Source organism: Dama dama, chromosome 31, assembly GCF_033118175.1.
Source record: "Dama dama isolate Ldn47 chromosome 31, ASM3311817v1, whole genome shotgun sequence".
Taxonomy (NCBI): domain Eukaryota; kingdom Metazoa; phylum Chordata; class Mammalia; order Artiodactyla; family Cervidae; genus Dama; species Dama dama.
Window position 1 is genome coordinate 44,721,872 of NC_083711.1, and position 1,010,488 is coordinate 45,732,359.

Consider the following 1,010,488-nt stretch of genomic DNA (forward strand, 5'->3'; position numbering starts at 1 on the left):
TCTAGCAGTGATTTGTTCCATCAGGGAAGGAAAAAAGATACAAGAGAATAGGAAGAATTTTACGTGAAATGGGTGGCTTCTCTGTTTCTGCTGCTGGCAAGGGTTTTACACCGACTTTCTCTTTCTTTCTCATGAGCTGCTATTGTAAAATTTTCAGATTTTTTCTGTGACTGATATTTTCATTCCTTAGAACTCAGAGGATGCATTTCTATTCCAGTTGGACCCTTACGACTCATTCCACATTGTCTTACAAACCCAGTATTTATCTTCTGTTTCCTCAAAGACTATTTTTTAAGAGTGGTTATAGGTTCACAAAAAAATCGAGGGGAAAGTACAGAAATTTCCTATACCTTCTGTCCTCAAACAGGCATAGCCTCACCCACTATCCATGTCCCTCACCAAAATGGTACATTTGTTACAACTGATGGGCCTACACTGACAATCATTATTCTCCAAAGTCCATAGTTTACATTGTGGTTCACTCTTGGTGTTGTGCGGTCTATAGGTTTAGATAAGTGTATAACAATATGGATCTATCATTACAGTGTCATATAGAGTACTTTTACTGCCCTAAAAATTCTCGATGCATCATCTATTCACCCCTCTCATTTCCTAATCCCTGACAACTGTTGAGCTTTTTATTGTCTCTTTTTCAGCATGTCATATAAAAAGTCTCACCTTTTCCATAATGTCATATAGTTGGTATCATATAGTATGTAGCCTTTTCAGATTGGCTTCTTTCACTTAGTAATGTGCATTTAAAGTTTATCCATTTCTTTTTCATGACTTAATAGTCCATTTCTGTGTAGCATTGCATAATACTCCATTCTCTGAATGTAACACAGTTTATGCATTCATCTACTTAAAATAAATCATGGTTGTTTCTCAGTTTTGGCAATTATGAATAAAGATGGTACAAACACCAATCTGTAGGGTTCTGTGTGGATAAAGGCTCAACTCCTTTGAATAAACATCAAGGAGCACTGACTTGCATGGTAAAATCATGCTTATATTTGTAGGAAACCACCAAACCATCTTCCAAAATGTACTATTTTGCATTTCCACCAGCAGTGAATCAGAGTTCCTGTTGATCCACAGCCTCACCAGTAGTTAGTGTCATTGGTATTCTAGATTCTGACCATTCTAATAGGTGAGTGATAGTATCTCATTGTTGTTTCTTAATTTGCATTTTCCTGATGACATAGTTTCTGTCTTTACTACTGGAGTTCCTCAATCTTTTACTCCCTATGAAGCTGAATTCAATATGAGCTGATGGAATATTCACTCTCATAAATACATCCCACTCATCCTTTGTCCAACAAATTGAGGTTTGGGCTGCTCTGATTGCATCACTATCTTAATTTCTTTGTAAAATGACCACAACAAGATTTTCCAGCACACATGCTTTTCTTACAATGTGATATTCATATATCTACACTTGAGATGTAGGGCTTGTTCTCTGAAGAGGCCTAGACCAGATGGATGGGTGTTGAGTGTAGAAATCCTGATTGACAGTCCCAGCTGAGGTACCAGCCAGTATCAACTACCTGACAAGTTAGGGAAGATGCCTTGCATCACCCACAGCCATTGAGTCTTCTGTGCTGAGGCCTTGGGCCTTGTGAAATAGAGATGAGTCTTGCTCCAAGTTGCACCCTGTCTGAATTCCTGCCCCACTGAGTCTTGAATATAATAAATTTTTTTATGCTACTAAGGTACAAGCAGTAAAAATATGAAATATCATGAGTGAATTATGCATCAGCCCCCTATGTCTTCCATATGCAATAAACACATTTTGAACTTGAAGTGGTCTGATGAATCTCTCTTAACCACCGTTTTATTTTTGCAGCAAGACAATGTCGTCCCCCCCCCTCCACACACACACACAGAAGTTTCTTCAAAATCCTTCTCCTTTAAGCCCTAATCCTTTTTCTAACAGATGTGTCCAGGTGACATGGAGTGGAGTCATGTAAAGTTCCTTTGTAAATACACATAATAATCTGGCTTTGCTGTATCTTGGTATCAGCTTACTGTCAAAACATCAATTTTACTATTTGTTACACACAGTATAAAGCATCCATAGAAGTTTGGAGCAGAGATGAGAGGTATTCTTCCCTTGGGGTTCCAGCAACAGACTTTACGCTATACCAAGAGCTGACCGATGACAACAATATATGACCCAAGACAAATTCAAAGGCCTACTTCTAGAGAAATAGAATTGAATTTCATGAGTGGATAAGGGTTCCTAAAATGGGTTTTATTTTATTCAGAGTAAAGAATTAATTATTCTGATAAGAGGATGGGCTGGAGTCTAAGTAGCCTGACAGTTTCCTGCCAAAGCAATGGAAGTAAACATTCAATCAATCTTTCAAGGCAGAAGAGAGGCCATCTGCAAATAAAATTGTGATATAAAGAGAAGATCCACACTAGCTAATTTTATTAACTAATCGGTTCTTTATTTAGAAATATAAGGAGAAGCAAACATAACTAGTTTCTTTAAGGAAAGTAAATCTCCACTTCTACACTTTGCCTCCTCCCTTTACCCGCCCCCCAACAAAGAATAAGTTATTTAAACAAATAAAACAGCTGACCTTGGAGGACAGAGATATTTTAAAATAGTATAATATTTTTCCTTCTGATAAACTTTTTGTCTGACTAGCAGCCATTGTTTTTCTTCTTCAAAAATCACCCTCTACTAGTTTTAACTTGCATAGGACTCCTAGTGTTTAGGGGCATACCTAGTGGTTCAGAAGGTAAAGTGATGCAGAAGGTAAAATCTGCCTGCAGTGCAGGAGATCCCAGTTTGATCCTTAGGTCAGGAAGATCCCTTGGAGAAGGGAATGGCTACCCACTCCAGTATTCTTGCCTGGAGAACTCCACGGACAGAGTAACCTGACAGGTTACAGTCCATAGGTTCTCAAGGAGTTGGAAACAACTGAGTGACTCACACTTTCACTTACATAGTGTTTAACCTATCCCACGGCATTAGGGGTAGATACATGAACCAGTCACAGAGAATTTTATATCCTTCCGGCAACCATGATTTGTTAAATCTGTCCATTGGTCAGAGTTGAACTATTAATAGCCAATGAATGTCTTCTCATTTTCTAGTTTGAAATAGGGTTTCTGTCATTTGAAACTGAAGAGGTCTGACTCAGATTAATCATAAATAGCAAAGAAAATATTGCTGTATACAACAAAACAGCAAAAACAGAACTGTAATTGAAATAGGGCAATCAAACATTCAAAAAGAGTTTTAGAAATTAAATATTATTAAAATTTTCAAACAATACTAAGTAGACCCAACAAGTTCATCAAAATTTGACCACATAGAAAAAGGAATAACTGACTGGGAAAAAAATCACATCAGGAGGTCCAATTCTATGTAATAATATACTGTACTGGAAATATAAAATAAATAAAAATTAAACTCAATATCAATAATAGAAAAATAATTTCCAGAGATAAATAACAATGTCATTTTTAAAACAAACTTTATTTTTCAGAGTAGTTTTAGGTTCACAGAAAAATTGAACAGAAAATAAATGTTCCTATTATCTTTGGGCTTTGGCAAATAAATTCTCTTATTATTAGCATTTTGCATTAGCACATCAATATATGGTGCATTTATTACAATAGATGAACCAATATTGATACATTACTATTACTATTTTCTAAAAGAATGAGGACAGAATCTAGATGCCGTTAAGAATGCACAAAATGAAACCTTTTTTCAAACTCTCCTTCAATAGCTCAATTTATGGCTTGAATGGGCTTTTTTCAAACGTAAATTAGTTATATATATATATATGTATTTGTATTTATATATTGTATTATGTGTATATGTGTGTGTGTGTGTATATATATATATATATATATATATATATGTACATATAACAATACATATAAAATAGCAGGAAACACCATCCAAATCATTAGGAAGTCCTATCCATTCCACCTTAAAAATATATAGGAAATCCATTCACTTTTCCCTTCCTGTCAGCACCCTAGGACAAACCACTATTAACTCACTCTAGAATTATTGACCAAGCCTCCTATTTCTTTACTCTGCTTATATTCTTGCCTGAATTACAAAGAGCAGACAGAACACTCTTTAAAATGCAAGAATCACTAATCTGCCTCTAATTATTATATATTCTGTATGTTTTGGCTTCATCATTTGTAAAATGGGTATAATAAGAGTATCTATTTCATAGGACTGTGAATATTAAATGACTTAGCACATATGATGCACTTAGAACAGTGAGACACATGATAAGCATTTTAGACATATGAACTCTAAAATGTGACTTATATGTAAGCATACTTTTGCCTGTTTTGTTCATCACTTTAATCCTTAGTACCCTTAAAAGGTGCTCCACATACAATGCATAGCAAAACTGCTGAATAAATGTGAGCTAGTAGTATTGGGAGACAGGTGTTATTTAGGAGAACAACTTTAAGAAAAGAGAGAAAAAGTATTCAGTATGTCAACTGAAAAAAAATGCACAAAGTGAGAATTGTGACTTAAGTTGTATTTGGGGCAAAATGAGGACTATAGCCTGGGAGATAGCATTTCAAATAGCTCCAAGAATCTACTCCCACAAGGTAGAAAGGAAGGTCAGTACGTGTGATTTTGGTGAAGTGGGTGTACATGCAATCAAGCACAGTTTTTACAGACGGTTTCTGCTTGTCTTGTGAAGGTTACTGTTAGTCACCAGGAGCAGACATCGCCATGAAGGATTTTAGTGCTTTTCTAGATAAGGACATGCAAGAATTGGGCTCATAAAATCTTCTGAAAACATCTAACTCTCCGAAGACCTGGTCTGGTCTGCCAGTTTTTCCTAGAGCACAGAGTGCCTCATTCCTAATATCCACCCTGAACTCTTTACAGGGAGTGTTGAAGGTCAGCAGCTGCAGCGGTTCATAATTTAATCCTTGTTGAGGCAGACAGAAAGTGCCAATTTGTAGGCTGCAGACAAGAGTAACAAATGCTGGGCCATGGGAATGAAGAATGAGATCATTTGGGAACTTAGTCACAGTTGGGAAGAAGATTCACTGAAAGGATTCCATGGCCTAGGCTTAATTTCATAGAATTAGATAAATTTTCATAGATACACAGGTGTATGCCAACTACACATGCACATGCTTGTGTATATTTGGGTCAACAGTCCGAGATACAGTAGAGGCAGCATAGCAATGAAAGGCACAGAGATGGGTTCACATCTCTGCTCTATCACTTTCTGTCCTGGTGGCTTTGGGCAAGTTCTGTGTTTCAGCTTTCTCATCTGTAAGATAATGATAGCAACAGCAACTACTTCAGAATGTTGTTTTTGAGGAGTAATTAAGTTCCTGTTTATAATTCGTATTTGAAATTATTATTTAAAAAATATTTTTCTTCTGTAACTTCTTCCTGCTGTGCATGGGTGTAGGACTGCCTAGCAGAGCAGAAGTCTCTCTCTACCTGATCTAAGTTGAGGTGTTCCACACCTGAAACCAGCGTTCACTCTTGTAATAACAGCAATTTAGTTTGAAACTGTTGGCACCTCCCAGAGATGAAATAGACAGGGGCCAAACAGGAGACCTAACAGGATGGTCATCACTGGTCCCCAGAAATAGGAGGCAACATTTGGGGTGAGGGGTACAGGGTTTGTGACTTCTTTTTTTTTTGGTTGGCTGGTGGTGAAGCAACAGAGCTGTGCTCCAGGAATATTGTATTTAGTCTGAAGTTACCATCCTCCACCTGGGTGGGGGCTCCAGTTCTGTAGAAGAACTCAGAAGACATTGTTATGCATATTTCTTTGAGTAGGAACCAGGGCCCGTTTCAAGGCTGTACCACCATTTGATTGTTTCTCCTCTGTTTCTGTATTCCCTCCCTTCCCTGATTAGCAATTGTTTGAATCTACCCTTTGGAACTCAGGGAAGGTCAAGGAGGCTGAATGAAGCCTATATCCTACAGTACAGCAGATCTGTACTCCAAAGTCACCACCCCACAGAGTCCTGCTCAGTTTTAAGTTAGGGAACAGGGTAACTATGACTGTGATAACTTCCTGTCAAAATGGGGCATAGGACTGCCTCAGCTTGGAGAAGAGACACTGAATTGGAAGTATTCCTGAGTTCCAAGTCCTAGATCTGAGCCTTGTGTGATTAAAATCTCAATCCCTTGGTCTGCCATTTTGTTGTAACAGACCCAATTAGTAGCAACTGGAGGAGGGATAACTGGAATTTTAATAAACAAAATAAATCTCTTTCTTTTTAGTAGAATAGGCCTGAAACCCAGTCTGGACCTGGCACTTTGGGTAGACTTTTAGCCAGGTGGCCAGTTGCCTAGTTTTATAAACAGTAAGGTAGAAGTTACTAGCTTCCAGCAGACATTGTTTTGAGAAAGGTGGCATACAATCCAGACACGACTCAGAAAACTCAAGTGTTTAGCAATACAATGTCTAATCAGAAATTACACCCATAGTAACACTTAGTTATTTCCCAGGATGTCTGAACCATAGCTGAGTACTCTATTTTGACTTTTAATTGTAAAATTTTCCTCAATAGCCAAAGCAGATGTCACCATTAATGACGTCAGTGTTTCTCTAGGTAAGAGAAGATGCAAGAATTGGGACTCAAAAATCTCCTGAAAAGATCTAACTATCTGAAGGCCTGTTCTGCCAGTTTTTTTCAGAGCACCAAGTGCCTCATTCCTGATTTTCACCCTGAACTCCTTTCAGGGCCGTTGAAAGTCAGCAATTGCAGTGGCCATGATTTAATTTCTGTAGATGTAGATGGCAAGTGTTCCGCCCCAATTCCCAAGAAGTATCTTGAGTATGAAGTCTCTCAGGGGGGAGTTGTTAGGGGAAGCACGCTGATTGAAACCACCCACCCTGGTCAGGCACCATAGTAACCATTTGCATGAGTTGTTTTATGACAGGAGATCCTGATAAGGAATACGGAACTAATAAGCCACCACCAGCCGAAAGAGTTCGGGAAAGGTCAAAAGGAGACACCGTGTGTCTGTCCACTTCCCAGAATCCCTCTTGCTAGCATCCATCTTGGCTGAGCGATGCGTGGGTCCCCAAGAAAGACTCTGATTTAGAATGATTGGCCAAAGACCACCCGGAAACTAATCCCATCACCATAAAACCCAAGACTGCGAGCCACACAGGAGAGCAGTTCTCCTGGGTTCCCTAACCTACTGCTCTCCACCTGGGTGCCCTTTCCCAATAAAATCTCTTGCTTTGTCAAAAAAATTTTTTTTAATTTTTAATTGGAGAATAATTGTTTTGCAATATCGTGTTGGTTTCTGCTGTACAACAACATGAATCAGTTATAAGTATACATATATCATCTACCTAAGGAGCCTCCCTCTCATCCATCCGCTATCTCACTCTTATATGTTATCATAGAGCTTCAGACTGAGCTCCCTGTGTTTTATAGCAACTTCCCACTACTTATTCATTTGAAATTATCGGAAATGAATATTTGGACTTGGAACAGTGTCTGGCACTTAGTAAATGCTATATAACTGGTTGCTAAGTAATATAAAAAGTAATACTCTATTTTATCATATTTTAAGATTTCTTTAGGAAATGACATCGATTTTTTTTTCAGTTTTTTTTTTTTTTAACTTTGGTGCTTATGACAAATTAAAGTTAGAAAGGATATCATCAAGTGACAAACTTTAGGGCAATATTAATAACACAGTGGTAAACAGATTCTCTAACTTTCCTGTGAAACCTCATATTTAAAAAAATCTACTAAAATAAAAATGAGATCCTGACAGTGTTTTTACATGTAAATTGAAGATTCAAAAGCAAAACAAAAACCAAATATAAATACTAGCATCTAGTGGAAAAATCTTCCTGCTTCTTTGACAAACCTCCAGGTAGGGATATTGGATTTGGAACTTCCACTGATGCTATTGAGTCTTTCAGGCCACTGTGATTCTTGTGGAACCTCGGGAGGTGTAACAGACATAGGGATCATAGCAGGGTGATGGCAGATCCTGAATCATCTAAAAAGTTTTAGTATCCATGATTAGGCATGTTAAGCAAGTAATTCTACTCAGAATTGAAATATTTTTTTGAAATAATTTTTAATTGTTAAAAAAATAAAGTTTTTATCAGAGTGATTACTTTTAATGCCTTCTGACTAACTCAATGCATTATAAAAAAGCACATCATAGGCTAGCTTTGAAGACTGTCAACACATGCAGTAGCAAAGTTACTGTTCAAGGTGAGCTTCATTTTTGTTGGTGATAAACAAGACTGTTTGTAACAGAATCTCTTTAGTGAAAGTGAGCTCCTCTTGTAGAAAGTTGTACTGTGTGTCCTGTCCACATGGTTTTCAAATTCCTTTCTAATTTTCTCCCATTATCAACATAAAGTGGAAGTATTGAAAATAAAACTAGAATACACACACACACACATACATATGTATTAGCTAATGCCACACATGGCTGCTTAATTTTAAATTTAATAAATAACAAAAAATTCAGTTTTCCATCACACTAATCACAAACACTCAAAAACTACATGTTGAATGTGGTTAGTGGCATTTGTATTGAACAGCAAAGACATACAACATTTTTAGTTTTGCAAATTCTGTAAGGCAGTATTAACATAGAGTTTTGCTTTAGATAAATAACATATAAGCTTAATATTTATTTTACAATTGTACATAATTTCCATAAGAAAATAACTTTACTAATTTTTTCATTAGATGAAAATAATCAAAGACAAGCATGAATATTCTTCCCTTTTCTTATATATTTCAAATTATGCTACAAAATAAGTCAGGAGCAAGCAAATCAACAAAAGTCTTTGAGTACATAATAAAGCTAATCTAAGCCAGGCTAGTGTTTATGTTTGCTTTCTCCCCCACTAATTTAAAATATTTACTTTTTATCTCTAAAAATATAAATATAAAATATAATACAATTGAATTCTAAGCACTATCAGCCTCAGTATACTTGTAGTACAATGAACCATGATGGAATTTAATTCTGAAATACTAGAGACGTCTCAAATGGACTCTGTAGTAGGATTTAGTTCCCCAAGGAGAAAAGATGATTTTCCCAACAACTCACAATAGGCACCACATATGTGTAATAATTATTACTCATATATTACACTTTATAAAGTTAAAAATGACTTGAGTGCTTAATGATCTTTAAAAAACAGGAAAAGGGCAACTATATACCTTTTTACAGTTGAAACATATATTATCTTTTATGAAGCAAGTTAATAAAGATGGAAAATTTGATGAAAAAGATAAATATTATTAGTATTTAAGTACAAATTATTTATCACATATATTTTGTAGAGATGCGAAAGAAACATTTTCTTCTCTTTATATTTTTTGAGGTCCTTAGGGAATTTGGAATCTGTATCAAAGTTAGGCAAGGATATGAAAAACCATATGCTAATTGTCAAATGATGGGTGTAAGTGAATTATATAGAATTTTTAATCATCAGAAAAATATAAGGGTATATTGAGAAATGTTTATATTCCATGTGTACATGTTAACAGCCGTAGTAAAGAAACACTCTATGATTAAAGTGATTTAGAACTTGAACTAAAAAGTAACTGTTAGGCATATTAAGTTTTTATTAATATTGGGTTGTTAAAACTCACTTGGAAGTATAATGCTATGTCACTCAAGACTTGCTCTTTTATTTTTTAATCAAGTTTAATATACACCCCCATCCAAAAAAAAACAAGAGAACTTCAAAAATGCAAGCCTGCCACCTAATTTCAAATTAAACTGAAATATTATAGGAATCATTTCTATAAAAAGAAACTTACCTACAAAACCCAACTTAAAGATCATCAGGGAATCACAACTCTTTATCTGACACTTTTAATCTATCTCCAATTTGACTGTACTAAAACAATATTTTGTATTATTCATACAAAAATAAAATGTTTTAACTGAAAATGGTTCTTAATATGGATAATATTATTTATTGGAGAAGGAAATGGCAACCCAGTCCAGGATTCTTGCCTGGAGAATCCCATGGACAGAGGAGCCTGGTGGGCTACAGTTCATGGGGTCGCAAAGAGTCGGGCACAACTGAGTAACCAAACCACAATACTATTTATAAATTTAACATTCAACTATTTGACATACCAAAATACTTTTACTGTAAAACCTAACTTTGTCTTTTCCTGAAGCAGGGCAAAAAGCATCTTAGTGCAGGTATAATGCAAGATAAATAGCAAGCCTATTTTGATAGGCTAATTTGAATAATTGAATAGAAATTAATAACAACAGTCCTGTGATGTTATTTTATTTATTATGATGGAATAATCATGCAGATTTCAATATACAAAAGATTTTTTAAAGATAGTTTTCCTTCTTTCATTAGTTGTTCCCTGTTTTAATAAATACCAAACATTTATGTCAATATTCAACAGTATGTATTCTAATTACATGAAAACAAAGTTATTTTGACACAGCTGGTCATTCTGGGGCATGAAAGATAAATAATTATATGTTACCAGTAAAAATGAAATAAATTTAAATATAGTATTAAGAAATCTCTACACAATTTAGTTAAAATTATTTTTTGTGGGTACCTGATGTCACGTTAAGACTAAGCACATTTCATTTAAAAACTGTAAGTTACTTGAATCTAATAGCATTATTTGGCCATTGGGTATAACCTCTAGTATTATATTTGATATAAGTAAAAGTTCATCACTAGCTTTCAGAATCAATCCATACCAGGAGTAGGTTTAACTGTAGAGCCAAAGTAGTAACTGGAGAGATTCGTGCCTTGGAGGGTGAGGGTATGATCCCTCTCCTCTTTCATAACTGTAACAATTTGGACTCCATTTTGAGGTAGCATAAAGTGTTTGTACTGGAGTAATTCACATGTCTGTACCCTTCAATACAATATAAACTTCTGATAGTTAGGAACCAAATCCAAATAATCATTGTACCTTGCTCACAATGCTCAGCATAAATGCACACAAAAACCTTGCTTAGTAAATTTTTGGTTACTGAATTAGAAAACTACTAGAAAGTTTGTTTTCATTGAATTAAAAGCATATATACTTGCAATATGTATTACATATCTGTGATATGTACATGACATATGCTATATATACATATTTTTCTTTTACTGTAAATATATCATACAAGAAGAAAATGCAATATGACAGCAGATTAAGCCAAAGTATATCTTGTGTAGCTTCAAGTTGCTTTTCTTTTCTGTGAAATTTTTAAGATTTGATATGCTAACAGTAAAGCACCTAGAACTGTTTTGAATATCTTCCAGAAAAATATTAACTACTTTCTAACATCAAAGAAAAATTACCAAAATAAGTAGTGTATGTGTTTTTCCCTGATTACACAGTTTCTTAAAGGAAAAAGCTTCAAATTAACTATACATATTTGACCTTGTGGGTTTTTTTTTTTTTTTAGTTATATGCATGGTCAAACATAAAATTCAATCATTTAACTTATATTTTAAAGCTGATGAAAACAATACCGTTTATAGAACATTTCTGAATTTTATATTAACAAAAATAATGACTTAGATAATGGTACTCATTCAAAGTACTAAATTAAATAAAAGTTTAGACCTGATGTGTTGACATACTCATGGATCAATATTCTTTATATTCCTGTTGCTTCTATCTTGAACTTAGAGAATGCAAATTATAGACATAAATGGATTAATTTACTGTTTTACCAAAATAAAACAGTTAAGACTGTCTCAAGCCTTGAAACATGCTTAATATTAAACATTAGAATCCTTCTTTTTTCCAAATAAATTAATTTCAGTTTAAGTCTCATCATTTAAAAAGCAAGTAGTATTTGTGAATACAATTATTTCTACTACAAATGAAAGCTTAGACTAGTTTTAGTGTCATATATTCCTTATTTAATCAAAAGTTAATCATTCATACCTGAATCGAGACCACATATATCATGAAAAAAGTGGTCTGAGAGCATACAGAAGAATTCTGAACAATATAGTACTGAAAAATGAGACATCAATGCTTTTCTGAATGTAAGTATGATTCAAACAGACAAGTGCAAATAAATCTACATGAATATTGCACCTGGTTCATTGAGTGGCTTATAACTTTGAAACTCAAATGTCAGCAAATATATCAACACTGCTAAAAAATCAAAAAGGAAGTACATTTTGGTAAGTGCAATTGCTTCTAACTCGCATAAGATAACCATGGTTATATTATAAATAAAAAGTTACTTTTAAAGAATAAATTATTTTGCTCACATCATCATTAACTTCTGAATGAAGAGAACTGAACATTTAAAAGAGCTCAACAAATATTTTAGAATGAATACACATGTACACATTGTGTGCACATATGTGTGCATGCATGTGTGTTCTAAGGCTCTTCAGTCGTATTTGATTCTTTGCAACTCTATGGACTGTAGCCCTGCAGGGTCCTCTCTCCATGAGATTCTCCAGGCAAGAATACTGGAGTGGACTGCCATGCCCTTCTCCAAGGAATCTGCCAACCCAGTGATAAAACCCACGTCTCTTATATGTCTCCTGCATCAGCAGCTGGGTTCTTTACCACTAATGCGACCTGTGTGTGCTCAGTCACTTCAGACACGTCTGACTCTTTGCGATCCTATGGACTCTAGCCCAACAGGCTCTTCTGTCCATGGAATTGTCCTGGCAAGGATACTGGAGTGGGTTGTCATACCCTCCTCCAGGGGATCTTCCCAAACCAGAGATTGAACCCTCATTTCCTGTGTTCCCAGCATTAGTAGGTGGATTTTTTTACCACTGAGCCACTGGGGAAACCTATATATACATATATATGTATATGTATATATAGTGTATAACAGAAATGGTCAAATGGTTAAGATAATTCTTTTTACAATCATGTTTCGAAATTGATCCTATGGACTCTAGCCCAACAGGCTCTTCTGTCCATGGAATTCTCCAGGCAAGAATACTGGAGTGGGTTGCCATTTCCTTCTCCAGGGGATCTTCCCAACCCAAGGATTGAACCTGGGTCTCCCGCATTGCAGACAAATTCTTTACCATCTAAGCCATGAGGGAAGTCCTTGGAATTGATAATTATATCAAGCCCATGGAATCTTACTCTAGTCAAAGGTCAAGAAAATTATATTTCAATTCTTCTTTGAGGTGAATTTTTAAGATACCATTATATTTTAGATATGCAATAAGCAGTGCCTAAACACATGAAATGTATTTTAATATTTAGAAAAAAATTAAAATCATTTGCTTTCTTAAAGACCAAAATCAGAATATGATTTTCAATTATCTGGTCATGTAGGCAATATATTATGTCATGCTTAACTATGATTTATTTAAACAAACAAACAATGTGAATTGTAGGTGAATTTTTAGGTAGGGATGAAGACAGAAACCCAAGTTTATCAGCTCTTATTGTTCAGTTCAGTTGCTCAGTCGTGTCGGACTCTTTGCGACCCCATGAACTGTAACACGCCAGGCCTCCCTGTCCATCACCAACTCTTGGAGTTTACTCAAACTCATGTTCATTGAGTCGGTGATTACTCTGAAGTAAATAACAGTATTTGTACCATGATGTTGTACTAAAATTTGGAAATTGTACCCTAATTGGAAATATTCTGTCTTGATTTGGAAATAAGTGTGAATCCTAGAAATGAATCAGCTTTTCTTTTTTTACTTTCTCTTTTCCCTCTACCCTTCCTCTTTCCTTCCATTCATTAGAGCCACTTCCTTTTAGCCTAATTTGAAAAGAATGTTATTGGTGTTCTGTTTACAATATAGTCTCTAAAATGTAATATTCAAGTGAAATATCAAAATTTAAGTTAAAACTTTGATATTAAGATACTTTTGCTCTAGGGTTTTGGGGGGAGACAACTTCTTTTTAGTGGTATTCTATTTTGAAAATCTTGCAAGTCTAGTTAATTTAAAAACTGCAAGTTTAGAAATTAACATAATTTGCATTTCAAAGTTAATAAATCATATTATACCCTTCAGTTCATCAGAAAACTAGAAAAATAGAATATTATTAAAAAAGTTGTCTCCACCCAAAATCCAGAGTAAAAATATCTTAATATCAAAGTTTTAACTTAAATTTTGATATTTCACTTGAATATTACATTTTAGAGATATATTGTAAACAGAACACCAATAACATTCTTTTCAAATTAGGCTAGAAGGAAGTGGCTCTAATGAATGGAAGGAAGGAAGGGGAGAGGGAAAAGAGAAAGTAAAAAATGAAAGGGTTCCCAGGTGGCGCCGTAGGTAAATAATCTGCCTGCAACGCTGGCAGAGCAGGTTCAGATCCCTGGGTAGATAAGATCCTCTGGAGGAGGGAATGGCAACCCACTCCAGTATTCTTGCATGAAGAATACCATGGACAGAGGAGACTGGTGGGCTACAGGCCATAAAGTCTCAAAGAGTCTGAAACGACTAAGGCAACTGAGCACACAGCCATTTTAAAAGGAGTGTCTTTGGATAAAATTATTCTTAGTGAATTTTTAATGACATCTATAAAACTATTTACTGTAAATGATTTTAAAGATTTAAACATAAGGAATTCAAATTTAATTATAAAAAGGTCATGAAGTTATATTCTTCGACAGTAAATATAAAGATTACTTTAAATCAAAACATAAATTATTGAATCATCTAACGCGTTTATGAACATTTAAGCATAATGATTTATATTATAATGTAATCTTTTAATTTTAGGGTTTATAAATTGTAAACTGAGTTTGCAAATGCATATTGCAAATGATACTGGCAGTCTATCAGTAAGAGTGTTAGCATCAGTAGCAAAATCAGACTTTATTCCTTTGAGTACTAATACATAAGCTCCATACTCGATTATCTTTTCAGAAGTTTTCTGCATATATTTAACTTAGCATGGACACCTTTAAAGAGAGGCAGTGTTTGAATTCCAAAAGTGGAAGTACAGTCACCAATCGGAAACCTTCCTCACAACCTCAAAATCAAGTGCCTTTCATATTTCTCTCCTTTGCAGCTGACTTAGACGTGGGGCATCTTTTTGCTGTCTTTCTCTTTGCCTCCCACTGACTATAACGCAATAACTGGAACCACTTCAACTGTGTGAGACACAAACATAGCAGCGCTGGAACACGTCGCATGGAAGGCTGTTTTCTCCTCCAGAATTTTCTAAGCGTCGAACGCAGATCTTTTAGGCTTCCATTTACTACTTTCCCAAATCCCGCCACTGCACCATTTCCCTCCCTCTGCCCTAGAGAAGAAAGATACCCTTCATAATATCGTTTTTTATTTTTTTCTGCGTTTACTTTTCTTCCCTGTCATAAATATTTTTAAAAACATTCTCATGAATTTAGAGGTGGGATCTTCGACCTCACTCGACTGTAAAACCCTAAGTCCGTTCAATTAAAATGATGACTGTAATAACAACAGCGAATAAACTATTACGGAACCCCCACACTAGTGGCTCAGATTCCTTGGCGCGCCCTTCCTAAACGTGTTAAGTGTAGCCGGGGCGCATTCCTCCTCCTTCCTGAGGGTCCTGGCGTGGCCAGCCTCTTCCACCTGCGAGCCGCGGAGGCATTTTTTTTGTTGTCTACTAACCCCCTCTAGCGCCTGGCTCGCAGCAGCCGAGCGGCGGCAGCCAGGCGGGCCAGCGCCGGGCTCGGCGGAGCTGGGCGGCGCTGGCGGCTCGGGCCCTACCCTCCACGTCCGCCTCGGCCGCGAGGCGAGGGCGTCAGGACGAGGCGCCCCGAGACCCTCCTTGTTAGCACCTGCGTTGCCCCCTTTCCGAACTCCCCACGCGGGGGGCGAGGGCCAGGCGGTCCCACCCGGCAGCCGGCGCCGGGGAGCGCTGGCAGGGAGCGGGTGCCGCGAGGGGGCGGCTTCCGCGGGGACAGCGGTCCGCTCGCAGACAGTCGGCGCGGCTGTGGAGGCGGCCACGCACAGCTCAGCCCGGGGGCTTCTCCGAGTGCGCGGTCCGACGCCGTCACGCTGCAGGCGTCCCGGGCCCCCCGAAACCCCGGCGCCTGCGGCTGCGACCATGCTCGTGACCTCCGCTGTAAAGTCGCGGCCGCACGGTGACGACGAGACCTCAGTGAGACCCCGCGCCAGGCCCCCGCCCGCCTCCAGCCTGAGGTGACTCTCTGCAGCTCGCTGCCTGCCTTCGCTCTCCTAGGACTAGCCGCGGAGGCGGCCGCCAAGCCCAGGCTCTCGCCCTACCGGGCAAGTTTGGGCGACCCAGGCTGAGGAGCGGTCAGGCTGGTCCGCCGCCGCCGCCAAGCTCAAGCCGGACGCGGAGCGCTCGGCCACAGCACTCGCCCCCTCCGGCGGCGGAAATGTGAAGTCGGGGGTAGCCCTGCGGGGTGCAGAGTAGCTCTAAAACGCTGGACGCTGCTGCCGCGAAATGGGAAGGAAAGTGCTTAGGAGACTAAGTGCGGCCTCAGACAGGCCGGGGAAAAGGCTGCCGAGGCCGAAGCGCGGCGCAGACGCGGCCGAGTTGGAGGGATCCGCTCGGCGGGCCGTGGCCGTCGCCACCTAGGCGAGGGGCTGAGGGCGCAGCTCGGTAGCTCGCTCGGACCGCTCGCGGCCCCGCGGAGCCTCCTCAGGCGCTCGGCTCTCGCCGCACTGGCCGGAGGAAAGTTCCCGCGGCCCCCGCCCGCTCAGAGCTGCGGCGCCAGCCCTGCTCTTGGCTCCGCAAGTGCCCGCTCTGAGTTCGGAGAGGCGCGCAGACCGGCAGAGCTGCCCGAGCCGCCGCCGCACCTGGCCGTCCCTCCCCCGCTGCCGCCGTGAGGCGCCCTCCCCCGCCCCCGCGCTCCCCTCCCCCAAACCACAGCCCGAGCTCGCTCCTGCGCGCGCGCCCTCCCAGGCCCAAGTGAATAGTCCTCGCGCGAGCGGGACACGGCGGTGGATGCAATTCCGCTCGCCTACAGCCGCCAGGAGCTCCCTGGCGCCGCCGGCAGCGTCCTCCTCCGGAGCAGCTGCGCCTGCACCTGGGCAGCCTGGACCTTCGTGCCCTGCCCCCGGGGCCTCGCGCGGGGGTCGCCCCGGGACACCCCCTGTGGGCCGGGTGGAGGAGGAAGAGGAGGAGGAAGAAGACGTGGACTCGGACCCGCCGCTGAACACCTGGCTGAGCCACTTCACTCTAAGGGGGAGGAAAAGAGAGCCGGGGAGAACCATGGGGGGCAGCGAAGTCCGGGAATTTCTTTTGCAATTTGGTTTCTTCTTGCCTCTGCTGACAGCTTGGCCAGGCGACTGCAGTCACGTCTCCAACAACCAAGGTAAAGGGGCCGGTGGAGAAGCAAGATGGGGCGGGAGGAGGCGGGTGCTCTGAGGACCGGTGCGTTGGTCGCCTCTTGGCAGGTAACTTCGTCTCGGGGTGGGCTTCTCCCGGCTCTCCACACGAGGGGGTCGAGGATGTCTCCTCACCAGAGCGCCTGCCCACAGCGCCCGGGGCCGGAGACCTCACGAGGAGCGGTCTGTTGTGCTTCCAAAATGTCTTGAAACGGATGCGTGAGCATCAGCAGCAGTTGGGTCCCACCACTGGCAGCCGCGGGACCGCTCCCCGCCGCGCGGTCTCCACGGGAGGTCAGGCTCTGTGGCGGAGGCTTAGTGGAGACTTCTGGCTCTTTGCGGTCGCTCACGGCGCGGTGCCGTGGAGGTTCTCCCGCACGCCTGCAAGAAAGCAGATCGTTCTCGCTGTAGCCCCTGGCCAAATAACCAGCCTTGAGCCTTCTATAAACCAAACCCTCGCCCAGCTGCAAGCCCTTTACCCCATCCCGACCGAATTTAGAGATTATTCCGGATTATTTCCAGCCCAGACGCCGGAAGGGGCCGGGGCGGGGGGAGGGGGGGGGGTTGCGGGTATTAGGTGTGAATTAAGAAGTCGTGAATATTCTATGCCTAAAGTCAGGTAAAGTGGTAAAGTGAAGATGAATAGCCTGTGAAAAGTGAAAGTGAGATTTACCGAATGGAAAGCACTGAGAATTTTTGAACTTTTTTTTTTCCGCTTTCTAGCCGACAATCTTTATGAGACATACTCATTGGATTTCTGCTGTGAATATTTAAAGATCTATATAAAAGAAATCACCTCCATAGTCTCAATCCTCCTAGACTGGGAGAGGAACAGCCATAAAAGTTTTCCAGCGTGTACCTGGCTGGATGCTCTCCCTGGCACTGTGATGACCGCCGGTGTCACCTGTTACGTCACGCTTTTAAAACACCTCAAATACAAAACTTCAATTAGAGTTACCATTCAGCATACAAGGTCTCGAAATAATTTGCAGGTATATAAATAGAGGTCAGATGGCATGAAAATGTGCGCTTCCTTTGCGAGGGTGAGAAGGTTAAGAGTGACGGAGATTAGAACAACACAGCCTTCTTTTTTGTCATAAACATATACAACCAGTTTGTTAGAAATGGAATCATTTAGAATGAAAATTCAGTTCTCATTTATGTAACTGATACTTTTGACATGCTTTTCTAATTCTTTGCCTTTTTTTTGACCTCCAGATTGCAATCACAAATGCATATGTCAGCTTGAAAACCGTACACAACCATCTTGCCTTTGAAAATGTATTCTATAAGTATCACCTATAGTGCCACGCTCTCCTATGGAGGTGTATACCTTCACACACATCCCTTATTTGGTTTCAAGGACTATGGCATTAAATATCAAAGGGGTAGTTAATTTACCTCTGAAAATTGAACATTGTTTAAAATAGCGTGTAATTACTTGACCTTTTTATTGAAAAGAAAAACGATTTTTAGTAATTGGAAAATCAGACATTTATGTTATACTAAGTGTGTCTAGGGCTTCTAAAGATGTGTACACTTAAAGTCAAGTTTGTTAGGAATATTTTAACAGTTATATCCTTTCAATCATGTCCCTAAATCAACATTTATATTTTCAAAGTTCCAGTAACCATCCTAGGCCCTGAGGATACTACCAAAGATAAAACACATGTTAGACTCTTCAGATGAGTAAAGAGCCATTCTACCAAAGTGTCTCAAGTATTAAAGTATGACCTTTCAGATATTCATATTAAGTTTAAGGGATAGGGAAGTTGTTTGTCAACTCTTGCAGTAATTTTTATTTATCTATTTTAATAGCTTTCTCATACTTTTACAAGACGTTTTACCTAAAAGATTTACCAATTATATCTAATTTACGTGTGTTTTGTAAATTAGCTTAACTTAGTGACTATTACTCAACTTACCTAACAAATAAGATCATTAAAGATGGTCTCCAAAAACCCTTAATTTGCATTTGTACTAATAGTCTAAAAACACAAGCTATGTGTTACACTTGAATAATATTATACCTAAAGGGTAAGTTGGGTAAAATTTAGAGTTTTTCAGCATAATATTATGGAGAAAACATGCTCAGATTTTTTTCATCAGATACAAATAATTGCTTTTAAAATGCTTTTTACTGCTTAAAGTTACAGTGGTTCGAAATTATGACTTATAATATCTTGAGATAATTTTTGAATGCTGAAATAATCATGCTAATAGTTGATAAATGTGGAACTTCAAAATGTTTTATGAACAAAAGGATATTTTCTTATTTGTAGTTTCAAAAATAGATGACGTGAATCAACATATCTTGCCAATTTGTAAACATTGAAAATATGAGGTATTGTAGAATTACTGAAGTACATGTACAATATAGAAATATTAATGCAAAATACAAATCTTATCTTTGTACATAATAAGCATTGATAATAGGCTTAATATTTAATTTTAAGCATATGTATTCATTTTTCTAGTAACTTTTTGTCCTAAGAGCTAATGGAATTCTTGTTTTATTTTTAAAATTTGTTGCAGAGGGTAAATTTTCATTTCAATATAATTTGTCTTCTCATTAAGAGTAATCACAAAGTAAACTTTAATGTGATTTATTTTTACCAAATTATATAAAATATTTCATGGTTGAATGAAGGCATCATTCCCTTCCTCATTCCTCATTTTGCATACATAGATAGAATAAAAGGATCAAAAAAATGAACCATTTCATTTTTTACAGTGTGCTAAGAGTAACTTGAAAATAGGAAGCATCTCTTCTCTTGTTTCTTAACTGGCTGTGAATCTCTGCGCCATAAAGACAAAATAAATCAGTTTGACTCTCTTCCTATTACTGAAACCTCCTTGAATTGATCAAAAAGTAAAGCTGCTTCCTAGATCACTTCATCTGATTAAGTAAATGAAAACATGATTTGTACTCAAATTTCCCTTATTCCATTAATTTTCCCTCTGTTTAAAAACCACAGTATTTATTTCGTGTTGGCAACTTTAAAAGTAACAGTTTTTACTCTCTCAAGAATTGAAAACTTTTATTTTTGTGCTAAAAGGATAGTTAGGAGAATATAAAATACAATCTTGTTTCTTATGTCAGTAACCATGTATCTCAATCTCAGTGCTTAGTAGCCACCAGGGACCCGTTAATTCACAGATTACTCTGCTTTAGTCTAAAAAGAGTTGATGCATCTCTCAGGGTGTGACTCATGTTTCCAAAAATAATCAATACTCGAATAATTCATTAAATCAAAATATGGTTTGAGTATGAGAGTCTGGTGAGTTCATTTTACTACCAAGATTGTGTGAATTGATCTTTCTCCTCCACTCAGGGATTTCAGTGAAAAATGAAATATACAAGGAAAACAATAGTTGGAGCCATTTAGTTTCATTAAATTTATTAATTTGAATGAAGTAAGTCTAAAATCCACTAAGTTGTATGTAAATACAGGTGAACATAGCTGATCTGAAAAATACCTGCTTATTTAAATTCATAGCCCTAAATTAGTTGAACTGACATAAGTATTGTTCACAAACTGTAAGACCGAATGTTGTTCTTATATTTACAGAAAGGGGGGAATTGAAATATTTTAAGAAAGTTGAAGAGTGAACTTTACTGAAAATATTGAAAATTGGGTTCAATAAGGAAAACTGAGTGATTTATATTTCTAAAAGACCTTTCCTTATATAAAATTTGATGGATAAACTATGATTGTAAAAGTGCAAGAGTTCTTGAAATCACACGCTTTTCTTGTTTTCCATAAGTATGAAAACAACCTAGAATGTATTTTTTGTACATTAACAAAGTGAAGTGAGCCATTGTGGAATTAGCCATTATGATTAGTATTTAAAATAGAATATAGAATGTCATTGATATGCAGTAGTCATCTCAATCTTTTTGTTCTGAATTTGGGATAAGACTATATCTAAAATTTTTTTTTACACAAAAATTACACAACATTCTTTAAGGGTCTTGTCTTCAGACTAGAAATAACATGAATAAAGCAATTTTAATATAGATTTTCTCAAGGGGCAAGTATATATATATATATGTATATATATATATATATGTTTTTAAATTAATGATTAAATAACGTCTTTTTACATTTTCAAAATACTTTCAAACTTTTCTATTTGGAATTTGTATTATTCTTATGTTACAAAATTAAACGTTAATAAAAATCCAAGAGTTGAAAATTTCTTCTTCAATAATCATTGCTAGTATAAACAAGTGGCAAAAGGCATCAGTGATTTATTGTATTTTCTTCTACTAATTATTTTCCCCTGTGACAGACACCATATCTCAATCACTCTCTCTTCTTTCACACACAGGAGTACTTCTGACTATATATTTCTTTTGTCCTAAATGGTGAGAGAATAGATGTTATCTCACACTGTCCATCAGTCAACCAAATCCCTAAAGTTATAGAAGTTTCTTGTGTTCTTGACTCACCATTTCTTGGGACTATAAATATAGTGGAGATCAGTACATGTAGTTAAGTAATAAACATGGATTAACTTTGTTCAGTGTACTTTGTTAATCATGTAATCAAACTAAACTTATACAAAAGGATTAAATTGTTTATACATACACAGTGTTAACTTTTAAATAAAAATTGTATATATATATGTGTGTATATATATATATATACATTTAAGTTGTGAAACATAAATTGATATACTGTGTCTGTAGTGTTGTGATCAACTTGCAGTTTCTTTAGGACTGGCATTAGTTCTTTAAAAAACAGATATTATATTACCTCTACTTTTGCCTTATTTTTATTGAGTATTCTGTTTTTGAATGTAATATTTATATGATGAAGAGAAAAAAGAGTAAGTAAGCCAGACTTCATAAATGCCCTCATGGAATTTATTTTCTAGTAAGGGAGACTGACAAAAAATATGGAAGTAAATGAAACTATATACTATGGAGGAAACAATAAAGGCCCTGAGCAAATAACAGGAGGGACCCGCTATTTTAAATGTGATGGTTAGAGAGGCCTATCTGGGAAATGACACGTAAATGACATTCTCAAGGATGAGAAACAGCTGGATGCACAGAACAGGAGGAAGTGCATTCTAGGTAAAGGGAACCAGCTGCTCAGTGACCTTGAGGGAGGTGAGCTTGTCCCCTTTGAAGAATAAGTCCAGTTTGGAACCGGAGCTCACTGAGCAAGGAGGAGAGTAGCCTAGAGTGAGGTTTGAAAGAGAGTGAGAGACCAGATCCACAGAGAAGAAAACAAGCCATGGAAAGGAATTAGGTTTTAATATTTTCCTCGGTAAAATGGGAAGCTAATGAGATCTCAGCCATTTTTCATTTTTATAGTATTATAGCTAGGAAGAGATGATTGGAACATGAAGAGAATAGTGTTAGGAGTCTATTGCAGTTTTTGGGGACATCAGGAAGGGTATGGTGGCCTGGCTAGCATGGTGAGACTGAGATGGGGATAAGAAGATGGATTTGAGATACCATTTGGAAGTAGGATTATGGCATCATCTTATAATTACAGGAAAATAAATGTAGATATTCAGTATTTTGTCACTTTTTCCAAGGGATCTGAAAACATTTTTCATTACTCCCCATAAAAATGATCTTGCTTGTAATAGTTGATTATTGACAGCAGATAGGAAGGATAGGGTGAGAGGTTCATTCTCTACTTTATTCTGGTCAAACTATGATTTAAAGCATAATATTAATAGTATAGTTTTATTATTTCAAACCATTGTGCATAGCACTGTACACTCATTGGATCACCAGATGAAATTTGTTAATGCATTTTTGACATGATAACTTTACATATGTAGTTGCTTTTTGTCAGAGTGGGTAATGGCACAGGTGGGTGGAGATATCTTAACAAAGCAGTATGGTGATCCAACAGAATCTATTAAAATACCAAGCAATATTGCAAAGTTTGGCTTATGCACCAGTTTTATTCATCTTTGTTATGATCAGACTACTGTTACTGAAAAGAAAAATAGAAGTGATACTAGATATAAAATAGGTGTGTTTTCACATATTTTCTATTAGTCTTCTTTTCTGCATTTTGTTAAAATGAAGAGAAACAAATACTTATTCAGGAAGCTTGTAAAAACCCAGGAAAATTAGATCTTAAGATGAGGGAAGAAAGTATTAGGCTCTTCACTCAACAACAGTAAATTGCATGTAACTTAAAAAGTTTCCCTGACCAGTTATTGGTCATCACTGTGAGTTGCCTCCTACTACTACTGATATATGACAGCAATTGTCAAATATATAAATATAAAAATCTTAACAGTCCTAAATGCCTTGTATATATTTGGAAAATCAATACTCTGGAGATGTTTCATTTAAACATTTGTAAATATTCTTAAATGTACATATTCAAACATAGTAAATCTTATACTTTAGTGTTTAGAATGTTGTGGAGAATATTATTTTATAGTGATTTCCTTTCAGTAAACATTATGAATTCTTATGATATATACAGTTTTGATTTTCAATGATAAATATTCTAGAACTGAGTGATAATGTTTGTACTTTAAAAAGTTATGTAAATCCATGGCTGATTCATGTCAATGTATGGCAAAAACCACTACAATATTGCAAAGTAATTAGCCTCCAACTAATAAAAATAAATGGAAAAAAAAAAAGGTGTTTATCAGAGCCTACTATTTGGGCTTTCCAGGTGGCACTAGTGGTGAAGAACGCCCTTGCTAATGCAGGAGACTTAACAGACAGGTCTTGGATCCATGGATCAGGAAGATCCCCTGGAGGAAGAAATGGCAACCCACTCCAGTATTCTTGCCTGGAGAATCCCATGGACACAGGAGCCTGACGGGTTACAGTCCATGGGGTCGCAGAGTCAGATGTGACTATAGAGACTTGGCATACACATACACACTGATAGGTAGGGTACTTACTATATGTAAGAATTCAAGAAGTTTTCCTTTAAGAATATATTAATATAGTTCAGTGAAGAGTTTCCAGTCTCTTTTCAAGTCTAGTAGGAAAATTTTCTGTTTTCTTAAAATTAGATCCAAAATTATTTTTTTTATAATTAGAAAAACTTTTAAAGTACGTTTGTCATATGACAACATGTAAGAGTACTGATGCTCAGCTCTAATATTTATGTATTGATTATTTGCAAATAGTATCTTATTTCATTAAAGTTTATCTCAAAGTTAAGAAAATAAGTCACTCAACATCCACATCTTAAAGTATCTTCCTGTGTCAGGCATTATGCTAGATTCTAAGATAGAATTCTACAACAGATTCTAAGCTAGATTCTACAACAGTGATTATCATATAGTCTCTGTTCTTTAGAAAATCAGCCTTCTCTTTTGATGTGATATATCCTTGAGTAATTGATAATTAATCCTTAATTGATGATTTTTAGGAGATGAATTTTACAGTAAATGATATCATGAGGGAAAGAAGGAAGGGTGTGAAGTAATACTACTAACACTTCTATGTGTTTTTGTTTGTAAAATTGCTTCATAGGGATCTTCTAATATTAGTTTATGGGTGGGCATATATCTTATTTAATTGCATGAAAATTAAACATAAATATGCATTGAATAAACACAACCATGCATAGACAGTATAAATATTTCAAATCTCTAGTGACTTTCCATGAACTGACAGATTGAGGCAGGTTTTGTTTAAATGATATTAGGCTAGCTTTTTCTGGTGTGTTTATTTAAGGTAGATTTATCATTAAAAACTGTGATTCATGGTGAAGAAGCTAGTTTTTCCAGTTTCAGATAGCAGCAAACATACATCTTAATTGAGTTTTGGAGCAAGAACTGGGATGAGAGCATGTATTTTCAGCCCATGTCCTGAAAAATACACTCAGCTACTTTCCCAGGATACTGCTGTGTCCTCTAGATATTGGCCTGTCTGATGATCTGAACTGGCTGGATATAAATGAAAAATCACCACTCTTCCTCCTATTACATTTTATAACTTCAGTTGTACTGTTATACTTACTTTCTGATCATAGAAGTTATAACATCTCTTTAGAAACTGAATGTTCAAGAGTTAGAATTAGTTGTGTATTATTTTATTCTTGTAATATTTGGTATCTGGATATATGGCTATTTATATACATAGCTTATTTACTAATGTTAACTTACTAATAACATGACAGAATGATTATGTATTATTTTAGGTTGATTGCTGTAATACTCATATTTGTGGTATATGAGCATTGCAAAGAGAAACACTTTTTATTAAAATTTATTTTTAATTGGAGGATAATTGCTTTACAATGTTGTATTGGTTTCTGCCATACAACATAAATCAATCATAAGTATATATATATCCCCTCCCTCTTTAACTTCTCTTCATCCCTCATTCCACCCCTCTAGTTGTCACAGAGCACCAGGTTGAGCTCCCTGGGGAAACACATTCTTGAAATAGTATGTAGAGTATAATATCTAGAATAAGTAAAAGCACTTACATATAATTAAAAAAAATCAATATAGGAAAATTTTCCTACTTATGATGATTATAATTAGATGTATTTTAAGCAAGTTAGTAAAGCAGGAAATATTTTACATATTAGGAAATAAAAATATTATATTAATGTGTATTCCAAATAAGAATTATCTAGAATTAATTGAAGTGATTGCCTCCAAATATGAGTTGAAGTATATCTCAGTATCACCTTAATTTTTACTTTAAAAAGCACAAATGTTTGTAGACTTTTGGATAGCAGCCATCCTGACTGGCGTGTAATGGTACCTCATTGTGGTTTTGATTTGCATTTCTCTAATAATGAGTGATGTTGAGCATCTTTTCATGTGTTTGTTAGCCATCTGTATGTCTTCTTTGGAGAAATGTCTGTTTAGTTCTTTGGCCCATTTTTTGATTGGGTCATTAATTTTTCTGGAATTGAGCTGCAGGAGTTGCTTGTATATTTTTGAGATTAATCCTTTGTCTGTTGCTTCATTTGCTATTATTTTCTCCCAATCTGAGGGCTGTCTTTTCACCTTACTTATAGTTTCCTTTGTAGTGCAAAAGCTTTTAAGTTTCATTAGGTCCCATTTGTTTAGTTTTGCTTTTATTTCCAATATTCTGGGAGGTGGGTCATAGAGGATCTTGCTGTGATTTATGTCGGAGAGTGTTTTGCCTATGTTCTCCTCTAGGAGTTTTATAGTTTCTGGTCTTACATTTAGATCTTTAATCCATTTTGAGTTTATTTTTGTGTATGGTGTTAGAAAGTGTTCTAGTTTCATTCTTTTACAAGTGGTTGACCAGTTTTCCTAGCACCACTTGTTAAAGAGGTTGTCTTTTTTCCATTGTATATCCTTGCCTCCTTTGTCAAAGATAAGGTGTCCATAGGTTCGTGGATTTATCTCTGGGCTTTCTATTCTGTTCCATTGATCTATATTTCTGTCTTTGTGCCAGTACCATACTGTCTTGATGACTGTGGCTTTGTAGTAGAGTCTGAAGTCAGGCAGGTTGATTCCTCCAGTTCCATTCTTCTTTCTCAAGATTACTTTGGCTATTCGAGGTTTTTTGTATTTCCATACAAATTGTGAAATTCTTTGGTCTAGTTCTGTGAAAAATACCGTTGGTAGCTTGATAGGGATTGCATTGAATCTATAGACTGCTTTGGGTAGAATAGCCATTTTGACAATATTAATTCTTCCAATCCATGAACACGGTATGTTTCTCCATCTGTTTGTGTCCTCTTTGATTTCTTTCATCAGTGTTTTATAGTTTTCTATGTATAGGTCCTTTGTTTCTTTAGGTAGATATACTCCTAAGTATTTTATTCTTTTTGTTGCAATGGTGAATGGTATTGTTTCCTTAATTTCTCTGTCTGTTTTTTCATTGTTAGTATATAGGAATGCAAGGGATTTCTGTGTGTTAATTTTATATCCTGCAACTTTACTATATTCATTGATTAGCTCTAGTCTACAAGCAATAAATGCTGGAGAGGGTGTGGAGAAAAGGGAACCCTCTTACACTGTTGGTGGGAATGCAAACTAGTAGAGCCGCTATGGAAAACAGTGTGGAGATTTCTTAAAAAACTGGAAATAGAACTGCCATATGACCCAGCAATCCCACTTCTGGGCATACACACTGAGGAAACCAGATCTGAAAGAGACACGTGCACCCCAATGTTCATCGCAGCACTGTTTATAATAGCCAGGACATGGAAGCAACCTAGATGCCCATCAGCAGATGAATGGATAAGGAAGCTGTGGTACATATACACCATGGAACATTACTCAGCCATGAAAAAGAATTCATTTGAACCAGTCCTAATGAGATGGATGAAGCTGGAGCCCATTATACAGAGTGAAGTAAGCCAGAAAGATAAAGAACATTACAGCATACTGACACATGTATATGGAATTTAGAAAGGTGATAACGATAACCCTATACGCAGAACAGAAAAAGAGACAGAGAAATACAGAACAGACTTTTGAACTTTGTGGGAAAATGTGAGGGTGGGATATTTCAAAAGAACAGCATGTATACTATCTATGGTGAAACAGATCACCAGCCCAGGTGGGATGCACGAGACAAGTGCTCCGGCCTGGTGCACTGGGAAGACTCAGAGGAATCGGGGGGAGAGGGAGGTGGGAGGGGGGATCGGGATTGGGAATACATGTAAATCCATGGCTGATTCATATCAATGTATGACAAAACCCACTGGAAAAAATATATATATATAATAATTAAAAAAAAAAAAAAGAAAAAAATAAAATAAAATATATAGGATGTTAACATGAAAAAAAAAAAAAAAAAGCACAAATGTGTTCCATATGTTGCTGACACATTAATATTGTAAAAATAATTAAAATTGAATGTTTAATTAGAAAAACTGTGTAATGGCCAATAAATGTTATGATAAAAATAGAAATCTCCAGCAACTGAAGTTTATTATATAGTACAGTGCTAAGTAGCTTTAAACATTCAAAATGAAAGAAAAATAGGGATAGAAAAAAACTGAATTATAGTACTATTTTTAAAATGAACCTAATTGGTTAAGGAGTTTCTCTTGTTACATATATCTGACTCTACCCTGGGTTAGACCCTTAATCTCTGCAAGTGCAGAAGAGTCCTGATGTTAGACAGTGTTAGCTAAAACTCTTTTAAAAAAATCCTGAAAATTTCCTTTCACTCTCCTTCTAGATTTAAAATATACTTAGACAACATTTAAATTGTGAATGCAAGTGAAAATAATTAGTAGTTGTCATTATGTGTGACAGGAAAGAACTCAGCAAACTAATAGATAGCATTGTACAAAATCATAAGACTTTAGTCAATTTCTAAAAGTGAATAAAATCTATGCATTAGTCCACTTGTTAAAAGTTATAACGCCTGAACAACAACAATAACAAAACCCCAAGACTGTAATAGCCAGAACAGTTTTATAACAGTACAACATTTAATGAGGAAAGTGAACTATTACCTTGGCTGTTTTATATTCTCTATTTAATGAGGGAGCATTCAGAAAGAGATCCTAATTTTTATCTGAAAAAGAACAATTTCAGGAGTGTATATTGTTGGTATAGCATATTACTTAGCATGGTTTAAAAATAAATGAAAAATAACATGTTCCAACTTTATTGTTATTTTTATGATATACATAAGAGGAAAAATTGTACCTATATTATAATAACTTACTGTCTTAAAATGCTATAGTAAAATAACTTTATTTTATAGAGAACTATAGTTCACCCTGGTTATTAAAATAACAGGGAGTTTGTTTACTTAAAATTACATGTGTAAGAACCTTTATAATACTCACTAGTTTATGACCAGAAATCCATGTATATGTATATGCACTATTTTTTAGGCTTTTCAAGAGCTTTATACCCTAGTAAAGAAGAATTAAAATGTAAGAATTTATTTTAAAGTTTAGTATTCTAGAGTTTTAAATACTTGCTAAAGCTAAGTGAAAAATATCCCCTAAAGTTATGAAGCCTTAAAATCAGATGAAATTGTTAGCCTGTTTTTTTAATAAAGTTCTGAAATGCTTTTCTGTTGTAATATAGATGTAGTTATCTTTGGGTTTTTGTTTGTTCATTCTTATTTTTATTACTTATGTACACAAACTTCCGTTCTTAATCTGTATGATTTATTTGTATATATTTTCCTATAATTCTCAATTTAGTTCAGATTAAATATATATTCACCCAACTTTTAAATGAAATATATTGAGCCTGCTATGTTTTTTCACTGTGCTGGGGACAGGAAACATAAAGATGGGTCACTTTGCCTTGAACTTCTGCGAGCAAAAGATTTAATTAATGAGGGTATTTATATGTTAGTGAATATTTGACAAAGTAATATGGATTTAGTTGTTCCATAGACAAGTTCACATCTATGAACTATTGTTTACAGAGATGAAAATATGAAAGTATCAGCCACAGGAGACATGGGTTTAATCCCTGGGTCGAGAAGATCCCCTGGAGGAGGGCGTGAAAACCCTCTCCAGTGTTCTTGCCTAGAGAATCCCGTGGACAGGAGCTTGGTGGGCTATAGTCCATAGGTTTGCAAAGAGCCGGGCACGACTGAAGTAGCTTAGCATGCATGTGTGCATACTGACCATGACAATATATTGGCCCTGGCTTTGTGTGACTACTAGAAATGAAATAAGATCTGTCCCCTTACATTGAGGACAAACTTGTAAAGTTGACAGTAAAATACTAGGTTGATGAAAAAGTAATTGCAGTTTTGGACCATGAATTTTAAATCATTATAACCAGGTTCAACCACATCTTATTAATCAAAATAGGAACCAGTACAGTCAACACATTTTTGCCAATGAGAAATAAGTTTATTCTTGTAGTGTAAAAATCTGTTCTTCAGGATTCCAAGAACTCTTGGAAAGTATTTTCTGACTCCTGCTAGTTGTGGAAGTGTTTTCTCTGCAAAAAATTATTGAGATATTTGAAGTGGTAGTTGGTTGGCACAAGGTCAGGTGAATATGATGGATGAGGCAAACTTAGTAGCCCAGTTTGCTGAATTTTTGAAGTGTTGATTGTGCAGCATGCTATCAGACATTGTTCTGGAGAAGAATTGGGCCCACTCTGTTGACCCAGTGCCAGCTACAGGCATTACAGTTTTTGGTGCATCTCATCAATTTGCTGAGCATACTTCTCAGATGTAATGGTTTTACTGGGATTCAGAAAGCTCTAGTGGATCAATCAGCAGCAGACTGCCAGACAGTGACCATGACCTTTTTTTGGTACAAGTTTGTCTTTGGGAAGTGCTTTGGAGCTTTTCTTGGTTCAACCTCTGAGCTGGTCATTGCCGGTTGTTGTCTAAATCCACTTTTCGATGCAAGTCACAGTCTGATCGAGAAATGGTTCAATGTTGTTGCATAGAATAAGAGAAGACAACACTTCAAAGTGATCATTTTTTTTGATTTGTGATCAGCTCACAAGGCACACCATTTATCAAGCTTTTTCACCTTTTCAATTTGCTTCCATTGGCAAAGGACCATAGAATGTTCAATGCTGAGTTCTTCAGCAACTTCTTCTGTAGTCGTAAGAAGATCAGCTTTGATGATGCACTCAGTTGATCATTGTCAACTTCCAATGGCCGGCCACTGCACTCCTCTTCTTCAAGGCCCCTGTCTCCTTTGCAAAACTTCTTGAACCACCACTGCACTGTACATTTGTTAGGCGTTCCTGGACCAAATATGTTGTTGATGTTGTGAATTCTTGCTGCTGCTTTATGATCCATTTGAACTGGAAAGGAAAATCACTTGAATTTGCTTTTTATCTAACATCATTTCCCTAGTGTGAAATATAAAATTAAAAAAATATATATAAATATAAAATATGCAGCAAGAAATGTCACTAACAAAACAATCAAGCAAGAAATGTGCATTAAAATGATATATAACATAACTACATTTACTTAAGAATGTATTGCAGTATCAAACAGTTTCAACAGTGCAGAACTGCATCAACCTAACACTAACAATTTAGCAAAGATAAAGGGAAATAATTTTAAAAATTATAACAAAAAATATTGAGTTACATATGGGAAATGAAAATGAGTATCACATTTATTCATTCATTTTATTATGGTTCATTATTGTAAATATATATAAGTGATAAGAGAGTCTGAAGGGACTGTAAATTTGTACAGCCATTATGGAAAACAGTGTGGAGGTAACTTAAAAACTAAAAATAGAACTACCATATGACCCAACAGTCACACCCCTGGGCATATGCCGAGAGAAAACCATAATTCAGAAAGACATATGTGTTCCAAAGTGAATTGCATCACCATTAAAATAGCCAGGAGGTGGAGACAACCTAAGTGTCCATCAACAAATAAATGAATAAAGAAGATGTGGTTGTTATTGTTGAATATTGAATATTACTCAGTTATACTCAGTATTACTCAGCCATAAAAAGGAATGAAATTGGATCATTTGTACAGATATGAATGGACCTAGAGACTACCATCAGAAATCAGAAAGAGAAGAACAAATATTGTTTATTAACACATATATGAATCTAGAAAAATAAAGATGATCTTATTCGCAAACAGTGAAAGACACAGGTATAGAGGACAGATGTAAGGACACCAATGAGGGAAAGGCTGGGCAGGTGGGATGAATTGGGAGATTGGGTTTGACATATATACACTACCGATTGTGTTGTTGTTTAGTTGCTAAGTCGTGTCTGACTTCTCTGTGACTCCATGGACTGTAGTCTGCCAGACTCCTTTGTCAATGGGATTTCCCAGCAAGAATACGGGAGTGGGTTGCCATTTCCTTCTCCAGGGGATCTTCCCGACCCAGGGAAAGAACCCATGTCTCCTGTATTGTCAGGCGGGTTTTTAACCACTGAGCCTCCAGGGAAGCCATGCACTATGGATAGTATGTATAAAATAGATAACTAAGGAGGACCTCTGTATAGCTCAGGGAACTCGACTGAGTGCTCTGTGGTGACCTAAATGGGCAGGGAAGCCAAAAAATGGAGATACATGTATATGTATAGCAGATTCACTGCCCTGTACAGTAGAAACAAACAAAATATTGTGAAGCAACTATACTTTAATAAAAATTAATGTAAAATGTATATAAGTAATAAGAATTAAAATGAATGACTCCTCTGGAAACTTCAGTTTCTAAGCTACTCTGAGTTAGTTTTTTTCACTTGAGGATTTTTTTTTTCTTCCCAATTATTTTTGTTAGCTGGAGGCTAATTACTTTACAATACTGTAGTGGTTTTTGCCATACATTGACATGAATCAGCCATGGATTTACATGTGTTCCCCATCCTGAACCCCCCTCCCACCTCCCTCCCCATCCCATCCCTCTGGGTCATCCCAGTGCACTTGAAGATTAAAACTTATTCTTGTGTGTAGATAAAAATAATCTGAGGGATTGATGTCTTAGACTGGATGTAGAATTTTTAAGTAAGTGGCCCCACTTGATTTTTTTCATTAAAAGTTTTATCATATTCTTTAAGAACTAGCATATTTAATGATGGTGGCTGCTTTTAAAGATAAGCAACACACAAACTATAACAACACAAAATCTTGTGGTTTTGTGGATTATATATGGTTTTCTCTGCTGATTATTTTTTTTTTCTGCTGATTATTTTATCTTCAGATAATGGTAAAATTGTAAACCCTGTATGATTTATGTTATATGCAATTTAAAGATGAAAAATATTTCTTTAGTTTCCTGTCATCTGAAGTTCTTGTTTTATTGTGATTTTCTCATCCCTACCTCTATTAAATGTTGGCTTTTAGAGGTGTTTCACAACTTGGAAATTGCTAGTACTCTTTAATGTTTATCTTGAGAAATTAAATTACTGTTTGATTGATCTGTATTTTATATTTGATAAATGTGCCTGTAGAGGAATATTGGGATAGAAATTTCTGCCAGAACTGGGTATTTTTAAACAGAGAAAAATCAATAGCAGATTATCCATGATTAGCTGTTGACATTTAAATTTGTACATTTAGAATGTCAAAAAGCACTGAAAGCTATCAATTTAGTTTCTAAATTATAATAATATAATTTTCAAATCCAAAATTTTATGATTCTCATCCTTCCTTCAACCTAGAGATCTATTTAAAATAAGTTGAAATAATTGAAGATCTTTTAAAAAACTTAACTTTTAATAATTGATTAATTGAAAAACTACAGATCTGTGAAAAGCTTACTGAATTATTCATATCTTTGTGTGCATCTAGGTTTGTTGTTGTTGCTGTGATTATTATTATACTACTTTCAGTTCAGTTCAGTCACTCAGTCATGTCTGACTCTTTGCGACCCCATGAATCGCAGCACGCCAGGCCTCCCTGTCCATCACCAACTCCCGGAGTTTACTCAAACTCATGTCCATTGAGTTGGTGATACCAGCCAGCCATCTAATCCTCTGTCGTCCCCTTCTCCTCCTGCCCCCAATCCCTCCCAGCATCAGGGTCTTTTCCAATGAGTCAACTCTTCACATGAGGTGACCAAAGTGCTGGAGTTTCAGCTTCAGTGTCAGTCCTTCCAATGAACACCCAGGACTGATCTCCTTTAGGATGGACTGGTTGGATCTCCTTGCAGTCCAAGGGACTCTCAAGAGTCTTCTCCAACACCACAGTTCAAAAGCATCAATTCTTCGGTGCTCAGCTTTCTTCACAGTCCAACTCTCACATCCATACATGACCACCTTAGTGAAGGCATTATTTCTAACTCATGAAAATAAGTGTCTTTATAAAGGTATATTATGATTGGATTAATGTATCCCCTGCTTTAATCATTATACAGTACCTGGCATATGGTGTTGTAATGCTATATCATAAAAATTATTTTAATCTGTGCCAGAGTATATCATAAGTCTTTAAAGTATTTTCTTCCACAGAAGGTGATTTGCCTAAGCTGTGATAATCTGAGTTGTTTTCAGGCTGTACTATGGTGATGATATTTTTTGAGGTTTGATATCTTAATTGTAAAAGATTATGATTTCAAATATGCACTACCACACATAAGCCACATTTATTATGATATAGCTGCTATTCTCTAAATGCACACCTGCTTGCTTGGAAGTTCTGCTTCTAATGTGCACCAGAATAGGGGAAGCTTAAATAGTACCTCTAAAACTGAGGAAAAAGTTACATATTTTCTTTCTCATATACTTATCTCTGATATACTTATTGTCCAGGTCTAAGATTATCCTGTTTATTCAGTTGCTGTCAACTACTGAGATAAAAATTTGGACTTAATTTTCTTCCAATGCAAAATTATGGAATATTTCATGCAAATGGACTATTTTTAATTTACCTCATTTAGTTAGTCTTAAATAGGTATGATAATTTTATTTTATGTGTAAGTTCTTGATATACTGTTTATGTGTGTCATGTTGATTCCAAGTATTTTTCCCAAGTTACCCTTTTTTGTTGCTCAGTTGTGTCTGACTCTTTGCGGCCCCATGGCCTGCAGTACTCACTTCCCTGTCCTTCACAATCTCCCAGAGTTTGCTCAAACTCATGTCCATCGAGTCAGTGATGCCATCCAACCATCTTATCGTCTGTAGTCCCCTTCTCCTACCTTCAACGTTTCCCAGAATCAGGGGCTTTTCTAATGAATCAGTTCTTCACATCAGGTGGCCAAAGTATTGGAGCTTTAGCTTCAGCATCAGCCCTTTCAATAGATATTCAGAATTGATTTCCTTTAGGATTGACTGGTTTGATCTCCTTGCCATCGAAGGGACTCTGAGGAGTCTTGTCCACCACCACAGTTCAAAAGTGTCAATTCTTCAGCACTCAGCCTTCTTTATGGTCCAGCTCTCACATCCATACATGACTACTGGAAAGCCCATAGCTTTGACTAGATGGACGTTTGTCGGCAAACTAATGTCTCTGCTTTTTAATATGCTGTCTAGGTTGGTCACAGCTTTTCTTCCAAGGAGCAAGTGTCTTTTAATTTCATGGCTGCAGTCACCATCTGCAGTGATTTTTTTATTACTTCTTGGATATCAACACTGGCTTCAGCTTCCAAATTTTTCCACTTAATCGTTTTTCCCCTCTAGTATTTGCTTTTGATAACATTCAGACATTGAAAAATAGGCAATTGGGAAGCAAATACCCATTTACCAATCATTTTAATAGTGCTTTACATACCAGTGATAACTCCCTGCCAAGATGTCAGGTATAAAATTACAGCTATGGAACTTATGTTGAAGTTCCTTCCAGTTTAAATCCTTACCTTCCAATTTAAATCTAAATCCTCCAAAATCCACTTATTCACAGGAACAAGAGTGGCCTGCCTAGTTATAGGTAGGTAGAAGAGGGAGAGGGAAAGATAGGCTCAAGGTATAGGGATATTTACATCATTTTTTATGCAATGAGGATGTCAAGAAAGTGATTGCCTAAGACTCTATGGCAGGTGTGACTTTACCGTGGATCCACACACATACAGAATCTTCTGATCTTGTCTAACTTTGAAAAACTCCTTGAGTCGAAAGCTCAAAAATAGTTGAAAGGGGGTTGAGAATTTTAGTAAGATTTTGGCTGAATATCTAGCTGAAATCAAGGAACTTTCCTTCTCCAGTTCTCATTTCTCAACACTTAATATTTTTGGAGGAGTTCATAATTTTATGGAATGATGTCTATTACTCTTTTTCTTAGTTGATTTTTAGGTTTTTAATGGGTAAAGAATCTTTGCACATCTTATTTAACTATATTTTCTAGATGTGTTACTGCTTCAGGTTAATATATGATGCCTTAGGGTACTATGACAACAAACATTTCTTTTGAAGATGTAAAGTGTTATAGAAAGCAATTAAACAGAATGTTGAAAAAATATTCACAGACTTAGACCTATTAATTCTACTTTTATGAGTTTAAATTCTAGGGGAATGCATGGATAAAGACAGGCCAGAATTTATATAGGGATTTTCATCTTGGCCTTATTTATAAAACTGAAGAATTGGCATCAAAATCAATGCCCCCCAGTAGGAACATCTTCATAGAGACATAACTTCTTTATTTGCCTGAGGGCATGTGAATCAACAAGAGTCCCAAATCTCTCTATGTGAAATGGTGGAAATATTTGTTACTGAGAGAAAACATAAGATAGATGTTAGGAGAACGAGGAAAGAAGGCTTTGCAGTAGGAACAGTCTGATGGAGATTCCAGGATTAATTTAGAATACCCAAAAGGATGGTTTAAAAATGATGGTGTCTGTTCTATTTGAAATTGTCTGCATGACTGAAATGTTAACCATTTCCTGCATCTTTACCTCCAACATTTTATCAGGTCTATTAATCTCCAGAAAAACAAGAATGGAAAATATTAATAAAAATTCTCTGAGTAAAGAAGACCAGTTGAGCCCCACAACAACAACAACAACAAAACCCTGAAAAGATCAGACTTTTCAGAGTTTAGCTATTTATCTATGTAGGTTTCTGCAGAATCTTTGCCTTGTCTTGTAGGCTGTTCAGAACTGCAGCTAGGTTGGGAATTCCCTTCTCATCTGGTCCTAAAATTTGTTTCTGATCCCATCAGTGGGAGCAACATTGATCTTCTAACATGATAGCATTCCCATGTAAAATTTGCATATGGTAAAGAATTAGAAAAGAAAAAAGAAGCAAAGCTACCAATGTGTCCACTGTGTACTCTGTTTCTCTTATCAGGAGCACAGATCAAATAGATGGATTTTAGAGATACAAAAGGGAAAGGGGTAAATTTAGCAATATGGAATCTTGTTTCATATGCTCTAAATGTACTAGCTTCATTTTCATTTTTATGAATGCCTAAAATAGCTGTGTTTTGCTCATGGCAGTGAGTTCTGAAGTCAGGGATTTGGTCATGGTTTCCAGCCACAATGAAAATGGGAGACTGTTTCAGTAAAAGTGAAGGAGCAGGACTCTGTCTGCCTCCCTCTCCTTTTTCTTGGGTGATACACACTGCCTCTTTCCCCAGCACCTCCATAGCTCAATCATGCTGAGCTTTCCAATACACTGAGTGACAGCTTCCAATCCTAGACTCTCCTTGCAGCCTGATACCTGGCTAAGAGCTGAATTTACACCATCTTGATATTTAGCAACCAGAGGATTAATTCTGATCATATGCTGTTGCTGACAAATGAATCTCCAGTGGGGGTCTATTATGAATGGCAACATTTTCAGATTTGGAAAAACTGCTGAAAATAATGGTCACTCATACAAACTGGTTGAGGTCACTAGGGTCAGGCAGGAAATAGATCCCTACATCTTCTCATAAGCAAAGCTTCAGACTCAGTTTACTGGCTGTGTTTTAGAGATTGGAAGCTATCACTGCCCAATGCTATAATGATTATAAAAGAGGGCATACTGTGGGGCACAGCCCACTTTATTTTGGACTAAAACGTGTTATTTGTTAATTAAGAATACTTTTGCTTTAAAGTTATAAAAAAAATCAGTGGAAGGGATGGGATAATCCATTTCATATTTGGCAAATTTATGATGGGGGAAAAATAAGTTCACATAATACAAAGAGGAAGAAATATAATGAAATGCAGTCATCTTTTACTTCAGGGAGTTTAGTTCCTGTCATAATTTGTGCTTTAAAGCACTGTATAATGCTCCTTTTCCAATAGAATCATGCTAGAAGTAGCTGGATTAGGAGTTTGCTTTTCAGAATTGATCAAAAGAAAATAGGGGAGGTCATTTGCTTTCTCTGCTATTCTTGAGAAATATTGATATTTTTGAAACATTTTGATATTAAAAAATTAATGTGTATTTCTTCTTGAAACTAAGTATATGGCAGTCCATGGGGGTATGAGAGCCATCTTCTAGTCTCATGGGGAAATAGAGGTAGCGTCTGCCTCTTGTCCTCTTGTGCTTTTCAACATTCCGATTTGATGACGAAAATCTTTCTATTAAATGCTTACATATGACATGGAATATATTTGACATAAATATTGTATATTAAGCTTGAGTTGTATTTTATTAAAAGCTTAAAATAGCTTACTTAGCTATTACTGTGGTTCTTGCAGTCTTTTAGCAGTTAATTCCACTCTGGCCTAGTGCTTATTACCTGTCTATACAAACACACACACATATACATGAGGTCTGAAACACTATGCTATTTGCTCTGTAAACTTTTTTCCCACTATTGCGTAGTGATTCACATAATTCCAAGTATTCCATTTTAGTGCTATAATGAAGAAAACTATAAAGTATGTGTACATTTTACTTTTTTCTACTGTATTTAGGGTCATATTACATTAAGTATATCAAATATAACTTGCTTGAGGCTGTAGTTTTTAGGAAAATCAGCTCTCATTTAAGTTCAAAATAAATGGATAGCATCTTTGTTCTTAGAAAGGATATTTCTGTGAAAAACTCAAACGTGTTTTGCACTCAGCAGATTCTCTCATTAATACATGTATAAAAGTGTATTTTATCTCCATTTGATGGAGGATTTGTATTATATCTCTAGTTGATGGTGAATTTGACATAGTAAGAAAAATGAAGAAAAAGACTAAATGCTTTTCAACTGTGTATATTAATTTAATTCTACCACTTTATCTTTTTATTCTACCTCTCCACGGTAAGCAGCACAAATTACTGCACTATTTTACTTATGGAATTTATATGGAAGTTGTTACTTGGCAAAGCTGATAGAACAAATTAGTAACCACAAAGGAAAAAGACAGCAGACCTTAAGCCTATTAGATCAGTGTACTTTCTAAATGGAAGGAGAATTTCAGGCAAGTCCTAGAATATTAAAATTTCAAAGATATTGAATTTAAATATTGTTCCTCTACATTAATGTCTTTAAAACATTTCAAAATACTTAAACTATATTATTTTAAAATATTGCTAATGTTTTTTAAAAGAATGGGAAACTTATTTGGAAAAAATATCTTAAAAAGAATTTCTTTCTCTGGATTATAAAGCTTTCTAAATTAGGATTTAATATAATAGTTATGGCACTGAGTGATAGTGCCAATTTTACTCTCATTTTCTTTATATATTATTTTAGTGGTTGTAAGGCCCATTATTGTGTGCTTTTGCTTGTATGTTTATTGTCTATTTATTTGTCCAGGTATGTTTAAACTGCTGGTTAGGCACTGTACAAGCAGTCTTGGTTAATGAGCAATAATGGCAACTTCAGCATTTAATGATAAGCTGTGCAATTTGAGTCTTTAGCCCAGCTCTCTTCCTTTTGTGCTGCTTGTGATTTAGCCTCATTTCAGATCAAACATAGCAACTATCATATCTTAGTGTCTATAAGAATTGCTGAGAATTTCTTTCATATTGACAAATTGTTGAGCCCCACTGCCAAAGAGTTGGATTTAGTGTATTGAAGATAGTGTTTAGGACTTGCCATTTTAGATAAGCACTCTACTAAATGTATATGCAGATGGCTTGAGAAGCTCTGACTTAGGGGTCTCTATCTGTATTCATTCTAGTTCTAGGTTTGCAGCAAATAGGATTGAAAGCTAGCTAAAGTAAACAAAAGAAATTTATAAGAAACTGGAGATTTTATAAATAAAAATTGGATTTACAATATAAATGTTTGATTTAAAGACATTGGATAAGATGATTCCACAGAATTGAAGAGACTTCTACAGAACCAACTTTAACAAAGAGTAGGAATCAGGGCAGCATCTGGGATCTAGACAGCAGGAATTAATCATCAGTCTCGTTGGGCTGAATTAATTTCAACATTTTCCCCCTATAATTGTATTACTCAGCTAAAAATATCAGTTCTGCAAGAATGAGTCTGAGTGACCTAGATTGAGTTATGAACCTCTGCAACATAGAAGGAGTAGGAGCTAGTGATTGACAACCTTACCATGACTGGACACTATGGGGGACAAGTAAGTTCTTAAAAATGCTGTCACTAAAGTTAGTGGAATGGATAATGGTTGTCCAAAACCTAACACATGTCTAATCACTGATAGTGCAATATAATCATCAAAATAACTTATAATTTCAGCCCTTCAACTAAGAGCTAAATTATAAAATGAATATGACTTTGCATTATTAGAGTCTATAGAGTCTCCCAGTTCAGCCCAGGGGAGTTAGGCATCATGTTACTACTACCCTCAATAGAATCTTACAGATTTAGGAGATGTATTATAATAGAATCATGAAACTCATCTCTTGAAAGGATAGTGTATATTTGCTTTTACTCAAGTACAATTTGAAATACCCCTTGTTATGATAAATCTCCTATCCTGCAGTATAGAAGATAAGGAATATAGGTGGCTTGAACTAACCTTTCATTTACAGGAAATTTGACTTTTACCAAGTGGCTTAAGCCATGTCCAAAATTTCAGTGCATTCAAAATACTGTACAATATTCTGGTAATTACCATATATCTGGTTTATAGGAAAACACTTGTGACACAAAGTACTGTGCCCAATACTGATCAGCTTCCATAAACAATTATTGTGCTTTTAAAAATAAACCAATACCTAAACGATATAAACAAAATTGATATGACTCTTCAGTTCAGTTCAGTTCAGTTGCTCAGTCATGTCTGACTCTTTGCAACCCCATGGACTGAGGCACGCCAGGCCTCCCTGTCCATCACCAACTCTCGGAGCTTAGTCAAACTCATGTCCATTGAGTCGGTGATGCCATCCAAGCATCTCATCCTATGTTGTCCCCTTCTCCTCCTGCCCTCAATCTTTCCCAGCATCAAGGTCTTTTCAAATGAGTCAGCTCTTTGTATCAGGTGGCCAAAGTATTGGAGTTTCAGCTTCCAATGAATATTCAGGACTGATGTCCTTTAGGATGGACTGGTTGGATCTCCTTGTAGTCCAAGGGACTCTCAAGAGTCTTCTCCAGCACCATAGTTCAAAAGCATAAATTCTTCATCACTCAGCTTTCTTTATAGTTCAACTCTAACACCCATACATGACTACTGGAAAAACCATAGCCTTGACTAGACGGATCTTTGTTGACAAAGTAATGTCTCTGCTTTTTAATATGCTGTCTAGGTTGGTCATAACTTTTCTTCCAAGGAGTAAGCGTCTTTTAATTTCATGGCTGCAGTCACTATCTGAAGTGATTTTATATCCCCTCAAAATAAAGTCTGCCACTGTTTCCCCATCTATTTGCCATGAAGTGGTGGTATCAGATGCCATAATCTTAGTTTTCTAAATGTTGAGCTTTAAGCCAACTTTTTCACTCTCCTCTTTCACTTTCGTCAAGAGACTCTTTAGTTCTTCACTTTCTGCTACAAGGGTGGTGTCATCTGCATATCTGATTGTTATTGATATTTCTCCCGGCAATCTTGATCCCGGCTTGAGCTTCATCCAGCCCAATGTTTCTCGTGATGAACTCTGCATATGAGTTAAATCAGCAGAGTGACAATATACAGCCTTGATGCACTCCTTTTCCTATTTGGAACCAGTCTGTTGTTCCATGTCCAGTTCTAACTGTTGGTTCCTAAACTGCATACAGATTTCTCAAGAGGCAGGTCAGGTGATCTGGTATTCCTGTCTCTTTCAGAATTTTTCACAGTTTATTGTGATCCACCTATGTGATATGACTCTAAATAAACCTTATATTTTAAAAATATCATAGTAAATGACATTTTAAGGGGCTTGGATTTTAAGATTGCCAGTGTCTCATTGTAAAGCAATTACATTTCAATGGGTCAGGTTCTCAGAAATAGCTGTCCAAATGCAGCATAAATATTCTGAGTTTTTGAGCGATTACTCTTTTCTAGGCACCATTCTAAGTACTTCAGTGAATTCAGTTGTGTGATCTTCATAACAGCCCATAAAGTTAACATCATTTTCATCTCCATTTTATAGGTGAGGATATCAGGACACAGAATAGGTTAAGCACCTTGGCACAATGTTAAAGACTAAGAGTGTTATGGATTCAGTTGTGTTCCCTCTTCCCACCCCCACAAATTCCTATGTTTAAGTCCTAGTCCCCCATACTTGAGAATATGACCTTTTGAGAAATGAGGTTGTTGTAGATGTAATTGGTTGAGATTAAGTCCTACTGAAGTAGTGAAAGTGAAAGTGTTTTTCGCTCAGTTGTAGCTCACTCTTTGCAACCCCATGGACTATAGCCCAACAGGCTCATCTGTCCATGGAATTATTCAGGCAAGAATACAAGAGTGGGTAGCCATTCCCTTCTCCAGGGGATCTTCCTGACCCAGGAATTGAACCAGGTTTTCTACATTGTAGCCAGGTTCTGTACTATCTGAGCCACCAGGGAATAGGCTGGGCCCCTAATCCAACATGATTGATGTCCTGGTTAAAAGGGGGAAATTTGGAGATAGACATGAGCACAGGGAGAAGGCCATGTGAGATGAATGCAGATATTGCAGTTATGCATCTACAAGCCAAGGAACCCCACAGATGACCAGCAAACTACCTTAAGCTAGGACAGAATCATGAAACAGGTTCTCTCTCACAGTTCTTAGAAGTTCTGATGACTGCTTCCTCTTTACAGATTTCTAGCTCCTAAAACCCCTAAAAGAGTAAACTTCTATTGCTCTAAGCCACCCAGGTGTGGTACTTTGTTATGGCAATGCTAGGAAACTAACATACAGCATTTGGATTTGGATTTAGACATTATAGCTCCAAACATTACATTCTTAAACAACACACTGTGTTGTTTTCCTGCAGATAAGATAATTTAATAAATACATTATAAGTCTAGAGTAGGAAAGCTAATCCAGACTAAGGGAGCTAGTAACACTTTTCCAGAGCTTCATATGCCTCTTTGTAAGGACACTGAGAAAAGTACTTACAGTATTATTTTCCTTCAAAACTGACAGAAACAAAATAGAAATAGAATGAATATGACTAAATATGTTTGGAAAAAATCAAGATCTGAGAATTTAACCACAAGTTATACATTCGTATAAAGTAACTTTATTTGATTATCAAAAAAGTGTCACCTTTAATAAATCTCTAGAGAAAGATGGAAAACCTTAAGGAACATCTCTGCAGCAACTATTTGATGACGATTACTATGTGTGTTTCAGTTCACATAGAGTGTAATTTTTACAACCCAGGCCTTGAGTACTAGTGAATTCAACAGGAAAAAATGTAGAAAAATGATTCCTATTCCACACAGGGAAGCCCGGCATGCTGCAGTCTGTGGGGTCGCCAAGAGTCGAATACAGCTTGGCGACTGAACAACAGCACTACACAAAGACTGTAACGGAGAATCTGCATGGTCTTCTGCCCATAATTAAAACAAACAGCTATGGGATTAAGGAAAAGGCATGCATAAAGTAGGCTTCTTCTATTCAAAAATAAATGTAGTGAAAAGCAAAAGGAGAAAGGAGAGTTAGAAGTAAGTTGTTGCTCAGTTGCTAAGTCGTGTCCAGCTCTTTGCAACCCTTTGAGCTGCAGTGCACCAGGCTTCTGTGTGCATCATTGTCTTCTTCTTCTTGTTCAGTTGCTTGGTCATGTCTGACTCTTTGGGATCCCATGGACTGCAGTAGGCCAGGCTTCCCTCCCTGTCCTTCACCACCTCCCGGAGCTTGCTCAAACTCATGTCCATTGAGTTGGTGATGCCATCCAACCATCTCTTCCTCTTCCTTCTCCTCCTGCCTTTAGTCTTTCCCAGCATCAGGGTCTTTTCCAATGAGTAAGTTTTTTGCATGAGGTGACCAAAGTGTTGGAGCTCCAGCTTCAGCATCAGTCCTTCCAGGATTGACTGGTCTGATCTCCTTGCTGTCCAAAGGGCTCTCAGGAGTCTTCTGCAGCATCACAACTTGAAAGCATCGGTTCTTCCGCACCCAGCCTTCTTTATAGTCCAGCTCTCACATCCATGTCACTACTGGGGAAAAGACCACGGCTTTGGCTATATGGACCTTTGTCGGCAAAGTGATGCCTCTGCTTTTTAAAGTGCTGTCTAGGTTTTTACATAGCTATTCTTCCAAGGAGCAAGAGTCTTTCAATTTCATGGCTGCAGTTAACTATCCACATTGATTTTGGAGCCCAAGAAAATGAAATCTGACACTGTTTCCACATTTTTCCCATTTATTTACCATGAAGTGATAGGACCAGATGCCATGATCTTAGGTTTTTGATTAAGAATTAAGTAGGAAGTACTTAAAATGTATATTTATATTTTAGCTCTGAAACATTAGAGATAATAATGAAAACCTTGGGATGCCAGAGTTACTCTAAATTGCCAAGAATTAGACAGGTAAAAGCCTAGAAACCCTGAATGTTTTCATTCTAGCTCTAAGAAGAGATTAAATATAAGTTAAGGGGAGGTTTCTGCTTGGACTTCATAGAGGGAAGAAATGGCTATCTATAAAGGAGATCTATTTTCCTGTTAAGGTTTGGTGAGATGTTTGATTTGTATTTCATTATATGTCTTTAATTTTACCCTGTTCAGTGCTGCATAATCAAATAAGCCTGGGACTGAATCCTAGTCCAGTGGTTTATTAAGAAAGAATTTCTTGAAAAATGGCTACTATCTTAACCTTGCTTTACTTATTATAATTGCTAAAGAGCGACTATCCAGTTGTACTATGAGAATTTATAATGGAATCCATCTATCTATCTGTGCCTGGCCACACAGCAACATTCACAATAATATAGCAGTTAACATTAATCTAGTGATTACTTGTTTTAAGGACTTTTGTGCGTTGCTTCATTCATTTGAACTCGGAAGTTAAGTCACATTAGTTAGTTAGTTCAGTTGCTCAGTCGTGTCCGACTCTGCAACCCCATGGACTGCAGCATGCCAGGCTTCCCTGTCATGGGATTCGCACACTCTTGCTCAAACTCATGTCCATCGAGTTGGTGATGCCATCCAACCATCTCATCCTCTGTCGTCCCCTTCTCCTCCTGCCCTCAAATCTTTCCCATCATCAGGTCTTTTCCAGTGAGTCAGTTCTTCGCATCAGGTGGCCAAAGTATTGGAGTTTCAGCTTCAGCATCAGTCCTTCCAATGAACACCCAGGACTGATTTCCTTTAGGATTGACTGGTTTGATCTTGCAGTTCAAGGGACTCAAGAGTCTTCTCCAACACCACAGTTCAAAGGCATCAATTCTTCAGTGCTCAGCTTTCTTTATAGTCATATTATAAAGTCATATTATTCCAACTTAATTCCATATTATTGATAACTGAATTTAATAACTACTTCATAGAAGGTTTGAGGGATTTTCTCAAGGTCATAAGCTAGTAAGTTATGTATAAATTTTGTAATCAAGCCTGAATCACTAGCTTTGAAATAACACATTTAGCTATATTACTAGTGGCTCTTTATTAGGGATACAAATATGAGTAAATTTAGTTTTTTATGAATTTATCACCTAATAGGAAGAGAAAGTCAAATGGGTGGAGACAACTTCCTGTGGGTATGGTGTTGGAAATATATCCAGGTTACTAGTGGCTTTGGAGGAAGGAAGATGTGGTTACACTTACTTTTTGGCATCAAGAGACACTTTATATAGGAAGAGAAGGTTGAACTTTTATAATGTTAAAATACTAGGCACTATTAATGAGGCGATTCATGGTTATATATCATTCCAGAGTGAGTAACAAGGGCAGAAGTATGATTAAAATATATTAGTGTTTTGTAGGGTGCTGGTAAATAGTTACAGAAAGGTAGAAAGTATAAGGAGGAGAGAGGCAGGAGATGAAGGATGAAAAACAGACAGGGGTCGGGACAGGAAGAGTTTTGATCAAGCTGTATAAAGTAGTTTGCACTTTATTATTAAAGGCCAGAGGTTCTTAACCCTGAGTGTTCATCAAAATCTTATTCGGGGCTTTTGATAAATATACCTATACTTGAGTCCAACCCAGATATACCTCTATAAATGCATTTTTGTGATGAATTTTGAATGTCTTTCTCTGTGCTCTTGTTAACACTATTGAACACATAGTAAGTCCTCAATAAATGCTAGTTAATTGATCTTAATAGTTAGGTTTTGTTAGTTGATACAGCAACTTCAGAATTTTTAATTATTTTGGTCAGTGATGTGGAGAGAATTATTTTCATTATTGAAAGGTTACATTTTTATAAGGATGTTCTATTAATAGAATTTAGAAATATGAAGATAAAGATGACCTAGAATATCAGTGTTATATCCTGATATATTTGTTAATGACTTACTAATAAATAGCCAAAGGGTGCATTTTTTGGTGAGCACCAAAACCCATGTTCGTCCCCTACTTGCACTGTGTTAGTATTAATTTAATAAGGCACACTAACTGAAGTTTTTCCATGATCCTGAAACCGACAGTCTATTTATTTCCTTGTTTCAACTTCTAATATAGAATGCGTATATTACCTGTGGATTCTGTGTGTGTGAGAGAGAGAGAAAGAGAGAGAAAATGCTGCATGCAGATTTAAGTTTTCATTAATGCTTCAAAGGCAGAAAAGAATAAAACCTATCTAAAAAAATTTATCTGGGCATAAAAAAATGACTTTCACATATAAGGAGCTTGTGAGTCACCACTTGGTTCTAACAACAAGCAGAAACCTGAGACTGAAAAATCAACTCTTCTTTGATCCATAAAAAAAAACGGAGGACACAGAGCAGAGTGCTTGTCCCCACGACTGGAGAGAGAGGCTGGCAAATACAGGGAGTTACTGCTTCTCAGAGCAGAGCCTCACAAGCAGAGCTAGCCACAGGACCAGTCCTGGGTACATCGTGTGCAGCCATTAAGATAAAAAAATCAACAAGGTATACCAAAAGGCAAAAACCACAATTTGTAGAGACAGAGCCAGCATCAGAACCAGACCTGACAGGGATGTTGGAATTATTAGATTGGGAATTTAAAACGACTATGATTATTATGCTAAGGACTCTGCTGGATTAATTAGACAGCCTGCAAGAACAGATGGGCAATGTAAGCAGAGAGATAGAAATCCTGAGAATGAAACAAAATGAAAAGAAATGCATGTATATGTATGTATGCTTGTATATAAGTTAAATGAATGACAACAGTGATACATAGGAAAAGAGAGAAAGTAGGATTATTTTGTTTTATAAGGTACACTACCTACATAGAAGTATAGTGTTATTTGCAAGTAGGCTTGCATTCGTTGTAAATGTATATTGCAAACTCAAGGACAACCACTGAAAGAGTGATAAAAAGAAGTATAAATGATTTGCTAATAAAAGAGAAAATGAAATTAAATTCCACTTAATTAAATGGAATTGAATTCACAGAAGGAAGAAAAAGAATGAAGAGAAAGTTTTAGGGACAAAGATGTAGGATGACAGATAAGAAGCAATGATGATTATGTTAGATATTCTCTAGTGTTACTAGTAATCACATAGAATGTCAGTGATCTAAATGGATGAAATAAAAGACAGAGATTTGTGGCGTGGACCAAAAACAAAACCCAGCTATATGTTCTTTGAAAAGAACCCATTTTACATATCAAGATTAAAAGTAAATGGATAGAGGAAATTATACTATCCTAACAATAATCAAAAGAACACATGAATAGCTATAATAATTTCAGGTGGAAGAGACTTCACAGTAAGGCAAGTTATTAGAGAGAAAACAGGACATTATAAAATGATAACAGGATCAGTTCTCCAAGAAGAATTACAATCATTAATGTGTATGTGCCTAACAACATAGCACATACTTTTTAAGGCAAAGACTAATGGAACTGCCAGGGGTAAAACATGGATCCACCACCATAGCTGGAGACTTTAACCCCTCTATCAGAAATGGGCATGTCCAGCAAGCAGAAAAAATAAGTCCATAGTTGAACTTAACAAAACCATCAAACCATCAATCAACTGATATAAATGACATCTAGTATAGACTACTTCATCCAACAACAGCAGAATACATATTCTTCTCAAGTTCACATGGAACATTCACCAAGATATACCTGATTCTTAAGCATAAAAATACCTTAGCGAATTTAAAGACTAAGTCACAGAAATATAAAAAAAAACTCCTATAATTGGCATGGAACCATAGAAGTCTGTGAATAGCTAAAGCAATCTTGAGGAAGAAGACAGATCTAGAGTCATCACTCTTCCTGTTTTCAAGTTATATTAATATAAGATCTATAACAAAACTTCTAGGAGAAAACATGAGGGAAAAAGTCCTTGACATCAGTCTTGGCAATGACTTTTTGGATTTGACACAAAAGCAAACAAATGGAACTGTATAAAACAAAAAAACCGCATGGCCTGGGAAAGCATCAACTAAATGGAAAGGCAGCCTATGAATGGGAGAAAATATTTTCAAATCACATATCTAATGGAGGGTTGATATCCAAAATATAAAACTCAACATAACTCATTAGCGAAAAGCACACCAAACAATCCAGTTAAAAATGGGCAGAGGAAATGAATAGACATTTTCCTGAAGACCTACAGATGACCAATAAGCATTTGAAAACATACTTGACATCATTAATAATTAGGGTAATGTAAATCAAAACCACAGTGAGCTATCATATGACACTTGTTAGAATTGTTGTCATCAAAAATATAAGAGATTACAAATGTTGACAAAGATGGGGATAAAATGGGACTCTTTTGTATGTTGGTGTAGCCACAGCCACTGTGGAAAATAGTCAGGAGATTTCTCAAAAAACTAAAAATAGAACTACCATATGATCCAGCAATCCCACTTCTTTCCTTTCAACCCAAAGGGAATGAAAATAGAAATGTTAATGAGATCTGCACTCCCTTGTTCATTTCAGCATTATTTATAGTAACCAAGATGTGGAAACAGCGTAGGTGTTCATCACTGATGAATAAATAAGAGATGTGGTATATATGCATAGTGGAATATTATTCAGCCATGAGAAATAAAAAACTACCATTTGTGACAACGTGGATGAATCTTGAGACCATTATGTTTAGTGAAATAAGCCAGATAGAAAGACAAAAACTGCAAAATATCACTTACATAGGGAATCTAAATAAAAGCCAAACTCAGAGTGAAGAACAGTGGTTTCTATAAAGGGGAAGATGAGGGAATTAAGGAGAGGTTGGTAAAAGAATACAAGCTGTTAGCTATAATATGAAATTAGGTCTGAGGATCTAATGTATAACATGGTGACTGTAGTAGATAACAGTGAATCGTATGATTGAAGTTTTTGCTAAGAGTGTAGACTTTAGATATCTTCACTCAAAAAAAATATTTGAGAGTTTATACATATATTGAATTACCATGATGTACATTTTAAATATTTTACAGTTATGTCCACTATACTCCAATAAAGCACAGAGAAAAAAAATAAAGGAAAGACATACTGAAGGCAGAGTTATTGACTGTGGCACCAGTTTTGTACTGAACTTACCCAGACCTAATGACAAACTAATTTCGTTCAAGTTTTGTAGTTTCATATCTTCTATCTCTGTATCCCAAAGTATATGCTATATTTATATATTATTTCTGAGATTGTGTTTTATTTTCTATAATATAAATGTGAGAAAAAGTTTATATTTTTATTATAAAACTTTTTTCTTTTTGAGTGAAAGTTTTTATTTGCGTTTTCAGTTTTAAAATGTAATGATGTTTTAACCTGTTTACTTTCATTGATGTTTTTAAAAATTGGACTTTTTGATACTTTAATTTAGAGGATGGCAATAACTGATGTTTTGATTTATTAATGTCATTCTGTGCTTTCTTTTTATAGTTAATATTTGTATTGATTTGTTTGGTCAATTGCATGTATAGCATAGGGAATCAGAGTAGATTGAAAGCCAAATATTACTAGCAAAACTCTATAATTTTGATTTGAGTGAAATGAGACCAAAAAATGTTAAATGACTTGTCCACAGTACAGTCACTTAGTAATTTTTGGCAAAAGGAATACTGGGACCTCTAAACTACTCTGAAACTTCTGTGCAAAATATAAAATGGAGATTCCTGAGAAGTGTGATTTTTCCTAGCAAGTAGCATAAGCTTCAGTTCTAAATATTGGCAATGAAAATTTTATAAAAATATTGCCAAGATTTTAACACATTAAGAGAAAATAAGTGTTGATGGTGATCATTTCTCACAGTGTGCATAAAATCTCTTATGTTCTATATGATGGAACTAAATTTTATATGAAGAAACCTAAATAAAATCTGGTGACTATATAATTTAACAGTTTGTACTTTGTGAGCTATGGAACACTTGAAAGTAGCTTTAATCTCTGACTTTTTCCATAAACTGCATAGTCATATATTTCCTCTCTCATTCTTCCAAAATCCAAAATTACTATCGTCAGTTATGGTTCTGTGTACATGAACAACTATTAGGCAAAACCATTCAAGTAATTAATATTTAGCACAACATTTGCTAACTTATTGAAATCATGAGAAAACATAGGAAGAAGCTTAAAAAAGCAAGCTGATTGACATTGGTCTTTTTGTGACCTTTTTGTCACAAATATTCTCTTTGAGCCAGTTTTCTTCTTGGTGAAGTACTGATAATCCTTGAAGTTTCTGTTTGCACGATTATTGCTATAGAATGTTGTTTGTCAAAATGTTTTTAAAGTTGTGAAGAGCTCCACAATTGCATTATTTCATCATTGTTTCTCAGCATTGCTGAAACACCTTTAAGCATTGTTGATCAAATCATTTAGTCATTCGTTCTAGATCTATTGAACACACATTAATTGAACTCCAGAAACTGTGATTCATGTTAGCATTAAAAAGCTGAACTATTCTGCCTCCCTCTCAAGTCAAGGAGAAAAAAGAACAAAAGAGGGAAGTGAGAGACAAGAAGGGCAGGTTAAGTTAGTTGTGTTCAGGTATCACTGTGGTTGTGCCTGTGCACAAGTAAGCCTAGCTGAGACATACTATGTTGTACTTTGGTCTCTCCTGACAAGATGAATGATCTGGTCTGGATTTCTTCACTTAGCATAATATCCTTCAAGTTCATCCATCAGCTGACATTTAGGCCAATCCTCTGTCTTGGCTATTGTGAATGATACTGCAGTGAACAGAAGGGAGGGTGCAGTATATATTAGAAATAATAATTTTGTTTCCTTGGGTTATGTATCTAGAAGTGGAATAGCTGGGTAGTATGGTAGTTCTTTTATAATTTTTTGAGGAACTTCCAAACTGTTTTCTGTAGTAGCTATACCAATTTACATTCCTATCAACAGTATGCAAATGTTCCATTTTCTACAAATCCTTGCTAACACTTACTATCTTTTGGCTTTTTCGTGATAGTCATCCTAACAGTTGTAAGGTGATATTTCGTTGTGATTTTGATTCCTATTTCCTGATGATTGGTGATACTGAGCAGCATTTATTATGTCTGCTGGCCATTTGTGTGTTTTATTTGGAAAAATGCCTATTCAGATCCTTCGCCTGTTTTTTAATTATATAATTTAATTTTTTTGATCTTGAGCTGTAAGAGTTTCCTTATATACTTTGGATATTAACCCTTATTGGATGTATATATGATTTGCAAATGTTTTCTCCTATTCTGTAGTCTGCTGCCTTTTCATTTGTTGGTTTCCTTTGCTTTCTAAAATGTTTTAGTTTGGTATCATCTCACTTGTTTATGTTTGGTTTGTTGCTTGTGCTTTAGGTGTCATGTCCAAAAAAATTATTGTCAAGGCCAATGTCAAGGAGTTTCCCCCTATGTTTTCTTCTAGTAGTTTCACAGTTTCTGGTCTTACATTTAAGTCTTTAATCTTTGAGTCGATATTTATATATGGTTTAAGATAGGGGCCTGATTTTCTTATTGTGTATTCATAGCACCTTTGTGGAAAATGAGTGACTGTATGTGCTTAGGTTTATATACAGGTTGCCTATTCTGTCCCACTTATCTCTATGTTTGTTTTTATGTGTAGAGTATTGAATGACATTGTTTATGATGAGGGAGTCAATATCAAAGGGCTTTTCCAAATGATTGAAGAGACCATTCCAGATACAAAGAGAGCTAAAGATTTTGGCATTTCTGTGAAAGAACAAAAACAAGTAATTTGATAGTTGTCTTTCGGGGAACAGGCAGAAGGGATTGGAGATAGAGGGAAAATTGAAAAGTTAACTGATCCTGAACTATTTTTCAGGTTCAGTTCAGTTCATTCACTCAGTTGTGTCTGACTCTTTGCAACGCCATGAATCGCAGCACGCCAGGCCTCTCTGTCCATCACAAACTCCCGGAGTTTACTCAGACTCATGTCCATCGAGTTGGTGATGCCATCCAGCCATCTCATCTTCTGTCATCCCCTTCTCCTCCTGCCTCCAATCCCTCCCAGCATCAGGGTCTTTTCAAATGAGTCAACTCTTCGCATGAGGTGGCCAAGGTACTGGAGTTTCAGCCTCAGCATCAGTCCTTCCAATGAACACCCAGGACCGATCTCCTATAGGATGGACTGATTGGGTCTCCTTGCAGTCCAAGGGACTCTCAAGAGTCTTCTCCAACACCACAGTTCAAAAGCATCAATTCTTCAGCACTGAGCTTTCTTCACAGTCCAACTCTCACATCCAAACGTGACCACTGGAAAAACCATAGCCTTAACTAGACGGACCTTTGTTGGCAAAGTAATGTCTCTGCTTTTTAATATGCTATCTAGGTTGGTCATAACTTCCTTCCAAGCGCCTTTTAATTTCATGGCTGCAATCCCCATCTGCAGTGATTTTGGAGCCCCCAAAAATAAAGTCTGACACTGTTTCCACTGTTCCCGCATCTATTTGCCATCAAGTGATGGGACCAGATGCCATGATCTTAGTTTTCTGAATGTTGAGCTTTAAGTCAACTTCTTCACTCTCCTCTTTCACTTTCATCAAGAGGCTTCTTAGTTCCTCTTCACTTTCTGCCATAAGGGTGGTGTCATCTACTTTACTCTTGTACCTTTTACACCATGGTATAATGTCTTTAATTTCTTTAAATAATAGCTAATTTAATTGTTTTTAATGTAATATGGCAACTTTAGATAAAGGCATTTTGCTTTATTATTAAAAGTAAAATAAAATTGATTTAAAATTAAATCAAAATATAAAGCAGGATTTTTCTTTATATTGGATTATTAATATATATCTTTCATTATTTATGGGATAATTATGAATTTTCTGTAATTCAAAAGTATATTTGATATGCCAATTAAAATGCATCTATTTGCTATGTCATAAAAATCTCTTAAATTTTTATTTTTGAAATTTATCAAATTTGCATTAAAATACTCCATGGTTCATTTTAACAGTGTTCTTGTTTGAGAGCAACTTGATGTAATAAATAAGAGGTCGCTGCAGTTTGAAGTACTTATCTGCAAATAACACATTTTGCGTGTTGAAAGCCTACCCCAAATAAATCGTTAATTACATAAAATATTTACCATATTTCATCATTTTAATGTAACTCTATGTCAGTATTTTCGTTGTTTCTACTTTAATTGTTGGTCATTTATGGGTATATATTTAGTACTTAGTGACTGAGAATAAGCAATTTAACATAGCTAGTGGAGCCTGACTGAGAGAAAGGCTGACTACTTGCTTTATCTCCATAACCTGCTGGTAGTTCACATCCTATGGCTTCTATTTTCAAAGGAAATTTTCTTGAGTATTTAATCTGTTGACTTAAAAGAAGCTGTAAAGCCAAAATTAAAAGTTTTCATGTGTACATAAAGTTCTTCTAAGAATTTTAGAAGACACTAGGAACCATAACTGATTAGAAATCACTAATAGATTTTAAGAAATAAAAATTGCATAATGCAATTAATATTTTTAAAATGGTCTCTGGAAGTGACAAACCATTATGGAGAATAAAGTTAGTGGTGTCAGTTAAAAAATATTTGCAATAGACCAAGAAAGAGGAAACAGTCATTTCTAAGAATCTTGAGCTTTAGATTTGTTATTATGATCCTAATTGTTCAGTACCTTGTTAATGTTATAGGTACTTGCTAGGCATTTGTTTTCACGGTAGTGAAACTGTTGGCAAGTATTAAAGGACAGGGGGATTAAATAATCCAATTTGTTTTAAAAAATGATTTTGATTCCAGAATGAACAAGAGTTAATAATGGGAGCCCAGCTAGGACACTGTTGGCATTATTAAGGGGAAAATTATGATGATTTGGACCAGTGCAGTGGCACGGATCTTGAGTGAGTTCGACTTGAAAGATCTTACACCAGCCATTGAGTCCTCTGGTTCCGAAGTAATGTGTGACTTAGCTCATAACTCATTGGCAAGTTAGTCTTGTCTGGTACCAACTGCAAGGGGACAGGAAGTGCAATCGTAACCTGTGCCTTGAAGTTGGAGCTCTCTATATATTGATACTTTCTGAGCAGCAATAATGCCTTTCTTAGTTTGCCTGTCTGGTAACCAAATACCCAAATTAGTCTGTCTTTTGTTGGCAAAATACTGTCACCTCGTGGTGGAGAAATCTATCATTCTCTAGTCTTGATCTTTTTAGAGTTATTCCTTTCCTTTTGAGCTGTATAAGCAAGGGAGACACCATAAAGTTGCTGTTATTTTCGCCTTTATTAACAGGTGTGCCAGTAGTCCAAAATGCTCTTCCAGGAAGCTTAAAATGCCCTAGTTATTCTGGTAGAGAAGGAAATGGCAACCTGCTCCAGTGTTCTTGCCTGGAGGATCCCAGGGATGGAGGAGCCTGGTGGGCTGCTGTCTGTGGGGTCGCACAGAGTTGGACACGACTGAAGCGATTTAGCAGCAGCAGCAGTTATTCTGGACATTGGACTCATTGTTGTATCAGTGATATGTTTCACAGATCTGACCAGATGAGGAGAGAATTATTGGTAGAGGAAGGAGCAGGGACATGAACTGCTTGTTGGCTGATGGGTGCCAAAGTATGGGCTGGCCGTGTGATTTGTCTCCTAACTCAGACTTGACCCTTTCTTGTGAGTACCGAAGAGATGCTGGAAAGGGCAGGGAAAACTACCAATTCAAAGCAAAGGAATTATTGGCCCCTGGTTACTGGATAGTGCCTTGGGGTGGGGTAGAAATCTGACTTTATTAAAGCTGAATTATTAGAGTGTCTATTTAGAGGAGAAAGAAGGAGATACATTTCCCTTGGCCTCGCTGTGGCAATCAAGTCAGTCAATAGGATTGGATTTTTTTAAAACCAATTAATTTTTGCTTCAAAGCTTCATGTAAACATATCAGAGCTAGAAAAATAAAAACAAATTGTTATAATTAATGCCTTTGTACAATATTTCTGTTTTTCTATTTTCTGAGCACATTGGTGGGAATGCATTTCCTGGCCACCTTTGGACTGGATGAGGCCATCTGGATAGTTCTGTTTAATGATAGATCAGAAGTGGTGTGTATGTTACATAAGTGCCAGTGTAACACTCTCTTAGGCTGATTTTCTCTTCTGAGGCAACATGCAGTGGTGATATTGGTGGCTTCTCATTCAGATTTTGTTTCTAAGTAGCCACCGTGAGCAGGGCCTCCTTCCAAGACCACAGTGGGGGCCACTGTACTTCTGGAGTTTTCTTCCTACAACATGCCTAGCTTATTTTGATGTACCTAACCAAAGTGTGTACCAGCAGCCTTTTGATATTTCTAATTTTGAGGTAAAAGTTATTTGGACAGTGTATTAATTTGCATTTCTTTATAGGAAACTTTAGTATTAGATACTGGCAGCAATGTCTTAGAATCCTGGATCTGCTGCTTTTGCCACCACCATAGAAATTAATTCTGTCCATTCTTGTTACCATTACTCACTCCAGGTTAAACCTCCTGGGGTGGAACATTCCAGTGAATAAGCTTAGGTTGTGGCACCTGTGATATAGCTGCCAAGAAGACAAATATCTGCCCTTCTTTAGAGTTTCTGGTCAGAGGCAACCTTCTATCCAGCCTGAGTTTTCTCCTTAAAATGAAAATAGAGTTGAGGAAAGGCTACTATTCCAGATCTGAAGTCATAGGTAGGAAAAGATCAACTCTGAATGTCCTCTAGCATGAGAGAACAAGAAGTACCATCAATCTCATACTGGAAAATGAGCAACTTCATCTCAGGCATCCGCATGAATTCATAAGGTTTATACCAGCAGGAAGTAAGTTTTTGTCTACTAAACCAAGGATAGGTATTTGGCTGCCCATTTCCTGATCTTTCATGTTCTGCAATTGGTGTGGGAGGAGAAGGATCAGAGAGAAGAAATGAAAGGTGATGTGGCTGCTTTCTGGATTATGTCTGAGAGGCTAGGATTCCTGCAAAGTATGCTCTACTCCCTAACCTCTAGTTATTTATTTAGCGCTTATAACAGGATTAGAGTTTTATCATATTTCTTTAAAACATATCATCAACTTCATCTTTATGATATCAGTAATTAATCATTACATATGGTGATGGGTATTAACACCTTTAAGGACTTAACTGCACCTTAACTGATTTTACTTTCTCTCTTAAAAAAATCTCTTTCAGAGAATTCCCCAGAAAATAAAACCAGTAGGATCACTTCATCCAGGTTGAAATAGCTCATACATCTTTATTTATTTAATATATTTGGTGGAGAGCAGCATGATTTTCATGGAATAACTGTTTGCTCTAGATGTGTATTCTAAAATATTTATGTTGCATTTTTTTTCATAGCTATAATTTTCTACTCAATGTCTTTAAAATTTGGTGCAGTCAGAAAATTTCAAGTGGTATGTTCTCCATTTGGACCACAATTAAAGATAAAAATTCTTTCACCATACCAGAATTCATGACTTCCACTAAGCATCTCTGTCTGTGTGTAGGATTCCCTATGTGCTAGTCAGTATATGTCACGTCATTTTCAACTTGCCATCTTAGAGCTGCCAGCACCCAGGATTGTCAACTGATCTCGTATTTTCATTAGTGAAGATATAGTGTGGAGAGGTTAGACAGAATGTTCTTGGGCAAACTGTTGTTATTATTTTACCTATAAGCCTTACAGGTTTCTCATTTTAATCTTGCAATAATATGGACTCAGAGCTTAATTTTCAGCTAGAAATGAACATTAATGAAAGTCTTTTGGAATTTTATTTAGAGAATATGTGAAGATGTGAATATCTACATTGGTAGAAACTCATGTTAATTAAAATAATAATTATAACTCATAGATTAGGAATATTTGCAGAACTCTTTCTTTAACAAAGTCAGGTTTCGTTTACTTAGTTATGAAGAGAAGGATGTTTGTCAGCCAGCTATCAATAAGGGAGCAGTGAACAGGTAGAAAGGGTGGTAATGAAGTTGAGTGTTTGCCTGAAGAAATTATGAACTCCTTTTTCCTAGCAACGGGAATTTGAGTGTGAGTGTCCAGAGGAAAGGGATTGTGTTAGAGTGAGGAAGAAAGGATGCTTATTGCTTGGATTGACAGCCAGCCAAATATAGGCTGTTTTAAGGGCATGTGAACCATCACTTTGAATATATTCTGGAGCATCCTTTGTTTCTATGACACCTTGATAAAAGCGTTTATTTTAACAGTAGCAGTTCTTAAAATAATAAGAAATTTTCTTTATTTTCTGCTTCTCTAAATTGTACGTTTCTATATTTTTTAAAGAAGAAATGGTATTGCTCAATAGATGTACTTTATTTAAATATATTTATATAAAATATACAAAGTATATCAGGACAGTATCATTCTTTCCTACTAAATTCTCCTTTGCTTGATCCTGGACCCATTTGAATCCCACATGTTGACATGCTTCCCTTGCAGGCTGGAGGGTAAGAATAACCTTGACTTAATTGAAAATTCTCACCATTTTTTAACACTGCACAAATATTCTGGTGTTAGGTTAATCTCCTATATTTATTCTAATCTCTAGTGCCTAAGTCCTTATTTGTATCTAAACTTGATCAACAACCAGTGCTTTTGGTCTACCCTGAATACCAGTGGTTAAGCTTACCTGAAGTGACTGTGTGACCAGATACCAAAATGAGCATCACACATTACTCCTTTAGCCTTCTCAGTTATTCATTCGTAAATTGAGACTAAACTCTGGATATATACTTCTCTTTAATTATGCTCTGGCATTCAGTGTTTTTACTTCCCAAAGATTTGGTTTATCAAACATGATGAACAATTTATGGGAACATACAAATTGAGTTTATGTAGGTGTAATAAAAATGTGTCCAAAAGAAGATTGAGATATTTGGAAAAATAATTTTTACTTGAAGGATTACATTTTTTTTTTAATGTACTGATTCTGAATGATCATAAAGTACCTTTATTTGTGAACCCTGAATTATTTCTGTACTAAAAATTATTTTGTTATTATGGGTTTATTTACTTTTTAAGGTTAAATTTATGTAATATCTGAGATGTGATTAGCCAGTTCAGAATTGTGGCACAGTTCTTACCAGAGAACAGTAAATTTGTGATGAAATTTGAGTGTCAAATATTACCATGAGGAATAAATGAAAAATTTCCGTAAGCAATTGAGGGATAAGTCTGATGATAATTTTAGTGAGAGACAAATATCAAATATACTTGGAGAGAAGAGGTATGGACCATGAGAAACATGAAGATAAGCAGTAACAAAGGAGAACATCAGCTGAAGTAAAAAGTCAACCAAGATGATTCTAGCAGGCATAATTATATTCTAAGGGATGCTGATCTCCAATTCAGCCAGTCTGTGTGAGACCAAATAAGTAAATGAGACATAAATCATATGATAATTAAGACATCTTTAAACATATGCAGAAAAATGAATAAAATATGCTGTAGATTCATCAAAGTTGCTTTTATTTGTTATATTCTTGACTCTCTCCCCAGAACTTACACAGAAAATAGCACAAAGGACAAATTTTTAAAATTTCTTTTTTAAATTGAAGTATAGTGAATTTAAAATATTACATTAGTAAAAAAAAATATTGCATTAGTGTTAGGTGTGTAACATAGTTATTTGATATTTTATAGGTTATGCTCCATTTTAATTTATTATAAAATATTGACTATATTTCCTGTGCTGAACATTATATCCTTGTATCTTATTTATTTTACACCTAATAGTTTGTACCTTTTAATCCTCTTCCCTTGCCTTGCCCCTCCCCCTACACTTTCCTACTGGAAATCACTAGTTTCTGCTTTATCTGTAAGTCTGTTTCTGTTTTGTTATAATCATTTGTTCTAATTTTTTGGATGAACTTGGGTATTATGCTTAGTGAAGTAAGTCAAAGAAAGGCTGTTTTCACTTATATTTGGGATCTAAAAATTTAATGAAGGAACATGACATATATTTTTGAATTAATGAGTGGAATTTTTTTTTCACTTATTTTTATTAGTTGGAGGCTAATTACTTTACAATATTGTAGTAGTTTTTGTCATACATTGACATGAATCAGCCATGGATTTACATGTATTCCCCATCCCGATCCCCCTTCCCACCTCCCTCTCTAATTTTTAAAGTGAGGAAGGACAGGCTTTTAAAAAGTGGATTTTATGACCGAAGAAAGAAATTAATTTCCAGATATTAATGGGTTTCTCCGCTTTAGACAGTATAATTAAATGGCAGCATGTAAAACGTGTAAGTGATAATTCTCCAAATAAAATTAATTTGTAAGAATTCAAGATGGGGTCTTAAAGGAAACATTAATTTGTTGAGCAGTTTTGTTAGGGTTAGTCTCATACTGTGCCCAGTTAACTTTCATTCAGCTGTGTAGCTCATGTGTTAGAATACAAAGACTTTTATCTGACTGGAAATGAAAATAAACCCCTCACATCAGTAACATGGATGATGCCTTTCTGCTAATGTCAATTCAGATATATGTCTCGGTGATTGCTCTCAATAAATTACTAAAGGTATTTTTGTTTTATTTCCCTGTTTGTTTTGCCTGCCCTAACTTCCTGACTGCCATCAATAGGCTGTAGTAGCGAATTTCTAATCTTTACCCAAAATTAAAATATATTTATTATCTCATCACTTGATCAGCTTTTACTTGATTTAAGTTACTAGGAATGGGGAAACCAACACGTTTCTGTAAACCCTTACTAAGTCATAGATTAAAGAATTTGTTACTATAAAGGGCCGGGTTCAACCAGACATACTGAAATCCTTAGTGTCTATTCTATTTCCCTGATACAGAACTTTGCAGTTTCAGTTCTAGAATATATTGTGAATTCCAGGGATGGTTAAGTAAAACTTGGTATAAGCAGTGATGGTTTATTCAAGTGTCTATTTGAAATGTGAGTGATAAATCCACAGGATTTCCTAATGTTTGAGATTAAAATTATAGAGTTAGAAAGTTACCGCTTAGTGGATGCTTATAGATAAAATCACAAAACTTACATCTGTTTAACAGTATTTTTCAAACTGTGTGTTGTGTTCCAGTAGGTATTAAATAAAATGCATTTTAAAATAAAGGGAATAGAAAATATAAAATTATGTCAGAGGCAAGTGTTATTTTATGAACTTTGGTTCATTTGTATATTTACTCATTCCTAATATAAAGTATATATTGAATGTGGGTGGTCAATAAGGTTGAAAGTCACTGTCTCATAACAGTGATTCTCAAAATGTAGGGCACAGAAGAATTCTGCAAGATGATTATTTAAAAATAAATTTAAAAAGAAAGAGAGAAAAGGAAGGAAGGATACTGATTACCTTTGTCTGCCCTAGAAGAGTCTTCCTAGTAGATTTGAGATGAGGCCCAGGAATATGTTTTATTAACAAACATCCCAGTTGACTCTAATGTAGGTAGTCTTTATGTCACATTTTGAAATCGATGCTCTTGCAAAAAATGAGGAAAGAGATGAAGAACCTAGACTTTCTTCTGTGGATGTAAAAGAAAATATTCTCTATCCTGATTTTAATATTTGGGAAAAATGAAACAGTATTAAATCATTGAATAATTTTATGTGCTTGATATGTAGAAGTGTGATGTTCAGCAACTCCTTTAGTAGCTTGAGAAATTAAGTGTAACTAATGCAACTAGCTAGCTCTGTTTCTTCAACCAAAAGACAAACTTAAAGTACACTAATAGAGTTCTATTTTATTGGATATGATACCAAGCAAGAAAATGTGTTTGTTTCTAAGCTTGTTTCCTTCACCCATTACTCCATCCCATATCTCTTTCTGGGCTTCCTTGATAGCTCAGTTGGTAAAGAATCCACTTGCAATGCAGGAGACCCTAGTTCGATTCCTGGGTCGGGAAGATCCCCTGGAGAAGGGAAAGGCTACCCACTCCAGTGTTCTGGCCTGGAGAATTCTGGCCTGGACTATAGAGTCCATGGAGTCATAAAGAGTGGGACACCACTGAGCAACTTTGAATTTCACTTTCATATCTCCCTCTGCAAGACAGTTGTTTCTTACCATAGCTTCCCAGGTGGTGGCTAGTGGTCAAGAATCCACCTTCCAGTGCAGGAGACATCAGAGATGCAGATTTGATCCCTGGGTGGGGAAGACCCCCTGAAGGAGGACGTGATGACCCACTCCAGTGTCCTGGCCTGGAGAATCACGTGGACAGAGGAGCTTGCTGAGCCGCGGTCCAGAGGGTTGCCTGGAGCTGGGACATGGCTGACGCCACTTAGCACTCACACGGCCATAGCTGCAGGTGGGAAAGGCCATGACCTTAATGGCCATTTTTAGACCATGTGCAGACTCTTCCTGGGGCTTCGTGTTTGTTTTTTGGCTTGTGGTCATGGGAGTGTACACGGGAGAGTGCTGGGTTTTACGTGCCGTCTATCTGGTAGCAATAGCACTTCCTGGATTCCAGTGCAGCTCTCTTAGGGTATGCTCTACCTTCAGGCTCCTGTCCATCAGAGTATGCTCACTGGTACATCTCAGAATCCTGATTTACCTCTCATTTTGTTCCCAAATCTCAACCAGTAGTGTGAGAGTCTATTTTTGCTGCAATGATTTTACCTTGTATAAGTAGTGTTTGATACTGCCAATAACTTTAAAAAGATGTATAGTTCTGATTGGGTCCTATTAATGAATAAAAATTATATCTGGTTCTTGATGAATTGTTAACTAAAAATATTCTCAGAAACTGATCCTAAATAGTCAGTAATTTCTTATATTTACTGACCCCTCTTACCTGTGCTTCTGGAGGAAGATAATTATAAAATAATTTCAGACATTTATGAAATGTAGACATAGATTGACACTTCAGCTTTTTCTCTTCTAAAATAATGAGATAACAAAAAGAGAGCCCTTAAGAGTCCCCTGAAATAAAGGCGCACTCTGATATTTTTTATTACTGTCGTGCAAAATAGAGTAATGCTTCTCTTAAGAAGAAGCCTACTCTTTTGGAACTGAGTGAACAGGTCATTCTTAAGTATACAAATATGCGCTGTACTGTGCTTAGTCGCTCAGTCATATCTGACTCTTTGTGACCCCATGGCCTGTAGCCTGCTGGGCTCCTCTGTCCATGAGGATTCTCCAGGCAATAATACTAGAGTGGGTTGCCATACCCTCCTCCATGGGATCTTCCCAACAAAGGGATTGAAATATAGGAGTATGAATTATAAGCCATGAGGTGGTACATTTAACAGAAGATTCTTAAGATTCTAGGATTTTCTTTAAGAAGAAAATTTTCTTTAAGCAGAAAATTATACAAGGAATTCTTTTTGCTAAGTAGATTGGAGGTAAATTACAAGAAAAAATGAAATATTTATTTTTGGATATTTAGGAACTGTATAATATTAAAGGAAGCCAAAATACAATTTTGCCCCAAAGATATATACAGTGAAGTCATTGTAAATCACTCACAATTTGACTTAGGCAAGTAATATAGGGTAGGTATAGTTAATATATTCTTGTTCTTTCCTTCAGTACACATTATTGATTGCTTATTAGCTAGTCACTCTACCCAATGTGAGTATTAAGAAGATGGGAAATTTTGTTGAGGTTTTTGGAATGCTCCCAGTTTCCCTGAACATAGCATAAAAAGTCATTTAGAGTCCTATTAGCAGTAGGAAATGTATTCATAAATTCCACATGGATTTCTCACCTTGCAAGATGGTTTTATGTTTGCATGTATTTGGATGAACATTCTTAGGTATATGTAGTATATATATATTTCATTAAATTTGTGTTGCAAGTCATATTTTCCTATAAGGTTTTAATATGCTTTTTTCCCTGATGAAATTTTACTAATGTGTATTAAAATTCTAAATCAGTAATAATGATCTTAGATTAAGATTTAAATTGTTTTTAATATTTCTACTTTAATAAAAATGTGGCCAAGTCCATTTTTTCCCTAAGAATATGTCAAAATAAAGGTTTGTGAAAACTACTAGTGACCATATTAATTGTTATAAAAATATTTAATGCTCCATATTTTAAAAGCTTTATTTAAACATTTGATACACTTTGCCATGCTATTTTAAGGGGTCTTTAAATAAGTGTTCAAGAGTTTCTTGAGATGAAATAAATCAGCCATGTTTATATCCATAAAATAAGGTGTATTTTAAGCCAAATTTTTGTTTCCTTTGAAACAAACAAATAGCTTTATGGTTATACTTCTTATAAGAATTTCCAAGGTTACTAATCCTGTTTAGACAAATATGAAAATATTGGAATTCAGACATACTTAGGGCAACATAGGTGTAATTTTGCTTTCTGAATACACAACAGACAGTAACTACTTTTCCCAGAACAATTTGAAAAAAATGAAATTTTCCTGAGGGAAATACATGCTTATCAAAAATTAGAGCTGTCTTCTTGAGCAGCCTTCAAAGCTGAAGTAAATAAAACGTGAAGTTTAGCTTCCCAGCAGGCTTAAATTCAGAAATTGTTGACCAAATGCAAATGTCCACAGCCTTCTTTGATAAGATTTGTTCATTAACATGGTCCAGTTACTCAGATTAGGTGTGAAGTATTATAAAATTCAAAGATAAATGTTTTAAAAAGTACCAGCTTAAATATTTTATTGTGCAATAGAAATGTGGGTGACTCTGGTTCAGTGTTTACTCATTTCACACTGTGCAAGATTAGGCAGCAGATGGAACTCTTATAAAAGAATCAATTAAGTTTAAAATCAAATTTTGTAATACTTTATTTCTAAGATTCTAAGTACATATTAAGGCAATTATTTTGTTGGTTTTATGTTAGAAAAATATCCATATAAGATAATATAAACTTTTATGTCATGCTGTTTTTTATAGCTGCTTATTAGAATCCTTTAATCAGAAAAACAAAGTTTCAGGATACCTCTCAAATCTTATATTTTAGAAATCTTTTATCTTTTTCACTCTTTTTGTACTACAAGCTCCTCTATTTTCCTCTCTCTTAAACTTTCCTGTTCTCTTGTCCTTCACAAGATCAGATAGTTCTTAGTATAATGTTAGGTACTTGGGCTTTAACGTGAGACCAGCTGGCATTGAATTCAAATGCTTGTACCACTTATTAGCTTTCCTTCCTGGAGTACATTTCTTTCTTTACCTCTTCAGCACTTTGCTTTCTTAACTCTTCAAGTGAAGATAATAATAAGAACTTTTAAAAACATGTGAAATAAATGACAGATAAGATAATGCATGTAGAACAGGCTTAGCTAAGGGTTTGACTCATTGGAGTCATTCAACAAATGTTAACTAAAATTAGTGAATTACAATATAGAACTTTATTTGTCCATTTATTTTTATTAGTTGGAGGCTAATTACTTTACAATATTGTAGTGGTTTTTGCCATACATTGACATGAATCAGACATGGATTTACATGTGTTCCCCATCCCGATCCCCTCTCCCACCTCCCTCTCCATCCCATCCCTCTGGGTCTTCCCAGTGCACCAGCCCTGAGCACTTGTCTCATGCATCCAACCTGGACTGGTGATCTGTTTCACCCTTGATGGTATACTTGTTTCAATGCTGTTCTCTCTGAACATCCCACCCTCGCCTTCTCCCACAGAGTCTAAAAGTCTGTTCTGTACATCTGTGTCTCTTTTTCTGTTTTGCATATAGGGTTATCATTACCATCTTTTAAAATTCCATATATATGCGTTAGTATACTGTATTGGTCTTTATCTTTCTGACTTACTTCACTCTGTATAATGGGCTCCAGTTTCATCCATCTCATTAGAACAGATTCAAATTCTTTTTAATGACTGAGTAATATTCCATAGTGTGTATGTACCACAGTTTCCTTATCCATTCGTCTGCTGATGGGCATCTAGGAAACAACTCCTGCAGCTCAATTCCAGAAAAATAAATGATCCAATCAAAAAATGGGCCAAGATCTAAACAGACATTTCTCCAAAGAAGACATACAGATGGCTAACAAACACGTGAAAAGATGCTCAACATCACTCATTATCAGAGAAATGCAAATCAAAACCTCAGTGAGGTACCATTACACGCCAGTCAGAATGGCTGCTATCTGAGTCTACAAGCAATAAATGCTGGAGAGGGTGTGGAGAAAAGGGAACCCTCTTACACTGTTGGTGGGAATGCAAACTAGTACAGCCACTATGGAGAAGAGTGTGGAGATTCCTTAAAAAACTGGAAATAGAACTGCCATATGACCCAGCAATCCCACTCCTGGGCATACACACGGAGGAAACCAGATCTGAAAGAGACACGTGCACCCCAGTGTTCATCGCAGCACTGTTTATAATAAGCCAGGACAATATGGAATTTTAAAATGAGACTCATAAATTCAGTTGAAATTTCAAAGCCAAGAACAATACATAGTTACTAATACCTATCTGTACTATAGTGAGGTATGGATAAACCATCCCCTTTGCAGTTCATAGTTAGACATTATTAAAAACCTATCTTTCTGGCATTAGATATGATCAATTTCAACTCTTTTAAGTGATTAAGTTTGGGGAAATTGGAAGGAATAGCATTTCGGCCTGTAAAAGGGATGCTTTAGTGCAGGGAACATTAAGCGGACAACTCTGAGGTTAGCGTGTGTTTGCTATAATTTTAGAACCTGAGGATGGCAAGAGAATCAGTGACTAAGTGGCCTGAGATAGGAGCACAGAGACGGATCCAGGGCTGTGCTCGAAGGGAACTCCATAAACTAGTGTGCAGGGGTCAAACATATGCAGTTCCATATCCTAAATGTGGACCATTAAGAAAGGAATTGTCCTGGAAAACTTTAGAAAGAGTGCTGCCTCAAATTTTTAAATGGTTTCCTAGTGGGATGACATAATCTAGCAACTGAGGAGGAAGTTGAAAATAATTAATTGGAAGAGACACTGTTTTCTTCAGAATTGGAATTTACCATCAGGAAAATTTCCTTAAAGTGATCACATAAGGTAACATTATCTTTAAGCATCTTCCAGCCCCAGAGAGCTCCAAAGCCAGATCATGACTAAAGTAGTCATGAAAAACTGTACCCATTTCTACTTAATCCCCCAGCCTAACTCTCTGAGTCAGAAGTAATAGCTTGTGAGTGATGGATTATGAAGAGAATCTAAATCTACACATTTCTTCAACACTGCATGCTTCCAGGCCTTAAGCAAAATCAAATTAATGGAGAAGTGCAAACTTGTATGAATTTTGAGTTTCAGTTATTTTCTTTAACTAATGTTTAAAATGTTTGAAATACATCACATTATGACTGAGAAGACCTGGCAAATAATGTACCTGCCTGAGGTTTCTTTGGAGGATGGGAAAACAAAAATAAACAAGTGGGACCTAATTAAACCTAAAAGCTTCTGCACAGCAAAGGAAACTATGAAAAGGTGAAAAGACAACCCTCAGAATGGGAGAAAATAATAGCAAGTGAAACAACTGACCAAAGATTAATCTCCAAATTATACAAGCAGCTGATGCAGCTCAATACCAGAAAAACAACCCAATCAAAAAGTAGGCAGTAGACCTAAACAAACATTTCTCCAAATAAGACCTACAGATGGCTAATAAACACATGAAAAGATGCTTAGCCTTGCTCATTATTAGAGAAATGCAAGTCAAAACTGCTGTAAGGCATCACCTTACACTGATCAGAATGGCCATCATCAAAAAATCTACAAGCAGTAAACGCTGGAGAGAGGGTGGAGAAAAGGGAACCCTCTTGCATTGTTTGTGGAAATGTAAATTGATGCAGCTACTATGGAGCACAGAATGGGGAGTCCTTAAAAAACTAGAAATAAAACTAGCATATAACCCAGCAATCCCACTGCTGGGCATATATCCTGAGGAAACCATAATTGAAAGAGGTATATATACCCTAGTGTTCACTGCAGCACTATTTACAATGGAAGCAACCTAGATGTTCATTGATAGATAAATGGATAAAGAAGTTGTAGTACATATATACAATGGAATATGACTTAACCATAAAAAGGAGTGCATTTGAGTCAGTTACAATGAGGTAGGCAAAACTAAAGCATTTTATGTAGAGTGAAGTAAGTCAGAAAGAGAAAAATATCATATATTAATGCATATATATGGAATCTAAAAATATGGTACTGATAAAACTACTTGCAGGACAGCAATGGAGATGCAGACACAGAGAACAGACCTGTGGGCACAGTGGGGGAAGGAGAGGGAGGGACAAATTCTAAGAGTAATATTGAAACATGAATATTAACATATGTAAAATAGATAGTGGGAATCTGCTGTATGATGCAGGGAGGTCACACCTGCTGCTTTCTGACAACCTAGACGGGTGGGATGGAAGGAGAGGTGGGAGGGAGGTTCAAGAGGGAGGAGACAGATGTATATCTACGGCTGATTCACGTTGATGTGTGGCAGAAACTGACACATGTTGTAAAGCAATTATCCTCCAATTAAAAATAAATCAAAAATAGTTCACAGACATTTCTTTTGAAGGAGGGTGACAAAAATTAAAATTAAAAATATATAAAATTAATAAAATGAATAAATACATAAAATATAAATAAAATGAAAGAAAGTCTAATTCTTTCCATTAAAAATAATTATTTAATATAATCAAATACTTCCTTAACTACTATGTGACCTATTAACAGGAGTGACCTAGTAACAGATGTATACCTTGCTGCTCTCTAGAAGAATGAATGCTAGTTATGGAAATGAAATTTTATGATACAGTATAAAATCCATGGTGAGAGACATGGATGCTAATCTAATGGTAGCACTCACTACCTGAGTGGTCTTTCATAAGTCTTCCAATTTTTCTGGGTCCCATATTCCTCATCTGTAATATAAAGTTATCTGTAAATAATATAAACTTACATATAATAAGTATTCAATGAGAAGCAAAAATTAGCTAGACTACTAAGCATATTTAAGGGAGGGAGAGTTCACTGTGGTTTTGATCAGTTGGGAGAATTTTTTATGCCACCACTACCATCATTTCTCATCTGGACTCTTTGATAGTCTTCTGATAAGTCATGGTGCTAGGTCTGAAAAAAAGGGTTGATGAACAAGGTGACTAAGGTCCCTAAACATAGAAAACTTAGCCTTCTCTGGCAGATAAATGATTGAATAGTTGCAGTAAAGTCATGCTTCTTTGCTATGGGACATGCATTAGTCTAAGGAGATTCATACGTGAAACATTCCTACCATTGGATTAAAAATACCAGAAGAGGCTTCCAACAAGAGCTGTCATGTAAACTGAGACTATGGGAAGGTAGTTACCAAGATGAGAGAAAATTAGTTTGTGAGAAGCTCCGAAGAGTTTGATATTTTAGAGGACATGAAATAAATTCAATAATGCCTGGAGCCCTAAGTTTAAGGGATGTAATGCTGAAAAGAAAGTCTTGAGACATGAATAATGCTGTTAGGACACAGATGTTTGATGGTGATATCTTGAAAATTGCTGAGAATTTTTATTGAGATAGTTAATTGTTGCTAGACCAAAAACTTACTGATAAAACTACAATTATTTGATTTGGTTATAATAGTGAAATAAACATTATCTTACTGTTTTACTATAAAGTACTGGGTTTTCTTATGAATATGTAATGCATACTACAAACTGGGAAAAAGTAAATATTAGTCTAGAATAAAAGATTCTTGCTCACTGGAGGCACTAGAACACTGACTATGCTTATTTTTATCTCAATTCTCAATTGAGATTTTCTCAGTTCTCAGATTAATCTCTAAGAATATACATTTCTTTGTTTTCTTGTTTAGGAATCTTAAAGACAGCAAAATTATTAATTGAGATTAAAACCAGTTTTTGGAATAAAAGCAACATGTAATAAAGTGTTTTTTTTTTTTTTCTTTTTTCACTGTGTTCTCATAACCCATGTGCCATCATTAGTGGGGTTGAGGACTCAGTCATGTTTTCAGGTTGATTCAGTCATATGAAAGGAAGGATTTTTGTTGAATTTAGGTAATGCTAGTGTAAATACCATCTTCAGGAGGAGTAAGTAAAGAAAGCCTTAGTGAGCAAGTATGCATTTGTTTTGTTTTTAAATTGACCAGTTGCTTATCTTAGTTTCATCATTATTGATGATATTATGATAGGAACAATTCGTTATAATATGTAACTTTCTGGGGATGGCCTAAGGCAGCTGGAGTATTAATCTTCTAGCATAAAACAGAATTTTCATTTCTTAGCAACATGAGTCCAATACTGTATCAAGAAAATGTTTATTGAAATTTAGGCTTCTGAACAGGGTGAATTAAAAATTCTCTCAAGTCACCCAGTTTCACAAGTTTGGGTCCGTTTCCTAGAAGTTCTCAAGTATCCTATTTTTAAAGATTTTATGAGGTTTAGAATTTAAATTTATTTGTTTATCTCAACTTGTACTTCCTAATGCAAATGATTTGCTACCCATCAGCCTATTTCGCTTTGCTCCTTATTGACTTGAGTGTCTCACACAGTTCTTGGGTTTACTGAGTACTAAATAGAGGGTTGACAAAGGTGAGGAGGAGGCGGCTAATGACTGTGTCTTCAGTGTATTTCATGTCAGTAGCTTCCTTTCCTAGGATTGGGGCTTTAGACAGAACTATTATTTAATAGATGTGTGGTGGAATCCTTTAGTTAAAACTCTTTTAATATGTCATACATTTTTCTGTTAGCAAAATGACTAGGATATCATTGCCCAAACAAGGTATGGGAGACAGTTACCACTGACCTCATGGTCAAAGTAATGTACATATTGCTAATTATTGTCAGTTCAGCTCCCCTGCATGGAAAAGAGAGGACTTTTTCCCCAGTAACTGTATGAAATCTTGACTATATAGGGGTTTCCAGACTTACCTCAATTCACAGTTTGCTCCTCTACGGCACAAAGGCACATGATCAAAAACTATAGCTGTGTAGCAGAGCAGTAATAGGCATGAAGAATTGTTAATATTTTCCTTATTTTCTGAGGTTTCAGTATATCTAGTGCCTAATAAAGTAACTTTGCTGAAAGTTTGAAAATCTATGCAAACCCAACCAAAGAGGGCTCAATAAAAGGTATCATTCTGGTCACTTCAAGATGGAATGGCCAATCAGTAGGGTCCCTGCATTTAACTTCAGAGATGTTGTTACCACCTCTGTATGCCTTAACATTCTCCAGCTTCAGTGGCCATAATACCTTGACTGTTTCCTTTGTCAAAATCACCAATGGATGTATTTCGAGTAGATGGTTCTCTCTGTTCATAGGTATATATTTTTCTTATATTTAAGTGTATTCTTTCAGATTGTGTACATATGTGTGTATATATATATATGTACATATGTTTTTGTGTGTGTATATATACATATATATACACACATATATATATATTTTAAAAATCTGAAAAAATATGCCTGACTGCTTAATATATACTTTATATTGTATACATAAATAATACATATTTTATATTCATATGAAATCTCCCCTACCAGGTTTCCATTGAAATTTCTTTTGCTTCAGTAATGATTTCATTTCAGTATTGTTTTTTTCTTCCCCACATAATCAGGATTTCAGGATTATTATTGTGGCTTTGCCAGTGTTTTGACTCTGCTCTAGTAATTTCTTTTGACATAATTTGATTAAAAAATGCAAAGTTCTTTTATTATCTATTGCTTTTGAAACACTGGATTTATAATCACAGACCTTAATTACTCCCTCCTCAATGTATTCTTCTCAGTACTTTGCAGATAATGAAAGTTTATATATTTTTTTTTACTATTTTATTGACATTTTGAGCCTTTACTAACTGCACAGTTATATAAATTTAGATATTCTAAATTCCTCATCTGTTCATTTTCATTTTGTTCTATTCAGTTATTCTCTTTTTTAAAAGTAACTTGAGGAAGACTGTGAAGATTAAAATACACAGTTCTGGCCTTCAAGGAATTTAGAGTCTATGGAAGAACAGTTATACAAAGAAATACATACTTTGTGGTAAAATAAAGTAAGATAATTGCTGTAAATGAAGTATGTGAAAATTTCAACAGGATGTGGGAATAAGAGCATCTTCATCTTATGGGGGTAAATTACGAAAGAAATAACATTTAGGTTAAGCTGTAACTGATGACTAGGGATCACCTCATGGGACCAAAAGAACAGGAGTATTCCAAGCAGGAAGTTCAGTTCAGTTCAGTTTAATTGCTCAGTCATCTCCGACTCTTTGTGAACCCATGGACTGCAACATGCCAGGCTTCCCTGTCCATCACCAACTCCCAGAGCTGCTCAAACTCATGTCCATCGAGTCGGTGATGAAACCAACTATCTCGTCCTCTCTTGTCACCTTCTCCTGCCTTCAGTCTTTCCCAGCATCACTGTGTTTTCAAATGAGTCAGTTCTTTGCATTAGGTGGCCAAAGTATTGGAGTCTCAGCTTCAGCATCAGTCCTTCCAATGAATATTCAGGACTGATTTTCCTTAGGATTGACTTGTTTACTTTCCTTGTAGTCCAGGGGACTAAGAGTCTTCTCCAACACCACAGTTCAGAACCATCTTCAGTGCTCAACTTTCTTTATAGTCCAACTCTCACATCCATACATGACTACAGGAAAAAACATAGCTTTGACTAGAGGAACAGTAACAGTGTAAAAAATAAAAAGTAATGTCTCTGCTTTTTAATATGCTGTCTAGGTTGGTCATAACTTTTCTTATAAGGAGCAAGTATCTTTTAATTTCATATCTAAAGTCACCATCTGCAGTGATTTTGGAGCCCAAGAAAATAAAGTCTCTCATTGTTCCATTATTTCCCCATCTATTTGCCATGGAGTGATAGGACCGGATGCCTTGATCTTTGTTTTTTTGAATATTGAGTTTTAAGCCAGCTTTTTCACTCTCCTCTTTTACTTTCATCAAGAGGGTTTTTAGTTTTTCTTCGCTTTCTGCCATAAGGGTGGTATCATCTGCATTTCTGAGGTTATTGATATTTCTCCTGACATTCTTGATTCCAGCCTGTGCTTCATCCAGCCCAGCATTTTTCATTATGTACTCTACATATAAGTTAAATAAGCAGAGTGACAATATACAACCTTGGCGTGCTCCTTTCCCAGTTTGGAGCCAGTCTGTTTTTCCATATTCGCTTCTAATAGTTGAATCTTGACCTGCATATACAGATTTCTCAGGAGGCAGATAAAGTGGTCTGGTATTCCAGTCTCTTGAAGAATTTTCCACAGTTTGTTATGATCCACACAGTCAAAGACTTTGGTGTAGTCAGTGAAGCAGAAGTAGATGTTTTTCTGGAACTCTCTTGCTTTTTCTTTGTCCCAACGGATGTTGGCAATTTGATCTCTGGTTTCTCTGACATTTCTAAATCCAACCTGAACATCTGGAAGTTCACAGTTCACATACTATTGAAAGTTGGCTTGGAGAATTTTGAGCATTACTTTGCTAGCATTGTGAGATGAGTGCAATTGTGCAGTAATTTGAACATTCTTTTGCATTGCCTTTCTTTGGGATTGAAATGAAAACAGACCTTTTCCAGTCCTGTGGCTACTGCTGTTTTTCCTAAATTTGCTGGCATATTGAGTGCAGCACTTTCACAGCATCATCTTTTAGGATTTGAAATAGCTCAACTGGCATTCCATCACCTCCGCTAGCTTTGTTAGTAGTGATGCTTCCTAAGGCCGACTTGACTTCATATTCCAGGAAGTCTGGCTCTAGGTGAGTGATGACACCATCATGAAAATTTGGGTCATGGAGATCTTTTTTGTATAGTTCTTCTGTGTATTCTTGCCAGTTCTTCTTAATATCTTCTGCTTCTGTTAGGTTCATACCTTTTCTGCCCTTTATTGTGCCCATCTTTGAATGAAATGTTCCCTTGCTGTCTCTAATTTTCTTGAAGAGATCTCTAGTCTTTCCCATTCTATTGTTTTCCTCTATTTCTTTGCATTGATCAGTGAGGAAGGCTTTCTTATCTCTCCTTACTATTATTTGGAACTCTCCATTCAAATGGGTTTATCTTTCCTTTTCTTCTTTTCGTTAGCTTCTCTTCTTTTCTTAGCTGTTTGTCAGCAAGAAGGAATAACATGAAATCTGGAGAGGTGAGAGGGTAAGGTAAGTTTCAGGATTACCAGTATATCAAAGTAATGTAGGATGAGGCTGCGTTACTGCAGAGGGACAAGAAGAAGTAGGACAGGAACGTGAGTTAGGGCCAGAAGTGTCAAAGTATATGTAACTTGTAAGACAGTAGTTTTCATTCCATGTTGTCTTGAAAATTTTACCTTAGAATGTGAATATATATTTAGTGGGAAAAAGGTTCTAGTGCCAAAAATTGAGGAAAGCACTGCGTTAAAACTAGTTAATCATTATTTAATGTCTTTTCTGATCATTGTGACATGATTTGCATCATGAATCTTAAAAAATATAGAGAATAGTTTGACTCTCTATAATCATATTTTCCTTTCTAGAGGCTTTCCATGAGCCTGAAATTCAAATTAGATTCATAGCATTTAGTATAGTGCATAGTTACATATTTGTCTTGTATTTTCTACTTATTTTCTCTTTTCCACATTAGATTATAATCACCCTGAAGGCAGGGGTTATGTTTATTTTGATTTACCTTTATACTCAGAGTCTGTTAGAATGGTCAGTATGAAGAAATTATTACACATTTGAACAAAATACTTTGAAAAACTGTTTAAGTGAGAAGGAGAACCACTAAGGAATTTTGAACAGAGAATGGAAAAATCAGATTTTATATTTAGACAGATCACTCATGCTGCAGTGTGGAAGTTAAATGAAAAGAAAAAGACCAAGGAACTCTATCCAGTTGAGAGAGAAAAGAGGTTGGGAACAGAACACTGATAGTATTGATTATTATCTAAAAAATTCTGTATTAGTTTTGTATTGCTCTTGTAACAGATTACCATATATATAATGGCTTAAAGCACACAAATTTATCCTTAAAGTTTTGTAGGTTAGAAATCTGACATGGGTTAAAATCAAGGTGTCAGTGGGACTGTGTCCCTTGGAGTATTTAGGGGAGAATCTATTTCCTTGTCCTTTTCAGCTTCTGAAGTCTTTTCACATTCCTTGACTCATGGCTGCCTTCCTCTATCTTAAGGCCAGCAATGTTGCATCTCTCCATTCCTTTCTTCTGTAGTCATAGCTTTCTTTGACTCTCTTCTGCTTTAAAGTACCCTTGTTACTGCAGTGGGTTCCTCAGATAATCTGAGATAGGATAGCCCCCTATTTTAAGATCAGATGACTAGCAACCTTAATTTCCCTTTGCCATGTAATATAGCATATCCACAAGTTTCTGGGCTTAGGACATGAACAACTTTGTGGGACCATTATTCTCTCTGTATTATCTATTGTGCAAACTAATAGCTGGGGAGTGAAGAGTGAATCAGGGATCAGATACAGGTTCCTAATTTGTGCACTTGTGCAGATCCTGGATACCAGTAGCTGAAACAGGGAAATCAGAAAGTGGTACCTGGTCGTGGGAAGATAATGAGCTCAGGTGTAGCCATGCTAAGATTGAGGAGTGTTGGAGGAGGTAATTGAGAAGATATGAATGCTAATTGACCTGTGAGCTGGATCCAGGCAATTGGAGGCCCCTCCCACCCTCCTCCGGAGAAGGCAATGGCACCCCACTCCAGTACTCTTGCCTGGAAAGTCCCATGGATGGAGGAGCCTGGTAGGCTGCAGTCCATGGGGTCGCACAGAGTCGGACACGACTGAAGTGACTTAGCAGCACCCCCTCCTCTGTGCTTAGAATGTAGTTCTATCACTAGAGACTTGTTCCAAAGAAGCAGCCTGGAGAGAGTATTGTTGAGACTATCTGGATGGTACAAATGACTGAAGAGTTGAGGCCTTTGTATAAACTTTTATGATTCAGTCCGGTGTGTGTAGACTGTTTTCATCCAGTGGCTGCCCAAGGCAAGCTTCATATAAGCCCCCTTGTTTATTGAAATCTACTACTTACCAGACTGAAATGGTCTGCCACATTATTTTGTCTCTCCTTGCCCACTGTGTATAGGGACCAGTTTGCAAACCAAGCAGGGTCTTCTGACTTGTGTATAAAGCTGGAGATACTATTTGTGGCTCAGCTGGTAAAGAATCTGCCTGCAATGCGGGAGATCTGGATTCGATCCCTGGCTTGGGAAGATCCCCTGGAGAAAGGAAAGGCTACCCACTCCAGTATTCTGGCCTGGAGAATTCCATGGACTATATAGTCCATGGGGTTACAAAGAGTCGGACACGACTGATTGACTTTCACTTTCACTATTTTGGAGATAGATTGATAGCATTGAAATAATAGTTAAAAACCCCAAATTAATAAGTTATCTCTTTAGTGTGTGAAAATAGAGAAAACAATAAAGAACAGATTCTTCAATAATGTGCAATAGTGTGTTACTTAAAATATGGTAGTTTTGGATCATATGATGAAATTAAGTCATTAAGAAAGGAAAAAAAAAAAACTATTAAGTTGCTCAAAAACTTCCCTTTTCATTCTTTGTCAATAAAAATAAGGACTGCAGTATGCTTACCTTCATAATGAAAAACCCAAAACAGAAACAATCTGGCCAAATAATTGTTGACATCATGCCTAAAACTTTAAGTTCTTTCCTACATCATCAGCAAATATTATTGTCTTTTCTTCTTTGAAACCATATCAAATCCTATCAGTAACTGGGATTCATTTTACTCACTTTTAAGAATATTTTTTGGAAAAAAAAATACATGCTGTTTTGTAATTAAAGAGTCTTCAAATAGAACAAAATTTTCTTAAAAAAAATAAGACCTTCAAAAATTTAGCCAATATTAGATGGTCTGTAACTATGGAAACTAATACCAAAAGAGATGTCCTTTTCATTATAGGGTACTGGAATGCAAGTGTAGGAAGTCAGGAGATACCTGGAGTAACAGGAAGGTTTGGCCTTGGAGTACAAAATGAAGCAAGACAAAGGCTAACACAGTTTTGCCAAGAGAACACACCCGTCATAGCAAACACCCTCTTCCAACAACACAAGAGAAGACTCTACACATGGACATCACCAGATGGTCAAAACTGAAATCAGATTGAAGCACTTTAACAGCATCATCTTGTAGGATTTGAAATAGCTGAACTATTCCATCACCTCCACTAGCTTTGTTCATAGTGATGCTCCCTAAGGCCCATTTGACTTTGCATTCCAGGATGTCTGGCTCTCGGTGAGTGATTGCACCATTGTGGTTATCTGGGTCCTGAAGATCTTTGTTGTGTAGTTCTTCTGTGTATTCTTGCCATTTCTTTTTAATATCTTCTGCCTCTGTTAGGTCCATACCATTTCTGTCCTTTATTTTTCCCATCTTTGTATGAAATGTTTCCTTTGTATCACTAATTTTCTTGAAGAGATCACTGGTCTTTCCCATTCTGTTTTTTCCTCTATTTCTTTGCATTGATCACTGGGGAAGGCTTTCTTACCTCTCCTTGCTATTCTTTGGAACTCTGCATTCAAATGGGTGTATCTTTCCTTTTCTCCTTTGCCTTTAGATTCTCTTCTTTTCCCAGCTATTTGTAAGGCCTCCTCAGACAACCATTTTGCCTTTTTGCATTACTTTTTCTTAGGGATGGTCTTGATTCCTGCCTCCTATACAATGTCATGAACTTCTGCCTGTAATTCTTCAGGCACTCTATCAGATCTAATCCCTTGAATCTATTTGTCACTTCCACTGTATAATTGTAAGAGATTTGATTTAGGTCATACCTGAATGGTCTAGTGGCTTCCCTACATTTTTCAGTTTAAGTCTGAATTTGGCAATAAGGAGTTCATGATCCTAGCCACAGTCAGCTCCCAGTTGTGTTTTTACTGACTGTATAGAGCTTCTCCATCTTTGGCTTCAAAGAACATAATCAGTTTGATTTCAGAATTGACCATCTGGTGGTGTCCATGTGTAGAGTCTTCTCGTGTTGTTGGAAGAGGGTGTTTGCTACGACCAATGTGGTTTCTTGGCAAACTCTGTTAGCTTTGCCCTGCTTCATTCTGTACTCCAAGGCCAAGTTTGCCTGTTACTCTAGGTATCTCTTGACTTGCTACTTTTGCATTCCAGTCCCCTGTAATGAAAAGGACAGCTTTTTGTGGTATTAGTTCTAGAAGGTCTTGTAGGACTTCATAGAACCATTAAACTTCAGCTTCTTCAGCATCACTGGTTGGGTCACAGACTTGGATTACTGTGATATTGAATGGTTTTCTTAGAAACCAACAGAGATCATTCTGTTGTTTTTGAGATGGCACCCAAGTACTGCATTTTGGACTCTTTTGTTGACTATGATGGCTACTCCATTACCTCTAAGGGATTCATGTCCACAGTAGTAGATTTAATGGTTGTCTGAGGTAAATTTGCCCATTGCAGTCCATTTTAGTTCACTGATTCCTAAAAGGTCGATGTTCACTGGACATGGAACAACAGACTGGTTCCAGATTGGAAAAGGAGTACATCAAGTTTGTATACTATCACCCTCCTTATTTAACTTATATACAGAGTATTTCATGTGAAATGCCAGGCTGGTTGAAGCACAAGCTGGAATCAAAATTGCCAGGAGAAATATCAAAAACCTCAGATACGCAGATGACACAACTCTTATATCAGAAAGTGAAGAAGAACTTTCATCAAGAGCTTCTTGATGGAAGTGAAAGAGGAGAGCAAAAAAGATGACTTAAAACTCAACATTCAGAATACTAAGGCCATGACATCCAGTCCCATCACTTCATGGCAAACAGATGGGGAAACAATGGAAAGAGTGAGACACCTTATTTTTTGGGGCCAACCACTGCAGGTGGTGACTTTAGCCATGAAATTAAAAGATGCTTGCTCCTTGGAAGAAAAACTCTGACCAACCTAGACAGCATATTAAAAAGCAGAGACATTACTTTGCCAACAAAGGCCCATCTAGTCAAAGCTATGGTTTTTCTAGTAGTCATCTAGAGATGTGAAAGTTGGATGATAAAGAAAGCTGAGTGCTGAAAAATTGATGGATTTGAGCTATAGTGTTGGAGAAGACTCTTGTGAGTCCCATGGACTGCAAGGTTATCAAATATGTCAATCCTAAAAGAACTCAGCCCTGAATATTCATTGGAAGGTCTGATGCTGAAGATGACGCTCCATTAGTTTGACCACCTGGTGCAGAGAACTGACTCATTGGAAAAGACCCTGATGCTGGCCAGATTGAAGGCAGGAGGAGAAGGGGAGGACAGAGCATGAGATAGTTGGATCACATCACCAACTCAGTGGACTTGAGTTTGAGCAAGCTCCAGGAGCTGGTGATTGACAGGGAAGACTGGCATGCTGCAGTCCATGGGGTGGCAAAGCGTCGGACAAACTGTGCGACTGTACTGGCTGATTGATGCTCTTTCAGCAAAAGCAAGGCCGGGGGCTGACTGTGGCTAGGATCATGAACTCCTTGTTGCCAAGTTCAGACTTAAATTGAAAAATGTAGGGAAGCCGCTAGACCATTCAGGTATGACCTAAATTAAATCCCTTATGATTATACAGTGGAAGTGACAAATAGATATAAGGAATTAGATCTGAAAGAAAGAGTGCCTGAAAAAATATGGATAGAGGTTCGTGACATTGTATAGGAGACAGTGATCAAGACCATTCCCAAGAAAAAGAAATGCAAAAAGACTAAACGGTTGTCTGAGAAGGCCTTACAAATAGCTGAGACAAGAAGAGCAGCTAAAGGCAAAGAGAAAAGGAAAGATATACCCATCTGAATGCAGAGTAGCAAATAATAGCCCAGAGATATAAGAAAGCCTTCTTCAGTGATCAATGCAAAGACATAGAGGAAAGCAATAGAATGGGAAAGACTAGCGATCTCTTCAAGAAAATTAGAGACAGCAAGAGAACATTTCATGCAAAGATGGGCACAATTAAAGGGCAGAAAAGGTATGGACCTAACAGAAGCAGAAGATATTAAGAAGAGCTGGCAAGAATACACAGAAGAACTATACAAAAAAAAGTCTTCATGACCCAGATAAACATGATAGTGTCATCACTCACCTAGAGCCAGACATCCTGGAATGTGAAGTCAAGTGGGCCTTAGGAAGCATCACTACTAACAAAGCTAGTGGAGGTGATGAAATTCCAGTTGAGCTATTTCAAATGCTAAAAGATGATGCTGTGAAAGTGCTGCACTCAATATGCCAGCAAATTTGGAAAACTCAGCAGTAGCCATAAGACTGGAAAAGTCAGTTTTCATTCCAATCTCAAAGAAATGCAATTCCAAAGAATGCTCAAACTACTGCATAGTTGCACTCATGTCACATGCTAGCAAAGTAATGCTCAAAATTCTTAAAGCAAGGCTTCAGCAGTACATGAACCATGAACTTCCAGATGTTCAAACTGGATTGAGAAATGGCAGAGGAACCAGAGATCAAATTGCTGTCATCTGTTGGGTCATAGAAAAATCAAGAGAGCTCCAGAAAAATATCTACTTCTGCTTTTTTGTTGACTGCACAGAAGTCTTTGACTGTGTGGATCACAACCAACTGTGTAAACTTCTTTAAGAAATGGAAACACCAGAGTACCTTACTTGTCTCCTGAGAAACCTGTGTGGAGGTCAAGAAACAACATTTAGAACTATACATTGAACAACAGACTACCCCCAAATTGGGAAAAGAGTATATCAAGTCTGTATATTGTCACTCTGTTTATTTAACTTATATGCAGAGTACATCATGCCAAATGGCAGGCTAGATTAAGCTCGAGCTGGGATCAAGATATCTGGAAGAATTAACAATAACCTCAGATGATACCACTCTTATGATAGAAAGCAAAGAGGAATTAAAGAGTCTCTTGATGAAAGTGAAAGAGGAGAGTGAAAAAGCTGACTTAAAACCCTCATTCTAAAAACAAAGATCATGTCATCAGGTTTCATGACTTCATGCTGTGAAGATGGGGAAACAATGGAAACAGTGAGAGACTTTAGTTTCTTGGGCTCCAAGATCACTGCAGATGGTGACTGCAGTCATGAAATTAAAAGACACTTGCTTCTTGGCAGAAAAGCTATGACCAACCTAGACAGCATATTTTACTTTGCTAACAAAGGTCTGTCTAGTCAAAGTTATGGTTTTTCCAGTAGTCATGTATGGATGTGAGAGTTGGACCATAAAGAAGGTTGAATGCTGAAGAATTGACGGTTTTGAACTGTGATGTTGGAGAAGACTCTTGAGTGTCCTTTGGATTGTAAGGAGATGTAACCAGTCAATCTAAAGAAAATCTGTCCTGAATATTCATTGGAAGGACTGATGCTGAAGCTGAAACTCCAAAGTTTGGCCACCTGATGCAAAGAACTGATTCATTGTAAATGACCCTGATGCTGGGCAAGATTGAAGTCAGAAGGAGAAGGGGACAACAGAGAATGAGATGGTTGGATAGCATACCAGCTCCATGGACATGAGTTTGAGCAAGCTCTGGGAGTTGGTGATGGACAGGGAAGCCTAGCGTGTTGCAGTCCATGGGGTCACAAAGTGTTGAACACAATTGAGCGACTGAACTGAACTGAACTGTGGAAACTGTATATTCTTTGTACATAGTGTTTGAAATTCCAAAGTTGTAGTATATGAAAAACTAAGTAGATCAACAACAAAACTTTTTGTTGTTTTTGTTTGTAGGCTTTTCAACACCATTGAAGAGTTTTATAATGGGTAGATAATTTTTTTTTAATTTTCTATGTCAGCATAAATGTATTTAAAAAGTAAAACAGGGTTACTCTTTTCTGATAATTTAGTATTTCCAAGGAATCTTTGATCTACAGTTTGATCTCTTGATATATTTACCTGCAGAGATGGAGATTCCCTGAGGAGACAAATCATTAGTGAATAAATAGTCCATCTCATTTATAAATTAGTCTCCTGTATGCCTGATTAGCAGGATTTAATCTTCTAAACTATGATCACTCAGAATAATAAAAATTGAGCTTCTCAGCCATGAATGCAGAAGATGGTCCTTGGTTTCTGATGAATTCACTAAGAGTTTCTCAACATTTTACATTTCTTACCATAGTTTGTGTCTTGAGTAAACAATAAATTGAAACTGATAGATGTCTTATGAAAGTATGCTTTCTTTTGCTTAATTATACTTGGGAAACCTATGTTCAATAAAGTATTCTCCATTTGCCTAAATGTTAAAATTTCATTATCATTTCTATTGCATTTACTTTACTGCACAGGATCCTGTTGATAAACATTATAACAATAGCACTTAATGATTTGCCTCCCGACAGGGTGATGATTATAATGCCAGGTTGTTTTTTTTTTTTTTCCTTTTATTTTTTCTGCTAACAATAAAGCTTCCATCTGTCATTCTTTTCTATATACTGAAGCCATGCTGCTCTTGGCATGGGTTACATTTGTAAATGTTTCATTTATGAGCCATTCCTCACCCTGACTCCTCTGCAGTACAGAAATATGCCACAGAAGATCAGTTGTCTTGCAGTTCATTCATGAGCCTCTAAATCTGGCATCGCATTTGGTCTGTCATTTCCTCAATAGTTTCTAGCAGGAAGTTGTCCTACATAATTCTCATAACTTTATTTATCAAATAATTATGCTAAATAGCTGTTTAATCTGTAAATATCTGACAACTGGTTTTCTTAATATTTTGTCTTTACCTTTTTACCATCCATTTCTCTTGTTATAGACTAATCTGTTCCACAGGCAGTGTTACTTAACAATATCCTCAGTACAGTTTAATTTATGATTCAGAAGATAACTTAACACGTTCTTTGGGCAGTCAAGGATGTTAAAATTATGATAAAAGAGTTAAAATTGCATTTTTATTCAAATTATTCTTTTGTAGCATATCCCCAGAATGTATGTCATTATATGAACAGATTATCAAGTTTCATGACCTGACAACCATGTTTTGTAAGCAACTGACTGTGAAATGTTATTGTTCATAAACAATTTAGCTGATTTAGACAGGGACAATTTAGTTGTACCATTTTTAGAGACAAAAGAAGCTAGAGTAGTATTTTTGGGATCAGCGGGAGACAGGGTTGGGGAAATCTAAGGAAAAAATCTTTGTCTTACATCCTTTCTGAACACTCTTTGAGTAGATCAACTAATAAGTTAAATTCAAAGGGCAAAGGAGAGACAATCATCACCCACATAACAATGAGCCAACTTTTATTTTACTTTGTCTTCCTTTACATTCCATCCTAGTAGAGTAGCTAACAAGATTAGAGTGTGTTGAAAGTCAGATTCTAAGACTTAGAGAGTTACTTGCTTGATTTAAGGCAGAGTAACTCCCAGCAATTGGTAGAATAAGAATTTTTACTTAACTAAGTTTACCAAAGTACACGATAGTAGAGCCAGGTATAGAACCCAGGAAGTAGATAGAAGATATATTCTAAACAGAGAATAATATCTTTGTAAGTGATAGAAACTGGGGTTTCAGGAATTCTCTTTCAGAATATTTCTTTGAGGTAGTGTTTATGTAGTGTGATTTTAGACATACCATGAAGAAAAACCCAAGTTAATCTCACCAAAGGTGCTGTAATCAGTTCAGATATAAACTGAATAAATAAATAAGTAGGGTGGAAGGGATAAGGGGAAGTGAGTATTCATAAGCACATCTTTAAGGATCTCCCTGTAGCTCAAATGATAAAGAATCTGCCTGCAGTGCAGGAGACCAGGGTCCGATCCTTGGGTCGAGCATTCCCCTGGAGAAGGGAATGGCAATCCACTCCAGTATTCTTGCCTGGAGAATCTCAAGGACAGAGAAGCCTGGTGGGCTACGGTCCATGGGGTCGCAAAGAGTCGGACACGACTAGCAACTAGCACAAGCACATCTATGTGCTGTTTTAGTTAAGGTGTTTTCTTACTATGGTAAATCCTTTCAGTGGGGCAGCAGATAGAGGAGGATGATTTGAACACTGTAATGTCAGAGATGGATATAGATGCAAGGGTTTGGATTCAGAGTGCAGCCTGAGGGCACTCTGTGATGAAAATGTAGGGGCCAGGTAGAGCAGAGCAGGGACTCCAAAAAGTACAGAAAACACCTTCTCACAATCCATTCTGTGCTCCATACAAACACATACTCATTTTGTCCTTAACCACATCTGAGAGAGATCATGTAAGATAAGCTTTGACCTTCCCCAATACAAACTGAAGTTCAGTAGCCTTTAAATTTCCTGCAGTGCCTGCCTTCCCACTAATCCTGCACACCTTTTTCAGTATTTAATTGAGTATTTTTACCCAGGATGTGAGTTTCTTGCCCACACTCATTCATTTGTTCTTTCATACACATATTTTATTCAACAAATGTATACACATACATAGACAGACCCTTCCTTTTAGGAGCTTGTATTATGTGGGCAGAACTGACTTGAAAATTAATATATCTTTAGTGGAAGTCAATCAGTCGTGTTCGATTCTTTGCAACCCCGTGGACTATACAGTCCATGGAATTCTCCAGGCCAGAATACTGGAGTGGGTAGCTGTTCCCTTCTCCAGGGGATCTTCCCGACCCAGAAATCTAACCAGTCTCCTGCATTGCAGGCAGATCCATTTCCAGCAGAGCAAACAGGGAACCCTTCTTTATTTGGCTATATTTTCTTTGAACAAAGATGAGAATGCTGTCCTTTTAAAGTTTATATTTGAAAATTTGATAATACAATTATTGTTTTTACCTGGTACTTTTATTTATTTATGATGATTAAAACTTAGATTAGAAAATGTTTGCTTCTGATGTTTAACTTTTAAAATCTCCCACTCTAAGTAAAACACTATGTCTCTCTTGAAAAATTTAGCAGATATTTCCTGTATTTGGTACTACTTTGGACAAGAGTACCCTTCAGGTAGGAAATTGTTATTTCTCTTCCTGTTGTCTACTGGGATTCTTTTCTACAGTCTGTTCATTCCTTGGGACTTCTTTAGAAACTGAGATAAGTGGTCCAATTACCCACAGTTTTGATGGTGATGTTGATGTTCTATTTGGTGTCTGCCCTTTTAGAAAAGCAATTTAATTCTGTACATTCTAGTAAATAGCTTCAGCCTTTCCTCTTCTGCACCTTCTGAATAAGGGTGTTTTAATCTGTTTTACTATTTACATGTTTGAATAAACTATGGCATGCGAGTTGACACAAAAATCTAACAGCTGGAGTGAAAAAATAAGACCAAATACTCCTTTAGGGTAGACATTGTATCTTATAAACTTTCTATACCCTCCATTTGTTAATATAGAGTCTAAATATTGCAGAAACTCAATTAATGTTTGTTGAAATAATATTAAAATATCATAATATAAAATCAAGTAAAATATTTTCACTATCATGTCCTAAAGAAGGAAGTAAAAACTTTCTATCATGTCTATGTAAGTGTAATGGAAGAAAAAAAACAATCTAGGAAAAATTCTTTTTTCTTTCCATTTTCGAGGAAAAAAGAAAAGATTCTTTTTCACTCATAAGTTTTTCTTACAGTCCAGTAAAAACCATTTTTTCCTTCTCAATGCAGAGCCACTTTGGTTTTAAGATAAGGGTTTCAATAGGATTTTTTAGACTTTTCTTCCATTATATAGAAATGGTTTTGCATTGAGATGTACATTACATTGTAGATAAAGACTTCCAAATAAGTAGTCATAATCTCTTTTATCAGAGCTATAAAAACAAAGATTTAAGCTCCTTTAAGACCTTGACTTTAATTTTAAAAAAAAAGGAAAATGTTCAAAGCCATGGAAAACAATTGAGAAGTGTGAAAGAAATGAAATGTGCAAGAAATGAACTAGAAACACAAGAAGCCACTCTGATGCTGTGTAAGTGATGCAGAGAAAGTGCAGTGGTTTGAGCTAAGTGGAGTTTTTGAGTGAGTTTATGTTGTGAGTTTCTGTGAGAGATGAAAAAAATCATGTTCATGAAATATAAGATTAGAAAATGTAAAACTAAAGCCAAGTAGTCTCTTCTACCTATTAAAACTTTGAAGCAGATGAAAATAATACTTCTACTAAATGAAGTTTTCAATACTTAGTTTCTTTGTAGGTCAAAGAGTTGAAGATGTCAAAATGAAAGTATTATGTATTGCTATTAATTTGTAACATACAAAATTTCCTTTCTTTTTTTTTTTCTTCAAGCCGGTAGATAATTGAACAGTTTATGGGGAAAGCATGACTTGAGGTGACTCATTGATAAGTCTTAAAGACCTTGTTCAGGAGCCCAGAGGGAACAGACCAAAATCTCTCAGTGACCTTGTGATGGGTTTAGATCCACCTGTGGTTCTCGTTCTAATGTGTCTCTGTGGTAAGCCTTCCTGTCTAATGGCAGACTTTAGAGATGATTATGGGACTGAAGCATAAAAATCTATGTCAAGCAGGATAACCTTATAAGGTTTCTTTGAGTAAAATAGGAGGGACTCATTGGTATAACTTGCCTTCTAAAAAGCAAACCAGCTTGAATTCCACACCGCCCCCCCCCACCCCCTGCTTTTCTGGTTTAAGGTGATAATTAAGGAAGGTAGTTTCTGGTTATTATAGCTTATTTTTCCATCAGAACTAAAAAACAGTGATTTTTTTTTTTCAAGAAGGAACAGAGACAGGTGTTTGAACCTGCTTTCTGGGAAAAAAAAAAAAAAAGATTATTTTCTATTAGAGTAGAAAGCTGAAGGTTGTGAGTTCACTTGTTCTCGACTGATTTTATTCTCTAATCTTGATAAAGCTATTTAAAGTCTCTGTGGTCATATTACCTTATCTTTCAAGTACGATTTCCAAACTCTCACCTAGGGTAGACAAAATAACCATGAACAGCACCTGTATTAAAAACAAACAAGCAACAAGAAAAATAGTAAAGCTGTGACAAAACAAAATGCTGTAAGTATTCTTAATGAACAAGTATTGATCTCAGTTTCTAGATAAAAGTACTTTGTTATTAATATATTTAAGAAGGAATGAGTCTCCTTGGAAAATGTCAATATTCAGAGGGACATACTAAGGGGTAAACATAATAATCCTATGTTTACTTAAAGCAATCTGTGTTTGATTTATTTTTAGAAATTAAATATTGATTCTGACTCTCTGTGAGGGTAAAAACCCATAGTATCTGAAAGTTAAAACTGATTTTTGCCAATCAAACACATGCAGTTATGTCGAAACATTAGTTAATATGGTAACCTAAATGCCAGTTTAAAATAGGATTTAAATAGGTGGATATTGAAGTAGACTACTGCTGTTTATAGATAGGTGGATATTAATAGATATATAGATACCTATATGCTTATATATCTGTGCCTATAATTCAAATTATTCTGTGATTGTTTTATATCTGGTCATGATGTCCGAAGTGTTCCCTTATTTTACCTATGTTATGGGAGGTGATAAGTGTGTTAACAGTCAATGGAATATGGAACTAACTAAAATTTCTACTAACTTGTTACTAAGTGACTTTATCTTTCTGGGTCTTTGTAAGAAGTCTGTTGGAGAAAATTTTAAACCAGTGTTTACTGCTGTGTAAATGTTTAAAGATATTGATAAATTTCTGGACTCGATTCATTTGCCATTAACTTGAATTTTTATAGCAAAACTATCCTGAAAGAATAACTACTTTCTTAGTGGGTTGATTGATCTCTTATTGTTTAATTTTTCAAAATGCTGTATTAAATAAACTCTCATCTTTTTTGTTGTGCAGTTGGAATGAAGATGATCTTCTATTATATACTGTAAACCTATATGCTAATTGTTTTTAAAAAATAGCTTTTTAAAATTAGTTTATTTTAATTGGAGGCTAATTACAATATTGTAGTGGTTTTTGCCATACATTGACGTGAATCAGCCCCGGGTTCTCCATCCTGAGCCCCCCTTCCACCTCCCTCCCCATCCCATCCCTCAGGGTCACCCCAGTGCACCAGCCCTGAGTGCCCTGTCTCATGTATCGAACCTGGACTGGCAACCTGTTTCACATATGATCATGTACATGTTTCAATGCTATTCTTTCAAAGCATCCCACCCTCGCCTTTTCCCACAGAGTCCAAAAGACTGTTCTTTACATCTGTGTCTCTTTTGCTGTCTTGCATATAGGGTCATCGTTGCCATCTTTCTAAATGTTTTTAAAGTAATATATCTTAAATTTACTGAAAGGAATATAAATACTCAATAAATTATTCAAAGGAAAGAAATTGACATTGAACTTCTTAATGTTGGGTACTTATTACTCTCACATTTAATCCAGTGCTATCAACCTTGTCTTTGTCATTTGATATCTTCTTTTAACTACAATAACATTTTCTTGTAACTTCCGAAGAATGAGTAAAGGGAACACTAATAAATTAAGAGATATTTTCAGAGAAAGATATGCTAGAGATTTATTTCTGAAAGTTGATAGGGAAATTGTGCATAGTTTAACCTATTCTATGCATTATGTTGCTTATTAAATGAAATAAACATTTTAAAACTTTAGTTTGATAACCCTAACCTACTACTTTTGTGTATTGTTAGTTTATCCTATTTCTCATTTATTATGATATGAATAAATAGTTATATTTTCATGTGTAACCCCTAAACAAATCACTGGTGTTAATCTTGCCGTATTTAAAATCTTGCTAATAAATTAAAAATAATAGAGTATTGAGTTTACTGAAATTAATATTGAGATGGTGTTCTTTTCCTCCCTTAGTTTACAGTTTTTTTGCACTCTAGTAGGGACTAGATAACTTTTATTTAAAGCCAGCAGGAGGAGCTCTCACCTTGCTGGGTCCAATGTAATTAGTATGCCTGAAAAATCTGAGTTTGTGGAGTTTTTGTCTATGAAGCAACTGATAAAATTTAAACATATGTCACATGTAATGGTGTTAAAAATAAAAATAAATCCTTGGTTTTATTTTGATATTAATGCATCCTTCACCTGTCAGGAATGCAAATTTGAAATTTTGCTGTTCTTATGAATTTTTAAAGGTATGATTGCAGTTTAATGAGGAAGGTAAACCAGTTATGTAAATCTTGTTTCATGAATCTACTAATAAACAAAAAAAGTGCTCTTAAGGATCTCCACGGTTGTAGATATGAGATATGTACAGATTTTCTTTTTTTGTTTGTTTTGAAATGATTATACTTCAGTTTACAAATTATAAACATTTTAAGAATTGAGCAGCCCAAATATATTTTAAAAAATAATTACCTCAGTTAATCAATTAATTATTTTGACAGACTATGCAAAAGAAATCTTCATTGGTAGACTTCAATATTAGGGAGTTTTAAACTCTGTACTCCAATAAACTCCCTGATTTAAATGGCATGATACCAATAAAGCGTCTGTGGAACCCATTGATGAGAAAAGTAGAATATAAACTTATCTAGATTTGGAATCAGGAAAGTAAATGGTGATTTTTCTCTGCATCTACAAAAACAAAAATAGAAAAACAAATAATGAAGTTTTGTATTCAAACTTAAAAGGAAGGAATAAAACACTTTAAATTTTTAAAGGAGTTGTCTAGCATCGGCTTCTCTGATAGCTTAGTTGGTCTGGTCAAGAATCTTCCTGCAATTCAGGAGACCCTGGTTTGATTCCTGGGTGGGGAAGATTCACTGGAGAAGGGATAGTCTACCTACTTCAGTATTCTTGGGCTTCACTTGTGGCTCAGCTGGTAAAGAATCCACCCACAATGCGGGAGATTTGGGTTTAATCCTTACTCTGGGAAGATTCCCTGGAGAAGGGAATGGCTACCCACTCCAGTATTCTGGCCTGGAGAATTCTGTGGACTGTGTAGTCCCTGGGGTCGCAAAGAGTTGGACACGACTGAGTGACTTTCACTTCCTTCCTTCCTTATTCTAGCATGAATTTCCTTGGTTGGAATCACTTTGTGATCCTAGGGAAAATATGTAAGCTCTCTGAGCCTTAGTTTTCTCACCTGTAACTTGAGCATTAAGAAAAAAAAAGAATTTATAGGGCAATGTGAAATTCCTTGAAGAAGGAAACACATAAACCATCCTTCCTGTATGTATGCTTGCTAAGTCACTTCAGTCGTATTCAACTCTCTGCGACCCCATGAACTGGAGCCTACCAGGCTCTTCTGTTCATGGGATTTTCAAGGCAAGAATACTGGAGTGGGTTACCATGCCATTCTCTAGAGGATCTTCCTGACCCAGGGATCAAACCCATGTCTCTTATGTCTCCTGCAGTGGGAGGTAGGTTCTTTATCACTAGCACCAACTGAGAAGCCTATCTGGCTGAATTAGTATCATTACTTAATCAGCCTGCTAGGGAAAGAATGAGCTTCTGGGTGGCTTAATGGTAAAGAATCTGCTGCAACACAGGAGACACAGGAGACATGAGTTCAGTCCACGCAAGGTCCCCTAGAGTAGGAAATGGCAACTCACTCGAGTATTCTTGCCTGGCAAATCCCATGGACAGAGGAGCCTGCTAGGCTCCAGTCTGTGGGGTCACAAAGAGTCAGATATGAATGATGTATTCCAAAATATAAATGTGTTAAATGAGTAAATTACATTTTGAGTGCCCCAAAGTAGATTCTGCTATTACACATTTCTGAATTATTTTCTATAGTATATTGTTGTTTGTTCGCTAAGTTGTGTCTGACTCTTTTGTGACCCCATGGATTATAGTCTGCTAGTCTCCTCTGTCCATGGGATTTCCCAGGCAAGAGTACAGGAGCGGGTTGCCATTTCCTTCTCCAGAGGATCTTCCCAACCCAGGGACTGAACTTGTATCCCCTGTATCGGCAGGTGGATTCTTTACCACTGAGCTAACATGTATATACCAAAAATAAAATTATATTCATTTGATAACTTAAGCTTGGAGTTTGAATATTTATTATGACTTCAGCTTTTTTCTCTAATATGTGAGATTATTATTTTTACACTGAATGAACCCAAATGCCGTCAAGTATCATTTTGGGAATTTGCATGTGTGTGTTTGTGTGTGTGTGTGTGTGTGTGTGTGTGTATGCATTTGTACTTTCTTTTACTTGTAGGCTTGTTAGAATTATATGTTAATATGGTGTAAATGAAGCTATAAAGAAAGCCTTTTTAAAGGCTCTAGCCCTTATGTGTTCTTTTATATCTTTACATGATATTAGCAGCATTGGAAGTCATTAGCTAAATATATTAATTCATTAAGGATAGAAAATGTTGTAGCCTAATTTGGTCATTCCTTCTTCATTTATTAACTCAAATATTTCAATAAGAGGAATGTTCCTTCATTAACTATTTCTTTATTTAGAAATAGTTCATATACAAAAAACAAAATAAGTATTTTGTTCTTTTCAGTTTTTTTAAGTTTTTAAAATAATGCCTTCCTAGTGTGCTGCAAAATACATTAGTAGGTATATTTTATCATTATGAATGCATGGATATAAGCATATTTGAAGTGTTTCAATACTGTATAGTCATTAATCTTGTATATGTTCAAATTATCTATTTTTAGTCAGTGGAAGTTTATGCCAGTTGGTTCTTGAGTCCTTTTTACATGCCCCTAGTAAACACTAATATATTCCTTGATTTGGTGTAAGGACTATAAAACACCACCCATGAGGTAATTTTACAAAACATAAAAAGTAAATTAAATGGAACCTTAATCTGGTCAAGCCACTTAATATATCTACCAATTTAAAGAAAACAGAGAATGGGGAATTATGTTCAGTGATTTCTCACAAAAAGGAAAATCTAGAATGTGTGGTAAAACTACTTTTGTAGGTCAAATTTTTTTCTGGTAAATTTTATTTCATGTAGTGAAAAAGATAACTGGCTAGTTAAAACAATGAGATACTATTGTACATCTGTTAGAATGCCTTAAAAAAAGAAAACTGAACAGTACATCTTCTGGTGAAGATGTAGAACAATTAGAAAATCATACATTCTACTAAAGGGAATGTAAAACTACACAGCCATTTTGGAATCCAGTTTGGCAGTTTCTTAAAAAACAAACATTCTTTATGTAACTCAGTAATTGCTGTTTACAATGGAGAAATTAAAACTTCGGTTTGTATAAAAATCTGTACATGAAAATTCATCAGCTAGGGAATTCCATTCTATATAATACTTTTCAGCAATAAAAAGGGACTGAGTATTCAGTTGTATATATTGATACACAGCGACATAAATGAATCTCAAATGTGTTATGCTAAGTGAAAGAAAACAGGCTCAGAAAACATCATACTGTATGATTTCATTGATTCAACATTATGGGAAAGTTAAAATCGAGGGACAGAAGTCAGATAAATGGTTTCTGGGGATTATTGAGGGGACTGGATTTACCATAAAGGATCACAGGGGAAATTTTGGTGGTGATGGAAATATTCTATAGCTTGATTGTAGTGATAGTTACATGATATCGGAGTTAGTCACAATTCCTAGAAATGCTCATTTAAATAGGCTGAATTTTATTATAAGTAAATCATACCTCAAAAAATCTAACTTAAAAAAAAAGAAAGAAGTGAGGACCTATAAAATTTTTAAAAAATGAAGAGAACAAGACCTCATTGTAATGTATGGACTTATTTAGATCTTGATTTTCTGTTAAAATAAGTTGGGACCATAGGAATATTGAACACTGACTGGATATTTGATGATATTAATTAATATATACCATTTATAGTAATGATTGAGATATTATAGTTATATTAAGAGGCATCTTTATCTTAGATATACATACTGACATTTTTACAGATGAAATTAGATGATTACTAGTATTTGCTTCAAAGACATCTTGCAGTAAGAGTAGGTATGCAAGTATAGATGAAATAAGATTGGCTATAAGTTTGTAACAACTGAGGCAGGGTAATTAATACAATGAGGGTTCATCGTACTGTTTTCTCCACATTTTAAAGTATTTGACAATTTTGCATAATTAAAATTAATTAAATCATTGCAGCTCAGTTTTACATATATATGCTTAGTGAATATATTGGAAGAATATTTTGCAATGAGCATGTAGAGTTTATCCCAGAACTTTAAGCAGGGTTTCATACTAAAAATCAATAAAGTATATCACAGTCATTCAAATAAAAAAAAATCACAGAATCCTTACCATAAACACCAAGCAACAGATGCCAAATAACACATTTCCAATGGCACTTTTTTAAACTACCAAAAACCCTCCACTTTCTTAGCTAGATCAAATAAAACTTGAGATGAGATACCAAAGCATTGTTTCTTACAGTTTGGTCCATGACCTTACTGGGGATTTGGAGGTAGAAGTTAAAAATATGGGTCGTATGTGAAGCTGAAACTCCCAATACTTTGGCCACCTGATGCAAAGAACTGACTCATTGGAAAAGACCCTGATGCTGGGAAAGACTGAAGGCAGGAGGAGAAGGGGGCAACAGAGGTTGAGATGGTTGGATGGTATTACTGACTCAATGGACATGAGTTTGAGCACGCTCCAGGCATTGGTGATGAACAGGGAAGCCTGGCATGCTGCAGTCCATGGGGCCGCAAAAAGTCAGACACAACTGAGTGACTGAACTGAACACATTAACTTGGTGAAAACACTACCAAAATACTCCCCAATTGATCTCCATTTATCTTTCTAGCCTCATTTCTGTTCTCGTAACTCTCCTAAATATTTTCCTCTCCTACTTTCCACTCCAGCAACTGAGAACTAATTTAGTTATAGCTCAGTGACTTTATAGAAGGTATTCTAAAATAAATTTGTTTCTCAGCGCATATGATTAAAGACCCCTTCATCCTAGCCCAGACCAAATTGCATTTCCTTTATGAAATCATCTCAGACCTCCATGCCAGCCTTTTTGTTGTTGTTGTTCAGCTGCTAAGTCATGTCTGATTCTGAAACCCCATGGACTGCAGCATGCCTGGCTTCCCTGTCCTTCACTATCTCCCAGAGTTTGCTCAAACTCATACCTATTGCGTTGATGATGCCATCCAACCATCTCATCCTCTGTTGTCCCCTTCTCCTCCCGCCTTCACTCTTTCCCAGCATCAGTGTCTTTTCCAGTGAATCAATTCTTTGCATCAAGTGGCCAAAGTATTGGAGCTTCAGCTTTAGCACCAGTCCTTTCAATGAATATTCAAAGTTGACTTCCTTTAGGATTGATTGGTTTGATCTCCATGTAGTCCAAGCGACTCTCAAGGGTCTTCTCCAGCACCACAGTTTGAAAGCATCAATTCTTCAGTGCTCAGCCTTCTTTATGGTCCAATTCTCATGTCCATTCAGCCTTAGCCTAATTTAATTGTTAAGCTATTGTGTAGTCTACAATTTTAGAATTTAAGAGAATATGTCCTGATTATTTGTTTGTATGTCTTCCCAACCAGATTATGAGTTACTTTTGGTCAGGGAATAATGTGTGTGTTTTTGTTTTGGCTTTTACTTCCTTTAGCAGTAAGTGTACTAGTGCATACAGTCATAATGTAATCCATGCTTTAAAGATATGAGTTTATTCAAAATGTGTTGCCAGTAATATACAAGGTCATTTAATAACACAGAAAGAAAATATACAGACCTGCTTTAAAATTTTTCTTTCTTTAAATATGGTAAAAAAAAAATGACTATTTTTATAAATGAGAGGGAAAACATTTCACTGTTGGTCTGCAAAGTGCCCCAATACTCACACGGGGCAAGGACAGAGCAAAGGAAGGAGCAGATCACTCCAGACTGGTGGGTGGCAGGTTTAATAAGTAGTCTTACATGTACAAGACTGGTCTTGTGCAGTTGCCAAATAAGTAGGCCTCTACACTTGACCACCAGAGTCCTAGAGGCCTCAACAGGGTTCAGTCATATGTACAATAGAGATGGTTTCAGCAGCACCTTGCCCTCTCAAGGCTCTGCCCTAGGACAGCTACCGCTGCGGGAATGATAGGCAGAGTGTACATTCTAAGGACAGGCGAGGAGCTCAAGGGCCTCCCATCCATCAGTCAGGTCCTGCTTATGGGTCATCTGGTGGTTGTATTCTCTTGCTTACCTCTTCCAACATTTATCATTTTTACTAAAAATGACTGTGTTAGTTCTGTTATTTCATTTCATTTAGTGTTGTTAAACACACATTTCTTATTTTAAAATTAATGTACATTAATTTTATATTTATTTTATATTTACACATTCATTTTATATTTACCTTGTAGCTCAGCTGGTAAAGAATCCACCAGCAATGCGGGAGACCTGGGTTTGATCCCTGGGTTGGGAAGATCCCCTGGAGAAGGGAAAGGCTACCCACCCCAGTATTCTGGCCTGGAGAATTCCATGGATTGTAGAGTCCCTGGGGTCGCAAAGAGTCAGACACAACTGAATGACTTTCACTTTCACTATTATTATTATATATTAAGCTTTAGTATTTCTAAATAATTTTACATAAGTCATGCAACTTATTAAAGTTAATTCAAAGACTAATAGTAAAGGTAGTTGGCATTAGTGATTTAAATAACTAGTTTCTATTTACATCAATTAAGAAGTTCATGCAAGTTTTTTTTTTGTTGTTTATTTGATTCCAGTTGTGTTGCTTGATACAACAACTGTGCTGGGAGAGCTAGGATGGAAAACATATCCATTAAATGGGGTAAGTTTAAATATCTTTCAAAATTGTTATTCTGTTGGGTTTTTAGGGTGTATTATAATAGTTAAAAGAACAGAATATTGTCCAATGTTTAAAGTATGAATTTTAGCATGAAACTTAAATCCTATGGAAAAGATTAAAATACAGTTAGAACTGGTAATCAGTGGAATGATATATGAAAATGCTTTCTTCTAAATTAGTAATTTTTCTTTAATATATTGTTTATATATAGTAGTATTAGAATAGTGCCCATATAAATATTTTCTTTAAAAATAAATGTTTTCTGTGTATATGTTAAATTTGGTGACCTCATTGAATATTTGTATGTAAACAGCTTTAGATTATCATAGCATAAGTCAATTTTACAAATACCATTTGGTGTACATTAGAAAATATGGATCTTCTAAAGTAGTATGTATCTTTTGAACTTTTCAAAAAGATACATTATAATTAGATTTTTGTTAGCAGAGTATAGTTGCTTTTGAAAGGCTTATAAGGATATGTAATTTACTAAGTACAGTTTTTCAGGTATTGACATCATTTTAGCTATGGTTGTATTTGACTTTTTACATGTTTTGATATATTTTGCGTCATTTTCACATTCAGTTTATTTCTACATTTTTTATTTCAAGCTAAAATAAAAGGGTGATTTGTGATGCTTTTTATCTTGATTTTGTCTGTTTAAATACATCTTCAACAATGGAGGCAGTCAGATGTTTCTAGATATACTTGGGTTAGCTTTTCTTCCTTTTCTTAGAAATTATATTTTTCTCATTCATGACATTCTCCCTGATACTATTCTACATTGCTTTTTTCTGTTATATTTACAAATTTAAATCTGAAAGGAGAAGTTGACCCAAAATTGTTTTGTTTTTAGAATCATTAGAATAATGCTATTTGAGTTTGACCTTTATGTCAGGAATTATTCAACAGTCACTCATTAAATTATTATTTTCAAATAAAACTTCCTGTGAGAGTTTAATCTTTCTTTGTTTAACAGGTTTTTTGTTTCTTTAGATTTGTTTGTTTATAGCCTGTGGTTTTATTGTTTCTGAAGTTCTTGTCATGCCATTTCTGAGAATGTGTCTTTTAAACTAAGATTATGCTTGTACCTTCATTATCTTATTTTCATTAAAATGAATATATATCAGTATTCATTGAATGTAGTTAGTATGTTATATTAATCAAAGTTACTTTGAAGTGAATAAAACTTATTTTCCAGAATATCTTTCCAAGATCTATATCTTTTTCTCAGTAGATGAAGTAACTTATAAAGACTTACAAATGATTAAGTAGTCTATAAGCCCCACTTTTTCATTTTCTGAAAAAAATGACAAGCAATGTTATCAGTCATACTATCACTGATTTTATGTAATCATAGCTGAAGAATCATGTGAGGAACAGCAGGAGTTGTGCCCCTGCTCTGGTGATTGTGTTTGGCTTGATCACAGGGCTGCATTTCTTAATGCAAACTGGTAACCAGGAGACATAGGGACTTACAGAGTTACAAATAAACTTACTACTATCATTCTTGTAATGATCTCATCATAGGTGTTATGAATTGGGAACTTTTCTATGTCTGGTTTATTACATAGAGAGAGGGCAGAGTTGTCTGAAAAATTATGTTTACTTCATAGTTTTCTATTTGCCAGACACTGCTCTGAGAATTTTATCCTTTTATTTTTCACAATGGCCTATGAGGTTTGTCTTAGTTCCATTTCCCTGCGGGAGAAACCCAGTATTAAGGAGAACAAGGAGCAAAAGATACCAAGAATTTATAGGCTGGGTAGTGAGTGATGCACTTCAATACATGCTGCATTATTTCTGACTCTAGTGCCTGTATGCTTATGATGGTGCTGCAAACAGAGGAGGATTGGAAACTTTATGAAAAGCCAGTTACATATGTGTGCTATTTGCATAATTGATTCAGATTTTTTTCTCCCCTTGATAAACATACTGCTAAACTGAAATGTGCATTTTGGGCACCAACCAAGAATGAGCAGGAGAAGAGAGAAAGAAGAAGGAAAGGAAACTACACTAGAAAATAAATATGATAGAATAAGGTAGCAAAGGAAAAGATGGTTAAAAATCCATTGAGCGTTTACCACATGCTAGGCTTTGTTAAAGCACTTTACTCACATGAGTCCTAGAAATCAAGTATAAATTTTCTCTATTGAAAGATGTGAACCTGAGGTACGTTAAATAACTTCTACATGGTCACAGAGCGAGGAAAGTAATTCAGCAAAATTTCTAAGCCAAACATATTTTAATCTTCAATGTATCTGTGGTCATTTTACAGCTCAGTGCTTTTTATTTAAGATTCTGCCATGTAAAGATAAAGGGCATGTAAAGATAAAGGGAAAAGTAATACAAGGATTCAGACATTAAAAAGTAACCTGAATACTCAATTACCTTGGGATATCACTGATGGGATAGACTATATTACTTTTAGATTATCACCCAGATAATAATGCATATATGGACAATGTCAGCGGTAGGAATTCTTGAAAATTGGAGCACATGGAAATATTTTATAAGAGATATGGATGGAGCTTCATGAATTAGATAAAACAAAGGTGAATCAGGGGAAATAGTAAAATGGGTAGACGACATTAGAAAATTTTAAAGAAAATACACAACATAAGTTTCTCTTTTAATGAGGGGAATAGGTTACTGACAAGAATAGAGCTTTCGCTTCAGTCGATCAGTCGTGTCCAACTCTTTGCGACCCCATTGACTGCAGCATGCCAGGCTTCCCTTGTCCATCCCCAACTCCTGGACCTTGCTCAAACTCGTATCCATTGCGTTGGTGATGCCATCCAACCATCTCATTCTCAGTTATCCCCTTGTCCTCCCGCCTTCAGTCTTTTCCAGCATCAGGGTCTTTTCCAATGAGTGGGTTCTTCACATCAGGTGGCCAAAGTATTGGAGTTTCAGCTTCAACATCAATCTTTCCAGTGACTATTCAGGACTGATTTCCTTTAGGATTGACTCGTTTGATCTCCATGCAGTCTAAGGGACTCTCAAGAGTCTTTTCCAACACCACAGTTCAAAAGCATCAGTTCTTCAGCACTCAACTTTCTTTATAGTCCAAATCTCACATATATACATGACTACTGGAAAAACCATAGCTTTGACTAGATGGGCCTTTGTTGGCAAAGTAATATCTCTGCTTTTTAATATGCTGTCTAGGTTGGTCATAACTTTTCCTCCAAGGAGCAAATGTCCTAATTTCATGGCTGCAGTCACCATCTGCAGTGATATTGGAGCCCCCAAAAATAAAGTTTCTGTTTCCATTGTTTCCCCATCCATTTGCCAGGAAGTGACGGGACCAGATGCCATGATCTTAGTTTTCGGAATGTTGAGTTTTAAGCCAACTTTTTCACTCTCCTCTTTCACTTTCATTAAGAGGCTCTTTAGTTCTTCACTTTCTGCCATTAGGATGTTGTCATCTGTGTATCTGAGGTTACTGATATTTCTCCTGGCAAGCTTCTGTGTCATCCAGCTCGGCATTCTGCATGAATAGAGCTTTACTCGGTACTATTTATAGGTTAAAACAAGTGAGTAGATAAGCAGAAAGGATGGAAAAACTTTGAACCATGGTAATTTGAATGGCCATTTTAACTAAAGTTGCCTTTTCTCAGAGATACAACTTCAGTTGGTTTTACAAATATGTAAAGACAACTAGATGATGTATTTGACAGTCTTTTGATATAAAGCATATCTGGTGTTTTTCTGAATAAAGTATTTTCTAGGAATAACTTTTAAATTGATAAGATTTTCTTCATTTAATGACATGAACTAAAAAATATTTTTAAAATCATATATTGTATGATTTACATTATAAATCATATAAAGTATGTGGCTTAGTAAATTATCTCATACTGGTTTCATTTTTTATTCTTTTTCTTTTTTTTTTTTTTTACTTAAAAATGCCCATTTTACCCATAGTAACATAGTGACTGATGTAGTTACAGTAGTAGGCATTCATTTTGTGCCTGTAAAGAAAACTATTTCAGGTTATTTGAGTAAAATGTAAGCACCTTTGTTTAGCAAATATGAAAAATAGATGAGTAATCTCTAGGAAATGATTCTTTAGGCTTTCAAAAATGAATGAAAAGAAAATATATTTATTCTGAAATGCTTGTCAACTCATTTTTGCCAATATTGAAAATATACTTTTAAAAAAATTCATGTCCTGAATTCAGTTTAACAAGTTGCTATTTTACGTTCTTGGTGTCAGGTACTCTTTTGAAGTTTAGAAATAATGTCTTCACAGTCTTAATGCCAATGAGAGTATCTTCAGGTAATTCTCAGTAATGTTTTGTGAAAGAATAATAAAGGGAGGAATGAATCCTGGTCAAGAAAAATTGGTTGTAGGATGTAACATATCAGTAACATATCAGCTCTTTCTTATACACTGAAGGAATCACAGGTGGGCTGAAGAGAGCGTAGAAGCACCTTTTAGGAAAAGAGAATAACCTGAAGACAGGCACGCTATTCTTAAATGTATGCATTAGGTTTTAGGAATCTTCAGAATAATTTGTGTGTCTGAAGGGAAGAGATGTGGTGGATAGTGAGTGAAAGTTGCTCATTCGTGTCTGACTCTTTGCCACCCCATGGACTATACAGCCCATGGAATTCTCTAGGCCAGAATACTGGAATGGGTAGCCGTTCCCTTCCCCAGGGGATCTTCCCAATCCAGGTATCAAACCCAGGTCTCCCGCCATTGTAGGCAGATTCTTTACCTTCTGAGCCACAAGGGAAGCCCAAGAATACTGGAGTGGGTTGCCTATCCCTTATCCAGGTGATCTTCCAGACCCAGGAATCCAAGTGGAGTCTCCTGCATTGCATGTGGATTCTTTACCAGCTGAGCTGGTAAGCCATTTACATAAGCTTTTTAAAATATAAAGTGACAATATGAAGCAGTGTGACAGGTTTCCTTTGTCACTTTTAAACTGGTTTAGAAGGCAGTCCCGAGAATTCCAGTAATGCTGTGGAAATATTACCATTTTAACTTACAATCAGAATAAGCTGCGTTCAGCTAGGAGCTAAGGGATCTAAGTTCTAGTTGCCATCTTGCACCATGTGATCCTGAATACTCTCAACTTCTGAAATCAGAAGCCTCATGACAAAAGGAAAGGGGTGAATCGGGCCATCCTAAATATCCCTTCCAGTTTTGTACTTTCTAATTCTGTGATATCAGAGTAGCATGTCCCAGGCTGTTTGGGATCAGGGATTTGAGAACCTAAGTTCATATACAGTACTTTTAATCTTCATACTTTACTGAGTCCTGTTCTTATTAAATGTATTTCTACATTCTGTGTATTTAAATATATTTAAATAGTCTCTCCATCATTAGCAATAAAAAATGTTTCTCAAGAATGTACTTTTCGTCTAGCTATATTGTAGAAGACTTTGAATTTCAGTGTCTGAATTGATTTCTATATTGTGTATCTCCACCCCAGTGAGTAGAAATAAAAGTAAAAACTTTCTGAATTCTCTTGAGCAATCAAAAATTATTGAAGTTTTCTTTTGTTTAGGACAATAACATCAATAGTTGGGAGTGAAAGACAACTTGGAAAATTGTTAGAAAATAATGTTCAAAATAGAGGCTTTAGTGATATGTTGAGAACAGAGTGAAATTGAATAATTGTGTTTGTATAGAGAATAGAGCTTGGTTTTAGAAAAGAATGAGTACATCAGTGAATTGGGGGACCAGTGGTTATAATTCTTAACACTGTGCTCTCACTGTCTGATGTTAAGTGTTTTCTACCTACGTCATTAAAATCCGTTAATAACTTTATCCTGTAAACGTCCTTTCTATCCTTTGTCTGTCAGTATACTACACTAAGGAGGTAAAGTGATGATCTGGCAGAGTAGCTGACAGAGTGCCGTGATAATCAGTGAAAGAATGCTACATGAATAAAAACTTTTGTGCGGCACTATAGAAGTTACCTGAATACAATCAAAGTGTTTTCACAAATATTAAGTGTAGGCAGATGCCTTGGATTTTCCATTTGCTATTAGTAACTAATAACTGGTTAACACTAAATTTTACTATGTGCAAAACTGAAGAAGCTATTACAATTTTGAAAGTCTCCTGATGGGAGACAGATAGTTTTTAAGAAGTCATGTTATTTCAATGCTAATAAGAAAAAAGAAACACAAAAGATATAGCTCATGCAATAACTTTGTACAAAATAAGCAATTAAAAATATGCATCTCATGAGTTTGTTCTCATAATCTGAAGATGTGTTAAATAAAATTATATAAATTTTCTTGACACATTAACTCTCAGGTTTACTCCTTTTCTTTGATGCTTTTATTTATTCAATTTATTTTTAACAAATATATACAACTGTAAATGTAAAGGAATACAATAAGAGGGTATATTAGTTAAATTTGACATTCAAATCCTTAATACCCTTTATATATCAGTCCCTGTTCGGTGCAACACAACAGTAGGAGTTTGTATATTGGGGCATCTTGTCTCAATATTAACTCTTACTAATAAAAAGTAACTGCTATTAACCAGAAAAATAAAAAGACTTTCATGATTAAAACCTTATATTGTTTTCCTTGAGACTAAGTAGTTATATTTGATACTTCTTAAACTTTAATAGCCATGTGGCTTTTTTGTTTTAATACTGTAATTGAAAAGATAACGTTTTTGGATAGCCACATTATGGCTCTTAAAGGTATATATACTTAATAAAACCTGATAGTTAAAGCATAGTATTTCATAATATAATTCCATAAAATTTGTATAATTTATATCTAAAATTATATATACTTAATGTTGATGGAAAAAATTTTATTTTTAAGCATTCTCTTGACTCACCTGAAATATTTTCACCATTTATTTTTATTTATACTAGTATTTTTAGTGAGGAAATGAAATATTTGCTTGTTCTGGATTTTTTTTCCCCCACTCTCCTCTTTTGGCTACTACTGTATGCCTATAGATCAGATCTAGTTTACAAGGTTGAATGGACACAGATTTATGCACTTCAGTATTCAAAATCCAATTTCCCTTTCAACAGTAAAGTAGCTTTAACAAAGTTTTAAGAGACAACTGAATGTTAATAGGAAGAAAAAGTGCTATTGGATAGTAAGCTGCATTTTATGTTGACTATGACAGAGATTAGAAAACTTTCTCATGCCAAACATTGGTTTCAAATGTATATTATATGTATATCATACATGTGTGACATAGATGATCATTAGGGTTTGAATAATGTAAGGCCATAGAAAGTATGTGATCTTATCTGTTAAATATAGTGAATTAGTTTTAGGAAATTTACTCTGAGATAGGAAAACAGGGGTGTCATTCATGCCTAGATGAAAGTTATGAGTAAACCTAGCATTTCAATTACTAATGATTCTTATATTGAAAAAAATTAATGATTTTTATAATAAAAGAGGCTTATATTAAAATTAAATTGTGTAGAAAGATAGTTAATTTCATATATCAGATCCTATTATTTCCTAATAGCATTGTTCCTAAGTTGAAAAATCAAAGTAGAATGTGTTGACAATAGCGAATAGAATACCTAATAGTTAATTTATGCATTTCATATAGGAAAAACCAATTTATTATAGTACCTAATTTTAGCTGCATTTTTTGTGCATTTTATACTACATTGAAATTATCCAGAACTCCATGTATGTGTTTGAATTCTGAGAATGTAAGCTTTAGTGATAATTTAATGTTAAAAATGGATGTCAGTTACTGTTTCCAAAAACTGATACCTAAATAGTTTTTTTCTCTGAGAAACTTAACAGTGTATATGGTAGTTTTCTAAATGTCTATCAGATTAATTTCAATCATATTGTTTCACATTTGAAAGAAATTACTTTTCAGTTTCCAAAGTTTCTATTGTCTTAGCCTGGCACTCAGAGATTCTTGCCTCAGTTATTCCCAGTCTGCTAATGAGCCACTTAGAGGCATTCTTCATTTTCCATTGTATTGTTCTTGATCTCTACCATTACTGTTTGATTTGTTCTTAGGACTTCCATCTCTTTGCTTATTACATTATCCCTCTGTTCTTGCCTGTTGTTTAAGTTACCACTAAAGCCCTTAGCATATTAACCATGGATTTTAATAATTCCTTATCTGATAATTCAAACATTCATGCCATGCCCGACTCTGGTTCTGATGTTTCTTCTCTTTAAACAGTGATTTTTTTTTTCTGTCAGTACATCTTTTAAATTTTAATTGAAAGGTGGGCATGATACCTGGGTAAAAGGAACTAAGGTAACTAGGCCTTTAGTAAAGTAGTGGTAATGTGTGGGGGAAAGGAAAGTGCTGTGTGGGCCTATAATTAAGTCTAAGTCTTTTGGTGAGCCTGTACCTCTGGACTATGAAGTTTACCAGGTCTTCCAAATTTTCTTTTCCCTCATTAAGTGGACAGGATGGCTAGAGGGAGCTGAAGTTGGGTTTCTCCCTCCCCTACACAGAAGTCTGGAACTGGTTGAAGCTGGATATTTGCCTTTCCTTGGGTAGGTTCAGTTTGGTTCAGTTCAGTTTAGTTGCTCAGTTGTGTCCGACTCTTTGCAACCCCATGAACTGCAGCACGCCAGGCCTCCCTGTCCATCACCAACTCCCGAAGTTTACTCAAACTCATGTACATCGAATCGGTGATGCCATCCAGCCATCTCATCCTCTGCCGTCCCCTCCTCCTCCTGCCCCCAATCCCTCCCAGCATCAGGGTCTTTTCCAATGAGTCAACTCTTTGCATGAGGCGGCCAAAGTATTGGAGTTTCAGCTTCAGCATCAGTCCTTCCAATGAACACCCAGGACTGATCTCCTTCAGGATGGACTGGTTTGATCTCCTTGCAGTCCAAGGGACTCTCAAGAGTCTTCTCCAACACCACAGTTCAAAAGCATCAATTCTTCGGCGCTCAGCTTTCTTTATAGTCCAACTCTCACATCCATACATGACCACTGGAAAAACCATAGCCTTGACTAGACGGACATTTGTTGGCAAAGTAATGTCTCTGCTTTTTAATATGCTGTCTAGGTTGGTCATAACTTTCCTTCCAAGGAGTAAGCACCTTTTAATTTCATGGCTGCAGTCACCATCTGCAGTGATTTTGGAGCCCAAAAATGAAAAGTCAGACACTGTTTCCACTGTTTCCCCATCTATTTCGGGTAGGTTAGGCTCTGTTAAAACCCCAGATCCCAGTAGGTAGTTAGGGCCCTGGTAAAGTACTTTATCCTCAGATCAGGCCTTGTTAAGAAGAGCCAAATGATCTGGCATATTTCAAAGGGATTAATTTACATTTTCAACTATTATCAATATTGTATAGTTAGAAGTGGCTGAAACCTTTGTTTATAGAGTTTCACAAATTATGACTATGCTTAATTTTCTCTGCCTTCTGGTTTTATACAAAGAACTTTCTGAATTTTTCACTTTCTCATCACTTCAATCACTACTGGTAGTAGATGGTTTTATTTTTAAGTTCATTTAATCTAAAAATGAATCAAGCTTTTATGCCTTTGATTGCATGACATTACTACTGTCATTCTGCCAATAAAGCAGGACATGGGAGTTGCTCATGACACAGTTTGAATAGTGAACCATGACACACCCAAGAGCTTGTCAAAATTTAACCCCACATATCTTGACTTCACAGGAGACCTAATAAAATCCTCCCCAAAAACATTCAAATATTGTCATGAGTCGACAGTAAGAACTGTACTTAAGCATTTTATATATTTTTCATTTAATCCAAATAATATCTATGTGAAGTAAGTATTATTAGCACCATTTTACAAATGAAAAAAAACCTGAACCTGAGAAAAGTAATATCATGTGCCCAAGTGTCTAGTGACATTCAGCTGGTACTAAAACCAGGGTCTGCTGCTGCTAAGTCGCTTCAGTCATGTCCGACTCTGTGTGACCCCATAGACGGCAGCCCACCAGGCTCCCCCGTCCCTGGGATTCTCCAGGCAAGAACACTGGAGTGGGTTGCCATTTCCTTCTTCAGTGCATGAAAGTGAAAAGTGAAAGTGAAGTCGCTCAGTCGTGTCCGACTCTTAGGGACCTCGTGGACTGCAGCCCACCAGGCTCCTCCGTCCATGGGATTTTCCAGGCAAGAGTACTGGAGTGGGGTGCCCTTGCCTTCTCCGAAACCAGGGTCACTCAGTCTCAAAGCCAGAATTGTTAGCCACTCAGTGTACCATGAACTGATTTTCAACATTGTGATTGGTGCTATGGGGAGTGTAAAATAATCTATACATTTACTCAAGTGCAGTCTTAACCTAGTTACAGTGTTCTTACAATGATACAGATTTTGTGTCCAAAGATATGTGGTTATTGGAAAGTGCTAAAAAGTAGATTAACTCATCTTTGAAGGGCAAAGGATATCCTAAAGCTAAAAATGGTTAATTTTTAAGTATATTCATTTAGTCAGTGGCATAACAATATTTGGTGCATGTTTATATTTATGTATTTTTTTTTCTCTTAGAAAAGAACTAAAGAAATATTCCTCTAGTGTATTTCTTTGGAGTCTATTCTTTCATGTTTCATTGTTATTAACTACATCTTACATGTATTTGTTATTGACTGTAAGCTAAAGAGTAAAATATAGAGTTCAGTTCAGTCACTCGGTCATGTCCAACTCTTTACAACCCTATGGACTGCAGCACACGAGGCTTCTTTGTCCATCACCAGCTCCTGGAGTTTGCTCAAACTCATGTCCATTGGGTCAGTGATGCCATCCAACCATCTCATCCTCTGTCATCCCCTTCTCCTCCTGCCTTCAATCTTTCCCAGCATCAGGGTTTTCTCCAATGAGTCAGTTCTTCATATCAAGTGGCCAAACTATTGGAGTTTCAGCTTCAGCATCAGTCTTTCCAGTGAATATTCAGGACTCATTTCCTTTAGGATTGATTGGTTGAATCTCCTTGCAGTCCAAGGGACTCTCAAGAGTCTTCTCCAACACCACAGTTCAAAAGCATCAATTCTTTGGTTCTCAGCTTCTTTATAGTCCAACTCTCACATCCTTCCATGACTACCGGAAAAACCATAGCTTTGATTAGATGGACCTTTGTTGGCAAAGTAATGTCTCTGCTTTTTAATGTGCTGTCTAGGTTGATCATAAGTTTTCTTCCAAAGAGCAAGCGTCTTTTAATTTCATGGTTTCAGTCACCATCTGCAGTGATTTTGGAGCCCCCAAAAATAAAGTCTGCTACTATTTCCATTGTTTCCCCATCTATTTGCCAAGAAGTGATGGGACCAGATGCTCATAAAATATAGATTAGTCCAACCCAAAACCCAAAACTCCCTTATTGAAATAAGTATTTTAGAAATGTTACAGACATTAGATAACACAATTAGATAAATGTTGTTTAGTTGCTAATTTGTGTTTGACTCTTTTGTAACCCTATGGACTGTAGCCCACCAGGTTCCTCCCTCCATGTAATTTCTGAAGCAAGCATACTGGAGTGGATTGCCATTTCTTTCCCCAAAGGATCTTTCCCACTCAGGGATTGAACCGGCATCTCCTGCATTGATAGGTGGATTCTTTACCACTGAGCCATCTAGGAAACACAGAGAAATTTTAGAGTTTGTCCTTCTCATACCATCAGTAAATTAACCAAGAGGCATATTGAGTCTCCACTATGGTTAGTGCCTGGATGCCCTATTCCCTCAACTGTAACTTAATGAGACAAAGGTAGACACCTGGTCAAAAAACATCCAATTAATGGCTAATCAGCTACCTGTTACCTCTCATCTATGATTTCCATAAATGGCTAAATCAGTCACATTCTTTTTTTAAGAATTTAGGGTTTCTAAATTCAGAGCTGAAGAGAATTACAATCAGAAACTTCTGCCATAAAGATACACTTAAAGATTCATGCATGAAAAAGTAGAGCAGAGGAGTTCTGATAAACCAAAGTCATGTGCAAGTAAATGTTCTAAGACAGTGGAAAACAAAATAAAACAGCAGTTAAAGGGCAACCAGTCAGTAGTAAGAGGAGCATGGAGAACATAACACATGCAGAGAAAAATCATGAGAAAATAACAGTGGAGTAATCAGTACTCCTGGAGCTGACTAGGTTGCTGCTAAATCTCCAAGCCCAGTTCTTTAGTATTCTTAAAATAAATCCTATTTGCATGAGTTACCAAATTGTAAAGGCAGATTGTAAACTTGATGATGATGATGACTACAATGATGACAGGAGAGAAAATAGACAGCAGTATATTAAATTCAACCAGGAAATGTGAAAAGCCATGGAAGTTAGGGTTCCTTGAGGAGAATATAGGAACATGAATCATCCAGAGCAATAGGCCTTCTTTTATCAACTCTTACATGGGTAAATGACCTCCCCTGCATGCAAGCAATTGGGGAAACAGGTGAATGAATATTATTCATTAGAATCCATAAATTTTTAAATATTTAATACCTGAGCAACCATGAGATGTGACACTTCTCTCTGCACTATCTCAGGATACTCCTTCCCATATAGCAATCCCTGTAAGTAAGTAAGTAAATGGATTTCTGCCTTATTTTTCACCAGTTTAATGAACATGTATTGGATAATGATGAAATTAATTCCATGGGAAGGTGGAGAAATAAGAGAAAAAGCAGGTAACAACAAATTAAGAAATCAGATGTGAAAGTATTTTCTGACATCTGTAAATTTGTAATTAGCTTCATATTCTTAGGGCAACTGAAAAATGAGTATATATGCTATTCATTTTCCAGTATTTCCACTATTCTTTAATGTGTAGCCTTAAAGCTGTCTTCTTGTAAACATATCTATTTTAAAAAATATAGTTTACTTTAATCTAGCTACTTTTGATTTACATAATGTAGTCTTTTCTTTATCCTATTTATTTTTGCATTGTTATTTATAAAACTTTAACTTAGTTTCCTACTTCTGAGAGAAGTTTCCAGTTGTTCTTTTAAAATGAATTCCTAAATTGTATAATCCAAGCTAAAGTTCTGGTTTTATCAGAAAGTTTTAATTGTTTTAAATATAGAGTCATTCCAGATATTTATAAATCATTTCATTTATAAATGTAAGTGTCTATGTCTCAATCCAAAGCAAGCACGTGCAAAATTAAATTCTCTCATGAAAGCCTAAAGGATTATTAATGAAATACTAAACTAGATGAAACATAGTAGGCTACATATTTTTATAAATTTAATTGTATTTTAAGTGATTGACTAACTGTATGTCCTATGACCAGTCGTGGTGGTTTAGTCACTAAGTCGTGTCCAACTCTTGTGACCCCATGGACTGTAGCCCACCAGGCTCCTCTATCCATGGGATTTTCCAGGAAAAAATACTGGAGTGGGTTGCCATTTTCTTCTCCAGGGGATCTTCCTAACCCAGGGATTGAACTCAGGTCTCCCTGTACTGCAGGCAGATTCTTTATCAACTGAGCCAGAAGGGAAGTTCCATGACCAGTTAACAAATTCTATTGATTCTACCTCCTAAAGCTCTTTCAAATTAGTCTTTGTCACTAATGCATCAGTTTGGCTTCTCCAAATTATCACGGTTGTGTTTTAAATTGCCCACTTACTTTGGGTCTTCTCTGCCCCTTTCCAATCCATCCTTCATCTTGTTGCCAGAACTGTTCATCTAAGTGAAGACCTAACCATGTCCCTATTCTGCCTAATCCCTGCTTCGCTTACCTACGTCATTTAACCTGTGGCCCACAGTTTCCTCTCTGTTTTATTTTCAGCCACTCTACCTTCTACCTTTTTGTGAGACTTTTATAGTTTCTTTCATGTAATTCATTTCCTCTTATCTCTGGATATAAGACAATGCTGTTGAATTTATCTGGAAAGTACTATTGCCAACTCCCACCTTCTCTGGCTTTCATATATATATGAAATGCATACATATATATATCATACATATATATATTTATGTTTATATACATACATACGCATATATTTTTTAAGACACAGCAGATTTCCTGTCTTTTATGAGAACTCTTGTACTGCCAAAGGTTGAATTCAGAAAGTTTTCCGAAGACACCAGGAACTCAGTGCATATCACAGCATTTATCTCATGATATTTAAATGTCTGTCTCTTGCTAGATTTTTAACTGTTGGAAGAATGGATTGGGTGTGTCACTTTGAGTTAGTGAATGCCGTATGACAAATGTTCAGTAAAAGTTGGTTGAATAACTAAACAGATGTACAAGTGATAAATTTTTTTAACATGCATATTGGTTAAAGGCTTATTATGCAGCTCTCACTGATGCTGGAACAATTTGTTATTGACTTTGGGCATAATCAGAATGTGCCCAAAAAAGACCAAATAATTGTGAAAATTTAACTCTCTTATTCAGGATTGGTTTTGAGTACAAGTGAAAAAGTGTGTACCTTTACTCTCATTTTCATATTTCACACAATCCATTCATCTTCTTCTTAGCCATTTTCTCACTAAAATTGATATTGAAAGGTGGGTGAGAAAGATATTTACCTATGAAATAAAAAGACCATTAAAGAGCTTATAAGTATTTAAGCAACACCAATCAAGACATAATACCCTTCCAAAGAATTAATGATCAGTTTAGAAGAGTTGATGATCTGAATCACATCTGGGAAATATTAACCCCAGATGGTTATTGGTACTGTACCTTGTTATTAAGATGAAAATAAAAAGTGAAGCATATGGATTTTTAATGGTTGATAGATGGACTGCAAACTTTAGAGAATTTATGCTAACCAGTTGAGCTTTCAAAAAGCATAGGTCAGTGTTAAATGTTAAATAGGTTCTGTACTCTGTATTCCATGCAATTAGTATTTTTTATCTAATGTACTGCAGTAAGCAAATTAGATTCTTAAAGTGGCTTGACTTTATTTTAGCAAAAAAAGAATAAAAACAAAAAGCTGTTATGTTCATAAATGTAATGCTTAGCTTAGTCTTCATCTCCCTCCTAATTAGGTAGCAATATATACAACAATGGGCTTCCCTCATAACTCAGCTGGTAACGAATCCACCTGCAATGGAGGAGACCCAAGTTTGATTCCTGGGTTGGGAAGATCTGCTGATGATGGGATAGGCTACCCACTCCAGTATTCTTGGGCTTCCCTTGTGGCTTAGCTGGTAAAGAATCCACCTGCAATGCGACAGACCTGGGTTTGATCCCTGTTTTGGGAAGATCCCTGGAGAAGGGAAAGGCTACGCACTCCAGTATTCTGGCCTGGAGAATTCCATGGACTATGTAGTCCATGGGGTCCCAAAGAGTCGGACACACTGGATGACTTTCAGTTTCACAACACATCCACATGAGTACACCTAACTGCTAGGAAGGTGGAAAATATAAGCAATTCTGGGAAGAAGAAGAAATGGACGTTAGGTGAATAAACTAAATGGCCAGTTATCAGACAATATTAATTCTCGTCTTTTTTAAGCTCTCATTCACAGAACCTTAAATTTGAGAAGTACTATATCCAACTAAAAAACCCTTCAGTTTCTAGTGTATTTTGCAGTTGTTGTTTAGTCTTTAAGTCGTGTCCTACTCTTGCGACCCCATGGACTGTAGCCCTCCAGGCTCTTCTGTCCATGGGATTTTCCAGGCAAGAATACTGGAGCGGGTTGACATTTCCTTCTCCAGGGAATCTTCTTACCCAAGTCTTCTGCATTGGTAGGCAGATTCTTTACAGCTGAGCCACCGGGGGAAGATCATTAGTTGTGACCAAAATACTATTCTAGCCGATGAGATGTAAATGGAGGTGTTTTGTGGAATTCGCAGGAAAGTTACTTAAAATGAGCTCTGTCAGCTAGAAGTCAGCTTTTTGCTGTCTAGAATCAGATAGAATGTCTTAGAGTTTCAGCAGACACCTTGAATCTTGAGGTAAAATTAAGGATGAGATTGTATGCTAGGATGATAGAGTTGTATATTGCACAGTCATTAAAATTGTATGTGTGGTATTGACTTCAATAGCATTAGAATGTTGTCCTATATAATAATAAGTAAAAGGCAAAACATTTCTAATCTTTATTTATAAAATGTGTATGCTGTAATAACGTGAAAGGAAATAAAACCACTTATTAAGAATGTCTGACTGTAGGTCATGAGAATATGGTGATTTTGTTCACATTTCGTATTTTTTAAAGTTCTCTAAAGTAGGTAGATATTGCTTTAAATGTTAAAATTGATATTTACTAAATGTTTATTTTATGTTCTAGTACATATTTTATTAGTTTGTCCTGCTGTGTAATTTTAAAAGGATTTAGAGTGGTTTAGTATTGAAATATTCCCAAACATCAAATACTAATAGAAAATTATTTCAGGATACCCCTGGAATCCAGGGCTTAATATATAAAATTAATTATATTAATTAATTATTAATATATTTAGAAATATACCTTAAAAGACCACTGTATGTTTTCTGAGATTAGAAAGAAGAATATGCAGAATTTTATTAGATACTGAGATGTTATTTATAATTGACTTAAAAAATAAGAAAGACTGCCTTAATTCAAATGGTAAAAATTGTGATTGAGAGAGGGAAGGATTGTTGGTATTTATTCAGTAGTGTCATTAATTTTTTAAATCTTATCTATCCATCCATCCAGCAACTATTCATTAAAAGTCTATGATAGAAGACCTGTTATGTACGTGTTGGTTTTTGTAAATTTTTCATTTATTTATTAACTTTGATGATTTTTAATTGCAAATCATCTATTCAAAATGTTACAACTAGCCTTTTGCAAAAAGGCATTTAAGATGATCAGTTTTTTAAAAAAGTATGAACAATATGTCTGTCCTCTATCCTATTAGTCATTAAAACACTACCACAAAATTAAAATAGTTATCTCTCCCAATATAATTAATGGTATTATGATTTTAGGAAAAAATCATATAAAACCAGTTGTTGCAGTTTTATTGTAATAAAAAGGTAGTGTGATTTTTGGAAATGTATTTTATTATCATTCCCATACCAATACATTGATAACAAAGTTTTTATATCAGCACCAGTTGCAATCAGTAGAACTTATTTTATGTGTTTTATGCTGAGCTTCAGATCACTACCACACCTCCCCTACACACACACATACACACTCTCTGGCCCTCTCTGCTTACTGAGGCTCTTGATGCTGAGTAGTGATTTTGCTGTGTATATTAACAGACAAAATTTCTTCTCAAAGCAGCTATTTCCTCATTATCTAATTTACTTTGAACCAAATCTTGGTAGGTTCTAGCAACAGACCACAGTGGATAAAAAAGAGGGCAAGCTACCATTTGCTCTGGTTCTTTAGATTTATACCTAGGAAGCAAGAAGGATGTTATTCAGTCTTAAAGGCATCTTTCTGTAGTCTCAGCTGTGAACTGAGACTATTTGTAGACTCATTCTTCATTTAGAAAAGCAGTCTGCACCCAGTGTCTTCAAATTATGTTTTTCTGTAGTCCATTTCCTTCTACATAAAGAGAAATGTGTCATTTGTCTCTTAGCAGATGTTAACAAATATAATCAGGAATTCTAATGTAGCTGCATATATTAGAAAGAACAGCAAAATTCAGTGTTGTCCCATTTCAGTTGTGTCCAATTCTTTGCAACCCCTTAGACTGTACCCACCAGGCGCCTCTGTCCATGGTATTTTTCCATGCAAGAATATTGGAGTCATTTGCCATTTTCTTCTAGAGGGGATCGTCAGAACCCATCTCTGGCATCTCCTACACTGGCAGGCAATTCTTTACCATTGAGCTACCTGGGAGGAGGAAGGTACTAACTAATTTTAATTAAAGTGTAGTTCATATGTTCTTTATGTGAGAATTTTTAAACATGGGTTCCAGAATTCATAAATATTCTGTGAATGTGCTGATTGATAATGTGGACGATGTTATAGAAATCTCCATAGTGATTTTTGGCCTCAAAATTTATCTGATTTGGTAATTTCTCCCTTTGCCCAATCAAAGTAAAGTATAGTGTGGAGGAATAAACCAATTTTTGTTTTCAGTGGTGGACTTGCCAATACTGCCACTTTGTGCCAGAAGGCTCTTAAGGCAAAAATGTCTTGTCCCTCAATTCATAACTTTTTAATCCTAAAGTCTTAAGACTTCACAACATAAAAGTGAATGAAAAGGAAAACTATTGATACTAAAAATTTTATATTACTGGGGTTTTAAGTAATTAATATTGTTGCAGTTACCTGTTTTGAAGTAAATTTTACTAAAGAAACAAAACATTTATTGAAACTAATATTTGAAGTAATATTATTAAGGGAGGAAATATCTATTAAAACAAATGATACATAATTGGAATTTAATCTTAACTAGGACAAAACCTAGAGACAGAGGGCAGTTTTTAGATAATGCTTTACCATCATTGTCCAAACTGTTTTTAATCTTAAAGTAATGCGTGCCTGCTTAGTCACTTCAGTCATGTCTGACTCTCTGTGACCCCATGGACCATGGCCTACCAGGCGCCTCCGTCCATGGGATTCTCCAGGCAGGAATACTGGAGTGGGTTGCCATTTCCTTCTCCAGTGATAAGGTATGAAGTGAGTGAAGTGAAGTCGCTCAGTCATGTCCGACTCTTTGCGATCCCATGGACTGCAGCCCACCAGGCTCTTCTGTCCATGGGATTTTCCAAGCAAGAGTACTGGAGTGGGTTGCCATTTCCTTCTCCTCTTAAAGCAATGAACTCTGCCTATATAATTATTTAATATTAAATTATCAATATTTTATTGTGAGCCATGTGAAGGACATAGATTAATACTGAAATGGGAAAACCATTGCTGATAGAAGTAACTTGTCATGGCATGAACAAAAGAGAACATAGTTTAACCTCAGCAATACCTTCCTGCTTTGTGCATCTCCTCTTCCTTTTCATGATTGTATGTCTAATTTGGGGAGTCAGAGTAATCAGTCAAAATTGCAAGGGATTTTTTTTATTCCCATTTTTTTCCCTTTTATAAATTACTTAATTTGTAGAACCAGTGCTTCTTTATGTATACTTGTAAGAAATGTAATTTCAGTAACCCACTAGTTAAAAAGACAAACTAATCAGTAATTGTTATAGATAATATTATATACTATGTGATGATATTTGTCTGTGCTTATCATGTACTAGTTTCCTAGGCTACTGCGATTAATTTTCACAGGTTGGTGGCGTAAAACAATAGCAGCTTATTCTCTCATGGTTTTGAAGGCCAGAAGTCTGAAATCAAGGCATTGTCAATGTCAAGCTCCCTCTGAAGACTCTAGGAAAGAGTCCTTCTTTGCATCTTCCGAACTTGTGGTGTTGGCCATTAATCCTTGGCATCCCTTGGCTTGTAATTGTGTCTCTCCGTTAGCTCAAATGGTGAAGAATCTGACTGCAATGCAGGAGACCCAGGTCCAATCCCTGGGTTGGGAAGATCCTCTGGAGAAGGGAATGGCAGTCCACTCCAGTGTTCTTTCCTGGAGAATCCCATGAACAGAGAATCTCATGGACAGGTGAGCTACAGTCTGTGGGGTCACAGAGTTGGACACAATTGAGCAACTAACGACTACTATTTTTGCCTCCATGTTTCTGTGGATGTCTTCTCTGTGTGTATCTGTGTCTTCACAGGGCTTCCTGAAATGGACACCAGTCATTGGATTTAGGGGGTACTCTAATTCATTATGCTCTTATCTTGATTACATCTATTTCAGATGAAGTCATTTTTACAGGTGCTAGACGAATGTGAAGTTTGTGGGGTCACTATTCAACCCAGGGCATGTCAGCATGTTAATTTTTTATAGTGCTATAAAAGGTATACTCATGATTTAAAGTAGAGCAATATGACAGTAAAATATGTGGGCTGATTCAATATGAAGTCAGTATTGTTTCTCAGTGTCTGTTTTTTTCTTCAAGGTCAACATCTGATGTTCTGAGTATATCATCAAGTATGTACACATCAAGAAGTAGCTGAAAAGCTAAGGAGAGTTATAGTTATATGCTGGCAAAAGAATTGCTCCTTGTCTTCTGTCTGTTAATATTTCATTGTAAGCAGTAGTCCTGTTGTCCTAGAGAATCCCGTCTTTAGTAAAATTTAAAGATGTGCTGTTAAATTCCACACAGAGGATAATGGAAATAAAGGAATTTGGGAAATTTGCATACTTTTTCCAAGTTTAGGAAGCAATCCTAATCCACAGTTTAGCTATGGCCTTCAACAGCCTTATGTAGATGATCTTGAAATGTTTCTGAAATGATGCAAACATGTAATCGTTTTCTGTTGGCGTTTTGTGGTCCTCTGGGTGTTTCCCTCTGTCAGGGTTTGGTCTATCCTGTGCTGTGAGTCAGTGACAAAGTAAACTATTATCCGAGATGGTTCCCTTTGAAGAAGAGGTGAGCATTATTAATGATTACTTTGGGATAATAAATATAAGCAGGGTATTAAATCCTTCTAGCTATTTATTAATTTACTGATCTTCTTATTAGTAATTGGAATAATTGTGTTTCTCACATGCCTCAGCACAGGTAAACGTAATGATCAGACATAGCTTCTTTCACTCGCGGTTAATATTTCATAGTCACTGAGAGCTAAGGAGGGGGAGGATAATAATCCAGTGAGTTGACTGCAAATTGGGTTTCTGTTTTGCATAATCCCATGGAGGGGAGAAACTACATATATAATTTAGAAGAAAATGTAAAAGGTATTATTTGTTTAAGTTAAAGCCTCTTATGTAACAAATTAAATATTATTCTTGTACACATGTTCCTTTAATCTGGGGTGTTTGGATTACTACAAATGATATTAAATGTTATTGAATATCTTCAGAATATTATTGAAAATATTCTGAAAGGAGACTTAAGTGTTCTTTACAAAAAAAAAAAAAAAGTTCCATTAATCCTGATGATTACCCTTCATGGCAAATACATGGGGAAAAAATGAAAATAGTGACAGACTTTATTTTCTTAGGCTCCAAAATAAGTATAGATAGTAACTGCAGCCATGAAATTAAAAGATGCTTGCTCCTTGGAAGAAAAGCCATGACAAACCTAGACAGCATATTAAAAAGTGGAGACATCATTTGCCAACAAAGGTCCATATAGTCAATGAAGGAAAGTTACATGGCTCAAAATAGCCTGGAGTTAAAATTCCCCTCCGGGTCCTCCCCACCATTCTATACAAAACAAAGAACTGTCTCACTGAAGAAAAAAATGGACATTAAGTTTGATTACGCCCAGCTCCCAGCTGGTCCCAGGCTCTGACTGATCTCCAGAATTCCTTGCCCGAGCTGTTTAAGCGATAACTAGTCCGAACAACCTTGGAGAAGAACAAGCCCCCCTAAGACAGTAGATTCCCACATATATGCCTATATATACTTACTTTTTTCTTGGGTTAGTGCAGCAGCTCACTAATCTGACTGCTAAACCTTCTCGCCTCATTAAAGGTAGGCTGTTCTTGTAAAGTGCCTGTCTTGTTCTTTTTCTGAACCTCACTGTCTCTAACTCCCTTACCCTACAGTCAAAGCTCTGGTTTTTCTAGTAGCCATGTATGGATGTGAAAGTTGGACCGTAAAGAAGGCTGAGTGCCAAAGAATTGAGGCTTTCAAACTGTGATGCTGGAGAAGACTCTTGAGAGTCACTTGGACACCAGGGAGATCAAACCAGCCAATCCTAAAGTATATTAAACTGAATATTCATTGGAAGGACTGATGCTGAAGCTCCAGTACTTTGGTCACCTGTTGGGAAGAGCCAACTCATTGGAAAAGACCTTGATGCTGGGAAAGATTGAGGGCAAGAGGAAAAGGAGGTGATAGAGGATGAGATGGCTGGATGGCATCACTGTCTCAATGGACATGAGTTTGTTCAAACCCTGTGAGATTGTGAAGACAGGGAAGCCTGGCATGCTACAGTCCATAGGGTTGCAAAGAGTCATGCATGACTGAGTGACTTAACAACAACAACAATCTTGATGATAGCTTTTTTACAGGGAAAGTATAGAATTTTCTTTTTAAGATCCTCAATTCAAAGTAATTGCAAGTTAAGTTATATAAATACATCTATTGAGTCTCATAGATGCTATGTGAAAAGATATGTTTCAGGGGTATATTTTCAGTGTTCAGTTATAAGACAAAGCAAAGAAAATCAAGATAGAGGAATAAAGAATAAGAAAGTGAATACAGTGTATATAAGAATATAGAAAATAGGGAAGGAAAGAGAAGGGGCTTCTGAGGTACAGAGATGTAATCTGTGTGTCTGTGATCACAAACATAGAAAGAAATGTTTGGTTTTGGAAGTTCTTTATTATCTGTAGAATTTGATGGTTTTAGAACTTTTACAAAGAGGATTTTTGCCACATGAATAGGCTCTGGTGTGTGCCAATGAGATTAAGCATCCTATTCATCTCTGTCAGTCATGGCCCTTCAAAGACTGATTTCAAAGAATTACTGCTTATGAGCGGGAGGACATAAGGAAACATTTGAAAGAACAACTGATTAATGACATTATTACAGAGTTCTGTAACTATTATGCAAAACCTACAGTGTTGTGTGAACAAAATGCAAAACTAGAATATCCATGGATTTCCATGTTCTGAGTCTTAGCCTGAAAAATGTGTTAATATATCAGGCCACAGATTGGTGATAAACTTGACTGCATGGCTAAATAGGAAATGGTGATCAGTATTGATTCTAACTACACATTTGGCTGGGAGTAGAAAAGAATTGTATCATTTCCATTGTGACATTTTGTGTCTAGAGGGAGCATGTTATGAGAGGCTAGAACTCATGGAGAATGAAGCCTTCAGTAAGACAATACAGTTTTTATCAATTCATGAGACTCCCATCAGCCTGGAGGTACTGAAGTACTCTGCCTGGGCTCCTTAGGTAAACCCAAAGTATATTCGTGGAACTTGGCAGCAGGCGTAAATACTTGAGTATGCTAAATACTTGAGTATGAGGAAAGAGTGCCTATACTGGGAAAGGGAAAAAAAATTGGTGTGTGTGTGTATAGATTGATAGATAGTCAAGATGGTTATATATAGGTAAATAAAAGCAGATATTTCAGAACTGCATGCATAACACAACCTTTTTTAACCTTAAAATAATACCTGCTAAAATTATTGGCCATATAAAGTGAAAGTGAAGTCGCTCATTCATGTCTGACTCTTTGTCACCCCATGGACTGTAGCCTGCCAGGCTCCTTTATCCATGGGATTTTCTAGGCAAGAGTACTGGAGTGGGTTGTCATTTCCTTCTCCAGAAGATCTTCCCGACACCGGGATCAAACCCAGGTCTCCTGCATTATAGGCAGACTCTTTCCCATCTGAGCCACCAAGGAAGCACACATTGGTCATGCTTCCTTGACCAGTATGACATATATATATATATATACACACACACACACACACACACACACACACACACACACATATACCTATACATAAATATGTATATATATGGATAATTTACATATAGTGATAGAATGAGTGACCTAAAATTTATTATACTGTGATAATTCAGTTACTTATTGAATTCAGGGTTGGTTTGAGAGGACTCTGGGAGAAAATGATTTTTTATTTTATTTTTTACTATATATCTTTTTATTTAAAAAGTAGAATTGTAGATGATGTTCGCATTCATTTTCCTGTCTTTTTAATAAGTAAGGAAAATGCTTAGACTTCTAAAAAGGGGCATAATTATTAAAATTTTGGTTGTCAAAACAGAATAAAAATAAAACTACATGATTTATAACTTAAACTTAGATTGAAAAGAAAGTGAAAGTAAGTCGCACAGTCGTGTCTGACTCTTTGTGATTCCATGGACTGCAGCCTGTCCCGTTCCTCTGTCCATGGAATTCTCCAGGCAAGAGTACTAGAATGGGTGCCATTTCCTTCTCCAAGGGGTCATCCTGACCTGGAGATCAAACCCAGGTCTCCCACATTGCAGGCAGATTCTTTACCAGCTGAACCACAGTTCAGTTCAGTTCAGTCACTCAGTCATGTCTGACTCTTTGAGACCCCATGAACCGCAGCACGCCAGGCCTCCCTGTCCATCACCAACTGCCGGAGTCCACCCAAACCCATGTCCATTGAGTCAGTGATGCCATCCAACCATCTCATCCTCTGTCACCCCCTTCTCCTCCTACCCTCAATCTTTCCCAGCATCAGGGTCTTTTCGAATGAGTCAGCTCTCTTCTCATCAAGTGGCCAAAGTACTGGAGTTTCAGCTTCAACATCAGTCCTTCCAATGAACACCCAGGACTGATCTCCTTTAGGATAGACTGGTTGGATCTCCTTGCAGTCCAAGAGACTGTCAAGATTCTTCTGCAGCATCACAGTTCAAAAGCATCAATTCTTTGGCGCTCAGCTTTCTCTATAGTCCAACTCTCATATCCATGCATGACTACTCGAAAAACTATAGCCTTGACTAGATGGACCTTTGTTGACAAAGTAATGTCTCTGCTTTTTAATATGCTGTCTAGGTTAGTCATAAGGGAAGCCCAAAGTTACATTGAAGGGACAAGAAGAGCTTTCCTGTGTTGCCAAGTTGATAATGCTGGTGTCTTGATCCTTAGGGGGAAAAAGGTAGAAGGGGATGTGCTACGTAATTATTCTTGCCAAGGAAAAAAATGAGGATACAGGCTTCATTTTCTGGCTGCAAGTCTACAAGTATAATTATAATTTTCAAGAGTTTTGAAGTGACCACTGATCAATTTCCAACAAGTCATAGTGAATATTAGTGTTATAAAATATTTGAATATGCAGTTATATTTACTAATATTCATTTATGTGTCAGATTCTGCCAACCATGTCTTAAATATAGAGGGTATATAGTACCCTTTTTCTTTCGGTAAAAAGAAAAGTTGGAAATTGCCCTGGAAAGTACTTTTTAACTATTGTGCTTATAAGAAAAATACTAGGAATTAAAGACACTGCATTTTACTATTAAGTGGGATGATTATGCCAGTGTCATAAAACTTATTACTAATTTAACATAGCAGAGTATTATGTTGAAAGAGAATAAAAAATGAGGAAAAGTCCTGAAAGGTCTAGGGTAGTGGATACCTCTTGGAATTCTTTAACATTATGTAGGAATCCTGCATTGGGTAGGATGGACACACTTGCTGTTAAATTGAGCAGATATTTATCAGAAAGTTATTTTAAAATTTTTGTTTATTTTTAATTGAAACACAGTTGATTTACAATGTTACACTCATCTAGAAAGATATTTTTAAAGCAGCGGCATTCAGTTTTGTCTAGTAGGAAAACAACAACCTCCCTAGTTAATTGAGACAGAGGAATTAAAACAAGCTTTTTACAAATGTGTTAGAAGGACCAGAGAGTAAAAGGGTGAAGTAAATGTATGAAAATACCAGTATCTGCAAGAAACTACCACTATCCCTGGGGCTGAAGGGGTAAACGTTAAATGATTAGCCAGAGCCCCATGTTGGAGTGCTGCTATTGAAACTACTGACTGCTCATTTTTCAGCAAGCCAGGAGTCACACTCCTCCTAAATCTAAAGGGATCTTGTAGCCCAAGTGGACTACTTGTAGTGGACTGCTGAAACTGTTGGACTTATCTATGCCATGACTGGAATCCACAACTCAGCTATTGTTTCTGCATTGCCTAGAGCCAGAGCCAGTGAGGCTGTGTGGCTGAGACTGCTGAACCTCTCTTGCCTGAGCAGCCTCATTGATAGGACCTAACTGGAAGTTGGGCTGCAATAGATTCTTAGAAATCACTACCATCGGTACTAATTCTAATTCTGTTCATTAATTCAACAAGTGTATATTGAGTCTCTGTGTGTGCCAGGTACATTTTAAACACTGGAGACTCAGACATGGACATAACACAAAGCTTCTGTTTAACATGGTGCTTACATTTTAGCAGAGAGAGAAAGAAAATAATTAAATGCCTTACTGTAATGTAAAGTGGGCTTCCGTCATAGCTCCGTTGGTAAATCATCTGCCTGCAGTGCAGGAGACCTGGGTTCTATTCCTGGGTCGGGAAGATCCCCTGGAGAAGGAAATGACAACCCACTCCAGTATTCTTGCCTGGAGAATCCCATGGAAGGAGGAGCCTGGCAGGCTACAGTCCATGGGATTGCAAGAGTCGGATTCGACTTAGCAACTAAACCACCACCACCATAATGTAAAGTGATAATAAGCACTTAGAAGAAATAATGAGAGAAGAGTGACAGACTAATGGTGAAATGGTGCTGAATTTGGGCAAGATCTCATTGATAAAGTAATATTTGAGCAAACCTTAAAGGAAAAAAGGATGCATGAGCCACATGAGTTGCAGAGAGGAGTGTTCTTGGGAGAACCGTCATCTGGTGCAGAACCTCTCAAGCTTGAATGATTGACAGGTGTGAGGAAGAACGTGAAAGCCAGCATGGTCAGTGCAAAAGGAGGAAGGGTAAGAATTGTAGGATTTCATGACATAGAAGTGTCTCTCCTCTTTGCTTCTGCATTAATGCCAGTTAACTCCTTTGATTCAGATATTCTATGGAACCTTCTTTTAGAGATTGTTCAAAAGGTGCAGCAGAAATGTTCAGTTACTTGCCAGGATCCCAGCAGTGATAATACTTCTAAATTTGATGTACAGGATGCTGATATGCATGAGGCTTCTGCCAAATAAAATTAGCTCTTTTAGAAATGAAAATATTCTACTTGTTAAATTCACATTGTGAACAGATAATAACACTGACAAAAAGGCATTAAAACTAGTGTTCTTGTTTTAGCTTGCTGATAGCACTGTCTATATTGAAAAGCAAATACATACCACAAACCGTAATACCAACAACATTCTTTCCTAGTCTTAACATTTATGTGAGTCTTGCCTAGGGAGTGGAAAAAGTACAAGTGACATGTGCTTGAAGATGTTAATTGCCTAGTTATTTAGCATTTCTAAGAGAACAGAGAAAAATGGATTTAGAATTCAAAGTACATTAATATTTATGATATTGCAAATAGAGTTTCATTAAATCATAGATGTTTGATGGGGACTTGGGTCTATTAAAAACTTCAAGGTCTTCAGATCTTTCCTGTTCTGTGCATAATTTTATAGGAATATTTTGTTTTAAAATTCATCCAACATTATTTTACATATGATATAGAGTGTTCACCCTGTGTTTGACTTTTTTTTTAAATTGTAGCTTTTAATGTTCAGAATTATTAGTCTGAGCATGCAGTTACTCAATCCATGGCACTGGACTTAATCATCCAGAATCCTGAATTCATCAAATTAAGGGTGAAAAACAGATTAACAATCATATGTAATATTATTATATCTTTCTGCAAAGAAAGTAAGCACAAAATTAGTTATTAATGTTATCTAAGCCAAACTAGGTATTTTATAGTTCTGTGGCACTGATTTCTACAATGATAAATATTCTTGAAATGAAATCTCTCAATGTGTTTTGTTACTTGAAAAAAAAACAAAAAATTCATAGCATGTAGGAAAGAAGACTATTAGTTACGCTCATTAGGGTTTTCTTACTGTTATAGGAATCACCAAGAATGACAATCTGTATAGATACTTTAAATCTGTCCAGATTATCCTAAGAAGAAAATTTGATTTTAATTTACTATATCGATGAGTCAGTCTTTTTAAATAGTAAATTTTTAGGCTACACAAGTAATGGATTTTAACATAGATTACCTACAAAACATAGAATCTCATGTTTTGATTTTTAAAATCTTACAAATTTATTCTAATCTATATACAAAGATTAGTATAGTTCACAACTTGAAATTATATTTTATATAGTTTGAATATGTAAGGCCTGATAAGTATAGATTATATTGAGAAATAACTGGGAAACCCACTGAATTACCAAAATATTATTTTTCTTTCCTTTCTTTTCCTTTTTAAAATTAATGAATTATCCAGATTAATTTACCAGGAAATTGCTATGCATAGCTGCAAGAGACAGGTGGCAGGCAAGATAACTTCCATTTCCCCTACTTTGTCTCTCTCTCTCTCCCTCTCTTTTTCTTTTTACTTTTATTTCTGCAGATCCTGCAGTCTCAGATTTCCACTCTGTTCTGAGACCGACACTGTATGTGAAGTGGCTCAAGTGTCAGCCATCTTCGGTAAGTTTTACCTAAGTTCAGGCTTTTGTCTTCCCAGATTCTCAGTTTCTTTACTCTTGCAAGCCTGTTTTTCATGCTTCACACCTATTCCACATTACATCAAAACCTTCTTATGCCATGTACTTGCCTATTGAGCATCTTGAACACTCTGCCAGTGAAGGAACTTGTATCATGGTTATTCCACTTTAGACATCCTGACATGGCATGTGCTCTTAGGCTCTTAATACCCCTTTTTAAGCATATCTTTGTGTCTTTGCTCTTTTGTCTATAATTTCCAGGTACATAATCTGTTCTTTGTTTTAATTTTCTATGTTGCTTCTTGTGATCCATAAGGCTATCTAGCAGCAGAAATATCTATGGTAGTTGGCTTAGGACAACCAGTGAGTTAGGAATTAAGAGTTATCAAGACATTGTTTTTTTCTCTATAAACCTTTAGTACAGAAAGGCAGTGTAGAATTTGGGTTACTAGAAGTAAATAGGAGAAACTAGGACATGGGAAAGGATGGAGATTATGAGAAAGGACACAAGTTCTGCAAGGATAAAATTATCAGTCCAAGTTTTCGAGACACTGAAGTTTCAGATAACTGGATTCCTGTTAGGAGTGGTAGGCAGCAGAGGAGGAGGGAATTTGGCACTGAGGAAATAAGGGATGCTCATGGACAAAAGTAGGCCTCTCAGTTGGATTGATAAAAGATGACTTCCTGCCACTTGTCCTACTCTTGATAAAATGTCGTGAAAGGTGCATTTAGCACTTTTTGAAATATGATTAGAAAATTTTACCATAGACACTTTGAATGCAATTATTTTAAGACTGATCATTGAGATATTTTACCTTACTTCTTAACATTTATTATTCACCCATTATGTTAAAGGGACGATTTTAGATGTTATTATATACACCATTGAAAAATGTTTACTTTAATTTGATTATTCAGATTATCTGTAAATTATGATGATGGAAAGTTAAAAGCCAGATTTGTTAGTTTCAGGGGTCTTGCAGCTATTGCTAAACATTTACTAAACTTTTATCTATTGTTGATAACAAGCAAACATATTATTTTGATATTTTCTCATGAGGTTTTAGAATTGCTTCATTTTTTCTTTTATTTGCAATGATATTGTGTCTTTTGTTTGCATTTATACTCTTAATTTTAGTATTTTCATTATTTTCATTTCATTCATTATTTTCAAAATGACATATTTTCATTATGTCAGATTTTGGAAGAGATTCAGGGATACCTTATGTTTCTGATTTTCTAAAATTAGTGGTTATTTTATTATTTATTTTAGACATCCAGTAGACTCTCCTTCAAATTATGTATTTGGTGTAATTTAACAAAATAATTTATAATATATACTGAGATCTGTACAACTTTGGAAAAATATCAAAGTTCAACACCATTCAAATAGATTGTTTTTTTTTTAATTTTCTCTTTTATGAATCTGTATCATATTATGTATAATTTTGCCCCAAAGACCAGTTTAGTCTTATTTAACAGTTTCTATTTTTTCTTATAAATAAAGGAATAAAATTTAATTACTGTAGAATTTTTCAAAGTGTTTCAGATATTTCACCAGAGATTTCTCATGTCCTATTATCAATGGAATATGGCAAAGTGAAATACTCACTGATTTATATGTATTTTTATATGATTCAGTTTTATATTGAATATTTCTCATATTTTCTGTGCTTGGATAGCTTATTCAGTAAGTAGGGTAAAATTATATTTCTTCATTTTTATCTATACATATTTCAACAATTTTCATTGTATATTCTGAGGTAACAGTACCTATCTATTATTAATGGAGAGTCCATGAAGTTCAGTGGAATCTGGGGGCAGCTGTTGGATATGAGAGTTTGGATATGAAAGGATTGTTGCAAAAAGAGATAAGTAGGTATTTGAATTTTTTTTGAAGTTTTACAATGAAGAAAGCATTTTCCCCCTATGTTCTTATTGTAAACCATTGATGACTTTGAGAGGAAAAGCTATTTCAGTTTATTTGGAGGCACGTGAAATAAAAGGATCATCTTAATCTGGTTTTAAGGGGATAGCTTTGTTGATGTTAATCTACTATGAGCCAGAAATAAAGTTTCCAGAGATTTGTAAAGTAATTGAAGCAGCTGGGAAAGATAAAGAATAGGAGCCAAAGGTCTTTTGCTTTATATTGATTCAGTTAGGGAACAATATAGTCTAAGATTTTAGCAATAGACACAGAGGGGTGTAGACAAACTTTTGATAGCAGATATAGTATTTTCATGTTAACTGATTGATTTTGTTCTGTTGTTACCTTTTTAAAAAAGTAAATAGTTTGGAGAGATTTTTTTTTTTCAGGACAGAGCTAAATATGTTAACTTCTGAAATAATTTGTTTTTAAGCTAATGTAGTTAGTGTGCATGAGGATTATTTGGGTACACTTCTCAGATAATCAAGAAAAAAGGTGATAATTTTTTAAAATTACTTAAACTAGTGCACTAGATGTATAAACTTTGCTTTAGTTTTCAAAATCAAGTACTTGTGAAAAATTCAGGGATAAAGGAAAATATAATATGAATTTTGTTTCATAAATATATTTCAATACTTGTTTGATTAGATTTTATTCTTTCCTCTATTAGTCATTTGAAAATGACTAATATACACATGTAAGATATTAAGCTGATTGTACAACACACATATGTTTGTAGTAAAAGTTAACAGTATATATTTGAATTTTGCTCACTAAATTTATTTATATTTTACTTCTTTCTGGACAGGATGTGAGGCAACTGATCATAATACTGTGCTTTCTATGTTAATTACTTTATAACATTGAAACTAAAGATGAGATAACTTTAATATATTATAAATTTTACATCTTAAGAAGCCTTCACAGTGCCTTTTATGTTAAAGGTGCATAATATATGTTTTTTATATAAATAAAAGAGGTCCAACAATATGACCAATCTCACTGAACCTGTAACTCAATCAATAGTTATTTAACTATTAGAGTTCTTAATAGATAACTCTAGATAGGAGTCTGAATATTGATTTTGCTGCTGTATGCTTGACCTTAAGCAGGGTCCTATGTGTCTCTGGGTGTATATTTCTTCAGTCACACAATGTAGGAGTTGGTCTAGATATAATTTAAGCTTCTATCATTCCATCTGGTGTCTGTGAATAACCAATTTGTGCTTGCACGCTCACATGAATAGTTAACTTGTTAATTACTGATGATGCCTGATCCATCTCTAGATAATTCTGAACGCCAGTTAAGTGTTTCCTATACTGAGTTAAAGTATGCCTTCCTAAGTTTTGTGTTATTCTAAGTGTGCTAAGTGTGCCCCTAGTGTATTCATAGAAATTATTGATGAAAGTAGTATACAAAACTGTACAGGGTATTTTGTTATGATCACATTTTTTAACAACAAAAATATCTGTTAATTCACTTTTAAATCAGTACCTTTTGGATGTGGCCATTAAATTCATGGTAATAAACTAATTGTCCTTGTGGTTCAGCCAATTTGTCTCCATTGTGCACGGAAGGACATCACAGAAATTTGACAGATGCCTTGCAGAGTCTTGATCCATTTTGATGGCTGCATTTTCTAGGGAGGAAGGAAGAGGGAGAGTACCTAGGGAGAGAAGGAAAAATAGAATGGAGGAAGGAAAGAAGGAAGAAATTAAATTGTGTAGCTAAGATTTACTATTAGAAAAGCTTTAGGGTTGTTTGTCTTCAAGAATTTTGATTTTATAAATACCATTTTCTCTGCATCATCATTTTCCCCAGATGTTCTGTACTACCTTCCATGCTTAAAACAATGTTTCTTTGATATCAGGACATGCAAGTTTCACTCCTTCTTCACTTTCTCTGTAGTTTGTAGCTAGTCTTCGTTTTCTTTTCTTGTGGAGGCAGGGGGCTCACTTTTTCACTTGGATGCCTAATGGGAATTCTCAGCACTCTATCCAAGAAGGAATTATTGATTTTTCTCACACAACAAAAATAAAACAAAATCCTCTTTCTGAAATTTCCCAGTCTGAGTAAATTGGAGCCATAATCCACCCAATTTCTCAGGCAGCAAAGAGTCAGACTTGATCTCTCTCTACCACTAAAATATAAATTCAATTTTAACATTTCCTTTTTCACTACAGCCATCTTAGTCTCTGCCTAGCTATAGCCCTCTAATTGGTCTCTCTTCTTTTTACTTCTTACCTTATTCTCTTGACAATCCTTCCATGGATTGTCAATTGACAGTCCTTCGATGATCCTTTCAAATTATGTCACATTTTGCTGGAAACTTTCAATAGTATCCTTTCACCCTTAGAGCAAAATTCAGAGGATCTTGTCCTGCAAGGCTCTATGTGAACAGACTGGGCTACCTCTCCTGTCTGATCATTTACCCCTCCCTCTACTGTTCTTTCTACTCCCGTCATACTGGCCTTCTTCCTATTCCTTGAACTTGCCTTTAAAGGTTTTCTTTTCTCATTCTTAAATGTTCCTTGGTAAAGTTTTCACATGGCTCCTTCCCACATCATTAGCCAGTATCACCCAGTCTATCTAAAATAACTTTCTGAATTCATTATTCTCTATCCCCTTACACTCTATTCTCTTCTCCCTTTGTTGTTGTTCAGTCGCTAAGTCATGTTTGATTCTTCGAGACACCATGGACAGCAACACACCTGGCTTCCCTGTCCTTCACCATCTCCCAGAGTTTGCTCAAACTCATGTCCATTGATTCAGTGATGCCGTCCAACCACCTCTTCTCCCTAACACTTGTCTGTTTCCCCATAACAATATAAGCTACAAGTCTATCTTTTTTACCCTTCTATACAAAACTCCTGAATCATAGAAGAAGCATGGTAATCATTGTTAACTGAAACACCATTTTCTCTCAAATGCTGTCTCATTTCCATTGCCTTTGTATTTTGTGATTCTAAATGCCATATTAATTGTTTTACTGTGATATTTTTGTTTAAAATGTGATCATGACACTTCAACATTTTCCTGAAAATCAAGCTATATTTAGGGGGAAAATGGTGATACTATTATATTAACATGACAGCTTTATGAACATTCCACACACATAGTTAGAAATATTATTTACTAAGCTATAATTTTAAGTCTAATTGAGTATATATTGTAATCTAATTGAGTATATATTATAATCATAAAAATTAAAATATTTGTGTCTGTATCGTGATTGTGGTGATGGTTGAATGGGCATAAGACCATCATATATCTGGCTCATCAAATAGCATATATTAATTATGTACAGTTTTTTGGGGATATATCAGTCATAAGTCAGGAAAGCTATTTAAAAGTAAAATATCAGGAGTGAGTTAAATATTTATGACTTTTATTTTGTGATTATAAATCAGAAAGAGGATGCTATTTCTGTTCATTGAAATTAAAGTTTTCAATTCAGGGATGCTAAAACCCCATGATATTCTTTTTCTAGTTAATCTTGCTTTAATGAAAACATATGGTCATTTTTTTTTTAATGTGGAGGGCTTTAACTTCTTCTTTTCTTTCATTTATTTTTATTAGTTGGAGGCTAATTACTTTACAATATTGTAGTGGTTTTTGTCATACATTGACATGAATCAGCCATGGATTTACATGTATTCCCTATCCCGATCCCCCCTCCCACCTCCCTCTCTACCTCATCCCTCTGGGTCTTCCCAGTGCACCAGGCCCGAGCTTTAACTTCTTAAGAACACTTATTTTAATACAAAAATATGGATATATGTAGTAAAATATAGAAAGTGTGTACCAACTCTAAGATAGCAGTTTCCTTTGCACATACTCATAGAAGAGAACAGAGAATGTGACCTTTAGTGGTATTTGTAAAAAATTTTTTTGAAGCAAAAGATACAGAATTAATAAAATCAGAGTTTAACATTTGTTCAAAGGCAATGCTGAGCAAATTCTTGTTGCTTGATATTATTAATCATAACTTTATATGTTTTAAATATTTTTAATTTAAAAACCAAACCATAATAAGAAAAATGCTCTCAGGGTGTCATTTAAATGAATCTATAATCTGGTAATCATTGGCTCTAGTATAACTTAAGTTTGCTGTTAAAGATAGGACAGAACAGCTTTTGTTTTTAGACTTCCAAAGGACTTTAGTCTGCTTGTTTTATTGTATAGGTTTAAATGTCTTTTTCACATTATTTCTTCTAAAGTCATTTGTTTTTCTACCTTCTGTTACCTTTCCTCTCCTGAGTATAGGATGTCTCAGTTTAGATGCCTAGGAACTGGAACACAATAAATATAAAAATATAGTTATTCTAAATAAATTTTAAAAAATTTAGATAGGGATGAAGTATATGTATAAATGAAATACAATTAAATTAAGATTCAGTTTCTAAAGCTTTCTATTCTTTTTAACTTCACCATTACTGTCAGTGGTATTAATCTTCTCTCTCTTTTTAAATTTTTTTTCCTTATCCCCTTCATTCAGTCATGAAATATACATAGTTTAACCCTTCTATAATGCTATATGTTTTTACCCTAAAAGAGAATCCTGTCATGTTGAAATGAATAAAATTATTGAAATGAGCCTTTTGGGTAAGTCAGGAACCCAATGCCAGTCAACGGTGAACACAGCAGATTTGTCTTCATGAAATGTATAGCCTTGCGGGAGATAGAGAAAAGTAAACCAAAAATTCTCATATTGGTATAAAAATACCAGGTGGTATGAAATAGTAAGGAAGCACCTGTTGCAATCACAGAGATTATGGAAAGCTGCTTAGGAGAAGTAACATCTAATTGGAGACCTGAAGGTTGTGTAGGTCTTTGCCAGATAAAATGTAGAAAGGCAAAAGTTTTTTCAGACATAATCACAAATCCTTAAGAGAGAACACAGTGATTTAAAGAAAGGAAACATGATTGAATATGCTGCCAGCATGGATTTTGAGAAAGGGTAAAGCAGTATAAGATGGAACTAGAGAAGTATCCAAGAGGAGTTTTGAAAGGTCTTGTGTATGCCATGTTTAAGAATGTGAATTTTATTCTAAGGGGGTGAGGGAGTCCAATTCTCACAGTGGCTGCAGACCCTGCTCCATTTAACTATGTATTGTTCACTTTATTTATTTATTTTTTTTCGGAAATAATTCCATAATTTTTCAAACCTGATCATATACCCCCTTCAGCTCTTTACACTTCACCTTCAGAGTGCCTGCTATAATTATAACAAATTGTAAGGTTAAATGCTCAATGTCTGATTCTCCTCCTGGATCATAATCTGTAAAATAGTAGGGATCAAGTGTCTGATTTATTGCTGTGACCTCAACATCAGTGTCAGTGTCTGTTATATAATAGATGCTCAGTAAGTATGTATTGAATGAATGTTCTATAGAGAGCAAATTTTCAGTAATAAAATAGTTTTCAAGATTAACTAATAATTTAGCTAAAGATAACTAAAAGTCAGTATTGACTTTAACCTTTTTTTCCCCTCATTCTTATCTCCATGACTGTTTTTAACAAACAGTCATTGAGGAATTCCCTTTCCTAAATATTATGATACAAACTCAGGAATATAAGTGACTTTGTGTGAGGAAGAAATATTAATATTTTAAGAATTAATCGCTATGGTTCAAGCAGGGTGTATTGTAGAGTACAATCAGCAATATTAATTTGTAGCTATTGTCGTACATTATTACAACTTAAAGGAAAAGTTTTACCCTTTATGGATTTCTTGTATTTCTGAAGTTACATATCAGTTTTCAAAAGATTTTTTTATGCCAGTACAGAAAGAATTGCCAGAGCAGGCCTCCTTCTAAACTAAAATAACAGACTTGTGACTAGTAATTTGTTAACAAATTATCCTAAAAGATTAGAAGAAGCTGATGAATTGGAAATAGCTATGTTTTTGCTATTCATAAAAATCTACTTAATTTTCGCAATAAATGATGAGTGCTTTTGCATCTAGGAAGGTATTAAGTTATGTAAAGGTAAAATGTTTTTAACTAGAAAAGTAACACTGATTTTAGATACTGTTAGCAGTCATGTTTTTAAAAAACCATTACAGTTAGGATCAGCAGCTACACATGTTCTGATAAAAGTATCTAAATTCAGAAAGATCTACTTAGATTTCTGGCTTCCAAACTGAATATTACATTGAAAAATTTAAGAAAAAAATTAATTTTAGCTCTTAAAATTATAGTTCAAGGTTCTAAAAGAATAAGAATTCCTGAGAACCCGACTCAGTCAATTTATGCAGTGTATGGAGAAACTACTTTATGATCTTTGGCACAACTAAATGAAGAGATGGCACAGTTTATTAAAGAAACTTATCGAAGGATGAAATATATTAACTAGAAAGAAAAGAAAGTTGAGGGAATCTTCTTGTTTGCCAGGGAAAATGAAGATATGTGTATGTTCCAGTGCAGAGTTACCTAGTTTGATTTTTTTCCACACGCTCCTTTTGAAATAGAAAGTAAAAGAATGTTGAACAAAGTAACCTAATTTTTTGTGTGTGACATTTGGAGAAAGTTGGGAGATTAAAAAATAAAAAAAAAAATTTTCAATTTAACAAAATTACATGTTCAAATTAGTGAAAAAAAACATTGTTAAAGAAGGGAAAAAAAACTTTAGATACATATTTTAAATATTTTTGTCAGTAATGTTTAAATATTAAACATTGGTACTATGAATGGACTCTGAAAGTTTCTAAAATTTTAGGCATATGAAAGCACTGGCTTTTGTTGTTTTTGGCCACACTGTGTGGCTTGTGGAATCCTAATTTCTTGACCATTGATTTGAACCTGGGCCCTTGGCAGTAAGAGCATGGAGTCTTAACCTTTGGATCACCAGGGGATTCCCAAGACATTGGCTTTTTAAAACTAAAAGCACTGTGAAAAAATAAGATATATATACTAACGGAAAATAAGTTAAAAGTTGACCCATGGCAGCTAAAAGTTAATGTAAGAGAAATGCCACATATATTTGAATACTTGTTTTTTTTTCTTAAATTATGCATTCCTTTCTTCATGTGTATTAATTATACAAATTTGAATTTTAATAGGATGTTTACTTTTTGTAAGTGGTGTGTAGTGTAATTTTGGCTAATGCAGTTCGTCTATGTTCAAAGAAAACCGTTGTTTCCTGGTGGAATCTATGAAGTAACTATATAATGCACAGGAATGGTTAGATGTAGGTTGAATGGGAGATGAGAGGGAGAAATTCCATGAACAACTACCGTTTGCCTACTACTCTACTTATATTTTGAAATTTAATCTTCACAAAAAAATTCTGTCATTTATTACTATTTATTTTATAGATTATTATTTCTTTTATAGATAAGAAAGATGAAGCTTGTAAAATATAAGAAAACATCTCAGATAATACCAGCGTTTCTCTTTCAGGGAGTCAAGTTTAAATTAAAATGTATCTCACTTCAGTACATGTTCTTACGTTTCTGCTTCCATAGCCCTCACATGATGTTGGTGATGGTGGCAGTACTTATAGTAATGGTGACAGCACATACCTACTGTGCCTGATGTGTCCTGAGCACTTACATATGTTAATTTTATTTAATTTAAAAAAAACCCTATAAAATATGTACTCTTTTGCCCTTGTTTTGTAGTTGAGAAAAAGAGATTGGGAAATAGAAGAAACCATCATTGTATGGGTGTGTATAGGCTTGTGGGATATTAGTGATGCAAGTGGTGAAATGCAGACCTTTAGTAAAAATTAAATATTATAGATACTATGCATTTCAATATAGTTTTAGATACATGTCATCCTTCTTAATTGAGTTCTGCAAGATTATGTAATATTAGAGTTCTAAAGAAAAGAGACAATGGAGAATAGAACTACCCATATTTGTGAATGGATAAAGAATGCTCGATCATCAGAAAAGCAAGAGAGTTCCAGAAAAACATCTATTTCTGCTTTATTGACTATGCCAAAGCCTTTGACTGTGTGGATCACAATAAACTGTGGAAAATTCTGAAAGAGATGGGAATACCAGACCACCTGACGTGCCCCTTGAGAAATCTTATGCAGGTCAGGAAGCAACAGTTAGAACTGGCCATGGGACAACAGACTGGCTCCAAATAGGAAAAGGAGTACGTCAAGGCTGCATATTGTCACCCTGCTTGTTTAACTTATATGCAGAGTACATCATGAGAAACGCTGGGCTGGAAGAAGCACAAGCTGGAATCAAGATTGCCGGGAGAAATATCAATAACCTCAGATATGCGGATGACACCACCCTTATGGCAGAAAGTAAAGAAGAACTAAAGAGCCTTTTGGTGAAAGTGAAAGAGGAGAGTGAAAAAGTTGGCTTAAAGCTCAGCATTCAGAAAACTAAGATCATGGCATCCGGTCCCATCACTTGATGGTAAATAGATGGAGACACAGTGGAAACAGTGGCTGACTTTAATTTTGGGGGCTCCAAAATCACTGCAGATGGTGACTGCAGCCATTCAATTAAAAGATGCTTACTTCTTGGCAGGAAAGTTATGACCAACCTAGACAGCATATTAAAAACAGAGACATTACTTTGTCAACAAATGTCCATCTAGTCAAGGCTATGATTCTTCCCATGGTCATGCATGGATTTGAGAGTTGGACTATAAAGAAAGCTGAGTGCTGAAGAATTGATGCTTTTGAACTGTGTTGTTGGAGCAGACTCTTGAAAGTCCCTTGGACTGCAAGAAGATCCAGCTGATCCATCCTAAGGGGAATCAGTCCTGGGTGTTCATTGGAAGGCTTGATGTTGAAGCTGAAACTCCAGTGCTTTGGCCACCTGATGCAAAGAGCTGTTTGATTTTAAAAGACCCTGATGTTGGGAAAGATTGAAGGCAGGAGGAGAAGGGGACAACAGAGGATGAGACGGTTGGATGGCATCACTGACTCAATGGATATGAGTTTGGGTAAACTCCAGGGGTTAGTGATGGACAGGGAGGCCTGGCAATCTGTGGTTCATGGGGTTGCAAAGAGTCAGACATGACTAAGCAGCTGAACTGAACTGATAATAGTAAATGCAGGGAGTGGTTGTCACGCATCCTCTTTTAGGCTTTTCCTTTTCTGTGTTGTCTTTGTTACTTTTGGCAATATGACTTAGTAGTGTTGTTGGCTTTACTTAATAGGTTAATTAATAATCCTGCTGTTTTCTAAGGTCTTAGGAAACAATATATATAAAATATCTTTTTTGAAGGAATCATAGGGAAAACAATGGACCATGGGAAAGAAGAGATAGGGATTCCAGTATAGGGTGACTAATGAGTAGGAGAGTGAAAGAGCTGTCCTCAAATGGTGGGAAGTAAATTGGGTCTAATACATCAGAATAAATGAAGACTGTCCTTTTGATTAAAAGATTTATTACTACCTGTGGAGATTATTATTATTATTTAGGCCTCCAGAGCAGAGGGTCTATAAGTTTAAAATGCTGGACTATCAAGAAATACAAGAAGCCTCACAATTGCAGAGTCAATTTTTATAACTTAATAAAATGTGCATAATGAAAAATCAGTATATTAATTGACTATAATCTCATGCTTAGTATTCTACAAAAGTGTGGAAGATTTTGTATTTGTGCATCACTACCATACCATTCAGTTCAGTTCAGGTCAGTCGTGTCCGACTCTTTGCGATTAATTGTCTTCAATTTTATGATCAGAGTTAAAGGATAGTTTTTCTAACATACTCTTATTCTCTTATACAGTTTCTTTCAAATTTTTTTTCCCCCATCAGTTCAATTCAGTTCAGTCGCTCAATCGTGTCCAACTCTTTGCAACACCATGGACTGCAACACACCAGGCTTCCCTGTCTATCACCAGTTCCTGGAACCTGCTCAAACTCATGTCTATTGAGTTGATGATGCCATCCAACCATCTCATCCTCTGTTATCCCCTTCTCTCCTGCCTTCAGTCTTTCCCAGTATCAGGGTCTTTTCCAATGTGTCAGCTCTTCACATCAGGTGGCCAAAGTGTTGGAGTCTCAGTTTCAGCACCAGTCCTTCCAATGAATACTCAGGACTGATTAACTTTAGGATGGACTGATTGGATCTCCTAGAAGTCCAAGGGACTCTCAAGAGTCTCTTCCAACACCACAGTTCAAAAGCTCAATACTTCAGCACTCAACCTTTTTTATGGTCCAACTCTCACATCCAGACTTGACTACTGGAAAAACCATAACTTTGACTAGATGGACCTTTATTGACAAAGTAATGTCTCTGCTTTTTAACATGCTGTCTAGGTTTGTCGTAGCTTTTTTCCAAGGAGCAAACGTCTTTTAATTTCATGACTGCAGTCACCATCTGCAGTGATTTTGGAGCCCAAGAAAAGTTTCTGCTTAAATAGAGCAATTTTTATATTGTACACAAACAAATCATATTTAGAAAATCATAGAAATAACATGTATCCTTACTATTTGCTATACTTTTCTCTGTCTTCTCTTCTCCCTATTCTCTCTTCCCCTCTCTCCATATCTCTCACTTGCCCTCTTTCCCCCTTCTCTACAGTCAAGACCTGCTAGTCTTCCTATAGCACAATCATGGTCAATATATTCAAAATATTTTCAGTGCATAGAGATTGGAGCACCAAAATTTATGATTTATGGGTAAATAATTGCTACTAAATTTATAAATATGCTGAAGGTTAAGATAGGTTTTGAAGGCATAAAGCAACTTATGCTCTACTCTTCCAACTGGATAAAATCTCAATTAAATTTTTCATAATAAATTTCCATAGCCTAATGTTATGAAAATATGAAGAAGTATACCTTTAAATCCTTAGCTTTAAAATTTCAAAAGTTGTGCTATAATAAATTATGAGAAAGTATACTGTCAGTAATAGTTAGTATATGAAGATACTGCCTGTTGGATAGAATGTCTTCATGTTTCAGTGATGGAAGGTAGCATGCTGCAAACAATGAAATGAATAGGAAATTCATTAAAAATAACTTTGTTTACAATTTTTTACTCTGGGACTTGAGTTTATGATTTTTTTTTAAATTGAGTTTTAACATTTTAGGTAAATTTATTTGGCTTTAATCTTCTTTTAGTGAAGATGAATATATATTTTACTTCTCTTTTTTTAAATATATATATATATATATATATTTTTTTTACTTCTCAAACATGGGTTTGGAGTATGTATAAAGTTGGAGGAAGATATCACTTTAATTTTTTTTAAAGATTAGATGATTTAGATATATTTATGGAGTCTAAAAATCACTTAATCCAAACTTGTTGTAGCAACTCTTCTCAAAGAGATTTGGTAACAGAGCATTTTGTTCAGGTTCCTATTCAGAAGTTTAATGTTTAAGCTTATAAAGCAAATGACCAAATGATACAATTTCCATTATACCCTACTGAAAAAAATATTTATGGATATAAAACTTTTAAATTCCTTATTATTGTATCACTGGGACTATAATATGTTATGCTGTCTGTACCATGGTAGACAGTTAACTATTTAAAAATTTTTTTTTAAATGATCATTTTGTAGGGTTAAGCAGAAATTTTTTGATTTTATGAAATAACACTTTCAAAATTATTTAGTATTTTCAGAGATTGATTTACCTCACTATGTTTTGCTAGTCATTATTCTAGTTGTATGGTTAGTTGTGCCTGCTAAGTCACCTCAGTTGTATCTGACTCTGTGTGACCTTATGGACAGTAGTCTGCCAGGCTCCACTGTTATGGGATTCTCCAGGCAAGAATACTGGAGAATATTTAGTAGTATTTAGTACTTAGTAATATTTACTTATTTGTGTTGAAAAATGTTTCGATTCCAGCTTATAATTTCAATTCAGTTCACTCACTCAGTCGTGTCCAACTCTTTGTGACCCCATGAAACACAGCACACCAGGCCTCCCTGCCCATCACCACCTCCTGGAGTTTATCCAAACTCATGTCCCTTGAGTCGGTGATGCCATCCAACCATCTCATCCTCTGCCGTCCCCTTCTCCTCCTGCCTTCAATCTTTCCCAACATCAGGGTCTTTTCAAATGTGTCAGCTCTTCGCATCAGGTGGCCAGAATATTGAAGTTTCAGCTTCAACATCAGTCCTTCCAATGAACACCCAGGACTGATCTCCTTTAGGATGGACTGGTTGGATCTCCTTGCAGTCCAAGGGACTCTCAAGAGTCTTCTCCAACACCACAGGGGTAACCAAAAACTAATTGTAGTGATTTGAAAGCATAATGTGAGTTTTGCTTCATTAATTATGTCACATTCTTATGTACTTAATTTTCTGATTAGTAAACAGGTTTCTATGGGGACAGAAGGGTTTCTTTTCTATAACACTAAATGAATTTAATATATTCTTAAATTAGTTCTAAAAGTAAATTAAGTAAACAAGGAAACACTACTTTAATGAAATATGCATATCACACTTTCTTAGTATATGCAGATAAATTTTATAGTTAACATAAAACCAAATCTAAGTTATTCCTTGTTCATTATTCTATGTTATTTGTAAATATGATATAGGCAACAATAGGAGATAGTTGTTTTTGGTAAGTGTCTAATTGAAAAATTGCATAGTTTTTTCAAGGCTAAGGATATGTTATATTTTTATATTAATAGCAGTAGTAAATAATTAGTAAATTAGAATACTAATATGAAAACTGGGGAAAGTATGAGGGAGTATAATGAACTTCCAAAGTAGAGCATCTTTTTTTGGAATGAAAGACTCTCCTAGATTCAGATTTGCAAGCAAGGAGTAAATTTACACAGCTATAATAAAATACATAATGAAAGAAGTTTTAGGAAGAATTAGAGTTTGTGACAGTATAATAGATTTCACAGAAATTCATAAAAATACATTAATATTATCTTCAAAGGAATGTTGTCTCTTGCTGAAAAAAAGACTCATCTAGGCACTTCATTTAATTTAGCTTTAGGGAAAATGTTTTATATATGCCTGTTTCAATAAGAGAAACTATCTTTTTTCAGTCTACTGAGACAGGGATTATAATTGACTATAATAACTTTTAGGTATTGGATACTATTTAAAGTTTCCTAGATCTAAAATCGTATGCCTTTGGCCAAAGTAGAAATTTGTGTCCATCTCTAATAATAATTTTCTTAATATTTCTTCACTCGACAAATTGCATTGCTTCAAGCTCTTCATGCTAATAGGTAGAATGTGGATATTTTTTCCTTATTTTCCAAAATGTTGTGTCCAAGGATTATCCTGCTTCATATAAGAATAAAAGGACTACATCAAATCATAATACATTTCTGAGTGTACATCTGTAATATGTGAAGTTCTCCTTTACCAATTCCTCTGCCATTTGATTCAAGTAGTCATTAAAAAACTATTTTTAATTAAATTGTAGCATGTTTAAAAGCTAAAATCATAAGGAAGTAAAATCAACAGGAGAACACATTTTCTCAAATAGGCAAAAATATCCTAAGCTCTATCAAAATACTTGCATTACAAATTAAGAAACAAGGGAAAAGGCAACATAGGTTGATTTTATCTTGTTCTCTTATCACAATAAATGATTGCTATTGAAAAGTATTTTAAAAACTTACCAAAATAATTTGTGGTTGTGTGTATTTTCTTTATCGTATTGACATGTCTTCTACAACAAAAGATTTTTACACTTTAAAATAAAACCAAATCAACTGATGGGACAAGCGCAAAGAATTAAATTAAAAATTCTCATCTACCTATTAGATAAATTAGGAAAATCTCCTGTCATTACGTTACAGTGTAGAGAATGTAGCAGAAAACATTAAACACAATGAAAATATGCCTTTATTTATTTGATTCACAGTATGTTTATTGAATGTGTATGTAGTGTTAAGACCTGCTTTTTAGGGGTTTTAAAAACCTAGTATCAAACTTCTCTTGGTTAATTATGTACCATTTACAAAAATAAACAAGCCTGTAAACATGTTTCCGTTTAAATAAGCTATCCTTGTGTTGGCATACAGCATTTTTTTTTTTTCCAATTTCATTATTCCAGAAACCTTTAGAGAGGACTTCCCATATAGTTTTCTTTATAGTTATATATATTTACTGTTGTTATTCAGTCGCCCATTTGTGTCCAACTCTTCACGACCCCATGGACTGCAGCATAGCAGGCTCCCCTGTCCCTCACCATCTCCCTGAGTTTGCCCAGGTTCATGCCCGTTGGACTGGTGATACATCAAGCCATCTCATCCTCTGATGCTCTCTTCTTCTGGCCTCAGTCTTTGTCAGCATCAGAGACTTTTCCAACGAGTTGGCTGTTCTCATCAGGTAACCAAATTACTGGAGCTCAGCTTCAGCATCAGTCCTTCCAGTGATTATCCAGGGTTGATTTCCTTTAAGATTGACTGGTTTGATCCCCTTCCTGTCCAAGGGACACTCAAGAGTTTTCTCCAGCACCACAGTTCAAAGGCATCAATTCTTCAGCACTCTGCCTTCTTTACGGTCCAGCTCTCACAAGTGTACATGACCACTGGAAAGACCGTAACCTTGACTATATAGACCTTAGTTGGCAAACTGATGTCTTTGCCTTTCAACACACTGTCTAGCTTTGTCATAGCTTTCCTGCCAAGAAGCAGTTGTCTTTTGATTTCATGGCTACAGTCACCATCTGCCTTGATTTTAGAGCCCAAGAGTAGGAAATCTGTCATGCTTCCACCTTTTCCCCATCTATTTGCCATGAAGTGATGAGGCCAGATGCCATGATCTTATTTTTTTAAATATTAATTTTAAGCCAGCTTTTTCATTCTCCTCATTCACCCCCAAATAAGAGGTTCCTTAGTTCCTCTTCACTTTCTGCCATCGGGGTGATATTCTCCACATAACTGAGGTTGTTGATGTTTCTCCCGCCAATCTTTATTCTAGCTTGTAACTCATCCAGCCCAGCATTTTTCATGATGTGCCCAGCCTATAAGGTAACCAAACAGAATGACAACAGTCTTGTTGTACTCCTTTCTCAATCCTGAACCAGTCAGTTGTTCCATACAGGTCCTAACTGTTTCTTCTTGACAGCATACAGATTTCTCAGGAGACAAGTAAGACCATCTGATATTCCCATCTCTTTAAGAGTTTTCCACAGTTGGTTATGATCCACATAATCAAAGGCTTTAGTGTAGTTGATGAAACAGGGGTAGACATTTTTCTGGGATTTCCTTGCTTTCTCTATAATCCAGCAAATGTTGGCAATTTGATTTCTTGTTCCTTTGCCTTTTCTGAAACCAGCTTGGATGCCTAGAAGTTCTTGGTTCGTGTAATGCTGAAGTCTAGCATGCAAGATTTTGTGTGTAACCTTACTAGCGTGGGAGATGAGTCCAGTTGTCTGGTGATTTGAACTTCTTGAGTACTATACTTCTTGGGAACTGAGATAACTGAATAATTGGGAATTTTCCACTCCTGTGGCCTCTGCTGGGTCTTCCAGATTTGCTGAAATATTGAGTGCAGCACTTTGATAGCATCATCGCTTAGGGTTTTAAATAGCTCTACTGAAATTCCATCGCATCCACTAGCTTTATTGTTAGCAGTGCTTCCTAAGGCCCACTTGACTGATTGTGTGCATGTGTGTCTATAATACATACTATATAAAATTAAGATGCTTGTGTTGTTTGTGTTTTGGGGACATACCTCACCCCATTTATAAAAATAAGTCCATGGAATAGCTTCAGCTTAATAAAATTTTTGTTCTCTCCAATGAAAATTGAAATAATTAAAATTTATATACATTTGTTCCATTTTTGCATAGTATTTTTGAGTTACAGGTTTATGTAGACGTTAAGAGGAAATTTTATGTAATAAAAATTTTATGGTTTGCAAAAAGACATTAACTTCAAGCCAGCTTCTGCCCAGAATTCTTTAAGGCCATTAATTACCTGTATAAGGAAAAGGACTTAACTCTAATGCAGATAGCCAATAGTACTGTCTTTGTTTAGACTAATTGTGTTTTACTTTAAGACTAACGATTATACATAGAACTTTATCCAGGAGAATAGTTAAGACAATATACATAATAAAAACTCTTACTGAGATATTTTTACATGTGATTTAAATTTTCTTTATGATTAGCGCTACAGTGAGAGCATGTTACTTTCTAAAGGTGCTAAAATCATGTGATAATTGAAAATTAGCAAGTACTTTTTTTTCATATCATACATAAATACAGGAACATATTAATTAGCTATGTAAATCATTGTTTACTTTTTGCATTTCTTACATTACTTTTTCAAATATGTTTCAAATTATGTTTGGCTAAATTTATTAAAAATTTTAGAAATATTCAGAAAATAAAGCATACCATTTTTTAAATCATACACTTTTATGATGTTTTTATCCTAGTGTAGATTGTTAAAATATTCATGATTGTCATAAATTGGTAATGGTTAACCTCTCAATGTGTTTATATAGCTCTTAAATAGAATAACTAAAGAGTGCTAAGTATATTTCAGAAGTGATTTTGAAATTCATTAAAAGTCATAGAGTTTAATGCACTCTGTGTATATTTATGATAACATATAAGCCAGTTTGATGAAGCTTCTGTTGGCCAAGATTATGAAAATTTGAGTATCATAAAGAACTTGATGGGCATATTTAAATATATTAATATCCTTCAGGCTACCTTGTTATGAGAAAGAGGGAGAGAGAGAAAGCATAAAAAAGAGCCTTATATTTGATGATAGCTGTTATACCAAATCCTTACTTAGATTAATTGTAATTAAAGAAAAAAATTAAGCATTTATATTCATTTTCCAGTAGGAGATCTGTTTCTGGGTAACCAGATGGCGTTAGTTCATGAGGGACAGTTTTTCATTATAGAAAAAATTCCTCCTACTAAATGAAGAAGAAATGATAGAATTAGAAAATCACCATTTTTCAAAACTTAATGGAATAATTAATTCAGAAAAGACTGTCAAAGAATATTAAAGTCACTAGATGAAATATTTAGGGGAAAAAATTATTCAGGTTAAAAACAGAGAGCCAAATGCGAGCCATAGACCTTGATTGGATACAAAAGTAAATCTGAAAAAGGACTATATTAAATATTAAAGAACTAAAGAATATTGAAGAATATTAAATATTAAAGAATTACTGTCAGTTTTAATAGATATGATAGTGATATCATGGTTATATAGGAAACTGTATTTTTCAAAGAGTAGTTATAATTAAAGTCTTATATTATTTTGAAAAGTTAAAATGTTAAAAACTATGGTATTTATTATTAAATTTAAGTGATGCAGCTCATCAAACTTTATATCCTCCTGTTTTTTTTTTTTTTTTCCTATTTGGGGAAAAAATTTTTCAAACAAAATAGCTTAGAAACTATTAGCGAATACAGTTTAGTTATGCAGCATACCGTTTGCTTTTTATTATTATCAAAAGCTTATAAAGAGAGAACTTTTCTTCTACTATTTAACATTTTTCACATTACTTAAACCACATTAATGATAAAGGCAAAAAATGGTGAATGTTCAGTACGATTACTCTGCAATCTATCTCCCTTCTACTAAAGTATGTTAGTTGTGAGTCCTGTCCACCTCTCTGCCTCCCCACTGCAGCCTCCCAAGTGCCTCTGTCTGTGGAATTCTCCAAGGAAGAGTACTGGCGTGGTTAGCCATTCCCTTCTGCAGGGAACATTCCCCAGCCAGGAACTGAACGCGGGTCTCCTGCATTGCAGGTAGTGTCCTTACCATCTGAGTAACTAGGGAATCCCTTCTACTAAGGACACATTTAATTATTTTAACTCCAAGTCTCCAAAGTTGCAGACCTTTATTTTCTCATCTATTATTGTATTTCTTTAGCTAAAGATGTTTATTTTATTTTATTTTTTATTTTTTTAAATCTGATCATTACAAACCAAAACTAAATTTATTTTTTTTCATTTATTTTTTTTTAGTTGGAGGCTAATTACTTTACAATATTGTAGTGGGATGTTTATTTTAAAAAAGCAATGTATTTTTTATACTTTTAGAATGTGCACATTGCCACAGACAGACGTCTAGCTTCTTAGGATTCTCCTACAAACTACTTCTGTTTTCAGATTTCTCCAGATGAAATTAGTCATGTTGTAACAGAATTCTCTTGTAACGCCATAGTTTTATTAGCACCTGACAAGAAGGTCCCACTTCTGAACAGGAATGAATCAGGATCAGGTCGCAGATCATTGAAAGTAGAGGCAGCTTAGGATATATGACATTTTTTAAAAGGAATTTAGTATGAAATTATAGGGATACAGAGTAAGTGTATGACTATAAATTTCAGATTGAAATTGGAGGAAAGTTAAATATGTGAAACAACCATCTAGCTGTGGATTGAGGAGTCAGACAAGGGAGAGAGTGTAGATACTTGCTTCTGTTTTGGACTACCATAAAAAAGTGCTGTGACGATCATCTTATACAGAACAGGAGATGAGCAGACAACAGTTGTCATTATTTGTAAGAAATACCTTTATTTCTATGTTTTTTTATGGCAAAAAATTTTTGAAAAATAACTGATGAAAAAAGCTCTGGAGTTTAGGTGATGCATTATTTTAATGTAGAAAATAAGTTTAAGATTTCTTACATTAAAAATAATTTTACTTACAGTGTGTTAGTCACTCAGTCGTGTCCGACTCTTTGAAACCCCATGGACTGTAGCGCACCAAGCTCCTCTGTCCATGGGATTCTCCAGGCAAGAATACTAGAGTGGGTTGTCATTTACTTAACTACTGTTTGTACAAATGCCAGAATATTGTGGCATTTTCCTTTCACCACTTGAACATACACACAGCCATATACACACTCAACACAAACACATTCTTGTCTGCTAGATTGGGTTCCTTGAGGCAGTTAGCAGAATTTATGCAAGTGATATTTTCAAGAAAAGAACTTTTGCAAAATAAGATTCTATAGCCAACAGCATAAACTCCATCATAAGGCTTGATAATAATTAAAAATATTTTCTTCAGTAAGCCTGAAAAATAAAGTTTATGTACATCCGTATAATATAAGACTTTTGATACCAATCAAAAAGCTTACGAGAAGTAATTTTTACAAAGGCAGAGGTTTTCTGTGCTTGCTCAGAACTACGCCAAAAATCAGACTTGGGAAACAGTGAACAGAAATGTAGTAATTGCTCTTCCATCAGCACCATATAGAATCTGCTTCACCTAAGCTAGTAAGTTTTTGTTTTTTTTAAATACTGTGAAATCGTATGGCAAGCTTGCTTAAAATAATACAAATATGGATATTATACATTGGCAAATGGTCCCCATTTATGTAGCTAGTTCACCCTTTTCACCAAGCAAACCCACATTTTATACGGTTTTTTTTTTTTTTTGGAAGTTAATGTTTATCATTAATATTGGGTTTTATCTATTAGCCAGTTCAGTAGACCAAAAATATTTCAATTTGTAGTACTTTGTTTGCTGGTTGCTTATTGGAATTGACCATTGGTCTAATTTTTTTCTTTTTTTGGTAAATTATCTGATCATGCATTTTATTAGTCCTCAGAACTTCTTCTCGGCCCTTGTTTTTTAGCTCTTTCTCATGTATGTCTTTGAACTTCAATACTTCATGTAGTTTTCATTGTCATTACCTAAATATTCCATTCTATGAGACAGATTTCATATATTCATCCTACTCTACCATACCAGAGAAAAACATGCAGTGTCTACAACCAATCCTAGAAGAGAAATAGTATAATGTCAACAGTGATGTTTTAAAAATAATCATCTCCCAACTATCAGCCTTCATTGAATGGAAAATAAAGGTAAAAATAAATAAGATAAATTATACACTCTCCAAATTCTGCTAATTAAAGTATTAATGAACTAAAAAAATAATAAAAGTGTATATATAGAATATATGAAAAGAAACAGAGGTCATCTTATCACTTGGTAAATTATACTTTTCAAAAAGTACTTTTAGGTCATTATTATATTTATTATTTTTTTCAACTTGGAGATCTAGACTTTCAAGTACTTCAAATTGCTTAAATTTCAGAGTTCAATGCTATTGTTAATTGAGCAAAAACTACTCTTTCAAGTTTACTATTTTTTAACCATTTATAAAATAATTCATGTATTAGTTTTCAGAACAAACTAATCATGTCTATAATTAAAATATCCCAAGTTCATAATTTTAAAAAGAAGCTGCAATTTTCTTTTTTTATTTACCCTACTTGGAATTTACTAAGCTTCCTGAATCTATGAGTCTTCTGATGAAATTTAGAAATTTTTTTGTTATCTTCCTTTTTCAAAATAATATTTATGCCCCAGGCTCTCTCCCCTTTGTATCTGGGACTCCAAAAACATGTATGCAAACCATTTCATACTGCTGCTCGGGTCATTGAGCTTTTATTCTCTTTTCTTCTTAAAAATATTTTTTTTTTTTAATTCTCTGTATACTTCGGTGTAGATAATTTCTATTAACCTGTGTTTCAGGTTCCATGATCCTTTTTTTCTGTTTTGTCCCATATGCATTTAGTCTCATCCAATAGATTTTTTTTTCAAATCTTGAATTGACCAATTCCAGGATGTTTTCTTGGCTGCTTTGCTTTGCCTTGTTTTTTTTTGCAGTTTTTATATCTCTTGATTCATTGTAGTCATCTTTTCTATAGATTCCTTAATAGATTTATTTAAGTATTTAAAATCGTCTTTACTAATTTTGATATCTGGTTTGTCTATTTATTTTCAACTGACATATTTTTATTTTCTCCTAATACAGAATCATATTTTCCCATTTCTTTACATATTTAGTAAATTCTTATTGTCTACTGGACATTATGGATAATACCTATTTATCCCTCCATATTTGGGGAGATTGGTTCCACGAGTCCCCAAGTATACCAATATTCACAGATGCTGAAGTTTCTTATAATATAAAATGGCATAGTACAATGCATTTGTATATTTATTGAAAAATACTTTGTGTATAAGTGGACTTGTGCAGTTCAAACCCATGTTGTTCAAGAGTCAACTATATTTTAGAGACTCTGGATAGTGTAATTTTCCTCTAAAAGTTTTTAAATTTTCTTCTATTTAATTTAATGACTCACAGACACCATGATTATTTGGAGGTTTAGTTTTAGGCTGTGTCAGGGCTATTTTACCCTGTATATGCAGTTTTTGGAGTTCTCCTTCTTTGTCTTTGTACAGCTACATCCCACCCCCAATTTCTAGCTCATCCAAAATCCAAAAAGTCCAACCTCTGATTCCTCACTGGAGGTGTGTGTTTGTGTGTAGGAGGCTTTGGGGTGGCTGGGTGTTGGGTAGAGATAGGGGAAGGGATCAGTAAAACTGCACATTTCAGCTTGAACTATTTCTGTCCCCTTCCAGCCACCCCATTCCCTGTATTGTAGACCGAGTTGTACCTTCAAGGTGTATGAAGTGTCTAAAGTGTGACCTTCACCAGTGTGATACTTTTCTTTCAAGGATCTTAGTTTAACTCCTTTAGTTTCTACTTCCCTCAAGTTTCTTCCAGTTCGCTTATTCTCCATCATTTCTAGAGTTTATTCTTTTAACTAAAGACAGTCCAACATAAGCACTTTTACCCTTATCAGAAGCTGAAAATATCCCAGAATAGTTTTTTTCAACAGTCTTTTAAAAGAACTTATACCTCATGGTAATATTTAAACCATAGGGCTGTGAAACTATTTATCTTTAAAGATTTATTTTGTGACTCTATGAGGCTATGCTTTCAAGGTATTCCTCATTCTCTTAGTTGCCACCGTATCATGGTTTTATGTCACTTTCACCTTCTGCCAATATTGTATGTAGAGTATACTTTAATTTCTTTTTGAAGGGGGCATTTCTGAGTATAGTTAAGGCTATGCTGTATAATCGAATGAAGTTTAATTCTTAGAACAATATTTTCACTTTATTTTTAAGTCAGAAAAGCAGTTGGTTCACCGAGAGTGCACTAGAGTCATCACTCTAGGATGGAATATTCAGAGTAGAAAAGTCCCAGGGTTCCAGGAGTATTGCAGTGCCCTACCAGAAGTCTTCTAATGGGGATAAGAGAGAAGATGGATTAGTGCCTTTTTATGCCCAAGACTTAAGGACTAGTTCTGTGTACCCCGAAGGAATTTCAGAACTAGCAAGCACTTTGATCATCTCTTACTCTTACCCATTATTAAACTTAAACTAGGGTGGGAGGGAGGCTCAAGAGGAAGGTGATATATGTATGCTTACGGCTTATTTACATTGTGCAGCAGAAGCCAATGCAACACTGTAAAGCAATTATCTAATTAAAATAAATTTTAAAAAGTAAGTGAAAAATGAACTGTGTTCAGATTCTGAAATTACTGAGAGATTTCAAGTATTTGCAGTAGCAACTCAGCAGAAACCTTTACCATTTTTTAATCTAAGTCTCTCCCATTGCCACATTTAAACCATAGGCCACTGTTATTTAGAGTGTATACTGGAGAGAGACGCCCCATAATGGTTTCACTGAAAATGGGACATGGAACTTGCCACTGTTGGTAGGTAGTCCTAAATTAAAAGGTTTTTAAAGACTGAAATTTTTTATTTTAATTAGAGAAGTAAGCAATACAAGTACACAAAACATTTAAATTTGATTTTCCAAATTTTATTTTACCAAAGAGTCCTTTTTGGTGATTGTAGTTTTCTCATTTCTACCTGCTGCTGTGGAGAATTGTTCAGTGTGGCACTCCTAAATTCAGGTTGGCCTCAGTCCCTCCATGGAACCCTAAAAGTTGTCTATATTGATTCTCTTTTGGCCACTAGACTGACTAGACACATACCTGGCAATGTTAAAACTCTTCAGTAACCAGCTAGTTGTATTAATCTTTATTTTATCCTATAATAATGTTTATAATTAATAGTGTTCATGAGCTTGCTATCATTCTCTTCTTTCCTTTCTCTACTCACCTTTGTATTTGAGGATCCAGTGTGCTTTGAAATTTTCACCTCCTTTCCTTTAAGCTGCAATTTGTACTCTATCTCTTATACTGCCTTAAATTGCCTAAAACAATTTGGTACTTAACACTTAAAATGTTTCTAACATCAGCTAGTACACATGTGTGTCATGTCTAGCTATTTATTGTAATCTTCCAGTGAGAAACAGAATTTGCAGTTTTTCTCCTGTTACAGCATCTGTGACTTGTGAACCCCACATTTAATTACTAAATCATGGAAAATTCAGTATTCACTAATTTCACCTATATAATATATCTAGTTTATCTGTCATAGCTTTGGGAAGGTTTCTCTTGGTCTGTCCTTGTGCCCAGCAACAAACTTTTCCCTGCTTCTATTGTTTTTATTTATTTATTTTTTTCTTTCGCAAAGCATTCATTTCAGTCTTTTGAATTTGGCTTGCTACAAAGTTAGCAACCCATTGGCCCAAAATTTATGAGAATCACATTGATTTTCTGGTTACTAGTGTTTTGACTTTGACCTCTTCAAATTAGAAATATATTGATATGTTTAACATTTAATCTTTTATGAACTCTTATGAACTCTTTATTTTTTTAAGTAAGTTGGAAGGACTTCATTTGTCTCTGTGCAGCTTGTAATCCAACAGGTTTCGTGATTATTAATTATGAAATTATTTTGTTTAAACATCTACAGTATCATGAACATCTCTCCTTATAATATTCTGTCATTAAACCATAGGTTTCTTGCCCACAATATTGTATTGTTCACACTACAATGTTACTAATAGAGTTTCCCTTTCAAATTATAAAATATATTTTCCTGTTTTAATGAGCTTTTTTCTCATTGGGGGAAATAAATTTCCACACATTTAAACCACAAAGAACACTGTAAATAGCATACTTCACTTGACTGACGAGGCTATTTTGATTTTTAATTTAAATGTCATGGGGTCAGTATTAATTTCTATCATATTTTCCTTTCGTTCAACTTGAGTCTTCAGATGAACAAACATTGTTTTTAGAGTTTAATTTTTAGAGTTTAATTTTAGAGTTTAATTTTGGTTTTATCTTATTCTGCCACTATTATTAAAGGAATTATATTAAACCATGTGGGTTTTCTAATCTTAGTTGTAAATTCTCATTCTCAAAAGTGATCATTTGATTTTTAAAAATAATTTTTTCAGCATGCCTTATTAATTTCTAACTGTGGCTTTGAAATAACCAAATACAGATTTCTAAAATAATCAAAAGAAAAGTATATCAAGCAGATAGATATTTCTAGTGATTTTGTGTTTTGTTAAGTGAGCTACATATTGAGTAACTGTAATTGTAGTCTAACTGTGTCATGGCATATAATAAGAGGGTATAGACATTTTTATGATAATTAATTTATAATTAATGTTTATATTACTTTACAATGTTTTCAAATATTAGTAGTTTAAAGTTATTCATTTAAGAAGAGGTAATTAGGAAGGCAAATGTGACTGAAATAAATATTAAGGTACCATAACAGAATCACATGGTTCAAATGTCTTTTTCTAATTGATGGTCAATCCTAAATGTTAAAACATGAGTTAGAAAAAAAGTCCATCAAATATAATAGCCTTAAATATTATTTTTTCTCCTAGCATTATGAAAGAGTCTTCTTCATTATTTGTTTTTAATATGCTATCACTGTGAAAAATGGTGAAACCATTTACAGTTTATCACTTTCAGTTATTATACTGGAATTTGAATGATATTGATTCTCTAATGTCTACCCAAGCCTTATACAAGTCTAAAAGAGGCAGTAAAACTATAAGAGCATTTAGATTAGTGGTTACTGTTTTAGCAACCTCTCTCCGTTTACGTATTTTTACTATATTCATTTTCACTAAACCTGAAGGCAATACTCATGTTAACATTGTTATGGATTTTAGGAAATAGCTGTAACTAAGTCATCAGTAGTTTTACTACATGTCAGATAGTCAAAATTGGGGAAAAATCAAATAAAAAATATGTTTTATGTTTTAACTAATTACACTGATCATTTGAACAAAGTAAGGATGATGTATTTCTGCCATCATACATTCTTATTTTTTTAATTCAAGTTAATATAGTCAGTGATACTTTCATTTTGGTGAACACATACCTAAATATTTTACATATAACATATATTTGTAAAACTAATACATGTATATGGAGAAGAAAATGACAACCCACTCCAGCAGTCTTGTCTGGAAAATCCCATGAACGAAAGAGCCTGGAAGGGCTACAGTTCATGGGGTCACAAAGAGTCAGACATGACTGAGCGACTCACACACACACAATCCATGTATTACACATGGAAGTTACTTATCCTTAGTAAATGATCATTTAATACTTCCTAGGCTGTTTAAGCAAAATGGCTGTCTGAGGAGGCCTTACAAATAGCTGTAAAAAGACGAGAAGCGAAAAGCAATGGAGAAAAGGAGAGATATACCCATTTGAATGCAGAGTTCCAAAGAATAGCAAGGAGAGATAAGAAAGCCTTCCTCAGTGATAAGTGCAAAGAACTAGAGGAAAACTATAGAATGGGAAAGACTACAGATCTCTTCAAGAAAATGAGAGATACCAAGGGAACATTTCATGCAAAGATGGGCTCAATAAAAGACAGAAATGGTATGGACGTAACAGAAGCAGAAGATATTAAGAAGAGGTTGCAAGAATACACAGAAGAACTGTACAAAAAAGACATTCATGACCCAGATAATCACGATGGTGTGATCAGTCACCTCGAGCTGGACATCCTGGAATGTAAAGTCAAGTGGGCCTTAGGAAACATTACTATGAACAAAACTAGTGGAGATGATGGAATTCCAGTTGAGCTATTTCAAATCCAAAAAGATCATGCTGTGAAAGTGCTGCACTCAATATGTCAGTAAATTTGGAAAACTCAGCAGTGGCCACAGGACTGAAAAAGGTCAGTTTTCTTTTTTTTTTTAAATTTTATTTATTTTTTTTAATTATTATTATTATTTTTTTTCCAGTGGGTTTTGTCATACATTGATATGAATCAGCCATGGATTTACATGTATTCCCAATCCCGATCCCCCCTCCCACCTCCCTCTCCACCCGATTCCTCTGGGTCTTCCCATTGCACCAGGCCGGAGCACTTGTCTTGTGCATCCCACCTGGGCTGGTGATCTGTTTCACCATAGACAGTATACATGCTGTTCTTTTGAAATATCCCACCTTCACATTCTCCCACAAAGTTCAAAAGTCTGTTCTGTATTTCTGTGTCTCTTTTTCTGTTCTGCATATAGGGTTATCGTTATCACCTTTCTAAATTCCATATACATGTGTCAGTGTGCTGTAATGTTCTTTATCTTTCTGGCTTACTTCACTCTGTATAAGGGGCTCCAGCTTTCATTCCAATCCCCAAAAAAAGCAATGCCACAGAATGCTCAAACTCCAGCCCAATTGCACTCGTCTCACACGGTGGTAAAGTAATGCTCAATATTCTCAAAGCCAGGCTTCAGCAATACGTGAACTGTGAGCTTCCAGATGTTCAAGCTGGTTTTAGAAAGGCAGAGGAACCAGAGATGAAACTGCCAACATCTGTTGGATCATCAAAAAAGCAAGAGAGTTCCAGAAAAACATCTTTCTGCTTTATTGACTATGCCAAAGCCTTTGACTGTGTGGATCACAATAAACTGTGGAAAATTCTGAAAGAGATGGGAATGAATACCAGACCACCTGACCTGCCTCTTGAGAAATCTGTATGCAGGTCAGGAAGCAACAGTTAGAACTGGACATGTAACAACAGACTGGTTCCAAATAGAAAAAGGAGTACGTCAAGGCTGTATATTGTCACCCTGCTTATTTAACTTATATGCAGAGTACATCATGAGAAACGCTGGGCTGGAAGAAGCACAAGCTGGAATCAAGATTGCCGGGAGAAATACCAATAACCTCAGATATGCAGATGACACGACCTCTATGGCAGAAAGTGAAGAAGAATTAAAGAGCTTCTTGATGAAAGTGAAAGAGGAGAGTGAAAAAGTTGGCTTAAAGCTCAACATTCAGAAAACTAAGATCATGGCATCTGGTCCCATCACTTCATGGCAAATAGATAGGTAAACAGTGGAAACAGTGTCAGACTTTATTTTTTTGGGCTCCAAAATCACTGCAGATTGTGAATGCAGCCTTGAAATTAAAAAAAGACGCTTACTCCTTGGAAGGAAAGTTATAACCAACCTAGACAGCATATTAAAAAGCAGAGACATTACACTATTAATAAAGGTCCGTCTAGTCAAGGCTATGGTTTTACCAGTGGTCATGTACGGATGTGAGAGTTGGACTATAAAGAAAGCTGAGCACTGAAGAATTGATGCTTTTGAACTGTGGTGTTGGAGAAGACTCTTGAGAGTCCCTTGGACTGCAAGGTGATCCAACCAGTCCATCCTAAATGAGATCAGTCCTGAGTTTTCATTGGAAGGACTGATGTTGAAGCTGAAACTCCAATGCTTTGGCCACCTGATTCGAAGAGCTGACTCATTTGAAAAGTTTCTGATGTTGGGAAAGATTGAAGGCAGGAGGAGAAGGGGATGACAGAGGATGAGATGGTTGGATAGCATCACTGACTCAATGGACATGAGTTTGGGTAAACTCCAGGAGTTGGTGATGGACAGGGAGGCCTTGCGTGCTGCAGTTCATGGAGCTGCAAACAGTCGGACACCACTGACAGACTGAACTGAACTGAAGACTGTATAAGAGCATAGAATATTTAAATATCTTTGAAATACAGCTTATAAAGATAGTATATCAAAGTTAGATTGTCTTGAAGCATCGTATTTCATTTCATATAAGAGATTTCATTCTAAATATTTCAGCTCTCCTTACAAATAGTTTTATATTTTCAAACATAGCTTGATTTCAGTTACTGCAATATAATTATTTTTATCTGAGGATATTGTTAATTTTACATAGGAAATCTCATTAGTGAAAATGGATATGTAATGTCATACCATAGAACACCTTCACTATGCAAAGTTGCTAAAGCAGTACAGAACAAACCTCCTAAGGAAAATTTGATATAGCTTTCCTATGCTTTTCCAGACCTATTTTCAACACTGCTAAAAGGGGGGAAATTCAAGAAAGCACTGAAGAGGCCGCCTCACCAGACCCTGATGTTACTTCTCTGGATGTACATGCTGCAGCTCCATAGGTGCCAGGTTGGAAAAGTTTCTAGGAAAACAAAATGTTCATTAGTAACTTTTTTTATGTAGAAAAACTATTTTTCTATGAGAGCCTGTCTTTTAGACACCAGAATTAAATATATTAAAAAGTCTGTATGTTTAGTTTTTTTTTAATATCTGTGAAAAACATCTGGCTTCTCAAAAATATTTTTGAAATGTAATGGTTCTAAAGCATGCAAAATAATTTATTTAGAAAATGTCATGGTTCCGTTTTATGCAAATTTTTAAAAAATCAAGCTGTTAACAACCCATTATAATGATAGAGTGTGAAGTTGAATTATTATAAAATTCTGTATCACCTTTTTCAAGATTTTTACATATACTACGTGAAAGGCAGTAGGTAGTTTCTATAATGCTGATTTTTTCTATATCTCAGGCTCAAGGAAAAGCATATTATTGCTCTTGATTTTAAACGAAAGTTTAAACATATGCATTATTTACATAATGCTGTTAATTATCTATTACTGGAAAGACTCCAGAGATAGGTCAGTGAGTTAGCAAAGTGACTTTAAAAGGACATTTTTTCTTTCTAGGACTAATCTCAAAACCTATATTTCAGATTTTATAGACTTTGAAATTGCAATGAGTCTGCACTCAGAATATTGCAGTGGAAGTGAAAGTTGCTTGGTCATGCCCAACTCTTTGTGACTCCATGAACTGTGTAGCCCACGGAATTCTCCAGGCCAGAATACTGGAGTGGTTAGCTGTTCCCTTCTCCAGGGGATCTTCCCAACTCAGGTATCAAACCCAGATCTCCTCCACTGTAGGTGGATTCTTTACCAGCTGAGCCACAAGGCTTTTAGTAAAAAGAAGTGACAATAATTCTGTGATTAGAGGTTGTGCAAAATAAATATGAGTTAAATAATTTTTAAATTATGAGTTAAATAATTTTAAAAAATAATTTTAAATAACATTTTTTTTAATATAGTCAAGATTTTTAAAGGCATATTTGCCTAGTTGATCTCTGGGTCAGAAAGATCCTCTGGAGAAGGAAATTGCAACCCACTCCGGTATTCTTGCCTGGAAAATTACATGGACAGAGGAGCCTGGAAGGCTACAGTTCCTGGGGTTGCAAGGAGTCAGACATGCACACAATCAAAATATATAAATATGAAGAATGAAAAAAATTAACTATGGTTATAATTAAAGAACTAATAAATTAATTTTTAAACAAAAATATCAAAGAAAAGCAATAGCTAATATTCCTGACATTTTAAAGTCTTTTTTAAATTTGTATTTTATACTGAAATATAGTTTATTTACAATGTTGTTAGTTTCAGGTGTACACCAAAGTGTTTCAGTTATACATATGCATATGTCTATTCTTTTTCAAATTCTTTCCTGAATATGTTGCTACAGAATATTGAGTAGAGTTCCCTGTACTATGCAGCAGGGCCTGTTGATTATCTATTTTATATATAGTGGTGTATATATGTTAATCCCCAAATCCTAATATATCCCTCCACCCTACCTTTCCCCTTTCGTAACCATAAGTTTGTTTGCTGTATATGTGAGTGTGTTTCTGTTTTCTAAATAAGTCCACTTACATCGTTTTTTAAGATTCCACTCGTAAGTGGTATCGTAGGAATTCTGTCTGTGTCTCACTTAATTCAGTAACCTCTGGGTCCATCCATGTTGCTGCGAATGGGTTTACTTCATTCTTTTATTTTTAATTTTAAATTCATTTTTAATTGAAGGATTATTTCCTTACAGAATTGTGTTGGTTTTTACCAGATATCAGCGTGAATCAGCCACGAGTACGTGTATGTCCGCTCCCTCCTGAAGCTCCCTCTCCGCCCCGCCCCTCTAGGTTGTTAGCGCCCTGGTTTGAGTGCCCTGAGTCACACGGTGTATTTCCTTCTTTCATGGCTGAGTATTATTTCTGTATGTGTGTGTGTTGGCATGTGTGTATGTACATCCTCTAGATGTGTTCCTCTGTCGATGGACATTGAGGTCACTCCTATGTGTTAGTTATTGTAAACAGTGCCAGGACACTATGTTGGTGCATTTATCTTTTCAAATTATGGTTTTCTTCAGATGTATGCTCAGGAATGAGATTGCTGGATCATATGATGTCTCAATATTTAGTATTTTATAGAACCTCCATACTGTTCTCTATAATGTATGTCCCAATTTACATTCCCACCAACAGTCTGACATTTTAAATCTGAAATATTAAGTGCACAAAATGGAAGAATTATCTTTGCATATATACAAGAGCTAATGTTAAAATAATATATATCTACATGTCTGTTATATTGTGAAACTTCTAAAGTTTTGGCTGTCTTTAATTGCTTATCTCTGTTAACTTTTTAAGAGAAAAATCAGTGGTCTATATATGATTTATAGCCTTTGACACTTGACTTGTTTTATAATTATTGTTTCAAGAGAGTTTATTTTTCTTGTTATTATTTTTCTTTCACTAACATTTTAGTGAGAACTCCTAGAGAGAAGTGATTATGTCTCAATATACAATTTAAATTTCTGTCTCGTATGAGATCTAATATGTTTTCACATTTTAATTCTTAGAAAGTTTGTTGATAGAACTAAGTGTACAAAGTCAGGCATTAATAACAGTACTTGGCCAAAAAAAGTGCTTTATTGACTTGTGTGAAAATAGACCATCAGCTCCTAACATTTTTTGCCAATTCAAAACCATTTATGAGTCTCTCTGCCCTAGATAATGTAAAGCAACTTTAGCAAATATATGTGTCTACTCTCTCTTCTTGCTGGCCTAAAACAATCCTGATTTGGACAGAATTATAATGGTGATCCAAAGCGTACTATAAAATTCTAAGTTTTTCATACTTCATTGGCTATATACTCAATGAAACTGAAGTTCCAGTAATCATACTTATTTAAAAATAAAGTAAACAATGATTTAGGATTCTTTCTTTTCTATGAGACAAATATGGCTGTTTGAAGTTCTGTAGAATATAGTATGAATCAGCAAAAATGAAGAGACAAGGCAGCAATATTTAAGGGGAAAATGGACCAATGAACAGAATTCCCTAACAACTTAAGATATAGAAGAACCAATGAATTAACCTGTTATTGAGTATATAACTTTATTAATGTGGTAAACATTATTTTAATGAAAAAGAAAGGGTCTTAAATAGGTCAGCTTCAGGAGTTCATAGTGACAAATGAAGATAAGCAATAATTCTACAAATATCTGTTCCCAGTGAATGAAGTAGATCTCCAAAGAGGTTGTAAGAAAGAATTGTAGTCCCTTAGAAAGTCTAGCAATTAAGAGCTAATTTAGTTCAACCCTCTCATGTGTCCCCTAAGAAAACTATTTATTTACATCTCTCAGTCAGTCAGTCAGTTCAATCCTTCACTTGTGTCTGACTCTTTGTGACCCCATGGACTGCAGCACGCCATACCTCCCTGTCCATCACCAATTACCAGAGCTTGCTCAAACTCATGTTCATTGAGTCGGTGATGCCATCCAACCGTCTCATCCTCTGTCTCCCTTTTTCTTCCCACCTTCAGTCTTTCCCAACATCAGGGTCTTTTCAAATGAGTCAGTTCTTTGCATCAGGTAGCCAAAAGTGTTGTAGCTTCAGCTTCATTATCAGTTCTTCCAGTGAATAGTCAGGGCTGATTTCCTTTAAGATGGACTGGTTGGATCCCCTTGCAGCCCAAGGGACTCTTGAGAGTCTTTTCCAACACCACAGTTCAAAAGCGTCAATTATTCGATGTTCAGCTCTCTTTATGGTCCACATCTCACATGCATACATCACTAATGGAAAAACCATAGCTTTGACTAGACGGACCTTTGTTGGCAAAGTAATGTTTCTGCTTTTCAATATGCTGTCTAGGTTTGTTATAGCTTTTCTCCCAAGGAGTAAGCGTCTTTCAATTTCATGGCTGCAGTCACCAACTGTGGTGATTTTGGAGCCCAAGAAAATAAAGTATCTCACTGTTCCATTGTTTCCCTATCCATTTGCCATGAAGTGATGGGACTGGATGCCATGATCATTTTTTGAATGTTGAGTTTTAAGACAGCTTTTTCACTCTCCTCTTTCAATTCCATCAAGAGGCTCTTTAGTTCCTCTTCACTTTCTGCCATAGGGTGTTGTCATCTGCATAGCTGAGGTTATTGGTATTTCTCCTGGCAATCTTGATTCCAGCTTTTGCTTCATCCAGCCTGGCATTTTGCATGGTGTGCTCTGCATGTAAGTTAAATATGCAGGTGACAATATATAGCCTTGTTGTACTCCTTTCCCAATTTGGAACTGGTCTGTCATTCCACATCCAGTTCTAATTATTGCTTCTTGACCTCCATACAGATTTCTCAGGAGGCAGGTCAGGTGGTCTGGTATTCCTTGTTGTGATACACAACAGTCAAAGGCTTTGGTGTAATCAATAAAGCAGAAATAGATGTTTTTTCTGGAACTCTCTTGGTTTTTCTATCATCCAATGGATGTTGGCAATTTGATTTCTGATTCCTCTGGCTTTCTAAATCCATCTTGAACATCTGAAAGTTCACAGTTCACATACTGTTGAAGCCAGGCTTGGAGAATTTTGAGCATTACTTTGCTAGTGTGTGAGATGAGTGCATTTGTGGAGAAGCATGAACCTTCTTTGGCATTGCCTTTCTTTGGGATTGGAATGAAGACTGACCTTTTCCTGTGGCCACTGCTGAGTTTTCCATATTTTCTGGCAGATTGAGTGTGGTACTTTAACAGCATCATCTTTTAGGATTTTAAATAACTCAACTGGAATTCCATCACCTCCACTATTTTTGTTCTTAGTGATATTCTGAAGGCTCACTTGACTTCGCATTCCAGGATGTCTGGCTCTAGGTGAGTGATCACACCATCATGATTTTCTGGTTCATGAAGATCTTTTTTGTATAGTTCTGTATATTCTTGCCACCTCTTCTTAATATCTTCTTCTTCTGTTAGGTCCATACCATTTCTGTCCTTTATTGTGCCCATCTTTGCATGAAATGTTCCCTCGATATCTCTAATTTTCTTGAGGATATCTCTAGTCTCTCCCATTTTATCGTTTTTCACATTTCTATGAGTGTGCATATATGTATATACACTTAAACAGATATTTGTGTGTGTATATATCTGTATATATACATATATATATGTACATAAACATAATAATATTAAAAATTGAAAGATGAACTAGCTTCCTTTATTTCCCTAGAGAAGAAACTGTAAAAATTAAGCTATTAAACAAAAATGAAAGACATAAAGAAGATTTATGTAAGATTTTGGAAATTGTCAATGAAATATAAGAAAGATGAGTTTTGCTGCTACTGGTTTGTATTTTCTGATATTAATAGTGTTATTCCAACACATCATCAAATATGCTGCAGTATGTTCATCTCTGTGCAACTGTTATACATTTTCGTATATAATTCTTTCAAATATTATCTGTGTGTTTTCTCCCTTTATTCTCCGTGAAAGAGGTGTCTGTACTCCCTGTCTTCTCCCACAAAACCACTCTAGTTAGACTGGTCCAGCTGCTCCACCAAAGCAACTCCAGATTACCTGTAACACATTTTGAAATTTAGAGTCAGTTTTCAACCTTCACCTTATTTGATTTATGAACAACACTTATGCCCTTACTGAATATAACTACTCTTTTTGGAAACAAGTGTATCATTTCGCTTTCATAACATCACTTTTTTTCTTTTCCGATTTTTTTTTTTCTGGTTCTCGTCCAGGGATCAATAATTTGGCTTATATTGTCATTTATTCTCCATGTAGTTTTATTCAGTCTCAGGACTTTAAATATGTTAATGAATCCTGAATTTGTATTTCAGCCTGGACTTATCTGAACTCAGACTTGTATATATCCAGAATTACACCTGTTCAGCTTAGAGTTCTGTCAGAAATCTTCCATAATACATCCAAAACTAAAATCCTTATCTACTTACTTCTTTCATAGTCATCACCATTTAATAAAAGGGAAACTCTAGTATTTCAGTATTTCTAGACAAAAATTTGAATTTATATTTGACTTCACTTTTTCTCAAACTTTATAATTGATTAAACAGCAAGTTTCTGTAGCTTTACCTTAAAAATATATTCAAAATTTGATGATCTTTAACACTATTTTTGCAACCACTCTGGTCTGTAATTAATATACTAGCCTCCTTAGATTTTCTGATTCTGTACTTGCCATCCATCCCAATATCTAATTTAACATTTTAGACCTGTACTGTGTAATATTACAGCAGAATTGATGAGTTCCTTGGAATGAAGTAATCTTCACTCACGCTGTGATGTCAGAATTACACGTATGTGCAAATTGAATGAACAGCTAACTCACTTATATATCACCAAGGCTAACAAAGTTTGTGTAAGATGAACTTGGGCAAACTTTGGGAGATGGTGAGGGACAGGGACAGAGAGGCCTGGTGTGCTGCAATCCATGGGGTTGCAAAGAGTCGGACACAACTGGCTGACTGAACAACAACGAGCCAGATATTGGAGTTATGACAGGTTCCTAAATTATTCTTATGAAGTGAAGTGAATGAAAGTCACTCAGTCATGTCCGACTCTTTGCAACCCCATGGACTATACAGTCCTTGGAATTATCCAGGCCAGAATACTGGAGTGGGTAGCCATTTTCTTCTCCAGGGGATCTTCCCAACCCGGGGATGGAATCCAGGTCTCCTGCATTGCAGGCAGATTCTTTACAAGCAGAGCCACAAGGGAAGCCAAGTAGCACATATTCCTAGCCTCCCAAAATAAAAGTATACACCTGTATGACTTTGGTGTATGAATGAATACATATGGTATTCATACATGAATGCATACATGCTATATGAGTGTATGTGTGTACACACACACACACACACACACACACACACACACACTCAAGCTCAGTTGTTAAAAAACCCGCCTTCAATGCAGGAGACCTGGGTTCCATCCCTGGGTTGGGAAGATCCCCTGGAGAAGGGAAAGGCTACCCACTCCAGTATTCTGGCCTAGAGAATTCTACACAGTCCATGGGGTTGCAAAGAGTCAGACACAACTGAGTGACTTTCACTTTCATTCCTAGCCTCCCCAAATAAAAGTGTACACTGTATGACTTTAGTCAGAACAGTTAGCACTTACAGAGAGATATATAGTTTCCTCATCTGTAAAATAATAAAATAATGTTATCTACTTTATAGATTTTTTGAGTGTTAAGTAAAAAATTATATAAATCTATTAGTGCAGAACCTACCTACCTACTAGAGATTCTCTTATTTTCTATTTCTTAGTTTGGCTCAAACTGCTCAATCCCTAATTCAAATGCTGATACTATGCCTAGTATGTGAAGCCTAGGACATCTTAGAAAAGAGGTAGTCGCTATTGAACCTGGAACCCCATGGCACCCTGTGCACAATTTGGGTATAATCTTTACTGCCCTTGCCCTCAGACAGGGTGTCTGAGGCTTTTTCTCAGTTGGAATATATTAGTTTGTGGAAAAATGACTGTGGTAATTGGATTCTTAAAACTGAAACAGCTGAACAATGAAAGTTGAGCAGAAACAGCTAATCGTCGTATCAGTCATGTCCAGCTCTTTATGAATCTATGGACTCTAGCCTGCCAAGCTCCTCCGTCTGTGGGATTCTCCAGGCAAGAATACTGGAGCGGGTTGCCATGCCCTCTTTCACAGGATCTTGTGGACCCAGGGATCTAACCTGAGCCTCCTCCTATGTCTTTGTCATTGGCCAGCAGATTCTTTCCCACTAGTGTCACCTGGGAAACCCCAATTGGATTCTTAAAACTGAAACAACTGAAGAATGGAAGTTGAATGGAAACAGCTAGTCATCATTATTCAAGAGAGATAATCTTCGAAAGACACCCTTACTGCTTAATAACTAATTATTTGTCAACTTTTAAGCCTCCTGATTCTATGAAATAATTTTGAATATTAATTATTTAGTAAATATATATATCCAAGTTTACCTTTATTCACTTTTCATTAGTTTATGTATCTATATTGCTATACACATCATAATTTCCATTTTCTATGGTTATACATTAACTTTCTACCAGTATCTATGATGTCTAGCTAGTCTTTCATTATTAAACATTAAAATATTTGAAATTGGAGTTAGTATTTTGAGAGAGATAGTGATGCCTAATTATAATTTTCTTATGATTTAGCCCACATTTATTTTTTCTTCTTTTACTGTTTTTAGTTATGAAATATATTTTATACTGACTTCCTGGGCATTCTTTTTATTAAGAATGATAGTCACTGTTTTGCTAGTGACATTATGACATTGAAAAAATTTATTTTTTCTTTAATTGCTTTATTTCAAATCTCATTTGTCTCAGTTGTACAACATACTGATTAACAGTTTTTAAAGTTTAAACTTCATTTATGGTTAGTACAAAATATTAGTCAATATTACCTTTGTTGTAAAATACATCCTTATAGCTTATCTTAAACACAGTACTTTATACACTTTAATCCCCTGCCCTGAATTTCTCCTCCGTTGTGTGTATATGCCACATTTCTTTATCAATTCAACTATAGATGAACACAGGTTGGCAATTGTAAATAATGTTCTTGGAACATTGGGATGCATATATCTTTTTGAATTAGTGTTTTTGTTTTCTTTAGCAGCTTACCCAGGAGTAGAATTGTTGGGTTATAAGGTAGTTTTATGTTTAGTTTTTTGAGAAATCTCTGTACTGTTTTCCACACTGGCTGTACTAATTTATATTCTCACCAACAGTGCACAATGGTTCCCTTCTCTCACATCCTTGCCAACAATTGTTATTTGTGTTCTTTTTAATGATAGATATTCTGACATGTGTGAGGTGATATCTCACTGTAGTGTTAATTTGCATTTCTCTGAGGATTAATGCTGTTGAGCATCTTTTCATGTGCTTGTTGGACATCTGCATGTCCTCTTTGCAGAAATGTTTTTCAGGTCTTCTGCTCATTTTTTTTAAATTGGATTTTTTGTTTTTTGATGTTGAGTTGTATGAACTGTTCATGTATTTTGGATATTAAACTCTTATTAATATTCAGAACTCAACATTCAGAAAACTAAGATCATATCATCCGGTCCCATCACTTCATGGCAAATAGATGGGGAAACCATGGAAACAATGACAGACTTTATTTTGGGGGGCTCCAAAATCACTGCAGATGGTGACTGCAGCCATGAAATTAAAAGATGCTTGCTCCTTGGAAGAAAAGTTATGACCAACAAAGACAGCATATTGATTAGCAGAGACATTCCTTTGCCAACAAAGCCCATCTAGTCAAAGCTATGGTTTTTCCAGTAGTCATGTGTGGATGTGAGAGTTGGACTATAAAGAAAGCTGAGTGCCAAAGAATTGATGCTTTTGAATTGTGGTGTTGGAAAAGGCTCTTGAGAGTCCTTTGGACAGCAAGGAGATCCAACCAGTCCATCCTAAAGGAAATCAGTCCTGAATATTCATTGGAAGGACTGATGCTAAAGCTGAAATTCCAATACTTTGGCCACCTGATGCGAAGAACTGACTCATTTGAAAAGACCCTGCTGCTAGGAAAGATTGAAGGCGGGAGGAGAAGGGGGCGACAGAGGATGAGATGGTTGGATGGACCGACTCAATGGACATGAATTTGAGTATGCTCCCAGAGTTGGTGATGGACAGGGAAGCCTGGCACGCTGCAGTCCATGGGGTCGCAAAGAGTCAGACATGGTTGATCGACTGAACTGAACTGTCCTGAACCTCTTTCCAATTATATCATTTACAAACATTTTCTCCCATTTTGTAGATTGGGTTTTTGTTTGCTGATGGTTTCCTTTGTTATGCAAAACCTTTTTAAACTTTTGTTTTTATTTCAATTTATATATTTTCAGTTGGAGGATAATTGCTTTACAATGTTGTGTTGATTTCTGCCATTTATCATCATTAATCATCCTTAAGTGTACATATACCCCCTACTTGTGAGCCACCCTCCCACCTCCCACACCATTGCAACTTAATTGGTCCCCTTTGTTTATTTTTGGTTTTGCTTCTTTGCTTTAGGAGACAGATCAAAAAAAATTTTGCTATTTTTTATGTCAATGTTTTTCTGTAGGGGGTTTTGGTTTCAATCCATCTTGAGTTTATTTTTGTATATGATATTAGAGAATGTTCTAATTTCATTCTTTCACATGTAGCTATCCAGTTTTTCCTGAACAGGTTACTGAGGAGAATATCTTTTCTCCATTGTATGTTCTTGCCTGCTTTGTTGTTGATTAACTTACCATAAGTATGTGGGTTTATTTCTGGGCTCTCTATTTATGTGTTTGTTTTTGTACAATTACCATACTCTTTTGATTACTGTAGCTTTATAGTACAGTCTGAAGTCAGAGTGTGATTCCTCCAGTTTAGTTCTTCTTTCTCAAGATGGCTTTAGCTATTCAAGGTCTTTTGGGTATATATACAAATTTGAAAATGTTTTCTTCTAGTTTTATGAAAAGTACCTTTGGTATTTTGATAGAGATTGCATTGAATCTATAGATTGCCTTAGGTAGTGTGGTCTTTATTAGTTCTTCCAACCCATGAAAATGATCTATCTTTTAACTTCTAACCTCATTTAATTCTTTGGTCTACTGTGCCTTATCTCATATTAGTAATGTAAATAAAATAAGCATTTTAGCTTGATTTTGTTTTACTGAAGATTTAGAAAATACTTTTTACTAAACTGCATGCACACATACTCAATTTTGTCTGACTTTGTGATTCTGTGGACCGTAGCCCACCAGGTTCCTCTGTCCATGGAATTTTCCAGGTAAGAATACCAGAGGGGGCTGCCATTTCCTACTCCAGGTGATCTTCCTGACCCAAGGCTTGAACCTGTGACTCTTACATTGGCAGACAGTCTTTACTGCTGCACCACCTTGGAAGCTAACTACTCAAATATTGATTTCTGATTTCTGCTAGTAAAGAGGCACATAATTCTTTGTTGACATAATTAATAGGATAATGACAATTGAGGATTATAAGGGAGTATACATTTTATACCTCATCATAAATATCATAATTGTTTACAATATATTTTATAGTTTATGAAAAACTTCATTTATGGAGATATAACATCCTCATATCTAGCCTCTGATGTTCTTTGTTGTATGTTCTTTATTTTACAGATATAGGACTTGAGAATGAGATAAGTTTAAGTAACTAATTTAAACTTACTCAAATCAACATTTTGAAGCAGTGGGGTAAAATCACATCTTTTGATTGAATTTTCCAGGTTATATCTCACATGTTATTTACTGGACAGGAAATAATGAACTGAGTGCATTATAAATGCAAACTTGGCATTATAGTCCATCAATTTAGAACAATTCAGAGAAAGAAGGGATGTCTGTTACCTCGGATAGTTGTAAATGTAGCATGGTTTCCAGGCAGGAAGAAAGATAGGAATTAGAGAGAAGAGTTACTTACTTTTGTTTCTCAGCAACCTAGGAAGCCGTGGTTTACTTGATTTGATCTCAGGGCAGGGAAGGTGGGTAGGCCTAATTCTGACAGCCAGGACTCTTGGGCCGCATGATTCTTTCTTATCACCCAAGCTGGGTACTTGTCTTATTGCTTGACTCTGCACTGGGACTAGATGATCATCATTTAGCATCCTCCAAAAGACCTACCCAGGCAAGAGGATGAGCTAGCTGTCGTCTGAGCCGTCTGTTTAATGGTCTGATAAGCGCCAGTGATCATGGTGACTGTCACATAATAGATATGTTTTCTAAACTTATTATTGCTCAGAGTCAGGGTCAACATTTGAATTCAGGATTTTCTGGATTTTTCTGTAGCCTATACTATTCCACCATACTATGTAACGTAGATTTACTATACTTTCTTATATGCCAATCAAATACTTTATTCTTTAAATGAAAAAATTGTGTTTGGAAATTGAATTTGCTATTTATATTATTGAAAAATAAAGTGTAAGATTTACATTTCTAAATATTAAATCATTATTTATTGAGAAATTATATTTGAAAGTTTATTTGTTATTTATATTATTTGAAATTACAAGTCAGTTATCAGAACTATATTCTACATTTATTTTTGAACGAGCATATACGTTATCATCTCTTCTTTCTTCGAGTGAGGAAGAAATTTTAAAATTGCCATAAAATTGCAGAAATAATACAGACTAGCAATAAAATACTTGAATTATGCCAGAGTCCATGAAGTAAAAAGTGAGTTTCTAGCTCTGCTTCCTTTTTAGAATTAATTGCTACTGGAACTTTATATCTGTCTTTACATTCCTTTTTTTAATAAAAATATCCAATTCTATACTTTTTTATGCAGATTTCTTTTATCACATTTGACAGTATATCATGGACAACCTTGTATATCAGCATGTGTTTATCTATCTCATACTTGCCATTTCCTCTTTTATGGGCCATATCCAAATTAGCAAGTCCTATCAGATCAAGCTGAAAATGTATCTAGAATCATTACATTTACCGCAGCTATTCTACTCCAGGATTTATCTCCTCTTACTTGGACTGTTTCAGTAGCATCTTAACTGATGATTCTTCCTCACTTGCCTTTTGCAGCCTGTTATCCAGATAGTGGCAAGAATGACCCACTTAACATATAAGCCAGATATTGTCACTCCTCACAAAACCTTCCAGTCATTTGAAGTCAAGAGTAAAAGCCAGAATCCTCACTATAGGCTGCTTGAGTCTTAGTGATCTTTGCTTCTTAGCTATCTTTTTGAACTCACTTCTTACCACTCCCACCCTTGAACACTGAAATCCAGACACACTGGCCCCTTGCTGTTTTTCAGATAAGCTGTGCTTGCTCCCACATCATGCCCTTGATACATTTCTACTTCTTTTAATGCTTTTTCTCCCAGACTTATCCTTGTCTTGCCCCCTCAATTAAGTTTCAAATATCACTTGATTATTTCCTATAAAAGAAGTCCCTCAATCACTCACAACTCCCTTACCTTATCTCACCTTATTTTTCTCTATAGCACTTTTTACCACTGATATTTTATTTATTTCTTTTAAAACATTTTCTTTAAAACAAGCTGTCAGCTCATAAATATTCCATGAAAACAGAAAATTTGTCTTACATTTTCACTGATTTGTACCTAATAGCACACTGTCTGGCACATAACAGGTTCTTAATAAATGTGTATTGAATGAATTATTGAATAATTTGATTAATGAACTACATAAACGGGTATAATACATTCTGAAGTATAGATCAGCTCTAATTTATCCACTGACCTATTGTAAATATTTCAGTTCAGTTCAGTCACTCATTCATGTCTGACTCTTTGCGACCCCATGGACTGCAGCACACCAGGCCTCACTGTCCATCACCAACTCCCGGAGTCTACCCAAACCCATGTCCATTGAGTTGCTGATGCCATCCAACCATCTCATCCTCTGTCCCTTTCTCCTCCCGCCTTCAATCTTTCCCAGCCTTGGGGTCTTTTTCAATGAGTCAATTCTTCACATCAGGTGGCCAAAATATTGGAGTTTCAGCTTTAGCATCAGTCCTTCCAATGAATATTCGGGACTGATTTCCTTTAGTATATTTCATGTGTCTCTAATTTTTCACTACTAGAAAAATTGCTTAGTAAACATTCTTGTGCTATATTTCTGTAGACATGTTTCTAAAAGAACAAATACTGTGTCAACCGGAATACATTTTAGATTTGATATGTTATACCCTAAAAAAGTTGTATCATCTGTATGTTTCCAATACTGAGTGTTTTTATACATAGGAGTGCTATATCTCTTACATTTATTCAGGTCTCCATGTATTTTAATTAATTTAATCATACATGTGAATAGACTTTATATTTATTTGTATATCTATGTAAGAAGCATTTAAGATATCTGGTAATGCATACTTTCCAAGGAAGCAGCAGTAAAACACTCTACGTATATGAAAAATTTCCACTTTTTCTGTGAAAGCTAGAGTAGGTCATCAGTATTCCCAGTCTTTTTTGAGCTCATTTTTGGTAAATTTCAAGATTAATGGCAAAAAGAAGTATATGAAGTGAAATATATTATGGTGATGCACCTACAGATGCAGACAGAAACTTTTAAATTAGGGTCAAGGTTGGTGCTTTTTATTGAGTGATCTTTATTTTAACCTTCACAGACAGACTTCAATGATTGAAAAAGATACATAATGAAAACCACTCATTTTATTATCCATGTCAGTGGATCTGTTATTTCCCACCTTCTCTCCCACTACCCTAATGACTTTTTAGATGAATGTATTTTAATTAAAAAAAATAGGACGAATTTCAATTATTACAAGTAAGAGCAAATATAAACTGGTTTGTGTGGTATTAAGAATGCTTTGCAGAAGTCAGCTGAAGAATCATTTGCTGATAGCTATGAGGGATAAAAAATGCTTAAAACCATTGCCTTTTTATATTACATGAATCAATATTCAGTAGAAAATTCAGTAATAAGTATGCCCTCTGTGTTCCTGGGCAAATGTTTCAGCAGGTCAGTGTCAAAAGGTTGATAAATGGAATAATGTTTCATGCTGTAAAAATAACATGAAAAAAATTTAGAACATTATTCAGTACATATGAATCTCTTTACAGGTGTCTTTGTAAGCCATTCACACAGAGAAGTGGTTTACAGATTGGTAATTAGAAAAATATTCTTCCTTTGCATTTCCCCTTGTCCAGAAAGGTTAATGAGAAACTGCTAATGAGTTACATAGGTGATAGTAACTAATCCTGATGAGTGAGTCAGAAAGTTTAAGGATATCTAGATAGCTATGACCCACTGAACTAACTGGACTGTTCCTAACCCAGCATAATCCAAATGGATGCAAAAGCTTACCCAAAGCTGGAAAACACTTTTAAGGTTCTGGGAGGAAATCTAATGGACTCTGTTGGTATTTTCATTCTTCTAGTTGAATGTCATGCCTATGGAATGAAACGAAGATATATGAAGTAAACAGCAGGCTACAGAGGTTAGAATTCCATAAAGAAAGGTTCCTGGAAGCTGGAAGATGTATTTTACAAAGACCTGAGTGAATCAACTTGTTGGGAAAATTAAGGCATTAAAATGAAATGTAATTTTAAAAGGGGGGAGGGAGTTGTCCAGATAATACCACAAACCTAGTACAGTAGAGAGACTGGAAGGTATAGAAAATTTGAATCACAGTGATGAGAAAAATAAAAATTGAATGAAGTAGAATATTTATGGACTTAGCTTCTGTATATTGAACAGAGCAAGGATAATGTTCAGAGTGATTTGGAAAATAACAAGAAGTCTTTGAAAGGAGTTTGTGTAACAGCAGTATGATGGCATTGGTGGGTCAAAATCTAGAACCCAAACTGAAGGGAAATCTATGAAGTTGAAGAGTATTTGGAGAATATTTGGAGTAAAGGAGAAAAAGTAGTTTTTGACAATGTTGGATGACTAAGGACATTATTGTATTTTACAGAGGTTCTCAATTTAATTTTGAAAATGTGAACCAAATTAAGATCTGAAATGGGGCCTGTAAATATCTGGAAATCTCATATATGCAGAAACATGTTTTACTTACCTTTAATGAAACATTTCTATTTCACAATGTAAATAATTTGTAATTGGGAATATATTAGAGATTTGAGAATCTTGTAATTGCAAAGAATAATAGAAGTTATTAAATTTCAATCACTTACAATTACTGTCAATAGAGCACTGAATAGAATTGTGAAAATAGTGTGATCCTTGGGAGTAAGTAACCAAGTTACATTAGAATTCTCATTAGTTGAGTAACATAAGGTGGCTGGAAAAAGTAATAATTTAGTTCTCTTAATTTTTATTTAACTTAGGGAGATCTATAATGATCTACTTACTGGAATCTCCCCCTAAAACTGAACTAGTAGATCACAAGTAGAGATAATGTAGTAAAGCTATGCCTCATAGCAGCAGGTGCAAGAGAGTGTGAAATCTCAACAGTGGGAATTTATGGGTCTGTATTCTGTTGTTTTCCAATAATGTGACTCAAATGCTCATTGAATATTGTGCTGTTTCTTCATTATCTGCTATCATGTTTCCTGTAAGAAATTTCCAGTTCTGCTGTTTGCGGATTCTCTGACTTGGGAAGTGGATCACTTTTAAAGTGACCCAACTTCCGTAAGATTTAGTCATCCTTATATATAAAACGTGGATAATATTATATACCTCATAGATTTTTGTGAGGACTGAAGGTGGTTTGCGTGTGAAGTCTTAACACAGTTAACACAGTGATTATACTCATTCAATAAGTACTATTAATCATATTGGTCAATACTTTAATATTGGTGATGATATTTCTTTTATTTAGATGTTCATGTACTGACCTTTTGCCTGGCATTTTTACTGTACATATTTGTTGGAGGGTGAGATGGTTGATAATGTGACCATTAACATGAAGTGCTTATTTGTTATTTCTGCTGCTAAAATTCAGCCTTCATAGTAATATTGGTGAGTCTCCATCAGTAATTGTGTTACTTTTATCTTCAAAGGCTCACCTTTGCTCCGTTATAATTGCTAAATGGATCATGAAGTTGCAGGATTAAAAGCAGCAGGGAGACTAGTTGTATGGCAGTTGCAACAGTACTAGTAACAGCTGATTGTTATTTGAACAAAGTCGTTGGTAACACAGATGGAGGAGGCAGATGACGTGTGTTGTATGTGTTTGCAAAGTACAGCTAACGCCAAGTGAATTATTTGTCAGATATGATGGGGAAATAAGTAAGGATCACTGTGAGAGTATTGCCTTGACTGCCTGGTAGATTGTAGATTGTGGTTGTATTTACTAAGATGGGTTAAGACTGGCTGAAGAGCAGAGGTGTGGAGAACAAGAATCAAGACTTTTATTGCAACCATGTTTTGTGATGCCTATTAGACAGCTGAGCAAATATGTCAAAAAGAATGTTGTGTATATGAGTTCAGAGTTCATTGAAGTCAGAGCACTAAATACAAATTTAGGAATTATTGATATGAAGATGATACTTTAAATCATCAGACTGATTGAGATCACCTAGTGAAAAATGTAGACTTAAAAAAATAGTCCTTTATAAGATTAGCTTTAGCATTGCTCTCGTGGTCTTTATGGTAACTCTATATAATAAGCTTTCAGATTTAGTTCCAAGCGCTAATTGGCCCTCCCACCTACACCCTACCACACCACGTTTCTCTTAGTTCACATTTCTGAAATGGAATATCTGATTGACCTGTATTTCCTAATCATTAAGATAAGGGTTTACCTCCCTTCACTAACCTAGGTGACTTTTTATGGATTACAAACCAATATTTTCAGTATATACTCCATATTAGATATTATGCTATACACTGTACTTGTTTTATCTCATAAATGATTGAAATAACCAATGATAAAAGCACTTTAAACTTTATTTCATTGATTGTAAATTAAGAATAAAAATAAATTTCCTGGATCACGTAGTTTGTAAAGTATGAATTTGGGATTTGAAGACAAGCCTACGTAACTTCAAAATCTAAATTTAAGAAGAACAAGTTATATGAATTTAAGCCTGAATTGCTTGTCACTGTGTTTACATGAACAAACTCCATGTACTGAAGGCAGACAAAACCCATTTTTCCCTGTGACTAGCTCCATCCCTTCTTTTTCTGAGGTACTATAGAAATCAGTAAATTCTGTTTTTTAATTAAGACTATTCAACTTGCAGATGGACTGTCTTACTATAGCTATGATGTACAATGGAGAAAGTGATGAAAAGTACTACTTAATATACTTATTAATAAATGTTGCATAATTAATAAAGATGTAATTCACATATTATAAAATTCACATATTTGAAGTACACAATTCAATGACTTCTGTATGTTCAGTGTTGTGCAAACATCATCCCAACGAGAGCCCTGTATTCATTAACAGTCCCTCTCAGACCCCTCCCTCCTCAACGTACCCCAGCTCCTAGCACTAGGCAAGCATCAATCTACTTTTTATCTCTATAGATTTGCCTATTCTGGACATTGCATCTAAATTGAGTAATACCTTATATATAGTGTTTTTTTGACTGGCTTAGTTCACTTATTAATAGCATAATGTTGTAAAGATTCATCTATGTTTTAGCATGGATTTCTTTTTTTTATTTAGCATTTATTTATTCCTTTTGATATATATATATATATGTATATACTGCATTTTACTTATCCATTCATCTGTTGGTGGCTTTTTAGGTTATTTTCACTTTTGGTTAGTATAATAATGCTGTTGTGAACATTCATTTATAAGTTTTTGTATGGAAGTGTGTTTTAATTGTTATTATTGTCTGTCATTTTGTTTAAAGCCATATAATATATCTAGTTAAGCTGTCTCACAGTTTGGTTTTTATTTATGTTTCCCTAATAGTTAATCATTTGAGAGCTTTTCATATGCTTATTAGCAATTTGCCTATTTTCTTTGGGAAATTTTCTATTCAAATCCTGTGCCTGGTTTTTAATTTTATTGTCTTTTTTGTTGTCTAGTTGAAAGAGTTCTTCACACTGGATACAAATTCTTTGTTAGGTATACAATTTACAAATAGTTCCTCCCATTCTGTGGATTGTTACTTACTTTATGGTATCATTTGCACCACAAAAGTTTTTAATTTTGAAGTCCAAGTAATCTACTTGTTTTCTTTTGTAGTTTGTTCCTTCAATTTCATATTTAAGAAACCACTGACTAGTCCAAAGTCACAAAGATTTACTCCTATGTATTCTTTTAAGATTTGTATGGTTTTAGCTCTTACATTTAATTCTATGAACCATTTTGCATTAATGTTTGTGTACAGTGGAAGACAGTGATCCAGCTTTATTCTTTTGCGTGTAAGTATCTAGTTGTCTTGAATATTCTGTTTTTTTCAGTAATAAATGTGGTGTTTGTGAAATGGGAAAGAAAACTTGTACTTGGGGAAATTAGGGAAGTTTTCTTTAATATGTAGCATTTGAGAGTTTACTGAGGTGTGGGTAGAATTTGATGGGTGGAGGAGTACTAGGGAAGAGAATGTTTTGCATCGGTGAAAGAGAGAAAGGAGCAAGAAAGTTAAAATAATGATTTCATTTTGGCTATATCATGTTCGCCGAAACCCAAAACCTAAACATAAATCCAGAGAAAAAGGCTTAAGTGCAGATATCTTGGGTAGGTGCCTTGGAGTTCTTTGCTGCTGGAGGAAAATGAGCTGTTGTATCTATAAACCAGTTCTCTATAGAGTCCTTTGTGTTGATTCACCAGAGTTTGTGACCTCCTCTATCATTTTTGGAATCATCCTCGAAGTGATTTGGCTTACTTTTAAGTTGATGGGTTTGGGGTATGAGAACTGTTGTAGTGGAGGAAAGTGGAGTCCAGGATAGGGGAGTACAGGTCTGGGATAATGGCTTCATTGTCAGGGCTGACATAAGCCTTGATGGCTTCTGGTCTTGAGCATTTTTGGGTTTGTAGTTCAGCAGTTTTCTCACTGGTTTCTGTTGTTGTTCAGCTGCTAAGTTGTGTCAATCTCTTTGTGACCCCATGAACTGCAGCATGCCAGGCTTCCCTGTCCTTCAGTATCTCCCAGAGTTTGCTCAAACTCATGTCCATCGAGTCAGTGATGCCATCCAACCATCTCATCCTCTGTCACTCCCTTCTCCTGCCCTCAATCATTCCCGACATCAGAGTCTTTTCCAGTGAGTCTGATCTTCACATCAGGTGACCAGAGTATTAGAGTTTCCACTTCAGCATCAATCCTTCCAGTGAATATTCAGGGCTGATTTCCTTTAGAACTAACTGGTTTAATTTCCTTGCTGTCCAGGGAAATCTCAAGAGTCTTCTCCAGCACCACGACTCGAAAGTGTAAATTTTTCGTCACTCAGCCTTCTTTATGGGCTTAATTTCACATCTGCACATGACTGCTAGAAAAACCATAGCTTTGACTGTATGGACTTTTGTTGGCAAATGATGGCTCTACTTTTTAATACGCTGTCTAGGTTTGTCATAGCTTTCCTTCCAAGGAGCAAGCATCTTTTCATTTCGTGACTACATTTATGGTCCAGTGGTTTCTAATCTGCCTCATTTCTCAGGGCTTCCCTTGTGACTCAGCTGGAAGAGAACCCGCCTGCAATGCAGGAGACCTAGGTTTGATTCCTGGGTTGGGAAGAACCCCTGGAGAAGGGAAAGGCTACCCGCTCCAGTATTCTGGCCTGGAGAATTTCATGGACTGTATAGTCTATGGGGTCGCAGAGTCGGACACGACTGAGCGACCTTCACTCACTCACTCACTCATTTCTGAGACCATGTGATCTGTTAGTCAGTGCCACAGATCCTGACGTGTCAGTGCCTCTTGGTTGCCATTCACGTTTGGCTCCCCATTTTTGCATTTAAAACAATTACATCTGCCTTCCTCTTATATTTAAGTGTCACTCTCTGGCCCCTGCTATTCAAAAATCCCATCATACTTATTGAAACTAGGGAAACAGTTTCATAAGCAGACTCCTAACTCTATCCTGTATTGACCAATAATCCCTTTTATCTAAATGAAAGGAGAATATTTTCATTGTTGGATTTTATCAAGAAATTACTTAATTTGTAGCCTATAAGCTTAAAAGAGGTGGAGAGGGAGATTTTGAAGAGGGTAGGACATGAATTTTAGCAAACTCCTGGTGACAGTGGAAGACAGAGGAGCCTGGCATGCTGTGGTCCATGGGGTTATAGAGTCAGACACAACTTTCTTCTGATTGAACAGCGACAGCATCAACAAGCCTTTGTCTTGCTAGATATCTACCTGAGGCGAGGCCAGTGCATGTCCCCAGGCAAAGGGAAGCTGTTGTCCTCTAATAAGGGTAAATGGGCCATTTCTATTGACCCACAGATTTTAGGGAAATCTGGGGATTCAAGTTCTCAAATATATTTATCCGTCTCTATTCTAGGTCTTAGATCTTTCCCTATCCATGCTTGACTTTATGTGAGAGATTCAACAAGGCTGTGAATTCATCCTTCTCTGAAGTTTTGTTCCTAGCACAGTCGTATCCTGAGCTTGGTTAGCATCTCTAACACCTTTTGGCTGTAAGAGACTAGTGTCTCTGTGCATGTTAAGTCACTTTAGCTGTGTCCAGTTCTTTGTGACTCTATGGTTTGTAGTGTGCCAGACTCCTCTGTCCGTAGAATTTCATAGGCAAGAATATTGGATCAACTTGCCATGCCCTCCTCCAGGGGATCTTCTTGACCTAGGGATTGAACCCGCATCTCTTATGTCTCCTGCATTGGCAGGTGGGTTCTTTACCACTAACACCAGCTGGGAAGCCTGTGTATCTGTAAATGATATTAATAAAAAATGATATTATTAAATGATATTATTTACAAAATGACATTATTAAATGATATTATTTTAAAAATGATATTATTAAAAAATGATATTTGATTTCACACCATGTGGGCTGAATTGTCTTGGCTGAGTTGAATATATCATTTTTCTTTCCTCAGTGCAATGATGGCATTTAACAGTAACCGTTGTCCTTATAATTACCTATAGGAATGCAACACTTATAAAATCCTGGTTCACCCCAGGTAAGGATGTTAGTAATTGAGATACTTTAGAATACCAGGGGATTATCACCACTCACTCACTACCAGCACTGAATTCTTGTTGCCATTTGGCTAGTTAGTAATCCAGTTACTGGGCTACTTGATTCCTAGAATTATTTTGTTTTGTTTTGTTTGGCACCAACTGACTTAGCGGTAGTTCCCTTGTGATCTGATGCTGAGATGCTGAGATAAGACTTTGAATGCAGAGAGTTTAACGGTTGATGCAGGCAGCATGGGTCAGAGGGGGAAACTGATACAGAAAAAACAAGTGCTTTCTGGAGCATTCTTGGGGAATAAGGAGTGCTTTAATAAGCTAGTTAATACCATGGATAACTGGAGGTTAGTCCCATTGGGAGGTTCTGGGAAATAGTATAAAATTATGTCTGATACACTAAATTCCATGATTCATCTGTAGAGGGCTTTTCCCTTAGGGATGTTTATTCCTTAGCACTTCTGATCTGTGTACACACAGACACTTATGCAGTTTTGAGGAATGAAATGACAACCCTCATGCACAAAGTAGTTAGAGCATCCTGAAAGGTCAAGGAAGCGGGCAGATTGCTGACAGCATCTGCTGCAGCTAAGATGTGAAATTAATGTTAATTTGGTGCAGTCTCAAAAATGACAGAATGATTTCTGTTTGTTTCCAAGGCAAACCATTCAATATCATAGCAATCTAAGGCTATGCCCCTATCAGTAATGCTGAAGAAACTGAACACTTCTATGAAGACTTACAAGAACTTCTAGAACTAATACCCAAAAAAGATGTCCTTTTCATCATAGGGGACTGGAATGCAAAAGTAGGAAGTCAAGAGGTACCTGGAGTAACAGGCAAATTTGGCCTTAGAGTACAAAATGAAGCAGGGCAAAGGCTAACAGAGTTTTTCCAAGAGAACACACTGGTTGTGGCAAACACCCTCTTCCAACAACACAAGAGAAGACTTTACACATGGACATCACCAGATGGTCAATACCAAAATCAGATTGATTATATTCTTTGCAGGCAAAGAGGGATAAGCTCAGTACAGCTAGCAAAAACAAGACTGGGAACTGACTGGCTCAGATCACGAACTCCTTATTGCCAAATTCAGACGTAAATTGAAGAAGTTAGGGAACACCACTAGACCATTCAGGTACAATCTAAATCAAATCCCTTACGATTATATACTGGGAGTGAGAAATAGATTCAAGGGATTAGATCTGATAGACAGAGTGCCTGATGAATTATGGATGGACATTCGTGACATTGTACAGGAGGTGGTGATCCAGATCATCCTCAAGAAAAAGAAAGGCAAAAGGGCAGAGTGGTTGCCTACAGAGGCTCTACAAATAGCTGGGAAAAGAAGAGAAGCTGAAGACAGAGGAGAAAAGGAGAGATATACCCATTTGAATGCAGAATTCCAAAGAATAGCAAGGACATATAAGAAAGCCTTTATCAGTGATCAATGCAAAGAAGTAGAGGAAAACAATAGAATGGGAAAGACTAGAGATCACTTCAAGAAAATTAGAGATACCAAAGGATCATTTCATGCAAAGATGGACACAATGAAGGACAGAAATGGTATGGACCTAACAGAAGCAGAAGATATTAAGAAGAGCTGGCAAGAGTACACAGAAGAACTCTACAAAAATGATCTTCATGACCAGATAACCACGATGGTGTGATTACTCACCTAGAATGAGACATCCTGGCATGTGAAGTCAAGTGGACCTTAGGAAGCATCACTACAAACAAAGCTAGTGGAGGTGATAGAATTCTAGTTGAGCTATTTCAAATCCTAAAAGATGATGCTATGAAAGTGCTGCACTCAATATTCCAGCAAATTTGGAAAACGCATCAGTGGCCACAGAACAGGAAAGGGTAAGTTTTCATTTCAATTCTAAGGAAGGGCAATGCCAAGGGATATTCAAACTATCCCACAATTGCATTCATCTCACACGCTAGTAAAGCGATGCTCAAAATTCTCCAAGGGAGGATTCAGTGGTACGTGACCTGTGAACTTCCAGATGTTCAAGCTATATTTAGAAAAGGCAGAGGAATCAGAGATCAAATTACCAACATCCACTGGATCATAGAAAGAGCAAGAGAATTCCAGAAAAACAACTACTTCTGCTTTATTGACCAAACCAATATCTTTGTGTAAATCCCCAAAAACTGTGGAAACTTCTTCAAGAGATGGGAATACCAGACCACCTGACCTGCCTCTTGAAAAATCTGTATGCCGTTCAAGAAGCAACACTTAGAACTGGACAGGGAACAACAGAGTGGTTCCAAATTGGGAAAGGAGTATGTCAAGGCTGTAGATTGTCACCCTGCTTATTTTATTTATATGTAGAGTACATCATGCAGGATGCTGGGCTGGATGAAGCACAAGCTGGAATCAAGATTGCTGGAAGAAATATCAATAACCTGAGATACGCAGATGACAGCACCCTTATGGCAGAAAGTGAAGAGGAACTAAAGAGTCTCTTTATGAAAGTGAAAGAAGAGAGTGGAAAAGCTGGCTTAAAACTCAGCATTCAAAAAACTAAGATCTTGGCATCTGGTCCCATCAATTCATGGCAAATAGATGGGGAAACAATGGAAGCAGTGAGAGACTTTAGTTTCTTGGGCTCCAAAATCACTGCAGTTGTTGACTGCAGCCATGAAATTGAAATACTCTTGCTCCTTAGAAATAAAGCTATGACCAAACTAGACAACATATTGAAAAGCAGAGACATTATTTTGCCAACAAAGGTCTGTCTAGTCAAAGCTATGGTTTTTTCCAGTAATCATGTATGGATGTGAGAGTTGGACTTTAAAAAAAAAAAAGCTGAGCTCTTAAGAACTGATGCTTTTGAACTGTGGTGTTGCAGAAGACTGTTGAGAGTCTCTTGGACTGCAAGGAGATCAAACCAGTCAATCCTAAAGGAAATCAACCCTCAACATTCATTGAAAGGACTGATGCTGAAGCTGAGACTCCAGTACTTAGGCCACCTAATGCAAAGAACTACCTCATTGGAACAGATCCAGATGCTGGAAAAGATTGAAGGAAGGAGATGAAGGGGACGATGGAGGATGAGATGGTTGGATGGCATCATAGACTCAATGGACTTGAGTTTGAGCAAGCTTTGGGAGTTGATGATGGTCAGGGAAGCCTGGTGTGCTGCAGTCCATGGGGTCCCAAACAGTCAGACTCGACTTAGCAACTGAACTGACTGAATATCAGATCATGGAGCTCTTGGAATGTCATTCAGGCAAGAATTCAAATTTTATTATCTCCCTATTAAGAAAGTTACACTGAAGTGGCTTATTGTGTAAACTGGGGAGCAGAGACTGAATTGGGTAGTACAGTGGAAGTGGATTATAACATGATCTTTCTTCTGTTTCCAGCTCTGATCAGGACCTGCTCCCAGTCTCAGTACTAAATCTAGTTTTAGAAGTATTCTCTAGATAGGAGAGCATTCTCAGTGTACTACAATAGTATTTCAGATCAAAAGAGATCCAATTCTTAAAACAATTGGGGATTTAGCCAGAATGCAGGCAAGTGTTCCTAAGATTAATCTTCTGTATTCCATTGTGAAGATTCACAGAAAATTTCCTCTTCACCTTGAATTTTAAGTATCTTGTTTTACCTAAAGCAGTTTAGCTTTGTTCTGACAGAAACACCTGTGTGTAGAGAGAAGCAGCAAAGTCCTTGCCTGCATTTCCTAAACTGTTGGACTTGTTCAGTCACCTACATGTGCCCTTTGAATCCATTTTGTAATTCACCATTTCTAGTAGTGATTTGCCAAAGACAAGAAGCAGAAATTATATGTGTATAAAAAACACAAGTAATAAAACATATTGGGGAGTGCGTTTTGGACTATTTTGAAACCCATTTAGAAGCAGAAGAGTAAAAACTGATGAGAGGTTTGTGCACCTTAATCACTGCTCTAGTAGTATGTGCATTAGTGTGTCATCTCCATAAAGAACACCAACAGGCAAGTTAGGCTAACTCACCCACTCATACAAGGTATTCCCTTACAAAACCTTGCCCACTTTGACTGTTTCTGGGATTTATACTCAAAAACTGTCCAACTTTCCAATGTTGAGGAGGGCCTTGTTACTGGAGGAACTTTAGTTTGGCTTTCTTCTTTCCTTTGGAGGTATTCTCTACTAGTGTTACAGCTTTCTGCAACAAATCCAGTGGAAAGACCTCCGTGTTGTGCAGCAGCTTCCTAGACATGCTTGGGTATTTCTGTATCCACGATGGAGACAATTTACTCCCAGGGAACTCATCATGTGCCATGTAGTATTGTTCTTTCTATAGTTTTCCTTGTTGTTGTTGTTGTTGTTTTATCCCTAGACACTTTATTTGTCTATATAAAAGTTAAAAAAAAAAAACTGTGGTAATCAGATATTATACAAATCTCTAGCTTGGACAAAGTGATACCATCATATCTCCAAGATGTCACAACCCCATTTCCAAATTTGTCGAGATTAGAAGGAGTCACACTTTTCACGTGGCTCTCTCCTATGGTTCTCTCCAAACCTCCGAATTTCGAGGGTGGTTTCTTCATGTGTGAGCAGTGAGACCTGTTGAGTCTTCCCATTCTCTGGGAGAGAGGTACCTGTAGTGCCTGGAATAACCAATTGTGTCTGCCTCTTAATTCTGACTATGTATTAGTTCAGTGTCACATTATCATTATTAATCTGTGAAAGTCCTCTCTTGCTTTATTTTTTTTTAAATCCTACTTCCTATACATATTCCTCTTCTTTTACCATAGACAATGATTCTGTTGTGTTTGAAGAGAAAACCTTTAGTTTATATATGGTTTTAGGCAATGTAATTTATCTTGTAAATATATTACTTTGGTTTTCATAAACTATAGATCTCATTTGTATTCTCAATATTTTTTATAAGCCCTGTGTTTTAGAATCTGCATTTGTTTCTCGATATTCATTTACTCTTCCAGTACTAACTGCTGTGAATGTAGTTTTTTGCTATTTGATTCTACTACAGTTTACTTATCTGTAGCGATTACCTCCAACTTCTAGTTACAATAAATTGTGCTATTATGAATGTACTCATACATTTCCAGTTATAGGCCTGCAGAATGTTTCTCTAGGCTTTATATATTTGTGAGTATGTGTATAACTGTACATGCCATAATATATATGCATACTTAATTTAAGTGCCATAGACTGCCCTCTGTGATAGCTCTAAGAGTCTACATTCTCATCAACAATTTATAAAGCTTCTCACTTACCTCTGTCCTGAAAGTACTTAAAAAGATAGAGCTTTTTCATTTTTATCAGTCTTAATGAGTCTAAAATTTTATTCTAGTACTATTTCAGTTTCTTTAAGTTTAGATGAGTTTCTGAGTATTTCCACATACTTTTTTGTATTATCCTGTATCCTTAGCTATTTTTGCATTCAGGTTGCTGTTTTTTATTATTGATTTATAAGATTTCTTTATGTAGTCTAGATATTTTTCGTTCATAGCTCTTTTTTTAAAAAAATATTTTCTTTATTTATCTACTGCCTCAAATCTTGAGTTGCCTAACGCAGGGTCTTTTGCTGTGCATGAACTCTCAAGTTGTGGCTCATGGGCTCAGTAGTTTGTGGGTAACAGTTGGATTTTATTAGAAACTCTTGGCTTTTAAAACTTTTAAAAGTGGGTATTTAATAGTTATTGTTGATATTTAATAGTTACTGTTTTGAAATATATATTTGATATATATTTGACATGTATATTTTGCCTTCTGTCATGATACATTTTATACTTCCTATTTATGTGCTTGTATACAATTTTTCATCTCCCTCCTCTTAAGATTTTTAAAAAAATGTTTCCATATTCTACTTTACTATATTTCTAATTTCTCAGATGTGTGTGTTCACTGATTTTTTATATTAACTTATAAACTTGAATTTTACTTAAATCATTGCTCTAAATATTAACTATTTTTAGTATATGTTATGGAGAAGGTAGTGGCAACCCCTCCGGTATTCTTGCCTGGGAAATCCCATGGACGGAGGAGCTTTGCGGACTACAGCCCATGGGGTCTCAAGAGTTGGACATGACTTAGCAACTAAACACCACAAGCAGTACATGTTAGACTTTTTAAGTATATGTAAGAGATAATCTTGACTTTGAATGTAAGCTTTTAAACTTTGGGAGCCATATTTCTGTAAGTATGTGTATCACTTAATTCCCTATCCTTTTAAGTTTTAGATATTTAAGAAATGTGCAGTGTTTTGCTTATTGTATTCATGAATTATAAACTTTCATAGAAAAATGTAACATAACTAACACACGGAGAAACATTTTTCAATGTATTTTAATAGTGTATTCATATGAAAAGTATTTCATATTATTTAGATAATATTTTTTCTGTTCTTCTACCTCAAGAGTATTGAGTTAATCAGAAGTATGCATGATATTTATCATGCATCTAATTATTTTTACCTATTACAAAATACCTAAGTATTGATTACAAAAGTACCCTAGGTCATTGGTTCCATATATTTTAGACCTGAAAGATTTATGTTCCCAACATGATGTTAATACTCCATGTGGTATATCAAAAGATTTTTTTGTTACTATGCTGACAGAAATTTTAGTTTATTATTCTGTAGAATATAATATGTAATATCCAGGGATAGTTTTTTCCTTGAATTTTGCAAGATGGATGATTGGTAAGTGTTTTTATTTAGTTAGCTTCAAATATTATTTTGCTTTTTTCCCTAATAAAAAAATTAATGAAACTTTTTCTAAAAGTTGTTTGAAATAACAGGGTAAGTTTATTAGACTGTCTGGCTTATTGCACATTGATGATTATGTCAGATCCTATTTGAAACTATTCAGTTCTTTTGAACAGTCTTACAGAAAGAATACATCCAAACCATATTCCAGATAATCAATAATTTGTGATATTAAAAGTGAGGTGTAGGGGAAAATTCCCAACTTAACAGCATGAAACTTCCCTCTAAATACTACTAATTTAGTATTCTAAAATATTTTTCTAATAATTGGAAATCAGTGCCACAGAGTTATTTGAAAGAAGAGAGCTTAATGTTTATATATCTCTCAATAATGTGTGATGTCTAGAATCCTGATATGAGAAACAGTAGTCTCCCATCAGTGGAAGCATTCAGAGTTTAATGAGAATTCCAACCTCTATTACTCATTTCTCTAGTTGGTAAATATTAAGAACCTACTGTGATCATGGTATGATATTCCCTTGGTACTAGGAATTTAATAATGAACAAAACAAAGTCCCTACTCTCACAGAGATTATATTCGACTTAAATGTATTTGGTTAAAAGCTCCATATGGACCAATAGGATCCCCTAGGTACTTGTGATAATGTTTCTTCTGTTTGCTCTGAAAACTCAGATAGGTCAGCTCCCTCCTTTAAGTCAATTTCCTCATCCATGAAACCAGGATATGTTTTATTATCTCTACCATATAGAAATGAAATTAAATATGATTTATGAGATTATTTTCACATGCTTTCTGTATTTGTGAAGTCCTATGGAAAGTAGCATGTAATTCATGTATGTTGAACATAGAATAATTAAGGTAAATATTTTCCATATCTTTATTATAGAAATGCTTTTTATAGATGATTTTCAGGGCATTTTATTTATTGGTTAAGTGAAAATCTTAACTTTGTGTACCATTTAAGGTTTGCAGACTTTCAGAAGATGGACCCTCTTTAAAAAGGTGGGCTACAGTCCATGGGGTTGCAAAGAGTTGGACACGACTTAGCAACTAAACAACAACCTTCGTGAATATGTGACTTTTTATGGGAAGCATCATTCCCTGTTAATAGAAATTATCCTTGCTGTAATATTTTGGTCTTGTTAATAGGATGGATGCATCCAAAGTAATAAATTTATTTATAAAACTTAGTCTTAGTAATTGTCTTCCAGATATGCCACTGAGTTCTTAGTTTTTTATTAAATATCTTTGTAGTTTTAATAAAAAAGTTTTATGTTTGCCCTAAGTGAAATAGAACTATATCTGCACATGATGCATTTTGCCTCTTGTTTTATTCTCTGAAACTAGTTATCATTTAAATGCAGAGCGTTCACTTTTCTCCTGCAAAACAGATTTATGTTATTAACTACATGCCTCGCAGCAGAATTCAGGGCACTAATTTTCTAAGTTTATGTCAGAATATTGACTCAAAGTGAATATTTAAGTGGTTCAGAGGAAAATATCACATTAGAGTAAGAAGGGCCCTTTAACAAACTTTCCTTTGGTAGAGAATATTAGATACTTATGATTTAAAAATTAAGCCACTATAGGTTACATAATGAGTTGCCTATGTAAGTTTAACCACTTTAGTTTATTTGGATTATGCAAGGTCAGGCATATGTCATATTACAAAGTGAAGACTTCGTTTCAATCTCACCGTTTCTATTTTTTATCATTCTTAGAATGAAGTTAGAGATTTTCCCCCCTCCCTTGCTCCCTTCCTCATTTAAATTTAGTTTAATCTTGAGGAATAATTAGTTCTAGTCATATACTACTAAACCCTTGGTAACAAGTTATACAAGGACTCAAGTTAAGAATTACAGGTTTATCATGATTTTGTTGTTTCTTTGTTTCATTTAAATCTGTCTTTAGATTATATTTTACTTTTGGAAAAAGATGGGATAATGATGGGCTATTGCATTTTTTTATTAATCAATCATCTACCAGTGTAATGCTAGCTAACTTTAAGTCATTTGGTTTTTTGGATTGTATATCTTTGAAATGAACTTTCATAATATTTCATTTCCTTTTTGTCTTTCCCCTTTATGTATTTATCATAACCACATTTTGAAGAAATAAGTTAAAAATATCTTTTTTACCACATATTTACTTCCTCTATAGGTGATAGCTGGAATCTGTTACAAGTGGAGACAGAGATAAATTTAAAAGTCACTAATTTTAATATTAGAGTGCATGTGATTTTTATTTATTTATTTATTTTGCATGTGATTTTTAAAAAGGCAGACAGAGAAAAGGGAAGAGAGGAAACTGGTTCTACATGCATATAAAGAAGTACTTAATCATATAGGAAGCACAGGTAAAGGTAAAAGCCTATAGGTATATATATATTTAGCTATCTCTTCTGTTATTAGAATGCTTCCTTCCCTCATTCCTGTGTGTTAACACTCAGTCATGTCCGACTCTGCGTCATCATGGACTGTAACCAGCCAGGGTCCTTTGTCCATGCGGATTCTCCAGGCAAGAATACTGGAGTGAGTTGACATTCCCTTCTCCAGGGGCTCTCCCAGCCCAGGGATCGAACCCAGGTCTCCCACATTGCAGGTGAATTCTTTACCATCTCTGCTACCAGGGAAGCCCTCCTATCAGCATATTTTATATATATATATATATATATATATATATATATATTTGTTGTTTGTTTTTACTGATATATATATATATATATATATTTTAAACTGAATTTTCTTTATTTCTTTAAACTCGATCAGAAAAAATAAATAAATAAACTCAATCAGGCCTGGAGCTGTTTATTATTAAGGTATTAAGGAATCTAGGGTGTGATTTATTTTTCCCCTCCCTTTCCTGTCTGTAGATAAAGAGGTTAAGAATTTTAGTGTGAAGTTTATTGCTCTCTTCCTTTGTTAAAATTTTTTTGATCTATGCCCTTTGAGAAAGTTATCACTGCTATTATCACTGTTAAAAAAAACAGTTATTACTGGTTTTTAAAAATAATATTTTCCTAACAGCTCTGTGCTGAGTAATATGTTGAGAAAGACTATCTGCTTTTATTTTCAATTTTTTAAGTTTTTTTAAAAATAAATATTTATATTCCCTTTGAATTCTAAAGATTTTAGAGGGAAGAAGGTGTAAACTTGAGAGATGCACGTTAGAATTTTGTATGTTTAAGTCAGTTTACCAACACAGTCTAATTATCTGAATATTCTTGCCTAGAAAGGCTATTTGATTGCCTTATTTTGTTCTCTGAGGAAAAAGAAAGCAATCTGATTCTACAGTGACTGCCAGTCACTTTAGGAATGAATTTCCTTATTCTGACTTTCTGTACCCAAAATGAATCCAGGTTTTGGTCTAGTTGATTTACCTTGCTATGGAAATAAAAATTCACCCTATGGAGATAGGGATGGGTTTTTAGAAAACCCTCAAGCATCAGTAAAGGACTATTCAAAGCATTTTACATCACTTCTAACAAAGATTCATTTTATTTTAAACGTTTTATTTTCTTTTGGGATATAGTTGATTAACAATACTGTGATTGTTTCAGGTGACCAATGAAGGGACTCAGCCATAGGCATACATGTGTCCATTTTCCCCCAAACAGGCAAAGATTCATTTTAAATGGGACTGCCCAAGTGATCTATCAGTGGAGAAACAGTCTTAGGTGATGTACAGGACTAAGCTACATGTACAGATTATTGGCAACTTTAGCTATATGCCAAGTGTTTTCCAGTGGGTTAAAGTCCTACCTCTATTTAAGACAAGCACATATATAACTTACTCTCCAGTTTGAAATGTGTAAATATACCTATTAATTACCGAAGTTGATGAAATAATTAAACTTATCATTAGGTCTTCTGTTAAGTTGGCCAATTCTGTCAGCAGTTTGCTTTTACAAAAAAGGAACTAAACTCAAAATATTTTAACTCCTCCATTTTATGTTGTTTATTTTAATTTTTCATATTTTCATATGACTTAAAATACCAATATATAAAACAATTCAGTATTATATAATATAGCGAAAACCTCAGTAAAATAAAATTCAACATATACATTTATTAAAAAAAAAAAACTGAGGCATAATAAAATTTCTAAGAATTTATTTGAAGTAATGAAACCACACTTCTTGGATGCGACTTGAACCCCGCCACACCTCAGATTGATCCCCATGATCCCCAGCTTGGGAAGTGACTTGAACACACTGTCTTTTAACTGAAACCACTCACCTGGTATCAGGAATTAACAAAGCTTAGGTTCTTTTGTCTTCTCCGAGAAAGAATTCAGAGTGAAGAAAAATAGCAGAGAGTGAGTTTATTAGCATAGGAAGCTTGTGAGAGGTACAAATGGGCAGCAAGGGAGCATAGCCCCGAGAGAAAAGAGGGTTACATTTTCATAATCAAAAGAAAAGTAAGGAGGGAAGAAGACTACCTTCATCATTCTTAGGTAGATGTCAAGGCTTACATCATATTTCCATCTTTGACCCTATATGGTTTAGCTGGGACTGCCATGGGCCCTATTTAAATTATATGTATATTAACAGTAAGGTGAGAGCATATCCTAAAAAATAGTAATTCATCTCAGATTTTGGTGCAGTGTCTCCTTTTACCTAGTCTCTTTCCACTTTCACCTGTATTCCTGTCTTGGCTAACTGCAGAAGTGCTCCTCTTCAAGGACCATTAACTCCTTGACCTCATATAACGAGATTCAGACCCCATATCTATTGCCTTGTGTTTTAACTACCAAGACTTGTGACTTGCATATGCACCTGGTCTTCCATAGAGTAGGTTACTAGATTCTCTTCTTGAATTGTCTTTAGCTTACAGTGGTTTCCCAAACTCCCTTAATGCTAAATTATTCCACTCTATCCCTGTCACTAGTTTCAGTTTGAATCAGACAACATCAAATGAAAAATGTTTAGGCTTACTCTGCCAACAGCAGCTATGTATAGCAGACATAGAAGCAAAGCAAGGGAATCATTTGATTGGCTATAACTTAGGTGAATAAATTATTTGGGAGAGGCTGGTTGGCTGTTTGTGATTGGTTGGTCTTAGGTTTAGATTTTATTTTCTTGGTGCATTTATATGAATTTACTATAGCTTGGGCTTCCCTCGTGGCTCGGATTGTAAAGAAACTGCCTGCAATGCGAGAGACCCGGGTTTGATCTCTGGGTTGGGAAGATTCCCTGCAGAAGGAAATGGCAACCCTCTCCAGTGTTCTTGCTTGGAGAATCCCATGGACAGAGGAGCCTGGTGGGCTACAGTCCATGGGGTCGAAAAGAATCGGATACAAATGAGCGACTAACGCTTTCACTTTCTTCACTATAGCTTAGGTTTGGATTTGCTCAGATATACTGTCAAAGTATGAGCTACTTCAGTCTAATAGCTTCCTTATTTAATTACCTTAATACATGCTTCCAGGGGTAGAATATCTTACGAATTGTATCTGCTTTTGTGGCTGGATACAGAGAACTTCTGCCTAATAGTCATCGTATGAATCTGTTTCTTTGGATACAGGAGAGAATTGCGTGTGATGATTAGAAAAACCTTGTAACTTGGAATGTCTCACTCAACAAAAGCTTTTAATTAAGCAAGAATCAGTTGTCTTCCAAAGGGTTGCCAGGAAGAACGTGTCATAAACCATACAGCTGTTTGTTCTAGGAATGTACATGTTGGATAATGGAACTATGGTAAAGTCAGTGTGGTCATAGGAGGAGACAAGAATTACACTTGGAAAGAAGTTGATTATACTCACAGGTTCTTGGAAGGGGGTTGTCAATGCCACAGAGGGCCACAAGGGAAGGAGTGGGTCTTGGTCAAATGACAGAAGACAGGCATGATGGGAAAACCTGAGCCAGAGCCTCTTTTAGAGTTTCTGTGGGAAATGCAACGTGGAGCAGAGTAAGCAATTAAGGATTGGCTAGTTTCCTACAGGCTTTGGGCTAGAGAATGGTCTCTAGTGGCCTGGTACCTGATCCTGGGATGATTTAAGAGAGAAGAAATACTGGCTTGGTGTGTGAGGGTTAGATAAGAAGGTAGTTGGGCCTATAGACTCAGGTTTGGTTGGTTTGCATATGAAAGATATGCTCTAGGCCCAGAGCTTTTCGCTGTCTCTAGGAACTGACTAGCCCTGGGAGAGGCCAATAAGGCACCAGCAAAACATCATGAAAGGCAGAAAATAAAGTTAGAGGGCCTGGTTCCAGTCATTAGCCCACGCAATTCCTAGGTATTGAATTCTGTATCAGTAACATTAACATGAAAGTATCAGTCTCACTTTATCAGATTGATGAGGACTATATACATTAACGTTTGTGGGAGAGCTTTGACAGTTTAAATTCAGGATACTACTAGTTGCCCTCAGGAATCCAAGGTGCACTTGAAGTTTATGAAAGAATGAACGCTTTGGTCTACAACTGATTCTTATTTAGCCAAAACCTGTACTCCAAAATGTTTCACAGCTGGAGAATAAGTACATGTGTGTTTGTTTTTGTCTTAAATAGGGGAAAAACCTTTTACCCACTAAATATAAGTAGTGTAGGACTGTGCTGCCAAAAATTATATGCATATATTTAGTGTTAAACATTATTTTTCTATATGCTCTTTTCCCTCTGCTTTATTGAATCTTGTAATTCTTTAAGGTTAAAGTCCAGTTTCTGTCTTGAGCAAACCTGCCAAGCCACCCCTGTTCACAAGTGTTGCTGTCTTTTTGACTCTTACTGTATTTACTATATATACTGTTTATTTCTTATATTCAGTTCTGTGCTGTCAGTTATGTTTTCATAATTGTTACTTTATTATAAGTCGAGTAAGAGCAAGCAGTTCTTGTACCTAATATCTTCATTCCTGTTCTGGAATGAACAGGAATATATATATATACTATAAACTGACTCCCAGATGGTGGAATAGAAGGAAATGCGCTCATCTTCTCCTATGAGAACTCCAAAATTATAACTCACTGCTGGACAACCGTCAACAGGAGAATGTTGGATCCTCAACAAAGATACCCCACATCCAAGGGTAAAGAAGCAGCTCTGGCAAGATGATAGGAGGGGTGAAATCACGTTTAGAATCAAGCCCTATACCTGATGGAGATGCTCAGAGAGCTCGAACAAACCTTGTGTGCACCAGGACCCAAAGAGCCCACAGAGACTGAGCCAGATCTGTGTTCTTCAGGGGCAGGGGCTCTGGGTGCAGCAGACCCAGGTATGGCATAAGCCCTCTTGGAGGAGGTCGCCATCAACCCCGCCATAGAGCCGCCGGAACTTACACAGGACTGGGAAACAGACTCTTGGAGGGCACAAACAGAACCTTGTGTGCACTAGGACCCAGGAGAAAGGAGCAGTGACCCCACAAGGGACTAACTCGGACTTGCCCGGGAGTGTCCAGGAGTCTCCGGCAGAGGCTGGGTTGGTGGTGGCCTGCTGCAGGGCTGGGTCGCTGTTGCTTGCATGGCACCTTTTGAAGGAGGTCACCATTATCTTCATTACCTCCACCATTGTTTGGCCTCAGGTAAAACAACAGGGAGGGAAAACAGCCCTGCCCATTGACAGAAAATTGGATTAAAGATTTACTGAACATGGTCCTACCCATCAGAACAAGACCCAGTTTACCCTCAGTCAGTCTCTCCCATCAGGAAGCTTCCATAAGCCTCTTATCCTTCTCCAGCAGAGGGCAGGCAGACTGAAAACCACAATCACAGAAAACTAAACAATTTGATCACAGCCTTGTCTAACTCAATGAAACTATGAGCCATGCCAAATAGGACCACCCAAGACAGCCAGTTCATGGTGGAGAATACTGACAAAACGTGGTCCACTGGAGAAGGGAATGGCAAACCACTTCAGTATTCTGGCCTTGAGAACCCCATGAACAGTATGAAAAGGCAAAAATATGGGACACTGAAAGATGAACTCCCCAGTTTCATAGGTGCCCAATACGCTACTGGAGATAAGTGGAGAAATAACTCCAGAAAGAATGAAGACATGGAACCAAAGCAAAAACAACACTCAATTGTGGATATGACTGGCAATGGAAGTAAAGTCCAATGCTATAAAGAGCAATATTGCATAGCAACCTGGAATGTTAGGTCCATGAATCAATGCAAATTGGAAGTAGTCAAACAGGAGATGGCAAGAGTGAACATCATTTTAGGAATCAGCAAACTAAAATGGACTGTAATGGGTGAATTTAACTCAAATGAAAATTGTATCTATGACTGTGGGCAACAATCCCTTAGAAGAAATGGAGTAGCCATCATAGTCAACAAAAGAGTCCAAAATGCAGTATTTGGATGCAGTCTCAAAAATGATAGAATGATCTCTATTTGTTTCCAAGGCAAACCATTCAGTATCACAGTAATGCATGTCTACGCCGCAACCAGTAATGCTGAAGAAGCTGAAGTTGAACGGTTCTGTGAAGACATACAGGACCTTCTAGAACTAACAACCAAAAAAGATGTCCTTTTAATTATAGGGGACTGGAATGCAAAAGTAGGAAGTCAAGAGATACCTGGAGTAACAGGCAAATCTGGCTTACAGTACAAAATGAAGCAGGTCAAAGGCAATGCCAAAGAATGCTCAAACTACCACACAATTACACCCATCTCATACACTAGCAAAGTAATGCTCAGAATTCTCCAATCCAGACTACAACAGTATGTGAACTGTGAACTTCCAGATGTTCAAGCTAGAATTTGAAAACGCAGAGGAACCAGAGATCAAATTGCCAATATCTGCTGGATCATCAAAAAAGCAAGAGAGTTCCAGAAAAACATTTATTTCTGCTTTATTGACTATGCCAAAGCCTTTGAATATGTGAATCACAAAAAAACTGTGGAAAATTCTTCAAGAGATTGGAATAGCAGGCCACCTTACTCGTCTCCTTAGAAATCTGTATGGAGGTCAAGAAGCAACAGTTAGAACTGGACATGGAACAATAGGCTGGTTCCAAATTGGAAAGGGAGTATATCAAGGCTGTCTATTGTCACCCCGTTATTTAACTTATATGTAGAGTACATCATGTGACATGCTGGGCTGGCTGAAGCACAAGCTGGAATCAAGATTGCTGGGAGAAATACCAATAACCTCTGATGTGCAGATATACCCTGCCCTTGTGGCAGAAAGAGAAGAAGAACTAAAGAGCCACTGATGAAAATGAAAGAGGGGAGTGAAAAAGTTGGCTTAAAACTCAGCATTCAGAAAAGTAAGATCATGGCATCCTGTCCCATCACTTCTTGGCAAATAGATGGGGAAACAATGGAAGCAGTGACAGACTTTATTTTGGGGGAGGGGGGCTCCAAAATCCCTGCAGATGGTGACTGCAGCCATGAAATTTAAGACGCTTGCTCCTTGGAAGAAAAGCTATAACAAACTTAGACAGCATATTAAAAAACAGAGACATTACTTTGCTGACCAAGGTCCATCTAGTCAAAGCTATGGTTTATCCAGTAGTCATGTATGGATGTAAGAGTTGGATTGTAACGAAAGCTGAGCACTGAATAATTGATGCTTTTTAACTGTGGTGTTGGAGAAGACTCTAGAGAGTCCCTTGAACTGCAAAGAGATCCAACCATTCCATCCTAAAGGAAATCAGTCCTGAATATTCTTGGAAGGACTGATGCTGAAGCTGAAACTCCAATAGTTTGGCTACCTGATGCGAAAAACTGACTCATTTGAAAAACCCTGATGTTGGGAAAGATTGAAAGCAGGAGGAGAAGGGGATGACAGAGGATGAGATGGTTGGGTGGCATCACCAACTCAATGGACATGAGTTTGGGTAAGCTCTGGGAGCTGTTGATAAACAGGGAGGCCTGGCATGCTACAGTCCATGGGGTTACAAATAGTTGAACACTACTGTGTGACTGAACTGAACTGAATTTATTAACCTAGGATCTGTAGGATCTGTGCAGAACTTTATGAGGCAGAAGAGTTTTGAGGCACATGCTTACATTGACTACCCAGTAATGAAGTGGAACATAAAAGTTTTTATAATATATTTAACTTTTTTATATTAAAGAGGAATTACAGTGCTTTTTACTCCAAGTTGGGATTTTTAACCTTTTTATTAATTGAAGTAGAGTTAATTTATAGTGTTGTATAACTCATATATGTGCTTGCATGAAGCCCTTCTTTATATGGGATTTACCTGGAGTCAGGTAAGGTAATAGAAATGGGGTTGACTAAGCCTATGAGTTGGCCCTGGATGGACTTCCACATGCTAGCCTGAAATTCTGAGAAGTCTAAATATTTTAAATTTGAATCTCACCTTCCGGTATCTTTCTAAAATATGCAAATAAAGCATGCTTAGAGTTTGATCTTATTTGAAGAGTGAGTTATCATTTTAAAATATTTAGATATTTGGTATGTGAGCCCTCATACCTCCATTCTTTCCTTGGTTCTTACATTTTTTGAGGCCCTATTTATTTTAATACTTGGAAATTATAACTGAAAGTTATATAACTATATAAATACAAACAACGCTTTTTGTAATACAGTATTTCCAAAGGATATGTTTTGATTTAAATGATACCATTTATATATATATAACAATGATAATATATTTTTATGAATTTTTTAGCACTTTAGATCTTATACAAACCTTGAGTTTATTCATGTTCTTATTTTGATCATATTCAAATTTAAAAATATAATTTAAATTACTTTCATTATTTTTGTATAAGAAGAAATTTAGCAGTTGATCACTTTTGGCTGTTTTGATAACTGAATCTCATTCTAATCTCTTTTTCTTTCTTTTTAATTGATTTCTTTTTCTTTAGTTAAATAGAAAATGCACTGTTGTTTCTCAGACATCATAAATTTATCATAGAAAATGATGTCCCATTTTGTTAAGCATCATCATGTAGTGCTTTGAAAAGAACCACATTTCTCATTGTTCACATATATTTTGCTATTTCCTTATCTCTTGGTTCAGATTAGTTCTGATTCAAAGTATGAATGTCATATTCTTCTCATTCCTGAGCTTTCTTTCCATCTGAACATTTTTTCCAAACCCAACATATTTTAAAGTAAAGATATGTGATAATTTCAGAATTTTTTCTCTTTGTGATCCTCTGGACTGTAGCCCGCCAAGCTCCTTTGTCCATGGGACTGTCCCGGCATGAATACTGGAGTGGGTTGCCATGCCCCCTTCCAGGGGATCTTCCTGACCCAGAGATCGCATCCTCATCTCATATCTCCTGCATTGGTAGGCAGGTTCTTTACCACTGGCACCTCCTGAGAAGCCCAATGATTTCAGAATTTTTTTGTTACAGATATAGTTTTTCACATTTTAGTTAGTCTCCTGTTTTAGGAGAATTGATTGAGAGCATGGTTAATACTTTTTATTAATAGGAAGGGATGTAGCCTGAAGTTGTTAGAATGTAGTTATTCAAACAGAAAGTATTGACTGTAGCTCTCTATACTTCTAGGGTGGAGCATGCAGTGTGTGTGCTTATGCTCAGCCATTTCTGACTCCTTGCGACCCTATAGACTGGAATTCTCATGCAAGAACACTGGTGTGGGTTGCCATTTCCTACTCCAGGGGATCTTCCCCACCCAGGGATTGAACCTGTGTCTCCTGTGCCTTCTGCATTGGTGTGCCAAATTACATACATTCCTTGTGAAACAAAATCAGTTTTTATTAGAGATTTATCTAAAATAAGAATGATCATTGAATAAGTACTTTGGAAGCTCCTCAATGGGTAAAATGCATAGAATTTCAAACTCTTATTTTGATAGTTTTTCCTCAGGTTTTATTATTTGTATCTTGTCTTACTATTTATATTCTTAATGGTTAGCTTACCATATTAAATAAGCTTTAATAGTGCTGGTTTGCCTTTAAATTTAAGTATTTAAAAGTCATATAACACCGGTAATATGCTAGGATGAAAGACAGATAGATAGATAATTTCATGTGCCTCTTTGAGATATTGGGTCACCACTGATAAGCCATGGGTGTATTTTGCAAAAATTATATCCACACTTCTAAAGGAACTCATTGTTTCTGGAAAATACCTCCTGAATTTCAAGTAAGCAAAATTACAAATGAAATTTTAGATAAAAAATTGTTTTTAAGTTCGCTTGGTTGATAAAATAAATTGTTTATTTGTGGAATTTTAAAGTAGAAAGTATATGATGTAACAATCCAGTAGACTGAGAACAGTGGCTATTCTGTTAGAAACTATACTAATTGAAATTCCACCAGTCTTAGTTAGATAGCTCTCTACATCCAACAAAAATAAGAAGCTGTGAACTAGATGAGTTAAACAATCTTATTATAAATCATTGAAGTATGGTATCTAGAATAGAATATTTATTCACTATAGAAAACAGTTTATCATTTCCATTGTACCTTAATAAAAATGAGAAATTATGATGACTGGTATATTTTCCCAAAAAAAACGTTAAGGTTACCAAAATATGTTTTTGTTTATTGAAATATGTTGTAACTTTCATTAAACAAAATATACTTACAATCTAAATTGTAATATAAAAGTATGTGATACTAGGTTTATAAATAATGACAATACCAACTAATTTCAATGTGCTCAAATATTTTTATTGAAACTTAAAGAAAAGGATAAACAAGGTTTTTCTATTCATATAAATGGCAGAATTCTTGTATGTAAACACAGAAGTGAAGATGATTCAGTAATCTAGCTCAGGGGAAAAACCGAGGTGTTTCCAATTCTTACAAAGGGTTTTTTGCACCATCTTTGCCTCTCTGTTAAGTGCCATTCAAACTGTTCCTAAAACATATGTATACACTCCTGCCTCAGGGATTGGTGCTTACTGTTTCCTCTCCACTATCTCACCTCTAAGATGTTACTTAAATGTCAGAACCTCAGGAGGGCCTTCTCTGGCCACACTGTAATTGCAAGCCTCTTCCCCCCATCTCTCTGTCTTATTTTTTTCCATTATACTTTCTACCATATTGTTCAGTTGAGTAATTTACAATTTTTATTGCCTCTCCTCACCCTAAGTAAGATCCTTGAAGGCAGGGAGCTTTTGTTCAGTTTGTTCACTACTGCCATCCTAGTATTCAGAATAATAAGTATTTCTTGACTAAATCTAAGTCTTATCTACATATGCTGCTGCTACTGCTAAGTCACTTCAGTCATGTCCGACTCTTTGCGACCCTATGGACTGTAGCCCACGAGGCTCCTCTGTCCATGGGATTCTCCAGGCAATAATACTGGCGTGGGTTGCCATTTCCTTCTCCAGGGGATCTTCCCGACCCAAGGATTGAACTCATGTCTGTTTTGTCTCCTGCATTGACAGTCAAGTTCTCTATCACTAGCGCCACCTGGGAAGTCTATGTACACATTTTCTATCAAAACAGACATGTAAAGATTTAATTGAATACTGAAAAACATACTTCAATTTGTGACAAATTGGATATGAAGACAAATGGTTAACTGGAGTGCATTTATCATTGGTCTAGTTATTTGGTTACATAGTAGATGCTATTTTAGGTTGAATATAGAGTACTAGTAGAGAAGGAAATGGTTACCCACTTCAGTATTCTTATCTGAAAAATCCCACATACAGAGGTGCCTGGTGGGCTACAGTCCAGCGGGTTGCAAAGAGTAGGATATGAGTGAGCAACTGAGCGTAGAGTACTAGAAACCATTTAAAGTTCTTTACATATATTAATTAATTTGTACTTCACAACAAACCTATGAAACAGGTACTATGTGATAAGCTTCATTTTATAGTGGAGGAGAAAAGTGAAAATGAAAATGTTAGTCGCTAACTCAGTCATGTCTGGCTCTTTGTGACCCCATGGACTATAGCCCGCCATGTTCCTCTGTCCATGGAAATTCTCCGGTCAAGAATACTAGAGTGGGTGGCCATTCCCTTTTGCAGGGGATCTTCCCAACCCAGGATTCAAACTAGGGTCTCCTGCATTACAGGCAGATTATTTACCATCTGAGCCACCAGGGAAGTTAGAGGATAAATAAAGTGTCCCTCGATGTTGCAACTAACATGTAAGAAGGTAAGATTCATACTAGGACAGCTGGTATGTTCAGAACCCATTCTGAAATGAAAGTCTCCTTCTTAAAATCCTGTACCACTGTTGCTTTGCTTCACTTGTGTCCTTTTTCTTCTTTTTTCTTTCAGTAAAACAGAATGTTGGAGGTAATCATAGATGTTTAACCACTGTGGTTTTATAATCATTTATTTTTTTTCTTTTTTTCAGTGGGATGCCATTACTGAAATGGATGAACACAACAGGCCCATTCACACATACCAGGTATGCAATGTGATGGAGCCAAACCAAAACAACTGGCTTCGTACAAATTGGATCTCTCGTGATGCAGCTCAGAAAATTTATGTGGAAATGAAGTTCACACTGAGGGATTGTAACAGCATCCCGTGGGTCTTGGGGACTTGCAAAGAAACATTTAATCTATATTATGTGGAATCAGATGAGTCCCATGGAATTAAATTCAAGCCAAGCCAGTATACAAAGATTGACACAATTGCTGCTGATGAAAGTTTTACCCAGATGGATTTGGGTGATCGCATCCTCAAACTCAACACTGAGATTCGTGAGCTGGGGCCTATAGAAAGGAAAGGATTTTATCTGGCTTTTCAAGACATCGGGGCATGCATTGCCCTAGTTTCCGTCCGTGTTTTCTACAAAAAATGCCCCTTTACTGTTCGTAACCTGGCCGTGTTTCCAGACACTATCCCAAGGGTTGATTCTTCCTCCTTGGTTGAAGTAAGGGGCTCCTGTGTGAAGAGTGCAGAAGAGCGCGACACTCCTAAACTCTATTGTGGAGCTGATGGAGATTGGCTGGTTCCTCTTGGAAGATGTATCTGCAGTACAGGGTATGAAGAAATCGAAGGTTCTTGCCACGGTAAGAAAAACATATTTAAATAATTATTCATGCACTCAAATGATGGCTTTTTTCAACATACATATATTTACTTTCAGTTAATACATTTTTGATTATTATTCCTGGAAGAATTAATTGTGCAAGAAATGAACTCATATTAACTGTAAGATAATTTCTGATTTTTTTCTCACCTAGGAATAGTGTATGAAAATGTTAAATAAGTTAAATATCATGACAAATGTTCTTACATTCTGCCTTCAGTAGAGTAGTTGCTGTATGAATTACTGTATTCACTTAATTTTTATAAAGGAAAACAATATCAATAGCAGCAACAAAAAGCAAAAGGAATTCAAAGCAGGCATTTGCTTAACTTTAATGTTTTGGTGGTTCGTAGAGAATATGACAGTTTGAAAAAAATTCTTTCATGTTGAGTTGTAATAATTGAGTAGTACCAAGATAAGCTGAAATTATATTTAAATAAGTGAGGAATTCATATGTATGCATATGAATAATATATACGTTTTTCAACATACAAGATAGTTTATAGGAATGTTATATATTTTGAGATTGAGTACTGAGTGTATCAGAGCTTAATTTATCCTCTGCTACTATTAAATGTAATTTCCTACCATATAACACATTTTTTGTTTGTTTGTTTAGATAGCAGTATTTGTGCAAAATCAAGTTGTTAGGAAGTTTTAACACAATGAAATGCTGATTAAGTTTAAAACCATATCTTTTATGTTTTATGATAATGACATATTTCAATTTTAAACATGAAAAGTTTTTGTGTGAATCATTTTATGAAGGCTTATTAATCTAATAAATATATATATATATTTAAAATTTTGTGTATAATGCCTGGTAAAGATAAATCATATCCATTACATTTGGATATAGGACTCAATTAAAACACAAATAAAGAAATGAAAGTAATGTTTGGTAAATAATAGCATAGAAGATATTTTTCCTCTCAATGATTATTTGAGGTTGTTTTTTTTTTTTTTCTGTAGCATCAATCATACTGAATTTTCTGACTTTTTGGTGATGTTATGTTCCTACCCATTAAAAAGGATGAAAATAAATAAGGAAAACATTTGTTTCTATATAGGGCCATATATGAATTTTTTAATATTTTATCTATTTATAAAACACGAGTTCTAGAATGCTGAAAAAGTTCACTAAAGCCATCAATGATAACTATGTTAGGTCATTTGAAAATACTGTTTGCATGTAGTGTATTTTTATAAAGTATGAGCCAACTTTTCTTCACTGTCTAAACATTAAAATATATTTCATTGAAGCTTTATATATAATTAATTCAATTTTTTCATATATAGCAAGGATTTAGAATGAAACAAAAATTTGTTGGAAATGAATCTTTTAAGAGGCACTGTAAAAAAATTATACATTGGAAAATAGCACTAAAGAAAAATTCATATATATGGATCATTTTTTAATGAGATTAAGAAGGCAATAATAGCCAAGGATAAAACATATTGCATATAATAACAATGTAAGGTTATCATACTTTGTCTTCGGTAGAAGCTGAGTATTGGTAAAAATAAAGTTTTAAATTATTTAAAGAATAGCTATCTATGGATTTAAATGATTATTATTATTAAGTATACTTTATGGTGTTGATCGCAGAATTAAAAGTAGTGACAGTTATTGATGACTAGATGTTTTTTCCTTAATATGTTTGCTCTGTGAAATTTCAATCTTGCTTGCATGCTTTAAAATTCCTTCACTTTTGAGCAAAGATGATTTTGGGCAAGTAGTAATTATCAGCTTATCTAGAGCTACTGCTTGACTCATTCATTTTTATGGCTTATAATCTTTATTGTAATTTATTTGATTGCAGAAATGAGTGGGTACAAATGCTCATCATTTTGTAGCAATGGGAATATTATGCTTGGATTCTAAATCTGTTGCTTACTAACTTCCTTGTTCATAAATAAATTAGTGGTTATAATCAATGATAAAGTATACAAAAAACTATTACAAGAAAGCATGTGTGCCTGGTTTCAGTTGAATACAATGAATTGCTACTTACAAATACAAAGTTGATGTCGGGACTTAATTTTTAGAGAAGGTATATTATACTACCAACAGTTTCCATTTTAAAGTGTTTATTTGTGTTCTTGATGCTTCATATTGCCCCTTTCTATCCTCTGATAATAAATTTTTATTGATTCCATTGCTCTCTACAAACAACTTATCTCATAACCAAATCTCAGAATTATCTATAACCTAAATGACATATTAATTGGAATATACATGAATAAAATACAGCTCAGATAATAATGTGACTATATGCTTATGTATATATAATGGGAAAAGAAAGAACAGTATTTCTATGTCATTTTCTTTTGTTCTGGCTTATTCTGTTAGAACATTATCTTAGCTATTAACATTTTTTAATATCTGATGATTTGTTAATAATTTTGATTTGTAGTAGAAATAACTATAGAGCTGTATGTTTCAATGATCTATTGCTATTGAGTAAAATAACCCCAAACTTAGTAACTTAAAGCCACAGTGATTTATGACTTCTCAGGTCTCATATGTGGGTAATTCTTTTGCTTATTATAAACAGAGGTCACTCATGAAACTGAATTCAGCTGGGAGTGTGACAGGGATTGGAATGTCTAAGATGATCCCTTATATTCCAGGGCCTCTCTCTATATGGCCTCATTCATTAAAGAGTTTGACTCAAAAATTTTTAGAGTATAGTGGTTGGCTTAAGAGGGAGTTTTTCACATGACTAGGTATAAAGTGAGTTTACAAGGGGACTGCAAAAGGGCTGAATCCTGGAAGTATGTTTATAGGAAGCTGCAAGATTAAGTATACTGCAGTCTTCTCTCTTAATTCTCATGACTAATGCCCCTCTTTCATGCTCAGAGGCTCACATCCTCCCAAAGATCTATTCCATTATGACATTGTGTTGAAGTTCAGAAGAGCTTCATTGAAATCACTTATGGATGTGAATGAAGCTTCCCAACTAAAGCTGTCCTTGACCTGGAGAACTAAAAATCAAACAAGACACCATTGTTCCTCATGTATACGACACACATGGGCAGGAATAGAATAATTGTAAAAGGTTCTCATGTTCCTAAAAGCAGGGGATGTAGCAGTCAGTGGTTCATTGTGATTTAATAAGGCCACGCATTTAAAATGGATTCATTCATGTGTCTGATGCTTCATCTAGGATGCCGTAAAGTCACTTATTGTGTCAACCCTGATAGCACTTTTAATATATTTCATTTTAGGAAAATATTCTGTGTTTTTACTTTCTCTTTCATTGAAAGTAGTTGGTCATCACTGCCTTTCAAGGGGCTTCACAGTTTGGTCATATCCTATTATTTTCTGACTTTGTCAAGTTCTGTCTCCTGTTTTTGTTACTTTTGAATAATCTATGTATTTTTCCTGTCTCTCGCTTTTTTTCATATTTTATCTAACTGCTTGCGTCCCTTTCTTCTTCCTTTTCTGTGGTGGATTTTTATTCATCCTTCAAGGTCTAACACAGATGTCATATATTTGGATCTTCACAAAGTTAATGTCTCTGTCATCTCTGCTATAATTTGTACTAATTATGTGCCTGTTTTACCAGGCCTGTCAGATAAAAGAGATATATTTAATATCATTTCTGTAATAAAGAGTAAGAAATTTGTTGATGTCAATGATTAGTAGAACCAGGTTGTACTGAACAGTTAAAGATAGAAGTCGTTGGTATACTGACAACGTGCTGTTTCTTCTTATTTCTGTGAGACAGGAAACTTTTCTTCAGGAAGGGCGGTGGTATTTCAGATATGGAAAGCCATTGAAAATATGGTTACCCTTCATTTTATGAATCATGATTCTAAGGTGTAGAGAACAGAATTTTATTCCCTGGGGTGACTGTAAATAATACTATATTTATAACTAAAGCCTTGATAATTCTCAATCTGGTCTTTATGTGTTTTCTCCCCCTCACTTCCTCCCTCCCCTCTCCCCCTTCCTTTTATTTCCTCATTCAAAGCACCTGTGCTCCTACTATGCTGCTTTAACTTTCCCTGCCTGCCACAGTGCAGAGGAGGCCCCAGTTGCTCATCATTAATTAGGCCCTTTTTGCTCCATTTGTTTTGTGGAGTCTGATACGGGCACTATTAGAACAGTGTCTACATGCTGCTGAGAATGATGGAAAAATACAGATTTATCTGGAACTTTGTTGTTAGAGATAATAAACAGGAAAAATTACAGTGAGGTTTTAGAAATAATCATTAATTATTTAAATACATTTGAGAACTCTTGGCCTACTATGTAACAAAGGTACAGAGGAGCCTGGCAGGCTACAGTTCGTAGGGTCACAATGAGTCGGACACAACTGAAGCGATTTAGCCCACAAGCACACATTTTGTCCTAAAAGTTATACTACTAAGTGTTTCAAACTGTGATTCCTTTCTCTATAATGTTGTTAAGATCCAGCTAGATCCAAATTCTAGAAGCACTAAAGAAAGAAGCACTTTTTAAAAAATTAATTACTGTATTTTAATTGGAGGAAAATTACCTACAATATCGTGGTGTTTTTTTGTCATACATCTACATGAATCGGCCACAGGAATACATGTGTCCTCCCATCCTGAACGCCCCTCTCACCTTCCTCTCCACCCTACCCCTCCGAGTTTTGTCCCAGAGCACCAGCTTTTGTTGCCCTGCTTCATGCATGGAACTTGCACTGGTCATCCGTTTTACCTATGGTGATGCACGTGTTTCAGTGCTATTTTCTCAAGTCATCCCACCCTTGCCTTCTCCCACTGAGTCAAAAAGTCATTCTTCACATCTGTGTTTCATTTGCTGCCCTGCATGTAGGATCATCAGTGTTTCAATAAGGGTTAAATAGACATAAACATTATATTTAGCAGATATGCTAAAACTTAAAACCAAGCACAATAATTTGGGTTACTCTGCATTATAGGTAGTATTTTATAGTTGACTCTGATATCTCTATTTTTCATAACTTTTAATTTTGTTTCATAGGTTCATAATTAAAATTGTCATCTTTGGACATATTGATGTTACAGATTTAATTTTTTTAATTGCCTTAATTTATTCTACTAAGGGCTTGAATAAAAAGTAGCATTGATTCATAAAGCATTGATTCACATCGAATAGTCTTTCACTTCATATAACTAAGACTATCTTAACACTATGAAAGAAAATTGGAAACAATTAACATACAAAATTGAACAATTTTTGTTGAGATCTGAGTTCTGAAATGACATGAATCCCTAATAAACTCCTCTTGGATGTTAATTTAGAATAAATCTCATTTAGGTAGTGGCACTTGTACTTGCAGATATTGTTTAGGGTTTGGTACTTTAGACATGTTTTGAATATATATGTATATTTATTGCAAAGATACCTTCTTTAAGCTTTTAAATACCACATGAGCTAATTTAACAAAATAGCATCTGACTGTGAAAATTAAAGTTCTGAAACGTTGTATCTTATAACTTTTCCTAGAAACATGCTTTTATTTATTTCCCCTCTAGTGCTGCTTTAAGATTCTAGAGGAAAGGACGGTGGCAATTCTTGGACCATTGCATTATTGTTTACAGAGGTGAATGGGATATGCAGGGCCTCTGGTGACATAGCTATTGATTTGATCTCCTTCAGAGTGGTGTTATTAAGGCTTCATGACTCTGTCCTCTCCTGCAGTTCAGAAGCATTTATGCTCTGTGTTTTCTGTCTAATCATGTTATCAGAGATGATTTGGAAGCAGAGAGCATAAAGAAAATTTGAAACACAAGGATTTTCTGGCATTAAATAAGGTGGTTTGAGAATGTGATGAAAAGCTGAAAGGTGAGATTGGGATCAGAAAATGGGGCCGACTTATTGGTCCAAACAGTATTTTCGCTTTCTAAAGGTTATCACAACCTGAATATAAACTCTTACAATATAACCTTTAATTCCAAATAAAGCTGCTTTATTGCATGAAGCAATTCCAGATTATCATCTGGGTTGAGAAAATATGAAATCAAGAGGCTTGGAGCCATCTAAAAATAGAATGTATTTCCAGACAAAACAGAATAAAGTTAAATAACTGTATTGTAGTTTCTTCTTTGTCACAGTTTTTAAAATAGGTTAAAACATAGACTATCTTGAAATTGATCATTCTTCATAAACTATTTTGACCAAATTTTAACTTCAGTTTTAGTCTCTGATTTACTCTCTGTCAACCTGAAAGCTATAATCCTATTTCTATGGGAGCTATGCTTAATTAAAAAAATTTTCTGAACACATATGTTTTTAAGATGGGATAAAATTATTCAGTATCCCTGTTTTCCTTCTAAACATGACACATCATGTCACCCTCGGAAATTGCTACCTTTCTTGTGAACATTGTCTAGAGTTTCAGTTTTGCCTTTTAAAGAAGCAAAATCCACAGATTCATAAAGTCAGTACTTAGATACACCAAGCTATATTAACAGATTTTTTTTTCATTTTTTTATTTATCATCTCCTTTCTTCTGGGTTCATTATTCTATTAGTGAAGTATATCCTTTGGTAGATCTTTTGGCAAGGTTCTATAATTTGAAGCTCTTTATTTAGTGGATATCTATTTTGTCTTCCCTTTTCATTGTTTGTTTATTTAGGTACAGAATACTAAGTACAGAATACTAAGGTACAGAATACTAAGACTATTACTTTCCCTCAACACTCTGAAAGTATTATTTCCTTATCCACAATAATCTATTGTTGCCAGTGAACATCTGACGATCTTAACTGTCATTCTTTGGGAGGTTATCTATATTTCCATATTTTTGGTCTTCAGCCACATTATTTATGTAATTGTTATGAATTATTTTTTTTCCTGCTTCACTTCACATTTTGTGTTTTAACCTGAAAATGTGTGCATGTGTGTGTTACTCTATTCTGTTCTGTGTTTCTAGAATACCTGTGAGATATTTGTTGAAGACTTTTAATATTATCTTATTTATCTCTGATATGCTTTTTTTAAAAATTTTAACTCTTAGGTGATTTCCAGGTTATGAATTTTCACTTAGGCTACATCTGCTTAATAGATTACTTCATCTATTTAATTTTTTTTTCATTCTCACTTACTACTATTTTATTTTTGCCTGTTTAGTTTCATAATTTTTTATGGATGTTGTTTTATTCTTTGTGGATTTTAAAGTTAGATTCAAATAACTTTGGAAATAAATTGGGTCTACATATTATTTCTAAGCATTAGTGTTGACATGTACTTTGGAATTGTAACTTGTATGCTAACTTGTTTTCTATGTCTTTTTTTAACTTAAGAGCGTTTATAGTTGAACTAATCTTCCCAAAGAACTTAAAAGTAAAATATTTGAGAACCCTAAAAAGTTTACCTTAGAATCCATGTTAGTATTCTGGTTGAGAAGAGTTCTGCTCCATGCAGTGATTCAGGGATATAGGATTTCTGGCATTTAGTGGGCCAGCCATCTCCTAGAGCTTCATAGTTATCCATGTCCAGCTCAGAAGTTGTAAAGAGATTGGAGAAGGTATATGTGCTGCTTAACCAACTCAAATCTGAAGAACCACATTAATTCCTCTTGTGTACTAGCAGTAGGAACTAATTATGTGGCCAGACCTAGCTGCAAATAGGGATGGGATGTATTAAATGCTATCCCTGGTTCAGTAGTCACTTTCCAACAACAATTCTGTATCACAGAAGATGCCCAGTTTTCGTAGATCCTTTCTTATCTCTGCAGTAGTCTGCTACCTCACCCAGAGTGTAGTTCCTCATCCTCATATATACAAATACATTTGTCAATACAAAGTTTTCTCCATCAGGTTCAAATATGAACTCTTGTCAGCTGGTGACCTACACATTAAATAACAAGGCATTTACCTTAATACAAGACACACAATGGTTGAAATAAGTAGAAAATTGCCATTAAAAAGGAGAATAATGGGAAGCAGACAGCTGTGAGTGCTCCACAGCAGTGAGGGGGCAACGTTGTCAAGAACCTCAGTAGTTGAACAGATGCTGTCAATGGGCCTCAGCTACACAATCTGTGAACTTCTTATTATCCTTACAATTTTGAATTAGTTATGGGTGGCTGAATGACTTTCATACTTGTTTTGTGATCATCAGTATTGGGTTACTCCAGAGTCATTTCATAGTTATAGGCTTTTTTAAAACAGACTCACGATTTGTTATCAGTAAGATTCTCTAAAAGTCACAGTAGCCTTTTAATCTATTTGTCAATTGTACATGTCAGAAACAACACACAAAATCCACACCTGGAGTTTTTTCTTTGTGTATACACACACACACACACACACACACACACACACACACACACACACATGCCCTTCAACTAGGGTAATATTTAAAAGTTGAGAAGACAAAATTCCAAATTCTAGAACATTGTTTTCTTAAAAGCCTTGGCATAGAACTGACATATACATTTCACTTACAGTTGCCACAGTTGTAAAAATGACATAATCAATAGAGTAAAAGCTTCTTTATGTAAACTTTAGTATTAAGCTAAATCCAGTATAATCAGGATTTTTTTGATCAAGAGACAGGCGGTAGGCTATGTATTAATGTTCCACCGAGCCAGATATTAACTGAACTAACTGTGCTAAATGAAACATTATAAGAAAAGTTATTTCTATAAACTTAGGCCTCTTTTTCTGTCCACAGAAATAAATGGAATTAAACTGTTTGAAAAAGGGATGATCACTTCCATGAAGTAACCATAATAGCAACAGGGGACTTTCAGAATAAACTTTCCAATGGGATATTATTTAGTACATTGAAGGTATAATGGCAAAATTTTACTAGAGAAGAAAAATATCACACTTTTCATTATATAAATAGAATGTAATAGCAAAATACTGTAATACATATGCATAGAATACAGATTAGTTCATATTCTAAGCATCATAACAGCTATAAATAGTAAATTATATCATGCATGTTAAAATCTGAGGATAATTTTATGTTATACACTTTTTTCATTATATATTCAGAACTAGCATTGAATCTACAAGGTACAGTTGACTGTATCCTACACATGAAAAAAAAGTACTAATTTGTGTTTTTAGATTATTTACATGTCTAAGCTCTAGGGAAGTGTATTTCAAAGGACCGCATAGTTCTGAGGAAAATAAGCATCAAAGGAAAAACTTCACACAGAAAAAAGGAGTGGGTGAGAGGGTTGGAGAATAGTGTCTCTGATATAAATATACTAAAATGCTTATTCGGTTTGAAATAGAGTTTTATCTTTTGTGAGAAAAGCATTTTTAAATTTTACTTATAGTAACACTTATTATAATTACCTAGAAAGTGATGATAAACTGAAATAAGCATTATGATATTATGGGGGTCATTCTTAATATTTTTGAGTCCTTTGAAATAAGACCTAGCAGTAAGTTCAGTTGGTCAGCCGTGTCCCATTTTTGCGACCCCATGGACTGCAGCATGACAGGCTTCCCTGTCCATCACCAACTCCTGGAGCTTACTCAAACTCACATCCATAGAGTCTGTGATGCCATTCAGCCATCTTATCCTCTGTTGTCCCCTTCTCCTCCCACCTTCAATCTTTCCCAGCATCAGGGTCTTTTCCAGTGAGTCATTTCTTTGCATCAGGTGGCCAAAGTATCGGAGTTTGATCTTTAGCATCAGTCATTCCAATGAATATCGGGATTGATTTCATTTAGAATTGCCCGGTTGGATCTCCTTGCAGTCCAGGGGACTCTTAAGAGTCTTCTCCAACAACACAGTCCAAAACCATCAATTCTTGGTGCTTAGTTTTCTTTATACTCCAACTCTCACATTCGTACGTTATTACTGGAAAATCCATAACTGACTAGATGGATCTTTGTTGGCAAAGTAATGACTCTGCTTTTTAATATGCTGTCTAGGTTGGTCATAACTTTCCTTCAAAGGAACAAGTGTCTTCTAATTTCATGGCTGCAGTCACCATCTGCAGTGATTTTGGAGCTCCAAAAAATAAACTCTGTCACTGTTTCCCTTGTTTTCCCATATATTTGGCATGAATGATGGGATTGGATGCCATGATCTTCGTTTTTTTGAATGTTGAGTTTTAAGCCAACTTTTTCACTCCTCTTTCACTTTCATCAAAAGGCTGTTTAGTTCTTCTTCACTTTCTGCTATAAGGGTGGTGTCATCTGCATATCTTAGGTTATTGATATTTCTCCCAGCAATCTTGATTCCAGCTTCTGCTTCAGCCAGCCCAGCATTTTGTATGATGTACTCTGCATATAAGTTAAATAAACAGAGTGACAGTATACAGCCTTGATGTACTCCTTTCCCGATTTGGAACCAGTCTGTTGTTCCATGTCCACTTCTAAGTGTTCATTCTTGACCTGCATACAGATTTCTCAGGGGGAAGGTCAGGTGGTCTGGTATTCCCATCTCTTTCAGAATTTTCCAGAGTTTGTTGTGATCCACACAAAGACTTTGGCATAGTCAATGAAGCAGAAGTGGATGTTTTTTCTGGAACTCTCTTGCTTTTTCAGTGATCCAATGGATGTTGGCAATTGGATCTCTGATCCCTCTGCCTTTTCTAAATCAGCTTGAACATCTGGAAGTTCTTGGTTCACATACTATTGAAGCCTGGCTTGGAGAATTTTGAGCATTACTTTACTAGCATGTGAGATGAGTGCAGCAGTGCAGTAGTTTGAGCATTCTTTGGTATTGCCTCTCTTTGGGATTGGAATGAAAACTGAACTTTTCCAGTCCTGTGGCCACTGCTGAGTTTTCCAGTTTGCTGGCATATTGCGTGCAGCACTTTCACAGCATCATCTTCCAGGATTTGAAATAGCTCAACTGGAATTCCATCACCTCCACTAGCTTTGTTCATAGTGATGCTTCCTGAGGCCTACTTGACTTTGTATTCCAGGATGTCTGGCTCTAGGTGAGTGATCAGACCATCATGATTATCTGGGTCGTGAAGATATTTTTGTATAGTTCTTCTGTGTATTCTTGTCACCTCTTCTTAATATCTTCTGCTTCTGTTAGGTGCATACAATTTCTGTCCTTTGTTGTATCCATTTTTGCATGAAATGTTCCCTTGGTACATTTAGAATCAAACCCCATGCCTGCCAGAAATGCTCAGAGGGCTCAAACAAATCTTGTGTGCACCAGGACACAGAGACCCCAGTAGACACTGGGATAGACCTTACAGAGACTGAGACGTAGTAAGACCTCTAATGGGAAATAAAGTACTGGTGTCCTCGATCATGTGTGTGGCCTTTTAAGTAAATAGTTCTCCTTTTTGTACTTGAAATTTTCCCTTTTGGCATATAATATAATACGATGGAAAATTTTAATGTTACAATATTTCTCCATCATTTTTCTGTATAACCAGTTACTAGTATTTTCATTCTGAGCTTAAGCTAAACTGTGTTTAGAATAAGTTATAATAAGACAGCATATAGTTATTACCGAAGATGGTAGTCTCTGTTTTACAGGGAATTATAGAATGGTAATAAATTTAAAGGGATAGAGTTTTCCAGCTGCCAGTTGCTCTATACAAGGACCATCAACATAGAAAGTAGCATGCAGTACCAAAATTGATGGGAACTTTGGGAGCATAAAAACAAGCTCTGCTCTATCTTCAGCAGTGGACAAGGAAAAGGCATGATTTATTCCCATTATTTGAGAGTATCAAAAGTGACTGCTATAAAAAGTCATGAAAACCTCTTGAAAGATGCATGCCCTGTTCTTTTGGACAGAGATAAACAACTGTTGACTTGGATAGAATTCTTTAAATAGTATCACTATTTTTTGTTTTTGTTTTATCTTAAAATGCCTTATATCCTTATTTTATTTCTATTCTTGTTTTAAGCTTAGCTAATACTATTCAAGATGGTTTACTTTTCCTACCATGGTGAAAAATTATATTCTTCTTCTCTATAGCAATCAATTAGATATTAAAAATAAAAGTAACCAGAAAACCTTTAATTGGTAAAATTTTGAAATGGCAATAAGTATGGCTTATGTGAGAGCTTTTCTAAACTGCATTATGACTAATAGAATACACTACTTAAAGGCTAATTCTGTGTGTGTGTTATAGATTGCTAAATATGAATTAGTTTTCCATGCATATAAAATACTCTACTTATGTAATTTTAAAAATTATCCTATTCAAAAATGAGATGCATTAATTAGGTAAATATTTTTATTCACAATGGTTACTAAATTTTTTCAAAAGTCCTCTGGCATCTATTGAGGTGACCACCAAATATCTTTGTATAGATATAGGTGAAATGTTATAATAATGTATTTCCTTAGATGACCCATCTTTGACTCAGTAAAGTTATCTGGTCCTAGCACATTATTACTTTAGTGCTGAATTATGTATTTTTACTTTAATTTGTTAAAAATTGAGACGAGGATATTCTGTGTAATGCAGTGAATTACAAATTTGTTTTGAGTGATATAAGGAAGAGTAGAATAATTCTATATACATACTGTAGTCTTGTTTGAGATGTTTAAATATTTGTAAGATATAAATGTTAATTTAGAATTATAAATAAATCGCTCTCAAAATTCTTATTGTTTTGCCACTGTGAACTCAGCAAAAATGATTATAAATGTTATATGAAATTGAGGCAGAAATTTCTAGAAATTATAGGACTCTGAAAACTCAGTTCTTTTTTTTAATTTCAATTTTTTTCTTCTCAGGTAAGCATCTCACTTCTTTAACCTAAAGCTAAACTCTTTGTTACAATTTCCAGGCATTCAGAGGCCTCCTTGGTCTGTTAAGTCATAAAACATTAAGACCCAGAAGGGGACAAGCATTAACTGCTGTCCAGCTTACCAAGTATGCCAGAGGGACTATTAACTCTTCAACATACATCTGGTCCTTAAACAGTTGCCTGGGTTCAGGGGAAAGGATCGTGGGCTGATGACTCAAGGTCTGAAAAAGCTTAGAAACTGGGGATAAAAAACCATAAAAATGTCAAATTAGGTACTGTAATCTTCAAATTGATTGGTCGAAAATGACATATATTAAAGTCACAAGCCAACCAAGACTGTACAGATCAGTACTAGTAAAGATATAAAACCTAATCCCTGCCTTCTGGGGCTCACTTGACCCTCCCTGAGCGTCTACGCTGAGAGCTTTGTATCTCTCACCGTTAAAATAAACTCTGCCTGTGTGAATGTTTGCTTGTTTGCAAAGTTCATTGTTTGGCTCCGCGAACAGAACTGTTTCCTGTTTCAAAACAGTAAGTGGAATAGTATAGAGATTATTTAAAGAGGATAGTAAAGGAGAGGAAGAGCCCTGGAAGGCATTAAAATATACTCAAGAGAAGATATTCAAAACGTGTAGTAATTCCAAAAGAGAAATATTTATCAAGGGCACCAGGTACATAGGGGAAAGTAACGACTACATTACATGAAACACTTTAATCTATGGTAGAGATCACTGATTAATAGGAAGAATAAATGGATTATTTAATACCATGGTTTTTACTTTATAGGGATTAAGATCGGGGAGGGAGAGCAACAATGATTTTAGAAGTCCCAGAGGAGTTAACCTGCACCACTGAGGCCACCTTTCTTTAGAATGTGAGCATTTAGCCTCTGTAAGTGTTAAGTGTTAGTCGCTCAGTCGTGCCCGACTCTTTGCGATCCCATGGACTGCAGATTTTCCAGGCAAGGATACTGGAGTGGGGTGCCATTTCCTTCTCCAATTTAGCCTCTAATTATACCTTAGTTTCACTTCACTTTCACTTTTGGGATCTATTTGGGGGCCAAAGACCCATAGAATTTCTTGTTGCAGTAAAATGAAGCCTAAGGCAAACTTTTCACAACAAAAAGTTGTTTTGCAGAATGCAAATTAGGATTTTCATGCAAATTTACAACTGTGATGAAACAATAATTTTTGAAAGAGGAAGAGTAAAAGAGAAACATGAAAATAAGGTGTCATTTAGGTATTAAATATGGATTCTGATCAATCAAAGGAAAATCCTACGTTATTTTTGACATTATGAAAGAAAAAAATCCTTGTGATACCTTGTTAAAAACTGAGTTTTTTGAGGGAAGCTGAGTCTGTGGAGTCACCCTAGGACCTGTGGTTATTTTCTCCTCTTTCACTTCCTGCTGCAGATAATGAATTAATCTGTTCCTCTGTAGTAAACAAACAAACAGACAAACAACAACCATAAGGCAGACTTTATTCAGAGGTACTACTGCAATGGAATTTCACAATAGCAGAGAGAAATTGAGCTTAATTCTGAATAAAACTATTAAACATGGGAATTTACAGCCATGGAGCGTGGTGTGGGTCAATGGATGGAAAATTACTAAAACATCAGCTGTACAAGGGGGGTTTCTGGCTAAACCAACCTGACAGGATTCTTTTTAATGACAGACCAGGATGACCAGATACTACCTGGCACATGATGGGAGATGAGAGATTGATCAGATATTCAGTGTGGGGGATTCTCTCTAATTGAGCAAGATTCTTGCTAAAACTAGACTCTGCTGGAACAGAGATGAGAGTTCAAAGTCAGGACTGATTGAACAGAGGGTTCTGAAGAGCCTGACTAAAAGTTTGGTCAAGGAGAGAACTTTTGTCAGTATCACATAACACTCTGTAGCTGGAATCAGTATTCTACACCCTGGTTGCCATTCTAGCCCCTTTTTGTAAATAAAATCTTTTAGAGCGCAGCAAAATCCATTCATTTAAGTAGACTATCACTGCTTTCAAGGTGCAGTTGCAAAATTGAGTAGTTGCTTCAGAAACTCTATGGCCCATAAACCTACTATATTTACTGTCTAGTCCTTTATGTATGGTGTAATGTTCTTGGTAGACTTCTTCCCTATAGGCAAATTAATGTATCTATATAGCTGGGAAATATAAAATAAAATCATCAGGCTTGTTCTTTTAAGCCTGTTGTTAGTGTGTAACATTTCTACAATGAAACAGAACAAAAATTCTAGTGTGACTGTTTTCCTTACAAGTTACCTATTTTTTTTTAATTCAGTCATTTATTAAAGCATCTGTGCTAAGAGATATGATTTCATAAATGTTCAATAGAGGATTTAATATTTATCTGTTTTGGCAAGAAATTATTTTTATCAAAATATAGAAATATGTGAGAGAAAAAAACAGATTAGTAATAAATGTAGGGTATATGTGTGTATTTTATTAGAGCAATTTTTTTTTTAAAGTGTTGGCTGTTTCCTGATGAGACCTTTTTAAGAACAGTCTTTAAAAAACTCTCTCACTGTGAGGCATCTTGACTAGTTGCCATGCTGGACATTGAAAATGTATTTGTTAAAAATTGGTGAGTTAATAGTTTATAGGCTTTGTGGAAAACTGTATATAGGAGCAAATGATAAGTAAAATTCAGATTGTCACTTAGACATTGCAAGGAAACAGATTTTTATGTGAACCAAAATACTCAGTTTCCAATACGTCCCTGTTTTTTTCCTCCCTACTTTCAGATTATATTGTACTTTCAGCAATGTAAAATATGTTTTTATTAATGTGAGTCATAGGCTTAACAAACATTTTATTGCATACCTATTACATCCTGAACTACAGCTGATTTGCTATGAACGACCATGGTCCCTGCCACACAATATACACAAAATTTGCCACACAATATTATTTCAGTAATTGTGCTATTGATTTTGTGAAGGATGTACATTCACATAGAGGCTAAAATTTTATATACTTTGCTCAGTATGTTATAAAGCATACTTAGAATGGGCATTTTGAAAAGATTCTCCAAGTTGTTGATAATCTTGACAAAAGAATCTTTTTACAAAGATATTTCTAAAAAAGCCATATATTATACCTTTTTAAGGTATAAATAAAAACCTTTATTTTCAGCTAAAATAATGGTTTCATTTAATAGAACATGTATTGTGTAATGTTATGTGCATGCATAGGTGTTTTGGGGGGTATATTATGTCCCACAGCCCACTTTCAAATTTATTATTGCTATATTTTGTTGTTCATTTATTTTTCTATTTCTTTTTCTTGTTGCTCCCCCCACCGTCTCCCTTCATATACCCTTTGAAAAAAATCAACTTAACTTGCTGGTGAATATTTTATCATTATTTTCATCTATATTTGAGATATCTTAGACTGTTTACTAACTGATCAAACTTTCCTGCAGAATTGTGATTATATGATGCCACTTTTATTCTTGCCTTTTCATGCACCTAGATATTTAAGTCATTCATCACACTTTAGTTCAGTCAGTTCAGTCGCTCAGTCATGCCCGATTCTTTGAGACCTCATGGACTGCAGCATGCCAGGCTTCCCTGTCTATCACCAACCCCTGGAACTTGCTCAAACTCATGTCCATAGAGTCAGTGATGCCATTACACTTAATCACAACTAAGAAAGAATGGGTTCTTTAACACTAGCGCCACCTGGGAAGCACTTTAGAAAAAATCATTTGATATTTAATCTTAAAATATATTTTCTGCATTTCATTGTGAGCATTATCATCTCCTTCCTAAGGAGACTGTCTAGCTCATGGTATTCACTGTTTGAGTAGTCTTGCTCTTTAAACAGAAGAGTTGTCTCATTCCCTTCCTTCTTCCCTCCCTCCCTCCAGCCTTTCTTTCTTACTTCCTTCCCTCTCTTTTGTTAATGTTCTTTTAGAATTTGAAAAAGAATAATACATTTATATGTATACTGAATCACTTTGCTGTATCCCTGAAACTAACAGAATGTTGTGAGTCAACTATTGTTGTTTAGTCGCAAGTCTTAACTTTTTTGTGTGTGTGCTTAGTCACTCGGCCGTGTCCGACTCTGTGAGCCCATGGACTGTAGCCTTCCAGACTCCTCTGTCCATGGGATTTCCCAGGCTAGAAAAGTGGAATGCATTGCCGTTCCCTTCCCCGGGGGATCTTTCTGACCCAGGGATTGAACCCACATCTCCTGCATTGGCAGGTGGATTCTTTACTGCTGAGCTGATCAGCTAGACTACAATATAAAAGAGAACTTTTAAAATGAATCTTTTTTTGTATATACAAGGTTTCCTTAAGAAGAGGCTATGCTCTTTGAACCATAGATACTAGTGATGCTTATACAACTTAATGGTCTGCCTGCTAAATGGAAAAAAAATATCATGTAACTCGTATGCCTACTAATGAAACATTGAAGAGAGTCTAGCATTGCGTGTGAAATGTGTCTTTAAATGAATATTATTTCAAAGGGATGATCAAAGTATCTAAGAATTCCTAAAGGAGATAGCAATGCTTTTTTGAGAGAATTTCCCTGGATGCAGTCACAATGAATGCCTATTCATTTACTGTCTTGTGGCTATAAAGTAGTACTGTTTCATGAGAAATGTCTTAATTTTGCTATGACAGCTTGACTTTTCCCAGATGGGCAGCATTTCAAAGTTTTTCATATATATATTCATAAGAAGGATGAAAATCATCTAATTAAAATGATGCCCAGTTTATTAGTAGACCTAATGAAGCCTCCAAGGATAAGTAAATTAAACTGAAGATTATTGACATGAGTTTTATTATTGATGGAAAAAGTAATAAATTATTGACTTCTGTTGGTCAACATTTTCACTCCTTTTCATAGAAAATTATGAGTTAAGTTTAGGAGTTAAAAAAGAAAGTAACATTATACATCAGATGTAATGTAGAAGACAGGATTATTAGTTGAACAAATATATATTGCAAAAATAGGGAAAACCAAAGTATGTTAAACTGGAAAAATCAGTGCAAAGGTAAAAACATAAAATTATTTTTTCCAGCTCTCTCCAAACAGGAACCAAACCCAGCAATTTTTATCCAAAGCCATCTCTCCGAATATCAATGTTTTTGAAAGGAACCTGTATTTTAAATTCTTTTCCCCTTCAGGTCTCTTTTGTTTCGATCATTTGAAGGGGTTTTTCTCTTTTTTTGTCTTCCCATTCTTTTTTTTTTGTTTTTTGGTGCATTAAAAATGTATTGCCATCAAGAGTTACTAGAGTTTTCAGAGATAAACACTTTGTTTTATAGCTATTATCTCCTATAGCTAATGTAAATATTCTCATTTCAGAAAAGTAAAAAGTTCTAACAGAAAAAGTTATATTTTTAAAATATTTGTTTGTTTTAGAATAAAATATATAAAATTTAGTTAAAAATCAGGAGACAAATATAAAATATAACAGCTTTATAAAACATAATAACATAAAAAAACTGTACTTCAGAGTATACAGTTTGTTAAATATTGATGTATATATGGCTATGAAACCATCATCATAATCAAGATAATGAGCCTATCCATCATCCCCCAATATTTCCTCATGCACCTTTATCATTTCTTTCATTTTGTTCTTCCTGTGACCAACCACTAAGGCTCTTTGCATTTGTCTCTATCTTTTAGTTCATATATTTAGAATTTTATATCTCAGGGATTGTATACTCTGCATTTTTCTACCTGGCCTCTTTAATTGCAGCATAATTATTTTGACATTCATTCATGTACTTGCATGTATCAATATTTTATTACTTTTTTGGCCAAGTACTAGAATTTTAGTTAGATATAAGTTGTTTATCCATTCATTTATTGATGAGCATTTTGACTTTTTCCTGTTTTTATCCCTAAGTGCTTCATATTTTTGTGCCATTTTAAATATTGTCTTTTAATTTTGATTTCCAACTGTTTGTTGTAGAAATACAAATAATATTTGTATATTGATCTTGTACCTTGTAGCCTTCATAAAGTCACTCCTCATTCTAGAATGTTTTCATATATTCCATAGACATTTTTAGTTCATATTTTCATTTAATCTATGAATGAAGAAAGTTTTCTTCCTTTCCAAACTAGATTCTTTATTTCCTTGTTTCACTGTACATATTCTCCAAGTACAATGGTGAATAGAAATAATGAGAACAAACATTTTGCCATGTTCCTGATATTGAAATGAAAGCAATCAAATTTTCACCATTAAATATGAGTCTAGTTACATTCCTGGTATAAACCATCCTTTTTTAATGGCTTAATGTTCTTTATTAATATGATTGTGTTTCATAAATCTGAATAATTTAATAGAGTTTTCCTATCTTTGTACATGAGAGCTGTTGACCTGCAATTTTCTTTATTTGTAGTATTTCTTTCCAGTTTCAGTATCAAAGTGATCCTGACCTCATAAGATATGTTGGGTAGTAATTCCTACTTTTCAATATTTTGAAAATTTTTATTCAGGATTGGTGTTACTTATTTTTTAAGTGTTTGATAGAATTCATTAGTAAAGTCATTTTTGCCTGGACACTGAGTTTCCCTAACACGTATGTGCTGATCGTCACTCAACTAAGTACTCAAAGAGCCTTTTACAGATCTCAGAATATCCTACTGTTTTTTATTCAGGCTCCTCTACAGTAAAATGTGTATATGTGTGTATTACGTTATACATAAACATTACATACTTATTACCGGTGTGCATGCTCAGTTGTGTCTGACTCTGCAACCCCAAGGATTGTTGCCCACCAGGCTCCTCTGTGCATGGAATCTCTAGGCAAGAATACTGGAGTGGGTTGCCGTTCACTTCTCCAGGGAATCTTCCCAACCCAGGTATCAAACCTATGTCTCCTGCAATGCAGGCAGATGCTTTACCACTTGAGCTGCCAGGGAAGCCCACACACTTATTATTATTTTTATTTTTCCTAATAAGTGTATGTCTAGCATAATTAGTTATACCCTTGTTTTAATCTGCACATCTATAGAAGAGTGAGTATAGATTTGACATTTGAATATGGGTTTGGCAAATTGAATTCTTGCCTCCAGTTCTTCACTCCTTGTATTCATTCTCTTTCCCTTGTAACTTTTCAGTTCTTTTCAGCAAATGGCAAGTGTTTTTCCTGACGTGCTGATTTTGGCTTCAACTTTATGACCTAATTTGGCCAGTAGGATAAAAGCCTAAGTTATTTGCAACTTTGGCTCCTACCTCTCAAGAGATCTAGCTTTGTTTTTATTTATTCTGTTGTATCTCTGCCAGCATGATGGGAAGAGCTTTATTATTATTCAGTGGAGAAGACTGAGCCCAGACTATAATGAGGAACCGAGTCTAGCCAGACCTATAAACTGAAGCGGAGTTGCCCAGCCAGATCTAGGCTAGGTCAGGTGACCTCAGCAAACTCCCAGAGTAAATTTTGTTGTTGTTGTTTAGTCGCTAAGTCATGTCCCACCCTTTGTGACCCCATGGGCTGTAGGCTGTCAGGCTCCTCTGTCTATGGGTTACCAGAATAAATATCAGGAGATTAAAAATATAGGCAGAGCTGAACCCACTTAGAATAACAAAATAATGCATACAAAAAGGTAACAAACCTGGTCTTTATCTCAAAATGACAAGCTAACACATCCTGTAACCCTGGCTAACCTATAAAAATATGTATTTTCTAGATAAGTTCAGTTTATAAAAAAACCTAAAATGGACAATACCTAAGTCCATGGATGATAGATCAAGAATGTATGGCGTGGAGAGACAAAGCTATAACCATTACTACTAACATGAATAGGGAGCAAGAGATTATATTATTATGATCATCTTGTAGGAGTCTTTATGAAATGCAGACTTCCTTGCTGAATCAGAGGTTAAGACTTTGCCTTCCACTGCAGTGGGTATGGGTTCGATCCTTGATCAGGGAGCCCACATGCTTGTAGCCAAAAAACTAAAACATAAAACAGAAGTAATATCATAACAAATTCAATAAAGACTTTAAAAAAGGTCCGCGTCAGAAAAGCTTTTAAAGAAAAGAGTAAGAAATGCATATTCTGTAGTATAGGTTCATGGGGTAAATGCCCTGCGCAGTACACTGAGGAGGTTTCACAAGGGGAGTTTAATACTGGTCCAATACCATAACATCTAGGCATGTAGTTAAGAAGTTACCTGCAAAAGGGGATCTGATGAAAGCATTAAATCTACTTTTAGGGTTTGGGTATTTTTTTTTCAATTTTATTTATGTAATTTGAATAATCCCCTTTCAAGTTTGTGCTTAAATGTGTCAACAAAGTGACAAAGCTTTTACTGCATTTTAATAAATCATAAATTTTATGTTTAAAAAAAAATACCTTCAGCCTAGATTTCTAATCTTGTGATTCCTTTTTAACTATTAGAATGAAGAGGCTTGCAGCCAGAGTGGGCAAAGCCATATAACTGACACTTTTTTCTCATAATTCATAAGTTCTATAGGCCAGCCTTCAAAATTTATCCCAAACATCTTTCTTCCTTTTCATCACTATTAATTTCATAGTTCAAATCTAGACTGGAATAGACATGTTTAATCTCCAATAGTCCATTCTTCTGGGAATGATTGGCCTTGTTTTTATCTTCCATTGGTTTCATGTTAGCTTTAAAATAAAAATCCCAATGCATAATCATGGCCCAGTAACCACCCCCCACCCAGTTCCCTCTCGGTCTAGCTCTTGCCTGCCTCTACAACTTTATCTCCTATGTTACAGAGCTTCATGTGACTGCATTCCTACTTATATCCCTAAGTTTTTAGAGCTCTATAAACTTCTTCCTTCTATAGGACCTTTGATTAGTTGTTTACTGACATAAATACTTTCCTTTATGTATTATTCTGCTAAGGTTGTCATAACAAAATAGGATAGACTTGGTGACTTAAACCATAGGAAATTCTTTTCTCACAGTTCTAGAGGCTGTAAGTCCAAAATCAAGGTGCCAGCAGTGTTGGTTTCTATTGGGGACACTTTTTCTGGCTTGCAGATGGCCACATTCTTGCTGTGTCCTCAGATGGTTAGTCTTCTATACATGTACACTACTGGTGTCTCTTCTCTTTCATAAGGACACCACGACCTTATGATCTCACTTAAACTCTGTAATCTTCTTTAAAGTCCTGTCTCCAAATTTAGTCACACTGGGAGTTAGGGCTTTGTCCTGTGAATTGGGAAGGGCTATAATTTGTTCAATAACACCTTCTCTCTCTTCCCTATCACTTAGATCATCACATGACTGATGACTTTTCATTATTCAGGTCTTATTTGCAATATCGCTTCTCTAGAGAGTTCTTCATAGACTGTAGTTTATCTCCAGTGTAATGTAACTTTGCTAACAAAGGTCTGTCTAATCAAAGCTATGGTTTTTTCCAGTAGTCATGTATGGATGTGAGAGTTGGACTATAAAGAAAGCTGAGTGCCAAAGAATTGCTGCTTTTGAACTGTGATGTTGGAGAAGACTCAAGAGTCCCTTGGACTGCAAGGAGATCAAACCAGTCAGTCCTAAAGAAAATCAGCCCTGAATATTCTTTGTTTGAATTGGAGAATTGATGCTGAAGCTGAGCCTCCAATACTTTGGTCACCTAATGCAAAGAACTGACTCATTTGAAAAGACCCTGATGCTGGAAGAGATTGAAGGCAAAAGGAGAAGGAGATGATAGGGACTGGGATGGTTGGATGGCATCACCAACTCCATGGACATAGTGATAGACAGGGAAGCCTGGTGTGCTGCAGTCCATGGGGTTGCAAAGAGTTGGACACAACTGAGCGACTGAACTGTACTTAATTTAACTTAATACAACCAGGGACATCCTGACTCTGTTCATTCATCTCCAAGATTGTTACACCCAGAATTGTGCTTGGCACTTTTGAGGCATTGAGACAAAAATATTTTTTGAATGGATTCGTCCATTGCTCTCACTTGTGAAGCATAGTTATTTCTGTATGTGCCTCACACTTTAACAGTGCATTTTTGGTGCCACTTTTTAGTGTTACACAACTAAGATTCAGGATCCCTGCTAATATCCAGAAAGATAGAACACAGTAATGTTACTCTGAATAAACCAGTGAATGGAGTAACTGGTTTATAGAAGAGTTACAATCAATTTTTATTTAAGATATTGTTTTGTCTTGTTTTAAATAACTACCCCCAGCTCTTATGGAACTTCAACAGGTTTTTCCTTTTGGGAGCCTGTTCTTCTTTGACCCTTTCTTGGACAGAGGCCATAACTTTTCAGAAAATTGCATTATTATCTTATTACTTAATCATTTTAAAATGTCAACCCCTAATTCCACTCAAATCTTTTCTACACATTGCCGTCTGTGCTGACAGCTTTTATGCTTTGAGAATACTAGGGTGTGGGTGGGCGGGCGTCCAGATACCTCTTTACTCGCCTACTTCTAGATGGCAGCTTATTCTGTAAGGTGGTGACAGTAGACAGATTTCTCCTCATAGGACCCAGTGAGATCATAGCCTTCTATTCGTTGGTCATTGCTGCTTCTAAAACCGATCCTCACTCTAGATGTCCCCTCTGTACCTGGCCTCTCAGTACCCGAGTTTCTCCTGTTTGGTGTTTCTGTACTTTCCTCTATTGTTGTTGTTCAGTCACTCAGTTGTGCCTGACTCTTTCCCACCCTATGGATTGCAGCATGCCAGGCTTCCCTGTCCTTCACCGTCTCCCAGAGTTTGCCAGACTAATGCCCTTTGAATCGGTGATGCCATCCAACCATCTCGTTCTCTGCCATCCCCTTCCCCTGCCTTCCATGTTTCTCAGCATCAGGGTCTTTCGCAGTGAGTCAGCTCTTAGAGCAGGTGGCCAAAGTATTGGAGCTTCTGCTTTAGCACTAGTCCTTCCAATGAATTTTCAGGGTTGACCACCTTTAGGATTGACTGGTTTGATCTCCTTGCTGCCCAAGAGACTCTCAAGAGTCTTCTCCAACACCACAGTTTGAAAGTATCTGTTCTTCGGTGCTCAGCCGTCATTATGGTCCAACTTTCACATCCATACATGACTACTGGAAAAAACATAGTTTGTCTATATGGACCTTTGTTAACAAAGTAATATCTCTGGTTTTTAATATGCTGTCTAGGTTCGTCATAGCTTTTCTTCTAAGGTGCAAGTGTCTTTAAGTTTCATGGCTGCAGTCACCATTCACAGTGGTTTTGGAGCCTAAGTAAAGAAAATCTGTCACTGTTTCCACTTTTTCCCCTTCTATTTGCCATAAAGTAATGGTGATGGACAGGGAGGCCTGGCATGCTGCGGTTCATGGGGTCGCAAAGAGTCGGACATGACTGAGCGACCGAACTGAACTGAATGGGACTTTATGCCATGATCTTAGTTTTTTGAATGTTGAGTTTTAAGCCATCACTCTCCTTTTCCACTTTCATCAGTTGACTCTTCAGTTCCTCTTTGCTTTCTGCCATTAGGGTGGTCTCATCTGCATATTTGAGGTAATTGATATTTCTCCCAGCCATCTTGATTCCAACTTGTACTTCATCCAGCACAACATTTCGCATGATGTACTCTTCAAATACATTAAATAAGCCAGGTGATAATATACAGCCTTGATGTACTCCCTTCCCAATTTGGAACCAGTCTGTTGTTCCATGTAAGGTTCTGACTGTTGCTTCTTGGCCTCCATACTGGTTTCTCAGGAGGCATGTAAGGTGGTCTGTTATTCCCATCTCTTTAAGAATATTCCATAGTTTGTTGTGATCCACACAGTCAAAAGTTATAGCAAAGTCAATGAAGCAGAATTAGATTTTTTTTTTTTTTGAATTCTCGTGCTTTTCCTATGATCCAGTGGATGTTGGCAATTTGATCACTGGTTCCTCTGCCTTTTCTAAGTCCAGCTTGAATATCTGGAACTTCTTGGTTCACATTACTGTTGCAGCCTAGCTTGGAGGATTTTGAGCATGACCTTGCTAGCATGTGAAATGTATGCAATTATGCAGTAGTTTGAACATTCTTTGGCATTGCCCTTCTTTGGGATTGGAACGAAAACAGACCTTTTCTAATCCTGTGACCACTGCTGAGTTTTCCAAATTTGCTGGCATATTGAGTGCAGCACTTTAACACTGTCATCTCCACTGGCTTTGTTCATAGTGATGCTTTCCAAGGCCCAGTTTGTACCATTTGATGGATCAATGAAAATGGAGTTCAAAATTCACCTTCTCTTCTGCCATCTCTTTATTCTTCATTAAAAACCAAAAAAAAAAAAAAAAACCAAAACCTACTTCTCTCCCGTGGGTCTCAGTTCTTGGTAAGGATGCAAAGAAAAATCTTATGTCTTAACCTGTTGCAAGAGAGTTTCATGAAAATAAAGAGAACACCTCAAGAGGGAGGTGGGCCCAGCCAAGGTAGCTGATGGCCCTGGGTGGTTGGGGTGTAGAGTTTTTTAAGGCAAGGTTGTTTGCATAATCATGGAGATCATTGATAGTCTTATTTGACAGCTGCAAGTTATATAACAGGAGGCTCTACTGTGGGTGACCTTCCCATAATTCAGTCAGTGACAATTAGATGCATGTATTCATAGAATATTATGAACTTTAAATGAGTCCAGTGCCCGCCAAAGATTATCTATAAATATGTGATAGCTGAAGGTGTGCTCATGTGCCAGAGCAGGGGCAATCCCTCAAGTCAGTCAGTGCAGGATTTTTCTGGTCCCTGACCATTTTGGATTACTGATAGGAGCATAATGGGAGCATATTTGGGATGGGGTTGGTAAATAGTTTGGCAGTATTAGGTGGCTATTAGACATTCAGCCAGTGGGGCCACCTCTCATTACTCATGACTAAATTCCTGCCTAAAATTAGCAGCTCAGCTTAAGCCAAGGAACCCTATTCATATGCATCCCACCCAAGGAAAGATCATATTCTAGCTTCATCAAAGAATAGGCGGATAGGTTACTAGTACTTCTTATCTCAGCACTGCATCTCTCTAGTCTAGTCATTGTTTTCATGCCTGGGCAGTATTACACTATGGATCCAAAGGCTTACCAACTTGATAGAAGACTGAATAGGTCTCACTTGGTAAACTTGAGGGACTATTTTAGGCAACCTTAAATTTATGAGGAATTCAGCTGACTGCCTCACTTCATATTATCCCCAAAGACTGTTCTTATTCTCTCTCATCACTCATTATTGCTTTAAGAACTGGGGACATTGAAACTGGTGAATCATAACAAACCATTCCTTGAGTTCACTGTCTCCAACAGGTGGAGTTTGTGAATTAGGAGTACAGATTCCTAGCAGTGATTATGTTCTACTCGGGCTTTCCTTGAAATTTGTGGTCTTGGGAAAATTCCCATTTAATATTCAGTTACAGTAGCATTTTCTTGCATAATATGCTTTACAGCCTATATCTTACATAAAATGGGTATTCTTTTCTACTTTTTCTTATTTTCTATTTCTGCCTTGTAGTTAGCTTTTCATACTCTCAAGTTTTGTAAGATTAAGTTACATAAAATATTTCCACATTTATCCCAATTGTAGCATTTAAATTTACATATTAAATATTTAAATGTTTCAATTTAAAGTATAATTTTGACTTACTTTTACATCTATTTTTTTCAAATCTGAATTTCTTTCCCACAAGGGATTCCTCATGATCAGGACACTACTTATACCTTAAGGACTTTGTTCTTACGTTATTTACTTTCATTTTCATAATCTGCTTCTAAAATCTATTTTGCATGTTCTGATTTTACTACTATATATTAACTTGATAAGATTATTTTCTAGTTGAAAACCCTGTCTTTTTATTCTTTATTCCAAATATTCACAAATTTGAAAAATAGGTTGATTTTATTTTAACTATTCACTTTGGTTTATTAGACTTTGTTTGGTTTAAGGGTCATGGAATTTGACCAGGCCTCTTTTTTTTTTTTTACCCCAGAATCAAGAGTCATCCTCTGAGGAAGATCAAACCTATTCGCTGACTTGAAACATCAACTGTCTATACTGTTCACCAGATTTCAGATATAAGCAAATAAGACTAAAAGATATTGTCAGGGAAAATATATTTTTAAATTTTATATAAACATTGGAAGTAAATTCTTAAGTTTAAAAAAAAATGCTATTTTATAGTGTTTCTTTTAAAATTGTTTTCTGCTTATATTCATTCAGATAAAAATCCTCAAATATATAAATGTCCCATTTTTTCTCTACGGAGCTGCAAAATTCAATTATGCATAAAGACAAATATCAGACTGAGTAAAGAATTATCTGTAAGATTAGCAGAATGACTCTATTGCAACATTTACACTTCATACCCTGGAATTGGTTTTTTATGCATTTTAATGGAAGCACTATTTTACATTCAAGTATGTTACATAGGAAAGTAAAATGTCAAAGCTTATCCCTCTCAGAGTTCACAGTCTCTCCTCTCTCTCTGTTTTACTTAGAGGAGTTCTCTTATGAGAATATCTGGTGGTCAGTTCATTTCTTATTCTTTTAGAACAAATACTTGCATATCAAAGCCATGTAACAAATAAACATCCTCTATAATGGTCCCATCTGCTGCTTTCATCCCACTGAGACGTGGTATAGGAAGAAAGACAGGAGATTGGACAAGACAGATTAATGTTTCAACTGTACATCAGTATTTTTTTTTTCAAATGGCCCAATACACACATATTTTCCATGTGTTTAATATCTACTTCTTTGAAACTGTTAGAGCCAAAATAACGTATTGATCCTAACCAGGGAAAGAGTGATAGCTGTGATTTCTTGTTGTTTTTGTTAAGTCAGTAAGTTGTGTTCTGCTCTTTGCAACCCTATGTTGCAGCATGCCAGGCTTCCATGTGGCTTTTTGTCTCCAGGAGTTTGCCCAAGTTGATGTCCATTTAATCAGTGATTCAATCCAACCTTCTGATTGTGTGTGTGAGGTAATTCAGTTCAGTTCAATCGCTCAGTTGTGTCCAACTCTTGGTGACCACATGGGCTGCAGCATGCCAGGATTCCCTGTCCATCACCAATTGCTGCAGCTTGCTCAAACACATGTCCATTGAGTTGGTGATGCCACCCAGCCATCTCATGCTCTGTCGTCCCCTTCTCCTCCTGCCTTCAATCTTTCCCAGCATCAGGGTCTTTTCCAGTGAGTCAGTTCTTCACATCAGGTGGCCAAAGTATTGGAGCTTCAGCTTCAGCTTCAGTCCTTCCAATGAATATTCAGGACTGATTTCCTTTAGGATTGAAAGGTTTGATATCCTTGCAGTCCAAGGGACTCTCAAGAGCCTTCTCCAACACCACAGTTCAAAAGCAACAATTCTTCGGTGCTCAGCTATCTTAATAGTCCAACTCTCACATCCATACTTGACTACAGGAAAATCCATAACTTTGACTATATGGATCTTTGTTGGCAAAGTAATGTCTCTGCTTTTTAATATGCTGTCTAGGATGGTCACAGAAGGAGCAAACATCTTTTAATTTCATGGCTGCATTTGCCATCTGCAATGATATAGGAGTGTAAGAAAATAAACTCTATCACTGTTTCCATTCTTTCCCCATCTATTTGCCATGAAGTGATGGGACCAATGCCATGATCTTAGTTTTCTGAATGTTGAGTTTTAAGCCAACTTTTTCACTCTCCTCTTCCACTTTCATCAAGAGGCTTTTTAATTCTTTGCTTTCTGCCATAAGGGTGGTGTCATCTGCATATCTTAATTAATGGTATTTCTCCCAGCAATCTTGATTCCAGCCTGTGTTTCATCCAGCCTGACATTTCGCATGATGTACTCGGAATATGAGTTAAATAAGCAGGGTGATAATATACAGTCTTGACGTACTCTTTTCTAGATTTGGAACCAGTCTGTGGTTCCATGTCTAGTTCTAACTGTGGCTTCTTGACCTGCATACAGATTTCTCAGGAGGCAGATCAGGTGGTCTGGTAATCCCATCTCTTTAAGTATTTTCACAGTTTATTGTGATCCACACAGTCAAAGGCTTTGGCATAGTGAATAAACAGAAGTAGAAGTTTTTCTGGAACTCTCTTGCTTTTTCAATAATCCAACGTCTGTTGGCAATTTGATCTCTTGTTCCTCTGCCTTTTTTAAATCCTGCTTAAACATCTGGAAGTTCATGGTTCATGTACTGTTGAAAGCTGACTTGGAGAATTTTGAGCATTACTTTGCTAGAGTGTGAGATGAGTGTCCTCAGTAAAGGACAGAAATGGTAGGGACCTGACAGAAGCAGAAGATATTAAAAAGAGGTAACAAGAATACACAGATGAACTGTACGAAAAGATCTTCATGACCCAGATAATTACGATGGTGTAATCACTCATCTGGGGCTTCTCTGGTGGCTCAGACGGTAAAGCGTCTGTCTGCAATGCGAGAGACCTAGGTTCGATCCCTGGGTCGGGAAGATCCCCTCGAGAAGGAAATGGCAATCCACTCCAGTATTCTTGCCTGGAGAATTCCATGGACTGAGGAGCCTGGTGGGCTACAGTCCATGGAGTCGCAGAGTCGGACACAACTGAGCGACTACACTTCACTTCACTTCAATCACTCATCTAGAGCCAGACATCCTGGAATGTGAAGTCAAGTGGGCCTTAGGAAGCATCACTATGAAAAAGGCTAGTGGACGTGATGGAATTTCAGTTGAGCTACTGCAAATCCTAAAAGATGATGCTGTGAAAGTGCTACACTCAGTATGTCAGCAAATTTGGGAAACTCAGCAGTGGCCACAGGACTGGAAAAGGTCAGTTTTCATTCCAATCCCAAAGAAAAGCAGTGCTAAAGAATGCTCAAACTACTGCACTGCTGCACTTATCTCACACGCTAGTAAAGGAATGCTCAAAATTCTCCAAGCCAGGCTTCAGCAATACATGAACCGTGAACTTCCAGATGTTCAAGCTGGTTTTCGAAAAGGCAGAGGAACCAGAGATTAAATTGCCAACATCTGCTGGATCATTGAAAAAGCAAGAGAGTTTCAGAAAAACATCTATTTCTGCTTTATTGACTATGCCAAGCCTTTGACTGTGTATCACAATTTAATGTGGAAAATTCTGAAAGAGACGGGAATACCAGACCACCTGACCTGCCTCTTGAGAAACCTGTATGCAGGTCAGGAAGCAACTGTTAGAACTGGACATGGAACAATAGACTGGTTCCAAATAGGAAAAGGAGTTCATTAAGCTGTATATTGTCACTCTGCTTATTTAACTTATATGCAGAGTACATCGTGAGAAACGCTGGGCTGGAGGAAGCACAAGCTAGAATCAAGATTGCCAGGAGAAATATCAATAACCTCAGATATGCAGATGACACCACCCTAATGGCAGAAAGTGAAGAGGAACTAAAAAGCCTCTTGATGAAAGTGAAAGAGGAGAGGGAAAAGTTGGCTTAAAAACATTCAGAAAACTAAGATCATGGCATCCTGTCATATCACTTCATGGCAAATAGAGGGGAAAAAGTGGAAACATAGCTGACTTTATTTTTCTGAGCTCCAAAATCACTGCAGATGGTGACTGCAGCCATGAAATTAAAAGACGCTTACTCCTTCGAAGGAAAGTTATGACCAACCTAGACAGCATATTAAAAAGCAGAAACATTACTTTGCCAACAAAGATCCCTCTAGTCAAGGCTATGGTTTTTCCAGTAATCATGTATGGATGTGAGAGTTGAACTGTAAAGAGGCTGAGCACAGAAGAATTAATGCTTTTGAACTGTGGTGTTGGAGAGGACTCTTGAGAGTCCCTTGGACTGCATGGAGATCCAACCAGTCCATCCTAAAGGAGATCAGTCCTGGGTGTTCATTGGAAGGACTGATGTTGAAGCTGAAACCTCAGTGCTTTGGCCACCTGATGCGAAGAGCTGACTCCTTTGAAAAGACCCTGATGCTGGGAAAGATGGAAAGCAGGAGGAGAAGGGGACGACAGAGGATGAGATGGTTGGATGGCATCACCGACTCAGTGAACACGGGTTTTGATAGGCTCTGGGAGTTGATGATGGACAGGGAGGCCTGGCGTGCTCCAGCTCACGGGGTCACAAAAATTTGGACATGACTGAGTGACTGAACAGAACTGAACTGAACTGAGATGAGTGCAGCTTTGCGGTAGTTTGAGCATTCTTTGCATTGCCTTTCTTTGGGATTATAATGATGACTGACCTTTTCCAGTCCTGTGACCACTGCTGAGTTTTCCAAATTTGCTGGCATATTGAGTGCAGCACTCTCACAGCGTCATCTATTAGGATTTGAAATAACTTAACAGGAATTCCATCACTTCCACTAATTTGTTTGTAGTGATGCTTCCTAAGGCCCACTTAACTTTGCATTTCAGGATGTCTGGCCCTAGGTGAGTGATCACACCATCATGGTTATCTGGGTCATGAAGATCTTTTTTTGTATAGTTCTGTGTCTCTTGCCTCCTCTTCTTAATATCCTCTGCTTCTGTTAGGTCCATACTGTTTCTCTCCTTTATTGTGCCCATCTTTGCATGAAATGTTCCCTTGGTATCTCTAACTTTCTTGAAGAGATCTCTAGTCTTTCCCATTCTATTGCTTTCCTCTATTTCTTTGCATTGATCACTGAGGAAGGCTTTCTTCTCTTTCCTTGCTGTTCTTTGGAACTCTGCATTCAAATTGTTGAATATAGTATCTGGTAATAATGACAGCTCAATAAAAAATGTTTTTCTTTCATTTTCTTTAATTGGTGTTGTTGTTACCATGAATTTCAAAGTAGGAAATTATAGTTGTGATTACCTAAACTTTCAAAAGAATTATCTGTGCTTCAGTAGTTGGCTGTTCTCTCCCTCTTCAAAGAAAAAAATGAAATATGGATTTTTTTTTTCATAAATGACTTCTGTGCTCTTAATTAAATGTAGTTTATAAAATAGCTTTAAAATGATGAGTTTTCAGTTAAGAAAAGTGGAAAATCATTTTAATATGTTGTTATTAGTAAGGTTATTTTAATAGGTACTGTATACCTAGAAACCAGTTTGTTCAGTAATTTATGTAACCACCTTTTTGATATCTTGCCATAATCCAAGTTTAGAGCCATAGAGCATTTATAATCCTACTACTTCTGTAATCCCATCCAATCTTTCAGCGTCCTTTCCTCCCTATCCTTGTCTTTGTACATTTTCCTAACCTAATTCCCTCTCCAGACCATCTAGTATATTCCTTTCAGTAAATCTGGCTGCTTCTTAGAGCTTCAGTGTAGTTCCAAATTATTGCCTTATAAATTACCATGATGAATTTATTTTAGTAAAGAATTTTAAGCAAGCTAGCTATCTTATAATCAAGTAATGAATTAGGAAAGTCTCCAGTAGATGAAATATTATGGTTAGACTAAAATTTAAGGAGCAGAAACAATAGAAAATTGTATGAACTACAGATATGACTTCATAAGTCGTATTTATTATGTATATATAAGTCACTTATATATTATATATAAGTCACATATATTATTTGTTGTTATGAGACTATTATGGGAGTTTTCCCATCTTTTTAAATTTTGGAATTGTGTGTGTGTGTGATTTTTTAAGAAAAACATAAGTGCATTCATTAACATCAAAATGTATGATGTAGTCAATTCAGATACAAAGAGCTAGAGAAAAGTGATGAACTGCACTTACTGGGTTACCCCTATTATAACAGCATGCAAAGTAGAAGGAGGGACTGAGCAACTTTGGAGAAAAGGGGTTCTCAGGAATGTGGCAGTGCTTCAGGTCAGGAATGTGGAAAATCCTGAGCCAGGATTTTCCTATGAGGAGGCTGTTGCTGATTCAGTAGTTTTAGAAGGGGTGATACGAATTGGCTTAGGAGAGAACAGTTTATTGTTTTCACTCTGCGTACTTTTTTATTGAAGTTGCATATTTGATCACAGTGATTCTAGTTAAGTGTTCCATGTATACATGAATGTTAAACAGATCATTCTGCTTTGAAGAAAACTTGTAGATAATTATATGGATAAAATTTAATCTAGGAAAAATTCAACTACTTAATCTTTATGGTGTAGGTGAAGGATAATCAGTCTATGACTACAATTAGGCAATGAAGTAACATTCTGAATTTATCACCACATATATGATAGATCTTTAAGAGAATTCCAGAAGCGATACTTAAGACAAATTGTTTAAAGATCACTAGTAAGATAACAAAGGCCTTCAGGTTTTAATCATAAAAAGCAGTAGTCATATGATGATGTTTGATTGTATAGAGTATCATAAAGCTGACCATGTTTTACATAAAATTGGACATATTCTTTACTCATTAACTAAAATTAAAGATGGCATGGAATTTTAATTCAGATACCACCCCCCCACAAAGCAAACAAACAAAGAAAGCTTAATTCCTGAAATGTAAGACAAATGAAAATCCCAAATTCGTTACAATGGAAATGGCAGTGAGGTTCAATAAGGAGGCATTAGAAAAGAGCCCTACATCAGAGCTGCATAATTCCGAGAATGCACGAAATATTCTGTTATGCCTAGTGACCTCCCAAAATTAATTATAGCACTTGTTTTTTGAAGTAATAAATATCTTGATAAAATACACACACACACACACAACTGTCTTGTGGTTTTTTAAGTCAAATGACATTTTAAAGGAATTATTATGAAGTAAATCCAAAGACAAACAAACTCTGACTTTAGATTTAAGGGTGTTCACTTTAGTTGTTGTCTAATTCATTTTTACCTTATTATTGACCGCATTTCTGTTAGGTAGGAAGTTAGGCTTGAGCAAGGAGGGGTGGCCTAGCTGAAAAGGATGTACACTGGCAGATCTCTAAACCCCACCCCAGACACACCCCAGTGCTACCCAGGAGAGCTCAACCACAGAGACTTGATGCATCGCTGTGTCCTCAAGTGACCTTAGGCAGCCAGGGGCCAATTGTTGTTTTTCGGTCACTCAGTTGTGACTGACTCTTTGCAAACCCCACAAGGGTCCTCCTGGGATTTCCCAGGCAAGTAGAGTGGGTTAGCAATTTCCTTCTCCTGGCTATCTTCCTGACCCAGGGGTAGAACCTGCCTCTCCTGCATTGGCAGGCAGATTCTTCCCAACTGAGCCACCAAGGAAGCCCCCAGGAGGCCATTAAGGGTTCATAAATATTCTATACATACATTCATCTGATTATAACAGACTGAATTACGGGAAAGACACGTACAATACAGCCTGTTTTTGTAACTTGCAGCTGTCAATCAAAACTGGCAGTCCACGCCCACCTAGATGAATATGTAAAAGTCCTGTCTTGCAAACCCCTCTACTTCTTCATTCCTGTCGCCAGTGCCTCTCTTGGCTTGACCCACCTCTCCTTTAAGGTGTTCTTTCAGTTCTTTCATCAATAAACTTGTTTTTGCCATAGGTGAGACCTCAGACTCTTCTTTGTGTTCTTATAAAGAACCAAGGCCCACAAAGAAGGATCTGTTTTGACCCTTCCCGTATCTGGTAACAATTCTGTCCCTCTGTATCACACACTAAAATTATATTCTAAGACTACATTCTTATCCCTCTATGTTGCTACTTTAAAAAAAGAAAAAAGCAACGCTTTCTTGTAAAGTTTCAGCTTGATCATTATTTTCTCAACTGGCCTAATCAAATTGCTCCTATTGTTAAAAATTAAACTATAATTCAGAAATGAATTATATTTGTTTAATGTTTGTGTGAAAAAGATCTCTGATCCTAGTGATGAGTTTTTTACTTCCTGACCTCTAATGAGATGTTAATGTGAACAGATATAGCAAACTAAATTCTACTTTTGTTCCTTGGGGAGAGTTTTTCAGTCTTTGTAATTATCAGTGCCATGACTATCCATTATCACAACCTCAGTGTTTTTATCTTTTATAGACTTATTATATAAAACTGTTGGTTGTCCATGAAAACACTGTTTATTACAATGTGAATGGTTCATCCAGTTCTCTAAATAGAAGATTCAGTTTCTATTACAATTTCTTTTAATTTCTGCATCAGCAGATGTGTTTTTTCAAAAGCATTATTCCTTACTGAGGGTTACCTCCAGTAATAAATTGTAGTTTTAAAACATCTAGAATTCAGTTGTGTCTGAGCAGATGGCTTTGTCTTTACCTGATTGCTTAAAATCACCCAGGTTTAGCTTTAATAGTAGTGGACTACCTATATCAGTTGTTTTCAAACTAACATGGTAAAAGTTGTTCAGTCGTGTTTGCCTCTTTGCGACCCCATTTACTGTGGCCTGCCAGGCTCCTCTGTCCATGGATTCTCTAGGCAAGAATACTGATCTGGGTAGCCTTTACCTTCTCTGGGGGATCTTCCCGACCCAGGGATCAAACCCAGGTCTCCCACATGCAGGCAGATTCTTTACAATCTGAGCTGCCAGGGAAGCCCTCAAAGTAATATAAGCAGGCTACTAAAAGTAATGTGTGTGCATGTGCCTCTCTTCTATCCTGAGTACTGATTTGGAGTTCTAAATCAAATTGTTTATGGAAATATGTAAAACAGATGCAGAATCCTTTTATTTCACTTCGAACTTTTCTGGTACCTCAGATCAACTTAGGTTCTTCAAAATGCAGTTTGAAAACTTCCTTGACCACTGTTGTACTGTGCCAGTGTTAAAAATTCTTTTCAAAGAGATAAAATTGTAGCCATAGTACCCCATGTTATTATATCTTCACAATGTAATACCAAACTCCCTGGGACAATTTAAGAATAAATGTAAATCCCATGTGTTACTGTTAACACTGTGTTCCTTGTTTTGCTCTCAATTAAGATTTAGAGTTTCTACAAAATCCTTTCAGATACAAGTGAAATTCTCTGAGAAATAAGAAAAACAATCTTTACATAGGATATTGCTATAGCTCAAAAGCACACCAATTTTCCCTCAAAGATGAGCACAAATACCAGCAGTTTTCACCATTATTTTGGTTTATCCTTCCCAGGTTGCTTTTCCCCTGCCTTTCTTTTCTCTTCTTTTTTCTTACGATTAGAGAGAGCACCTTACCTTTTCAGCAATTCAAGTCCCTCAGCAGGATTCTCTGCAGATAAAATTTCTCCTTTGTATAGAATGCACGGTTGAGAAGTAAGCTCTAGTGGTATATAGCTTTTATAGCCACTAAGACTTTTTACATGTTGCCCTTTTATCATTCTTTTCTTTATTAATATCTTCCCAAGCATATTTTGAACCAGTGATATGCCTCTTCTAGTATCATGTTACTTTTCCCTTGATTCTTTGGTATTTAATATTTGATTCATGTATCTAGAAATCTGTGATAACAGCCCCTTAAGATTCCATTTTAAAAAGGAGTGGTTGTCTTTAAAGGAATGGATTGTGCCTTAATGATAAACATCTTTTTTATGTATAGTTCTATTGTTGGGAATATAGCCTTCAAACTTACAGGATTTTTGTTGCATATTCCATATTCTAAAATAGTTTTCTTTATATTCTCAACTTTTAACTCTAAAGATGGATATTTCTTCATTTTTTTGTCAGGGATTTCTCCCTTTAGTATTACATCTCTTTTTCTCTTGCTATGTATCTGAATTTTCCATTTGTTAAAACAAGATATGTGATAGTATTTTGATTTTATCCATATTGTATTCTCATAATTACAATGACTTGAAAAATACAGTGTGGATTATGTCACTTTTATCACTTTTAGAGATATTTTTGTTTTATTTTTCTCCCATAAGACTTTTGTCCTAGAAATAGAGTCATTTTGTTATAAACAGAATGAGGTGCATTAATTAATTTTGCCAGTGACATTGATTAGTAACACATAGTGTCAGACTGACTTGCATTCAAGTGCAGATATGCTACTTCCCAGTTTTTGACCTTGAGCAAGACAAAAAGTTGGTTTTTTAGTTTTTCATCTATTTGATAAGAATAGCAATAGTACGTAACCTATTAGGTTATAGAGAGTATTAAATATGAAAATACCTTAAAAGATTTCAGCATAATTGCACTTATGTAGTAAACAACAAATTGATGCTACCTAGTTTTATTTCCATTATTAATATGATAATTCATGATGAGCAGAACAAAATAATTAAAAATAGAGTCATGAGTGGTTTTATGTTTTAATATTTTTGTGATTTCCTTACCTAACTTACAAAGACGTCATTGGCACTAAGTAATGTTTCTGTTCCCCAGCTTGGCGGTTCTTCTATTCTTTAGGATTCTCTTTGCATGTACAAAGCAAAACTCAATGGATGAAAGACTTTGTTTTGGTGTGAAAGTTCTGGATTCCATTTAGGGTAGTACCTTGTACTTGCATTTTCTCTTGAACTAATGACTTAAGATATGTGATTCGTGTGTCATGAAGCTATCACTTCATGGCAAGTGGATGGGGAAACAATGGAAACAGCGACAGACTTTCTTTCCTTGGGCTCCAAAATCACTGCGTATGGTGACTGCAGTCATGAAATTAAAAGATGCTGATTCCTTGGAAGAAAAGCTATGACAGACCTAGACAGCGTATTAAAAAGCAGAGACATTACTTTGCCGACAAAGATCCGTATAGTCAAAGCTATGTTTTTTTCCAGTACCCATATATAGATGTTAGAGTTGGGTCATAAATAAGGCTGAGCAGCAAAGAATTGATGCTTTTTAACTGTGGTGTTGGAGAAGGCTTAGAGTCCCTTGGACTGCAAGGAGATCAAACCAATCCATCCTAAAGGAAATCAACCTTGAATATTCATTGGAAGGACCAATAGTTTGGCCACCTGATGCAAAGATCTGACTCATTAGAAAAGACCCTGATGCTGGGAAAGATTGAAGACAGGAGGAGAAGGGGACCGCAGAGGATGAGATGGTTGGATGGCATCACGGACTTGCTGGACATGAGTTTGAACAAGCTCTGGGAGATGGCAAAGGACAAAGAAGCCTGGTGTGCTGTAATCCATGGGGTCAAAAGAGTCAGACACGGCTAAGCAACTGAACAACAACAAATCATATAAAGTTTTAAATATAGTTGCATCATTATCAGACAGGGCTAGTAATCATATTACATGATTGTTTAAATAAAGAAAGTGTATGTAATGGCACTCAGGATGTCCACCCTGCCCATGTCCTATTTACTGAGCAAGGGCATCCATCTCTCAGCTGCTGAGTGTTACCTGCAAATGGCTCATAGCTGCTCCCTTCTCCAAGAATTGTCTTTGGCTTGCAGCTGCCTGGCCAGGGAAGCTCTGTCCCCTACTAAGCTCTAGAGAAACCTATAGTCATAAGTGGATTGGCATGGGGTTTCAAAAGTCTAGAGATCTTCCCTTAAAGTAAGAAAAACTCTTGTGGAATTCATGTTCTACAGTTCCTTGTGGGATTCAGCTAAAGCTAAATTATAACCAAGACTACATCCTTCCATTATTCCTTTTCCTGTTTTGTCTTGATTCTTTCAATTCCCTTAGAAACACATTACAATACATCACATATGTCTGAATCCTTGTTTTAGACTTTGTTTCTTAATCATGGTGTCATGATAAACAGTTTTTTTTTCTTCTTTCTGAGATAATAAATTAGACCAATTTGAGATTTTTAATAATATCATGTAAGGGAGGAAAATTCTTCGTTCTTCAAAGGGGAGGAAGGCAATTCATAGGACAACAAGAAGTGCAGATATTTAGTAATTAGATTTGTGCCCTGCTGTACAAATAAGTCATTCAAATTGGAAAAAAAAGTTAGCTCTGTTAATGGCTGTCTTTCTGGGCCCAACTCACTATCTAAATAATTTTAGATAGTTAAGGAAGAGGCAGAAGTTCTCTGCTAGGTCTTAATTGACTTCAATTAAAAATAATTCACATGCCAAGGTGACACATTTGTGGATGGGATATTTTTCTCCCCTTTAGCCTCCAGTGCGGAGATTTCAATAAGCAAAACATTTGATTTTGTTCATAAGCAATTAAAGCTACGGTAGATTTAAAACAATATACTTAAGTAAACTAAGCAGTAGATAGCTTAACCAAATATGTTAAAGTACCCACTGTATACGTGAACTGTGCTAGTTACTAAGAAAAAAAATGATAACACAAATGGTTCCTACCCTCAAGGATCTTATATTTCTGTAGGGTAGTTATACACACACATGACATCCACTCTTTCCTATAAATCTCAGTGACTTAAAAATTACTGTGAAGATTAAAAGCATGAAATAGAGAATAACTAGAGGTCTAACCTTGGGAGCAGTTAGGAAAGACTTCCTTGAACATGTGCCAGTTTGCCTGAAACCTGAAGAATGTGAGGGGTCTGTTAACAGAGTTTATTAGCGGAGAAAATGTCATCACATGCAAAGGCCTTTAGACAGGATATTTTTGACTTTTCCAAGAGAACACTGATGTGTCAGGAGTATATGGAGTAATTGTGTGAATCAAAGAGAAAGTTGAAAGGATAAGAGAGTGAGCTTACACAGGATTTATATGTGATGCTAAGAAGTTTGGATTTTGTTCTGAGTGCAATGGGAAACAACTGTAGGCTTGTAAATGGCGGGGGAGGGAGGAGTGATATGTTCTGATGAAAGGATAGTGGATTATAAGAGACAAGAAAGGATGCAGGGAAACCAGTTAGACTGGATGAAGGATCATATTGGCTAGGAACCGGGTAGTGGCAGTAGAGAAAAGAGATATTTCTGAGATAGTTTCTACAGATGATTAAATGTAATAGTTGCAAGATGGAGAGTAGAGTTTTCAGGTAGATTTGAATATTAGGTAAGGGGAGAAAATGGGAGAAGTCGAGCATGTGATGGCAAAAGGTAATGGAAAAAATTGATTTTAGGAGAAAAAGAAGTTAATTGTAGGCATGTTAAATATGAGACTGTACTAAGACAATAAAATGGAGATAAGGTATTGTCTGTAACACTCAATATGTGTTGGAGATTTTTATATAATAGTCAACAACATAGAGATAGTCTTTAAAATATAGGAATAGATGTGCTCAGTTGGTGAGAGAGTATAGGGAAGGTGAAGATGGCCTAGTTTACAATTAGAAGGATTTAGGAGGAAGACTGGAAAGGGAGAGTTAGTGAAGAAAGAGAGTGGTCACACTGGAATGTATGAAGAGAAAAAAATTCAAGCATGTTTATGCTGAGTGATGAAGAAGTCAATTAAAATGATATTTAGGGATAAATGGTCTATTAGAATTTTCAACTTACAGGATTCAGTCAGATGACCCTAAAATAAAATTGAGGGAATGAGGAGTGATAGAGAAGCTACTTGGTTGTAACAGACTGAAGAATGAATGGGAGATGGGGAAGTAAAGGGGAATTTCCCAAGCCAGGGATCGTACCGGGCCCACCCCCCTGCCCACCTCCATATTGTAGGCAGACACTTTACCATCTGAGCCACCAGGGAAATCTCCTAAGTAAAGATAACATCAATAGAAAAATTATGGAAAAGAAGAGAAATAATTACTTGGAAAGGTCTATAAGATTCATGGAAGCATGTACTTTTAAAGGAGATGCTAGAACATTATGAGTGTATGTTATTTTTCACTTCAAAAATTTCTGTTTTGAGCATTTTTCTTTTAGATTTTAGTCTCAAATATCTTGAGGAAATAAGATGGATTTTAAAGGCATGTTTACAGAAACCTTAGATGTAGCAGATAGTAAAGAGGTAAGAGAAAATGTGGCAGCCATTTGCTACAAGTTTATAGCTTTAGATCCTGGCTGTTTTGTCGCAGCCAGGGAACATGGTGAAGTAAGCAGTTAGGCAGTAAGTCCTTGTAATATGATTGGACACTGAGCAAATTAGAGCCTCAGAGTGAATCCTGCTAACCTTTACACTCCCAAGGTCAATAAAACTGCGGAAGACAATGAAGAGACAGCATGACTTAGAAAAAAGCAGGAGAACAACTCAAAACTTACCTATGAGCCTGCTGACTGAGATATACTACAGGCTCCAGCCAAAGAACTGTAGTTAAAATGAGCACCAATGTGATAATAATAATAATGGTGATGCTATTTATTGCAAGTATGTACATTTGTCAGTACTGAATTCTCGGATGTCCTCTTGGAATTGAAGAATTTAGGCATGCTCACCTCTTATGGCCTTTATTTAATGTAATTTTCAGATACTATCCATTTAGGTCTCAAGTTTCCAACAGCATGGGGAGACTAGTTAAAATATATTTATCTAATATTTTGCAATGAGAATTCTGATAAGGACTTTGAATCAATATCCTAAATATGGATCATGTTTTATAACATAAAACAGTTTTATTTTGTCTAAGACTTTATATCAAAATAAGTTGTTAAAGTAAGAAAAAACTAAAGATAATAGCTCTTGATTAAGGTGTGAAAGCCATTTTCAATTTTCCATAGCCTTTGCTCTTAAGGATGGAAAAGCTTGTTATGAACTCTTCATGTTATAAGACTTGAATTCCTTTGAGTGTTTTCTGTTTTATTATTTGACTCTCTTTCTCTGATCAATCTCAATTGATTTTAACATAGCAATAATGATCCAAGAACTCTCGTTCTCCCTGGAGATGATTCCTGAAGTAAAATAATGCAAAACTTTGGCTATGTCAAATTCTTCAAAGATAATTTATTTTATAAACAGTAACATCAGAGAAATGATGCAGTTGTTTATGATGGGAGTGGGGAAATTAAATCAACCATTTCTTCTGAGTCTTACCTGTGCTTTATGTATGTCCATGGATTCAAAATTTTACATTTCATTGATAAATATATTATACCTATGATGTTTAGAATACAATGCTGACACTTTTGAAAGGAATATCATATCAGGGGACGTGTTTATTTACAAATTTTAATAAACTTTATTCAGAGAACTTTATTTTCTTTTCTTCCCTTGCTAATTTCTTCTTGTTTCCATTTTTACTTGTTTGCAAAAGCTTGAAATGAATTACGATACTGTCTTTAGTTTCTTTTGTGTTGTCTGTGCCAAGAATTCTTAGGCCAAATCATCCAAATAGGTGGTCCCACCACTGCTGAGTTGCCTTCCTCATTGGTCATTTACATTCCTCCAATATTCTCTTCATGCCTCCTTTAGAGCGTTTATCCATATGTTTGTATTACAGTTGCCACATGATCATAATCTAACTCCTTCAAATCAGATACCCTCCCTGGCTTTTGCCAATCTTTGTCCTTCTGATTTAATACCTGGGGTTGCAAATGGAACAGAATTTTGAGTATATTGGACATTACTCTTGGAAGCACTGGCTGCTCTTTTGCAATGATATATGTGTAATTATGTGAGGTTAATTATATCATTTGGGAGAATTTTGCCCTGTGCGTGACCCAGATATAAACCGCCTAGGAGAGGATGCCCTTTTCCTATACTGCCTGTTCTCACACCTACACATTATTTTACCCGACTCTCCCTGTTTCAGAACTTTCTGCTGGACTGGAACACCAGTACAAGGTGTGTTTGCTTCCCCATAGATCCATCCTTATTTCCAGCCATTGCAGAACTCCCCAGCTTTCAAAGCAGGTAAGGTTACTCACCAGGAGGGACTGCAGATTTTTAATCTCAGACGAGGCTTTGAGTAGAAAAGCATACACTTGTCTACATCCAGATACAAGCAGTGACATCAGACGTACTGCCCTGCGTACAATCAGATCAAATTAAAATCTTGACAACCTCCATACTGCTCCTGTTCGCTACCGCAGGCAGCACAGGGCTGGTGTGATGACTTGGTCTAGCGGTGTAGCTCCCTGCCAGCTTGATCTCAGCGGGTGAGCCCTCAGAGCAGACAGTAGGTAGCAAAAAGATAGCTATAATAGCAGAGTGGCAAAGTGAAGCAGCTCCCCGCTGCAGCCACTGACTCACATGAATACCACTTTGATCTTGTACTTCATCCTTTTTTAATTCTATAACATTTTTTGGTAAGGTAAAGTAGTCTGGACTTTTATTCTTTGTTTTTGAAATGTCTAAATATGTGAAATTGACCCAAGAGTCTTTTGAAAATTGTGAGCTGAAGGCAAAATAACTTAGGCCTCAGTCTTATGTTAGGACGAGAGGAAGGTGTAATGTAATAGCATCAGCAGCAGCTTCACACACAGGCCAACTCTCGGCAGGAACAGCCAGTCAGCTGTGAATACCCAAACCAGGGCTGCCTGCTCCTCCACTATGTTTAGCCATATGTCCCAGAAGGATACCCTAATCCTCTGAGCAGAAATAAATAGACACTTGTAAAATGTAAGTGGGTCAGTCTATGTACCAGGAACCCTGGAATACCTTTCTAAGAATAGAGGTATGTTTTGGCTGATACTCTTCAGCAAATACTAAGAGAGTACCAACTGAGTTTGTACCAAACTGCAGGGGCTCCCCTTTCAAGGCAGGCTCTTCATCTGGGTCATTTAATTTCCGCCCTCACACTTCTATTTGTGACTTTGCTCAATGTCCATTGCTTTTTCCAATGTGCAGTCAAGATAAGAAACAACTAATAAAAAAAAAAAAGATTAAAAAAAAAAAGAAACATCTAAAATGGAGCAAGTATAAACACAATATATTTATTATAAGGTTCATGTATAAGGTTTCCAAGTCTTTTTAATATCCTGACACAAAGAACATACCTGTTCCGCAGTGGGGTCAATACGCCTGTTTTGTTAGAGGTGATTGACCTCAGGGGCTGCCCTGGGCCCTGCCAAAAGCCTTGATGGCTGGAGGGATCAGTATCAATGGTGGTTAGAGATCCCTGGTCCTTCCACAGCTCTCTGTTCCTTAGAGTGGCATTCATGCATTTGCACAGACTATTTCCTCACATAATCTCTTCCTGCTTCTCCAAGGCTTCCTACCCTTCAGTCACATAGAGTCTCTGTATATTCAGTATAGTTCTAAGCTCTGTACACTGCAGATATTGTTTTCCATACACAAAATACATGCCCATTCATTCTTCATTTGGCAAAGCCCTACTTTTCCTTTAGTATTCACACAGATATTCATAACCTGTCTTTTGCAGAAATATTTAGGTAGTCCTTCTGTTTCTTTAGCATTTTGCCCATACCACCATCTTACAGTTTCACATTTAATGTAGTTATTTCTTTATTAGTCAACCACTCTGAACAAGAAAACGGGATTTACTTTCAGTTAATCAGCTTCATTCATATATGCCAATTTCTATAAGCCCCATAGGGTCTTCCCAGGTGGCTCAGTAATAAAGAAACTGTGATGCAGATTCAATCCCAGGGTTGAAAAGATTCCCTGGAGAAGGACATGGCAACTCACTCCAGTGTTCTTGCCTGGGAAACCCCATGTACAGAGGAGCCTGGGGGGCTATAATAGATGGAGTCGCAAAAACAGCTGGAGACAACTGAGTGACCAAACAATGCCAATATGCCATGAATGGTGCTTTGTGATTTACACACATAATTGAACTTAATAGTCTGCATTCTGTAAGTATGATTGTCTCAAGTGTTTCTTCCGAGAAAACAGGTACTTTTGAATCATTCCACAGTTTTTCTAAGGTGAAATATCTAGCGAGTGATAAATAATGGACTTCTTTGGCTGTTTTCAGACTTCACCGGCAATTTCTAACTAGCATAGTTCTTTAAACCTCAACGTAACATTAAGATGCGTATTAAAATGCTTCAGAAATAAAAAAAATGAAGGGGATAAAGAACAGAGAGGAGGAGAGGGAGGAATGGAGGAAAGAAAGAAAAATGTATCAATAAATTGGATAAACTATAAAATTCCAAAAAGAAATCTCTGGGCTTGCTGGTGACACAAGGATTTAATCAGCTTTCGACTTTCAGACATTTGTTGTGCAATACCTTAGAATGTAGGGACACAGTAAATATAATGAATACATGGAGTAAACTACAAAAATTTTGGTAACCCCAGCTTTCTTTTTTTCTTTTTAAAGTAAACGTATTAAGGTAAATACTAAGAATGTTGTATAACTAAAAGAAAAAGTTAGGAAAACTTTAGAGATTCTTAAGAAAATAACTTTTGTCACACAGATAAATTTATCAAAGGATCCTTTATTGAGTAGAATTTTATTCAGTGTTGAAATTTAAATAGGTAATAGTGGCTATATTTTGATATCTAATATTGTATGAATGGGATTTAATGCATACAATAGCTAAATTTGGATGAAAATATTTTATTAAACTATGCTATTTTATGTGATATCTAACATGTTGTCTAAAGCATCATGTAGTAAATATAGTTTAAAAATGTAGGTTCTCTTTCTCAAATGCATCATTTTAAAGCAAATACCCAGTACTGATACCTCATACCCTCTACAGTTCAATCAAGATTGTTTCCATGGCAGATGGCTACATGCAAAGCTAATTACAATATGATTAAGAAGGGTTGGAATGTCACAGAATGATAAATTACCATAAACAGAATGGAGGAAAAACCACACAGTCAACATTTTTTGGACAGTCTTTTCACAAGGAGTGTGAAGCACTAATCTGCTTTATGTATTTCATTTTTTGCCTTTGACTTCCTTGATTTTCCTTCCTCTCAGTCAAAAGAAAGATAGTAAAATACTCAAAATAGCATTGTCATAAATAACACAGACAAATATAGATATAGTTTTAAATTCTAGAATTCCCAGTTTCTTTGTCTCCTGATTAAAAAGGAAAACATAATTTTAACAACTTTATGAATAGACAACAAAAGAAAACAATAGTCTCAATATATAAGATAATATGCTTTATCCATGTGTTTTTTGAAGTGTTGAAGTGATAAAATGGCCATATGTTTCTTAGCAGTGTTTGATCACTTCCTTTGTTGAAGCAAGATGATTATATATGTAGATATATGGATACTTATAGTCCTGGAAGTTCGTTGACAATCTATTTTGATTGACTTTATTTTCACAGTAACATAAGAAGCGAAGCTACTATCTGAGAATGATGAGAAGCAGAGATGTTAGAGATTTTAAAATGTAGATTGTGCAAAATTGACATCTGGGAGTCTGGAAATGATGTACTAGGTAAGCATATTGCAGTTTCTGAGAACCATTGACATTTTTAAGAAGCAGAAAATCCCAGCAGTATTCCTAATTTACAAAGCTGATTCAGTTCAGTTCAGTTATATCTGACTCTTTGCAACCCCATGGACTGCAGCACAGCAGGCTTCCTTATTCATCACCAACTCCCAGAAATTGCTCAAACTCATGTCCATCGAGTCAGTGACACCGTCCAACCACCTCATCCTCTGTCATCCCCTTCTCCTCCTACCTTCAGTCTTGCCCAGCATCAGGGTCTTTTCCAAGGAGTCAGTTCTTCGCATCAGGTGGCCAAAGCATTGGAGGTTGAGCTTCAGCATCAGTCCTTGCAATTAATATTCAGGACTGATTCCCATAAGGATCGACTGGTTTGACCTCCTTGCAGTCCAAGAGAATCTCAAGAGTCTCTCCAATCACACATTTCAAAACCATCAATTCTTCGGCGCTCAGATTTCTTTATAGTCCGACTCTCATATCCATACACGACTACTGGAAAAACCATAGCTCTGACTAGATGGACCTTTGTCGGCAGGTAATTTTGCTGCTATTTAGTATGTGATCTAGATTGGTCATAGCTTTTCTTCCAAGGAGCGAGCGTTTTTAATTTCATGGCTGCACTTGCCATCTGCAGCGATATTGGAACCCACTAAAATAAACTCTGTCAGTTTCAATTGTTTCCCCATTTATTTGCCATGAAATGATGGGACCAGATGCCATGATCTTAGCTTTTTGAAAGTTGAGCTTTAAGCCAGATTTTTCATTCTCCTGTTTTACTTTCATCAAAAAGCTCTTTAGCTCCTCTTCACTTTCTGCCATAAGGGTGGTGTTATCTGTGTACCTTAGGTTATTGATATTACTGCCGACAATCTTGTTTTCCCTTGTGCTTCTTCTAGCCTGGCATTTCACATGATGTACTCTGCATATAAGTTAAATAAGTCGGTGACAATATACAGTCTTGACATACTTCTTTCCTAATTTGGAATCAGTCTGTTGTTCCATGTCCAGTTCTAACTGTTGCTTCTTGACCTGCATACAGTTTCTCAGGAGGCAGGTAAGATGGTCTGGTATTCCCATCTCTTGAAGAATTTTCCACAGTTTCTGGTGAGCCACACAAATGCTTTACCGTAGTCAAAAAGCAGAAGAGGATGGTTTTCTGGAACTCTCTTGCCTTTTTGTTGCTCTGACGGATGTTGTCAATTTGATATCTACTTCTTCTGCATTTTCTAAATCCAGGTTGAACATTTGGAAGTTTACAGTTCCTGTACTGTTGAAGCCTGGCTTGGAAAATTTTTAGCTTTACTTTGTTAGTGTGTGAGATGAGTGCAATTGTGCAGTAGTTTGAGCATTCTTTGGCATTGCCTTTCTTTGGGATTGGAATGTAAACTGACCTTTTCCAGTTCTGTGGCACTGCTGTCTTTTCCAAATATGCCGGCATATTGAGTGCAACACTTTCACAGCATCATCTGTTAGAATTTGAAGTAGCTCAGCTGGAATTCCATCACCTCCACTAGCTTTGTTCGTAGTGATGCTTCCTAAGGTCCACTTGACTTCACATTCCAGGATGTCTGGCTCTAGGTGAGTAATCACACCATCATGGTTATCTCGTTCATTAAGATGTTTTTGTATAGTTCTTATGTGTATTCTTACCACCTCTTAATATCTTCTGCTTCTGGTAGGTCCATACCATTTCTGTCCTTTATTGAGTCCATCTTTGCATTAAATGTTCACTTGGTATCTCTCATTTTCTTGAAGAGATCTCTAGTTTCCCATTCTATTGTTTTCCTTTATTTCTTCTCATTGATCACTGAGGAAGGCTTTCTTATCTCTTCTTGCTATTGTTTGGAACTCTTCATTCAGATGGCTATGTCTTTCCTTTTCTTCTTTGACTTTAGCTTCTCTTCTTTTCACAGCTATTAGTAAGGCCCCCTCAGACAACCAGTTTGCCTTTTTGCATTTTTTTTTCCCCTTGGGGATGGTCTTTATCACTGTCTCCTGTACAGTGTCACAGACCTCCATCCGTAGTTCTTCAGGCACTCTGTCTATCAATTCTAATCCCTTGAATTTATTTTTAACTTCCACTATATTATTTGTAGAGGATTTGATTATATCATTCCTGAGTGGTCTAGTGATTTTCCCTACTTTCTTCAATTTAAGTCTGAATTTTGCACTAAGGTGTTCATGATGTGAGCCACAGTCAGCTCCCTGTTTTGTTTTTGCTGGCTGTATAGAGCTTCTCCATCAATCTGATTTCAGTATTGACCATCTTCTGATGTCCATATGTAGAGGTGTCTCTTATGTTGTTGAAAGATGGTGTTTGCTATGACCAGTGCGTTCTCTTGGCAAAACTCTGTTAGCCTTTGCCCTGCTTCATTTTGTACACCAAGGCCAAACTTGCCTGTTACTCCAAGTATCACAAAGCTGATTGTAACCTTAATTATAACCTTAATAAAAGGGCTTCCAGAGTCTTCCTGCCAGTGTAGGAGCCTTGGGTTTGACTTCTGTATCAAGAAGATACCCTGGTGGAGTAAATGGCAGCCCCCTCCAGCATTCTTGCCTAGAAAATCGCTTGGACAGAGAATATTGGCCAGCTACAGCATGTAAGGTTGCAAAGAGTCTGACACAACTGAGCATGCATGCACCAAATCTACTCAAGGGTAATATAAAAAAAGAGAAATCAGGCCATTTTCATATTTGAACAAAACCATCAATATCTTAAAGAAAATATAAGTCTGAGCGTAACATTGTATAGAAAGTAATATAGCTTGACTTAGTTGGTTTTAATCAGGTAGTCAAAGATGTTTTTTTTTTGTTTGTTAAAGATGTTTTAACATAAGATCTTTAAACATAATTTATATCGTTAGCAGTTTAAAGGAGAAGTAGGATCATTTCAGTAGATGCAGGAAAATCCTTTGAAAGATTTAACAGTTATTCATGATAAAGACTGTTGACATAGAAGGAATAGAAGGAGATTTTCTTAACATAATAAAGGATTTTTAAATAAAAAAAATATGTATTATTATGAAATTCTAGATGAAGGGCTTTGGTCTTTACTCAGAGGGAGACAGAAGCCTTCGGACAGCTTTCACCATAGAAGTGTCCTGATCTGACTTGTATGTTAACGAGATCGCTGTGGCTACTGTGTTGAAAATAGATTGAAGGTAACAGATTGGAAGCCGGGAGACCAGTTAGGAGGTGACTAGATTCACTGGGGGCAGTGAATCTTATCCTAGCAATTTAAGTTGGAGAAAGTATGGCTGTTAATGGGTATATCCAACGGAGCGATTAGGAAGGATACCAGATTTGTGGTAAAGTTGATAATGCTCCTGTTACGTCAGGCCAAATTTTCAGTGCAGGCAACGCTTTCAAGTAGATTTATTAATCTAGATTTATAGGTCATCTGTGCACAGAACTTATTAACTAGTACAGAACTTATTTGGAAAATTTGCCTAGTGGAAAAAAAATCATTGAAATTTCAAAGGAATTAAGGAGAACATAGGCAAAACACTCTCCGACATAAATCACAGCAAGATCCTCTATGACCCACCTCCTAGAATATTGGAAATAAAAGCAAAACTAAACAAATGGGACCTAATGAAACTTAAAAGCTTTTGCACTACAAAGGAAACTATAAGTAAGGTGAAAAGACAGCCCTCAGATTGGGAGAAAATAATAGCAAATGAAGAAACAGACAAAGGATTAATCTCAAAAATATACAAGCAACTCTTGAAGCTCAATTCCAGAAAAATAAATGACCCAATCAAAAAATGGGCCAAAGAACTAAACAGACATTTCTGCAAAGAAGACATACAGATGGCTAACAAACACATGAAAAGATGCTCAACATCACTCATTATCAGAGAAATGCAAATCAAAACCACAATGAGGTACCATTACACGCCAGTCAGGATGACTGCTATCCAAAAGTCTACAAGCAATAAATGCTGGAGAGGGTGTGGAGAAAAGGGAACCCTCTTACACTGTTGGTGGGAATGCAAACTAGTACAGCCACTATGGAGAACAGTGTGGAGATTTCCTAAAAAACTGGAAATAGAACTGCCATATGACCCAGCAATCCCACTTCTGGGCATACACACTGAGGAAACCAGATCTGAAAGAGACACATGCACCCCAATGTTCATCGCAGCACTGTTTATAATAGCCAGGACATGGAAGCAACCTAGATGCCCATCAGCAGATGAATGGATAAGGAAGCTGTGGTACATATACACTATGGAATATTACTCAGCCATTGAAAAGAATTCATTTGAACCAGTCCTAATGAGATGGATGAAGCTGGAGCCTCTTATACAGAGTGAAGTAAGCCAGAAAGATAAAGAACATTACAGCATACTAACACATATATATGGAATTTAGAAAGATGGTAACGACAACCCTATATGCAAAACAGAAAAAGAGACACAGAAGTACAGAACAGACTTTTGAACTCTGTGGGAGAAGGTGAGGGTGGGATGTTGCGAAAGAACAGCATGTATATTTATGGTGAAACAGGTCACCAGCCCAGGTGGGATGCATGAGACAAGTGCTCGAGCCTGGTGCACTGGGAAGACCCAGAGGAATCGGGTGGAGAGGGAGGTGGGAGGGGGGATCGGGATGGGGAATACATGTAAATCTATTGCTGATTCATGTCAATGTATGACAAAACCCACTGAAAAAATAAATAAATAAATAAATTTAAAAAAAAATTTCAAAGGAATTAAAACAGAACATTGGGGGTAAATAAGGATAACTATCTTTGTCATTTGGAAACTGTCAGAAGACAAATAAGATATTTTCTTTTGCTAATTGACAAGTGATCTAGGACACTGGACTAGGTCAGGTTTGAGTCTGGAATAACTGAGAGTTTTAGATAAAAACCTTCCAAGTAACTGTTAAATCCATAGGCAAGCAGGAAGAAAGAGACTCGGAAACAAAAGCAATAGCTTGTCCTAAAGACACTGATTAGCCAGAAGACTTGATGCAAATGGTGAGAAGCAGACATGCCAGAAGTAATTCACCTATCAATGAATAAGTAGATTAACTTTTTATTTTCTCTTGGCTTATATGTGACTCTGGCTAGGTTGTGTGTCAGAAAATTAAAAGGTACAGCCAGTAGCAAGCCTTGGTGTGAGTGTGAAAGTCCAAATATATGGGTGGTTTAAAAATTTCAGTTGCATACAAGAAAGTTTATGTTTCCCTCAAAGTGAGTGAGTTGCTTTGAGAAGCATTAAAAATTACTGTTAAGCTAAAATGTAGGGCCTTATGTCAGAAATGTTTTTTAAGTGGGAATTCAGAGAGGGGTTAAGAAATGATGTTAACAATCACTATGGACTGTGTGCTTAGTTGCTTGGTCATGTCTGACTCTTTGCAACCCCATGGACTATAGACCGCCAGGCTCCTCTGTCTGTGGGGATTCTCCAGGCAGGAATACTGGAGTAGGTTGCCTTTCTCCTCCAGGGGACCTTCCCAACCAAGGGATCAAACCAAGGTCTCCCACATAGATTGAACCTAGGTCTCCTGAACTGTGAGTGGATTCTTTAACATCTGAGCTACCAGGGAAGCCTAAGAATACTGTAATGGGTATCCCTTCTCCAGGGGAAATTCCTGACCCAGGAATTGAACCGGGGTCTCGTGCACTGCAGGCAGATTCTTTACCAGTTACGTTACCAGGGAAGCCCTTAATGTCCAATTCTGAAACTATATGACTATGAGGCCAATATTTATTATTATTATTTTGAGCACCAATACAGTCTTAGATAGCTACTGCTTTTTATGTTTCTTTGTGTATTTGTAACTTTTCACAGCCTTAGGAGAAACAAAAAGATGCCTATTTATTTGTTGGGTCCTCCCCATGCAGAGAACTTTACCATGAAGGCATCTGCATTCTATATTTCAGCCTGACATTTTAGGAATAAAGTAGACTTAAAAATGTGATCCTCAGCATAACCTTGGAATTTACTCAATAAATTTATGTACTAATATAGAACCTGAATTTACTTAGCTGTGGTGTGAAGAATCCTTTGAATGAGACTTCTATTGATTGAAAATATAGATCTTGTCAGAAAGAATAAGTTTATCTTGGAAACATGTCCTGTGATACTATTTCAGATAAGTTTGTCAAGCCCCTTCAAGAACTGTGAAATTGAGAATAGCAATACCCTACTGGAAGCAATCTGTGAAACTATTAATAAGCTCTGTATTACTCATTCATTTATCACTAAATAGTGTGAATAATTTTATTTCTGCTGACAGTATATCTTAAAAATGGCCACTGGGACCTGTGGAATTTGAAAAGTATCACTAGAGAGCTACCTTTTTTTTCTCTAATAAATTGAACAGAAATACTTAATTAAATCTTTAAAGAACTATGGTGTGTATGTTGATGTATGGCCAAAGATTTCTGGTGCTACAGTCCTGGTACTTGCCCTCAGCAACTGCTGTTTTGTGGAAGAGATAAAAATTTACATAGCAATTGTAATTCAAGGCACTGCACGCTTTGTGTCATCTGAGTGATATACAAGTTATAGGAAGTCTGATATGCTTGTCACCTACATCAGAATAACCTAGAATACTTTTTGAAAATAAGTATCCCTTGGCCCTATCCAACCTAAAGCCATAACACCAAAAAGTCAGCGGTGATGCTTAGGAATTAATATTCTTAAAGCTTACTGCGTATTAGATGTGGTACCCCAGTGTTACTGGGAGGAAGATCACTCCCAGTAATTATCAGTCCGGTCAAGTTCTCTAAAACAGTTAAAGGTTCTCAAGCCTGGCTTCCCAATGGTGTTAGTTGGAAAGTTTTACTGGTAGTTGGGCCTCACCCCCCAGATACTCTGATGTTATTCGAGGTTGTTGTCTGGCTATGCGCATATATATAATCAAACATAGCAGATGATATATTCTAAAAGTAATAGTTCAGTTATAAGGCCATTCATGATTTCATGTATCTTATATTCTATCCACTAGTCACAGTGAACAACCTGCAGACTCCAAAATAAAGATGATAGGAAGTAGTTTCTTGACCAGAGTAGACACCTAGTAAATGATTACTGAAGTGACTAAACTGGAACTGATTGGTCAGTGAAGCAATGTTGAGATCCATGGAGACCATGGAGAGTAAGCAGCCAAGAACCCTGAAAAACTGTGCAAAAGTGGACACTTTCCAAGTAGCCTGGACTCAGGGTACTAGCAGCAGTCAGCCTTAATACTGAGTTACTAAGTTATTAAGTATCCTAAGCAACTTGCATTTGCAAGACACTCAATGCCTTTTCACATGTTATTTAGATCCCTTACATTAATCTGGCAATGTAGGTTGGGCAGACATTGTGCCTTCCACTTTAGATTTATCATCATGGAGAATTATGAGTCTCTCCAGAGGCAGATTTGCTATGTAGCTACCAAAGTTTAAGTTTTAGGGTCCCTCATTTTCACGGGCCCATGCACAGGCCCTGGTGACTTAAAGGAAATGTCGAATTATGTAATTTGAATGAACGAAAAAACCTTGATCTGCCTTTATGTTTCACCTAACCTAGATACTTGGGGCTGGAACTTCAAATTCAGTGTTCTTTCTGCTACACCTTGCTGCCCACTCTGTGTCAGTCATGGCTAGGTGGTAACCAGTTTCTAGGCGACTCATCTGACAGATGACATGACAAAATTCTAAGCAACCAATAGATGGGGGGAAAAAAAACCAACCAAACATATTGACAGTGAAAGCAGCAGTTTCTGATGTAATGATTTGGTAAAAGAACACAGATGAAGAAAACTGCTAATACCTGAATCCCTAAAAAGAGACTGCATGAGCATCTGCAATTTCAATGTTCCTTTAGAATGATTTGTTACTTGGATGGCTAAAACTGGGTTTACAGATGCCCTCTTTTATTCACGGATGCACAGTTGTAATGAAGCTACTGAAAATAAATATTTTATATAGAAAAGAATACATAGCTTAAAAAACACCATTTTTATTGTAGCTTAATTTATTTTCTCTTTAAAACAAATCAGTGTATCAATATATAATGCTATAAGATAAAACAGTAAACTGGTCTAAGTAACTGCTTAAATAAGGGGTGGAATAAATATTCATTTTACAAGTAGGTATGTCATTTATGAAAATGAGAGTGAAAATTTGAATATTATTTTGAAAAGCATCTTGAATCTAACAATTATGGACAATGTGAAAGGAATATTTCTTCTAATTAGTACTTCAGAAAGATATGTTACTGGGACTTCCCTGGTGGTCCAGTGATTAAAACTCCATGCTTCCAGTGCAGGGGGCAAGGGCCCACTGGTCAGGAAACTAAGATCTTGCATGCTTTGTGGCATGGCCAAGAAAAAGAAAATTTTAAAATGGTGTATTATTCTCAGAAAAATGAAATAATTTTCTTATTTTAACTTGATACTTGTAATTTTATTTCACCTATATTATATGATATATTTTCTTTTCTTTGTCATTTATTCAAGAAGGATATGTCAGTCTACATAAGACTCTATTTACATATGGGTGTATGTGTTTGTCCATGCGAGTCTGTATTTAAAATTTCCAGCTTTCACTGTAACTAAATCATTGTTGTGGGTTTTTTTTTTTTTGGTAAATCTTTCCAAGGATAATGAGATTTTACCTTCTCTCATTGCCCTCTCTCCCATTTTTCATTTTTGTCATTATTATTTTTTTATTTCCTTCTTTGGGAAATAATGAGGATGATTCTGATCAGCTGTGTTTTTGAAAAAACTGAATTTATATTACATATCCTTATATGATTCTGAATAGTTGAATGGGATCTGGATTGACACATCAAATTTACTTATCTCCTATGAAATGTTGCAGACTAACTCTCAAAAAGCCCCAGATCAGAGATGCACTCTAGAGCAATCTTCATTAGAATGACTTGACTGCTTATTAAAAATGCAAGTTCCTGTGTCTTAGCCAAATCCTACTGACCCTGAACCTCTGAGGATGTAGACTAGGGATATGCATTTTTAACAAACTTCCCAAGTGGTTCTTACTCACATTAAAATTTGAGAACTTGGGCTTATATATAGCCTACCTTATTTAAGTTCTAGGAGTGTTGCAAATGTATTACGATGCAGTTGCTAAGAATAAAAGGATATTCTTCATCCATAGAGGGAACTTGGGAAATCTTAGCTTAAAAGAACCTTTACTAATTAAGATTCATGAGTAGAAATGGTTTGTTTATAGAGGGACTTTTGCCTGGGTCATTAATTTTTAGAAAGGTTTATAATCTTTCAGGAATTAGATTCATCTGGAAATACACAAGGGTTTGCCAGCTGACACTAAAATGAACAGCTCAGTGCTTGAGTGTGGTAAGAGACATTAAGAAAACAGAATGAGTTGTTAGATAAAATGTAGTGTTGGAGAAAAATTGTCCTCCAGGCATCTATTTCCTTATAAAATACTTGAAAATAATTTTTTCTAATAATAAATCATACATGAACTTTTTCAAAACAATAATTGTTAAATATCATTATGAACTTTTTCCTTTAGAATTTCTTTGTTTCCTCTATTTTTAAATAAAAAGAATATATTTCCTAAGGGATGACAATAATGAAATGTATATAGTACTTAAAACTACAGTGAGGGTTAAGAATGGAGCAATCCTAGAAAAATCAATTTTGTATTTAACTTAGGAAACTTTATATAGGACATAATTAAATATGGTATTTTAGTTTGCAAATTTATTTGATTTTCTGTGCAATTAAAAATGTTATGTACTTGTGTAATTTTCTTAGTATTGTTAACTCTTTCTTACACAAAATACATTTAATACAACTGTAACCTTCCAGTATCTCAATTATTTAGGGAAAATTGAGATCAATACTTCATACAAATATTTGGAGATATTATTCATTTCACAATGAGTGATATAGTCACAGAAATAAATGATTCAGCATCCCAGTCAGTCAGTTAAGTTGCTCAGTCATGTCTGATTCTTTGCGACGCCATGAATCGCAGCACACCAGGCCTCCCTGTCCATCACCAACTCCCGGAGTTTACTCAAACTCATGTCCATCAAGTCGTTGATGCCATCCAGCCGTCTCATCTTCTGTCGTCCCCTTCTCCTCCTGCCCCCAATCCCTCCCAGCATTAGGGTCTCTTCCAATGAGTCAACTCTTCATATCAGGTGGCCAAAGTATTGGAGTTTCAGCTTCAGCATCAGTCCTTCCAGTGAACACCCAGGACTGATCTCCTTTAGGATGGACTGGTTTGATCTCCTTGCAGTCCAAGGGACTCTCAAGAGTCTTCTCCAACACCACAGTTCAAAAGCATCAATTCTTCAGTGCTAAGCTTTCTTCACAGTCCAACTCTCACATCCATACATGACCACTGGAAAAACCATAGCCTTGACTAGATGGACCTTTGTTGGCAAAGTAATGTCTCTGCTTTTTAATATGCTATCTAGGTCGGTCATAACTTTCCTTCTAAGGGGTAAGTGTCTTTTAATTTCATGGCTGCAGTCACCATCTGCAGTGATTTTGGAGCCCAAAAAAATAAAGTCAGCCACTGTTTCCATTGTTTCCCCATCTATTTCCCATGAGGTGATGGGACCAGATGCCATGATCTTAGTTTTCTGAATGTTGAGCTTTAAGTCAACTTTTTTACTCTCTCTTCACTTTCATCAAGAGGCTTTTTAGTTCCTCTTCACTTTCTGCCATAAGGGTGGTGTCATCTGCATATCTGAGGTTATTGATATTCCTCCCGGCAGTCTTGATTCCAGCTTGTGCTTCTTCCAGCCCAGTGTTTCTCATGATGTACTCTGCATATAAGTTAGACAAGCAGGGTGACAATATACAGCCCTGATGTACTCCTTTTCCTATTTGGAATTCAGCATCCCAGAACTACCTTAAATCCATTTAGCTGTTGTGTAATCAAATTAGCACCTGTCATTCCAATTTATGTAGTGCTCCTTCATTCTCAGTTAACGTGCTTTAGATAAAATATATGCTGATTCTAGATGTGTCATTCTTACATACTGGTAGGTAAAATCTCCTTCTTCCATTTAAACATTCTCACAAATCCTTTCTTTTATCACTATCCCGTGATACCTCATAGAAGCACTATCATAAGAGGTGAGACACCTAGGTCTTCTAGTTTGACCTCTCTCAATTTGGAGATGTTTGTGCCCCTAAGTCTCATTACTTCTTGTTGGTTTTTGGCCTCTTGTATTGCATAGCATCTTCTCAGAAGTGGGAAAATATCTAGATAGATTTTTACTACTGCTGTTTAAGAAAAAGAGGAATCACTTGAACATGGGCCCAGCCTTCACACAGTTGTTGCAGATGAATATAAAAAGGATGGAAGCTTTTTAGCAAAGTTGTTGAAAACTTTGCATGTGGTATTGTTAATAAGTGTGGAGTCAGCCTGTGCAACCTCATCTCTCCGTTTACTTGGTGTGTGATCTTCGCCAACTCAACCAAATTCTCTGGCCTCCAGTTTCTCTCTAAAATGGGGACATTAAAAATCCTTCTTATACATGATCCAGCCATCAGTGTGCCCTGAGACATCCTCAGCCACCACCCACCTTAGCTACAATTATCTTTTCAGGTGGATCCAGCATTGAGCTTCTCAAGACTACCCACCAAGATTATGCCCACTCTAGCTCCATCTGGCCTGCCAAAGCCTCCTGACACACACACAGTCTTCAAAGGGGATGCTGCTACACAAGACCACACCTGTAAGGCTAAGAGAGGGACTTGTTTTGCCTAATTCATAGAAACAAGCACAGAAAGTCAAAACAAAATGAGTAGACAGAGGAATATGTTCCCCCAAAGAATATACAAAACCCCAGGTAAAAACTGGATGAAACTGAAATAAGTATTTCACCTGATAGAGAGTCCCACAAAGTGGTCATTAAATTCGTCCTCAGTGGGCTCCCCTGGTGGTCTGGGGTTAAGAATTTCTCTGACAACACACAGGACAGAGGTTCAATCCTTGGTCCTGGAAGATCCCACATGCTGCGAAGCATCTAAGACCGTGAGCCACACTGTTGAAGCCTACATGTCCTAGAGCCCCTGTTCTGCAACAAAAGAAGCCACTGCAATGAGAAGCATGCATACCACTGCTAGAGAGTAGCCCCCAAATGCCACAAATAGGGAAAGCCCTCACAGAGCAGTGAAGACCCAGTACCGCCAAAACGAAATCAATAAATTTAAATGTAAAAAATAATTTTAAGATGCTCCGTGAACTCAGGAGAAGAATGGAGGAACATAGTGAGAAATTCATCAAAGAGATAAAAAATACAAGAAGACCCAATAAGAGCTGAAGAATGCAGTATAGGAAATAAAATATACAGAGGGAGTTAGCAGCAGATTGGATGATACAGTAGAATGAGTCAGCTATCTGAGACATTAGTGGAAATCACCCACCAGGTGAAAAAAACCAGAATATTTTAAAAAGGAAGATACTTTTAAGGAATCTTTGGGATAACATCAAGTGTCCTGATGTTTGCATTGTAGGGGTCCCAGAAGAGAAAAGAGCGAGAAAGGGGCAGAGAATTTATTTAAAGAAATAATGGCTGAAAATGCCTTTAACCTGGGGAAGGAAACAGATATTCAGATCCAGGAAACACAGGGAGTCTCAAGATGGACCTAAAGAGAGTCACAAGAATACATATAATTAAAATGGCAAAAGTTAAAGAGAGAGTTTTAAAGGCAACAAGAGAAAAGCACTAGTCTTACAGAAGGAAACCTTCATAAGGTTATTTGTTGGTTTTTCAGCAGAAACTTTGCAGACAAGAAGAGAACAGAATGACATATTTAAAGTGATGAAAGGGAAGAACTTATAAACAAGAATAATTTACTCAGCAATTCAGAACTGAAGGACAGATAAAAAGTTTCCCAGATAAGTGAAAACTAAAGGAGTTCATTGCCACTGAACTGATCTTGCAAAAAATACTAAAGGGTCTCGTTTAAGAGAATAAAACAGAAGCCCATTGCTAGTAATAAGAAAATACATGAGAGAAAAAAATCTCACTGTTAAAGGCAAATTATACAGTAAAGGCAGTAAATCAGCCAGTTTAAAATCTTATATGAAGGGCAATAGACGAAAGTAGTAAAATTAACTATATTTACAATGAGAAGTTACATATTAAAAAATATATAAAATATGTCAAAAACAGAAAACAAAAGGTGGGGAGTAAAAAGGTGCTTTTAGGCTGTATTCAAACTTCAGTGACTATCAGCTTAAACATCATGTATGTATATGATGATATATATGAACCTCATGGTAACCAAAAACCTATAATAGATACACGAAAATAAAGAGAAAGAACCCAATCACAAAACTAAAGAAAATCATCAAACCACAGTGGAAGAGACTTAGAGAAGAAGACAGCAACAGAGAAATACTTTCAAAAACAAACAAAACCAGAAACAAACAATTAAGGAAGTGGCAATAAGACACACCTAGCAATAATCACTTTAAATGTAATTGGATTAGATTTCATCAACAAAATGAAAGGATTGTGTACTGAATGGGAGAAGATATTGCAAATGATACCTCAGATAAGGGACTTATATTCAAAATTTATTAAGAACATATATCAATATAAAAAATAAACTATTTGATTGAAAGTTGGTAGAGGAAATGGATATTTTTCCAAAGAAGACATACAGATGGCTCAACATCACTAATTTGAGGGAAATGCACGTCAAAATCAGAATGAGATATTACCTCACACCTGTTGTCATGGCTAATATCAAAAAATAAATAATAAGAAATAACAAGCATTGATAAAGATGTAGAGAAAAGACAACCCTTGTGCACTGTTGATAGGACTGTAAGTTAGTACATTCACTATGGAAAGCAATATGGAAGTTCTTCAACAAGTAAAACTAAAACTACTGTACAGTCTAGCAATTCCATATCAGGTTAGTTAGCTAAAGAAAAAAACACTAATTCAAAAAGATATATGCACTTCAATATTCATTGCAGATATTTATAATAGCAAAGATATTGAAGCAACCTAAATTTCCATCTATATACATTTAAATGGGCATCTGAAGTTGAATGGATAGAGAAGATGTACATATACACAATGGAATATTACTCAGCCATGAAAAATAATTCCATTTGTGATAAAATGGACGGACCTAGTGGGTATTATGAAATGAGTTAGAGAAGGCCAAATACTGTATGATTACACTTATATGTGGAATTTAAAACTGAAACAAATGAACAAACAACAAAAACCGACTTATGGATAAAGAGAACAAACTGGTGGTCACCACAGTGGAGATGGATGTGAAGACAGGTGAAATAGGTGAGGAAGATTAAGAGATACAAAATTCTAGTTATAAAATAAATGTCATAGGGATTACTGTACAGTGTAAGGAATATAATCAATAATATAATAACTTTGGTGATAGATGGTTACTAGACTTGTGATTGTTTCATAATGTATAAAAATATCAAGTCATTATGTTGAATACCTGAAACTGATATAATAAGTCAATTATTCAATAAAAATTCTTAATAAAAACTGTTAAATTAATAATTTGTTAAAAGTTCTTTCTTTCCTCATAGGTCTGCTATCTGGTATGATTAAGATCACAGAGCATGACACACAGTACCTATTATTTTGCCTCCTCCTATCACCACCACAACTGCCACAAGTTCTCTTGCTTCTTGTAGGTAAATCATATTAATATATGTTGTTGTTCAGTCACCAAGTCACAGCTGACACTTTGCAAACCCATAGAGTGCAGCAAGCCAGGATTCTCTGTACTTGACTATCTCCTAGAGTTTGCTCCATTTCTTCCATTGTGTCAGTGATACTGTCTAACCATATCATCTTCTGCTACCCTCTTCTCTTGCCTTAAAATTTCCAAACATTAGGGCCTTTTCCAGTGAAACTGCTCCTTGTATCAGGTGGCCAAAGTATTGGAGCTTCAGCTTCAGCATCAGTCCTTCCAATGAATATTCAGTTCAGTTCAATACAGTTGCTCGGTCATATCCAACTCTTCATGAACCCGTGGACCACAGCACTCCAGGCCTCCCTGTCCATCACCAACTCCTGGAGTCTACTCAACTCATCTCCATTGAGTCAGTGATGCCATACAACCATCTCATCCTCTGCCGTCCCCTTCTCTTCCTGCCTTCAATCATTCCCAGCATCAGAGTCTTCTCAAATGACCCTTTGCATCAGGTGGCCAAAGTATAGGAGTTTCAGCTTCAACATCAGTCCTTGCAATGAACACTCAGGACTGGTTGGATCTCCTTGCAGTCCAAGGGATTCTCAAGAGTCTTCTCCAACACCACAGCTCAAAAGCACCAATTCTTTGACACTCAGCTTTCTTTAGAGTACAGCTCTCACATCTATACAAGAATACTGGAAAAGCCATAGCTGTGATTAGATGGACCTTTGTTGGCAAAGTAACGTCTCTGCTTTTTAATATGCTGTCTAGTTTTGTCATAACTTTCCTTCCAAGGAGTAAACGTCTTTTAATTTCATGGCTGCAGTCACCATCTGCAGTGATTTTTGAGCCCCCAAAATAAAGTCAGTCACTGTTTCCACCATTTCCCCACCTATTTGCCATGAAGTGATGTAACTGGATGCCGCGATCTTAGTTTTCTGAATGTTGAGCTTTAAGCCAACTTCTTCACTCTCCTCTTTCGCTTTCATCAAGAGGCTGTTTAGTTCTTCTTTACTTCTGACATAAGGATAGTGTCATCTGCATATCTGAGGTTATTGATATTTCTCCCGGGAATCTTGATTCCAGCTTCTGCTTCCTCCATTCCAGCAATGCTCATAATGTACTCTGCATAGAAGTTATATAGGCAGGATGACAATACACAGCCTTGACATATTCCTTTTCCTATTTGGAACCAGTCTGTTGTTCCATGTCCTGTTCTAACTGTTGCTTCCTGACCTGCATACACATTTCTCAAGAGGCAGGTCAGGTGGTCTGGTATTCCCATGTCTCTCAGAATCTTCCCAAGTTTTCTGTGATCCACACAGTCAAAGGCTTCGGCATAGTCAATAAAGCAGAAATAGATGTTTTTCTGGAACTCTCTTGCTTTTTTGATGATCCAGCAGGTATTGGCAATTTGATGTCTGGCTCCTCTGCCTTTTCTAAAACCAGCTTGAACATCTGGAAGTTCAGAGTTCACGTTTTGCTGAAGCCTGGCTTGTAGAATTTTGAGAATTACTTTACTAGCGTGTGAGTTGAGTGTAATTGTGTGGCATTCTGAGCATTCTTCGGCATTGCCTTTCTTTGAGATTGGAATGAAAACTGAATTTTTCCAGTCCTGTGGCCACTGCTGAGTTTTCCAAATTAGCTGGCATATTGAGTGCAGCACTTTCACAGCATCATCCTTTAGGATTTGAAATAGCTCAACTGGAATTCCATAACCTCCACTAACTTTGTTCGTAGTGATGCTTCCTAAGGCCCACTTGACATTCCAGGATGTCTGGCTCTAGGTGAGTGATCACACCATCATGATTATCTGGGTTGTGAAGATCATTTCTGTGTAGTTCTTTTGTGTATTCTTGCCACCTCTTCTTAATATTTTCTGCTTCTGTTAGGTCCATACCATTTATGTCCTTTATTGAGCCCATCTTTATGTGAAGTGTTCCTCTGGTATCTCTAATTTTCTAGAGGAGATCTCTAGTCTTTCCCATTCTATTGTTTTCCTCTATTTCTTTGCATTGATCACCTAGGAAGGCTTTCTTATCTCTCCTTGCTATTATTTGGAACTCTGCATTCAAATGGGTATATTTTTCCTTTTCTCCTTTGCTTTTGGCTTCTCTTCTTTTCACAGCTATTTGTAAAGCCTCCTCAGGCAACCCGTTTGCCTCTTTGCATTTCTTTTTCTTGGGTATGGTCTTGATCCCTGTTTCCTGTACAACATCATGAACCTCCATCCATAGTTCTTCAGACACTCTGTCTATCAGGTCTAATCCCTTGAATCTATTTCCCACTCCCACTGTATAATCATAAGGTATTTGATTTAGGTCATACCTGAATGGTCTAATGGTTTTCCCTGCTTTCTTCAATTTAAGTCTGAATTTCACAATAAGGAGTTCATGATCTGCGCCACAGTCAGCTCCCAGTCTTGTTTTTGCTGACTGTATAGAGCTTCTCTATCTTTGGCTGCAAAGAATATAATCTGTCTGGTTTCAGGGTTGGCCATCTGGTGATGTCCATATGTAGAGTCTTCTCTTGTGGTGTTGGAAGAGGGTGTCTGCTATGACCAGTGCGTTCTCTTGGCAAAACTCCGTTAGCCTTTGCCCTGCTTCATTCTGTACTCCAAGGCCAAATTTTCTTGTTATTCCAGGTGTTTCTTGACTTTCTACTTTTTCATTCCAGTCCCCTATAATTAAAAGGAAATCTTTTTGGGGTGTTAGTTCTAACAGGTCTTGTAGGTCTTCCTAGAACCATTCAACTTCAGCTTCTTCATCATTACTGGTTGTGGCATAGACTTGGACTACTGTGATATTGAATGGTTTGCTTTGGAAACAAACAGAGATCATTCTATCATTTTTGAGATTTCATCCAAGTACTGAATTTTGGACTCTTTTGTTGACTATGATGGCTACTCCATTTCTTCTAAGGGATTCTTGCCCATGGTAGTATATATAATGTTCATCTCAGTTAAATTCACCCATTCCATTCCATTTTAGTTTGCTGATTCCTAAAATGTCAACGTTCACTCTTGCCATCTCCTGTTTGACCACTTTCAATTTGCCTTGATTCATGGACCTAACATTCCAGGTTCCCATGCAATATTGCTCTTTACAGCATTGGACCTTCCTTCTATCACCAGTCACATCCACAACTGGGTGTTGTTTTTGCTTTGGCTCCATCCCTTCATTCTTTCTGGAATTACTTCACTCACCTCCAATAGCATATTGGGCCCCTATTGACCTGGGGAGTTCATCTTTCAGGGTCCTGTCTTTTTGCCTTTTCATACTGTTCATGAGATTCCCAAGGCAAGAATACTGAAGTGGTTTGCTGTTCCCTTCTCCAGTGGGTCACATTCTGTCAGAACTCTCCACCATGACCCGTCTGTCTTGGGTGGCCCCACACGGCATGGCTTAGTTTCACTGAGTTAGACAAGGCTGTGGTCCTGTGATTAGATTGGTTAGTTTCTGTGACTGTGGTTTCAGTCTGTCTGCCCTCTAATGCCCTCTCTCAGTGCCTGCCGTCTTACTGGGGTTTCTCTTACTTTGGACGTGGGGTATCTCTTCATGGCCGCTACTGACCTTGGACGTAGGGTGTCTTTTCTGGGCCGCTCACCACTGACCACTGAACAGACGCCAGTGAATCTTCAGGGTTGATTTCCTTTAGGATTGGCTGGTTTGATTTCCTTGCAGCCCAAGGAACTCTTAAAGATTCTTCTACAGCACCACAGTTGAAAGGCCTCAGTTCTTTGGTGCTCAGCCTTTTTTATGATACCGTTCTCACATCTGTACATTACTGGAAAAACCAGAGCTTTGACTATACAGAACTTGTCAGCAAATTGATGACTCTGCTTTTCAATACACTGTCTAGGTATGTCATAGCTTTTCTTCCAAGGAGCAAGCATCTTTTAATTTCATGCCTGCGTTTACCATCCAGAGTGATTTCGAAGCCCAAGAAAAGAAATCTGTCACTGCTTTCACTTTTTTTGCCATGAAGTAATGGAACTGTATGCCATAATCTTAGTTTTTTGAATGTTGAGTTTTAAGCCAGCTTTTTCCACTCTCTTCTTTCTCCCTCATCAAGAGGCTCTTTAGTTCCTCTCACTTTCTGCCATTAAAATGTAATCATCTGCTTATCTGAGGTTGTTGATATTTCTTCCAGCAACCTTGATTCTAGCTTGTGATTCATCCAGCCCAGCATTTCGCAGTATGTATTCTGAATATATTTTAAATAAGCAGAGTGACAACATGTAGCCTTGACATACCCCTTTCCCAATTTTGAACCCATTCAGTTGTTCCATGTAAGGTTCTAACTGTTGCGTCTTGACCTGAATGCAGTTTTCTCAGGGGACAGGTAAGATACTCTGGTATTCCAAACTCTCTAAGAATTTTCCACAGTTTGTTGTGATCCACACAGTCATTTAGTGTCATCAATGAAGCAGAAGTAGAAGTAGATGTTTTTTCTGGAATGTCCTTGCTTTCTCCATGATCCATTGAAAGTTGGCAATTTGATCTCTAGTTCTTCTGCCTTTTCTAAACCCAGCTTGTACATCTGGAACTTCTTGGTTCACATACTGCTGAAGCCTAACTTGAAAGATTTTGAGCATTAACATGCTAGCATGTGAAATGAGCACAACTGTAGTATAGTTTGGATATTCTTTGGCATTTTTCTTCTTTTGGATTGAAATGTAAACTGACTTTGTCCATTTCTGTGGCCACTGCTGAGTTTTCCAAACTTGTTGACATATTGATTGCAGCACAATAACAGCATAATCTTTTAGGATTTTAAATAGCTCAGCTAGAATAATATATGTACTTCTAATAGGGATATGTGAGGAAATATTATAAGGATAAAAGGGATATATGGTGTTACTATCCCTATTTATTGCCTTGTTCAAAGATGTGAAATTGTAGGAACTTACCTAATCAATTCATGCATTCAACCAACAAATGCATGCAGGTATGAACTAGAAACATTAAAATGGAAAATGATAAAAGCTTATGTTTGATTTTACTTTAAACACTTTACCTTTCAACTGAATGCCCAGGATACTTCAGTCACAATTGTTTTTAACTGTCCTCCCACTTTTTATTCCTGCATAATGTAGGGATAGACTCTTGGGTCAGTCATATATTGCTTGACTCTCCTGAGTTCACTCCTGTAGCTGCAAACATCAGGCAGGTCACCTAGGCACTGTGCTCAGCTGAGGAGGCTGGGATGGCTGGTTCTTTGTCTTCCTGTGGTCTTTCTTCCTCAAGAAAACTTTGTACGATAGTGACAGTGTTCCAGAAGGACAAGCCCCAATGTGAAAGGACATTTTAAGCTTCTGCTTCAGTTCAGTTCAGTCGCTCAGTCTTGTCTATCTCTTTGTGACCCCATGAATCACAGCACGCCAGGCCTCCCTGTCCATCACCAACTCATGGAGTTTACCCAAACTCATGTCCATCGAGTTGGTGATGCCATCCAGCCATCTCATCCTCTGTCATCCCCTACTCCTCCTGCCCCCAATCCCTCCCAGCATCAGGGTCTTTTCCAATGAGTCAACTCTTCGCATGAGGTGGCCAAAGTATTGGAGCTTCAGCTTCAGCATCAGTCCTTCCAATGAACACCCAGGACTGATCTCCTTTAGGATGGACTGGTTGGATCTCCTTGCAGTCCAAGGGACTCTCAAGAGTCTTCTCCAACACCACAGTTCAAAAGCATCAATTCTTTGGCGCTCAGCTTTCTTCACCGTCCAACTCTCACATCCATACATGACCACTGGAAAAACCGTAGCCTTGACTAGACGGACCTTTGTTGGCAAAGTAATGCCTCTGCTTTTTAATTTGCTGTCTAGGTTTTTCATAACTTTCCTTCCAAGGAGTAAGCGTCTTTTCATTTCATGGCTGCAATCACCATCTGCAGTGATTTTGGAGCCCCAGAAAATTAAGTCTGACACTGTTTCCCCATCTGTTTCCCATGAAGTGATGGGACCAGATGCCATAATCTTAGTTTTCTGAATGTTGAGCTTTAAGCCAACTTTTTTACTCTCCTCTTTCACTTTCATCAAGAGGCTTTTTAGTTCCTCTTCACTTTCTGACATAAGGGTGGTGTCATTTGCAGATCTGAGGTCATTGCTATTTCTCCTGGCAATCCTGATTCCAGCTTGTGCTTCTTCCAGCCCAGCATTTAGGTCATGTTTAATGACGTCACATTGTTCAAAGCAAATCACATGGCAAAGCTCAGAGTCATTATGTGAGGAAAATATTGAAGATGAAAATATCAGGAGGGTTAACATATTGAGACTCACTAATTATCTGTATAAGCACCTGTCTCAATAGTCACATAGTAGTTTGGAGGGTTAGAATGGAAATATCCCTAATACATATATGAGAGCAGGATATTTTTGACTACTGTTTATTGCTGAGTTAGACATTAATTGTCTCATTTACTTCAGGCATGAAAGAACCTTTTGCCTTATTTCTTAAAAGGAAAGGGAAAATTGAGCAGTCTTGTAATGCAGCCTTTATTTAGATTCTGATCCTTTATCATTGGTTAGCACCAATATTTTTATCCCTGTAGAAAAAGCGAAAGTAGTTATCTAATTTTAGTCTGCTCTAATGCTTATAATTTGTTGTACTCTCATTTTTCCTAAATAATGATATTGACTTTTTCATTGATTTCCTATTTTAATTTAAACAATATTTTACAACATTTTAGTTGTAAGAAAATTAGAATAACTTTTAGCATTAACATGCATTGCAGTAAAAAATTTGGTAATGATTTTGACTATCATTCTAAAGGTCAGTAATCTGTATATGTTCTTTAAAACATTACCAAACATGTATACAAATATATGTATGCTTATAAATAATATAATATATGAATATAAACTCACATATAGTTTTTATTTGGAATATGAATTAGCACCTATAATGTGCTTAAGAGTAGGAAAATTTTACAAAGTACTTTAATCATTGTTCTTAATGTAAATATTCTAATTACCAGGAATAGTTTTTTTTTTTTTTTCAGTAATAGTTTTTAAATCCTTAATTTAATCAATAGTTTATTTTTTCTTATATGATGGACCAAACAAATCACATAATGAGTTTCTTAATCATTTTTAGCTTGCAACTGGACTTTAAAAAAATCATTTAAGGACCAATTCTACTGATTTAAAGAGTGAGCTAATAGAGGTAGTTTGGGCAAATCTTCTTAATGACTTACATCAGCAAGATTGTTTTTATATTTTCATATTCAAAGTGATTTCTCAACATCACTGAAGCTTGAGAGTACGACTGGAGAGAAAATGTCTTTCTGATCTTAACTGAGAACTAACATCAAGAGCTTGAGGTTTTCATTCTGTAAGAGGTGATTACCTCTGCTTGAACAGTGACGTCTTTAGATCAAACACAGTATAGGAAACTTTAAAAAAAGATAAGCCTTGAGTAAAATATACAAAAGTGAAGCACATGGAAAATAAGTATTGTTTTCATGGCTGTATGAAAAAAGAGAAGAACCCCAGAAGAGAGGCAAGCAAATAAACACCTCTGTGTATCTGATTTTCAGAGTCATTGAACCTGTTATCTGAGAATCAAATTTTTCCTCTCAAATGACTTTTCTTTATAATGATAAGTATGCAAAATAAAGCCAGCTGTCTCAAAGGAGAACATTTCTTTCTCTTGCATTCCAGATAGTTTCATCTGAAAGCAAAACTCAGACACCTGAGAGCAATCCTCCTTCTTGGGGAAGATAATCATTTAGAATTTGATAAGTGTAGCACACACTGGAGTTCCTATGTTTCATTCGTGTAGGGTTTTATCTTTTAAATCATTAAAATTAATAAATTATTTCAGGTATATTCTCATCAAGAGTTGTTATTTGGAAGTACAGAAGGGTCTCACTTTTCATCTAATGATTTTTGAAAACTATACTCAGTCGTGTCTGACTTTTTGTGACCCCATGGACCATAGCCCGCCAGTCTCCTCTGTCTTTGGAATTCTCCATGAAAGATTGCTGGAGTGGATTCCAATTCTCTTCTCCAGGGGATCCTCTTGACCTAGGGAGCGAAGCCAGGTCTCCTGCGTTGAAGGCAGATTCTTTACTGTCTGAGCCCCTAGGGCTTATAAAGCAAATTAGGTCATCTGAAATCAACCTCATATTTTCACTCTAACGGTTTGATTGTTGAGAGTTTTATTCCTGATCAAGAATTTAGCACCAGGTTCTTTATAGATGTGACTAAAAATAATTAATAGAGTAATTAGATTGCAATAACTATTCATGATTATTGAAATTAATTCTTAAAAACCATAAAATAGACAAATGTGTTGAACATACCAATAGTAAAATAAAAGCTAATATTTACTGATTATTTCCTGTGTTCAAATGTTAAATCCAATACTTTTATATATTATCTGATCCTCTGTTAAATGGTATTCTCTTATTATAGATGAGAAGACAGGTTAAACAACTGGTATGGAATCAGTAATAATACCTAAAATTATTATAGTAAGCACCTTACTATACTCTGTGGCTTATAATTTGAGGAAACTAATATATTACACAGTATACATACAGAACATAATGTATTTTCATCAAATGAGCATGCATATTATAACAAGAGCTTATATTTGATTAACAACAATGTGGATGCCTTCTAGAATTAAGTAAAACTATTTTGTGAAAGATTTGAATGACCCAGATATCAGGTGAAAAAAGCCCAATTAGTTTCTTCTTTTGTTCATAAATTTTTTCTTAATAAAGGATTATACATTCCACAGGATATATTAACTAGCATCCTGAATTATAGAAGAAAATCAGTTAACATTCAACTCAAGAACCTTCCTAGGAGACCCAACAGCAGAAACCCTGGAGTAGAGAAGCAACTGATGTTAGATTAGAGATTCTAATAGGATGAAGACTATAGAATCTTGGTAGTAGACATTGGACAATTAAGTAAAGTATTGAAAGCTAAAAAGTTTTCTTTCAGAACCCAAATACCAGGAAGTGGGGTGACAGGAGTTGGATGTGGAATGTGGGTTCCAGAATAGTTGGAGGTGAATCTGGGAGTAGAGAAGAAAAGGATATGGAGCAGGAATTGGACAAAATGGAATTATGTAAGTTTGCTTCCTGGCAGTACTTCTAAGATCAAAATTTAGTTAAAAAGAGATTCAGAACGGGCTAAAGGAATAGCACTGAAGTGGAGAACTAGATGAAGTTGACACTACCTCAGTACATGGTTATATCCAAGTATGCAAAACGCAAAGTCTGTGCTTTGGGCCCAGAGGCTCTTTTCTTTTTTTCTGTGAGTTGAAGATATCCTGAGCAGCTCAATAATCTGAGAAAGGATTCATCCTTTTGTTTCTAGATGCTGATTGAGTTGGATAACATGCCGAAAGAATAATATGATCAGTTTGAAATGGAAATAACTGTACCACTATATGTTTGTGGTAAGTGGAGACGGGAAAAGTACATGGAGATGGGAAGGTAGAAAGAAATAAGACTGGGATTTAGGTAGCCTATCCTTGAAATTCAGTTAAACAATACTCAAAGAGAAGAAGCCAAGGTTAGAACAGGATTTATTCATTTAACAAAATTTTAAATGCCTTCAATATTGCTATGTATACTGAGCTGAGTGTTGGAAATATACACTTGAAAAGACACACTCAAGAGGCTGTTAATCTAGTTGAGAGAACAGAGAAGTATAGCAAAAATTATATGGAAGCATAGTAATAAACATGCAGAGATAGTCATAGGGTAATTGGGTAAAGAAAAGACAGATACTAATTCAGCCTTTGTCCTTAGGGAGTGGGGAGAAGAAAGGAGGTGAAGATTCCCAGAGGATGTATTCTTGGCTGTGTTTTGAAGGTTGAATGGAAATTACACATGTATATAATAGATGATGAGTATTCCAGGAAGATAGAGTGATATGTAAAACATTTTGTAGTTGTGATGTAGCCTGGTATGTTTAGGAATTGAAAATATGGCAGTCATGTATGTATCAGAGTCCAATCACGAGACAGAAGTCACCTAGTAAATTGGACAGAAAAATTGGATTATGAGGAATTATTAACTATAACAAAATGTGAGTAACTAGGTATTGTCTCTTAAGAAGAAAAGAAAAATGAAAATGATAAAGGAATATCTGACATAAGGGATAACCACCCTCCTATTGTTCACTCACTCAGTGATGTCTGACTCTCTGTGACCCCATGAACTGCAGCACACCAGGCTTCCCTGCCATTCACTATCTCCTGAGGTTTGCTCAAACTCATGCCCATTAAGTCAGTGATGCCATCAACCATCCCATCCTCTATCACCCCCTTCTTCTGCCCTCAATCTTTCCTAGCATCAGGGTCTTTTCCAGTGAGTTGTCTCTTCGCATTAGGTGGCCAAAGTGTTGGAGCTTCAGCATCAGTACTTCCAGTGAATGTTCAGGGTTGATTTCCTTTAGGGTTGACTGGTTTGATCTCCTTGCTGTCCACGAGACTCTCAAGAGTCTTCTCCAGCGCCACAGTTCAAAATATAACAGCACTCCTAGAGCTGAAGTGAAGCTCCTGGTAAGGTCCCGCCCCCTTGCTGAACCCTGTACCTGTGTGATAAAGATCAGAGCTTGCTGGAGGGGGCATGGATGTGGATCTGTCTCTACATGGCAGGGAGGTACTTCGGATGCAAGTTAGTGGAACTTGCTGGACATTTGCCCCCTGACACTTGCCGTAAATCTGCCCTCTAAGGTGTTAAAGAACTGTATTCATAAACAAATGTCTCACTAGAGGGTAGAAAACTGCCTGGGGGAACACGAGGGAAGATGCTGGCTGCTTGCAGCCTCTGTGCACTGCAGGAGCCTGGTACTGCAAAAACTCTCCATGTGATTGGAGCCGTGTGCTGGCCAAGGAAGCTTCTGGCACTGTACAGTATGATGCTGGAACATGTGTTAGATAAACCAGATGCCTTACAGAAACAATCCAGAACACATACAGGAAACAGGAGTGAAAACCCCTTTCTTCTCCAGTGACTCTTTGTAACCTACTACTGACAAAGCTTACCGTTGTTATGACTGGTAAGGAAAAAAAAAAGAAAAAGTTAATGTCCTCACTTCATTTTCTCAAAGCAAGGAATGAACTATGAATTGGGAACCAAGGAGCAATAAGTGGTCCAGTTGATTTAGAGTGCCAATGGAGGTATTATGAATGGTGTTAGAGAGGGAGGCAAAGAACAGATGGTTGTGGGCACATGGAAGGAACAAGGGCTTAAGGAATACCACTGTCTGAACTCTGTGATGTGTGAAAGAATCTTGGCTTTGGATCTAGCATCTTATGAAAGTAGATGTCCAGGTACTGAATTTCTGCATACACCTAGAGATTTTAGCGAGAAATCCAAGGAAGGAAATTTGTAACTTTGTCGTGAAATTAGCTCTATTTTTCTTTAGCTGTGACCTCATATGAAATTCTCAATTTCTTGGACCCATTTGTGGCACAATGTGAATATCAGATTTTACCATGACTTGAGCCAAATACGTAAGTAAGTGAGCCATGATTATAGTTATGCTCCTGTCAGATTTGCAGAGAAATTCCCCTTCACCCAACAGTCCTGGACAGATTCTTTTCCTGCAAATTGCTCTTACAGAGCCAGCTTCTGTTCCTTCATAGCATGTATCTTAGTTTGTAATTATATATCAATGCTCAGTATTTGATTAAGCCTGTATTCCCCACTAAACTGTACGTTTCAAGAGGACAGAGACTACTAAGTACCTTGTATAGTAGCCGGCACATAGTGTAACATCAACAATCATGTTTCTTGAATGAATAGCTCAACAAATCATTTTAGATTTTGCCAAGACAGTCTTGATAGCCCAGAGAAATTTCTGTCTGGTTTTCTCAGTGCCATTCAGAGATAATTATATCTTCATTAATATCATTTAAGTCTGGATTTCTTCTAATACCTGATCACTAGTCAGTGTCTTTAAAATTACATAATAGGTGTTTTTATTTCCCCTGCTCATTCTCAGAGTTGCTATTATCTCTATTTTCAGGGAGGCTTTAGGACTATACAACTCCCCTTTCTTCACATTTGCTTCTGCATGATTGCTGCTTCATGATTCCTGCTTTAACTAATGACTGTTCTTTTTCTAGAAAGCAAATAAATAAGAAGGAGAAAAGTTGTGATTAAATTCTCAAGTTTTATAGTTGTTTATCTCTATAACCTATTTAAAATGTATATACTCACAGTTTAGGTAAACTACATTTGAATTTGAAAATTTTACTGTCAATCAAAAATAAATATCTGATATGCAAAGTGATAGTAGTAAAGAACCCACCTGCAAAGCAGGAGATGTGAGTTCCCTTGGTCACAAAGATCCTCTGGAGAAGGAAATGGCAACCAACTCCAATATCCTTGCCTGCGGAAATTTCATGGGCAGAGAATCCTGGTGGGCTATGGTTCATAGGGTGGCAAAAGAATTAGATATGATTTAGTGATTAAACAACAACAATGAAAATTAATACATTCAGCTGTATGTCAAAATTCTTTGAATTAATGGGCTCGTTATTCAGAATAGTTTAAAATATGCAAACAATGCATGAGGAGATTCATAAAGCTGTAGAATTATTCTAAGCCTGAACCAAATGTTTCTGATCTTTAAAGGGATTTGGCTATTAATTTTTAAATGTTGAACATAGTTGACATTTCAAATTGAATTGTTACCGAACTAATCACATCAAATCTCTTGGTTAAATGTTTAAAGTAGAATCCATGAAATATGCATGTTACCAAATCAAAGCAAAGGGACTTTCTTCTGAATACATGATTTTTATTTACATAAAATGTTAGATACATTTTGTTTAGAAATAAAATCATCTCTTAAGAGTCAAGTGCATTTATTCTTCAAAGAAAATGCAAGTGTGTGGAACTGAAGGGGTTTATGCGGTGTTTATTGTTTGTCCGCTGCTTGTGAAGATATATAAGTTTAAAAGATATAAAACTTGTTTCTGACGTCAAGACAATTAGACTGATGGCTACTATGAGGGAAAACTACTATTTCAAAGCATCATTACATGCCAATAGTATTCCCTAAGGCCAAATTTCTTGAACTGTAATCTATCTATCCTTATGATCACATTAATTGAGTTTATATGGTACATGGGTAAACATTTTATTTCTGTTCCATGTTTAGTCTCGTATATCTGCTTCCATTCTATTCAGAGCATATGGATACTAGTTGTTTAGTTTTGGGTAACTACATGAAGGTTACTTTTTAAACAAATCAAAATTTGTTAAAGCAACTTTTTTTTAAAAATCACATATAGATAGTAATACATATGGAACATAGATATTTATAACCATTAAATTATTTTCTAGGACTGATGTTTGTAAAATAACTCTAAAATCTCATATTTTAGTGTGTTAGTTGCTCAGTCATGTCCAACTCTTTGCAACCTCGTGGACTGTAGTCTGCCAGGCTATTCTGTCCATGGAATTTTCCAGGTAAGAATACTGGAGTGGGTTGCCATTTCCTTCTCCAGGGATCTTCCCAACCCAGGGATCAAACCTGGGTCTCCCACATTGCAGGCAAACTCTTTAACATCTGAGCCACCAGGAAAGCCCAAAATCTCTTCAAGTAGATGTTCAATAAATATTTGTTGAATGAAGGAGTAATGTTTCTTTTTAGCACTTTGGTGTTCTAATAATAGAATCCAGGAGGGAATACTGATAGTGTATGCATTTTTCTAGTTAATTCTTCATAATTTGTTTTTTTTTTTTTTTTTGCTTTTTATTTTTATTTATTTATTTATTTATTTTTATTAGTTGGAGACTAATTACTTCACAACATTTCAGTGGGTTTTGTCATACATTGATATGAATCAGCCATAGATTTACACGTATTCCCCATCCCAATCCCCCCTCCCACCTCCCTCTCCACCCGATTCCTCTGGGTCTTCCCAGTGCACCAGGCCCGAGCACTTGTCTCATGCATCCCACCTGGGCTGGTGATCTGTTTCACCATAGATAGTATCAAAGGGGACACAAACAGATGGAGAAACATACCGTGTTCATGGATTGGAAGAATCAATATTGTCAAAATGGCTATTCTACCCAAAGCAATCTATAGATTCAATGCAATCCCTATCAAGCTACCAACGGTATTTTTCACAGAACTAGACCAAAGAATTTCACAGTTTGTATGGAAATACAAAAAACCTCAAATAGCCAAAGTAATCTTGAGAAAGAAGAATGGAACTGGAGGAATCAACCTGCCTGACTTCAGACTCTACTACAAAGCCACAGTCATAAAGGCAGTATGGTACTGGCACAAAGACAGAAATATAGATCAATGGAACAGAATAGAAAGCCCAGAGATAAACCCACGAACCTATGGACACCTTATCTTTGACAAAGGAGGCAAGGATATACAATGGAAAAAAAGACAACCTCTTTAACAAGTGGTGCTGGGAAAACTGGTCAACCACTTGTAAAAGAATGAAACTAGAACACTTTCTAACACCACACACAAAAATAAACTCAAAATGGGTTAAAGATCTAAATGTAAGACCAGAAACTATAAAACTCCTAGAGGAGAACATAGGCAAAACACTCTCCGACATAAATCACAGCAAGATCCTCTATGACCCGCCTCCTAGAATATTGGAAATAAAAGCAAAACTAAACAAATGGGACCTAATGAAACTTAAAAGCTTTTGCACTACAAAGGAAACTATAAGTAAGGTGAAAAGACAGCCCTCAGATTGGGAGAAAATAATAGCAAATGAAGCAACAGACAAAGGATTAATCTCAAAAATATACAAGCAACTCTTGAAGCTCAATTCCAGAAAAATAAATGACCCAATCAAAAAATGGGCCAAAGAACTAAACAGACATTTCTGCAAAGAAGACATACAGATGGCTAACAAACACATGAGAAGATGCTCAACATAATTTGTTTTTAATCAGTATTTTTCTTTCTGCCATGGTCAAAATTCCTCTTTTTCCAGGAGCTTCTACGTCATTTGTTCTGCTAATGGGCTCTCCCTTATAGAACTTACACACAAAAAAAAAACTTGAGAAAACATAACATTTACAAAGTAATCAAAAAATGCAAAGTTCTATAATGAAAGCAGATGTAGGAATTGCTCAACCTATGAATGTACTTTTAAATGTATTTTAATATAAAAAAATCAGGTATACTGTTAACTTCATTTACAAAGCAGACTATTTTTTTATGATATTTCCGGAATAAAATATTCTGGAAATATTTTATTAAATATTCTGTTACAGATTTAGTAAAATATTTCCAGAATCCTACAGAAGACATACTAGTGTTCCAAATGGGATGAGTTCCTATTGATAAAACACAAAAGAAGGAGGTATGTTTATCTTATCAAAAGAGAAGTCTGTGGCTGTTACCTTTCCCTACATTTTGCAGAAAGCTGCCTCATCAGGAACTTCTTAGAACATCAGATATCCTGTTAGATATTTAGAGGTTGTAGATATTTCAGGAGGTAGAATAATTACAGTATGTGTTTTCATTTTTTTTTAATTTTAATGAAATAATTAAAAAATCAAGTTTTTATATATCTGAGCTCCAAATGTTTACCAAAGTATATCTAAGTCTGTGCACTAGCAGGCAGGACTCATCCAGGGATTGAAAAGAAAAGAATCATCACCAGATATGTAAACTGACCCCAAAGGAGCAGATAGGATAAGGAGCAGAGGCCAAGTTCAGCAGTTTCATAGGCCAAGAGGGAAAGTTTGCTTTTATTTTTTGTACCAGGATTTCTCAGAAGTATTTAATACTGTGCAGTTTTCTAGGCTGATACCTTTTTCCTCTTCATAGTGTATCTTCTATTTTGGAATTATTTTCCTTTCTCCTCACCAGTAGTAAATAGTGGTACATTTCAGAAGTGTGTATTATTCAGTTCATGCTGAGTACCAGTATCTGTCTTACTTAAACATCTTCATGGCATTCTTTAAATCATAAATTTAGATCATATAGTCCTCTGCATAGTAGATTTGTCCAAATATGTATTTGTTGTTTGCCAAGCACTAGGTAATATTTTGTTCTATTAGAAATACAAATATGATTAAGACATAGTTCATGGTCTAAGGAGCTTCAGATTTAGGAGGGCAAAATTAATGTTTTCCATCTCATACCTTTTCATTTCAAAATGAGAGATGCAAAGCTTACAATTAATAAATGAGAGTTGGACAGTTGGAGCCTAAAAAGAGAAGTCTGTAAACAAAGTATAAAGTTGAAGGTCAGTAAGATCTAGGTAATTGTTGAAGAAATGACTGACTGAACTTGCCCAGGAAATATATACAGAGGAGAAACAATGGTGGGAGGGAAAAGAGAGTCCAACAAAGAATGTAAGAGACCACCACCAACCAGCTTAAACAAATCAAGAAAGCATAGGATGTCGTAGGGCATTATTAAAGGCAGAGATTTTCAAGAAGTGAGGAGGATTGACATTTTCAGTTGTTGCTGAAAAATAAAGGACAGAGAATAAGCCATTGGCAGTTTAGGTCAATTAAATTAATCTTTGAGAGAACCATTTATATAAGAAGGGGAAGGGATCAGGTTGTGGGAGTCAAGAAAGCTGATTTCTGAAATGTATTGAGACAGTTTAAGTGGTACCAGCTGAATACGGCATAATAGATAAAAGAAAATGTGTTTGATAGTAGAAAAATCATACTCAAATATTTTTATGATGGACAAAAGCAAATGAAAAAAGAGAATTTAAAACCCTACAAGAAAAGGATAGAAGAAGGTACAAGAGAGCATTGCTACAGGATGCATGGTATGAACAAAGATCACCCTTGACCTCTTGATACACTAGTTTGTCTACATCAACTGTGAGATATGTTAAAAGCAATGTAGTACCACTAATAAATTATGAGCTCTATAAATAACTTTCTTATAAAATATTGTAGATCCAACAATATCATCTCTGTGGTGTCACTCAAACATATTCCTCTCTGGGAGAATAAAAGGTAATACAAATAATTGGTATAATATCATTGACTGTTTCACAGGAAATGTTACAATGGTGATGAGTTTGCATTACTGTAGTGTTTTTACCCTAAGATAATTGTTTTAGGATTTTGAAAATAATTTGTAAATATCCATGGGAATGCTGTGTGCATGCTGTGAGCATCTTGCAAGTGTGTTGCAGTAGAAGATAGCTTGGGAGCTACTACTCAAAGTTAATTTTGTAGGAAAACGAAACTGCAATTTTATTGAGGGGAGAGAAGGCAAACAGCGTTTCTTTGTGTTCACATTGCCTGATAAACTGACTATGATTTCAAAGTGTTGTCTGTAAAATAATAGAATAAATTAATGAAATATATAAATTGTGAGATTTAACTGACATATCAAGTCCCTGTGATATGTTGGCTGCTGACTGATAGAACTAACTTTGATAATCAAGAACTTTAAAGGGTAATTATTGGTTATTTGTTGATTATTTTGTTATTATTATAAAATAATTTGTCATTTGATAGTAATATCAAAATCAGTTGTTACTGTTATCAAATAATTGTTGATTATTTTCCCCAAAGTACCTATCATTAATTTGGACATCTCTTAGTATGAAAATGAGATTAGATCCACTGTTTATTGATGATTCCAACATGGTGAGGAGACTTTCCTGTTTGGATAATTTGGTTTATAACAACCTGTACCATTTTTTCCACACTTCATGTATACACCACTATTCCTTCTATAGTTTCCTGCTCCTTTCACACCCTACCATTCTTTACTCATTTGATAGAAATCATTGAGGTAAGCAGTGTTATTTATAAATAAGAGTTTGTCTTTTCCTGCCAGCGTTTAGGAACTGTTAAAGGTTGAATAGGTGGGGAAACAATGGAAACAGTGGCTGACTTTATTTTGGGGGGCTCCAAAATCACTGCAGATGGTGACAGCAGCCATGAAATTAAAAGACGCTTACTCCTTGGACCAACCTAGACAGCATATTAAAAAGCAGAATCATTACTTTGTCAACAAAGGTCCATCTAGTCAAGGCTATGGTTTTTCCAGTAGTCAAGTATGGATGTGAGAGTTGGACTATAAAGAAAGCTGAGCACCGAAGAATTGATGCTTTTGAACTGTGGTGTTGGAGAAGGCTCTTGAGAGTCCTTTGGACTGCAAGGAGATCCAACCAGTCCATCCTGGGGGAGATCAGTCCTGGGTGTTCATTGGAAGGCCTGATGCTGAAGCTGCAATACTTTGGCCACTTGATGCAAAGACCTGACTGGTTTAAAAAGACCCCGATGCTGGGAAAGATTGAGGGCAGGAGGAGAAGGTGACGACAGAGGATGAGATGGTTGGATGGCATCACGGACTTAATGGACCTGGGGCTTGGGTAAGCTCTGGGAGTTGGTGATGGACAGGGAGTCCTGACGTGCTGCGGTTCATGGGGTCACAAAGAGTCGGACACAACTGAGTGACTGAACTGAACTGAAAGGTTGAATTGTGTCCCCTATAAAGATGATAAGTACTAATCCACAGTAGATTTTGCAGGTAATCAATCAAGATGAGGTCATTAGGGTGGGCTTAAATGCAGTATGACTGTTAACTTTAGAATGATTTGGACACAGAGATAGATACACATTGAGGGAAGATGATGTGAATATAGAAAGATAACACATTTATAAGCCAAGGATCTGGGAGGAAGACATGGATTAGATTTTCCCTGACACCCCTTAGAAGAAATCAACCCTACAGACACTTTGATTTCAGATTTCTAGTCTCTAGTACTGTGAGACAATATATTTCTTGCTATTTAAATTACCCAGTTTGTGATGTTTGTAACCGCAGCCCTAAGAAATAAATAAAGGGACAGAAACTAACTGAGAATCTTGAATTAGATGATAATAACTGATTGAAATAACTTCAGTTCAGTTAATTAACATTCTGTTAATTATTAAGGCTTTATATAGAAATTTATATATTAAAGTAATTTAAAAATACTTCATTTTCATGTAAATTACTATAGACAATGCTGAAAAGAATTTCAGGAAATAGAATTTGCTCCCTGTCAGTTGCAACGTGTTGCCAGAATGTCAACTGTTATCAAAGCCTACTTAATCTAACCTTAGACTTTTCCCATTGGGCATGATACCTAATGGGAGTTAAATTAATCATGAATCTTTTACTCAGGTTCAGGAGCCTACTGTGGTATGTGGTTTGCTCACAGCATGTGGGTCTTCTACTCCAGGCTTCACATTAACTTTGACATCAAAAGCTCTGTAACTGCTTGCAGCACAGTAGAACAAAGTGCCCTCTTCTATTTATGCTATTTCCTGTTATCTGTTTTTGTAGGAGAGGCCGCTTTCTTTTTTACATATGGCACTCCACACTACATATGACTCAAAATAAGACACTATAGATGTATATACTGTTACTGTAGCTGTGTATGAGATTGCTCCTTCCCCCTATCAGAGCAGGGAAATACTTGGCAGCCAATTGTACACCTTTCATCAAACTTATTCATTCACTCTATTCTGCATTTATTTTTCATCAGTGCCATATGAAATGAAGAGAATTTCTATTTTAAAGCAGTGCTATTCAGCCACTCCTGTAATCTTCCTCTGAATATTGTCTGTTATTTCTTTTTTTGTTTGTTTGTTTGTTTTGGTCTGGACATTAAAATAATTGTTAAGCAAAAGAGGTTTAAATAAAATAATATACAATTGTATCCCTAAATAAAGGTTAAGCCAAACATGTCTGGAATTTCTAACCATTAGAATGATTTCTTCACTTGAATTCAGGCAAGTTCTACTTGAGGGAGATCCAGACAAAGGTGATATGAGACAGGAGCAAAATTAAATTATCAGTTCTATTATTCACTTTCCTAGTCTCTCTATATTATTAGATTGGCCACTGAAATTAAGTGGAGTCTAAGACAAGTGCTATGGCTTAAAAGTTTATGTCTCCTCAGAATTCATATGTTGAAGTCCTAATCCCAAGTCTGACAGCATTTGAAGGTGAGACCTTTTGAAAGTAAGTAGGCAATCAAGGGTAAAGGTCTCACACATGGGGTTAGTGCCCTAATAAGAAGAGATGGGAGAGAGATGATGTCTTTCTTTACTCTGTGAGGCTACAGAAAGAAGGTGACTACCTGTAAACCAGAAAGAGGGCCCTCACCAAGAACCTCAACCATGCTGATGCCTTGATCTCAGACTTTGAATCTCCAAAACTGTGAGAAATACATGTGCTATTGTTTAAGCTACCCAGTCTATGTTATTCTGTTATAACAGGCCAAGCTGACTAATAGCTAGGGGAACCACAATATCTTATTCTTATTCCTGAAAAGAAGCTTCAGATTTTCTTTAAGAACACTTACACAACTGATGGTATTGTGTTAGAAAGATAATACTTTTATGGCACAGGGGAAGCTATGTCTAATAATTTCTATATCTATGTCTGCAATCAGTTAAACTTTTAAAAAGCAAATTTTTTTAAAAGTTAGTACAAAATCCAAAAATTTCAGAAGTATTTATTGTAAAACAAAAAGATTTTTCCCATCTTCATATGACCTTAAATATCTCCTACAGAGATAAAAATTGCTAAGATTTTCTTTAATATCCTTTGGAACATAGTATCAGTTCCGGTCAGTCTCTCAGTCATGTATGACTCTTTGTGACCCCATGGACTGCAGCACGCTGTCCATCAAATGGACAGGCTTCCCTGTCCATCACCAACTACCAGAGCTTGCTCAAACTCATGTCCTCCAAGTTGATGATGCCATCCAACCATCTCATCCTATGTTGTCCCCTTCACCTCCTGCCTTCAGTCTTTACCAGCATCAGGGTTTCTTCTCATAAGTCAGTTCTTCTCATTAAGTGGCCCAAGTATTGGAGCTTCAGCTTCAGCTTCAGCATCAGTCCTTCCAGTGAATATTCAGGACTGATTTCTGTTAGGATTGACTGACTGATTTGATCTCCTTGCAGTCCAAGGGACTCTCAAGAGTCTTCAACACCACAGTTCAAAAGCATCAATTATTCGGTGCTCAGTTTTCTTTATAGTCCAACTCTCACATCCATACATGACTACTGGAAAAACCATAGCCCTGACCTAGATGGACCTTTGTTGACAAAGTAATGTCTCTGCTTTTAATATACTGTCTAGGTTTGCCATAGCTTTTATTTCAAGGAGCAAGTATCTTTTAATGTCATGACTGCTTTCACCATCTGCAGTGACTTTGGAGCCCAAGAAAATAAAGTCTGTCACTGTTTCCATTGTTTCCCCATCTGTTTGCCATGAAGTGACTACGTGTATATAATAGTAGTAACATTATATTTGGCATGTCAGTTGGCACATGTATTTCAAATTTTGATGAATATTCCAGTTTGCTCTTTAAAAAAGTAACAGCAGTTTACACACACAAGAGCAACATAGGAGAGTGTTTGTTTTCACTGCCCTTAAATACTATGAACTATTTTAATCTCAGGTAATTTGTTAACTTAAAGCAATAGTTTAATTGACAGTATTTGCACTTTTTAAAGTAGGAGTAAAATGATATTGTTATTTTCAGTTATCTTTGTTGTTAATTTCAATGAAACAGAGTCTCAAGCTCCTCCTTTGAATAAAAAATCCAGTAGAGTCACAGGGTTTATTTTAATTTTATGCACAAAAGAAGAAAATCCTAAAACTTTCTTTTTTGTGCACTTGTGATGTGGTTAAAGCATAAAGCGCCTTACTGTACAGTTAAAGTATCTGTGTGCGTGTACTTAGCTGCTTAGTCATGTCAGGCTCATTGCAACCCCATGGACTCTCGCCCACCTGACTCCTCTGTCCATGAGACTCCCGAGGCAAAAATAGTGGAGTGGGTAGCCATGGTCTTCCTGACCCAGGGAACGGACTTCAGTCACCTGCCTTCCTGCCAGATTCTTTACCATCTGAGCCACCAGGAAAGCCCGTAAAGTACCTTACTGTACACTTAAGGTATAAAGTACCTTAAAGTATAAAGTACTTAACAGAGATAGGTACAATTATTTGAATGCACAAAAATGTAACAATAAAGCAGAGTTGAGAGCTTTCAGAAATTATTCTTTGCATTTATAACTCATAGCATTATTCTCTGAACTCTGGTTATTTGAAAAGTCTTCTCAGTTCAAACAATGCTTCCAAGTACTCTTTAATAATTGGTGATAGAAAAGGGGTATACATTCTCTTGCAGGTCCCCATAGTGGGTTGGGGAGTATAGTTGATAATTTTTTAGAAAGTTCTCAATATATCATGTTATCAGAATGTGTTTTATGATGTACTATTTCTTAATTTTTGGTATTTATTTCTCCACCAATTAGAACAGTCTGCAGTCTCAGGGCAAAACATGGGAATTGCATTAGTTAGTTTAGAGGGGGTGAAATGAAAGCAATTCTCAGAGGCTTAAATTATACAGAATCAAAAGGGCAAAATAGAATTTTAATATATGGAGTATGACATATATGATGTTTTACATCTAGTTTTTTGCTGCTATAATTTTTTTATTTAAAAATAAAGATGATATTTATATTGATATGTATGTTAGGAGAACTGAGTAGTGAGATATTACCTGTTCCCAATAGTTTTTTCTAATTTTCCATTTAAAATTTGACTTTTGTCAGTCTTTTTTTTTTCTTTACTACAATAATTTAAAATGTTATGGGACTTGGAATATTGTGCCACACTTTTAAAGGCAATAGTGACATGCATAGCTTTTTGAAAATCTATGGCACTTTAACATACTTTTCCATTCTTGAGTGAATGCAAAAGATTTTTCAGCTTAATATTTATTACTATGAAAAATATACTTTAAATGACCCCATGTATCAGTTCAGTTCAGTTCAGTCACTCAGTTGTGTCCAACTCTTTGCGACCCCTTGAATCACAGCATGCCAGGCCTCCCTGTCCATCACCAACTCCCGGTGTATAATGGGTAGCAAATTGTATTGTTCCCTTCTTATTACAGTGGGTAAATTCATTAACTTACCAGTGCTTATTATAAGCCATATTTTAAAGATAATAAGGTCTTTGGTGTGTATCCATGTTAACATTGCAATTAGTGAAATAATGTAATCTTCTAAACTGTGTGATACTGGATGTGATAACTTTGCACCTCAAGCTGCTACAGCTGTGTGTGTGTGTGTGTATGTGTGTGTGTGTGTGTGTTTGTAAATCAGTGGCAGGATATGAAAGTCATTTCATTTACTGCTGTATTTTTGGTAATGAGTCTATTTTCCAAACAAAACTGACCTTGGAAAGAAGTAGTTCCCCTCATTTAAAGCCAGAGAACGCTCCAAAATTGGTTCTATCACTGTTTATAAAAAAGGCATCAGGAGGAGAATATTTAAAGATGGTGTATAATGAACTTAAACTCAGGATTTTATAAAATATGGAATAGTAATAAGAATACAAATTACTAGGTCTATAGAATAGAGTGTATGACATTTATTGTTGTTGTTTAGTCACTAAGTCATGTCCCACGCTTTTTGAGACCCTATGGACTCTGTGTAGCCCGCCAGTCTCCTCTTTTCATGGGATTTCCTAGGCAAGAACACTGGACTGAGTTGCCATTTCCTTCTCTGGTGGATCTTACCGAACCAGGGATCAAACTGCATCTCCTGCATTGGCAGGCAGATTCTTTATTACTGAGCCACCAGAGAAGCCCTTAAGAGTATTACAGTATGCTTATATACAGAGGAGATCAAACCAGTCAATCCTAAAGGAAATCAATCCTGAATATTCATTGGAAGGACTGAAACTGAAGCTCCAATACTCTGGCTACAGAATGAGAAGAACTGACTCATTAGAAAAGAACCTGATGCTGGGAAAGATTGAAGGCAGGAGGAGAAGGGGACGGCAGAGGATGAGATGGTTGGATGGCATCACTGACACTATGGACATGAGTTTGGGCAAGCTCTGGGAGTTGGTGATGGACAGGGAAGCCTGGTGTGCTGCAGTCCATGGGGGTCGCAAAAAGTTGGACATGACTGAGTGACTGAACTGAATTGTATACAAATTGCACATGTGTATACATTTATTATTTTGAGCATTTGTGACAAAATGCATAGACTTATACACTATATACTATCATAGTTATAATTACACTATAAGATGAAAAATAGACTTCAAAAATAACCCTATTATTTTATTTTATTTTTTTAAATAACCCTATTATTTTAAAAAACTGAAGGAGTTTTTCTGTTGTTTTGCACCTATTATTTTTATTAAAAATGGAGTGTTTTGCTGTCATTTTGTTTTGTTTTCCTAGAATGGTATTTGAAAATTTGCATCAAAAATTCTGAAAGAAAATTTATCACATTATTAGGTATTTATCTTTGTGTATTGGGATGTATGTGATTTATTTCACATTATATGGTATTTCCAATTTTCAATAATGATATCATATTGCTTTTAATATTTGAAAAATACAAAAACACTGTTTTAAAACATTTATGAATTAGATATGAAATTCACACATGTATAAAGCAGCAAGTGTGAAAAAATAAACAAAATTGACAAACCATTAGCAAGACTCATTAAGAAACAAAGAGAGAAAAACCAAATTAACAAAATTAGAAATGAAAATGGAGAGATCACAACAGACAACACTGAAATACAAAGGATCATAAGAGACTACTACCAGCAGCTCTATGCCAATAAAATGGACAACTTGGATGAAATGGACAAATTCTTAGAAAAGTATAACTTTCCAAAACTGAACCAGGAAGAAATAGAAGATCTTAACAGACCCATCACAAGCAAGGAAATCGAAACTGTCATCAAAAATCTTCCAGCAAACAAAAGCCCAGGACCAGATGGCTTCACAGCTGAATTCTACCAAAAATTTAGAGAAGAGCTAACACCTATCTTACTCAAACTCTTCCAGAAAATTGCAGAAGAAGGTAAGCTTCCAAACTCATTCTATGAGGCCACCATCACCCTAATTCCAAAACCAGACAAAGATGCCACAAAAAAAGAAAACTACAGGCCAATATCACTGATGAACATAGATGCAAAAATCCTTAACAAAATTCTAGCAAACAGAATCCAACAACATATTAAAAAAATCATACACCACGACCAAGTGGGCTTTATCCCAGGAATGCAAGGATTCTTTAATATCCGCAAATCAATCAATGTAATACACCACATTAACAAATTGAAAGATAAAAACCATATGATTATCTCAATAGATGCAGAGAAAGCCTTTGACAAAATTCAACACTCATTTATGATTAAAACTCTCCAAAAAGCGGGAATAGAAGGAACATACCTCAACATAATAAAAGCTATATATGACAAACCCACAGCAAGCATCACCCTCAATGGTGAAAAATTGAAGGCATTTCCCCTGAAATCAGGAACAAGACAAGGGTGCCCACTCTCACCACTACTATTCAACATAGTGTTGGAAGTGCTGGCCACAGCAATCAGAGCAGAAAAAGAAGTAAAAGGAATCCAGATAGGAAAAGAAGAAGTAAAACTCTCACTGTTTGCAGATGACATGATCCTCTACATAGAAAACCCTAAAGATTCTACCAGAAAATTACTAGAGCTAATCAATGAATATAGTAAAGTTGCAGGATATAAAATTAACACACAGAAATCCCTTGCATTCCTATATACTAACAATGAAAAAACAGACAGAGAAATTAAGGAAACAATACCATTCACCATTGCAACAAAAAGAATAAAATACTTAGGAGTATATCTACCTAAAGAAACAAAGGACCTATACATAGAAAACTATAAAACACTGATGAAAGAAATCAAAGAGGACACAAACAGATGGAGAAACATACCGTGTTCATGGATTGGAAGAATTAATATTGTCAAAATGGCTATTCTACCCAAAGCAGTCTATAGATTCAATGCAATCCCTATCAAGCTACCAACGGTATTTTTCACAGAACTAGACCAAAGAATTTCACAATTTGTATGGAAATACAAAAAACCTCGAATAGCCAAAGTAATCTTGAGAAAGAAGAATGGAACTGGAGGAATCAACCTGCCTGACTTCAGACTCTACTACAAAGCCACAGTCATCAAGACAGTATGGTACTGGCACAAAGACAGAAATATAGATCAATGGAACAGAATAGAAAGCCCAGAGATAAATCCACGAACCTATGGACACCTTATCTTTGACAAAGGAGGCAAGGATATACAATGGAAAAAAGACAACCTCTTTAACAAGTGGTGCTGGGAAAACTGGTCAACCACTTGTAAAAGAATGAAACTAGAACACTTTCTAACACCATACACAAAAATAAACTCAAAATGGATTAAAGATCTAAATGTAAGACCAGAAACTATAAAACTCCTAGAGGAGAACATAGGCAAAACACTCTCCGACATAAATCAAAGCAAGATCCTCTATGACCCACCTCCCAGAATATTGGAAATAAAAGCAAAACTAAACAAATGGGACCTAATGAAACTTAAAAGCTTTTGCACTACAAAGGAAACTATAAGTAAGGTGAAAAGACAGCCCTCAGATTGGGAGAAAATAATAGCAAATGAAGAAACAGACAAAGGACTAATCTCAAAAATATACAAGCAACTCCTGCAGCTCAATTCCAGAAAAATAAATGACCCAATCAAAAAATGGGCCAAAGAACTAAACAGACATTTCTCCAAGGAAGACATACAGATGGCTAACAAACACATGAAAAGATGCTCAACATCACTCATTATTAGAGAAATGCAAATCAAAACCACAATGAGGTACCATTACACGCCAGTCAGGATGGCTGCTATCCAAAAGTCTACAAGCAATAAATGCTGGAGAGGGTGTGGAGAAAAGGGAACCCTCTTACACTGTTGGTGGGAATGCAAACTAGTACAGCCGCTATGGAAAACAGTGTGGAGATTTCTTAAAAAACTGGAAATAGAACTGCCATATGACCCAGCAATCCCACTTCTGGGCATACACACTGAGGAAACCAGATCTGAAAGAGACACGTGCACCCCAATGTTCATCGCAGCACTGTTTATAATAGCCAGGACATGGAAGCAACCTAGATGCCCATCAGCAGATGAATGGATAAGGAAGCTGTGGTACATATACACCATGGAATATTACTCAGCCATTAAAAAGAATTCATTTGAACCAGTCCTAATGAGATGGATGAAGCTGGAGCCCCTTATACAGAGTGAAGTAAGCCAGAAAGATAAAGAACATTACAGCATACTGACACATGTATATGGAATTTAGAAAGGTGATAACGATAACCCTATATGCAGAACAGAAAAAGAGACACAGAAATACAGAACAGACTTTTGAACTTTGTGGGAGAATGTGAGGGTGGGATATTTCAAAAGAACAGCATGTATACTATCTATGGTGAAACAGATCACCAGCCCAGGTGGGATGCACGAGACAAGTGCTCCGGCCTGGTGCACTGGGAAGACCCAGAGGAATCGGGTGGAGAGGGAGGTGGGAGGGGGGATCGGGATTGGGAATACATGTAAATCCATGGCTGATTCATATCAATGTATGACAAAACCCACTGGAAAAAAAAAAAATAATAATAATAAAAATTAAAAAAAAAAAATAAAGTAAAAAAAAAAAAAATAAATAAAGAACATTGACAAACTGAATTATAAAATTTACATCAAAATTGAAGTGTTGCTGCTATAAACACAAGTGATATAACATGTGGCCAGCATGTTCATGCACAGTGATTCTCTGATAAAATGGCTGGGCATGGCCTTAAGCAAGTCACTTTGGGGGTACTGAAGAGTATCTAGTGCTTGGTGATATATGCTTTATATGAATCAGACATCAAAGCAGCTTGTTTTTTAACCTAACATAATACCTTTCACAGTTCACATTTCATTTATATATCATAAGAATGTTATCAAAAATAAATTTCTATACAAAGTCAGATAAAATAAGTTGATAGTATGAGTTAAGTGTTACTGCATAATTCTTTTCTTTCTATTTCATTTGCACTTTACTATTTATTATAGGACTCAGAAACAAAATTGAGCTTTGATTTGATTTTTATTTCTTAAAATACTTTTCATCTCTTTTTAGTTAGACTGAGTGTATTTCTCTCATAACAATAAAATAAATCATGAACTCCTGTCTTTGAAGTTGAGGGGATAACATTTAAAATTCCCATTTGAGAGCTACTTATTTATATAATGACAACATAAATTAAAATTATTTTAACACTCTCTGGAAATTATTGGATTAATACAAAATCAATATGTAATTACTCTGTTAAAGTCTACAGCTGTATACGTCTTCATGCTGAAATCTGTGTAACAAAGACCTCATCTCTTTCCGGATATATATTCAACTGTACTTTAGTCACAGGCGTAGCTCATCTTGCTGCACTTTGCTTTGCTGTGCTTCACAGATACAGCTTTTTTTTTTTTTTTTTTTTTACAAATTGAAGGTTTTTAGCAATCCTCCTGCATCAAATAAGTCTGTCCATACCATTTTTCCAACAATATTTGCTTACTCTGTGACATTTTGGTAATTCTCACAATATTTCCAACTTTTTCATTATTATTTATTATAGTGACCTCTAATTAGTGATCTATGATATTACTATTGCAAAAGCATTATACTTGGTAAAGACTCAGATTATGGTTGGCATTTTTAGCAATAAAATAAGTCTTCATTAAGGTATATACTGAAGCTGAAACTCCAATACATTGGCCACCTGATGCAAAGAACTGACTCATTGGAAAAGACCCTGATGCAGGGAGGGATTGAAGGCAGGAGGAGAAGGGGATGACAGAGGATGAGATGGTTAAATGGCATCACTGACTCAATGGACAGGAGTTTGAGTAAGCTCCGGGAGTTGGTGATGGACAGGGAAGCCTGGCGTGCTGCAGTCCATGGGGTCACAAAGAGTCAGATGTGGCTGAGCCACTGAACTGAGCTGAGCTGAAAGGCATATACATTGTTTTTTAAGACATAATGCTGTTGTACACAAGAGTACAGTATAGTATAAATACAGATTTTATCTGCACTGGGAAAACAAAAAAGTGCGTGTGACTTGCTTTACTGCTGTCATCTGGAACTTGGAATATCTCTGAGGTGTGTCTGTATATGCCAAACGTGTTTTGTACTTACTAAAAAAAAAAGATTTTGAAATTTATTTACTTTTTTAAAACATTGAGTTTTAAAGCAAGACAAGTATTATATATTTTTCTCTACAGTGTATCAAATATTTAGTGTATTTTTACAGTATTAAAGTTATGGTTTTCCTACTTTCTACATGACAAACTAAGAAAGTGGAAAGTGTATTCAGTTGCAAGGCTTACCAGAAAGCATAAATATATGCACTTTCATGTGGACAGACAGACAGATATATATTAATACATGTTGACGATTACTTCTTAACATTCATTGGTTATATTTTACTATTTATATTTCTATTTATGTATATTTCATATTACTATGTAATATTTCAAACATCATAAAAATTTAAATATCTAGTTAAATAATAATTATTCAATAAATTTATACCATAGGGAAAAATCCAAACATTTTGTACATGGAGAATTTCTTATTATTGTGATGAATAAATTTTAATAAATTATAAATTTTATCTAAAAATATACTAATCTATAATTTATAGCATTTTTTAAAGTTTCAATTTTAGCCTATCATCTAATTGCATATTATTAAAATTGTTTTTAGAGCAATTAAGTATTATGGGATTATCAGTGGAGAAATAGGAGTCAAGGCTTTTGGGATCTTTAAAAACATGTTGAATATAGCAATAGAAAAATAGACTTACGTTTCATGATGTGGCCCATGCAAAAGTACCTTGCTTTCCATCCAGGCACCACTCTTTGCCAAAGAAAAATTTAATGACTCTTTCTGGGAATGCCTAACTTGTAGGGATAAAAAAAGACCTGGATGCTTAAAAGAGCAGGAATTTTTCTGGCTCTAGGTGAGATGGATTTTTGGAAATTGAGAAGGGCAGCATGTCAGATACTAAGTAGTAGTGAGTAGACACTCACCAATGTTCATTCCCTCAGTGGAAAAGATGTTTTAACTGGCAAGGTATTGAGGACTCTGCTGATAAAGTCTCGTTACTATTCAATGCAATCATTATCAGCATAACTTTTATTTATTGACTGCTGACAGTCCAGAGCAATTTAAAAATATCTGTATTCTCATCTCCCATTAAAATATTTTTCAGTTGAAGAAATGTTCAGAGGTTATAAACGACTTGCTATGGTCACTGAATTGATAGGTGGAAAGTCTAGAATTTTGGTTGAAGTTTATGTTATTCTAAAGTCTGTACTGGTATTTCAGTCATAATTTGCTAGATAATTAATTTTGGCAAATACTTGCCAAAGATTATGCACATGAGAAGGTTATTCGGCCTTCGTTGTGTCTCTCTGTCTTTGTTCTGAGACACCATGAGCTGTACTGTTGTCCACGGGTCAGGTCTCTGGAGAAGAATGCTTGAACTCCAGCCATATGTCTAAATGTCCTTTCATGCTTCATTTCTGTCAGTGTTGTTTCTGGCATTTCCCTACCTGGTGACACAGATTCCCTGAAACATACTTTGCTCTTGATGTTTTTATTCCCTCTGCCTCTACTTCACTTCCAGTTTCTTCTCTCTCCCTGGTCTTCTGAATTATTCTTCATCTTAGATCTCAGTACCTGCCTTGGAAAGAACTGCTTTTACACCATCCCTTTTTGTTTTGATTGTCACTCACTGACATCTTCTCAACGTGCGGGTCCCTGGATTTCCCCAAATGCTAAACACCAGCTCAGTCCACTGAAGCTTGGTTGGCTTAACATTCCACAGGGAAAAGATCCTAGCTTGAAAGCAACCTCCAGATATTATACTAAGGAAGTTTGGGGAAAGGAATGCCGATGGCTTAGCACAGGCTGTGTCTGAAGGCACACGCACTATGTCTTATAAGCAGTAAGACACTGAATGGATGCTTGACGAGAACAGAATCCACAGCACCTTCTTTTGTGCCACATTTGCTTGCCAGACTTGGAGACGGTTAGACAAGGGAAATCAGGATAGACACCAGTATAGAGTAGCCACTCAGGAAGTTTGGATATCAGGTGTTTACTAATTGATAGAGACTACTTCATACTTTGACAGCCTGTAGGGTTGTACCAGTGAGTGCTGGCTGAATATAAGCTCTGACCCTTACATGTCTGAAAAAGAAACGATACAAGTCACAGGTGTAGAAAACACAGCTACCAAGGTGGGGAAGGAGGCAGAGGGCTAAATTGACACATTGGGGTTGACATATAGATACTACTGTGTATAAAATAGATAACTAATAAGGAACTGTTATGTAGCACAGGAAACTCTACTCAATACTCTGTAATGACCTGATGGGAAAGGAGTCTAAAAAGAGTGGGTATATGTTTGTGTATAACTGATTCATTTGGCCATACAGCAAAAAGTAACACAACATTGTCAATCAACTACATAATAAAGAATAAAATAATAAATATCAAACCTCTTAATGAGATGCTGAATATTACATGGTCTTTTCAGTGTACTTTTCCAACAACTGATGACATAACTTTCACAAATTGAAATAGTACCTGAGTCAGGGTGCTTATTTTTCTCTTTTAATTTTTATCCGCTGAAGCTTCTAGTGGTGAAATGTCAACAATCTGATGCTCCTGCAAAATAGGTTTTCCCTTGATATTCTCTACACAATGGAGAGAATTTCAGGCTCTCAGAAGTCTGTCATTTTTTTTCTTCCCATACATTGTTTCAAAGGGAGCTCCTTAAACAAACTCTCTAGATGTGTTTTATGAATCTGAATATCAGTAGCTTTGAACCCTATGATATGTAAATAGTATAAAAATCTTTTGTCCCTAGTCACAGACTATATAGCAGGGCCAGCTTACACCTTAGTAATCTCTAGAAGTGGAAAAATGACTTTTCCAAAGCATTTGGAAACCCATCAAACTATTACCTCTTAGAAAGTCGAGCAACTCACAAGTTTTATGGCCTAACTAGCTTCAAAACCTGATGTAAAACTGATGTAATGCAGGTTTAATTGAACACACACAGGAAAATTATTTTCACCACTTCTTGAATAAGGAACAGAGCATTATAAATTATATTGAAATTTTGTCTGTGTGTTTAATTGCTGAGTAGAGCAGCAATTGATAGTTTAAGTGCTAATTATTTTAATGTAATTATATTTAATTATTGTAATTGCTATTCATATCTTATGTCCTAATAGAGAGACATCAAGGGCCTTTTTCACAGAATTATTATAGTCTCCTCATGCTAGAAAACAGAATAGGGAATTTATCATAGTTTAGTTGAAACAAGCTATTTGCTAGTTCATTTATTTCAAAATGAAATGTTACTAATTCTCTTTTTTGACCAGAATATTTTATAACAAATGCTGTGAAACTCTTTGAAATAAAAAACTGGAATACTATAAATTCTTTTATGTGAATTATGGCTTTGAATTTATATATATTTACTTGTAGATCACGCTATAAATTCACATCTTTTTTTCTCCTGTCAGGCATTACAGTGTAGAGAAAGGGGTAGTTAGACATTGTGATTTTCTTTAACTCTCAATTTATATTGTGTAGCAATATATTCATCTCAGTAAGTGTGTAAATTGCAACACAAATAAGATTTGAAAATTCAAGAAATGGAAGGGGAAAAGCAATCTATAGTAACTACAAAGCAAATTCTAATTTATTGCCTCATATGACCCACGTTTAATTTGTTTACATTTTGCCAAGGAGACACCTGTTTACCATGTTCTCTTTGATATAGTACAAATAAAGCTGAAGTATTGTGTTTCAGCTTGGATAATGGTGTCATTACCTCAGTTTTAAACATTTTGTGCCTGAAGTCAGGATTCATGATGGACTCATTGGCTAAACAAAATTACCACGAGTAAAAACAATTTCTAGAAACTCAAAGATTCAAGATTTATTTTTAAAATGTTTGTGTTATATTCTATGGAGTATAGAATTCAGGGAAGTTGTAAAGATTGTACTTTTAGAACCAAAAAAAATATAAAATAATTATGTATTGTAGACTAAAAGAGCTAGGTGTTTATAACACCTGACTATAGCCATTAATGGTTATAGCAATCTGTAACATTCATAAAGTACTTCACAGGTAAAGCCATATGCCACAACTTATGTGTGTTATTGTATTTAATTTTTACAACAGCTGTATAATTAAAAAAACTACTTATCTCCAATTTTATTGGAACACTGGCTTAAATGACACTGTCTCAAGAAGGTTGACCTATGTGCTTTCCTATCCTGATAAATTTTCAGAAAATAGAGTGGTTTACAAAGTAATTTTTCCCTTGGTGTTTCCAGCAAAATATGGGAAATACAGGTCGTAGTCTTTGTCATCCTCCACTCTGTACGTTGTTTCCAAAATGAGCTACCTAAACTAATTGAAACCAACAGTGTTAAGATCTATTCTACTATGGATCAGAGTATCAGTAACCTTAAAGCCAACCAAAAAATCATCTGTGTTAAGTCTGTGTGCACTGGGTCATGTTTTCAGGAAAGCCCCAGTTAGAGCTAATGTTGCTCTAAAAATCTAAGCTAGTTGACTATATTGAGCCAGAATGTAACGATCTGTATTCTGTTGCATAAGAATTCCATACAGAGGTTTAAAAACATAGGCTTCTGTATCCAAGAGAAAAACAATGAATCTGCACTTTAACGTTTATTGATTTTATGACCTTGGGAAATATACTCAATCTCTCTAACCTTCAGTTTTTCATCCTGTAAGATTAGGCTGATATCTTTATTAAAGAATTATTGTTAAGATTACAAGAAAAATTTGGCCATATTCTGCTTCGTGTGAACAGACTACACACTCACTGAACGTGAGCTACTTATTATTACATAAATATTTCAGTTGTATGGGGCTATATGTTATTGTTTCTGTCAAGATGGCTTTCAGTCTGGTTGTCTTAACATCACTTGTGGTACTTTGAAAAAAAGAAATGTGAAACTTTAAAAATGAGAAATGCTCAGGTTCTATCTCTGTACCTTCTGAGTTAGTTATATGATATACCTGGGGGAACAGAACAACCCCAGTCAATTCTTAAGGATTGAAAATCACTAGAATAAAGAATACTTTCTATAAAAAAGGTTATTTAATGTATTATTTGGTTAACAAGTTTTTGTTTTTGTTTTTTTTTAATTTAACACATAGTCATCACCACATGTGGGCTTCCCCAGTGGATCAGCAGGTAAAGAATCCACCTGCAATGCAGGAGACACAGGAGATGTGGGTTTGATCCCTGGGTCGGGAAGGTCCATTGGAGAAGGAAGCGGCAACCCATTCAGGTATATTACCACACAATTGCACTCATCTCACAGGCTAGCAAAGTAAAGCTCAAAATTCTCCAAGCCAGGCTTTAACAGTGTGTGAACCGTGAAATTCCAGATGTTCAAGCTGGATATAGAAAAGGCATAGGAACCAGAGATCAAATTGCCAACAGCCATTGGATCATCGAAAAAGCCAGAGAGTTCCAGAAAAACATCTATTTCTGCTTTGTTGACTATGCCAAAGCCTTTGACTGTGTGGATCGCAATAAACTGTGGAAAATTCTGAAAGAGAAGGGAATACCAGACCACCTGACCTGCCTCTTGAGAAATTTGTATGCAGGTCAAGAAGCAACAGTTAGAACTGGACATGGAAGAGACTGGATCCAAATAGGGAAAGGAGGACATCAAGGCTGTATATTGTCACTGTGCTTATTTAATTTATATGCAGAGTACATCATGAGAAATGCTGGGCTAGATGAAGCACAAGCTGGAATCAAGATTTCCAGGAGAAATATCAGTAACCTCAGATATGCAGATGACACCACCCTTATGGCAGAAAGCAAAGAAGAACTGAAGAACCTCTTGGTGAAAGTGAAACAGAAGAGTGAAAAAGTTAGCTTACGGCTCAACATTCAGAAAACTAAGATCATGGCATCTGGTCCCATCACTTCATGGCAAATAGATGGGGAAACAGTGACAGACTTTATTTTCTTGGGCTCCAAAATCACTGCATATTGTGACTTCAGTCATTAAATTAAAAAATGTTTGCTCCTTGGGAGAAAAGCTATGAGCAACCTAGACAGCACATTAAAAAGCAGAGGCATTACTTTCCCAACAAAGGTCCATCTAGTCAAAGCAGTAGTCGTGTATGGATGTGAGAGTTGGACTATAAAGAAAGCTGAGTGCTGAAGAATTGATGCTTTTGAACTGTGATGTTGGAGAAGACTCTTGAGAGTCCCTTGGACAGCAAGGAGATCCATCCAGTCTATCCTAAAGGAAATCTGTCCTGGATATTCATTGGAAGGACTGATGCTGAAGCTGAAACTCCAATACTTTGGCCACCTGATGTGAAGAACTGAGTCATTTGTAAAGACTCTGGTGCTGGGAAAGATTGAAGGCGGGAGGAGAAGGGGACAACAGAGGATGAGATGGTTGGATGGCATCACCAGCTCGATAGATGTGAGTTTGCTTAAACTCTGGGAGTTGATGATGGACAGGGAGGCCTGGCGTTTTGTGATACATGGGGTCGCAAAGTCAGACATTACTGAGTGACTGCACTGAACACAGATATTCTTGCCTGGAAAATGACATGGACAGAGGAGCCTGTTGGGCTACAGACCAAAGAGACACAAAGAGTTGGACACGACTAAGCATGCAGGCATGGCATCCCCACATGTAACTAAATAAACAATACATAGATTTTCTCCTGGAAAGACATAACTATTTTTACAAATCCTTATACATTAATTTTTTCTTTAATTTAGCAATGTATGTGTGTCTTATTTTGTGGTGATTATATGCTAAGATTTGTAAATATCATTGATGTAATGGTCGTGATGACAGCAGATGAATTTATGGACAAATATTGATATTCAAGCGGAGATCACAGTTTAAGTTTCATCAGTATATGGATAGCATTCCCTGACTTTCAAATGCACAACTTCTATAAACTGTCTTGGAGGACAAGGTTTAGATCTAAGCAAAAATAGTGTTTGCATCTTCCCTTAAATACAGATTTTGTGGTCTGTTTTTTTTTTTTTTTTTTCCCTCCTGAATTTGGTAGACACAGTTGTCTGAGTCAGTTACTCAACGTGATGTTGATGATGATGATTGTCACCTCCACTATCACTATCATTACTTTGATGAGTTACAGAATTTCTCTTCTCAGGTCATATAATAGCTGGTTACCAATTTTACTGGTGCTCTGTACAGTTTAAAGTGTGACTCCTTGATGGAAGAAATTATAATATTGAGCAGTTCTATTCATAACCTGTCTAGGAATATCAGGAGAACATATAAGGGCAAACAAGGGTCTTGGAATCAGACACATTTAGGTTTGTTTCTTGTTTCACTACTTACTGACTATATTAAGAGTTATAGTATGGAAAAAAAAAATCCCTAATGTCTGTGGCTTAATGCTATGGAAGTGTAATACAGATGTCCACCATGAATGATTCATGGGCCCTGGGCCCCTGTCAGCTCACAGCTATACCTCCTTGTAAGACCTCACAGTCTTCATCATGTAGTTGGTGGACAGGGTAAGAGATATTTAATATCTTGACCTAGAAGTGACATAGTCACCTTTATTCATTGACAAGAATTAGGCAACAGATCTACCTGTCTAAAAAAAGGAAGACTGAGAAATATAATCCCTGGTTGTATAACAATTGATACTTCCCAGCTGCAGCTCTAATTTCAAAAAAGGTGTTAACAAATTTTTGGTGGCTATCTAGCCATCCAATCAAACTAACTAATGACTTTAAAAATAAATTTCTGTAATTGTTATTCCTGACTAAAAAAGGGGAATGATATCCCTGAAATATGTATAATGTAGACTAAATGAAATAATGTACATAACATCTTTGACATATGCTCAGCAAAATATTACAGGTGTACCATAATTGTCATCATTGGGTGTTCTGTACTTCATGAGTACAAGAGATGATCAATTACTCCTGCCTCTCTTTACTAGAGGGATATAATATTTCTATCCCATTTATCATGAATGATGATTAAATCTCAGAACTTTATACAATTATGTTATCTATTTATGCCTTTATGAACATTCTTTCCTATAGAAGTATAGATATCAAATGTTTCATTTTCGTAGCTGTGGGCTTTGTCAGGGAAATTTCTGAGATTGAAAATGGCTCTTTTTGGTCAATAACTATGGAATTCCAGACAGAGCGTGTTAGAAGCAAAGAATTTCCTTCTGGTCTTGGCCAGGTCATGGCTGGATCACCTTCCTACTGTTGATTCTGCACTAGAAAACCTATGCCTGTCAGGATATAGAGACTTCCATGTATAAACTGATTCAGCCTTTCAGTAAAGTTTCTTTCATTCTGTATTCTAAAATAGATGCTTACTGTTAACACTGTGCACTGTTGATTAAGTTGCATTTATATTCATATTTGTAAGCTGCATAACATTTTTTGTTGTCTTCACATGGAAATTCTAAAACGCTGGAGCAAATCATTAGATACTTTCTCTTATGAGAATTCTAGCAATAAATATTTCCAAAATTATACAGAAGAGAATCAGTGACTTGAATAGAGTTGAATATTCTGATCACGATATCAAAAGTAAGCAGGAACTTTTAATCACTTTCCATTCTCATTATAGTTCCTGTCACAATAGCTATTTTTTGTTTTTTAAATGGAAGAACAAGCAAACACCAATTTAACGTCATTTGTCCCAGTCTCTTAAAGATTCCATTATCACATTAGTTTGACTTTAAATCAAAGTTTAGAAATATTAGTGCTAGGCAGCTATTTATCTTGAGTTATTAACATTTCTCAGTTATTAAAATCTGGTTACTTCTTTTATGTTTCAATCATTGAAATATAAACAACAAATAGAGGTAAATGTCAAGTGCATTTCATTCTGATTAGTAGTATAATTGTAAAGTTCTTTGAGTCTTGCTACATAAACTATTATTTTAGCCTTCACATTTAAAAAGTCTTCAACATTTTCTTAGGGACTATTTGCAGGAAAAAATATATTTGGGGTGAAAAGAAGAAAGTGGAAAGCTAATGTATTGAAGGATCAAAGATAAAGAGTGTAGCCCTCATTTAATACATATGAAACAGTGTAAAGGGTAAAGGACTTTAAGATAAAGAACCTGATTTCTAAGTCTGACCAGCCAGGTGTGAGATCGTGAATTAGAAGTCTGTAATTTGGGAATTTCAGTTTTCTTATCTTTGAAATGGGGACAAAATTGGTCATCATTGCCTATAATTAGCTTATCATTTAAAAATTGAAAACATAAGATAAATACTATTAAAATCAATAAATACCCCAAAAAATAGCATTCTGTTTTTAATAAAAAATATTTTTCCTTAATGAAAGTAGAACGTATTCTGGGAGAAAAATTTCCAACTTTTTCTAGTTATGGTCCCTCCACCTTCTTTAGAAAGTTATGTGACACAGGCTGGTAATGTTTGCCATTATTCTATCTCCTTTTAGATTAATGCATTCCTGGTTTTAGCTAGGCTTGTGACTACTTAAAAATAGCAACTGCTTTTCCTTCTCTCCTTTTCAGCTCTATGTACCCATCTGACTAAATACTGGCCAACAGAATGTGAGGAAAAGTGATAAGTACAACTTCTTGGATTTTATCCTTAAAGCTGTAGTCTTTAAAATTTAGCCTATATCAGCATCACTTAAAGGACTTGTAAACAGCTGGGCATCATCCCAGAGTTACAGATTCAGTAAGTCTGGAGAGGGGCTTGAAAATGTACATTTCTTGTAAGTTTCTGGTGACACTGATCTGCTCATCCTCAGGTTATACTTTCAGAACCTCTGCTTTTTTTTTTCTTTTTTCCTTTTATCTTAATACTCAGAGCATGAATGTGAGGGCTGGTATTGATTCTGGAGCCATAAACTTGAGGGTCCTATCTAGGATCATCGATAAGAAAGTCAGAAGCCCGCCTACAGGAAACTGCAGGGCTACTCTATCAACTATAAACTGCCTACCTCCATATTTTCCTGTGAGGGAGAAATACGCTTCTAAATTGTGCACCTTCTATTAATTGTGTTTTCTGTCAAATTCAGCCAAACCTAATTCATAGTAATAAAATATACTGGGTATAATTAGAACATTACTGTCCCAACTTCCATGCCCTAGTTTGTGACAGAGCTCTATATTATTAGTCTTTGACTTATGTACATCACAGAGTTTTAAATCTAATACCTGATCAAAAACTGAGGCCTGAGCACCTGATATGAAATTCGTTATTTAGGATTAAGACATTTTTGAGTGGGAGGAATGGATTTTACCTTAATTCCTGTTATTTCTAACTTTGGTCTAGCAGCATGATTTTATACACATCTGCTCTATGGAGGAAATATATTTGTAAAATGTGTGTCTGTGTACGTATATTTAACCTAACGAGATATAAATACATCCTGTACTTGAGTATTGAGTTTTTATAGCAAAGCCACATTTAGAGTAGTTTAAAAGCTTGTTATGGTAGACACACATTTAAAATCTATGAGCATTTCATAACAGTACATAAACATGTTCAAGGATAAGGATTGATAATGGGATTTACTGACTTCATAAGTGTTGAGAGTGCTTGGCCTTCATCCTCATGTCTTAGAGTTTTTCTGAACCACTGAGTGTAACTCAAAAGGAGCATATAACTTGTCATGGTTTGTGCTGACAACGCATTTACATCCTCAGTGAGACATGTAAGAAGCCAATATATTCAGGTATTTTTATTGAAAGCTAAAGTCATTGGTAAACTCTGGCCTTTTTTTAAATACAATTTTTGCATTTTTTTAAGGTTTGAATAATCAGGAATGGTTTTAATGATAAAATAATTGGAAATTGAAAACTGAAAGTTAGTACTTAATTCTGTATAAAGGATATAGAATAAACTTTGGCTTTTGTATTCAAATTTAGGTTAGTATTGAAAAAAACACACAAATCATATGCATCATTTATCATCTGTTAAATAACTTTTAAAATCATAAGTAGCTCAAGGTTAAATTCCACTATCTCTTAGTATTACCCTTCATTATAGTTCCCTGAGAATATGTAAATTAATAAATAATTATTTAAGTGAAATTCAAATTCTAGTAGAAAAAATCCAGATTTCAAACATTTCAGTAATGTTTTTCATTAAAGCAGTTATATTTTGATTTTATGAGAACACAGAGAAAATACAGTTTAAGAAACTACAAGAATTTTTTTAAATGTCAGTATTGAATATTTAAAGTTTCAAACATGTTCCATAAAGAATGTTAGGTGATTTACAAAAGAATCATATAATAAGTAATAAAAGAAAATAAAAATATATAAAGGAAACATGTAAAGAAAAGTACAAGCTTTTTAAGGATCGGCATAAAGAGTTTTTAAATGACTGAACCATCAATATTGACATCATTGCTATATTTTGTTTCCTAGCAGTCAAAGCTAACAATGTAATAAAGTTACATAATTATTATTACTTCTTTACTGAAAGAAGTGTACCAACTATTAAAAAAAATAACGAAAACTTTTGAATTAAAAGCATTTAAATTTGAAAAACAGAAAAAACATATTGTGGATGTTAAAATGTCATTGTAACTGAATGACCATCTCAATGAAGATAAAATCACATTGGTACCTTTTCTGTAGTCCCTTTTAATGTATTACTTTATGTAACAGTCATTTGATTAAAATTTGTATATTCACTGCCAGATTAGAAATCCTGAGTACCAAAATAAGTCCTGTATTTTGTGTCACAAATGTCATATATCAAACTTTGTGTATAATAGCTAAAATAAATGTTTTTTAGTAGTTAGTGAATTATTAAAGTTTATGCTAAGAAATACTGCCCAGTATTTTAATCACACAGCAGATAAATCAGAAGAATGCATAGAGCTAATGTATCGAAAAGGAAAATTCAAAGTAAGTGCTGGTCATTAAATATTTGTGGGTGTGAATAGTAATGTAGATATGAATAATATCATTAAAAAAGCCATATTTCCTGTTTTGTCAATATAAATTTTGCAGTAACAGTGTAGAATAAATCTTAAATTTAGGAATTTTAATTTAGATAACGCAAGCTATGAAATTAGGGAAGAATAATAATGACACTCATATGTATTATTTACAATATACTCAGCAATTTTCTGCCTCCAATGAAGGAGACCCCAGTTCGATTCCTGGGTCAGGAAGGTCCACTGGAGAAGAGATAGGCTACCCACTCCCATATTTTGGGGCTTTCCTGGTGGCTCAAATGGTAAAGAATTCTCCTGCAATGCAGGAGACCTGGGTTCAATACCTGGGTTGGGAAGATCCCCTGGAGGAGGGCATGACAACCCACTCCAGTATTCTTGCCTGGAGTATCCCCATGGACAAAGGAGCCTGGCGGGCTACAGTCCATGGGGTTTCAAAGAATCAAACATGACTGAGGGACTAAACACAGCACAACAATTTTCTAAGTTCTTCATGTTTAGAAATTAACATACTTCTCACACCTTTTAAGATGGCATCATTCCTGCACTCATTTAGGAGTTATGGCCACTGGAAAAAAAAAAGAGATGAAGGTCACACAGTTACCAAGTGGTTGAGGCAAAGATCAAATCAAGTCTATTTCCTGGGTATATGCTTTAATCGGGCCTTATTCCATACCTCTCAAACGTCTGAAAGATTCACTTTATTTTTTGTATTTGATATTTTAAGTTATTTGGAGTTTATTCAGTTTCTAAGACTGCTGGGAGTAACAAACTTAAATCATTGACTTAACTTTTGATTTGTAGAGTTTCTTTAATTTTCTTGCTTTTTTGTATTACCTTTCTTGAACTTAGAACTAGGTAGGAATCACAATTTATGGGCTAAAAAAAAAAAAAGAAAAAAGGGCAATTCCAGGCAAGGTATGGCAAGATAAAACAGGGGGTCTGAGTAGGTTTTTTAAAATAACTTTATTTATGTATTTTTATTTTTGATTGACTGGGTCTTCATTACCGTGTTGACGTTTCCCTAGTGGCGAGCGGGTGCTACTCTGTAGTTGCAGTGCGAGGACTTTTTATTTCAGTGGCTTCTTTTGTTGCAGAGCTGTAGGGCTTGGGGGCTTCAGCAGTTACAGCCCATGGGTTCAGTAATTGTGGCTCCTGGACTCGAGAGCACAGGCTCAATAGATAATGGCACACATTGGCTTAGTTGCTCTGCAGGGGGGATCTTCCTTAACCAGGAATCGAACCCATGTCTCCTGCCTTGGCTGGTGGATTCTTTACCACTGAGCCACCAGGAAAGCCCCCTGAGTAGATTTTAAATATGAATCAATTGATGTCATGTAATTACGGTCTGTTCTGTGAAATATCTGCTTAAATTGTGATGAAAAAATAGTTGGGCCTCTAACACTGTTTCTAGGACACGTAAAGAAGTCACTAAAGTGGGAAAAGATAATACTTTTTGTTATGAATCTACAAAGAAAGAGGGTTTCTGGAACACCTTGGGGGCTACATCAAAGTCTATAGTTGTACAATCTACCATATCTATCAGGAAAATAGAGATACGATTGTTATGCTCTTCTGTCCACCATTGATGAATGTGTTTGCTACTGTTTGATGCTTGCTAACAAATTGGGGTCTTCTGCTCTCAACGTTACTATAAGAGAGCAGTTCTATTATGTTCTCATTAACATAATGCTAAAGTCAACATTAAGAAGACGCTTTCAGTGAGAATTTATGAGATTCTGTGCGATTAAGCACGCAACAATATGGACAGAAAATTTGCAGGGGCTGTATAAGAGTAAAAATTAAAAGTAAAATATTTGTAGAAGTAATCTGTGACCTGAGACTTTAGACTGTTGATTGCTGGCTTGTTGATGTGTTAATTTAAAGTAATTATTCCAATGAATTGAAGCTGAAAGTCAACATGTATAGTCATTAATTTAATGTAAGCTTCCTTATTGTTAATCACAGTTGAGGTGTCTGTTTTCAGCAGACTGATCCAAACTTTCCCATTATGCTTTGCCAACCATAAAATTTAAACATTCTTTCTTGTCAACTTTCTAATTTCTATCTAGGAAATGCTTTCTTGATCATTTAAAATTATAAGCACTTGTTTGTCTTTAAAATTAAGAATAGATTTTTGTCAGAAATCTGTTTAACATTGTATATAATTTGTGTTTTGGTATCACAAATGTATTCACAATGTTTTTTTCTGTCAGCATGTTCATTTGTTAAAGCATTCCATATTTCTTACTAATTAGGTGGTGTATTCTGGCATATACAGTAGTATGTGTTCATCAGTTCCCCTCGTAATAACTCTGTCATCTGGATAAAATTTACCAGCATTCTTTGTGGCTGGATAGGATCATGTGTCTTAGTTCTGGCTACTAAGAAGGTAGGTTAAAGTGAAACATGTCTCTTCTGCAAATTAAATGACCTTCCTTTTCTGCCAAGCCCTCTCGCATCTTTCTTCTCATACTCTAATGATGAAACTCCAGTGGAAAACTGCAATGCCTCTAGGCATTTTATGCATAGAGAAGCATAAAATGAAAATATCATAGATTCTAGAGTGACCAGATATGGAGGTAAGTCCCTCATTGTCTACATTCAACTATGAAGTAGGTGATAATAAAATGAGTAGGTTATTAAACCTGTATTAAGCAAATGAAATTTGAGTATTTATTGCAACTGTTGGTCTAGTATTTCTGAGATTAGCCATATACTCGAAGTTGGAGAAAATTAAGAACAATAGCATCTCCACACAGTGTATATGCATATATTTTTAGGTGGCAAGTTAAAATTCACTATAGGAAGGCATAGTTTATGGTGGCACTATCATGTTTTTTCAAAGCAACTGTACTATGATACAGTAAGAACTGGCAAAGCCAAAGGCTACTAAACAGAAACTGTTTTATACTTCAAAATTGAATATTGTATCTCTAGTTATAATAAAATTAAAAATGCAAACAGTTGTCTAGTGATCAAATCATATGATAGAGAGATAATATATATGCATATATATAATCAATGGGCTTCCCTGATAGCTCAGTTGGTAAAGAATCCACTTGCTATGCAGGACCCTGGTTCGATTCCTGGGTCAGGAAGATACTCTGGAGAAGGGATGGGCTACCCACTCCAGTATTCTTAGGCTTCCCTTGTGGCTCAGCTGGTAAAGAATCCACCCACAATGTGGGAGACCTGGGTTTGATCCCTGTGTTGGGAAGATCCCCTGGAGAAGGGAAAGGCTACCCACTCCTGGATTCTGGCCTGGAGAACTTCATGGACTGTATAGTTCATGGGGTTGCAAAGAGTCAGACATGACTGAGCAACTTGCATATAATCAATAGCACAGAGGAGGTTAACATTTGCTAAGCAATTCTGATGAACACAAGTAATAGAAAATTATATCCCAGATTTTTATGGGATATAATATATTTCTCTCCAATTATCTCCCCAAAATAACAAATAATAATGATTATGTATTCTTGAAATGCTTTCTAGGTACCAGGGAACTCTGGAACCCTATTATACACATGTCCTATTTAATGAACACAACTGATTTTAGTGATGGAAGACAAAGTCAGAGAGGTTAGTTGACTTGCTCAGATCAGATAGCTCTTGTGTGATAAGGCTGAGACTTACTCCCAGGCCTCACCTGTTCTAGATACAGCACATTGTTCATTGTACTGTGAGAGACAATGGCCTAGTAAGAAGGAACCAAGGAAGTTGAGTTAAATAACCTAAGGCACATATTCCAGATATTTTCAAGGAATTGTGAGTTTTTATTCTTAACATTCTCAAAGTGATATGCCAAGTATCACTTATTATTTTCTGCTTTTCTATTTGAATTAAAATATCTATATATTTTAGATGTTATTGTTTGTTATTTTCTCTCCTTATTCTATACTTTTGCAACATTCAAAGTATAACTGCAACTTTGAAAAATGATTCTTCTAGGTAAAATGCCCAGGTAACTGCACATGTTTGCCTGTCTTTTATCTCCTTTGCAGTCTCTCAGCCGATTAGTTTTGCTAAAACATTACATAACGTTTCTATTGAAAACTTTACATATGCATATGAATTTATTATATGAAAAGGGCAGCATTTCATAAGGTAAGGAGAAGGTAAATTTCTCAGTGAATGGTTAGACACTACTAGATAACCACCTAAACATAAAGTTGTATTTGCATATCACGCCTTACATTAGAGAACATTTGAGACTGAGTACACAGCAAAATAAAAATAAATGAATATAAATATTAAATTGCAAAGTAAATAAAAGTTATAAATGATAAACTGTTTTTCAGAAATCTCAGATTGTGGAAAGCTGACATTGATATAATAACCAGAAGCTATAAAACAGAAGATAAATTGGATGACATGCAAATTTTTAAAAAAATCTGTAAGTCTAAAACCACTATAAGCAAAAGCAAACAAAAGCTGGGAAAATATCTGAATCTACTTTCAAAAACAGAAAACCAATTTCCCAAATACACTTTCTGTAAATCAATAAGGAAAGTGTTGGAAACCCAATAGAAAAATAGGCAGAGAATATGAACAGGTAATTCAGGGAATGAAATGCAATCAGCTATTGTAGAAAGCAAAATTTTTCACAATCAGGTGAATATATGCATAAAATACATACTAAAATATAATTTTAACTATTACTTTGTTAGAAAACACAGCGTTTGGTAGCATGGTGTGGCTACATGGATGCAAAGAAACATAACATCCCACATCATGACAGGGGCAAAAGGAGTATAACTTTAATTAGGGCCATTTGGCAATATATTTTGAATTAAAGAAGTACATTTTTTAATATAAAGTAGTTCCACTCCCTGGGAATTATTCCTTATATTGACTCATGCAAATATGAACTAACACATGTACAAGGTCGTTAATTAAAGTGTTGTTTATAATATCAAATATTGCAAAATAAGACTATATCTTTATCATTTGGAATTAGTATATCCATACAATAAATAAACATGACTATAAAAATGAGAAAGATTATGTGCCCAAATATGTAGCAAGCTCTAATAATAATATATATTAGTTCTAGAAATTTAAGAAGCACAATAGTATATAGCGTCTAAAATTTGTTGAAAATGAGTTAAAAGAATTTCCATGTAATATATTTTTATAATCATATGGAATATTCATAAGAATTGGTTGGCCCATAGAAGAAAAACTGGGTGACAAGCAAGCATGAATGAAGGGAACGTTTTCACTACAGATTCTTTAATTCCTTTTGAATTTTAAATCATATGAATTTATTTCTTATTCAAAAAATAAACGAAGAAACAAGTTGGGAGTTTGTCAAAATAGGATGACCAAGTGATCTACCAGTTACCCTCCTCGGCATCTACCCCAAGAGAAATTAAAACGTATATCCATACACAATTTGTATATAGATGTTTATAGCAACACTATCCTAATAGTCAAAGAAAGGAAACACTGAAATGCACCTCAGTTGATGAATGGATAACATGATGTGGTATGTCCATACTATGGCCTATTATTCACTAAAAGAGGAATAAAGAACTGATCTGTGCAAAAACAGGATTAATCTCAAAATTAATATGCTCAGTGAAAGAAGTCCCTTAAAAAAGATCATTTATAGTATGATCCCATTTATACTAAATGTCCAGAATAGTCAAATCTCTAGACACAGAAAGTAGACTAGTGGTTCTTGAGGGCTGGAAGGAGAAGGGGAATAGGGAGTGATTGTTAATGGATGTGAAATTTCTTTTTGGTTGATGATGTTCTAGCATTGGGTTGTGGTGATTGTTTTATAAAGTTTAAAATATGCTAAAAACTATTAAATATGGAATTACACAATGTCAGGGTGTTAATTGGCTGTGTTAATTATATCTAAATAAAGCTGGTAAAAAATAAATAAATTTATAGCTTCCAGATTGTTTACAGGATAAAGTGATTTATTCTTCAAACAGTATTTTAGGACCTCTAAGACTGTGTTAATCACTTAGAATACAGAATAACTGAGGCATGGTATCTGTCCTGTATGGGATAGTTGCTGAAATAGGGAGAAAATATAAAGCTACATAGAAGTTCTATAACAAAGGAACATACACAATATTTGAAAGCAGAGAGTTAGCAAAGCTTCCTGGGGAAGCTGGGGAAGGTTTCATAATAGGAGGTAACATTTTAACTTTCCTTAAAATATTAGGGGAATTTTTCCAGGTATTGAGCAACAGTGTGTGAATTCAAGATAAGATCGTAAAAAAAAGAATAGTTTTGTGGGATTGCCTCCCTCACACAGGAGACTGGGAAGAGGGGATGATGGATAAGGCCACAGTGGTCAATGAAAGCCAGATTGCAAAGGGGCTTGTATAAATTGAAATTTCATTTTGTATGAAATAGGGAATCATGGGTATTTTTAATAAGAATTAAATTTTTGCTTTAGACATCTTTTTGTAGCAGTATGATTAATAGATTGGAAAGAGGTGAGATTAAAGGAATGGAGACCATAGAGGAAGATACTGCATTATGCCCTGAGGAGGAAGGGATGAGGGTCTGATCATGAGAATACAAAGGGGGTGCATAGTTAGATTTGGACATTTCAGTGGAAGAAGACTTGAGAACTCACCAAAGGTGTGGCTAGGAAAAGGGAAGAGTATTTCAGTTTGACTAGGTAAATAAAGGTGGGTTTACCAAAGAAAATAGGCACAGAAAATTTACCGTCCTTGTGTCTTCAAATCTACCAAAGGCCTTGCTCATCCTAGGTACTCAGGTTGAATGAATAGATGGTTAGATTAACTAGTCTCATACCATACTATTTTCCAGGCTTCTGTATATAGTAATATCATATGTTTATATAAGTGAATATTGACAAATAACATTTTTTACTGATATAGATTTTATATTGGGGGATAAATCTGCCTGAAAATCTCATAAGTAAATAGTAATGAGAATAATTGCTTGCACAATTTCACCTGGTCTTCTCAAACTATTTTTTAAGCTAGAGTCTCTGCTTCCATTCCTGTTTTCTTCTATCAATTCATCTTGGATGACACTGTCTGTTTGTATGTTGATTATGTATCACTTTCGTCATTGGACTCCTTTATTCAAGAAAGACTCTATGTTGTTTTCCTGTTGCCTACTTTATAAAATATATAGTTCTCCACTTTTACTAAAAGACTTTCATAGGCTGAGCCTAGTTTCTTTCTCCAGCTCCTGGGAGGATAATTCTTTATAACTGGCTGAACCTCATGTCTGTTCTCTATATAAATTGTTGTAACTCCTGTTTGTATGTTTTTAATCATGCTGTTTCTGTCCTGGAATGTGCATTTCCATTCCTATTCAGTCCCTTTATGTCATTGTGTCCTATGAAGACTTCTTTGATTGTGACAGATTAGGAAGGTTGTATCTGTAAAAAGTAAATAAAATAATATACTACATTATTTATCATTTGCTAAGTATTATCTTTTGGTATTTCTCTTTGCTTTTCTCCTTTTTATTTCCTCAAATAGATTGTAAGTCTTTCAGCCTAAGGAATCTCATTTTAGTTGCTTAGCAAGCCATTCCTTTTAAAGTAAATTATGTGTTGTGTATTTTAAGCCTTTTTATTTTAGAGCTTATATTCTAGGGTTTTCAAATAAAACTACATGATGCTTTTCTAAGTGCCAGAACTATTATTGTACATAAGAGACCTAAGTTTCCATCACTAAGTTTGGCCTCATTTAAAACATAGCAGGATGCCTTTTCTCGTCTCTGAAGCCTTTATAATTCTAACTGGGACTTCCCATATCATGCAGTGCAAACCTGGGTAAATTGCATGCTAGGTAAAAAAGCTGCCATGGTGTTCCCACCACAGGAAGTAGTAGGAAAGAAGTGTTAGTGGAAAGTCAGCAGAGAGCTCAGTAGGAAAAGGAGCTCATGGAAGCAATATGCTGGTTATTATCAACGGTTAAAACCAACTGAATAGCAAGTGTGCCCATTAAAATTCAATCAATGGATGCCAAAATAGCTTATTCAGCATGAACCATTGATATTTGCAGATTTTATTCGTTCTAACTCTGGTATAGGATTGGACAGGAAATTACACTGAAGGAGCTTCAGGAAATGATACAAACTTTTTCATATTTAGAGACCCTATAAGCCTCTTTCTTCAAAATATGACTACATTGGCAAGAAAGAAGGACAGTACATAGGAAAAGAGAACAATCAGTGACTCAAAATACATGTGTAATGATACATTTTATGGCCTTGTAGACTCATAGGGTTTAAGAGCTAAAGGGAGTATTTTTTTTAATAAACCTACCCACCCATCCCATATGCTTCTGACAAAAGCCACCATTTCAGATGCCATAAACAGAAAATTTACCATTTTACAAGGTAGCCTGTTTCATTTTCAACTAGTTTTGTTTTGCAATCTGTATTCCTCAAGCTATCCCAAGAAGGAGTGGGTAAGGTAAACATTAACAACAGTGGATTTCTGGTTCTGTTTTCACCCTCTTTGGGACCTTGACTATTCCAAGTACTCCTAGTTATTTCTAGAAATTTCCAAGGTTAACATGAATATGTTCTGAGGAGTGTTTTTTTTGTGTGTCTGCAGTATTTCAATCAGCACTTTTCTTCCTTGCTCTGGCTTCCAATGTTGATATTATCCAAGGCTCTGTTGTTTAATTGTCGTCATATCTGACTTTTTGCAACCCCATAGACTGCAGTGCCCCAGGCTTCCCTGTCCTTTACCACCTCCCAGAATTTGCTCAAACTCATGTCCATTGAATCAGGGATGCCATCCAACCGTCTCATCCCCTGTTACCCGCTTCCTTCCTGCTCTCAGTCTTTCCCAGCATCAGGGTCTTTTCCAATGAGTCGGCCCTTCTCATCAGGTGGCCAGTGTATTGGAGCTTCAGCTTCAGCATCAGCCCTTCCCCCGAATATTCAGGGTCTGGCAGATACCAAGTGTGGGATCAATTCCAGTGGCAATTGTAACATACCTGGGAGTGAGCATAGGGCAAGCAGAGTGACAGGTGACAGGCCATACTCATAACCATCTCTTTGTCCTGTTGTACTTGGTGCAGTAGTTATAAAGAAGTAGCTATTGATTTGCTGTTAACTTTTCCTATTGAGCATAAGATGATTGAAAACAAGAACTAGGATATATTGGATTTAGATCATAAGTATTTACTGAATAAACACGAAACTCCAAGTTTCTGTTCTCAAGAAAAATTATGCAGTATTCACTTTACTTTGGATGAGTGTTTTTATTCCCTTCGTGGTAAACCTGCTTGGTCACACATACAAATGGACCTTTTGCAGTCTAGCTCATTATAGACTTGAATGGCCAAAATTTAGGGTGAAGGCTATTTTGGCGTCAGGTAGAACCTGGGATAGATAAATAAGTTTTGGTATAAAACATAACTGTCTCCCATGGACCTAGTTTACCACAGAGGAGCTTAACAGAATAAAGCTTCTAATCTTGTGGTGAACAGAGATCAGTGGTAGGGCTTCAAATACATACAGTTTCATGAACATTTTCAGGTTAAATTTTAAAGTGACTTGGAAAAATTGCTGTTAACTTCTTACAGTGAAAAGTGACGATGTTCGCATCTGTTACTTTTTCAACTTTTATAAAGTACAGAGTATTTGTGTGTGTGTTCAGAAACTAGGAGCAAAGTTGTGAAAAGTGGAGATCTTGGAGACAGGGATGTGAAGAAGCTATGTAACATCATTTACTCATTAGCTGCCGAGTATTGAGTAAGGACAAGGCACAGTGACAAATGCTGACAGCAGTAAACTGATGGATAAATGCTCTTGACCTTATGAAATTTATGTGAGCTAGTGGGTGGCAGACAAAATCATTAACGATAGTCATGATAAGTACATAAGTAATCATATTCTAACAGTTTCAACCAAGGTAATAATTGCCACTGTAAGGGCTGGAGGGTAGTAGGCATCATATCAAGAAACATATTTTAGATCAACAGAAAATGAAATTCTAGGGGATATTAAGGAATATTGAAGTATTCTTTATTATCTTTCTTATTTTTGGTGAAATGGAATTTTAAACTAACATTTTATTTTAATCTTTAACTATATGGAATGCTTTAAATATTCACTGCATTTTATGTTAACACTATCCAGTGAAAAAGTTGAAATTATCTTCATGCATAGGGGTTAAAGTGATTCAAACATTTGCAAATGAGATTGGGTGATAGTCACAGATTACTTAGACATGGTTATCGGTAGTGGCTTTGTGATGGTAGTAGGCCACTTAGCCAGCTCTTCTCAGAGAAAATCATGTTATTTTCCCACAGTTACACAGGTAAATGGCAGTCAGAAGTCAAACTGAACTCCATTTGATTGTTATATCTGATTCACTTTATTTTCAAAAAGTATTTTACTTGTTGAAGACATTGTTTCATATTTCATTTATTGTAATTGCTGTTGATTTAGGAACCTGGAAATGTTAGGTCACCAATGTAAGCTCTTGATTTTATAGAGGAGGAAACTGAAGTTCAAAGAGATACTATGACTTGCTCTTACTAAGTTTAGACTATAGTTGTCTTAAGTTTCAGGAAGCACTGCAAAGTATATGATTATTATGTATATTTATACTTAATAATTTGAATGCTACTAAGAAGACAATATTTTTCCTGTGAAATTCCATGGACAGAGGAGCCTGGTGGCCTACCGTCCATGGGGTTGCAAAAGAGTCAGACACGACTTAGTGGCTAAACAACAACAATAAATTTTATTATTGGAGATCTTTAGAAAAACGTTTGGGGAGAGCTTTACATATAAAGTGATACAACCAGATGAACTTCTATAGCTCTTAGTGAAAACTTCCCCAAACTGAGGAATTAAAGGCTCAAAGTTATACACTTTGAGCTTTTCATCATGAATAGCCTTAGAGGTTATGTTCAGTAGCAACAGTAATCCAGTTATAAATGTAGAATTATATTTGAAAAAATTTAATTCTTATTCATAAATTTCTTATTTGCATGTCATAAGTTATATTGTTTGAATTTTTTAAGATCTATTATTTTGGTGTTCATTTGTTATGAATGATTTTCTTTATATATTATACTTGATGTATACCTAGTTAAGTACTTGTTTTCAGCTTTTAACATAATAAGCAATATGTGCCACCATAGCTTCAATTTTCCTGCCAAGTAGAGAGTGACAGCTGTGTGGCAATATTTAATACATATTTTCATCTACAGATAAATTGGAAGGAAGGGGAAAGCAGCTTCTGGGTGGGCAGGTCACCATCATTTAAATGTATCATTAAAATTATATTTTTCCCTGGAAACAAAAATGTAATTGCTTTTCTGCCTAGATGCACACTGGAAAGCCTTGTTTATATTATTGTAGCATCTTTTCTCTCAATTTACAACTTTCCCAAGATCCTTTGGATTTTTTTTTTTTCATTTGTGTTACTCTTCTTCATTCAAGCAATATGCACTTATTTCTTAGTAAAACTCCATGATATTTGTGTAAACGTATCCCTGAAGGACAGAATTGCTCAGTACATAACATTGTAAGTGAGACCTTGCTCTTCTACATTCATCTGATTGGCAAGCAAGGGAATTGAAGCTCTAAGTAGACTGCCACATAAGGAACGTTCTCATGGTCACCTTGATTGAGGAAAGGTTATAGTCCGAGGCTGGGGATTTTAAATGTGCTGTATTTTAACTCAGTTTCAAAGTGAAATATGACATATCATTTATTTATTACTTATTGCCATTTTGTAATTTTATATTTTATCACAAATTGTAATAAATACATTCCTCATCTCCAAGAAGGCATAAAAATGCCTTAACTATATTTCAAAATCATGTTTCAGTGTTGCTGCCTGAAACTTAAAATCTGTCACTTAAAATCTAGTATTTCATTTCATATTATGTGGTTTTTAAAGATATGATATTAATTTGATGATTTGCATGAATAGTAAACAAGGAAGAAATTTTAATCTCTATATTTTTTCTACTATGAATTTGCATGTGTATAGGTGATATTAATATTTTGGCATTTTATGTGCTGGCATGTCTTTAATTTTGAAACTTCCAAAGGTTAGCCTGAGATAATAATTTATGTGAGGAGTATCACTTACTAGAGCAGCACAACTATTCATGAATTCTTTGATACTCTGAGTAAATTTAATCCCACTTTGGACTTGAATGATGTCATTTGCAATTAAAAGAGCATTAGATAAATAAGTCTGGTATCTCTGGTGATCTTTTCTAATACAGAATTTAGACCTATCAGACTAATTACATTGGAACAGAAATCACATTTGGGGATGTTAGAAAGGAGAGGAAAAGCTAAGTGCTATTTCTGCAGAGTTTATTTTGGATTTGAAAATTTTGTTGGTCCAAAGGTGATAACAGTTCCTATTGTCCCCTAAGTGCATGAAGTCAACTTTTTATGTGGAGCTTGATCAACATACTCTAACGTTCTGGCTGAAAAAATACACCATGGGAGAGCTTCTTCTAGACTCCATAGGTACTTTAACATACATTTTGTAAATATTTTTTTGTCCAAGCAGTATTTCATAGTTGTTTGTTCAGAGGATTCAGACATGGAACTGTGTCTCTTTTTTTATGGTCTTCTTAATGAGGAACGCTTTCAGGTTTTCTCCCTCCTCTTGAAGTCTGTGCTATAGAATTCATATCAGTAAGTGCTCCCAACTATTATTACCCATAAGTGACAGGACAACCTTTGTGTTCTCTTTCACAATTCATTGAGAATCATTGTTTTTCTCTCTACCCAGTCTTGTTAGTGAACCTCAGAATTCAACATCTTCTTTTTTCTAGCTTACTGCTTTTATACTTGTAACATACTTGACTTGCTTTTAGTTCGGTTCAGTCGCTCAGTCGTGTCCGATTCTTTGTGATCCCATGAATCGCAGCATGCCAGGCCTCCCTGTCCATCACCAACTCCCGGAGTTTACTCAAACTCATGTCCATCGAGTCGGTGATGCCATCTGGCCATCTCATCCTCTGTTGTCCCCTTCTCCTCCTGCCTCCAACCCCTCCCAGCATCAGCGTCTTTTCCAATTACTCACTGCAAAATAGCTATTAGTTGGAGTCTCCACTCTGTGTCAGACCTTAATTTTGGCAGCATCTGCTTCACTCGGCTCAGCAATATACTATAGATAAAGATAGTCCAGAATGGACATATTCCTCAGTTAGTGTACTCTGAAAATAACCTCTATAACCATTATTTTGATTTTGATATATCTTCTCTTAGGTCAGATTTCCTGTGAAGAGCATCCTGATGCAGTATTTGCATTCAGAAAATTTACTGGGAAGCCCTGTAGGGAACTAGAGGAAATGAGGAAAGTGTGACAGGCAGAAAGAGAAGTTGAATTGAGATAAAGTTGCAAAAGAGGCCTCCCCCAACCTCACAGGTTGCTCTGAAGCTAAAATGGCTATTCAGAGATGTCTCTTATGGAGGCAAGGCGATGTCCTGGCCCCTCATCTACAGGTCCTCTGTGTGAGCTGTAGACCCCACTTTGCATCAGCAGATCCCCTTTGGTGGAGGGGGCGTTCCCAGGAGGTACTTGGCTGTGTTCTGCCAGTAGCCCCCATGCTTAGCAGCTGACATAACAAAGGCCTCAATCCATAGAAGGGGATCTGAGTGGCACACTATAGTATCTACAAAAAAAAAAATCTTCCTTAGCTTTTTTCTTTTTTGTACCCAGAAGGAATACCTTTTAATGTCTCTCTCACATTCATTCATACATACTCATTCCCTCCCTCCCCCTTTTCCCTCTCTGCCTTCTTCAGGTCCTTCTGGTTCTCTCTCCTTCTCTCCCTCTCTCTCTCCTTTTCCTCTCCCTCTTTGTGCATCCCTCTGCCCCTCCTAACCCTCACAGCATTGCATCTGTTTTTCTATTGTGATATTTATTGTATTTTACCCTTTATTTTTTTCTAATGTGTACGAGTAATAACCGTGAGGTGTGGGTACTTTAAAGGGATAAGCTGTTCTAATTGTATTTCTTATTGTCAGGCACACAGAATTAAATCTTTAAAAAAAAAAAAATCTGGTGAAAAATAATGCCCCATAGTCTTGTTCTTCATAACACACCTACAAAGAAAACAAAGATAATATTTTTTGTATATCTAGAGTCATGAGAGAGATGATGAGAGATTCAATCACTCTTTTATTTCATTTATATGACAAGTCTCAGTGTTCTGTCTCCTAGATTCTGCAAAAATATTATTGGTCTTGCCTGGGATATCTTGGGACAGGCAGCCTTTTCCTGATCACTATGGGGAGATGGTCTGACACAACGCTAATACTACCTATAGGACAGCGTCTGCTGCTATTATGCTATTCTCTCAAAATATAAAACTGGGTCAGGCAAGAGCAGTTACCATAGAGTAGTTCCTTGATGGACACGGCCCCTTCTCCTCTGTACCTGCGATCAGGCAGTTCATAAACCCGAACCACATTTAGGGGAGTAGTTGCCACATCAGTCACGTTTTATAATAATTAAGCTTAGTTTTCATCAAAAGGAATCTGAAAACTTTGATACAGATCTTCAAGTAATATCAAGTGACTCTTTTATAAATTGGTATGGAGGCAAGTCCTTGTATATAAAGATTTTTTATTTCACCAGGAAATATGACTGAGTTGTATGTTAGGACTACTGGATTAATTTCACATGTCCCTTCTCATTATTTCTCCACAACAAAATCTTAGCCCATAGAAGACCATCCATCTGGTTAGATCTTTATCAGTGCCATTCTATTTTAAAATTTTAGAATTTTACTTCAATGATTATAGATTTGGTATCATTTCATTTTCAAGTTATCTCTTCTCTCAGTAAATATAAATAAATAAGCATTCCTAGCCCCTCTATCTTCCCATTTAATATATATTCACTATTTTTATAACTCTCTGTCTTAGTATAATTTATTTCATTGATTGATCACATAGAAAGAGAAAAAAAAAGAATCAGAAAGAGAAAATATCTTTTTTAGCTGTGATTTCACTCATTCATTCAGTACCATTTAGGAGCTCCTTTTGTGCACTTAGGTAATTCAAAGATAAATAAATACACATTATTTTATCCGCAAATCCTTGCAAGCATGGTGGAAGATGTTTATATATAAGCTTATCTGATATAATTGGGTGAATGCTCCCTGGTCCTGTGAACCATGCTGCTGAGAGCACTGAAAGCAGAACTAATTCTTCACAGAAGATTTACTGAAAAGTAGGGTGAATGAACAAGGTAATATTTGAGCTGATCCTTGAAAGATAAGCCTCAATTCTGATCCACTTCACCAGTGTGTGTGAAGAATACTTGGATATAGTTGGAAATAGGCCATGTGTTGGATAGTAGAGCTTGACAGGACTGAAATTAAAGTCAGTTATTAAAGGGCTCTAGTATTTAATGGATAGTTACTTAAATATTTTTTGTTCTGTTTTTGAGAAAGGGAATGATATATCTTTACTTCAGAAAGGAAGTTTTGTATATTTAGAACAAAATATTACTGAAACCCTAAACAGGAGGCAGTTTAAATAATCCAGGGATGACATTGCTGAATTATGAATGAAGGCAAAGAAAACTAACATATTTATTGCTAGACAGATAAATGTAGGAAAGAAGAGGTGGAGAATGCCTGAGTGTCTATCTTGAATGTGTGAATGGTTATAGAGTAATTACTATAATGTATTGGGGGGAAGGAACTGAAGTGGTCGGGAATATTAGTTCACTTTAAAAATAGTGTCATTGTCCATGTGACTTTAGAACAACCATATCTATTTGCTCTATACGAATTTAGGAATTTGCATCTGTAACTCAGCATCATGATATATGCAACAGCTGAAATCACTGGAATGAGTGGTAATGCTAAGAGCAGCTGGGGAGGTGAGGGAGGGATGAAAAGAAAGAGAATGAGGATAGAGGGAAAAAAAGAGTTGAGGACTCATATGGTATTCTTTGTGCACACATGTCCCTTTATATAGTTGCATTCATTGTATACACTCATTTAACTATACCATATATACCTTACCATTTTGTTAATGAATGAAAGGTCTTTTAGGATGCTGAAGGTATTTTAATGGTACTGTCCTTATATTTTATCTAGACATATCAAATAATTGCATATAAAGGCACTTTTGAATAGCATCACCCTGTTATGTAATTCCCTAAATAAAGAGAATGTGTGCTTAGCTGCTTAGTCGTGTCTGACTCTTTGTGACCCCATGGACTGCAGCCCACCAGGCTCCTCTGTCCGTGGGGCTTCTCCAGGCAAGAATATTGGACTGGGTTGCCATGCCCTCCTCCAGGGGATCTTCCCAACCCAGGGATCAAACTCAGATCTTCTGCATTGCAGGCAAATTCTTTACCAACTGAACCACCAGGGAAGCCCAAGAATATTGGGGTGGGTAACCTATCCTTTCTCCAGGGGATCTTCCCAACCCAGGAATAGAACCAAGGTGTCCTGCATTGCAGGTGGATTCTTTACCAGCTGAGCTAGTCCAGTACCAAATGGTCTTTCAAAAGATGATAAGTTATATAAAGTGTTTTCGAGTTTGTCCAAAGACAAGTAGATGATGAACCAACACTGGAACGTTCTCTTGATTTCCTTTCATAACCAAGAGGATGTTTTTCAGCAGCAAGTGCATACAGAGAGAAAGGGGAAAAAAAAAAAAAAAACTTGGGAAAATTATTTGCATGTATCTAATTTCAAAATGCTAGCTAACTCTAGATACTTTATTTTAGACTAGAGGATCATGCTTTTTTAAATTCATTTATTTTTTTTATTGAAGGATAATTGCTTTACAGAATTTTGCTGTTTTCTGTCAAACCTCAACATGAATCAGCAGTAATAGGTGTGTATATATATATACACACACATATATCCTCTCCCATTTGAAGCTCCCTCCCATCTTTCTCCCCATCCCACCCCTCTTCGTTGATACAGAGCCCCTGTTTGAGTTTCCTGAGACATGCAGCGTATTCCCATTGGCTGTCTATTTTATATATGTTAATGTAAGTTTCCATGTTACTCTTTCCACACATCTCACCCTCTCCTGCCCTCTCCCCATGTCCATAAGTCTCTTCTCTATGTCTGTTTCTCCATTGTTGCCCTGTAAGTAAATTCTTCAGTACCATTTTTCTAGATTCCATATATATGTGTTAGAATATGGTATTTATCTTTCTGTTTCTGACTCACTTCACTCTGTATAATAGAGGATCATGCTTTTTAAACCAAGGTTCCAGGCTTGGCTATGTTCATTTGTAATCAGCTACACATTGCACATGTAAATCTCACAAGATTTTTATGCTAGAATTAATGTGGTTACAAGGAGAAACCAGGTGTTAGATGAGTGGTACTGCATAATTATTTTAATCTTAAAAAAGACATGAATATATTCCTTACCTTTGGTAGTTACTTCACATACCAAGAAATATGTATTATTTAGTGCTATGTTAATGTCCTTTAGTGTTTGGCACATGGTTTGAACACAGTGAATGTCTGTTTAAAACTTTCCAGTGAAAGGAGTATTACATATTTTAAACCTTCATTTTGATCTTTAAATACTATATCAAATAATTAGGGTGCTAAGAGTACAAATTCATTAATTTGAATAAAATCATTAAATGATTATACTGGATTAAGATTTAATTTGCAGTTACTGATCCAGAGCAATTTTATACACAAAGGATTATTTCAACATCTGGTTCTTTCAAACCTATCTCAGAGTACCTGACAACTTCTGATTCAGAATGCTATAAAGCTTCAGTATGCATATTACTGAGGCATGCACTGGAATATCATTTGTCCTTGTTCCTCATACTTAATCTTTCGGGTTCAGTTCTGGAACACTGTCAATCATAAATATTCTAGAATCAGAGATTGTCTCACTTGGAAAGTACCTTAAAAACTGCCTAATCTAATCAGTTGCCTGATGCACATAGAACATTTGACAGATGCTTATTCAACCTGTGCTAAACCTCCTGGAGACTGGTAATTCCCTATCTTTTGAAGCATCTCAGTATAAAGATTTTGTCTAACATAAATCTCTTGCCTAGGCTTAACACATGCCTTTTTTATTTTGGAGAAGAGGGAGAAATAGCTTTCAGTTTCCTTGTTATTTAATCACTAAGTCGTGTCCAACTCTTTGTGACCCCATAGACTTGGATTTCCCAGGCACAAATACTGGATTGTGCACAAATACCATTCCCTTCTCCAGGGAAGCTTCCTGACCCAGGGATCGCAGGGGTCGAACCCAGGTCTCCTGCATTGCAGGAGGATTCTTTTTTTTTTTTAAGTATTTCTTTTTTTTTTTTTTCCCTTTATTTTTATTAGTTGGAGGCTAATTACTTTACAATATTGTAGTGGTTTTTGTCACACATTGACATGAATCAGCCATGGATTTACATGTATTCCCCATCCCGATCCCCCCTCCCACCTCCCTCTCCACCCTATTCCTCTGGGTCTTCCCAGTGCACCAGCCCCGAGCACTCGTCTCATGCATCCAGCCTGGGCTGGTGATCTGTTTCACCCTAGATAATATACATGTTTCGATGCTGTTCTCTCGAAACATCCCACCCTCGCCTTCTCCCACAGAGTCCAAAAGTCTGTTCTGTCCATCTGTGTCTCTTTTTCTGTTTTGCATATAGGGTTATCATTACCATCTTTCTAAATTCCATATATATGCGTTAGTATGCTGTATTGGTCTTTATCTTTCTGGCTTACTTCACTCTGTATAATGGGCTCCAGTTTCATCCATCTCATTAGAACTGATTGAAATGAATTCTTTTTAATGGCTGAGTAATATTCCATAGTGTATATGTACCACAGCTTCCTTATCCATTCGTCTGCTGATGAGCATCTAGGTTGCTTCCATGTCCTGGCTATTATAAATAGTGCTGCGATGAACATTGGGGTGCACGTGTCTCTTTCAGATCTGGTTTCCTCAGTGTGTATGCCCAGAAGTAGGATTGCTGGGTCATATGGCAGTTCTATGTCCAGTTTTTTAAGAAATCTCCACATTGTTCTCTATAGCGGCTATACTAGTTTGCATTCCCACCAACAGTGTAAGATGTGAAAAGAGACAAAGAAGGACACTACATAGTGATCAAAGGATCAATCCAAGAAGAAGATATAGCAATTATAAATATATATGCACCCAACATAGGAGCACCACAATATGTAAGGCAAATGCTAACTGAGTATGAAAGGGGAAATTAATAGTAACACAATAATAGTGGGAGACTTTAATACCCCACTCACAACTATGGATAGATCAACTAAACAGAAAATTAACAAGGAAACGCAAACTTTAAATGACACAATGGACCAGCTAGACCTAATTGATATCTATAGGACATTTCACCCCAAAACAATCAATTTCACCTTTTTATCAAGTGCACATGGAACCTTCTCCAGAATAGATCACATCCTTGGCCATAAATCTAGCCTTGGTAAATTCAAAAAAATTGAAATAATTCCAGTCATCTTTTCTGACCACAGTGCAGTAAGATTAGATCTCAATTACAGGAAAAAAATTATTAAAAATTCAAATATATGGAGGCTAAATACACTTCTGAATAACCAACAAATCATAGAAGAAATCAAAATATGCATAGAAATGAATGAAAATGAAAACACAACAACCCAAAACCTGCAGGAGGATTCTTGACTGCTGAGTCCCCAGGGTATCAGCACGCATTTGTATAATGTGATACCTTTATGTTTTAGAAACACACAGCCATGGCTTGAAGTATTTCTTAACTTTAGTACCCAGGATTGTGGGAAGATTGCTTACCTTTCCAACATTATATTTTGTCATCTGTAAAATGTTCTAGCAACGAATATCTCTTAGAGGTTGTTGTGGGAATTAAATTTAAAACGTGTCTAAGATACTCCAACACAATATCCTAGTAGTTTAATACATTTTCATTTCCTTATCTGAATTCTTATAGTTACTGGTAGATCAATATTATTATCTCAAGTAGTCTAGATACCACTGATTAGTGCAAAGATTGCATTAGCTTTGTGGAGTCTCATGCTATTTACTCACAAGGAAAATTTTAAGTTTTAATAATTTTTGTATAAGGGCTGCTCATCTTCATAAAACCCTTATACATTTTTTCTATTTTTCACATTATCAACAATATATTTCATGTTAGAATCTACCTGTGGCTCCAACTTGTTAAGGAATTTTGAAATTTTATTCAGTTAGCCAGTGTGTTAGCTAAGTTCTCTTATTTGTCTTTTGTGAATCTGATTATCGTTCTCTCTGTATCAGTGATAAAACACACACTAGGAAGGGAGCAGACTCAAGCCAGGCTGCTAAGAAACTGTACACTGAACCATTACCCTGCACCTCTCTTTCTTGCCCACACTTCCAATACCTTTTGGTTTACCAGCACCCAATGCATGTTGCCTACAAAGTTATTATGAGGGAAAACTAGTAAATGCCTTACTGAAATACATAGAATGATTATACCTGTTCATTCCTCTGGGCACATGTCATCAGGGTCATTAAATAGTGGGCTCATGGTAGATGGCAATATCTCCAAGAAAACCAGAAACAGACACAGTAGTAAGCTGAGCCCAGACCAGAGTCTGTATGAGATATCAAAAGTCAAAGCCACAAAAACAATGATCCAACTGCAATATAATTATTAGTGAGTATCAGAATCTAAATAGAGTTTTCCACATTCCTGGTATGTTAAAGTCAAACATCTCATTTTATACTGGCTCCCAATAATTTTATGGTATAAATGAAAATAAACATTAGCATCTAAATAATATTTAGCATGTGAAAGATAGAATTAATCTAAATTGGGATGATAAATACTTTTTAAAAATGTTTACTATTGTTGTTCAGTCACTAACTTGTGTCTGATTCTTTGTGACCCAATGGACGACAGCACGCCAGGCTTCTCTGTCCTTCACTATCTCCCTGAGTTTGCTCAGAGTCCTGTCCATTCAGTCAGTGATGCCATCCAACATCTCATCCTTCATCTCCCCCTCCTTCTCTTTCCCCATAAGGGTTTTTTTCCAGTGAGTCAGCTCTTCTCATCAGGTGGTCAAAGTACTTGAGCTTCAGCTTCAGTACTTGAGCTTGAGCTTGAGTTTCAGCTTCAGCTTCAGGAACTGAAGCTGAATCAACCCTGAATATTCAGGGTTGATTTCCTTTAGGACTGACTGGTTTGACCTCCTTGCTATCCAAGGGACTCTCACAGCGTCAATTCTAATAAACTAGTGTTCATTAGTTTAGTAGTTTTAAAATGACAAAAATGGATTTATAAGTACTATGTCCTCTCAAGATCAACTAACTATTCAGAGAAAAATGAAGTTAAACTGAAGTTCTTATTCTTTTCAATATATTGTAATAAACCACTTCAAATAAAAAACCATTACCCATTTCCTTCCTACTGCTTTAAGGAGTGAGGCTGGATGATATCAATACTCTTAAGGAAGTAGTTTCCAATTATTTTGAGATACTAACACCTTAGAGAATCTGATAAAAAAAAAACGTGTTCCTTTTTCTAAGAAAAATTCACAAATGCACTTTTAAGAGCTGGATTTAAGTAGTGACCTGCTGAGCAATTATACAAGGTGCTAATCTGGGAACAGCACTAAAATGCCACTAGGAACATATTGGGATAAAGAAGATTGATTTACAAAATTCTTCTTAAGGATAATGCTGTATGTAGCTTCCAGGATTATTTCCATAAGTCTCTTGGGGAAGAAGAGATGAACTTAAAGATCTGGGCTGCCTCTATCCCACATGGCACCTCAGTGTACATTTCTGCCTCTAGCTGGACCCAGTTGGACATGTTGTACAGCTTCAGGAATTTAAATGCAAACTGATTGTCCACGGTCACTTGTCCTCTAGGCTGGATGGCCTGTGACAGTATTATAGAGTCTTTGCTCAAAGAAGTTCAAGTAGCAACAGAAGGCTCTATAAATGCCTTCTCAAGAGGTTGGATCCAGTTGATAGCAAGATTCAGTTTTTTTCTGAAAGAGTTATGCTAGGGTAGGGCTGCAATCCAAGACAAAACAAATGGTGACTGTTGCCACAGTCATTTCTTTACTTTCCCTAAGCAGAGTCAGCTGTTCCAGCTCTAAAATAGTGCTGGACAGATACATTGAGATACTGAAGGACAAAAAATCATCAGCCTGTATGCTTTTCAGACTTTCTGGATGCTTACGTATATTGGTCTAGCCTACACATACATTCAATATTTTCTGTACATTTTCAGCAAACATATAACCATTTGACGCTTATTGATGTTGTTGAATGTTTCTTTGTTAACTGTTTGTTTAATTAGGACATATTTTGGGCCAGGAACTAAACCTGCTTACAGATAAGTTTTCAAATAGCAATTAGGATAATTATCATATTTTATATTATTAGACTTAAGTTATAATCTAGAAGTTACTACTATAAAGTTTACATGAGTCATGGTATCTTATTGAAAAAACAATGGCAACCTTGTAGGAACTTCACTTCAGCACTCTTTCATTTGAGATATTCTCAAATGTCTCTCAGTTGTACCAAGGTTTGTCCTTGCTAAAGGAGTCAGCTTGAATTTCATGTGACTCTATACTTAACAATATCATCTCCTTGACACATAGTCATAAAGTAATGCCTATAGCCTTCAATTGAATTTACGCATTTTTTAAAATCAGATTGTTTTAATGGATTTTAGAATTACTTGCTGTTATACATCATGTTGGTCTGGTAAGCATAGAAATCTATTGATTTTATGTGTTCCAGTTTTCTACCGAGTGGTTAATGCTTTTATGAAACAAAATATATTTCAGGGGAAATAGAACAGTACAAATATCTTTAGGCTCCGAGTTCTCCTGGCATCAGAGAAATTGAGTGATTCATTATTAGCTTGTATATAACATATCATTGCTGGACACTTGGCAATGATAAAAAGGTGAAAGATTTTTGTAACAGACTGTATCATCCAGATAGAGAATATGCAATTTGCCACTAATAACCGTAAAAACCATTGAGAAGTAGTATTAATTATATGAAACTCTTTATATGTAAGCCTATGAAAATGGAAAGTTTATAATAATGTCATTATGATTAATATAGAAAATTAAATATATGTATATAGTACATATGATGTAATATATTGGTAAAGGAAATCCTCCTATTGATAAAAATTAAAGGATGATAATGTTATTTGATGAAATATATGAAAAATATTTATAATACTATCTTATTCATATCTCTTTGTATGTAAACTATTTTTCTTTATATATATGTAGATTTGTCCCAGAATATTTTTCTTTTATCTGATTTAGAAATACTGTAACCTATTCTGCTTTCAAGTTTAATATCAAAGAATGTTCATGTATGTGATTATTATGTCATTATTTACCCAATGGCAAAGGAAAATCATAAATTAGGTACAAATTCACAATTTTTTTTTGATGGTTTAAAAATGACAAATAATATCACAAGAAGCTGGTACCACTGGTTGTACTAATACTTGGATTGCATTGGAAGTATTCTTCTCTTTAAAAGTTCAATAATGCACTTAAAAATTCAGATGTGCTGCCATAATATATTTCCATGGCTAATAATTCATACATATGATTCTGTGACTTCTCAACTTTTTTCTCCTTGTAAAATAATATTCCAAAAACAGGAGGTAAGTACATTTAAGCAGCATTCAATTTTCAGCTAGTAATGCTCAGGCTTCTTGCTGTCAACACCTCTCCTACCCTTAAATTTAACAACACATGAAGTATATGCTAAACCAATAAAATACCCCTTGAAAATTAAAATTAGAAACATTATCTTTGAAATGTCACTGAAATCCAAATGGCGCTGGGACATTTTTCAGACGTGTGCACAATGGCAAATCATTAGAGAATGCTGTCTTCAAAGAAAATCAGAAGGATAGATTGAACATGGAGAAACAAAAGGTCAGAGAAGGAAAAGGTCAATAGACATTGTGACTGAGAGCAATAGTATATGAAGTCAGCTTATTCCAGTTTATAGGAATCTTTTTCTAATTTGTGGGAATTCTTGGAGACTGGTTGACTTCAACTGGTAGTTTGAAATCTTCTTATGGTGGTGTATCTAACACAATGGAACCTGGCAAGTAGTCCAGATCAGAGCTTTCCTGTCCCTGAGAGCTGGTGATTAAACATTAGCTGCCTGCACTGCCGGAGAAAGTTTTCCTTGTGGCCAAGATGATAAAGGGTCCACCTGTAACGCAGGAGACCTGGGTTCGATCCCTGGGTCAGGAAGATCCTTGGAGAAGGGCATGGCAATGCACTCCAATATCCTTGCCTGGAGAATCCTATGGACAGAGGATTCTGGTGGGCTACAGTCCATGGGATTGCATAGAGTCAGACATGACTGAACGACTAACACATACACACTGCCAGAGAAACAGAGAGATAGGAGTAGTTCCCTAGATCACTGCCACGTTCCCAATTCCAGTTCTAAATCCTGGCTTTATGTCTATGAAATGCTTTCATAGCCTTCTAGTAAACCCCACATTTATGTTATGTTACTTAGTTCCCACCAAAAAAAGAAAACAAAAATACATACCTCTTGCCCAAAATAACCTTAAAAAGGAACATTGCGAATAATTAACTAATTGCTACAGTTCTAATCAATGTAAGTGGAAGATAAGGAAACTGAGGATAACTTAGCAGATTCATATGAAATGTCTTATATGTACACGTTTTAGTCTCTGTGCTTCTTTATTGACCCCATATAATTCAGATTCACTTCCAAAATTGAATGACAACTATGTTGGCACCATGGTGAGACACTTTTTAATATGTATTTCAGTGTTGCTCTGATCATTACCAACAGGAAATTTACAGAGGAAGGAGTAAAGGGAATAAATATAATATCTTAATAGATATTTGAATATTTCACTCAGGATTCTGTGTTTCTTTAATACAAGCTGATTTCTACAGTCAGAAGGCTAAGTTGGATTTGATTAGTAGGAGAATTAATCTGATTAAAAAAGAAAATAGAATCATACTAACTGGATTGCCTTAATGGATTTTTCCTAGCCTTGCTTTCAGACTTTCTAATGTCTTTTAAAGTAGGTTAATAATTATCTTGTCAAAAATAACCTTAAAAAGACTAATTCTTGGACATTATTTTGAGAGGAGACCACCATAGTTCCTTTTCCCTGTTCCAACCTACCCCAGCTGAGCAGTTGGATAAAGTGAAAAATTCAATAATAGTATGAGAGTCCCACTGATCTTGGTGATATATTCAAAATATGTGCTTAATCCTAGGAGTTACTAAAGTCCAGTAACCACTGCAGGCCCTGCTTCAGTCTGTCTGTATTGACCTCAGAAATTTTAAGGTTAGGTGTCAGATGCCAGCAGGGGCATGAACAGCACCAGACCTATGCTTTGAATTGCTAGAGGCGTCTTTACTAAAATACAGTGACGGACCCACTTTTTTAAGGCTTTCTAAACCTTAGTGGGAGCAGCTTGACCCCCACAAGTGCCGCAAGACGATTTTTACCTCATTAGAAGAAGTCCAGCTGTATTGCTTAGAGAAATGCAGGATGTCATAAAGGGTTCCTGGAAAAGGCCATGCCTTTGGGCTATCAGATTTAAAGAAGAAACCAGTGCCCTGTTTGTTCTGTGTTTATTTAGAAAATACCACCAGAAGATACACTATTTTCCCCTGTGGACTTAAAGTCTAATGATGTTGTAGGGCAAGTGTTAACCTTTAGCTGAGAAAATATTTACTTGGATATATATTGAAACATGTCTTTATTGATTGCTTTGGCAAACTGCATAAAGTTATAGAACATGAAAGGATTCCTACTGAAGCTGACCCAATTCAATTTTTTTTTTCAGTTATACACACATGAAATTCAAATGCTCTCCTGCCATAATGAATGAGTATAAAATTTTTTAGAAAATTTAAGATAACATCTGTTATCACCATATATATTTTGGGTTAATTTTCCCCATTAATGCAAGAATAGGGGCAGATATTCATTGAAAGGCAGCATGGGCCTATCTGATATGTCTTCAGAGTTTTGAGTAAGAATTTAACTTACCAGATTATTCTTTTAAGAGAAATAGAAAAAAAAAACTATAAAGCCCTTGTAATTAGATGGCTAACTAAATTAAATGATTAAAGTGAAATAAATATTTTCAGAAAGTATTACTTAAATACATAAGTGGTTAGGTTTTAATTACTAATGGAATCACAGGCTGCTGATCAAGTAACCCAGGAGAAACACCACCTCGCCACACACAGTCTCTTTCACTGAATTTCAGACCCAGTTATAAATGCTTTCAGATTGTTTTAGAGTATTCATTTCAGTTGTAATAAGGACATAAGTAAAGGCTCTTGATGTACTTCATCTTTGTAGAAGACTGAGAAACTGCTTCAATCGGAGTCACACATCCTACTGTGCTTTGGTTTAGTGAATGGGTTACAAAATGAAACTTATTCAAGATCAAAAGGCAAGCAGGCTTGCATCCTAAGGCTATGATTATATTGCAAAAGCCTATCTGGGTGCAGGTATGGGATTTCCTACTACTTTAGAAGACATCTTTTTTTAGCCCTCACAGCATTGCTGGTCTCTTAAACTTTTGAAAAGGCACTGCGCTTTCTTTCCTTGACCCAGGCTTGAGATTTATTGATTTAGACCTGGTGGCTGTGTTAACAAGACATTACCCCCACCTGATTCTAACAGCCAGGGCACTTTAGTTCTGTGGTCTCTGGATCCATTACACAGCAGCTTGGAGCCCTCCCCAAGAATGCTAACTCCACATGTGAGGCTTTAGCTGGCATTCCCTGAGTGCAGAGAAAACAGTAATTTTCCTGCTTTTCTGAACAGCTGTTTCAGTCTGAAAACAAGCAAAGTAAAAATATAAAATGCATCTACAATTGCTTTATTTTTGGCATTTAAAACAACTGATGGTACAACTTTACAAAACTACCTCCAAATAATTATGTAAAGAGACCAAGCAAGAAATAATTTATTATGTCATCACTACTAAACAGCTTTCTTCTGAGAATTTAGATATTGTTTAATGAAAAATTATTCATGACACTTATTAAAAATGTCAGACTATATTTAGGGAGGACTATCATGCTAGGTATACTGGCAGTTACTACAGTGGGGATTTACAGTAGGAGAGAGAAACAGGCTCAACTCCAAATACAACAAAGAAAAGAGGGGGATTTATAGCCCAGGATCAGGATGAGCAGTTCAGAGGATGGAGGCTATAAGTAGGAAGCATCAGGGAGGTTTCCAGCTAACATGACTTTATAAGGTTCTTGTGAAGGCCATTCAAGGTGATCAGATGTCACTTGGGGGATGGACTATTCTGGCTAAGATGACTTTTTAGGGTTCTTGTGAAGGTTGGTCAAGGTGATCAGATATCATTTGGAGGATGGTGGAAGCTAAGGAACATAATCAGATGTTGAAGATGATAGCATGTTGAAGGTAGGGGATCCGGGTTCAACTGGCAATGAAGAGATGACCAAGCCCAAAAGGCAGAGCTTCATTGAGAAGAGAGTTCAGAGAAGCCTTAGTAGAGTTTGGTGAAGCAGAGAATCTTCGTTAATAGGCCACACCAAAGGTGGCAGATTACTTCCTCTTACATTCAAATAACTGCTACTAGGTTCTTAGAAATGTTATATCTGCTTTGCTTTGTAAACTTTGTCTTGAGTTTGTGTTGTACTCAGGAACAGTGGAGATTCAGAACCCCTCACTTATGTCAAAAAATATTTGTGATACATTATAATCAAACTAAATCCATGAGAACTTAAACTAGTTTGTAAATCCAGTTCTGCTGATTTTTTAAATAATAAATATTGATTTATTGAAAAATCACTTTGGTAAGAGGATAGAGAAGAGGATGGGCCAAAGGGAGGAAAGACAGCAATATATTTAGATCTAATTGGAAAGCAAAGAATAAAACGACTAACAAACAGTGATAAGCATGGAATAATAATGAGGTTAAGTACCATTCTATAATGATCTTAAATGAAAAGGATATTATTAATATACTCTATAAGTTAATCTGCTTCTATGCCACTCTGTTGTTTAATATTTGATAATTGGCTTGTTGGATGTAGACATAGTCTAAACCCCAAAAAATGAAAAATGTGTAGTTTTATTTAAATATTTTCACATTTTCCTTTCTTCTACTTCCAGAATATTTATGTCCCTATTGGAATCACCTATCTATAAGGTGATATATTTCATTCAGAAATCACTTCTTCAATGTCTGTTTTGTTCAAGGGTACAGTGGTAAATTCTGTGTTAATTATGTGCAGTGAAAATATAATGGAACTTCAAAGTCTGTCTTTGATCAAAATGAATATTACTTGGTATCTACTGAATAATAATTTATTAGTGAAATTATGGACTTTATTCTTGGGTGGTTAGTGGTGGTGGTGAAACTGTCAGTCATTTCCTAAACCAACCTCTTTTATTTTACCTCTTGGATTATACATATGTCTGCAATATTCTGTGTACCCTTCATACATGTGACAGTTGGACCATACATAGTCTTAATATCTTGAGTTTTCTCTCTTTTCCTTCCTTTGTTCTCTAGTTACCATCTGTCAAACAGATCTAATATTCTTCTACATATGGATAGTTACATTTGATTTGCTTGCATTGTAAATTGATTTGGCTGTAATTCAGATATAATTTTATATAATCCTGTTAATTCTTTTGTTAACATCTATGCCCTATTTGGGGTTTCCCTGGTGGCTCAGTGGTGAAGAACCCTCTTGCCAATGCAGGAGACACAGGTTTGATCCCTGGGGGTCAGGAAGGGTCAGGAAGATCCCTTGGAGAAGGAAATGGCAACCCACTTCTAAATATTCTTGCTTGGGAAATCCCATGGACAGAGGAACCTACAGTCCATGGAGTCTCAAAAGAGTCAGACACGACTCAGCGACTAACAACAGTTCCCTATTTGATTATACAGGTATTTCTAATTAACTCAAGTTTTCTGACTCTATCTTGAATGCCATTTTTGTCACTTTTCTTTACCAGTTAAAATATACCCATTACCTTATACAAACTTTATAATATGATTTATAGAATTTCCATTTAGACACATCCTAATTTATGAGTTTCTTTTTCTATTGATACATCATTTCAATTTGACAGTCTTTATCATCATGTTAGTATGCATATTAATTCATCTGAAATTAGGGAATATTAAGAAGTAAAGATGTTAATAACATTATGACTGTGTAGAGCTTCTAACAAAACTATATCTGTTCCAGAAAATGTGTATGTTTCTAGATCTATTAAAAGTAAGAATTATTTCATTTGTTCTTCCTGTAATTTTCTGAATTTTGCCTTTCACACTAGGAAGAGAGAAAATGTTGCCACAGAAGTTTATTGTTATGATTATTTTCCTATAACCATTCATATGCCACTTAATTTACACAGAGTGATCTTTAATCATTCAGTAGTTAATTCTTCCATCATTTCATGTGGAAAAATCAATAGTGCAGTTGATTTATACATGTGAAACCCTGCTACTGCAATAGCAGATTACAGTTACCATAGCAGAGGAGACAAAAGATCTAGTATAAACAAAAGTAGTATTATGTAAATTAATTCCCACATGTGTGCTTTGCTTAATTTTCATACATATGTAAAGTAAAATATGCAGAAGTCTCTGTTTTATGAATATAACAATAGTATATGTGCAGATTTTAAAAGTTTAACTGGAAATAGTAATCTACACATAGGTTTATATATTACTGGATGTATAGATAGATGAATTAGAGAAGAAATATAGATAATACACATTTAAATATCCCCCAAAAGCTATGTAAGTAATAGTAATTGATCAAGCATCCTTAGAATATTTCTTAGTCATAATTATAATTAAATTAAACAATAGCAATATTAAGCATAATATTATTGTGATACTAAATTTTCAGTGCCAGATTCCATAGTAAAAGGAAGACAAAAATACTGGAAAAAAACTATTCATTTTCATTATGTATATATATTTGCCAATATTTATTTTAGAAATTGGGTCCCTTCCTTCTCCCAGGAGAGAACAATTACTTACACATACTTGCTTTTCAAGTGGAAAGCTAAAAATGATCCCACCAGATGCCCGATGCCTTATCTAAGAAACTGCTGGGTAATGAATCAGAAAAGTTCTCAATTGTCCAAGCATGTGGAGTAATGAACATTGTCCTCTCATTGAGTTGTTATTGCTAAAAATAGCAAAAAAATTGCTCTCTTGGTCAAAGTGTGTGACTGTCTGTTTATACATTAGTGTATAGGATTTGTATTAACAAATAAGCCTCTGGAGGCCAACGATCTCTAATGGTTTCAATTATAGTCTAAAAAACCTGCTATGTTATAACTGATATGTCTTCCACCAGAACTTAGAAAAAAGATTAGGAAAAATTAAACTGTATAAGACTCCTAAGATATATGATACTGAAACAGTATACTATTACCCATGTTTGGAAAATTTGTAATTGCTATTGCAACGTTAGAAGGAGCTGGTCCAAAAAAAAAAAAAAGAAAAAGCTGGTCCTCAAATTAGTTTGATAATGAGAGAAAAAATATATATAAATATATTTTAATTAGGTATAGATTTCACTACATAAGCAGAGCCTTTGTATTACAGAGTACTATCCATTTTGAAATCAATGCATGTATCTATTAATTCATAAAACAAATGATGCGCACTTGCTGTATCTCAGAGCAGAGACTGTTTCAGGGTCTTGAGATACACATACAGTAATTTCCAAGAGAGGTGCTTAGGACTGATTAAAGTGCTTTATATCACATATTATCTTTAAAGTACTCTTCATATTTGATTATTAGATTTGGGGCAAATCCCAAATTTATGGTAGTTGGAAAACTGTTAAATAATTCCAGCAACCTATTATCTTTCTTAATATTTTCCTCTAACTCTGTATTAAGAAACCAAGTATTTGGCAAGGTTCAGTTCAGTTCAGTTCAGTCGCTCAGTCGTGTCCGACTCTTTGCGACCCCATGAACCACAGCACGCCAGGCCTCCCTGTCCATCACCAACTCCCGGAGTTCACCCAAACCCATGTCCATTGAGTCAGTGATGCCATCCAGGCATCTCATCCTCTGTCATCCCCTTCTCCTACTGCCCTCAATGTTTCCCAGCATCAGGGTCTTTTCCAATGAGTCAGCTCTTCACATCAGGTGGCCAAAGTATTGGTTTCAGCTTCAACATCAGTCCTTCCAATGAACACCCAGGACTGATCTCCTTTAGGATGGACTGGTTGGATCTCCTTGCAGTCCAAAGGACTCTCAAGAGTCTTCTCCAACACCACAGTTCAAAAGCATCAATTCTTCTGCGCTCAGCTTTCTTTATATTCCCACTCTCACATCCATGCATGACTACTGGAAAAACCATAGCCTTGACTAGACGGACCTTTGTTGACAGAGTAATGTTTCTGCTTTTCAACATGCTCTCTAGGTTTTTCATAACTTTCCTTCCAAGGAGTAAGCGTCTTTCAATTTCATGGTTACAATCACCATCTGCAGTGATTTTGGAGCCCCCCAAAATAAAGTTAACCACTGTTTCCACTGTTTCCCCATCTATTTGCCATGAAGTGATGGGACTGGATGCCATGATGTTAGTGTTCTGAATGTTGAGCTTTAAGCCAACTTTTTCACTCTCCTCTTTCACTTTCATCAAGAGGCTCTTTAGTTCTTCTTCCCTTTTTGCCATAAGGGTGCATATCTGAGGTTATTGATATTTCTCCCGGCAACCTTGATTCCAGCTTGTGCTTCATCCAGCCCAGCGTTTCTCATGATGTACTCTCCATTTGGCAAAGTAGATGGGTTCTTTTCAGGAAGATACTTAAGGAGTTACAAGAAAAAAATACCAAACTATTTTTCACCTGCTTATTTCCCTGTCTAAAATGGCATAATGAAGATATCTTCTCCAAAATCAGACAAACCTTGTAGGACTTAACACATTCATCTGTTCTACGTTTTATTCTGAATTTCTAAGGTGTCAGTTTATCAGATTACTTTACTGTTAGCTAGTTAAGAATATGTACCTGAGCAAAGGTTCATTGACAGAGTTTGGAACATCACCTGGAGAGTTTGAGTGTGTACAGAACATAGTCGTGTAGAGAACTCAATGGGTATCCACAATAAATTTACAAAGAATAATCAATGTATGCTTTCTCCTAGGGCTAAGTTTGCTACTAAATTCAATATATATAAATTAGTAAAATAATTTGGCCACTCGTTGGCCACTCAAGGCAATAGTTTTTCCTCCTGTTTTATCAGTGTAGCATTGTAAAATGTCATGCATGTGTATATGATTCTAAAATAGAAAATTAAATAATGGGTCCATAAGTAGCAATAGAATAGAAAAGATAACTCATTTTCTTAAAGGCTTCCAGTGATTGATATCAATTGACATGTATCTTAAAATATAGTAGACCTTGATTATGATGGCAAGGCCATGACTGGAAGTGAACAACCACATTACTGTGACTGAAATATGTGGACAGAGTAGGGAAGTGATTTATGTTGGACCTGGAGTACTAATTAAGCCATGTGTATTTGTGGCAGTCAGCTTTTGATAAACAAAGTTGCTCAGATTTTAAGTGACTAGTTCCTTTCAGATGTTTAAAGCATTTTCAAATTGAATGAGAAAATTGATGTAAGGGACTTTTAACTAGATTTTTCAACTGTTATTTTTCCATATCTGTTTTGTCTTCTGTTTTCCTAGAAAATATAAATCGATCACAATCCTTATTAAATATCTATTAGAAAAATATATAATAGGCAAAACTTTCAGAATGACTCTGAATCTATAAATGTTTAGTTTCAAGTGTGAAGAAAGAGTTAAAATTATCAGGAAATATCCCTATGTCTAATGGTGATTTGCAAACATAAATCAAAATGCTTTTTATAAAATATGTTTGAATATATAGACCAGGCAATCAGTAATTATATTGTTGATGTTTTTATTCTTGGAATGCCTTAACGGTGTTCCCTTTTTGAACTTATGTTAAAATTTTAATGTTAATAATTGATATTTTAGCAGTACAAAAATGTTTAGATAACATATGAATGCCAGGGAGATCAAGGATGTCAAAAATGTCTTTTCAAATGAGTGTAATTCATTTCCAATAGGGAATTCTACATTTTATCCTTTTAAGTATATCAACATAACCTATGCTATTAATTGTATAGTAGATTAATGATACCGAGCATATTATGTAAAATTCTATTAGCAGCTCAGGGTTTGATTTTAGAAAAGTAACCTTATATTTGACCTAAAGAAAATTGCTTTTGTCTTTGTTTGTTTTCATGAAATTAAATATATATAACACAATGTAGAAAATGACTACAGCCTGATATCAATTAAAAAACAAATGAGTGATTTGATGTGAGGTTTAGATTTCATATGAGTTATAGTTATCCTAGGATTTCCCAGTGGATAAGGTGATATGTCAACATAAGCAAACAGCACCCCTTACAGGACACTGTTTCTGAAGCTGTATATTTAGACTGTTCCTTTGGTATTTTTTTCAGACAGAATTGCTTTTTTAAACCATAATGAGTAAGATAGTTCAGTGTTTCCTAACTCTAGATAAATGTTAAATTATACTGAGATCCTTTAAAAAATACCAATATCTGTGTCTTACACCAAAGAGATTCTGAGATAATTGATTTTGTGACTGTCTTGGGCATTAATATATTTGCAAATCCACCTAGGTGATTCATGAGTACCAACAAGGTTTTGAACAATTGAGAGAAACCATATGTCATCTATTCTGAAATATGAGAAAGTATTTCTAAGACCTTAACATATTGGATTTGATTTCAAAGCAGTTAACCAATAAATTTATCTTATTATTAAAATGCTACCTTTTAATAATACATTTATGCATGTGTTTTATGATTAAAAACTGAAAAATCAATAAATGTATCTCAAGTAGGAAAAATTGCTGCATTATAAAAATGTAATAGTATAATGAAAAAGTAAAATTAAATTTTATATGTACTGATTTTTCCATGTATCTAATTAAGTTAAAAAAAAAATCCAGAAGTATACTTCAACCAGAATAAGTGAAGAAAGAAACTTCAAGTAATAGTACTGAATAAATAATTAGGGCTCGTTTATATGAATTTAGAAATATATAGCACACTGGCACCCCACTCCAGTACTCTTGCCTGGAAAATCCCATGGATGGAGGAGCCTGGTGGGCTGCAGTCCATGGGGTCACTAAGAGTCGGTCACGACTAAGCGACTTCACTTTCACTTTTCACTTTCATGCATTGGAGAAGGAAATGGCAACCCACTCCAGTGTTCTTGCCTGGAGAATCCCAGGGACGGGGGAGCCTGGTGGGCTGCCGTCTGTGGGGTCGCACAGAGTCGGACACGACTGAAGCGACTTAGCAGCAGCAGCAGCAGCAGAAATATATATCTGCTGAAATTATATACAGAGTTATAATATATATATATTCTGTATATATATAATACATATAAATATATGTATATGTATGGCCCATATGTAGGCCCATATGTATATCTATACATATATGTATATCATATGTATATGTATATACAGAAATATATATACAGAGTTTTTAATATAACTGAGAACATGAATCAAAATTTTACAAATTTGATTTATTAAATTATTTTATTAAATGATTTGAATTAATTAATTTAAATTTTAATTAATTAAAATTAATTTTAATTAATTTTTATTAAATGATTTATTAAGTGGCATTTTATTTATAAAATGCCAATTTTAAATGTTTAACCAGACATTTAAGGAAACAATTGGAATGACGTTATTGACTTTTCACAGAACTTACCGTTTATAGCATTATATTTGAGATAGAAACATGCATGTCAGTCTTTATAGCTTTTAATTTATGTTACCAAAATACAAAATACCAGAATATAATAATTTCTAGATCTATTTCTACTACTGGCACTTTGAAAGTGATTTAATTCCTTTTTAGCAATAAGTCCCTTTATAACTTTATCGTGATTTTGCCAGGTTAACTTCTCTGTTTTAAAGGCATTAAAATATTGCATGATGATTTAAAGAAGACGATATTTAGCACTTATATTCCAGACATTGTTCTGGTCATAAATTATCTCACTTAACCCTCAAAGCAACTTGTTTTATAGGCTCAATTACTATCTCCATTTTACAGATGTATACACTGAAATAAAGGGAGACTTAAGTTGTCCAAGTACAAAGGTTAGATCCAGATTTGAATCCAAGAGGTCTAGCTCTTAGCCTATGTGCTCGGCAAGTGGAAGTCAACTCTAGAGAATGTAGAATAAGCAACCAGAAGTCAGAAGAATTATAAGAAATGGGAAGTTAAGGCCCAAAAGAAAACAAGGCTTGCCTACATGATGCAGCACTGATATCCTTTTTGGCCTCAGGACAATCCTAGTTTATACTTACCATTCACAGATTTCTGCTATAGTTTCAGCTTGCTGAGTTGTATGTTTCTTTTACTTTGCAGCAAATCCAGCAATGCAAGTCAACTATTTTTTCTTTTTTGCATTTAATCCATGATCTAGTTGAATTTTATCCAGAAGTTCCCTCAAAATGTCCACTTATCCATACAGTCAGAAATGTGAGTTATTTTATATCTTACTACTGTCAAGATAACATGTAAAAATCAAGATATGGCATTGACTGGGAGCTTGCTACCAATGTAGACTCTCAGGCTTCAGGTGAGATACAGAATCTACTTTTTTTTTAATATAAATTTATTTATGTTAATTGGAGGCTAATTACTTTACAATATTGTAGTGGTTTTGCCATACATTGACATGGATCCGCCATGGGTGTAAGTGTGTTCCCCATCCTGAAACCACCCCCCCACCTCCCTCCCCCTCCCTTCCTTTTGGGTCATCCCAGGGCACCAGCCCCGAGCACCCTGTCTCATGCATCGAACCTGGACTGGAGATTCGTTTCACATATGATAATATACATGTTTCAATGCCATTCTCCCAAATCATCCCACCCTCGCCCTCGTCCAAAAGACTGTTCTATACATCTGTGTCTCTCTTACTGTCTTGCATATGGGGTTATTGTTACCACCTTTTTAAATTCCATATATATGCGTTAGTATACTGTATTGGTGTTTTTCTTTCTGGCTTACTTCACTCTGTATAATAGGCTCCAGTTTCATCCACCGCATTAGAACAATTCATATGCATTCTTTTTAATGGCTGAGTAATATTCCATGGTGTATATGTACCACAAACTTTTTTATCCTTCTGTCTGCTGATGGGCATCTAGGTTGCTTCCATGTCCTGGCTATTATAAACAGTGCTGTGATGAACATTGGGGTGCACGTGTCTCTTTCAGATCTGGTTTCCTCAGTGTGTATGCCCAGAAGTGGGATTGCTGGGTCATATGGTATTTCTATTTCCAGTGTTTTAAGGAATCTCCACACTGTTCTCCATAGTGGCTGTACTAGTTTGCATTCCCACCAACAGTGTAAGAGGGTTCCCTTTTCTCCACACCCTCTCCAGCATTTATTGCTTGTAGACTTTTGGATAGCAGCCATTCTGACTGGCATGTGATGGTACCTCATTGTGGTTTTGATTTACATTTCTCTGATAATGAATGATGTTGAGCATCTTTTCATGTGTTTATTAGCCATCTGTATATCTTCTTCAGAGAAATGTCTGTTTAGTTCTTTGGCCCATTTTTTTATTGGGTCATTTATTTTTCTGGAATTGAGCTGCAGGAATTGCTTGTATATTTTTGAGATTAATTCTTTGTTAGTTGCTTTCTTTGCTATTATTTTCTCCCATTCTGAAGGCTGTCTTTTCACCTTGCTTATAGTTTCTTTTGTTGTGCAAAAGCTTTTAAGTTTAATCAGGTCCCATTTGTTTATTTTTGCTTTTATTTCCAATACTCTGAGAGGTGGGTCATAGAGGATCCTGCTGTGATTTATGTCGGTGAGTGTTTTGCCTATGTTTTCCTCTAGGAGTTTTATAGTTTCTGGTCTTACATTTAGATCTTTAATCCATTTTGAGTTTATTTTTGTGTGTGGTGTTAGAAAGTGTTCTAGTTTCATTCTTTTACAAGTGGCTGACCAGTTTTCCCAGCGCCACTTATTAAAGAGATTGTCTTTTCTCCATTGTATATTCTTGCATCCTTTGTCAAAGATAAGTTGTCCATAGATGTGTGGATTTATCTCTGGGCTTCCTATTTTGTTCCACTGATCTATATTTCTGTCTTTGTGCCAGTGCCATCCTATCTCCGTGACTGTAGCTCTATAGTAGAGCCTGAAGTCAGGCAGGTTGATTCTTCCAGTTCCAAGAAAAAAGTCAAATAAATAACCTAACTCTACACCTAAAGCAACTAGAAAAGGAAGAAATGAAGAACCCCAGGGTTAGTAGAAGGAAAGAAATCTTAAAAATTAGGGCAGAAATAAATGCAAAAGAAACAAAAGAGACCATAGCAAAGATAAACAAAGCCAAAAGCTTGTTCTTTGAGAAGATAAATAAAATTGACAAACCATTAGCCAGACTCAAGAAACAAAGGGAGAAGAATCAAATCAGAATCTACATTTTTAACAAGATTCTTCAGTGACTTGAATGCACTTTACAGTTTGTAGACATGATTCTGACAGACCTTAAAATACTTAATAATATTTAAGATTTTAAGAATTAATGAATAAAATTAAAGTTTGGGTGGACTTTTCCAACATATTTTTAGTAATTAGAATCTACTTTTAATAGTCTAACTTATTTGTGTCAGCAAAAAGTTTTGAAGTAGAAATGATTTTTTAAGTTTTCTGATGGAGAAGGTTCAAAGAGAAACAACAGGGGTTGGGTGCTGTGGTATAATCAATAATACTTAGGGCTCTAGGATTAGAAAGTTCAACTGGATCTAAAATTTGCAGGCTTGCATAAATTAAGTGATTTTTCTAAATTTCATGCAGCTCATTACTGAAAAAGCCAAGTTTTGAATACAGGTTATGTTCTTACAGTCAGCATTGGGCTGCTATCTGATACCCTCCTGGGTTCTGGGCACAGGCCATATGACTCAAATATCTAGTTTTTCAAGTTTTTAAATGTCATCTGGCTATTACCTTTTACTCTTTCCTGAATTTAGGAAAATAGCAGAAGTATTTATTTTATACACAATTTTTTACAAAATACAAAAAATGAAGTCAAAATTTATTTTTTCCTATTTCTTTCTTTTTTTTTTGTATACAGAACTAAGACCAATTACTCATACAGGCACCTCCAAAGCAGGCTAAATATTAGATAACAATAATTCTTTGAACAGTACAAATTCACCAAAAAAGTTGTATGATACAGAAGTATTATATTTTTTTTCTTTATGGTTAAGTCAGTAGTTTTCTTTACTTTGTTTAAAACCAGAATATCCTTTTCTAGAACCCCTACTAACAGTGTGTTAGAGAACTTACCATTTTTGTCAGCAGGGTATGTATAAGTAGTCTTATTTTTGCTTTAATTTAAATGTCTCTGATAACAATGAGTTTAAGTTATTGTTATCTCCTTTTTGAAATTTTTTTCTCTGTATTTTTCATTAATGTACTTTACACATTTAAAATTATATACAAAAGCTTTAGAATTGTATAGACAAAGTTTATAACAACACAGTCATCTCCTTTCTTGCATCACTACCCAGAGACAACAATTTTCTCTTTTTTAGCTATATGTAAAATTTTTATCTGCATATATCTAAATAAAATGCACATACTATAGTCTCAATTTTAAATTTTATGTATTATGCTAGATTAGCATTTTAGCTGAGTTCCTTTCTCCTTTTCAGATGTTGCTAAATCCATATTCAATATTTTATTGTTATGACTCTATAAATATTTTTCAACACTGGGCCATATAATGTACAAAGATATAAAATTTTCTTTTCTTCTCTACCATTTTTATCCTGGAATTAATAATCTCCTCAGAGTCTTAATTGTGTACAATTTTCTTTAAATGTAGAAGTAAGTTTACCTATATATCCTATGCTCTATATTTTAAAAGAACTTGTCATACAGTTAAATGACTAATATGTTATATCTCTTCCTTTTTCCCCTATACACTTTTCTTCAGCAGGCTCCATTTCGGTTTTGCTTTTGTTTTAATGTCTGCTTCACAGTTGTTGTCTTGAGACTTCCTCTTGCTCATCCTTGCATTGTTTTTCTGCTGAATGCCCTGTTTTTAGACCTTATGTTTTAATTTTCCCAAGGTAACTCTCTTGTGTTTTTATGGACTTCATGTTCTCAAAGCTTCTTGAATTCTTGAGGAGAAGGGTAAAAAGCATAAATGTTTAGAGTCTTTGCATATAGTGTCTAGTATACATAGAATTCTGAATTAACTAGGAATTAAAAAGTATTCTTTTAACTTCATGTTTAATCTTTTTCCTTAAATTTATTTTACTTTGAAAATATATTATTGTACATGATAAATAATATCAAACAACACAGATTGCAATGAAATGTAACTCTCTTTCCTACTCTAAATTTTTAATACACGAGGAAGTGTGGAAGATGAAAGTGTTAGTCGCTCACTGTATCCTACCTTTTGTGACCCCAGGGACTGTAACTTGCCAGGCTCCTCTGTGAATGGGATTTCCCAGGCAAGAATACTGGAGGGGGTTGCCATTCCCTTCCCCAGGGCATCTTCCCAAGCCACGAATTGAACCCAGGTCTCCTGCCTTTGAGGCAGATTCTTTACTGTCTGAACCACAAGGGAAGACCAGTACATGAGGAAGCTTACTATAATTTTTCCATCTGTTTTCCTTCACTCAGTTTATCTTGGAGATCTTTATCAGTATACAAGATATAAATCTTATTTTGCTATATCTTTATATCAGACCATTGTCTGGAAACTCTCGCATAGAATTATCATCATGGTTCAGTACTTTCAATGTATTCCACATTTACAAATTTGACTTTCTACTATATCAAAATGGGTTTAACATTTTTGGCTTTTTAAACAGGAATGTTTTTATTATTCAAATATTATTTAGACTTTTTGGTTGACTTTTTTCCTTGCATATGGCTTTTTCTTACATGTTTTTATTTCTTTCAATTTTCCTAATTGTAATTTTAAGATAGCTTATTTAGCTTTAGGAAATGACAGCCATATAGAAAACATTTTAATGCACTGTACTAATATCCTATTTTGTTGTTATAATACCACTTGCTATTTTCTAAGAAGGAAATTTTTTAAAAATCATTTGTAATTGGAAGAATTTGACAATTCTTAGAGTCATTCTTGGAACTCTAGTATATAGGTGTTTTATTTTGTGTCAAACCACGTTTATTGAAGGGTTCATTTTTTAAATGTGCAGATTGTTTTTGTTAGCTGAAATAAATCCAGCAAAGTGATTTTGTACTTTTACAAAGCAGTCTTTTGGGTGTATGTCACCTATAGTTTAAAAGAGAATAGCAAAAGGCACTATATGAAGAGTTGAGCACTTTCCAACAATTCTAGGAATGTGCTGGTTGTAAAATTCTTGGTACACTTTTACTAACTGGAAACATTTCCAGTAGGCTTTGTTGAATTTTTAAGCATTGTGATCTACCTTTAATGGAAACATACATAATAGAACTTAGTATTAAAATGATAAAGTCTCAAAGGATTATGTAGTATTAGTTTTTTCCATAAATGTATGCTTCATAAAGGTTTTTAAATTGATTCACTTTCATAATTAGCAAATTTATACAAAAACATTTAAAATTTAATGTCCTTTGATGACTCCTCTTATGTATTCTAAAATAATGTACCTATATGAACTGACCTATTTGTAGATTTGGCACTGTTGACCTGTCTCTGCTTTTTGCATCTCTGTCCTTGAATATTAAACCTCCAACCTGGTTTCTGTGATAAAGTCTTCTTGGTTTTACTGTACTTTTGCTTGCTGTTCTTTCTCCATATCCTTTGCTGGCTAGTTTCCACTCATGCAGTAAATGAGGGTGGTTTCAGAGAGTTCCAAAGACAGCCTTCTTTTCTCATTCTGTATGCTGCTGGGAGATATCATCTACTTTTATTATTTCCAATACTATCTATATGGTAATGTCTACTAAACTATATCCTCAGCTCATCTCTCTCCTTAGCTCCATTTCCAGTAAGCACCAAACTATTGGGCATCTCTGAATTATGTCCTCAAACTCAGGATTTTAAACCCAGTCTGTTCAAAAGAGAAATATTTTCACATCTCCTTACCCCTTCACTTTTCGTCTCTAATATTCCCTTTTGTGGGCAACTCACACTAGTAAATACCTTATCAACTAAGTAGAGATACAGTGATACCATATTTCCTTTGATTCTCTTATTTTCCACATTCCATTCTATCTGCGTCCTGCAGATTCTGCCTCTACCTCTCTTTCAAAACTCTTCTCCATTTGTAGTTCACAACCTTGTTATTTTGTCTTGATGATACTCTGTTCTGCTTAATTATTTCCTGCTTCTAGTTCTTTCTCCCGTCAGTTCACTCTTCCAGAATATTCTTTTTAAGATGCAAAGCAGTTTTAAAGGGGAATGAAAAACATTTGCAGTATGTGGAGTGATGTGTGTTGCTCTTTTAGTTTAAAGTAACTCAGTATATTTAAAAATGCAAATCTCGTTTGTTATGCTCTTACTTAAAATAAATAGGGAAAATGATCCTCTCTTAACTTCTCATCCTCATTTCAATAAAATCCAAAAGATGTTTTCAAAGCATGCTGGCATCAGAGGTTCCAGACACACTAAAGCATTTGCTTCCTTTGCCTGAATCTCCTTTTGTCCACTCCTTTCTCTGGTAAAACTCAACTCATTCTACATAAAACTTACCTTGGATATTATCTCTTCTGCCTGAGCAGATATATTTTACATCTTTTTCTAATAAAGTTAAGTGGAAAGTATTTATGGAGCTAATGAGATTTATTTGGACACATTCAGTTATTTTACAGTCATGTACATCTACCTTTGTAGATTAACTCACCCAGTCCACCACTAGGCTTCCCAAGTGGCTCAGATGGTCAAGAATCTGCCTGCAATGCAGGAGACCTGGGTTTGATCCCTGGGTTGAAGAGATCCTCTGGAAAAGAGAATGGCAACCCCCTCCAGTACTCTTGCCTGGAAAATTCCAGGGACAGGGGAGCCTGGCAGGGTTCAGTCCATGGGGTTCACAGTGGGTCAGACATGGCTGAAGTGACTGAACATGGCATGGGAGTCCACCATACTTTCTCTGATAACTTTATTTATCCTTGAACATGTCCTTTTCTTGACTATGTTCTCTGTGGCAACAGAAATTGCATCATTTGTTTCTTTGTTCTCTCCTCAGAGCACAATACCAGGCAGAAAGGAAGCATTCAGTAAATGTTTATCAATTTAATGAATACATCTGTATTCATTATTAGCATTTTTATTTATATATATATATATATATACATATATATATTATATAATATATAATTTATATAAATTTATATTAAAAATATAATAATTTATATAATATATAATTATATATATTTATACAAAAATATTAGTATTTTTCTTGCTTTAAAGCTCTTTGACTAGTAGAGAAAAATTTACCATATCTTTCTGGACAGCATCCTTGTTTTTAATAATGAAATAAAATTATTCATATATTTAGTAGCTATACATAGGCAAAACTATGCAAACACACATCAAGTTGATAGATTGAAAGAAATTATGTAAGTCTGGATGGGGGACCAGTCACATGGAGATGTGACCAGTATTCCCTGAGACTGTCAAGGACTTGAAAATCAAGGAAAGAGAAACTTGTCACAGACCAGGGTGACATAACAGTCAAAGCACTTGAGATTGGAAAAGAAACTGGAAAACTGGTAGAATCCAAATAAAGTCTAGAATTTAGTTAATAGTAATGTAGGAGGAGAAGGGGACAACAGAGGATGAGATGGCTGGATGGCATCACCGACTCGATGGACTTGAGTTTGAGCAAACTCCTGGAGTTTGTGATGCACAGGGAGGCCTGGCGTGCTGAGATTCATGGGGTCGCCAAGAGTTGGACACGACTGAGCGACTGAACTGAACTGAATGTGCTAATGTTAGGTTAATTAGTTTTGACCATTGTACTTTGGTAATACAAAATGTTAAAACAGTGTTGCAACTGGGAGAGGAGAACATGAGAACTAAGACTCTTTAGTATCTTTGCAACTTTTCTGCAAATATAAAATTGTCTCAGAATAAAAATTTCATTTTCAAAAATGCAATTATGATTTAAGAAATGACTTAATTATGTTATAATACAATGTACGAATTTTCCAAATACTATGTACACTCAGAGAAATCTTGTAATAAAAGCATACATTGAATTTAAAAACAATCTTTTTCAAAAATTCGGTGGAAAGTTATAGTTGTTAAAAATATAAATTATAATTTATTATATACTGCTTGCTATTAGATTGATTTTAAATTGAGGAGCTCTAAATGCTTTTGTGATTATATACATACTGTGAATAATCTGCTTTATATAAAAATATGAACACATTATTTTTTGCATGTTTTTATCAGAATTTTTGTGTAAAACTCTGACCTTGAAATCAATGGAAATGTATACTGACTTCTGTCTACCTTAATATTATGAATCATTTTCAATTTTTATATTTTTAAAACCCCACAGCAGAATGTGTTTAAGCAATTGGTCTTTTCATCTATTACAAAAATGAAACATTCCATTTTCTGATATCAGGGGACATATTTGAGGGGTGGGCAAGCATACATTTGTTTTTCCCTTTTATTAATGTTTTGCTGGAGGGCAAATGTCAGTGTAGCCACTTTCATTTTTTACCCCTTTTGCTGAACTCCTGTAGGGAAATTCTACACTTGGGTTTCTTTGATGGTTCTTTTCATTTTTATCTCCTGCTGTGACTTTGACAGTCAGACTGGCAGTGGGAGACAGAAGTAAAAGAAGAAGCCTGGAAGAAATGTTACAGTCTCATGCTGTGAATTTAGAAGACGACAGGGATTTCTGACTTGCTTCCTCTGGCCCATGACTAAAGAAGAACTGTCACCAGGTTACAGGGCTAAGGGGAAGTAATGAGAACATATTTTCTCATGCAGGCTATGGAGAAGACTGATGCACCTGGTCCTCCCAAGTTAATCTGAAACTCTAGGGCTGAAAATTGCTGTGGCTGGTTTCACAACCACTTCCTGAAAAGGAGGCTTGACCATGCTCTCTTTACAGATTACACATATTAGGCATATAGTGCACATTTATTAATGATAATGGTGTGTAAATTTGCTTTTCAAACCATTGTGCCAGCAACAGTCTGCAATCAATCAGTTTGCCTGTCAGTGGCAGACTTTATTTTGGGGTCTCCAAAATCACTGCAGATGGTGACTGCAGTCGTGAAATAAAAAGACGCTTACTCCTTGGAAGGAAAGTTATGACCAACCTAGACAGCATATTAAAAAGCAGAGATATTACTTTGCCAACAAAGGTCCATCTAGTCAAGGCTATGGTTTTTCCAGTAGTCATGTATGGATGTGAGAGTTGGACTATAAAGAAAGCTGAGCGCAGAAGAATTGATGCTTTTAAACTGTGGTGTTGGAGAAGACTCCCTTGGACTGCAAGGAGATCCAACCAGTCCATCCTAAAGGAAACCTGTCCTGAATGTTCAATGGAAGGACTGATGTTGAAGCTGAAACTCCAATACTTTGGTCACCTGATGCGAAGAGTTGACTGATTTGAAAAGACCCTGATGCTAGGAGGGATTGGGGGCAGGAGGAGAAGGGGACAACAGAGGATGAGAAGGTTGGATGGCATCACCAACTCAATGGACATGAGTTTGAGTAAACTCTAGAAGTTGGTGATGGACAGGGAGGCCTGGCGTACTGCAGTCCATGGGATTGCAAAGAATCAGATAGGACTGAGTTGCTGAACTGAACTGAACTGAACCGAGTGTGCCTAATGTATTTCTTAAATATGTATATTTATATACATGAAATCAATGTGGTGAGTTCGACCTCATTTTCCTGTAAAAAAGGTGTCTCCAACTCTTTGTTAGGCAGGTGGGATTACATTTCCACTAATGAGGATCTAGGGATATGCTAATAACATTACTAATTGGGAAGTTCAAGAATTGCCTATGAAAAGACTTCAAAATATGAAATTCCATAAGTTTGCAATAAATGTTTAGAAATGTGTAAGAGAAAAATCACTTAAAATATAAATGAGGAAGAATTAGCCTCTGGTGATTATAAAATGGTCAAATTTGCTATCATTTTAAATATATACCTCTTTTTAGATAAGATATACCTAATAGTTTTAGCATTTAGTCCATAAGAATGATACATATTTAAGATTAATATTTTTTTAAACAGACATGTAGTCAGTTGTTGATTTTTTAAGGGAAGTTTAAAAATGCATTTGGAAAACAGATTCTAAATGTTCATGAAATTGTATATACACATTTATATAAATATATTTAAAGGTATGTTATTAAAAATAAAATAGAATGCTGTCCTTTACATATTGAAATATGCAAAGCAAAACTCTGAAAATGTGCAAAATTTGTTCCACAAAGTTATGAACTATTATCTCTTGAAATAACTTTTTAGAATTGGGACGTTTATGTAGAATAAGAACAGTTCCAACTAGACCATCTGCACTTTTGATATAAGTTGCAAGTTTCAGTTCAGTTCAGTTCAGTCGCTCAGTTCTGTCTGACTCTTTGTGACCCCATGGACTGCAGCACGCCAGGCCTCCCTGTCCATCACCAACTCATGGAGTTTATCCAAATTCATGTCCATTGAGTCGGTGATGCCATCCAACCATCTCATCCTCTGTCTCCCCCTTCTCCTCCTGCCTTCAATCCTTCCCAGAATCAGGGTCTTTTCAAATCAGTCAGCTCTTCGCATCAGGTGGCCAAAGTATTGGAGTTTCAGCTTCAACATCAGTCCTTCCAATGAACACCCAGGACTGATCTCCTTTAGGATGGACTGGTTGGATCTCCTGGCAGTTCAAGGGACTCTCAAGAGTCTTCTCCAAACCACAGTTCAAAAGCATCAATTCTTCTGCACTTAGCTTTCTTTATAGTCCAACTCTCACATCCATACATAACTACTGGAAAAACCATAGCCTTGAAGAGACAGACTTTAGTTGACAAAGTTGTTTTTGCTTTTTAATATGCTGTCTAGGTTGGTCATAACTTTCCTTCCAAGGAGTAAGCGTCTTCTAATTTCATGGCTACAATCACCATATGCAGTGATTTTGGAGCCCCAAAAAATAAAGTCAGCCACTTTTCCCACTGTTTCCCTGTCTATTTGCCATCAAGTGATGGGACCGGATGCCATGATCTTAGTTTTCTGAATGTTGAGCTTTAAGCCAACTTTTTCACTCTCCTCTTTCACTTTCATCAAGAGGCTCTTTAGTTCCTCTTCACTTTCTGCCATAAGGATAGTGAATTTGGAGAATCTCAAAACCACTGTCAGATTCAAACATTCACTAGAAGGATTCATGGAACTCACTTAAAGCTGCTATATTCATGGTCACAGTTTATTACAGCTAAAGTATACAGATTAAAATTCAGGCAAGAGAAGAGCATAGTGGAATCTGAGAATTCCACACATTGACCTTCCAGTTGTCCTCTCCCTGGGCAGCCAAGATAACACTACCTTCCCCCACCCCTGACTTACAATATACACAGAGTATACCCCCATTGCAGTGTTCAGAGTTTTCATTGGGACTCTATCACATAGGCATGATTGATTTCCCATTTGACTGATCTCAGTCTCTATTCCCTCCACATGTCAACTGATACCAGATGAGCAAAAGTTGTGCTAAATTAAATTGGTGGTATGACTCAGAACCCCTCCTGCCAAAACACAGTATAACTATCTGGTTTGCCCAAAGACCCCAAATAAAGATACTCCTGTTAAACATACCATTACGAGGGTTTAGAGCTTACATGTCAGAAGCTGAGTGCAAAGGCCAGGTCTCATTTTTGGGTAAAGTTTACTGGTGGCTCAGATGGTAAAGCGTCTGCCTGGAGTGCAGGAGACCCAGGTTCGATCCCTGGGTTGGAAAGATCCCCTGGAGAAGGAAATGGCAACCCACTCCAGTACTCTTGCCTGGAAAATTCCATGGACTGAGGAGCCTGGTAGGCTACAATCCATGGGGTCGCAAAGAGTCGGACACGACTGAGCAACGTCACAGGTCACAGGTAAATTTTTAATAAGGATCTAATAAGTGTATGGCCTTGTTGCTTTCACCTTACTTTTTTAAAGACATTATAGTAGTCCCAGTTCAAAACAAAGCATATTGACTCTTATATTTTAGTTTATCTATAGAATTGATTGATCTTTATTTCTTAACACATAAATTCTAACTCATGAAGTGTATTTATATGTTACTATTTGTTTTTTTTTCAAGATAATGGAAACCTTCCTTAGGTTTTGAGTAGCCTTACTGAGTTCTGTGAATTTATCTTCCATCTTCAAGAAAAGTACACAAGTGTTAAATTCTGACTGATAATTTATTATTTTAAGAATCAACATTTTCCCTATTATAGGAGCATTGGTATAGATGCAATAAAGTAATTATCTTTTCTACTAGTGTGCGTAAAAGAAAATATAACAAAGTTTCCTGCTCTTGTTAAAATTTTGATCTCAGAATAGGAGAAGGTGTAGCAAATGAAACAACTGACCAAGGATTAATCTCCAAGATATACAAGCATCTCATTCAGCTCAATACTGGAAAAACAAACAACCTAATCAAAAAGTGGGCAGATGATCTAAACAGATATTTCTCCAAAGAATATATGCAGATGGCTAATAAACACATGAAAAGATGCTCAGCATCACTCATTCTTAGAGAGATGCAAATCAAAACTATAGTGAGGTATCACCTCACACCAGTCAAAATGGCCATCATCAAAAAACTTACAAGCAATAAATACTGGAGAGGATGTGGAGAAAAGGAACCCTTTTGCATTGCTGTTGGGAATGCAAATTGCTTCAGCCACTATGTAGGACAGTATATAGATTCCTTTAAAAAAAATCTAGGAATAAAACTACCATATGACCCAGCAATCTCACATTGGGCATATACCCTGAGGAAACCATAATTGAAAAAGACACATGGACTCCAGTTTTCATCTCAGCACTATTTACAATACCTTGAACATGGAAGTGCCCTAGATGCCCATCAACAGATGAATGGATAAAGAAGTTGTGGTACAATGGAATATTACTCAGCCATAAAAACGAACATGTTTGATTCAGTTCTCATAAGGAGGATGAACCTAGAGCCTATTATACAGAGTGAAGTCAGTCAGAGAAAAACAAATATTGTATATTAATACATGTATGTTGAATCTAGAAAGATGGTACTGATGAACCTATCTACAGGATAGCACTGAAGATGCAGACATAGAGAACAGACTTGTTGGCCCAGTGGTGGAAGGAGAGTGTGGGATGAACTGAGAAAGTAGCATTGAAATATATACAATCTAATATGGAAAATTAGATAGCCAGTGAAAATTTGCTATGAGACAGGCGCTCAAATCTGGTGCTGTGAGAAAATCTAGGGGGTTGGGATGGGGTGGGAAGTGGGAGGAAGTTTCACGAGGGAAAGGACATGCATATACCTATGGCTGATTCATGCTGATATATGGCAGAAACCAATACAATATTGTAAGGCAATTATCTTCCAATTAAAAATAAATAAATTAAAAAATTTTATCTGCAGGCTAAATGAGGTCACAGAAACTTTCATCAAAACAGTGATTATAGGAAAGAAATGCACATTGCCACCTGTTTCAGGTCTTCACTATTGGAAGATAATTCCCTATAGGTCTTTATTGTTTCTGCACATCTTGTAATCTACCTCTATTTTAGATTATCTTTGCATGATATTTATGTAGTTAACAGTCTTGAATGAAAGAGATAGTGTCTCTCTTTGAAACAAAGAGCAGATTGGTTTTACTGTCCAGTATAATAAAGTTAATGTCTCTTGCTTAGGACAGAGAGGGAAGAAAAATTAAAATCTAGAAATACTAAGTAACTTGTCTGGGCATGTAAGTAACCTTGAATGGCTGACAAGGTTTGAAGAATCAAGTTTTACTTGGGGATTATACTCCTTTACAGTGGCTGTATTTTACTAAGTGTAAGTCTTTGATAAGAGAAGCCAAGTTGTATTAACAGATAGTTTAGGGTGATTTCCCCCAGTATTTTTAAAATTAGAGAAGATAAATAACAGAATTTATATGAGCAAGTAGAGATAAAATTGAATACTGTAATAGCTCCATCTCTTTATCATTTTATAATAAAATGGGTTATGTAAAAAATTGATTAAAGTTATTTTCCCAAATCATAAGCTAGTGTTGATTCATTCATTCTTGAATATACATATACATATGTATAAAAGAACAATATATATATGAAATATTTTGTATAAGAAATTTTGAACAGTTAAATAGAAAGTCAAAAAATTACAACACTAATTAAAATATATAGAGGAGCAAAATGAAAATATTGATGCTATCTCTGATTTTGATTTTAAAAATGCCAGATACATTTATGTACTTGCTTTAGTCACTCTGTCATGTCCGAATCTTTGCAACCCCATGGACTGTAGGCTGCCAAGCTCCTTTATCCATGGAATTCTCCAGGCAAGAATAATGGGGTGGGTTACTATTCCCTTCTCCAGGGGATCTTCCCGACCCAGGGATTGAACCCAGGTCTCCCACATTGCAGGCAGACTCTTTAGTCTCTGAGCCACCAAGGAAGCCCCTTACCATATACGTCTACCAATATGTAAAATTAGCCTTTTCATATTGCCTTGATCAATGATTCAACATTATTTCATAATTACTATCCTTTACTTTTGTTTGGCTGTGCAACTAACGGTTTGTTAAAATTAACACATGGGGGCTTCTCAGGTGGCTCAGTTGTAAAGAATCTGCCTGACAATGCAGAAGACGCAAGAGACACAGGTTCGATCCCTGGGTTGGGAAGATCCTCTGGAGTAGGATATAACAACACACTCCAGTATTCTTGCCAGGAAAATTCCATGGGCATAGGAGCCTGGAAGACTATAGTCCATGAGATCACAAAAGAATCAGACACGACTGAGCACACACACATTCACACACAAAAAAAATTAACAGGTTTTAGTGATTAGGTTTTTTGTACCTGTATAATTACTTTATTTCCCATTTCTGCCCTTCTGCAGTAAGAGAGCAAATAAGAAGAGAAGCTAACTCAACACCTTTCTCCTCAAAGTGAGACAAAGGGAAGACATCCTAATTTTCAAATCCAAAAGCAAGCTTGGGTAGCATTATCTTCAATGTCTCCTCAGAATTCTCTTCCATTTTTACTCTACTGGGTTTGTATTTTATTATGTCACCAAGACATGTACAGACAGTACTAGTAGTAAGCGTCATTATCACCAAATGATCATTCCAAGAACTTAAATAGGCATAGATAACAGAGAGGCATCTCTGTCATTCACCTAGTAAAAATTTAAACTAATTACTTCTAGGATACAGACAGTAAGATTCAGTTTAATTAATATATCATAAATATATAACCCTCTCAATTTAATCTCTAAAACTGTTATGTGTACTTTTGCTATTAAGAGTCAATGCATGTAATTTCTGAAAAGGTCTGAATCCATGTGTAGCTTTCATGTATCATAGTTTTTCTTCAAATTACGTGATAGGAATTAAGTGACTGAACAGAAATATAATTCTGGACTATCAAATTATGATTGCATGAATATTTAATCACAAAAATAAAATAATCCATTTCTTCCATTTCACTCAGTGCAATGAAGTTACTCCTTGTCATTGTTCAACCTTGCATTTCAAAAATGACTATTGTTAACAGAAAAGCAAAATGGTGCCTTTGAGAAGTTTTGTGAACACAACACGAATCATTTTCAAAGGGACTATAAAATGAACAGTTTAAATTAGTAACCTAGGTATGACCCAGCTGTCAAGCATAATTGGTACTTGATGAGATTTTGTTGAATATAAACCTAAGTAACAAAATTCAAAGGGGAAAAAATAGTTACCTAAAGAAAAAATTTCCTTAAAGCTGCTGGGAAAAATTGGTATATAATAAAATGCTAATAATATTTATTTATGCCTAAACTTTAATTGTGCTATGTAGAATTTCCTCATATTATATGGACTCTTTGACCTATGAAAACAGTCCTGGGATCAGTTCTTGGATCCATGCTGCATTTGATCAAAACTAAAGTTCTACTTTTGGCTATATCAGAAATTCCAAGATGTTCATTTCTGGTGAACACTGATAGTTCCTAAAAATGTTTGCAAGCTTAACCTGGTGAATTTTGATATTATGTCTCAGAAAGTTGTATAGTTGGTTTTTCTTCTAATATAACTTACAAAATTAAACACAGAATGAAAAATTATGTAAAACCATGATTTAAAATTATTTATTTCAGTTAGTAAACGTAAAACTGCTGAAACGTAATTGGAGTATTTTGTTGTGAAAATATTAAGAGCATAATGGCAGTATTCTCCTAAAAATATTTTGTTTGTTTTTAGAACAAGAATTTTTTTTTTTTTGGTTTAGGATATGCATGATTTCATTAAATTGATCAAGCTGCCATTAAAACAAAACATACCATTGCATCATGAAGAAATTATTTGTACTTTGATATAAACTATCCTTGGTGGCTCAGACGGTAAGGAATCTGCCTGCAATACAGGAAAGCTGGGTTCAATCCTGAGTTGGGAAGATCCTCTGGAAGAGGGGATGGCAACCCACTCCAGTATTCTTGCCTGGAGAATTCCATGGACAGAGGAGCCTGGCGGGATACAATCCATCGGGCTGCAAACAGTAGTACACGACTGAGCGACTTGGTGCTCAGCACGTCAGGACACTGATGCATCTAAATTATCATATATTGGGAAAATAGGTCCAGTACTTTCCTCTGTACAATAGTAAATAGAAGTTTTATTTCATTTTCTTTTTCTCAGTATATTTTTGTATCCTTCTTTCTTGTAAAGTGACTGAACTGAACTGAACTTCTTGTAAAGCAAAACTATAACATTTGTAGTAATACATTGACTGTTATTATGCACCCATTTGATCAAATTTCAATTTGCTCTATTTTTCGGTGTTGTTGAGAAGCTGGTTATACTTTTAAGAACAATCTGTTGGGTGACCTCAGATATGCAATTCAAGAGATGTAGTCAAGAAAGCAACAATAAAGAAAAACGTTCAACTGTAATGTTGCTCTGCATTTAAAATACCATCAGGTTCTCTTTTGTTGTTATAATGGAAGACCTTATACCAGAACCTGAAAGACATGGGTGAGCTCTGTTCCTCTGTGGTATGCTGTACAGAACCTTCCAGAAATCATTTGGTTTCTCTAAGACCCGTTTTATTCATTGAAAAGGTGCCTAATAAAGCCATTCTCAAATGCCTGAATGATTATAAACTTCATAATAAATATGAAAATGTCTCAATACAAAAATAATGTAATACTATGTATTAGTTTTCTCTTGCTGCCATAACAAAATTATTAGCTTAAAGCAATGCAAAATTTTTATTCCCTAGTCTTTTTACATCAGAAATCCAGATTGACTCAGCTGGTTTCTCTGCTTTTCATTTCATCAGGCTGAAAGCACCGTGTTGGCTGGCTTGGGTTTTACTGGGAATCTTTGGGAAGAACTGTAATGATTCCATGCTTATTCCAAGCTTATTCCATGCTTATTCATCCATGTAGGAAGAATCTAGTTCTGTGTTTGTAGGACTGAGTCCCATTAAGTTGCCTGCTCTCAGGTGGAAACTGCTTTAGTTCATAGAGGACGACAGATCCTTGCACACAGGTTCCTGAATCTCAGAGCCAGTAACAGTCATGTCACATCCTCTTTATGCTTGAAGACTTTATGACTGCCCTTTTTGCCACCAGTATCTTGCAGCTTTTCCAGTTTCATCTCTCTTATGCTTCCATCAAGAAAAATTCTCTACTTTTCGGAGCTAACATGGTTAGATTCAGTTCAGTTCAGTCACTCAGTCATGTCAGACTCTTTGCGTCCCCATGAATTGCAGCAGGCCAGGCCTCCCTGTCCATCACCAACTCCTGGAGTCTACCCAAACCCATGTCCATCGAGTTGGTGATGCCATCCAGCCATCTGTCATCCCCTTCTGCTCCTGCCCCCAATCCTTCCCAGCATTATGGTCTTTTCCAATGAGTCAACTCTTCTCATGAGGTGGCCAAAATATTGGAGTTTCAGCTTTAGCATCAGTCCTTCCAGTGAACACCCAGGACTGATCTCCTTCAGGATGGACTGGTTGGATCTCCTTGCAGTCCAAGGGACTCCCAAGAGTCTTCTCCAACACCACAGTTCAAAAGCATCAATTCTTCGGCGCTCAGCTTTCTTCACCATCCAACTCTCACATCCATACATGACTACTGGAAAAATCATAGCCTTGCTTAGACGGACCTTTGTTGGCAGAGTAATGTCTCTACTTTTTAATATGTTGTCCAGGTTGGTCATAACTTTCCTTCCAAGGAGTAAGCGTCTTTTAATTTCATGGCTACAATCACCATCTGCAGTGATTTTGGAGCCCCAGAAAAATAAAGTCAGCCACTGTTTCCACTGTTTCCCCATCCATTTTCCATGATTAGATTAGGTCCAGCCAGCTGGATGCATAATCCAGGACAGTCTTATTTTAAGGTCTGTAGACTTAATTATATCTGCCAGTTCCCTTATACCGTGAAGATAACATATTGACAGGTTCCAAGCATTAGGGCTTTAACAACTTTGGGATGCCATTATCCTACCTACCACATACTGTAATACAACTGTGAAAATGAAAATTGCTCAGTTGTGTCCAACTCTTTGAAATCCCAAGTACTACACAGTTTGTGGAATCCTCCAGGCCAGAATCCTGGAGTGGGTAGCCTTTCCCTTCTCCAGGGGATCTTCCCAACCCAGGGATCAAACCCAGGTCTCCCATATTGTGGGCAGATTCTTTACCAGCTGAGCCACAAGGGAAACCCAAGAATACTGGAGTGGATAGCCTATCCCTTCTCCAGTGGATCTTCCCAACCCAGGAATCAACCCGGGGTCTCCTGCATTGTAGGTGGATTCTCCCTGAGCTATCAGGGAAGCCCTAATACAACTGTGAAGTTATTTTATTCGTTCTATTGATGGAAATAGGAGAATGAACTTGGAGAATTTGAATAATATCAAGCAGAGTCAAGGGAGTATTAATGTTAAGACAGGAGTGACTAAACCTCTTTTAGTCAGACATAATTTGATAAGAAATAAGATTAAAATGGAAGGAAAAGGGACTTGTGGGGTAAGTGGCCACTTAATAGACTGAACAAAATTTTCTCCACAAATATAGTTTAATAAAGCTAATGTTAATTAAGCAAATGTATATGAACATATTATGTATTGCCTGAAATTATTTGTTTTAATTAACAGAGATATTGATTCCAATTTAGGGCAACTTTGATTAATATAAGGTTGAAAATATTGGAACTGAATATCCAAAGTATAATGAAATGAAAATGTTAATAAAATTGAGTTATTAGCAAATGTATGTCATAGCTAAAACTACATGTATACATTTATATGCAGGTAAATTTGCATATATACAGATAAAGTTTGCTCTATAATTTTTAGTTACTCTGGCATTAAAATAAATGCTCTATTCTTAATATTTTAAGTTCTTTCTAAATTTTTTATTGAAGTTTAGTTGATTTACAATATTGTGCCAGTATCTGCTATATAGCAAATTGACTCAGTTATACATATATATGCATTTTTAAAATATTCTTTTCCATTATGGTTTTATTAAATAAATTTCCCTGTGCTATATATAAGGATCTTGTTTACATCTTCAAAAAATTGGATAAGGCCTAATCGTATTAGAGAAGGCAATCTGCTTTATTCATTTGGCTGATTCAAATCTTAATTATCCATAAATACCCTTACAGGTACATTTAGAATAATATTTGAACAAATGACTTGGGACCACATGACTCAGGCAGTGAGACATAAAATTAACCATTACAAGTACACTACTTTTGAACTTGGCACCCACACACGTATCCTTAAATGGTACTTCAAATTGCCAACATCCACTAGCTCATTGAAAGGGAGCATGAGACAAGTGCTCAGGGCTGGTGCATTGGGAAGACCCAGAGGGATGGGATGGACAGGGAGGTGGGAGGGGGCATCGGGATGGGGAACACATGTAAATCCATGTCTGATTCATGTCAATGTATGGCAAAAATCACTACAATATTGTAAAGTAATTAGCCTCCAACTAATCAAAATAAATGGGAGAAAAAAAAAAGAAAAAGCAAGAGAGTTCCAGAAAAACATCTATTTTGCTATATTGACTTTGCCAAAGCCTTTGACTGTGTGGATCACAGTACACTGTGGAAAATTCTGAAATAGATGGGAATACCAGACCACCTGACCTGCCTCTTGAGAAACCTGTATGCAGGTCAGGAAGCAACAGTTAGAACTGGACATGGAACAACAGACTGGTTCCAAATAGGTAAAGGAGTAGGTCAAGGCTGTATATTGTCACCCTGCTTATTTAACTTATATGCAGAGTACATCATGAGAAACTCTGGGCTGGATGAATCACAAGCTGGAATCAGGATTGCCAGGAGAAATATCAATAACCTCAGCTATGCAGATGACACCACCCTTATGTCAGAAAGCGAAGAAGAACTAAAGAGCCTCTTGATGAAAGTGAAAGAGGAGAGTGAAAAAGTTGGCTTAAAGTTCAACATTCAGAAAACGAAGATCATGACATCCGGTCCCATCACTTCACGGCAAATAGATGGGGAAACAGTGGAAACAGTGTCAAACTTTATTTTTGTGGGCTCCAAAATCACTGCAGATGGTGATTGCAGTCATGAAATAAAAAGATGCTTACTCCTTGGAAGGAAAGTTATGACCAACCTAGATAGCATATTAAAAAGCAGAGACATTACTTTGCCAACAAAGGTCTATCTTGTCAAGGCTATGGTTTTTCCAGTAGTCATGTATGGATGTGAGAGTTGGATTAGAAAGAAATCTGAGTACCGAAGAATTGATGCTTTTGAACTGTGGTGTTGGAGAAGACTCTTGAGAGTCCCTTGGACAGCAAGGATATCCAAACAGTCCATCCTAAAAAAGATCAGTCCTGGTTATTCATTGGAAGGACTGATGCTAAAGCTGAAACTCCAATACTTTGGCCACCTGATGCAAAGAGCTGACTCATTTGAAAAGACCCTGATGCTGGGAAAGATTGAGGGCAGGAGGAGAAGGGGACGACAGAGGATGAGATGGTTGGATGTCATCACTGACTCAGTGGACATAGGTTTGGGTAGACTCCGGGAGTTGGTAATGGACAGGGAGACCTGGCGTGCTGCAGTTCATGGGGACACAAAGAGTCTGACACGACTGAGTGACTGAACTGTACTGAAATTTCTTAATGCCCAATAAATCTCCTTCACCAGAAAAGGAGGTAAAGTGTTGCCTTCCTTGATAGAGGCCGTTATTATGGTAGTTTCTCACCATAACATCCTTTGCTCTTCATCTCAGAGAACCTATGTGGGGATTCTATAAGTTGCTGAATATGTCTGTTCCAATTATGCATTCCAGAACCAGAGGGATAACCACAGAATGGGTTTGGGTGCCCACTGAACCCACTGTGAGATGGACCTGAGCTAAGACTCCATTGACCTCCTGACCTCCATAAGGTCCAACTGTATGAAACACAGTGACATTTTGGGTTTCTTGCAATTAATATCAGATTATACCCATTGTCCAGTAGTTTCCCAGTGGTCTGACTATTTCCTTTCCCTTCCTGCACAGTTATCCTAATGAAAGTCAGAAGGTCCCTTTAGAGAAGTCTGGGAGAAAGATTAGTGTAAATTGTTGGCAGTGTACCAGACTCCGTCTTCAGTGGAACCTGGCTTTGCCTTCTCTTCTAGGGCTTCTGGACTGTAAGCTGGCTCACATTGGTAATTGTTTGAAAGGATGTGTGTTTTTATGATTCAGGCTAGACTTTTGTTCTTCAACTTTTGTTCTTCAGAACTTTTCTGCTTATACAGATTAAATAAGAATCTAGTCATCTCCCTATCGATTTCCCTCCTATGAACACCATAATCAACTAGCCAATGCCATCCATCTGTGGGAATCAGACTGTTCTAATTGCTGATTTGACCTTTACTCTTTATTACAGTAACTACTTCATTATGCCTTAGCCTTTGAGTAGCGATCCTTGGCCCCTGCCACCATAGGATCCAATAACTTTCATTGCATATTTCCTCATTCAGTGATTGCAGTTTCCACTGTAGGCTTGTCTACAGACCAGAGAGATCACAGAACATTTCAAAGGATGTTGGGGCTTCCCAAAAAATTTATTAGTATTTTTATACTCATAATGAAAGGTATGTCTCTAGACCCTCCCCGTGTGGTTTAGTAGGTCTTAAAAGACACATTCACTCTAACATTCCAACCACCTGTTTCTAAAATTATCATGTTTCTATTAAAGTTTTTTTTAAAAACTACATATGCCTTACTTTTGTGGCAACCCTGACCTGACACTGACTTATAACACGTCAAGTCAAATGTCTCTTTTGACCAAACACCACTGAAATCTTCATATAGTTATTTTTGCCTTAATAAACTGATTAATATGCTTGCACTAAAGTGTTTGCCATTAGATCCAAATTTTGTTGCTTAGAACATTAGTGAGAATAACATAACTTCATACATTTATTTTTCAGCATTAACATGTGTCTATTCTCAATACTTTGTCTAGCATTCTTTTGGTCCTACCAGCATCTGGGGCCTTTTCTTGTAAGGAAGAGCCCATTTCCATATGGAAATTGAAATGCCTGACTGCTGCTTTCCAAGGCTCCTTTTTGTCAAGGGCGTGGCGTGCTGTAGGTTCTGAAAATGGGATTCACCAGTTGGGACTATCAGTTTCTTTTGCTGCTGAGTTGTGGCAACTGTGTGGCTATTTCCAGAGAGAGCAGGAGCAGCAGTTCTCTGGGCAGATTCCAGTGACTCAGCTGGTGGTCCACACTGGAGCATCTAATGTCCAGATCTAACTAGAAGGTTTTAAGACAGTCTATGCCGTGATTTTGGATGTAGTTCTGAATCCAGTCCACTAACTCTCCCAAAGACTCTTAGAGTTACCCAATGTCCTTTCACTAAATTACCGTTCTGCCTGTATCAACCACATTCTGTCACACCACTAACCAACATCATGGTACACACATTAGTAGAGATTATGTAAAAAAAAATCAGTATAAATATCATCACTGTTAATCATTATTTTGGATGGTTTTATGTTTTCTACACTTTGTGCAGAAAGATTTCTATAAGTTTAAACTACTTTTCTCATGTTGTTTATTTTTTTTTTACTCTACTTTTTAGTGTTATTGTTTGCTTTAAAGGAACGGAACAGTTTCAGGATTGCTTTAAGTCTTGTTTAAAATCAGAAACTGGAAATACTGAGTATTTGGTGTTATTTGAGGACATGTTGTAGGCTTCCCTGGTGGCTCAGTTGGTAAAGAATCCACCTGCAGTGCCGGAGACCTGGGTTCAATCCCTGGGTTGGGAAGATCCCCTGGAGATGGGCATGGAAACCCAGTCCAGTATTCTTTGTCTGCAGATTCCCATGGACAGAGGAGCCTGGTAGGCCATATTGTATTCATATGGCAAATATGGTTCCTGACAGATGCTATTTTGGGAGACAGTTTTTTCTTCATGATTAACTAATTAACTCTAACTACAACTAAGCAACTGAACTGAACTAAACTGAACTTTACTTTCCTCTCACAAACAATTACCTTTCAGATTCTATTGGCTCTGCTTTCATGAGGCCAGTCACATATCTTTATACCTACTACCATCATCCAATTCTATGGCCTTATTAACTCTCTGGAACTCTTATTTAATGAATCTTCCTTTCTTTAATTCCTTCTTTCTCCAGTCTACTCTGTGGCCAGTTTAATCTCTCAAGAGAAGAACTCTTAGCTATAATCTTTTTTTCTCACCCCTATCACCTAAGTTGAATATTAAATCCACAGCTTAACATGTATGAACCTGCATGCTATGACTTCAGCTCACCTACTCAAACATATTTGTTAGTGTTCTCCTATGTATAGAGTTAGGGTAAAACCAGCTGTTTTATTGTTGGTGTCTTTATTTTTGTATTTGCATATCTTTGCTTGTGCTGCTGTTACTGGCTCTTTCCTTAATCCTGACCCATAATCTCTTCCTTGGAGATACCATCCCTACACCATTGTCTCCCCAAATGTCTCCTGACTCCCCAGCATATAGCCTTCCTGTTCTCTGAAATCTCACAGAAGTTTACCTAAATTCTGCTTCAAGCATTAACAGTGTATTATATTTTTCAACATCAGATTATATATATTTTAATAAATTATCCCCAATTTCATATCTTCTGCAGGGTATATGTATACATTAAATTTAATGTGTATTAAATGAGTGTTGCTTAAATTCTATTCATGTAAATGTTTGGTGAGTTGCAAGTTGCATAATGATCATGGGCAGTGGAAATCAGAGCAAAGAAATTTACAATATCAGGCTCTAAGGAGGAATGGAAAATGTCTGAGGCTGATAATGAGAAGAGTCAGAGTATATGGACTGAAGTAAAAAGACTATAAGTGATTTTTATTGCCTGGAATCATTATGACTGCCAGTTAAGTTTTCTGCAGAAGGGAATGAACCTTTCAGTAGCATCAATGAGCACCACTGTATGAAACAAATTAGCTAGAAAGTAGTAAGTAAAGGAGCTTCATATCAGCAGGTGAAATGGTATTATCTTTTGGACATTACTGATTTTTTGAAAGTGTATTTTTAACTATGCAATACAAGTTTCAGTGTGACTTTGTCTATACAAAGCAAGCTTGTAAGGCAGTCTGACAAATAGTCACTTGGTTTTGATTTGAAAGACAAATACATAACTACATTTCTGCACACCTATGAAAATATGAGAAATTATCTCTTCTGTTTAGATTAGGCTTACCTTCTACAGGACCTCTATGTTTCTTTAATATTGAATTTGGATGATTGTTTTATTATAGAAAGCAATTACCCTCCCAAAGGAAGTTTTTAATTTAATGGAACAAGTATTTAGTAATACCATCTGTTGTTATTATGTGCAAATATGTAAGTGCTACTATAAAGGATACTAGATATGGCTCCCAGTCATGAATAATTACATACTCTAAACAATTACTTTTACTTTTAAAAAACCTTTATAATTAAAAAAAAAGATGATTATAAATAGAAAAACATGTATCCTCTCACCCTTTGTAGTTAAAGTTGAAGAGCATGTACCTTTTTTCTTTTTAATCAAAAAGTCACACTGTAGATATTGGTTTCTGTGTGTAGAAAAATTCTGCCTATGTTCTTTTATATCCTGAGTAGATTGTTTGTCATGTTAGGTTTGGAAAGTCAAATTAGAATTCAAAGTGTTTTCTCAAAAACCATTTGGTTGATATTTCAGAATCATTGCTTTTTGAAGAATATTTGGAAGAATACTGAATTAGAGTGCAGTACTAGGGCTGCCATCCACAGTGGTTCAGGCTGCAGACTGTATAATTCCATGGGCTTCATAATAGCCTTGTAATTTTAACATAATAAATGGCCTCGAAATCAGAGGGGATTATCATAACAACATTTTGCTATGGTTGTTCATGTTTTATGACCACTGCTGATCAGCTGCTCCTCTGCCGCATGTCGTCTTCATACAGGTCCTAGGCTGAAGTCATGTCTTCTGTAATGAATTTCTGATCTTACGACAGGAAGCATACCTAGGCTCCAAGATTTCCATAGCAAAATTATAGAGGAATTTCAGCTTATATTTTTTGGACAAAGTAATATTAAATGACCACAGTTCACCAAGACAAAGATATATAATCTTGTCACAAGATAATGCAGGGAATTTTGGAGAATAGTAATATAATCTAGCATAGGTACCATTCATGTGAATGAATGTTGAAGCCTCTGTGTTTTTTGTTTTACTTGGAATCTGAATTTTTATGTTTGGATTCTCCCTATACATTCATTTTAATTTAATTTCTTTAAAAATTTACTATGTGTTGAGGTTTGAATATTCAGATTTTAAGATTTTATTGAAAAACAATCTTGATCTAAATCAGCTAAAGAATTGGCTTAGGCGTATTAGTTTTTAAGTTCAGAGCCTGAATATTAATAATGAGGCTAGCCAGTTAACTCTCTGTGCTTTAAGTTACAAGGTGTTGTAAAGGATCACTTTTCTTCTTTTTTATGTTATCAGACTTAAAGAATAGTGTTTATTAAAATGTGGTTCGTGAAGAACAGTCTAATTTATACAACTCATGTTAGTATGCAGTCTTTTTAAAATTGACAATATTATTCATTAATAATTAATTCTAATGGATATTAAATTTTTAAATCTATCATATATTGAGGTCAGAAGTCTCCTTAAAAAAGAGGTAGCTAACAACTTTCATGATTAGTTCCATAGCATCAATTTTAATGCTATGAAGCTTTAATTACTTATTTCACTACTACACTACTAAACTTTATGTTGTCAGACTTAAAGAACAGTGTTTATTAAAAAGTTGTTCATGTAGAACAGTCTAATTTATACAACTCATGTTAGTATACAGTCTGTTTAACTATATTATTCACTAATAATTAATTCTAATGGATATAAAATTTAAAATTTAAATATTAAACTTTAAAAAATTAAAGTTTTAGATGTTATCTCTTTTCTTGATTTCAGAAATAGCAATATTTAATAGTCAGAGGTTATAATAGAATTACATTTTGGATAGATTTAGCCATGAAAATCCAATTTAGATTTTGTTTTTATGGTCTATTGGTTCCATCTTTTCACATGATGGCATATGCCCTTAATTAAGTATATTTGTAGTGGTACTGTGGAATTTTAAATATCAATTGACATAAAGCCACTATGAGATAATTATCATATGTTTTTTGTTATGATTCAAAATACTGTGTTTATAAATACTGACATCTACCATTTCATTTTCATCAAATATTTTAACTACACTTTTCTTTATTCTAAAGGACTCCTTTTCTATAGTCTACATGGAGTGGTATCTTATGCTGGTGCCAACTTATTATATATAGTAACATTTATGTGTCAAATAGGATTCTACTGTTTCTAAAAACATCCAATACAGGTTTTCCTCCACCACTGAAACAAGTTGTTGTTAATTCATTTGAGCTCCAGATAAAGTTGTTTGCTGATATTTAGTGATTAATGTGGGGAAACCTAGATAGCATATTAAAAAGCAGAGGCATTACTTTGCCACAAAGGTTCTAGTCAAGACTATGGTTTTGCCAGTGGTCATGTATGGATGTGAGAGCTAGACTGTGAAGAAAGCTGAGCGCCAAAAAAGTGATGCTTTTGAACTGTGGTGTTGGAGAAGACTCTTGAGAGTCCCTTGGACTGCAAGGAGATCCAACCAGTCCATCCTAAAGGAGATCAGTCCTGGGTGTTCATTGGAAGGACTGATGCTAAAGCTGAAACTCCAATACTTTGGCCACCTGATGCGAAGAGTTGACTCATTGGAAAAGACCCTGATGCTAGGAGGGATTGGGGGCAGGAGGAGAAGGGGATGACAGAGGATGAGATGGCTGGATGGCATCACCAACTCAATGGATATGAGTTTGAGTAAACTCCAGGAGTTGGTGATAGACAGGGAGGCCTGGCGTCCTGCTATTCGTGGGGTAGCAGAGTCAGAAACAACTGAGCAACTGAACTGAAGTGAATGTGGGGTGAAATATGTACATCTTCAAGCACTGAAATCCCATTTGGTGTGAAATTACATTTGCTAAGGTTAAATATATGAGAGACATCTAGCTAAGATACGTGTATCTTAGCTAGTGGTATCTTAGCTAATAAGACCCACAGATACAATAGCCGGCTCTCTTCTATTTCATGTTCAAACTAGAATACACATTCATTTAGTTCATCAACTAGTAGAATCAACTTCAATGTTTATATAATATCCTTTTGTTCCCTCACTTTCTCTTCCTACCTCTCTTCCCATCTCTCCCTCATCTAGTTTAAATATCATTAATGTCTTGTATATATAATGTGATTCCATTGTATACATCTTTAGACATTTTTTATGGCCTCTCTGACAAGACTTATTCTCTCACATATCTCCCCATTTCATTTTCAGATTATAGAATCATTGCTCAATTAATATAAGAGTTAACAGATACATATTAGATACTAGTGCTTCATAAAATGTAAACATTTATCTTAATTAATCTCTAATTAATTCTATTATGTTCATGCTTTCCCTCATTTAACCCCACCTTAGAACTTTCATTTGAGTAAGTGAATTGACTTACCCTTACTAAAAATAAAGTTTATAGAGATTTTAAACCTGTAAGTATTTACCGAAAGTAAGTTCATATGCAATGCAGAGTATAGACATGAATAGAGAGTCCATAAAAGACCCAAAATTGAAGAAAAATGCAAGTGTTCCTGGTAAGCACTTGCTAAATACCCTCAGCAAACTTAGGAATAAGTGAGAAAGTTCTATATGAGATGAAGCTGTAGAGGGGAATAGAAACAGCTTTATGAGCAAATGAAAGTTTTAGTTACCAGTAATGTAGTTTCTTCTGTACTCACAATTGAATCAAGAAATTCAAATCACAGGCTGAAGGGCTATTCTTAGAAAGCATCTTTAACACCTCAGGTATAATATGCATAAAAAACCCTAAGTGAAGGTATGTGTACTCAGTCACCCAGTTGTGTCCGACTCTTTGCTCTTTGTGACCACATGGGCTACGCAGCCTGCCAGGCTCCTCTGTCCATAGGATTTCCTAGGCAAAAATACTGGAGTGGGTTTCCATTTCCTTTTCCATGGGTTCTTCCTGACCCAGGGATCTAACCCGTGTCTCCTGTCTCTCTTGCACGGGCAGGCAGATTCTTTGCTACTGAGCCACCTAGGAAGTGAAGATATAATCACAGATAAAGTTGCTAACACAAAAACTTGTGTGAAAAGAGAGTAGGACACCAGGGAACCAGGATCAAGTCTGAGAGCAAATGAGAAATAAATTCCATGGAATGACACCTAGGCACTCTGCATATTGCTCACTGGAGGGCCTGAGAGCCCCATTTTTTTCTTGAGGATAATGCAGAAAGTAGTAATAAACTCACTATTAAGTATTGAAACTAGCCAGGAAAGAATTCTGTCTTAGCTAGAGAAAAAAAATAATATTAGAACATGGAAGGTTAGCACCAGTAATCTGGAGGCTCAGGTGGTAAAGAATCTGCCTGCAATGCAGGAGACCTGGGTTCGATCCCTAGGTCAGGTAGATTCCCTGGAGAAGGAAATGGCAATCCACTCCAGCATTCTTGCCTGCAAAATCCCATGGACAGAGGACCCTGATGGCTACAGTCTATGGGCCACACACGACTGAGCGATGAACACTCACTTTTCACACAGATTTATAAATGATAGAAGGCATTGGTTCCACATGCTATGGAGACTAAAAAATGTTATGTTAGTGTCTGTTGAAAGAATAAGTGCAGAAATGTGAAAAAGAAAAAGATTAGTACAGCTATTCATTCCAAATTCATAGAGGTAAATTATTATCTAATGAATGAAAGATGATAGAAGTAGGTAAAGCTTGATTTTTTCAGTCATGGAAAAAGTCTAAGTAGGAAGATTAATGTGTAGAAGAGTGTTTATCAGTGGGTAGAATCTGGGACTAGAAAAGGTGGTCAGGAGTCCAGGCAGCCATGTTTAAGAAGTAAGAGGAGCGTAATGGGCTGCAGTCCATGGGGTCGCAACGAGTCAGACATGACTGAGTGACTAACCCTGTAACACTGTACTACACTGTTAGTGGGAATAAATTGGTACAGCCATTATGGAAAACTGGATAAGGAAATGGCAGCCCACTCCAGTATTCTTGCCTGGAAAATTCCATGGACCGAAGAGCCTGGCAGGCTTCAGTCCGTGGAGTTGCAAAGAGTCAGAAATGACTGAGTGACTGGCCACACACATGATGGAAAATGATATATACATTTCCTTAAACAAAAAAAAGCAAACTAAAAATAGAATTGCTGTATGATCCAGCAGTCCTACTCCTGGGCATATATCTGGAGAAAAAATTCAAAAACATGGACACACCCCAGTGTTCATAGCTATACAATTTACAATAGCCAAATTTTGAAGCAGCCTATATGTCCAAAGACATATGTGGATAAAGAAGATGCAGTATATATATACAGTGGAATACTACTCAGCCATAAAAAGAAAGAAATATCTACACCACCACCCCCTAATCCCCACAGTCCTCTTTGGTAACCATGAGTTTGTCTGTGAGTCTATTTCTGCTTTGTAAGTTCATTTGTGCCATATGTTTTAGATTCTTCATATAAGTGATACCATATGGTATGTGTCTTTTTCTGACTTAACTTCACTTTGTATCATAATCTCTCCATAATAACCATCCATATTGTTGCAAATGGCATTATTTCATTCTCTTTTTTTTAATTTTTTGAGGTATAGTGAGTTTACAACACTGTTAGTTTCAAGTGTACACCACATGGATTCAGTTATATGTAAATAGATTATTTATGTGTACATATCGGAGAAAGCAATGGCACCCCACTCCAGTGCTCTTGCCTGAAAAATCCCATGGACGGAGAAGCCTGGTAGGCTGCAGTCCATGGGGTCGCAAAGAGTCGGACACAACTGAGCGACTTCACTTTCACTTTTCACTTTCATCCATTGGAGAAGGAAATGGCAACCCACTCCAGTGTTCTTGCCCGGAGAATCCCAGGGATGGTGGAGCCTGGTGGGCTGCCGTCTATGGGTTTGCACAGAGTCGGACACGACTGAAGTGACTTGGCAGCATGTATATATATAAACTGTATATTGTGTAGGTTATTGCAGTATTGAGTATTGAGTATCGTTCCCTATGAAATATAGTAGGTCCCTGTTGTTTACTTACTTTCTATACAGTACTGTGTATGTGTAAATCCCAAACTCCTAAAAAAGAATAAAATAATGCCATTTGCAGCACCATGGATTGACCTAGAGATTATTATATGAAGTGAAGTAAGTCAGATCAAAACAAGTATCATATGATATTACTAATATAGTTGCTTCACAGGTGGCACAGTGGTAAAGAATCTACCTCCAGTGCAGAAGATGCAAGAGATGTGGGTTTGATTCCTGGGTCAGGAAGATCCCTTGGAGTAGGAAATGGCTACCTACTCCTGTATTCTTGCCTGGAAAATTCTGTGGACAAAGGAACCTGACAGGCTACAGTCCTTGTGGTTGCAAAGGGTTGAACATGACTGAGCACACACACACACACACATCACTTATATGTGGAATCTAAAATATGACAAAAATGTAAAAAAAATATGACACAAATAAACTTATTTAGGAAACAGACTCACAGACATGTAAAACAAGTTTATGATTACCAAAGGGGAAGGGGCATGGAGGAGGGATAAATTAGGATTTGGGATTAGCAGATTCAAACTACTTTATATAGAATGGAAAACAACTGTGTCCTACTGTATAGCACAAGGAATTATATTCAATATCCCATAATACATCATAATGGAAAAGAATATGAAAATATGTATATAACCAAATCACTTTTCTGTACATCAACTAACACATCATTTGTTATAAGTCAACCATAATTCAATATAAATAAATACAATTCCTTAACACGGAAAAATTATCACAATAAATTAATTAACTACAAGTTAAAGCAATGTATACAACTTTAAATAATGAATTATTAAGTAATAGGAAAATATGAATACTCAAGGATAGTAAGCAACAAGAAAATCAATCCTCTCATATAAAACTATTAGAGTATATAACACTGTTCTGCTGGTAATTTAGTAATATTTTAGAAAGCAATTTAATTGCTTACTATTACTTAAAATCCCAGTAGGAATTTATCCTGAGAAAGTAATCCTGAGTCAGCATTAGGAGTTTTCCAACAAAATTTTATGTATTTTTGTTAAAATTGTAAGATAATACAATATATTAATAGTTAATTCAATTACTATACATCATATATTTAAAATGCTATGCAATCATTAAATGATCATGTTGAAATCTACTTAAGAACCTAGAAAGATGTTCGTAGCTTAGTAATTTAAAATAATATTTTTAATAGTTTATATATATGTAAATGCATACATATATACACAGATAAATGTATATAGTATATATGTATATATATACACACATATTTACAAATAAAATTGTATATCCTTAATAAAAACATTTCAGAGATATGTATCATATATTAGCAGAAGATGTTTTCTCTAGTCTGATTGAGAACATTTTTTTTGCTTCTGTATACTCTACATTTTCTTCAGTGAACATGAATCTCCTGTTATTAACAACCATAAAATTTAAAATTTATTTTAATTATTTTACTTATGTGTAAATACAGTTTTTTATTTATCATTTCATTTGAATGCTGTGAAAAGTGATGAGTTGATGACAATAGAACGTTTCTGACTACCTAGAACAGGAGTAAAAGTCTTAACCTCAGTAAGTAGTATGATTTCTTTTACATTTAAAGCATTGTAACAGATGACACAGAAATGAGATTATGCTAAATTAAGCCATTTTTCAGCTGTATTTTGTGTCCTGACTGTATTTTATGGGTTAAAGCAGAATAGTCTTATAACCTTAATTCAGTGTCTTGCAGATACTTATTTTGAGGCTAAAATAAAGGAATATGGTGAAGGTTATTAATATTATTTAAACCCATGTAAAATATATTATTCTAGAAAGAATTTTGTTTTGTCAATATCTTTTATTTTCTTTAATTAAAGTAATGACTTCACTTTATAGTATTAAAGATGTTAGTCAACATTGGTAGTGTTGATTGTGTGTATGGCATGTGTGTGTACACACACATGGACATGTATATTTTCCTGACCATAACTTCAGGTAAGATCCTTTCATGTCAGCATTGCAAATTTGTTCAGACTCCAGTCCTCCCTTTTTCATTAAATTAACCAATCGATGTCTAAGGTAATCAATAAAATCTGCAGCAGCTCTCATACCTTCAGCAGCAGGACTTGCTCACTTCCATATTCCAGTTTAAATTGAATCAACTGTCTTTCTCAAAACAATATAATGGTCTCACTATTCAAAGATTTTTTTAAAGTATCATTAGAGAAATAATATGTTATGTAGGTAGATAGAATTATAAAAAGTATATACCTGAAGTAATTTCTGCATCATTATCTTGGAATACAGAAATATGCCTTTGCCATGGCATTTTACAAATCACTCATAATATTTTTTTACTATCTTGAGATTAAGAGTATCATTCTTTTTTTTCTTAATTTCATTTTTGGCCGCACTCTATGTTCATTGCTGCACCAGGGCTTTCTCCAGCTGGGCAAGAGGGAGCTGCTGTCTAGATGCGGTGCAGAGGCTTCTCACGGTGGTGGCTTCTCTTGTTGCAGAGTACGGGCTCTAGGGCGCTGGTTCAGTCATTGTGGTGCACAGGCTTCGTCGTCCTGTGGCATGTGGAGTCTTCCTGGAGCAGGGATCAATCCTGTGTCCTCTGCATGGGCAGGTGGATTCTTAACCACTGGACACAAGTCCAAGAGTATCATTCTTAGGAGAAAAAAAAAATGAGATTATCAAGGCAACCAATGGCAATTAATACCATATGGTACGTTTTCAAAACTATTTGACCATCTTTACTTCTTCAGTTCTGTCCCCTGAAAATAACTTCCCAATCTACTGTTTCTGTGGCCAGTGGTTCCATTCTCAAGAGAGTCTTTCCTTTTCCAAGATGTTCCTTAGCCACCTGAAAGCAGGTGTGTTGAAAATACGCCTTCCTCAGGAGCTAAGCAGACCTCTTAGCCTGCTTCCTGTCTATGTAAATTTGGACTTAATGGCTGTCTTTAAGTTTTTGACTCTTCTATCCAAACTATTGGCTTTCATGGCAGTCCAGCTCATAACCTTCTGTCTTTTTTATTCCTTAATTCTAATGTGCTCCATGTGCTAACATAAATCTTGTTGAGATAATGCCTGTCTCTCAATTTACCATGTGTGCATGCGTGCTTGGTCACTTTATTCTTTTCTGACTCTTTGTGACCCTATGGATTGTAGCCTGCCAGGCTCCTCTGTCCATAGGGGTCTCAGGCAAGAATACTGGAGTGGGTTGCTGTGCCCTCCTCCAGGGAATCTTCCCGACCAGGAATCAAACCCACACCTCCTGCATTATAGGTAGATTCTTCACCACTGAGCCAACAGGGAAGCCCACTTAGGCCTTATCAGGCTTTTCTTTTTCCCCAAAAATCATGAAGAACCATGCGTTTTGTATATAAATCCCAATTAAAAAGATTTACTGGTTACCAAATCAATCAATTGAAAAGTTTTAACAAAGTCCGTGATAGCCTAGCTAGCCCTTTGCCCTCAAAACATTTCTTTATGAGTGGAAATGAGAAACAGTTGATTTTTTTAATCCTATGAGATCTGAATCTTGAGGGTGTCTGTATGTATTTTCATTTCTCTTTGCAAAATAGCCATTTGTGTGTGTGTGTGTGTGTGTGTGTGTGTATGTATGAGCTCATGTCTTCTTTTGACTTTGTCAAATATACCCAATAGCATTAAGACACAGTAATAACATTCAATTTCCCAATATTTTTATCTAAAGCTACAAGCTAGTTGGGTATGTTATCAATTTACCCAGTGTTTTACCACTGTATAATATGGGTTGCCATCTTTCTAGATCAACAACTATTCTCTAGCCTCGCCTAGGAGATAACACTATATATTTTAGGTTTTTTTGTTGTTTTGTGGATATGCTGCATTTTCATAGCCAATTTATGTAATACATCTTCTAGCTTAACTAGGTTATGTTGCGATAAGAAACAACCCACAATCTCAGTGGTAATCTCAGTGGCTTAAAACAGGAAAATTTTACCTCTTGTTTACATAATATGTTAGCTCTGAGACTTAGTCCTGTGTTTGTTCTTTATTCTACAGAACAGGGTGAAGGAACAGCCCTTTTCTAAGATTTGTTGTTGTGGAGCAGAGAGAAAGATAAATGGTAGAATGAGGTGATGGCTCTTGAATTTTCTAGTTAGAAATGGTATATGTTTTCTGTCCCCATTATATTGGTAAGACACAGGATCAAGACTAATGTCAATGGGTATATAAGATTGGGAGGTGCAATCCTCTGATAATTAGGACAGCAAATGATTAGATATAAACTATACAATTATCTACACTCTCCCAAGATAGCAAGAGTTAGAATAAGAGAGAGATGCCGTTTTGCACAAATCTGATTGGCAGAAAATCCAGAGTGTTGATTACACTAAGTATGTTTGAAGATGTGGCAAAATAAGAAATCTCATTCAATGCTGTTGAAACTATAAGTCAAGCAGGTTCTAGGAAAGTCAGGTCAGGTCAAGTGTTGTTCTCTAGAATAATAATACTTTTACTTAGGGCAGTAAGCAGTGAGATTAAAAAAAACCCTACTATAGCTTTTAAAGTCATTTTCTCCAAATAAAATTATAATGCTTTTTTAATGCTTTCAGCATTCCCATGTCATGATTTAGGCTGGAAATAGGTAGAGATTTCCAGAAATGAGTAAATGAGTTAAAAAAAAAAAAAAGAAATGAGATACAATAGAATCCTATCTTTAGAATGATGGCTGTAGCCTCAGAAATATTTTGTGTTTCTCTCCACCACTTTTCATCATAAGGTTCTTTAAGTTTAGTCTTTATATCCTCTCCTCTTTAGAGACTGGAAGTTATTATAGTTTGAACCAAGAGAAGTTCATAGGTCCATTTTTCTCTAGTTCAAATTTTAACTCATTGTGTGGTCTCTACTTAGTTCAGAAACTTTACCTTCTACCAAATAAATCATTTTTTAAAAATTTTTTAGGTTGTTTTTTTATTTTTAATTGGAATATAATTATTTTACTGTGTTATGTTAGTTTCTGCTTTACAACAGCATAAATCAGCTATATGTGTCCATATATCCCCTCTCTTTTTAGCCTCCCTCACACCCCACCCCGATCCCAGCCCCATCCCACCCCTCTAGGTCATTACAAGATAGCTAGTGGGAAGCTGCTATATAGCACAGAGAGCTCAAATAAACCAGTTTTACTTTTGCAATAGAAAAACTCTCCAGTATCTTAAAGATGCTATTGAATCTACTGAGAATTTCTTGTGCTATTCTAAGATTCAGGGTTTCACACTCTAGCAGAGCTTCCTTCACTATTGGTGCCAGTGTGTATGTAATAGATGAGGACCTGATTGCACCTGAATGGAGGGGCCAGACTCCCTCATAGATTGACCCAAGGGCTACCTGTTAGCCAATAGTTGAGAGAGGCAACAGGCATGGTGAATAGAAATTGCCTATGAGTCTGAGTTAATTTGAGTTTCCCTACATTCTAAGTGAGGACACAATACAATTCTGAAAGGAACAGTATACAACAGCCAAATCTATACTTGCAGTAGATGCTATTATGTCCCAACCTTTCTCTGTTATAACCACTTGGGAATCCACTGACCCCTTGAGGATGGAATTTGCTTTGTGGAGAATTAAGGGGCCATAAGCAGTCTTCAGTGAATGACTAATGAGAATTAGTTTATACCCCAATCTACCCTGCTCTCCTTAGGTGGGATGATTATGAGGTGTGTGTGCTCTTCTTGCTTTCATGGTTTCTCCAGCTGGATTAAACTCCAGTCACCCATTTGGTGTCTTGCTTAAAATATTTTTATGTGCTGCCTTAACTTCCTTATTTCATTTTCCCCCACATTCCATCAGGCCCCCTTTACTTTCCAAATGAACAGTTTTTGCTCAATTTCCGCTTCAGAATCAACATCTCAAAGAACCCAAATTAAAATCTGTTTCCTTCGTTATTCTCACTCAGCTTTCTAAAACATTTTTAAAGGATTTGATTGCAGTGCAAAGGGAAGCAAGGGAACTCTTCAGCTAAAAGACACCTTTGAGGTAGCCTCGTTTCTAAAAGCATTGCTGAAACTGTAGGGATTCATGCCCAAAGAATCATCTGTCTGTGACTGTTTAAATTCCACTGGTGCTGCCATTTATATCCGACATACCTTTGATTCTGGATTCAGCTTAAATGCTAGCTCTCATCTGCTTGCTTTCCCAACTTCCAGCTTTTGAATTCTACCCCAATAACTTCTGAACTCCCTAGCCCTGGCTCCACTTTTGCCACGTCCGCACAGGATGTGATATAAATAGCACTCTGGATTGCTCAGCAGCTTTGTGAGAAGACCTAAGGGGATAAGTTGAAACTGGCGAACACTTTGCTTTGGCCCATTTACTTCTTAAGATACTCATTTGGCTGAAGGAACCAAAACCAAAGTTTACATAGGGATAAAAACCAGAGTTAATAGAATGGAGATTTTCTTAACCATTATGTATTTTCCTTGCCCAGTGAAATTCTTGAAATAACAAAGCCACTTATGATGAAAAATCATTAAAGCAAAGACTTAGCATTAAAAGTGCAAGTATCTCAACACATTTTATGAGTGGAGTCAAAATCAAGGAAACAAGAGTTTCCACAGGCTTGAAAGTTGAGATATATATGTAATTTTATCACCTTGAATGGTGACTGTGATTCAGAGGGTGAGACATTCAGTCTGCTGTCACTCCTGTTCTCTCCCCAGCTGGCCAGGCAAGTCTAGCGCTCTTGCTTCCTGAAGTCAGTTCGCTTAATTACAGTTGAGCGGTTCACTGGCCAAGCAGAACACCCACAGGCCTTGAGGTACCTAGGTTGTTGCTATAGGCATATATGAGACAAGGAGAAAGAGAAGACTGTTCTCCCAGCTCCTTTTACCTTAGCGGGTGACAAGCGTCTTCTCTGAAAAGAATAATGTAGTAATGAATTTGATTTTGATTATTGTTAAGTCCTTGATAAGCCCTGCCTGAAGGCTGTAGCTGTTTGTTATTTATTTATTTATTTATTTCCTAGAATGGGGCATGAGGGGAGGTGGTGAAATTAAGCAAGGCAGCTATCTAGATACTGTCCTCCTTAATTGCATTTGTATATGTTGAAATGAATTTATGGGAAACACACATGTCATGTCATGGCACTTGTCAACCCTGGCTGTACATTAGAACAACCTTGGGAATATTGCAAAATCATACACATCACCACTACTACCAGAATTCCGATTTAACTGGCCTGGGGTGTTTTCAAAGTTCCTTTGGTTCTAATATGCCTCTACAGTTGTGAAGCAAGTGTGTGAGGACTGGATTTAGAGCAAGACAACCTGAGTTCTAATCCTGGCTTTGCCACCTTTGTCAGACTTAACCTCTGTGGCACTCATATTACTTTTTCAAACAACTAATATTTAATTTCAGCTATTGGTTGTTGGTGTTGTTGTTGTTCAGTTGCCCAGTTGTGTGTGACTCTTTGGGACCCCAGGGACTGCAGGACTCCAGGCCTGCCTGTCCTTCACCATCTCCCTGAGTTTGCCCAAGTTCACGTTCATTGCATCAGTGATGCCATCCAGCCAGCTCATCCTCTGATGCCCTCTTCTCCTTCTGCCCTCTTTCTTTCCCAGTGTCAGGGATTTTTTCCAATTAGTTGTCTGTTCACATCAGATGACCAAAATACTGGCCTTCAGCATCAGTCCTTGCAGTGAAAAGGGTTGATCTCCCTTAAGATTTACTGGTTTGATCTCCTTGCTGTCTAAGAGGCTCTCAGGAATCTTCTCCAGCACCACAGTTTGAAAGCATCAATTCTTTGGCGTTCTGCCTTCTTTATGATCCAGTTCTCACAAACATATGTGACCACTGGGAAGTCCATAGCCTTGACTATATGGAACTTTTTCAGCAAAGTGATGTATCTGCTTTGCAACACACTGTCTAAGTTTGTCATCACTTTCCTGCTAAGCAGTCATCCTCTGATTTCATGGCTGCAGTCACCATCCACGGTGATTTTGGAGTCCAAGAGGATATCCGTCACTGCTTCCACCTTTTCCCCTTCTATTTGCCATGCAGTAATGGGGCTGGGTGCCATGATCTTAGCTTTTGTTTTTGTTTTTTTAATATTTAGTCTTAAGCCAGCTCTTTCACTCTCTTCCTTAACCCTCATCAAGAGGTTCTTTAGTTCCTCTTCACTTCCTGCCATTAGAAGTGGTATCATCCACATATCTGAGATTGTTGATGTTCCTCCTGCCTGTCTTGATTCTAACTTGGAACTCGTCCAGCCCAGCCTTTCTCACGATGTGCTCAGCATACAGGTTAAACAAGCAGGGTGACAGCAGGCAGCCCTGTCTACTCCTGTCTCAATTTTGAACCAGAAAGGTTTCCCATACAGGGTTCTAACTGTTGCTTCTTGACCTGCATACAGGTTTCTCAGGAGACAGGTAAGATGGTCTGGTATTCACATATCTCTAAGAGCTTTCCATAGTTTGTCATGATCTGCACAGTCAAAGGCTTTAGCGTAGTCAATGAAACAGAGATAGATATTTCTTCTGAAATGCGCTTGCTTTCTCTATAATCCAGCGAATGTTGGCAATTTGATCTCTAGTTCCTCTTCCTTTTCTAAACATAGATTGAACATCTGGAAGTTCTTAGTTCTCATAATGCTGAAGCCTAGCATGCAAGATTTTAAGCATGACCTTACTAGCATGGGAGGTGAGTGCAATTGTCTGACGGTTAGCACAGTCTTTGGTACTCCCCTTCTTGGGAATTGGGGTGAGTATTGACCATTTCCAGTCCTGTGGCCACTGCTGGGTCTTCCAGATTTGTTGACATAATGGACGCAAAACCTTGATGGGCATCCTCCTTTAGGGATTTGAATAGTACTGCTGGAATTTCATTGCATCCACTAGCTTTATTAACAGCAGTTCTTCTTAAGATCCGCTTGACTTTGTAGTCCAGAATGTCTGGCTCTGGGTGACTAACCACAGCATCATAGTAATCCAGTTAGTTAAGATCTTTTTTATGTTCTTCCATGTATTCTTTCCATTTCTTCTTGCTCTCTTCATTGTCTACTAAGTCTCTACCATTTTTATCCTTTATTGTACCCATGTTTGGGCAGAATGCTCCCTTGATGTTTCCAATTTTCCTGAAGGGATCTCTAGTCTTTCCTCTTTTTTTTTTCTTCTGTTATTAAGCATTGTTTATTGAAGAAGGCCTTCTTGTCTCTTAGATATTCTTCAGAACTTTATGTTTAATTGGATGTACCTTTCGCTCTCTCGCTTGCTTTTTGCTTCTCTTCATTCTTCTGCTCTGTAAAGCTTCCTCAGATAGCCACTTTGCTCTCTTGCTTTTCTTTTTCTTTGGGATCATTTTGTTCACTGCCTCTTCTACAGTATTATGGACCTCTGTCCATAGTTCTTCAGTCACACTGTTAACTAGATCTAGTCCCTTGAATCTATCTGTTACCTCTACTGTGAATTCATACCAAATTTGATTTAAGTCATACCTGGCTTGCCTGTTGTTTTCCCCAGTTTTCTTTAGTTTAAGCCTGAATTTTGCTATAAGAAGCTGATGGTCTGAGCCACAGTCAGTCCCAGGTCTTGTTTTTGCTGATGATAAACAGCTTCTCCATCTTTGGTTACAAAGAATGTAATCAGTTTCATTTTGGTATTGACCATTTGGTGACATCCATGTATAGTCATCTCTTATGTTGTTGAAAAAGGGTATTTGCCATGACTAGTGCTTTCTCCTGAAAGAATTAAATTAACCTTTGCCCCGCTTCATTTTGTTCTCCAAGGCCAAACTTGCCTGGAGTCAAATCCCCGATGATGAATAGAACATTTTGTTAGGTGTTAACTCTAGGAGGTCTTCTAGGTCTTCATAAAACTGATCAGCTTCAGCTTGTTTGGCATCAGTGGTAGGGGCATAGACTTGGATTACAGTGATGTTAAATGGCTTTCCTTTCACCTATTCCCATCAATTTTCGCTGATTCCTAGGATGTCGATGTTTATTCTCACCATCTCCTGCTTGACCACATCCAACTTCCCTTGATTCATGGACCTAACATTCCAGGTTCCTATCTAATATTGTTCTTCACAGCATCAGATTTTACTTTCATCACCAGACACCTCCACAACTGAGCATCGTATCTGCTTTGGTCCAGCTGCTTCATTCATTCTGGGGCTGTTAATAGTTCTTTTCTGCCCTTCTCCAGCAGCATATTGGACACCTTCAGACCTGGGGGTCTCATCTTTTGGTGTCATATCTTTTGACTTCTTATACAGTTCATGAGGTTCTCATGGCAAGTATACTGGAGTGGTTTGCCATTCCCTCCTTCAGTGGATCACAGTTTCTCAGAACTCTCTGCTAGGACCCATCCATCTTGGGTGGCCCTGCCTGGCATGCCTCATAGCTGCATTGAGTTACACAAACCCCTTTGCCATGACTAGTCAGTGATCCATTAAGGGGTCAGATATTGATACATATTTTAAAATATAAAAATATATATATGCATCTGATAATTGTCTCTGACTTCAGTGAATTCATTAGCTAGGGCAAGGGGCTGGGGATGACCACAAGTTAACTTTAACACAGCACCTTATTGATATAAATAAATCGTGGAGCACAATGGCAGCAAGCATTTGCCTTTTAAATAGAAAAATCTCAATTTCATGAAGAAACTATGATTTGAACTCAACATCAAATAAAGACGTTCTAGGCTAGAATAACTTTGCCAACAAATGTCCTTACAGTCAAAGCTATGGTTTTTCCAGTAGTCATACACAGATGCGAGAGTTGGACTATAGAGACAGCTGAGTGCCAAAAACTTGATGCTTTCTAATTGTGGTGTTGGAGGAAACTCTTGAGAGGCCCTTGGACACTCAAGGAGATCGAACCAATCAATTTTAAAGGAAATCCACCCTGAATATTCATTGGACGGACTGTTGATGAAGCTGAAGCTCCAATACTTTGGCTATTTGATGCTAAAAGCCATTTCTTTAGAAAAGACCCTGATGCTGTGAAAGATTGAAGGCAAAAGGAGAAGGGGACTGCAGAGGATGAGATGTTTGGATGGCATCAGCAACTCAGTGAACATGAGTTTGAGCAAGCTCTTGGAAATAGTGTAGGACAGGGAAGCCTGGCGTGCTGGAATCCACGGGGTCACAAAGAGTTGGACATGACTTATTGACTGAAAAACGACAGCAACAAGGCACTTAAAGGCTCTGGAGAATGCACAATATGTTTGGGGGGAAAGTAGTGTAGGGTTGCTGTGTGTTGACTGGTAGTTGGCAAGAGGTCGTGAAGACGTCCCAGGACCAGACTGTGAAGTGTGTGAATCCAGGTGCTCCCTCAAGTGTAAGAGCAATTCCATAATAGGAATTTGATAGCAGAGTCAAAAATCTTCTGTTTTAAATTTTGAGAAATATTTCCCAGTTGCCCTCTAGGTGCCTACCTGAGTCAGGTCTACAGAGAGGTCTTAATTGGCAAAACTAGGAATTAAACTCAAGTCTGTAAGCAGAATCCATGAGGTCGTAACCATAGCACCATGGTGCTTCACACTTCTCATGTATATCGTAATAAGATAAATCCTTTCTTCCTTATAAATTGTCTGTGACTTATTGACTGAGACAGTGCATGCTTCACCACATGCCTGGTATGTATTGAATGTTCAGTACGTTATAAATTTCTGTCGTATAGTGCTCTCAATCTGGCAGCCTCTGTGCCTGTGTTCCCTCCAGCAATGCAAGCATGCACGCTCAGCATTTTTACCTGTACTGCTTAATTACACCCTGACTGACAGTCTCTATTACCCAGAGTCTTAGCATGGTTTTTCATTCCTCTCATCCAATTTAATTCAGTAGACATTTACTGAAAGTGTACTCCTGTTCGGCAGACCATGTCAGAGGCCCTATGTTAGGTGGAAGAGGATACAAGGATGAATATGGCATATACTTTGCACTCTAGGAGCCTGCAATCCAGTGGTTGAAATATGAAGTAATTAGCCTCCAATTAAAATGAATAAATTAAAAATATGCATATACACACACATATATATATCTTGAACACAAGGCTAGTGTGGACATAGTTTTAATTGCCTGCTGAAAGCAGAGATAGGGCAGATGTGAAAATTTGATAGTTCTGTGCAGTTAATTTTTAATTAGGCCAAAGTATAATGGCTGGTTTAAGTAGTAAAAATTTGGCATAAGGCCTCAGGTACTTTGGTTCAGAAATTATGAATTATAATCAAATTTCATGTTAAGAAGTAGAGAGAACATGTCTAATTTCTGATTGCTCAATTTGTGGATTTTACCTATTTTTCAATAACCAAGCAAACAAAAGCTAATTTATCAGTTGGACCATTGTATTGCATTTCAACATGAGTGTATCTAGTATATCCAGATATATTTTATGGAATTTGGTAAATGAAAATTTCATTTCCTCCAATGAGTTATCAAGCAGTAACCCTTGTAAGTTTTCCTAAAGTCTCTTAAATCACTTAAGTTGTCTACTCGTTAAGCACATCTATAAATCTGACAACAGCGTAAAATTGTCTCAGGGTATCTTTTCATTAGCATTGGTCTTGTTTATTTCTTCATTCTTAAATATTTTATTAAATATTTAAAATCTTTTTCATAGTTGCAATCAATATAGGAAAATTGAAAGTTACCTGAAGCCTAAAATCTTTTAATACTTTTTACAAAAGTCTAATCCTTAATTGAAATACTCTTATCCTCTCTAAAATTTATGCAAGTCACCTGCTTCACATTAGCTTATCTTGTAGAGAAAATAAAACATTAAATCAGTGGAGCATTATTTATCATTAAAGAAAAGTAAATATGTCTAAAAATATTATTATTTATCTAAGAAATATACTTGAAAGGAAAATCCCCTGAAAACAAATATTAAATTCTCTTTAGTAAATTAATAGCCATTTTTTTCTAACAGAACAGAATTCTCTTTTCTGTGTAACACTAAGATATTATAATTAAACTGCTTGCATCTTTCGTCACACTGCACCACCTCAGTGTTCTCATCTGTAAGGCAGTAATACATATTGAGTAGAGCTAAATCTGGCTTCCAATCTTAATTAAGAAAGTGCTGTTATAAGCAGCAACACACAACCCTTATATTTCCCAATACCCAGTCCCCAGTGAAGACGTAAATTCCTCACTGCCTGAATTAATGCTGGCACATAGGCACATAAGGACCAGAATCGTCATCACCAACTCATAATTTTTGATTGCTCATCGTTGGCAAGGTATTCTAACTAGGCACTCTAATGCATACACACATAACCAAACATGCTGACGATGTTGCTTTCACATCTGAGGGTTCCACACAAGCAAAAGATAAAGCCTCAAGGAGATGACAGAGTAATAGAGAAAATTGCATTTTATGAAGTAAGGAAAATTACTGAAAGGTTAGAGACATAAATGAATATTTCCCCTCAGATAGAACTCTTACATACTCTTTATACTAGAAACTCCCTTTATGATATTTAAAAAAAAAAAAACAAAAACAAGCTCTCTTTCTGTGAACAAAGACCATGTTTGTTATAGAAATAAGAGAGAACTGTTGAAATTGATTGAGAAGACTCTGAAGAAGTCTGAGGTCCAAGCTCTAGTAGGGGTATCTTGAGGGTTTGTTGGAGAAAAGATATTAAAGGACATATCTTCTGTAGTGAATAGTGGTAGTGATTTACTGACTATTGAGCTGGAAGATAGTGGAACGTATATTGACCATAAGAGTCATATCCTCTTATTCAATAAATACTTGAGATTCCTGTTGCTGAGTTCTGTCCTAGGTGTGATGAACAAGTTGTAAATAAGAATGATGTTTCTTACTCTTAATAATGGCAATAAAATTAAACTAAAAAATGAGCAAAATAAATTTAAGTTGTGGTAATATTATGAAGAGAATGAGAACATGTGGTAAGATAAAAGAGAGGCTGGCTAGAGGATCACGCCTAAAGCACAGATATGTTTGGTGCATCACAGAAGGAGCAAGAAGGCCAGTACGGCTGAAAAAAGATGAGGTGGAGGAAAGGGACTGAAGAGGGGAGCAGGGCCCAGATCTTATAGAACTACCCTTTCAGCTGTTGTAAAGAATTTGATTTTTATTAAAAATATAATTCTAGCAGTGAGAGAGGTTAAGCAGTAAAGATCCTTTAGTATGCTCTCAGATACTGACTTAGGTTTTTTAAAAGATCACTCCGATCAAAATTATGTTGTAAGATACTGTGTGCAAAAGTGGAAAGAGTCACTGGAATCACTCAGGCCAAAGATCATAGGGATGTGGACTTGGGTACTAGCAGTGGAGAGGAACATATGTAGCATCTATTTTGGAGTTGGAACCATAGGAATGGATAAGGTAATTTGCCTTCTGGAAGCAAAGTTAGGAGACCACATAAGACTTTTGACATTTATACAGATTTTAAGAGTGGAAATGTTGCCACAAAGCAAAGTGTGGAAGCAAACGATAGTGTCCCTGCTCCAGTACACTACAGAAGGCTCTGATTGTGATACTTCAAGGAGAAGGAAAGAGATTAAATTCCAGAAAAAGCTAGTGAAATGTTTAAGGGGTAGAGATCTGAGGAATGAATATGTTGAAGGAGGAAAAATGCCAAACTTGGAAAGTTTGAGTTTTAAGTCCAGCTCTGTTCCTATTTCAACATGTAATTCTGAGGAATAAGCTTTATCTTCTAAAGACAGGTATGTCTCCTCTTTTGTAAAAGAAGAATGCTGTTCAAAAATGTATTATTTTATACCAAGACACCCTGGCAAACAAAGGAAGCTGAAGGTTTTTCCATCTCGCATGTCGTTGTGTGAGTAGGTCTTTCTTCTGCGAAGCACAACTGCCCATCTCAAGCTCCTCCTGCTTGGGCTCCCATGGCTTCCTGCATACTGTTAGGGGGACTGTATGTCATAGATTACACTCCACAGATTTTCTTTTCCTCTGTACATACTTTTTTTAAAAAAAACAAAGCAATGCATTAAATTACCAAAAAAAAAAAAAAATCATCTTTAATTACTAATGTCTTAAACATCATAATTCCTCTTAGTCTTTTGCTTTGAAAAAATGATGGATGAGAAATAAATGATAAAATGTGTGTACAATTATCTTTTTCACTAAATGACAGAATATTTTAAACCTTGAAAAGACTCTAGAATGTCGAAAAGAGTAAATGTTATCCATATGAAAAGCCATAATGTTTTATTTAAGAAATAATGAAGTTATGAAATATTTGCTTATGAATTAAACAGCTATCATTTCCCACATAGTATGATTTCTTAGGCTTTAGATTTCAAAAATGTAAATATCCGTCACATAGTTAAATAATATCATTCTTAAGAGAATCATTATATAGCACCATGGGCCAGATACCAGGTGCTTAAAGTGGTAACTTAGTTAATTCTCAAGATGCCTGTACAAACTAAGTGCTGTTTTTACAACTGTTTCATAGATGAGAAAATGAGATACAGAGAAATTAATTAACTAACTTTTCTAAGGTCACAAAGAGTTAAGGTTAGTAAGTGGATGGATCAAGATTTGAATCTGGGGTATCTGTCAGGATGATAAAGGAAGTGCTTTATTCTTCCTGTGAGAATCTAACATGGAGAAAAATTCCTGGATTCCTATGATAAAGTGTTCTCCATCATCTTGAGAAAAAAACAAGGACCCTTAAATCCCATGGAAAGGAATTGTGAAGAAATAAAAAGAATTTATAAACCAAAGACTTTATGCACTCAGCAGAGTTGATTGAATTAACTGAGTAAACTATCTATGTTTGGTTGAGGGGATCCATTCTGGAATTGGCTTCAAATGGATTCACTTGTAATATATAGGCAGGTTTTGTCTACTGATCTCTAAAATGACTTGATTGGAAGATGTTATCTTCATACAGGATAAGAGAAGGGGAAAAATGTTTGGTGGGTGTGTTATAGATCTATCTAACAGCCTTAAATTTTTCTTAAAAGTTCACATAAAAAATCAGGTATAAAAATTTGGGTAATATTAGGTAATATAATTCTGATCTAAATCTTGGACTGACTTCAATAAATTATGTTACAACAAAATTAAATTCACTTGTCTCAGGCAACAACTTTTATTCCACCTAATTAGAAAATGTGTAAAGACTTAATTCTCCTAGGTTACCTTTCTTCCAGAAAGCAAGCCTAATCCACTGTTAGTTCGTTTTTTTTAACTTTGTCTCATTTGTTTTTCTTTATTATTAGAGGATTTGAATGTTAAAGAACATTGAGTATAAATAGTTGAATACAATCAGACATTGCAAAATTTAAACATGTTTGTTAAATTCTCAAGTGCATTTGATATGTAAGAGTATATTTTATTAAGCGTCATTATGTATCATGAACGGGATGAACAGAACGGCCAGCGGCGGCTGCGTCTCACTGGAGAGGCTGGCAGCTGGGAAGCTATCCCCCACATACAAAGACAGGAGCAGCAGCTACGCTTTGCTAGAGCAGCCCTGAAGGGATACCCCATATCCAAGGTCAGGAACAGTGGCAGGAACTTTGCTGGACGGGCCATGAGGAGATTCCCCAGGTCCAAGGGCAAAGGAGAGCCCAGGCAAGATGGTAGGAGGGGAGAATGCGCATTTAGAATCAAACCTGTTCCCACCAGAGACTCTCAGGGTCTTGTTCTGATAGGTGGGGTCATGCTCAGTTATTGATGGGTGAAGCTGTGTTCCCTCCCTGCTGTTTGACCTGGGGCCAAACTATGGTGGAGGTAACGAAGATAATGGTGACCTCCTTCAAACAGTATGACAGTATGAAAAGGCAGAAAGATAGGACACTGAAAGATGAACTCCCCAGGTCGGCAGGTACCTGATATGCTACTGGAGATCAGTGGAGAAATAACTCCAGAAAGAATGAAGGGATGGAGCCAAAGCAAAAACAACACCCAGTTATGGATGAGACTGGTGATGGAAGCAAAGTCCAGTGCTGTAAAGAGCAATATTGCATAGGAAGCTGAAATGTTAGGTCCATGAAACTAGGCAAATTGAAAGTCAAATGGTAGATGGCAAGAGTGAATGTTGACATTTTAGGAATCAGCAAAATAAAATGGAATGAAATGGGTAAATTTAACTCAGATGAACATTATATATACTACCGTGGGCAAGAATCCCTTAGAAGAAATGGAGTAGCCATCATAGTCAACAAAAAAGTAGGAAATAAAGAACTTGGATGCAATTCTGAAAAATGACAGAATGATCTCTGTTCATTTCCGAGGCAAACCATTCAATATCACAGTAATCCAAGTCTATGTCCCTACCAGTAATGCTGAAGAAGTTGAAGTTGAATGGCTCTATGAAGACCTACAAGACCTTCTAGAACTAACACTCAAAAAAGATGTCCTTTTCATAATAGAGGGCTGGAATGCAAAAGTAGAAGGTCAAGAAACACCTTGAGTAACAGGAAGGTTTGGCCTTGGAGTACAGAATGAAGCAGGGCAAAGGCTAATACAGTTTTGCCAAGAGAATGCACTGGTCATAGCAAACACCCTCTTCCAGCATCACAAGAGAAGACTCTACATATGGACATCACCAGATGCCCAACACCAAAATCAGACTGATTATATTCTTTGCAGCCAAAGATGGAGAAGCTCTATAAAGTCAGCAAAAACAAAACTGGGAGCTGACTGTGGCTCAGATCATGAACTCCTTATTGCCAAATTCAGACTTAAATTGAAAAAGTAGGGAAAACCACTAGATCATTAAGGTATGACCTAAATCAAATCCCTTATGATTATACAGTGGAAGTGAGAAATAGATTTAAGGGACTAGGTCTGATCGAGTGCCTGATGAACTATGGACTGAGGTTCATGACATTGTACAGGAGACAGGGATCAAGACCACCCCCAAGAAAAAGAAATGCAAAAAAGCAAAATGGCTCTCTGAGGAGGCCTTACAAATAGCTGTGAAAGAAGAGAAGCAAAAAGCAAAGGATTTTTTTTTTTTTAAATAAAGGAGAAATTGAACAAAAAAAATAATAAAAAATTAGCATATTAAAAAAAAAGCAAAGGATAAAAGGAAAGATATATCCATTTGTATGCAGAGTTCCAAAGAATAGCAAGGAGAGATAAGAAAGCCTCCTCAGTGATCAGTGCAAAGAAATAGAGGAAAACAATAGCATGGGAAAGACTGAGGATCTCTTCATGAAAATCAGAGATACTAAGGGAACATTTCATGCAAAGATGGGCTCAATAAAGGACAGAAATGGTATGGACCTAACAAAAGCAGACGATATTAAGAAGAGGTGGCAAGAATACACAGAAGAATTGTACAAAAAAGATCTTCATACCCAGATAATCACAATGGTTTGATCACTTATCTAGAGCCAGACATCCTAGAATGTGAAGTCAAGTGGGCCTTAGGAAGTATCACTCTGAACAAAGCTAGTGGAGGTGATGGAATGCCAGTTGAGCTATTTCAAATCCTAAAAGACGATGCAGTGAAAGTGCTGCACTCAATATGCCAGCAAATTTGGAAAACTCAGCAGTGGCCACAGGACTGGAAAAAGTCAGTTTTCATTCCAATCCCAAAGAAAGGCAATGCCAAAGATTGCTCAAACTACCACACAATTGCACTCACCTCAAACACTAGCAAAGTAATGCTCAAAATTCTACAAGCCAGGCTTCAACAATATGTGAACCGTTAACTTCCAGATGTTCAAGCTGGTTTTCAAAAAGGCAGAGGAACCAGGGATCAAATTGCCAACATCTGCTGGATCATCAAAAAAGCAAGAGAGTTCCAGAAAAACATCTGTTTCTGCTTTATCAACTAGGCCAAAGCCTTTGTGTGGATCATAATAACATGTGGAAAATTCTTAAAGAGATGGGAGTATCAGACCCCTGATCTGCCTCTTGAGAAATCTGTATGCAGGTCAGGAAGCAACAGTTAGAAATGGACATGGAACAACAGCCTGTTTCCAAATAGGAAAAGGAGTATATTAAGGCTGTATATTGTCACCCTGCTTATTTAACTTATATGCAAAGTACATCATGAGAAACGCTGGGCAAGATTAAGCACAAGCTGGAATCACAATTGCCAGAAGAAATATCAATAACCTCAGACATGTAGATGGCACCACCCTTACAGCAGAAAGTGAAGAACACCTAAAGAGCCTTTTGATGAAAGTGGAGGAGGAGAGTAAAAAGTTGGCTTAAAGCTCAACATTTAGAAAACTAAGATCATGACATCTAGTCCCATCACTTCATGGCAAACAGATGGGGAAACAGTGGAAACCATGGCAGAGTATTTTGGCGGGCTCCAAAATCACTGCAGATGGTGACTGCCACCATGAAATTAAAAGACACTTACTCCTTCTAAGGAAAGTTATGACCAACTGAGCATATTAAAAAGAAGAGACATTACTTTGCCAACAAAGGTCCATCTAATTATAGCTATGTTTTTTCCAGTAGTCATGTATGGATGTGAGAGTTGAACTATAAAGAAAGCTGAGTGCAGAAGAATTGATGCTTTTGAACTGTGGTGTTGGAGAAGACTCATGAGAGTCCTTTCCATCTAAAGGATATCAGTTCTGAATATTCATTGGAAAGCCTGATATTCAAGCTGAAACTCCAATACTTTGGGCACCTGTTACGAAGAGCTGACTCATTTGAAAAGACCCTGATGCTGGGAAAAATTGAAGGAGGGAGGAAAAGGGGATGACAGAGGATGAGATGGTTGGATGGCATCACCGACTCAATGGACTTGGATTTGGGAGTTGGTGGTGGACAGGGAGGCCTGGCTTGCTGCAGTCATGGGGTCACAAAGTGTCAGACATGATTGAGCAACTGAACTGGACTGATAGTATTATGCTATACATTTTTAATTCGTTTGTTGGAAAATGTCTTTTTATTTACGATATACATGACTGGGCATATTTGGTTTAACCATTACAGCTGATTTCCTGACTGTTTGAGTATGAGAGTTTCTTTCTTGGACATTGTAAGTTTTTGTAGAATGCTTGACCTTAAAACTTATGGATATAATTTTATCCACTGCTGATAATGAGCTAGGAAACAACTGACACATTATATAAATTATTTTGCACATCCCAACATTTAAGTCTATTATCATCTCCATTTTACAGATGAGTAAATTCAGACTTACAGTTGTTAAATAAGGCAATATGTTTCAACCAGTGAAAGTGAAAGTCTAAGTTGTGTCCAACTCTTTGCTACTACCTTGACCTGAATTCTACAGGTCAGAATACTGGAGTGGGTAACCTTTCCCTTCTCCAGAGGATTTTAATATACTTAAAAGAAGAAACCTTATATTCAGATCATATTGGTTGAAATAGGATCTGAATTATAGTGGCAAAAGCCCCCAGTTTTATCCTCAGTGATACACTCAACATCATTAAGTATATTAAAAATAGTTAATAATTACGTTTAAACTGTACTTAATCTCAACCTTATTCTTTTTCCAGACTATTTCTTAAAATCATTTGTGTTCACAATTAGTGTTTCCTTCTTTTCACCACTACCACTCTTGTTTAGTTGTTAAATATTCTCCAGATCGAGGCCTTAGTCTCCCAACTGGTCCTAACGCTTCACATCTCACATCTCTTTAATACATTTGGTGCACTGTTAAAAGACTCCAGTTTGAATAAACTTGCATCCCTTTTTTCAAACGTTTCTGTATCCAGTAATTAATATAAACTTCTTTAAGCTGTCTTATAAGACTTTTAATAACCATCTCCCTTTAACTACTTTCTATCTCTCTTCTTTCCACTGTCAGTTCTTCATTTTATCCAAGTTGGCATCCTCTCCATATTTGGGAACTTGTGATACTTAGTTTCATTTTCAGATCATTTTTCTTTCATTCTTACTTTTATTCTACCTTTCTATAGAAAAAGTCCAGTTAAAATGCCACATCTCTAGGCCAATTTAATCTACTCCACCTGACATTAATGTGTTTCTTCTTGAAACACCAGGCATTTATCATCTGTACCATCTGTGATGTAAACACATAGTGACTAATATCATCATATAACTTAAAGTGTATAGTCATTACCTCTTCAGGGACTGGGTCTTATACTACCTGTAACCACTGACTTCTCTATTATATGCTGAGTGAATAGTAACTGCAAGCAGTTATACATTTACCAAAGTTGCTCCAGTTGAGTATAATCAAAGGTGATTGTACTTGAAAATGCCGTATCAGCTAAATGCAAGAGCACTGTTATTTTTATATTAATTCTACAGTTTGTAAAGGTGCAAAGAATGAAAATTACATATGCATTTAAATTAAAACATTCAGTCAAACATGAGAGCTGAATATGTTCATCAACATGACAATTTGAGGCAAAAGTTCTAAAATTGCAGGTTTCAAAATTAAAGCACATACTAAATTTAGGATAAATTTTCTAAATAGTGCTTGAATATGATATTTCTTTAATAAGGGATGCAATAAAGTATTATGTTAATTCCAGGTGCTTTGCAAGTGTTCCTGCCCCGTTAAAGAAGCTGTATCAGAATACTAATAATTTTGTAATATTAACTATTTAATTATAAATAAATAAATTTGTAATATTAAAATGTTGGTTTTATAAGTCAAAGAATATCAAAGACCACTAATTTAATCTGTTATTTAACAAATATTTATTGAGCACCCAATATGTACTAAGTACTTTGTTAGAGGATGAGAATTTTAACACATATATATTTTATTCTTGCAAGTACTCACACACTATTGACTAGGTCATGGAATCAAACCACTGCAAAAAAATAAAATAAAACCTGCTATAATGGAGGCATATTGTAATATGCACTTGCAACAGAGAGCAAAGACAGACAAATGTGTGTGTGTTCATAGTACAGTCATTTGGTCCAATAGCTTCTTTGACCTTAGTGTCTAGAATGTCGCAATTTAAGGAAATCTGATCATCTGAACCACCAGAGAAGCCCATGTATGTGTATAAAGTAGATTAATTAGAGTTTGGAGTTGCATAAATGAAGGCCTGCTAAGAATTGCTTTACTGTGTTTAAAATACTTATAAATATGTATACAGAGGATTTACACAAAACGATTTATACAAAAGAATTACACAAAAATTTTGCATGTACACAGCTTCTGATTAATGGAATTTATAGCTCTGTAATAGAAAAGTTCTTCTGTGGTTCCTAGTTTTCAAATGAAAACACTTATTACAAGTTCATGAAATGTTGTAACTGGTTTTATAGCCCACTCCTGTTTGTCATGAAGATTGGATTATCCAAACACCAGCTTATACATGATCTGCCTGGGTGTAAATACTCACTGGGAAATTCAGGCTCTGGCCAAGAGCATTAATATATGGAATGGTTCTACTTGTGTAGAACTAGATATAAGCCAGATAAAGAAGCCATATTCTGATCAGACATGAAAACTGTGCATCTGTAAAACCTGCACATCTTAGTTTCTGCCGAGCAAGCAGCCATATAGAGCTGTTGAAAGCAGTGCATCACACGTTATGAATCTTGAGTGTCCGCTGTTGCTGCATACAACATTTCACCCTTGACTGCATCCTTGTGATCCTCAAGAATCTGTCATATCCGAACCATACTGGATCAATATAGGTTCTCTTTTGGAGAAGCCTCTTGAGAGTCCTTGGACTGCAAGGAGATCCAACCAGCCCATCCTAAAAGAGATAAGTCCTGGGTGTTCATTGGAAGGACTGATGCTGAAGCTGAAACTCCAGTACATTGGCCACCTGATGCGAAGAGCTGACTCATTTGAAAAGACCCTGATGCTGGGAAAGATTGAGGGCAGGAGGAGAAAGGGACGACAGAGGATGAGATGTTTGGATGGCATCACCAACTCGATGGACATGCATTTGGGTGGACTCCAGGAGTTGGTGATGGACAGGGAGGCCTGGCGTGCTGCGATTCATGGGGTTGCAAAGAGTCAGACATGACTGAGTGACTGAACTGACTTATACTAGATAGAAGATACTGTTCCAGTGTGCTTCAGTTCAGTATTTACAGAACATTTCAGTGAAATGTAAACCAAGGTTTTGTAAGTTATTTTAAAATATTAATAGAAAGGAAGTAAATAAAGTACTATGTAGTACACCATTAGTTGTTATTCAACATACAAGCATGGGAATAGAAGCAGGGATCAAGATCGAAGAGTAGGAAGAACCTGAGCTCACCTCCCCCGGCAAAAATCAAAACCAGTGTTCATCGCAGCACTGTTTATAATAGCCAGGACATGGAAGCAACCTAGATCCCCATCAGCAGATGAATGGATAAGGAAGCTGTGGTACATATACACCATGGAATATTACTCAGCCGTTAAAAAGAATTCATTTGAACCAGTCCTAATGAGATGGATGAAGCTGGAGCCCCTTATACAGAGTGAAGTAAGGCAGAAAGATAAAGAACATTACAGCATACTATCACATATATATGGAATTTAGAAAGATGGTAACGATAACCCTATATGCAAAACAGAAAAAGAGACACAGAAATACAGAACAGACTTTTGAACTCTGTGGGAGAATGTGAGGGTGGGATATTTCAAAAGAACAGCATGTATACTATCTATGGTGAAACAGATCACCAGCCCAGGTGGGATACATGAGACAAGTGCTCCGGCCTGGTGCACTGGGAGGACTCGGGGGAATCGGGTGAAGAGGGAGGTGGGAGCGGGGATCGGGATGGGGAATACGTGTAAATCCATGGCTGATTCATATCAATGTATGACAAAACCCACTGAAATGTTGTGAAGTGATTGGCCTCCAACTAATAAAAAAAAAAAAAAGATTTAAAAAAAAAAAAATCAAAACTATATATAGAGCAAATATTACCAAATGGGTCATTTGATCCAGTGCACGGCAAGCCAAAACTCTAAGACAACTGAATTTGCCCCAAAGAGAGAGTTTATTCACAAGGCAGCCAAGTGAGTAAATACAAGAACTGGTCTCAAATCCACCTTCCTGAAAGCTAGAGGCTTGGTATTCTTATGTGGTAAAGAATAAAGAAGCTAGGAGGTCTGAGGCATGAGGCATGTGGGGGAAGGTGATTGAAAAAAAGAAAAAAGTGATAATTGCTGTTCTGTTCAGACATAAGGAAGCCACGGGCCTCTGGATATTCAAAAGAATACTCGTGCATGCCCAGTTGAAAAGTTAGTGGTCTTAACTAGCTCAGCCAAACTAGACACGGAGGGCTCCAAGTTCTGGAAAACAACTTAGGCAAACATCTTATCATTTATGCTCCGTGTCACGTAGAGGATCTGCATGTCTTTTTTAGCGGGAATTACAACAGTCTTGATTACTAAAGGTGGGTTACAGGTGAAATACGTGTAGCTAATGATCACTGATGGTTTTATGACTATTCACTGAGAATAACCTGAAGATTAGCAACAGTTCTACAACCAAGGCTGTACAGGGGAAAAAAAAATAAACAGAGTCTAGTAGAAGGGACAGAAGTCATCTAGTGGAGGCCTGCACCCTGCATGGACGACTCAGAAGAGGAGGGGGCATCACAGGGCCAGGGATTCAATCTTCCTGGGGGGCAAGGCTTTTGAGCCACATATGAGGAGCCCCAGCAATAGGTGAATGGATAAAGAAGATGTGGTATGGGAGTATTACTCAGCCATTAAGTATCTGGCATATATGGGAGTATTACTCAGCCATTAAGAAGAATGAAATTTAGTCATTTGTAAAAACATGGATGAACCCTGAAAGTATTAAGTTAGTGAAAGAAGTCTGAGATTGAAAAATAAATATTGAATGTTTTCACTTATAGGTAGAATCTAAAAAAACAAATGAAAGAATATAACAAAACAAAAACAGACTTACAGAGAACAAATGGTTACCAGATGAGGGAGGAAAGGGAAGACAGGAAAAGTAAGGGAAGAGAATTAAGAAGTGCAAAGTACTAGGTATAAAATTAAATGCAATGACCTAATATACAGTACAGTGAATATGGCCAATACTTAACTTTATATGGATTATAAAAATATTATAACCATTGTACACCTGAAACTAATATAAGTGAACTATACTTCAATAAAACAATGTACAAACATTAATTGCAATATTAAATATGAATTAAAATTCAAAATATCATTATGAATTTCAGGTACTGCAGTTTAACTGTAAAAAGGAGAGCTACATATGGCGAAAATACACTGGAAATTTCCATTCACAAATTTCCATTCAGCCAATGATGTAATGTAATCATCTCAAGTTTGTATGGAAAATAGGAAGTGATACTGTCTGAATTCTTACTTAAGGTGTTATATATTCAACAAAAGAGTTTAGAAATTTTAATTCCTTGTATTTTATCTTTATAATATTTAAGAAAAGCAGATAGACATTTTTGAAGCTATGCTTTGCTAAGCTTTATAATATTCTCACATAATTTCAACTAATAAGTGTATTAATTATATATATATATAATCCATTATAATCACTTATGTTTGATCCTCTGCTCTGTCTATAGTACTGTCTCAGTACAATGCCATACATAGAAACCTTATTTTTAAGTAATTTTCAATGTAGTGGAAAAGACATGCCTTTTTATATCAAACTAGAAATAGCAAATATCAAAATGCAGAATTCAGGTGATAAGTTCAGTGGTAGGTTACAGAGGAAGAGAAAAAATATAAATATTGCTGGGAGTAAAAGTATGTATATATAGTATATATTTGTATGTGCATGTTTTTGTATACACATTTATTTTTATATAGCAATGAGCATTGTTCCAAAGTTTAGACTTAAGAATCAGAACCCTGTCTTCAAATCCTAACTTATTCATCTATCGTCTCTGTGACATGGAGCAACTGTTACAGACTTTGTCTCTTCATTTGTACACTGAGAATATTAATATTTACATCACTGAATATTTTGTAAGAGTTAAATATAGTAATGTTTATAAAATACCAATTTGTAGTGGACAATAAATTGTGATTATTATATCAATATGCTTAGTAATTCTGTAAAAAGAAATTATCTTGTTAGTAAAAAATTTATAGTATATTGTTTAATAATTTTTACATCAGTTTTTTATACTATTCATCTATAAAAATACCATAAATACATGACAGCAGGACATTCACAATTGTCAGATTGAAGAATGGATTGTAAGTTTGTTGCAAAGCCAGCAGAAAATATGGTTGTCAAACTTTACTGATGTGTCAGAGTATATGAGACTTAGAGCAGTGATGAGTGAGTTTGATCAAAATGTTGAAATCATGCATACAGGCCATTTTATGATGAGTCTATTCTTCAATTCTATGGTGAAAGATAAAATGTCTCACTTACTTTTTCCATAAAATGAAGGGTCATGTGTACATAAAGCAATTTTTATGAAAAAAAGCATTGTGGGATACATTTTTATCCCTAATGGTCTGAATAAAGCTATATTTATTTTGCTTCTCACCAAAAAGGAAAGTTTGCAAGAGAACATAAAGCCATCAATTAAAACTATCTCTGTCAATTAAATCCCACAGAAGTGTATTTTGGGGTACAGCAGTTATTTATAACCCAAAGACCATCACCGATTGTCCTTTAAACATTGTGGTTCAGTCTTCACTGCCCTAGATAACAAAGTAGGCATGCTGTTCCAAATGCAATGGGTACGTAATGTACTCTATGATGAGAACTCAGAGATAGGAATAGGGCTAGACTTTAATTTTGTTTCTCCCACCATATGACCTTCAGCAAGTGTCCAATGCTCTCAGATCTGTAAGAAAGTCCCCCAAACTTAGTGACTTTAAACAACAACAAGCATTTGTTTTTACTTATAAATTTGGACAAGATTCAGCAGGACAGTTCATCTCTGTTTCAGGTCGCATTATCTGGGGCAGCTTTACTGGGGCCTGGCGCATCTACATCCCAGGAAGCCCAGTAACCTGGCTGACAGGATGGTGATGGCCGATGGCTGTGAGCTCAGCACAGCCGTGCACCAAAAGCCTAAGGTCTCCACCTGGGCCTCTTCATGGCTGCTTGACCTCCCCCTCGGCATGGTGGCTAGCTTCTAAAAGTAACCATCCCAAAAGAAACAGGCGGAGGCTCTTTCGCCTTTTATGACTTTGCCTAGGAACTCACTGTAATTACAAATACACCCAGATTAAGAGGAAAAAACATAAGCCTGAGCTTTTCATGGGGAAGAGTCAGTCAGTACAGTCACACAGTCGTGCCCAACTCTTTGCGACCCCGTGGACTGCAGCACGCCAGTCTTCCCTGTCCATCACCAACTCCCGGAGTTTGCTCAAACTTAAGTCCATCGAGCCAGTGATGCCATCCAACCATCTCATCCTCTGCCATCCCCTTCTCCTCCTGCCTTCGACCTTTCCCAGAATCAGGGTTTTTTCCAGTGAATCAGTATTTCGTATCAGGTGGCCAAAGTATTGGAGTTTCAGCTTCAACATCAGTCCTTCCAATAAATATTCAGGACTGATCTCCTTTAGGATGGACTGGTTGGATTTCCTTGCAGTCCAAGGGACTCTCAAGAGTCTTCTCCAACACCACAGTTCAAAAGCATCAATTCTTTGGTGCTCAGCTTTCTTTATGGTCCAACTCTCATATCCATACTTGACTACTAGAAAAACCACAGCTTTGACTGGATGGATTTTTGTCAGCAAAGTAACGTCTGCTTTATAATGGGGCAGAGTATCTATCGACATTGTCAGAAGGAAATGTAGAGTGAGAAGTATAGTTGGAGACAATTTTGGAAAACACAATCTGCCGTAACAAGTTGTTATACTTTGCTTAATTTCAGTTTCTTCATCTTCATAATGATATGCTAGGCACCCTTCTGATTACTGTGTGTATTAATTCATTGAATACTCACATCAACCTTTCAGCTAGGTGCCCCATTTTACAGATGAGAAAAAAGATGCACAGAAAAATAAGCTGCCTGAAGGGACAGGGTTAGTAAAATACAGGCGAACTCAAAGCCATGTAATCTAGTCCCAAAGGTCACACTCTTTATTATCCTTTGTAACTAATTTTCTTATAGAAAATTATATAGAAACGTATAGAATTATAAAAAATGTGTAGAAAGAGTTTTGCACAACATCAGACCTGTTCTGAACGCTCCATAATTATAAATGGTTTTGCTGTAGCTATTATTGCTCTTGTATCATACAGTGTCTCACAGGGTATTTTCTCTTTGACCATGGTTTTACTTACTCAGAAAAGTAGATTTACTCTGACTTAAGGGATATGCAAAAAAAAAGGAGTATTGACAGAAAAAGTTGAAAACTGATATTACTGGATGTCTAGAAAATATAGTGAGATAGAAATGAGAATCTGTGACAAGAGACTAAAATTTTAAGCAGCATCTTATTTCAGAGGACTTGAAAATAAGATGATAGACTCAGTAGGCACAGTTTTTAAAAGCATTGCTAAATAGCAAGGAAGAAGTATTCAGGCAGACTTTATTTTGGTTGACTAAAATACACCTGGGAACACCAAATGAAATAAAAATAGTATTAGAAAATGAATGTTAGAACACTTAAAAAGCTCTATGTATTTTTAGGAAAAAGTGTGGTTAGCTTTTTATGTTGTGCCATTATTATTATTAGATTCTGTTCAAACTGGTATAGAAATAAAAATGGTGTCTAATCCTAAAAACTGCTAATATAAACCTTCATCTTCCACACCTTATCTTAACTTTCAGAATAAAAACACTTACCTTACTCTTTTTTTTCTTTTCTTTTTTTTTTTATTTTTATTTTTATTATTATTTTTTTTTCCAGTGGGTTTTGTCATACATTGATATGATTCAGCCATGGATTTACATGTATTCCCAATCCCGATCCCCCCTCCCACCTCCCTCTCCACCCGATTCCTCTGGGTCTTACTCTTATACTAGAAATGGCTTTAGAATTTTAATTCCGCATGTCATCAGTCTCAGACTATTGAAGTATTTCTGACATTATTTTCCTTGTAATGCTCTGTTCTTGAAAGTTGTTTATCTCTCAAATAAAAACACAGTTTAAAAATTGGTTTTAATAAAAATTATTAATCTGTGAATGAGAAAAAATGGTGGGAAGCAAAACTAAGATCTGTGTATCCACTTGATGCTAGTTAAAGGCAAGTTATGTGGGTTTGCAGTATATATGCCTGTTTATAATTTTTGTGTCTCATAGACAAACAAAAGAAGTCTGTCTTCTAGATTGATGTCATCTCTTTTACCTAACCAAAAGTTTAAAACTTCTAGTCTGAGACCTGGGTAATAGTCTTTTGGTTCATTTCTCAAATTCTTTGGTATGTTGAATAGAATCGGTTCCAAGTATGTGCACTTTGGGAACAAGCCCAGAGGTTCGTAAACAAGTATGGGATTGCTTTCCCAAACTCTGGTCACTCCATGTCCTTCCTAGTACTTTCCGAATCCCTCAAACTCCTCTCCAAGGTCCTTTGTCTAGAAAGCTAGCTGGGGCATTCTTTGTTCTACTGTGCTGTGCACTTCCGCGACGGGATCTTCCTCCAGGACCAAGGGAGAGGAGGACCGAAGGGAAAGAAATGCAGTGGAGGTTGACTCCACCCTCTCAGAACCACAGCTTCAGTGAAGGAGGAAGAAGGTTTTTCCTTCTTGGAATTTTGTTTTCTGTGAGCTCCCATTACTGACCACCACCACCAGCCTATAACACAATTGCTTGAGGTCCGGGCATGTGAGAACAGAAGAGAGAGAGAGAAAGAGGGAAGGGGTTTCCATATTCCTAATTCTCTCCTGAGCGTTAGGAATTCCATTTCCCACTTCCAGAGACAAGGTGAGCTGGAGCTCTGTGACCTGGTGGCCACTTTCAGGTTTCCAGTCCGTTCAGCTGAGGCTCCAGCCCAAGCACCGGGGAAAAGAGGGAGGCGAGAGGGAAAAGACTGGCAAATTCATAACCAGCTCGGCAGTCCCACAAAGTTTGGCTTTCTCCAGTAGGCCTGCTTCTACTTACTTTTCAGCGCCCTCACAGTTGCTGAGGTGGGGAAGTGGGGTGGTACTGTGCCCAGATTCAAGAGGAAGTCCACTTTAAACATTTCTTTGGTGGAAGTAAGAAATTAGAATTCATAACAGGACAGTTTATGTATATTGTCTTCATGAGGACTTTATAGTAGCTCCCCTGCAAGGAAAATTAGGTTGACTATCTTGAAGCATAATCCACATTTTATTATTAGTAGACTTGTATTTGGTTTTGAAATTTTCCTTCAGTATTTATTAATAGATTATTTTGAAAAACACAAAATATTTGTGCTTATTTACCCTTAAGTTTTAGGGGTTTCCTTTTGTTATTATTTTTATCAATTATCTGATCTTCCCTGCCTTCTCTGCTTACATGACAGCAAATTTTAATTTTTATAACTGCAGAGTAATATCTAGGAAAGCAGTAATGAATTGCCTATCCCAGTTTATTAAATTTCCTGATTTCTAATGTTTGAGAAATGGTGCACATCACATATTTTACTAATAAGTCATTCAGGTTTATCTAAGCTTACAGACTATTGAGCACCTATGAGGGAAAAGCAGTCAATTATATTAATATTAGTTCCTGTCAGACAATACACAATTGAATATTTCATCAGATGGTGAGAAGTGCACAGCATGATATACCAACCAGTATTTCTCATGGTCCCTTGTCTTTTTTTTTTTCTTTTTTTTTTTTTTTTGGTCCCTTGTCTTAAAGTTCTCTGATAGTAGAGAAAACCTGAAAACATTGCTAGTAATATATAGCTTAACAATTCAATTTTTGAAATATAGTATGTGTAGGACAGGTCACACATTTCTTGATTTTGTTTTAGCAGACAAACCTCTGTGTGTGTGTGTGTGTGTGTGTGTCTCTGTGTGTGTGTGCATGTGTGTGAAATACTATTCAACTGTATTCCTATCAATACTCAGAGAATTTAATTTTCTGAAATTTCAGGTATCAATAAGTGAAATTATATGACAAGGTATGTACTTCATTAATATTAGTGGTATTTCCATAACTATATTCATTGTATGAACCGTTAATACATGCTATTCTATGAAAATTGTTTTGTACTTTTTACTGTATTGCCCACCTTTTATTGTTATTTTAGGCAACCACTTCAGATTCCTCAAATCATAAATGTATTTTTTAAATAGGAGGCTGTGTATTAACTTAGACTATTTATTATTTTGTAATTATATATTAATATGTTTTACATATTCTATATTTATATATTTCACACATTATATATTTATATATTTTTCACTTTATAGATCCCTGCTACCAAATTACATTGTTTTTATTTTTTAGCATTCATGATACTTTTATCAGTAAGTAAATGACAGCAGAAATTTTTAAAAAATCATTTCATAAATATCTCATCAATTGTAATTTGATTATTCTCAATTAAATGTGTTTACTTCAATTATATGATTAGAAATTTAGTGAAGTGTAAATTTTGTAAAATATAGTTGATTGAACATGTTTTTTTATCTCCATTCCCTCAGCACACTTCACCAAAATGAGTAAGAGAATATAGAAGGTTTACACTAACAAGGGCAAAGCAAGGGAGGAAAAAATTCATCACATGAGAATGATCAGCATGTCAGCAAAATTGCAGAAAATAAAAGTCAAATGGAGAAGTGATAGCTCACTTAGCGATGGAACTTGTATGGCTGCCTGTGGGGGGAGAGAAGCCACTTTCAATTTGTGCTGCTCTGTTGGGTGTATACCAGTGAGTGGCATTGTCAGAAGAAATGTGCATGTTCCTCTGTCGTAGATACTACCAAACAATCCCCCCAAATGGTAGTGTCACTATAAACTAAAATATAGAATTACTGTATATCTTCTTTCTTCATTCCTCCATTGACGGAGACTGATTTTTTCCATATCTTGGCTATTGCGAATAATGCTGTAATAATGCTGTAGTGGATGTAACTTTCTCACACCCTCTCTTCATTTCCTTTGAATATGTACCAGAAATAGGATTGCTGGGTCACTTGGTAGGTCTATTTTTAATTTTCTGAGAAACAGCCATACTGTTTTCCATATTGGCTACACTAACTTGCATTCCCACCAACTCTGTACATCCTTGCCATCATGTATCTCTTCTCTTCTCGATAACTGCCATTCTAACAGTTGTAAGACTACATGTCATTTTGGTTTCATTTGCATTTCCCTGATGATTAGTTGTATTGAGCATCTTTTCCTGTACTTGTTGGCCATTTGTATATTTTCTTTAAAGAAATGTCTATTCAGCTCCTCTGCCTATTTTTTAACTATACATTTTTGTTTTTGTTATCATTGAGTTATGTGAGCTCCGTATATACTTTAGGTATTATCAGGTTATTAGATATATTATTTTCAAATCTTTTGGCCCATTCTATCAGTTTCCTGTTCATTATCTTTACTTCTTTCTTTTGCTCTGCTGAAGCTTTTTACTTTGATGTAGTGCTGCTTGCTTTTGTTGCTGGTGCTTCTGCTGTAGTTTTTTTTTTTTTTAAGTCATTGCCAAGACCAATATCAAGATCTTTCCCTATGTTTTCTTCTAAAAGTTTTACAGTTTCAGGTCTTATTTTTTAGTCTCTAATCCATTTTGAGTTCATTTTTGTGAGTGGTGTCTAGTCAGGTCCAATTTCACTTTTATGTCTGTGGTTAGCCAGTTTTACTTACAGCATTTATTGAAGAGACTATTCTTTCCCTATTGAGAATTCCTAGCTTCTTTGTCAAATATTAGTGATTTATTTGGGAGTTTATTTCTGGGCGCTCTATTCTGTTCCAGTGGTTTATGTATATATTTTTTATACTGACACTACACTGTTTCAGTTTGTATAACTCTATAGTATAGGTAACTTCCCTGGTGGCTCAGACGGTAAAGAGTCTGCCTACAATGTGGGAAACCCGGGTTCAATCCCTGGGTCGGGAAGATCCTCTGGAGAAGGGAATGGCAGCCCACTCCAGTCCTCTTGCCTGGAAAATCCCATGGATGGAGGAGCCTGGTGGGCTACAATCCATGGGGTCGCAAAGAGTCGGACACGACTGAGTGACTAAACCTTCTATAGTATACTTTGACATCAGGAATCATTGTGCCTTTAGCATTGTTATTCTTAGAATTGCTTTGGCTATTTGGGCCTTTTGTGGCTCTATGAATTTTAGAATTGTTTTCAATATTTCTGTGAAGAATGCCATGGGAATTTTGATAGGGATTGCATTGAATCTACAGTTGGTTTGGGTAGTATGGACATTTTAGCAAATTATTGCAGTACAGGAATATGGGCTGTCTTTCTATGTGTTTGTGTTGTCTTCAGTTTCTTTATCAAAATATTGTAATTTTCATTGTAAGGTCTTTCACTTAATTGGTTAAATTCATGCCATTTTATAGTTTTTCAGCTATTGTGAATGAGACATTTATGAGTATGTCATTAGAAAATCGATTTTATATATATATATATATACATACACACACACACACACACACACACACACACATATATATATATATATAACAAAAAAGACAGGGACTTCCATGACAATCCAGTGGTTAAGATTTTGTCTTCCAATGCAGAGGTTTTTGGTTCAGTCTTAGGTTAGGGAGCTCAGATCCCACATGCCTTGCAACCAAAAATGTAAAACAGACGCAATATTGTAACAAATTTGATAAAGATTTTAAGAATAGTCCACATCAAAAAAATCTTTTTAAAAATGACAGACATGACATTGATATTGCTAATAAATGCTCCTTATAAGTTAATAAAATACAAGCCACCTGTAGAAAACAAAGGATATAAAAGACAATTCATAACCAAATGACCAATAAAAATACGAAAAAAGGTGTGTTATTAGTTGGATTTAGGAAGCTTCAACTGCAGTAGCAACATTTAATTCCATGTGTTGTCAGAAGGTAAAGGAGTAACTGAAATTAATGATAGGATTAGTGTGGGGAGATGAGGGTGCTCACTTACATTTTTTTGAGCTTTCGAAATATGTTTAGAAATGTAACATAGAAATAAGTATTAAATAATACACATACCCTGGCCCAGAACTCCTACTCTTATGAACTGAAATGAAAGTATCAACATGGGGACATTTACTGCAGCATAGTTTATAAAGTATCTCTTTCAAGTAGGAGATTGTTGATACAAATACTGCAGATATATTACAATGAATTACAACCACTGACATGGAGAAATTTTCATGCTATAGTTGATAATAGATAAAAATAATCTAAAGTTTATTGATATTATCTCAGTATTGAAAAATCAACAGTATGAAATCCTTCTGTTCATACATATGTAAACATACATCTACACAACAGTGTGTTGGCATTTTAGGACAATAATACTTGAAGAAAAAAGAAGGAATAAAAGGTAGGAATAAGCAAAATTTCTAAATGACATTTACAGTAAATATCCATACAAAAAGCATGTATGTTGTTATAACATGTTAGATGCATGTTATATTCGAAAGCATGAATGTTTTGAATATAGCAATAGATACCACACTGAATGTTTAACCTGAGCATCTATATCTGAATAACTTCTCCTAAAAGAAAACATTAGAAACCACTGAGTCAAATAATACTAAACTTTCCTTCCGCAGTATTGACATAACGTTGGGAAACTTTCCTATTTTTGGTGGTTTGTTTTTCTTTGGAAATGAAATTTATATACTCTATAAAAGGGAAAAGGAAGTGATAGCGAAAGAAGGGATACATAAGAAAATAATTTAAAAGTTCTGAAGATTTAGGTACTGATACCCCATTTTTAACAGAAATACAAACAAAACCTAAAACTACTGACTAAAAGATAAATAGAATGCTCATTCCATTTACAAAATAGCCTCATCTTAGGCGTCAGTGAATTAATTCTTATTCATTCACTCATTTAAGTTTTCAGGCATCTATAATAACTATACATTCAAAATATGCTAAGAATTGTGCATATAAGAAGACTAAAGCCCATGTCTAGCTTGTGGCAATTACAAAAAGCTGAGGTGATAATATGATCAGGTAGTTGTAATATAATATGATTCCCATTGTATAACTTAATTTTGAATAACTATTTCATTCGTTAATATCATCATGTATTGACTTTTCTGTGTATGTGTAAACTGAATTCCAAAGAATATAATTTAAAATGTGTTGTACATGTACAAATAAAATAATTCTAACAATAATTTTAAAAAATTGTTTTTCCTGTGTTCACAGCTTGCAGACCAGGATTCTATAAAGCATTTGCTGGCAACACAAAATGTTCTAAGTGTCCTCCACACAGTTTAACCTACGTGGAAGCGACTTCTGTCTGTCAGTGTGAAAAGGGTTACTTTCGAGCTGAAAAAGACCCACCTTCCATGGCATGTACCAGTAAGTCTGTCCACTTTGCATTTGAAAATTTTATTTCCAATCCTTTTGGTCTCTTTATTCTAAATTTTTTTAAAAAAGAAGTGGATATACAAAATTCTGTGTCATCAATGTTGCTTGTCTTTGATAACAGTCAAGGAAAAGTTTCTCTTTCTTAGAATAATTATTTTTCAGCTGCTTACAGAGAATGTATGTTTTCCTCAAAAATCACATTGATTCTTGGCATGCAACCACCAGCCCGGGTTTGGAGGCCTGGCAAGTTTTTCTTAGGCATAATTTGTCCTTAGGAAATCAAAGCAGCTAAAGGTTTTTTTGAGGATTTACAAGCAAAAGTTGTATTATTTGCTTTCACTCTTAAACATTTAAAGGCTCATCACTTTAGGGTCATCAAGTTTGCTGTGTCGGGGGAGCTTTAGTATGGAACTTTGAAAGTCACTGTGCTAATGTTATACAGGAAAATTCAAATTTTACTTGACATTTGTCTCTAAAGGAAGGTATTTTTGAGTTTGTCCACATTTCACCTCTCACTTTTTCTCCCATTGTTGATTTGAAACCAAAAGAATATTAAATCTAAATGTGAAGGTCATTTTAATGCATGCTCCAAGAATTTTAAATTAGTAATATTCTCCTATTATTAAAGTATCATAAATTATCTGTACACTTTAAAAATAAAAGTGAATATATTGATATTAATGCATTGCTAAGCTATGCAAAAGTAAAATGTCACCTCTTAGTTATAAAAGTCTTGTTAAATACATAAATAGGATATAGTGAAATTTCACCCTTCTTGATGAGTTGGTGCCATGATGTTGCTTATGTTATGTAATTTCACAGGGGCTGAAATGGATTAAAAATATGCAATGCCACATATTCCCCAGAGACAATGGATATGTTACATTTCTTTTAAATGATGCACTTTGTAGATTTGTGTGCATTACTACAATCTTATAAAATATTTTTATAGAATACACTTAAAAACACAACACATTTATTAGTAGATGTAATTTTTGCTTTCTGACTATAAATACTGAGTAACTACTTTCTTCAGAAAAATACAGCATGAGAAATTGTTAACTAGATTTTTTTTTCTAGGAACATATTCTAAGCTTATAAGTAGGAAAAGGGAAATTCTCAATATCACTTCTTACCTAATTGTGGAAATAGTTTTGAACAGGAAAATATTTCTACTACTGGTCAATATTTGGATGTATGTATGTATGTATACATGTATGTATATGTAGGTGGTGGTGTTTCAGATGGTTACAGTTCTATCCCTAAAAACCTATATCAGAAACTAAGTTGATGCCTAGATGAGTGATAGAAGGGAATCTGCTCTTTTTATTTTCTTGTAAAAAGAGTGTTAGTTGCTCTGTTGTGTCCAACTCTGAGACCCTGTGGAGTGTAGTCTGCCAGGTTCCCCTGTCCATGAGACTTTCCAGGCAAGAATACATTCCCTTCTCCAGGGGATCTTGCAGACCCAGGGATCGAATCCATGTCTCCTGCATTGCAGGCAGAGTCTTTACCATCTGAGCCATTAGGGAAGCCCTTAGAAGGCCATAGATGGATGGATTGACAAGGTGAAGGAATACATTGTTTCCCATCAGTAAAACCCTTCAGTGAGGGGGCAGAGTAGGGAGTTGGGGAGCCTTAATTCTATGGAGTGAGACAGATTAAGAAAATAAATGTGGGATACAATAAGATCTGCAGACCTCAGTCATTGTTGAATCTAATCTGTATACTTACTAGCTTAACACGGTAAGTTTCTTGAATTTTTCTCTTTAAAAAACTTTTTTATGTATATATTTGATATTGTAAATTATGTTTACAATTATGTTAAACTGCTTTAGCTATACTAAGTGGAAGCATACTTTTGGTCATCATTGGGCAGAACTTTGACAGGGAACAGCATGCTGCATTGCGGTAGGGAGTAAAACAGAAACCTAAACAAAGGTGAAAAGTTTTGCCTGCTCTCCTGAATTCAAGCCACAGGAAACTCCCTTCTCAAGGCTTCTCTCTGCTATTTTCTTGAATACATCTTTATCTTAAATTTAGCCAAAGCTTACAATGGTGTATTAGTAAATTCACCATCTTTTAGAGTCAGAGTATCTGAATGTGAATCTTGACTTTGGTACTATAAAAAATATAAACTTGAAGTGGTCCATTTTCAAGACAAAGTAACTAGTTCTGAAGTAGCTAAACTTGGGAACATGACAAAGTTGAGGCCTGGACTCTTTAGATAAAGTTAGGGTTGGGGAGAGAGATAAGACTGGATCCTAAAGAGACAGGACTCCAGCCATTTTCTGTGCCCTGTCTCTAAACGTGACTAATGACTTGCACAGTTCAATGGCACCTGGAGGGTCCCTAAGCAAACAGGATTTGGGGTGAAGGGATACTAGCAAGAAAGCCTTTGTTGAAAAATGCGGGTGTAAGTTGGGAAGGGAGAAGGAAGGGTACCCTATAAGGAAATAATGAAACTTAGGCGAAGTCCGGGAAAATTGTATGCCGCATGGTATGTAGCCAGTGAAGAACTGGTTGGGGGGAGGGTGGAAACCTGTGAGTTAGGGAATAAATTCCTTGTTGTAATCGCTCTGGGTGTGCCTACCTACCAGACACTGGATCTTTCAAGATCTTAATTAAAAACTCACTTTCACTGTACTTCATGTCTATAAGTCCATCCATTGGTTTTGGGCTCGTGAGCATGTTTCTTACAGGTACTTACTAACTATATAGGTTCGGGCAATTTATTTAACCTTTTAACCTCTGTTGCTCCATTCTTAGTGATAACAATGCCTACCTCATTCTGTTGTTATTTATAATGATTAAATAAGTTATTATTTGAAAAGTGCTAAGAATAATACCTGGGCTTCCCTGCTAGCTCTGTGGTGAATAATCCTACTGTCAAAGTAGGAGCTTTGCCAAAGATCGGGGTTCAATCCCTATGCCTAGCCCACAGCAGCTGCTACGTAAAGCTGTTCTCAATTCAATTTGAAATAATTTTTGGTAAGTTGGTGTTCAAGCTATTACATAGTTTATGTTGGTAATATTATTCCGGTCTCACAACTTCTACCTTCTGAATTCCTACAAATTGAAAGAAATGTTCTGAATTTATAAGACTTTTACATAAAATATATTAAGTCCTCTAACTCTATGGATATCTGATATAAATAAAATATTTTTTGAATTATACTCTGACTAGGTGAGAGACCCTAGCAATTATTATAATATGTGCAGAAAAAGCAAAGATTATTAACTCCAAATCATCATACTTTCTATGATTGAAAGATTAGATTGTTAGGGAAGAAAAATGAAAAGCCAAGGAAAAAGATAAGCCAAGAGGTCATAGAACAGTTAGATTTAAAAGGACCAGACTAACTGCACCAAGATGCAGGACTTTCGAGGCCAACGGTCAAATAAGCAGCTAACCTTTCCATTTTTCACTAACTACAAAAAAAAAAAAAAAATAGCCAAATTCTAATAGATTTTTAGTAGCTGGAAGCTCACTTAACTTATAGATTGTATGTCTCTGAATTAGCCGTTCTTGAATCACCTTTATTCCAATAATATTTTCTAAGAGTCAGAATTTATGTCAGGTAAACAGTCACATCACCTTCTGCTGTTTTTGACATAGCATTTGAAACCATGCTTTCCAAGAATCTTCCAGACCTTTAAGAGGAGGCTTTCTTTTTTTTAACTTGGTATCATTGGCAGGGAAAATTTCAATATTTGAATTTAAAATAACATGGAGAACCGAAATATTTAAAATGAATAACCAACACATTTGGCTAGTAAATTCCCTAGTAGGGAAAGAATTCCTCGGTAGCTGTTGCCTGTAATCATATGAGGGACAGGATTTTCAGGACCTGAAGAGATCTTCCCCTGTTTCTTAGCACTATCTTCAAAACAACAGCAACCCCTTAAGTTTCTGGTATAACACAGCATGTGCTTTCACCCTTAAGAGTTTTATAATTTCTTTGGATTTTCACTATAGAGATGGGTATCTTTTTATCTTTTATTTTTAAATTTTTAATTGGAGGATAATTGCTCTACAGTGTTTTTGATTTCTGCCATATAGCAAAGTAAATCAGACATAAGTGTGTGTGTTTGTGTGTGTGTGTGTGTGTGTGTGTGTGTATGCACCTAGCCTCCCTCTCACCCACCCCTTAGGTCATCACAGAGCACCTGGCCAGACATCCTTATATTCTGCAGCAGCTTCCCACTTGCTGCCTGTTTACTCATGGTGGTGTAAATGTGTCAGCGCTTCTCCTAATTTTCCCACCCTCTCCTTCCCCGGCTGTGTCCACAGGACCATCCTCTATGTCTGCATCTCTGCCCCTGCCCTATAAATAGGTATTGTTTTACATTCCTTAATCTTGAGACATATATACGATACAGTTACATAAATATTTTCATTTTTAGAGCAATTCGAGATTAAGAACAGAATTAAGAGAAAGTGTGGCTATTTCCCATATACCTCCCTCCCCACACCCAGACAAGCACAGCTCTCCCCAGTATCAATATCCTTCACCAGAATGGTACACTTGTTATATTTGGTGTACCTATATTAGCATATCATTGCCACCCAAAGTCCATAGTTTACCCCAGGGTTCTCTGTTGGTGTTGTACATTCTTTGGTTTTGAGAAATGTGTAATGACATGTATCAATCATTATAGTATCATCCACAGGATTTTCACTGCCTTAAAATCTTCGGGGCACATATTCATCCCTTACTCCCACCAACCTATGGCAACCACTTATTTTTGTATTGTGTCTTTATCTATAAGGGTGTGTGTGTGTGTGTGTTATATAATTAGAATGATACAATAGAAGATTTCAAATTAGCTTCTTTGACTTACTCACATACAGTTAAGATTCTTCCGTGTTTTTTCATGGCTGGATAGCACATCTGTTTTAAGTGCTGAATAATATCCCGTTGTCTAGATGTACCACAGTTTATTTATCCATTTACCTACTAGAGGACAGCCTGATTATTTCCCAGTTTAAGCAGTTATGGATAAAGTGTTATAAACATTCATGTGTAGGTTTTTATATGGACATACTTTTTCAACACCTTTGAGTAAATACCTAGGAGTGTAATTGCTGAATCATATGATAAGCATATGTTTAATTTTGTAAGAAACCACCAAACTGTACTATTTTGCATCCCTCTGGTAAATGAGAGTTCCTGTTGCTCCACATGCTTATCTGCATTTATTGTTATCAGTGTTCTGGATTTTGACTATCTCTGATAGTTATGTAGTGGCACCTCACTGTTGTTTAGATTTGCATTTTCTTGATAATATGATGTGGAACATCTTTTCATACACTTATTTGCCATCAGTATTTCTTCTTTGATAAGGTATACACATAAAGATTTTTAGGTGCTTTGGATGGCTACAGATAAAAAAAACAAAGATGTCTCATAAATAAAACTAATTCTTCAAATATTGATTATAGGGGATGATCTAATCCTTAAGTCTATTGAGTTGGGCTACTGTTGTTAATTTCCTCTTTGCCATTTTGTTTCCACTAACCATCTTTAACCTATAACTATACTCAAACTTCTGTCATTAAAAAATATTCCCAGCCCAATAATTTTTCTCCCAAAGCAAGTACTTGGAAAACCAGTCTTCACTGGCTACACTTACTTCTTCACACACTTTTAATTTACTTTGTACTCTACTGGATTCAGAATTTTGCTCTTCACCCTACTGTAATCTCTTCAAGTAAACTATGTAAGAAAAATTGACCAATGGTCTAATTTGCCATATGATGTTAGAAACATTTTGTCTTATAATTCATGACATTTAACTCTGTTGGTCTCTTCCTTTTTCTTGAAACTATTTGTTCTCTTTTATTCTAAGACTCTGCAATCTCCCCTTCACCCTCTTAATTTTCTGAACCTTGTAGGTATTGGCATGGATGGTTTCTCTTCTTTTGCTCACCTGTTCAGTTCAGTTCAGTTGCTCAGTCGTGTCTGAGTCTTTGCGAACCCATGAGCTGCAGCACACCAGGCTTCCCTGTCCATCACCGACTCCCAGAGTTTACCCAAACTCATGTTCATTGAGTCGGTGATGCCATCCAACCATCTCATCCTCTGTCGTCCCCTTCTCCTCCTGCCCTCAATCTTTCCCAGCATCAGGGTCTTTTCAAATGAGTCAGCTCTCTGCATCAGGTGGCCAAAGTATTGGAGTTTCAGCTTCACCATCAGTCCTTCCAATGAACACCCAGGACTGACCTCCTTTAGGATGGACTGGTTGGATCTCCTTGCAGTCCAAGGGACTCTCAAGAGTATTCTCCAACACCACAGTTCAAAAGCATCAATTCTTCGGTGCTCAGCTTTCTTTATAGTCCAACACTCACATCCGTACATGACCACTGGAAAAACGATAGCCTTGCTTAGACGGACCTTTGTTGGTAAAGTAATGTCTCTGCTTTTTAATATGCTGTCTAGGATGGTAATAATTTCCCTTCCAAGGAGTAAGTGTCTTTTAATTTCATGGCTACAGTCACCATCTGCAGTGATTTTGGAGCCCAAAAAAATAAAGTCAGCCACTGTTTCCACTGTTTCCCCATCTATTTTCCATGAAGTGATGGGACCAGATGCCATGATCTTAGTTTTCTGGATGTTGAGCTTTAAGCCAACTTTCTCACTCTCCTCTTTCACTTTCATGAAGAGGCTCTTTAGTTCTTCTTCACTTTCTGCCATAAGGGTGGTGTCATCTGCGTATCTGAGGTTAATGATATTTCTCCCGGAAATCTTGATTCCAGCTTGTGCTTCATTCAACCCAGTGTTTCTCATAATGTACTCTGCATATAAGTTAAGACAATATACAGCCTTGATGTACTCCTTTCCCTATTTGGAACCAGTCTGTTGTTCCATGTACAGTTCTATTGCTTCCTGACCTGCATACAGATTTCTCAAGAGGCCGGTCAGGTGGTCTGGTATTCCCATCTCTTTCAGAATTTTCCACAGTTTATTGTGATCCACACTGTCAAAGGTTTTGGCATAGTCAATTAAGCAGAAGTAGATGTTTTTTCTGGATCTTTCTTGCTTTTTCAATGATAAATGTTAATTTTTCTCATACTCCTTTCTTAGCTTTCTGTTCTTATGACGTGTTCTTAATTTCATGGCTTCAAATAGCACCTATAAAGAGATGATGCCTATGTTTTTTACCCATATCCCAGTCTTCTCTCTAAGGTCCAAAGTCACCTCACCATCTCATTTTGGGATCTGACAACCTGTGTGTTCCAGAGAAACCTGCCTACATCTCCAGTCTTGTATCACACCATACTCTCCTTGGTTGTTAAACTCATGGACTTCCATGATGCTGCACTGTTCTCATATTTAATGCTAAAAGTTTTCTATACTTGAAATTCTCTTTCTTTAGGTCCTCTATCGTGGTTTTCTTATTGCCAGGCTCCAATGTCAATCAGCCAAGTATTTTCTGACCACCTGCTCAAAAGTAGAATCCCTCCCAGTTACTCTTTTATATATCATATATTTTATTTTTTATGCCTATGTCACTGTTAGAAAATATCTGATTTATTTGTACACTCACTTCCTTGTTTATTTTCATTCTGCCTATAGTAGATTGCAAGTGGATCATGAATGTTCTTTTTTTACTCTATCTCCAGCACTAATAATGATACCAGGCAAGTACTGGGCACAAAATAAATATTTGAAGAACAAATCAACTAATAATTTTACCTCAGTTTTGAAAATCACTTTTATTACTTCATACCTCAGCCTGCTCATTCACCTCAGCTTATTTCTTTATCATGTGTATCCTTATCTACCCATGCTTCCAAGCAAGGGACTCATAACCCTGTCCCTACCCTTGATGTTTCTCAGTAGTCACAAATCTTGTCAGTGTTACTTTTTAGTATTTCTTCTGTCCATTCCTTCATACAAACTCCTAGTCCTTTCCTTTTTGATAAGACCATCAACTCTCACTTGGGCTAATATAATATTTTGGCAAGTCTCCTTCCTTTGATCTTCTATCCCTCCAAATATTCTAAACTATTCAAAAATATTATTTTTAAATAAAAATAAGATCTTGATTATTTTACTCTTTCCTATGCCTAAAATCTTTCAAAGCTGAGCACCTTTTTGCCAGAATTATAAGAGTCAATCCAAGCGCATCCAAAGTTCAGCCCTGGCCTGTTTTTCCATGTCTAATTTTAACTATACTAGGATTTCTCAACTGGTCCTGATATCCAGTGATAACTTCTAAGTTTGGACATTCTTGATCTTTAAGACATTTGTTGTGTGCCTTTTACATGAACTGCAAAGTATGTAGAAGAAATTAGGAATAATAAATTTGTAATGAAATTCTGAAATGTTTTCTCTGTTATCTTAATCTACTTCATAGATTCTTAACTTAATTTCTCAGGTGATTCATTAATGTATGTTCTATGCATTAAAGGATGAGCCATGGAGGACACTCCATAATATCACATATTGATCAATTAGGGCTGCCTCTTAGGTCATTTTGAAGCACAAGAGACCATGCTGCTTGCCAAGAAGTCTGTTATCAAAATAACTGTCTATATAAGGCTTTTCTAGGACAGAAGGAGAAAATGTTCACTAAGGTTCGAGAAACAAAGGACTGTAACAGTTACTAAGAAAGTGCTTGTCGAGCTAGAAGGCAGAGAAAAAGAAAAGACAAAGAAATAAAGTGAGAATCTAATATATGGATGCATAGACAAATGTAATTCCAGTCGTAACATTTTCACTTTGATGTTTCTCATGTGTTTAAATCACAAGGAAGATTTTATTTTAATTACTGAACAGGTGCTGGAAGATTAACACATTCAACAAACATTTGTGCTGCCTACTTAGAGAAGTTCAAAATGTAAAATGTAAGTCTTATATACAGGTACTTCTCATGTACATCATTAAGGATTTCACTTTGGTCATCTAAATATGTACTCAGGTACCTTGAGTGAAAAACAGTTTCTCCCAATTTTTCTCAATATGTAGGCAAACTTCATGTCTTTTTTTTTTTCATTGTATTTCATATACAGTGGCAATGATTGGAATGAAAGTATAAAAGTTGAATTTATTTTTGCTCTAAGATTAACATTGTAAAATATGGCTTCTTTATTTCTGGAATAATTGGCCACTTAAGAAAGTCATTATTTTCTCAACCTTATTTTGAGTAGAACAAATATTGTGTTTAGATGCAGCAGGAAAGGTGTGTTCTTCCCCACTTCAGCTGCCCTTCTCAGGTCCCCTACTCTGGGTGAATACAGGATGCTCCAGATACCCCAGCTCTGTTTGATGTCTTTTCTTTTTTATCCAATCTCTTTGTGCTTTTCTCTCTCTCCTCCTTCTCCGTCTCCCACTCCCTCCCTCTCTTTTTCTGCTAAGGTTCTTTTGTATGGAAAAAACACTCTAGTACCTTGCTTCTCCATCTCACTATTGGAAAACAAAAGCCACAACTGATTGCTTAGGTGGCTGATTGCAAACACAATTGTTGCAGCCATGATTTTGCAGAAGCCAGAAAGAGAGACATTGCAAAGATGTATTTATTACCTCTAGCAGGCTGTACTATATTCTAGACTTGTTCTCATTATAGAAAATAGCTAAATATTTACTTTGTGTATTGCAATGGTATATTTTTAAAATTAAAATGATCCTTATATTCCAGAATAGACAGCTGTATGTAATGAATCTGTTTCCCTAGTACAGATCACTGATGTAAGATGTCACTTGAGCTTTATGAAGTTTCCTAAAACATAAATATTTTAGTTTTTATTTCAGGCAAGATTATTTTTACCAAATTACCTGGGAGAGGTTCCTTCATAGGAAGAGATATTGAGTGGTTACTCTGCTGATGCTGAAGAATTGAGTTACCACTTGCTGCCAGATCTGCCAGAGCAAATCTATTCTTGGCATCAACAATTGGAACTCAGAGAGGATTGTCCCATTTAATATCATCTACTTGTAAACAACAGACCAGTGACCACAAATCATCCATAATTGGAAATAGAACATTCATAATTACCCCTGCAATGTTATACTTTTTGAGAAAGGTTTATTAATATGCTTTAATCTATTTATTATTTAGCTTTTCCCTCCCAAAACATGACATAGGTTAGACTCATCATATTTCTTTTTTTTTTTAATTTCTAATGAGTGTTTAATTAAAAATACCCAACTGAAACACAGAAAGGGTTGTATACAGATTTGCAAGATATATTCTTCATGATATTGAGGGAAACTGGATGATTTTTTACTCAAAATACTCAAACTCAGGTTCCTCATGATTTCGTTTGTGTTTTAGTGTGCTTTTATTATTATGAATGTGGTCTTGCCCTTTAACTCTTGCACTGCACAACTATTGCATATTTTGATAATTGTTAGAACTAGTTATTCTATGGGTTTATATCAAATATTCTTTTCTGCATTGATGAAAATAGTTGACAGCTATTTTCTGAAAATTTTCCATGGTAAAATTATGTCCACACTCTATAGAATAGAAATCTAGAGCCACAAATGCTTACTTTTCAAGTTTCAAATATCTCTAAATAATAAAAAGAAGCTTTTTATTCCATCCCAATGAATAGAGATATGGGTGGCTGTCCATTTTGCTGAGTTTTTATTAGTTAATAAATATTAATATTTATTATTTTATATTTAATGTTTTCATAATATAGACAGTCCTTTCCAATACTTAAGTGATTTTCAAGTAACATATTTCTATCTTGAATTAGCAACACCTGATTCTTGCAAAGATTAGAGCCTTGAACACCCTGCTTTCCCAATATTTTTCAAAATTTGCACTGTGTAAAAGACCATTCTTATAGGGTTGCAGAAAACCGTGCCTTCTATTCATGCCCTTAGTTAGAGAATATGTCACCTTTGTATCGGACTAGACTAGAATAGACTTATATACATGAATATACATATTTCAGTGCAATATATACATTTGGTAAGCATTAATCACCTTTTCTATAAAATCGGGGTATTAATAACTGCCTTACAGGTTGTTTGTTGTGATAATTGAAAGAAATAAATCATGAAATATCAAGTATACTCCTTGGAACAAAGAAAGTGCTAAATAATGCTGTTTTTTTAAAATCATGCCTACATTGTATAAAAGTATTCAGTTCTGCCGGAGGACAGAAGGAAGGTATCACAAAGGGAGTAACACCTAAATCAGAATATGAAGGATGAGTAGGAATTTTCCACAGAGCAAAAAAGATAAAGAAACAGTTTGTCCAAAGGCCTTGAGATGTGACTAAAAGGAGAAAGAGGCTGAGGGATGGGCCTAGTTGTAAAGACAAATGTAGACAAGGTTGAGAGCTTTAGATTTTATTCTGGAAGTGAATGATATTTAGACTATTAGAGTTATTTTGTAATTATTTTTATTTCCTTTAACTATGAGTTTTAGAATTCAGGGAAAATATAACAAGAATTATCTTAAGTTGTTATTTGTAGTATTGTGAAAACATAAGTGATAACAAGTATTAATTTTAGACATCAATTTAGTTACTGAAGTAAGTGCAATAATATTGAAGAAAATAAGAATATGTAGAATTCAAAGGATTTTAAGTGCACATGTTTCTTATTTTGAGCAATATTTATCTTGAAGATTTAATTTTTAGTTCTTCTATAAATAAATTATTTTTAAATGCTTTAAGGAATATTATTAAAAGAAATTTGTTGTAGGAAGGCAATAAATTGCTCTCTATTCTCTGTGTTTTGAAAATTTATATTTGACAGTACTCTTTCAGCAAAACCCAATAAAATGCAGGTATTTTTTCTGTTTATTGATGAATACATCGTGGTAGAGTGAATAAAAAAACAAACTTAAACATTAAAAAGACTTAGATTATCATCCAGCTCTAACGAATTTTATGACCTTGACATAATTACAAAACTTTCCTGGGCCTCATTTCTTTCTCTGAATAAATTGATTTAATTCTTTCCCTGTGGTGAGGTTGAAGTCCCAGTTTCATCGTCTATTTCCAAATATAAAAACATTTTATGAACAAGTCTTATCAATAGAGCACATAGTAGTTTAGATATGAATACAAATACAAAATTTTGTTAACAGGGCTCCACTAAGTACCTTTTTCAAAGATTATATAGGAATAATATTACTATAAGGTTAATAATATAACTATAAAGTTAAAATTGATAGTGATAGTGGAAAAAATGAAATGGCTTTTAGAGTTTTAAATTATGTCTATATGCAGATCTGACAGCTGATATTTTTAGTACATTATGAAAGTCCGGAGACGTACTTTTTTATTTATTCATATAATTTACTCCTTTGCAAAAGCATTTACCAAAACATCTCTAGATGATTCACTATATCTTTAATGTTCTCTGACACAGGTAAACACAGAACTATTTTCTCTCATCCATAAACTCATATGTGAATATGTTTTTTATTAGGAAACCATATCATTGCATCTTGGTAGTCATTTAATTAGCAGACACATTAAAATTATTGTCAGGTAGTAATTTAAGAATGGGAAAATACAGTTTAATAGGCTGTAGCCTTTCATGATTTGATATCCTCAGTTACTTGAATCAAATTTTCATTGTTCTTAAGGTTAAAAATGTATCTATAAACCACAATTAGCTATAGAGTTAATGGGTGAATTAAAAATCACTCTTCAATTAATATGAAAAAGATAACTGCTTATTTACAAGTTAATATACTCCCATAATTATAAACATAAAATATGATGTCTACAGCAGTGTATGTAGTAGCTGAAATGTGACCCCTAAATTTGTTCTCCTTCAATGTCAGCCTTTATTTAAAGAGTGTTCAGCAGAATGCTAATTTTCCTTCAAATGCTTTTTTGAAAATAATATTTTATAAATAAATGTTTGGGAAATGTTGGATTCAGCAAAGGGAAGGAAATTGTGTTTCTTTTGTGTCAGCATCAATCTGCCAGAGGAATCTTAATTTGAGCACTGAGCTCATTTTTTATGTTTTATCTCAAGGGACTAGAGATAATGGGATGCATTTTGAGAAATATAGTTCTGTTTAAAACATTTTGCATAAAGAAAAAATGAAAATGAACTTTAAAACATTGCAGCCCACTTGGCGTCTGCCACTCTGAGAGGAAGATGGGGGTTGTAAGGCCAGATGCTTTTCTGGGAAGGGGCTGGACAGCCCTGCCACCACTTCTCATAAGTTTACTATGAGCTCTGTGACTTAGCTGTGTAAAGGGGACATCCAAAGTGAAGCCAAAGAAGACTGAAACTGTGTTCTTAAACTAATAGAAATGAGATTGTAGTTTTTATTCAAGTTTACTGCATGATCGTCTTGAAAAACAGCTAGTTGCAAATTACGATAGTTGTCCTTTTCTTATGAGGTTGGTCCTGAGAGTGCAGTGTGGAGATTGCTTTCTTCCTGTGTGAACTCCTTATTTCCTTTGAAGAAAAAGATCAACAGAAGGAAATCCCTGAGAGTTTTCAATACAGATGTCTCCAAAAGAGTTATTGCTGCCAAGTTTTTTCCCCACAATGTGTCACATAATCTTTGTATAATTTATAAATGATAACAGAGCAATCAGGCCACATTCATAAAAGCCCAGTGACACATAATTTAGTGGAATCTGAGGATTAGAATTAATTGTCTCTCTTTGTTCTAAGTTCTAAATCTTAGTAAATGATTCACTGTATGTCATTACAGCTTAATATTTGCATGAAATCACAGTTTAGCTGGTATAATTTAATGGCAATTAAAAAGCTATTTAATCGTCATGCAAATTGGTATGAGGGCCCTTGAGTAAGAAGGGTGTCTGCCTTTTTAATTTAAGTATCTCTAGGCAGACAGTCATATACTTGCAGACACCCATAACGTAATTGATAACATTCTTCCTGATCTTAGAAATGTAAGTGAATAATAATTCATGTTTTCCATTATAAATAAGAGAAAAGATCAACAATATGAATATGTCATCCAGTAGGAAGACACTATTATGATAATGATAATGAATCTTTATCTCCTAGGCATGAGTCTAGGTTGGAAATTAAAATAAAAAAATTATGCTTATCCCTGTGCTTTAGTTTATAATCCCTTCAATATTTGCCTTTCTGAAAGCAGACATGTCTGTAACTCCCTGGAACATGAAATGGCATAAAGCAAGGTATACAGAAACCTTTTAGAAAAACTAACTGTCCCCCATTTCTAGGGCTGGCTTTAGGTGGTATACATATAGGTGTCTGAGCCATACCCATCAGGTTGCTGATAATAGGATCCAACAAGATGAAAAAGGGAAGCATAACATTTCTTAATATCTCAAACCCGACACCCAATCATATGGATTTAGGAGTGATGTTATGCTTCTCTAACACTGTGCAACAGATCTTATTACTGAGTCCTCTGTACTCTTTAAGACCACTCCCCACACTGCAGCCGCATTGCTGTTTTTGAAACACATCACTTCTGTACATAGAATCTGTCAGCTTCTTCCCTTTAAATGGAAAAATATATATATATGTATATCTACAGACTCATTCCAGTGAGCATAGCATTGTTGCATTAACTGACCCCTTCCTGTTGCTTAAAAGTCACTTATTTACTCCTTCTGCATTCTAGCTACAGAGATCTTCTGTCACTTCCATGCCAGTTTCACAATCTTTTTTGACTGAAGAACCATGCATGTTCTATCTCTAAAATTTTTCCTCCCCCTCTCTACATCTTCCACACCATCTGCATGAGACCTTCTCGAAGGTTTCTCAGGTTGGCCCCTGATACTTTTTTTTTAGCTCCATTCCTTTTGATTTCTGTAATTGCACTTATTATAATTTGAATTTTATTCTTCTATTTTTGTGTGTGTGTGTTTGTGCTTATCTAGCCATTCAGCTAAAATGTTAATAGCAAGAAAGCAGAAATAACATTTATCAGCTTTATGCTGTAAGCCCAAGATCTAGCAGAATATCTGGCACACATGGTAGTCACGGAAAACTTATTTAATGAATGAATGACCATGTCTTGAAATCCAAAAGAAGCCTATATGAAAACTTGAATTTATTTCTATGCAGAGAATGTCACAGAGGATTCTTTTCCTCCTTCTAAGCAAATTGCCGAATTTTAAAGAACTGTTTGAATTTCTTAAGACTACCCTTTTAAAATATAGCAAGAATATTATTTAATGAGTCATTTATGCAATGAATTATTTTTCAAAGTATCTGTCATAGGCACAGTCTCTTCCAGAAGGATTCTGTGGCATTTCACAATATAGCAAGCAGACAGTGCACTGTCTGGCACCTAGTAGACCTTCAGTTAATAATTGTTCAGTGAATGATATGAAAACCGAGGTTTGAAGGACTCAGATGAATATACAAGATTATTGACACAATTTTAAGAGAAAAAAATGAATAGTTAAAGATATTAAGTACTCTGTGCAGTGTGATCATATGGAAAAATAATGAGAAAAGAGAGCAGATGCTCATCCACCACCCATGACCAATATGGCTTATGCAGAGTCTTGATGACACATAAGAGGATCTTGGGAGTCTCTTTATAAGATTTCAAGGGCACATTTACTTATGCTTAGTAAAGTTAATATAAATAAAATCTAGGTACCATATCTTATGTATATCCCCTTTGATTGCTTCCAAATCCACCTGCCAATGTAGGAGACACAAGAGACCTGGGGTCCATCTCTGGATCAGGAAGATCCCCTGGAGAAGGAAATGGCAACTCACTCCAGTATTCTTGCCTGGACAATTCCAGGGACAGATGTGACTGGCAGGCTAGAGTCCAGAGGTTGGCAAAGAGTCAGATACAATTGAGCACACTCACACAGCCCTTCCAAATAATGCTTTTGTCCCATGAAATTGACAGGACCTAAAAAAGTATTTATGCCGCCTCCAGTTTCTGTTCCTATTCCCTTCCTCCCAAACTGTGTGTCCACCCTAGATTTATGGCCATTTATTCTCAGCCTGTGAGAAAAGGATTCTTAGATTTTCAAACGAATGAGAGTTTTAGTTATACATCAAGCATAGTTTGAAGACTGAAATACTGAACACAGCATATTTTATATATGTATGTTATTATTTTTTTTCAAAGTTTTTAAATGATGATGCAATTATTAAGATGTAATTACACAAAGCCATTGTGTAATTTAAAATAATGTTGGGTTATTATATTTTTTCCGTGAACAAATTTAAGAAGTATAATTACTGTATCTTTTGGTGATCTGTGGCTTTTGATGTTAAATACTGAAATTCATATGCCAAAAGTTAATATATAGACCATCTTCACCCCTAAGACTCCACCGTTCCCCAACTTACGCAGATATTTTAAACCATTTTTCTTTATGGCTTCCATCAGAAGAAAGAGCTCAGACTGATATAAAAGACCAGCCCATGTTTATTGATGACGTTTACAAGTTAGCACTATAGTTCATTGTCCTATACATGTACATTTGTTTTTTAATTGCTTTCTCCAGGGCCGCCTTCAGCTCCTAGGAATGTGGTTTTTAACATCAATGAAACGGCCCTTATTTTGGAATGGAGCCCTCCAAGTGACACAGGAGGGAGGAGAGACCTCACGTACAGTGTGATCTGCAAGAGATGTGGCTTAGACAGCAGCCCGTGTGAGGACTGCGGTGGAGGACTCCGCTTCATCCCAAGACACACTGGCCTGACCAACAGTTCCGTGGTAGTGCTTGACTTCGTGTCCCACGTGAATTACACCTTTGAAATAGAAGCCATGAATGGAGTTTCTGAGTTGAGTTTTTCTCCCAAGCCATTCACAGCTATTACAGTGACCACGGATCAAGATGGTAAGTTCCACCGCTGTTCTCTCAAAACAGATCTGTAATTCCATTTTGATGCTTAATATCCCCGGTGGACCTGTATTCACTGGGGTACAGTTGCACACGCTCTACATTATAGGGGTGATTTACTGATTGTTGTTCTTACTGTTTCCCGAGGTGCAGAAAGGTATTTTTGATATTACTTCTTACTAGTATAGTCAATTAGATACAATCCTTCTCTTTAATGGCTATGCATTATGTTTTTCATATAATCCTGTGCTGGTATAGCTTAATAAGCAAGTTCATATTATTTATCAACAAACATCAGAAATAAGAAAAAGGTTACTAAATGAATTAAAATTCAGCTGCCCAACTTATGCAGCCCTCTCTTTTCCATGTCAAATAAGCAAATAGTAAGGATTTATACTAATTATAATTCATATCTATATAATAAAAACAGTGCAGCCAACATGCCTAACCATAATTCACTCTTAAAAGGAACAGCAAATATATCCATTAATGTATCTAAATGTTGTTGTTTAGGTGCAGTTTTGTATAAAAAATGATATGTCTTTTTAAAACCTCCAGTTGCTTTCAGCTAAGTGGCCCCTTTTAACACTATAGATTTTTACTGCAATGTAGTCAGGCATGAAGAGTCCTATGCTGTTTATAAGAATGTATTCTCTTTAATCCCCCCATTATGTAATTTTTCGCAAAGCATGATACCAGGAAAACTTGAGATTTAATAACTCCCTTTGAGAAGCATTCATAAATTATGTTGTTACGGAAAGGATTATCTTATAGCAAAAAGTATTGTTTTATGTGAACACATATAGATGAGAATAATTTACACAGATAAAACTATTCTTTTACACTATATTTATTTGCTGAGTCTGCTATAACAAATGCCACAGACTAGGTGGCATAATTATAGTGCAACATCAAAACCAGGACATTGACATTTGGAAAATCCACAGGGTTCATGTGGCTGTGAAGGAGTATCAAGAGTGAGCCTTGCAGTGATAATGGTGGTAGTTACATGAAGTTAGATATATGATAAATTGCAAAGAGTTACACTCAATGCATATACATGTGCACACGCACACGCACACACACACACACACACACACACACACACACACACACACACACACGAGCCCTGTGGATTTTCCAAATGTCAATTTCCTGGTTTTGATATTGAACTATAGTTATGCAAGTAGTTAACATTGGGGGAGGCTGGGTAAAGTATATGTGGGAAGTTGCTGTACACTTTATTTTTTGGTAAGTTTCTATGACTCTATCATTGTTGCAAAATAAGAAGCGAAAAGAAAAACACTGCTAAACCTGTAAAAAAATACAGGAAGAAAACTTTAGCATTCTAAAAACATATTTGAAATGGATTTGACTATTCAAACTAATATACATAAGTTCACTTTACTGATGCTCTTCAGAAATACATGTAATACATAAAGCAAACAAATAGTACTGTAAAATCACCTTTTTTATATTTACTATATAATGTTCCCCTTCATTTAATAAATTGTTCTACATCATAGAATTTGCTTTTTGGTTGTTAAAAATGGAATTCCTGTTTTCCTTTTTTTATTCTTTCCCATAGTATCAACAGAATCTTGTCAGATGTGTCTTCAGGATAAAACAGATTTAGGTCTTCTGTTTTGCTCTGCACTAGCAGATTATTTTTAAGCCTTTTTTCTGCTACCTGATTAAAAATAACCCAATACAACTGTTCTAACTATAAGGTATAAATAATTAAGTTTGAGAATAAAAACAATATATCACTTTAAATCAAATATATTTGTAAATATGTTTATATAATTTTATACATTATACATACATATAATAGTCTTTCATTCTAGTATTAGAAGAGAGTTCATATGGACTATTTTTCTAATGTAGCAGAAGGCAGGGTAAAATCTATTTCTCACTTTGAAAATGATAGAATTCATTAAAACTGTATTGCTATAAGGACAGAAATTATATTAGTCATGGAACAAGATGTAATATCCATATATTGAAACTAAACTTTCTGGAAGAGGATAGTAAATATTATTAAACAATCCCCCCAATAAATGTATCTTTGAGAAGACTATTGAGAAACATTTATTATTCATGAAATTCTACTTTGTTTTAGATATGTTTTAATGAAAATCAAAATATATTTAAATTTTGTTTGAAAAGTACATCAAGGTCCACATATATACTTTATAAAATATTATTGCCAGTTTTATTTATATGAACCACTATATCCATATCATAATTTTAAGAGACAAAAAGAAGGCCTTCTTTTCTTGTGTCTGAAATTCTGATGTTTGAAAGCCACATCTTTAAAAATGCAAATACTCTAGTCAAGAGTAGCATTATGAAATAATTCAGTCTGTGCCTGTATCAGTTACTCTTCATATCAGAAAGGGTCAGATCTTAGTGTTGGAGTAAAAAGGAGCCTATAGAAACTGGAATGTCCCACAACCAAACTTGAGCTGTCATCATTGTGTGCCAGCCTTGATAAGACAACAGTGTACTATTGCAAATAGAGGGAGGGACTTCCCATCATTCTACTTGGGTACCTTTGGAAATTTTCTTTGAAGCAACTCAAGAGGTGCTGCACAAAGTTACAGGATAGCACATTACAATTTTACTCGACTGAGGAGACCACAGAAAATTCTTTGTCTCGTTACTCATAAGTTACACATCATTGTTTTCATACCATAGGAAAATGATAGAGCTATTCATAAGTCTTTAGTTTATTCAGTATATGTACAGTGGTGAGAAAGCTCTTATGAATTTTATATCCTGGCAGGGAGGTAGATAATAAATAATTTGACAAATGCATAATTAGTACTGTGATAAATTCCACCAAGGAGAACATCAGGTTCTCTGAAAGCATGTATTCCTCAGGTCTGGAGGATAAGGTCTGGTCTTCCTGAGGAAAGAGTGTTAAGTTCTGTTGTGAAAGATGAGTGGGATGTGCATAAACCAGATGAAGCCTGGAGAAGGGAACGAATACTGAGTAGAAGGAACCAAGTGAAGATTCAGCAATTGAGGAATTAAGCCCTGAGGGCTAATATACCCAAGGAGGTCGATGACATTGCTGTGTTGCAGAAGTAATAGGACCTGGGGATGGAACTGAACACTTAACCTAAGATTTGGAGAAATAGGTTGGAGTCTACAAAATAGCCAAGACAACTTAGGGGAACAGCCATTTAGCAGAAGTTACTAATACATCCTCAGGGCCACAGGTTGGGTAAAAGAAAATCAACAGAATAATAATGCTGTACACGAGTTGAGTTAGTACAATTAGGAAATAAAATGAAACAGACTGAAAAATATAGACAGTTGCATTAATTATGTTTTTACTACTCTATGTGTACAGTGTAGAACATGAGGATAAAGAGGAAATTTGCATCAAATAGCCTTTTCTTTCATGTAGTTAATTGTTCTTAGTCTCTTAGTCATTGTCCAACTCTGTGCTACCCCATGGACTGTAACCTGCCAGGCTCCTCTGTCCATGGAATTCTCCAGGCAAGAATACCGGAGTGGGTTGCCATTTCCTCCTCCAGGGGATCTTCCCAACCCAGGAATCTAACCTGTATCTTCTATGTCTCCTGCATTGCAGGCAGATTCTTCACCTGCTGAGCCATCAGGGAAGCCCATGGTTAATTTTATATATATATGTATATATACACATATATATATATTCTCATACTTAAGAAACATTAAGGAAACCATATTAAACAAGCTTTACTTAATTGTTTACTGTTTACAATTAAAGAAATGTAAAAAAAAAAAAAAATTCCCAAATCACTTAGAACTACTTTAGCTGTAGTTAGGAGAAACGTTCCTTGATTATACTGATTCTAGTTGGATAAATAAGATTACAGATTTAAGACTATGACTCTCATAATTAGAAATCTTAGCAATAAACCTTAATTAACTGACTTCTACAATCCCTAAAAGCTATATTTGCAACCTTCTATTTTCATAGTCTATTTAAATGGTCTTTAAAGGCGGTTCATTTAGAAAGCAAAACAAGAAAGCAACACTTAGAAAACATTTGACTTTAATCATCAGTGCATGATGGAAAAACAAAGATGTGTGATTTAGTAAAAGGAATTATTCAGGTCATAGACAGTAAAGGGAAATGTTAATCATTTATAGTCAGCCTGAAACAAATTGTGTTTGTAGATACCCTGACATGTGCAAAAACCTTAAGGGATCATGTTCAAAGTGAAAGACTTGCTAAATTACAAACCAATTCTGCTGGTATTTGCTAAAGGGTCTTTACAGCAGTTATTGTCAGAAGCAGTTTTTCCAACCATCTGACTTCTTAAAATGTATATTCAACACTCCTATCTCTGCCATTGGGTGACTATTCTATATAGGTCTTGCTTTAGGCTTACATTTTATTTGCAGATTCATATATGTGCTCAGGCAGGAATAATTAATTGAACTGACATTGAAAATAGATTCATCGGGTGGAGAGGGAGGTGGGAGGGGGGATCGGGATGGGGAATACATGTAAATCCATGGCTGATTCATATCAATGTATGACAAAACCCACTGGAAAAAAAATAATAATAATAATAAAAATAAATAAATAAATAAATAAAATTCATGTAGGATCTGCTTGAGCATTTGTAGATATTAAATTTTAAAAAGTATTTATTTTAAAGTAATATTTCTATTTTACTGATTTTTAAAACTAACCTGTTGAATGAGAAATCTGAGACAAAAAAGGAGATATCTATGAAGAAAAATAAAATAAACCTTAATACAGAGATAATTAGCAGATTTTTAAACTTCAGTATTATCACACTCATTATGCTTTATCTGAGAGAATCTTTATCATTTGATAATATGTTATCATTGTATATGATGTTATCATTGTATATGTCATTGTATATGACACTTTGGAAAGTGTTTCATGTTCTTAAAATATTTCAATAAATAAATTTAACCATTAAAAAAAAAAAAGAAAACAGATTCAAATCAACATAAGTCTCCATATATTTATAAACCTGAGATGTCTATTTGATTTATAGTTCATTGCATACTGAAAATATAATCTATTTCAAATAGCAACCTTTTGCACGTTGTTAGAGTAGGTAATTAGGGACATTGAAAACTTTCATTCATCTTTATATCTGTATTTTAATTTATTTATGTCTGAATATTCCTCCTAATCTTCACTATGTATTCAAAATTCTTGACAGTGAATATTTTTTTATAAACTCTGTGCTGCTGCTGCTGCTAAGTCGCTTCTGTTGTGTCCGACTCTCTGTGACCCCATAGATGGCAGCCCACCAGGCTCCTCTGTCCATGGAATTCTCCAGGCAAGAATACTGGAGTGGGTTGCCATTTCCTTCTCCAATGCATGCATGCATGCTAAGTCACTTCAGTCGTGTCTGACTCTGTGTGACCCTATGGACAGCAGCCCACCAGGCTCCTCTGTCCACGGGATTCTCTAGGCAAGAATACTGGAGTGGGTTGCCATTTCCTTCTCTAAAACTCTGTGCAAGTTTATTCAAAGCAAAAGATCAGTATAAAAGTATAAATGCTTACTAAAGATACACTGAATATAAGATAGTGGCATAAGTTAAAAAATAATAAAAGAAATAACCATAATTTAAGCTGAGAAATACTATCATATTGTATTTTTCATATTTCCTGAACAAAAGAAAATCACATATTCAAAAGCCATAGACACTTTATATTGATGATAAAATTTTCCTATTTCCTAAGAAAAGTATTCTTCTTCTGAGAAGTATACTGAGTATTTTATGCAGGGAAGGTAATTGAAATGTCAGCCTCATTAATCATAACTAAGTAACTTTATGGTCCAGCCAAATATTGAAATTGATAGAGTCCAGGTGATTGTAAACTTTGTGTTTAGTCCCTGGAAGCATCCAATTGCTCTCAAGTCTAGTGTCTTTTTGGCATTCATCTTTTGAGAAAATGAATGGTATAGAAAAGGCTGTTAGACCTTTGCAATGAGTTTCCTGAAGTTGGTAAGTGGCTCAGCTCTCAGTCAACAAGTTTAGAAAATGAACTGCTTCCAGTCATTTGTGAATAATAGCACATATGCACCTCTCTAACTGAATCATAATCATATTTTATATGTCATAGTTTGACCAATATATAAGCACCTTGAGAATGAGTATGATGTGTTATTTGCCTAAGCCTGTGCTCAATCTCTGAGCTTCCACAGTGGGTCAGATGGTAAAATGTCCGCCTACAATGCAGGAGACTCAGGTTTGATCTCTGGGTCAGGGTAGATCCCCTGGAGAAGGGAATGGCAACCCACTCCAGCATTCTTGCCTGGAAAATTCCATAAACAGAGAACCTGGTGGATCCTGTTCATGGGGTCACAAAGAGTTGGACACAACTGAGCGACTAACACACACTTTCATCCTCAATCTACGTTGTTAATAACCTAATAGATCTCAGTTAACTGCATTAACAGAAATTGGAGATGGTTTCAGTTAGTTTATTATTTCATTCACTCAAAAATATTTCTTGAGTATTTACTATCTGCCAGAAACTCTTCAATGTGCTGAAGATATAGCAATAAAGGACCAATGCAAACTGCTGACAGTGTCCCTTTGTTCAGAACACATTTTAGTGTCAAGTCATGATACGTCCCATGAAGAAAAACTAAACAGACTAAGAGATTTGGAGGTGATGGGAGAGGGACATTTTATATAGGAAAACCAAAAACACCTCTCTTGATATCGTAATATCCAGCAGATCATGAGTTGAAGGAGAAAGCCTGAATATAAAAGACTATTCCAGGCAATGTGAAATAAAAAGGCAAAGCCTTAAATTTAACCAGGAATTTGCCTCAAAAGTTACTAGAAAGTATTGTTAGACATGTATTCATTAGCGTATATTGAATTTCTTGCTTACTAAGTCTTCTGGTGCTGTTCTTAGAACTTTTAACAAAAAGTTTTTATAAACACTAAACCATCCTTTAATAGCAATAATGGGGTTTTTTGGCGATTGTACATTGCTAGAGAAATATGCTTAATCCTAAACTTGATTTTAAGCAGTTGACTTTTAGAGTCATCAAGTTTCTCTAAGAAATTCTTACTTGTGCAGTTTTTCAGAAAAGTGACTAAATGTTTTCTTTAGCATAAAGTAATAAGATCTTATTGCTCTGTTGATACCGCTAATACCAAGTTAACAATTTTAATGACATTTCTCCATATAAATTGAAAAAATAGTAATAGAACTTGTTAAGTAAAATATTTTAAATCCTATAAAAATAAACCTGATTAGCAGTGAAGATAAGTGCAATCGGATCACATTTTGCATAATCTATGACTGTAATGTGATGTAAGGCTTTACTTTATGGTTGAGAAAATATCCCGCACATTGCTCATTTTCAATGCAATTCTTTGTTTTAAGAAGGGATGCCAATTTAACTCCATTAACTTAACTGCCTGCATAACTGATTGACTGATTTGGATAACTGAATTATTGATCCAAATGTGGTTACTCTTTATTTTTTTTTTTTATTATTATTATTTTTTTTTTCCAGTGGGTTTTGTCATACATTGATATGAATCAGCCATGGATTTACATGTATTCCCCATCCCGATCCCCCCTCCCACCTCCCTCTCCACCCGATTCCTCTGGGTCTTCCCAGTGCACCAGGCCGGAGCACTTGTCTCATGCATCCCACCTGGGCTGGTGATCTGTTTCACCATAGATAGTATACATGCTGTTCTTTTGAAATATCCCACCCTCACATTCTCCCACAAAGTTCAAAAGTCTGTTCTGTATTTCTGTGTCTCTTTTTAAAAGTAGATTTTCGTTTGGGGGAAGGGATATTTTCTAAAAGTCCTTTTTACTTCAAAGTAAATATTAATAAATATTTTTTAAAAATAATGTGTAAAAGTGAAACTAAAAGGCTTTCAAGTTTGATAGATTATTCTGATAAATTATTTAAAATGTGAAGTGTCATATTTAATAAATAGTTTGTAAAGGTTAAAAACTAATTGCTCACCTTTTAATCACACTGAAATTCCATATAACATGTTTAAGTAGCTTTTTTTTTCTTCCATGTATTCCTCAGCACTTTTCTATTTGGTTTGGATTCTAAAACAGTCAGTTCCAGCTACATAACTTGTGATGCCCAGTGAAAAATGAAACTGCAGGACCCTTTGTTCAAAAAGCAGGAAAAAAAGGGCCATTAAAGGTACTAAAATACAAAGCTTTTTCCTTCTGCAATTTCTCTGTCTCTCTCAACTTGTCATGGTACTTTTTTATTTGCCATTTACTGTCCTTCTTTTTTTTTTTTTTTTTTTTTTTCAAGAGGGTATTAAATCTTTTATTGATTACACATGATAATGGATGATACACAAGCTTCATTCCCATCTATAACTTTTATCTGGTACCATAATTCAATTTAGATATATTGCATAGGATGTGCCAACAATCATTAATAACCAAAAAAAAAAAAAAAACCCTCCATGACTTTGCATGGGTGACCCTTTTAATGGTGAACTCCAGGTCACAACACAGTAACTGTCAGTTCAACTACACCAAGGTTCTGAAGACAACAGCTTCTCCACCAAGCAAGTTGTAAATAAATTTCAAACGGAACCTGGCATCACCCTGAAGGAATTCTAACTTCACACTGTTGGGGTAGTTTACCAAAATGGCTTCAGAGTAGACTAACTTTACACAGCACATTAAAAAAAAAAAAAAAAGACATTTATTCAGCGTCATGATCAGACTATTACATTTAGCAATCAACAGCATGGGTGCAAAAAAAAAAAATCTACATTAAAACCCTTTGTTGGAATGCTTTACACTTTCCACAGAACAGAAACTAAAATAACCTGTTATACAATTAGTCACAAGTACAGTCCTCGAGTTTTTTGCCCATACACATGAGTATTGTCTAAAACATGTCTTCTTTGTAGCAGCTAGGCCCTGCCACCACTGTGCTTGGCTGAGTTCACAAATCTGTTGTAACCTGTAGCTTCCCTGTCACTTCTCTGGCTCTCCTCTCCTGCTAAGCTTTGTTTCCTGGCAGTAAGTAAAACCTTCTGCCACTGCCATAGCTACTGCTGCTGCTGGAACCACCATAGCCACCTTGGTTTCGTGGTTTGGCAAAGTATTGGCCTCCACCACCATAGGGGCCAGAACTTCTGCCTCCAAAGTTTCCTCCTTTCATGGGTCCAAAATTTGAAGACTGATTGTTGTAATTGCCAAAATCATTGTAGCTTCCACCACCTCCAAAATTGCTTCCGTCATTACCAAATCCATTATATCCATCCCCACTGCCACCATATCCGCCACCACCACGGCTGCCACCAAAGCCACCTCGACCACTGAAGTTTCCTCCACGACCAAAGTTGTCATTCCCACCAAAACCACCTCCACGACCACCACCAAAGTTTCCAGAACCACTTCGACCTCTCTGGCTGGATGAAGCACTAGCCATCTCTTGCTTAGACAGGGCTTTTCTCACTTCACAGTTGTGGCCATTCACAGTGTGGTATTTCTGAATGACAATTTTGTCTACAGAGTCATGGTCATCAAAGGTTACAAAAGCAAAGCCTCTCTTTTTGCCACTGCCTCGATCAGTCATGATTTCAATTACTTCAATTTTTCCATACTGTTCAAAATAATCTCTCAGGTGATGTTCTTCAGTGTCTTCTTTAATGCCACCAACAAAAATCTTTTTCACAGTTAAGTGGGCACCAGGTCTTTGAGAATCTTCTCTTGACACGGCCCTCTTTGGTTCCACAACTCTTCCGTCCACCTTGTGTGGCCTTGCATTCATGGCCGCATCCACCTCCTCCACCGTGGCGTATGTGACAAACCCGAAGCCTCTGGAGCGCTTGGTGTTTGGATCCCTCATTACCACACAGTCTGTGAGCGTTCCCCATTGCTCAAAATGGCTCCTCAGACTTTCATCAGTTGTTTCAAAGCTCAATCCTCCGATGAAGAGCTTCCGCAGCTGTTCGGGCTCTTTGGGAGACTCTGATTTAGACATGACGGCAGTGGAGGCGGGGAAGTCTTCAACGATGCTTTCTCGGTGGCGTCCACAGGCAGAAAGTTACTGTCCTTCTAAGTAAAGAAAAAGTAAATTTCAAATTACTAGCGTAAACTTTACCATTCATCTTTATATTGCTCAATGCTACTTTTAAATGGAAAGATAAGAACATTTAACTCATGTGGCGTCAGAGTACAGTACAGTTTTTTTCCTACAGTCCTGCCCCACTGGGGGTGCTGGGGCTATCTCCAGCCCCCAAGGGTATCTCAAGCAGACCAGGACAGACAAAGGACAGACCAGGACAGACTCAAAACCTTGGAAAGAGGAAGGAAGGGTGTCCCCAGGCACTGATCCAGTCCAGACACCCTCCCTCTGCACAGGGACAGTTGTAGGGAGATTGATGACACCTCCAGATTCCCAGGGCTTCCCAACCCACAGTGGGAGAACTCTAAAGATCTTTAAACCTCCTTGCCAGAAACTGTTGGCTGCCTGCATGGGATGAATGAGAAAGCCGGGGCGTCAAGCTCCCAGTTTGTCCCATCAGACTTTGCTTACAAAATATGGGTTAAAGATAAAATTATTAAGAATTTCAAGATGGCAGTAGCTAAGCATTATACTCTAAGCAGGATTATAGAACCATGCAGCTGAGAAAGTCAAGCAGACTCTTGAAATCTGTCCTGAAGTCATTTTACAAAATAGTGATGTCGTTGTTTTTCCCATTTACCTCTATATGTTAGTCAGAAAACAACTGCGCTCAGTAACTATGATGTGCCAGGTACTGTGCTGTGTGCCATGGAGCGAAAAACAAGCACACGTTAGAGTGTTTGAGTGGTGTCTGCTACAGAGCAGTCAACAGTCTTTCATTCCTTAAAATTCTTTATAGCTTAGCTAAAAAAAAAAGAAAGAATAAATTAAGCATATATCTGATTCAATATACATTTTTGAATTCTGAGTGCCTAAAATTTTACTTAGCATGCAAGTCCTTAAAATATGTATAAAGTAATAAATGATTAAATAGTGATGTGATAGGTGGTAAATGTTGACATTTCGTTTTTCTATTTCTATGAAAGAGAGACTAGATGTTTGGCCATATATTTATTCTGTCATACAGTAAGCAAAGCTTTTAGTTATAAAAGATGAAACACACAAAAAAAGTTGAAAGATAGCTCCATAATTTGCCTAAAAGTGTTCTTATTATTTTGCAATTCTAATAGACCTAAAGATAAATTCCATAGATCTATATTGTTTTACTGAATCACTTCTAAAGTGTACCCTAAGGCAAAAAAGTGCTTTTTTCCTTCAGAATAATTATAGCTTAGCTCATGGAATTACTCGTATTCATTTTTTTCAAATTCTTATCCAGCTTATATATTTCTTAAGGAGTCTCTCATTAAAGCAAATAAATAATATTCCAAGGATAATAAATACATCTATAATATGTGGGTCCACATATCCTTTTCATTCCGTTTTGTTTTGTCTTTAAAAAGCTTATTTTACTCTTCTGCTGAATCGCTATATCTCTAAGATGTGATTACCCTTTGCTTTGTAAATCCTGTGCAAACTGATGTCCTCTCTTGACTTCCTGTTTCAAGGCTTCTTTATATAAATAGTGAATAATTGGCTACTTTCTATGAGTTTGAATTATATTTTGATAGGCTTGATATTTATGTCCTATCTTATAATTTTATATTTTAAAGATTTTTTATTCCTTTTCTTCAAGATAAGCATGCTGGTCAGTTGTAGATATGATTTGAGCATCTAGATTCCTAGAAATTGGGACTAGGTTCCTCTTTCTGTTGTTATAAGAAATATGCTGAACAGTTTTGAATATTTAAAATGTTCAAGGTCGGGTTTATTTAGCTGTTTTTCAAAATGTGAGATACTTGTATTAAGAGTAGAACAATTAAACTCTATTTGAAGTGCTACTTAATTATATTTTTAAATTTAAAGATAACTGACATGTAAAATTATGTCCTAAAATATTTTCTACCATCTGAATTTTATTACCCTAACTGCTGCCAGCTCAATTATGTACTTATAAGGTGACAATTTTCATATGCCTTAAAGAATCTCAAGAGAATGTATACTTCAGCTACAAGTCTTCAATCAAGATGCACTTATAAATGTTATAACACATAGATAAATGTATTTTATGTTACAAATAAATGTCACTTTTATCCCATTTCAAATATATCTAAGAAATAATTCCAATTTTCTTATATATTTTAACTGACTCTTTAGGATGGTCTTCTTAGTGTATTCATGCTAAGTTGCTTCAGTCACGTCCTACTCTTTTGTGACCCCCTGGACTGCAGCCCTCCAGGCTCCCCTGTCCATGGGATTCTCCAGGCAAGATAGAGTAGGTTGCCATGCCTTCCCCCAGGAGATCTTCCCAATCCAGGGATCTGCACCCTCATCTCTTACGTCTCCTACATTGCCATGTGAGATCTTTACCATTGGCATCACCTGGGAAGCCTGTCTTCCATGTAGTTTGCCTAAAATCTTCCCTCTGCCTATTAGCCTATTTAAGAAGAAAATACAAAAAAAAAATAAATTGCACTTCAAGAGCTAGACGGTCTCTTGCTCTGCATCATAACTCTTTGAGATAGGAAACCATCAGTAAAACATTCTAGTTAGATTACTTCAACTTATTTAATTATTGGAGATTTTTTAAAAATTTTATATAATGTAATTTTTACTCTAATTTTCTCAATAAAAAAGGAATTCATAATGGTAGGTGAAATGCAAGAAGTAATCTAAATGCATTAAATTATGATGGACTTTTTTTAATGATACATCCTTGATATGTCCACTTTCTTTACACATGAAGAATTAGATAAAGTTTTAATGATCTTTTAAGGCAAACTCGTCATTTTTCTACTATGATCTAGAACTGTCGTTCTCTAAGCTCTTCTCTATGAATGTCCCAAATTTTCATTTCTGTTATTAATTTAAAATTTATTTTCTGCTTCCATAGTTTTATTTTTCCTCCTTTGTGGTAGCTCACAGTTTCAGAGACGGGAATGAAGTCATATGTTTGCCTTCATGTAACTTTTAAGTCCATTGTAGCTTGTCATGGTATCAGAGGCACCAGAGGTAGAGTATGGGAAGAGTTACCCTAATAGGAATTTGATTTTGTAGGGAAAATTACAGTGTAATTTTATAATATATGTATAGTATGTGCAATGCTATATATTAATATGTACAGTTCAGTTCAGTCGCTCAGCTGTGTCTGACTTTTGTGACCCCATGAATCGCAGAACACCAGGCCTCCCTGTCCATCACAACTCCTGGAGTTCACCCAAACCCAAGTCCATCGAGTCGGTGATGACATCCAGGCATCTCATCCTCTGTCGTCCCCTTCTCCTCCTGCCCCCAATCCCTCCCAGCATCAGGGTCTTTCCCAATGAGTCAACTCTTGACATGAGGTGGCCAAAGTATTGGAGTTTTAGCTTCAACATCAGTCCTTCCAATGAACACCCAGGACTGATCTCCTTTAGAATGGACTGGTTGGATCTCCTTGCAGTCCAAGGGACTCTCAAGAGTCTTCTCCAGCACCATAGTTCAAAAGCATCAGTTCTTCGGTGCTCAGCTTTCTTTAAGGTCCAACTCTCACATCCATACATGACTACTGGAAAAACCATAACCTTGACTAGACGGACCTTTGTTGCCAAAGTAATGTCTCTGCTTTTAAATATGCTATCCAGGATGGTCACAACTTTCCTTCCAAGGAGTAAGCATCTTGAAATTTCATGGCTTCAATCACCATCTGCAGTGATTTTGGAGCCCCAAAAAATGAAGTCTGACACTGTTTCCACTGTTTCCCCATCTATTTCCCATGAAGTGATGGGACCAGATGCCATGATCTTAGTTTTCTGAATGTTGAGCTTTAAGCCAACTTTTTCACTCTCCTCCTTCACTTTCATCAAGAGGCTAAACTAAAAAGGTTCCTCTTCACTTTCTGCCATAAGGGTGGTGTCATCTGAATATCTGAGGTTATTGATATTTCTCCCGGCAATCTTGATTACAGCTGTGCTTCTTCTAGTCCAGCATTTCTCATCATGTACTCTGCATATAAGTTAAATAAGCAGGGTGACAATATACAGCCTTGACCTATTCCTTTTTCTATTTGGAACCAGTCTGTTGTTCCATGTCCAGTTCTAACTGTTGCTTCCTGACCTGCATGCAGGTTTCTCAAGAGGCAGGTCAGGTGGTCTGGTATTCTCATCTCCTTCAGAATTTTCCACAGTTTGTTGTGGTACACACATTCAAAGGCTTTGGCGTAGTCAATAAAGCAGAAATAGATGTTTTTCTGGAACTCTCTTGCTTTTTGGATGATCCAGCAGATGTTGGCAATTTGATCTCTGGTTCTTCTGCCTTTTCTAAAACCAGCTTGAACATCTGGAAGTTCTCTAGAGTCTTCTCTTGTGTTGTTGGAAAAGGGTGTTTGCTATGACCATTACGTTCTCTTGGCAAAACTTATATAATGATGACAATTTTAAAGGTTATTATGCTCCATTTATGGTTATGGTAAAATATACTGGTATGGTATTATATGGTAAAATATACTGGGTATATCCCCTGTGCTTATCCATGTAGCTTTTTTATGCATAACAGTTCATACCTTTTAATCTCCTACCCTTATATTGCTCCACCCCACAAGTCTCCTCCCCATTGGTAACCACTAATTTGTTCTCTATTAGTCTATTTCTTTTTGTTATATTCATTAGTTGTGATTTTTTTAGATTCTGCATGTATCATCATGTAGAATCAGTCATGTCAACTCTTTGTGATCCCATGAACAGTAGCTCACCAGGCTCCTCTGTCCATGGAATTTTCTAGGGAAGAATACTGGAATGGGTAGCAAGTTCTCCAAAGAATATTCCTGACCCAGGGATCGAACCCAGGTCTCTTCCATTACAGGCAGATACTTCATCGTATTTATCTTTGTGTTTATCTTTGTCTGACATTTCTGTTACCGTAATATCCTCCAAGTCCATCCATACTTTTGCAAATGGCAAAATTTTTTTAGGTTGCCTCTATACCTTGGCAGCTATAAATAGTTCTGTTCTGAACATTGGGATGCATGTAAATTTCCAATTTAGTGTTTCTGTTTCTTTTTACCTGTGATTGGAGTCGCTGGGTCATATGGTAGATCTATTTTTACTTTTTTGAGAAACCTCCATGTTGTTTTCTACAGTGGCTGCACCTATTTACATTCCCCCTAGCAGCGTATAAGTGTTCCGTTTTCTCCATATCATCACCAACATTTTGTATTTGTGTTCTTTTTGATGATAGTGATTGACAGGTATGAGATGATAGCTCATTCTGGTTTTAATTTTCAATACCCTGATGATTTGTGACATTGAGCATCTTTTCATGTGCCCATTAGTAATCTGTGTATCCTGTTATGGAATCTGTCTATTCAAGTCTTCTGCTCATTTTTTTAATCAAGTTGTTTATTTGTTTATATTTTGATGTTGATTTATGTGAGCTGTTTGTGTATTTTTGGATATTAACTTATAACTAATTTTAAGGTCAAAAGACACAAAAATCATTTTTACTTAATTATTTGAAAACAAGGAAGACTACATATGTTTGGAATTTAAAGAAACCAAGCAAAAACTCACATTCTGTAAACTTAGCACATAAACATGGCATACAGGTTATATTTCTGAGTTGGATCTTGCATAAAATCCTTTATTTTCATATTTTCATTTTCTTGTGATTTAATTTCATCACTGAAATTTTCCTTAATTTCCTCTGTAAAATATTTTCTTAGATTGTGTGGTATCAAGTTTTCATAATACTAACTATATATAGTATATACTTATATACTTATATATCAAATACTATCTATATATAGTATATACTTATATATCAAAAATATCTGTTGCTAGATAATGAAGGTTTTATATAAATGAAAAATGTCATGCTGTTCCATTTGTATGTGGCTTTTTCTTCAAAATGATTCTCATTCAGGGATACTCCTTAAAACAGAAGTATATTTAATCAAAATCAACAAATGACTAATTAGCTCATATTTTAGGAATTAATTTATATTTCCATGGAGAAGATAGAAACAGTTTCTGGTTAAAGGAACAAAAGCTCCTTGAATAAAAGTTCTTAATATACAGAGGGATTTAATTTAGGATAAAGAACACGTCTAAGATCAATAGGAAAATTATAAATCACTGAATAAAATGTTTTGAGGGAAAATTATTATTTAAAATATTTAAAGTTAATTTTCAACTAAGAAAATACCCTGAAATAAATCTCAAGTTATTAACCAGGTAAATACAAGCATAACATCTTAAGAAAAAATAAGTATAGATAAATAGAGAAGTGTATAAAAATAAATTACAAAGCAAATGACAGATGAGTTTAATAGAAATTTCATATATCAAAGTCTTTATAAATAAAATGAAAAATAGTAGCAAGCTGGGTAAGATACATGTGAAGAATTAAAATGGTAAAATATTTGTCAGTCACTCAGTCATGTTCAGCTCTTTGTGACCCTATGGACTGTAGCCCACCAGTCTCCTCTGTCCATGAACTTTTCTAGGGAAGAATACTGGAGTGAGTAGCAAGTTCTCCAGGGGATCTTCCTAACCCAGGGATCAAACCCAGTTCTCTTACATTGCAGGCAGATACTTTATTGTCTGAGCCACCAGGGAAGCCCGTGTGAAGAACAGAACATGGTAAAATGCACTTTGGCCACCTGATGTGAAGAACCAACTCATTGGAAAAGTCCTTGGGAAAGATTGATGCTTGGAGGAGAAGGGGACAACAGAGGATGAGATGGTTGAATGGCATCATCGACACGATGGACATGAGTTTGAGTAGGCTCCAGGAGTTGGTGATGGATAAAAAAACCTGGCGTGCTGCAGTCAATGGGATCACAAAGAGTCGGACATGACCGAGTGACTAAACTGAACTGAAAACAGGCAAAGGATGAGCTGTTAGTCCTTACTTAGAAGAGATACCATTGGCTAATATTCATTAAAAAAGAATTTCAATCTTGGATTTTCCCTGACAGTCCAATGTGCAAGACTCCCCAATCTTTCATTGCAGGCAGGCAAGTTTGATCCCTGGCTAGGGAACTATGATCCCACATGCAATGGGGCACTGCTGAAAAAAGAAAGAACTTAATTCTTGCTAAATTTCAGACAAATGAAAATTAAAACAATGATAGGTAATTTTCTTGTAATTAAGTTGGACTTTTTTTTTCTGAGGTTTTCTTTGGTAAATGGTAATAATTATGTCAGCTTAGAATATAATTTGATAAGAACTCCATATCACTACAGGAAAACTACAAAATTATATAGCAGTGTGTTTCCGTACCTTAAAATTACTGTGTCCTTTAAATACACTAGGTATATTAATATCTGATGTGGAAGCTGAAACTCCAATACTTTGGCCATTTGATGCGAAGAACTGACTCATTTGAAAGACTCTGATGCTGGGAAAGATTGAAGGTGGGAGGAGAGGGGATGACAGAGGATGAGATGGTTGGATGGCATCACTGATTCAGTGGACATGAGTCTGAGTAGACTCTGCAAGTTGGTGATGGACAAGGAGGCCTGGCGTGCTGTGGTTCATGGGGTCGCGAAGAGTTGGACACAACTGAGCAACTGAACTGACTGATATTAGTATCTTAAGAAAGATAAAACATACAGAAATAGTATATGTGTGTATAATCATGCATTAAGTATAATAATGAAATGCATAAATGTCCTAAATTACCAAGAATAAATAGTCAACAAATGTATTATGTCTATAAGGCAGAATATTAAGTTTCATGAATGAGAATAATGCTGACAGTATTGTAAGGACTGTAGGCCCTGAAACTCTATATACATCATCATCCAAGTATGGAAATAACTAATGTACACATGTCATCATAAGAGAATGAATAGCAAAATTTTCTAATATTGGCACTGTTTCTCTCTGTGGGGTGGGTCTATGGTGGTTTAGTTCTCTAAAGTGACTTGTAAGCTCCTCCATGATCTGGCCTTGATTAACCTATTATAGCTCCTTATATTTACCCTGTTACCATAGTTACCATGATCTGCATTTCCATTGCATGTAAATTTTTTCTGTTGGTTTGTCCATAAATATATCCCAAGGTGCAACATTGTACATTTCACATAAAATCTATACATTAAATATTTACTAAAGAAATAGGTAAATTAAGTGTATGGGTGTATAAAAATACACATACACACACATACACAAATATTTTTACCATACTTAAAGTGAACCTTTTAAAGATTTAATACCCTGATCCTTTTGCCCCTTAATCATAAAGTGCTCACTTAGGATATCAACAATAAGCATTTTGTTCATAGGCTCATCATTCTGAAACAAACCTACAGAAGGTGTGATGTTCAGTTGTGTCAAACTAAACAAGAATGTACTGAAAATATACAGAAGAGATTATAGTCTGTTTGGTATTATGGATCTCCAGGGACTGAAATTTCATATCCTGAGTACATACTTTATCCTGCTATTTACCATCTGCATTCTCATGAATTTATAGCTCATCATGTCATTTTTTAAATTCTCTTTAAATGTCCATAGTTTAGTCATATACAGAGACAGGAAACAGCTGGTAAGAATCTGGCCAACTCTGAGTTCTAGACCCTAAACTGCTACTATCCAGCTGTGTAAATTCAGGCAAGATATTTAATCTTTCTGGTCCTCAGATTCTTCATCTGCAAAATAACCTATTACATTGGATAATATGATGAGCATTCAGTAATTGCATTGAATAATATGAACATGCAAAAGTAGTTTTTTTTTGAGACCCATCATACCAAATAATACCTGCAGATCCATCATACCAAACAGACTAGAATGCAAAAGTAGGAAGTCAAGAAACACCTGGAGTAACAGGCAGGTTTTGCCTTGGAGTACAGCATGAAGCAGGGCAAAGGCTAATAGAGTTCCACCAAGAGAACGCACTGGTCATAGCAAACACCCTCTTCCAACAACAGAAGAGAAGACTACACATGGACATCACCAGATGGTCGACACCAAAATCAGATTGATTATACTCTTTGCAGCCAAATGGAGAAGCTCTATACAGTCAGCAAAAACAAGACCAGGAGCTGACTGTGGCTCAGATCATGAACTCCTTATTGCCAAATTCAGACTGAAATTGATGAAAGTGGAGGAAAACACTAGACCATTCAGGTATGAATTCAATCAAATCTCTCATGACTATAGTGAAAGTGAGAAATAGATTTAAGGAACTAAATCTGATCGAGTGCCTGATGAACTATGGATGGAGGTACATGACACTGTACGGGAGACAGGATTCAAGACCATCCTCAAGAAAAAAGAAATGCAAAAAAGCAAAATGGTTGTCTGAGGAAGCCTTACAAATAGCTGTGAAAAGAAGGGAAGTGAAAAGCAAAGGAGAAAAGGAAAGATATTCCCATTTGAATGCAGAGTTCCAAAGAATAGCAGGGAGAGATAAGAAAGCCTTCCTCAGTGAACAATGCAAAGACATAGAGGAAAACAATAGAATTGGAAAGACTAGAGATCTCTTTAAGAAAATTAGAGATACCAAGGGAACATCTCATGCAAAGCTGGGCTCAATAAAGGACAGAAATGGTATGCACCTAACAGAAGCAGAAGATATAAAGACAAGATGGCAAGAATACACAGAACTGTACAAAAAAGATCTTCACAACCCAGATAATCACAATGGTGTGATCACTCTCCTAGAGCCAGACATCCTGGAATGTGAAGTCAAGTGGGCCTTAGGAAGCATCACTTTGAACAAAGCTGGTGGAGGTGATCGAATTCCAGTCGAGCTATTTCAAATCCTGAAAGATGATGCTGTGAAAGTGCTGCACTCAATAATGCCAGCAAATTTGGATAACTCAGCAGTGGCCACAGGACTGCAAAAGGTCAGTTTTCATTCCAATCCCAAAGAAAGGCAATGCCAAAAAATGGTAAAACTACTGCACAATTGCACTCATCACACACGCTAGTAAAGTAATGCTTAAAATTCTCCAAGCCAGTCTACAGCAGTATGTGAACCGTGAACTTCAAGATGTTCAAGCTGGTTTTAGAAAAGGCAGAGGAACCAGAGATCAAATTGCCAACATCAGCTGGATCATCGAAAAAGCAAGAGGGTTCCAGAAAAACATCTATTTCTGCTTTATTGACTATGCCAAAGCCTTTGAATGTGTGGATCACAATAAACTGTGGAAAATTCTGAAAGAGATGGGAATACCAGACCACCTAACCTGCCTCTTGAGAAACCTGTATGCAGGTCAGGAAGCAACAGTTAGAACTGGACATGGAACAACAGACTGGTTCCAAATAGGAAAAGAAGTACGTCAAGGCTGTATATTGTCACCCTGCTTATTTAACTTATATGCAGAGTACATCATGTGAAACGCTGGGCTGGAGGAAGCACAAGCTGTAATCAAGATTGCGGGAGAAATATCAATAACCTCAGATATTCAGATGACACCACCCTCATGGCAGAAAGTGAAGAAGAACTAAAGAGCCTCTTGATGAAAGTGAAGGAGGAGAGTGAAAAAGTTGGCTTAAAGCTCAACATTCAGAAAACTAAGATCATGGCATCTGGTCCCATCACTTCATGGCAAATAGATGGGGAAGAGTGGAAACAGTGGCTGACTTTGTTTTTCTTGGCTCCAAAATCACTGCAGATGGTGATTGCAGCCATGAAATTAAAAGACTCTTACTCCTTGGAAGGAAAGTTATGACCAGCCTAGACAGCATATTAAAAAGCAGAGACATTACTTTACCAACAAAGGTCTGTCTAGTCAAGGTTACGGTTTTTCCAGTGGTCATGTATGGATGTGAGAGTTGGCCTATAAAGAAAGCTGAGTGCCAAAGAACTGATGCTTTTGAACTCTGGTGTTGGAAAAAGACTCTTGAGAGTCCCTTGGACTGCAAGGAGATCCAACCAGTCCATCCTAAAGGAGATCAGTCCTGGGTGTTCACTGGAAGGACTGATGTTGAAGCTGAAACTCCAATACTTGGGCCAGCTGATGTGAAGAGCTGACTTATTTGAAAAGACCCTGATGCTGGGAAAGATTGAGAGCAGGAGGAGAAGTGGACGACAGAGGATGAGATGGTTGGATGGCATCACCAACTCAATGGACTTGAGATTGGGTGGACTCCAGGAGTTGGGGATGGACAGGGAGGCCTGGCCTGCTGCGGTTAATGGGGTCTCAAAGAGTCGGACACGAGTGAGCGACTGAACTGAACTGAATATGAACATTCATTGTGCATGGTCTTTTAATATTTTAAAACAGATTTCTATATAATTCCAAAGACTTGTCATAATAAAAATACGAAAATAACATAGTATATAAATTTGACACCTCACCTGAAAGGAAACCTACTCCATAAAAAATCTCATTGTAATTTCCCATGTGTGCAGCTCTTTCTATAGGTCTTACCCTGTAATATTTTGCAGTATTATTGTTAGTTTGCCATGGTGACTTCAATTTGTGCGATTGTTTTTGGGCATAAAGAAGTACCTCAGTAATATTTAATCCATATTGAAGTCCATATTACCTTATTCTCAGCAAGAAGAAATTAATATTCTATTTTTTGGAATATACATATATATAGATAGATATATAATATATGTGGTGGCGGTGATTTAGTCGCTAAGTCATGTCTGGCTCTTGTAACCCATGGACTGTAGCCCACCAGACTACTCTGTCTATTGGATTTTCCAGGCAAGAATACTGCGTGGTTTGTCATTTCCTTCTCATATATATATATATATATATATATATATATATATATATATATATATATATATATATATATACACATACACACACGCACACACACACACACACACACATATATATGTAATTAGAAAATGAAAGTGAAGTCGGTCAGTCATGTCTGACTCTTTGCAACACCGTGGAGTGTCGCCCACCAGTCTCCTCTGTCCATGGGATTCTCCAGGCAAGAATACTGGAGTGGGTTGCCATTTCCTTCTCCAGGGGATCTTCCTGACATAGGGATCGAACCCAGGTCTCCTGCATTGCAGGCAGACACTTTAACCTCGGAGCCACCAGGGAAGCCCACATATAATTAGAAACTTTACTGTAAATCAATTAAATTTTACATGGTTTAAACATAGAAATATAGGTGTCATCCCCTTCTCTCCCTTCTTCCTACTTTTTCCCCACATTACAGTCTCTGCCACTTTCAGCTTCCTTTTTTTTATTTGTTTGAGTTTTTTGGTTTACCCTTTGCTTTTATCATTTCTCAAGATTGTACCTAAGTTACTCATCAAACTGATTTGCATGTGTTCCTTATTTTGTCACTTATTTCCTTGATGTAATAAATTCCAAATATAATTTAATCTTTCAACAATAGAATTTAAGCTTCTGGAAAAGTGAAAGTCGCTCAATTGTGTCTTACCCTTTGCAACCCCATGGACTATACAGTCCATGGAATTATCTAGGCAAGAATACTGGAGCGGGTAGCCTTTCTTTTCTCTAGGGCATCTTCCCAACCCAGGGATCAAACCCAGGTCTCCTGCATTGCAGGCAGATTTTTTTTTACCAGCTAAGCCACAGGGGAAGCCCTTAAGCTTCAGGAGGGCTGAACTTTTCCACATATTTTATTGATCAATTCATTCTATCCTGGGCTTCCCAGATGGTGCAGTGGTAAAGAATCTGCCTGCCATTGCAGGAGATGCAAGAGACGTGAGTTTGATCTCTGGGTCAGAAAGATTTCCTGGAGTAGAAAATGGCAACCACTCCAGTATTCTTGCTAGGAAATCCTACCAACAGAGGAGCCTGGCAGGCTACAGTCCATGCGGTCACAGAGAGTTTGACACAACGGAGCACACATATACAAAGCTGACAGGAGAACGGTTTTAATGATTAGCTCTTTTGTACCTGTGTAATGACTTCATTGCCCATTGCTGTCCTCCCTCAGTAAGAGGGCAATAAGAAGGGAAGGTGACTCAACACCTTTTTTTCCTCGAAGTGAGACAAAGGGAGGGCATTCTAGGACTCAGCTCCAAAGCCATCCTTGGGTAGCACCATCTTCAGCGTCTCCTATGAACTCTCTTCTGTTATTACCTTACCAGGTTTGTGTTACATGATGTTACCAAAACATCTAGAGACAGTACTAGTAATAAGCATCAATATCACCTAACGATCATTCTAAGAACTTAAATAGGCACAGGTAACAGAGTGGCATCTCTGTCATTTACCTAGTAAAATTGACTAAGTGACTGAACACACACCTCTATGCCTGGAGCACTGAAGATCACTAGGTATAAAGCTCTATAAATGCTTGTTTATTAAATGAGTGAGCAAACATTTATTAAGCCATAATGCATGATCAGTGGCTTATCATGTAGTATTGATAAGGAAGGGAGATATTAGTGTGGCTTCCTCAAATACCTTACTTACTGTTATTGGGGAGACAAGTTTAGCAGACTGAAAAAGGCAAGCAAAAAATAAAAAAGCATATTTTTAAGTTGAGCATTCAAGTTTCAAGAATCAGATGTGAATGCTGTAGTTCAGAGGAGAGATGCTTAACTGAACTAGAGTACTTTCTGGAGGAGCTTTACTATAAAAGAAAGAAGAGCATTTGGACTGGCCATATAAGAAGGGTTGAGCTTTGAGATTATGAATCCGTGCAGGAGGAACAAATTTTCACAGTTTGTTTCTGGCAGAGTTGTAGAAAAGCCTAATTCTCCATGTTCATATCCAAAGAAGCTTTCAGTGGATCAAAATTTGCACCACAGTCAGCCTTTAATAAGAAAGTTATAGAATTATGCTCATTCAATTTAGGAAGCAATTTTTGTGCAGTATTATAGAGAAGGTCTTAGTAGCAGTGTTATATTCTGCTTCTTCAAACATGAGCAATGTTGGATAAAAAAGATTTGAATGTCAAAGATGAGATTTGTCAGAAGGAGAAGCTTACATTTAGGGAGTTGGTCTTTTAAGAAAACAGGCTTAGCAAAAAATAGTTTCCATCTGGGAGCAAATATACACGGCACTGTTACAAGATGCATAGTTTGATTGTGATTTATAAACAGTCAGTAGAATGGGACACTTGTCTTCCCACAGCAACATCTTTGAGCAGTAAGCACTATTTGGTCAAGCCCCTAGGATTTAACTGCAGGGTGCAGTTATAAAGCCGCTTTTCATCGATCTGAGCTGTTGAGTTCTTAACTGTAGCTTAGTTTCACTTTGATTTTGAAATCCATAAATGCCAGTCACAGCATTTAGGAACTAAAATCATTGGCACAGGAATTTAAATGAAGAGTGATAAATCAAGGCTGCCAGTGGCTAGTGTCTCAGCCAGATGCAAACACCACAACCACAGTTTTTAATAGCCCTGTGTGCCCAATTTCAAATTAAGTGTGACAGATTAAGCAGGAAGTTAATTACTATCTTGAAACAGATAGTCTAGTGTTGATAGAAAAGGGCATCATAAAGCTGTGTTTTATCTTAACACAATACCCAGAGGAAATGTTAGAAAATAGAGATGTATAAATAATGATTAGTTTAGGTAAAAAAGCGGGGAAGGCAGTGAGGGTTATTATGCATCTGGTTAAATGAGGTCAGGTATATGAAAAGGAGACTTCAGAGAACAGCTTTACTAGTCTCAAAGCAGGAAGTGAATTCACGTATGAATCAGAATCTTGGTACCTTCACCGTGGATGAAATACTAGGTGCCTCTGGTACTAAATCTCTGCCACTGCATGCCAGATATTAGAATGTCTGTCAGCTTTTCTCATGGTAGAATGCTAAAATGAACCATTACACCTAATCTGAATACAGCCTTAAAAACCCAAAGATGTTATAAATCACAAAATTCTTAACTAGTCCTTCATTTATATTTTTTGTGCCTTCAATCCATGGCCCTTTCTCTCTTCAGACATTTATTAGACAGCAGCTTCTTAAGCTATTTCCTACTTGATTTAATGACATTATCACTGTTTGAGAAACTGTTCCATGGCTGATTCATGTCAATGTATGGCAAAAACCACCACAATATTGTAAAGTAATTAGCCTCCAACTAATAAAAATAAATGGAAAACAAAAACAAAAAAAAAAAGATAAAATGTTTCAATAAAGAATCTGTTCTTTGGAGTTCTGACTGGTTTCAGGAAAGATGCAGTTCAACTTTCATTTAATGAGATACTGTTAAAAACATTGTGTCAGACGCTGTCCTTAAATCATAATAAAAAGCCAACTCAGTAAGGTATCATTATACACAGTTTCCAGTCCAGGAAACCGACACAGAAAGGAGACCAAGTAAAACATCAGTATCATGCAGTTAAGAAACGGACAAACCAGAGTTTGTGCTCAGGTATTCAGGGTCTCGAAGTCTGTGCTCCTTAAACATTAGTATACATTGCCTTTTTAAACCTGTGCCCAGAGTGAGCAGCGGTAGTTATAAAACTCTAATTATTTAGTTGTAACTTATTCAAACCATTCATTTTGTTCTCTACCTATTGCAAAGTAGAAGCATACCTTACTCAGAAAATGAGGATTAAATACAAAGGTTAAGATAGCACTTTATCAGTCTCTACAGAAAATATGATGAGCAACCACAGTAAACGTATAAACTCCAGGAGAATTTTGACCTGTCCTCGGAGCACATGAACTTTGCTGGCCATCACTACAATGTCTTGCCTGAATTGAAGGGGTCAGTATATCAAAGGAGGATATTGAAACACAGAAGTCTATTGTTAAATAGAAGGTGTTCTTAGGTTTTTCAAAATGTTAAATCTTAAAATTGAAACAAGTGTTTTCATGACTCATGGATATACGTATTTTATAATAGGGCACATTTTATAAACTTCAGAGATAAAGCAAAATTAAAAGACATATTTAATAAAGAAAGAAAGAATTCAAATTTAAAATGCATTTATTCTCTGGTACACTTCTTCAGATATACATATATTGTCAACTCCAAAAGAAATGTATTTCACAAAGCTCCAGCCATTCCACCCAACCATGGGATCTATTTTGCTTTTGCTCAAACACCCCAGACAAATTCTTGCCTCCTGTTCTCTGTCCTTTTTTTACCTCCTTCAGTTCTTTGCTCCAATGGCATTAGGTTATAGAGACTTTTCATGACCAGTTAAAATTTTAATTTTTCATGTAGTCACCACTCCTGACTGCATTATCTTCCTTTTTTTTCTTTCATGACACTTATCACCATTTCCATTTTACTGAAACATTTATTTTCTGTTTTTCACCAACTTTCATGTGAACTCCGTGTAAGCAAGGACTTCTGTCATCTTTATTTGCTATATTCCCTGTGCCTAGAACAGAACCTGGCTCATACTTGGAACCCATGATGTGTTTATTGAATGGATGAATGGAAGAAAATCTGAATAATTGAATATTTTTAAGTTATAAGTTTGTAATAATTCATTAGTTAGTGAAGTCACTCAGTCGTGTCTGACTCTTTGCGACCCCATGGACTGTAGCCCACCAGGCTCCTCAGTCCATGGAATTTTCCAGGCAAGAATACTGGAGTGGGTTGCCATTTCCTTCTCCAGGGGATCTTCCCAACCCAGGGGTCGAACCTGGGTCTCCCACATCAGACGCTTTACCATCTGAGCTACCAGGGAAGCCCTAATAATTCATTAACTACTTTCTAATTAGTCTAAATAAATGTTAGGATGCATGTAAAGTTCCATAGCAGACCTAGCTGATATTTACAGTTTTAATATTTTATTTTACATCTTCACCTTAGTCAATTTTAAAATACTCTGTATAATCAGCATTTTGCTTTAAAAGGCAATATTAATTGCTAAGCAGAATCAATCTATATTTATTAATGACTATACCTATATCATGAGAATTGCTTAAAGATGTGTTTCTGGGGATTTATAAAACATCTCAAGTTACTTGAAATGACAAATGTTTAAAAGTGTTGACACAACAATTCTAAATGGTTCCTGCTTTGTAGTTAGAAATAAATCAAATTCATTACTGTATCCTGAGGGCAATACAGTTCCTAGCACCTAGGAATATTCATAAATGTGTTGAATAAAGGAAGACATGATTAAATAAAGGGATCCACTTTTAAATTTTTATTTATTAAAATATTTTTTAAAAAATTTTATTGAAGTACAGTTGATATACAGTGTCTTCCTACTTTCAGGGATATAGCACAGTGATTGTAATATGTATGCATACATATACATGTATGTATATATGTGTATATATATTTATACACACACACATTTTTCAAAATCTTTTCCTTTATAAGTTATGACAAAATAATGAGTATAGTTCAATGTGTTGTATAGAGGGTCTTTGTTGGTTATTTATTTTTATATAGAGTAGTGTGTATATGTTGAAGAAGGCAATGGCACCCCACTTCGGTACTCTTGCCTGGAAAATCCCATGGACGGAGGAGCCTGGTAGGCCGCAGTCCATGGAGTGGCTAAGAGTCGGACACGACTGAGCGACTTCACTTTCCCTTTTCACTTTCATGCATTGGAGAAGGAAATGGCAACCCACTCCGTGTTCTTGCCTGGAGACTCCCAGGGACGGGGGAGCCTGGGGGGCTGCCGTCTGTGGGGTCGCACAGAGTCGGACACGACTGAAGCGACTCAGTAGCAGCAGCAGCAGGAGTGTGTATATGTAATCCCAACACCTCAATTTATCTTTCTCTTCCTTTCCTCTTTAACACCCATAAGTTTGGTTTCTGTGTCTGTGAGTCTTTTTCTGTTTTTTTTAAATAAGTTCATTTGTATCTTTTTCTTTAGATCCCACATATAAGTGATGTAATATGATATTTGTCTTTGGCTTACTTAGTATGATCATTTCTAGGTCCATGCATGTTGCTGCAAAGGACATTATTTTATTATCTTTTATGGCTGAGTGATATTGCATTTTATATTTACATCACCTCTTCTTCATCCATTCATCTGCCAACAGACTTTTAGTTTACTTCCATGTCTTTGCTATTGTAAATAGCACTACAGTGAAAAATTAGGATCCCTGTATCTTTTCAAGTTAAGAGTTTTCTCTGGTTATGTGCCCAGGAATGAGTGCAGGACCATGTGGTGACTCTGGCTTTAGTTTTAAAGGAGTATCCATACTGGTCTCCATACTGGCTGTGCCAGTTCTCATCACCCCCGAGGAGGAAAGAGCAACCCGCTCCAGAAACCTTGCCCAGAAAATCCCCTAGACAGTGGAGCCTGGTGGGCTACAGTGCATGGGATCACAAAAGAGTCGAACACAACTGAGTGATTAAACAACAACAGGTGTAGGAGGGTTCCCTTTTCTCCAAACTCCAGCATTTATTATTTGTAGACTTTTTGATGATGGCCAGTCTGACTAGGGTGAGGGGATATCTCATTGTTGTTTTGATCTGTGTTTCTCTAATAATTAGCGATATTGAGCATTTTCTCATGTGCCTGTTGGCCATCTATAGTCATATTTGTAAAAATGTCTGTTTAGATCTTCTGCCAGTTTTTTTATGGGGTTATTTTTTTGTTTTGATGTTGAGTTATATGAACTGTTTGTATGTTTGAAAATTAAGCCCTTATCGGTTGCATCACTTGCAAATCTTTTCTCTCACTCTGTAGGTTGTCTTTTCATTTTGTTTGTGATTTCATTTGCTGTGCAAAAACTTTTAAGTTTAATTAGGTCTTGTTTATTTATTTTTGTTTTTATTTTAATTACTTTTAAGTGATCAATCCAAAAAATGTTTGTGTGATATATGTCAAAAAGCATTCTGCCTGTGTTTTCTCTAGGAGTTTTTATAGTATTTAGTCTCACATTTATGTCTTTTATCCATCTTGAGTTTATTTTTTTATGTGATGTTAGAGAATTTTCTAATTTAATTTTTAAGCATGTGGTTGTCCACTATTCCCAGCACCACTTGTTGCTGAGATGGTTGTTTCTCCACTGCATATGCTTCCCTCCTTTGTTGTAGATTGACCATTGGCGTATGGGTTTATTTCTGGGCTTTTTATCTTGTTCCATATGATCATCACAGTAGATGCAGAAAAAACATTTGATAAAATTCAAAATGCGTTTATAAAAAACTCTTCAGAAAGTGGACATAGAGGGAACATAACATAATAAAGCCTGTATACAATAGACCCACAGCAAGCCTTGTACTCAGTGGTTAAAAGCTAAAAGGATTTCCTCTAAGGACAAGAAGAAGAGACGTATGCTCACTCTCACCACTTTTATTCAGCATAGTTTTGGAAGTCTTAGCCACAGCAGTCAGAGAAAAAAAAGAAATAACATAAACCCAAACTGGAAAGGAAGTAAAATGGTCACTATTTGCAGATGACAGGCTACTATACACAGAAAATCCAAAAGACACTACCAGAAAACTACTAAAGTTCATCAACAAATTAAGTAAAGTTGCAGGATTCAAAATTAATATGCAGAAATATGTTATATTACTATACAGTAACAAAAGATCATAAAGAAAATTAAGGAAACAATCTCATTTACCATCATGTCTGAAAGAATAAAATACCTAGGGATAAACCTATCAATGAGTCAAGGAGCTGTACTCTAAAAACTGTAAGATACTGATGAAAAAAATGGAAAACAACACAAACAGAAAGATATACAGGAAGTTTCCCACACATGAACTTTCAATTTGTGAACTTAAACGATGTAAGTGTACATTCACAAGTCCAGTCACATAAATTATTTCACATGTCTGGCATAAATTGTCATGTGCATGCAACCACAGTAACTGGTTGTGCTTTTCTGTATTTTACTGTACAATACTGTCGCTGTGCAACATGAGGAGCTTATTAATAAAGACCTGATGGAATTAGAAGCACAGAGAGAAGGTGGAGAAAGACAGAAAGAAGAAGTAACTGAAGAACTGGAGTCACTTATGATGCAGCAAGAGGATTATTTTTATTTAAGGAAGCACTAAGAAGAGCAAGGAGAGATAGGAAAGCCTTCCTCAGTGATCAGTGCAGAGAAGTAGAGGAAAACAATAGAATGGGAAAGACTAGAGATCTCTTCAAGAAAATGAGAGATACCAACAGAACATTTCATGCAAAGATGGGCTCAATAAAGGACAGAAATGGTATGGACCTAACAAAAGCAGAAGATATTAAGAAGAGATGGCAAGAATACACAGAAAAACTATACAAAAAAGATCTCCATGACCCAAATAATCATGATGGTGTGATCACTCACCTAGAGCCAGACATCCTGGAATGTGAAGTCAAGTGGGAATCACTCCAAACAAAGCTAGTGGAGGTGATCGAATTCCAGTTGAGCTATTTCAAATCCTAAAAGATGATGCTGTGAAAGTGCTTCACTTAATATGCCAGCAAATTTGGAAAACTCAGCAGTGGCCAAAGGACTGGGAAAGGTCAGTTTTCATTCCAATCCCAAAGAAAGGAAATGCCAATGAATGCTCAAACTACCGCACAATTGCACTCATCTCACATGCTAGCAAGGTAATGCTCAAAATTCTCCAAGCCAGGCTTCAGCAATATGTGAACCATGAACTTCAAGATGTTCAAGCTGGTTTTAGAAAAGGCAGAGGAACCAGAGTTCAAATTGCCAACATCCGCTGGATCATCGAAAAAGCAAGAGAGTTCCAGAAAAACATCTATTTCTGCTTTATTGACTATGCCAAAGCCTTTGAATGTGTGGATCACAACAAACTGTGGAAAATTCTGAAAGAGATGGGAATACCAAACCACCTGACCCACCTCTTGAGAAATCTGTATGCAGGTCAGGAAGCAACAGTTAGAAGTGGACGTGGAACAACAGACTGGTTCCAGATAGGAAAAGGAGTATGTCAAGGCTGTATATTGTCACCCTGCTTATATGCAGAGTACATTATGCAAAATGCCCTGCTGAATGAAGCACCAGCTGGAATCAAGACTGCTGAGAGAACTATCAATAACCTCACATATACAGATGACACCACCCTTATAGCAGAAATTGAAGAACTAAAGAGCCTCTTGATGAAAGTGAAAGGGGAGAGAGAAAAAGTTGACTTAAAGCTCAACATTCAGAAAACTAAGATGATGACATCTGTTCCCATCACTTCATGGAAAATAGATGGGGAAACAGTGGAAACAGTGACAGAGTTTACTTTTGGGGGGGCTCCAAAATCACTGCAGATGGTGATTGCAGCCTTGAAATTAAAAGACACTTGCTCCTTGGAAGAAAAGCTATGACCAATCTAGACAGCATATTAAAAAGCAGAGACATTATTTTGCCAACAACAGTCTGTCTAGTCAAGGGTATGCTTTTTCCAGTAGTCATGTGTGGATGTGAGAGTTGGACTATAAAGAAAGCTGAGCACCAAAGGATTGATGCCTTTGAACTGTGGTGTTGGAGAAGACTCTTGAAAGTCCCTTGGATTACAGGGAGATCCAACCAGTCCATCCTAAAGGAGATCAGTTCTGGGTGTTCATTGGAAGGACTGATGTTGAAGCTGAAACTCCAATACTTTGGCCACCTGATGTGAAGATTTGACTCATTGGAAAAGATCCTGATGCTGGGAAAGATTGAAGGTGGGAGGAGAAGGAGATGACAGAGGATGAGATGATTGTATGGCATCACCGACTCAATGTGAGTTTGGGTAAACTCCAGGAATTGGTGATGGAGAGAGAGGCCTGGCATGCTGCAGTCCATGGGGTCACAAGGAGTGGGGCTCAACTGAGCTACTGAACTGAACTGAACTGAAGGAGGCACTGTTAGTTTCTGAGATACAAAACCCTAAAGTAGAACGGTAACAAAGGTTTCAGCAGCCATTCATAATGCCATTGAGTGCTACCATGTCATCTATGATGAGAGAAAAAAAGAGCTACTCCCCAAATATCACTGAGTTTTTTTTTCCAAGAGAGTAGATAGAATTGAATCCAACATGAAACCAGAACCTGGGCCATCAGCATCAGGTGCACTTGCCCTCTGTCTCCTGTTGCTGATGGTCCTTCAGCTCTACCGTCTCCCACCTCCTTTCACTCTTCTAGTCAGTAACTCTTCTTGCCTGTTCGCTCAATGCCAGCTTCTGTATGCCATTTGTTGTACTGAAGTTACTGTACTTTTCAAGGTACTGTATGAATTAAAATGTTTTATTTTTTTTATTCTTATGTATTATTTGTGTGAAAAGCATAAACCTATTACAGTATAGTATTATATAGCCAATTGTGTTAGTTGGATACCTAAGCTGACTCTGTTGGATTTACAAACCAGACTACGAATGCACTCTCAGAATGGAGCTCGTTCACATGTAGGCAACTTCTGTACCATGCTCTTGGATTGGTAAGAGTCAATATTGTTACTAGCCAAGGCAGTCTAATGTGTCTGATTTGTGACCCCATGGACTATAGCCCACCACGCTCCTCTTTTCATGGAATTCTCTAGACAAGAATATTGGAGTGGATTACCACTCCCTTCTCCAGGGGATCTTTCCAACCCAGGGATCGAACCCGGTCTCCTACATTGCAGGTAGATTCTTTACCTACCATCTGAGCCACCTCCATGGTGACTGTGGGAGAGCTGGGTTCGATTCCTGTATTGCAAAGATCCCCTGGAGAAGAGAATAGCTACCCACTGTAGTATTCTTTCTTGGAAAATTCCACAGACAGAGGAGCCTGGCAGGCTACAGTCCATGGGGTACCAAAGAGCTGAACACAACTGTGTGATTAATTTTTTTTTCTTTTACCCAAGGCAGTCTACAGATTCAATGAAATCACTGTCAAATTACCAATGTCATTTTTCCCAGAACTAGAACAACAACAAAAAGTTGTATGGAAGTGAAAAAGACCCCAAATCTTGAGAAAGAAAAATGGACCTAGCGAAATCAGGCTCCCTAACTCCGTACTATACTATTACAAAGCTACAGTAACCAAAACACTATGGTACTGGCACAGAAACAGAAATATAGATCAATGAAACTGAATAGAAAGCCCAGGGATGTACTTTTAAGTTAAATTTTTGTGATGCTTCACTAAATGCCTTCTGTTTAAATAGGATACGTGTACCTGGACAAAAAAAGGTTTGCACTGCAACATATTCATGGTGGACTACTTTTCTTTTGTAATAACTTACTAAAATATATAAAAATATTAAATATTGTTATACTTAAGAAAATTTTCAATAAAGAATTTAAGCATTTAAATTTATTTACTAATATATTTGAAAAAATGTAAGATAAAAATATCTTTAGAATTTTGCATGATATATAAAAGCTATTTTAAATATAATTCTATCTTTTGATATAATTCTGTCACAAAGCTTAATGAAGAAAAACTGTAAGGTGAGGTGTATGTTGTTAGAGAGGAAGGTATAATGTGATAGATGGACATGAGACTGAGGGCATTCAGCTCCTGGTTCTCATTTGGATTCTGGCCAGAAATTTGATGAACTTAGACCCTCACTGTAGTTTTCTGTACTGTAGCAAAGCTTTTTCATGACATAAACAGAACAGTTTCCAATATTTCTTCCAAATAAAAAATGTGAAAATTCTATGTAGGTAGATTTCAGAGCTGCTCATGTGTCCCCTGACAATCTTATGTTTTTCTATAAAAGGTCAGAGAGTATCATAAACTATATGGCTGTGTACGCTATTTATTCTCTGTTACACTACTAAACTCTGCCCTTGCAACAGGAAAGCAGCCCTGGACAATACATAAATGAAAGAACAGTGGCTGTGTGCTAATTAAACTTTATTTACAAAAACAGATATGGCTGGATTCGGCCCACAAACCGTAGTTCACCAACCCTGATCTAGAAGATAAAGCTTTATGTTCTTAGACAAAGTAATTTAATTTGATTAATATTCCCATACCTGAAATCTGAAGAAAGGAGAAGGATTCTTCACAGATAGATTTTTTTTCACTTAGAAATAATTTTGAAGTAAATGGAAATTTATTTTTTTTATATGTTAGGGGTAAAAAGATTATTTAAGGCTTTTAGTTTTCACAAAATAGTTTCGTGAGGCATTTTAATCTGTGAGGAAATGAAATTATGATCAATTTTTATATAAATACATATAATAATGTTAATTATAGAAATTTTAATATTACCTAAACAAAATTCTGTCAACTAATATGGGAAATTATCTCACACGCTAGTAAAGTAATGCTCAAAATTCTCCAAGCCAGGCTTCAGCAATACGTGAACCATGAACTTCCAGATGTTCAAGCTGGTTTTAGAAAAGGCAGAGGAACCAGAGATCAAATTGCCAACATCTGCTGGATCATCGAAAAAGCAAGAGAGTTCCAGAAAGACATCTATTTCTGCTTTATTGACTTCGCTAAAGCCTTTGACTGTGTGGATCAGAATAAACTGTGGAAAATTCTGAAGGAGATGGGAATACCAGACCACCTGACCTGCCTCTTGAGAAACCTGTATGCAGATCAGGAAGCAACAGTTAGAACTGGACATGGAACAACAGACTGGTTCCAAATAGGAAAAGGAGTTCGTCAAGGATGTATATTGTCACCCTGCTTATTTAACTTATATGCAGAGTACATCATGAGAAACGCTGGGCTGAAAGAAGCACAAGCTGGAATCAAGATTGCCAGGAGAAATATCAATAACCTCAGATATTCAGATGACACCACCCTTATGGCAGAAAGTGAAGAGGAACTAAAAAGCCTCTTGATGAAAGTGAAAGAGGAGAGTGAAAAAGTTGGCTTAAAGCTTAACATTCAGAAAACTAAGATCATGGCATCTGGTCCCATCACTTTATGGGAAATAGATAGGGAAACATTGGAGCAGTGTCAGACTTTATTTTTTTGGGTTCCAAAATCACTGCAGATGGTGATTGCAGCCATGAAATTAAAAGATGCTTACTCCTTGGAAGGAAAGTGGAGGCCAACCTAGACAGCACATTAAAAAGCAGAGACATTACTTTGCCAACAAAGGTCCATCTAGTCAAGGATATGGTTTTTCCAGTAGTCATGTATGGATGTAAGAGTTGAACGGTGAAGAAAGCTGAGCGCTGAAGAATTGATGCTTTTGAACTATGGTGCTGGAGAAGACTCTTGAGAGTCCCTTGGACTGCAAGGAGATCCAACCAGTCCATCCTAAAGGAGATCAGTCCTGGGTGTTCATTGGAAGGACTGATGCTGAAGCTGAAACTCCAATACTTTAGCCACCTCATGTGAAGAGTTGACTCATTGGAAAAGACCCTGATACTGGGAGGGATTGGGGGCAGGAGGAGAAGGGGATGACAGAGGATGAGATGGCTGGATGGCATCATCGACTCGATTGATATGAGTTTGAGTGAACTCCGGGAGTTGGTGATGGACAGGGAGGCCTGGCGTGCTGTGATTCATGGAGTCGCAAAGAGTCGGACACGACTGAGCGACTGAACTGAACTGAACTGAACTGAATATGGGAAATGGTCAGATATTAGAGTTCTCCAGGTCCTACAATTTCCTGGTCACTCAGAAGGTAAAGAATCTGCCTGCAATGCAGAAGACCTGGATTCTATCCTTAGTCCAAGATCACCTGGAGAAGGAAATGGCTACCCACTCCAGTATTCTTGCCAGGGTTATCCATGGACAGAGGAGCCTGGTAGGCTATAGTCCATGGAGAGGCAAAGAGTCGGACACAACTGAGTGACTTTCACTTTCAATACAAAGTGAAAGTGAAAAGTGAAAGTTGATCAGTTATGTTCAACTCTTTGCAACCACATGGACTGAATAGTCCCTGGAATTCTCCAGGCCAGAATACTAGAGTGGGTAGCCTTTCCCTTCTGCAGGGGATCTTCCCAACCCAGGTATCGTACCCAGGTCTCCCGCATTGCGGGAAGATTCTTTACCAGCTAAGCCACAAGGGAAGCCCGAGAATACTGGAGTGGGTCGCCTATCCCTTTTCTAGCAGATCTTCCTGACCCAGGAATTGAACTGGGGTCTCCTGCATTGCAGGCAGATTCTTTACCAATGAGCTATGAGGGAGCCCTTCAATACAAAACTAAGTAAAATTTAATTAGATAAGTAAAATGCTAGTATCTCAAGTTAATATGGATTGCTTCTATATGGGTATCAATTATTCATGAGATTAATATGAGATTCCATGTTAAAAAAAAAATACGTCTATACATTTGTGACAGACTTTATTTTCTTGGGCTCCAAAATCACTGTAGATTGTGACTGCAGCCATGAACTTAAAATACACTTGCTCCTTGGAAGAAAAGTTATGACCAACCTAGACAGCATATTAAAAAGCAGAGACATTACTTTGCCAACAAAGGTCCATCTAGTCAAGGCTATGGTTTTTCCAGTGGTCATGTATGGATGTGAGAGTTGGATGATAAAGAAAGCTGAGTGCCAAAGAATTGATGCTTTTGAACTGTAGTGTTTTAGAAGACTCTTGAGAGTCCCTCGGACAGCAAGGATATCCAACCAGTCCATCCTAAAGGAAATCAGTCCTGGATATTCATTGGAAGGACTGATGCTGAACCTGAAGCTCCAATACTTTGGCCACCTGATGGTGAAGAACTGACTCACTGGAAAAGACCCTGATGCTGGGAAAGATTGAAGGCAGGAGGAGAAGGGGAAAACAGAGGATGAGATGGTTGGATGCCATCATCGACTCAATGGACATAAGTTTGATTAAACTCTGGGAGTTGGCGATGGACAGGGAGACCTGGAGTGTTGCAGTCCATGGGTCTCAAAGAGTCAGATTTGATTGAGTGACTGAACTGAACTGAACAAAACTTATTCCAGCTGTTTAGCTTTTGCTTTAACTGTTGCTTGAAAACTTTGTAAATTCAGTCCAAAAGCAGTTGGCAAAGCCTGAGTAGATCGGTGCCGTAAAAGAGGACTGTAAAATTGAACTTATTTGAGCTATCAAAATAAAAAGACTGACCCTTATTTATATAGCATATTTTTTAGCCTTGTCTTGTTTTACTGCACAAATCCCTGGAAAAGGAGTGAGAATGAGCCAAAAGTATGGTAAAATATGATTTTTAAAAATAAGAAAAGAAAGAATTTAAAATGTGATATTTGGCTTGTTGTTTTTAAAAGATGAGCCTGTCCATAAGTATGTTACCAGAGATTTCCATGAGACAATTTGCATATAGATAAAGTCATTTGTGTATAAGGCCAGTTTATATTCCATTCTCCATTAGAAATAAATATGAATAAAGAGGTCTTGTCATTAAATAGAAGCAGAGGCAGAAGTATTGAAATCTGTAGTTAATGTTTTGTAACAACCACAGTTTGTTATTTTAATGTTGAAATATGAGTTTAATCTGCTTCTTAAGTGAAAATTAGTTGACTACATTTCTTTTTGTTTCTACATTTGTTTGCTTATTCAAAGTGTGAGTATGGGTTCCTATACCTGTGAATATTCCATTGATTGGAAAGGTAATTAAATAACAAATGGTTCCACAAGTCAGTTTAAATAAATGTAGTATATTCTCTCTCTCTTTCATCTTATTTTTTTCCTGTGGGCTCTATATTAGTAGGAGATTGCTTTTTTTCCCCCCTGAACGCAAATGATCAGTCCTTTGTGGTCTGAGACACTTTCTTGTACCTACTAAAATAGAGAACTACAATCCAATTTAGATCCACTTTCATAATGCCCATCATAGTTCAGCCCACATTAAAATAATAGTTGAAGATCAATAGAAAGGAAGGAAGGAAATAACACAAAATGTATTATTTGCCGCATCTTTCCTGAGATACAGTGTGTCGTGTCAAAGACTTTCAAATAAATGGTTGACAGACTAAATGAGTGAATGCAAAAAAGAAAAAAAAGTCTTGCATTTATGTTTAGTATTTTCATTTAATATTTTAAATTTGAAATTACTTACTTTGCCTTAGGAAGTTTTGTTTACATTTTCCTCTCTTGACCTAGATAGAAGATTAACATACTTGAGTTTAAAAATTACCAAACATATGATCACAGTGAGGTAAGGTTAAGTTGGGAGAATTTTAGGCCCAGGAAAGAACTGCATAAATCTTCTTTACTCATTTAACTAAGACAAATGTTCAATAGCTGTCTTTGTCTTCTGAGCCATAAAAAGGATCCCAAGGAATTATGTCTAAAATTGGAGAGAATAAAGAAGAGTAAATAATTCTACCAGTTAGGAATGCTTTGACTAAAAGTAACAGAAAATCTGATTGAGTCCCTTAGACACAATAGAGTTTATTTTCCTCATGTAGTGAGAATGGAATTAAAATCTTGCTGGAGGCAGTTGACCTATTCAGTGATAATTCATCACTTTTGCATCTCTCGGCATTGCTGCTCTCTCATGCAAAGGTTCTTGGCTTCTTTCTTCTGATTGCAGTGATCCTGGCTGCACACCCAGGCAACATATGTGTTTTCAAGGCATAGAAAAAGATGTACAATAACATAGCAATTATAGCCTTATCTGTTCCTTTTCATTGGCAAAGAAAAAGCTTTTAGCAGACTATAACCAGCAATTTTTGTTTAGATTTCATTAGTCAAAACTTGGAGTCGTAGCTATCCCTAACCACAGGAAGGCTGGAAAATCAAGTTTGATACATTTCTATCCCCATAGGAGAAAAGAACAGCAAAGAACACACTTGAAAATGGCCATTGAATAGGTAAATGTATAGTATCTATTACAATAACCTGTGGCAAGTTGTTAATTGAGGGCTTCCCTGATAGCTCAGTTGGTGAAGAATCCGCCTGCAATGCAGGAGACCCTGGTTCGATTCCTGGGTCAGGAAGATTCACTGGAGAAGGGATAGGCTACCCACTTCAGTATTCTGGCTGAGAGAATTCCATGGACTGTATAGTCCATGGGGTTGCAGAGTCAGACATGACCAAGTGACTTTCAGTATTACAATAATCTGTAGCAAGTTTGTTGATTGAACTGTATAACAGATTCTGAATTAAACAATATGAATATTTAAATGAATTATAAATGTTGTTTAGATCATAAATGCTATTTCTTGGTTTGGAGAAAGCAGCTGGGAAGCTAAATACTAAAAGTTTAGGAGTGATTATTTTGGAGATGTGAAATGAGAACTGTTGTTACTGTCTGTATTTAAAAAATACAAGGTATTTAGTTAAAAGAATGAAGGACAGATTTTCTAGGAAAATAGTAATAGAGAAATTAGTAAGTTCTTTATATGTTAATGTTTGCTAAATAGTTCTACTTTATAAAATATGGAGATTTAGTAAACAGTGTGTGATTAATACTGCATACCATCAAATCAGATAGGTTGGAGAAAAATATGGTATGTGGCCTACCTCAAAGATACTCTCTGTTTGTGGAGATCTACATTTCTTTTGTCTGTGATACACAATTGAGTTAAATCCATTTATTATTGGGCCTGTAGATAAGAAGACTTTTTCAAATTCAAAAAGACAAGACAAGAAATTTAAAGTTGTTCTATTGTTAAATAGAAAGCCAGGAATGCACTTGTCACAGTAGACAATCATTCTTACTTTTGTTGTGTTTTTAGCCTTGTGGGTGATCACTTCCTCTTCTTTTTGAAACTAGGTCCATAAGTTTAAAAGGACTCTCTGTTCTCTGTTTGGTCTTTTTCTTTCTCATGTACACACACATACATATATGTATGTGTGTGTACATGTGTGTCTGTATGTCTGAAACCATTATGTAACTTTGAAGAACACCAGAGGCAAGTTCTTTCAACTCTAGAGATAGTAAAGTGTTAGTAATCCAAAGAGCAATAGAAGAATTTCAGAAGCAAAGATCAGATGTTGCATGCATATGGGCACACACACACACACATACACACACCCAAATATTTAAATTCTCAATATATCTAACATAAACAGATTTAAAAGGTAAATTTTTTATAACACATATAAAAATAGGTAAATTGGTCTTAATCTATTAATATAAGAAATCAATATGAAAAGCACTAAAATTATTAATGGTGCAGAACATAAAAAATTTAGAAAGAGGAAATAAAAGCTACTTACAGTTATTAAGACAGCTGCTTTTATTAGTAAATAAAGAAATGCAAAAATTATAAATGGAAATTTTTACCTCTCAAGTAGTAGTGATGAAAAATACATAATATTGATACTGGTGAGGCTATTACTAGATGAAATTCTCATATATACTGATGGTGGGAATTTAAATATGTTTAAATTTTAAAAAACATGTTAGGAATATTTATTGGGGCACTTTAAATATTGTATCATTTGACCCAGTAAATTTCCTACTAGTAAAAAAAATCACAAAGAAGTAGAAATATAAATGTAAAAACAAAACATTTAATGAAAGAAGGAGGGCTTAATAAATTATGAATTGTTTTTAAATAAATCACTATGTATTGTAGGGAGGAAAATTTTCCTTTCTCTTCTAAGTTCTTTGGCTGGTCTAATAATTAAATTGACATAAAACAGATTAACAGGAGAAAAATAAATTTAAATATATATATATGAGAACTCCATAAAAATTAGAATCTCGAGGAAGTAAAAGCAGGAAGCTTTTGTACCTTTTAGACAAAGAAACAATAAATTTTTGAACAATTGACAAAACAAATGGGTTTGAGCTTAGGGTGCTAAATTGAAGTAACAAGGTTTGTTTTTATAAGCTTCTAAGCCCTGGATTCCAGAATCTCTAGTTATAAACATGCCTTCCACCCTTCTAATACAGGGAGGATATACTCTCTTCCATGTGAGAGATTTATCTTTTGCTTTCAGAAGGGATCAAAGAGGGTCTGAATGTCATTCTTACACAAGTACCTTGAATTCAAGAAAATCAATGTGCCCAATTGGCATATTTGTTGTGGCATGTAAGCTTACTAGGGCTTCCTCAGTGGCTCAGTGGTAAAGAAGCTGCTAGCAATGCAGGAGCTAGAGGGGATGCAGGTTCAATCCTGGGGTTGGGAAGATCCTCTGGAGGTGGGCATGGCAACCCACTCTAGTATTCTTGCCTGGAGAATCCCATGGGCAAAGGAGCCTGGCAGGCTACGGTCCATAGAGTCCCAAAGAGTCAGACAAGACTGAAGCTACTTAGCATGCACACACACGTAAGCTTACCAAGGCTAGAAACAATGTTTTTGTATTATTGTGTCCTTGACATGTAATGTCGCATCTATGAAACAAAGTATATGTGAAAAAGATAACAGATATTTACTCATGTGATACAAATAACAGAGCAAACCAAAGTTGTTAACTCATAAATTTAGCTGACAACCAATTTATTATGTCAATACAATTTTAAATTTTATTAAGTCTATAGTTGCTTTTATTTATTAAAATACTTGGATATTAAAGTTTTTAACTTGTTAAATTTATTGCTGATTTCATAACTCAGTATTGCATGAACATAGAATATATTTTATGAATCCACAGTTTGAGTTTGGTTGCCTGGATGTTGTCAATAGGAGTGTAATTTTCAGAAAAAGCCAAAAATGATGAGAAGACTTAAGAGGATTAGTATTTAGATTGAATTTTCAATTAAACAAAGGAAAAGTACTCTAAAAAAGTAACTTTTGAAAGTAACTAAAATATTTTGCAGAAATCGTTATTCTTATTATCTTTCCTATAAATGCTACTGATTCTGTTTCTACTTTTCTAGTTCAATAGTATAAAACATGGGCCCAGGAATATGTTGATAATCTCCTTCAGGTGACTACTTTCTTCACCATTTTTTCCTCTGAAAGTTAAGAAATATTTTTATCTTCCCAAGGCTGCTTTTTGTGCTTAAAGCATGTTAACAGTCTTGCCAGAAATGAATGATATGTATAATCCTGACTCGCTCTAGGGGATGTTACTGCATTTGTAAATTTTCATGCTAGAAAAGAATATACTTCCTTTTATTAAGTAAGTAATATTTACCTTAGACAACGCAATGCTCTGAGCAACTTTATTCTGCCTTTGTGACAGATATGCATTCAAAGCTTGGTAGTATAACTGCATTTGGTCTCAGTCTCATTACTACAGCCAAAACAAGACAGAAATGATGTAAGACTTACTGCTTTTAGTCAGTTTTCCTAACCATTTAAACTCAGTAGCAGAGTTGCCAAGTTTAGAGTCTTCACAATACTCTCCAGTGAAGTACCTATGAAGAATTATCCTGTGTGAGCTCAGAATTTTTTTTTCTACTTCTTTTTTTAAACATCTTCACTCATAGATCATTGTACATTATTATGAACATGTAAAATTAGTATCATTGCACACAGAGAGCATATATGAAACTCCCTGAATTCCAGAGTTCAAAAGTAGTCTATGGCTAGTGGTTTAATTTGCCCAAAGCCTACAGTTACCAAGATTCAGCAATCACTGAGTATTCAAGACATATATAGTCATTCCTAATCATATCTTAAAATTCAACATTCAGAAAACTGGGATCATGACATCTGGTCCCATCACTTCATGGCACATAGATGGGGAAAAAATAGAAACAGTGACAGACTTTATTTTCTTGGGCTCCAAAATCACTGCGAATGGTGACTGCAGCCATGAAATTAAAAAACACCTTCCTTCTTGGAAGAAAAGCTATGACGAATCTAGACAGCATATTAAAAAGCAGAGACGTCTTTGCTGACAAATACCTGTCTTGTCAAAGCTGTTGTTTTTCCAGTAGTCATGTTCGGATATGAGAGTTGGACCGTAAAGAAAGCTGTGCACCAAAGAATTGACATTTTTTAACTGTGGTGCTGGAGAAGACTTTTGAGAATCCTTTGGACAGCAAGGAGATCAAACTAGTCCAATCCTAAAGGAAATCAACCCTGAATATTCATGGGAAGGACTAATGGTGAAGCTGAAGCGCCAATACTTTGGCCACCTGATGTGAAGAATGGACTCATTAGAAAAGACCCTGATGCTGGGAAAGACTGAAGACAGGAAAAGGGGGCAACAGAGGAGATGGTTAGATGGCATCACCAACTCAATGGACATGACTTTGAGCCAACTCTGGGAGATAGTGAAGGACAAGGAAGCCGGAGTCCTGCAATCCATGGGATCATAAAGCGTCAGACATGACGCAGTGAGTGAACAACAACAGTTGGTATCATAAAGGCCTCCCTGTTGGCTCAGCAGTAAAAACTCTGCCTACAGAGACTTGGGTTCAATTCCTGGGTTGGGAGGATGCCCTGGGAAAGGAACTGGCAATCTACTCCAGTTTCTTGCCTGGGAAATCCGATGGACAGAGGAGCCTGGCTAGCTATCATCCATGGTGTCGCAAAGAATCAGACATGACTTAGCAGGTAAAAACAACAGCAGTTGTATATTTGGAGATTCAGGTACTCATTAACCCTCTCACCTGTGTCAGAGAGTAATAGACAGATGATACATGGTCAAAGACTTATAAATCAGTCAGTATAATTTATATTCAAACTGGGACATTCTGAAATGAAAGAGGAAGTTATTTATAATCATCCAGAAACCAGGCATTAGTCTGGGTTGTCCCCGACAAATCTAGATATATGCAGTTCAGTGTTATTGGCAGAATAAATAAGCTTCTGGATTTGCACATTTATTGATGTGCAGACTTAACTCACGGATCTGTGACTTCCCTCCTGAATTTATTCCAATAAATAGATATAAATACCTACTAAATATTTTACTGCCTTTTTGGCTGTGCCTTCTGTCTTTAAATTCCTTTAAAGATTCTTAAAGATATCATTCATAAAAAAAAAAAAAAAGATATCATTCACCAGAGTTTCTCTTGTAATTTATAAAGCATTTAAGGTTCTATATAATTAAAATTAAGCCAATTAATTAATGTCATAAACATTTTCAGTTTTTCATAAGTAACAGAAAATCAGTGGCCACTTCTTAAAGGATATTAATTAAGCATTAATTTTATTCCCTCTTTTATTTTGCTTCCTCATAAGTTTCAAAGTTAATGCAGTGAAAAGTAAAATCAGTATTTGGAATCAATGACTACTGGTTTCTTTTATCCTATTAAGTATTGTAAGTCTATTTGTATGAAAGAATAATACTACTTTGAGTTTTGAACTAATGATTTTATGCTGCAAGTTTAGACATAAAGTTGTGTCCAAGACAGAAGGTGACCCTTTAATTGATAATTTGGCTTCCCTGGTGGCTCAGATGGTAAAGCGTCTGCCTGCAATGCGGGAGACCTGGGTTCAAACCCTGAGTTGGGAAGATCCCCTGGAGAAGGAAATGGCAACCCACTCCAGTACTCTTGCCTGGAAAATCCCATGGACTGAGGAGCCTGGTAGGCTACAGTCAATGGGGTTGCAAAGAGTCAGACACAACTGAGCGACTTCACTTTCACTTTAATGTATACAAGCAGTTCTTTATTTTATAAAAAAAAGATGCCAAAATTGATGTTAAAGTTTATAAATATAGCAGTGCCTTATAATTTAAAAAAAAGGATTCTCCAAGAGTTGTATAGATTATAAAGTGTTGAACTGTTTTGCTATAGACGTGGTTTTCTTTAGCTCAGAAAAATTCAGAGATAGGTGAAAAACCTGTACAGGCTTCCAGAAGAAGACAGGAAGTAGCCACCAGTCAGTTCCAAGAAATGCTTAATTAAGTACGTACCAATTCAGGCATCTCCACTTTTCAGTGGCCAACACTATGGCCAAATAGAGAGTCAGGAAACTTGAATACTATTCTCCAGTAGAGGGCTGCAGGACTCGCTAAGCTCATAGGTAGGGGTGGAGAGAGGTGTATATTCTCTCGCCATAGGGCTTCCACATGACTTTCAGAGTATTCTCATTCACTAGACTATCAGCAACAAGGGTGCTTGACCACTGTCTAAAAATGCTGAGTACAGGTGAGCAGTCGGAGAATGAAGAAAATTAACTGGAGGAATGGGCACCCACTAGAGGTCTTGCCATCACTGATTTCCCAGGGCCTGACTGCCACAGCTTCCTGATGGGGCAAAATATGGGTCAGGTTGGAGAGCTGGGAAAAGCAACAGGGGATCTTTAGCTTGCTTGGGGTCGAGGGCATGGTGTTTAGGTAGGCATTTTCGATAGCCACTAACTTACGCAAACAAACCTAAACCTAAAGTCTGCTCTACTTTGGTGACCAGACAGTCTTTGGTCCTAACAGTAACCATGGGAATTAGGAATTAGATATTAGGTAATCAGAGAAAGACAAATCTGGTTCAGCATGTTTTATTTACAGTGTTAATTCTGTATCCTAAGAAATGGAAAATATGAATTACTACCAGGATAAATTTATTTTATTCTAAACCTAAAAAAAGATTACAATCACTAATTTGTTTTGTAACAGAAATATCATGGAGAGCACAATTTGTTGTTCATTCTCCTTGAACCTGTTACCAATAAGATTTTTTTGTTCCTTGCTAGGGAAATTTGAATGATTTTAAAGTGATTGAATTTTAAGTAACTATAATAATCGATATTATACCTATGTAACTTCTCAGTGGATCTTTTTCAAACATTTTAGAATGTCTTTTACATACAGTTAAGTCACAAAATGAGAACACAAATCACAGTAAGAAAGGGTCAGAACATCTATCCTGGTTTTGCCGATATCTTCAATATATTAAAAAAATATTTTTTGGAAGGAGAAATATGTTATTTTTAATCTCCTGATATTGTTTTTGACTTATTAACAGTGTTCATACTGTGAATATTTGAAAAAATATTTTCTTAAACTTTATCTTATTAAAACTTCCCCCACTAAAGGTGTGCTATTTTATAAAAAGAAAATGTCACCGTAACAAGTGTGACTAAGAAAAAAAAAGAACCATCATAAGCATCTTTTGAGTGCTGTCAAATTGTTCGAGTGAGGAGATTGGGGAAACCTGTAAAGCAAAGCAGGTCAGAGCAGGGGAAGTGCAAATTAAAATCAAGTAAGGCTTAAGCGAAACAAAAGAACACTCTACAAGAAAGTCCAAATCCAGTCACACAATACATCACAGGCAGGAAGCCAAGCAAAGAATCAATGAAAACTGGTTATGATCAAGGTGGATTCAAGGATGGAAGAAGATAGCAAAGAGTCAATGTTTGACGTTGATTTTTACTGAAGACATGACTGACATTTTCACTCCCATATTATCTTTAGAAGGAGAAAGGTCAGAAATATTAGATCAAGCACTATCCAATTCATAGGTGGTGCTAATGCTATTATAGAGTAGAAATAGCTATGAATAAATTATATGCTACCAGGCAATCTGAAATAATTGAAAGATAAAATTATGAAAGTGTTGATCTAAATATTGGGAAAGTAGCCAGACAGACTGCTGAATTTCCCTGTCTGTGGAATAAAGATTGATATTAGTGTTCCCCTTGAAGAACTGTTGTGAAGATTAAATGCAATAACAAATAAAATTCTCACAATAGTTCCTGGTGTGTTGCAAGTGCTTAAACATCATTATTATTTTTGTTATTGAAAAACCAATGAATATTATAAAATGAGCAAGCAAACAAGGGTTGAAAAACAATAAACATGGTTAGGCTCACTGATACCTGGACCACAGCCTTTACTGTGCCATCTGCATGACCATTTTCAAGGCATTTCATTTTTCTAGGATTTTACTCCTTACTTATAAAATCAAGAGATCAAGCTAGATTATCTCTGTAGTCTCTTCTAACACATTTATAATTTTTAAGACATTATTAGTAAACTTCATATCTTTGTAAAGTTATGTCATATACATGTTCTTAATTATTTTGATATTTGTTTTCCTTGTGTAGCTCTTCACAAGATTGTGAATTTCATACTTTGTACATACATTAGGGCAAATTTCAGTTTCAAAAACTTAAACACTTAACATGTACAGTAAGTTAACATAACATTGAGTTATAAGATAGGTTGTAACCTTTTTTTAATAGAAATCTTATTAATAAATTATAAGATTTAAGAAAATAATTAGAAAAATCTACAAGAGTCTGAGATAAGCTTATCCAAATAAAAAATAATAAATTCTTTCTCAGAGGTCAACAGAGTAATTGCCTTGCTGACCCTGTTTAATTCATCTTCTAAAAGTTGACCATTAAACAACATATTTCAATTTCTATATATAGTCTAAAAATATTCCAAATCATTTTTACGTGTACATTTAAATGGGCCAAGATACAGTCCCTGATAGCTCAGTTGGTAAAGAATCCACCTGCAATGCAGGAGACCCCATTTTGATTCTTGGGTCAGGAAGATCTGCCTGGAGAAGGGACAGGCTACCCACTCCAGTATTCTCAGGCTTCCCTTGTGGCTCAGCTGGTGAGAATCTGCAATGCGGGAGACCTGGGCTCGATCCCTGGGTTGGGAAGATATCTCCTGGAGAAGGGAAAGGCTACCCACTGCAGTATTCTGGCCTGGAGAATTCCATGGACTCTATAAGGCCATGGAGTCACAAAGAGTTGGAAATGACTGAGAGACTTTCATTTACAGTCCAAAAATATATATGTATTGAAATTTGGACATATTACTTGAAACATTTGGACAAAAATACTTGAAACATTCATGCTTCCTACATTAATATTTGTGGTTACTCTTTAATCAGCACTAGTATTAAACCTACTCCTTTTTTTTCTTCTAAGGATTTTTTTTTTTACTTTTGATATCAATTTTTTAAGTGAATGTTTTGTCTACCACTGTGTTTAGAAATGAAAATTTTATCTTCCTTATTGTAAAATAAAGTTACTTTAAAAGCAACAGTTCACATAATACAAATATAAAGGCACCAAGAGAATGTAGCAAGTAACCATAAAATTTGTTTTCCATGTTCATATCTTTAGATGGAGTTACTATCAGATAGCTCTGTATTTAGCATGGCAGCAACATCTGGCATATTATATTTAAGCATTCTTGCATTGTTTTTGACATCTTAAGGAATGACTTGAGTGATTATTTTAAAGGAATTTTAAAGACAATTATATTCTATTTTTATTCCTTTTCTTAGTCCTTTGACAGATTCATATCAAACATAATACCAGATTTGCCTGATTTGCTTGTTCAGAATTTTACCAAAGCATTTTATTTCCATTCCTGTCATTGTCTCATGAATTTGCCCTAGTAATGGGAATTTCATACCTAGATATAGGTTTTGATCAAGTTTTATGGCTAATTTCTATAAGGAAAGACAAGGTTAAGACTCCCACAAATCAATCTTAGTGTGGCTATGACTGCACTTTTTCATGAGCACAAGCAAGTGTTAAATAACAGCCATCTCTATGCCAAAGGAATCACAGCATTTTGTTTCACGCTTAGTTGCTTGTTTTTAGGATATGGGAAGAACTTAGTAAATAATTAATTATGATATGAAGGCTACTACCTCACTTGGCAATTCCTTTTAAAAATGAATTATACTCTTGAGTCCATTTAGATAGATTTCTTAACCTTGACACACCTCTGAACTGTCTATAGTGTGCTAAGAATGAATGATTTAATCCTGATTACCAAATTATAAAACAGAAGCAAATTTTGTGTTAGATCTAACCATTATGCACTATAATTCACATATTTCTATTGATATATTTTTGGATTGATTTGTTTCTAAACCATTCTACTCTTCACCAAAATTCAATAAATAGAAATGTAATCATTCTTTTTTTCTGAATGTAAAGAAAGGAAAAAAAATCATGCATGTACTCCTCACAAACATATAGAATCTGATTAAGAATTTGAAATTTAAATTCTCACTTTATTGCAGGCTTCCTGATTAACTAGGGAAAATTATTCACTACATTATTTTCTTCTCAGTTATCTGACTTTGAAGATGTTATATTCATTTATTTAACATACATTTTTGAAAGACTGCCTGTTGATGATCTGATAAGTTTTTCTCTGTACTTGAAAACAGAATGTTGCTTGAAACAAAATTTTACAGACTTTAGTTTTATTATTATTAACACATAAACTTGTATAGACTATCAAATTTAAGTTTTTCTTAGTTTCCTCTTGATTATCCTTTGGCTAGATAGTTTTCCACTTCTGATCAAAGTGTTTGTGTGTGTATGTGTTTTAGATCCAATAATTTTTCTATTGAAATAGTATATGACCATGTGCAAGCATACCATTTTATTATTTACGTAAGCTCTCCCTTTTAAAACTCATGAAAGAACAAAAAGAAAACCTACTTAGGTTGGAGCCATATGCCCCAAGAATTAAAAAACATTGATTTGCCTAGAATCAACACAAAAGGGAAATAAATGCAGGGGACATAGTTTACTTTTAAGTTAGAAGGATCTTTTCATATTACAGTGCTTCCTAGGAGACATGAAACAGTTATTTGAGAAGGATAAATGAGTGTATTTCTTGTTTATATTTATCTGAAAGGAAGCTTTAAGAGCATAAAGGGTCTCTTAGACATTAGGTTTAGGGAATTATAATCAGAGATCAGAGGAGACAAAGCCTATCACGTAGAATTTATTTGTAGGATTTGACAATTTTGTTATGAAACTATGTATATGATTTATATTCTTTCTCCTTAAAGGGGAACTTTATTTTGTAGAATTTTTTCTCTACTTATAAGTTGCCAAATCACATGTAGTTTTCTTGAAATTCACAGTATCAATTATCATTTGACTTTTCTAAGGCTATGCCTAAATTAGAAAAATAAAAAGTCTTTTATTCAACATATTTCATGAGGAACACAGGGCCTTTAGGGAATAGCAAAATTGAACTGAACCTAGTCAATAATAGATTGCTTACCCTTGGTTAATTTATTAGCCACCTGTTTCAATTATACAGTGTAATAGAAAAGTTTGAATTCCATCAGTACATATGCAACATATTGCAGTCTGAGCGCTTTCAAATCAGATAAAACATCAAGAGTTGATATTGAGGATAACATAACTTTTAAGAAGATCAGATATGAATTCAGTTTTTAGTATTTCCCTTTATTATTATCTTTATGCTATTATCATAATAGCATTTTTATTATAAAAATCTCAAATAAATGAAGGAAAATCACACCAAGAATTCTTCAGATTTTGGACTGCCTTAACACCAATATAAAAACTGCTACTGTAGTACTTGAAGCTTAACGGTACCCGTCTGGAATAAAAACCACTATGAATTACATAGCAATAATAATTATAACTTAAATGAAGACCAAAAAAAGTGTTTGTGTTATCCTGGATAAAAATAGTAACTTCATACATTACTGTTGACTTTCAAGTGAGAGTGCTCACACCCACCCCAGTAACGCAAACAAAGTGTTCCCACCATAGTGATGATGACTTTTACTTTCCCCCTGCAAAATATGAACACACTTTTATACACACATGGTGGGCAGTGGATCAACCTTGATAAATCATGGAAATATTTGTGGTGATACTTCAAGCAAGTGGTAGACATGTGACTGGCGTTTATGATAGTTTATTTTCCAGTTCTGAATACCAGGAGACTTCTAGCCCCAACCCAGAGACAGAACTGTCCTATGAGGTACACTCTACAGTAAATTGGATAAGCTTGGGCTACCTGAGGAACAGAGTTTAGGGCAAGAGGGCACTTAAAATGCCTGGAACTGGTTTGAAGCACAACTTTGCAGTCTCGAGGCATGACAAAAGAAAACAAAAACAGAGGTGCAGTATCATCTTGAAAATTTTTCCTAGCATTCAGAATTTGCCTCAGTGATATTCCCAGTGAAATTCCATCCTGTGAGAGCCCTGAAATGATGTGTTCCCTTTCATCAACGTCCAGTGCAAACACAGTGCTTCTTGGCTATGACCCACAGCCATTCAAAATCAATGTCTGTGAGTTAAACCACCCTGCCCAGACTGAAATTTTAGTGTCCAGCCTCTCTGGATCCAAGTAACAGTCCTAGGAACAGCCTCCAGTCCTAGCAATGAACATCTGTGTATCGTCTCTCATTTCTGTTAGATAATCTGATCTTGGCAGGGTGTTTTTTAAAAGAAACGACAAATGCTAGCTAGAAAGCAAATTTTAAAAATAAAAAAAAGTTTTATCTTTAAATATTTTCTATTTTCCCTAATAATTCTACAATCCAGATGATTCAGTATGCTGACCAACCAGACTGACTTATTACCTTTTTGATTATTGATTATTTAATATTAATTAGTTTATTTAACAAATACATAGCACTCGCCATGCATCAGACAAAGAGAAAATTGCTTTACAAATATAAACTCATTTATTTCTCACAGCAATGCTATAAAATAGTTGTTGTTTCCCCCATAGATAAAATAACTGAGGCAGAGAAAGAATAAATACCTTGTCCATCATGGTCAAGCAGGGGATTTCCCTGGTGTTCCAGTGGTTAAGACTACAAGCTTCCATTTCAGGAAACATGAGTTCAATCCCTGGTCAAGGAAGTTCCACATGCCCCATGGCATGGCCAAAAAAAAAGAAGAAAAACACCATCATGGTCAAACAGCTTTGAAGTGTTGGAGCCAGCTTTCTAACACAGAGAATCTGGCTCCGGAGTCTCCACTATTAGCCAATTTAATCTGTTGTTCTTATCAGTTTGCTCATATCTCTCTCCCTCGTAATCTTGACAATGATCAATCAATATTTATTAAGTAAATGAAAGCTCTGATCTGCATCTTTTTTTAGGTGACCTAATAGTGTGCTTTAGGACACTGGCAAAATAATGTTCTGATATTAATTTGTTTGACTTAAAATTATTCTATGAACATGATATTTATCTGATAATACTTATAGATTGCTCATCTATATATTGTGCAACATGACTTCTTGTTTTAACCATGTTTGAATCATATCACCTAACAGAGAAAGGAAATATGAATTATAAAAAAGACATGTAATAGAAGTAAAAAACTATTAACTTTCATAGACACAGAATACTTTAACTACCAAACTTACTTCAATTCACTCATTTAAAACGAGAATGGTTGACTCCTTGCTTTCAAGTCTGTGTTGAAAATTGATATGTTTGACCAACTCAGCATCTGCCTAGATGATGAGTATGTTTCCTTTTTCTACAGTATTGTGGAATTAAAGCTATCAATAATTTGGGGCTATTTTATCAATGGCATATGCAATTTAATGGTTCTCTTTGAAAAAAGAGACTTTAATATGATGCCATACGTTTATTATTTAATATTGTTTTATTTGCAAAACCTGTCAGAAAATAGGGGAAAAAATGAATAGCTTTTGTATTAACACAATATTAAATGTAAAAAGTAACATTTATTCCATGCTATGTTTTGTCCACAGAGATTTTCATAAGCATTACATTTTTACACAGAGGTTTTTTTTTTTTAAGTAATGATATTTTTAACCACAGGCAATTCTTTTTAGTCACTGTCAAAAATGACAGCTACCTTTAAGTGGTGTATATTGTCTGTGCATAGGAAAGCATCATATCTTATGCCTTATCACATTAATTATAGGTACCAACATTTAAAAATAAAATGTCAGAAATGGCATTGCCTTGCTTACCTCCATAATACTTCTGGATATCAGTTTGATCTTTGCCTGGAAAATTAAAGACTCAGTCAGCATGTCCTATTGCCATATATATATATATTTTTTTTTTTTAAATATGTTGTCTTTCTCATTTAAGAGAAGAAATTATTTCCTTATAATATTTTAGGAATTTTTATACTCAGTGGAAATATTGAGTTCATTTTAGTCTAAGCCATATTATGGACTCAAACAAAGTAAATATTCATCTAACATATTTGCCTGAATCTTTTTACTCACTGTATGACCAATATTGTATAGTCAGTTTTTCCAGGAAATATGGCAGAATGTTATGCTTTTTATGTGATTAAAAATCTTAATATTGATGTGAATGGGACATTCACTCAATAAAATCAAGAGATGAAGAGAGGATAAAAAGAGATAGAAGGGGGAAATGAATGTTTGTTAATGAAAGTACTTGTAAAACATTAAAGAGAATTATTTTCTAATGTTAAAAGATGTTACATTCCTTAAAGAAGTAGAATCATATTGAAACATTTATCAAACAATAATTAAATAATTTAAACGATTTTGATGTGTCCATGTGAGGACATATACAGCTGTCTCTGAGAATAACATGAAGACTAGCAGAATGTACAACTAAGGATATAAAGTAAAGGCTACATGGAGACAAGTGGGAGTGGCAGAGACGCAATCTAGTCAGAACCCACACGCCTGAGGTGGCAACTGATGAATAAGATGTATGTCACAGCTGTGGAGGAACCCCTGACATACAAGGGGTCTCAGCCTCATGATAGGCTTCCCAGGCTAGGGGACTTGCATTGGGAAGACAAGCTTCCATAAAGCCTGGCTTTGAAAACCAGCAGTATTTCCAAGTCAGGAAGAACCAGAAGGCTGTTGGAAACTTAGACTCTGCTCTTCAAAGTTTTATGCACAAACTCATTCATTCCAAGTCCAAGTCAGAGGCAGCAGATTGAAGAACATCTGGGTCATTTTAGAGCAAGGTAATGAGTATTTTAAGGCATAAATGGGAGGGTCAGGTATCTGGTGGAACTTGCTTCAGAGACTGAAGCACTGGCAGGTACCTTTTTTTCTTTTTTAAACTCAACCTTCCACCTAGCAGTCCCAGTACTGGCATACACCATTTCAATCACTCTTCATCATCCTAGCTCCCACCATACTCCCTACCCAATATTCCCCTAGAACCTGCCACACCCTACCCTCCATACTATCCCAGCTGGCACTGGCACCCCCAAAAGGGGCTCTCACTCTGGGGGATCAGCCCTGAACCCTGGTGCATGCACAGCAATTGTGACTGAGCCAACCCCACTCACCAGCATGCCTATTGCAATCACAGCCCAAATACAACAGGAGAGGGAACGCAGTGCACAGAGGGGATACCCCCAAGCACCTGGATCTCATTTCCGTGGTAACGTGCCATGGGGCCCTGCAAGCACCTTCTACATAAGGCTGCTCTATCAAGATGGGAAACATGTACCTGATATATCTGATACATAGAAATAAACACAGAGATAGGCAAAATGAGACAAAGGATTTCCTTCCAAATTAAAATAAAAAAAAACAAAGAGAACTAACTGAAGATAGATAAACCATTTAAGAAAAAGAATTTAAAAATAGTCATAAAAATGCTTACTAAACTCAGGAGAATGGATAAACTCAGAATTTCAACAGAGAGAAAATATAAAAATGAGTCAGTTAGAGCCGAAGAGCACAACTGAATGAAAGATAAATGAGAGGGAATTAATAGTACATCAAAGGATCAGAAGAATGGCTCCCTAATGTGGAATACAGGGTAGTGTAATTTGCCCAATGGAATAGCAAAAAGAAAAAAGAATAAAAAAAAAAAAATAAGGATAGTTTAAGAGTCCTCTGAAACAACATCAGGGATACTAACATTCACATTAAAGGATTCAGAGAAGGAGAATAGAGAAAGAGACAAAAACCCTATTTGAAGAAATTGTGAATAAAAACTCCCCTAACCTGGCGAGGGAAGCAGACATCCAAGTCCATGAAACACAGAGAGTCACAGGCAAGGTAAACCTAGAGACACATGCCACGACATGTTATAACTAAAATGTCAAAGCTTAAAGAGAAAAGAGTTTCCCAAAACAAGAGAAAAATAAATAGTTACATACAAGAGAACCCCCATATCAGCTGATTTGTCAGCAGGAACTTTACAGACTATGTGGGACTGCCCAGGCACAGTGCCTTCAGAATGCTGAAAGAAAAAAAAACAATTTACAACCAAGATTACTCTACCTAGCAGAATTATTCAGAGTTGAAGGAGAGAGAAAGTTTCCTGGACAAGGAGAAGTTACATGAGTTTGTCACCACTAAACCGGCCTGATAGGAAATATTAAAGAGACTTTTATATAAGTGGAAATCACCATAGCTAGAAGTAAGAAAATTATTAAAGAAAAAAATCACAGATAAAGACAAATATATAATAAAGGTAGTGGATCAAAAACTTACAAAGCTAGTTTAAGGACTAAAAGATAAAAGTAGTAAAATCATCTATATCTAAAACAATGAGTAATACACAAAGACATCTAAAATATGACATAAAAACATAAAATGTGAGAGGGAAGGGAAGTAAAAATGTAGAGGTTTTAGAATGCACTTAAATGTAAATGACCAACTTAAGATACACTATGTATACATAGTACCATAAAACCTCATGGCAACCAGAAACCAAAAACCTATAATATATATACAAAAAATTTATGAAACATATTAAAAACATAACACTAAAGAAAGTCACCAAATCACAGTGGAAGTTTACAATAGAAGAAAGAAGGAATAGAGAAGAGCTACAAAAACAACCAGAAAACAATGAACAAAATGACAATAAGTACATACCTATCAACCCAAACAAGTCTTACCTAGTTCTTGCACTGAAGTTAAATAATATAAAGTTAAATGTGCATTTTAAACAGATTTTATTTCCCATTTATTGGTTAGCATAGAACAATGCTTAGTGTTAGAGAGTTGATCACAAGATTGGTTTTAGATGGAAGACGGTTTTAGATGGAAGATTGGTTTTAGATGGAAGAAAGCAGAAGCACCTTACTGTGGAGCATGTTGCATTCATTTACTGCTACTGAACAATTCAGTAGTGATTTCTGAACTTTGCTGCAAAGTGCTCTTTATTTAAAGCACATAAAAAGAGTCTCTGCTTAATTGCTTTGTAAAGTAAGGCAATGGTATTTTTTATCCTATAAATATAGTTTAATTTAAAAGTTTTTCCTACAAAATGAGTTTATATTGCTGCCTAAACTATCATCTATGTAAACAAAGGATTTTTTAAAAGGCGAGAGAGGGAGTCTGGATTGTGAGAGAGTGTGTGTGTGTTTAATATTTGTTCATGGAATTATTTTAGAGATAGATTCACTCTAAAATTTTTTGTTTTACCCACAGTAAATGTACAGCTTGATAGTGGAGGGATTTAATTGATTGAATTCCAAATTCATAAGTGTCTCTCCCCTTCTCCAAACACATGAATTACACCACTGTAAGGTGCATGTACATAAAATACCTCTGAGGCTGATATATTAAATATATTATCAATGTTATACTGAATCTTAAAGCAGTCTTGTTTTGAGGGTAAGGAGAAAGTTTGGAGTTTTCTGGTCGGGTGTGACTGAGAGAGGCTCCAATTGGTGAGTTCGGGAAAGTCTGGAAAGTGATTTGAGATGTATAGAAAAGGTATGGGTGTTGGTTAAAGAGTTCAATTTTAAGAAGGGAAGTTTTGTTTTTTAAACTTGCATGTTCTATGGTTAACTATCACCAAGTTATTCTAGCTTTTCCCAACACTAATTATATTGGTTTTAAGAATTCTCCATAATCACAAGATGACATTTTCCCTTCATTTGTGACCAAAGAAGGGTAGACAGTACAACCCATGCAAGTGACTTCCGACTTCCTCAACTTGGACAGGATCCCCACTGCGCCATTGAATTTCTTATTGTACTGTATGTCTTGCCAAGTGTGAAACCATAATATATAATTTATGAAGAACTGAATAAAAGCCCCATGGGGCTAATGAAACTGACATGTCTTTTAGCCATTCCGGTTAAAGGAAAATTTTAATGGCAAACCAGTTCACGACTTACTAGCTTTGTGCAATATTATAATGTAGAGGCAAAACACTAGCACGTTGTCCTTGGCTTTTCAGGACGGCTTTAACACCATTACACTAAAATGGACACTGTACAAAGTGTATTGTAAACGGCAGCTCTTGCAGATTTACAGGACTTAAATGTGCTCAGCTAACATTCTAAAGTATTAAAAGTACAGAGGGAAAAAACTAAGCATTTAGAGCAATACTATGGGATCTCTGATGATGTTCTGACTGTTGCCTTTTGCTCTTTAGTGCAACTTTCTGCGTTGTAATGACTGTATCGCTTTGTATTTCATGTTTTTTACACTCATGACTTCAGAGTTAAGTACTTGTACACCAAGTATTGCAATCACCTTTCTCTTCTTGTTCATGCAACGTAACAACATACAGTTTTGGTGCTTAACAATATTCTTTTTTTCTTTACTAAAAGATATTTATTGAGTTAAAAAATAAATAAATAAATAAATGTATATAGGCTGAATACTACAGTCAAAAGACATAGGATGGCTGAATGGATTCAAAACAAAAATAAAAAAATTAAGATACATATATACCCTGCCTTACTGAAGACTCACTTCAGATTCACACAACAGAGACTTAAAGTGATGAAATGGGAAAAAAAAGATATTCTATGCAAATGAAAATTAAAAGACAACTGGTATGGTAGGATTTACCTCTGACAGAATAGCCTTTAAAACAAATACTGTAGCAAGAAAAAAGGAGCAATACATAATAAAAGGATTAACCCACCAAGAGGATATAACACCTTTAAGTATCGATACACCCACCATAGGATCACTAAATACATAAAACAAATATTAATGGATGTAAATGGAGAAAGTGACAGTAATACAATAATAGTGGAGAACTTTAACACCCCACTTACATCAGTGAATAGATCATCCAGGCAGAAAATCAACAAAGAAACATTGGCCTTAAGTGACACATTAACACAGATAGGCTGACTAAGTATCCACAGAAATTCCAACCCAAAACAGAAGACTACACTTTCTTTTCAAGTGCACATGAGACATTTTCCATGATAAAGTACATGTTAAGCCACAAAAGAAGTCTCAATAAATTTAAGAATATTGAAATCGTATCAAGCATTCTTTCTAACCACAGTGCTATGAAACTAGAAATCAATTGCAAGAAGAAAACTGAAATAAGCAAACATGTGGAAACTAAAACACATGCTTCTAAACAACCAATGGGTCAATATAGAAATCAAATAGGAAACAAAGTTTGAAAACACAAAATGAAAGATTTATAAATTTGACTGTATAGAAATTAAAATTTTCTACATGGCAGAATCTGCCACAAGCAAAGTTTAAAGCAAAGACAAACTGATATATAGATGATATAGATTATAGACATAAAGAAACACAGATAGTGATATATATGACATAAATAAAAAGGCTAAAAGTTACCTACAAGCTGAAAATGCTTTAAGAGCCAGGAGAATAAACAGACATTCATGCAACGAATGGCTGAAAGTATTTTAAGAGTCAGGAAAATAAATTCATGCAACGGATGGCATTATGACTTGATACAAATTCATAGATGGGGGACGATTATATGCTGCCTAAATACATACCGTCAACACACACATACACATATACATGCCTTATATATCTGTAACTTAGCAGTTCCAGTTTTAGAAGTTTATCCTGGAGGTATAACCACATACATTTGAAATACAGGATTACATGATTATTCAACCAGCACTGTTTACAACAGAAAAGACTGAAAACAGTCTGCAAGCCTATAAATAATGTCAGATAAGTTATGACATACATAATGGGATAGTATTTGGGAATAAATAAAAAGTGAGGCTATTCTTGATGTTGAGTTGGAAAAATAAACAAGAATTATTAAATGAAAAGGTAAGTCATGAGACAGTATGTAGAGTATGCTGCTATTTATTGTGCTCCCTTGGTACAAAGGGAGCCAAAGAAAGACTCTTACATTTCTTACATTTGTATGTGTTTGTGTAAGTATGGGGAGTTACACACACACTTACATACACTCAAAACAAGAATACTGTTTGAAGAAAGGAAATAGCATAACCAACTACTGTCAGGTTCCTGTCCATGTTTGTCGGTACTTACTGTTTGTTTTTAAGATCTCCCCAGTGTCTAGTGAGGACTTCCAGGATAGCTCAGTTGTTAAAGAATCTGCCGGCAATGCAGGAGATCCCGGTTTGATTCCTGGGTCAGGAAGATCTGCCGGAGAAGGGATATGCTACCAACTCCAATATTCCGGGGCTTCCCTTGTGGCTCAACTGGTAAAGAATCCACCTGCAATGTGGGGAGACCTGGGTTCAATCCCTGGGTTGGGAAGATCTCCTGGAGAAGGGAAGGGCTACCCACTCCAGTATTTTGGCCTAGAGAATTCCAGTGACTGTATAGTCCATGGGATCGCAAAGAGTCAGACATGACTGAATGACTTTCACTGTCTACTGAAATTACCTGAAGATTCTCTATCTGAGAATTTTTTTTCTCCAATTTTTCCCTTTGGGCAAGCTAGATGTGCAAGGGTACTAACACCCGGGCAGCAGCCTCCAGCAAGGATAAGTGGGAGTTAGAGGATGATATCCCCAGATCCTTCCCAGGTGGTGGTCCCACCCTGAAATGTGTTCTGTAATGGTCTCTTAAAGACTTAGGTGGGTCCTTTGTCCTTTGACAAAGGAGGCAAGGATATACAATGGAAAAAAGACAACCTCTTTAACAAGTGGTGCTGGGAAAACTGGTCAACCACTTGTGAAAGAATGAAACTAGAACACTTTCTAACACCACACACAAAAATAAACTCAAAATGGATTAAAGATCTAAATGTAAGACCAGAAACTGTAAAACTCCTAGAGGAGAACATAGGCAAAACACTCTCTGACATAAATCACAGCAAGATCCTCTATGACCCACCTCCCAGAATATTGGAAATAAAAGCAAAACTAAACAAATGGGACCTAATGAAACTTAAAAGCTTTTGCACTACAAAGGAAACTATAAGTAAGGTGAAAAGACAGCCCTCAGATTGGGAGAAAATAATAGCAAATGAAGAAACAGACAAAGGATTAATCTCAAAAATATACAAACAACTCTTGAAGCTCAATTCCAGAAAAATAAATGACCCAATCAAAAAATGGGCCAAAGAACTAAACAGACATTTCTCCAAAGAAGACCTACAGATGGCTAACAAACACATGAAAAGATGCTCAACATCACTCATTATTAGAGAAATGCAAATCAAAACCACAATGAGGTACCATTACACGCCAGTCAGGATGGCTGCTATCCAAAAGTTTACAAGCAATAAAATGCTGGAGAGGGTGTGGAGAAAAGGGAACCCTCTTACACTGTTGGTGGGAATGCAAACTAGTACAGCCGCTATGGAGAACAGTGTGGAGATTCCTTAAAAAACTGGAAATAGAACTGCCATATGACCCAGCAATCCCACTTCTGGGCATACACACTGAGGAAACCAGATCTGAAAGAGACACGTGCACCCCAATGTTCATCGCAGCACTGTTTATAATAGCCAGGACATGGAAGCAACCTAGATGCCCATCAGCAGATGAATGGATAAGGAAGCTGTGGTACATATACACCATGGAATATTACTCAGCCGTTAAAAAGAATTCATTTGAATCAGTTCTAATGAGATGGATGAAACTGGAGCCCCTTATACAGAGTGAAGTAAGCCAGAAAGATAAAGAACATTACAGCATACTAACACATATATATGGAATTTAGAAAGATGGTAACGATAACCCTATATGCAAAACAGAAAAAGAGACACAGAAATACAGAACAGACTTTTGAACTCTGTGGGAGAAGGTGAGGGTGGGATGTTTCGAAAGAACAGCATGTATACGATCTATGGTGAAACAGATCACCAGCCCAGGTGGGATGCATGAGACAAGTGCTCGGGCCTGGTGCACTGCGAAGACCCAGAGGAATCGGGTGGAGAGGGAGGTGGGAGGGGGGATCGGGATGGGGAATACGTGTAAATCTATGGCTGATTCATATCAATGTATGACAAAACCCACTGAAATGTTGTGAAGTAATTAGCCTCCAACTAATAAAAATTAAAATAAAAAAAAAAAAAAAAAAAGACTTAGGTGGGGTCATGGCCAGTTAATCTCAGCAGTGCACTGCTTGATAACAGATCCCCCACTGGCTTCCTTTTCTCTCCTATCTCATTTTTTCATGTTCTGCCTGGTGCCCATTAGAATTCCTTCCAGTAATCACATGCTTGAGTGTCCTTATCTAGTCGTGTGCCTCTTTGGGGACCAGCCTAAAGTTTTGGATTACTGGGAAACAAGCAGAAGATAAAATTTCAACAGTATGCTCTCATTTTCTTTAATTTTGAATCATGCATGCTGTCTCTTCAGTCATGTCTGACTGTGTGCGACCCTATGGACTGTAGCCTGCCAAGCTCCTCTGTCCATGGCAAACCCATGTCTCATATCTCCTGCATTGGCAGGTGGGTACTTTACCATTAGCACCAACTGGAAAGCCCAATTTTGAATCATAAGACTGTTCTAATAAAATTAGCTGAAAATATCAGATACTAGAAATTGAATGAGTTACAGCTCTAGATCACTTAATATCATGAGCTCTAGGAACTAATCTTTGTCTAGAGTTTGGGTGGCTGCCTGAAGTTGGCCTACCAATTACATAAAAAGCCTCCTTGAAACTCCGCTATTTAAACAAATGAATCATTTCACCTACAGTTGTCACAATCTAATTTTCCTTATCCTCAAGTTTTAGGGTCAGATTGACTGCTACCTCATTCATTTCCCTCACTGCATTTTATAATTAAATCTTAATGACAATTGCCAGATCTGTCACATCACAATGGGCTACGAAATATTTTTTATGAAAAGATCCTAGGGGCAGAGCTTATCCAGTTAACTCTTTCCCAGTATATTCCTAATTGTACATTTTCTTTTATAAACATCTACTTATTTTAAGACCTGTGGTTTTAGTATGCTCTTTGTTCATTGTCAGTTTGGATGATCTTTTCCTTGACTACGCCCACTTTTCAAGATAATAAGGCCAATTTAAACTCCAGGATTTTCACAAGTCTCAGTCCATGAAATTCCATACAGTGGAGACGGAATCAGATGCCCTGTATTCAGATTTTAACATCACCACCTGTCATGAAAAACCAGTGTGCCCCCCTGTAAACTATGGATAAATGAATGTGCCTTAGAAGGAGTGATACAAATTAATTATTATTATTATTTTTTTAACACTTACATCTGCTTTGTTGACCATGCCAATGCCTTTTTTTTTATTCATAGTGTAGTTTATTTTTTTTTCCATTTATTTTTATTAGTTGGAGGCTAATTACTTTACAATATTGTAGTGGGGCAAATTAATTATTATTATATGATACTTGGAATGAACTTTTTTTAATATATGAACTAAATATGTTAGATCTCTTTCAGGATATTTTAAAAGTGAAAGTGTTAGTCTCTCAGTTGTGTCCAACTCTTTGCAACCCCATGGACTATAGGCTGTCAGGGTAGTCAGTCCATGGGAGTCTCGAGGCAAGAATACTGGAGTAGATAGTCATTCCCGTCTTCAGAGGATCTTCCCAAACTAGGGCTCAAACCAGGTCTCCGGCATTGGCAGACAGATTCTTCACTGTCTGAGCCAGACAAATTTTCCCACACTTAACTATCATGCAAGCTCTGATCATGCTGTAGTTTATATTTATGATGCCAGGAAATTCTAGTTGGTGTTTTACAATTCCCTGCTTTTTGTTTTTTATTTATAGGTGATATGTTTTCTTCAGTTCAATTCAGTTAAGTCGCTCAGTCGTGTCTGACTCTTGGTAATCTCTTGAACCACAGCATGCCAGGCCTTCCTGTATGTCACCAATTCACGGAATCTACCCAAACTCATGTCCATTGAGTTGGTGATGCCATCCAACCATCTCATCCTCTGTCATCCCCTTCTCCTCCCACCTTCAATCTTTCCCAACATCAGGGTCTTTTCCAATGAGTCAGCTCTTCACATCAGGTGGCCAAAGTATTGGAGTTTCAGCTTTAACATCATTTCTTCCAATGAACACCCAGGACTGATCTCCTTTAGGATGGACTGTTCGATCTCCTTGCAGTCCAAGGGACTCTCATGAGTCTTCTCCAACACCACAGTTCAAAACATCAGTTCTTCTGCACTCAGCTTTCTTTAAGGTCCAACTCTCACATCCATACATGAATACTGGAAAAACCATTGTCTTGACTAAATGGACACTTGTTGACAAAGTAATGTCTCTGCATTTTAATATGCTATCTAGGTTGGTCATAACTTTCCTTCCAAGGAGTAAGTGTCTTTTAATTTCCTGGCTGCAATCACCATCTGCAGTGATTTTGGAGCCGAAAAAAATAAAGTCAGCCAGTTTCCACTGTTTCCCCATCTATTTGCCATGAAATGATGGGACCGGATGCCATGATCTTAGTTTTCTGAATGTTGAGCTTTAAGCCAACATTTTCACTCTCCTCTTTCACTTGCATCAAGAGGCTCTTCAGTTGTTCTTCACTTTCTGCCATAAGGGTGGTGTCATCTGCGTATCTGAGGTTATTGATATTTCTCCTAGCAGTCTTGATTCCAGCTTTTGCTTCTTCCAGCCCAGCATTTCTCATGATGTACTCTGTATATGAGTTAAATAAGCAGGGTGACATATACAGCCTTGACATACTCCTTTTCCTGTTTGGAATCGGTCTGTTGTTTCATGTCCAGTTCTAACTGTTGCTTCCGACCTTCATACAAGTTTCTCAAGAGGCTGGTCAGGTGGTCTGGGATTCCCATCTCTTTCAGAATTTTCTACAGTTTATTGTGATCCACACACTCACAGGCTTTGGCATAGTCAATAGAGCAGAAGTTGTACAATGTCACAAACCTCCTTCCATAGTTCATCAGGCACTCTTGTCTATCAGATCTAGTCCCTTAAATCTATTTCTCACTTCCACTGTATAGTCATAAGGAATTTAATTTAGGTCATAACTGAATGGTCCAGTGGTTTTCCCTACTTTCTTCTATTTAAGTCTGAATTTGGCAATAAGGAGTTCATGATCTGAGCCACAGTCAGCTCCCAGTCTTCTTTTTGCTGACTTTATAGAGCTTCTTCATCTTTGGCTGAAAAGAATATAATCAATTTGGTTTCAGAGTTGGCCATCTGGTGATGTCCTTGTGTAGAGTTTTCTCTTGTGTTGTTGGAAGAGGGTGTTTGCTATGACCAGTGCATTCTCTTGGCAAAGCTCTATTAGCCTTTGCCCTGCTTCATTCTGTACTCCCAAGGCCAAATTTGCCTGTTATTCCAGGTGTTTCTTGACATCCTACTTTTGCATTCCAGTCCCGTATAATGAAAAGGACATCTTTTTTGGCTGTTAGTTCCAAAAGGTCCTGTAGGTCTTCATAGAACCATTCAACTTCAGCTTCTTCAGCATTACTGGTCGGGGCATAGACTTGGATTACCGTGATATGGAATGGTTTGCCTTGGTAACGAACAGAGATCATTCTGTTGTTTTGGAGACTGCATCCAAGTACTGCATTTCAGATTCTTGTTGACTATGATGGCTACTCCATTTCTTCTAAGGGATTCCTGCTCACAGTAGTAGATATAATGATCATCTGAGTAAAATTCACCCATTCCAGTCCATTTTATTTCTCTGATTCCTAAAACGTCAACATTCACTCTTGCCATTTTCTGTTTGACCACTCCCAATTTGCCTTGATTCATGGATTTAACATTCCAGGTTCCTATGCAATATTGCTCTTTACAGCATCAGACCTTCCTTCTATCACCAATCACATCCACTACTGGGTGTTGTTTTTGTTTTGGCTCCATCCCTTCATTCTTTCTAGAGTTATTTCTCCACTGATCCCCAGTAGCATATTGGGCACCTACCGACCTGAGGAATTCATCTTTCAGTGTCCTATCTTTTTGCCTTCTCATACTGTTCATGGGGTTCTCAAGGCAAGAATACTGAAGTGTTTTACCATTCCCTTCTCCAGTGGACCACATTCTGTCAGACCTCTCCACAATGACCCGGCCATCTTGGGTGGCCCTACACGGCATGGCTTAGTTTCATTGAGTTAGACAAGGCTGTGGTCCCGTGTGATCAGATTGGCTCCTTTTCTGTGATTGTGGTTTCAGCCTGTCTGCCCTCTGATGCCCTCTCTTAGCACCTACTGTCTTACTTGGGATTCTCTTACCTTGGAGGTGGGGTATCTCTTCACGGCTGCTCCAGCAAAGTACAGCCGCTGCTTCTGACATTTCGGCTGCTCCTCCTGCGCCGGCTATGTGTTCCTAGAATCACCTTTATGGTACTTTTTCTGTCACTAAAAATGGATAACCATATATTTACCAGATTTTTACCCTTTTGAAAGTATATTCTCTGTGTCCTTCAGTTCAAAGAAAAATTATGTCCATTCTTGGTGTTAAAAGGCATGTTTGAATTTTAAATCTGTGAAAGTAATATTTTGAAAGTACCAAAAACTGGACCCAGGAGGATTTTTCTTTAGTTGTTTTGTTGTTTTCTTAACCCCCCATGCTTTCTAGACCAATCTAATGCCTCTATTTTGCTACTATGGCATGAGTGATATACCTTATTTCTGAAAAGCATCACATAAATAGACTTGAATATTGTCACTGGGCTATGTGAATCCATCTCATCTGGGATCCTATGATATGCTTTGAAGCCAGAATATTATGACTGGTATGAGAGAAAAATCATATAAGATTTTTAGTTTAGGAAATATTTTTGTATAATTGTGAAATTCTCAAAGCTCTGAAAACCCACTCTGTTCCTAATGTCACAGTCTTAGTCTTCCTCCAGATGAATTGAATCCTGTCTTAATTTATCTCTACTTTACCAGTATTTCAACTAATGGCATAAATTTGATTTGTACTAAGTGTTGATAGAAAAACAATTGTTTCATTAACTTCGTAGGATTTATTATATACGCAAAGCACAATCGCAAAATATGTGTTAACAGTCCTTTAAAAAATTCCTCTAACAGGACCAGATATTGCCTTCAACTTTGACTGCCTGATGTGGTTGTTCATACATTTCTTTTAGGCTCATTTGCCATTACTTGTTAGTGAAAAATCTTATCCTAGTAGTATCAGTCCTTCTTTCTCTGAAGGAAAAATATTTACTTTCCCCGAATAAAAACCAACACAGCCTAGATCTTTTCTATGGTAAGTTTTATAGACTGAACTATGTCCTCCAAATACTCATAGGTTGAATCCCTAACCCGTAAATAAGTCTTTACTTGGAGATAGAACCTTTAAGGAAGTAATGAAGGATAAATAATGTCATAATGTGGGGCCCTAATAAGATGCTACCTTTATTAGAAAAAGAAGAGACAGCATGTTTGAGTGTGCAGAGATAAAAGGCCATGTGAGTACACAGTGAGAAGGCAGCTGTTAGCAAAGAGAGTGACATCAGAAGAAGCTAACCCCGGCAGCGCCTTGACCTTGGACTTCAAAACTCCAAAACTGTGAAAAAATGGGTGTTTGTTGTTTAAGCCACCAGTATGTGGTCTTATTATATGGTAGCCCCAACAGATCAAACAGAATTTATATACATATCTTCTAAATTTGTGGTAAATTCCAAAGTCTCAATTTTTAATCAGAGTAACTAATCCCCAAGGACATGCATATCTTTGGCTTAGTATTTCTGGACAAAATATACAGAAAATTCAAGTCTAACAATTTTAAAACATTATCATTTCAATTAAATGTCATATATTAATATTTGCCTTGTAAACATTTGTTGGCTAAGTTGACATCAGTGGCAATCATACATTTTTTAATGTATTCTCAGTAATATTGTACTTAATTATAGAACTAAATATTTGGAGTATGTTTAAAAGTTACCCACCTAATTGTCTCTTAATTTTGAAAGACAGAATATATTGTTGCTGAGAAAATTCTTACATAGAGCAATTCCACCATTTTTTAAAGCATTCATTGAAACCAACCTGTAATGAAAGCTGTACATACAGACATGAAGATTTATCTGTTGATTATTTCCCACTTCAAATTAGAAGAAATAATAGTTGATCCTATGATAAAATATGATAGCATTATAATTTATTTGGTTCATTCATTTGTGTATTCAACTAACCTTAATTGAATATTTACTCTATGACAAGAATCATGGGCGCTCAGCAGAAAATAAAGCAAAATCTCTGCAATCAAGGAACTTACATTTTACTGAGAACAGCAGAAAATGAATTACTTTTTCAATGAAATCAGTTAATTCATTGATAATAGGTAAATGCAGAAATGTTCCTTTTTTTCTGGACTGAGATGATAGCCTAACTACCCTCACAAAGTTTTTGATGCTGTAATCTAAAGCACCAGACTCAGAGTACTGAGTACTAATCTGAGTACTAATCTTGGGTTTACCATTACTAGCTGGGAAGTATTACACTTCCCAGCTTGTCTCAGAGTCATTGTCAAGAACAAGTGAAATAAAAAAAAAACTGCTTTGAAAAATTCTAAGCACCAAACTATGAGATGGCTGGATGGCATCACTGACTCGATGGACATGAGTTTGGGTAAACTCCGGGAGTTGGTGATGGACAGGGAGGCCTGGCGTGCTGCAATTCATGGGGTTGCAAAGAGCCGGACACGACTGAGCGACTGAACTGAACTGAACTGAACTGAAGCACCATACAGAGTGTACTTCTCTTGAGGGAGGGTATCTAAAAACCAGTCTCTCTGTGGCTCTTTCGGGAAATTCTGCAAATTAATCTGTATCTCAGTCCATCTCTCTTTGTTAATCTTTAACCCCAAATGTTCAGCTAAACAGGGTAATCTATATCTTTCATAGACCTCAGCATATCCAAAATACAACTCACTATTTAGGCTTCTCTTGCATCAACATTTTTTCTCTCTTGTATCCCTCGTCTTTGTTGCTTTCATTCAGCACTAAACACCAGAATCAGAAATTTGGAATCTGTCTTTAATTCCTTATAGTTATTCTTGCTGCAAACAACTTATCAGTCTCCACCTTTTAATAGTTCTGAAGTTTGTGCTCTTCAGAGTTCGTATTCCTGCCTTGTCTCTTTCTAAAGTCATTCATTACCTTAGTTCAGTTCTCATCAATACAATTATAATAATCAACTATTATAATCCTTTTTCTCCAGTCTTGTTCTCCTCAAACTTTTCCTTAACAAAGCTGCCAAAGTGAAAGTCTACACCTTGAATTATATTCTTTAATATCTTTCAGTAGAAACTCACCACCTGTAAAAGAAAGGTTAGGGTATCTGCCATAGCAAGTGTGGTATTCTGAATCCATTGCCTTTCTATATCTCTAATCAAATCTTACTGCACTTCCATCCCATGTATTTTACAAACAAGTAACACAGAGTAAATGTCAAGTTGCTTCAAAGTCTATTCTGTTGCTCTTTTACATATCTATTCTTTTTGCCCAAAATCTCTTTCACCATCTTATCACTTTATTACCTCTTATTTATTGTTCAAACTCAAGCTTCACTTCTGGGGTATGTTCACTGATCTACATGGAAAGATAAACTCTCTCTGTATGTACTGTGATGTATTATGTATAAGACTCTGCTATAGAAACTTGTATCATTATTTTATAATTCTTAGCTTGAATGTCTAACTCATTACAATATCAATGATGCATAGCAATTATTCAAAAATGGCTCATCATGTACAGTCAGGGAATTATTCTTAAAGTAAACTAGGAAACATAGTATTTTGAGAACTTCAGACCCATGAGGACAGAGAGAACTTTCTTCATTTAAACAGAAATTGACTTTGTGATTTACTTCTAAATATGAGACATAAGAGACACAGGTTCTATCCCTGGGTTAGGAAGATCCCCTGGAGGAGGGCATGGCAGCCCACTTCAGTATTCTTGCCTGGAGAATCCCATAGGAGAGGAACCCGGTGGTCTATAGTCCATGGGGTCGCAAAGAGTCAGACACAACTAGAGTGACTTAGCATGCATGCATATGAGCTTACATCAGTATGCAAGACCATCTCTCTCACTTTTCTTTGGAAGTTTTGTTATTTTGTATTGGAAAATTAAAAATAAAACTGCCATGTAATAACAAAGGTCATAGGGTCCCTTAATGGCTGATTCGTAACTTATTTTAATTTTATTTTGTATATAATTTGTGAGCATTAAATTTATAAAGTATGAGGGAAGCTCCATAAAAATTGAGTTAATAAAGTGTTATAAAAATACTTTTTAATATACTTATAATGAAAACTCAGTTTGACTATTTTATGTAGTGTAGACACTTAACACTGAAATAGTTTATTTTCACCCAACACTATTATAATTTATTGGGCTTCCCTGGTGGCTCAGAGGTTAAAGCACCTGCCTGCAATGCAGGAGATCTGGGTTCCATCCCTGAGTCGGGAAGATCCCCTGGAGAAGAAAATGGCAACCCACTCCAGTATTCTTGCCTGGAGAATCCCATGGATGGAGGAGCCTGGTGGGCTACAGTCCATGGGGTCGCAAAGAGTTGGACACGACTGAGCGACTTAACTAACTAATTAAATAATGATTGGACAATTAAATTTTGGACAGCTTAGTAACATTGCTGTTCACTTGTCCATAAAAATTTGGGCAAGGCACTGTTTATTGGAGTAAGAAATGGCAACCTATTCCAGTATTCTTGCCTGGAAAATTACACTGATGGAGGAGCCCAGCAAGCTACAGGCCGAGTCCATGGGGTCACAAAGAGTTGAACAGAACTCTGGCGACTGAGCACGCACTCACTGCCAGTTTATCGATCTGTATAACTGGTACCATCTTCCACAAGAATTTTTTCAAAGATTCCAGTGTAGTAATAGTCATTAAAGTAAATCAGTACCTTCAAAAACTAAATGCAAAGGATTTAATAATAAGTATTAAATGTTTACATCTAAAGAAGAAACAGCAAAGTCTGAAAATTGCTTATTATATCTAGAAAGTATTTTTATGACAGAAATCAAATATCTAAGCTAACTATACACTAAAAACAGGTACTGGATTAAAGATTGCTGTTTTGTTGGAAACATAGTTAAGCGCTTCTTATGTTTTCAGTTGTCTTTTTTGTTTCTTTATTCCCAGAACAACTCCGCTAATTAGATGATACATTTCAGTATAATTTCAATAATACTTTGTGTAAGTACTCAGAAAGGGTATAATCAACATTTAACAGAATGAAACCCTTAGGGTAAATTCTAGTAAAATCTGTGAACAAAGAAAATACTTCTAATAATCACCTCTGTAATTTACAAACAAAACCAGAAAATAAACAGATGAACATTTTTAAAAAGTCATAGGTTTACCTCTTTATAGTAACCACCATAAGTCATTTGAACTATCAGATAACTTCACATTACCCTTTTGAAAACCATGATTTATTCTAAAACTATTAATAAATCTTCAGAAAACAAACAAGATCATGTAATTTTTCTGGTCAAAGGCCTTCAGTGATTCTCATTTAGGAGAAAGCCAAACTTCTTAATCCCTATTCCACTGCCCTCTGAAGACTATAAAATCTATCCTTCCTTACCTTTTTAATACTGTATCCTATTCCTTAGAAGTGTTAATGATGCAGATATCACAAGACCCAACTCAAAGTAGTTTATTCAGTTAATACTTTCTCACAGTGGGTTTTCTGGCAGGCATGGATGTCATGAACACTGTTAATAAATGGAGGTAACTTGAAAAGGAAAAGCCTTTTCGATCTGGAAAAGTGAGCCACAGCTGACCACCTGATATCAAATGTGGTGAAATTTATAATAGAGCAATTGAAAAGTTTAAAAAAGAAAATGCTAAGATGAAAATGAGCTTCATGAAATATACCTGAGTTTTGGATAATGTGAAGGCTCAACATGAGCATGGTTGATTTCTTCGTGTGGAAATTTGAGAGTAGCATGAACAATCTGGTAATCCCTGTTACCCTCAAAATTGCTTCTCAATTAAAAATAGGAGTCTGATCATACTGTCTTGGTTGTTACTACTAGTATTGGTAAATTTGAAGGCAGTATCTCAAAAAAAAAAAAAGCAAGCACAGTGTTGGCATTCTTTTCCAGCTTAAAATTTAGTAAGTTTGCAACTAATACTAGTCCCTCAACAGACACATTTGTATTCTCTCAACTAGATTAGTTAGTGTTAGTGGCTCAGTCATGCCCAACTCTTTGCGAACCCATGGACGACAGCCCACCAGCTTCCTCTGTCCATGGGATTTTCCAGGCAAGGGTACTAGAATGGGTTGCCATTTCCTTCTCCAGGGATCTTTCCAACCCAGGGATCCAACCCGGGTCCCCTGTACTGCAGGCAGATTCTTTACCACCTGAGTTACCAGGGAAGACTTGTTATATATTTTTGATCCTCCAAATTGCCCATGAAGTGTTTTAAACATAAAGGTCATTGCATAAATATTGATTCTTTGTTTCTCCTTGAAATAGGCAAAATAGTGACTCTGTGATTCTCTTAGATTTGTGTGTACAATCCCATGGCCATTACAAATACCCTTCTTCCATGTGTAGCTAACTCTGATGTTTTTCACGTGACGTGTCTGTTTTCATGCATGCACATACACAGAGAGTATGTGTCTGACTAAACTTGAATGCCTGGGGAAGCTGTTGTTGGCTTGTATTGACTTTTTTTGCTCTTGGTTATGAGTCACTTTTTCCTGTTTTCCTTATCTTATTTTGAGGGTTTCCTTGGTGGCTCAGACAGTAAAGAATCTGTCTGCAAATTAAATGTTTGCAAAAGATTATGTTTCAAATTTATTGTTCTTGAATGGACTCTTTTCTCTACCTAGCATCCACTATGAGCAACTAACTCATTATTTTTAATAGTTAAACTAGATAGGGACTGTGTTGTATTTTTAGTTAACTTCATCCCATCCATGTCTTCATAAGTTTTAAAGTAAACTAGATATTCCAGAAAATTTGGAAGACTCAGCAGTGGCCACAGGACTGGAAAAGGTCAGTTTTCATTCTAGTTCCAAAGAAAGGCAATACCAAAAATTGCTCAAACTACCGCACAATTTCAGGCATCTCACATGCTAGAAAATAATGCTCAAAATTCTCCAAGCCAGGCTTTGATAATACGTGAACTGTGAACTTCCAGATGTTCAAGCTGGATTTAGAAAAGGCAGAGCAACCAGAGATCAAATTGCCAACACCCACTGGAGCATCAGAAAAACGAGAGAGTTCCAGAAAAATATCTGCCTCTGCTTTATTGACTATACCAAAGCCTTTGTGTGGATCACAACAAACTGTGGAAAAATCTCAAAGAGATGGGAATACCAGACCACCTGACCTGCCTCTTGAGAAATTTGTATGCAGGTCAAGAAGCAACACTTAGAACTGGACATGGAACAACAGACTGGTTCCAAATTGGGAAAGGAGTACATCAAGGTTGTATATTGTCACCCTGTTTATCTAACTTATATGTAGAGTACATCATGAGGAATGCTGATCTGGATGAAGCATAAGATGGAATCAAGATTGCTGGGAGAAATGTCAATAACCTCAGATATGCACCCTTATGGCAGAAAGTGAAGAACAACTAAAGAGCCTATTGATGAAAGTGAAAGAGGAAAGTGAAAATGTTGGCTTAAAACTCAACATTAAGAAAACTAAGGTCGTAGCATCTGGTCCCATCACTTCATGGCAGATAGATGGAGAAATAGTGGAAACAGTGGCTGACTTTATTTATTTATTTATTTATTTTTTTGGTCTCCAAAATCACTGCAGATTGTGACTGAAGCCATGAAATTAAAAGACACTTGCTCCTTGGGAGATAAGTTATGACCAATCTAGACAGCTTATTAAAAATCAGAGACATTACTTTGCCAACAAAGGTTTGTCTAGTCAAGGCTATGGTTTTTCCAGTAGTTATGTATGGATGTGAGAGTTGGGCTATAAATAAAGCTGAGCACCGAAGAATTGATGCTATTGAACTGTGGTGTTGGAGAAGACTCTTGAGAGTCCCTTGGACTGCAAGGAGATCCAACCAGTCCATCCTAAGGGAAATCAGTCCTGAATATTTATTGGAAGGATTGATGCTAAAGCTGAAACTCCAATATTTTGCCACCTGATGCGAGGAACTGACTCATTGGAAAAGACCCTGATGCTGGGAAAGATTGAGGGCGGGAGGGGAAGGGGAAGACAGAGGATGAGATGGTTGGATGGCATCACCAGCTCAATGGACGTGAGTTTGAGTAAGCTCCGGCAGTTGGTGATGGACAGGGAAACCTGATGTGCTGCTGTCTATGGGATCTCAAAGAGTCGGACACAACTGAGCCACTGAACTGAACTGAGATCCCTAGGAGGGATCTAGTACTCCTTTGGCATGTGAAGACTGCAAGACTAGGAAACTTCTCTTTGTTTTCCATTTCTGTTCTCAGCTTTTTGTATTGCCACTGACTCAACAATAAGTCCATAAGATAACTGAGAAAGCAGAAAGGTCTAGCTTGGGTTATGCTGTGCTGTGCTTAGTCGCTCAGTCATGTCCCACTCTTTGTGCCCCATGGACTGTAGCCCACCAAGCTCCTCTGTCCATGGGGATGCTCCAGGCAGTAATACTCGAGTGGGTTGCCCTGCCCTCCTCCAAGGGATCTTCCAACCCAGGGATCAAACCCAGGTCTCCTGCATTGCAGGTGGATTCTTTACCATCTGAGTCACCAGGGAAGCCCAAGAATATTGGAGTGGGTAGCCTATCCCTTCTCCAGGGATCTTCCTTAACCCAAAAATTGAACTGGGGTCTCCTGCATTGCAGGCAGATTCTTTACCAGCTGGGCTACCAGGGAAGCCCAGCTTGGTTTATAGGCTCTCCCAAATTCTAATGTAAGACTTGCCAGCTCATATGTGGCTGTTAAAAATTTACCTGTTTACTCCATTGGAAAACAAGAGTCTCTCCATTGTTTAGAAAAGTTTCTCTCTTGGTGAAAAATTTGTTTCTCCACCAGTCATGCAAGCTAGCTAAGTTGCCCTGAGGATGGAAATGGCCACGGGTTACTACTCACCTTGAAAGGTCTTATTTCCTTTAAGAAATTTCTTTATTTGTACTTTTTATACAGTGCCTGACTTTAGGGACCTTAAATACCCATTAAAAAATATTATTTCATCTTTTGTTTTCTCATTGGGAGAGTGATGGTCTTTTATGACTTTCTATGTGTAACTAGTAGGACTTGCCAGGTCAGTGGTAAAAAAAATTCACCTACAATGCTGGGGCCTCAGGAGACACAGGTTCCTCCCTTGGGTTGGGAAGATCCCCTGGAGAATGAAACAGCATCTCACTCCAGTATTCTTGATAGGATAATCCCATGGACAGAGGAGCCTGGCAGGCTACAATCTACAGGGTCACAAAGAGTTGGACACGGTTGAGCACACAGGCTTATGTCACCAACCAGTAGTGGAAGATCTATAATGTGCTTTCAAACACATGATTTGATATGGTCAGAGTGGCATTGTTTCTCTTTATTTTCAAAACATTTTGTACTTTGCATGAATGCTTCTTCTTGTTTTCTAAGTTATTATTTACACTATGATTTCAAGTCCTTCTATTTCAGTCACACAGTAGCCCATTCTGCATTTCTAGGTTAGTGTAATGCCCTGCTAATCATTTTCCTCTCCTGATGATTGGTATAGTTTATTTCAGAATTTTTTACATTTTCCATATGCAAATAGAAATAAAGGAGTATCTAAAATTTTATGTGTATGAAGTTGCATAAGTATCTTTCTTTGCACTTTTAATATTCATCTTTACAATATTCAAATATACTGTATACTATTATACAATGGAGGCTGGCAATTTAATGTATATTTGTGTATTACAATATTCCTTTTAAATATCTGTTAATATGTTTCCTCTACTCCTTAGTCACTTAAACAGCAAAAAGACAATGAAAATGTAGTGACTGGTCTTATTCCTCAGTACTTTTTCTTCTTGTATGCATAGAATTTTTTGATGTTGAAAGTCAGTAATTCAGAAGAACAATTAAATAGTGGATCTTGACTCACTAGAGTGATGGAAAAAAAGTGAAAGTGAAAATTGTTCAGTTGTACCCGACTCTTTGTGACCCCATGGTCTATACAGTCAATGGAATTCTCCAGGCCAGAATACTGGAGTGGGTAGCCTTTCCCTTCTCCAGGGGGTCTTCCCAACATCAGGATCAAACCCAGGTCTCCAGCATTGCAGGCGGATTCTTTACCAGCTGAGCTACAAGGAAAGCCCAAGAATACTGGAGTGGGTAGCCTATCCCTTCCCCAGCAGATCTTCCTGACCCAGGAATCAAATCGGGGTCTCCTGCATTGCAGTCAGATTCCTTACCAGTGAAACTATCAGAGAATCCCTTAAAAATAACTAAGGAGTCAGTCTTGCTATAATACTAGCATAGGTAGCTTTTCCCTTCTCCAGGGATTCTTCCCAACCCAGAACTGAACCCAGGTCTCCTGCACTGTGGGCAGATTCTTTACCAGCTGAGCCACAAGATGGCTTATGTTTTCCAGTATTAGATATTAATTTCATGCTAGGTTGTACTTCTTGATTCAGTATACAAAAGCTAAGTAACCAAGACCACCTAGTTGAAAGTGTATACTCAAAACCTGCATACTAAATCACAAGCTCATATATGAGGCAAAGATAAGTTATTTTTTAGGCAAAATAAGTTATTGAGCCAAACAAAATAAGCTTATTTTTTAATAAGGAAGAGAACAGTAAATTCTAAAGTGTGAAAAGTTGGAGGGAAGAAAGAAATTGAGTGGAAGAAATTAAGTAGACATTAAGTAAGTGTTAAGAGTGAGAGGGAAAACAGAAGTTCACTGAGAAGATGGTCAAAACTAGGTAATGAAAAGTTGACGTGACATGTTTGGAACCCTGAACCAAACTTACTGGCATGCACTGGTGACCAATATCACATACACAAAAAATATACTTCATGTCTTTATTGCTAGCTGCTGCTTAGAAGAGTTGTTTCACTGTTGCTCAAAGAAAATTCTCCCAATGTATCCAAAGCATCCTATAACGACTGAAATAATTTGAAAATCAGAGTACTTGTGACTTCTGGTTGTATACCTTCCATGGTAGAAATAGATAAACCAATGTGGTTCAAATGGATTGTGTTTTTTAAATGAGAAGAAAGCTCTCTCTCTAGGAGATTGCACAGATACAGGATTAACCTCAATTCTAATGATCTTTCATAGATATCGTATATGATGCTGTAGACTCAGATATTTAAAAATAATAATAATATAAGTGCCATCTAAACAGTTGATACCGAGATAGACTATTTCCTTTCTACTTCATTTTTTGCAGGGCATAAAGTTAGGGTTGAATGGTACAAAGTTTGTATAAATAAAATAAGGAACAGAAAAAATGCACAACTACATACCTATTGAATTTATCAATTTTCTGGCAAAAAGTCATGGCATTATAACATAAAAACAACTGTATACTTAAATTTCTTGCCCCTCCCAAATGAGATGACATTTATCTTCACTGATCTCTGTAAAAGAATTTTAAGCAAAAAGTGTAGTCCATTCTGTCTATGAAGAGACAGTGTAATAGACAATGGGAAGACGTAGACACAAAAGGTGCCGTATAGGAGATATATAGTTAGATATCATACCGTGAACTTTATGGTCCACTCTGCCCAAAACCTTGTCCTATGAAGAGAAAGTGTAATGTACAAAGGGAAGATCTAGAATCAAAGAAGGTGCAATATAGGAGATATATGGCTTAGATATCATATAGTGAACTTTATTTGATTTTAATATTTCTTAAAACTGCATTTGAAAACCAGAGGAAGAGGGTCACATTTGCCAAGTTTTATTACTGATTTAAAGATATACGCATTGATGGGGTATAGAGCATGAAAAATCTGTAGCAGATACTATGCCATTTAATATTTAATGACCTTGTGAGTTGTTCATTATTCCCATGTCACAGATTAGAAAACTGAGGTTCACACTGAAAAGTACTAGAGCCAGTTTTGAAACCAGACGTTCCTGCTCACATCCTATGTTCTTGCCACCATAATTTGTGTCTTTCTATAAGTCTGTATAACATTTCAAAGCAGGCTACAATTTTAATTCTATTCTATGAAGCTGAATTTCATTCAATTCAGACCTATTAGAACTGGCTCTACATTAAGAAAGCTTATATAAATTTTCTTGCTTAAATATATAGCTAATTGGTTGTATATAGTTCATGATTCTAAAATAGCTTAGAATTTTAAATTATTGAGTCATATTCCAAAATTTCTTTAAAATGATTCAGTATAACAATGATTGACTAAGTTCCATTTAATATATTTCCTTCCAGATATGGAAAAATGTCTTCTTAGCTAGCTAACTCTTTTACATAAACCACAACAAGCACATGAAAATCACCTAATAATTGTCCTAGATTGTTATAGGTTGCTGAATTTAAAAAATCAGTATTAACAACTGGCAATTGTTCTAACATTTAAAAAGTCTTAAAATAAAAACAACCTATGATCAGATGCATTCATATACATTACATTGTGTCCCTCACCCCCAGGAACACCAATCAAGAGGAAATAAATAAGAGTGTTCTAACCAGAAAGAAAAAAATAAAAACAAAACTTAAAAGTAAGGAAAATTTCTAGAGATTGTTTCATTTCCTAAAGCGTCATGTGTCATATATTCTGATTGTCACCCTGATGCTGTCAAATAGATTTTGTCATTCAGATTCAAGCATTTAGATATTGCAATACCATGATGCTGTCAAATATATTTCGTCATTCAGATTCAAGCGTTTAGATATTGGAAGAGTCCAGTGAATTTATCTATCTTTAGATTCATTTATCTTTACCCATATAAGAATTATTCACATTTTCAGATAAAATGCCAGTTGCACTACATAACCAACATTTTTCTGGTTTTATTTCATGAGTGGTACTATATTAGGAATTGGAGAAAGGAGAAAAAGGAATTTCACAAAAGTTTCAGGGTATTTTTAATAAGGCTTTAATTTAGAAATGTTTTAATTAAAAAATGGTGCCAGTGAGGAGACTTAAATGCAGGATGTATAAAAGGTTGTTCTGAAAATTATCGACTCTTACTTGCAGGACAGGGAAGCCTCATGTGCTGCAGTCCATGGAGTCATCAAGTCAGACACGACTGAGTGACTGAACAATGTGCCTCTGCACAAGAATCAGCATTCTAGATTTCAGTATATAGATACATAATAGAGAGTTTTGAATCATCAGGAGCTAGGGTCTGCTTTGAGGAAATATATAATCTTATTAATATCTCATAATCACTGTTTTGCTGATTCAAATTTTTAATTTGATCGATATTTTTACTTCCTATCTTCACCACACTGCACGATATAACAGATTATGTTATAGCCTGGTAGAAATAATACAGGAAAAGAGTTTGGATTTCTCACACCCTCCATAATTCTCTGAGTTTACTCAGTATTTCTTAATTGGATTGATGACTGTGACATGAGGTGTACATGGTATTGTATAAATATCACAATCACAAGATAGCTTTGAAGTTAATTTAACAAAACTGAGTTTCTATAAAAATTTGATAAAATATCGCAGTTTCCACAATTTAAGTGATCTTTCAAATGTACATAATATTGATTCCTATTTATGTAGGTTCTTTGTGGCAGTTATGTTTAAAAAATGAGCAATTTTCCAACAATAGAATTTATTTTTCTAGAATAAGAAATAGGGAAAAGAACTGATTCAAGTAAGTTATATGACTTCAAATTTGATGAAGTTAAATGATCAAAAGTTGATGTTAGATTATTCCTTTGTATTCAGAATTCTTAGCAGAGAATTTATTTTACAATATCAGTTGTTATTTTATCATTGCAGAGACTTCTTCATGTATAATTTATCCAGGCTTTGCTTCTGTTTAAAACCATTCCTCTAGTTGTATTTTCTGTGAAAAAGGAGAATGACTTCACAATAAAACCAGTTAAAAGGCAACTTTACACTTAAATAAAATTTTATTTTGATATGATAACAAATGTAAATAACATCTGATATTATTATTTATTCATTTCTGTATTCTGGACCCATTCCGTACTTCCATGTCACTTTCCATTCTTCTGATGTGGAATCAAAAAGTACACATACTGCTTCACTTTTTTAAAACAGAAAAATACCTTATTTTATATATAAGCACACTATACTTTTTTATTTATATTATTGAAATTATTGTTGTGTTCTGAGACAGACTAGAGACAAGCTACATTTTGTTAGGTAAAATTAATGAGACAATTAAAACTTTTAAACAGCAGATTATGTGACTCCACTAGTTATGTCATAATTTTAGGTGTTTTTTAGATATTTGAACAAGAAGTTAATTATTTAAAGACTTCTGAACTGTGGAACATAAATCCATTTTCACAAAATCTCGTTTTAAAACCTTTTTCTATAATCAAGACCAGATCTGCTTAGTTCCCCCTTACCCCTCCCCACCCCCACTGCATAACCCCTTTCCTTTTGTATTTCTTTTTCTCTACCATCAATGTTGTTTCAAAACTGGCATGAGCTTATTGTCTTAACTACACACTCTCATGAGATAAAATCTTATTTCAAACTAGAGAACACAAGTGTATAGCACAGTATAACACAATAAATTCCATTACTAAACTAAATCTCCAGCTTAGCTTAGAATGGGGTGTGTTTAATCATCTCTATATTCCAGGACATCCTGCTGTGATAGAAACAGATGCATTTTAAGTAGTAAAGAAGAGTTATACTTTCCTTTTGCTGTCATGAAAGCCTAACAAAATAGAAGACAAATCATGAAGACAAATCATGAAGAATTTTGTGACATCTTAAATATTTTGTGACATCTTAAATATTCTAAATTACTAATCTGCTAGCCAGTTTATTCAATACTCTCTGATGTGGAGTGAAAGTTTGAATGTCTTTCGTAAGAGAAACAGTGAGCAAAATGATGGCTGGAGAGAAACATGTTATCACACCTGCCACTTTCTCTTTCAGAAACACAGAGAAGGAAAAAGTTTCCTCACCCAAAACTTGCATTTGTTTTCAACTGCATAGACCCCCCAAGTACATGTTTGTAGGAAGTGTAGAAGAGGGTCCAGCACAATCCATGATTCTGCCTGCGTATACTAAGAACTGGGAAAGAGAGAGAAATGACACTCCTCTGGACCCAAGGGATGTGTTTCTTTTTTGAGACTTCGAAACGGAATATAATCCTGACCTTGAAGGGGCAGCTTATTTACCACATCATTCTATGTTCTCAGAGGGGAAAAAAAAAAGTATGAATTTAATTATATCCTTGTCAAGAGGTAATTCCATCTCAAAAATTAATTTTCGGTGCTTTGGAGTTATTGCACGTTAAAAATATTGTCACACAAAAAACATGGGTGGCTGTCATAAACATTTTGAAACTATTGACCTTACATAGCTTCATCTACACAGCTATTGATTTTTTTCTGTCTTTATTTTGACATTTCATATGATTTCGTTTAACATTCATCACTGCAGAAATGTCAGGTTTAAGGGAGTGCTCTCATTGTTTGGGTAGAGCAATCATAGAAATAGTTTACTACTTATCTATTAGAAGCAGTAGGTTGGATTCATCAATGCTGAAATGGTTCAGTGTCAACTTACCACACTTATTTTTCCAGAGGTTTCCAGGTTGCTCTTTTTTTTTTCCTTGGATATTAGATGTCAATAATTCATTAACTAGACTCTAAAACACTAAACTCATGAATATTCTTAATTGAGGACTTTGTAAAATATAAATGATACAACTGTTAATACAGTTTCTGTTTGTTGGTAAGGTGATGTGGAGCACTAATGCATTTCCAAATACCAATTATTCAAAACAGGATCAGAAATCAATATTCTAGTTCAGTTTTATTATATAAATGTTTTGTCTTATCCAAATTCTCAGACTAGATTCTTCATGTTGTCTTCCTCCAGCCCCGTAGGAGATAAATGACTTTTTAAAAGACTCTGAATGACATCTGTGACCAAAATATCATCTGAAAATATGTATTTCTCTTTCACTTGGGTAGCTTTCTTAAAATGAATTTGCAATGTGTTAAAAAATAAACCAAGGACTTCAATTGAGCAGTGAATAATTTATGTGTAAATAGGCTGACTTTTATTAGTATAAAAACTGGAAGAAGAGTCAACAGATTACTTGTGTTACTATAGACTAGTTTCAGACCAGCCAACAGCATGTAAAAATTGTATTTTCAGGCAGAACCAGCTACATAATTTGCAAGGCTCAGTGCAAAATGAAAACATGGAGCCCTTTGTTCAAAATTAGTAAGAATTTCAACAACAGCTAACATTAAACGCAAGAGCCTTTGTAAGTGTTGGACTGTTTCTAAATAGACTGCATGCCCATTAAACCAGCTCTGTTTTTAGGTCCTATTCATGAAAGTTTAACTTTCTAATTCCATTTGTTAGTGAAGAAAACTTGACCTCCTAACACTATAGGTTTCTTTTCCAAGAAAGCAAACTTGAACTGAGATAATCCATATTCAGGTTCAATGAAATACCATTAGGTAACTAAATTTTTAAAAATGATTTATTGCTAAAGTATGCAAGGTGTTACTTTGCTTGATTATTTGTTTTTAGTCTCTGAATTAGAAATATGTTCTTCATTTTTTATTGCTAGCTAAAGTAAAAGCAAAATAAATATATAAGTAAATTCCACTTAATCATTCTTATGATAACATTTCCTGTTTATAGATGGCAAATCCAGAAGCTTCAGGTATCCCTCCATCTGTCAGCTGATTTGCAGAGAAAAGTACTGTTAATGAAAATGGCAGTGCACACAAGGTGATCTTTAGAAGTCACCCACTATTCTCAAAATGACATTGCTTTCCATGGCAAATAAGAAACTATTATCTGGGTCTCATGTCCTCAAACAATTGCTATCAAAGCAGTAGTAATTGATTTAAAAGGAAAGAAAGTGTTATAATATGACTCTGTCTCATTTATTAATGAAACACTTTTTTATTGGCCAAAAAAATTACTGGAAGAGGTATTATGCTATAAAATACATTGGAAAATTTGTAACATGATTCTTGAATTCTAAGTGTTTGCAATGATTTAAGATGAAGTCATTGTAATAAAATGCACTTATATTTTAGTGGCATGTAAGTTTTTTTTTCTTTCAGTTGAATAGAAAAACTAAGATTTTTTGAGTTTTTAATGTTTTAATTATAGTATTTGATTCTGTGAAGAACAATTCTACTAATGAGAGCTGGCCTACATAATGACATTCCTCATTGTATTATTTAACTAATCAGATTTTTCCTTCAGTCTCAGCATTTACTTGCCTTTATATATTCAAAGCAGATGCTCTTATGCTAGCATGTGTACTAATATTAATTGAAGTTATTCAGGTGGATGACAAAGAAAATTAGACCCCTCAGGGTATCATCTTCCCTTGTAGTTTTTAAAAAAGCTTTCAAGAGCTGCGTGTATAAATTCGAACAAAATACTCTACTCCACATGCCACTATAGATTTATTAATAAGCTTTTGATCATGCAACTGAGAATGCCTCTGATAAAATATATGTCTTATAAAAGGTTCACATGATGAAGTGGGTTTATAAAAAGAAACTTACACAAACGCAGAAATATAATTTTGAAAATATAATTTTACACAAATTCTGAAATATAATTCTTCAGTTCAGTTCAGTCGCTCAGTCGTGTCCGACTCTTTGCGACCCCATGAATCGCAGCACGCCAGGCCTCCCTGTCCATCACCAACTCCCGGAGTTTACTCAAACTCATGCCCATCGAGTCGGTGATGCCATCCAGCCATCTCATCCTCTGTCATCCCCTTCTCCTCCTGCCCCCAATCCCTCCCAGCATCAGGGTCTTTTCCAATGAGTCAGCTCTTCGCATGAGGTGGCCAAAGTATTGGAGTTTCAGCTTCAGCATCAGTCCTTCCAATGAACACCCAATGATCTCCTTCAGGATGGACTGTTTGGATCTCCTTGCAGTCCAAGGGACTCTCAAGAGTCTTCTCCAACACCACAGTTCAAAAGCATCAATTTTTCGGTGCTCAGCTTTCTTCATAGTCCAGCTCTCACATCCATACATGACCACTGAAAAAACCATAGCCTTGACCAGATGGACCTTTGTTGGCAAAGTAATGTCTCTGCTTTTTAATATGCTATCTAGGTTGGTCATAACTTTCCTTCCAAGGAGTAAGCATCTTTTAATTTCCTGGCTGCAGTCACCATCTGCAGTGATTTTGGAGCCCAAAAAAATAAAGTCTGACACTGTTTCCACTGTCTCCCCATCTATTTTCCATGAGGTGATGGGACCAGATGCCATGATCCTAGTTTTCTGAATGTTGAGCTTTAAGCCAACTTTTTCACTCTCCTCTTTCACTTTCATCAAGAGGCTTTTTAGTTCCTCTTCACTTTCTGCCAAAAGGGTGGTGTCATCTGCGTATCTGAGGTTATTGATATTTCTCCCAGCAATCATAATTCCAGCTTTTACTTCTTCCAGCCCAGTGTTTCCCATGATGTACTCTGCATATAAGTTAAATAAGCAGGGTGACAATATACAGCCTTGACGAACTCCTTTTCCTATTTGGAACCAGACTGTTGTTCCATGTCCAGTTCTAACTGTTGCTTCCTGACCTGCATACACGTTTCTCAAGAGGCAGGTCAGGTGGTCTGGTATTCCCATCTCCTTCAGAATTTTCCATAGTTTATAGTGATCCACACAGTCGAAGGCTTTGGCATAGTCAATAAAGCTGAATTATAATTTTTATAATTATAAAATATAATTTTGAAATATAATTCTGAAATATAATGTTGACTATAAAATTATAAGAAAAATGTTTACTAGGTTTATTAATTTTGTTGAGAAGAATTGTGTTCTGGCAGAAGAAGGATATGCAAGATGGGATTAGAGTATTTGTTGTTGTTGCTCAGTTGCTAAGTCATATCTGACAGTTTGGGACCCCATGGACTGCAGCACGCCAGGTTCCCCTGTCCTCTGCTATCTCCCGGAGTTTGCTCAAATTCATGAACATTGAGTTGGTGATGCTATCTATCATCTCATCCTCTTCCTCATGCTGCCCCTTCTCCTTCTGCCTTCAGTCTTTCCCAGCATTATGGTTTTTTCCAGTGAGTCAGCTCTTCTCATTGGGTAGCCAAAGTATTAGAGCTTCAGTTTCAGCATCAGGCCTTCCAGTGAATATTCAGGATTGATTTCCTTTAGGATTGACTGGTTTGATCTCCTTGCAGATATTTGTATATAAGAAAGAAAAAAAATATGTAGGTAAAAATGCCTATCAATGAACTGATGTGAGTTAAGTTTGGAATAAAGTATATATACTTGAAAATGAGGGATGGAGGACTATTGGGAAGAAAAAACTCGCTGGTTTAATTGTGTGTCAGATCGTCATGTTTATATAAATCAATACCCAGATATGTTTCTAAATCATGGGACTTTCAAAAAACACTTTGTCTATGGAATTTGTGAAGTATTTAAAATCTTTTGTACTCTATGGAAGAGAAGTTGAGATCTCTTCTCCAAAGTATGGGTTTAATTCTGTATTCAAATTCATAGGTAAAAAATCTTCACGGAGGTCTGGTGAAATTGCAAAATATAAATGGTATCTGTTACTTTCAGCGGAATAAAAGTAAAAAGAAAATTTTTCTCCCAATAGTACCATAGGGAGGAATATATACAGTTTCAAAGCACAGGATAAGTTACTGATGACAATATTTTAGTGGAAATATGAAAAGCTGAAATAGAACTGAGAACCAGTGTAGCAATTGAAAATTATTCTTAAAATTATCAGACTGAGAAGGATACTGAGGAAATGTAACTCTAAAGTCATTTCTTGCTTGTTTATTCTATGAACTGAAACAGTTTCTTAGATAAAAAGAAGAAAATGCATGTTCTGTTGACTGATCCTCCATAGTAAACAAAAAGCTTCATCAGATCCCCAAAATGTTTTAATCCAGTTCCACTGAATACCTCCACCCTTATTTTCCAGTCTGTCCTCTCATACTTTTCCCATCTTCCTTTTTTTGCTTCTTCCCTCTCTGCTCATGTAGACTGTCATTTCTCTCATCTGCACAGATCCTGACTCTACAGAAATTTTGAGGGGCCACTCATATGCCACCCCAATTTCCAAGGCTTTCCTGAACCTCTGAGATCAAAGGGATAACCCTTCCTCTGAATATCCTTGTTGTTGTTCAGTTTCTAAGTTGTGTCTGACTCTCTGAGACTCCCATGAACTGCAGAACACTAGGCTTCCATGTCCATCCCTGTCTCCCAGAGTTTGATCAAACTCATGAACATTGAATCGGTGATGCCATCCAACTATTTCATCCTCTGCCACGCCCCTCTCTTTGCCTTCAGTCTTTCCCAGCATCAAGGTCTTTTCCAGCGAATCAGTTCTCTGCATCAGGTGGCCAAAGTTTTGGAGCTTCAGCTTCAGCATCTGTCCTTTCAATGAATATTCAGAGTTGTTTTCCTTTAGTATTGACTGGTTTGATCTCTTTGCAGTCCAAGGGACTCTCAAGAGTCTTCTCTAGCACAACATTTTGAAAACATCAACTCTTCTGCACTCAGCCTTCTTTATGGTCCAACTCTCACATTCGTACATGACTACTGGATACCAGTCAAATTGGGCCCACACTAAAGGCCTTATTTTAATATATTCACCTCCTTAAATGCCCTATTTCCAAGTATATTCAATTCTGAAGTACCAAAACTTCAACATATGACTTGGGGTACCAGGGGTACATTTCATCCATGAAAAGTACATAAAACAGTACTTGGCACGTAATACTTAGTGAATTTGGGTGTTGGTGGTGCTATTTCTTTCATCACACTTGTTCCTTTGGCTTCTGATCATTTGAGGTATTTTTATTTTATTCTGCCAGTGAATATGTGCTTTTCCTTATAATCTAAGGATAATTTCCAATTTGGCTTCCTATGACCACCACCCTTCCTATACCTGTTTACCTTAAAAGCAATTTTGTCTGTTAACTTAACTATAAATATCTCACTATGCTATCATATTTAATTGAAATTTATGCTTCCAGAGATATCTTATATTCTCAATTCTTCATATTAAAAATTTTATTGTTTTAACTTACAAAGCATTTTTCATTATCACAGAACAATTCAAGAGATAAACAATAACTGAATTATAAGAGATTCAGCTGTTTTATAGACGTGTATATAATATCATATATACTGAATATATATGATACTATATGAAAAAGACTACTACTAGTCCGAGCTAATGGTAAAGTATTGAAAGTTTTTTTACCCAAGACTCACCATAGTCAGAATAATTCGTCACTCTTAGAGATTTCTAGGTGGCACAGAATTTGGAAAAATAAATTCCTAGAGTTTTGTGATTTAGAAATATTCATATGGAATTTCCTTAAGTTATAACTGTGTCCAATGACTGAATTTTATTTAATGTACAGACAGGAGAGGCAACTGCTGCAGATAGCTTTTTGCAGAATTGTATACAATTTAGAGTACTCTGGCTTTGACACTATAAATCAACCACCTTTTTTGTCTTATTTTCAGCATATCACATTTACCAGTATAAACCTTACATTTTTACTGTTAATAAATGATTCTAGCTAGCAGAGTAGTGATCAAGCAAGGGGAAAAAAGAATTAATCAGGAAAATAATCTGACCAAAATGTGAAAATACACATCTTCAGAGATTTAACTGCCCACAGCACACTTCTGAGGAAAAGTAAATTAAAGATCCTCCCTTAGAAACCACTTAGAGCTTAAGAAGCTTAAACTTCTATAACTTGAGGCATAAATGTGAGTTCTTTACAGAAGTGTCAGTTTTTTAGTCTTCAGTGAAGCAAATGGTGTTGGTAGAAATTGGAAGAACACATCATGGAACAGCAAAAACCTTTTTCACAGCAAAGGACAAAATAATTTTAGATATATACTTGAACTGGTGTAATTGTAGAAGAAAGCATTGGAAATCTGATGAGATTTCTAAGAAATATGATTTGCCTCATTGCAGATCCTCTGAAATTAATGTGAGAAATGTCTTATTTGCATTAAAATTGCCTAATCAATCCACTGAGGCGCCTTAGCACAACGCTGTGTATCAAAGATTTATGAATTGAAACAAGAACTTATATCAGTAATTTCCCTATTACAGAGTAGCTCTTCAGTGCCGAGTGAAGAGTCAGTCTTCCAAATACTGCTAATGACACTCATGTCATCAGACTATCAGACTGTTTTTTTATGCAGAAGATTGAGCCTAGGAAAGTGTCTTATTGTCACTTGAAAACTCAGCTACATTTTGAATAAACCAGAAAAGTTCACTGCTAAAAGTAATAAGCAGTATATTACATTGTAAAATATAAAAATACTTTGTGATGCAACCAACACTCTCCTCTATTTCATATTTACTAACTGCAAGTTTGCATATTAAGTGCTGTTTGTCTATATCTTTCTCAAAAATAATTCAGCAATTGCCTTCTTTGAAAAGCATTCCCAGATTCACTTTGTACATATTCACATAAGTAAAGATTCCATTGTTAATAAGGTGTTTTCCTTTTGTTTTTAAACATGAAGTGAAAATGAATACAGATATGAACTACCTTACCATTCACATGCAGTATATCTAGTGTAAACAGAGAAAATGAATGATGACTGTGAGGATTTCTGAGTTTATTTTGTAAATATTCATTTTCCATTTAATAAAAACATTAAACTCATTACATGTTAACATAAATTATATTTTTAAAGAAACATAGCTATTTTTCCAAAATAAAAAAGTTACTGAGTAGTGTAAACTTGATATATATTTTAACTGATGTTTTTATTGAAACTACTATAATTTACATGCAATTATAAGGAATAATACAGAGTGGTTCTTTTACAAGCCTTACATACTTTATCCATTTTTTTACTCAGTGGGAACATTTTGCAAAACTAAAGTATAGTATCATAACCAGGATATTAACATTAATATAATCTAACATACTGTATTGGTCTTTATCTTTCTGGCTTACTTCGCTCTGTATAATGGGCTCCAGTTTCATCCATCTCATTAGAACTGATTCAAATGAATTCTTTTTAATGGCTGAGTAATATTCCATGGTGTGTATGTACCACAGCTTCCTTATACTAACACATATATATGGAATTTAGAAAGATGGTAGTGATAACCCTATATGCAAAACAGAAAAAGAGACACAGAAATACAGAACAGACTTTTGGACTCTGTGGGAGAAGGCGAGGGTGGGATGTTTCGAGAGAACAGCATGTATGTTATCTATAGTGAAACATCACCAGCCCAGGCTGGATGCATGAGACAAGTGCTCGGGCCTGGTGCACTGGGAAGACCCAGAGGAATCGGGTGGAGAGGGAGGTGGGAGGGGGGATCAGGATGGGGAATACATGTAAATCCCTGGCTGATTCATGTCAATGTATGACAAAAACCACTGCAGTACTGTAAAGTAATTAGCCTCCAACTAATAAAAATAAATGAAAAAAATATATAATCTAACAATTTTATTCAGCTTCTTCACATTTACTTGTCCTTATTTGACGTGTGTGTGTGTTTATGTATACATGTGTGTTCTATAGAATCTTAGCATCTGTGTAGGTTTGTGTAACAAGATTCAGAACAATACTCATCCTGCAAGAATCCCTTGTTTTGTTCTTTTATAATCACACCCACTTTTCTCCATCCCTTTTCCTCTGGCAAATATTAATCTCACTTCTATTTCAAGAAATTTATCTTTAAAATAGTATGTAAATGGAATTATACCCTGTGTAACCTTTTGAGACTAGTTTTTCATTCAGCATAATTTCCCCTGGAGATTCATCCAAGTTGTTTCAATACTATATTGCTTTTTACTGCTGAGTTGTATTTCATGGTATGTATGTATCTCAGTTTATCTGACCATTCATCTGTGGAAAAATATCTTGGCTGATTCCATTTTTAGATATTAAACATAAAACTACAATGTACATTCATGTACAGGTTTTTATGTGAACAGAAGTCTTCATTTCTCTGGGATAAATGCCCAGAGTGAGATTGCTGGACCATACAGTAATTTCATGTTTAGGTATATAGGAAGCCGCCAAACTGACTTCCAGAGTGCCTACACCATATTACATTTCCCCAGATAAAATACAGGTGACCCAGTTTCTCTGCATCCTTGTGTTCAATGTCATAATTTTTTTTATTTTTGTCTTACATTAGGTGTAGCTGTACATTGTTGTGTTTTTTATTTGCATTCCAACCTAGATAGCTTATTAAAAAGCAGAGACATTACTTTGCCAACAAATGTTCGTCTAGTCAAGCCTATGGTTTTTCCAGTGGTCATGTATGGATATGAGAGCTGGACTATGAAGAAAGCTGAGCACCGAAAAATTGATGCTTTTGAACTATGGTGTTGAAGAGGACTCTTGAGAGTCCCTTGGACTGCAAGGAGATCCAACCAGTCCATCCTAAAGGAGATAAGTCCTGGGTGTTCATTAGAAGGACTGATGCTGAATCTGAAACTCCAGTACTTTGGCCACCTCCTGCGAAGAGTTGACTCATTGGAAAAGACCCTGATGCTGGGAGGGATTGGGGGCAGGAGGAGAAGGGGACGACAGAGGATGAGATGGCAGGATGGCATCACCGACTCGATGGGCATGAGTTTAGGTAAACTCCAGGAGTTGGTGATGGACAGGGAGGCCTGGCGTGCTGCAATTCGTGGGGTCACAAAGAGTCAGACACAACTGAGCGACTGAACTGACTGACTGAACCAATGGCTAATGACGTTGAACATCATTTCATTTGCCTATGTACCATCCATATATACTTTTTGGCAAAGTGTCTTTTCATGTTGTTTTCGCATTTTCTAATTTAATTGTTTGTTTTTTTGCTAATGAGTTTTGCAGTTTCTTTATATATTCAAAATACTACTTGTTTGTGAGATATGTAATTTGCAAATACATATCTTCTTCCAGTTTGTAGCTTCACTTTTCATCCTCAGGATATGATCTTTCACAGAGCAAGTGTTTAATTCTGTTGAGGTCTAATTTATCAATTTTCCTTTTCAGAATCATGCTTTGGGATCAAGCCTGAGAATTCATTTCTGAGTCCTAGATCCTAAATATTTTCTACTATACTTTTTGCTATAAAATCTTATATTTTATACTTAAGTAAATGTACACATTCCTTGTTTGTAACTCAGTTTGAGTCGGTGCTTTTGTTGAGGGTCACTTGGGGGGAGCAGTAGAGGTGTCCACTTGTTTCAGTGGCATTTGTTGAAAGACTGTACATACTTCTCCACTGAGTTACTTTTGAACCTTTGTCAAAAATCACTTGAACACATTTGGATGGGTCTATTTCTGAATTCTCTATTCTTTTCATTGATTTGATTTATATGTTTATATTTTCTTCAGTACTACCCCCATCCTTATTACTATGCTACAGAGTAAGCCTTATTATCAGGTAGATAGTTTCTTATTCTTTATTCCTCTTTATCAATACTGTTTTATATATTATGGTGTCTGTACCTTTGAATTTTAGACTAAGCTTGTCTATCTACAAAGAGGGATTCCCAGGTGGTGCTGTGGTAAAGAATCTGCCTGCTACTGCAGGAGACTTGGGTTCAATCCCTGGGTTGAGATGATCCCCTGGAAGATGAAATGGCAACCCTCTCCGGTATTCTTGCCAGGAAAATCCCATGGATAAAAGGAGCCTGGCTGCAGTCCGTGAGGTCACAGAGTCGGACATGACTGGGCATACACATACATATGTGTCTGCAAAGACGTGTGCTAGGATTTTATAAAGATTGTATTAATCCTATTGACCAATTTGGGAAGAATTGACATCTTTACTATATTGAATCTTCCAATCTATGAAATAAAGATTATATCTCTCTATTTATTTATGTCTTCTTTATTTTCTTTTTTCAACACACCGCCTTCTACATGTATTATTAAGTGTATATGTAACCATTTCTTTATATATATATATATATATATATTAGTTGAAGGCTAATTACTTTACAGTATTGTAGTGGTTTTTGCCATACATTGATATGAATCAGCCATGGATTTACATGTGTTTCCCATCCTGAACCCCTCTGCTACCTCCCTCCCCATCCCATCTCTCTGGGTCATCCTAGTGCACCTGCCCTGAACACTTGTCTCATGCATCAAACCTGGACTGGTGATCTGTTTCACAATTGATAATATACATGTTTCAATGCTATTCTCTCAGATCATCCCACCCTCACCTTCTCCCACAGAGTCCAAAAGTCTGTTCTAACCATTTCATTTTATTTGGAGCAATTATGAATAATTTTTGATTTCTATTTCCACATATTCATTGTTAATAGATGTGCAGTTGATTTTTATGTGTCAATTTTGTAGGCTGCAGATTTGAACTTAGTTATGAAAGAGGGTTTTGCGTATATTTCTTAAGAATTTTTTATGGATACAGCCGTGTCATCTGCAACCAGAGTTAGTTGCATTTATTCCTTTTCATTCCAAATGGCTTTTATCTTTTTCTGTTGCCTTATTGCAGTGGCTATAATTTCTTGTACTATTTGAATAAGAGTACTGAGACTAGACATCCCTCCTTTCTTTATGATCTTGTGGGGGAAGCATTACATTTTTCACCATTAATTGTGATGTTATCTGTATGTTTTCATATGCTCTTTAGTAAGTTTGGGTAATTACCCTCTATTTCTTTCTTGCTGAATATTTTTATTGTAAGAGGGTGTTGGGTTTTTTCAAATGCTTTTTCTGTATTCATTGATCATATTATATTATTTCTTTAACTCAATGATGTAGTGGATTGCATTGATTAATTTTCAAATGTCAAACCAGTCTTCTCTACAGGGAATATAACTCCCACTTGATCATGGTGTATGAGTCTTTTAACACATTGCTGAATTTGTGTTGCTATTACTATACTGAGGTTTTTTTGTTTGTTTGTTTTTCATTTGAGTTCATGAGAGATTGGTTTTATTTTTGTTTTTGGCTGGTTTTGGCCTCATGAAAAGAATTGGAAAGTGTTTCCTCCTCTCCTGGAAGAAGAGATTTTTCTGAAACCTCTATGTAAAATTATTGTTATTTATTTAGTTTTTGGTGGAATTCCCCAGTAAAACCATTTGCGTCTGGAGAGTTATTTTAGGGAATTTTTAAATTCTTGTTGTTGTTGTTTATTTGCTAAGATGTGTCCAACTCTTTGTGATGTCGTTAATTACAGCACACTAGGCTTCTCTTTCCTTCACTATGTCCTGAAATTGACTCAAACCCATGTTCATTGAATCGGTGATGCCATCCAACCATCTCATCCTCTGTCGCTCCCTTCTCCATCTGCCCTGAATCTCTTCCAGCATCAAGGTCTTTTCCAGTGAGTCAGTTCTTTGCATCAGGTGGCCAAAATATTGAAGCTTCAGCTTCAACATCAGCCCTTCCAAAGAATATTCAGGACTGATTTCCTTTAGGACTGACTGGTTGGATCTCCTTTCTGATGCCTAAGAGTGTTCTCCAGCACCATAATTCAAAAGCATCAATTCTTCAAAACACAGCAATCTTTAGGTCCACGTTTTACATCAATACTTGACTACTAGAAAAATAATAGCTTTGAAATTTTAAATTCTTAAACATTAGTAATGGTTAAAGGGCCTACAGAGTGTTTTATCTTGGTTGAGTTTTTTTCACTGAGGCCATCAGAGCAAGATCCAGTTTCTCCCTCAGTCAGTCTCTCCCATCAGGAAGCTTCCATAAGCCTCTTATCCTTCTCCATCAGAGGGAAGACAGACTGAAAACCACAGTCACAGAAAACTAACCAATCTGATCACATGGACCACAGCCTTGTCTAACTTAATGAAACTATGAGCCATGCCATGTGGGGCCACCCAAGATGGACAGGTCATGGTGGAGAGGTCTGATAGAATGTGGTCCACTGGAGAAGGCAATCGCAAAACACTTCAGTATTCTTGCCTTGAGAACCCCATAAACAATATGAAAAGGCAAAAAGATAGGACACTAGAAGATGAACTCCCTAGGTCAGTAGGTGCCCAACATGCTACTGAAGATCAGTGGAAAAATAACTCCAGAAAGAATGAAGGGACGGAAGCAAAGTCTGATGCTGTAAAGAGCAATATCGTATAGGAACCAGAAATGTTAGGTCCATGAATCAAGGCAAATTGCAAGTGGTCAAACAGAAAATGGCAAGAGTGAACATTGACATTTTAGGAATCAGTGAACTAAAATGGACTGGAATGGGTGAATTTAACTCAGATGACCACCATATCTAGTACTGTGGGCAAGAATCCCTTAGAAGAAATGGGATAGTCATTATAGTCAATGAAAGAGTCTGAAATGCAGTACTTGGATGCAATCTCAAAAACAACAGAATAATCTCTGTTCGTTTCCAAGGCAAGCCATTCAGTATCACAGTAATCCAAGTCTATGCCCCAACCAGTAACGCTGAAGAAGCTGAAGTTGAATGGTTCTATGAAGACCTATAAGACCTTCTAGAACCAACACCCAAAAAAGATGTCCTTTTCATTATAGGGGACTGGAATACAAAAGTAGGACGTCAAGAAACACCTGGAATAACAGGCAAATTTGGCCTTGGAATACAGAATGAAGCAGGGCAAAGGCTAATAGAGTTCTGCCAAGATAACACACTGGTCACAGCAAACCTCTTCCAACAACACAAGAGAAAACTCTACACATTGAGATCACCAGATGGTCAATACTGAAATCAGACTGATTAAATTTTTGCAACCAAAGATGGAGAAGCTCTATACTGTCAACAAAAACAAGACCGGGAGCTGACTGTAGCTCAGTCATGGACTCCTTATTGCAAATTCAGACTTAAATTGAAGAAAGTAGGGAAAACCAAAAGACCATCCAGGTATAACATAAATCAAATCCCTTATGATTATAGAGAGTAAGTAACAAATAGATTCAAAGGATTAGATCTGATAGATAGAGTGCCTGAAAAACTATGGACGGAGGTTCATGACATTGTACAGGAGGGAGGGATCAAGACCATCCCCAAGCAAAAGAAAGGCAAAATGGTTGTCTGAGGAGGCCTTACAAATACCTGTGAAAAGAAAAGAAGTAAAAGGCAAAAAATGAAAGGAAAGGTATACCCATTTGAATGCAGAGTTCCAAGGAATAGCAAGGAGAGATAAGAAAGCCTTCCTCAGTGATCAATTAAAAGAAATAGAGGAAAACAATAGAATGGGAAAGACTAGAGATTTCCTCAAGAAAATTAAAGATACCACGGGAACATTTCATGCAAAGATGGGCTCAATAAAGAATAGAAATGGTATGAACCTAACAGAAGCAGAAGATATTAAGAAGAGGTGGCAAGAATACACAGAACTATGCAAAAAAGATCTTCACGACCCAGATAATCAGGATGATGTGATCACTCTCCTAGAGCCAGACATCCTGGAATGCAAAGTCAAGTGGGCCTTAGGAAGCATCACTACTAACAAAGCTAGTGGAAGTGATGGAATTCCAGTTGAGCTATTTCAAATCCTAAAAGATGATGCTGTGAAAGTGCTGCACTCAATATGTCAGCAAATTTGGAAAACTCAGCAATGGCCAGAGGACTGGACAAGGTCAGTTTTTGTTCCAATCCCAAAGAAAGGCAATGCCAAAGAATGTTCAAACTACCACACAATTGCACTAATCTCACACGCTAACATAGTAATGCTCAAAATATTCAAACCAGGCTTCAGTAGTATGTGAACTTCCAGATGTTCAAGCTGGATTTAGAAAAGCAGAGGAACCAGATGTCAAATTGCTAACATCCTCTGGATCATCAAAAAAGCAAAAGAATTCCAGGAAAGCGTTTATTTCTGCTTTATTGAGTATGCCAAAGCCTTTGGCTGTGTGCATCACAACAAACTGTGGAAAATTCTGAAAGATGGGACTACCAGAGCACCTGACCTGCCTCTTGAGAAACATGTATGCAGGTCAGGAAGCAACAGTTAGAACTGGACATGAAACAACAGACTGGTTCCAAATAGGGAAAGGAGTGTGTCAAGGCTGCATATTGTCACCCTGCTTATTTAACTTATATGCAGAATACATCATGAGAGACGCTGGGCTGGAAGAAGCACAAGCTGGAATCAAGATTGCCGGGAGAAATATCAATAGCCTCAGATATGCAGATGACACCACCCATTGGCAGAATGTGAAGAAGATATAAAGAGCCTCTTGATGAAAGTGAAGAGGAGAGTGAAAAGGTTGACTTAAAACTCAATAATCAGAAAACCAATATCATGGCATCTGGTCCCATCACTTCATGGCAAATAGATGGGAAACAGTGGGAACAGTGAGAGACTTTATTTTGGGGGTTCCAAAATCACTGAAGATGGTGATTGCAGCCATGAAATTGAAAGACGCTTACTCCTTGGAAGAAAAGTTATGACCAACCTAGACATTGCATTGTAAAGCAAGACATTACTTTGCCAACAAAGATCTGTCTAGTCAAAGCTATGTTTTTTCCAGTAGTCATGTATGGGTGTGAGAGTTGGACTTTAAAGAAATCTGAGCGCTGAAGAATTGATGCTTTTGAACTGTGGTGTTGGAGAAGACTCTTGAGAGTCCCTTGGACTGCATGGATATCAAAACAGTCAATTCTAAGGGAAATCAGTCCTGAATATTCATTGGAAGGACTGATGCTGAAGTTGAAGCTCCAATATTTGGCCACCTGATGCAAAGAACTGACTCATTGGAAAAGACCCTGATGCTGGGAAAGGTTGAAGGCAGGAGAAGGGGACGACAGAGGATGAGATGGTTGGATGGCATCACTGACTCAATGGGCATGAGTTTGGGTAAACTCCAGGAGTTGGTGAAGGACAGGGAGGCCCTGCGTGCTGCTGCTCATGGGGTCTCAAAGGGTCGGACACAACTAAGTGACTGAACTGTACTGAATTATGTGTGATTAGCATGACTTGGGTAACATACCCACTTCTAGACCATTCACTGTATCAATGGAAGGGACTAATGTAATGGGCAATTCCACCAAAATCACAAAGTGTGGAAGATGCTAGAGGGTACTCTTATAGGAGAAATGGGAGCAGATATACTGGGCAGGTACAAACAAAAGACACTTCTCCAAGTTCCAGACATGTTTTACATCTGTACCCCTAAGGATCCAGCACTTAGATTATCAAAAATTACATTAGCTTGATATCTGTCTGGCTCCTCATGCCTCCATCTCATTTTCACGCCTGTCTGTTATCTTCTTTAAATTCCTTTTTATTTCATCCTGGAAGGAAGAAAATTGATAGTACCTGAGCATCCCCCCATCATGTAATATTTCACAATGGTAATAGATTGAAGTATGTAACAACACAGACCCTGGACTCAGGTTAATCTGAGTTTATATCCTGACTCTGCCACTTACTCTCTTGATGACCTCAGACAAATTCCTTCGTTCTTATCTCTGTAAAGCAGGGATACAAATATCTACCTGAGGGTAATTATTAGGGTTAAAATATTCAAGGCATAGGGCATAGGACAAAATCAAACCTGAACTGCTGTGGGCTCACCCAAGCCACAAAACAATAGGAGAAACAAGACATGAAAGGCAAATAACAGTTCTCAGCTAGCTCCGGGATGCCCCATAGCTCATGACTCTGCCCCAACAGCAGAAGCCAAAATCCAGAACTGAGTGATAAGGGGTATGAGGTGGACAGGGACCTTCACTGATGCCAGGGAAAGGTATCCGGCAGAATGCAGCTCTGGTAGCTTAGCTTCCCTTGAGCCGTTTAAGAACCAAACCTCCAAGAAAAGTCAGTAGCTGGACCAGAGCCAGCTGGCTTGTCCCAGGGCCTGGAGTCTGTGTACAACAGCAATAATCTGTTTTCTCCAAATTAAAATTTAAAGTAGATAAAAGTTTTATGAGATTGGATATTTATATTCTGTTAAGGAAAAGTGGGGCACAAAATAAGACTCTTATTCCATGAAAGATATGAGTTAAATATTGAGGAGTTTTCCAATGGTGAAAACTGTTTTTCTGGCAGTTCCTGACCAGATGCTCCTGTGTATATAGATGGGATCTGTGGCTCTTGTGCTCCCACACCCACCCATAGATGGAGACATCCCTGTCACCCCCAGTGGAGCTCTGTCGGTTGGAATATGCACAGGTCAGAATCCAACTAAGTGATAAACTGGGTAGGTGGGAGAGGCAGGTTTGGTTTATGTAGGAGTTCAGTGCAATCATCAAGGACCCAAATTCTTTCTCTCCAACTGATGTCCTCAGCCTGTCAGCTTTTGCCCTCAAGCTTTTTTGTTCATAAACTGAAGATAACTGCAGCAACTCCAGTCATCACACTTTCACGTAGCTATGTCCAAGGCCTAGAGGGAGAAAGTGGCTGTTCCCCTCATGTCTTGGTCTGCTGGGGCTGCCAGAACAAAATGCCACCATCCAGGTACTTTAAACAATAGATAAGTATTTTCTCATAATTCCGGAGGCTAGAAGTCTGTGGTTAGATGCCAGCAAATTTGATTTCTGGTGAGACCTTGCCTCATTTGTAGTTAGCCACCTTCTCACTGTAACAGCATGGCCTTTTCCCTAAGTTGGTGTGGAGAGAAAGCTCTGATGTCACTTCTTTAAGGCCATGCCCTTAAGATTTCACTTCACTTGTACTACCACCTCATAGGCTTTATCTCCAAGTAGAGTCTCATTGCGATTGAGCTTCAAATTATGAATTTTGGGGCAACACAGTTCAGTTAATATTATCTTCTTACTCATGTCCTTTTTAAAGTGTGAGAAGAATCTTTCCCAGAAGCCCCAGTTTGACTTATCCTCATGTAAGTCATTATTAACTGGCAAGAAGAATAAAATTGCCATGATCATTTACCCCACTGAGAGTGGTTTCAAACTCCACTTAAGCACAAATACCCAAGAAATGAGTGAAATCTCTGGGCATAGTGACTGTCATAAAAACAACTTGTAACTTTAGGAAGTCTTGTGCACTTAAAATTACTTGGGAAAAAGGCCTTCAGAAAACAATTTAAAAGAGCTAGCTCAACAGTTGGAGACTTGCCATGTTCTGGTGGTGTGGCTTCACACAAAAATATTAGTGTTTCCTCCTTAACTACCTGATTTTAATATATATTAAACTTAATACATATTTATTTGTAACATCAAATTAAAAATTTCCATTTTATAATTGCTTTGACTTGCCTTGATATTAAAACAATTAAAATTAATTTTAAAAGCTATATATTGTCTTTTCCTAGATAAGAAAAAGGAGGAGGGGGTATTTGATGAAGCAGTCAAAATATACAAACTTCCACTTTTAAAATAAATAAATATGAGGGATGTAATGTACAACATGATATGTATAATTAACACTTGTCAGGCATATCCCCTGGAGAAGGAAATGGCAACCCACCCCAGTATTCTTGCCTGGAGAATCCCATGGATAGAGGAGCCTAGTGGGCTACAGTCCATGGGGTTGCAAAGAGCCAGACACAGCTTAGCGACTAAATAACAGCAAATGTTATATATGAAAGATAAAAGAACAAATCCTAAGAGTTTTCATCACAAGGAAAAATATTTTTCCCGTTTCTTTAATTTTCTATGAATGAATGAATGAATACTAGGTTACCTCTACTAAGTTCTCATTCCAGAAACAAATACTGGGGTAAATGAGTCAAGTTTATAGACTAAATTCTTAAAGAAATGCAGTTGTTAGTCATTGCCTTTCACAAGCTTCAGTGGCATGGCAACTTCTTTGCTAAACGTTTACAATGCTTTTTTGAAGTGCTTGATCAGTTGAATAACTTTTCATAAACTTTGGTATTTCTGAAATAAATTTCTATAGCAACCATACTTTTCACATTTAAGAATTGAATTTTAAATTGAATCTTTTTGAGAGCCATAGATGAAGACATGATTTTTTTGAGTAAAGAAGCATTAATTACAAACATCTAATCACTCAATGGTCTTATCTGAGTTTCTAATAATTTACAGTACCAATGGAGCTACTCTCCTTTGTTTAAGACACTGATAAACTTTTTAAACTTAATTTTTGAACAATCATAGTTTTGTGTTTGTATGTGGAAAAAATTATATAGTTTATTTAAGATTAGAAAGTAAGACAGTATGAAGATGACAGTATAGAATAGGATAATGTATGGTAACTTATAAAGAATGGAATAACGTAAGCCAAATATTATTTCTAAAATTCTGCATTTAACCTTGAAAAATATAAATCTGAAAATAAGGTTTACCCTGATATTTCATTGAAAATTCAATTGACTGTGATATCCATGCACTGACTTCAGTCTAATTATTTGATTTTACTATGATTTTTATTTTTTTAGTCTAACTTCAAAGTTTAAGACTGAGTGAATATGCATGCATATTAAAACTTGGCAGAAATAAATACTAGATCTTTCTAAATTTAATCTTATTCTCCTCCAAGTTGTTGAAAAACAGGCTTAATTCCTCATGTGAAATAAAGTAGAATTTTTTTCTTTTGTATTATGTAGTAACTTTTTCAGATCACTTGAGAATCGTTACTATACTTGAAAAGGTAATTTATCATTATCATACTCAAAAAGCAACTAATTGTGCATAACTGGGCTAAGTGAGTACAAATTGAATGAATGAATACAGGAAGCTAAAAGAATTAGATTAAAAATTAAATATATTGATATCAGAAAAGTATTTACCATGCAATGACCAAAGGTATAATCTATTGAGTTTTTCAGATGCTAAGTAAGAAAGCCAGAGATCCTGGAAGTATACACAATGGGGTGGGAATCAGATAGTAATCATAGGTGCTTTTTTCCTTTGATGGAACAGTATTTATAGCTATGATGGAGTAGACCTGGCCTTCCTTTTCTCCTTTCGTTACAGTGATAATAGAAATTTACCAAATAGGCAATTATCAGAAATAGTTAAAATACCTTATCAAATGAGTTACACATTTCAGTAGGCTTTTTTTTTTTTTTTTTTTTTTTTTTGGTACTTTCCTAACTATATAGTGCTTTCTTACTGCCTATAAATTAATTTTTATATCCTAACATTTATTTGTACTTATCTGAATATTGAAGCATATTTCCCATCTCTGCTCCATGTAGCCTTAAAATTGATATTGGTATAAGTTTCCATGCATTATTAAAATCTACTTTCAGTTTATTGTATATCAAAATTCCATTTTACCCATATAAAAGTTTTTAATAAATGTGGGTAATATTATCTGCAGCTTTATCTTTGATCTGGATTTCAGTTTTTGAAAGTATCAGAGGTCTATTATATGAAATGAAAAGAATCAAAGTTCAGGTCCATGACAAAGCTTTTGAGTAAGGCTAACTTCAAGTGTGTGAGTAATGCTTTGACCATTCAAGATATACATATTTTTCTCTTCAAGCTAATCCTCATCAACCACTATTTATGAAGGCAGAAATGTAGAGCACTGTGCAAAACAATAACAAGTCAGGGTAACATATAATACCTTATACAAGGTATTTACAGTTTTATATATGCATTTCCCTGTGGTTTCCGAGTTTTATTAAAATAAAGGAATGAGTCATGAAGAGAAAACATAAAAATTGTGGCAGACACAATTGCTTGTCTACCACAAAGCTGCCTTTTTTTTCTTACCAATATAAACACAATTTTGTTCAGGCAGTAATGTGCCCATCCCCCCAGGGAATATATATTTTTGCCTAAACTAGTTCTTTCGGTGAAACTTTTCAGAAAGTTTTAATTGAATGTGACTTTCATGGGTGTTATGCTTGGCCCCCACAATTCAAGTTCAACGTTATATCCCAGACACAGTGACAATTAAAAAAATAGTAGTGCTCGCAAAGTTTTCCAAATAGCGCTCAGGGAGTAGTACCAATCCTGGTTGAGAAATACTCATCTGAATTAATCATGGTCATCCTGTCCTCCTTTGCCAGTTTTTGGTCTAAAAGCAGCCAAATGACCTAGTTCTCACTGATACTATGTCAGGGTAATTTTAATGAATTGCCTCAGGGAAATTTTTTGCCTCCTGGTAAAAGATACAGAGTTAGGAAATGACCTTTGCCTTGTCCCTTCTACCCTTCCAACTTTGGCTACTGTTAGGGAAGGATGGGATACCTGGAATATTAAACCAATGGTCTTCTGAAGCAAAAAGCCTCGCTATACAAGCTTTCATTCTGAGAATGGTGAAACAGAAGGATGAACATTTCTAAACCCTAGAATACATTGTTGAATTGATGAAACATACTGAGAAGATGTATAAAGGTTTTTATTACTGAAGTGAAAGTGAAGTGACAGTGAAGTCACTCAGTTGTGTCCAACTCTGCGACCCCGTGGACTGTAGCCCACCAGGCTCCTCCACCCATGGGATTCTCCAGGCAAGAATACTGGAGTGGGTTGCTGTTTCCTTCTCCAGGGGATATTCCCAACCCAGCGATCGAACCCAGGTCGCCCACATTGCAGGCAGATGCTTTAACCTCTGAGCCACCAGGGAAGCCCTTTATTACTGAAGGGTTAGTCAAATCATCTGTTATCACAAATTAACATAATCTAAAAGATCTGCCCAAAACATTTGTTATATTGAATCACTTCTTACGTAACTTGTGTGTATATTATTTTACAGATATAGTGACTCCAAGAAAAGATTGTAGAAAGGAGGGAATAGAGCTGATTGATATGCTTATATGACAGGAACCAACAAGACATTGTAAAGCAATTATCTCCTGATAAAAATAAAAATAAACTGAAACTATTCATTTTGATGTTTTATGAGCATAATATTTTTATATACAGTGAGTACACCTTAAAGGACACATTAGAGGATGTTTCAGCACACATTCAGTCTAATTCCCATCATTTGCTTCATTTTTTATTATAACAACGTCTTCAATTGGCACAGCTTCTGTCTGAACATGTCCATGATGTAGAAGCTAATAACCTCCAAGGCATCCCATTCCATTTTTGGACAGCTATCATCATTAGAAAATGTGCCTCAGTCCATTTTAAATATGGCTCCCTATTGTTTCCCCTACATTAGTTCTGTGCTCAATGCCTTATAGGAAAGAAAAAAAAAAAAAAAAATCTAACCTCTTATTTCCTGCTAACTAACAGGTTCTAATTAGGCAAGGTTAACAATAGGAAGACAAGGATAACCTGTGGGATAAAACTGAAATATGAGATGTCAGAGAATTCCAACCTGGCATATATAGGCCTTGCTAAATGGCCTTGTACATCTCCTGCTAAGCCTATTTGGCTTTCAACTCACCATCCATTCATTGCCCTTTTATCGTCATTAAACCTGCTTTCCTCAAGCTCTAAAAATGAGCAACACATTGCATATGTTCATAACTCCTTTACTAGGGACCAAAAAAGTGGCAGGAGTCCATCCTTCTGTTTGTGCCAAAGTGCAGTTTGTCGATTGAAAGATGTTAGTTGATGCAGTGAGAATGGGCTGGGAAATCTCATTTGGCATGCCAACATAGCTCTTATACAGTTATTTCAAATTTTTAAAATAGACTGTGGCCAGCTTTCAACTCAGAGGTGACCTAGATCAGGTTATTTAATGCTTATAAAATAGTGACTAAATCTATAATCAAACAAATCCTAAATCCTGAGAAATATCCATGTGATTTTCAAGTAAAAGGGATTTGTTAGGCTTTCTTTTGTTTCTAACAGTAGAATATTATTAGAAATCCCAGAGAGATATATTAACTCTTGTCAGTTTGGGAAAAAAATATGTCTTAAGTTTTACCATGTTTAAATTTTTAGAAAGATATGGTTTGAGTAAAATCACTAATAAAAACAAATCTATTAAAACACTTTTTTTCCATTTCTGAAATGACTCTGTTTTCAATGACAGATAGAGGCAGCTTACTCTGATGAGTTTAAAATTAAAAATAGAGTATATTTTTACTTTGAAGTAATTAAAGTAGCTATTCTAGGATAAGAAAATAACTCAAAATCATTAGAAGATTATTATATATGATACAAGCTGTCTGTTTTTCCTGAAAAGAAGGTTAACCTGTTAGTAGTAGAAGGAAGCTTTTTTTGTTCATAATATCTGCAAGCTGGGGTGTGGGGAGTGGGAAAGAGGAGTGAAGATGGAAGTAAATTATTGATTTGCTCATCACCAAGGTAATGTAACTATTATCTCTTATATTGATTTGTCATTACAATTAAAGATGTACCACTACATATGAAAGAAATATTTGGTAATAAATATCACCCTCAGTATGAAAGTGAAAGTGTTAGTCACTCAGAGGTGTCTGACTCTTTGCAACTCCATGGGCTGTAACCTCCAGGCTCCTCTCTCCATGGAATTCTCCAAGCAAGAATACTGGAGTAGGTAGCCGTTCCCTTCTCCAGGGACTCTTGTAGACCCAGGGATCGAACCTGGGTCTCCCACATTGCAGGCAGATTTTTTTAACCATCTGAGCCACCAGGGAATCCCCAACCCTCAGTATGGTCAGAAGAGATCATGTAAAGCAATACAAAGATCTAGAATTCTATGCTAGACTTAAGACAGTAATCAGGAGTCCGATGGTCAGATACAGAGCAAGTAAATTTAATTGCTCTAACTTTTCTAATATACTACAAGTTTGTGCAAATAGTGTCTGTCTTATTCAATACTTCATACATATTATGAGAATTGCTTCCATTAAAAAAACTCTGTGTCTACTGAATGAAGAAATGAATGAATAAGAAAACTGCACTGCTAACATGGATTTTAGGTTAGCAGTAAGAACCTCTGCCTCTGTATAATAGCTGAGTAGCTTCCATCTGACCAGTTGTTCTACAGATAACTAGTAAACTCTGGGTAAAATATTAGAAACAAAATCTAACATTACTCAAAAGACTTGAGAGCTACTGAAAGGAGACAGATATTTGGGAGGGTTGGCACCTGGAGGAAGAGAACAGCACTGGACAAGTTGCCGTTTTTACAGTTTTTGCTTGTGATCACACCCCAGGCTGTGCCATCATAAGTACCTAAACTGGGAGAGAAAAAAACCCTGTCTTGCTAGTATGCAGAACCAGGAGACATATTTGAAGCGACAATAACTGGAAAGTGAAGGGTGAGAAATGCCGTAAAGGAGAGAGCACAGATGGGAAGCCCTAAATTATGTGTGTAAACTCGACCCTAATCTCTGGTTGATTTTGGAACTGTATTTATGAGGGCATATTCTAACAACCATGCTAAGGCGAAATGAACTATTTTTAGATTTCAGTGATGCCCATCAAAAAAGAGAAGGTTTGCAGTTCAAATTCAATCATGTTATCTATTTCAAATAATAGTAATAATAAGCATGTTCAAATGAACAAAACAAAATGTAGTCTTACTGTTTATCATTTTCAGTGGTTGGGATGCAATCCAAAGTTATGTGCCATGCAAAGGTATAGGAAAATGTAGCTCAAAAAATAAAAAAATTCAGTTAATGGAGGCAATCTAAAATATCCCAGATTTTGAAATTAACAGATAAGCAAAATGAGATATTCTTATAATTATGTTCAAGAAAGTAAAAAGCCCAATAGAAATTATAGGATAGAAAAGAAAAAACAGTCAATCAGTTCAGTTGCTCAGTCATGTCTGACCCTTTGAGACCCCATGGACTGCAACACGCCAGGCCTCTCTGTCCTTCACCAACTCCTGGAGTTTACTCAAACTCATGTTCATTGAGTCAGTGATGCCATCCCACCATCTCATCCTCTGTTGTCCCTTCTCCTACTGCCTTCAACCTTTCCCAGCATCAGGGTCTTTTCCAATGAGTCAGTTCTTCACATCAGATGGCCAAAGTATTGGACTTTCAGCTTAAACATCAGTCTTTCCAAAGAACATTCAGGACTGATTTCCTTTAGGATGGACTGGTTGGATCTCCTTGTAGTCCAAGGGACTCTCAAGAGTCTTCTCCAACACAATTAAAAATCATCAATTCTTCAGTGCTCAGCTTTCTTTATAGTCCAACTCTGACATCCGTACATGACTACTGGAAAAACCATAGCCTTGACCAGACGGACCTTTGTTGGCAAAGTAATGTCTCTGCTTTTTAATATGCTATCTAGGTTGGTCATAACTTTCCTTCCAAGGAGTAAGCATCTTTTAATTTCCTGGCTGCAGTCACCATCTGCAGTGATTTTGGAGCCCAAAAAAATAAAGTCTGACACTGTTTCCACTGTCTCCCCATCTATTTCCCATGAGGTGATGGGACCAGATGCCATGATCTTTGTTTTCTGAATGTTGAGTTTTAAGCCAACTTTTTCACTCATCTTTTTCACCCTCATCAAGAGGTTCTTTAGTTCTTCTTCACTTTCTGCCATAAGGGTGCTGCCATCTGCATATCTGAAGTTATTGATATTTCTCCTGGCAATCTTGATTCCAGCTTGTGCTTCATCTAGCCCAGTGTTTCACATAATGTACTCTGCATATAAGCAGGGTGACAATATGCAGCCTTGACACACTCCTTTCCCTATTTGGAACCAGTCTGTTGTTCAATGTCCAGTTCTAACTGTTGCTTCCTGACCTGCATACAGATTTCTAAAGAGACAGGTCAGGTGGTCTAGTATTCCCATCTGTATGAATTTAAAATTCACTGGATGGATTTAACAGGAAATTCCAAATGGCAAAAGAGCTAGTGAACTTGAAAATAGTTCAAGATGTTGTTCCAAGCTATAGAATAGAAAAAAGATAAATTTTTAAAAGGATAGTTACCTCAGAACCTTGAATCTTGGGGGGAAAGGGAACAGAAGACAGACATAAGTGAAAAAATAAAGGCAAAAAAATCTCTCAAATGAAGCAAAAAGCATAAATTTAAATACTCAAGATCATCAACAAATTCCTAGCAGAAAAAATACAAAAAAAACCAATCCTTGGTACATTGTAGTCAAACTATGTCCCCCCCAAAATAGAAAATCTTAGAACACTGGAGAAAATATACTGGGCTCTAAAACAGGTGTCAGTAAATTTAGGTGGATTGAAATGGTGTAGCAGCTACTCTCTGACTAAATCGGGACGAAATTAGAAATCACTAACAGTGAGATATGCAGAAGAAAATTATTATGTGGAAATCATACCAGATGCTTTCAGTAATTCAAAGAAGTATTGAGGGAATTGCAGAATATTTGCAAATGAATACAGACATACCTTGGAGATATTGCAGGTTTGGTTTCAGAGCACTGAAGTAAAGTGAATATCACAATAAAATGAGTCGCAGGAATTTTTTGGCCTTCCAGAGCATATGACAGTTTCTTCATGCTGTACTGTAGTGTATCAAATGTGCAGTAGCATTATGTCTTAAAAAAAAAAAAATTATGTGGTGGTGGTGCTTAGTCGCTCAGTCATATCCAACTCTTTGCAACCTCATAGACTGTAGCCTGCCAGGCTCCTCTGTCCATGGGATTATTCCAGTAAAAATACTGGGATTGGTTGCCATTTCCTTCTCCAGGGAACATGCCTTAATTATAAAATATATTATTACTAAAAATTGCTAACCATCAAGCCCTAATTTTTGCTGGTTGGGGGGTACTGCCTTGATGTTAATGGCTGCTGGCTGATCAGGGTGGTGGTTGCTGCTGGTTGAGGTGGCTGTGGGAATTTCTTAAAATAAAACAAAAATGAAGTTTCCTACGTCAATTGCCTTTTTCTTTCATGAGCAATTTCTCTAGGATGTGCAATGCTGATGGTAGCATTTTACCCACAGTAGAACTTCTTTGAGTATTAGGCTCAATCCTCTCAAACCCTGCCACTGCTTTATGAAGTAAGTTTATATAATACTCTGAATCCTTTGTTGTCATTCAACAGTCTTCACAACATGTTCACCGGGAGTAGATTCCATCTCAAGAAACCACTTTCTTTGCTCATCTATAAGAAGCAACTCCTCATCCATTAAAGTTTTATCATAAGATTGTAGCAATTTGGTCTCACCCTTGGTCTCCACTTCCCGTTCTAATTCTCTTGATTTTTCTACCACATCTGCAGCTACTTCTTCCACTGAAATTTTGAACCCCCCCATGTTATCCATGAGGGTTGGAATCTACTTCTTCCAAATTTCTGTAAATGTTGGTATTTTTTAACTCTTCCCATGAAACAGTAACATTCTTAACAGCATCTTGATGGTGAATCCTCTTCAGAAGATTTTCAATTTACTTTGCCAATATTCATCAGAGGATTCACTGTATATGGCAGCTGTATCCTTATGGAATACATTTCTTAACTAATGAGACTTGAAAGTTGAAACTACCCTTGACCCATGGGCTGCAGAATAGATATTGTGTGAATAGTCATGAAAACAACACTAATCTTGTTGTACACCTCCATCAGAACTTTTAGGTGACCAGGTATATTTGTCAATGAGCAAAAATATTTTTAAAGGAGCTTTTTTCTTCTGAGAAGTAGGTCTCAACAGTAGGCATCAGATATTCAGTAAATCATATTATAAACAGATGTGCTGTCATCCATGCTTTGCTGTTCCATTTATGTAGCACAGGCAGAGGAGATTTAGTGTAATTCTTAAGGGCCCTAGGATTTTCAGAATAGTGAATGAGTATTAGCTTCAATTTAAAGTCACTTGCTACATTAGCTCCTAATAAGAGAGTCAGGCTGTCCTTGAAAGCTTTGAAGCCAGGCATTGACTTCTGCTCTCTAGCTATGAAAGTCCTAGATGGCATCTTCTTCCAATATAAGGATGACGTGTTTACACTGAAAATCTGTTGTTTAGTGCAGCCACCTTCATTGATTAACTTGATTTTCTGCATAACTTGCTTCAGATTCTACAACATTACATCAGTGCTTGCTGTTTCCACCTTGTACTTTTACGTTTTAGAGGCAGCTTCTTTCCTAAAACCTTATGAACTATCTTCTACTAACCTCTTCAGCAGCTTCCTTACCTTTCTCAGCCTTCTTAGAATTGAAGAGAATTAGGGCCTTGCACTTGATTAGGCTTTGGCTTAAGAGAATATTGTGACTAGTTTGATCTTCTATCCAAATAACTAAAACTTTCTCCATATCAACAATACTCCTGTTTCACTTTCTGATCATTTGTGTATTCACTGGAGTAGCACTTCTAATTTCCTGCAAGAACTTTTTCTTCATTCACAACTTGGCTAAGTGCTTGGGCAAGAGGCCTAGATTTAACTTATCTTGGATTTTGACTTGGTTTTCTCATTAAGCTTAGTCATGTCTAGCCTTTGATTTGAATTGAGAGACATGTGACTGTTCGTTTCACTTGAGCACTGAGGACGGTTAGCAATACTACAATAGCCTCCAAATCAAATAATGTTGTGTCTCAGGGAATAGAAAGTCAAAGGAGAGGGAGAAAGATAGGGAAATGGTCAGTCAGTGGAGAAGTCAGAACACACACATTTGTTAGGTTTTCTGTGTTATATGGGCACAGTTTGTGACACCCCAAAACAATTACAATAGCAACATGGAAGATGGTGCATGGGGCATGTCCAGTCATTTCAGTTGTGTCTTATCACTGACTGCAGATCATCATAATAAGTAAAACAATTCAAAAGTTCGAAAATTGGGAGAATTACCAAATTGTGACACAGACACACAAAATGAGCAAATGATTTTTCAAAAATGTAACAACAGCCTGGTTCAACGCAGCAGGAGGACAGGTGATAAAGTGAAGCGCAATAAAACAAGGTATGCTTGCAATTAAACACATCAAGCAAGAATTCGTGAAATATAACTGAATGGCTTAGAGGGAAACGTAAAGTTTTTAACTGGTGATAGTATAAAAGAAGAAATGTCTAAATCAGTCATTTAAATTTGAGCTAGAAAAAGATGATCAAAATAAAACCACTGTAAGGGGATGACAGAGGATGAGATGGCTGGATGGCATCACCGACTCGATGGGCATGAGTTTGAGTAAACTCTGGGAGTTGGTGATGGACAGGGAGGCCTGGTATGCTGCGATTCATGGGGTCGCAAAGAGTCAGACACGACTGAGCGACTGAACTGAACTGAACTGAAGTACAAATAAGGAACAATAAAGAAAAGAGCAGAAATCAATGAAATCGAAACCAGAAACACAGTACAGTATATTCACAGAGTCAAAGCTAGTCATTTGAAAAGGTCAGCGAAGTTGATATACCACTCTCAAGGCAGAGAATAAGAGTGAAAGCAAGATGAAAGAGAGAAAATAAGACTATCATGCATGAAGGGTGTATTATCACTACTGATCTAATAAGCACAAAGATGATAAAAATGGAATTTTATGAGCAACTTTACACCAACTACATTCAACAATTTGGATGAAATGAGCAATTTCTGGAAAACTAGGCCGTTAACAGAGGATTAGATATGTAAATATCGGAGAATGAGGACAAAGCAGATGATTAAATGAGCAGGAATGGGAAAAACAGAAAAGAGGGGAAAAAAAACCCAAAAATCTCAGCATCTAAATTGAGAGCTTGAGAAAATGCTAAAATATTATTAGCTATTTTCTGCACTGGATAAAATTAATTTTTAATTTTTGCTGATAGAATCTACTGGTATAAACAGAAAAAAGAGGAAGCTGCCTTGAAAACTCTCTTGGAAAGTAAAGAGTTCCTGTCACCCTCAAGTATGTTACTGTCCTTTAGATAAGTAGAACTTTTGGTTATATGGTCAGAGCTGATTTGACTCAAATCAAATTATTCTGAATATAAGTTAAATAAGCAGGGTGACAATATGCAACCTTGATGTACTACTTTTCCAATTTTGAACCAGTCCATTCATTTTTCTATGTCTGCTTCTAACTGTTGCCTCTTGACCTGCATTCAGATTTCTCAGGAGGCAGATGAGGTGGTCTGATATTCCCATCTCTTCAAGAATTTTCCACAGTTTGTTGTGATCCACAAAAAGGATTTAGCATTGTCAATGAAGCAGAAGTAGATGTTTTTTCTGGAGTTTACTTCCTTTTTCTGTGATCCAAGTTATGTTAACAATTTGATCTCTGGCTCCTCTGCCTTTTCTAAATCCAGCTTGTACATCTGAAAGTTGTCAGGTCACGTACTGTTGAAGCCTAACCTTGAAGGATGGTGAACATTGCTGAGTTGCTAAGTCGGTTGCTTCAGTCATGTCCGACTCTGTGCGACCCCATAGACGGCAGCCCACCAGGCTCCGCCATCCCTGGGATTCTCCGGGCAAGAACACTGGAGTGTGTTGCCATTTCCTTCTCCAATACATGAAAGTGAAAAGTGAAAGTGAAGTCGCTCAGTCATGTCCGACTCTTTGCGACCCCATGGACTGCAGCCCACCAGGCTCCTCCGTCCATGGGATTTTCCAGGCAAGAGTACTGGAGTGGGGTGCCACTGCCTTCTCCGATTTTGAACATTACCTTGCTAGCATGTGAAATGAGCACAACTGAAATGAGCACAAATGAGCATTCTTTGGCATTGCCCTTTTTTGGGATTGGAATGAAAACTGACCTTTTCCAGTCCTGTGGCCACTGCTGAGTTTTCCGAATTTACTGGCATATCGAGTGTAGCAATTTAAAAGCATTATTTTTTAGGAATTGAAGTAGCTCAACTGGATTCCATCACCTCCTCTAATTTTGTTCATAGTAATGCTCACTAAGACCCACTTGACTTCACATTCCAGGATGTCTGGTTTTAGGTGAGTGATCACATCATCATGGTTGTCCGGGTCATTAAGACCTTTTTTGTACAGTTTTCTGTGTATTCTTGCCACCTCTTCTTAATATCTTCTGCTTCTGTTAGCTCCATACCATTTCTATCCTTTATTGTGCCCATCTTTGCGTGAAATGTTCCCTTTGTATCTCAGATTTTCTTGAAGAGATCACTAGCCTTTCCCATTCTATTGTTTTCCTCTATTTCTCTGCATTGTTCACTTAAGAATTGCTTTCTTGTAGACTTTTGGATAGCAGCCATCCTGACTGGTGTGTAATGGTACCTCATTGTGGTTTTGATTTGCATTTCTCTAATAATGAGTAATGTTGAGCATCTTTTCATGTGTTTGTTAGCCATCTGTAGGTCTTCTTTGGAGAAATGTCTGTTTAGTTCTTTGGCCCATTTTTTGATTGGGTCATTTATTTTTCTGGAATTGAGCTTCAGGAGTTGCTTGTATATTTTTGAGATTAATCCTTTGTCTGTTTCTTCATTTGCTATTATTTTCTCCCAATCTGAGGGCTGTCTTTTCACCTTACTTATAGTTTCCTTTGTAGTGCAAAAGCTTTTAAGTTTCATTAGGTCCCATTTGCTTAGTTTTGCTTTTATTTCCAATATTCTGGGAGGTGGGTCATAGAGGATTTTGCTTTGATTTATGTCGGAGAGTGTTTTGCCTATGTTCTCCTCTAGGAGTTTTATAGTTTCTGGTCTTACATTTAGATCTTTAATCCATTTTGAGTTTATTTTTGTGTATGGTGTTAGAAAGTGTTCTAGTTTCATTCTTTTACAAGTGGTTGACCAGTTTTCCCAGCACCACTTGTTAAAGAGGTTGTCTTTTTTCCATTGTATATCCTTGCCTCCTTTGTCAAAGATAAGGTGTCCATAGGTTCGTGGATTTATCTCTGGGCTTTCTATTCTGTTCCATTGATCTATATTTCTGTCTTTGTGCCAGTACCATACTGTCTTGATGACTGCGGCTTTGTAGTAGAGTCTGAAGTCAGGCAGGTTGATTCCTCCAGCTCCATTCTTCTTTCTCAAGATTACTTTGGCTATTCGAGGTTTTTTGTATTTCCATACAAATTATGAAATTATTTGGTCTAGTTCTGTGAAAAATACCATTGGTAGCTTGATAGGGATTGCATTGAATCTATAGACTGCTTTGGGTAGAATAGCCATTTTGACAATATTAATTCTTCCAATCCATGAACACGGTATGTTTCTCCATCTGTTTGTGTCCTCTTTGATTTCTTTCATCAGTGTTTTATAGTTTTCTATGTATAGGTCCTTTGTTTCTTTAGGTAGATATACTCCTAAGTATTTTATTCTTTTTGTTGCAATGGTGAATGGTATTGTTTCCTTAATTGCTCTTTCTGTTTTTTCATTGTTAGTATATAGGAATGCAAGGGATTTCTGTGTGTTAATTTTATATCCTGCAACTTTACTATATTCATTGATTAGCTCTAGTAATTTTCTGGTAGAGTCTTTAGGGTTTTCTATGTAGAGGATCATGTCATCTGCAAACAGTGAGAGTTTTACTTCTTCTTTTCCTATCTGGATTCCTTTTACTTCTTTTTCTGCTCTGATTGCTGTGGCCAGAACTTCCAACACTATGTTGAATAGTAGTGGTGAGAGTGGGCACCCTTGTCTTGTTCCTGATTTCAGGGGAAATGCCTTCAATTTTTCACCATTGAGGGTGATGCTTGCTGTGGGTTTGTCATATATAGCTTTTATTATGTTGAGGTATGTTCCTTCTATTCCTGCTTTTTGGAGAGTTTTAATCATAAATGAGTGTTGAATTTTCTCAAAGGCTTTCTCTGCATCTATTGAGATAATCATATGGTTTTTATCTTTCAATTTGTTAATGTGGTGTGCAATAATTGCTGGAGAGGGTGTGGAGAAAAGGGAACCCTCTTACACTGTGGGTGGGAATGCAAACTAGTACAGCCACTATGGAGAAGAGTGTGGAGATTTCTTAAAAAACTGGAAATAGAACTGCCATATGACCCAGCAATCCCACTTCTGGGCATACACACTGAGGAAACCAGATCTGAAAGAGACACGTGCACCCCAATGTTCATCGCAGCACTGTTTATAATAGCCAGGACATGGAAGCAACCTAGATGCCCATCAGCAGATGAATGGATAAGGAAGCTGTGGTACATATACACCATGGAATATTACTCAGCCATTAAAAAGAATTCATTTGAACCAGTCCTAATGAGATGGATGAAACTGGAGCCCCTTATACAGAGTGAAGTAAGCCAGAAAGATAAAGAACATTACAGCATACTGACACATGTATATGGAATTTAGAAAGGTGATAACGATAACCCTATATGCAAAACAGAAAAAGAGACACAGAAATACAGAACAGACTTTTGAACTCTGTGGGAGAATGTGAGGGTGGGATATTTCAAAAGAACAGCATGTATACTATCTATGGTGAAACAGATCACCAGCCCAGGTGGGATGCACGAGACAAGTGCTCCGGCCTGGTGCACTGGGAAGACCCAGAGGAATCGGGTGGAGAGGGAGGTGGGAGGGGGGATTGGGATTGGGAATACATGTAAATCCATGGCTGATTCATATCGATGTATGACAAAACCCACTGGAAAAAAAATAATAATAATAAAAAAAAAAAAAGAATTGCTTTCTTACCTCCTTGCTCTTCTCTGCAACTCTGCATTCAAATGGGTATGTCTTTTCCCGTCTCCTTTGCCTTTTACTTGTTTTCTTTTCTCAGCTGTTTGAATCTTACCACACACATGCTCTGACTACATACCTAGTGGTCCCACTAGCTATACTAAAATGCTTCTGTGTATGCTTATATTGGCCCTTTTAGCTCAATGAGGCTCAGTAAGGAAGGGTCTCTGTAGGAGACATTACTCAATACCCTCCCATCAATAAGCTGTGCCCTTTTGAGTTGTTTTCTCTATTCTGTTATTGTGATACACTATGCTGAGTCTTCTGTCTAACAGGGAGCAATGATCGCTTCGTTGTTGAACATCTGGCAGGAGCCTCGTTGTTTCTCTCTGTGAACAACACAAGGATTTCATAGGTGCATCATTTTTGGCACAAACCAGGCAGCCTGTCTCATTAACGTGCTCACCCAGAGTTGCTGTAACTATCAGTAAGAAACTGTGAAATAAATGATTTTGCTTTTTCACCTGCTAGGCTCTAATAGCATCCCCAAAGTAATCTTGGTCTAACAGCTTGAGTCTTTTTCAAAAGTGATCAACTGATCAATTCTTTTTAACACTAAGGGGTAAACTTCAGCACTGTGCAGAATGCCAGGTGCAGAAGCAGTTGCCATGAATAGCAGCAGAAATTTAATGAGTCATGCAATTTAGTATGGGTACCTACTAAGAAATTTTTTAAAGTCATTACACTATGTCTGAAAGAGACAAGGCAGAGTACCTAAAGTAAATCAGGCAGTTGATCTAAAATATGTTTTTATTCATTCTGAAAATACTTCTTAAACCTCTAACATTTGCCAGGCTGTGCTAGGCACAAAAGATAAAGCAACAGATAAGGTTGGCATGGTCATAACTTGCATCAAAAGTACATTTTTAGTAAAGGAGAGAGACAAATACAGATGAAAATCATCATTTAATTATAATTTGATGGGAACTGTGATACAATAGAATATTTCAGTGTACATGATAGCAAGTAGGTTGGAAATATAGATGTGTCTCATTTTCACTGAAATTAGTGCTTCTAAATAACTCACCATAGAATTTGATAAAGACTTATGTATATAATTTTGGTGTTTAATATTGTCATTGTGTTTATTTTTGAGCACATCCACATGTATTTTTAAAAGAATTCATTTAAACTGTATATATATGACAAAATAATGATATATTACACCTCAGAAGTGTTTATGACAAATAAAACCCATCACACTGAATGCTTATGATTAAAACTCAGAAAATGAGAAAGCTAAATTGTTATAGCACTTAATTATCATTTCACATTTATTATTTATTTACACATTTTTAGAGCAAATAGTAATTTAAGAACAGGATTTATCTATTATGTTTATGGGCTCTTATGACAAGATTTCACTTTTACCATTTCTGATTTTTTCTTTAATTTTGTAGCCTTACTATATTGTGTTAATTTTATTTAAAGGAGTTATATCTGGGCATTTGAAAAATGTTGGTGTACTTTATTTCATGCTATTTTATGAAAAATACAGCAACAAACACCCTATGGGTTAATTGAATCCACAGTTAAGCATTCACATGTTAATTAACTTTAAAGAAAGTCTATTGCATTATGCAAACCACCAAGTCTAGGTGTCAATTTCATTTTTATTTTAATCAGATCATCCAACTTGTGAAGGTACTTACGGTACAGTAAGTGAAGGAGAGGGAAGTGTGGAAGTTCATTAAGATTGCCATGATGCTTCTGAAAGAAGAACAAAGCCTATGTTTGAAATGGAAGTACTTCAATTACTTATAGGATTCAAGAAGAAGTCACTATAGTTATATTTGTATATTTTACTTTTTGTATGAGTATACTTATTTAGCATAGGAATCCATAAATGCCCCATATTGCCCCTGAAATATATATCAGGAAAGTGTCAGGTTCTATGAAGACAAAAATGCTTTATTTCTGCAGGTTATCCAAGCTTATATTTTTTTCCTAAAGTTATAGCAAACTTTTCAGCATCAGATTGAAATGTGTTTGTGGGACAATCCTTGGCCTGGCAATCGGGATACTAGGGTTTGTGTCTCATTATAAAGTAATGGAGTAGGTTAAAAATTAACCTCAAAACTCTTTTAGAATGATGTTTTAGAGTCCACAGTGGGCATACAGGCTTTTTTTTTTTTTCCTTTTTCAATCCTTATACATTGTACTTTTTTTAAAAGCCCTGAATTAGCTATGGATAACAGTATAGCAGTTTTCTAAAAATTAAAAATAGAATTACCATGTGATCCAGCAATTCTACTTCTAGGTTTATACTCAAAAGAATTGAAAGCACTAACAGATATTTGTATACCCATGTTCTTAGCAGCATTATTCACAGAAGCCAAAAAGTGGAAACAACTGAAGTGCTCATTAACAAATGAATGGATAAACAAAGTGTGGTCTATACATACAATAGAATAGTATTCTGCCTTACATCAGAAAATATGATACGTGTCACGGCATGGATGAATCTTAAGGACATTATGCTAAATAAAACAAGTTAGTCACAAAAGGACAAATATTGTGTGATTTATTGTATGAGGTACCTAGAGTATTCAGATTCAAAGAGAAAGTTGCCAGGGGCTAGAAAAGGTGGGGATGGGGAAGTTGTTTAGTGGGCACATATTTTCAGTTTGAGGAGATGAAAAAATTTTTGGGGGTTGGATGGCGATCACTGTGGCATGTGGCATGTGAACTTGGGCAGACTTCAGGATATCATGAGACACAGGGGGGCCTGGGGTGCTGCAGCCCATGGGGTCACAAAGAGCGGCTGCACAATAACAAAGTAATGGTGTCTCAGCAGCATGAGTGTGATTAATGTCACTGAAACACACACTTTTAAGTGGTTAAAATAGTAGGTTTACGTGCATTTAACCACAACTGAAAAAAAGTCTTGAACTGATAGAAATGTTTTGAGAAAAATTATTAGGACAATTATGAAGGAATATAATATTCATCCTTATCCTTTGGGGAGATTGTATTTTAGTATGATAGACCGTGTGTTACTGAACCAATTTTTTGGAATCTAGTCTTCTTCATTTTGCAGGTGGCCTAAATAATAGTTTTTTCCCACTCTGTTTTAAGTATTTCAGAAGGCATCCACATTTGAGGTACAGGAGAAAATAAGACACAGGACTAGTTTTCATGTGATAGAGTTTCTTAGATTTATGCCCCAACTGGCACATTTCAAAGGAAAACGCCAGTATTTATGATTAGGATCATGTTTAAAAAATTGCAGAAAAGTTACATATAAAACATAATTTATTTCTGTGCAACTCTGGAATCTAGACTTTATCAGTTTAGTTCAGTTCAGACTTTATAAGAACCAACAACTGATAATTATTTGACTTTAGCAGAATCAAAGGCACTAGTTCCTTCTTTAAAATGACCTTTTAAATAATATAAATTTATTTTGGCATTCATTTGGTGTTTAATTTTGAAAGTACATTGGTCTGATTTTCTGGAAAATCACTTCAGAAGATTAATGAAGTACAAATTGAAGACTTGAGTTTGGGATGTTCATCTTAAACAGTCATGAGCAACTTTCCCATTCCAAGAAAATACCTCATCTCAGTTTGATGTAGGCTTTAAACAGAACAACTTAACATTTTTAGGTTTCAAAGAGTGCCACTAAATACAAAGAAAAAAAAGAAAGTTATATGTTAACAAAACAAAATATTTTCAATATCTTGAAGAATAGAGCTACTAGACATTGATATGTACCAAGACACACTCTCTCATACCTTAGTCAGTAAAGAATCTGCCTGCAGTGCGCAAGACCAGGTTTAATTCCTGGGTTGGGAAGATCCCCTGGAGAAGGAAATGGCAACCTATTCCAGTATTCTTGCCTGGAAAATCCCATGGACAGAAGAGCCTGGCAGGCCACAGTCCTTGGGGTCACAAGAGTTGGACATGACTTAGCAACTAAACCACTACCACCTAAAATGGGCTTTCCTCGTGGCTCAGACTCAGAAGACATACTCATGGAAAATACAAAATGTAAATATAGTCATTTTATAATGATTTGAAAGACAAATGACTATTCATTACATTTAATGTTAAAAATCATAAAATAAGATGTCCATATTTTATGTCATTAAATATTTATTGAATATTTATGATTTGCCAAGAAATTAGCTTATTCTGGGAATGCAAATATCCATAAGCTAAACACTGTCTTAGCATTAAAGGATAGAAGTAGTTAAAAAGTGTGGTATCTTCAGGACACCACAAGATTCTGTAGGAACAGGCAGAGGGAGACCAAATCCAGTCTAGTGATGTACAGAAGAGTTAAATCTAGGCATAAACCTTAAAAAAATGGTTAAGATTCAACTATAAAAACTATATAAAAAATAATAAAAGGTAGGGAGGTGGTTAAAGGTGTTAAGGAATAGAAGAGAGATATTCTTTAAAATCCATACTGGAGAAGACTCTTGAGAGTCCCTTGGTCAGCAAGATCAAATTGGTCAATCCTAAAGGAAATCAAGCTTGAATATTCATTGGAAGGACTGATGCTAAAGCTGAAGCTCCAATACTTTGGCCACCTGATGCAAAGAGCTGACTCATTGGAATAAGACCTTGATGCTGAGAAAGATTGAGGACAGGAGGAGAAGGGGGAGACAGGATGAGATGGTTGGATGGCATCACTGACCCAATGGATGTAAGTTTGAGCAAACTCCTGAAGATAGTGAAGGGAAAGGGAAGCCTGGCATACTGCAGTCCATGGTGTTTCAAAGAGTCGGATATGACTGAGTTACTGAATAACAACAAATTTGTATGTGAATAAGTGCAGGAGGAGAAGGGGACGACAGAGGATGAGATGGTTGGATGGCATCACCAACTTGATGGACATGGGTTTGAGTAAACTCCGGGAGTTGGTGATGGATAGGGAGGCCTGGCATGCTGTGATTCATGGGGTCGCAAAGAGTTGGGCACGACTGAGTGACTGAACTGAACTGAACTAAAGTCAAACTTGTTTAGTATTTACTTAGAACTGCTAAAATATGATACTGAGTTTATTTAGATACATTTTAAAGAATCTTAAAGATATTCCTTTATTTGGAATAAGAGATATTCCAAAGCCATTGAAAGCTCAGCAGTACATGAGCCTCAGGTTCTATAATGTTCTATTTTATTTCTTCTAAACACCACCCTGTCACATTTTAAATATTATGATAGAAAAAAATTACAGAGACATGTTAATGAATTATATTTTTCACGCCTCTGTTTCTAGTGGTGGACACTAACTCCCTCCTACGTTCCTATGATTTTCCTATAAATAATCCATGGCTTAATTTAAATAAAAGGTTGTTTGGGTGTTGCTTGATTTGGTTGTGGTTGTAATTTTTGTTTTTGTTTTTTTTTCACCTGTAAGATCTGTTTTAAGCATCCTTAGAGGGGGTTTTATTTTGCTTTGCTTTTCTACAGCTTTTCCTGTAAAATAGAAAACAATCTCACTCTTTGTGGGGAGTAATGCCCATTCACTCAATGAGTATTGAGTGAATACTCAATTGCTACAATTTGGATTCAAAACCCACCATCAAAATATCTCCCTCACAATAATTATGGAAAGATAGTGAAATCTCAGCAGATTCTCTCTAAATCAGCCTGAGAAAATTCAGTATGGGATTATTTGGCTTACATTTAAAGGTCACTTTGATTTAAGGCCTTTCTAACTATAGAACCATAGCCCACCAGGTTCCTTTGTCCATGGGATTCTTGAGTCTAGAATAAGGGAGTGGGTAGCCATTCCCTTCTCCAGGGGAATTTCCTGACCCAGAATTGAACCCAGGTCTCCTGCACTGCAGGCAGATTCTTTACCATCTAAGTCACCAACGATAGAAACTCCACATTGTGATGTATTGATTTGTATTTGTGATTGTATTTCCATCTAAATCTAGATATTTCTGTCTTCCTGATCTTTCAGTATTCTAGGAAATTTCTCTCATATAATAAGAGCAATGTATTAGCTACAGCACTCTTATTAATTGGTTAATTAATTCAACAAATATTTATTCAGCACCTACTGTGTAACAGGCAACATTCATGGTGCTCTTGTCAATGCGCTGAATACATCCAGCAGGCAACAGTTTAAAACTTTCCAGTGATGGGATATTTAAAGTGATAGAGCTCTCTTTTAAAATTAAGCATTAGACTGAATAATTTACCTAACTAGTGGAGAAGGTTCCTGTGTTCTTATGTACATGTGTGGAAATGCTGTTTCTGAACAAGTTTATTGTTAATAAGTAATATAAGGCTGAAACTAATAACATACCATCATCTCACTTCCCTGTGAAAACAGAGTGGGGATAAGCAATAATTAAACATGATATTAAGCAAAGTTAATAAAAAGTGTGTTTGGAAAAACTAAACGAAGTAATAGATTGTGATTATGTGATGTTGTGGGGCTTCCCCGGTGGCTCAGATGATAAAGAATCTGCCTGCAATGCAAGAGACCCGGGTTCAATCCCTGAGTTGGGAAGATTCCATGGAGAAGGGAAAAGGCTACCCACTCCAGTATTCTTACCTGGAGAATTCCATGGACAGAGGAGCCTGGCAAGCTAAGTCCGTGGGGTCATAAAGAATCAGACACAACTGAGTGACTGATACACATACATACATACATGTGTAATTATGTAAGATATGCAAATTATTTTATTGTATGTCAGAAAACTTGGGTCATGTACTGTCTCCCACCATTGTTTAAAAACCATGGGCCTGAATTCCAAGAGTTCTTTGAACTTCACTTCTTTGCTGTGAAATGAAAACAAGAGCTGACATTTACTAAGCACTTACCACATGCTAGGAACTATACTCAGTGCTTTAGAGGAATTGATTCATTGAGTCCTCACAACATCCCAGGAGGAGGTATGATTGTTCTCTTTCTGCAGATGAAGAATAATGGTGCGTAAATTAGAAACTTGACCAAAATAACACAATCGATGAGTGTGGACTGAGATTTGAACCTGGAAAGTCTTACTCTGGAATCCATGGCTATTAACCTGTGAGTGCTTTTATAAGGCCACATATGAAGTAATAAAGATGAAAGAGCTTTACAATCTATCGTGTTACAAACACTAACCTATAGTATTATTATTGTTAAAGTGTGAGTGATTAATATATTGCCTGTTCTGTGTGTGTATGTGTGTGTGTAGTCATCTTTAAAGTGAATAGAGAGGAAGTTGACCTCCCAAATCAGCTAAAACTAGATCCCATGCTCAGATTTGACCTAAGACACTCTGTGGGACAGCAGTGAGGAAACTGAGGCCCCAGTATTTACTTCCATGGCAACGTTAAGAAAGGACCGTCCCTTCCTGCGATGTTTTTTTTCTGGCCTTCAGTGTCCCTGGTAGCAGGTCACTGCTCATTTCCAGGCAACTTTTTCTGACTTTCCTTTGGTTTTCTGCCTAACTGCCTAATCCATCCCATTAGACCCAAGGACAGTAACAATTTGTCTTTTTTGTTTGTTTGTTTGGGGCTTTATTTTGTTTCTACCTCTGCATTATCCTTGTAGTTCCCCTACACTCTTACTTTGTAAGCAGTCGCTTTGATAAATTCTTCCAAATTTATCCCAATTTGAGTGTACCATCTGGTTCCTGTTGGGAACATAATTTGCGTGGTATACTTGCTATTAGGAGGCATTTTAGGTGTTTCAGATAACAATGAAAGTACAACTAGTTTGATACAACTACTAACCAAAACATATATGTTAAACAAGAATAGCAATAAAAATATTCCTGTGAAAAATCTATCTCCACTTTAGATATAGTCCTTTAAGATAACTAGTACATTTGAAGTGCACAAGGCCAAAACCAAAAAGCAGTTGTAGCATGCCCATGCATAACTAGAGCATGACTGATTTTTTTTCTAGCGTACTTCTTTATGTAACAGAGCATTACTTTCACACTTCTTAAATAATTCATATATACCTTTGCAAGTTCAATGTGCTGACTTCAAAGCTCAAAATTTACATGTTCTCTGTTTGACAACATTACCATATGTTGGTAAACACTGAACTCATCTGGAATATTTTAAGCCTTTTCTAATAATATTGGAACGAATCAAATGCCCGAAACTACCTATTTTTCTGAGACAAATATCAGTTAATCACAACCTGAGATACATTTTAATAAATGAGAGATTATATCATATCTGCTTCTACTAAAATATAGTATTTGGATAGTTTTAAAACATTTACATATATATGTATACACAAATATGAATATATATCAAAATAAGTCAACAATACCTCAACATGTTTAAATTTATTGAATTGGAAAATATAAATGCCTATGCAAAGAAAGGTAGCAGTTTTACTTTCATGAACAATTATTGCAAAGCTAAAATATTTTCTTTTTTACCTTATAAGCCTTATCTATTAGTCAAAGATAATATTTATAGGATTTAGATGTGCTGCTGCTGCTGCTGCTGCTAAGTCACTTCAGTCGTGTCCGACTCTGTGCGACCCCATAGACGGCAGCCCACGAGTCTCCCCCGTCCCTGGGATTCTCCAGGCAAGAACACTGGGGTGGGTTGCCATTTCCTTCTCCAATGCATGAAAGTGAAAAGTGAAAGTGAAGTCACTCAGTCGTGTCTGACTCTTCCCGACTGCAGGGACTGCAGCCCACCTCCGTCCATGGGATTTTCCAGGCAAGAGTACTGGAATGGGTTGCTATCCCCTCCTCTAGGGGATCTTCCCAACCCAGAGATCAAACCCACATCTCCAGTGTCTCCTCCATTGGTAGGCATGTTCTTTACCACTGAGCCACCAGGGACCTATTTTTCAGATACAGAAGTCAAAGAAAGTCTCTTTAAAGAATTGACATTTAAACTGCCATCAGAAGGATGAGAATAAGCCAGAATGTGAACAGTGTTCAAAAAACAAGAAAAAGCAGATGGCTCTGAGCTGAGAAAAGAGTTTTCCACATCTTGGCAGAGGATGTTTGTAGCTGGACTATAGTGAATGAGGAAGCAAAGCTTAAAGATGTAATGATGAAATTTTGGGTTCCTAGGAGTCAGAGCATGCAAGTGAGAAGTTCAGATTATATTTTAAGTTATTTCTGGAAGACACTGAAAGTTTTTAAACAAGAAGTGAAACTGACTTACCTTTTTGAAAGAGTGTCTGGCTGCCCTGTGGGGAAAGGATTGGATGAGGTCATATGTGAAAGAAAAGGAATCAGAAAACTTTTTCATTAGTGCAGCCAAGAACTAATGTCGTTTGGACTGGTGTGGTGCCAATGGGAATGGAGAGAAGTGAATAGATTCAAGGTATATTTTTAAAGTAAAGCTGGCAGGACTTGCTCATGATCGTTTGGTGGGTATGGGGGATCTAGGAAAAAGGAGGCATCATAATTGACTTTCAAGTTTCTGTCTTTAGCAACTGGGTAAATGGTGGTTCTAGTCACTGATACGGGGGAGACTAGGGACCATCAGATAATGGCCAACCTGGCCTAGGTGTCTGGCATCAGCCTTATGCCTTGAATCCAATATGGTTTTCATTTTGACTTCCATTCCTTGGATCTCCTTGTTTGATGTGGCCCATGAGTCCTACTGATTGACAGAGTAATTCATTTCATGGCCAGCTTTAATTTCTGTTTTTAAAACATTTTTATACTAAGGATCAATATATGTCCTTCCTGTATTTTGTTGGCAGTAAATAATATCTAGAGTTACAGTCTCAGTTATTTACCATATTTTGCAGTATGTTAGTTTTTTCCCAGGCTGCTAATACACTTCAACATGATACCAAGTAAAAAAAAAAATTAAATTTTTCAGTCTTCTATTCTCTCCATGAGGACAGTAGTTTCATGAAACCAGGGACCATATATACCATTTCAGTGTCCACAGTGCCTAAAAATAAGAGACAAATGACTGTTGGTTTGGAATTTACAGCAAAGCATTACAGTGATTCCTTCACCCTCCACCCTCCCCCCCCCCCCCCCATTTTCCATCGTATGATGTTTACAGCTGCTGTGGTAGCAAACTCAGCCAAACTGAGATTTGGAGCTTGTAATATATTACTTGGATTCTTCCAAGGCATACTTGCCAGCTCAAAACTCTCAGTGTTCCTAAAAATTAGCACAGGAAGAAATATTAATATTTTTTTCATCCATTCATTCATGTATTCATTCATCTAGCATATAAAATGCTGACCATGTGCCAATCCTAGGACTACACATGTTAATAAGAGAAAATTCTTGACCCTAAAAAGTTCATAATATAACAGGGAAAATGTATAGCCCCAATATATTTGTCTGCTCCTTTTTTTTTCTGCCATTCTTATATAACTGCTGCTATATTATGACTGTATCCAGCAAATTAGATGTACTTAGTAATTTGCATACCATATAAGGCCAAAGTATATACAAAGTGAACTTCAGGGTCCTTAAAAGACAGTATTTGTTAAATACTAACTGATATCACCATAATAGTTTAAATACTATGGAATATAAAGGAAAGGAAGACATATATAGTGGTTATTATACATTAAGGGGTCTTTATTATTAGATTTAACATGACAGTTTGCATAACTTTATATATTATGACGAATGGACATTTTTTCGCTTTTACCTGTGCTAAGCATTGTGCTTTGTGTATTCAAAACATTGTCTGCTTTACATCTTTGGAGAAATACTGTAAGGATGCAATTATAATCACCACTTCTCAGAGAGAATCTGAAGTTCAGAGAGTTTGAATAAGTTGTATAAGATCATGTAGCTAATGAGAGATGAGGCTGAGATGTAAGGCAAGCCTGTCTGGAACTGGAATGTAAGGCAGTCATCTGATGTATTTCATCTGTTAGATGCTAGAGATTATAATTCCTTCTATTTCTGGGAACATGAATAAGGGTGGGAGATGAAAAGCTTGGTCCCATCCATACCTGAATTTTACTGTAGCTAACTGTTTACTCCTGCAAGAAGATTCATAATTTTCTGAGGGATTCATAGGTCCTAACACCTTTTCATTATAAATATCAAGTTTAGCATAGCATTTCAGCTAATTTGTTTTATGTGAAAGGTATGTTCAGCTCAAACTGTGTGTTAGTTTTAAATTTGACTCTTAAAAGTAAGCATATAAAAAAAAAAAAAAGTAAGCATATAGACAAAGATGTAGGGGAAGGGAAGCTTCCATACATTGTTCAGGAACCAATAAGTTGGTATAGTCACTTTGGAGAGCAAAATAATAGGAAGATGCATGTATACTTCATACAAATGCATTTCTGCTTTCATTCACACTTTAAAGAGATATTCACATGTATTCAAGGAGATTTGGGGAGAGATGTTCAGTGCAGCACTGGTTTCAAATGCAGTAATTTTTTAAAAGACCTACAATTTTATCAGTAAAGGAATAAGTAAATAACTTTTGGTATAGTCGTGCAATGGAATATTAAACATCAGTTAAAAGTGAATGAACCAGAAGTACATACATTGGCATAGATAAATTTAGAAATTTAGAAAATGAAACATTGAATTAAATGCATAACACATAAAATAATTCATTTAAATAACATTGACTATCACTCCAAACAGGATTATATAGCCTTATACTACATTTCATACTATACTGTATTATAAATAGTACAATATATACTATTGTTATATAGCACAAGGATTTATTATGCATATTAAGTTTATACAAATGCTTATAGTACTTATACAGACTGGTTCCAAACTGGGAAAGGAGTACATCAAGCAGTATATTGTCACCCTGCTTATTTAACTTGTATGCAGACTACATCATATGAAATGCCAGACTGTATGAAGCACAAGCTAGAATCAAGACAACCAGGAGAAATATCAATAACCTCAGATATGAAGACATCACCCTTATGGCAGAAAGCAAAGAACTAAAGAGCCTCTTGATGAAAATGAAAGAGGAGAGTGAAAAAGTTGGCTTAAAACTCAACATTCAGAAAAGTAAGATCATGGCATCCAGTGCCATCACTTCATGGCAAATAGATGGGGAGACTATAGAAACAGTGAGAGACTTTATTTTTTGGAGCTCCAAAATCACTGCAGATGGTGACTTCAGCCATGAAATTAACAGACACTTGCTCCTTGGAAGAAAAGCCATGACCAACCTAGACAGCATATTAAAAAGCAGAGACATTACTTTGCCTACAAAGATGCATCTAGTCAAAGCTATGGTTTTCCTATAGTCATATATGGATGTGAGAGTTGGACTGAGCGATGCTTTTGAACTGTGATGTTGGAGAAGACTCTTGAGGCTCCCTTGGACTGCAAGGAGATGAAACCAGTCAATCTTAAAGGAAATCAGTCCAGAATATTCATTGGAAAGATTGATGCTGAAGTTGAAGCTCCAATACTTTGGACACCTGATAGAAAGAACTGACTCCTTGGAGAGGACCCTGATGTTGGGAAAGATTGAGGACAGGAGGAGGAGGGGGAGACAGAGGATGAGATGGTTGGATGGCATCACTGATTTGATGGACATGAGTTTGAGCAAACTCTGGGAGTTGGTGATGGACAGGGAAGCCTGGTGGGCTGCAGTCCATGGGATGGCAAAGAGTTGGACACGACTGAGCAACTGAACTGAACTGAATAGTAATGCATATGAAGATTTTGGGGGTAAAACACAAGATAATTTGATTAAGGAGATTATAAAAGGGACTCTTACTTGTCTGGAAAGTTGATTTGTTTTGTTTTTAATTACACAAAAACAGATGGAAATGAAATCCTTCAATTTTCCTGTTTTTTTTTAAAACTAGGTGATAACATGTTTATTCATCATAGTATTGTACTTTTGTATATTTTGTGAAATTTCATAATAATCAGTCAGCCTGCACTTGAAATTATATTCTTAAGAGCATTTCTATTATTTACATTATAAAAGAGATTTGTTTATTTTTTTAGTGATTTCTTTTATGAAATGTAACTTTGGAATGCAAAGTATGTTTCCAATCCTTCTTTGAAATATACATTCCAACCCTTCTTTGAAATAGTGAAATATTTCACTATCTTAAATATCTATAGCAAAATTAAGAACACATGTTTTGGATTCAGTATATTTTTCATCCTTTGTGCAGCTTAAAAAGTGCACCATGTCTCTGATCTCACATTTCAGCCTTGTGATAGCAGCTTAGTCATAAAATATCAATCATAACAACAGGCCTTGGGAATAAGCTGGTGACATTCCTCTTTTCCGATGAGTCAGTAGTTGAAAAATTTGTAAGTTCTCAGCTACTGTGATCACATCCATTCCTTGTTAATAAGGAAAGTAAGTCATTTTAAACGGTAAGGTAAAATTAGAATATTATTTCACAAGTTATTAACTTTTGAAGTCAGAAAATTGATCCAAGAATGGCTTGTTATTTGAATTCATCAGCCACAAAGTAACTATTCAGCCTTTTAGGAAGTAGTACCTGTAAAAAGAAACAGTGCTTTTGAGTTATTATAATGTGATTTGAAAGATAGAAATGATCATTTTTAAAAGAATATGCCATTTGATTCTGAACTTATCTTTTATTACTATCTTGCTTTATATCACTAAGACTATATATTGTACTCAATTTTAAAAGTCATTACAACCATCTCATTTTATACTCTTGTGTAATGCAAACTTATTTTTTCTCTACAGGAAATTATTTTGCCTGTTTTTTAAAATAAATCAGCTGTGTTTTTTTTTTTCTGTGTAAATTATTGAAAAATAATTTATATGAAGCATTTGTTGGATATACAGTTCTTAAAAAAATGTTTTTGGGAGGAAGGTGTTATTTCACTGTGAGATCCATTGCTTTTGTTTTACACTAGAGGTAAAACTTTTCAAAGCTTTCTAAGACACTGAAATATGTTCTCTAATTTTATTTTCCTTTCTTAGGGAAGTAACAGCTATTTGAACTTTTGTCTTTCTCAATACTTCCTGTATTCCAGGCTCATTATACATTTTAAAAGACTCCAGTAAATGTTGACAAGTTCCAAACCTCATGTGCTTCCTCACTCCTATTTCCAAATTAATCCCTCCCTCCAGGTTCTCACATTCATGAGTGCTATCACAATTCTCCCAGTTGCCCAGACTCAAAACCTCTTCTACCCTTTTGCATCTTTCACCTTTCACATCCTCATTCTTATCTACCAATCAGAAATCAGTTACCAAAGGAACTGTCCTGTTTCTGGACCTGTCCTTACCACTCTTTCCTAGGCCTCCATTGCCTCAAGCCTGGGTTATTGCAATAGTTCTAAAGATTCTCTCTGATGCTCTCTTTCCTCGTCTTGACAATCCACGCACATCGCTACTTTTCTTTTCCTCCAATATACACGCAACCCACTCCAGTATTCTCGCTGGAAAAAATACCATAGACAGAGGAGTTGGCGGGCTACAGTCCATGGGGTTGCAGAGTCAGGCAGGGCTGAGCACGCATGCGTCATATACACTCCTGAGTTCAGGTATTTCCTCTGTTCTTTAATGCTGTTTGCAACTTCTTGTTTTATGACTTTGGAGAATTTTCATGGTCTTGGTCAATTCTTCTTATTAGACCTAATGCTTTTTTTTTTTTAATTGGAGGATGATTGCTTTACAATGTTGTTTTGGTTTCTGCCGAACATCAGCGTGAATCGGTCAAAGGTATGCGTATGTCCCCTCCGTTGTGAACCTCCCTCCCTCCCTGCCCTCCCCCTCTAGATTGTCACAGAGCGCTGAGCTGAGTTCCTTGCATCATACAACAAATTCTCACTGACTGACTGTTTTGCATATGGTAAAGTGTATTTTTCAAGCTACTCTCAATTCATCACACCTTCTCCTTCCCCAGCTGTTCTCCATGTCCGTGCTTCTATTACCGCCCTACAAGTAGATTTGTCAGTACTCTTTTTCTAGATTCCATATATATGCATTAATATGTGATATTTTTATTTCTCTTTTTGACTTATTTCACTCTGTGTAGTAGGCTCTAACAAATGTTTATTGAGTACCTATGATATGCTAAGACCATGCAGGCACTAGACTCACAACAGTGACAAGGCTAATTTTTATTGTACCTTTTTAGTCTATTTTTGTTCCTCCACAAAATAAAGGATATCTCTCTTTTCCCCAAAACCTTACACTTTCTACATGCACTGGTCATCTTGTTACCTAGCCTTTATTTTTCTCTTTGCACAAAAAAAGGGAGGGTATTTTTTAAAATAGTTGTCATAATCAATAAGTTAGCCCCTCCCACTTCTGTTGTCTCTGATTTAAGATTGGTCTCTTTAGCATCACTGAGGAAATGCTAGGAGGAATTTAGTGAATTCCATGATTATTAGTGTATTAAAACTTGTAGTTAAATAGTAACTTCATCACATTTTATTCCCATAAAATCCTGGGTCAGGATGAGAAGGAGGGAGGGACTAAGGTAGCAAAAGCTGTTGAGTAAAACTTATTGAATACACATTTCCTTCTGTTTTTTTATTTATTTAAGCCACAAAACAAATTAATCAGTTTTTTATAACTTTAACTATGAAGAATTAAGGGCATGACTTATGAAAAAAGGAGGATCAGTGTATATCTAAGGCAATATTTATCTGTTTAATTTCCGAAGATAATATAAGTCTCATGTTAATAAATATTGTTTTAAAATATTTGAACCCTTACTACAGATATATAAAATTATATTTGTAAAAATTAATAGTGCAATAGCTATTCAGCAGCTGAGATGAACAAACTACTAATATATACACCAACATGGATAAATCCCAATTTGTTTTGCCACAAAAAAGAAAACATACAAAAAAGATTTAATACTGTATGATTCATTTACATAAAAATATAGAAAATGCAATCTAACCTATATTGAGAGAAAGTGGATCAGTAGTCGTCTGGGACAGTTGTGGGGGAGCAAGGGATTGCAGATGGTGCAAAAGGAATCTTTTGCTGGTAATAAAAATATCCAGTATCTTGATGGTTTATCAGGGTATACTATGTCAAAACTCATCAAATTGTACAATGTGAGTATGTACAGTTAATTCTATATAAGGCATACAATAATGAGGGGAAAGATTAAATTTTAATATTTCACTATTTTAATATTATAGGGAGATACTGAGATAAATACAATCCAAATTTTCCACGAAAGGTACTAACTTTATTAACACATAGGCATGGTGTCTACTTTATCCATTAAAGCCCTTGTATTAATCATAATTGTTTAAAAATCCTGGTTTGATGATTTTAACATCCCTCTGGTATCTAGTTCTGATGCTTACTCTGTCTCATCAACTTGTGGTTTTTTTGCCTTTTGGCTTGCCTTGTAATTTTTTCTTGATAGATAAACATTAAGTGTCAGATTAAAGGAACTGCTGTAAGTAGGTCTTTGGTAATGTGGTGATGCGGTGAGGGAGACTGGAAGTGTGCTGTTGTCCCGTGATTAGGTCTCGATCTTTTAGTGAGGCTTTGCCTCTGGCCTGTGAACTTCACATGTATTCTCAATGTTTTGTTTTTTGTTTTTTTTTCCTCCATTCACAGGTAGAACAGAATGACTTGAACGGGCTGGGGTTGAGTATTTCTTTTCCCAAGCCAGTTAGATTGTGATAATACATGGGCAGATTAGACTCTGGTTAACTAGTTGCCCCTTGGGGCAGGTCTTATTAAAAACAAAGTGTTGTGGCATATTTAAAATGGTCCTTTTCTTCTACAACTGCCTGAAGAATGAGGGAACTTTTCTCCAGTTTTTACCATAAGAACCTGGAGGTAAAATCCACAAAGTATGAGGGTTCTTCTATAACTGGTAGCCCCGGAGTTTTTAACTTTCCAGAGTTGTCCACATTGGGTCTCCAACAATTTGTCAATTACAATTCAGGTTTCCTACCCCAACACTGGTTTCCACAGCAGATTCTGTTCTTGTGTCTCTGCTCCAATAAGCCAGGACTTGCTGTAGTTGCCTGTCTTTCTAATTTGAAAGCAGTCATTCGCCTTCTGAATTCATCTCTTTTATGAATCCAAGAAGAGTTGTTGATTTTTCAGTCTGTTCAGATTATTACTTATTTTTAGGATGGAGTGGTGACTTCCCAACTCCTTATATGTGGGACCAGACCCACTGTTTATTTTGATTCAAGATTAGGTCTGAACTGGAACATTGATGAATCATTTCTGCCTGATGGGTGCACCTTTTCTGGGACAACGAGACTTTTTTCAACACTATTATTTTCTACATTGACTGAGGAATTATGCTCATCAGAAAATCAAGAAGAAAAATAATGGCAAAGAATGATGAATTATGCTGGTGGTGGTTTGAAGGAGATAAGAGCATAAGTAACAATTTATTATGACGATTTTATATTATCAGGGTATCAAAGACTCAGGTAATGGGGATAGAAGAATATTTAGTAGAATTATATATGATAAAATTATCTAGAATCTGAAAAATTAAGCATACCCTTCTGTTGTCCAACTTTGAGTCTAAGTAGATGACACTGGAACCCACATGGATAAAAATGGGACAAAGACAATTCTCCTGTCATATGTATTGCCAAAGCTCAGACTCAAGAGATTTCCTTCATTTGAAAGACAGATAACAACAAAAATGAAAGCCATCATGTGGCCAATTGAGAATATTTCAGAATCAAGCACAAAAAATGTTAATATAGATGATTAGAAGGAAGTTCAGACCTCTTAAAATCTTTTTACTATAGAAATTAGCATAAAAAACTGTTTATGATTTTCAAAAGTATGGGGTTTGAACTCATGGGAGGGAAAACCATAAAGTGAAAAAAAAAAAAATCTGTATATGTAATGAGAGGTAGATATAGTAATTTAAGATATAAAAAAGATATGTAATAAGGAATAATGAAAGTTCACATAATAGGAAATGGAGAAATGACAAACCAAATTAATAATGTTGCAGACACATTTTAAAAGTCAATTCAGCATTTTTAGGAATAGAAAACTTATTAAAGTGGTGAGACAGGAGTCCGTGAAAAGATAGAGAGCAAGATAGATGTATCTTAGGAATTATCCAGAAGAGGTCATTGAAGACAGACATAATCTAATAGTTGTCACAAAATGTAAAACCTGATCTACAGAATTAAAAGATCTTCTCATTTATATTGCCTGGATATAATCTGGAAACATGTTTTGGGTATATCTACCTTTTTACTTGAACACAAGGATTTTAAAACATATATCTTGAAGGTTTTGCAACACTAAAAATAATTGTTTTTAGATTATTTCAGATTATAGTCCGAATAAGGCTTCCCTGGTATCTCAGCAGTAAACAATCTGCCTACAATGCGCAAGCCACAGGAAATGTGGGTTCCTGGGTCAGAAAGATCCCCTGGAGGAGAGCACAGCAACCCACTTCAGTATTCTTGCCTGGAAAGTACAAGGACGGAGGAGCCTGGGGGGCTACAGTCCTTGGGTCACAAAGAGCCAGACCCTTCTAAAGCGACTTAACACCGCAGAGTCAGAATAAATCCAAGAAGGTACTCTCTACATGTGGACTTCTTTACCCTCTGCAGTCACTGCCCACTTTAAGAAATACATATACACATGTAGTCATGTGCATGAAACTATGCTCACAAATGAAGGAAATTCACAGTCTGCTGGAAAAACATCCCTAGAAATTCTCAGCCTTCAAAGTTCATTACATGTTGAGGGGGATGTATAAACTTTTATACCCAGACAAGTCACATTTCTTATGTGAGAGAAATTAAAAGTCTGAGGTGTTGAAGAGCAACCCATATACTCTTATAGGAGAAAGAACTGACTGACATATTTCAACTATGTGGTGAATCAAATACAAAAACTCACATGGACTAGTCACAGAGTATTTAAGAGGGGGAATTTGTCCAAGAATTTATAATAAATATAATCCCACTTATTTACATAGAAAATATCTGTCTTAGTTATATCATAGTTGTGAACATTTTTAAGCTTCCTTTTTAAATGTACAATCTGAAATCTCCCATCTCCCAGATGTTAAAGCAACATATGCTTCATAACTTACTGCAGTCTCAAAAATTACTATTACATGTGTTAGTTTTATTTTGGCATAGTTATATTTCATTCATGATTTTAAAGGCAACTTCTTCATATAGATGCTTTATCTTTTCAATCTAGTCATTTGTCTTTTCAAGACTGTGACATTTTCTTCCAGAATTTATTATTAATTTTAGACAATGTTGGCTTTAATACAACATAGTGAAATGGACCTTCTGGTCCCTATGGCCCTTTTCCATCCTCCACCATGTCCTCAGCCTGCTGTTTTCTGTGGAAAATCTTTAACCAAACAATAAATTTTATTAGAGAAGTAAGAAAATGAAGAAATAAAGGAAAATAGTCAAATGAGACCAAATAATAGATTAGTCATTAAGCAAATCCAAGGACCTTTAATGCCTCCTCAAGGACTATATATAATATTCTGAGCCTTATCCTTTGAGCTGTCTTATGGATACTAAAGGGCTTCCCCATGGCTCAGTGGTGAAGAATCCACCTGCAGTTCAGGAGACACGGGTTTGATCCCTGGGTCAGGAAGATTCCCCTGGAGAAGGACGTGGCAACCCTTTCAAGTATTCTTGCCTGGAGAGTCCCATGGCAGAGGAACCTGAAGGGCTGCAGTCCATGGGGTTGTCAAGAGTTGGACACAACTGAGCAACTAAGCAGGTGCACACATGAATACTAAAACTTCCACCAGGTGGAAAAAGTTGACTGTATGATGACTGGACTATAGCTGTGACATAAGCTGCCAAAATTTTGAGAACTGACTTCAAAGAAATGGGAAGAGACAAATTTTGGAATTAAATATTGGGTTGGCCAAAATGTTCTTTGGGCTTTTGCATAACATTTTGACATTTTACTGAAAAGCATTTTGGCCAACCCAATAGAATGCACAAACTACTGCACAATTGCACTCATCTCACACACTAGTAAAGTAATGCTCAAAATTCTCCAAGCCAGGCTTCAACAGTATGTGAACCATGAACTTCCAGATGTTCAAGCTGGATTTAGAAAAGGCAGAGGAACCAGAGATCAAATTGCCAACATCTGTTGGATCATCAAAAAAGCAAGCGAGTTCCAGAAAAACATCTATTTCTGCTTTATTGACTATGCCAAAGCCTTTGACTGTGTTTCCACAACAAACTGTGGAAAATTCTTCAAGAGATGGGAATACCAGACCACCTGACCTGCCTCTTGAGAAATCTGTATGCAGGTCGGGAAGCAACAGTTAGAACTGGACATGGAACAACAGTCTGGTTCCAAATCAGGAAAGGAGTACGCCAAGGCTGAATATTGTCACCCTGCTTATTTAACTTCTATGCAGAGTACATCATGAAAAATGCTGGGCTGGATGAAGCACAAGCTGGAATCAAGATTGCCAGGAGAAATATCAATAACCTCAGATATTCAGATGACACCACCCTTATGGCAGAAAGTGGAGAAGAACTAAAGAGCCTCTTGATGAGAGTGAAAGTGGAGAGTGAAAAAGTTGGCTTAAAGCTCAACATTCAGAAAACTAAGATCATGGCATTTGGTCCCATCACTTCATGGCAAATAGATGGGGAAACAGTGGAAACAGTGGTAGATTTTATTTTGGAGGGTTCCAAAATCACTGCAGGTGGTGACTTTAGCCATGAAATTAAAAGACAGTTACTCCTTGGAAGAAAGGTTATGACCAACCTAGACAGCATATTAAAAAGCAGAGACATTACTTTGCCAACAAAGGTCCATCTACTCAAGGCTATGGTTTTTCCAGTGGTCATGGATGTGAGAGTTGGACTATAAAGAAAGCTGAGTGCTGAAAAATTGATGCTTTTGTACTGTGGTGTTGGAGAAGACTCTTGAGAGTCCCTTGGACTGCAAGGAGATCCAACCAGTCCATCCTAAAGGAGATCAGTCCTGGGTGTTCATTGGAAGGAATGATTCTGAAGCTGAAACTCCAATACTTTGGCCACCTCATGCGAAGAGTTCACTCATTGGAAAAGACCCTGATGCTGGGAAAGATCGAAGGTGGGAGGAGAAGGGAACGACAGAAGATGAGATGGTTGGATGGCATCACCAAATCAATGGACATGAGTTTGAGGTACTCCGGGAGTTGGTGATGGACAGGGAGGCCTTTTGTGCTGAGCGACTGAACTGACCTGAAATGAAATACTAACTATACTTAAAGCAACCAAGGTGAAGCTGATCGGAGCACTGCATGACTAATTTCAAGATGACTGTCAGACCAATATACATACAAAAAGTAGGCCTAGCACTGAGGGATGTGAATGGATGCAGAGCATGCAACTGAGCCATTCTGGCAATGCTGGGAAAATATATTGATTATCAGTGCTGACTATAAAATCATTTATGATTAAAAGGGGAAAGCAATGGAAGAAATGTTCACATATTGGGGTATGAGGAAGTCATTCTGGCTTAAATATGATTTAATTTGAACTTTGACAGTGAAAGTATTACTCTGTCATGTCTGACTCTTTGTAATGCCATGGACGGTAGCCTACCAGGTTCTTCTGTCCATGGAATTTTCCCAGCAAGAATACTGGAGTTGGTTGCCATTCCCTTCTCCAGGGGATCTTCCTGACCCAAGCACTGAACCCAGGTCTCCTGAACTGCAGACAGATTCTTTCCCACTGAGCAACCAGGGAAGCCCAATTTGAACTTTAGACTAACCAAAATAGCTTGTTTGTGGCCTATTAAACATACATTGTACACTGCTTTAACCATTAAGGAAAAAAATTGTTGGTCCTTTATTGGACCGGAACCTGGTGGTCCGGAGTCGATGATGAGAGAGTGAAAGAAGGAAAGAGCCTAATATTTGCAGCCGGCTTTGTGTTCCAGGGAATCAACCAGAAATAGAGAGATAAAGAGAAAGAGAGGAAGAGAAAGAAAGTCACGGGGACCAAAGCTCTGATGGAGCAAAGGTGTTTTAATCAACAAGGCGTGGGCATATATACTGTCTTACAAGGTAGTTATTCTCAGCAAAGATAAAAATTCCAGACTTACAAAACACAAGGCGATCCCTATTAAAGAGAGAAGAGGGTACTTATCACCATAATGAGAAACTAACAAAGGAAATGCCTGGATTCCTCAGCCTCCGGGAAAGGCGCCCCTCTCCTCTTAATTCCTGAATATTCAGGAATTAATAAGGGCCAAAGGTTTCCCGACAGATCAAAACAGCACACAGGAAGCCTCCTGTTAAATGCGTCCTGACAAAAAATTGCATTTAGAGAATATATATTTTTATTATTATCCTCATTGTAATATGTCCATTAATTTTCAAACGTTTGTCCAGGTACTATAGCAAAATAATCAGAGAGGTAATATAAAATATATTGTCCTAATGTAAAATCTTGATGCTAAACTTAGAATTTGAATTTATTTCCAACTCCGGGGCATTCCATAACCTATGCAGGACTGTACCTGTCTTCAGTAAGAAGTCACCAGAGAGGTCATCACCCCATTCCTTCAAAGAGTTGAGAAAAACTAGAATAACTGAGTTCCTCTGCCAAGTTCATGATTAAATTTTCATCCCCTTCCTTGTTCTGTACCTGTCTCTCTTCAAGATTGAGGAGTGTTAAAGAAAAGTGAAAAATGAAATGGAGCAGGGCCCTGTGGTCCTCCCTTCTGCTATGTCCTCCATGTGCCTTTTGGCTGTAGGAAAACTTTAATCAAACAATAAATTTAATTAAAAGAGTGAGAAAATGCGGAAACAAAGGAAAATGCTCAAATGAGACCAAATAATAATATTTAATAATTTAGTCATTAAACAAAAATCAGGGACCTTAAGTTCCTCCTCAAGGGCTATAGATAATATATTCTGAACTGTATCCGTTGAGCTGCCTTATGGATATTTTGGGATTTTCCTGATGGCTCCACAGGTAAAGAATCCATAGGACATGACTGAGTGACTAAACTTTGCAGCAGAATTTAAATTAAAGAAACTTCAGTAGGGTGTTATCTGTGGTTTGTTTTTTGTTGTTTTGTTGATCTTGTCACCATTTGGGGCCCAAAAGACTACTTAGCATGTGGCCTAAACTTCAGAAGCATTTATAAAGCTATTCTGTTCTCATTCAGATAAAGAGAACTAACTCACTCATTGTTTTATTGTGGTTTGTTGTTTCTTTTTTTTTCTGTAGACTCTTGGTTGTATATTACGACAAAAATAATATGTATTTACAAATTAAATAGATCAGAATTTGATTTTACATAATGTAAATGTCTAGAATGCTATTTAGAAATATTTATTTTAGATGAATTAGTATATTGATGATGAGCATATTTTAAATGGAAGTCTGATAAGCATATCAGCAAAAGATTTAAATTACAGTAACCGATTGTGACATCCTTAGTAAATGCCAAGAAACATAGCTTTTACAGCAAGTTCATGGAAATGCTCGGATTAAATATTCATGAGTTCTCTACTAAAAGAAAAGTCTCTTATGGTCTTGTTTGACAGAGAATGACCTTTGCTTCAATGAGTTCCCATCTTTGCTATAACTTAGTGTTCAGATACCCTGCTTAGATGAATAAAACATAGCATTTTGTTCTTTGTATTTAGTATATGTGATAATTAATAGAAAGGAAGACTTTGAAGCTTTAAAATGAAGTAAATGGGTTAAAAAAAGGCATTAAGAAATCTTTGAAGATCAATTTCTCAGCAGGAAATTTGTCAAAGCAATTAGGATCCACCCTGACTTGGGCAAACACAGTAGCGTTCAATTGATGTGCTCTTAACATAACTAAAGCATTTTTAACTTTAGTGGTCTGTGCTAGTCATACAATCAGTCACCTGATGGCTCATATACATAGGAGTCAACGGCTCCGTTATGTGAAAAAGAACTTTATGATGGTAATAAAGTCAGATATACTACATTTTTTAATATGAAAACAAAACAAATAAGAAAGCATAAGTTGGATAACTTTCAACCAGATATACTATAGATTCAATATAGATTCAATTTTGGTATTTGTGCCTCTCTTTTTAGTTTTTATCGCAAAGAGTCGGACACGACTGAGCAACTGAACTGAACTGAACTGAGAAGGAAGGTGCTATTATTTTCTACTGAGATATACTCAGAAAACAGTAGCAGTTAAGGTGAATGGGAAGCCATGTTCTGAAATTTTGAAATTTCAGTCATGTCTGAAAATTTGCTAAAACAACCATCCATTCCACCACACCCTCTGAGCAAATAAGGTATCATCTGGTCCAAAAGAAAGTACTACATTAATTTTTGTGGCCATAGGACACCAACAATGTGTTTAATCAGTGGTTTACTTAATGGCCTGACCCAGAGGCAGGAATTTATTCTATGGTATTGAAAGATTATTTAGGACTTCAGTGGGTAGATATGTAGGGAATAAGGTATGGACTCATTAATATTTTTATAATGATCTCCTTCTGGAAAGACATGTGACACTTGATTTTAATGGAGACATTGACAATCACATGTCCCCAGAGAAGGAGTTGTTGCGAGAATTATATCTGTTTCCTGCCAAAGCTCTCTGACATATACTAGACACATCCAGAAACATTACAAAAAGGGCATTACTCTTATTTGGTTAACATAAACTTGCAGAATTAAAACAAAAGGCCATATATATGCGTTAGTATGCTGTAATGTTCTTTATCTTTCTGGCTTACTTCACTCTGTGTAAGGGGCTCCAGCTTCATCCATCTCATTAGGACTGGTTCAAATGAATTCTTTTTAATGGCTGAGTAATATTCCATGGTGTATATGTACCACAGCTTCCTTATACTAACACATATATATGGAATTTAGAAAGATTGTAACGATAACCCTATATGCAAAACAGAAAAAGAGACACAGAAATACAGAACAGACTTTTGAACTCTGTGGGAGAAGGCGAGGGTGGGATGTTTCAAGAGGAATCGGGTGGAGAAGGAGGTGGGAGCGGGGATTGGGATGGGGAAGACGTGTAAATCCATGGCTGATTCATATCAATGTATGACAAAACCCACTGAAATGTTGTGAAGTAATTAGCCTCCAACTAATAAAAAAATTAAAAAAAATAAATAAATAAAACAAAAGGCCAAGTTCATGTTATTGAAATTGTTCATTGAAAATGCATGCCCTGAAAATTAGATTCTAGCATTTTAGCTAGAATGAAGTACCAGTGGGTGATATGAGATTTTTAAATGTTTCCTGGCATGCAATTAACAGGACCTAGAAAATTCCAATAAAGTATATATGTTTGAATAAAAGTTTCAATGTCCTGGACTTACTTCTATATCAGCAGTCCCCAAAGTATTTCTACAGAGGATTACTCCTGTGACATACTTTTAATAAAGTGTTTCCTTGGTCAGTTGAGTTGAGGAAATGTGCATGCTATATGATATTCTTTGCTACTTACAAAACAGAATAATAACACATTCAAAGCTTTGATAATACCTTCAATAAGAAAACTTATTTGGCTTTTTTCCCCCATCTAGTGTTCCCAAAATAGTACTTAACTACACAAATCTTTTCCTGTTCAATATTTATTGAAATCTTAAACATATAATTTTCTGGAAAATTATTTCCAATGTAGCATTTATCAAAGATATTCAAATTTAATAAATATCCTTTGGGAACTACTTGCCACAAGTCTTTCATATATGAAGAAACATTTTGTTTTCTGCATGACTTTTTTAGCATGTGGCATATGAAAGGTTTTCCTGGATTTGTGATGTTGACTATTGCAAAATCTTATAAGATTTATTAATGAAATGGCTCTTTTATGATAATAGCAGTGTTTGTTCAATGTGCTCTTGGTCACGATAGTAGCAGTAGCCAGTAATCTTGAATGTTTGCAGTGAGTCAGGAGTTATTTTAAATGCTTTAAATGAAACTATATACTTAATCCTCCCAATAACCCTCAAGGTGGAAGTTATTATTTCTTCTTTTTAGAAGAAAAAACAGAAAACAGAGAAGTTAAATAAATTGCTCAGATTCATATGACCAGTGAGTAACAGAGCTGGGATTCAAAACCAAGGAGCCTGACTCCAAAGCCCATGTGCACAATCCCAGCACTACATTGCCACTTATCCTCCCTCCATTCTTACTCATTTGTTTCTTTATGTTCCTAGTGGCTTCTAGGGTATCTCAGGGAAAAGGAAACCCAGTCTTGTTCCAGAAACTTAAGACATTTGACAGTCTTTCTGAGGTTTTTATGCCAGAAATATGTCAGCAGTCAATACAAACTCTTGAGCTAGGGTCAACATAATAATGTTTCCAAAGGTTAGACTAATATTATTTCCAAAAGTAGTTTCCTAGACATTCTGATATTTTATGAACATAGTGCCAGGAAAAGTTTTCCATTTTACATAATATGAAATAGGAGAAATATAGTGCCATCACCTCTTTTTTTATATTTACAGTAACTTTGTTTAATCTAACATTTCCCAAAGATATAATTAGAATTTGAAGATATTTTATCTCCTTCATGGAACACCCATCAGCATCTTACAGACCAGAGTTACAACCTCCTTAGTTTGGTAAATAGTGATTTATGACCAGTGATGTGCTGGGACTTAAAAACTGAGTCTCCAGGGCAAGAATGACAGGAAATTTGATTTGCAGAAGTGAAAAGATAGGCACAATAGGTTCTGAAAAGCTGACAAAGTCTGACTTTAGAACACCATTGTTTCTTAATCTTGTCAAAATCTAGCATCACCTCTTACATTATCATAAAAATTGGCATCTCTTTACTTGGAGGCCATTATTTAAAAGGTCAAGAGGGATTTTTAAGGATTATATTCAGGTGTCTTATCTGATTACTTTATGTGGACAGTTTACTTAAGTTCTTGATAAGTCACATTTGGACTAGGTCACTATCAATATGGTTGTAATGCTATAGACTTTCTTCCAGAATTCCAACATTAGATGCATATCAAGATTGACTTTATCCTAATAATTCTATCTCTAGATTCTTAAATGTATTCCCCTCACAAAAAGGCATATGCAAGAGTCTATAAAAAGGACAGTAAGTACACACCTAAAAGGGAACAAAATCCCCAAAGGGAATAACCATAAGGAAAGAAAAGAGGAAAGTCATTTAGACCAGGTTTATTTCAAAGGTTCACTATCTACAGATTTTTACTCCCTAGATTTCTGTGCCCTGGTGGAGTTCCCTCTAATTCCTTAAAAATACCACCTTATCGCAAAATGGCACATATTTATGGGTAAGAAGTTCGAAAATACTCTCATGAAAACATCTAAGACAACAGTACCACCCACAATTATACCACTATTAATAGCATTGAACCCATGCTCACTGCATTGAAGCTGTCAGGAAAGAAAAAGAAATTTGTCTACCTTCTTTTTATATTGTTCTGGGACTTGTGAATTAAATTGACAAAAGAGAAATTATCAACAGAAAAGATGGATTTTTATTCATGTATATACATAGTTCATAGAAAAACATGACTCAAGGAGACATTTAGAACTGGGGACTAATATCTTGACAGGGCAAGGGGACGGGAATAAAGAGCACTTATAGGAAAACAAATGACATTTAGAAAAGATAAATGGACCCTTACAAAAATAGATGGCAGATATATAGTTTTGTGACAATGTCTGTTTAGATGATTTCTTAGGGTGCTAACTTCTTTCTGGTGATAGGCATCAGTCCTCCCTGGTTGCAGAACTCCTGAGGGAGGGGATTTATGACAGTTGAATTCTTCCAGGAGGCTTTGATTTTAAACAGAGAAGTAGAGTTTAGAAGTTTATGAAAGATACATCATAGGATATATTCTCCAATGGACAAAACATGTATAAAGTGTAGAGGGCAGTGGTAGGGCTAAGTCGCTTCAGTCGTGTCTGACTCTTTGCGACCCTATGGACCATAGACTGTCGGGCTCCTCTGTCTGAGGGATTCTCCAGGCAAGAATACTGGAGTGGGTTGCCATTTCCTCCTCCATAGGATCTTCCCAACCCAGGAACTGAACCTGCGTCTCTGGCATCTCCTGATTGGCAGGTGGATTCTTTATCACTAGCACAACCTAGCAGAACAGTCAAAATATGGGAAGATATAATTGAGATTAGGAAATTGATCTGAGCAAATTATACTCAGGTTTTTCTGAAGCACAGCTGCATGCAAGAAAACATTTCTGTGGGTATCTGGGAAACAAATCTCCAGCAAGCGGAGGTCATATTTCAGTGGATTTATGGTATGGGCTAATTTTTAGCCTGCTAGACCACTTTTCTTTGAAAACAGATTTGGCTTGCTTAAGAATCAGGCAAAATTAGGCAACTAACAGCTACAAAGATGTGCCAAAGATGGCCACAATAAAAGACAGAAATGGTATGGACCTAACAGAAGCAGAAGATATTAAGAGGTGGCAAGAATACACAGAGCAAGTATACAAAAGAGATCTGCATGACCCAGATAATCACGATGGTGTGACCACTCACCTAGAGCCAGACATTCTGGAATGTGAAGTCAAGTGGGCCTTAGGAAACAACACTACAAACAAAGCTAGTGGAGGTGATGGAATTCCAGTTGAGCTATTTCAAATCCTAAAAAATGATGCTGTGAAAGTGCTGCACTCAATATGCCAGCAAATTTGGAAAACTTGGCAGTGGCCAAAAGATTAGAAAAGGTCAGTTTTCAGTCCAGTCCCAAAGAAAGGCAATGCCAAAGAATGCTCCAACTACTGCACAATTGCACTCATCTCACACACTAACAACGTAATGCTCAAAATTCTCCAAGCCAGGCTTCAACGGTACATGAACTGTGAACTTCCAGATGTTCAAGCTGGATTTAGAAAAGGCAGAGGAACCAGATGTCAAATTGACAACATCTGTTGGATCATTGTAAAAGCAAGAGAGTTCCAGAAAAAACATCTACTTCTGCTTTATTGACTATGCCAAAGCCTTTGACTATCTTCATTACAACAAACTGTGGAAAATTCTGAAAGAGATGGGAATACCAGACCACCTGACCTGCCTCTTGAGAAATCTGTATGCAGGTAAAGAAGCAACAGTTAGAACTGGACATGGAACAACAGACTGGTTCCAAATTGGGAAAGGAGTAAGTCAAGGCTGCAGATTGTCACCCTGCTTATTTAACTTATATGCAGAATACATCATGTGAAATGCCGGGCTGGATGAAGCACAAGCTGGAATAAAGGCTGCCGGGAGAAAATATCAGTAACTTCAGATACGCAGATGACAGCAGCCTTATGGCAGAAAGTGAGGAAGAACTAAAGAGCCTCTTTGATGAAAGTGAAAGAGAGTGGAAAAGTGGCTTAGAACTCAACATTCAGAAAACTAAGATCATGGCATCCGGTTCCATCACTTCATGGGAAATAGATGGGGAGACAGTGGAAACAGTGATAGACTTCATTTTGGGGGGCTCCAAAATCACTAACAGATGGTGACTGCAGCCATGAAATCAAAAGATGCTTGCCTTTGGAAGATAAGCTATGACCAACCTAGATAGCATATTAAAAAGCAGAGACATTACTTTACCAACAAAGATCCATCTAGTCAAAGCTATGGTTTTTTCAGTAGTCCTGTATGGATATGAGAGTTGGACTATAAAGAAAACTGCCGGAGAATTGATGCTTTTGAATTGTGATGTTGGAGAAGACTCTTGAGAATCGCTTAGACAGCAAAGAGATCCAACCAATCCATCCTAAAGGAAATCAGTCCTGAATATTAATTGGAAGGACTGATGCTGAAGCTGAAAGTCCAGTACTTTGGCCACCTGATGTGAAAACTGACTCAATTTGAAAAGACCCTGATGCTGGGAGAGATTGAGGGCAGGAGAAGAAGGGGAAAACAGAGGATGAGATGGCTGGATGGCATCACCGACTCAATGGACATGAATTTGAGGATGCTCTGGGAGTTGGTGGTGGACAGGGAAGCCTAGCGTGCTGCAGTCCATGCAATGAGTTGGACACCTCTGAGTGACTCCTGAACCGAACAGCTACAAATACAAATCAAAGGACAAATGTATCAAATTAATAGATATATAGTTTAAAAAAAAACAATTCCCATTATTGAAATTTGTCTTTTTCTAATTTATTTTTTAGTTGGAGCATGACTGCTTTACAATGTTGTGTTGATTTCTGCTGTGTAACAGTGTGAATCAGCTATAATTATACATATAGTCCCTCCTTCTGGAGCCTGCCACACACTCCTTCCCCCATTCAGCCCCTCTAGGTCGTCACCAGGCACAGAGCTGAGCTCCCTGGGCTAGACGGCGGGCTCCCACCAGCTATGTGTTTTACACCTGATAGTATATATATCTCAGTGCTACTCTCTCGGTTCATCCCACCTGTTCTTTCCTTCCTGCGCCCACAAGTCTCTTCTCTACATCTATGTTTTTATTCCTGCCATGCAGATAGGTTCATCAGTAGCATTTTTCTCAATTCCATATATGCACATTAATATGCAATATTTGTTTTTTATCCTTCTGACTGACTTTTATGTATGACTGTCTTAAGTTCAACTATATCACTACAAATGACCCATTTTCTTTCCTTTTTAGGAATATTCCAAAAATATGAGTAATACTCCAAAAATATGGAATGCTTCATGAATTTGCATGTTATCCTTGCAAAGGGACCATGCTAATCTTCTCTGTATCCTTCCAATTTTAGTATGTGTACTGCTGGAGCAAGCACAAAATTGATCTCTTACATCAAAGTCAGAAAACCATGAAAACAATTATAATAAATGACATAATTCTAAAACTATTAAGAACAGAAGTATGTATATTCAAGGTAACACTCAAAATACTTAAATATTTTACAGCCTAGGCATTATCCAGATTGAAGAGTGCTGGCTGTAAACCATTGCAATGGCCATGATACTGAGTACCAACTAAAATACCATCATTACAATGTCAGATCTGTTTCCTTGTTTTCCTGTCAGTTTACTTACAATAACCTAATACAACTTGAATATTCAGAAATTATGTGTTGCTAAATTCCAGTTTTACTTTTTAAGATTAATATTACATTCTATGCACTTTTCATTTATATTGTATGATTAATTATGTTAGTATTAAGAAAACAAATACTACTAGGTTGTATAAACTCACCTTGCAAATGTGTAGACAAAAATTTGTTTTATCTACATACTGCTTCCCCTAGAAATAGAATTTAGGGAAAAAAAACACAATTATTTAACACATCATGTTGCATTTTAAAGAAATTTAAAAATGTGGCTAAGATTTACATTATTGATAGTGAATTATACTACTTAGATCATTTTTAAGTTTTACAATCTTTGCAATCCTATTAACTTCTGTAATAAATATGGAGCAATGCCATTTGGCTTGTTTACAAAGTAGTCACAAATATCAGTGGGAAAAAGTGTAACATATGCACTAAATACTTTTGAAGCTACTGTGAGAACATGAAGTAGAAATTATGAGCTAGCAGCCAATAGGAGAAAACACAAGCTTTTTTCTACATGCAGTCATGATTTGTAAACAATAATTACTAACTAGAGAAAATGAGAGCAAACCACAGAGCTCAACCAGGTGTTATTTTATGTAAGTGATTTACTCTGCTATTTGATCAATGATAAGAACAAAATCACCCATATCCTCAGGAAGCCATGAATGTTTCAAGGCAGCTGTGATAACACCTGGATACTTGTCCTACGCAAAGACTATCTCCATCAAGGAAGAATCAAGATTTATTCCTCTTGGCTTGAACCAGAAACAAGGCCAATAAATCTGTTGTTGCATTGCATTATTTCTGTAATGAGAGAACAAAGGCAGTTTTACAGCCCTATTTATGGTGAATTGGTAGGAATATACCTGCATCCTCTTGACTCTGTGTGGCAGGATCATCCAACATTCCCCCAAGTGGGCAGAAGCCTGAGTGCTTTCTTCTGCCTTTTTATACTCTCTATAAATGCACGCACACACACACTCACACAGACACATACAAACTCACAATCATGCACATTCATGTACACACACACAGTCACATACTCTCACACACTCATACACACATGTGTGCACACACATACAGATTTACATGTACACACGCACATGCACACTGTTGGTAAGGAAGAAATTTTCTTCTTCCTTCTTCTGGCTGATCTAAAAATCAAATTGACCTGAGACAGATTGACAAGAAAAATCAAACAAACGTTTAATAAAATGTATTGAGAGAGGGGCTTCTCTGGTGGTTCAGCGATAAAGAATCTGCCTGCAATGCGGGAGACCCTGGTTCAATCCCTGGGTCAGGAAGATCCCATAGACTAGGAAATACTCCAGTATTCTTTCCTAGAGAATCCCATGGGCAGAGGAAAAAACCAGGAAATCTGAGTAACTCACCAAAAAAATGATTGAAACCTTCACCTTAAACACCATTGTCAGCTAAATATTCATACAAAAGCATATCCTGGAGTAGTGATTTGGGACTCCAAAAGGAAAAAAGGCAATTCACAGGAAAGCATTTGTTTGTTGTGCCATGCAGAGACAGTGGGGCACAAAGAGGATCTTGACAAGCCTAATAAGTTTGTCCCACCACATCTAGTCTGTATTCTTTTCAGGTATCTCTGGTGATATCTGTATTCAAAGAACAGAACCTTTGCATAAATTCTTTAGACAGCTAAGAGGGACATGAAAAGAAAGGCTTCCTGAGTCGTTTCTTAAAAATAGTCAGCCTCTTCCACTAATCATGAAGTTCTCCAGATCCATGCATAATGCTGGCTCAGTAATAATTCACTGTGTTTTATCATGTCTTCTTTATCCATTCATCTGGTGATGGACATTGGGTGATTTCCATAACTTGGGTTGTTTTCTTTATTGTAAATAATGCTGCTGTAAAGATTGTGTGTGTGTATTTTCAACTTAGTGTTTTCCTGTTGTTGTTGTTTTTTTTTTTTTTTTTTCAGAAATATACCCATGAGTGGAATTACTGGATCATATGGTAGGCTTCCCAGGTGGTGCTAGTGGTAAAGAACCTGCCTGCCAATGCAGGAGATATAAGAGACATGGGTTCGATCCCTGGGTCAGGAAGATCCCCTGGAGGAGGGCATGGCAACCCACTCCAGTATTCTTGCCTGGAGAATCCCATGGAAGGAGGAGCCTGATGGACTACAGTCCATAGGGTCGTAGAGGTGGACACAATGGAAGCAACTTAGCATCCACACATGCACTCATGACAGTTCTGTCTTCAGTTGTTTGAGAAACCTCCACACTGTTTTTCATAGTGACCACACCAATTTACATTCCCCCAACAGTGTATAGGAATTTGCTTTTCTGCACATCCTTGCCATTATTTATTTGTATTTTCTTGGATGTTAGCCATTCTGACATGTATGAGGTGGTGTCTCATTGTGGTTTTGATTTGCATTTCTCTAATAATTAGTAATGTTGAACATCTTTTCACATGCCTTTTACCTATCTATACATCTTCTTTCTAGAGACGGGAATGGCTACCCACTCCAGTTCTTGCCTGGAGAATTCCATGGACAGAGGAGCCTAACAGACTATAGTCCATGGGGTCACAAAGAGTCGGATATGTCTTCTCTGGAACAACATCTATTCAGGTTTTCTGTGTTCAGTCACTCAGTCTTGTCTGACTCTGCAACCCCATGAACCATAGCCCACCGGGCTCCTCTGTCCATGGGATTTTCCCTGGCAAGAATACTGGAGTGGGTTGACATTTCCTCCTCCAGGGATCAAAACTGCATCTCCTGCATTGCAGGCAGCTTCTTTAATGGTGAGCCGCTGGGGAAGCCTATTCACGTCTGTGTGTGTGTGTTAAGTAGCTCCAGTTGTGTCCAGCTCTTTGCAACCGTGTGGATTGTGGGCTCCTCTGTCCATGAGATCCTCCAGGCAAGAATACTGAGTGGGTTGCCATGCCCTCATCCGAGGGATCTTCCTGACCCAGGGATTGCATTTCTTATGTCTCCTGCTTTGACAGATGGGTTCTTTGCCACTAGCACCACCTGGGAAGCCCTCTTCAGGTCTACTACCTATTCTTTAATCAGATTGCTTTTTTGATATTAAAATATAGGAGCTGTTTATGTATTTTGGATATTAAGTCCTTATCAGTGGTATTATTTGCAAATATTTTCTCCTATTTAATGGGTTATCTTTTCCTTTTGTCAATGATTTCCTTTGCTTGAAAATCTGTTAAGTTAAATTAGATCCCATTTGTTTATTTTTCCTTTTATTTCTTTTCTTAGAAGACAGATGAGAACAATATTGCTGCAATTTATGTCAAAAAGTGTTCTTCTTATGTTCTTTTCTGGGATTGTTATTGTTTCGGGTCTTACATTTAGGTCTTTAATCTATTATAAGTTTATTTCTATATATAGGGTGAGGAAATATTCTCATCTCATTCTTTTACTTGTAGCTGTCCAACTTTCCCAGCACCACTTACTGAAGAGACTCTCTACTTCATTGTATATTCTTGGCTCCTTTGTCATAGATTAATTGACCACAGGCACATGGATTTATTTCTGAGCTCTCTAGTGCGATGATCAGACAGAGTAAAATAAATATTCTTTGTTATCACTTACATGTGGAAAAAAAAAAGAATACAAATGAATGAATGTGTATAACTGTAGATCAAATAAAAAAAGAAAGCACAGCCTAAAAGTTGAGGTTATGTTTTGTTTGGCAGACACTCTTAGGACCTCGAGCCCAGGAAAAAGCATCTCAAATAATGTTGAGACTGCTCAGAAGAGGACTGGGGAAAGCCAAGATATATGGGAGTTTTTGCAACTAAATCAGGTAGTCAGACCATTAAAAGACTACTGTTAATAAAAGAAAACCAGGTTTCTAAAGGAATTTAGCACTTTTCTATGTATGGAAAGATGCAAGAGTCTGGACTCGCTGAAACCACTCCTTTGACATGCACCTCAGCTATCGGGGCGGTATCCTGAGTTTTCCAGGCGCGCAGCGGGGATGGCTGCAGCAGCTGACTGCTAGATGGGCTTGGCAGTGGGCAGCCCGCAGCCCATTTGTCTCCATCCTGAGTTCCCTCAGGGCTCACCTTCTGGGCAGCTTTAATGTAATGACTTGATGGCTGCAGCGTCCTTTGTTTCCTGATATGGCAGGCAACATTTTAGTCATGATGAAAAAACAGAAACTGACTCACGGATACAGAGAACAAACTAGTGGTTCCCAGTGGGGAGAGGGAATTGGGATGAAGAACAACATAAGCATATGGGATTAAGAGATTAAAACTACCATGTATACAATTAATAGGCAGCAAGGGTATGTTTGTTATATAGTAGAGGGAAATATAGCCATTATTTCATAATAACATTAAATGAAGTACAATGTGTAAAAATATTGAAACTAATATATTAGTCTTTTTAGGTCTTCTGCCCATTCTTTAATCAGGTTGCTTGGTTTTAAATAAACTATACTTCTATTAACAAATTAGTAACCAACCTAAATTAATTCCTAAGCCAAAGAAATACATTTAGGTTTGCAAATTTTGCTTCTCTACAGAAAATATATGCTTATATAAAATTATGAATATAACTTTCACTTCCAAAAAATAATAGAGAATAAAAAATCAAAAACAGCTTTTTTAACATTGCACAGCTAGATTATATAGAACTTAACATTACAACCTATAAAAATCTATGGGATCCAGCAGACTTTTACTGATCAAAAGATGTTAAACTGTGGTGAGGAAAATTTAGAGCTTAGTTCAGAAGTTAGAACAGGTATTGGAATGATGAAAATGGGGTTAGAATTAGTGAAAAGGCAACTGATACTGGGAGTACTCAAAATCAGTAGTCAAATAACTCAGAATATTTGGGGCTTTGTTTTATTCCTCAACCATATACATTTTTCAGTTGAGATGGTAAATTAATGGGCTTCCCAGGTGGTTCAGTGGGTAAAGAATCTGCCTTAAATGCAGGAGACATGGGTTTGATCCCTGAGTTGGGAAGATTCCCTGGAGGAGATGGCATGGCAGCCTAGAGGAATTGGCAAACCACTCCAGTATTCTTGCCTGGAGAATCCCATGATCAGAGGAGACTGGCAGGCTACAGTCCATGGGGTCGCAAAGAGTTGGAAATGACTGAGCACATTATTCTTCTTCTATGTTATTATTATCTTCTTACATTAATTCTACTCTTATAGAATGATGGTTATATACATGGAGTATGTAAATTAATTAGATAGAGTTCGCATGGTACCATAAGGGATATATAGAACAAAGCCTCAGAGGCCAGGGCAATTGTCTGATTAGCCTTGAAATGAGATTTAAACAAGTTCTGAATGAAGGAGACATTTACATGCAAAGTGTCTCATGTCTGTGTGGCACTGTACCAGGTCCTGTGGGAGCTTTAGGTCTTGAGATGTGACACAGTGACGCGGTCCCTAAGGGACAGTCTGGGGTCTGCTTCCTACCTCTTCTGTAACCTGTTTCCAGCTGTTTCCAGTCTGATCCTCATTTCTCAACTTGAAAATGAGAACGGTTGTACTTACAAAGTTTCAGTGTATTTTAAAGGTGATTTAATGTATGTGAAAAGCATGGGAAGTTGAAAAGTGAGCTACAATATATTATTATTTATTCTGTAAAGAGGACTTGCAAGAGCTTACGATAGAGGCAGACAATTGCTAGTGTCAGGTGGAATAGACAATAAATGTTTTAGGAATTCAGACATCAAAATCAATTCCGTTTGCAGTGATCAAAGAAGTCTTAAACAAGCCTGGGTTCTGTCTTAAGGGAAAAAAGGGTAATCGCGGCTATTTTATCTTATGAATAGAAGTCCTTATATGTGAATCTCTTTTCTAAAATTCCCAAGTTTATCCATGGGTTGTTTCACAACCAAAATGTGACTGAAATTTTCTGGTTTGTTTGAGAACCTTAGGGGTCCAACAGCATAGAAAAGGATCTTTTCTTTTTCCTTCTTGGAACATCTAATAAGCAAATCCATAATACTTTTGAGACTAATTTTCACAAAACTTCTTCATTTAAAATACTTTTGAAGCCAGCGGTTTTTTCAGCTAGCTTTGTCTGCAATTTTGTATCATCACATAAATTCAAGGATGACAGAAATATATAGCAAGACTAAAATTTGATGACTCTTCCATAAGCTACATGTGTTACTTCATAGTCATACCTTATAAATATATTCATATTTAGCTTCAACTTTTTGAATTTATTAAAATTTTGAATTATATTTTTGAAAACATCTTCAGAGTATCACATAAGCTAAGACTGAGATTATTTAGACTCTTTGAGACCTTATTCTTTTTAAATCAGTTTTTTAAAATTATGGGTAATATAATAATTTGTCAATGTAATTTAAAAATCAGAAACTATTGGACAATTATTAGGTTTATTTCTGTTTTGCTCTTGTTAACTTCTAGTTTTCTAGGTGAGCATGGTAAACAACTATTAGTAATTTAATGCTGTTATAGTTGATATATAATGTGTGTGTATGTATGTGTTTTTAGAGAACCCACAGTTCAGTTTTATCCAGATCAAAGAAAAGAGAAAGTTTTGATCACACTGGAAGAAACTCAGCTAGAGGTTTGGAGTCAGTACTAAAATAACAGGTGCAGTGAGGACAGTATCCTCCGAATACAGTTGATTCACTGCTACATTTGTCTATTTGTCTAATATTAACAATTATAAACAGAGGAGCACAAGTAGTATTTGGAAAGCCCTCTCAGTGTTACCGTGTCAGGCATAACATCTCACGTGTCTTCTCGCCACTGGTTCTCTTTGCCTTCCTGGGCTGCTGCTTCTTCAGTAAAGTCATTTCTGATATTGAAAGGCTTGAGAATCTCCTCTTGATCATGCTGGCCACAGTCTTACATGTATAATATCGAGCAAATCTTTGATGTTTAAATAGTCTGCAGTCGTAGTAAGTTTTAAAAATGTTCATTAGGAAACTTTCAGATATTCTGTGTCCCAGACAGGGTCATCATCCGTTTGCTTTTCTTTGTTCTCATCATCCTCAGGAGGAGGGTCATCCCTGTGGTGTTTATACCACTGAATGATATTTTTACATATTTTTAAAAGAATATTGCTGAATTAAGATTTAGAGAGGAACTGGCCGCCATCTCATTCATGATCAATTACAAATCTTCCAAAATAGTCTTGATAGATACATAACTTATCAATAGTTATACAATAGTTTCCTGGGTTGGAGAGATCCCCTGGAGGAGGACATGGCAACCTACTCCAGTATTCTTGTTTGGGTAATCCTATGGACAGAGGATCCTGGCAGATGACAGGTCAGGGGGTCAGGAAGAGTCAGCCATGACTTAGCGACTAAACAGCCACAGCAACATACAATAGTTAACAGTTTAGTTACATAGTTTGTGGGCACTTACTATTTTAGAAATATTTTGAATCACACCATGCATATCATTTTGCATAGTGCTTTTGTCACTTTAAATATTACACTTGTTTCCCCATGCCTGTATGTCTACATCATTTTTAAACAGCTTGATTGAAATCTATTGTATGGATTTCTTTTAAGAGTCTGAACTTTTTTAAGTGTAGCAATAAAATGTGAAAGTAAAACTTCATTCATTATATTATTTTAAAATTTATATTTTTGCAAGCTTTTTCACTTAGCTGCTTTCCACAGTATATGTTAAAATGATTGTAGTCATTTACTGTAGATGACTTTCCTGGTAATTTTAATAGAATTTTTTTCTTATATGATAATATTTAAGTTGGCTGACTTTTTCCTATCCTGGAACATGATGCAGAATTTTTGATGAGTTGACTGAGGCCCAGAAGTTACAAATCATATTCAAATATAAGTAGGATATTATATTTTAAATCTCTTTATTTTACAATTTAGTTTTTTACAGTTTAAATGAGACTACTTTTGCCTAGAATTATTACTAAAAACCAATTCTTAATTTTAATATAGTGAAAGATTATGAATTGGGAGATCATGTGAAGTTAAGATGAGAACGGCTTCCCTTATAGCTAAGTCAGTAAAGAATCTGCCTGCAATGCAGGAGACCTGAGTTTGATCCCTGGGTCAGGAAGATTCTCTAGAGAAGAAAATGGTAACCCACTCTAGTATTCTTGCCTAGAGAATTCCATGGACAGAAATTCCTGGAGGGATACAGTCCATGGGGTCACAAGAGCCAGACACTTTTCAGCAACTAAACCACCAAGATGAGATGTGACAAATTATTGATTTTTCTCTAGGGCCAGGTGAACTTTCTGAGATTTGGGTGGATAGAATATGTTAACTTCCTAAAAAATAATGATACAACATATATATTTTTAGTGATACTTGACAAGGAAAAATAAGGTCAACAGAATCTCAGACTGGTCTAATTTGAGGATAATTTTTACCTTTATATTTCAAATAAACTGCATTTTAGAGCATCTGTTATATAAACAGTTTCCTAAATGCTTCTGAAATGATATAGTAGTTAGAAGAGGTATATGGTGTTAATTACTGAAAACAGCAGCCTCACAATATACTTAACAGTGAGCACATTAAATTAGTCAGTCACAAGGCTAATAAAATAGAAATTAAAAAATCTAGGTTATGCAGAAAATAAATTTAAAGATGATGCTTCTGATTTTATTCTGTATATTTTAGAGCTGATAGTGCTGTGTTTTTTGACTCATTATTAATAATGATGTTTCATTGTGGCCTCCATAGGTAGTGAAAGTTTTTTGGGCCCATATTTCCACATATTTTTCACTAACATATTGTTAAGCCACCTGCCCACTTCATATTGGCATGGCAGGAAGAAGTAGAAGGACTGTGCAAGCTTTGTGTTGAATGATGTTACTTTTTTCCCTGGGAAAAATTGAAATTCAAGGCTAAATACTTTTTTAAAAATAGACAAATTAATTCTGAGGAAAAACTAGAAAAAAAAATTAGTCCTATATGACCTGTAACTTAAGGTGAGAACAATCAGAAAGAGGAAGATCCCATTCTTTTCTAGTAAATAACATAAAGAAAAGAGAACCCTGACATTGTATACTAAATAAGGAAAATCTATAGGATCAGAGTATCCAAAATATTTTTCAAAGGATCAGATCAAATAGTTTTTGAAAGTAATATATTGGATGAGTTAGGTATTAAATAGATGACTTTTTTATTAATCTATTTTTTTTATTGAAGGACAATTGCTTTATAGAATTTTCTTATTTTCTGTCAAACCTCAACATGAATTAGCCATAGGTACACATATAACCCCTCCCTTTTGAAGATCCCTCCCATCTTCCGCCCCATCTAACCCCTCCAAATTGATCCAGAGGCCCTATTTGAGTTTCCTGAGGCATACAGCAAATTCCCATTGGTGTCTGTTTTACATATGGTAATGTAAGTTTCCATGTTGCTCTTTCCATGTGTCTCATCCTCTCCTCCCTTTTTCCTCATGTCCATAAGTCTATTCTCTATGTCTGTTTCTCCATTGCTGCCCTGTGAATAAATTATTCAGTAACTTTTTCTAGATTCTGTATATATGTGTTAGAGTACAATGTTTATCTTTCTCTTTCTGACTTACTTCACTGTGTATAAGGTTCTAGGTTCTAGATTCATCCCTAGGTTCTAGGTTCATCCACATCATTAGAACATATAAAAAGATGTTCTTTTTTATGGCTGAGTAATATTCCATTGTGTATATGTACCACAACTTTTTTATCCATTTATCTGTCAATGGACATCTGGATTGCTTCCATGTTCTAGCTATTGTAAATAGTGCTCATGGTACTTGCACAAAAAAATAAATATAGACCAATGGAACAAGATATAAAGCCCAGAAATAAACCCATGCACCTTTGGGTACCTTATTTTTGATAAAGGAGGCAAGAATATACAATGGGGCAGAGACAGCCTCTTCAAAAATTGGTGCTGGGAAAACTGGATAGCTATGTGTAAAAGAATGAAGTTAGAACACTTCCTAACACCATACACAAAGGTAAACTCAAAATGGATTAAAGACCTAAATGTAAGACCAGAAACTATAAAACTCTTAGAGGAAAACATAGGCAGAACACTCGATGACATAAATCAAAGCAAGATCCTCTATGACTCACCTCCTAGAGTAACAGAAATAAAAACAAAAGTAAACAAGTGGAACCTGATTAAGCTTAAAAGCTTTTGCACAGCAAAGGAAACTATAAGCAAAGTGAAAAGACAACCCTCAGAATGGGAGAAAATAGTAGCAAATGAAACAACTGACAAAGGATTAATTTTCAAAATATAAATAGATGACTTTTTATCACTGTTTTAGAAACATATTTTTTTTTTAGAAACATATTTTTAAAAAGCTTATCCACTTTCTCTACTGACTCAAATGCATTAAGGTCTTCACAGATTAATCAATTGAACTGTTTGTTTCCTATTGTTGCACTGCAACAAATTGTCACAAACTTATTGTCTCAAAAACAACCTATATTTATCATAACACAGTTCTGTATGTCAGAAATCCAACATAAGTCTTACAGGGCTGAAGTGAAGGTGTCAGGAGGACTGGTTCTTTCTGTAGGCTCCAGGAAGGATGCCCTCCTTCCTTCTTCCAACTTCTGCATTCCTTGACTCACAGCCTTCTCTTGTGTAGGTGTCTTCTCCTATCTCTTTTTTATGAGTGTACCTGTGACTATATTAGGCCTACCGGGATAATCCAGAGTAATCTCATCTAAGAATCCTTAATTTAATCAAAACTGTAAAGTCTCTTCACCAGATAAGAACTTTCACAGGTTCCGGGGATTACAATGTAGAAATATCTGGATGCCATAATTTATCACATCACAGATAGCACATGATTGAACATACCACAGTTTTATTCTCAGGTGTAGAGAAGAGAAAGAGGCTAGAAAGAAAATAAAGCACCAGTTCTGCTGTATGTAAGCATCATCTGTATATTTCAAGCTCATAATCAGGTTTTGACTACGCAGGGAAGTAGATAACAATAAACATTACCACTGATTACAGGGAAAATCACGTGAAAAGAAAAGCACATGTAACAGTTATCATTAGGATAGATTATGCTATCTAAAGCACAGTATATTTAATAAACATTTTCAAAACAAGATAAAGATCAGAAATATTTTGAAGCATGTTTTCAGGTTTCAAAAATGTCAGTTCACATGCTAAATATCACATTTACAAAATTTCACAAGTAAGAATAGTGTATTCAGTGTGTTCTGCACATACTCAAAAGAAACACTATTACATACTTGTGCTCTGTAGATATACCCACTGGCTCATTAGCAAAGAAAAGAGGAAAATCATATAGTCTTAAAAGTCTGTTCTGAGCTCTACTTTCTTTTTTTTTTTTTTTTTTAATTTTTATTATTATTTTTTTTTTCCAGTGGGTTTTGTCATACATTGATATGAATCAGCCATGGATTTACATGTGTTCCCCATCCCGATCCCCCCTCCCACCTCCCTCTCCACCCGATTCCTCTGGGTCTTCCCAGTGCACCAGGCCCGAGCACTTGTCTCATGCATCCCACCTGGGCTGGTGATCTGTTTCACCATAGATAGTATACATGCTGTTCTTTTGAAATATCCCACCCTCACATTCTCCCACAAAGTTCAAAAGTCTGTTCTGTATTTCTGTGTCTCTTTTTCTGTTTTGCATATAGGGTTGTCGTTACCATCTTTCTAAATTCCATATATATGTGTTAATATGCTGTAATGTTCTTTATCTTTCTGGCTTACTTCACTCTGTATAAGGGGCTCCAGCTTCATCCATCTCATTAGGACTGGTTCAAATGAATTCTTTTTAATGGCTGAGTAATATTCCATGGTGTATATGTACCACAGCTTCCTTATCCATTCATCTGCTGATGGGCATCTAGGTTGCTTCCATGTCCTGGCTATTATAAACAGTGCTGCGATGAACATTGGGGTGCACGTGTCTCTTTCAGATCTGGTTTCCTCAGTGTGTATGCCCAGAAGTGGGATTGCTGGGTCATATGGCAGTTCTATTTCCAGTTTTTTAAGAAATCTCCACACTGTTTTCCATAGCGGCTGTACTAGTCTGCATTCCCACCAACAGTGTAAGAGGGTTCCCTTTTCTCCACACCCTCTCCAGCATTTATTGCTTGTAGACTTTTGGATAGCAGCCATCCTGACTGGCGTGTAATGGTACCTCATTGTGGTTTTGAGCTCTACTTTCTAATCTGTATTATTTATTTATTATATCGTTGTTCTGAATTCACATTTCATCCTGTTGTTGATAATAATTCTAGAAAGAGGCACAGGGAAGCACAGAAAGGAGAGCATAAAGCAGACAAACTGAGAAGTGCTAAAGTAAAGAAGAAATTAAAGAAGTAAGAAAGTAAAGAAGAATGGAAAGAAGAGAAAGAAGGAATAGGAAAAAGAGGTTGATAGATAAGCAAAGGGAAAGAGTGAGTTCTATTTGTACTAAATGTCAGCACTAGCATTAGGACCAAGGTGGAAGTTATAGAAAGCAAACAATGACTCCAGATGAGAACTTTTTATCAATTAAAGATTTTTAAAAGACAATGGATAGCTTTGTGAAGTAGGGAACTCCTTATATAGTACTTTGTGAGGCTCTATACTCTTTATATAGTACTTTGTGAAGTACTCTGCTCTTTATATACTCTTTGTGAAATACTACACTGCTAAAGCAAGAAGTGGATACTCAGCTATCAGAAATACATTGAAGCATTTTCTGCATTGGTGATAAAAGGTATTAAATTGCTTATAAGATCTGTTCCTATATTGGATTCTATTATTTAACATTCACTAAGATTTTCACTGTCACAAACACATGTGCATAAGAGTGTTCCCCGCCCCAATCTCTCTTTTTCATCTAAACACACACACACACTCATGCAGGTAAGCATATCCCAATAAATAAGCCTTCATTTACCCAGTATGCTCAATAGATGACTGAGAATTAGCAACTGTTTGATCTTTAGGAAAACACCCCATGACCCATGGTGTAAATCTTGATTACATGCTAAAAATAAGACATATTTGTGATAATCCACAATGTAATTTGATTGAGGGCAGGAGGAGAAGGGGGTAAAAGAGGATGAGATGTTTGGATGGCATCACTGACTTAATGAACATGAGTTTGTGAAAACTCAGGGAGATAAAGAAGGATTTGAAAGCCTGATGTGCTGTAGTCCATGGGGTCACAAGGAGTTGGACACGACTGACTGACCAACAACAGTGTAATTCTAAACAGTAGTATTAGCGTTTGATATTTTAAAATTTCAAGAAATAATCAACTCAAAGACAACAAGGATACTTGTAACAGTGCCTCATTTCTACTAGTTTTGAGCAGGTATTTACAATACTGAATAGAATTAATTTTAAGAGAAAGTATAGCAAAAATATTAAATTTTCCACTTCTTTCTTGCCATTCTGCATTAATGTCAAAATTGGCCTTTTTGTTATATCATTAAACAATTGCTCACTTCTCTGAGCCTCAATGTCATCATGTTATGGAAGCAATTTCTTCCCCATAGATTTATGACAATGTAATAAGATAACATACATAATATAAACATTTAATAAAAATTGATTAACTCAATTAAGAGCAAAATACTTAACTAGAATAATTCAGTTTCTTTAGGTATCTCCATATAAGCATAAGAAAGCAAAACTTTTCTAAGTGTGAGTAAGATCTCTTTTGTTAGAACTAACTCACTGCATACTTTTATTTTCACTTTTTGCTACATAGTTTTTGGTAAACTGCTTGAGATTCAAAAAATGTAGTAATAAAAGGTTTTGTATGAAAACCATTTTCAAGAATGTGGTAATCTATTCATCAGTCATTTATGTTGAAGTCAAAGCTAAGATTTTTGAAGACTCAAGAAAGGATGTATATCAGAAACATGATTCTGCTGAAGGCTATACTGAATAGGTAATTGTTACTCAGGAAACATCGCTTGAGTCTTCACATCTTTCAGTTAGCCTCTGATCTGACAGACTCCAGGAGATATTATTTCCCTGACTATTTCTTTCCTTCTCTAACTTTTTAGAATCAGAAGTAAAGATCAATAGCTGCCCTTTTGTGTCCTAAAATCAGTTTTTCTCATGTGGAGGAATAAACGTATTTTCTGCTTTGTATTAGTTGGTACTGCAGAATTTTCACAATATGCCAATTCAGATGCTATGTAAACTTGACTTATTAAGACAAATTCATTAGATATATTCAAAGCAAATGTTTTAGGTTTCATGTATTGAAACCTTATTTAAAATGAAATTATGTGTAATGTTGTTCTTCTCTGAAAGCATAAAATGCAGTGTTTGAGGTATATTGACCTATAAATTCTTTTCTACATGCTCTGCTTTCAAACTCATTAAGTGTTTAAAATGTACGATTAGTAATATTGATAGAACTTTTTTCAAAAGCGCTATGGTAATAATAGTATGACACAAAATCCAAGTTATATAAAGCAATTTTCTCTCTAAAATAATTTTAACAAAATCAAAATTTATGCATAGAATGTTTGTACATAAAATGTCAGAATTCTGACAAAACAATATTTTAAACCTCAACATCCAACATTAGAGGAATGACTTGATAAGGTAGCAACACAACTGAATATTAGCCATTAAAGTAAAAATTATGGAAACTATTTTAAAATATACAGTAGGATTTAGAATATTGGTTTAAAATAGAATTATCTAGTATTATGTATATTTAGCAACTGTTTGAAACATAGATGTTTACATATGAAAGGGATGTGCAAAAGTGAAGAGATTTTAGATTTTATATAGATCATAGACCTTGAAGTCCATTTATAAGTGAAGAATCAATGTAGTTAGAGAAAAGATTCTCTTAATTTTCTATTTTATAAAAGTATAGAAGAGGATTCATATAATTTAGGTGATATGTCTGTACAATTAAATAATCATTGAAGAGCTGGAAATAGGAAAGATGGTACCTATATTTTAACCAATAGTCATTCTAAAATGCTGTTGGCTTAATTGAATTTCTTATAGGTTTTGTAAGGATTGTATCATTTGAACTTGAGTGCTAAATAATTATGAGACAAAATATAATACACTGGTAATACTGCTTTGTGATATTGTACATTAAAATGAAAATTAACCATAACGTTGTATACATGAAAAGAACATTTTCAAAACTAGTAATGAATTGATATACTATTATATACTTTAGTCAACTTCTATTTGTATTATTCACATTAAAGTTTTAGTTTTTCCATAAAGCACCATTTAATCCATTATTATACTATAATTCCAAGAACATTAATGCATTTTTCAGCAGGAATTAATACCATTAATTGACTAATGGTAGTTTATTAGTAGTGAATATGATGCAATATACATAGTGAATTGTCAGAACATTTTCTTATTTACCATTTTATATATTTCTATTTTAGCTTATGGCACAAACTCTTCTATTTCTTAGCAATTTCTATAATTATCACTCATTTTAAGAAAATATCTTTGTACAGCAATAATACTGTCATTAAGCAGCTGGAAAGAGTTTCAAATATAGTTTCTAAAGTACTTAATTTCTTATGAGAACCAAACTTGTCATTCTCACAAATTTAAGAAAGCAGTTTATCCTTAAGATACAAAGACAACTTTGGAAAGTAAATTACCACATTTAATACTTGAGTCTCTCTTAGAAACTAAAAAAAATTTCATCTTGATCATAGAGAATCAGTTTCTTCAAATCCTATTTTCAACTGCATTTAGTACATGTGAATGGATTTTTGAAAATGAACTGGAAAGATACATGAGTTCATAATCATACTAATTCAAGTTTACTCGCATAGGGTTTTTACTTAGCTTCATTGGTCTGGAAATTTCTGAAAATGAACTGGAAAGATACATGAGTCCATAATCATATTTCTAATTCAGGTTTACTAGGATAAGGTTTTTACTTACCTTCATTGGTCTGACATCTGTATCCCTATTTTCCCATAGGGAAAAAAAACCCTAGTTCTCAATAACACCAATGTAATTACTCATTTGATTTGTCTCTTAATACACACACACACACACACACACACACACACATTCAGCATTACAATACCAGTAATACCACTTGCAATATCATTACTAAAAACAGTACAATAATTTTTTCAGTTTTTTTTTTTTTTATACTTAGAATATGTCCCATTGGGATGTAGGTTAAGTAACTGTCATTTAATGTCATTTTAAGTAGTTCCTTTCAGAGGCTATGCTTTCAACTCAATACACAGATTTCTTTCTTTTAATCTTTTGAGATTTCTCTTTCGATGTTCATTTGTTTTTTTTATTATTTATATTCAGAGATGATTTTCTTCTAACCCTGTAGTGACCATCCTAGCCTCCCATCCTCTAAGGGTAACCATTGTTACTAGTTTTTATTCTTAGATTTATCCTTAGACTATTTTTTTATACATTTTTCTCCACCTCACTTTTTTCATTTAAAAGTAAATCCTGAAATAAATTCATTCTAGTATTTATAGATGGTCACAATTCCTTTATACAGTTTCATAATTCTCTGGTGAATGTAGCATAGTTTTTTAAACCAATCCCTAATTGATGGGCATTTAAATTGTTTCCAGTCTTTACAAATAAATTTTAGTGAGTAGTCTTGTAAATATGTCACTTTGTATTTGTGTAGTGTCTCTTTCAACAGATTCCCAAAAGCCAAAGTGTAAATGAACATATAATTTGCCTTAAATTGTTAAATTTCCCCTTATAAGGATTATGCCATTTTACATTTACACCAACAGTGTATTAAAGTCTTTTCCTCACAGTCTAGCCAACAGAGCCTGGTGTCAAGTTTTTGGATTTTTTTGCCAATTTAAGTTGAGAAATGCTATCTCAGTATATTTAGTTTGCATTTTTAAGACTGAAGTTTTGGCTGATTCATATCAATGTATGACAAAACCCACTGGGAAAAAAAATAATAATAAAAATAAATAAAAAAAGAAAAAGACTGAAGTTTAGTTCTCTGTGTAAAAATTCCTTTTGTAAGTAATTCGAGTATTTAAAAATGAGAAGTATTTTGTTAGATAAAAAAAACCTTCAGTGTATACAAGATTACTTTAGGTTAGGATTGGATTGTTAAGATAATGTTATATAGAAAAAGAAGACAGACATGATTCAAAATAAACTTCATAAATTAATTATTTCAGTTTTGGTCAAAAGTCATAGAAACCTTGCCAAAGAAATGATCCTTTCATTGATAAGCCAAAATGTACTGTAGTTAAGTTTGTGATGTAACTTCTATAAAGTACTATAACTTCATAAAGTACTAAGTCTTGAAGGAAAGAAAGCCTATAAATGATCATGCAATTGCAGAGGATTTTCTGTAGTAGTCTTAGTTTTGAGAAAATACAGAAGTCAAGTCTATTATACTTCATGTTATAGCTCAAAACCAAAGCCAGTTTTAGGAAAAATGTTGTCCTCTAACAGAATCAGAGATGATGAGGTGTGGTCCTTATTCTTGGGCTGAGTTTTTCCTTTGTTCCCTAATTTGTTTCTGCATGCCTGTGTGCCGAGTTGCTTCAGTTGTGGGTGACTCTTTGTGACCCCTGAACTGTAGCCCACAGGGCTGCTCTGTCCATGGGATTCTGCAGGCCAGGATGCTGGAGTGAGTTGCCATGCCCTTCTCCAGGGGATCTTTCTAACCCAGGGATCAAACCTGCATCTCCTGCAGCTCCTGGACTGCAGGCAAAATTCTCTACCACTGAGTCATCAGTTTCTAAATAAATTTTAATATTTTATTTGGATTGAATAAAGTAGATCCTGATTATCATATTAATCTGACATCAATAATTGGTGTCCTCTTCGACAAGAATTGTGTTTTCCTTGGGAGACAAAATGTTAAAGAAAGCATTGTGGAGAATGATTCCTGCCAATTAATTCTTAGTTGTTTTCTTTCTTTTCAGCACCTTCCCTGATAGGTATGGTAAGAAAGGACTGGGCATCCCAGAATAGCATTGCCCTATCATGGCAAGCCCCTGCTTTTTCCAATGGAGCCATACTGGACTACGAGATCAAGTACTATGAGAAAGTAGGTCTTATTTGGAGCTTCCTCAAAATGTACATATACATATATTTGCATATATATATATTAAGTATATTGTTATAGAATATTATTTTACTTTAAAACCTGTTCTTTTGGGCCTAGCTTGTTACCTACTGTGTCTTTAAATATTCTCCAGTATACTATAGTGCTCATAATTTCTTAATTAATTAGTCTTATTTATATCAGATTGAGGTAGAAGACACAGGATGTACATTTCTATCTTCACTTACTCTAAGGAGAGTTTTACAATATAGTGAGAGTTGTATTCATCAACTTACAGCTTAATGAATATGTTGTTATTTCTAAAACTCACTTCAGAAAAAATAGCAAAATGGACTTACCATAATCTAAAACAAGTTCATGTGGGCCATATCCTTGCCAATGAATTTAAAGTTATAGTCTGCTGAAATTTGCAAAGTGTGATTTAAGGTATAAATGAAAATAACTGATGAATTTAAAATTGTCTTTTCATTTAGATCAGCTGTCTTATAAGGTAGCAAGATAAATCTGGTTAATAAATCAACTCTTAACTTTAATTTCCATTTCTGTCATTAAAATTGTTCTCAATTACTATGTTTTCCCAAATTATATACTTCCTTAGTTTTGTGACATTCACATGTCTTCTTTCTTTATGCTTTTTCCCCATCCCTCACCATTCTGATATCATTGCTATAGATGTTAAGGCAGGACATAGAGTCAGTTCTGATAACATGTCCCAGTGGGCTGATACTAACCTAGACTATTGATAAAGTGAGCATTCCATTTAAAAATATTATGTAAAAATTTATATAATTCCTAGTGGTGTCTTAAAATAAGAAAGAACTTGTATTTCTGTAACTTATTGGAAGCAAAGGAACATCACAAATAAATTTAGGTTCCCTATGAAGAAACTCAGGGCAAAAAGGGAAATGGTGGAGAATTCTGACAAAACGTGGTCCACTGGAGAAGGGAATGGCAAACCACTTCAGTGTTTTTGCGTTGAGAACCCCATGAACAGTATAAAAAGAAGAGAAATAGAAGTCTATAGTTTTCTACTCTACTGCTTCTGAGCAAATGTAAGTTTGAAAAGGGGAGAAGTAACTCAGTAGCATGATTATATCTAGTAATTTCAGAATTATGTAGTCAGTGAAAGCTATCATTATTATTAACTGACATGGAAAAATCCATAGTCTAAGAAAGGAGGAATTTACTTAGTTTAACTAGATTATAGATTCTGTACATTGGCCTGGCCAGCATGTGCTCAGAAACCCTGTTGGTCTGTCCTTCCAAATGTTACGACCTATGGCATCCTGTCATAGGAATATACATATTTTTCTGTCCATTAATTTAAATATATCTTCATATACTCAAATAATTCAGTTTATTTAAAAAGCAATGTACACATTCTTAAGGAAATTTTCAGAATAAAAATATTTATCTTGTATTATAAAGGTAATATTTCATACACAGATGATGACTCTTATTCTATAGTCATTTTTGCTTCGTATATCTGAAGATGAAAATAACATAATATTTCCAGTTAAAGAAAAATTGTGCTGATTCCATAAGAAATGAACCATATTCATCCAATTGGAACTTTAGAAATTAATAATATCCTGAGAGATGGCTACTGACATAATATCCATGTTTTAATAATAGAATAAATAATATTACAAAGGAGTTTATTTTATAAGAAAATGGAAATGATCCTTTGCTAATGAATTAAATGTGGAGTTGGAAGCCAAGGATTCCTAATACATGTTCTGACTCTGACTCTAATGCTTGTGGTCAGGAAAAAGTCTGTTAATCTCCCTAATCAGACTTCATATTTACAAAAGGAAAATAAAGATATCAACCCTTCTAGTGTGTTGTAAATATTAATTATAAACAGATCTAAAGATGAAGAGTATACGAATTCAGTATTAAATATCGAAATGTCAACACACTACAGTACTCTTGCCTGGAAAATCCCATGGATGGAGAAGCCCGATAGGCTTCCATGGTGTCGCAAAGAGTCGGACGTGACTGAGCAACTTCACTTTTCACTTTCAAGGAAGCATTAGAGAAATATTTGGCCTATATATAATACAATATAGAATCAGAGCATAGGAATTATATACAAACTAAATAAAAATCATGATGCCTTCATATATAAATATATAAAATATTGGCAACCAGTCAAGATGTTAGAATATCAAAACTCTCAGATTGACAACATCAAAATTTTTCCCAACTATGACTGCAGGTTCTTACCATAACAGTTTCTCTTCCCAAGAATTATTTTTATAAAGCTTATAAGTAGGGTAACTTACATTAGAACTCTTAGTTAAAATTGCTAATATCATTCTTTATTAGGAATCTAAATATTGTTCAGTAAGAGGAACAAGATAGAAAGCAGAACAGGTGCAAATGAACCTATTTGGGGAACACAGATATTCTCCCATAAATTTATATTTTTGTATGATTATATTAATATATAGAATATGGAATGGAAACATGCATTTTATGGGTTATTTATTTTGTTAGAATGGGATGAGGGGTGGAAGTACATAAATGGAGGCAAGAAAGAGAGAGCAAGGTAGCAAATATAGATAAATATGGATGGATAAATGGATAGGTAGATGGATAGTAGAATGGGTAGATCCTAAATAGCTTTAGTAGTTGTCTTAGATCCAGTTGCTCAAAGACAAACTCTGAGATGGGAATTTGTGTACAAGTGATTAATTAAGAAACCTCCTAGGAATACTGGTAAGACAACGGGGAAACAGGACTCTGAAGATGTCGATCAAATTCAGAGTGAGCAAGGGGAGGTCTTGCGTCTAAATTACATCTCAGAGTTCATTCTATGGTGACAAAGAAGCTGAGCTTCCATACTCAGGCTTTAGTCAATCATTGATGACAGGTTTGAATGGATGTATAGGTATAGTATTCAGAAAAAAGTCATAGGCGCTTCTGGTTCTCCACTGTGGTTCCACTAGCCCAAGTTTAGGTGTTTAAAGTAGATGGAAAGCATAAGCCTTTAAAAACAAAACGCACAGTAGCTGGGGGATGGGAGCAGGAAGAGTAGAGGTGATCCAAGTATATCTCCTGGCACCCCAAGTAATAGCTAATGTGCCTCAGTGCTCAGTGAGCTGTGATAGAATTTTACCCTTCAGCCTGTCATGATATCCACAGTCTCCACGGTCTTTAATATTGATGCCTCTATCTTTAATTTAGGCATTTAAACTTTACATTTCCTTTCAATCAAAGATACACTGTATTGCTAACCTTAATTAATACACAAATAATCAATATTTATACCATTCCTTGAATAATCTGTGCTGTTTTAAGTTCTCATCGTGTTAGGAGAATTACTTTGTGAATTAGAAGAGAAGTTAAGTGACTTCCAACCAGTCCATCCTAAAGGAAATCAGTCCTGGGTATTCATTGGAAGGACTGATGCTGAAGCTGAAACTCCAATATTTTGGCCACCTGATGCGAAGAGCTGACTCATTGGAAAAGACCCTGATGTTGGGAAAGATTGAAGGCAGGAGGAGAAGGGGATGACAGAGGATGAGATGGTTGGATGGCATCACCGACTTAATGGACATGAGTTTGGGTAAACTCCAGAAGTTGGTGATGGACAGGGAGGCCTGGCGTGCTGCAGTTCATGGGGTCGCCGAAGAGTCGGACACGACTAAGCGACTGAACTGAACTGAACTAAGTGACTTAAAATGTGAAGTGTCTACAAATGTCTGAGATCAAGCGCATATCATTGTTACCAATGACCTTTGCTTAGAAAAAGGCACTGGTCTAAGTGTTTGAAAATTTAAATTTGGCTTAGACCTTAAGTTTCTTATTCCTGTTTTCTCATCTATATAATAAGGGTTCAGAAAGATAATCTCTTCCATTTTTAGCTATTTTCAAATGCTACTATGTTTGTGTTTATACAGTTATATAGATATACTATCTTTCAAATAAGTGTGCTAAAATTAAATATACAGGCACATTTTTTTTAAATAATTCACCACAGGGAACAATAATCTTCATATCATAATTATATATAAAAATTAAAACCTAGCTATGATTGTCTTCTGTTTCTATGTGTGTGTGTGTATGTGTGTGTGTGATGAACAGACTATGGAGAAGAAAATCTATAGCTTGTGGGATATAATTAATTATATATTCTCTATTCAGTTAATTATACTCTCCAAATGCTTGGCCACATTTTTCATACTTAAAAAGTGTTTTAAACTTACATGAATATACTATGAATATGAAAAGGCACTTAAAATAATGAAGAAATTCAAGCATAAGTTACCAAAAAAATTTATATTTCATATTTAATCACTAACAATATTTTTCTTCAAAGTAGAGCATACTCATACTGAGGAACCTGTTAAAAAAAAAACGTGCCAACAACTTAGATGTGCACGCTTTAGATAATGGCCTTGCCAGGTGGTTCAGTGGTAAAGAATCTGCTTGCCGGTGCAGGGGACAAGGAGATGTGGGTTCAACCCCTGTGTCAGGAAGATCCCCTGGAGAAGGGCATGGCAGCCCACTCCAGTATTCTGGCCTTGAGAATCCCATGGACAGAGGAGCCTGGTGGGCTCCCGTCCAGGGGATTGTGAAGAGCTGGGCATTACTGAGTGACTGAGCACACACTTGCATGCTTTATATAATACTTCCTGAAGCAGCTGTTCTCATTTCCAGGAACTGACAAATGGGGCGGAAGGCAGGGAGCTCTTATAGGAGAAAGGATAAAGAACAAGGGAAAGAAAAAATAGAAAATATCTATCCTACTGCAGCCACATACTCAACCTCATTTAGGGTGAGAAGGAACAAGGAAATAAGTATAGAACCCAAAGTTGGCTTGGCATTTGGGGATAGGCTAACTGGATATACTGTGTCACCTTTTTTTTTTTTTTAAGTGAAGTATAGTTGATTTAAAATGTTGTGTTAATTTCTGATGTACAGCATGGTACTCAGTTATACATATTAATGGACTCATTTTTAATATTCTTTTCCATTATGGTTTATCCCAGGACATTTAATATAATCCCCTTGGCTATACAGTAGGACTTTGCTGTCCATCTATTCTATATGCAGTAATTTGCATCTACTAACCCCAAACTCCTAGTCCATCCCTCCCCTATATTTCCTTGGCAACCAGAAGTCTATTCTCTATGTCTGTGAGTCTGTTTCATAGATCAGTTCTTTTGTGTCATATTTTAGATTCCATGTATAAGTCACATCATATGGTATTTTCTTTCTCTTTCTGATTTAGTTCACTTAGTATGCTCACCTGTAGTAGCATCTATGTTGCTGCAAATGGCATTATTTTGTTCTTTTTTATGCCTGAGTAGTATTCCATTGTATATATGTACTATATCTTCTTTATCTTTTCATCTGTTGATGGACATTAGGTTGTTTCCATGTCTTGGCTGTTTTGAATAGGGCTGCTGTGAACATGAGGGAGCATGTATCTTTTTTATTCATAGTTTTGTCCAGATATATGCTGAGGAATGGGATTGCTGGGTCACATGGTAGCTCTGTCTTTGGTGTTTAAAGGAACCTCCATACCATTCTCCATAGTGGCTATACCAATTTACATTCCTACCAACAGTGTAGGAGGGTTCCCTTTCCTCCAAACACTCTCCAGCATTTAGTTATAGACTTTTTTTCCTGCTGTTCCGGCTCTTCATCGTTGAAGGCTTTTCTCTAGTTACAGAGCATGGGCTTCTCATTGCAGTGACTTCTCTTGTGTGGAGCATGGGCTCTAGGGTGCGTGGGCTCAGTAGTTGTGGCACACGAGCTCTAGAGCATGTGGGTTTCGGTAGTTTTGATAAATGTGCTTAGTTGCCCTGTGGCATGCGGAATCTTCCCTAACCCAAGGATTGAACCCATGCCCCCTGCATTGACAAGCAGACTCTTAATGACTGGACCACTAGGGAAGTCCTGTAGACTTTTTAATGATAGTCATTCTGACTGGTGTAATGGCACCTCATTGTAGTTTGGATTTGCATTTCTCTAATAATTAGTAAAATAATTAGTCTGCAAAGAGTCGGACATGACTGAGCATCTGAACTTAACTGAACTGAATAATTAGTAATGACAAGCATCTTTTCATATGCTTATTGACCATCTGTGGATATACTCAGTTTTTGGTCCAGGAGAGCTTTTATAGGGATACAAAAGTTACCTACATTTTAGTTTTCGGACTTGGTACTCCAGATGGGAGCAGTTCCATCTTGGACTTAAAAAAGTTATTCCCATGTAGCTAAGACATCATCTGTCCCCAACCCCTCAGTCTCCAGCTTCAACATGTTGCAGACCCTCCTGCAGTCAGTAAGTATCAAAACTCTAACTGAATATCAAATACACCCTTCCCTTAGTTTTGTTCTTTTTTCTTCTTTATCCTTTGTGTTCACTTTCTTAATGTTTCTTCTTTTTTCTCTATCAATAGTACTTTTCTCTATCTTCTTCTTTGTTCTTTTATTATATTTATCAAAGACAGACTTGATTAGAGTCAGTTTTACATATGTATATATATATATATATATATCTGACTCCCTCACTAGCATTTAAACCCCTCAAGAAAGGAGATCATTTTCTGTTTCTTTGTCACCCAAACTCCAATCAGTGCCTAACACCACTGTTTGCTTTTAGTCAGATTCTAAAGTAATTAATAAAATCCTCTCTTTGTTCAAAACTCATTCACAGGAAATTGAGAAAAATTACCTAGCCACTGTGAAATTATCCCTAGCAATTAAAAAATAAAAAAGAAAGTAATCCTGAGGACTCCCTGTTTCTACCTGTTCATAGGAAGGACATACACTGATCCCCATGAGCTGAGAAAATGTTGTGTTAATAAATAGAATATAAGTTCACGAGAACTTCCAGATATTCAAACTGGATTTAGAAAAGGTAGAGGAATGAGAAAAAACAAGAGGATTCCAGAAGAACGTCTACTTCTGCTTCATTGACTACACTAAAGCCTTTGACTGTGTGGATCACAACAAACTGTGGAAGATTCTTAAGGAATCTTCAGACCACCTTACCTGCCACCTGAGAAATCTGCACGCAGATCAAGAAGCAACAGTTAGAACTGGACATGGAACAATGTACTGGTTCCAAATTGGGAAAGGAGTATGTCAAGTCTGTATATTGTCACCCTGCTTATTTAACTTAAATACAGAGTACATCATGTGAAATGCCAGGCTGGGTGAAGCACAAGCTGGATCAAATTTGCAGGGAGAAATGTGAATAACCTTAGATATGCAAATGACACCACCCTTAAGGCAGAAAGTGAAGAGGAACTAAAGATTGCCACTTTATAAAAGTGAAAGAGGAGAGTGAAAAAGCAGACTTAAAACTCAACATTCAAAAAACTAAGATCATGGCATCCGATCCCATCACTTCATGGCAAATAGATGGGGAGACAATGGAAATAGTGAGAGACTTTATTTTCTTGAGCTCCAAAATCACTGTGGATGGTGACTGCAGCCATGAAATTAAAAGATGCTTGCTCCTTGGAAGAAAAGCTATGACAAACCTGGACAGCATGTAAAAAAAGTAGAGACATTACTTTACCTACAAAGGTCCATATACTCAAAGCTATGGTTTTTCCAGTAGTCATGTATGGATGTGAGAGTTAGACCATAAAGAAAGCTCTGAGTGCAGAAAAAATGATGCTTTTGAACTGGGGTGTTGGAGAAGACTCTTGAGAGTCCCTTGGACAGCAAGGAGATCAAACCAGTCCATCCTAAAGGGAATCAGTCCTGGATATTCATTGGAAGGGCTAATGCTGAAGCTGAAACTCCAATACTTTGGTCACATGATGCGAAGAACTGATTCACTGGAAAAGACCTGATCCTGGGAAAGATTAAAGGCAGGAGGAGAAGGGAATAACAGGATGAGATAGTTGGATGGCATCACCAACTAATGGACATGAGTTTGAGCAAGCTCCGGGAGTTGGTGATAGACAGGGAAGCCTAACATGCTGAAGTCCATGGCGTCTCAAAGAGTCGGACATGACTGGGTGACTGAACTGAACTGAACTGAACTGAAACTCACGAGGCAGGGATTTCTTTTGTCCATATTCATATCCTTAGCAATCAGAAAGGCACATAAATGATCTTTCATGGATGATGGTAGTTGGCCAATTATAGGCCAGGTATTTTTAAAAGTTATTTATTTTTAATTCAAGGATAATTGCTTTACAATGTTGTGTTGTTGATCCAGTTTGAAGTTCTGGAAGTTCTTATACATCCACATGAATCAGCTATGGGCATACATATGTCCCCACCTCTTGAACCTCTCCCCACCTCTGACCCCACCCCGCCCCTCTAGGTTGTCACAGAGCACTGGGTTGAACTCCGTATGTCATACAGAAAATTCCCACTGGCTATCTCTTTTACATATGGTAATTGTATATGTTTCAATGTTACTCTCTCAATCTGGCCCACCCTCTCCTTCCCCTACCGTGTCAACATGTCTCTTCTCTATGTCTGTGTCTCTGTTCCTCCCCTGCGAATAGATTCATCAGTACCATTTTTCTAGGTTCCATATGTATGTGCTAATAGATGATATTTTTCTCTTTCTGATTTATTCACTCTGTATAACGGGCCCTAGGTTCATCCACCTCACTAGAATATGACTCAAATTTGATCATTTTTATAACAGAGTAATATTCCATCATATATATATATATATATATATATATATACCACAAATTATTTATCCATTGATCTGTTGATGGACGTCTTGGTTGCTTCCATGTACTAACTATTGTAAATAGTGCTGCAATGAACATATGTCTTTTACAACTGTGATTTTCTTAGGATATATACCCCATAGTGGGATTGCTCAGTCATATGGTAGTTTTATTCCTAGTTTTTAAAGACATCTCCATGCTGTTCTCCATCATGACAAAATGAAAAGACAACCCTCAGAATGGGAGAAAATCATGGCAAATGAAATAACTGACAGAGGATTAATTGCCAAAATATAAAAGCAGTTCATGTAACTCAATATCAGAAAAACAAAATACACAATCAAACAATGGGCTGAAGACCCAAACAGACATTTCTCCAAAGAAGACGTTGTTGTTTTTGTTGTTCAGTTGCCAAGTCGTGTCTGACAATTTACGACCCTATGGACTGCAGCATGCCAGGCTTCCCTCTCCCTCACCATCTCCTGGAGTTTGCCAAAGTTCATGCCCTATGAATGGGTGATACCATCCAACCAGCTCATCCTCTGTTGCCCTCTTCTCCTTCTCTCTGCCATCTTTTCCAGCATCAAGATCTTTTCCAGTGAGTCAGCCACTGCATCATGTGGCCCAAGTATTATTAGAGAAATTCAAATCAAAATTCCAATGAGGTGTCACCTCACACCAGTCAAAATGCCCATCATCAAAAATTCTACAAACAATAAATGCTGGAGAGGATGTGGAGAAAAGGGAACCCTCTTTCACTATTGGTGGGATGTAAATTGATACAGCCACTATGGAAATTTCTTCAAAAAAGCAGGTATTTTTTAAAGTGTTTTTTTATGTATTAAGTAATTCAATTCCAATAACAACCATTTGAGATAAATACTATTACTCTCCCCATTTTACAGATGAAGAAACTGAGGTACCTGGAAGCTAAGTAACTTCACCAAAATAACCCAGACAATTAAGTGGTTCTTAACACATAGTTGCATCACAGTTGGATGTCTCAGAAAAGTGCTTTCTGCTGATGCTGGTTTTCTAGGTTCCCTGAGGCAGACACTTCATTATTCTCTGCTGCCTGTTTTGCATCTATAAAATGGCAGCCATAAAACATACCTACCTCACCAGGGTGTTGTACAACTCCACTAATTACCAACTGGTACCTCATTTTGCAAACATGCATCCCCCGTAATAGTTCATTATTCTAACATCCAATATTTAAAGACCTGTGACTAGTAAAGTCTTTTCTTTATAATTCTCTCATTATTTTTTTTATCACAGTCAGCAGTTTTTAATTTTGTTTAAGAAATTTCATCATAAGAAAGGAAACATTTCTTGTATACAGATGGTCAGTAATTATCTATATAAAATACTGAGTTAATTTAACTTGCCCTTGTTTCACCTACTCTACCAATTATAGAATTAAGTACATATGAGGTTTACATAAAAATACATAATTTCATGTCTGAACTGTTTTCTTTAAAAGGTAAGGAGATCTGTGTGAAGCTCTTCATTGTGGGAAATATTTTCATCACTCAGGGATGATTTAAAGTTTCTTTTCATAGGAGGTTGAACTCTTGGTGGAAGTGAAAGTATTAGTCACTCAGTCATGTCTGACTCTTTTCAACCTTTTGGACCCTAGCCTGCATGTTTGAAGCAATTATTATAGAAATAATAAGCTACAAAAGAAAAAAAATTCTTCTTTCCTTCCTTATAAAATAATCAGTATACTTTTCTTATTCTCATTTGTTGTCCCTCCTTCACTTAAGTGTTTACCAAAGGACGTTTTCTCTTCACTTCCACAAATGCCACTTAGGTATCTGCCAAAGTTTTCTCTTCACGTCCACAAATGCTATTTTAGCCTTCACCCATTGCTTAGGTACAGAAACATAGCTCAATCATTCTCTGCATCCTCCTTCCCCAAAGACCACCTACCTTGGTCTATTTTGTTATCTAAACGTAAACTTGCATGTAAATGGAAACAGGTTTATTATATGGGAACTAATAAAAGTGTGATTGATGAAAGGACATAAGGATTCCCTGAATCACAGGAGGAACTTGTTGAAATGGAGGTCCTGATTCAGCTGACTGGAGCTGGGTTAAGAGAGGGTGGGATGAGGGTTGACATTTGGAACAGCTCACAGGGAATGCTGGTGCTGCAGCTCCAAGGTTAAGTCGCTAAACGCCCTGCTTCTCCATTACCTCACATTAACAGTGTGGATAGGGACTTCTCTGGCGGTCCAGTCATTAGAACTTCGCCTTCCACTGCAGGGGGTGCAGGTTTGATCCCTGATTGGGGATCCCACATGCCTCGTGGTCAAAAATCCAAAACATAAAACAGAAGCAATATTGTAACAAATTCAATGAAGATTTTAAAAATGATCCACATAAAAATAATCTTTAAAAAATAAGTGTGGATAGAAGGAAAATAATCATAACCCTATATACATAGATGTGAATTTAATATTACACTATCTTTATAACTAGTTAGAACCTCTGTAGATGTTAACGTATCTGTGTGATATCTGAACCTAATATATTATACTGAAGCAAAATGTAATAAATAAAGGACTAAGTCATTTCAGATGTAACTGAGTGTTTCTAATGGAATCAGCAAAGTCATGAGCTGGTGAATAAAAGTTTTGTTTGGTTTTTCCCTCTCTTTTCATAATTTTTATTCGTTGTCATGTCCACCACAGAGAAATTGGATATGAGCATTTGGTACTAATTAAAGCACCATTATCTGATAAAAAATGGATGGCAAGGGAATTTACTGATACAAACACTCATTATGGAGATTTCATAGCCAATTTCCATGTTGTGTAGCAAACACCACACTGTATAGAAGCCTGTCTGGTTTGGTGAGCCCAGGGAGTCCCCACAGTGCCTGGAGCAAAGATTCTCAGGGTCAGAAAACTGGGGCTGGTGCCAGCACTGCCTCAACAACAGCATCCGTATGGTTTGAATGTATCTAAATAGAAAGAAAGTAAAAGATGTTTTCACTACTGCATTTAGTATAGGGTTTGCATGCACATGAAAATTATAATTGTCTACTGACTCCTCTACTTTTAAACTATCTTTGATTTCATAAGAATTATACTGCCTTTTGTTTGATCTGAAAAATAGATTTGTACAAAATGATCAAAGCTAGAGTTAGTATGCCAAATATTTGATACATCTAAGAGAGGAAAAATTAAAGTTAAGTAAATAACTAAGTAAATATACTTCATTGAAAACTTTAGAATATATCTAAATTTATAGAGTGAAATGGAGATTATAAGCATAATGAGTATCAAAATTTATATTTTGTTTTCCAAGGACAATAAAACAATACCCTCTTCACTGTGTTCAGATGGCCTGGATTCTTTTGGTGTATGTAGTCACTGGAAGCACAGTCTTAGTGGTGATGTTGTAATACCAGATAAGGCTGCTCATTAATCATGCTGCTGCCAACTTGCTGTATTTCAATCAGTTCTAAATTTCATAGCATTTTAATTCAGCTTCACATCCTAAAGTCATAATCAGTTCCTTTGATATTCCTGGTCAGAGTTGTCTTAAATCGCTTCCTCATCACTTTAATGAATTCCATGTCTTCATCTCATTTTTTATGAAGTTAGGTTAAACTAGGTTATTTTCCAATTCTGAAATTCCCTGATTGTGTAAGCTGCTTATTATTTTATTGTTTCTTGCTTTGCTGTACAAGGGGATTAAAAAATTATCAAACAAGAGTAATAAAGCAATGAGATAATTGATTTTTCAATGAAAGTATAAAATGTAAAAAAAAATTATGGGAAAGTACGTTAAGGTCTCAAAGGGTGAAAAACTAATTCAGTTTCTTCAACAACTGAAAAATCTACATATTTTACAACCAAGTTCTATATTTCTAAGAAAAGAGAAAAATATAAGGTTATTTTTAAAAGATTAATTACAGCTCTTATAAATTTCTATGTCCTCTTAAATATTATTGTTTGGAGGAGAAAAATAATGCAATGTGACATATAACTTGGAGTAGAGGTTATAGAACCCACAATATCAAATTATAAAAGGAAGGAAGTGAAGTCGCTCAGCCATGTCCAACTCTTTGTGACCCCATGGACAGTAGGCTACCAGGCTCCTCCTTCCATGGGATTTTCCAGGCAAGAATACTGGAGTGGATTGCCATTTCCTTCTCCAGGGGATCTTCCTGACCCAGGGATTGAACCCAGGTCTCCCGCACTGTAGGCAGACGCTTTACCGTCTGAGTCACCAGGGAAGTAAAATTATAAGCCAATCACAAATGTCCCTTTAAGTATAGAATACTAGAAAGTATCTAGGTTAATGCTCGCAGGAATCAGGATAGCCTTGGAGTATGCAAAATGAGCATTTTTCCATTATAGTTTCATTCTTTAAGAAATTTTTTTCTGAGGAGTAACAAGGGTACAAATTCAAACTTCCTCTAAATTTCTGATCTAGTTTGATGAGAATCAGACAAACAAAATCCCAAAGACAACAACCAGTTCTTTGAGTGTGACATTGCCATGAATTCAGACTACATACAGTCAGCCTTCAAAGAGTTGCTGTTCGATTAATGGAAAATATAAATATAATGTTTTTACTTTAGAAAGCCAAACTTATAAGTCAGATATCTAACACTCTATCCTAAAATGATGAAAGGGTAACTACTACTATATATATAGTAATATATATATATATACTACTGTAGGTAAATCTTGCCAGAATTTCTAATATAAATTTCAAGCTAAGAATTGCAGCTCTGGTTAGGTTATGTTATCTAACCCTTAGCAAGTTTTCCCTGATCACTGTCCTTATTAAAGTCTTAACTGAGTTATAGTCCCTGGGGAATAAAGTACGATTTGCTCATTTCAAATGCAGTTAAAAGTACAACCATATTTTCTGCCTATTTTTAAAACAAATACAATTTGGGGCTAGAAGTACAAATATAATTACTAGTTTATAAATTTCCTTTCTCTTTTCTGATATTGTACGTTTTCATCTTGCACTTAATGAGATAATCTGTAAATTGAACAGAGATGCGTTTATTTCTTCTAAGGATTTTGAAGCCTGTAATTTAGGAAAAATCACCTGAAGTTTTTGAGAGATTTTCTGTACAGCACAAGGTGGCTGTTTACAGAGAGCATTTTCCTTCAGGGATTTAATAGGAAATGCTAATAGAGAAAATATGGATCATACAAAGGGTAAGGGAGTTAGCAACTCATCTTGGTACTTAGTTGAGAATTAGGTGGGGTTTCCACCATGGATATTTCACTCCAATAAATGCTTTCGTGAAAGGTGTGTATGTATTTTTTTTAAAGTTTTTATTTTTTGATGTGGACCATTTTTAAAGTCTTACAATATTGTTTCTGTCTTATGTTTGGTTTGGTTTTGCTTTTTGGCTGAGAGGCATGTGGGATCTTAGCTCTCTGACCAGAGATCAACCTGCACGCCCTATACTGGAAGGCAAGGTTTTAACCACTGAACTGCAAGGGAAGTCCCTGGATATGTTTTTAAACTGTACATTTAAAAAAAAACCTTTTTTTTAATTGAAGGATAATTTCTTTACAGAATTCTGTTGTTTTCCGCTAAATATCAATACGAATCAGATATAGATATACGTATGTCCCCTCCCGCTGAAGCTCTCTTCCATCTCCCTCCCCTTTGCGCCCCTCTAGGTTATTGCAGGGCCCCTGTTTGAGTTCCCTGAACCATACATCTAGTTCCCATTGGTATCTATTTTTCATATGGTAATGTAAGTTATTCTCTCCATACATCTCACCCTCTCCTTCATCCCCCGCCATGTCCATAAATCTGTTTTATTTCTGCCCTGCAAATAAATTCATCATTGCACTCTTTCTAGATTCCACATATATGTGTTAGTATATGATGTTTATCTTTCTTTCTGACTTACTTCATTCTGTATAGTAGGCTCTAGGTTCATCCACCTCATTAGAACTGACTCAAAAGTGTTCCTTTTTATGGCTGAGTAATATTCAATCATATATATGTACCACAGCTTCTTTATCGACTCATCTGTCAATGGACATCTAGGTTCCTTCCATGTTCTAGCTATTGTAAAGAGCTAGAATATGCAATGAACATTGGGGTACCTGTGGATTTTTCTGTTTTGGTTTCCTCAGGGTATATGCCTAGTAGTGGGATTGCTGGGTCATACGGTGGTTTTATTCCTAGATTTTTAAGGAATTGCCATACCATCTTCTATAGTGGCTGTATCAAGAATGTTACATTCTCACCAAAGTGCAAGAGGGTTCCCTTTTCTCCACACCCTCTCCAGCATTTATTGTTTGTAGACTTTTTGATGATGCCCATTATGACTGGTGTGAGGTGATATCTCAAGTTTGGACTCACATTTCTCTAATAATGAGGGAAGTTGAGCATCTTTTCATGTGTCTGTTAGCCATCTGTACGTCTTCTTTGGAGAAATGTCTGTTTAGGTCTTTTCCCCACTTTTTGATTGGGTTGTATGTTTTCTGATATTGAATATTATGATCTGCTTGTATATTTTGGAATTTAATCCTTTGTTGTTTCATTTGCTATTATTTTCTCCCATTCTGAAGGTTGTCTTTTCACCTTGTTTATAGTTTCTTTTGCTGTGCTTTTAAGTTTAATTAGGTCCCGCTTGTTTATTTTTGTTTTTATTTCCATTACTCCAGGAGGTGGGTCATAGAGGATCTTGCATTGATTTATGTTATCATGTGTTCTGTCTATACTTTCCTCTAAGATTTTCTAGTTTCTGGTCTTACATTTAGGTCTTTAATCCATTTTGAGTTTATCTTTGTGTATGGTGTTAGGAAGAGTTCTAATTTCATTCCTTTGTGCATAGCTGTCCAGTTTTCCCTGCACAGCTTACTGAAGAGGCTGTCTTTGCCCCATTGTGTATTCTGGCCTCCTTTGTCAAAAGCAAGGTACCCACAGGTGTGTGGGTTTGTCTCTGGGATCTCTGTCTTGTCCCAATGGTCTGTATTTCTGTCTGTGCCAGTGCTATACTGTCTTGATGACTGTAGCTTTGTGGTACTATCAGTAAGGTTGATTCCTCCATCTCCAGACTGCTTTGGCTATTTGGGGTCTTTTGTGTTTCCATATGAATTGTGAAATTTTTTGTTCTAGTTCTGTGAAAAATGACATTGGTAATTTGATAGGGATCACAATAAATCTGTAGACTGCATTTGGTAGTGTAGTGATTTTCACAATATTGATTCTTCCAACCCAGGAATGAAGAATATCTCTCCATCTGTTTATGTCTCTTTGATTTCTTTCATCAGTGTATTATAACTTTCTGTATACAGTTCTTTTGTCTCCTTAGGTAGGCTTATTCCTAGATATTTTATTTTTTTATTGCAATGGTGAGTGGGATTGATTCCTTAATTTCTCTTTCTGATTTTTCATTGTTAGTATATAGAAATTCAAGTGATTTTTGTGTTTTGCTTTTATATCCAGCGACTTTTAAGCTGTGCATTTTTAAGCAGTTTTTATTGGACTCCATAGTTTTCAAAATTTTGCAATATTATAAAGAGAATGCAACTTTCTATTTAAGAAATATAAAAGCTTCTATGTGCCTCTGCTGCCTGACTTGATTTGCAGATTTTTTACTGCTGGAGGAAATGTCTAACATACAAGGTTTGTAGTGTATCCAGAATTAGGAAACATGTTCTTCTGGAGCTAGTCAACCCTTGTTTACTGTGAGGCCAAGATTTGATTTTATTGGATAAATTAGAAAAATAAAAATGAGTTAGAAGTTAAAATATTTTTACATTTCTAATCCTTGAAACTACTTTTCCAATCTTGAATGAAGGTAGAGAACAGCATATTGGTGTTAATACTTAAGTTCAATTATGAAAAAACAAAAATAATGTTAACAGCTTGTAACTTAATGAGTACACTTTACATGTATTAATTAATTTTAAGACAGATTAATTAGCTGCTAGCTAATTGAGAGACACATAAATACTTCATGATAATCTCTTAGGTTTTAACTTCCAACTAGAAACTTAATAAAAAACTACAATAAAAGTATGTTTAGATACTGATGAAACATTAAAAGTGACTGGACTACTGCTTATTTCATTTTTATTCTGTTGCTTTGTTAACTTTTGGTGGTGGATTTTTAGCCTTTTTATATCAATATTTATGAAACAAAAGATTTTACACAATAATAAATATCTAGTCATAGTGGATTTGGAAAGACCTGGGTTAAAATTCAGGCCTTGACACAATTAACTATGTGACCCTAGGCAACTAGTTATACTTCCCTAGGACTTAACTTCTGTAACTGTTGGCAGAGAAATGGTAACAACCATATAAGCTATTATAAGGAATATATAAAATGGGACTTTTTAAATGTAACTCATTCCATTTGCTACTTGGAAAAAGTAAGCATTCAATATGTAGAACCTACTAAAATTAGTATTAGTTTTAATATAAGTACCAGTTTTTATTTTAATATGGTTCTAGTCTTTTGCACAATAGACCCTTTAAATTCTTGTCACACAGACAGAAATGCCACCTTACCCAAAGTGCAAGCATGATCATCAAAGGATTATTCTATTGTATGGATCATATGGTAATAAATAAGACCAGGGTTCAGTTCAGTTCATAAGTACAGTAATTAACGTGCCAACTACAGCACAGAACCAGTTTCGACTCGTAAACTACCATCCATGTCAGTATTAACAACTGATACCATGCCATATTATCTATTATCACTTAAGTTTTATTATAAGCATGTGATAATATTCTAATTTTGAAAATACAAAATTGATACCTTAAATTATGAATTTACAGTATATGAACTGTAAAACATTGACACTAATATACAGAATTTTTTTCTTCCAAATTAGACTTAATTGTACAGTAGTATGGGCATAAACATGGAAAATAGTTTCATTTATATTGTACTTTCCAAGCACCTGTTAGATATATTGATGACAATACAAGTTTTATTTGGCTTTGATACAAGATTCTTTTCTGTTTAAGACAAGTATTTTATATATGAGAATAATTCATGAAGTATGGCTGTATTTATTTTGACAGATTTTATTATTTCATTACTTGCCAGGCAGGGTAAATTACTCTAATGGATCCACCTTTTCATGTCTTCCCTCAAGGTTTCATTTCTTCCATGTCTTTCTTCATGCTCTTTAAAGGCCGAAGTAGACTTTACAGAAAGACACACAGCAGTCAAACATTCTCTTTCTCTCATTTACCATCTTTGCAATAGCAACATTTTCTCTGCAATTATTAATTATTCATATGAAAATAGAGATATTAATATATCAACATGTTGGCAATCTTGTGGTGAATAGTTGAAGATTTCATTTACAAAGAGATTCCCAAACTGAGGGCATGAAAGCCCTCTTAGAATTATAGAATTTAAAAATATGAATGATCATTGAGTGCATGCTAAATTACTTCAGTTGTATCTGACTCTTTATGACCCTATGGACTGTAATTTGTCTATGGGATTCTCTAGGCAAGAATATTGGAGTGGGTTGACATACCCTCCTCCAGGGGATCTCCTGATGCTGGGAAAGACTGAAGGCATTAGGAGAAGGGGACGACAGAGGATGAGATGGTTGGATGGCATCACCAACTCAATGGACACGTGTTTGGGTAAACTCCGGGAGTTGGTGATGGACAGGGAGGCCTTGTGTGCTGCAGTCCATGGGGTCGCAAAGAGTCAGACACGACTGAGCGACTGAACTGAAGACAGTTTAGTGATATGACCATTTCAGTTTTTAGAATTTCGTTAGACTATGCTGTCCAAGATTCAACATACAAAGCTTAATTTCATACACTTAACAGATCTCTTTTTTCCCACATAACTCAGTCTTATCATTTAAAAACTTCCTGTAGTTGTTTTTCTTTCTCTAAAATAAAAGTAACATAAACAATCTACGTACACTGCCAAGTAAGCAATCCCATGCATACTCCTTATGATGAAGGTTAAACAGAAAAACTTACACAAAGTTTTAACCTTATATTCAGCTATAACTAACAATACATGTTGTTTTGACTCTTGCATGATTTTAACAATTTTTGATAGCTAAAGTAGACCATTTTTAAAGTAGCTATTTTTGATAGCTAAAGGTTTCCCTGATGGTTCAGACAATAAAGAATCTGCGTGCAATGCAGGAGACCCGGGTTCAATCCCTGAATTGGGAAGATCCCCTGGGGAAGGAAATGGCAACACATTCTAGTATTCTTGGCCTGGAGAATTCCATGAACGGGCTATAGTCCATGGGGTTGCAAAGAGTCGGACACGACTGAGCGACAAACACTCCAGCTTTCAAAGTGGACCGGATTCCACCAAAGCCCAATTCTGTGGTTTTGCAAAAGGATAAAGCCACTGTTAGAAACAACAAAAGTCTCCTCTCTATATATAATCATTCTGATATAGTAAAGATTTATAGGAAAGTAGTTAATATTGTATAAATTTGATTATATGAACCAACATAGTGCTTCTAAGGTAATTAAAAAATAAAGTATAATATTTGAACTTTTTCCCAAATCAGTATTAGTTGAAGTAACAAAAACAAGTTAAATGCAGTTATATCAAGAGCTATGGAAACATTTAGTAAGTTAACTCATGGTATAGAAAAAGCCAAAAGAGTTGCAAGAAGCTATGTTTTGCATGTGTATGTGTGTCTATGTGTTTGAGTGTAAATAGAAAATACGAAAATCAAGAAAGATGATTTCCAAAGAAGTTTGTATCTGGATTTGTATTATCTAATATAATCAAATAAATATCTTAATAAAAACGTGGCTAAAAATTGAGGCATTTTGCTACTTAACCAATCCTCTAAACTCTGCTCCTCTTTTCTAATCGTTACTTCATACATCACTTTAGAACAAAATTTGTTGACAAAATGCCATATTTTCTTAGTTTAGAAAGATACTTAACATCTTCAAGAAATACATCATCAGACCTTTAAAATTTAGAAAAAAAAACTAATTACTACCAAAGTGCTCTGGGAGTTAAACTATTACAGCACAAATCTTTTGGCATATCCCGCATAGCAAGTGATGTGTAGTAAGCTACTTCATTTCCCGACTCTGCTATTATTATCCTGATTCCTTGGGGGAAGACTTAAATGTCTTAGATTCTTAAATGAGGGAGGAAAAAAGCCTAAGTCTGTGTGCTCTTCAAATAAGTAGAAATAATTATGAGGCTTTTCTGACCAGATATAATTTTTACCTTGGAGACTAAAGCAAGACCTCTTGCAACAGCCATTATTAATAACACTGATATAATTACTATTTGGGAAAAAAAAAAGGAAATCTGTCCAGAAAAATCAATTATAAACCACCAAATGTTCTTTGGGCTTTTCAGAGTGGTTCTGTGCTTATTGTCTCTCATGACCTCTCCATTAAGAGACTGACTGGCTATACTCCTAATGGTTTCCTTCAATTATTTAGAGGGGATTTCTAAGCTTTTGTATTTCATATTAAAATGGACTGGAGAGAATGTCCTGATTTGTCTTTCTTGCAGAGCAGAAGGGTTACTTGGGAAAGACAGAGTAGTTCATGTGGTTTTGTTCTAAAAAGGTAATTCAGAATCATCTCCCGCTAGCACTGTCTTGGAAACATTGACTCTTATAAAATTAAACAAACAGTAATTGCCCTCATCTCACATACTAGCAAAGTAATGCTCAAAATTCTCCAAGTTAGGCTTCAACAGTACATGAACCAAGAAATTCCAGATGTTCAAGCTAGATTTAGAAAAGGCAGAAGAACCAGAGATCGAGCTGCCAACATCCGTTGGATCATAGAAAAAGCAAAAGCATTCTGGAAAAACATCTACTTCTGCTTCATTGACTACACTAAAGTCTTTGTGTGGGTCACAACAAACTGCAGAAAATTCTGAAAAAGTTGGGAATATCAGACCACCTTACCTGCCTCCGGAGAAATCTGTATGCAGGTCAAGAAGCAACAGTTAGAACTGGACATGGAACAATGGACTGGTTCCAAATTGGGAAAGGAGTACAACAAGGTTTTATATTGTCACCTGCTCATTTAACTTATATGCAGAGTATATCATGTGAAATGCTGGGCTGGATGAAGCACAAGCTGAAATCAAGACTGCAGGGAGAAATACAATAACTTGAGATATGCAGATGAAACCACCCTTATGGCAGAAAATGAAGAGGAACTAAAGAGCTTCTTGATGAAAGTGGAAGAGGAGAGTGAAAAAGCTGACTTAATATTCAGCATTCAAAAACCTAAGATCATGGCATCTGGTCCCATCACTTAAAGGCAAATATATGGGGAGACAATGGAAACAGTGAGAGACTTTATTTTCTTGGGCTCCAAAATCACTGCAGATGGTGACTGCAGCCATGAAATTAAAAGACACTTGCTCCTTGGAAGGAAAGCTATGACAAACCTGGACAGCATATTAAAAAGTAGAGACATTACCTTACCAACAAAGGTCCATCTAGTCAAAACTATTATTTTTTCTAGTAGTCATGTATGGATGTGAGAGTTGGACCGTAAAGAAAGCTGAACACCTAAGAATTGATGCTTTTGAACTGTGTTGTTGGAAAAGACTCTTGAGAGTCCCTTGGACAGCAAGGAGATCCAACCAGTTCCTCCTAAAGGAAATCAGTCCTGAATATTCATTGGAAGGACTGATGCTGAAGCTGAAACTCCAATACTTTGGCTATCTGATGTGAAGAACTGACTTGTTGGAAAAGACCCTGATGCTGGGAAAGATTGAAGGTGGGAGGAGAAGTGGATGACAGAGGATCAGAAGGTTGGATGGCATCACCAACTTAATGGACATGAGTTTGAGTAAACTCTGGGAGTTGGTGATGGACAGGGAGGCCTGGTGTGCTGCGGTCCATAGGGGTTGCAAAGAGTTACACACGACTGGCTGAACTGAACTGAACTGAACTGGGTTTCTGACGAAGTCTGTAGACAGGAAATGCTTTTCTTGTTTTTATTAGAGGAACTTATTAAGGAAACAGTTTTTGAATTGAATGAAATTAGTTTTTCAGGGAAGTTCATTTGAGGATTTATTTGGAGCAAACCACAAAATGAATATTACAAACACATTCAAGTGCAGTTTCTGATTTCAGTCCCTTTGTTAAATTTGATGATCAGAAAAATGTGTCTGCAGTACGTTATCTAAGCCCCTTGAAGAAAAAATTACTCCAATCAGTTCAAATTCATTAATATGCTTAAATTCTGCCTTCAAAAGCATTAGTTGAAGTTATCACCTATTGATTTTTTCAGTAGCATTTATTTTAAAAAGCTCTTGTGTTTTCCTACTTGAGTACTGTTTGAGAAAAAAGCTAAGTTTCTAACTTTAGTATTAAATAGTTTGTTGTAAAAATAAAATATATTTCTTAATTGTACTTAATTACCAGTTATTCTGAACCCAATTTTTGATCTAGCACTGTAATCTGTGGAAGGCAGAAATCTAAACTACCTACTCCTTTTTCTTCTTACAAAGGAACACTTTACCTTGTGTTATTATATATTATGGGCTTCCCCGGTGGCTCAGACATTAAAGAATCTGCCTGCAATGTGAGACACCTGAGTTCAATATTATATTGTATATATTGTATTATTATATGTATATGCTATTTTAATATAAAAATGTGAAGAACAAAGACAGGAACGGAAAGAAGAAACTAAAATATATTAAATACCTGTATTATACCAGGTTCTGAGCTACCTATCTGATAGCAAATCCAGAATGCCTTTCTTTACACCACGGAGGCCCCTTAAAATGGGGTTTTCCAGGTGGTCCAGTGCTAAAGAATCTATCTGCTAATGCAGGAGATGCAGGAGACATGGGTTTGATCTCTGAGTGGGGAAGATACCCTTGAGCAGGAAATGGCAACCAACTCCAGTATTCTTGCCAGGAAAATCCCATGGAGAGAGGAGCCTGGAGGGCTGCAGTCCATGGGGTCGCACAGAGTCAGATGCGACTGAGCACGTACACATGTTTCCTGAAAACTATATTCAAGACTCTTTTGCAATCTAAAGTTACATTAGAATTTAGCATTAAATGAATCTCTGTAATAAAAATCCTTTATTGATACAACTTTAAATAATTAAAGAGATAAAGCATTTTCATTTTTGGCTTAGAAATTAACCTAGGATGGGAGATATTTAACAGTTAACATGGCAAACTCCAGGCAAAGGGAACACTTGCATGATAACCTAGAACAGAAATAAAATTCAAGGATTGAGTATAGTAAGTAAGGAAGACAAGAGGAGGCTGAAACAGTGTTCAAGAGAAACCCAAAGACACCCTTCCTTTCTCCTCCCTGTCACCCTTTTTTCCTTCTTTTCTTCAAGCATCTTTCCTTTCTTCCCTCATTTCTTCTTTACTTCCCTGCCTCATTGAAAACCTGTTGAATGACAACAAGCATGATGTTTAGCACAACAGATTCATGTTAAGGATGATATTTAAAATTTTAAATAGATATTTAAATAGATATTTTAAATTTTAAATAAATTTAAATATTTTTTATCATATTTGGTTAGATAGGCCTTAGATATAATTAACTCTCACTAAAAATGTTTTGCTTTTGTGATTCTAGAAAATATTCATATTATTCATTAATACCATTTTAACTTTCAATGATTTTTATCCAATTCAGTTCTAGGAATTGTATCAGTTTTATATCTCTCATTCACTTATTTTCCTTTTGAAATGCTCAAATCAAGGCAGGTGTTTACAAATGTCTTTCTTTAAAATGGTTGCAATCATAATAATAGTACATTTGATTCATAAGTTTAACTTCCCAAAATATTTAGTTTGGAATCAATCCAAAACAAAATATTACATTATTCAAAAGAGATAATATCTCAGGAAATGTATACCATGATCAAATATATATTTAAAACAATTATAGTCCACATGTGTCTTTCATTACAATTTTATTTTAAATATATATGTCAATTGCTATGTGAGGAAGATTTTGCAGAGACAATAGGAATTGCAAGTTCCTGCAGACCTCTCTGTGGCCATGCTAATCTTCCCATGCTTGGCATGAGTCCTCTTGGGAGCATATCTGGTACATCTTTGCATCTCCAGCAACTGGTTCTTTGCTGGACATAGTGCAATAATTCGATAAAAAATGAGAAATGTAATTAGATGAATGAATGATTTGTCACTCAAACTTGCACTTTATTTTTTTTCTATGTTTATTATAATTGAAAAAATAGTGCTGTGTCTGAGCATGTGATTAACCCAGAAAGTGGTTTATTGGCTTTTAGAATTATGCCAGAGTAGGTATTCTGAGTTTCTTTCTTTGCACAATAAGTAGGTAAGGGTAAAACATACTGTTGATAGTAATTTTAGTCTCATAATAACTGAAATTAAATTTTAAGGACTCACCTTCCCTATCAAAAAGTCAAAAATGAGGATGGAGGAGAAACACAGCTATAATTTTGGTAAAGTGGACATTCTCTGTGAGTAGATTTCTCAGTGCCCTGAAAGCATCATTGTCAGGATCAGCATACTGGACCATCATCCAAAAAGTAGAGCTCATCCTAGGTCTCCTGTCTTCAGGAAAGAGTTCAAGGAAAGCTGAAGTGGTACCATTTCAGCAGCAGCCTCTGGCTACTTGCAGATGTACATATAAATTATTTCTGGAGAAGAGTTTTCAAAATTTAGGACTCAAAGACACCAGAGACTATGATCAGTCAATAATATCACAATCAAAGAACATGAAACGCAGGAAAAAGTTAAGACATGAATGAACCAGCAGAAACAATCAGCAACAAATTTAGAATCCCAAGGACTATATATATTAAAGAATCATACATAGAACAGTTATATATGGAATGTTAAAAAGAAATAAGAAGTAAAATCATGAAGGTGAGAAAAAGATAAGAACAGGCAGATTGTGGGGGTGGAATGGAACTTCCAAAATTTAAAAAAAAAAATCATTATTGTAAGAAATATTGAACCAGTGGATTAAAATACCATACATTTTAAATTTATATATGCATGTATATATATGTGGTATACAATAATAAAATGAGAAATTTAGCAAAGAGACAAATAAAAGGAAAATATAAGAAGAATAAAAGAAATGGAAGATAGGATAACAGAATTGAACATACAATCAGCTGCATTTTAAGGGAAAAAGAATGGACATCATGTAATACTTACATGAACCGTGGCTATACATATACATATGTATATATATATATGATAAAGAATAATAAAATGAGAAACTTAGCAAAGAGACAAGTAAAAGGAAAATACAAAAGAAGAATAAAAAGATTTAGAAGATAGGATAACAAAATTGAAGATACACTGAGCTGGATTTTAAGAAAAAGGAATGGACGTCATATAATAACTACATGAATCTGGCTTTAAGTTGTCTAGAACCAATGAATCCATGGAGTATAGCAAATCCAATATAGGAAAAATAAGAACTCATGTTTCTAGATACGTAGAATGCACAAAATCTATAGTAGCATTGTAGAATCTAAAGGATATAGATAAAGGTGACAGTTTTAAAATTAGATATGAGACCACTGAGAAAGGAACAATTAAAATTAAAGCAGATTTCTTAGCACAAGAGAAAACAGAAAATTTAAGAATATTACCTTTAGAGTTATGATAGAAAACATTTAACAACCTCAAATTGTCTAGGAACAAAGGTGAAATAAAGGCCTTCAGCGATAAAGAGCTCATCACCAAAAGACCTACATAAAGGAAATTCTAAATGATGGACTTCAGTAAGAAGGAAAATGATGACAAAAGGCTAGTATAAGAAACCAGAAATGAATAAATTAAACAGTAAGCATACATATTGTTTTTGTTGTTCAGCCACAAAGTCGTGTCCAACTGTTTGTGACCCCTCGGACTGCAGCATGCCAAGCTTCCTTGTCCTTCACTATCTCCTGGAGCTTTCTCAAACTCATGTCCATTGAGTCAGTGATGCCATCCAACCATCTCATCCTCTGTCATCTCCTTCTCCTCCCACGTTCAATCTTTCCCAGCATCAGGGTCTTTTCAAATGAGTCAGTTCTTCACATCAGGTGGCCAAGGTATTGGAGTTTCAGCTTCAACATCAGTCCTTCCAATGAATATTCAGGACTGATTTCCTTTAGGATGGACTAGTTGGATCTCCTTGCTGTCCAAGGGACTCTCAAGACAGTAAGAGTGTATTAATATAGTATATCTTAAACTAACATTTCTCAAAGTATGTAATGTAGAGCTAGTCTTAATACATGTATTTTTTTTCTAATCACCATAGGGTTGTATTGTAAAATCAATTTGGAAAATGTAGCATATATTTCCTGTCTCTGTAATTTAATGAAGCACTTGAGCATAATTAAATGCTTGGGAGATACCTACAGAAAAGTAATCTACTTAATTTTATTTAACCTAGTGCTTTCCAAATTTATTTGATCCTGGTGGTAGATGTAGGTATGCATACTTCAATCTTCCTTCAAGAGAGAACCTGCTACAAGAGTTCCTCCAGCTACTGTGGGATCCACTGTTCTTCCCAAGCCCCTAGGAGTAGAACCAGGCCTCTCTTGACAGATGCAGAACCTGTTTGAGGCTCCCATTTATCTGGCCAGGAGACTCTCACAATTGCACTGCCATCCAAAGCATTTTCAACACCATTGTATTTCTCCACCTCTCTCTTTTCATAGGAATCCGACTTCCACTGTGGTCTGAAAGCTCTCCTTGTCTGCTTGACCCCTTTCCTTGAACAGGTTTTACCCGCACAGGTATTTCCCTCCTTCAATACCTTTACTTTCAACGTCATTTTGGAATCTGCTCCCCAGAAGACTCAAACTTGCATGATCATAAGATGTTTTGTTCTTGAACCATAGCAACACATGTTCCTTGGAAATAAGGACACATGGAAAACTTTTTGGGAATTGCTGTTTTAAGCCAAACTCTTGCTGCCAGGAAATTGTACAAAAACTTTGTTTCAACCCACTCATAGTAGGAAAATATTATTTTAAGGTTATATGTGTATATCCTTTTTTCCTCTTTATCCTTTGTTTTTGTTTTTGTTTTTTGCTTTTAGATTAAGGGGTATGAAAAAATAATCCTCAGTGCCAAAGTAAATCAATCTGATATTTTCATTAGGTAATTTTGCCATTCTGAGTGTAGTTTTACTTCACTGAAGCATGAATTCAAAGCAAGAGGTATAAGGAAGAAAAAGAGTAAATATGTTTTGTTCTGCTTTTATTAATTTTTAAATATTGCAGAGTTGTATATCTAAATCAAATTAAATAATTCATTATAAAATTCTTATTCAAACATGAAAAAATCCAAAAAAGTAGATACAGTTTATTGAGCATTGTAAAATATTCTACTCCTTGATAATCTGTAATGAGAAACATTTTTCAGAGTCTTATTCCTTTTAGATTTAAAGAAAATTTTAAATGATTTAATAAGTAGGCAACTATTGGAGAAAATAGCTACAATAAACTAATAAAACCAAAGTCTCTGACTTTGAAACTGATACCTAGAGATGTCCTCCTGGGTGTCATCATAAATAATTTTTCTAAAGTGAGCAACTGAAATGTCAACAATATATAAACTATCTGACTACATGACTCATTCATTCATTGAAATAGGCTTACCAAATTCTTAGATAGCAGATACCTGTGCAGATAGTGACTGCAGCCATGAAATTAAAAGACTCTTGCTCCTTGAAAGAAAAGTTATGACCAACATAGACAGCATATTAAAAAGCAGAGGCATTACTTTGCCAACAAAGGTCCGTCTAGTCAAGGCTATGGCTTTTCCAGTAGTCATGTATGGATGTGAGAGTTGGACTGTAAAGAAAGCAGAGCACCGAAGAATTGATGCTTTTGAACTGTGGTGTTGGAGAAGACTCTTGAGTCCCTTGGACTGCAAGAAGATCCAACCAGTCCATCCTAAGGGAAATCAGTCCTGAATATTCATTGGAAGGACTGATGCTGAGGCTGAAACTCCAATACCTTGGCCACCTCATGCGAAGAACTGACTCATTTGAAAAGACATTGATGCTGGGAAAGATTGAAGGCGGGAGGAGAAGGGGACAACAGAGGATGAGATGGTTGGATGACATCACCAACTCAATGAACATGAGTTTGAGTAAACTCCGGGAGTTGGTGATGAACAGGGAGGGCTGGTGTGCTGCAGTCCATGGGGTAGCAAAGAGTCGGACACGACTGAGTGACTGAACTGAACTGAACTGAACTGTGCTAGGTATTATAGATTTATGTTAGAATAAGCCTCAAATTCTGAAACTTGCAAAAAATAAATTAACTTGGAATTCATTTCCAAGTACCTATCATGACTAAAACATATTTGGTTTCAAAATTACTATTTTATTTTTACTCAGAGTAATTAATTCTTTTGGATGGGTATATTCAAATCAAGAAGACTAAATTCATTGTTTTAATGAGTTAAAGTTTAAATGAACCTCTCTTCCTAAGGCATTTATATTGGCTACTTTTGAAAATGCCTTTATTTTAATGGTTTAAAATGTCCTTCCTCAATTCTCTTGTAAGTGAGACCGAGTTAACAGCCTATTATTATGTACTCCTTACTGGGCTGTTAGTAGCTTTACAGTCTTTCAAAGAATACACCTGCTGCTCATAAAAAACATTTATGTTGCTACAGAATTTGGCTGTGTTTTAAAATCATGTATTTACAATGACCTTGTAGAATCCACACTGATCTAATATTTTAAGAGGAAAGTAAATAAGAATAGATTTATGCCCATTTACTTGAGAATATCATTGGAAAATTAGAAAATTTCATTATCATTCAAGTTCTAATATAGGAAAAGTTGGTTTTCTTTAATGTTTTTAACTTTCTTGGTGGACACTATTTGAGTTTGTTTAGCTGTTTTACCTTGAAACTTTTTCTCAATTTATGTATGTTGAAAAAGACAAGTTTATGTTCATATATATATATATGTGTGTGTGTGTGTCACTGAAGCTACGTTTCTCCGGTCGTGTCCAACTTTTTGCGACCCCTTGGACTTAGCCCACCAGGTTCCTCTGTCTATGGGATTCTCCAGGCAAGCATCCTGGAGTGAGTTGCCATTTTCTTCTACAGGGTATCTTCCCAACCCAGGGATCGAACCTGCACCTCTTATATCTCCTGCATTAGCTGGCAGGTTCTTTATCACTAGCGCCACCTGGGATACACACACACACACACACACATAAAGCTAATGACTTAAATACTGTTAGAAATATCATTATTTCCACAATTATTTCCACAAAATGATTGAAAATGTGAATGAGGATATTAAAGTTAACTTAGATACTCCTTAAGCCTTTAGTAATAGGAAATCATTAAGTCTATAATTAGAAAATGTTAAGCTTTAGGTCGCAAAGAGTCAGACTGGACTGAAGTGACTTAGCACAAGCTTTAGCTGAGGAAGTATTCTGCAGTCCTTCATGGTTGAATGCAATATAGATTGTTTTTGGCTAAGTTTCAGTTGGCAAAGGCAAATTGTTCCCAGAACCTATGTTTCATCCTTCTATATAACACAAGGACATTTAAAGAAGGCAATCCACGCATTCATTATTTCCATATGTCCCTTGATTCTTGTTATTTTGTGGGGTAAATCACAGCAGGTAAATGGATGAAATCTTTCTAATTTGCCCAAATATGTATAACTATTAGGACTGCTGCTACCAACAACCTCGTGCTAAATTTCTTAATATTTAGTGAATTATGCATCATAACATTTCTACCTTAGCATATTTAGCGGCTACATATTTTTAAAAGACCACCATGTAGTCCTGAAGACTTAGTTCAGTTGCTGGTTAGTACAGTGGCTGAGGCTTTTTTTGCTCTCTTCTATCTGTAACATGGCAAATAGGTGTGACAGACACATAATGCCTCATAGCTCCTGGAACATGTCACATTAAGGATTATTACAAATCACTATTTTTAACCTCAAAATGGTGCTGTTGTTCCAGTGGGAGCTACATTAACAACTAGTCAACTGATCATGACCACAGATGCAAGTAACTGACTTGAGGCCCAGGTAACTAACTCTAAAGGAGGATCTGTTACCTGAAGAAATTTCTAGATATTGGTGTTATTCTCACCCATAGATCTCAACTGCACCACTAATCACATAAGGCATCGTACTCCTGGGCATTCAGCTGATTTACCCTACTAACTCTGTTGACGTGGGACTAAAAGAGGAAAGTTTCTGTAGCTCTAAGTGATCTACTAAATAACCAATGCAGTTCCCATCGATAAACTCAGAATATAATTGATTATTAAAATATGTCTTACTGTAAGTGACAGATGTTTCCACCAACTACATATACATCTATTTAATAATACCAATAGCAAAATAACCATTCTATCTCGTATGTGAAGAGGATACTGCAGTTCAGAATATACTTTCACGTGTGTCTTATTTGATGCATCACAGCAATTTTGTGAGGTGAATGAAACTGAGGTTTTTATGTTTATTTTTTATCTAAATGTGCTGTGGATCAGTAATATTATGACATATTTACATTCACCTGTCTGTGAGTCACACAAAGACAGCACTGTATCTCCAAATTTCGGCTCAAAAGAATCAGATAATTAGATGTTTAAGTTGATTAAGTTTTATGTGTTAAAAGAGAATCTTCAAAATACCATCACCCAATCTAGTGACAAAAATATAGAATCCCATATTAGATTGAGAATTCCGTATTTGACTGAGATCTATGAGATACAGGTTAATGGTCAATCTGCTTGTTCCAGTTACCTATCACTGCATAACAACACTACCCCAAAAATGTAGTGGCTTAAAAATAACAATAAGTATAGCATCTCATGAATCTATGGACCGTATAATTTGAACAGAACACAGCAGGAGCTGCTCCACAATTTCTGGGACCTCAGCTGGGATGATAGAATATAGGTTAGGGGCTGGAACTCCTGAAGAAAGGCCATGCTTAGGGTCTCATCATCATCCCCTCTCCCACCACCTCCCTCTGGCCTCCCCCACCTCACCAGCTCTCTCTCCAGGGCTCCCCCAAAGCTATTCTGGAATTCTTCACAGCTTGACGGTCCCAGGCTAGTCGTACTTCTTAGATTGCAATGCAGAGCTCCAAGCCAAAAGTGAAAATTGCCGGTTTTCTTAGAGACTGGGCAAGTAACTGAAATTGCTCACTCCTACACTATTTTATTGGTCGAATCAGTCACAGGCTCGACAAGATTCAAGGAGTGAGGGGCAAAAATCTGACTTTTCAATGAGAGGAGTGTAAAAGAATTTGCCACCATCTTTAATTTGCTGTACTAATTTATTTTATACCTACATAATATTACATGCTTTATTTCTAGTTTGTACTAATCTAAAAATAAATATTTTTCAGTATGGGCAAAGCAATTTATTACTGTTGAATGTGTATGAAATTCTAGAAGTTTAAAACTATTTTAATAATTGTATATGGAGATATGTGGGGTTAAAAAAAAACCAACTAGTTAATTTAGAAAAGTAAAGCAAAAAGAAAGAAAAACAGAAAACTATCACAAAAAAGTCTTTCAGTTCTTTGAATCTGGACTATACATTGGGTTGTACCAGTGTGGTCACTGCAAATAAAACAGAATTATAGGATCAGATTATCCACTATTGAAAGTAAGGCAATTTCTGCAGGTGCAATGAAAAAGAATCCATTATTAGTACCACCAACTCAAGTACCAACTGATGAATACTTAAAATGGGCAACATCTGTGACCATGACCCACGAGCAAAGACTTCTTCAGTTGACCCAGATTATATTTTAATTTACCCTAAATTTAATTTATTGATTCATCATAGACAATTTCCTCTGATTTGATTTCAAAACTAGTTAATATGTGGAGTAAATAAATTATATATATCCATTGTTTGATAATGAGGCAACTTAAAATAATATTTCTGGAAAATGAGCTTGCCTTGCCCTGAATTCCTTTTCTTGCCTTTAACACCATCTGTAGTTATCTCCACATATCTCAATATGTTTCTTTGGATTCAAACACCAGCACTGGAACTAAAAGAACCATGTGTGTGTGTGTGTGTGTGTGTGTGTGATCTGTGGGAAGCTACAAATCACTGTAATCTGTTTATTAATATTATATTACTAATTTTCTGTCATTAATGACAGTCATGGGATGTTACTCAGTTTCCAGTCACAATACCTTGATAAACCTGTGCTTTGTTGTGTTTGAGTATAAACCTTGAAGCATTCATTTGATACACATGTTAATATTACTGGTCCTCTAAGGAAATTTAAAGACAATGACTGCCTTCGATCACTAACTGAAAATACTGAGTTATTTAGAGAATAATGGGATGATTTTCAAGTCACGATGATATCACTTACAAAGAAGGTTTAAAATCCCTCTTTGAGGAAGGGGGACTACGTTCCTTGAGACCTAAATTATGCTTTGTAGCTTTGTGCATTGATCTTAACAGATATCTTTGTTTCAATTTTGAACAAAACAAATATATCTGTCATCAGATCATAATTAAGACCCATCAACAAATATAAAAAAGAAATTAAAGTCTCATCATAGCAACAACGTACATTTAAATGCAAAGATAAAAATGAAAAATAAATCTTTTCAAAATGAAAATGAAAAGTAAATCGGAAAGTGTTTTCTTCCTTTTCTAGGTGAGACTAAGGCATTCTCATGCTTGTACATTTAAATGAATTTCTGCCTCCTTTTCAATGCAAGAAGAAGCTCTGATGTCACCATGTTATGCAGCTGCTTTGGACAAATGTTAAGACTTTACACAATACTCAAAGAAGACGTTTTTCCATGGAGACTTTTCCACAGAGCTTTTTTTTCCCTTTGTATTCTACTGGAAATTTCACTCTAGTGGAATGCTATTTTCTCTTTTATTCTTATCTATAATTTTTACCTTCCTTATTATTCACTTTAATTCTGTCAGAATAACTAGCAATGAAGTGATAGCTTTGGAGTCCTGTCACCTATGTTTACTGTCCAGTTATTTCATTTTCAAAGACTTGGTCTCTGCTAGTCTTTGTACTTCTTATCTATCACGTAATCAGTTAACACTATTGTGAAAAAAATTAACCATGTACATTCTGTGTACTCTATATTTTTCTTCTCTAAAAACCATGTTACTGTATCTAGCTGTATTTTTTTAATCCACATTCCACAACTGGGAAGAATTAATCAAAGTAGCATCCATATGTTGCTTTTCTCATTTTGTGTCACCCCATTCAGCCTTGTTCTTCCAATCGTTTAACTTTGAAAACATTCATTTTGACATTTGGAATACTGTTTATATTTGAAGAAGTCAACATGTGTAGTGATGCTTCCAAAGACTCTTACTGTGGTTTTTTTCTTCTCAGGGGCATTTATTGATAACTTATCTTAATTTTATGATAAAATTGCTTCATAATGAGCTTTTATATAGCTATCTTAGTATCACTGATATTACTGATAACTACTGATATCAGCAGATATTTGAAAATAATAGAGTAATAGAGCACAGAATCCCCTGGAGAAGGAACTGGCAACCCACTCCAGCATTCTTGCCTGGAGATTCCCCTGGACAGAGGAACCACAGACTACGGGCTGTGGAGTCACAAAGAGTTGGATATGAAGGAGTGATTAACACACACAACAGAGCACAGAAGGGAAAACTATATCCTGTCTGTACAAGGGTAGGTTACATGCATACAGATGGGAAAGTTAAAACTGAAGAAATATTAATATATATGGAAGTATTAAAATATATTTCAGCACAAATCTCAGGTTTTCAAGCATATTGTTCTGCAAAATATTTTTTGACAAGTAAAATATCGGCTCTTCTCCACAAAGTTATGAGGAAAATAAGTCAGCTATACTAACATAATATTATTGTGTTTTGGTACTTCCATTCTTATGGAAGTACCATAGGCCAGTAAAACAACTTTTTCTCATCTCTCATTTGAAATGTCATTAGTTTATGCAAACTAATTTTAAATTGCTGTAACAATATGTATGATTTTAAATCTGTACACATAGAGCAATTAATTCATCAATTTACTTGTTCAATATATTTGGCCAATGGATTATGAAAGCTTACAATATACTAGAAACATTGTTTTTTAAGCAATGAGAATATAGTGGTTAACAGGCAAGTAAAACACATACAACATTTTTAAAAAGACCTCTCACAGCATCTGCAGAATTACTTCAAGGCATAAGCCTACATTGCCCTATTTTAAACGAACTACCTTTTTATAATAGTTCCTAAAAGAAAGAAATACTGCTAAACACATCTACTGGACCTGTAAAAGGGTTTTATATTATATATTATAATATATATATTTATATAAATATATGTATTTTTATAAATATATAAATTTATAAATATATAAAAATACATAAATATTTTATATATTTTTTTCTTACAGTAAGCTTAACCCTTTGAGATGGTATAATCATCTCAGTTCTCATAGACTAAGTACAATTAGGACTTCATTGGTCTCATTCTAGCACCAGTATTTTGTAAAGGTCACATTGTAATAACTTAGCCATTTTTCCCTGAAAGTAAATTTAACCACTATTTCAAGCAATTAATTATCTGCTTATAAGTTAACTGTTTTCTGTGAAAATCAGCTTGAATGCTTAATTCTTGATCAATATACTTCTCCCATCAGCTATACTTTGCTACTATCTGTACTATTGCTCAACATTTAACGTTCAGGAATGCATTTTAATTTTCATTTTAGGTGAACATTAGATGGAATATAAGAAAAAAGTCATGAATGGTTTTAAAAGTGATTTAGAGTTATCTCCTGTTTTGAATTACTGGGGTAATCAAGAGTTGATTTTAGTAAATTATAGCTGTGGTATACTAAATGATACTTCTCCGAAAGTGCAGTCAAAAGTAGTTGTGTACTTAGAATATCTACTTCTATATTTTTTTACTCACACTTAATTTGTAATTATGTCATAGCAGTTGCCAATTTTTACTTAAAAATTAAAAAAGAAATGCACCTTACCCACTAACTTAGTACACCCTACCAACTAGCTTGTTAACTCTTTTTCTCCCCAAGTTAAAAATTCCATCTTGTGTACTTAAATGAATATAAGAAAAGAAAGCAACTCTTTTGGTTACAAACAAAAAAACCCAACTCTGATGATTACCTAAGGATGTCAAAATGTCTAATCCAAGGCAGAGTAGAATCTTCTAGACTCAGGAGTGCAGCAATCAGAAAAGCTGAGGTTATTCAATATAATTCTATCTTCTCATTATGAATTAAGTATCATTGGAGAAGAAATCCATAAGCATTTATGCTTTCTTTTATATTTGAGGCAATCATCTTTGTTGGGCACCAGCCCCATTTTCCCCTAATGTGGGGCTAACTTAGATGTGGTCTCCAGAGAATCAGTGTGAGCTGGAAGCCACCCCAATTAGCACTTCCACATTGGAACACAATTCTAGTAGTCCAGTCCCCAATGACTTGTGACCAGAGCTGCACCATATGTTAAATAATGGCTAAGTATTCCTTTGCGGATATCAATCAGTAGATATGTATTAATATTAAACACTATCTATGCATCCAACACTCCTTTGCTTTTTTATTTTATTTTGTTCTTTTTTTTTTTAATATTGCTTATAAGTGGAATTTTTATTTTTTTATCTTTTTTAATTGACTTTATTTTTTTTTTTTATTAGTTCGAGGCTAATTACTTCACAACATTTCAGTGGGTTTTGTCATACATTGATATGAATCAGCCATGGATTTACATGTGTTCCCCATCCCGATCCCCCCTCCCACCTCCCTCTCCACCCGATTCCTCTGGGTCTTCCCAGTGCACCAGGCCCGAGCACTTGTCTCATGCATCCCACCTGGGCTGGTGATCTGTTTCACCATAGATAGTATACATGCTGTTCTTTTGAAATATCCCACCCTCACCTTCTCCCACAGAGTTCAAAAGTCTGTTCTGTATTTCTGTGTCTCTTTTTCTGTTTTGCATATAGGGTTATCGTTACCATCTTTCTAAATTCCATATATATGTGTTAGTATGCTGTAATGTTCTTTATCTTTCTGGCTTACTTCACTCTGTATAAGGGGCTCCAGTTTCATCCATCTCATTAGGACTGGTTCAAATGAATTCTTTTTAACGGCTGAGTAATATTCCATGGTGTATATGTACCACAGCTTCCTTATCCATTCATCTGCTGATGGGCATCTAGGTTGCTTCCATGTCCTGGCTATTATAAACAGTGCTGCGATGAACATTGGGGTGCACGTGTCTCTTTCAGATCTGGTTTCCTCAGTGTGTATGCCCAGAAGTGGGATTGCTGGGTCATATGGCAGTTCTATTTCCAGTTTTTTAAGGAATCTCCACACTGTTCTCCATAGCGGCTGTACTAGTTTGCATTCCCACCAACAGTGTAAGAGGGTTCCCTTTTCTCCACACCCTCTCCAGCATTTATTGCTTGTAGACTTTTGGATAGCAGCCATCCTGACTGGCGTGTAATGGTACCTCATTGTGGTTTTGATTTGCATTTCTCTAATAATGAGTGATGTTGAGCATCTTTTCATGTGTTTGTTAGCCATCTGTATGTCTTCTTCGGAGAAATGTCTGTTTAGTTCTTTGGCCCATTTTTTGATTGGGTCATTTATTTTTCTGGAATTGAGCTGCAGGAGTTGTTTGTATATTTTTGAGATTAATCCTTTGTCTGTTTCTTCATTTGCTATTATTTTCTCCCAATCTGAGGGCTATCATTTCACCTTACTTATAGTTTCCTTTGTAGTGCAAAAGCTTTTAAGTTTCATTAGGTCCCATTTGATCCTCTACATAGAAAGCCCTAAAGACTCTACCAGAAAATTACTAGAGCTAATCAATGAATATAGTAAAGTTGCAGGATATAAAATTAACACACAGAAATCCCTTGCATTCCTATATACTAACAATGAAAAAACAGACAGAGAAATTAAGGAAACAATACCATTCACCATTGCAACAAAAAGAATAAAATACTTAGGAGTATATCTACCTAAAGAAACAAAAGACCTATACATAGAAAACTATAAAACACTGATGAAAGAAATCAAAGAGGACACAAACAGATGGAGAAACATACCGTGTTCATGGATTGGAAGAATTAATATTGTCAAAATGGCTATTCTACCCAAAGCAATCTATAGATTCAATGCAATCCCTATCAAGCTACCAACGGTATTTTTCACAGAACTAGACCAAATAATTTCATAATTTGTATGGAAATACAAAAAACCTCGAATAGCCAAAGTAATCTTGAGAAAGAAGAATGGAACTGGAGGAATCAACCTGCCTGACTTCAGACTCTACTACAAAGCCACAGTCATCAAGACAGTATGGTACTGGCACAAAGACAGAAATATAGATCAATGGAACAGAATAGAAAGCCCAGAGATAAATCCACGAACCTATGGACACCTTATCTTTGACAAAGGAGGCAAGGATATACAATGGAAAAAAGACAACCTCTTTAACAAGTGGTGCTGGGAAAACTGGTCAACCACTTGTAAAAGAATGAAACTAGAACACTTTCTAACACCATACACAAAAATAAACTCAAAATGGATTAAAGATCTAAATGTAAGACCAGAAACTATAAAACTCCTAGAGGAGAACATAGGCAAAACACTCTCTGACATAAATCACAGCAAGATCCTCTATGACCCACCTCCCAGATTATTTTGTTCTTTGAAGGAACTGATATCATGTTGTTGAGGCTATTGCCGCCTACTTAGGGGTATATATTGATACACATTGAAATAACGAGAGGAAGGAACCAGATAGTATAAAATTATTCTGTCATTCTTTGAATCATTTCTTGAAAATTATGTAACAAAAGAAAACAAAAAGTTTAATTTCCCCATGCCACCCCGTGATCGGTTTGTTTGAAAATTGTGAATATTATCTTAAATAACATATATTAAAGAGTGAAGTGAAGTGAATTGAAAGTTGCTCAGTCATGTTCGACTCTTTGTGACCTCATGGACTAAAGCCAACCAGGCTCCTCTATCCATGGAATTCTCCAGGCAAGAATACGGAGTGCACTGCCATTTCCTTCTCCAGGAGATCTTCCCAGCCCAAGGATTAAACCCAGGCTTCCCTCATTATAGGCTGATTCTCTACTGTGTGAACCACCAAAGAGTAATAGACTTAAATTAGAAACTATTGTAAAATGAATGATATTAAGATGCATATATATCCAAATTTTTTATATGACCCATGCAGAAAAAGATGAGAAAGAAGAGATGAATAAGTGTAAAATAAAAAATTAATGAAACTGAATCAAGAAAAGTGTATTTAATTTATAAAATCAAAATCCAGTGTTTTTGAAAACTGATAAAGTAAGCAAGCTTGACAGGAAGGAGGGAGATGATATTTATGAAAGAGATTTTCAATGAAAAGTCAAGCCTAATTGTAAATTTAGATATATAAATGTAATGGATAATTTTCTGTTGATTAACAAAAATGAATAGGAAGAATATCTGAATATAGGATAAAATAATTTTAAAACATGGCCAAATATCTGTCCCGGAAATGATCTATCTCAATTGAGTTTTAAAGGATCAGATAATTACCATGTTATATCAATTATTCTAGAAAATTAAAAAATGAAAAAGTTTCATAATATATTCTCTTAAATATAGCCTAACTCAAATAGTATAACCAAATATTGATAATAAAAAGGAAAAAATAAGAAAACTCTAGGCCAAGATCATTTAAAGAGAGGTATAAAAATTGTTTGAAATATTTTCAAATTGAATCAAAGACTGCAATAAAAATTTTAGAATTATATTATAATCAGATTTTAACAAGTAAGGATTATATTAGGAATGCAAAGATAGTTCTTCATAAGTATATACTACATTAAGGTGAAAAATGTATAATTACTTTTGCAAATACAGATAAATTGTTTTATAACATTTAATACTCATTTCACATTTTAAAAGCATAATACAAACAAAATTATAGTGTAAGAAAAAAAGAAGAAAAGTTCTCACCTAGATACCTATTAAAAACCTAAATCAAACATAACTATATTTAACAGTTATGCATTAACAACTAATTCATTCAAGAAAAAAGAAAATCAGGCTGCTGCTTTTACTGTTGCTATGTGGTATTCTACAAAAGATCTCTACATTGCAATAAGACAGGATAAATAAGGGACTTGCTTTTTTACACAGCAGGCACTTACAGATTTACTCATATAAGTGTAAGCGTTAGTTGCTCAGTCATGCCCGACTCTTTGCGACCCCATGGACTACAGCCCACCAGGCTCCTCTGACCATGAGATTTTCTACTAGGCAAGCATACTGGAGTGGGTTGCCATTTCCTTCTCCAGGGGATCTTCCTAACCCAGGGATTGAACCTGGGTCTCCTGCATTGCAGGCAGATTCTTTACGAACTGAGCTACAAGGGAAGCCCCTTACTCATATAGGTCTTACATATTTCTTGTCATAAACTATAAGGTTTTTGTTGCTATGGTAGATGGAATATTTTAAAATACAATTTTACTGGGCATTGCTAGTGTATAAGAAAGTAACTGATAATTGTATGTTGGCTAACTGACTTATTAGTTCTAAATTTTTTCAGTTAATCTTCTATGGATTTCTAGGTAGACAGTCATAATTAGCAGAGAGAAAATAATGGCTTATTACAGCTCAGTCATTAGGAGAGTCATTTTCCACATATTAAAAAGAAATATTGTTTTTAAAGTTTAGTAAGACAATTAACTTACACTTTAGGAAGAGCCTCTGTACCATATGGTTTGCCTAGAGTAGAATAAGATTCTCTCTCTAAAGAGCTCTTAAAAAAGAAACAGATTAATACTTCTTTGGAATGAATCAAATAAACTGATACAAGAATGGAAATGGATGACTTTTTGGAACTATAAGCTCTTTTATAATTATGTCTATCTTACAGACACAATATAACTTCAGTTCCTGGACTCGCGTAGCTCATTCTGCTGCTCATTCGTCTTTTACAAATCCTGCAATTGGAGTGCACTGGGAGTTGGTGACTCTCAGAGAACATTAAAAGATCTCATTCTAATTAAATTCAAAAATAAACTGAAGAACCAAGCACAATGCCCATGTATTAATTTTAGGGAAGCTGTCCTTTCCAGAAACTAATATATTTGTTTCAACTTCAACAGCACGTGGGAATCCACATTAGTAATCAGGAAATTACAACATCAAAGTAAAAATATGAAAAATCTTAAGGAATCTTTCAGCCAGGGTATGATAAGTACCTACCCCCACATAGGATTCATTTGTAATAATGACCTTTAAAATAAAAGCCACCAAATTGAGTATCCCTCTTCATTGGAAAATAATTATTAAACTCTGACAGAATCTAGTACACAAGCTTTCCTTTAACTGGAGGTCATGTGAAATAACTTCATTTAATTCAAGTGAAATATTTTCAGATTTGTTTATACCATTGTTTAGACAACAAGATTCTTGGATAACCTTTCAAACTTTATGTTTCTAGGCTATGCAGTTCTTGCTTTGTCAGGAAAAATATTTTGCTGCAGATCATGTTCTAAATGTGGTTTTGATTTGTTTAGTTTTGAGAAGATTACTGTGGAGACATGTCAACAGTCTTCTATCATGAATTTGTTGATGGATTGTGTGTGTGTGAGAGAGAGAGACAGAGAGACAGAGATGCGGAGTGAAAAAGAGAGACACAAAAGTGGAAAGAGACAAGCGACAAAAAATAACTTAAGCTAGGGGTCCCCAACCCCCAGGCCAAGAACTGCTGCTGGTCCCTGACCTGTTAGAAAGCAGGCCACACAGCAGGAGGTGAGCAGTGGGTTAGCAAGCAAAGCTTCATCTACATTTGCAGCCACTCTCCATCACTCACATTACTGCCTGAAGATCAGCAGTGGCATTAGATTATTAGACTATTAGATTATCATAAGAGCACAGATTCTACTATGAATTGCGCATGTGAGGGATGTAGGTTGCACAATCCCTCCCCTACACCTTAGTCCGAAGAAAAATTGTCCTCCATGAAACCAGTCCCAGGTGCCAAAGAGGTTGGAGACAGCTGCCATAGAGGACCCCTAGCAGAGCTATTAATATCCACTTTTTAAAAAAATTTTCTTAGGAATCTATCGCTTCAGTCTTCTATCCAGCAGAACAGGAACTTTACCGTTGGCTTAATTAGAACATTGACATTAAAAAATAATGATTGTGGTAGTAGAGTGCCAATTTTTAATAGTACTTTTCCCTATTCCTGATGACTGAAACTTGGCACGACTTGAAAGGATAAAGAAAAATCCAACAGTGCTTTAATCTGTCCTCTTAGGGCTGTTCTGTGTATAAAGCCATGCAGGGTACCATCATACATCAAAAATTCTAGAAGAATCTCCTGGACATTATCAAGCAAATTCTATTCCCAGCCCCAGATAGGAATAATATGCTTTGAAAGATTGGGTGAATTATTAATATAAGCCCCTGGAATTTCATGGAATCTGTCCATATGACATAATGTCAAAATAGAAAAAAAAAAAAAGCAGAATGATTAGATGTGTTAACCTTAATAGAAAATAACTTTATCTTTGATATTACTACTTGAAATTTTCAATGTTGAGAATTCTTGCTGCCACTGAGGAACTTTTATGTAAAAGTATTCTAATGCCATCAAATCATTCCTATCTGGTTCACAGTTCAGTTCAGTTCAGTCGCTCAAGTCGTGTCCGACTCTTTGAGACCCCATGGACTGCAGTACACCAGGCCTCCCTGTCCATCACCAACTCCAGGAGTTTACTCAAACTCATGTCCTGCTCCACAGTCAATCTTAAATTTAAAGTTATTTCTAGTGATTAGATAATCAAGAACATAAAGTGTGTAAAAATAACCTAGGCTCAAAGTCTAATTTATAAGCATTTTTGTGCTACATGTATCGGCTTGACTTGGGGATAGTGAAAAATCACAACTTTAACAGAAGCCGCTGACTAGTTATGTGACTTGCTTTAGTAAGTGACTTATTCTTTTTGGACCTGTTCCATCATATGCTAAGTGAGACCAAAAATATTACTAGTTCTTCTTGCCATAAGATTATTATGAGTATTACATAAAGAATGTGTGTGAAAATACCTTGAAAATTGTAAAGCATTGCATAAATCATGCTTGTTACCTTATGACTGCTGGTATGTATGTAGATCTATATGTCTGTAGCAAAATCTCTAAAACATGACTTTTAACCACATGTGTAATCAGATTAGTTTAAAATTTAAGGAAAAAAAATCTTATAGAAATCCATTTAGACCCAAAGACTTTGTGTGTGTGAGTGTGTGTGTGTCTGTGTGTGTGTGTGTCTGTGTGTCTGTGTGTGATCAGCCAAAGACTTTAAGAGAAAGCAAACCAGTTAAAAAGTGACCACTTTATGGGCCTATTGAATCTACTTCCATAAGTGGGACTGGGAAACCCAAGAGAGTAAGATGAGGCATGATGAGAATCAGTCACAGCAGAGGAGAGCAGGCTTCTATTTCTGACATAAAAATTACAGAATATAATTGCTTAGGTAGAACTTTGATAATTATGTAAGCCAAATCTACTATAGTGCCCCAGAGCCTTACCCTAGTGAGCATTCAATAAACATCAGTGGAATTAATGAATTTTCTGTATGAGCAAATGAATGTCCTGGAGGTGACTTACCAAGGTACATAATAGAAGCAGAACCCAAATTGAGCCCAGGACAGGAGAATTCCAACCCAGAATTATTTACATGCAGCCTTCTGTTGATACAGATCACATTACCTTTGCTTACAGAAAGATAGAGCCATAGTGACTAGACACCTGAGCCTATTTTCTTTTCACTAAATTAGGTTTCACATTGAATGCTAAGAGGGTCCAGACTCTAGTAAGAACCTCCCTGTTAGTGACCATGAAGTGTTGACTTGTATATAGATAAAGCTTATAGCATTTTAGGTAAACGAAAGATTATATGTGACAATAAGATTAGACTCCCAGGAAAACTAGATTCTCAGAAGCTGGAAAGGGGCAATCTTGAGTCTAAGATGCAGGATCTGCCCTTGAGAAGAGACTTTAAATAAATGTCTACATCTCTAGAGAATAATAGATGCGTATTCTGTTTGACAGTAAATGCCCTGTATTCACACTGTTTAGTTCTGGACTTTGTTTTTAGTATATGTGAATACCAATATATAAACTAGAAATTGTATACACATTTATTTAGGAAATGATATACATATCATTACATTAAGTGCATTGCTACTAAATGTTTTGTCCCACAATTGATACTATTAGTCATGCTTAGCCAAGGGGAAATAGTGCAAAAACTGTTTCATGTTCAGCCAATAAGCATTAGTACATAAGACTGCCAGCATTATCTTACCACAGTCCAGTGTACTGTGCAACCCATGGGGTTATGCCTTTGGAACTTCATTTAATGTTATTTATTTACTGCCTGACAGCCTGTTTTGACCCTTAAAAGTGTGCAAATAATAACTCACAAAGACTAAAAAATAGCATATTTATGGAAAGTCGTAAATGCTTAGAACTGGTTAATAATATATCATGAAAACTTGTAAAGTACAGTAGTGCAATACTTAGAAATTTGTAGACTTACACTGTATTTGAAAAGATATACTGACAATTAGTGAGTTAAGCATGAAATGTAAGAAGTTAGAAGACAACATAATTAATACGAAGAAAGAAAATAATTTATATTAAGATAAGATATTAAATGAAATAGAAAGCAAAGAACGATAGAGAGATAAAGCCAAAAGTTGGTTCAAGCCTCAGGAAAGCTTGATCAAGAAAACAAGTACTAAAATTGAATAACATTAAGAATGAGAAGACTTTACTATGGATTTACCAAGGATGAAGAGCTTGTAAGATAGTAATATGAACACTGGAATATATTACCTAGCAAAGTTGAAGACATAAGTAGCATACAAATAGCAATTCCATATTGTACAAACTCTAGGAAAACCCTCATATGTCCCCTCTTCAGGCATGCTCAGACCTGAGCCCTCCTGGATCCGTGGCAAGGCACCGTCTCTGCCTGCTCACAGCTACTTTGAACTGGAGTTGCTGTGTCACAGAAAGGGAATTAAGCAAAATTACTCTGGGACCGTAGTGCCCTATGCTTGTCATGGACAAGTGCTAACTTGGTTTCCCAAGAGCTTGGAAACACTAGGAGGAGAGGGGGCTGCGATGCCCTGGAAGGAGGAACTCTCCTGACTGCTCTCCGTGCTCCCTTCCTTGGATGCTCAGAGGAGGCAAGACGCGGGGCAGGACAGCAGCCCTGTGATGCTGTGATTCAGGCAGAAGATCCATGTGAGCATACTTCCTACTTAGCGATTTTTATTCCGGGGATGTAGTTACAGACATCTGTGTAACTGTAGATATGCTAAAACCTATTTGCAAAAGGAGTCCTTTGCTCCTGGCAACTTTACTGAGTAATAAATTACTATTAAGTTATGTTTTTATTGGGGCTTCCCGGGGCTTCTCTCATAGCTCAGTTGGTAAAGAATCCACCTGCAATGCAGGAGACCCTGGTTTGATTCCTGGTTCGGGAAGATCCGCTGGAGAAGGGATAGGCTACCCACTTCAGTATTCTTGGGCTTCCCTTGTGGCTCAGCTGGTAAAGAATTCACCTGCAATGTGGGAGACCTGGGTTCAATCCCTGGGTTGGGAAGATCCCCTGGAGAAGGGAATGGCTACCCACTCCAGTATTCTGGCCTGGAGAATTCCATGGACTGTCAGACACGACTGAGCGACCTTCACTTCACTATGTTTTTGTATTATTATGAGGCCATTCTAAGTTAAACTTTCAATCTGTATCTGTATCCTCTCTCCCTAAGGATAAGACTAAATTCCTTTTTCAGAGTTTAAAATTCTCTCAATCATAATTACTTATTGTGAAATGCTACTCAGAATACACAGTAACTCTTATGTTGCAGAAAATTCTTTGAAAGATGAAATATTCTCCTCTTCTATTTAAGAATGAACAGTCATCCAGAAGTTCTTCCAAACTTCTACCTGAAACGGGATCCTCTCTTCCAGTCGCGCATGCTCAGTTGCTCAGTCATGTCCAACTCTTCGCCATCTGGTGGACTGTAGCCCACCAGGCTCCTCTGTCCTTGGATTGCCCAGGCAAGAATACTGGAGTGGGTTGCCATTTCCTGCTCCAGGAGATCTTCCTGACCCAGGGATTGAACCTACATCTCTTGTATCTCCTGCATTTGCAGGTGGATTCTTTACCATTGTGCCACTGGGAAAACTTTTTTCTGCACTGTATCGGTGTTAAGCCCCCTAATTATTAAGATCTTGATCTTAGAAAGCTTCTTCTTTAAGGCCTTAGCAGATAATTACTGCCATTGGTGATTTTATAGACTTTATTGTCTTGGATTTTATAGAAGGCAGATATTTATTTATTTTCTAATCTAGAAGTGACCTAGGGATAAATATAAGTTGCAGTTTATCTGTTCTGTCCTTTTACTTAAAGTGTTGCTATTGTTAAGTCATTTATCTTTGTACTTTGTGTTTAATAAACAGTTCTATTTGGAGTTAGATGACAAATGCGGTTCCTCAGCTAGACAGAGAATAACCATGTAGCATGTAAAGTTCTGACAAATATGGCCATAAAGTTTAAAAATGACTTTTAAGATAAAGATTTTTTTCAAAAGTAGCATAAGGGAAATTATTTTCATAGTTACAAATCTTGTAGCATCACTGGCCAATAAATGCAGTTTGATACATTCTGTATGTAGATTTTTATAACTTTGTTAATCTGGAAGGTCTTCTGGACAACAGATTTTTTCAGGCAAAGGCTAAATGGGATCTTGATGGAATATTACAGATCGAATATAAGCATCAAATGAGTGATTTAATTAATGATCTTGAAAGTTATTTCTATCTCTGAGAATCTCTAGATATATTGCAATGAGAATATTAGAGAATTAATTCAAGGACCTGGTGGCCTAATTTGACCTATGAATTTAGAAAAGTTGTTCATATTTTTTTTTTCAGCTACCCTATTAGAACACCATAAAGTTATTGAACAGTAACACTATACAGAAATAGAATTGAGTTTAATGTGTTCCCAGCACCAGCATATCGTGGACAGTCTCTTAAAGGCACAAGTAAATTGTTCTGAGGTTGTGGACAAGACAAACCACTTAAGAGACCCTGAGTGACTAGGGCATTCAGTTAATTGTGGTTCCTGTTAGTGAGGAGAGAGTCAGTTAACTGCAGGTGACCAGGAATCAAGCCTCCAGTCCTGCCTGATTTCTCAGGAGTGCTGTCTCTTGTATTCTTCTCTGTCTTTGATGCTCCCTCGTGGACAAACTGTAAAATCTACCTCACAATCATGATGTATCTTGTACATCTTTACAAAATAAATGGGGGTAGTTTTTCAGAAGAGTCAATTCTCCCTCAAAAGAAAATTTTCATCGTTTTATGTCTTAAGTTGCATTAACTTCAGTGTTACTACTGGGGATTCACTGAGTTTCAGAACAGTGCAATTGATTTGGGATAAAAGACTTCAAACTTTAAAAAGCAATTAATGTATTTTTCCTTTTACCCACAGGTCTACCCACGGATAGCGCCGGCATTTTGGCACTACCTGCGGGTAGAAGTGAGTAGCGGGTACTTGAATTCTCCCACCCTTGCTCCTTGCACTCTGCTGGTGTGGTCTGACCTAATGTGCCCATTTGTTTAAGATGCCGTTGCCATTCTGTGTACACGTGCTCTCACGTCACCACCATGCCTTAGAGTCGGGTCAGAAATCCAAATCGCCAAAAATACAAATGCAGTTTATATAAGACAATCATCATTCTCAATAAATTGCCAAATCAAGGCCATATCATATGCATCATAATTGATAAATAACTAAATGCCAAATTATGGAAAACCATGCTTGTACCACTTTTTAATCAATAGTTTTGATAGAGCATAATTCCTCAGCTTAATTTTGCAGTGTCTCCAGGTAAAAGTAGAATAACTGCTTCATTCCCTTTCTCTTCTTTTCTTTGTCCCCAGGAGCATGAGCAACTCACCTATTCTTCCACGAGGTCCAAGGCTCCCAGTGTCATCATCACGGGTCTCAAGCCAGCCACCAAGTACATTTTTCATATCCGAGTGAGGACTGCAACAGGATACAGTGGCTACAGTCAGAAGTTTGAATTTGAAACAGGAGATGAAAGTAAGTTTCATACAAAAGTGTAAAGTAAGTTGTTAATTTAAGTGTGGTTTCAGTCTGTCCTGATAGCTGAAAATCTAATGTCCCAAATTTTGAATAGTCTCATTAAGCAGAATTCTATTCATGTAAATACTCATAGTCATTTCAGTTAATGTGTTGGGGCTATCGTTAAATATTTCCATGAAATGCCTTGCTCTATCACAATTGAATGTAGCCCAAATATGTCTTTTTATGCAGAATTCATCACTCAGAACATAACATAGTGAGTCTCAGTGGATGGTGTTTGTCTAACTGTTCGCCAGTCTCGTCAAACATTAGTATCATAACATGATACTAATGAATACTTGGAAGAGAGTAAAGCCATGGGCAAATGATTTTAGCAGTTAGTTCAAAATTCTGCAGGTTTGGCTTGTTCAATTCAGTTCAGTTCAGTCACTCAGTCGTGTCCGACTCTTTGCGACCCCATGTACCTCAGACACTAGGCCTTCCTGTCCATCACCTACTCCCTTATATTAGATCAATAAAAACAGTGGTCAAGAGACAAACTCCACTGAAATGCATTTCAGTTTAAATATAGGTGCATGGGCTTGATTAGAACGCAATTTCATAGCCTCAATATATTAAAAACCAAAATGAGAGATAAGGAAAGTAAAGTGTTCCACAGTCATTTAACATGGCATTAAATGTCATGCTCATTCTAAACCCATATCCACTATTCTTTTTTTTTGTTAATTTTAGAAATCCATCACATTGCTATCTTTGTAAGGATGATATACATGGTTTTTGCTATTTACTTCAATGGAAAAATATCTAACTATTTAATTACAATAAAAACATACTTCTATCATTGTTAAAATGCCTATATTTGTATAAGAATTCAATAACAGCAATTTTATTATAAAAATTCTTACATAAGAATTATAAAAATTCTATAACAATAATAATAGCTACCATTTATGGAGCCTCTCATAGGTGCCAAAACTGATGTGCAGTATTTTACATGTGTTATCTTATTTGAACATTTCAACATCGAGTAAGACCAGTATTATTTTCCTAACTTTACTTATGAGAAATCAGAAGCCTAGAGGAATTGAGCAGTTTGCCCAGATTCACATGGCTGATAAGAAAGCTAAGCTAGAATTAGACACGGAAGGATGTCTTCTTCCAAGGCCTGTACTCTTAACTTCTCCAGCATCCTACCAAGTCCTTTTGTTTGATTATAAGATGCTAATGCTAAGACCACTAATTAGATAACAGTCCCCCCAGTTTATCACTCCTGAAAAGTGAGTACCTTACAAAAATTATCTTTTTAGTTCTGACAAGATTATAACTCATTTTAGAAATTAAAGTAGCTTTATCCAAATCTGATCATCAGTAAGTGGAGGTACAGGATTAAAACCTTAGGTGTGCCTGACAACAGCAGACAGCAAAAGTTATGAATGACTGACTTGTAAATGTCACGAAAGTGACTTTTATTCTACCCTGGAAGAGACATAGTGTTTGAGACGAGTCTGGAAAAATATGTTTGTGTAAACCTGGATTTTGGGTGCACAGAGTGACTCCCAAGTCAATTTACAGCCTGAAGGAAAATCATTTAAAGGATCATTTTTTATCTGGTTAGCTTTAAATTGTATTTTCAAAGCATGCTGTTTATATCCAGAAGAGAATTTCAGTGAATAATGTCATAGTAGGGTATGGGTAGGTTTACTATAAATTTAGGAATATAATGATATGAATCCCAACTGACAGGATCAGTCTTTTTCTCTATACACTCTCCTAGGGCATCTTTAAATCTTTATCGCTTTTGTTTTCCCTTAGTACTGTCTGAACTATTGTAATGTCAACTTTCTTTTAAGTTCTCTCTTGTGTATTCTGTTTAATTAACTGACTTCATAATGCTTAGAGATGGGGTGTGAAGTGGGGAGGTGAAATTAGTTACTCTCTCATTTGATACAGGTTCACATTTTTTGAAGTAAGTAAAATAAAGTAATTTACAGTATAATCCTCTCTAGCCATATCTATTTTACTTTGTTCAACATTTAGTTTACTAAAAACTGAGACAGCAATATAAAATAAGAAATAATTCCTTTCAAAATCATGATGCTCTGAGTTAATTACTTGTGCTCTACAAACACAGTGCAAAAGCTATCACCATGATTCCTCTTGCTATTTTAGACTAGTGGTTGGATTTTTTTCTAGAGTCAGAATATACGAGTGAAAACTGACCAGCATGTTGAAAGAGTACTGATTATGACTGGTGGCAGTATAAAAAGAGCTTCCCTGAACTATAGCTATTGGGATCCCCTTTTCCTAAGTCTATAGAGCAACCTCAGTATATATGTTCAGGAAGAGAGAGAGAATTGATTGATAGATCTATGGATAGGTAGATAGGAAGTCAGTCATATTTTGTTACAAAAGGAAAGCCTTTTATGTTTTGATTCTAACATTTGATATGCCTGCCAGTCTCTCTTAGGACTAATTACATATAGCTAAATATTTTAAATAATATTTTCACTAATAGCATTTATTGAATGGCTATTATGTACAGGCCTTTTTATTAGGCACTGTAATTGAACCCCCCCACTATCTTTTTGGAATAGATTTAACAAATTAGAATAAAATACAGAATCGGTAGTAAGAAATAATAACATGAGTATTCCATGTGGATCTTTTTGAAAGATGGGTGAAGGCTAGATAGGTGTTAGTTACAAGCTCTCTAACATAAGAATTTTCTCAAAGTTAATATAAAATCCATATTATGCTCCAAAGTATCAAACACACACATGCACACACATATACACTATTCAAGTACAGGCCTTTTTGGCTTCTATGGATGAAACAACAGAAAATTTTATCTGCCTCATATCTGTTTTTAGTTCTGAGCTTATTTTCTGGAGAAAAATGTGCTTCTTTCAAAAAAGAAAATAGGAGAATTAAAATGGAAAAGTTATTTTAGTTCAGTTCAGTTCAGTTCAGTCGCTCAGTCGTGTCCGACTCTTTGCAACCGCATGAACCACAGCACGCCAGGCCTCCCTGTCCATCACCAACTCCCAGAGTCCACCCAAACCCATGTCCATTGAGTTGGTGATGCCATCCAACTATCTCATCCTCTGTCGTCCCCTTCTCCTCCTGCCCTCAATCTTTCCCACCATCAGGATCTTTTCCAGTGAGTCAGCTCTTCACACCAGGTGGCCAAAGTACTGGAGTTTAAACTCCAGCATCAGTCCTTCCAATGAACACCCAGGACTGATTTCCTTTAGGATGGACCGGTTGGATCTCCTTGCTGTCCAAGGGACTCTCAAGAGTCTTCTCCAACACCACAGTTCAAAAGCATCAATTCTTCAGCGCTCAGCTTTCTTTATAGTACAACTCTCACATACATACACGACTACTGGAAAAACCATAGCCTTGACCAGACGGACCTTTGTTGGCAAAGTAATGTCTCTGCTTTTTAATATGCTGTCTAGGTTGGTCATAACTTTCCTTCCAAGGAGTAAGCGTCTTTTCATTTCCTGGCTGCAGTCACCATCTGCAGTGATTTTGGAGCCCAGAAAAATAAAGTCAGCCACTGTTTCCACTGTTTCCAGATCTATTTGCCATGAAGTGATGGAACCAGATGCCATGATCTTAGTTTTCTGAAGGTTGAGCTTTACATAGCCAATAATATTATCCATATTCTTACAAACTGCTTGAAAAACCATATTTGATTCAATATTAACAAAATCTGTGAAAATCATACCTACATTGTTAAAAATAAATAATTTGATGATAAGGAAATAAAACATTTGTTTTTATTTAAAACACCACCAATACTTATCTGATATTCAAATATATTTTACAGAAACAAAACATACTTTTTTAGGTTCATTTTTGAAACCAAAATAAGATATATCCTGCTATATTGCAGTGAGATTAAACACTTTACTTATATACTATAAGAGAGTTTGTGAAGCCATCAAAAGGTAGGAGAATCCATAGCTTTGAGCCAATTTTTGAAAGAAAACTGGGACTTTACATGTAATTTATCTCTTTCATTGCCTTAAAGGTTATTCAGATGATCCAGGAGACTTAATACACAGTCAGCATATAAACAATTCAGTTCTTTCCCCCTAAAAGATTAATTATACATTAAATTTTAACAAAATGTAAATTTAGGTTTTCCACTGTAAGCTACCTGAAGCACTTTTATAGCACAAAAGCCATATCTGTCAATATTTTACACTATTATTTACCAAAAGTAGTAACGATAGACTAGATTTATATCACTTAAATAACCACATAAAAATCATTATGATCAGCATTAACTAACCAAATTATAAATTACTGAATCATGGTGTTTCAAATTAGAACCTTCCGTCTTACACGTTTATACAAAAAGTGTTACAATGATACAAATGAATAAATTTAATAGCTTAGTTATTTTGAAAACATCCATAAAATTTAGCTATTTTTAGTATGTTTTCATATTTAAGCAATTTGATTGGCTTTAACAATTTATGGATGGGAAATGATCCCAAAAATTAAGGTACAAGATTGTGTTTCTAATTTCTTCCTTAATCTATTTTTCATGCCCTCATTTGACTAATTTTTCTGTACTCAACTTTCTATACACTTAAAAACTACAAATCATTAGATGTTTTCTACTGAGCAATATGTGAATTTCTCAACAATATTCAAGTCTTCTTCTCAGTCTTCTCGTCTAATCCAAATTGACATCATTTCTGTCCTATCTCCCTCTAGTTCACATACACCCTGGGAAAATAAATAAATGCTTCATACATGAAATTTTCTGACTGTTCATCATATCTAAGCTGCATCTGTGAATTCCAACTGAGATATTCAGAAACCTATCACATTCAAAATGGTCAGTCTGCTCACATGCTACCCCGCCTAAAGTGTTTTTGATCAGTCCAGTGAGAAATAATCACTCTTTCCTCAGACTTTCTATGATATTTTATTGTGTCAGAGCTTAATTCTTCACTAAGTTGTTAGCTCCTTGAGGTCAAGAACTGTAACCTGTGTATCTTTGCATCTCATAAAATGTCTTATGCATAATTTTGAATATACATTTAATTAAATATAAGAAGAATGTATGATTTCAAAATACGGAAGAATAGCATGTTGCCTGCCAGTCAAAAAGAAAAGAATCAAATATTTTTCTTTGCCACAGGTAAGCAATGCTGCTTGCTATATTTTGGATAATAAGCTGTAACTGATTTGAATGGTGTAGAAATATGATGTATGCCTTTTTAGTTACAAATTAATTGTTAGTTCTAAAGTTTGGAGGCATTTGAAGTAGAGTAAAATGACTTTTTTTGTTCTTAAATAGATTTTCCTCCTTAAACACCTTTAAAAAAAATCTCTATTATGTTTTATCCAGTCTATTTGTTGAAACCCAATCTGGACTACTTTAATTACCAAGGATGAAATTAGCTATATCATTATTAACAGGCGCTAGAAATTTGGGGATGATTATTAATGGTGAAGCGTGAAGCAGAAAGAGGACCAGCTGACCCTGGTGGAGTAATAAAAAGTTAATTAATCAGGCAGGAGGCAGATTTCATATTTATGAGTCTGCTCAGAGGAGGATGAATTCCAGTATATGAGACTTTAATTTGAAATAACTTTCAATCAATAGCACACTTTCAATGTTGGCAGCCATACCTATCATTTAAATGCAAACATCAGTGGGAAAGGAAAATTTTCTAGCAGTAAGGTTGTCTGAATATACATTGTCCTACCTTATGATACAATGAAGACCTCCCCTAAGACTTTTTGCTGAAGCTAGCCAGATGCTTTTTCAGCATGTCATAAAAGAAATCCATACTTTGGTGACAGAAGTTTAAGGTAACTTCTAACGTTTATATTTTATAACAATGGATCCTATTTATTGACTTATAATTAGGCTTCAAATACTATTTAATTATTTATGGCTACTAATATACTTAGAACCTTTGAAGGGGGTGTTATTATCAGGCCTATTCTATGGATTGGAAAACTGAAATATAAAGTTCAGTAACTTACCAGGTCCCCACAACTAGTAAGTTTTGAAATGGGGATATTACGGCATCAGGTCACTTTCATGCTCAGAATTTGGACTGAGTTCCCTTTCTACCCATTCAGTGTTTTTACTTTTCTTATTCAGGTTGGTCACTACTTCTAATTTTCTACATGATTATATTTTATTCTTACCTCCAATTTTCCACCCTCCTTTAACTAATGATATTCCTCCTTAAAATAATATGTGATTGATTTTCAGAAGACTGTAATTATTGACAAATCTTTATGCATTAACTTCAAAGGGTTATGTGTGTTTTAAAATAGATTTATCGATTAATGCACAGTCAGTTCAGTTCAGTCACTCAGTCATGACCGACTCTTTGCAACCCCATGAACCACAGCATGCCAGGCCTCCCTGTCCATCACCAACTCCTGGAGTCCACCCAAACCCATGTCCACCGAGTCGGTGATGCCATCCAACCATCTCATCCTCTGTCATCCTCTTCTCCTCCTGCCCTCAATCTTTCCTAGCATGAGGGTCTTTTCCAGTGAGTCAGCTCTTCGCATCAGGTGGCCAAAGTATTGGAGTTTCAGCTTCAACATCAGTCCTTCCAATGAACACCCAGGACTGATCTCTTTTAGGATGGACCGGTTGGATCTCCTTGCAGTCCAAGGGACTCTCAAGAGTCTTCTCCAACAGTACAGTTCAAAAGCATCAATTCTTCTGCGCTCAGCTTTCTTCACAGTCCAACTCTCACATACATACACGACTACTGGAAAACCCATAGCCTTGACCACTCGGACCTTTGTTGGCAAAGTAATGTCTCTGCTTTTTAATATGCTATCTAGGTTGGTCATAACTTTCCTTCCAAGGAGTAAGCGTCTTTTCATTTCCTGGCTGCAGTCACCATCTGCAGTGATTTTGGAGCCCAGAAAAATAAAGTCAGCCACTGTTTCCACTGTTTCCCTATCTATTCGCCATGAAATGATGGGACCAGATGCCATGATCTTTGTTTTCTGAATGTTGAGTTTTAAGCCAACTTTTTCACTCTCCTCTTTCACTTTCATAAAGAGGCTCTTTAGCTGTTCTTCACTTTCTGCCATAAGGGTGGTGTCATCTGCATATCTGAGATTATTGATATTTCTCCCAGCAATCTTGATTCCAGCTTGTGCTTCATCCAGCCCAGCATTTCTCATGATGTACTCTGCATATAAGTTAAATAAGCAGGGTGACAATATACAGCCTTGACATGCTCCTTTTCCTATTTGGAACCAGTCTGTTTGTCAATGTCCAGTTCTAACTGTTGCTTCCTGACCTGCATACAGATTTCTCCAGAGGCAGGTCAGGTGGTCGGGTATTCCCATCTCTTTCAGAATTTTCCAGTTTATGGTGATCCATACATGGTAGACCTAATGTGGCACTATAGAGGGTCAAAATGATGCAGTCAGTTTGATTACCTTATATGTGCAGAGACTTGTTGAAGAGTAACTATTTTCATAGAAAAAAGAAGTCTCTTTTTAAGAAGCCTGCATTGACAAAAGAGATATTTTGTTTCAGATTTGCATGGATCCAATAAAGATTTTAAATGATGAGAACCTGGCTTATGTACTGTAAGACAGATTGAAAGCCTTAATATGAAAAATATTAAAGATTATAACTTTGCTAAATGGGCTGGAAAGAAAATCATTAACTATTAACAGGTACTTAGAAGTTGTAAAATGTGTATATCAATGTGCAGTGTTACAATTTGGATCAAATCTAAAGGGGAATGAACAATCAGCAATGGATCTATTTCTTAGAATATAGTTTTTAAGGCAATAACCTATAGCAACATAAACAAAAGTATGATTTCTCTGGGATATAAGTTGTCATTCCTTGACCAGAATTTTTTTTTAAATCAAGAGCCATTTCCTATTCATTTTTGTACCTTATGTATTGCTTTGCATGTGCCTGGAAATACAAAAAAGAAAGATAAAGATAAATAATATACATTCTCTGTCTTCAAGAAGCTCACAACTAACCTCACTAGAAGCTCTCATAACAGAGTTCTTTATTTATGTCATTCCTAAAGTCTAATTTTAATTTGACTTGATTTGAGATAAGATAGATTTTTTTCTATCAGCCATCATATAAATTGCCTGAGTTTTTCTGTCAAGCTATTCAACTTTACAACCTTGAATTCTTTAACAGAGCAAAAAGCGTTCTTAAGACAGTTCAAATTGCTCTAAATTTAATGAAAAATATATTCCTCATGTAATACTTGAAGATTTATTAGAGTCATTCTTTCAGCTACACAAATCAGCTTTATTGACTTATGTTGTGAAGTGACTTTTTTTTTAATGTCATCTTTTAGTTGTTGCAAAAGCATCAAGGGCAAAGTGAAGAAAACCTAATCTCTTAATATAACCATATGGAACCTATCGAGAACTACCAGTATGATTCTTAATTATGGTTGACCTCTCACCCTCCTCTGGTGCATTATCATGTACTATTCTCAAGGCAGGGGTGAATTGTGATATCCAGTTATTGCTTCTATAATGCATTTAGGGTAATTCCGGCTAGTGTAGGGTGATGTCCAATGGCAATACATACATGTGGTTCTTACAGCAAAGATAGAAACATATGATGTTGGGATCAAAGTGCCCTTTAGAAGCCATGGACTGCAAGGGTGATACAGCCTGGAGCTTGGTTCTTGTCATAACTATATTTCCTATTTCTCAATTGAATTCTATCCACCTGGTAATCTGTCATGTTCAGAGCCAAAAAAAAAAGTGAGTTGAATGAAAGAGTTGTCAAAATGTCCAAGTCAGGTGAAAAGTACTTTATGCAAAATATATAAATAATAAACATTATCTTCCAATGTCAAAACATAAAGATATACATAGTTTGAATTTTATTTGCCACAGTACCAATATGCAGTAAAAATTTTTTAAATAATCTAATGCAACATCTTTTAACTGTATATTAACCCAACATAAGGCATTTATCTGTTTTTGCCTTTATCTTGTGGTGAAGTCACAATACTGAATGGACAGATATTTATAAAATAAACCCAGCCAGCTCTACCACAGCCAGTGTGAAGAATTAAGAAGCAGCTTAAGTATTTGTGTTACACGTGACTTTTTCAAGGGAAGCAGTAGTTCAGTGAATTAAAACTGAGTAACAGGAATTCTTGGCAAAATAACAGGAGCCATTTAAAAGATTTAGCTGTGTATACACAAGCCTGAGCAAGATATGTGTGAGTGTGTTACTGACTATGCCACAGGCAAAGGAGCAAAGCGGAGCAAACTTGCCACCAGATATAAAAGAGCGGATCCACAACAAACTGAATTCCACGTTCTCTTAAGTGTTGGAACACTGAGTGTCCTTTGAAAATGCTTTTGCACTATAAGTATTTTTAAATTAATTAATTAATTAATTAAACAGTTATTTTATATGTGCTGTATGCAAAACAGGAAAGCAGAGTGAATGATTTTTTTTCAACAATAAGTTTCAACTTTTCTGTAAACAATAAACATTGTAATGTAACTTACTGAAGTTAGCATACACATGTATATATTTTTATATATGTGTATGTGTGCATGCATGCTAAGTCATTCAGTTGTGTCCACCTCTTTGTGACCCCATGAACTGTAGCCCACCAGGCTCCTCTGTCCATGAGATTCTCCAGGCAAGAATACTGGAGTGGGTTGCCATGCCCTCCTCCAGGAGATCTTCCCAACCCAGGGATCAAACCCAGTTCTCCTGCATTACAGGTGGATTCTTTACTGTCAAAGCCACCAGAGAAGTCTAAGAATGGAGTGGGTAGCCTATCCCTTCTTAAGGAGATGTTCCCAACCCAGGAATCAAACTGAGGTCTCCTGCATTGCAGGCAGATTCTTTACCAGCAGAGCTACCAGGGAAGTCCCATATATGTGTATCAGTTCAGTTGTTAAGTCGTGTCTGACTCTTTGTGACTTCATGGACTGCACATGCCAGGCTTCCCTGTCCATCACCAACTCCCGGAGCTTGCTCAAACTCACATCCATTGAGTCGGTGATGCCATCCATCTCATCCTCTTGTTGTCCCCTTCTCCTCCTGCCTTCAATCTTTCCCAGCATCAGGTGCTTTTCTAATGAGTCAGTTCTTCACATCAGGTGGCCAAAGTATTGGAGTTTCAGCTTCAGCACCAGTCCTTCTAATGAATATTCAAGGCTAATTTCTTTTAGGATTGACTGGTTTGATCTCCTAGCAGCCCCATATATACATATGTAATATATTCATATATGATATACATATGTCCTACGTTTATACACACTTCCTATCCTCATTCTGAGATGAAGGAATAATATTGGCAATGTTTCCAATGTTGCTGCATGAGTTTTTATCCTTAGAAGTAAAAGGGTTTATTTCCAACTTTGATACAAAGTTTGTTCCTAAATTTGACATAATGAGAAGGAAAGTAAAGGGCACTTGAAAGGAAGCAGCAAACACTAAAGCACACATAAGAATGTTCAGTTGTTCAATTTATTTCTTCATTCCTTCACTCAATCAAAAAATATTAATAAGGGCCAGATATAGAGGCAAGCACTAGGGATTCAAAGATGAGAAGAATAAACTTGTTCCTGGCTTTCACAAAAGCTAATTGAGAGGTTCAGAAAATTACACAAGGTTACAATACAGGGTTACATGTGACGCTTCATGGAGCACACAGAGAAAAACCCAAATATGTCAAGGAAAGTTTCCAAAATAAAAAAACAATGCCTTGAAGGAGACTTTAAAGTTAAATAAAACTTCACTGTGGAAATTATGGGGATGGAGGGTGGGATGAGAGGGTTGGGGAATCTCTCGTGTGTGCAGGTAGAGATGAAATTGTATCAGACTTTCTAGCAACAGAAAAAAAAAAAATTCAATATGCTTAGGACTGTGGTCCTCAAAGTGTGAATGCTGCACCAGAAGCATGCAACAGCACGTGGGAACATGTTAAAAATGCTGCTTTTCAGACCCTAACTCACACCTAGTGAATCCGAAACTCTGGGGCCCGGGGTTCAACCGCGCATTCTGTTTTAACAAGCCCTCCAAGTAATTCCGATGCATGCTTTACTTAGAAAACCAGCAACTTCACCAGAGGGTGCAAAGGATAGCGGTAAGGAATGACAGACTGATGATCTTGGTATAGGAAAAACAGGATAAGCGGCCGGGTTCATAGGCAGGGGCCATATCATGGCATCTGTTTATTATCTTGCCACTGAAGCTAAAACCTTCTTGAGTTTTTATCTTTCTTCCAGTTATCTGTTGTTTTGGAGACAGAGAAACCTGTCTGAGCAAGCTTTCCATAACTGACTTTTCTGAAACCATTGCTAATACATCTGATTATTTTATCACCTTTACTTCATCTACCCTAAAAATAAATCCTTCTAAATATATTTTCATTTTCATAACTATAGCTGTCATAACTTCCAAATTCCCTAGAGATGATTTTAGCCTTAAAAATTCACCCTTACAGAATGTGCTGGAACCTTGGGAATCATCCATTTCAATTCTAACACATGCTTGCTATCTGCCAGCATGTGAGTCTGCATATTTCTCCTTGACAGTTCATATTTGGTTTCTGGACTTTCAAGACACAGTGAATTATGACCTGCTCACCAGAGGCTCTTGAGAAAACTGGAACTGAGCCATCTTATGCCACACCTTCAAATGAAAGTTGGTCAGTTGAAGAAGTCCTGGAAATTAAGTTATCTGGGACACTTCATGAATCTCGATATCATAGAAGTAAAGGTGCTATGTTAGCAAAGCAAAGTTAGACACCAAGATTAATGTGCCACATGACTGTGTCACCGACTGGCCCCAGGCTAGGTTACTCAGGTGTATGTTCTAATTGATAAAGGAAAATGGTATATTCAGGTAGAGAACACAGAACTTGGTGTCCTGGCTCATGAGGATTCTCCACTATACACTTTAATTCCTCATCAATTAAATAAAGGTAATGTGCCAAATTATCTTCCCTTGCTATAAAAATGAGAAACTTCCTCGTGAAGTGATTTAGCACTTGGGCCAGACCAGTCTGTATCAGAATCCAAGCGCTGCTACTCTCTAGGAATTAGACCCTGAGGAGGGCAATTTAGTTTGTTTAAGTTTTAATTTTCTCATCAGGGCACAAAAAATGTATTCATTTGTTTGTACACTGATTCATTCAACAAGTGTCTGTGAGACCCCCTTCTGCATCTTTACTAAGTGCTATTCTACATGCACTTTCCCAGGAGGCACTAGTGGTAAAGAACCCACCTGCTAATGCAGGAGACATAAGAGACGTGGGTTCGATCCCTGGGTTGGGAAGATCCTCTGGAGGAAGGCATGACAACCCACTCCAGTATTCTTGCCTGGAGAATCCCATGGTCAGAGGAGCCTGGAAGGCTACACAGTCCATGAGGTTGTGAAGAGTTGGACACGACTGAAACGACTTGGCACACACACATTCTACGTGCTAGAAATAAAGCAAAACAAAGATTCCTGCTCTTCCATAGCTTATGGAAGGAGAGAAAGAGAGGAGAAAGACAATACACAAGCAGTAAGTATAATATTTAGAATGCCAGGTGATGCAGAGCTAAGGTGTGTTACCTCAGTCTCTCCTTTAGGAGAGCACTCAGCTTTTTCTTTCAGCTCATGGGAGCACTGCTTGCTGAAGACTCAACAGCTGAATTCCTTACTGGGTACTGCCTCTGTTCAAAAGAGATTATATGCCCCCAGAGTCAACCCCTCTTTCCCCAAGGGCAGCCAGAGTTGAAAACTTGCTTAATGAGGGGCACAAAGATTAGTCTCATCACTTCAATTCAGGACAACTCCGAAGGGCCAGTTCAGCTCCAGAACTACCTAAGATTGGCTGAGGTCTTTCTAGCCACCACAGCACAGTTCAGTGACTCCATTTTCCCATTTCTGCTTTTCTCACTCTCCTACATGTCCATGCTGAGGTCACTGTTCAGTAAACCTACAGCATGCAGAGCCCCATAGAAGAGTCTGTGTCCCAGGAAACTCCCATCTAGGAAGGATGATGGGAAGTGCTCTGGAGAAGAGTAAAGCTGAAGCGAGGTTTGGGAGTGACTCCCTCCTGTTGTGGTTATGAAATGTTAACTCTCATTATAACCTTAATTATCACTGAACTTGGCAGCTGACAAAAATGTCATAGAAAAGGGCCTTGCCCTTGGTCATGAAGAAAAGGAACGATGTAAAGGAAAGCATAAAGAACAAGGACATTTTTATGATAGCAACTGATTAGAGCAATTCCATTTGGCAGATAGTTCACAGATACATAGACAACTAAAGAGTAGCAATGAAGAATTTTGGTTAAAAGCTCAAGCTTTGCACTGAATCCTGGATTTAAAAACTTTTAATTTTTTTGTTGGGGAGTTTTTGTTGTTGTTGTTGTTTATTCTCTGTTGTGTCTGACTCTTTGCAACCCCATGGACTATAGCCCACAAGGCTCCTCTGTCCATGGGATTCCTTAGGCAAGGATACTGAAGTGGGTTGCCATTTCCTTCTCTAGAGGATCTTCCTGACCCAGGGATCAAACCCACTTTTCCTGCATTGTCAGGTAGATTCTTTACCTTTGAGTCACCAGGAAGCCCCGTATTGGAGTTTAGTTGGTTAACAATGCTGTGATTCAGTTACCTGTAAACATGTGTCTATTCTTTTTCAAATTCTTTTCGCATTTAGGTTGTTGCATAATATTGAGCAGGGTTCTCTGTCTTTACTACTTCCTAGATATCAGATTTGAGCAAGTCAGTTAGCCACCCTGTGTCTCCGTTTCTGTGTTTGAAAAATGGGGAGAAGAATGCCATCTACTTTCTAGTGTTCTTCTGCGCATGCAGTGTAAAATTCTTAGCAGATTTTCCAGCCTCATGTGGTTACAGCTCACTAAGTATTGGTTATTAATACTGACTTTGAAGCGAAGTGTTAGTCCCTCAAGTCACGTCTGACCCTTTGTGACCCCATGGCCTGGGGCTCGCCAGGCGCTTCTGTCCATGGGATTTCCTAGGCAAGAATACTGGAGGGGGCTGCCATTTCCTTCTCCAGGGGATCTTCCTGACCCAGGGATTGAACCCTAGTCTCCTGCCTTGTGCGCATGCTCTTTACTGTGTGAGCCGCTGGGGAAGCTCGATACTGACTTTACTGGCATTAATTTTCAACTCTGACATCCCGTTTCAGCAAATTCAGTACTATACTTAAAAAAACAAAACAAAACTATATTCTTCATTGTCTTCTTGTAGAATGTAGACATTCTACAATAGCAACCAAGTCATTCTCTGATTCTTCCCTCTGACATTTATTTTTCACGCCCAGTTTTAGCTTAGTTTGAGATTAGTTGGCTAGTTTTAGTGTTGGTGTTTGCTTAATTTTTACAGGTAACATATAAGGATGAGTGAGATTACCCAAGGTGAGCTGACCTTCCAAGGCTTAAGCATTGAAGATTCAGCCAAGAAAGCCCCACACTTCAACTTGTGAGATATCAGTCCCATTGCAGCAGTATTATCTTGTGGACCCAAAACCACTGTCTCTCCTGTTTCACTGTAATCAAATTATTTATGGGTCAGGCTACCGTTCTTTTAAATAATTACAAAAAGTCACGTGTCAACAGGCAGTGTAGCATAATGGCTAGAAGGTCATACTCAAAAATAGACTGTTTGTTTATCTAGTTCTGCCATTTCTGTCTACATAACCATGGGCAGGTTACTTAAACTCTGTGCCTTAATTTCTCCAACAATAAAGTGAAGCTAAAAATACTACTATATCATATGATTGTTGTGAAGATTAAATGGGTTGGTACCTGTGAAGTGTTTAAAACTGGGAATGGCATATGAAAGCACTTTAAACAGTGTTTGTTATAGTAATTACTACCCTTCTTCTGAGGGAGACTCCTTCACTGAGTGCAATATAAATTTTTGAGTGAACCTGTGATAGAAAAAGAAAGGAAAAGAATTAAGAAGGAAGAAAAAGGATGTATTCTGGCAAGAACGCTTGCTTACGGTACCCTCTGTGGGAAATTTTCAGTTTTCAAGTAGAAATGACATGATTTATGTACCCATAACCACCTACCCCACTATAAATTTTTAAAAATTAAATAACTAAACAAACGATTTCCTTGCAAAGCAATATGCAACGCACAGAAAACCATGTGTACCTGTATATTGAAAGCTGTGCTTTTGGCTCAGAATAGGTATTAGTTATGCTGCTGCCGCTGCTGCTAAGTCACTTCAGTCGTGTCCGACTCCGTGCGACCCCATAGACGGCAGCCCACCAGGCTCCCCCGTCCTTGGGATTCTCCAGGCAAGAACACTGGAGTGGGTTGCCATTTCCTTCTCCAATGCATGAAAGTGAAAAGTGAAAGTGAAGTCGCTCAGTCGTGTCCCACTCTTCTCGACCCCATGGACTGCAGCCTACCAGGCTCCTCCGTCCATCGGATTTTCCAGGCAAGAGTACTGGAGTGGGGTGCCACTGCCTTCTCCAATTAGTTATGCTATGACTTCTATAAGTAATAAGCATAGAATATCTTACTTGATGAAGGATTTTTACTTTTTCAAATTATGGAATAAACACAGGTTGAGAATCTTTAACTTTCATAAAGTAACATTTTTGCTTGCAAAATGACTGGAAGGAAGCCTACTCCATTCTTTTCCAAATTAACCTAAATTGCCTGGCCAAACAGAGCACCAAGTGGAAACATACCAAAGAGATTTGGGTTATCTAATTGCCGTTGGCACTGTTCTTTTTTCTGTCATGTTCTTTACTTCAACTCAAAATGCCTTTTGAATCCTTTTCAATTGTTGACAGCTAATTTCTGTCCATTAGAGACTTACTTCTCACTGTTTGTATTTATCCATCTTAGGAGCTGCATCTTTTTATAACCAGCTACCTGTCTTTTTGTCATTTTCTCTTTCTCTTCTTGGTTAACTGTCCACTGGGATGATAGATTTCAAATTATATTAAACATAAACATGTAGTTACGATATGCAACTAACACCCATGGTCATTTTCTTTTACGTTATGCACCTTAACAATTGCTATTTACTTTTAAGGATTTTAAAAGTATATCTTTCATAATTAGACTCTATCCTACCTTGAGATTATTAATAGAAGCAGGCAATATAAATTTAATGAGTTTTTGTTAAAAACATACTTTTGCATATGAAACTGTCTCTGTCACCATTTCCCCTAGTGTTCTTACTGCTTAAGATAGAGAAATACTTTACAGAAAACGAAGGTCAAAAGTAAGTAAATGAAAAGTTGATAGGGTAATTCTATTCTTACCTTAATCAGTGACATCCAGAGACTGCTAAGGCCTTAGAACTTGTATACATAAGAAGAGAAGGGGCGTCTTACTTGGTCCATATTTGCGAAGATAGTTGAGAGAATCTTATATGCAACCCTAGCTTAAGACTTCCAGTAGCTTATACTCTGGAAATCAGGGGATTAGGACAAGTGAAGAATGTCAATACTCAGTATGGAAAATAAAAGCAATTTGGCAAATACTTTGTCAATCTTCAGAAGAGAAGCAATATAGAAAAAGTCACTGGAAACTACCTAGATTTTACACACCTCCATTGCTGGGGGTAAGGGGTGGTACTTAACACATGAATCAATCCAATAAACATATGGAATTTGGGAATTCTTCTCACGGGTTTTAAAGGAGGATAGAAGTGACCTCTTACACTTTTTGCTAATTATCTAGAATTACTTAAAATATTGTTTAACAGAATGCACCCAGACATATAAATAACTAATGTAAAATCATTGATATCATTCATTAGACTTAAGAAAGAATTACAGTTAAAGTTACATTTCATTTATAGGAATACAGCTGAATGCTTGCAGCTGTAAGTAGCATGACTTTTCCCACATGTATACTAACATATCTAAATTGTCCTTAATTTTTATAAGAATGCTTTCTCAGAAAGTTTGATTAACTAAACAGAGGACTGCTGTTTTTTTACTTGCATTTCTCTCCCCCCTAAAAACTATTCAAGGCAGTTTAAAACACATATAAAAAATGTTTCATAAATTTGTACTAGAAGTAAAAGATTAGTTCCATAAAAACAAGAAGGAACAAGTCTTGTCTTGATAGTTATTACTAGCAATGTATGTGTGTACCATCTTTACCTCTGAGACTTCTGGCAGCAGCAGAGACTAAAGAGTGGTCACACTCTTAATATTAAGCCCAAATGCTGTAGGAAATATATAAGGAGGGAATTGAGATTAATGGCCTCAAGCAGAGTTTTTCTCACCAAATGCAGGTTTGTTTCATGTGATGTTTTCTGATTACAACTTTTAATAAAAGCAGACCTGACCAAGGTTAAGCACCACTGATTGAAGGTGGCTTTTCCGTTGGTACACCGTGGGCTAAGTTAGCGAAAAAGAGATACAAGAATATGCCAGGTAGGACTAGAGTGGAAATGTGAGGAGTAAACCTAGTCTTCAAAAAGGGCTGAAACAAGAAATCAGAAAACTCTTGAAATGAAAGGCAGTCAGTCTTTCTCTTGGTCTACACAGCCACGCATCTCTGTTTCTCTCTCTAAACACTAGTTTTACCTATCTGTGTTCCTTTAGGAAAGGGTATCTATCTGCCCCATGGCTTGCAAATTTACATTTCCCCTTCATATCAATCATGGATTAAAATTGGCAAATACTGTGAATCCTATCCCAAATTCCTGGAAGAGAGGCCATGAGTGACCCAGTTTGAGTCAGATCTCCATCCCTAATCCAATTCATGTCTGGGAGCCTGAGCCAGAAAGAACAGTCTTCCAAGACCCTACCCTTGGGTAGAGGCAGTTTTCAGAGACAGAACTGAAGAGATATCCTAAGAGATACTTGAAAAGTGAAAGTGAAAGTCACTCAGTCATGTCCCACTCTTTGTGACCGCATGGACTATACAGTCCATGGAATTCTCCAGGCCAGAGTACTGGAGTGACAGTCTTTCCCTTCTCCAGGGGATCTTCCCAACCCAGAGATTGAACCCAGGTATCCCACATTGCAGACAGATTCTTTAGCAGCTGAGCAACAAGGGAACCCTTACTGAAATTTTAAGGCTAGTCTTTAATGAGTGCTTAGATTCTCTATTCTTGTATTGAGGATGATGGTGCTTTAAAAATAAGATGAAGAAGATGCAGAAATCTTTCCACTATTAAGGCCAAGATATCCAACCAATATTTTTGCTCATGTGAAAATAAAACCTCCCCACATGTGCACTGAAATGGGCGGCAGGCAAAGCAAAGACTGTCCTTAGGAAGCGGATTTGGATGTGCTCCCAGAGTTAAACATTCTGTAGACTGAAAGCCTAGAGTTTCACACCACAGGGTACTGTGGAAAGAAGATGATTCTGGCCTGGAAAACATTCAAAGCAGGTGTTCCAAGTCATCAAAAAGAAGCCCAAGGAGAACTGCTCCCATATATGTTGAGCTGCATAGTTGTTCAGCATGCTTTCTTGAATAAGCCATGGGAAAAGTATGTTGTACAAAATAGAATAGGTGGTCTAGTTTGTAGACTTTTGATCAATTACCTTTTGTCTATCAAAGAAAATGATTTTAGTTTTGATAAAGTTAATGATTATATAATTATTTATGGCAGTAGTAAATTGGCAGAGTTATTTATGTCCAGAAATCAATTCTAGCTTTTGAAAATGAAACCCAGGTCATCAACATATTGAAATAGATTTATCATTCTGTCTACCAAGATGGCATATATGCAGTTTGTCTACAATCAGTATCGAATTGTGAAGATACTGATTTAAAAGATGAATAAATAAAACACAGTACTGGTTCATATTACATGAGATTGTTCATGGGTATGTCAGAAAACTTTTCCCTTTTTAGTTCACCATTTTTTAATTTTTTAACACTTTTAAAAGCTTTATTTATTTATTTAATTTTTTGGCTGTAGTGGGTCTCCATTGCTACTCGCGGACTTTCTCTAGCTGTGACGACTCTTCATTGCAGAGGTCTCTCTTGTTGCAGAGCAGGAGCTCTAAAGTGCTTGCTCAGTAGTTGTGGCAGATGGGCTTAGTCTGCCACATGTGAAATCTTCCCAGACCAGGGAGCAAACTCACGTCCCTTGCATTGCAAGCCAGATTCTTAATCACTGGACCACCAGGGAAGCCCTAGTTTACCATTCTTTTAGAGCGTATTTACTGTTGTGTTTTCAGAATCATAATACTCAGCCTCAGTTTTAAGTTAACTTGATTATCTAGGCAAGGATGTAAAAATTTAGTGAGAGGTCAATATGCAAAGCAAAGAGTCTTATTTTCTTGAAAATAATGGCAGTAAATAGTAGAGTAATACTGTGCTTAGCTTCTTGCTTCCAATACAGAATATTTAACTTGGAAACCTCACTTGTGGTCTCTGGGAAAGCATAACATAAATAATTGAGGGACACTCAGAAAATTGAATTAAGCCATAGTTTTGTAGGACTCTGGCCTTTTTAAAATTAGGGTTGCATGGAAACACTCCTATATGTAAAATAGATAGCCAGTGGGAATTTTCTGTATGACTCGGGGAGCTCAGACTGGTGCCCTGTGACACCCTAGGGGGCGGGATGGGGAGGAGGTGGGAGGGAGGCTCAGAGCGAGGGGACATATGTATACCTATGGCTGATTCATGTTGATGTCTGGCAGAAACAATGCAATACTGTAAAACAGTTATCCTTCAGTTAAAAATAAATTTTTAAAAAATAAATAAAAAAGGATTGATTCTCCTTAAATCTTTCAGAACCAGTTATCAGTTCAGTTCAGTTCAGTCACTCAGTCGTGTCTGACTCTTTGCGACCCCATGAATCGCAGCATGCCAGGCCTCCCTGTCCATCACAAACTCCCAGAGTTTACTCAAACTCATGCCCATCGAGTTGGGGATACCATCCAGCCATCTCATCCTCTGTCGTCCCTTTTTCCTCCCGCCCCCAATCCCTCCCAGCATCAGGGTCTTTTCCAACGAGTCAACTCTTCACATGAGGTGGCCAAAGTATTGCAGTTTCAGCTTCAGCATCAGTCCTTCCAATGAACACCCAGGACTGATCTCCTTTAGGATGAACCGGTTGGATCTCCTTGCAGTCCAAGGGACTCTCAAGAGTCTTCTCCAACACCACAGTTCAAAAGCATCAATTTTTCGGTGCTCAGCTTTCTTCACAGTCCAACTCTCACATCCATACACGACCACTGGAAAAACCATATCCTTGACCAGACGGACCTTTGTTGGCAAAGTAATGTCTCTGCTTTTTAATATGCTGTCTAGGTTGGTCATAACTTTCCTTCTAAGGAGTAAGCGTCTTTTAATTTCATGGCTGCAGTCACCATCTGCAGTGATTTTGGAGCCCCCAAAAATAAAGTCTGACACTGTTTCCACTGTCTCCCCATCTATTTGCCATGAAGTGATGGGACCAGATGCCATGATCTTAGTTTTCTGAATGTTAAGCATAGTGACTGGTTAAGGCTGAGGTAAATGGTTTGGTGTTACTCAGAAAAGGCTTCAAACAATTTCAAGCAATGATCAAAAATTTACCATACAACTTATTCACTTTCAGGGGATAATCAAATGAGTTGTGACATAAAGAGTAGCAGGCTCCTATTAGATGCCTGGGATCTAAATTGCTTAGGACACAGTGCTTGGGTCCATAAACTGAGAAAAATTACAGTCACACCCCAACATTGCTGGTTTCTGTGATTTCAAAAGATACTTCTAATGAAGCCATACAAGGAACAACTGTAGTCTCAAATCTGCTTTATCATTAATGAGAAAATGAAGTAAAAGTCTTCCACAGGAATTTGTTTAGATCCAGATTTGGTGGTAATGAGTTTATAATTAGATGGGTTTAAATGGGCAGATTTTTCCACAATCTGATTTTAATATGCTGTCATGCCCAACCTGCCAGAAATGTCAGTTCATTTGTTTTTATTTTTGGTTTGTTTTTACATCCATGCAATTTTTATTAAGTCAGTGCATAAGATCTATTAAATATATGCTAAATAGGACTGATTTCCCCCTGAATCTAATCTGTCTGTTAAACAAAAAAGGAATCTTCAGACAGAGAATTTTATATTCTTTGTTTAACAGAAAGTTATTTTATAAAAGTAACCCTCCCCCATCCCATTTCACCTTATCCTTCCAATCCTATCCATCTAGTTGTGGGGAAAAACATACTCAGGAGGCTGTATTCAACATCAATTGAAAAAAAAAGTAAATGAAGATAGGAAATATCCAGCTCATGCAACATAATAAGCAATGAGAAATTTTTTCTTGGAAATATGAAAAACCCACTTTTCTTGGAACTATAAAGACCCACTTACTCTCCCTTTCCTGTGTATTAGGATATTGTTGTTAAGTAGTTGCTCAGTCATGTCCAACTCTTTGCAATCCCATGGACTGCAGCCTACCAGGCTCCTCTGTCCATGGGATTTCTCAAGCAAGAATACTGGAGTGGGTGGCCATTTCCTCCTCTGGGAGATTTTCCTGACCCAGGGATCGAACCCGTGTCTCCTGCATTGGCGGGTGGATTCTTTACCACTGAGCCACCAAGAAAGCTCATATTAGGATATGTATGTGGATAAATACAACTAAAGTCTTCCCTCTTTGGTTTATTATATTAAATAGGAGTATCAAATTCAAGTAACAAAACCCTCACTGGCTTAAATGAAAAGTGAAATTCAAGCTGAATCCAGGCTCTCCAACTATGTTCTCAGTACTTCCTCTCTCTCACTTCTGCTTTCTTCTCTGTTGGATTTATCTGCAGGCAGATCCTTCCCAAATATTTGCAAGAGTTTATATCTCCAGTAAGGCAATTTTGATGAAATTCAAATCTCCAGTACCTCTACTTCTGAACCTGAGTGTGAATGGTAACTTGAGAAAAACATAAGCACACTGACTGATGTCAGTTTAAATTTTCATGATCCACCCTTTGCCTCTCTCTTTCCAACCTCCAGTTTCAGCCTCTTGATCTATGTCTCAGACATCCCAAAGTACACCGCAACAACTCTTCAAGATGTTGAGCTATTTTGTGTCTCCAGATTTTTTATGTCATTTCTTCAAATAGAATGTCCCAACATCTATTCATCACCTTGGTGACTGCATATTTAATCATTCCAGTCAGAATCACCTTTATCAATCCTCTTTCACTTCTTCCTGTCAAGGTTATTACTCTCATGCTCTTATCACGTGACCTTCATACATACCTCCATTTTAGCAACAATTTTACTATACCACAATTAAGGCTTACATCTCTAACCCCTTCACTGCAGAGAAACTACTGAGAACAGGAAAATATACTTTAGTGTTTGTTTTTGTTTCCCAAATGCTTATTTCAGTGTTTAACACATTCTAAATGGTTAGTTTTTTTGTCATTTTTGAATGGATAAATGAGTCAGTGAGTGAGAATTTCCTCAGTAAATCCTATGGAACGTTTTCTAAGTAATCAATGTGTGTTTTTTTCTCAGGATTTTTTCTAAAAAATAGATTCTAAATAAATCTTTTATAAGCCTTGCAAAACTTGTGATCTCTCTACATTTAATTACAAATCTGCTTCCCTCAAATCACACTGACCTTTATGTTAAAAAGCTATAACCTCAGATGCATATATATGCCTGTACTGTGCTGTGTTCTGTGCGTAATCGTTCAGTCATGTCTGATTGTGATCCCATGGACTGTAGCCCACCAGGCTCCTCTGTCCATGGAATTCTCCAGGCAAAAATACTGGAGCGGGTTGCCATTCCCTCCTCCAGGGGATCTTCCCAACCCAGGGATCAAACCCATGTCTCCCACTTTGCAGGCAGATTCTTTACTGTCTGAGCCTCCAGAGAAGCCCATATATATAAATATACCTGCTGCTGCTGCTGCTCCTAAGTCACTTCAGTCGTGTCTGACTCTGTGTGACCCCATAGACGGCAGCCCAGCAGGCTTCCCCGTCCCTGGGATTCTCCAGGCAAGAACACTGGAGTGGGTTGCCATGTCCTTCTCCAATACATGAAAGTGAAAAGTGAAAGTGAAGTTGCTCAGTCATGTCTGACTCTTAGCAACCCCATGGACCACAGCCTACCAGGCTTCTCCGTCCATGGGATTTTCCAGGCAAGAGTACCAGAGTGGGGTGCCATTGCCTTCTCCGATATATATACCTACCGTAATGCAAATACCAACTATTATTATTATGATACTTGTTGAACAGTATTTGAACATAATAGAGTCCAAGTCAGTAATCCAGGGAATTTGTGACATTTATAAGGAAATTCTATTTGACACTTGATGGGTTTTTTTTTTTAAATGATAAAATATGTATTTTGGGAACATGAGTATTTCAATTGCAAAGAAATGTTATCAAAGACCTATCAGAGCTTCCAATAACTATCTGAAATATAGACAATCACAAATTAAATACTTGACATTTAGAATGTTAACAATAGTACCAGGTGTTTAAATGCCTCAATCTCTTTTCACTGTTCTTTGATACTTGTCACATGAAGCCTACTGTAGCAAGGCATGCTGACCATTTATTAATGCAGACAAAAATTCCTTTAAAAAAAAAATGACAAAGTGTTTCATCATGCTGCACTACCTGCTTCTGCTTCTGCCTCTCCATCAAGTTGTACCAAACGCACATTTTCCAATTATCCCTGTATCATTTGGTATTTTTATCTGACAAGTAAATTAAGCTCATCCAAAACAGTGAATCTTGAAATCTTTTGTGTCCCAATGTAGCCACAGTTTGAAGTACTGAATTGCATTGCTTCTGGAGAAATTACAGAACAGTGGAGGAAAGCACATATGTGAAATCATTTTCTGAAAAAGTATAATCCCAGCCAAGGGTCTTTATGTCAACAGAAATGTTTCATGAGTTTTATTTCCATTCAGCTGAGAAGAGAATTCAGTAACCGGCTCACTAGACTGGATCAGAGTCTCTTGCTATTCTCTCTCTCTTGTAAATCAATCTTAGGGATATTTTTCTTGTTGGTAGATGGCATCAAGTGTTGAATGAATATAAAACAAACATGTTAATACAATGTCAGGCCAAACCTCTTCTGCTAAATAGCAACTTCATTTAAAGCCTAGGCTGGGATATTTGAATGAAGAAATTTACTCACATTATTTTAATTCATTTCAGAGCATATTAAATGCCAAAATACAAAGGTATAAGGGAATTTTTGTGTCTCTAGAATATTTTAGGCATTAACAATACCAAACGAATCACATATGAAAATTTTCTTTTAGTCAGAGGCTAATATCTAGAATGTGTTCTTTATCACTTCTTTATGAAAACATACATTTATTAATCCCTATGTTTTGTAAGGCACCATGCTAACCCCATGTGATACAGAAAGGCAAATGATATTGTTTCTGCCCTCAAGAAGTTTATGATATATTTGAAATGGACCAAAAAAACCCCAGAAATCTTCAGAAAATGAATCATTTTTGATAGTTAAAGTTTGCAGACACAGGTTTGGTCTTTAAATTATTATTTTTATAATTTTTAAATATATTGAAGGGAACTTTTTTTTTCTAATCATGCACCCACAAACTCCTGCCCTTCTATATAAAATATCTTAGACATATCCAGGCATGTTTTAGTTGACCTTGGCTGACCATAGTGATGTATTGAGTTCTGACATAGTGAGTCCATTGGTGCTCCTTGAATTTTGTAGGGCTGTTTGATCCTAAACTCCAGAGTAGTATGTATTTTGGAATTTTACATCAAATTGTCAGTTTTCCCAGTTGTTCTTTCAGTCAGCCTAGTAGTGTGCACTTCCATTCAACTCCCTCTCTTTAGGTATCTCATGTCTGGTCTTAACACTTAATTTATATCTGCTATACTGCTATATGAATTCAGAAATCAATAAACATATCTGAAGTAAGAGTGTGAGGCATTGAAGCTGTTTTATGAGGAAACTCTGCATTCTTAGTGTGTGACCATCTGTCAGATGTTTCTTCAGAGGCTCTCTATGTCTGCCTTGTTTGCCACTATTCCACTGTACTCCACATAATTGAAGTTGCCATCGAGCTGAATTCCAATGCATGTGATAAGTAGCTGAACTAAGAAAATAGCTGTGGGGTTAGGAGAGAATGGGAATGAATTAAGAAATAACTTTAAAATGTACGAATGACAGGACTGATGATCTGCCAGCACTATGTGAAGGCTGAGTTCAAAGTTTTAGGCTTTGATTTATGTCGGAGAGTGTTTTGCCTATGTTCTCCTCTAGGAGTTTTATAGTTTCTGGGCTTACATTTAGATCTTTAATCCATTTTGAGTTTATTTTTGTGTATGGTGTTAGAAAGTGTTCTAGTTTCATTCTTTTACAAGTGGTTGACCAGTTTTCCCAGCACCACTTGTTAAAGAGGTTGTCTTTTTTCCATTGTATATCCTTCCTCCTTTGTCGAAGATAAGGTGTCCATAGGTACGTGGATTTATCTCTGGGCTTTCTATTTTGTTCCATTGAACTATATTTCTGTCTTTGTGCCAGTACCATACTGTCTTGATGACTGTGGCTTTGTAGTAGAGCCTGAAGTCAGGCAGGTTTATTCCTCTAGTTCCATTCGTCTTTCTCAAGATTGCTTTGGCTATTCGAGAGTTTTTGTATTTCCATACAAGTTGTGAAATCATTTGTTCTAGTTCTGTGAAGAATACCGTTGGTAGCTTGATAGGGATTGCATTGAATCTATAGATTGCTTTGGGTAGTATAATCATTTTGACAATATTGATTCTTCCAGTCCATGAACACGGTATATTTCTCCATCTGTTTGTGTCCTCTTTGATTTCTTTCACCGGTGTTTTATAGTTTTCTATGTATAGGTCTTTTGTTTCTTTAGGTAGATATACTCCTAAGTATTTTATTATTTTTGTTGCAATGGTGAATGATATTGATTCCTTAATTTCTCTTTCTTTTTTCTCATTGTTAGTGTATAGGAATGCAAGGGATTTCTGTGTGTTAATTTTATATCCTGCAACTTTACTATATTCATTACATAAATCACTGCAGGATCCTCTATGACCCACCTCCCAGAATATTGGAAATAAAAGCAAAAATAAACAAATGGGACCTAATGAAACTTAAAAGCTTTTGCACAACAAAGGAAACTATAAGCAAGGTGAAAAGACAGCCTTCAGAATGGGAGAAAATAATAGCAAACGAAGCAACAGACAAAGGATTAATCTCAAAAATATACAAGCAACTCCTGCAGCTCAATTCCAGAAAAATAAATGACCCAATCAAAAAATGGGCCAAAGAACTAAACAGACATTTCTCCAAAGAAGACATACAGATGGCTAACAAACACATGAAAAGATGCTCAACATCACTCATTATCAGAGAAACGCAAATCAAAACCACAACAAGGCACCATTACATGCCAGTCAGGATGGCTGCTATCCAAAAGTCTACAAGCAATAAATGCTGGAGAGGGTGTGGAGAAAAGGGAACCCTCTTACACTGTTGGTGGGAATGCAAACTAGTACAGCTGCTATGGAGAAGAGTGTGGAGATTCCTTAAAAAACTGGAAATAGAACTGCCATATGACCCAGCAATCCCACTCCTGGGCATACACACCAAGGAAACCAGATCTGAAAGAGACACGTGCACCCCACTGTTCATTGCAGCACTGTTTATAATTGCCAGGACATGGAAGCAACCTAGATGCCCATCAGCAGACGAATGTATAAGGAAGCTGTGGTACATATACACAATGGAATATTACTCAGCCGTTAAAAAGAATTCATTTGAATCAGTTCTAATGAGGTGGATGAAACTGAAGCCCATTATACAGAGTAAAGTAAGCCAGAAAGATAAAGACCAATACAGTATACTAACGCATATATATGGAATTTAGAAAGATGGTAATGATAACCCTATATGCAAAACAGAAAAAGAGACACAGATGTACAGAACAGACTTTGGGACTCCGTGGGAGAACGCGAGGAGGGGATGATCCGAGAGAACAGCACTGAAACAAGTATACTATCAAGGGTGAAACAGATCAGCAGCCCAGGTGGGATGCATGAGACGCGTGCTTGGAGCTGGTGCACTGGGAAGACCCAGAGGGATGGGGTGGGAAGGGAGGCGGGAGGGGGAATCAGAATGGGAGCACATGTACATCCATGTCTGATTCATGTCAATGTATGGCAAAAACCACTACAATATTGTAAAGTAATTAGCCTCCAGCTAATAAAAATAAATAAAAAAAAAAAGATTTAAAAAAATAAATAACAATTAAAAATTTTTTAAAAAAAGCAAAAAAAAAAAACCCCAAAGTTTTAGGCTTGAATATTTCCAAGAGCGTTATACTTACTGTGATTTTACTCTCTTAGACTATAGGAAAGTCTGAATATTTTAAAATATTTTTTAATATAATTTTCTGGTCACATAATGTAGGATGGATTAGGAAGAGACACTGTGGGAAAGCAATCTAATAAAAAATTATAGAACTAGCCTAATCTGTAAAGCTGAAATTTTATATTACCAGTGGTAATAAACACAAGATGATATCAACATAATAATGATTTGAGTCTGGACGAGGAGTTATAGGGAAAGGTAAACCGGAGATGACCTCATGTTTCATTTCTAGGTGACCAAGAGAATAGCATCATTTACAAAATCACAAAATCTTTTCATCTAGGAGAACTATTTCTTCAGTTTTCACTTCTGTCTCACTCTTATGTCTACATGACCATTTAGTGGTGATTTTACAGATTGATGAGTCTCCATTGTGTATTGCTACATCTATCTATATATACATACATATATATATATATATATATAATTTCATAAGGTTAAACCAATATTGATTGCTATGTATCCCTTGAGAGGGGATTACTTTTTTCCCTGAAAAAAAAAAAATGGTAATGATTTCCTGTATTGACTATCAATAAAGCTTACAATTAACTAACTAGGTGCTTTCCATCCATTACATTGTAGAGACCTCTTTGTTTAAAAAACTATTTTGGTGACGTGATGAGATAATATCATTTGAAATTTTGACATTTCATCTAAAATTGGGAGTCATAAATAAAGCATATGAACATGAAACAAATACATTCCACAGTGTATTTCACTGGGTAGAATTTTGAGAAATGCTTTATTCAAAACAATCATATCAGTGCTGTCACCCATAGCTTTAAAAAAGTTGTTCAAACAGAAAAGGGTTAACTTTAAAAAGCTATTGCATAGAAAATGACACAGAATACAAATAACAGATTTCACTTTGAAATGTAAATATAAACTAGAATAATCTTGATTACAGAGAGACAAAATCATATCCCTCCATGGAAGAAAATTCTTTGGTTTAAAATAGCCAAATTGCTTTTCCCTCATACTTTCCTGAAGACATGAAATCTCTCTCTTTTTTTTTTTTTTTTTTTTTGGATACCAAGTAAATAACTTCACATTTTTTTCTCTTTAAATAGAAACAACTACAGCAAACCTCACTTAATGTCATCCTGACTTATGCCAAACATTGAGTGGGTGCTAAGTCCTTGCTCAGTAACAATTTTACAACTCTTTTCAGATAATTGCTTCCTCTTAAGGAAGTATGTGTCTTTCCAAACCATAGAATGAAATATGTCATTTTAATATACTTATCTTTTTCTAAAAATACAGCCTCATTCGATTAAGCAAAGGAACAACTCCTATCACCTAGTTACAAACACATTTTATTTCTTACCATGGATTTTATTGTGTTTCTTCTTAAGGACAGGTTTACTCTCTTTGGTGTTACTTACGTGGGTAAATCTTATGTATATATACACATTTCTCCTACAAAACTAATTAGAAATATCTTCTCAGGATTGAAAAAAATGAATAAGTGGAAATATAGATATGTTTTCACCACAGAGGAATTTGTATCTTTACTGTATTTTATGGAATCTTATGACATTCATTTTGTAGATGATTTTATGATTTATTTGTCTAAGTATCTGTTTATTTTTTAATATATTTATTTTTGGCTGTGTCAATACACAAGACCGTCCTTGTGGCATGCTGGATCTCCAGTTGTGGCAGGCAGCTTTCTCTGTAGTTGTGGCATGTGGGGTTAGTCTCCCCAAGGCATGTGGGATTTTAGTTCTCAGACCAGGTAGCTAACCTGCATCCCCTGCTTTAAAAGGCAGATTCTTAACCACTGGACCAGCAGGGAAGTCCCTTAGTGTCATTTACATTAATGGAGTCTTTGAGACCTCTAACCCAGGAACAACTCGTCTTCCACCTCGTCCTTCCCCTCCTCCCCCTCCTCCTCCTTCTCCCAATATATCACATTTCCAGACTCCTACTCTGCTGCAGTAAGATGCCATGTGGTGTGGGCTCAGTCGTGTCTGACTCTTTGCGACCCCATGGACTGTAACCCACCAGATTCCTCTGTCCTTGGAATTTTCCAGACAAAAATCCAGGAGTGGGTTGCCATTTCCTACTCCAGAGTATCTTCCTGACACAGGAGTCAAACCAGCATCTCTGGCACCTCCTGCACTGGCAGGCCGATTCTTTACCAATAGCATCAACCTGGGAAATGCCCTACTCTGCTGATTCATCACCAAAGGCTGTTTATTCTCTTCCAGAGCACCTTGCAGTTTCTCTTTCATAACAGTTCTTAGACTTGTAATTACCTGTTGGCTTTTTATCTTCCCCACTGAACTATAAATCCAGGAGGACAGTGTTTATTGTTTACCACTATATCCCCAGTACCTGTCTCAGTGCCTGCCATATAATTGGTGCTCAATAAACTAGAGTCTACCAGCACCTCTATGCTGTCAATCAATTAAAAAGAAAACAACATTCTTAACCTTGGATTCAAATTTACAAGCTTAATCTACTCGATTCAATGTAAAGGTCTATACTTGCAGTAGTCTCTGCCTCCCAGGAAGCACTGTCTCGAAGAATACAGAATAATTGGATTCTACTAACTAAAATAGTGTTAGATAGACTTACTTGACATACATATTGTTGCTACCTTCAGGGTAAATCTCTGCATATTAAGTGAAAGGTGAAGACATGGATAATCCTGGGTTAATCTAACCTGTTTTATACCAGAATCATCTAATCCATTCACATGACCCAAGTGAAATCGCTCAGTCATGTCCGACTCTGCAATCCCATGGACTGTAGCCCACCAGGCTCCTCCGTCCATGGGATTTTCCAGGCAAGAATACTGGAGTGGGTTGCCATTTCCTTCTCCAGGGGATCTTCCTGACCCAGGGATCGAACCCAGGTCTCCCGCATTGCAGGCAGACGCTTTACCGTCTGAGCCTTCACATAAACAAACATTTATTGAGCTACTACTATGTATCAACTTCTGTAGGTCCAATACTGCATTAATTTCCTGGGATTACTCTAGCAAATGACCACACTTGGTGGCTTAAAACACCAGATTTGTTCTCTCATATTTATGGAAGCCAGAAGCACACTCTCTCCTAAGATTCCAGTAGAGGTGGCCCTGGGCATTCCTTGGCTTCTGGCTGCACAACTCATCTCTGCCTCTGACTTCCTACAGCCTTCTCCTCTTTGTCTTCTCTTCCCATGTCTCCTATAAAGACACTTGTCATGAGTTTGAGCCCATCCGTTTGATCCATGATTGAGGTCCTCCGTTATACCTACAAATTCCTTTTTGCAGGGAAAGGTGGACAGGATGTCTTCATTCAACATATTACACATACTATAGTGAATATGGTCCCCGCCCTCCTGGAATTTGCAGTCTAACAGAAAGATTATTTTTTTAAAAAAGTAATTTCAATGAAACATCATAGAAATTTATGGATAAAAGTAGTATAAGGGTCCATGGGAACATATGTCTGGGAACCTAACAAAATCTACGCAACCAGAAAACGATGTGATGTTCATGTAGGAGGACTGAACAGAAACGGATCATGATAGAAACTCAATGCATTGTAAGAATTGGCAGAAGCAGCTCCTGCAGCTCAATTCCAGAAAAATAAATGACCCAATCAAAAAATGGGGCAAAGAACTAAAGAGACATTTCTCCAAAGAAGACATACAGATGGCTAACAAACACATGAAACGATGCTCAACATCACTCATTATCAGAGAAACGCAAATCAAAACCACAACAAGGCACCATTACATGCCAGTCAGGATGGCTGCTATCCAAAAGTCTACAAGCAATAAATGCTGGAGAGGGTGTGGAGAAAAGGGAACCCTCTTACACTGTTGGTGGGAATGCAAACTAGTACAGCTGCTATGGAGAAGAGTGTGGAGATTCCTTAAAAAACTGGAAATAGAACTGCCATATGACCCAGCAATCCCACTTCTGGGCATACACACCAAGGAAACCAGATCTGAAAGAGACACGTGCACCCCAATGTTCATCGCAGCACTGTTTACAATTGCCAGGACATGGAAGCAACCTAGATGCCCATCAGCAGACGAATGTATAAGGAAGCTGTGGTACATATACACAATGGAATATTACTCAGCCATTAAAAAAGAATTCATTTGAATCAGTTCTAATGAGATGGATGAAACTGAAGCCCATTATACAGAGTGAAGTAAGCCAGAAAGATAAATACCAATATAGTATACTAACGCATATATATGGAATTTAGAAAGATGGTAATGATAACCCTATATGCAAAACAGAAAAAAAGACACAGATGTACAGAACAGACTTTTAGACTCTGTGGGAGAAGGCGAGGAGGGGATGTTCTGAGAGAATAGCACTGAAACATGTATACTATGGGGTGAAACAGATCACCAGCCCAGGTTGGATGCATGAGACAAGTGCTGAGGGCTGGTGCACTGGGAAGACCCGGAGGGATGGGAAGGGGAGGGAGGCGGGAGGGGGGATCGGGAGGGGGAACACATGTAAATCCATGTCTGATTCATGTCAATGTATGGCAAAAACCACTACAATATTGTAAAGTAATTAGCCTCCAACTAATAAAAATAAATGAAAAAAGAAAAAAAAAAGAGTCATCTCCAAGTACAGGCTTGGAGCTTGATAAATCAGGGTTGGGTGGCCAGCTTTCTTGTGTACAATACATGTGACCTTATGCAAGTAATATAACCACTTAAACTAGGAATAATAATAGTACCCACTTATTAAGACTTTTATGCAGATAAATTTGATAATGAATTTGTGGTACTAAGCATAATACTAGTGGATAGTTTACTATTAAATATATATGGCTATTGTTGATGATGATGAGATTCATGTTTTCATAATCACCCCAGCCCCATCATCTGCAGAATTTTACTATAAATGTGCATCACATTATACACGCTTATTTTAAAATTTATATTATACATTGTTGTCGTTTAGTCACTCTGTCGTGTCTGACTCTGTGACCCCATGGACTGTAGTCCTCGAGGCTCCTCTGTCCATGGGATTCTCCAGGCAAGAATACTGGAGTGGATTGCCATTCCCTTCTCCAGGGGATCCTCTCAACCCAGGGATCGAATGCATGTCTCCTATACATATACACACACAATATTCTTCACAGAGGAGTGTTTAGAATTCCTAGTACAGAGGTTTAATAAACAATTGTGCAGAAATACACATTTTTCAAAGTGTCACAACTGAATAATCTGTTATCCAATTAAAATTTTAATTGAAGCAAAGTTCATAAATATGTAATCATCAGGGTGGAAAAAAAGATATATTAGTAGTACTGGCATTTTACTAAGCAATTATTTAAATTAAACAACACAATTTTCTGTAATGAGGTGATCTGATTTTCCAAAGACAGTCAATTACATAATATTCTCCTCATTCTGAACTTGAATACATGGTCTCAATAAATCCCCTGCTACCTGGCTACCCTGAAAATACGTTCCAGGTTTAAAATTCTTCAACTATACTATATATTTTACAAATACACCAGTTTGTAAGTAAATAATGTTTTCTTTTGAACTGCCACCTTCATCTTCAAAAAATTAATGTTGTTTTCTATAACATCTATTCCTTATAATTTGTTATTCAATAATTTTCATGAAAAAAAATGTGACATTTTAAGGCACACATTAATTCCCATGATATCATTATTATTTTGAAGATTAGGAAATCCAGTTAGGACCTAATAAAAAACCTTCAGTACATTACTCATTAGATAAAATTCAACTATTTAACTTGGTTCTGTACAGACTGTGAGCTACAACTCAACACTGAAATAGATTGCCTGAAAATATCTTGATTAAGTCATAATGACTAACATCTAATTCCAAGGTTTAGTAAATTTTTTACTAAAACCTTAAGATAAATGATTTCTGTGTTTACTTACATTTAGGTTTCTTAAAAATCCTCTTAAATACTTGACTGGTTTCTTACTGACTCAACAATAGCATTTAAGGTTTAGATATTCTCTAGTAGAAATGTCCTTTTTATGAGAAAGTTATTACCATGAATATAAACTTGCACGTAGCTTATCACATACTTGATTCCCAGAAAAAGATCCACTTCTTTGGAAGTCTTTCTCAGGCTTAATAAATTTAAATTATTATGGTAGGAGTTAAGTGGTTTGCTTTTTGGTTATATTCTTTCTTTTTTCAGCTTGCTGCTTACAACTGATTAGATTAATAATTTTTATAATAATCTAAATAAAAATCAAGCTTTATTCAAGTTAAGGGATATTAGAGGCACTGATTGATTTAATACTTTAGAATACTGATAACAAACTGAATTATTATTGTGAGTTATAGTATAGGAAGGAGAAATTTTAAAAATATCTAACATCTGAATTCTGGTGATAGTCACATGTAAGGTGGATCAAGTTCTTTAACTTCTCTGGGGTTCAATTTCTTTACCTCTGTTACTGAGCAATTACCCATATGCCATCCAATTAAATTATATCTTGTTAAAACTTCAGTAATACAGAGAATGAAAAGTGTCAATGAATTAATTGAAATAAAAAGATTCCTGGAAGGTTAGGAAAACATGCAGCCCTTGCAGTTTCAGTACAGTTTTGTCAATGAAAGGAGTTATATGCTGTTACCATATATAATCTATACTTTTCTTCAAACAAGGGAGCTTTTACATATCATGTTTTTAATGAATTTAAAAATGACCAGCTTCCCTTGTGGCTCAGCTGGTAAAGAATCTGCCTGCAATGTGGGAGACCTGAGTTTGATCCCTGGGTTGGGAAGATCCCCTGGAGAAGGGAAAGGCTACCCAATCCAGTATTCTGGCCTAGAGAATTCCAAGGACTGTATAGCCCATGGGGTCGCAAAGAGTGGAACACGACTGAGTGACTTTCACTTTCACTTTTTAATGACTGCTAATCAAACTTCGGGAGAGGCAATGGCACCCCACTCCAGTACTCTTGCCTGGAAAATCCGGTGGATGGAGGACCCTGGTAGGCTGTGGTACATGGGGTCACTAAGAGTCAGACATGGCTGAGCGTCTTCACTTTCACTTTTCACTTTCATGCATTGGAGAAGGAAATGGCAACCCACTCCAGTGTTCTTGCCTGGAGAATCCCAGGGACAGAGGAGCCTGGTGGGCTGCCGTCTATGGGGTCGCACAGAGTCGGATATGACTGAAGCGACTTAGCAGCAGCAGCAGCAGTCAAACATCTAAGCATCTACTGTATACACTCCTGTGCTATAGAGGTGGGAATTCATAACTCTGATTTTTGAATTAAGCTCTGTGAAACGTAAAGAAGTTCATTCTTAAATTATGCAATAATAGCCTTTCTATTTTGTGAAAACAGACATTGTAACAGTCTGTAAAGTCTGATCTGTTGGTATATGATCAGGCCACTCAAGATGACAGTTCTCTTGCTCTCTTATATGACTTGTGCTCAACCATCCCATGGTTCGCTTACACCCTACTCACATGACTATCCAATCCTCTTAATTATAGTGTTTAATCAGTAACTGCCTACATTCTTGTCCCAGCTTCTGGCTACCCTGGTAACTGATGAGCCAACCTGAAGCCAATTCCCCCTATAAACAGCTACCCCACCTCCACCCCCACTGCGAGGACTGCTACTGTGTCCTGACTGCTCTCTGCTATCTGTGATGGGGTGTTGCTCCAGGACTTTCAGACTGTAAGATTCCCTAAGTACTAGACTGTTGTTGTTTCTTTCACTGGCTCTTGGCTTTCCTTTGTCTCTCAGATGCGCAACTACAGGGTTTGCAAGCATATGGATGTAGCCCAACAGTTGGCAAACCTGTTCAAGGAAATAGCAATTACATAAGCAAAATCCTTTAGTTCATCTGCTTATTTAATTATGCAAAATGTGCTTAACCTTAAAATGAGGGGTACTAAGAACCCATCTGCTTTCTTAGTGTTTTTGTAAAAAAACAAAGGGTCATGGGTAGATTAAGGCTTCGATCTTCAGCCCTCATTTTGGATCTGCATCTTACGTGTCAAATAAAGGGCAAATTTGGTGGAATTTTTTGGTATTCATTACTGTATTTTCAGGAATACAGTAAGTTGTAAAACATTTGGTAGTGACAGGTCACCCAGGGAAATGTTAATACCTTATCTGTGTTTCAGCTTCTGACATGGCGGCGGAACAGGGGCAGATTCTTGTGATAGCCACCGCGGCAGTGGGAGGATTCACTCTTCTCGTCATTCTTACTCTCTTCTTCTTAATCACTGGCAGGTAACTGAATTATACCAGAATATTTCCAGGATTTGTGGAGAGCCATTCTTCTTATATATTATGTGTTCAAAGGCTTTTAAGCTTAAAGAACTGTACCTGTGAGAAAAATAAGTCGGGGCAGATTCCACTCTTGACAAGTGCACCTTTATGTGGCAACAGGTCCCAGAACCTGAAAGCAACTGAAGACCTGAGAAAAACACTTTGAAAACAGTGAATGAGAAAATCCTATTCAATAAGTGACTTCTGAGTTTTTCCTTTACTACAATCAAATGATATCATTAAATGGATTTTGCTTGGAAAAAAAAGTAGTTCAACAGAGAAACTGAACAATTTATATAAAAGTGCTTTATAAACTTAATATTATAGAAAAAAATTTATCCATTAAATACTGAACATATTGATATTAGAATTGCATTAATTTGGTTATGTAATCAAGTTAAAATATTTTCCTGCTTAAGTGTAATATGGATAAGAATTTTAAATGACAATAAATTTAATGTAGCAAATGACCTAGACTTGAATCCCAACCAGCTGGTCAAAGTGCTGCTTCCACCTAAACCTTAGATTTATATTTTTACACAGTTTGTTATGACAAATCATCACTCTTGCAGCTAATAGTGTCTCAGACGTCATTTAAGCAGTGTCACATTTATCATCAGTTTTAAAGAATGCTTCTAAATTCATTATGGAAGTTCACTCAAATTATATTTTATTTATAGTTATTCAATGTGTAACATATTTAGTTCAATTTCTAAGTTATATTTTATGTATTTATAGAATATGAATTAAGGCCTTATTGCTGCAGAGTATTTCAGCAAATGATTTAAATATACATGTAGAAAAGTATTTCATTAAAAGATCAGAAAATACTGCCTTAATACATAAATAGGACAAACTTGAAGACCTTACAGTCATTGTAGGCTAAATAAGATTGGCCTGGTAAACCTGAGAGATAGGCATGACTGTTATATTTATTTAGGATTCCCGAAACAGAATTTGAACCACTACAATACTGTAAAGTAATTAGCCTCTGACTACTAAAAATAAATGAAAAAAAAAAAAGATTTAATAATGATAAAAATTGAAAATAATTTGGTACAATTTCCATGTTTGCCAATTTATATGACATCAGAAACTTCCTTAACTTTCTATATTAAAAAAAAAGTTCAGTTACGTAAGATAAAATATTCATTCTGAAGCATGACTTAAGCACTTTGCTAGGGAAGCATTCACTGGAAATTATTCTATGAAAATTTTAAGACATTTGAATAAATATGCAATTTGTCATAGGATCTGAAGCCAAATCCACATTGAAGGATTGGATTGTACTCCACAGATGTATTGTTTAACCACTTGGAATTAGCAGTTTGATGAATTGTCAGATAATATGGATGTTGATGAATTTTTCATGTTAAAGAAGTCATAGGAGATAAGTTCCTGCCTCCATTCTTCAGGACATGATTTTTCTAAGAAAACAGAAGACACTTTTACCACTTCCAATTAAAAAAAAGAAAAAGAAAGAAACACGCTGTTCACCACTGAAACTGGAATACAGTTGTCTAAATTTCTGAGTTTCTGAATCAAGAACAGTTTTTCCATTGTGACTTTTAAGGTTCTTCATCAACTATAGCTGTTAGATGTCATATAAGGAAAGACATGATTGTCACTGCTTGTTATTAAATACTTTCTCAGCCTCCCATCATTTGGATCAATCCATCTACTTGAGAGTATTTTATTTTTCTCTGGAGCTAATATTGATATATTAAAAAAAAATTCTATGTGGTATTTTCTATAAAGATGTTCTTAAAAGCTATCTTTATGATAAGAATCTTTGCCTGTGAGTGAGGAGTATTTTAATTGATATTGGTTCTTATCTAGCATAATTCCTAAATAAGATTCTGTTTACCTCTTATAAAGGTGTCAATGGTACATAAAGGCCAAAATGAAGTCAGAAGAGAAGAGAAGAAAGGACTTACAGAATGAACATTGTAAGTAGTTCAGTGACTTTCTTCCTTGGTTTTCAAGAGTTCATTTTAAACATGTATCCATGAATTGAGAAAGCCAAAGAAATTCGGTTCCATCCGTTCAGCATTGAGACTTTTCATCTGGTTTCTAGGTCTTCTAGTGAAAATTGCACCTGCTTCTCATTATATGATATTACTTTTTTCCTAATTCTGCTTGCTGGGAAACACAACTGAATATGCTAAAAATATGAGATGACTGACTATATCTAGTTATTTACCACTCACAATGGCTCCAAAACATTAGTTGGCTTTATTTAGTGGATCATTAGCTGTAGAAATAGTAAGGGATTCTTGTTGTTTCTTGTAGGCACTGTCATTTAACATACAAAAGATCAATTTAAAATTCATTAACACAAGAAAATCAGCTCTTTAAGTCTTAGAATATGTATGAAATCCTTGAGCTGACAACAAGGTTATATTCATTTGAAGGATCTCTTCTGAAGTAAGCTATAATTACCACTATAGTTGGTTTGATAATTGCCACCCCCACCACCCCCCCTCCCCCGCCAACACCCACCTCCACCTCCAAATTGCAAACTACTTTGTCAAGGCAGTTTCTCCGTCGTGAGATACTGAATTAACAAGAAAGGGATGTTCTCTAATTAATCATAGTATAGAGATAACATGTGAAGCAAGTTGTTTAACTATTTAAACTCATCTTCTGTTTCAAATTGAGCTAAAGTAATAAGGGACTTTAACCCATATTACCCTTCAGAGAATGAAAAGGATTTAAGTGAGAAAATTATAAACTAGAGGGCTGCTTTAGGGCCCTTTTTAAGATTCACTTGGCTCCTCTGAGCAGGGTCTGAGGACCAGCTGCCATCAAAGTTTTCACCCTTACCCACCTATGTCCAGACTCAGAAGGTCCAGAGTAGGGCTAAGAGATGAGCATTTTTAGCAAACTCTCTTATGTGGTTTTTTCACACAAAGAGTTTTAGGCTCACTGCCCTGGCAGGGAAGGGAGAACTGAGAAAGCTGATACCAGTCATGGGATGAGCCAAAAATAATGTAGACAGATGCAGAAACCTGGATCTAGGCACTTGATCCAGTGACTTAGACTGAGTAACCTCAAGGTTCACTGCAGGACATTTACTACTGAACTGCTGAAGAAAAAGTTGCTTCCGAGCATCTGTTTCTACCTATTTTCCAACTAGCAGCTTAGTATAAACTGAACCAGATGGTCCCAGCAAGAAGCAATGAAAATAACCTGAGGAAGCCAAGAAGATAGAAGAAAGATAACAAATATGTGTTTAAGAAGACACAAATAAGTAGTAACAAGATATTCAAAATTGAAACTAAGTTTGGGTTTTTTGCTATACTCCATATATTGTGTATACAAGAAAAAATAAGTGATACTCTCCAATCAGTTTATTCTGTTGATGTGTATATCACTTTAAATTATTAAACAGTTGAATTGTTAAAACTATGCATAAGTTAATAAATGGCAGGTGTCATATGTGCATAAAGTAATGTTATCAACATGACCATGTAGATCTAATCATCTAGTAGTAGCCACTGGATTTGATTTAGAGTACTCAGTTGGAAATCACAACTAAGTTACAAAATCTCGGGCCTGGTGCACTGGGAAGACCCAGAGGAATCAGGTGGAGAGGGAAGTGGGAGGGGGGGATCAGGATGGGGAAAACATGTAAATCCATGGCTGATTCATGTCAATGTATGACAAAAACCACTACAATATTGTAAAGTAATTAGCCTCCAACTAATAAAAATAAATGGAAAAAATATATATCATTAAGAGTATGAACTAGAAGTACATATTATTTGTTCTCATTTTCTCCAATCTAAAGTCAAATTCTTGAGTTTGAGAAGTCAAGAAAAGCATAGCATTTCAGAATCAGTCAAGTCTATCTAGAAACATGCTTTAGGTACGATTTGGGGAAGCGCTGATCTCATTGGTGCCTATCTAGTACTAGAAGACAGGAGGCAAAAAATAATGAAAGAACAGGCATGGAAAAACTCATGGAGCAAATTACTGCTAATGAGCTTTTCATCACCTTCCCTAAACTCATTTTATCACCTTTTGTTTGTGAGTTTTTCTTGCAAGAACATGTTTCTAAGACCTGGACAATGCTTAACTCAGAGTGTTGTATGACTTTCAAAATCTAAGAAGCAAAAAAAAAAAGACAAGTATAATTAATATGCAATGAATATAGCACTGATCTTTTAACCCCTGCTAATCTATATTAAGTAAAGGTTGACTGTGTGATCATTGCCTATAAAACCATAGCTAAGGAAATGTGTAAAGATGTACTCTTAGGAAATGACCTTCTGGCCTCTGGGAACTAACTGTCTAAAGTGCAAAGCAGAAACTAGTGAGCAAAGCAGAGAAATATCTAATGGAGTCTATGACTTCACATAGAAGTTGCAAATTAATATGTACCCAGACATCCAAGTTTTCCAGCCACCCCTATCAATCTTCCTAACTGCCCATGGGCTATGAGTACCCTCACCCCCACCGTAGAAAGAGGAGTATCTATACAGTCAGTGACTAGATTTGGGTCTTTGATACTTATCCCTTCCTCCAGGATGGACAGTGAATCATTTCCAGGAAAATGTGCAAATTGGCCATAGAAGCAACTACCAGATCACAGGAAAGATCTATGATCTGTAGTGTAGTGGTCCTCCCTGCTGCTGTGCCATGGAGTCTGTGCTTTATTGCCTAAGAGTTTCTGAAAGGGGAGAGGATGCTAGAATAGGACACAAGTTCAGGAAAACCTAGTACCTTAAAGTAAAAAAGTCCAGGAGGAAATCATAGTTCAGTTCAGATGCTCAGTCATGCCCGACTCTTTGCAACCCCATGGACTGAAGCATGCCAGGCTTCCCTGTCCATCTCCAACTCCCGGAGTTTACCCAAACTCATGTCCATCGAGTCGGTGATGCTGCCATCCAACCATCTCATCCTTTGTTGTCCCCTTCTCCTCCCACCTTCAATCTTTCCCAGCATCAGGGTCTTTTATAGTGAGTCAGTCCTTCGCATCAGGTGGCCCAAGTATTGGAGCTTCAGCTTCAGCATCAGTCCTTCCAAGAATATTCAGGACTGATTTCTTTAGGATGGACTGGTTTGATCTCCTTGCAGTCCAAGGGACTCTCAAGAGTATTTGCCAGCACCACAGTTCCTTAGGAGGGACTCAAAGGGGCATGTTTCTTTGGGGAGAAGGTTCATGCTTTGTTTCTCCCATGTCTGGAGATACATTAAAAGTAAAACATATGGGCGCTAGCGGCTGAGTGCAGCACTTTCACAGCATCATCTTTTAGGATATGAAATAGCTCAACTGGAATTCCATCACCTCCACTAGCTTTGTTCCTAGTGATGCTTCCTAAGGCCCTCTTGACGTCGCATTCCATGTCTGGCTCTACATGAGTGATCACACCATCGTGATTATCTGGGCCATGAAGATTTTTTTTGTACAGTTCTTTTGTGTATTCTTGTCACCCCTTCTTAATATCTTCTGCTTATTTTAGGTCCATACCATTTCTATCCTTTATTGTGCGCATCTTTGCATGCAAAGTTCCCTTGGCATCTCGAATTTTCTTGAAGAGATTTCTAGTCTTTCCCATTCTATTGTTTTCCTCTATTTTTTTGCCCTGATCACTGAGGAAGGCTTTCTTATTTCTCCTTGCTATTCTTTGGAACTCTGCATTCAAATGGGTATATCTTTCCTTTTCTCCTTTGCTTTTGGCTTCTTTTCTTTTCACAGCTATTTGTAGGCCTCCTCAGACAGCCATTTTGCATTTCTTTTTCTTGGGGATGGTCTTGCTCCCTATCTCCTGTACAATGTCCCGAACCTCCGTCCATAGTTCATCAAGTACTCTGTCGATCAGATCCAGTCCCTTAAATCTATTTATCACTTCCACTGTATGTGCTGGAAAAGGTCAGTTTTCATTCCAATCCCAAAGAAAAGCAATGCCAAAAATGCTCAAACTACCGCACAATTGCACTCATCTCACACGCTAGTAAAGTAATGCTCAAAATTCTCCAAGCCAGGCTTCAGCAATACGTGAACCGTGAACTTCCAGTGTTCAAGCTGGTTTTAGAAAAGGCAGAGGAACCAAAAATCAAATTGCCAACAACCTCTGGATCATCAAAAAAGCAAGAGAGTCCCAGAAAAAACATCTATTTTTGCTTTATTGACTATGCCCAAAACCTTTGACTGTGTGGATCATAATAAACTGTGGAAAATTCTGAAAGAGATGGGAATACCAGACCACCTGACCTGCCTCTGGAGAAATCTGTATGAGGTCAGGAAGCAACAGTTAGAACTGGACATGGAACAACAGACTGGTTCCAAATAGGAAAAGGAGTACATCAAGGCTGTATATTATCACCCTGCTTATTTAACTTATATGCAGAGTACATCATGAGAAACGCTGGGCTGGAGGAAGCACAAGCTGGAATCAAGATTTCTGGGAGAAATATCAATAACTTCAGGTATACAGATGACACCACCCTTATGGCAGAAAGTGAAGAAGAGCTAAAAAGCCTCTTGCTGAAACAAAGAGGAGAGTGAAAAAGTTGGCTTAAAACTCAACATTCAGAAAACTAAGATCATGGCATCTGGTCCCATCACTTCATGGCAAATAGATGGGGAAACAGTGAAAACAGTGGCTGACTTTTTTTTTTTTTTTTTTTTTTTTTTTGAGCTCCAAAATCACTGCAGATGGTGACTGCAGCCATGAAACTAAAAAATTAAAAGGTGCTTACTCCTTGGAAGGAAAGTTATGACCAACCTAGACAGCAAATTAAAAAGCAGAGACATTACTTTGCCAACAAAGGTCCATCTAGTCAAGGATATGGTTTATCCAGTGGTCATGTATGGATGTGAGAGTTGGACTAAAAAGAAAGCTGAGCTCTGAAGAATTGATGCTTTTGAACTGTGGTGTTGGAGAAGACTCTTGAGAGTCTCTTGGACCGCAAGGAGATCCAACCAGTCCATCCTAAAGGAGATCAGTCCTTGGTGTTCATTGGAAGGACTGATGCTGAAGCTGAAACTCCAATACTTTGGTTACTAGATGCAAAGAGCTGACTCATTTGAAAAACCCTGATGCTGGGAAAGATTGAAGATGGGAGGAGAAGGGGATGACAGAGGATGAGATGGTTGGATGACATCACCAACTCAATGGACATGAGTTTGGGTAAACTCCGGGAGTTGATGATGGACAGGGAGGCCTGGCATGCTGCAGTCCATGGGGTCGTGAAGAGTCACACATGACGGAGCAACTGAACTGAACTGAGTGGCTAAGTGAGCTGATTAAACTTTTTACAGAAATATAATAAAAGTGTGTCTTATGGAATTTGTCAGCTCACTCTCTTCGAAACCACCAGGTCATTTTATATCAACAGTTATACAAATAAAATTTTGTTTCCAAGTAGCTAATGGGGTGGCATGGAGGGGTACAAAATTATAAAAGATAATAATTATAAAGTATAATTGATTTTAAGTTATTAATAATAATGCCTAACGACTCAATTAAAAAATGGGCAGAGGATCTGAAAATACATTTTTATAAAGAAGACATATAGATGAGTATTTGACATATGGAGAGATGTTCAACATCACTAATCATAAGGAAATAAAAATCAAACCCACAATGAGATATCACCTCATACATGCCAGAATGTTTATTATTAAAAAGACAACAGAGAATAACTGTGGGAAAGGATATAGAGAAGAGGAAACTCTCATGTACTATGGGCAGCAGGGTAAACTGGTGCAGACCCTATGGAAAACAGTATGGAGGTGCCTCAAAAAATTAAAAATAGAAATATCATACAATCCAACAATTCCAATTCTGGATATTTTTCTGAAGAAAACAAAAACACTAAATTGAAAAATGTGTGCACTCTTCAGCTCAAAACAGTATTATTTACAATAACTATCATTTGGAAGTGGCCTAAGTGTCGTCTTTATTTACCCATCCATAGGTGAGTGAATAAAGAAGATGTGATATATATGTATAATGTAATACTACTTGCCTATAAAGAAGAATAAAATCTTGACTCTTGTTACAAAATGAATGGATGTAGAGCGTATTATATGAAGTAAAATAGGGCAGACAGAAAGACAATATGATTTCATTTATATGTGAAATCTAAAAAACAAAACAAATGGACTAGCATAAGAAAACGGAAACAAGGTCATAAATACAGAAAATAAACGGGTGATTGCCAGACAAGAGGAGAATGAGGGGATGAGTGAAATAAGTGAGGGAGCTTAAGAGATACAAACTTCCTTATTAAATAAATCACAGGTACGTTATATACAGTACAGGAAAAGTAGTCCATGCAATTTTAATAGCTTTGTATGGTGACAGATGGTAATTCGACTTATTGTTGTGATCATTTTATAATGCATAAAAATATTGTATCACTGTATTGTACACCTGGAACTAACATAATATTGTGAGTCATTTATACTTCAATTTTAAAAAAAGAAGGACTATTTTAGTATGTCACTCCTCATTTTAACTATTCACAGGACGTGTGATCTGCTAGAATACTCTTAAACTAATTCAGTCTTTTATTCTGTTGCAGTACGCTTCCCAGGAATTAAAACTTATATAGATCCAGATACATATGAAGACCCATCTCTGGCAATCCATGAATTTGCAAAGGAGATTGATCCGTCAAGAATACGCATTGAGAGAGTCATTGGGGCAGGTAAACTTCAAGTCTACACTTTTGAAATTATGATTCCTTGATGGTTTTGTAAGTGGTTTATCAACATAATATTTTAAATCTTAGCAGTTTTAGTTAGTGAAAAAAAATTTAATGCAAAGTAAAATTATCTTATATATATGATGTTATTGTTTTAAAAAGTACTGCAAGTTCCCAAATTCAGTTTCCAAACAATGAGAAAATTCACAAACATTTTTGACATCCTATAGTCATCATTTCAGTATCGAGATAAATTGCAATGAAACTAGAGTGATTCAGGAATTTATTTTGTAAATGCAACTTCAGGAGTTTTTTCATAGGTTACTGTACTTACTCCCCAGCATCTACAGACATATACTATAATTAGTATTCACAGTGATGACCTTGAGGTTCTACAAGTTTTCTGAGACTCACTGAGTATAAAGTTTGGTTCAATATAGTTTTATATCCCTTTAATGCAAACTAATGATTGTCCCTATGTAGAATATTCAAGTGCTTAGAACACTATATTCTTCAGTTATTCTAGATAAATACAAATTTATTATGAATCAGCCCCCAAGAATTTCTTCTGTACGTTTAGCATAGAGGCCAAGTCAATATAACAAAGAGAAATGTGTTCCTCTTTCAAGTCCTTGTCCAAGGGCCAAGATGAGTAATCCGTGCTGTCAGAGAAGCTGTCATTCAGGAGGTCTTGAAAGGACCAGAGTTCCTCCTACTTTTTTGCTCTGCCTTCCCCTAGCATGTTATCCTCCTCTGAATGGTAAAGGCTGATCACCAGGATAGCTACCTTCAGATCTCTGAGAAGGAAAAGGAAGGGGTTTAGGCTCTTTGGCTTTGCCTTTACGAAAATTAGCTTTGTCTTTAAGGTAATAAACTGGAAATAGCAAACAGGAATCAATAGTCCAAATGCAATCACATGGATACACCTAAAAGCAAGAGAGTTTGGAAATATAATCTCTGACTGGGCAGCCATGCATGCAGCTAAAAGGGGGAGCGGAATGTGCTACTAAATAGAGAAGAAAGACTGGATCCTGAAGAAGGATGTCAGTCTCCTCTAGGTGCTAGGTATCTGTGCAACCCTTTAGAGAGAGTAGAGCATCCCATTCCAGCTGGCTATTGTGTCTTTGCAAAGAGCAAAGACTTTCTTTATTTCAAAACTCTTCTTCACCAGAAGGACTGGCTACATAATTTGCAGGGACCAGTGCAAACAACAAATGTAGTTATTATTGTTCAGTTACTCAGCTGTGACTGCAGCACTCCAGGCTTCACTGCCCTAACAAATGTAGAGTTCTTTGTTTAAAAGACTGTTAAGAATTTCAAGACAGTGGCAACAGAGCCTTCAAAAAACAACAGGACCCTTCTAAACTCAAAGTTCTGTCTGGCTACACCCAAGAAGCTGACTGTTACCCAGGTACACAGAGAGCCAGCACTGTATTGAGAACTCCAGGAATATTTGAAGAGAGCTCTTTCTTATGTCATTTCACTCCCATTGCCTCATGGGCCATATCTCCTCCAAGGCCTGTTCTCACTCCGAAAGCTGACACAAGGGTCCTATACACTTAAATCTTAATGCTTTATAGCCATAGAAGCTGTCTTATCAGAAAGATTAAGAACCTGGAATGGAACCAGATTCTCTATTCTCTTCTGCCCAACATAAAGTGTATCGATAGGCATTAAAGACATAATTGAAAAGAGTGACTGATTATACCCATTTAGTTTGGGAGTTCGTTTCCTTAAGACAGCAGAGAAATAGAAAAAAAAAAAAAGGAGGTTGAGTGATTCCATTAAACCCTATATTTGGCTTTCTTCCTCTGGCCCCTGAGAAAAAGTCATAGGACTTTTTATTCAGTATTATTCCATACTCATGTAGAGTCAGGAGAATTATTTCTTATAAGTTTTGTGCATAGATTAAGCACCAATGTCTGAAATCATAATGTTGAGAGACAAGCATCAAGTATCTGAGGTGTAAACTGTCAACTGAAAAAAAAAATGCACAATTTAGAAACTGTGAATTGAGTTCATTCATTGTCTTATTATGAACTGTAGCCTGGAAGACAGCCTCTCAGTAGCTCTGAGAAACTGTTAGGAAAAGGTAAAGGGGAACTTGATAAATGGGGTACCTGCACCCAGGCACACATGTCCTATCTCCCTAGAAGGTAGCTGCCCATCATGAGGCACAATTATCTTAGTTCATAGTTTTAGTGCTTTTCTAAGTTTGGTAAGCTATAAGAATCCAGGTTCATAAAAAATTTCTCCAAAAAATTAACTATCTGAAGTCTTGTTCTGCCAGTTTTCCCAGAGCACAGAGTGCCTCATTCCTGATCTCTACCCTGAAATCCTTTTAGGGAATATTAAAGGTCAGTGGCTGCCGTGGCTTATGACTCAATCCTTGTAGAGCCAGCTGACTAGTGCTGGTGACATTCTTTAGTTTGCAAAACAGATACTTTCAGTTTTTCTTTATTGTTTGGGTTTTAACCAAAATATAATTTTATCCTATAAAAATATGACAGATACTGCCAAAGCAAGCAATAACTATTAAAGAGACTATTTTAATGTCATGATCTCCCTAACCTGTCTGAACTCTACAAGTCCCAGTGGGATTCTTTCCATTTGGCAAAGAAAGAAGTATAATAGAGTTAACATCAGCGTCTCTTATATTTATTCATCTTCAACTATTTCAACTTTCAAACAGTATGCTAAGTGATCTTTTACTGTCTATCTTCAGAAGAATCATAAAAATAAAAATGCTATATGAGAAAAAGCTGTTGTATTATGACTTCCCTCTTTGTGCCCCTGGCCTGTACTAGTCTACTGTTAGTTAATCTCATTAAGTCACATTGCTAAAACTCTATTTACTTGGGAAAGTCTAATGAATATGTGGGTACTTCCCACAGCAGTGGTATGGAAAAAGCCTACAATGCAGGAGACCCCAGTTTGATTCCTGGGTCAGGAAGATCCGCTGGAGAAGGGATAGACTACCCACTCCAGTATTCTTGGGCTTCCCTGGTGTCTCAGCTGGTAAAGAATCTGCCTGCAATGCGGGAGTCCTGGGTTCGATCCCTGATTTGGGAAGATCCCTTGGAGAAGGGAAAGGCTACCCACTCCAGTATTCTGGCCTGGAGAATTCCATGGACTGTATAGAAGATGGGGTTGCAAAGAGTTGGACACAACTGAGTGACTTTCATCATCATCATCAATCTAAGGGATTAATAGTTTTCTAACATTCGTGACATTGTAATGGAGGAAGAGTTTTCCTCTATCATTCTAGGGTCTTTGGCTGGTCTGTTAATTAAATTGGTATAAGATGGGTTAATGGGAGAAAACAAATCTAACTGTGTACTACAAAAACCCCACAGAGAAGAATGAGAGGCTCCCCCTGACAGGCAGGCAACTGAAGCTTTCATGCCATTTTGAGAGAAGAGGGTGGGATTTGGGGTTTCACAGGAAGGAAGACTATTCATAGAGGTTAGGAAGAGCAGGCATTCAGTACGCAAACATTTGCCAAGCCTCGCAGAGATGATGGGTTACAGAGGAATTTGATCGCTAGGCCCTGCCCCCACCCCGCTGCAAGTTTAGGCAACTAACCCTTAGTCTTTGTAGTTATCTTTGCGTTAGCTCTCTTCTGGACCAGGCCCTCCATCTAAGTGGTCTGAGACAGTTAATGGAATGGTATAAAGATCTTCTTCAGTCTGTTGGGCCTTGATTATCTTCAGTTCAAAATACTCCATATTGCCAGAGTGGCATTCTGGGATGACTTGCCCTGAGCCTCAGGAATATAATTGCATATCTTGTTACTTGCCCAATGTTTTACTGTAAATACTTTCCTCTGGTTGTTTCACATTCTTTGTTTTTTCCCCACCTATTTGTTTCTTCTCAGATTCCATCTCCTCCTCATCTGTGTGCCTTAGGTATCCCTATTCCCCTTGGAAGAGTAAATTAAGTGACTGAAGGGGAAATGTAGACTCTGTAGAGAGGGGAATGTGGTGGGGAGGATGGGAAAGAGAGGTGAGATAGCAGATCTTGGCAATTGTCAGGTGAAAGATATTAATATCAGGTCCCATAAAGCCACTGAGAGTAGCAGTGAGAAGGATACCTAGATTCACAAATCTGCATGGCCTGCATGTTTTTTGGCAAAGAAATAGTTAGGAATGCTTTGCCAGTTTCTAGTTGGGAGAAACTATGTACTATCATTAAAAGCAAAAGTGAAGTTGCTCAGTCCTGTCCTACTCTTTGCGACCCCATGGACTGTAGTCTGCTAGGCTCCTCCATCCATGGGATTTCCCAGGCAAGAATACTGGAGTGGATTGTGATTTCCTTCTCCAGTGGATCTTCCTGACCCAGGGATCGAACCCAGGTCTCCCGCATTGAAGGCAGACTCTTTACTGTCTGAACCATCAGGGAAGCCCATGTATAATCATTAAGTATTTTTTAAATGTGTTATTAAAAAGTGAACTCCAAAATAGTCACATTAAAATTTTAAGAAAGAAAAGAGCATGGAAAATAATACCACACCTAACCCATGCCATTTCTTAACAAGTCTACTGAAAAATGTTTATTACATGACTAATATCTACTTATAAAAAGGCACTATGCTAATTAGTTTATTCATATTAAGTCACTATGCTTATCAAAGATATACATATTCACCCTGCCGTTCACAACCTTTGTCCTGAGTTTTCAACTTTATAATCATTCAAATACTATGGGACAAATTTTAGAAAATTTAATTTATCCTATTTCTAGGCTGTACATATTGCTGTATGCACATTTTCTTAAAGAAATGTTTTTCCTGTCAGTGTAAATTTTACTATTTTTAAAAATATGTTTCTAGAACACTTTTTTATATCACTATTATATTTAATAGTGGCAGCTTATCTTTGTTCATCAATACAGGCCTGAATTTCCATGAAAATGCACATTTCCATTTAAATGAAGTGAGGAGCTCTGTTGCATAGGAGACTATCAAGATCATCTATCTCCTTTGACTTTCAGCATCATAAAATGAAATACTGTGGGCAGAGGACTGTAAAACAGAAATTCCCAAGTTAAAAGCGCCAAGTCAGATTAGGGTAGAATCATTATTTTACACATATCTTGAGAGATAATGAGAAAACTAGTAATCAAAATTTTAATCATGAGCTGAAAAAGGTCATTGAAAGGCTATTCCTTTTTCAGGGCAGTACTGAACCTAAACCATTCTATGAAACACTTGCAGAGTATCTATAATTTTGAAACATTATTTCACTGAAAAAAATCATTCTTGTGTCTCTAAGTCCATAGGGCACCCTTCTTATATTAGACTTTCCCTCTTTCCCTAGTCTCAATGGAAATGCACAATCTCTCCCTTACCCTCTTTCCCTAGTCTCAGTGGAAATGCATAATCTCTCCCTGTCATTCATATTCTATCCCTTTATCTATACAAAACTCATTACTGCCTCCACTATCAGCTTTCTCTTCTCCTGGCTTACTGTCACCATATTTTTTCTTTTCCTTGAAAAGTCAGGAAGTTTTAACTGTTGGTTTCTCAGCAATCATCTACAGGTAAAAGAAAGCAAAAGGACAAAAAAAAGGATATAAAAAGTGAGTGTCAGATCAGGGAGTTTTTTCATCCTAATATATTGTCATTGCTATCTGAGCTCATAGTCACACATGATAATATGCAAGTCACACTGCTTACTGTATATGCCTTTCTTAATTCCTCTGGCATCCCCTAGACAGTCGCCTCACTAACCAAAAATCTATTATTTTTAGATTAAAAATCTAAATTTTAAATTCTCTTATCCCCTTTTCTGTTTTTGTTCCTCTTCTACAGCCATAGTACATCTTTTATAATGAGAAATGTAGGCAGTATGCCAGCTTTGGTTTCACAATTCGCCTTTTGCAAAAAGGAAGTTGAATTTATGGTTCATTTCCTCTATTTTTAGATGAGATGATCTTATCTGATACAGATTTTCTCCTTTTCTTTCAACTTAAAGAATTTGTGAGAGAGGTCGGATTCATTTTCCTTTTTATTCTTGGAAGCTCCTTTGCCCAACCAGTAGACTGAAAGTAGGATCAACAACAGATTCTGGCAAGACTTTTGTGCCTTTTACTCAATAATTTCATAGTTTTCTAAATCAAATAATGAAATGAAAGATGGGCTTTACACTGTGGACAAAAAATTAAATCAGTCAATCTAAGAAATAAATGGAAAATTTTATCTGAGCCAAATTTGAGGATTATAACCTGGGACAAGCATCTCAGAAAGCGCTGAAAATTATTCTACCTGTTAAAAGTCAAGGCACAGTTTTCTAGTTTTTTGAGGGCTGTACATCAAATTACATATTATTGACATTTTGTATAATCCAGATCTAAGCGACATCATGGTGGGTCACGTGACTTCTTACAAGCTGAAGCAGAAATGTTGTCTTTTAAAGAGCTGTCTTGTTTGTGCCTAGGAGAATGTCACTGTTAGTGGTTGAGCAGGTATTTCGGCCCATGGCGGGCTGGGTTGGGTGGGGTGGTGTCTGGTTGATAATGCAAAAACATAATACACAGTGGTGGGAGAGAGGAGGTCAAAAAGGGCAGAAAAGAATTTCTGTTTAAAGTTTTCTTGTTTTGGCATAATATATGGATTTTATTCTACAACCCATCCTCCCTAAACAGTATGATATGAATAAAAAAGACAGACTGATGGCAGGCAGATACAGGCTTAAATCTCAGCTTGCTGCTAATTCATTCAGTGACCTTCCGCAGTTTACTGATCCTCAGAAATTTGCTCTCTTCGTCTACAAAATAGATGCATAATAGTAATAGCTACCATGCAGAATTAATGTAAGGATTAGAGATAACACATATGGAGGATCTGTCATACTACAGATATTCAATAAAAGAGTGGCAACATGAATATTAAGTAAAAAAAGATATAGTTTTTATATTCAATTGGTAAGGATAAGAAGAATGACACTCTGTGCCCAACTCTCTAAATATTTTATGATGTAAATATCTGCTCATGAAAAATTCAGAATCCAATGCCTTAGGTACCTGGAATGATAGCCATGATATTTGGAGTTTGTTTAAAATTAGTCATTAAAAATAAACTTTCATTTTTGTTAGTACAGTAAGAACTTTGCCCAAATCAACAAATGATTTTCTTTTTTCTTTTTAAAGAACTCAAAATTTAATTTTTCCTACATCTTGTGAGACTATAATTATATATATATATATATATGTTTATTTTTTATTTAAAATTAATAAGCCATAAGATGACATGAGTTTAACAAAAGAAATTTATTTTAATATTGTAATGTAAAATCATTGTAAATTAGTCATTAATTTATTCTTCACATATCTAAGAGCTTAGGTTGATTACCAATGTTAATCAACTTCAAGGTAATTTTATTTTGCTTATATTTCAATACGAGATCTTATTTTGGGGGCCATTTAGTGTACATGTGCTGTTCTACATACATCAGTACAATTCCTCATCTTACAACTTGCCTCATCATAGGAGTTGTTTGAGAAATTTGTTGTTGTTCAGTCGCTCAGTCGTGTCCGACTCTTTGTGACCCCGTGAACTGCAGCACGCCAGGCTTCCCTGTCCTTCACTATCACCTGGACTTTGCTCAAACTCATGTCCATTGAGTCGATGATGCCATCCAACCATCTCATCCTCTGTCGCCCCCCTTCTCCTCCTGACTTCAGTCTTTCCCAGAGTCGGGGTCTTTTCCAATGAGTTGGCTCTTTGCATCAGGTGGCCAAAGTATTGGAGCTTCATTTTCAGAATCTGTCCTTCCAGTGAATATTCAGGGTTTATTTCCTTTAGGATTGACTGATTTAATCTCTGTGCAGTCCACAAGACTCTCAGGATTCTTCTCCAGCACCACAGTTCAAAAGCATCAGTTCTTCATTGCTCAGCCTTCTTTTATGACTTAGAAAGTATATAACGATTAAGAAAAAGAAAATATTTTTTTTTGCTTTTATTGGGCAACTAGTAAAAATAAACATAAAATGCATTTCTAATTCATGATTGTTATGAGAAGCAAATGAGATAAAATAAATTCTAATTGACCATCCACCCTTTATCAGAACACTGCCAATGAAAGTCTTCACTACCTTACCGAGAAGACTTTTCCCTTAGGAGCAGTTCCAATAAATCGAGAATCTTTGTGAGCATGCTTCCTTATAGCCCTGTATGTAATCTTATAACACTACCCACTGGTACTTGTTCTGCAAAATTGAACTTATACACAGTAAACCTAAGCCTTCTTCTATTGTACTACATGACCCTTCAAAGATTTGAAGACAACATATGTGAACCTCATAAATCATCCTTTTCCTGCCTAAATTGTCTAAACCTTTCAACCATTTCTGTCTGACATGACTTCTGGATACTTCATCATTCTGATAACCTTTGTCAGGAAAGCTAGAGTTTTTCTCTAAATCTTTTCAGAATTGAGCCTAATATTACAAATATTTTCTAATCAGCACAGAGACCAGGGCTAGTACCTTTCCTGCTGGGCCTCAATTAATGCATCCTGGGTTTGCATTTGCTTTTTGAACATCTGCCAGACACTGTTGGCACTGGAACAGTTTACCACCAGCTTATCCCCAGTGGTCTTTCTCAAATGAGTTGCTTTTAAGCCAGGCCTGTTTCTGTACTTATCCAATTGACTTTATGATGCTGAGTGCAAGCCTGTATTTTATTTATATGCCCACACTATATATCTATATAAACCATATATGTTATCTATCCAGACCTGTGTATGTTTTCTCATAGTCCCACTTTATAAATATTCCTATTAAATTTCTTTATATTTGTAGAGGTGAATTTTCTTAAATTCTCCAGGCCCTTCTTCATCTCAGTTAGATGAGCCAATGGACTTATCCTTTCCAATGTTATTATCCCCACGTTGTTGTGCCTTAAAATTTTAGCTGTGTGAGCTCAGAGCTCCCTATGCAGCAATGACTTAGTACACTTTCTAATTTTTTCTTTATTGGGATAGATAATTGTGTTTGTATTGTTGGAATTCTGTGTCGTATAGGTACTGATCCCTCATTCTTTATAAAATCTCCGATCATGAATTTGTACCCAATGCGTGGACATTTTTTAAGCTGCCACTCTGAAGTTTAACATCTACAATCATGGACAAGACTTTTCCCTAGGCTATTATGTATCTTAAAATTAAAATGATCAGTTTTTCCCAAATTCACACTTCAGAGGGCTTTATTCAGAACTAAATCGAAGTAACAGTTACTGATGATTTTTGAAAGATGGAAACAGCAGCAAGGCAGGTATTTATGATCTTTACAGCTCCTCATTTATCACTTTCATGGTGAAATAAATAAACTCACAGGATGGGAAAGTGTGCTTTGTAAGGATTGTTTAGAACTTGAAGCACATGGGCTTTCCAGGTGGTCTAATGCAGTTCTTTGTTTAAATGGAAACCTTTGATATTTTGTTCCTGCCGGAATCTATCATGTTTAACTCCCTTCCTTCATCCTATCAAGAAAGGTAGTCTCTCTTGGTAATAATAATAAGCAGGAGTTATTAAAGTTTATAAGCTTGAGATAAGCTTTACTTGTATTATCATCTTTCAGTCCTCCTAATGCTAACTATCGCAAGATTGATAAAAGTCCACTTTACAGACAAGGAAATTAAGACAGATTAAATTATTTGGTCAAAATTAACACCAGAGTATTCTGGTTTCAGCACCTATATTCTTATTAACCACTACTTTAAGTAACTTTTTATGAATCTATAGTTCCTTCAGAAGGTATCTTCTTGCAACACTTGAACAATTGCTATTTCTTAAACTATCCTGCATTACCACAGTTTCCACCTATCTTAGGTGAATTTGGCTGTTTCTTGCTTGTATTTCTGCCATCTGTTGATCTTTTATCAGCAGTCCCTTCCCAGCTTCCTGATGTGAACACTGCATCGTAGCTGCTGGTAAATTTTCGTGATCTGTAGGGGTAGAGTGGGTTGTCACTAATACCACTACCTAGCTCTTTGTGCATTAATCTACCAAAAAACCAAGTGCCTTAGCAGGGCCAGCATTGGTGTAGATATTAACTATTGTCATGTAGTCCTTCTTTAAGGTGTGATCACAGATTTCCCTCATTTAAAGCATGATTCACATTTGTTACGTGCCCCGTCAATCTTTCAGCAGACCCTATCAGCTCTGCCTTTAAAATGTATCACAGATTTCAGCCATCTTTTAACACTTCACAGCTCTAACCCTTGCCCATCCCACCAACATCTCTCCTGGCCCCTTTCTCCCGCCTTAGCCCTACTGTAGTGGGTTTTCTACCCACAGCTCCTGAAGAGCCCTTGGGCTGATAACCAGCCCTGTCAGTCTGCTCAAAACCCTGTAATCATTTTTCTTTGGGGCTGGGGAGCTCCTCTCATTCTTTGTTGCTGCACGCAGGCTTTCTCTAGTTGTGACGAGTAGGGGCTGCTCTGCTCTTTTTGTGGTGTGCAAACTCTAGGCATGGGCTTCAGTACTTAGGGTACATGGGTTCAGTAGTCGTGGTTCAGTGGCTTAGTTGCCCTGAGGCATGTGGGATCTTCTAAGACCAGGGATTGAACCCGTGTCCCCTACATTGGCAGATGGATTCTTAACCATGGTACCACCAGGGAAGTCCCTTCGAATCACTTCCCGGCTCAGGGTGAAACTGTCTTCAACTTCATCTCCCACAAAATCTCCCTTGTTTACTGCTCGTTAGAACTAGTGGCTTCCTTCCTCTTTGTCAAACATGTCACATGGACTCCCAGCTCAGCCCCTTTGTACTTGGTGACCCATTGAGTAACACTTGGACTCCTTTATCATTCCCTCACTTCCTTCAACCCCAGGGCATTATTACTTTATCAGAGAAGACTCTGGAGGACATTTTGTCTTGTTTTTGTTTGTTTGTGTTTTTAGTTGAAGAATATTCCTAGTTGATCTATAGTGTTGTGTTAATTACTGCTGTATAGCAAAGTGACTGGGCTTTATATTTATATACATTCTTTTCTTGTATTCCTTTCCATTATAGTTTACTCCAGAGGAGGTTGAATGCGGTTCCCTGGGCTCTACAGTAGGAGCTTGTTGTTTATCTATTGTATGTACTAATCCCAAACTCTGAATCCATCCCTCTCCCACCGCTCTTCCCATTGACAACCACCAGTCTAATCTCTCTTCTTGATTCTGTTTCTGTTTAATTTGTGTCATATTTTAGATTTCACATATAAGTGATATATGGTATTTGTCTTTCTCTTTCTGACTTACTTCAATTACCTCACTTAACCAATCACTAATTGCATCCATGTTGCTGGGCATGGCATTTCATTCTTTTTATGTCTGAGTAGTATTCCATTGTATATGTGTACTACATCTTTCTTATCCATTCAGTTATCAATGGACATTTCGGTAGTTTCCATGTCTTAACTATTTCTAATAGTGCTTCTGAAGTGCATGTATCTTTTTGAATTATAGTTTGCCTGGATATATGCCCAGGAGTGGGATTGCTTAATCATATGATAATTCTGTTTTTAGTTTTCTGAGAAGTATCTGTACTATTTTCCATAGTGGCTACACCAACTTACATTCCCTCCAACAGTGTAGAAGAGTTCCCTTTTCTCCAGTTCTCTCCAGCTTTTGTTATTTGTAGGCTTTTTTTAATGATGGCCATTCTGACCCACCTGAGATGGTCCCTCACTGTAGTTTTGATTTGTGTTTCTCTCATAATTAGCTATGGTGGGCATCTTTTCATGTGTTTATTAGCCATCTGTACTTGTTCTTTGGAGAAATGTCTCTTTAGGTCTTCTGCCCATTTTTTAATTGGGCTGTTTTGGTTTTCTTGTGGTTGAGTTATATGAGCTGTTTGTATATTTGGGAACTTAAGCCCTTGTCAGTTGCATCATTTGCAAATATTTTCTCCCATTCTGTAGCTTTTCTTTGTGTGTGTGTGTGTGTGTGTGTGTGTGTGCGCGCGCGCGCACGTGCGTCTGCATTTACGGTTTCCTTTGCTGTGTAAAACTTGTAAATTAGGTCCCATTTGTTTATTTTTGCTTTTATTTCTATTGCCTTGGGGTGGGAGGAGCTGACCTAAGAAAGCGTTGGTATGATTTATGTCAGAGAATGTTTTGCCTATGTTCTCTTCTAGGAGTTTTTATGGTGTCATGTCTTATGTTTAAAGCTTCAAGCCATTTTAAGTTTATTTTTGTATATGGTAAGAGGGTGTGTTCAAACTTCGTTGATTTTCAGGCAGCTGTCCAGCTTCCCCAACACCACTTTGTTGAAGAGACTGTCTTTTTACTGGTTTATATTCTTGCCTCTTTTGTCAAAGATGAATTGGGCCATAGATGTGTGGGTTTATTTCTTGACTCTCTATTTGTTTCATTGATCTGTATGTGTGTCTGTGTCAGTATGATGCTGTTTTGATTATTATAATTTTGTGGTTTCGATTATTATTGCTTTGTAGTATTTTCAGAAGTCTGGAATGGTTATACCTCCTGCTTTGTTCTTTTTCTTCAGTATGGCTTCAGCATTTCTGGGTCTTTTATGGTTCCATATGAATGTTAGGATAATTGTTCTAGTTTTGTGAAAAAGGCCATCCATAATTTGATAGGTATCACACTAAATCTGTAGCTTGCTTTGGGTAGTGTGGCCATTTTACCAATATTAATTCTTCCAATCCAACAGCATGGGATTCTATTTCTTTGAATCATCTTCAGTTTCCTTTATAAATGTTTCATAGTTCTCAGTGTATAAGTCTTTCACTTCCTTGGTGCAGTTTATTCCTAAGTATTTTATTTTTTTGGATTGTGATTTTAAATGATACTTTTTAAACCTTCCTTTTCTGTTATTTCATTGTTGATATAAAGAAACACAATCAATTTCTATATGTAAATCTTGTATCCTGCTACTTTGCTGAATTCATTTATCAGTTCTAGTAGTTTTTGTGTGGAGTCATTGAGATTTTCTGTATGTACTATCATATCATCTTCATATAATGAGAGTTTTACCTCTTCCCTTCTAATTTGGATAGCTTTTATTTCTTATCCAATTGTTGTGGCTAGGACGTCCAATGCTATGTTGAATAGAAGAGGTGAGAGTGGGCATCCTTGTCTTGTTCCAAATTTTATTGGAAAGGCTTTGAACTTTTCACCACTGAGTATTATATTGCTTGTGGGTTTGTCTTAAATAACTTTTGTTATTTCAAGGTATGTTCCCACTATACCCACTTTGATAAGTTTTTATCATAAATGGGTGTTGAACTTCGAAGGACATTTTTAAAGTAGCAGCTTTCTTCACATACTCCCCTTTGCCGTTACTCGCCTTTTGTTTGCAGCATTTATTACCAACTGATGTATATTTGTTCTGTTCATTTTTTCCCCACTATCTGTCTTCCTCTTTGTCTTTCTCACTCATTTCTATGACCTCATCCATTTAAACAATACTTGGCATGTGGAAGGGGCTGCATACACTTTAATGAATGGATATGGAATTTATAAAATGTAAAAATGATGAAATTATTTATTCATACATTAGATTAATTTTATCATCAAATGTTATGGTCTAGTGTAGGACTGGGGTGAAGGGGCCAAGATAGTAATCAACCTTATACAAGCCCAGGGTTGAATGTTGTGATGGTGACGTGATAAGGGTGCATCAACCTCTCAGAGAAAACAGACAGATAAAAATGAGGAATCAAAGAAGATTGACTCAAGAGATGACTTCATCCTGAAGAGCCTGGAGAGCAACTAAAGCGTGTTGGAAAAATTACACAGACTTGCAATTAAAATGATTATTCTCATGTCTTGTAGAGGGAGGGTTTCAGTAAACTGTGATTGGCAGCAGAGAAACCAGTAAGAAGGCAGGGATATTCATTAAGACACTCAGGAGAAAAAATTCAGGTTCTAATCAAAATGACTAAGATACAGGATACAGGAATATTTAAGAGAAAATTTGGCCTGTTGAGATCAATATGGAAGAATCCAGTAGTAGTCTAGCCAAGAATGAAAGTGGGCTATTTTTGTTGTTCTTTTGTCTCTTGTTTGTGAATGCCATCTGAATCTGCAGTTTTAGAGAGTGTTCTGGGTATTTACATTGTATTTAGATGTTATTTGACTTCTACAGAAAGAGGAATGCTCTTGACATACTAAGTAACATTTTTTATACCATTAACTATACTTCCTATGAACACAAGAAATGACCTGAGACATAAAGAGATTATTTGCAGTGTAGAACCCTGCAGAATGGGAAGCAAATCCACAAAATGCAGTGCCCGCTTTCTAACTGTGCATGACCAGGAGAGTGAAAGGAAAGTGAAAAACAAATTCTTTTCAGGAGTAGGTCACAACATCTTGCCTCATAAAGTTGTGAGTAAAGATAAAAAAGCTTTACTCAGCTCCTTGTTGGGCAGTGGGTCCAATTATTGCAGAAGCCAATACCTGGCTAAGAGAACAAATGAAGTTTCTGTCCAAACATATTAAGACTCTTCAATAAAAGAGGCCTATAGTCTATATTAACATTAATATTTATTTTGTTTGGCAACCAGGACATCATTCTGTTTGTTATAAAATTATAAAGTAAAACTGAAGTGATTGTCATCTTTAAAAAGGGGGAGTTACATTTTTAAAAAGTAAATTTGAAGAAAACAAATGTGACTTGTTATCTTATACTTGATGTGTTAGCCTGTTAAAATGCCTTTGTTGATTGATGGAACAAATGTTCATAGTGCTGGAGAACAGTGACACCTTTTATTTTTACTCCATTCTGTTTAACACTAAAGCAATAATCAAAATTTTCAATTTCAAAACCAAAGTGGCTTGCATATATCTAGCTTTTTTAAAAATAGCAAGGCTTATAATGAAAAGCACAAGCATTGCATTCTTCCTCTAGACTCTCCATTTCAACTCCAAGCCCTGTTCATGTGAGGCAGTACTTACCAACTCATCCTGTTTTTGTAATTCTCATGATTACTTCCATATCCATTTTTACTTTAGACATTGTCTATTGACTTCCTCTTATCATAGATAAAGATTCAGCTTCCTTAGACACCCACCTCTCCTCTCAATATAGTTGTTAATCTTTGGAAGTGGTATTTTATAACTTTAAATGTTATATTTAAGTCTGTATATTATTCCAACAAATATACATGCTATTTTTTATACTTATGGTAGTTTCTTACCTATAATCAAAACAAAAATGTAACAGCAACTTATTTTCAAAGTACTATGCGGTGTCTGTAAAATGTTTGGGCCCTATTTGCTTAGATTTCTAACACAGGAGCTCTTGGTACTCAGATGTCATTTTTTGCAAAGCTGAAAATTATTAAAGGAGCCAGGTCTAACCTGACTGCTGCATTGTGTGAGTCCTTTTTAATGATGCCACCTTCTGAAGAGTAGGTTTGTTCTTGTAGGTCGCCTTGGTAATACTGCTGAGAATTCATAGCTGAGCCCCTCCACAGCAGGTTTCAACAAACTACAGCCCACAGGCCAGATTGCTTGTTTTATTGGGACACAGCCCTATACACGTGTTTACTGATTGTCTACAGCTGCCCTTGTGGTCCAACTGCAGAGTTAAGTCATTGCTATAGAGTCGGGATGTTCCACATGCCTAAAATATTTATTATTTGGCCCTTGGCAAAAAAAAATTTAAAAATTAAAAAAAGTAATAAATCCTGCTTCAGACTGTTCTAAGACTAGAGCGTCATCCAATGTATTCAGATTCTACTATTTGAGTCCCTGCATTCCTAATCCTGTTCTCCTACTTCCATTGGATTGATACATGAAACTCATCCTTTATCCTGGTCATTTAATCCAGTTAGAGCCACTGTTTTCTCTATCACAGGATCTTCCTCTTTTTCTTTTTTAATTGGATAGAGTTGCTTTACACTGCTCTATCAGTTTCGGCTGTATAGCAAAGTGAATCAGTCATATATGTGTGTCTATGTCCCCTCTTTTCTGGGTTTCCTTCCCAGTTCGGTTACCGGAGACCACTGAGTCGAGTTTCCTGTGCTATAGAATATGTTCTCATTAGTTACCTACTTTATGCATTGTAATGTGTATATGTCAGTACCAATCTCCCAGTTCCTCCTAGTCCCCTTTCCCCTTGGTATCCATACATATGTTCCACATCGGTGTCTCTATTTCTGCTTTGCAAATAAGATCAACTATACCATTTTCTAGATTCCACATACATCTGTTAATATACAATATTTGTTTTCCTCTTTCTGACTGACTTCACTCTGTATGACAGTCTCTAGTTCCATCCACATCTCTGCGAAAGATACAGTTTGGTTCCTTTATATGGCTGAGTGATATCCATTATATATATGTATCATATCTTCTTTATCTATTCTTCTGTGGATGGATATTTAGGTTGCTTCCACATCCTGACTAGTAGTACTGCAATGAACATTGGGGTTTATTATCTTTTTGAATCATGATTTTATCTGGGTATATGCCTAGGAATGAAATTTCTGGGTCATACTAGAGTTCTGTTTTTAGTATTTTAAGGAACCTCCATACTGTTCTATATAGTATGTACCAGTTTACATTCCCACCAGCAGAGGAGGAGGGTTCCCTTTTCTCCACACCCTCTCCATCTTTCTTTACTTGTAGATATCTTGATGATGGCCATTGTGGCTGATGTGATGTAGTTTTATTTTACCTTTGCAGTTTTGATTTACCTTTCTCTAATAATTAGTGATGTTTAGCATCTTTTCATTTGCCTGTGTGCCATTGGTATGTCTTCTTTGGAGAAATGTCTTTTTAGGTCTTCTGCTGAATTTTTTATTTTTATATATATATTGAGCTAATTGTATATTTTAGAGATTAAAATATAGTCTCTAAAATCTCTAAGCAGTTGCTTAGTTGACATATATTTTCTCCCTTTCTGAGGGTTGTCTTTTTGTCTTGTTTATGGTTTCCTTTGCTGTGTAAGAGTTTTAACTTTAATTAGGAAGGATCTTCGTCTTTATTTGCCATCTTCATTTTGCTGGAACAAACCTTCTGTTTGCTTCCTAATTGAGAGTAGAAACTTTGCAGATGAGTTATATTTTCTTTTATATCTGAACATGTCTTTCCAATAAATGAAATAAATAAGTAATCTGGGCATAGTATTGTAAGATAAAGAATATTTTTCCCTCTGAATTTAAAGGTATTACTCTACCGTGCTTTAGCCAACAGCACTACTCCTGACCGATTCCATGTCAGAAGGATTCTACCTTGGAATTACATGTTAATGTGCTACACACATACAGGCTCTTTCAGTATGGAGATGTGAGTTCTTTGAAAAATCTTTAGTAGTATTTTCGTGCAGTTTTCTTCATTTGAGTTCTCTTATACTCTCTGGAGTTGCTCTTAATTATCTATGGAAACCCTGGATTAAGTTTTTCCCATTTTAAGCATTAAATTCATATATTTGGTGTCTGGTTTGTTCTTTGTAGATGTGGATTTGTTCAGTTTTCAAGCAGACTTCTTCAACTATACCTACCTCTGTTTCAAGACTCTATTGAGTATTTTTTCAGCTATCATTTTAATTTCCATTTATCTCTCTAATTTTCTTATTTTCTCATTCTTTCAGGCATCGAGAATGTTCTTGATGGGTGAAATATCTTCTAACACACCATCAATTTTTATTCTATTTTCCTTGTTTACATTTTATTATGTTGATCTCTCTTTCATACTGGGGACTTTTCATATGTCCAGTAATGCCTGACTTTCCATTCATTTTCATGAGTGAGGCAATGATCAGAAGCTCTGAATGGAGTGCAGGTGACATTTGGGGGCAGCTAGGGAGCTGTTCTGTTGAAGATACTCAAATGCCAATATGCAGTTTGTATTTTCCCCAAGAATTTTTTTTTTTCTAGAAAAGAATCTTCCTATATTTGTAGGAGTTAGAGGTCAGTCCTTCCTTTTAAAACTCTCAGTCTATGCCCTCACCCTATTTGGAGCCCATCTCACTCCTGCCCTTTGCCATAATGGGTGTACCTGAGCTAGGAGTCCATCTGAGGTTCTGCGATGTGAATTTTTCTTCTCTAACCAAAACCAATCTTTGCCTTTTTATACTCTACTACACATGTTTCAGGCAGATTTTGGGATATAGTGAATGATAGGGAGGCCTTATATGCTGTAGTTCATGGGGTTGCAAAGACTCGGACATGACTTAGCAACCAAACAACAACACACGTTATACTCCCCAGTCACTTTCCATGTTTAAAAATTTGCAAAAATCTCATCCACTGAAGTCCCATCTCTGGTCCTTTGTCCTTAAGAACAACACCTAGTTGGGGCTTCCCGAGTAGCTCAGTCAGTAAAGAATCTGCCTAGGGTTTGATTCCTGGGTTAGGAAGATCCCCTGGAAAGGACATGGCAACCCACTCCTGTATTCTTGCCTGGAGAATCCCATGGACAGAAGAGCCCAGCAGGCAACAGTCCATGGGGTCGCAAGAGTTGGACACAACTTAGCGCTATCTTTTTTTGTTTGTTTTAGTGTTTTTCTTTTCTATTTTTACAGGGGCATCAGACAGGGAAAGGTGATAAGCACGTATTTATGCTACCAGCTTTAAACAGTTACTGGAACTATTATGTTTTAAATGCACTACAAAATGAGATGAACCCTGGAGATACCTCAAAAATAAATATATTCTTCTAATATCTTCCAATATACATTGATTCTGACTCTCTTATTTTTAACCCCAAACTCTTTTCACGTAATTTTTCACAATAAGAAATAAGACTATTAGAATTTCTTCCTATTTATCTTCCTAAATAAACTTTAAACATTTAACATTAAAAATCAATTAATAAACCATATTATTAAAAGTAGTTGCTTAAAGAACACGCTGGGCTTACTTTTGGTAAAATAAAATATAAAAACAAATGATGGATCACAAAATAGACTGATCTGTTTTTATCTAAAGATAGCAGCTAGTATGTGGAAATACATACACTGACTAAATGCAATATATTACTCTTTAGTTGTTGATATTTTTTCTGTTGCTCTTTTCTAATCAAAAGAAACAGAATCCATGACAAGTGACATACAGCTTTTGTTTGTTCCATTAACATGGACATGAAATATTCCTGGCTCATGATTTTCTGTGCAGTAGAATCAGAGGAATCATCTGGCCTTCCACTATTTAAAAGAGAAATAAACAATGACAACATTTTTTTCTTCTTTGTTTTCTTTGCAGTCTTCTATACCTGGTCAAAATGTTTTTTAAGGCTTATGAGAAGTCTAATGCTTATTAATCTCAATTTTAAAGTGTCATATGATATATACACATTATTATTATAAATGCATTTTTCTTTATTTCTGTCTTCCATTGGCCTATTGAGTTTTTAATTTACATATTTAAATTTGATTTTAAAATAAAGTGTCGTTTAACTTAGAAAGTACTTGAAACTTACGATAATGTTTCAGTTGTCAATCATTTCTTCAACTTTTAATCTAATAAAGAAAACTAGATGTTGTTTATGTGATTTTAGCAGATACTCTTGTAGAGCTCAAGTAGTAGAGTTGGATCCATGATTTTCCCTTTCAAACAGGATGACTGGTGTCGTATAATCTAGGATGGCTACTGTTACTCATGTCTAATTTGGGGACCCTGAAATTAATTTATGTCTTAAACCAGAGTTGCAGTTACCATACCAAGAGTATGGATTAAAAATTGAAAGATCTGCTTAAGAAATACTTTCGTAGAATGCTAGCTTGATAAGAATTCTCAAGGTATATGTTTCATATGCTATTTATATCCTTAAGAAAAACAGGATTTTCTTACTGGGTGAGAGCTCTAATCTACCAGCAATGAGAGTGCTACTAGTAGACATTATGGAGAAGAGTGTGTTGTCTCTGTTGAGATTTCAAATTGTGTGGCTATCCTCTGGACACCCTTGAGTTAATTAGTTCTGTTACTATCAGTGGCTTATTTAAACAAACTTGAAGGTCCTAGTGTCTGTTAAATTCCCATAATTTGTTAGTTCAGTAATGCACATTTTTTAAAATGTACATTAGTTGATAAAAAGAGCTTAAAATGCTTAGTAGATACTTCACTATTATTATTATTCTTTTCCTATAATAGGCAATGAGTAAAAGTATATTAAGGAATAGTAGTTTTTCACATATTTTTCAAATTATTTATTTATTTGTGTTTGGCTGTGCTGGATCTTCTTTGCTGCACATAGGCTTTCTCTGGTTGGCAACTGGGGGCTACTGTCTAGTTGCAGTATACAGCCTCTCATTGCAGTGGCCTCTTTTATTGTGGAGCATGGGCCCTGGCACACACAGGCCCAGGAGGTGCAATGCAGGGACTTAGTTGCCCCATGACATATGGGGTCTTACTGGACCAGGAATTGAACCTGTGTCCCCTGCGTTGGGAGACAGATTCTTAACCACTGGACCACCAGGGAAATCCCAGTTTTCCCTAGTTTTAAGATAGCCATGCTCAAGCTCAAAAGGTTACATATTCTGACATTTTGTAAACAATATTTTCATAATTTCTAAGGTGTCATTCAGCTTTAGGGATAACAACCCTGGATTTAGTTTCCTAAATCTCTCAACAAGCAGGAATATAACAACAGTCCAAAAATGGAAAGCAAAAATTAACGGTAGAAGTAAACTCAAAGTTGATAAATCTGCCAATATGGTAGGAATTTTTTATACTTCCTTTAATAATTGCTAAAGTGAAAGTCACTCAGTCATGTCTGACTCTTTGTGACCCCATGGACTGTACAGTTCATGGAATTCTCCAGGCCAGAATACTGGAGTGGGTAGACTTTTCCCATCCCCAGGGGATCTTCCCAACTCAGGGACTGAACCCACATCTCCCTAGGTCAAGGAGGGTAAAAAAAAATGTGAGGCTAGAAGGAGTGAGGAATACAATTAAATTCTATCTGATGAATGTGCAGATAGAATAATAAACCACATTTACTAAATTGTGTTCCCTTTTTTATTTTTAAGTTATTACAAGATATTGGCTCAATTCCCCGTATTTTACAATATATCCTTGTAGCCTATCTTATACCTACCTATCTTTGTACCTCCGGCTCGCCCATCACTGTGTACCCCTCCTCCTTCCTCTCCCAACTGGTAACCACTAGTTTGTTCTCTGTATCTGTGAATCTGCTTTCTTTGTTATTGTTATATTCACTAGTTTGCTGTAATTTTCAGATTCCACATATAAGTGATATCATATGGTATTTGTCTTTCTTTGTCTTATCTCACTCAGCGTAATGTCCTCCAAGTCCATCCATTTGTGTTTTTCTTTTCTTTGTGTGTGTGTGTATATATATACACACACACCCAGGAGAGGAATTGCTAGATCATACACATTTGGTGATAAACTATTTTAAATAATAGAAAAATGTGAGACTGCAAAGGTCTTTGAAAAAGAGACAAGTTATGTTATATATAATAACATGGAAACTGTGTATACTATCATAGTTAATAAATAGTCTTCATTGTGTATTTGTTCAGTGGCTCAGTCATGTCCAGCTCTTTGTGACCCTGTGGACTGCAGCCCACCAGGTTCTTCTGTCAGTGGGATTTTCCCAGCAGGAATACCGGAGTGTGTAACCATTTTTTCCTCCAGGGAATCTTCCAGACCCAGGGATCGAAACTAAGTCCCTCATGTCTCCTGCAAGGCAGGCACATTCTTTACTGCTGAGCCACCAGGGGGAGCCCAGATGGGCTTAATTATATACAGAAAAAAGTATATATTAAAGTATTAGTAAAAGTTTAAGAAAAATACTGTAAACTTTATGCTTTGAATATAGATTAGAAGTATATAAACCAAAATGATACTGCATTCAGGTTATTTGGCCTGAGGGTGATTTCTTTTCTTCTTTCAAATTTTTGCTCTTGCAAACGTTCTCATGTTAATATCAGTGAGTTTAGGTAGCATCGTTTAATTGACACCTTTCTTAGTTTAATTGGCAATAGCATTTCCTTCCTCAGTTAGTTCAGTCACTCAGTCATGTCCGACTATTTGCTACCCCATGGGCTGGAGCACACCAGGCTTCTCTGTCCATCACCAGCTCCCAGAGCTTGCTCAAACTCATGGCCACTAAGTCAGTGACGCCATCCAACCATCTCATCTTCTCCTGCCCCTTCTCCTCTGCCTTCAGTCTTTCCCAGCATCAGGGTCTTTTCAAATGAGTCAGTTCTTCACATCAGGTGGCCAAATATTGGAGCTTCAGCTTCAGCATCAGTCCTTCCAATTAATCTTCAGCACTGATTTCCTTTAGGATGGACTGGTTTGATCTCTTTGCTGTCCAAGGGACTCTCAAGAGTCTTCTCCAGCACCACAGTTCAAAAGCATCAATTTGTTGGCTCTCAGCTTTCTTTATAGTCCAACTCTCACATCCATACATGGCTACGGGAAAAACATTGGCTTTGACTAGACAGACCTTTGTCAGCAAAGTAATGTCTCTACTTTTTAATATGTTAAGTTTGTCATAGCTTTTCTTCCAAGGAGCAAGTGTCTTTTAATTTCATGTCTGCAGTCACCATCTGCAGTGATTTTGGAGCCCAGGAAAACAAAGTCTGTCACTCTTTTCATTGTTTCTATTCATGATGAAGTGATGGGACCGGGTGCCAGGATCTTCGTTTTTTGAATGTTGAGTTTTGAGCCAGCTTTTTCATCTCCTCTTTTACTTTCATCAAAAGGTTCTTCTGTTCCTCTTCACTTTCTTCCATAAGGGTGGTTTCATCTGCATATCTGAGGTTGTTATTTCTCCAGGCAATCTTGATTCCAGCCTGTGCTTCATCCAGCCCAGCATGTTGCATGATGTACTCTGCATATAAGTTAAATTAGCAGGGTGACAATAGATAGCCTTGATGTACTCCTTTCCAAATTTGGTACCAGTCCATTGTTCCATGTCTGGTTCCAACTGTTGCTTCTTGACCTGCATACAGATTTCTCAGGAGGCAGGTAAGGTGGTCTGCTATTCCCATCTCTTTCAGAATTTTCCACAGTTTGTTGTGGTCCACACCGTCAAAGGCTTTGGCATAGTCAATAAAGCAGAAGTGGATGTTTTTCTGGAATTCTGTTGATTTTTTGATGATCCAATGGATTTGACAGTTTGATCTCTGATTCATCTGCCTTTTCTAAATCCAGGTTGAACATCTGGAAATTCTCGGTTCGCGTACTGTTGAAGCCTGGCTTGCAGAATTTTAAGCATTACTTTGCTAGCATGTGAGATGAGTGCAATTGTGTGGTAGTTTAAACATTTCCTTCCTTGAAGTATATCTAATAGTGGTATACATTGCCATCTAGAACTCAGTGAAAATATCTCTTGAATAAATAAAATAATAAACTGTAATTTCTTAAAAAGATGAAATATGAAATCTTCTGAAAGATGATGCTGAATAAAACTTTGCCTAAAATAATGTTTGCATTAGTGGAAATAACACTTCTATGAAAAAAGATCTTTTTAATGTTTACTTTATTAGAACATGTGCCTGTTATTATCCCTTGAGAATAATCACATTAAAATGTCTACAGTTCTGAATCATGGTTTAATTTGCAAAGGTAATAGTTATTATTTATGTATATTTTCTTCAGTTTAAGATAAAATGAACTAATATAGTTTTATTATACACCTTTGATATATATTTAATATAGCTGTTCAAAGTCTTTATTACTGTTAAAGAATTATGTAATATCTTTTTTAAATAGTAACTCAGTACTCTCACTGGTTTTTGTACCAAAATAATCCTCTCTGTATTTTTGTAAAGCTGCTTTTTCTCTTATTTTTGAAAACATCTTGACCACTACAGATGACAGTCCACTAACTTCTCTTAGTCATGCTTGTCTAAACACAAGTCCTCCACTGTGAATACTGATCATGTTTATTGCCTGACTGAATTCCAAAATGTCTTATTTGTGCCAGTGCATGAATTCACACGTACTGGTGGAAATGATATGATCTCATGGTTGCCTGCTCAAGTAACACTTGAAAATGTTTAGTGCATACTTTGACATAAAGGTTTCAATACTGTGAAGGTGTCTCTCCTGCAGATGTCCATCCAGTTGTGCATTCAGTAAATGTTAGATACATGTTGTTCACAATGATGGACACTGGGGATTAAAATGAAGACAAAATCCTCGTGCTCAAAATTTTCACAGTGTATTGGAGAAATGAATTAACAGAAACTTACAGCTAATGAGAGAAGTGTTGTTAATAAAAGAATATAAAAAGAGGGCATTGGAGAGTAATAAAGAGTCATGCTTATAAGGAGGATATTATCTAGCCTAAAATGGAAGCTAATATTTGAGAACTCACTCTATGCTAAAAGCCATCCATGTATTCAGTTCAGTTCACTTCAGTTCAGTTGCTCAGTCATGTCTGACTCTTTGCAACCCCATGGACCACAGCACGCCAGGCCTCCCTGTTCATCACCAACTCCCAGAGTTTACTCAAACTCATGTCACTCATGTCCATTGAGTCAGTGATGCCATCCAACCATCTAATCTTCTGTCGTCCGCTTCTCCTCCTGCTTTCAATCTTTCCCAGCATCAGGGTCTTTTCAAATAAGTCAGCTCTTCACATCAGGTGGACAAAGTATGGAAGTTTCAGCTTCAGCATCAGTCCTTCCAATGAACACTCAGGACTTGTCTTCTTTAGGATGGACTGGTTGAATCTCCTTGCAGTCCAAGAGACTCTCAAGAATCTTCTCCAACACCACAGTTCAAAACCTTAAATTCTTCAGTGGTCAGCTTTCTTTATTGTCCAACTCTCACATCCGTACATGACCACTGGAAAAACCATAGCCTTGACTAGATGGACCTTTGTTGGCAAAGTAATGTCTCTGTTTGCTTTTTAATATGCTGTCTAGGTTGGTCATAACTTTCCTTCCAAGGAGTAAGTGTCTTTTAATTTCATTGCTGCAGTCACCATCTGCAGTGATTTTGGAGCCCCCAAAAATAAAGTCAGCCACTGTTTCCACTGTTTCCTCATCTATTTGCCATGAAGTGATAGGACCGGATGCCATGATCTTAGTTTTCTGAATGTTGAGCTTTAAGCTGACTTTTTCACTCTCCTCTTTCACTTTCATCAAGAGGCTCTTTAGTGCTTCACTTTCTCCCATAAGGGTGGTATCATCTGTGTATCTGAGGTTATTGATATTTCTCCCAGCAATCTTGATTCCAGCTTGTGTTCATCCAGCCCAGTGTTTCTCATGATTACTCTGAATATAAGTTGTCCATGTATTATCACAAATTAAAGGCTTAATAAAACACAAATTAATTGTTTAATAGCTCTGGAGGTCAGAAGTCCAAAATCTGTCTCAACAGGTTAAACTCAGTGAGTTGACAGTATTGATTCATGCTGGTCACATCAGGGAAGAATCTGTTTCCTTGACTTTTCCAGCTTCTAAAGATCTCCTGCTCTCCTTGACTCATGGTCTCTTCTTATCTTGCAAGCAACACAGCATCTTCAAATCTCTGTCTGACTTCTATTACTTCTGTTTTTATCATCGCATCTTCTCTGACTCTCCCTCTTGCCTCCCTTTGGTAAGAACTTTTATGATTACATTGGACCCCAGCTGATTATCCAGGATAATCACATCTTATTCCCTTTTGCTGTATCAGGTGACATAGTCACAAATTCTTTGGATTAAAATGTGAACATCTTTAAAACTACTAAATGAATTAAGGGGTGAAGACAGGAAAACAGGTTTTAAGAGATACTCTGGTTGAATTGTATCACCTCAATCATGAAAATTTGTATGTTAAAGGCCTATTCCCTCAATGTGACTCTATTTGGAAACAAGGCTTCTAGGTTTTAATTAAAGTTAAATGAGACCATAAGGATGGGGTCCTAATCTGATAGGACTGGTGGCTTTAAAGGAAGAGGAAGAGAGAGGTCTCTTCTCTCTCCTTAGCCTCACCAAGGAAGGGCCATGAGGACACAGTGAGAAGGTGACTGTCTACCAGAGAAGAAGGCAACTCTCATCAGGAACCCAATCATCTGGTGCCATGTTTTTGGATTTCCAAGCCTTCAGAACTGTGAGAAAATAAAGTTCTGTTGTTTAATCTATGTAATTTGTGCTATATATTTAATAGTGGCCCAAACTGACTACTATAGGATATAATGATAGGGTTACCCTTAGGAGACCTCTGCAAGTGTGCTAAGTTGCTTCAGTCAAGTCTGACTCTGCGACTCTATAGTCTGTAGCCTGCCAGGTTCCTCTGTCCATGGGATTCTCCAGGCAAGAATACTAGAGTGAGTTGCTACACCCTTCTCCATAGATCTTCCTGACCCAGGAATCGAACCCATGTCTCCTGCAGCTCCTGCATTGCAGACAGATTCTTTGCCACTGAGCCACCAAGAAATGGTGTCTGCACATCTGTAGTTCAAGAGAAAAGTCTAAGCTACAAATATAGATTTGGCAGTAGCTGGTGAAAGATATCACCCTGAGATAATGTGTGCACTGAAAAGTGACTATAGCCGAGAAAATAACCATGCATTTCTAATAACCTGATATCCAAGGCAGAGTGCTCAGCAGCCTAATTATGGGAGGAGAGACTGGCAGATGGTTGAATTGGTCCGAGGCTTCATTTACAGAGAAGGGTTGGCCTCAGGGCTAGTAGAAATATGTAGTAACAATAGGAGCTTCCAAAGGCAAGTTGTAGGGTACTTTTACGTCTTATAATTCTGGAAATCAGTTAGTCATGTTTTATAGATAAGGAAACTGAAACTCGAAGACATTGAGTAACTTTCTTTGGGTCACAGAGATTTTTTTAAATTAGATTTTATTTCTAAAATGTTTCTTCTAATGACAGCTTAGAGAATCACTTTTGATAGAGCATCAGGCAGAGTTTTGAAATGCAAATGTTTTTTAGCCTAAAGAAGAGCTCTTTCAATCTGCCTTGAGGGAAGAAAGCAGGTGGTATGAGATGCCTGTGGTAGGAGCTGATATACTGGATTAAAAAAGTGTTCTAGGAGTAACATATCAGAGAGTTTGAAAAGTCAAAATATATGAATAACAATATTCAGTAAGTAACTAATATACTGGACTTCATGATGTCAGAAGTAGAAAAAACTTTAACCTTCTTGAGGACAGATTCTTATTCATGAATGTGCTTTGGCAGAAAAGAATAAAAACTTGCTCAAGAAGAAAAAGAGTCTATCTGATGTTTGGAATGTGTGTGAGAAAACATGGACAATGTGTTGCTGAACTTATTCACTAAAGAAATCCTTACCCATTGTTTGACAAGGAAGCCATTCTCCTGTCTTGCAGAAATCTTGCTCCCTGGCCTAGGCTTTAAGAACCCAGTAGTGAAGGATACTTAGAGTGACATATTTAACACGTCCTCTGTGGTATCAGTGTAACTTTAGAAGACTCAATGGTTGCTTGGAACTTTTCTTAGACTCAAAAATCTTTGCAAAAATTTGCACATTTATCTTTATTTCTCAAGGAGTAGATAAGTGGTAGATATTTAACCTGTCCACAATGATACTAAAGCAGGAAAAAGTAATATGACTTCCTCTAATGCCACAAAACAAATTAGCGATGAGGCCAGAAATAGAAGCCCTGACTTGTTAGAGCCTGTCCTCTTCCTCATCTCAGTCGATTCTCCCTATTGACAAGCTTTGTTAAGACAAGAAATCTTGCTTTGTGTTGAACCTTCCTATGAAGTTGAATCAGAAGCATTCAAATATCTTTCAACTGGTGTGACATTATGTTTTTAAAATGTCTTTCATATGTAGAAGGTGTGCTATGTGTTAGGAAGAAATCAGACAGAATTAGTCATAAGGATTATGATATTTTATCTTTGAATGACAGACAGTGAGTACAATTGGATAGGTGACCCTGCTGATGACATTAATAATAATGGAATTTACCTTAAGACCTCTAGAGACTAATAAATCCCTCTAGAACTGAATTAAAAATTTGTTTTATGTTTTTCCTCTACACCTCTTCTTTTTTAACTCTTTGTATGACACTTCAAAATATTCTTCCTGTTGCCTTTATACTCAGAAATGAAACTGGATTGTTTGCAGTTAAGTTAAAAAAAAAAAAAAAAGAGCCTGAATACAGAAGGTATTGAGGTATCTCTTAGCTGTACACAATGAAAGAAAAGCAAAAGACAGTATGCACATTTTAAAAGTTAACATACTGGGACATTTTTACTGTCTCTAAGATATCCTAACTTTAAATCTAGAGTTATAGTTTCCCCTCATTCATTCATTTCATTCATGCAACAAGTATTAAATAAGTGCTTGTTATGTACTAAGCACTGAGAATACAATAGGAAATAGAGACATTTAAGGCCTATGCCATCATGACTTAGATTACAGTTGACAGAATGGGGTTAAGGGGAGGTATACAAATGGAGAGATGGTTAGTAGATGACTAAACTAATTAAAAATGAGTTTCAAAGATAATCCCACATTGTCAAAAGTGCTATAGAGTAAATATGTTATGCTAATACTCTCAAGTCAAAGACCCCAGGAACACACTCTCGTTGGAAAAGCTGTATTTATTTCTCATTTCAGCAAGGGAGAACACACGCCATGTGGAACTATAGTGTGTGTCATTAAGAGGGTGGTAGAACCTATTTGAGCAATTGGGTTTCGGTTGGGTGATTTGGGAGAGAGTCTAAGGAAGCAGGAGTTCGCTCTAGATTAAATGCTATCAGAAAGTGGGAAGTCTGCAATTAAATATCTGTGCTCCTTGCCTCCTGTTCACCCGGAGATGTCCAAAAACACAGTGTCTTACACTGAACAGGTAAAAGTGACCGACACTTATTCATTCCATGTACTCACAGCCTGGGAAGGGGGAATACCACATGCCGCATAGGGCCACACGGACAGGGGTTACACTTGGGAACCCAGTGGATAACTGGAGGTGTGGGAGTCTGGCTTTACAGTGACAAGAGGGTGGGGGCCCCTCCAATACCCTCAGAACGGTGTGATTGGCTTGCTCGAATCATTCCATAGGCTGGCACAAGAGTAAGGCATGCCACTCAGAGGTGAGGAGGAACTACATCTGAAGTTTTGATAAGGCAGGTTGCTTGACCTTATCTGTGGGAGCAGAGCAAGAAGGAAAACTTGTGGTAAAGCCATTTGAGGCCCTAACTATTTCCCCCAGGTGTCAGATAGCACATAATTTATTTATTTATTTATTTATTTTTATTATTATTATTTTTTTTTTCCCAGTGGGTTTTGTCATACATTGATATGAATCAGCCATGGATTTACATGTATTCCCAATCCCGATCCCCCCTCCCACCTCCCTCTCCACCCGATTCCTCTGGGTCTTCCCAGTGCACCAGGCCGGAGCACTTGTCTCATGCATCCCACCTGGGCTGGTGATCTGTTTCACCATAGATAGTATACATGCTGTTCTTTTGAAATATCCCACCCTCACATTCTCCCACAAAGTTCAAAAGTCTGTTCTGTATTTCTGTGTCTCTTTTTCTGTTTTGCATATAGGGTTATCGTTATCACCTTTCTAAATTCCATATATATGTGTTAGTATGCTGTAATGTTCTTTATCTTTCTGGCTTACTTCACTCTGTATAATGGGCTCCAGCTTCATCCATCTCATTAGGACTGGTTCAAATGAATTCTTTTTAATGGCTGAGTAATATTCCATGGTGTATATGTACCACAGCTTCCTTATCCATTCATCTGCTGATGGGCATCTAGGTTGCTTCCATGTCCTGGCTATTATAAACAGTGCTGCGATGAACATTGGGGTGCACGTGTCTCTTTCAGATCTGGTTTCCTCAGTGTGTATGCCCAGAAGTGGGATTGCTGGGTCATATGGCAGTTCTATTTCCAGTTTTTTAAGAAATCTCCACACTGTTTTCCATAGCGGCTGTACTAGTTTGCATTCCCACCAACAGTGTAAGAGGGTTCCCTTTTCTCCACACCCTCTCCAGCATTTATTGCTTGTAGACTTTTGGATAGCAGCCATCCTGACTGGCGTGTAATGGTACCTCATTGTGGTTTTGATTTGCATTTCTCTAATAATGAGTGATGTTGAGCATCTTTTCATGTGTTTGTTAGCCATCTGTATGTCTTCTTTGGAGAAATGTCTGTTTAGTTCTTTGGCCCATTTTTTGATTGGGTCATTTATTTTTCTGGAATTGAGGTGCAGGAGTTGCTTGTATATTTTTGAGATTAATCCTTTGTCTGTTTCTTCATTTGCTATTATTTTCTCCCAATCTGAGGGCTGTCTTTTCACCTTACTTATAGTTTCCTTTGTAGTGCAAAAGCTTTTAAGTTTCATTAGGTCCCATTTGTTTAGTTTTGCTTTTATTTCCAATATTCTGGGAGGTGGGTCATAGAGGATCTTGCTGTGATTTATGTCGGAGAGTGTTTTGCCTATGTTCTCCTCTAGGAGTTTTATAGTTTCTGGTCTTACATTTAGATCTTTAATCCATTTTGAGTTTATTTTTGTGTATGGTGTTAGAAAGTGTTCTAGTTTCATTCTTTTACAAGTGGTTGACCAGTTTTCCCAGCACCACTTGTTAAAGAGGTTGTCTTTTTTCCATTGTATATCCTTGCCTCCTTTGTCAAAGATAAGGTGTCCATAGGTTCGTGGATTTATCTCTGGGCTTTCTATTCTGTTCCATTGATCTATATGTCTGTCTTTGTGCCAGTACCATACTGTCTTGATGACTGTGGCTTTGTAGTAGAGTCTGAAGTCAGGCAGGTTGATTCCTCCAGTTCCATTCTTCTTTCTCAAGATTACTTTGGCTATTTGAGGTTTTTTGTATTTCCATATAAATTGTGAAATTCTTTGGTCTAGTTCTGTGAAAAATACTGTTGGTAGCTTGATAGGGATTGCATTGAATCTATAGAATGCTTTGGGTAGAATAGCCATTTTGACAATGTTAATTCTTCCAATCCATGAACACGGTATGTTTCTCCATCTGTTTGTGTCCTCTTTGATTTCTTTCATCAGTGTTTTATAGTTTTCTATGTATAGGTCCTTTGTTTCTTTAGGTAGATATACTCCTAAGTATTTTATTCTTTTTGTTGCAATGGTGAATGGTATTGTTTCCTTAATTTCTCTGTCTGTTTTTTCATTGTTAGTATATAGGAATGCAAGGGATTTCTGTGTGTTAATTTTATATCCTGCAACTTTACTATATTCATTGATTAGCTCTAGTAATTTTCTGGTAGAGTCTTTAGGGTTTTCTATATAGAGGATCATGTCATCTGCAAACAGTGAGAATTTTACTTCTTCTTTTCCTATCTGGATTCCTTTTACTTCTTTTTCTGCTCTGATTGCTGTGGCCAGCACTTCCAACACTATGTTGAATAGTAGTGGTGAGAGTGGGCACCCTTGTCTTGTTCCTGATTTCAGGGGAAATGCCTTCAATTTTTCACCATTGAGGGTGATGCTTGCTGTGGGTTTGTCATATATAGCTTTTATTATGTTGAGGTATGTTCCTTCTATTCCTGCTTTTTGGAGAGTTTTAATCATAAATGAGTGTTGAATTTTGTCAAAGGCTTTCTCTGCATCTATTGAGATAATCATATGGTTTTTATCTTTCAATTTGTTAATGTGGTGCATTACATTGATTGATTTGCGGATATTAAAGAATCCTTGCATTCCTGGGATAAAGCCCACTTGGTCATGGTGTATGATTTTTTTAATATGTTGTTGGATTCTGTTTGCTAGAATTTTGTTAAGGATTTTTGCATCTATGTTCATCAGTGATATTGGCCTGTAGTTTTCTTTTTTTGTGGCATCTTTGTCTGGTTTTGGAATTAGGGTGATGGTGGCCTCATAGAATGAGTTTGGAAGCTTACCTTCTTCTGCAATTTTCTGGAAGAGTTTGAGTAAGATAGGTGTTAGCTCTTCTCTAAATTTTTGGTAGAATTCAGCTGTGAAGCCATCTGGTCCTGGGCTTTTGTTTGCTGGAAGATTTTTGATGACAGTTTCGATTTCCTTGCTTGTGATGGGTCTGTTAAGATCTTCTATTTCTTCCTGGTTCAGTTTTGGAAAGTTATACTTTTCTAAGAATTTGTCCATTTCATCCAAGTTGTCCATTTTATTGGCATAGAGCTGCTGGTAGTAGTCTCTTATGATCCTTTGTATTTCAGTGTTGTCTGTTGTGATCTCTCCATTTTCATTTCTAATTTTGTTAATTTGGTTTTTCTCTCTTTGTTTCTTAATGAGTCTTGCTAATGGTTTGTCAATTTTGTTTATTTTTTCAAAAAAACAAATTTTAGCTTTGTTGATTTTTGCTATGGTCTCTTTAGTTTCTTTTGCATTTATTTCTGCCCTGATTTTTAAGATTTCTTTCCTTCTGCTAACTCTGGGGTTCTTCATTTCTTCCTTCTCTAATTGCTTTAGATGTAGAGTTAGGTTATTTATTTGGTTTTTTTCTTGTTTCTTGATGTAAGCCTGTAATGCTATGAACCTTCCCCTTAGCACTGCTTTTACAGTGTCCCATAGGTTTTGGGTTGTTGTGTTTTCATTTTCATTCATTTCTATACATATTTTGATTTCTTTTTTGATTTCTTCTATGATTTGTTGGTTATTCAGAAGCGTGTTATTTAGCCTCCATATGTTTGAAGTTTTAACAATTTTTTTCCTGTAATGGAGATCTAATCTTACTGCACTGTGGTCAGAAAAGATGACTGGAATGATTTCAATTTTTTTGAATTTTCCAAGACCAGATTTATGGCCCAGGATGTGATCTATTCTGGAGAATGTTCCATGTGCACTTGAGAAAAAGGTGAAGTTGATTGTTTTGGGGTGAAATGTCCTATAGATATCAATTAAGTCTAGCTGGTCGATTGTGTCATTTAAGGTTTGTGTTTCCTTGTTAATTTTCTGTTTAGTTGATCTATCCATAGTTGTGAGTGGGGTATTAAAGTCTCCCACTATTATTGTGTTACTATTAATTTCCTCTTTCATACTCGTTAGCGTTTGCCGTACATATTGCGGTGCTCCTATGTTGGGTGCATATATATTTATAATTGTTATATCTTCTTCTTTGATTGATCCTTTGATCATTATGTAGTGTCCTTCTTTGTCTCTTTTCACTTCCTTTATTTGAAAGTCTATTTTATCTGATATGAGTATTGCGACTCCTGCTTTCGTTTGGTCTCCGTTTGCATGAAATATTTTTTTCCAGCCCTTCACTTTTAGTCTGTATGTGTCTCTTGTTTTGAGGTGGGTCTCTTGTAGACAGCATATATAGGGGTCTTGTTTTTGTATCCATTCAGCCAATCTTTGTCTTTTGGTTGGGGCATTCAACCCATTTACATTTAGGGTAATTATTGATAGGTGTGGTCCCGTTGCCATTTACTTTGTTGTTTTGGGTTCACGTTTATACAACCTTTCTGCGTTTCCTGTCTAGAGAAGATCCTTTAGGATTTGTTGAAGAGCTGGTTTGGTGGTGCTGAATTCTCTCAGCTTTTGCTTATCTGTAAAGCTTTTGAATTCTCTTTCATATCTGAATGAGATCCTTGCTGGATACAGTAATCTAGGTTGTAGGTTATTCTCTTTCATTACTTTCAGTATGTCCTGCCATTCCCTTCTGGCCTGGAGGGTTTCTATTGATAGATCAGCTGTTATCCTTATGGGAATCCCTTTGTGTGTTATTTGTTGTTTTTCCCTTGCTGCTTTTAATATTTGTTCTTTGTGTTTGATCTTTGTTAATTTGATTAATATGTGTCTTGGGGTGTTTCGCCTTGGGTTTATCCTGTTTGGGACTCTCTGGGTTTCTTGGACTTGGGTGGCTATTTCCTTCCCCATTTTAGGGAAGTTTTCAGCTATTATCTCCTCGAGTATTTTCTCATGGCCTTTCTTTTTGTCTTCTTCTTCTGGAACTCCTATGATTCGAATGTTGGGGCGTTTCACATTGTCCCAGAGGTCCCTGAGGTTGTCCTCATTTCTTTTGAGCCTTTTTTCTTTTTTCCTCTCTGCTTCATTTATTTCCACCATTTTATCTTCTACCTCACTTATCCTATCTTCTGTCTCCGTTATTCTACTCTTGGTTCCCTCCAAAGTGTTTTTGATCTCATTCATTGCATTATTCATTTGTAATTGACTCTTTTTTATTTCTTCTAGGTCTTTATTAAACAGTTCTTGAATCTTTTCAATCTTTGTTTCCAGGCTATTTATCTGTAACTCCATTTTGTTTTCAAGATTTTGGATCATTTTTATTATCATTATTCTAAATTCTTTTTCAGGTAGATTCCCTATCTCCTCCTCTTTTGTTTGACTTGGTGGGCATTTTTCATGTTCCTTTACCTGTTGGGTATTTCTTTGCCCTTTCATCTTGTTTAGATTGCTGTGTCTGGAGTGGGCTTTCTGTATTCTGGAGGTCTGTGGTTCCTTTTTATTGTGGAGGATTAACCCAGTGGGTGGGGTTAGATGATTGGCTTGTCAAGATTTCCTGGTTAGGGAAGCTTGCGTCAGTGTTCTGGTGCGTGGAACTTGATTTCTTCTCTTTGGAGAGCAATGGAGTGCCCAGTAATGAGTTTTGAGATGGGTCTATGTGTTAGGTGTGACCTTGGGCAGCCTGTATGTTGATGTTCAGGGCTATGTTCCTGCGTTGCTGGAGAATTTGCGTGGTATGTCTTGCTCTAAAACTTATTGGCTCTTGGGTGGTGGTTGGTTTCAGTGTAGGTATGGAGGCTTTTGGACAGTCACTTATTACTTAAAGTTCCATAAAGTCCGGAGTTTTCTGGTGTTCTCAGGTTTTGGGCTTAAGTCTCCTGCCTCTGGATTTCAGTTTTATTCTTCCTGTAGTCTCAGGACTTCTCCAACTATACAGCCCTGATAAGAAAACTTCTAGGTTAATGGCTAAAAGATTCTCCCCGGTTAGGGACACCCAGAGAGGTTCACAGAGTCACATGAAGAAGAGGAGAGGGAGGAGGGAGATAGAGATGAACAGGAGGAGAAAAAGGGGGACTCAAGAGGAGAGAGACAGATCTACGCAGCTGTCTCTTCCCAGAGTGTTCTCCGTAGCCCAGTCACCTACAAAGATTCACAGAATTGGATTGGGAAGCGAAGGGGAAAGGAGGAAATAGAGGTGTTCTGAGGTAGAAAACAGAGAGTCAAGATTGGGAGAGAATAATCTTCAGTTTAAAACTAGGGCTTCTCTTCTTTTTTTTTTTTTTTTGTAAGGTTATAGTGTATTGAAAATGAAAGTTAAGGAGTAGTAGAGGAGTACTAGAGGACTTTAAAAGAAATAAGAGAAAAAGAAAAATAGAAAATAGAAGAGAAAAAGGAAAGAAAAAAAAGAAAAAGAAAAGAAAAAAGAAAAAAAAAAATTTTTTCCCCCTAATTAAAAAATCGTAAAAGTCTATGGAAATGAAAGTTAAGGAGTAATGGGGGAGTAATAGGGGATTTTAAAGGAAAATAAAAGAGAAAAAAGAAAAAAGAAAAAATAAAATAAAAATAAAAGAGAAAAAAGTAAAATTATATCTAGGAGTTTCTCTGGAGCTGTTGCGGTCAGTGTGGGTTCGGCTCAGTTTCAGATAGCTCCTCGTTCCAGCTTACACTCCTCGATGTCTACAGGCCCCTTCCGGTGTATTCCGTGTTTTCTACAGGGATTTTAATCTGTTGCACCAGTCCCTTCTGAAGCGGTTCCCTTTGTTTATTTGGCTTCTGTTTGCAGGTCTCTTCAGAGCCTCATTTCCGCCCTGACACAGGCGGGCGGAGGTGGACTCTTATTCAGGCAGCTAGTTCCGTCGCTCTGTGGGGAGGGGCTGGCGCTGTGGGGACGGGCTTGCGCCGCGGGGATGGGCTGGGGCTGCCAGGAGGGGCCGACGCTGCTCTCTCCTCTGCGCTGCTCAGGCTCCCGGCTGTTCTATATGGAGCGCGCCCCGCGCTGCGCGCGGTTCCAGCCCTCGGGTGTTCCACAAAAGCGCAGAACGAAAAGCTGCGCCTGCTCTCTGTGCCTTCCCCGTCAGAGCGGTCCAGGCAGCCAGGGGCTCGGTGGGCGCACTCTCCCCAGGTGTGGCGCGCCCCCTCCCCTCCGCAGACCCAGTCTCAGTTTCCGCTGGCGCCAGTCGGGTGCGCGCGCCTTCTGCCCTCCGCGTCCCCAGTCCCAGTCCCCGCCCGCGCCGGTCGAGTGCCTGCGCCCTGCGTCTCGCCGCGACCTTCCCCTCCCCCCTGCCTCCTGCCTCCGGCGGAGCTGGGCCGGTCCGCAGCCTGCGAGCTCCTCTCTGGACCCTCTCGGTCTCTTTGTTCTGCGAACGGCCGGCAGTGTGTTCGGGCCGGCTAATTTACTCTCTCTCCTTTGGTCTCCCACAGTTCAAGTTGGCAACTCACAGAAGCTCCCTCCGATTGTCCTCAGGGCACTCAGGCCCGGACCCTGCCCCAAGCAATGCCGCCTAAGACTCCCTTCCCAGGACGGACCTCTGTCCTTAGCTCTTTTGTCTCACTTTTTATCTTTTATATTTTGTCCTACCTCCTTTCGAAGACAATGGGCTGCTTTTCTGGGCGCCTGATGACCTCAGCTAGCGATCAGAAGTTGTTTTGCGAAGTTTGCTCTGCGTTCAGTTATTCTTTTGATGAATTTATAGGAGAGAAAGTGGTCTCCCCGTCCTACTCCTCCGCCATCTTCAGATAGCACATAATTTCAAGACATATTATAGTCTGTAAGTGAATCTTATCTACAGGGAGGGGAGATGAGAACAAGAAAAAGGTTATCCTGTTCTTCGGTCACTAAGGCATGTCCAACTCTTTGCAGCCCCATGGACTGTAGCACACCAGGCTTCCCTGTCCTTTCCTGTCTCCCAGAGTTTGCTCAAACTCATGTCCATTGAGTCCGTGATGCCATCCAACCATCTCATCCTCTGCTGCCCCCTCCTCCTCCTGCCCTCAATCTTTTTTAACATCAGGGTCTTTTCCAGTGAGTCGGCTCTTTCCATGAGGTGGCCAAAGTATTGGAGCTTCAGCTTCAGCCCTTCCAATGAATATTCAGGATTGATTTCCTTTAGGATTGAGTGGTTTGATCTCCTTGCTGTCCAAGGGACTCTCAAGGGTCTTCTCCAGCACCGCAATTTGAAAGCATTAACTCTTCAGCACTCAGCTTTCTTTGTGGTCCAACTCTCACATCTGTACATGACGACTGGAAAAACCATAGCTTTGACTATACAGACCTGTGTTGGCAAAGTGATGCCTCTGCTTTCTTAGTGAGCTGTCTAGCTTTCCTTCCAAGGAGTAAACGTCTTTTAATTTCATGGCTGCAATCACCGTCCACAGTGATTTTGGAGCCCAAAGAAATAAAATCTGTTACTATTTCTAGTTTTTCCCCATCTATTTGCCATGAAGTGATGGGACTGGATGCCATGATCTTAATTTTCTGTATATTGAGTTTTAAGCCAGCTTTTTCATTCTCTTTTACTCTCAGCAAGAGGTTCTTTAGTTCCTTTTCATTTTCTGCCATTAGAGTGGTATCATCTGTATATCTGAGGTTGTTGATATCTCTCCCAGCAATCTTGATTTGTTTGTGAGTCACCCAACCTGGCATTTTGCATGATATACTCTACATATAAGGTAAATAAGTAGAGTGACAATACATAGCCTTGATGTACTCCTTTCCCAATTTTGAACCAGTTCATTTTTCCATGTCTGGTTCTAACTGTCGCTTCTTGGCCTGCGTACAGGTTTTGCAGGAGGCAGGTAAGGTGATCTGGTATTCCCATCTCTTTAAGAATTTTCCACAGTTTGTTGTAATCCACACAGTCAAAGGTTTTAGTGTAGCCAATGAAGCAGAAGCATTTGGTTGGTGCAAAAGTAATTTCAGTTTCAGACCCTGAATTTGAAATCATCTTAACTAGGTCCAGACACATCTTTATTAATCAAAATAGGAACCATGGAAAGCATTTTCTGCCCCCCGCTGGTTGTAGAAGCACAACCCATGCTTCCAAAGTTGAACGGATTGGACTACAAAATTTGGCCTCAACCACCATATTCACTTGACCTCTCACCAACCAACTACCACTTCTTTCAGCATTTTGACAACTTTTTTCAGGGAAAATGCTTCCACAACCAGCAGGAGGCAGAAAATGCTTTCCAAGAGTTCACTGAATCCTGAAGCATGGATGTTTATGCTATAAGAACAAACACAGTTTTTTCTCATTGGCAAAATTGTGTTGATTGTAATGGTTCCTGTTTTGATTAATAAAGATGTGTCTGAGCCTGGTTAGGATGATTTCAGATTCGGAGTCTGAAACTGAAATTACTTTGTCACCTTCCAATGGCTGGTCACTACACTCCTCATCTTCAAGTCTCCCCTCTCCTTTGCAAAACTTTTGGAACCACCACCGCACTGTACATTCATTAGCAGTTCCTGGGCCAAATGCATTGCTGATGTTGCCAGTTGTCTCCGCTGCTTTTATGACCCATTTTGAACTCCAAAAAAAAAAAAAAGAAATTGCTTGAATTTGCTTTTTGTCTAACATTGTTTCCATAGTCTAAAATACATAGAAAATAAACAACAATAAGTCATTAGCAAAAAACATAAAGCAAGAAATATGCACTAAAATGATGTATAACATAGCCATATTTATTTAAGAATGTATTCCAATATCAAATGACAAATTTCAACAATGCAAAACCACAATTACTACCAACCTAATAGAGCTGAAGAATTGATGCTTTTGAACTGTGGTGTTGGAGAAGACTCTTGAGAATCCCTTGGACTGCAAGGAGATCCCAAGTCCATCTGAAAGGTAATCAGTCCTGAATATTCATTGGAAGGACTGATGCTGAAGCTGAAACTCCAATACTTTGAATCACCTGATGTAAAGGACTGACTCATATAAAAAGGCCCTGATGCTGGGAAAGATTGAAGGCAGGAGGAGAAGGGGACGACAACAGAGAATGAGATGGTTGGATGGCATCACCGACTCAATGGACATGCATTTGAGTAAACTCCAGGAGTTGGTGATGGACAAAGAGGACTGGCATGCTGTAGTCCATGGGGTCGCAAAGAGTCAGACATGACTGAGCAACTGAACTGAACTGGATAGATATTTTTTCAAAAGTTCTTTTGGGTTTTTTCATAACATGTAGTGAAAAGCCTGTGGAAACTTTTTGGCCAGCCCAGTAACTGGTAGAGAAGTAACCATCACTCATGTTAGCCGTGAGAGTAGGAGATGTTTAGTATTTTGGGCAATGTGACCTTGTGTTTTTTTCTGTGCTTAGGCAAAATGATGCAGTAGTCTTGCTTGGTCTCATTATATTGTGTCTCAGAGTAACCTTGGTGAGATTGGTATGATGTCTGATAGGAGAATAATAGCCCAGCTCTGAGAGTGAGGCTGGCTTCTTATTGCAGAGCTGCTATTTTTTTTTTTTTTTTTTTCTTATCTGGAGGGACCTGATATTGGTGGGGAAGATCCCCTGGAGGAGGAAATAATAACTCGGTCCAGTATTCTTGCCTGAAAAATCCCATGAACAAAGGAGCCTGGTGGACTACTGTCCACAAGGTCACAGAGCATAGGATGCAACTGAGCATGCATGCACGATATTTGGGAAACTGTATCAGATAAGTTAATCAGAAAAAATTTTCTGAAGAGGGGAAAGCTTGGCATTTACTGCTTATATGAAGGCATCACATAGAGAAGAACTGAGGAGAATGGAAACAAGGGAAAAGGGGGACAACTTGTGGAAGGCATTCCTGTCAGAGGGAAACAGCAAGTGTGAAACATCTCATTATACCTGAGAGGTAATGTTTGAAAAAATTACATCAGAAGTGTGACTCTTTGCTTCAGTGATTCTCAAGGGGTTGGAGGTAAGGGAGTTCCAGAATCTCAAAACAGGAGGAGTAAAATCTCAGCAAGTCTCCAGGGGATAGTGACATGACAGTTCCCCAAGACACACTTCCCTTCTTTCCTCCACCCTCCTCCACAGTTTTAGTCAGACCATCTAGGCTTTATGTGGAAAATCCAATTGATAATTGATAATTTAGTATAACCCTATATATCATACAATAAAATTGCTTGTCCAGAAAGATTTTACCACCATCCAGGGAAATAGATGGGATTGTTAGCAAGTGCATGGGCTGTCAGTGGCAGCTCAATTATCCTAGATATATTTTTCTTTACTCTCTTGAAACTAGATAGACTGTAGTGATTTTTCCAGTACTTCTAATATGCAGAGTGTTTAAGTGAGGTCTCTACTTCCATTTTATAGTGAAGAATTCCTAATAATATGGTTTTATCATTCCATCTACCTGTGCATATCCAGTTGATTTGTTTAGGCACTATATAATAGTGGGTTTGAAGACATCATTATTACCAAATGCAAATTTAGCATATTGACACAAAATATGTTAACAATAATAAGTATGCCACACAGCAGAGAATAGTAATTATAACCACGCACTCTGAAGCCAGATTTTCTGGATTCAAATTACAGCTCTACCGCTTTGTAGTTAAGTTACCATGAACAAGTTACTTAGCTCATATGTCTCAGGTTCTTCTGTAATGTGAAGATATTAATGGTACCCACCTCAAAGGTTTGTGGTCAAAATTAAAATATATTTTTAGTTTTTAGACTGGCTCATGATAAGCTGTGCGATAACGATGGTGACGTTGTGTTGGTAAAAGAAAAAAAGTATTTAACAACATATTTCTATACTTGATGTGTTAATTATGAACTAACCAGTATATATAAAAGTTCACAGATCTTGTTAAGGAATGAATCATCTTACCTGTGATAATGTATAGGGCCTCTCCTCTTGCTTTAAGAGAAATCATAGAATGGATTCGTTTTTGGCAATATCTGAAAATATGCATTTAATTTATAATATTTTTTCCTCTTTGACTGATTTGTCTGATCCATCCAGGCCTACCATAGATAAGAGTTTTTTTGTTTTTTTTTTTTTTTACATTCTATGACTGAATTTTTTGGGCTTTGCCTAAAGAAAGCATTAGGAGTCTCAGCTCTTTAATTGAAGCAGCCATATTTAGTGTCTGAAATAAGTGTGATAACAGCTTGATCACGCGAAGCTTGACATAAAGAATATACCTGCTTGGTGTTAATAAGATATTTGAATTTCAGACAACAGAAGACCAAAGAAAATTGCCACTCTGCCTGTCTTGATAAAATACCAACAGAGCTCGCTATTCATTTCAGTTTATTTGAATTACTGTGAAATGTTAATAGAAAGTCACTTGCAGTCTGGTCTCATGGCAGGTGAGAGGTATTAAAATATCGCTGAATCTTTATATATACTAACAAGTTTATTAAGGCAAAATAAAAGGAAGAAGAAAACCATATTTGTTCATTCTTGATATTCATTAAAACAAACCAGAGTGATCTGAGGAGAAATTTCAACTATTCTAGTAGGCCTGGATATATCAGACATTAATTTAAACACATACCTTTATTCTCAAAGTTCACAGCCTCAATAGAAAAGTGTAGAAAATTTCTATCACTAACCAATTTTTTATGTCCAAGAGAAAATCTTTAAAAAATTTAAAACATTATTACAAACAAAACTGGGAATTATGGCTTCTTTTTCCTGTGAACATGCACACATGTGCTCAGTCGTGTCCAGCTCTTTGTGACCGCCAGGCGCCTCTGTCCATGGAATTTCCCTAAGAATACTGGAATTTCCAGCTAAGAATACTGGAGTGGGTTGCCATTTCCTTCTTCAGGGGATCTTCCAAACTGAGGGACTTGTGTCTTCGGCATTGGCAGGTGGATTCTTTACCACCGGCGCCACCTGGGAAGCCCCAGTGAACAAAAAGAACATTTAACTTCCAACGTGTTGAGAGTATCATTAAGTGAAAAAACAAACAAAACAAAACTATTCTTGTTTTAATATCAAATTATATAAGATTTACCCAATATCACTTGCACCAAATTTAGGGACCACATTCTAGTCAGTTTTTTGTTTGCTTGTTTTAGTTTATTTATCATATATATAAAAAATTCTTGCTAGACTGCTTTCTATTTCTAATGAACATGTTTGCACGTAATTTAGGAAGCAAAGTTTTGGCTTTTCCCTTTCAGTTTTTCACTTAGAAAAGAATCTTAGCATCTGTTCCAAAAGATAGTTAATATTCATGAATAGTCAATGTTCAGTTGACTATAATGAATTGGTCTAAAGAAAATATGGATAATTGAAATCTGTGGTGCTGTAAAAATTAAATTTTATCCTCTATACTTAAACTTACATAGCATCAAGCTACTGTCCAGAACTGCTAAGTAAAAAACCAACTGAAGATATTTTAATTTTCATTTATTTCACCTTTCCTTTCACATTTCCTTTCATTTTCTTTCACCTTTAAAACTTATATAAGTTAAAGCACATGAATAGTACTTTACAGTTTATAAGCGCTTTTACATATATTACTACTTTTGATCTTTTCAGTTTCCTTATGGGGAAGGGACATTTATAGAATTACAAAAGGTTTTATTATATTTACTTCATAGATAAACTGTTGATCAAACATCATACTCTTATGTTAATGCAGGGAATTGATCATAGAAAATGGTCTGGAATGTCAAGCTTTATTGAATTTATTGCATTGCATGAGAGGGCCTCTGACCTCCTTTCCCACAATAACTCCTGTAGTCAGCCTTGTCTCCTCCTGCCCTATATCCATCTCACTGTTTACTGTTTCTGATCTTTGAATCTTTGTCTTCATTTCCCTCTCTCCATATACCCCTGTCTGAAATTTTGCTGCTTTTCTTGAATATACAAATCCTACCAATCAGTCAAGCCCAGCAAAAGTTCCATCTCCTTGAAGAAGTCTTCCAGCTCCTATTGTTCTTATAAAATAATACAGCATTTACGGGCATTGGTTCTTAGGTTCCCAATTGTTTCATTATTCAATGTTTCATCTAACTTCTCCTAACAGATTATAAGCTGCAAAGAACAGACATCAACTCTTATACATCTTTGAAACCCACAGCACTGTAGTCCTAGATACATTTGTAGTAAATTCATGATAAATATTTGTCTATTTTTTAATCTGTCCATTGGAGCCATTGCTGAACTATAGATGATCTTACTATACTTGTATTCAAACCATGCAATGTACAATTTAGCCCCTACAGTCACTCATTATAGTTGAGTTCAGTGTGATCTTTTCAATATGTATGTATACCAGTTGACCCTAGCATTGATTTCTAATAGCAGTGAGGCCCAGACATATGGCTTGTGGAATCAAATCAACTACATATGCCTGAAGGATTCCCTGAATAGAGCAGGCATTTGGCCCATATATCAGTATTGAGAATAGGAACAGGAAATGTTATGCAGTGATTGCTTTTCTATAGAATTACATTAGCATCACGCATTCTGCTAGTCATAATTTCTCAGCAGATCAGGGCTATCTATCAATGGCACTTCCTGTGGTACAGCATATGAAAATGCATTCCATTCTTCGTTATAAATGATGCTGATCAGGCCTATGTCATTACAAATTAAATTTTTAAAGAGGAGATCTCTATGTAAAAATGGCACACTTGAGTCACTATTTTAAAAAAACATGAACATGGTACTTTGTGGCAATTTGGTTTTTCTGGAATATAAGTATTCTGTTGAAACAAAGAATTACTTTTGTTCATATTTTCAGGGGAATTTGGAGAAGTCTGTAGTGGACGTTTGAAAACACCAGGGAAAAGAGAGATCCCAGTTGCCATCAAAACTTTGAAAGGTGGCCACATGGATCGGCAAAGAAGAGATTTCTTAAGAGAAGCAAGTATCATGGGTCAGTTTGACCACCCAAACATCATTCGCTTAGAAGGTGTTGTTACAAAAAGTAAGTAGTGATTTTCTTTTATACATCTATCTCAATTATTTTTTAAAAGAATGTTTAATAGCAGTATCACAGCTATTACAAGCATAACTCAGTTCAGATGTCATGTTCAGATATCACCCCTCGGAGTCTTGGTATTAGGCTATGACAATATCAGAGTTTGCATTGGTTGCCAAACAGCTTTGAAATGCTTTTTATTACCTGTGAAGCATTTGCTAATTTAACTTGAAGTAATAAATCAAGGTAAAGGGTTATATATGTTTTTCTAATTTTTATAAGCATTTCACTTCTTCCAAAAATGCCTAAATTTCAATATAGGAGAAGCATTTAAAATACTTGGGGTCATTAAGTTAGTTCTATTTGGAAATAAATGTCATGTACAAATATAGAATGCATTATCTAAAGTAAAGCTTTTAAATAAAAAGTTCTTTATGCAACTCATCTTTATAAATGCCATTAGAACTATATTATTTTAATTTATAAAAATCAAGAAATGAATTACAGTTTCTAAAATAAAAATCCTGCTTTTACAGAAATAGAGTCAAAAAACATTCCTTTGGGGAAAAAACTTCTTGAAAATCTCAAATTAGTCATATACTCCAAGAAACAGATTGCAATATATTCACTTTTATGTGAATAATGACAAGATGTAAAGTTTACTATTTCTCCTTATTTTATTCACTAATGAGTTATAACATATAAAACTCAATACAGAATGGACATAAAAAAAACTCATAAAAATTATTTAAATCTTTGAGAGGCATTTTTCTGTCATAAAACTGCATTTTTTTTAAACCGTGTAAACGAAATTGAAATTTCATGCTTTATTTGGAGGAAGAAAGGTGTAAATGCTTACTAAAAACATGTAATTGTGCCTGGAACTCCAGAGTCCTTCTCACAGGCATTAGCTAACACGCTACCCAAGGAGAGCAGATTACTGATAGCCATGGTAGCCTGGAGGACACTAAAGAATGCTTTTGATGTCAACTGTTGCCATGGGCTGTAAACTCAGTGGCCTTAGCAGAACCTTCCAGTCTTCATGCCCTTGTGTTGTTCTCTTCCAAGTTGATTCTGGGCTTGTTCATGTGACTAGCCTTGGCCTGTGGTACGTTATCAAGTGTGATGAAAGTGGAAGCATCTTACATATTTGTCCAGTGGAAGTGTCCTTTGGAAGCACTCTGACACATCAGCCTCAAGTGCTAAGCAAAGCCAGTCCGCGTGGAGGGGCCACATGCAGGACACTGCAGAGAAGGGCACTGAGGCGATTTAGTCACAGGAGCGCTGCGAGAGCTCCCAGCAGAGTCAATACTGAGTGCAGGTTTGTGAAGGACGCGGCAGTCCCTATTACCACCCCCAGAGGGCTGCAGCTGCAGGTGATATTTTGTGGAGCAAAGGAGCCACCCAGTTCAGTCCAGTAAACCCATAAAATCATGAGAGTTAATAAAATGGCTGTTTTAAGTTGCTCATTTTCGATAGTTTTGTTACACAGCAATATATAACGAAACTAAACACCAGTTCGAATTCCACTCCTGCCACTGAAGATTTGTACAGTTTTAAGTAGATGATTTAACATCTCTATTGTTTACTTCCACATCTGTAAAATGGGGCCAAAATGGCTCCTACCCAACAGGGATGCTATAAAGATTAATTTTTAAATCTATAAAGCATTTATATAGTGTGTAACTCACAGTAAGCCACATTAAATGGTAGTTGATCCCCTGGAGAAGGAAATGGCAACCCACTCCAGTATTCTTGCCTGGGAAATCCCATGGACAGAGGAGCCTGGCAGGCTACAGTCCATGCGGTCGCCAGAGTGGGACAGGACTTAGCAACTAAACCACCGCATTATTGGTAATATAGTTTACCATTTCATTTTCATGGCAACTCTCATGCATACCCATTGAAGCTCAGACAGGTTAATTAACCCACATGAAGACCTCTAAATCATAGTTAAGTGGCATGGCTGATATTCAAATTGAGGTCTGTCATACAGACTTGTGGCATTTTTTGTTTCTTTGCTTTTTATTTGCTATATCACAGGGAGTAAGTCAGACTATTACACTTTGTCTTATCTGAATTAAATAGCATTAAATTATTGACAATTGAATAAAATAACACAGTACTCTTTAAAAATAGGGAAAATATTCTGGTAAGTGGAATAAATCATCTCTTATTTTGTCAAATTTGGAGAGATCCAGATATGCCACAAAACCTAGCAAAAATACTAATCTGAAAGAGAGGAAACAACATGTTAATTATTTCTTTCATGTTTTCTGACTTCCTTGCATTAATTTAGCATGAACATTTCAAGTCATTCCTTCTGTTTTCTATCTCTCTCTAGAAGAAAAGAGATGATTTTGAAGTTAGTTACGAATCTTTGCAAAACATTTAAAATAATTTAAGTATGCTGTTGAAGTCCTCATATGAGTATTTGTGAGTATTTATATCTGAAAATAAGTGCCCACAATAAATTTAAAGACCAGATATTTATTTTTACCTATGATAAATCACACTCTGTGAATTATTCATGTATTCCTATGTGTTTTATTATCTACCAATATAATATTATATATAATTTGGTCTTATGATGTAGGAATCTTTTATGCTAAATCAACTGAATAGGTTTAATAAGATAATTTAAGGCACTTGTCTGCTAGTTTGAAATAATCAGTTTATTTCACAAAAACATCAAAACAATTAGCCCGGTGATTGCTTTACACCTCTAACAATCTTGTATAAAGTTAAGACCGGTGACCTTTATTTAGCCTAATTTGTATGATTTCTAAGTGAAGGTCCTTATTTCATATCAAGAAAAAGATAAAGAGAGATAAGTTAAGAAAAAAAAGACTAATTGAGAAAGGACAGATTCAATAGGCTTTTGAGTGGCAATAATCATTGTAATTTTCACTTGTTAGCATGATACCCTATGTGGGTCTGTGGTAGTGTGGTGATGGTGAGGTGGATGGTGGAGATGCAGAAAGGATTAATTGCTGCAGAGATAAGTGGGCATGTTTATACTGTTATCTTCTTGATGCAAATGCTATGGGATTTTTAGGAGAAAGACAATAAATAAATAAATGCCTCATTCCCATAAATACATGGTAATTGTTCCAAGATTGCCCTTAAGTAGCTAAGAGATAGCTAGCAATTAATGTTCCCTGAAGACTACCAATTGCATAAAAGATAATACTGACAAAGATAACGATGCAGTATAGGTTTATATGGTCATGTTATTAGAGTGTCCTGGGGTTCTGAGAAGTAATGCACAGACTCTCAGTTGAAAGTAATACAAAATTACAGATCAAAATCTTCATCAGATCCTTTTATAAATTCTTAATATGCATAATTTTTATCTTATATTAAGGTTTATCACTGAGGGATACATATTATAAAGTTTTTGGGAACACTTTTGCTGTTTCATACTTGTACATATAACTACTTTTATACTTCAAAGTTAAATGATTAAAAGCTGTATTACATAAAGAAATGTGCCTGATAAGAGTTGAATCTATTTGTTTGATACACATCACAATTTCTTAACCTGCTAAGATGCAACTAATATAAAAAGAGTTTAATCCGGTTAAATCATATGCTTAGCATATACTTTTTCTCCAAGAAGCAAATGGAAGCCATCGGTTAGAGCACAGACTTATAGCTATTAGTACCATGGATAGTAACAATTTATAACAGGTGATGTATACACCAATGTCATTAACTATATATCCAAAAGAGAAAGTTCTACCCTTCTATAAAAAGATAGGAATTGTGGTTAAATAATCACTCTTCAAATGACTGGGCCTTCCATTTGAATTCATGATGATATGGAAAACCAAAAGGAGAGAGAATAAAGCACCTAACTCCCAGGTTAGGTAACAACTAAATGTAAGTGTATGAACTGTATCTCAATTAAATCATAAATCCAGCGAGGAATAATAGAAGTCAATCAGCACATCAAGCAGATTCCCAAATGTAAATTTATTTCATCATAGGATGTTGCTACAGACTCTGGAACAGCATAGAAGCTATAACACAAAGTACTGGGCCTCCACAAACCATCTTTAAACATTCCAGAAAATCGTGGTGGTGGTCACGATTAGTCACTCAGTCATGTCTGACTCTTGCGGCCCCATGGACTGTAGGCAGCCAGGCTCCTCTGTCCATGGGATTCTCCAGGCAAGGATGCTGGAGTGGTTTGCAATTTCCTTCTCCAGGGGACCTTCCCGACCCTGGGATCGAACCTGGGTCTCCTTCACTGCAGGCAGATTCTTTACCGACTGAGTAGGTTCCTTCCAAGTAGTTTTAATGGGTCCACATGGATGCTAAATCAGAAAGTAGATTCAAGGTAGTCAAGTAGACAGTAAATACACCAAAACTGCTTCTCTGCTCCCAAAATTGCATTTTACTTACCAAGTAATATATTCTCCAAGATTTTGACTATGACTGTTGCCCAATATAATAGCTGCCTCTCCACCTTGTATATTCTGCTACTAGACACAGGGTCTTGTACAAGTCACTCAATACCTTTAGGCCTCAGTATTTTCCTCTGCATAAAAGATTCAAAAATGCAGATTTGACTACAGAACAAGAAAGGTCATATCTAACCCTAAAATGTTTGTGTTTCATTCCTTTGCCAAAAGAAGACTCATGAGATGTTCCTAAGGAAAGCTTGTGACAGTAATAAGTTACCACCTCACCTCCAACTTTATTATAACATCAGGCTGGTATTGCTGATCAGGAAGAAACAAAAAGTGCCTTTAATAAAGTGTTTATCTTAGAATCTGTAAGGTAGAAAACTATAGATAAGATTTTTGCTATAAGCAAAATCAAGGTTTGGGTATATGGAATATATGTTGAAGGGAGTAAAATATTCTGTGAAACTGATTCTAATGAAAGAAATTAGGCATTTTTGTGAAATTCAACTACTCAGCTAGCTCAGCGAGGTGAAGAGTTTTGTTTTACTTTGTTTTGTTTTCAAAGAAATGTTTACTGAGCACCACCAAGTTGTCAGACACAATTGCTGATTAAAACCTAGAGACAGAGAAAAAAGGTCTCAGTACTCTTGAGAAGCTCATCTCTTGGCTCCAGTCCACTGGGAGCAATGGACAAGTCGGCCGCTATTTCCCAGTACTATGTGGCATGTGCTATTTTGTATACAATTATTCATTAACTTATTCATTATTTTATTCAGAGAATATTGCTTGGGTGCCAACTCTTCTAGTCACTGATAATAGAGTAGTGCAAAAGAGCTTTAACCAGCTGGAGGAAACAAAAAGGAATCTAAACATGTCAATATAATTTTTTATTGGAGTATATAGTTGCTTTACAATGCTCTGGTGGTCTCTGCTGCACAATGAAGTGAATCTGCTATAGGTATACTTATATGCCCTCTCTCTTGGACCTCCCTCCCACCCATTGAGGTCACCACGGCACGGAGCTGAGTTTCCTGTGTGTTATAGCAGGTTCCCACTACCTAACTCTTCTACAGACAGTAGTATGTATATATATATATATGTCAGTCTTCATTTCCCAGTTTGTCCCACATTCCCCTTCCCCCATGGCATCTACAAGTCCATTCTCTACATCTGCATCTCTATTCCTGCCTTGGAAATAGGTTCTTCTGTACCGTTTTTCTAGATTCCACATTTATGAATTAATATATGATATTTGTTTTTTCTGACTTCATTGTGTAGTACAGACTCTGGTTTCAACCACATCACTGCAAATAACCCAGTTGTATTACTTTAGGTAAAGAGAAAAAACCTGAGTGAACTGAAGGAGCAAGCTCTGCTAGGGTTTGGTCTTCTAGGAGAGTATTCTGGGCAGAGGAAACAGTAAGTTCTAAACCCTTGTGGTAAGAAAGAATGTGGTGTATTGGGGGAGCATCGAAAATAGCTGGAGCAAAGTAATAACAGTACAGACTATATATTGAAAGAAAAACTAGAGGCAGGTAAAACAGTAAGGAGGCTAGTATAGTAATCCAAATGAAAAAGGCACTTGGATTACTAAATTAAGCTTGGGAACAATCAACTACAATTTGGAAATGATAAGTTGGAAATGTCTTGGATGTTTGAAGACCTCCAGGAAGTCTCTGAAGCCTTGGTGGGATTCTGGTATGCAGGTGCAAATGATGGGCAGTGAGGGCACAAAATGGCAACCCACACCAGTATTCTTGCCTGGAAAATCCCATGGACAGAGGAGCCTGGCAGGCTACAGTCCCTGGGGTCGCAAAGAGTTGGACAGGCCTGAGTGACTAACACACACACGAGGGCACAAAAGAACCTGGAGAGTAGGACGGAAGCCACGGCCTCAGAGAACACTACTGATAAAGCAGAAAGTGGGAAGAGATACAACCCAAGGAGAAAAGAAAGATGAGAGACCACAGAAAGAATAAACTGAGATTGTCTGTATTTTCTCTCCTCTCCTAACATCCTTAATATTGACTATTTACTGAAAATAGTGATGGATTATTCTTGTACAGTTTCTGGAGTCTCTTGGAATCTCAGGAGATTTACTGCAAAGTATTTGACATTTGGAATGATAATGTATACATATTGCAAAACAGAAAATGAGCCAAGTGTTGACTATAACAAACAGTAACAAACTGACATAGTCTGGTGGCCCTGTGCATCACACTGTTGAAGCTGCGCTGGGGCTAATTGGGATCACCAGCTTATTTTCTTCCTGCCAGAGTGTCTGTCCCCTCTTTACGAGACAGGATAAACTTCTTCTGTATTCAGAAGGAATTTATCCTTGTCTCTTCAGTGTTTAAGTGTCTGAGTTTTCTCAAGGTCATTCACTCTAATCGCTTCCCTAGATCTACAAACGTACAGTCTCCTTTCTGTGGTTCATTCCCTCTCCTAAACCAGCCTGCTAATTATTGGGTAGAGTATAGTAAGAAGTATCAGCTTAAAAATTCTAGTAACAGGTAGCTCAGCTTGAAGAAAACACTGGAAGAACTAGAAGAGAAAAGAGAATATAAATAAACTTCATGCTTACATAATGTTGCCTTTTAAAGCATCTAAATAACATTGAATAGAGCCACCTAGAGGGTGAAATCGTACTCATTTTCAAAAATGAAAGTTCTTTCCAAATAATTTATGATACAGTTTGTTCTGGTAAAGAGTTTGATGGCTTCTAATGTGAGAAGAACTATAGATAAACCCATGTCATAGGTACTAATTTGCATCCATAAATTCAGGAGAATGAGAACCTACTTTCTAGTCTGCAAGGTAAAGTAACCACTTGTTACTTGGGGGCTTTTTCACCGAGTTCCTAACGGTCTTATGTAAGAGTGAATAAAGACCAGTAGAAAACGTAATCACTGAAAATGATAGGCCCCTTGTATATGCAACTTCTAATTTTAAAAAGTTATCTCTGAAATTAATGAATGGAAATCTGGCGAAGCCCTTATTTAATCCTTTGATGAATATTTTTAATGCTTATTTTGTTTTTGTGGGAATATAATAATGTAACTTTTCTTAACTCTACATCTTGAAATAATTTCAGACTTACAGAAAAAGTTATTCAAATAATATAGTTCCCATATAACTTTTATTTAGTTTCCCCTGATGTATTTTACATAATCATAGGACTTTTATCAAAACCAAGAAACAAACATCTGTACAGTACTTTTTACTTAGCTATAGACTTTGATTCACATTTTACTAGCTTTTCCACTAGTGTCCTTTTTCTCTTCTAAGACTTCATCCAGGGTCCCAAATTGCATGAGTTATCACATCTCAGTCCAGTCTGTGTTTAATCTGTGCACTTCTTCAGTCTTCGCTTGTCTTTCCTGACCTTGACACTTTGCAAGAGTACTCATTAGTGATTTTGTAAAATGTCCATTAGTTTGGGTGTGGTCATTGCTTTTTCATTATTCAGTTTGTGGCTATGCATTTTTGCAGAAATATAACAAAAGTCACATACCCTCTTTAATGCATGGTTTCGGGGAGGTTACCTGATGTCCACATACTTTATTCCTGGGGATGTTAACATGGGTCACGTGGTTAAGGTGGTGTCATCTTGATTGCTCCACTGAAAAGTTACTTTTCCCTTTTTGTAGTCAGTGTATATTCAAGAGGAGATCTTTTAAACTATGCAAATATCCTGTTTTTCCTCAAACTTTTTCCCATTAATTTTATCATTCATAGTCAACCTTGCCTGCAACAATTGCTACTGTTCTGTTTTTAATGGTGATGTTTCTACTTTCTTTCCTTCTGTATTAATCAGAACACTTCTTTAAGGAAGAGCTGTGCTTTAAATGTTCTTTAAAGAATGTTCTTTAAATGGAATTATACAGGAGGCCTTTCAGAGCTGGCTTCTTTCTCTTAGGAGAATGTACTTGAGAGTCATGCCTTTATTGTTGCTGAACAATATTCCTTTGTGTGGTGTATCATCGTTTGGTTCTGCATTCAGTGGCTGAAGGACATCTGGGTTGTTTCCAGTTTGGATGATTATTTATAAAACTGCTCTAAACACTCATGTACAAGTCTCTTTGTAAGCACATATTTCTGTTTATCTTAAAGAAATACCTAGGTGTGGGATGACCAAATCAAATGATAAATATATGTTTAATTTTTTAAGAAACTGCCAAACTGTTTTCTAAACCTGATGTACCATTTTACATCCCACTAGTAATTATGAGAGTTTCTGTTACTCTGCATCATCAGCAATGCTTGATATTTTTTTTTTAATTAGCCATCTTAGTGAGTATATATTAGTGTCTTACTGTGACTTTAATTTGCATATCCCTATGACTATTGAATTTGATCAGCTTTCCATATGTTTCTTCACTATCCATATATCTTCTTTGGTGAAGTATGTTTTCAGATTTTTACCCATATTCTCTCATTGGGTTGTTTTTTGTTAATGTTGAGTTCTAAATTTTTTTTTTAAATATATATTTTTGGATACTGTTCTTTCTCTAAAATATGTGTTTAAAATTTGATTTGTAGATATTTTTCCAGTTTTTAACTTGTTTTTCCATTCAATGAACATTGTCTTTAACAGAGTAACTGTTGTTTTATTTTGATAAAGTCTGATTCATTATTCCTTTTCTTTTACGGATTGTGCTTTGTGGTGTGACGTCAAAAAACTCTTGATCTAGACCACAGTCACAAAGACTTTCTCTTTTATTAACTTCTAGAAGTTTTACATGGGCTTTCCTGGTGGCTCAGATGGTAAATAATCTGCCTTCTCATGCAGGAGACCTGGGTTTGATCCCTGGGTCAGGAAGATCTCCTGGAGAAGGCAATGGCAACCCACTCCAGTATTCTTGCCTGGAGAATTCCTTGGGCAGATGAGCCTGCTGGGCCACAGTCCATGCAGTCGCAAAGAGTCAGACACAACTGAGTGACTAACACTTTCTCAGAAGATTTACATAGAGATCTAAGATCCACTTTGAGTTAATTTTTACATAAAGTGTGACATATGGGCCAAGGTTCTTCTTTTGTATTTTTTGCATATGGATAGTTTCAGCACCATTTGTTGAATTGTTATATTTTTTAGATGCAAAACTTTTTTTGCCTCATTTTTAACTTACTTTCTTTGCTTAAAATCCTTCAAGGGCTTTCCTTCACCCACAGGACAAAATTCATGCCCCTGAATATAGAAATTCAAGGTTTTGAACAATTGGCTTCCACTCAGCATTCCTTTTATCTCCTGCCTCTCTACCTCTTAGTTTATATTCAGTTAACAATAAATCAATATTTGATTCATATTTCAAATGAAATATTCAAATGACTCTTTCAGTGAATCATTGATTGAGCCCACATTCTATCATACTTGGCCTTCTTCTTGGAAATACTTCTTTTTCCCCCACCATCATCACTCCTAACTCAGCCAGCAAGCCTGACTTATGGAGGATGACTCAGCTTGTATGAAACTTCTTTTCTTCATCTTTTTACCGGGAGATATCTATATCACACTTAACATGTTATGCTATAATTACTTTTATATGTATGGGCCTGAAGTTTGTTTTAACTCTTACACCATAACGTTAGGCCCTCTGCACCATCTGGCAATGACCTGAGTTTCTTCTGGGACACTCCCACCAGTCTGTTGGCTGCAGCAAGGCATCTGTGCAGTCTTCTGTCCCGTTGGGGTTCCCTCTTACCTTCACACTTCCTTCCCACAGCCCTCATCAGGGCTCCAGCACCCCAGCCACTGCCCATCAGTAGAGCAAAACTATCATGCCATTCATTTGCTTTCTGATAGCTCTTAATTTACTGTTAATAAAGGATTAAACGAAGTGTACTGGTCACTCCATATTCTCCTCTTAATGTTCTATCCTAGCTTAAACTCTCCTCTCAAACTCCCTCTTGCCAAATCTCCAATATATACCCCCAATATATATTTTAAATTACTTTTAGATAGAGGGGGAAATCCTATGTTATATTGGAATGGGGGTTTGGGGAGTCGATAGTCTCCTGAGGATAGCCTTAATTTTATTTATTGTGGTGCCTAACATGGTACTGAGCATACAGGAAATACTAGGTATACCCCAGGTGGTGCTAGTTGTAAAGAACCTGCCTGCAAGTGCAGGAGACATAAGAGACGAGGGTTCGATCCCTGGGTTGGGAGTATCCCCTGGAGAAGGAAATGGCAACCCACTCCAGTATTCTTGCCTGGGAAATCCCATAGAGGAGCCTGGTGGGCTACTGTCCATAGGGTCACAAAGAGTTGGACATGACTAAAGCAACTTAGTATACATGTACTTATGGATGAAGGAATATTGTAAGAAAGGAGGGAAAGGAAGCAAAGGATAGGGGTAGAATAAAAAGAAGAAGAAGGGAAGAAAGCAAAGAAGGAACCTAATTTTTCAAGGACTTCAAGCCCAGTTCTAAATTTGAACACTCACTAATGTCAGTTATATTTATATAAAATTGGCAGCTTTTCTCATAATTGTGTTTCTGTGTACTTTGGCAATTTTTCCTTCTGAACAGTCATCATATTTTAGTTGTTTTTCTCCTATTAAATTTTAACTGTATATATATATTACATTATAGTTATTTAGGAACATGTCTTTTTCTACTATTCTAGAATCAACTTCAAAGTAGGGCCACATTACCTGATCTATATCTTATATGTTATAACACTCAATCTTAACTTTGGAATGGGTTAAGAAATACAGTAGTGTGTTTCCTCAGCCTGAGAAATAAAAGTAGGCATAACTTAGCCACTGATGATTGAGATATAGCCACAGAATGATGTGAATTTATTGACATTTTTATTAGGTTACATCAATCACTGTGAGTGAATTTATTCATTTTCCACTCCTCACAAATGTCAGCCAAAGACATCAGTGATTTTTTGTTTATCCTTTTCATTCAAATGCAATGACTGTTTTAGGATTCTTAGGCCTGAAAATAATGCATTGACCTTTCCCCTAAACATTAATGGCATGATTCTTTTGAAATAAGGTCAGTTTTCATTTTGGCACAGCCATATATTATATGGGACACGCTATTGTGTTTGGTACAGAAATCCATAAATACAAAAAGCTATAGCACCTTTGTGACTTTGTTACTATTTCATACACCTAATTACTGAAGTATTCCATTACCCTGAATGAAGTATGAAAAAATGCTTTCCATTAGCTAGAGTTTCTGTGATTTAATGATTTATTTCATATAGATTAAATCTAACTGTAAAAAATTCCAGGATACTCCCTAGGGAAAGCAACTCTGGATATAAAGTATAAGGGGGCTGGAGAAAATAAAAAGAAAAGAGGGGCTGCTTAAAAATAGGAAGATTTAAGGGTGAGGCCTAGCAGAATTTCTGAATTTGTTCCAGGAAAAGGAGAAGCTAATTACTTCCCTAAAAGAGGATTTAAAATTAATATAATTATTTCTTACATGTAAGCTAAATAAATTTACTAAAACAAAAACAAAAGCCTTCCTTATGTCAACTCTGGCATTCCAATATTTTCTGCCTCAATGAGACAGTATTTCTAGTCATACAAGCCATTGGTAACGGACTCAGAAACTATTTCACATAAGTACCTCTAAGTAAAAAAGACACGCACACACACAAAAAGTGGAAGACTGCATTTGTCAGTGATGAAAGTTTTAATTATACAATTTGTAAAGCTTAAAATTAGTGTTTTTACTAAGATGGCCCAAATGGAACAATTGCTAAAACTGAAATAATGCTACCAGTTCTTTGATACAGTTCCCAGATTTTAGCTACAAGGGAAATTCTTAACTGCTAAGGAGACCCACCCTTTAGTCTAATTACAGGAACGTATTTTTACTGAGTAGAATGTTGAGTACTGTCTAGGAAAGCTGAAGGAAAAAAAAAATTGATAGAGACTGATATGGGTAGAGCAAATCCCTTTTTAAGTCAAATTTTAATCCATTCAACCTACCTGATAAAGACTTCAAAGTAATGATCTTTAAGATGCTCATTGATTTCAGAAGAATGGATGAACACAGTAAGAATTTCAACAAAGGTTATAAAATGTAAAGAACCAAGCAAAGCTAAAGAATACAATAACTGAAATTTTCAAATATACTAGAAGAAATAAACTAGTTTAAATGATACAGAGAAATGGATCAGCAGTCTGGAAGATAGATTAGTGGAAATCACCCAAGCTGAACAAGGGAAAAAAGTTTTAAGCAATAATAATTTAAGGGGCCTCTGGGAAAATTTCAAGCATACCAAAATTTTCATTATAGGAGCTGGAAAAGGAAGAGAGAATGGGGCAGAGAACTTATTTGAAGGGATAATAGCTAAAAACATCTCTAACCTGGGGAAGGGAACAGACATCCAAGTTGTGAAGCACAAAGAGGCTCAAAAAGATGAATATAATAAGGTCTACACCAAGATACATTATAATTAAAATGGCAAAAAATGAACATAAAGAGAGAATATTAAAAGGAGCAAGAGGAAAGATACTGGTTACATACAAGAGAACTCTCATGAGGCTATCAACTGACTTAGCAGCAGAAACTTTGCAGGCCAATAAAGTTTATTGCTGGCAAGATATATTAAAGTGAATGCAGTCATGTCCAGTTCCTTGCAACCCCTTTGCCAGGCTCTTCTGTCCATGGAAATTTCCAGACAAGAAGTGGAGTGGGTTACTATTTCCTTCTCCAGAGGATTTTCCCAACCCAAGAATCGAACCCCTGTCTCTTGTGTCTTTTGCATTGGCAGGCAGATTCTTTACCACCGCACCAGCTGGGAAGCCCATATATTAAAGTAGTGTAAGATAAAACCTCAACCAAGAATATTCTGCCTAGCCAGGCTATTATTCAGATTTGAGGAGAAATAAAGAGTTTTACAGGAAAGCAAAAGCTAAAAGTTATTTCAGGAAATGTTAAAGTGACTTCTCTAAATGGAAAAGAGAAGGCCACAGCTAGAAATATGAAAATTGCAAAAGAATAAAGCTCATTGGTAAAGGAAAATATCCAGTAGATTGACCACTTATAAGGTTATTAGGAAGGTTAAAAAATAAAAGTAGTAAAATTATTTCTATCCACAATAAGTAGTTAACTGATAAAACAAAAAGTTGTAAAATATGATGTCAAAACCATCAAGCATAGATGAGGGTATAAAAATATATGGCAGTCAGAATTCATTAAACCTTAAAGGGTCATCACTTTAAATAATCACGTAGGTATATAGGTATGTATATATGTATGTAAAAAACAAAGATCATGGAGTCTGGTCCCATCACTTCATGGCAAATAGATAGGAAAACAATGGAAACAGTGACAGGCTTTATTTTCTTGGGCTCCAAAATCATTGCAGATGGTGACTGAAATCATGAAATTAAAAGATGCTTGTGCCTTGGAAGAAAAACTATGACCAACCTAGACAGCATATTAGAAAGCAGAAGTATTTGCTGACAAACGTCCATCTAGTCAAAGCTATGGTTTTTCCAGTAGTCATGTATGGATGTGAGAGTTGGACCGTAAAGAAGGCTGAGCAGTGAAGAAATGATGGTTTTGAACTGTGGTGTTGGAGAAGACTCTTGAGAGTCCCTTAGACTGCAAGGAGATCCAACCAGTCCATCCTAAAGGAAATCAGTCCTGAATATTCATTGGAAGGTCTGATGCTGAAGCTGCAATACTTTGGCCACCTGATGCAAAGAACTGACTCATTTGTAAAGACCCTGATGCTGGGAAAGATTGAAGGCAGTAGGAGAAGGGGACAACAGAGGATGAGATGGGTGGATGGTGTTACCGACTGGATGGACATGAGTTTGAACAAGCTCCAGGAGTTGGTGATGGACAGGGAAGCCTGTTGTGCTGAAGTCCATAGGGTCTCAAAGAGTCAGACACAACTGAGCGACTGAACTGACTGATATCTATAGTTTTTTATATATGAACCTCAAGGTAACCACAAACCAAAAATCTATATTAGATACACACACACAAAGGAATGCAAGCATGATGCTAAAGATAATGTCCTACAAGATGGAAATAATTACAATCGCAGAGGTTCTCCCCAAGGAACAAGGAGTCCAAGTCAACCTCAGGTTCCCCTGCCTGGGGGACCTGCTCCAGGAAGAGGACCCCCCAGAACACTAGGCTGTGAATGCTTTGAAGTCCAGTGGAGTTTACTTTCAGGAGATTCAGAGAGCTGTGGAAATAGAGACTTAAAGGTAAACAGAAGGTCATAGGCTCCAGGACCTAGGGAGAAAGCAGTGATTTGAAAAGAATAGAGATCAGATCCTCTTGCTGATCTTAGCAAGTCTCCCACTGGACACAGTCCTGCCCACCAGAGGGCCCAGGACCTGACGCCAATACCGGTGTGAGGATGTGAGACCCAGGACCCCCCGGGCTGTTGCAGTCAGAGACTCTGGGATGCATGTCTACCTGCCAGCTGGCAGACACCTGCCCCAGGACAGCCATAGCTCTGCAGCCTGCCATGGCAGAACCTATTCCACCCATCAGCAGACCAGTGTGAGCTTTGGCACACCCCAGTCCCCAAAGCCAGCTATGGGAAGAACAGGGCCCATCCACCAGCAAGCCAACAGCAGCTCTGATCCTTAGGCCCTGCAGCCACACCCCAAGATTCCACTCTTTTCACCCATGGGCCAAGCCTTCCAGGATCCCATAACCAGCTGCTTCATGACCCAGCCCTACTAATCTCCCAAGACTGAACCAAGAAGTAATAGAAAATATGAACAGACCAATTACAAGTAGTGAAACTGAATCAGTAATAATACTTTTTAAAAATTCCAACAAGCAGAAGTTTAGGACCATCTAGCTTCACAGGTGAATACTACCAAATATTTAGAGATGAGTTAGCATCTGTCTTTCTCAAACTGTTCCAAAATTTGCAGAGGAAGAAATGCTTCCAAACTCATCAGCACAACCCTCATCTCAAAACCAGACAGAAGATACCACAAAAAAGAAACTTTCAAGCTAATATCACTGATGAAAATACATGCAAAAATCTTCAATAAAATATTAGCAAACCAAATCCAACAATAAGTCAAAAGGATCCTGATCAAGTGAGATTCAACCCAGGGATGCAATGATTTTTCAGTATCTGTACCTTAATCATTGTGATGCATTATATTAATAAACTGAAGAATAAATGCAGAAAAATGATGCAGAAAAACTTTTGAAAATATTCAGCATCCACTTATGATAAAAAGCTTTCCAGAAAATGGATATAGAGGGAACATACATCAACACAATAAAGGTCATTTATAATAAACCCACAGCTAACATTATACTCAAAGTTGAAAAGCTGAAAACGTTTCCTGTAAGATCAGGAACAAGATAAGGATGCCCATTCTTAACATTTTACTCAACATAGTATTAGTCAACATAGAATTAGAAGCCCTAGCCACAATAATCAGATGAGTAAAAGAAATTAAAGCAAACCAAATTGAAAAGGAAGAAGTAAAACTGTCACTGTTTGCAGGTGGTGTGATACCATGTACAGAATATCCTAAAGAGGCCATGAAAAATGTACTGGAGCTCATTGGTAAATTCAGTAAAGTTGCAGGATGCAAAATTAATATGCAGAAATATATTGCACATTTATACATTAACAGTGAACTATCAGAAAGAGAAATTAAGGAAGCAATTCCATTTACAGTCACATCAAAAATAATAATTAAAAAAAACCTACTGAAGGAGGTAAAAGACATGTACTCAGAAAACTATAAGACACTGATGAAAAAATTGAAGGTGACACCAATGGAGAGATAATAATGTGTTATTGGACTGGAAGAATATTGATAAAATACCCATGCTGCTCAAGGAGGTCTGTAGTTTTAATGCAGTCCCTAACACAAATAATTTTCAAGTATGCTATTGAAACACAAAAGACTCAAAATAGCCAAAACAATCTTGAGAAGACCTGAATAGACATTATTCCAAAGAAGACATTCAGGTGGTCAATGGGCACATGGAAAATGCTCAACATGGTTAATCATTAGAAAAATGCAAATAAAACCACAATGAGATACCAACCCACACCTGTCAGAATGTCTATCAATCACACACACACAAAAAAAGACTTGCAAATAACAAATGTTGTCAAGGATGTGGAGAAAAAAGAACCTTTGTACACTGTTGATGGGAATGTAAATTGGCGATGCCACCGTGGAAAACAATATGGAGGTTTCTCAGAAAGCTAAAAATCAAACTACCATATGATCTAGCAATACCACTCCTGGGTAAGTATATTTACAAACAAAAAGGAAAAAAAAAGCACTAATTTGAAAAGATAACATGCACCCCAATGTTCATAGAAATATTATTTATAATAATCAAGATATGGAAGCAAACGAAGTGTCTATCAACATATGAAAGGATAAAGAAGACATGTTTTCTACAATGGAACACTACTGTTATTTTTTTTTAAATGAAATTTTGCTTTTTGCAACAGTATGAATGGACCTAATGAACTGAGTCAGTCCAAGAAGGACAAACACTGTACCACTTATATGTGAAATCTAAAAAATGAAACAAACTAGTGAACATAACGAAAAATAAATAGACACAGATACAGAGAACAAACTCCTGGTTACAGTGGGGAAAGGCAAGAGTGGAAAGTCAAGATAGTAGTAAGGTACAAACTACTATGTTTAAAATAAATTCCAAGGATATATTAAACAGTGCAGAGAATATAGTCAATATTAATAGTAGCTATAAATGGAATATAATCTATAAAAATTTAATTACTGTATTGTATAACTGAAGCTAATGTAATATGGTTAATTATATTTATATAAAAAGTCAATTAATTTTTAAAATAAATTTTAAAAAAAGAATAAAATAGAAAAAATTTGAGGTAAAAGATATATTCTTGAAATTTTCAGAAATTGATGAAAAAATTTAAAAATGATGCAAACACATGGAAAGATGTATAATGCTCATAGACTGAAAGAATTAATATTGTTAAAATACCCATGTTACCCAAGGCAATCTACAGATTTAATGCAATCTCTATCAAAATACCAATGTCATTTTTCACAGTACTAGGACAAACAATTCTAAAATTTGTGTGGAACCAGGAAAGTCTGCAAATAGCCAAAGCGATCCTGAGAAAGATCAGCAAAGTTGGAGGTGTCAGGCATTCTGATTCCAAACTATACTGCAAAGCCATAATATCAAAACAGTGTAATACTGGGGAAAAAACAGACACATAGATCAAAGGAATGGAATAGAGAGCCCAGAAATAAACCCATACTTGCATGGTCAATTAATATATAACAAAGAAGGTGAGAATATACAATGGGGAGAAGACAACTCCTTTTATAAATAACGTTAGAAAAACTAGACATCTACATGCAAAACAATCAAACTGGACTACTATCACACACCATATACCAAAACAAAACAAAACAAAAAAACCCTCCAAATGGATTAATGACTTAAGTGTCCATTGATAGATGAATGGATAAAGATGCTATCTATACAATGTAATATTATTCAGACATTTAAATATTGAAATCTTACCATTTGTAACAATACAAATGGTCTAGAAGTTATTATGCTCAGTGAAATAAGTCATACACCGAAAGACAAATGCCATATGATTCACTTATATGTGGAATCTAAAGAGAAATAAAATGAAATAGGATTCACAATTGTAGAGAAGAAATGGATGGTTGCCAGAGGGAAGGGGTGGAGGATAGAGGCAGATAAGTGAAGATTAAAAGGTGCTAATCTCCAGTTACAAAGTAAGTAAGGGACCTCCCTGGTGGTCCAGTGGTTAAGCCACCACGTTTCCACTTTAGGGGTCTTGGGTTCGATCCCTGGCTAGAGAGCTAATAGGCCATATGCTGTGTGGTCAAATAAAAAAAAAAAAGAATAAGCATTGGTCTGCTAAGGCATAAAAATAAATAGTAAATAATTCACAGAGGTGTAGTATACAGCATAATGAATATAGTCAGTAATATAAAAAGCTTTGTTACTGGACTTATCATGGTGATCATTTCATAATACTGAATGTGCAAGTGTCAAATTATTATGTAGTGCTCTTGAAACTAACATAACACGGTACTTCAATTATATTTCAATTAACCTTAAACCTCAAAAAAATTGTTTAGAAACATGAGAAAAACACACTGCAATTTAGAATCTTGGCAAATCAATTCTGGAAAGACAAAAAGAAAAAACAACCCTACCTCAACATTAGCCTCAATGGGTAACATTAAAGCTAGATATTGCAGTAAATACTATTTCTGTAGTTTTCAAATATTATCCCCAAAGCACTTCTTCAGTGTTGCAGAAATAATAAAACAATAATTTTGTGTGTGTGTGTGTGCTCAGTTGTCATTTCCAGCTCTTTGCAACACCACAGACTGTATCCCACTTAGCTCCTCTGTCCATGAAATTTCCCAGGCAAGAATACTGGAGTGGGGTGCCATTTCCTACTCTAGGAGATCTTCCCAACCCAGGGATCAAATCCCATGTCTCTCGCATCTCCTGCATTGGCAAGCAGATTCTGATTTGTTTTTTTTTTATTTTTAACTTGTTGTTGTTCTTTTAATGTCTCACAACCTTTTTGCTTCCCTGAGTTAAAATCTTGTCCTACAAAACATTGCCCACAGTGATCAAGTTAGCTACACTTTAATGAACACATTAGAGAACCTGTTAATGTTGTGACTCTCTGGCATCCTAAATTAATTAGATTTTCGCTAGACTAAGGCAATTGCATCATAAATGCTCTTCCAGTTGTCACTCTTGAGTGATCTTTGTAAAAGGAAATTTGTAGACTATACTCAGGACGGAGAATCTAAAGTCTTTCTTACTTTAGATTAATCCTACGAGGTCTTGAAAGATTTGGACCCTGCTTCCTTCTCAGATGTTGTCTTCTTCCTCTTGCTCCTTCTAATCCACTGTGTTCAAGAACAGCTGTGTGCTTTGAACACGCCAAGATCATTCCTGCTCAGAGTTCGTCATATTCCCATTTACTGCCACCACCTTCCCAAATTCCAGTACAAGACTGGTTTCTGAAAACCCTGCCTAAATCTAAAATTTCATCCTCCTCACACTTAGAAGGTCTTTATCCTGTATCTTTGTTCTGTTTTCTTCCCTTGCATACATAATTCTGTGAAATCAGATAGACTTTGTTCCTATGTGTTCAGAATATTCTGCATCAAGGAATGTTCTAGTATATATGGAGGTAAGCACTCAACAGAGAATTGCTTTATAAATGAATGAACCATTTTAAGCAATAGTATCGCTAAAACGATATCATACTAGATTTTCTGGAACTTCCAATTTTACTTATGTCTTTATTTTGGCACTTTACCAAGTATAGATTATTTAGACCAAATAAATTATTCAAATTTTAAAATAAAAAGTAGAACAGTACAAAGCTGTGTCTCTGTAACATATTTTTATAGTACATCAAATTGGATGTTGGTAAGATTCTTTTTGTAATTATTTATGAGCTAGGCATATAATTACTCTATATACCCTAAAAAGTGGATTATGTAGTAAATAATGGAATTATCAAACACTGCATATATTGAGAATTATATAGAAAGTCCTTCCAATTTAGATAGATTAGCTTGTTTGCAAATTAGTTAATTTAAAAAAAAAAAAACTTTAAAGAAAAGCTTAAAGCAGGACATTTTTAAAAAGTAAGCTAATTTTACAAAGCATGTTTGTTGGAAAGCAACAGATTTAATTTTTTTAATTAGATATATTCTCAAAATAACAAATTTGTCATTAACTTGTCATTAGTTTAATAAAATTATTTTCTAAACCAAGTTTATTATTTGGACAAGGATATACCAAAATATAATAGTGTTCATTTTTGGATTATCATTTTGGAATAATTTTGTTTGTTTTCATCTTTGTACTTTTGCAAATTGCCTGTGTTTTCTGAAATAAAAATATATTGTCTTGGTATTTTGTTTCTAAGCCGGATCAAAAATGTCCCTATAGAAAACAACCGTGTGAAATTACCACTTTTGTAGATAAAAATTTTTTGAATGTAGGAATTTTCATATGGTTATACCTGTGAAGAACCATTTCTAGTAAACACAATTTGCAAGTTGGCCAATTTACAAATGAGATGTTACATGTATGTACAATATTTTTTAAAAAACAGAACCCTTCAAACAATTGAGGAAAACATCTTGCTAAATAAAAAATAAAATAAACCAACCAATGACATTAACCCATCTTATACTAATTTAAGGAAAATAAAAGTAACTTATTGGGTCACGTAACTAAAAAGTTCAACAGTAATCCAGGGACAGCTCAATCCAGGGCTCAAATGACAATGAAATCACAAACAGAAGAAAATGGCCTCTACTTTTTCTCTGCTGTCTCTCCTTGGCTTCCCTTAGGCAGACTATTTTCACTTGATGGGAAAGATGATTCCTGCATATCTAGTGACTAAGTTATCCCTAGTTGGGTCACATGCACATCTTTGATGTGTCATTCTGTCCATGTGGATAGGGTGCTCTGGCCAGACTGTGTCACACAGCATCCCCTCTGGAAGGGAAGGCTGACAAGAATAGCTTGTAATTTGCAAGGGCTATTTCCCTAAAGATAAAACAACAAAAAAGTGATTGGTGTCTGTTATATGGGTTCTAAATATTTTTAGAAAAGTAATTCGTTTGGTTTTGATGGTTACAAGCATAACTCTTTCTACGTTTTTAAGTGTAATCAATAGGTAACAATAAAATACAATATCAGACTCAAAGGGTGAATCATGAAATAATAGAATGGGAAGAACATCAGATATTTTAGGAAAACAAATACATTATTAAAAGCAACAATTTTTAGTGTAACCATGATTGAGTTATTCATTATAATTTATGTTTTCTTTCAATATCTGCTTAAGGAAAGAAGTTAAGACAATAAAACAGACTTTTTAAAATTTGTATTTGAATGAAGCTGAAAATATAAAGAGTAAAAATGAATCATAACCCTGACATTTAAAAAAATTATTTTTAAACAAGTAATCTGATTATCCTTCTGCCATGCTATCTTAATCCCTAGAGTTAACCACTATTAATATCCAGAGATAAGTTTCCTAAATTTTCCATATATTTATATAGGTGGGCTTCCCTGGTGGCTCAAATGGTAAAAAGTCTGCCTGCAATGCAGGAGACCTGGGTTTGACCCTTGGGTTGGGAAGATCCCCTGGAAAAGGAAATGACAACCCACTCCAGTATTCGTGCCTGGAAAATCCCATGGACTCAGGAGCCTGGTGAGCTACAGTCCACAGGATTGCAGAGTCAGAAACGGCTGAGCAACTAACACTTTCACTTCACAGCTGTATCTATAGTGAAAAGTGAAGTCGCTTGTCATGTCCGACTCTTTGTGGCCCCGTGGACTGTAGCCCACCAGGCTCCTCCGTCCATGGGATTCTCCAAGCAAGAATACTGGAGTGGGTTGCCATTTCCTTCTCCAGGAAGGAAATATATACATCTACCTGTACCTATACGTCTCTATATATTGTTTAATGAACAGAACTGAAATCATACTTTGCAAGTTAGTTGCAGTTTGTTTGTCTGTTTGTTTTTAATTTAGCAATTATATTACTTAGGATTATGTTTGACTAAATTCTAGCTGAATGACTAGAATCGTGGTGGTTTAAAATAAGATAAAATTAATTTCTTCCCCACGTTATAGTTCTATAATCATTAGGTAGTCAGATCCCTTCTATCTCATTTTTCCACTCCCCTCCTTGAGATTTCAACCTCGTAGGCCAAGATGTTGGCCATGTTCTATCTATCCTGTCTACCCTCTCTGGCCAGCAGGAGAGAGAACACAGCTTGCCAGTCACACTGAGAACACTGCGTGAAAGTTGTGCCTAGGACAGCTGCAAGGGAGCCTGGGGACATGTAGTCCTTACCCTGGTGATTATGTTATCCCTGTTAATCATGCCTTTTAATTTTCTGTATTTTCTGATATTTTTACTTATGGGCCTAACTGATCTTGGAAATACTGATCCTTCCAGGGCTAGCCACTTCCTCAAGATAGTGAAGGACTCACCTGCAAGTGGATCTTTCATCTACAAGCCAACCAATCTAAAGCCCACACTCTCCACTTCTGCCTTTATTGAGCAGTCATAGCCCAAGCTGTTATTTACCATCCTCATCACCACAGAGCCAAGTATCAGACAACTAGGAGCATCCCCTATACCCTAAAACCTGAAGAATTATTTAAACTAGTCATTCCTAAATTTGCGTAGCTGCTTACACTGCCTCACCCATTCCTTCCTGCCAGCATCCCAACAAAGATTATTGGCCACATTTTCCCCTTCCTCCTTCTTGGTACTGACCAACCCTGGTTCTCCCTCCATGTGGTCCTTTGTTGTATGCTTTGCCTCCTGTTTCTAGAGATCTTTGAGTGTAAAAACTTCTACCTTCATGACTGTCATTTCTGATCTGTACGTCTTACCACACTGATCAAAACAAACCCCAGGTACATTTTAAAAACATCTCCAGATAATAGTAATGGTTTGCACATCACTCTGTGAATATACTAAAATCACAGAATTAAAAACCATTTAAAACAGTGAATTTTATACTATGTGAATTATATCTAAATTTTAAGTTAAATAAAATAATAAAACAATGGACTTTGTTACAGTAGAAAAATGAAATAATATTAGGGGGACATAGATATGCTACAACAATATCATATATCAGATTAGAACATAAAAATATCTCTCATTTTTATGCCTGTCCTATATTATTCAATATATTTTATTTAATCTTTAACTTAACAATAAATGTTTAGATTGTTTCCTTTTTTCCCTGTTATAAACTATTCTGTAATTCACATCTAGATCACACTCTTATTATCATAACATAAATTCTTAGAAAAATAATTCTTAAAGGATATGTGATTAAAAAAAAAAAACTAGATACTGCAAATTACTTTCCAAAATATTGTACTGATTTAAGAGGATTCTCTTAAAGAATTGAGTGCCCATTAATTTTTTTACTTAGCACTACCTGTTATTTATCTTTTTAATTTTTAACAATCGGTTATAAAAACAAATCAGTTCAGTTCAGTCTCTCAGTCATGTCCAACTCTTTGTGACCCCATGAACCACAGCACTCCAGGCCTCCCTGTCCATCACCAACTCCCAGAGTCCACCCAAATCTATGTCTGTCGAGTCGGTGATGCCATCCAACCATCTCATCCTCTGTCATCCCCTTCTCCTGCCTTCAATCTTTCCCGGCATCAGGGTCTTTTCCAATGAGTCAGCTCTTCCCATCAGGTGGCCAAAGTATTGCAGTTTCAGCTTCAGCATCAGTCCTTCCAATGAACACCAAGGACTGATCTCCTTTAGGATGGACTGGTTGGATCTCCTTGCAGTCCAAGGGACTCTCAACACCACAGTTCAAAGGCATCAATTCTTCGGCGCTCAGCTTTCTTTATAGTCCAACTCTCACATCCATACACGACTACTGGAAAAACCATAGCCTTGACTAGACGGACCTTTGTTGACAAAGTAATGTCTCTGCTTTTTAATATGCTGTCTAGGTTACTCATAACTTTCCTTCCAAGGAATAAGCGTCTTTTAATTTCATGGCTGCAGTGACCACCTGCAGTGATTTTGGAGCCCAGAAAAATAAAGTCAGCCACTGTTTCCACTGTTTCCCTATCTATTTGCCATGAAGTGATGGGACTGGATGCCATGATCTTCATTTTCTGAATGTTGAGCTTTAAGCCAACTATTTCACTCTCCTTTTTCACTTTCATCAAGAGGCTTTTTAGTTCTTCACTTTCTGCCATAAGGGTGGTGTCATCTGCATATCTGATACTCTTTTAATTTGTGTAAGTTTGAGTATATGGGTTATTTAGCATTATTTTTATGTTGATTAACCTTTTTCAATTCTTTCTCAGACAATTGCCTATTCATGACATTAACTCTTTATTAAGCTAGGGTATATAACCATTTATTAACCAGGGACTTTGATATTAATCTGCTGTGCTGCGCTGTGCTTAGTCGCTCAGTCATGTCCCACGCTTTGTGCCCCTGTGGACTGTAGCCCACCAGGTTCCTCTGTCCATGGGGATTTTCCAGGTTAGAATACCGGAGTGGGTTGCCATGCCCTCCTCTAAAGGATCCCCCAACCCAGGGATCAGACGTAGGTCTCTTTGCATTGTAGGTGGATTCTTTGCCATCTGAGCCACTGTCTGGAAACACATATGATCATCTCATTATATGTCTAGGACTGTATCTTCTTTTCACTAATTCTGACTAACTCTTAGTCTTTCCTTGAGGAAAACTCATTTTTTCTCCATTCCAGAATACTTTTCTTCAGTTGCTTCTTTGGAAATTTCTCCTCCTTAATTTTTAACTCCTGCTAGAACTCACAGAGTATGCACTCTAGATATCCTGAATCAATCCTCCTTTACATTTTATATCTTCACTTGAGAGTTTCCATTTCCTTGTGATTTTAAGATAGGTCTTCCATATTTTTAAAGATGAGCACTCAGTTTTCAGTGTTGCCCTTCCTGTTGTTAATTTCCCTAATGTGTTTTCCTTTTTCTTTGACAATATCTTATTGTGTCACCCTAAAAATTCTGAGTGCCCATTTCTAATTACTCTTCCATTTCATCAAATATATCTGCTTTAAAAGTGAAGGTGTTAATCGCTCAGTTGTGTCTGACTGTTTGCGACCACCTGGACTGTAGCCTGCCAGGCTTCTCTGTCCATAGGCTTTTCCTGGCAAGAATACTGCAGTGGGTAGCCATTCCCCTTCAGAAAGGGGATCTTTCCGACCCAGGAGAACCGAACCTGGGTCTCCTGCATTGCAAGCAAGCAGATTCTTTACTGTCTGAGCCAGGGAAGCATATCTGCCTTGGGAGAGCCATCCTCTGTGGCGATTCAACTTGGTCTCCTTTTTAAACTCTACTTTTGGGCTTCCCTGATAGCTCAGTTGGTAAAGAATCCACCTGCAATGCAGGAGATCCTGGTATGATCCCTGGGTTGGAAAGATCCCCTGGAGAAGGAAAAGGCTACCCACTCCAGTATTCTGACCTGGAGAATTCCATGGACTGTATAGTCCATGGGGTTGCAAAGAGTCGGACAGGACTGAGCAACTTTCATTTTCACTTAACTATTCTTTACTGATTCATGTCGGAGTATTTGTTGCCTTCACACAGGTGCTAGGTAAGTAATAGTAGATGTGGCCATCAATCAAATATTAATCAGATTTTCTTTCCCAGTGTAGAGCTTATCTACCAAAGCATAAGAGGGGATAGAGGAAGAGAGCCCACTTGATTCTCAGGGTTCTGCGCCTGGGATGGCAGGTCCTTTTCCAGCTGACTGAAGGCACATTCGTCATAAGTAGGAAGGGCAGTTTTTTCCCTTAACCACAGGCAGCTAACTGCAGCAGAACGTTCACTCTTATGATGAGAACATCCTCTTGGCTACTGGGCTCCCAAAGACAGTTTCAGGATTGTCCAGCTTCACCTCAGTTTCTGCAAGAGAGGTTAGCGTTTACTAGGCCACTGGCTACCCCTGTTCAATAAGCAAATCTCAGACTTAGCTGTTTTCCCCTCACATTTACTTGTTTTCTGTCTCTCCCAATGCCATGGATGTTCTGTCTCCTGTCTTCTTTCTCCCTTTTCATGGGCTTTCTGCTACACTTCTACCCTCTACATCCATTAAGTTTATATCCCTAAGCGTATACATGTATAAGGCAATATTAGTGTACCTTAGAAAAGAAAAATGGATGTAAGCTTTTAATTCAAGTGCTGGTTTTTTTTAGAAAGCAGTGTAACTTTTTAATATTGTGGGCAATATACATGTAATATTTGGTACATATTAAATAAAGATAATTATCACAATTAACTTGATCTCTGGACTTGCAAGGAATGTTAAAAGTTAGAATATGAATATTTTTGTTAGATTGAACCTTTTTGCTTATACTAATGATGAGACAAAATATGATAATTTATACACTAAAATATTTGTTGTAAGAATCATTTGCTATAGTTATTGATAGCTTGTAGAAATTGGTAGTAAACTAATAGGTGCAAGGTATGCACAGATTTAATTTAGCATTAAAATACATATCATACTCTTAAACATCTTTAATGCACGGCTTACATATAAAGATACAGATTCTGAGGGCTTCAGAGTAAATGGTATAGAAGGTTGACAAAATAGATTAGTTCAGAGGAGATAAAATAAAACAACCTAGCAACAAACTACCAGTATTTCATAATACATATGACCAGTATTGGGACTTCCCAGGTGACACAGTGGTAAAGAATCTTCCTGCCAATGCAGGAGACACAGGTTCAATCCCTGGGTCGGAAAGATCCCCTGGAGGAGGAAATGGCAACCCACTCCAGTATTCTTTACTGGAAAATCCTATGGACAGAGGAGCCTACCGGGCTATAGTCCAGGTGATTGCAAAGAGTCAGACACGACTGAGCGCTGAACATACATAACCAATATCAACAGTATTATACAATACACATGGCCATTAATAAGAGAAGATGAAAACTTGCTTTAACTTTGCCTTGCCCCAAAAATTGCCTGAAATTGTAATGACAGTGCACCAAAAAGGAAAAAAATCTGAATTAGTCTCAAGAATAAGAGTATAAATCTCTAGAGATTTTGATGAATATTCTCAAATGAAACCATCAAATAGGTGGTTTTGAATAGATAGATTAGTAATCAGAGAGGCAGGGTATACAGCCCCAAATACCCACAAGTAAAACTGTCAGAGCTATTCTTTTAGGAACAATGAAGTTCCAAATCAGCAGAGAGGCTGCAGGTGTGGGAAACCACTCAGAAATCAGAGTGACTAATGAAATTTCTATCGAATTGCTGTTGCCCTTCCTACCTACTCACTTCCTTTCCCCACTTCTGTGTATTCAAAGCCACTGAAAATGGTGGCACACAGCCCCGGGGTAAGAGAAGAAGCCAGCTTTCTAGAGAACTAAAGCAGTTTGCCTGAAGAGCAACAGAGCTCTTATGTGGGTGCTGACAACCAGCGTCAAGCTTCCTTGTTTTTTGCTTGGAAATGTGAATGGGTAGATTTGTCTATTCCTCACCCATTAGTGCATCCTAGAGTTAAAACCTGCTAGTCAGTAGCTTCCATAAGGCTCTCATCCATATCCATCAGAGGGCAGAAGAATGAAAACCACAATCACAGAAAATTAATCAAACTGATCTCATGGACCACAGCCTTGTCTAATTCAATGAAACTATGAGCCATGCCCTGTAGGGGCACCCAAGATGGACGGGTCATGGTGGAGAGGTCTGACAAAATGTGGTCCACTGGAGAAGGGAATGGCAAACCACTTCAGTATTCTTGCCTTGAGAACCCCATGAACTCTATGAAAAGGCAAAAAGATAGGGTGCTGAAATGTGAACTCCCCAGATCGGTTGGTACTCAATATGCTACATTGGAGAACAATGGAGAAATAAATTCAGAAAGAATGAAGAGATAGAGCCAAAGAAAAAACAACACTCAGTTGTGGATGCGACTGGTGATGGAAGTAAAAGTCCAATGCTAAAGAACAATAATGCATGGGAACCCGGAATGTTAGGTCCATGAATCAAGGTAAATTGGAAGTGGTCAAATAGGAGATGGCCAGAGTAAACATCAACATTTTAGGAATCAGTGAACTAAAATGGACTGGAATGGGCGAATTTAACTCAGATGACCATTATATCTACTACTGTGGGCAAGAATCCCTTAGAAGAAATAGAGTAGTCCTCATAGTTAACAAAAGAGTCTGAAATGCAGTACTTGGGTGCAGTCTCAAAAATGACAGAATGATCTCTGTTTGTTTCTACGGCAAACCATTCAGTATCACAGTAATCCAAGTCTATGTCCCAACCAGTAATTCTGAAAGAGATGAAGTTGAACAGTTCTATGAAGACCTACAAAACCTTCTAGAACAAACACCTCCAAAAGTTGTCCTTTTCGTTCTAGGGGACTGAAATGCAAAAGTTGGAAGTCAAGAGATACCTGGAATAACAGGCAAATTTGGCCTTCGAGTACAGAATGAAGAGGGCAAACACTAACAGAGTTTTGCCAAGAGAACACACTGGTCATGTCAAACCCCCTCTCCCAAGTACACAAGAGAAGACTCTACACATGGACATCACCAGATGGTCAATACCAATATCAGATTGATTATATTCTTTGTAGCCAAAGATGGAGAAGCTCTATATAGTCAGCAAAAACAAGACCAGGAGCAAGCTGTGGCTCAGATCATGAATTTCTTATGTCAAAATTCAGAGTTAAATTGAAGAAAGTAAGGAAAACCACTAGACCGTCCAGATATGACCTAAATCAAATCCCTTGTGATTATACAGTAGAGGTGACAAATAGATTCAAGGGGTTAGATCTGATAGACAGAGTGCCTGATGAACTATGGACGGAGGTTCGTGATACTGTATAGGAGACAGGGATCAAGATCATCCCCAAGAAAAAGAAATGCAAAAAGGCAAAATGGCTGTCTGAGGAAGCCTTACAATTAGCTAAAAAAGGAAGAGAAGCTAAAGGCAAAGGAGAAAAGGAAAGATATACCTATTTGAATGCAGAGTTCCAAAGAATAGCAAGGAGTGATAAGAAAGCCTTCCTCAGTGATCAATGCAAAGAAGTAGAGGAAAACAATAGAATGGGAAAGACTAGAGATCTCTTCAAGAAAATTAGAGAAACCAAGGGAATATTTCATGCAAAGATGGGCACAGTAAAGGACAGAAATGGTATGAACCTAACAGAAGCAGAAGTTATTAAGAAGAGGTGGTAAGAATAAACAGAAGAACTGTACAAAAAAAAATCTTAATGAGTCAGATAACCAAGTGGTGTGATCACTCACCTAGAGCAGACATCCTGGAATATGAATTCAAGTGGGTCTTAGGAAGCATCACTACAAACAAAGCTAGTGGAGGTGATGGAATTCCAGTTGAACTATTTCAAATCCTAAAAGATGATGCTGTGAAAGTGCTGCACTCAACATGCCAGCAAATTTGGGAAACTCAGCAGTGGCCAGAGGACTGGAAAAGGTCAGTTTTCATTCCAATCCCAAAGAAAGGCAGTCCCAAAGAATGTTCAAACTACCGCACAATTTCACTCATCTCACACACTAGCAACATAATGCTTAAAATTCTTCAAGCTAGGCTTCAAGAGTACATGAACCATGAACTTCCAGATGTTCAATCTGGATTTAGAAAAGGCAGAGGAACCAGAGATCAAATTGTCAACATCTGTTGAATCATCAAAAACATCTATTTCTGCTTTATTGACTATGCCAAAGCCTTTGACTCTGTGAATCACAACAAACTGTGGAAAATTCTTAAGGACATGGGAATACCAGATGATCTTACATGCCTCCTGAAAATACGCAGGTCAAGAAGCAACAGTTAGAACTGGACATGGACAACAGACTGGTTCCAAATTGGGAAAGGAGTACGTCAGGCTGTATATTTTCACCCTGCATGAATATAGTTCCCGATGCTATACAGTAGGACCTTGTTTTTTATAAATTCTAAATGTAATAGTTTGCATCTACCAACCCCAAATTCCCAGTCTATCCATCTCCCTCTCCCTCTCCCATACCCCTTGGCAACCACAAGTCTGACCTCTATGTCTGTGAGTCTCTGTTTTGCAGATAGGTTCATTTGTATCATATTTTAAATTCTACACAAAAGTGATATCATATGGTATTTGTCTTTCTCTTTCTGACTTATTTCACTTAGTATGATAATCTCTAGTTGCATCCATGTTGCTGTAAATGGCATTATTATTTTTAATGGCTGAATCTTCTTTATTCATTCATCTGTTGATGGACATTTAAATTGTTTTCATTGTTTTGGTTATTGTGAATAGTGCTACTATGAACATAGGGGTGCATGTGTCTTACATTACAATTTTGTCTGGTATATGCCCAGGAATGGGGTTGCTGGATCATAAGGTAATTCTATTTTTAGTTTTCTGAGGAACACCCATACTGTTTACCATAGTGGCTCCACAAGCTTACATTCCCATCAACACTGTGGAGGGTTCCTTTTCTCAGCATTTGTTATTTGGAGACTTTTTAATGGTGGCCATTTTGAGTGGTGTGAGATGGTACTTCTTTGTAGTTTTGATTTGCATTTCTCTAATAATGATGTTGGGGATCTTTTCATGTGCCTACTGGCCATCTGTATGTCTTCTTTGGAGAAATGTCTATTAAGGTCTTATGTTTTAATTGAGTTGACTTTTTTGTTCTGATTTGTTTTGTTTTGAGTTGTATCAGCTGTTTCTATATTTTGGCAACTAAGCCCTTGCATTCCCATCATTTGCAAGTATTTTCTCCCATTCCCTAGGTTATCTTCAAAAGACGGTAAGTTTGATTAGATCCCTTTTGTTTGTTTTTGCCTTTATTTCTATTGCCTTGGGAGACTGACCTAAGAAAACACTTGTTCAGCTTACATAAGAGAATGTTTTGCCTATGCTGTCCTCTAAGAGTTTTATGGTGTCGTGTCTTAGATTTAAGTCTTTAAACCATTTTGAGTTTTTATTTTTGTGCATAGTTGAGGGTATGTTCTAACTACGTTTATTTACATGTGACTGTCCAATTTTCCCAGGGGCTCCTGGGAAACTCAGTGGTAAATAAACCATCTGCCAATGCAGGAGCCACAGCAAATGTGAGTTTGATCCCTGGGTTGGGAAGATCCCCTGGAGTAGGAAATGACAACCCACTCCAGTATTCTTGCTGGGATAATCCCAGGAAGAGAAACAAGTGAGCACATCTAACTTTCCCAGCACCACTTGCTGAAGAGACTGTATTTTTACCTTTGTCAAAGGTTAATTGACCATAGGTGTGTGGATTTGGTTCTGGAATCTCTGGTTCTGTTGATCCATATGTCTGTTTTTGTACCAGAACCACACTGTTTTGATTACTGTAGCTTTGTAGTATTGTCTGAAATCTCAGAGTCTTATACCTCCTGCTTTGTTTTTGTTACTCACTATCGTTACTCACAATAACAATTGTTACTCACAATAGCAATTGTTACTCACATTGCTTTGGCAATTCTGGATCTTTTATGATTCCATATAAATTTTTAGATTATTTGTTCTGTGCTGTGTTTAGTCACTCAGTCATGTCTGACTCTTTGCAACCCCATGGACTGTAGCCCACCAGGTTCCTCTGTCCATGGCGATTCTCCAGGCAAGAATACTGGAGGGGGTTGTCATGACCTCCTCCAGAGAATCTTCCCAACCCAGGGATCGAAACCAGGTCTCCAGCATTGCAGGTGGATCCTTTACCATCTGAGCCACTAAAGGTCATGGGTAATTTGATAGGGGTCATATTGAATCTGTAGATTACTTTGGCTAGTATTGGCATTTTAATAATGGTAATTCTTCCAATAAAAGAGCATGGGATGTCGTTCCATTCTTTGAATTCTTTTTAATTTCTTTTATCAATAGAAGAGCTTTGACAGATAAGATCCTCAATATCTGTGACAGAATGGTAAGAGGGTTATGAAACAGCAAACATAGAGGGAGGTAGAAGGAAAGAATGTCAGAGAAGTAAGCAGAAGGCATATTATCCAGGAAATCACCAGCAAGAGTCAGGGTGTAGAGTTTTGTCCTGGAGTAATGGGAAATTTGTGTGTAGGGGAGGGTAACATGATCAAATTTATGTTTTAAAACCATCCCTTTAGCTGTTTTGGTATCAAATTAATGACAGAAATTCAGGTGTAGAAGCAAAATTCTATCTAAAAACTTTAGATAAAGTAAATGCATCTACAAGAAAGGTCCTGATTCATATAGGATGCAAATGGAAACTGGAAATGATCTATCCAATGAATGGAGCTTGAAAGGTTGTTGCTGAACGATAAGACACCAGGATTCTTGGCCTCTGGAGGAGATGAATTCAATCCAGGGCCAGAGACTAGGCTGAATCGCCCAGAGCTTTTGTGTAATAAAGTTTTATTAAAGTATAAAGGAGATAGAGAAAGCTTCTGACATAGGCATCAGAAGGGGGCAAAAGAGTACCCCCTTTGCTAGTGTTAGCAATGGAGTTAAATACTCTTCAATGAATCCAAAGAATGTCTGGAGGTTGTAAAGACCTCACCAGACCTACTCCCATAATTTACATTTTAAGATAACAGAGTTGGCCGGAAGGTTTAATCCAAAGATTGTCCTCAGGCAGGATACATCCTTGTAAAGACCAGACCTCCTCCCATAATTTATGTTTTAAGATAACAGAATTAGCCAAAAGACTGTCCTCAGGCAGGATACATTATTGTTATATAGTCACTCACAATCTGTTAATGAAAAGAAAGGAATGTCATAAAATTTAGAATGGCACCAGATAATTCATCCCTGGCCATAAAACGATTGACTTGAATCTTGTAGAAGGGCAGATTACCAACAAATAGTTTCATTTACATAGATTAGGGGAACAATACCTGAATTAGTAGGTTGGGCCATTTGGTGGTACCAACTTGAAGATAGAGTCTGGGGTACATTAACATACCTTAAGACAACATTTCCATAAGAAAAAGAAATGTATTGGTTAACTCAAGGTTTGAGAGTATTTAGCTTCAGGTGAAACCAGGTGTCATGGCAACACAGCATTTTAAGAGAAACCTCCTTTTAAATTTGTATAGAGAAGAAAAAATATTGCTGGTTTGTTTCCTCCTGCTGCTTAAGAGAGATAAAAATGTCTGGCACTTGCAGCCTCTTTCCTCCTTTGGAGACCCCTGGCCTTCCTGCCTGTTACCCTCTCAAGCTTAAGAATTAAGCTCTCATTTAACCTTGAGATCTGAAACATTCGCCTTCAAAGGACAGGTTTAGTGATAAAATTATACTTCCTTGTCTACAAATTAATTTCAATAGTGGGTTTTGCAATGAATAATTATGTGAGCAAACTATTATAAGTCTTATATATTAGAAACAAATGTTCATAATAAATCTACAAGCAAAGAATGAAATAAAATCATATTAATGGTTAAAGATTTGAGATTATACAAATTTAAAAGAATAATATAACTGACAATTCAGAAGGTGGAGACTAGCAAAAATTTTTTCATGTCACATAGTGAAATGTTGATGGAATAATTAGAAGTTTAAATGTTAAATCATTATTTAACAGCATTGAATTAATTGGAATAAGACTAAAAATAAATAACAAAAGTAACAAATATTAGTAAGAAGTCAGTATATTAGAAGGGAGTCAGTTGATTCTACTTAAATCAGTTGAATCAAGAAATACCAGTAAAAATATATTGCTCATAATTATTATAATCCCTAAGATAATAAATCAGAAATGTGTAAAAAGTGGTTATCTCTAAGGAGCAAAGACTTATGAGAGCTTCTTTGTTATCATTTAATACCATTTTGAAGCATTTGAGTTTTTAACTATGTGCTTGTCATGCTTTATAATAATAATGATAATTCTATGTAAGATATAAAATATCACTGATATTATATATTACACTTAATTTCTTTGAACAATACAAATTTAGATGCTGACTAAATGTTCCACTTTTTTTTTTCTTGATGTGTATTTTGTTTGCTATAAGTAACCACAGCAAACATTAGAAATAGCTTATTCAAAAAATGGGCCATACAGCCAGTTCAGCTACAATAAAAGCAAATTTTAAAAATTGTTCTCAACACTTCCAGGCCTATTGCTGAAAAATACATGATTGAAATTTAAAGAATAAATGGATAAAAATTGCAAGTCATATTAAGTATTAAAAGCCAAGATACATAGGTCATGACAAAAATTGCCATCAAACATTTTCTTTCCCCAAAAGGTAAATAATTCATACATAATGGATTATGTACAAGGGGAAAAAAGGAAGAAGAGAATAATAACGTTTTGTTGGATTTGATCAATATAGAGATTTAAATGCACAAAGATCTCTGAGGCTTATGCCAAACCTGAAAAAGTTGTTGGCAGCTTTTATACCCTTTAAGACCAATTGCTGCATAATCAGAGGTCATAAGAGATGAAAGCTTATGTGTGTTCCAAGTAAATGTCTGGCATATACAGCACCTCAGAGGCAGAAAAAAAACTTGAAAAGTACCATTCCCAATGTCAGAAAAGAGAGTAGAAAGTGAAAGACAGAGGTGACTCTCATGAGCACAGAGATGATACCCATGATGTCCAATTCACATGCCAAGAGTTGTTTACAGAAAGTAAAAAAGATCAGAAGTGAGCCTAAGGAGTCCCCTGCCAAAATTCATTTTTTAAAAAAAGACAGTTTTGTTTCAGAAGCACCTAAAAAAGTCAATTGAATAAATATCAAAAGGAATCTGAACAGTCAAGATCAGCTCCTTGAATCCTCCTACATTAACCAGATGCCACAAATTATAAAGCATATTGTAACTATGTAAGGAAAAGAAACAAATCACATTGTGAAGTTGAAGTATATTAACAGTTTCATTGCTATGGATGATCATTATAATCTGTAATTACAGCTTTTGAAGAAAAAAGAATCTGTGTTGAAATAACTACATGTATGATTTACAAATCCTAAAAGGAAAGTTTTAAAATCCTTTTAAATAATTCTATATTTGACAAGTTATAATAAATAAGCTCTGGTGTTAACCAAATAACAGAATGTACTCTGAATAGATTAGATATTATATTAACATAATAAAATATCAGAGCCTACAAATTATGAATACAAATATTATCCTCACATATTTATCAAGATTTTTAAATTTTTAAATTCTTGCCACTAGAGGACCTCAGAAAGAAAGGGTCTTTATAGAATTTACCAAGTAAACAGGGGAAGGGTGTCTCAGCATGAAAGCTATCTAGCCAAACTCTTTCAATTTAGTGAGAAACTTGAGATTGTAAAGAATTATTCTACTGAAGTTTATATACTTAACTATTGCTGAGGCTAGGATTATATAAATAACACTGATATGAAATCTAATTTTGGACAATTATTACTTGATGTCAGTTTTATATATTATTCAGGTTTATTTATGAAATGTATTTGTCAGGGCACTTTTGATGAGAAGGCCTAGAAATGAAAGTCATAGTGTCTTAATCCAAAAAGAGTTTAATAGACTCTTGGAACTAGAAATTGAGCATTATTTATCTGCAAGTATGGCTGGATATGAGCTTTCCAGGTAGTTCAGTGGTAAGGAATCCAGCTGCCAGTGGAGGAGATGCAATAGAGGCAGGTTCAATCCCTGGGTCGGGAAGATCCCCTGGAGTAGGAAATGGCAACCCACTCCAGTATTTTTACCTGGGAAATTCCATGGAGAGAGTAACTGGTCTGGCTACAGTACTTGGGGTTGCAAAGAATCAGACACAACTGAGTGAATAAACACACACACACATGACTGGATCTAGGATTTTTTTTTTTTAAGTTGCTTCTAGTCCCTTGGGATCCCCTGGTGGCTCAGACGGTAAAGCGTCTGCCTGCAATGTGGGAGACCTGGGTTTGATCCCCAGGTCGGGAAGATCCCCTGGAGAAGGAAATGGCAACCCACTCCAGTACTCTTGTCTGGAAAAGTCCATGGATGGAGGAGCCTGGTAGGCTACAGTACATGGGGTCGCAAAGAGTCAGACACGACTGAGCAACTTTTCACTTTCACTTTCACACTAGTCCCTTGGCCCTGCTTTATTCTAGAATGGCCTCACACTGCCTAAGTGGCATTCCCTGTGCCTAGAGGTTAACTCCCTAACTACTTCATTTCTGGTCAATAGTAGCCTTTATTCCTTAATATTTGTAATAAGTCCTGGAATTGAGCTTTATTGGCCTGGTATGCCATAGGCTCACTGCTGGAGCTCAACAGGAATGGAAGAAATCCCACCACTACCAAAAGGAAACCACATGAAATGAGAAAGGGGCAAGGCGGTTTTTAAGGAAAATTAGTGTGTTCTTCCAAGACCAAAGGAAAATGAACTGCCATTCAGCAAAAGCAGGAGATATCCACTACCTTCAATTGGGTTCATTTTTTCTTATTAAGATGACATCACATGTGACACATTTAATATCATGGTGTTGTAGAAAAGTCATCGGAAATGGAGGCAGGGAGATCTAATTGTATGACCTTGAGTAAGTTGACAGCCTTTCTGAGTCTACTTTCTTCCTACATAAATTGTTTGAAAAGCTTATTCATCTTTGCAATTCTATGAATGATTTGATGAAGGAAAAAAGAACTTGGTAAATAAAGGCTCATAAGCCAGGAATAAAAATAGGCTTTCTATATTACTCAACTCCAGAGGGCATCATTCATATAGAATATACTAGAAGAATCCAGCAATTTTAATCTATAAAATGGGACTAATAACACCTTCTTTACAGAGTGCTATGGAGATTTAATATGATAATATGGAAAGTGTTCAGTGTAGGGTTGACCACTATTATGGATTGAATTGTGTCCCCCCAAAAAGATATATCAATGTCCTTCCTGCTAGTACTTCAGAATGTGACCCTATTTGGAAATAGAGTGACTGCAGATGTAATTAGTTAAGATGAGGTCATGCTGCAATAGGTGAGCCTTTAATATAACTGGTGTCCTTATAACAGAGGAGAGAAACACACAGGGAGGAGGAGGTCAGGTAAAGACAAATAGGAAAGAAATCAGCCCTGTGAAAATGGAAGAGAAAATTAGAGCCCTAAGAAAATCAGAGAGATTGCAGGCCATCTCCAGAAGTGAAGAGAGTCATGGAACCAGATTATTGCTTAAAACTTTCAGGAGAAATCAGCATTACCAGTAGCCTGATTTCAGGCTTCCAGACTTCAAAACTGTGACAGAATGTTTCCGTGGTTTTGTTGGGCAGGAAGGGGGACCCCTTCCAAGGCCCAAGAGTGGGCTTTTATCTAGCACTCAGAATTGAATTGTCTGAGGAGACACACACGTTGACAAAGCAAGAGACTTTATTGGGAAGGGCTGTCCTGGCGGAGAGCAGTAAGTAGGCTAAGGGAACCCAGGAGAATTGCTCTTCCACGTAGCTTGCAGTCTCGGGTTTTATGATGGGATTAGTTTCCAGGTTTTCTGTGGCTAATCATTCTGACTCAAGGTCCTTCCTGATGGTACACGCATTGCTCAGCCAAGATGGATGCCAGTGAGAAGAATTCTGGGAGGTGGTAGGACACGTGGTGTCTCCTTTTGACCTTTCCCAAACTCTTCTGGTTGGTGGTGGCTTATTAGTTCCACGTTCCTTACTAGGACCTCCTGTCACAATATAGCTCACACAAATAGTTACCATGGAGCCTGGCCAAGGTGGGTGGTTTCAGTCAGAGTGCTTCCCCTAACAGTTTTAAGCCACCCAGTTCATACTTTGTTGTAGCATCTCTAGAAAATTAATGCCACCACTAAAGAAGTCATAGTTAGTTAAATTCAAAAGTATTTTAATGTGTTCTAAATATAGCACTACTCATATTTTAAGTCAATTGAAAATTGACTTTTCGAATTTGTCAAAAATGTTTGACAATTTTTTTCGACAATTTCAAAAATAAGAATATTCAACAGTCTCTGGATTTGTATTGGTCATCTTAAGTATCTTTATAACACTTGCCATTTCTGCCTATTCCCTTCCAGAAAGTTTCTCATATTTTGCTTGATACCTTTCTTTTCCAGCTCTTCATCTATTCTTCTGACTAGCTATTTTCTGTCTTTGTCATGTCTCCCCTTTTTGATAGTGGGTGCCTCAGATATTGGGTAGCTTTCTGATACTGGGTGGCCTCAGCCTACAGTGACTTGAAGCAGGATTTCAGTTTCCCAACCAGAGATAAAGTCAGACCCCAGCAGTGAGAGCACTGAATCCTAGCCACTAGACCACATGGGCCAGTAGTCAGTGACAAGTGTTTATTAGAAGGAAAAAGAGTATGTGTGAATAGACTCATGGGGGTGGACTTAGACAGAGAGTTGAACTTTTATGGTAGTTGGAGTCACTTATACGGAGCATTTCTTCCAGGTTTCCCTTGGTCAGTCACCTTGCTTTGTCTGGCTCTGAGTCTGTATTTGGTTTATTCCAGGATCCTCCCATGTGTGCGTGTACATCTTTTAGGCAAGATGGATTCTAGAGAAAAGGCCTGTGGGTGGACTGACATCACCTACTATGGGTGATGCCCCCTCCCTTTGTGACCCCTCAAGAGACTTTATGCACATGTATAGTCGGGGAGGTCTCCTTGACCTCAAGAATGAGACATAAGTAGTCTCTTTATCTCTTGTCTGGGCAGGTCTCAGCTCTTCTGTGGCCCTGCCATTACTGTTTTCTAAAAGTGTCCCCCAGAGGCAAAGTCCAGCTATTTACCCTCTTCCTGTTGTTATTTTTATGTGGAATTGTAATCAGGAGGCTGGCTGTAAATGCCTAACCTCGAGCCCATCTATTTCCTGTGTGTGCTAAGTTGCTTCCATCGTGTCCAACTCTTGGTGACCCTATGGACTGGTTTTAATTTGTACACTACTGGATATTCTGTGTGTGTGTGTGTGCTAAGGCACTTCAGTCATGTCTGACTCTTTGCAACCCTATAGACTGTAGCCTGCCAGGCTTCTCTGTCCATGGGATTCTCCAGGCAAGAATACTGGAGTGGGTTGCCATGCCCTTCTCCAGGGGAATCTTCCTGACACTGGATCGAACCCATATCTGTTATGTCTCCTGCATTGGCAGGTGGGTTCTTTACCACCAGCACCACCTGGGAAGCCCTATGTATCTCCTGCCTCACTTCAATCCTGGTAGAGCCCAGTATTCAACAGTCAACCCTCTCTTCTTACTGTGGGCATCAATGACCATTCATGGATTACCAAATTCATGGTGATAGCCAGTATTACTCTTCTGAGTTCCAAATATGTACTAGCTGGTTGCTCATATACATTTACATATAAAAATCACAGCTCAAAGGAATTATGTCCAAAACAAAAGTCACAGTCTTTTTTCCATAATATGCTTCTTCCCCAGGATTAACTCCAGGGTTAGCACTAATTGTTTCTCTCCCTTACTCTTCACGTGGAATCCAGGACCAGCCTGTATTCTCTCTACCCTCCTCACTCTCATATCTATCTTCTCCTTTTCATCTCCATTACTAACTTGGTTAAATCTCTCATCTCTTTCCTGAATTATAGAGAATCACGTAGCTTGTATCCCTGCCTCAACTTTTGCTGTCCTCCAATTCATCCTACCCACTGCTGTAGCAATTATCTTTATCATGTGAAAAATAGATAAAATTACACCCCTGCTTCAAAATCTTCAAATTTTTTCACAGATTGATGGAGAGAGTCCAAGTTCTTTGGCAGAGTATTCAAGGCCTCATTGATTTGGCACTTGCCTCCTTTCTAGGATCAGTTTTTCTAATTGCTATGCGTACTTAAGTTCTAATCAACCACTTAACCTCTCCAGAGCAACTCCTTTGGCCTGGAATGTTCCTCTCTCTCAGTGGCCAATACTTTCTGTTTTTAGGTTCAAATCAAGACTTATCTCCCCAACATAGTATTATAACTGCCCCCCTCAGATTTATTTTATTAAATACAAATTGTATTCCTCTTATTTCTATTCAGATGTGTAAAGTAGCACATAAAACACGATGTTGCCCTTATAGTCTTCTACACATTTGTCTCCCCAAGTACCTCATAAAGAGAGGGGTTCTCTATGATGTATCTCAACATATGGCACATAACAAGTGCTCAATAAGTGTCTGCTAAATTAATAAACAAAAGAAAAAATAAAGGGGTAAATGGATGAACAAATGTAACTGTCAATATTGAATGATCCCTAAAGACCCCCAGTGAAGTATTTAACTAGAGAGTAAATAAATGCTTGATTCTATATACATTGACACTAATTAAAAGCATAGACTCTCCAGTCAAGTTCCTTGGATTCTCTGCTTGGTCACTTATTTAGGTGACTTTGGGAAAGTTACTTCATTTCTATACAAAGAAATTGGAATGTAATAGCTCTTTCTTCATGGTGTTCTTAGGAAGATTAGCTGAACATGCTTATGTTATTAAGACTCTCTTATGAAGATGAAAGGAGAATATAGTAAATGTTACATACATTGTTAGAAATACTCTTAAAGAGGGTTTCCCTTGTGGCTCAGTGGTGAAGAATCGGCCCGCCATTGCAGGAGACATAAAGTCAACCCCTGGTCCAGGAAGATCCCACACGCAATAAAGCAAATAAGCCCATGTGCTCCAACTATTGAGCCTGTGCTCTAGAGCCCAAGAGCCACAACTCCTGAGCCCGTGTGCTGTAACTGCTGAAGCCCATGAGCGCTAGAGCCTGCGCTCCACAACAAGAGAAACCACTGCAATGAGAAGCCCACATACCACACTGGAGAGTAGCCCCCACTTGCCACAACTAGGGAAGGTCTACACAGCAACGAAGACCCGGCACAGCCAAAAATGAATAAATAAATATAATAAATAATAAAATAAAATATGAACAAATGAAGACATTTAAGAAATTTTAAATGTTCTTAAAGGTATAAGATTAGAGGCAAGAATTTGAAAGAATATTCTTTCTGTTTGTATATATTGGGAAACTCTGAATTTAAATTGTTATAAACAGTATTTCTGTAGTTCCTGATTATTTTCAGCATACGGGCAAAAATATACCTATTTATTGAAAATAGAAAAGTTCTTTCTTGCTTGTTTGAGCAAATGCTTGCTATTATCAGTTTTTACTTCCTAATGGGTTTTCTCTATACTGGGATGCAGGACTAGAGAGGGATTATATAAGTCACTGTGGCTTTTGTTGAATAAAACCCTGTTGAATTCAACATAAAAATATGTTACTTTAATATGCAAAATCCCTTGACACTGGTGGGCCACACTACTAATTTTTATTTTGCCCTGCCACCAACAATTTTATGATTTAAGTCCATAATAAGTAGAATTTTTAAAGTTAAAATAAATCTGTGATTGCTGTTGTTGTTCAGTCGCTAAGTCATGTCCAACTCTTTGCAACCCCATGGACTGCAACAAACCAGGCTTTCCAGTCCTTCACTATCTTCCAGAGTTTGCTCAAATTCATATCCATTGAGTTGATGATGTTGTCCAACCATCTCATCTTCTGCTTGCTTGATCTTTCCCAGCATCAGGGTCTTTTCCAGTGAGTCGGCTCTTCATGGCCAAAGTATTGGAGCTTCAGCATCAGTGCTTCCAATGAATATTCAGGGTTGATTTCCTTTAGGATGGACTGGTTGGATCTGCTCACAGTCCAAGGGGCTCTCAAGAGTCTTCTTCAGCACCACAATTCAAAAGCATCAGTTCTTTGGCACTCAAGAAGTTAGACTTTCTTTGCAGTCTAACTCTCACATCCATACATGATACTGAAAAAACATAGCTTTGATTATATGGACCTTTGTTGGCAAAGTGATTTCTCTGCTTTTCAATACACTGTCTGGGTTTGTCACAGCTTTCCTTCCAAGAAGCAAGCATCTTTTATTTCCTTAGCTGCAGTCACTGTCCTCTGTGATTTGGGAATCCAAGAAAAAAAAAATCTGTGATACAAATCCAAATATAAGGGATTCATAGATGTGAGTGGTCAGGAAAACTTTATAGAGAAAAAGATCTGTTGGAGTTAAAGGATACCTGGGATTTGAAGAAGCAAGGAGATGGTATGGAAGGCATTTGGGCGGGAGAAGCAGTGTGGGCAAAGGTACAGGGGTGAGAACATTCCTGTATTTTGAAGATGAGAGAATCTCAGTCTGCCTTAAGCATTAGGTTTAGGTGGGGAGGATGTAAATTTGAAAGATGTGGTAGACCATACTATGCGAAGCTTTAAATGCTAAACCATGATATTTTAACCCTATCCAAAATATAATAGAAAGTTTTGAAGAATGGATAGTTGATAGTTCTTCCTGAATGAGATGGTGTGCAAAATTGCTGGGATAAACTAGAGGTCAAATTCAGGCCAGACTTCAAGGAAATAATTTCCTCCTACCAGCAATTGTAGAGTCTAGAAGCCAGGATATGGCAGCCAAGAAGTCATGTTCAGATTCTGTTAAGAACTAAATGGTCAGCCAGAGAAAGGTCAGACTAAAATAGTTCACCTGTAAAATCAAGGGAAAAGAGTTTGAAATTGAAAGCCTAAATTCAAGGGTAGACTCTGGGATGAACAGAACTGACACAAATCTGAACCCTGCTTAGATTATGTTATCATATATCACTTGTCACAAAAGGAGGCTACCATTTGGGGCAGCAGTCTCACTTCTTCCAAATTTTGCTGCCAGGGTGGCTGGGGAACTCACTAAACCCTAAGTAGAAGCTGAAGGCAGTGATGAAATTAAAAGATTCTTGCTCCTTTGAAGAAAAACTATGACAAATCTAGATAGCATGTTAAAGAGCAGAGACATTACTTTGCCTACAAAGGTCCATGTAGTCAAAGCTATGGTTTTTCCAGTAGTCATGTACAGATGTGAGAGTTGGACCATAAAGAAGGCTGAATGCTGAAGAATTGATGCTTTTGAATTGTGGTTTTGGAGAAGACTCTTGAGAGTCCCTTGGACTGCAAGGAGGTCAAACCAGTCAGTCCTACATAGGGAACAGACTTACGGACACAGTGAGGGTGGCGGGGAGGAAGAGGGTGGCATGTATGGAGATAGTAGCATGGAAACATAGATAGTCAATGGGAATTTGTTGTGCGACTCAAGGGACCCGAACTAGAGCTCTATAACAACCTAGAGGGGTGGGATGGGGAGGGAAGTAGGAGGAAGGCTCAGGAGAGAGGGATATAAGTATACCTATGACTGATTCATGTTGATTTTTGGCAGAAACCAATGCAACATTGTAGAGCATTTATCCTTCAATTAAAAATAAATAAATTTAATTTTTTAAAAATCTTCAGGTAATATACAGCTAAAAAAAAAAGTCAACCCTAAATATTCACTGAAAGGACTGATGCTGAAGCTCCAAACTTTTGTCCACCTAATGTGAAGAGCTGACTCATTGGAAAAGACCCTGATGCTGGGAAACATTGAAGGCAAAAGGAGAAGGGGGTGACAGAGGACGAGATGGTTGGATAGCATCACTGACTCAGTGAACATGAATTTGAGCAAACTCCTGGAGATGGTGAAGGACAGGGAAGCCTGGAGTGCTGTAGTACATGGGGTCACAAAGAGTCAAACACAACTTAGCAACTGAACAACATCAGCAAGAAGCTAAAGGACTAATCAGTGGCCTTTTGCAATAGTCAAAGTTAAGGGTAGTAAGAGCCAGAGGTAAGATGGCAGAAATGGGATTACAGGGGTAGGCACAAAGAAGATTCAAGAGAAAACCACTACTTTTTTTTAAGTTCTAAAGTTAGTCTTTTGTGAACTGAAGGTTCACTTCTATTGTTGAATTCACTTTCTTCTTTTCCAAAAGAAATAGTTCTTTTGAAGTAATTGTATATGTCAGATAATTTCTCCAAAATTTAAGCACTAGTTGATAACTTCTAAAGCTGACTTGCAAGCTAAATTCTTGTACTTTTAGAAAAATCACCCACTTGGTGACCTGGCTACTGCATTATCATCTCAAATGTCATTTTTTCTTTTTATTTCGTTATGATGTAACCTCCAAAGGACAAAAATTACATATAAGCCATAATCTTATTTCCCTAGGACCAAAAAAAAGTCCACCATGAAACTCGAAATAAAACTCTTTCCTCTATTTGATACTACAAAATAGACACACAGACAGATTACACAACAGACAGAGGATGAGATGGTTGAAGGGCATTATTGACTCAGTAGACGTAAGTTTGAGCAAACTCCAGGAGATAGTGAAGGACAGGGAAGCCTGGTGTGCTAAAGTTCAGGTCACAAAGAGCTGGACATGACTGAATGAACAACAGCAGCAGACATACATTCAGTTCAGCTCAGTCGCTCAGTCGTGTCCAACTCTTTGCGACCCCGTGAATCGCAGCACGCCAGGCCTCCCTGTCCATCACCAACACCCGGAGTCTACCCAAACCCATGCCCGTCGAGTCGATGATGCCATCCAGCCATCTCATCCTCGGTCGTCCCCTTCTCCTCCTGCCCCCAGTCCCTCCCAGCATCAGGGTCTTTTCAAATGAGTCAACTCTTCGCACAAGGTGGCCAAAGTACTGGAGTTTCAGCTTCAGCATCAGCCCTTCCAATGAACACCCAGGACTGATCTCCTTTAGGATGGACTGGTTGGATCTCCTTGCAGTCCAAGGGACTCTCAAGAGTCTTCTCCAACACCACAGTTCAAAAGCATCAATTCTTCGGTGCTCAGCTTTCTTCACAGTCCAAGTCTCACATCCATACATGACCACTGGACAAACCATAGCCTCGACCAGACGAATAGACCCCAGTTTTTCTGTTACTCCAACTCACCATGAATTTGCTGTTAAATGGCTTTTAATTGATATCAAACATTAAGAATCTACAAAGAAGTGAATTCTCCATTCAAACAAGACTAATCGCCATGCCCTGCAGCATTATAAAGCCTTGGTCAGTGTGAAATAGAGGTCAGTGACACTTGCTTGCAGAATTGCTCTGGTCTCAGAACCACCATTGCAATGTATAGCACAGTCGCAGCTTTTAGGTAACCTCTGTTACCACTTTCTGTTCATAAAACTGTGATGTTAATTTGAACCAGTTTTGCTTTTTGTTCCCTGTCAGCGTTTTATGTATATATGCAAGCTATGCTTTTCATCTTGGCAATTTATCTGAACTAGAAGCCTTTTTTGGGCCCAAAATCCGTATAGTTCTTATTAATGCCTGTGTCACTTTAAACACTAATCCCTTAGTTGTTCCTTTTTCCTCTTTTCTGACTTTGTTTTATACGGATACTTTAATGTGCTTATTGGGTTATGGCAATCATGATAATATAGGACCTTAGCCAAATTAACAGAGTATAATCATAGTAAATGGTACCCCACATAGTTCTTGGCTTTCTAATTCCCGGATATTAAGTCTTAGGAGAGTATAAATGTGTGAGATAATTTTTATTTTAGGATTCCTCTATGTTGTTGGTTAGCTAGTTCATGAGAGAACAGCTTTGCTGGTATGATTTCCTTCCAATTGGCCTGTTGTATGCCTAGTATGTACCAGATACTGCACTGCGTGCTTTTCATATGTAGTTTTGTTAATCTTCACAAACACTACAGAACTGTGTATTAGTATTTTCCCATCTCCCAAATAAGGAATTTAATTCAGAGATGTTAAGTAACTTGTTCAATATCATACATCTTGTAGGTAGCATATTCAAGATGTAAATCCATGTCTGTTTAACTTTAAAGCTCATACTCTTCTAATTTGGTTAAATTTTCTACTTTCTTCCCACATAGTCATAACAAAATCCTCTATCTGTATAACACTCCTGAGTTGTGTATAAGGTAAGAAAACAGTCAAGTTTCTTAGTAAAGGATACTTCCAAACTCTTACTATATATTTTTGCTAACAAGTGTGCCTCTGTTAAATAATTGTACCTCTCAATGACTTGGTTTGAACATTGCTGGACTATTTAAAGCATAGAGCATGCTGGTGAGCTTCTTAATCTTCTTATATGTGTACAGGGAACTCAGTATGAGTCATAAGGGTCAAAACAGGCAAGAGGAACTTAAAAGAATAAATATAAAGCCGTGTGCTTTTAGATCATATTAAATAGAGGAAGGCTTTCACACAGGTCAACTGAAAAATATGAGTGGATTTCAGTTGGCCACAGTTCAATAGCTAGACAACAGTGGGGCATGGCTATTACAAAAAAAGCCAAGTACATTTTAGTTTCCATTGATACCAGAAAAGGATCATATTTAAGGAAGGAACCCTTTTATAGTCTATATAATCTTGTATACTGTGATAGTTCCAGATGACACATTTTAAAATTAACAATGATAAAGTATATTTTTTCCAACAGTCGGGTAACTAGGATGGTGAGGTTTTAAAATAATTGTATAATAGATTAAGATATGTTTATCCTATAGTCAAAAATGTAGAAAGAAAATGGAAAGGAAAATAATAGATCTCTCCAGGTATCATTTATGTTGTCACATGTAACTTTAAGACCACTGGATGGAAGCTGCATGAGGATGAATTTTATATTGATTTTATATTAATTAGGAAAGCCCAGCAGTGAAATAGACTGACACATAGTATAGTCACAAAAATGCAACAAGAATAGCAAAGAGTGTCCTGGATGCCCAGGCTCTGCATAATTCTAAGATCCTTTGCCTGAATGATATCAGAGCTGGGTATTTTTCTTTCATTTTATTTATTAACCTATCATGTAATGTGGACTAAGCCACTTTTCTCCCTCATTTTATTTATGCAACTTTGAAGAAAATACTTAATTACTTTGAGAAAGAATTGTGGATTCCTCTCAGAGGAAATTTCTCAGAGAAATCCAAATTTCATTATGTAACAGAGGGAGAGTTTTAACAGTCTAATCCTAAAAGTTGAATTTGTATAGTAAGTCAATCAGCAGGCATATATTAGGCAGCTATTGGGATACCAAAGCAGAAAGGCTCAGTCTGTACTCCCAAGAAGTCTATAAGTCTAGTAGAAGTAGTATAGCAGTTGAAGATCAATACCTGAGTATAGTAATATGTGTTAGATGAGAGAATGAGCATATTAGATATATCTAAAGAAGATTAAAAAGGAAAGAAAGTTTCCTAGAGGAAGTAACCTTAAGCAGAGTCTTGAAGAATGACTAGAGGTAACTTGATTAGCTTGATTGATTTCCTCAACTTGATTAGTTGAGAAAAGCATTTATTGGTAGCAGAAAAAGCATGTAGGAAGAAGTGTGAAACAAACCTACAAGCATTTTCTTATTGTGGGAGCCAAGGGTGTATTAAACCATTGTTGGTAGATGTGTCGAGAGAGGTCAACAAGTTGAAAAGTAACAGAAAATTTGTTAAACAAAAGGTTAATATGGAAATTATATGATGAATTCCTACAAACCATTTTTTAAAGATCCCGTTATATATGATGGGGCAAAAATATGAATAGTCCATTGGCATAAAGGCAGATATGATCAATAAAAATAAGAAAATATATTCCATTTCGCTAGTAGCCAGTAACGGGCTTCCCGAGTGGTGCTAGTGGTAAAGAACCCTCCTGCAATGCAGGAGACATAAGAGATGCAGATTCGATCCCTGGATCAGAAAGATCCCATGGAGAAGGGCATGGCAACCCACTCCAGTATTCTTGCCTGTAGAATTCCATGGACAGAGGAGCCTGGCAGGCTACAGTCTATAGGGTTGCAAAGAGTCAGACATGACTGAAGTGCCTTAGCGTGCACACACACACACACACACACACACACACACACACACACACAGTATCCAGTAATATACAAATTAAAACCAGAATTAAGTAATTTTGCCTATTAAAATAGCAAAAAATGAGTGATATTGATAATAGTGCTTGGGAGGGGCTGGGAAAATAAGAATGTACTTGTCATTGACTCTTGATAGGAGTATAGTATGGTACAGACTTCTGGTGGACTATTTGAAAGTATCTTACTTCATACTGTTCAACTCCAGAACTCTACAACTATGTAGCTATTATAGATATGCACACAATAACCAAAATTGTCAGCTAGAAGGAAGTGGTTAGATAAACTATAGCATGTATGTACTAGTGAATATTATGATGCAGTTAAAAAGATGGAGGTAGATTACTATCACAATATCTCCAAAACAAATAATCAAGTTTAAACATAAGAAAGCAAGTTAAGAACCAGATATATTGTATAATCTCAGTTGGTTAAAAAAGTGATCAAAATGAAACTGTTAATTTTCCTATGTTTGTAAACATACATTGCATACAAAAATATCTGAGAAGGCATACATCAAAATGATAGCAATAGGGGCTGGAATTAAGGGAATTTTCATTTCTCTAAATTGTTTAAGTTTTAATAAGAATGTATTTGTGCATTACAGTGTAATTTAAATTATAAGCATTATTCTTAAATCTGTGGGGAGCCCTTATAAAACCTTTTAAGGGAAATCACATAAACACATTTGAATCTTAGTAATATCCTTCTGCCTGCTGATTGTGAAAGGGGACTGGCTAGAAATTAAACTGGAGTTAAGTCAGTTAAAAAGTGATGGCAGTAATCCAGAATGCTGGACTTAACTAAGGTTATACAGTTTCAGTGAGGATGGAAAGGAGGAGATAACCAAGAAAGATATTTACTACATAGACTTCATAGGACACTGCCCCTTAGAATGGGAAGGTGATTTTAAGACAGGAGTCTAAATGACCCTCAGCTTTTCCACTTAGAAATTATCTGAATGGTTACGTCCATTCACTGAGTTAAGGAATACAAAGAAGGGTGTGTGTGTGTGTGTGTTGGGGGATGAATGAATTGTGATTCTTAGATCCTTGTTATCTTGAGAAATGTGGGGTTTTGAATACATTGGCTCTCTGAAAGATTTTTTTCTGTCACTTCTTTTTTTCCAAGATAAAAACTACCCATTCTCTATAAAAGCAGTCAATAGCAAATGGGTTCCATCTAAATATCATAGATTTCTATGACATTTCAATAAATGTTTAAATTCCACACAGATGTTTTTCAGTGGATCTTTCCCTTTGTAAGCCAGGAAACAGCTACATCTACCTGTGGTAAGGATGGTATATAATTGTGGGAGAAAATGTGTTGATCTTATCCTGTAAAGAATTGTACCCCCTCCCACATTCTCTCCATCCACCCACAAACTAGCCTAACCAGCTAACATTCACGTAAAAGTCCAAACTTTGAGGACTGTGTTCTGTTAGAATTTCTGTCAGAATGGTCTAAGTAACCTCTGACTTATCAATCTTGACAAGTTTGTATTCTGTGCGTCAGGAACATTTTTTGCCTCAAGTGATCCCAAAGTTATAGAACTTAAGTGAAAGAAGAATTCACCTCAAGAAGACTATTTGTTTTTCTAAACTCAAAGCATAGCATCTTTATTTTGCTTTGTTTTCTTGCTTAAAAATTAAAATAAATTTCCTTCATGTGTAAAACTGTTACATTAAGATTAGATTAGAAATGACCTTTGGGATATTTGCATTTATCAATCAGAATCCATCAAAAGTAAAGTGTTTATATCTAAATAATGATGGAAAGTATAAGAAAGAATCATTCAGTCATTCATCAGTTTTTAGTGCTAGGGATACAGTGAACAAGTTCACATCATATTGGACTCAGAAATTACAGTCTAATGGTAGGAGATGTAGAATAATAGTCCAGAATAGCCAAAATGATGTTTGTTTCAGGTTCAAAATGTTAGAGGAAAAATCATCACAGAACACTGATGCAGAATCAAGGGACCAAACACACTAAAGGAGGACAAATTAAACTATCAGTTTATGGGTAGATTCTGTTGGGAGTGACATAAAATCCCAAATAACAGTGAGTCAAAACAGTAAAAATTATTTCTTCACACATCTACAACTTCGACAGGTAGGCCATCAGTGACTGGGATTGCCTTCATGATTCTCAGACTCAACACTTTCCTTGAGTGGCCATCTTCGGCATACTATCCAGGATGGTTACATAAACTCAGTGCTTCAAAAAGCAGGAAAGGGTAACTACAGTCATATTTCCTCCATTTAGGGACAATTCCTCTTACTCTCAATGATCAGAACTTAATCACAGACCCTCATTTGGATGCATAAGGAAGATGAAAAAATATTTTATTTATATAATAAAGTACAGCAAATACCAGCTCAAAATCAGGGGTCCTGAAAATAAGAAGGGAATCAACATTGACCAGCTACTGTCAGTGTCTGTCACCAGGAGGTCAGATCATGACGAGAGATGTGAGACATTCATTCCTCAATCACCAACTGTGGATTGAAGTTGTCCCTTTCGTGGGATACCCGGCGTGTGCTGGAAGCATGTTAGTCTTCAAAGTTGTTTCAGGTGGATGTTGTTACAGAGTGGAGATTATTTATAAGTTTTTTCATAAGATACATATTGTAAATCAAAGGAAAAAAAATCTTAGGAAAATATGTTGTTTCATTCAAGAATGAATGTTCGGAAAAGTCTTTTACATTTGTTTATTGTGTGAGATTGTGCAAAAAGTTTAGTAAGCCAATGCTTCATAAACATACACAGACACACAGAAATATAAAACTTTATGCGACCATTTTTCCTTGATCTATATATGTCATTTACTCCAAAATCTATCTCCTCTTCATTGTTCATTTCTTGACAAGCCTATTCTACTATTCAGTATTTATCTTTGCCAGCACTTCTTTTCTATAGTTTGCTAGATTTTAGTTAAATCTATACTTAAAATACAAACTTTCTGGGACTCTCCAAACTCAGAGGTTGTGATTAGTTAAGAAATGATATTATCACTTGCTTTTTCCTTCCCTGAAAATACTTCATCTCCTTAGGTCACTGCCAGTCAGTGCTGTGAAATGTAATTTGAAAAGCAAGTTTAAATGGGGCTTTCTAATTAGGCCACACATTTTTATTTTCCCAACCCTATACCCAGGTTACCCTGGAGTTATATGCACCCAATTAAAGAACATTCAGTGGGAGATCTATATGCCTTTGAGTATGAATGGGTAACTCTCAATGATTGAGTTTGATCCAACTGCTCATTCAACTGAAGTGAATTAAGTCTTCTAGGGCACCAGGGTACCATTTAGTAAATTACCTCATCCTGCACACTAAATTTGCCTCACATGGGTGAACAGCTTTCTTCCAGGGAATAGTTTTATCACCCCAGTTCTCCACCGGCCCAACTTTATTGATGCTAAAGGGTGATTCGTATGACACAATATTTACCCATAGTCTCAAACAATAAGACTGTATAATGATCTGCTCCATTTAAGAACACATGTGCCGGTATTCAAAGGGTAAATGAGAGAGCTGTTTTCTTTGAATTTTTTTATAAATCAAATATAAACCAAAGTGCATCATTGTTCTCTACACTCTGAAACTATAAAATTTGGCTATATATTCACCACTGTATAATAAAATGACTTGGCCCCTTAAAAGTAGCATCTTTTCCTTTTGGTGTTAACGCAGCAACATGTACACAAAATGAGCTTATTTAAATAGCAGTAAAATCGAATGTAATACTTTGAAAGCAGTGAGCTTTTTTCACTTGCAAATAAAAACATTCTCTAAATTTTAACTCAGTCCTGCTCTCTTCAACAGTAACTCCAGATATTTATTGGTTCTTTTTTGGAAAACTAACATCCAGAGCATAAAATATTTTTTGTGGTGCCGTAATTTGTTAAATAATGCTTTGATAATGGCTGGGTGCCCAAAGAGCCAATGCGGAAATAAAATGCACTCAGACTGCTTCCAAATGTTTTCCTCTCCACATATATCGTGTTAGAAGCTGTAGTTTCTCACACATTGTCACTATATCCAAGAAGCTATAATCATTCACCACCAGCAGCAGAATATTTTTGCAAACTACCCAAATTTACATCCAAGCCAGAATGTAATAAAAAATATGTATGTTAAGTGAACCAGTAATCTAATGATATGAGAGTCTGAAATTGTCTTGGAACTAGCTCTGAAGAATACATTTATGGGGGTGTTTTTGATACTGAGCAACACCTGCCAGCTCTCTTTCTCTCACTTTTTCTCTGTTCAAAATCCATGAATCTCCTTCAACAGTTCTCACCAAATAAAACGTACTTAGATCCTCATTTTGAACTCAGTCTAATGGCCTACCAAGGATAGCCTAATGGTAAACAGTCGTGAAAGTGGTAGCCCAGCGAGGGGCTGGAAGATTGTCGGTGGGTATACTATTTCAATCAATCCTGTTCATGTGGCTTAAGAGTAATAAAATCAGGCTTCTTTGAGTCTATTTCCATTTTCTCCCTTATTATCAGGAATGAATGTTAGATCAGACCTGAAAGTTAATATAGGCCTCAAAGGCATCAAGCTTAAAATAAAAGGAATAGTGTCAATAAAAATTAAAAGATACATTAAACTGGATAATGCCTGACTCTTTTCAAGCTCATTTCACATTTAAGATCTCCTTTGAAAATAGAGCCCAACCCAGTTACTAGTTTGTTCTGGCTATAGTTGAACTTGCTCGCTTGTTTCTAAGAGAACTGGGCTCCCAGTGGATGAAAGCAGAATCATCCTGTTCCTTCAGGGAACGTCATCTCTAGCTCCATGCCTCACCCTTCTCTTGGACCTAAACAGTTCGGATGCTCTGCCCTCAAGAGCTTCACTCTCTTTGCTCCTGAAGTCATAAATGAGAGGCCACATAGGCAAAACTGAAAGAAGTGAATGGTAGGAGACATGTGGAGACCCCCTTATCTGGCTGTTAGAGACATTCCATATCAATCTGTGTGTCTGCCAGTAAAGAACATGGGAGCTCGTGAGAGTAGCTTTACACATCACAACATTTTTATGACTCTAATGACATTTTGACTCACTTGCTAAACCAACTGCAACTTAGAAGTTGCTATCAAAGCCAACAATAACATTGTCATGAATAAGGAAGTTGAAGGTATGCTTTGTAATAAGAGTTCCCGGTTTTTATTAAAGTTATCATCACAAATGACCCCTATATGCAACATAGGGTACCAGGTTCTGTTGAAAATATAAAAATAAGAAACTCTTTAAGAAATTTAGTATAAGACATGTCATGAACAAAAATACATACACTATAAGAAAAAATGTGATCCTGTTATATGTGAGAGAAGGAAAAGAACCAGGAAAGGTGAGTGGGGAGGTCTTCCTTGACCATCTGCTTTGTGCAAGGCTTTTAATAAGTGCTTCCTTGTACAACTTTCTTCATAACTGACTATTTCACATGTTACCTAAATGCGAGCTGAGCCTCAGGAGTTGAAGTGACTGCTCTGACACATAAGATTTGACACTGGATCCCTCGACTTCAACACTTGTGCCCTGTGGCTAACAGCCTTGTTACCTCCTGTGGGAGCACCAATAGGCAAGATTATTCCTGCAGTGACCAAAGGGAAATTCTCTTAAAAGATGTGGCACTCAAGCAGGGCATTTAGAACAGCAGAGACAATAAACAAACCTGCATTGCAGGAGACCCAGGTTCATTCCCTCGGTCAGGAAGATCCCCTGGAAAAGGAAATGGCAACCCAGTCAAGTATTCTTGCCTGGAGCATTCCATGGGCGGAGGAGCCTGGTAGGTTACAGTACATGGGATCTCAAAGGGTAGATCATGACCGAGCGACTAATACTTTCACTTTAGAATGGATAAGGCCATAGTGGGCCTTGCTCACTTCATGCTAGCAGTGAGCAGCACATTAAAGTAACAGTGGATATCCTAGTATATTTGAAGTAAGAAGTAGAGGATTTTGAAGCTATTCTTTTATCTTGCTCCACAGTAAGGAGATTCCAACCAGCCCATCCTAAAGATCAGTCCTGGGTGTTCATTGGAAGGACTGATGCTGAAGCTGAAACTCCAATACTTTGGCCACCTCACGCGAAGAGTTGACTCGTTGGAAAAGACCCTGATGCTGGGAGGGATTGGGGGCAGGAGGAGAAGGGGACGACAGAGGATGAGATGGCTGGATGGCATCACCGACTCGATGGGCATGAGTTTGAGTAAACTCCGGGAGTTGGTGATGGATAGGGAGGCCTGGAGTGCTGCGATTCATGGGGTCGCAAAGAGTCGGATACGACTGAGCGACTGAACTGAACTGAAGGAGATTTTGAGAATTTTTAAGCTGAAGAGTGACAAGCCCTGAACTGGAATGACCCAGGGAGGTGTTCTCCTAAGTGTCTCTTTCCTCCATGTATGGCTGCAGGCAGTGACATGGACAGAAATCCCACATGTTTACCTCAAGCAAAAAGTAGCTTCCTAGAAAAGTGAATGTGTCTTTGCCACCACCATTGCCATTACGGTGCCATCCCGGTCATACATTATGATATCAGAATTGACGTGAAATCATTTGCGACTTGAATAGTTTTGTTTTCTATCGGCTGCTCTCACTTATTTTCAATACTAATTGTGTTCCCGGATTATTTCAAGACCAATCCAATTTTCAGAATGGCAATTAATAAACCAAATCATCCTGGCATCTATTGCACACCATATAGATGCCAAAATGAGTATGATTCTGACCTGAAAAAGCCAGCAAAGCTTTGAAAGGAATTTAAATATCTTAGCCTTAATTGTGGAGAAGGAGGTGGCAACCCATTCCAGTATTCTTGCCTGGAAAATCCCATGGATGGAGGAGGCCGGCGGCCTGCAGTCCATGGGATCGCAGAGTCAGACACATCTGAGCGACTGAGCACACGGCACAGCCTAGACTGAGAAATGCCTGGTATGTATTAACACTTTTTTTGTAGATAACATTGCCAAAGATGTTTTCATCAGGATCTGGCAGTGAAATTAAACTCATACTTTCTACTGGAGAAATCAAAAATGACACACATTAGAAGGATACACACTAGCAACAAGTGGCCAGTCTGATCTATAGGCAGCCTTGGAAAATTACAAAAAGGCAGATGCTGCCTTTCTCATGACCTCTTTATCAGATGTGCTAAAGGTGCAACCCTCCCTTTAGTAATGTGACATACACCCAAGGTTCATAAGTATCAAATACGTAGCACACTTTGGCTGTGAGCTAAACAGATCTAGCTTTTATACACACTGATAAATGCTTCTTAGCATTCTTAGCAGCTCTTTAGCTGACTCCTTGGCACCTGAAGTGTAAAAGCATTTTTTAAAGAATGAATAGTGTGAAAGTCTAGCCCAAGAAAGAAAAGGGTGGGTAGGCATCTGCCCACAAAGGCACTCAGTCAGGAGGACATGCTTTTCAATTTCAGTTCACTCCTTCACCACTTCTTAGATAAAAGAATTGTAGAATCTTAATCTGTCCTGGTTCCAAAACACTGCCTCTGCACAAGCACTTAAAGTGCTCAGTTATAAATCTCATTGAACTTGAATAATTCTACACAGTTTTGACAATATTTATATTATTAGAGTATTTTTCGTTCACTTGCTAAGATGTGTCTGACTCTTTGTGACCCCAATGACTGTCGCATGCCAGGCCTCCCTGTCCTCACCATCTCGAGAGTTTGCTCACATTTATGCCCATTGATGGAGAAGGCAATGGCACCCGACTCCAGTACTCTTGCCTGGAAAATCCCATGGACGGAGGAGCCTGGTAGGCTGCAGTCCATGGGGTCGTGAAGAGTCGGACATGACTGGGCGACTTCCCTTTCACTTTTCACTTTTCATGCATTGGAGAAGGAAATGGCAACCCACTCCAGTGTTCTTGCCTGGAGAATCCCAGGGACAAGGTCTGCCGTCTATGGGGTCTCACAGAGTCAGACACGACTGAAGTGACTTAGCAGCAGCAGCAGCAGCAGCATGCCCATTGAGTCAGTGATGCTAACTAACCATCTCATCTTCTGTCACCCTCTTCTTTTGCCTTCACTCTTTCCCAGCATGGTTTTAAAAGCTCTGACATCAATACAATTCTATATTCATCCAGATAAAGTCAAGCTTTGAGCTCCTTGTCTAAGATGATTTTAATTCTATTCAATAACTATTACATTGGGCTCCTACCATGCAGAAGCTCTGGGAATGAACATATATGAGAGAATGCTTGACTCATCCTTATTCTGAGGGAATCACAACCTGGTGAGGAAGACAAACATGTCATCCAGTCACCAGCACGCAGCTCACAGGCTGAAGTCAGCTTGGAGGTGTGTCTTATTTGATTTCTACAGCATTCTTTAAAACATTTGAATTCATTGTCCTTAGCAAGAACTTTCACCCAACAGCTGGACTCAGCGCCTTTGTCACCAACCTGATACACTTATATGTTGAACTTGACTGGTCCCTAAAGGCATTTGATTTTGGTATCCTAACACTGTAAACAAATATATACTGTCCCTGTGATAGCATTCTACCTTTATTATAGTAGCTAACATTATGCAAGCGTACTGAAGAAGGAGTAGTGAGATCTTACCAGGTATGTAAGGCATGTTTCCATAGGGGCCAGCAGGCCTTCCAGGAGAGGGAAATATCATGATGGTGTGGAGACATGAGATTGTAGGTCAAGTTTAAGGAATTAAAGAGAAGAAATATTTGTCCCTCATTTATCACTTACCATCGGCCACTAATAGGCACTTCCTAAATGATCCACAATAAACCAATACAAGTGGTATTTACTATTAGCTCCATTTTCAAATGAAGAGGCTAAGTAAAAGAGAAGTATAAATCTTGGTTTAGTTACTTACTTTTAGTTACTTATGGTGAATACTTGAGTCAAAATTCTGCTTGTCCTCAAGCCTAGGCATTTTTCACTATTAAACCTGATGGATGTATTGACAGATTATATATTTAGTTAGACACATTTTTGATAATTAAAATTCTAGGCCCTACTGAATATAAATATAGGTAAGACCACTGAACATAACCCATATTGGGGGGAAATGTAATATTAATTTAATGTAGCAATGGAATAAAAATTAGGTAAACAGAATTTTAAGCTTAAAGGAATTTTAGAGAAGTTCTAATCCAAGTTAATTTTCCGTATTAAGAAACTAGGTATCTTTTAAGTATTTGTTTTTGTTTTTGTTTTTTTTTCATTTATTTTTATTAGTTGGAGGCTAATTACTTTACAATATTGTAGTGGTTTTTGTCATACATTGACATGAATCAGCCATGGAGTTACATGTATTCCGCATCCCGATCCCCCCTACCAATTTGTTTTTAAAAAGTCACAGAACTTCTATCAGTTCAGTTCAGTTCAGTCGCTCAGTCGTGTCCGACTCTTTGCAACCCCATGAATTGCAGCACGCCAGGCCTCCCTGTCCATCACCAACTCCCAGAGTTTACTCAAACTCATGCCCATTGAGTCGGTGATGCCATCCAGCCATCTCATCCTCTGTCGTCCCCTTCTCCTCCTGCCCCCAATCCCTCCCAGCATCAGGGTCTTTTCCAACGAGTCAACTCTTCGCACGAGGTGGCCAAAGTATTGGAGTTTCAGCTTCAGCATCAGTCCTTCCAATGAATACCCAGGACTGATCTCCTTTAGGATGGACTGGTTGGATTTCCTTGCAGTCCAAAGGACTCTCAAGAGTCTTCTCCAACACCACAGTTCAAAAGCATCGATTTTTCAGCGCTCAGCTTTCTTCACAGTCCAACTCTCACATCCATACATGACCACTGGAAAAACCATAGCCTTGACCAGACGGACCTTTGTTGGCAAAGTAATGTCTCTGCTTTTTAATATGCTGTCTAGGTTGGTCATAACTTTCCTTCCAAGGAGTAAGTGTCTTAATTTCATGGCTGCAGTCACTATCTGCAGTGATTTTGGAGCCCAAAAAATAAAGTCAGTCACTGTTTCCACTGTCTCCCCATCTATTTCCCATGAGGTGATGGGACCAGATGCCATGATCTTAGTTTTCTGAATGTTAAGCTTTAAGCCAAGTTTTTCACTCTCTTCTTTCACTTTCATGAAGAGGCTTTTTAGTTCCTCTTCACTTTCTGCCATAAGGGTGGTGTCATCTGCGTATCTGAGGTTCTTGATATTTCTCCCGGCAATCTTGATTCCAGCTTGTGCTTCATCCAGCCCAGCGTTTCTCATGATGTACTCTGCATATAAGTTAAATAAGCAGGGTGACAATATACAGCCTTGATGTACTCTTTTTCCTATTTGGAACCAGTCTGTTGTTCCATGTCCAGTTCTAACTGTTGCTTCCTGACCTGCATACAGGTTTCTCAACTTCTGTATTAAATATTAATTAAAATGTACTTTTCAATAAATGTTCTCAATGAGCTTGAAAATATTTTAATTCTCCTTGTTAATGCTATTGTCTTAAAAAAATAATTTACAGCAACAATTTTATCATGCATATCTTGAAAGTTTAAAAAAGTGAAAACTGAAAATTTCTTTTTAAGAGCACTGAAGATTAACTCATAAAAATCTAGGCATGAAACTGCTCTTTTTGCTTCAGTAATTTTATTGTGACCTATTGAACAATAGAATGAAAAAAATCTTTAAAACTCATATGGCAATGATCTGAAGGGTAAAAAAAAAAAAAAAAAGCCAAAACAAAGCAGTAACGATTGCATGCTCTTTAGTTGTGTTTGGTACCAAAGAATCTGCATGGAGTTTAGCTGTGCTAAAAGGAAAATATAATTTAATTATAGGGATATTTCCACTTATAAGAATTTAGGAAATGGGCAAAAATTTGTAATTGCATCTTTGGCTTAGCTTAGATAGAATCATTTCCTGAAAAATAATAATGTCATATCAACATTTATTTGATTTCCTCTTCTTGTGCTAGAAATGTGTCATAGTGCCAGCTAAAAAAGAGGTGCTTCAATAAATATTTACTGAATAAATGAATAAGTCCATAAATGGATAAAAGGATAAATGAATGAGTTATTCATGAACAGAATGATTCTGTTCCACATTCTAAGCCTAATTAAAAATAGCTCTTGGCTAGTCATTAGAAAATTGCCATTGGCCTAGGAAGCAAGTGAACAGGCAGAGTATTTCCTTAGATCTTAGCAAGATATTTGCCTAAGGAGCAATTTGTCACTTTTCATTCATCGTTTACGTATCCACTTATTCAACTTGCATTTATTGAAACCCTACCCTGTGCATCTTCTGATCAGCGTAGAAGAGACCAAACTGTGCTCCCAGCTGGCTCATCTCAAGCATTATAATAAGGGAGGAATATTTTCTGTACCAAATGAGACAGAGCAGCTTAGTTTTTTTCTTAACTGCATGTTGTTATGAAAGAGACCCAAAGTAAAATCTCAGTGAAGTAAGAGAGACATTCTTCCAATGCTTTACATGAAAATGGCTCTTCTTACTGTTGCTGGTCTTCCTCACTGGTTTTGTAACTGTTAAGAGTATTGATCTTCTTCCACCGTTACAGCAAACTAGAAAGCGTGTGCTCAAGCAAACCTAATGATCTTGTGATTTTCTTTTACATCCCTCAGGAAACGAGTATATGAGTAATGCTGTAAATTATTATAACAGAAGAAGAGGCACATACATGAGATACACAAGGAGTGGAGGGAAACACAATCAGACAAGGAAGGGACAACTGAAATTAGGTGATAGATACATAGATAGATAGGCAACAGACAGGGAAAGAGGCAGAGAACCTTTGAAAGTTCAGAAGTGGGAATTTCTCAAAAAAAACAATCCTTGACATAGCATTTGTTTTAACAGACTTTGTTGTCATTGAACTTTGAAATTATTCATACTGTAGCTCAGAAGTACTGTCATTAACCTAAATCACACGGTTATGGAGAGGCTGCTATGTATCAGTTACAGAACTCTATACTGGACACCTAAAGTTGAAGAAAGAATCTCTATGCTAAATAGATACATACTCAATTCTTAGCTCTCCAAATTTTTAGTCTTGCCAATATCAGGAAACATTTTTGTTTTGTTTTGTTTTTCCATTTATTTTCACTAGTTGGAGGCCAATCACTCCACAATACTGTAGTGGTTCCTGTCATACACTGACATGAACCAGCCATGGATTTACATGTATTCCCTATCCCGATCCCCCCTCCCACCTCCCTCTCCACCCGATTTCTCTGGGTCTTCCCAGTGCACCAGGCCCGAGCACTTGTCTCATGCATCCAACCTGGGCTGGTGATCTGCAGGAAACATTTTTGAACCCCAAATCTCAACTATATGAATGCTAATTTGTTCATCTCATGTATATCTATTGTTTTACTGCATTTATTATATTTTTACGTTTACTATAAACCACTCACAGAATATTTTTTAAGGGATGAAGTTAAAATATTTTGAAATAATATTCATTTTATATTAATAGAACAGACTTTATCAGTTTAGGTCTGATTTTAAGTTCAGTTTCTCACCTAAAGAGATTTATTTCTTAAAACATCAGGGTTGTACAAAACTCAGCACCCATTTATGATAATAATTCTCCAGAAAGTAGGCATAAAAGGAACATAGCATAATAAAAGCCATATATGACAAACTCACAACAAACATTATCCACAGTGGTAAAAATTAAAAGTATTTCCTCTAAACTCAGAAACAAGACAAGGGTGCCCACTCCCACCACTATTATTCAACATCATTTTGGAAGCCCTAGCCAAAGAAATAAGAGAAGAAAAGGAAATAAAATGAATCCATACTGGAAAAGAAGAAGTAAAACTGTCTCTGTTTGCAGATGACATGATTCTCCACATAGAAAACCCTAAAGATGCCACTAGAAAATTACTAGATCCAATCAATGAATATGGTAAAGCCACAGGATATTAAATTAATACACAGAAATCCTTTGCATTCCTATACACTAACAGTGAAAAATCAGAAAGAGAAATTTAAGGAAACAATCCCGTTCACCATTGCAACAAGAAGAATAAAATACTTAGTAAAAAATTTACTTGAAGAGACAAAAGACCCGTATGCAGAAAACTATAAGACTCTGATGAAATCAAAGATGACACAAACAGATGGAGAGATATACGGTGTTCTTGGATTGGAATAATCAATATGGTGAAAATGAGTATACTACTCAAAGTTATATGTAGATTTAATGCAATCCCTATCAAACTACCAACAGTATTTTTCACAGAGCTAGAACAAACAATTTCACAATTTGTATGGAAACACAGAAGACCCTGATTAGCCAAAGCAGTCTGAGAAAGAAAGATGGAACTGGAGGAATCAACCTTCCTGACTTCAGGTTATACTACAAAGCTACAGTCATCAAGACAGTATGGTACTGGCACGAAAACAGAAATATAGATCAATGGAACAAGATAGAAAACCCAGAGGTAAATCCACACACCTATGGGCACATTATCTTTGACAAAGGAAACAAAAATATACAATGGAGAAAAGACAGTCTCTTCAACAAGTGGTGCTGGGAAAACTGGTCAACTATGTGTAAAAGAATGAAATTAGAACAACTCCACACCATACGCAAAAATAAACTCAAAATGGATTAAAGACCTAAATGTAAGGCCAGAAACTGTAGAACTCTTAGAGGAAAACATAGGCAGTTTGTTTTCTCTCTAACATAAACCACAGCAAGATCCTCTATGACCCACCTCCTTGGATAATGGAAATAAAGACAAAATAAACAAGTGGAACCTAATTAAACTTAAAAGCTTTTGCACAATGAAGGAAACTCTAAACAGGGTGAGAAGACAACCCTCAGAATGGGAGAAATTAATAGCAAACTAAATAACTGGTGAGGAATTAATCTCCAAAATATACAAGTAGCTCATGCAGCTCAATATCAGAAAAAAAACAAACAACCCAATCAAAAAGTGGGCAGAAGACCTAAACATTTCTCCCCCCCCCAAAAAAAAATACAGATGGCTAATGAACAATAAAAGATGCTCAACATTGCTCATTATTAGAGAAATGCAAACCAAAAATACAATGAGATATCATCTCACACAAGTCAGAATGGCCATCATTAAAAAATTCTGCAAACAATAAATGCTAGAGAGGGTGTGGAGAAAAGAGAATCCTCTTACACTTTTGGTGGAAATGCAAATTGATTCCCCCACTATGGAGAATGGTATGGAGATTCTTTACAAAAAACTAGGAATAAAGCTACCATACAACCCAGCAATCCCACTCCTGGTCAAATATCCTGAGGAAAACAGAAGTGAAAAATACACATGTACCCTAGTGTTCACTGCAGCAACTATTTATAATAACTAGGACATAGAAGCAACTTATATATCCATCAACAGATGAATGGGTAAGAAAGTTATGGTACATATATACATTGGAATATTACTCAGCTATAAAGAGGAACACATTTGAGTCAGTTCCAATGAGGTGGATGAACCTAGAACTGATTATACAGAGTGAAGTAAGTCAGAAAGAAAAAGACAAATATCATTTATTAATGCCTATATATGGAATCTAGAAAGATAGTCTTGATGAGCCTACTTGCAGGGCAGCAAAGGAGACACAGACATTTTGGACTCAGTGGGGGAAAGGAGAGGGTGGGATGAGATGAGCGAATAGCATTAAAACATATACATTACTATATGTTAAGTAGATAACCAGTGGTAATTCGAAGTATGACAGCAGGGATCCCAAATCCAGTGGCTCTGTGACAAACTAGATGGATGGGACAGGGAGGGAGGTATACCTAATGCCTATTCATGTTGATGTTTGGCAAAAACCATCTCTGTATTGTAAAGTAATTATCCTCTAATTTAAAATATACATAAAAAATATTAGGGCTTTCTAATAATGTTGTCTTATGCTTATGGTAATTTACTCTCGTTTAAACATACAAACATTCCCATTAGGTCGAGTTATTTTCATTTCACAGATGAGATTGAAATTCAGAAAGTTTAAGGTCATAGTTTGTTATCTTTTACACAAATTCTTAATGATATCTAATTTCTAACATAAAGTTATTTCAGAGAGATTGCTGCTATATCAAATTAAAATGGGATTTGTTTCATTGAGTTTGTGCTAAATATATTTTATTATGATTCTTTGAAAGCTGCTTACTCTACAGGCCAGATTACTCTCAGATGATCTGATCAGTCCCCCATTAATTGATCAAGCCAAATGTCAGAATATAAGCTGATTTAACTTCTTCACACTGTTTCTTGACCACATTATATGACCTATTCATTAGCAACCTTTTTTTTTTTTTTTTAAGGATTCTTTATTCTCAGACAATGTTTTTCAGTGGGTGCCACCAGCATTTTGAGAGAGAAGTCCCATTAGGCAAGGAATATTCCACTTACTGCAAAGCCTTAAACATACATCCTGACCCCCTCCCCACACACACACACTAAACACCAGTAATGTCTTCCCCTAGTCATAGTTTGCAAGGCTCCCTAAATGCACAGAGAACTGCTGAACTAATGAAAGATAAATTACCAACCCCTGAAGCCAGTGACTTATGTTCATTTACCTTACACCAGTAGTTAAGTGTCTCTTAGTTATCCGATCCGTGTTTGAAATCATATTAGATTAGGGCTACCAGATTTAGCAAATAAAACTACAGAACACCCACTTATCTGTTAACTCTATATTACAGGCAATATAATGCTAATGTCACATGTTGATCTCTTTTTAACCCACCAACTCAAGATCACTAACAAACTGGAAACTCAAGAATTTGAGATTTAGAAAAGCATGTGGGAGAAACAGACATAGAGAATAGAATTGTGGACATGGAGAGAGAGGAGGAGAGGGTGAGATGTATGGAAAGAGTAACATGGAAACTTAATATTGCCATATGTAAAATAGATAGCCAACAGGAATTTGCTGTACGGCTAAGAAACTCAAAGTGGGGCTCTCTATTAGACGGGTGGGATGGGGAGGGAGATGGGAGGGAAGTTCAAAAGGAAAGGGGTATGTGTATACCTATGGATGACTCAGGTTGAAGTTTGACAGAAAACAACAAAATTCTGTTAAGCAATTATCCTTCAATAAAAAAATAAGTTAAAAAAAAAATGTGTGAAAGGACACATTTTACATTTCAAACTTGTAATGCTGAGAGAAATACTCTCATCATATAAAAATCTAATTTATATTAACAAATAGTCTGCTGAAAGTAACTAGAATCAGAATACTTATAGAAATTTATATTTCTCCTGGTACAGATAGTAGATGTTTTTTTATTATTGAGCTGCAATGTAATTTATTAACAAATTCCACTATTGATCTAAAAAAAAGAGAGAGGATCAGCAACTTAGGAAATAAGGCACATCAGACTAAAATTATTTCATATCAAATTCCAAAAGCTTCATGAACTTAATTTCTTGTGGATTAAGTGATAAGGGAATTATAACAAGGATAACTTTAGTTTTCCTGATTGAACTGTGAAAACATCGACTTGTAGTGTTTTGTGCAGTCTCTATTGACATGACTGGCCTTAAGAAGAAAAATGATAAGGCAGTGTTATCACATAATGTGAATAATGTGACATAATATGATATCTCAATAGAATATGTATTCATGCACACCAGCTTTTCTGTTTGTTTGTCTCAGATATAGAAAAACAAATGACAGTTACTAAAGAGATGCTACAATAAATGAAAGATCTTTTAAACCACAGTAAAGAAGCATAACAAAGCCATTATGAATGATGGAGCAAGTTTAGGAAAATGAAAGCTGCTATTAAAAATGGCAGGCTGTCACAACAACAAAAGTAGCAATCAGTGTAATCAAAGCAATAAAATAATATTTGCATTTAGTTTCTTTCAAGGAGTTAATATAATAGATATCTTTTCTAGGTTAACAGTTTTGAATAGTGTTGGATAATAAAAATAGCAAAACTCAGATAAAAATCTCTAAATGTGAAGCAGATTAACATTATTTAGAGTCACCACTCTATATGCTTTTTTCCCTCAGATTTTTCTTTAAGATAATTTCCTTATGTCCTTTTTACTTTCCTGTGCATAGTGATTTTTTTTTATGATCTAGTATTATTGAACCAGGTTTATTGTTCCTTGACTTCAATAAATCTATAATCAAATAAAATGGGATCATTTTTTCCACAGCGTATGATAAAATCTGAATTTCTTGTAATTATTTCCCCTGTTGTAAAATCACCATTTCTTTTGTAACTTTAAATAAGAGAGCTTTATAAATATATGATATAATTTTCTCCACCTGGTATTCAGTGAAGCTCCTTATGTTAATAAATGTTTTCTCAGATGGTGATGAAACATTGCAATGTGGAAAATACCGTATTTTGACAATGCCACACACAGGCTCATGTTTACTTTATTCTCAGTGATGAATATCCCATATAGTAACAAAAGAGTAATTAATTTGACTGTTTGTGGAAAGTTACCTCAGAACACTTTAGGGCTTACATTTAGCATTTTTGCCACACCTTTTTCTTTTCATTGAAGGATAATTGCTTTACAGAATTTTGTTGTTTTCTCTCAAACCTCAACATGATTCAGCCATAGGTATACATATATCTCCTCCCTTTTGAACCTCCCTCCCATCTCCCACCCCATCCCACCCCTCTAGGTTGATTCAGGGCCTCTGTTTGTGTTTTCCTGAGCCAAACAGCAAATTCCTGTTGGCTATCTATTTTACACATGGTAAGGTAAGTTTCCATATTACTCTTTCCATACACCTCACCCTCTCTTCCTCTCTTCCCCATGTCCATAAGTCTATTCTCTATGTCTGTTTCTCCATTGCTGCCCTGTAAATAAATTCTTCAGTACCATTTTTCTAGATTCTGTATATATGCATTAGAATATATTTATCTTTCTCTTTCTGACTCACTTTGCCATGTATAATAGGTTCTAGGTCCATCCACCTCATTGGAACTGAATCAAATGTGTTCCTTTTTATGGCTGAGTAATATTCCATTGTGTATATATGTAGCACAACTTCTTTATGCATTCATCTGTCGATGGACATCTACGTTGCATCCATGTTCTAGCTATGATATATAGTGCTGTAATGAACAATGAGATAAATGTGTCTTTTTCATTTTGGTTTTCTCAGCATATATGCCTAGGAGTGGGATTGTTGAGTCATATGGTGGTTTTGTTCCTAGTTTTTGAAAGAATCTCCATACTGTCTTCCATACTGGCTGTATCAATTTACATTCCCACCAACAGTGCAAGAGCATTCTGTTTTCTCCAAACCCTCTCCAGCATTTATTGTTTGTAGATTATTTTGATGATGGCCATTCTGACCAGTGTGAGGTGATATCTCATTGTAGTTTTGATTTGCATTTCTCTAATAATAAGCGGTGTTGAGCATCTTCTCATGTGTTTGATAGCCATCTGTATGTCTTCTTTAGAGAAATGTCTGTTTAGGTCTTTTCCCCACTTTTTGATTGGATTGTTTGTTTTCCTGTTATTGAGTTATATGAGCTGCTTGGAAATATATTTTGGAAATTAATCCTTTGTCAGTTGTTTTATTTGCTATCATTTTCTCCCATTCTGAGGGTTGTCTTCACCTTGCTTATAGTTTCCTTTGCTGTGCAAAAGCTTTTAAGTTTAAGTAGGTCCCACTTGTTTATTTTTGTTTTATTTCCATTACTCTAGGAGGTGAGTCATAGAGGATCTTGCTTTGATTTATGTCATTGAGTGTTCTGCCTCTGTTTTCCTCTAAGAGTTTTATAGTTTCTGATCTTACATTTAGGTCTTTAATCCATTTTGAGTTTATCTTTGTGTATGGTGTTAGGAAGTGTTCTAATTTCATTCTTTTACATGTAGCTGTCCAGTTCTCCCAGCACCATTTATTGAAGAGGCTGTTTTTGCCCCATGGTATATTCTTGCCTTCCTTGTAAAAAAATAAGGTACCCATAGGTGCATGGATTTATTTCTGGACTTTCTATCTTGTTCTGTTGGTCTATATTTCTGTTTTTGTGCCAGTACCATTCTATCTTAATGACTGTGGCTTTGTAGTATAACCTGAAGCCAGGAGGTTGATTCCTCCAGCTCCATTCTTCTTTCTCAAGACTGCTTTGGCTATTTGGGGTCTTTTGTGTTTCCATATGAATTGTGAAATTTTTTGTTCCAGTTCTGTGAAAAATGCCATTGGTAACTTGATAAGGATCCCATTGAATTTGTAGACTGCATTTGGTAGTATAGTCATTTTCACAATATTGATGCTTCCTACCTAGGAACATGGAATATCTCTCCATCTGTTCATGTCATCTTTGATTTCTGTCATCATTGTCTTATAAATCATAAATGGGTGCTAAATTTTGTCAAAGGCTTTTTCTTCATCTATTGAGATTATCATATGGTTTTCATCTTTCAATTTGTTAATATGGTGTATCACACTGATTTTCGTGAATTGAAGAATCCTTGTATCACTGGAATAAACCCAACTTGATGATAGTGTATGAGGATTTTGATGTGTTGCTGAATTCTGTTTCCTAAAATTTTGTTGAGGATTTTTGCATCTATGTTCATCAGTGTTATTGGCCTGTAGATTTCTTTTTTTGTGCTGTCTTTGTCTGGTTTTGGTATCAGGGTGATGGTGACCTCATTGAATAAGTTTAGAAATGTTCATTCTTCTGCAATTTTTTGAAAGAGTTTTAGAAGGATAAGCATTAACTCTTCTCTAAATGTTTGATAGGATTCTCTTGTTAAGCCACCTGGTCCTTGGCTTTTGTTTTTTGTGAGATTTTTGAGCACAGCTTCAATTTCAGTGCTTGTAATTGGGTTGTTCATAATTTCTGTTTCTTCCTGGTTCAACCTTGGAAGATTGAAGTTTTCTAAGAATCTGTCCATTTCTTCCAGGTTATCCATTTTACTGCCATATAGTTCTTCATAATACTCTCTTATAATCCTTTGTACTTCTGCATTGTCTGTTGTCCTCTCCTTTTTCATTTCTAGTTTTGTTGGTTTGGTTCTTCTCTGTTTTTTTCTTGATGAGTCTGGCTAAAGATTTGTCAGTTTTGTTTATCTTCTCAAAGAACCAGCTTTCAGTTTTATTAATCTTTACTATTGTTTCTTTCATTTCTTTTTCATTTATTTCTACTCAGCTCTTTATGGTTTCTTTCCTTCTACTAATTTTGGGGGTTTTTCGTTCTTCTTTTTCCAGTTGATTTAGGTGTAAAGTTAAGTTGTCTATTTGCTGTTTTTCTTGTTTCTTGAGGTAGGATTGTATTGCTATAAACTTCCCTCTTAGAACTGCTTTTGCTGCATTCCATAGGTTTTGAGAATTTGTGTTCATTGTCATTTGTTTCTAGAAACTTTTTTATTTCCCTTTTGATTTCTTCAGTAACCTGTTAGTTATTTTGAAATGTATTGTTTCATCGCCATGTGTTAGTGTTTCTTACAGTTTTTTTTCTTGTAATTGATATCTAGTCTCATTGCATTGTGGTCAGAGAAGATACTTGATATGATTTCAATTTTCTTAAATTTACTGAGGTTTGATTTGTGACCCAAGATGTGGCCTATCCTGAAGAATGTTCCATGTGCACTTGAGAAGAAGGTGTATTCTTTTGCATTTGGATGGAATATCCTGAAGATATCAGTGAGATCTGTCTCGTCTAATGTATCATTTAAGACTGTATTTCCTTACTAATTTTCTATTTTGATGATTTGTCCATTGGTGTGAGTAGGGTGTTAAAGTCTCCTACTATTATTGTGTTACTCTAAATTTCTCCTTTTATGTCTGTTAGTGCTTGTCTTATGTATTGAGGTGCTCCTATGTTGGGTGCATAGATATTTACAATTGTTATGTCTTCCTCTTGGATTGATCCCTTGATCATTATGTGGTGTCCTTCCTTATCTCCTGTAATCTTCTTTATTTTAAGGTCTATTTTGTCTGATATGAAGATTGCTACTCCAGTTTTCTTTTGATTCCCATTTGCATGGAATATATTTTTCCATCCTGTCACTTTCAACCTATAAGTGTCTTTGGGTCTGAAGTGGATTTCTTGTAGACAGCATATATATGGGTCTTGTTATTGTATCCATTCAGCCAGTCCATGTCTTTTGGTTGGAGCATTTAATCCATTTACATTTAAAGTAATTATTGATATATATGTTCCTGTTGCCATTTTCTTAATTGTTTGGGGTTGATTTTGCAGGTCTTTTTCCTTCTCTTGTATTTCTTGACTATATGAGTCCCTTTAACTTTTGTTGTAAAGCTAGTTTAGTGGTACTGAATTCTTTTAACTTTTGCTTCTCTGAAAAGCTTTTTATTTTTTCATCAATTCTGAATGAGATCCTTACCGAGTATTGTAACCTTGGTTGTAGATTTTTCCCTTTCAATAATTTGAAAATATCCTGCCATTCCCTTCTGGCCTGCAGAGTTTCTGCTGAAAGATCAGCTGTTAAGCATATGGGTTTCCCTTGTATGTTACTTGTTGCTTCTCCCTTGCTGCTTTTAATATTCTTTATTTGTGTTTAGTCTCTGTCAGTTTGTTTAGTATGTGTCTTGGCGTGTTTCTCTTTGGGTTTATCCTATATGGGACTCTTTGTGCCTCATGGACTTCATTGGCTATTTCCTTTTCCACCTTGGGGAAATTTTCAACTATAATCTCTTCAAAAAATTTCTCATACCCTTTCTTTTTCTCTTCTTCTTTTGGAACTCCTATAAATGGAATGTTGGTGCATTTGATATTGTCCCAGAGGTCTCTGAGACTATCGTCAGTTCTTTTTATTCTTTTTACTTTATTCTGCTCTTCAGAAATTATTTCCACCATTTTATCTTCCAGCTCACTGATTTGTTCTTCTGATGTAGATATTCTGCTATTGATTTATTCTAAAGTATTTTTAATTTTGGTAATTGTGTTTTGTCTCTGAATGTTTATTCTTTAATTCTTCTCAGTCTTTGTTAATTGATTCTTGCATTTTCTCCATTTTGTTTTCAAGGTTTTGATCATCTTTACTGTCATTATTCTGAATTCTTTTTCAGGCAGTTTGCTTATTTCCTCTTCATTTATTTGGACTTCTGTGTCTCTAGTCTGTTCCTTCATTTGTGTAGTATTTCTCTACCTTTTCATTATTTTTTTTTTTTTACTTATTGTGTTTGAGGTCTCCTTTTCCCAGGCTTCAAGGAAAGTTGAATTCTTTCCTTGAAGAAGATTGAATTCTTTCTTCCTTTTGGTTTCTGCCTTCCTAAGTTTGGCCCAGTGGTTTGTTTAAGCTTCCTATACAGTGAGATTTGTGCTGTGTTTGTGTTTTTCCTCTGATGGGCAAGGCTGAGTGAGGTGGTGCTCCCCTCTGCTGATGATTGGGTTTGTACTTTTGTTTTGTTTGTTGTTTAGATGACACATCCTGTACAGGGTGCCACTAGTGGTTGGGTGATTCAGGGTCTTGTATTAAAGTGGTTTCCTTTGTGTGAGTTCTCACTATTTGATACTCCCTAGGGTTAGTTCTCTGGTAGTCGAGGGTCTTGGAGTCAGTGCTCCACTCCAAAGGCTCCAGGCTTGATCTCTGGTCAAGAAAGAAGATTCCACAAGTGGTTTCTTATGGCATTAAGTGAGATTAAAACAAATATCCAAAAACAAGAAACCAAAGATGAACCCCAGACAAATGGTAGTTACAAAATCAGGCAAATAATAACTAAAATAATGGAATATACACATATACATATACACCCACGAGCAAAGTCAAAACAGTCCAACAAAAATAAAGTACAATAGATTGACCCAGTGAACAAAGGAAATCAAAAATTATATTTACCAGTTAAGAACAAAACTAACTAAAGAACAAACTGGAAAACAAAACTAAAGCAAGGTGCCAAGTGATGAATAAAACAATGAAAACAAAACTAACAAATATGTTGAGAGGAAAGGAAAGAAAGAAATGAAAGAAAGAATAGATAGGCAAAGTTAAATAGAGGTAGATGAAGAAGATTCATATACATTAAAGATTAACTGCAAGGGGAAAAGAACAGTAGGAAAGGCAAACAAAGGAATAAATGTAGAAAAAAATAACAGGTTTAAAAGATTAAAAATTAAAATTATAAAAATGAGAAAATTATTTAAAAAAAGAAAATGGAAGAAGAAAAAATGAAAACTCCACAGAACTGCAAAAGCCCAATGTAGAAGCAGAGGTCTACAACAACAATAAAAAGTGTGACTGAATAGGCACATATTCATATACACCCATAAGTAAAATAAAAACAGTCCAACAAAAATAAAGTGCAATAGATTGACCCAGTGAACAAATGAAACCAAAAATTATATCTACCAGGACAAAACTAACTAAAGCATAAATTGGAAAATGAAATTAAAGCAAGGTGCCAATTGGGGATTAAAGCAATGAAAATAAAACTAACAAATATGTTGAGAGGAAAATAAAGAAAGAATAGATATGCAATGTTAAATAGAGGTAGATGGAGAAGATTTATATACATTAAAAATTAACTACAAGGGGAAAAGAACAGTAGGAAAAGCAAACAATGGAATAAATTAGAAAAAATAATAATAGGTTTTAAAAATTGAAATTAAAAATAAAAGAAAAAAGGAAAACTCCACAGAACTGCAAAAGCCCAAAGCAGAGGCAAACGTTTATAACAACAGTAAAAAATGTGACTGAGAAAGAAAAAAAAAGTTCAAAAGCTTAATTAGCTTTCATAGAGCCAATAAAATCAACTACAACAGAGGGGGGAAAAGGGAAGAAAAAGAAAAAAAATCCAAAGGAATCTACAGAACAAGTCAAAACATAAGAATAATAGATGTTTTTCTTGAGTCTCTGCTGTCAGGGTCCTTTCCCTCGCTGGGAGTCACAGTTCCCCTCCCCTCCCCGGGATGCCCTCCAACACGGCGCTGATCTCTGGACCTGCTGTGGGGGCAGCTGAGATTCTAACCTGGTCCTGTTCCTGTGTGTTCTTCCCTCCAGTGTCCACAGCTATCAGAGCTAGTGCGTTTTCTTTTGTGGGAGCTCTCAGTGACCTTTTATATATTCCATCGACACAGAGTCTGCCTAGTTGATCGTTTGGATTTAATCTGCAGCTGGTACAGCTGGTGAGAAGGTTTTGGGTCTTCGTCCTTATCCACACTGCCCATGGGTTTCGACTGTGGTTTTATTTCCACCCCAACATGTGGGTCGTCCACTGGGGTTTGCTCCTGAGGCTGCCCTGGAGGACTTGGGTTTGCCCCTGTGAGGGCCAGGTGTGGAGGTGGGGCAGCCGCTTGGGTCACGGGGTTCTGAGCATCAGGTACTCAAGGGACTTGGCAGCTAACGCAGCAGGAAATATAGTGCTCTAGAAGGGGATGGCAACCAGTGTTGGCCAAAGTGCTCCAGTATTCTTGCCCGGAAAACCCTCCTCCCTCCCTGACAGAGAAGCCTGGCAGGCCAGTCTACAGGGTTGCAAAGAGTCGGACACCACACAAGCGACCCTGTGCACATAGATGCAAGACTTTTTTTGCCTGTGGCAGCTCCGCCCCAGGGAGAGTTGAGCAGGCAGGTGGCACGGCTGCTTGGCTTGCGGGGACCCTGAGGCGCCAAGTGTGCCGGGACATGGACTGCCTCCGTCACAGGAGTTACTGCGCTCTCTGAGTCTGTTTTTGAGCCTCTTGTAACTGGTGATTAGAAGGCCTCTTTGGCCAGACTTTCTCTGTGGCTCCACCCTCAGGTCCTTAGAGGGCTACCTTGCTGGGATCCTTCTCTATTGTTCGGCGTTTCAGGCACATAGAGGGGCCCCCTGTTTGGGGTCCTACTCTTCGATCAGCGCATCAGGCACTTTGAGGACCCCTGGCTGTGGCCCTACTCTGTAGTTCAGCATTTGATGAGCCAGCCTCTCTACTGTTCAACCAACAATGCTGGTGTGTGGGGAGACAGAGACTATGGTGAGGGCCCCACCCCTTCCGTGTGACTCAGCAGTATCGCCTTGCTTCCATGGCTGCCTGGCTTTCCTCCACAGGCATTTCCCACCACGATCTCCTCCCTCACATCCCCTCAATCCATCTCTCCGCAGACAACAGCAACCCTCATCCTGGGATTGTGCCACAATCCCGGAACTCCAGCTCCCAGCCACGGCCCCTTCCAGGGAACCTGCATCCCTGTCCTGGGTGTGTATGGCTGCGGCAAGGACTGACTGATTCTCATTCCATTTACGCTGCCGCAGATCAGCTGCTTCACTCTCAGCCTTACATGTTTTCTCTTCTGTGTCAGACCATTGCCTGCCAGTGGGAATTGGACTTCAGCTTTAGTTCCCCCACCCACCGAGGGCAGGTCCAGTCCTAATAACACTCCTGCTTTTCCCCCTAGTTCCTTCATCCTACCAAGTTTTGCGTGGTTCTATAGAAGGCAATGGCACCCCACTCCAGTACTCTTGCCTGGAAAATCCCACGGACAGAGGAGCCTGGTAGACTGCAGTCCATGGGGTCGCAAAGAGTCAGACATGACTGAGCGACTTCACTTTTATTTTTCACTTTCATGCATTGGAGAAGGAAATGGCAACCCACTCCTGTGTTCTTGCCTGGAGAATCCCAGGGACGGGGGAGCCTGGTGGGCTGCCGTCTATGGGGTCGCACAGAGTCGGACACTACTGAAGCGACTTAGCAGCAGCAGCATATCTGCATGCACTTCTGTGTCTGAAGGTGTATTCCTGATGTATCCACAGACAGAGATGTACTCCACATCCATCTACTCCTCTGCCATCTTGTTCTCTTTTGCCACACCTTTTAATGTTTAAGGGACTCCAGCTCTGCTGGGTCATTTTACTAGAGCTCCATAGAATCCACAACAAAACCAATTTATTCACAGTATGTGACACGCTCTCTATGCTTTCTTTAATCCAGTGTACAATATATAGGCCTCAACCATTGAAACATTCATTATAACTTTGTTCTTTTGTAAAAAACATCTCTAAAGATCTGAGAAATGTTGCTTTTCTTTTAGCGACAACTTCCTCCATAGCAGCAAGATATATAGAGTGTGGTATACCACATCCCTTTAATCCTTGTTAAAGTTAAAAGAAAAATCAAAATTTTAACTTATTTCAGGGGTAAAGTTTGTGTCAAAGAACAGAGTGAAGTCTTTTCAAAAATATGTGCGTGTGTGCTAAGTCCCTTCAGTCGTGTGTGACTCTGTGTGACCCCATGGACTGTAGCCCACCAGGGTCCTCTGTCCATGGGGTTTCCCAGGCAAGAATACTGGAGTGGGTTGCCATTTCCTCCTCCAGGGGATCTTCCTGACCCAGGGATTGAACATGCATATTTTATGTCTCTGGCTTTGTCAGACAGGTTCTTTACCTGCCACTTGGGAAATCCTTTTCAAAAATATGGGACTTTCTAAATTTGAACTTATGGAAGGAGAGATCCCAGGTCTCTACATAGGAAAACTTCTGTTCCTAATGAGGGTTTCAAAGGTCTCGAATGAGGTGTGTTTCTTACAACCATCAGGGTAACTTGATTTTAGGGTATTATTGTGATTTAAACTTATGTGTACCATATCAGTTACCAATGCACTAATATTGCATTTATATTATACTTTCTTCTGAGTGATTTTTAGTGTCCTTTAGGTCCTTGAGACACCACGTTGTAATGCCACTATTCCAAAGTGCTAGGTTTCTAATTCACATTCAGGAGATCATGATCTTCCAAATAGGAAGTGGCTCATTATTTATTTTTAATCTTTAGTGTAAAGACTTTGTCCTGGGAGTCTACCAGCTGTGTGATATCACTTTTCCACTCCAGTCCTCAGTTCTTGGTCTGTAAAACATGGAGTTTTTGACTGGATGATCTCTGAAGTCCTTTGTAGCTCTGACATTCTTTTCATCTATGATTCATTATATTATTTTATGAATAAACTTCTAAGTAGTTTATTTTTTCTTGTTTCTTTCTCAATAGCATTCTTAAAAATGAAAAAGCGTGTGGTTCTACCTTTGCAAACTCTTATGTCTGATCCCTAATTAAGCAAATTAAGAATGAAGCAAATTAAGAAATGTGTATGTTGTTTTCCTTACCACTGTTTCAAAGATGTATGTAGTTACTGTATGGTATAGAAGTCTTCTTCATTTTAGGCTCTCCCTGGTACACCAGAAGTGAAGCACCGCTCCTCATAGTGCAGCACACATCTCAGATCCTATTGTGGCTATTTTCTGCATATCTCTAGCGCATGTGACAGAGAAGGCAATGGCACCCCACTCCAGTACTCTTGCCTGGAAAATCCCATGGACGGAGGAGCCTGGTAGGCTGCAGTCCATGGGGTCGCTAAGAGTCGGACACGACTAAGCAACTTCACTTTCATTTTTCACTTTCATGCATTGGAGAAGGAAATGGCAATCCACTCCAGTATTCTTGCCTGGAGAATCCCAGGGACAGGGGAGCCTGATGGGCTGCCATCTATAGGGTCGCACAGAGTCAGACACGACTGAAGTGACTTAGCAGTATCACATGTGGAGGTGAATTCTGCAAACAGGCAACATCAATAACATTTGTATCCCTTTTGTCAAATGTAGGTTTAGAAATTTATCTTAGTATTCTGGTGCTTCTAACCCTCTTTAATTGTAACTAGGTAAGAGTAACTTTCTTTTCAAAAAACTAGGTTTATTTCATAAATTTATGAATAAAAATATATTTCATTCCTTGTAATTAGTAACTTCCTTGTAAGGTTTGATGTCTTTGTTGATTGTAGGTTTTGTTCCAGTTAAATGATAACTTTTCCACAAAGAAGATTTTTTGATTAATGTCCATTTTTATCTCTTAAAAGGATCCTTCCCGGCCATTGGGGTGGAAACGTTCTGCCCCAGCTTCCTGAGGGCAGGGTTTTTAAATAGCCTCCAGGCCCCGCATCCAGCGCCAGGGGGAGGATCTTTGCCCCCCAGGATTCCTGCTGGTAGGTATTTCAGGTGAAGTTTTCTGCCACCAGATACAGCAGTAAAACTGTGCTTACAACTGACAGACCCACAACACAGAAATAAGTATTTCTGAACTATATTGTTGAACAGAAATGCAAGTGGCTTTTTGATTAATAGATACAGAAACCACATTTGTGATACATAATGCTCCAAGAATAATGTAAAGGAAGTGGAAGAAGGATCTGTAAACTGAGCATCTGATCAGTATAGTGCTGCCTCTTTCTTCTAGGGTAGATTTTTCACAAATAAAAACTAGAGATTCAGGTCCCAAATTTGTAATTCAAGAATAAAAGAAGGTCGAATTTAAGCCACTTTACCACTTGGAATTGCCTAGAAAAGAGAATTTAAAACTGAGTTTTACTAACTGAAAAATTATTCTGTATTTGTGGTTTACAGAGATTTAAATTAAGTTCCATTTCACTAAAGAAAAATGATTTGACAAAAAAGTGAGAAAGTAGCAAATTTGACATTTAACATTAACGAAAAGACAATTCTGAGGAAGAAAATTAATGCATGCTTTCCCTAGAAATATCAATCTGACCAAAACCATATTTTATCAATGAAGAACAACAAAATATAGGATACTAAACCTTTTAAAATATAATTTCAAAATTTAGTAAGTCACTTTTTATATTATCGTTGGTATTATGATAATCATTAATTGTCTTATTATTGTTATTTTGTAAAATATCTATCTTTCTTCCTCCCTTTTACATGAAGCATGCAAATCCATTTTATATGTGTTTAGAAAAATGGAATTAGGATATTGATCCTTGAATTTTTATCATAATTCTTGTGGTTTTTGTATCATAGATAATACTATGCTACAAATTATGGTAATGATCCTATATTTTCACGAGGGTGACCCAGCCAGCTGAATAATGGGAGCATTTGATAAATTAGGGAATAAAATGGAAACAAAATCTCATCATGCAAATTTCTTACTTTTCTTAGCAAAATTATGCCATCAAACCCTAAAATTATTACACTGACGTTTTTCATTTGCTTTTCAATTACCTTTGCCTACCTTCAATTACTCTTGCCTGCAAAAAGTAACAAACCATAAGTATGCTTCCATGTCATTTGGTTTTATCATTGGATAATAACTGAAGTGGCCAACAATGCCATGGATAGAGTAGGGACCAAAATTATATGAAATAAAAACTAGCAACTTTTATTCTCATGAGTGTGATGCCACCTTTTTTTCTCTCTAGAACAAAGTGGTATCGTTTGCATAGAACTTTTATTGTTGGTGGTGGTGGTGGTAGTGATGGTAGTTGTAAAAAATTAGAAATAGAAGTCTATATAAACTGAGCTTGCAGAGTTAACAGCAAATATAAAAAATGTAGCTTTCATATATATTATTAATATTTCACTGATTGGAATTGGAGAGATGAACGGATGATTTGTAGTTTGATAGTTTAATCTTTAACTCTTAACGACAAATCTTGGTGGATTTAGGTATGTTTGGCAGAAATGACAATATGAACTTCAGTAGTGACTTGAATTATTCAACATTATTGGTAAAAGTGATAACCCCTGTCGTTTAGCCACTGAGAATGATAGAAGCAAGATAGTGTTTCTATAACACATACACAAAAACAACTTTCCAGAGAGAAATCTAAAAGAACACTAGCACTCTGTTCATCTAAGCTTTCTGCCAAATTCGCCTCCAGCCTTCATGGGAGAGAAACCTCAGTTCAGTTTTCATTACTTACATACAAATCAGGTATAATAAAATTGCTTCATAAAAAAATTATAGATCTAAACCTGTTCCTATTCCCTCAAAGTGAAATTAACTGAACTGACTTTTTCTGGCTTATATCACTTTGATAAGTGATCCCTGTATACTTTCTCTGGTATTTTTCAATAATCACTGCTATGATTTCAAAGGTAATCTTTATCCTCTTTCATTCAGCTATAGTTTATTTCCCAAGAATTTACTGTATAATTTTGTGTAAAGCAGGGTGAAGCAATGATCATGAGAAGTTTTTATTGTTTCATGTTAAAAAAAAAAAAAAAGTAAACCCTTTATTTGCTACCTACTAGCTGAGTGACTCTTCGGGTTTAAGACATCATTTGAGGACACCAAGCACTCCTTCCTTTAACCTGAATCATGGTACTTTTAAAGTGCTGGCCAGAGGTTAATGGCTACTGGGCAGAAATTAATTTGCTTTCTACCAATTGGCTATATGTTGCAGAACTTTTAGGGTCTCATAGATATTTGCTATGTCATTCAAAGAATCACAAAATCTGTTCTAATTATGGTGCTAATTTAGTTCCCAATTACACCCTTAATCAAATTTAAATGAGATACATGATTATGCCTTGTATAAAATAGGTTATTTGCATTCATGTCACACTATTCTATTAAGGAATAATATTTTTGCAGTGTTTTTACACTAATAATAAAAGAATCACTGAATCAAAAGTACCAGAAAGCAGGCAAGTCTGAAATCTGTATTTATGTAATGGCTGTCAATTGTTTATATGACCCTTCTCATTTCTAGAAGAGTTGTAGTAAAGGGTTATTATTCTTAGTTTCAAATAGGGAAAAACACCAGGAAGTGATGGGCTGAAAATTGAATACCAAATATATTCATATGTTATTGTAGTGCTTTTCAAATAGTAGTCACTCAGTGAAGTAAGAAAATCCCAGGAGAGGAGGCAGGAAGAGTGGGGAGGGGAGCTAAGACAAGCAAAGTGGATGGGGAAAGAAAGGAAAAATAATTATAGAAAGACATAAGTGAACTTATATTTTTTTAATCAAACTCTTCCCCATTGTATTCCTCCCTATTAAATTCAAATTCTATCTCCTTGAATTAATGTCCCTCTTGGAAATATATCATCCATATATAATCTACAATGATAAGTTGGTCTCTTTTCTCTACCTCGTTATTCCTTTGATTTATTTCTGTAGTCAAACAGTATTTGAAAGTAAGATAGAACATTTTATATGCCACAGTGTATTGATTATACATAGAGGCTTAGACTGATGACTCATCTTATGACAGACTCTACCTTTACACTTTTGATGGTTTCATATGCTTACAATAAACAAAGAAAATCAGAGTAATGAAGCTGTTGAGAAATAGAATTATTCACTAATAATGATGATGTAATAGTATTCAGAAGATGCACTGGTCCAATTTTCTCTGTTACAGCAATAACTCTGACATCATGTGACATCTTAAATTTACATAAGATCCAAACATTACAATGTATCTTGAAAACTTATTTATAAAATATAAAGGCATATTCATTATGCTCAGAAGATAATATCTTATGTTGGGGTTGAGTATGATTAGGTCAAAAATTCTACCTTACACTTTTCTAATAGTTTTCTGTCATTGTGGAAGACTTGATGCTATTTTTAATTAATGAAATAATTCATATATATAGATTAGATTCTAGGCCAAACTCAGATATATACCTTAAACTAAGAAGCTTTTTTAATTATGAGTAAAGTCCAGAAAACAGCAATCACAGAAAGCAGTCTACATGTGGAATTTAGAAACAGATAAATTCTAAAAGAAAAAAATCAATGTTGAAGGTCTTCCTAATACTTCCTTTGTGGTTAGTTTGGAAACTCTTTAATTGTTGGGGGATATTCTTCTGAAACACCAACTCAGTTTATCTACCTATGCTTTAAATATAATGCTATATATAAAACACCTTTTTTGGGATTTTTACCTGGTTGGATGGCACCACCAACTCAATGGACATGGTTTGGGTGGACTCCAGGAGTTGGTGATGGACAGGGAAGCCTGGTGTGCTGCGTTCATGGGGTCACAAAGAGTCGGACACGACTGAGCGACTGAACTGAACCTGAGTTTTTCTCCATTGCATGCCATATGTTAGGTTCAAGGTAAATGATGGGGTAAATAGCTCTATTCACCTTGCTTTGCCGATTTTGTGAGACTTCCTGTCTGTTTACTCTGAGTCAGTTTAAAAAACAACTGTGAACACATGAGGACTCAAACACCAGACTTGCAATTATTAGGTATATCAGTTCACTTCAGTCACTCATTCATGCCTGACTCTCATGGACTACAGCACAACAGGCTTCCCTGTCCATCACCAACTCCCAGAGCTTGCTCGAACTCATGTGCACTGGGTCAATGATGCCATCCAACCATCTCATCCTCTGTCCTCCCCTTCTCCTGCCTTCAAACTTTCCCAGCATCAGGGTCTTTTCCAGTGAGTCAGTTCTTCACATCAGGTGGCCAAAGTATTGAAGCTTCAGCTTCATCATCATTCCTTCCAATGAATATTCAGGACTCATTTCCTTTAGGATTGACTGGTTGGATCTCCTTGCAGTCCAAGGGACTCTCGAGAGTCTTCTCCAACACTGCAGTTCAAAAGCATCAAGTCTTCAGCACTCAGCTTTCATTATAGTCCAACTCTCACATCCATGCATGACTACTGGAAAAGCAATACCTTTGACTAGACAGACCTTTGTTGGTAAAGTAATGTGTCTGCTTTTTAATATGCTGTCTAGGTTTGTCACTGCCGTTCTTCCAAGAAACAAGTGTCTTTTAATTTCATGGCTGCGGTCACCATCTGCAGTGATTTTGGAGCTCTCCCCAAAATAAAATCTGTCACTGTTTCCATTGTTTCCCCATCTACTTGCCATGAAGTGATGGGACCAGATGCCATGATCTTTGTTTTTTGAATGTTGAGTTTTACTCCAGCTTTTTCACTCTCCTCTTTCATCAAGAAGGTCTTTAGTCCTCTTTGCTTTCTGCCATGAGGGTGGTGTCATCTGCATATCTGAGGTTAATCATTAGGTATATGATTAATAGTAATATTTAATATCATTTATTTTTTACCTTTGGAAAGAGATTTGGATGAGCCTTATACTCAAGTAACCAGACTTTTTCATATCTTCACTGCTGTCTCCTGACTAGTTAATTGTTAAGATATGAATTCACAATTCAAGTTTCTATAAACCAATAACAGATCCAACTAGACCAGTTTTATAGCAATGGCCTAACAGTGCCAAGTCAATATTAAAATGTCTTTGAAGTATATTAGCAATGATTATCAGTGTTTTCTTTTCCATATTTCATGTGAAATCCTATCTGGAGTCAGGGCAAACATTGCACGCACTATTATCCTGTCAAAAAAATTTTATTGAGAAGGCATATAGTTTAGATATTAGAAATAAGCCAGGAAAAATAAGTAAGGTTGAAGTGGCAGAGACTCTAGGATCTAGTGAATAATATATTATCAGATTTTGATGCATATAGAGTACTGCAGAAAGGCATTAATGTAAATATATAAGATTGGATGGCAGACTTTGAAGGAATATACAGTGAGTTAAGAAAAATTGGTATGAACTCAGTTTGTCAAGGGAAATCAACAATGGAAAAGTATACATCTTTTCAATACAAACTGCAGTTTAGAAAAATCAAAGTAAACCGTTCTGTTTCTTTATATGTTCAGGCATCCTAAAAAAAAAAATCAGTACCCTTGTTTTCAGTCTACAATTGGATATTTAAAACTTAATCCCTTCTGACAAAATTTCTACTTGCTAAAGTTCTCCTGTGAATGATTATTCTTTTTATATTTTTTGGTAGTATTTATGGCAAATTTCTTTATTTTATCTTTAAAAAATACTGTTGTAATAAATATACATAAAAGATAAGAGACGGTGGTTTACATTTCAAGTAAGAAGTCTTCAAGGGGGGAAAAAACAAACTCTTGTTTGGTTGAAGGGTGTGTATTTTATATATATCTGTGGCTAAAAATGTTGCCAATTCCCCTAATAAGATATATGTGAATGAGTGTTTTTGTTTGTACCTACTTAAACCAAGAGCTAATTATAATAGGAATGAATTAAATTAGATTAAATGTGCAAAGTAAAATCCTGAATAAATGATTCAAAATGCAAATTTTGAATCTGTGTGTGGTAAGAGAAAGCTTCATCTCGATTCCTAACTCCTGGTTTCTTATTCCTTGCCATGTGTCTGATTTCAAGCCCCAGTAAGTCCTACTCAATACCTTTCTGCACAGTTGTATCTCCTAGACAACTCTCCTCCTTGAAAGTTTATTCAGCTCCAGACTTTAAAAGGAAATTCTGTAAACTGCAACTATTTGAAACTAGGATAGGGACTCTGAGGTAGGATCAGGGAAAAAAAAACAAGATTATTCTATTTCAGGTTTGAGGAAAGGCATAGAGAAGAGAAAGTCACTGATTAAATGACAAAGAGAACACACCCAGCTGACAGAAGCACAAGAAAGGTGACGCGTGGCTGTATTTCTAGTTAAACATCTAAACAACCCCCTTAAACAACAGTGTTTGGAACACTGTTATTGCTAGGTTAGAATTATTTTAAAACACTGTTTGGCATATATTGATAGGATATGTCGGGAGGGTGTGTAATTTCCTCCGTTCTGGCTCACTGCAACAAAGATTTAAAATGGCGGACCAGTGTTACCACTTCATTACAGCTCAGAGTTTTATTTGGTGAAGAAAGTTCATCCCCACGCATGAAGGTGAGCTGACCTCGCAGGAGAGGCCTCAGCCAGTCTTGGCTCCCTCTTTTCATATGTTTTGTCTGCTCCCACCTGGCCGGCGCTGTGCAAACTAGGGCTAGCCAGGAAGGGGACCTGTTTGTTTCACCTGAGGTTCTCACTCTGGTCCAGGAATTTTTCCTTTGTTCCCTTTTCACAGGCTCCTCCCCTTTCTTTGTCTATCTTTTAGCCACTGCCATTTTGGACTCCTTTATCTATTCTAATATTCCAAAACCAGTGCAAGAAAGGTTAGCCAGGTGACATTAAGATTTGTGTTTGGTCTGCTTCCTCTGTTGCTTAAGGTCAGTGAGTTCCAAAGAGTGTGTATGTCATCTTTTGGTTCTTTGGCTTTCCTGAGGACAAATACACAAAAGGTTAGAAAATGATTTAAAATTTATGGATGACAACTTGAAAGTATCATTTGAACAAAGAAAAGTCAGGATGGGACCACATATAAAATGAAGGTGTAATTCAAACCTTCAAGTATCATTCAGTCTGTAACAACTTTAATCTGTTGCACAGTCTGTGGGTTTAAGAACTCCTATTGTCAGATGATTCTGTTGTTGTGGTAAGCAGTTCATAGACTCAGATTCTTTATGGATTATACTTTGTTTTCTGGCCAAAAATAACAGGCTCTCTTTTCTAAGAAAATTGATATATACTCATATAAATAAGTGTTTGTATGTAATTTTAGGAAGTTTCTGGCTCCCCTTGAAGTCCATCGATGAAGAATTTCAGATTATTAAAAATTTAATATTCTGTATATAAAGTTCTGTTTAACTGACATCATGAGCAGCAGCATCTTCATGTCAGATTGACAGTGCATTTAAAAGAAAAAGAAACAAAGGCCAGGGTGCATTTGATATCAAACTCAAACATTTACAGGCTTCCCTGGTGGCTCAGCTGGTAAAGAATCCACCTGCCATGTGGGAGACCTGGGTTTGATCCCTGGGTTGAGACGATCCCCTGGAGGAGGGAAAGGCTACCCACTCCAGTATTTTGCCTGGAGAATTCTATAGACTGTATAGTCCATGGGATCATAAAGAGTCAGACACGACTGAGCGATTTTCACTTTCACTTTCTTTGGAACATTCAAAGATGGTTTCAATTGTTTTTTCCTGTCAGAAAAACATGAAAAATCTTAAAGGAGCCTTTAAGTAATCTCCAGGTCTATTTTACTAGTTATTTTTACTTTTCTATTTTCAGATTCCTTAAGTAGTTTTAGCCTTTGACTTTACCTCTGCTTTCTAATTAACATAAATGCTTTTTTTCTCTAAATACCATTTGAATAAGTTTCAGTCTTAAAAATCCAGACTTTATAGATATGACAGTTTAAATTATCAGTTGAGAACATATATCTGTGCCCTAGAGACGTTCATGTTTTATTATTACAAACTGTACCATCTATTTTGGTCCAATTCAAAGACACTATCAACACTTTCAAAAGACTCATCCAAGAACCATTTTCTTTTCAGAAAGAAACATTCTGAAAAATTTTGCACAGTCTACTAAAGCTTAATCTCCATGTGAGTCAGTATTTAATCTTTGTGTTTCTACTGGGATTGTTGGTTTGGTGTTTTCACCTTAATGGGAAATAAAATAAATCGAGCTGCTAAAATGCCTCTTGCCTTCCCACAGAGCACCACGCTTGCTCTCCTGGGCTGCTGGGCCACTTTGGAACATAGAAAGGTGGGGAAAGACCAGCCCTGTTGTAAAACACATTTCATCTCAGCATTTGTTCTCTTGCATTATAGGACGAAGCACAGTGGAAGTCGCCCTGTGGCACGAGGCTTTTTATAGTTCTATACACAGAGGTCTTACAGAAATGTGTTTAGCAAAATTGAACATTAAAAAACATTTAATTATTTGTAAGAGTTTCAGAAAAGATTAAAAAGTAAGTATAACTTTCCTGAGGGTGAAAAAAATAAAAGTAGCTGGTAGTTTAATTTATATCATATATTTGAGTCATTTGGATTTTCTTGGTGGCTCAGTGGTAAAGAATCAGCCTGCAATACAGGAGCCTCAGGAGATCCAGGTTCAATCCCTGGGTCAGGAAGTTCCCTTGGAGGTGGGCATGGCAATCCACTCCAGTATTCTTGCCAGGAGAATCCCACGGACAGAGGAGCCTGGCTACAATCTATAGCATTGCAAAGAATCAGACACTACAGAGCAAACAAGCATTGATTCATTTAACAATGTTTTCGCCATTATAATTAAAATCTCACCATAAATAACCAATGCAGTTAAGATTAAATATATTCTGTCCAGAGGTTTGTGTGATTTTTAAATTTTCTGTTGATTTTCTTTTGATTAGTGAATCATATAAAAGACCAAAAGACTGAATATTTGATCATTTATATAATCGTAACACACTTTGGAAGCCAGAGTAGGGCACGGCTTTTAAAACACTACTGGAAAATATGACATCTTTTTCTCAGAGCTTCAGGACTCTTTCTTAAAACACTCCTTTGTAAATTAAACTTAAGATCATTATCATAAATTGATGTTTAGGAGATGGGGGAAGCAAAATCTACAGGCTGTCCCAAAAAGTTTCCTTTGCACACACTTCCTTTGTATATAGACTATCATAAGCTTTATGGGGCTTTAAAATCCTAGAACTTCTCAAGGACAAAACATCTTTGGCAGCAATACAGTGAACAGTCCATACTGGGTTTCCAGGCTGTGTTTCTAAGATGAGGCACAGAGAGATTTGGGGCAATGTTTCATGTTCTCTAAATTACTAATGGAGACCCAAATATCATTTGGGGGTATGACAAGATGGCCAGGCATTCAGACTCTGAAGCCAGATTGCCTGGCTGCAAGCCCTGGCTCTGCCAGTTTCTCAGCGTGTATCCTTGGACAGGTTTCTTCAACTCTCAGTGCGTCTGTAATCATATCTGTTAGATTGAACTGGTGATTAAACTCACTGCAGGTCCTGGCATGAGGATTCAATGAGTTAACACATGCACAACACTTAGAGCAATGTCCAGCATGTTGACAAACTTATTTGTTAAGTCAGTTGTTATTACCTATGTTCTGATTTAGATGTAGTATCTATTTTTAAATTACACACAGAAAAAGTTTTCACAGAAAGAAACCAAGAACAAAAGTGATCTGAAGTAATTTATTTGACATGCAGTTTAATTTTGCTTTGAACGTAGCACACGTTTCATTTTCCTGTTTTGAACCTTTCACAGTATTACAGGTTTATAAGGATTCTCTGGTGTGTATTGTTCGTTGCTGCCTAGTGTCATGTCTGACTCTTGCACCCCATGGACTGTAACCCACCAGGCTCCTCGGTCCATGGGATTCTCCAGGCTAGAATACTGGAGTGGGTTGCCGTTTCCTTCACCAGGGGATCTTCCTGACCCAGGGATCACACTTGGGTCTCTTATGTCTCCTACACTGCAGGTGGATTCTTTACCAACTGAGCCACAAAGGAAACCCCAATATTAATTAAACTATGGATTATTATATAATCAATTATTTCTTTCACAATAGAAGGAAATCTAAAAGTCATAAATAACTAATTTCAATGCATATGCTTTTAATTTGATTATTATAACATTACTTTTATATGCGCTGATGTGCTAAAAAATCAAGAAAGCCATTCTTAACTCAAATGTTACTAAAATCTTACAATATGCTTAGTCTCTTACTTTGGAAACCACAATCTAAATCAGACATCTTTGGTAGTAACTTTCATTGTCAACAAGACCCTTCCAGCTAAAGAGAAGTGTCTTTTTGCCCATATGTAATCTCTAGTGGAAGGAAAGACAGTACTGAATGTTACTGAAGTTAATCGATACAGATGGTAAGCCACTGCTTTCTGGAACTGTCGAGAGAATTATGTTTCATTTCTTTAGCCTCATATCTTTGACTTACTCTAAAATCCAGAAGTGATACTGTTTTCATAAATGCAAAAAACCCTCCTAATTTCTGCTCAACTTTTTTATAACAGAATAAAATAATTTATTCTTCAGCATTAATCCAAAGGTATTTGGATCACTTCTGTATTTTAGAAGCAAAGTAAAGCAATTAAGAGAAAGCATTGAACAAAAATAACAATGGTTATTATGCATATTTAGAGGTTTCAAACAGGTCTAAGACTAAAAGCAATTCCAGAGTAACCTAAGATATAATGATAGAGGCAGAAATCTACAAATAGAGTACAGAAAACACAATATGGCTTTTTAGGTAGGAGTAAGAATCTACTTCATGCAGAAACTCTATATTATAGAATGATATTTAAATATGCACATGACACCACCCTTATGGCAGAAAGTGAAGAAGAACTAAAGAGTCTCTTGATGAAAGTGAAAGACAAGAGTGAAAAAGTTGGCTTAAAACTCAACATTCAGAAAACTAAGATCATGGCATCCGGTCCCATCACTTCATGGCAAATAGATGGGGAAACAGTGGAAATAGTGACAGACTATATTATTTGGGCTCCAAAATCACTGCAGATGGTGACTGCAGCCATGAAATTAAAAGATGCTTGTTCCTTGGAAGAAAAGTTTAGACCAACCTAGACAGCATATTAAAAAGCAGAGACATTACTTTGCCATCAAAGGTCCATCTAGTCAAAGGTAGAATTTTTCAAGTAGTCATGTATGGATGTGAGAGTTGCACTATAAAGAAAGCTGAGTGCCAAAGAATTGAAGCTTTTGAACTGTGGTATTGGAGAAGAGCTTGAAAGTCCCTTGGACTGCAGTGAGATCCAACCAGTCCAACCTAAAGGAAATCAATCCTGAATATTCATTTTAAGGACAGATGCTGCAGCTGAAACTCCTATACCTTGCCACCTGATGCGAAGAGTTGACTCATTGAAAAAGACCCTGATGCTGGGAAAGATTGAAGGCAGGAGGAGAAGGGGACAACAGAGGAGGAGATGGTTGGATGGCATCACCGACTCAATGGACATGAGTTTGAGCATGTTCCAGGAGTTGGTGATGGACAGGAAACCTGGCATGCTGCAGTCCATGGGGTCGCACATGGTCAGACATGACTGAGCAACTGAACTGAACTGAACTATGAAAGATATAAAAGAATTTTTATATCAACACCAAAGTACAGTAAAATATGGGAATGGTCCATTTTTATAAAACTATTTTTTCTGTATAATGAACAATTATGATAATAAGGGGAAATAAGTAACCATACCCAAAAGGAAAAGAACGTAAAGGTACACCAACATTTTTGAGTGGCAGCTATTGTCAGACTCTGTGTCAATTGTATTTTTTTCATCTATTCCTCTGAAAAATTATATATGATATGTAATATTATCCTCATTGTATAGATGCAAAAGCTAAAGAACTAAAATAATTTGCCCAAGATCATGAAGGTAGCATAGCTGAAATTGGAATTATGCTTTTTTTTCTGTTCAAAACCATATTTTCATAATACAAATTCAGTTCATTTCAGTTCATTCACTCAGTTATGTCCAACTCTTTGCCGCCCCATGGACTGCAGCACGCCAACCTTCCCTGTCCATCACCAACTTCCAGAGCTTGCTCAAACTCACGTCCATCAGGTTGGTGATGCCATCCTGCCATCTCATCCTCTGTCATCCCCTTAATACAAATAATTTAGAATTAAAGTCCATTGATTTGACATTCTGTCATTTCAGTAACTGCTCTAGGTCTAGAATTATTCTTAGAAAACATCTTTATTTGTGTATTCCTTTTGACATTCCAGTCAAAAAAAAAATTGAGTACCTTGTCTATACCACATTCTGTGCAAAATGTAGATAGTGAACTTACAGAGACATATTAAGCACTAGTCCTGACCTCAGTGGCATTTTAGAGAGGGAGGCAGACACCTGTGTAGTTAGTATCAATGTCATACCTAATAAGTGTTATATAATTGCTTGATTAAATGTAAACAAAATAGAAAGTAAACAATCAAATCTCCCTAAAACAAAAAGTGATTCACAGGAGAATTGACAATGGAGATGGTTTTTAAGTTTCTGGTTTTTTTTTTTAGATAAATAGGTATATGACTTTACCAAATGAAGAGAGTAAGAAGGCACTCTTCCAAGAAGAGGAAGGTACAAGTAAAGTCATTCTTAGAGAATGATGAGTTCCCTAGAGAATTTGAAAAACAGGAGGTAGGAGAACTAGGGTGGTAAACGAGACCAAAGGAGACAAAGGGAGAGGAGAGACTGAGAAGGAATGCAGTTGCCAAGCAGTTTGGACTTTAATCCTGAAGAAACAATGCAATATGTAAAACAGTCTTTAGCTCTTTATAGTTATTCTTTACTTATTTCCATCCGCCTTTCCACTATACACGCCTTGAGAGCTGAATCTTGTATTGATTGGAGATGTTTCTCCAGAAACCAGAGGAGTACATGATGCATAGTAGGCACTTAAATATGTATATCTGCTATATTGCTGAATGTTTAAAATAACGATTATGTAAGCATTAACAGGTACAACCAATAAACGATTATTGTAATAGGCCAAGCAAGAGAAAACAAATGCAGAGTGTGAACAGTGATAATAGATTTTGTATAGAGTCAGCACCACTTAATAACTTATGGACTAAGAAGGGTTTGATAAAGTAGAAAATCCAGTATTACAACAGAGTTTCAAACCTGGGTTATTAGATACATGGTCATATCTTAATCAAAACAGGAATAGAGGAGGAAAAGAAAGTTCAAGGGAAATTTTTTAAGTTTGTATTTGAATTCACTGAGAATACGATTCATTTAGGACGTGATCTGATAATCATCAGACAACAGTGTTAAGAAGAAAACAGTCCTCCAATTTTAGTTCTTATCTTGTGAATGAAAATAATTATTTAATATATAATGTTCAAATTTATGTCATCTACATCCTTTGAATGCCTTAGAGGGATAAGAAAACAATTTCATTTGTTATCAAATCAATTTGAGATTATAATTATAATTCATTATCAGTACAGCAGAAACAGGGTGGTAGAAATAAATAACAGGCTCAAGAAATCCTAAATTACAACTTGGGAGGAACAAATACAGTCTAGTTGTCAATCCAAATTATTATCACAAATTTTGTTATCTATTAGACAAAATGTGGACGCTATATGATGCTAAATAAACTACCATTGATTTAAATCTGTAATAGTTTTAGGGTTGTTGAGATTTGTTAAGATTCTTAATACTGACTGTACATGAGAAATTGCCAAGCTGATATATTACATCCATCAAAAACTCATTATTTATATGAAAATATTGAATCTATAATCTCCTTTCAGAGTCTTCTCTGAGGCCAAAATAGGGGGACACTTTCGCTCCCAAAGTAGTTGCCCCCACATTTCCCTGACATTTAAAGAATACCTCTCTTTTATTTCCTTTAACAATAGCCTTATTGTATGGTTTCTCAATACCTCCTGTATAAAAGTCATCATATGTATTAAGCTGCAAATTTGAAAAAGATTCATTAGTTAATCGTCTATAAAAGTCCTGATTAAAGAAAATTATTGGTCTCTATAGCAGAAAAAGGTGACATTGGATTTTGTGATTCATTGTGTTCCGAATATAAGTGATTTCTTATAGAATCTTGATTCTAATGCAGTTCAAAAATATCTGTAACAATATCTGGGCTATTCATGAAGGAAAACCAAAGAAATTCATTTTTCGTGTGACTTGTAGAAGTGTTTATGGAGAACTCTTTAACTGGTAAGGCTTCTAAAAAAAGATCTGGGAATTTTGGGATGACTAACATTCAAGAACCATGGAGCTTATCCATTCATTTCAGTGCAATGTGAATACTGAGTTAATCCTGCAACATGAGGCACTTAGGGTTACTGATACTGGGAAGACCCAGAAGGACGGGATGGGGAGGGAGTTGGGAGGGGGCTCAGGATGGGGGACACATGTACACCCATGGCTGATTCATGTCAATGTATGGCAAAAACCACTACAATTTTGTAAAGTAATTAGCCTCCAATCAAAGTAAATAAATAATTTTTTTAAACTGTGAAAATGGAAATAAGCTGAAATATTTTGAAAATATTTAATATAAAAAAGAATCACATCCAAATGTATTTTCCAAGAGCAAAAATACAACATTTAATTTATACATATTTAACAATAACACTGATTCAGGAAATCAATCCTGAATATTCATTGGAAGGACTGATGCTGAAACTGAAACTCCAATACTTTTGCTACCTGTTGCGAAGAACTGACTCATTTGAAAAGACTCTGATGCTGGGAAAGATTGAAGGTAGGAGGAGAAGGGGACGATAGAGGATGAGATGGTTGGATGGCATCACTGATTCAATGGACATGAGTTTGAGTAAACTCCTGGGGTTGGTGATGGACAAAGAGGCCTGGCGTGCTGTGGTCCATGGGGTCACAAAGAGTCGGACATGATTAAGTGACTGAACTGAACTGAACTGAACAATAATACGGAAAAAGCACTGTAAACAATAGACTTCTCTCACCTAACCTCATATTTGAAGAATACCATCCTAACTTTGATAATTTCCCCTATACTTATCAATTTTCTTGATTATAAAATGTAATCATGGACTGTAAACTTGTAATCTTCACAGTGTGACTAACTTCCTATCGAAAACCACTAGGAAGCAAATTACAGGTTAGATACCATCAGTATGCTAAAAAAATAATGCCTTAGTTTAATAACACATGCTTTCAATTGATGCTACTGAACAAAATACAAAAGTCGCAACACTCAGGTGTGAAACTTTTAATTTACAAGAAACCAGGGGAGTCTTCATTTGATACTTTATTATCTTTAATGGGAAGATGAAACTTGTCACTGATGAGTTTTAAGATTGTATAAAGTTATCTCCCAAGGAGTTATAGACAGAACTAATTCAAAGCACTTTGTATTCACATAGATTAGAATCTTGCTGAAATAGTTCGGTGTTAGTCTCTTAGGAATTGTGAAAATTATGAGAAAAATTGGTTTGTTTCTATGAAGTACCTACTCTGCTTAGCTCTATGGGAGGTGACCTTCAGAAATCCAGTGAATAGAGAGACAAAGCATCTATGGGAAGGTGGAGGGGAAAACAACCTACTACAAAACCAGGAACACTTTTCCTAATGCAGACAATAGATGGGATGGGAATGCAACTATAGGAAATGTCACTGTGGGAGGCTTTCACGGAAGGGGTACAGTATATAAATTCCAGGGAGATGTGAGGTATGATTAGGGAAGGAAACAAGTTGGGAGGTAATCCTGGCAGGAGAACACCAAAAAGAAAGGGAGAAGGAAGCAGGACTGAACAGGTGTAGGTAAGAATGACAGCTGATGGGCCAGCAGATGAAGACTAGTTAGGAGCAGTGCACTCCACCCCGGGGAGGATTGACTGACAGGATGGGACCTACCGTTCTGATCTATGAAACACACCTGAGGGGTACCTTTGGCAGAGAGGTCAGAGCTTAAGCTCTGAGACAGACTGCTTGATACTGCCACTTCCCAGCTGTTGGATTTGGGGCAAATAATTTACTTTTCTATGCCTCAGTTTCTCTGGGTAATAGGGAATGTCAGTTTTTAAAACATATACTTTTATGTGTTTTAAAATATATTTTTAGAAAATAAATATGTTTCTCTGACAGCAATGGTCAAGATGGAAAAGTGCGGCTATGAAAAGAAGAACTTGGGCAGTCACTGTAGTAACCCAGGTTTTCTCTTAACATCCATAATCCATTATCATTCAAACTGGAATATTGAGTTCATAATTTTTATATTTAAGTATAAAAATGACCTCTTATTCTCTCCACCTTGCCAATCAAGTGTGTGCATCCAGCTGCTGTCTTCAAGCTCTCTGAAATCAATGGCCAAATAAAGGATTTCATGACAGATTCTCAGATTTAAAGCCCAAATCTTCTAGATCCCTTCAGTAGTGCTGACAATTCATTTGACCACAATATTTTCTGATAAGTTCTTTTAAATATGTATTTGGGTGAAATTAATGACTTTAAGGAACATTATAGAAATTTGCCCAAATGGGAAACTTCTTTGGATTCTAATTCTATGCATGATAAATTGGGAACTTTATTACTACATTTAACCTTTAGCACATCTTTCTTTAAAATACAGATTCGAATGTAAAATCTAGCATTTGCAGACATTGTACTAATTTGTTCCAGTCACCCTTTATAACCCTTAAGGCTTTGAGTTCATAAAAGGGACATGAATTACAATATGAGATCTAATATTTCCTTCATTGGGACACATAATTTCTTTCCAGACCTTCTTTGTGCTCCTGAGGAAAATCTCTGTGCATAGTGCAGATTGAATTGCTAAAAATCCCAATGAGAAGTGAGAAATATAGAAGTAAAAAGCAAATATGTCATACATGTTTATTTCAGATAAATATAATTTTCCCTCCCTAAAATGACTTTATCTTTTAAACTGGGGCAATTGGGCAGAACAAATAGATTCTTTTCTTTGAAAAAGAAAACAGCTATTTATGCTGAATGTTCTATCTAATAGAGGTATATTGGGAACTGTAACAATTGCAAATAGATATGACAAAAAAGAAATAAATGATGTTCAACTTCTGATTTTAGCTTCTGCACTAGACTATGAAATCAGAGTTATTTACTTTTCATGTACTGCCATCATAGTTCTGTTGATCTAATTTATGTCCAATAAAGAGATGATCAAGAACTATTACAAATCCCACCAACTTTGTAGCATTCATCAATCTACTGGTGTTTTTCTACTTAAAAGCCCTTAAAAGTAGACTATGACTGATGATTTATACTTTCTTGAAGAGAATTTATGAATTTCTTCTTTCTGCTTTGCTTTTAGGAGTATTTTGGAAAGGCTAAGTCTAATGTAATTCTGCCATAATTACTGCCTCACTGGACGAGAAGTTCTACCAGAGCTGCCAGAGCAGTTCCAGTAACTACTTAAACTCTGACTTCAGCTTGTTCATTGTCTTTTAAGGAAGAGCTCAGGACAACATAATCTAAACAAGTGATTGCAGGGCTTTAGAAAAGGAAATGCTTAATTACTTAGTAATTCATATTGTAATTCACGTTCTTTTTAGGAACTCAAAGGAAATAATGCTATAAAAAATGGAGAACTGTGTATGTTTAGTATTTATAGAAGCATGTTGAAAAATGAAGGTCCTACTAATAATATACAAATAATTTAGCTGCCACAGCTGGAAATCTCTAACTGTATCACATATTTCTGTAATTGCTCTAATCCTTATATATTCTCTTGCTCTTTTGGCAGGCAGACCAGTAATGATTGTGGTGGAATATATGGAGAATGGATCCCTAGACTCCTTTTTGCGGGTGAGGTGTTCTTTTCTGATGGCATTTAAATGAGCTGTTTTGAGTTCTAGATTTAAAACATTTATCATAAATTAATTTTTCCATAATGCTATTCATGGATTCTTCCATGAAGAATAGCAGCAATTTCTCTAGGATGCATTTCTCTGATAGTGTGATACGTTAGAGTTACTGAGGTGGAGAAGTATATACACATGATAATATAATTGATTTCTCCTATAAATTGACTTTCCATATCAAATATACATATTTCAAATGATATTATAAAGAAAGAGATTAATGAAACTCAGTTGCTTCACATAGCCTTTCGTTTTGCTTTATTATATTTAACTATTTAGCAAGATATTTTATGCCTTATATATAGTGCTGAACCCTTTAAATTGATGTATACTTACCAATAATGACTCAAGTTCATATGAGAAGATGGATTTTATCAGCTTTGATCATCTTAAGTTCATTTGGCTATTTAGAAAACAAAACGAGAAAGAATTAACCTCTGTCTGATATTTATTTTAGAACAAAAAATTTTTAAGCACTCTTTTTAAAGTGACTTATCTTTGACAGTGTGGCATATACAAAACTCATTTGTTTTATGTAGTAGTACAAAATAGCACAGCTAAGAAGACACCATGAAGTTATATTTCAAAATGTATTTATGATATTGTTGGTATTTTAAAAAACCATAATATGCTATAAAAATATTTATTGATGGGAAAAATACAAATATAAAAAATAATCACAAGACTAAATATTTTTCACCCCAGCAGAGGTCACATATGTGCATGTCACTGTATTCCTTAATATATATTTATCTACAGAGACATAGCCAATTTTCTTCTATAAAAAAGGCTGACTTTTGCTATTTGAATTGTGTTATATGTTTTTTCTTCATTTTTTATGTGAATAAATGATCTCAAGCATTCTTCACTTCATTTTTTGCACAGTGTTATTTGGACAGTCTGTGTGCATCTTACCTCTCTCTCTTATCCCATTTTCATTCATTTTTCTTTATTCCATGCCTTCTTCTTCCAACTGATCTCAATATTAACAGTAATGATATATTTACACTGACTATACTTGGTGTCCAGATTCAATGCTAGAAGCTGAATTCAGCAAAATCATCTAATTATTATAGAGCAATGCTCTTCACAAAATGCATACTCTCAAGCAAGTATGCTCTTTAAGGCAAAATGAAATTCATAGGCGTTTAGGGACCTAAACAATTTGTTCTTTTCTGTAGCCATTCTCAGAATATATTTTATAGTTTGTATCCATTTCTCCTGTAAATGTGCGAAATTACTTTCGGATAATTTATCAGGACCTCCTATGGTATTTGAAATGCATATATACTTATGCCCTTCCATTATGTTTATCCAGAAATGCATTTTTATCAGATACATATCAAAATGACTTATTATCTAATGATGCTTGAGATTTTTTATCGACTATATCCTAGAGCTGAATATAATGGCAAGTAATGTAACAGATACTCATCTAAATTGCTGCTGAAAATTGGATCAAATGACTGCCACAAGCAAATTAGGAGAGAAATGTTAGTTTCAGATATAAGTTTTGTCCTGCTGAATCATGAATTAATTAAAACATGTTGTAAAGAAAATATATATTATAAAATATTTACTCATAAACATACAACATGTTTATAAGTGGTAAGTTTCATGATTTAAATTTTAAAAACTAATATTTTTCAGCTCTATGCACAATTGGTTAGATACAATACAATCTGGTAAAGAATAAATGTTCAAATAATGTGGCTACTTTTACTGATACAATGAGAACCTTAACATAAACTGTCTCAGTTCATCCTGGCTCTGCCACTTACTGGTTATGTGTCCTTGTGACTTGAGCAAGTGACTAACTTTTCTGTGCCTCTGTTTACTTATCCATAAAATGGGAATATTACTTGTATCCACTTCATGCAGTTGTTGTAAGAATTGAGTTGATTATTGTAAAGCATATAGAATGATGCCTGACATATTGTAATGGGTAGAGCAAGGATTGAAACTCAAGTTTCTGAATCCAAAAGCCATGATTTCATACACATTAAATTCTTTTATCTTAAATCGCTTATTACTTCTTCTTATAAGTTCACTACCATCTCCCCATGGGGTCTTGTGTCCCCCTCCTCACATAGAATTTCTATTAAAATAAAAATCATATGAATGGGATAAAAAAACATAGGGTCAGTACTCCCTTTTTACTCTTTTTTAAGATTCTTTCTTTCTTTGTAATCATATCTGTCTTATCTCAGAAGTTCAAAGTGCTTCATAAACTTTATGTCAATAGCAGATACTCAGCTCCCCATGGCAAGCAGAGATAATATATATATATCCCACGTAGTCTCAAAAGCCAAGTCATTTTTCAAACTACTGCTTTAGAATTTGATAATCACAGCTTCTGCGAACTCAGAGGGAGGAAGTGGCTAAGTGCATGCCATAGTAGGGGAGCCATCCACAGCTCATTAATAGCATTCTGCGCTTACTGGAGTTAAAACAGATTTCCCTTTGGTCTCCCACACTATTTGAAAATCACTTCAACTCCCTGTTTTATATGAAGGAATGGTAGCAAACCAAGTACAAGATTACAGTCTGGTGGCAGTGGCTGGCTGGTTTTGATACTCTACTGAATGTGTAAACCTACTATTTGGATCCTTGCAGACATTTCTCAAGAAATATATTAGCAGATGACGGTGTGGTTAAGTAAGCATGTTTGTGTGTAAGTGTGTATGTGGGTGTGTATGTGCATGTAAATATGGAAAAGGAGAAGTGGGTAGGTAAATAAGTGTATGTGTGTGTTACCTTTTAAAATAAAATGCATTTTGACCCAGCAAAGTGCAGCATCTGCTTGACTGCCCAGGTGATATGACCTCAGCGGTGTGCAAGTTCTCCTGACGTATCCAAGGAAATGCTCTAGTGTAAATGAAGCACAGCCCTGAACCTTATTCCTGCACAGTCTAACTATACATATGGATTTTGTAAACACTTTTATTGGCACTTACCTGGCAACTATTCACCCCTAAATCTTTGGACCTCCTTTTCTTATAGCAATATTAACTAGCAATCCAAATAAAAATAGTTATAAAATACTTTCAAAATTTGAAATATCATATGTCAAGCACAAAAAAATTACTCCTTTATTTAATAGCATTCTTTATAAAATAAAATAATCTGATTATGTTTTAAAACAATTGCTCTGGTTGTTGTACTGAGAAGAGACTATAGTGAGGTACAGATGGGTACAGGGAAATCAGGAGGCTTTTGCAGTAATCCAGGTAAGGAGATGATGGAGGCTTAGATTAGGATAGTTGCAGTTGAGTTGATGGAAAATGGTAGACTCTGTGATATATTTTGAACATTGAGTCAATAGCATTCACCAGGAGATTGGATCAGGTGTTAAAGCAAAAGAGAATATTCAATGATGATGGCATCCACAAAATAAGGTTAAGAATAGGCAATAACTTCTTTCTGTAGCTATTATGACTTTATTGTAATGAATATCTTGTAGACCTAAAACTCCAAGAAAATGTCTGGCACATAGTAATGTCTCCATCTATTATTATTATAACATATTTCAGAAGGTGTCATTAGTTTTGAGGTTTTTAAAAAATATTTACTAATGTATTTGCTGCATTGGGTCTTCGTTGATGCATCTGGGCTTCCTCTACTTGTGGAGAGCAGAGCTATTCTTTATTGCAATGCATGGACTTTGCATTGCAGTAGCTTCTCTTGTTGTGGAGCATGGGCTCTGGGATGCACAGGCTTCAGGAGTTGTGGCTCGCAGGCTCTAGGGCGTGGGCTCAGTAGTTGTGGCACACAGGCGTAGTTGCCCCACAGCATGTGGAATCTTCCTGGACCAGGAATGGAACGCCCATATTCCCTACATTGGCAGGTGGATTGCTTCTTAACCACTGGATCACCAGGAAAGCCCACTGAGTATTTTTAAATTGTTTTTCTGTTACTTCTTGGTCTACTTTTTCTAGTGGCTAAAAATAGTCTTAATGTTCACCATTTTTAAAAATCTGGGTATACCTCACAGATATGAGTGTTTAAATAATACATATAAGTGCACATCAGCATTCCAAAAGCAATGTGAGACATTTGAAGATTTTCCTTGAACAAATGCAAAGCAAATATTAATTTAAAAAATTAAAGGGATCTTTTAAATATTTATGTACTCAAATTATAAATCTAGTAAAGATGGCATTTTACCTTATGCTAGTTATATATTAATAATGAGAGCTGTGTTTTATTAGCACACTTTTCCTGTAAATTGTGTTTTGTGGAGTTATATTTGCGCTGGGGTGTAAGAGCATAATTAATCCACATCACATTCATTTTATATTCAACAGTAGAAAAAGAGTGAATCACACTTATCCACCAATATCTGTCTTTAAGCCCTAAAAGTTACAGTTGAATTACATCCCTTTAATTACATTTTTTCAGAAGAAAATATGTGAAACTTCATGTCAATAAATGTTATTATCATGCCTGTGCCAGTTTAATACCAAAGCCTATTCTAAAAATATGTGACAATAAGCACCCAAATATATGAAAGCATAGTATACTTGGAACAAAGCATATCAACCACTGAACTTTTTATTCTTAAATTAGGAGTTAGAGCATCAATATACAATAGCCTGAACTGATTTCTTTAAACATTTTAGTACTATAAAGGTGTGTGTCATTTGTACTATCTGGTACATGTTGTATTTTCTAATATTCCCATTAATTCTCATTTTGCATACAGGACTTTATATTAAAGGTTTTAATCCATAGGTAATTTATACTATAGTGATATATAGAGATATTAAATACAGTTTTCTGAACTCTTCTATAGTCATTCCTAACCCCTCATTTCGGAGAAGGCAATGGCACCCCACTCCAGTACTCCTGCCTGGAAAATCCCATGGACGGAGGAGCCTGGTAGGCTGCAGTCCATGGGATCGCAAAGAGTCGGACATGACTGAGCGACTTCACTTTCACTTATCACTTCTCTGCATTGGAGAAGGAAATGGCAACCCACTCCAGTGTTCTTGCCTGGAGAATCCCAGGGATGTGGTCACACAGAGTCGGACACGACTGAAGTGACTTAGCAGCAGCAGCAACCCCTCATTTGAACCATACAGGAGAGTTTTTATTTACAAAACTAAACATTAGACTCAAAACTTGCAGTTCTCAACCATGCCTGGAAATCAGAATCTCCATCCTACTGAGATTTTACAAAATACACATGCAGTACCCAAGCAGATATATTTTGCAAAAATTTTCACAGTAATTCTGATGCACTCCAGTGATGCTTCATCAAGATCTTGGCACTGTGTTACACCTTCCCCTAGATGCTAAACAAAAAAGTTTAAATTTTATTGGCTTTATTTAAGTGCAGCACACAGTAGCTATTGTAGTTTACCTTTATACAAATCTAAGCAAAAAAAAAAAAAAATCAATTTCAATAGAAAGCTTCGTAAGTTAAAGATATATATTCAGATTCACTTTAAGGTATTAAAAGATAATTTGAAATCCAGCTGTCATGTTTCACAAATCTGCTCTTCTTCCTATATTTTTTACATATATTAGAGATGACATTTTTAGTTTCCTTATGATTGAAATTTCCGATTCCACTCTTGGTGGCCTTTCCCTTCTATAACTAAAAATACAACTTGGCCTAGCTTCAGTGCAAATTCACAATTACTACAAAATAATAAAGCCTTGAAGGATTTAGTAAATATTCTACAAGAAATTATAATAAGATTTTCAACTGGGGCGGTCACAAAAACCAAGGCTTGAGTTAAAAGGAGACTATTATTTGTTCAGTGGTTATTTTAAACAAGAATGATCTGGTCTTTTCAGACCTATAAATAACCTTAGCCACTTCTTTTTCTAATTCAAGAACATTTTAAAAAGTCAGAGCATGGTCAACTTCCTGATTTAGAAACATATAAAAACTGAATTTTAACTTTAAACTTAAGTTATAGAAGTAATCCTCCAAGGACTGTTTTCTGCAAAGTCACTTATAAATCAGTTGTTGAGAACTCAGGATGCATTTTCCCATAAATATTTCTTTTAAAGCTTATGCTTAAGTCCCTAGGCAGATCCATAAAAGCCTCTTTAACACAGAATACAGCTCAAGGATGTAACTTTCAATACAAAGAAGACCTGTAGTTTCCTTCAAAAAAAAAAAAAATAGAATAGATTTCCTGCCTTATTTTGGGGGGGGACAAAAGTCCATTTTGCTGCGGCATCCACCCCTTTCTTAATATCCTCTTCTCAGATCCTCAGATGTTTAACTTTTTCTGTTTTAGATTCCATGTGGTAGCACACCCTTCCTACCCTTCTCATCCCCAGGCTAGGCTTTTTTCTCCTTCATAGAATTGCCTGTAACTTGGACCTTCACCCCATCCTAATTGTCCCCATTCTTTCATTGCTCCCACTCTTTCATTGTCACAGATCTTAGCTGGATATAAAGCTAGATTAATTCATACTAATGTGTGATTCATAAATATTATTTTAATTCCCCCAGATAATTTTGCATTTTTACATGAACTTGTAAATCCAAATAATTTTTTTTTCATTGTACATTATTCTGGTGATAATACTTAATATAAGATCTACTCTCTTGACAAAATTTTAAGAATACAATACGGTACTGTTCACGATAGGTACATTATTGTACAGAAGCTCTCGAGTGTATTCATCTTGCTTAACTAGCCCTTTATGCCTATTGAAAGTTGTTCAGTCATGTCTGACCGTTTGCGACCCCATGGACTACAGAGTCCATGGAGTTCTCCAGGCCAGAATACTTGAGTGGGTAGCCCTTCCCTTTTTCAGGGGATCTTCCTAACCCAGGGATCAAACCCAGGTCTCCCTCATTGCAGGCGATTCTTTACCAGCTGAGCCTCAATGATGAGTAACTCTCTATATCCCCCTCACCCGGTCCCTGAAACCATTTCACCTTTTGATTTTGTGAATTTGGCCCAAGCAGAATTTTAATAGTGAAATTTCAGTTAGGAAAAAAAAAAGAAGTGACAACATTCATACAATATGGATGAGAATATTTTTGGGCTAAGGGACAATTAGAAACATGGAATTCATCTCCTCTCTGTTGTGACTCTTCAGAGATTCTCATCATCGGTGCCTTAAAAAACCATTGTGTTTCTTTCAACATCTAGTTTTCTCAGAATGTCCTCAAGCAACACAGAAGTAGGGAAACAAGAGGTTAACAAGGTGACCACTGTTTGTATACCTCAGTCTCTTGTAAACCACTTAGTTAAGGACGTTTCCTGCATAGCCATTTTGTAGTTCAAGTCAGCATTTTTGGAAGTAATCATTTTACAACTCTCTAGCTCACCCTTCTATTTTTATCACTCTGTTTTGAAAGGCTGGTGCCATTTTTTTTATAACTCATAGTCAGTAAACCAAAAAGGTCTTTTGACATACATATTAACCAAATGTTCATTACTTCATTGTAAATCATAAATTGTTATTATCCAACAGTATTTATTTCACCACTTTTGTAAGGGATCCTTGCAGGTTGATTTATTTATTGTAGCTAACCAAGGCACAGCATAGTGAATTGAATTCTTGGCAAATATTTGTTAAATGATGACATGCAATTTTTATTAATTCTCCTCTAGAATAATAGTTTATTACTACTAGGTATAGTGTTGTTTATCACTCATGTTTAATGTTTTTAGGATACTGAGTCACTGTAACAATTATTTACTCTGTACAAAGGAGTATTGCTCATTTTTCAACAAGAATGTTTGATGACAGTGATATGTATTATGATCCACGGATCTTTGATAGTTTGGAAGGCTATTCTGTTGATGGGCTCAACATTACTATAATTCTCTAGTGAAGACCTAGAAACAGATATTGCAGAGATCTGTATAACATGTCTATTCCCCTTTTCCTCACTCTCTAGCAAAAATACAAAATTCTGGAGGTGTAATCAGAAGTGAAGATGCTTACAAGTATCATCAATATTTGTTATTCATGATTTTCTCAGAAAATCTCTTGTAGTAAATCTAACTTCCCATGAAAAATACTTCAAGAAAATATTCTACTATTGACTAAAAGCCAGAAGTACTTAGTCCATTAAGAGAAAAATAAATTCAGTTCAGTTTAATCCAATGAGTATCTGTTGAATATCTACTGAGTTCCAGGCATGGTGCTAGGTCCTGAGATTTAAAAGTTGAACAAGACATGGCAAGCTTATTGCCTGAAGTGAGAAGCTAGCCTGAAGCTAGTGAGAGCTCCAGACACACACACACACACACACACACACACACACTCACAGCTTTAGCTAATGTGAGTATAGTCAAGACGCTTTGAGAGCAATGAAAAGAAACATTTTCCAACTTGATTCCTCCGCTTTCCTGACCAATTCCCCACTCCTTGCAGGTCCTGCTAGCTGTGTCTCTAAAATAGATCTCAAACTTGATTCAGTTTTGAGTTTTAGTCACCAGTTTCTCTATCCTGTGTTACCCTTTGTTGTTGTTGTTCAGTAGCTAAATCGCCTCTGACTCTTTGCGACCCCGTGGACTGCAGCATGCCAGGATTCCCTGTCCCTCACTGTCTCCCTGAGCTTGCTCAAACCCATGTCCATTGAGTCAGTGATGCCATCCAACCATTTCATCCTCTGTCACACCCTTCTCCTCCTGCCCTCAATCTTTCTGAGCATCAGGGTCTTTTCCAATTAGTCAGCTCTTTGCATCAGGTGGCCAAGGTATTGGCACTTCAGCATCAGTCCTTCCAATGAATATTCAGGGCTGATTTCCTTTAGGATTGACTGGTTTGATCTCCTTGCAGTCCAAGGGACTCTAAAGAGTCTTCTCCATCACCGCAGTTTGAAAGCATCAATTCTTTGGTGCTCAGCCTTCTTTAATATTTTCCTAATTGGTCTCTCCACTTCTGTTCTCTACACACAAGTCAGTTTTTCGTGCCCCAGTTAAAATTTTATTTTCTGTTTCCCTGCTTTCAAATAAATATAGGTTAAATGGAGGAGGTACCTTTCTCTTTTGCTTATTACTTTGATTACAGCAATTAGCACAATAACTGGTCTGCAGTAGAGGTTAAATGAGTCTTGTTTGAAAGAATGAACTTGGGATTTTTATTAACGACCTCCCAGAAGATATGATGCTTATCATGAAAATCTTGGTTGCCCAAAGACTAGAAGGGCATTCCTGGAAGAGGGAACCATATAAGCAAAGCACATTAGATGAGAAATAACATGTTGTTGTTATTTGGTGAATTAAACACCAAAAAATGAATCAGAATAGGACGTGAAACTAGAGACAAAGGCAAAAGCCATATCTTTGTATCAAATACTATACTTTGTTCTATCTTTGAAGGGTTTTAAGCAAATGATCGACAGAGTGATATTTGTATTTAAAAAAAAAACACAATATGTTGTTTTTTAAAAAAAGTTCTTAGACAATAATGAGATAACTTTAGGACAACATGGCCCTCAAACCATACATTTGGGCTAAGCACAAACTATGTACTTGAGCTTAACCTAGGATGAATGGACCCGGAGAGACTTTACAGTGTCTGTGGGGCACAACCCACAAGATTGGGTTGTGAAAACCATCGGCAAGAGGTTTTATTACTGTGGAGACGATGTGACATGCCAGCGACAGCTCCGATCTGGGAAATGTGCTCCAGAGTCTGAGAGGAGGTTGTGTGGAGCTCTGCCATTTTCAGACGTCACAGATATTATATGCAGCTTTCAGAAACCACCTTCTAATCAGGCTCACCCTCTCTGTCACTTAGAGGTTAAGCTCCGTGTCTCTCAGCAGTCAAGCTGAGAGTGCAAAGGAAAAGAATGAAGACGAACTGAATTCCAGTTCCCAAGCCCTGAGATGCAGTGTGTAAATATGCCACATTCGCTCTCTTTCATTTGAATCTGTCTTCCTGGGGAAAAAACCATATGTCATAAAAAAATTCATAGTTTCTTTTTGATTAATCTCTAGAAGGCAGCCCAAAGATATTAAACCTCAGCACTCTAACATTTTTCTCCTCCCCTCATAAACAATTCAATTCAATTTGAATTAATATTTACTGAGGGCTGACACAAGGCATGGCATATAGTGGATGCTATGATAGAACTGCTGCATAAAAGGAAGAAAACCACTGTCCTACCTTAAGAAAAAAAACATTTTTTATACAAGGCAATAGGAATAATGTGGCAGTAGCAACCAGTGCACTACAAGATAGTATCAAAGGTTATTTAATTCAGTCACTGTTTATTAACCATCTGCCTTATTCAAGAAAACCAATATATCCTAAACCATTCTTGAGAAGGCTTATGTTAACAAGAACTAGAAAAAGGAATATAGATTTTGTTGAAAGAGAGAGTTTCATCATTTGTAGAGAAATAGGTTTTTGCCATACCTCATGTATGAATAAGTGGGGCCTCTTCCTTTCAGCTAGACATAGATAAATAGATCCTTATTTGTGGATTTCATCTGGAGTGCTGTTTGTTTATTGTATACCTTGATTTATTGAACTAAGTTAAGCTGCCTAAACTAGCCCAGACTGGATCACTATAGCACACTTGGGGTCAACAGTTTTTCAGATAACTCCAATTAATAGTAGAAGCTTTGGAATTAACATATATAAGCTCTATAATTATAATTATGTAAGCTGTGCCTGGATTCAGATCCTGAATTCACCATCTACTAGGTTATTAAATCTCTTTGCCTTTATGTTTGATCATCTAGAAGATGGAGACAGTCTTATATCAGAGTTGTTTCAAGGATTAAATGAGATAATACTTCTAATGAGCTTATAACTGTGATTGGTATATAGTATTTAGGGAATGTTAGTTATTTTTTCCCTATAAGAATATGGTAATAATTGACATTTATGAATTCCCAGTAGAATATACAGCTATTTGGAGAGCTTCTCTTTAATCAGGCACACATTTTATGAATAGCAGATAGATAGACAAATAGATAGATAGATATTGTTACAGGCTTGGTTCCCTGGGAAGGAGATTCTTAAAAGATTTGTATGAAGGAGCTTTACTGGGGAGAACTCTCAGAATCAACTCCCTTATTCCTATCAGCATTTTTCTATGCCCCACAGATGTAGATCCTGAGATACATAATCAAGAATCAATATTTAACAAAATGAGTTTTATTGTTTCACCAAGTACATTCTTATATAAAATTATCTTTCCTGTTGCTGTTCGTGTAGCAGAGAAGAATATGAAAATACTAGTATAGGTTAGTTTGTTGCTATTATCTTGATTCATGTTAAGACTCCTGAACTTTTATGCACCAGAGGTTTGTACCACTAGTGAGAACATCAAAAAGTGAAAAAAAAAGGTAGATGCATATCTTAGTTCACTTATAAAAATACTTTTAACCCTATGGACCTCAGGAAAAGATCTTGGCCATGTAAAATAGAAATAAACATACTACATTGTATAGACCCATCATAGAACATGGTAAAAGTAGTTTATATTCTTTTCAAACACCAAAATCTCATTTTTAATGATGCCTTGTGTAGTTATTAGAACTATGATTGCTCTGATGCTGATATAAAAGCAGTTAATTCAAGTCTTTTTAAATGTTGGTGATAAGAATAAGTTAAAATAATTTTAAAGTAGCTTATGTAAAATAGAAAAGGGAGAATGCCCAGACTCATTGAACAAAGCCAGCATTATCGTGACAGTAACAAAAAAAAAACAAATAATCCAATTTTTAAATGGGCAGTTTTTAAATCCATATTTTTGCAAAGAAGACATACGACTGGCCATCAGATAGATGCAAAGATATTCAACATCACAAATCATCAGGGAAATGCAGATCACAATGAAATATCACCTCACAGCTGTAAGGATGTCTGTTATCAAAAAGACAAAACTAAAAATGCTGGCAAGGTTGTGGAGAAAAGAAAACCCTTGTACAGTGTTGGTGGGAATATAAATTGGTACTCAGTTCAGTTCAGTTCAGTTGCTCTGTCATGTCCAACTCTTTGCGACCCCATGAAACACAGCACGCCAGGCCTCCCCGTCCATCACCAACTCCTGGAGTCCAGCCAAACACATGTCCATCGAGTCAGTGATGCCATCCAACCATCTCATCCTCTGTTGTCCTCTTCTTCTCCTGCCCTCAATCTTTCCCAGCATCAGGGTCTTTTCAAATGAGTCAGTACTTCGCATCAGGTGGCCGAAGTATTGGAGTTTCAGCTTCAACATCAGTCCTTCCAATGAACACCCAGGACTGATTGAACACCCAATGAACACAAAACACTCCTTTAGGATGGACTGGTTGGATCTCCTTGCAGGCCAAGGGACTCTCAAGAGTCTTCTCCAACACCACAGTTCAAAAGCATCAATTCTTCTGTGTTCAGCTTTCTTTATAGTCCAACTCTCACATCCATACATGACCACTGGAAAAACCATAGCCTTGACTAGATGGACCTTTGTTGACAACATAATGTCTCTGCTTTTTATTATGCTGTCCAGGTTAATCATAACTTTCCAAGGAGTAAGCGCCTTTTAATTTCATAGCTGCAATCACCATCTGCAGTGATTTTGGAGCCCAGAAAAATAAAGTCAGCCACTGTTTCCACTGTTTTCCCATCTATTTGCCATGAAGTGATGGGACCGGATACCATGATCTTTGTTTTCTGAATGTTGAGCTTTAAACCACCGTTTTCACTCTCCTTTTTCACTTTCACCAAGAGGCTCTTTAGTTCTTCTTTGCTTTCTGCCATAAGGGTGGTGTCATCTGCCTATCTGAGGTTATTGATATTTCTCCCGGCAATCTTGATTCCAGCTTGTGCTTCCTCCAGCCCAGCGTTTCTCATGATGTACTCTGCATATAAGTTAAATAAGTAGGGTGACAATATACAGCCTTGACGTAATCCTTTTCCTATTTGGAACCAGTCTGTTATTCCATGTCCAGTTCTAACTGTTGCTTCCTGACCTGCATACAGGTTTCTCAAGAGGCAGGTCAGGTGGTCTGGTATTCCCATCTCTTGAAGAATTTTCCACAGTTTGTTGTGATCCACACAGTCAAAGGCTTTGGCATAGTCGATAAAGCAGAAATAGATGTTTTTCTGGAACTCTCTTGCTTTTTTGATGATCCAGTGGATGTTGGCAATTTGATCTCTGGTTCCTCTGCCTTTTCTAAAACCAGCTTGAACATCTGGAAGTTCATGGTTCATGTATTGCTGAAGCCTAGCTTCGAGAATTTTAAGAATCACTTTACTAGCATGTGAAATGAGTGCAATTGTGCGGTAGTTTGAGCATTCTTTGGGATTGCCTTTCTTTGGGATTGGAATGAAAACTGATCTTTTCCAGTCCTGTGGCCACTGCTGAGTTTTCCAAACTTGCTGGCATATTGAGTGCAGCACTTTCAGCATCATCTTTCAGGATTTGAAATAGCTCAACTGGAATTCCATCACCTCCACTAGCTTTGTTTGTAGTGATGCTTCCTAAGGCCCATTTGACTTCACATTCCAGGATGTCTGGCTCTAGGTGAGTGATCACACCATCGTGATTATCTGGGTCGTGAAGATCTTTTTTGTATAGTTCTTCTGTGTATTCTTGCCACCTCTTTTAATATCTTCCACTTCTGTTAGGTCCCTACCATTTCTGTCCTTTATTGAGCCCATTTTTGCATGAAATGTTCCCTTGGTATCTCTCATTTTCTTGAAGAGATCTCTAGTCTTTCCCATTCTATTATTTTCCTCTATTTCTTTGCGTTGATCACTGAGGAAGGCTTTCTTATCTCTCCTTGCTATTCTTTGAAACTCTGCATTCAAATGAGAATATCTTTCCTTTTCTCCTTTGCTTTTCACTTCCTTCTTTTCACAGCTATTTGTAAGGCCTCGTCAGACAACCATTTAGCTTTTTTGCATTTCTTTTTCTTGGGGATGGTCTTGATCCCTGTCTCCTATACAGTGTCACGAACCTCTGTCCATAGTTCATCAGGCACTCTATCAGGTCTAGTCCCTTAAATCTATTTCTCACTTCCACTGTATAGTCATAAGGGATTTGATTTAAGTCATACCTGAATGGTCTAGTGGTTTTCTCCATTTTCTTCTATTTCAGTCTGAATTTGGCAATAAGGAGTTCATGATCTGAGCTACAGTCAGCTCCCAGTCTTGTTTTTGCTGACTGTATAGAGCTTCTTCTTTGTATAGAGCTGACTGCAAAGAATATAAGCAATCTGATTTTGGTGTCGACCATCTGGTGATGTCCATGTGAGGAGTCTTCTCTTGTGTTGTTGGAAGAGGATGTTGCTATGACCAGTGTGTTATCTTGGCAGAATTCTATTCGCCTTTGCCCTGCTTCATTCTGTACTCCAAGGCCAAAGTTGCCTGTTACTCCAGGTGTTTCTTAACTTCCTACTTTTGCATTCCAGTCCCTTATAATGAAAAGTACATCTTTTGAGGGTGTTAGTTCTAGAAGGTCTTGTAGGTCTTCTTCGAACTGTTCAACTTCAGCTTCTTCAGCGTTACTGGTCGGGGCATAGACTTGGATTACCGTGATATTGAATGGTTTGCCTTGGAAATGAACAGAGATCATTCTGTCGTTTTTGAGATTGCATCCAAGTACTGCATTTCGGACTCTTGTTGACTATGATGGCTACTCCATTTCTTCTAAAGGATTCCTGCCCACAGTAGTAGATATAATGGTCATCTGAGTTAAATTCACCCATTCCAGTCCATCTTAGTTCGCTGATTCCTAGAATGTCGATGTTCACTCTTGCCATCTCCTGTTTGACCACTTCCAATTTGCCTTGATTCATGGACCTAACATTCCAGGTTCCTATGCAATATTGCTCTTTACAGCATCAGGCCTTACTTCTATCATAGTCACATCCACAACTGGGTGTTGTTTTTGCTTTGCCTCCATCCCTTCATTCTTTCTGGAGTTATTTCTCCACTGATCTCCAGTAGCATATTGGGCACCTACCGACCTGGGGAGTTCATCTTTCAGTGTTCTATCTTTTTGCCTTTTCATGTTGTTCATGGGGTTCTCAAGGCAAGAATACTGAAGTGGTTTGCCATTCCACTGGCAAAAGTTCTGAGGATCTAATGTATAAATTGGTACTACTACTATGAAAACAGTATGGTGATTTCTCAAGAAATTATAAATAGAAACTACTATATAGTCTGTCTATCTCACTTCTGGATATATACCCAAAGGAAACTAAAGTATTATCTTGATGATATATCTACTCCCATGTTCATAGAAGCATTATTCACAACAGCCAGAATATGGAAACAGCCAAAGTATCCGTTGATACTTTGGATGAATGGATTTAGAGAATTTGGAATATAATATACTGAAATACTATTCAGCCTTAAAAAAGAAGAAAGACCTGCCATTTGACACTATGTACATGAACCTGGAGGACATTATGCTGAGTGAAATAAGTCAGAGAAAGATAAATACTGAATGGTATCATTTATATGTGGCATCAAAAAGGAAAAAGTTAAATTCATAGAAACAGAGAGTGGAAAACTGGTTGCCAGGGGTTGGTGGGGGTGGAAAATAGGAAAAGGTTTGTAAAAGGTCACAAACTTATCAGTTATATGAATAAGTTCTGAGGATCTAATGTATAACATGGTGCCTATAGTTGCTAATCCTGTATTGTGTAATTGAAATTTGCTAAGAGACTAGAACTTAATTTCTTTAAAAAATAAAAAAATGTGAATGTGTAACAAAAAAATATCTTGCATGATAACCAAATAGTGGAAGTGACTCTAATGTCTGCCACTGATGAATAAATAAACAAAATTAATATAATAGTATTCTTCATTAAAAATGATGAAATACTGATATGTGCTATTGTACAAATGGACCTTGAAATGTTAAACTAAGTGAAAGAATACCACCAAAAAAACTACACATATTGTATGAAACCATTTATATGAAATACCTGAAACAGACAAATCTAAGGAGATAGAAAGTTTAAGAGTAGTTGCCTATGACTGGTGGAAGGAGTTGGGGGAGATGGAAAGTGACTGCTAGTGAATATGGGGTTTTGGAGGAGAAATGATGAAAAAGTTCTCAAATGGTGATGGTTACACAATCTATGAATAAACTAAAAAAGAAGTGTATTGTATGCTTTAAAAGCATAAATTATATGGTATGTGAACTATGTTTCTTTTTTTTTTTCATTTATTTTTATTAGTTGGAGGCTAATTACTTTACAATATTGTAGTGGTTTTTGCCATACATTGACATGAATCAGCCAGTGAATTATGTTTCAATAAAGCTGTTAAGAAAAAACTTAGAACAAAGTTTTAGCAAATCATAGCCAACACTGTAAATAAATTACACAACAAAGTGGGATTTACCTCAATATGCATGACTGGTTTAACTGTCAAAAATCACTTGTTACTCATCACAGCAAGTGGGTAAACAAAGAAAAATGACATGATCATGGCAAAAGATAAATAAAAAGCATTTGGTACAATCTAATGCCAAATCATGGTAAAAACTCAGTAAAATAGGAATAGAGGAGAACATCCTAAACTTGATAAAGACTATTTACCCAAAAAACCAAAAGCTAAGATCATACACTATTGTAAAAAACTTAAAGCTGCCCCACTAAGGTCAGGAACATGCAAGGATGGCCACTCTCACTACTTCTTTTCAATATCATTCTGGAAGCACTACCTGAAGCAATAAGACAAGAAATGGGAGGAATATAGTCTTTATTCACAGATGACATGTTATCTACATAGAAAATCTGAAAGAATTGACCAAAAAACCTAGACTAATAAACATTTTTTTTCTTCACTTGTGTATGTCTGGTTCCAATGCCATTTTTTGAAAAGACCGTTTTTTCTCTATGGTATTTCTTTTGCGCCTATGTCAAGGACCAATTGACTGTGTTCATGGTCGGCTCTCTATTCTGATCCCGTGATCAATTTGGATCAATTCTTTCATCCATTCCACCTTATAGCAGATAAGGATGTGAAAAGGTTCTCCACATCATATGATATTAGAGAAACAAAAATTAAAATAAGATACCACTGTGCTCCTATTACAATGGCCAGAATCAGTCACACTAACAACACCAAATGTTGGTGAGGATATGGAGCAGCAGGAAAAGCCTTTTGCTGGTGGGATGCAAAATGGTACAGCCACGTTGGAAGAGAGTTTGGCAGTTTCTTATAAAGCTAACCGTACTCTTGCCATACAATCCAGGTATTATCCTCCTAGATATTCAGTGAAAGGAGGTAAAAACTTATGTCCATAATAAAGCCTGCAGCTGTATGGTCTTCTCAGTTCAGTCAGTTCAGTCACTCAGTCGTGTCCAACTCTTTGAGACCCCATGGACTGCAGCACTGCAGGCTTCCTTGTCCATCACTAACTCCCAGAGCTTGCTCAAACTCATGTCCATCGAGTTGGTGATGCCATCCAACCATCTCACCCTCTGTCTTCCCCTTCTCCTCCTGCCTTCAGTCATTTCCAGCATCAGGGTCTTTTCAAATGACTCAATTTTTCACATCAGGTGGCCAAAGTATTGGAATTTCAGCTTCAACATCAGTCCTTCCAATGAATATCCAGGACTGATTTCCTTTAGGATTGACTGGTTGGATCTCCTTGCAGTCCAAGGGACTCTCAAGAGTCTTCTCCAACACCACAGTTCAAAAGCATCAATTCTTCAGCACTCAGCTTTCTTTATAGTCCAACCCTCACATCCATACATGACCACTGGAAAAACCATAGCCTTGACCAGATAGACCTTTGTTGGCAAAGTAATGTCTCTGCTTTTTAATATGCTATCTAGGTTGGTCTTTTCTTCCAAGGAGCAAGCGCTTTTAATTTCATGGCTGCAGTCACCATCTGCAGTGATTTGGAGCACCAAAAAATAAAGTCTGTCACTGTTTCCACTGTTTTCCCATCTATTTGCCATGAAGTGATGGGACCAGATGCCATGATCTTTGTTTTATGAATGTTGAGTTTTAAGCCAACTTTTTCACTCTCCTCTTTCACTTTCATCAAGAGGCTCTTTAGTTCTTCTTCCCTTTCTGCCCTAAGGGTGGTGTCATCTGCACATCTGAGGTTATTGATACTTCTCCCAGCAATCTTGATTCCAGCTTGTGCTTCCTCCAGCCCAGCGTTTCTCATGATGTGCTCTGCATATAAGTTAAATAAGCAGGGTGACAATACACAGCCTTGACGTACTCCTTTCCCAATTTGGAACTAATTTGTTGTTACATGTCCAGTTCTAATCATTGCTTCTTGACCTGCATAAACAGTCAATAAATAAAACTGCTATAAACAGTAAATGGAAATGTTTATATCAGCTTTGTTTATAATTGCCAAAACTTAAAAGTAATCAAGATGTCCTTTAGTAAGTATATGGGTAAAAAAAACTGCATATCCAGACAATGGAATATTACTCACCACTAAAAACAATGAGCTCTCAAGCCATGAAAAGACGTGAAGAAATCATCAATGTATATTACTAAGTTAAAGAATCTGAAAGGCTACATACTGATTCCAAATGTATGACGTTCTGGAAAAGACAAAACTATAGAACCATTAAAAAGTCAGTGGTTGGTGAGGGAGGGAGCGGCAGGAGCAGTGAACAGATGGGGCACAGAGAGTTTTTAGAGTGGAGAAAACACTGCTATTGATGCATGTTACTAGACATAAACATTATGTGACATTGTAACAGTGAGTGCATGTCATTGTAACTTTGTGCAAACCCGTAGAATGTGCAGCGCCAAGAACGAATCCTAATGTTCAAACCATGGACTTCGGGTGATTATGATTTGTTGTTCGAGGTTCATTAGTTGTAACAAATGTACCATTCTGGTAAAGGATGTTGATAATCACATGTGGGAAGACCATGTGTGTGTGTGGAAGGAGAAGGTATATGGAAAATCTCTGTATCGTCCTCTTAATTTTGCTTTGAACTTTAAAGTGCTCTAAAAAAAAAAAGTCTTTTATTTTTTAAAGAAATAAATTGATACTTTGTGCCACCCTCAGAACAAGATAGGAAATTAAATTTCAACCTGGCATTGAGTAGCTCTCTCTCCTTATGATGTAGGAGTTTCTTTTGCCTTGATTTTTCAGGACAGTGAGTGGAGAGTTCTCTGAATTTTATTTAAATTACACAAACTACATATGATTTTATGCTTTTATTAAATACCAGGGATTATTGAAATAAGTGATGAGCTGTGCTGCTTGTTTTGTATGTGATTCTCACCACAACCCTTACTTAGATTGTAGTATTCTCATTGTAGGGCTTCAGTGGTGGCTCAAACAGTAAAGAATTTGCCTTCAGTGGAGAAGACTTGGGTGTGATCCCTGGGCTGGGAAGATCCCCTGGCATAGGAAATGGCAACCCCCTCCAGTATTCTTGCCCAGAGAATCCCACGGACAGATGAGCCTGGTGGACTACAGTCCATGGAGTCACAAAGAGTTGGACATGACTGAGCGACTAAGCATGCATGCGTTCCCGTTATACAGATAAGGAGACTAACACACACTCTAGTTTTCAGATCGTCTATTATTAACATTTCCTACTCTACAGAAATTCTGCCTCGACAAGAACTGTGATACCAGGCGACTGACTGATATGTAAAAGAACCATCTCTTTAAAATTAGTGTAATCCTTTCAGGGCCAAAAGAATGAATGCTTTCAAAGGCTTTGAGATTCCTAATAGAGGAGAGGTAGGTAAGGTACATGATAGAAGAGGCAGATTTCATCTAATTGTGCACTGTCTGAGAAGATGGATCAGAAACGTAAAGACCAAATAACAGCAAAGACTTTCACTGTTAAGTGATCTTTTATACATTAACTGTATGGAAGCACCTGCTTAAACGGGATACTCTTGCTGTAGACTGTTTCTTTTATGAAAGCGTTCTTTTCCTTACTTGCACTTGATTTGGGAGATATTAATCATAGGGCTATCAGGGATGTGAGTTGTTGTAGTAAGATGAAGTTTATTTTGTTTGTTGTATAAGTTTATTCATTTAACTGATCAATGAATCATCATTGCAGCAGAGACCACATCACTGTGATATGGTCAATTCATCCCAATGTTTAACCTACTCTACAGTTTAAATCATATATCCATGAAAAATTCTTTAACTTTGCAGATTTTGAGTTACTGTTATGTATGCCTCTACCACCTTATATAAGGTAATATAGTCCTCTGGTCTCAATAAATATTAATTTTAGTATCATTCATAAATAAATGTCACCTGATCTATAAAACCAATTTGAGAATCTCACTTCTCTATAACCCCATTAATGACAACAATCTCCAAATAATTAAGTAGAACAGTATGCATTATTTTTCAAACTTAAAATATTTTTATATTCATTTTCTCTACATTTGTACCATAGTATTTGTATCAGGTCTTACTGGTGCACACAGCCTACATGAATGACAGTTGAATTTTTTTTTACTTAAAAAAATTATTTCAAAAACTAGCTTGTGGTTATCAAAGGGAAGAGTTAGTACAGGGGCAAAGGAACAAATTAGGGGTATAGGACTAATATATACAAACTACTATTTATAAAATGCATAAGCAACATGAATATACTGTATGTCTACCCTTCATCTCGTAATAATCTAGATTGAAGTATAAAAGTGAAAGAAAGTGAAAATCACTCAGTCGTGTCTGACTCTTTGCGACCCTATGGGCTATACAAACCATGCAATTCTCCAGGCCAGAACACTAGAGTATGTAGCCTTTCCCTTCTCCAGGGGATCTTCCCAAACCAGGTATCGAACAAGGTCTCCTGCAATGCAGGCAGATTATTTTCCAGCTGAGCCACAAGGGAAGCCCATAGTGGAGTATAATTTGCAAAAATACTAGATTATGCTATACTACTGAGACGAACACAATATTGTAAATCAATTACACTTCAGTTAAAATATAGTTTTAAATCAAGGTGAGAGGCATAGTTAGTCAGAGGATTGATTACTATATACCACTGCTGTGCTTGGCTTGTTATTCATATTTCTTTTAATTTCCCTGAGAACTAAAATAGTCCCGTTTTCAGTCAACTTCCAACTTTTCTTTCCATTTGCTCTGTACAATTGTCTCTGGATATTCACAGCGAACCGGTTCCAAGACCCACCTCAGACACAAAAATATACAGATGCTGAAGTCAGCCCTTGGTATCCGAGAATTCCATATCTTCCGATACAGTCGACCTAGGACCATAAACACAGTACTGTACACAATCTGCAAGCTGGCGGGACTTGCAGATGCAGAGGGCCAACTAGGTATTTGCTGAAAAAAGTACAGGTATAAGTTAAACTGTGCAGTCCACGCCTTTGTTTAAGGGTCAACTCTATAAGGAAAGATTAGGAAAATCAACTTATTTTCTGTTTGCATGTGATTTTCATTCTCCTACAACTTTCTAAACTTGTTTGTACAGTTAATTTTTATTTTTCTTTGATCATTTTTCACAATTTCCAGTGATCAATCACACAACTCTCATCCAATCCCAGATTTTGCTGCCCTGTACAGTCCATAGGGTCACACAGAGTCAGAGATGATTGGGCGCGCGCACGCACGCACACACACACAGCTGGTTAGGAGCTAACTACTATGGAAAGTGAATTCTTTTTTCTTAGAAGTCATTGCTATTATCTTATTTAAATTTAGTTCCCTTTTCTTACTTAGAGTTTTTAAAATCATCTTTTCTGGAAGTTAGTTTGGATGATTTTCTTCTCTCCTTTGTTTTTGCTCCTTTATCACGTCAACCTAGGTTTTCCTTTCCTTTAAATCTCAAACAAATTTTTACTTTTGTTATGAACAAAATGATCAGCAGACTTGGTGCTTACATTAATTGGATCCAGTGTAATAAATTCATGAGTTTCATTTAATACACCACACACACACACACACACACACACACCACCCCTACACAAGCAGACACACAGGAATGCGTGCATGCACCCACACTATAATAAAATAAACTAACATAAATAACTGTGATTCTCTTTCAGAAACATGATGGTCACTTCACAGTCATCCAGTTGGTCGGTATGCTCCGAGGCATTGCATCAGGAATGAAGTATCTTTCTGATATGGGTTATGTTCACCGAGATCTGGCAGCTAGGAATATATTGGTCAACAGCAACTTAGTATGCAAAGTTTCTGATTTCGGTCTCTCCCGAGTGCTGGAAGATGATCCAGAAGCTGCTTATACAACAACTGTAAGTTTATCCATTCTTTTCAAATATAGTTTGTTTACTTTTATTGTTTGCAATGTTATTAGAGTAATTCCGGTTTGTATTATGGTCTAAAGACAGAACGAAAAAGTGCCCCAAAATAGGATCTAGACAAGGACTGAGAGACACTGGTTTTCCATGCCAGTTCTGTAAAGAGGTTGGCGGGAATGATTATGGAACATACCTAATGATACATATACAGTTAGTGATTTGTAGATAATTTAATCTGCACAAAATTTACTGAGTTTAGATTGCTCTTATTTGACTATATGGTCTCATATCTGGTTATATTTAAGTGCAAAAAAAATCTCTTCCTTCACTGAATCTGACACACATTTACATGGACAACTGTTTTATACCCACTTCTAGAGGAGGCTCTCTCTCTCATTTGAATGTTGCTAAGCAACCAGTCTTAAACTTACATAGAAAATGTTAAACCTCTTTGCTCTCAATTATGGAAATGAGGTCATATTTACCAAAAAAGAACATTAAAATATTTTGGCTCACATTTGTCTGTTTTAAGAGATATGTTTTATTTAAGATACGGTATAATGGCAGTTGGGATTCCCAGATTGCTCAGTAATAAAGAATCTGCATGCCGTAACAGGAGACGTGGGTTCGATCCCTGGGTGGGAAAGATCCCCTGGAGAAGGAAATGGCAACCCACTCCAGTATTCTTGCCCAGTCTATGAGATTGCAAAGAGTCAAACACAACTGAGCAGCTAAACAATGACAATGACAGTAATGGCAGTTACTATCCAGGGTTTTTGGTTTTTTTTTTTTTAATTAAAATAAGTAGCTCCATTTCTTATATTTTAAAGACCAAAATGAAATGGAAAAATCATTTTACCACAGTATCTGTAAAACTTATAAAATTCCTTGATTCTGACTTTCAATTGTGTTCACTTTGTATCATCCAAGACAAACTTTGCTTTTCTCCTTGATAGTGGTATTTCCTTATAAGGACATTCCTAGTTGAACTGTTGAGACTCACTATTGACAATACATAACCTGCATAATCACAGTTCTTTTAATATCTTAATTCTATTTACTTTGAATTAGTAATATCTCTCCAAGCTCCAACTCTTAACCTCCCCTATTCTGCATAATATATGAGAAGAGTCACTCCATGCCAACATGGAGATAATTAAAGAAGACATGCTCTATACTCAACATGGAGATATTTAAAGTAAATAATGGAGGAGCATGAGGGGCATGCATTTCATATAGTTTTCATATAACTATTTCATATAGTTGTTTTCATATAGTTGGGGGGAGATCTAAGCATCCTTCCTCCTTTACCTCATTCAAGTGTTTCTAAGTTGACTTGACTTTTTGATGTGAATTTTTAAATCTTAAGATGTGTCCAGCTTTAAGAGTAGATATTTTTAATGAAAGTAAGATAAAAGTATCTTAGATCATTCACTATTCTTCCTTTAAGCACTTTAGCATAAATAATTGAGATTTGCGTGGAGATGATGCTTACCTGCTAGTAAAACATAATATGAATTTTCACTCACTTCTATCTTTTTTAAATAAAAGAGTTACTGTTAAAAGTTATGCAGTAAAATCTTTTAAACACTTTCATTTCATTTAACATCATATGATATCCAGTGCACTAAATAAAAGAACCTGTGGTGAGAAATATTTTTGATTTTTTTTATTTTGAAAAATGAAAATGTTATGCTTTGAGAGCCTATCACAAGATTCTCTGTCCATCAAGTCATCAATGGTAGAAGTGAGACTGTGCTAAGATATTAATACCATGTGGTAAAATGCATCTTACACTAAGTCTGTGTAGGTGAGCCAGGCCAACCTGAAGAATGACTTGTACTTCAATTGTTCCTTAAGATTTAATGAAGCAAAGAATGGAAGTGATATGACAGCCTCAGGCACAAAGTCACTCTTGGGTACAGGACCGTGAAACCTAGTAGCTCCCACCAAGCTACATATCATTAGCACAAATAGAAATAAGGACAGGTTTCTGCACAGAATTTTAATGAAAAATTCAAGAAAAGAAAATGACAGTTTCCTCTAGGTAAATGTAATTCAGCAGCCTAAATATAAAGAAAAACAGGAGAAAAATAGCTATGTTATCAGAAGACTATAATGTGAAGATTTAAATAACTTTTTCAATAAAAAAGTGGTGAACAAATAAACCTTGGAAGAATGAAAAACAATAAAATCCTGGCTTGATAAACCAAATTCATCACTAAGAAAGGAGCTTTGCCATTTGGGACAAATAATAAACTGACTCTTCCAGAAAAGCAATTCTTACTCGACAGATATTGTGATATCACTCAGTCAAAATCAGTCAAATATACAGACTTTTGTAATTCATTTCAGTTCAGCCACTCAGTCCTGTCCGACTCTTTGCAACCCCGCAGACTACAGCATGCCAGGCTTCCCTGTCTATCACCAAATCCCGGAGCATGCTCAAACTCTTGTCTATCGAGTAAGTGATGCCTTCCAATCATCTCATCCTGTGTCATCCACTTCTCTTCCTGTCTTCAGTTTTTCCCAGCATCAGCTTCAAGGTCTTTTCTTCACATCAGGTAGCCAAAGTATTGGAGCTTCAGCTTCAGCATCAGTCCTTCCAATGAATATCCAGGACTGATTTCCTTTAGGATTGACTGGTTGGATCTCCTTGAAGTCCAAGAGACTCTCAAGAGTCTTCTCCAACACCACAGTTCAAAAGCATCAATTCTTCGGCATTCAGCTTTCTCTATGGTCCAACTCTCACATCCGATACATAACTACTAGAAAAACCATTGCTTTGACTAGATGGACTTTTGTCAGAAAATAATGTCTCTGCTTTTTAATATGCTATCTAGGTTTGTCATAGCTTTTCTTCCAAGGAGTAAACGTCTTTTACTTTCATGGCTGCAATCACCATCTGCAGTGATTTTGGAGCTCAAGAAAATAAATAAAGTCTGTCACTGTTTCCACTGTTTTCCCATCTATTTGCCATGAAGTAATGGGACCAGATGCCATAATCTTAGTTTTTTGAATGTTGAGTTTAAAGCCAACATTTTCATTCTCCTCTTTCACTTTCATCAAGAGGTTCTTTAGTTCCTCTTTGTTTCTGCCATAAGAGTGGTATCATCTGCATATCTGAGGTTATTGACATATCTCCCAGGAATCTTGATTCCATCTTGTGATTCATCCAGCCTGACATTTTGCATGTTGTACTCTGCATAAAAGTTAAATAAGCTGGGTGACAATATATAGCCTTGTATAACCTTGTAAAGGACAATATATTATCCTTTCCCAGTTTGAAACTAGTCCATTGTTCCATGTGTGGTTCTAACTGTTGCTTCTTGACCTGCATACAGATTTCTCAGGAGGCAGGTAAGGTGGACTGGTATTAACATCTCTTGAAGAATTTTCTAGTTTGTTGTGATCCACACAGTGAAAGGATTTGGCATAGTCAACAAAGCAGTAGTAGCTGTTTTTCTGGAACTCTTGCCTTTTTGATGATCCAACGGATATTGGCAATTTGATCTCTGGTTCCTCTGCCTTTTCTAAATCCAGCTTGAACATCTGGAATTTCTAAGTTCACATACTATTGAAGCCTAGCTTGGAGAATTTTGAGCATTACTTTGCTAGCATCTGAAATGAGAGCAATTGTGTGGTCGTTTGAACAATTTTTGACATTGCCTTTCTTTGAGATTGGAATGAAACCTGACCCTTTCCAGTCCTGTGGCCACTGCTGTTTTCCAAATTTGCTGGCATATTGAGTGCAGCACTTTCACAGCATTATCATTTGGATTTGAAATAGCTCAACTGAAATTCCATCACCCCCACTAGCTTTGTTCGTAGTGATGCTTCCAAAGGCCCACTTGACTTCACATTCCAGGATGTCTGACTCTAAGTGAGTGATAACGCTATCATGGTTATCCTGGTCCTTAAGATCTTTTTTGTATCATTCTGTGTATTCTTGCCACCTCTTCTTAATATCTTCTGCTTCTTTTAGGTTCATACCATTTCTATCCTTTATTGTGCGCATCTTTGCATGCAAAGTTCCCTTGGCATCTCTAATTTTCTTGACGAGTTCTCTAGTCTTTCCCATTCTATTGTTTTCCTCTATTTCTTTGCACTGATCATGGAGAAAGGCTTTCTTATCTCTCCTGCTATTCTTTGGAACTCTACATTCAGATGGACATATCTTTCCTTTTCTCCTTGGCTTTCATTTCTCTTCTTTTCTCAGTTGTTTGTAAGGCCTCTTCAGACAACCATTTTGCCTTTTGGCATTTCTTTTTCTTGGGGATGGTTTTTGATCACTGCCTCCTGTACAATGATATGAACCTCCATCTGTAGTTCTTCAGGTACTCTTCTATCAGATCTAATCCTTTGAATCTTTTTGTCACTTCCACTGTATAATCGTAAGACATTTGATTTATAATTCATATATGATTTATTTATGACACTGGTCATACCTGAATGGTCCAGTGGTTTTCCCTACTTTCTTCAATTTAAGTCTGAATTTTGCAGAAGGAATTCATGATCTGAGCTGCAGTCAGCTCCGGTGTTGCTTTTGCTGATTGTATAGAGCTTGTCCATCTTTGGCTGCAAATAATATAATCAATATATATTCAGTATATCAATATATACTGAATATATATATTATAATCAATCAATATAATCAATCTGATTTCAATGTTGACCATCTGGTGATATCCATATGTAGAATCATCTCTTCTGTTGTTGGAAGAAGGTGTTTGCTATGACCAGTGAATTCTCTTGGCAAAACTCTATTAGCCTTTGTACTGCTTCATTTTGTACTCCAAGGCCAAATTTGCCTGCTACTCCAGGTATCTCTTGACTCCTACTTTTGCATTCGAGTCCCCAGTGATGAAAAGGACATCTGTTTTTGGTGTTAGTTCTAAAAAGTCGTTACAGGTCTTAGAACCATTCAACTTCAGCTTCTTCATTATTACTGGTTGGGACATAGACTAGGATTGCTGTGACACTGAATGGTTTGCCTTGGAAATGAACAGAGAATCATTATGTCGTTTTTGAGATTGCACCCAAGTACTGCATTTTGGACTCTTTTGTTGACTATGAGGGCTACTGCATTTCTTCTAAAGGATTCTGGCCCACAGTAGTAGATGTAATGGTCATCTGAATTTGCCCATTCCAGTCCATTTTAGTTCACTTTTTCCTAAAATGTTGATGTTCACTCTTGCCATCCCCTGTTTGAACTCTTCCATTTTTTCTTAATTCTTGGACCTAACAATCCAGGTTCCTATGAATATTGTTCTTTACAGCGTCGGACTTTACTTCCATCACCAGTCACATCCACAGCTGTGCACTGTTTTTGCTTTGGCTCCATCTCTTCATTCTTCCTGGAGCTATTTCTCCACCCTTCTCCAGTAGCATGTTGGGCGGCTACCGACCTGGGGAATTCATCTTTCAGTGTCATGTCTTTTTGCCTTTTCACACTGTTCATGGGGTTCTCAAGGCAAGAATACTGAAGTGGTTTGCCATTCCCTTCTCCAGTGGACCACATTTTGTCAGAACTCTCCACCATGACCTGTCTCTCTTAGGTTGCCCTACTCAGCATGGCTCATAGTTTCATTGAGCTAGACAAGGCTGTGATCCATGTGATCAGCTTGGTTAGTTTTCTGTGATTGTGATTTTCCTTCTGTCTGCCCTCTGACAGATAAGGATATTATGATAGAAGTCAGTCGAAATCAGTCAAATATGCAGACCATTGTAATTAGCTGAAGGGAAAGAAATCAATATGCCAATTTTAGCTTTCCTTAATTCAAAGGGGTAGAAAAGTGCCCTTGAGCCAACCAGTGTTTATTTGATGGACTAATTCATAGTCAGAAATTCTGACAGTTTTTATTAATTTTTGTCAGTATAAGCTTTTGTAAGGGATACTCTAATGATCTAATGTTTAAAAACTATATTCTCCAGAATTAATGTATCCAGATTTTGAGTCCAAATGCCAGAAAGCAAATCCACAAGAATGGAGTTGAAAGGGCAACAAAGCTTTACGCTAAACCAGAGAGAACATGTGCTACGTGCAGAGCAACAATACCCAATGATGCCCAATAACTGCTGAAGAAGTGAGCATCATACATACCGGCTTGGATCAAGGCTGAGAGACCAAACATCTTAATGGTAGTTTTCTGGTACAGTGCTGCCAGGAGGCATACACTTCTTTGGGTGAATTGACAACGGCAGACTTAAGCATTAATTGATGCTTTCAAATTGTGGTGCTGAAGAAGACTCTTGAGAGTTCCTTGGGCTGCAAGGAGATCAAATCAGTCAATTGTAAAGGAAATCCGTCCTGAATATTCATTGGAAGGACTGATGCTGAAGCTCTAGCTCCAGTACTTTGGCCACCTGATATGAAGAGCCAACTCATTGGAAAAGATCCTGAAGCTGGGAAAGATTGAGGGCAAAAGAAGAGGGGAGCAGCAGAGAATGAGATGGTTAGATAGCACCACCAACTCAGCAGATGTGAATTTGAGCAAACTCTGGGAGACAGTGGAGGACAGAGGAGCCTGGAGTACTACAGTCTGTGGGGTCTTAAAGAGTCAGACATGACTTAGTGGCTGAACAACAAAGCATTAGATGGAAATAGGATTCAACAATAGCACAGATAATATCAAGAATTATTTCCTAAAAAGTCTTATCTTTGGAGCTTAGGAAATAAGGATTTGTGATCACCACAGAGGTCTTGGTAGTGAAACACGTGAAGAAGGTTTGAAGATTATCATACACAGAATAGAAAAGGACTGTGCAAACAGCTCTAAGAAATCTTGAAGCTAGAGAGGACCATCTTGTTCATTCATGCATACCGTTAAGAAGCCAAGCCACACTGTGGGAAAACCTCCATCTGTCATTTGTGCAAAGCATGCACAAAAGCAAACCCTTTGTAGATGTCAGCCCTGTGTCTTTCCACTATGCATCTTAAAGAAAGGATTCTAAGGCCTTAGACCTTGGAAGGCATTATTGAAGACAAGAGACCACTGAGAAACTAATATTGCTGATCAGTTCTCAAGGTTTGGGGTGACTTACAAGTTGTAATTACAAGTAGTAATGAATCCCTTTAGCTTTTTATAAAACCCTAGAGAGCAGGATATTTATCTTTTACATGTTTTAATGCTTTCAACAGCAAGATTAATATACTACTTAGTGTCTGCTTAGTTAATTGCTGATAATGACACTAATAAGGAAAATGGAAGAAAGTGATTGAAACTATAAGCACATTGTTTTCAGTAAAATTACATTAATTTCTTCCCTGATATGACTGTTAACCATAACCCACCAAATGAGTAAACCTAAAACAATCCTTAATGTATCATAAGAAGAGGAAAAAATTACAATAGACAGCAGAAAATGTTACAGACATTGAAGCCGTTATAACAGTGGGTCAGGGTATTCACAGAAGGGAAAATTTTACAAGACCCAAGACAAATTGTTTATAAACGCACATAGTACATAATATTTTAATACCTGCAAACATCTGAAATATATCCAGTCCTTCTAGTGTAATGCTAATCAATGAGGAATAATCGAAGGCCAGTCACAAATCTCAAGACGTTTGGCCTACATCTTGATGATTAACCATAAATTGTAGGAAATACCAAGTGCTGCTTGTTTTTGTTTTAGCAACATCCAACACTGTCTAATTCAGAGTTATTCTCCCTGCTCCTAGTGATTTTAGAACCAACCCAGGCTAAATTGATTTACTGAGGAAGATCAATCAGCAGATGTTCAGCAAGCGGAAAGCACCATGTTCATTGGCCCATCTTGCTTGTGCAGAAAAAAGACAAAATAAGACAGTGTACACAAAGCTGCTGACTTTAGCCCTTGAGTTTCAGAGATACCATCTTAAGAAATGAAGTCATTCTAATGCTTAATTGCCAGTTTCATCTCTGATGTCAAAAAAAAGGCCTTTTTTCCCCCTCTGACAATAGAAGACTGGAAAGAAAAACATTATAAATATAGTATAAATCACATGAAAGTTCTGTGAAAAAGCTTACTTATTCCCAGTATAAGAAGCTTCACATCAATGGCAAATAAATTGAAAAAGATTATCAGTTATTTATGCTGTTTATGGCAGGCCCTGTTAGCTGCCTACATAGCCTCTCTTGTCATCTTCTCCTTGCTAATAAAATCTTTATTTGGATGTCGATAATGAACTCAGACCCAAAATATAAATTATGATTTATACATATTCATACCATTCTCCTTTGACACTTAAATTTTATCCTTTGAAAAGTCATTTAAATGTAAAGGGAAGTGAGTTTGGCAACTTTGGAGAAACTTTGGGGGTTGAGGTCTACTGTAAATAGACTTACATGGAGAGCTTTGTAGTGTTGGCCGTTTCTTTTCTGTGTTGCCTTGAATATAGCTTTGGAAGGACATGGGCTTGGGACTGTGACAGCCGTCTTTCAGTCCTGAGGCAACAAGCCTAAGGAGACAAACCCAGTGCTCAAGATGGCTAGGTAGAGCACAAAAGAACCTAGTTATCTAGTGAAAATGTTAAGTGTCTGTGTCCATACAGAATCCACTTACTCTGGTTATTTGTTTATAATTCAGTTAAATATTTTATTTACTTATGCTCCTGAGAAATGGACCTTCTGTGACTCTGTGACCTGTACCTGCAGACATTCTGATACAGCAATCAACACATAAGAGAACCTCCAGATTGATAGGTAATGTATATAAGAACATGAAAACATGAGTGATTAAAATGTCACCTCAGTCATACAAACGGACTAGATTATCTAAGCAGACTATAAATATACAGTTACTTTGGTGATTCAGTAATCATAATTTATTCATTTAACATGTACTTCTTAATATAATTGGATGCTAAACTGGTCTGTGGAGAAGACAGACATTAAATAATCACATTTAGTTACAGTCTGAGAGACTTTATACAACTCCTTTCTTGAGTGCCTTCTATGTGCCAGGTACTGTTCTGGAAATTGAAGATATTGCAGTAAACAAGCTTTTCTTATGGAGCTTACAGCCTTGATAATCTTTATTATAAAGACAATAAACAATTTTTTTTAAAAAGATAAAGATAATAAATGAAGTTTTAAAAGTAAGAGAGAGAGGAATCTCAATCTTAGTGACAGATGCTGGATATATAATACAATTATAAAAAATAAACTTGAGAAGCCACCTTGGAAGCACAGTCAGAAAATACTTCTTTAATGAGGTGTCATTTGAAATGAGACCTGAAAATTATAAAGGTACCAGCCATGAAAAGATCTGAAGCCAGATGTTCTATGGTGAAAGGAAAGAAATACAGATCCTAAATCTTAGGGAACAAGTTTGGCATAGTTCAGAAGTAGGAATAAGGCCAGGATGGTTGACCCACTAAGAGATCAGGGAAAGGGGTAGGAAACTAAAACTTGAAGGTCGTGGAAAGGAATACATTGGAAAATTTTAAGCACCTGATGATATAACAGAAATTTTATTTTCCAAGAGCTCATTCTGCCTGATATGTTGAGAATGAATTGTAGAGAGTCAGAGAGAAAGAGCAAAAGATGCATTTGAACCCTTACACAAGAAATGATGGAAGCTTGGTGTAAGCTGGAATAGAAAACAGAGTGGCGAAGATAGTTGGGATACCTTGTATCAATAGCTCTACCAATATATGTGAGTGTGTGTGTGTCAAAAGTGTGTTTATTTTTATTTATTAACAAGTAAAGAAATTGAGGCCAAAGAACTTGTGATGTGCTCAATCATATGGAAACAAAGTCAGTTAATTATTGCCATGACATTATTAAAGGAGAGAATCTGTTCCACTTTGGATCCTCCTTCTATTACAAAACTTCCCACTGCAGTTTCTCTCTTGTCGTATACAAACTTCCTTCTGTTTCTCATCTCTGAAGCCCATGCAGAAGGTAATGGATAGCAGTAGTTGAAAGTCTCTGAAGATTTGAGAAATAAGGAGAATGATCTCTTAGTGTCTGGTAATATATATTACAAATGCACAGATATCTCAAAATGTCTATTTTTCCTTTGTTTATTGAACTGTTAAAATTATTCTGCAATGAATATTTTACATGCATGCCAAGGGAAAGAAACAATGTGTGTTATAGAAATAGAGAAATACCTCCTAGGACAGTGCCAGGACAAGTGAATAGGCAACATATTTGCTCCATTGTTTTCATGTAACTTTTCTAAACAAAAAGATGGCTGTAGGTCATTTCACTGGGCAACAATTTTAAATGAACGATGAAGAGATTAAGGAAATGAACATTACCATTACTGATTTTTTAAATGGAATTCTGGGCAATATTCCAAGAAGCCTCAGATTCTTCCACAGAGTTTCAAATTCAATACCTGGCCCTTAATTGTCACCCCAGGGCCTACCATTACTCTCCACAATCATCAACTTTTCCAAGCCTATAAGCAGTCCTTAGGAAATCAAAAGCTAGAGAAAGTGCTATCGAATTTTGAAGTGTACTTTCAAGAAACACAGAATTGAATTTCAAACATTGAAAAATTTATCTGAATTTTTCAAGAAATAAATGTTTTTTCCCCTTTTTCTCTGTTTATCACTGACTACCCCTTGGTTGCTTTATGCTCACTACTTACTCATCATGTTTTCTTAGGGCATCATGGTTTACTTACAGGCCACTGCAAAGAACTTCCCCCAAATTCTCCTTGGACCTCTTGTTCTGCAAGGAACAGCTCTGAATGCATTCATGTTCCATAGTTATTAGCATTATTCAGATCATGACTGTTCTAATTAACATAAACACACCAAGTTTCACTATTCCCAGTTTTGCTTCTTTAAACTTGCAGTAAGAACAGAGTGTTATTATATGAAGCATGCACATCATTCAGTTGTTTAACCATGCTCTTAATCAATGTATCATATGTGTCACAAATAGGCAGCTGCTAAATGAATTATACATAATGTTTTCGAGATTACTCTTGCCTGAATATTTTGCATAATTTGGGTTCTAACACATTCTGATCCTTAATTCTCTTTTTTAATAGAAACTAAATCATTACCTTGTTCTTTTTAGTTGTTCAAAACTTTGTTTTTCCTATATGCTATAAAAGTAAAGGGAAGGCAACATTTCTAATTTTAGTGTTTATAGCATATAATTTTCTGAGAGCCAAGATCTCGTTCTCTTTTCTTTCTCCCTTTTCCTGGTTAAGTTGCAAACATATTTGCCTTTAAAAATAACTGTTACTAAGAAAAGCATAAATTCAATAGAACCAAGTTGTATTATTAATAGAAAATAACTAGTAAAAGCAAGGGATAAACTATATGCCCTCATATACACCCCACCCTCCATAGAATTTCATAATCAAGACATTACAATAAGCCAGTATGTAAGTGGAATCGTTAAATAATGAAGAAAACACTATAGACATAATATGGTAGAATGCACAGTGGGTGATAAACTTGGAATTTATAGCCACATCTTGAATAGACTTGTTAAAACTGCCTACTCTCTACAGATATATAAAAATCAACAAGATAATAAGTTAAAATATGGATTATAGCTGCTATTAAGATGAACAGCATAAAAAATCACCTAAGGCACTTATTTAAAATGCTAATTCCCAATTCCCAGCCCCAGAGAGTCATTTTCATTCCATCGGTCTGGGGGAGGAGTAGCAAGGCATGATCTGGAAATCTGTGTTTTTAATAAACACCCAGGTGCTTGTGAAACAGGTCATCTGAAAGCCCATTTTGCTTAACTGCCCTAATATAATCTAGACACATATCCAATTATTCCTCCTCCAGCCTTACATGTTGTTAAATAAGACAGAAGTCGCAAGCAGGTAAAAGATTTTTCCAAATAGTGGGAAAAGGGTGGGATAAAGGGAAGTTGAGAGCCATGGATGGTGTTCACACTAAGAGACCTTATTCTTTCAATATATATTCCATGTAACCCAAGCATTTTGTTTCAGTTTCTTATAGGAGATGGTTTATGGTATAAAATATGCTTACTAGTAAAAAGTGAAATTGTTAGCCCTGATGTTAATTTTTTATTCCATTGTTAACCTTTGTTTTAATGACCTCAGTAGCCTCCACTTTGCTACCTTCATATAGCTTCTTCTCTTTAGGTTATCTGTGATGGTCATTTTTTTTCCAATAAACTGTCATTTATTGACTGATGTAGAAATGTATGCCCCTCTTTGGGAACTTATGCAAGGCCTGTAAATTCTGTGAAAATAAATCATGAAATAACTGTAACCTGTGGCCAAAACTCGGGTAACTCCTCAGCAGCCATGTAGTTGACCTGGCGCTGAATTTTATCTCAGAGTTTTAAAACAGTTATGTATATTTCAAAATATACCATTGAATGTTTAATATCTCTAAAGTTTATGAGGTTTCAGTGTACTTGGACATGATTAGATTTTGCTTGAACTCCAATATGATTTATGGGAAATAGAAGAAACTGCTGGAATTGCAGTTTCTAGAGCTTTAGCCTAGAATATATCTTCTGGTTCTACAGTGAAATTCATTCTCCACACTCAACATTAAAAAGTGCTATAGTCTTAGGGTCACTTTATAAAAAGCACACATACTAGAAAAAAAGACATAAAAGCATGATAAAACAAAATAATACTTGCACATAATCATCATAAAATGATGCTACCAAAGGGTCATGAAACACTTGTACACATATGCCCCCTTGTGGTGAATGCATGGGACACAGGACATTTTAAACGTTTTTTGTAAATCAAAGGATATTTTTCTTAGTTTAGTACTGCGTGAAATAGAAGATGTACATTTTAATTTAACAAGTCCTAGTTTACGAGATTTGACTTATGTGTTGTTTACTAAAGCTTAATAACTCTGAACTATTTACCCATAGGAAGGAAGGAAGGATAAGAGAAAACTGATTTCTAATATTTAACTGAGAAGTTACCCACATTTACATTGGGATTCCAATACTGTACTTTAAAATTCAGTCGGTGTTTTTAGTGGAAAAATAATCCCAGTGAAAAGATTAAATGTAAAGTCAGAAGAAGGATTGTTGAAGTAAGTGAAAGCAGCAAGTTTAAAACAAATTGGGTGGAAGACAAAGAAGCAGAAAGAAACTTAGTGGAAAAGAAAATAAAACATGCAGACTTTTCATTGACATTTTTAAATGCCAGTGCTAAGTTTTCTTGCATATAAATGAAACTCATGGTTTTGAGGACATTTCAGAGAACTTGAAGATGTTTCAAAGGGCAGGAGGGCAAGCATGATTCTTGGAAGATTCAAAGCAATGACAGATTCTGCAGATTGGGGCACAGTAGCCTATATCTAATTGATACATACAAGGGGAGAAAGGGTAGATTAAAAAACAGCAACTTGATTAAACCCTAGTTAATGAAGAGAGAAATGGTCAAGGGTTAAACCAGAAAAGAGTATTGAAATATAAACTACTCAAGTGGATTTTCTGTTATGTAAGGAAAATTACCAGAGACAATAATAGCAACTGCAGGCACTAGTATTCTATTACTAGTACTCTATTTTAGAAAAATAAATGATACAAAGTTTATGGATATGTTTTTCCACATTTATTTTGGACATGAGGGTGGTAATACATAAGTTACCTTTGAATAAAACATTGTCCTGGTTTACCACAAATTATACACAGGTTATATAATCCCAGAATTTAGACATTTGTTCAAGTAAGAATTTCCTCCATCCCCTCAACACTATTACAGATTTATTCAAGTGTTAGAAATAGTCCAGAAAAAATACAAGCCAATTTAGCACCTAGTAAGATCATGTGGAAAACTATTTGAATTTTTATTCCTCATCCTGAAACAAGAAAATATAAGGAACTCTCAAGAACAAAGCAGGATATTTTCTCTGTTATTTTGAATTCTGTTTCTGGCTAAATATTATTTTTACATTCCTACTCTTGAAAACTTATAAAACATTGCCAGCGAAAAGGTTATAATAACAATCTTAAGATAAAATATTCATTATACTTCCTTTGTAGTGTTTTGTACTGTTCTCTTGATTTTTGAAATATTGCTATATATTCATTTTTACTAGTTTTCTAGCTTTGAATTTTTAGGGCTAACCAGGGTCACATTTCTAATAGAAGTTTTTTAAAACGCCTCATGTCCCTTTACTGTCTAAATTGTAGCCATCTTGCCTTTCACATTGACGGGAAGCACGGTACAGATGAAGATGAACATTGTAATTTGAAAGGTATTGGGACCACACTGTAAAGTCCTATCCTTCAGTGTACGTAGCTTGAATATAACTTTCCCAGAAAAGTGCAAGGTACACAAGAGGATAAGCGGTGTTATGCCACAATTTATAAGAAATAAATAAGAATAAGGAAAACAGAAATGAAACATGGTTGTGGCACCATGTGACAGAAATATGCCCCATTAAAACAGCATTCTGTAGGGTGACATCTGTCAGTACAGACAGATGTTGTCTGTACTGACCGAGAATCTAAGCTATCATAGTCACAGAGGCTCTGCCAGTGAAGGGATCAATAGATGACAATGTCTGGAGACTCTTCTTCAATTCTAGATCTTTGGGGAAGACGAAAGGATTACTTAAAATGCCCTGAACCTACATTATGAAAATAAAATGCATTTTATCAGACATTACATTAATCATAAATCTACTCAATATAAGAAAATAGTATTCTAATATAAAATTCTTTCAGTAAAGAATTCATAAAAAGTATCTAAGATAATAGTCTATTTTGGTCTAATCTGAGTTCCTTTTCCAGTTTTCAATGACTCCTTTCTATGTCTTGTCATTTCTATCAATGCACTTTGCTCAAAGTTCATGTCAGATGCAGCCTTTTTCACTGAATTTCTAAGAAGAGTTACTTCCTATAATAAAGTGGAAAATACTAGTTCCCTGCTGTCTTTGTAAATCCAGAAATAACATCTCTTTGTGTAGTGCCATAGCACTGACAGTATTTCTGAGTCCTCGTAAGATGTGCTGCATTTTTCATATAGATGGAAAATATTGATAAAGATTTTTTTGGTACAACATTATCAAAAGAAGTTCAGAGCAAAAAGAATTGTAAGAACTGAGCTCCCTGATGTTGGTCAGCTTACTTGGAGGTGTCTCAAACCCTCATGTTCATCTTAAGGCCTAAGAAAGTTGTTAGCATAGTTTAAGAGCTCCTCCAGTGGATCCCAACACTAAAGAAACTTCATAGAACATGGAGTTTATGATGGATGAAGACCTATTACTGAGCTATTTTATAGTTTATAAAACTTTGATTTTCAAGCTGCAAATTCTAATTTTTAAGCATATAATCAGATTTTCAGACATCTAAACTAAAATACCTATTAGAAATTTTCTTCACCTGACTCTCTTAATCACTTTGGGCTGCCATGACAAAATGCCATAGACTGAGTGGCTTAAGCAATTTATTTCTCCCAGTTCTGAAGGCAGAAAGACCAGTATCAAGGCTTTGGCTTATTCAGTTCCCTGGTGAGAGCTCTCTTCCTGGCCTGTAGAAAACCACCCTCTCACTGTGCTCATACATGATTAGAGAGAGAGCTCTCTGCTTCTTATCAGGACACTAATGCCATCATTGGGGTTCTACCCTCATGACCACATCCAATCCCAGTAACACCCCATGACCTCCACTTCTGAATACCATTGCTTGAGATGGTTAGGGCTTCAACATACAATTTTTGGAGCAACACAAACATTCAATCCATCACACTAATCATCTCCTAAAGAGATGAAAACAGGGAGATATGTTAAATTTTCCCCGAAATATCAGTTTGGTTTTTTTCTGTGGTTGTATGTTAGTTGTTTATCCTTAAGCCAGGTCATTAAAATGGAAATTCTAATACTTGAATGAAAAGATCCTAAAGATAAAATTGCAACAAGATTTGCCTTCATTTAAGGGGTCCTCCTTAAACAACATTACCCCATCACCTCTTTCACAATTTCTCTTTGGGACTTAAACAAGTGTGCTCAAGTTGGGAGATTTACACAGTTGGATTTCCTCTCCTGGATGTCCTTGTAGTCTTTGTATACATAGTTTGTGAATTGCATGGACAAATCAGCACTGCTTGGAGTGCTCTTTGGCAAATTAGTGAAAAGTAATGTGTTCTTTGAGTGGAAAACTATACTTACTCCCTCTGGTATATTGTCAAGATGTCAAAAACATTGTGCATGTATGATTCAGGTGGCCATTCTGTCCCACAGGACTTCCTTTTATGTCCTGGAGGCCATCCAGAGCTCAAATAGGAGACAGAGATCTTTTTAGTTTCTCAAAATTTAAGAACTAAGCATGTGGGAAGAGGTGGGAGATGAGGAAGGAAAAACAAATACCAATCCACTTTGTCTTGAGTTTGGGCAATCAGTCTGTCCCCTTTTGCAGATATATCCTGATTCCCACTAAGGAAAAGAAAAAAAATTAAATATTAAATATTAATTGAACAAGTAATGAAAAAAGACAATAAAGATGAAACATATGTTTTAAAACATTGAACAAAGTAACTGAGGATTAAGCAAGGTATAAACTGGATGTTTAAAGGACTTGAAATTGCCCTGGGAAATAGAAGATTCTTCTTTCATGAGGGTATCTTATGAGGCCAGGACAAAGTCCCTGCCCCAAACTTCAGCAAAGAGCCCTCACCTGGAGCATCTGGACCTAAGGCATCAAGACAAGTTTCCCACTGTGAGAAGGAGTTCTAGTTCATTTCCCAGATCACTTCATCTCTGACAGTACTGAGTAAACAGTCTTCTACCTCTTCAGCTGATTTCTCATAGAGGAGGACTTTATGAGAGACTTACTTCTTAAATTCAAAAACAAAATAAATCTTTAGGGAATGTTTAAAGATGCCTTTAAAATGTCTATTTTAATGTCATTCTTAGCATCTACTCTTAAAAACTGGAACAAATAGTCACTTGAATTAAATATCCACCAACAAGAAAATAAATCATGATGTATCCGTGTGATGGGGCAGTAGTAGATATTGACATTGTGCTTCCTATATTTCTTATTACTTTTACCATTGTTAAGTACTCAGGCTCCTAATATGTATTTGTTACCATACCAAACGTGGGTCCATTTGCCTGCATACAGTAAAGTTGATATACTAAGAACAGATTGTGGTGAAGGAAAATGCAGTGTTTATTAACAGGCGCCAAACAAAGAGTACAGGCAGCTAATGCTAAAACACACTCAGACCTGCCAATGGCTTTAGGGAAAGGTTTCTAAAGACAGGATAAGGGAGAGTGTTGTGAGGTGTATGGTCAGCTCATGGACGTTCTTCTGATTGGTTGGTAGTAAGGTGGTCAGGAATAAATATCATCAACCTTCTGTCTGATTCCAATCATGTGGGGTCTTTGTGCTTTTGGTCAGCATGCAGTTAACTTCTTCCACCTGGTGGTGGTTTCAGCAAAACAACCCAAAATCATGACTCAGAGTACTATCTATAGCCCTTGTTGTTACTCAATTGTCAGCCAGCTCTTTGTGATCACACGGACTGCAGCACGCTAGACTTCCCTGTCGTTCACTATCTCCCAGAGTTTGCTTAAACTCATGTCCTTTGAGTCAATGATACCATTCAACCATCTCATCCTCTATCGCCCCCTTCTCATTCCCTCAATCTTCCCCAGCATCAGGTTCTTTTCTAATGAGTTGACTCTTTGCATCAGGTGGCCAAAGTATTGGAGCTTCAGCTTTAGCATCAGGTCTTCCAATAAATATTTGGGGTTGATTTCCTTTAGGATCAACTGGCTCGATCTCCTTGCTGTCCAAGGGACTCTCAAGAGTCTTCTCCAACACCACTGTTCAAAAGCATCAATTCTTCTTTGGTGCTCAGCCTTCTTTAGAGTCCAACTCACATCTGTATGTGACTACTGAAAACACCATAGCTTTGACTATTCAGACCTTTGTCAGCAAAGTAACGTCTCTGCTTTTTAATATGCTGTCTAGGTGTATCATAGCTTTTCTTCCAAGAAGCAAGTTTCTTTTAATTTCATGGCTGCAGTTAACATCTGCAGTGATTTCGGAGCCCCCCCAAAAAAAATCTCTCACTGTTTCCATTGTTTCCCCATCTATTTGCCATGAAGTGATGGGGCCAAATATCATAATGTTCATTTTTTGAATGTTGAGTTTTAACCAGCTTTTTCACTCTCCTCTTTCACCTTCATCAAGAGGCTCTTTATCTGAGGTTGTTCATATTTCTCCAGGCAATCTTGATTCCAGCTTGTGCTTCATCCAGCCCGGCATTTCACTTGATGTACTCTGCTTGTAAGTTAAATGAGCAGGGTGACGATATATAGCCTTGATGTACTCCTTTCCCAATTTTGAACTGGTCCATTGTCCAAGTCCAGTTCTAACTGTTGCTTCTTGACCTGCATACCGATTTCAAAGGAGACAGGGAAGGTGGTCTGGTATTCCCATCTCTGTAAGAATTTTCCACAGTTTGTAGTGATTCACACAATGAAAGGCTTTACCATAATCAGTGAAGCAGAAGTAGGTGTTTTCTTCTGGAATTTTCTTGCTTTTTCTATGATCCAGTGGATGTTGGCAATTTGACCTCCGGTTCCTCTGCCTTTTCTAAATCCAGCTTGTACATCTGCAAGTTCTCAGTTCACATACTGTTGAAGCCTAGCTTGAAGGATTTTGAGCATTACCTTGCTGGCATGTGAAGTGAATGCAATTGTGCGATAGTTTGAGCATTCTTTGGCATTGCTCTTCTTTGGGATTAGAATGAAAACTGACTTTTTCCAATCCTGTGGCCACTGCTGAGTTTTCCAAATTTTCTGGCATATTGAGTGCAGTACTTTAACATCATCATCTTTTAGGATTTTAATTAGCTCAGCTGAAATTTAATCACCTCCACTAGCTTTGTTCATAGTACTGCTTCCTAAGGCCCACCTGACTTCACTCTCCTGGATGTCTGGCTCTAAGTGAGTAACCACACCATTGTGGTTATCCGGGTCATTAAGACCCTTGAAGAATAACTAAAGGTGTTTGACTTTATTTAATGGCTAAAGTATTTTTTCTTGTCCTGCTTGACTCTTTTTTTGTTTGTTTCTTCATTTTCTCACTTCTCTGATTAGATTTATTCTTTGGAACTCAGGGAAGGCCAAGGAGGGTAAAGTTTTTCTACAAACAAGAGTCAGGCAAAAGATAGGAGACAGTCTACCCCCAGGAAAACCCCACTGAGTCCTGCTCAGTTAAACCTTTGCTCCGACAGTCAGCATCTGGGGCTTTATCAGAAAACTATCCTGAAGACTGCTGGCATCTACTTTGCCTGCAGCAAGAAGACCTGAGAAGCAACTTGGGATTTACATCCCACCAGGGACAGCCTTGGACCAGTAACTGCCACTGGAAGAGGCAGAGGCATCAAGACTCCAGCATTCTTGCTTCTGACGTGGATGATTCTGCAAGGGGAATACAAAAAGAAATGCTTGAGAATGAATAACAGCAAGTTCAGAGTAGGAGGCATTGGCTGTGGTAGTTAGGGGAACAAAGGAGATCCGGAAGCAGAAACCCTGGAGCTTCAACTGTATCAGAAATACTGCATTTTTAAAGCCAGGTGGTGGATATATGAGTAATCTACATATTAGTTTTTATGTGACATTTTTTGTCTGAAATACTTTATAATAATTTAAAGAATTTTTGAAAGATTGACAAGAAAGTGCTACATGCTTTTTGTAATAGTAAAACATATATTGTCATGTTAAAAAGATCCAGCATCCTCACATTTGTCCTTCAAAGAGTGTACATCTACCCAAATCTAGAGCTAAAAGAGAAGTGCTTAGAAAAGAATTCTGTAACCACTTAATCTTCTACTTCTCCTACTGACGCCACTTTTCCTATTCTTGGTATAGCTCATCAACACAATTTTACACATGGTTTTTGTTCACTGATCTTCCCAACCCTGAGCTCATGGTCAACTATTTTAAGAAGGCACATTCATGCTTTGAATCATCTGTCCCCTTCATCTTCAGCCTCATTAAAATTCAGCTCTGGGTAACATATGTTTTCCCTTTTACCTACTTCTGTTTTGAGGCTCCTGACTTTCACCATTTAAATGAAAAAACTCTGCCAACAGACTTCTCTACAGACTTTTCTATGAGAACAGCTGTTTGTAGGCACTTCGAAGATAGAGATTGTATCTTCCCTTGCAATGTCTATACCTGTGTTAGTTAGCTAGGGCTGCCATAACAAAATATCACAAACTGGGTGACTTGAACAACAGGATTTATTATTTCACAGTTTTGGAGTCTTGAGGTCTGAGAGCATGGACTCTGCAGGATTGGTTACTTCTGAGAGCTGAGAGAGAATCTGCTTTATGCCTGTCTCCTTGCTTCTGGTGATTTGCTGGCCATCTTTGATGTTCCTTGACTTGTAGAAGAATTACGCCATCTCGGCCTTCACGTTTACATGCATTATCCTTGGATGCATGTCTGTGTGTCCACATTTTCTCTTTTCTATATGAATGTCAGCTATACTGACTTAGGAATTCACCCTAGTCCTGTATGACCTCATCTTAACTAGATACATCTGTAATAACCCTATTCCCATGTAAGTTCATATTCTGATGTACTGGGGTTAAAACTGCAACAAAGGAGTTGTGGAGAGACACAGTTAAACGCATAAAAATCCCCTATATTTGAAATCAGAAGCATTTATTGGTTGTCTTTTCTTGATCTAAAAACAGGCCTCTGTAGAAGAGGCTTTAGCTTGTTACTCAATAAATATTCCTTGAATTCAACTGCAAAAAGTAGGAGACATTGCCATTTCTGTTTTGACTTGAGCCCTTTACTTGAGTCAGTGTCCTGTTGTCTTAAGCAATACTCCAGATAGACTGTCTCTTAAGCACGCTCTTCCATTAAACAGGAGAGCATTATTTTCCACACAATGTAGCCTTGGAACACTACTATATTAGTTTCCCTAATGGGTTCTTCTGACTTACAAATGCCAGGTTTATTTTGGCTTGCATATGAAGTTTGATTGCATGCATTCATAATTGAGTTTCCCTTCTGATTTATTAATCAGAACCATCATATCTCAAAATGATAATTAGCTGGCAAGTTGTGGCAAATGTATACAAAGTTATTTATAGACATCTCACACTTTGCATGTTAACATTATCTAATAAATCATGTAACAGTAAAAGTGGCGGAATACCCAAACTAAATCATTTACTTCTATTGAAAGTGTGAGATTTTAGAATACCATTCTTAAACATTCAAGTGTCTATGGTTTAATTAATTATGCTTCTCCATAATTTGACTCTAATATTTTGAAATGACCTCGTAGATACGTTTACCATTCAACATGGAAGTCTGTTGGGTTACATGTTCTGAATTTAACTCATACAGTATCATCTTGGGAAAGATATTGCTATAGATACATAGATATAGATACAACATTTCCATTTTCTCATTTACTTAACACCATAAGGAAAAAAAAATAAATTATCATGCAACACATTTGAATATTTTCATGTCAGAGTGCCTGTATATAAATAAATATGAAAGGTATTAATGGATTTAACTTTTTTCTAGGCATATATGCTGAAAGCATCTGATCACTTTAAAATATTTTAGCAAAAAAAGTTAAGGAATACACAACTAGAGTTTTCTGATTAGCTTTTAATTTTTTTTTTTTTTACCAGCAGTTACTTGGAGATTGAAAGGACTGAGACAGTCAAACTTTTTTTAGGTATCTTTTGTAGAGAATAGCCTAGGCACGATCTTAAATAACATGAAGATCATGGCCTTTGGAGAGCACAGTAGACCGATGTCTGAAAGGTCAGAATTCTGCTCTTCCCAGTTTGTCCTATTTGTTCTTTATGGAGCAAATTAGAGAAGTGAGTGACACAGTAGAAGTTATATGCCTTTGGAAGTTACTTCTCTTCAAGTTTCTGTTGACCCTTTCATATTTTCTTGGGACAGAAAGAGTAGAACAATAAATATAGTTGCCTTACAGAGGAGAGCATATAAACTGTAGGCTGCTTTATCAAATTTTTCTCACAAGAGAAAAGTCACCAAGAGCAGGTTCACCACATTCCTCTCCCAAGAAAGTTTTTTTGTTTTTTGTTTTTTTTAATATTTGTCTTGAGAACTGGTCTCTATCAATTAGGTCATGACAACTCATAACCACTTTTAGCAGCTGTACCAACCAAAACATTTGAGGTGACGAGAATGAGCAACCACCCCCACAGACTTGCTTCAAGTTAAAATTAGAGCAAATCAGAACAATTCTGCCTCATATATCAATATTTATTAACAAACAGGAATGAGACAGTCATACAATTTGTTCTGGGAGATAATGAAGTCCCAACTCTTCATTCTTATAAGGGATCCCTAAATATCTCACCTGGGTGGAGTAAAAAATATATATACATATATAATTTGAAGAAGCCTAAAACAACATCCAGAGGGCCAGGATTCTACAGCCTCACAGGCCAGGCAATCAGACATGTTCAGATTAAGTGTCGCAACATTTATGGAGTATTAAGAGGTTAAATCCATCCCTTATGTGACAGCCCAGCTATAGGCCTCTCTGCATTCCTATACTCTGATTATTTAAGAGAAGAAAGTTATTGCCAAAATGTTTTAACTAATACACATATCTTGAATGCCACTAGTCTCATCATTGAGGATATGCTTCTAAACCCATTATGCTAATCAACCATTCACTAATTTAACCAATGGAATTCCTTTTCTGATGTTTATCATGCTAATTATTAAAGCTTCTGTTATTGATCCAGTATAAATAGCTTAATTAGTTGTATCAACCTCCTCCGGAGTCCTGGTTTCGTTTTAGAATGCTAGGGAGCCATCACTGAGCTGTGAGATTCCAAAAAGCTGTGAGTAACCAACTCAACTGGTCACTGAGCTGTGACCAATTCCAACTGGTCATCACATCTAAAGTGTAAGGTACACTGAGTAATTTACACTAAATCACAGACATCACGGCATTACAGCAAATCTCTAAGATACTAAGATCTTTCATGGTACCGTTATTCTATTATCTGCCTTTATCCTTTTTTCTTTCTTTTTGCCGATGCTCTCCTTTATGCTAATAGGCATTCCTTTTTGGCTGCTTCTCTTTCTTCAGTTTGTTGGTCTGTGTCTCTCTGATTTCTTATCTTATGACTCCTATGAAATAAGGTTTTCCTGTCACTAGCTACATTGATATTTTCTCCAAAAGAGATCTCTAGACCACCTGCTTTCAGAATCATCTGGGATAAAATGAAAAAAATCCATATTCCTAAGGAGCATCTCTGAGTTTTCTCTAGAAATCTGCAGTTTTAGCAGACACACCCTCTTCATGGTTCTTATACACACTAAGGTTTGAAAACACATCCTATTTCTCCTGTTCCAATCAGGTAGCAAGATTCATATTAAACATAAACTGTGTGCAGATTGGTTTTATTAAGGTTATTTTTACTTGGTGCACCTACTTTTCAACATATTGTGGAACCTTCATAAATATTCAGTAACTGCAAGGCAAACTCTCAATTATTCAGGTGTGAATTAACTAGCTGATGGATTATCCAAGCTCTCAGCTTTCTCCACTTTCTTCTTAATGTGTTGTGGCTATTTCTCTGGGTAACAAATCACTCATCTGTTGCAACTTGTTAGCAAATGTGATAAAAGGCTGAGTTTCTAGGCATATTGAAATGAAGTTGGGGGTTTTCTGTGTAATAAATATCCTACCCAGAAGTACCGTCCCTTCTAAAGATAATGAAGAACTAGCTATAATATCTACCAGTCAAACAAGGACCAAAAGCACTAGCCCAACCCATTTGCCGGGAAATAAAATTCTTCATACTTATCATTACAAATTACAATATATATTGCTAAATATCCACACAAAATGCCATAAATGTAGCTACAATATCAGTAATTAAATGGAGAGTAAAAAATTGCTTCCCATAAGGGTTTCAAAATACCATCAATGGTATCCTTAGACAAAATTGGGAAAAGTTAAAAAGGGATAAAGGCAATCTTTCTTCTCAGATATATCTGTTTTCTATAGAAAAGAGAATATTTAGCCATCTCTAATAAGATTTGTCTACTTTCCATCTCTCATGTGTATTTCACTTATGCATATTTCTTTCCGTGGGGTTTACTCGGGTTTCCTGGGATATTACTGCTATGTGATTATAGGCATATCATGTGATTATAGGCATATCAAGTTTTAGGACCTTTCTTACACAATGGCAAATTCTTACTTGTAAGCAGCTGTCTGGTCATCTAACATACAGAGCCTGGATCACTCCCTTTCAAGCAGTTTATGAGCAGCTTAACATGGTGATTCACGCCTTTGAACAGAAACAAAAAATACTCTTTGATTTCAGCAAAGTCTGATAGCTTTATGAATTTTAGCACGTAGCATACTCACTTCACTCTAGTATACTCACTATCCACAGAGGTCCTTTGTCAATCCCAAATACCACCACCACACACACTTCCATCTCCTTCTTCAAAACATGTCATGAAGGCTTCTTGGAGTTTTATTACTAGATTCTGCTGTTCATCTGCTCAGGATTCCTAACCCTTTCACAAACAAGGGTTTCACTCATCAGATCTAGGAGGTGTAGCAAAGGACCTCTAAGAACACCTAAGTTGAAATTACTGTAGATCTTCTGGGAGGGCTGTGTTAGTTCCTTTCACAATCCTTGGTGGCCCCTGTGTGGTACCAACTTAGTCACTGACCATACATTTTTTAGCATATCACTCAGAGTCAGTTCTCCCATCTGTAAAAACACGATACCACTTCTGTGGTTTATTGTAAACTTGGCCCACCTATAGCATAAATAACTTCCTGTGAACAGAAAGCCAGCTAAGACCAGGAGACGTGGGGTTTAGGAACAAGTTCTCAAGTAGCCACACCATTCAGTCATTGTCTGTCCCTCTCTTTCAATTCATTCCCTGAAGACTGGGGCAAGGTAGGATGGGGAGAGAAGGGAAATAATGACAGGTGACATGTGGACCTCCTTTCTTAAGGAAAAAGCAGGTAAAATAAATTCTTATTCAGTCCCTGGAACCCTTTCTTAAAAAGCTTGCTTCGGTCTGCTGTTACTTGATCACAGACTAATGTATGAAAACTATGTATTGGAAAGTGTGGATTTATAGAGCCTATTCAGTTGGATTACATAAGTGGCAAAGTCCTCAATGGAAGTCAAATATAATATGCTTAATTTGCACATTGCCTTATTATTCTTTAATATCTAGTCTCCTTGCTATAATCTTGATATTGTTTGCATGGAGGATAGTACTTTAAAATACCTTTGACTTCAGATAGACTCAGGCCAAAATGATTTAATGCTTTTTTAAAACTGTTCTATGTAAGCAGAAACTGTTAAGAAATTGCTGCAAGAGTCTTGGGGTAAAAGATGAAATCCTAGAATAAATTTTCTATGTCAAAAATAAAAAAGAATAGGAATAGAAGCTATGATTTTGATCATTTTCTTTCCAAAACGTTTAACCTCCTTTCTTATACACACTGCAAAGCTGTTTAGATTCTCATTTCAGTGAGAATACCTTTGACTGCCCTACTGTGGCTGCTGAGAGCTTGATTTAGGGTATACCATGCACTAGTGGATTATACAAGCCATCGTTATTCCTGAAAGGATGAGCTCTTAGTGCTTTCCAGAGGAAAAATGGAAGAGTTTCAAAGAATCTACTTAAATCTCAATTAAATTTAGCTCCAAAATTGTATTGTTCCTTTCCTAGTCAAAGGGATTAAATTACGTAATAAGTCTTTTTCAATTCCAATTTCAGGTTCTGGTTCTTATCTCTTAAATCACCCAGAGTGCTTTTGTGGGTCTACCAAATAATATTCCAACTTCCAACTCTAAAGAATGCTGCTTTCTGCTGAATAGTTTTTGCCTTTATAATGATACGCCCATGCTTTACTCCCTGCAACTTCGCTCTGAATAGTGTTTTGCTATTAGCAGTCCTTGTTCCAAACTATTCTTATTTCTACAAATTAGGTGAGTTTTTTGGCTTTCAAGACCAGTGCTTTATTTACTATAATTCTTTTTACCTGTTGAGAGAAGTAGGGGAGTGATTAGGGGAAGTTTAGGTAGAAAAGAAGAATTGCACAGCCACTGAAAATAGTGAAGGTCACAAGGAGGCAAAATAGACACATGCATGGAGGAGAGTGTAAACATACTGCTGCATCCCTGGCCTACTGTTTTTTTGCTTTTAAAAGACAGGAAAGAAGAAAGGAGAAAGGAAAGAATCAAAAGAAATTAGGAAGAAGTAGGAAGGGAGAAGAAGGAACCCCTGATAGGAAGGATGATGAAAGAGGAGGGGAAAGATACCTTTGAACATGTTAAAGTGAGTCCTCCTTAAATTCTGCTAAGATTGCTTTTGTTACCATTTTGTATAAGCAACTTCTTTCAGGGTCATGTGAGAGCAGAAACTTATTCCTTACTCTAAAAAACTAAACTAAATATTTTTCCTTAAAATTGATTTTGCTGAAATGGATTTTTCATATTGAAACCTCAGCTTTGGTTCATTTGCATTCCAAAGTGAAAATGATCTGGGTAGTGAAAAGGAAATGGAAACTTCACCAGCTAAAATTTCCCTGTACCTCATAGTAGAAGTGTGCAGAGCTGACTCTCTAAATCAAATGTCTGTACATCTGACCATTAAAAAAAAAAAAAAAAGTCCTGAAGTAGACTGGCTATTAACAGAACTCTGTGGAGAATTCTCTTTTTAAATAAAGAAAAATCTTTAAAGATCACTTATCTTCACACTACTTCCTTATCTCTAGTTTTTCTTCTCTTAAAAGTCAGAGTTGCAAGCATTTGGTTTGTAAAGACTCATTTCTGAGGTATTATTTCAGTAACCTCAATATGAAAAAAAACTGGAGGGTAGAAAGGAAGAATAGAGACAGGAAGAGGGAGGAAAAGACCTAGAAAGGACAGTGGCATGAATAGTCTAACCAATTGCAGACATAGCAGGGGCGGGGAGGAGAGGAAACCATTACTATGAAGGGATAATAGCCCCATTCACTTTGTACTGATGGAAGATGAGCTGAATTAGTAGTTATAGAAATATGAAACTTTTCTGTGTTTCTCCAGTTGGGTTTTGAGATGTCTTGCCAGCAACCTAACCTAATTTGATAGAAAACAGGTTAAGATCAGGTTAAGACTATTAGTCCTAATCTAGGTTACATGTAAGGGTGGGTTTACCACAATATGAGGACTTCAGAACAAGTTTTCCAAACAAAATGCACCCAAATCTGAATAAGCCTTATTCCGCAGGCCTCTATAGGCTGGGCCATTGACCAAGTCCATCTCCTTAAGGATCTATTTGCTCCAGACTTGTACTTCTGAGCACACTGGGGAGTATGAATACCATGCCTCTAACAAAAACTGCATCTTGCTTTCTGCAATAATTTTTAATTATAACTCTGTCTAGTATTAAGCATATATTTTACCCTTGATTTAAATAATATAACTTATGTAGTAGTTGTGTGGAATAGCTTTTCCAAAAGTCTTAAAATATTCCAAAGAAAAGAGTGACATTTTGTAAGAAAGAGCTATACTTAAAATGACGTGAATGTAGAAAAACAGAGAGAAGCTAACTTATAACACTAAAAGCCAACTATAACACTCTACCAGGAAAAAAGAAAAAACCCTAGATGATTAGGTAGTGATTCATCACCCGAGAAATAATGTCTATGTGAGTGGTAATGGAAGCATATTAACAGCGCTATGTTTCTTGTCTAAGTATCTGAAACTGCATTCCAACCAAGTGCACATATTGTCTCAATTCTACTACCCACCTAAGGATTTTAATAAGGCTGTATTGATCCACTCCAGCTTGCTTGCTAATGCTTCATAACACACTCAGGCAAAAACGGTTGCAATGTACTTCTTTTCAGCGGTTCATTTTTATCCATTTGAGCCTGCAGTTTTTAAGAATATTTGGGTACTTCTGGCTATACAAAGTAATTTTCCTTTTAGACAATAAAATAATGTATCTACTCATTTTATTAATTAATAAACCCATATTCTGCCTTTCATCCTAAAGAGGATGAAAACACATTTTCTCTAGACAGGACCAGCTTCTGCTGGTTTCTGCCCATGTGGTAGCTCTATGACTTAGAGGGACCAGGAAAATTTAATTACAGAGTTTGAATCAAGTCCTTGAAAAGTATAGTACAATGGCCTCTGTACGGCAGCCACTTATTGAAGCCGCTTTAGGAAATGGTTATTTGAGTCTAATAACTGACTGATTCAATTAAAAGGAGACAGGAAAACCATTTGCTGAAGCAGGCGCTCTGTTTATTATCCACTGCTGTCAGCTAAAGCACATCTCTAACCACAGCCTTGCACTGTGGTTCTCCCGCCTGCCCCACGCTTCTCTATTTGGAGGCTATGACACAAACCCATTTTTTACTCACTTCACCAGGAATTCTCATCTAGGAGATGGAGTGTGCTTAGGAATTCGGGGTGAGATTAAGAATTCAGGGTGAGATTACATGAGCAATTAAAACCTTATATGTATCAATATACCTAGCCAAATCGGGATTCTCTCTCCCATGCTGATGAAAATCACATCTCTGGGGTCTGTACTTTGCAGCAGACAAACTGCTAAGAAATAACAATACACTGTTATACATTTAATTCACAAGGAGAACAGCAGAAAGCGATCAGAGACCTGCTTCAATTCCAGTTTTATGGTTAAACAAACTGCACAGGCCTTGAATGGGACGTTTAAAGAGTAACAAAGACGCAATGGAAAATGACAACCCAAAGAATCTATATAGCATAACTCTTGTTTTGGAACCTAGAAAACCAAATTATAACTTTATTAGCATAACTTTGAAATTCATTTTATGATACAACAGGGTGATAACGTTATCCAAAATATTTGTTCTCTAATTTCTGAATATGTATCTATATACCTTATAAAGAACAAACCCCAATATGTTACATCAAGTCTTTTCATTGAACTTCAGGAATGCTTATGTAGATAAATTAAACCTTAAATCAGAGGTAGACTATTGTCATGGATGTCACCCTCTCATCTTTTGACTTAAAAGGTAAAAGAATGGCTACCTTACACAATTCTAAAATGTATACAGGAGTAAAAAGAAAAAAAAAGGAAGTGATTAAAAGTGATCCAATTCTGGGTGATTCTGGGTGTATTCTTAAGATACAGCCAACAGCACTCTTGTTGTACTGGATATGATTTTTTTTTTTTAATTTAAAGGTAAAAGGAAAATACTAAGGCTTCCTAGGCTACCCAAAAGGGAAGAATAAATGGGAAAGCACTTAGGGGAAAAAAGTACTTGATTTTAGATATGTTAAGTTTTATGTGCCAATTATATAACCAAGGAAAGATGTTGAGTGCAAGGGTGTATACAAGGCTAGAAGTGAGGGAAGAAATCCAAGCTGGGGATACACATTTGCAGGTCACTGGCATATCAGTGATATTTAAAGCCATGAGACTGGATGAAATTGCCAAGAAATGAGAAGAGTCCCGGGGCAGTCTGAGCTAAGACGTTGAGAAGAGGATGAGGAGAGTAGTGAGAGGAAATAATCATCAAGGTAGAGGAAAAGTGAAGAATGCATGATGTCGAGGGATAAAAGTGAAAAGGGTATTTTAAGGAGAAAGGATTTATTAATATCAAGGGAGAGTATGTGAGAATTGACCATCTGATTTAACAAAAAGGAGGCCACCGATGTCTTTGAAATAGTAGTTTCAGTGATGCAGTAAAGGTAAAGGTTTGATTGGAATGATTTTAAAAGAAAATAAGGAGACAAACATTGAGGCCAAGAAGTATAAATACTTTTTGAGAAGTTTTGCTGTAGAAGGAAGCAGAGAAACGGGACACAAGCTGGAAAATGAAATTAAGACAGTAGAACATTTTTAAGACCATAGTATGGTATGACCTTACTCTCTAGAGAAACAGGGCAGTGCAGATTTCCTGAAATTATGTCCTTGAGAACAGAATATAATGCACAAGAGGAATGACTGATTTTAGATTAGGAGTAAGAACTGTTCATCTCGAGTACTGGAAAGAAAATAGAGTACATGAGTCCGGATGTGATCATGCCAGTTTGTTGACGTTCTCTTCAGGATGACTGTTTTCACAAGCATGTTAGAAATCAGTTATAACTGAGGATGAGGTAGGAAATGTTAGCGGTTTAGGAAGAAAGGATATGATATGGAATAGTCATCAGGAGAACAGGAAAGTCACCTAGGGTTTTGCCATCTGAATGGGTAGCCACTTGACATATATATCTGCTGAACACTGAAATGTGACTTATGTGATTCAGAAACTGATTTTTTATTATATTAGATTTTAATTAATTTTGATTTAAAAATTGATGCTCATTCTATTCTTTTGAAAAATCTCAGAAGGTTTGGAAAAGCTTGAGTGTGTAATTCTGTGGTTTCAATCATACATTTTATAGAATTTAAATGGAGATCAAGCATTGTTATGAAAATTTAGCATCCAAATTAAGAAGTGTTTTATGTGTAAGATACAAACCAGATTCCATAGAATGAAAAAAGTGAAATCTCATTAATATTTTACACTGATTATACATTGAAATAATATTTAAATATATTGGATTAAGTAAAACATTTTAATTTAAGCTTTTTACTCTGTTTTTAATGTGCCTGTTAGAAAACATCAAATTACACAAATGATTCACATTACATTCTGTTGGAAAATGAGGGCCAAGGAAAAGGGAACATGCTTCTCTCCTGCTATGGAGGCAAAGAATCCAGGATGGTGATTCCATTGCCCCTTTACTAGCATTTGACCTAAAAGCTTAGCATTTAAACTGAAAGAAGTAAAATCTTCCATATAACTTTGTTCTGTCTATTTCTCCCAGCATTCTAATCATTTTTATGTATTTTGATGTTGGCTATTTTATATACAAAACTTTATAACTATTACTTTCATTCTATTTAATATGAATAGTACAGATCCTGATTTCACTTTTGTTTTGGCTGATGCGGAATATTTTTGTACTTTTTATATTTAATCTTAATGGGTCATTTTGTTTTGGGTAATTGTCTTCAAATAGCCTGTTAGGTGAGTGTGTACATACATGTATGCATGAGATTCAATATGAGAGTCTGTATCTTTTAATAAATAATCTAACACATCTTCATTTATTATGATAACTGATATGCTTAGTGTTACTTCTGTCATCTTATTTTTCCAAACTATCTTTTCTTACTTTCATAGTTTTGCTGCATTAGTCAAACTAACTCTGTTTATTTGTAATTCATTGGTGAATTAGAGGTTTGCTACTGATAGTTACCTTAATATGCTTTTAACACATATTTTGTATCCTTTACCCTATCAACTCTCAGAAAGGAATTTGCCTAGCTCTTACTTCTCTTGCCCCCACCACTTCTAAGATTTTTAGCAATTACTCTATTATTTAGCCTTTTTCTTCATTTCAGTGGCAATTTGGAATGTGCAAGGCTTAGTAACACACAGTAGGTCTTTTCTATGAACCACAAGATAATCATGGAATTCTGTGTGTATTAGTGTACAAAGTGTATTGCTTCCCCAAAGTGCCTAAACCAATAAATCATGACTTCTTTTTTTTTTGTTTTGTTTTTAAATCATGACTTCTAATATGTGAAATGCATTCTGTGGTACTAGTGGGCATGGTAAACAAGGTTGCAGGAAGCTGTTTAAACGTAACTCTAAGTATCTCATGCCTGATTAATGCACTATAATACGGCACATGCTTAATGAAAGAATCATTAACTGGAATATAATTAAATGTTTAATTCAGTCCCCGGTCAATCATTTGCTTTTAAGTACACCTAAGAGTAAATAACCTTAGCTATTTTGGTTTTTCCCTTGATCTTATACCTTGAACGTGAATAGAGGGGTATCTGTGGCACGTGCATAGAGGTACTAGACCCCTCAATATGACAAAGCATCTTTCTTTGAGAAATATTTTCCTGGGATAACCCCAAAGGTGGCCTGTTCTTAAGTTAGTTTTGAGTTTGCATTTCTGTGTTATTGATTCACCAGGGGACATCAGCTTATAAAAGTTTCTTAGAAGGCTCAACATTAAGACATTTGTTTAACCCTTTGTGACCCAAAGTATTTGACCCTAAATGTTTTGCTTGCCTTACACTGGCAATTTATTTTCAAGGGAACCTGTTTCAGTAAGTGTTGTTGCATGATGTTCTATCTTGAAATGGTTAGAGGAGTCACTTTTACTTTCTTAGAGCAACACTTGATTACACAGAGCTCCCAAAGTACGTCTTATATTTTTGATGTCTTTTAGGGTTTTAATGAAATACCTCTGTCAGTTTGGACTTTCAGCTCCCCTTCCTCCCTCCCTGCTCAAATCTGCAGACAACTCAAATATAAACCTGATGGTGGGAAGAAAGGAAGAAATTGCAGCCACAAGCGCATGTACTCAAACTCACCTCTGTTCTCTGCTATCTAAGGACCCAGTAACATGTCAGGCTCACGGTGCTCACTCTGTTCTTTCTTACTGTGCTTTCTCTGAGAGACTTGCCCTGTGGAAGGAGACTTCTGGAGGTCCGGGCCCACAGTGTCCCAGGTAGACACGCCCAGCCATGGATCACGTACTCTAGGATCTCTCAACAACTGTGTGTGTATATCTCTCTCTAGTTAGACTCTCAGTTCCTTGAAGGAGGCATCAAAGAACATATTTATTTTTATATCTGTGTGTACAGTATAGGTACCTGAGTGTTAGCTGAATTCACGAGTCACAAAACAAAGTGAAATATGGGTGGGTTCCCCAGCTTCTCAATTATTTCAGATGTAAACCTTTGAACAAAAATGCTAGGACATGAGCTAATATCATCATGGTTTGATTGTCTATGTATCAGTTTCCAAATATTTGGCTTTCTGAGGTGTTTTAAATACAAGAAGACAAAAAGAAATTTAAAAAATCTTTGTATTTTTACCTTTACAATGAAAAACTATTAAGTATTTTTTTTTTGTAACTGCTGTGTCACACACATGCATAGAAGAAATACACAGAATCAGCATCAGGATTAGCAAAAGACAAAGGTCAGTAGGTCAAGACAAAAAACGATAAGATGTTAGATTCATGGATCAATAAGAAAAAATGGTCAAATAGGGGGAAAAATGAGAAAAAACAATTCACTGAAGATGAAATGCAAATGACAGTGAACATATAAAAAGCTGCCCAACCTCACTAATAATTGGAAAAATGCAAAGTAAAACAAAATAAGATTATATTTTCAAACACAGGGCTCAGTTCAGTTTGGTTTGCTTCAGTTGCTCAGTCATGTCCAACTCTTTGCAACACCATGAACTGCAGCACACCGGGCCTCCCTGTCCATCACCAACTCCCGAAGTCTACCCAAATCCATGTCTATTGAGTCAGTGATGCCATTCAGCTATCTCATCCTCTGTTATCCCCTCCTCCTCCTGCCCCCAATCCTTCCCAGCATCAGGGTCTTTTCCAATGAGTCAACTCTTCGCATGAGGTGGCCAAAGTATTGGAGTTTCAGCTTCAGCATCAGTCCTTCCAATCAACACCCAGGACTGATCTCCTTTAGGATGGACTGGTTGGATCTCCTTGCAGTCCAAGGGACTCTCAAGAGTCTTCTCCAACACCGCAGTTTAAAAGCATCAATTCTTCTGCCCTCAGCTTTCTTTATAGTCCAACTCTCACATCCATACATGACTACTGGAAAAACCATAGCCTTGACTAGATGGACCTTTGTTGGCAAAGTAATGTCTCTGCTTTTAAATATGCTGTCTAGGTTGGTCATAACTTTCCTTCTAAGGAGTAAGTGTCTTTTAATTTCATGGCTGCAATCACCATCTGCAGTGATTTTGGAGCCCCAAAAAAATAGAAATTAAAAAGATTTATGATATCCAGAGCCGGCAGTGATAAGTACAAATAAGCACTCTCATACACTGTTGGTGGGAGTATAAATTAATCAGCCTATTTTGAAGAGCATTTGGCAGTGTCACAAAATTTCAATTTGTAACTTTTAGCCAACTAGAACTCTTTTCCACAGAAATACTTTCACATGAGAACAAACTTATGCACAAGATATTGAAAGCACCATTATTTATGATAGAGAAAATTGAATGCAAATGAAGTATCCTCCAGTACAGTAATATTGAATCAATAATTACACATTTGTACAATAAAATATTATACAGATATTAAAAATAGTGAAGCTGACTTTCATGGATTGACTTGGAAAGATCTATAAAACATAGTGTTAAGGGAAAAAATTAAAAGCATATTGGGGATATAAATTTTAAGCATAATATTTTTATATATATTTATCTATGTTTATTCAGTTAATAAATCTGTCACTTGCACAGGCTCTTTAAGCCACTCAAATATCTGATGTACTGGTATGTTTGTAATTAAATACTGCATTATAAACAAAGAAGAAAAACGTGCTAAAGCAGGGTTGGTATAATACCAAGCTCAACCTTGTTACTGACTAGGACAGAGCCGAAGAAGAGCTAATCTGCTTTGTTCTGTGTGGTTCTATGTAATTTGAATCCTTTATAACAAAAATGTATGACACATGTAACTTTTAAAATGTATTTGGCCTCTAATAACCATAACATTTGTCATAGCTATCATAGAAAGCCTGCCCAGCTTAATACTTATATGCCAGGAAGTTGAAAGTTTCGAATTACTGATTACATGACATGAACAGCATCACACACTGACTATTAGACACTAGCAGCAGCCACAATGCCCATTCCTTAATATTGGGCAGCCCATCTAATTCAATAATTTAAATTAAATCTATTCTTTCTCTTCTTACATAGACTACTTAGATCACCTGGTAGGCTATGAGGCACTTAGCCAGTCCTCCTATACAACTCTGATCTGTCGGTGGAAGATGAACAACGTGATGAAAACCATCATGAAAACCATCACTTTAAACAGATGAAAGGAATACATGATGGTAAAATATCTCAACTCCATTCCCTCAACAGATCGCTTTTCAGAGTACCATTGGAAGCTGAAAATAAGACGTCTTAAGAAAAATAAGTAATCCTCAGGGATTAATAAGGCTAAGTAGAAGTGTTAGGATTTACAACCCACCTGAAGCATGCACTTTTTTTTAAAATTGATCCTTCTACTTATTGACATAAAGAATAGACAATGTCTGTCTATATTGCCATACAATTTTATAATGCTGAGCGAGTAACATCTCCATTTCCTCTGTAGACAATGATTCCTCACAGCTCATCTTGAAAATCCCTTTGCAGAAGTAATGATCTCCCTATTAAATTGTGGTTGAATCATTTGTGCTCAATAGAGGGTGCATTTAGTTCGAGCAATACATTTTCCAGCAGCGTAAACACTGGCACGGAAGCCCACTGTGCGCAGCATACATGTCGCATGGCCGTTTTTCCAGCGGAGGATGCTGAAGAACTATCTCAGAACTCATTTTCCTCTTGATTTGTCATCTGTATACCCTATGGACAGCTTGTCTGTCACTACTCAGTTGTTCAAAACAAAATGCATTCTCTCATATTGGACTGTGAGAATTTATAAACACGGTGATGTCCCACCTAGTTTCAGCTCAGATGGAACAAGTGTCAGCAGCTGGCTGTAACCTGACTACATCTTAATAACAGCAAAATCTTCCCTTCTATGTTGAATGCATTCTTATAAATTTTATAGAAGCTTCTGTAGTATTTTTCCAATTATTTCTATTCATAACTACATTTTTAGTTGGAAACCATTAGAAAATTGTTTCCCCTTTAAGAAAAAAAAGATGCCTTAGAATACTTCTGAATTATAATTTTTAATGAAGCTAAATTCTCCTAATGTCAGTTAACTCAGCCTTTATTGACACCATGCTCTTGTGAACATGTACAGTTTTAATTGCATTAAGGTGATGTTTTAGTTCCTGACCATTGTATAAAAAGCCCTTTTCTGCATTATATCACTACACTTTCTCTGAGGTATGCAGCAACATTCATTTAACAAAGATAGCTCCTGGTAATAACTGTTAATTGGGAAAAATTATAGAAAATAAACAGCATAATAACCCTCAATACATTAGTGCAGATGTAGTCACTATAAAAGGATAATCAAATCACCCTCTGAGGTATTCAGTTGATTTTCATACATGGACCAAAATTCAAGTAATGAAAAATGAAACTACAATTTTACAGAGAGGAGAGTAACTGGCAAAAAAACAAAATAACCTGTGACAATTTAATATGAAGCTTTCTATCTTATTAATAATTTTCTTTTTGAGTTCTAAATTTGCTAAAGCACTTTCAGTCCAGGGGTAAGGTAGCCCTAGGGTTGATTAATTTAGCTGCTCACCAACCCCACAAAACGCCTCATATGTCTTGCCGTATTACTGCTTTGCTCGTCTATCGTCAGTGTAGCTTTCTGTCTGGTTGCAATAGAGCTGCCGCAGTTCTAGTCATCCCATCGAGGCTTCTTTATAGAGGAGGAAGAGGAGTTGTTCACTAAACATTCCCAGAAGCACCCCAGCTGACTTCCCCTCATATTACATTGGCCAAAGCCTCTTCATGAGTCAATCACAGGCAAAGCAAACAGGACCACCATCAATGATTTTGTGAATATGAGTTTGTAGAATAGGGTGAGCTGCCCAACATAATCCTGCTGCTGCTGCTTAGTCATTCAGTCATGTCTGACTTTTTGTGACCCCATGGACTGTAGCCTGCCAGGCTCCTCTGTCCGTGGGATTTCCCAGGCAAGAATACTGGCTTGGGCTGCCATGCCTTCTGCCAGGGGATATTCCTGACCCAGGGATCGAACCCAGGTTTCCTGCACTGCAGGCAGACCTTTTATCCCTGAGCCACCAGGGAAGCCCAGTGTAATCCTACTTCTGCTCAGGAGAAAAAAAAAAAGCAATAGTTTGAGTGAAAGTCACTCATTGGTGTCCGACTCTTTGTGACCCCATGGACTCTACAGTTCATGGAATTCTCCAGGCAAAATACTGAAGTGGGTAGCCTATCCCTTCTCCACCAGATCTTCCCGACCCAGGAATTGAACTGGGGTCTCCTGCATTGCAGGAGGATTCTTTACTAACTGAGCTATCAGGGAAGACCAGAAATAGTTCAGTGAATGTTTATTGAACAGATATCAAAGAGTGTCTGCTACTCCCTGGATTTACTGATTTTTATATACATGTTCACCTCTCTGTGAAAATGTATGCTATCTCAGAGTGGGTGCTGCTTTATATGTGTGTTCATATGGTCAAAGCATGTTAAATGTTCAGTGCTTCTCAATTAATGAATGAGTGAGTATAAGAACAAATCTTTAATCCTTAAGAATAGAAGAAAATTTGCTATGAAGTTAATGCTTAAGATTTAGAGGCTTCTTGTGAGAATCTAAGGAAAGCTGTAGAAACATGTTATTATGATCATCTATTTTAAGCTTTGCAGAGGTAATATATTTTCATATCAGTTGGTTCCGTTTGCTGACTCCACTCTGATGGACTTGTCCTCCATCATATTTCTTGCAGTGCTAGAGTGACCACGAGCATTTTGAGAATTCAGTTATCAGAAAGTTGAGTTGGGGATACATTTATTTTTAGTTCAGAGGGATATATTCATGTGTTTCTAAGTCGTTTCCATGTGTAGAAATGTTACTGCTAGCCACCTGGTTATAGAAGTGGTTTCCAGAAATACCCCTCCACCCACCATGCTGAATCACTGCATGATACAAAGGTGCAGGTCTGGAAACATTAAGCTGATTGAACACGCCCTAAGTACCCAGCCCTTAAAGAATGTTAGCAGTGAAGGAGAAACACGGTTTGAAAGGCAGGGAGCCAGGAACTGGTCTGTTTAACTTTTTTTAAGGCAGATACATAAGATTATAAGTAGAAGATCCGGTTCTTATCAAGGTCCAATCAAAACAGAATATCTCTCCTGTCAAAAAGATATTTGATAATGCAGTGTATACAATTTTAAAAGCATCTTAACTTTTTTTACATTTAATGGGTATTACATGAAACAGAATGTATCAGAATCCCTATTGGTAGGAAACAAATCTGGAGCAGTATTGAAAACAGCATGTTTGCCTATAGCAGCTAATATTTTGAACTTGATAGGTTTTCCCAAATTTAGCAACCATCATAAACATTTACATGATATCACCTATAAAAAGTTATGAAGCTGAAATAATTTTTGTAAACTAATAATAAAACCAAATCTTGACCAACCATGGTAAGGAAAAGGCTGAATTCCCTTTGTATGCTCTCGATAGAAAATTGTGCTATAAAACTGTCATCAAATGAGGAGGTGAACAAACTTATGAGGCCAAAAGTACAGTCAGTGGGTTTGCCATTACAATGTAGCAACAGCCTAAAATAAGAATAATAGATAACTCTCTGATTGAATGCTTTCTAAGGACATTGTGTATATTTACTTCTTTAAGTTTGCTTACTGATACAACTCATTGAAGTTAGCATATCAGCAGGCAGGGCTATGTTACATAGCAGTAGCATATAGCCCCCCAAATGTCAGTGGCTTAACACAGTAAAGGTTTATGTCTCGCTCATTCTTTATATCCTGTAGCTAGAAATTGTGCTTTATGTGGTTGTCACATAAAAACTTGGTATGACAGCACTTCTACCATCTGGAATATCTCCAGTCCCTGTAACAAGGGGAAAGGGAGTGACAGATAGCACATTGACTCTTAAAACCTTTGACTGGAAATGACAGCCATCATTTCTACTTATGTTTTGTTGACCAAAGCTAGTCACCTGGCCATGCCTAACTTCTTCAAAACTATCTCTCCTAGAATGAGAAGAACAAATGTTTATAAACAGCCAATAATAATTTCTACAAGTACTGTTATCACTAGTTGAAATATAGGGAAACTGAAGCTTAAAAAATATATAATTAGCCAAATATTATATATATAATAAAATATAAGGCCAAGCTTCAAGAGCAGAGTCCAAAGTCCACAAGCTTAACTTACTTCTACCTTAATTTCTTCTGCTCTCCTTCTACCTTCTTTGATGTACATTCTTTGGCAAATCCCTAAGCCCTGGAATGGAATGGTGTTACCCCAAGCATGATATTCTTACTGACAATTACAAGTAATACAAAATTAAGATCCACACATGTTCTAGTTTAATGAGCAACATAGCTTAAACTCCCAATCATTATAGTCATTCAGTGAACATTTTAAAAACACATTCAGAAGTTATAAATGAATATAGTTATTGTTTTATGATATTTTATCACATCAGTTCCATAGAGAAAAATAAGAGGAGGAAACATTTCTGCACTGAAGGAAGGGATTCTCATTTTCATTGGAATAGACCCTGATGCTGGGAAAGATTGAAGGCAGGAGGAGAAAAGGACAAAAGAGGATGAGATGGTTTGATGGCATCACCGACTTGATGGACATGAGTTTGAGCAAGCTCCAGGAGTTGGTGATGGACACAGGAAGCCTGGCGTGCTGCAGTCCATGGGGTCGCCAAGAATCAGACACAACTGAGCAACTGAACTGAACTGAACTGAAAGGGATTATCTGGAGATTAAAGGGCCATCTATGGGATGTCCAACAGCTGTAGTGACTCATTGCCAGTGATCAATATCTGCCTTTTCTCCCTCCCTCCCTCCTTCCCTTTCTTTTTCCCTCCCTTCCTCACTCCCTCGCTTCCCTCCTTCCATCTTTGCTTCCTTCCCTCCCTTACTCTTCCCATACTTCCTTCCACCTTTCCTTTCATGAAAATGTATTGCATTTTGTATGGCAGATATTAGGAACTTCACAGAGAAACAGGAATAAGGTCTAATCCACTCTCAGTCTCCATGGTACTCACATACACAACCACAAATGAGATGCCTAAATGCAAAGTAAGATTCAGTGAAACAACCTGAAAGTCTCAGAAACTCAAATGCTACACATATGCCTGATTTTATAGGCTCAGAACAGGACTATAATTTGCCAGGATATGTTTATTACAGCTCTCATCTTGTGAATTTATTAAGATGCTCTCTAATGCATAAGACCTTTTGGTTTCATTTGCTGATGTGTTTACAGCTGACATGCACTAACTTTTGTAGCTTTTGTGCCCACATTTGTTTACACTGACACATGGTGCTACAGCATTTGCTTAGATAAGATTTCAAGTATTTTCCCTGAAAATCACCCAGAATTATAGTAAAGAGATGCATTTATAAACATTAGGGAACCCTTGATCTTGGATTCCAGTGTTCCTTGACATCTGTTAGCAAGTATCTTACTACCTTCACTGGCTTTAGGGTATACATTGTTTACCTGTGGCACAGGCAAAAAAAAAAAAAATCCCATATTTTGTGGGGTGAGATTCTGTGTCTGATTCTCATGGTTCTGAGAGTTGTTTACAGCCATCTGGCGGAAAGTCTTCCTGGTACTTCACCTGCAGTGATTTGTGTGTTAGGCTTTTTGTCTCTTATGGTGCATGAACAGGACAAATGAAAGTCCTTTCCCCTGTAATATCTCTCCTCATAAAAGTTACTTTTCCATACTTTAATTACTGGCATGATATCCTGTCTCTGTTCTTAGTGTCAGAGGTCTTACTTTGCTTTCTTTTCCAGTTACATCTTCTTCAAGTGCTTCATGTATTTCAGTCTGCCATAGTTCCCTCAGCGTAAGGAACAAAGATAACTTTTGTGCTGTGCTATAGATGCCTAGTGTCTTATCTCAATTGTATCTTCATTTTGTTTATACAAGTACATGTGGTTAAAATCTTATTGAACATGGTGGCTATAATGTATTCAAAAAATGCTAACATTCAAACTGGAAGCAAGAATTTTGTTTCATTTTTAGTTGTCAGAGATTTTAATATGATGATATATAATAAGCTTATTCGCTCTTTCAGACTGAGAGTGATAAGGATCCCAAATCAAGTTATTTTGTACTATATTTCCTTTCTGGGCAGGAAGTACACTTGTCCACATAGCTTTTTTTTTTTTTTAACCAGAGATGTTATACAATTTTGTTGAAGCCATTAACATTTTTTGTGTTATAGAAAGTTTGGGAAGAGAAAACAAGAAAGAAAGTTATTGATGTAGAAAGACTGAATAATAAGCAGTGCCCTCCCCCACTTCCCCCAAAAATCTCCATGGCTTATAACTAGCCTTTATTTCTTACTCATGAGTCAGCAGGTCGGCTGTACCAACTCTGCTTACAGTGCCAGTTAAGTTCAGGTTTGTCTCGTATTTCTCATTCTGGAGCCCAAGTTGAGGAACAGCATCTCTGTTAGGCAGGCCCTCTCATGGGGTTCAGGGCAGGGCTGCCAGAGTGAGGGCCACGCAGCTTAAAGCCCTGGCTTGCTATGATGTATCTGACCCCATACGAGCTTGCCAGGTGGAGCAATGGTAAGCAATCCACCTGCCGAAGAGGGAGATGGAAGAGATGGAGGTTCAACCCCCAGATCAGGAAGATACCCTGGGGTAGGAAATGGCAACCCGCTCCAATATTCTTGCCTGGAAAATTCCATGGACAGAGGAGCCTGGTGGGCGATAGTCCTTGGGGTCACAAAGAGTTGGACATGACTGAACACGTACACACACACACATTTTACTGCATGTTACATTGGAGTGAGTCTCCTACACAAGTTCTGTCAGTGAGGTAGGGAAGTATTCTTCACATGCAGTGAACAATGGCCAGTGCAGAGACGAAAGGAATACCTGTGGCCAAGTCATACAATATGCCATAAGTCTCACTATGACTCTCTATTTTCCTCATATGGAATATGGTAATTGCCACTGAAAGTTGTTAATCATGTTTGTCAGTGTACTTCAAAATCTCTTGGGATATATTTCTTCTCTCATGTTATATGCTGGTTTCTCCTTCCACATGTCTTTCATGGCTTCAATTTAGGGTAAAAAATGACATGTATTAGAATTTAAATAAAACCATCTAGTAGTAAGGTTCTTTCTCAGATGAGATTACCACTTTTTTAAGTAGTATGTACTTCTATCCACTTTTTTTCTAAATAAGATTATAACTTTTTAAAAACTAACTTGAGGTTTGGCCCACTTATAAATATAAGAATGAAATAATTATTTCATTAGAACAGTAAAGCTCCTTTTATCCATAACAGAGCCATTCTCTCTTTCCTAAATGAATATTTTTAAAATATTTTTATATATTTAAATTTGTCATTATTTATTGAATAAACCAAAAGTATAGATTATACTAGTATTTTAAATGCTTAATATAGTTTTACTTTTATTTCAAGGTTCTCTTTCCTGTGAAAACTGACATGCCTTATAACATGTCATAACTTGAAATAATCAAAAGATTTAAAACTCTTTGGTTTAGTTTTATACACATTAAACTTGTAATAATAGATATCATGTTCAGTAAATGCATTTTGCCAAATAATACCATCTGCACATAATGGGGACTTATAAATTCACTTGAAAGTTCACAGAATACAATATAAGCTTTGATGTTTGTATTAGACATTGGCCAAATGGCTTATGTTTATTCAAACATCTGTGAGATTTCTCTGTTTACATGCCCCAATAAATATGGTACAGCCAACAATTTGTCCTTCTAGTGCTATAGTAAGATATGTGTTCAATTCCATTAAAATCGATGATAGGCTGAAAAACATGCTGTTTGAATTTGGCTAGAGGTTCAAAAATTAGTTTTGTCTAATTTTTGACTAATTTGTCTAATTTTTGTCTAAACTAACTAGAAGCTAGTTTTTGTTTGGTTTGTTTTTTGTGCACTGGTTTTGAGAGATGGCACCCATGAGGGGAGTGAACAGGGACTCTATACCTGTGACTCCAGGCTAAAGTGAAGCCTCTTTAGCCCTTCCTGACAGCCTGCTCTGGGTGCAACTACGCAGAGTGTTATTTCAGGAGTTGAGTGGGCCAGGCTTCATATTGCTGTGTTTTGTTTTGTTTTTAATTTGCTTTCTTTTTATTTCTTAAATATAACTGATCTACCTTAAACCTCATCTCATTAGAGTTATACAGAGAAGGATTTTAGCTTTTGTAGTTGACTTTGGATTCTAGCAGTCAGTTTTTTCCAAACCATTTTTGTCTTTTGCAATCTTCTTTTTTTAAAAAATTGTTTATTTTAATTGGAGGCTGATTACTTTACAGTATTGTAGTGGTTTTTGCATACATTGACATGAATCAGCCATGGGTGTACATGTGTTCCCCACCCTGACCCTCCCTCCCACCTCCTTCCCCATCCCATCCCTCAGGGTCGTCCAGTGCACCAGCCCTGAGCACCCTGTCTCATGCATCGAACCTGGACTGGCGATCTGTTTCACATATGATAATATACATGTTTCAATGCTATTCTCTCTCTTTTTTTTTTACTTTTTTTTTTGAAGTTTCTTTTTTTTTTTTTTTTCTTTTATTTTTATTAGTTGGAGGCTAATTACTTTACAATATTGTAGTGGTTTTTGTCATACATTGACATGAATCAGCCATGGATTTACATGTATTCCCCATCCCGATCCCCCCTCCCACCTCCCTCTCCACCCGATCCCTCTGGGTCTTCCCAGTGCACCAGCCCCGAGCACTTGTCTCATGCATCCCACCTGGGCTGGTGATCTGTTTCACCCTTGATGGTATACTTATTTCAATGCTGTTCTCTCAGAACATCCCACCCTCGCCTTCTCCCACAGAGTCCAAAAGTCTGTTCTGTACATCTGTGTCTCTTTTTCTGTTTTGCATATAGGGTTATTGTTACCATCTTTCTAAATTCCATATATATGCATTAGTATGCTGTATTGGTCTTTATCTTTCTGGCTTACTTCACTCTGTATAATGGACTCCAGTTTCACCCATCTCATTAGAACTGATTCTAAATGAGTTCTTTTTAATGGCTGAGTAATATTCCATGGTATATATGTACCATTGCTTCCTTATCCATTCATCTGCTGATGGGCATCTAGGTTACTTCCATGTCCTGGCTATTATAAAAAACTGGAATTAGAACTGTCATATGACCCAGCAATCCCACTTCTGGGCATACACACTGAGGAAACCAGATCTGAAAAAGACACATGCACCCCAATGTTCATCGCAGCACTATTTTATAATAGCCAGGACATGGAAGCAATGCTATTCTTTTAAATCATCTCACCCTCACCTTCTCTGACAGAGTCCAAAAGACTGTTCTATACATCTGTGTCTCTTTTGCTGTCTCGCGTATAGGGTTATCATTACCAACAACTTTATTGAGATACAGTTTTTATATTACACAAGATATATATTTTTTATGTTTATATTTTTATAATTATATTCCACAAGACTCATTTAAAGTTTACGAGTCAATGATTTTTTCATTTACCTTCAGACTTGTACATCTATCACCATCATCTAATTTTAAAACATCTTCACCGTCCCGAGAAGAAACCCCCTACTCATTAGCAGTCACACCTCACTCCTGTCCTCACTCCACAGTTCTGTGCATGCGGGCTCAGTCTCTTCAGTCATGTCCAATTCTTTGCAACCCTACAAACTAGCCCACCAGGCTCCTCTGTCCATGAGATTCAGGCTACCGCAAATCTACTTTCTATCTTTATATATAACTTGCCAATTCTGGACACATCCTATGGCAGGTAGTCTTTCCTGACTGGCTTCTTTCACTGAGCATAGTATTTCCAAAGTTTGTCTAAGTTGTAGCATGAATCAGTACTTTGTTTCTTTCTATTGCCAACGAATATCTATAGTATGGGATACTGTGTTTTGTTTACCCACTCATCAGTGATGGGTGTTTGAGTTGTTTCCACTTTTTGACTATTATAGATAATACTACTATGATCTTTCATGTACAAGTTTTTGTGTGCACATGTCTTTACAGTTCTCTTGACTATATACTTAGAAGTGAAATTGCTGGGTCATGGTAGACCTAAACATTGTAACTCTATGTTTAAATTTTTGAGGAGCTGCAGAATTGTTTTCTAAAATGGGTGTACCATTTTATGATTCCACCAGCAATGAATGAGGGTTCTAACTTAAATGCATCCTTGCCAACTTTGTTGTTGTTGATCTTTTTTATTTTATCCATTCTAGTAGGTGTCAAGGGGTATCCCAGTATGAGTTTGATTTACATTTCCCTAATTACTGATGATATTGAGCAGCTTTTCATGTTCTTATTAGCTATTCATTTATTTTCCTTTAAACATCTACCTCTTTCCCCATTTTTAAAATTGAGATTTTTTGTTGTTATGATAGCTCCTAATATATTCTGGATATAAGTTGCTTGTCAGATATAGTATTTGTAAATATTGTCTTTCATTCTTTTGGTTGTCTTATCACTTCCTTGATGATGTAATTTGAAATATAAAAAGCTTATTATAAGGTCAAGTTTATTTTTTTACTTTATTATTTCATGTCTACAAAATCATTGCATAACCCAAGTTCACAAAGATTTACTAGTTGTTTTCCTCTAAAATATTTATCATATTTGACTCGCATTTAGATCAGTGATCCAGTTTGAGTTAGTTTTTGTTTATGAGGTAAGGTAAATGTCTAACTTCACTCAGTTGTCATACACCATTTGATGAGAGACTGTTCCACTGGATTGTCTTGAACCCTTTGTCTAATATCATCTGGCCATAAATATTTATTTCTGACCATTTAGTTTTGAACCCTGAATCCTATCCCACTGACCTGTTTGTATGTTCTTACAACGGTACTGCACTGCCTTGATTAGTGCAGCTGTGTAATGAGTTTTAAAATTCAGTAGCATGAGTCCACTAACTAAGTTCTTCTTTTGAAGATTGTTTTGGCGATTGTAGATACCTTACAACTCAACCTGGCTCTTTTTCTTTTTTAATTGATTTATTTTAATTGGAGGCTAGCTACTTTACAATATTGTGGTGGTTTTTGCCATACATTGACATGAATCAGACATGGGTGTACATGTGTCCCCCATCCTGAAGCCCCCTCCTGCCTCCCTCCCCATCCCATCCCTCAGGGTTGTCCCGGTGTACTGGCTTTGAGTGCCCTGTTTCATGCATTGAACTTGGGCTGGTGATCTCTTTCACATATGGTAATATACATGTTTCAATGCTTTTCTCTCAAATCATCCCACCCTCACCTTCTCCCACAGAGTCCAAAAGTCTGTTCTTTTTATGTGTCTCTTCTCAGCCTAATTCTTCAAGTCAAAATGGAAGGCTCTTTTCAGTTCATTTGCTTTTTTGTTTGCTTGCTTTTTGCCTGAATCACACATAGAAAGCCTAGTAAGTTATCTCATTAAAAGAAATGACATGGGTGTGGCTCAGGGAAAAGCTGTTGACTTTTATAAATATAAAGATATATATATATAGATATTTATATAGATACACACATATATTCACATACTAAAATATTTCAAAACTTTATATAGCATCATAAAATTCTTGATTAAGGAAAAATGTATACTGAATTTCATGCTCTAGTAACCCTAACAGCCAGTTCATGTGGCAGCTTATTTGTCTCCTTCCTCTAAAATTTCACTGAAGCAGTAGTTGTAAATTAACATCCATGTGAACAAGATTACTGGAAAACGTAATTCCAAAAGAAAGGCAATGCCAAATATTGTTCAAACTACCATGCAATTGTACTCATTTCACATGCTAGCAAAGTAATCTTTAAAATTATCCAAGCAAGGCTTCAACAGTATGTGAACCAACAACTTCCAGATGTTCAAGCTGAATTTAAAAAAGGCAGAGAAGCCAGAGATCAAATTGCCAACATCCGTTGGATCATCGTAAAAGCAAGATAGTTCCAGAAAAAATCTGCTTCTGCTTTATTGACTATGCCAAAGCCTTTGACAGTGTGGATCACAACAAACTGTGGAAAATTCTTCAAGAGATGGGAATACCAGATCACCTGACCTGCCTCCTGAGAAATCAGTATGCAGGTCAAGAAGCAACAGTTAGAACCTGACATGGAACAACAGACTGGTTCCAAATTGGGAAACGAGTATGTCAAGGCTGTATATTGTCACCCTGCTTATTTAACTTATATACCCAGTACATCATGTGAAATGCTAGGCTGGATGAAGCACAAGCTGGAATCAAGATTTCTGGGGGAAATATCAATAACCTCAGACATGCAGGTGACACCACCATTATGACAGAAAGGAAAGAGGAACTAAAGAGCCTCTTGATGAAAGTGAAAGATGAGAGTGAAAAAGTTGGCTTTAAACTCAACATTCAAAAAACAAAGATCATGGCATCCAGTCCCATCACTTCATGGCAAATAGAAGAGGAAACAATGGAAAGAGTAACAGACTTCATTTTCTTGGGCTCCAAAATCACTGCAGATGGTGACTGAAGTCACGAAATTAAAAGATGCTTGCTCCTTGGAAGAAAAGGTATGACCAACCTAGACAGCATATTAAAAAACAGAGACATTACTTTGCTGACAAAGGTCTGTATAGTCAAAGCCGTGGTTTTTCCAGTAGTCATGTATGGATGTGAGAGTTGGACCGTAAAGGAAGCTGAGCACTGAAGAATGATGCTTCTGAACTGTGCTGTTGGAGAAAATTCTTGAGAGTCCCTTGGACTGCAAGGAGATCAAACCAGTGAATCCTAAAGGAAATCAGTCCTGAATATTCACTAGATGCTGAAGCTGAAGCTCCAATACTTTGGCCACCTAATGTGAAGAACTGATTCCTTGGAAAAGACCCTGATGCTGGGAAAGACTGAAGGCGGGAGGAGAAGGGAATGACAGAGAATGAGATGGTTGAATGGCATCACCGACTCAATGGACATGAGTTTGAGCAAGCTCAGGAGATGGTGATGGACAGGGAAGCCTGGTGTGCTGCAGTCCATGGGGTTACAAAGAGTCCAACATGACTGAGCGGTGACTGAACTGAACATGATTAGGTTTGGAAGGACACACACCACATCCATCAAGAGTTTACCAAAGGAGCAAATGCACTTCTACCCACTTCTGTTATTCTTTCTTTGAACTTCTAACTATGCAAACTTGTCTTGTGAAGAAACATGATTATTTCCTTAAAACCAGAGAAGAGTAGTCATATAAATAATACATAGAACTGGGAAAATGGTTGCTGGTTTCATGTTTTGCCAGTAACCACAGTCTTTCCTTGGATCTGAGTTTATTTAGGTAGCAAAGGTGCTAGAGAGAGGCTTTTATAATAGCCCTAAGATTTTAATAACCTTAGCTCTCCATTCTCAAATTTAAAGCATTTATACTATAAAACTTGGAATCCGTTGTCAACTCCTTCTTTATTCCATAGGGCTTTCTTTTTATTTAGATTGTGTCCTACTGCCATGTTATTTTCATCTGTCTTCCCTCTTCTTAAAAGTTATGCAAAACTTTTCTAGCTGAATATAATTCACTCTCTTATCCCCTATGTAAGTCTTTTTCAATGATAGATTATTAAGAAGTACTCCTGGCATATGTAGTAAACCTTTAGCAGACAATCGGTATTTGATCAGAATTTTTAAAGAAGATGCTTTGATGGCATTTCAAAAACAAGATTTTGTTGTTATTTTTTCTGACTCAGGTCTTTTTATCATAGAGTTGCTAGAAAGACCATAAATCTCAAAAAGGCCATTCTTGGCCTAAACCGATTGACCCTTCAGTGCTGAATCCTCAGCTAGCTCAGGCGTTCTACTGGACCTCACTGCCATCTCTGAATAATTTATGTGATTTACAGTGCCTTGTAAAAAGCACTGAAACATCTCTGTGTGTGACTTGTTTGCTTTTGATTTACAGTGACATCTTTTCATTGTAGTGTAAACTTGCTGAAAAACTTTTTCTGAAACATTGTATTTTTCCATTCATACTCAGATGACGGTGGCTCAGTTATCAGTGACCTCAATTATCTGCCCTGTTGTTTTTCAAATTAAAAAATACATGTGAGCAATCTCTTCACAAAGTCACACATTAAATAGCACTACCCAATAGATCATTCTGTGCGCACTCTGCCATTACTGATGGTTACCTGACCTTTGGAAATAAGAACATTATAAGCATCTACTGAGGTATTAAAAACGGTCATATTACTAATGATCCTTAGGGTCAGCTGGAATGTTTACATTGTAGCTATGATGGTGACTCAGAGAGTGACCTGTGTGGTTGGTAGGTGGCCTTTTATCAAGGCTTCATGATGACCTGATAATAATAAAGAAGGTAAATGAGGACAATACCATCTGGTTCAGTCAGATAGCCATTTGTAAAGAAGATTGAGCACTTACGAAGTGCTCTGCCCTACATAGAACATAAGGAGATGCAGAGGACCTGCCAGTGTGGGTGCCTTGTCGTTTAAGTTAGATATCCCTGGAAAATATTGAAAAGCATCAACCAAATAGGAGAGGCACGTACATTGTTGGCAGAGAAATTCAGATGTCTGTGTCAATAGCACCAATATGTGTTTAAATAAAGTGTTTTCTTATCAGAAGAGCTTCCCAGGTGGCACTAGTGGTAAAGAACCAGCCTGCCAATGCAGAAGACATAAATGAATAAAACTAAATCATGCCTAGTCTTCCTCTGAGGAGAAATTGTTTTTACTATTTGGAAAATGTAATCAAGATGATTGCAAGGATGTAATTATCAGCAAAAGCTATTGCTTCAAAAATATAAGAACCTTGTGTGTTAACATGTTGAACAAGGATTTTGTATAGGAGAAGAAATGATGTTGATAAGATTGTGTATGCAAGTTTAAGACCCATTGTTTTATGAAATCCATGTCTTAGAACAACTGTTTTTGCAAATTGAAAAGGCAAAATAAGGTTATGTTTGCAAAATGTATCCAGTAAGCACTTAATAAGTGTTCATCATCATAATTATTATTAAAACCATCAGTATTATTAGTTTTCTCCTATCACGTGATTACAGTTGTGCTCAGTCAAGTATGTATTAATGTGCATGAAGGTCTTCAGCAGAAGTAAGAATGTCTTGCTATTCAACACATTATCCCATGTCTTGCTATTCAACACATTATCCCCATTTTTGTATCCTGTTTTTGTACCTCAGTTGCAAATGGCTCACAATTAACTTCACTTACTTTATATCAAGCACTGAAATAATTACCAAAAACACCTAGTACCTAGTACCACTCACTATTGTGTAATCTAGAGTGAGTCTTACTTTCTCTAGGCCACAATTAAAATCAATGATATTTATGAATACCTTGCTTATCTAATATTCTAAGGGGTAGCTCAGGGGGCAGAATTGCAGGAAAAGTTTTATAATATATTGCATCTACTTTAATCTGTCCTTGAAAGTCACCTCACTTCAGCCCCAAGCAAGTTCCACATCTGGTTTAAAAGTATCATTTCGTTAAGTAGTACTGCAGGCTGCAGAAACTTCCATTGCAGTGTGCAGTGGATATCAAATATTTACTAGGGATAAAAACTTGTCTTAACTGCTTGAAACCAAAAACTGAACTTTTAGAAGCTATTCTATAGCAGAGAGATAAATACCCATTGTCTTCAAACTTCCTTTACTATCTGTAGTTCCTTTGACCTTCTTGTGAATTTTGTAGCAAATGAAGTCAAACTTTTTTCAACTGTTTATCCCTGGGCAGTACCATCTGATATGAATAGTATTCCATCAAAATGCATTTTTTTCCTAAGGAAGTCTTGCTTTAATATATCATCAGAGTGACAGCCAGTATATTATACATTACAATAAAACATCCCCAGAGCAAAGGTACATGTGATGATGAATTATGCTAATATGTTATTGTCATTATGTTATCAGCACTCAGAGAGTGATTTAGTGAGATACATCATCAGTGAGAGCTTATCTGATTTCATATTACTCAAAAAATGACACCGTCATGGAAAACCATAAGGAGACTCAGTTGATTAATAGGGTTGATGATATTCTAGTGCCAGAATTCATGTATAGTGGTTTATTAAAATGTCCTTTGAAACTGAAAACAAGCTAAAGAAAGATGAGTCCACAAGGTGAGGTTATAAAAGCACTGTCAATTTAAATACTATTCCTGTCGGCAGAGTGGATATTTAAGTATAAACAAAAAATCATCCTTTGTCCTTTCCTCAAACATCTGACAAAGATTAGGTCTGCTTAATTATCTTTGGAAAGCCTTGAGAACATCTCATAAGAAGCTGTCTGTCCTAAGACCACTGGTTAGCTTCTATATCCATGGTCTACAGGTGACATTTTGTGATGATATATACATTATGCCCCAAGTAACTGAACCAAACAGACATGGCATAAAACTTTTGTTGAGTAGCAACTAATTTATTCAGGATGTAAGCTGATCCCTATTGTTCCAGAATTTTCTTCTTCACAGAATCTTGCACACATTAGGCATTCAAAAGAGACTTGCAAAATTGTCAGTGATTCTCTTACAACTTTTATATTATATTCAAAACCTCAAATTCATGTCTAATTAATGCCAAACTATTATATTAAAAAAGCCAGACACCATGGATTTCAAATAGAAAAAAACACTTCATTTTTCTTCACTCTGCTTCTTCTATCATGATCATATAAGCTAGAACTTCCTTGTCACAGCTGTCCATATAAGGTCTCTGACCCATTCAGGGTCAGATAAGTTATGCAAAGACTAGGAAAGCAGAAGGATAGATCTCAGTCAGTACTCCCTTCATCTGTCATTGATGATTTGAACTTCCAGGGTAATTAAAAATAACTTTTTCATTGCTTTCCTAGCTTCTTTTGGGACCCCCCCCCCCAATTACTACACATCCCTTTCCTGAAGATTTCCTAACAAAGTCTGTACCTTTTAGAGCTCATGATCATTTTGTTAGTCTCTGTTTTCCAGCTATTCACCCTTCTGTTGACATCTTACAATTTTGGACAAAGTGCCTTTGGAGAAAAACCCAAGCAGGCCCATCCCATAAGGCACATATCTGATTCAAAGACAAACAACTTCACTCTGCTGTTAGTGAAAGCATGTGTGTGTGTGCTTAGTCACCGAGTCGTGTCCAACTCTTTGCGACCATTTAGACTGTAGCCCACCAGGCTCCTCTGTCCATGGTACTTTTCAGGCAAGAATACTGGAGTGGGTTACTGTTTCCTTCTCTGGGGGATCTTCCAAACCCAGGGATCGAACCTGGATCTCCCACATTGCAGGCAGATTCTTTACCATCTGAGCCACCAACCAGGGCATACTATGATCTAGGCATTATTCACATGTATTAACTTATTCAACTCCCAAGAAGAGAAGAGTGGTATGATTATCCACATTTTTACAGATGAAAAAACTGAACCATAGAGATATTCATTTAACCGACGTTACAGTATCTGGAGACAAGAGAGAGCTAAGATGCAAGCCTTAGTTGTCAGGGATCTACTGTGAATGCTCCTAGTTATAATACTATATTGTGTGTTTTCTATTTGCCCTAAATACTAAATTCAGTTTTAGAACCACATTCCGGTGTTCTCTCCCTAGAACAAGTACCAACCAGCCAGTATCTCACCATAAGCTTTTCCAGGAATGGATTCAAAACAAGTGCCTTGTATTCCCCCAAATTCCAATGGCAAAGAAGAATTCTCCCAGCATTCCTATCAAGGTCCCTCACTAGATTTGACATGAGGGGGGTGCCCCAACACATCAACTATGATACATTCTCCCAAAATAGTTACTTCCATCCAGGTCTCTTCAGTGATCTGGGTACTAAGCAACAGGTGGCAAAACCAGCAATTTTGTTCCTTTGTTTTTGAATCTTCCTTATAAAGCCTTGCTGTAATGGAGGAGAGTTTTGTAATGCAAGATACTTACTTTGTATTATTTTTTTTTTCTCCTTGGCCTTTTGGGCCTTGGCTATAATTGAAATAGAAAGAGCCTTACGTTAATATTCTTGTACAAAAATAAGGGCCATTTTCTGTAACCTGGAAGAAAAGGGTACAAGAGTGTACGGCTTCTAGGAACAAATGGGTATATGTCTTCATCAGTAGTAAAAACCTTAAAAGATGAATGCATTCCAGACCTCAAGAAATGTTTCAGGGTCATGAAAGGACTTTTTACTTCAGCTGATTTATATGCAATTTCAATAGGGCAGCCTGTCCTAGACTGCTTCCAGGGATCCACTGGTTAGATCATGATGAAGGTGGTATCAACATGTCAGTGTGCAGTTTGGCTTGGAGCTGTGTTATCAATTTCCAGAGCATCTAATGTACCCGACTAAACCAACGGGATGCGGGGTGCTCTGCATCCCAGCCATCATTGTGTCAGTCTGCCACTCACATTAGAGGGCCGCCAGCCTTCCTCCCCAGACTGCTTCCATTGAAAATTTCCCAAGAACACTCCAAAAATAGGCTGAATGAGGATCCTGACCTCTTTTATACGCTGCACCTGTCCTTCGCTTTATTGGCATGTTGAATGAATTATTGCAAATCATTTTTATTTCATTTAAACCTGTCAAATTATTAATGGAATTTTTAAGATAAAAAGAAACCACTAAAATAACCAGTGTGTGTTTATTTATTTACTAATAAAGAAATAATTGTCTTAAGAAAAAAATTAGTGATAAGCTGTTTCGCAACCTAATTCTTGACATAAAAGTTTTTTGGTAAAATTATTTTGCCACCTAAAACATTTCTCTCCCTCATGATAAATTTACTTTTGCCTCCAAAAGTTGAAAGAAGAAACATTACTGCTTAAAAAGACAAAATAATAAATTTCAAGATAATAACACAGTAAAGTTAACAGGTAAAACTCTTTACATTTATAGAATATTTTATTTGTAATACTTTATTGAATACTGACAAATGGAGAGCAGAATTGTAAATGGAAAAAGTGCTTTTTTGAAGGCAGAGCCCTGCATTCAAGTCTTAGATTTGCCAGCCACATTGCCCTGAATAGTTTTCCTGCATTTTCTGATCATTTTCTTTGTCTGAAAGTCATGGCAACTGTTTTTACTAGCAATAAGTAAACTGATACAGGATCCGGGCCTTGCTTATCTTTGTGTCCACAGGTTCTAGCCCAGCGTCTAACAATAAATGCTTCATGATGAGTAAATAATCCATGAAGAATTTATCTTCTATTTACAGATGAGCAGAGTGAGTCCCCGAAAGTTTCAGTGACCTAGTGTTATACAACCAGTGAGCAAAATTCTGTGGTGGTTGTGAGAGCAGGATCAAATTCTGGGCACTCTGATACATGTGGAGTTCTCTTTGTCACACTAGAAAAGAATGCCCCATTATATAGAGACATGTAGATTTCAGAGGTGTATACTGCAGGGAATTCCATTGGAGAACCAGTTTATTCTCCCTCACTCCCTGCAGATACTTAAAATTAGCAACAAATACTATGATGCATTCCCTCTTGGTGGAGATAAAGAATATATAACAGGTATAGCATGTTTTTCCTCTTTTGAAATGACAGACATTTTTCTTGAGTGTATTCTGCACAGTATTTAGCACAGAGAATAAATATGAAAAGAAATAATATTGATAGTTACTCTAACATGAGCTAAACACTGCTCTAGCATTTTAGTTACATTCTCTTCTTTAATCCACAAAACAGCCCCATTAGCTATTGCCATTAGCTTCTTTTTACAACTGAGAAAATTGAGGTATGTAGAAGTAAGGAAATTTGCCAAAGAGTAAACAATTCCTTCTCCTTTTGGAGAAGGAAATGGCAACCCACTCCAGTATTCTTGCCTGGAGAATCCCATGAACAGAGGAGCCTGGTGGGCTACTGTTCATAGGGTCACAAAGAGTCGGACACGACTGACTGACTAAGCACACAGTTCCTAAATAGTACAAGGGAGGATGCGGATCTAAGCAGTATGACCTGAGAGCCTGAGCTCTTAACCTCTGCACTTGACTGTCCCGGATAGTAAGGAGCCAAAGTGTAGGACACAGAAAAAGATCTTGATATGCAGTTCCCAAATGCAACATAGAAATTGAAACTTAGGAAGAACATAAGGCTGGGAAGAATATACTATGCCTTAACGAAAACCTAAGGAATGTCTGGAAAACAGGAAAATGAATCGCTTTTGCAGCTATTTCTTTTATACTACAGTTTTCTATAACACATGTTCAGATAAGCATGTAACTAAATATATTGTATCTGAACTCTCTGAACTCTGACTAGAACAAATACCCTCAATTTTCAAGGGATGACAGAAACACTGATTTTGTGGCAACTAGCATAGCCAAGGTTCCCAAGAAAACAGAGCCTCAGAAAAGAATTGAAAATAATAAGGCTATATTGGGGAGGTACAACCCAGGGCCTCTACATAGAGACCAGAGGTGAAACTTCATTGGAAGGACTGATTCTGAAGCTCCAATATTTTGGCCACCTGATGCCAAGAGACAACTTATTGGAAAAGATGCTGATGCTGGGAAAGATTGAGAACAGGAGGAGAAGAGAGCAACAGAGAATGAGCCATTCTCTGTTGGCATCATCAACTCAATGGACATGATTTTGAGCAAACTCCAGGAGATAGTGAAGGACATGGAAGCCTGGCGTGCTGCAGAACATGGGGTTGCAAAGAGTCAGACGTGACTGAGCGACTGAACAAGAAAACAAGAGGTAAGACAAGGAAGTATGTGGAGCGATGCCACAACCGACCACTGTGCTTCCTGCTTCTTCACATGGACCATGAAAACACACTGCAATTTAAACATGTGTCCACTAACCACGCAGAACTTCTCCAGATGGGTTGAATGGAGAAACCGTGCTCAAATCATTCATTGAAAAAAGGAAGAGGAGAAATTTCTCTGTGCGACTCCTTCCTGACTCCCATTTCCATTGTTCACCATGTGAAAGGTGAAAAGCTGCAAGTGAAATCACTCAGTCGTGTCCGACTTTTTGCAACCCCATGGACTGTAGCCTACCAGGCTTTTCCATCCATGGAATTTTCCAGGCAAGAGTACTGGAGTGGGTTGCCATTGCCTTCTTCAGGGGACTCCCATTTCCATCGTTCACCATGTGAAAGGTGAAAAGGTGAAAGTGAAGTGGCTCAGTCCTGTCCAACTTTTTGCAACCCTATGGACGGCAGCCTACCAGGCTTTTCCATCCATGGGATTTTCCAGGCAAGAGTACTGGAGTGGGTTGCCATTTCCTTCTCCAGGGGATCTTCCCGACCCAGGGATCAAACCCGGATCTCCCGCATTGCATGCAGACTCTTTACCCTCTGAGCCACCAGGAAAGCCCATTGTTTACCACATTCTAACTTAATTCCCCCATGCTTCCAAGTTGGGTGAACTGGCACCTTCAATGGCTACATGGTTTCACATTATTCACTGTGGTGTATCATTCAAGTCCAGAGTAATGAAAGTCACAAATTCTGAGCCTATCACTGATGGACCTAAATGAGTAGAGATGGAGTTGGCATTCCCAAGGCAAGGGCCCAGTCAGCTGTCAGGGGTGGCAGCCTGGTCCATGAGGCAGATGAGGCTGACAGAAGCTGACACATTCCCTGATACACTTTTAGGAAATAACTTCTTCAACTCAGCTGAACAGAATATTAAAAGTCAAGGCCACTAACAAAGAACTATCTCCTTTAAGGTATGACAACATCTAAGTGTGGGGTGTAAAGGCAAAATAAATATATACATACGTATGAACCATATGCAAATATAAGATATGGATACATACATGTATGTGTGCATACATATATGCACACATATGTGTGCATTACATGGGTGTCCCTGGTGGCTCAGATGGTAAAGAGTCTCCCTGCAAATGCAGGAGACCTGAGTTTGATCCCTGGGCCAGGAAGATACTCTAGAGAAGGGAATGGCTACCCACTCCATTATTCTTACCTGAAGAATTCCATGGACAGAGGAGCCTGGCAGGCTACAGTCCATGGGGTTGCAAAGACTCAAACACAGCTGAGCAGCGAAGACTTTCACTTTTCATGTGTATTATATGTATGCCTAATTTCCGTCTATATCACAAAATATTTAGTACTGCTGATTATTATCCAACCACAACCAGTGGATCTTAAGAAACACAATTCTGAAAAGATGTGGGTATTCAGATCCAGTTTCCCATCAATGGTAGAACAGGCAGGCCAGACCCGACGCAGCAGGGAGTATGGGAAAGGTATTGGGAAAGAAAAGCATGTTAGGAAACGGCATAAGCAGGTCACATCACAAGCCATAGGCCAGGAGGCACGTGGGTTGGGACAGAGGGCAAAAAAAAGGGTTTCCCTGTTGGTCAGCAGAGCAGGGTATCCAGAGCATCTGACAGCAGGTCAGGAATGGTGGTCCAGGAAGACAAGCAATGTGCCCTAGACATGGTTTATGGACTTTAGGTTCAAGAATTCCTTGTACAGGGGTAGTAGTGGCCAAGAGCTTAAGAAAGAGCTGAGTATGCCAGTGATGGCTGAGTATTTCTTCTTGAGGAGATCAGAGGGTGGGAGGACAGAAAATCAAATTAAAGGGCTAGACAAGTCATTTAATTACTAACTTTCCTGAATTAAAGTAACACTGGCAGTTAATGATATTTTTTAGCAAAAATGTATTGAGCACTTATATCATTATTTGATACATGTTTTGGACTGGCAACAAATACAAAAAAATCTATAATTTATTGTGTATTTTGATAGCCTAACATATTTCTGCTTTATCATATTTCTCATGATCATAGACTATATGCATATATATAAAATTTCATTTTAAATACTAAAATTTAATATAACTATTTCAATATCTAATAATGATTACCTACCTTCTTGAATGTTGTACAGTATAATTTATTTGACATTCACATTTATCTCTAATCCTTTCTTCCCTCTTTCCCATCCCCCATCAAGTGTAATGCCATCAACTCCTTAAATGATGAGCAGTAGAAATATTCTATAGAGATACCTAGCCATTTTCCCAAATATATAAATTGAGTACTAAGTTGAAAATAATGTAAAGTATCTGCATTCCTATTTTGGTGTTCTCAAAAGTAGCCCTTCCTGACAGCCGGCAAGAGTACCTGCTCTGAGAGTCTGACCCTTACACTCCAATTAAATACAAAAACAGATCTGAATCTCTTTCACCAGTCAAGGGTAGTATAACTTGACTGTCACACAGAGCTCCTTAAATCAGCCTGCCAAGAAAATATGATTGTAGTACAGATTTTAACATTCAGAAATATTCACTCCCCTTTCACTCACATAGATTTTGAGGGTCAAAGCTATGCATTTTTATCAGATATTTTATTATCTTTCAACCTTCGTGAAGATCAATGTACTAGAATAGAGGAAGAACTTTTTCTCCTTTACTGCTGAAGTGATTTGGTGCAAGGGAAACACTAATGAGGATTTTTTTTTATTACTTACTAGAATTTTCCATTGGACAAAATGAGAAAGTTTTATTTTTAAAAAAGATGGATGCAATATTTAAATTCCGTAATACTTTTGGAAACTAAGCATCTGTTAAAAATAGATGAGTATTTAGAAAAGGGATAAAAGTGTGGAGTTTTGCATTTTCTTAGAAACATGATGCTTCCAAGAAGGGTTGCAGCATGTTTCAGCAAAAATTTAAACCCTAAGAACCCTGATTTATAAATCTAAGCAGAGAGAGAAACTTTCAAAAGGAGATTTTTTTCATTTATTTTAAATGTAATATAGTTCTTATTATAATTCCTAAAAATGATGAGTTTTTAGTATTTTTCTGTCACATAGTGGTTGCAGCAACCTAATCACTCTTTCTCTCATTAGTGTCATTCTATTGGGTATCATACAAGTCATTCTGGCCTTGACACCCATGGATAGATTGAATCATGTTTTTTGTTTGTTTTGTTTTTTACCAGTTAGATCACAAACCCCATCCTTTAACAAAGTGAACTACTAAAACCTTTAGGACTTTCTCTCCAAACAAAAAATCCTAAATAAAGAAATACAAGTTTAACACAGTTTGTCTATCTTCCCTATTTTATCATCAACATGAGCATTCACTGTACTAAATGCAAGATGTCTCTCTTTTCCTTGAATTTTAAAAGGTAATCTTTCCTTTCTAAGAGATACTTAGCAGAGAGAAGGTGAGATCATTTTGGGTCTCATGAAAGAGAAAGACTGGCAGCACTGGCTGAAGTCAGGCAGAAAGCAGGCAGCTCTGGGAAAGCATTGCTGACAGCCACACTAATGCACTACAACGCTGCCATGAAACTTCCTCTAGCTTCCAGAAAAGAAAAACACTGGGAAAGAGCCTGTCAATAATGGAAAACTGGGCCAAATGGTGCTGGCTGTGGGCTGCCAGCAAAAGTCTACCCAAGACTAATTAGAAATGATCGAGACCATGTTTCAAGTGAAAAATATGAACATAGCCATCCTCAAGTGAAGGGAGATTTCCTGCAAATTAAGATGCCATTTTTTAACAGTATATTGGATTTAACATCTTGGGTATTTTTCTGCAAGTAAATTTTTTTCCCTCCTGAATTCTCAGGGCTCTGCTTTAAGTTCAGTTTTGTTTACCAGAAAGACATGAGAACAAGTTTAATGCTGTGAAAGATGTTTACTAAGAGCAATAATATGACAAGCAGAACTGAATACATAGCAACTTGCACATCACATAAAACTTTCCAACCAATATTGGCTTTAAAATCACCAGTGAACTAAAACACAAAACAAAAAGCAAAAATAAAACCAAGGGTACAGATGAAAACCACCATGTCAAAAGCAAAATCAAATAAATTGTCTTCTTTGTGCTTAAATAATGGTGAAGCTGATGGTAACCATAACTGCTGTTTTTGATGCCTTGAATTGCTTCAAGAAACTTGACCTTGAGTTTATTTCTCTCAGTTTATTTCTCTGGAGTATAACATTGAGTCCATGTGAAGTCCTTTCCCCTGAGCAAATTTGTTGTCAGAGGGGGAAAAACAACTAAAAATTGATCCTATAGAATTTCATAAATGACAAGACTGGAAAACAACCTTTCTGAGTGGATTTTCTTCTACTGAGTATGCACAGACACATACACATTTGTGTGTGTGAGAGAGAGAAAACAAAACAAAAAGTTTGACATTTGTCCTTCTTCCCTTCAGGTAAACTACTTAAGCTATGAAACTAATAAATCATATAAATTAAATAGGAAAAAGTGAATAGGAAGAATATTTTTAAACATGGCATTACTTAAATATTGTAAGAAATCTTTCTAGTCTAATTAGCAGGTCCTTAGAGGATTTTCCCTAATACGTAAATTTAAAGCACGTGTAAATGATGCTTCAGGATGGTCCTTGAGGATTTTCCAAAATTAGTTGTTTTTTTTTTTTAATTCTTCCCTCAGCTTTTGTTTATGTAATTAATATGGACTCTCCATTTAGGTATATTAAGCAGAGTAAATATCATCCTGCCATTCTCTGGAATATGGCAAGTACCTAATCAAAGAAATTGAAATAAATGTCTTTCATGTATAAAAATTTGGTGGCATATGCAACTATTATAGGATTATTGAGTAATGCTACTAACTTCCTAGAGATGGCAAGATTTTCCTGTTTTTGCTCTTGCCTCTATCTGTCCCCTGCTTCCCCATCAATAATATACAATGCAGCCAAAGTGATCTAAAAATAACAAAACAAAACCCCTATTTTTAATCACCCCATTGCTTAAAGTCTTTCAATGGTTGTCCATCTCCAAAAGAAGAGATCCAGATCCTTTAAATGCCTTAAAAATCCTTTGTGATCTTTGTTAGCCCTTCATGATCACTACCTTGTTTTACTTCTCTAGCCCCTGTCTTTCCCCCACTCCCTCATCTCACACTGTACTCTCCAATTACACTCAAACTCTCTGAGTACCTATAAATCTATTATACTCTGTCTTGTGTACCTACTTTTTCCCCCAGCCTGGGTGACTCTTTCCTCCCCCAACCTTGATCTGCTTTCTTTTATTCATCTAACTCCAGTCTTCCATAAGGTCCAAGTATAGACATCTTTTTCTCTTGAAAGCCTTACCTGACTCTCCCCTGTCATTGCATCTGTAACGTTTCATAGCATCCTTTATTATGTGTTATTGTCACCCACTAGATGATAAGAACTATCATGATCTTATGCTATATATCCAACTCCTTAAACTAACAATAGAGTGTCTATTATGCTCAGACTCATTTCCAAGCTCTGAGAAAATAGCAAAGAAACAAGCAAAGCCTCTGCCTCGGGGAAATTAAATTCTATACACACAACAAATATTTGTTGGCAAGAACAGTAACAGAAAACAAGACAATAGAGAACAAAAGAAAACAAAAAGCAGGTCGTGAAGAGTATACAGTGAAAGAACCACGAGATATTCAAGGTAAAGTGTAAAGGGCTCATAAAAGTTTAAGCCGGCCTCTTCAAAGACCCCCATCAACAACTAGATAGGCTCTCTTCCATTTAAAACTTTCCCACTGGCTTGTGATAACATTTGAAGCCGTAAAGATAGTTCCTTGCTAAAGTTTTTTGTAGTTCAGTCACCAAGTCATGCCCCACTCTTTGCAACCCCATGAACTGCCGCATACCAAGCTTCCCTGTCATCACTATCTCCTTGAGTTTGCTCAAACTCATGTCCATTGAGTCAGTGATGCATCCAATCATCTCATCCTCTATTGCCCCCTTCTCCTCCTGCCCTCAATCTTTCCCAGCATCAAGGTCTTTTCCAATGAGGTGGCTCTTCACATCAGGCAGCCAAAGTATTGAAGCTTCAGCTTCAGCATGAGTCCTTCCAATGAATATTGAGGGTTGATTTCCTTTAGGATTGACTGGTTTGATCTTTCATTCCAAGGGATTCTCAAGAGCACTCAGCCTTCTTTATGGTCCAACTTTCACATCCATATGTGACTACTGGAAAAACCATAGCTTTGACTATACAGAACTTTGTTGGCAAAGTGACATGTCTGCTTTTTTTTTTTTTTTTTTCTATAGGTGGTATAGATTTGTTATAGCTTTCCATCCAAGGATCAAGTTTCTTTTGATTTTAAGACTGGAGTCACGCCCACAGTGACTTTGGCCTCCAAGAAAATAAAATCTGACACTGTTTCCACTTTTTCCCCATCTACTTGCCATGAAGTGATGGGACTGGATGCCATGATCTTATTTTTTTTTTTTACCGCTGAGGTTTAAGCCAGCTTTTTCACTCTCCTCTTTCATCCTCACGAAGAGGCTCTTTAGTCCCTCTTTGCTTTCCGCCAATAGAATGTATCATCTGCATATCTGAGGGTGATGATATTTCTCCAGACAATCTTGATTCCAGTTTGTGATTCACCCAGCCTGGCATTTCGCATGATGTATTCTTCATGTAAGTTAAATAAGCAGGGTGACAATATACAGCCTTGATGTACGCCTTCCCCGATTTTGAAACAGTTCACTGTTCGTGTCCAGTTCTGTCACTTTTTGACCTTCATGTGGGTTTCTCAGGAAGCAAGTAAGGTGATCTGCTAATCCATCTTTTGAAGAATTTTCCACAGTTCCATTTCCAAGGTGTTGTGTCCCACACAGACAAAGGCTTTAGTGTAGTCAATGAAGCAGAAGTAGATGTTTTTTCTCTGGCATTCACTTGCTTTTTCTGTGATACAACAGATGTTAGCAATTTGATTTCTAGTTCCTCTGCCTTTTCTAAATCCAGCTTGTACATTGGGAAATTCTCGATTCATGTACTAAGGAAGCCTAGCTTGAAGGATTCTAAGCATTACCTTGCTAACATGAAATGAGCACAGTTGTATAGTAGTTTGAGCATTCTTTGGCATTACCTTTCTTTGGAATTGGAGTGAAAACTGACCTTTTCCAGTCCTGTGGCCACTGCTGAGTTTTCCAAATTTGCTGACATATTGAGTGCACTTTAACAGCATCATCTTTTAGGATCTTAATTAGTTCAGCTGGAATTCCATCACCTCCATTAGCTTTGTTCATAGTAGTGCTGCCTAAGGCGCACTTGACTTCATCCTCTAGGATGTTGGCTCCAGGTGAGTGACCACACCATCATAGTTATCCAGGTCATTAAAACCTTTTTTGTGTAGTTCTTCTGTGTATTCTTGGCACCTCTTCTTAATCTCATCTGCTTCTGTTAGGTCCTTGCCATATCTGTCCTTTCATCGTGTCCATGTTTGCATAAAATGTTCCCTTGGTATCTCCAATTTTCTTGAAGAGATCTCTAGTTTTTCCCATTTCTCTTGTTTTCCTCTCTTTCTTTGCATTGTTCACTTAGGAAGGCTTTCTGATCTCTCCTTGCTGTTCTTGCTTCGAGAACCCCATGAACAGTATAAAAAGGCAAAAAGACATCACACCGGAAGATGAGCCCCCCAGGTCAGTAGGGGTCCAATATGCTAATGGGAAGAATGGAAAAATAGCTCCAGAAATATTGAAAATGCTGGGCTAAAGCAGAAACAATGCTCAGTTGTGGATGTGTCTGGTAGTAAAATAAAGTCCAATGCTGTAAAGAATAATATTGCATAGGAACCTGGAAGGTTAGGTCCATTAATTAAGGTAAATTGAAGGTGACAAGCAGGAGATGGTAAGAGTGAACCTCGACATTTTTAGGTATCAGTGAACTAAAATGGACCAGAACAGCTAATTTAATTCAGATGACCATTATATCTACTACTGTGGGCTAGAATCCCTTAGAAGAAATGGAGTAGCCCTCATAGTCAACAAAAGAATCTGAAATGTAGTACTTGGATGCAATCTCAAAAATGACAGAATGATCTCTGTTCATTTTCAAGGCAAACCATTCAGTATCACAGTAATCCAAGTCTATACTTCGACCACTAATGCTGAAGAAACTGAAGTCTAACATTTCTATGACCTTTTAGAATTAATACCAATAAAAGATGTCCCTTTCATCATAGGTGACTGAAATGCAAAAGTAGGAAGTCAAGAGATACCTGGAGTAACAGACAAGTTTGGCCTTGGAGTACAAAATGAAGCAGGACAAAGGCTAACAGTTTTTCCAAGAGAACGCACTGATCATAGCAAACCCCCTTTTCCAACAACATAAGAGTCTACACATGGACATCACCAGATGGTCTATACCAAAATGAGATTGATCATATTCTTTGCAACCAAAGATGGAGAAGCTCTATACAGTCAGCAAAAACAAGACTAGGAGCTGACTGTGATTCAGATCATGGACTCCTTATTGCAAAATTCAGGCTTAAATTGAAGAATGTAGGGAAAACTCTAGCTCAGGTCTGACCTAAATCAAATCGCTTATGATTATACAGTGGAAGTGACAAATAGATTCAAAGGATTAGATCTGGTAGACAGAGTGTCTGAAACCTAAGGACAGAAGTTCATAACATTGTACAGAAGGTGTTGATCAAAACCATCCCAAAGAAAATGAAATGCAAGAAGGAAAAATGGTGATCTGCAGAGGCCTCACAAATAGCTGAGAAAAGGAGAGAAGTGAAAGGCAAAGGAGAAAGGGAAAGATATATCCAAATCGAATGTAGAGTACCAGAAAGTAGCAAGCAGAGATAAGAAGACCTTCTTAAGTGAAGAGTGCTTCATTCTACATGTAGCAGATATATCCGGATTCTGTGGTCATGCCACTCAACATTCCATCAGTGTCCTCCAGAGCCATCTGCTTACGTAATGAACAGGACTTCAGAACCCAAACTATATACTTAACCTGAGCACAATAAGCTTCCAGCTTATTTTAAAAGCATTGCTTTTCCAAAATGTATTCACTGGGAAAATCTGCTATAAAACAGTGAATATTTTATGCAACTAAAATTAGGCCTTTCAGCCTGCTTGGTATGATGCATGATTGCACACACTTACCACAAGTGATTCTGCCAAAATTAAATTTATTTTTTTATTAGACAGCTAGTGCAAAAGGTCAAAAAAGATGTTTAAGATCCCTGTCATCCCTTATACTTACTTTTTATTCATTTATTTTTAATTGGAAGATAATTGCTTTACAATGTTATGTTGGTTTCTGCCATACATTTACATGAATCAGTCATAGGTATACATATGTTCCCTCTCTCTTGAACCTCCCACCACATCCCATCCCTCTAGCTTGTCACAGAGCCTTACACTTAAAAAAAATTTTGTAACTTATTTACAGCACCTGTTTACCATATGATACAGATCTTTAAGCCACAACAATATTAGGGTGAAAGCAAACAAATCAAAGTTGTGTATAATTTTTATACAAAAATCATGAGCGATGCATCCTAAATTGTAAAATTCTGTTTTCCAGGAATACATTTCAAATTATAGTGACATAATGAAGCCCTATTGCTTGCCACTTTAAGTGTCCAGCCAGGACTTCACTGACATGGCTATTGATGTTTCCAACTTCTTGGCCTCTGGTTTCCTCCTTAGACTCTTATGCGCAGCAATTTTAGGCAACTTGCAATTCCCTGAACGCATTATGCTGTTCCATCCTCAGTGCTGTGGAAATCAGTGTTCGCTCTGGAAGGAGGCCCTGGCCTCTTTGTCTTACTCATCAATCTCCTACTTTTCTTTTAACTCTGCCTAAAATACTACCTTTATTGCGACACGTTCTGCTTCTCCCCTTAGCCATTCCAAACAGATGACCTTCCTTTTTTGCTGCCAAGTGAATCTTGCACAGAATTCTGTTAGAGCCCTTACCCTCTATGCTGCCATTATTTGTTTATGTCGATGTCTTTCCTCCAGCAGCATGATCTCCCTGAGGACAAGGAGGATGTCTTTGTGACTCAAGCCTTGCATGTGAGATGTGTTTTTAAGAACTGTTTGATCCAAAAAAGAATAAGAGAATTCCCTGGTGTCCAGTGGTTAGGACTGTGGGTTTTCACTGCCTAGGACCTGGGTTCAATCCCTGGTAGGGGAACAAAGATCCCACAAGTTGTGCCAAAAAGTAAAAAAAGGATCCAAGAATGAATGAATGTATGCCACCCCCAGCGCCTCTCTGGGTGATGTCCTTTATAAAATCTAGAGTGGGAAATTTTCCTTATTTTCTTTATCATTAACCAAGTTCATAGTGATGACTCAGAAGGAACTAAGAATGGAAATGTGAATTCTACTTATAAGTACGGTTCTGAGACTGTGCTTTTCATTTTATGTCATTTGCCTAATTCATCCCTTCTAGTCATCCCCTCAGCAAATAATCATTAAATTCCTATCATAGTCATAGCACCACACTAAATACTGTAAAGTAGATTACAAAGAAGAATAAAGGCTCTTCCAAGATTTTCATAACCTTTCTAGGAAGACAATTCACCCATGTTTTAAAAAGCCAAATAGTAGTACCTAGAAGGTATGTATTGCCAAGTGCCAAATGAGAGAGACAGGCAATGGCTGTAATAGGCAGGCAGAGGAGGAGCAATCACTTTACTCATGAACAAATATCACCTGAGGAAAAACTGACAAGACAGATACCATGTTGGAATAATGGAATGAACAAAGATTTGTGTAAAGTTTCTCTGCTAAGAATCTGAGGATGTAAGAAAACCGTCCTCCATATTTTAATCATTTTATCCCAACTTTACTAGCATTTTAATCATCCTCTCAGCCAAAGTCTGCCTTGAAAATAGAATGTATTTGTAGCAAACACTGTTTTGGTATTTTCAGTAGCAGGTACTTCCAGGCTTTTCTCAAGTCCTCACCAGCCTCTGGGTGTGAGCCCCTCAGCCCTGTCCCTCTCAGAGGAATTCTTGTCGGTCTTTCAGAAGCCTGCGCTCTCCTCTGAGGAGTCTTCATTGGTCTGAGTAGCTGGTCCCAGACAGACTGTCCCTAAAGGTGGCATTATGTCATCTTGTCTGTCCTCCTCAGGCCGTGCTCAGAAATAGACTTTCCCACAATGGGTAATTTGAGGTCAGTGTTCTGCTCTGAAGTAATACAACATAACACTGCATGCAGCAGCTGCAAGGGAAGACCTACTTCTCAGATGTGCTCAGTCAGAGCGCTGTGGATCTGTCAGGAAGAGTCTGGTTTAACGTGAAAAGTGCCTGTGGGCATAACAGTGACACGGGGAGCAACTGAGCTTGGCGCTAGCCCTCTCTGCTACATTTTTTCCAGCAGGAGTGGAGGTGGGCTCTTCTGTTTTAACTCACTGGGGCACTATGTATATTAACAAATCAGAGAGTGAAACTTCACAAGAACTGCAAGTGCACACCGTCCAACCCCTCAATTTACAGAGAATCTGCAACTTGCCCAAGATCACACAACCAATCAGGATAAAAAAAAAAAAGAGAGAGACTAGAAGCCAGGGGTTTTGCATCACAGTTGCTGTCTCACTCCATATCATGTACTTTCTCTCCAAAGTAGGCACCCCTGGGTTCATGAGAATCCCCACTGGGTGTGCCCCCGAATCCTGTACACTTTCTCCATCCTTTCTGAATATTTGTTGCCAAAACAGAGTTTACAAATAATACTAGTATAAATACAGACATACCTCATTTTATGCAGTCTCTTTTCCTAAAGACAGGATCTGAAATTTTCCCCCCAAACAAATAGCATCCAACAGTGGATGGAGAGGCATACTGTAAGTATTAATCACTGTTTTTTATTATTATCATTCTCACAGGACAACTTGATAAGAAAGCAAAGTATTCACTCTTTAGCGGTATACATCAGTTTCAGGCTATTCAGATAAAAATGCTTTAACATGCTCAAGTTTTATATGCATATTATCACTTTATATATTATATTAGTGTTTAATATATTAAATGTCTCAATACTAATGACCCAAAATAATTAATCTTTTATTCCCCTTTATGATTTATATGGTACATTTAAAAAAAAAACTATCACTTCTGTCCTAATTTCCATAGGTCTTTGCCATAAAAATTATAGATGAAAACTTTAAGGAAACTTCATTAAAGTATACTGGGGAAAAATTAGACAGGTAGGTGGGTAGTCTTTGGAAGAACTGGATTAAAACAAAAAGAGAGAGAGAAGTGACATAATGAAGAGTGTTACTGTCCAGAGAAGAGTAGGCATAGGATTTTTAAAATAATTATCTATTTATTTTGGCTGTGCCGGTTCTTACTTGCAGCAGGAAGGATCTTCTGTCTTTGTTGTGGCACGCGGGACCTTCTTAGGTGTGGCATGTAGGATCTAGTTCCCTGACCAGGGATGGAACCCAGGCACCCTGGATTGGAAGCAGGGAGTCTTAGCCATGCTTCCCTACCAGGGAAGTCCCAGGAGTAGTATTTTTAATTGTTAGAATCAGCTGACCCATGCCTTTGCAGGAGACACTCAAAAACAGTTTTGGCTCAGTCTCTGTGAGGTTTCTGGGTCCTGATGCGTACAAGATTCGTTTGAGCCCTCTCAGCGTCTCTGGCGGGTAAGGAGTTTGGTTCTAAATGCGATTTTGCCCCTCCTACCATCTCGCTGGGGGTTCTCCTTTGCCCTTGGATGTGGGGTATCTTTTTTTGGTGGGATCCAGCATTCTCCAGTTGACGGTTGTTCAGCAGCAAGTTGTAGTTTTGGAGTTATCGTAGGAGATGAGTGTATGTCCTTCTACTCCACCATCTGTTGCCACAAAACAATTCAACAACTTCTCAACGTCTTACTACAAGGCTTACTTCCTCTCTTTTTTTGTTATTGTTGTTCTTCTTTGTCTTCACCAGACTAGCAGGGACAGCGCTCTGGAGAGACTTGTCTCCCAGCAGACTCTCTCCCATGGATTGATGGCAATCAGAGGCATTGGAATACTTTCTCCCCTGGAAATTCTCAAACACCAGCCATGCCTCCAAACACAAAGCCTGTGTATAGGATTGTTGGTGATCTAGGGGCTGATTTTAGTCTTGGTGAGGGTGGACTTGTGATTTTACAACAGCCTCTGCAGCATTCTCATACTGTAGAACTGTACAAAAAAGATCTTCATGACCCAGATAACAGCAATGATGTGGTCACTCACTTAGAGCCAGACATACTGGAATGTGAAGTTAAATGGGCCTTAGGAAGCATCACTACCAACAAAGCTAGTGGAGGTGATGGAATTCCAGTTGAGCTATTTCAAATCCTAAAAGATGATGCTGTTAGAGTGCTGCATTCAATATGCCAGCAAACTTGGAAAACTCAGCAGTGGCCACAGGACTGGAAAGGTCAGTTTTCATTCCAATCCCAAAGAAAGGCAGTGCCAAAGAGTGCTCAAACTACTGCATAATTGCTCTCATTCACTTGCTAGCCAAGTATTGCTCAAAATTCTTCAAGCCAGGCTTCAACAGTATGTGAACCATGAACTTCCAGATGTTTAAACTGGATTTAGAAAAGGCAGAGGAACCAGAGATCAAATTGTCAACATCTGTTGGGTCACTGAAAAAGCAAGAGAGTTCCAGAACAACATCTACTTCTGCTTTATTGACTGCACCAAATCCTTTGACTATGTGCATCACAACAAACTGTGGAAAATTCTTCAAGAGATGGGAATACCAGACTACCTGACCTGCCTCCTGATAAATTTGTATGCAGGTCAAGAAGCAGCAGTTAGATCTGTACATGGACCAACAGACTGGTTCCAAATCAGGAAAGGAGTACATCAAGGCTATATATTGTCACCCTGCTTATTTAACTTATATGCAGAGTGCATCATTTGAAATATCAGGCTGGATGAAGCACAAGCTGGAATCAAGATTTCTGGGAGAAATATCAATAACCTCAGATATGCAGATGACACCACCTTTATGGCAGAAAGTGAAGAAGAACTAAAGAGCCTCTTGATGAGAGTGAAAAAGTTGGCTTAAAACTCAACATTCAGAAAACTAAGATCATGGCATCCAGTCCTGTCATTTCATGGCAAATAGATGGGGAAACAATGGAAACAGTGACAGACTTTATTTGGGGGGGCTCCAAAATCACTGCAGATGGTGAGTGCAGCCATGAAATTAAAGACGCTTACTCCTTGGAAAAAAAGCTATGACCAACCTAGACAGCATATTAAAAAACAAAGACATTACTTTGCCAACAAAGGTCCATCTAGTCAAGGCTATGGTTTTTCCAGTAGTCAGGTATGGATGTGGGAGTTGGACTATAAAGAAAGCTGAGCACCGAAGAATTGATGCTTTTGAACTGTGGTGTTGGAGAAGACTCTCGAGAGTCCCTTGGACTGCAAGGAGATCCCACCAGTCCATTCTAAAGGAGATCAGTCCTGGGTGTTCATTGGAAGGACTGATGCTGAAGCTGAAACTTCAATACTTTGTCCACCTGATGTGAAGAACTGACTCATTGGAAAACACCCTGATGCTGGGAAAGATTGAAGGTGGGAGGAGAAGGGGACAACAGAGGATGAGATGGTTAGATGGCATCACCGACTTGATGGACATGGTTTTGAGTAAGCTCTGGGAGTTGGTGGTGGACAGGGAGGCCTGGCGTGCTGCAGTCCATGGGGTCACAAAGAGTCAGAAATGACTGAGCGACTGAACTGAACTGAGAATCAGCTGTCCTCTTGGGACCTTACCATACAGTGTACTTGTAAAATCAAAATGAATGATAATTTTTTTTTCCTTTTAAAAAAATTTATTCAAATTATCAAAAAAATAGAGAATATATATAGTTCCTTTCCCATCATTCTAAATAAACAGAAGTCTTATAAATATTGTATGAAACATTATAATTTCAGAAGTATTATTGATTTTTAAAACCAACATAACAATACTTTAAGTCATAAAACATGATACTACTAACGTCCCACAAATTTACTCTAGTTTAAAAACAATTCTATTTAAAAGTTAAAAAAAATGATAATTTCTGATAACATCAAATAACTATCCCTGTTTTGAGGATTACATTATACTAGATATTTCCTACTCTAAGTATCACATGAAATAAGTGGGCTGCTTAATTGAGGTATACTTGTCTTTTTTACAAACATGCCACTTACAAAACACATGTTTTAAGCTGAGAGCACTGCCTCAAATTGCTTTGTTAATACAAAGTTCATTATATTTCCCCTAATGCCCAGCCCCCAACACCCAAGAGAAGAAAACCCCATACATATGAGGGGGTACTGTCAGTGGTTATCTATACTCAGATACAATGACAATTGCCATAATAATGCATGTGATTAATTCTCACACATGTAAGTAACATTTTGTCCTACTTTATCTACCTTATAGGATGGAGTAGAAAGTCTAATTTAACAGATATTCCCTAGAATAGTGTCATTCACTTAATGATATAGCAACTATATTCTCATTAAAAGAGGGTACTGAGAAATAGAGGGCAATGAATTATTTTAGGGAGCAATTTAAGAGAAAACAGGTACAGGATTCTAATTCTTGAGGATTTGAATAGCCCTATAAGCATTGTTGCATTAAAGGAACAATAAAATTAGCGTTCACCGAACTGTTTATTCCTTTAGACAGTGAATAAAATGTGGTGCAGTTTTAAGTAGATGGAGTGAGAAGAGTCAGAAAGTCTTTCTATAGTTAAGAATTTTTTTAGAGAGTGAAAACAACGCTGATGGGTTAGCTATCATGTTTATTTGAAGTCATTTCTCAGCTGTCCCTACTCCTCATGAAAGGCATTGTGTTAAGTAAATTTCAGCAGTCGATAGTTGTTTCATAATCAGAACAGGGAGATTGAGTTAAAATTAGAGCAGAGTCAGGGCAGTAGCAATGCGTACAGGAGCCAGGACAAAGGAAATAGGTCAAGTGTGTCTGATGAAAGACGGTGAAACAGTAGAGTGGATTGGGGGTGCTCGGCAGAGTCCAGGGTCTGTCTAAAGGCATTTAGATTCAACTTAAAAAAAAAGAAACATATCCATGGAAAACCTAATTGCAGACCTGTTTCAGTCCAAGGTCAAACAGTTGGTGAGTTCTAGATTCTTAAAACCCATGAAGCAACAGACAAAGGATTAATCTCAAAAATATACAAGCAACTCCTGCACCTCAATTCCAGAAAAATAAATAACCCAATCAAAAAATGGGCTAAAGAACTAAACAGACATTTCTCCAAAGAAGACATACAGATGGCTAACAAACATGTGAAAAGATGCTCAACATCACTCATTATCAGAGAAATGCAAATCAAAACCACAATGAGGTACCATTACATGCCAGTCAGGATGGCTGCTATCCAAAAGTCTACAAGCAATAAATGCTGGAGAGGGTGTGGAGAAAAGGGAACCCTCTTACACTGTTGGTGGGAATGCAAACTAGTACAGCCACTATGGAGAACAGTGTGGAGATTTCTTAAAAAACTGGAAATAGAACTGCCATATGACCCAGCAATCCCACTGCTGGGCATACACACCGAGGAAACCAGATCTGAAAGAGGCACGTGCACCCCAATGTTCATCGCAGCACTGTTTATAATAGCCAGGACATGGAAGCAACCTAGATGCCCATCAGCAGATGAATGGATAAGGAAGCTGTGGTACATATACACCATGGAATATTACTCAGCCATTGAAAAGAGTACATTTGAACCAGTCCTAATGAGCTGGATGAAACTGGAGCCCATTATACAGAGTGAAGTAAACCAGAAAGATAAAGAACATTATAGCATACTAACACATACATATGGAATTTAGAAAGATGGTAATGATAACCCTATATGCAGAACAGAAAAAGAGACACAGATGTACAGATCAGACTTTGGGACTCTGTGGGAGAAGGCGAGGGTGGGATGTTTCGAGAGAACAGCATCGAAACATGTATATTATCTATGGTGAAACAGATCACCAGCCCAGGTGGGATGCATGAGACAAGTGCTCAGGGCTGGTACACTGGGAAGACCCAGAGGGATCGGGTAGAGAGGGAGGTGGGAGGGGGGATCGGGATGGGAAATACATGTAACTCCATGGCTGATTCATGTCAATGTATGACAAATACCACTACAATATTGTAAAGTAATTAGCCTCCAACTAATAAAGATAAATGAAAAAAAAAAAAAAAAAACCATAAGCCTGAGACCTCAGTGGACACCCACGTAGAAACAAGACAACTGTTAAGAAGTCTTTGTTTAATATCATATATTAGCACACATTTATGGAATCTAGGATAACGGTACCAATGAACCTATTTGCATGGTGGGAATAGAGACACGGACATAGAGAACAGACTTTGGCCACAGCAGGGGAAGGAGAGGTTGGGATAAATTGAGAGAATAGTAGTGAAACAGACATATTACCATATGTAAAACAGATAGCTAATGGGAAGTTGCTAGATAACACAGGGAGCTCAATGAGGTACTCGGTTACCTACAGGGGTGGATGAGGTAGGGTGGAGAAGAGGTTCAAGATGGAGGGGACATATGTTTATTTATAGCTGATTCATATTGTTGTATGGGAGAAGCCAACACAAAATTGTAAAGCAACAATCACCCAATTAAAAATAAGTTAAATTTTTTTAATCTTTGTTTTATATAAAAATATAAAAATGGTTTATTTCATCTATTTGTGGCCTAAAACAGTGCTTATTACCATATATTTCTACAGTAATTATTATCCTATAAAAACTGGTTATTATTAATCAATGACTTACATTTTTAAAATACTATGCCAAAAAGAGTCTTTTGCTTATAGATAAAGTATCTCAGTCTGACACCTGTGAATCCCATGATACTTATGCAAAGTCTTGTGTAGCTGTATCTACATGCACGTTTTTTAGGGAAAAGGTTTATAACTCATCCAGTGGGCCACAACCCTACAGGTAGAAGACAGACACCCAGAAAAAGGAAAGAAATCCACAATCATTATCAGGTAGGTCCATCTGTAGGCAGAGATCTGACTGCCAGCATTCAGTCATAGATAATGTTCTTTGATGACAGAATTCTACCTATGAAAGAATAAGAGGAATAAGACATGTCTTCAGTCTTGGAAGGGCACTAGTGGGGCAACAGCAGGAACACAGACATAGGACCAAACTCACTGGACCAAGATACACAGATTTCCTCAAAGTGGACAGGACAAGGTCTAAATTATAAGAACTGAGTCAGAGCCTGCCCATCAATAGAATTGGTGCCTCTGGTTTGAGAATATCACCCTTCGTACCGTAGTGAGTGAGCTCAGTGACCTCAGATGAGTAAACTGGGATGGTAGTCTGCACTGGAAGCCAAACAGATCCAAAATAAGACAGATTTTAAATACATAAATTAAGAAGACAGATAACATTTGCTGAGTGCCTATCATGTTGACAGCTAAGAGATGCTCATGTGTACTATCGCATTTAATTCCCTTAATAAATGATACCTAGAAGCCAAAACTGGAGAAGTTTTCTCCTTTACAAAAGAATTCACAACATTGCAGACCTCAGTATTTTTTCAGGGAAGGACAGATACTAAACCCATATTTTAGAAGAGCATAAAACTTCACAAAGTACCAAAGTTGCCTGAGATCAATAAATTTCAATGGAGGAAAGAGCATACCCCTCTGAGAGGGAGTAGGGATGTCATTTTAAAAGACTTGCACTAGATAATATTTGTGCACCATAATATTTTAATTTGTTGATCTGGGGATACAAATGACAAAGAGATGCTCAGAGATGGGTTTATCTCTCAAAATCAGTAATTCTCTAGAGAAAGAACATCCCCTTAGTGAAGTTGTTTATATAACTACTCTGTTGTGACATCTCTCTGTGATTTGCTATAACTTCCCAGGACAACATAACAGATTAAGGCAGAAGGCCCAAAGTGCTGATTTCCCACCAATGCTCTGCAAACCAGACCATTCTGCCACAGATAATCCCACTGACAAGAAATTGTAAAGTGATCTTTCAGGAAACACATTAATGCCCTCTTCAGTAAGTTTTCTTATAATGAGTTTTCTAAATAACTAATGGTTACTCATTAACAGATTAACAGTGTTTTAACCTATTAAGATAAATAACTTAATTAAAATAAATTATTAAATAAATATTTATATTTTTATAATTATATTTATAATAAAATATATTATTACATTAATAAATAATTTTAATAAAATAAAATAATTATTAAAATAAATAACTATTAAGATAAATAATAAGATAAATAACATTTTCAGTATTTTAACTTTCTATAAAGATTTAAAAATATAGGGAAAAAAGGCAATGTATCTAGCCTATGCTTTCCTAAAATGTATTCATCATGCTTTTCCTTTCTTAAAAAGTGGTTATTTTAACTCTTGCTTACCACTTGAGATGGTCACTGTGACCATTGGCCTGAGACATATAATGAGTGTCCTTGTCTTCTTTGCTGTCTGTCATCAGGCTCTGTTCACACAGTTTATCTATCAACTCATATGGCCTATTTCCTTACAATTTATTCTGAGCTGAGACACTGGAAGCAAATATTAAAATCATCATATTTTACTGTTTTATGATCATTAAATCGAGTCCCCTCATTTTGCATATCAAAAATAAAAGACTAGGAGTGAAGACTTGCCCATGGCCACACAATGGGTTATGATAGAGCTGAATCTCACTTAGACTCTGCAGCTCATATGGAAAAACATTAGTCAAAATTGTGATTAAAAGTTCCTTAAACTAATCTTTTAAGCATGGTATCTATGTTTTCTGTACTATAATTTTTATACTCCTTGGAGTTTGGGTACTACAGAGACAGATTGAGGAAATAAGAAAAGGAAAGTCTGCAGGCAAATTGGTGTCTATTCAAGCCATTTGCTTTTAAGATAACCATCAAATCCAGTGAATGAGAAATGGGAGATTTTTATTGTGTTCTTCTTTCTCAATGGAATTTTTCCATTTGGTTTTAGTATTAAGCCTCTATAACATTATGTTACTATATTTCAATTGATTGTTCTCTCTGCTGAAGATTAGAGGATTAGGTTTTAAAACTCAGATGTAGTTAAATACAACTATAATATCAATGCAACTCCATGAGGGGTATAGAGTGTCCAGATACACAGGGCTCCTGGTGCCACCTTTAGCACTTTTTCCTGCTACAGTCCCTCTACCTAGTTATTACAAATCAAGCTCTGGATAGGACTTGAAAAAACAGAAAAAAAGGTTTGCCAACAAACTTTTAAGTGGTGATATGCAGTTTGTTTCCTTCCTGTTTCTCCTTTGTTCTGTAGTGATTAAGTTTGCTGCAAAAGGGAGGTATTAGTAAATGAGAAGGCTTTTGAGCTACATTCAGTCATTTTGATTAGCATCTTTGGTAACTTCTTTTTTTCTCATAAACATATGGCAAAGCAACATGCACTGTTCCAATGATTGTGATTTCAAGTCTAAAGTACTATTTGTTTATTCTTGAAACCTGAAACAAACATCTGGTGGTTAATGCTTTGAGAAAAAAAGCACCTTAGTGCATTACCTCTGTCTATGATTCAAGATCATGGGCAAAAATATTATAAGCAGATGAGATTATGCCACAGGAGTTTGTTAGTCCATTCAATTTACAAAAATTTTTTTAAGAACTAAACTTTGTTTCCTCTAAAGTAGGAAAGGCAGTAGAAACAATGCAATAATCTTAAGGACCTCTTCCTTCCTGCCTCATCTTGTACTTTATATAAAGAGTATATCTAGTATAGATCCTCTCATTAGAAAAAGAAAGATTTGAATGTTTTCTTATCACCATCCCTTAGATGCTCAGAATCATTGACAAACTGACAGTGCAGTTTGTGTATACTCTTGGGTTCATGTTACCATGCATTTTTTGTCAATGAGAATTGTGTCTCCGACATTAAAACTTCTTTGCCAATTTTTTTTAAAACTTCATATTTTAAGGTTTATTCTAGCTCACCCTTTCTATTGCAGTATGACACCTGGAATAAAATTTGAAATGAAGATGTACTGTCCTTTGCATTGTTGCTCATCTTAGGGGAAAAATTGGTTATTTTAAATATATTAGTATATTTAGTATATTAGTATATTTTTCAGTGTATTTGTCTGTTAAGGCTGCCATAGCAAATACCACAGGCTGGGCAGCTCAAATAAAAGAAATTAATTTTTCGTAGTTATGGAGGTTGGACATCCAAATTCAAGGTACTGGCAGTTTTGGGTTCTCCTGAGACCTCTCTCCTTGGCTTGCAGGTGGTCAGCTTCTTGCTGTGTCCTCACATGGCCTATCTCCTGTACCTGCACACCTCTGGTGTATCTTCCTCTTGTAGTAAGGACATGAGTCATGTTGGATTAGGGCCCACCTTCCTGATCTCATTTACATTTATTACCTCTTCAGAGGCCCTAGCTCCAGACTACAGTCACATTAAGGGTTAGTGCTTCCACATATGAATTCTGGAGGAACACAATGCAGTCCATAATGTGTAGCAATGCTTATTAATCAAATATTCTATAATATCTTCCCCTTGAGGAAAAAAATAAAATCTTAGGAAGGAAAGTGCTAAAATTACCATTTATATGTGTTATCAAGTTACAGGAAGTATAAGTTTATATGTGACTCCTTTATATGAGGTGTCATTTATAAGTGAAAGCATATAAAATAACCCTTAACTCCATTTTTCAGCCTGTCTCAATAGAACTCACAAAGATTTAGTAAAAAAAACAACCCAGCACACTAGCAAGTCACAGTCCCACATACTGTTTGCCAGGAGAGACCAAGAAATAACCAGAATCAGAAATTCTGGCTGAGGCTGCTGCTCATGCCTCTGTTCTGAGGTCAGATCTACAGATTGTTAACTTATTCTCTGGGAAGTGTGGATTCTATATTTGAAAGCAACCTGAAGCTGACTTAAGTGGCTTCAAAAAGCACAGCCCCAAGCCTGAGGAGCTTCAGCCACAGCACAATAAAACAAAGGCTGATGCAGTATTGGTGCATGAATACAAGTTGGGGTAACCTTGTCCCTTCCTAAGGTGTAGACCACCTAGTGTTTTCAGAACACCGTGTTCTGTCAGATCATTTACAGTGTTCCCATTTCTTAATTTTTTAAATTCCCTTTGGTTAAGGGTTGCCACATGTAGTGAATAAAAGGTGGCTCCGAAGGTAAAGAATATGCCTGCAATGCAGGAAACCTGGGTTCCATCCCTGGGTAAGAAAGATCCCTTGGAGAAGGGAATGGCTACCCACTCCAGTATTCCTGTCTGGAGAATCCCCATGAACAGAGGAACCTGGCAGGCTACAGTCCATGGGGTCACAACGAGTCAGACACAGCTGAGCAACTAACACCAATAAAAATGTAAGATGCCCAGTTAAATTTGAATTGCAGGTAAACAATGAATATGTGCGTGCATGGTCAGTCACTTCCATCGTGTCCAACTCTTTGTGACCCTGTGGACTGTAGCCCGCCAGTCTCCTCTGTCCATGGAATTCTCCAGGCAAGAATACTGGAGTAGGTTACCATGTCCTCTTCCAGCTTCCTAGGAAGCCAGCCCAGGGATTAAACCGGCATCTCCTGTGGTTCCTGCACTGCAGACAGATTCTTTACTGCTGGGCCACCAGGGAAGCCCAAACAATGGATATATTTTTACTATAAATATGTCTCAGGTGATATTTGGGACATACTTATACAAAAAAAAAAAAATTCCTTCATGGGACATACTAATATCAAACAGAAGTATTTGTTATCTTAAATTGAAGTTTAACTGTGGGTCCTCTATTTTACCTGGCAACTCTACTTAACAAGAATGAATCCTCCTCTTGCATCTTTCTTCCTGGACTCACCACCCTCTTAAACTTCTATCACCAACTTTGTATATTTAATTTCCTACTCTTAATTTGGCACGGCCCCCAAGGCTGAAAACCCTATTTCAGGCTCCCTTGCATTAAACTAATTTGATATATGGTTATAGATTGTTGTTGTTTCATTGTTGTCCAATTCATTTGAGACCCTATGGGCTACAGTCCTTGGGCTCATAAAGAGTCGGACACAACTGAGTGACTAAGCATAGCACAGCATGGACTGTAGACCAGGCTCTGTCCATGGGATTCTCCAGGCGAGAATACTGGAGTGGGCTGCCATTTCCATCTCCATGGGATCTTCCTGACCCAGGGATGGAACTCAGGTCCCCTACATTGGCACTCAGAGTTAAAACATTAGTTTGATCCACCTTTTCCCCCATGCTGAAATATTTACATCTTTATATCAATGCCCCATAATACTACTTTGATCACATGAGCTAACACTGTGTGCTTAATAACACGAGAAAGAATCTCTAAGCCTCTAAATCTCGAAACCCTGGGCTCAGTCAGCTCACCTGTAAAATAAAGGGACTGAATCAAGGTATTTTCCCCCAAGGCTCCTTTAAACAGTTCCTTGCCACAGGTCTTTAAAATGCAGATTCTGTTAATGGTCTCATTAGCCTTGTGAAACCTAAATATTACTATTTCGGGTGAACCTCTCTTCCCTTCAAGTAAGTAGTGTTTAAGTCAGTTCAGTTAAGTCACTCAGTCATGTCCGACTCTTGGCGATGCCATGGACTGTAGCACAACAGGCCTCCCTGTCCATCACCAACTCCTGGAGCTTATTCAAACTCATGTCCATCAATTCGGTGATGCCATCCAACCATCTCATCCTCTGTCGTCCCCTTTTCCTCCAGCCTTCAATCTTCCCCAGCATCAGGGTGTTTTCCAATGACTCCGTTCTTCGCATCAGGTGGTCAAAGTGTTGGAGCTTCGTATCTTCAACATCAGTCCTTCCAATGAATATTCAGGACCGATTTCCTTTAGGATGGACTGGCTGGATCTCCTTGCCGTCCAAGGGACTCTCAAGAGTCTTCTCCAACACCACAGTTCAAAAGCATCAATTCTTCAGCGCTCAGCTTTCTTTTTGGTCCAACTCTCACATCCATACATGACTACTGGAAAAATCATAGCTTTGACTAGACGGACCTTTGTTGGCAAAGTAATGTCTCTGCTTTTTAATATGCTGTCTAGGTTGGCCATAGCTTTTTTCCAAGCAGCAAGCATATTTTAATTTCATGGCTGCAGTCACCATCTACAGTGATTTTGGAGCACCCCCAAATAAAGTCTGTCACTGTTTCCATTGTTTCCTCTTCTATTTGCCATGAAGTAATGGGACCAGATGCCATGATCTTAGTTTTCTGAATGTTGATTTTTAAGTCAACTTTTTCACTCTCTTTCAGTTTGATCAAGGGTCTCTTTAATTCTTCTTCGCTTTCTGCCATAAGAGTGGTGTCATCTGCATATCTGAGGTTATTGATATTTCTTCTGGCAATCGATTCTAGCTTGTGCTTCATCCAGCGTGGTATTTCAAATGATGTTCTCTGCATATAAGTTGAATAAGCAGGGTGATAATATACAGCCTTGACGTAATCCTTTTCCTATTTGGAACCAGTCTGTTGTTCCAGGTATAGATTTAACTGTTGCTTCTTGACCTGCATACAGATTTCTCAGGAGGTAGATAAGGTAGTCTGGTATTCCCATCTCTTGAAGAATTTTCCACAGTTTGTTGTGATTCACACAATCAAAGGCTTTGGCGTAGTCAATAAAACAGAAATAGATGTTTTTCTGGAACTCTCTTGCTATTTCAGTGATCCAATGGATGTTGACAGTTTGATCTCTGGTTCCTCTGCCTTTTCTAAATCCAGCTTAAACATCTGGAAGTTCATGGTTCACGTACTGTTGAAGCCTGGCTTGGAGAATTTTAAGCATTATTTTGCTAGCATGTGAGATGAGAGCAATTGTGCAGTAGTTTGAACATTCTTTGGCATTGCCTTTCTTTGGGATTGGAATGAAAACTGACCTTTTCCAGTCCTGTGGCCACTGCTGAGTTTTCCAAATTTGCTGGCATATTGAGTGCAGCACTTTCATAGCATCATCTTTTAGGATTTGAAATAGCTCAACTGGAATTCCATCACCTCCACTAGCTTTGTTCATCAAAACATGTATATTACCTAGTGATGCTTCTTAAGGCCCACCTGACTTTGCATTCAAGTATGTCTGGCTCTAGGTGAGTGATCACACCACTGTGGTTATCTGGGTCATGAAGATCTTTATGTAGTTCATCTGTGCATTGTTGCCACCTCTTCTTAATATCTTCTGCTTCTGTTATCATACCATTTCTGTCCTTTATTGTGCCCATCTTTGCATGAAATGTTCCCTTGGCATCTCTAATTTTCTTGAAGAGATCCCTAGTCTTTCCAATTCTATTGTTTTCCTCTATTTCTTTGCACTGATCACTGAGGAAGGCTTTCTCCTCTCTCCTTGCTAAGTAGTGTTTAGATTACTTAAATAAGTAGTGTTGTGATTACTCGATTAACGTCTTCCTCTTTAAAGCTGCTCACTCTAAATTTCTCAAGGGCCAGAGAACCCACCCTTTATTTCCCTCCAGCCCACTCACCCTAATACCAGACTTTGAGCCCACCGGCTGACCATATGATGTGATTATGAGAGTGCTGATAATGATGAAACAATTCTGTCCGGGTGGGTTTGCTTTCTTTTTTTTTTTTTTTTTTCCATTTATTTTTATTAGTTGGAGGCTAATTACTTTACAATATTGTAGTGGTTTTTGCCATACATTGACATGAATCAGCCATGGATTTACAGGTGTTCCCCGTCCCAATCCCCCCTCCCACCTCCCTCCCCATCCCATCCCTCTGGGTCATCCCAGTGCACCAGCCCTGAGCACTTGTCTCATGCATCCAACCTGGGCTGGTGATCTGTTTCACACTTGATAACATACATGTTTCAATGCTATTCTCTCAGATCATCCCACCCTCGCCTTCTCCCATAGAGTCCTGACGATCATTCCTTTCTTGGGAATTGAAGCCCTCTCTGCGGGGTCGGAGACCGCCGTCTGGGAGCCGCTCCTTGTTCTCTTCCGCCATCTAGTGGTGCCAGGCTTGCTCTCCTCGCTCAACTTGCTGTTCAGAGCTGCAAAGATTTCAGATCATAAATCAAATAGATGAATTGTTTTATTCTTGTCATTACAGTAAAAAGGACTTATAGCGTGTTTCTAGAGATAAAAATGTAATGTTTTGATAAAAAAATAAGTATAACACAATAAAAGACTTTAATACCTGCACAGTATAGATTAAATTCATGTAATTTAATCTCTTTAATATGTTCCAATGTTAAAGACAAAAGTACAAAAATATAAACTAAGCTAAGGAGTTCTGAGGAAAGATTATCTTTCTCATGGGCTTCTGTATAATGTTCATGGATTTTTAAATTTCAAATAAAAGTAATCGAAGCAGATAAAAAAAATGAGAGGGAAAGGAAATAAAGTTCTGATAGACGTTAAATTGTTTAGAGAGAGAAATCTCAGCTCTTTATTTAACCATTTGACTTCAATTAAGTTAGAACTTATTATCATTATTAGTTATACATGCAATACAATGTTTAATGAATGTTGAATTCGGTTTTAATGTTCTATAATGTAGAACTTTCTTCAGATGGCATGATAGTGAGTTTAATTGTGTGATTCAGAAAAGTGAAAATAAATTTCTCTAATGAGTGAAACAAAATATTTCTGAAGTGTGACTTATTTCCCATTAAAACTTTTATTTCTGACATTTTAACATTATTCTGGTTTTAGTTTTTTTTTTTTATTTAAAATGCCTATGCTATCATGCAGTGTTTAGGTTTTTCTAATAAAAATGTATTTAATTGCAGTGCCAGTTCAACCTTTAATGCACTTGTGACCCAGCTGTAAAAATCTCCAATTTCTTTTCCAGGGTGGGAAAATTCCCATAAGGTGGACAGCCCCAGAAGCTATCGCCTACAGAAAATTCTCCTCGGCAAGTGATGCATGGAGCTATGGCATTGTCATGTGGGAGGTCATGTCCTATGGAGAGAGACCTTATTGGGAAATGTCTAACCAAGATGTAAGTGCCATCTGTAGGTAAACCGCCCCTTTGAGTGCAGACACATTATCATTGAGGAAGAAACACACCATTTGTCCTCACTCAGATTAGCCCTTGTCTTCCTGAGAGTTGTCCAGGGTTTGTGGCTGAGTTGAGTCACCTTTCACTCTGAGCTGCGTTTGGTGTGGTAAGGGCCAGCTGATGGGCTTTGTCACGGAAGTACCTATCCATGGCTTACGTCTAATACTTAACACACACAAGGCAACCTGACTGTGCTATGCAACAGCCTTGCCCTGCAAGTGTCAAAAAACAGAATAATGTTTATCTTTCATTTCTTCCTTAGGGCAATTTAATGTAGCACTGTAAAGAGCAAATTAGAAAATTTAGCAGAAAAATATTAAATGCTTTCAGGCAATGTGTTATCAATACATCATCTAATACTATGGTTCTTGGAGATACATGACCCTTTTTGCAATCTATTTTATCTGTAAAAGTTACCTTGGTGGCTATAGAATATTATTGAAGAGGGTAGTTATCACACATTTGATCTCTATGGACTGTTGGAAGTGGTAGAGACAGTAGTCAGAATATGCTAGAATCCTGACAATGCATGTGAATGTGCTGTCAGATCTGCAGATACCTTTTCATACCCCACTCCCTCAGCCCAGAATCCAGACACTGTCCACTCACCTGCCTTCCTCAAAGTATCTAACAGTTTCTGAGACAGTGGTAATGGAAAGTCAACCCTGATGGGATTCTGAATGTTCACAGATGGAAACAAAGACTGCGTGGTTATGGATTTTTTAGAAAATCCATAAACGTAGTCAACTCTTGTCATATCTGTTTTTTCCATTCAACTGCTTGAGCCTCACCTCCATACCTCATACTCATTATCCCATCCCAACCTCAAGCAGTCCAAGTATCTTAAGGGTTTGTTCAGTGACAGAGAAAGGTCAATCTTTTTGAATGCTGGACACCAAGAAGACTTGGTTTTGGTTAGCTCACCATGACTTTTGTTTCTTTCTGACTTGGAGTGTTAATTCCAAAGCTGAGTGCCCACTCTTGTGCCTACTGACTCTGGAGAATGCCAGGTCCAGAACCTACATGTAGCAGGTTCAAGATCATCAAATGCTGTGCAACCATGCTCTTTAAAGCCCTTCATAAAAACACAAAGCCAGGTGGCTAAGTCCTGCAGAGCATATTCCCTTAAGTACAGACTGTGCCATGACCAGCAAACTTTGATACACTCATACACTCCCAATATTTAAACTTTTTTAGATCCAGGCCATTTACTGTCCTTAAAGGAATTTTATTTGAAGGACCTTGTTGCTCTTTCCTGCCTCTGGGCCTTGTTTGGAGCAACTTGTGTCCAGCTCTGCTTCTTAAAATTGAATCCCAAGAGCAGAAATTCATCCCTTCATTCCCAGGAAGAACTCATCTTTTTTTAACCAGCTATCCAAGGTAACAGACGCCCTGGATTCAGTCACCTACTTCATAGCTCCTTCATAGCTTCATGGATTCATAGCTCCTACTCTACTCTTAACCCACGATAATGCTTGCCTGCTTGTCCTACTGTGACATGACTAAAATCGGCCATTCAAGCAAATCTCTAAAATAAAAAGTCCTCCTCCAGATGAATGAACATATTCACTGCACAGAAGAGCCCTCAGTTCAAGTACCTTCCTTAACTGGTGTTCCATATAGTCCTTGTCTTAACCAGTTCTCTGTCAGACTTAAAATAAAAAATTGCCTAACTCGGAGGACTCCAAACTTAACTAATAACATACCCTTGCCGGTAAAAAGTTCTTGAGCATTCACAACTGACATATGTATATTTATCTGCACATTATATACAAGTACTACTATACTAATACATTCATTTTTTGTTTAAAAAGTAATTTGTTGAGTATCTTCTCAGGAAGTAGAGATACAAGGGAAAACAAATTGAACTTTTATGAAACTGAGGTTTAGGGAGGTGACATGATGTCCCTAGAATCACATAGTAAGTGCTTTGACAGTGATACTAAACAACAATTCTAATAACCTTCTAGAAGTCATGGGCAAGGAGGAGGAAAGAGGAAATAACTGCCTCTTTCATGGTGTTTTAGTTTACGTCCATAGGCCAGTGATTTCTTGCCCTCATTGAGTCTATAGTCTAGCAAGAGGGAAACAGACTTTACACAACGTAAATCAGTAAAATATGTAATATGTAACATGATCATTAGTGTTTTGGGAGAGAAAAGTGAGAAAGGAGGATAAGAAATGTTAGGAATTTGATTTTAAATATATAAATATATTGCCAAATATAGTTGTAAAAGTCATTCCATTTTGATCATAAAAGTCATAGTCATTCTTATTGCTGCTGCTGCTGCTGCTAAGTCACTTCAGTCGTGTCCGACTCTGTGCGACCCCATAGACGGCAGCCCACCAGGCTCCCCCGTCCCTGGGATTTTCCAGGCAAGAGTACTGGAGTGGGGTGCCAATGCCTTCTCCGGTCATTCTTACTAGACATGAATAAATAGTCTTTCTTACAGTAAGACGGGGCTTCCCAGGTTGCACGGTGCTAAAAATTATGCCTGCCAATACGAGGGATACAAGAGACTCGAGTTCAATCCCTGGGTCAGAAAGATCCTCTGGAAAAGGAAATGACAACCCACTCCATTATTCTTACCTAGAAAATTCCATGGACAGAGGAGCCTGGCGGGCTTCAGACCATGATGTCACAAAGTCGAATGCGACCGAGCTCACGCATGTGCACGTGCACACGCATACACGCACGCACGCACGCACTAGGATAAGACAAATAAACATAAAGAGAAGTTCTGTTATTTTTTCTGTCTCCTGGATTATCATTTTACCACACAGGGTACTTTATACCACCAGTTTGGTAACCACAACTCCCATTCAGTTCAGTTCAGTTCAGTTCAGTCGCTCTGTCATGTCCGACCCTTTGTGACCCCATGAATCGCAGCACGCCAGGCCTCCCTGTCCATCACCAACTCCCGGAGTTTACTCAAACTCATGTCCATGGAGTTGGTGATGCCATCCAACAATCTCATCCTCTGTCGTCCCCTTCTCCTCCTGCCCCCCATCCCTCCCAGCTGAAACAACCACCCTTAGGTAGACTGTAATTCAGCCATGAAAGTGCCTCAGTTTCATGACCAACAAATATAATGAAAGGATGAGGTTAAATGATATTTAATATCCCTTTTAACAGTAACATGCTATGTCTTTATAATCTCTGGAGAAATAATAATCATACTTGTCTCGGCAAAGAAATGGTTCACATTGTTCTTTTCTTCAGTTTAGGAATTTCTGTGAGGGTACAAGAATCCGATAGAACTTCCACAGAGCAAAGCGTGTACAAGTGTAGATCCAGATGACAAGACAGATTTTCTAGGAGAGCAACTTCTGAGAGAAAAGGCCTTAATGTGTAATTTCCAACATGGACCCCCTTGTAAACTATCCTTACTTGCTGCCTAGAGCAGTCCAAAATCCGATGTCAGCTCCTCCCTTCCTGGATCATGTCCAACAGTTAACCCAGTCATTCTGGCCATGTGTGTTGCTGATCTGTGTCCAGAATGAACATTTAAGAGAGCCATTCTGTCTATTAAACCTCATATGGCCATAAAGACCGTATCTGGAATCAGAAGAAGTTGCTGCAGCCAGGAATACACTCCTGACATTAAGCCCGTCCTCATTCATTCTGTGTTGTCAGCGTCCACAGTGCAAGGCTGAACGCTCCCTCCACCCAGCCCTTTGTTGTTTTTCAAGGACCAGATAAGGGCTAAGCTAGTTATTTTCATGGTCTTTGAGTGGCTACCAAAGAATATGTAAGCAAGAATCTGAAACGAGGAGTAGCACAGAAATTTCTGAGGGGGAAAAAAAATGCCAAACCCTTGAGATCCTCAGATCAATATAAGAGAGGAAAGTACTAAAAAGAGCTAAAATCTTTTATGTATTTTGTGGATATATTTCCTGCTGCAGTCAAGAGAGTTGAAATTCTGTTTAGCTTAACATATTGGAAGTCAGCATATCTGTGACAGATCCTGTAACCAGAATTTCTGTTTGAAAGCAGAAATAGCTTAATCAAAACTTTCTGAGCTGCTCTCTCCAAATACTGGTTATTTCCTATTTGTCCTGAATCTCTCATGTTTGGTCAGAGTTCAGTCTTGTATTTGACTTTCTGCAACCAAGGTGTGTTTTAAATAAGAAAAGTCATTTTTAGACAATAAAAGTTCAACTATTTTCTGTTTGAATATTTTATATTTTTATTACATTTTGTGGAGTTTAATTTAAGGGCTTAGCTAAATATGGAATGTTAACATACTTTAGAATTTTAAATGAGCTTGGAAATTTCAGGTAGTTTTTCTGAAGTTGTCCCTTCATTCTGCAAACTGTGGCATATTTCCTTGCAATGAACAATTCTGAGTTTGCATAGTCTATTTTAGTGAAGAATATAATGAGTTTCCCAAAGGTCAGTAGTAATGTACATTAGGGAATATACATAAGGAAATGAGAAAAAGCAGTGCAGAAGACTAGTCCATGTATGGCCTACCAAGCATAACAGTAGATGCCATCTGCTTAGCCATTCAGCAGTTACTGATTAAACTCGTGCCAGTCACTGGGTGTGTGGGTAGGTCTGGAGAACTTGAAAATCCAGCCCTCACTCTCAAAAAGCCCTACTAAGCCTGTAGGTGAGGAGATGAAGTTCTGGCATTTCTAAGTCATGCTCCTGCACCCAAGTAGAACCTATGCTCCTCAAGGGTAGACCTCAGGCCTTCTTTTTCTCTTTAATATAAACAACATTGTGTGAATGCAACATAGTTATTTTTTAACATATGCCAAAAAAAAGCTTGCATACCCTATTATTTAAGGTATTTTTGATTATATAACCTTTCCCAGTGGCTCCACAGGTAAAGAATCTGCCTGCAAAGCAGCAGACATAGGAGACGTGGGTTTGATTCCTCAGTCAGGAAGATCCCCCGGAGAAGAAAATGGCAACCCACTCCAGTATTCTTGCCTGAAAAGTCCCTTGGACAGAGGAACTTGAGGGCTGCAGTCCAAAGGGTCACAAAGAGTCGGACATGACTGAGCAACTAAACACAAGCAATTATAAAAAGCACCTGATATACGGAAGATATTTAATTATTTGGTGGTAATAATCATAGCTTGCAATTTCTGAATTTATTGTGAGTCAATTATTTTAGATTATTGACTCTTTTAATCTTCAAAATAATTCTCTAAGATTGATACTATTTTTAGTCCCATTTATAGATAAAAGGCTTTCTAGAAAATTTAAGCAACTTACCCAAGGTTGTATGTTAAGTCACTTCAGTTGTGTCCAACTCTTTGCAACCCTATGGATTGTAGCCCACCAGTCTCCTCTGTCCATGAGATTCTCCAGGCAAAAATACCAGAGTAGGTCGCTTGCCCTCCTCCAGGGGATTTTCCGGGCCCAGGGTTCGAACCTACTTCTCTTACGTCTCCTGCATTGGCAGGTGGGTTTTTTACCACCAATGCCACCAGGGAAGCCCCAACCCATGACAGAACTGAAGTTGGAGACCCCTGCTTTCCCCAAAGTATGTGCTTTTACCCCTGAGCTATACTATAGAAGTCTTAATTTTAAAGGAGTCTCTATACCACATAAGCCCTATGAAATGAGATCAAAGCATCTTTAATTGTATATGCCTCTGTGTCACAATAGAAGTGTTTCTATTATTTCCTATCAGCAAAAGAATGTGGATTGACTCACTGTTGTTTGAAGTATAAATCTTTTCAGCAGTACTTTTTGTCTTGATGTTAAAAATTTATAAAATGTACTATATTACATTTCTTAAAAATGTTTAAGGCAGTAGCTTAAAATAAAATTCTAATGGTCCACATATTTAGCCTATTACCAGAAACATGCCACAGGCACATTGAAGGCACAAAGTTCCTTGCTGTTTTCTAACATTTTTAAACTTTTTTTTAAGGTATCACAGTATAATGTTTTATGTTATTTTCATCCGAGTTCAAAATAATTGTTGTTTACTACATAATAGGAGTACATTGTGATGCTAGGAACTACACTGGCTCCAAAGATGACACCAAGGGTATTGCAGTTCTTCCAACACTTATACTGTGGAATGTGCTTAACCGAAGAAAATGCAAGCAAAACATGAACAGCAGGCACCATTAAGTAACCAAATCCCCACAGAGCTAATATGTCAGGGAAAAACTTGCACCACGTAAATGAGCGGTGACTTTGCTCAAACTAATGATCTGAATGCAAGACTAGAGACTTGGGTTTTGTCTGTTTTGTTTTTCCCTAGCATGTTTTAAAAAAAAGAAAAGAAAGAAAGAAAGAAACGATTTGCCTTGAAGCAGTTTGAAGCCCAAATGCCTCCTGGGTATGGTATCATTTAGGCATATGCTATGAAGCCTGTTCAATTTCCCAAAAAGAGAACTGCTATCAGAGAACATCTCATTTGAGGTTTACTAGGAAACATAATGCTGCCTCAGTGTTTTTGTATTTTTTCTTCTCCTTACTTTTCAAAAGGTTTTATATAATAGTGAGTTCTGCTTTAGATTGCTTTCTGAAGCTTACCTGAAGAAAAAAAATGCAGTTCAATTTTAGGATTTTTAATAGATGATGTGGTTGGAAATAACCTTTGACCTTATCTGAATTGATTCCTCTTTTCAAAAGTTGAGAAGGAAGAAAATTACCTTTTACCATATTTCTTGTTTGTCTTCATAATTCTATAACCTTTCTCAACTATAGGTCAGTATTTTAGCCAAGAATGGTGGATATGTAGAATCCACTTACCTTCAAATGCGGTATGATTTTATGATTCAGAGAGTCCAGTCATTTCCAATTTTTGTTTCTGATTAGATTTTCGAAACTCTGCTTTATTATGTAATGGTCCTTGTGTAATGATCTGTGTAAGATACAGTAAACTGCTAAAGGCCCATTTCCATTATTTCAACCTTCCATATTACAGAGGGAATTTCTGTAGTTATTTGAATATGTTTCTACCAAAGCAATTTTCAAAATGACCTTTTTCTCATTTTTTTAAAATAATTTTTCCTATTGGTACATAGGCAGGAGCAACATTTTAATTAAATATACACTAATTACACTAGCATAATGCATGTCTGTTACAGAAACAAGAGTAATAGGGGATATTGTGAGATTCTATCACCTTTGTAAATAATTCAAATAATAAAGTTCCAAGTAGAGGAAAACAATAACCAGTATGCTACTACCACAGTATAATTTTCAAGGGAATTCTTTTTTTTTTTTTGCTGATGGTATATGCACACCAGAAACATATTCATAAAAAAATTAACTATACCTTCCATTTCTGTTTGGAGGAAATTTAAAATCTTTTGCTCTTAAGATTTTTTATAATTTTTTGTTCTCTTTAAAGCCTATTTATAAAGAGGGCATCTTAAAATACTCTTTTACTGTATACTCATAAACTACTTTTCCATAGATTTTAGGTATTTTTGCATGCATGTGTGTTTGGTCATGTCCAAATATTTGCAAATCCATGAACTCTGGCCCTCCAGGCTCCTCTGTCCATGGGATTTCCAGGCAAGAATACTGGAGTGAGCTGCCATTTCCTTGTTCAGGTTAGGTATTTTTTATGAGCCCTAAAAGTTGCCTGTTATCTTTCTCAATTTGAAATGTTTGCACCAGTGAAGAAAAGTTTGGGTTTTTTTTGTTTTTTTTTTTATTTTTTTTATTAGTTGGAGGCAAATTACTTCACCACATTTCAGTGGGTTTTGTCATACATTGATATGAATCAGCCATAGATTTATACGTATTCCCCATCCCGATCCCCCCTCCCACCTCCCTCTCCACCCGATTCCTCTGGGTCTTCCCAGTGCACCAGGCCCGAGCACTTGTCTCATGCATCCCACCTGGGCTGGTGATCTGTTTCACCATAGATAGTATACATGCTGTTCAAAAAGTTTGTTTTGGTTTTTTTTTCCCCCAGAGAGGACTTGGAAAAATGGGCCTGAGTTTTAAGAACATTGTCTTCTGAAAGAAAAATATATTTCAAAAATGGAGATTTGGAATATGTCTTTACATTGTTTTTATATTTCAAAAAATATACTTTGTTGGTGGGAATCTGCCTAGTAAAGAATATCTTCGCTCCCCAAATCTTCCTAATCTTAGTTTACTATGATATTTTTGGCCCATCTGGATTTTTGTCTCCCTACACTTGGAGCTCTGTGGGAAACAGTCCTTTCAAGGGGTTCCAAGTCTAGATCTGGCCATCAAAGAACTTTGAGATCAAGACATGTTACCAGAGATCCTGCAGGTTAAGCCTTCAGTTTCACTGACCCTAGAAATACAGCTTTTTGAGCTGAAAGGTACTGTCACAAGTACTGAATCCAGGCTCTTTTTTTTTTCCTCTCTTAATGAGGAGACAGAGAATTGCCCAATCATAGAGCTTGTCAGTGACATTTCAGGACTCCAGGGCAGTTCATGTGACTCCTTCACTAAAGCTCATTCCACTCCTTACACGCTGAAGCATGGTTGCATAGAAAGTTTTAATTATCTCAGTCTCAAGAAGTATGACTTTCAACTGTTAGGGCGAAAGATTTTCCGAACCATAAAACATATCATCAGCAACCATTTAACCTATAAGAGGGCTACACTTCCTGTATTCCTCCATTTTGTCCACTCATTCAGCAATCTGACTGGTATCTTACTGAGGATGAACATTCCCCATTTTTATAGGTCCTTGACATTCTATGGAGACTTCTGTAAAATAAGATTGGAGAACTGTCTGAAGTATAGAGTTTTAAGAAATTATTTATCTTTAAGTTAGAAAGGAAACCTTATGTTTCCATGCCCTCAGTTCAGTTCAGTTCAGTCGCTCAGTCGTGTCTGACTCTTTGCGACCCCATGAATCACAGCACGCCAGGCCTCCCTGTCCATCACCAACTCCCGGAGTTTACCCAAACCCATGCCCATCGAGTCGGTGATGCCATCCAACCATCTCATCCTCTGTCATCCCCTTCTCCCCCCGCCCTCAATCCTTCCCAGCTTCAAGTTCTTTTCCGATGAGTCAACTCATTGGCCAAAGTACTGGAGTTTCAGTTCAGCATCAGTCCTTCCAGTGAACACCCAGGACTGATCTCCTTCAGGATGGATTCGTTGGATCTCCTTGCAGTCCAAGGGACTCTCAAGAGTCTTCTCCAACACCACAGTTCAAAAGCATCAATTCTTCGGCGCTCAGCTTTCTTCACTGTCCAACTCTCACATCCATACATGACTACTGGAAAAACCATAGCCTTGACAAGATGGACCTTTGTTGGCAAAGTAATGTCTCTACTTTTTAATATGCTATCTAGGTTGGTCATAACTTTCCTTCCAAAGAGTAAGAGTCTTTTAATTTCATGGCTGCAGTCACCATCTGCAGTGATTTTGGAGCCCAAAAAAATAAAGTCAGCCACTGTTTCCACTGTCTCTCCATCTATTTCCCATGAAGTGATGGGACCAGATGCCATGATCTTAGTTTTCTGAGTGTTAACCCTAGTGATTTACAAATTATAAATTTCCCTCAGAAAAAGTGTTTTCTGTCTGTATCTTATTCTTTCACCACTCTTAGGTGCTTAGTCTCTCAGTTGTGTCTGACTCTTTGCAACCCCGTGAACTGTAGCCTGCCAGGCTCCTCTGTCCATGGGATTCTCCAGGCAAGAATACTGGAGTGGGTTGCCATTTCCTCCTCCAAGGGATCTTCCCAACCCAAGATCGAACCAAGATCTCCTGTGTCTCCTGCATTGCAGGCAGGTTCTTTACCTGATAAGCCATCAAGGGGAATGTTCACCACTCTATCCCCCTTTTTTTTTTCCAATGTACACTGATTTTTATTTGAGTTTTGATTGCTTTCCACTGAATTATAATTCCTGTATGTTGAAAAATATTGACTAAGAAAGTAGGTATAAGATTTTAAATGCTATTTACTTATAACCACTTCTTTCCTTTCTCTTTTCTTTCCTTCTTTTGCCTGTGCACACACAACCTTTACATTGCATATCAGAAAACTACACTACCAGGGCTTTCAGTTTTACTGTTTTATAAATCTGAATGTCCTTATATCTATAAATAATCATCATCACAAAAAGTAGGGATATACTGGGACTCTGCTTCACCATCCACCTTCAACTTGAAATTACAGATTTTCTGCAAAGTCATGATGAATATTTAGAGAGAGGACAAAAATAAAATCATTTCACATTCCATTTACTACTGTACATTTCAGCTCTTGCTAAAATTTTGAGACAGTTTACTTTAAAAGTAAGTATGAATAATTAAATTCACTATGCTTCTCTTTGGGAGATATTGAGCAGTGTTATAACATAAAAATGTGTTGCGCTGCACAGCCCAAACATTCCTTGTTCAGCGGCATTGTTCAGGATATCTCAGTGTCTTCCTATTGACTGTCTGCTCCTTGTTTGCCTAGTTTAATAAAAGGTTCACATTGTCTTCTTTGATTCAGAAACCTTCAGCACAATTGGAAAACGCATCAAATTCAACAAGAGAAGAACAGTCTGCTACATGCCCCAACTGAGCCTGGTGTTGTTTCTAGGATGCTAAAAATTGTAGTGTCAATGACAAGGAACCAATATGATCTATTTAGAATAACCCGCCAGGTTTTAGATAATAACTTCTGACAAAATCTAATTCGTTCTACCTCTGCACAAAAGTTTTCACTGCAGTCATTTTCATATTTTTTCACTTTATTTTAATTTTCTTCTTACACTTTAAAATAAGGGTATAACCTTGCATAATTCTTCTCCAAAGGATGGCAGCCTACAGCTGTCATAAAACCGTACTATTAACAAAATTCTCTCTAGTAATTATCACCCCTTCATATCCTAAAACAAATCTCATTTAGTCTTTTAGATGAAGCACTCCATATGCTTCTGGCTGCCTGTCAGTCCTTAAGTAGGGAACCAGAAATGCCTATAAAACAAAGCTTCCCACAGAAGACATGTTTATGAAGACAAAGGTTAATATACAGCTTTCATAGATCACATGTACGACAATTGAAGCTCACTCTTTGATTTGACAAGGCATTGTTTTAGATGCCAGGAACTCATGGAAAAAAGAAATAGTTCCTGCTCTTGAACTCAGCTTGCCCAGCTCAGAGAGTGCAAGTGTTTTGTGGCCAACGCAGAGGAGGATCAGGACAGCGCCAGGGTGAGGCCTGGGAGCCCGGGTCACGGTGAGCCGCCACAGAGTTCCGGATGTGGAAGGAGGGGGATCACAGTTTCACACCAGCAGGATTGCTTCGGGTGCACTGCAGGAGTTGTTGAGGGAGTTAGAGGAGAGACAGAAAGACTAATTAAGTGGCTGTTGCAGTGATCAAAATGAAAAATAAATCATTTGAAAAGAGGATTAAAAATGGGCTGTATTTAAAGTATATGAAGTTGGTGGAATCAACATCTAAGTTAGTTTTGAGCACCAGGAAAGACAGAAGCCCAGAGGACCCGCTGACCTCTGACTTAAATCACTGGAAAAAGAATGCTACCCTTTTCAGAGGACAGAAATGCCAAAGTTAGGAAAAAGGTTAGTTTTGAACAACAGCAAAAAAAAAAAAAAAAAATCATATCATCTGTATGACAACTTTATGAAGTGGTATATCCCAGAGATGGTAGTAGAAATCTTGAGAGAAAGCTGAACTGGAGCTACAGGAATGAAAGTCATCAGCAGGTGTGTGAGAGTGAAAGCATGGAGCGTGTAAATGTGTACAAGAAGCTCAAGTGTTAATTCTAGGGGATGAGTCTGGAACGCAGCACAAGACTCAGGATAGATTTTTTTCTACCACCGTCATGATTCAGAGGCTACCAAGGTGATAATATCGGTCCAGTCTTCAGGAAATTGCTAGCTATGTGAATCTGACACAATCTGTTCATCAGTTAGAGCTTCAGTTTTCTTACCTACAAGATATGTATAACCACACTCACATGGAAGTTAAGCTATGTTAAAATACCTAGCCCAGAAAGTGACATATAATAAGCTCTCAAAGTTTCATATGTTACTTGAACCAGAAACCAGGAAGCTCATAGAAAATTTAATTCATGGTCACTCCAGCCCCAAAATTGCACCCCCTCCTTTGTTTCCTCGACCAAGCCAAAACCCTAGAAGTCAATCTTCTCTTCTCCCTCTACTTCCCGATCTAAGCTCACCCCAGTCCTACATTCCCATCAAATCAATCTACTGCTTGTACCCCACGCCTCTGCTTCAACTAAGGCTATCCTGACTTCTTGCCTGGATCACTGCAAGCCTCCTTCCTGGCCTTCCCTATCATCCCACTCTTCATAGTGCAGTCAGAGTGAGCTTCCAACAGGTGAATCTAATACCATCTACTTGCCAAAACCCTTCTCCCCTTTGCATAAAGTCTGTGTTTATAGCATGCAAAATCATTCATGATCTCAAGAAACATAGTTTTTACTTAACCTTCCAGCCTCAAACCTCACCATTCTTCTCTTTGAAGAATCTGGTCTAGTTACAGAAATCTACATTAATTCCCTAATTAGATCACATCTCTCTTCAGTTCAGTTCAGTTCAGTCGCTCAGTCGTGTCCGACTCTTTGCAACCCCATGAATCGCAGCACGCCAGGCCTCCCTGTCCATCACCAACTCCCAGAGTTTACTCAAACTCATGTCCATTGAGTCGGTGATGCCATCCAGCCATCTCATCCTCTGTCGTCCCCTTCTCCCCCTGCCCCCAATCCCTCCCAGCATCAGGGTCTTTTCCATTGAGTCAACTCTTCTCATCAGGTGGCCAAAGTATTGGAGTTTCAGCTTCAGCATCAGTCCTTCCAATGAACACCCAGGACTGATCTCCTTTAGGATGGACTGATTGGATCTCCTTGTAGTCCAAGGGACTCTCAAGATCTTCTCCAACACCACAGTTCAAAAGCATCGATTTTTTAGCACTCACCTTTCTTCACAGTCCAACTCTCACATCCATACATGACCACTGGAAAAACTATAGCCTTGACTAGACCAACCTATGTTGGCAAAGTAATGTCTCTGCTTTTTCATATGCTATCTAGGTTGGTCATAACTTTCTTTCCAAGGAGTAAGCATCTTTTAATTTCATGGCTGAAATCACCATCTGCAGTGATTTTGGAGCCCAAAAAATAAAGTCTGACACTGTTTCCGCTGTTTCCCCATCTATTTGCCATGAAATGATGGGACCAGATGCCATGATCTTCATTTTCTGAATGCTGAGCTTTAAGCCATCTAATCTAATGGACCCTGCTACCTTCTACATTCAGGAGGTGTCCTCTCCCAGAGACTCAGACAGGTACTCTTCTGACAAGTTTCCATGACTCCCTGTTCTACATGGCATGTTCCATACGCAGACTCCTTGGTCACCTTCATTAGTATATACGTTTCCTAAAGACAGAGATGTTTCTTACTCATTATGCTATCCCTTATACATGGTATGTTTAACAGCACATTTTAAGTGATGAATCTTTATCTCTTTGGACAAATAAAAAATCCATTAGAAATATGTTGTATATTTTAACCATTTTGTGAATCATATTGCTCAAGTCTCTTCTCTAGCTCCCTTCTAATTCAAAACTTTTAGGTGTGTAGTGTTTGCCAGTTGAACTTCTCTATGTTTACGTTCCTTGTCTGTAAACTGGGAATAAAAATAGTACCTACCACACAATATTACTGTGAGGATTAAAAGAGTTGACACATGTAAATCACTTAGAAATGGCACCTGGAAGTAGTCAAGAGCTCTCAATAATTGTTAGTAATTATTATTGTCACGGTTGTTGTTATTAGCATTTCCTGTAAGGTGGGACCTTCATGATTGACATCTGTCATGAACCAGGGCTCAGGACAAATTTCACAAAGTTACAAGTTAAAGAACAGGGAGAACTTTAAACTTAGAGGTTAGCAAGAAGAAATGTCATGAGTCCCCACATCTCCCAGTATCCCCACGGAAAGGCATGGGGGGATTAGACACTTGCTGAACACATTATGGATAAAGGTTCCAGGTGAAGGACCCCACTTTCTTGTCACTGTCTCTTCCTACAGGACACTCATGAGAGCAACTTTGTCAAAAGAGAATAGACAGCTTGCTTGGCACCAGGCAATCTGGATTTGGGTGTCAACTGTTTACAGGAGTTGTGTGGAAAAGTCAGCTCTCCAGCAGCTAAGGATGTCTGGGTCATGGGAAACAGTAAACCTTCTGGACAGGAGGAAGAAGCCACCAGTCTTTATAGGAATCTGACTTTGGGTCCAGTGCCTTTGTCTTAGAGAAGAACATGGCCCAGTCTCACTTGGCTTATTGTCCAGCCAAACCAGAGAGAAATCAGGAGATCATTTTGAACAATACTGCTTGATGTCCCAATTTTTTATGAATATTTATTTCTGAGGCACTTCAAATGCTGACTTGCTTCTGCTTTGAATCCCTCTTGGGTAGTTGAAACTCTAGATTTTCTAAGAATCTGCTCCTATATCAAGACAAACCCCAAAATTTCCTCTAACAGCTTTTGTTTGGGTCAATAACATTTATTAATGCATCAGGTACCATAATTAGGGATAAATATATAAAATATAGAGATGAAATTCTGCTTTCAAGTGTATTTCACCTGAGTGGAAGCAGGTGAAAAATTATAATGCAGTGTAATAAATGCAATAATAGAAATGTGTACAGGACTCAGAAGCATTCAGGAACTACTCTGTTCAGCCAGAGATTACATTTTGCAGACTATGAAGTAAATATGTTTTTGATTTATCCTTATTATAAAACTTAGGATTGGATTTGAAGTCCAGTTAGCAGATATACAACAAAAGATAAAATGGTAATCATCACTCCTAAAATTGATATAAAACAATTGATATAAAACACGAGAGGAAGACATTTTCATGAGAATTGAAAAGCGTCCCTGGGGAATAGGCAGAGGACAAGTTTGGAAGCTGTAAGGAACTAAGTTCATATTTCAACTCTGCTGCCTATGCTGTGTGAATTTAGGCAAGTTTCCTAACTTATCTGAGTCTAAATTTCCTCATTTAAGAATAAGGATAATAATAACTACCATATTGAGTTATTTTAAGCAGTAAATGAAAAAAATATGCAAAGCATTTAGCACATGATGCTTAATAAAGGCAGCTAATTTTTTTCTCAGACTATAACTTCACTTGTCATCTATTCTATGCACTTATAATTAGGTAACTCTGAAATTACCTAGGGAGGTCTCCTGGGGTGGGATTTTAAAGTCTTTCTATAATGGAATTCTATCCTATTTTTCTTAGATACTTTTTAAAGCTATCCACAGTAGTTTTGGTGCATTACAAGCATTTTTATACATATCCTGTTTTACTAAAATGTGTTGCAAAATGTGTTAAAATTCAGGCCTAGTCAGTAGCAAAAATAGTCAGAAAACAGATAAGAAAAAACATCACATTTAATAATAGATATAAAATGAACAGGAAAAAAAGCTAGTATTCTGATAGGTTAAAGTGTTCTGGTCACAAAGACACTGATGGGATTATGAAAAATTCCCTATTACTAAAAAGCTAAGCTTAGCAGTTAAGAGGAGGTTCCTGCAGCCTATTATTGCTTCTTTTTACAGACTACTTCTAGCATAAATTATTGATATCTTAGAGTCATGTCATATGGTGTCATATAAAAAAGAAAATGAGTTTTTTTTTAATTATAGAAAGTGAAAATGCATAGAGGGTGCTAAAATAAAGAGAGCACTGATAACAGTATTTACATTTGCATTTTTGTATTTTTGTTGTTGGCATGGGGAAGAGGTGAGATTGCTTCTCTTTAAATATCAGTCTGTCCCTCAATTTTCCATCAAAAATACAAAAATAAACCCTTTCTTTTGTCTTTCCCCCAGAGATAATGTAAGAATAGTTACATGAATACTTTTGAACTCTTCATTTAAAAATAAACTACATAAATTCCAGGTCAATTTTACTGCATGATTAGGAAACTCCAATGGGTTATATATTAAACAGATAAATAGTAAATATCTTACCTTATTTGTATGTGATTTCTTAAGTACCAAAAAAAATAAAGTAAAATTATTGTCATCTTGTTGTTACTCTTAACTTTGGCTTTACAGAGATTCCTTTCCCTAGAGCTGCTTTGTCCCATATAGTAACCACTTGCCCCTGTGGCTATTTAAAATGTAAGGTCAATTAATTAAAATTAACTGGAAGTAAAATTCAGCTCCTCACTCTTACTAGCCACATTTCAAGTGCTCAGTAGCCACGTGACCACTTGCTACCACATTGAACAGAGGGAGTATTTCTGTCATCATGGAAAGTTCTGTTAGAGAGTGCTAGCCCAGAGGATACTCAGGCTAAATGTCCTGTTGCTCTGCGGTCTTAAACTGAACACTGATAGCATTTCAAAGACTAAATGACCTTAGAAATTCTGGAAGGACTTCATAATCATGTCAGTGTGAGACTAGGGGAAAGCCAGAAGTAAGTGAAGAGGAATTAAATGGCAAATAAAGAAGAAAGAAGGAAGGATGGCTGCAAAAAGAATATGCACTGACATTATTATAAAAGAATAAAAAGTGATTCAGGAGTTCAGCAGAAGTACAGTTTTACTAAAACATTTGTCACATATGGTTTTTCACTAAATCCGTATTAGGCTGACTTTCTGATGTCCTAATTGGATTTTGAGACATTCCAGCTAAATCACACAAAAACTATTTCTGGACATTGTGATGAAATTTAACCTCTCATCTCTATACCACAAGTTTAAAAAACATATTTTTCCTCTCAAGAGGAGTCAGCAGATGCTACTAAGATACTTGTAATTCTTGTTCACAATTGTTGTATTTATCCTTGTCTAGACTACATGCACTCACAAGGAGTTTTCATGCTTACCAATGTTTTAGCTTCCACTTCCTGTATAAAAGGAATTATAACTTAGTGTGTGTATTGTTTGTCCCCAGAAGTAAGAGGATAACCTGTGTATGTTTGCATTTAGGTAATCCTGTCCATTGAAGAGGGTTACAGACTCCCGGCTCCCATGGGCTGTCCGGCATCTCTACACCAGCTGATGCTCCGCTGCTGGCAGAAGGAGAGAAATCATAGACCAAAATTTACTGACATTGTCAGCTTCCTTGACAAACTGATCCGCAATCCCAGTGCCCTCCACACCCTGGTAGAGGACATCCTTGTGTAAGACGCATAATGTTGATTTTCCCCCTTGACAATCATGATTTCTTTCAGGCTGCAGACAAGACTAACAGGTAAAGAGGAGAAAGTTTGCCTTGATAAAAAAAGTCTTGGTTATCGACTTTTTAGGCTGTTTTATGTAAGCCATATTTATCAGCTGAAAAAGCAATTTATTAACATTTTTTTAAAAATGATTTTTTTCCACAAGAAAACAGTTTCCCCCTTTCTGTTTCTCCATATCTAATCTTTATGAATCCCTTTTTAAATATTTTTTCCTGTGTGGGTCTATAGTATGTATAATTCCTTTCTTGATTCACTGATTTTTCCTTATAAGTAGAATGTGTGCATGTGTATGTGTGTGAAGCCCCTTTAATTTTCTTGTCCATTCAGTATTCTGTCCCTCTATTTGAAATGGCAAGCAAGACAGGGGCAATATGTGAATCAGCCAGGAGCAAGGATGTTTCCTGCTGATATGATCACATCCAGCTGTTGTTACTTTCCATTGCTAAAACTAGAAAAGGACAGATGACAAGACAAGAAAATGCAGGAGTTCATCTTCCATTTTATAAAAGTAGAGTTGAGAAGATCTACTAACTTCTCTCTGAAAAGCAATTATAAGAGGGCGAGTAGAAGGGGAGAAAAAAAGAAAAACACACAACACTACCACCTATGTCTGAACATACTACATTTAAAACACTATCAAGCTGAAAATACATTTCTTAATTTAGACCAAATTGGATTTAAACATAACCAAAGCACATTCAAAGCTTACTTTCCTGGCCAATAGGCTATGCAGATGTTCAGCTTTAGGTCAGAAGTTCAAGTCAATGCCGGTTTGAGTGACAATAAGGCAAAGGCTCTTCAAGGACTCAAAACAAGCCTCAGTTCACAGCAGAGCACAGAAGAGTTCACCTCTAGATCATTAATTGGCAGCCTCAGTAAAGTGAAGCCAAGCATGAAATAGCTAGAGATTAAACTATTACTCTAGCCGTCTTCCCTCAAGCAGTCCAGCACAGGAAACTGGAGTGATGAGGGTGGGGTGGAGGTGCCACTTTGGATTTTATCATAAAAGCGGTGGGCAGCCCTTGAAGGATTTTAAGCAAGAGAACAGCCTGATCACATTTGCATTTCTGAAACATCACTCCAGGGCTGATTTAAACTGAAAGTGTGAAACAAGGATCAAGATGGGAAGCAGGGACTGTCAAATGTTGGCAGCAAGCCAACCTAGGAAAGGTCAGGGCAGAGAAACAGGAAGAATGTCACCCCCTGGAACACCAAGAGTTAAGAACTGACCTGCGGAGAAGTACGCAAAGGAGACAGAGAAAAATCAATCGGACAGGTAATGAGGAAAGTAGGAAGGAGCAGTATCGTAGAAGCCAGAAAGGAAAACAGTTCCAAGGAGTTTAATGTCCCAGGCTCCACAAAGCACCAGTAAGATAAAAACGAAGTGTGTCCATTGGATTGAACAACTCTGCACTTAGGAATTCACGGGTGGCCTTTGCAAGTGCGTTTTCAGTAACATTGTGTAAGACAGACATGATGGGGGAGCAATGAACATGAGGTCAGAGGGAAGAGCAATACCAAGTACCACGTCCAATACTGGTTTCTTAAAAAATCTGTCTCTGAAGAGAAAAAGAAGTAGTTGGAGAAAGTGTTTCTTGGGCTTTATTTTTATGTTTTTATTGAAGAGACAAGTATGCTTTGATGTTGGGGAGAAAGTGCTGCTAGGATGTAGACTGAGTCTGAAATGATTTAATCTGGGCGTCTTGTGGTGCAGGGTGAATGGACTCCACAGCCAGTGCCCGCCAGCGGAGCTCTCTGACTGTTCCATGACTGTAGAACCGGGCAGGTAAGAGCCTTCTTTTTGAAGAAAAGCAGATAAAGAATTCTTCCCTGCTTTTTCAAGATAATAAATGTTCATAATATTTGGGAAATAATGATGACGACTCTAAGATGAGAAAATACCAAAAAGTACAAATGATCCAGAGGTCAAGTCCATATGAGGGCTGGTAAGTGAGGGCTAGGCATTGTGGTTTAACGGGGTATGTGCAATAAGGCCAGAGAAAGGCAGGCTCCGTGATGGCACATCACAGGCGGGCCAGGAGCTGGGCTTTATAGAAAGTTAGCAGTTTTAGTTGAGTTATAAACGCTAATCTTTGGGGGTCCAGTTGGAAGTCTTTCTGACTGATTTGCTCTCCTTGTTTCTGACAAAGACATATAGCTACAGATTTTGCTCTCAGTATACTTTTGTTGGAAAGCAAAAGGAACCAGAGTTATATGGGTATCATGCCTGAACCTTTATCAGCATTCTTGTTTTCAAAGCAGCCCGAGTTACCAATTTCCATCCCCTCACTTCCAGGGCCATCCACCCACCCTGATCCTAGAGCACTAAGACTGCTTGGGGGAAAGAGATGTGGTAGGTTGAAGGACAGCAGTGTTAGCAACAGGATGCCTGCTTTGTTTTATGCTTACAAAGCCGTGACATTGCCCCTCCATCCCCAAAATTCCAAATCTAGTCTCCCTTTGCCGAGTGATGTTAGACTAAGGAGACGTGTTGGAGCATAGAATTGCAGTCTGTCCTCCCATGTACATCTCAAACAGGTGAAGGAGTCTAAGAATATAATCCACAGCAGCTCCTATTAAACTCTCCTGTATCTCCTTTTCTCTACGATCCCCCAGCTTCCAAGGTTCTCTCACATGCCTTCACTGACATAACTCTCTCACCCACTAGGTCCCCATGGTTTTTATTACACTCTAATTGCTTTTTCTCTCAAGAATTCACCCAAAAAGCTTTTATCTGTTCTCTTGACAGTGTAGTAATAGGGGAAAAAATTAAGGTGATGAAAAAGGAGGAGGAAGGCTGAAAGCCACAGCTTAATAATTTTATGTGAGTGATACTGGAAATTTCATAAACCTTCATTTTTTCTATCAAAAGACAGAATACCCAATAGAAAAAAAAATCATTGGTCAGAGAAGGCTTTTATTATTTGAAACAACCACTCCAAATAATGCTGACTTTCTTGTGCCTGACACATCGCCATGGGAGTATTCTGTGAAATCCCCAGTCTTCCTACTTTCTCGCCTACTCAAGAAAGTATGTGGATATATAGGTGAATGTAGTGATATTACAGGTATAGACTTAAATCCAATTGATTGTAAAAAATAATTTGAGAAAATACCTTGGTAATATAAGCAGTCATCCTTTCATGAATGAATTTCAAGATACCTTCACTTTGATTCACAGTACAGTGATATCTTATAACTTCTTTTCAAAGAAGTATCTGTAGCTGTCACATGATTCCCAGCCCCTGGGAGAAAGACCCAGCCTGAGGCCAAGGCTCCATAGAGAATGGCAATAGGAGCAGTGCCTGCCCATGCCCCTTGAAACACTCCCTTTCCCCTGACCCTCAGGATCAATCTTAGATTTACTGTCAACCCCAAGCACGCATATTACCATGGAATCCAGAGTTACATCTGGGTCCAATAGTTTAATATTAAGAAGTGGCTGTCACTCCCCACCCCACCCACATTGCCCTGCACACTCACTCTCCAACCTCTTCAAGCCCTAGCCCTGTTTCCTCTTTACACCAGAACCCGCTGAGTGCACTAGGAGGAAGTCAGCTGGCCAGTGCCATTTTGGACACTACTGCAGTGCAATAGGAAAATAGCTCTTTCTTCCAGTCCCTGCTCCAGATCACCAGAATGTCACAGAGAATTTTACAGATTATGGGCTCCTTGAAAGCATCAGATAAGGTAGCATTCAGAAAAAGGCAGCATTTGACCAGATGGACCAGTCCATGACAGAAATCATATTCCACCCAAGCCAAGGCAGAAAGGAATATTCACATTACCTGCTGGGCCATAGTTAAAGATTTTATAATATTCAAGTTCTTAGGAACCGGAACCACCACTTGCCTCAGTACATATAAGTCAACTGTTGAACTTTCAAGCACTTGATTTCCAGTGATGTATGAACCATGAAGGTAGGGAAAAGCTCAAATCAATATCATCTGCTTTAGAGAACTTCAAGTAAACATTATAAGGCTAAATTGTGCTACCTCCCTCCATCCGATTAATAAAGCACCTATAATGCTGTCTTCTGAGGGCAATAACTTTCAACAATTTGATATAAATGCTTCTGTTCATTTTTTAAAACATCTTGCTAAGTGCTGCCTAGGCTATCCATAATTCCCACTTATTAAATTGTTTATAAACCAAGTAATGGACAACTTGTTCTGTTTAATGTTTATAACTAGTACTTTTAATGTTGTTTCTCATGACAGAGAAATCACAGGCTGGCCAAAACCAATGCAACTGAGTGATAAGCAAAGCTTTGTGGATGAAAGACAGACTATTAAATATTAATCAGGAAGTGTGAAACTTCTACCCATTAGAAAATCTAAATTCAACTCACATGAACTGTTGCCACAATATGATAATAATACTGATGCCAATATCAATGCTAATACTGGTAGAAATTACTATCATCATTATCTACAGTAATTATTACTGCTGTTTGTTGAGAACCTACTATGAGCCAGTCATTGTACTAGGCATGTTTATCTGTCATGTCATTTAATCCTGTTATCTCCATCCTTCATGTGAGAAATCAGAAACTCAAAAGAGGCTAAATTTCCCAAGGGTAAACAGCAAATTTAGAAAACTCAGCAGCAGCCATAAGACTGGAAAAGGTCAGTTTTCACTCCAGTCCCAAAGAAAGGCAATGCCAAAGAATGTTCAAACCACTGCACAATTGCATTCATTTCACATGCTAGCAAAGTAGTGCTCAAAATTCTACAAGCTAGCCTTCAACAGTACGTGAACTGAGAATTTCTAGATGTTTAAGCTGGATTTAGAAAAGGCAGAGGAACCAGAGATCAAATTCCCAACATCTGTTGGATCATAGTAAAAACAAGCAAATTCTAGAAATTCTCATTTCTGGAATTGAAATGAGAAGTCAGTGCTTCATTGACTACACTAAAGCCTTTGACTGTGTGGATTAAAACAAACTGTGGAAAATTCTTAAAGAGATGGGACTATCAGACCATCTAACCTGCCTCCTGAGAAACCTGTATGCAGGTCAAGAAACACCAGTTAGAACTGGATGTGGAACAACAGATGGGTTCCAAATCGGGAAAGGAGTATGTCAAGGCTGTATATTGTCACCCTGCTTACTTAACCTATATGCAGAGTACATCATGCAAAATTCTGGGCTGGATGAAGCACAAGCTGGAATCAAGCTTTCCGGGAGAAATATCAATAACCTCAGATACGCAGATGATGCCACCCTTATGTCAGAAAGCAAAGAGGAACTAAGAGCCTCTTGATGAAGATGAAAGAGGAGAGTGAAAAAACTGCTTTAAAACTCAACATTCAAAAAACTAACATCATGACAAATAATTGGGGAAACAATGAAAACAGTGACAGACTTTATTTTCTTGGGCTCCAAAATCACTGCAGGTGTTGACTGCAGCCATGAATTTAAAAGACGCTTGCTCCTTGGAAGAAAAGCTATGACAAACCTAGATAGCATATTAAAAAGCAGAGCAGAGACATTACTTTGCCACCAAAGATCCATATAGTCAAAGCTATAGTTCTTCCAGTAGTCATGAATGGATGCAAGAGTTGGACCATAAAGAAGGCTGAGTGCCAAAGAATTGATGCTTTTGAATTGTGATGTTGGAGAAGGCTCTTGAGAGTCTCTTCGACTGCCAGGAGATTAAACCAGTCAATCCTAAAGGAAATCAACCCTGAATATTCATTGGAAGGACTGATGCTGAAGCTGAAGCTCTAGTACTTTGGCCACCTGATGCAAAGAGCTGACTCATTGGGAAAGACCCTGATGCTGGGAAAGATTGAAGGCAGGAGGAGAAGGGGACGACAGAGGATGAGATGGTTGGATGGCAACATGGACTCACTGGAGATGAGTTTGAGCAAGCTCCAGGAGTTGGTGATGGACAGGGAAGCCTGGCGTGCTGCAGTCCATGGGGTTGCAAAGAGTCAAACACAACTGAGTGACTGAACAACAGCAACATGCAGCAGGTAATTACTGAGTCAGGAATTTGAGTGAGAGCTACCAACTGCAAAACCTGTTCTTTCCACTGCAGAGTATACAGTCATCCAAAATTGTGAGATTTTTTCCAGTACTTCAGTTTCAGAAATATGATTATTGGAAAACAAGTTACATTTTTGCATCTCCAGATAAATGTTATCTGGACTTCTCAGACTTCATAGATGAAGTGTATAAAAGTTCCAAAAAGAATTTGTAGCAGTGCACAGCCTGTTATTTTATGTTCTGCTAAGCAAATACGAGGATATAGAACATAAATATGCCTTCTCATGGACATAAGAAGGAAACACATTGTCTATATATTCCTTCCACATCCTCTTGCAGTGCTTAGCCACTTGAAGAACATTACTTGAAAAAAGAAAATAGTAACTACAACAAAATAAAGAAATGGAGAAAATGTAGCAGCCACATAGTTCCAGAATTACATCCTCAGGCATTTTTGTAGATTGAACTTTTCCAGTGTTGGCAAATATCTGCTCTGCTTCTTCTCCTTGTTATGGCAAACATTACTTTCTCACAGAGCCCGGATGCTGCCTCTGTGTCCTTTTTAAGACCACATTTTTATTACCGCTCGCAATGAATCATCGTTGACGTGTGAAATGAAATCTATTTCTGTCCCTCCGTGTGTCCTCCGTTGCTCAGTCGTGTCCGACTCTTTGCGACCCCATCGACTGTAGCCTGCCAGGCTCCTCTGTCCACAGGATTTTCCAGGCGAGAATACTGGAGTGGGTGGCCATTTCCTTCTCCAAAGGATCTTCCCAACCCAGGAACCAAACCTGAGTCTCCTGGGTCTTCTGCATTGCACACCAACTGTTTACCCACTGAGCCATCGGGAATTATTTACATATAAAAAATGGACTTTCCTTGAGGTCCAGTGATGTTACTCAGAGTGTAGTGACCATATGCTGAGAACTCTACTCAGGATGTGGGAAATAGTTAAATAATATTATTTCTACCCTGTATCTATCCTTCCTAATATTCAAACATATCTCTAATTTTAAACTGAAGAACAACATAATTTTCAAATTTGCTTTGAATTTCCTTCCTTCATACTTTTTACCAGTTATCAACCTTATTATGAGAATTGAATAATGTCAATTAAAAAACCTGATGACTTACTGAAAATAAAAGGCTGACAAAAAATAAATCATGCTCCCAATTTAGCACTGTGGAGAGTCAGATTATTTGGAACAAAGAGATATTGCCCAAAAGCATGCAATAGTCACAGGATTTATGGCATGGTTCTATGCATTTAGGATTTTTATAACATCTTGGGCAAAATCACACTCTGAAATTTTTATTTTTTTATTTTTTTTCTTTCTTTCTTTCTTTATTTTTTCAGTGGGTTTTGTCATACATTGATATGAATCAGCCATAGATTTACATGTATTCCCCCTCCTGATCCCCCTTCCCACCTCCCTCTCCACCTGATTCCTCTGGATCTTCCCAGTGCACCAGGCCCGAGCACTTGTCTCATGCATCCCACCTGGGCTGGTGATCTGTTTCACCATAGATAATATACATGCTGTTCTTTCGAAACATCTCACCCTTACATTCTCCCACAGAGTTCAAAAGTCTGTTCTGTACATCTGTGTCTCTTTTTCTGTTTTGCATATAGGGTTGTCGTTACCATCTTTCTAAATTCCATATATATGTGTTAGTATGCTGTAATGTTCTTTATCTTTCTGGCTTACTTCGCTCTGTATAATGGGCTCCAGTTTCATCCATCTCATTAGGACTGGTTCAAATGAATTCTTTTTAATGGCTGAGTAATATTCCATGGTGTATATGTACCACAGCTTCCTTATCCATTCATCTGCTGATGGGCATCTAGGTTGCTTCCATGTCCTGGCTATTATAAACAGTGCTGCGATGAACATTGGGGTGCACGTGTCTCTTTCAGATCTGGTTTCCTCAGTGTGTATGCCCAGAAGTGGGATTGCTGGGTCATATGGCAGTTTTATTTCCAGTTTTTTAAGGAATCTCCACACTGTTTTCCATAGCGGCTGTACTAATTTGCATTCCCACCAACAGTGTAAGAGGGTTCCCTTTTCTCCACACCCTCTCCAGCATTTATTGCTTGTAGACTTTTGGATAGCAGCCATCCTGACTAGTGTGTAATGGTACCTCATTGTGGTTTTGATTTGCATTTCTCTGATAATGAGTGATGTTGAGCATTTTTTCATGTGTTTGTTAGCCATCTGTATGTCTTCTTTGGAGAAATGTCTGTTTAGTTCTTTGGCCCATTTTTTGATTGGGTCATTTATTTTTCTGGAATTGAGCTGCAGGAGTTGCTTGTATATTTTTGAGATTAATCCTTTGTCTGTTTCTTCATTTGCTATTATTTTCTCCCAATCTGAGGGCTGTCTTTTCACCTTACTTATAGTTTCCTTTGTTGTGCAAAAGCTTTTAAGTTTCATTAGGTCCCATTTGTTTAGTTTTGCTTTTATTTCCAATATTCTGGGAGGTGGGTCATAGAGGATCTTGCTTTGATTTATGTCGGAGAGTGTTTTGCCTATGTTCTCCTCTAGGAGTTTTATAGTTTCTGGTCTTACATTTAGATCTTTAATCCATTTTGAGTTTATTTTTGTGTATGGTGTTAGAAAGTGTTCTAGTTTCATTCTTTTACAAGTGGTTGACCAGCTTTCCCAGCATCACTTGTTAAAGAGGTTGTCTTTTTTCCATTGTATATCCTTGCCATCTTTGTCAAAGATAAGGTGTCCATAAGTTCGTGGATTTATCTCTGGGCTTTCTATTCTGTTCCATTGATCTATATTTCTGTCTTTGTGTCAGTACCATACTGTCTTGATGACTGTGGCTTTGTAGTATAGTCTGAAGTCAGGCAGGTTGATTCCTCCAGTTCCATTCTTCTTTCTCAAGATTACTTTGGCTATTCGAGGTTTTTTGTATTTCCATACAAATTGTGAAATTCTTTGGTCTAGTTCTGTGAAAAATACCATTGGTAGCTTGATAGGGATTGCATTGAATCTATAGATTGCTTTGGGTAGAATAGCCATTTTGACAATATTGATTCTTCCAATCCATAAGCATGGTATGTTTCTCCATCTGTTTGTGTCCTCTTTGATTTCTTTCATCAGTGTTTTATAGTTTTCTATGTATAGGTCTTTTGTTTCTTTAGGTAGATATACTCCTAAGTATCTTATTCTTTTTGTTGCAATGGTGAATGGTATTGTTTCCTTAATTTCTCTTTCTGTTTTTTCATTGTTAGTATATAGGAATGCAAGGGATTTCTGTGTGTTAATTTTATATCCTGCAACTTTACTATATTCATTGATTAGCTCTAGTAATTTTCTGGAAGAGTCTTTAGGGTTTTCTATGTAGAGGATCATGTCATCTGCAAACAGCGAGAGTTTCACTTCTTCTTTTCCTATCTGGATTCCTTTTACTTCTTTTTCTGCTCTGATTGCTGTGGCCAGAACTTCCAACACTATGTTGAATAGTAGTGGTGAGAGTGGGCACCCTTGTCTTGTTCCTGATTTCAGGGGAAATGCTTTCAATTTTTCACCATTGAGGGTGATACTTGCTGTGGGTTTGTCATATATAGCTTTTATTATGTTGAGGTATGTTCCTTCTATTCCTGCTTTCTGGAGAGTTTTAATCATAAATGGGTGTTGAATTTTGTCAAAGGCTTTCTCTGCATCTATTGAGATAATCATATGGTTTTTATCTTTCAATTTGTTAATGTGGTGTATTACATTGATTGATTTGCGGATATTAAAGAATCCTTGCATTCCTGGGATAAAGCCCACTTGGTCGTGGTGTATGATTTTTTTAATATGTTGTTGGATTCTGTTTGCTAGAATTTTGTTAAGGATTTTTGCATCTATGTTCATCAGTGATATTGGCCTGTAGTTTTCTTTTTTTGTGGCATCTTTGTCTGGTTTTGGAATTAGGGTGATGGTGGCCTCATAGAATGAGTTTGGAAGTTTACCTTCATCTGCAATTTTCTGGAAGAGTTTGAGTAAGATAGGTGTTAGCTCTTCTCTAAATTTTTGGTAGAATTCAGCTGTGAAGCCATCTGGTCCTGCGCTTTTGTTTGCTGGAAGATTTTTGATTACAGTTTCGATTTCCTTGCTTGTGATGGGTCTGTTAAGATCTATTTCTTCCTGGTTCAGTTTTGGAAGGTTATACTTTTCTAAGAATTTGTCCATTTCATCCAAGTTGTCCATTTTATTGGCATAGAGCTGCTGGTAGTAGTCTCTTATGATCCTTTGTATTTCAGTGTTGTCTGTTGTGATCTCTCCATTTTCATTTCTAATTTGGTTAATTTGGTTCTTCTCTCTTTGTTTCTTAATGAGTCTTGCTAATGGTTTGTCAATTTTGTTTATTTTTTCAAAAAACCAGCTTTTAGCTTTGTTGATTTTTGCTATGGTCTCTTTAGTTTCTTTTGCATTTATTTCTGCCCTAATTTTTAAGATTTCTTTCCTTCTGCTAACTCTGGGGTTCTTCATTTCTTCCTTCTCTAATTGCTTTAGGTGTAGAGTTAGGTTATTTATTTGGCTTTTTTCTTGTTTCTTGATGTAAGCCTGTAATGGTATGAACCTTCCCCTTAGCACTGCTTTTACAGTGTCCCATAGGTTTTGGGTTGTTGTGTTTTCATTTTCATTCGTTTCTATACATATTTTGATTTCTTTTTTGATTTCTTCTATGATTTGTTGGTTATTCAGAAGCGTGTTATTTAGCCTCCATATGTTTGAAGTTTTAACAATTTTTTTCCTGTAATTGAGATCTAATCTTACTGCACTGTGGTCAGAAAAGATGACTGGAATGATTTCAATTTTTTCGAATTTTCCAAGACCAGATTTATGGCCCAGGATGTGATCTATTCTGGAGAAGGTTCCGTGTGCACTTGAGAAAAAGGTGAAGTTGATTGTTTTGGGGTGAAATGTCCTATAGATATCAATAAGGTCTAGCTTGTCCATTGTGTCATTTAAGGTTTGTGTTTCCTTGTTAATTTTCTGTTTAGTTGATCTATCCATAGTTGTGAGTGGGGTATTAAAGTCTCCCACTATTACTGTGTTACTATTAATTTCCTCTTTCATACTCGTTAGTGTTTGCCGTACATATTGCGGTGCTCCTATGTTGGGTGCATATATATTTATAATTGTTATATCTTCTTCTTGGATTAATCCTTTAATCATTATGTAGTGTCCTTCTTTGTCTCTTTTCACAGCCTTTATTTGAAAGTCTATTTTATCTGATATGAGTATTGCGACTCCTGCTTTCTTTTGGTCTCTGTTTGCGTGAAATATTTTTTTCCAGCCCTTCACTTTTAGTCTGTATGTGTCTCTTGCTTTGAGGTGGGTCTCTTGTATACAGCATATATAGGGGTCTTGTTTTTGTATCCATTCAGCCAATCTTTGTCTTTTGGTTGGGGCATTCAACCCATTTACATTTAAGGTAATTATTGATAGGTGTGGTCCCGTTGCCATTTACTTTGTTGTTTTGGGTTCACGTTTATACAACCTTTCTGTGTTTCCTGTCTAGAGAAGATCCTTTAGCATTTGTTGAAGAGCTGGTTTGGTGGTGATGAATTCTCTCAGCTTTTGCTTGTCTGTAAAGCATTTGAATTCTCCTTCATATCTGAATGAGATCCTTGCTGGGTACAGTAATCTAGGTTGTAGGTTATTTTCTTTCATTACTTTCAGTATGTCCTGCCATTCCCTTCTGGTCTGGAGGGTTTCTATTGATAGATCAGCTGTTATCCTTATGGGAAGCCCTTTGTGTGTTATTTGTTGTTTCTCCCTTGCTGCTTTTAATATTTGTTCTTTGTGTTTGATCTTTGTTAATTTGATTAATATGTGTCTTGGGGTGTTTCGCCTTGGGTTTATCCTGTTTGGGACTCTCTGGGTTTCTTGGACTTGGGTGGCTATTTCCTTCCCCATTTTAGGGAAGTTTTCAGCTATTATCTCCTCGAGTATTTTCTCATGGCCTTTCTTTTTGTCTTCTTCTTCTGGGACTCCTATGATTCGAATGTTGGGGCGTTTCAAAGTGTCCCAGAGGTCCCTGAGGTTGTCCTCATTTCTTTTGATCCTTTTTTCTTTTTTCCTTTCTGCCTCATTTGTTTCCACCATTTTATCTTCTACCTCACTTATCCTATCTTCTGTCTCCATTATTCTACTCTTGGTTCCCTCCAGAGTGTTTTTGATCTCATTCATTGCATTATTCATTTGTAATTGACTCTTTTTTATTTCTTCTAGGCCTTTATTAAACATTTCTTGCATCTTTTCAATCTTTGTCTCCAGGCTATTTATCTGTAGCTCCATTTTGTTTTCAAGATTTTGGATCATTTTTATTTTTAAAGAATATCAAAAGTTTTCATTAATTGAGCTTGTTTTCAAGTTGACAGGCCTAATTATAGGGAGGGCAGTGTTTTCTTTTTTTATCTAATTAGATAAATTCTTTCTTCAAAAGATAGGTAGATAGTGTGTGTAGTAGACTGTTTTATTTGGTGGTGGTTTAGTCGCTAAGTTGTGTCTGACTCTTGCGACCCCATGGACAGGGGGTCTGCCTGCCTCTGTCCATAAGATTCTCCAGGCAAGAATACTGGAGTCATTGCCATTTCCTTATCCAGGGGACCTTCCCAACCGTGGAATCTAGTCTGAGTCTCCTGCATTGCAGGCAGATTCTTTACCAACTGAGTATGAGGGAAACCAGATTGTTTTATGGATTCACTAAATAATGTGAAGTGTAGTCCCTTGGTCATGAGATGAGAAACTCATGTAAAAATAGTGATACTGAATAAAGTAAGTGTTGTTGTGATTCTAGGTCCCCTAACCCTGTGCTGTCTCCCTCGCCTTTAATTTTCTGCCCTTCACTCTATTGAAACCTATTGTTGTTCAGTTGATAAGTTGTGTCCGACTCTTTGCAACCCCATGGAATGCAGCACGCCAGGCTTCCCTGTCCTTCACTGTCTCCCAGAGTTTCTTCAAACTCATGTCCATTGAGTCAGTGATGCCATCTAACCGTCTCATCCTCTGTCGTCCTCTTATCCTCCTGCCTTCAATCTTTCCCAGCATCAGAGACTTTTCCAGTGAGTCAGCTCTTCACATCAAGAGGCCAGTGTATTGGAGCTTCAGCTTCAGCATCAATCTTTCCAGTGAATATTCAGGGTTGAAACCTATAAAGAGAGACATAAACATTTTTGCAGTACAGGGAATAATCTAAATAAACAGCATATTCATTAATAGGATGACCATTTTAGCAATAGATTCTTACTATTCCATTTAATGAGTTAAATGAAAATAAATTCTTCATCATAAATCACATTAGGTCATGGACCAAACTTTTCTGCAGAGGATATTCAAATCTTAATCGTCACTTATTTAATGAATTCCTTTAGTACTTTTAGCATTATGCTCAGGTCTACAGAAAATAGAAAGAGATATGAGATATGATTCCTGCCCTCAGGGAGTTTTAACTTACTCTTAAAATTCTTCCATCTTATGGGGTTTTTCCCAAGGAAGTAATTCAACTGAAGCATAAAGATACATGCTTTATAATTAGATAATCATCTGCAATAAATTTAATAAGATTGATAGCAATTTAAGAGTCTGACTCAGGGAATTAACAAATTATTAACCATCAACACATAGAATATTATACACTCACTTGAAAATGAGCTATGAAGACCATTGAAACATGGAAAATATTCATCAACATATGAAATACAGCAATACAAATAGATTGGACACTATCTGTAGACCTCTGCTAACGATATATAAAGGTAAGAACTAAAGGAAGAAGTTTTGTTGGAGTGGTAAAGGAAGAAAAGCCTTTAAGAATTTGGTAGTTTCATATTAAAATAAGATCCTGCCTTGGAAGTGTTTCTCAAAGTATAACTTTCCTTGAACCATTTTGGATAGATTTATTACTTTTATATTTACATGATGAATATAAAATATGGAAAAGATTTGAGGAGAAAAACCTCCCTGCTTTTTAATGGTAGTTTGATACCTACTGGTAACCTAAGAACTTTCTAAATTAAAATACCAGTACTATTACAAACTCAAAGGGCCTGTTAGAATAAAAACTTTTCAGCTATCAGTTCCATTCATTTTTACATATTTAGATGTACTGAGAATATGTTTATTGTACCTTTAACTATACCATTACCTCTTCTAGCTATACTCCAGCCCTTTCTCTGATCTAAATTGACCATAATTTATACCTGGTAGAATTTCCTCTAATTGTGCTCCCTCCTCATTTTTCTGAAGAAAGTAGTAGACCTTTGACCTTCTGTTCTACAGTATGTACTTTTTTTTACATAGCTGCAGGTTTTGCTGTAAAGACATGTCTCAGGTGGACAGCTCCCACTAATCACCCAATAGCAGAAATTTCTACATGCTCAGCAAATAGCAGACTGAGTTTATCATTGTACATGGTTGATAAGAAAGGGCATTTATTGTTTATTAGGTAATATTCCAGAGAATTCATGTGAGGGTGATGGTACCCAGCCCTCAAAGCCAGAAAATAGCAGCATTTTTTCAACTTCATTATAAGGTAAGGTGAAAGAAAAGTTATTGCACAGTGGCTGTGAACAATGAGGGAACCTTGACCTTACTAAATCAACTGCCAATGCAGTCGTATAAAGGCCAAAGAGTAACTAGGTTACTAAAGATGCACGGAGGGAACAGGAATTACAGTATTGAAACAGTCCAAGAGCAAACGGTGGCTGCTTTTCAACAGACAAATTGGCCATTTAAGTCATTTAGTGTACAGAATGTCCTTCTGTGACCTTTCTCCATTTTATGTCCTTTAAGGACAGTTAAAGTGCCTGTTGGTAGATGCCATGATATCTTTCAACTTTTGAACATAACTAAACTTTGTCTTGAATCCTTCTGATATTAATTAGAATGAAACAGTCCATAATGAAATAGCATTGCCATTTTTAGTACACGAAAATAAAATGTGACTTAACAGCCGCCAAAATAGGAAATATGGTAACAGAATCAAGTACTGGTAAAAAGAAGTCACTATGAAGTGTCACCAGACTCCATATGGACTACAACACTGTACAACCACAATCACAAGTGCAATTAGTTTATGCAAATTTTAGTTATGTAGAAAGAGCAATAATCCCTGAATTTCCCTGTCATCCTTCTTCACCCCATGCCCACCTTCAGCTAGAATCTAGTTCAGAAAAATAGAAGTCAATATAAAATCAAAGAAAAATCAGAAGTGAATTTTAGGTCTTTAGTAGGAACTTTGTCCTAAATAATTCCAAGGGGCAACTTTCAGGGTCTTCAGGAGTCATACAGTGTACAAGTTGTTTGGCTGTGTATTACGTCTCTGGCTTTTGTGCTCCTTAAAGATCCAGGTTCTGGTGATTTAAGGGTAATTTAAAGGATTTTTACCGGTAATTTTGGTTGTTCAAGAGTTTCCATTTTCACCTTATATATTGACCTTAGAGTTTAACTCCAACTCTCATATAGTTTTTTTTAATTAATTTATTTTTTAATTGAAGGATAATTACTTAACAGAATTTTGTTGTTTTCTGTCAAACCTCAGCACAAATCAATTCTAGGCTTATATAACTTGCATATGCCATTCTGCTTTAGTGGAGGAATTCTTATTCATATGGTTTAATCATATGTGCTGATGTGTTATTGGTTTGTATTATAAGATGAAATAGTTCAAATATGAATAATATTTGAAAACTATTATGATAAAATATTCATAATATAAATATTAAAAAATGGCTCTAGTTAAATCTCTATGGATTCTGTTATCCTTTAAACTTTATAAAAAATTAAAAGCAAAGTAAATGAGAGTTGGATTATCCTTCAATATTCAATATAAAAATAATTCAGTAATTTACTTGTGGTGGGAAATTTTTTATCACTTAGAAAATACTGATTGACTCAAACACCAGACATTAAAAAAATGTTACTGCTTTATCATTTGATATAAACTCTAGACCTAATAATTTTCAAAATAATATACTTATTATCCTAAAGGGATGATAAAGCACATTTATTGTTATTATTATAAAAGAATTCATATCAGTTATCTTTAACACCATACAAAATGTTTTTAATATTATTTTTCAGGTATTTCAGTAAGGTAAACAATATCGTTTATTATTAGAATATCTTAAATATATAATTCTGAGTTATTTTTACTATAATTTCTAAGGTTATTTCTGCTTTTATTCTCTATATCTGACTTTAGCTTATATAAAACTACTTTTGTATATATAGACATATGTATCTATGTATACACACGTTCACTAGCCTTTTAAAAATAATACTTTTATATTATTTTTATATTAAAACTTCAAAAATGTCCCCAACTGAAATACCCTTTGCATCAGATCTTAGGAACAGAATACAGATTTCCATAAACGTGAACTAAGTCATGTCCGACTCTTTGGACCCTATGGACTGTAGCCCACCAGGTTCCTCTGTCCATGGGATTCTCCAGACAAGAATACTGAAGTGGGTTGCCATGCCCTTCTGCAAGGGATCTTCCCAACCCAGGGATTGAACCTTAGTCTCAAGTCTCCTGCATTGGCAGACGGGTTCTTTACCACTAGTGCCACCTGGGAAGCCCCACAGATTTCCATATCACTTACTACAAGACCCATCCGTGGCAGATTCTTTTTTCTTGCTAACCCCAAATGTCATTGATTTTCTTTAGTTTTGTGCTTTATTAATGTCTGTGCTTTTGGCTGTATTACCCTATGCTTGGATATATGTAAATCTTATTCATGAAATTGAGCTCTGTGACAACAGAAATTACTTTTTAATAAATAATAAATTTTTTGTTGAATGTTTGAGAATAAATGAGGTCTTCACCTATAAATTCACCATTAAAAAGAGAAAGGGCTCTCATAGTAAATGTGAAAAAGGCAATAGGGCATGAATTCAATGGAAGGTCAGAAAGTGTATAAGTGAATAGCCTGTGGCTAGTTGTCTTTTGAGGGGCTTTTCTTCAAGTTTGAAAGCACAATTTCATGCAAGAGAAAAAAGTAAAGAGATTTTAGCAAGATACAGGCTTTCTCAAGACACCTCAAGTGTAAAGACCTAGTTAGTGGCAAAAAGTAGGAAAAGACAAAAGAAACTGACAAGTGAAATTGACCAGATAAAAGTGGCTGACTTGAATATGATGGAACATTTTTCAATCTAGTTCTATGGAGGATGAAACATTTGATGTGAGAATATTGTAAAAATTAAAAATAAAGTTGGGTATTTTTTGCTTTATCTGTTTTTTAAATGGTCTCCATGCTTGTTTGTTTTTTTCCTTATAGAATGCCAGACTCCCCTGGTGAAGTTCCTGAATATCCTTTGTTTGTGACAGTCGGTGACTGGCTGGATTCTATAAAGATGGGGCAATATAAGAATAACTTCATGGCAGCGGGGTTTACAACTTTTGACCTGATTTCAAGAATGAGCATTGAGTAAGTGGGGCTGGGTTTGTTACTATATTCAGATGTCCACTTAGGAGATTATAAATTCAAATACTATTTCTTTATCAAGAATACCATAGTTAAACTACCTTTCCTGACACTAGTATGGCATTTCTATATCTTTCCTCACCATTTCTGATAATCATTCTAGTGAAAGTTGGGCATTACACTTTTAACTATTTTCCTTTGAAAGAATATGTTTAATTCAAGTAATTATTTAAAGATTTTAAATGCTGTCTAAAATGCATATTACTCTTGTTCACATCATAGACTTTGCATCAATATAGTTTTACCTCAGCAAATTATTTATGATTCATGTACACTAAATCAATTACTATTACATTCATCAAATATTACAATTGTAATAATATAATATTATGTTTTCTCAGAGTTTTGTCTCTATATTACAATGGTCTGGCATTTTTCCCCTTTCTCAAAGACTATCATTTCCTGAGTGCAGTGAAAATACTCAACATATGTTTAAAAGACAGATAACTAAAACTAGTAGGTTGACCATGTGAAATTGCCATTGTTTTAAAATATTAATAGTAATAGCAATTTCATACTGTTCAACATGATACAATGGCATCTTTTCAAATTATTGAAAGACCAAGACCATGGCAATTCAAATGGAGTTCACATTATATTTTCTATCCTGCATGCTGACTATTTTGCTAATACTGTTAAAAATTTATTTATTTGCGTAAATCCCCCGGGCTTATGAAATGTCTGAACATGACGTCGGTACCTGAATTCTTTGTACCTTTAAACTTGAGGTCGACTTAACGCATTCTCTGGCACCAGTGTAAAGAATAAAGTAACAAATTCCTGTTGTCCATTTATATCTCTGCTTCCACACTCATTTTACCAGATATGAAATTTGTGGCAAATATGATATGTGCTCGTTTCCTGTATCCAAATGTGTCTTTCCTCTCTGCCACACTTACCAGACCTAAATGTTCATGTTCTCTCTGTCTCTCACTCTCTCACAGTGATATTAGAAGAATTGGAGTCATACTCATTGGACACCAGAGACGAATAGTCAGCAGTATACAGACTTTACGTTTACACATGATGCACATACAGGAGAAGGGGTTTCATGTATAAAAGTACTACAAGCACCTCTGTTTTGTGCCTCGGTATTTCTAAAATGAAAGATATCCTCTCTACTACCCTCTCTTCTGATTCTCCAAACATCACCTCACAAACCGCAGTCTCCTCTTCAGGCTACAGGCACACATACCTTTTGTTTATACTTCCAACCTGGATTTAAAAATCACTCCTCATAGCTCCGCTCCGAATAACCTGCAGATAAAACCCTGGCGCACTGCAGATTATCACTACACGTGGTAAATAACTCAGCATGGATGTGTAACTTTATATAACTGCATTTCAGAAGTGTTCAAGGACTTAATCCAAAGGAATTTGGGGTTAAAGATGTATTTAGAGTTTGATGGTAGATGAAAAAGAAATAGTTGACCTTTCTTTCATGTTTTGTGATCAAGTATTTTCCAAACTGACATGAATATTTATTTTTTAGATAATTATATTCAACTCTGTGGGTCATATTGTTACTTTATTCTACAGTTCTTTACCTGTTGATGCCTGATATTGTTAGAATTGTTTGCAGAAAAGATCAATGATTTCATGTAGTGAATTCTTTTCAAGTGTGACTATGGTGAGAAGGGAGTTATCAAGGGGGAGAGAGGGAGAAACATACTGTGCTTCTAAAACTTCTAAGTCTTGGTTTGTCTCTTTTTTTTTTTTTAACTTGATAGTGTCTTTCGTATGTCATAGTAGGTAGTAGTTTAGAGGCTTTCCCATCTAATTTTTTTTTTACTATCAATATGTTTCTCTACTGCATTATAAAGATCACGCCTGGAAAGACCAAGAGTGAGTCCATTGCTCTAGAGGCTTTAAATAGAGAGACGCATGGAATAAATCCATGACTGTTCCCTTGGTTTATCTTCATAAATTTGCAAGAGTAATTATCAAAGCATTGAGAAAATTAATTATTCTCAGCAGAATTGCTTTGAATAAAAGATCTAAGCGTATAGTCTTAGATAAAATGTAAAAAGATTTAATTTAAACAGAATTTTATGATAGTTATATGGTGGCCTAAGAACATAAACACATAGAGCTAGTCTAATACTGGTACATTTTGCAAGGTTAAGAATTTTTGTTTTGTTCATGAAAATAAGTTACATGAACATGCTGAGCTATTTTCCAAACCTTCCAAGGTACAAGTATGCCATTGCATACACCAAAGAAGGTATAAAAAGAGCATAAATGAATTGTGTGCAACCTGAATCCTTGCTACAGTAACATAAAAATATAAATACAGCTAAGGTGTGCTGTTGCCATAATCTTCTGGAGGCTGCAACAACAGGCAAATATATTTTTCAATGAACTAAATTGAGTCAGCTTATCAAAACAGTACTGTATTATGAACAAATTCAACTATAAAATCAGATGTTCCCTGTGAAACTAAAAAAAAAACAAAATGACTACTGTGCTAGATGGAAGAGTAGCGAGAATGTATTAAGAGGGGAAAAAAAAAGAGCAAGTTGTCTAAAGGCACTGGTTTAATATAAAAATTAGGTTTTATTTGATCTTGGAACTAAAGGTACCCTACCCACATTCTCAAATTCCTACCTAAAATTACATTTTTTTGGTGATAATAGTTTTCTTGCCATAAAGGAGTCCCTGTTTTTCCTTATTTTAAGATTCGTGGATTGTCCCATTAGACTAGGCCCTTCCATATACTTCTTTTGCTGATTTATCTTCTGATTTTTGTCAACCACAGCTAAATTTTTCTCATTTAAAAAAAGAGAGAGAGATAGAAGGAAGAGTCTTTAAAGTATCCATTATAGTACACTGAAAAAGAACAAAGTGGGAAATTCATCACTTTTTAGGTGTGTCAGAAATAGCTAGCAACATTTTTCTAGCCGTCACCCACACAATCATGCATCACTTGCAGGCTGTCTGTGGTTTGCTTGATACATTTACACAGATCTGGATACATTTAGAGAAAATGTAAAATTTCCATATTTGCCTATCTTCAAATATATATTAAATAAGAACAGATGTAAAACAGATAAAATTTATTAATCATATATATTTATTTTTATAATGCAACAAAAACGTATTTAGAAAGATAAGGAATAGAATAATTATGGTCTTCCATAGGACGCTGTCAGCAACATCTGTATACTTTGATTAAATAAATTCTATAAAGTATTGAAACGTCTATGGGGTGGGCATTCAGTTCTTGCAAGATTAAAGATCTCTGTTAAGAATTGTTTTTCTTGAAAACTCCAACGATCCTATTCTATATCTGGTTAATTTATGTTTTTTTTCCCTTCCTAAACATCTTTCTGTAGTATTATAAAACTGCCTTTTCACTTTCTCTCTAACCCCAAATCCTCTTTAAAATTTATGTTGCATTTATATTTTTTAGAAGTGTAAGCATGGTGATCTTTAGTATAAATTTGAACCTCATCATGGTCAGAGCAAGATGTTCAAGATTAAACAGAAACATTAAAAAATAAATATATCTATTTCTCTATTGCCTACCAATCACAGATTTGAAAATTTTACCTGAAATATTTTGATATTTACTAGTGTACATATTCATTAATTAAAGCTGTTTAATATTCATAAGCATAGAATTTAATAATAGAAAATTAGTAACTCCCATAAGTCACAGCCTTCAGAAATAATCTTTAATAACTAAAATATGCATATATACTCATATACCTGCTTTATATTAAACTTCCTAGTCTATGTTACTGAGGGGCTTTTTAGGTTTTGAAGATTAGTTGAAGGAACCATTATTATTTTATTGTCTATGTGGTCAGTTTCCAGTCTATAGTCCACTCATTATCTCATAGGATAAGACATAATTGAGAAAAAATGTAAAAACAATGCAGAGATTAATTATATAAATCATTACACTAAAAAAGCCATCAGAAGTTGCAAAGCTCTTGGCTTAACATGAATCAAGAATTATAGCACTTTTGCACTGAATTATGACTGTTGATAAATGTTATGAATGTCATAATAAAAAAAGATTTGTCTTCTTGCACCCTGAATTACTCTTAAAATCTATCCAGCTAACACCTGGACAGCTTTAAGGCCCATCTCAGCCCATGAATGGAAAACAAATCCAAATTCAATCCTTGAAAAGCAGTCTTTACAGAAGGTCTTCTGTAATAGGTCTTCTGACGTGATAAAGAATGAATTGCATTACCTATCTCCCAACCACAATTTTCTTAAAAATCCATTTTTATATCTTTCCTAGCAAATTTCTACTCTGTAAAGAAGTAAGTTAAATCTTTTACTTCAAAATGTTCATCAATACTAGGTCTTATTTTTCTATTCCTTTTTTAAACATTCTTCCCCACCTCCTTGATTCTTTTCTCTTTATTCTTCCATCCCCTCTTTTTTCTTTTCTCAGCTTCTGCCACTCCACCCCATATCCCTATCAACAAAAGAAAAGGAACATAGCAAATCCAAAAATATCTTACCGATCTCCCTAGAAGAGGCTGAAGGTGGAGGAAAAACAGGAATGTTGCAAAAGTCATACTTTAATATTTTGGGTCCTGTTGCATAAATAGGAGCATTTGCACATACAGAGTGTAAGAGTTCTGGCTTTTGATTAACTGAAAATTAAATGCTTTGGAACGTTATTTCAAAACAGATGAAGATGATCCTTTTCTACTGCTTTAGCTAAGGAAATGTATTATTAATTTAAAAGAAAATATTTTAAGAATTAGAAACTGTTATCAAGTCACAGTTGGTGTATATCTTTATATAATAAAGATATTAGAAGCAGGTGTAATCACTTCTTTTAGTATCATCACTTCAACTTTTCCAAGCTCAAATTCCATTAAGTAGAAAAGACTCATTCACATTCAATCTGAAACTATTTTAATTCTTTTTTGTATGAAGACTCCAAAAGGTAGATTGATGGTATTCTTCCATTAGAACACAGGGCACTGAAGTCATCCAACTTTTTGTTTTTATGGTCAGCATTTTCAAAAGATTTTTCACTTTTTATAATAATGTTCAATAAAGGCAGTGTAAACTGTAGTTCAGTTTAACAAGTATCTACAAGGTGTCTCTTACATGCATAAAATTTTATGGCAAAGATGAGTTTGACTGTACTGTCCTTACCTCTAAGTATCTCTTAAGCTTAAAACTTAGAGCCTATCTGCCGTGTTTGCTGTAATTTCCATGTCACTTAGTTCTTTCCATAGAACAAAAATACATTAAATAAATAAAACCTTGTTTATATGCAATTGGATTTGCAGTCCCTATGAAAGGAGATATTTTGGACCTCAAAGTTTTTCATAGACGCCTCTACACTTCCTCTGACAGAAGGGAGCACACTCGTTTGATTCTCTAAGACAGTCTCTCTTGTCACCTACCAGTCGACCCTCCTCAGAGGTCGCATACTGCCACTGTCCGTGGGCAGCCTGCTCAGTTCATGTGTAAACTCACTACCTCAAAGCTACCTCCAGTTAGAAAACATCAACCATTTTTTAAAACCTATGCTGGGGTGCTCTCCCGCGCAAGCCAATTCACTGGGCCTAGGAAATGTAACAATGAGTATATGACTGCAATGGTTGCATAAAATTCTTTCCAACATGATATATTTAACAAAGGGCTTCCCTAGTGGCTCAGCTGGTAAAGAATCTGCCTGCAATGCGGGAGACCTGGGTTTGATCCCTGGGTTGGGAAGACTCCGTGGAGAAGGGAATGGCAATCCACTCCAGTATTTTTGCCTGGGAAATCCCATGGACAGAGGAGCCTGGCAGGCTGCAGTCCATGGGGTCTCAAAGATTTGGACATGACTGAGCGACTAAGCATGGCCCAGCACATATTTAACAAAGGAAAGAAATGATTACTCACAACCAGAGCTAACGTATTACTAGATGAAATAAAGGAAAAGAAAAATCTTACATTTCAGAAGAGTAAATGCCCCATCTTTCTCTTACTATTCCCTTAAAAAGACAACTATTAGGCAAGTGTTTCAAAGACTTCTGAGGATAAAATATATTTTTTGTATGTTATAAGAGGATGTGACATGATTTACATGTATCCTGAGAGAAAAGACAAAGATCCAGAGGAAGATGCAGGTCATCAGAATGTAGTTTTAACGAAGCCTCTTTCTTCTGATTAGTAATTAGAATTTCAAATTAATGATGGATTTATATAAAATGTTTAAAAAAGGATATTTACATAGGAAGACCTAAGTTATTTGCTCTCGATTCAAGAGATAACAAAATCCTGTTGGCGTTGGCAACTTGGAGAGAAGCCAGAATTAATTATATTACTTCACTTTTCATATAAAGTATAATTGTTGCTCTCTAAATTATTTACTCAGTAATATTTTTTAAGTTGTAATGAATCAGTTTTTATTTAACAGTACATGAATAGATTTGAAGGTTAATTTTAGCCTATCAATGTTGATTCAAAATTACTTTAAAAGTGAAACAAAAAATGAAAAGTAAGCTACAATTACTACAGGCAGCAAAGCACTACTAAAAAATAAATTTCAGCTTTTAGAAAAGAAAAATAAACTTCATCTTTTAAAAACACGAAGTGTTGGGTTTATCTTAATAGTACCAAGTCACCTCCTTTTGTTATATTTTTGCACTTGTGCATTGAAAGGAAAGTTTCTTTCTAATCAAAATAAAGAAGGTTTTTGCTTGAATTTCCACACTGGTTTATTAGAATTACCAAATCTCTATATTCTTAAAAGAACTTTTGATTTGTTTCTTTTAAAGAGGAAAATCTCAAAGAAGAATTCGCCTATCTTTTAGAGCTAATTAATCCTTAAGAATACAAAAGCATTAAAAGAAAATTACCAGACAGATGAGGATGAAAGATTGCTTTTAAATATATTATATATAAAGATGTGGTATCTACTTTCAATTAGAAAATAAAATACAGATTAACACAATTTCCTGGGAGTTGTAAATTAGAAAAGTATCAGAATTATTGAAATTTTTCTCTCAAGTAAAGCTTTGTTCTCATCCATATTTCTTCACTATTTGTAACCTCAGGCTAATCTTTAATTTGTCATGATAACTTACTTTTGGTTAAGGTAATAACTCAAACTATAAATCAGAATAACTGAGATATGACTTTAAGGTGTTCAACAAAATAGTAAAAGGAGGACAACACTACTTCAGGATTCTTATTTAGTTAGCATCAGAATCTCCATGTTATTAGCCCTCACGGAAGAGAGAACTGTCCGTATTCCAAAATAATGCATTATTATAAAGAAAACTCCAAGGACATGAGAATATTCATTTTTCATATATCTAAATCAAATTTTATGTTTAGGCATTATTAACTTTGTAGATAGATGTCATTGTTTTCATGAGTTAAATATGACAAGCAGTATAGATGTGAACATTTCTATACTAGTTTTTTTACGTTTATAGATCATTGTCCTTGGAACAGTCTTAATTTACCTTTGTTCTAGAAAGATCAAATATCATTTAATTTTTTGAAATCATGATAGATGGAGTGGATAGTGCTAAATCATAAAAATAAACAAACAATACACCTTTAAGGTTTTTACCTTAGAATGTCATCTTCTGTTGCTTTTACAATAATTTAAGTCTCTCTTCCACATTTAGTAATTTGTAGAATGAAATATATGTATTTAAATAGAAATTGCTTTTCTTAAATTTTCACTTAAACACATCTTCACTCAGTCAGAGAGAAGCCAGAATTAATTACCATCACTTCATTTGTTATATAAAGTATAATTGTTGCGCTCTTTAGAATTATTTACTCAGTATTATTATTAAAGTTGTAATGAAGTTTTTATTTAACTGTACATGTTTTATTTATTGCCACATATTACTACTCAAATAAATCTGCTTAAACGTGTGGTCTTTAGAAACTCTATGACAAAATCAATGACCACTCTTGCCAACAGAGTTGTAACTTAACAAGCTTTTTTTTGTCAGTGTGACTGATGTGAGCATTGTTAAAACCAATTTGTTTGAATATCCATTGGTATTTTATCTAGAGTTACTATTGTATTATATTCAAAAGTATCTTTAAAACAACACTGAATTTTCATGGACAATATAAAAATAAAGACTGAGGCTTTTTAAAATGTCTGTACTGCTTGGAAAATAAGGTTTAACATGCATAAATGTTTGTTATTGAAGTGTTTAATTTCCTTTAATTTGATGTTGTTCTTCCTATGCCATGTATATGTATTTAAAGAAAATTGTAATAATATATTTATACAATGCAAAAATCTCATTTTCTTCTTACAGAAATGGAGTTTTGTCATAATTTTAAGTGTTTTAGGTCTCCAAGGGAAAATAATCAAAATGTGAAATGGGAGCATTTGTTTTTTGGAAAGGCATAATACCTGAGCATTCCTAACATGAATACGAGTGAGAGTAGATTTTAAAGATAACTATATGTGCTTTATTTATAATATATTATTAATCATTTTGTTAATCATACTTTTTCTTTAGAGTGTATTACTGGGAACTTGAATAGCTTTGCACATCTTTCACAAACTATACTTAGGTTTAATTTTATATGCAGTATAAGCTTTGACAGCTTAATTTTGACTTTTGATGGAATAATTGTTAATTAACAGTCCATGTTTCGTAAAATGTTAGTTATACCTCCTATAACATGTTAGTTATACCTTCTATAATAACCTTATATTTTAAGAAATCAGAGACAGAGCATGAATTCTGAATATGAAAATGGACCACATTCCATTAAAACTGAGGAAAAGACAAAAAGGTAATACAAAGAGGAGTTTGTGATATAACTATTAATTATCCCATTTTAAAAAGCAAACAAAAAATTAATAGAAAACTGTGAATGAAAATTATTGTCATGTTACTCTTACTGGTAATTTTGAAACTAAAATCCCTTTTGAGGATGAGACTAATAAAATTTGTTCACTGATAATTGTTAAAATATGTATTGCTATAAACAGAAATCTTCCCAAAATATCAAAAATTTAAATTTAAGTTTATTAATTGACCAAATGATCACAATTATTAGCATTTCCATATTAATAGTTCTTTTGATTTCTAAAGAACTATTTCATGTATAATTAAAGAATTTACCCTGCAAAACTGAATATCAGACTGTCAAAGCACTTTATAGTTATTAATGATTCACTCTTATTAATAATGATGAGATTTTTCTTATGCTTTATTAAATGTAAAACAGTATATATAAGATGCAGGTAAAAATAACTGAGTTGAAAGGGTAGCCTTTTAGAATCAATTTATGCTTTTATACAGATACATATAAATGTATAAGATTATGTGTAAAATGTAAATAAGTAGTTTTTACACATAGTTTTAAATGTTTAAAATATATGATACCAATGTATTAGTTGTACATTATATCTTATGACCTCTAAATGCTTATATTCTTTCAAGGAGATTGCCTTCTCTTTTCAGTTATTTTAAGTATTAAAAAAAAGAATTGTATATTATATTTCCATTCAATCTCTCTAATATTGATTGTAATTTCCCAATTCTCATAGAAGTTGAAGCCAAAAAACATAACATAGTGGCTAGAAGTTATTATTTTTTAAGTTCTACTCTTCTTTTAGATAAATTTGGTCATATAGTCCATAAAGTCTGCTGAAGAAAGCAAACACTTTTTCATGAATGGAAATACAAAAAGAAAATCTTCCATTAGACTTTGTATATTCAAAATAGTAAGCATATATTTTTATAGTTATTTTCTACTTTACTTTTATTCAATTTTTTAAATTTCACTAAATGGAATACTTCAAAAAAAAAAGGTAAAACCCTTCCAATTTTGCATCAATTGCTTGTTTTCTTCAGAGCCTCCAAAAATTCCTTTGAGAAAGCAAGACATTTCCTTCCTCACCATACAATCTTGATCACTCTACCATTAAGTGAAATAGATATCTGTAGTGTAATATAAAGAATAGCAAAAAATAATGATTTGTCCGATTAAAGCTATTTATACCACAGGGAACAGATATAACAAACAAATAAACAAAATTAAAGTAAATCATGTCTGTTTGCTAGTCCAAAACTGTATAATTCTTAATTTTAAAAATAGTATATATACTGATGTACTTTAAATATTTATCCATAAGTCCATTTGTTCATTAACATTTGTTAAACACTATCTTGTACCAGTGTCCTGTGCTAAACATGGAGGACACAAAGTGCCCAAGACAAGCAAAAGCCCCTGTCTCATGGGATTGACCTAGTGGTAAAGTTAGACAGTGAAGAAGTACTGATAAGTGCTGTGCTGAAAATTAAATGAATATTATTGCATAGCATGACTGTGGCTTCTTCTATTAAGTGGTAAGGGAAATCTTCTCTGAATGTGGATGTGATATTTAAACCGATATCTGAAAATCATGAAGAAACAAGTCATGAAAAAATCTGGGGAAATTCCAAGTAGAAGAAACAATTTAATGTGTAGGTTTGGAGTGTTTGAGGGTAGAGAGAACAGTGTGCTTGGTACACAGTTTATGAGCCAAAGAGAGGCAAAAACAAGATGGAGATCAAAGAACAGTTATGAGGCTAATGAGATAGTTTAAGCAAAAAAAAAAGAAAAATGGTAACTTTTGTTAGAGTAGAAGTAATGAAGATGGAGAGAGACAGATGGATATTGGGTATTTTAGAGGCAGAGCATGCTAATGGATGGGGGGCAAGAGTTGAAGAGAGAAAAATCAAAGATAAACTCTACATTTGGAAAATAAGAAACATAGTCAGTGGTGGTGCAAGAGAGGCAGATTTGGAGGGAAAAATCAGGAGTTTAGTTTTAGCCATGTAATGCCTGTTAAGTATTCAAATGGAGATATCAAGCAGACAGTTGTACATAAGAGTTCCAAGGAACAATCAGGGCTTGACATCAAAATTTAAAAGTCATCAGTATATACATATTATTTAAGGTTTTTAAATCACCTAAGAAAAGCCTGTAAGATAGACAAGTAGGCCTTGATTGAGATCCAGGTAGTAGCAATGTAAAAGTTAAGTGGAGAATTAGAAGCCAGCAGAGGACCCTGAGGAGTGTAAGGTAAGGCAGAGAAAGAAAAATCCAATTGGCCATATGGATTAAATGCTTTAAGAAGTCAAGTTTAGAACCAAGAAATGGCCATGGGGCTTAGGAACATGGACGTTACTAATGATTTTGACAAGTACAGTCTCTTTGAAGTAGTGAAATTAAAGCCTGATTGAAGTGGATTAGAAGATACTTTAGGAAAGAAGGTGGAGTCAATATCTATAAACAACTCTTTCAAGGAATTGTACTGTAAGAAAGCAACCGAAATAGGCAGTAGCTGAGTAACTGGAAGTAGATGTAGGGTCAACGGGGGGGGGGGGGGGGGGGTGGGTGTTTGTGTGTGTGTGTGTGTGTGTGTGTTTAGAGAAAAAATGCATATTTATACACTAATGAGAGTGATCTGGTAGAAAGGGGGAAACTGATTATGCAAGAGAGAATTTAATTAGAAATGGTTTTGAGAGGTAGATTAGGATTCGTGGCATAAGTAGGAAGGTTAGTTTTTGATATGAGGAGACACAAAGAACTAAAATGGGAGGGAAGGAAGAGTGTGTGACATGCAGACAGATTGGTAGATTTGTGATAGAAAGGTAATTATGTTGCTTTTTACCAAGAGATAAAATTCAATATGGGGAGTGGGAAAGGAGTGAAGGCTGAAGGAGAGATGTGTTAGTAGTTCTAAAGGGGAAATGCACACACCCATTTATATACCTATACACATGCATATATAAACATAGGCGATGGGTATTTGTACATAATACACCACAGGAAAAAGACCTATTGAAAAAAATATTTTAAAGCCATTTTTACTAAATATTTTTGAGACATCTTACTTGGAAGACTTGAAACTGAATTCTGAGTGTTCCAAAGAAGCTGATAACAGAGTCCTTTTTCCATAATGTAGAAATTGAGGACTTGTCAATGTCATAGACACTTTTCATGTGTTATTTTTGTTTATTACAGTAAAAGACAAACATCATGTAGCTATTCTAATTCAAAGTCTATAAAAATTAGTTTAATCCTAAACGATGTGTATTGTACATTCAAGCAGTTAATTTTCTCAAAACACTATTTTGAGAGGGTTTGACACATCATCTGAATTTTTTTTTAAAAAAAAAAAGGTAGTTAGGCTCTACTCCTTTTTGGTGAAACAATATTTTTATTTTGTTTTCACATAAAACATCTATAATTTAGGAGAAATACATGGGTTATATGGTTATTTTTTCATTGTGCCCTCTCTCTGATCCTATAGCAGGGGTGTGATTTTTTTTTCATTATGCTTGCAGCTTTATTTCTGGATAGGCTTTATGTGATTCAGTGTGTTAGAATTTATACGTGCATAATAATTCTTTGGATTTTATGTAAAATTAGATTGTGAATAATGGAATAAGATTATCTATTTTTTTTCTATTTTAGCATAGCCAAAAATATATGTGTACTTACAAATATGTATTTGATTAAACACTTAATATTTAAATGGCCATGTCCAATATTAAATGGTAGATTTGACAGTTGCAGTGTATTCAAAATTTTAAAAGTTATAAAAAATCTTTGTAACACAAATCCTAAAAAGTTTATTAAATACTAAGTAGTACATTTATATTAAATGCCTAGATAACATCTGTCTAGGTTGAGACATTTAATCCCTCATAGAGTAATATTTGACTAATGAAAAACTGCAGCTGAAAACATTTTTCCTTCCTGTAAGCATGAATGATTTTTAAAATGTATTTTTTTGTAACTTGTCATAAAGTTATTTATCATTAATTGTGGATTTAGCACTGTACCACTCTACTCTTGCAAAAAGGAGAAAAGATCTGCTTCTGGGAATAAGGAAGTGCAGCACCACTGCATCATTTTTTCTCCTTGGTATTATATCACTATTTAGAGCTTCAATATATGCCTTCCACTCAGGTTCTCTTTACTGGTTGCATCACAACATGGTAAAAAGATAAACACAGTAAGAGGGAGTTAACTATAGAACTATAGAACCTACCTATTATCTACTTCACTATGATAGTGAAGTAATCCAAACTTACTTGAAGGTGGTATTGTTTTCATCTTATAAAAATCTACTGTAATATGATGTTTCATGTAAATTTTCATGTGCTGGCATGCTTACAAGTTCTAGTGTTTTAGAATGCTCAGCTCTCAATGAGGGATTGTTTGTGGTGAACTGCATTACATATGTCATCGGTCTATTTGCTGAAAGAATATGGTGTTTAGCAAACCTATCTGCTGAGCAACATAATAAGATTTTTGTACAAAGTACAAGTTACTAATTACTGTATTTTATTTTTCTATGATTTCCTAAGAGGCATTATCAGGGTCTTACAGATGGAGTAAGCCTGTTTATTAAAATATCTATTAACAAATAAAAGTTACAGTTCTGGTGGTTGACTTTGTGGCTTTTGTATTATTGTATTGGTCATTATTTAATATAACTTATCTTTTAGTCTATTAAATCTAGATGCTCTTTAGATATATTAGTAATTTTGAAGACAAAATCACAGCTGTAATCTTTCAAAATAATATTAAGATCAAGACATAAATTCACATGTGTGTGTGTGTTAGTCATTCAGTTGTGTCTACCCTTTGTGACCCCGTGGACTGTATAGCCTGCCAGGCTCCTCTATCTTGGGATTTCCCAGGCAAGAATACTAGAGTAGGTTGCCATTCCCTTCTCCAGGTTATCTTCCCAACCCAGGGATTGAACCTGGGTCTCATGCATTGCAGGTGGATTCTTTACCACCTGAGCCACCAGGGAAGAAAGTCACATAAATCACTATAAATAATTAGTGCATATTTTTGTAGTGATTTTATATCAGCAAAATATTTTTTGAGATTCAAATAAATTAAACGTTCATTGCATAGGTAATATTGTATACAAACTGCAGATGACCAAAAGATACAAATAATGTACAACTGTTCAAACAGCTTTAGACCACCAACATTCATTCCAAAAACTTCCAGTATATTACAAATCATGGATTTTCTGTAGTTTTTTTAAATTGTTCATAAGAAAAGACATTAAAAGTATCATGAATTAATCAGAATAGAGCTGTATTCATCATATCTCACTCCTCTCTCATTTAGAATTCTTCTATACAGTTCCAAAATCCAGTAAGAAATGTATCTGGTAATAGAGTACTTGAAATTTTCTTTCTTTAAACAGGTATCTTAAGTAGCCCTCATAAAATTAAATATGACTATTAAAGCTTCTCATTCTCATAATAAAATGAGAGCCAAACTAACTTCTTAAATCAAGTGAAACCAATTTGTATGCTGAACTGTGAGTGTATTGTTGAGATCTGTTTGGGTTGGCAAAGCACCAAAACAGCAGATTCTACCATATGGAATATTTACTTTTTTTAAGGTTGTGAGTTTCAAAACTGGCATTTTCCAGATTATTGACTAGACTGTGGGTTTCATACCACTATTTCAACTCTAATATAAGAAACCAACATAGCAACTACAAATATCTAAGATAACTATTTACCTAGCTAAATTTTTGTGAATTATATAACCTAATTTACGTTATTTTTCACTTAGCTAATTTTTCAGAAGAATTATGTCATCTGCTTAAATTGACTGAAAAGTTGGATATCTCATCTCTCCATTTTATTTCCAGTTTTCACAAAATGTTTTGTACTAATCAAAAACAGAACTCAACCCAGAGGCAGAAAATATCAGTTCCAAACAGGAAAATTAAGTCTGTCCACTATAGTTTCCTGAAACATAAGATTTCTGCTTAGCTCTAAGAAAGAAAAAAAAAGGTCAAAATCTGGCTGTAAGCACTTCACTTCCAACTTTTATCAAAGTGAGTTGCAAAATCCAGACACACAGAAAAATAATCAACACCTTACTGTAAAATTTTAGTCAAAAGTTAAAGGATCACATTTAAAAATCTTATCCATATAATAAAAATTGCAGGACAAAGGTGGACAGGAAATTATTTATTGAACACCAACTATGTGTCAAACATACATATCTCTGTTACCTGTTTACTCCTCAAAACCACCAAATGAGCTATATAATGGTTTTGAATGTGAGGAAGCTGAACAATAGAGCAGGGTTACTTGGTCTAAGGTCACACAATAAGGAAGAATATATTTCCATACTCCATTTTTTCCAAGGACTTGGTCAATAAGTTCTTTTGGATATGCAGCTGTAGGTTTTGGGGGTTTTGTGTTTTACTAGTTGAGTCTTTCAACAGAGTCCCTAGCCCAGAACCACCTTATTTTTCCATTGTAAAAATAACAGTCACATTTGAAAATTTGGAAAAAAAAGAAAAAGCACCTCATGATCATGCAAATTCAACCTTTCTCCCATTATTACTTTTATTAATATATAATTCCTTCTAGTCTCTTTTTCACTCTCTTAATCCACTTAATTGGAGAAGGAAATGGCAACCCACTCCAGTATTCCTGCCTGGAGAATCCCATGGACAGAGGAGCCTGGCAGGTTATGGTTCATGGGGTCGCAGAGTGGGACACGACTGAAGCGGCCTAGCACATACGCACGCACGCAATCCACTTAACAGGCCAAAATAATTGAAAAGCCAAAGAACAGGTCGGGTAAGTAAACCTAACACGAGGTAGCTGGAGGGGGGAAATAATCTCATATTCATGATTAACAAAGGAGATGAATCCGTTTGCTAAAGTGAAAGACTCTCAGGCAACCCCATGGATCCTAGGAATTCTTCAGGCCAGAATACTGGAGTGGGTAGCCTTTCCCTTCTCCAAGGATCGTCCCAACCCAGGGATCAAACCCAGGTCTCTCGCATTGCAGGTAGATTCTTTACCAGTTGCGCCACAAGGGAAGTCCATTACTATAAAACCCCAGAGCATCTTAAGAAGGGAGCTAACTTTAAGCATTCAGACTGCTGATTCACTTCCGGACCAGCTGCCGATTTGCTTCTGGGGACTGTAATCTAATCATGAGAGATTATGCCTCATGGAACTCTCTAGAGATCAGACAGCTCAGAAGCCGGGTTACAGGCAGACTTCCTTTGCCGAAAAATGCCTTGATTTTATCTCCTCTCCCTGCTCACATGAACAGTTGTGCTTCCCCAGGACTCTTGGAGCTGAGGCCTCGCAGGGCCTGGAAGAGGGTGGATGCGACAGGCAAAGAGGCAATTCCCCCGCACTCCTCGCCCTAGAGCGCACAGTCGGGTCCTGCTGTTGTCGCCACCACACTGCGCCCGTGCTCGATGGAGATCCACACTCCTCTGTGCCCGCGACGCCGCAGGGAGCGCTGATCCCTGAAACTGACCTTCCCGAAAGGGCGGGGAGAGCGCACGGAGAGAAAAGCCCTCGGCCCACGCGGGCGCCAAGCACCTCCCAGCAGGCTGTGCGCGCGCCTACAACTCCCATCATGCTCCCCAGGGGTGCTGCGCGGTTCCTGGCTAGGAGGCGGCCGTTCAACCCGTCACCCTTGCTCACACGTCTTTAATACTCCTCACTGTTCCTCAGGCGTTTCGGGAAGCTCGTCAATCCCTTAACAGGAGCTCGGAGGCAGACGCGCTAAGACCTCTGAGGAGGCGTGGCTCCGGACCGGAAGAACCTCCGGTTGCCGGGGGAACGCCACGCACCGAGGCGCCTGCCCAGCCACTGATACTTGGACTGAGGAAGAGGCTACAACCCCTTTACCCAAGTTGTGGAGGCGGCTTTGCTCTGGTCCGGGCATCCTTTCTGTGGAGGCCTGGAGAGAAGGTACCCAGAGCGCCCGCACCACATTCCCATCCCCGAGACGGAGACGAGCGCTCATTCCTGTTCTTCAGCAGCTCCCGGGCCCGCAAGAGTAACCGCAAAGAGCAGGTATCTCCTCAACCCCAATGTTTGTATCCAGAGCCGCCCGCAGTCCCCGCCGCCACCAGTTTTAGAATTGCTCTTCCTCAGATTTTTCACTCCGTGTAGTTGTTTCTAATGTGTGAGGACTAGGGAAAAAATGGGCTGGTGGCTCAGAAAACTCGTTGAACTGCTTTGGGTGAATTTTTGTTTCATTGAATGGTTTTAACACTGCCCAATTGGGGCCTTTTAGTTTGCTGTGTAGAAAGTGTAATTGAAATTTCACCGTCAAAAACTGAAAGCTGAATAAAAATGTTTATTGGGGGTTGGAAGACTGTTCTGTAATTCTCCCTGAAAACATTTTTATAGAGTTACAAAGTACCTCTCATGGTGTTTCCTTTGCTCGACTCCTCGCTCCCTGTAGCCTACCTTCCAAACTCTTAACTGTGGATAACATCCAAATTCTTCAGGATTTTTCCGGCGACAAGTTAAAAAATCCTTTAGAAAGCAGTTTCTGGGACTTTCCTGGCGGTTCAGTACTTGAGACTCCGCGCTTCCACTGCAGGGAGCACAGTTTCCATCCCTGGTTGGGGAGCTAAGATCGTCACATGCCCACGCGCGACCAAAAAAAAAAAAGAAAAAAGCTGTTTCTCAGGTAACAGCTAAGGGAATTTTATTGTCTGGTATGCAGAGAGAGGAAACAGTAAGATAAGAAACTGGAAAGGTGGATTGGCGCCAAACTGTGTACAAGTTTAAAAGATATGCATGAAATTTTAGGCTTTATTCTAAAAGGCTCAAATTCTCAATAGTGACTCTACCTCAGAAACACTGTGTGGTTCTTTAAAATACAGATGCCCTGATTCCATCTTCAGAAATACTAATCCAATTAGCTGACTCCAGTGTGCAACCAGGGTTGAGAATCATGGCTATAGGACTTTAATTGCATCTCCTCCTGTGCACCCAGGACATGGCTAATGAATATTGAGTGACTTAAACTGTTATCTTTTATTTTCTTATTTCATACATGCAAAAAGTAAATTTATAAAAATATAATTACTAAAAATAGAAGCATATATAAGGCTATGTGATAGTTGTTTATAAAGCAACTTCAATAAATGTAATTATATCTTTTAGAACATCTGACTTCTCTTTAAAATTGTGTGTCCCAAAGCATTTCAGTGACAAGCATCAGGTGTTTGATAATCCAGGAAAAGGGGACAGAAAATCAAAATCCAAGGTTCTGTGAAAAAACAAATATTCAGATATCAGGCTTTTAACAATCAATGCCCTGCTCAGAGGGGGATGATACAAGAAGTGGTCATATTTTTTAAATATTCAAAATCCTATCAGAAATGAAAAACAAGATACAAGACTATATCAATATGCTTAGTATAATTAATAGCAAAGTGAGCAATGGCAAATTTACTTTAAAATAATCTGTATGAATTGTTTCATGATATCGAAAGGCTAACTTAAAGTAGATTCTGCAAATGCCTGTCCTTAAGCTGAGATTTAAAGGAATGGATTGAGTGAGATTTGAATCTCTACCACAAGGAGAAAAGTTGATTCAAGCAGCACAAGCGGAGTATCTCAAATGAAACCCATCCCTTGGGTAAGACAACCGTGGCCCTGTGTTTGGGTAGGGCACTGCACCTTCCCTTCTGTACCTCATTTTCCAATTTCAGTTTTGAAATTTCTGTCCATAATGATCCCTGAAGGGGCCTAACCAAAACTGATGATGCAGCCTTCTTTCAGATGTAGTTGTCTTGGAAACTTCTTATTTCAAGTTGCTGCATCCTCACATCCTCCTTCAAGGTATGGTCTTGCCTTTTTGGTATGGAATAAAAAATACTGAAGGACTGTAAGATGGCAAGTTTCTAGAACCTTAGAGATGAGACTAGTATTTAGAGAACTTTGAAAATGGTAGTTTGGAAAGTAATAGGAAATGTTTGGAATACAGGTATATTGTGGTTACTGCTGTAGCAGTCTCTGCCACAGTTGAAGACTGCCAAAAGGGGTATGTATCTCTCTTCTCCCACCACATGTTTTGAGGGACTGGGATGGTGGTTTACCCAAAGGAAGTACCTTTGGGAATTTTCACTTGTAGATTTGAAGTCTAAATCTAACAGTACCTCGGAAGGGTATGAATAGTCATAAAGTTATCACATAGCCAGACATGTGTCATCAGTAATTTTACTTGACATCAAAATACTTACACATTTGCATTGCTGATGGAGTTTTTTTGAAAGTTTGCATTTGAAGGATTTTTTTCAAAGAAAGAATTGATAAACAAATGAGTAGGGACTTCAGGAACAAATTAACTTCAGGAACAGATTAACGAAGAAATTTTTATAGTATTTGAGAAAAGGAGATTAAAATGTAAGATGGGTATTTACACTCATATTCTTCACTAGTATACTAGTTAAAGTTCTTTTAAAAAAATACTTAACAGGATATTTCATATAAGTTATAATTTCAAAGAAACAAAAGTGTATTAAGGTTCCGTTTGTGTGTGTGCATTTTATACATAACCTTCCCAAATGGATTTGTGTTGACTTAGAAAAATAACAAGATATGTAAGGACAAAGGAAAAATTAAGATAAATATATCAGTGGGGATTTTTTGTTTCTGTCTAAATTGAATATAGTCAGCAAACAAAAATGGTGAATTTAATATTTATTACTTCATATTATTGCAAAATGCAGCAATGGGGTTAGCTTTAGAAAAAGATTTAGCCAGTGGACTCAGACGAGTCAGCCCAAAGTTTCAGTTTGTTTGTGATTCTGGTCTGCCTTCTACTTTCTGTTTTAGCAGCAGGCTCTGAATGAACATCGCTGCCCATACATTTCCAGATTTCCAGAAAAGGCTGCAGATATTCTCAAGTATCACAAATGGTAGACTCCATAGGATACTAAGTAAACCACATTTTGTTCTTAAGTATTATAAGTTACAATAAGAAATGTACAGTTATTTCAAGGGCATTGTTCTGTGTTGCTGGGGGTTATTAGCTGCCAATCTGCATTCCAGTTAAGACTTCTTTCTGGTAATCAGCTTAAACTCTGTTTACTAAATGCAAAGGTACATTGACATGGTTTTCACAATATCACTGACTTTAAATTCTGAAAATTTGGGATACATATGCTCATATTCTCCATATTTAAGGTGCCTGTGTTAATATATATGTTTTTTTCCCTGACTTGCAGCTGATTTGTGAATCCTTGCCTCACATTATGGGATTGCTAGACAGACTTTCAGGCTTGCTTGGCCTCAAAAAGAAGGAGGTTCATGTTTTGTGCCTTGGGCTGGATAATAGTGGCAAAACAACAATCATTAATAAACTTAAACCTTCAAATGTAAGTATATTTATTAGATACATTATATATTTTCTGCTAAAGAAAGCTAATGGAGGATTATTTTGTCATTGTAACTTCATTGTCACATTATGAAATCTTGTTAAATTTGTGATACCTTTAGTAAAGTAATAAGTATCAGCCAGCCATAACATGAAGTGTATTTTATGCTGATGTAGGTAAATCTTGACTATTTAAACTGGAATATTTTCCAAATGTCTTTTCTTCACAAAAGATCTTCAAAAATTTGTGGAGTTTACGTTCAGGTAGCATTGCCTTCGTCTTGACTCTCTCTTTACAAGAGGAGCAAAACAAGGGGGAAGGTGAATCATTTTTACAGATTCTGTGGATAATTAGCCAGTTTCCCAAGGGTGTTACATGCATACCGGTAGTAGCAGGCAAGATGACTTTAAGTCATGTAAGTCATAAGTACATGAATGTACTGCTTAAATCAGTGAAATATATATATAAACTAGCACACTTACCACATAATGTATGAGTCATGTTGTGCTGTGCGCCCAGTTGTGCTGTGTGCCCAGCCGTGTCCAACTCTTTGCAACCCCTTGGAGTATAGCCTGACAGACTCTTCTGTCCATAGAATTTTCCAAACAAGAATATTGGAGTTGGTTGCCATTTCCTACTCCAGGGGATCTTCCCCACCCAGGGATCAAACCTCTTGTGCCTCCTGCATCGGAAGGCCAATTCTTTACTACTGTGCCGTCTAGGAAGTATAAGTTACAATTAGGTTCTGCTGTATATAGAGATAACCCACGTAACAGTGGACTACAGATGGAGGCTTCTTTTTCTGTCATCTCAGTAAGTCCAGAAGAAATATTCCAGGGCTGGTGTGGCAGCTGCATGGTCCAGGCATCTTCCTTCTTTCTTCTCTGCTATCCTTCGGGCCTGATTTTCTTCAGGGTTCTCGAAATCTCCACATGGCCATCTTAGTTAACTATCCTCAGTTCAGTTCAGGCGCTCAGTCATGTCTGACTCTTTGCGACCCCATAGACCGCAGCACGCCAGGTCTCCCTGTCCATCACCAACTTCCGGAGCCTACCCAAGCTCATGTCCATTGAGTCAGTGATGCCATCCAACCATCTCATCTTCTGTCATCCCCTTCTCCTGCCTTTGATCTTCCCCAGCATCAGGGTCTTTTCCAATGTGTCAGTTCTTCAAATCAGATGGCCAAAGTATTGGAGTTTCAGCTTCAGCATCAGTCCTTCCAATGAACACCCAGGACTGATATCTAGGATGGACTGGTTGGATCTCCTTGAAGTCCAAGGGACTCTCAAGAGTCTTCTCCAACACCACAGTTCAGAAACATCAATTCTTCAGTGCTCAGCTTTCTTTATAGTCCTACTCTCACATCCATACATGACTACTGGAAAAACCATAGCCTTGACTAGACAGACCTTTGTTGGCAAAGTAATGTCTCTTCTTTTTAATATGCTGGCTATATCCTAAGTTGCAGAGATGAGAAAAGAACAAGGCAGAAGAATAAGTCTTCCTGCCAAATAAGTCCTCTTTAAAGAGCTTACTCAGAAGCCTGCACTAATGACTCTTTCACCTCACTGGCTACCCCATCTGTAAATGAGGCTGGATTTTTTTTTTTTTTAAACAGGACATATTGCTGCTTCCATTAGTAACAGGTCCTGTAAGAACGAAAGAGGGGCTTCCTTGGTGGCTCAGTGGTAAAGAACCCACCTGCCAATTCAGGAGAAGTGAGTTTGATCCCTGGGTTGTTAAGGTCCTAAGGAGAAGGAAATGGCAGCCCACTCCAGTATTTTTGCCTGGGAAATCCCATGGACAGAGGAGCCTGGCAGACTACAGTTCATAGGGTTGCAAAGAGTCAGGCATGACTTAGTGACTAAACAACAACAAAGTATGAAAGAATAGGAGAGTGAATATGAGGTAAACAGTTAATGTTGACAGTTGTAATTACTTTTATCTAGATAAAAACCATTAGTCAATCAATGGAAGATGTTGATGAAAAAATATATAGCCTGCATATAAATCTAGCAGGTGGTTCAAAATTAGGAAGCTGGTGCTCTTAATGACTGACAGGCTACATAGTAGGAAGCATTGCTCCTAAATAGGGTAATTGAAGGTGGACTTCATTGCCTCCAAATAGTGCTTCAGGTTGGGCAGAATGAGAACTCCTACTGTCCCCCACCACCTTTTCCCCAACAGCTTCAGTTTTACTTCTGTTTAGTTTGAGATTGCTCTCAAATTACAAAAATGCCATCATTTCTTATGGTCACCATTCCCTTCTTCTACATGGGAGAATTTGCCATGTGAAACAACTAACTACTGGTGTATTTTCAGATGGCAGTTAGTTTGAGGCAGCTGGGATAAGAAGTTGAAAATGGAGTTCCCCAGTCAAGTTGGAAATCAGCTGAAATAGATGTGCTAAAGTCAGAGATTTAAAAAAAAAAACAATAGCAGTTTTATTGAAAAAATTAATTTTGGAGGGCAAGGTTTAGGTCTGGCCAGAGGACTTGCTAACAGTCTCTTGAGTTATGGTTCATGTACCAGAATTCATGCTTTCCTCCTCAGGGAGAGATCCTGCTTGTGTAGGTTTACTGCATGGTTAAGAACAGATGAGAATGCGTGGTTTCAAGAAGCATGTGGCTCTCAATGAGAGAGAGGCAGAACCAAGAATGTTGTTTCCATTTCACAAACTAGACATCAAAGAAGTCCTCCCCACCCATGAAAAGGAATAAATTTAGAGAGGACAGATACAGTAGCTAGAAGTGTCATTTTAATGGGGTCTTCTCTATATGAAAGCAGGGGAAAAAGATTTCACCAATAAGGAAAGGAACAGGTTAAAAAGTCTGTCTCCTAACCAAGGTGATTGTAATAAATTTCTTTAACAGCCTTTAAGAAGAAGATATAGCAACCTACCCACTTGAATGGGGTCCAAATTGAATATAGAGAACCATACCCAGCTGTGGTTGGGTCCATAATTTGTTCCACGGATGGTTTGGCTATCAGTAGATCAACCTGGGCTAATATTAAGAAACTTAGTGGCTGGTGATGTGCACCACTTCTGCAGCTAAGCCTAGTAGCATAAGGGAGCAAGATTATTAAGGAAGTTCTTTAGGTAAGGTCCTATTCTACAGGAGATATTTCCATTTTTTTCTACATCAAGGAATATCTTCAAAAGTAATTTTTTTGTAAAAGGTGTGTCAAATAAGTACAAAATTATTGAAACTAGAATCACAGTTAGTAGTACCAAAGTGTGCCATCCCCCTGGAGCCTGCTGTACTCAGATTGGCAGAAATGACATTCAAAGAACATAATGGAAATTACGTTTTCTCTTTCCATCATCCCCAACAGTATAGTGATCTTCTGTCCCAAGACATGGTTATTACCGTAGGAATAATCTTCTTTGATATGGATGGGAGCAGCTTTCTTCTCTAAACATTATTGGTCATTTGGGGCAGCAGGGGAAGGAGACATCCTGAGCTCAGTCTACCATCTTAAAATGTTCTAATATCCCAATTTCAGACTACTCCTGTGCAAGACCTGCTGACCCTGCCTAACACACTATACTAGTCAGGGAGAGGCCTCAGGAACATCTGGGCATGCAGCCAATTACTGAGGCTTTTTAATTAATCTTTTGCTTTCCAGCATATGCATCTCTCTGCTACCACTGGTGAATTATGGAACTAGCCTAGACTAGCTCCAGGTATATTTTTAAGCGGATCATCTAATTTCTGACACCACTTCCTGAGCCTTAATCTTTAGGCAACTATCCTGTCGCCCTTAGAACAATTGACCTCTACCTTCTGAGAGCAGAATAAGAGCCCTAAAACCTGTCACCCAGGCACAGATAAAACACTTGCTTCCTCCCTACCTTTAAACCCAAGAACAGTCTCTTGTGAGCTTGTATCCACTTTGAGAAATATTATTTTTAATGAATAAGGTGAGTAATAGAAATAAAAAAGCAGAGACATTACTTTGCCAACAAAGGTCCGTCTAGTCAAGGCTGTGGTTTTTCCAGTAGTCGTGAATGGATGTGAGGGTTGGACTATAAAGAAAGTATAGCGCCAAAGAATTGATGCTTTGAACTGTGGTGTTGGAGAAGACTCTTGAGAGTCCCTTGGACTGCAAGGAGATCCAACCAGTCCATCCTAAAGGAGATCCGTCCTGGGTGTTCATTGGAAGGACTGATGCTGAAGATGAAACTCCAATACTTTGGCCACCTGATGTAAAGAACTGACTCATTGGAAAAGACCCTGATGCTGGGAATGATGGAAGGCAGGAGGAGAAGGGGATGACAGAGGATGAGATGGTTGGATGGCATCACCGACTCAATGGACATGAACTTGGGTGGACTCTGGAAGTTGGTGATGGACAGGGAGACCTGGTGTGCTGCTGTCCATGGGGTCGCAAAGAGTCGGACACTACTGAGCGACTGAACTGAACTGAATAGAAATCTATGATCATCTATTAGGAAAATGTCTTGAAAGAAATTACAAGTCTCATTTTAGAGTAAAATAGTCTCATACTTTTTTGCGGAGGGATAAAGTCAGTTTCTAGATAACTAGATAACTTCCTGAGCCCAAACTAGTTTTTAATATTAAGCTCTCTTAATGTTCATTTGTTGTTAATATGTTAAGGTTGCTGATCTTCCCTAAACTGATAAGGAGAGAAAAGAGGTACATTTTAACCTGATAACTTTTCAAGAATCTGGTCTTAGTGTCATAGTAAGAGTTGTGCTCTATTAACACCTTTCTTCTAAAATTCTTTTGCCCCATTCCCCAACATAAATGCTCTCATTCTATCATGTCATCCAGTTTTATATTCTTAACATTTAAAACAATCTGAAATTGCTTCACGTGTTCAGTTGATAAGTTGTTTATTACATTTTTCTTCATCATAAAATTAAATTCATAAGAGCATAGATCTTACATTGTTCAATAATGTTGTTTAGTCACTAAGGCATGTCTGACTCTTTTTAACCCTATGGACTGTAGACCGCCAGGCTCCTCTTCATGGGATTTCCCAAATACCTAGAATATTTCTTAGTAGTTAAATGTATTTTTGTACAAATGGACTGATGGGTGATTTTTTAATTTTCATTTTTGTGCAGGGAATGATTATTGATCATACCAAGGATATAATTTTCAACAAATTTAGTAAATCTTACCAAATAGGGTCTCTCTTGGAAACCTTGTTCTAGTCTTACTGACATTGGTCTATTACTGGGCTGTCTCAGATGGCCTAATCCATTTAGGTAATAATTCCTGTTCTCTTTCCTTGGTTTGTAAGCATCCCCTGTCCAATTTAGAGAATCATCAAATGTATTTGTTCCTGAATAGAGCAGAGGGAAATTAATCAGTGAAGACTATTTCAGAATTCTTTAGAGGAAAATGAATCACACTTGAATCTGAAAGTATCAGCTCACATATCTTGTCCTGTCCTAATTAATTTGTGGAGTTTCTTCTTTCTAATTATCTTCCACTAGAACTTTAAAAGTGAGGAAAAGAAAAGAAAGTTGATAAATTTTATCCCTGTTAAAACAGCAAATTAAAGGGTAGCTTCTCTGGAAACAAAAAGAGTTTGTGAAGAAACTGGGTGGTTATGGACAGGTTGGGCCAATTTCTAATTACAGTTCAGTGATTAGAATTATAGTTCAAGGCTACTCATTTGAGCTATATTTTCTGAGATTTCTTTAAATGTTCAACTTCCTTTTTTTATTATTGTTATTTTTTCCTAATAATAGTAGCTGATGGTTTTATCACATTGGCACATGAAAATTCATAAAATCAAAACAGTATTGTATTTTAGGACAACAAAAATTAGGAAACTCTTTATTCCAAAGGTTGTTGTACAATGAAGGACCCCTAAGATATGAGGTAAGAATCTGAGTAACAGAAAATAAATTCTGTCTAACATAGAGAGATTTTTGGGAGAATACTAGGCAGCTCACAGAATGGAAGGGAAAGCTGAGTAAACAGATTTCAGAAAGCCAAAACCAGGGCTGCTCTGGGAAATCTTTTCACTAGCACATTACTATTAAGGTGACCAAGCTTCAGGGACCTTTCACCTTATGTCTTTCCATTTGAATTTTAAATTTTCAGGAGTAAACTACCAAAATGAACATAATGATGTAAGGCAGCAATTTTCTCTCTACTCCTCCTCTTTTTACATAAAAGCAAAGTGATGAACTCAAAGGGGATTTTTTTTTTTTAATTTTTTTTTTTTAGGTTACACTTTTGGCAGTATGAAGAAGACGGGTACAAAACTGAAATCAGTGAGCTTGTAATTCTTAATGATAACAACCATTTGTTGAGTGTTTACTATGGACCAGACACTGGTATCTTGCATCTATTAATTTACTTAATTCTCATGAAAACATTAAGAGTTAAGGGTAGTAATGATATATTTTACATTTAAGAAAACTCAGGCTTAGAGAAGTAACTTGTTTATATGGTGTATTAGCAGTTAGAAGTAATCAGGAGGCTGCTGTCGTAATTTGAAGCAAGAAATGATGAGGACCCAAGCTAAGTTAGTGAGCCAGAATCAATAAAGCTTAGAGAATTGTTGTATAGGGGATGTAAAAAAAAAAGGAAGGAGTCAAGAATAACTTCTAGACATCTGGGTCAGAAAGTGAATGGACTTCTATTCAAAAGGAGAAAGTTGATGGTAGAAGTATTAACTCAATTGCCTGTTAATTGCCAATTAAGTTAACTTAATCAACAAGTTAACTTGTCAATGTAAGGTCTTTTACTTGCCTGTGGATCCTGTCAGCAGGTCTCCCATTATACTCTCACCCTCTTGCAATCTCTTCCACTCAATCTCCACCATGGCCCCATGGCCCCATCTTTCACTTGGTTACATACAGTCTTTCCCTTATAAATATATTTTAGACATACAGGCCTTCAACTTTTCCTGAGTGGTGAGTTCCTCCCTTCCTTGCGGTCATTGCCCTGGCTGTTTCCTTTGACTGAATTGTCCTTTGCCCAGATCTTGTCATAGCTTTTTCCCTTCTTAACATTTACTGGGTGAGATGTCACCTCTCTCAGACAGGCTTATTGCTAAACTAACACTCCTCCACCCCATTGCCTCCCACCCTCAGTCACCTTTCATTGCACTTGGCACTGTTCAGGATTGGTATCTTAGTTGTTTATTGCTGTTTACCTTCTCTAGATTATAAATTCCATGAGAGCAGAGACCATGTATATTCACCATCTAGACATGAAGACAATCCTCTGTAGCACACGTCCTGCTTGCTGAGTTGTTTCAGTCGTGTCTGACTCTCTGCAACCCCATGGACAGTATCCTGCCAGGCTTTTCTATTTATGGGTTTCTCCAGGCAAGAATACTGGAGTGGGTTGCCATGCCTGCCTCCAGGGGATCTTCCCAACCCAGGGATCGAACCCACCTCTCTTATGTCTCCTACATTGGCAGACGGGTTCTTTACCAGTAGTGCCCCCTGGGAAGCCACTCTGTTCATTTGCAAACTCAGTAAGTATGGAAGATTAGGAAGTCCTATATGTGAGCTAAAAGAGAATTGTGAAACTATTTTAAGTTGGTGGTAACTTTCACCAAGCCTCAAAATATGAATTAAGACACACATTATGCAGATTTATAGTTAGTAAACCTTAAACTTCTATAAAGAATTCATGCACAATGTTCTCCTTGCAAAAATTATGATTTTGTTTAATCCTTTCATTTTCTTAGTGGCAGATTTTAGAATTGGAAAAACTGGGTGCTTTTCTTTTAACCTGAGGAAAAATGCAATCTTTTAATTGCAAATTTCTAAACTTTGTCTCTTTTCTTAAAGGCTCAGTCTCAAGATATAGTTCCAACAATAGGATTCAGCATAGAGAAATTCAAATCGTCTAGGTAATTCATTTTATTAAACTTGTGATTAAGAAGTTGTGGGTGAAAAATGGTATTAGATCTATCTTGTTATTCCTGCTACTCTTAGAAAAAGGAATCTGTTGTTTCAGAAGCCCACCAATGTTAAAATATTTGTACTATTATCCCTGGATTATTCTTCAGAATTTAGAGGTTAGATGAATCCTTATAATTTCACTAGCAAAGAAAAATATATTTTTATATGTTACTGTTATAAAATCCTATTTATATTCAAGAAATTTATTCTGTGGCACTTGTACTTGAAAGCTGGCCCAGCTTGAGCATTGTATACTCAAGGGTGGTTTCTTTGATTGATAATAATTTAAAGTTTTAGTAGCTTATAATGTAGTGATTTTTTGTTGTTGTTTGTTTTGTTTTATAGTTTGTCTTTTACAGTGTTTGACATGTCAGGTCAAGAAAGATACAGAAATCTCTGGGAACACTATTATAAGTAAGTATGTTTGCAAATGTTGGTTAACTAGATGGTTATATTTTAACAAGTAGTGATTAGAAATCCAAATGATTACATGGGCTAGGTTGCAATGTTTATTTTTATGTAATTTAAATATACATCCTAAGTTTTTAAAAAGTATATAATCATACTTGACATTATTTGTCAAATGCTTCAGATTCTTCATAACTTTGGGCCTTGCATGTTCTGTTGTCTCTGTTTTTAATGTCCTGTTCTACTCTACTTCTCTGCAGCTTAAGGTTGATATATTCATTCTTTAAAGACTAGCTCTAAAGTCACCTCCTCTGTGGAGATTCCATTTATTGTGGAGATGCCCAATTATTCTGGCCCCCGTGTTGGCACAGTACTTAACCATTCATATTTCTCTAATCTTATAACCAAATAATCAAGGGGATGGGATCTTTTTCTTATTCAGATTATTTCTTGAAGATGAAGTATGATTCTGGGCACACAGATCAGTAAATAATTACTGAATAAATTTAGTTAAAATAGCAGCACCACCAGTTGATCCATTTGTTCAACAAGCAGTTCTAAACGAGATGTTTTGCTGTGTATGCAAATCAGGTGCTCACCAGTTACTTCAGAGTAACAGCTATCAAGTTGCTAGGATCCAAATATGCTATGTTTGTGGTATCCTGAGTTAAATTCTCTGGGGGAAATGTGAGATGTTTTTGTTTTTAAGGCAACTTGAGTTTTCAGTATAGGATTTTTTTAATTCCTCTTCCAATTAACTGGTAAACAACTTTTTTAAAAAATGTATTTAATACTTTTAAAAAAATTTTATTACAGAAAATGTAATACTACGCAAAAAATAGTACTTAAAGGAATTTTTTTTTCTGATTTTAACATTCTTTTTCTTTAAAGTCGTTTTGGAAGAAGTTAATGAATTCAGGAACATTTTAGATACACTGTAGGTGGAATGCTGAATATGGTTACTGTTCAGAAATCTACAGTAATAGTAAATTTCCTGTAGCTATATTTTTCTGATTGTGAAAGAACAAGTGCATTTTAATCTATTAGACTGAAAAAAGGTTAAAAAGATTAAGTCTACTGTTGGCAAAACAAGCTACTCTTACAGATAATGTAACATCTTTTTTAGGGTAATTTTTCAATATCTGTTAAAATGAAAAATGTTCATACCCTCCAGCCATAATTTTTGCTTTCAGAAAAGTACAGATGACTGGGACTGCTGGGCAAACATGTACATAAAAGAATGTGTGTTGAGAATTATTTATAATGATATTTTGTCATATCTCAGTTGTATAAAGAAAATTATTCTTAATAAAAATGTATGCTTAATATATATTGAGAGAAGAAAATTCTTAGTGTAATATGTACTGCATCATTAATAGCATTTGTTTTGGTACTAATGAGATTATAAAGGAAGTTTACTTTGTCATTTATTTGATTCTGTAATGTTAATTATTATATAGTTTTTACATATTACTCTTTGAATATAAAAAAGTAATAAAGCCTAAGATACAAGGAGTGCATATCAGGAAAAGTGTTAATGTTTAGAAAGTGTATCTTTGGAGTATGTTTCTTCTGCTTTGAAATAACATTTAACATAAACTGAGAAAGGAGCCTTCCGAAGTGTGCACCGTGTGCTGCATAGTTTTCATTTAACATTCTGTGATAAGTCAGGAAAAATAAAAAGAGTGTAACGCTCATGGCAACCTAATATTTTCTTATATTCCTTCCTATGCCAAAATTTGCTTAATCATTTCTGTTTTTGGACATGAAGGTTGTTCTCAGTTTTGGAAGATTATAAACAATTCTTCAGTTAACATATTACTGTATAAATCTTTGTCATACTTCATGTTTCCTCAGTATAAATTTCAGAAATGAAATTACTGGCTCAAAGTGACTGAATGTTTTTAAAGCTCTTGGTATATATTTCCAATTGTATCAGTTTTTATAGCCACTGGTAATGTATGACTGTAATAAAATGCATTCATCTTTTTAAATGATAGCAGACAATGGTATTAAAAAGTTGTTTTATTTTTTATATGCATGTGAGTACTAATGACATTGAACTTTAAAAATCTTGATTTATGACTGGAATAAGTGAGTCACAAAAAATATATAAATGTCTAATAAATATATGAAAGTATATTGAACTTAACAAGAAATTAATAAAATGCAAAGTAAAATAATATGCTGTTAGGATGGTAAAAAATTGAAAAGAATAAGAGCCAGGCTGGCCAGGGAGTGGGAGCAATGCTGGCAGTATTATAAAATTGCTATAGCATTTCTAATTTGTCAGTGTTTATCTAAAACTTTAAATTATGTGTGTATTCCTAGGCATTCTGTTCCTAAGAAGAGATCTTAAAGTATCAAGAAATTTTTTAAATGTGTTTGGGAGGATGTTTATCCCAAAGTTTTTCATAGGAATGAAAATTGGAAGTATTCTATGAAGCCCAACAATAGAAGTTTGATACAATATTTAATGACATACTCATTATACTTTACAGTATGATGAAAGATGTTATTGAAAGACATCTTTCAAAAAAAACTATTGAAAGCTTCTTTATGCTTTAATGCTTCATATAAAAGTAGTTCAAACTATACTATAAAAAAGATCAAGGAAGTGTACATATATACATCAGAAAGGCAGAATAAAACAGCAAGATTCCATTTAAGTACAGATGTAGATATTCATATATGAATATTCTTGCTTGGAAAATTCCATGTACAGAGGAGCCTGCCAGGCTGCTGTCCATGGGGTTGCAAAGAGTTGGACAGGACTGAGTGCACGTGCATACACACATGTACAACGAAAATGTTGAAAACAGTTTATCTGCAAGTATTAATGATTGTGCCTGTGTAATAGGATTATGTTTTTACCTTTTATTTTTTAATTTAATTTATGACCATGCTAAGTTCGTTGCTGCACACGGGCTTTCCCTAGTTGCAGTGATCCGGGGCTACTTTCTAGTTGCAGTATGCAGGCTTCTCGTTGTGGGGGCTTCTCTTATTGCAGAGCATGGGCTCTAGGCTTCAGAAGTTGAGGCGCTTTGGCTCAGTAGTTGTGATTCACAGGCTCTAGAGTGTGGGTTCAGTGCTTGTAGCGCATGGGCTGAGTTACTCTGCATAATGTGGGATCTTCCTGGATCAGGGAATCAAACCCATGTCCCCTGCATTGGCAGGTGGATTCTTAACCACCAGGGAAGCCCGCCTTGTTATTTTTTAAAATTATGAAATGAGTCATTAAATTTACCATGTTATTATTCAAATGAATAAAAATTACTTTACATGAAATGTGACTAATTTGGTTAATATATTAACCAAAATATGGCAATGTTAATTATTCATATAAACTAGTAAGGAACAGCACCAACACCTGTAACAACAAATCATCATAGGACATGAAAACACAATAAACGGTTTAAGATATGCAAATGAATCATTAATATAGAAAAATGTTTGTTTATCATTAATTTTTCTCGTTCTGTGTATTACACAGAGAAGGACAAGCCATTATTTTTGTCATTGACAGTAGTGATAGCTTAAGAATGGTTGTGGCCAAAGAAGAACTTAATACTCTTCTGAATCACCCAGGTACGTGTATTTGTCTTCAGTCTGTGATGTCTGTGCTTTGGGGTCATGTGTGATGTCTTGTTCTTTGATGTCAGCAAAACATGTTGTTTACACTGTATAGTCTTATTTAAATTTTTTTAATTTTAGTGCATATTAATTATGTGGAATTAGCAATACCATATGTAGATTTTTTTAATTTCAAAGCCATTTGCAGTGTTTTCCAGGTCTTTGATCTGTTATTTTCTGAAATTAAAAGTGCCCTTTTTTCCTGATCATGTAAATAATGTATCAGTAGCAAAGCAGATGAACAGAGAAAGAATAAGAGTGAAAATAAAAATTGATATTCCAACACATTAAAACTTTTTTGGTTGCCATCTTTACATAGGTGTGAATGTGTAATCACAGTATTTCTTAGATATTTATTGTGAGAATTCTTTTAAAACAGATCTTTTCTATTTTTAAATTACCGCCAGCCCTCCAATTCCCTTTTAAGATAATAGCATTAACAATTTGGTACTTTTTCTTTCCTACCTTTGCTTATAATTTCGTATCATATATATATATATATGCACAGATACACCAACATATATACACACACATTCAGCATATACAGGTACCAAAGATATATACAGTTACCCCTTGGTATCTATGGGGGATTTGTTCTAGGATCCCTAAGGATACCAAAAGCTGTGGTTGCTCATGTCCCTTATGTAAAATAGTAGTATTTGCATAGAGCCTATGCACATCCTCCCATGTATTTTAAACCATCTCTAGATTGCTTATAATACATAACGCAATGTAAATACTGTGGCTCAGACGGTAAAGAATCTGCCTGCAACGCAGCAGACTCAGGTTCGATCCCTGGGTTGGGAAGATCCCTTGGAGAAGGGGTCTGCAGTCCATGGAGTCACAAGAAGTCAGACATGACTGAGCAACTAATACAATGTCAATGCATGGTAAATTCAAGTTTTGTTTTCAGGAACTTTCTGTAATTTTTTTCCCTGAGTGTTTTCCATCCATGGTTGGTTGAATCTGTGGGTGTGGAGTCCACAGATACAGAGGGCCAACTATATAGGGTTGGGGGCTATGAGGACTGTCATCATTACTTACTAGAACAGGATCATATTCTGTATACTCTTCTGCATCTTCCTATTCTCAAATATCACTGCATGGTGGAAATCCTTCCAAGTCAAATTGCATGTATACAATTATTCTTTTAATGATGCCTAGCATGTCACACTATGAATGTATCGTGGTTTATTCAGTCATTCGCCTGTTGCTAGATATTCCTTCCCTCCCACCCCCCAGGAGTTCTCAGTACTGTTGTGGAATTCTGCATTTCTAGCCTTGCTCATGCAGAAAGATTGAAGTGACCTTTGTACCAATACTTTTAGAAGAGGACTTTTAGAAAATGGTTTAAAAGAAATGCAGATTTGTTAGAATAAAAGCAGAAATAGTATGTGGCCTTCTAAGAATTCTTTCTGCTTAACCACAATATCTTTGGTATTTTTATTGGACAACCTAAAGTTTATTCAAATATGTGGAGGGAAAACTATCCAACCTGTGCTTTTTCTGTGACTTTTTCACTTTTAAAAACTTATCTTTTATCTGGGTTGAGAAGGCATTTTTGATTCTACATCCCCTTTTTGTTAATCTTTCCCTTTGCTCCCCAAAAAAAGTCATGACATTGACTAAAACATGAAATACGTCTTATAACATCTGCTTTAAATAAATACAATGGGAACCTTAATTTCCTCAACTAAAGCCTTGTCCATGTATCTATATATACTTACTGATGCATTTATTTTATAGGTTAGATTCCCAAAAAAGGAATTTCTCAACTGAAATATATATTGAACTTTTTTTTAATTGATGTATAATATGTAATACAGAGAAATGCTCCAATCTTAAGTATACAGTTCTGTAATTTTGACAAATGCGTATATTCATGTAACTGTTCTTGTCTATACACTCCCAGACAAGAAACAGAATATTTTCATCACCCTCTAAGTTCTTTCATGCCCCTTCCCAATCAGCACCCCCTACAAGGGACCAGAAGAGCTACTAATCTGATTTCAATCTCCAAAATTTTGCCTTTTTTACAATTTCATATAGATGGTGGGAAAAAGTACATACATTTTTGTGCCTCGATTTTTACATTCAGTGTAATGTTTTGGGGAGTCACCCATGTTGTTGTATGTATCACTTGTTTACTCCTTTTATTTGCTTTGTAATATTATATGACTGTAACGCAGTTTGTTTATCCAGTGTTAAGTAATTGATACCTGAACTGTTCCTAGTTTAGGGCAATTATGAATAAAGTTGGTGTGAACATTTTTTGAAATATAATTGACATATAATTTTATATCAGTTTCAGGTATTCAGCATAGTGATTTGATATTTGTATATTCAGTTAATCTTTGAACAACTAGGATTTGAACTGCACAGGTCTACTTACATGTCAATTTTTCTCAAATAATGCCACAGTAGTACTATATGATCCAAAGTTGACTGAATCCACAAGTGTGAAGCCACAGAGGGCCAGCCATGAAGTCATTCACAGATTTTTGAATGTGCGGAGGTTAGAGCTCCAGCCCCCACGTTGTGCGAAGGTCACCTGTACTGTGAAATGATCACCGCAGGTCTGGTTAACATCCATCAGGACGCACAGTTAGAAAACGTTGTTTTTTCATGTGATGAGAACTTTTAAGATATACTCTTAGCAGCTTTCAAATACCCAATACAGTATTACCAACTGTAGTCTCCATGGTGTACATTACATCTCATAAATTATTTCATGACTGGAGGTTTGTACTTTTTGACCCCTTTCATCCATTTCAAGCTCTCTCCACCCCAGGCACCTCTGGCAACAACCAATTTCTTCTCTGCATCCATCAGTTTGTTTTCTTTAGACCTTTTTTGTCTTCTTTAGATTTCACATGTGAGATCATATGGTATTTGTCTTTTTCTGACTTATTTCACTTAGCATAATGGATTTCATTTTGTCATTTTCTATCTTGTAATGGTCTCTTCTGATTTTGTATTAGGGCTGTAGAGACCTCGTAAAATAACTTGAAGAGCACTTACTCCTCTTTTTATTTTTTTTAATGTTTCGGATTTGTGTAGAATTGGTATTATTTCTTAAGCATTAAATAAAATGCAGCCACCTGGTTTAGGATTTTGTGTGTATGTTGGGGGCATGAATTATAAATTCAATTTCTTTAAATGAAGTAGGGCTATTAAAGTTCTGTATTTCTTCTTGGGTCACTTCTAGTAGTATATAACCAAATCTGTTAATTTGTTAATTTATATAAGTCGTGAAATTTATTGGCATAAAATTGTATCATCCTCTCATTATCCTTTTAATGTCTTTAAGACCTGTATGATATACATATCTTCTTTCATTTCTAATATTGGTAATTTATGTTTCCTCCCTTTTTTATTGCACCATCTTTTAAAGAGTTTGTGGTTTTACTAATTTTCCAAGAAAAACTTTTAACTTTGGCAGTTTCCTCTGTGGATGTGTCTTTTTCAGATTTCATTAATATCTGCTCTTTTTTTATTACAAATTTTTGTTTTTATTTTGAACTTCCTGTACTTAAATTGAATTTTATTTTCTCTTTATCTTTTTCACATCAAAGTAGAAATTATTGATTTTATATATTCTTATAAAACATTTTATATCTACCTTTTTTAATAAAAGCATTTAAAGCAATACATATTTTCTGAGGATTTAACTATCTCACAAATTCTGATATATTTCTTTATTATTTGGCTCAAAGTATTTTCTAACTTACCTTGCAAATTCTTCTTAGATGCTTGGGTTATTTAGTAGTGTATTATTATTTAATTTCCCAAATATTTGGAATTTTCTAGGTGTCTTTTTGTTTTTGATTTCTAATTTAATTCTATTTGATCAAATAACCTATTTCAAAGATTTTCATTCTTAGAAATATATGGCCTAACACATATGGTTGAGCATGGTGAATGTTCCATCTGCAATTCCATAGAATGTGTATCTTGCTATACTTGGGTGAAGAGTTCTGTAAATATCAGTTGATAGTGTTATTCACATCTCCCATATCCTTTTATTGTGGAAGAGCTGATGTACAGTATCATATAAGTTTCACACGTACAACATGATGATCCACAGTTTTTTAAGTTGTGTTGCATTTATACTAAATACAAAATATGGCCTGTATTCCCTGTGTCACACAATGTGTTCTTGTAGCATGTTTGTCTTATCGGTAGTAGTTTGTTCCTCTTAGTCCCTGACCCCTAACCTCTCTCCCACCCTCCCCTCTCCCCAGGGGCAACCACTAGTTTGCTCCCTGTGTCTGAAGTCTGTTTCTTTTTTTGTTAACATTCAGAAGCTTGTTGTATTTTTTTAAATTTTACATATAAGTGATGTCATACAATATTTGTCCTATTTCATCCAGCATACCACCCTCCAAGTCCATCTATGTTGTTGCAAATGGTAATATTTAATTCTTTTTTATGGCTGAGTAGTATACCATTGTATGTATGTACCACATCTTTATCCATTCATCTGCTAAGTACATTTAGGTTGCTTCTATTTATTTATTTATATTTAGGTTGCTTTTATATCTTAGCAATTTTAAATAATGCTGCTGTGGACATTAGGGTGCTTGTATCATTTCAAATTGTTATTTTTTTATTTTATAAATACCTAAGAGTAGAATTGCTGACTCACATGGTAGTTATATTTTTAGTTTTCTGCTGCTGCTGCTAAGTCACTTCAGTCGTGTCCGACTCTGTGCGACCCCATAGATGGCAGTCCACCAGGCTCCCCCGTCCCTGGGATTCTCCAGGCAAGAACACTGGAGTGGGTTGCCCTTTCCTTCTCCAATGCATGAAAGTGAGAAGTGAAAGTGAAGTCACTCAGTAGTGTCTGACTCTTAACGACCCCATGGACTGCAGCCTACCAGGCTCCTTCGTCCATGGGATTTTCGAGGCAAGAGTACTGGAGTGGGGTGCCATTGCCTTCTCCAGAAACCTCAATTCTGTTTTCCATAGTAGCTGCACCAGTTTCCATTCCAACTAACAGTGTACAAGAGTTCACTTTTCTGTGCATCCACACCAATATTTATTATTTGTGTTCTTTTGGACCTCAGCCATTCTAACAGAGAGATGTAAGGTGATATTTCCTGGCAATTTTAATTTGCATTTTTAGTATATATCTATTAAGTTGATCTAATATGTCTTTTAAGGCTGCTGTTTCCTTATTGACTTTCTATGTGAATGATCTGTCCATTGATGGAAGGGGGACATTAAAGACCCCTTACTATTATTGTGTTGCTGTCAATTTCTACATCTATTAATATTTGCCTTATATGTTTAACCTCTCCTATGTTGGGTACATACATATTTACAACTGTCTTTATCTGCTTGAATTGATCCCATGAGCACTGTCCTTTAATGTCCTGCTTTGCCTCTTTTTATAATTTTGTTTTGAAGTCTCTTGGGTCTGATATATGCATTGCTGCCCCACCATTTTTTTTGTTTCCATTTGCATGAAATATCTTTTTCCATCCTCTCACTTTCAGTTTGTTTCTTTGGATTTGAAGTGAGTCTCTTATAGGCAACTTATGTATGGGTCTTTTTCAAAAAATCCATTCAGCCACCCTATGTCTTTTGACTAGCCCATTTACATTCTTATCCTCCTTCTGTAATATTTCTGTTTGAAGTTTTCTTCCTTTGTGTTGACAGTAAAAATGAAACAAAATGTTTCACTTTTTGCTAGGTGCTGTTCAGTAACTGTTTAATGAACCCTCCACTCCCACCTCATCCATCTTTGGTTTACAATTCCAACAAGAGGGCAGATAATCTTACTTCCCTTGTAACTCAGCTGGTAAATACTCCACCTGCAATGAGGGAGACCTGGGTTCAAGCCCTGGGTTGGGAAGATCCCCTGGAGAAGGGAAAGGCTACCCTCTCCAGTATTCTGGCCTGTAGAATTCCGTGGACTGTGCAGATAACCTTAGGAAGAAGTGTATTTTAAATTTTGTTATCACTTAAATAAATGCTTGACAGTATATGCCTTTAAATGTTTATGTATGTGTGATATGGGAAGAAGTGATCAGAAGACAATTTTAGTGGATTTCAGTTTTAAGGATTTTGGAGAAGATAACTCAAAAAGCTAGAAGTGTGATGATAGTCTTATTTTCTCTTTTAGATATTAAGCACCGTCGAATACCAATCTTATTCTTTGCAAACAAAATGGATCTTAGAAATGCAGTGACATCTGTAAAAGTATCTCAGTTGCTGTGTTTAGAGAACATCAAAGATAAACCATGGCATATTTGGTAAAGTCTTTTATTTACATTTCATTTTATCATTCTGAAAATATCTCCAACTTCAGGGTTTTTTTTACAAGCTCACTATATAAGTGACTTAACATGGTAGGATGAAAGGTAAAGATTATGTTTTATAAAACTGTAGTGTTGCAGGTATTCAGTAATATATTATTGTTAAAACCTTTCAAATCTTTTTAGGGATAGAAAAACAAAAACAACTCTTTAAAAGAATTAACTTAACCAATCTGCTTACTTACCCAGCTTCAACCACACTAATTTCTTTCTTCACACTGAATCAACCAACCACAGTTCCATCTCAAAGCATTTGCACTTGTTATTCCCTTTATCTGAATCATTCTTTAAAATAGTTTTCCTGCTTACTATTGCACTTTCTTTAAGAAAGAGACCTCTCGATAATTCTCTGAAACCTTACCCCCATCTCTTGTGGTTTTTTTTCTCTACTTTGCTTTATTCGTCTATTGCTATATGACCTCTTCTTTTTTTGTTTTCTCTTGTATAGTCTGTCTTCCTATACTAGTCCATTAGTACTATGAGACCTGGGATTTCATTGATTTTTTTCACTCTGACACCCCCAGAGTAGTAACAGTGCCTGTTTAGTAGGTACCTACTCATAGGTACTTAGGAGATACACAATAAATACTTGTCGATATGAATAAACAGAAATATAAAAATCTGTCTTGTTCGGACATACTGTAAAATTGAACTCTTAAATAATTAGAGTCTGATATTATTATACATTTTTATTGGGAAAGCAGTTTCTTACTAATATATTTAATTCCAGTGTGTTTTTCTGCCAAAATATTCTGGTAAGGATAACCAGAAGTTATATATTAGTATTTTAATGCCTACTGCTACCTTATGTTACATTAAGCTTCCCTCTGTTCACCCCAACCCCCACCTCTCCGTGGAAGATATCTTTCTCCTCTATAGAGAAAGGCTGAACACAGGGGCAAAAAAATCTAGGAAAGAAGGAAGTGGTAGAACTCATAGGAAAACTTTAAGAGCTAACCATGGTGCTGAAAGAATAATACTATAGCACTTGAGAAATCCCTTGAAATTTTTCAGTACCGAAGGCCACATATCATGAATACAACCCTCCTTACTTTGGAAATCAGAGGGAAAATCAGTGTTTACTAAATTATTCTTGAGTTGGAATTTAAGGTTCTGTGGTATTTTGTTGGTAAAGAAAGGGATTTGGTGTAGAGAACTATCTTAAGATAGAACCTTTCTATTTTTGTAAGTCATACTTAAAATGATAATATCTAAAGTAGAAGAATTTAATTTTTGCCCTAAGTGTGCTGACTACATTAATGGAAAGTACAACACTCAAAATACGGGTCAATTCTAATTAGTAAAAGATGTAGTTTTTCTCTTAATTTTGAACTAGAAATTAATTTTGCAAATGGAAAATGTCTTTCTCCTTAACAATTAGCTATTGAATTCTGTTAGGTTTATTTATTTAATTGTGACACCTTAACTTTTTTAGTAAGAGGAAAAAATAACATCTGATGCTGTAAGGATATGGACTTAGAGCATATTGCCAGTTTCTCTACTTTCTGTACAACTTGTAGAAGAATGCTAAGTTTTTCTTGTAAGTTTGTCTACAGTTTTGACTTCTTAATTCAAACTGGACATCTCACTAAGTTCCAGTTAGTGTTTCACTTGTTAAGGTTTTTATTTGAACTAAAAATAAATTTCTCCTTTAATTTTGGAGAAAAAAGTAATGCTGAGTGGTGCAGAGATAAACTATTGCATCTCTCTTGCCTTAGGTACAAATAAATTTGGGTAGTAAAGGAGAGATTATAGAGAAGTATAGTTTGGAAATTTTTATTGGCTTATTTTTGACCATTTTACTAAACATATAGTCAACTCTGATTTTCAAGTCTGATTCTGTTTTAGTTCTTCCCATGTGTCCTTTGACTAAGTCCCTGGAGTGATATATGTTTGCATTTGCATTTTTACTATCTTGAGCGGGAGACAGATAATAAAAACATCAGTTGGGAGGGTGAAAAAAAGAAGTAGAATAGTAAGAGAAAGAATAATGAATGTGGTCCCCCTCTGAGACATAATTGAAATCAAGAAGCAATTCACAAAAGGTTTGGAGGAATAACTTTTCCAGATAGAGAGGCCAGCAAATGAGAAGGCTCTGGGATGAGAATGTGCCTGATGTTTTCTGGAAGCAGCAAGAAGTCCTTGCTGGCTGGAACAGAGAGGTAGGGGGAATTGTAGGTGAGGCCCCTGAGAAATAACCAGGGGCTATGTCACATAGCTCCTTGCAGAAAATGGTGAAGACTCTGGCTTTTATTCCAGTTATGAGTCTTATGATTTATTTGAAAGGAAAGGTAGAATTTAAATATTTGGGAATTATTAGGAAAGATGCAGGATTTTTAGAAATGTAGTGACACCTCCACCAAAGGAGAAGGGTTTCTTCGTAGCACTGTATTCTTATGTGGAACTAGAAGTTTGTGATAAAAGTCAATACACTGATCATTCTTGATATTAGTATTTCAGTTACTGATGTTTTGCCATTAATAAAGATAATCCATAGTTTGCTTTGAATAATTGCATATCTCATGCTATTTGTTTCTGTCTTCCTATTTTAAAATAATTCTATGATAAGTCATGTTCTTGGTCCAATAAATAATTCCTTGAAAGTAATTTCTCTTTTGATTAGAATCAAATTAACTGTTTTAAGATAATTTAGTACATTTTAAAATCATACTTCAGCACACTAAAACAATCTTAATCATACAGAAAATCTAATTATGTATACTAATTGTTATTAGATAATTATATCAGTAACATGTTATGAGAAACTGTCCATCTGAATCTTAAAAAAAGATTATTTCATACTCAAAAAATCCTCTACATTTTATTTAGTTTATATAATTTTTATTATTTATAAAATAATATTACAATAAGGATTTAGGCTTACTTTTAAGAATGGAACAACAATGAAAAGACCCTGTATTCAATGTTTTATATGCATATCTCAAATATTTAATTCTTATAATAATCACATGAGGCCAGTGGTAATATTCTCGCATTTTACAGAAGCAAAAACTGAAAGCCAAAGAGTTAAACAACCTATCGAGGTTTGTAAAACCAGTAAATATAAAACTATGTTTGAAGTTTACTGGGATTTTTTAATTTTACCACTTTACCAGAGTTATAGTTACAGATTTATTCCTTTTAGATATCAATTTTAATTTCATATAAAGTCACTCCATCCTGTGACTAAATTACAATCCAAGTAAAGCATTTCTATTAAATAAATGCTATTGAATCATTGGGGCTGGTAAGAGAAAGTAGGATGGTGTGCTCTATAATCCCACTACTGAGAGAATAACTCAAAGTATATGTTTTGTTAATGCCAGTCCAAGTAATATTCCTAGAATAGTAACATTTTAATGATATATTTTTACAAATGTCCATATAAATTAATGAATAGTTTTCTCATGTCTTGATCCTAAACACTCAGACTTTTATATCCTATGTATATTCAGTTTCAGTACTTAACCAGTTTTGCTCAGATATGTTATTAAATATATTAATTTGCCATATGACAAAATTATAATTATTCATACAGTTTTTTGATGTAATGAAATGGATATTTTTCTGTTGGTTTTATTTCAGTGCTAGTGATGCCATAAAAGGAGAAGGATTGCAAGAAGGTGTAGACTGGCTTCAAGGTACATCATAAAAAACTGCCTCTTCAGCCTTTATTTTCTTTCCAGTCACATTTTCTGTCCTTTTTTATATTTTGTTTTTATTATATCACTGCCTTTTTCCCTCTTGTTTCCATCTATTTCTGCTATCAGAAAATACAATACAGTAAGTATCCAATACCTTGCTCCATTTACTTCAATTACATTTTTATAAAGGATTTATTTAAATAAAAAGTACTTACATCAATATACATGACAACTCTAGAATATAATTTTAATTTATAGCCATAAGTTTCTGTCAGATCTAGTAATAGAAGCACATTTGAATTTTGGGATAAATTTTAGACCTACTGTCAATAAAAGTCTTTGTGGCATGTGGCTTTCAAGAGTCACGCTGTCCTCCACATATAGCTCCATTTATACATGGCATGTTTCTGCAAATTTCAGTACTCATATTTAGTACTGTATATGCTGGTATTCTATTAGTGTTTCTGTATATCACAGTTCTATATGTTATTCATCAAAATAGCTATCATAGTTGGTACAGGCTTACTATACCAGGGATTAAATTAAGATCTATCATTTTCCCTAAGGTTACATTGTCTACAAGACATAGGAATGGCTTTGAAGCACAGTGACCCACACAGAGAAATAAAATGTGAATGTGCATGAAACCAAGTTCTATAAGTCCTTCTTGTTATAGGACCCTGAAGGTCAGGCAAAAAAATTTCCATTTTTGAGCAGGACAGTGGTTGATTTCTTTTAGGAACCTCCCTGCCCTGAATAAAGGTGAATAATGAGATTAACTTGTTAATCCATGAGCTGTGGTCTTGTGGCTATAAATTTAATTTCTCTACACATCCTTTTTATTTCAGTTATATGTGATTTTTTTCTTTTTTCTCTACTGTATGTCATGGTGGATCTAAGGGTAGCCTGCTTATTACCATACATAAAGAGACATAATACTTCTTTGGTCCAACGTACTAAATGTATATCTAATAAATATTTGTGTTATTAGTAAAATGTGGTGTTCTAGTTAACTGCACAGACTGTTGTATTTTTGTTTCCTTTTGTGTTTATAGAGTCATCATGCCATTTACCATTACACTGCAAAGAACCTTCTAGTTACATGTTACAATTAAGTGAAACTTAGCTGAGAACCTCTAAAAGTTCTCAGAATCACTAGTGGGATTTTTCTTTGAACACAACAATTTAGTTTCTCAGACTGTGTAAAGAAGTGGTCAAAGTGACCCCTTTATGGGACTGATTCCACATAAAGCAAATTACAAAGGAACATTCTAGAGAAGACACTAGAAACATATTTTCAACCGTTATTTCTTATTTTAAGTACTTATTATTGCTCACAGCAGAGAATAGTGTGAATGGAAACCCACAATTGTTCATAATAAAAAATACAAAGCACAGTACTTAACTGAAAATAAGTGATGGTCATCTGGATTTTAAATCGTACTTTTTCTTTTGTCTGTAACAATAAGGCCACTAGGTGTCAGTAGTGATCCAACATCACAATGCCACTTGCCAACTCTAATCTAATTTTTGTCATTGACTTTTCTGATCCATTATCTTTGTATCTTAACTCCCAAATCTTTATAAGAAGGATACATTATTGGGAAAAAAAAAATTTGTGCCCTTGTGTTGCCATATCATTTTATGTAAACTTTACAACTCTCTGAAAGGTAAGTAGTAGTGTCCCCGTTTTATGTGGGCAACATGATGTAGAAGTGAAAACACGTGGACTTCTGAGTCTGCCAGGTATATTCCACTGCTTGTTAATTACTAACTAATGTCTTTATATCATCCAGACAGTTTTCCTCATCTGTAAAATTAAAAAATGAAATATCCAGAATTGCCACACAGATTAAATGAGATGCTCTATGTATTAAAGTGCCTAGCTTAAGAAAGCACTCAAAAAATGTTCAGTTTATCCTTTTACCTAACTTCTCTGTTTAACAGAAGAGGAAATTTAATATGCAGATTTAAAACTATCAGTTTGGTTTTGAGTAGGAGATCCTTAGTTCATAATTTCTATGTTATAGTAAATAGTTTATATTTTTGATGCTCCTGTCTTTGGATTTGAAAACTTTGCAAAATAAGTAGCAGTAAATTTAGGAGACTAGTCTATGCCTCTGCTTGTATCAAGTTTTTCTGTAAATCTTTGAAAGATGTTCTGAACTTATGTCTCATTTTCCTTGCAAAATTCTGAAGTTTCCTAACATCATAAACAAGAAGGCTCTGGTTCATTTTGGACCAATTTAATTTTATTATTTTAAGTTTAAGGTTGAAAAACTGAGGATAAAGTATTAAATGACACATTTTGTGCCATGATTCTATTCTCTTTTGGAGGGATTGTCAATTATGGCCCTAAGAGAAGAATCTCTAAGTAGACTATTAAGTATTTTTTAAAGCCACCAGAGAATATATAGAAACTATCACAGAAGTATAAGTTGTTTTCTAGCTCTGAAACTTAAATATTTATGAAAAAACAAAACATTATTCCACATGATTCATGAACTTATTCACTGAGTCACTTTATCTTATGGGAAAAGTTTATAATGCTTCCAGTTTTTATATAAGAATTTTATAAACGATGTACAGGGACATTCCATTGAAAAACAAAGGATTGGACACACACTTAGTTTCATCCCCTCTTCAAATCTCACTAAAAGTGAAGAGACTGAGGACAAAAAGAATGAGAGTGATAAATATGGCAACCAAATTTTGAAGCCAAATTATGTGATGAATGTTGAATAACTTAACAGACTTGAGAGAGTGGAATTCTAAGCTAGCACTGGAGAAAGCTGGAAACCACCCTAATTTACCCTGCAGATCTCTTCAAAGGCTCAGGAATTGATGGAAATAAGAAATAAGGACAAGGTGAGACTGAAAGGAGATGCACAGGTATATATCCGTGCCCCAGAAGAAGGTTGAAGGTTCATTCTTTGCAGAGAGTCACACAGTATCTCTGGAGTGGAGAACGCTGAGCACAACTGTGTGTTGGAATGCTAAACTGAAAATGAGGAGTAAATGAGAGTTTGATGTTGAAGATTATAACCATGTTCTGCTTTCTCCTGTTTCTCCTAGAAGACACTGGCAATAGGTAGAAGAAAGCCAGCTTTGAGGAGTCAGACCAGCTAAGAGAAAAGATCTAAAGGTGTTAACATTAGAAATTCTCAAGGAAATGGCCTAGCTATACACTAGGATGAAGATTACTTTTGACAAGCCTCACACATTTAACAAAATTCCAGTCAACTTTATAGTGTTCACTTATACACATGAGAAGATAGCAAAGGATTGCCAAGTATTTGAAGACAAAACTTTAGGAATTATGGAGCAAAAGAAAAAGTTTAGAAAAAGACTTTAGGGAGAACATTTCAAAACACTATTCTAGTATCCTCAAAGAGATAAAAGAATGTATTATTTTCATGAATATGACAAGAATACTAATTGAAAAAGAACAAAAATATGAGTTCTTGGAAAATAATAATACAGTAGTAGAAATGGTTGGGTGGCATCACCAGCTCGAGTCTGAGCAAGCTCCAGGAGATGGTGAAGGACAGAGAAACCTGGCATGCTGCAATCCATGGGGTCACATAAAGTCAAACACGACTGAGTGACTGAGCAACAAGTAGAAATGGAAAACTCAATCAAAAGAAGGTAAAATAGAGACATTCTTTAAGAAAGTACGAAAAAGACAATGGGGGGAGAAAAGATAAAGGAGTCATTTATGAGGCCCAAAATCCTAGTAAGAATTTCTGAAAGAGAACAAGGAAAATAGAGTGAAGTCATCAAATCATAAAGCATTATTTTCCAGAATTGAATGATTTAGAGCCCAAGGTGGTGGATGAAAATATTCCCACACCAAGGTGCATCATTAAAATCAACACCAAAGATGGTGGAAAATTCACCATATTTCCTGAGAAGAAAATAAGAGATTTCATCCAAAGATTTCCTTAGATAAGGAAACAGTAGCATCATAGACTTCTCACCAGCAACACCTGGAAACAGTTCCAGTGCCTGAAAAAGTCTAAGGAGAAAATAATATTCTCAGGCAGTATCAGTGTATTGTAACTGTAGAGAATTAAGACAGCTTCTGCCATGTAAAGTCTCAAGAGTTCACTTTCTATACAGTTTATTAATACTAAAGTAGCCACAGAGGTATACTTGTCAAAAACAAAGGAATAAAGCAAGAAGAAAAAAAAGGTACCATGAAATAGGGAAACCTGCACAAGAAAGTTGGGAAGGAACCCCTAGGATGATAACACAGATCCTAGAATAATAATGAAAGATCTCATATGAAAATACCTGGACAAGCATGGAGAACAGCTGGGTCAGATTAAAGAGTCTGCACAAGACTATAAGGGAGAGTTCTTCAAGACAGTGAAGATGATCGACCAGTTTTATGCCTCATACTAGTAAAGCCTGAAACGGTGTGAGAGTAGTGGATTGAATTATAATGTTAATTACATTAAAAAAAAAGGCAGGGTTGGGGATGAAGAGCAATTATTCACTGCAGGGAAAACAAAATACAGTAGAAGAAAGGAAAAGTAACTGAAGTTTATCCCTTGTCCCAGCTGTGAGTCGCATTCACATAAAACATCACTGTTTTAGGAAAACGGGAATATTGGAAGCATCATGAGGTTGGCAGAACGGTATACAAATTTGTGAGAACTGAAGCCCTATGTTACATTGAATTCAAGAAGTAATGATAAAAGCATATTTAGAGATACAGAGGTAATCACCTAAAAAGGAATTGGAAGTAGTTGCCTGTGAAGGGAGAAAGAAAGGATGAGGCAAGGGACTGATTTTTAATAGAAGCCTCGTAGAACTAGTTGACTCTAATCGGGTGCATGTACAGTGACGAAAAGAAAAACTATAATATGAGTTGTGCTTTTAAAAAAAAGCAGTTGTATGCATGGGTTTCTACCTATTGTTATAGACTTGTCTTGGATTACTTTAGAAAGTAGATTCTGCCCTGTAGAGACTAATAACTTTTTGTTTGGCTTTTGTTATCAGATCAGATCCAGGCTGTGAAGACATGAAAAAATAGTATTTGGAAACCTCAACAGTTTTCAATTCAAGAAATATATATTAAGGCAAACTGAATATTTTACATTTTTTAAAGGTGTCTGTACATCTAAGAATACTTTATAATCTTCTACTTGCATTTATGGACTGTTAATGAGGTTTTTAAGAAGATAGGACTTCAGGTATGCTAATCTGCCCACTAATGATATCAAAACTAAATCTTCCCTCCAAAGAGCTCCCTCCCTAGATTTATCAACTTCTTGGTAAAGGTCTACATTTGATTGTAATTAGACTGTTTATAAAGTCAGACTTATCTCAGTACCCCATCATGATTAATGATATCTTTAATGCATTTTATTTTTTAATTGTCATCCAAAAATATAGTTTATTATATGACTTTGTAGTATGATGTGCTTGTGAAAAAGAACTTTAAATATTTATAAGGGTCCTTGGGTAAATTAATATATATTAAAGCTTTACTATATGTCACCATCAACATAACATAAAATGTAATGTACCAACTAGTGTGCTTTGTATGCCGAAAAGAATAATGCTATGTTAATATGGCATTTGGTGTTTTACTGTCAAACATTTGCAAATTATCTGAGACCAAGTTAAACAGAATTCATTTATTCAGTGAATACATATGAAACATCTCTGTATCTGTACTAGTTTGGTATTGTCCTAGGCAATGGTGATATAAGGTGAATAAAACATGTTGCTTATCCTCAGAGAACTTAAAAGATAATGAGGGAAAATTTGAGAATCTTTTCTTACATAGTGTCTAATTTATTTCATTGGCTGAATGAAAATATTGCATTTTAAGATTAGTTATTACAGTTGATTTTATTCTTTCTTCTTTTAAATTGTGTCCAGTTTACTGTGGTACTTTGTTAAAATAGACTGTGACTCATCAACTATGATTTTCCTGTGCATGAACTGCTGCAAAAATGTTCTTTAGAATTTTAAACATACTTCTGCCATCTACTGTTTGCAAATTGTGTTGCTTCTCACAACTTAGAGACTACTTGAAATTGTAAACACTAAATAGAAGCATTCGTTTTTAATCGAATCAATCACTGGGAAACTGTGGATAGAGCAGTGGTGTAAATCCTGAAAAATATCCCATGTAAAGGAAAACTGTAATATACGGTACATAGCATCTTAAATATCGTTAGCTGTGAAAGTGAAAGAAACAGAAGGCAAAAGGTAAATGAGTAATAAAGGTGTATTACAGTGACTACAGTAGTGTGATGTTTCACAGAAATTTGAATATAATCATTTTAAAACTATAGTAAAAATTGTATAATCCAGTTTCTCTTAGTCCAGAAATCCCAGTGATTTGGAATTTGGCAAATTGAAAATTACCCAGACTATTCCAGTGATCCAGCATTTTAGCTAGCTTGCCAACTTCTCATAAATGGTTTTGATGAGGATACAAGATGAGTCTCATTAATCTAGAGTTGCTTCAAATATAAAAAAGATGTGAAGATGAAAACACTGTAATTCAACAAAAAATCTGATATGCTGTAACTATTTTAGGAAGATGGAGAAAGTGGTGGTGTAAGAGAATTCAAATCCTTACCTACCATAAGGTAACAATAATAATAGCTATCATTGTATTTTGAGCAAAATATTATTACACATATGGTATTGTGCATCTATCCTGACAATAACCTTAGGTAATAGATTCTAGTATTTGTTTTATAGACAAGGAAAGGACCTAAAAATGTTGTTTGTTTAGGTCACAGAGCTAGTAAATGGTGGTTCTGGGATTCAGAACACAACAATCTGTTTAAAATAGGTGATTCAAGAGCTAAGAGTAATACTGATTTTAGAAATATAGAGATATCTGCCATAAGAATAGCTAAAAGGATAGAAAAGTCTTCACTGGGGTGGGAGACTAGGATGGGTGTGGAGGAGGTCATGGACAAGGGACTACTGTTTTATTTATTTATTTTTGCTTTTTGTTTTAAGTCTGTTAACACTTCAAATTTTAAACTGGGCAGAAATGACTATGATAAGAATAATTCTTCAGACTATGTTAATACTGAGCTAATTAGTATTCCACAAACTACAGTAGTTCATGCCTATGCAAATACGCAGAAGAGGGTACTGACTATTTCCTTTGTTTCCATAATCTCCAAATCTAGTTTATAAACATCCATTCATACTCTGTGTTCATTTAAAGATTATGTAGAAGCAAGTTGGGCTTTAGTGGTCACAGCATGCCATATAAGTGTATATACACTGAGGGTATTGCATTTGTATTTAACATATTATGCAGTTAAAATGTATTTAGGCTAAAGCAAGGGTTTTTTAATGTTTAGACATCATTGTGTTACAAAAATTAATTCATTATGCTCTGCATTTCAATATGACACCTCATAAAATGTTGAAAAGTTAGCCTTTTGTATATTTTGCATTTAAATGTTTATAATGTGGCCCTATTCAGCCTGTGCCTTATAAATCACAAAAGAGCTGAGTTGTGTATATTTTTCATTTGTAGGTTGTCTGCTAAAAATTATGAATTATCTTCTGATTATTTATTTTTTTCCTTTGAAATTTTCAGCCCACCATGTTGTGATTTCTATAAATATATGCAGTTACCCTTGAGAAAACTTAAGGCAAATACATGCTGCATGTAACTCTGGTACATTAAAATACTGTGCATTTTAACTGACTCAGTGCATATTTTCTGCCTTCTGATTATTCCTTCTTTGTTGTTGTTCAGTCACGAAGTAGTACCTGACTCTTTTCGACCCCATGAACTGCAGCACGCCAGGCTTCCCTGTCCTTCACTGTCTCCTGGAATTTGCTCAAACTCACATCCATTGAGTCAGAGATGCCATCTAACTGTCTCATCTTCTGCTGCCCCCTTCTTTTCTTGTCCTTAGTCTTTCCTAGCATCAGGTTCTTTTCTACTTAGTCAGGTCCTCGCATCAGGTGGTCAAAGTATTGGAGCTTCTTATCTTCAGCATCAGTCCTTCCAATGAATATTCAGGGTTGATTTCCTTTAGGATTGACTGATTTGATCTTGCTGTCCAAAGGACTCTCAGGAGTCTTCTCCAGCCCCACAGTTCGAAAGCAGTGATTCTTCAGTGCTCAGCCTTCTTTATGGTCCAGCTCTTACATCCATACGGGACTACAGGGAAACCCATAGCTTTGACTAATATGCGGAGTGTGGGCCACAGAGCTCGCCGGCTTCACTGACTCTGAGTCCTGTGCTTCGCTGCCCGTGTTCTCTGCCTTGGCAGGCATCGTCTCAACCACTGGACCACCAGGAAAGTCCTACTTCTTTCTTAAATAATTATCGGAAAGGTGAACAATTAGGTGCAAGTGGCTGAAAAGTAATGCTCTTTTTAAAATTTTTAAGTTAATTATTTGTTATTTATTAGCAGGCAGATTCTTTACCACAGGACCACCAGAGAAGTCCTGAGAGTGATGCTCTTTGAAACCCCTCTGTGGCACCCCCCCCCCCCCCCGCCACCAGTTATATTGATGTCCTGATCCTCTGAAGTCTTTTTTCCTTCTGATGCTGAAACTCCAATACTTTGGCCACCTCATGCAAGAGTTGACTCATTGGAAAAGACCCTGATGCTGGGAGGGATTGGGAGCAGGAGGAGAAGGGGATGACAGAGGATGAGATGGCTGGATGGCATCGCCAACTCGATGGACATGAGTCTGAGTAAACTCCGGGAGTTGGTGATGGACAGGGAGGCCTGGCGTGCTGCGATTCATGGGGTCGCAAAGAGTCGGATGCGACTGAGCGACTGATCTGAACTGATAGAAGTTTCTAGGGTTCTCTATGGAAAGTCTTAATATATTCTATTTAATTGAACCATATGGCATTGCCATTTTGTCAGCCCAAAGCAGCTGAATGAAAGCTTAGCCTTAATGTAAGGTCACCTGGAAACTTTTAAGTGGCTTAATTCTTTACTAAGTGTCAAAGCAGACACAACCTAGCCTGGCCCAAAAAGGCCCTATCGTTAAAAATATGGCCACAGTACTTCATAGTTCTATGCCTCAAACCAAGCCAGTAATCAGAGATGTCTTTTAAGATATATCATTTCAGACACATTTTATGAGCCATTTCAGATTATCTCAGACTCACCATCTCATTTTAGCTGCCACTGTTTGTATGCTCTAACCAACTATATGTAGGTGCAGAGGGCCCTATTTTTGTTCCCATGTCCCCACCACTACCATTCTAAAACATATATAGCCCAGTAGGGGAACCATTGACAAGTGGGAGACAGAACTAGTGAATAAATTCTTCCCTTTTTCTGTTTTTCCCATTAATCGTGGACTGTCTTGAATCTCTCTATATATAGCTTCTGGGATGAGTCCTCTGACTCTTAACAATTAGTCATATTTAACAGCATCCAGCTCAGTAATATCTCTTTGTATTGCCACTCTCCTAAACGGCTTAATCCTCCTTTCCCATAACTCTACTTCCTAATAAAATAATGTAAAATCTCTACTTCAGCAATGCCTTCTGAGGAATCCACGCTGTATCCAACGATGTTCTCAAATTTTCATCAGTCACCTGTGGTAAAATACATGCTGAAGTTTGAGAAGTATTCCTCTAGGACTTTTCCTTTTTTACTTTTTTTATTTTATACTGGAAGAGAATTGGTTAATAATGTTGTGTTAGTGTCAAGTGTAAAGCAAAGTGATGCAGTTGTACAAGTATCTATTCTTTTTCAAATTATTTCCCCTTTAGGTTATTACAGAATATTGAGCAGAGTTCCCTATGTAATGGTAGGTCCTTGTTGGTTGTCTGTTTTAAATATAGCAGTGTATACATGTCAATCCCACACTCACAATCTATCCCTCCCCTGCTCCCTTCCCCTGTGGTAACTGTAAGTGTGTTCTTTAAGTCTGTGAGTCTGTTTCTGTTTTGTAAATAAGTTCATTTGTATCATTTTTTTTTAAGATTCTGCATATAACCAGTATCATATGATACTCACTTTTCTCTGACCTACTTCACTTAGTATGCCAATCTCCAGTTCCATCCATGTTGCTACAAATGGCATTATTTCATTCTTTTTAATGGCTGAGTAAATATCCCATCATATATACAGACCACATCTTTTTTTTTTCTGTCTCTCTTTTCAGGCTTTTTTACTTTCACGTTACACATGGTTCTTGTACATGGTAGAGGAAATGATTTACAAGCCTTCCAATCACTTTCAGTCGAGTGTTCTTTAGGATATGTGTGAAACATTATGAGTTTCCTTCTCAACCCTCCCTGCTAAAAATCAGTTGCTGTTCTGCATTCACCCTAATATACCATTTGAAAGGAGATAGGCCTAGTTTTGGAGAAGGAAATGGCAACCCACTCCACTGTTCTTGCCTGGAGAATCCCAGGGACAGTGGAGCCTGGTGGGCTGCCGTCTGTGGGGTCGCACAGAGTCGGACACGACTGAAGTGATTCAGCAGCAGCAGGCCTAGTTGTGACATCTTTTCAGCCTTCCCCAAGTTTTATCTCCAGACTTCACCCAATTTTTATGTCTTCCTTTATTTTTAACTTGATTACGTCTGTTGCTTTCACTTTAAGTTGGACTACATCTTTATCCAGTCATCTGTCCGTGGACATGTAGGTTGTTTTCAAAGTCTTGGCTATTGTAAACAACACTGCAGTTTAATATTGGGATGCAGATATCCTTTCAAACCATGTTTCTCTCCAGATATATGCCCAGGAGTGGGATTGCTGAGCCACATGGTAGCTCTATTTTTAGTTTTTTAAGAGACCTCCATTCTGTTCTCATAGTGGTTGTACCAATTTACATTCCCACCAACAGGAAAAGAGAATTCTCTTTTCTCCATACTTCCTCCAACATTTATTGTTTGTAGACTTTTTGATACAGAAATTAGTTCTGCCCTCATGAAGTTTTTTAATCTATTTTTATTGCAATATAATTGCTTTACAATGATGTGTTAGTTGCTACTGTACTGCAAAGTGAATTAGGTATATGTATACCTGTACCCCCTCTTTTTTTAATTCTTCCCACTTAGGTTACTACAGAGCATTGAGTAGAATTCCCTGTGCTATACAGTAGGTTCTCACTAGCTATCTGTTTTCTACATAGTAGTGTGTATATGTCATCCCATTCTCCCAATTCATCCCACCCACCCCCACACCCCTAGTATCCGTGCATACATTCTCTACATCTATGTCTCTATTTCTCCTTTGCAGGGAAGTTCATCAGTATCATTCCACCCCTACACCTCTAGTATCCGTGCATACATTCTCTACATCTATGTCTCTATTTCTCCTTTGCAGGGAAGTTCATCAGTATCATTTTTCAAGATTCCACATATAAGCAATATTATATGATATTTGTTGTTCTCTTTCTTGTTCACTACACTCTGTATGACAGTCTCTAGGTCCGTCCTCATCTGTACAAATAAGTGGAAGGAATTTATTTGCAGCCTGCATTCCAAAGGACACTGCATGGTATATATTGTGTCCACATTTGTTGAATGGATGAATATGTAAGCCAGTGTGCTATGTTCAGTCACTTAGTTGTATCCGACTGCAACCCCATGAACTGTAGCCCGCCAGACTTCTCTGTCCATGGAATTTTCCAGGCAAGAATACCAGCATGGGTTGCCATGCCCTCCTCCAGGGGATCTTCCTGACCCGAGAATCAAACCTGCATCTCCTGCATTGGCAGATGGATTCTTTACCTCTGTGCCACCTGGGAAGCCCCATGTAAGCCAACATTATATGTAATTTTTGCCTTGGTCCACACATTTGGGGGGCATATTAAATTTGGAATGTTAAAGAATGTTAATTTTGATTATGTTAATCTAAATAAAATATTATTCAGTGATTAACTATTTTTATATGTTCATTCAGGGCTTCCCAGGTGGTATGTGAGCACACATATATAAGTTCATTCAACTTCTATTCATAAAGATATTCTTAAGCTTCTAACCACGAGGTCCTGGGCCAGCAGTAAGTGATCATTTAGGTTCCTAATAGACCAGCCTTCCTACAGTTAACTATAATTTCTGGCCAACAACAAACATTCCAACTACCTGAAAGTTATAGAGAATGAACAGAAGCAGGCATGTTTCAGAGGGGAGTTGAAACTTAAGAAGAAGGCACTGGCATGGGGTGAGTTTCCCTTTTTGAACCCTTTAGCCTGAGGACAGGCCACAGTCACAGCGTGGGGTGGCTAAACAGACAAAACTGGCTATGTTTTTGGCCTGAGGAAGAGAGTACAGACCATGAGACAACTGAAGCCACTGCAAAATGAAGGGAGGAGCATTCAGTAAGGAGCGATACAGACAATGGGACTCTAAAATTCTGAGCATAAACTTTCCTAAGTCTCCAGGTAAGCCTCAACGCATGAACAGATAGCAAATTCAAAGCGGCTTTCAGTTCAGTTCAATTCAGTCACTCAGTCCTGTCCGACTCTGCGACCCCATGGACTGCAGCATGCCAGGCTTCCCTGTCCATCACCAACTCCCAGAGTTTTCAGCTAAGGCTAAAATAATCAACTGAGATTTGATCTGGTGTCCTCAATGAGCAAAAAACAAGTTTGAGGTTTGAGTTTAATCAATTTAACGTTTCTACAAAATGAAAATTGCAACACGTTTTGGAATTATTTAATAGAATCCACAATCTTCACAACATAGAGCATTCAAAATATCTAAGAGACAATCTAAAATTACTTGTTTTTTTTAATTAATTTTTATTGAAGTAGTTGAAATGCAATGTTGTATTAATGACTGAAAGTGAAAGTTAGTCTCACCGTCGTGTCCGACTCTGCGATCCTGTGGACTATAGCCTGCCAGGCTCCTCTGTCCATGGAATTCTCCAGGCAAGAGTGCTGGAGTAGGTTGCCATTTCCTTCTCCAGGGGATTTTCCCAACCCAGGGATCGAACGCAGGTCTCCTGCATTGCAGGCAGATTCTTTACCAATTGAGCCACTAGGGAAGCCCATATTAATTATTGCTCTATAGCAAAGTGACTCAGTAATACATATATATATACATGTTTTCATATTTTTTCCATTATGGTTTATCACAGGGTATTGAATATAGTTTCCTATATTACAGAGTAGAACCTTGTTTATCCATTATATATGAAATTTGTAGATCTAATACTAGACAATACAGCACTACTGCCATTTTTAGGGGCAAAAAATCACTTAAATCACTAATCATAAACATGGACTAGGTGACTTCTTAGATTTCACAATAGAAATAATATCAATCTTGTAAGTTAGAGTGAATTCAAGGTAATAGCCACAAGAAAGGCAATTTATACAAGATGCCAAACAATTGTCAAAACTGTTTGATTCTTGTATACCCTGTATTTTGATTCTTGTATACCCTGTATTTTGGTCCTAAATTAGATATCTGGTTAGTAGTAAGACTTCCCCTGCCTGATTTACTGGTCTAACCTGTCTCAGTCAATAATTGCCAGATGTAAACTCAGATTATGTAAGTCGAGTTAGTATCAGTTCAGCAGTTTCTCTACTTGCATATTTCTCATACTTTATCATTGTCATCTACTTTTTAATTTTGTGATTATTTTAAAGGATAAAGCCAATAGTTCACTTACATGTACTTTCATATTAACATATCAAAGCCCTTGAATACCTATGTTACTCACAATATTTGTACATTCACAATATAGTTGTACCCACTGACTGTAGTATCCCCTAACCAGATCAGATGCCAAATATCAATTATATGTCTGTTGATGGCCCAATATTGAGCTCCTACTGAGCTCTGATATGGCTTTCTGACAAGTGTGACATTTGTAATATAAGTGTTTCAACAGGTGTTTTAACTGGTTATGAGTGCAGAACTTTCTGATCCATGTTTCTGGAGCTTGACTCATGAAATCTGTCCCTGACCTCAAGTATGGTCTGCCCAAGTGATACAGTTAGGCACTTTCTTCTTCCTTTTTCCCAGGTATGTCCAACTTTTCATGTTTATCACACTGTCCTGTAGTTTGTAACTGTCACTTCTCTTTCTTTCCTTGAGACTGAGTTTCCTGAGGGTGGATCACATTGTGTATTCTAATCACCAAACACAGGACCCGGAAGTATTCAATAAATGTTTATTGAGCAGATAGAAGGCCATAAAATACTTCTGCAGATGGGATATTGTTTGGGACTTAAAAAAAAATTTTTTTTTAATATATATTCCTCCCACCAACTTTCCTAATCCAGTGTGATGCAGCTAGTACTAGAAGAAAGACTACTAGGTCAATGATCTTGATTTAGACTCTATCTAGATCTTTATTTCAGAATTTTCCATTTTCTTATCTTTTATTTTTCTGAAATGTAGACTGATTAATAAACTTTTCAGTAAATACATATTGTTTAAAAGTTTCTGACTACCTTCCCCACATACTAAGGAAGAGTTTTTCTAGTAGCTACTTCTTAAATTTTATTAAAAGATTTTACCAAATTTGACTGAAAGTTTTCTTTCTAATCTAGATTGTGTTTTATTTAAACCACAGAGACTAAACATACCTATGTATGCATGCTCAGTTGCTTCAGTCCTGTCTGACTTTGCAACCCTATGGACTTTAGTCCACTTAAGTGATAGGCAAAATCAGAGTGAAAGTAACAGAATTTAAAATGAATAAGTTAATTTCCTTTCCCCTCAGGCTGCATATGGTTGATAATTTTATAAAGTTCTATACTGTGGTGTGGTCAGCTATTTCATTTGATGATATACATTGTTGGTCTTTTGAGATAGAGTTCCTGTTAAACCAGGTGGAAGGAGAATCACCATTTTTGGAGTTACTTAAAACCAGCCATGAAGTTGATAAAAACAAGGTTCATTTAATTGTCTTCCAGACTTGATAACTGAAAGTTGCATGTCAATACGTTCACCTGTAGGAGAAATAAACCAAATGACTTATGATGTAAACTGACTTCCCAAAGTACTTATTTGGGGAGCCGAAAGAAAAATAAAATAGAAGATACAATGTAGAAATGAATGACATTTAAGAATGGTTGTTAATATGACCTCAATTATGAGAATTATCTTTTTACTTCAGTATTAGAGTCAAATATTCCTATTGTTACTTCTTGTCTTCTGTATTACATTTTTTCATGTGAAGTGAAGTTGCTTAGTCATGTCCAACTCTTTGCGACCTCATGATCTGTAGCCTACCAGGCTCCTCCGTCCATGGGATTTTCCAGACAAGAATAATGGAGTGGGTTGCCATTTCCTTCTCCAGGAGATCTTCCCAACCCAGGGTTTGAACCTGGGTCTCCCACATTGTAGGCAGATGCTTTGCCATCTGAGCCATGTAACTCCTTTTACTATTTACCAGTGAAAAGCTGATTAGAAGAGGTGAGGAAGGAATTTAGTTGCTAATATATACTTATGGAAATAACTGATGTAGGCTGCTTTTGTTCATTATTTGCAAAACCAATTAAGTTACTGTTTGATGAATTTTTACAAGTTTTTCAAAATAAAAGTGGGGTCATCGAGAAATGTATTTATTGTATTTATAAAAAATCAAAATTGTATCTTTTACTTTTATAAGCTCCATATGGATGTTTTAGAACTCACTGGCCATAGCAAACACCTTCTTCCAAAACACAAGAGAAGACTCTACACATGGACATCACCAGATGGTCAACACTGAAATCAGATTGATTATATTTTTTGCAGCCAAAGATGGAGAAGCTCTATACAGACAGCAAAAACAAGACCAGGAGCAGATTGTGGCTCAGATCATGAACTCCTTATTGCCAAATTCAGACTTAAATTGAAGAAAGTGGGGAAAACCACTAAACCATTCAGGTATGACCTAAATCAAATCCCTTATGATTCTACAGTGGAAGTGAGAAATAGACTTAAGGGACTAGATCTGATAGACAGAGAGCCTGATGAACTATGGACGGAGGTTCGTGACATTATGGGAGACAAGGATCAAGACCATCCCCATGGAAAAGAAATGCAAAAAGACAAAATGGTTGTCTGAGAAGGTCTTACAAATAGCTGTGAAAAGAAGAGAAGTGAAAAGCAAAGGAGAAAAAGAAAGATATACCCATTTGAATGCAGAGTTCCAAAGAATAGCAAGGAGAGATAAGAAAGCCTTCCTCAGAGATCATTGCAACGAAATAGAGGAAAACAATAGAATGGGAAACACTAGAGATCTCTTCAAGAAAATTAGAAATACCAAGGGAACATTTCATGCAAAGATGGGCTCAATAAAGGACAGAAATTGTATGGACTTGATAGAAGCAGAAGATGTTAAGAAGAGGTGGCAAGAATACACAGAAGAACTGTACAAAAATGACCCAGTTAATCACAATGCTGTGATCACTCACCTAGAGCCAGACATCCTGGAGTGTGAAGTCAAGTGGGCCTTAGGAAGTATCACTACAAGCAAAGCTAGTAGAGGTGATGGAATCCCAGTTCAACTATTTCAAATCCTAAAAGATGATGCTATGAAAGTGCTGCTGCACTCAATATGCCAGCAAATTTGGAAAACTCAGCAGTGGCCACAGGACTAGAAAAGGTCAGTTTTCATTCCAGTCAGAAAGAAAGGCAATGCCAAAGAATGCTCAAACTACCGCACAATTGTACTCATCTCACACGCTAGTAAAGTAATGCTCAAAATTCTCCAGGCCAAGCTTCAGCAATATGTGAACTGTGAACTTCCAGATGTTCAAGCTGGTTTTAGAAAAGGCAGAGGAACCAGAGGTCAAATTGCCAACATCCGCTGGATCATCGAAAAAGCAAGAGAGTTCCAGAAAAACATCTATTTGTGCTTTATTGACTATGCCAAAGCCTTTGACTGTGTGGATCACAATAAACTGGAAAATTCTGAAAGAGATGGGAATACCAGACCACCTAACCTGCCTCTTGAGAAACCTGTATGCAGGTCAGGAAGCAACAGTTAGAATTGGACATGGAACAACAGACTGGTTCCAAATAGGACAAGGAGTACGTCAAGGCTGTATATTGTCACCCTGCTTATGTAACTTATATGCAGAGTACCTCATGAGAAACGCTGGGCTGGAGGAAACACAAGCTAGAATCAAGATTGCTGGGAGAAATATCAATAACCTCAGATATGCAGATGACACCACCCTTATGAGAGAAAGTGAAGAGGAACTAAAAAGCCTCTTAATGAAAGTGAAAGAGGAGAGTGAAAAAGCTGACTTAAAGCTCAACATTCAGAAAACTAAGATCATGGCATCTGGTACCATCACTTCATGGCATTAGATGGGGAAACAGTAGAAACAGTGGCTGACTTCATTTTTTTGGCTCCAAAATCACTGCAAATGGTGATTGCAACCATGAAACTAAAAGATGCTTACTCCTTGGAAGGAAAGTTATGACCAACCTAGACAGTATATTAAAAAGCAGAGACATTACTTTGCCAACAAAGGTCCGTCTAGTCAAGGCTATGGTTTTTCCAGTAGTCATGTATGGATGTGAGAGTTGGACTATAAAGAATGCTGAACACCAGAGAATTAATGCTTTTGAACTTTGGTGTTGGAGAAGACTCTTGAGAGTCCCTTGGACTGCAAGGAGATCCAACCAGTCCATCCTAAAGGAGATCAGTCCTGGGTGTTCATTGGAAGGACTGATGTTGAAGCTGAAACTCCAATACTTTGGCCACCTGATGCGAAGAACTGACTTATTTGAAATGACCCTGATGCTGGGAAAGACTGAGGGCAGGAGGAGAAAGGGATGACAGAGGATGAGATGGTCGGATGGCATCACCAACTCAATGGACATGAGTTTGAGTAAACTCCGGGAATTGGTGATGGACAGGGAGGCCTGGCATGCTGCCGTTCACGGTGTCGCAAAGAGTTGGACATGACTGACTGACTGAACTGAACTGATGGATTTTTTTGGGGGAGGTGGCTTCCCTCATAGCTCAGTCAGTAAAGATTCTGCCTACAATGCAAGAATCGGGTTCGATTCCTGGGTTGGAAAGATCCTCTGGAGAAGGAAATGGCAACCCACTCCAGTATTCTTGCCTGGAGAATCCCATGGGCAGAGGAGCCTGGCAGGCTACAGTCCATGGGGGCGCAAAGAGTTGGACATGACTTTACGACTAAAACAACACCACCACGGATTTTTTTGGTACTACATTTAGCAATATTTTGTAAGGAAACTTTATGAAAGCTTGTTAATGATATTATTGTTTTGTAATAGACTATGGAAGATTTCCATAGGTAAGAATCAGCACTTTATCACTCCAGAATATAAACAAAGTGGATAGATGTCAACTCCATTCTATACAAAGAAAATTCCCATGAAGGAAATAATGCTAATCTCAATTTTAGATTAGGTAGTGTTCCCATGTGAAAACTGTGGTTCATCTTATATGACAGCATGTATCACATCCAGCTGCTTTCTCTTTCTAATCAAAACATTCGCTTGCAATAACAGCTGCCTCTGTGCCTTGTTTTTAAACCATTTGCAGCAAATCAAACTGGGAACAACGTGTCCACAGTAAGAAAACTCAGGATTCTGGGACATGTCTTTTCTAAAACTTCAAAATAAGAAATGACAATTCACAAACCAATTGTCTTTTTCCTCTAAAGCTTTGTTTCATGAGCCCTAAGAAGCAAAATTTACAGTCAACACTAGTATACTGAAGTCCAGAGATTTATAAGCAATTGTTCTTTTCAAAATTTGTTGTTGTTCAGTCGCTAAGTCATGTTCAATTCTTTGCAACCCCATGGACTGCAGCACCGCAGGTTCCTCTGTCCTTCACCCTGAGTTTGCTCAAATTCATGTCCATTGAGTCGGTGATGCTATCTAACCATCTCATCCTCTGATGCCCCCTTTTCCTTTTGCTTTCAATCTTTCCCAGCATCAGGGTCTTTTCAAATGAGTCAGTTCTTCCCATCAGGTGGCCAAAGTATTGGAGCTTCTTTGGCAACAGTCCTTCCAATGAATATCCAGGGTTGATTTCCTTTAAGATTGACTGGTTTGATGCCCTTGCTGTCCAAGGGGCTCTCAAGAGTGTTCTCCAGCACAATTCAAAAGCATTTAATATTGTGTATCAGATATGTGCAATACAGTATGTAACTTCTGTACTCATCACTTATTTTGGAAAAACAATATAGGAACCAAGTTTTTCATATAATGGTAAATTATTCTTTTGAGACATTATCTATGTCATGTTTATGAAACTGCATTACTAAAAGAAGTCATATTGACCACTACATATGACTAAATTATAGGTAGCATTTGACTGAAACACAAGACATATCAAACTGAATTAGTATGAATAACTATTTTGGAATACGTTTTATAATCAATGATTTGGTATCAGCAAATTTTGCACTGTTTTCGAAGGAAATATTTGATCGTTAATGTCATAATTTAGTAAAGCATTCATTTCGTTTATAAGTATCATCATCATATCAAGGGAAGAAAAGAGGGTATGTAATTTAGGTCAGACCAACACATCTTAAGCATTAAAAGATGTGTGTTTGAAAGATGTCAGTCTCCACATGTTCTGGAAATAAAAACCAGATAAAGAGTACAATAGAACTTCATGCATCCCATAGAAGTCTGAATAACCAATCACTTAAAATTTCACCATCTGCTCTTACTGAAGCAGCAAGAGTGAGGCGTTTTCTGGAGTTACAAACCATGATGATCAGAATGTAACAGAATGAGAAACACTAACAGGACCCCCCCCCCCCCCCCAACACACACACACCCTTTCTTATTTACTGTTGTGGTTCTTAATGAAAACCTGGGCTATACAAAGAAAAGGGGAGGATGTCCCCTGCCCCATCTCCTAATTGAGTGCTTATATCCAGTAATAGCTTTTTGCTGCCCTGGGCAGCATGACATTGCCTCATTTGGCCTCACACAGCTATTATTCCAGGAGGCAGCTCCTGAAGTGCCCCAATCCATCTGCTTGCTTTTCATGGGCTGGTGCTTTCCTTGATGTTGACAGCTGTCTTAATATTCCTGGGCCACCTGCCACATAGTAACTACTGTGCTGTAACACATACACAGAAATGTATCCCTCTGGTGGACTTTTTAGAACAAAAAGCATTTCTAACCCATGCTTGCATCCTTGTTGAAAGGCTTCAGAGTCAGCACTTTATTCTCATACTTTTGAGGAGTAATGTGCTTCTGCTTTGGGAATGGTAGTTCAGTGTAGTTCAGTGTGATGAACTGGAGCTTTTCTCACCTATCAAATAAGCTATTGAATTGCACTCTTTTTGTGGAAGTCATGGTGGTCACAGGAAGCAGAGGAAGATAACAAACTGACAGTTATCCCTTCTAGTGAGGCTTCATGGAAATTCTAGACCAAGTTGGTATGTGTGCATGCTAAGTTGCCTCAGTCATGTCCGACTCTATGAGACCCCCTGACTGTAGCCCACCAGGCTCCACCGTCCATGGAATTCCCCAGGCAAGAATACTGGTGTGGGTTGCCATTTCCTCCTCCAGGAGATCTTCCCAACCCAGGGATCGAACCCATGTCTCATATGTCTCCTGCATTGAAGACTAAGTTGGGGGTCCATCCTATGTATGCTCATAGAAAGACTTTCTCTTTTCCTATCTGCTCTGCTCATCTGTTCACCCCATCAGACTTGTGTCTTGAGGGAAATCTCTTGGTCTTATCACTGTATCTCTAAGAATGAGTGTGTTTCTGATCCATAGTCAGCACTCAAGGACAAATCCAAGTTTTAAGGTACCTGGTACCTTTAAGGTACCTTAAAAGCCTGAAGATTTTTGCAATTTCTCTTTAAAGAAAAATATTTAAAATTAAAAATAAAAATTATATATATAAGTGAATGAAAAAATAAATCATACAAATGACCAATTTCAAATGATTGATTAATATTACAAATGTCACAGTCTAGAAAAATAGCATTTTTTCCATTATCTGCCTATTATACTTCTATAATATTTTTCTTATATTTTTGTTAGTGTATTCTTTTGTATGACATTTTCTAATATTTTCTATACATATAGTGGAAAGATAATAAAGTCTTTCCTTAAATTTGGATGAGCATACTTATTGATAGAAAGGCTAGGTAAGCATACCACATTATATACCCACATACACACTCATTGTGGTATTGCTGTAAGTTTGTGCCCTACAAACAAATATTATCATAAGTTCTATTTTACATGAATTTCATGTAAAAGTTTGCTGCATTTACAATTATAAAAATTGTATGCACTACATTATTTAACATATAACTGTTTTGAGAGAAATTACATCAATTAGAAGTGATTCTTTTAAATTTTGTCTTCTGTTGCCTGAAATAGTTTTCCACAAATCACCTTTTGCTATTGTTCAGTTTGAATCTTGCTTCACCTCTACCACCCACGCATTTTCAGTATTAGAGGACTTAGGATATGTTTATGTCGCGATAGTGCCTCTGGTCCCGTATCTTAGGTGTAATGCTTGGTGAGTTGTCCAATGAACAAACTGAAATTAAAGCAGTAACATCTATTCTTTGGAGAAACTGACAACCACATAAATACATCCCACTAAATCCAAACTAAAATCCACACCACACATTTCCCGGCATGTCCTAAAGGGCCTCCAGTAACTCCAATACCAACTGACTCTAGGAATAAGGTGATGGAGGGAAAATCCAAGTGGAAAGAGATTGTGGTCTTAATTGTGCAGTTTAAACATTTGCTTTTGTAAATTTCATAAATACCACCAAGTGATCACATTCCTGAACTCACCTTGGAGGAGACCGTGCCAATGAGATGGCTTGAAGCTTCGGCTTCATCAGCCTTACAGTAAATATACTTGTAACATACTCATTAAATGAGGGACTGATCATTTCTTGAAAAGTAAATAAATGAAAATTCAGGAGTCATTGATTTATGACTTTAAGCTAATTTTTCATAGAGTTTGCAAAGCATTTGAATGAATGCAAGTGTACCTGGTGCCCTGCCTCCATTAAGGCAAACTTTGTCTATGAAAAATTAGCTTAAAGCCATAAATCAGTGACCCCTGAATTTTCATTTATTTACATTTCAAGTACTGATCCATTCCTAGATGTCATCTGCTCTTACGTTCCAAACTCATAATAATGAATTTCTGAATACTGAGTTCTAAAAGTGCATTAGGAAGTCTGTAAAAAGGTTGAATTTTAGAGTTGTAAGGATCTTAGAGATTCTAATTTAGCACAGTCATCTTCATTTGTTCATTCAGTTTTTCTTGAAGACATTTAAAGAGTATCTATGGTAGAAGCATATTTATTGTGAAGCTGATGAAGCCGAAGTTTCAAGGCACCTCATTGCCATAGTCATTTCCAATGTTAATTCAGGAATGTGATCACTTAGTATATGGGGCTTCCCTAATGGCTTAGATGGTAAGGAGTCTGCCTGCAGTGCAGGAGACCCAGGTTTGACCCTTGGATTGGGAAGATCCCCTGAAGAAGGGAATGGCTACCCACCCCAGTATTCTTGTCTGGAGAATTCCATGGACAGAGGAGCCTGGTGGGCTATAGTCCATAGGGTCACAAAGAGTCTGACCCAACTGAGTGACTAACACTTTTTTTTTCTCATATGACTATATATAATGAGTTTGTATTAGTCCAACTGTTTATTTTAGGGGTCTCTAATAACATTTATTTTATCTTATACCTTTGCAAGCTGTTTATTAATAGAGGGATTCTAGCTGGATGAACATTCTACTACCTCAACTATCACCACCAATACTATAAATAAATAGTTTCTAGATAAATGAAGGACTTTACCTGACATGATTCTGATGCCTTCTCCCACTGAGGATAATGATTATTGAAAAAATATGACTAGCCCAGCTTTCCCCTTGAGAACTATTTTTTTAGAGAAATTATTTTCTCAAAGAAATAGCATTATTAGATAAACCCATAAGTCAGTGATAAACTGTACTGGCCCCAATAAGATTTTATCCCCAGAGAAACATGCTGAACAGTCCACCCTCTTGGTAGGTAGTAGGGTGTAGGGCCTGCTTTGGTCATAGTACAAGGGTGGACACATCTGGTAGCCATCTAGCATTCCTTTGGGGAGATTAATTCTCCAGGCCTTCTAGCTGGAGGGAACAACTGGCTTCCTACTCTCTTTGCTTTCATATTCTCTGGGCTTTCTGGCAAGCAGGCTTTTGATGGAGATTCCTCCCCAAAACAGTAAGACTCAATTGGGAACTTGACTTGTCTTATTCTAGCTTATTGTTCTAGCTTTTTCCTCACAGGAGGTTTTCAAAAGAGAAAGCTCTGGTCAATCTTGAGGGATAGTTTGGGGTGAACCCAGCAGAAAGAATCTGTACTGATTTAACTTTGGTAGGTTAAACTGAACCAGAACAAATTAAGGTGAGCCTTGGTCTCTGCTGCAGTTGGTAGGGGTTAGAGTGCTTCCAGGAGGCAGCTGCCTTGTGGCAGGAAAGTTCAACAGCCCTCAGCTGATACTGAAATGGGGCTTATGGACATCCTATCTACTCATAAGCAACCCTCTCCTCCTCCAAGACTCCAGTCAGAGCAGGCCAACCTCAGTGTACCTCCTTTCCCCTCCCCCAAGTCAGAACTGCCTTGGACATTTCATTTTATCTCATTTTACTTGTATAGAATTTTTAGCGAACAGGTGTAAGATAATCACTTTTATCACTTCTACACCCTCTCAGGGGCAGCTTGACTTTAAAACAAACTGCCTGGGGTGAATGGGCCCCTTGATGTTTTCCCTACTAGCCACCAGGATATACAAAGCTAAAAAAACAAAAAGCATCTATGCTACTATATTAGTGAAATAAGACAGAAACAGAAGGACAAATACTCACTATATTTGGATTCACTTATACTGATGAATCTAAAACAGTTAAATCCATAGAAGCAGTGTGGAAAGGGAGTTGCCAGGGGTTGGGGGAGGGGAAACAGGGCATTATTAATAAACAGGGTATTACTCAAAGGGAAAGTTGAAGTTATGCAAGATGAGTAAATCTTTGAGTTCTACTTACAGCACAGTGCCTGTAGTTCACAGTACTGTATTATATACTTAAAACTTTGCTAAGAGGGCAGATCTTATGTCATAATTGTTTATAATAATAGAGTGGGAGGAAAGGTCTGGAAGTCATGGATGGTTTTATAGCATAGATTGTGCTGACAGTTTCGTGGTGTATATTTATCTTCAGTCTCATTATTACAGCTTTTTGTATGTACAGAAAAATAAAACTAAGAAGAGTCAAACGACTGTATTTAGACATAATTCAAAGTAAATTGTAAGGACCTTTTGGTTTCCAGATTTCCGTGACGTCTGTGTAATGACTACAAAATATTTGTTGCAGCATAGTTTGAATTACACTTGTTTTTGATCAGCGTCGTTTTTGCAAGAGGGCTCGCCGGGAAGCAGTATGTATTAATAACACGGAGTATGACAAATACCAAAGCACATCTGGGTTAAGGTGAGTTACCCCACAGAGAGTAAGCCAGCCGAACCAGAAAGGATCTGTGGACAGACCTGAACAGGCACCTCTGGCGCCCTCCACTTCTCAGACTGGGCCACCAGGTAGCCCCAACTTTTTCAGCCCCGGGAAACTGTTTAAGGAATTACTGTTCGTTAGCTGAAAGGCAGCCCAGGGCACCTAGTTACCGCAGTTTAGTTCATGAGCTTCTTTCAAACTTTAATTCACGAACTTGTTTCAAAAGTCTGAAAACCGTCCCGTGCACTGACTGGACGACAGAAAAACAAATCAGTAATAGAAAAAAATGAGCGAAAAGACAAATGGGCTGGCAGGCTGAGCTCTTTGGGGCGGGAAGCCCGGAGCCCGGCGCTGCGGGGCGGCGCGTCCCCGCCGGATCTCACGCCCGCGCAGAGAACCGGGACC

The 1,010,488-nt window shown here is 36.4% G+C and overlaps 3 protein-coding genes and 1 non-coding gene across 4 annotated transcripts; 2 read left to right on the plus strand and 2 right to left on the minus strand.

Annotated features, from left to right (window-relative positions):
* Window positions 1-16,872: 16,872 nt before the first annotated feature.
* Window positions 16,873-944,652, plus strand: EPHA6 (EPH receptor A6). Its single transcript, XM_061133941.1, has 18 exons — window positions 16,873-17,242; window positions 94,642-94,706; window positions 195,099-195,762; window positions 397,880-398,035; window positions 414,462-414,797; window positions 576,176-576,300; window positions 622,976-623,138; window positions 658,569-658,677; window positions 660,595-660,665; window positions 667,255-667,380; window positions 710,879-711,064; window positions 786,406-786,531; window positions 804,274-804,335; window positions 826,310-826,519; window positions 908,740-908,889; window positions 925,854-926,047; window positions 943,387-943,536; window positions 944,538-944,652. Exons 1-18 carry the CDS (start codon window positions 16,873-16,875, stop codon window positions 944,650-944,652), a joined length of 3,378 nt encoding a protein of 1,125 aa, XP_060989924.1.
* Window positions 423,264-424,855, minus strand: LOC133049903 (heterogeneous nuclear ribonucleoprotein A1-like). Its single transcript, XM_061133942.1, has one exon. It carries the CDS (start codon window positions 424,795-424,797, stop codon window positions 423,811-423,813), a length of 987 nt encoding a protein of 328 aa, XP_060989925.1. The 5' UTR covers window positions 424,798-424,855; the 3' UTR covers window positions 423,264-423,810.
* On the minus strand, window positions 557,910-558,016 carry LOC133050251 (U6 spliceosomal RNA). The gene has a single exon (XR_009691568.1). It is a non-coding gene; the product is annotated as a U6 spliceosomal RNA (small nuclear RNA).
* A 15,383-nt stretch (window positions 944,653-960,035) lies between the features above and the next one.
* On the plus strand, window positions 960,036-993,357 carry ARL6 (ADP ribosylation factor like GTPase 6). Its single transcript, XM_061133955.1, has 8 exons — window positions 960,036-960,422; window positions 963,596-963,745; window positions 971,538-971,599; window positions 971,997-972,065; window positions 975,553-975,647; window positions 981,823-981,952; window positions 985,601-985,656; window positions 990,667-993,357. Exons 2-8 carry the CDS (start codon window positions 963,623-963,625, stop codon window positions 990,690-990,692), a joined length of 561 nt encoding a protein of 186 aa, XP_060989938.1. The 5' UTR covers window positions 960,036-960,422; window positions 963,596-963,622; the 3' UTR covers window positions 990,693-993,357.
* Window positions 993,358-1,010,488: the final 17,131 nt, after the last annotated feature.

Coding starts and splice junctions, on each gene's coding strand:
- EPHA6 (XM_061133941.1), top strand. CDS start 16,873: ATGCAATTCCGCTCGCCTACAGCCGCCAGGAGCTCCCTGGCGCCGCCG. Junction 658,678..660,594: donor TTCTTCTTAATCACTGGCAG/GTAACTGAATTA, acceptor CCTCTTATAAAG/GTGTCAATGGTACATAAAGG. Junction 943,537..944,537: donor ATTTCAAGAATGAGCATTGA/GTAAGTGGGGCT, acceptor ACTCTCTCACAG/TGATATTAGAAGAATTGGAG.
- LOC133049903 (XM_061133942.1), bottom strand. CDS start 424,797: ATGTCTAAATCAGAGTCTCCCAAAGAGCCCGAACAGCTGCGGAAGCTC.
- ARL6 (XM_061133955.1), top strand. CDS start 963,623: ATGGGATTGCTAGACAGACTTTCAGGCTTGCTTGGCCTCAAAAAGAAG. Junction 971,600..971,996: donor GAGAAATTCAAATCGTCTAG/GTAATTCATTTT, acceptor TTTGTTTTATAG/TTTGTCTTTTACAGTGTTTG. Junction 985,657..990,666: donor AGGTGTAGACTGGCTTCAAG/GTACATCATAAA, acceptor TTTTGTTATCAG/ATCAGATCCAGGCTGTGAAG.